This window comes from Homo sapiens, chromosome 10, assembly GCF_000001405.40.
Source record: "Homo sapiens chromosome 10, GRCh38.p14 Primary Assembly".
Classification (NCBI taxonomy): Eukaryota; Metazoa; Chordata; class Mammalia; order Primates; family Hominidae; genus Homo; species Homo sapiens.
Window position 1 is genome coordinate 86,619,967 of NC_000010.11, and position 1,143,640 is coordinate 87,763,606.

The 1,143,640-nt window shown below is 42.3% G+C and overlaps 15 protein-coding genes, 11 long non-coding RNA genes, 1 other non-coding gene and 9 pseudogenes across 149 annotated transcripts in view, besides 97 other annotated features; 21 read left to right on the forward strand and 15 right to left on the reverse strand.

Moving 5' to 3' along the window:
* On the reverse strand, window positions 10,799–11,662 carry RPL7AP8 (ribosomal protein L7a pseudogene 8; annotated as a pseudogene).
* Window positions 23,248–23,487: an enhancer, noted in NCBI's record as "active region_3694". NCBI's record gives its function as "activates an Ori minimal core promoter by ATAC-STARR-seq in GM12878 lymphoblastoid cells {active_cell/tissue: GM12878}" and the evidence as "EXISTENCE:reporter gene assay evidence [ECO:0000049][PMID:35858748]".
* Window positions 25,659–25,828: an enhancer, noted in NCBI's record as "experimental_17897 CRE fragment used in MPRA reporter constructs". NCBI's record gives its function as "activates a minimal promoter by MPRAs in K562 erythroleukemia cells, with activity observed for both the introgressed and non-introgressed 10:88405467 variant alleles {active_cell/tissue: K562}" and the evidence as "EXISTENCE:reporter gene assay evidence [ECO:0000049][PMID:34662402]".
* Window positions 29,492–30,178: an enhancer, noted in NCBI's record as "H3K4me1 hESC enhancer chr10:88409215-88409901 (GRCh37/hg19 assembly coordinates)". NCBI's record gives its function as "activates a minimal SCP1, AML or CMV promoter by ChIP-STARR-seq in naive H9 embryonic stem cells {active_cell/tissue: H9 hESC(naive)}" and the evidence as "EXISTENCE:reporter gene assay evidence [ECO:0000049][PMID:30033119]".
* Window positions 30,179–30,864: an enhancer, noted in NCBI's record as "H3K4me1 hESC enhancer chr10:88409902-88410587 (GRCh37/hg19 assembly coordinates)". NCBI's record gives its function as "activates a minimal SCP1, AML or CMV promoter by ChIP-STARR-seq in naive H9 embryonic stem cells {active_cell/tissue: H9 hESC(naive)}" and the evidence as "EXISTENCE:reporter gene assay evidence [ECO:0000049][PMID:30033119]".
* Window positions 31,549–32,398: an enhancer, noted in NCBI's record as "H3K4me1 hESC enhancer chr10:88411272-88412121 (GRCh37/hg19 assembly coordinates)". NCBI's record gives its function as "activates a minimal SCP1, AML or CMV promoter by ChIP-STARR-seq in naive H9 embryonic stem cells {active_cell/tissue: H9 hESC(naive)}" and the evidence as "EXISTENCE:reporter gene assay evidence [ECO:0000049][PMID:30033119]".
* OPN4 (opsin 4) lies at window positions 34,581–46,494 on the forward strand. 4 transcript variants are annotated; one of them, NM_001030015.3, is made up of 11 exons: window positions 34,581–34,961; window positions 36,189–36,334; window positions 37,229–37,261; window positions 38,066–38,199; window positions 38,518–38,721; window positions 39,331–39,502; window positions 39,929–40,093; window positions 41,315–41,422; window positions 42,286–42,466; window positions 43,693–43,836; window positions 45,747–46,494. In NM_001030015.3, the coding sequence occupies exons 1-11, from the start codon at window positions 34,818–34,820 to the stop codon at window positions 45,783–45,785; spliced, it is 1,470 nt and encodes a 489-aa protein (NP_001025186.1). In that variant the 5' UTR covers window positions 34,581–34,817; the 3' UTR covers window positions 45,786–46,494. The 4 variants fall into 4 exon arrangements, with proteins under 4 accessions (NP_001025186.1, NP_150598.1, XP_016872444.1 ...); NM_033282.4 differs by lacking the exon at window positions 37,229–37,261; XM_017016955.2 differs by lacking the exon at window positions 45,747–46,494 and having other exon boundaries at window positions 43,693–44,613.
* Window positions 38,188–46,583, reverse strand: LOC105378409 (uncharacterized). Its single transcript, XR_001747526.2, has 3 exons — window positions 46,265–46,583; window positions 42,952–43,013; window positions 38,188–38,328 (listed from the first exon to the last, which is right to left on the reverse strand). It is a non-coding gene; the product is annotated as an uncharacterized LOC105378409 (long non-coding RNA).
* On the forward strand, window positions 46,822–116,106 carry LDB3 (LIM domain binding 3). Of its 12 annotated transcripts, NM_001368066.1 has the most exons (15): window positions 48,545–48,604; window positions 48,703–48,818; window positions 59,401–59,552; window positions 60,116–60,191; window positions 65,712–65,734; window positions 67,103–67,306; window positions 71,930–72,099; window positions 72,569–72,605; window positions 86,565–86,753; window positions 89,939–90,084; window positions 96,361–96,805; window positions 97,998–98,178; window positions 98,761–98,881; window positions 106,171–106,286; window positions 112,921–116,106. In NM_001368066.1, the coding sequence occupies exons 2-15, from the start codon at window positions 48,726–48,728 to the stop codon at window positions 113,008–113,010; spliced, it is 2,043 nt and encodes a 680-aa protein (NP_001354995.1). In that variant the 5' UTR covers window positions 48,545–48,604; window positions 48,703–48,725; the 3' UTR covers window positions 113,011–116,106. The 12 variants fall into 12 exon arrangements, with proteins under 12 accessions (NP_001354993.1, NP_001354997.1, NP_001354992.1 ...); NM_001171610.2 differs by lacking the exons at window positions 65,712–65,734; window positions 86,565–86,753 and adding an exon at window positions 61,470–61,837; NM_007078.3 differs by lacking the exons at window positions 65,712–65,734; window positions 67,103–67,306 and adding an exon at window positions 61,470–61,837.
* Window positions 48,676–48,725: an enhancer, noted in NCBI's record as "active region_3695". NCBI's record gives its function as "activates an Ori minimal core promoter by ATAC-STARR-seq in GM12878 lymphoblastoid cells {active_cell/tissue: GM12878}" and the evidence as "EXISTENCE:reporter gene assay evidence [ECO:0000049][PMID:35858748]".
* Window positions 53,426–53,614: a silencer, noted in NCBI's record as "fragment chr10:88433149-88433337 (GRCh37/hg19 assembly coordinates)". NCBI's record gives its function as "represses an EF-1alpha promoter that drives an FKBP-Casp9 reporter gene in an ReSE screen in phorbol 12-myristate 13-acetate-treated (for megakaryocytic differentiation) K562 erythroleukemia cells {active_cell/tissue: K562(+PMA)}" and the evidence as "EXISTENCE:reporter gene assay evidence [ECO:0000049][PMID:32094911]".
* Window positions 54,812–54,981: an enhancer, noted in NCBI's record as "experimental_17910 CRE fragment used in MPRA reporter constructs". NCBI's record gives its function as "activates a minimal promoter by MPRAs in K562 erythroleukemia cells, with activity observed for both the introgressed and non-introgressed 10:88434620 variant alleles {active_cell/tissue: K562}" and the evidence as "EXISTENCE:reporter gene assay evidence [ECO:0000049][PMID:34662402]".
* Window positions 61,942–62,443: an enhancer, noted in NCBI's record as "H3K4me1 hESC enhancer chr10:88441665-88442166 (GRCh37/hg19 assembly coordinates)". NCBI's record gives its function as "activates a minimal SCP1, AML or CMV promoter by ChIP-STARR-seq in naive and primed H9 embryonic stem cells {active_cell/tissue: H9 hESC(naive and primed)}" and the evidence as "EXISTENCE:reporter gene assay evidence [ECO:0000049][PMID:30033119]".
* Window positions 62,444–62,943: an enhancer, noted in NCBI's record as "H3K4me1 hESC enhancer chr10:88442167-88442666 (GRCh37/hg19 assembly coordinates)". NCBI's record gives its function as "activates a minimal SCP1, AML or CMV promoter by ChIP-STARR-seq in naive H9 embryonic stem cells {active_cell/tissue: H9 hESC(naive)}" and the evidence as "EXISTENCE:reporter gene assay evidence [ECO:0000049][PMID:30033119]".
* Window positions 64,106–69,603: an enhancer, noted in NCBI's record as "VISTA enhancer hs2143". NCBI's record gives its function as "enhancer in: somite[9/12] | heart[12/12]" and the evidence as "EXISTENCE:transgenic organism evidence [ECO:0001131][PMID:17130149]".
* Window positions 67,190–67,727: an enhancer, noted in NCBI's record as "H3K27ac-H3K4me1 hESC enhancer chr10:88446913-88447450 (GRCh37/hg19 assembly coordinates)". NCBI's record gives its function as "activates a minimal SCP1, AML or CMV promoter by ChIP-STARR-seq in naive H9 embryonic stem cells {active_cell/tissue: H9 hESC(naive)}" and the evidence as "EXISTENCE:reporter gene assay evidence [ECO:0000049][PMID:30033119]".
* Window positions 79,919–80,419: an enhancer, noted in NCBI's record as "H3K4me1 hESC enhancer chr10:88459642-88460142 (GRCh37/hg19 assembly coordinates)". NCBI's record gives its function as "activates a minimal SCP1, AML or CMV promoter by ChIP-STARR-seq in naive H9 embryonic stem cells {active_cell/tissue: H9 hESC(naive)}" and the evidence as "EXISTENCE:reporter gene assay evidence [ECO:0000049][PMID:30033119]".
* Window positions 80,420–80,920: an enhancer, noted in NCBI's record as "H3K4me1 hESC enhancer chr10:88460143-88460643 (GRCh37/hg19 assembly coordinates)". NCBI's record gives its function as "activates a minimal SCP1, AML or CMV promoter by ChIP-STARR-seq in naive H9 embryonic stem cells {active_cell/tissue: H9 hESC(naive)}" and the evidence as "EXISTENCE:reporter gene assay evidence [ECO:0000049][PMID:30033119]".
* Window positions 90,822–91,441: an enhancer, noted in NCBI's record as "H3K27ac-H3K4me1 hESC enhancer chr10:88470545-88471164 (GRCh37/hg19 assembly coordinates)". NCBI's record gives its function as "activates a minimal SCP1, AML or CMV promoter by ChIP-STARR-seq in naive H9 embryonic stem cells {active_cell/tissue: H9 hESC(naive)}" and the evidence as "EXISTENCE:reporter gene assay evidence [ECO:0000049][PMID:30033119]".
* Window positions 90,822–92,061: a biological region, named in NCBI's record as "hESC enhancers GRCh37_chr10:88470545-88471164 and GRCh37_chr10:88471165-88471784".
* Window positions 91,176–91,865: a silencer, noted in NCBI's record as "silent region_2572". NCBI's record gives its function as "represses an Ori minimal core promoter by ATAC-STARR-seq in GM12878 lymphoblastoid cells {active_cell/tissue: GM12878}" and the evidence as "EXISTENCE:reporter gene assay evidence [ECO:0000049][PMID:35858748]".
* Window positions 91,442–92,061: an enhancer, noted in NCBI's record as "H3K27ac hESC enhancer chr10:88471165-88471784 (GRCh37/hg19 assembly coordinates)". NCBI's record gives its function as "activates a minimal SCP1, AML or CMV promoter by ChIP-STARR-seq in naive H9 embryonic stem cells {active_cell/tissue: H9 hESC(naive)}" and the evidence as "EXISTENCE:reporter gene assay evidence [ECO:0000049][PMID:30033119]".
* Window positions 92,606–92,655: an enhancer, noted in NCBI's record as "active region_3696". NCBI's record gives its function as "activates an Ori minimal core promoter by ATAC-STARR-seq in GM12878 lymphoblastoid cells {active_cell/tissue: GM12878}" and the evidence as "EXISTENCE:reporter gene assay evidence [ECO:0000049][PMID:35858748]".
* Window positions 135,797–312,878, forward strand: BMPR1A (bone morphogenetic protein receptor type 1A). Of its 36 annotated transcripts, none has more exons than NM_001406577.1 (15): window positions 136,653–136,953; window positions 173,418–173,661; window positions 217,125–217,199; window positions 218,899–219,013; window positions 255,901–256,119; window positions 270,096–270,258; window positions 272,161–272,263; window positions 279,828–279,924; window positions 280,061–280,160; window positions 292,274–292,418; window positions 297,168–297,360; window positions 299,206–299,503; window positions 301,554–301,729; window positions 303,410–303,540; window positions 303,628–308,003. In NM_001406577.1, exons 5-15 carry the CDS (start codon window positions 256,053–256,055, stop codon window positions 303,751–303,753), a joined length of 1,599 nt encoding a protein of 532 aa, NP_001393506.1. In that variant the 5' UTR covers window positions 136,653–136,953; window positions 173,418–173,661; window positions 217,125–217,199; window positions 218,899–219,013; window positions 255,901–256,052; the 3' UTR covers window positions 303,754–308,003. The 36 variants fall into 36 exon arrangements, 33 of the variants coding, with proteins under 33 accessions (NP_001393491.1, NP_001393493.1, NP_001393497.1 ...); NM_001406572.1 differs by lacking the exon at window positions 217,125–217,199 and adding an exon at window positions 223,440–223,544; NM_001406565.1 differs by lacking the exons at window positions 173,418–173,661; window positions 217,125–217,199 and adding exons at window positions 179,212–179,366; window positions 223,440–223,544.
* Window positions 136,166–137,135: a silencer, noted in NCBI's record as "silent region_2573". NCBI's record gives its function as "represses an Ori minimal core promoter by ATAC-STARR-seq in GM12878 lymphoblastoid cells {active_cell/tissue: GM12878}" and the evidence as "EXISTENCE:reporter gene assay evidence [ECO:0000049][PMID:35858748]".
* Window positions 173,051–173,777: an enhancer, noted in NCBI's record as "H3K27ac hESC enhancer chr10:88552774-88553500 (GRCh37/hg19 assembly coordinates)". NCBI's record gives its function as "activates a minimal SCP1, AML or CMV promoter by ChIP-STARR-seq in naive H9 embryonic stem cells {active_cell/tissue: H9 hESC(naive)}" and the evidence as "EXISTENCE:reporter gene assay evidence [ECO:0000049][PMID:30033119]".
* Window positions 217,498–218,090: an enhancer, noted in NCBI's record as "OCT4-NANOG hESC enhancer chr10:88597221-88597813 (GRCh37/hg19 assembly coordinates)". NCBI's record gives its function as "activates a minimal SCP1, AML or CMV promoter by ChIP-STARR-seq in naive H9 embryonic stem cells {active_cell/tissue: H9 hESC(naive)}" and the evidence as "EXISTENCE:reporter gene assay evidence [ECO:0000049][PMID:30033119]".
* Window positions 229,554–229,603: a silencer, noted in NCBI's record as "silent region_2574". NCBI's record gives its function as "represses an Ori minimal core promoter by ATAC-STARR-seq in GM12878 lymphoblastoid cells {active_cell/tissue: GM12878}" and the evidence as "EXISTENCE:reporter gene assay evidence [ECO:0000049][PMID:35858748]".
* RPAP2P1 (RNA polymerase II associated protein 2 pseudogene 1) lies at window positions 234,727–236,392 on the reverse strand (annotated as a pseudogene).
* Window positions 235,926–236,507: an enhancer, noted in NCBI's record as "H3K27ac-H3K4me1 hESC enhancer chr10:88615649-88616230 (GRCh37/hg19 assembly coordinates)". NCBI's record gives its function as "activates a minimal SCP1, AML or CMV promoter by ChIP-STARR-seq in naive H9 embryonic stem cells {active_cell/tissue: H9 hESC(naive)}" and the evidence as "EXISTENCE:reporter gene assay evidence [ECO:0000049][PMID:30033119]".
* Window positions 244,441–245,093: an enhancer, noted in NCBI's record as "OCT4-NANOG-H3K27ac-H3K4me1 hESC enhancer chr10:88624164-88624816 (GRCh37/hg19 assembly coordinates)". NCBI's record gives its function as "activates a minimal SCP1, AML or CMV promoter by ChIP-STARR-seq in naive and primed H9 embryonic stem cells {active_cell/tissue: H9 hESC(naive and primed)}" and the evidence as "EXISTENCE:reporter gene assay evidence [ECO:0000049][PMID:30033119]".
* Window positions 245,094–245,745: an enhancer, noted in NCBI's record as "OCT4-NANOG-H3K27ac-H3K4me1 hESC enhancer chr10:88624817-88625468 (GRCh37/hg19 assembly coordinates)". NCBI's record gives its function as "activates a minimal SCP1, AML or CMV promoter by ChIP-STARR-seq in naive and primed H9 embryonic stem cells {active_cell/tissue: H9 hESC(naive and primed)}" and the evidence as "EXISTENCE:reporter gene assay evidence [ECO:0000049][PMID:30033119]".
* Window positions 247,638–248,225: an enhancer, noted in NCBI's record as "H3K27ac-H3K4me1 hESC enhancer chr10:88627361-88627948 (GRCh37/hg19 assembly coordinates)". NCBI's record gives its function as "activates a minimal SCP1, AML or CMV promoter by ChIP-STARR-seq in primed H9 embryonic stem cells {active_cell/tissue: H9 hESC(primed)}" and the evidence as "EXISTENCE:reporter gene assay evidence [ECO:0000049][PMID:30033119]".
* Window positions 251,737–252,298: an enhancer, noted in NCBI's record as "OCT4-NANOG-H3K27ac-H3K4me1 hESC enhancer chr10:88631460-88632021 (GRCh37/hg19 assembly coordinates)". NCBI's record gives its function as "activates a minimal SCP1, AML or CMV promoter by ChIP-STARR-seq in primed H9 embryonic stem cells {active_cell/tissue: H9 hESC(primed)}" and the evidence as "EXISTENCE:reporter gene assay evidence [ECO:0000049][PMID:30033119]".
* Window positions 252,946–253,065: an enhancer, noted in NCBI's record as "active region_3697". NCBI's record gives its function as "activates an Ori minimal core promoter by ATAC-STARR-seq in GM12878 lymphoblastoid cells {active_cell/tissue: GM12878}" and the evidence as "EXISTENCE:reporter gene assay evidence [ECO:0000049][PMID:35858748]".
* RNU1-19P (RNA, U1 small nuclear 19, pseudogene) lies at window positions 269,603–269,767 on the forward strand (annotated as a pseudogene).
* Window positions 315,574–337,649, reverse strand: MMRN2 (multimerin 2). Its single transcript, NM_024756.3, has 7 exons — window positions 337,412–337,649; window positions 325,595–325,723; window positions 325,404–325,510; window positions 325,222–325,302; window positions 324,296–324,469; window positions 322,351–324,162; window positions 315,574–317,159 (listed from the first exon to the last, which is right to left on the reverse strand). Exons 1-7 carry the CDS (start codon window positions 337,573–337,575, stop codon window positions 316,777–316,779), a joined length of 2,850 nt encoding a protein of 949 aa, NP_079032.2. The 5' UTR covers window positions 337,576–337,649; the 3' UTR covers window positions 315,574–316,776.
* Window positions 319,486–319,780: an enhancer, noted in NCBI's record as "tiled region #4131; HepG2 Activating DNase unmatched - State 4:PromP, and K562 Activating DNase matched - State 4:PromP". NCBI's record gives its function as "activates a minimal TATA promoter and a strong SV40 promoter by Sharpr-MPRA in HepG2 cells, with weaker activation in K562 cells {active_cell/tissue: HepG2 | K562}" and the evidence as "EXISTENCE:reporter gene assay evidence [ECO:0000049][PMID:27701403]".
* Window positions 319,924–319,973: an enhancer, noted in NCBI's record as "active region_3698". NCBI's record gives its function as "activates an Ori minimal core promoter by ATAC-STARR-seq in GM12878 lymphoblastoid cells {active_cell/tissue: GM12878}" and the evidence as "EXISTENCE:reporter gene assay evidence [ECO:0000049][PMID:35858748]".
* Window positions 320,403–320,903: an enhancer, noted in NCBI's record as "H3K4me1 hESC enhancer chr10:88700126-88700626 (GRCh37/hg19 assembly coordinates)". NCBI's record gives its function as "activates a minimal SCP1, AML or CMV promoter by ChIP-STARR-seq in primed H9 embryonic stem cells {active_cell/tissue: H9 hESC(primed)}" and the evidence as "EXISTENCE:reporter gene assay evidence [ECO:0000049][PMID:30033119]".
* Window positions 324,678–325,251: an enhancer, noted in NCBI's record as "H3K27ac-H3K4me1 hESC enhancer chr10:88704401-88704974 (GRCh37/hg19 assembly coordinates)". NCBI's record gives its function as "activates a minimal SCP1, AML or CMV promoter by ChIP-STARR-seq in naive H9 embryonic stem cells {active_cell/tissue: H9 hESC(naive)}" and the evidence as "EXISTENCE:reporter gene assay evidence [ECO:0000049][PMID:30033119]".
* Window positions 334,120–334,719: an enhancer, noted in NCBI's record as "OCT4-NANOG-H3K27ac-H3K4me1 hESC enhancer chr10:88713843-88714442 (GRCh37/hg19 assembly coordinates)". NCBI's record gives its function as "activates a minimal SCP1, AML or CMV promoter by ChIP-STARR-seq in naive H9 embryonic stem cells {active_cell/tissue: H9 hESC(naive)}" and the evidence as "EXISTENCE:reporter gene assay evidence [ECO:0000049][PMID:30033119]".
* Window positions 334,366–334,660: an enhancer, noted in NCBI's record as "tiled region #565; HepG2 Activating non-DNase unmatched - State 20:ReprD, and K562 Activating DNase unmatched - State 5:Enh". NCBI's record gives its function as "activates a minimal TATA promoter and a strong SV40 promoter by Sharpr-MPRA in HepG2 and K562 cells {active_cell/tissue: HepG2 | K562}" and the evidence as "EXISTENCE:reporter gene assay evidence [ECO:0000049][PMID:27701403]".
* Window positions 335,321–335,920: an enhancer, noted in NCBI's record as "H3K27ac-H3K4me1 hESC enhancer chr10:88715044-88715643 (GRCh37/hg19 assembly coordinates)". NCBI's record gives its function as "activates a minimal SCP1, AML or CMV promoter by ChIP-STARR-seq in naive and primed H9 embryonic stem cells {active_cell/tissue: H9 hESC(naive and primed)}" and the evidence as "EXISTENCE:reporter gene assay evidence [ECO:0000049][PMID:30033119]".
* On the forward strand, window positions 335,793–343,292 carry SNCG (synuclein gamma). Of its 3 annotated transcripts, none has more exons than XM_047425681.1 (7): window positions 335,793–335,890; window positions 336,364–336,459; window positions 338,569–338,852; window positions 339,667–339,708; window positions 340,035–340,162; window positions 342,638–342,709; window positions 342,999–343,292. In XM_047425681.1, the coding sequence occupies exons 1-7, from the start codon at window positions 335,823–335,825 to the stop codon at window positions 343,017–343,019; spliced, it is 711 nt and encodes a 236-aa protein (XP_047281637.1). In that variant the 5' UTR covers window positions 335,793–335,822; the 3' UTR covers window positions 343,020–343,292. The 3 variants fall into 3 exon arrangements, with proteins under 3 accessions (XP_047281637.1, NP_001317049.1, NP_003078.2); NM_001330120.2 differs by having other exon boundaries at window positions 338,622–338,852; window positions 339,983–340,162; NM_003087.3 differs by lacking the exons at window positions 335,793–335,890; window positions 336,364–336,459 and having other exon boundaries at window positions 338,633–338,852.
* Window positions 338,923–339,522: an enhancer, noted in NCBI's record as "H3K27ac-H3K4me1 hESC enhancer chr10:88718646-88719245 (GRCh37/hg19 assembly coordinates)". NCBI's record gives its function as "activates a minimal SCP1, AML or CMV promoter by ChIP-STARR-seq in primed H9 embryonic stem cells {active_cell/tissue: H9 hESC(primed)}" and the evidence as "EXISTENCE:reporter gene assay evidence [ECO:0000049][PMID:30033119]".
* Window positions 340,723–341,323: an enhancer, noted in NCBI's record as "H3K27ac-H3K4me1 hESC enhancer chr10:88720446-88721046 (GRCh37/hg19 assembly coordinates)". NCBI's record gives its function as "activates a minimal SCP1, AML or CMV promoter by ChIP-STARR-seq in primed H9 embryonic stem cells {active_cell/tissue: H9 hESC(primed)}" and the evidence as "EXISTENCE:reporter gene assay evidence [ECO:0000049][PMID:30033119]".
* Window positions 341,924–342,523: an enhancer, noted in NCBI's record as "H3K4me1 hESC enhancer chr10:88721647-88722246 (GRCh37/hg19 assembly coordinates)". NCBI's record gives its function as "activates a minimal SCP1, AML or CMV promoter by ChIP-STARR-seq in primed H9 embryonic stem cells {active_cell/tissue: H9 hESC(primed)}" and the evidence as "EXISTENCE:reporter gene assay evidence [ECO:0000049][PMID:30033119]".
* On the reverse strand, window positions 345,321–351,274 carry ADIRF-AS1 (ADIRF antisense RNA 1). 9 transcript variants are annotated; one of them, NR_170178.1, is made up of 4 exons: window positions 351,091–351,274; window positions 350,563–350,607; window positions 349,090–349,996; window positions 345,321–346,271 (listed from the first exon to the last, which is right to left on the reverse strand). It is a non-coding gene; the product is annotated as an ADIRF antisense RNA 1 (long non-coding RNA). The 9 variants fall into 9 exon arrangements; NR_170179.1 differs by having other exon boundaries at window positions 349,076–349,974; window positions 350,563–350,641; NR_170177.1 differs by having other exon boundaries at window positions 345,321–346,137; window positions 349,076–349,993; window positions 350,563–350,641.
* Window positions 345,743–345,802: an enhancer, noted in NCBI's record as "active region_3699". NCBI's record gives its function as "activates an Ori minimal core promoter by ATAC-STARR-seq in GM12878 lymphoblastoid cells {active_cell/tissue: GM12878}" and the evidence as "EXISTENCE:reporter gene assay evidence [ECO:0000049][PMID:35858748]".
* Window positions 345,873–346,192: an enhancer, noted in NCBI's record as "active region_3700". NCBI's record gives its function as "activates an Ori minimal core promoter by ATAC-STARR-seq in GM12878 lymphoblastoid cells {active_cell/tissue: GM12878}" and the evidence as "EXISTENCE:reporter gene assay evidence [ECO:0000049][PMID:35858748]".
* Window positions 346,449–347,202: an enhancer, noted in NCBI's record as "H3K4me1 hESC enhancer chr10:88726172-88726925 (GRCh37/hg19 assembly coordinates)". NCBI's record gives its function as "activates a minimal SCP1, AML or CMV promoter by ChIP-STARR-seq in naive H9 embryonic stem cells {active_cell/tissue: H9 hESC(naive)}" and the evidence as "EXISTENCE:reporter gene assay evidence [ECO:0000049][PMID:30033119]".
* Window positions 346,449–347,222: a biological region, named in NCBI's record as "H3K4me1 hESC enhancer GRCh37_chr10:88726172-88726925".
* Window positions 347,043–347,222: an enhancer, noted in NCBI's record as "active region_3701". NCBI's record gives its function as "activates an Ori minimal core promoter by ATAC-STARR-seq in GM12878 lymphoblastoid cells {active_cell/tissue: GM12878}" and the evidence as "EXISTENCE:reporter gene assay evidence [ECO:0000049][PMID:35858748]".
* Window positions 347,203–347,955: an enhancer, noted in NCBI's record as "H3K4me1 hESC enhancer chr10:88726926-88727678 (GRCh37/hg19 assembly coordinates)". NCBI's record gives its function as "activates a minimal SCP1, AML or CMV promoter by ChIP-STARR-seq in naive H9 embryonic stem cells {active_cell/tissue: H9 hESC(naive)}" and the evidence as "EXISTENCE:reporter gene assay evidence [ECO:0000049][PMID:30033119]".
* On the forward strand, window positions 348,516–350,949 carry ADIRF (adipogenesis regulatory factor). The gene is made up of 3 exons (NM_006829.3): window positions 348,516–348,639; window positions 350,234–350,296; window positions 350,510–350,949. The coding sequence occupies exons 1-3, from the start codon at window positions 348,579–348,581 to the stop codon at window positions 350,614–350,616; spliced, it is 231 nt and encodes a 76-aa protein (NP_006820.1). The 5' UTR covers window positions 348,516–348,578; the 3' UTR covers window positions 350,617–350,949.
* Window positions 349,326–349,620: a silencer, noted in NCBI's record as "tiled region #6517; K562 Repressive non-DNase unmatched - State 23:Low". NCBI's record gives its function as "represses a minimal TATA promoter and a strong SV40 promoter by Sharpr-MPRA in K562 cells {active_cell/tissue: K562}" and the evidence as "EXISTENCE:reporter gene assay evidence [ECO:0000049][PMID:27701403]".
* Window positions 349,326–350,215: a biological region, named in NCBI's record as "Sharpr-MPRA regulatory region 6517".
* Window positions 349,462–350,215: an enhancer, noted in NCBI's record as "H3K27ac-H3K4me1 hESC enhancer chr10:88729185-88729938 (GRCh37/hg19 assembly coordinates)". NCBI's record gives its function as "activates a minimal SCP1, AML or CMV promoter by ChIP-STARR-seq in naive H9 embryonic stem cells {active_cell/tissue: H9 hESC(naive)}" and the evidence as "EXISTENCE:reporter gene assay evidence [ECO:0000049][PMID:30033119]".
* Window positions 350,216–350,967: an enhancer, noted in NCBI's record as "H3K27ac-H3K4me1 hESC enhancer chr10:88729939-88730690 (GRCh37/hg19 assembly coordinates)". NCBI's record gives its function as "activates a minimal SCP1, AML or CMV promoter by ChIP-STARR-seq in naive H9 embryonic stem cells {active_cell/tissue: H9 hESC(naive)}" and the evidence as "EXISTENCE:reporter gene assay evidence [ECO:0000049][PMID:30033119]".
* Window positions 350,216–352,003: a biological region, named in NCBI's record as "P300/CBP strongly-dependent group 1 enhancer GRCh37_chr10:88730527-88731726".
* On the forward strand, window positions 350,370–390,260 carry AGAP11 (ArfGAP with GTPase domain, ankyrin repeat and PH domain 11). The gene is made up of 11 exons (NR_171046.1): window positions 350,370–350,949; window positions 363,888–363,975; window positions 372,281–372,503; window positions 373,396–373,586; window positions 374,858–374,937; window positions 379,483–379,625; window positions 380,353–380,468; window positions 381,670–381,770; window positions 384,359–384,394; window positions 387,689–387,740; window positions 388,389–390,260. It is a non-coding gene; the product is annotated as an ArfGAP with GTPase domain, ankyrin repeat and PH domain 11 (long non-coding RNA).
* Window positions 350,804–352,003: an enhancer, noted in NCBI's record as "P300/CBP strongly-dependent group 1 enhancer chr10:88730527-88731726 (GRCh37/hg19 assembly coordinates)". NCBI's record gives its function as "activates an origin of replication core promoter dependent on BRD2, BRD4, P300/CBP, MED14 and CDK7 cofactors, with strong dependence on P300/CBP, by STARR-seq in HCT116 cells {active_cell/tissue: HCT116}" and the evidence as "EXISTENCE:reporter gene assay evidence [ECO:0000049][PMID:35650434]".
* Window positions 351,202–351,751: a silencer, noted in NCBI's record as "silent region_2575". NCBI's record gives its function as "represses an Ori minimal core promoter by ATAC-STARR-seq in GM12878 lymphoblastoid cells {active_cell/tissue: GM12878}" and the evidence as "EXISTENCE:reporter gene assay evidence [ECO:0000049][PMID:35858748]".
* On the forward strand, window positions 351,439–354,849 carry LOC124902474 (uncharacterized). The gene is made up of 3 exons (XM_047426123.1): window positions 351,439–351,598; window positions 353,147–353,291; window positions 354,203–354,849. The coding sequence occupies exons 1-3, from the start codon at window positions 351,439–351,441 to the stop codon at window positions 354,312–354,314; spliced, it is 417 nt and encodes a 138-aa protein (XP_047282079.1). The 3' UTR covers window positions 354,315–354,849.
* Window positions 372,279–380,469, forward strand: BMS1P3 (BMS1 pseudogene 3; annotated as a pseudogene).
* Window positions 392,332–392,532: a silencer, noted in NCBI's record as "peak1043 fragment used in MPRA reporter construct". NCBI's record gives its function as "represses an SCP1 promoter by STARR-seq MPRAs in K562 erythroleukemia cells {active_cell/tissue: K562}" and the evidence as "EXISTENCE:reporter gene assay evidence [ECO:0000049][PMID:32103011]".
* Window positions 393,691–393,840: an enhancer, noted in NCBI's record as "active region_3702". NCBI's record gives its function as "activates an Ori minimal core promoter by ATAC-STARR-seq in GM12878 lymphoblastoid cells {active_cell/tissue: GM12878}" and the evidence as "EXISTENCE:reporter gene assay evidence [ECO:0000049][PMID:35858748]".
* Window positions 399,847–400,347: an enhancer, noted in NCBI's record as "H3K4me1 hESC enhancer chr10:88779570-88780070 (GRCh37/hg19 assembly coordinates)". NCBI's record gives its function as "activates a minimal SCP1, AML or CMV promoter by ChIP-STARR-seq in naive H9 embryonic stem cells {active_cell/tissue: H9 hESC(naive)}" and the evidence as "EXISTENCE:reporter gene assay evidence [ECO:0000049][PMID:30033119]".
* On the forward strand, window positions 400,328–404,764 carry FAM25A (family with sequence similarity 25 member A). The gene is made up of 3 exons (NM_001146157.3): window positions 400,328–400,431; window positions 402,348–402,410; window positions 404,575–404,764. Exons 1-3 carry the CDS (start codon window positions 400,359–400,361, stop codon window positions 404,706–404,708), a joined length of 270 nt encoding a protein of 89 aa, NP_001139629.1. The 5' UTR covers window positions 400,328–400,358; the 3' UTR covers window positions 404,709–404,764.
* Window positions 400,348–400,848: an enhancer, noted in NCBI's record as "H3K4me1 hESC enhancer chr10:88780071-88780571 (GRCh37/hg19 assembly coordinates)". NCBI's record gives its function as "activates a minimal SCP1, AML or CMV promoter by ChIP-STARR-seq in naive H9 embryonic stem cells {active_cell/tissue: H9 hESC(naive)}" and the evidence as "EXISTENCE:reporter gene assay evidence [ECO:0000049][PMID:30033119]".
* Window positions 404,547–405,399: an enhancer, noted in NCBI's record as "OCT4-NANOG-H3K27ac hESC enhancer chr10:88784270-88785122 (GRCh37/hg19 assembly coordinates)". NCBI's record gives its function as "activates a minimal SCP1, AML or CMV promoter by ChIP-STARR-seq in naive H9 embryonic stem cells {active_cell/tissue: H9 hESC(naive)}" and the evidence as "EXISTENCE:reporter gene assay evidence [ECO:0000049][PMID:30033119]".
* Window positions 405,400–406,250: an enhancer, noted in NCBI's record as "OCT4-NANOG-H3K27ac hESC enhancer chr10:88785123-88785973 (GRCh37/hg19 assembly coordinates)". NCBI's record gives its function as "activates a minimal SCP1, AML or CMV promoter by ChIP-STARR-seq in naive H9 embryonic stem cells {active_cell/tissue: H9 hESC(naive)}" and the evidence as "EXISTENCE:reporter gene assay evidence [ECO:0000049][PMID:30033119]".
* Window positions 405,626–405,920: an enhancer, noted in NCBI's record as "tiled region #4381; K562 Activating DNase matched - State 5:Enh". NCBI's record gives its function as "activates a minimal TATA promoter and a strong SV40 promoter by Sharpr-MPRA in K562 cells {active_cell/tissue: K562}" and the evidence as "EXISTENCE:reporter gene assay evidence [ECO:0000049][PMID:27701403]".
* RNU6-529P (RNA, U6 small nuclear 529, pseudogene) lies at window positions 421,272–421,375 on the reverse strand (annotated as a pseudogene).
* On the reverse strand, window positions 430,236–474,877 carry GLUD1 (glutamate dehydrogenase 1). Of its 9 annotated transcripts, none has more exons than NM_001318905.2 (16): window positions 474,359–474,877; window positions 472,616–472,688; window positions 471,605–471,657; window positions 469,596–469,822; window positions 456,610–456,690; window positions 456,002–456,057; window positions 454,585–454,648; window positions 448,097–448,191; window positions 442,690–442,869; window positions 440,949–441,086; window positions 440,722–440,859; window positions 440,195–440,275; window positions 439,184–439,307; window positions 437,725–437,816; window positions 433,376–433,438; window positions 430,236–431,904 (listed from the first exon to the last, which is right to left on the reverse strand). In NM_001318905.2, exons 5-16 carry the CDS (start codon window positions 456,632–456,634, stop codon window positions 431,785–431,787), a joined length of 1,176 nt encoding a protein of 391 aa, NP_001305834.1. In that variant the 5' UTR covers window positions 456,635–456,690; window positions 469,596–469,822; window positions 471,605–471,657; window positions 472,616–472,688; window positions 474,359–474,877; the 3' UTR covers window positions 430,236–431,784. The 9 variants fall into 9 exon arrangements, with proteins under 9 accessions (NP_001305834.1, NP_001305830.1, NP_001305831.1 ...); NM_001318901.1 differs by lacking the exon at window positions 474,359–474,877 and adding an exon at window positions 473,967–474,121; NM_001318902.1 differs by lacking the exons at window positions 472,616–472,688; window positions 474,359–474,877 and adding an exon at window positions 473,967–474,121.
* Window positions 435,010–435,139: an enhancer, noted in NCBI's record as "active region_3703". NCBI's record gives its function as "activates an Ori minimal core promoter by ATAC-STARR-seq in GM12878 lymphoblastoid cells {active_cell/tissue: GM12878}" and the evidence as "EXISTENCE:reporter gene assay evidence [ECO:0000049][PMID:35858748]".
* Window positions 463,983–464,032: an enhancer, noted in NCBI's record as "active region_3704". NCBI's record gives its function as "activates an Ori minimal core promoter by ATAC-STARR-seq in GM12878 lymphoblastoid cells {active_cell/tissue: GM12878}" and the evidence as "EXISTENCE:reporter gene assay evidence [ECO:0000049][PMID:35858748]".
* Window positions 472,889–473,426: an enhancer, noted in NCBI's record as "NANOG hESC enhancer chr10:88852612-88853149 (GRCh37/hg19 assembly coordinates)". NCBI's record gives its function as "activates a minimal SCP1, AML or CMV promoter by ChIP-STARR-seq in naive H9 embryonic stem cells {active_cell/tissue: H9 hESC(naive)}" and the evidence as "EXISTENCE:reporter gene assay evidence [ECO:0000049][PMID:30033119]".
* Window positions 474,111–474,450: a silencer, noted in NCBI's record as "silent region_2576". NCBI's record gives its function as "represses an Ori minimal core promoter by ATAC-STARR-seq in GM12878 lymphoblastoid cells {active_cell/tissue: GM12878}" and the evidence as "EXISTENCE:reporter gene assay evidence [ECO:0000049][PMID:35858748]".
* Window positions 474,507–571,499, forward strand: SHLD2 (shieldin complex subunit 2). Of its 34 annotated transcripts, XM_011539877.3 has the most exons (12): window positions 475,240–475,282; window positions 476,968–477,023; window positions 483,682–483,747; window positions 531,384–532,913; window positions 536,728–536,871; window positions 538,082–538,189; window positions 550,512–550,706; window positions 550,874–551,008; window positions 555,923–556,129; window positions 560,109–560,337; window positions 567,119–567,234; window positions 570,518–571,499. In XM_011539877.3, the coding sequence occupies exons 4-12, from the start codon at window positions 531,389–531,391 to the stop codon at window positions 570,715–570,717; spliced, it is 2,859 nt and encodes a 952-aa protein (XP_011538179.1). In that variant the 5' UTR covers window positions 475,240–475,282; window positions 476,968–477,023; window positions 483,682–483,747; window positions 531,384–531,388; the 3' UTR covers window positions 570,718–571,499. The 34 variants fall into 34 exon arrangements, 31 of the variants coding, with proteins under 31 accessions (XP_047281326.1, XP_047281327.1, XP_047281334.1 ...); NM_001377168.1 differs by lacking the exons at window positions 483,682–483,747; window positions 536,728–536,871 and adding an exon at window positions 480,607–480,654 and having other exon boundaries at window positions 531,384–531,866; NM_001377167.1 differs by lacking the exons at window positions 483,682–483,747; window positions 536,728–536,871 and adding an exon at window positions 501,826–501,941 and having other exon boundaries at window positions 531,384–531,866.
* Window positions 474,651–474,790: a silencer, noted in NCBI's record as "silent region_2577". NCBI's record gives its function as "represses an Ori minimal core promoter by ATAC-STARR-seq in GM12878 lymphoblastoid cells {active_cell/tissue: GM12878}" and the evidence as "EXISTENCE:reporter gene assay evidence [ECO:0000049][PMID:35858748]".
* Window positions 474,911–475,610: a silencer, noted in NCBI's record as "silent region_2578". NCBI's record gives its function as "represses an Ori minimal core promoter by ATAC-STARR-seq in GM12878 lymphoblastoid cells {active_cell/tissue: GM12878}" and the evidence as "EXISTENCE:reporter gene assay evidence [ECO:0000049][PMID:35858748]".
* Window positions 474,911–475,788: a biological region, named in NCBI's record as "ReSE screen-validated silencer GRCh37_chr10:88855254-88855511".
* Window positions 475,531–475,788: a silencer, noted in NCBI's record as "fragment chr10:88855254-88855511 (GRCh37/hg19 assembly coordinates)". NCBI's record gives its function as "represses an EF-1alpha promoter that drives an FKBP-Casp9 reporter gene in an ReSE screen in phorbol 12-myristate 13-acetate-treated (for megakaryocytic differentiation) K562 erythroleukemia cells {active_cell/tissue: K562(+PMA)}" and the evidence as "EXISTENCE:reporter gene assay evidence [ECO:0000049][PMID:32094911]".
* Window positions 475,831–475,890: an enhancer, noted in NCBI's record as "active region_3705". NCBI's record gives its function as "activates an Ori minimal core promoter by ATAC-STARR-seq in GM12878 lymphoblastoid cells {active_cell/tissue: GM12878}" and the evidence as "EXISTENCE:reporter gene assay evidence [ECO:0000049][PMID:35858748]".
* RN7SL733P (RNA, 7SL, cytoplasmic 733, pseudogene) lies at window positions 534,075–534,403 on the reverse strand (annotated as a pseudogene).
* LOC124902475 (uncharacterized) lies at window positions 538,214–552,706 on the reverse strand. Of its 2 annotated transcripts, none has more exons than XR_007062222.1 (3): window positions 551,723–552,706; window positions 549,506–549,572; window positions 538,214–548,944 (listed from the first exon to the last, which is right to left on the reverse strand). It is a non-coding gene; the product is annotated as an uncharacterized LOC124902475 (long non-coding RNA). The 2 variants fall into 2 exon arrangements; XR_007062223.1 differs by lacking the exon at window positions 551,723–552,706 and adding an exon at window positions 551,281–551,322 and having other exon boundaries at window positions 548,799–548,944.
* LOC105378410 (uncharacterized) lies at window positions 569,813–575,309 on the reverse strand. 2 transcript variants are annotated; one of them, XR_001747528.2, is made up of 2 exons: window positions 572,716–575,309; window positions 569,813–570,058 (listed from the first exon to the last, which is right to left on the reverse strand). It is a non-coding gene; the product is annotated as an uncharacterized LOC105378410 (long non-coding RNA). The 2 variants fall into 2 exon arrangements; XR_001747527.1 differs by lacking the exon at window positions 572,716–575,309 and adding an exon at window positions 572,484–572,709.
* Window positions 581,072–581,171: an enhancer, noted in NCBI's record as "active region_3706". NCBI's record gives its function as "activates an Ori minimal core promoter by ATAC-STARR-seq in GM12878 lymphoblastoid cells {active_cell/tissue: GM12878}" and the evidence as "EXISTENCE:reporter gene assay evidence [ECO:0000049][PMID:35858748]".
* Window positions 583,774–583,823: a silencer, noted in NCBI's record as "silent region_2579". NCBI's record gives its function as "represses an Ori minimal core promoter by ATAC-STARR-seq in GM12878 lymphoblastoid cells {active_cell/tissue: GM12878}" and the evidence as "EXISTENCE:reporter gene assay evidence [ECO:0000049][PMID:35858748]".
* Window positions 585,672–586,173: an enhancer, noted in NCBI's record as "H3K4me1 hESC enhancer chr10:88965395-88965896 (GRCh37/hg19 assembly coordinates)". NCBI's record gives its function as "activates a minimal SCP1, AML or CMV promoter by ChIP-STARR-seq in naive H9 embryonic stem cells {active_cell/tissue: H9 hESC(naive)}" and the evidence as "EXISTENCE:reporter gene assay evidence [ECO:0000049][PMID:30033119]".
* On the forward strand, window positions 605,482–615,012 carry NUTM2A (NUT family member 2A). The gene is made up of 7 exons (NM_001099338.2): window positions 605,482–606,246; window positions 608,297–608,996; window positions 610,954–611,082; window positions 612,055–612,194; window positions 612,637–613,019; window positions 613,507–613,623; window positions 613,957–615,012. The coding sequence occupies exons 1-7, from the start codon at window positions 605,865–605,867 to the stop codon at window positions 614,740–614,742; spliced, it is 2,637 nt and encodes an 878-aa protein (NP_001092808.1). The 5' UTR covers window positions 605,482–605,864; the 3' UTR covers window positions 614,743–615,012.
* Window positions 607,480–608,254: an enhancer, noted in NCBI's record as "H3K27ac-H3K4me1 hESC enhancer chr10:88987203-88987977 (GRCh37/hg19 assembly coordinates)". NCBI's record gives its function as "activates a minimal SCP1, AML or CMV promoter by ChIP-STARR-seq in primed H9 embryonic stem cells {active_cell/tissue: H9 hESC(primed)}" and the evidence as "EXISTENCE:reporter gene assay evidence [ECO:0000049][PMID:30033119]".
* Window positions 609,029–609,803: an enhancer, noted in NCBI's record as "H3K4me1 hESC enhancer chr10:88988752-88989526 (GRCh37/hg19 assembly coordinates)". NCBI's record gives its function as "activates a minimal SCP1, AML or CMV promoter by ChIP-STARR-seq in naive H9 embryonic stem cells {active_cell/tissue: H9 hESC(naive)}" and the evidence as "EXISTENCE:reporter gene assay evidence [ECO:0000049][PMID:30033119]".
* A 3,688-nt stretch (window positions 615,013–618,700) lies between the features above and the next one.
* NUTM2A-AS1 (NUTM2A antisense RNA 1) lies at window positions 618,701–722,592 on the reverse strand. Its single transcript, NR_024397.1, has 6 exons — window positions 722,276–722,592; window positions 716,820–716,923; window positions 706,664–706,706; window positions 668,476–668,529; window positions 626,149–626,246; window positions 618,701–618,906 (listed from the first exon to the last, which is right to left on the reverse strand). It is a non-coding gene; the product is annotated as an NUTM2A antisense RNA 1 (long non-coding RNA).
* Window positions 722,344–722,951: an enhancer, noted in NCBI's record as "H3K27ac hESC enhancer chr10:89102067-89102674 (GRCh37/hg19 assembly coordinates)". NCBI's record gives its function as "activates a minimal SCP1, AML or CMV promoter by ChIP-STARR-seq in primed H9 embryonic stem cells {active_cell/tissue: H9 hESC(primed)}" and the evidence as "EXISTENCE:reporter gene assay evidence [ECO:0000049][PMID:30033119]".
* Window positions 722,391–722,450: a silencer, noted in NCBI's record as "silent region_2580". NCBI's record gives its function as "represses an Ori minimal core promoter by ATAC-STARR-seq in GM12878 lymphoblastoid cells {active_cell/tissue: GM12878}" and the evidence as "EXISTENCE:reporter gene assay evidence [ECO:0000049][PMID:35858748]".
* Window positions 722,445–737,336, forward strand: LINC00863 (long intergenic non-protein coding RNA 863). 2 transcript variants are annotated; one of them, NR_135292.1, is made up of 5 exons: window positions 722,770–723,171; window positions 724,471–724,529; window positions 734,654–734,931; window positions 735,125–735,459; window positions 735,972–737,336. It is a non-coding gene; the product is annotated as a long intergenic non-protein coding RNA 863 (long non-coding RNA). The 2 variants fall into 2 exon arrangements; NR_029408.1 differs by lacking the exons at window positions 724,471–724,529; window positions 734,654–734,931; window positions 735,125–735,459; window positions 735,972–737,336 and having other exon boundaries at window positions 722,445–723,608.
* Window positions 723,101–723,330: a silencer, noted in NCBI's record as "silent region_2581". NCBI's record gives its function as "represses an Ori minimal core promoter by ATAC-STARR-seq in GM12878 lymphoblastoid cells {active_cell/tissue: GM12878}" and the evidence as "EXISTENCE:reporter gene assay evidence [ECO:0000049][PMID:35858748]".
* Window positions 734,685–735,191: an enhancer, noted in NCBI's record as "H3K27ac-H3K4me1 hESC enhancer chr10:89114408-89114914 (GRCh37/hg19 assembly coordinates)". NCBI's record gives its function as "activates a minimal SCP1, AML or CMV promoter by ChIP-STARR-seq in primed H9 embryonic stem cells {active_cell/tissue: H9 hESC(primed)}" and the evidence as "EXISTENCE:reporter gene assay evidence [ECO:0000049][PMID:30033119]".
* Window positions 735,192–735,698: an enhancer, noted in NCBI's record as "H3K27ac-H3K4me1 hESC enhancer chr10:89114915-89115421 (GRCh37/hg19 assembly coordinates)". NCBI's record gives its function as "activates a minimal SCP1, AML or CMV promoter by ChIP-STARR-seq in primed H9 embryonic stem cells {active_cell/tissue: H9 hESC(primed)}" and the evidence as "EXISTENCE:reporter gene assay evidence [ECO:0000049][PMID:30033119]".
* A 441-nt stretch (window positions 737,337–737,777) lies between the features above and the next one.
* Window positions 737,778–750,729, forward strand: NUTM2D (NUT family member 2D). Of its 2 annotated transcripts, none has more exons than NM_001009610.2 (7): window positions 737,778–738,465; window positions 740,515–741,214; window positions 743,172–743,300; window positions 744,273–744,412; window positions 744,855–745,237; window positions 745,723–745,839; window positions 747,368–750,729. In NM_001009610.2, the coding sequence occupies exons 1-7, from the start codon at window positions 738,300–738,302 to the stop codon at window positions 747,404–747,406; spliced, it is 1,674 nt and encodes a 557-aa protein (NP_001009610.1). In that variant the 5' UTR covers window positions 737,778–738,299; the 3' UTR covers window positions 747,407–750,729. The 2 variants fall into 2 exon arrangements, with proteins under 2 accessions (NP_001009610.1, NP_001369233.1); NM_001382304.1 differs by lacking the exon at window positions 747,368–750,729 and adding an exon at window positions 746,173–747,229.
* Window positions 739,918–740,419: an enhancer, noted in NCBI's record as "H3K4me1 hESC enhancer chr10:89119641-89120142 (GRCh37/hg19 assembly coordinates)". NCBI's record gives its function as "activates a minimal SCP1, AML or CMV promoter by ChIP-STARR-seq in primed H9 embryonic stem cells {active_cell/tissue: H9 hESC(primed)}" and the evidence as "EXISTENCE:reporter gene assay evidence [ECO:0000049][PMID:30033119]".
* Window positions 757,607–758,482, forward strand: NPAP1P3 (nuclear pore associated protein 1 pseudogene 3; annotated as a pseudogene).
* Window positions 763,118–763,619: an enhancer, noted in NCBI's record as "H3K4me1 hESC enhancer chr10:89142841-89143342 (GRCh37/hg19 assembly coordinates)". NCBI's record gives its function as "activates a minimal SCP1, AML or CMV promoter by ChIP-STARR-seq in primed H9 embryonic stem cells {active_cell/tissue: H9 hESC(primed)}" and the evidence as "EXISTENCE:reporter gene assay evidence [ECO:0000049][PMID:30033119]".
* CTSLP1 (cathepsin L pseudogene 1) lies at window positions 766,395–770,249 on the reverse strand (annotated as a pseudogene).
* Window positions 770,532–771,506: an enhancer, noted in NCBI's record as "H3K4me1 hESC enhancer chr10:89150255-89151229 (GRCh37/hg19 assembly coordinates)". NCBI's record gives its function as "activates a minimal SCP1, AML or CMV promoter by ChIP-STARR-seq in naive H9 embryonic stem cells {active_cell/tissue: H9 hESC(naive)}" and the evidence as "EXISTENCE:reporter gene assay evidence [ECO:0000049][PMID:30033119]".
* Window positions 776,608–787,734, reverse strand: FAM245A (family with sequence similarity 245 member A). The gene is made up of 3 exons (NR_046091.1): window positions 787,537–787,734; window positions 778,054–778,234; window positions 776,608–777,423 (listed from the first exon to the last, which is right to left on the reverse strand). It is a non-coding gene; the product is annotated as a family with sequence similarity 245 member A (long non-coding RNA).
* Window positions 796,972–797,172: a silencer, noted in NCBI's record as "peak1047 fragment used in MPRA reporter construct". NCBI's record gives its function as "represses an SCP1 promoter by STARR-seq MPRAs in K562 erythroleukemia cells {active_cell/tissue: K562}" and the evidence as "EXISTENCE:reporter gene assay evidence [ECO:0000049][PMID:32103011]".
* Window positions 810,158–872,463, forward strand: LOC112268063 (uncharacterized). Of its 4 annotated transcripts, XR_002957093.1 has the most exons (3): window positions 816,014–816,470; window positions 829,510–829,563; window positions 871,838–872,463. It is a non-coding gene; the product is annotated as an uncharacterized LOC112268063 (long non-coding RNA). The 4 variants fall into 4 exon arrangements; XR_002957092.2 differs by lacking the exons at window positions 816,014–816,470; window positions 871,838–872,463 and adding an exon at window positions 810,158–811,151 and having other exon boundaries at window positions 829,510–830,046; XR_002957090.2 differs by lacking the exons at window positions 816,014–816,470; window positions 871,838–872,463 and adding an exon at window positions 822,997–826,072 and having other exon boundaries at window positions 829,510–830,046.
* Window positions 816,166–816,460: an enhancer, noted in NCBI's record as "tiled region #7232; K562 Activating DNase unmatched - State 9:DNaseU". NCBI's record gives its function as "activates a minimal TATA promoter and a strong SV40 promoter by Sharpr-MPRA in K562 cells {active_cell/tissue: K562}" and the evidence as "EXISTENCE:reporter gene assay evidence [ECO:0000049][PMID:27701403]".
* A 6,177-nt stretch (window positions 872,464–878,640) lies between the features above and the next one.
* On the reverse strand, window positions 878,641–884,868 carry LOC112268064 (uncharacterized). Its single transcript, XR_002957094.2, has 2 exons — window positions 884,369–884,868; window positions 878,641–880,852 (listed from the first exon to the last, which is right to left on the reverse strand). It is a non-coding gene; the product is annotated as an uncharacterized LOC112268064 (long non-coding RNA).
* Window positions 880,652–881,036: a transcriptional cis regulatory region, noted in NCBI's record as "candidate enhancer chr10.3228 targeted for multiplex CRISPR interference". NCBI's record gives its function as "positively regulates MINPP1 gene expression with high confidence in K562 cells {active_cell/tissue: K562}" and the evidence as "EXISTENCE:mutant phenotype evidence [ECO:0000015][PMID:30612741]".
* Window positions 883,915–883,988, forward strand: MIR4678 (microRNA 4678). The gene has a single exon (NR_039825.1). It is a non-coding gene; the product is annotated as a microRNA 4678 (primary transcript).
* Window positions 884,897–884,986: an enhancer, noted in NCBI's record as "active region_3707". NCBI's record gives its function as "activates an Ori minimal core promoter by ATAC-STARR-seq in GM12878 lymphoblastoid cells {active_cell/tissue: GM12878}" and the evidence as "EXISTENCE:reporter gene assay evidence [ECO:0000049][PMID:35858748]".
* MINPP1 (multiple inositol-polyphosphate phosphatase 1) lies at window positions 884,927–933,495 on the forward strand. Of its 6 annotated transcripts, XM_011540379.4 has the most exons (6): window positions 884,927–885,586; window positions 888,163–888,272; window positions 888,370–888,567; window positions 893,158–893,255; window positions 901,070–901,203; window positions 932,116–933,495. In XM_011540379.4, exons 2-6 carry the CDS (start codon window positions 888,239–888,241, stop codon window positions 932,510–932,512), a joined length of 861 nt encoding a protein of 286 aa, XP_011538681.1. In that variant the 5' UTR covers window positions 884,927–885,586; window positions 888,163–888,238; the 3' UTR covers window positions 932,513–933,495. The 6 variants fall into 6 exon arrangements, with proteins under 6 accessions (XP_011538681.1, NP_004888.2, XP_006718141.1 ...); NM_004897.5 differs by lacking the exon at window positions 888,163–888,272; NM_001178118.2 differs by lacking the exon at window positions 884,927–885,586 and having other exon boundaries at window positions 887,867–888,272.
* Window positions 885,147–885,206: an enhancer, noted in NCBI's record as "active region_3708". NCBI's record gives its function as "activates an Ori minimal core promoter by ATAC-STARR-seq in GM12878 lymphoblastoid cells {active_cell/tissue: GM12878}" and the evidence as "EXISTENCE:reporter gene assay evidence [ECO:0000049][PMID:35858748]".
* Window positions 917,274–917,323: a silencer, noted in NCBI's record as "silent region_2582". NCBI's record gives its function as "represses an Ori minimal core promoter by ATAC-STARR-seq in GM12878 lymphoblastoid cells {active_cell/tissue: GM12878}" and the evidence as "EXISTENCE:reporter gene assay evidence [ECO:0000049][PMID:35858748]".
* Window positions 931,738–932,937: an enhancer, noted in NCBI's record as "CDK7 strongly-dependent group 2 enhancer chr10:89311461-89312660 (GRCh37/hg19 assembly coordinates)". NCBI's record gives its function as "activates an origin of replication core promoter dependent on BRD2, BRD4, P300/CBP, MED14 and CDK7 cofactors, with strong dependence on CDK7, by STARR-seq in HCT116 cells {active_cell/tissue: HCT116}" and the evidence as "EXISTENCE:reporter gene assay evidence [ECO:0000049][PMID:35650434]".
* On the forward strand, window positions 976,483–988,772 carry LOC105378412 (uncharacterized). Its single transcript, XR_946171.2, has 3 exons — window positions 976,483–976,568; window positions 986,335–986,445; window positions 987,982–988,772. It is a non-coding gene; the product is annotated as an uncharacterized LOC105378412 (long non-coding RNA).
* Window positions 1,002,472–1,002,571: an enhancer, noted in NCBI's record as "active region_3709". NCBI's record gives its function as "activates an Ori minimal core promoter by ATAC-STARR-seq in GM12878 lymphoblastoid cells {active_cell/tissue: GM12878}" and the evidence as "EXISTENCE:reporter gene assay evidence [ECO:0000049][PMID:35858748]".
* Window positions 1,002,612–1,002,661: an enhancer, noted in NCBI's record as "active region_3710". NCBI's record gives its function as "activates an Ori minimal core promoter by ATAC-STARR-seq in GM12878 lymphoblastoid cells {active_cell/tissue: GM12878}" and the evidence as "EXISTENCE:reporter gene assay evidence [ECO:0000049][PMID:35858748]".
* Window positions 1,006,578–1,007,386: an enhancer, noted in NCBI's record as "NANOG-H3K27ac hESC enhancer chr10:89386301-89387109 (GRCh37/hg19 assembly coordinates)". NCBI's record gives its function as "activates a minimal SCP1, AML or CMV promoter by ChIP-STARR-seq in naive H9 embryonic stem cells {active_cell/tissue: H9 hESC(naive)}" and the evidence as "EXISTENCE:reporter gene assay evidence [ECO:0000049][PMID:30033119]".
* Window positions 1,017,270–1,017,319: an enhancer, noted in NCBI's record as "active region_3711". NCBI's record gives its function as "activates an Ori minimal core promoter by ATAC-STARR-seq in GM12878 lymphoblastoid cells {active_cell/tissue: GM12878}" and the evidence as "EXISTENCE:reporter gene assay evidence [ECO:0000049][PMID:35858748]".
* Window positions 1,018,898–1,019,413: an enhancer, noted in NCBI's record as "NANOG hESC enhancer chr10:89398621-89399136 (GRCh37/hg19 assembly coordinates)". NCBI's record gives its function as "activates a minimal SCP1, AML or CMV promoter by ChIP-STARR-seq in naive H9 embryonic stem cells {active_cell/tissue: H9 hESC(naive)}" and the evidence as "EXISTENCE:reporter gene assay evidence [ECO:0000049][PMID:30033119]".
* Window positions 1,019,414–1,019,928: an enhancer, noted in NCBI's record as "NANOG hESC enhancer chr10:89399137-89399651 (GRCh37/hg19 assembly coordinates)". NCBI's record gives its function as "activates a minimal SCP1, AML or CMV promoter by ChIP-STARR-seq in naive H9 embryonic stem cells {active_cell/tissue: H9 hESC(naive)}" and the evidence as "EXISTENCE:reporter gene assay evidence [ECO:0000049][PMID:30033119]".
* RPS26P38 (ribosomal protein S26 pseudogene 38) lies at window positions 1,022,613–1,023,057 on the forward strand (annotated as a pseudogene).
* Window positions 1,039,660–1,039,899: a silencer, noted in NCBI's record as "silent region_2583". NCBI's record gives its function as "represses an Ori minimal core promoter by ATAC-STARR-seq in GM12878 lymphoblastoid cells {active_cell/tissue: GM12878}" and the evidence as "EXISTENCE:reporter gene assay evidence [ECO:0000049][PMID:35858748]".
* Window positions 1,039,912–1,127,739, forward strand: PAPSS2 (3'-phosphoadenosine 5'-phosphosulfate synthase 2). Of its 2 annotated transcripts, NM_001015880.2 has the most exons (13): window positions 1,039,912–1,040,042; window positions 1,089,230–1,089,347; window positions 1,093,109–1,093,344; window positions 1,094,078–1,094,216; window positions 1,094,779–1,094,897; window positions 1,095,019–1,095,132; window positions 1,095,766–1,095,877; window positions 1,101,790–1,101,804; window positions 1,107,318–1,107,523; window positions 1,121,269–1,121,404; window positions 1,123,407–1,123,675; window positions 1,125,036–1,125,265; window positions 1,125,866–1,127,739. In NM_001015880.2, exons 1-13 carry the CDS (start codon window positions 1,040,016–1,040,018, stop codon window positions 1,126,002–1,126,004), a joined length of 1,860 nt encoding a protein of 619 aa, NP_001015880.1. In that variant the 5' UTR covers window positions 1,039,912–1,040,015; the 3' UTR covers window positions 1,126,005–1,127,739. The 2 variants fall into 2 exon arrangements, with proteins under 2 accessions (NP_001015880.1, NP_004661.2); NM_004670.4 differs by lacking the exon at window positions 1,101,790–1,101,804.
* Window positions 1,123,516–1,124,015: an enhancer, noted in NCBI's record as "H3K4me1 hESC enhancer chr10:89503239-89503738 (GRCh37/hg19 assembly coordinates)". NCBI's record gives its function as "activates a minimal SCP1, AML or CMV promoter by ChIP-STARR-seq in naive H9 embryonic stem cells {active_cell/tissue: H9 hESC(naive)}" and the evidence as "EXISTENCE:reporter gene assay evidence [ECO:0000049][PMID:30033119]".
* The window catches only part of ATAD1 (ATPase family AAA domain containing 1), an 89,850-nt gene continuing 77,755 nt past the window's right edge, over window positions 1,131,546–1,143,640 (reverse strand). For 9 of the 10 annotated variants that reach the window (XM_005270252.6, XM_047425908.1, XM_017016847.3 and 6 more), the window contains 2 exons: window positions 1,136,823–1,136,956; window positions 1,131,546–1,134,841 (listed from right to left, as the gene is read on the reverse strand). In XM_005270252.6, coding sequence (XP_005270309.1) covers window positions 1,134,721–1,134,841; window positions 1,136,823–1,136,956 — 255 coding nt within the window. In that variant the 3' untranslated portion in view covers window positions 1,131,546–1,134,720. Of the gene's footprint in view, window positions 1,134,842–1,136,822; window positions 1,136,957–1,139,734; window positions 1,139,822–1,143,640 lie in introns of all 10 variants that reach the window. The other variant, NR_135914.2, reaches the window with a different exon arrangement.
* Window positions 1,142,003–1,142,102: an enhancer, noted in NCBI's record as "active region_3712". NCBI's record gives its function as "activates an Ori minimal core promoter by ATAC-STARR-seq in GM12878 lymphoblastoid cells {active_cell/tissue: GM12878}" and the evidence as "EXISTENCE:reporter gene assay evidence [ECO:0000049][PMID:35858748]".

A 1,143,640-nucleotide genomic window follows, 5' to 3' on the forward strand; every position in this document is an offset into this window, starting at 1 on the left:
CCCTGTTTCTACCAAAAAATAATAATAATAATACAAAAATTAGCCAGGCATAGTGGCATGTGCCTATATTCCCAGCTACTTAGGCTGAGGTGGGAGGATTTCTTGAGCCCAGGAAACAGAGGTTACAGTGAACTAACTTGTGCCACTGCACTCCAGCCTAGGTGACAGAGTGAGACCCTGTCTCAAAAAAAAAAAAAAAAAAGAAAAAAAAAGAAAAAAAAAAAAAGGAAAAGAAAAGAACTATGTGCCAGGAGCAGTGGCTCATGACTGTAATCCCAGCACTTTGGGAGGCTGAGGCGGAAGGATCACTTGAGGTCAGGAGTTCAAGACCAGCCAGGCCAACATGGTGAAATCCTGTCTGTACCGAAAATACAAAAAATTAGTTGAACATGGTGGTGCACACCTGTAATCCCAGCTACTTGGGAGGCTGAGGCATGAGAATCACTTGAACCCAGGAGGCAGAGGTTGCAGTGAGCCAAGATCATGTCATTGTACTCCAGCCTGGTGACAAAGTGAGATTCTGTCTCAAAAACAAAACAAAACAAAACAAAAAACTATTAATATGCTGTTGCAAATGAAGCTGATTAGAATTAGATAGTGCCACATAAATAAAGAACCTGGATATGACATTAAATGTTCCTTAAAAACCTCCAGCATTCTTTTTTTTTTTTTTGAGATAGAGTCTCGCTCTGTCACCCAGGCTGGAGTGCAGTGGCGTAATCTTGGCTCGCTGCAACCTCCACCTCCCAGGTTCAAGTGATTCTCCTGCCTCAGCCTCCTGAGTAGCTAGGATTACAGGCGTGTGCCACCACACCTGGCTAATTTTTGTATTTTTAGTAGAGATGGAGTTTTGCCATGTTAGCCAGGCTGGTCTTGAACTCCCAACCTCAGGTGATCAACCCACCTCGGCCTCTGAAAGTGCTAGGTTACAAGCATGAGCCACTGAGCCTGGACCAAAAAAACCCCTCCAGCCTTCTATAGACAAGAAACAAGCTCAGAACACTGCTCAGCTTCCAAAGAGTGCAGTCTCCAATGCCCACTCCTGAAAATGCCAAACAGGATAATAGAAAGGGAGGCACCCTTTCCCAGAAGCTAGTCAAAAGGTATAGAGAATAATGAATTGGGAACCCCTCCTAAAGATAAGAATAAGTGTCTAATTCAAGGAATATTTTCTACACACAGGGCAGCAGGACCTCACAGTATCTTGCCATGGACCAATGTTCATTCTGTATCTTCATTCATTCCCTTTTGATGGAATGTCTTTGTGGTAACCTCTCTCTGTTCCATCATTGTGTATTGGATTTGTAAGGAGCAGATAATTTGTCTTTTTAGTTCATAGAATCTTTCATGTTGAAATGAAAAGTCACTAGACAGTAATTTTCAGTCATACAAAAATATAAAGATCTCTAGTAAATGCATGGGCAAATATAGAAATCAGTATTATTGTAATTTTGGTTTGTAAATCACTTTTTATCTTCCACAGGATTTAAAAGACAAATACATAAAAATTACAAATCTATATTAATTAGTACACAATGTATAAAGATGTAATTTTGACATTAATACCATAAAGTAGGGGAAAGAAGAGCTTTATAGGAGTGTTTGTATGGTATTGAAATTAAGTTTGCATCAATTTAAATTAGATTGCTATAACTTTAGGATGTTATATGTAATCCCCAAGGTAATCAAAAATTGTTCTATCAAAAAATATTGATATAACTAATGCAGGAACAGAAGGCCAAACACTACATGTCCTCACTTATAAGTGGGAGCTGAACAATGAGAACACATGGACACAGGGACCCCTGGGGACTGTTGTGGGGGTGGGGCATTGGGGGAGAGAGCATGAGGAAAAATAGCTAATGCATTCTGGGCTTAATACCTAGGTGATGGGTTGATAGGTGTAGCAAACCACCATGGCACATGTTTACCTATGTAACAAACCTGCACATCCTGCACATGTACCCCAGAACTTAAAATAAAATAAAATAAATATTGATAGAATAAATACAAAAGGAAATGAGAAAGGAATCAAAATGTGGCACTGAAAAAATGTAACTAAACACAGCAGATGAGAGTAAAGGAGCAAGTAAGAGCCAACAAAGCTATAAGACATACGAAAACAAATAATAAAGCAGCAAAAGCAAATCTTTCCTTATCAGTGATTACTTTAAACATAAATGGGTTAAAATCCCCAGTCAAAAGGAATAGAACGGCGGAATGGACTAAAAAAAAAACATGATTCAACTGTATGCTGTCAATAAGAGACTCATTTTAGAGCTAAGGACACAAACAGATAGAAAATGACAGGATAGAAAAATGTATTCCATGCAAATAGTAACTAAAAGATTGACTGGGGTGGCTATAATAAAATCAGACAAAATAGACTTCAAATTAAAAATGGTTACTAGAGACAAAGGAAGACATTATATATTGATAAAATGGTTAAAACAGCAATAAGATATAACAATTATAAACATATGAACCAAACATCACATCTCCAAAATATATGAAGCAAACACTGACAGAATTGAGGGGAGAAACAGACAGTTCTACAATAATAATTAGACACTTGGCCAGGTGCAATGGCTCATGCCTGTAATCCCAGCACTTTGGGAGGCTGAGGCGGGCAGATCACCTGAGATCAGGAGTTTGAGACCAGCTTGACCAACATGGAGAAACCCCATCTATATTAAATACAAAAATAGCTGGGCGTGGTGGCACATGCCTGTAATCCCAGCTATTCGGGAGGCTGAGGCAGGAGAATCACTTGAACCCAGGAGGCAGAGTTTGCAGTGAGCTGAGATCACACCATTGCACTCCAGCCTGGGCAACAACAGCGAAACTCCATCTCAAAAAAATAAAAATAAAAATAACTGGACACTTAAATATTCCACTTTCAATGATGAATACCACAACCAGATCAAAGATCAATAAGGAAATAGAAGACTTGAGAAATACTGCAATGGACAGAATGTTTATGTTCCCCCAATATTCATATCTTGAAATCCAACCCCAAACATAATGGTATTAGGAGGTGGGGACTTTGGAAGGTTAGGTTATGACAGCAGATTCCTCATGAATGAGAACAGTGCCCTTACAAAAGAGACCCCAGACAGATCCCTCAGTCCTCCAACCACATGAGGTAACAGTGAAAAGATAGCTGTCTACAAGGAAGCAGGCCCTCACCAGACGCCAAATTTACTGATGCCTTCATCTTGGACTTCCAAGCCTCCAGAACTGTGAGAAATAAGTTTGCATTGTTCATAAGCCACCCAGTTTATTATGTTTTGTTGTAACAGTCTAAATAGACTAAAACAAACACTATAAACCAACTGAACCTAACAGACATGTATAAGAGAATATAACATTTTTCTCAAGAGCACATGGAGCATTCTGTAAGAGAGACCACATTATAGGTCACAAAACTAGTCAATAAATTTTAATAGATGGAAATCTATTAAAGTATCTTTTTTATCACAATAGAATTAAACTAGAAATCAATAACAGAAGAAAAGCTGGAAAAATCACAAAAACATGGATATTAAACAACATACTCTTACATAACCAACGGGTCAAAAAAGAAATCACAAAGGAAAATACAAAATATCTTGAGACAAATGAAAACAAAAATGCAGCATGCCAGGCTGGGTGTGGTGGCTCAGGCCTGTAATCCCAGCACTTTGGGAGGTCAAGGCAGGCAGATCGCTTGAGTTCAGGAGTTTGAAACCCGCCTGGGCAATATGGTGAAACCCCGTCTCTACCAAAAACACAAAAAATTAGCCAGGCGTGGTGGTGCATGGCTGCGGTCCCAGCTACTTGGCATGAATTGGTGGGAGGATGGCTTGAGCCTGGGAGACAGAGGTTGTAGTAAGCCAAGATCGTGCCACTGCACTCCAGCCTGGGTGACAGGTAATAATCTGTTTCAAAAAGAAAGAAAAAAAAAAGCAGCATGACAAAACTTACAGGAGCACTCCTAAGAGGGAAATTTATAGCTATAAATGATTACTTAAAAAAGGAGAAAGACCTCAAATCAACAACCTAACTTTACACCTTAAGGGACTAGAAAAAGCACAAATTAAACCCAAAGCTGTCAGAAGGAAGGAAATAATAGTCAAGCAGAGACAAATAATACAAGAAATAGAAAACCTATGGAAAAGCACTGAAGACAAAAGGCCAATATTTTATCATTTCACTTATATGAGGTACCTAGAATAGGCAAAGTCATAGATTCAGAAAGTAGAATAGCGGTTACCAGTGGCTGTTGTGAAGGGAGAATAGGGAGTTATTGTTTAATGGGTGCAGAATTTCAATTTTTAAAAATTCTAGAGATGGTTAGTGGTGATAGTTGCACAACAATTTTTTTTGTTTGTTTGTTTTTGAGACAGAGTCTGGCCCTGTCGCCCAGGCTGGAGTGCAGTGGCGCGATCTCGGCTCACTACAAGCTGCGCCTCCAGGGTTGACGTCATTCTCCTGCCTCAGCCTCCCGAGTAGCTGGGACTACAGGCGCTCACGACCACGCCCGGCTGATTTTTTGTATTTTTAGTAGAGATGGGCTTTCACCGTGTTAGCCAGGATGGTCTCGATCTCCTGACCTCGTGATCCACCCACCTCGGCCTCCCAAACAATGTTAATATACTTAATGCCACAAAATTGTATACTTAAAAATGGTTAAAACGATACATTTTATGCCATGTATATTTTATCACAATTTAAAAGATCATTCATCAGGATCAAACAATAGTCTTCAGTTAAGCTCCATGCTTTCAGATAAGAATTTAGGGAACTGATTTTGTCATTATGTTCTAAGTTATACATTTGGAAGAAGTGACCCTATGCTGGGTGGTTTGAATTCCTCACACCCCTCATAATAATCTATGGAAGATGGTATTTGTTCTCCTAGAATCTTGGCCTCAATTGGACACTTAATTTTATTTGACTAGAAGCAAGAACTTAACTCTTTTTTATTTACTTTTAATTTTTTCGCTGCTCCAAAGGTACATCAGGGAACTTAACTCTTTTGTAACTAGATGGAAAAGGCTACTAGATTCCCACTCTGGAATATGAATGAGAATTTCACTGTCCTATTTTCATGGCGTCATGATTGCCAAACACCTTCTCTTCCCTTGGGGTTTTAGCCCTCAGTCCATTCTTTTTTACCACTTTCTATGTCATTTGAGATTCTGGGATACAAAATAAACAAACAAACAAAAACCCCAGCCAATTCTGAATAACTGAAGCAAAGTATATTTATGAATTAGAGGAATAATCTATTTTGAATATGCTTTCCAAACAGATGGGCTTGTAAATAGAAGTGACCAAAAGAGCTATAGAGGATAAAGAAGAAGGAAAGAGGAAATGTAGCAAATGTCCTCTGCTCATCAGCTACACTGGCTATGCTGAAAGGCTTCTTTTTTTTTTTTTTTTTTTTTTTTGAGACAGAGTCTCACTCTGTCCCCTAGGCTGGAGTGCCGCGGCGCGATCTTGGCTCATTGCAACTTCCGCCTCCCGGGTTTAAGCAGTTGAAGTGATTCTTGTGCCTCAGTCTCTGGAGTAGCTAAGATTACAGGCACGCACCACCACGCCTGGCTAACTTTTATATTTTCAGTACAGACAGGGTTTCACTATGTTGGCCAGGCTGGTCTTGAACTCCTTACCTCAGGTGATCCACTCACCTCAGCTTCCCCAAGAGCTGGGATTATAGGCATGAGCCACTGCACCTGGCCATGTGCTGAAAGGCTTCTGACTTATCCTAGTGTTCTTGCAATATTAGCTCAATTTTCAAAGATTCAGAAAAAAAAAATCTGATTGATCAAACTGAGGTCACGTGTCCAGCATCCTGGTTCTACCATTATCTATGTGCTACTTCTGTAATTGGTGACAGAAAATCGACAAAAAATTATATATATTTATCAGGTGTAACATGATATTTGGAATAAGTATACATTCTTTCCATAGGAGATTTTAAAAAAGAAATACCTATATATTGTGGAATGGCTGAATTAAGCTAATTAACATTTATATTACCTCATACACACATAAACAGAAAAGAAAAAAAAAAGCAGATATATTTCCAACAGGCATCCAATAGCCTTTATGCCATTGTGTGTTGTAACTCTCTGAGAGATGGAAATGGTATCTGGCATTTCCCACACTTCTGAAGCAGGGTCCCACAGAGAATGGTTTGGAAAAACCAAAGTGAGGAGGTAACTGGACTTTTCCTTCCACACCTAGATTATCTCCCTACACAGAGTAAGCAGTTCTATCCAGCATGCACTTGTGGAACTACCAGGAACTACCCATTTCTATGGGCAAAGGATGCTTCTCAGGGACCTCTGGTTTTTGCAACTCTCCCACCTGGCATTCCATAAAGGTGGTTCCCATACCCTTGCTGAGGCCAGCATTCATCCTGGGCCACCTGTCCTGTCTCACCTCATACCAAATTGTTCACTGATTCTGATATGCTGGCCTCCAACCTTGCACAGATCTTCTTTACTTAGCCTCATCTCACCCCTTATAACTGAAGCTGGAAATTGTACTTCTCACTTCCTCTGAGGTACGTTGAATAACTAGTCCCAACTCTTTAACCCGCGCTGCTTTCATATTCTTGAAAGTGCCTCATTGTTGGGAGTCAAAAATCTCCAGCTCTGAGGATTTATTTATTTACTCTTTTATTTCTGTCCTTTTTTTCTCAGTGTGTTTTGAAGCTTAAAATTTTTTTTAATTTTTTTCATAGAACAGCCAAATCCAATTTTTTAATTTTAATTAAAAAAATTTTTTTTTCATAGAACATGAAGCTTTGTTATTATGTATATACACATTTAGGATTCTCATGTTATCTTGATTAATTAACCCTTTTATCATTATGAAATGTCCCTCTTTATCTATGGTAATATCCTTACCTTAAGATGTCTTTGATAATATTAATAGTATAGGCATGCCAGTTTTTTTTTTAATAATTAGTGGTTTTAGGGTAGAGCTTATCCATTTTGTTTTCAACTCATATCTTCTGTAAATAACAGTAATGTTTTGCTCTTTTATACAGTTTCCCAATTTATTCCTTTTATTTAATTTGTTTTTCACTTAATGTAATTTTTATGTGGTTGGGTTTAAGAATACAATCTTGCTATTGGTTTATTTGTGCTATTTGTTCTTTGTATTGTCTCTCTTGGTTTCTTTTGGGTCAAAAGGGCATTATTTTTTTAGTACCACATTTCATCTCCTTTATTGGTATTTTATCTACAGCTCTTTCTACTATGTTTGTAGTAGTTTCTCTGAAGATTACAATATGCAAACTTAATTTATCATGTCTACTTTTTCTTTTTTTTCTTTCTTTCCTCTTTTGAGACAGAGCCTCACTCTGTTGCCCAGGCTGGAGCGCAATGGTATGTGCGATCAGGGCTCACTGCAACCTCCACCTCCTGGGTTCAAGTGATTCTCGTGCCTCAGCCTCCCGAGTAGCTGGGACTACAGTTGTACACCACCACACCCAGCTAATTTTTGTATTTTAAGTAGAGGTGGGGTTTCCCCATGTTAGCCAGGTTTGTCTTGAACTCCTGGCCTCAAGTGATCTGTCTGACTAGACCTCCCAAAGTGCTGGGATTACGGGTGTGAGCCACTGTGACTGGCATATCAAGTCTACTTTGTATTAGTATTATACCATTTCAATTATAATGTTAGAATCTTAAGACAGGATACTCCCACTTACCCTCTCTCATTCTTTTCCTTCAAATAATGAATAATTTCATGTTGGAATTATTCAAATAATTTTCTCCCCCTACCTCCTTGTCTAATCCTTTCCTTCTGGGGCTCTGATTATAGGTATATTAGATGGTTTTACAGTGTCCCACAAGTCATTGAGATTCTGTTCAATTTTCTTTTCTTATTTTTTTGGCAGAGTCTCGATCTATTGGCCAGGCTGGAGTGGAGTGCAGTGGCGTGATCTCGGCTCACTGCAACCTCCATCTCCTGGGCTCAAACAATTCTCCTGCCTCAGCTTCCTGAGTAGCTGGGATTATAGGTGTGTGCCACCACGCCCAGCTAATTGTTGTATTTTTAGTAGAGATGGGGTTTCACCATGTTAGCCAGGCTGGTCTCAAACTCCTGACCTCAGGTGATCCACCCGCCTCAGCCTCCCAAAGTGCTGGGATTACAGGTGTGAGCCACCGTGCCCGGCCTCTGTTCAATTTTCTTGATCTCTATTCTTTGTTCTTCAGTTTAGATAATTTTTGTTGACTGCCTTCAAGTTCATTCTTTCTTCTGCAGGTCTAATCTACTTTTAAGCTCTTTCAATACATTTTTGATTTCAGATATTGTATATGTTTATTTTAGGATGTGGTTCCTTTTTTTAGTTTCCATATCTCTCCTTAGTTTCCATATCTCTCCTGAAATTCCTGTCTTCTTCTTTTTTATATTTATCTTTTCCCATACATTCTTTAATATATTTATAATACTTTAAAATTCTTGTGGGCCAATTTCAACACTTGTGTCATTTGTTGGTCTGCTTCTAGTGACAATCTCCCTCTATATTGTAGGTCACATTTTTCTGCTTTTTATCATTGCTGGCAAGTTTTTATTGCCTTCTAAATATGTGGTTGATACATTTTAGAGACTTTGAATTCTTCCATCTTCCGCTTGAGAATTTTTTTTGTTCTTGGAGGAAGTTTAATCACAAGCACATCATTTTGATCCTGCGGAAACTTGATTTTAGACTTTTCAGGGCAGGTCTATTTCAATTTTGCCTTTAGTACTCAGGCATAGTCCTTAGTCCTGGAAGTAGCCGTTACTCTTAGGTGTGTCCTTTCTGGGGTTTTAATGGAAAGCCAAAGTGTTTACCAAGTTTTTCCTTTTTAAAAAGTAATTAAGTTTTTTTGCCAGGCACAGTGGCTCATGCCTATAATCCCAGCCCTTTGGGAAGCTGAGGTGGGTGGATTGCTTGGAGCCAGGAGTTCGAGACCAGCCTGGGCAACATGATGAAACCTCATCTCTACAAAAAAATATATAAAAATTAGCTGGGCGTGGCCAGGTGTGGTGGCTCACGCCTGTAATCCCAGCATTTTGGGAGGCCGAGGCGGATGGATCATGAGGTCAGGAGTTCAAGACCAGCCTGGCCCATATATAGTGAAACACTGTTTCTACTAAAAATACAAAAATTAGCTGGGCATGGTGGGGCACACCTGTAGTTCCAGCTGCTTGGGAGACTGAGGCAGAAAAATCGCTTGAACCCGGGAGGCAAAGGTTGCAGTGAGCCGAGATCATGCCACTGCACTCCAGCCTGGGCAACAGAGCAAGACTCTGTCTCAAAAAAAAAAAAAAAATTAGCTGGGCGTGGTAGTACACACTTATAGTCCCAGCTACTTGTGAGGCTGAGGCAGGAGGATCACTTGAGCCTGGGAGGTGGAGGTTGCAGTGAGCTATGATCACACCTCTGCACTCTAGCCTGGGTAACAGAGCAAGACACTGTCTCAAAATAAATAAATATTAAAAATTGACAAAAATTATATGTATTTATCATGTATAACATGATATTTGGAATATGTACAGATCCTTTCTGTAGGAGATGAAAGAAAATAAAAGAAATATGTATACATTGTAAAATGGCTAAATTGAGCTAATAAACTTTTATATTACCTCATATACTTATCATCTTTTTTTGGTGAGAACACCTAGAATCTATTCTCTTAGTGATTTTCAAGAATATAATACTGTACTTTGTGACTAACTATAGTCTCCACATTGTAAATAGATCTCTTGAACTGCTTCCACCTGTCTAACTGAAACTTTGCCTCCTTTGATAACCATGTTCCTTACCCCCACGTCCACCTCCCAAGATCATCTAATGTGAATTGATCATTCAATAAATGTTGTTAAACACTTAAAGAGCTGATTCTGATCTATTTTTATAAGAGATATCACTTTCGCCAAAATCTCGGATATTAACTTAGAGCAAAGATTTAATAGTTTTAAAAAATCAGCCATAACAAAATAACAAAAACAATAATATAAACAAAACCAAACCTACCAATCAAGAAATTATAGAGTCTATTTTCATAATTTCATAGACTGCCCAAGCATTTCAGCAAAACAAAGCCACACTGAAAAATATTGACAAGTTTGTATGCATAAAACTGTAAATCTTGTTTATGGGAAAAAATGCAATAAGCAGAGTTAAAATTTAAATGACAAGCCAGGAAAAAATATTTGTGATTGTGTATGACAAACAAGAAGTTAATATTACTTGATGGGATCTGAGCTCTGCACTGTTTCTCTAGCACTGGGCAGCTGTTGAAACCTCTTGTCAGTGCTTGCTTTCCTCTGGATTCCTTGGAGTCTTGCCCTGTACTGGTGCAGCTTAGGAGTCAGCCAAGAATTCGAGACGAGTTATATACAGATTTGGGGGTTCTCCCTCTGTTGGTCTCTTCTTTCTGGAATTCCTCCCCACCTCCTCAATTTCAGCTGCTCTGGAAGCCCTGATTCTGGCCTGATTCTTCATCCCAGCCTGTTGGCCTCTTTCTGCTGGAGTTGTATCCACACCTCACCCCACTCCCACCTACACCACTCCAGACCCCCAGCACCGCAGAGTCTTGGGGGTAACCTCAGTTACTGATCAAAATCAGTTCTTTAAATGTTTAACATTTATTGAATAATCAATCCTTTATTCACAGTTTAAAAGTGTAGCTCTATCATATTTAGGTGACTAGATGTGCTGATTTGTTTCTGATGTCTGTTCGTTCTGTTCCCTTAATCTGTTTATTTATCCTTCTGCTAGTCTCACAATGTTTTATTACAGTAATTTTCTTGAAGGAAAATTTGTATTATTTTAATTATTTTTATGTACAGAAAACTCAACAGTGTATATTTAACCCAGTTTAATGGCAAATTCTTTAGCCTTTGCCTTTTTGAGCTTGGCGATGCGAACCACAGACTTGGGACCCAGGACATTGCCGCCCCAGTGATGGCGGATCTCATCGTATCTGTCGTTGTAATTGGTCCTGATAGTTTCCACCAGCTTAGCCAAAGCGCCTTTGCCTTCCGAGTTAACCTGTGTGAAGGCGACAGTGGTGCAGGTCTTCCTGTGGACTAGATGGCCCAGTCTTGCCTTCCCCTTGATAATGGAGTAAGGGACCCCCATTTTACGACACAGGGCAGGCAAGAAGACAACCACCTCAATGGGATCCATGTCTTGTGCAATCACCATCGGCTGGGCTTTCTTGTTCTCCACCAAGGTGGTGACGGTATTAACTCCTGCTTGAAAGACAGATGGTTTCTTAGTGGGGACGTCCCCTTTGCCAGCAGCTTTCTTCTCAGCCAGGGCCAACAGCCTCTGCTTCTTCTCTTGCTTTGTCTCTGGTCTGTACTTGTGAGTAGATGTTTGGTGGTCCAGGGCCTGGGTGAACTGGTTAATCGCAGAAGGCACTTTCAGCTGCTTACAGAGGATGGCTCTCTGCCTCTGCAACCTGATGTAGCGGGGCCATTTCACAAAGCGGGTGAGGTCTCTTTTGGGCTGGATGTCCCGTCCAATGACAAAATTCTTAGGCCTTTTCTCAAACGGGGGATTCACCACTTTCTTGGCCTCCTGCTTCTTCACGACAGCAGGGGCCGGAGCCACCTTCTTCCCTTTGGCCTTCTTTCCTTTCGGCATCTTGGGCGGCAGGAGGAGAGACTATTACAATAATTTTATGGTACTTATTTATTTGTGTCTGGAAAGACACGGGCCTCTGCTTGTTCTTTTTTTTTTTTTTTTTTTCCCTAAAATTTCTCCAGGGTTTGCATGTATTTAACCCTGAAGATCACATTTACAATTAACTTCTCAGGTTACAGACACTGTTTGTGCTTATGTTCATACTGCATTAGATGAAAGGTTATTTTGAGAACCTGGATACAGTACGGTGCTTTGGAACTCGTGGGAGAGTACAGGGGACCGGATGGGCGCAGCGAGGTTGCAGGGGGCTTCCACTGCTGTGGTTCCGGCAGCAAAGCCTATTTAATGGGATCCACCACTTCTCTAAGGCACCTGCCCTCCTCGTTAGCCCGCGGCCGCAGACTCCAAGGCCCCGGGATAGCTGGGGTCAGAGAAATGCAGGGCTCTGGCCAGAGGGGCCCTCGGCAGCGCCCTTCGGTTCCCGTGAGGCCCAGGCAGCGGTTCCAGGCCTCCCGCTAGGGCCGCTCTCAGACTGGAGGGCGCGGAGGATACAGGGAGCCGTTTGCCTGGGTTCGCGCTCGGCTGTCCTAGCTCACGGGGCGACCTCGGAAACGTCCAGCGTCTGCCCTGTCCCCCTGCGCCGCGTCTGAGCAGCCAGCCCCGGGCCAAAGGGTCGCGTTGGTTGGGGCGTGGGGCAGCTGGAGGGCTGCAGGTCCCCAGCGCCGCCTCCCGGGCAAGGGGCGGAGGCGCGGATCGCTGAAGTCAGCCCGCCCCTGGTTCCGCGCCCTGGAGCCCGAGTGCGTCCCAGGGCCCGCCGCACACTGCGCTGGCCCGCGGCCAGTCCCCCAGCCTGCGGCTCCAAGATGCGCTTAACGCCGTCTCTCATACCCCAGAACCCTCCTTAGAAACAGGCTTACCCTGCCACCCATTCCCCATCCCCCCACACACCCCTGCAGGGCCAGCCTCAGGGGTGCATGGATTTATTCCGCAGGTGCAGCAGGAACAGAGGTCAAAAAGCTGACATCCTGGAAGGATGCCTTCCTATGTCAGGAACACTGTTACCTAAGCCCAGCTTTCCAATAGTTTTATCATCATGGCATACAGAAACCATGATAGTCTATGTAAAACACACTACGGCTAAGCTGATGAGGCTTTGCAGAGGGCCAGGGAGCACAGGCCCAGGGTCTTCAGCTACTTCCAGCCATGCCCAGTTCCAGGAGGGCTAAGGAACTCAATTTCTGAGCTCCTGAGCCCACTTGGGAAAGCTCTTGCCTGGACTCAGTGTCTCTTCACCCCACCTGATCACATGCCTCTCCGCAGTCAGGCACGTGATGCCCAGCCCCACTCCCACTCCTGGAAACCTCTATCTTTGTGTCATCAACAGGTACCGGACTGAGGAGGGAACCCTGCCCTTTCATGGACTCAGAGGTGCCCAAGGCTCACACCCAGGCCCCTGGATCCCAGCCTCTTGTGGCACTAACCAGAGGCAGGGGCAGGAAAATCCATGACAGAGAGAAATGCAGTTCAGTTTTCTTCCACGAGGTTGAAAACAAAATACTCAGAGATCCCCAGGCCTGGACTCTTTCTCACGGGAAAATATCACCTCTGTGCAACAAGTCTAAAGTTCAGAAACCTGAACCCAAGGAAACTGTAGTTCAGGGCTGGGCTGCTGGGCAGAGGGGTCGGAAGCTCCAATTTTGCTTTTTAATTAGTCCTGGGATTTGCGGGGGAGGGTGCTGTACTTAAAAAACCTTTATGTGTTTGGGCTCCGGGTTCTGTAAAGTCAAATAATATTTTTGTTTGGGGTCCCCTTTGCTCTAATTTGGGCTTTTCCACTCAGTGTGGTCTGAGCTGCTGCAGAGCGCGGCAGTGGCTGTGCCGAGTGGAGGAACCACGCTGCAGAGGGGAGCTGGGGAGGGTGGGAGACTCCAACCCTCAGAGCAGGGGCCAGATCCCTGACCAACCCACACCCCGAATCTCACTGCAGGCATCTTGAGAAAATAAACCTCAAAAAGGTCCAATTTTGATGCACAATTATGTTTCTGGAGACACTTCCAGGTCATGGATTACCACAGTCAATGAAAACATCCTCACACTTTCCCCCAGTAACTAAGTGGGCTACAATATAAATAATAAAAACCCAGCCTGTTGATTAGTTAGCCATTTTTAGAAGACAGAGCAAAAACCAGAAATCCTTATCAAAGACTGGTGCTGCGTTAAGCCAGCAATTCTGTTCGTTATGGCCAAACGGGGTCCCCATCTCTGTTTTCACAGCCTATGGAAAAGGGGAAATTCCAAAAAATACACGGCCTCATATTGTGTCTGTATGGAAGCAACAAACTATTTTTCCTTTGTGCTCACATCACAAAAATCAGTACAGAAGACTTCTGTGACCAAAATGTGTGGAGGTTTCTCCCCATCAATAAGCAAGCAATCAGTTCCGCAGCAGACACCAGCTGGAACCTCCAATTTAATTCCGACACTACCCAACTGGAGATGGCATCAGATCCCACAGTCTGAGGACTCAGTCCTCAAGACAGCCCCCATTTCCGATGCCAATGGGAAGCCACCGGCTATTTTACCTCTGCTTCTGACCAACCCATGCTAAATCAGGTTCCCATACCCCTTCTTTGGATTCCATTAATTTGCTAGCACAGCTCACAGAATTCAAGGAAACACTTTGCTTACATTTACTCATTTACTATGAGGGATATTACAAGGGATACCTATGAAGAGATGCACAAGCTGAGGCTTTTGGGAAAGGAAGGTTGCGGAGCTTCCATGCCCTCCGACGCCACCCTCCAGGAACCGCCACGTGTTCAGCTCTCCGGAAACTATTTGAACCCTGTTCTTTTGGGTTTTTTGGAAACCACGATTGATTAAACCACTGAACATTGGTGATCAACTTAACCTTCAGCCCCTCTCTCCTCCCCAGAGGTTGGTGGTGGGGCTGAAAATCTCAATCCTCTAATCCTGCCTTGGTCTTTCTGGTGACCAGCCCCATCCTGAAGCTACGTAGGGGCTGCCAGGCACCAGTCAACTCAGTTGCATACAAATGACACTTATTACTTAGGAGATTCCAAGGATTTTAGGAGTTATGTGCCAGGAAACAGGGACAAAGACCGAATATATATTTCACAATATCACCAAATCTCAGAAACCAAACTAAGGGGGCCAAGGGAAGTTTGGGCTCCTCTGAGGTGGCCTTGGAGGGCTGTTGAGCAACTCCACCATGTTCTTTCCAGAATATAGGGGCCCCTAAGCCTCTTGGCTTCTACTTTGGGGCTTTAGCTGACAACAGGAAAAGTCTCTTTGTACGTCTTCTTAATAAGATTCAACTGTGTGAGCCTTTTATTTATAATCATTGAGATAAATAGCAGAAGAAATACTAATGGGTTGAAAGTGGAACTAGTGTCAACCTAAAATAATCAAAAGGGTCAGAATTTAGTATTTTTGCTGAGCGCCATGGCACATGCCTTTAATCCCGGCACTTTGGGAGGTCGAGGCAGGTGGACCACCTGAGTTCAGGAGTTTGAGACCAGCCTGGACAACATGGCAAAACCCTGTCTCTACCAAAAATACAAAAAATTAGCTGAGTGTTGTATGCCTGTAGTCCCAGCTACTCAGGAGGCTCAGGTGGGAGAATCACTTGAACCTGGGAGGTGGAGGCTGCAGTGAGTTGAGATTGCACCACTGCAGAGTGAGACCCCATCTCAAAAGCAAAAACAAACAAAAAAAAACTAATTTTTTTTTGGGGGGGTAGAGACGAGGTCACACTATGCTGCCCAGGTTGATCCCAAACTCCTGGCTTTGAGTGATCCTCTTGCCTCAGCATTCCAAAGAACTGGGATTACAGGCATAAGCCACCATGCTTAGCCAGAGTCTAATTTAAAGAGAGTTTATTGAATCATAAAGTTTGAGGAAACACCCAGAAACACCAACTCCAAAGGAATGGAGACAGCATTCCAATGTAGGGAAGTTAAGTTTTCCTTTACAGAGACAGAGGCGTTTTTAGCAGGATTACATTTTTCATACAAGGTTGACTCATGCTTACAGCACTTTGCCTGGTAGTAGGCAGTGTTTTTTGTCGGGGAAAGGTACATTTTGCATTTTTTACAGAGGATGCAATAGTCATGTTTTCTCTCATCTCATCTAAGCAAAGCAGAACAATGAAGAAGAAATTATATAACCAGGGTCATTAATTAAGAAGGCAGGTTTTTGTCCCTGATGTCATTTAATTCTCTCTAGTCATCATACAGAACCAGAAAAATAAGAAATTGAGGAAATCTATAATCTGAGAAACTAATCTATTATATAATCTGAGAAGCTAATCTATAATCTGAGAAGTTATAAACATATATGACTCAGATCACAGCCACATCTCTCTCAAGGTTTAAAGTGTTTTTGGGGTTCCAACAACATTTTTGTTTCATTTTGTTTTGTTTTGAGACAGAGTCTCACTCTGTCGCCCAGGCTGGAGTGCAGTGGCGCGATCTTGGCTCACTGCAACCTCCACCTCTCAGGTTCAAGCTATTCTGCTGCCTCAGCCTCCAGGGTAGCTGGGATCACAGGCACATGCCACTAAGCCTGGCTAATTTTTGTAATTTTGGTACAGACGGGGTTTCACCATGTTGGCCAGGCTGGTCTCAAACTCCTGGCCTCAAGTGATCAACCCACCTTGGCCTCCCAAAATGCTGGGATTACAGGCGTGAGCCAGCACTCCTGCCCCAACAGCTTTTAAATTATATTTATTTTCACGTTTTCTCCCTCCTCTTTTCACTAAGAACTTTGGAAGAGAGCATTGTAGATGAACTCAATAGTTTGGCTTCTTTTATGCTCAGGAATTTAGTCCCATGTCATTAGAAAGTCTAATTCCTAGGATGTCATAGGCCACTGGGAAGGGAGGAATGGACAAACTATGAAGCTGATGGAGTATTAGCCAAATTTAAAGCAACATGAAGGAAGTGACTTTGTGACCTGAGTCAGGTTACATGAGTATTTCAGTTAATATCATCTTTCAAGTGGCCATTATTTTAGCCTTTCTAGTCACATTGACTCAATTGTAAAGAAATGTTATTACAGCAGTGTGGACAAAAACAGTACAAAACACAAATGATTATAATTCTCAGAACAAGGAACAGTTTTTGTCACCAAGTTTTCCAAGATCCAAACCAGCTAGTTAGCCAGTTGCTTGGAGAAGATTTTGGATCTGAAAAGTTTGTTATTTGGGTTTTCATATTAGCCATTAATTTAGTGATATTGTTTGATTTATCAGGGATAGAGACACAGTATTTAGTTTTTATGATAGCTCAGGTTCCCCTTGGGTTGCAATAAGTTTGTCTAAAGCTATATAGCTTTGTAATACAGGCTTTTTCATGAGAATAACTTTATTTAATCACAATATTCATGTGGCTATTATTTAGGACATTTTGTGCATGATTGGCTAGGGTCTCTACATGTCAAATGCCACCTTCAATACCCAGTTGGGCAGAAAGATGGCAGCTAAAGGATCATACCAATGGAATACAGAACAAATCCAATGAAACTATAAATGAGGACAGTTTGTGGGGTTGAAAGGGTATGAACTATGTGAGCTCGTGCCCAGGCATAACCCAAAGAACACTGTCCTAACCATCTCAGGGGGTATCACCTTCCAGTGAAACAGTTCATTTAGGAGGCTCAGCCTTCTTCACATGTGAATCCAAGAGTCTATATCTTCTAATTCTGCAGTGTAAGGGTTAGTAAGGAGTACCTGATAAGGTCCATACCACTTTGGTTTAAGTGAGTTCTTTTAAAAATGTCATTTCCAATGGATGAAATCTCCTGGTTGAAGTCTGTGATGCTTGAAATTGTCTACCTGGAGCTCACTGTGAAAAGATTCATTTTCCAATTCATAATTTTTAGTTAATTACATAATAAGGCCATTGTAATGACTAAATATGCCTCCCTTTATTATTAAAGACAAACAATTTCCTAGAGATAATTCCTTATGTAATTCCTTAGATAATAACTAGTGTTTACCAAAAGGTGTTGACCTTAGATTAAGCAGAACCAGAGGAAGAGCTTTTGGCCAAGGAATTTTGAAAGCTTCTGTTTATTTTGCCAGTTAGGTTTTGATCATTCTGTTAGTGCATTTCACAAACAGAAATGACTAGAAATTTTTTTCTTTCCTTCCTTCCTTCCTTTCTTTCTTTTTTTTTTTTTTTTTTCCTGAGACAAGGACTCACCCTGTCACCCAGGCTGGAGTTCAGTGGTGCAATCTCAGCTCACTGCAGCCTTTGACTCCTGGGTTGAAGCGATCTTCCCACCTCAGCCTCCTGAGTAGCTGGGACTATAGGCACACACCACCAAGCCTGTCTAATTTTTGTATTTTTTGCAGAGATGAGGTCTCAGTATATTGCCCAGGCTTGTCTCAAACTCTTGGGCTCAAACAATCCTCCCACCTCAGCCTCCCAAAGTGCTGGGATTACAGGCATGAGCCATCACACCCGGCTGGAATAATTTTTTCTAAGATAATTTTATTCACTTCTAAGGCTGCTGTTTTTCAGCATGGAAATTCTTCTACCCAGTGAGGAATTTCCATGCAAATTATTACCAGAATGTGTTTGTATCCTTGTGATGGTGGCAACCGAATGAAATCTAATTTCCCTACCTGGAAAGGGCCTTAGGGAAAGGAAAATTTCCTTGGGAACTGTGTAATGGCTTCCCCAGGTTACATGTTGGACAAATGTGACAACAATCATGTACTTACGAGCTATAGTCAAAGAAGGTTTCCAAATGTATTGTTTTGAAGCAACTGTTTTGATTAAGCAGGGCTCCAGTGAGTTAGGTCACGTCCATGGGTTAAGAATGATGACTGTATCAGCAGGAAGCATAGGCCCGTAGCTCAGCCCGTACCTTACTTCATCTTTGGGAGAGCATGTTCCCCCTTTACTCTTCCAATTTTCCTGCCCAGATTTTGGAGCTCTGGATTGAGTTAATTTTCTGTCAAATTCAGGTGCTTCTTTAAAAGTTAATATAGATTGCTTTTCCTGTTTAGATGCATTTAGAGCAGCTCTTTTTGCCACCTGATCAGCTAGCTGATTTCCTTGGCTTTCTGGTGTATCTGATTTGGAATGGCCTGGATTTGTAATTATGGCCAGTGATTTTGGTAATAATATAGCCTCTAACAATGGTGGAATGAGGCATCCAGTTTTTTTGACCAGAAGATGTTAAAAATTATCTCTGTTTCCATAGCATTCCAAAATCACGGGCTGCTCCAAAGGCATATCTACTGTCTGTATGAATATTAGCAGTTATTCCTTTTGCCAATTAGCAAGCCCTGATCAATGCAATTAATTTTGCTTGTCAAGTCAAGGTGGTTTCTGGAATGTAAGTACTTTCTATTTCTTCAAAGATACCATAACATAACCTGCATAATAAGTCCTAGATTCATCCTGTAAGTAAGAATTACATGTAAACCAAACATCAGTATTGGTAAGGGGAGCCTTTTGCAGGTCCATCCTAGGAGAGAAAAAAGTTGATCAGTTAAGGCTATGCAATCATGGGGCATTTCATCTGAAGGTGAGGGAGGAGAGTTGTAGGATTCAGACTGTTGCTCCTAGAGATTGCAATATAAGGTGCAGAAAGAAGAACTTCATAAGAAGCCAGTCTATTGGTATTAGTACTAACAGAATAATGATGAGTGTGGTGTGATTTTCTTTTTTCACAAACCCAATGTTTTAGGAGTGGTGTGAATTTAAGATGTTTCCACAGAGAATGGAACAGACAGTGAGCAGAATTCCCATGACCATTTATTCCGTTGTTCTTTCTAACTGAGCAGTGGCATCATTGCCCTTATGCAAGGTGGCAGTCCTTTAGCCACAGGGTCCAGTTGCTGACTGTAGTATCCTATGGGTCTGTTTTGGTCTCCATGTTTTTGTGTCAGATGACCTAAAGTGTTTTTTTGATTTTCATGAACAAATAGTGAAAATGATATATTATAATTCAATTTCCTAGAGCTGGGGTATCTATAAGGCTGTTTTTTGTGATTTTTTTTTTCTTGAGACAGGGTCTTGCTCTGTTGCTCAGGCTAGAATGCAGTGGTGCAATCACAGCTCACTGCAGCCTCAACCTCCTGGGCTCAAGCAATCCTCCCACCTCAGCCTCCCAAGTAGGTGGGACTACAGATGTGTGCCACCACCCCTGGCTAATTTTTGTATGTTTTGGAAAGACAAGGTTTCACCATGTTTTCTAGGTTGAGAACTCTTGGCCTCAGGTGATCCACTCATCTCAGTTTCCCAAAGTGTTGGGATTACAGGCATGAGTCACCACACCTGATCGTTATAATGCTCTTTTTGATCTCTTCCAATGTTAACTGATTTTTCCTCAGTCCACTCCAGGGTGCCGGACTTGTCTTGTTTTAAAGAGTATATAAAGGTTGAATTTTTAGGGAGAAGTTTGGAACTCAATTCCTACAGTATCCTTCTGACCCAGAAATCCCTTTGGTTGTTTTTTAAGTTATGGGGGTAGGGAAAGCCAATATTTTTTTATACTGCCTGGATGGATGAAAAGACCTTCCTTTGATATTAAATGACCTAAGTATCTTATTTGTTTTTCTCTAAACTGAAATCTTTCTTTTGAGGTCTGTGTCCCTTTAAGCTCATTGTTGTAAAAAGTGCAGCCCATCATCTATAGAGGCTTTGCCTAGCCTCTGAGCAGAGGAGTAAATCATCTACATATTGTGAAAAGTGTGTTGGGATCTCAATGTATCCCTGGAGCAGGATGTCCATGTGTATTGTCTGTTTTCTCAAGTGAAAATGAAAACAAATTGACTGTCTTTATCCACAGAAGTACTAAAGAACACACTACATAAATCTATTACAGTAAAGAACGTGCCTTTGGTAAGAATGGCATCAACATGTATGGAGGTTTAGCACTCCTGGATAATGAGGAATGACTATGTTGTTAATTGTTCTCAGATCCTATACAAACTTCTATCCTCTACCATTTAGTTTCCTTACAGGAAGGATTGGAGTATTACATGTACCTCTTTTTATATAGCCTGGAACTACAGGTTTTATTCCTATTATAGCTTCTACTTTTAAAGGGTACTGGCCAGATGTGATGGCTCATGCCTGTGATCCTAATACTTTGGGAGGCCAAGGCAGGTGGATTGCATGAGCTCAGGAGTTTGAGACCAGCCTGGGCAACATGGCGAAACCCCATCTCTACAAAAAATACAAAAATTTAACTAGGCATGGTGTTGTGCACCTGGGGTCCCAGCTACTGAAGAAGCTGAAGTGGCAGGATTGCTTGAGCCCAGGAGGCAGAGGTTCCAGTGAGCACAGATCACATCACTGCACTCTAGCCTGGGTGACAGAGTGACACCCTGGCTCAAAAAAAGAACAGTTCACAGTTAAGTTACATAAACATCTGTTAAACTTAACAAAGTCACTCAATCCATATATGATGAATTTAAAATACTTTAAAAATAAATAAATAGAGGGTATTGCTTAAGGTTTGGAAGGTGTTTTGATGGATCTATTTGAACTTTGATTGGGGAAGCCAAGATGATTATTCCAATATCAGCAGAAGATTTTAACCACAATTGATCAGGTACTACCTTTAGCAGGTTTTGTAATTTTCATTACTCAATAATTCAGTGTCTACTATGGCAATATAGATTGCAATTAAATTAGATTTTGAAAAACTTTTTATGTCCAGTAACTCAGTTTTATCATCTAATTCTAAATACATTTTCCCTTTTTGGGAGAAAGAAGTGTATTATATAATTTTAAGTCTTTTTCTATAAGATGGATGGGAGCTGATTCAACCAAAAGGAAAACATAAGTCCCTTGTAAGTGACGTAGCTGAAAAGCTACAGGCTGAGATTTATAAACCAATACAGGAGTATTTGTGACACCCACCATTTGAATTTTTTGTTTACTCCAAGGAATGAATCTTGTAATAAGGTGAGATTTATTACAGATAATGTGGCTCCAGTGTCAACAAAAGCTTGTGTTCATACTCCATTTAAAATAATTATTTTTCCCAAAGTAGAGCCAGGGTCATAAGCACAAATATTTAATTTAAATTTCCTGAGAAAACCAATGTCCTGGTCCTGGTGAGAATCAGGAAATTCCTGAACTATGTCTTTAAGTTTTACCTTTGACCATGATTGAGAAACTAGGGTAGGTTCTCCCCTACCAGACACTGGCTGTTTGAGAAATGGAGCTGGAACAGTAGAAGCAGAAGGAGGAGGAGGTAGATCTGGGCAAGGTACTAAAGGATAAAGAGAAGGAGAAGATAATAAAGGATAATAAAGAATAAAGAGACAGAGGAGCTGAGGGAGGAGGATAAATTTCAGCAGTCTTTAATTCAGAATTTTTTAAGACAACTTTTTGTTCTCTTGTAAAGAAATAACTTTATTATAACCTCTTTAGAAGCTTCCAAGCCTCATTGAAAATAACTCTCCCAATTATTTTGTTTTATCTTATAGCTGACTTTTTCTCATTGAGCACACAATTAAATTAGTTTAGGCATTTCAAAGGTACTACATTTTGTCCATTGCAAATGTTAGGATTTTCTTGGGTCAAGTAAGACCATTTTTCCAAATATTGACAGGAGGTGGTGCCATAAGTATTGTACATAAATCCAGCTGGAGTTTCTAAAGATGGATTCTTTCTTAAAGAGGACTCAGTTTTAGATGGAAGATGGACCATAATTTGGATTTTCTTTTTAAGTGACCAAAGACTCAAAGAGAAAGATGTCTTATTTTTTAATTTTTAAATTTTATTTATATGTTTATTTTGAGATGAAGTCTCTCTCTGTCACCCAGGCTGGAGTACAGTTGCGCTATCTCAGCTCACTGCAACCTCCGCCTTCCAGGTTGAAATGATTCTCCTGCCTCAGCCTCCCAAGTAGCTGGGATTACAGGTGCCCACCACTATACCTTGCTAATTTTTGTATTTTTAGTAGAGGCAGGGTTTCACCACGATGGCCAGGCTAGTATCAAACTCCTCATGTTGGGCTCCTTCCCCCTCGGCATCCCAAAATGCTGGCATTACAGGCGTGAGCCACCGTGCCCAGCTGGGAAAGATGTTTTGGATCTGGTATTCTGCTTAACAGGGATTACTCCTCGAGGTGTCACCCATGAGTCACTTCTACTCTCTTATGTGTTTCAGTGAAACCCAGACATTTCTGGAGGCTTAGGGCCCTGGGATACCAACCCTTCATGTATGCCCAACAGGTTAATCAGATTTCCCTGTATGTTCTTCCTTGGGGTTTCCCTGTAGGACCCTTACACAGCAGAAGCTATGACCTCTGACAGTCCTGTGTGGCCTCAGTTACCTAAGGTGCCTTTCAGCTGGGAGGAACAGTGGCCGTTATTTAGGACTTTCTCAGGTCAAGTAAATCACATCCTCAGACAAAGCCTTTAATGAATTTTTGGTCACTCAGAAAGAAAATCTAAATGGCAATTTTAACCCAGCTCCAAAACCTGGTCAGTTTAAAACTGCACATTTAGCTTAAGCCACAAGCATTCACTTTCTCTTTTTAAAAAGAAACTGCTTTCTATTTAACCAATTTTTTTTGAGACAGAATCTCACTCTGTCACCCAGGCTGGACAGTGGAGTACAGTGTGTCAGCTCCCTGCAATCTCCACCTACTGGGTTCATGCAATTCTCGTACCTCAGCCTCCCAAGTAGCAGGGACCACAGACATGCACCATCACGTTCAGCTAATGCTTTGTATTTTTAGTAGAGATTGGGTTTCACCATGTTGGCCAAGCTGGTCTTCAACTCCTGGCCTCAAGTGATCCAACCGCCTCAGCCTCCCAAAGTGCTGGGATTACAGGTGTGAGCCACTGCACCCAGCCCCAAATTTTGAATGGGAGAAAAGTTGCAAACTTTAGCAAGCAAAACAGACAAAATCTTAACCTCAAAAGAAAGTGAAACTACAAACTTGCAAATAACAGAATCTCTAGAGAAATAACAATAAAGTGACTACCTCAAAGCCAAAAGTTGAGCTTCAGTTCTAGCTCTGTTGAGTGTGGAATTGGGTTGCTTGAATAAAGTCTGAATCTCAGCCAGAACTAGGAAGATATGAAACCTGAGAGAAGTCTTACCAGAGACCCCCGCCAGCTCTGATGAGGTCAGACGAGTAAAAGCCACTCATGCTGGTACTAAATCTCCGAATGCCAGCAAAGCAACGAGGATCGCACGAGGCTTGTTTCAGGTCCTATCTGCAGTTGCCAAAATGTCAACTTAAAATAATCAAAAGGATCAGAGTCTAATTTAAAGAGAGTTTATTCAAATACAAAGTTTGAGGATGGCCCACTCAGGAGCATCAACTGCGAAGAGATGGAGGCAGTGTTCTGAAGTAGAGAAATTAGGGTTTCATTTATAGATGCAGAGACAGAGATGTTTTTAGCAGGATTACAACATTTTTCATATGAAGTTGGCACATACTTCCAGCAATTTGATTGATGATAGGCAATGCATCCTTTTTGGAAAGGGTACATTTAGCATTTTGAATATAATGGGTGTAACAGTCATGGGTTTTCTGTCATCTGGTTTAGGCAAAGTAGGACAACAAAGGGGAAGTTAATCTATAACAAGAGTCATTAATTAAGAAGGCAGGAGGCTTTTGTCCCTGATATAATTTAATTCTCTCTAGTCATTGTACAGAACAAAAAAATAAGAAAACAAGTTAATCTATAATCTGAGAAACAGAAGTTGGAACCATATGTGACTAAGATCACATTCACATTTCTCTTAAGGTTTGAAGTGGGTTTTTTTGGGTTCCAACAGCTTTTAAATTATATTTATTTTCACACAAGAAAGCAGGAGGGATGGGACCAGAAACTGCCTTTCAGTGCTATTTCATTTTTAAAGAATGTGCTTGCATCAAGTAGATCACAAATTAAAACCACAACAAACCCAGAAACTCCCTTGTCCTGACAGGAGTTCTCATGCATCAATCTCATCATGTGGTGACTCGCCCCTGTCCCCTGCTGGGGACACAGAGTCCTTGGCGGGGGCGCATGTCTCTTCACACTCGTGTGAAATCGTAGGCTTCTGGTCCTTGGGGAGAAGCTGTGAAGTTTTTGCTACCAGAACTAGGATTCTAGGAGGCTTTTAGATGACCAGGAAGAGGCTGAGACTCCTGGTGGGGACTCCTGCTGGGAAGTTTCTGGACCACAGCCCTCTTGGTATGAAGAGAGCAGAGGACAGGACCAGGCTAGAGCATCTGCACTCTGGAGCTGGAAATGGGGCCCAGCTCTGGGCCTCCACTCTCAGTGTCAAATGTAGGGGCAGCCCCAAGCATTGGAAGTCGCCCTGCACCCTGGCAGCTGCTTCTTGGGCTCTGTCTCCCATGCCGTGCTCTCTGCCCCAACCTCCTAGGAAGGCCCAGCAGCTTCCCACCAGGCCTTCAGCAAAGACTGCTCCTGTCCCTCCAGTGAAACACTGCCCCAAAAGTCACTTGCCCACTCAGGCTGTGCCGTGGGGGCAGCTGCCACACTCTGGGGTTCCTTGGTCTCCCAAGGAGTCCCCACCCTCACAGAGTGTTGGTCAGCTCTTCTGGCTCTGAGGAATTGCAGTTTACCTAAGGAAATGGGAAGGCCAGAGTTGCAGCCAGGTGCCGGGGCTTAGGGGTCTGGATGGACAGGTGAGGCCTCAAGGACCAGGTAGTTCTTTCAGACTCAGGCTGGCTTGGGGGACCCAGGCAGAGTGAACAACCAGGCCTGCAGGGGGCCAGGGACTTGGTGCAGGGCAGAGCCTAGGAAGGAGCAGCTCATAAAACCCCCAGGCAGTTCCTGGGGAGAGCCAGAGGACTCTATCCCCACCGTTGCTGCCCTAATCATGGCTTTGAACACCCCTCATCTCATTGCTCATAGCTCTTAACTTTTTCTGTGCCAGGAACCCCTTTGGAGTCCTGTGCAGCCTATAGAGTCCTTTTTAGAGGTGCTCTTATTTTATTATATTTTTAAATCTTTTTATTGAGACAAGGTCTTGCTCTGTCACCCAGGCTAGGTTGCATTGGTGCATTGGCATGATCACGACTCACTGCAGCCTCAACCTCTCAGGCTTGAGCAATCCTCCCATCTCAGCCTCCCAAGTAGCTGAGACCACAGGCATGTGCCACTATACCCAGATAATTTTCTGTAGAGATGGGGTCTCACTATGTTGCCCAGGCTGGTCTCGAACTCCTGGCCTCAAGTAATCTTCTCACCTCAGCTTCTCAAAGTGCTGGAATTGCAGGCATGTGCCACTGCACCCAACCCCAGAAGTGCTCTTTTTTTTTTTTTTTTTTTGAACTAGAGTTTTGCTCTGTTGCCCAGGCTGGGGGCAATGGCGCAATCTCGGCTCACTGCAACCTCTGCCTCCCAGGTTCCAGCAATTCTCCTGCCTCAGCCTCCCTGGTAGCTGGGATTACAAGCATGCGCCACCACACCTGCCTTAATTTTTGTATTTTTAGTAGAGACAGGGTTTCACCATGTTGGCTAGGCTGGTCTTGAACTCCTGACCTCAGGTGATCTGCCCACCTTGGCCTCCCAAGGTGCTGGGATTACAAGAGTGAGCCTCCGCGCTGGGCCTAGGAGTGCTTTTAATGCGTAAGATAAAATACATAGGATTGTAAAGTAAGCCAGTGACATTAAACTGTTGTTACCAAAATATTAAACAATAAATTTGTAATCAGGTAAACTATGTGCTTCTTCATTTAATGAACCAACCACAGAATCTGGCGGCAGGTCTACGCAGGATTGTGATTTTGATGTAGTGATGAACAAAACCAATATTGCAAGTTATCTGCAGCAACTCTGCTGTCATATAGAAGGAGTGATGATTCCCAATGGTCACAAAGCCCCAGGAAGACTACTGTGGGGGTTTTGCCCTTGTTCATAATGGAGGGAAAACCTACATTTCAGCTAGAGGTTACTGCCCTGAATTCTACCCACAGACCCCAGGCCTCCTGGCCCCTCCTATCTCATAGCTTCAGCTCTTATGCCTGTCTGCCCTCGGCACCAGGTGCCTGGATCCTTCATCACCACTGCTTCCCCACACTCTTCAGAGGCTTAGGTCCTGGCAGAGGCCTGAATCCAGCTTGGGCCCCCACCCTGCAGGTCGTAGAAGAGGGGAGAGTTTGCTCCCTGGCCCAGCCACAAAATAACAACAACATCCAGAGCAGAGATGGAGCTAGGAGCCGGGGGAGCTGGAGCGAATGAGGCGGAGGAATGGGAAACACATGTGGATCCATGTAGGTATGTGGCTGAGGCTGGCTATGGCTTTGTGTTACACTGCATTTTTAAAAAATCCCAGTGTTTAGGCTATATCCCAGGCCAACTAAATCGGAGTCTCTGGGGGTGGGCTATCATTAATAATCCAGGCGGCATAACTTTTTTAATTCCCAGGTAATCATCTGGGGGGTGTGCTGTGCAAACATGGAAGCCCCATGGGCACCAGGATGTTGCCTGTCCTGCCTCAGCAGCCCCTGTAAGATTGGAGCCTGGATTCTGGGTGAGGCATAAGCTGAGTACTCTGCATGCCTTCTTATGAAGCCACTCGGAAGCCCTGAGAGGCAGGTATTAGTATCTCCATTCTACGGGTGAGGAAACTGAATCTTGGAGCTGTGTGGTTCCTTGTCACTTCCCAGTTCCCTGTAGCAAATATTGGCAAGGCTGGGATGCCCACCGAGGTTGACCTGATCGTGTTGGGCCTGATGGGAGATGGAATTTACACTGTTTTTACAGCTTGGGGAGTTTGCTTGCAGTGCTGACATGTCTACAGTCACAAATTCGAATGCAGAGTTTTCTTTTTTTCTTTTTTTTTTTTTTTTTGAGACAGAGTCTCACTCTGTCGCCCAGGCTGGAGTGCAGTGACTTGATCTTGGCTCACTGCAACCTCTGCCTCCTGGGTTCAAGCAATTCTCTGGCCTCAGCCTCCCAAGTAGCTAGGACTAGAGGTGCCACCACCATGCCCGGCTAATTTTTGTATTTTTAGTAGAGACAGGGTTTTGCCATGTTGGCAAGGCTGGTCTCAAATTCCTGACCTCAGGCAATCCACTCACCTCAGCCTCCCAAAGTGTTGGGATTACAGGCGTGAGCCACCGCATCTGGCCCAAATGCAGGGTTTTCATTCAGACTCTTGTGGTGCCACTCATGCACTGCTGAGATCAGCGAGGGGTTGTGGGGCAGTCACAGAACAGACCCAGAGACACATCTCTATGCCTGAATGGGTCTTCACTAAGAACATCTCTGATGTTTCCTGTAGATTTCCATCCTGCTTCATTTGTCTTTTACACTTCTCCTCTCTGCGAGGTCAGAAATTGCCTTGGGCTATCGTAAATCAAAGTGGGTGACTCTATCCCTCAGACAAATGCCCCACTTTGTAGGGAATGACTCAGACACTTGATTATGATCAGCTATAATATTTTGAGAAAGAAAAGTGCGGTTCCAACAAGTTACCAAAAGGGCAGGAAAGTATATAATCCATGGGTCTCTGTGCCTCTCTCTGTGTACCCCAAATTAGAGGGCTCTGTGTGCAAACAAGGACATGTCAAAGGTGCTAAGGAAAGAATTTCTTTTTAAAAATCCAGTAGCAAGCTCTCGATTTCTGCTGGGTGTGCCCAAAGCATGTGAAATACAGGACCACCCACTGGCTGGGGTTTTTTTTTACATCCAAATGCCTCTCTCGGGAGTAGTAAATTTTCACATAAAAGTTTGTTCTTTTAGCCTTCCTCATGTTTTCCTCAGCCATTCTGTTTCCTAATTCCTCTCTCTCACCTGATCCCCTCAAAAGAAGCCTCCAGCAAAAGGAGGAACAGGCCATTCTGGGGCATGGCTGTGTCACCCCTCTCCATTCTACATTAGGCTCGCCTTGGGTGGCCATGGTGTCTTAGGCAAACCGGAGTGTGGCTCAGTGCTGTAGGAGTTTAATGAATGCACGGCACTCAGATGGGTATGACGTTGGAGCCCCCCAGACTGGACTCGCTGAGATGATACATGCAAACTTGGCAGGCCGGGCACTGGGGACAGCCCTGAGCCTCCGGGATCAGCACCCCAGGCCAGGAGATGTGGGTGCCATCAGCGAGAAATCAGGTGGTAGCACAGGTACTCCCGTCAGGACAGGAAATGGCCTCTCCATGCTGTGCAGACTCTATCCATCATCAGCCCTCCTTGGAGCCGTGGCTCTGTCCCTGCTGGTTTCCTTTGGCCAGTATAGGCTGCACAGGGGGGAACGCAGTGGGAGCACTCCTGAGTGGGAGTGAGGGGAGGGAGGAGCCATGGAGAGCAGGGTGGGCCACGGGGACTGACAAGACCTCAGAACATTAGCAGGGCTACTGGGTCATTTGGCTGGCTCCCAGCGGGCAGGCCCACACTTAGGAGGCGGGGGTGGTGTCCCCAGGCCAGGGGCAGGTAAAAGGGCAGAGCTGCACCTGGGGTTCTATGGTATAAGGCAGCAGAAAAGTAAGAGTTTTCCAAGTTTCTGTGTTTTTAACTCCTCCCCTCAAGCCATAGGGAAGAGTGTCCCATCCCGAAAGGGTTGGCCAGCTTCCAGAGGAGGGAGGGAGGCCCCAAGTGAGCTCCTGGCCAGATGCCTACAGGACTATGCTTGCTAAGACATTTAATATTCCCCTGGTAACAGCTCCTGGGCGTTTCCTAGGAGTCTCTGAATAACCAGATAGCCTCTTCCAGCCCCGGGATGAGGAAACCAATCCCCAGAAGTGGACAGGATGGGCATGGCATGGGAGGGGCATAGCAGTGTTGCTTGCTGGGCTGGGCTGGGCTGGGCCAGAGGGCAGGGAGCCCTGTCTACTCTCTGGACAGTCAGTGCTGTGGCCAGAAATACAGAAATGCAGGGGCCAGGAGCCTCCAGGGCACCTAGCTTTTCTATCAGCTCTTCTTGCAAAGGCTTTCAGAAAATATCTACAGGGGACAGGAATAATGGGGCCCATAGGCCCATAAGTAAAGTCAGCATCCGTCGGGGGTTGTGGGCAGTGGCAGGACAGCTGGTTGATTCCAGTCCCCCAGAGCATGGTTATGCGTCTGCCAAGGGCCCACTACTGAATCGTTTCTAAATAGCATACTTCCTGTCCCTGCTGCCCTGGCCTGGACCTCGACCCTCTCTGCAGCCCCAGGGCAGCTCTCGGGCCTCCTGCTCTTGTGGCCCTGCTACTCCCCTGAGGATGAGGGGCTAGAAAGCTTTTCCCACCTCCAGCCATGCCAGCGAGGTGTGAAGAGCAGGCGGCAGTCAGTGCGGAGGTGTGGGCCAGGGCGACACGTACTACTGTGCACACTCAGCCCTCTGCGTCTCCCTGGAGCAACGAGGGGCAGAGCAGAGGTGATGGGCCATAGACTCCTAGGCCAGGCTGAGCAGAAGGGTGGCTCAGGCTGATCCAGAGCCTGGCCAGGCAGAGAGCCGCCAAATGCTGCCCAGCCAAGAGCCCCTGTGGGTTACATGGGAGGGCTGACCTACAGGCCATGGGCCGGGGACACACCATCTACTGGCTACGGTGGCAGATGGGGGTGGGTGGAAGGAAGGACATCACGTCTGCAGTGACAGCTGTCGTGTGCTCCATCAACCTTGCCCTGCTCTGCTCTCTGTTGCGGGAAACACATCTCCCCAGTTTCCTTCCCAGGCTTGTGGGTAGGCCTGACCATGGTGGGGCTCCTGCAGAAGATGGGAGGCCAGAGCGGGCAGTGAGGGCCCCATGCCCCTGCTCTGCTCACCGCACACCTCTCCAGCAGCCAGCCATGCCTCCTCATGAGTGCCCTGCTTTGGTGGCACCCAGCTGGAGAGGCCCAGCCCCTGGAATCACAGCAGCCCCTTCCTCCTGTGGTCCTTCCAGCCTTGGCCACAGCAGTGCGCTCCACTGGCGCTAATCTCTGGGGTGCCTCAGTGTCCCCTCAGATCGGCTCTTCCACCACCTGTTACCAACCACCGAAGTCCTCCCAAGCATCTACACCATCACCTCTCCCATTTAACATGAGGATAGACACACCTCGTGCGTCCACACCTGAGTCACAGGTCTGGGAAGTCTGAGTTTCTAACAAGCTGCAGGAGGGGTGCACATCAGCAGCCAGTCCTCCAGCCACACTTTGAGAAGCAAGGACCAGGGAGATTTTGGATTTCCTGATACAATGTGTCAGGTGCTCTACTAGGCAGTGGGTCTCAAAGGTGAACAAATCCGACCTGTTTGCATTCCAAGGAGGGAGACAGACATGGTCAGATGACAATCACTGCAAATGACACTATCACTATCCATAGATGCTCCGAGGGATGGACAGGAGGAGGTGAACAGCTGGGCCCTTGGCAGTCTGGGGGAGGTGGTATTTGAGTTGAGACCCAGAGCAGGGGACAGGCGAAGGTTTCAGGAGCAGTGTGTGAGCAGAGGCTGGGTGACCAGAGGAGCTGTGTGCCTTCGGTGGTCTGAAAGGAGGCCAGCCTGGTCTCCAGGCACGGAGTTAGGCAGATTCAGTGGCTCCTCCTCTCTCAGCAAGAGAAGACTCACCTGAACTCAGCTCCCCAAGGTATCAGGCCTCCTCCTCCCGCAAGGCCTAATCCAGCTAATCCAGCCTAATCCAGCAAGGTCTCCAGGTGCTGGCAGCTGGAGCTCTCAGACACCTCCCCAATCAGCTGGCAGTCACACCCAGACTGCCTGGCGCCTGAGCTCGGCTGCTTGTCCCACAAACAAGGCTACTCTGAAGCATGCATGGAAAAGGGGTAGGAGCAAGGGCAGGTCCCTGGGGACACTGAGTCCCATGCAGTGACAGCAGCCTTGCCCATGCACGCATAGAGGAAATGGCGTGCCTCTTCTTGCTGAGCCTCGGTGTACGTGCTTCCCCCTAAAGCCCACTTCTTATCCCCACATACCAGGTGATGTAGTACCTCCCTCCACCCGCCTCGCCACGTTTGGGCTCTGTCTCTGTCTTAAGAGCTGTGGAAGCCACCAAAGGGTTAAGTGTGGGATTATGTGGAATTTGTGTTTCCACCTGCCTTTAGGGCTGCAGCAGGAAGCAATGGCTGGAAGGGAGGAACCAGAGCAAAGTGGGGCCACGGAAGGGGAGATGTGGCTGGCTACCTTAGCCCCACTATCAGTGCAGAGGTCCCTGGGACCATCGGCAAACCCGGCACCAAGCACTGAGGTCAGCCTGCCCCCGGGAATGGCACCGGGGGAGGAGGAGATGCCCAGGACAGTCTCCAAGGGAGTGGGCACCAGCCAGAGTTGGGACTGGGAGGACTCTGAGGACCCCTTCCACACTTTTCCCTGCGTTGAGATTCTTGGATGGCACAGGCCCATGAGACCATCAACAATCCCAGGTCTCAAGAGGCCGGGCCCCACCCTGAGCCAAGCTTGCAGAGGAGGAGGAGAAGTGCTGAGGGAAGGTGAGCACAGCCAGGCACCCAGGAAGACAGGAGCCACCTGGTCGGAGGGGAGTGATGGAAGGTCAGGGTTCCCACCCATCAGACCACAGCTTCCAGCCAGGACAGCTTGGGCAGCAGTAGTCATAGGAGACATCTGGAGGCTGAGGCTTCCCACGCGGCCCTCCTGGCTCCATTGGATGGCAGGCTCCGGGCAGACGAGCTGCCAGGTGGGTGTGGGATGCAAAGGTTTGGAGCAAGAGCGCCATGGGGAGCCTCCCCAGTGGGACAGAAGCACAGGAGTGAGGGGGTTGGGCCCTGAGGAGATCTCAGTGTCACCCGCAACGGCTGCAGTGCACGGCCCATGGAGAAAGGACATTGTCAGGTGAGACGTGGGCTTCCAAAGGCCCCAGGCTGGGGGTTCCGAGTCCTCTGATCTTTCCCTGAGGTGCTCCTTTGAGGCCTGTGGCACCCTGGGTATGTGGATTCCCGCCTCATGTGTCCACCTGACAAGCACTTCTCCCCTGGACTCCTGTGCCTGCTCCATCACCTGCACCCTCTCTTAATTAGCAGGTTGGAGAGTGGGGTCCACATTGAATGGGACGTTGTGTTGACTCAGAATTGCTCCCAGCTGTGAGGAATTGTTAAACCCCTACATTAAAACGCAAGCAGCTGGCATTGAGCCTAGGGACAGAAAGAAAAGCCGGCCCCTCAGCCTCACCCTGCCCCCAGGGTGGCCTCTGTGAGCCAAAGCCCTGAAGTGGAAGAGCCTCAGGAGGAAGGCAGTCTGAGCCATGGGCTGGCAGCTGCAGGAAGTACAGCTCCCGCTCCCAGTGAGGCTGCTCCCACTTCTCCTGCTCAAACCTGGGGCTCCAGGAGAACTGTTTGTAAAGACTGGGGGAACTTCTGGAAGAGGAGTGATATCTCTGTCCACTCCAGGGCTCCAACACTCCCAGCACTGTGCCAGGACATGGCCCCCACTTAGGATGACCGCTGCCCGGTCGGGCTCCCCTAAACGCAGCCTCTGTGGCAGGCCTAGCCCGAGCAGCCCTCCCTGGAAGCCGTGTGTTCAGCTTCCCTTCTCTCCAGCTCCTGCTGCCTCCTCTAAGACAGGGCAAGGGGCAGGCCCGGGGTCCCCTCCACTTCTGACATCCAGTCAACTTGGATCAGGCCTGCAGGCCTGGGTGAGTTCCTGGGACTCTCCCAATAAGGTTTTAAAAAATCTTTATACTTTAAAAATTTCTGCCGGGCCCAGTGGCTCACGCCTGTAATCCTGGCACTTTGGGAAGCCGAGGTGGGTGGATCACCTGAGGTCAGGAGTTCGAGACTAGCCTGGCCAACATGGTGAACTCCTGCCTCTGCTAAATATACAAAAATTAGCCAGGTGTGGTGGCGAGTGCCTGTAATCCCAGCTACTCGGGAGGCTGAGGCAGGAGAATTGCTTGGACCTGGGAGGCGGAAGTTGCAGTGAGCTGAGATTGCACCATTGCACTCCAGGCTGGGTGACAGAGCAAGACTGTCTCAAAAAAAATAAAAATAAAAAAATAAAACTTTCTTATCAAAAAACAAGCAAAAGCCGCCTCGTGATCTGATCTCACCCTACTGCTACATCCTCCTTGTGTCTCCATCTGTGAAAGGGTGACCAGCCTTGGTTCTATGCAGGGTGACTGTGAAAATGCCATGGCTCATGGGGGCCAAACATGGTGGTAGGGCCCACTGTGACAAGGGTGAGGCTGGGCTGCACAGGCTCAGCTGCCCACAAACAGCTCTGGGGGCTCTTGGGATGGCTGAGGCTGCTCTTGATGAGCTCAGGGAAGAAACACAACAGAGACTGGTCAAAGGAGAGGACACAGCCTTCTGCCCAATGTCCAAGAGCCCGAGCCCAGGAATCTCCCTTGAAACACACACTCTCACACACACTCTCACACACACACATGCTCTCACTCACTCACACTCACACACACTCACATGCACACACACTCACACATTGACACCACTGTCAGCTCAGAAATCTCCCTTGAAACACACACACTCACACACATACACATTCACACCACCATCATCCCAGAAATCTCCCTTGAAACACATACACACTCACACACACACACACTCACACACATTCCCAACACCATCCCAGAAATCTTCCTTGAAACACACACACTCACGAACCCTCACACACACACACACACACACGCACACATTCATGACACCATCCCAGAAATCTCCCTTGAAACACATACACACTCACATACACATTTACGCCATCATCCCAGAAGTCTCCTTTGAAACACACACTTTCACACACTCACACACACACACTCACACACACTCACATTCACACCACCATCATCCAGAAATCTCCCTTGAAACACACACACTCACACACACATTCATGCCACCATCATTCCAGAAGTCTCCCTTGAAACACACACACACACACACACACACTCACACATACACATTCACGCCACCATCATCAGACCTTCGTAGATAGACACCCAGAGACCTTGGTCTGAGTGAGCTGGCGGCATGGAGCGACTGAGCATGTGCAGCTCCCACATCGCTATATAAAGATGGGGATGAACTCTGTGGCTGTGAGTCACCATAACTGCGACACTCACTCATTTGCGCTTCACCAGACACAGAGCAACCGCCAGCCCCAAGAGCAGCTCCAGGCTGGATCTGCGCCGGACACAGGAGAAAGCAGCGGGTAGGCTAAGCAGGGGTGCTGAGGATGGAGGAAAGTTGGGAGGCTGAGCACAGCTGAAGTCCTGAGCTCCCTGTGCCCTTGACTTCTCTGTGGGCTCGAGCAAGGACCATCCCAACTCAGGATGAACCCTCCTTCGGGGCCAAGAGTCCCGCCCAGCCCAACCCAAGAGCCCAGCTGCATGGCCACCCCAGCACCACCCAGCTGGTGGGACAGCTCCCAGAGCAGCATCTCCAGCCTGGGCCGGCTTCCATCCATCAGTCCCACAGTAAGCCTGGGCGAGCATGTGCATGCACAGAGCCTTCCCTGACCCCTTCCTGGTCCCCTCCTGGCCACACACAGGGGCTTTGACAGGGAGATAGAAAAGGTCTGAACTCTGCTGTGGGGCCTTGAGCCATTACTGGACCTCTCTGAGCCCGCCCCTGATAAACAGGCTGATAGAGGAGGGTGCAGGCAATGTCCTTCCTCATGGAGAGCATTCAAGGAACAGAAATGCCAGCCCTGAGGACAAGGGGCTGGAATGGCCAGACCTGTCCTTGGCTGCACTCATTCCTTTCAGAGGTTGCTCGGATGCCCCATGGAGCCCTCCAGGGAGGAGGGCACACCCTGGGCCTCTGGATCTGCCAAGCCCACAGTGAAGCCTTGGGTGCCTTCTGCCACCTCCATCATCCTAGCCCAGGCCCAGGGCCATATTCCATCAACACCACTGCTACCTGGGGAAGGCCGAGGGCACCCTCAGGACCTGGGGATGCTGGCCCAGGTGCTGGACAGGATGGGAAGGCTCCGGTAGCTATAGGGGCCACTGCGGCAGGACAGAGACCAAGCCACCCTCTCTTCCCCAGAAAGGGGTTAGGGTGGGAGGAGTCTTTAAATCCCTTTGTCCTGACCTGATATGGTCATGACCTCCCTTCAGTGACCCTGGGAGGCCTAAGCTTTCTTTCTAAAGGGAATTCCCTTCATTTTCATGCCAGGCATCAAGGTTAGCTGTACCCAGCTATGCTATTGGGCAATGCAGCTTCTCCTCTAAGGCTCAGTAGGGGACGGGACTCTTGAGAGGGGCTCCACCCGACTCACCACCCCAGCGTCTAGAGGCCTCAAAAACTGTCTTGGGCCCTTGGGCTGGAGTCCATACTGCAGGCAGGGATGCACCCAGGAGTTGGCTCTGTCTTCTCCCTAAGGAAAGATAGGGTGACCAGGGCCATGTCCCTGCTTGCCAGTCACATGTCTGTCTGTCCTACCAGCCTCCAGCAGGTGATCTGAGCCCACTCCTAGAAGGCCCCTGTGCCATGTTCTAGGAGCTTGGGCTGGACTTTAGAAAGGACCTGCACTTCCCTTCTGCTTTTGGCCACTTGTGAGCTGTGTGTGCAACTGGCTTTGCCACTCTGAGCCTCAGTTTTCCCACCTGCCCTGTTGAGAATCCTAACTCTTCCTTCTCAGGACTATTTGAAGGTGACAAGCGATAACATGATTCCCTCGTTTCTCTGTCTCTCCGCAGGCACCTGGGACTTGGGCTGCTGCCTGGGTCCCCCTCCCCACGGTTGATGTTCCAGACCATGCCCACTATACCCTGGGCACAGTGATCTTGCTGGTGGGACTCACGGGGATGCTGGGCAACCTGACGGTCATCTATACCTTCTGCAGGTGCCTGGTTGGTGGTGCTGGGCCCAGGGCACTGAGGGTGGCAGCCATGCAGACAGGGAAGAAAATGCAGGCAGGAATGTTGACTCTAGCTCTGGCCAGGGCACTGTTGAGGCTAGGCAAGGAGGGCAGGGCCATGCCTTCGATGATCTCAGGCCCAGACCTTCCTGAAGGTCACGGAAAGGGCCAAAAATGGTCCAGGGAGACTTGACTGACTGGCACTAATTGAGACCCAGGTGCATCCTCTGTGGAGGGTGTGTGTGCCCAGAGTATGTGGGTCTCTGACCATTCTGCCCTGCTCTCAGCGCACCTCTCCGTCACCTGCCCCAGAGAGCATCCTCCCCCTGCGTTGAAGAGCAGCTCTAGGCCAGGCGTGGTGGCTCCCGCCTGTAATCCCAGCACTTTGGGAGGCCAAGGCGAGCAGATCACCTGAGATCAGGGTTCGAGACCAGCCTGGCCAATGTGGTGAAACCCCCGTCTCTACTAAAAATACAAAAATTAGCCAGGTGTGGTGGTGTGTGCCTATAATCCAAGCTGCTTGGGAGGCTGAGGCAGGAAAATCGCCTAAACCTGGGAGGCGGAGTTTGCAGTGAACCGAGATCATGCCACTGCACTCTAGCCTGGGCAACAGAACAAGACTCCATCTCAAAAAAAAAAAAAAAAAAAAAAGAGCAGCCCTGGGGACCAGCATCCTCAAGTCCCTCAAACACCCCTGACACCCACCCCCAGTGTCCCTCTCCATCTGCCCCCCTGCCTGGCTCAGTGGCTGAGACAGGCAGGTGGAGAAGGGAACCCAGGCTGCAGGGCCACACAGCCCCCTGGCTCTCCCACCTGCCAGCTGAAGGACTGGGCACGTCATTTCTCCTCCTTGAGCTCACTTTTCTTTCCGCAAAACAGAGCTGTGCTTCGTGGAGTCACTGTGATGATGCAGTAAGTTCACGGATGTGCGTTGCCCCACAGATGAGCCACTTACTGAGTGCTGTGCACCGGAGCAAGTCACTTCATGAGTGGGAGCATCTTGTCTGGAAAATGGGGACAATGACGCCTCCCTCAGGGTAGATGCAAAGATGGATGATGACAGGAGCCGAGGCTGGTGAAAGTGCCTGGCCCGGCCGTGGTGCACAGCCATCAGCTCCTCTGCCCTTGGCCATCCCCAAGCATGAGGATTACAGAGACAGTGTGCAGGGCAGGGTCCAGGCAGGACGTGACACTGGAGGGAGAGTGGGAGGGGGACCCGCGGAGGAGGGAAGCGTGAGAAGCCATGGGAAAGCACAGTCAGGGCACGCAGGAGGAGGAACCTAGGGAGAAACCTCTAGGGAGACCTTGGCCTAGAGGGACTCAAGGAAACCAGTGAATTGGTCAAGGAAATGGTGTGAGTCGTGCAGAGGAATTTAGAGGGCAAGAAGAGGAAACGGACATGACCCAAGAACCGGCCTGCGCTGGGCCACGCCTCAGGTTTTGGAGAGAAACTGCCCCCTGCTTCTCTCTGAGGGAGCCGTCTTGGGGTCCTCACTCAGCAGACACTGCTGGGTTCAACAGCTGCTTGGCTGGTCCCTGCCCGACAGTGGGATAGCTCTGTGGCCCGGCAGCTCGTGCCTGTTTGCTTGCCCATGTGTGTGTGCATGTGTAAGTGTGTGGCACGTGTGTGCACATGCATACCTGAGGGGTGCGGGAAGCTCTCCATAGCTCTGGAGGTGTCAGGAAGCGCCTCCTAACAGCTTCTGATCCTCCCAGGAGCAGAAGCCTCCGGACACCTGCCAACATGTTCATTATCAACCTCGCGGTCAGCGACTTCCTCATGTCCTTCACCCAGGCCCCTGTCTTCTTCACCAGTAGCCTCTATAAGCAGTGGCTCTTTGGGGAGACAGGTAGATGCTGGGGCTCCCTTTTGCTGGAGGGAGGAGGAGGGTTTTGACCTGGGGATGCCCTCAATGGAGGGTGGCCCAAAGGAGGTGATTTGCTGCTTCTGGGCAGAGAGTGGGTAGCTGCCCTCAGTCCTGTGAGTAAGCAAGAAGGGAAGATGCAGTGTTGGTCCTAAGGCCTCTGCCAGCCTTGGCCAGATGTGGCAGGTGGAGGGGGTGGAGTGCGCTCAGTCCTGCTCTTCCTGTGAGGTGAAGGCCAGAGCAGAGTCTACCCTGTCCCCAGACCCTCCTCCCCAGGACTCAGAGCAGGGGCTGTGCCCACAGGCTGCGAGTTCTATGCCTTCTGTGGAGCTCTCTTTGGCATTTCCTCCATGATCACCCTGACGGCCATCGCCCTGGACCGCTACCTGGTAATCACACGCCCGCTGGCCACCTTTGGTGTGGCGTCCAAGAGGCGTGCGGCATTTGTCCTGCTGGGCGTTTGGCTCTATGCCCTGGCCTGGAGTCTGCCACCCTTCTTCGGCTGGAGTAAGTGGGCTGCTGGAACTGGAAGGGGGGCAGATGGGCTGGGAGGGGCACATTCAAGGGGAAGTAGGTGGACTTGGGTCAGCCAGCTGGCGGGAGCAGGGTGCCCAGGAGCTACCTGAGCCTCAGGTGAGATGGACATTCAGGGGACATGACTGGCAGCAAGGGAAACTGACACTGCCCCATCAGGGGCCAAAGGATCTCCTGGGCAACTGATCCCAAAATACAAAGGCTTTCTGGGCGGGGCAAAGTGACAGGTACTTCTGATGCTGTGTCAGACTAGGCAGGGGGCTGGGGTGTGAGGACTCTGAAGGTGGAACGGTGGAGAGCAAGGTAGTAGCCCTCCTGGGGTAAGACCAGGCCTCTGGCTGAAGCCCTGGCAAGCAAAACCTTGAAGTTATGGTGAGCTTTCTGCTCAAATCTAGCAGGAATGGGAGGCAGTGGGCTTTGCAGGCCATCCCAGTTCCCTCCAGCTTCCTCACTGCATGGGACAGGGCCAGGTCAGGGCCAGGGCTGTGTATGGGGACCCGAATGCCACATACAAAGCTCCTGCCAGATAAGGAGCCGTGGTCAGTGCCGCCCCAAAGGCTGAGCACCTGCCCTGGCTCCCAGGCGCCTACGTGCCCGAGGGGTTGCTGACATCCTGCTCCTGGGACTACATGAGCTTCACGCCGGCCGTGCGTGCCTACACCATGCTTCTCTGCTGCTTCGTGTTCTTCCTCCCTCTGCTTATCATCATCTACTGCTACATCTTCATCTTCAGGGCCATCCGGGAGACAGGACGGTAAGAGCCGAGCATGGAGGGGGGCTACAGGAGGGGGACCGGCCCCTCGGCCAGGCGGCCCCTGCCCCACCACTCACACCTGCACCAGCCTACCAGAGCATGACCAGTGGGTGAAGGCAAGCTGAGCAAGTGCTTATGGGGCAGCAGTGTCTAGGGGAGCCTCAGGAGACAAGGGCTTCTGGGGCGGGCTTTTCGGCATGGCAGAGGGAGGAGAGAAGGCACACAGAATCAAGAGGGAGTAGGGGGCAGCTGAGACCTCATGTCACAGAAAACTTTCTGGAAGTCAGGGCTGCCTGCACTGGAAGGAATGACACTCTCACGAGTGCCCTGCAAGGATAGTCCAGAGAGGCTCCCCAACAGCAGCCGTGACCCTGGTGCTGACTGCCACCCGACTAGGGTCAGACCTGGACGATGCGTCCTTCCTAGGGCTCTCCAGACCTTCGGGGCCTGCAAGGGCAATGGCGAGTCCCTGTGGCAGCGGCAGCGGCTGCAGAGCGAGTGCAAGATGGCCAAGATCATGCTGCTGGTCATCCTCCTCTTCGTGCTCTCCTGGGCTCCCTATTCCGCTGTGGCCCTGGTGGCCTTTGCTGGGTAAGCAGTGGCTAAAGGGTTGGGGAAGAGGCTGAAGGTGTGGGGGCAGGAGCAAGAAGCCTGGCCAGCCTCTCCTTCCCAGCCCAACCCCGGCCAGCCATCCTCGCACCCTAGGACCAGCTTCACAGCTTATTCTCTCCCTGGGTAAGGTGCCCAGCCCCGGGGTGGGTGGGGGGCCACCTAGTTCCTGGAAGCACCAGGGCACATGCAGAGGAGCTCTGGGCCCCACAAAGCTTTGGGCGGACGGCCTGCCAGCCCCCTTTGGAACACACAGTTCCTCTTGAGGTCTCCTCCCTCTCTGCATGGGCTGTGGTTACATGACCAGAGGTGCTGCCCATCTCCAGGAATGGGTCCCTGAGAGCTGCCCTTCTAGCCCTTTGTGGCTAGAGTCTGGGGATTGTGACATCTGCAGCAGCACAGATGCATGCTCAACTTCAGAAGTGTTTTTGAGAAGTGAGGGCTATTAAACCCTGGAAGTGTTTAGATAGGAGACCTTCTTGTGGAGGAATGGCCTGGTCCCCCCAGGGCCCTACTGTGGGGTTTCTCTACAATAGCCAGGGCAAGAGAGGGCATCACGGTTGGGGTGGGGTGTGAGAAGAGCTAGGCAGAGGGTGCAAGGGCCAGAGTCAATGGGGGGAAGTGGGATATCGCCAGCAGCACAGGCTCCAAGGAACAGTGGACCTGGGAACCTCCACCCCAAATTCGGCACATCTTCCTTCCAGAGCTGCACCCTCAACCACCCACTGCTCCCTCCTACTCACTCAGATCAGAATTCTCCTGGCATAGGCCAGGCATGGTGGCTCACGCCTGTAATCCCAGCACTTTGGGAGGCCAAGGCAAGTGGATTACCTGAGGTCAGGAGTTCGAGATTAGCCTGGCCAAAATGGTGAAACCCCGTCTCTACTAAAAATACAAAAATTAGCCAGGTGTGGTGACGGGCACCTGTAGTCCCAGCTACTCCGGAGGCTGAGGCAGAAGAATTGCTTGAATTCAGGAAGCAGAGGTTGCAGTGAGCTGAGATCACACCACTGCCACTCCAGCATGGGCGACAGAGCAAAAAAAAAAAAATTATCCTGGCACTGCCAATTCCTCCCTATGGGGCTGACTTAGCTGTGCTGGTTTGGGCTGGATTAGGATTTGGGCTTTGGCAGGGCCTGGCCCAGAAGAGAAGGTGTGTCAGGAGGGCCAGCTAGCTTGGGGACCACACCTTCTCTGTCCTAGGTACGCACACGTCCTGACACCCTACATGAGCTCGGTGCCAGCCGTCATCGCCAAGGCCTCTGCAATCCACAACCCCATCATTTACGCCATCACCCACCCCAAGTACAGGTGTGGCTCTTTTCCAGAACCCCACACCTTGGCCTCCAAGGGCCTGGCCTGCCGATGGGGGCAGAGGCCACCACCTTTCTGTCTCTCGTGTGTGTGTAGAATGGGGGCCACCAGCAGCTGGGAGCGGCCAATGACACTGAGTGGGGTCTGGAGTTGGTGTGCCTCCCTCCCCCGCCCCAGCTTCCCAGGGGTCACGGTGTGGAGGGAGGTCAGGGTTCCCTGGGCAGTGTCCAGTCCTAACTATGGGACCTTCAGACCTGGCGTGTAGGGCAGCCAGGACAGCCCTGTGAATTTAAGCACCCCCCCGCCCCGCCCTCCCCGACAGTGTCATCCTGAAGAAATCACAGCAGGGAGAGCTCAGCTCTGCTCCCAGGGCCTGGCAGGAGCCTGGGGTGGCTCTGGGCCAGTATGCATGCTGATAGCAACCCGGCAAGGCTGCTTCTCCCTTAGTGCTTCCTTTTGCCTGGTGATGTCAGTCACTCACCACCTTCCCAAGGCCAGTGGCAGGCCTGAGCCCGTCCAGCACAGAGGCTGCTCCAGAGTGTCCCTGGTCTCCATTACCAGAGATGTGGCTTGAGCCAGCCACTGAGGGCTGGAACCAACATCCCCAGGCTCTCCCTGCATGCCTACCACCCAGAATCTCTCTGTCCCTCCCACCAGCCTTGTGAGCCTCTCAATCTCCCCACCCAGCATCTGTCTTTCTGTCCTCATCACCTGCCATGGTTCCCAGGGTCTGAGCCTCCCCATTTCCCCAGAGGCTCTCGGTCACCGCACATTAGGCCTGTACCAGCCTGTGCACCCATCCCCTCCCCTGCATCTGTCTGCCCATCCCCTGGCCCTAATCAGATGTGCGGCCCCTGCAGGGTGGCCATTGCCCAGCACCTGCCCTGCCTGGGGGTGCTGCTGGGTGTATCACGCCGGCACAGTCGCCCCTACCCCAGCTACCGCTCCACCCACCGCTCCACGCTGACCAGCCACACCTCCAACCTCAGCTGGATCTCCATACGGAGGCGCCAGGAGTCCCTGGGCTCGGAGAGTGAGGTGGTAAGGATGCTGGGCCCTCACCAGCTTGCGCCTGGCCATCCCTTCCTCAGGCAGCCCTGGGGCTCTGGGGAATACATAGGCCCTGGCAGGGCTGCCTCTGAGACTCAGGGACACTGAGGACGCTGGCACCCTGGCAGGAAGAGCCCCTCCCAACACCCCCATGAAGTTCGTAATCCTCCCTGATAGGCAGGGGCACTAGGGCCAGAGCGGGGATGGTTTGGGGGTTCCCAGGAGCGGGGCCAGGATTGAACACAGGTCTTCCAACTCCAGGCCATCCTTTTCCATGCTGACACTCTCCCTAGAGCCGCAGCCTGAAGAGATCAGCACATCTGGCTCTAGATAGGGCTCCAGAGAGACAAGGCAGGAGTTAGCTTGGAGCTCCTTGCTCCTCAGCATTAAGCCCCCTCCTCCTGGGAGACTTGAAGAGCTCACGGGATGGGCATGGGCCCTGGAGATGGGAGATGTGGCTTTGAGCCTCAGCTTACCATGTGCTCACTGTGGGAGCCTGGGCAGGTCACTTACTCCCTCTGAGGCTCCACGTCCTCCTCTGAAAGGGAAAAGAGGCTTCTCAGATCAACGCTGTCCAGGTGTGCCCAGGGATGGGTGTCAACCTTCCTCGGGGCCAGGTGTGCCCAGGGATGGGTGTCAGCCCTCCTCAGGGCCTGCAGCTCTGCTTCCCCTAGATGTCCCCAGGAAAGCTCCGTGCGCCACCGGCTCCTGTTCCCACCACACTTGGGCTCCTCCTTAATTCTACCTACAGAGCCCTCTATGGGCCTCAGCAAGACTGCCGCCAACTGACCGGCCAGCGATCTCCTCCCACTGCCCACATCCCTGGGGTTCTCGGTTGAGGGACTGAGAGAGGAGCTGTCAGAGGTCCCTCCTGTAAACCACTGTAGTGAATAACAAGGAGAAATCTAATCTGTTATTGGAGGCCTAGACCCTCGTGAAGACCACCCATCTATTCAAAAATATAAATAGCCACTTTCTTAGCAAGGTGTGCCGGTGTGCAGATGGGGAGCAAACCTGCACACACATACACACACCCTAGGACAGGCATGCACAATTTACGGGGTTTATTTGGTGACCGGCAACGGTGCAAATGGTGTCAGGGGCCTCCCGCAATGAATACCTGTTGGGAGGATGAAGGAGGGCCTGGTGGGGTAAGGGCAGGAGCAAAGCTACGGACTGTCCCTCTCACCTCACAGTCACTCTCTCACCTCCCTCAGGGCTGGACACACATGGAGGCAGCAGCTGTGTGGGGAGCTGCCCAGCAAGCAAATGGGCGGTCCCTCTACGGTCAGGGTCTGGAGGACTTGGAAGCCAAGGCACCCCCCAGACCCCAGGGACACGAAGCAGAGACTCCAGGGAAGGTGACTGGGCCCGGTACCTGCCAATCCACAAAGGGGTGGGGGTTAGGGGCCAGTAGCCCAGGGAGAGGCCAGGAAAGAGAGACTTGTTCTCATGGGCAGGGGCGATATCCTCCAGGAATCACCTGCTCCCAGCACCTCCCAGCTTTTCCTTGTCTGCCTGGGGTTCTCTGTGACTCTGAGATGCTCTGAGCAGGGCCTGCATATGGTCTGCACATGTGTGTGTGTGTGTGTGATCATGCAACTCTGACTCTGCATGGTGCTGTTGGCTGTGCTGTGGCATGATAAGAGTACATGTGTGTGTTGATGAGGGTAGGAGGTCTGCAGCCGTCAGAGCATAGCTCGAGCATGTGTGTGGCCATGTGCCCAGCACATGCTCCATCACTGTAGCACCTGGCACATGCTCTGTCACTGTAACACCCAGTGACACGTGACTAAGCATGCCCTAATGTGTCTGCTTTAAGCTGTGCATGTGACTGAGTGTGGGTGGTATGTACCTCTCTGTGTGACTGCGAGGTTGGACATACCTGGGGAGGAAGGGGCTGTAAGCTGTGGATGTGCTCACCATAAATGCCCTAAGATCAGGATGTCACCCGGAATACTTGTGGCTATTAAAAGAAGGCCAGCTGTCGGCCCAAGTGCCTATGGAACGGAATGTTGATGGCGATTAGAGAAGGCCATATTCTGGAACACTGGAAATGTCGTGTGCACAGGCTCCCAAGCAGCCCTTCGCCCCAGCTGACAGCTCCCCATCTGCCCCTCCTGTCACACCCACACAACACCCTCAGCTCAGCTCCTGGGCTCTCTCCAGCTTCCCTAGCTAGTCCAAGGCCAAAGGCACATTCCTGCCTGCCTTTCTTCCTGAGTGCTGTGCCCCTGTGCATCCAAGAACGAAAGCCCTGGGCTGTACCTGCAGTCGGGGAGCCTCAGCCTCCCTCAGCATTCCCCCCGGGGGCCCCGCACCCTGTCCTGGAGCCCAGGCACTGTGCATGCCATAAACGCCAGGACAAAGGCCTGGCAGTGACCCCCAGGCTGGCCAGGCACTGATGAAAGACACAGTGCCTGTCTTGGAGGGATAGGCTCAGGGGGGTTGCTGGGCAGCCATCAACAATCACCAAACACATGTGATAAGCGCTGCCATTGAGGTGTGAGCACGCAGGGTACTGAAAGCAGAGGCAAGTCCCTGAGGTTCCCCAGGAAGATAGAGGTGAAGCAGGGATCTGCAGGCAGCAGGGGTGGGGAGTGGGGGGAGCACTGAGCTGTCCAGGATGAGGATACAGCCTGTGTGACTGTGCAAACACAGGGGCACAGGGGAGGGAGCTCAATATGTCCTGGAACAGGATGTCTCTCTGTGACCCTGGGAGCAGCCAGAGGGACCCTGGGGATTGGCAGTGGGGGACATAGGAGAAGGGAAGAGGAGGCGGAGGTGGTAGGAGCAGTGGGAAGGCCCCATCAGGGACTGGCTTAGGTGTCTCCAGACCTGACCTGGGGACAGGAAGCCCTGGGAGGGGGTTGGTTAGCTTTGCAGGGTGAAGACCAAAGAAGGAAGTGCTGCAGGGCAGGAAAGGGATGACCCATTTAAGGACAGCAGGAGCGGGGGTGATGCCAGAGTCTCCACATGTGGAAGAGAGGAGCGGATTGGATGGTGGGGGTGAGGATGGGTTCAGTTGTGACCCCGGGAGTCAAGAGCCCGGGGAGCATCCCAGGAGATGCTCTGTAGGCAGCGTTAGGCGTTACCAGCTCTTACTCTGGGATGTGGACTCTGGGAAGGCCCATCCCTGACCCAGGACACAACCTGGCCCTTCCATGCAACCTCCCCCACTGCTCGGTGACCCAGTGTGTGGAGGGTCATCGGGAGACTGCCCCCAGTGAACTGCTCCTCAGCTAAACAGATGTGTGCTGTTTGTTTGCAGACCAAGGGGCTGATCCCCAGCCAGGACCCCAGGATGTAGGACGCCCACTGGCTCTCCCTTTCTTCTGAGACACATCCAGCCCCCCCACGTCTCCCTCATATACACAGACCCAGGATTATGCTGTGAGCCTGCAGGCTTTGGAAGTGGCCCTGTCACCCGTGCTGCACGGGATTCACAGCCCCAGCCCCATGGCCCCTCTCCACACCTCAAAACTCCTGCCCCATAACGTCCTCCGCATCCACTTTCCAGCTCAGCAGCCGCACCCGAGGCTCAGCCTGAGGGGTATGTGCCCAGGCCCTCCCACTTCCCGAGTTGTCTGCCTCTCCTCAAATGCTGTGTGCTGCAATTGTCCAGGCGATGACAATGGTGATGGCTCCAGAGAACACACCAGCTATTTATGAGCCTCTGCCCCCAGGCTGGGCCTGTCACTGGCATAGGAAGGCCAGCCCCGCATCTCCCACTGCCAACAGCTGAAGCCGAGCACAGACCTCCCTTTGCACGCTGGAACAGTTACTCACCTGTGGCTTCTTCCCCCAGTGTACCGTTCCACTGTGGCCCACATTCTTGTGCACGCGGGCATTTGCAGGCACGCTCTCGCGTAGTTACCTATCTGAATGCACACCAAGCACATGCGTGCACACTCTGCGTCTGTGATTCATTTCATGTAGTGGTCTAAGCTCCTCCCAGGGCTGTGTGGATCTGACAGGGTATAGGAAAATAAAAAGCGGAGAAGGTGTCTTCAGACAAATATGGTCTCTACGTGTTGGTGCTGCTATGGGAGAGAGAACCAGGGCCTGGCCTCTGATGCCTCCAGCAACTTCACTTCCTCTCCTTCCTCTGTCCCCACTCTTGGGACTCTCACTCTGAGGCCCACCTCAAACTGCAAGGAGTACAGCAGAGAAGGGACAAAGGCCAGGCTGGCCTCCATCCCCACTCACTCCCCAGTGAGCCATTGAACTCCGCCCAGACCATGGGTACCAGCTGCTCTCTGACTGGCTTCACATCTCCCGAGGGAGGCGGATGGAGGGAGGCCGGCCTTCGCCTTTAAGAGCACTCTCCTGCCACCCCTCCCTTTCCCCAGAGGCGAGCTTCATCAGGCAGGAGCCAGAGGCCAGAGAGACAGCGTGCAGCTCCAGGTACAGCCTCCCCCAGCTCCCTGGCCCTGAGGGTGGGTGCCTTCCTTCTCCCACACTGGTTATGCCCTGCTGCTGAGTCCTCCCCAGCCTGGCAGGATGGACAAACACCCCTAGGAAAGGGCATAAGGCTGGAGTTAGGGATGAATGACATGGGGCTTTGCAGAGAGGGATAGGGAATGGTATGGGGAAGGGATGCTGGCCATGGACTGCTGGCCTCCTGGGCTGGGCTGCATGATATAGGGTGAAGGAAGTGATTAAGCAGGGAAAAGGACACAGGTCTTTTCCTGACTTCTTCCACTTGATAGTTTTGTGACTTTGGGCAAGTGACAAAACAACCCCGTAATATGGGTGATCCTACCTTGTACCTTGCATGTGCCAGGCCCCAGGAGTGAGGCTAGAAGCTGAGAAATGACTCACACCCAGGCCTCTACTGACTCCTCAGGGTCCAAGCCAGACCCCTCCAAGAGGGCCAGCAAGCAGCCAACCCAGTTGCCTCCCCTGAGCCTCAGTTTCTCCAACCAAGGAGCCAGGGTGGGCCTTGATCTATCTCCAGACCACATAGGGGCCTGAGGTCTTTCTTGGGGAAGGGGTTGGCCCAAAGACCGCACTGGCAGAAGTCCCAAGGTGCTGAGGCCCCCATCCAGAACACACTGTCTCTGGGGTACAGGCTGAACATGCCACACGTGCTTCCCCCTCCCTGCCCCTCCTGGCCCTGTGTCTAGCAGCTGAGCAAATGGCGTCTCCTCCCTTCTCCCTGCCCCCTGCCATTCCTGCGCAAAGGGCACGGGGCCTGGCGTGTGGCACTGGCAGCTGGAGCTTTCCATGCTGCCGTCAAGTTTTCCAGAGCACAAAGACAGGAGAGCCAGGAATAACTGGCTGGGCCCCCAGAGGGTCTGGAGGGGATGGGCCTGCCTCAGACCTGCTTTCAGACCCTATGCCAAGGGGTGCAGGCAGAGGGCCAGCTGCCCAGGACCAGGGCTTTGGGAGGCTTCTGTGGCTACTGGGAGCCCATTATCTGGCATGCATTCTGTAGGAATCAGCCCAGGCTCCAGTGTGACCTGGGTCCACTCCTTGTGTGACCTTGGAGAAGTCATTTAACCTCCCTGAGCTTTGTCTCCTGCGGGCCCAGGTGGCAGCTTCTCAGGATCCCAGGGAGTGAAGGGCCCATACTGAGGTTGGCTATGCCCAGAGCTGCTGTTATGATGATCGTTTTTATGGCTGGACAACCCTGGGCCAGTCACAGACCAGCTGGAGGCTCAGCTCAAGCCAAGGCACCTCCAGGGCCCCATACTGGATAAAGCACAACCCCAGAATCCTGGCCAGGGACCACACGGCAGCAAAGCCCCTACCCAAGGGAGCTCAGCCCCTGGTCTTCTGAGCAAGAGGATGGGTACCACTGGGCAGGAAGAGCGAGTGTCTACGCTCTCCAGAGGACACAGGAGCAAGGAGACCAGAGCATTCTCACCAACCAGGCCAGTTCCCCTTCCTCCCCCCTGGGGGGTGCTGGGTGCCGGACACCCCTCCCCAGGGGCTATATTAGCCGTGTGAGTCATGGTGGACCGGCTGGGAGGCGGCAGGCTGGCAGGCACAGTGTAGGGTTACAGTCCATTTATGGGCGCAGCCGAAGGCAGATATCAGTGTCGATGGCATTCGCTCCCAGCTATTCTTAGGAGCCTCTCAAGAGCTCCACGCAGCCCGGCTGGGCAGCAAGGGACAGAACAGGCAAGGCTGGGGGTCAGGGGCAGGGGCAGAGGTGTGGACCGGGCAGGCGGAGTGCCTGAGTGCCCTCTCACTCAACCCTCTCTACCCTTTGTCTGCAGAGGCGGCCGCTGACAGCACCAGCATGTCTTACAGTGTGACCCTGACTGGGCCCGGGCCCTGGGGCTTCCGTCTGCAGGGGGGCAAGGACTTCAACATGCCCCTCACTATCTCCCGGGTGAGTGCACCCTGCCACAGCCTGGCACCCGATGGGGCAGGCACGCTTGGAGGAGGGCATGTGTGTCCGTCTGTCTGTCTGTCCTTTCTGAGCCTCTCAGAAAGCAGAGCATGCCCCATCCCCTGGGACTGGCCTGGTCCTCTGGTCTCAGCCACAGCTGTTTGCTCACTGGAGCGCGCCGGCCTGTTATGCATGTGAGACATCATGAGCAGGTGGTAGGTGTTTTTAGCAGAGAAGAAAATGCTGAGTTTTCAGGCAGGCAGGCAGGCAGGCAGGCAGGTAGCTGGACAGAGAGTACAGCACCTTCCTGATCCCTTTACTGTTAGAGTGGGCTCAGGGTGCCCCCAAGCCTTGAGCATTTCCCTAGATATGGGCAGCTGCTTTGGGAAGGGAGTATTCCCAGCATGGAGAGGGCAGGTGATGGGCAGTTGGATAGATGGACAGACAGACGGTTGACCTTGGCTGCCCAGCTGTCAGAGTGTGGGGCTGGGCTGGACTGAGTACTGGGCACCTGCTCCATCCCAAACTTGAGACACCAAGACCCTGGCTCATGGGGCTGGGCGCTTCTCCCCATTCACCATGGCTGCTTTGTCTGTCTCAGGTCTTGTTCCCCACAAGTGCTGGGGCCTGGTGAGATGGCCCCCTATCCTGCAGTGTCTGTGATGGGGAGCAGCATGGCCTGATGCAGATGACACAGAACATCAGGGGTTGTCTGAGTAACTCTACCGCCTGGCTGGAGACAGCAACACCAGAGAGGCAGAAAGTTAGCCATGCTCCTGAGGAAGCACTCCAGGAGCAGGGACTGATGGGGGAACAGCCCCCAGACCGTAGTAGGCACTCCGTCAGTTTCTGTCAAACAAAGAGACTCCCCAGCAAGGCACTGGTAGACCCAGGGCTGAAGGCCCCAAGGCTCAGGGCGAACTGTGAGGCATACAGGGCAAGGACAACCCTGCCTGGTGGCTGAGCCCCTGACCGTGCTGTTCCGGGCACAAGGCCAGAGGGGGAGGCCCCCAGTCTGTCACTGGAGGGTGGTAGGTAGGCAGGGGTATCTGGGCTACTGCCCACCAGGGGAACAAGGGGACAGTTTCTTCTCTGGGGCCTTAAGGACTTGCCTTGGGCCTGGGGGCTGGAGGAAGGGGTTGGAGGGGAAGCACTGAAGTGGGCAAGGCCTGAAGGGGCTTGGCAGAGGGGCCAGGGAACCTGGGCAGCGGGTCAGGAGCCAATGCCCCCAGTGGAGGAGTAATCTTTTTTTTGTTCCACGGGTACTTGAGGGGACCCCAGAAGTAGAAGCCCCACCCAGGGATGCCGTGAGAGCCTTATAATAGCCATAGAGGCCACATGCTTACAGGAGGGGTGCTGGCCTGGCTCTGGTGCAGGGAACAGGCCCTGACCTCCATCCTTCAGTTGCAGATGTGGCTTGTTCTAACCTGGAGATTCCACCCCTCCAGATCTACTGCCCTGGAGACCACAGGGTCCTGGGCACCCACAGCCTTGCACACTTTGCATGAGGTGGTGACCTGTGAGCATGTGAGCCCCAGTGGATTTCCCACTGCCCTTTCCCACAGCTCCCCACCCCCATGCTTGCAGGACTCCTTCCTGTATAAGGTGGAGCCTCTGTGTGCTCTCTCATGGGCCCTGTGGCCTCCCCTGCCTGGGACTGAGCCCACATCTCCCCCAGCTCCACCATCTCGAGGCCTCCTGCTGGTGCTCCCTGCCCTATCCCTATGGGTGCAAATTGGCCACTGGGCTCAGTGGCACTCAGGATAGCCAATGACCTCACCCAGGGTCTATGTGCCACCTGGCCCCGGCCAGCCAGGGGCTTAAATGGCAGCCCAGAAGCCTTAAGCTAGATAGCAGGAGGAATGTCCTTACTCTGGGGAGGGGGTATGCAGGGATGTGCTGGATCCAATGACTGTGGGGACTTCTAAAAATAGAACCCGAAGCTCGGGCAGGGCACCGGGGGATGGGCATGATATGGCCTCTCGGCTTCCTTTAGGGGCATACCCCAAATCACCTAAGCCGCGGAGCAGGCTGGACTGGGTACTGGAGCCTTCCCCAGGGCTCGGAGCCTCTTGAGAAATTTTGGTGGTAGGCTGCTGATAGCCTGGGCTTGTGTCCTGGTTCAGTGCCGCTGGCAGGGCAGGCCTTGTGGACACAGCCCTGCCATCCCACCAGGGCTGTAGGATTTACTGCCGGGGCTCGCAGGGCCCTTCTGCACCAGGGACATCCCCCTACGGGGGAGGCATGGCCAGAGCTCTCTGGAGGAACCCCACTCCCACCCCAGCCAGGACCTGAGCCTGTGCCATAGGGCACCAGAGGCAAGAGTGTGTGACCCTGTGGGGTGGGCAGGCAGGCGAGGCTGGGATCGTTACCTCGCTTCAGAGCCTGGCAAACTGAGGCTCGAGTCTGCTCACAGGACAGGGATGTCCATGGGTGGATCTCCTGTATCCTGTCACCCCTAACTCCCATGCTGGCTTGCTCACCCCTCTAACTGGGACTAATAGAGAGGCACTGGGGAGGGTCTGTCCCCTCTCAGCTGCAGGTGTGTGCTGCAGCTCCTCCTGGAAGGACACAGGCCACCTGCAGGCTGGGTGGTGGCTCCCGGGGGCTCATGGCAGCAACTTTGGGGCAGCAGCAGCCCCTCAAGGCATCCCTTCATAGGGTCTCTGCTTGCAGACCCACAGAGAAGGGAGTTCAAGAGGGAGACTGGGAAAGGAGGGTGGCGGGGAAATGCCTTTATTTATCCTGGACAGGTGTGGCTGGGCCTGCAACATGAGCTGCCCTTTCACCCCACCCCAGCCAGTTCTCCAGGAAGTGGAGAAGGGGGAGCAGCCCAGAGAGGGAGCAGCTCCAAAGGCCTCTGCCCTGGCAGCTGGCCAGAGGCTGGGGCTGTGGTCTGGGGTCTCACCTCTTCATGCCTCTCATGCCTCCGCCTTGGGGAAGAGGAGTATGCTTTGTTAGGCTCTGCTGCTCTCAGCTGTGTCACCTCAGAAGTCTGTTTACCTGCTCGGCCTCAGTTTTTCTCACCCTTAAAATGGGGATAGCAGGCTGGGCGCGGTGCCTCATGCCTGTAATCCCAGCACTTTGGGAGGCCGAGGGGGCAGACCACTTGAGGTCAGGAGTTTGAGACCAGCCTGGCCAACATGGTGAAACCCTGTCTCCACTAAAAATACAAAAATTAGCCAGGTGTGGTGGTACATGCTTGTGATCCCAGCTACTCAAGAGGCTGAGGCAGGAGAACAGCTTGAACCCAGGAGGCAGAGGTTGCAGTGAGCTGAGATCGCACCACTGCACTCCATTCTGGGGGCAGAGTGAGACTCCATCTTAAAAATAAATAAATAAATAAACAAATAAAATGATGCCTTCCACACCTGTGAGAGCTCTTTCTAACAGGCACTTGTGAAAACTTTCCACCTGTTGTCTACTGGGACTGGTTGTGAGACTGGTGGAGTCGGGGGCTGAGCCTGGGCCCAGGAGGGGCCTGCCTGTCTACTGGAAACCCTCTCTTCCTAGGGTCTCAGCCACCCCGCCTGCAGGCTCACCTGGAGCACCAGCTCAGAGGCCTCTTCTCTGTGGGTTTCGGTTCCAGTATTTATCAGACTCTCCCAGCTGTGGTGGGAACATGCTGAGGACAGAGGGTCTCTGGGGAGAGGAAGGGGGACAGGCTGAGACTATTCTGGGGTAGCTGTGCCGGCAATTCCTGGAATTTCGGGGCCGCTGGAGCACGCAGTGCTGTTTCTTGGGCAGCTCTTAGCAGTGCTGACAGGCCGTGCTGTTTATAGCCGCACTGAAGGTCAGGCAAGCCTCCGAGGGCTTCAGTGGGGCTGGCAGGGGCCTCCCTGCAACATCTATCAACAGGGGAAGATAAACGGCCAGAGGCTCAGAGGCTCACAGCTGGGGAATGCATTCTTAGAGGTCCCCCAGGCCAGGTCCTCCGGGCTGCTCAGAACTGCATCTAACTCTGTGAGGGATCCAAAAGGAGAGGACATGAGGCTGGCTGGGTCCTGGGGAATGAATTGGACCCTTGGAGGCCCCTGGGCCAGGACACCGTGCAAGGGCAGCTGCATAAGCAGCCCCAGGGCTCCGGGCCTACAGATATTGTGGGGTAGCCAGTGTCAGGACTGCAGGGCTGTTTGAGAAAGGCTGGGCCAGGCTCTGCTGGGGGCTAGCTCCCCAATTCCCTGAGTCTCCTTCCCTTTCTGCATGGTCCCCTCTCATCCAGAGGCTGCCCCTGACTGCAAAGACCCTCCTCTACACTGAGCCCTCCCACCCCCAAACACAGCTTTGGCACCCCTTTGGGACCAGGCTCCACCTCTGCCCAGGAACCATCCTTGGACACAAGAATGGGCCTTGCTGGGGGCCCTTGAGAGCCAGTGCCCATGAGGGCATTTTATTGGCCACACCCAAGACCCAAATGGAACTGTGGACCTGGACAGGAGGAAGAGAGGCAGGAGAGACTCAAGAGACACTTGAGGAAAGCCAGGGGAGGTGTGGTCAGCTACAGAGGGGGCAGTGACCCGTGGCTTTGGACACAGAAGGTCATTGATATGCGTGGAATAATGGGGCCAAAGGCAGACGGCTGTGTGTGAGCAGGTGGGAGGCAGCGGCAGTGGGGGCAGGATGTGTGGGTCACTTCTTGGAGGAGTCTGGAGGTGCAGAAAGGAGACATGACAGGAGCCAGTTGGAGCCACCCAGGCAGGCAGGGAGAGGCTTTTTGAGCATTGAGGGGACTCCGGCTTATTTATCGGCCAGGGTGGAGTTGGGGAGTGGGACCATGGGGAGACAGAAGGTTCCAGTGAGAGGGTGAGCATGAGCAAAGCCCCAGGGGAGGCCAGATGGGAAGGCAGCAGAGCAGGACAAGACAGTAATTTAATCATACAATGAAAATGCACTTTGTCCCACCTGCCCCAACCCAGGCAGGCAGCCTGGGAGTGTGGGGAGGGGGAGCTGCTGAAACTTGTACCCTTCCTACTTATCTGCCACCTGCCCCAGCCTCCACCCACCACATCTACACTGGCACATCTAGAAGAGGAGGAAGGCAGGGGCCTGCCTGGTTTGAACACCGGGAGTGAATGATGGCCAGAAACGTCTGCAGAGCCCAGCTGCTCTCTCTGCTGCCAGGGAACTGGGAAAATAGGAGCCAATGGCATGGGTGCGTCTGAAGCCTCACTGGTGCCTTCTTTCCCCTGGGCCTTGGACAGAAGTTTCCTCCCCTCCCCCCAACACCCAGGCCCCTCTAGGGACAGCAGGCTGGCTCAGAACTGGTCAGTCAGGGCTGGCTCCTCAAGCTCCACCCTCTGCCAGCTGTGGATCTTGTTTCCTGTGGAGCCCGGGGATGTAGCCAGCCAGCCTCACACCTTCTGGGGGTAGCAGATGGGGTCAGCACTGTGCCTCCTGGATTTGGAGTTTTCCTGAAACTCTCTCAGCTCTGCACCCTCCTTACATAATCCCCTGTTTAACGACATAATCCTCACAACAATCCCGAGAAAGGCATTGTCATTCTCTTGACACTGGAGGGCTTGGAGGCTGGCACCGAAGTCAGGGGCCCGGCCCATACTGGCACCTGTGCTCCTCCTTTGCTGCCTCCCCGCCCCCAGCCCCCAGCACTCACAAGTGGCTCTGGCACCAGCTCTCCCTGGGCTGCCCTTGGAAGTGCCCTAAGACCTTGGCCCAGCAAGGCGGAAGGGCTCCTGGGGGCAGGGAGCTGATCTTGGCCTCCAAACACCTGCAGCCTTTCTTGGGGGCTTTGGAGACAGGAGCTCGGTGCCCCACCCTGAGGCCATTCTAGGCTGCACCCAGGGTTGGGTTTCCAGGGTTTAGAGGGGCCCATTGGCGGGAGAAGACTGAAATGTGAAGTGGGAATGAAACACTCATTCAAGGGAGGCATTTAAATGCTCAAAGGCGGCTAGAAAGATTAAAAAGAAAAAACCACAGCTCCAAGGAGTTGGGTGCTTTGGGCCCTTTCTGAAACACAGAAAGGAAAGAGGAGGATGGAGTCAGACAAGACAGACGTGGAAGCATCGTGCCTGGACTGCACTCTCCATGAGCCCTGGACTCTGGGCAAGGGTCTGAGGGTGCCCCCCTCCAACCCACCCAGGCAGGCTGCTCCTGAGGTGGGGTGAAGGCATCCGATGGCTCCTGATCATCCATAGGGTCCCTGCCTCCATCCTGCCTGAAGCACCTCCCTAGAGGAGGATATCAGCACCCCCAGCCCCCACCCTGAGGGATGTTGGACCCTACTCAGGGCAGCCAAAGGCCAGGCCAGCTGAGCCCTGACAAGCAGACACAGCTGCAGGGGAGAGGCACTGGGCAGGGGATCCAGCTCAGCCACTTCCCTCTGGTCAGAGGCTTGGCTACTGACCAGACCCCAGGAGGCTGAGCTCTCCCTTGGGAGCAAGCATCCCCCCGGCCCATACCTGAGGATGAGGGAGAGCCAGGCAGGTCTAGGTGAGGGGAAGTGAGGAGACCTGGTGGGGAGGGCTGGTGCCCGCTGACCCATGCCTGTGGGAGAAAGATGTCTCTGAGGCAGCTCCAGAGGGAGGACAGTCAGATAGCCCTGCAGAGGGCCCCTCTGATCTGGCCCCAGCCTCTCTTGGATATCATTCTGTTGCCCTTGCTCATGCTGTCATCATGATCTTCTGGACACAACTCCCATCTTTCCTGTCAGCATCTCCTCTGTGACCGAGGCCACAGCCTTTCTGCGTGGGGTCTGCAATGACCCAGCCCTGCAGGGGGACGACCCCTTCTCTGTAGATGGGCATTTGGGGGTGCCCTGCCGTGAGAGAGCCTTGCTGTGGGGGTGTCCTGCTGTGGGGGAGCCCCATGGGCAGTTCACTAGGACAGAACAGACATTGCAAAATTCGCCCTGGAAAGAAGTATGCTGGTACCTGCAACTTTCTTTGAAATGCCCGGCAAATGAGATGGATTGATGGATGTGGAGGGATGGAGTGTGATAAAGCAAAGCGAGTGAAATGTTATGGTACAGCCATGGTGGCGGGTGTTCAGGTATACACTTTAGAATGTTTTCTACTTTTCCTGCCTAGAAATCTGCAAAAATGTCTATAATAAAATGTTGGGGATCACATAGAGGAGTAGGGAAAGTTGATTTTCTGCAGGACAGGCCTGGCTGGGCAGCTCAACTTGCCCCCAGGAGTCCCCTCTCAGTCTAGAAAACTCTTTTGCTTTCCTTCACTGATGTTGGTTTTTACACTTTGTTCACCTCTACACTCAAGGCAGCAATACACTCCTGTCATTAATAGAGGCTATGGCAATGAGTCTGGGGGTAAGGGCTATGTGTATTTTAAGAAATCTCAAGTAGCTCTAAGATGCCCCTGCGGGGCCTGGAGGGCAAGCTGGACTTTGCAAAGCAGATGCTGTGGCTTCCTGGCAGTCCAGACGTCTGTTTCTATATTGTCCTTTCCTGTCTCTGCAGATTCCAGGGCAGGGGAAGGGGCGCTGTGGGCACAAGGTGGCCAGTATTTTAAGAGGGCACCACAGGCTGGGTGTGGTGGCTCATGTCTGTAATCCCAGCACTTTGGGAGGCTGAGGCAGGCCAATCACTTGAGGTCAGGAGTTGAAGACCAGCCTGGCCAACATGGTAAAACCCCCTTTCTACTAAAAATACAAAAATTAGCCGGGCATGGTGGCATGCGCTTGTGGTCTCAGCTACTGTGGGGAGACTGAGGCAGAAGAATCGCTTGAACCCAGGAGGCGGAGGTTGCAGTGAGCCGAGATGATGCCATTGCACTCCAGCCTGGGCATCAGAGCAAGACCCTGTCTCAAAAAAAAAAAAAAAGAGAAAGAAAAAAAAAAAAGAGGGCACCACAGCCCCTAGGGCTGAAATGGCAGGTTCACAGCAATTGGAGAGGGCTGTCCTGGTCTTGCCGTCATCACCCACGTGGTGTAGGGCAGTGTTTCCGTGACCCGTAATGTGGTCGTGCAGAAACAACTCAGTTCCTGGGCTGCATCTGCAGAGCCCATCTGGGAATGGGCTGGACACTGGTGACTGGTGACTGCAGGGCATCCTGGTTTGGAAGGGGCTTCCCTGTGAGGGGACTGGCAGGAGCTTCCACCCATGTCTGTAAGCCCAGAGCCTGGCCAGAGGCCCACCCAGGCTTGGCACCTGGGGCAAGGGACTGTCCCCAGAGCCTCTCTGGGCTCCTTCTAGGATGGTTCTCGGGCCTTGGCCTGAATCTAGCTTCTGCCAACACTAGGAGCTGGCTTGGTCCTTGGGTTATAGCCAGGAAGGTGACTGGGATGTGCCCAGAGAAGCCCAGAGGACTGGCTGGTGGGCATGTTTGGGAGGCAAAGCCAAGGAACACTTCCAGCCACAGCTTGTAGGGGGTGGGGTCCGGAGCCTCCTCTTTCCTGTGATGTCCCTGAAGGCCAGGCCTGCATGGCACTCCTCATGATGTCATGGGGGTTGGGGACCTCCAACATGGTATGGTGGGAGTCAGGTCATAAAGCCATTCTATGTGATATTAGCAGGGGCCAGCCCATTCCATGTGATGTCACAGAGGGTACAGCCAGAGTCTCTGGCATTCCATGAGGTATCTTTAGGGGTGGGGCTGCTAATGTCACTAGGGGCCAGCCATCAAGCCTTTTTAGGTGACATTATTAGAACCTCTGAAATTTTGCATCTCATGTGATATTACTGTGGGCAGGGCCACCAAAGCATTCAGTGTGCTATTACTGGAGGCCGGGGGTGCAGAATTTGGCATCGTGCATGATGTCCCCAAGAGTGCAGTCTGAGCCACGATGACATCCCAAGTAATGTCCCAGGAGGTGTGGCCTTCCTGAGATTCCATGGGGAATTCCCGGGATGGAGTTGCAGTGGCATTCTGTGTGGTTACACTGAAGATGGGGCCTCCAGACTGTAACATTCTGTGGTATTATCGGGGCTCAGGGTTTGGGAACTGGCCCCCGCACCTGCACCCTGCCTTCTGGAGGTATGACATCAACTACAGAACCCTAAGCCCTGCCCCATTTCCCAGCTGAGTTTGCTCATCCAGGCAGGGTTGTCGGCTACCTCACTCTCTCCACATCTGCCAGGTAGCACAAAGCACCTGGCACTAAGATGCTTTTGAGTGGGTGCATTTATCCTGCCCTTCAGCCTGGCAGTGTCTCTGGGATGCTGCTGTGTCTTAGCTGCTGCATCTCCCTTTTCTCCTGGAGTCTGAAAAGTGCTCCATAGCTTTGCAGGGTGCAGGGGTTATAAGAGGCTAATCAAGGTTACAAATAGCCTGCAGTTTTTTGTTTGTTTGTTTGTTTTTAGACAGAGTCTCGCTCTCACCCAGGCTGGAGTGCAGTGGCATAATCTTAGCTCACTACAACCTCCACCTCCTGGGTTCAATCAAGAGTTCAAGCGATTCTCCTGCTTCAGCCTCCCGAGTAGCTGAGACTACAGGCACATGCCACCATGTCCAGCTAATTTTTTTTGTAATTTTGGTACAGACGGGGTTTCACCATGTTGGCCAGGCTGACCTCAGGTGATCTGCCTGCCTCAGCCTCCCAAAGTGCTGGGATTACAGGCATGAGCCACCACACCTGGCCACCCTTTTTTTTTTTTTTTTTAAGACCGAGTCTCCCTCTGTCACCCAGGCTGGAGTGCAGTGGTGCAATCTCAGCTCACGGCAACCTCTGCCTCCTGGGTTCAAGCAATTCTCCTGCCTCAGCCTCCCAAGTAGCTGGGACTACAGGCGCCCACCACCAGGCATGGCTAATTTTTGTATTTTTAGTAGAGACAGGGTTTCACCATATTGGCCAGGCTGATCTCGAACTCCTGACCTTGTGATCCACCCACCTTGGCCTCCCAAAGTGCTGGGATTACAGGCGTGAGCCACCACGCCCAGCAGATGCCTGCAAATTTTTAAGAGACAGAGTCTCCCTCTGTCACCCACGCTGGAGTTCAGTGGTGAGCGATCATAGTTTATTGTAACCTCAAACTCCTAGGCTGGAGTGACCCTCTCACCTGCCTCCTGAGTAGCTAGAACTACAGCCATGCACCACCACACCCTGCCAAATATTTTTATTTTTGTAGAAACAGGGTCTGGGCTCCTTTGCCTGGGCTGGCCTCAAACTCCTGGCCTCAAGCAATTCTCCTACCTCAGCCTCCCAAAGTGCTGGGATTATAGGCATGAGCCACCATGTCCAACAGCCTCCAAACCTTAATGGCTCAGAACAACAAAAGTTTCTCATTCATGCAACGTCCAATACAGTGCTCCTTAATCATCTCTCCTCCTCTCCATGCCCTGCATTCAGTCAGTCAACAAGCAGAGAGTGTGCAGGATCACAAGGATGGTTGCTAGAGGCAGACCTGGAAGGAGCATACATTGCTTCCACCCTCATTCAGTTGGCCAGAGCTAGTCCCAAGGCTGCAGTCAGACACAAAGCTCTAAGCAATGTGGTAGTCATGTGCCGGAAAGAGGAACTAGGCTTGGTTAGCAGCTGGTACTGGCCGTAGCGAATGAAAAACACAATGACGGCTTCTGTTGAATACTCCCGGGTGACTCTTCCCCAAGGACTGGCCTTTCCTCAGGACCACCTTCCTTATGCTCACCCCCCACCTCCACTATCCAATCAGATCACACCAGGCAGCAAGGCAGCCCAGTCCCAGCTCAGCCAGGGTGACCTCGTGGTGGCCATTGACGGCGTCAACACAGACACCATGACCCACCTGGAAGCCCAGAACAAGATCAAGTCTGCCAGCTACAACTTGAGCCTCACCCTGCAGAAGTAGGTGGGAGCTCTCCAGAGCAGGGGGCGGAGGTTTGGGTGTGGGCATGGGGCAGGGGCCAAAAGAGGGATTGTCCCATAGCAATTGAGTGGGCCCCGCCCTGGGCTACAAAACTGTGCAGGAAGATAAGGACAGCCCTGGGCCAGAGGAATGAACAGGCCCAAGTCGCTGTCAAGCACCTAGAGGCAGACATTACTGCCTCACTTTACAGTTAAGGCAGAGATGGTGGTCCTGGTGCTGCCCGTACGTGGGCCATTGGTCCTGGAAGGCAGGTCTTACCTACTTCCACTTTGCCCAGGCAGCCCCCAGTGACGTAGCAGGGGCCCATGGATTCTGACCAAAATGCCCAGGGGCCATGATTTCTCCATCCTCGTCGGGCCCAGGGCCTTCTTGGGGAGATCCAGCCCATGGGGTGGACAGTGGATCTGGGGCCCTCTGACTCAGCTATCTCTGAGAGCTGACTCTGGCTCTCTCTTGCTCTCTCCTCACCAGCCCTGCCCAGGCAGGAGCTTCTGGCCCCAGGGGCAACTTCCTCACCTGGTCTCATTTCTGGTTTCTACAGATCAAAGCGTCCCATTCCCATCTCCACGACAGCACCTCCAGTCCAGACCCCTCTGCCGGTGATCCCTCACCAGAAGGTAGGTGCTGACTGTGGCGGCGGGGTCCACTCAGCCCTGGTTCCTGGAGTGCTGGCCCTGGCCAGCCTGCCTGGTCTTTGGCTGGCCCAACTGGGATGAGGCCGTGGGATCAGCCCTGCCCCATCCCTGCCCCTGCTGCAGCTGACCCTGGGGAAGTGAGGCAGCCCCTTGGGAGAGACTTTCAAGCCCCTGTTGAACACTGGATGTGGGAATGAATGCCTGCCTGGGTGCAAGCCACCTCCGCTATGCCTCGTGGCTGGGCTGATAGGAAGCCAGCTTGGGCAGCAGTGTTCCCAGGAGAGGGGTCACCCTCCTGGCCAGGCAGGGGACGAGCGTCCAGGCTCTGACCTTCATTTGCCAAGGGGGCCACCGCTGGGTGACTGTGGCTGAGGCCCAGCTTGACGAGGACCTCCAGGTGTGGAGGGGCCTGCTGGCCTCACCCAGATCTCTCCCTCTGGTTTCCACTTCCCCACCTGCCCCTCCCAAGTGCATTCCCCTGTAGCCCTTAGGACGTGCTGGCAATGGCAGGCACAGGGGAGAAGGGAGGCCAAGCCCTGGCTCCAGACCTCACCACTGCCTAGGCCCTTCCCAAGGCCCCGCCAAGCAGCTCAACCCCCGAGGGCTCCCTGCTCAACTTCTCCCCCTATGTGAACTGATAGTGACCCCACCTGTCCAATGGGGCAGATTGGGCAGGGCAGTGGGGAGAGGGGAGAAAAAGAGGCTGACAGGGGTGGGGTAGGTCACAGACTGGGGAAGTGGGTGGAGGGCTGCTTGGGAGATGCTTGCAGAGGTAGACTGAGGGGCCCAAATGTGAGCTACCCAATTCCTCAGCTTCCCTCCTCACCTCCCCACCACCTGCCCACAACCAGCCCAGGAACTTCATCTCACTGGCAGTGTGGGGTCAGTGGAGCAGGAGGCTGGGCTGTGCCCACTGGGCACCCACTCTCAGGGGCAGGGGGAACAGACACAGAACGGGCCATCCCCTGACCCCTACACCCACTTCCTCGGGCCCTGGGGGCAGGAAGCTTGGCTTGGCTTCCATGCAGGGCTTGGCACTCTGCCCAGCTGGATGCCAGCCTCACGCCAGGCCAGGAGCCATGTGCCTGCCTGCTCCTCCACCAGTGTCCTCCCCTCCAAGTGCTGCGCCCAGGCGCTCTGGGCTTCAGGCTGCGGGGCTCGCGCTAACACATCTGTTTCAGGTCCACGCAGGAGCGCTGGGACGCGTGTGGCCTCTAACCGCTCTCTTCTCTCTCCCCTGCATGGCCTGCCCTGTGCCAGGACCCCGCTCTGGACACGAACGGCAGCCTGGTGGCACCCAGCCCCAGCCCTGAGGCGAGGGCCAGCCCAGGCACCCCAGGCACCCCGGAGCTCAGGCCCACCTTTAGCCCTGCCTTCTCCCGGCCCTCCGCCTTCTCCTCACTCGCCGAGGCCTCTGACCCTGGCCCTCCGCGGGCCAGCCTGAGGGCCAAGACCAGCCCAGAGGGGGCCCGGGACCTACTCGGCCCAAAAGCCCTGCCGGGCTCGAGCCAGCCGAGGCAATATAACAACCCCATTGGCCTGTACTCGGCAGAGACCCTGAGGGAGATGGCTCAGATGTACCAGATGAGCCTCCGAGGGAAGGCCTCGGGTGTCGGACTCCCAGGAGGGTAGGTAACGGACATACAGCTCTCCACAGGTGGCCTGGGCCACCTGGGTCCTCGGTGCTCGGCAGAGACCTGGTCAGGTGGTCAGAGCGAGGCACTGGCCCCAATCCAGCCAGCCCCGAGCCCATGAGGTCAGCAGTGATCCTGCGGCATTTGCCATGAGCCGGGCATGCTAGCGATTTATACAACCAACCACGCTGGGGTGACATGTCGGATTTTGCAGAGGAGGAAACTGAGGCTCAGAGAAGGTTAAGTCACAGTCCGTTTGTCCAGCTACCATGTGGCCGAGCCAGTCCTGAATTCAGGAGATTCTGACTTCCAACACTTTTTCACTAGGCCACTCCCCAGAACAGGACAGCACAGCCTGCAGCCTTCAAGAGCTATGCACAGGTCCCCACCCCTCTGGGAGCTCGGAGGCAGGAGCAGGGGAGCGTTCGAGAGGTGGAAAAGCGAGTTATCTGGGACTAGGAATAGTCTGGGAAGCTGCCTGGAGGAGGGAGCCCTTGAATTGTATATGGAGAGACTCTTTGGCAGTGGCGTGCAGGGAGCGGGTTTGCAGGAGTGACCTTGGCCAGGGTGGGGTGGCGAGGAAGCAGGACCCCAAGGAGAAAGGGGCTGTGCAGGAGAACAGCAGCCTCACCCCTAAGGTCTAGCTGGCGGGACTCTGGGAGCACAGCAGGTAAAAGGACATGGGACTGGGGCACTGTAGGGGGGAGGCAAAGGAACGGAGTCCCCACACTGGGCCTGTGTTAGCTCTGAGCCCTTCACGCTTGTTCTCTCACCCTAACTTCTACTCCCGCCCTGTGCAATTGGCATAGCCCTCTCCAGGCAGGGCAGGCTGAGTCAAGGCAGTAGAGCCTAGTGGTTCAGGGTTCCTCCTCCGAATCATGGAGGAATCACACTGTCCATGTCTCAGGGTTATTGGGAGGATAAAGGGCCCAACACTTGTAAAGCTCTGAGCTTTGTCTGTCACCCACTCACTGCATGACACCTGGTATCATCACTGCCTGGAGCCACCCAGAAGAGTCACAGTAGGAATCCGGTCAGTCTGGCCCAAGCCCATGCCCTTGCCTTTGCCCTTGCAGCAGAAGGCACCTGTGCCCCATCAGGTCACTGCTCCCTGTGGCCCTCAGCTTCCCCACCCCCCCAGCTCTTTCTAGAATCCTCAGTGAAGCTGATTTCTGGCACCACATGGCTTGCTTCCCTTACCCAAGGTGACAGAGCCATATATGCCCCCAGGGTTCCCCAGCAAAGGACTTTTGCCAGAAAACTCAGGGAATAGTAGAACAGAGATGACCTCCTTGTCCCGCATTTGTTGGGCTGGTAGGTCTTCCCGGTCCTTTTCAGGAACTGGCCTCAGGCAGAGAGGTCAGCCTCTGGTGGCCTGGGACTCCCAGGAGACCCACCTGCAATGATGATAATGTCTCCCCATACTGACCATGCACTCTGGCTATGGACCAGCTAACAGTCCACATGCCTTATCTCTCAGCAACACTCTCTAAAACAACTCTCTCTGCAACTCCAGAGGTGGGCATGATTTTCCCCATTTTATAGCTGGAAAATAGACGCTCAGAGAGAGCAAGTAATTTGCCCAAGGTCACACAGCTAGTAAGTGGCAGACAGAACTGGCATGCAGGTCTGCCTGACTCCACTTTGCATTGAGACAGGGACTTGCTGCCTGCTCAGGGAAGTGAGGGGCCAGGCCCACCTCTGCTTCCCATAGTGCCTAAGGTACTCTGCTGTCGGTGCAGGGGCTGCCCAGACCCTGATGAATGTGTAAATTATTTCTTGGTGCTCAGAGCAGCAGAGTCTGACGTTTCCTCCAAGGGATGGTGGGCTAGGGGAGGATGTGCAGTGGGTGCTTCATCCAAAGTAAAAGCTGATGCTGCTGTCTCAGGCAATGCCGGCAGGAAGGGCTGGAGCCTCTGACCTGGGCTGGCCTAGGGCAACCTCTGCTGGGCTGAGGCCACCACCTATGCTAAGTGGGTCAGCAACAGGGTCAGCAAGGGCTAATCCCCGTGCTTATCCATGGCACACTTCTCCCATGCTGAGCACCTTAGACTCATGACCCGTTCAGTCTGCACAACCCACCTGCGGGGTAGGCACTACCATCTCAAGAATTAGAATTAGGAAACAGGCTGGGACGGGTGGGTAATTTGCCCGGAGTCACAGTGCTAGGAAGAGGCAGGGTCACAACTTGAACTCTGTCCTGTCTGGCTCCAAAAAGAAGCCCCTTCCGCTACTCTCTCCTCTGGGCAACTTGCAGTGCAATTCTTTGGCACCTCGTATCCTCTTGGAAGGAGGAGAGAGAAACAGATGTGGTGCAAGGGCAGACGGGCATAGGCATCCCAGCAGCCCCCTTCTTCTCCTCCCTTCTGAGGCTGGCACTGAAGGGCAGTGCCCCTCAGGCCACTCAGTGCAAGGGCCCCTGGGCAGGTCTTACATCTTTGGCTCATCTTCCCCAAGACCCAGGCACTGGCTCCTCTCAGATGTGTCTGCTGCCACCATCCCGGCCCCAGGTCCTGGGTGGGAGAAGCTGAGCAGGAGGCAGGAATAAATGTCAAAGAAGGAGCAGGCTGCCAAGGGAGGGCAGAGGCAGCCCCCACCCCGCCAGGCCAACACTGCCCTCTGCAGGGGGCCCTGGGCTGGTCAGGGCAAGAGATGACCCTGCAGCTGTCAGCACTGGCCAAAAATGGAGAAGGAATGGAGCTCCGTGCTGGCCCTTTCCTAATATAGCTCCACTTGCAGCTATTTTGAGCCTGGGAGGATAGAGGGAATTTTATCAGTTCTGAGGCAGTGGCGGGCCTGGGGCAGAGCAGGGCCACTGTGCTGCTCCCTGGGACCGGGGACCACTGACTTGAGCCTGGCTTCCCAGGGTTTGGCTGCAAATGACCAGGGCCAGGCTGGCCGGGGCCCAAGCTCCCCCAGCTACAGCCCACACTGGGCAGATTCAAGAAGGTGGCAGAGTTTGGGGACAGAGCCCCCCACCTTCCACACTGTCTCCCTCACAGGCCCCCGACAGGGCTGCTGGCCACAGGGTCTGCCACTGCAGGGAATTTGCATTTAAAGAAACACAGGACAGACACTGCTTTCCCTACAGAGACCATGCTCTGGGAGGCTCACTCTCAGGTCAGAGTGAGAGGAAGGGGCCTCTCACTGTGCTGCCTCGGCTGTTGAGCTCACACTTCTCCCTGCGCCTGCTCGCTCCTCCATCCTGCCTCATTGCTGGCCCAAGGGGCCTTTAGGAGTGGCCCCTGGTGACTGTGCACCCCACTCCCCTATACCCCAAGAGGAGCAGCCAGAGCTGCCTGCGTCTCTTCTGGGAGGGAGAGGAGGTCAGGTTTGGGGGGGCATAGGAAACCCCGCGCACACCCTGCCTCCTTACCACTGCAATGCCTGCTCAGGACAGAATTCCAGAGCTGCCCCCACAAAACAGACTCTTAGTCCGGAGCTGCTGACAGGCAGGGAGGCCCCTGGGCCTCAGCCTTTTCCATAGCAGCCACAGCTGGTCCTGTCTCCACCCCTAGCTTCCACTCTGGGGTCTATAGCCAGGTTTGTATGTGGGGGATTCATGTATGCGGTACGAGTGCCCCTGAAGATAGACAAGAAAACCCTTCTTCTGGCAAAGCAGAGGGCACTGGGGACCCCTCAAGAGGGAAACATTGCTGTGTCAGTCTCTGAACCAAACCGAGGGTCCCAGTAGCTGTGATTCCCGGCTCTGAGTTCTCCCTCCTCACTCCTTGCTCTCCTCACCCATTGCGGTTTGGGCTGGTTCTGCCTCCACAATGACCAGGCTGATGATGGCCCCGGCGCTCAAACTGCCCCTGGTGGAGCCTCTCTCTGACCACCCTGTCTTCTTTGCCCTTTTCCTCCCCAGGTGGTAGTCAACTCTCCAGCCAAGTTAGTATCAAAGGACAGCATGTGTGTGCGCTTGCGTGCCAGCCCCAGCATGTGTCTGCGTGTGTCTGGCGTGGATAGAGTGTGCCTGCTGGCATGTGTACATGTATGTGCATATGTATGAGTGGGGTACACTTGTACCCCTGGGTGAGCCTGCATGTGTGAAGCTGGAGTAGAAGCATTTGGGGGTGGGAGTGGGGGCTCCATCCGATGGTTCTAATTTCATTCCCAATTTCCTGCTGCAGCAGCTGCTTAAGATGTGCCTGGGGTTGGTGACGGTGGCGGGCGCAGGGGGAGGGGGACACAGGCTGTGCTGCTGCTGGGCCTGTGTGAGCCTGAAGACCTTTCTGTCCTGGCGACCCCTCAGAAGGGCTGCACTGGATCTTGTCTGCCCGGGGAGCGCACCTATCCATTGGAGGGAAGAGCCTCCTGTGGGTAGAGGATGGCCAGCTACTCAGCAAACTGGACTTGAGGGGGCCTGGGCAGCTGGAGCCCTGCTCTGAGGAAGAAGCACATTCCCTGAAGCGTCTGGAAGATCAGAGCCCTGGGCCACCAAGGGGGTGGCCTGCAGGAAGAGCCCCTTCACGGAGAAACCTTGCTCAGAATCCCTGCGGGTGCCAGTGGAGCCGCTTTTCACCTTTGGGGCATTCTGGACTCAGCTTGGGCTGCTGCTCCCGACCCCTACCCCCAGCCCCATGCCTGCGCTTCCCCTGCTGTGTGTAGTGGGAGATCTCTCTGTGCCTGGCAGCCCCTGCAGACCCTGGGAGGGAGCTCAGGCTGAGCCAGGCACTGCAGGGGAGCTGGGAAAGCCAAGATGGGCAAGGAAACCCTTCTATGGCCAGGAGTGGTGGCTCATGCCTGTAATCCCAACACTGTGAGATGCCAAGGCAGAAGGATCAGCTTGAGGTCAGGAGTTCAAGACCAACCTGGGCAACATCGTGAGACTCTGTCTTTACAGAAAAAAAAAAAATAGTGGCATATGCCTGTGGTCCTAGCTACCTCAGGAGGCTGAGGTGAGAGGATCACTTGAGCCCAAGAGGTTGAGACTGGAGTGAGTGGAGATCACACCACTGCACTCCACCATGGGCGACAAAGCGAGACCCTGTATCAAAAAAAAAAAAAAAGAAAGAAAAAAGAAAACCTTCTGCTGCACTGGGCTTTGGGGGAGGGTGCCAAGGATTTTCTTGAATACACCCAGACCACCCACCATCTGGAGACTTGTGTAGCCTATGGGGGTTCAGGGCCTCGGCTCTGGGAGATCTCTCTCGACACCCACCGCGCCCAGCCCTTGCCTTGGCCACCCATGTAACCGCCACCTGTTGCCCTTTTCTCCTCCCTCTCCCTGCCCGTACTCCCGCACCCCTCCCCCAGCGCCGACTACCAGGAACGCTTCAACCCCAGTGCCCTGAAGGACTCGGCCCTGTCCACCCACAAGCCCATCGAGGTGAAGGGGCTGGGCGGCAAGGCCACCATCATCCATGCGCAGTACAACACGCCCATCAGCATGTATTCCCAGGATGCCATCATGGATGCCATCGCTGGGCAGGCCCAAGCCCAAGGCAGTGACTTCAGTGGGTAAGCGCCTCCCTCCTCCACCGCCACTCAGTGCCTCCAGAGCCCGAGGGGTATGGGCCATTGGGCACCATCGGGACCAGCTTTCTTCCCTCACGTTGGACCTCCTGGAGGCATGGCCCTTGGAGGGGAGCCAGCCTTCACCAGGGCCTTCTGGAACGTGGGTATCCTCTCTTCAGACCCTCTCCATGGTCAGCTTTAGGAGAAGGGTGGAGAAATGCAGAAAATGGTGGCTCCTCAAAGTGCTTTTCACAGCCTCTGCATTTTCCCAGGCTCTATGAGGAGGCTGGAAGAAGAGACTTCTACAGTCCTCTTAACAAGGGGACCATTCTGGAGGCCCCCAGGCCTCTCACAGCGAAGCTGTCCTTTAAGGAGGGGGAAGTTACCAGGTTCTTCCAGCAATGAGAATTGATTCAAATACACTGGCTGGGTTTCTGGTTTGGGAAGGGGTCTGCGACCAACCATCCACACTACTGCTGGCAATCAGTCCCACAGATGGGAGCAATCCCCTTCTTTTTGCCCTAGGAAGCCCGGCCTCAAGGCAGTGGCATTTAAGACATCCTTGGTTCCTGGAATTCACCCATTAGCTATGGCTGGGGAATTTGAGGGTTGGTAAAGAAAGAGTTGGCTGAAAATCATTTGTGGATGAAAAATGCTAGCAATGCAAACATTCATGCAGACAGACCTCTCTCTGCGTGTCTCTGTGTCTCCCTCTCTCTGTATGTCTCTTTCTGTCTTCCTCCTTGTTGCTTTTTCTCTGTCTCTCCCTCCCCCGACCCTCGTGTGTGTGTGTGTGTGTGTGTGTGTGTGTGTGTATGTGTCTGTCTATCTGTTGTTTCTTTTTTACACACATACACATAATTCCTCACTGTTTTCTACTTGGGAATACCACTGTGTTGGCTGATTATCAGTCTCGGCAACATCTTATCCCTGGGTCAGGATCCCCTAGCAATTCAAGGCAAAAAGTCTTGAAATGACAGTGATGCTTTTTTCCAAAGCCAGAAAAACCGATGTAATAAGAGGGATGGAGGGATTAAAAAGTCCCAGAGAACCCAGTTGCACTTGGCCTTTCCAGACCCCAGCCCTTGTGGCCATGATATGCATGCAGGTTATAAAGGGCAGGCTCCCCAGCCCCAAGGGTGGAACAGTGTGGGCTCTCTGGGCTCTGCTGGAACTGAGGAGCCTGGGGCCCTTTTGGAGATGCAGTACTTCCTCTAGGCCACCAGGGAGCAGAGGTCGCCTGTCCTGGAGTTTCAAGTCAAACTCCCAAGGCTCAGGGCTGCTGCTCTTCGCCTAATTCTGGGCAAGGTTGATTGAATTCCATCATTCAAAGCAGAAAATATGACCATGCAAGTTTACAAACACAAGCATTAGCTCATGCGTACCCAGAAAAACAAGGCTGCCTAAGCCCAAGAGCTAACAGGGATTTCCTGTTAACATTTCTTTGTCACGTGTGTCCTTGGTGTGCTCTTAAAAGTAGTAGCAATGGCCAAAGGGAAGTTCAATGGAGAATAATGAAAGAAATGCTCTTCACTAACTTTCTGTTTTCTGCACGTTGGGAAGACTGCTATCATTTGGTCTCACCACTAGGGCACCCATCAGTTTTGGAATTGATGCACTGTTGATTAATCGAGACTTCACGAAGGACGTTTCCCATCTCCCTCCTGTCCCCTCCCATCCCCTCCCTATTCCTCCCCTGGTATGCCTGGAAAGGGTCCTCTTCTCCTCTTCCTTTTAACGCAGCCACGCTGAGCTGACCATGCTGTGGTGCCAGTGAGTAACCCTCTTGGCCATAACGTGCTCCCATTTCTGCTGTTAATTTCCGTGGTTCCTTCCTCAATGACCGTGTTTTTTCTCTTTTTCTTCCTCCTTCACCCACCCCATTCCCATAACTCGTTTCTGACCCTAACCCGGCTCTCTTGTGTGCGCTGCCCCTCTGCTATCCCATGATGGACGCGCACTCACGGCTGGGTTTTCCTCTGCTTGGCAGGGCGTCACCGCTGGCGTAAGTAGACCCTGCAGTGTCTGTCCAGTCATCCGTCTGTCTGGTTGTGGGATGGTGTGTGTGGGTTTGGTGGGATGTGTCTGAGGACCAGTGGTCAGCCCACGTGCTCTGTCCACGCTCCTCCTCACACCCACCTGTCAGCCAAACGACATCCCTTGCAGCCTTTACAGGCAAGTACTTGTCTCTTGGGGTTTGTCCAAATAATGTCACTGTGGTCACAGAAATCACAGAGTAGTGACACTCATGCTGCAGGCCCAGGCTGGGGGTGCATACCTGTGTTCTTCTTGCCGTGCTTTGGGGTAGCTCCCCCCGCCTTTCCTATCTGCACTGGAACAGTGTAGACCCAGACATTAGAATGCACACTGGGCCATTATTCAGGGCTAGAAGGTGACAAGGTAACCTCTTGGAGGCCACTCCCCAGAATCCTCATGGGAAGTGTATCTGCAGGAGCCAGTGCCTGCCATGACCACCCATGGGAGGGGAAAGATGAATCAGACTGGGGGCTGCACACAGTGAAGCAAATGCAGCGGTGACCTGATGTTGCGGTGACTGTGGAGTGTTTTCTGTGGCAAGAAGAACAAGCTGAAAGTGGGTCCAGAGAGTGGACTCAGGCCAAGGGCCAAGGACTGCAGGACCTGTTCCATCTTCCCTGCATATATTCTCCCTGAGCCTTGGTGTCATGAAAGGCACAGCAGTTTCCTTATCTGACTCCCAGTCTTGGTCACAGCAGCAACAAGAGTCCCTGGTCTTTGCACGGGGTTGTGGGAAATGAAGCCAGAAATGCTTTCTTGAACCCTTGGAGCCAAGAAAGGCACAGGGGAGCTCCTCCTGGGCACATTCCAGGGAAACAGCAGCAAACACCTTCCACCTGCTCTCTGGATTGCAAAGCTCTGTAGAGAGGCTCAAGGGCCTTGCATCCACACCTTCCCTCACCCACTGCACAGTTCACACTCCCTCCTTCCCTCCCCTCCCAGTGGGTCAGGAGCCAGGACCAGGGAGACCTGGTTGTGCCTTCCTGTTGCCCATCTCACCCAGACCTTAGGAACGCCTGGGACTCCTCCCTATGCCAGAAATGGCCTGTCCCAGCAACAGCAAGATCCCACCCTCTCCTTTGCTCCCTGGGCAGCTGCAGGCTCCTCCCTGGCCGGACCCTAGAAGCCTCTGCTGGTCTTTCCCAACCGATCCCAACCACAGGCTGCCAGTACCTATAGCTCTCTGGGCCAGGGCAGGGCCTTCAGCGAAGCCAGGGCAGCTCCACCCAACCTCGATCACCTTTCCCCACCTCTGCTCTTGTAGCCCACCCTGAGCCAGACACAGGGACCAGTCCTGGGACACAAGGTCAGTTCCCTGTCACACTCCTTGCAGGGAGGGTATAAGACATGGACAATGGGGAGTTTCCTCTCCCAGCCAGCCAGCCCTCTGGGGAAAAGGGAGAGGCAGGCAGAAGAGTACTGGACAGGGCATCTTTCCAGGCATAGGTCCAGGGCCTCCCACTGGGCAGAAGTAGCCTTCCTGAGCCCTATGACTGCAGGGAGCCTAATGGAAAGGACACAGGGCTAGCAGCCAGGAAACCTAGGTTCTCACCCAATGGGGCCCTTATCTGCTGTAACCTGGAGCTAGTTGGCTGGCCTCTCTGGACCTCAGCTTCAGCATCTGTACGAGGAGAGGGCTGGGCCAGCAGTCTGTTACTGTTGTGGGCTTCACCTGAGCCCTCCCAGGCCTCTGAGAAGGTGGGCTGGGCGGCTTGGTCCTCTGGTCCCCCGGCCAGGGTGAGTGGGCTGTAAGGCTTTTGACCATGGCCTGCACTGCAGTCTGATTCAGGCTGGGAGGCACTGGACCCGAGGGGCTCTAGGGTCCCTTCTGGCTCTGATGTAGGATTTGTTTGTTCAGCCAAGAGTTTTGTGCACCTATCATGTGCCAGACCCTGGGAGCCTAAGGGAAGGTCACCTGGTCCTCCACAAAGGGCTGCGCTTCTCTGGGACAGAGGACCAGTGGCTTCCATGCAGCCCCACTCCCAACTTCCCCAGGCCAGAAATCCCCTGTCCCTACAGGCCATGCCAGGGCTGTGCCTTGCTGCCTTGTTTCTTACCACTTTCCAGCAGAGTCAGCCTACTCACACTGAGCCCATGGCCCCCAGTCCTTTTCCAGGGCAGTGACAGCATTGGCAGCTCCTTGTTTGGATCCAAAAGTGTGAGGAGGGCAGGAGATGGATCCTGAGGAATCCTCTGTGTCCCCCAGTTGGCCTCTCTCCAGCCAGCCCCAAACTCACGGCCTGCTCACGGAGGTCAAAGAAGACCTGTTCTGTTTCCTCCCTCTGTAAAGGGAATCTAGGGGTGGAAATGTCTCCGGCCTAGGCCTGGAGTTAGCACTGGGGAAGGGCAGACCTGAGGGATCTGAGCCTCCTGTCTCTCATGAGGGAGGGGAGTCACTGCTTCACTGCGACCAATCTGAGCACCGAGAACCCAGGTCATGCCCATATCTCAGGTTCTCAGACAGCAATGGATAAAGGCAAGGTGGGGACAGAACGATAGGGGCCACCAATGGGCATGGAGCAGGGACCCAGCAGGGTGGGAACTGGGCTCCAGCCTAGCCCTCGCCCACGGCCTCTCTCTGCATTACAGGAGCCTCCCTATTAAGGACCTTGCCGTAGACAGCGCCTCTCCCGTCTACCAGGCTGTGATTAAGAGCCAGAACAAGCCAGAAGATGAGGCTGACGAGTGGGCACGCCGTTCCTCCAACCTGCAGTCTCGCTCCTTCCGCATCCTGGCCCAGATGACGGGGACAGAATTCAGTGAGTGCAGGCTCTCAGGGTGGCTGCAGAGGAGGGAGATGCTGAGGGGCCACCAGGGACCTGGGCCCAGCACTGCAGAAGCCAGGGAGTCCTGCTACCTGCCCTTGAAGGTGGGCCAGGCTTGATGGTTTGTCAGTGGCTGGCAGGGCTCCTTCTGGGCCTCTCAGGCAGGCTGTCCGGTGACAGCAGCCTTCTGCTCCAATGCCAACTCCAGCAGTGGGCAGCAGGCTTGGTGTGCAACTTCCGGGCGAGATGATTGCCCAGGGCTGGGATGAGGCCCTCTCAGGCTACCCCCTGACTCTTTCCCAATGTCCTCTGGGGCCTCTGCCCAGCACACAGTGGACAGGCAAGGGGGCAGTCACCGTGTGGGGCCTGGCTGAATCCTGGGGACTCAGTGCCCACAGAGCCCCAGCAGCTTTCCTTGCTGTGTCTCCCGTGAGTCCCCTGACCAGCTCCTTTCTACCAACAGTGCAAGACCCTGATGAAGAAGCTCTGCGAAGGTCAAGGTAAGTGCCTGGACTCAGGCTCTGTGGCCTTGCCCTCTAGCCCCGTCCCTCCCCGGGCAGCCCCCAGGTCACATCACTCATGGAAGGGACCTCTCAAGTTCATGGATTTGGAAAGCCTGGCCTGCAAAGGGCTCCAGCTGACACTAGCTTGAGGCAGCATCGTGAGTCAGTGAGGTGGGCACCTGGACCCGAGTCTCTGTCCTCCAGGCCCAGGCTACAAGAGCGAAGGCTCTGGGCTCTCCCAGCTTCATCCCTGGGCAGGGGGCAGGGCTGCTTTGGCCTTTGCTGGGCTGTTGAGAATGAGGGCAACTTTCCCTGTGAGGACACCCGGCTGGCCAACTTGCCCACCCACTCATCTCAGGGCCTGTCCCCCTATGATTCCGAAGGCTGGGCACTGAGAAACAGGCACACAGGGGGCTGTGCTGGACGTGAACGCCTGACCCCTGGACTCACCTGTCCAGACCCACATTGAGGTACCAGTTCTGTAAGTTGCTCAAAGCAAAATAGTTGCTGAAAAAAAAAGAACAAGCCCTGGACATGAGGATGGGTTTGTGCCAAGCTGGGGTCTTAGAGCATGGTTTCCCCATCAGTTGCAGGTCTGAGGCCACAGCCACCAACCTACCACTGTGGCCCGTCAGGTGCTCATAGCATGAGGTGGGCATGGGGGGGGGCATGCCATCCTGGAACTCACTGGAACCCGCTGGGGCCTTCCATGGTAAGGAGTAGGGCTCATTGTGATTGTATGTACACTTCCGGTAGCAAATATGTCATCTGCATGTTCTTCCCGGCACTGTCTGCCTTGGGCCAGTGCATCCTGTGGCAGCCTCTGTGCAAGGGGCTGGGGCTCAGAGGCACCCTCCCATCCTGGGCCAAGCTTTCTGTACTTGCTAACCAGCAGGCCCAACACTCAGTGGCCATGTGACCTGTGCAGAGTAGGACTCTGGAGCCAGCTTAGACTTGTGGATTTTATTTTTGAACCAACACTTTTGCCAACTCAAGTTGCTCCCACTTTTTGGCCAGGCATCCAAGCCTAAGGTGGGGTCCTCCCAGGCCTGCTAAGGATGGCATGCAGTCCCAATAACAGTTCTTAACCCTTCAGTGCCTGCAGGGCATCTAGAGAGTCCGCGATGAAGTGATGTTTGATTTAGCTCAAAAGTTAAGCTCCAGCTGCTTTAAGTGCCAGAGCTCTCAGCTCTCCCCTCCCGCTGTGCTCCGCTGTCCCTGCGTGCTGCTCCCATGCTTGTCTTGCCCTCCTCTTAGAAGCCACCCATGTAGCTGCTTCAGTGTGCAATGCAGATGTTCCCAAACATTTGATAAAAAAGTCTTTAAATCACACACCCCAGAGCAAGCGGCTTCAAAATCCCCCCGGGTTCCTTCCAGCAACAGGCCAGCAGGGGGCCTTTTTTCTCCCTCCTCTGAGACCCAGAGTCCTGCCTTCCTGGCTCCCTTCTGGTTCCTTAATGTTCTGCTTCCCTCCGATATGCAAGGCAGTCACGCTCAGCTTGTGCCTCATTAACCAGATGTCATTAGAACGGGAAAGAGTACCGTGGAAGTGCATTGCAGCAAACTTTTGTCTTTTCTTTCCCCTGGAATATTTGCAGGCTCTGCAAAGTTATTGAGTGAGGAGAGCACAAAGGCAGTGTTGAAGGTGGTCCCCAGGCCTCATCCTTGGCCTTCCCCTTCCCTCCTTCAAGGAGCATCTCTTGAAGTTTGTTCTGCCTGGTCTTGAGGGTAATTGAAGGGTGGGAGAGTAGTCCTTTCACCAGCGGCCTAACCCCATGAAAGTTTGGTTCAGCCTCAGCAAAAGGCAGCTTTCGGAGCCTCTCCCCCAGCTACGGCAGGGTTTCATGCTAGGGAAATCTGGGGAAGAGGGCCTGGGAAGTGGCTCCAGTTAGCTTCCTCCCTCAGTCCCAGGCAACTTCCCTCACCCCATCAGCACCTCTCTCTGGGGTCTCAGGCCCTGCAGTGGAGGCTCTGAAGCACCCAGCCAGCCTCTGCCCAGGTCTGGAGGGGCTCCTCTCCCTTCTTCTGACTTTAATTTCTGGAGAGTTATCCTCGTGGGCAGAGCCACCCATGTCACTGAATCCCAAGCAGTGATCCCATGGACCCAGAGGCAGGTGCAGTGGGTGTAGCAGTTCTAATCTGTCTGTGATTGAAGCCTAAAGCAGTGTGTGTGATCACTGGTCATGACTGGGGCCCCAGGCTCACCTACATCACTATCTGAGCAGAAGGGAACATGCCTTGTCCCACCCTGGTCCAGGCTGGTCAGGGGTCTTGCTCCTCAGAGGCCTGAGCCACACTTCTATCTGTCCCCACTCCCAAGTTCGAAGCTGCACCCCTAGACTCTCCTGGCCCATCTTGTTGGCTGAGAGCAGCCACCTACCTTCTCTTTCTCCTCCCAAATCCCAGCGGGGATTCTCAGGGTCTCTCTTGAAGGCTGAGTTTCCCCAGGAAGGCTTCCCTGTAAACTGCTTCCAAGTGTCTCACTCCAGCAGAGCCTGGGTTTGCCAATCCTGTGCATGGTGACACCTACACAGTCTTATGCCCATGCAAAGGTGCTTTCTCCTTCCTGGTGCTGTGTGGTGCTGTGTGGTGAGAAAGTTAGCGGGAATGTTGAGTGAGTAGTGTCAGGCATTCTGCACCAGGCAGGGGCTCTGGGACCTCGAGGTCAAGTGTGAATACACATGTCAAGAAGACTTTGCAAACTTTCCCTTCACCTCCATCACTGCTCTGCCTCCAAGGTCCACCCCCAGAGTCCCAGGGCAGCTCACAGCCCTCTTCTCCTCTCGGGTCCTGGCTCCTGATGGTATCTCTGTGTCTGGTAGCACGTAGCTTCCATCTGAGGCTCCAGTGCCAACCTGCTGGCTAGCCCAAGACAGAGTCTAATTTCCAGGGACTCTTTACAGGTGAGGTGGGGGAGGCCTGAACAGGCCAGGCATCAGCTATGAACTTCCCACCCTGGAAGGACCAGGCACCTTAGGAAACTGTCCAGGTTGCCTTGAACATCAGCCTTCTGCCTACTTCCACATGGGAACTACTCTAGTAGGTATAGGTGACGCTGTGGCTCCCCAGTTTCCATCGGAGGTAGCTGAAATAGTGCCTCCATCCCACAAACTGAGCCTCTAATCTCAGAGTCATCGCCACAGCTTCCTTCTGACTTTGGAAAGGCATTCCAGGGCCCTGATCACTCAAAAGGTCAGATCCACATTGGGCAGCCACATTGGGGATAGGGGTGGGGACAAGGCAGGGCTTGGATCTGCGAGGCATCTGGATCCCACTGCTGGGGGGAACTATCCAGGATGTAGCCCAGCATGTAACCCAGACATGCCCCTGATCCCTTACAAGTGCAGCCTCTGCGTTTCCCTGATGCCTGCCTGGGTAAAGAGCTCTGCATCTCCCCATCTTTCCAAGCGTTAGGAACAAAGCTGATCTTAGTGAAGAGTCCCTAGAGGAGCTGAAGGTGCATCACATAGCCCTTTCCATCCCAGATCATGCAAAAATCCTTCCATGCCCGTTTTCTATCATGCAGCCATTAAGCTTCTTCCAATAAGATGCCAGGGCTCACTGGCTCCCCCTCTTCCCTCCTGCAGCCTCTCAGATGCCCCCTTCCCTCCCTCTGCTGCGCAGTCTCTCAGTTTTGCCCCCCCTGCAGCCACCTCGCTTACACGCCGCACAGCATAGGGCCCTCCTGCCAATGGGTGCCCCCGCCAATGGGCCCCTTGTAAGAAAGCAATGAAAAAATTACCTCTCTTTTTTGGATTTTGAGTCCCTGGTGTTCTGCCACCCTAGCGAGTTTGAAAACCACAACTGGAGCACCAGGGATGTTGCCCCAGGTGCCGCTGCCTGAGCAGCCCCTGGGAGGTCGTCTTTCTTGCTCTTGCTCTCCTGTCTCTTTTCCTCTCTCCTGTGCCTTCCTCTCCTGGCTCCTTTCCTTGGCTAGCTGAGGATTTTTAAACAGCTTCAAGTAGAGCATGCTCACTAGATTGGACTCTCCAGGACTGTCCCTGTCCCTGTCACTAAGCACTAATGACAAACTATCACCCAGCCTCCACAGGCCTTGCTAGGACTTGACGATTTACAGGCAAACTGCCTGTGTCTGATCTTGTGCCCCTGTGTCCTCGGTAGTGTCTACGGGATGGTCAGGACTGTTTGTAGTGCTGTCAGCAGGACTCAAGGAGCCCCACCACATGGACTTTGCTCATGCCATCTCCACCCCTTTACCCCAACCTCAGATAGGCAGGTATGTGGCAAGGGAAGAAGACGCTGGCACTTAGATTGTGATTCTGCCCCTGAGTTTCTGTGTGGCTTTAGGTCATTCATGTGACCTCTCTGGGCTTCAGCTTCCTCTTAGTATAAGGAAAGTTCAGACTAGACTGGTGGTTTTCAAATATGTTATATGTTAGCAGTGGGTCCCTTTTGTCAAACAGTCTTAGACAGAGACCCAGTATGCAGGATTCAAGGGGTAGAGAGAGACAGAGACTGCCAGGTAAAGCAGGTGCAGAACCGAGGACCTCTGTGAGTGTGGGGACATGGGGGCCAGCCCCGATGACTGTTACTGTGCAGAAATAGAAGGCCAGCACTGCCACATCTTCTTTTCAAAGACTTAAAGTTGCTCTTCCTGATTTTTATATGCTAGCAATTCACTTTTTTTTTTTTTTTTTTTTTTTTGAGACAGAGTCTTGCTCTGTCTCCAAGGCTGGAGTGCAGTGGCGCGATCTCGGCTTACTGCAACCTCCACCACCCAGGCTCAAGCAATTCTCCTGCCTCAGCCTCCTGAGTAGCTGGGATTACAGGCATGTGACACCACGCCCGGCTAATTTTGTATTGTTAGTAGAGATGGGGTTTCACCATATTGGCCAGGCTGGTCTTGAACTCCTGACCTCAAGTGATCCACCAGCCTCGGTCTCCCAAAGTCCTGGGATTACAGGCGTGAGCCGCCGTGCCCGGCCAACTTCTTTTTTTTCTTTTTCTTTCTTTCTTTTTTTTTTTTTTTTTTTTTTGAGATGGAGTCTCACTCTGTCGCCCAGGCTGGAGTGCAGTGGTGCAATCTCAGTTCACTGCAACCTCCGCCTCCCGGGTTCAAGTGATTCTCCTGCCTCAGCCTCCCGAGTAGCTGGGACTACAAGCGCATGCCATCACACCTGGCTAACTTTTGTATTTTTAGTAGAGACGGGGTTTCACCATATTGGCCAGGCTAGTCTCAAACTCCTGACCTCGTGATCTGCCCACCTCAGCCTCCCAAAGTTCTGGGATTACAGGCATGAGCCACCACGCCCAGCCAACTTCTTAATTAAACTTTTTATTTTGAGATAATTGCAAATTCAGTGCAGTTATAAGAAATAATAGAGATCCCTAGTTCCCTTTACCCAGCTTCTCCCAATGGTAGCATCTTGCAAAATGAAAGCACAATATCACAACGAGGATACTGACACTGATACAGGCAAAACACAGAACTTCCCTTCACCCAGGATGCCCCATGCCGCCTTTTTATAGCCATACCCACTCCCCTCCAGCACCCACCCACCTCCTTAACCTCTGGCAACCACTAATCTGTGATCTGTCCTCCATTTCTATAATTTTGTCCTTTTCAAGAATGTTATATAAATGGAATCATACAGCATGGTACCATTTAAGATTGGCCATTTTTTAATCAGCATAATTCCTGGGGGTCACCCAAGTGGTTGAGTGTCCCAATAGTTCATCTATTCCCTTTTATTGCTAAGAAGCATCTCATAGTATGGACTCAGAAATTAATCTTTAAATTGAGTTGGAAGCACCGTACAGGTTAAACATACTGTGTTTGTGGCTGGATGGGGCCCTTTGGCCACCAGTGGGCACCTCTGGTCTGGAGGATGTGATCGGCCCTTCCAGCCTGGAAGGCCTGGATTCTGACGCCTGTGGCACTGGCCTTTCTCAGGTGCTCTCTTCCTCCATTCATTCCCACGTTTCTGACTGCTGCTTGCCTGCTCTGTACTGTGGCCTCAGCTGAGCAGGTGTGGCTTGAGCCCCAAGAGGCCCCACTGGTGGGAAGTGGCCAGAAGTCCTGGCCCTGTATCTGTGACAGTGACCTTGTGAGTATGTGTGGGTATGCACGCATGTGCCCAGGCTGTGCTCAGGCCTGGCGAGCAGGGGTGGGCAGGGGCTGTGTGCAAAATCTTCTCTCTGGGGACAGTGAGGCTTTTCGAGGCCAGGGCAGCACAGGGAAGGGGCAGGTCTGCCCACCAAGCCTCATCACGGGGGATAGGTGCTCCTTCTTCTTGATGCCCAGCTAGGGGACAGAGATCATGCGAGGTGCACCTGTCTGTTTGGTTCAATCCTGAGAGCTCACAGCCAAAGCAGCCCTGCCCAGCCCTCACTACATGGACCAGGGAGGCCCTCTTTGCTCAGTCTGCCCTCAGGGCCATTAGCCAGGTCCCTTCTCCACAGCCCCCAACTCACTCAAGGCAGGGACTTCAGTCCCTCCATCCTGGTCCCCAAGACTCTCGGTCTTCCCCTAACCCAGGCCTGACCTGGGTTACAATGTACCCCATGGATTGCATAGCTTCTCCAAGCCCGTTCCCTCCCTCCCATGCCCTCTGCCCCACCTGTTAGACAGGGGAATGGTGAACACATTCCCTAACCCCTTTCATTCTCCCTCTCTTCTCTCTCTTTCTGTCTCTGTCTCTGTTTCTCTCTCTCTCTCTCTCTCTCTCTCTCTGTGCCACAGGGAAAGGTTTGAAACGGAACGTAACAGCCCACGTTTTGCCAAATTGCGCAACTGGCACCATGGCCTTTCAGCCCAAATCCTTAATGTTAAAAGCTAAAAGGCTGCCTGGAATCCCCCCACCCCAACAGGCTGGACTCCCTCCATCCTTACCCCCACACAGATCTGGCATGTGAGCCCCACGGTGATGCTTGACAATGTATAACTCTGCTGGGGGCACCTCTGATGGCCAACCGCAGCATTTCTGTCCTCTGCCCACCCCAGAGCTGATGCTGGGGCCCAGCCCCCTGCAGCTCTGTACCCACCAAACCTCCCCAGGGCAACCCTCGCCACCCCCCAAATAGCCCGTAGCCCAATCCCCTGCCCTCTGCACAGGGCCTTAGCTGTAGACCAGAGAGGGCAGGAGGGGTTTGCTGGCATAACACCCCAGAACCAAGGGAAATGGATGGGCCGCTGCTCAGTTTCCCACCATCCTCAGCTCCTGGCCTCATCCCCTCCTAGAATGAGTCACCCGTAGATCAGGGTCTGGGGAAGAGGCTGATCCCTGGCGCTGCCCGGCTCCCTCGCTGCCCTCTGGAGCTCAGGGCAGCCCGGAATAGGGCTCTTTGAAGAGGAAGTAGAAGCCCCAGGGTAATGAGGCAGAGACCCCTCCTGGCAGTGGTGAGGTGGGGGCATGCACCCTCCTTTCTGTACCGTGTGTGCTGGCTCCATAGTTCTCTCTTCTGTACATATAAGCATGCTTGTTCTGAAATAAAGAAGATTTGAAGTGAACCACACCAAGCCCCAGTCATGCTGTGCCTGTGTGTGTCCCACCCAAGAGGGGCTGTGAGGGCATGATCTGGGACAGAGAGAGGACAGGCACCATCAGAAGAGGAGCAGGGGCTGTGTCCACCGGCCCCAGGACACAGCGCAGCTCTGGTCCTGCTGCTCTCCTGCCCCACAGGTTCCGAGCCCAGCTGCAACCCACGGCGGGAGGATGGCTGGTGGGAATCTGTGCTGAGGCCCATTGGGCAACCTTAGTCACCCACAGGACAGTGCATATGGGAATACTCGAATGCCCCCTGCCTCTCCTTCCACACCCTGCTGCAACCAGCAGACTGAGCCATTGTCCTGCCCCACCCCATCAGAAGGCACCCCGCAAGCTGTTCTCACAGGAAGGAGCTACTTATGCTCGATCCTGGTCCAGAGGCGAGAGAAGGGCTCCAGTGGGCACACCTGGGCTGAGAAGCAGTTCACAAGGGAACTCAGGGGGCCAGGGCTGGGGCTCAGGGGAAAAGAGATGGAAGGCAGCCCTGGCAGATTCTTGCTCAAGTGGCAGGAGGCAAGAGGGCTGGGAAGGCTTCCACCTGGGTCTTGCTCCCAGCTCCCACCCACCTGTGGCCTTGTCCTAGTCCTGGGCATTTAGGAAGGGCTAGGAAGGGCAGCAGCAGCCAAAAAGATCCCAGCCAGGCCTCAGGCTCATGTCCTGCTGAGCTGTAAGCCACTAGCTAGCACCCCATTCACCTGACCCAGGCCTGACCACTTAGAAAGTACCCCATGATGGCAAAGCTTCTCCAGGCCAATTCCATGTCCCTGATTGTGTGAAATCACAGGCTGAGGACATGAGAGTGGTGGCACTTACATTAGAAGCAGATGCTGAGGCCCAGCCCTCAAGGCTGTCCTGCCTTTTCTGTGGCTGGGCTAGCCAGAGCTCTGCGCCCATTCCTGCTGCCTGGGCAGAGGCTTTCCCTCTGCCTCCAGGAACCTTCGCAATCCCACCAGGAAGCGTTGGTGTTTGAGGCCGCTCTCTCCTGCCCATCCACCCTGAGATGCTCCCTAAAGCCCCCTGCCAACCTATTCTGGCCTCCCACCCCATCCTGCCTCCAGCAGTCTGATGCCCGGGCCAGGCAGCCTTCATCCCGCTGCCTTCATCTAGGCCTCCTGGAACACACTCATATTTGGCTGATGTTTTACAGAGGACTTGCAAGGCCCAAGGGTGGGTTGGGGGCAGGGGTCTGCCAGATAGAGAGAGGTCCTGGGCAATGGGTATCCTGAGGCTGGCAAAGCCTCAGCCAACCACTAAGAGTTGGCGGGCTCTTGGACCCCTGCTCCCAGACCCCAGCCTGTCGGAGCTCTCTTGGAGCCACCTAGTTGAAGCCCTGCCTTCCCACCTACCCCAGACCCCTTCATGTAGTGCCCTGGGGGGCCCCAGGCTGGGTTCCATGTAAACCCCTCAGTATAAGCAGGAGAGATGTTCTCATTCAGCATCCGGTGTCTGTGGGCATTTGTGGAGGTGCCTGACTACTATGGGTGCTAAAGGAATCGGAAAGGGCCGATGCGGCTGTGTTCCCAATGCAAGGTTGATCATGTATGGTCCAGAGACAGGGAGCATCCCTCCAAGTGGTGGATCAAAGAAGGCTTCCTGGAAGAAGAGGTCAGTGTATTTTATCATCAGGAATGGTTAGAATTTGGGTGGAAGCAGATACAAAAGGCTGGACAGATACTCTAAGCAGAACAAGCAGAGGTGCTGATGAGAAGTGGTGTCCCAGAACCCCAAGTTAATCATTTTAGTTGGAATGGAGAGAATGCAGAGGATGTCATGGTTAGTAGTGGTCTGCATCTAGACTCCCAGGCTATGGGATTTTGAATGCATTCTGAAGGAAAGTGGAACTAGCAAAGGCTGTAGGGTGCCTTTCACACTATAGCTGATGAGGTGTTCTTCATCTAGACCACAATGGCAATGTGGGCCCTGGAGTTGCATGGAGCATTCCTGGGGCAAAGTGATGCAGCTCAGGGTTCCCCTGAGCCATAGTCACCAGGCAGCAAGGTGGAACATAGACCAGGTGGGTGGCAGCATGAATAATTTCAAGACCAACCACCTGACTGGCATTCTATCATCACCCAATCAACAGAGATTTTCATGCTCTACCATCTTAACTAACACAAGTAGCATCATCACCCCCACAGTGGCAACCACCCCTTCAGCACTGTCAATACCAATCACAAGGCCCCCACCATCACCAACAGTTCTGACCAAGCCCAGTGGCAACAACCCCAAGACCCAGCATCACCACCACCATTCCCATCCTTTCCAGACATAATATCATAGTTATCAATAACAGCATCAACCAAACCCCACCATTCCCACCACCAAGGGCCACCATGGAAGAGCAGGGGCACACAGTCAACATGCTCCACCTTGATGCTGACCAGACTGAGGGAAGAGATAAGCTGAAAAGGGGACGATGGTCAGGCTGTGTTTCTCCTGGCCACGCCAACCCCCCATGGAGCCATGAGCATGTGGGCCTAGTTTGGTTTGATTTGGTTTTTGCTTAGATGTTTAAACTGAATTATGACTAAGGCAGGAGGCAACTGTAGACCTTAGATCAGGATGGGGTGATCTCACCAGCACTGTCCTTAGGAATGAAGCCAGGACCAAGTAAGTTCTCCACAGTGCTTGCTCTATGATGCCCCCTTCAGAATGCTTCAGAGGGTTTGTGGAACTTCAGGCAGGAACTGACCTGGAATAAGAGCCCAAGATCCTTCAAGATACCCTTTGATGCCTCCTCTGCCTTCCCTAGCCCTGGCTTCTTGGTGTCTTTAGACAGTGTGCTAGAGAGGATGCTACTCAGCAAGAACCCCAAGCAGCAGGCTCCCTTACGTGCATACCCAGGTATACCTGGTGGTGATCATCGTCCTGGTGCTGTGGTCAATGATGAATTTTCCTAGGGCCCACATCCAGCTCCAACTTCATGCCCTGGAATCCAGGGTTCATTTGGAGCTCTGGCTGCGGAGAGCAGCAGGTAAGCTGGCCTAACAGTGAATTGGAGCCAAGGAGACAGGCAAAGCCAACCTCCTATTCATCCTACAGAATATTGTCCCCAGCCTGGACACTGTCATTGTCCTTGTCCTGTGCAGTGTCCTCATTTCCCAGCAGCCTACTGGAAGTGTGGTGTAGGGCCATGGAGAGCAGATAAAGGAGATCAGTGTTCTGTGTCAGCCTGAGCCGTCCCAGGCCATACCTGCCCACACTGAGAGGAGGGTCTGAGCAGCCAGCTCAGTGGCGTGGCTACAGAGACTGCAGCTACTTCTCTGAGGCAGTCACATCACCGGCATGGCTTCCAGAAGCGAGGTTCTTTCATAGGTGGGTTCGTGGAAGGGCCAGGGCCAGGCACGGCTGCAGGCCTGCAAGCTGGGCTGCCCAAGACCGCCTCCCTGAGCATTAAGTCAGGGAAGACCTGGGCAGGATGTAACCACTGCTCTTGCCCATCCCAAAAGCTTCCCACGCAGTTATGGAGAAGGATGGCACTCTCTCTCCCATGGGGGCAGTCAACCTCAACCTTGCCACTTCTCCAGCTCCATTCTTCCGTGACCCTGTCACAATATTTCATGCCCTTTTTACCATACACCTCACCAGATGAAGGAAAGTAATTCAGTAATGCTTTTGCAAATAGCTGAGGGCCCGCTTGCATTCCTATCTAGGGCAGACCCCTTTAGTGTCAGCTACTCCAAGTGTGGCCTGTATACAGACCAGCAGCATCAGCATCACCTGGAAGCCTGTTAGAAAAGTGGACTCTTGGCCGGGTGCAGTGGCTCACGCCTGTAATCCCAGCACTTTGGGAGGCCAAAGCAGGTGGATCACCTGAGGTCAGGAGTTCGAGACCAGTCTGGCCAACATGGTGAAACCCCAACTCTACTAAAAATAGAAAAATTAGCCAGGCATGGTGGCTCATGCCTGTAATCACAGCTACTCGGGAGGCTGGGACAGGAGAATTGTATGAACCTGGGAGGCAGAGGTTGCAGTGAGCCGAGATCGCGACATTGCACTCCAGCCTGGGCAACAGAGCGGGACTCCGTCTCAATTTAAAAAAGAGAAAAAAAAAAAAAGAAAGAAAGAAATGTGGATGCTCAGTTCTGCCCCAGACCTACTCAACTAGGATCAACTTCATTTTAACAGGATCCCCAGGGGCTTCAAGCACACATGGAAGTTTGCAAAGTGTTATAGTGGTGAGGCCCCAAGCCCTTTTTTGCCATTTTGCAGCTTTGTGATGTTTTACTAGAGACACAATCTTTCTGGACCTCAGATTTCTCATCTACAAAATGAGGGTCACAATCCCAATGGCTCAGGGAGGTTTAAATGATAAAATTGAGTAATAGGGTAATTTCTTTTTTTTTTTTTAAGATGGAATTTCGCTCTTGTTGCCCAGGCTGGAGTGCAATGGCATGCATGATCTCGGCTCACCGCAACCTCTGCCTCCCGGGTTCAAGGGTTCAGCCCCCCGAGTAGCTGGGATTACAGGCATGCGCCACCACGCCCAGCTAAATTTTTTTTTTTTTTTTTTTTGAGACGGAGTCTCGCTCTGTCGCCCAGGCTGGAGTGAATTGGCGTGATCTCGGCTCACTGCAAGCTCCACCTCCTGGGTTCACGCCATTCTCCCGCCTCAGCCCCCAAGTAGCTGGGACTACAGGCACCCACCACCACGCCTGGCTGATTTTGTTTTTGTATTTTTAGTAGAGATGAGGTTTCACTGTGTTAGCCAGGATGGTCTCGATCTCCTGACCTCGTGATCCGCCCACCTCGGCCTCCCAAAATGCTGGGATTACAGGCGTGAGTCACTGTGCCCGGCCTAATTTTGTTTCTTAGTAGAGACAAGGTTTCTCCACGTTGGTCAGGCTGGTCTCGAACTCCCGACCTCAGGTGATCCACCTGCCTCAGTCTCCCAAAGTGCTGGGATTATAAGCATAAGCCACCACGCCTGGCTAGGGTAATTTCTTTTACTGTGGTAAGCACTTAGTAATGCAAAGTATTGTTATTCTAATTATTTCCAATAAGAATAGTGCCTTTTATTGGGGAAAGAGTCTACTTGGCTGATCACAACAAGAGGTTTATTTCTTCCTCCATGAGGTACCGGTTAAGGATTCAAATCACAACATCCCTCAATCAGATCCTGCTATTCTTACTGATAAGTTGTAGGACCTTGAGCAACTGAATTCTCTTTGTTACCATTTCCTCATCTATTAAATAAGAGTCCATGATACCAACATCAGAGGGCTGCTGTGAGGAAGTAAAGACATCATTCCTGGCACATAGCATGAGGTCAATAAACAAACTGCATAGTGTAGGGGGAGTCATTCCCACTTGCAGAAGCTGCATTTATCCAGTTGCTGTTATTGCAAAAACAAATCAAAGAGTAAAGAATGTGCATTTCTTTGCTTTCCTATAATTTAATTTTTATTCTCTGCCCACCCCATTTTACAGTTAGCAACCCAGCTCTGACTGCTCTTGTCTTCCTAGAGTGGTTCTAGGGAAGAGGTGCTTACAGAATGCCAAGGCACTCAGGGTGGGGGTGTGGGGGCACACCTGGTCCTCTGTCAGGTTCTGCCTGCACTGGCATTTGCTGAGACATCCCCAACCCGTCTGGTCCACACTGGCAGTGTGGTCGCCTTTCTCTTTCCCAGTTACAAGGTCTTTCAGATCTGCAGGTGCTCAGGACCATGTTCTTGTCACTCTTGGGTGCATGGCAAATCCTCTAGGGCACCCAGGCCACACAGAGGCATGGGGATCTTTGGGCTATTTCAGGTCTGCCTGGCCCCTCACCATGGGCATGGGGAACCCTGGGGTCCTGCTGCTTCCTCAGGGTTGACCTTGAAAAGGGGCACAGGGGCTTCTATTCTTGAATCCCCTTGCCACAGTGCCCACTTTTGTCCAGGTAACCTTGCTCTGCCTGGCATGGTAGCTTTCAGCCATCTGTCTTGTTGGTGCCCTGAGTCCTTCCGAGCCCAAAGCCTAGGTTCTCACAACTCCAGAGCCTAAGCCCTTGACACTCAAATATCTTCACTCTGCTTTTTTTGCTGTATCATTCCTTCCCAAGGTAGCACATGCCCCCTGACTGAATGGGGAAGGGTGAAAACAGGATCAGGGAGGAACCTGGGTGGATAATTCCATCGGCCTTTCTACCACACTGTTTTGCTGAAAAAGAAAAATTAGGAAGTACAGAAAAATTTGAGGGGTGGGGGTGGGAAATTCCTCCAGGATTGAAAAAGTTTTTGATGTTACTGGAACCCTCCTGTGGTCTGAGCCTCTGCTCCTGGGATCCTGGAGGAGCTCCTTCCCTGAGCTGGAAGACACACCCTCTGAGGATCCTACTCTGTTTGCAAGGCAGGTGGAGCTTTCTGCCCAGCCTGCCTCTGCTGCAGCCACCTGCCCCCATGCAGAGGGGCCTCACAGGGTCTCTAGGCTCCCTTGACCTGTTGTCTTTTTGGTCCCGCCTCATCAGCACCCCTATTGAGCATGCGCCGGTGTGCACCAGCCAGGCCACCACCCCGCTGCTGCCCGCTTCTGCCCAGCCACCTGCTGCTGCCTCTCCCAGTGCGGCTTCGCCACCCCTGGCCACAGCTGCTGCCCACACTGCCATCGCCTCCGCCTCCACCACAGCCCCTGCTTCAAGTCCTGCCGACAGCCCAAGGTAACTGGGCCACAGGTGCTGGGCCTGACCCTGGGGAAGGGAGGCAGGAAACGCCCCACTCTGGGTCTACCTGTGGCCAGCTGTGTCCAAGGTAGTTAGGGCCCGCAGGCCTAGAGGAAGCCAAGGCCAGCGCTGCTTGGTGCAGAGTGTGAAGGGGAAACTGAGGGTGAATTACAGGGGTGTGCACCACTGTGGCGGGGACTGTCACTCTGCCCCCCAGGGACACATACACCGGTGAGAGAGGTAACAGTGTCTCTCTCTGACACATATACCAGTGAGAGAGGTAACAGTCTCTCTCTCTTTCTCACAGACACATACACACACTCATACACACAAAGTTAGATAACAAAAGGGGACTGTGGAAAAAGTCTTTGTTCCTGGAACTCAAATTAGATAGAATGAAAGTTGTCCCTGTGGGCTGGAGAAATCAAGGAAGGCTCCATGGAGGAGGCAGCATTGGAGCTGGGCAGGGAAGGCAGGTCAGATTTCCTCAGAGAGTTCAGCCATGTTAACGCCAGAGGCACCTGGTATAGTGGGATTTATATCTGCTCCACAGCTTACTGTGTGTAACCTTGAAAAAGTGACTGAAGCTCTCTGAACCTCAGTTTCCTCATCTGTTAAGATGTTTACCTAACACTTATTATATAGAATTATGATAGAAAAAATGTCTGTAAAACACCTAATACATATGAAGGACACAAGTATTGTGAGTTCCTGCATCTGCCCTCCTAGACACCCAGCAAGCAGAGACCAAAGGCCAGGGGAGAAGAGCGAAGGCAGAGAGGCCAGGCTGACAGGTCACTCTGCAGTGGCCATGTGGCGCATCAGGCTGGATGGGGCCAGCTCTCTGTCTGGGCTTCCAAGAGTAGGCCAGTTAGTGTTTGGGGTCAGAGCCCAGGTGTCCCAGGCCTCCCACCCTGGCCCCCACGGTTTGCTGGGGAGGACATGCCTCTTGGATCAGGATGGGTAGGTCCATGGTGCAGCCTGAGGTGGGATTGATGTGAGCAAACCGGCTTGCAGGCCTGTCTGCTGCCCCCATCCCGGGCTTCACATTAACCACATGGTGCCAAGCCCAACCTTTCCCCAGCCCAACTCAAGCCTGAAGGAGGAGCCTGGCCCTCCAGGGATGGTTTCATCCCAGTTTCCTGGGGGGATTTAGGACACTGCTTCCCCTCTTTATACCAGAATCTCTTCATATAAAGGCCTTGCTACCTGCAGAAAGATGAAACTTTGAGGAGGGCAAGAAATGCCTCTGTTTTTGAGTGGGAAGAAGCCTCCCAATATGAATGGTGAGGGGCTATAAATGCTGGAGCCCTGCAGGCAGTCTAGCCTCATCCCTGGGGCCCCAACCCTGCTCAAAGGCAGGCACCAGCACCAGGCTTAGGTCTCAGTGTCCTGGGCCTGCCCACGGCTGAGCTCCTGGAACCCTTGGGATGCCCCCCACAGGGGGAGTCCTCCCTTCCTTCCCTTTGCCTTGCCAGGAGAGCTGGGACCTGGGTGGAGCTTGGAGAGGGGCACAGAGGGCTGGCTGCCCAGCGGGGAGTGGGGCTGGAGCAGAAGGGGTCACGGGTTTGCACTCTGAGCAAAGCTACCTCCGCTCCTCACACATGGGCTGGGGTGGAGCGGGAGGTGGGGGAGCCCATGGGAGGCAAATGGACTCCCCAGCCTTTCATGGGAGCATGGCTTCAGAATTTTCAATGGATGCCATAAGCCTCTGCTCCCTTTCCCAGTGCCAGTCCCTGACTCAGGACCTGTAGCTCCTGGGCTGTGGGCAAAGTGTCCTCCAATGATGGAGTCCAGCTAAGACCACTGCACCTTGGCCCGCCCCCATCACTATGGAAGCCTGGCACCCCTTGGACACTGTCTCTTCCTCTTCCATGGAGACCCCTACTCTGCTGGTCTTAGCACAGGAATCTATCCAGAGAAGGGCAGGTGGGCCTGGGGAGGGGAGACAATAGCTTCACTCAGCCAGAAACTCGGCAGCTTGACAGGGCAAGTGTGCACAGCCCCCTGGTCTGGGATGCCAGCTCCCTGAGGCTCATTTTATCTCCGCCTTGTCTGGGACAGCCCCTCAGACCTCTCTGGATCCACTCAGAAGCTTGGTGGTGGGTTCTCATGCCAGGGCCAGTCCCTTCTCAGAGCCCCAGAGAGGAAGGCACTCCTCATCCTACAGCTCTGCCCAGCAGGGATCGGCAGGCCCCAGGTCCTTGAGGAACAGACAGAAGGAAGGCAGAAAGCCATGTGGGGGTGGCAGGCAGGGCTCACTTCTCCAGCACCTCTAGCAATAACCCATTTGCCCTGGGTGTGGGCATGTGGTCCCCTTTGAGATCTGAAAGACCAGGGATGTGTTCTGCAAGGTGTTCATTAGTTTTAAATGAAGAAAAGCATTTTACAAACAAATACAATTGGGGAACACTGATCAGACAAGGCTCAACAGGCCGCTGGATTCCAGGAGTTCTCAGAGCCTTCAGCTCTCTGGGAGGAGAGGCCACGACGCACAGACTCTCCTGAGGGTAATGAACTAGGACGCTTTTTTTAAAATCTCTTTGACCCCATTGTCCCTGGGCCACACATGGGGAAAGGTGACCCTAGGCCCCTTGAAAACTAACCCAGTTGGAGGAGGGCAACAGGAACTCTATGCAGAAGAGGTGTGTGTTGGGGGAGAGGGGGGTGCCTTGGGCAGCAGGCGGGGGCAGTCTCCTGACTTCCCCTGAGCTCTCACTGGAGCATCTGTGCCCAGAAACCTGAGACTTTGCTGTTCCTTCCAGCAACAATAGAAAAGGGTAGGCAGAAGAGGCCAGGTGGTCAGGGGCTGAGGTGCCCCACAAGGTCGTGGGGGTAGGTAGTTCTGACCAGCGCCATCTCTCTCCTCTCCCCTACCTATGCGCTCTTCCACAGTCCCACCTGGACAGTCTCTCCCCATGAGAGTGAAGGGTCTTCCCGGTGTCCTCCTGGTGGCTTTTCTCCCTCTCTCCAAAGGCGGTGGCACTAGCCACCCAAGGAACATCCTCCTCCCCTCCAAGACCCTCATGGTCCTTCCTTCACAGTTTCTGGCAGTTCCCCAGAAATGTCTCTGTCAGGTGTCCTCACAGAGGCTTCTGAAGACCTGGGAGCCAGCCTGCCTTGACTGCAGGCCCCAGTGGGGGCTGTCCTTCTGGGTGTAACCCCTCCCCGCTTGGTTCCAGGCCCCAGGCCTCTTCCTACAGCCCCGCAGTGGCCGCCTCTTCAGCACCTGCCACCCACACCAGCTACAGTGAGGGCCCCGCCGCCCCTGCACCCAAGCCCCGGGTTGTCACCACTGCCAGCATCCGGCCTTCTGTCTACCAGCCAGGTAAGAGGCAGAGCAGGAGGGGAGGCTGTCGAAAGCCATGGGCGGGCTCCAGGAGCCACAAGAGCCAAGAAGTGGCTCTGGGGGCACATCCCCAGAAGAATGGGAAGCAAGGCCTTGCTAATGATGCTCCGCCCTCCGTCCCCTAGCTGTGGGTCAGAATCCTATGGAGCCTGCATCTGGTCTGGGGGAGACAGGTGAGCAAGAAAGCGGTGGATGATTCTAAGGGAGAGCGAAGGAGAGCAGAGAAGTCTTCTCCGGACCGGGCATGGTGGCTCACACTTGGAATCCCAGCACTTTGGGAGGCTGGGGCAGGAGGATCGCCTGAGGTCGGGAGTTTGAGACCGCCGGGGCCAACATGGCGAAACCCCATCTCTACTAAAGATTCAAAAATTAGCCGGGCGTGGTGGCACCCACCTGTAATCCCAGCTACTCGGGAGGCTGAGGCAGGAGAATCGCCGGGAGGCCGAGGTTGCAGTGAGCCGAGACTGCACCATTGCACTCCAGCCTGGGCGACAGAATGAGACTCCATCTTCTCTGTGTCATGCCAGTGTGCGAGATTTGGCCGCAGCCATGGGGGTACAGAACAGCACATAAGGAGCCTAGACTCGGGAGCAGGTCCTATCCAGGCGCAGGGAGAAACCCCAGGGAAGTTTTCTCTGCCGCTGGAGCCCAGGGAGATGAGACAGGCACTGAGTCAGGGCAGGCCTTGCTTCGGGGCGCTGGTTCATGAAGCTCGCTCTGACAGCAGGGCTGAGTGTGGGCGGTCGAAGCGGCTTTTGCCCGAGACAGAGGCCGGTGCCACGGCCTGCTCTGCTCTCGAAGGCAAAGTGCCTCATCCATCCAGGCTGCGCTGTTCATGGACACCTTGTGTTCTGGGGATGGAATGAAGCACCCAGCACAGCGTCTGTCACACGGGAGGTGCCCTTCTCTGTCCCTACAGAGAAGGGGCAAGGATAGACGGTTCTGAGGTGAAAACTCCGCAGGGCGAGGTGGCATTTTGCAGTAGTGAAAAGCCTTAGATGGAGCAGTGGGAAGAGGCTGCCCCTGCAGAGACTGGGAACACAGGGAGGGGAGGCTGGAGAGGAGTTGGAGGAGAAGCGGCGGGTGGAGGCGAGGCCTTGCCGGGGCACAAGGAGGACATTTCCGTCTCTTCCTGGGGAGGCGCTTCTGGCACCTTCCGGGGCGGCCTCCGGCTGTCTTCGCCCAGCCCGCCAGGCGGCGTCAGGGCTCCGGGGGCGCGCGGCCAGCCCGCCCTGCGTCTCCTTCCTCCTCCTTCCCGGGCTGGGGCCCAGGCGAGCGAGACGGGCCGGAGCCGCGGGCCCCCGCGCCGTTCCCAGGCCGCGCAGACATTAACTCATTCCTGCCTAGGGGGAAAGAGGCGGCCGGGCGGGCGCGCGCTGGAGTCGGCCTGCCTCCACCTCCCTCTCCGGGAGGCCCGGCTGCCAAGCGGAGTCCGGGGGCGGCTGGCAGGCGGCCCCGTATGAAGTGGGGCGTGTGGTCCCGAGCCCCCCTCCGCTCCCCTTCCCTCCAGGCTCTTCGGATCCGGGCGTCAGAGAGGGCGGGGAGCCCGCGCGGGACCCGGAGCGCCGCGGCCGCAGCCGCAGCTCCCCCCGGGGCCTCCTCCGGGCCGAGGGCGGCGTTCGCAGGCCGGATCTTATCGCTGGCGCCCGAGGTGGGCGGCCGCTCCCCGGAACACCTGAGGCCCGGGAGGGGGCGGGCGGCGGCGGCGCGGAGACCCTGCGCGCGGGCCGGGGACGGTCACGTTGGCCCGCGGGCCGGGCGGCGGCCAGGCGCTTGCGGAGAGCCGGGCCCGGCCCGGCGTGAGTCAGAAATCACCTTGTTTAATTACATATCCCCGAGCCCGCCGAGTGCGATAGGGGACTTTTGAACTTGCCAATTAGAGATGAAATATCACCTTCTAATTTAGACTGGCTTAATTCCGTCACGCAAAAATAGCAACAGCCCCGGGGCTGCGAGATGGGATATCAGGTCTCTCCTGGCGTGACGGCGAGCCAGGCTGAAGGATGCAGAAGCTGAGGGCTGCGAAGCGCCACTGCCTGCTCGCCCCCCGACGGAGTCGGGGTTGCGACGGGGGAACGGAGCTGCCGGGCCGGGCCACCGAGGCCGGGGAGGTTCCTTCTCTGGGTGGGTTAGCCCCAAGCAAGGAAGCCGTCAAATCGGGGTCCAGATTCTAGCCTGCCTCTGTGAGACCTCTGTGTTGTGGGGGCTGGAAAAGAAAAGGAGGTGGATCCGGGAGTCTGTAAGGCCTTCCGATGGAGGGAAGCGACTGCCAGGCAGGGGGAATAGGGTTAGTATTGCTGGAGGGAGGCAGGAAAGGTGGGCCAGGGCCCTGTTTACTTGAAAGGGGGCGTACTAAAGCCTGTTTTGCTGCTTGGGGAGTTTCTAAGCGGGCATCTGCTGTTGAGTCTGGCAGCCTGAGCTCGTTTCGGCTAAGCAGTTCACCAGCTGGATGACTTGGAGGCAGCCATTTAAGCTCTCCAAGTCTCAGTTCCTCATCTGTAAAATGGACTTGCAAATATTATCTGCCTCCTTGGATTGCAGCGAGTAATAAGGCACGTAAAGGGCCTGGCATGTGGAAGCAGTCATTTTGGTGAAGGCAGCACCACGCAATAGAAATTTCCTATTAGCCACATTTTTAAAAAATAAAAGAAAGCAAGTTAAATTCATTTTAATATATTTTCTTTGACTACATATATTTAAGATATCAGGCCGGACGCAGTGGCTCACGCCAGTAATCCCAGCACTTTGGGAGGCCGAGGCGGGCGGATCATAAGGTCAGAAGATCGAGACCACCAGGGTAACACGGTGAAACCCCGTCTCTACTAAAAAAGTACAAAAAATTAGCCGGGCGTGGTGGCGGGCGCCTGTAGTCCCAGCTACTCGGGAGGCTATGGCAGGAGAATCACTTGAACCCAGGAGGCAGAGGTGGCTGTGAAGCCGAGATTGCGCCACTGCACTCCAACTTGGGCGACAGAGCAAGGCTCCGTCTCAAAAATATATATATATATATATAATTTCAACATATAATCAATATAAAATAATTATTAATGTGCCTTCAAAATCTGGTGTGTGTTTTACACTAACGGCACTTCTTGGTCGGACTAGCCACATTTCAGCTGCTCATCGGCCACGTAGCACTATGTATTGGACACCGCAGGATTAGGGCTTCTGGTCTTAATCTTTTTATTTTTTGAGATGGAGTTTCTCTTTTGTTGCCCAGGCTGGAGTACAATGGCACGACTTCGACTCACTGCAACCTCCACCTCCCGGGTTCAAGAGATTCTCCTGCCTTAGCCTCCCGAGTAGCTGGGTTTACAAGGCGCCCACCACCATGCCCGGCTACTAGAAGTTTTAGTAGAGACGGGGTTTCACCATGTTGGCCAGGCTGATCTCGAACTCCTAACCTCAAGTGATCCACCGGCCTCAGTCTTCCAAAGTGCTGGGATTACAGGCGTGAGCCACCGCGCCCAGCCAATCTTAATCTTTTTTAGCAGAGAATTGCACTTCACAAAGAAAGGAAAGAAAATGTTGCACAGAACCCCCTTATATATAACAGAGGGATGAAGCTGCTCTGAAGTTGTGCTAGATCACCTCTCCCTGCTCTCTGTCCCTGGTGGTGTTCCTGGAATCACTTCTTCCCCCAGCATTTTGATATTCTCTGCAAAGTTGTTAGGGAGGGTGACAATACCTCAAATTTGGGCTGTACACATTTACAAAATCCATTCACTATGTCACCCCAGCAGGTCCCCAGCATGCCCTGTGGGGCAGGCAGGGTGTCAGGCATTCCACCACCACTGAATAGACCTCAGTCTCAGGTTATCTGACTTCAGGATGTTCCATTTCCCTTCCCTCCTCTCCCCCAACCCTAGGCGCTACCAGTCTAACTGGGCTGGGCTTCCCTAGGTGAGCAGCAGGCCATGAGACAGGCTGACAGTACATCTGACCCTGACACCCAGGTTGCCCCCATCCTTGCCATCCTCACTCACATTTAGTGACACACTATGCCAGGTACTAGGCTACGCTCTTTATATTTCTTACCTTCCCTTAATCCTCATAATAACCTTGTGAGATACTAAGAATCAGTATTGCCAGTTTTAGATGAAGAAATTGAGGCCCAGAGAGGTTAAGGAACTTGCCCAAGGACACAAAACCAGGAGGTAGTAGAGCTGGATCCTGCAGCCAGGGCTCTTGGCTATGCTATCAAGACTCCACAGCAGGGGGTCTCCTTCATGTTGAAAATGACTCCTCCCTGACATGTTGCACTGAGATTTTCTAGAAATTGGACTCATATTCTTTACAGAGGCAGCTTGGGATGATAGAATGAATGGATTTGGAGATGTATTCCCACTTACTAGCTCTGTCTGAGCCTCAGTGACCTCAAGTGTAAAGAGGGAATAATGTGAAGACCGATTCAGATGACAGATGCTATGTGCCTCGTTACCCCTAAAGGGGAGGAAGATTCCTTATGGAGAAGGTATTATCTTTTTTTTTTTTTTTTTTTTGAGATGGAGTCTTGCTCTGTTGCCCAGGCTGGAGTGCAGTGGTACGATCTCGGGTCACTGCAAGCTCCGCCTCCTGGGTTCACGCCATTCTCCTGCCTCAGCCTCCTGAGTAGCTGGGACTACAGGCACCCGCCACCACACCCAGCTAATTTTTTGTATTTTTTTAGTAGAGATGGGGTTTCACCACATTAGCCAGGATGGTCTCGATCTCCTGACCTCATGATCTGCCCACCTCAGCCTCCCAAAGTGCTGGGATTACAGGCGTGAGCCACCATGCCCAACCGGTATTATCTTTTGAAGGCCTCACTGGCAGGATGGCTCCAGGGCAGGGCTGTGGAGGGTTTTATCTCTTCTTCCTTCAACAACATGGATGGATCCTATCTACCTGGTCCCTACTCACCCCCAGCACAGGGATTTCCAGCTCACCCAGCTCTGAAGGGTGGGTCACCTGGGAGTGGAAGGTGCAGAGTGGGAGCCACAGGCTGCCCCAGGCGGTCCAGGGGAACCAGGTGGGAAAGAGAGACTGGAGATGGGGCCAGGGTCTTAGGCCCTAAGGAAAACCTTCCTCTCCAGGTTGAGGCTGGAGTATGGGGTGGGGGGCAGAGGCGGGGTGTGGGTGCAGGGACTGCCTCAATGCAGTCCATCCTGCCCATACTGAGCTCAGGAATGGGGAGGGAGGCTGTGCTGACATGCTTCCTAGGGTTGGGGGAATGAGGCCTCTTTGCTGAGGAGCAGACTGAAATGTGGTGAGGCTTCTGGAACCTCACTCACTGGAAGAGGAAGCCAGCTGGACCTTGCCTGCAGGGTGCAGCTGGGTCTGCCCTGGCTAGGTGTTGAGGGCCCAGGCGGGAGAGGGCTGTGGGTAAGCAGTGGCAATGCTTTTTCTGTGCTGTGAGCCCAAAACGTTTTTCTGCTCTCAGGGAGCTGGAGGAGGGGGTGATAGAAGTGAGGTGGTGCATTCTCTTCCCTGTGCTCTGACTGCCTGGGCAATCTTTAGACAGTCACTCAGACACACTCTCAGCTTCCACCAAAGCGATGTGGGAGTACAGGGGTCCCCCAAGGCAGCCACGGGCCAAGTGAGCAGCTACTTCTAGGCTGTGTCACCCTAGAGTCTCTGCCCAGCACCCTCTGAATGACTCCTTCAAGATCCCCCACCCTAATCAAACCAAGACGGAATTGCCCCCCAATACAAATCAAGCCAAGCTGTTTTTCAAGAAAGTAATTGTAGCTAAACCTGAAACCTGAACCTGAAAACCCAGCTACCAGGTCACCTGTTTTGTCCTGAGGGCTGACCTAGGTCCAGGTTCAGCAAACTTATGCCAAGGGAGGTATTTCAGATGTCAAATCACTGGTCAGAGTGCAACTGAAAGCATCTTGCAGTCAAAGGCGAGGTGACCCACTCCCACCTCTCCCCGCCCAGGTACCCCCACCCCCACTCTGCGTCTTATGCAGGCCTTGGGCAGTCAAGGCCTGGCGGAGCCCCACCCTGCACAGCTGCAAATATTTATAGCCATGTCCCTTTTCCAGCCCTGTCGAGGGTTCTGCTGTGCTTGCTCCCTAGCTCTGTGAACACCCTGCTGAGAATTCAAATCTGGGCCATCAAGAAGTTCAGGAACAAGTCTCCCAAAAAAACTGAAATTGTACTGCTCTAATGTTAAAGTCACCTTTTGCATTTCTCTGGCTAGGAGTGAGGGGAACTGGGAAGAATGAATTCCTGACACACCTTTCTTTGGGTTTTTTTTGGCTTTTGCAGTGCCTGCATCTACCTACAGCCCGTCCCCAGGGGCCAATTACAGTCCCACTCCCTACACCCCCTCCCCTGCCCCTGCCTACACCCCCTCCCCTGCCCCTGCCTACACCCCCTCACCTGTCCCCACCTACACTCCATCCCCAGCACCAGCCTATACCCCCTCACCTGCCCCCAACTATAACCCTGCACCCTCGGTGGCCTACAGCGGGGGCCCTGCGGAGCCTGCCAGCCGTCCACCCTGGGTGACAGATGATAGCTTCTCCCAGAAGTTTGCCCCGGGCAAGAGCACCACCTCCATCAGCAAGCAGACCCTGCCCCGGGGAGGCCCAGCCTACACCCCAGCGGGTCCTCAGGTGCCACCACTTGCCAGGGGGACCGTCCAGAGGGCTGAGCGATTCCCAGCCAGCAGCCGGACTCCACTCTGCGGTCACTGCAACAATGTCATCCGGTATGGTCCAGCTGTGCCCCTGCACTGGGGCACTGGAAGGGCGTGTGTGTGGGGTGCTTGCCCACAGTCTGAGCCCTGGTTGGGAGAGATGGGGGTAGGAGGCAGGTGTAGGGAGAAAGCCTCGGGTCCTTCTGGCTTGCCATCTGGTCTTACCTCTCTGAGCCTTAGCTGCCATACCTGTGTGACACCCACTCTCCCAGGGAGCTGGGAGGAATGGCATGAGGTATGTGGGTGAAGCTCCAGCAGGATGCCTGGTGCCAGGAACTCCCCCTTGGGCTAAGGTTGAGGTCTGGGAATCACCAGGCTTGTCAGTAGGTTTACAGGGCATTTTGTTAGACAGTGTTGGTTTTGACCCAGTTTTCCTTTAGGGTTGTTTCTGGGTCTTTCCACAGACAGGCCTGGGCTGCTCAGGGGGTTGGTGGGCATCTGCCAGACTAAAATGAAAACAAGTGATTTCATACTTAGAAGCCATGGACCATGGGTGCTGTTGTTTGAATACAGTATGTTTGTGTGCATGTGTGGTGTGAGCTTATATACGTGAAAAATACACTTTTATTTAAAACTAAAGTAATACATACTCATTAGTGAAGAATTGGAAAACACAGAAAAGTAAAAATTAGAATATAAAAAAATGTCTTCATAGTCCCACTGTTCTGACTGCTAACCTGGAACTAGACAATACAAGTTTGTATCCTGGTCTACCACTTACTAGCCCTATGGCCTTAAACAAGTTGTTCAAACTCTGTGTGCCTCAATTCCCCTATCTAAAAATGGGTATTATAATAGTACCTAGTGCGTAGGATTGTTGTGAGAATTAAGCAAGTTAATAAATGCAAAAGTCTTCTTGAATAGAGCCTGACACAGAGTAATCACTTAATAAATGTTAGCCATCAGCATCATCATTATTGCATTTCTTACTATCATTATCAGTGGTCAACTGAATTCTATAATATGTTTACCCAGTCCCCTATTGGTAGATGTTTGAGTTGCTTCCTGATTTTCTTTATTGTAAGTGATGCAACAATGAACACCTTTCTGCATGGAGCTTTCTCTGAATTTCACATTACTTCATCAGAACAGTCACAAAAGTCAGAGTTATTGGGTAAAAGTATAAACAGTGTTGGGGTTCTTCAAATATCTAATTCCAAGTTCTGGGAGCTGCCTTACTGGGTGCCATTCTGTGCTTCCCCAGGGGCCCATTTCTGGTAGCCATGGGCCGTTCTTGGCACCCTGAAGAGTTCACCTGTGCCTACTGCAAGACTTCCCTGGCAGATGTGTGCTTTGTGGAAGAGCAGAACAACGTTTACTGTGAGCGATGTTATGAGCAATTCTTTGCCCCGCTGTGTGCCAAGTGCAACACCAAAATTATGGGGGTAAGTGGGAGGCCTCCATTTCCTCTGACCCATGTCTCTTCCCCAGCCCTTCCCCAAGATCGTGGGATCCCATTAGGAAGCCAAGAAGTTGCTGGTAACAGAGAAAGCAACTCCATTTTTATCCTAAAAGGGAATTGGTTTGCCACCAATAAACTTGGGGATAAATGAACTTGATGCAAGAGATGATTGTGTGCCTGTTCCACACAGCTTGAAGTGGTGGTGGAACTTCTGCAAAGCAAGTGGTTGCTTCACAGCCTGACCTTACCACTCACCAGAATGTGGCCTTAACCCTCAATGCCCCTTTGGTAAATGACAGTAATAAGCAGTACCTCCTCCCAGGTTTAATGGGAGGATTAAGCCTCACAGTTTATGTAAGAAAGCACAGAACCTGGCACCCAGCTGGAGAGTGACAACCCCTTCTCTGACACCCCTGGGTCTTTCTTCAGAGTGACCAAGGCCTGCATCCTGAGATCTCCTGCCCTGTTCCCTGGTAGGATGCTCGGGCAGTGGCTGGAGCCTGGTGGGGTAGTCAAGCCCGCTCCCTCTCTCCTTTCTGTCCTGAGCTTAGGCTCTTTCCCCCAGGAAGTAATGCATGCCTTGAGACAGACATGGCACACCACCTGCTTCGTCTGTGCGGCCTGCAAGAAGCCTTTTGGGAACAGCCTCTTCCACATGGAAGACGGGGAGCCCTACTGCGAGAAAGGTAGGAACACTTCGATGGCATGTGGGGAGGCCCCACAGCCTGGGAGAAAGGGGCAGGCACAGGGAACTAACTCCTGCCTAATCCATTCACATCCGACCACCCAGAGGCCTTTATTTCTGGAAGAAACCTTTGTTTTTGCTTTTAATGGCAGAATCATGCTAATATCACACAAAGGAAGTTAACTATCTCCCCTGCCCATATGGTTGCAGCTTTGGGGAGAGTGAGGTGCAGAGTCTATAGCTTATTTTATGCATCAAATATGTGGATCTGGTTAGGTGAGGTGGCTCACACCTTAATCCCAGCACTTTGGGAGGCCGAGACAGAAGAATTGCTTGAGCCCAGGAGTTTGACACCAGCAACATAGCAAGACCCAGTCTCTACAAAAAATATAAACATTAGCCAGGTGTGGTGGCGCGTGCCTGTAGTCTCAGCTACGCAGGAGGCTGAAGTGGGAGGGTCGCTTGAGTCCAGGAGTTCGAGGCTGCAGTAACCTGTGATAGCACCACTGTATTCAGCCTAGGCAACAGAGTAAGATCCTGTATCTCAAAAAAAAAAAAAAATGTAGATCACAAGTTGGCATCTTATGACCACTGGGAAACCTTTCAGGTTATTTTGATTTGGAGACCACAAGGTCTAGTCTGAAAAGGCCTTGGCTGTGGACTTTGTCCTTCATTCTATTCCTGGTTCCACTTTGGGCTGCTTTGTAAACCTGAGCAAGTTACTAACCTTCTCTGAGCCTTACTTTCCTCGTCTGTAAACACCTGCCTTACAGAGCTGTGGTGAGGATTAAACCAGAGAAGGCGTGTAGAGCATCAAATATGCGAGACCCCTTCCTCTGCCCCTGTGATATTTATCAGACTTTGATGTTCCTGCAGATTCCTGTAATCTCACGGAGTGAATTCAGAGTTTCTCTGTACCCCCAAAATGCTATATGTTATCTTAAAATGCTAAGTAAATTATTGTAAATTCAAGAGACAAAGCACTTCATTAGATAGGTGGAAGTCAGTCACTCATTTATTCAGAGGCTTCCCCCTTCAGAAAGGATTTGAAGCAGGTTCCAGAAAAGGTAACACAGACATGAAGGCTAAGACAGTAGAACCAGAAAATCAGAGGCGGGAAAAGCAGGCATGCTGATTATGAAGAATAACAGAGCTGCAGGGACTAACTGGGTAGCAAATTTGAGGGCAAAAAGAGAAACACAGTAAGTTAGTTTACTTTAAAATCAGAAAGGAGAAAACATTCAGTTCCTCAAGGGAAAAAGCAAAACAAAATAAAACTTCTTTCCCCTGACTGTAAATTAGAAAATAAACGTTTTGGCTGGGCGCGGTGGCTCACGCCTGTAATCCCAGCACTTTGAGAGGCCAAGGCAGGCGAATCACCTGAGGTCAGGAGTTCAAGACCAGCCTGGCCAAAATGGTGAAACCCCATCTCTACAAAAATACGAAAATTAGCCGAGCATGATGGCGGGCGTCTGTAATCCCAGCTACTCGGGAGGCTGAGGTTGAAGAATCGCTTGAACCCGGGAGGCAGAGGTTGCAGTGAGCTGAGATACTGCCGTTGCACTCCAGCCTGGGCAACACAGTAAGACTCCATCTGAAAAAAAAAAGAAAGAAAGAAAAGAAACGTCTTGGGTTCTTGTACTAGTGAATGCCCTTCCCAGCTCTGAAGTTAACTGAATGACCTGAAACAAGTCACTTACTCTGTGCCTCAGTTTCTATATCTGTAAAAGGGAGAAGATAATACCAGACCTTTCCTTTCTCATGAGCATATGATATTGATCGGTAGTTAAAGAAAGAGCTGTTATGCTTATACAACTTGCTGTTATTCTTCTACTAAAAGCATTATAACTTCTATTATTTGAGATAAGCCGCAATTTGTGTCTGAGGCTTTTGAAAGAATGATAGATTTCCATTATCACTGCTGCCCCTCATCATAGCAACTCCCCCGAAAAGATTCTCAAAAATGATGTTTTGAGTAAGAAGATCCAGGAAGAAGACGGTCTAGTGTTAAGAGAAGACAGTGAGGAAGCAGATTTACCTTCAGACCTAGGTAACTGGAGAGACCCAGTTGATCCTCCCACCTCAGCCTGTAGATGGAACTTTAGACATCCGCTACCATGCCTAGCTAATTTTCATCATTTTTTGTAGAGATGAGGTCTTGCTATGTTGCCCAGGCTGGTCTTGAAATCCAGGGCTCAAGCAATCCTCCTGCCTTGGCCTCCTGAAGTGCTGGGATTACAGGCATGAGCCACCGTGCCTATTTTTGATTCTGTTCTATTTTTGATTTTGTAAGGAACCTCATACTGTTTTCCATAACGGCTGCACTGTGTTACAAACCCATTAACAGAGAATAAAGGTTCCAATTTCTCCGCAGCCTTGCAAACACTTGTTATTTTCTGTTTTTTAAAAAATAGTAGCTATCCTAACGGGTATGAGGTGAAACTTCATTTTTACGTCTCGTCATTTTAATCAACAATTTGGAAGAAGACACAGAAGGGAGTCCTGTCAAATCTGCAGATTGAGCCAGAATGATAGGGTCTAGGCTGAAAAATGCTTCAGCTGGCTGCAAAGATAAGCTGACATCTGCATATAAAGAAGAGAGATAGGTGGGTCAGCCCTTCACAGATGAACCTGCACCCGAGCAGTTCCCAAACCTGGCATCATGGTCACCTAGGGAACTTAACAAACTAGAGAGAAAATAGATTGTTTCAGACCTACCTCAGACCCACAGAAGCAGCATTTCGTAGGGTGCCCCACCCTACCCAGGTGTTTCAGTTAGGTGTGGGAATCAGAAGTGTTTCTCAAAGTGTGGTCCCAACACCAGCAGCAACATCACCTGAGAACTTGTTAGAAATGCAGATCTTCAGGCCCCACCCCAGATCTGGTGAATCAGAAACTCTGGAGGGGAGCCTGGCACGCTGTGTTTCAACAAACCCTCCATGTGCTTCTGATGTTTGGGAACCATTGCTCTAGAAAAGTACCAAGCCCCTTTTCAACACAGAGCACCTGCAATTTGATGGACAGAAATCCTTTTACAATAGCAATAAAATCCATTAAATGTGAGGGTAGTAATTCAGCTTGGGACAAGAGAGAGTCAAAGAAAATTAGAAAGACTTAAAGGGAGAAATAAAGGAAGGAATAAATATATGAGGAGCTAGATTATACTCCTTGTGGAAAAGGCCCATGCACAGACTTTGTTCGGTACCAGCAATGTTCTCCTTTTGCAGAAATAACTTTTGCAGAAGTTGTGAAGAAAAATACCAACTTAAACAAAAATGTGTTAGTATCAGACCCATGCTACCAAATTTTAAAACAAAGCGATAATTCTCCAAATCATATGGAATCAAATTTAAAACAGAAAAATGAATCAGTGGGCAAGACAAGGCATTCCAGAGGTAAATTCAAGCCTTTGTTTTGTTTTGTTTTGTTTTTGAGACGGAGTCTCGCTCTGTTGCCCAGGCTGGAGTGCAGTGGCGCGATCTTGGCTCACTGCAAGCTCCGCCTCTGGGGTTCATGCAATTCTCCTGCCTCAGCCTCCCAAGTAGCTGGGACTACAGGCTCCCACCACTGCACCCAGCTAATTTTTTGTATTTTTGGTAGAGACAGGGTTTCACCATGTTAGCCAGGATGGTCTCGATCTCCTGATCTCGTGATCCGCCCACCTTGGCCTCCCAAAGTGCTGGGATTACAGGCGTGAGCCACCGTGCCTGGCCTTTTTTTTTTTTTTTTTTTTTTTTGAGACAGAGTCTTGCTCTGTCACCCAGGCTGGAGTACAGTGGCATGCTATCTTGACTCACTGCAACCTCCGCCTTCTGGGTTCAAGCAATTCTCTGTCTCAGCCTCCCAAGTAGCTGGGATTACAGGCTCCCACCAACACGCCTGGCTAATTTTTATATTATTAGTAGAGATGGGGGATTTCACCATCTTGGCCAGGCTGGTCTTGAACTCCTGACCTCGTGATCTACCTGCCTCGACCTCCCAAAGTGCTGGGATTACAGGCGTGAGCCACCGCACCTGGCCAATTCAAGCCACTTTAATAGCTTAATCTGTGAAAAGCCAGTAAGAGAAGGAATCACTATTTAATTAGGTTGTTTGAACCATTTAATTTAATTTTTATATTTATTTAAATATGGAACACAGCCCAGCTTGGTGGCTCACGCCTGTAATCATAGTACTTTAGGAGGCCAAGGCAGGAGGACCCCTTGAGCCCAGGAGTTCAAGAACAGCTTGGACAATATAGGGAGACCCCATCTCTAAAACAAAAAAAAATTAAAGTAGCCGACCGTGGTGGTGCACACCTGTGGTCCCAGCTGCTCAGGAGCCTGAGGTGGGAGGATGGTTTGAGCCCAGGAAGTTGAGGTTGCAGTGAACTGTGACCACATCATTGCACTCCATCCTGTGTGACAGAGCAAGACTCAATCTAAAAAAAAAAAAAAAAAAAAAAAAAAGGAGATGATGGATGAATGGATAGGATGCATGGATAAATGGAGGAGGGAAGGCCAGGGAAAGCCTTCAGCAAGGCCATCTCATCACTCTTGGTTGGGGTATGTAGGGCATGAAGACTTCCCTGAAGGACAGCCTAGCACAAAGGATTGCAGAGATTCTCTCAGGTACAGAAAGTGGGGATGGTTTTTCAAGCCCAGGGCCTGGTTTGCACAGAGGCATGGAGGTGTAAGAGAAAGTCCAGGGCACCATGAGACCACCTGGGAGTGATGAGAAAGAAGTCGTAAGTGGGTGCAGGGCTTGTCCTCAGGTGGAGACGGGTCAGCCCATACCAGATAGTAGTAAGTTCTTGCAGAGCACAGAGTGAACTGCAACCTGGGCGGTAACTTTCTAAAGGAAGCAGAACGATGTTTTCTTAGCTCTGGCAAGGCAATGCATTTCTGCCTACTAAAGAAATTAAGTGTTCCATCAGAGAAGATTGATGGACTGGGATACATAAGAGCATTTGCATGACAAGCTACAATTAAGCACAAAAGGGGAAGCTATATATTGGAAAACACATGCAAGAGATAAGTGTAACTGATCAAAGCTCAATGCCATGCTGATAAGGAGCTGGAGACAGCGTAAAGCCATAGAAGGAGGATGAACATTGGAGTCCATCAGGACTGGGGCTACTCCTTATGACTTCTGTGATGGAACCTCTCCAGTCAGTTTCCTCCCCTTTAAAATTGGAATACTAGGCTGGGCGCGGTGGCTCATGCCTGTAATCCCAGCACTTTGGGAGGCCGAGGCAGGTGGATCACTTGAGGTCAGGAGTTCAAGACCAGCCTGGCCAAAATGGTGAAACCCCGTCTCTACTGAAAATACAAAAATTAGCCAGGCGTGGTGGCACATGCCTGCAATCCCAGCTACTTGGGAGGCTGAGGTGGGAGAACTGCTTGAACCCTGGGAGGCAGAGGTTGCAGTGAGCTGAGATTGTGCCACTGCACTCCACCTGGGTGACAGAGTGAGAGTCCACCTCAAAAAATAAATAGGCTGGGCGCGGTGGCTCACGCCTGTAATCCCAGAACTTTGGGAGGCAGAGGCAGGTGGATCACAGGGTCAAGAGATCGAGACCATCCTGGCCAACATGGTGAAGCCCCATCTCTACTAAAAATAAAAAAATATAGCTGGGTGTGGTGGCGCGTGCCTGCCCTCCCAGCTACTTGGGAGGCTGAGGCAGGAGAATTGCTTGAACCCAGGAGGCGGAGGTTGCAGTGAGCCGACATCATGCCACTGCACTCCATCCTGGTGACAGAGTGAGACTCCGTCGCAAAAAAAAATAAAAATAAAAAATAAATAAATAAATAAATAAAATAAATAGATAAATAAATAGGGAATATTATCTCTTCACAGAGATGTCATGAGGATTAAACAGGAGGCATAATGGCACTCAAATCATTGTTCCTTTCCCTCTTTGCATCAGTTATGAAGACTTTCAAAATAAGAGCCAACATTTTTGAGTGTTTGTGCCAAATACTTCACTTACATTATCTTATTTAATCCACTCAAAACCCCATGAGTTCGGTACAATAATTATTCCCATTATATAGATGAGAAGGTTGAGGCCTTGAGAAGTTACGCCACTTGCCCCAGGTTTGAACATTTCTTAATAGAGTTGGGATTTGAACCCAGCTCTTCCTTTATTCAGAGTCCAATTTTGTAACCCCCATGGCACACTGGCACTCAGTAAGACGTGGTCTAAGACAATGAATGGACATACTATCCACAAGAAGAACAGGAAATCACTTAAGAAAAAGCCAACTGTGGAAGAGTTATGGAGGAATGCGTACACTTCTCAGGAGGGATGAAGGCTTTGTAAACGGGATGGAGCTTTTCTAGAATAATCTAGAGATGTTCTACAGTCAGTGTGGTAGAACTGTAGCCCCTTTGGGCCTAGAGAGGACAGCTGCCCTGGTGAAGGAGCACAGAACCTGACCCACTGTGCTTCAGCTGTGGGATGCTGGCTGGGCCCTTCACCTCTTTGAGTCTCAATTTTCTCATCCACAAAACAAAACAAAAAGATAATAATAGTTCAATTTCTGAGGGATTTTGTGATGATCAGTTTCATTCATTGATGAACTGATTGATTGGTTAATGCATTCATTCCCTATATATGTTTTGGATATTGACTGTGTGTCAGGCATTGTGCTGGGAGTGCAAAGAAAGCTAAGATGTAGTCCCTGACATTGACATACTTGTAAATAACACCATCCATGTGAAAATGCTTGGTAAATTGCAAAGCATCATATCAATAATATTTAATAGCATTATCTCCTTGGTTGGGGGTAGGGAAGGAGGAGGAGGACATGCCCCAATAAAGTAGTTCAAATACTGTTTATAGTAGTAAAAACTTGTTGTCAACACAAATGCCCCATGACAGAAGAATGGCCAAGCAAAGAAAATTCTATAACTCTTAAATACGTTGGACCCACATTCTTCCAAACTAAGCATAGATGTTTGGAAATGTGGATTGTTTTCTCTTTGGGGCTTGATCCGTTTGGTCTATTAGAGGTGACAGAAGCAGAGGAGACAATCTCCCTGCAGAAGGTTGATGACAATTCCAGAAAGTGTTTGCAAATCAAACCAGCACAAGATGGTGTCTAAGCCTGGGTCTGAACAACATCAATGCAATGATTGGAAAATGGAAAACTATCAGTCATGTAACTGAGTATTTCATCTGTGAGATGACAAACAACCAATTAGATTTCACCCCCTGCTTCTGCCCACTGATTTGGGGTTTGTCTTGGCTTTGGGTCCCCGCTGCCCCCACTGGGTGCGGGGTCTTCACTCTGCTTTTCATTTCAGACTACATCAATCTGTTCAGCACCAAGTGCCATGGCTGCGATTTCCCCGTGGAGGCTGGCGACAAGTTTATCGAAGCCCTGGGCCACACTTGGCACGACACCTGCTTCATTTGCGCAGTATGTCTCTAGCTTGGGGCTCTGGCTTTCTGAGAAGAGGCAGGAGGGAGGAAGTGGGAGCCAGATGACCAACCTCTACATACCTTGCCACGCTAGCTTTCTGACATCCTGATCATTTTTAAAAGCTGGCAAACACCATGATGCCTCGATACATCACAGTCGAACAAAGTTTCATTCCTAATAATTATTTATAAACCAATGTGGCTTTGTTACTTTCCATTTCGTTAAGGACAACAGAGTGTCCCAGGGTTTGGCAAACCAGCGGCTTGTCTCACCAGCAGTGTTGTCAGCGGGCAAAAGCAGCAGATGATGCTTGGCTTTGAGAGGGGCAGTTGGCTTCCCATGGTTATATGTCACTTCAGATATGATGGAGTGACTTGAAGGTTTTCCCCTCCAAATTGTTACCCCAAACACTAGATTGGAGCTGACTAATCCTATGAAAAGCTGAGATAGGGTTTCTCTTGGTAGCACCTTTGGAAAGCAAGACTGAGTACCATTTTATTTTCCTAAGTGGTCCTTTCCTGATATATAGCTGCCAGGAGATAAGCCCTGGATTAACTATTAACTGTGTGCTACTTATTTCTGCTGAACAGCCGGGTCACTTTTAGTATGAGACTGGCATTTTCCTTCTGAGGGTTTTGGGTTGGGGTGGGCACATGATGGTGAGCCTACAGACATTTAGACTCTGAAGGAGAGGTAGGAAACAGTCATCCCTGAGAAAGCCCCCTAATGTCAATCTGTCATTGCCTAATCTCGATTTGAGAATTTTTTTTTTTTTTTTTTTGAGATAGAGTTTCTGCTCTTGTTGCCCAGGCTGGAGTACAGTGGCATGATCTCGGTTCATTGCAACCTCTGCCTCCTGGGTTCAAGCGATTCTTCTGCTTTAGCCTCCTGAGTAGCTGGGACTACAGGCACATGCCACCATGCCTGGCTAATTTTGTGTATTTTTAGTAGAGAGGGGATTTCACCATGTTGGCCAGACTGGTCTCAAACTCCTGACCTCAGGTGATTCACCCACCTTGGCCTCCCCAAGTTGTGGGAATACAGGCGTGAGCCACCACGCCTGGCTGATTTGGGAAAATTAAGACACCTCTACTATTTTTTTTTTAACCAGAGTGTCTCAAGGTAAATTTTGGAAATGTATGAAATATCTGTACAGTTTTTACTTGAATAATTTTTATAGACTTCTGACATAGGATGACCCTAGTCATAAAGTTTACGGCCATATACTTTTGGTTCCACACTTCGCTTCCATACCCCGCCATCTGTGGGACACACTGTATTCACTCTGTGTGTCGGTTTGCTAGGGCTGTCTTGACAAATTACTGCAAACTGATGGCTCAAACAACAGAAATGAATGCTTTCACAGTTCAGGAGGCCAGAAGTCCTAAATCAAGGTGCTGACAGGAGGCCATAGTCTCTCTCCGAGCTACTAGCGGTTGCTAGCAATCCTTGGCATTTCTTGGCTTGCAGCTGTGTAACTCCAATCCCTGCCTCCATTGTCACAAGCCTGTCTCCCCTCTGTGTGTGTCTTCACATGACATTCTCCTCTGAGTGTGTCTGTCTCTGTGTGGGTCTCCTTTTTTTTTTTATTTTTTTTTTGAGATGGAGTTTCCCTCTTGTTGCCCAGGCTGGGGTGCAATGGCGTGATCACAGCTCACGGCAAACTCTGCCTTCTTGCACGTGAATTTTGTGGAATACAATTCAACCCCTTAACACTCTGATTTTCTAGCTCTTTGAACAGATTCTCTAGTTGTCTTTTAGGGTGTTTTAAATACATCCCCTCCAAAAAGAGACAATGGTGTAAGTATACTGGCTTTGGGTTTGTCCCCTGCAGAGTCATAGCTCCCCTGTGTCAGGCACAGCACAGGGGTCTCTGAACCTTACATTCAAGCCATGGCTTGTCTAGTCCTGAGGCACTGCCTGCACATCTGGTTACCCAACTTCTGGAAGGATCCAAGAGACTTGGGGAAGGTCCAGGAAGACAGTGGCACAGAAGGCCTGTTTTCCATGGGCAGGCTGATGAGAGGTCTGTGTCACATGCAGAGGGAATCGTGGCAAAGGTGAGTGTGGGTCTGCTTCTGCAAGCCTCGCAATTTCAGCTGAGTCACAACAGCAAAAGTCCAAGAGAGAGACCAGAAGAAGGCGTAAAGCTTGGGGTGGCTAAGGCTGATATTACAAATAAGTTCCAGAGAGTGAAGTCCAGCCTGTGAGAGGCCCATAGCACTGCCCTTTAGAGGATCAACATGGAGATCGTTAGGTCTCCCTCCAAACCAGCCTGCATGATACTCACTGCTCTGTCAACATATAGCAAAGTGGAACATGGTTCTTTTGTTTTTTTTTTTTTTTGAGACAAAGTCTTGCTCTGTCGCCAGGCTGGAGTGCAGTGGTGCGATCTTGGCTCACTGCAACCTCCACCTCCCAGGTTCAAGCAATTCTCTGCCTCAGGCTCCTGAGTAGCTGGGATTATAGGCGCCTGCCACCACACCTGGCTAATTTTTGTATTTTTAGTAGAGACGGGGTTTCACCATCTTGGCCAGGCTGGTCTTGAACTCCTGACCTCATGAGCCACCCACCTCGGCCTCCCAAAGTGCTGGGATTACAGGTGTGAGCCACCACACCCAGCCGGAACATGGTCTTAACATTAGGAAGAAATCTTTTGATTGGAAAACTTTGAGGGACTTGAGGGATTTTTTTTTTTTTGGTCCTCTTTCTATCACTTCATATTTCCAAATCACTTTTGATGAGCATGTATTTTCCTGTAACTTCCAAAAAATTAGTAAGAGAAAGATCTGGGGTAGCTCTCCCAGCTGATGTGCTGTTTTCTAACCAGTGAGATCTCAGGATAGCACATTCTTTAGACTAACTCAGTTTACCAAATATTCCTGGCATTTGGGCAGTACAAGAGTGTTCCAGAACAAGTCTCTACCCTGACGGAATCTAGAATCTTGAAAGGTGAACAAAGCAACAGATGTGAGCAATTCAAAAGTAGAACAGGACAGTATCCCTCAAGTCCAAAGCATATAAAGTGAAGGCTGGGAGCCTGAGAAGTGCACTGTGGGTCAGGGTGAAAGTTAAGCTTCTGTCTGGCGTCGACACTTGAGTTCCAATGGAAAGGGTCCGACCTTAGTGGAGGAAAAATGTCTTACCCATCCCTCTTTTGCTCTAAGTCTTGCCCTTCCCCACTGGTGTGGGTATCAGGAGGGGATGGGCAGTAATATAACTTTTGTAGGCAGACCTAGGGGCTGCTGCAGCTGGCCTAGTTTATTACCCTAACTCTGCTGGGACTTGCAGTCAGCACTGTCCATGGTCGCTACCCTTTTATAGCCAGGCCCTGATGTCACCCAGCCACAGAGCCTGGGGGTTGGACCATCCCTGTTGCCCCCTGTGCTGGGTGGGCAGAAGGCCTCCTCCACTATGAAGCCACCTTGCACCAAGAAGACACTGGGCACAACTCCTTATGAGGGTTCCCACCCTCAGCCCCATCTCACCTATGAGCCATCTTTGAGGTTCTGTCCCTTTCTCATTTGTTGGTCTTCAGTCCCTGGACACCTTCTCTCCCCAGCCTGACTCATCCCAAAGTTCTCACAAGCAACCAGCATTGTCCCAGTCCAGGTATGGTCTCCCACCCACAGCTGCAGTCATTGACAGGCTGACTCATTCCAGAGATGCCTTTCTGTCTTCCCTAAAGCCCATTCTCACCAGTTAGATCTTGGATGTCCATCTTTTTGCATAGTCTTTAAATTGTCACCAGCAGCTTGAGGCCTCCACACGAGCCTGGTTATACTCAGCATCACTGCATCCACCTGGGATGTTTTCAAACACTTTTGCAGCTCATTGGCTCCCAGAACCCAATTGGAAGCCCTGTGTGATCCTAGGTATAACGTCCCCAACTGGACCATCAGAGCCTTGCACATGGGGCTAGCGTGGTGCCCTTTTCCTCTCCAACTCTCTTGGACTGAATACATGCATATTGCCCCAAGCTCAACTCAAGGGGGTGATTTCTCTGTCTCCATGGGGGATACCTGTATGTGGGGACTCCACGTGCACTCCTCTTGATGTCAGTGTCCTGGAGATGGCTCCCAATTCTGCCCCCCAGCAGGGATCTTCACTGCCCTCTCCTAAGCTGGGACCCATGCCAGCCAATGTGATTTCCTGGCAGACTCTGACCTACTGGCATATTGCCAACCCAGGGCCCAGCTTACATACTAGTAGTCCAGCAAACTCAGAGGGCTACATCTGTACAAACCCATGAACCCAGATCAATTTCAAGTAAACACAGTCCCTTTCTTCTATGGGGTAGGGGAAAAATTAGCATAGAACTGGAGTCTTACAGACATGGACAGAGATTCCCAGCCTACAACTTACTAGGTCTGTGACTTAAGGAAGACGTATGGGCCCTCTGAGCCCCAGTTTTTTCAGCTGTGAAGTGGGAGAAAGGCTTACCTACCTTATAAGGTTTTCATGAGAATTAAATGAGCTGCTGTATATAGAGTGTCTGGCATCCTGCTTGGTCCATGGTAGTCCCCACAAATATTAATTAGTTCTCTTCTTTCTGGGATGCCTCCAGCCTCAGACTATATGTTGTCATCATGGGGATATAGAATTTCATCTCTTGGGCTGGGCGTGGTGGCTCACGCCTGTAATCCCAGCACTTTGGGAGGCCAAAGCAGGTGGATTGCTTGGGGTCAGGAGTTTGAAACCAGCCTGGCCAACATGGTGAAACCCTGTCTCTACTAAACTACAAAAAAAATTAGCTGAGTATGGTGGTGGGCGCCTGTAATCCCAGCTACTAGGGAGGCTGAGGCAGGAGAATTGCTTGAACCCGGGAGGCAGAGGTTGCAGTGAGCTGAGATCGCGCCACTGCACTCCAGCCTGGGTGACAGAGTGAGACTCCATCTCAAAAAAAAAAAAAAGAATTTCATCTCTTTTGTTTTTTTGTATATTTCTCTGCATACTTTTCCATATCTACCTTTTTTTTTTTTTTTTTGAGACGGAATCTCGCTCTGTCGCCCAGGCTTGGGTACAGTGGCATGATCTCAGCTCACTGAAACCTCCGTCTTCCGGGTTCAAGTGATTCTCCTGCCTCAGCCTCCTGAGTAGCTGGGATTACCAGTGCGCACCACCACACCCGGCTAATTTTTGTATTTTTAGTAGAGACAAGGTTTCACCATGTTGGTCAGGCTGATCTCAAACTCCTGATCTCGTGGTCCTCCTGCCTCGGCCTTCCAAAATGCTGGGATTGCAGGCGTGAGCCACCATGCCTGGCCCATCTCTCTTTTTAAATGGTGGCATTCCATTGGAAAAATACACCATGAAAATTTACTGAATCATCTTCCTATTGAGAGAAATTTTACTAGTTTTCAGTTTCTAGTTGAGCACAGGTTGTTTTGTTGTTCTGCAGAGTTGCTTCTGCAGGATAAAATTCTCTAGCGTGGCATTACTGGGTTACAGGGTAGTCACATCTCAATGGTTCTTGTTCAACATGGCCAGATTCCCTATGGAACACTGAGCTCACTCACATGTCTCTAGCAGTGCACGAGTAGGCCTTGTTCCTTTTTGGCATTGCTGATTTTTGATTGAATACTTTTTTTTTTTTTAAGCTTTTTGGCTACAGGCATATTAGGTTAAAGGTGACAGGCCATTGAGGTTTTTTTGTTTTATTTGTCTTGCTAGATTAATATGTGTCTAGTGGTATCTCAGGGCAGTTTTTCTTGTAATTTTTTTAACTAATTTTCTTTTCTTTCTTTCTTTTTCTTTTTTTTTTTTTTTGGTAGAGACAGAGGCTCACTATGTTGCCCAGGCTGGTCTCAAACACCTGGCCTCAAACGATCCTCCTGCCTTGGCCTTCCAAAGTGTAGGGATTACAGGCATCAGCTACTGCGCCTGGAGTCAGGGGAGTTTTAATTTGCTTTTTCTTTAATTATTAGTGAGTACAATCTTCTCTGATGTGTTTGTTAGTTTACTAATGATTTTCTTTAGACGTGAATCCTCTCTGTGGTATATTGACTTGTGAACTTGTATTGACTCTATTCATGCTATTTTAGATAGCATGAATTGGTCAGCTTCATAGTGTATATTTTCTCTATTCCATTAAATTTAATTAATTTCATTTGATTTTATTCTGTTCTTCAGGAATCTTAGTTTTTATATAGTCCAACTCATGTACTCTGCTTCCGTCATTAAGAATTCATAGTGGGAGAAATAGGCTGTTGCCTTTTCTCTAGAATGCATGGGGCAAGGCTGTTTGTTTGTTTGTTTGTTTGCTTTAGACAGTCTTGCTATGTTGCCCAGGCTGGAGTGCAGTGGCACAATCACAGCTCACTGCAACCTCTGTCTCCCGGGTTCAAGAGATTCTTCTGCCTCAACCTCCCGAGTAGCTGGGATTACAGGCACATGGCAACATGCCCCTGGCTAATTTTTGTATTTTTAGTAGAGATGGAGTTTCGCCATGTTGGCCAGGCTGGTCTTGGACTCCTGACCTCAAGTGATCTGCCTGCCTTGGCCTTCCAAAGTGCTGGGATTACAGGACTGAGCCACCACGCCTGGCCAGGGCGTTTTCTTAAAAAAGTGATTGAAATCTGCTCATGCCCTGTGCCACGTGGGTCTCACGCAGGTCTGTTCTCTGCTCCAGGTCTGCCATGTGAATCTGGAGGGGCAGCCGTTCTACTCCAAGAAGGACAGACCCCTGTGCAAGAAGCACGCACACACCATCAACTTGTAGGCGGCCAAGGCCGCCTGTGCTGACGAGGCCCGGAGCTGCTCCTGCTGCTGGCAACAAAGGATTCGGGAGGCTGATGTTTCTTCTGAGGGGAATGGGGAGAGAGAGGAAGCGACTGAGCCCTTTGGAAGTATAATTTTAGGTTTTTTCTTCTGTACACAGATCGTGCATTTGCATAGTTCAGACTAGGAGCCAAATGAAGACTCAAAACCAAGCTAGTTATTAATCCAAGACTGGAATTGTACTTCAGACATTTAGAGCAGAATTCCAAGAACTCAAAAGTGAAAAGCAACAAGCAGCTTTCCCAAAGCGATACACTTGCTTTGGTCACCAGAGGAGGACAGAGCTTAGAGCAGCTGTGGAGAATCTGAAGCATTCTGCGGAGTTCTTAAGCGCTCCCCTGGCAAACAAATTGAAGTGCCAAACAGCACTCGCTGCAGGGTATTTTTAGAGTCATAGCTGAGAGCTTGTTAGCTAAGACCCATTGGGCTTTCCTCACCAAAAAAGGAAGTGTTATTCCATTACTAGCGTCATGGAGCTACCTCTGCGCATCAGACTTCAGACCTTGAACAAACTTAAAACCTTCTTGGGAGCCCGGACGTCCAAAGAGATGTCTTCTGGGAGCCACTGGGCAATTGCCAGGGCTCCAGGAAGGGCTCTGGCTCAGGTTGCAGACAGCTGAGAAAAGATGGCCCTGTCAGCCACCCTCTCTCAGTCTGAAACATCCAACATCCCCAGAAGGCTTAGCTCCTTTTTGAATTGTGATGGGAAAGTAGAGTTGGGTTTTTCCAGTTTTGCTCTGTGGTGTGTGAGAGATTTTTTTAAAGGCTTTGGGTTGTCTTTGGCCTTTGTTTAGCTTTAAGGGTTCGTTAGCATGAGTGTCCAGTCGTGTGCATGAATTTCACCCCAACTTGTGACTGCTCACTTATGACGTCTCCCCCAGTACCCTCCATCTCAAATAGGCTTGGTGGCCTGTGGAAAAGAAGAGAGACAGAGAGACAGTGTCTGAAACAGGATGGCAGAATAGGCTCACATGCCCAAACTCTGGGTGGGGAAGAGGAAACTTACTTTCTGCCACCCTCAGTAAGAACACACGAGGAGGCAGGACCTCCCACCTTCAGGTCTGCATCATCCTTTTCAAATGTTCCTTTAAATGCAGCACACTGAGTTTGTACAATTGTGTTAACTGCTGGAAGGGACAGATGCACTGATATATATGCATTTGCTGTTTTGGCCAATATTTTGAAAATGTATGAGCTGAGTTGATCTAGCTATTATTTAAGTATTTATTGAAGTAGAGGGGCCTTCAAACTACTTTATACTAGTGATAGTTTGAGTTAGGTAAGCATCTTAAAGCTGTTTGGTGATAAAGAAGGCAGCTTAGATTCTGTGGTTGGAAACAGTGTAGTCGCTTCCCTTTTTAGGAAGCCCTGTTAATATGCTCATTGAAAACATGGCATTGAAGCAGGCACTTGCGTGGATGTTTCTCACTTGAGCACGATATTTAGGCTCTCTTCCAACTCACTCTATTCTGTCCTCACTCCTGTTTTGGATTTTTCTCTTTGCATGTTTGAAATGTTTTATGGGAATGTATTAGAACTCTTTTCTTCTAAGGACTGAGACTTCCAGGGGATTGCCATCTTACCTGTCTCTTCTCCATGAGGGAGAAGGAAGCAGCTAGCTATGTCCCTAGCTGCAGGAAGCCCCTATTTTTTCCAAGCACGAAGCCACCAGTCTCCCCCAGGGAGCATCAGGAAGGGACATGGATGTGCTCCTGCCACAGGGCCCTTCCTACCTTTGGATCTGTGAGAAGGTGAATACAAAGCAGCAGGCAGAGTAAAATCTGCTGGGACTGCCTGGAGATTTGTCAGGAGCTGCAGACAAGTACCTTGGAGCATTCTGTTATTTTTGGAAAGTTCAAATATGCAGGGACAAGGAGGTTGCTGACTGTACTGACAGGCTCTAAGTCATTTTCTCCAAAAACTATCTATTCAATTATCAGGGGCTGGTCTTGAGGAAGGAAAAAAAAAAAAAAACGTTCCCAGAATTCAGTTTCCAAAATCTCTTTTTAAAGGGTTTACACACACACACACACACACACACACACACACACACACACACACACACGATCATTAAAAAGTGTATGCTCTTTAAGAAGAAAAGTAAAATATCTCAAAGGACGGTTTCACCACCGTCCTTTATTGAATCAATTTTTCTACATTTCAGAGCAAGTGTAGATTCTGAGGGACTCCTATTTGCCAAAAAGACAAAACTAGCAAAAAAAAAACAAAAAAACAAAAAAAAAACCACTTAAAAGGTAGCAGGAAAAGAAGGTAGTTTTGAGTGTGGTTCACTCAGTGTCTGTGAGTCTGGTGTAGTGTCAGGAGTAAGGCCGTGTCTAGCTCAAGTTTACATTTGGATGTCCTACAACACTAAACAAAATTTTTCATAATCCATGGTGGGGAGCACACTTTGGAGCTACATTTCTTGTCTCCTCATTGTTGACATTAATTAAACATTTATAGGCCAGGCACAGTGGCTCACGCCTGTTATCCCAGCACTTTGGGAGGCCGAGGCAGGTGAATCACCTGAGGTCAGGAGTTTGAAACCAGCCTGGCCAATATGGTGAAACCCCATCTCTACTAAAAATACACAAAATTAGCCAGGTGTGGTGGCAGGCGCCTGTAGTTCCAGCTACTTGGGAGGCTGAGGCAGGAATCTCCTGAATCCTGGAGGCGGAGGTTGCAGTGAGCCGAGATTATGCCATTGCACTCCAGCCTGGGCAACAGGAGCGAAACTCCGTTGCAAAAAAAAAAAAAAAAAAAAAATTATAATCACAACTTTTTGCAATGGAGTGACTTATATCTGCAGCTTATATCTGCAGTGTTTGTGTTAGGAACCTAGCTTTTATAATGTGTTAACTTTTTAACTCAGTATTCTGGCTTTGGGATTTTTTGTTTTGTTTTTGGAAACATTTCAGAAGTGGAATGTAGCCTGTTAAAGGTGTGCACAAAAATATTTTGCATGTGTTTTTTTTTTTGCCTGTGTGAATTCTACTTTTTAGCAAAAATAAAGCCCCCCAAAGGATGTGCAAATACAGATTTTTCTGTGTAAAATTTTTCATGTCACATCAGAAGTAGCTTACTTCTATATGGCCACAAATAAAAGTTGGAGACAAAACAAAACATTCTGTGGGAATAAACACAACTTGCTTGCCCTGATGCTCAATAGCAGTGTAATCACCATGTTTAAACAGACAAGGATATGTGAATAACACGAATGTTCTGCATACAAAGGGAATTACCAGGCAAATAATAAACCAAAGACCTCATCTCGCATTATATTTCCATAAAGGTTTGTTAACTTAGCTACTTGGCGGTAAAATATTTCCAATTAATTTATTTCTATTCTGCTCTAAATGGCTTCATTTCTAGAAAAGTTGCCATATTTCCTCTTACATCATTTGTTTTCAAATAAGTTCAGAGTAAAGACCTCTCATAGAATTTTTTTTTCTTTTTAATAATGAAGACCCTTCTGAGGGTACTATGTTTAACAAAATCAAACTCATTCTTTTTCAAGGTATTCTGTTTCTAGAAATTACTGAAGAGTAAAGGGAAGTTGTACATACCATATTTGATTTTCAGCACCTGAATCAGACTTCGAAAGAGCTGTGCAATTACAAACAGAAATCACATCTCATCATTTTAGTACTTCTTAAAGCTATAACAATTTTAAAAATAGATGATGGAGAAGAAAAGGCTCCTACACTCACTCACACACACACACACACACACACACACACACACACACACACACACAAAATACTAATAGCCCAGAAATATGAACCAAAAATTAGAATTTGGTATAATTAACTTGTACATAATTTCTGCCCCCCTAAGGATTTGTGGACAGAATAAATATTGTTTGCTTATTTGCTCATTCATTCTTTCAACAAATATTTATTGAGCACCTACTAGTGACATGAACAGGCACTGCTCTGGACACTGACAACACAACAGTGAGTACAGCAGACAAAAACTTCTGCTCTTGTGGAGTTTACTTTTTTTTTTTTTGACTTTTTTTTTTGAGACAAAGTCTCACTCTGTCTTCCAGGCTGGAGTGCAGTGGTGCAATCTTGGCTCACTGCAACCTCCACCTCCCACATTCAAGCGATTCTCCTGCCTCAACCTCCTGAGTAGCTGGAACTACAGGTGCCTGCCACCACATCCAGCTAATTTTTGTATTTTTAGTAGAGACAGGTTTCGCCATGTTGGCCACGCTGGTCTCAACTCCTGACCTCAAGAAATCTACCTGCCTTGGCCTCCCAGAGTGCTGGGATTACAGGAGTAAGCCACTGCACCCGGCCAACATTCTTTTTTTCAAAAAAAAGTTATTTATTTTTATTTATTTTATTAAAAAAAATTTTTTTGAAACAGAGTCTTACTCTGTCACCCAGGCTAGAGTGCAGTGGTGCAATCTCAGATCACTGCAACCTCCGCCTTCCGGGTTCAAGTGATTCTAGTGCCTCAGCCTCCTGAGTATCTGGAATTACAGGTGTGCACCACCATGCCCAGCTAATTTTTGTATTTTTAGAAAAGACAGTGTTTCGCCATGTTGGCCAGGCTGGTCTCAAACTCCTGACCTCAAGTGATCTGCCCGCCTCGGCCTACCAAAGTGCTGGGATTATAGGCATGAGCCACTGCGCCTGGCCTGCTTTCTTGTAAAAACAATTTATTTTATAACTATGAACTTCACTGTCTGATCCTAGTTAAGCCTCTATTAACACACATATGAAGGGTTATCTAAGAATAAAGATCATGTGTTAATCTATCTACTGAGCTTGTGGAATAAATCCTGCCATTAATTTTGTCAAGGCAATCAGTGACTTTCTGAGCCATCGGACAGAATGTCTTCAGTTCAGTGCTGTCCTCTGAGCCTCAGGCTCATGTGTCCAGATTTTGCCTCACTGCTTCACGTGGATGTCCCACAGCCACCCAAGCCCACCTACTTCACGGGCTGGATGGTTGGCCATCTGTATGTGCGTCTATCCTTTCTTCTGATACAGACCCTGCCCCTTTAGGTGCATGATTGGTTCAAGAAGTGGGTTTGTGAACCAAGCCAGAACAATCAGAATTCTTCTTCCCTGAGACTGCTAAAACCAGATCTTGGAGAGAGATTCTCTTCTCTTACTGGTGGCTGAGCTGGAAGAATGAGTCCAACAGGCCCTCTGTTCCCTCTTGTGTGAAGAAAGTCTGTTTACTCTAGGAGAGAAAGAAGCCAACAGGCACTGGAAAGCAAAGAGTTGAAATGAGAGAGACGGAGTGTTCTGCCAGTGTGATGGCTTCTGGATCTTGTCATTCCCAAGGCTCCACACTTATCTTTTCCTTTTGCTCAATTTCCCCTTTATTCTTTTTTTTTTTTTTTTTTTTTGAGACAGAGTCTCACTCTGTCACCCAGGCTGGAGTACAGTGGCGCCATCTTGGCTCAATGCAACCTCCACCTCCTGGGTTCAAGCAATACTCCTGCCTCAGCCTCCCAAGTAGCTGGGATTACAGCCATGCACCACCACACCTGGCTTATTTTTGTATTTTTAGTAGAGATGGGGTTTCACCATGTTGGCCAGGCTAATCTCGAACTCCTGACCTCAAGTGATCCACCCACCTCAGCTTCCCAAAGTGCTGGGATTACAGGCATGAGCCACCGCACCTGGCCTTCCCTTTATTCTTGACCTCGTTTAAATTGGGTTTCTGTCACTTGCAACCAAAAGAATCTCAACTAATACAACATCCAATGCCAAATTCAGGATGTGACATTCTGTCATCCATGCTATAGCTTCAAGAAGTATTAAAACAATAAGATGTGTTTTCTATTTGTAATTGCACAGCTCTTTCAAGGTCTGATTCAGGTGCTAAAAATCATACATGTTATGGAAAACTTCCTTTTACCTTTCAGTAATTCCTAGAAACAGATTACCTCGAAAAAGAATGAGTTTGATTTTGTTAAACATAGTACCCTCAGAAGGGTCTTCATTATTAAAAAGAAAAAAAAAATGCTATGAGAGGATTTTACCCTAAACTTATTTGAAAACAAATGATATAAAAGGAAATATAGCAACTTTTCTAGAAATGAAGTCATTTGGAGTAGAACAGAAATAAACTGAAATATTTGACCACCAAGTAGCTAAGCAAACCTTTAGAAAATATAATGCGAGACGAGGTCTTCAGTTTATTATTTGGCTGGTAAATTCCCTTTGAATGCAAAACATTTATGTTATTCATATATCCTTGTCTGCTTAAACAAGGTGATTAAACTTCTATTGAGAAGGCCTTCAAATAATCCGCCATCCATGCTATCATTTCTGAACATGCATGCTAAATAAATGCAGAATGCTTATAATTGTAACTATAATTTCAAGACAAATACCACATGCCTTCTGACTGAATCTCTTCCATAGAGGAATTCCAGGGCTGCCACTGACTTAGTTCTCCATCCTCCTAGCCAACCTGCTTCTCCTCTTGTATTCTTTCTTTCAGTGAATTGTAGGCACCACCCGGTCATTGAAACTAAATATCTGGGATCATCCTAGTGTCTTCTCCCATATTGCTCTGACAACAAATAACCACCACAGGCTGCCCATGTACTTCCTGAACCTGTCTTGAATTTGTTTTCTCCTCTCATCCTCAGGACTCCTGCCTTTAAAAAACATCTCTCCTCTGCATCATCTCAGCAGCTTCCTAACTGATCTCCTTGTCTCCATTTTGCTCCGTATCCACCCCCGAATCCGTTCCCATTCAGGATCTCTCCAAAAATAAATCTGACCATCTAATGGACCTGCACAACTTATAAATGTCTTCTCATTATCCCTCAACAGAGCCCAAACTAACCTGCATTTACAAGTCCCATATGCCAGGCCGCTGTGTCTCTCCAGCCTCACTTCTCAACCGCAAGTGCTACCTTCTCATGATGTGCCATCGTCCTGGCCACAGCGGGCCGGTGTTCCCACCTCGGTATTTCCAAAACACTCCTGTATTTTCACATTATTTAAAAACTGTCTGTTTACATAGAAATAACCATTTGGGTCGGGCTCGGTGGCTCATGCCTGTAACCCCAGCCCTTTGGGAGGCCGAGGAGGGTGGATCACCTGAGGTCGGGAGTTCGAGATTAGCCTGGCCAACATAGTGAAACCCCATCTCTACTAAAATACAAAATTAGCCGGGCGTGGTGGCGCATGCCTGTAATCCCAGCTACTTGGGAGGCTGAGGCAGGAGAATCACTTGAACCTGGGAGGCGGAGGTTGTGGTGAGCTGAGATTGCACCATTGCACTCCAGCCTGGGCAACAAGAGCAAAACTCCATCTCAAAAAAAAAAAAAAAACATAATTGAAATAACCAAAGAATGCCATAATTGTTATTGCTTAGCTGAGAACAAAGTGCTGTTTTTCACAAACAAATTCTATTCAAAACCCCAAATATTTTATTAAGTAAATTCTTACAGAATACCTTTCCATTTGCAAATCAGTTATTCCCTTTATCTAACTCTGGTTCAGAGTATAGTTCTCGCCTTTTTCCTTCTGCTTGTTTAAATTCGGTTGCTGTCACTTGCAACCAAAAGAATCTCAACTAATACAATGTCCAATGCTGAATTCAGGATGGGTATTATCCTGAATTCAGGGTATCCTGAAAACTATTTCAAATAGAAGCACTGGGAATGCAGGAGAATCCCAGCATTTGTGGAAGAAGGATCACTGCAAGGCATCCAATGTGTGCCTGGGGTAGAAGGAATGCCAGTGGTGATGGCAATTCTATCTTGCATGTGGTCACCTCCACATCCCTGCGGAGCCCCTCTCATCCTACTTGTGACTTTCTGGTGAGCTGCAGGAGAGGGAAGCATTGTAGAAAAGTAGATACAGATTGGAGAAGGGCCTGACTCAGCCTGGAATCCAGTGTTTTGTGGGGCCATCTTTAAGAAAAAGAATATATTTGGGAGGCTGAGGTGGGTGGATCACCTGAGGTCAGGAGCCCAAGACCAGCCTGACCAATATGGTGAAACCCTGTCTCTATGAAAAATACAAAAATTAGCTAAGTGTAGTGGTGTGTGCCTGTAATCTCAGCTACTCAGGAGGCTGAGATAGGAGAACTGCTTGAACCTGGGAGGTGGAGGTTGCAGTGAGCCAAGATCGTGCTACTACAGTCCAACCTGGGTGACAGAATGAGACTCCACCTCAAAAAAAAAAAAAAAAAAAAAGGAAAAGAAAAGAAAAAAAGAATATAAAATTAGCTGGGCGTGGCAGCATGCGACTGTGGTCCCAGCTATTCTGCAGGCCAGGGTGGGAGGATCGCTTGAGCCCAGGAGATGGAAGCTGCAGTGAGCTGTGATCACACCACTGCACTCTAGCCTGGGTGACAGAGTGAGACCTTGTTAAAAAAAAAAAAAAAAAAAAAGCTGGCAGGACGCGGCGGCTCACGCCTGTAATCCCAGCACTTTGGGAGGCCAAGGTGGGTGGATCATGAAGTCAGGAGTTCGAGACCAGCCTGACCAACATGGTGAAACCCCGTCTCTACTAAAAATACAAAAATTAGCCAGGCGTGGTGGCACGCGCCTGTAATTGCAGCTACTCGGGAGGCTGAGGCAGGAGAATTGCCCGAACCTGGGAGGCGGAGGTTGCAGTGAGCTGAGGTTGCACCACTACACTCCAGCCTAAGCGACAGAGTGAGACTCTGTCTCAAAAAAAAAAGAGAAAAAAGAAAGACAGAAAAGAAAAAAAGGGGTTACAGTAGCTGCAAACACCAAATGGAGTATTCATTTAGAATGAGGACAAAATCACAACAAATGAGTGGAGTCCCAGAACTCTAGGTCACTTTCTTCTAAAGCCTACTTAGGCAAGTTATCAGAAAAGCTTACATAACAGTGTTCCCTGGGCTGGGCGTGGTGGCTCACACCTGTAATCCCAGCACTTTGGGAGGCTGAGGTGGGTGGATCACCTGAGGTCAGGAGTTCGAGACCATCCTGGCCAACATGGTGAAACCCCATCTCTACTAAGAATACAAAAATTAGCCAGGTGTGGTGGTGCATGCCTGTAATCCCAGCTACTTGGGAGGCTGAGGCAGGAGAATCGCTTGGACCCAGGAGGCAGAGGTTGCAGTAAGGTGAGATTGCACCATTGCAGTTCAGCATGGGCAACAAGAGTGAAACGTCATCTCAAAAAAAAAAAAAAAAGTTCCCTGATTGCAAACTAGCTTTCCCTCTCAACCTAGAATATTCCAGCAACTCTTAGCACCCATGGGGGTCTTTGGAAGTGAGGGAGGAGCCTTGAAGTTTAAGCTGCATTAGTTTCTTGGTAAAGCTACTCTAGACTCAGGCCAATAGAATAAAAGACACAGCCATTTTGGGATCCTGATTCCCTGGTTCATGCTCTATGTTAGGAATTGGCAACATTTGTCCAGGACTGTTCCTGGAACCAGGGCCAAGACATGCCCTGGAATTGGGAGGGGAAATCAGATTACTGAGTGAGGCAAGGCTGGAAATGGCTCTGCAGCTCCCTCCTCCTAAGAAGCGGTTACCTCTCTCCACTTTCTAGTTGAATTATCCCTATAAGCCCAGGTTTAATGGGAAGGTAACCCAAAGAGTAAGCAAGCTGTTGAATGGTATGGTAATATGAGGTTGCGAGTTTAGGAGGAAAGATGGGGTGTTGCAGAAGCCCCAGGCAGTGGCTCAGACCTGAGCCATAGATACCAGGTCCTTTTTTAGTTGCTTGGAATGATTTAAATGACCAGGATAATGTCATAGTTTGTAGGTTAATAACCAGAATGTGACTTTAGAGGAAAGGAAACAAGTTTTCTTATTGTTTGCGTGTGTGTGTGCATGCACCTTCTATGCTTATGCACAGTGCTTGGCACTTTATGTATCTTTTCTCATTGAACTTCACAACTCTACCAGGTAAGGAAGCCAAGGTTTAGATAGGTAAAATACATCTCCCCAAAATACCTCTCTCCACTAGGCACTTGATGTGAAGTCCTTTCCTTTGTGGAAATACTATATTCATCAGAAGCACTGGGAGGAAGACAGAGTTGAGTTTAGTTCCACATTCATTGAGCCTTTACTTTGAGCAAGGCCTCATGCTAAGTAACTAAGTACTTTATTGTGAATTCAGAGGCAAATGAGGCACAATCCTTGCCTCACAGAGCTCATAGTCTGGTTGAGGAGATAATTAAGTTATGCATAATTTCACTATCATAAGGCAATAAACGTTTCTTCAACTTTATATAAAGCAGACCTACAAGCAAAGGACAGTAAACACATGTCCTCTAGGAGCTTTCTGCAATTGTAAAATTTCTCTTACAATCTAATATTTTAGCTTTAAAAATCATGCTCTGTTTTAAGTTATTATTATTAAAAAAAAAAAAGATGCCCTGGACGAGATGCTCTATAACCTTTTTCTTTTTTTTTTTTTTTTTTTCTTTTTTGAGACGGTGTCTGGATCTGTCGCCCAGGCTGGAGTGCAGTGGCGTGCTCTCAGCTCACTGCAACCTCCACCTCCCGGGTTCAAGCGATTCTCCTGCCTCAGCCTCCCAAGTAGCTGGGACTACAGGCACCCGCCACCACGCCTGGCTAATTTTTTTGTATTTTTAGTAGAGAAAGGGTTTCACCGTGTTAGCCAGGATGGTCTCAATCTCCTGACCTCGTGATCCGCCCGCCTTGGCCTCCCAAAGTGCTGGGATTACAGGCGTGAGCCACCTCGCCCGGCCTGCTCTATAACCTTTTGTACTCCACATTCAGTGTTAGGTGCCTCGGTTTGAGAAGCCGAAGGCCAGATAAGTGCTACAGGACAGCTCAGCAGGCCGCTAACCCGGCCTGGGAGTGGGCCGCCAAGGTTTTCTAGAGAAGGAAATTCCAGAGCTAAGGCTGGAATGAAGAACTGGAGCCCAGCCCAAGCTGAAGCAGAACTCATATACTAATTACTGAACTGCATTGGGCTGTATTTGAAGTAAGGCTCATTTAGAGTTTTACAGTTTGTTTTCTCTCCCCTTCAACACAAACACTAATGGACCAATCACTTTCTAGAAGGAAAAAGAAAGTAACTAAAATTCATTGAGTGCTGACTCTATGGCAATCACTTTGCATATATCTCAGTTAATTCTGACATCTGTCCCATGAGATTGGTATTATTTATTCCCATTTTATAGATGAAGAAACTGGGAGTCTAAGAGGCTGACAAACTCTGCCCAAGGTAAAAAACTGGGAAGTACAGCCAGGATTCTGATTGCAAAGTTCGTGTTCTTCCCACCACATCATGTGGCTAAGCCTGTTTCTCAAGAGTCTCTTTAGTGGATATGCAGAAGCAGTTAAGAAAATAGTGGGATTGGCCTCAAGTTTCAAGGAAGAAAAAACTCTTTGGCCATCTCTTTTGGTCAAAGAAAGTTCTGGAAAGGGGTTTCTGGGCTACTCCTCTGGCTGGCATTGCAGCGCCCTACCTCACCAAGCCAGCTCTGCTGAATCTGGACTTGGGGAAGTGAGAGTTCACAGGACATCCTCTGGGAGTGTCCGCTGAGGTCTGCTTTATACAGTTTATACTTTGCTGTAAACAGCTCGCTGTTCCCAATTAAACCTGTACGATCATGTGTGAACTTTTAGGAAATGAGGACTTCTTTTTATGGTTCTCTTCTCAGTGTTAAAACCAGAGCCCTTGTCAGTCCACGAGCCTCCTTAAACTGTTGGGCCTTGACTCTGAGACTCCGGAATGTAGTCCAGAAATGCTTGGATCCTGGCACAACACCCAGGGAATGCCTAAGTGAGAGGATGGCTCCAGGTCTGCAGCCATGTCTTCCAGAAGGATGTTCTCTGATTCTTCTCAGCAGGGTTCTAGGGCATCCCAAACACAGGTCTCTGATGCTATTCACGCTAGGATAGGGAATACAGATCTCTCAACTAAAATTGCTGCCTGAAGTAATTTTTGAAGAAACAGTATTTCAAAATGACTACCCTCTCTCTTAGAGAAAGAGTTGGTTGAAACCACTTTAATTTGAAATTGGGTAATAAAGAAATGAATGGGTTTAGCTCTCTTTAATGTTGACAAATTAAGAAAGGAATATGTGCTTATTAAATAAAATATGAAAAACACACATAGGCAGAAAGAAGAAAAAAAAGTGACCATAGTCCTACTACTGGGAGACAACCGCTACTTAGCATTTTGGCTAGTTTCTACCATTAAAAAAATTGTTTTTTTTGTTTTTGTTTTTGTTTTTTTTTGAGAGGGAGTCTCGCTCTGTCGCCCAGGCTGGAGTGCAGTGGTGCAGTCTTGGCTCACTGCAACCTCTGCCTCCCAGGTTCAAGCAATTCTCCTGCCTCCCGAGTAGCTGGGACTGCAGGTGCATGCCACCATGCCCAGCTAATTTTTATATTTTTAGTAGAGAGGGGGTTGCACCATGTTGGCCAGGATGGTCTCGATCTCCTGACCTCGTGATCCACCTGCCTCGGCCTCCCAAAGTGCTGGGATTACAGGCGTGAGGCACCATGCCCAGACAAAAAATTTGTTTTTTTAAAAGAATCGGCCGGATGCAGTGGCTCACGTCTGTAATCTCAGTACTTTGGGAGGCTGAGACAGGTGGATCACCTGAGATCAGGAGTCGAGACCAGCCTGGCCAACATGGCGAAACCCCATCTCTACTAAAAATACAAAATTAGCTGGGCGTGGTGGTGTGTGCCTATAATCCTTGCTACTCGGGAGGCTGAGGCAGGAGAATCGCTTGAACCCTGGAGACAGAGGTTGCAGTGAGCCAAGGTCGGGACACTGCACTCCAGCCTGGGTGACAGTGAGACTCCATCTCAAAAAACAAACAAAAAAATCGTAGTAAGAACACTTAATATAAACGGCAACTTTATATCCATTGAATAGCAACCCCGATTTCTGGTGCTCTGCATGTTTAGAGAAACTTCTCTAGTAGCAAACTACAGAAAAGATCCCTGAATGTGTGGGCTTTCTACCATTTATTTTTAACAGCGAGAACAAAGGCATCAATTCAGCCAATGGTTTCAGAACCTGTTCTTCTTTTTTTTTTTTCTCACTCCATCATCCAGACTGGAGTGCAGTGGTGCCAACATGGCTCACTGCAGCCTCCACCTCTCTGGCTCCAGCGATCCTCCCACCTCAGCCTCCTCAGTAGTTGGGACTACAGGTGTGTGCCACCATGCCTGGCTAATTTTTAGTATTTTTTGTAGAGAAGGGGTCCGCCTATGTTGCGCAGGCTTGTCTCAAACTCCTGGGCTCAAGCAATCCTCCCTCCTTAGCCTCCTGAATAGCTGGGACTACAGGTGTGTGCCACCATGCCCAGCTAATTTTTGGTATTTTTTGTAAAGAAGGGGTCTCCCTATGTCACCTAGGCTGGTCTCAAACTCCTGGCTCAAGCAATCCGCCTGCCTTAGCTTCCCAAAATGCTGGGATTACAGGTGTGAGCCACCATGCCCAGCCCATTTTCTTTTTTAAGGTGGCATTTTTTTTAGTTTTAATTTTTGTGGATATATATATATATATATTTTAAATGGGGTACATATTTTGATACAGGCATGCAGTTATAATAATCACATCACGGAAGCTGGGATATCCACCCCACAAGCATTTATCCTTTGTGTTACAAACAATCCAATTCTACTCTTTTGGTTGTTTAGATGCTTCATTTTCTTTGTTCCTTTTTTTTTTTTTGAGACAGAATCTCACTCTGTTGCCCAGGCTGGAGTGCAGTGGCGCGATCTTGGCTCACTGCAACCTCTGCCTCCTGGGTTCAAGAGATTCTCTTGCCTCAGCCTCTCAAGTAGCTGGGATTACAGGCGTGCGTCACCATGCCCAGCCAATTTTTATATTTTTAGTAGAGACGGGGTTTCACCATGTCGGCCAGGTTGGTCTTGAACTCCTGACCTCAGGTGATCTGCCCACCTTGGCCTCCCAAAGCGTTGGGATTACAGGCGTGAGCCACTGCACTTAGCTGAGATGCTGCATTTTCAATGCCAACCCCTCAATCCCTGCCCATTGTGTGCACTGAGACCATCAAGTGATTTTTTTATATATCCTTCATGTAGACCTGCACTGGCTAGTACATACAATAGCTGCTTGGCATGTGTGACTGTGTAAATTCTAAATTAGTTAAAAATAAATAAAAATCAAAATTCAGTTTCTCTGTTTAGCCATATCAAATGCTCAATAACCACATGAGATTAGGGGCTACTGTGTTGGAACAGGGAAGATACAGGACATTTTCATTTTCACTGAAAGTTCTATTAGACAGTGCTGGTGTAGATTCTGACCTGCTCAGCTCAGCCTTAAGAACAAAGTCTTGAGCCTAGCACGGTGGCTCACGCCTGTAATCCCAGCATTTTGGGAGGCTGAGGTGGGAGGATCACTTAAACCCAGGATTCGAGATCAGACTGGGCAATACAGGGAGGCCCTGTCTCTACAAAAATACAAAAAAATCAGCTGAATGTGGCAGTATGCACCTGTAGTCCCAGCTACCTGGGAGACTGAGGTGGGAGGATTGCTTGAGCCCAGGAGGTTGAGGCTGCAGTGAGCTGTGATCACACCACTGCACTCCAGCCTGGGTGACAGACAGCAAGACTCTGTCTTTAAAAAAAAAAAAAAAAAAAAAAAAAAAAAAAAAAAAAAAAGATAGCATTTTTTACCTCAAATAATGACAGAACGCAGAATATTTCTCAGCAATAAGAAAAGCCACCCCAAGAAGCAGCAAAGAGATGGGCTCACAGTCTCTGAAAAGGAAGTCAGTCATTAGCCACCTTCTGACATCCTAGCAATTAGCTGGTCTTGGGAGAAGAGCAGGTATCTCCAGAGAGGTGCCAAATAAATAGGATAAGAGACTATAAAAATGAAAAGCCTTTTGGCCTTTCATCACAGGATAATCCAATGCATGCGAATTAATGGTGAAAGGCTCAGTAATAGCCTTTGTGAGGAAATAGGAGCAGTGTAGCAGGATATCCTTTTTCCGCACTAAAGCACCCAATTCTTTCAATTTTATATACAGCGGAAGCAATTAATTGTACTAGAAAGAAATCCACAGCTGGCTTTTCCTGATGGCCTCATAAGCAACAAGCACTATTGTTCAGTTTCCGGGACAGATGTAAAGTCATTCTATTGCACTGCTGAGATTTTTCTGAATGTTTAGTTTGACTTCTCCAAAGATAACTTATGTGTTAACATCTAAAATTTGATTCGTCTTGTCATCACACATTTTCAGTATAAGCAACTGTCAAAAAGTTAATTTTTATTGTGCTATTGCACTCCAGCCTGGGCAACAAGAGTGAAACTCCATCTCAAAAAAAAAAAAAAAGTTAATTTTTGATTTGTAATATAATCCAGCACGTGACTTGATGCTGGTATTTTTTCCAAACGTTATGTGACTGAATCATGTTATTCACTTTTGTTTGTTTTACATGTTTACATGCAGTTGAACTGCACTGCCTCTGCTTTTGTGGTATCATCCACAGTGTGGCTATTCAGGAATCAGGCATAACAAGATTATACATCAAAAACTCAGAAATTTAACATTTCAAATGCTGGCCTGTATGGCATTGCTTCACCTTCTAGATGCATTAAAATACACCATATTTCATTAATTCTCAGATGCACATTTTTTTTGACATTTGAAACTTTCTGGAATTGCGATATCTTAATTAACGTGTCAGGGTTTAACTGGCAAGGTTTTTCTTCCTTAGTTGTACATAAAATAATGATGGATCTTATAATCAACAGTATCCATGCTGTTCTTTGGGTGGAAAAAACCCACAACGAAACAGTACCCTAGTTTTGATGACATATGGTATACATAGTTAAAATCTCATGAGTATGATGTGTTATTGCAAGTGTAACAACAGAACAACTCTTTATTTATTTTTTCTGAGACATGGTCTCCCTCTGTTGCCCAGGTTGGAGTGCAGTGGCATGATCACAGCTCACTGCAACCTCTGCCTTCTGGGCTTAAGGGGTCCTCTTGCCTCAGCCTCCCGAGTAGCTGGGATGACAGGCAAGTGCTACCATGCCTGGCTAATTTTTGTAATTTTTATAGAGATGGGGTTTTGCCATGTTGCCCCGGCTGGTCTGGAACTCCTGGACTCAAGCGATCTGCCTGCCTTGGCCTCCCAAAGTGCTAGGATTACAGGGGTGAGCCACTGTGCCTGGCCTAGAATAACTCTTTTTACCAAGAAAAATATTCACGTCAATCAAATAAATAAAAACTTTAATTACATATCTTATATGGGATTCTAACTGACTTCATTCTGACAAATATACAATTTGCCACTTTCATTTTTCTCTCTATCAATCAACCAGTTCTTTTAAATAATATCTACTCTTTTTTTTTTTTGGTGCTGAAACCCACAGTCGAAAATATCTACTTTTCTGATTATAAAAGTAACATTGGGCCGGGTACAGTGGCTCACGCCTGTAATCTCAGCACTTTGAGAGGCCAAGGCGGGCGGATCATGAGGTCAGGAGTTCAAGATCAGCCTGGCCAACATGGTGAAACCCCGTCTCTACTAAAAATACAAAAATTAGCTGGGTGTGGTGGCGCACACCTGTAGTCCCAGCTACTCAGGAGGCTGAGGCAGGAGAATCACTTGAACTCGGGAGGCAGAGGTTGCAGTGAGCCAAGATCATATCATTGCACTCCAGCCTGGGCGACAGAGCAGACTCTCAAAAAAAAAAAAAAAAAAAAAAAAGTAACGTATAACATTGTCCATTGTGGGGGAGATAAAGCTTATGGAAGAAAATAATAACCATCCATTAGGCCACCACAGAACACTGCCAACGTTTTCTCTTTATTTCAGGATAATCTATTTCTTTATAAACACACATATTTAATAATACAAAATTAACAAATGCTTAAATATATCTTGTCAAATGTCCTGAAAGGTATATAATGTTACACAATAAAAAAGCGGGTTCTTTAAGCAAGCCAGGGACCAGCCTCCCCATTGCCACTGGAGTAGAATTTTCTGGTGTTCGACAGGATCACGTGCAGATGTTGCAATGCATAATTCCAGGGAGCACCATTCGTGTCAGGCAGGTTGCGAATGGCACCCCCTTAAAGTTGTGCAACCTAGCAACCCTGGTGCTCAGTACCGTGACCATAGCGACAGTGGTACATACGCAGGGGAGATAGACAGGAGGGAGGATGCAACAGCACAGCAGATGCATCAAGGAGTTTGCAACTACCCACCAACCTTCAAAACAATGGATTCGCAGAAGCAAGGATTCAATAACTGGTAAGCTCCAGTGGCCTGGGACTGCTTTTTTGATACTACGTGTATTTTGGTACTCCCTAAACTGTCTCCCTCAGGCTGAGAGGCCCCTATTTATGTTGAAGAACAAAGGTATGAAAACTTATTTGTGAGAAAGACATAAGAACAGCTAAGCTATGTGGAAAGTCAGTGATGTAGACCATTGAGAGAAAAGCCTAAGGAGATGAGGATGGAGTAGTCAAAGATGACTTCTTGGAAGAGGTGGTACTCAGGCAGTATAGGGAGGAGAATGGCATTAAATGGAGAATGAATATGGTCCATTCTTCAGAAAGTAGTGAGACCAGTCTAACGAAATGTTACTCTATAGCAGTGTTTTCAGATTTAATGGGACTGGTGTTTCACAATAGAAATCTAAACAACTGGGCAACATTAGTTGAAAGAGGGAATGACCAATTAGGAGGAGAGCTAGCAGCATTCAGGATCGGAGGAAGAGGGGCTTTAAGGTAGGTAGCAAACTAAATGGAAACTAATCTGCATTTTAAAATAAACACTGACAAGTATTGGTTACTGGTTATATATATGACTATGTATGCCTTTGAAATAATAAAGGAAGTTGTTTTAAAGTTTATTTATTGAGAACAAGTTGTTAGATGATAGTTCTGTTATTATGATGTACAGGATTTGTTAGTAGACTCTCATTCCAACAAGATAAGTGCTTTATCATTAATCCTCAAAAATATGGAAAAACAAAACAAAACAAAACACCTAACCCTGCCTTGGCTAATAGAAATAAAAAGAAATGCGCCAGGGCAAACTACCAGTAGAGAACAAAATTAAGTATGTCATTCATTTAATAAATACTTACTGACTACCTACTGGTGTGCCAAGCAGCACACTGGATACAATGGAGTGAGAATGAGACAGTTCCCATTCTCTGAACTTTTGAGTCCAGCACAGGGTCAGGTACTTTCAACATATCCGATGGGTAAACTAGTATGCCTGGTCACACTGGTGACACCACACCACATCTAGGAATACATCCCAATTACCATGTAAGCCATGGACAGTAGGCACAGTATGGTGTTCATGAATCTGCACTCCTGATCCAGATTTTATCTCCCCAGTTATCTCAGCTTGAATCTTTTATCATCGCACCTTGCCTTCCTTTTACTAGTCATTCCCAAGGTAATCATATTCAGCTCCACATGCTGGATTTCTGGACTACTAGCTCCAAAGGAATTCTTGAGTAGAATCAGTGTTTAGGGATACTAAGAAGAATCAGACATGGGTCTTTTCATTTTTGAATGTATGTATGGGTTTTTTGTGTGTATACACACAAACATATGTACATGCATACGTACATATATGTACATATGTGTACATGCATACTTACATATGCACACATATGCACGCATACACATGTGCACATATGCGTGCGCACATGCACATGTGCGCACATACGCATATATGCACGTGTGCACATACGCATATGCGCACGTGTGCGCACATACGCATATGCGCACATATGTGTGCACACATACGCATATGCGCACATATGTGTGCACACATACGCATATGCGCACATATGTGTGCACACATATGCATATTTGTGTGTACATATATACATATATGCATATACTTACATATGTACACAAACACCTACACACACACACAAAGTTCAGACTAGAAATCTATTTGAATTATATTCAATAGATTATATACACACACACCCCTATTACACTTGGATTAATTTTTAGCCAGAAAAAAATATATATATAGCTTTTTTTTTTTTGAAACAGAGTGTCGCTCTGTTGCCCGGGCTGGAGTGCAATGGCGAGATCTGGGCTCACTGCGACAAGCGATTCTCCTGCCTCAGCCTCCCAAGTAGCTGGGACTACAGGTGCCTGCTGCCACATCCAGCTAATTTTTGTATTTTTAGTAGACACAGGGTTTCACCATGTTGGCCAGGCTGGTCTTGAACTCCTGACCTCAAATGATCCACCCACCTTGGCCTCCCAAAGTGCTTGGGATTACTAGCATAAGCCACCACGCCCAGCCAAAATTACATATAATACACCTTTAATATGTACTTAGTGTATGTCCAGAGCATATATATTATATATAGTTTTCATCTGGTTAAAAAATAATCCAAGTGCAATAAACCAGGTGCTGTGAGGATAGGGAAAAGCAGGGCAGTGAGCTGCAGCAGGACAGGGAAGGCCAAGATCTACTGTGGGCTGCGTGGGAGTTGGGGTAGGGAGGCCCCAGCTCCCGGTGCTCGGTGGGAGGAACCATAGTCCTCTAGGCAGTGCCTGATAGCCAGAGAGTAGTGAGCAAACAACAGGTGGTAGTCCAGGAGCGCAGTGGGGATGGGGACATCCAGCCTGAGGTAATGGGGGAAGGGAGGCCCAACAGATAGATAGAATACAGATACAGGGAGCCTAGAAACAAAGAGCTGGAGGCAATTAAGTGATGCCACCAACAATACCTACAACTGCCCAGCAGTCTGGGTGCAGGGATGCAGCTAAGTCCAAACAACAAGCAGAGAAATTCCAGGTCCTGGCAAGCTAACAGGTCAGGGTTTCAGACACAAGAGAAGGGCTGTCAGTTCTTAGAAAGGGGCGAGGCAGTGGGAGGCTGAGTCTTGAGCTTGGGACCAAAGCTCTGATAATTCTTCCTGCCTCAAGGCCTAGGAAAGATCAGGTTCTATGGTAAAGGGTGTACGGATAGTAGGGAAAGGAGGAATACAGAGGCCACGGACTAGGTAGGACCAAGTGAGAGCAGCAATATCCTCCATCATCTATCTTTCAATCATAGTAGCCAGTGCTTTGAGGCAAAGATAAATTAAAATGGAGCTAAGGGAGAAGGAGCAAGTTGTTTAGAAGTAAACAAAAGAAGTAAAACACTGTACCACCACAATGAAAATGAATTCAGGTTTTTAAACTTCCTCTATTTTGTGCACTGAATTATATACATCCATCTTATTCTTAACCACAGTTTCTGTTTCAGTTTAGTCCTTCTAAGCCATGATGGGGTACTACTAACCAAAAAAAAAAAAAAAAAAAAAAAAGATGTAGTAGTGTCCATGCTGAAAAATGAAGCTGTTTATTCTCCCTAACACCTACCCATTTAATATTGGGTTTGAAGCCAACCTAAAGGGTCACCCTACCAATGGCATTCCTTCACTCGTGCCTCCTTACTGGCCTCTAACTTATCATCAGACCCAGAGACTTCGTGCTGCCTTTTGCCTTATAAGATCTTTACAACATGAAAATGACTTTGAATGGATTAGCTTGGATTAATCTATTCACCTTGGATCCCTGAAGGCAGAAGTCCCATTTCACTGAAGAGGATGTGATCCACAGCTTTCCCAGCCAACCTTCACTCTTTCCAAGATAGCCATGCCACCCTCTAACACTAAAAGGGTCTTGGTGACAAGGTTTAGAAATGCCTAGAGGATATGTATGCTTATTTCTCTTCTCTCATTTAACAAATATTCACTTGCCAGGCACTAGGCTCTGAGGAGAGAGTTGAGAATAGATTGACAAAGTCAAGCTGGCCTGTAGTCCCAGCTACTTGGGCGGCTGAGGGGGGAGGATCACGTGAGCCCAGGAGTTCCAGGTTACAGTGAACTATGACTATGCCGCTGCACTCCAGCCTGGGTGACAAAGTGAGAACCTGTCTCTAAAAAAAGAGAGACTGACAAAGTCTTTTGCTCATGGAGTTTATATTCTAGTGGAGCAGAGGGGCTCAGACCACAAACAAATAACTAAATGCACGATGTAATTAATGAATGCTGCTTTGGGCATGTAACAACTACCTCTCTTGTGACCTACCTGGACAGAAGAAAAGACCATTTCCAGCCTATTCTAGTAACCCACTTAAAGGAATACCAACACATTACGGAATGTTAACTGTGGATCCCGAGATGTTGCTTTTGAGTTTGGGGGCCAGAACACACGTGTCCAGATGTCTCCCTGGGCAGACAGACCGGAGAAACGGGCTGGCATGCATAAACATGCCAGTAGCCAGGGAGAACAGCATGCCCCACTAGCTGCTGGTAGCCAGGGCGCTGAGGATTGAAGCCTGGGTACTAGCTGGGCCTTATCAAAGGAGAGCGAAAAATTCCTGAAGATTTGAAAAGGAGAGTCTTTTGCAGAGAAGCAAACATATCACGACTTAAAATTTGATGCTTCAATTTTGCTCTCATTTCTACAGTGGCAGATAACACAAGCCAGGGAATACTCATTTGTACATTTCAGAAACTTGATGTACTAAGGTTCCCACCTGAGATTGTTGTCTATTTTATAGACCAATTCATATGTCTAAAAATCCAACTAGACTATAAAGAGCATAATAACACGCTTGCCATGGTTTTCTCTGCCGACACATTGCTCAGCATACGTCAATGAGAGCTTTGACCAATCAATGTGAATCTCCTTAAGCAAAAGGCCCATCTTTTCCTTTAGAACTAAAGCTGGGGCTGGGCGCAGTGGCTCACGCTTGTAATCCCAGCACTTTGGGAGGCCGAGGCGGGAGGATCACGAGGTCAGGAGATCGAGAACACCTATTAACACGGTGACACCCCGTCTGTACTAAAAATACAAAAAGTTAGCCGGGCGTGGTGGCGGGCGCCTGTAGTCCCAGCTGCTCAGGAGGCTGAGGCAGGAGAATGGCGTGAACCCAGGAGGCGGAGCTTGCAGTGAGCCGAGATGGCGCCACTGCACTTCAGCCTGGGCGACAGAGCGAGACTCCGTCTCAAAAAAAAAAGAACAAAAAAACCCCAAAAAACAAAAAAACTAAAACTGGGTATTATGAAGGAAACTTGAGAAAGAAAAGTGACCAATTTTAGTTGATGCAAGTAATCTCACGTATCCTCTTCTTCCTGCATAGCAAGATACTACAACCCATGACTGTCAAACCTGAGACAGCTGAAGAGCCCAGAAAAAAAGATTAGGGAAGAAAACAGAATTGAAAAATAATTCAGAATGACAGAGGCTATCTGCAGCATTAAGGGCAAAGGCGGGTAAAAGAAGAAAAGGGAGACAGAATAAAAGATAAACCAAAAAATTGAAACAAAATACACGGGAATTCAAACATTTATACCAGAATATAAGGGAATACCCTGGAATCTAAACACCTCTTCAGGCAAGAATGTGTGTCAATACAAATGCCTGGCACATTGTTTTCCTTCCCCCTTTCTTTTTACCCAGTTTACCCAGTTTTAAAAGTGATTTTTTAAAATGCACCTTTAAAAGAACATCTTTTGTTAAGTGACTTAAACTTGATACATTTCTTGGATTACTAAGGAGGTTAAAGTCACATTTGGTGAAAAAGGGGCCTATCTCCTCTTTCCTCACATACGGGTCATCGAATACTTTTAAAAGCATTTTCCACCATGAATGAGGGGAAATGGAAGAAAAGAGGTGGTGACAATTATTTGCATTTTCCAAATGGACGGAATGAGCCTCCGGAGGGTACACGAGGTCACCAGCGTGAGCCCGCGGTGGAGCTGGAGGCGTATTTATAGCTGGCTGACCTCAGTCCTGTTGGGCCCTCGCCGCTCCTTATCTTATGCCGCTGGAATTCGCGGGCTCGCAGGTCACAGGAGCCCGGGCGCGCCGGGCCTGGCGCTCCCGAATCGATGAGGGAAGCCGCTCTCCCCGGCAGATCCTCCCGGCCGGGGAGCCTCCATCACCCTGCCTGCGCCTCGGCACGCTGGCAAGGAGCCCGGGAAGAGACGCCGGGAGCGGTGGGTGGGCGAGAAACAAATGCAATGTGACTTATATTTTTCTTTGTCGCAACTACCACGACCTGGCCATCCCCCACCTTGGTGACTTGGTGCCTTCCCAGCGACCTTATTTCACGCCAGCTGACTGGCGTTCACCGCAGTGTGAGTGTCGGCCGGAGGAGGGGTCCACGCGAAAGAGCCCGCGAGAGTGGGGATATCCGGCCCCGAAGGCCGGAGCGGGCGTCCAGGGCGCCGATGGCCGCAGCGCCCGGCAGCCGTGTCCACGCTCCCCTCCGCCGCGTTCCATCGCGTGCTACCTACGGCGTCTGCGGGAAGCTACCCGGGCGGCAGCTGTGGGGCTGGCTTGTGGGGAGGGGCCGGCGGGCCCGCGCGGAGGAGCAGCCCCGACTCCCGCCCGCACCAGCAGCTCGGCGCCCCCTTGCCGGCGGCTGGCCCTCCTCCCCGGCAACTGGGCGCCGGGCTCCGCGAACTCTTCGGGCGCTTCCGCCGTGCGCTCGGCTCTTTTCGTGTCCGGGGCGGGGCGGGGCAGGCGCCCGTGGTCGGGTGCGCGCGGCGCGGGCGGGGGCCTTCCCAGTGCGCGCGCGCCGTGCAAGGCCCGCGGACGCCCGCCCCTCCCCCAGGCCCCCGCACCCGCGCCGCCCCCTCCCCTCCTGGCAAGAGTCGGCGGCGGTGGCGGCGGCCGCTGCAGAGATTGGAATCCGCCTGCCGGGCTTGGCGAAGGAGAAGGGAGGAGGCAGGAGCGAGGAGGGAGGAGGGCCAAGGGCGGGCAGGAAGGCTTAGGCTCGGCGCGTCCGTCCGCGCGCGGCGAAGATCGCACGGCCCGATCGAGGGGCGACCGGGTCGGGGCCGCTGCACGCCAAGGGCGAAGGCCGATTCGGGCCCCACTTCGCCCCGGCGGCTCGCCGCGCCCACCCGCTCCGCGCCGAGGGCTGGAGGATGCGTTCCCTGGGGTCCGGGTGAGTTGGGAGTGCGCGTGCGGACCGGAGGGGCTGGCCGCAGCGGGGAGGCCAGAGGGGCTCGGGCGAGGCTGCAGAGGCAGCTGGGCGCGCGGTGGCCGGAGCCAGGGGCTGCCCGGCCCGGCCCCGGCAGCTCCGCAGGCCTCGGCGCGCGCTGGGCCGGGACCGCCCAGCCAGAGACCCACGGCACCCCGCGCCGCGTCCCCCGCCGGCCCCTCTTTTGTCTCCCACTCGCGGGTTGCAGGCCGAGTTTGGGGATGCGGAGTGGGCGAAAGTCGCTCCGGGGACGCTTCTGGAATCCTTAAATGGGAAAGGCGCTCACCTCCCCGCCCCGGAGCGGCGAGGCTGATATTTGTGATTTGGCTCCGGACGCTGTGGGGAGGAACAGGGGAGAACAAAATGAGTTTCGGGCGGGGGTCGAGTGAGAGGAGCAGCCGGCCCGCCCCCGAGTCCCCGCGGGAAGGGGCCCTGGCCCCCGAGCTCCCGGAGCTGCTTCACCTGTTGTCCTGCGCGGCCTCCGCTCCGTGGCCTGGTGATTCCGTACTTCAGTTTTGGAAAACTTTCTGCTGGATTGCCTGGACCCTTTTTTCTCTTTCCAGACTCCTAGTGGAAAGATTTGGCAAGGAAAAAAAAATGAGCTTGCGTCAGGGAAGAAAAATAATATGCTGTGTGTTAGGGTCTGGCGTTTGAGCGTGGTACTCTTTCATGCTCTCAGATGTTTTAATTTGGTCAAACTCCTGCAGGTTTTCTCTTTTAAGCGGTTAACAAACTGTTCAGAGTACATAGTATGAACTTGGCACCTGTGTTACGTCATTTAATCCTTACAACGATTCTGGTTTATTGTATTCCTCATTGTTTTAGGGGAAGAAACCGAGTCGCAAAGAGGTTAACTAACTTGTCTAAGGGAGCTGGGATTTGAACCCAGGAACATCGTATTCTGGCAAACGAATTAGGAAGAAAAAAAACCAAAACTGTTTGCAAACACTTTTACGTTTAGGAACATTTTTCAGTTACTCTTACTTGAAATTATCGCTATTTTGTTGCTGGAGTTGAAAACAACTACTTTATTGTATTTACTTGTGAGAGGAGTTAAACTTTGAATTAGAGTGTAACTTAATGCGTCTCATTGTTTTCAGTTGTTGAAATAAAGAATGTGAACCAGAATTATTTAGATTTTTAAATTTGAAGCTAAAATATGGGCAATTCTCTGATCTAGGAATGGGGTGAGTGTATGAAAGGCCGATTGAAATGTAGAATGCGTTTTTAGTAGAACCAGACTCAGTTCTTGTTTAATTTTTCCTCCATTTTCCGTGGAGCCCACTTTAAACTTTTTCTACTTTCTTCACTTCTCCCCACCCTTTACAGAAGAGGTTGAGGCACTTAGCAGGAGCTCCTTCATTAAATTCCTTCTGTTACTGGCTTCTTAACCTTCCGTCAAAGAGGGAGAATTTTTTTTTTTTTTTTTGTCTTTCTTATTAGTTAACACCTTGGGGTTTTTTTCCTTTCCTTCTAATTTTCCTGCTTAGTGGAGCGTGAGTTATTTTCTCTGTCGTATTTGGGTTCTTTAAAGTACAAATGTTCTTAAGATTTTTTCAGTTTACAAAAACCTTTTCTTAAGTCTGCTACTCCTTCAAGCTGTCTTGTTGCTGCTTTTCCTTTTCAAATCTTATTAACATTTTAAAAAGCTTGTTCGTAATAAAAGTAACACATGGTTGTTAATTGCGAACTAGCGCAACATTGAAATTAAAATTTAGTCATTCACAATCCATCTCTAGAGATTGCCAAGTGTAGTCTGCTTTTCCTGCCTTTGCCTGGTTGGTGGCTAGCCACTCATTTCTTAACCCCTTGTTATCTGGATTTCACCTTCACAAGGAACTATAACCTAATCAACACATTTAACTACCTTTTTCTAAGTCCTCTCCTTGAGTTTTCTGTAAGATTTAACATCGACTTCACATTTTCAGATGCCTCTCCTTGGGTTTCATTCATCTATACTCGCTGTATTCTAACACAGGGTCCAAGGCAGTAAGATACAACAGATCCTTCCCTCATGGAGCTTAAAGTCTAGTGGGGAAATACTTATTGAAAAATAAAGTCTCTAGTTAAATATAATTGTGATTTTAATTAAGGTGCAGAATATTATAAGAACTTCAAATGGAGACCTGATCTGGTGCTTGTGGTGGTGGGAGAATCTGGGAAAGATACCTTAAAATTGCTTTGTTGGAACCCAGGCAGATTGTGAAGGATGAGCAAGAGTTAACTATTAACTAGATGAAGAGGGGCCTTTTGTGACATTATACTGACTTTGTTCCTCTCCGCCACTTTTCTGCCTTCTGTTTCTTCTTTCCTCTTTAATATGCGTTCTCCAAGTTTCACTTTTCAGATCACTTTTCTCTATGTCTCTAGTCCCTTAGAATGATTGTTCAGACCTTTCTGTTGGAATAATTCTCAATTCTTTGTTTATGTGTCTTCTGAATCACGTTTTTTTGTTTGTTTGTTTTGTTTTTTCTTTTTTATTCAGTTGCTTTCTACATATCTGTACCTGATTGTTCTGAGCTGCTTTTCCTTAGCAAACTTGCCTCTTTGGTGTTCTTTATTTTTGTTGATGTCATACCAAACCCAAACCTTTTCCCATTTCATCATATCTTGTCTGTAGCCAACATCTGTTGATTCTGCTTTATGATATTGTAACTCTTCTGCTCTCTATTCTTGCTAACTGTGGGGCAATTCTGAATTCATATTGGTGTGAAGGTAGTAGTCAAATCATAAAACGAGTTGGGCAGCTTTCCTTCTTTTTCTCTTTTTCAGGATCATTTTAGACTGGGATTATCTGTTCCTTGAAAGTTTGGAAGACCTCCCCTATGTGACCATTTAGGCCTAGATCTTTTTTCTGGAGAGGACTTTGAGTAACACTTCAATTTCTTTAATAGCTGTTGGTTTGTGTCGATTTTCTGATTCTCATATGAATTTTAATGTTTCACATTTTTTTCAGGAATTTATTTTCAAATCTAGTGTTATTTGGCTTTCACGTAGTTCTCCCCCCACCACCCCGCGACTCCACCCCCACCCCCTAACTCTAAATCAAGTTCTCATCCCACCTGGACTAATGTTATGATTTTCTTGCCTTCACTTTTCTCCTTTATCTAATCTTATGTATTTCTGCCTAAATTAATCTGTAAGCCCAGTTCTTACCACTTCGCCACTCAGAAGTTTCCTAGGTCTTCCATTAAATGAAATATTTTCTGTGGTATTTGCCTCAGATTTACCTGTTTTTTTTTTTTTTTTTTTTTAATACCTTATTGTTTTTTCTTTCTTTCTTTCTTTCTTTCTTTTTTTTTTTTTTTTTTTTTTTGATACAGAGTCTCGCACTGTCGCCTGGGCTGGAGTGCAATGGCGTGAGCTCAGCTCATTGCAACCTCTGCCTCCTGGGTTCAAGGGATTCTCCTGCCTCAGCCTCCCAGGTAGCTGGGACCACGCCTGGCTAATTTTTGTATTTTTAGTAGAGGTGGGGTTTTGCCATGTTGGCCAGGCTGGTCTTAAACTCCTGACCTCAGTTGATCCGCTCGCCTCAGCCTCCCTGTGCTGGGGTTACACAGGTGAGGCACTGTGGCTGGCCTTTATAGCAGTTTTTATACAAATATTAGTTTCACTACTAGTTTGCAGGGTGGGTCTGTAACGGACTTTTCTTGCATATTAAAAGGAATAAATGGGGAAAGGCTCCTGTCTAGCCTAACAGTAGCTGTTGAACTGTCCTGATCTGACTATTGGATCTTAGGAGCAGCGAACCATGGAGAGAAAGGAAAATGGGTTTCCTATCACACTAAATTTTGAAGTAGGAACCATTTCTTTTCCTTTTCTACTTTCCCACCTTTTACTAGTTTTTAGGCTTTAGGATGTCTTTTTAACATCACAAGGTCCATATTGACCAAGTTGGACCAACTTTTTAACACAAGATTAAATGTTGACTTGCATTGAGTTATGTCCATTGTAAGATACACAGTAGTGTTACAGACCACTTAAAATATGCTTCTAGTTGTAAGAAGCCATTGATTGTAAGGTGCACCCCAATTCCGGAGATGCTAAAATATGAAAAATGGATGCATCTTAGAATTGATGAATAGTGTTTCTCTCCCTAATCAAAGCTCTTGGATGTGCCTGGAAATCCCCAGTAGTGTTTTTTGAAAAGAACACTAGTTAGGGGCATAGGGAGATCAGATGATCAGTAGACTCCATCTCAGGGTGGCCCCTGTGGTCCCTAAGCCAGTTCGTATGGGCAGTTTAATATATAACTAATGAGTAGACATTGAATAGATGAGTAAATTATCTTTGAGTATCTTTTATTTACTCTGATGTTGTAGACTTTGTTACTCTTTTATAGTTTTATATTTCTGATGAGCCTTCCTTTCTTATGGCACAGATTTGTTATACTGTTAAAGTCTGGAACAGTGGAGCTTGGCTCTTGATCCAGCTGTATATAATTGGCTGTTGACTTATGAAGGAGGACAGGAGTATGCTAGAGATAGGGATAAAATATTATAATCACATTTGCAGTTAGGGAGATTAGTTACATGTTGGAAAATCATTTTGAAGAAAGGAAGACTGAAGATGTTCAAACTTGTAGGAAGGTCTTTCTGGCCTAGCCCGGATTAAACCCATTTATGCCTAGTGTTCCACTATTGGAACGCTAAGCACGTGGGAGTTATTTATATCCTGCTCAAGGTCATCACCAAGGTCTGATTGCAAAAATTCAAAAAATTGCAGCCTCAGGCATAAATGGGTTAAGATGGTGGCAGATAATTAGGGCCTGGAATGGATAGGAGGCGATAACTAGCGTGGATGAGAGAAGGAATGGGATTGGCAAGAACAACTCCTGGATTTCTAGCTTGGAAAGCAGGGTAGATGTGGGTGACAGATATGAAAAATGAGGTGGGAGAGCTGGTTTGTAGAAGAAAATAGTATTGGATCACATGGAGTTTGAGATATCTGAAACAGCCAAGTAGGGATTTCCACTTGGCAGTTGTCTATATGGGTCTGGGGTTTGACAGAGGTTTGTGCTGGAGGTAGGCATTTGGGAGTCATTGCTGTATAGATTTTATATTCCAACAGTGGGAATTGGGTGGCTCTCTCAAGTGACTCTTGCTTACAAGTGACAGCCCTAACTCAAGTTAGCTTAAAGGAGGGAAAAGCTTCTCCCCACTAACCCCCATGATATTGAAAGGTCTAGAAATAGACATGGCTGGACCTAAGTGCTCAAATGATATAATTAATTGAGGTTGTCTTTTCTGTTCTTCACTTTTGTGGTCTCATTTCAGGCAGGTGCATATATCTGGCAGAGGAAGACATAGGTTATAGGTTATAGAATTACAGGTTATAGGTTATAGACCTCGTATCGAGAACTCCTTGTATGGTCTAGCAAAGAGCCTAAAACAGCATTGAGAATTTTTTTTCTTTCTTTTTGAGACGGAGTCTTGCTATGTTTCCCAGGCTGGAGTGCAGTGGTGCGATCTGGGCTCACTGCAACCTCCGCCTCCTGGGTTCAAGTGATTATCCTGGCTCAGCTTCCCGAGTAGCTGGGTTTAACAGGCGCCCGCCAATACGCCTGGCTCCTTTTTGTATTTTTAGTAGAGACAGGGTTTTGCCTCGTGGGCCAGGCTGGTCTCAACTCCTGACCTCAGGTGATCCTTCCGCCTTGGCCTCCCAAAGTTCTGGGATTACAGGTGTGAGCCACTGCGCCTGGCCAGTCTTGAGAAATTTCAACTTAAGGCCTGGGTAGAGAAGATAGACATTAAATAATTATCTAGTTGTAGTTATGTTAAGATCTACAAAAAGGAAGTCCAGGGAATGTTACAAGACTGATAAGGGAAGCTGGGCTGTTCAGGATGCGGGTACTTTGGAAGGCTTTCCTGAGAAAGGTAGCCCGCAGAGTGAGACCTTAGGCAAGAAAGGACAAGGAGACTGTTTTTGGAAGTATTCAGTAGTATTTATTTATTTATTTGAGACGGAGTCTCACTCTGTCGCCCAGGCTGGAGTGCAGTGGCGTGATCTTGGCTCACTGCAACCTCTACCTCCCGGGTTAAGCGATTCTCATGCCTCAGCCTCCCAAGTAGTTGGGGTCACAAGCGTGAGCCACCACGCCTGGCTAATTTTTGTATTTTTAGTAGAGACGGGGTTTCGCTGTGTTGGTCAGGCTGATCTCGAACTCCTGACCTCGTGATCCGCCCACCTCGGCCTCCCAAAGTGCTGGGATTACAGGCATGAGCCACTGCGCCCGGCCAGAAGTATTCGGTAAAGTGAGCAGTTTTTGCAGCTTTTTAAAAATTTTAAAGGCAATACATCTATTGTGGGTAATTTGGGAAGTATAAAAAGCCATAAAGAAGCAGCGGAATGATTAAGTTTCAGCTTCTAATTTTTTATAAATAATGTCTGATACTGGTTTTACTACTGAGTACCTATTCAATCACGGATGCCACACTAACCCAATCCGAATCTTCGTTTCTTTATCTTAAAAAATAGAAGGAACATGGTGAACTTTAAGATAATTTTTCTGCTTAAAAAAAGAAAAAGAAAGAAAATATCTTGACTTGCAGCACAGTTAGCTGCCGAAATTGAAGGTCATATAATGCTTTTGGTCCTAATGACATCACTGGACTTCTGACTTTTGGCTGAAGAATCACGCCAGCCTTGGCAGTCCTTGCAAGTACCAAAGGGAGTATGGCTTATGCCTGCGGTGCCCTTCCCGTATCCTGCTTTCTTACCTCCTTTTTTGAGCATTAATTTTTTTTTCTTTAGCCTTTGGGTAAAGTATCAAAATGTTGAGAAGATAGACTCTCAATTTTGAAGGTGAGAAATCTGTAGGAGACTTGGATAGTTGTTTTTTTTTTTTTTTTTTTGAGACGGAGTCTCGCTCTGTCGCCCAGGCTGGAGTGCAGTGGCGCATGTTGGCTCACTGCAAGCTCTGCCTCCCGGGTTCACGCCATTCTCCTGCCTCAGCCTCCTGAGTAGCTGGGACCACAGGAGCCCGCCACCACGCCTAGCTAATTTTTTCTATTTTTTAGTAGAGACAGGGTTTCACCGTGTTAGCCAGGATGGTCTCAATCTCCTGACCTCGTGATCCTCCCGCCTCAGCCTCCCAAAGTGCTGGGATTACAGGCGTGAGCCACCACATCTGGCTGACTTGGATAGTTTTGATACTGTTTTATGTATATTAAGATTTGTAGGTAGTTTTCTTACTAGTAATTAAAATGCTTTGTAATGTATTTCAAGAGTATAGGGTCTTGAGTGTTTTAAATTTGTATATAAGAATGTTTTAGATTCCTGGCTAAAAGAAGCTCTTGTTAGAAAATATTAAAGTAAAGGCTGTTAAATTTTGGTGAGGCTCTTAATGTCTGCATTTTTCAAGAATCATTTAAAAATGTCATGAAATAAAAATATTTCAGTGGTAACTGTTCAGAAGTATCTTAAATGTATACCAAATCAATGAAATATAATCGCTGGGTGACAGATTATTCTTCCTTCATTTTATAATCTTTTATTTAATAAAAATGTGGGGGAAAAATTGCATGTTGAAGTTGTACGTGTATATTTTAGCAAAAACTGTTAATCTTTCTGAAGTACTGCTTTGGTCATCATCCCTATTTGTTAAATATTTTTCCCTGTTTTCTTATTTGCTTACAATAGAAAATCCAGAATATCTTGGACTGGTCTCCTGCTCTGGCCAAGTCAGCCTTTTCTGCTTTGCTTCCTTTCCTACTATTTTATCAGCCTAAGTCACGTAAATATCCGATTCAGGTTTGGGTTCAGAATCCTTAGACCTCTACTGTCCACTACAATAGATAGCCACTACCACATGTGGCTGTTGAAGACTTGAACTGTGGCTAGTCTAAGTGTGAATTACGTACCAGATTTTGAAGATAGTACCAAAAGATGTAAAATATCTCATTATGCTTTTAAAATATTGGTTATATAGTGAGATGATACTGTTAGGGATACATTGGATTAAAGAAATATATTAAAACTGATTTTGGCCGGGCATGGTGGCTCATGCCTGTAATCCCAGCACTGTGGGAGGATTGCTTGAGCCCAGCAGCTTGAGACCAGCCTGGGTAACGTGGTGAGACCTTGTCTCAGTTAAAAAAACAAAACTGATTTCACAGGATTCTTTTTACTTTTTAAATGTGGCAACTAGAAAGTTTAAAATTACACGTCATATTGGACAGTACTGCCTTTGACTTTCCTTTCCCTGGTTCTTTGCCCATCAGAATGCTTTAAAATCTAGTATAAATCCTTGGCCAGGTGCTGTGGCTCACGCCTGTAATCCCAGCACTTTGGGAGGCCGAGGCGGGAGGATCACGAGGTCAGGAACTCGAGACCAGCCTGACCAACATGGTGAAACCCCATCTCCACTAAAAATACAAAAATTAGCCGGGTGTGGTGGCACGCCTGTAATCCCAGGTACTCAGGAGGCTAAGACAGGAGAATCACTTGAACCTGGGAGGTGGAGGTTGCAGTGAGCCGAGATTGCACCATTGCACTCCAGCCTGGGCGACAGAGTAAGACTCTGTCTCAAAAAAAAAAAAAAAAAAAAAAGAATATTCCTCTCTCTCCTATGAAGCCCTCCTCAGTGGTCCAAGCCTCATAGTTGGCTCTTTGCTGCATCATTATTTGAAGATAATCTTTTGGTATATTAGATTTCTTTACTACAAACCTTCTCAGAACTTTTAATATGCTAATACACATGGTGAAACTCTAGTATAGTTTCCCTAACTACGTATTACCATAGAACTGTGTGTTTTCTGTTAACAGAAGTTACACATATTTGTGGTTGAAATTTCAAACAATACAGAAATGAAGTAATGAAAGTCTTCTGTAATCATGCTTCACCTGTGCCCCAAGATTGCCACTGTTGAAAGTATAGAGCTAGAAAAAATTTTCTTTTCTGTTGCCTTCTTTCTTTTTTTCTGTCCCCATTTCCTAAAATGGGGTCATACGATACATCCTTATCTTTAAATTTATTTTCACTGAATATATAGGGGGATTCTTTTTATGTCAGTAAATTTCAATTTCCTCATTCTTTTTTTTTTTTTTGAGGGAAGGTCTTGTTCTGTTGCCCAGGCTGCAGTGGTGCTGTGGTGCAAACAGCTCACTGCAGCATCCAACTCCTGGGCTCAAGCAATCCTCCCATCTCAGCCTCCTGAATAGCTGGGACCAGAGGTGCATGCTACCATGCCCAGCTAATTAAAAAATTTTTGTGTGTGTGGAGGTGGGATCTCACCATGATGCCTAGGCTGGTCTCGAACTCCTGGGCTAAAGTGATCCTCCCACCTAGGCCTCCCAAAGTGCTGAGATTACAGGTGTGAGGTGTTGTGCGCAGCCTTAATCATCTCATTCTTTATAGTAGTTAAGCAGTTATTCCATTTTCTGATTATACCTTAATTTTACTTACCAGTTTCGTGTTAATGAATAATTAGATTATTTCCATTTTTTTCTTTTGCATTGCAAATATGCTGTGGTGTTTGTACATATCCTTTGAGACTGTTTTTATTTTATGAAATGAATTCTTAGAAATGCATTTACTATAAGAGAAGCCGTGCAGATTGGATGGAAAGTGCCAAGCCACCCTGCAAAATCTTCGTAACCATTCATATTCCAGCCAACAGTATTTGAATATGTTCTCTCCTCCCAACATAATCATATCAGTCTTTTTTTTTTTTTTTTGAGACGGAGTCTCGCTCTTTCACCCAGGCGGGAGTGCAGTGGCGCTATCTCTGCTCACAGCAAGCTCCGCCTCCTGGGTTCATGCCATTCTCCTGCCTCAGCCTCCCGAGTACAGGCGCCCGCCATCACACCTGGCTAATTTTTTTTTGTATTTTTAGTGGAGACGGGGTTTCACCGTGTTAGCCAGGATGGTTTTTTTTTTTTTTTTGGAGACCGAGTCTTGCTCTGCTGCCAGGCTGGAGTGCAGTGGTGCCATCCTGGCTCACTGCAGCCTCTGCCTCCCGGATTCAAGTGATTCTCCTGACTCAGCCTCCGGAGTAGCTCAGACAACAGGTGCACGTCACCATGTCCAGCTAATTTTTGTATTTTTAGTAGAGACAGGGTTTCACCATGTTGGTCAGGATGGTCTTGATCTCGTGACCTCGTGATCCGCCCGCCTTGGCCTCCCAAAGTGCTGGGATTACAGGCGTGAGGCACCACGCCCGGCCATATCAGTCTGTTTTTATCTTTGCCAGTTTGCCAGCTGAAAAAACATTCATGATATAAGGTTTCTTTGCTGTTGTATGAATATTAAAAAACAAAAAATTTTAAGTTTCATTTGTCTTATACTCTCAACTTGTTATACGCTCCTTTGATTTTTGTGCTAAAATATTTCGTATTGCTAACAGTACACATGCATGCTTTGTACAAAGTAAATGTTCAGATATTTGTATCTGTTCATGGCAAAGGCGTCCAGAATATGCTACTGCAACATAAAAATTATTTGGAAACCTGGTGGCTCATGCTTGTAATCCCAGCACTTTGGGTGGCGGAGGCAGGAGGATCACTTGAGCCTAGGAGCTCTAGACCAGCCTGGGCAATATGTTGAGACTCTGTCTCTACAAAAATTTAAAAATCAATGAGATGTGGTGGTATGCACTTGTAGTCTCAGCAACTCAGGAAGCTGAGGTGGGGGGATCGCTTGAGCCCAGGAGTTCGAGACTGCAGTGAGCCATGATCTTACACTGCACTCCAGCCTGAGTGACAAAGCAAGACCCTGTCTCAAACAAACAAAACATATATTTTAATCTGGAAACATTTGAGAATAGCTTTTTTTTCCTCCTGAACTCCCTTGTCTGCCTAAAACTAGATCCTCCCCCAAAGAACTCAATTGTCATAACTTCCAGTTGTCATAAATCCCTTCCTTGGGAGTTTTGCAAGCAGGGAAGATGGTCTCTTGTCGCTGGAGAGAATTTGGCACCACACCTAAACAGACATTGTTATAAACTATCCTATGTCCAACTGTTGTCCTAAGGGTCCATTTGTCTTTCCTACATGTTACTTGTTTTCCTGCAACAGCCCATTGTTCTTTTCTAGTTCCAGTTCCCCTAGTAAGATGGTACACATGCCCCAAATTCGGACAGCCCCCTTGGGTCACATTTTTCTGTGAATTATTCTACATATGTGAATCAAATCTGTCATTTCTCTTGCAGATGTGTTCTTTGTCAGTTTAATTTATCAGACCTCAATTACTGAACCTAAGAGGGTGTAGGAAGTTTTTCTTCTCTGACAATGGCCAAATTGATATTTTTCTGGCTGTAAGGGCAAGGGATAATAATAAAGTAACGTTTTTCTAAGAATAAATATAAATATCTTAAATATAAAGAGCGTGAGTAAAGTTTCTTTAAAGTACATTAAAAAAACTGTTATCCAAAATGAAACATTTGTTAAAAGAAGTGGATTATGCTATTAAAGATGTGCCCCCCACCCCCATGTGTTTGTTCCTATCGTAGTAATGCTGATTGTTAATGGATGGCATAGTAACTTTAATTGTGTTCACAGGCCTTTGTTCTTAAAATTATGCACTCTTCCCTGTTTTTTCTTAGCATTTTATCAATTTGCATAGAAGAGAAAATGATTTGTAACAGGTTTCTCTGGTCACATCACTGAGGAGAGTCAACAAAAGAAGTCATTCAATTGAGGTTAAATCTTTACACAAAGAAGGCATTAATAGCTTAAAAGAATAAAGAAATCCTGATATGGTTATTGTGACTTTTCCATTTATCTGGTTATGAAATAACTAAAAAGGTTAATTAAATGTTGGCTTATTTCTAGGTTTAGTTATGCATCGGTGTGTTTATTGCTTTCTGTGCCTTATTACACTCTGCTTACTAGGTTTGTGACCTTGAGCCAAAGTTGTTAATTACTCTAAGCCTTCTTTTCTCATATGTGAAACAAGGATAATAATGGTCCTCTCTCTCAGGGCTACTGTGAGGACTAAATGAATGATGAGTGCAGTTCAGTGCTTAACACTGTGCTTGCCACTGTAGTAGCTTAATGAATGTTAGTGAAGATGAGTATTTCTGAGAGAAATAAGCAGGACAGTTCTATCTTAAAATGCAGGTTTGAATGGCTTCACATACAGGGTCCTTGAAAATTAAATCTGATCTTGTTGCTTTCTAAAAGTATGCATTATTTTAGCTTCCATGTTAATATTCACATTTGAATTTGCAAAATGCTTCTGTGTATCATCAGTACTGGCAAATTGATATAGGAAATTTTGTTGCTTTTCCTGCTTTGTACATCAAGAATTGGAGGCTAATGAAGGTTAATTTTCCCACCAATGTCAAACAAGTTGGTGTAAAAGAGTAAATAGATCTAGAGCTGAACTCTGTAGTTCTACCTACTAGGGAGGCTGAGGTGAGAGGATCACTTGAGGCCAGGATTTTGCAGCTGTAATGCATTATGAGAATAATGTGCTATGTAAATAGCAACTGCGCTTCAGCGTGGACAACATAGCGAGACCCTGTCTCTAAAAAGAAAAAAGTAAATAGAATCAGACTTTTCCTCATTCACTCAGAGTGGATGATTAGGACCTCAAAGTTACATATAAAGTAAAGTCAAAGACTCCACATGCTAAAGAAAGCCCTAGGCATTAGTGGCCAGAATCCTTTCCAGGGCTTATTAAGATGTGGCAGAATTAGGTCACAAGTTGGGGGGAGAAGGAATTGTGCCAGAATTGTCATTGCAGCTATTAGTTTGCCTAGCAGGGAGCACTGTAGTTTTTCTTCCCTTCTCCTTCCCTTGGAGTGTCCTTCCCTTAGAAACTTAGTGTGGAGAGGTCTAAGAGAACCATTCCTGGAGGTTAAGAATACTAGCAGAAGATGGAATGGAGTATCTGATTACCTAGGCAGTATTAATTACGCAGCAGGCTGGTTTATCTGTACCTATTTGAGCAAAGGATAAGGAAAATTAGAAATCCCAGTGTGGATGGAGGGGTGGCAGTGACCTTCTTTTAGTTCAGGTGGGTAATGCAGATGTAACCAGGCACCAGCCTTCTTGCCAGGCAGGCTGTGCTGGACAGGGGAGCAAAAGTAGTTGGAAGAGGGTGAGCTGAGGCTGGGCAAGGTGATGCAGACCTATAATCGCAGTACTTTGGGAGGCCGAGGTGGGAGGATCATTGAGCTCAGGAGTTCGAGATCAGCCTGGGCAACATGGCGAAACCCCGTCTCTACAAAAAGTATAAAAATTAGCTAGGCGTGGTGGCGGGCGCCTGTGGTCCCAGCTGCTCAGGAGGCTGAGGTGGCAGATTGGCTTGAGCCCAGGAGGTTGAGGCTACAGTGAGCTGAGATCGTGCTACTGCACATCAGCCTAAGTGACAGTGAGGCCCTGTGTCATATTCCCAGCTTCTTGGGCAACTGAGGCAGGAGGACTGCCTGAGCCCAGAAGGTTGAGGCTGCAGTGAGCTATGATCTTATCACTGCACTTCAGTCTGCGAGAGAGAGACCCTGTCTCAAAACCAAACAAAACAATACAACAAATGGAGGGTGAGCTGAAGCAGATCTTCAGGTGGGCTGAGAGCCTCTAGTCTCCTTTGTCATGAAAGAACCCCACTTGTCCCCAGAAGAAAAGCTATCATTTGTCTGCTTGTGATACAGACAGTGTAGTCAGTATTAGCCAGGAAAGTGGCAACTGAGATAGCTACTCCAGTCTCTCTCCTCCCTCCCCTATTCATCAGACCACACCCCTTCCTCCAGGCTAGCTCTCTTGGACTGGGTGCACCCAATCTGAATTTGAAGAGAAAGGAGGTGATTGTAAGACTGAAGATTAACGTTTTAAACTGTACTTTTTAATAACCAAAAGCTATAGGAACTTTTCAAGATCTCCATAAGAAGTGGAAAAGGGAGATTTGACCAACCACAATTAGGGATAGGGATAGAGAAACAATTGTTTCTTGTGTTTGTACCGATTTCAGACCCTTTGTTAAGAGCCTTAAGTTCCCATTACCTTAAGTTCCCATTAAGGCCTTTGGACACATTAAGTTCCCATTAAGTTCCCACCAAGGCCTTTGGACACCAAATCCCATTCTCTTTTTCTCCGTATGAGGCTGTCACAGTACTATAGATGACCATTTGATCTTCTCAGTGGCCTGTTTCCAAATGCATTCTGATTCTCAATACTATTTTAGCATTAAGTGTATCATTTAATTTTATCTCAGATTTATAAGCTGTATATTATATGATAACCCTTTTAATTGGAATATTAATTCAAATATCTTAATTCCTTTTTATGGAATTGTTGGAGTTTATCAAACCTTGGAAACGTTAAATAACATAAAAAGCACTCAAAAAGAAACACTAATTCAATATTTTATTTTTACTTAGTGTTTGAGATTTTGAATTTTAGAAAGTTTTAAATTAATATTCAGCTGTTATTCACATATAAAAGGTAAGTAGGTTTTAGTTTAAAGAATGTTGAGCAATAAAATATAAGATTGAGATGGATTAAATGGTATCTGACATATTTCCTTACTCTGAATCGATTTAACCTTTACAAGTATTCTATGATATAGTTACTATTATCAGTTCCCTTTTACATGAGGAAACTAAGGCTGCAGAGGTTAAGTAGCTTGTCAAGGGTTGCATAGTTCCTAAGTGGCAGAGCTGGGATTCAAACCCAGGCAGTCTGGATTTTAGAGTCCATGCTCTTAACCACATAATTATATTGTCAAATGGAGGAGGAGAATTTTAAGATGAGGATGTGTACTAGGCACAGAGTTGACTTTTAACAATTAACCTCTCTTTTAATATTTAAAACGTGGTAGAGATTTTCCACATTTAAATTTTCCACAGTTAATCTTTGAGATTGATTGATTGATTGATTGAAGCAGGGTCTCACGCATTCCATTCCCCAGGCAGGAGTGCAGTGGTGTGAACATGGCTCACTGTAGCCTCGGCTGCCTGGGCTCAAGCTTAGATCCTCCCGCCTTGACCTCCCAAAGTGCTGGGATTACAGCTGTGAGCCACTGTGCCTGGCTCCAATTTATACTTTTTTACTTTACTGATTTTGTTTTTCCTTTGCATCTTAAACAATATTAAAAGGTCAGTGGCATATAGTTGTTTAAAAAAATATTTATCCAAAATTCTTCCCACATACCTTCTTTAAAAATTAGTGCTTTTTTTTTTCTCATCTCTGAGATGTATACATGTTTAATTGGCGATGGTCAGAGATAGGTTTTTTTTTTTTTTTTTTTTTTGAGACAGAGTCTTTCTCTGTCGCCCAGGCTGGAGTACAGTGGCACGATCTTGGCTCAGTGCAAGCTCCACCTCCCGGGTTCACGCCATTCTCCTGCCTCAGCCTCCTGAGTAGCTGGGACTACAGGCGTCCTCCACCATGCCCGGCTAATGTTTTGTATTTTTAGTAGAGACGGGGTTTCACCGTGTTAGCCAGGATGGTCTCGATCTCCTGACCTCATGATCTCCCCACCTTGGTCTCCCAAAGTGCTGGGATTACAGGCGTGAGCCACCGCGCCCGGCCAGAGATAGATCTTTTTTCACAGCTTTACCATGAGTATTACTCTTAAAATAAATGACCTTGGGTAGGTGCTTGCATAACATAATTATGTTATTTGTATCGTTTCATAGAATAAATTAAAACCTACCCTGTGAGAGAACAAGAAGAAAAAGAGAGTCAGTTGAAAATGAAAGTGATTAAGTCCATCTGTGGGGCAGTTTTTGGAGTCAGATTGAGAAATGAAATCTGATTTTTACCTGTTAATGCTGCTGAATAATAATAATATGGAATATTATTAAATTGCTTTTGTTCTCTTAACAGTCATTTAAATGTAATTGGTTATGGCATGTAGACGTCTAAAAATCATCCCATTCCTTTAAAGTTTCTTTTCAAAACAAGTCTTTTTTCCCTCCTGATTGCAAAAATAATGCTTACAGAACAAATTGAAACACATAGAAAAGCCCTGAGAAGAAAGTAAAAATCCCCTGTATTTATACTACTCAAAGGTAACATCTATAAACATTTTGGTATATATACTGTAAGTTTAAAAAATTCTACAATGTTTCTACTGTAATTTAAGAATTTGTGCAAATAAGTTGAGTAAAGCTAAGTTCATCCTGAGCGTCTGAACCTGGAATATAAGGAACTTGAAATTTGTAGGGGTGGGGGTATCTGAATAGAAATAGAAAGTTCTGAAAATTTGGCTGTCTTATTCTAGTTATCTTTTTTTTTTTTTTTTCCTGAATGTTCTTCCTTTCCTTCTCAGCTTTTGCCACTTTTAAGTTTTTTTTTTTAATCAAGATGTTTCACATTTGATATGTTCTTCAGTAATAATAGACTAAAATATAATAAGATGTAGGGAAGCAGAACCTAAACTGTAGGAGGTTAAAAACCAGATGAAGGCCAGGTGTGGTGGCTCACGCCTGTGATCCCAGCACTTTGGGAGGCTGAGGCGGGTGGATCACCTGAGGTCAGGAGTTTGAGACTAGCCTAGCTAACATATAGTGGAACCCTGTCTCTACTAAAAAAGTACAAAAATTAGCTGGGCATGGTGGCGGGCACCTGTAATCCCAGCTACTTGGGAAGCTGAGGCAAGAGAATCACTTGAACCCGGGAGGTGGAGGTTGCAGTGAGCCGAGATCACGCCACTGCATTGCACTCCAGCAACAGAGCAAGACTCCGTCTCAGAAAGAAAAAAAAAAAAAAAAAAAACACAACACCAGATGGAAATAGAAAATCTAAAACCTCTAGCAGAATGAAGCTAGAAAGAATGGAATCTAAACACTGAAATTATACATCTGCTAGGCAGCTGTGCGTTCTTTATTTATAGGTTCTGTTGTGGAAATAGCAAAAGAAACTTTGAAAGAAAAAGATATCTTAAATAGACTAAGCATATATTCTTATCACTGTGATATGCACATTTTTAGCTGTACAGCATGTATTTCATTCTTTTTTTTTTTTTTTGAGACAGAGTCTTACTCTGTCGCCAGGCTGGAGTGAAGTGGTGCGATCTCGGCTCACTGCAACCTGTGCCTCCTGGGTTCAAGCGATTCTCCTGCCTCAGCCTCCTGAGTAGCTAGAATTACAGGCGTCTGCCACTACACCTGGCTAATTTTTGTATTTTTAGTAGAGACAGGGTTTCACCATAATGGCCAGGCTGGTCTCAAACTCCTGACCTCAGATGATCGCCCGCCTCGGCCTCCGAAAGTGCTGGGATTACAAGCGTGAGCCACCGCGCCCAGCCTTTAATTCATCTTTAAATGAATTGTCCCCATTTTCTAGGAGTTATTATCTTTTCTAAAAATAACATAACTTTTTTGGATTAAATTTAGATATCCTATTTATATCTTCAGCATTGAATCAATATTTTATTAAATATACATTAAGGGAGCTTCAGTGATACTAAAAGAGTGTGATGCTGTTGTAAATTTGCCATTGCTTTCCTTTTTGTCAATATTCAAGGATTGTCTTGGACCATGGGCCAAGCCTGAATTGTAAGAAGGAATGGTAAAGCATGGTAACCCATTAAAGGGTAAAGAAATTAAAAAAAAAAAATTGTCAGAGATATACTCTTTAAAGGGCCAGATTTTTTTTATAAGACTTTAAAAAGAATTGATGATTCTTATTTTACACAAAGATTTTTAGAGGAAAGAAAAAGTATGCAAAAGAGAAGATGCTCTTTGAAGCTGGCCATAACCCTGCTGCAAGCAAAATCAGACAAGGATGGACCAGAAAAAGAGAACAATTTCTATTCTCACTTATCGTGTATTTGTAAAATCCCAAGTAAAACACGAGCAAATTGAATCAAACAGTATATTGATACTATCGGATAAAGCTAGCCCAAGATTCAAGGATGATTTGACCTTAGGGATTATATTAGTGTCATTTACACTAAATAAATCTAAGGAGGAAAACAATACAACCATCTCAGTTAATGGTAAAAAATATATTAAATGAAATTAAGTAACTCTTTGTGATAGACTAGTTTTAAGAAAAGAAAGAACCTTCCTCAACCTGATAAAGGGTAATTTTCTACCTGGGGCGTGTAGCAAACCCAACGGGTAAAATACTTCCCGTGAAAGGAAGAACAATACTAAGTTCATTTTTAGTGTTCTTTTTAGTGCTGGAGACCCCAGCCAATGGACTAAGAGAAGCTGAAGCGAAAAAGTTGTAAATATTTGAAGGGAAGGTCAGAATGTGTACTGTTTGTTTATGCTCTTTGCTAAGCATGTAATCTACCTAGAAAAGCCAAGAAAATCGATTGACAAACTGAGAAAACTAATAAATGAGTTCAGTAAGTTGGCTCTACACGTGGTAAACGAGGAAATCCATACATAGGTTCCTGTACACCAGCAATAGCCGTGTGAGAAGTACTGTCACTGTCTGTTACATCTGATAAAACCTGCCTATTAATCTTTGGCCTGCTTGTCAGTTTCTTGTCCCAGACATGCTTTGAGTCATGAGGAGAGCACTCCAGGAGATGAGGCTTTCAGTTTCCTGCTTATCTCAACACGAAAGTCAAATGTTGTGAAGGGTGGACACAAGGCTGATGGTTTCATGACAGCCCCAGAGAGCAAAATTCATTCCCCCTGATGCCCATCTCACCCTGCTATAGAAAGTTTCATTTTTTGGACAGCATTTCCTGAGAGAATGTATCACTGAGTTTTCTGGAGACCTGAGGTCTAATCCTTAGTAATCTGCAGAAATACCAAAGGATATACTAAGGAAAACAGAAAAGGCATTCCTCTAAAAATAGCTAGTTTTTTTTTTAATGTAATAGCTTGCAGTAAACAATGGCAACAATACAGAAAACTGCTTTCCTCCCTACTCTCTTTGCTCTCCCCTCTGTGCTGTTTCCTTTTCCTTGGTAACCAGTGTTGTTACTGTATGTATCTTCCTAAGATTTTCTTTCCATTTACAAAAATGCATATCCATTTTTTGGTGCTTTGTACAGATGGCATCATGCATTGTGCATTGCAGCTTGCCTTTTTCACCTAACATTTTCTCTATCTCCCTCCTTTTCGGCTGCTCACCCTGGGGTTCATTTCCCCGCAGCTCTGTCTGTTCCCTTGGCAGTCCTCTCCCACTGCTCTCCAACTCCTGACACCTTCCATTGTCTCTCTTTTTCTATTTGCCTTCTTGTTCTTAAGGATTCTTAAATGTTTTAAGCAGCCTCTGTTCCCCTTCTTAGACTAATGTTTTTAAATGGGTAAAATACGTAAGACTTGTGAAGGAAAACAATTATTTTGAAATATAGCTATTAACATTTTTAGATATAGTAATACGTTTGTTCTTTTATTAACTTATTAAATAATCCAGGGGTGAGTATAACAACTGCCCTAATTTTTAGATGCTGATGAGCATAAATAATGCTTTGAGTTGCCTGCAGCAAGTAGTTTGATGAGAATATCTGATTTGTTTTTATTACAAAGTCACAGGTGTTGCTAATACTACTGTGTATCCTGCCTACTCTCATAAGTAAAGAAAAATTCAAAGTTCGGTTAGTGAAAATAAAAATGTAATCTTTTTCACATCTAAGGTTATGAACCTCTTGAATTTTGTGAGGCCATGGGCTTCTGAATAAGAACTTCTGCAGTTGAAACTTGGTTCACACTGGAGGACACTGATTGTTTTTTGTAGTCCACTCAAGCAGTGGAATTTTCTGTTGCAGACCCCCTTTCCTTGGGCCTGGAGGGGTTATCCTTTACCCCCTTTGCTACTTCCAGATCACTCTCCCTCCCACCTTCCTTAACATCAAATAGAAAACATGATATTCAATCTCATGATACATCTTGTAGTTTTCCATGGAACCTTGACTGACTTCCTTCTCATTTAATGAAGATTTTGTCTTATATGGCTCATTTTCTCTAGTACTTCTTTATTCTAGTTCTTGATCTCAACATCCAGGTGGGAGACTCTTCCACTACCTTCCTGGCCTCTTAATATCTTGACTTCCTGCAAAGTTTCCACCCTACCTCAGCTATCATGGTCATACCCCAGTTCTGTTATACAATAATAACAAAAAATTATAACCCCTTCCATAATTTCAGTTCTACCCTGATCATCACTTCCCACTTTACTGGCTCATGCCTTCTAGTGCCAACAATTCTTTTATCTCACTGAGACTTAGAACCCATTGACCCTATTATCTTTGCACTGTTCCTCACCATACTCTCTCCTTATGTCCTTACCCTTCTCTTTATTCAGTTTAATTTCTGTTGTTGGTCATGATTGTTCAGTTGCAAATATTCTCAGTACACTTGCCCTCACTTGCTTCATTGCTTAATAGAGAAACCCCAGTTTCTCTATTAAGAACCGCAGTTGGTTAAATCCAACTGTGCCTACTCTACACTTGTACTTTTTAAAAATGTGGTTTAGAAAAATGGATATCAACTGGGCACGGTGGCTCATGCCTGTAATCCCAGCACTTTGGGAAGGCCCAGACAGGAGGATTACTTGAACCCAGGAGTTTGAGATCGGAGTGGACAACATAGTGAAACACTGTGTCTGCAAAAAAATTAAAAAGTTATTTGGGCATGGTGGCATATGCCCGTAGTTCCAGCTACTTGGGAGGCTAAAGTGGGAGGATCACTTGAGCCTGATGAGGTTTAGGTTGCAGTGAGCTGTCATTGCACCACTGTACTCCAGTGGGTGACTGAGCCTGACCCTGTCTCAAAAGAAAAAAAAAAGAACATGTATTTACCCTCTTAACAATTATTAAGTATACATCACAGTGTTACAATATTGTTCATTATTTTATACAACAGATCTCTAGAACTTTTTTTTTGTTCTCTGCAGTTACAAGCTTTTAAAAATTTTATTTTTAGGCCAGGCGCAGTGGCTCATGCCTGTAATCCCAGCACTTTGGAAGGCTGAGGCAGGTGGATCACCTGAGGTTGGGAGTTTGAGACCAGGCTGACCAACATGGAGAAACCCCGTCTCTACTAAAAATACAAAATTAGCCAGGCATGGTGGTGCATGCATGTAATCTCATCTACCGGGGATGCTGAGGCAGGAGAATTGCTTGAACCCAGGAGGCAGAGGTTGCAGTGAGTCAAGATGGTGCCATTGCACTCCAGCCTGGGTAACAAGAGCGAAACTCAAAAAAAAAAAAAAAATTAAATTGACAAATGTACGTATTTAGGGGGTACATAATGTTGACATAAATGTACATATTTATGGGGTATGTAGTGATGTTTTGATACATATAATGCATGACAGGCTTGTCCAACTCATGGCTCATGGGCTACATGTGGCCCAGGATAGCTTCGAATACAGACCAACACAAATTCCTAAACTTTCTTAAAACATGAGATTTTTTTTGCAATTTTTTTTTTTGGTAGCTCATCAGCTATCATTAGTGGATTTTCTTGTTGTTGTTTTATTTAATTTTTTTATTTAAAAAATACATAATTTTTAATAGAAATGGGGTCTCACCATGTTGTCCAGGCCATTCCCAAACTCCTGAGCTCAAGCAGTCTGCTTGCCTTGGCCTCCCAAAGTGCTGGATTACAGATGTGAGCCACCGTGCCTGCCCTGCCGCTAGTGTATTTTATGTGTGGTCCAAGACAATTTTTCTTCTTCCATCGTGGCCCAGGGAAGCCAAAAGATTGGATACCCCTACTGTACAGTGATCAGATCAGGATAATTAGCATATCCATCATCTTAAACATTTATAATTTCTTTTTGTTCGGAACGTTTGATATTCTCCTTCTAGCTATTTGAAACTGTATATTATTGTTCACTATAGCCTTCCTACCGTAGGATAAAGGATAAAGTACTAGAATTTATTCCTCCTGTCTTGCTGTAATTTTGTATCCTTTAACAAATTTCTCCCTGTCCCTCCCTTTCCTCTACCCTTCCTATCCTCTGTTCTGTGTTTTACTTATAAGTTTTTTAGTTTCCACATGAGTGAGAACATGTGGTGATTAACTTTCTGTTCCTGGCTTATTTCATTTAATATAATGTCTTCCAGTTCCATCCATATTGCTGTGAATGAGTGGATTTTATTTATGTATTTTCTTTTTTTTTTTTTTTTTTTAAGTAGAGATGGGGTTTCACCATGTTGGCCAGTCTGATCTTGAACTCCTGACTTCAAGTGATCCATTCCTCTCAGCCTGCCAAAGGGCTGGGATTACAGGCATCAGTCACCATACTCAGCCCAGATTTTATTTTTTATGACTGAGGAGTATTCCACTGTGTATGTATACCATATTTTCTTTATCCATTCCTCTGTTATTAGATGTCCCGTTTGTCTAACCCATATCTAGGCTGTTTGAATAGCAGTAAACATGGGGATGCAGATGTGCCTTCAACAGAATGATTTCCTTTCCTCTGGATAAATTCCTAGTAGTGGAATGCTGGATCATATGGTAATTCTGTTTGTAGTTATTTGAGGAAACTCTGTACTGTTCTGTCTTGTGGCTGTACTAGTTTGTATTCCCACCAATAAAGTGTAAGTGTTCCCTTTTCTCCTGTCCTTGTCAGCACTTGTTACTTTTTAAATTGAATTGTTTATCTTTTTCCCCGTTTGCCCATTTGCCCATTTTTAATTGGATTGTTTATCTTTTTCCTGTTGAGATGTTTGAGTTACTTGTATATTCTGGATATTGGCCATTCTTTTTGATAATAGCCGTTTTAACTGGGGTTAGAGTTGTGGTTTTGATTTGCATTTCCCTGATGATTAGTGCTGTTGAGCTTTATTTATTTATTTAGACAGAATCTTGCTCTGTTGCCCAGGCTGGAATGCTGTGGCCTGATCACTGTCCACTCTAAGCTCAACCTCCTGGGCTTAGGCAATCCTCCTACCTCAACTTCCTGAGTAGCTGGGACTACAGATGTGTGCCAATGGGCCCAGCTAATTTTTAAGAGTTTTTTGGAGAGATTGGGTCTCGCTATGTTGCCCAGGCTTGTCTCAAATTCCTGGCCTTCAGCGATCTTTCAGCATCAGCCTCCCAAAGTGCTGGGACTACAGGTGTGAGCCACCATGCTCTGCCCTTCTTTGTTTTTGTTTTGTGAAAGAGACAGGATCTCCTTGTCACCCAGGCCAGAATGCAGTAGTGCGATCCTAACTCATTATAACCTTGAACTCCTGGCCTCAAGGTATCCTCCCACCTTGGCCTCCCGAACGCTGGGATTACAGGCATGAGCCCCTGGTAATAGCACCTGGCCTATTTCATTTGTTTTTTGGCCATTTTTCTTCTTTTGAGAAATGTGTCTGTTCAGATCATTTGCCCATTTTTTAATTGGATTTGTTTTGCTGTTGAGATGTTTGAGTTACTTGTATATTCTGTATATTAATCCCCTGTTGGATGAGTAGTTTGCAAATATTTTCTCACTTTCTGTAGCTCGTCTCTTCATGATGTTAATGGGTTCTTTTGCTGTGCAGTAGCTTTTTAGTTTAATATAATCCCATTTGTTTATTTTTGCTTTTGATGCCTGTGTTTTTGAGGTTTTACCCATAAAATATTTTCCCAGACCAGTGTCCTAAAATGTTTCCCCTATGTTTTCTTACAGTGGTTTTTATCATTTCAAATCTTTTTTTTTTGAGACGGAGTCTTGCTCTGTCGCTCAGGCTGGAGTGCAGTGGCACGATCTCGGCTCACTGCAACCTCCGCCTCCCAGGTTCAAGCAATTCTCCTGCCTCAGCCTCCCGAGTAGCTGGGATTACAGGCGTGCACCACCACGCCCGGCTAATTTTTGTATTTTTAGTGGAGACGGGGTTTCACCATGTTGGTCAGGCTGGTCTCGAGTTCCTGACCTCATGATCCTCCTGCCTCCGCCTCCCAAAGTGCTGGGATTACAGGCGTGAGCGTGAGCCACCACGCCTGGCTAAGGATTTATAATAGATTTAAAGCATTCTGATGGGCAAAGAACCAGGGAAAGGAAAGTCAAAGGCAGTACTGTCCAATATGACATGTAATTTTAAACTTTCTAGTTGCCACATTAAAAAAGTAAAAATAATCGTGTGAAATCAGTTTTGTTTTTTCAATTGAGACAAGGTCTCACCACGTTGCCCAGGCTGGTCTCAAGCTACTTGGGCTCAAGCAATCCTCCCACAGTGCTGGGATTACAGGTGTGAGCCACCGTGCCTGGCCAAAATCAGTTTTAATATATTTCTTTAATCTAATATATCCCTAACAGTATCACCATGTTGGTCAAGCTGGTCTCGAACTCTTGACCTGGTGATCCGCCCGCCTTGGCCTCGCAAAGTACTGGGATTACAGGCGTGAGACACCATGCCCGGCTCTCATTTCGAATCTTACACTTAGGTCTTTGATTTCTTTTGAGTTGATTTTTGTATAGGGTGAGTGTTGGGCGTCTGCTTTTATTCTTCTGCATATGGATATCCATTTTTCCCAGCACCATTTATTGAAGAGACTGTCTTTTTCCCAATGAGTGTTTTTGGCACTTTTGTGAGAAATCCGCTGGCTGTAGATAGGTAGATTAATTTCTGGGTTCTCTGTTTTGTTCCATTAGTGTATGTATCTGTTTTTAATGCTGCACCATGCTGTTTTGGTTACTACAGCCTTGTAGTATATTTTCAGGTGTTGTATTGTGATACCTCCAACTTTTTGCTCAGGGTTGCTTTGGTTATTCGGGGGCTTTTGTGGTTCTGTACAAATTTTAGGATTTGTTTTTCCGTGAAGAATGTCATTGGTATTTTGATAGGGATTGCATTGGATCTGTAGATTGCTTTGTGTAGTATTTCTGGCACTTTCTCATCTTGCCTGACTGAAACTCTGTACTTTAGAGCAACTCCCTATTTCCCTCTCCCTTCAGCTCCTGGCAACCACCAGTCTACCATTTTACTTTCTGTCTCTATGAGTTTGATTATTTAAGATACCTCATGTAAGTGGAATTATGCAGTACTTGTTGTTTTATGATTGGCGTATTTCACTTAGCATAAAGTCCCCATGGTTCATCCATTTTGTAGCATATGACAGGATTTCTTTTTTTTTTTTTTTTTTTTTTTGAGATGGAGTCTCACTCTGTCACCCAGGCAGGCTGGAGTGCAGTGGCGCGATCTGGGCTCACTGCAACCCCCGCCTCCCAGGTTCAAGTGATTCTTCTGCCTCAGCCTCCTAAGTAGCTGGGATTACAGGCATGAGCCACCACGCCTAATTTTTGTATTTTTGGTAGAGACGGGGTTTCACTACGTTGGTCAGCCTGGTCTTGAACTCCTGACCTCAGGTGATCCTCCCGCCTCGGCCTCCCAAAGTGCTGGGATTACAGGTGTGAGCCATCATGCCAGGTCCAGGATTTCTTTAGGGCTGAATAATATCCAGTTGTGTATATGTACCACATTTGTTGATCCATTTATCTGTTGAGAGACACAAGTTAATTACACGTTTTGGCTATTGTAGTGAATAGTGCTGCAGTGGACAAGAGTATGTAAATATCTCTTCGAGATCCTGTTTTCAATTTTTTTAGATATATACTGAGAAGTGGGATTTCTGGATCATCTGGTATTCCATTTTAAATTTTTTGAGGAACGTCCATACTGTTTTTCATAGTGATTGTACTGTTTTATAGTCCCACCAACAATGCACAGGAGTTCTAATTCCTCCACATCCTTGCCAACACTTGGTTTTCTGTTTTTTTGTTTTTTGTTTTTTTTTGATAGAGGTAATTTTAACTGGTGTGAGGTGATACCTCAGTGTGATTTGATGTGAGTTTTGCCGATGATTAGTGATGTTGAGTAGCTTTTCATATTTTTTTTGGCCATTTATGTATCTTCTTTGTAAAAATGTCTATTCAAGTCCTTAGCTCATTTTAAAGTTGTGTTATTTGTGGTTTTTGTTTTGTTACTGAGTTGTAGGAGTTTTTTTTTTATTCTGGATATTAAACCCCTATCCAATACATGATTTGCAAATATTTTCTCTCATTCTGTAGGTTGCCTTTTCACTCTTCCTTGGTTTCATTCTGGTTTTGGTTGATTGCTTGCCTTGCTGCACAGAAGTTTGTAAGTTTGATGTAATTCTGTGTCTATTTTTGCCTTTGTTGCCTGTGCTTTTTGTTTTGCAGCCAAGAAATCATTGCCAAATTCAGTATCATGAAGCTTCTCTATGTTTCCTTCTAGTTTTATGGTTTCAGGTCTTATGTTTAGGTCTTTAATCAATTTTTAGTTATTTTTTATTTATGGTTTAAGATAAGGATCCATCTTCATTCTGTTGCATGTGGACATCCAGTTTTTCCAGCACTATTTGTTGAAGAGATTATTCTTTCCCCATTGCGTAGTCTTGGCTCATCATTTGACCACATACACAGGGGTTTATATCTGGGCTGTCTGTTCTGTTCCATTGGTTTACATGTCTGTATGCTAGTACTATTTTGATCACTGTAGCTTTGTAACAAGTTTTGAAATCAGAAAGTGTGAAGCCTACAGTTTTGTTCTTAATCAAGGTTGTTTTGGCTATTTGGGGTCCTTTGAGATTACTTACTGATTTCAGGATGGCTTTTTCTCATTTTGCAAAAAATGACACTGAAATTTGATAGAGATTGCATTGAATCAGTAGATTACTTTGGATAGTATGTACATTTTAACAATATAAGGTCTTCCAGTCCTTGAACATGAGATGTCTTTCCCATTTGTGTGTTTAATTTTTTCCTCAGTTTTTTGTCATTTTTAGTGTACAAGTCTTTTGCCTCCTTGACGTTTATTTTTAAGTATTTTATTTTAGTTTTACTTTATTTTTTTAGAAACGGGATCTCGTTCTGTCACCCAGGTTGGAGTGCAGTGGCGTGATCATGGCTCACTGCCACCTCCCACTGCTGGGCTCAAGAGATCCTCCTGCCTCAGCCTTCCGCGTAGCTGGGACTACAGGCCTGCATCACCATGACCAGCTAACTTTTAAATTTTTTGTACAGATGGGGTCTTGCCATCTTGCCCAAGCTGGTCTCGAAGTGCTGGAATTACAGGTGTGAGCCACTGTGCTGGCCTTATTCTTAAGTATTATTCATTTTGATGTTATTATAAATGGAGTTATTTTCTTAATTTCCTTTTTGTGTTGTTTATTGTTAATGTATAGAAATGCAACTTATTTTTGTGTGTTGACTTTGTATCCTCCTGCTTTGCTTAGTTTATTATAATAGTTCTAACAGTTTTTTTGTGAAACCCTTAGGGTTTTTCATGTATAAAATCATGTCTTCTGTGAATGGAGATAATTTTACTTCTTCCTTTCCAATTTGGATGCCTTTTTTTCTTGCCTCCTTTTTCTGATTGTACTGTGTTGAGTAGAAGTGGTGAGAGTGGACTTCCTAGTCTTGTTCCTGATCTTAGAGGGAAAGCTTTCAGTTTTTCACCATTGTAATGTTTGCTGTGGACTTTTTATGTATGGTCTTTATTATGTTCAGGTAATTTCCTTCTATTCCTTCCTAGTTTGTTGAGTGTTTTTATCATGAAAGGTGTTGAATTTTGTCAGATGCTTTTTCTGCACCAGTTCAGATTGTTACATGATTTTTGTCCTTCATTCGGTTAATGTGGTGTATTACATTTACTGATTTTTGTGTGTTGAGCCATCCTTGCATCCTAGGAATAAGGCTCCCTCAGTCATCGTGTATGATTTTAATATGCCTTTGAATTTGGTTTGGTAACATTTTTTGAGAATATGTGCATCAAAGTTTAGAAGTGTTTCTTCAGTTTTTTTGGTGAGACTTTGAGGAGGTTTGGTATTAATTTTTCTCTAAACGTTTGGTAGAATTCCCCAGTGAAGCTATCTGGTCCTGGGCTTTTTTTGTTGTTGGGAAGTTTTTAAAATTACTGAGTCAGTTTCCTTACTAGTTATAGGTTTGTTAAGATTTTCTGTTTCTTCGTGATTCAGTCCTGGCAGGTTGTGTGTTTCTAATAATTCATCCATTTCTTCTAGGTTGTCTAAATTGTTGGCATGTGATCGTTCATAGTAGTCTCTTATCCTTTTCATTTCTGTGGCATTTGTTGTAATGTCCCCTCTTTCATTTCTGATTTTAATTATTTGAGTCTTGTTTTTTTTTCTTAAATCTGGCTAAGGATTTGTCAATTTTATTGATCTTATTTAAGATCTTTTTAAATGTAGGCATTTACTGCTATAAACTTCCCTCTTAGCACGGCTTTTCTGTATCCCTTAAGTTTTGGAATGTTCTGTTTTCTTCTTCATTTGTCTCAAGATGTTTTCTAAACTGCCTTGTGATTTCTTCTTTGAGTCATTAGTTTTTCAAAAGTGTGTTAAATATTTGTGAATTTTTTAGTTTTCCTACTGCTTTTGATTTCCCATTGTGGTCAGAAAAGATACTTGCTATGATTTCAGTCTTCTTAAATTTGCTAAGACTTGTTCTGTGGCCTAACATGTGATCTGTCTTGGAGAATGTTGCATGTGTACTTGAGAAAATGTGTATTCAGCTAGTGTTGGGTGTAGTGTTTTTTTGTTTGTTTGTTTTTGAGATGGAGTTTCCGCTCTTGTTGCCCAGGCTGCAGTGCAGTGGTGGGAACTCAGCCCACCGCAATCTGCGCCTCCTGGGTTCAAGTGATTCTCCTGCCTCACCTTCCCGAGTAGCTGGGATTATAGGCATGTGCCACCACATCTAGCTAATTTTGTATTTTTAGTAGAGACAGGGTTTCTCCAATTTGGTCAGGCTGGTCCCGAACTCCTGACCTCAGGTGATCTGCCCACTTGGCCTCCCAAAGCTGGGATTATAGGCGTGAGCCACTGCGCCCGGCCGGGTATAGTGTTCTTTATGTGTCCGTTAGTTCCAGTTACTCTCCAGTGTTCAAATTCTGTGTCTCCTCATTGATCCGCTCTCCGGTGGTTCTGTCCATTATTGAAAGTGGGGATACTGAAATCTCCTGCTGTTACTGGGTTACTGTCTGTTTTTTCTTTCAATTCTGTCAGTGTTTGCCTTGTTATATTTGGGTGCTCTGGTTCTGCACTTGCACCTTTACAGCTGCGCTTGGCTGGAGAATTAACTTGGCTGATTGGCCTTACCACTAATTACCACTAAGTTCAGGAGAGTCCTTAAAACTGCACAGCAGTAGTTCCTAGTTCATTTATTCTCCCAGTGTGACCTAAATGATCATTTAGACCTGCTCCTTCTCAATCCTTCAACGTCACTTTCACCGTCTTTAGCACACAACTTTGCTTTTCATTTTGTTGAGAAAACAGATACCACAAGAAAAATATCTGCAAAGCTCCTGCCACTACTGCCTGTGTCTGTGCTTCATGTATTCTCACATCCCTCAATTATTACGGAATGAACTGACCATGCTTCTAGCCAGGGCCAAAACCTGCACTGTGCTCACTCAGCCCTTGCCTCTACACTCTGCAGGGTCATTCTCCTCCACAACAACATACTGTTGTTTCTCTCATCTTAAAACACAACAAAACTTCTCTGAACTCCATTTTTCCTTCTAACCGTTGTTCATTTCCCACCCCGACCCCTTTTTTCCCTAAAAGAAGTATCTGCACTTTGTTTCCAATTTTTCTCCTCCTGATATTTCAGGAGGCTTTCCCTCCCAGCACCCTGTTTCTTGCACTGCTCTTGCGAGGTCAGCTCTGACCCTACCTTTCTCATCCTTGAATTATTTGACCTAGTAACAGTATTTGACACTGGTGATTACTTATTTCCTGCTCGTTGAAACACTTTGTTCACTTGGCTTCCAGGATAGCATACAAAGAAATTCCCCATCTCAGTCTTTTGTCACAGAGTCCCTCCAGGGCTCAGTCCTTAGACCTCTGTTTTAACTATGCTCATTTCCTTGTTGATCTTATTTGACCCACTGGCTTTGAAACCCTCTTTGTTTTAAAGTTTGACGGAAGTCCAAATTTTAAATCTCCAGCCTGAGCCGCTTCTTTGAAATGCAGACTTATGTTCCACCTGGATGTCTAATAGGCAAATGAAATGCAGCTTTCTCTAAAGGGAACTTATTCTTCCTCCAGTAACTTAATGGGCCATGCTTAGAATGGCTCTTTTTGTCCAAGAAAATTCAAAACCAAAACCAAATCTATTTTCTTCTGCTTTAACATCAGTCTACAGATTATTTTTGGTCTAAAGCATGAGATAGGGCTTTTTATTTATTTTTAATCAGGCGGCTAGCTAGTTTCTTAACAGTATTGAATAATATATTTTTAATTGTTTGAATTGTCATCTTTATTGTTCTGAGAATAATATCAAGGATTTAAGTGAAATTGCCATCTAATGTTTGCATTATAGATTTCATGCCCCTTTAAAACATGTGTTATATCAATTGAGAGCACACTCTTATAAAGTACAATCAATGATAATCAATGGATTTTTTAAAAAAGAACTAAATAAGTTGCATAAGAGCACAGAAACAAACTTTAAATTTAGCATTTAATAGACCAGGAACAACACACCAGTAAAGAAAGGGGTCACTAATTACTGTTTGGATACTTGGATTTTAGTTTGAAAAATAAGTAAAATTTACATAGTAAAAAGCAATAAAGTAAATTTAACACGGAAAGTAACAATGGAGTATGAAATATATGACCAAACTAATGGAAGTTTCTGTCTAAAATAAAAGATCTATTTGTAGGGTAAGTAATTAGATTGGGAGTAAAAGGCAGAAATAGTAAAATCATCACATGCACAAATGCTGTCTGTATTTAATCCCAGTTAAAGACATGGGAAATAAGATAACCCTAAGGCTATAATGCTCACCTATTAAACTGACAGAAGTATGTAATATGAGGAAATAGCATGTCTTGTTTGGTCAGTGTATTAGTCGATTCTCACATTGATACAAAGAAATACCAAAGACTGGGTAGTTTATAAAGAAAAGAGAATTAATGGACTCACAGTAATGCAGGCTATACAGGAGGCATGGCTGGAGAGGCCTCAGGAAACTTACAATCATGGCAGAAGGGGAAGAGGAAGCAGGCCTATCTTCACATGACAGCAGGAGAGACAGCAAAGAGGGGAATGCCACATGCTTCCAGATCTCTTGAGAACTCACTATCATGAGTACAGCAAGGGGGAAATCTGCCCCCCCCCATAATCCAATCATCTCCCAGCAGGCCCCACCTCTAACACTCAGGATCACAGTTCAACATGAGATTTGGGTGGGAACACAGAGCCAAGCCATGTCAGTCAGTATCATAAATTGGTTCAACCATAGAGGAAGAGAATTTGACTAAATACATATTTTAGGGAAAAGGGAAGTACTGTGGGCTCAGCGGTTTGATCTTAAAATTTCTATGCAGTGATGGCATACTATATTCCTAATCTAACTAGGGTTTGTTTCAAGGGAATTAGGGATAAGGTGAGTAAGCTAGTAAACCCAAGGCAAAATTTCTTAATGCTTTTTAAAATTTAAAAAAGAGGCCCATTCCGTTAGAGCATACATTGAATCAAATGTTTCATGTAAAACAGGATGGAAATGAACTTTTCTATTTGGCTAAGTGGTGTAGGCAGAAAAACCTATAGGCTTTCTCTTTTCATCAACTTCATGCTGAGTCCTGTCTCATTTTATTATTTACACAATTGAAATATAAAAAATTGTTCCCAAATGATGCCCCCCATACCCTAAGTTTAGGGGGCAGTAGTGTAAAGCAGTGTCCAGACATTGGTCTTAGGGCTGGAGTGGAAACAGACTCCTAGAGGTGCACAAGCACATGGATAATTTTACCTGAATCAATTTCCAAATCCTAAACTTTAAATGTCTCTTTTTTGAAGCATTTCTTCCTTTGAACCAGTGTTCAAGCGGTTCTTCCCTTTTTATTTTTTGATGTGGAGTTTGGCTCTTGTCACCCAGGTTGGAGTTGCAATAGTGTGATCTCGGCTCACTGTAACCTCCGCCTCCTGGGTTCACGCGACTCTCCTGCTTCAGCCTCCTGAGTAGCTGGGATTACAGGTGCCTGCACCATGCCCGGCTTATTTTTGTATTTTTAGTAGAGATAGGGTTTCATCATATTGGCCAGGCTGGTCTCGAACTCCTGACCTTAGGCGATTCACCCACCTCAGTCTCCCAAAGTGCTGGGATTACAGTTGTGAGCCACTGCGCCCAGTTCTGTTTTCAAATTCCTTTCCACCATGGCTTTTTCCATTATTAAAAAAAATGGCATAACTCTTCCTCTGACCCTTCTCTTACCATGATGCACTTGCCTTGTAGTGGGAAAACCTCAGGGATGAAAAGGGTGTCAGGACAATTCTAAGACACCAATGGAATAGTGCTGGAAGAATTAGATATTCAGTTGCAAAAGAATGCAATTAGACCTTTACCTCATACCATAAACAAAAATCAACTCAAAATGAATCAAAAACCTAAATGTAAGAGCTAAAACCATAAAAATCTTAGAAGAAAACATAGGTATAAATCTTGGTGACCTTGGATTAGGCAGTGATTTCTTCAATATGACAACAAAGCACAAGCAATCAGAAAAAAGTAGATAAATTAAACTTTATCAAAATTAAAAACCTGTGTGCATAAAAGGACGCTGTCGAGTGAGAAAACAAGCCATAGAATGGGAGAAAATACTGTAAAATATATTTGATAAGCAGCTTGTGTCTAGAATACATAAAGAACACATAACTGGCTGGGCGCCGTGGCTCACACCTGTAATTCCAGCACTTTGGGAGACTGAGGTGGGCGGATCACTTGAGGTCAGGAGTTCGAGACCAGCCTGGCCAACATGGTGAAACGCCATCTCTGCTAGAAATACAAAAATTAGCTGGGTGTGATGGTGGGCACCTATAATCCCAGCTGCTTGGGAGGCTGAGGTAGGAGAATTGCTTGAACCTGGAAGGCAGAGGTTGCAGTGAGCCAAAATCATGCCACTGCACTCCATCCTGGGTGACAGAGTGAAAACTCTGTCTTAGAAAAAAAAAACAAACAAACACGTAACTAACTTAGAAAACCAAAAATCTAATTTAAAAACAGGCAAAGGATTCAGATAGACATTACTCCAAAGAAGATGTACAAATGGCTACATAAGCTCATGAAAATAATGTCGTTAGTCATTAGAAATATAAATCAAAGGCTGGGCACGGTGGCTCACGCCTGTAATCCTAGCACTTTGGGAGGCCGAGGAGGGCAGATCATGAGGTCAGGAGATCGAGACCATCCTGGCTAACACAGCGAAACCCCGTCTCCACTAAAAATACAAAAAATTAGCCGGGCGTGGTGGCAGGTTCCTGTAGTCCCAGCTACTCAAGAGGCTGAAGCAGGAGAATGGCGTGAACCCAGGAGGCAGAGCTTGCAGTGAGCCGAGATCTTGCCACTGCCACTGCACTCCAGCCTGGACGACAGAGCGAGACTCTGTCTCCAAAAAAAAAAAAAAAAAAAAAAAAAAATATATATATATATATATATATATATATATATATATATATATATATATCAAAACCACAATGAGATTCTGCTTCTTACCCACTAGGATGTCTATAATCAAAAAGATAGATAATAACAAATGCTGGTAAGGATATGGAGAAATGGGAACCTCCAGACACTATTTGTGGGAATATAAAATCGTGCAGCTGGTCTGGAAACAGATTAGCAGTTCCTCAAAAAGCTAAATGTTGAGTTTCCATATGATCCAGCAGTTCCACTCCTAGATATATATCCAAAAGCATTAAAAACATGTTCACACAAAAATTTGTGCATGAAAGTTTACAGCAGCATTATTCATAATAGGAGGAAACAACCCAAATGTCCAACCGATAAATAGATAAACAAAATGTGGTCTGTCTAGGCAATGGAATATTACTCACCCATGAAAAGAAATGAAGTACTCACTCATTTTACAACATAGATGAATTTTGAAAACATTAATGCAGGTTGAAAGAAGTCAGTCACAAAATATCGTATGTTGTATTATTCTTATTTTTATGAAAGGTCCGGAAAAGGTAAGTCCACAGAGAAAGTAGATTAGTGATAAAAATGTACTGGAATTAGTGTTGATGGTTGCACAACTTTGTGAATATGCCGATAGCTACTGAACTGCACACTTTAAAAGAGTGAATTTTATTATACGTCAATTATATCTCCAAAGAATGGAATAAAGCCTCAGGGGCCCCCAAAGTGGTGATTCCAAATATTGGTTTTAGTGTTAAGAAAATGAATGGCCATAGCCTTTGGAGAACAAATCCTTTCATGGTTTTTCAGTTTTCCACTTCTAACAAAATTGAAGGATCAATTCCAATATTTACAAATAATAAATGTGTTAGCTACTAAATCATTTAAAATATTTCTGGTGGAAAACAACTATGTAATTTTCAACAGATAACTCAGAAGAAATTTTAAAAGTCATGTGACCCAACTGACAGAATTCCTTTTATTTCCATCACCTGTTTATATGAGCAAGCCTTCTCAGTGCTTGCTTTTTTTTTTTTTTTGAGACAAAGTCTCGCTCTGTTTCCCAGGCTGGAGTGCAGTGGTGCGATCTCGGCTCACTGCAAGCTCCGCCTCCTGGGTTCAAGCAATTCTTCTGCCTCAGCCTCTTGAGTAGCTGGGACTACAGGCACGTGCCACCATGCCTGGCTAATTTTTTGTATTTTTAGTAGAGACGGGGTTTCACCATGTTGGCCAGGCTGGTCTCAATCTCCTCACCTCGTGATGTCCCCGCCTCGGCCTCCCAAAGTGCTGGGATTACAGGCGTGAGCCACCGCACCCAGCCCTCAGTGCTTTCTTGAAACACACGCACAGAAAAGTAGAAATTCACTAAGTGATGTCTGATTTTAGCAATAATTATTCAAAGAGATACATGAACTAATGAAGAAAAAAAAAAAGCCCTGTCCATCTCATTAAGAGACGTACATTTCCAGTAATTTTTCTTTCCTTCTTTACTTCCTTCCTCCCTCCCTCCCTCCCTCCCTCCCTTCCTTCCTTCCTTCCTTCCCTCCCTCCCTCCCTCTTGCTCTGTTGCCCAGGCTGGAGTGCAGTGGTGCACTATTTTGGCTCACTGCAACCTCTGCCCCTGGGTTCAAGCATTTCTCCCATGTCAGCCTTCCCGAGTAGCTGGGACTACAGATGTGTGCCACCATGCCTGGCTTTTTTTTTTTTGCTAGAGATGGGGGTTTCACCACGTTGGCCAGGCTGGTCTCAAACTCCTGACCTCAAGTGATCGCCTGCTTTGGCCTCCCGGAAGTGCTGGGATTATAGGCGTGAGCCACTGTTCCCAGCCTCCAGTAGAATTTTTACCTTTAATGTTGTTAATTACTGTCAGATCTTTTTTTTTTTTTTTTTTTTTTTTAGATGGACTCTTACTCTGTTGCTAGGCTGGAGTGCTGTGGCATGATCTCTGCTCACTGCAACCTCCAACTCCCTGGTTCAAGCAATTCTCCTACCTCAGCCTCCCGAGTAGCTGGGATTACGGGCACACGCCACCATGCCTAGCTAATTTTTGTATTTTTAGTAGAGATGGGTTTCACCATGTTAGCCAGGATGGTCTTGATCTCCTGACATTGTGGTCCGCTTGCCTCAGCTTCCCAGAGTGCTGGGATTACAGGCATGAGCCAGCATGCCTGGCCTACTGTCAGATCTTTAATGTTTGCCATTTAAATGAATTGCATACTGCTAAAAATTATAATGGTAATTGAATTCAAAATAATTTTTTAAACACTTAGAAGCTTCTTTATGGTCAGGAAATTTAAAATGTTTTTCATTTAAACATCAGACAGGCTGGGTGCAGTGGCTCAAACCTGTAATCCCATCACTTTGGGAGGCCAAGGCAGGAGGATTGCTTGAGTCCAGGAGTTTGAAACCAACCAGGGCAACATAGGGAGAATCTGTCTCTATAAAACAAACAAACAAACAGAACTTCAGACATGTATGACTGAGTGACTAATAAGACTTCCAAGCATTAGCAATTACTATATGCAGGGCAAATGTACTGGAAATATGAATTCAAGGAGGAAAATATGCTGTGAAAATTTCACTTTAAAATGGATCATGATGGGTATCAGATCACAATTGTATTTGGATTCTGTTGAAGAGATTTAAGGTTGATATTACAGTGACCTTGCTAAATTATATTGCTGTTCTGTGCTCTGTTTCCCTATATATAAATGGGATAATAATAGCACCTATATCAAGGAGTAATTTATTATTATGTCTAGTGCAGCTTCTTGGCAAATACTCTGTTCAGTGATTCACATTCTGTTTAATAGCCCACTGCTTTGTTTCTTTCTGGTAAGTCTTCTGCCTTAATGCAGTCTTCTCTAGCTACTATGTGTCCTTTTTTCATCCTCCTGATCTATACCCCCCCCCACCCCCCGCCACCCCACACACACATGGTGGTGTGGACAAGGCAAAAAAGAAAGTTAGCTGGATTTATGTTTCGGAATTTCAGGGCTTTGTATTTACAGTTGACTTGTTAGGAGAAGAGGAAGAAGAATTAAAAAGTATAGCATTGGGCCAGAATATCATTAAGCAGTAAGATCACATTGAGTTGTATAGGGAAGGGTACCTGTATTTTTATTTCATCTGTACTGGAGACAGGATTTCTGATGACACGCTTGCTCACTGACAGTTTTTTTTTTTTTTTGAGATGGAGTTTCGCTGTTGTTGCCCAGGCTGGAGTGCAATGGCGTGATCTCGGCTCTCTGCAACCTCTGCCTCCCGGATTCAAGCGATTCTCCTGTCTCAGCCTCCCGAGTAGCTGGGATTACAGGTGCATGCCACCACGCCTAGCTAATTTTTGTATTTTTAGTAGAGACAGGGTTTCATCATATTGATCAGGCTGGTCTCAGGTGATCTGCCTGCCTCGGCCTCCCAAAGTGCTGGGATTACAGGTGAGCCACTGCGCCAGGCCTGACAGATAGTTTTTTTAGATGGTGTAAGACAGTGTCAATTATGTAGTGTAGTTGGTATATTTTCTGTTGTTACTGTAACAAATTACCATACTTTTAGTGGTTTATAGAGCACAAATTTATTATCTTATGGTTCTGCAGGTCAGAAGTCCAACACAGGTCTCACTAGGCTAAGATGCAGGTGTCTACAGGGCCGTGTTCCTTTCGGGAAGTTCTAAGGAAGTATGGATTCTGTGCCTCTTACAGCCTCTAGAGGCTGGCTGCATTCCTGGATCAGGCTCCCCTTCCTGTTCACCTTCACAGTCAGCAAGGTGACATGGCTCTGACCTCCTGTCATCTCTTTCCCACCGTACTTGGGAGAAGTTCTCTGCTTTTAAGGACCATGTGAGTAGATTGGTCCCAACAAGCTCATCCAGGATAATCGCCCCATCTCAGGTTTTGGACCCTTAGTCACACATCTGCAAAGTCCCTTTTGCCATTTAAATAACATATTCATAGGTTACAGGGATTAGGATGTGAATGTCTGCAGGGGCCATTATCCTGCTACCACAGTTGGTTTTTAGTCAGCTACATAATTTTGAACTGTTAATTTTATCTATTTTTTTTTTATGACAGTTGTGGTTAGAGGTGAGGCTTGGATTGGTCCTGGCCTGAATCTTGTTCTGCTGTGTAGCAGCACTGTGACGTTAGGCAAGTTTCTTCTCTGTACTTGTTTCTTCTTTGGTGAAATCAAGATAGTAATGCTTGTCTGTATGTACTGAAATAAAGTAATAGTTTAGGGTTCTAGATGGGAGGCAAGAGATTTCTACCAATCTTTTTGTGTCTGTCTCAAATAAGCAAATATGTGATCACCTAACTCACAAGGTTGTTGTGAAGATCAAATTAAGTCATCAAGTTAGAGTGCCTTTTGAAATGTATAAAAAGTATATAACATTTTGTTGGTATTAATTTTAGAATGGCTTTTAAGATTTTTGTCAAAGGTGAGAACGTTCAGTACATTCTTTGATACCTGCCTAGCAACTATTTTTAGGTTTCTATTCCTTTCCAGATTTTCAGATTCACATATTTCCTTTATTAAATTATGGTAAATGAAAAGATAATATGAGAATTAAAAGTAATGACTTCTGTGATTCGTATAGTCACTAGGATTTAAAATTCAAATTTATCTATATCTATATCTATAGATATAGATATATAGATATAGATATAGTTTTTTTTTTTTAGATAGAGAGTTTCGCTCTTGTTTCCCAGGATGGAGTGCAATGGTGCCATCTTGACTCACCGCACACTCCACCTCCTTGGTTCAAGCAGTTCTCCTGCCTCAGCCTCCCGAGTAGCTGGGATTACAGGCATGCACCACCACAACTAGCTAATTTTGTATTTTTAGTAGAGATGGGGTTTCTCCATGTTGGTCAGGCTGGTCTTGAACTCCCGACCTCAGGTGATCTGCCTGCTTCTGCCTCCCAAAGTGCTGGGATTATAGGGGTGAGCCACCACTCCTGGCCTATCTAGATAATTTTTAATCTTTATTTTTTTTTTTCTGTAGACTTATTTGGAGCTATACTATATGTGTTGTAGAAGCAAAATAAATACTAAGTCTACCTTGCATTAGTAAGACTGATTTTTCTTAAATCCTGAGCTACATTTAAAATCTTGGTTAGTAGACATTTTACTCAGATAGTGATTCATTTATAATTGGCTTGTCTAAGTACTCAGTGTTTGACAAAAATATCACTATGTTAAGCAAAAACCATATTTAAAAAGTGATTTGTTTTTTTTTTTTCCTAACGCTGTAACAGTGAATAGATCTTTTTCCCCTAAGCAGCACAAAGATGCCATTTTGGGAGGTTAAATTACTTTCTAAAAGTTGCTGTGAAGGAGAGAAGGAAAAGAGATCAGGTTACACATTCTTTGTTCCTGAGCCTACCACTGCACACGTTCAGAGAAGCAATAGTGAGGCTAGAGTATGCATTTGCCACTATGTCTTCAACCCTTCCCCATAGTAGGGAGGGAGGGAATTAGGCAGTTTTCCTAACAGGGCCCCGAAGAGTACCATTTTAACTTAAATACTCTTAAAAGTTGCTACTTATTTTTTTTAAGGCTTTCTTTACTTTTTTATAATTTAGCATTTCAAGTAATCCAAATAGTTATTTCTTTGTATATTCAGAGGTATTTAAAAATATTTTCTTTGAGAGCTTAAAGGTTATAGTTTAATAATGCAGTTAAACATCAATTTATCTCAAATTGATATTGAGTTAAATTTAAAGAGTATTTTAAATTATATTTTGAGGGGAAAAAAATAACTTTCTTGGCACAAAATGGCCATGAATTAGATTGTGTGTTTCAGAAAGGTAGTGGTAAAAAGTCCCCAAAGCAGTTACAATATTTCTTTTGTTCTGTTTCCTTGCTACTCTTAGATAAATGAAGAGTTTGAAAAGAATTTTCACATAAAAACGTCATAAAATCCCAGTGCCATATTCTGAATATTAATTTGACTGTTTTATGTCGTATTTTTTTCCCAGTTGGTTTTAGTTAGAATATATGCTTTTTTTTAAGCCTTTAAGGAATTAAACAATTTTGGTTATTAAAGTTTAAATGTATTTCATAAATATGTATTTATAAATATGTGACTGGTCCCTTTTCTGAGGGGTTAGGAAGTTTAAGCATTATTTGTAAGCTATTTGTAAATCCCTGTCAAACATTATTTGTCCATTAAGAAATACTATTTTTTTCTTCACTTTTAGGTCATTTTAAGTATTAATAATGTTCATCAATTTACTTACTACCCTTCTGAAGAAAGTCACTATAATTAGTAATCAGAATTATATCACATAAATTTAGGCACATTTATTTATTTATTTATTTATTTATTTATTTATTTATTTTTAGTATTTTGAGAGTAGGTGCTGTATTTTCTTTTCTTTCCTTGTTTCTTCTTTTTTGTTTTTTGAGACAGAATCTCTCTCTGTTGCCCAGGCTGGAGTACAGTGGCATGATCTCAGTTCACTGCAACTTCCCCCTCCTAGGCTCTAGCAGTGCTTCCACCTCAGCCTCCCAAGTAGCTGGGACCAGCTCACGCTACCACTCCAGCTAATTTTTGTATTTTTTGTAGAGACAGGGTTTTGCCATGTCACCGAGACTGAGTTACTGTATTTTCTTAGCAGAATATTGTCCCAGTGAGCTTTTTCCAAAAGAGAAAAGGTACAGCCAATAAAAGTTTGTGGTTGGGTATTGGGAGTTGGTGTTGTTCTGTTTTGTCCTGTTCATAAAAGTTTTATTCTCTTTAGCTCTCATGCTTTAGTTCTAATTTATTCACAGATTTTTGCCCAGTAACTTGATTTTATACTTGGCTTTCTATATTGTGGCTCCAATTTTTCTTCCCAGTTTATACTCTTATTTTTCCTTTCTTTTTCTTTTCTTTTCTTTTTTTTTTTTTTTTGAGACAGTCTTGCTCTGTCGCCCAGGCTGGAGTGCAGTGGCGCGATCTCTGCTCACTGCAGCCTCCGCCTCCCAAGTTCAAGCAATTCTCCTGCCTCAGCCTCCAGAGCAGCTGGGATTACAGGCGCCTGCCACCAAGCCCGGCTAATTTTTTTTTTTTTTTTTGAGACGGAGTCTTGCTCTGTTGTCTGGGCTGGAGTGTAGTGGCCCAATCTCGGTTCACTGCAACCTCCACCTCCTGGGTTCAAGTGATTCTCCTGCCTCAGCCTCCTGAGTAGCTGGGATTACAGGCGCCCACCACTATGTCCAGCTAATTTTTTGTATTTTTAGTAGAGATGGGGTTTCGCAGTGTTGGTTGGGCTGGTCTTGGAACTCCTGGCCTCGTGATTCGCCCACTTCGGCCTCCCTGAGTGTTGGGATTACAGGCATGAACTACTGCGCCCAGCCAATTTTTGTATTTTTAGTAGAGACGAGGTTTCACCACGTTGGCCAGCCTGGTCTTGAACTCCTGACCTCAAGTGATCCGCCCACCTCAGCCTCCCAAAGTGCTGGGGATTACAGGCGTGAGCCACCGTGCCCGGCCAGAATTTGAACTTTAATTCTTCAAATTGTATAGCATTTTCAGGTACCATCGAGGGCTTTTCTTCTGTACTTCTGTGTGTTCAAATATGGACCTTGTTCCAAAAAGGTCCAAAAAGGTTGAGTTGTGGTTCCCTGTAATGTCAAGAAATCTGTTAATGCATGAGACCCGGAAGATGTTTGAAAGTGACTAGTGAGAATTGGGTTGGTTGCTGTAGGATATTGTCATTTAAATTATTAAGTGAATATATTTATATATTTAAAAATTAGATGTAGGTAAGCCTCAGAAATGGGAAAATGGAGATAAATCTTAGGAGAGATTTTTGAATCTTTTACTTAAGACTGTGTTCAAAACTTTGTCTATTTGCTATTTATTATTTTGATATATTAATTGCTAGTGAGATTAAGACATTTTTGACACATCCTCTTCATTTAAGGTCATGGATGTTTTGTATCATTCTTATATAAGCATATTTGTAAGACTTTTAGAGGTATTCCTTTTTTAGTCCTATTTTTTTTTACTAGGGAATTATGACTCATTTTGGCACTTAGCTTTTGTAGCTTACTACCGTATGACATTTTATATCTTTGCAAAAACCAAGTAATTAGACCATTCATCACAATTTCCATACTTAAAAAACTAATACTAAGTTTTTACATGTTATCAATAAAAGTAGCATTTTAACAATTATCCTTTCCACATTATTTGATAAATGCTATTGGTTTTGTCTGTTATTTTTATAAATATATAATTTGCTTTAATTACTTAAATGTTCCTTGAGCCTTAGAACTTAAATCCTGATGAGGGTTTTACTTTTTAAAATACTGAAGTTTATTATTTATGCATGTTTTACAGAAAAATGAGTGGCTTTTAAAAGATCAAAATTAAAGGCTTAAACATGGAATCTCTAGGACATATAAAATATGAGTAGAACTGTGTATTTATAAGATGTTAATGTAAGACTTCAGGCCTTGTAATATCTTAAAGGAACCACTTCACTGTAAGGGAGCAGTTTGTCTTTCTACCTTTCCAATTGTATTGAGATTTTGCCCAGTATGTCTTTTTACTTAAACACCTTGGTGAAAGCTATCCAGCATCCTGTTTTAAATCTCCTTTGTTGCACTTACCATAATTACTTTCAGATCTGTTTCCATTCTCAGAAACTGAAACTGTAAGCTCATGTGAGTGGGGAATCCGACTTGTTTTATTGCATGTGAGCTGAGCACTGTGCCTTGTGTCAGTAGTCAGTGGTGTTCCTTTAGTCCTTGTTATGTTAATAAAAAAGCTTTGGTTTTTGCAAGACTTTGTTTTTAGAGATTCTGGAAAGGAACATATTAACCAAAAAGAAGAGCTGACTTCAATTTTACTTGTCTTGAAAATAACTGACTACTAAAGGGATGTCAGGGAACATTAGTGAAAATGGAGAACTTAAGGAGTTAAAGTTTTAGCTGTTTTTTTCAAAGGATATTGTCCTTCAAAATCTTTACCTTGCATTTTTGTTACTGTGATTTAAGATGGTTGTAATTATCATTGATTGATGATACCTATCAAAAGGCAACCCTAACCAACCATTTCTGCTGGATTCTGAATGCCGAGAAAGAAAAACTGAGAAATTTGTGAACTATTACAAGTCGTCTGTAAAATGAGATAATAATATCAACTTCACAAGGTAATTTAGGCTTTCGTGAAAACTAGAGTGTGAAAATGCTTAGTAATGTGCTGGGCACACTGCAGGTGCTCTACAAATAACTACTGATAACTACTTTTTTTCATGAGTAATTGTACATTTTCTTTCTTCCTTCCTTTCTTCCTTCCTTCCTTCCTTCCTTCCTTCCTTCCTTCCTTTCTTTTCTTTTCTTTTCTTTTCTTTCTTTTCTTTCTTTCTTTTTTTGTTTTCTTTTGTTTTGAGACAAGATCTTGCTCTGTTGCCCAAGCTGGAGTGAAGTGGTGTGATCTTGGATCACTGCAACCTCTGCCTCTTGGGCTCAAGTGATCCTCCCTCCTTATCCTCCTGAGTAGCTGGGACAACAGGCGCACATCGTCACACCCAGCTAATTTTTGTATTTTTGTAGAGATGGGGCTTCACTTGGTGTTGAATTCCTGGGCTCAAGCGATCCACCCACTTCGACCTCCCAGCGTGCTGTGATTACAAGAGTAATTGTAAATTTAAAATGAATTTCTTTCCCATCCCAAACCAGTATCAAAATGCAAATATAGTAAATTACTTTTTAAAAGAGAGATGTTTAATGGCAGTTGTTGGTAGTCTTTTGAGTCTTTAAGTGGGTATATTATAGAAAAACAACATATCTCTGCTTGGAGGGAAGATTTAACTAAAAACAAGAAAAAGAATAGTAGATGAACCATGATTCTTTAACATACAGGTTGCAAACTAGTGACCTGTCAGTTGGATTTGGCCTGTAGGCATGTTTTTGGCTTATAATGTAATTTTTTAAAAATTAGTGGCCAACAATTAAAAATTGGGAGAGTTTTCAAAAGAAAATGCAGATTTCTGACTCATCTTGAAAAATGGTAAGATGGGCAGCACAGGGCCTGTATTCCCAATTGCAGCCCTCAGTGGAGCTAAGTAGGCTGTTCTCCCTGCCATCTGCCCGGCTCTCAGTTGCCATCACTCACTGCATTTGGACTCTTTCTTCATATAGTGAGCCGAGGGGGGAGTGATAGTCTCATGTTCCTATCAAAAGAGGGAAACCTAAAATAAGGCCATTTTTGTTTTTGTTTTTGTTTTGTGAGACGGAGTTTCGCTCTTGTTGCCCAGGCTGGAGTGCAATGTGAAATCGGCTCACCGCAACCTCCGCCTCCCAGGTTCAAGCGATTCTTCTGCCTCAGTCTCCCAAGTAGCTGGGATTACAGGCTTCCGCCACCATGCCCAGCTAATTTTTGTATTTTTTAGTAGAGACGGGATTTCACCATGTTGGCCAGGTTGGTCTTGAACTCCTGAGCTCAAGTGATCCACCCGCCTCGGCCTCCCAAAGTGCTGGGATTACAGGCATGAGCCACCACACCTGGCCAGGCGATTTGTGTTTTAAGAAAAACAAGAAAGCATGTAATTCTTTGCGAAAATAATGAACATTTCTATTTATATCTGTCAAAAGTCCTGTTTCTTAGGAGTTAAGACATAATTCATAGCAATTAATATATGTGGAGAAGATACGTAATGAAAAACTAACTAGAAGAGGAATTCAGACATTGAAAGGGATTATTTTAAAGTGAGAATAAAATTAGTAGTGCCGCTGTGAGGAAAATAATCTTCACGTACTTACGTATGATGAGAAACTTCCTAAGTGTCTAGAGATGGCAAGAAACTTTGTATGTTTTGCATGACAGTAATTGTAAATATGAGCTTATCTGGAAATATTGTTTGCATAGATGTTAAAAATATGGGCAGGACAATGTGTACTAAAATGCTGAATTCTAGTGAGGCTGACATAAGCTTATTTTTTAAATTCTTTAATTTTTGTTTTTATATATTTTTTGAGACAGGGTCTCATTCTGTCACCCAGGCTGGAGTGCAGTGGTGCTATCACGGGCTCACTGGAGCCTTGACCTCCCCACGCTCAGGTGATCCTCCCACCTCAGCCTCCTGAGTAGTTGGTGGCGTGCGCCACCATGCCCAACTGATAGTTTGTATTTTTTGTAAAGATGAGGTTTCACTGTGTTGCTCAGGCTGGTCTTGAACTCCTGGGCCCACTCAAGCCATCCACCCACCTTGGTCTCTGAAAGTTCTGGGATTACGGGTGTGAGCCACTGTGCCCAGCCTGATAGAAGCTTAGAGATTAATATCACCTAGTTAGCTCTGTTTGTGTATGGTATCTGTGTGAATTTTGACTGTTTCTCCCCTCTCTTCTTTAGTCATTACCCCTGTTTTTGGTTCATTCCTATCAGTAAACAATCTCTGGTAGAGACTTGGTAAGAAAACTCAACCATTCCCTTAAAAAAAGTCAGCCTCTACCCCTTCCTTAGCCAGATGCTTCAGGGATGGTCTGCTTGCAACACTTCCTGTCCTTCACCTTCTTTCAACTGTTTAACCTGCCTTATTCTTTTTTTTGTGAGACGGAGTCTTGCTCTGTCTCCCAGGCTGGAGTGCAGTGGCGCATGTTGGCTCACTGCAAGCTCTGCCTCCCGGGTTCACGCCATTCTCCTGCCTCAGACTCCCGAGTAGCTTGGACTACAGGCACCCGCCACCATGCCCGGCTAATTTTTTGTACTTTTTTAGTAGAGACGGAGTTTCATCATGTTAGCCAGGATGGTCTCGATCTCCTGACCTTGTGATCTGCCCCCCTCCGCCTTCCAAAGTGCTGGGATTACAGGTGTGAGCCACCGCCCCCCACCCTTGCCTGATTCTTATTCTCTTGTCCACCACAGTTTGCATTCCTCAGGCCATTTTTGTCTGCGTCGTTGAGGGCCTCCATTGTCCAGCCCCATCTCCTTTACTCTCTCAGTAGCATTTGGCACAGCTGGCTCTCCTGTGCCAAACTCTTAGCCGCTGTGACACAACTCTGCATATAGCCTTCCACCTCTTTCAGCACAGTCCAGATGGTGGTGAGGGACGCTCCAGATCAGGGCTGAGGATGGTGTCTTGTTGGCTTCTGCCCTTACCCTGAATCCCTTAAGCCCTGTGTACAGTGAGTATCATAATTCTGGCCTTATATACTGTACCCTACATTTTGGGCTAATTTATGAAAGGATAAAAAATAGGACTTGGAAAGTAAAAATAACCCATGTTAAAGAATCTGAACTACATTAGTACTTTTTGCCTCTATACTGCACATACAAATGCTTGAATGACTATGATGTAAAGGAAAGGGAGAAGAAACTAAAAATTTGACGTGGGATGTCACATTCAAATAAGCAGTTTTTTCCCCTTTAGAACATTTGCTTATAACCTAGGTCATTTAACCAGTTGAGGTTCAAGTAGCTCTCAGATCAGCTGGTGCAAGCTTGAGGGAGAAAAAAAAAAAACCATCCTTACAGATACTTCTCATTCATTAACCTCGAATGTTAGCTTTAATCAGTTTAGGAATTTGTATGCATTTTAGTAACTCAACACCAACTTGTCAGAAGTTAGCTGAATTTTAGATAATTTCTTTCATTCCAGCCAAAAATAATAATCACAGACATGTTTAAAAAAAAAAAAGGAGTTAATTGGGAGGCTGAGGCAGGAGGATTGCTTGAGCCCAGGAGTTGGAGACCTGCGTGGACAACGTAGTGAGACTCCATGTCTCCAAAAAAGACAAAGATTAGCCAGGCATTGTGATACATGGCTGTGGCCCTATCTAGGGATCTGCACTCTAGCCTGGGCGACAGAGCAAGACCCGGTCTCAAAAAAAAAAAAAAAAAAAAGACCCTAAGCCTTTTTTTACTGCATATATTCCTATCCATTCTAGGAAAAGTCAGTTGTCAAATCAAAGTGAAAAATTGTTTTCTTTAAAGTGAAGTCAGATGGGTAGAATAAAATATACTGATGTTACTGCCATAGTCACAATTCTAAAGCACAACATAATTGTAATAATGTCACAAGCTTACCAAGGTTGCTACATGAAACAGAAGAAAATTAAATTTGGTGTTATTTATTTTTATAAAGAGACAGCATCTCACTTTGTTGCCCAGGCTGATCTCAAACTCCTGGCTTCAAGCAGTCCTTGGCTTCCACAGTGTTGGAATTCCAGGCATGAGCCACCCTGCCTGGCCATTATTATCTTTAATAACAATTTACATCAGCCACATTTTTCTTTATGGTTTTTACTTTTGATGTCAAACTTAGACATTTTTTTCCCCATTACAGTAGTGTTTTCCAGTTCTTTTATAGTTTTACATTTTATATTTGAACGTTTTATTTATCTGGAATTAGTTTTGTTGCATAACGTAAGGATCCGACTTAATTTTTTCCCAAATCGTTGGCAAATTCTTTCACCACTCTTTATTGATTTGAGATGTTACTTTTATTATATTCTCATATATATTTGGATCTACTTTTGGTCTTTTGTGACCTATCTCTTGACAGTGGAATCACACTGTTTATATCAGTATAGCTTTGGGTACATTTTAATACTTGGTAAAGCAAATTTTTCTGACTTTTTCAAAAGTCGAGGATATTTGTTTATTTTTCCAACTGTCTTTAGAAATGTTTTATCTGATTCTACTGAAAAGTCTGCTAATATTCATTGACTGATTGATTTGATTTGGAGAGGACTACCATCTTTACAGTATATAGTTTACTAATTAATAAATTCGCGTTTCATCTTTCACAAGTCTTCTTTTTTGACTTTCAGTAAAGTTTTGTAGTTTTTCTCATGTGTTATATTTTTGGGTGCTATTGTGAATGATACTATTTTTCCACTATATTTTCTAACCAGTTTTGTTAATACATACACAGCTTACTAATTTTTATTAAATCATTCAACATATTTAACTTCTTTTTCTAATAATTTTCAGTTTATTCTCATAGGGGATTTAAAATATATCATCTTTAAATAATAATAACTTTGCTAAATCAGTTTTAATATATTCACAATTGGGACTTAGTAATATATGGGTTTGGTTAGTAGTTTTGTATCACATAGTTTTCTTTTATTTTGAGACAGAGTCTTGTTCTGTCGCCCAGGCTGAAGTGCAGTGGCGCGATCCTGGCTCACTGCAACTCCACCTCGTGGGTTCAAGTGATTCTCCTGCCTCAGTCTCCCTGGTAGCTGGGACTACAGGCACCCACCACCACACCCGGCTAATTTTTATATTTTTAGCAGAGATGGGGTTTCGCCATCTCCTGATCTCAAACTCATGATCTCAAGTGATCCACCCACCTAGGCCTCCCAAAGTGCTGGGATTACAGGCATGAGCCACTGAGCCCAGCCACACATGATTTTCTTTATAGACCCTATTTACAAATTTATGGTCTGAGGTACTGGGGATTAGGACTTTAATATATGAATTTAATTCATTTATTAAGTGCAAGATTGGTGCAAGGTTGGTGTTTGATGATTTCCTCAGTCTTTATTTTGTGACCACCAGTGAATAACCCAAGTATTTGTGTTTTTAAACACCTTTATTTGGTCAAGTATGTCTCATGTCTATAAAAAGTTTTGAATTTATTTTAGCTTAATGTTTGTAGGTGTTTTTTTTTTTTTTTTTTTTTTGCTATTCTAATTATTTTATTTGTTTGTGTGGGTTTAGAATAGCAGAAATTTATTGTCTCCCAATTCTAGAGGCTGTACTTCCAAAATCAAGGGATCCAAAATAGGAGTGTCCGCAGAGCCATGCTCCCTTTAAAGGTACCAGGGAAGGATCTGCTTCTGGCCTCCTTCCTAACTCCCGGTAGCCTCAGGCGTTCCTTGGGTTTCAGATGGCAGTTTTATCCCTGTCTCTCCCCACATGTCTGTGGTTTCATATCTAGATGTCTCCCTTTTTATAAGGATGGTATAGTCATATAGGATTAGGCCCTACCCTGATAATCTCATTTTAACTTGATTACCTCTGTAAAGACCCTATTTACAAATTTATGGTCTGAGGTACTGGTGGTTAGAACTTGAATATATGAATTTAATTCATTTTTATTATTTTGAAATCATTTCATACTTAGAAAAGATGTAGGAATACCATTGTGAATGCCCATAATCTTCATACCCACATTCACCAGTTTTTAACATTTTCCCATATTTGCATTATAATTCTCTGTTTCTGTCTCTTCACTCCTACCTGTACACACACACACACACACACACACACACTTTTAAGAGTGAGGTTGTATATATTATGCCCCTTTACCCTTACTATTTCAGTTTCCTTTTTTTTTTTTTTTTTTGAGACGGAGTCTCGCTCTGTCGCCCAGCCTGGAGTGCAGTGGCAGGATCTTGGCTCACTGCAACCTCCACCTCCCCAGTTCAAGCAATTCTCCTGCCTCAGCCTCCCGAGTAGCTAGGACTACAGGCGCGTGCCACCACGCTGGGCTAATTTTTTGTATTTTTAGTAGAGACGGGGTTTTGCCATGTTAGCCAGGATGGTCTCGATCTTCTGACCTCATGATCCACCTGCCTCGGCCTCCCAAAATGCTGGGATTACAGGTATGAGCTACTGTGCCCAGCCTTCAGCTTTCATTTTCTAAGGACATGGATATTCTGTGTAATCATTCTTCAGTTATCAAATTCAGGGAGTTTAACATTGAGGCGGCACTTTGATCTGCAGTCTGTATTCCAGTTTTGTCAGTTGGCCCAACTGAGGTGTTTTTTTTTTTTTTTTAAAGCATTTTTCCCTTCCAGTGGAGGATTCAATCTGGAGTCACATATTGCATTTGGTTGTCCTGCCTCTTTAATCTCCTTCTCTCTGAAGCAGTTCCTTAGCCACCTGTTGTGTTTCATGACATCAACATTTTTGAAGAACACCAGGCCAGTTATTTTCTAGAATATTCCTCACTTTGGGCTTGGCATTTTCTCATTATTAGATTCAGGTGATGCATCTCTGGCCAGAAGTCTACATAAATGACGACGTGTCCTTCTAGGGTATCAGAAGCATACTATGTCTGTCCTACCTGTCATTGGTCATGTTAATTTTGATTACCTGGTCAAGGTGTTTTCCAGTTTCTCTTCTCTATAATTACTGTTTTCCCTCTTGTAACTAGTAAGCAGTCTGTGGGGAGAAACTTCAAGACCACACAAATTTCTTATTCCTCATAAAATTCACTGCTCCCCTGCAGATTTAATTGGTCTTGACTATTTATAGTTGTAGAATGGTGATTTTTCCACTTTCATCACTAGTTCTACATTTATCATTCTGAATTCTGTAAGAACCCTTCTTACTCCCTTATGTATGTATTTGATTTATCTATTTAGTTGTCATCACTATGGAGTGATAGACTCCATTTCGTTCAATGAGTTATAGTCCTTATGGATTTTTTTCATCAGGGTCTCACTCCTGTTGCCCAGACTACAGTGTGGTGGTGCGATCACAGCTCTCTACAGCCTTCACCTCCCAGACTCAGTTGATCCTCCCATCTCAGCCTCCCAAGTAGCTGGAACTACAGGTGCACACCACCAAACCTGACGAAATTTTTTTTTTTAAAGTATAAATGGGGGTTTCACCATGTTGGCCAGGCTTGATACTCCTGGGCTCAAGGGATCTGCCTGTGTCGGCCTCCCAAAGTCCTGGGATTACAGGCATGAGCCACTGTACCTGACCAGCCCTTATGTTTTCTGAGGTTCATGTTGTCCCAGATTTTGATAGCGGGAGTCTCTTCATTCCGGCTCTCGTGTCCTTTGGATATGGCCTTGTCATTTTTTCTTCCCTTTAAAAAAAAATAAAGAGCACTTCTTTATGCCATAGTGATGTTCCAGGCTTCTATAGGACCTTCTTTGCCCCATCCCCAGAATCAGTCATGTCTCTAAGGAGCCCTGGTTTCTGTTAGTGGGATTCAATATATAGAAACCAAGATCTGGGTCTTAGGTGTTCTCATTGATACTGGGGTGTCATTGGTTCTAGCCACTTTCAACAAATGTATCTAGGAAATAGACTATTATTTTTTAACATACTATCTTTAAAATCATTTTTAGTTTATACTAATACTTCTAATTCTAAACCAACCCCTCAGGATTTTTTTGGCCTTTCCCCAGTCCATTTCATTCTAATTTCATTTCCAGTTTATTTTTAATTTAAAAAAATTGAAGTATAATTTATGGATTTGTGTATTTAGTGAAATGCATAGTTCTTTTTTGACTTACTTGTTTATCTGACACAGAATCTCTCTCTCTCATCCAGGCTGGAGTGCAGTGACATGATCATAGCTCATTGTAGCCTTGAACTTCTAGGCTCAAGCGGTCCTCCTGCCTCAGCCTCCTGAGTAGCTGGGGTTACAGATGTATGCCACCATGCCTGGCAGATTTTTAAATTTTTTGTGTAGAGACAGAGTCTTGCTATGTTGGCTAGTCTGGTCTTGAATTCCTGGCCTCAAGCAATTCTCCTACCTCAGTCTCCCAAAGAGCTGGGATTACAGGCATATGCCACCATGCCCAGTCCCCATCTTTCTTATGTATTCCGTTTAATCTGTTTTGACAGTGCATACGCTTCTGTAATCTCTATCAAGATACTGTTCTATAGTTGTGGTTTTTTTTCCTTTTGAGACGGAGTTGCACTCTGTTGCCCAGGCTGGAGTGCAGTGGCACTGTCTTGGCTCACTGCAACCTCTGCCTCCTGAATTCAAGCAGTTTTCCTGCTTTAGCCTCCCTACAAGCTGGGATTACAGGCGCACACCTCCATGCCCGGCTAATTTTTGTATTTTTAGTAGAGACGGGGTTTCACCATGTTGGTCAGGCTGGTCTTGAATTCTTGACCTCAGGCAATCCACCCACCTCAGCAGAACTCATTTGGGCCTGTTGTTTTCTGTTTTGGAAGGTTACTGCTTACTGATGCAATATCTTTAATAGATATAGGCCTATTTGGATTATCTATATCTTCTTGTGTGAGTTTTGGCATATTGTGTCTTTTAAGGAATTGATCCATGTCATCTAAATTATCAAATTTTTAATCATGTTTGTTCATAATATTCCTTTATAATCCTTTTAATGTACATTTAGAAGGGATCTGTAGTGATCTTTTTTTTCATTTCTGATACTAGCTATTTGTGTCATCTTTTTAATTAATTGGCTTAGCTAAAGGCTTATCAATTTTATGATCTTTTCAAAGAACCAGCTTTTAGTTTTTCTTACTGATTTCCTATTTTCAGTATCATTGATACTATTATATTTTTATTTCTTTTATTCCACTTACTTTGGATTTAATTTGCTCTTTGTTTTCTATTTTCCAAAGGTGGAACTGTGAGCTTTGGTCCATTCAACTTATTTCATGTAACGTCAATTCACCGAAAGAGTTAAGAGATTTGAAGCAATGGCCTGAGTTTGAATCCTAGTTCTCCACTCATTGACAAACCACTTGTCCTGTCTGAACCCTATCTCCCATAAAATGGAAGAAGGATATTACTTAAGTTATGAGATTGCTTGAAATTCAGTTACAATGTGGGTGAAAACTGATTTTAAACTGTGAAGTGCTACAGTTTTGATATTATCACTTCCTTAAATGTACAAAGATTATTTCTTTACAATCACCATTGGAATTTTGCCTCAATTTATGGTCAAACTTTGTCTGGTTTTCAGTTTCCAGAATTTCCATCTCTCACCTGCTACCCAAATCAGGATGGCTACCAAACCTGCCCATCTTCAGTAATCTTTCGTTTCTCTGATTCATCACAGGTTACTTATAGGGATCCAGTTATCTTCCCTGAATGTTTCTCAGTATTTGAATTGTAAATTATAATCCTGTCTTGGAACAAAAGAACTTGAACTCATATTGAGTCCTGTGCTCACCTATCTGTTTTGATCTTCTTTTATTATGAGTCGTTCATTCATTGTGAAAAATCTCATTTCAGTGATAGGGAAGGCAAAAAAAATCAGTCTCCTGACTTTTTTCCTCTCCTGTTTTATTAAAATTATAAAATATGCATAACATAAAATTTACCATCTTAACCATTTTAAAGTATACAATTCCAGTTGCATTAAGTATATTTACAGTGTCATGGAATTATCACTACTATGTATTTTCAGAACTTTTTCATCATCCCAAACAGGCCCCCCTCCCTTTTTTTTTTGAGACAGGGTCTCACTCTGTCACCCAGGCTGGAGTGCAGTGGCACAATCATAGCTCACTGCAACCTCCACTTCCCATGCTCAAGCGATTCTCCCACCTCAGCTTCTCAAGTAGCCGGGACTACAGGTGCGTGCCATCACACCTAGCTAATTTTTGTATTTTTATTTTGCCGAGATGCGGTTTTGCCATGTTGCCCAGTCTGGTCTTGAATTCCTGGGCTCAAGTGATCCTCCTGCCTCAGTCTTCCAAAGTCCGGGGATTACAGGAGTAAGGCACCACACCCGACCTCTTTTTTTTTTTTTTTTTCTCTTTTTTCTTTTTTTAAGAGACAGGGTCTTATTCTGTCGTCTAGGCCTCAGCTCCTGGCCTCAAGCGATCCTCTCCCCTCAGCCTCCCCAAGTATTGGGATTGCAGGTGTGAGCCAGGACGCCTACCCGCAAACAGAAACTCTTTACCCATTAAACAATAACTCTGTAGTATTCCTTCCTTCCTGCCCCTGGTAACCACTATAGTACTTTCTGTCTAATATGAATTTGCCTGTTCGAGGTGCCTCATATAGGTGGAATTGCATATTTGTGCCTGGCATATTTCATTTAGCACATTTTTTCAAGGCTCATCCATATAGCACGTATCAGTACTTCATTTCTTTTAGTTGCTGAATATTATTATTATTATTATTTTTGAGACAGAGTCTCACTCTGTCTCTTAGGCTAGAGTGCAGTAGCATGATCTCGGCTCACTGCAACCTCCGCCTCCCGGGTTCAAGCGATTCTTGTGTCTCAGCTTCCCGAGTAGCTGAGATTACAGGCGCCCACCACCACGCCCGACTAATTTTTGTATTATTATTATTTTTTAGTAGAGACAGGGTTTCACCATGTTGGCCAGGCTGGTCTTGAACTACTGACCTCAGGTGATCCACCCGCCTCAGTCTCCCAAAGTGCTGGGATTACAGGCGTGAGCCAACACGCCTGGCTGCTGAATATTATTTTATTGTGTAGAGTAATGTATTCATTCGTTGGTTGATAAGGCATTTGGGTTATTTTCACCTTTTGGCTGTTGTTCCAGATAATGCTGCTATGAGCATATTTGTACAGGTTTTTGTGTGGAAATATGTTTTTGTTTCTCTTCGGTATATAGGAAAAGAATTACAGAATCAACTCTGTGCTTAACCATTTGAAGAACTGGTTTTCTTTTCCAAAATGGCTGCACCATTTACAGCCCTGCCAGCAGGTTATAAAAGTTCCAGCTTCTCTGCATCCTTGGCAACATTTGTTATTATTTTTTTATTATAGCCACTCAGGTGGGTCTGAAGTATTTTGTCGTGTTTTTTATTTGTGTTTCCTTGTTACTGATATCGTTCAGCATATTTCCATGTGCTTATTGCTCATATGCATATGTTCTTTGGAGAACTGTCTGAGATTCTTTGCTCATTTTTAACTGGGTTATTTCTCTTTTTATTGTTGAATTTCAATGGTTCTTTATATATTCCAGATACAAGTCCTTATCAGTTACATGATTTACAAAAATTTTCTACCATTCCCATTCCTTGAGTTGTCTTTTCACTTTCTTGATGGTGCCCTTTGAAGCACAACATTTGTGTGTGTGTGTGTGTGTATTTTTAGTAGAGATGGGGTTTTGCCATGTTGGTCGGGCGGGTCTTAAACTCCTGATCTCAGGTGATCCACCCACCTTGCCGGTGAACCACCACAGCACCCGGCCCGTTTTTGGTTTTTTTGTTTGTTTGTTTTTTGAGCCAGAGTATTGCTCTGTTGCCCTGGCTGGAGTGCCGTAGTGCCATCTTGGTTCACGGCAACATCTGGCTCCCGGGTTCAAGTGATTCTTCTGCCTCAGCCTCCCGAGTAGCTGGGATTACAGGTACACACCACCACACCCTGCTAATTTTTATATTTTTGGTAGAGACAGAGTTTTGCCATGTTCCTCAGGCTGGTCTCAAACTCCTGAATTCAAGTGATCCACCCGCCTCAGCCTCCCAAAGTGCTGGGATTACAGGCGTGAGCCACCACTCCCGGCCAGAAGCACAATTTTTAATTTTTATGATGTTCAGTTTATATTTGTTTTTCCCTTTGTTGCTTGTATTTTTGTGTGTCTTAATATGTCTTCTAAGTCTGTTTTAATGGATGGATTCTCCCCTTCCTGCCTCTCATTTATCTGTTGAAGAATTTTGCCTATTTGACCTGTAGAGTTTCCTATGGTCTGGATTTTTCTAATTATGTTCCCATGGTACAGTTCAGCTTCTCTCTGTCTCTGTATTTCCTGCAAATTGGCAGCTACACCAAGAGGTGTGATCAGATTCTGATGTTCAAGGGCTTTTGTCTATCTTACAGGCAGTCAGTATGCTATTATATTAGGAGACACACAATGTGTGGTTGTGTCTCTGTGATATTATTTTAGTAGCTTTGATGCTGAATGCTGATTAGGTCTTCATTGGGGTTTGCAAATGTATGATAGTCTAATTCTGTTATCATTTGTTAGCTGACAAACTTTTGTTTAAATTTTATTTTAAAAATTAATAAAAGCAGGGACAGGAGGATCGCTTGAGCCCAGGAATTGAAGACCACCCTGGTCAACATAGTGAGACATCATTTGTACAAAAAATTAGAAAAATTAGCCAGGCGTGGTGGTGTCAACCTGTAGTCCTGGCTGTTCGGGAGGCTGAGATGAGAGGATTGTTTGAGCCCAGGAATTTGAGGGTTGTGGTAAGCTCTGAGCATGCCACTGCTCTCCAGGGCAAAAAAGAAAAAAAAAAACCCTAAAAATAGAGCTTTTGGGGATATACAGTTCTATGAATTTTAACACATCTATAGATATAACAAACTACAAGTCATTATACAGAGCAGTTCAGTCACCGGAAAACCTCCTGCTATCCCTTTGCAGTCACACCCCTACTTCACCCCAACTCTGGAAACCAGCAACCTGTTTCCTGTCACTCTAGTTTTGTCTTTTTGAAGTACCCTCTTGAGACTGTGTTATTTAGCATTATGCCTTTTGAGGGTCATCCAGGTTGTTGCATGTGTGAAGAGTGTTGTCCCTTTCTGTGGTTGATTATCATTCCATTGGATGGATGTGCCAGTTTTTTATTCGTTCACTTTTAGAAGGACTTACGTGTTGTGTCCAGTTTTTGGCGATGATGAATAGAGCTGCTCTATACATTCATGTATACATTTCTTGCTTGCACATAGGTTACATTTCACCAGCTAAGTACCTAGGAATGGGATTACCAGCATATTCCTACAGTGCTGTATGCCTTTTAGTTCTCCAGGGAATAGGAAAGACAAGATACATGCTTGTTCTCTCCTTTTACTGGCAGTTTTTAAAAACAGACTGTTTCTTAGAGCATTTTCAGGTTCACAGCAAAATTGAAGAAGTACGAAGAGTTCCCATATCCCCCCAATCCACATGTACATAGCCTGCCCCACTCTCAACATCCCCCACTAGAGTGGCACATTGTTTCCAATTGATGAACCTATGTTGACATGTCCTTATTACGCAAAGTCTTTAGGCTTCATTAGGGTTCACTCTTGGTGTTGTACATTATATGGGTTATATTATATATTAAATGCAGAGTGATGTCTATTCACCATTATGGTATCATAGAGAATAGTTTCACTGCCCTATAAATCCTCTGTGCTTTCTGCCTATTTATCGCTCCCTCCTCTCAACCCCTGGCACTGATCTTTTTACTGTCTTCATAGTTTTGCTGTTTCCAGAAATGTCATATAGTTGGAATTGTAACAATTTTAAAAATAATGAATTTGGTTCCCTATCTTCTCTGAAGGTGATTTTCTTTCCTTTTTGTTTTTTGAATTGTTATGAACTCATTTGTTGGGGTTCAGTCCATTGTAATTCTTACACCTGTTAAAGCTCAAATTGTTCGTTTTTGGCCAAGGGCAGCCTCTTCTGGTAGGCTTCTGAGTCCTTCTAAAGTGACTCATAGTCTGTGATTTGTCCCCTCACTACCTTATAAAATGAGACTTTCCGGGAACATCTTTTACAATTTCTGCCTCACACCTGGAATATCTCCAAGAAGCCTTGGGTTTTTTTCAGTGGGAAATGGTATTTCAAAACCACTGCCAGGACTGTTGGGGTGTTCTAATGCTTATTGCTACTGAGTTAGTCTTCGTTTCTAATTCTAAGTGGATAGTGCTGGGAGGTACTACCCTCGGAATCCTGGTTTTCAAGGACATAGGTGTGGTAGAATATTTGATAATTACTCGTTTATTTTGTCACATATTATGTCTCTGACAGTTACAAAACAACAATACTAATATATCCACCATGGGTTGAAACCAGTTAAAACCATTCTTTGCATGCGCTCTCCATTTCCCCCCATTCCCTGTGCAGTTGTCTTCCATATATCACCAGGGCATGTTGCCATTAGAACGCACACCCATTATGCGCCCTTGTATTCTGTTCCTCTTCGTCCCTGTGTAGTCGACAGGTAACTATTTAGCGCTCACCTCTATTCCTATGTCAGTATCCCTCTATCTACATGGGTTCTCTCAAACTCATTTTCTAGTAGATATCTCTAGAAGGGCTTATGGGAACAATATTCCCTGAGTTTTTGTATGTTGATAATATGTATAATGTTTATACTCGAAAGTTCTACTGGCCATAAAATTCTTGGCTTTCATTTTCCTTCCTTGAGTATTTTATTTTCTGGTATAATATGTTGCTTTGGAAAGTTTGTTGTTAATGTAGTTTTTTTCCCTTATAAATTACTTGATGTTTTTGCCTAGATGCTCAAGTTTATTTTTTCCTTAAAAATCCTGCAATTTTACTATATCTTGGTATTGATTATTTTGGCCCAGTATTTTCCAGTATGCAATGTGTGCCTTAAATATGTAGTTTCTAATTTTTTTCTGGTGTCCTGGCATGTCATCCAGGCTGGCCTCTAATTCCTGGGCTCAAGTGATCCTCTCGCCTCAGCTTCCCCAATGCTGAGAGTATGGGCTGCATTAGCTCTTTTTTCTTAATTTTGGCAAAAATTTCTTGGATTACAGTTTTTAGTGTTGCTTGTTCTCCTGCTTTTGCTTTCTCCAGGGATTCCTGTTATATAAGAAATAGGAACAATTTTTGTTGCTTTCTTTAGAATCCTATTATTTCATCATTTCGTTTTTGGTTTTTAGAATTATCTTCCTTCTTACTTTCAATTTCTCGAAGGCATTATCTGTAATATTCATTCTTGTGTTCCTTGGGTTTTATTCTTCATTTCTCAAATAAATTTTTAAATTTCTAATTACTTACTGAGTCATGTTCTCACATTTCTGAGTTTCTTCTGTTCTGATGTTGTTTTTCATGCTTTATATAATTTTCTTAATGTTTTTAGCTCATTTTGAAATACTAATAGTAGGTTCTAATTTTAATCTCCTTTGTGTTTCTGGCCTTCTAGCATGATGTATTTGTCTGTAAGGAGGATGTTGTTTTGTTGTTTTGTTCCCGATTCCTTCACTGTTTTTTTTTGTTTGTTTGTTTTTTTGAGACGGAGTCTTACTCTGTCGCCTGGGCTGGAGCGCAGTGGTGCTATCTCGGCTCTCTACAACCTCTGCCTCCTGAGTTCAGGCAATTCTTCTGCCTCAGCCTCCCGAGTAGCTGGGACTATAGGTGCGCGCCACCATGCTCGGCTAATTTTTGTATTTTTAGTAGAGACAGGGTTTCACCATATTGGCCAGGCTTGTCTTGAACTCCTGACCTCGTGGTCTGCCGCCTCGGCCTCCCAAAGTACTGGGATTACAGGCGTGAGCTACCATGCCTAGCCCCTTCCCCATTTTCTTATAATAACTTCTATGAGATTTGGATCTGAAAACTTTGCCATGGGTCAGTTTTATTGGAAGTTCATTTTCCTGAATGTTTGGAAGAAAGCCTAGTGACTCAGGATAGCATTTCTAATTTCACAGAGTTATTTTTCCGTTATGAAACACAGATTGCCTTTGAGGTCTCCTGTTTCTACTACTGCCCCTCACTTTTATGTGGGCCTCCTCTTTCCTTTGTTTCTGGAGAACCTTTTCCTGTTCAATTCTGTTTTAATTTTCAGCAGTTTTTTTTCTGTGTGAGTGAGGCTGTTTCCTAGCAGGGAGGTCTGGTTGGTCATTTTCAAGTTCATCAGGGCTTCATCAGGGCTTGTCCACTTCAACCCTTACGCTATAGGCCCTTTGCACCATCTGCATCTTCAAATGTGCCCACTGTTCGTTCCAATGAAGACTTGTTTGTTATTTGGCTTGTAGAGGGACATGGAAGAAGCAAATCAGTCTTTACCTCTCTCAAGGCTGGAGATTTGCAGGCACTGGTTTTATCTGTAACTGGAGATGAGAGTTCAGGCCAAACACTGGTTTAAAAATCTGTATATGAAATAGCGATACCCTGGAATCTAGGACTGAGATCCTGTGCCTCACACCCACCCACGCGGCCAAGTGCCTACCTGTGGCAGTGACTTCTTAGTGCTCGTCCACATCTAGGTCTTCTTTAGTCCCAGGCTGATGGGAACATTTAATTCCTTTGCTCCTTGATGTTAGATGGGATCAGGTGACTGATGCTGGCCAGTGGACTTTGAGGGAGGTTGTGTTACTTCTGAGTTGGCATAGTGAAAAGCCCATGAAGATGCTCTGCTCTCTTTCTTGCCTAGGATATCCCTGGTCATAGGATTCATTTGATGCAGGAACAAGGTGGTCAGCCTGGCTCTTTGAATAACTGGAAATGGCCCCTGCATACCCGTGTTGGACATATTACATGAGGCAGAAATAAATTTCTGTTGTGCTAAGCCATTGAAATGTTGGGGTTGTTACCACAGCATCACTTAGACCTGTGCTGTCTAACATGGCAGCCACTAGGCTACATGTGGCCATGAGCACTTGAAATGTGGCTAGTCCTAATTAAGATGTGCTGTAACTTTAAAATAATACTATATTTGGAAAAAAAGGTGTAAAATATCTTAATAATTTTTATATTACATATTAACATCTTGTATTCATTGGGTTAAATAAGATGTATTGAAATTATTTTCAGCTTTCTCTTTAGTTTTTTTCATGAAGCTGCTTAGAAAATTTAAAATTATACACGTGGTCACATTTGTGGCATTATCCGCAGCACTGACCCCTACCTTAGTAATTCAGTACCCCTCCCTCATTTTGACAAAAGCTGGTCAGTTGATTGTCAGAGAAACTGAATCAGTGAAACTCCAGATTTGAAGAGAGTACAGAAGAGGAGTACACTACAGATGGGGATTAAGCGAAAGTCGACCTACTGGATCAGGAGATACACTTCCTTGTCTTTAATTTCTGTCCATGTCCTTTTTCCACTTGTTTGCAGAGCACTGACAATTGGAGTTATACACTTCACCTAGGAGACTGAAGGACTCTTTTCTAAGAAATCGAATGGCTTCAGGAAAGAGATCAACAGAGCCCGATATTTAAGGCTCTCCGTATCTGCACAAGCAGGAGTTACCCTGCAGTAAAGCCTGCTAGTTCACAAGCCTCACCTACATGCAGAGAGGGTCCAGTTGGGGTTGACGAACCACTCTTTATGGGAACAGCACCCAAGATACACCAGACACTGGTGGAAAATTCTAACAGGAATTAACTTGTTAAGGGAAAGATAATAATAATATGAGTCTATGTGCATATTATCAGTGATCTGTTTGCATATTAAATAATTCAGATAATGAAAGTACAAGTGAAAAAATGAGTCTTTGCGATAAAGCTCTTCTCCAGCCATCCCCATTTCTACAATATTTTTTTCCAATTTTTAAAATCAAGGTAAAATATACATACCCCAAATTTATCATTTTAACCATTTTTAAGTATATAGTTCAGTGGTATTAAATACATTCATAATGTTGTGCAACCATCACCACCATCCATCTCCCATACTCTTTTCATCTGGTGAAGCTGAAAATATACTCATCTTGTAAAGCTGAAATAACAACTCTCCCTTCTTCCCTTTCCCCATCCTTGGCAACCATGATTCTACTGATGTCTCTATGATCTTGACTACTAAGTACGTCATATAAGTGGCATCATTTAGTATTTTTCTTTTTGGTGGCTGGCTTATTTCACTTAGCATAATGTCTTCAAGGTTTATGTTGTGGCATGTCTCAGAATTTCCCTCCTCCTTAAGGCTGAACAATACTCCATTGTATGCATATACCACATTTTGCTTATCCATTCATTCATCCATGGATACTTGGGTTACTTTCACATTTTAGCTGTTGTGAATAATGCTGCCATTAACGTGGATATGCAACTAAAAGAGTACTGTAAACAAATGCCAACAAATTGGATAACCTGGATGAAATGGACAGATTCCTAGAAACACAAAACCTACTAAGACTAAATAATGAAGAAACAGAATATCAGAATAGACCTGTAACTAGTGAGGAGATTGAATGAGTAATCAAAAATCTCCTGACAGAAAAGAAAAACCCTGGACCTGATGGCTTCACTGGTGAATTCTACCAAACATTTAAGGAAAAACTAATACCATTCTTCAAGTTTTCAAAAACAAAAAAAACTGGAGAAAGAGAACCCTTTCCAACTCATTCTATGAGGCCAACATCACACTGACACCAAAGTTAGACAAAGATACTACAAGGAAACTACAGATAATACTTCTTAGGAACGTTGATGCCAAAATCTTCAATAAAGTACTAGCAGAGTTTCCTCTAATATTTTAAGAAGTTTGCTGAAGTGTGAATAGTTCTTTGATTAATATTTTTTCGAGACGGAGTCTCACCGTGTTGCCCAGGCTGGAGTGTAATGGCATGATCTCAGCTCACTGCAACCTCTGCTTCCCGGGTTCAAACGATTCTCCTGCCTCAGCCTCCTAAGTAGCTAGGATTACAGGCACCTGCCACCATGCCTGGCTAATTTTTGTACTTTTAGTAGAGACAGGGTTTCCCCATGTTGGCCAAGCTGGTCTCGAACTCCTGACCTCGTGATCTGCCCTCCTCGGCCTCCAAAAGTGCTGGGATTACAGGTGTGAGCCACCGTGTCCCGCCAGCTAATAATTTTAGGGAGCAGATGAAGAGGTCTTCAGACTGCTTTTAGCTCAGGTTTTTTTGTTTTAAAATTTATTAAGTGGAAAGAAACATGTTAACTGAAGATTGAAGTTTGCTGAAGTATGAATAGTTCTTCGGTTAATAATTTTAGGGCGCAGATGAAGAGGCTTTCAGATTGCTTTTGTCTCAGGATTTTTTGCTTTAAAATTTATAAAGTGAATGGAAAGAAACGTTAACTGAGGATTAGTGCTAGTTTTTCTTGACAGGTCATTTCCTATAGGGAGGGCAGTAGTATAAGCAAAACAACAAAATATTCAAAATTCTCAAATAAGTACTATTTATTATTGAAAAACTCAGATAAATGTAGAAGTTATTTTTTCTCTCTATTGAGCAGCAGTTACATATGCTAGAATCATAGTTTGAATGATTCAGACTGTGTACCTGTGATCTGACATACCTGGATTGGAGTTCCATCTCTGCCACCCACTTTATTTGACTCCATAGAGAAATTACTCAAGCCCCTTAAGACAGACACTGAAATAGGATACAGTTTCCAAGAAGGCAAGATTTTTTGGATTTTTTTGTTGTTGTTCATTGCTGTATGCTGAGGTTTAGATTAGTTCCTGGGACACAGAACTAGCAGTCAGTAAATACGTTGAATGAACCCGAAGAATTCCTGCCTCCGAATTGTTTTGGGGATGAAATGCGGTAATGCATGTAAAGCATTGGGCATGCAAGTGAAGCCAGCCACGTATTAAACAGTACTCAGCTCTTACCTCTGTATCTTATATTCTTATTTCCGTGACTGTATCCTCACACATGAAGAAATGGCTACTTATTTATTATTATTATTACTATTATTATTGCTACTTATTTTTTAAAGCCACTTACATCTCTGGAGATCTCTGTATGTGTGTTAAAAATACCATGTTTTGTAACAATTGGCTTGTCTTAGAAAACTTTTCAATTATACAGAATTTGAGATCTTTACAACTTGAATTTTCTTTTTTTTCTTTTTGAGTCTCGCTCTGTCTCCCAGGCTGGAGTGCAGTGGTGCGATCTCAGGTCACTGCAGTCTCTGCCTCCTGGGCTCAAGCGATTCTCCTGCCTCAGCCTCCTGAGTACAGGCACGCGCCACCATGCCCAACTAATTTTTGTATTTTTAGTAGAGATGGGGTTTCATCATTTTGGCCAGGATGGTCTCGATCTCCTGACCTCGTGATCCGCCCACTTCGGCCTCCCCAAGTGCTAGGATTACAGGCGTGAGCCACCGTGCCCGGCCACAACTTGAATTTTCATAGCAAACTAGTTTTTATTGTCAAATTAGAAATTTATGCTTGAAGCCTAGTGCTTCTTTTGCCTATGCATCTCATCTAAAAGTAATGGCACTTATCACGTCAGCCTCATGGATTGTGGTAGTGGTTGTTATCCTTGGAATTACCGGTAGGGTAACAGTCTCCAGGCATACCATGGGTTCTTCAGTTATGAGTGGCATAGCTTATGTACATGTTAACTGTGAATAATAAACGATTTTTCCAACTTACTGCAATACTCTTATTTATGTCTGTAATGTGAATTGTCCAGAGGAGAAGTTGTGGTCAATTGATGATTAGGCTGATGGTTTCTGCTAGCTCTGGCAAAAGGTGAATCCAGTTGCTTTCTAGCACTTTTCCTACTAACCCTGCTTCTCACCCTGTACCTAATACCACATTTTTAGTTTAGTTTTTGTTTTGTTTTGTTTGAGACAGGGTCTAACTTTCTGACACCCAGACTGGAGTGCAGTGGTGTGATCATAGCTCGTCTGCAGCCTCCACCTCCCAGGCTCAAGTGGTTCTCTCACCTCAGCCTCCTGAATAGCTGGGACTACAGGATTATGCCCCCATGCCTGGCTGTTTAAAAATTTTTGGGTAGAGATGGGGTTTTGCCACGTTGCCATGGCTGGTCTCAAACTACTGGGTTTAAGCAATCCTCTTGCCTTGGCCTCCCAAAGTGTTGGGATTACAGGCATGAGCCACTGCACCCAGAATCACCTTTTTTTAGTTTGGAAGATGACATCTTTTTTTTTTTTTTTCTTAGAGAAGCTAGAGGGTACCAAATTAAAGTCTGTCAGTTTTTTCTGTCTCCACCTCAAAGATCACTGTATGACTTCTTTTCTTCCTTCTCGGCTGTTTCACACGAAGTTTTCCCTTTTTCTAAGGCTCAGTCCTTATCGTCTGAGACCTCCCTCTCATTATCCATCTCTCCATCCTTGACTGTTTCTAGTTCGATTGTAACACTGATCAAATCTCCTTCAAGTTCAAAACAAACCAGCAAAACCTTCCCTTGATACTGCCATTACCTCAGAGCTATGTACCGTGCTCCTTGCCCTCCCCCCGGACTTCTCCGGATGCTAGTTGATGCCTGTTTAGCACCTGTCACTGTTTCATATACTTCTTACTGGCCACTGCCTGGTTGGCATCTACCACTTCTCTGGAATCAGCAACCCCAATAGCAGATTTAACTGCTGGTTCCATGGTTTTTGTTACTTGTCCTTTTTTGCAGTGTTTTAAATAATAATCATCTTTTCACTTATTTTTTTAAAGAAGGTCATTTAAAAAAATCATCCTGCAGTGGAAAATTTGGAAAATATGGAAAAGTATAAAGAAGACAATTATCAACTGTAATACCAGCAGTACCTATTGTTAAGCTCTAGGGCATGTCATTTCCATCGCTCTCTTTTTAAATGCATTAAACAGAAAAGGATCACATGGTTATTTTGTGATCTGATTTTTTCTATCTTAATATATTGTGAGTATATTTCCAAGTACTTATTCTCGTGTGGCATAACATTTGTAGTTACACGAAGTGGCGGTGTTGAGACTGCCTTGGTTCAAATCCTGGCTTCAGTTACTGCTGCAGTGTGACCTGAAGGAAGTTACTCCTCTGGGTTTTAGTTTCCTCATCTTGAAAATAGTTATAACATTCTTACTAACTTCTAGGGTTGCTGTAAGTATTAAGTGAGCTAACACATAGAAATAATTCTTGGCACTTAATAAACATCAGCTGTTATTAACAATATTGTCTGACTGTACTATAATTTACATTATTTTTGTTTTTGCTTGTTCTGCCGTCATTAAGCGTGTTGTAAGACCATACGTGTCACTAAATCTGGGTGCACAACATGATTTTTTTTAAATGTGGATTTTTATTAGTAGGATTGCTCAGCTAGTGGGTACATCATGCTCATTGCTAAGTTGCTCTCTAGAGAGGCTGCATTTATACCTCCCAAGGCTGTACAGGAGACCATTAACTTCATTACATTTTTCCAAAAAACTTTATGCTATTGCCCACATTTTGTGCTGCTCCCTTGCTAAAAGTGAATAACAATATGATCATGTTGTTACCTCTCTCTTGCCAAAACGTTGACTTGATGATAAGGGGATCACTGTGACATCATCATTACCCACAGATGTTTCTTTTTTCTCCCCCCTCCCCCTCTCTTCTCCTTCCTCCCTCCTTTTGTTTCTTGAGACGGGTTCTTGGCTCTGTGCAGGCTGGAGTGCAGTGACACAATCATGGCTCACTGCAGTCTGGACCTCCCAGGCTCAAGTGGTCCTCTCACTTCAGCCTCCTGAGTAGCTGGGACAGCAGGCACGCACCACCACACCCAGCTAATTTTTGTATTTTTTGTAGAGAGGGGTTTTACCACGTTCCTAGGCTGGTCTCGAACTGCATGTTCCCAGGCTGGTCTCGAACTCGTGGGCTCAAGCGATCCACCCACCTCGGCCTCCCAAATTGCTGGGATTACAGACCCGAGCCAGCATGCCTGGCCTCACAGATATTTCTTGATCTACATTTTATTCATTATTTAGGTCCAACTTTAGCATGTGTCATGTATTTATATACAGGTTCTAAATCTTTCCATTTGAAAAATACTCATTTTTCTATCCAAAATGAATTCAATTTTCCTTTTTATTCTAGTCCCAGTCTGTGTATGAGTAAAACCCCAAGGACCCTGTATCCTGATTTTACTATTTTTTGTTAATGGTTTGAAACAGCTTTATTAAGATATAATTCACATACCATACAATTATTTAAAGGGCACACACTTCAATGGTTTTTAGTATACTCACGGATCTGTACAACCATTATCACAGTCATGGGCAATTGGTTCAGGATTTGGGAAGAAAACGTATGGCATTAGGATTAAAAGTACAATGTTTAGAGTCTGGCTGATCTGGGTTTAAATCCCAAATCTACCATGTATTAACTGTGTGACTTTGAGAAGGTTACTTAATCACTATGAGCTTCAGTTTTCTTTTTTTTTCCCGTTTTTATTTTTATTTTTATTTTTATTTTGAGGCAGAGTCTTACTCTGTCACCCAGGCTGGAGTGCAGTGGCGCGATCTCGGCTCACTGCAACCTCTGCCTCCTGGGTTCAAGTGATTCTTTGCCTCAGCCTCCCAAGTAGCTGGGATTACAGGCCACCATGCTTGGCTAATTTTTGTATTTTTAGTAGAGATGGAGTTTCACCATGTTGGCCAGGCTGGTCTCGAACTCCTGACCTCAGGTGATATGCCCGCCTCAGCCTCCCAGAGTGCTGGGATTATAGATGCAAGCCACTGTGCCGGCCTGAGCTTCAGTTTTCTTATCTGTAATATGGGATTACTAGTGGTATCTGGCTCATAGGCTTATTTTAAGGATTAAGCAAGATAATAAATGTATAGAATTTAGCACAGTAACCGGCACATAGTAAATGTTTGATAAATGGAACTCGGTAAATATTATTGCCATAATTTTGTTCTTAAATCAACCAGCAAGTGTTTGATGCTATTATTAGGCAATGTTATTAAATAATGGAAGGTGTTTCTACCAGTGATTCACAGTGTTTTCTGTATCCAGCAAGCTTTTAATACAGCTGCTTGTATTATTCTCCCGTATAAACTTCTAATTACTCTCTGAAAATACAGTTGGTTTCCTGTTGATAGAGAACAATAACAGTAGCTTACACTTAGTGCTTACTGTCTGCCTGGCACTGTTCTAAGTGCCATACCTATATTAACTCCTTTGATCCTCATTTTACAGATTGGGTACGGAGGAGGTTAAACAACTTGGTCAAAGGATTACAACAGTTAAGTGGTGGAGCCAGGATTCTAACCTTGGTATTCAGTCTGGCTACAGAGCCCATGCTCTTTCTTATCTTTATGTTCTTCTCTTTACTTCCTAAAGAATGGTAGATGCATTTCAAACATCCTGACATCTTGGCTGCTGAGGATTCTGTATGGAAAAGCACTATGAGGTCTTTAATGCTTGGTTGGAAGGAGAACTAAAATGAGCAGTTGTGTGTGCTGTGGGCATGGGCCTTAGGGCAGCTGTATATTTGTCATCTGGATCAGACCATACATTGGTGATCCTGCTTCACAACCATAGAATCCAGACCCTCCATGGGGCCATGACCAGCCACAAAGTATCCTCCCTGACCCTCCCTGTGGAATGCTCGTGTGAACTTGCACTACTCCCTCCTTGCATAGTATCAAATCCTGCGGATCCTTGGAAGGCCACCTTAAATTACTTCCCACCTGTGAAGCAGTAAACGTTAGTGCTCTTCGGTTAATCATCATGTGTGGTGGTATGACATTTGCAGTATCATCTGTTACCATTATTTAAATTTGAATATCTTTATGTCTTGGCTCCTCATGTTGATTACATGTTTCTTGCAGGCAGGGAACTATGTCTTAAATGTTTTAAAATTTGCTTTAATGGCCCCTGGAAATATTACCAAGGGTTGTGTGTGTGTGTGTGTGTGTGTGTGTGTGTTTCTTTCAGTCTCACTTGTCTGTCGATAATAGAATATCTCTGAAATTCAAACATACCTAGCCTCACAAACTTAGTCCCAAAGGTACATGCTGTGTTTTTGCAAGAAGGTGGGCAGTCCCTAGTTGGCTGTTGGATTATGTGCATTGTGTTGGGGTAGTAGTTGCTGCTAATTGCCTGTCTGCAGCTCCTCAGAACCTGTTGTTGCTTCCTTTTGAAACCTTCCTTGATTGCCCTAGTTGCTGCTCATCCTGCATCCAGGCCCCTCCCTTAGGCATGTGACTCACGGATTTAAAAGACAGTGCTGTACGGTAATTAACTACCTGCCTCTCATCACACAGAGATGAGAACTTAAATGTAGGCTTCCCATCTAAAACTTTCTTCCCTGTGTGTTTATCCACCCACGGACATGGAGCAGCGCTGTCCCACACCTGGCCTTTTGGAGGAAATATTGCTAGACTTATTTCTCCTGTTTGAAATCACTAGTTGGCATATTCGTGTACAAGGGATGGATTTTACATGGGTGCTCTTAATTGAAAATAATTTTATTTTCTGTAACTTCTAGAATTTTGTTAGTTTATTGATGCACACATATTGGGTGGGTGACAGTTGGGTTTTTTATGAAGATAATTTTAAGTTTTTAGTAAATAATTAAGTCAAGTATTACATGACAGTTTAATTGGACTAAATTCTGACATAACCTATACATCCTTAAGGTGACCGGTGGTTATCATTTTCTATGAAATGTAATTAGTTTTTCAGGAAACTTTGTCCACATAAAGGAATTGATTCCACCCTTACTACCTGCTTAGCAATCCTGAAAAATATTGTAAATATAATCTTAGAGTATGCATCATTAGGAAATAAATCTATTTTGAGAAATAAATTTTAACGTACACTATTAATAGGACATTTAGAAATGTAATTTTCTAAATATATTAGAAATAATAGGACATTTAGAAATGACATTCTTTTTTTTTTTTTCCTTGCTTTTTGTTTGTTTGTTTGTTTTAAGACAGGGACTCACTCTGTTTCCTAGGCTGGAGTGCAATGGCGTGATCATTGCTCACTGCAGCCTCAACCTCCTGGGCTCAAGCGATCCTCCCACCTCAGCCTCTGAAAGTGCTAGGATTACAGGGTTAGCCACCAGCACCCAGCCAAGAAATCCCATTCTAATGTATTAGTATGGTTTTATCTATTTTAGCAGTGTAAAATAAAGTCTTTGTGAATTATATATAGTATAATTGAATTGCCAAAATAAACATCCTTGCCCTCAAATTGCTTATGATATTGTTTCTGAAGCACAGACATAATCTTTTGACCTTTTAAGCAAAAAATTAATTTTTCATTTAACTTTTTTTGTTTGTGTGTGTGTGTGTGTGTGTGTGACAGGGTCTTGCCCTGTTGCCCAGGCTAGAGTATAGTGATGCAATGATGGTTTACTGCAGCCTCAACTTCCCAGGCTCAAGTGATCCTCCCACCTCAGCCTCCTGAGTAATTGGGACTGCAGGCACGTGCCACCATACTTGGCTAAATTAACATTTTTTTGTGGAAATATGGTCTTGCTATGTTGCCCACACTGGTCTTGAACTCACGGGCTGAAGTGATCCTCCTGCTTCAGTCACCCAAAGTACTGGGATTACAGGTGTGAGCCATCGTGCCTGGCCTTTCATTCAACTTGTAATTCACAATTTCCAGAAAAAAAGTTTTAAAATTACTGATGGAGGAAAGATCTTTGGGACTTGCTTGTAAATATGTTAATATTTGATCTTAATAAGCTCTGTCATACTAACACTGTTTATTAAACTTTGTGGTAGAATTACTACCCATAACTAAAGAATGAAATGCATATATTTGCAAATTGTTAAAAATTTATAAATCGATAGAAAAGTTGAATGAATAGTGAACACCCTTGTGTCTTTCACTAACTCAGTGGCTCACTTGCTAACGTTTGCCTCATTTGCTTTCTCTGTTTATAAAGACATATATACTTTTTTTATTCCCCTGAGCCATTTGAAAGTAAGCTGCAAACATCTTGACATTTAACTTCTAAACATTTTAGCACGTGTATCCTAAGAGCAAGGTTGTCTTCCTGAAGAGTTACATTATCATACTTAAGAGATATAGTATTAATACAATATTATCTAACATGTGATCCCTATTTAAATTTCATTTATTTTCTTCCCCAGAACAGTTCTTTATAGATGTTTTAATTTTTGATCCAGAAACCAAGGGAAAAAATATATCTATATCTATAGAGAGCTAAATAGATCTATATTTGATCCAGAAACCAATCAAGGAAACACACACACACACACACACACACACACACCCGCTTTTGGCTGTCATATTTCTTTAGTTTCCTTTACTTTAGGATAAGCCACTACCCCACCTCCATCTACCACCCGGCAGTGGTCTTTTATGAAATCTCATCATATTTTTCCTTTTCTTATATAAGCAGTCCCACAATTTGCTGGTTATATTTCATGCCTAGATTAAAATAAGAATATTTTGGAATGAATATACTATATAGATGGCATTAATTTTCCATTATATTACATTAGGAGAAGTAATTTTTTTTACATGTTTTTTTTCCGCTGTATAATAGTTTAGTATTTGTTTTAATATACTTCTGTTAAAGATTTGTGATACTGTGTCTTTAAATTTCAAAATAGAATTTTGTAATTTACTCTTAATTTTCTTAGTATGTTGTATTCCAAAATTATAGAAAGTGCTATAATAGACATTTATGTACATTACATAAAGTAATAGACATTTATGTAATGTGGGCATAGATTTAAATTTTTTTTAAATTGTTAAAATATTAACATTTAACCATGTCTGCTTTAGATAGGTTTAATCTTACAAGGATCTATCTACTTATCTTTCTATCTATTTATAATGTATATATCCATTTTAAATAATAATAACAATACATGAATAAATCTGGTCCAAACTTCTATCTTGAGAAATGTAACAGCAATTTTGAACTCCTTCATCCCTCAAGACAATTATTCCTCCCTTCCCAGAGGTAACCATCCTCCTAAATTTGATGTCATTCCCTTAGTTTTTTCTTAAGTTTTACCACATTTGTGTTGTCCCTTTAACATACTTTTTTTTTTAAGCTTTTCCTGTTTTTGAGCTTTATACATATGGAATTATTCTGTATATATTCTTCTTGGGCTTGATTTTTTTATTTATATTACAATTTTGAGATGTCATTTATGTTGACATTGTTAGCCGAAGTTCATTAATTTTTCACTATTTGATATAATATTCCAAATTACTGGAATATGGAATATTCTATGAATATACCACAGTCCATTTTACTGCTGCTTGACACCTCGGTTTCACCTAGTTTTTGGTATGGAAAAAATACTGCTTTAAATATTCTTTTGCGTGGCTCATGGTAGCTAAGTACAAAAGGTTCTCTAGGTTATATGCATAGACCTGGATTGTTGAGTCTTGGGTGTATACACCATCAGCTTTACTAGGTATGGCAGAATGTCTTCTTTTACACAGTTGTGGAATAAGCCAGATGAGTTCAAGAGGAGCAAGTTTGTGAGAGGATGGACAAGTGAGTTAGTGAGTTACATTTCATTTGTTTTGAGTTTTAGCCTATTTAGTTAGAAATGTTAAGTAGGCATTTGAGATGTGTTTACTTTTTTAGCTCCACCCATCTTTGTTTTTTCCTAGGTTGACTCATTCAGGTATGTCATCTCTCCCTTCTCCTTAAAGTGGCCTTTAAAGAAAAAAGTTGCAGGCCGGGCACGGTGGTTTACACCTATAATCCCAGCACTTTGGGAGGCCAAAGAGGGCGGATCACAAGATCAGGAGTTCAAGACCAGCTTGGCCAATATGGTGAAACCGCATTTCTACTAAAAATAAAAAAATTAGCCGAGCGTGGTGACACGTGCCTGTAATCCCAGCCACTTGGGAGGCTGAGGCAGGAGAATCACTGGACCTAGGGAGGTGGAGGTTGCAGTGAGCCGAAATCGTGCCACTGCACTCTACCCTGGGTGACAGAGTGAGACTCTGTCTCAAGGAAAAAATTGCAGTATCATGGTACAACAATTACTTGATCGTAATAGAAGATGTGTTCAGTTTTTATATCTTCAGTCTCAGGCCATCCGTCATATGCAGCCTTTTTGTTTTTATAGACCTTGAACCACAGAACTACATTAAGCTAGTTTGCTGTTTTCCAGGGATGACATAAAGGAGAAGTGGGTAGAGGGTGATGCTGTTATTAGCAAGTGTGCATTCCAGGTAGCGGTTCACAAAGGGGAAAAAACGTAAAGGAAAGACGGGTGCAAGCTAAAACAAATAAGCCAGTAAGTAAAAAACCACAACACTCTTTTGTGATTATTTAGATCTGAAACAAATAGCAGCATGTATTAATAGTCCCTGATGATTTCACTGTATTGTAGCATAACTCTGGTATTCATAATGTCAATTCTGAATTTCTTTATGTGTTGAGAGAGTGTAATCATGCTGATTTTAGCAGATCTGGTGAACCCTTAGCAATCTAGAATCACTCTCTGATAATTCCTGAATTAACAGTAGAAATTTAACTGTTTTATGTGGTGAAATTATTCTAGGAAGCTTGTTCCATGGGACATTTACCTATTAGCTAATAAAACAAATGGTCTATTGATAATTTCTCAAAAGCTCTGTATAAAAAAAAAATATATATACAATAATTTCTCTACTGGCCGAATTGGATTTACTTGGAAAAAGAAAGAGGGTGTTATCAAAAAATTTAAATGTCTTGTTAGGTTCGTAAGTTGTAGAACAAGAATGAGAATGTGCAAGTGTTTTTATGCTTCATTGTTGGGAAGGATAAATTGCAAAAGAACATAGAGCTGGGTGATTTTCTGGGGTTCAGTCTGTTGCGGGTGCCACAGATTGGCACTCCCCTCGGAATTGCCACACCTTCACGGAGCCAGAACAGGAGGGATACGGAGGGAAAGGGCCCTTTCCCAACTTCAGACTGAGCACCCAGAAGTTGACCTGGGACTGCTGTTTTGTTTCTAGGAAACTAGAAACCTTGGCAGAATTGAAATTTCGTAGTGATTTTTTCTTCTTTGCTCTCCAAAAAATAAACTTGTATGTACACACATATGTATATACACTCACACCTACATAAAAGAAAGATAATTTCAAAGAAATAATATATCTCGTATAGTCCTTGAACAGTTATTTTACTATTCAAAGTAGGTTCTTCAAAATTTTTAATTTGAAATAACTAGGTTTACAGGAAATTGCAAAAAATAGTAAGGAGAGGTCCCTTGTGCCTTTCACCTTTCCCTTAATGGTAACTTCTTACTACCCACAGCACAGCATTAAACTAGAAATTGACATTGGTACATTTTATGTGTTTAGTGCTGTGCTGTTTAAACATATATGTAGTTGATTTGTGAACCACTGTGGCATCAAGACACAAATGCTGCCACCACCAAGCTCTCCCTTGTGCTGCACACACCTGCCCCATGGCAGCCAGTAATCTGCTTTTCATCTCTATGATGTTGACATTTCGAGGATATTAATAAATGGAATCACATAGTATGTGACCTTTTAAAATTAGCTTATTTTCACTTGGCGCAATTCCTTGAGATCTATCCAAGTTGTGTGAATCAACAGTTCTTTCCTTTTTATTGCTGAATAGGATTCCATGGTTTGTTTAACCATTCACCTTTTGAAAGATAATCTCTTTCCCTAGTTTTTGGCTTTTAACAGTAAAGCAGCTGTGAACATTCATGTTCAGTTTTTTGTGTGGACATAAATTTTTATTTCTTTGGGAGAGGTGCTGTTAAAGAAAAAAAAATTATTCAGTGACACTTGTTAAAGCATGGGAAGGAAGACATTATTCAGGATCATCCCTGTAAGTGTAGGGACCACTACAATAGTGTCTTACAGTGGGTGGGGAGAGAGCGTGGCCTCAGTGCTGGATGTAGCATGGGGAAGTGGGAATTTGTAGCCAAGGAGCTGGTTGAGGGCCAGTGGATGGAAAATTCTCAAGAGGAAATGTCAGGTGTAAGGGGTTTCTGCCTAAACTGACCGTAACAGGATTCTTTCTTGCTGAAGACAGGCCAAGGTGATCAGACATCAGCTGGAGGGTGGCAGAAGAAGAAGAGGGTAATCAGACACCTTGACGGGAGGTTTGCTAATCTGGCTTAGCAGGGTTCTTTGCTAAAACAGGAATTTACAAGGAAGTACACAGATAGGCCTGGGAGAAAAGTTCAGGAGCCTGGCTCATTTGGTCAAGCAAAGAATCTTTGCCAGAGCCCAGGGGTGTGCAGTTGGTGGCTTACCTGTAAGTAGCTGTGCCATTTTACATGCTCACTGGCAGTGTATGAGAGATCCAGTTTCTTCACATTCGTGTCCACATTTGGTGTTGTCACTATTTTTTTATTTTAGCTGTGCCAGTAGGTGTGCAGCATAGTTTGGTTTGCGTTTCCCTGATGTCTAGTAATGTTGACCATATCTTTTCATGCGCGTATTTGCCGTCTATATATCCTCTTCAATAAAATGTCTTTATATTTCTTGCCCATTTTCTAGTTGAAATTTTTTTCAATTGTTGAGCTTTGAGATTTCTTTATATATCCTAGATGAGGCTTTTATCACATATATTGTTAGCAAATATATTTTCCTAGCCTGTACCTCATTTTTTTGCCTTCTTAAACAGGTCTTTTGTAGAGCAAACATTTTTAATTTTGTTGAAGTTCAGTTTATCGTGTTTTTTTTTCTTTCATGGATTGTATTTTTGGTGTCATTCCCCATTCCCCATTCCCCACTCTCCAGCCCCAGACGGCCACGAATCTACTCTCGGTCTCTGTGAAATTGCCTATTCTGAATATTTCCTATAAGTGGAATCATATGTCTGGCTTCTTTCACTTAGCATATATTCAGGCCTCATCCCTGTTGTATCATGAACCAGTTCTTTTTATGGCTTCGTTTATTTTTAAGGTTGAATAATGTTCCACTGCATGGATAAGACCACATTTTGTTTAGCCATTTGTCAGCTGATCGGCAATTAAGGTTGTTTTCACTTCTTCGTCTGCATCAGTACAGCTGCATGTGTACCCTTCAGCCCTGCACCTTCCTTATACACGATGCACAGATGTACGCATGCGAGTACTTGTGTGTACGGTTTTGTTTTCTTTTTTAAATAATGGAGGATTAACTTATTTTATAGTTTTTTTCTTCGATATTTGGGATGTCTTTTTATGTCTATATAAAAAGATATATCTCATTATTTTAAATGACTATGTAGTGTTTAATGTGACTGCTTAATTGATCCTATTCTAATAAACATTTAGATGACATTGGGTAACTTCTTGTTTTTCTTTTTTATATAACAGTGGCACCAGGCACAGTGGTTTATGCCTATAATCCCAGCACTCTGGGAAGCCAAGGCAGAAGGATCACTTGAGCCCAGGAATTTGAGACCTGCCTGGGCAACATAGAGAGACCTTATTTCTACAAACGAACAAACAAACAAAAAATTATCCAGGCTTGTTGGCACTTGCCTGTAGTCCCAGCTACTTTGGAGGCTGAGGTGGGAGGATCACTTGAGCCCAGTAGGTGGAGGCTACAGGGAATTAGGATTACACCACTGCACTCCAGCTTGGGTGACAGAGCAAGACCCTGTCTCAAATAAAAAAATAGTGACACTAATCATCCTTGTACAAGTGTCTTTTTTGGTGCATAGCTCATTTTACCTACTTTTGGATTTTTCTCTTCAATGCCATTTGTCATTAACTTATTTAGAAGTGTATTGATTACCTCCTATAGGCCAGGCACTGTACTGTGTATCAGACACTAGGGACACAAGCACTAGTAAAATGCTATGGCTATACTCAAGTTTTTTGTAAAGATGATATACCTATAAGTAGGTAATCATGGTTCACTGTGATAAGTGCACAATGTGTTATTACTAGAATCCTGTGGAACGAACTGTAGCAGAAGGTAAGGCAGGTTACGTTAAATAGATTGAAAACAGATTATAGCAGTCTGTGAATGCCCTTCTAATGAATTTGGACTTCATTTTGTACATAATTAGAAATCATTGAAAAAGGCCGGGCGCGGTGGCTCATACCTGTAATCCCAGCACTCTGGGAGGCCTAGGCGGTTGGATCACGAGGTCAGGAATTCGAGATGAGCCTGGCCAAGATGGTGAAACCCTGTCTCTACTAAAAATACAAAAGTTAGCTGAGTGTGATGGCACATGCCTGTAGTCCCAGCTACTTGGGAGGCTGAGGCAGGAGAATTGCTTGAACCCGGGAGGCAGAGGTTGTGGTGAGCTGAGTTCGTGCCATTGCACTCCAGCCTGGGCGACAAGAGCGAAACTCCGTCTAAAAAAAAAAAAAAAAAGAAATCATTGAAAAAATGTAGGCACACTTAAATTTTTTAACTTTAGTAAATTTTTGTGCTGTGACTGTTTTAGAACACTTTATCACCTCCCACAATCACTGCCTTCTACCTCCTCATCTAGGCAACCACTGCTTATTTTCTGTCTCTAAATTTGCTTTTCCTAAACATTTATGCGTTGGAAACATACAGTATGCAGTATTTTTACATTGGCTTCTTTCATCTAGCGTGTCTTTGAGGCTCATGTATGCTGTAATGTGTATCAGTATTTTGTGCCTTTTTACTGCCTAATGATATTCCATTCTGTGGTGATGACAATTTATGTGCTCAGCAATTGATGGATGTTTGGATTGTTTCCAGTTTTTGGTTATTATGAACAAAGCTGCTATGAACATCTGTAGATAAATCTTTGTGTGGGCACATATTTCTCTTGGGAAAAGGAAATTTTGGATCCTGTGATAAGTTTATATATAACTTTAAGAAATTAGGGCATGGTGGCTCACGCTTATAATCCCAGTGACTCGGGAGACTGAGGCGGGAGGATTGCTTGAGCTCAAGAGGTCAAGGCTGAAGTGAGCCATGATTGGGCTACTGCACTCTAGCCTGGACAACAGAGTGAGACCTCACCTCTAAAAGAACAAAGAAAAAAAATTTACAGACTATTCCTCAAAGTGACTGCATCATTTTACAGTCCTGTCAGCAATGTATGCGGGTTCCAGCTTCTCCAGATGCTCGACACTTGGTATTGTCTTTTGATTATGGCCATTTTAATGGCTGTATAGTGTATCTCATTGTAGTTTTAACTTGCATCTTCCTAATGACAGGGTGTTTATAATCTTTTCATGAAGCATAGTTATATTTTAGAGACATGAGTCCAATGAATAGAGGTAAGAATGGAGGTGAGCTACATGAAAGATGAGAGCCTACGTCAGACAATATGTGTAGAGATGGGGAGACATTTTAAAGATACGTGTATCAGAGCTAGAATGAGCAGCATTTAGTAACTCCTGAGTATAATAGATGAAGCAGAGGGAGGTGGGGCTTGTGATCCCAAGATTTTAAACTTCGGCAATTGGGCACTTTTTGGCTAACGGTGCTGCCATTAGCCAAAAAGTGACTGCCGGTACATAAACAGATTTTGTGCTGGTGGTTGATGGCTTTTATATTGATCTTATTCTCTTGATGTGCCACTGGAATAAACATTTAATAGAGTGTTTGGAAACATGTATCTAGTTCAAAAGAAGGATCTGGGCTGAGGTATAAATTTAGGGCAGTTTACATTGTGTAGGGAACAACTAAATTCATGGAAGTAAATGATGTATCTGTTCCTAAGTCACCCTATCTGCTGAGTTACTTGTGACAAATTGTTTAAACAGTAAAAGAATTTAATATGAAAAGATACACGTTAAGATGATTCTAGGATTAATTCATTCAGGCATGACAGCATCACCAAGGACCCAGGTTCTTTCTATCTTTTAATGCTGCTGCTGTTCTTGATCTGTTGGGTTGTCCTCATGGTCCAGTTCTTGTTTACACATTCAAACCCAGAATTGCATGCAAAAAGGCTGGGAGCATGTGTTTTTACCTGGGTCTTTTTTCATCAGCCAAGAAAACTTTTCCTAAAAGCTCCCTAGCAAACTTACTTTCTTGTCTTCTTGGCCAGAATTGCATTAGGAATGTGTTACCAGACTACCCACTGGCAAGGGGAATGGAAATTGTCACAGTTGGTTCAGACCAGAGCTTTCTAGCCCAAGTATTTTTTTCTGTTATCTCTTCTGGAAGAAGCCTTTTCCCCTTGCCTTTTGAGTCTCTTCTGTAGTTCAGGTAAGTTAGATTTTCTATGCAACCCAGTTTTGTATCATTGAGTTGTTACTATTCAATACTTCACAACAGCAAATACTTGCCAAAATCCTACACTGTGTCATGCTGGATTCTAGGATACAGAAATGAATAAGAAACTTGTAGTTTGACATAGATACAAGCTTAAACAGAAGAGTGCTATGATAGATTTGTACACTAAAGTTCTTTTGGACTATGGATTTAGTACAACTGTTTATATGTTTGGTTTTATGAGTAAAGGCATCTTGAGTTTCAAAATCAACCTTATATTCAATTTATAAATGAAGTTTTGGAAATTTAGAACGCAACCCATTCATGAGTTGACCCTCCCTTTCTAGTTAGGTGGTTACATGTTTATTATAGGGGTGCATGGTATACTATCCTAAAGTAACTGTTCATTTGAGTTATTTACAGCTAAAACCACATTATGTTTTTCTGGAGCATAATGTTTGTGTTTTCTAGTTATCGTACCAAAGTAAACAGTAATATCTTTAGCTTAAGAACCCAACTGAAATGTTTGTAAAATATAGATTGTTTTGTAATTTGGCTCTTTTTTTTTAATGGTCCTATGAATGCAACTATAGTGTTTGCAGTATTTGTACAGTGCATGGGGTGCTTTTTCTGGGTGCTGAGAAGGGAGGAGAAATGATAGGGAAGAGGGGATTTGGAGTAGCCGAAGGAAAAAATGTGCAATCAGTGTTGTTGATTCCACCGAATTCTAAGAATTCCATTACATCTTGATATCTGGTACAAGCTCAAAGTTAATCTTAAATTTTGGCTTAGGGCATGGCCGTACTTGCTGGCTACTTGGGAGGCTAAAGCAGGAGGATCCTTAGAGCCTGGAAGGTCAAGGCTGCTGTGAGCCATGACCGTGCCACTGCACTCCAGCCTGAGTGACAGAGTGAGACCCTGTCTTTAAAAAGAAAAAAAGAAAAAAAAAAAAAACAGAAAAAAAACAAACAAGTGTCCAGGAGTGGTGGCTCACGCCTGTAATCCTAGCACTTTGGGAGGCTGAGGCGGGCGGATCATGAGGTCAGGAGTTCAAGACCAGCCTGGCCAACATGGTGAAACCGCATCTCTACTAAAATACAAAAATTAGCTGGGCATGGTTAATCCCAGCTACTGGGGAGGCTGAGGCAGGAGAATGGCTTGAACCCAGGAGGCAGAGGTTGCAGTGAGCTGAGATCGTGCCACTGTACTCCAGCCTGGGTGACAAGCAAGACTCTGTATCAAAAAAAAAAAAAAAAAAAAAAAAAAAAAAAAAAAAAAAGGTGTTTTGGCCTAGATTGAGTAAAAGAATATTTACACTATTCTTTTCTGTAAAGCAAATCTTACTAATAATAGAAATCAGTGGGTGACATTCTGAAACCTTATAGATAACTGTTATGATATCCATAATCAGTGCTTGTCCTTGGATTCTGCATGGGTAGTGAGCTTTAAAGTATCTTGTTGGTTTAAGATTTAACCATTTTAATAATTTTGAAAACCAAGATGGATGCATACATTCTGATGACAAGAAAAGATGTTTTGTAAGGGAAATGTGGAATTAAAATGAACTTTTTGTGTTTGTTTGCAAATAATTATTAATGTTGAAGAAATTTTGATGTTAGCTCTGAGTTATGAATGTTAGAATATATTTAGAAATGTTTGATTTTCATTTTTCCATGTCATTAAGAAGCTTGCATATGTTTTTTAAAGAATTGCCTTCTTTTTAATGTGTTTTCTACAACTAATAGGCTTAGAAATTTCAGACACAAAATCTTTGAAAAAATGACTTGTACTTACTTAGCGTTTTGTTTTGACTAACACCCCTGGTGGTTGTTGAACCACAAGTTCATAGTGTTAAAAGCCTGTGGTAAATTACCCAGTAAGCTAAGTGATTAAAGTTGTTTGGAACATTTTGCTCATGTACATCTTATTTTTATGTGTATACATATTTATAGATCTGTGCTCATAGGACTATAGCACTATATTGCAAAGGTCCTAACCTTTATTCACACAACTTCCAGTGTGTACAATGTGACTTGCAGAGCTGTACTGTGGAGCATATCCTTTCCTGTGTCTTTTGTTTACCTCTGAGTAATGAAGTCAAATCTTACTTGATTTTCCTTGGCTGGTCTATTTTATTTTATTAAGTTCTGGGATACATGTGCGGGACTAGCTAGTCTTAAATTCAGTCTTTAGGAAACGTTTTCTGGGCTGGGCACAGTGGCTCATGCCTGTAATCTAAGCACTTTGGGAGGCCGAGGCAGGCGGATCACTTGAGGTCAGGAGTTCGAAATCAGGCTGGCCGACATGACGAGACCCTGTCTCTACAAAAAATATAAAAATTAACCTGGCATGGTAGTGTTCGCCTGTAGTCCCAGCTACTCAGGAGGCTGAGGTGGGAGGATTCCTTAAGCCCAGGAATTCGAGACCAGCCTGGGCAACACGGCAAAACCCCATGTCTACAAAAAATATAAAAATTAGCTGGGCATGGTTGTATGTACCTGTAGTCCCAGCTACTCGGGAGGCTGAGGCCGGAGGATTATTTGAGCCCAGGAGGTGGAGGCTGCAGTGAGCTGTGATTGTGCCACTATACGCCAGCCTGGGTAATGGAGCCAGAGCCTGTCTCAAAAAAGAAAAAGAAGAAAAGGTTTTCTGAAGTTTATGTTAAGTGTTTGTACATGTGGGAAAACAGGGAAGAACAGATCATCTGGGGTTTTGGACTTTTGAAGATGGGATGTTTGAAAGCTCTTTTGGTTATGTTATTCGCTATTTTTTAAACTTTAGATTTAGCCTGAAGCCTAAAACTTTTAGCCAAGGAAACAATGTTTTAGTAAATGGTGCTGTAATAAACAATAGTTGGTAAGTAGTTTACATGTTAATTTTATAATGATACATTGGAAATATCTGGCAGAATTAGAATCAGGCTGTGTGTGTGTGTGTCTGTGTGTGTGTGTGTGTGTGTGTGTGTAATCAGGCTGGTCTCGAACTCCTGACCTCAAGTGATCCACCCACCTCAGCCTCCCAAAGTGCTGGGATTACAGGCATGAGCCACTGCACCTGGCCAGGCCATATATTTTTGAAACAGACACTTTGATGGACTGTTTTTACTTTTATGGGGATAAATTCATTTGAACTTTGTTTAATACAGTGATTGCCTGCTCTCTCTCCCACACCCTTAGGGAAGAATGGTGTAGTTGGCAAAGAATGGCTTTGGAGGAAAATCTCTTTATGCCATTTCTAAAATGGAAATAGTGCATTTCTTTTCTTGATTAGTAAAAGGGAAATTAAAGATTATGAGCATCTCAGAAGAACACTGAACACCAACTCTTTATTTTTGCCTTCCCTCATTTCTCTGAGCGACAGCCTGAGAGTTTTATAGTCATATGAGGACTCTGAAAAATGTTAGAGACCTGGCTAAGTTGTAGGTAACTAGTGCATTGAGAAGACTGAAAGGCTCCTGAATGCAGACAAAGCATTACTAATTGCATTCAGGGTCAGGCTGTCTTTAGCCGGACCATGAAAGATACAGCAGCCTGTCTGCTGAGCGGAGACTCTTGTCTTTAAGAAAGACTGCTACCTGATATGCTAGACCGTTTCAGGTTGCCCTAGTTTACATGAATTTAGTCATTATCGCCAAGACTGCTAAACCTCAGTGTGATACTTCTAAATGGACTTGAAGACAAGGTATTTGACCTTGCAATGGGGCATAGGCAACGTTCATACAGTTTTTAAAACACGAAACAGAATACTTTGCTATTTGAAGTTTCCGTTAAAAGATTGAATGATTTTTAAGATCGCAAAGTAAACAGCAGACATACCTTTAGAAATTTTTTTATGACTTGAACCCAGGAGGCGGAAGTTGCAGTGATCCGAGATGGCACTACTGCACTCCAGCCTGGGCGACAGAGCAAGACCTTGTCTCAAAAATAATAATAATAATAATTTAAGCTTTAATAGTTCTATCTTTTAGATTTATGAATGCTTGCCCCTTAAAGGGTAAGGTGTTAATAGCAGTACTAATATACGGTAGTTTAGACCTATTCCACAGGCATAGACCAACCAGTGCAATTAATTCTTCAACCTCACAAGTCCTAATGTTCTAGGTAGAAGTGTGGCTGAAATTAAAACTGGTTATTAGACTTTGTAATACAAAAGTAGAAAAAAGTGATATTAGCTAGGTGGTCCAATATATTTTTGTCTAAGTAGGAATCTGAATATTGTAGAATTGTACATTTCGGTGCTGCTTCTAGCTATTCCTGTTCTTTTTTTTTTTTCAAATTGAGATGAGTTTTTTTTTTTTCCATCAAAGCTTAAGATAACATAGGAATTTTATATGGAAGTACTGTTCCCACAGAACTAACTTTACAAATGTAAAGCTTGGGCAGAGGTTGAGGAAAATGGTAAAGTGATAGATTTCGTAAAAACTGTAGAAATTTTCATTGACTTTACTTTGAAAATGTATAGTTGTACATGCGAAACGCTTCTAGTATTGCTTCTAGATGTATTATTCTGACAAAGTTCCCTAAGTCTTAAATAAGTTCTTTTTTTTTCTAAACAGACTTATGAAAATATGCATCAGTTTAATACTGTCTTGGAATTCATGAGATGGAAGCATAGGTCAAAGCTGTTTGGAGAAAATCAGAAGTACAGTTTTATCTAGCCACATCTTGGAGGTAAGGAAAAGAACATAATTTAGAATAATATGAAATTTCTCATTTTTTAATAGTTGAAAATAATCCTTCTACACTGCAACTTTATTTGAGCCTTCTTCAGTTTCTTTGTAACACCACAACTTTATAGTAGCTTCTTTAGTTTCCTTAATCATCTTCCTGACGAGTTCATAAGTAATTCTAATATATATTCCTCATAAATGTTGAACCTCTTCAGGAGTGAAAGGTATTTATTTCTTACTAATCACTTTCATAAATCTCCTTTTAGAAGATAAGCATTAAATGGTTTATATGTTTATTTCTTCCCCCTAAGTTTGCAAAGCAGAGTTCAGCATGCAAGATTAGGCCAGGTGTGCCTGTAATCCCAGCACTTTGGGAGGCTGAGGCAGGTGGGTCACATGAGGCCAGGAGTTCGAGACCAGCCTGGCCAACATGGCGAAATCTCGTCTCTACTAAAAATGCAGAAATTAGCTGAGCATGATGGCCTAAGCCTGTGATCCCAGCCACCTGGGAGGCTGAGGCATGAGAATTGCTTGAACCCAGAATGCAGAGGTTGTAGTGAGCTGAGATCATGCCGCTGTACTCCATTCTGGGCAACAGAGTGAGACTCTGTCTCAAAAAAAAAAAAAAAAAAAAAGATTATATTGAAAAATGAATGTTTATGTTATTCTGAAATTTTTACGCTTTTTAGAATTCAGAATTTTTTTTTTTTTTAAGACAGGATCTTGCTTTGTCACCCAGGCTGGACTGCAGTGAGCATAGTTTCAACTCCCTGGGCTCAAGCGATCCTTCTGCCTCAGTCTCCCACATAGCTGGGACTACAGGCACACATCACCATGCCCAGCTAATTTATTTTTTGTAGAAACAGGGTCTCATTATCCCTCTGTGTTGCTCAGGCTGGTCTTGAACCCCTGGACTCAAGTGATCCTCCCACCTCAACCTCCCAAAGTGCTGGGATTACAGGCATGAGCTACCAGACCCAGCCCAGGATAAGATTTTTTAACATGTTAGAATAATAGATCTTTGGAAATAGAATTTAAAGAGGTAGGAGCTGCCATCATGCCAGAAATAGGAGGAAAGAAGCCATCCTAAGACAGTATGTACAGGAAAATCAGGCTTACTGTTTTAAAATCCATTTAGAGACTAATGATCAGGTAAAAGGTTTGAATTATGTGGGGAATCTACATTTTAAGAAATAGATAGAATGTATGGTTTTATGAAGTGGTCTACGCTTACACTTCTGGAAGTGGCAGGCTTTGCTTGCTGCTACTGTTAATACTTGCAGCATTCACTCGCCCTTCTCCTGCCCCTGCCAAACCGCTGGATTAGATCTTCTAAAAAATAACGTAACTCTCGAATTCTTTTGTTAGGTTTCATATTGTTTGATTGGTAGAGTTGTGATCGTTTTTTTCTTTCTCAGTTCTTTTGGTTTCTATGATTGTGTGCTCTTCTGATTCTACTTATTTAATTACTCCTTGACCTTTTTTCCTTCCCCTCCTACTCTTAAATAATAATGACCTTCCCCAAGGTTTTATCTTAGAAATTATCCTGTTTTTTTCTTATGTCTTTCCTAGTCTCATGATTTCCGCAATTATCTCTAAAATGATCTCTCTCAACTTCCTATCTCAGTTGTGGCATTTTCTCTAAGCTTCAGGCCCATATTTTCATCTGTTTACAGATGGCTCAGCTTAGTGCCTCAGACTTCCCATTATCTAGCACATCATTCATCATGAGCTCTGCACCCGCTATTTCTCCTTCTGTTAATGGACCTCTTTGTCACCCAGGCTCAGAGTCTCAGTGCTGTTTCGGATTCCTCATCATTTGCTTCCTACCCTTAGGCACAAGTGAAGTCCTGTCAGTTTTACCTCTCTAATGTATCACAAATGTTTGAATCCTCTCTTTCCGAATCCCCCTTCACCATCCAAGTTTAGGTCTTTATGTTACATCTCACTGAAAATATTGCAGGGATCTCCCAGCTTGTGCTGCTTCTCGCTCCTACTTCATTTTACATGTTGCTGCCAGCTTAAATTATCTTAAGAGATAATTTTGCTTGTATTGTCGGTGACACTTTGCCTGTCTGCCAGAGTAAGGACAGATTCCTCTAATTTTAAAGATAGTGTAGCTTTGCCTTCATCTGTCCATTTCTTTCACCCTTTAAACATTTATTAAACACCTACTGTATGCCAGGCACTGTGTTAGGTCAGAATGCAAAACATTAAATAAAAACAGGTTCCTAGCTATACTCAAAAAATAGTCTTTCTAGGGTTGGATGAGCATGAAAACAATTATTGAAGTGCAATCTGAGAAGTGCTATATTATAATTGAAAAGATATATTTGATTATTCCACACTGTGTACATAGATGATAACTATAACATCACTGATATGCCCATAATTACATACAGCTATAATTTTCAAAAGAATTTGAAAATACAGGTGACCATGTCAGAAAACAAAGGTGTATTGGCATCACCTGGAAAGACTACACCAATGTTATGAGAGGAGAGAATTGTCAGGCAGGCTTCACAGAAGAGATAATATTTGAGCAGAGTCTTGATGGATGAATAGAAGATTGCTGAATAGAAATTGGAAAGTGTAATACTGTAAAATACATATGTGTTTTTGATGCCATTTCCTGGCATTCAACTCTTAAAATCCTTGAAACCTCTGAAGTGATGTCTTTTTGTATGCTAATGAGTTAACTGGTAGATGACAGCCCCCTAGGTAGCTTTAGGATGGGGGCTGGTCAGCAGAAAGACTAAGGCAGGATTAGAGTCAGAACTTTCAGTTCCCGCCCCCACCAACCCCCAACATTTAGGGAGGGGAGAAGGGCGAAGGTTAAGTTGATCACCAGTGACCCGTGGTTTAATTAGTTGTGCCTACAGAATGAACGTTCCATAAAAATCCAAAAGAACTGGGTTCAGAGAGCTTCTGGATAGCTGAACATGTGCAGGCTCTGGTGCCCTGTACATCTCTTTATCTGTCCTTTGTAACATCCCCTATAATAAACCTGTAAACATAAATGTTTCCTTGAATTCTGTCAGCCGCTCTAAGCAAACTAATAGAACCTGAAAAAGGGGTTGTGGGTACCTGGATTTATGGCTGGTTGGTCAGAAGCACAGGTAAAATAACCTGGGCTTGCCATTGGCATTGGAAGTGGGGGCCGTCTTGAGGATGGATCCCTCAACCTGTGGGATCTGATGCTGTCTCCAGGTGGGTAGTGTCGGAATTTAATTGGAGGTTCCAGCTGGTGTCTGATGCAGAATTGTCTGCTTGCTTGTTGATGGGGAGAAACCCTCACACATTTGGTAAGAAAAGTCTTCCCTGTTGATTGTTTTGGTGAGAGGGCAGAGGAAAAATAGTTTGAGTGTTTTCCATACTCACAGAAGGCAAGGGAATTAATTTCATGCAGAGCCCAGAGCGGGGTGGAGGCAGAGCTTGAAAGTGTATAGAATGTACAGAAGATAGAATAATTTTTGTATGGCTTGAATTTAGAATAGGAGAGAGAGTTTGAGGGACAAGGCTGGAAAGGACCTTATGAAGAATTTTGAATGCCATGGCAAGGAGTCTAGACTTTATTTTGTGAAAAATGGGCAGTCATTGAAAAATTTTAACATTTAAAGATATTTTGGATCGTAATTTTTTGTTAAAATTAATATGATGGTTGTGTTAGTCAGTTTTCATGCTGCTGACAAAGACATACCCAAGACTGGGCAATTTGTAAAGGAAAGAGGTTTAATGGACTCATAGTTCCATGTGGCTAGAGAGGCCTTACAATCATGGCAGAAGGTGAAAGGCACATCTTAGGTGGCAGCAGGCAGAGAGAATGAGAGCCAAGTGAAAGGGGAAACCTCTTACAAAATCATCAGATCTTGTGAGACGTATTCACTACCAAGAGAACAGTATAGGGGAAACTGCCCCCATGATTCAATTATTTCCCACTGGGTCCCTCCCACAACATGGGGGAATTATGGGAGCTACAATTCAAGAGGAGATTTGGGTGGGGACACAGCCAAACCATATCGTTGGTGATATGAATGGTAGTTTGGAAAAAGGAAAAACTAAAACTAGAGAGACAAGTTAGGCTATTCTTAACTGTTTCAAGCAAGAAATAATGAAGCTGTCAACTTAAGATGGAGGTCAACTTACCCGTTTAAGCATTGGTTGTTTAGAAAATGTTTAATTTTCTTCTATTCCCCTATGTACTATACTCTTCAGCTGGTGATTTGAAATCGTCCTTCCTTTTCTCTACTCTCTTCTCTTGGCATATTTTTGGCCCTTTCTCTCTTGTGGAGTGCCTGTGAACTTTAAAAACCCCATCTCAAATGCCAATTCATCCCTAAAGTTCTTTCTAATCTGTATTGCTTTGACTCTAAATATATGTCTTTTCCTAGTCTAAAGCCCCCAAAGCACTTATTTTTATTCTACAGGATATTACTTTTTTGGTCCCTATTAAACTATGTGGCAGCAAGTCACAAAGGAGGAATCAGAAAGTAACCTGCTCCCCACCCTTGGTGTGTAGTCCAGTTAGCAAGGTATGTATATAAGTAATATAAGTAATGATAACCAACATTGCCATGCAAAAGTGAGGAATGCCACAGGAGTAAATTGTTGCTTCTAGTCAGAGTCCTGTAACTGAGAAGCACAGGTAGAACATAGGAGGTTATGTGAGCTGAGCTTTGAAAGATGAGTAAAATTTAGATGGGTAAAGGATATTTCTGGAAAAGTGCATGGATAGAAAATGAATGTTTTTGTAGGAATGTGGTGAAGGTCTTAGAAAGGGCAGGAAGTATGATGTGAAGAAAGCTCTTTTAGTGAAATTACTCTAGCAGTGACATATAAACTATACATCATTAGAGAAATGAAGTGAGGAGGTAGGGAGCCGAGTGAGGAGATTGTGGCACTAGTTAGGCATAAGCTGATCAGAATTCAATCAGGGTGGTGATTGTGGAAATAGAAAAGAAAGACTCAATGATAAAGGTATTGCGGCAGAAGAAGGGACACCGATGTGTGACTAGATGTTGGAAAGAGATGATGCCGCCTGAATTTTGAGCCTGGATGGTGGGGATAATGTTGGCCTCATTAGTAGCCAAGGTAAGTTGGATCCTACTTTTCTAAATGTAGAGAAACATTAAAATTTATGTTTTACTGTACTGTTGGTCTCTTAATTTGTTTATGTGCAACAAGTTTTTTTGGCATTATTTTTCCAGCCTTAACATATTCAAAGGGAGATTTTATGAAAAAAGCAAAGTATGACCTCTTTTACAAAAGCAGTTTTTAAGGAAATAAACTGTATTCTGTTCATAGTTACCTCTTTTGCTATCATGTTAAATGCTATGTAAGATTTAGTAAAACTTAAGAATGTTTAAAGTATTTCTACAGGTATAATTCAGACACCATTACCAAAGGATGGTATCTTGTTTTAATAGAATTACCGCTTAAGGAATGGGGACCTGTGAAAAATTCATTCAGTAGAATTCGATGGTTCCATATTAACAGATAGGCATTATTATGGTACTGTCCATTAGAGAAATATTGTACAGTAAGGCAGTAAGTTAATTATATAAAACTGGCTTTTAAAATGCATTTATTAAAATTCTTATCAACTGTTAACTGATGACTGATTTAGAACTTTGCAATATTTAGAAACAGTCTAATACTCTCTGTTGAAAATAATCACTAATTGTTTTATAATTATAATTATACATGTGTAAAACTGGAAGACATTACATTATTGAGGAAGGAAGGCATTTGTGTTTTGTTTGTTTTTTAAGTCAGGCTTTGTGTTGAACTATTATTTTTTATTTATTTATTTATTTAGATGGAGTTTCACTCTTGTTGCCCAGGCTGGAGTGCAATGGCACAATCTTGGCTCACTGCAACTTCTGTCTCCTGGGTTCAAGTGGTTCTCCTGCCTCAGCCTCCCGAGAGGCTGGGATTACAGGCACCCGCCACCACGCTCAGCTAATTTTGTATTTTTAGTAGAGATGAGGTTTCGCCATGTTGGCCAGGCTGGTCTTGAACACCTGACCTCAGGTGATCTGCCCACCTCAGCCTCCCAAAGTGAGCCACTGTGCCCAGTGCAGCATACTCTGTTTACAAGCACAAGCAGTGTAGCCAGAGGACTTCAGTTTGAATCTTGACTTTACCACTTAGTTTGTGTTCCCTTGAAAGAAGAGCCTGAGAAAAAGACTTACTGGCTGATAGGTTATTTGGGAGATGAACCAAAAAGCAGAAGTGAGAGAATGGGAAAAGTGAGACAGAGAAGGGAGTGAAGTTTCATTAAGTGGGTGATCCAGTTCCCCCTGCGGGCAGCTGGGCTTCAGCCCTGTGGGTGTCTTCTGAATGTACCTCACTGTTGTCCCACCAAAGGACAGGGAGCCTGAGACATGCATGCACCAACTTTCACCTGTTGTTAATTGAAGGTTGCTCCGTGAGCTTTAACTCCGGCAGGTCTGTGCTTGTGCCTCCATGCTGTTGAGCAGTCTCCCTTAGGTTTGCAAAGTCTCCGAGGAACAAAACAGAGCAGTGCCTCCACTCCCACTTGAGTCAGGTGCTGTGCATGCCACATAGACCTGCCCACCAGAGCCACAGTGCGGAGAGGGGTGAGCTGCAGAGCACCACGAAGGTCTGCTGTGGTCTGCCCCTTTTACCAGTGAGACTCCCTCATGCCCCATTAGATCTACTCTGTCACTGACCCTGCAGATTGGTGGCTGATTATGATCACTAAAAGAAATATCTAACAGGTGCAGTGGCTCACGCCTGTAATCCCAGCACTTTGGGAGGCTGAGGCGAGTGGATCATGAGGTCAGGAGATCGAGACCATCCTGGCTAACATGGTGAAACCCCGTCTCTACTAAAAATACAAAAAATTAGCCGGGTGTGATGGCGGGCGCCTGTAGTCCCAGCTACTCGGGAGGCTGAGGCAGGAGAATGGCGTGGACTCGGGAGGTGGAGCTTGCAGTGAGCCAAGATCGTGCCACTGCACTCCAGCCTGGGTGACAGAGCGAGACTCCGTCTCAAAAAAAAAAAAATTATATATATATAGATATATGTATATATCTCTGAAACAAGAGGGTTAAAATCCCTACCACTGCAGCTGGTCCTGAGCTCTTATTTCCATCCTTGACATTCATATGAGAATGCTCTAAGAGCCCTCAGTTGTGCTGGCAGTAGGGTGTTCTCTGGGTAGGGAAGGCAAGCCCGCATCTGGAGTGTTGGTTCTGCACCCTCCTTGTTAGCTGGCATTTGGCAGTGGCAGTAGTTAGGTCACCCTTCATAAGAAGGAGCCCATGCTGTTGGGCCTATGTAGAGCCTTCCTCTCTGTCACTCCACAGGCTCCATTGACGGGCCTGGTACTCCAGCCTTGGGAAGAAGCTGGCTGACAGCACTGACAAGCCATCCTGTCTGTCCTTGGGGTGTAGTTGAATGCCTCTTCTGTGGGAGGTGCCTTGTGTTGGGCATTCACATAAGATAAAGATTGGCACTTTGTGTTCCCTGCCTTAGGGCCGTCAGCGTGCCTCTTCTCCAGGCTTCTGGTCTCTTATTTCCTTTTTGGACCCTTTTAATACAAAAATTAGCCGGGCATGGTGGTACATGCCTGTAATCCTAGCTACTCGGGAGGCTGAGGCAGGAGAATGGCATGAACCCTGGAGGTGGAGGTTGCAGTGAGCCAAGATTGCGCCACTGCACTTCAGCCTGGGCGACGAAGCAAGACTCTGTCCCCCGCCGCCCACACACACACAAAAAAAATTAACCACACACCCACTTGCTTCTGTAGAGAAACCTAGAACTCCTGGTCTCAGAAATGTCATCCAGGTCTCGCTTTCAGGCTTTTTGATTATTCTGCAACTCCAGAAAAAGAGGCTGTTTAGTCCCACTCTCTTCCATTCAGACTGTCTCCTCTTAAGTTTTAAAGATACTATTATTTTTTCTTAATTTAAGCTTAGCGGATTTACTTCTGGTTTTGATCCCTCTCCAGTTTGGGTGCTTTAATTTTATTTATTTATTTATTTAGAGGTGGAGTCTCGCTCTGCTCTCTGCTAATTTTTGTATTTTTAGTAGAGATGGGGTTTCACAATGTTGGCCAGGCTGGTCTTGAATTCCTGACCTCAAGTGATCTACCCACCTTGTCCTCCCAAAGTGCTGGGATTACAGACGTGAGCCCCTGCGCCTGGCCCATTTGGGGTACTTTTAGATGCAGACGGTGGTTTGGGAACTTGCAGCTCCATATGGTATAGTGGGGAGAGCATGCCACAAGGTTTTCAGGTAATATGAGGTTTTCTCCTCATATTCTCTTACTACACTTCAATTCCTAACTTTATCTTCCAGCCTAATAATTTCTCTCTTGCACTACTGTCTTATGGTTTCAACTGTGAAAGGTAATTTCCAGTCTCGGTGTCACAGATACTCCAGTTTAACCTCTGATTATATCTTATGTATTCTTTCTTCCTTCCTTTTGTTTCTCCCTTCCCTGCTCTGTCTTTTATAGGGCAGGGGTTAGGGAACGTCTCATTGCCCCTTTTGTTTTTCTTTTTCCTCATTGCCTCTTTTTAAAATGATCTTTTTTTTATTTTTAAAAGATTATATATTGGCCAGGCACGGTGGCTCATGCCTGTAATGCCAACACTCTGGGAGGCCAAGGTGGGAGGATTGCTTGAGGCCAGGAGTTCGAGACCCCATCTCTATTTAAAAATACACACACACGTGTGTATGTGTGTGTATAAAGATTATGTAAGCAGCCTATTAATAAGTTCCTATATAAAATTTTAAACACTATGCACCAAAGCCTTTTAGTCCCTCTTCCCCACCCTTCACCCCATTGCCCTCCTCACCACCCTCCTTGCCCTCCATCCCACTGCCATCTTGGGGACCTCTGTTTCTTAGGTTATTGGTCTGTTTGTGTATTCCATTCCCTGTTGAGTTAATTTTTGTATTAATATCTTTATAGAAAATGATACTTTTTTTTTTTTTTGAGATAGAGTCTCCATCTGTCGCCCAAGTTGGAGTACAGTGGTGCCATCTTGGCTCACTGCACCCTTCGCCCCCCGGGTTCAAGCAATTCTCCTGCCTCAGCCTCCCAAGTAGCTGGGACTACAGGCGCCTGCCACCACACCTGGCTAAAGTTTTGTAGTTTTAGTAGAGATGGGGCTTCATCATGTTGGTCAGGCTGGTCTTGAACTCCCGACCTCAAGGCCGAACTGCCTTGGCCTCCCAAAGTGCTGGGATTACAGGCGTGAGCCACCACGCCTGGTCCATACAGTTATTCTTGATTTTCAGATTTATTCTTATAAAATTATGCCTAATGAGAATATCCCTCTCATAAAGTTAGTGTGAAGATTAAGGAATTTAACATATGAAGTATGTAGAACAGTGCCTGGCCTATAGAGCTCTAAGTGTTAACTATTATTTAATATTATTATGCTTGAATATTTATAATTATTTTTGGTAGGCCTCCTTGTACTTCGTATTATTTATTTGTTCTTTATTTTTGTGCTTAGACTTCCTAGGGATATTGAACTTTCTAGATAATTTCATGGGTCTTTTCAAAGAGCCAGCATTTTGGTTTTATAAATTAACTCCACTTTTTTGTTATATATTTAATAATTTTTGCTTTTAACATACTACCTTTTCTTCCTGCCTTTGGTACCCATTCTTCCATCTCGGTTACACATAATATTCTTCTATTTTTAAACATTTTTCTGTTGTTTCTGAGGATTTAGGAGCAGTAGGAACACATTTGTTTATTCTCCCAGCCTTAGTTAGAGCTGCTTGTATATTTTCAAAAGCTTCTTGCACCTCTGTCTCCTGATGGTCTGTAATTTTTCCAGCAACCCAGGATTTAAATCTGGGAACCACCTATGACAACTGCATCTCTGCTTTCTATCAGATCTAGAAGTTGCTAAATTTTATCAGCCCCCCCTCTATAATAGTTTTCTTCCACTTCCCTATTCTCATTGCCTCTTGGTTGGGATGGTTACTTCTTGTGTGAACTACTGTAATTACCCTTTGGCTTATCTACCTCACCCTGTCCCTTTCATCCCATGTAATGCTTCAAGAGTGATTTTTCTAAACCATGGTGCACTCACTTCTTTGCTCTGAAACCTCCAGTGATTTCTCCTTGTCTGCTGAGTAAAGTTCAGGCTACTTTACACTAGCATTTGAGAATCTTATGAATTAATTCCTGCCTACACTTAATCATTCTTTATTCCTTTGTTCTTTAGGAAAAATCGTAATTGGTAAGATAAACCAAATATAAAACTATATAGTAATGCTGTTTTTCAGTCTTACTGATCTCACTCTATTCCTTATCTTTACCATGCTTTTCTGACTTTGTGCTTTTGCCTCTGGATTTCCCAGTCTGGAATGCCTCTCTCACATCCTAGTATGTTGAAATCTGTCCATTATTCAAGTGTGAGCTTAGATGCCAACACTTTGATGAAGGCTTATCTGATCCCATTGCCTAGAATTAATCTTCTCTTCCCATGTCTTTGGATTTGAACTGCAGCTTCTGTGCTCTGTTACTAGTCATTCCATTTTCGATAGTCTACCAGTAACTTCTGTGCCTTAGATCCACATTTACACTGGCTTGTCAGGATTGGTCAGTGAATCAAATAGGTAGTAAGTATAAGCTTCTAGAACTACACTCTCCGATATGGTTGTCATTAGCCACTTGTATTTTGACTACTGAGTAGCCACATATGGTTAGTGGCTACTTTATTGAGTAACATAGAGACTTTCATGATTGCAGAAAGTTATTTTGAGCAGTATCTAGAACAATGCCTGGCAAATAATAGACACCAGGGAATGTTGTTCCTAGGTATCACATCCTCATAGTAGACACTCAGTAAATATTAGTTTAACTTTCCTTTCCTCATCTGAATTTTATTAGCGTTTACCTGTGCCATTTAAAAAGTAACAGTTTATGGCAGCTAACACAGTGTATGAACAATAAATATATTTTGGGTGAGTAAGTAAATACTACGAAGCATCCAGAAAGCATCTTGCTCTCTTTTGGGGTGGGGAGAGTAGGGGAGTGGAAGTTAAAAAAAATTCACTACTCAGGCCGGGTGCAGTGGCTCATGCCTGTAATCCCAGCACTTTGGAAGGCCGAGGTGGGTGGATCACTTGAGGTCAGGAGTTTGAGACCAGCCTGGCCAATATGGTGAAACCCCATCTCTACTAAAAATACAAAAATTAGCCAGGCATGGTGGTGCATGCCAGTAATTCCAGCTCCTTGGGAGGCTGAGGCAGGAGAATGGCTTGAACCTGGGAAGCGGAGGTTGCAGTGAGCTGAGATAGCGCCACCGCACTCCAGCCTGGGTGACAGAGCGGACTCCATTTCAAAAAAAAAAAAACAGTTCATTGCTCAATAAGTGAATATTTCCAGGATGCTTAAATTAAACAGGGTAGACTAAGCAGCTAAATAAAGGTGGTCTTATCTACTGCTTTTCAAATTTAGTGTACGCGCATGTCACCTGGGGGTCTTGTTAGAAGATTCTAATTCAGCACGGTCTGGGATTCTGCATTTCTAGCCAGCTTGCAAGCTAGCCAGCTCTGCCCAGTGAGGGTGTAATTCACTAGATTGGCTACTTAAACCCATTTTAACATTTCCTAGTCTTTAGAACTAGTCCTTTAATTTAGCTCAAAGTTTTGTTGTTGTTGTTGTTGTTTTGAGACAGGGTCTTGCTCTGTTGCCCAGGCTGGAGTGCAGTGGCATGATCATGACTCACCACAGCCTTGAACTCCTGGGCTCAAGTGATCCTCCTGCCTCAGCCTCCTAAAGTGCTGAGATGGATTACAGGCATGAGCCACCACACCTGGCCTAAAGTTCTCCTTTTTGAGGTGATAATTTTTAAAGACAGCCCTTATATGTTCAGGAAATATAAGCCTGTTTTTACATAAAGTAGGTGCATTGTTCAGTACCAATATGAGAAAGAATTATGAATACAGCTTTATATTATTAGATTTCTTATGTCATAATATAAAAAACCGGTAAACTTAGCGCTGAACTATTCATGATAGTTGAAAGTTTTAAGCTAATTCAAAATATGAAATAAACCAGAAATATTTTGGAAAGAAGAGGTTTTAAGTATATTCAGGTCCTCCATTTTATGATGTGAGTCTAAATTTCTGTTCTCTGATGTCTAGAAATCACAAAAGGATGGTGATTTTGGGAACGAAGTTCTTGAGCTAGCACTGTCAGTAGTAACTGGCCGTTACTGTAAGATCTAGAGATATATTTTTAGATGCCATTATACTTACAAAGAACTGTTAGAGTGCATTTTATGGTTTTATGGTTGGTTTAATTCCCCAAATATATTGCCCTTAGCAAGTTATTACTATTTTTTATTTCTTAAATTTATTTATTGAACATTTTTATTCCTTTGTTTAGAAATGTGCTAGACAGTGGCAATTACATTGCTGCAAGATAAGTAAAAAAATCAGCTGACTAAGCTTTATAAGAGGAGGAATCATGTCTCTTTTATTTACCGTTGGATAGTCACTACATGGCACATAACCAAGTCATCATTAAGTCATTTTTGAGTGAACATTGCTCAAGATCTGCAAAGCAGCTGTGATGTGTGCGGGGTGTACTGGAAGTTGAACGGGACTCCTCAAGCAGCCTAATGAGTTGGGATTGAGGATTGCATACACAAGGGAACTCGCAGATCAAGTCCTGAAGAGAACATTGTAGTTACTCTGGCAAAGAACAACGAAGACACAAAAGCTGTGCAGAGTAATGGAAGCCTGGAAGGAGTGCCTGTGAAGGGAGAGCGGCTGCACTGACTTTGGTAGAGTTGGAGCATCGTAAGGGTATGGAGGAGAGGGGAGGAGAGTAGTAGAGGTCTCAGCAGTTGTCAGATGACAAAAAGTCTTGCGTTACTAATTTTATCGTATGAAATGAGGATATTTTTTAGGTTTTTAAGCAGAGAGAATGGCAAGGTCATTTGGTTTTAGAAGTTAGTCCGAGCTAGGCATGGTGACAGATGCCTGTACTGGACAAGCTGAGGCAGGAGGATGGCTTGAGCCCAGGAGCTGGAAGCTGCAGTGAGCAGTGATCACATCACTGCAGTCCAGCCTGGGCAACAGAGCAAGACCTTGCCTTTAAAAAAGAAAAGTCTGAAATACCCCTCACAACTGTTAAAAAAAAAAAAAAGTTCTTTCAAGCACACGTGGAGTGTTTTATGAAAGTGACCATTTACTAGGCTATACAGCAAGTTCTTATACATTTCAAATAAAATCAACCATGTTTTCTGGCGAGAAAGCATGTAGGAAGTGAATAACAAACTGTACACATTGGGAAATTTAAAAACACACTTCTGTAAATCCCACAGATTAAATATAAAATAATCAATTTAGTGAACACCTAGAACAAAACAATAGAGAAAATAACAGCCTGAGCAAAATAGTGAGACCCTGCGTCTACAAAAAAAAATAAAAATTAGCCCGGCACAGTGGTGTCCCCCTGTAGCCCCTACTCAGAAAGCTGAGATGGGAGGATTACTTGAGCCTGCAAAGTTGAGTCTGCAGTGAGCCATGATAACACCATTACACTCTAGCCTGGACTACAGAGCGCAAGACCTTATTTCAAAGAAAAAGAAACTTAGGACATATTAAAACGTGTGTGAAACCCTGAAGCCTTAAATATTCATATTTGAAAAGAAGATTTTAATACTAATAAGCTAATCTAAGTTAGGGAAAGAGCATGGCAGTAAATTCAAGTGAAGTAAAATAGAGAATACAGATAAAAGCTAACAATTCTAGAGTTCTTACTCTATTCCAAGCACCGTTCCATGTTCTTTACAAAGGTTATCTCATTTAATCTTCACAAAGCCATATGAGGAGGGTATTGTTATTATGTGCACTTTACACAAGAGGAAACTTAGGCACAGAGAGAAACTTATCCAAGCCTCTAGCTAATAAATGTGATAGAATTGGGGCTTGAAATGATGAATTTTTTAAAAAAAGATACATTGAAGAGGATTAACAGAGCTGAAAGTTGTTTTTTATGAAAGGCTAATAAACTATTTGAAAGATTGATCAAGAAAAAATATAAAGTACAAATAATACTGAGGATATAAAAGGAAGATACAGAAGAAAGTCTTAAAAATAAAATATCTTGAATCACTTTATACCAATAAATTTTACAATTTAAACGTCAATTTTCTAGAAAATTATAACAATGAAAATTGACACAGAGTAAATAGAAAACCTGGATATTTCTGTAACTGTTAGAGAAATTGGATTTGTAATTAAAAGAACCACCCACTTTCATATATTCAGAGATAAGCCTTTGGCCCAGATGATCTTTTTTTCTAAGAAAAAAAAAAACAGGCCTCTTCAGAGACTTCATTTATTATATGAAGAATTAGTGAAAACTTTGTCCCACCATTTTAGGCTATTTTTACATTAGAAAAAATACTGCACATTTATGAAAATTTACTAGGGGCAAATTTCAACTTATCTGTAAAATAGTAATGCCAACTGTGGAGATGGCACTGTAAACCAAAAGGCACAATGACTAAAGAAACTACTGAAAATTTAACAATTATCTCTTCATTATCCTTCCTTATTGGGGAACCTGCCCCGATAGTCATGTAGGTTCTTTTCTATTTTCCGTAAGTGTTGGCTGGTTAGAGAAATAAAGGGACAGAGTACAAAAGAGAGAAATTTTAAAGCTGGGCGTCCGGGGGAGACATCACATGTCGGTAGATTCCGTGATGCCCCACAAGCCGTGAAACCAGCAATTTTTTATTAGTGATTTTCAAAAGGGGAGGGAGTGTGCAAATAGGTGTGGGTCACAGAGATCACGTGCTTCACAAGGTAATAGAATATCACAAGGCAAATGGAGGCAGGGCGAGATCACAGGACCACAGGACGGGGCGAAATTAAAATTGCTAATGAAGTTTCGGGCACCATTGTCATTGATAACATCTTATCAGGAGACAGGGTTTGAGAGCAACCAGTCTGACCAAAATTTATTAGGCGGGAATTTCCTTGTCCTAATAAGCCTGGGAGCGCTATGGGAGACTAGGGCTTATTTCATCCCTACAGTCTCGACCATAGAAGACGGCCACACCCAAGGGGACCATTTCAGAGGCCCACCCTCAGGGGCACATTCTCTTTCCCAGGGATGTTCCTTGCTGAGAAAAAGAATTCAGCAATATTTCTCCTATTTGCTTTTGAAAGAAGAGCAATATGGCTCTGTTCCGCCCGGCTCACCGGCGGTCAGAGTTTAAGGTTCTCTCTCTTATTCCCTGAACATTGCTGTTACCCTGTTCTTTTTTCAAGGTGCCCAGATTTCATATTGTTCAAACACACGTGCTCTACAATTTGTGCAGTTAACGCAATTATTACAGGGTCCTGAGGTGACATACATCCTCCTCAGCTGACAGGATTAAGAGATTAAAGTAAAGACAAGCATAGGAAATCACAAGGGTATTGATTGAGGAAGTGATAAGTGTCCATGAAATCTTCACAATTTGTGTTTAGAGACTGCAGTAAAGACAGGCATAAGAAATTACAAAAGTATTAATTTGGGGAACTAATAAATGTCCATGAAATCTTCACAATCCATGTTCTTCTGCCATGGCTTTAGCCAGTCCCTCCGTTTGGGGTCCCTGACTTCCCGCAACACTTCCTGCTCCAAGATTTGCTATGATGAGTTTTCCAAATGTTAACGACCTGGAAAAGCTCATTGTCTTTAAGACGTATCCCTTCTGAGTCTTGTGATTTGGTGGTTTCTTCATCCAAAACGTATCATCCTCTATAAAACTCCCTGATCCTCAGATTTAACTTTTCAGTTTCTTTTTCCAAGTTCTCATCAGTGGTTTAATGGCTGTATCTGAGCACCTAAAAGGTAAAGACTCTTCCAAGCTGTTGAGACTCCCTCCAGGCAGGGGAATGACTATCTGGGTCTGAGATTATGTCATTAAGTTCTTTTTTTTTCTTTTTCTTTTTTTTTTTTTTTCTTTTTGAGACAGAGTCTCCCTCTGTTGCCCAGGCTGGGATGCAGTGGTGCAACCTCCACTCCCTGCAACCTCAGCTGCTTGGGTTCAAGCAGTTCTCCTCAGCCTCCCAAGTAGCTGGGATTACAGGCACCTGCCTCCACGCCCAGCTAATTATTGTATTTTTAGTAGAGACAGGGTTTCACATCAGGTCTCGAACTCCTGACATCAGGTGATCAACCTGCTGGGATTACAGGCGTGAGCCACCACACCCTGCGTCGCTAAGTTTTTTAACCAGAGAGGCTTCAGGTTTCAGACACACAGAAGCATAATTCTGGCCATACAAAAACCTCAGTTTCTTCTGTCTTCCACCCAATCAAAGTCTCCTTCAAAACTTTAAGTAAGTTTCTATTTGCCACTTCAGGACACACCTGCACTGAACTAGACACTGACTTAGAAACTTGGTTTGATTTGGCAAATTTTCTGTTAAAATGCTCCATACTTTTCTTATGCCTATTAGAGTTATTTCTGACCTACTGTATTTACTTTCAGAATTTTCTGAAGCTATAATCTTTCAGGAAATAGTACTATTTTTTGAAATAGTATTTCTATTTTTTGAAAATAGTATTTCTATTTTTTGAAATAGTACTTTTCAAAAAAGTACTATTTGAAGAACTCTTGAGTATTTACTTTCTGTAAAGGAAGTTCACATGTGGCAGCTTTCTCCTGAGTATCTAATTTGCAATTGCCTAACTGCTCAGTGACATCCACTACTGTCTGTTCTTTGTGTTTGGCATTAGCTTTGAGACCAGCTTTCTTTTTCATTATGCTTTTTTGGTGCAGCTGTCGTCTAATACTTGTTGAATTTGGTCTGTTTCCTGGTAGAATGGAGGAAACAAAGTCTTGCTCATTATCACTGCTGCTGTCATTATGAGTGCTGGAAGAACAATTGCTAGAAGATTCATATTGCTTTTCAAACTGGCTAGGATTGTTGATATCTGATGTTTTAATGGCTTTACTGCATAACTATTTCTTTTCCAGAATGGCCACTTTGCCCTTCCTTTAGCAGTTGAAAATCTGGATGCCTCTCACCGTACTGGAGTTTTGGGAATTTGTGCTTCAAAAAACTCAGATGCTTCATAACAAAAATTGCTGCAAAAAGACTTTCTTTCAGTAATATCATAGACTTTATTGGTTTTGAAATTTTATATTTAATTCCCAGCTTCTTGTGACATAAAGGATAACCACAGAGTTTGACAATAGAATGTTCATTCACTACATCGTTGTAGTGAGCAGGTGTAATGAACTTCCCCTTTTAGAAGCATCTTCTTGTTTCAAAGTACTTGTCTGTTTAGTACCTGTGGCATTTCGAGAATGGTGGGAGCCCTGGCCCTCTGCAGCCCAGGGCAGTCAGCCATGGGAGAGAGTAGTCTGCGGGTCTGGACCAGCTCCAGAGTCTCGCCCCGAGGCACCATCTCCCTACCTGGCCCACGTTATCTTAAGGGTGAATTCTTTTAAACTGTCCATGTCGTAGGTATGTCCAGATTTACACATGCCATTCCAGAGAATAGCAAATTAAGGAAAGTTCCTCAGTTTATTGTGACTAGTATAACTTTGGTACCAAAACCAAGCATGGCTAATATGAAATAAATTATAGACCAGTCTTGCTTGTGTAAAATCTAACAAGATAGGAGCAAAAGAAGTCCAGTATTATGTTTAAATATTTTATATGTATATATCTCATGTCTACAATGCTGACTGTAATACAGTTCTGACAGAGTTAGCATGAAACTCCACAGGTTTAAGGGTGCAGTTCCCAACGAGACTGCCCTTGCTGCGAGTACAAGTTAAAAGTTTGGTGGTCCCCAGACCACCTGTTATTCCGATTAACTGGCTGCAAATCTGGGGGTTCCCATGAATCCCCTCAAGTTTGATAATTTATAAATTAACTGACTGAACTTGGGAAAGTGGTATACTTAAGTTACACTTTAATTATGAAGAATACAGATCAGGACCAGCCAAATGAGATACAGGGTACTGGGAGGGTTCCTAACATGGAGCTTCTGTGCTCTCTTCTCCTGGGATCAGGGTATGTCACCCTCTTGACACATCAGTATGCTCACCAATGAGGAAGCCTACCTGAGCTATGGTGTGTGTAGATTTTATATGTAGGTGTAATGGAATAATTGGCCATGTGATTGAACTCAAACTTTCAGTGTTCTCTCCTTTCTTCCTTAGAGGCTTGGCTAGCTCAAACCCCATCCTTCTACACATGGTGGCCTTTCTGGTGAGCAGACCCCATTCTGAGTCATCTTGTTAGCATAATCTCCCCCATTCTGAGTCAATTGTTAGCATAATCTCAGGAATGATCCATGAGGCTCGTGAGTAACAAAGGCATTCCTACTACCAAGGAAATTCCATGAATTAGAGGTTCTCTCCCAAGAACTAGGGTCAAAGACTGAATACATTATTTATTATACAATAATGACAAATTGAAATTATCCCAGGAATGCAAGATAAGTGTGTTAATTATCATTGCTGCATAACAGTTTATCCCAAAACTTAATGACATGAAACCCTAATTTACAAGAATTCAGGAGTAGCCTAGCTGGATGTGGTTCTAATCTTTATGTTTCACAAGGTTGCAGTCAGGAAGTCAGCAGGGGCTACAGTCATCTGAAAGCCTGACTCGGGGAGAATACACTTCCATGTGGCATACTCACATGGTGGTTGGCAGGAGGCCTCAGTTCTTCACCCTATGGGCCTTCCCATAGGCTCGAGTATCCTCACACTGTGACAGCTGGCTTTCTCCAGATCTAGTGATCCAAAAAAAAAAAAAAAACAAGGAGAAAGCTGCAGTGCCTTTTAAGACCTAGTCATTACTTTATTCGTTTCTTTTTTTTTTTAAATTAAATTGAGATGGGGTCTTGCTATGTTGACCAGGCTGGTCTCAAACTCCTGGTCTCAAGCAGTCCTCCTGCCTGTTCCTCCCAAAGTGCTGTTATTACAGGCAGAAGCCTGTAGTTTTTCCTGTATCCTGTTTGTTAGAAGAAGTCACTCAGTTTAACCTATACTCAAAGGAATTAGTTTCCACCTCTTAAAAAGAAGAGTATGAAAGAGTTTGTGGACATATTTAAAAACCACCACAGATGGTTTATTCAGTAAAGTTCTTAATATGAATTAGTATTAATTTATTAATTCATTTGCACATTTTGAAGGAGAAAAACTCTGTGCTCATATCACTAGATGAAGCAAAAGCACTTGATGAAATTTAACTCCATGATGAAACCTCTCAGCAAACTAGGAAGGGAACTTCCTTAATGTGATAAAGACTTTCATTAAATTTATAATTAATTTAGGAACAGTTGACATACCTTATATTGAAGCTTTCTGTACGTAATATGATTCATCTATTTGTTAAACTTATTATTTTGTTCTTCAGTATTTTAAAATTGTGTTTATATCAGTGTTTTACATTTGGAATTGCAAAATGATATAGTGAAAGATGAAGACTGGAAGTCCTAGCTAGAGCAATTAGGCAAGAGAAGGAAATAAAGGGCATCTAAATTGGAAAGGAGGAAGTCGAATTGCCACGATCATATATATATGTGGAAAACCCTAAAAACTTCACCATAAAACTTTTAGAACTGATAAATGAATTTAGTAAGGTTGCAGAGTACAAAATCAATATACAAAAATTAGTAGTGTTTCTATACACCAATAATGAACTAGCAGAAAAAGAAGAGAGTAATCCATTTACAAAAGCTACCAAAAAATGAAATACATTTGACCAAGGAGGTGAAAGATCTCTACAAGGAAAACTATAAAACACTGATGAAGGAAATTGAAGCGGGCACAAAATATGGAAAGACATCCATATTCAAGGATTTGAAGAATTAATACTGTGAAAATGACCATACTACCAAAAGCAAGCTATAGATTCAATGCAATCCCTATCAAAATACCAGTGACAGTCTTCATAGAAATAGAAAAAAAATCCTAAAATTAATATAGGACCATAAAGGACTGCAAATGCCAAAGCGGTTCTGAGCCAAAAGGACAAAGCTAGAGGCATCACACTACCAGACTTCAAGATATACTGCAAAGCTGTAGTAACTGAAACAGCATGGTACTAGCATAAAACCAGACAGTAGACCAATTGAACAGAATAGAGAACCTAGAAATAAATCCACATATTTATAGCCAGCTGGCAAAGGCGCCAAGAACATGCTTTGGGGAAAAGACAGTCTTCAATAAATGGTGCTGGGAAAACTGGATATACATATGCAGAGTGAAACTGTACCCCTGTCTTTCACCATATACAAAAATAAACTCAAAATGGATTAAAGACTTAAATGTAAGACAAAGGCACCAAAGACAAAGTGAATCATCTATTTTCTTTTATTATTATTATTTTTTGAAGTATAGAGATGGGGTCTCACTACATTGCCCAGGCTGGTCTCAAACTCCTGGGCTCAAGTGATCCTCCTGCCTTGGCCTCTCAAAGTGCTGGGGTTATAGGTGTGAGCCATTAGCGCCCAGCTAAATACTGTATTTTCAGCCCATGTTTGCCTGCAATATGAAGAGATTGCTATACTTATTGAAAAGAAGAGACCGGAAGTGGTGGTTCATGCCTGTAATCCCAGCACTTTGGAAGGCTGAGGCAGGTGGATCACCTGAGGTCAGGAGTTCGAGACCAGCCTGGCCAACGCCATCTCTACTAAAAATATAAAAATTAACCAGGCTTGCTGGCATGCGCCTGTAGTCCCAGCTACTCGGGAGGCTGAGGCAGGAGAATCTCTTGAACCTGGGAGGCGGAGGTTGCAGTGAGCCAAGATTGCGCCACTGCACTCCAGCCTGGGCGACAGAGTGAGACTCGTCTCAAAAAACAAAAAGAACTTGCATATAAATTGACCCATGCAGTTCCAACCTGTATTGTTCAAAAAAACCAAAACCTCCCTTAGACCTAGAATCCCACTTCTGCAAATCCAGCCTACAGTTTTATCAGCCCAAACAACAACAAAAGCATCTCTTCAAGTTTATTTATTGCCGCATTGCTTATACTAAATTATTGGAAATGATCTAAAATGTCCATCAACATGGTTGTGCACTGTGGCATGCACCTGTAGTTGGGACTGCTCGGGAGGCCGAAGCAGTGCAATCTGATTGCACCTGTGAATAGCTCCTGCACTCCAGCCTGGACCAGCATGGCAAGACCCTATCTCTAAGAAGAAAATGTTCATCAACGAGAATGAGCAAATATGACCATAAGATATTTATAGGATAAAACACTAGATAACAATGAAAATGAATTAAGAAGAACTACAAGTATCTATCATGGAAATACTTCACAGTGTTATGTGAACAAAATTAAAGCATTATATATATAAAAACAGTAAAGTTTTTATATATCTGTAGAAAGTTTAACAATATGTAAGGCAATGCTATATGTTACTTAACAATCCTTTCTTTGAAATAAAAGGCAAGTTGATGTGTGTTTAAACTAGAAATCCCAGGAAAAAATCAGAAAGGTACCTGGGCTTAAAGAAAAATGCTAAACGGGGCTGGGCGCCATGACTCACACCTGTAATTCCAGCAGTTTGGGAGGCCGAAGCTGGTGGATCACCCGAGATCAAGAGTTCGAGACCATCCTAGCCAACATGGCAAAACCCTGTCTCTACTAAAAATACAAAAATTGGCCAAGTGTGGTGGCATGTGCCTGTAGTCCCAGCTACTCGGGAGGCTGAGGCAGGAGAATTGCTTGAACCTGGGAGGCGGAGGTTGCAGTGACCCGAGATTGTGCCATTGCACTACAGCCTGGGCAACAGAATGAGACTCCATATCAAAAAAAAAAAAAAAGATGCTAAAAGGAAAGCAGGGACAAGTAAATGTCAAATCCATTTCATGCCATAGAACTTTTTTTTTTTTTTTTTTGAGGCGGAGTCTCGCTCTGCCGCCCAGGCTGGAGTGCAGTGGCATGATCTCGGCTCACTGCAAGCTCCACCTCCCGGGTTCATGCCATTCTCCTGCCTCAGCCTCCCCAGTAGCTGGGACTACAGGCGCCCGCCACCACGCCCGGCTAATGTTTTGTATTTTTAGTAGAGACAGGGTTTCACCATGTTAGCCAGGATGGTCTCAATCTCCTGACCTTGTGATCCGCCATCCTTGGCCTCCCAAAGTGCTGGGATTACAGGCGTGAGCCACCGCGCCTGGCCTAGAACTTCTTACAACACCCTAAACCAGTACATTTCAACCTGAAAAGATGTTGTAACGCAGAATAAAGAAAATAAAGTACAGATATTTCATTCCCAAGGCGGGGAACTCTTCTAGGTTCCCAAGTTCTTGAGCTTCACGTGCATACAGCAGGAATCTGTCATCTTGAGGGAGTTCTTTCTTAAACCTATGGGTTTGTAAGATTTTAGTTTTCTATGCTGTCCTTTTTTGGTCATGCTTGTCAGGGAAGAATTGTTAAAAATCTATTTTAACACCCTCTGCCCTTATTCAGGGCAGTTAGAGACTTAAATTTTACGTACACATACTACCTTTGAACCTTCAGTGTGTTGTTTATGTACTGAAAGATTGCAGTTGAATTTAGATCATGCTTTGAAGTTCCCTTTGTCAGACCACATTGTTTGTACCCAAAGAAAGACTTCATTTTCTTTTTGTCTGTAATTATTTCCATACTTATTTAACTTGGTATAACATGTGGTACTGTAAAAGCATAACCCAAGCCATTGTTTGCCTTAAGCAACATTTTAGACATTTTAGATTTGGGGATGTGGTGTTTACTTATACAAGCCTTTCTTAAGCCCTTTTAATTTATATCTCAAACTTGAGGATATCCATGAAAACAGCGGAAACTTTTTCCTCACCGGATCTTGACACAAGTCAGGGATGGAAGTGAGCAAAAGGAAGTGGTGTGGTTTTTATATCATTTCAGTTGTGTTGAGATAGGGAAATGGGATAGTTTATCCACTGTACTGCTCTTTTGGGAAAGTCTGGTTTGTATATAAAAGTGAAAGGAATTGGCATAATGTTTTAATTTCTTCTGCTCCATTCAGTCATTCCCTCAATAAATATTTATTTAGTATCGACTCTGTGCCAGGCACTGTTCCAGGTGCTAAAAATATAAAGTGAGTGAAACAGACTAACCCTCCTGGCCTCATGGAGCATATATTCTAGAGCAGGTGGCAGGCAATAAAATACAGAAAAATTATATCAAATTATATAGCATGACAAATGCTAAAGAGAAAGAAACAGCCAGAAAGGAGAGGAGTGCTAGGCATGGGGATGGGATTACAGTTTTAAATAGGGTGGGCAGGAAGCCTGTAAATAAGAAAGGGATTTTGAGTAAGTGCTTGGAAGGGGCAAGGCAGCAGTCCCGGGGAAGACCATTACAGGCATAGGGATCTGCACGTGCCAGGGTCCTGCAGCAGGACTGTGAGCGGCAGGTGCAAGGAACACCTATTAGGCTGGAACGGAGGGAGGGTGGACCACTGGAGACTTTAGCTTTTTGTCTGAGTGAGTTGGAGCACCGTTGGAGGGATCTGAATGGGGTGTGATGTGGTTTAACATGCTTTCTCTTAGGATCACTCTGGCTGCTGTGTTGCAAATCCATAGTGGGCACAGGTGGAAGCAGGAGGCCAGTTAGGAGGTGCCTTCAGCAATCCAGGCAAAGGGGTTAGTGGCTTGGTCCAGAGCGAGCAGTGGAGGTAGTAGGAAGTGTGTGGGTTCTGGACAGATTCTGCAGGTACAACCAGTGGATTTGATGACAGGAAATGGAATGCAAGAAGGAAAGAGGGAGTTGTCAAGAATGACTTGAGATTTTAGGCCTGGTTACATCAGTGTAGCGATATTCTAAAAATAAAAAAAAAAAGATTTTAGACCTGGGACTTTTAAGATTTTACACCAAGTAAAGAGGCTGTCAACGGAGGTGGGAAAGACTTAGGATCTAGCAAATTTGGGAGGGAAGAGGCAAGGAAAGATAAATAGTGACAAATTGTATAGTTGCTGATAACATTGTTAAGTCAATATTTATACTATTTGAGCTGCCTTTTTTTTTTTTTCCCCCTCTGAGACAGTCTCGCTTTGTCGCCCAGGCTGGAATGCAGTGGCACAGTCTCAGCTCACTGCAACCTCTACCTCCCAGGTTCAAGCAGTTCTCCTACCTCGGCCTCAAGTAGCTGGGATTACAGGCACCCACCACCAGGCCTGGCTAATTTCTGTATTTTTAGTAGAGATGGGGTTTCACTATGTTAGCCAGGCTGGTCTTGAACTCCCCGCCTCAAGTGATCTGCCTGCCTCAGCCTCCCAAAGTGCTGGGATTACAGACGAGAGCCACTGTGCGGGCCTTAGCTGTCTTAAAAATAGCACTTATAGCAGCCTGTGTTTTCTTTTCAGATGTTATCAAGTATCTTTTCTGGTAAGACATTTATTTGCCTTTATTCAGAATTGCTAATTTTATGCTAATCTAACCCAGAATACTCAAGTGTGCCTTTCCCTTTAATCCTCATATTAGCTATATTAGCTAGAATATTTTTGGTTGTAACAGAAAAATTGACTCTCTCTGACCTAAAAAATGGAATTTATTGGCTCTTAAGAGTTCCAAAGTAATTGAGGCTTCAGACAAGGTTGCTTGAGTGGCTCATCGATGTCTCCCGGGATCTGGCTTCTTTCAGTCTCCTGGCTCTGCCTTCTGGTTCTCCTTCTGGGCCCAACATAGCTGCCAGCAGTTTCTGGGACTGCCTTATTCATATTGAGTCTGAGAGAGTGACTTTGTCACTGCAGGGTCAGTCAAAGTCCTGAGACTATTAGACCAGCTCGCCCCTGAACTTTTTGTGGCAGGGAAGATAGAATATGCTTAGTGTAAGAGCCTCTACTCCTGAGATCTTAGGGGAAATCTTTGTACCCTGAATTAAAAAAAATTTTTAAATAGTTACATAAGTGGAAATGATTGATTTTTAAAAATTGCTTTTGCATTGTACAAGCACCATGGTTAACAAAACAATTCCTTTTTAAAGCAGTCAGGTGGGAAGGGAAAAAAAGTAAAATTGTATTCATACATTAGTTTGATCAAGATAATTTTTCTTCTTAGAGATTTAATAGTGTTGCCACTTGACCAGCTGGAACTACAAAGGAACCATTAGATAGTAATGAAGTATGATACCCTTTTCAGCACTCCTTCTCACCTTTTTACTTTACATCTCCAGTTTTGCCTCGCACAAGGTCTCTTCTTCCTCTGTGGATCCTCTACCTACATGTGTCTACCTGCTAATTAGACAGGCACATGCACACTAGTTTTCTTTATCCCCAAAATTCAGTTTGCAAATGGGACCGAAGAGCTCCCTGTTCCCCTCATGACACCGACACGACAAAAAAAAGTTATTCCACTAATTCCCTTGATGGTCGGTTTAGGAGTTTCTGCCTCCACTATTGCTCTCGGTACTGGAATAACAGGCATTTCAACCTCTGTCACGACCTTCCGTAGCCTGTCTAATGACTTCTCTGCTAGCATCACAGACATATCACAAACTTTATCAGTCCTCCAGGCCCTAGTTGACTCTTCAGCTGCAGTTGTCCTCCAAGGACAACTCCGAGGCCTTGACTTACTCACTGCTGAAAAAGGAGGACTCTGTATATTCTTAAATGAAGAGTGTTGTTTTTACCTAAATCAATCTGGCCTAGTGTATGACAACATAAAAAAACTCAAGGATAGAGCCCAAAAACTTGCCAACCAAGCAAGTAATTATGCTGAATCCCCTTGGGCACTCTCTAATTGGATGTCCTGGGTCTCCCAATTCTGTCCTTTAATACCCATTTTTCTACTTCTTTTATTGGGACCTTGTAGTTTCTCAATTCATCCAAAACCGTATCCAGGCCATCACCAGTCATTCTATACGACAAATGTTTCTTCTAACAATCCCACAATATCACCCCTTACCACAAGATCTCCCTTCAGCTTAATCTCTCCCACTCTAGGTTCCCACGCCGCCCCTAATCCCGCTTGAAGCAGCCCTGAGAAACACCGCCCATTCTCTCTCCATACCACCCCCCAAAAATTTTCGCCGCCCCAACACTTCAACACTATTTTGTTTTATTTTTCCTATTAATATAAGAAGGCGGGAATGTCAGGCCTCTGAGCCCAAGCCGAGCCATCGTATCCCCTGTGACTTGCACATATACGCCCAGATGGCCTGAAGTAACTGAAGAATCACAAAAGAATGAATATGCCCTGCCCCACCTTAACTGATGACATTCCACCACAAAAGAAGTGTAAATGGCCGGTCCATGCCTTAACTGATGACATTCCACCACAAAAGAAGTGAAAATGGCCAGTCCTTGCCTTAACTGATGATATTCCACCACAAAAGAAGTGAAAATGGCCAGTCCTTGCCTTAAGTGATGACATTACCTTGTGAAAGTCCTTTTCCTGGCTCATCCTGGCTCAAAAAGCTCCCCCACTGAGCACCTTGCGACCCCCACTCTGCCCGCCAGAGAACAACTCCTCTTTGACTGTAATTTTCCTTTATCTACCCAAATCCTATAAAACGGCCCCACCCTCATCTCCCTTCGCTGACTCTCTTTTAGGACTCAGCCCGCCTGCACCCAGGTGATTAAAAGCTTTTATTGCTCACACAAAGCCTGTTTAGTGGTCTCTTCACACAGACGCACATGAAACTAGGCAAGAATCAGTGTTTCTCTACAAATTGAGTTGACAAAAAGAAATTATCTTCCCCTGCCCCCACAAAAAAAGAACCAGTATTTCTCAACAAGGAGAGTACTGTTAGCATTTGGTTCTTTATTTTGAAGGATTGTCCCTGCACATTGCATTTTCTATCCTGGTCCCTGGTCAAACTGTATGTCCTGTCATATCCCAGACATTATTCCAACCAAAAAGTCACCTACATATTTTTAGATCCTCTTAGGAGGGGGTGGTAACCCAGCCACTGCTGATGCCTGAGGGGAGTGCAAAGCTGGGTTTTTGAGGAGCTGGGACTGAGATCCTGAGTAGTAGGCACCACTGGGCCTAAAAGGATTCCATGGGGTTGGTTCTGGGAGTGTGGAAGGAAGCAGAGAGTGTAGATTGCTGCTGCCAATTGAATGCCAGTGGCATTCAGGCAACTGACAGGAACAGCGAACCAAATTGGGAAAAAGAAAGTCCCTTCTCCCCTCTTCCAGCTTTCTCTAGTTCCCCAGTTGGCAGAGCCTCTCCAGGAACCAGCTGGTGAAGGACATATTGTCAGCAGCATCCCAGCTCCAGCATCAGAAAGCAGAATCTATAGATAGAAGAGGGAGCTTTTTTTTTTTTTTTTTGGCTGAAAAGCGATAGTGTAAAAAGGGACACAGTACTTTCTGTTTTTTAATCTCATTACTTTCCTGCCAGCGCCTTAACATGCAGTAACAAGTGGAATTTGGGCTTTGTCAGCAGCAAACCTGCCACTTACTGGTTGTGTTAAGTTGGGCAAGTTTCTTTCTTTTTTTTTTTTTTTTTTTTTTTTTTTGAGATGGAGTCTCGCACTGTCACCTGAGCTGGAGTGCAGTGGTGTGATCTTGGCTCACTGCAATTTCTACCTCCTGGGTTCAAGTGATTCTTCTGCCTCAGCCTCCTGAGTAGCTGGGTTTGCAGGTGCCTGCCACCACGCCTGGCTAATTTTTTGTATTTTTAGTAGAGACAGGGTTTTACTATGTTGGCCAGGCTGGTCTCGAACGCCTGACCTCGTGAGCCACCATGCCCGGCCAACTCAGGCAAGTTTCTTTGCGCTTCATTTTTTTTTTTTTCAGAGTTATGAAGATGAAAAAAGATCTTACAGGGTTCAGTAAAAAATAACTTCCAGTTTCCTGTTTAACATATGTGCTCATGGTATACCCGACAAAACACTGCACTTTGGATTAGAAAACCTGGGTGTTAGTTTGTCATATATACTAGCTACATGGAATTCAGCAAGTTATTTATCTCCTTGAACCTATCTTTTCTCTGTAAGTAGGAATGATTTTACTTACTGTAAGGATCACAGAGATGGGATAATGCACGTAAAACTAATTTGTAAGTTATAAAAATGACAGTGACAATGGGATGCTAAGCAGGTACCATTAAATACCACCACATATCTGAGTTTCTCTGATTTAATCTGCACAAAATACCTAGATCATCTGTTTTAGGCTAGACTCTGAACTCTTTACCACCACATTAAACTGTTTTTTTCTCTATTCAATTTACCAGTAAAGGTTGAGCATCCCTAATCCAAAAATCTGAAATCTGAAATGCTGTAAAACCTGAAGTTTTTGAGTGTTGACATGACGCTCAAAGGAAATGCTCATTAGGTGTTTTGGATTTGAGTTGCTGAACCAGTAAGTATAGATAGTGCAAATATTACAAATTTAAAAATCCAAAATCCAAAACACTTCTGGTCCCAAGCATTTCTAATAAGGAGTAGTCAACTTGTACCCATTGTATGCCTATGGGGTGACCAGACCCTCTCCCTTTCCAGACAGTTCTGCAATAACTGATTCACTTCGCCTGTTTTTGGTCATTTCTGCGTGTTCTAGAGGAGAAACAGAAGAGTGACACCTAGGTCTCTTAAATAGACAGCTGACAGACATTACGAATCTCTTCGAAGTACAGATATGCCAAAGATTGCTGTGTAGTACAATCTAGTTGTAATTGTGAGACTTTTGTTGTTGTTGTTGAATACAGTTAAACAAAAAAGCTTTGGAGAAACTAGGTTAGGGAATTTGTAGTACAAGGTTGAATGATGTTTTGAAAACAGATTATCTATTTGAAAAATGTTTCAGAAACCTGGAAGCATTTCTTCTGCATCTAATGTTGAGGTCCTGGTGAAGGGTATAAAACACACAGCATCAACTATATATAATGCTATACTAGATTGTCTTGATTCTGTGGTCCTGGAAGAGTTTATACTTGTGTTGGGGAAACTATCTTGGCATAGAAGGAAAGTGAAGGTTTTGAGTGGGGCAGGGACAGTTGAGCAGAAATACAAAGGTTAAATGTGGGCTTGTTTTGATTGTTAATTAATAATTGAGCATGGGGGAAAGGTAGAGTTGGAAAGTAATTTCAGGGGTGGCGATGAAATTGGTAACTTCAAAGTGGTGGAGACATGACAGTGGAAGTTTTATACAGTGGAACTTCCCCATCCCTGTTTTAGGTCTTCACTTAGTTGCATGGTTGGCTCTCTTTGCTCCTGGCCCACGGGCATTATTGTAAAACTTTCTAAAACACCCTGTTATGAATGTCTTACCCATAGCAAGATCTGACAGCGTGGACACCAAGGCAGGCATTTCGGTAAGATTTCTGTGTATTACCTCAGATACACTCAGACAACTCTTTAAGCAAGTTATTTTCTTCAGGGTTTATGTTTAGATTTGCGGGATATTGTTTTCTACACTGATGTAAATAACTGCGAGTGGTGTTGCTCCAGTTGTACAAGTGTGTATTCCTCTAAGGATTGATGGGGAGGAGTGTAGAGAACGGGAAGGAATGGATGAGTTGCTTGTTAAGGGAAAAGATGATATTCTTATGCTAATCCAGGCCCTGGATAAGGAGCAGAGCAGCCATGCGAACAATGGCCTTGGAGCCAGGAAGTCTGCAGTGAGTCTATTCCTTCTCAGAAAGCTTGTCAGACCCGGCGCCTGGAGCTGCCTGGCGGGGAGGGACCCCTGGAAAGGAGAGTTTTCTCCTTGCTATTTTATGGAATTGGCTGCTGGCCAGCTTGTTGGAAATTCCCAAACTTCTCTACTAGAAAGTGAAAATCAACGGTGGGGGGCTTAACAGGAAGAGGAAGGAATGACTTTACTCTGTAGTCTGTTTTTTCAACTGACTTCAGCCTTTTCCTGTGTTTTTTTTTTTTTAAGTTCCAATTGAACTGTTGGTTCAGTTGTCTTGCTGTTTGAGGAGTTTTAAAATCTTTTACTTAAAAAAGAAATTATTTATATTTGAGTAATTCTGCCTTAATGTTATTTTCCTGAAAAGAAACAGTACCAGTCTGTGTATATAGCAAGGGGAAGTAAATTTATTTAGATGCCCATTTCGTCTAACTATTCAATAGCTTTTAAATGGCAGCATGATTAAAAAATTTTGATTATGCAGCATGTCAAATATCTGCATCTCCTTATATTCTTCACTTTGCAAGATTAGATATTTTTAATGTAAAAATTCCGATGAATCATTTAGGAATTTAAAAAATATATTTTATCGTTAGATATTACAATTACATAATTTTAAGAATGATTGTGGCCAGGCACGGTGGCTCACACCTGTAATCCCAGCACTTTGAGAGGCCGAGGTGGACAGATCGCCTGAGGTCCAGGAGTTCAAGACCAGCCTGGCCAACATGGTGAAACCCTGTCTATACTGAAAATAGAAAAATTAGCTGGACGTGGTGGTGCGTACCTGTAGTCCCAGCTACTCCGAGGCTGAAGCAGGAGAATTGCTTGAACCCAGGAGGTGAAGGTTGCAGTGAGCAGAGGTTGCACCACTGCAGTCCAGCCTGGGCTACAGAGCAAGACTCTGTCTCAAAAAAAAAAAAAAAAAAGGCTGGACGTTGTGGCTCACACCTGTAATCTCAGCACTTTGGGAGGCAGAGGCGGGAGGATCACCTGAGGTTGGGAGTTCGAGACCAGCCTGACCAACATGGAGAAACTCCATCTCTACTAATAATACAAAAATTAGCTGGGCGTGATGGCGCATGCCTGTAATCTCAGCTACTCGGGATGCTGAGGCGGGAGAATCGCTTGAACCCTGGAGGCAGAGGTTGCGGTGAGCTGAGATGGCGCCATTGCACTGCAGCCTGGGCAACAAGAGTGAAACTCTGTCTCAAAAAAAAAAAAAGAATTGTTGAAAAATAAGGTTAATATTTTGCTATGTGATTGTAGAAACAGTTAATATGAGACAAAGGAGAAGTGCTCAGTTATTAATAATTACATCTGTTTGTTGAAATGTTTACTGAGATGTAATATTACTAACTCTTTTGAGTTAGTAATATCCCCATTTTGTGGTGAAGGAAACCGAGACCTGGATAGCTTAAGTAATTCCCCAAAATCACACAGCAAATAAATACTGGAGCTGATTTTTAAAAATTATTTATATTTATTATTTTATCAGTGAATACCACATCAGTGTATGTGGTGTTAACGCCTTTATTAATGCAGTTTTTAGACGAATGGTGTTCTGGGGCCCTCCCCTCTTTTCACTCTCTTGGAAGGCCATCTCCAGAGTCATAGCTGAATATTACCGTTCTTTTAGCATAACCGATTTGTATGTTCAGCCCCAAATGTGTCCTTTAAGTTTCAGAACCAAATGCCCGTTAGACATTCCCTTTGGGTAATCTCAGATCTCTAAATTTGAACCTTTGATCTCTTCACTCCTGTCAAAATCACTCATTCCCATTTCAATAACTGTTCATGCCACAGATGTGGGAATCTTCTTTGACGCCTCACTTTCCCTTACCCTACATTTAATCCATTGCTAAGTACCACTGAGTTTTGTTTTGTTTTGTTTTGAGACAAGGTCTCGCTCTGTTGCCCAGGCTGGAGTGCAGTGGCATAATCAAAGTTCACTGCAGCCTTGAACTCCTGGGCTGAAGAGATCCTCCCACCTCAGCCTCCCTAGTGTCTGGGACTACAGGTATGCACCACCATGCCCAGCTAATTTTTTTAAGTTTTTTGTACAGATGAGGTCTTGCAGTGTTTCCCAGGCTGGTGTTAACTCCAGACCTCAAGTGATTCTCCCACCTCAGCCTTCCAAAGTGCTGAGATTACAGGTGTGAGCCACGTACCCAGCCAAAAATTATTTTTGAAGTATAGCATGAGTCCATCCACTATACCACTGCCACCCTATTCTTTTTTTTTTTAATTCATCCATCTGCACACGGATTCTGCCCTAATCTTAACCACCATTGTCATTCTCCTAAATTTCCACAATATTCTGCTTACTCATCTGTTTGCTTTTGCTATTATCCCCTCCAGTCCATTACGTAGAAGTCAGATGATGCCCACTTAGGCTTAAATCCCAAGTCCTTCATATGCCCTTGCCTGATCTGGTCTTTGTCTTCTCTGCCTCTTCACCCTCATCTCCCACTACACTATCTCTTATTCTCAACATTTCAGACATTGTTCTCTCTTTGCTTTTCTCTCCCTCAAGATCTTTGCCCACGGTGTTCCCTGTGCTTAGAACTTCCCGTCTTTCTTTGCCTGACTGACTCTATTTTTCAGATCTCAACTTAAAGGTCACTTCTCAGCATTGCTTCCCTTTCCGCTTCATCTAGATTAGAGGGGGGTCACTGCCCCTATTCCTTCAGGACCTGGCACTTTTCTTCCTTTGCACTTATCATGAGTTATGATTGTGTATCATTTGTGTTTTCTTGTTTGGTGTCTTGAGTATCTTAATTGTTTTGTTTAAGGACTCTGAACTTCATGAAGGCTGGGCCTGTTTGGCTCTGAACAGTGTATTCTTGGTATCTAATACAGAATCATGCATAGCACAGACACTTAATAAACATTTAGGGAATAAATTAATAATTCAACGGCAAGAACACTGTTTCCATAGGACTCCAGCATTGGAAGGGATAACGTAGATTATTTAGTCTAGGGCCAGGCGGTGGTGGCTCACGCCTGTAATCCCAACACTTTGGGAGGTTTAGGCGGGTGGATTGCTTGAGTCCAGGAGTTCGAGATCAGTCTGGGCAACATGGCAAACCCCATCTCAACAGAAAATACAAAATTAGCCAGGCTTGGTGACACGTGCTTGTGGTCCCAGCTACTCAGGAGGCTGAGGTGGGAGGATTGCCTGGAGCCCAGGAGGCAGTGAGCTGAGGTTGTACCACTGCACTTCAGCCTGGGCAACAGAGTGAGACTCTGCCTCCAAAAAAAAAAAAAAAATTTAGTCCAGTCTCCCTTTCTATCATGTTGGTCATGTCTTTGACAAAGATGCTCTCAAACTTTATTCCTTATGTACTCTGTGAGCAAAGTCCCTGGGTTCTTTTGGTTGTATCTCAAGTGGAGTGGTTGCTATGTCCTTTGCATTCCTGTCATTCTTCTCTCAAGTGCTTAGGAGGCCTGGCCAGGTGGAATACAGTAAGATGGTTGTCCTGTTTGATTACAGCAGCATTTCCCTTCATTCTCAGACTGCATGCATGTCTTAGGAGTTGTCATCAATACCAATACGTATTGAGCTCGTAGTCAGGGAAGATTTGATGGCTGTTCTCCATACAAGTTATCACAGCTTTTTTTGTCTATAAAAATTTCTTGCAGATTGAATTGTTATGGATAGCACCTGTTAGTGACTTCCTTTGCCAGGTTGGCAAGTGTGTTGTAAACATGGATGAGAGGAGGAAACTTCTATTTAGCACCTACTATGTACCAGGCTCTCCTAAATAGTTTAAAATGTGTATTTACATTATATAATATATATAAAATCAGGCAGGGAAGTATAGGATAGTTGTTAACATGTAGAATCTGGAATCAGACCTCCTTGATTTTAATTATGACTCTGCCACTTAACCTGTTGTGTGATCTTTGATAAGTTCCTTAAAGTCTACTTGCCTGTTTCTTCATCTGTAAAATTAAAATAATAATTTAACCTTTAAATAAGTTGGTTGATGGTTTGATAACTTAATATATGCAAAGCATTTATGACTACTGGCACATAGAGGTTAATATGTGTTAGCTATTATTTTATATGAGTTCCTTAAGTTTAAAAATATTTAAATTTATTTAATTTTTTATTTTAAAAATTATTTTAAATATGTGTTTGCTGTTATCTCATTTGGTTCTCAAAATAACTGTCAGTTAATAAATATCATTCCAGATTTGTTTGTTTGTTAAGATGGGGTCTTGCTGTGTTGCCAAGGCTGGAGTGCAGTGGCTCTTAACTGTTGTGATCACAGTGCATTGTAGCCTGGAATTTCTGGGCTCAAGTGATCCTGTTTGAGCCCAGGATTACAGCTGAGATTACAGGCGGTCACCACCACAGTTGGCCTCATTCCAGTTTTAAAGATGAGGAAACTAATTCAGAGAGGTTAAGTTAAAGGCAGATCCAGAATTTGAACTTATGCCAGGGTAGCAGGGTCGTGGATGTTTTTGCGGAAGGAACTCACACACAGTCCTTTCCTCTGAAAGGGAAAGCACTTAGAGTCTCACGGCCAGCCAGCTCTGCAGGGTGCCTTGGTTGTGGCTCTAATGAGACAAGGCCACATATTAGCTTTAAATAAACCAATGAGGAAACAGTGACAATGAAAGATGTAACAAGGCATAGCGGTCAGTCTCCTGCCCAAGACTGTGAGTTCCTTGCAGCAGGAACAACCATACTCATATTTGTATTTCTGGTACCTAACACTGGGTCGGTAATACGTACTCCAGATGCAGGCCAGTTGCAGTGGTTCACACCTGTAATCTCAGCACTCTGGGAGGAGGCCAAGGCCACAGGATTGCTTGAGGCCAGGAGTTTGAGACCAGCCCAGGCAACATAGCGAGACCCACCGCCCCCACCCCTATTAAATTAAAAAAAAAAAAAAAGATGTTGTTGGTGAATAAGTGAGTAAATTAATAAGTGAAAATTTGGGGAGGGGTGGAGACCTAGCAAGGGAGGCAGGACCAAAGCCAGGGTTTCTGGCATGGTATCCACTGGAGAGTGGTAGCCAGTGGAGGAGCAAGAAAGAAAGGTGTGGGTTTGATTTAGACAGGTGGAGTGTGATTCTAGTAGAAATATTTAGTGGGAAAATTGAAATGAGGAAGAGAGATTAGGATTGGAAATACACTGGAAACTTCTCTTGAATTGGAAACCTGGAACATATATCCTTAGAATGACAGTTGAATTATTTCAAGAAGTTTTCAAAGAAATGCTGTTAAATCATGTGGCAGACATTATTCTATAGTTATTTTAGACTTTACATCTTTTTCTCTCAGCATTATGTAATGGGAAACAATTTTATATTACAGAAATAAGAGATTGCAGGGATTTTTAGAACTAAGCTACATATAACATACACGTGTAAATGATACCTCACTGTAAACCTTCTTTGCCTCAGTACTGTGAATAACTTTGGAAAGCTAATTAAAGTGAAAATTCTTACTTAGATATTATAAAGTAGAAAGCTCAGGTTATTAATGTAGAAATCACACCAGGGTCATTGTGTCATAAATAAGCAAGATCTTTGTCATTCAGGAATAGTTCAAGCTGAAAGTCAATAAAATCAAACCACATGAAACAATGGGATGGGGGTAAAGTAGAATGATATATATCTTGATACTAATTAGCCTTTTCCCCCGTTATTTATTTAACAATTTTACTTTGAGGCATTTAAAAGTTCACTGTCTATATTAATAATCACCAAACCTTAATTGGAGAGATTATGTTTCATGTCATCCATATTAGAAGTTCAGTTTCATCTTAATAAAGTCAAATTTGCAATATTTTAGGAAATAATTTCTTTAAGATACTGCTTTTTTCCCTCCGCTCCCCTCCCCTCCTCTCCTCTTTTTTTATGAGATTGTGTCTCACTCTGTCACCCAGGCTGGAGTGCAGTGGCGCAGTCTCAGCTTACTGCAAGCTTCGCTTACTGGGTTCAAGCCATTCTCCTGCCTCAGCCTCCTGAGTAGTTGGGACTACAGGCGCCTGCCACCACACCTGGCTAATTTTTTTTGTATTTTTAGTAGAGACGGGGTTTCACTATGTTAGCCTGGATGGTCTCGATCTCCTGACCTCATGATCTGCCCACCTCAGCCTCTCAAAGTGCTGGGATTACAGGCGTGAGTCACTGCACCCGACCTTCTTTTTTTTTTTTTTTTTTTTTTTTTTGAGATGGAGTCTCGCTCTGTCGTGTAGGCTGGAGTGCAGTGGCACAATCTGCAATCTTGGCTCACTGCAACCTCTGCCTCCTGGGTTCAAGTGATTCTCCTGCCTCAGCCTCCTGAGTAGCTGGGATTACAGGCACCCACCACCATGCCTGGCTAATTTTTGTATTTTTAGTAGAGATGGGGTTTCACCATGCTGGCCAGGCTGGTCTTGAACTCCTGACTTCACTTCAGGTGATCTGCCCACCTTGGCCTCCCAAAGTGCTGGGATTACAGGTGTGAGCCACTGCACCTGGCTCCTTTTTCTTTTTTTTCCTTTAATGATGAAGCACCCTCTTTAATTAAATATGTGTAATTTTCGCCTGGCATGGTGACTCACACCTGTAATCCTAGCACTTTGGGAGGCTGAGGCTGGCGGATCACCTGAGGTCAGGAGTTTGAGACTAGCCCGGCCAAGATGGTGAAACCCCATCTCTACTAAAAATACAAAAATTAGCCGAGTGTGGTGGTGCACACCTGTAATCCCAGCTACTCAGAAGGCTGAGGCAGGAGAATCACTTGAACCCAGGAGGTGGAGGTTGCAGTGAGTCGAGATGGTGCCATTGCACTCCAGCCTGGGCGACCGAGCAAAACTCTGTCTCAAATAAAATAAAATAAAATGAATTAATATGTGTAATTTTCTAGGTCGGCTTCCTCTTCTATCTATAGAATAAATTATTTATTAGAAAGACTTAGGGTGTTTTCATTATATCTACTAGAATTTGCAAGAATGTTGATGGTTACCCTTATGTTTTAAATTTAACTTTTCCTGTTTAAGTCTTAATATAGTTGGGAATTTTCATGTTATTAATAAAATAATTAGAACAGCCAGAAAGGACTATTGAGATTGTTTAATATACTTCCCTTGTTGTACATATGGCTAATCTGAGGTCAGGAGAGGTTGCAGCCTATTAACTAAATTATTTGAAGTTTGAAATTATAGTGCCTAAAAAAAAAAAAGCAAGGATACCTTTAATCTTTTAAAATGTATTTCATTGTTTAAAGGTGTGTTTGGGCATTTGTTTCCCTTTTAGTTTTTGAAAAATTTCCAAAATTCAGTTGTATTCCTTACCTTTTAAATATTTTTGTCTTTCAGGAGTCGTAAGAAAGCAGTGGGAGTTGAAGTCATTGTCAAGTGCTTGCGATCTTTTACAAGAAAATCTCACTGAATGATAGTCATTTAAATTGGTGAAGTAGCAAGACCAATTATTAAAGGTGACAGTACACAGGAAACATTACAATTGAACAATGCCTCAGCTATACATTTACATCAGATTATTGGGAGCCTATTTGTTCATCATTTCTCGTGTTCAAGGTAAATCAGTGTTCATTTTAGTAATGTATGTGTGTATATAAAAAGCACTATTTCTTGCTTCTGTTCTTTCAACTCATCCCTGTTTGAATAGTTAGGCCCAGCCTACTAGGGCAGCTTTTAGGAAAGAAGCAAAGATGAAACACGTGCCAAATAATTTTTTAACTTGGCTGTGATGGAAACATTTTCAAGTATTTTTGAAATCTCAGTCTGAGTCTGTCTTCTCCTTCACAACATAGGCGTAATGATACACAGCATTAGGTCTTGTGAGGATTAAATGAGATAAAGTATGTAAAGCCACCTCAGTTAGTAGCTGAAAGACAGGGTAATAGGTAGTCCAGGCTGAGCTTCAAAATTCCTCTCTCCTTTAAAATACAATAAGGAGCAAGTGTAAATAATAATTGAAAAATCATTTTATTGGCCAGGCACAGTGGCTCACACCTGTAATCCCAGCGCTTTGGGAGGCCGAGGTGGGCGGATCATGAGGTCAGGAGTTCAAGACCAGCCTGGGCAACATGGCAAAACCTCATCTTTACCAAAAAATACAAAAATTAGCCGGGGGCCTGTAATCCCAGCTACTCGGGAGGCTGAGGCAGGAGAATCACTTGAACCCCGGGAGGTGGAAGCTGCAGTGAGCTGAGATCGCACCAATGCACTCTAGCCTGGGCGACAGAGCAAGACTCTTGTCCCTGCCCCAACCAAAAAATTTCATTTTATTGTTGTTAAAAGACTTTAGAAAGATAACTGACACTTGTCTGTGCTGAATACTAAAATTTCTTCATAGAGCACTGACAGTTTGTTTATGACCAATAAAGTAATTTTGCTACTATGTGTTCACAGCTTAGAACTCCCAAACAGGAAGTTATTGTGATGACTCTTAGGACCAGATGGCCTGTATTTGCACATAAGCTTTTTCCTGTATGGTTTAAGTAGGATAATATTTTAAGCTGAAAAGACAGTACTGTTTTGCAAGAGGATTTTAGATAAAACTTACTGGATGTCTTCGTTCTCAAGTTTTTTACTTCACAGGTTGCTTTTTCCTAATGTTTTGATCACAGTGATCTGGATTAATATCTGCTGTTAAGAAGAAACATGATTAACACCATAAAGCTTTTGATATTTTCATCTTTTTTTTTTTTTTTTGAGACAGAGTCTCGCTCTGTCACCGAGGCTGGAGTACAGTGGCGCCATCTCGGCTCACTGCAAGCTCCGCCTCCCGGGTTCACGCCATTCTCTTGCCTCAGCCTCCCGAGTAGCTGGGATTACAGGCGCCCACCATCACGCCCAGCTAATTTTTTGTATTTTTAGTAGAGACGGGGTTTCACCGTGTTAGCCAGGATGGTCTCGATCTCCTGACCTCGTGATCCACCCACTTCGGCCTCCCAAAGTGCTGGCATTACAGGCGTGAGCCACTGTGCCTGGCTGATATTTTCATCTTAAAGCACAAACATAGAATGAAATCTATAGCTTCTTTTTATTTTGCCTTAGTATTATAACAATATCCTTAGTATTACAACAATATCCTTAGTATTACCATGCTAAGAATACAGAGCCTTCAGCAAAAGCCACTTTTACTTGTGAAACACCAAATTATTTAGTACAATACCTTTACTTCAATATCTGTTACATGCCTTGTTGATCAGCATCAACCAAAGCTGCTATAGTTTTGAAGATGAGTTAAATTCATAGTAATATTATATTTGCTACCTCACTTCCAGGTAATCTCCATTTTGGCATAAATTTTTTTAAAATCTGTTTAGATCACACGTAGGCAATATGATACAAAATTCTCAGTCTTCGCCCCAGTTCACATTGTTCTATAATAAACTTTTATTAGGTGGAATAAGTTGGTAATTAGTTACTACGTAAAAGCAAAAGATCTTATTAAGAATTACATTTCTCTGATAAAGAGTGAAATTTGTTACATTTCCTTTCAAAAAATTATTTTGATAGTTGCTTCAAATAACACACAAATGTTTGCTCTTAAAGCTAAAACCAATGTAGAAAAGTTATTTCTGAGAGATCATTAGGAAGGATTGTAGAATGGTATTAATGGAAATAACTTCTGACTTTAGCTCTAGCTTTATCTTGTTTTGAATTATGTCTCAGGAAAATAAACTTATCTGTACCTTGGTTTCCTTGATGTAAAATAGAAATAATAATGCTTATCCTAGATATAAACAAGAATGTTTTGACCATCAACTGTTAGGGTATAGATTTAAGTGCTTTACATTGAGATAAAGTTACTTAGGTTTGAACAGAAAAATGAGTCATCTGATATTAACAGCTGATAGATACTTAGTTCTTATTTTTTAAGACTTGGTCACAAATTTTACAACAGGATATATTAATGTTGGATAGATATGTAGTCCCTTTTTTGGATTTTGTCACAAATTTCAGAAATGGATTTTAGTTTTAAGTAACTAATAATGACTTCAATAGAGATTTATTTTTAACATAGGTGGTAGATGTTTGCTGTACATTCAGTTATTGAGTAGTGTCAAGGCTGACATGTCTGTAATTTTCTTGACATTTCCCTTGTGGTTCCCAAGTGGTTACTATTATCTGCATTTGAGGCAGGTAAAACGGGGAAAGGGTCAGCACTGGCCTCAACTAGACCTGATACCAGGAAAGCAAAAGTGTCACAGATTTTGTCTTAAGTCTTAATCATTCCTAATAGCAAGAGCTACTGGAAAACAGAGAAACAGGATTGTCACAATTGTCTTAATCTATATCCATTGCCTAGGGCTGGGTGTGTTGTTCCCCCAAACAAAATCAGAGTTTGGTTAGCTGGGAAAAGGGGGAAAATAGGTATCAATTGGACAATTAAAAGGATCTGGGAGAGATTTAATTTTTTCCATCAATTAGAATGTTTTCCTCTACAAATAATTAAAAAAAAATTAAAAGAGCTTAAACATGACATTTTGGGCTAGGTGATTTTTATTTTTTTAAAAAAAAGTTTGAACAATAAAGAGCATGTAGTAACACACAGGAAGTCTGTATATAAGGGGACTGTAGTTGGTTATGTGGCTCATCAAGACCCAAGTTCTTTGTCTTTTCAACTGTGACATCTCTAAATGTCAGGTTAGCCACAGTGTCACAGTGTGGCTGCTGAGAGACTAGACATCACATGCAGATGAGGTAAGCTTGAGTTGACAATGCTCAGTTAAAGAAGAGGGAAATCTGTTTGTGTCTCTTTTTAATTGATAAATCTTTCCCCATTCACTCACTTCCTCTCCCCAACAGACTTCCTTCTAATCTTAGTGGCCAAAATTCATTATATGCTCTTGTGTTAAATCACTGGCAAGGGGAATGGAACTAAAATTGTTGGATTAGACCAACGATTATCTCTGCTGAGAGTAGAGGGCTGCGCTTCCCTGAATCACGTGGAGGAGGGGCAGACCCTTAATGTGTGTGTACATGTGCACATGCCTGTTGCCAGCAAGGGAAGGAGGAGAAGAATAAGAGTATCTGTTGCTGGGTACCACATTTGTTGACCTGACATCATACATATGCTAAAATGCTCATGTTGCTATGAAATTTTCAGTTCCTTTTCAAAGGGTTCTATACCCCAGAGTTGCATCCATTTAGTACATGCAGCTACTAATCCAGGACTTCTGGCTGGTGGGAAGCCCTCTCCTTCGGGTCCAGGTGCCTCTTCATGGTCCAGCAGTGTGTGGCTAAAAGCAATTATCAGTGCACAGTATATCCAGTATCCAGTGATAAAGATGAAGTGGGATAAGTACTATATAAAACTTCCATTCAGAGGAAGAAAAATTGGAAACAACCTCAGTATTCACTGCTCCATAGCATGTAGATTAATGATGCTTAACCTGTTTGTCAGCCTCCAGTTTTATTTTCTGGGAGGATTTGCCTTGTCTCTGGTGTTCCTTGGCTAGTGTTTCTGTCTTCATGGTCACATCTGAGCTGGAATTAGTGGAGGATGATCTTTGTGGAGACTGAACAGCTTTAGCGGCCTGCTTTCTGTTAGTATGGAGGTCTGATTACTGGAAATTGTCCTATGGATTGAAAACTCACAGCCTGACTGAGTCAGCCTGGGATATCTTTGGAAGTACAGTTCCTGTAAAGTTGTAGTGGTCCTACATTCTGTTTGCTCTGATCTCTTTGGTTTCACTCCATTAAACACAGTTAAATATCTTGTCTTGATGTGTGTTCTGAGAATTTCTGACCTAGCCACTGGCCTCTGCTTTGCCTGTTCTCCTGGCCTTTGGTTTAGTGACCTCCGCTCTGAGGCACTCTGCTCCTTTCCCATGCTAGAAAATGACCTGCTTTATTTGGTATTGTAGCACTTACCTATGAATAAATATTAAAATAGTACCAAATGTCAGTATTTATTCATCTTTATTGTCTTTCTCCGTCGAAGACTGTAAGCTTTAATAGATATGGGACTGTGTTTTGTTTACTCTTCTAGTCACCCAGGGCTTAAAACAGTGGCTACCACCGTGTACTCACTCAGTACATTTTGGTTTAATGGATGAATACAGTTAAAGTGAAAAAAGCAAGTTGCAAAGCTGCTTTCTTAGCCATATATTTTTACACTGACCAACCCAGTAACAACAAGCACCTGTAACAACCCAGTTGTAGTATCTGATTGTCTTTTTTCACTAAGGATCTAGAACTCCTTGGAGAAATCACTGAGTTCAAGTTCGGCAGGGAAAGAGCAAGGTGATCTTGGTATTTTGGCCAGAAAGCAAGGAAAAGTTCAAAGGATTCAGTGACCAGTTTGAATTGAATACTAATTGTAGTGGATTCAAACAAATCAAATATGTTTAAATCCACGTGTTTGTAATAACACTTAAGAAAAAAACTAGTTAGGGCTGAGGGCTGTGACTTACACCTGTACATGCCAACACTTGGGAGGCCAAGGCAGGAGGATCACTTGAGCCTCAAGAGTTTGAGAACATCCACGGCTAAACTGAGAGTCCCTTTAAAAAAAAAATAGTTTGAGACCAGCCTGGGCAACATAGAGCTGGTCTCTACAAAAAAAAAATTTTAATTAGCTGAGTGTGGTGATGTGTGCCTGTATTCCTGGCTGAGGTGGGCGGGAGAATCACTTGAGCCCGGGAGCTTGAGGCTGCAGTGAACCAATGATGACGCCACTGCACTCTAGTCTGGGCAGCAGAGCAAGACTCTGTCTCAAAAAAAGAAAACAAAACTAGTTGGTTACTGTTAAAAGATGCTAATGAAGTCATTAATTTTGAAAACTGGTAAATAGAGGGAGAAATCAAACATTAATCTTGCCTTTCTAACATGAACTGTGCCACCTGTATCCAATTAGTAGGTGAGGGAAAGCATCTCATAGATGTATTCCAAGTCATAAAAAAGAGAAATGATAGGATTAGATACATTATTTTATACTATGCCGATTGAATTAGTGAATCTAGACCTTAAAAACAGAGATAAGCAGGCATTTGGTTCCCTCCTGCCCACAACATACAGAGCAGCTGCATTTCAGCGCTCAATAGACACATGTGACTTGTGGCTACCATATTGGACAGCACAGCTCTCGAGCTAATTACCATTTACAAAATCCATAGAGAACAAGAGGACATGTTAAATGATGCCAGGAGGATGTGATCAGAAATTCCAGACTGTGGTAAATACTATACTAGTAAATACCGGACAAGTTACCCAATGTCTACAAGTAAATCTCAAGGACAGGAAGAGGCAGAAGAAACTGGTAGATTAAGAGACTTGGAGACAACCAGCTTATTTGGATCCTGATTCAAGGAAACTACTAAAGTAATTTGTAATATTTATGATACAATTGGAAATTAGAAAGCAATTTATAACATTTATAATATAATTGGAAATTTGAACATTGCCTTGATGTTTGATGATATTGGTAAGGATAAGGAATTACTATTAATTTTTTTAGGTGTGATAACTGTGTTTTTTTTTTAAGTTCTTTTAGAGATACACATTGAAATATTTACAGATAAATGGACATATCTGGTATTAGCTTCATAATTATATGAAAGGGGGAGGGAGTGAAACAAGAAGGGCCATGAATTCATCATTATAAAAGCTGGGCTGTATGGGTATGTGTGGGTTCATTGTACAGTTTTCTCTACTTTTATAAAAGGTTTCTGGCCAGGTGCAGTGGCTCAGGAGTTCGAGACCAGCCTGGCCAACATGGTGAAACCCTGTCTCTACTAAAAATACGAAAATTAGCCGGGCATGGTGGCATGTGCCTGTAGTCACAGCTACTCGGGAGGCTGAGGTGGGAGGATCGCTTGAACCAGGGAGGTGGAGGTTGCAGTGAGCCGAGATTGGGCCACTGAACTCCAGCCTGGGCAACAGAGTGAGACCCTGTCTCAAAAAAATAAAAAGTTTTCTGGAAGAATACTTCATTTCAAACATATATATGTAAATGAATAGAAAAAGGACAAGAAGCATATACATCAAACGGATAATGGTGGTTATGTTTAAGGAGTGGGAAGGGGATTAGATGGGCCCAAAGAGGACTTTTTGGTTTACTTGTGGGGCTCAATTTTTTTTTGGATGCTATGAGAATATATTGTTGTTTTATTTGAGTATTTTAAAAACTACTTTTAGGAAAAAAAAAAAAAAAGACCCAACACGGTGGCTCATGTCATGTCTATAATCCCAGCACATTGGGAGGCTGAGACGGGCGGATCACCTGAGGTCAGGAGTTCGAGACCAGCCTGGCCAACATGGAGAAACCCCGTCTCTACTAAAAATACAAAAAATTAGCCAGGTGTGGTGGCACATGCCTGTAATCCCAGCTACTCGGGAGGCTGAGGCAGGAGAATCGCTTGAACCTGGGAGGCGGAGGTTGCCGTGAGCTGTCATGCCACTGTACTCCAGCCTGGGCAACAGGAGCGAAAACGCCATCTCAAAAAACAAACAAAAAAACCATCAAAAACTACTTATAGGAAAAATACTTATTTCAAGCATATGTCTAAGTAGAGAGAATAATATAATGAAACTCCATGAACTTGTCACTCAGTTTTGACAGTATCAACTGATGACCAAGGCTGTTTCCTCTCTACCCCCATGCACTTCTCCCTCACCCACGTCACCCTTGGATTATCGTGGGTAATTTTGAAATAATATTTCAGTTAAGTATAAGACACCTTGGCTGGGCACGTTAGCTCATGCCTGTAATCACAGCATTTTGGGAGGCTGAGGCAGGCAGATCACTTGAGGTCAGGAGTTCAAGACCAGCCTGCCAGCACTTTGGGAGGCCGAGGTGGGCGGATCATGAGGTCAGGAGATAGAGACCATCCTGGCTAACACGGTGAAACCCCGTCTCTACTACAAATACAAAAAATTAGCCGGGCGTGGTGGCGGGCGCCTGTAGTCCCAGCTACTCAGGAGGCTGAGGCAGGAGAATGGTGTGAACCCGGGAGGCGGAGCTTGTAGTGAGCCGAGATCACGCCACTGCACTCTAGCCTGGGCGACAGAGCGAGACTCCGTCTCAAAAAAAAAAAAAAAAAAAAAGACCAGCCTGGCCAACATGGTGAAACACCGTCTCTACTAAAAATACAAAAATTAGCCGGGCGTGGTGGCAGGCGCCTGTATCCCAGCTACTTGGGAGGCTGAGGCAGGATAACTGCTTCAACCCAGGAGGCAGAGGTTGCAGCGAGTGGAGATCGTGCCATTGTACTCCAGCCTGGGCAACAGAGTGAGACTCCATTTCAAAACAAAAAAAACAAAAAGCAAAATTCCTCAAAGGCCACATACTGTGATCATAATGCAATAAAAGGAGTTCAACAGTGTAAACTTTGTTTGAGCGTATGACTTTTTTTTTTTTTTTTCTATTTGAGACGAGTCTTGCTCTGTGGCCCAGGCTGGAGTGCAGTGGCACAATCTCAGCTCACTGCAACCTCCATCTCCTGGGTTCAAGCGATTCTCCTGCCTCAGCCTGCTGAGTAGCTGGGATAACAGGTAGACACCACCACACTCGGCTAATTTTTGTATTTTTAGTAGGGTTTCGCCATGTTGGCCAGGCTGGTTTGAACTCCTGAGCTCAGGTGATCCACCCACCTCGGCCTCCCAAGGTGCTGGGGTTACAGGCCTGAACCACCATTCCCTGCCAGCCTGCTGGGTTCTTAAGCGATCCTTCCGCCTCAGCCACCCAAGTACCTGGAACTACAGGTGTGCTCCACCACACGCAGCTAATTTTTTAAATTTTTTGTAGAGACCAGGTCTCAGCATGTTTCCCAGGCTGGTCTTGAACTCCTGAGCTCAAGCATCCTACCTTCCTGGACCTCCGTAAGTGCTAGGATTACAGGCATGAGCCACCATGCCTGGCAAACACATGATTTTTTTTTTTTTTTTTTTTTTTTTTTTTTTTTTTTTGAGATGGAGTCTCACTCTGTTGACCAGGCTGGAGTGCATTGGTGTGATCTTGTCTCACTACATCCTCCACCTCCCTGGTTCAAGTGATTCCTTTGTCTCAGCCTCCTGAGTAGCTGGATTACAGGCTCACAGCACCATGCCCAGCTAATTTGTTGTATTTTTAGTAGAGACAAGAGTTTCACCATGTTGGCCAGACTGGTCTCAAACTCCTGACCTCAGGCAGTCCACCCGCCTCGGCCTCCCAAGGTGCTGGGACTACAGGCGTGAGCCACCGCGCCTGGCCAAGCATATGATTTTTAATGCAATAACTATATTCATGTTTCTAGAAGCTTTTTTTTGCCATTCAGTGACATTATGGATGACACTGCATGTCAGTATGTGTCGGACATGTGTCAGCATGTGTCGGAATGTATCAACCCATTTTTGATAATGGGTTCAGAACCAAGTTTGATTAATGTTAACTGATTTATGCAGTTTTTATGTTCAACTGAAATACATCTAACTATAATTTTTTATTGGCCTTCCAAAAGTGTCATAAAATAAGCCTAATCATTCACATATCCTATCAGATGTGAAAAGCCCATTTCTATGCTTTCTGGCCCTGCCGCAAAATCTTTTCTTTTCTTCTCCCTTTGATTTTCCTCCTAGACCAACGTAGTATGACAGAACTTTGTTTGGTGATGGAAATTTCTATATCAGTAATTTGCAAACTATAGCCCACAAACTAAATCCAGCGCATTGCTGCATTTTGTGCTGCTCATGAGTGAAGAATGGTGTTTTTGCATTTTTAAGTGATTGAAGAAAAATCAAGGGAATATTTAATGACACATGAAAATTATATGGAATTCAAATTTTATTATCCATAAGTAATTTTATTGGAACACACTCATGTTCATTTTTTTACATGTTGTCTGGCTGATTTTGCATTGTGTCGGCAGAATTGAATAGTTGTGACAGAGACCTTGGGGCCCACAAAACCAATACCTGTTTTCTATATCTCTGCTGTCTTGTGTGATAGCTACTAGCCAAATGTGGCTTTTGAGCACTTGAGTTGTGACTAGTGTGGGTGAGAAACTGATTTTTAATTTTACTTCATTTTAATTCGTCTACATTTTAAGTCACATGTGGCTAGTGGCTACCATATGGGACAGCACAGTTGTAGACATGCCACCTTTTCCCTAGTTCTTGCTTCCTTGTACTTGACTTTCCTTCTGCTGATGTCTTCCTGGTTTCTATTTAATTAATGATGCAGACTGTTGTTGCAGAATTCATTAGGCTACCATTGCTGATTATCTCATATGTATAGTGCATCAGTAGCCCATTGGTCTCACCAACCGTTTGCCATCTGAGTTCTGTTGTAGACATTCTATCTTAAGGTTGCGGCAGAGGGCATTTATTTGCTGTAGAAAAAGGAAGCCAATAAATTATTGGGAAAATATGAAAAATTACTTAGCCAGGAATAAAAATCTAGTAAAATCATTGATGCCAAAAATTGCTGTTGATGACAAGGACCTGTAAATGTGCCTGTGTATGGTCATGTGTCTCTTGTAACTGTTTGTCTCTTTGTATGTATATGTTTTCATTTTTTCCTGAGATGTTATACTTAAACATGTAAGCTATTAAATATTTTGTGTGTGTTTGTTTTGAAATATAACCTATACCCCCAGTCCACCCCAGGGCTCGTAGTTTATTCTTTGTAAATACACGGGACTTGTGGGTGGCGAGAGATTGACATGTTCAGAACTGACAGAAGGCCATGTGCCAAGTAAAGTGATGATGGTGAGGCCTGCAGGACCCAGATCCTGTTGGGCCCTGGGAGCACACAGTGGAGGTTGGATTTTATTCTGAGTGCATTGTGGAGCCATTGATTGGTTTTATATAGGAGTGACAGATTTGTGTTTATAAAATGTCTCTGGCTGCTCTGTGGAAAATGGATTGCAGGGACCAAGAGCAGAAGCAGAGGGAACAGTTGGAGACTTCTTACCTTAGTAGAGGCATGATGTGATGGGCCTTGGTGACAACAGCGGAGTTGGAGAAAAATGAAAACAATTGACATACATTTTGGAGGTTGAGCCAAAAGACTTTGGTAAGACCAGGTTTGAGGCAAATCAAGAGTTCATTTAAGACAAGTCAGTCAGGAGATGTCTAAGCAGGTCATGGCTAGAGGGGGTACATCCAGGAACCATCAACAGAGTGGGCGCTGTCCCCTAGGGAGAGCACAGAGAGGCTCTTTCCTGTTACTTTTCTTTGTATTCAATATCTGCTTGGTGAAATCTTGCAAGTTTTTAAGATGTAGCTTAGATTTCATTACTTTTGACACCTAAGATCAGTTTGAGTTTGACACCTAGGATGAGCCTTTTCCTTTGTTTACATGTAAACACCTCCGTATTTTGTCACTTTTTTTTTTTTTTTTTTTTGAGATGGATTTTCGCTCTTGTCGCCCAGGCTGAAGTGCAATGGCTTGATCTCTGTTCACTGCAACCTCCACCTCCCAGGTCAAGTGATTGTCCTGCCTCAGCCACCTGAATACTGGGATTACAGGCGCCTTGCCACCACGCCCAGCTAATTTTTTAATATTTTTAGTAGAGACGGGGTTTCACCATGTTGACCAGGCTGGTCTTGAACTCCTGACCTCAGGTGATGTGCCCACTTTGGCCTCCCAAAGTGCTGGGATTACAGGCGTGAGCCACCGCGCCTGGCCTTTGTATTTTGTCACTTTTCACATTGTATTTATTTGCTTTTGTGCTTATTCCCCCTCTGCTTTCCACCAAGTTTCTCAAGGCCACATATGTGGTTTTGATGCCACATCTTTGCGTTTCTAGCATTTAATACCTTGCCTGCACATAATAGACCCCTACTAAGTATTCTGTTGAATATTTGGCAATAACATAAGCTCCAGATACAACTACTGTAATTGAGTTTTTTGTCTCATGAATTCAAATAGTATTCTAGGAAGTTTCATATAACTTTGAGTTTTTTCATGTATCAGTGATCTTTTAGTGTTCTGATCTTTGTTATTAGTAACATCTTCATTTGTATACTATTTTACATGTAGTTAAGCACTTTAGTAAATATTCATTTGATCTACCTATAACCTCTTGATTTGAATTAGGCAGGAATTATTATCCCCATTTTCTATAGATAGCTGAGGTTCAGAGAGTAACTTATCTGTGCCCGTAACTGCGACTTGAACCCTTCACTTCTTGCTGTTATCTCAAGTGATATTTCTGCCACACTAAACTGCTTTTTCTGTGTCACTAGATTTTTGAAAAATCAGTTGCTGTGATATATTATATACTGTTTGTTTTCCAGAGCTGAATTGATACGTGTCTTCTGTTAATGTAATAGGATTTTAAAGCTGGTCAGGTTCCCTCACCTGTCCTCTAGTCCTGTAGCCTTATAGAGTAAATGAAGCCTGGAAAGGTGACATGGCTTGCCCAAGACCATCCAGCTAGGTAAAGCGGGGTAGGCCCATGGCAAAACAGAATCCCAGTCTCCTCATTTCCTGCTCAGTGGATTTCTTCCCTTCCTGTACCTCCTGCTTCCCCCACCCCATCTTTTACAGTTGATGTTTCTAACATAAAGGAGGTCTTTCCGCTTTGTAGCAATCAGATCCAACGGAAGCCTTGACATTATATTACGGAATTTATTTCTGAAAGGAGAGTGGTGTGGGGGGCGCGGGGATGAGTAATATATGTATGTACACAAACTTCCAGCTTTTTTTTTTTTTTTTTAAGTGTTTTCTCTCCTGGCCGGGCACGGTGGCTCATGCCTGTAATCCCAGCACTTTGGGAGACTGAGGCAAGTGGATCACTTGAGGTCAGGAGTTTGAGACCAGCCTGGCCAACATGGTGAAACCCTGTCTCTACCAACAAAATACAAAAAAATTAGCTAGGCGTTGTGTGGGGTGCCTGTAATCCCAGCTACTCGGGAGTCTGAGGCAGGAGAATTGCTTGAACCTGGGAGGCGGAGGTTGCAGTGAGTCGAGATTGCACCAGTGCACTCCAGCTTGGGTGACAGAGTGAGACTCTATCTCAAATAAAAATGTTCTCTATACTCATTCAGTAGCAAATTCTTTTACTAAATATTCGGTATAAGAAAGTGAAGGTTATTGGCCAGGCATAGTGGCTCACGGCTATATTCCCAGCACTTCGGGAGGCTGAGGCGGGAGGATCGCTTGAGCCCAGGAGTTCAAGACCAACCTGAGCAGTATAGGGAGACCTTGTCCCTACAAAGAATTTAAAAATTAGCCGGGCATGGTGGCATGTGCCCTTGGTCCCAGCTACTCCAGAGGCTGAGGTGGGAGGATCACTTGAGCCTGGGAGGTTGAGGCTGCAGTGAGCTCTGATCACATCACTGTACTCCAGCCTGGGCAATAGCGTGAGACCATGTCTCAAAAAAAAAAAAAAAAAAAGTGAAAATTATTGAAACTGAAGGCATGTAATCATCAAAACACTATTTAGCAGCACTTTTTCTGTTACCTGTGTGTGCATATGTGATATTTTTTGTCTTTTCAGTAGTTTATCTCATCAGTATGGTAAATGTAAAATCAAGTCTGTGTTGTGTCTTGAACCACTTATTTAACATTCATAATGAAATACATATACACTTGTCTGTTTGGTTCCACCTTTCATTCCCTTGAGAGTAACCCACAAAGAATGGCCTAGCTGAGTCAGAGAGAGGAAGTAATTACTAGAACAGTTTTTTTAGTTCCGTTCTGCTTCCAGCCTGAAAGATTTAGTACCAAATATGACAGTATCTGTCACTGCAGGCTGCTAGACTCTAGTGTAAGAACATAGTTCTATTTCTGTGAGCTAACTGCTGCCCTTCTATAACCTTCAGTTTCTGCCAGCATCGTCTGCATTCAAACCAATGACCTCGAGGTGAAAATCTCCAGATAACATGATTGGTCCCCATGCTCTCATGATTTCCTTACTTAAGCAATTAAAGGCCAAAGCAAGATGCTTAGTAACTCCTTTTCCACATAGAGGCACAAATAAAGGAAAGCTGGTCACAAGTTTTGAACCAAAGAGTTAAAAGAAGAATCATAACTTGTCTCTATTTAATGATTGGAAACTCTCACAGACTTCTGTGAAGTCTCTCCCCCTTTTGTACCTTTCTTACAAGTGATGACTATATACTTTTACCTGGCAGGGGAGAGACCACGGTCACGAAGGTGGTTTTCCCAGGGCGAGGCTTATTCATTGCACTCCAGATGTGCTGACCCCTGCGATTTCCCCAAATGTGGGAAACTCAACTGCATAATTGTGGTGGTGGGGGACTGCGTTCATGCTTTTCCCTGGTTAAATTAAAAAATTTTTAAGTTATTTTAAAAATATAAAAAACAAGATTTGACTGTATTCTGCCTTGCGCCACTCTTGTTTGTCTTTCACTAGTGCAAAAATTGTGATATAGCTGTCTTCATGTACCCCGCAATACCTGGTGCAGTAATTCTGTGCATAATAATGTATGTCTGTTTGTTGTATGAATGAAATTTATATTTCTAAAGAAACATGCTAGCTACAATTATTGTGATAAGAAAGCTTAACAACTTTTTCTCATTGAAAATTGTCACGAAACAATGAGCTTTTCAGAAATGATTTACTTACAAATTCCATATTTGAATGCAGGACAGAATCTGGATAGTATGCTTCATGGCACTGGGATGAAATCAGACTCCGACCAGAAAAAGTCAGAAAATGGAGTAACCTTAGCACCAGAGGATACCTTGCCTTTTTTAAAGTGCTATTGCTCAGGGCACTGTCCAGATGATGCTATTAATAACACATGCATGTAAGTATTTTATGCAGCCCTTCTTAAGAGTTAGGAGAATAGAGTTGCATTTAGTGCTATTTTAAGAATTATTAAACTTGTCTGCGGTTTTTTTTTCATTCATATATAGTATCTTTCCAGAAAGCCAAAAAGCCTTTTGTTTTGTATATTAGAACATTATTCCATTAAATGATTGATAGGTGAGTTACTATATTAGAATTATGTTATAATGCAGCTTTTAAAATAAGATCAAAGGGATCTAGTATTTAACATCTGAGTTTTTAATGATCTTTTAATCTTAAATTTATTGATGCTCATTTTAGAAAACTTAGAGGTTACCAAAAAAGAAATCAGAAAACTCACTGACAACCTCCTACTTCTTTTTAATTTAAAAAAAAATTTTTTTTTTAACTATAGACAGGATCTTGCTATGTTGCCCAGGCTGGTCTCAAACTCCTGGGCTCAAGCAGTCCTTCCACCTCAGCCTCCCAAAGTGCTGGGATTACTAGGGTGAGCTGCCACACCTGGCCTCCTACTTCTTAATTAGTTGAAATATTTTGCAGATATATATAAATCATATTGTGTTAATTAATTTTATGCTTTTTTCTTACCTGTGAATTTACCAATCCAAATCTGATTTATAAAATGATTTTAATTTTTCTAGTGTATTTCGTGTTAGCTGCACAACATGTTTATATATGATCATGTAATTCTAGTCCATATTTGTTGGAAACATTGACATATTGACTTAATAAGACCAAAAAAAATTGCCTGAACAACTCAACCTCATCAGTCAATTAATTGTCTCCTTGTTATAGAGGCAATAATGAATGTCATGTTTTATACTTTTAATAATTGTATGTTCCCTGAATGGACCAGATAGAAAGCATGAAACTTTACACGTAAACTCTTGAACCTGCATGACGGTCATCGTGTCTTAGGTTTGCTGCTTGTCCCCTGGTGGTGGTGGGCTCTGCGTGGCTGACTGTGACTAGTTGTTCATTTTTACCTTGGTGAGAGTTTGCCAGCAGGGAACTGCTCTCTGCTATGTCACCAAATAATGTTTTGCTAAACTTCTTGTCTGTAGTACCTGCCTGATGTAATGGGCTGTCTGTTAGTAGCTTAGTAACCCAGAGTAAAACTGAATCATCCATTTTAACAGAATTCTGCCCCACACTTAACATTTTCTCCTAACAGAAAACCAAGAATTCTGCAAAATTCTTCTAAGTAGAAGCAGCACAATTCCTGATATTAACAATAAATAGGAGTACAGAAAAAGCTTTTAGAAATTTCTCCCATACCTGTTAAAGTCTATATGAATATATTAAGGGGAAACTCCAGGATGCTAACACTAAAATAAGAATTTCATTATATATGTATGTAAATTTATTGAAAATTTATTCAAAAGTCCTCTCCCTGTTTTCCCATCATATTCAGTAAAAGGTGCCTTTTAGTCCCCTTTTTTTTGGTCATTAAGCCTATTTGTATGTTTCAGAGAAAAGTTTGTTTTTATCTATTATCATATACAATATGGAAGTACTGAAAAAATGGGTAAAAAGAGACAAAGTTATTTTAAAGTATGTTTTCAAAACATGACATAAAATTTTATAAATCAGCTTTCTGTGATCACATGACTGATTAGCAAAGAGAAGTCACATAACTCCTATGTGGAGGACTTGTTTAATTGAAATCCTTTTCTTCTTGACAAAGGGTTGTCACTGGCCTTTTAGATCTTGGCTCAGACATAACTTTCATTTGTCTTAAAACCTCTGGCGTTGCCAATAAATCACGTGTGAATGCAATTCTAAGTCACAAAACAAAGTATTAAAGGCCATCTGTACCTGTTCACATTCAGACTCAAATTTCGTTAGTACTTTCTATGTGAATTTATGTTTTGTTTTGTTTTGTTTTTTTCTGTTTTAGAACTAATGGACATTGCTTTGCCATCATAGAAGAAGATGACCAGGGAGAAACCACATTAGCTTCAGGGTGTATGAAATATGAAGGATCTGATTTTCAGTGCAAAGTAAGATATAATTTGGGACCCATGAGACAAAGAAGGGAGGGGCCATATGAAAGCATCGATTTCCCCCAGGAGAAACATGCCTGGTGTACACATCGCTGTATGTTCACATCAGTAAATATATTGGAGGAATACCTACTGTCTAGATTCTGTCCTGTATTCATATGTAGAATTTATAACTAAATCATTTCTGAAAAGCTAATTGTTTGATTACAATTTCCTTTTTTATTTCCATAGACAGCACCTGGCTCTGTTGCCCAGGCTGGAGTGCAGTGCTGCGATCTCCGCTCACTGCAACCTCAAGCCAGCCTCCTGCCTCAGCCTTCTGAATAGCTGAGACTACAGGTGCATGCCACTATACCTGGCTAATTTTTGTATTTTTTGTAGAGACAAGGTTTTACCATGTTGCCCAGGCTGGTCTCAAACTCCTGGGCTCAAGCAGTCTGCCCGCATCGGCCCGCAAAGTGCTGGGATTACAGGTGTGAGCCACTGTGCCCAGCCTGATTACAGTTTTCTTTGTTCTCTACTTGGGAGGCTGAGGCAGAAGAATTGCTTGAGCCGGGGAGGCCAAGGTTGCAGTTAGCCGAGATCGTTCCACGGTACTGCAGCCTGGGCCACAGAGCAAGACCCTGTCTCAAAAAAAAAAAAAAAAAAATTCTTTTTTCTTTTTTTAAATTTTAACCGTCTTTGGCTACTGATTACAATTTTCAATGAGAAAAAGTTTCTAAACTTTCTTATCACAATAATTGCAGCTAACGTTTCTTTAAAAATAAAAATTTTATTCAAGTAATATGATTATGGTAATTTAAGTTCCAGGTTATTTTACCTTAAAAAAAGTTTTAAATCATCCTAGGTTGTCATGACTGCAAAAAAATTATATTGTCACACTTATTTGTAGATTATAAAATTTACTGAGAAGACTTTTAAGATAGTGGCAGTAACCTTTGTATCACTCTGAGACAACTTAGAAATGTTAAAGATATACTGCAAACTCTAGGGTAACCACTAAAGTTGAAAAAAAAATGTTAAGGCCTTGTAAGGAGGTGTCAGTGGAGCTCTTTAAAAGCAGCAGCAAAGGAATCAGGATGGTAATAGTTTATGAGCATCCTGATGGCTCTGGGTTATAAACCTGATCTCTTCAAAATTCTGCATAGTGATTTTGTCCCAGGAGATCCTTCCAGTGTTTCTGAAAACCAGCTCCAGATAGAATTGTTTGTGCATAATTTAAGTCTCAGCTATGTTAGAAAATTGTTCCTATTATTTGGAAATTCTCAGGATGGAGGCCGGGCGCGGTGGCTCACGCCTGTAATCCCAGCACTTTGGGAAGCCGAGGCGGGTGGATCACGAGGTCTGGAGATCAAGACCATCCGGCTAACATGGTGAAACTCCGTCTCTACTAAAAATACAAAAAATTAGCTGGACGTGGTGGCGGGTGCCTGTCGTCCCAGCTACTCGGGAGGCTGAGGCAGGAGAATGGCATGAACCCGGGAGGTGGAGCTTGCAGTGAGCTGAGATCGCACCACTGCACTCCAGCCTGGGCAACAGAGCGAGACTCTGTCTCAAAAAAAAAAAAGAAAAGAAATTCTCAGGATGGATAGAAACCTTAAAGGTTATGTTTCAACCTCTCAGCTAATGTTTGGAATCACCCTTGTTGCAAATGACTGCAAATCTATCTTCCTTTCTGACTCTTTGGACCATAGAGAACAAACCTAATCTCTCTTTAAGATGACAGCCCTTTACTAAGTAAAAAAAGTGCTTCATCCTACTAGTCTTTGCCCAGTGAAAATAATTGTCCATAATGACCTCAACTGCTCCTTATATGATCAGCTTTAGAGTTATTCAGTCTCCACTTCCTCAGTGTAATATGCAGAATTGAGTGTGATATGACCAAGGAAAAAAGTAGAGAATAAATAGCCCTGTTCCCTTTTTCTAAACATAGTCTTGTGTTAGATATTTGGCAGTCATGCCATATTCTTGAACCATTGAGCCTTCTGTCCGCTGAAGTCCCTATGCTACTCACTCATGCTGCTGCTAAGCCACATCTCCTCCACTCTTCATTGGTGCTGTTGGTTTCTTCACACAAATAAGTAGATGGGAATGGAATGAGGTTTTCCTATACAGTTGTTACATACTTGTCTTTATGAATTTTATCGTATAAGCATTAATCCTTTGCTCTAATTTGTTGGGATTTAAAGGATGCTAATTTCGTTGTTCCAGTTTTAGGCTATTTGCGTATTTATCAAGCACACATACTATACATTTTTTAATCACTTAAAAAATTGAAGAAAGAGCTATGGTTAGGGTACTGAGCCCAGCAGTAATAACCAGTGTTCAACAGGCCCCTAGTGTAGGCCTGTCCTAAGCTGAATTCACCATTATAAGTTAGTTGTTAAACTTGACAAGCTGTTCAAATCTATATACTATATATGTGAACCTTCGGACAAGGTGCTCTGCTCTCGTTTTCTCATCCATGAAGGAATTACTATGAGGATCAAATGAGATACATGTAAATAGTTTAGCACAATTAGCACATAGTAAGGGCTTAATAGATGTTAGCTTTGACCATATTGATTCTTTAATAGAGCAGTCTTCATGCTGTTACCCATATCCCTGGGTACACTCAGACTGTGTTATACAAGGGTAACGGGCACGTTGATAGTTTTAAGGGAATCAGTTTTTGGATCCTAAACTTCAGTAGGTCCTGTTGCTGAATATTTCTCTGCCTGAGAACAGAACTTCTCAAGCAGTTCTCTTTCCCTTAGTCACTTTTCATAGTCAACCCCTCCTAGTTTACAAATAGAAGGCCTGAGGTGTAAAACTTCAAGGTTCCAAACGGTGTTGTAATTCGAAGTAAAGGCATCAGTGTAGGCTATGTCGGGATATCAAATAAGTGTTTACATGACAGATGGTTTTCAATTGTTTGCTTTCAACCAAGTTGCTGGATCATTGAAAATAATTTTCGATGATAGGATCTTTATGGCACTTTTAGCATATGCTTTGGAAGGACTTTAAACAATTATGGGCTGATCGTGGTGGCACGGTGGCCCCAGCCTGTAATCCCAGCACTTTGGGAGGCCGAGGCGAGCAGATCATCTGAGGTCAGGACTTAGAGACCAGCCTGATCAACATGGCGACACCCCGTCTCTACTGATAATACAAAACTTAGTCAGGCGTGGTGGTGCGTGCCTTTAATCCCAGCTACTTGGGAGGCTGAGACAGGAGAATTGCTTGAACACAGGAGGTGGAGGTTGCAGTGAGCCAAAATCATGCCATTGCACTCCAGCCTAGGCAGCAAGAGTGAAACTCCATCCAAAAAAAAAAAAATTATGGGACAATGGTATAATAGTCTCCTTCCGTGATCATCATCTTGCTTATGTGAATACATTGTCTTGATGATGACAAAAGGAAAAATAAGAATAAGATTAATGATGAATCTTCTCACTCTAGCAGTAATTTTTATTCATGAATTCGTGAACTGATTTGTTTCAAAAGTCCCATCCATATCATTAAGAAATGCCTGGCCAGGTGCAGTGGCTCATGCCTGTAATCCCAGCACTTTTGGAGGCCGAGGCGGGCAGATCGCTTGAGCTCACAAGTTTGAGACCAGCCTGGGCAACACGGCAGAACCCCATCTCTACAAAAATTAGCTGGGCCTGGTGGCTCACGCCTGTAATTCTAGCACTTTGGGAGGCCAAGGCAGGTGGATCACCTGAGGTCAGGAGTTTCAGACTAGCCTGGCCAACATGGTGAAACCCCGTCTCTACTAGAAATACAAAAATTAGCCGGGCGTGGTGGCACACTCCTGTAATCCCAGCTACTTGGGAGGCTGAGGCAGGAGAATCGTTTGAACCCAGGAGTTGGAGGTTGCAGTGAGCCGAGATAGCACCACTGCACTCTAGCCTGGGTAACAGAGCGAGACTCCGTCTCAAAAAAGAAAAGAAAAAAAAAAAAAAAAGCTGAGGTGGGAGGATGACTTGAGCCTGGGAGGCAGAGGTTGTAGTGAGCTGAGATCATGCAACTCCACTCTAGTGTGCGGAGTGATAGCTAGATCTTCTATCATAAAAAAAAAGAAAAAGAAAAAATGCCCTTTCCAATAACATTTTCTTAAGTTTGTATTTAATGAAGATTGTAACATATATATTGTTTTGATCAATTTTATGCTAATAATGATTATGATAAACTAGAATAATTTTCTAAGACTTAAAGACATACAGTTATAGGAAATAAAAGAATTTTTATGTACTTATCTTTGATGTGGACAGTTATATATTACTTTAGGACGTAATTATCATGGGAGATATTGAAAGGAAATAAGAGTTCAAGGAGAAATAAGAGTTCTAGTGTAAAATTTCTCATTGCTAAAAGAAGCATTTGTTCATTTATTCTTTAAAATGATGATAATGGGTATCAAATTGCAATGCTATTTAGATTCTACTGAATGCATTAAAAAATGATGTAACACTTCTATTTCAAAATGAGGTAACAATTCTATGTCAAAGTGTCATTATGTACAGTAAGCCAGAAATTATTAATATATTGCAGCCATTTAAATTTATGGTGAAAATTTTTAAGTGTCACCTGAAAAATACGTGAAGGATACGTTGCTTTTAAGAATTGGGTTACGCCAGCAAGCATTTTGACCAGCACTTATCTAACTTTCTGTATTTCTTGGTAAACGTCACCCAAGCACAGCACTCACCCAAGCACAGCTCTGTCATGCTCATCCTAACCCTTTCCCCAGTGTCTTCACGCACTGCCATGTGTGGCACAGAACAGATGTGAGTGCCTCTCACCAGGCCTCGCGTTCTTCCACTCCCCAGGCTGCATTGGTAAATTGTGCTTATTCTGTTTCCTCCTATAGGACAAATTATTTTTCAGAAACCTCACTGCCATTCCTTGTAACTTGGCGTCAGTTCCTTCCTCATATACTGTCTCCAGCCTGAGCACACTGAATAAGTTTATTTAAGTCAGAATCACTTAATTCATCAGTGCCAAGTAAATTTGTTTCCCACAAAAATTCATATTCCCCACATAAGTCTAGAAATACAAAATTGACTTGGGCAGAGGGTACGGGTGGAGAGTGCAGGAAAAGGAAAGGCTGTGTCACCCAAATTCATAATCTCGACAAACCCAATTTTTGCCTACCCAGATACATAGTTAACCTGAGTAAGACAGACGTGAGATGAGGCAGGTGTTGCTTATTCTTAGTGAAGCCACAATGGGTCTTTAGGGACTTAGAAGTTTTTTGGCTTAGTCTAGAATCTCATCTGGGATTCATGTCAAGCAAGAGGAAGGGAAGTTAATTTATTGAATATTTGTTATATGTGTATAGTATCCTGGGGATTCAGTATATTCTACCTTGTTTCCCCCCAACTACTCTATAGAGCAGATTTTTTTAAAGACAGGGTATTGCTCCATCACCCAGGCTGGAGTGCAGTGGTGCAATCACAGCTCACTGCAGCCTCAACCTCCTGGGTTCAAGTGATCCTCCCACCTCAGCCTCCTGAGTAGCTGGGACCACAGGCGTGTACCACCACACCTGGCTGATTTAAAAATTTTTTTAGAGATGGGGTCTCACTATTTTGCCCAGCCTGATCTCAGACTCCTCCGCTCAAGCCATTCTGCCACTTCAGCTTCCCAAAGTGCTAGGATTACAGGTGTGAGCCACTGTTCCCAGTTCATCTTTTTTTAACCTGTATTTTTTAGCACACTAAAGCCTAGAGATAAATTACTTGCTCAAGTTCACAAAGTGAACAACTGGCAAAGCTAGGATTCAAACTGTTTGATTCCAAAACCCTTGTATTTTCTGTAATACTATGCTCCTTAATCTGTTGGCAGAGTCTATTTTTGGCTTCTTTTTAAAAATTATTATTTTTAGAGATAGGGTCTCACTACATTGCTCAGGCTGGACTTGAACTCCTAGGTTCAAGTGATCCTCATGCCTCAGCCTCCCAAGTAGCCACCACACCCAGTTTAAAGTCTACTTTCTTTCCCTTTTAAAGAAAAGGGACGTATATAACACATATATATATAACATATATATAAACATATATACATGTTTATATGAAATGTTTATATAAAAATATAACATTCCATTATCTATTGTAGTTTCCAACACTCCATCTTTCTAAAGTCTTTAAATTACACCTGTCTTTCAGCCATCTCTCTTACAAGGGCTTTCATCTTCCTGGGATATAATTCACCTAGGTTAGAATATAGGAACTCATAAGGAATACAAACGCATCGTAAGATCTCTTCGTACATTTGGGATGTCGTTTCCCACTTAGTAGTGTTTGAGCTACCTTCGTCATCCCTGTCAGCATCCTTCATAGAGAAGAAAAAACAAGACAGGAGTTGAAGAATTGTTCGTTTTTCTCCTTATCATCCACTGTCATGTCAGCAGTACATCTGTTGCTTGGAGAAACCCCATGCTGCCAAAGAAACCCTTTCTTGGTTTTTCTTTGCACTTTTCTCTTCTGCAAGGCCAAGCTCATTTTAGCTTTCCTGGAACCGTTTTTGGATGCTTGACACTTCTTTCATTCATCGTTAGTTATATGATTTTCATTTCCTCCTCCATGTGTTTTCTCTGAATCTGGGATTATTTCAGACTCTCCAGTTTAACCCTAACTTTTTTCTCTCTCTCCTTATGATCATTTAAAAGTAAAAATTGTTTAAAAGTTATTAATAAAACTTCATTTAAAATATAAAATATGTATTTGGACATTTCCAAATGCTCTTGACCATCTTCCCAACAGAATCTGAAGTCACAGGCTCATGTTTACCTTTTTAAAGTCATAGCTGATTATACTGAGGCTTTTCCTTAATTTCCGCTTACATTCTTGTTACTTGTGTAGTGACAAACAGTTCTTTGCTATTCACATGTTGGTCAGAATGGCAGTTCTCCCCAGGCTGCAGCATTCAACTTGTCAGATATTGTGTTGTTAATCCAATAAAACATCACATGCAAGTGCTGCTGCGCTTCCAGTGACTGTGTCCTTCTCTGTGCTAGCTTTCTGCTCTCTTAGGGACAGTCTCCTTGCTGGCTGGTGGTCTGTAATCAGCTCTCAAGAATGCTTTCTGTAGTTTGTCCTTCCCTCACCATGGATGCTCAACTTGCCTCTGCATCAGGCTCATGACTTCCGACGTGGCTGGGGTAGGCAGGGTCTGCAGCGCCTCTGCACGCTCAGCTGCCTTGCTAACCAGCCTTTTCTTTGGACTACGACACCCTCCACTTTTTAGTCTGATCTTAAATCTCATCCACATCTCAGTACCACAGTGAGATTATATGTACCAGACCAGTTTATGATTGTAATTACCTAAGTTCGGGTTTGGTGTTCTAATCTAGTGTCTAACACACCATCCACATAGATATGTTCTTAAGAAAAGCCATTTTGCAGTCTTCACTATTTCAGCACAAATTTTAATCTTTCAATAATCTGTTTTTACATATAAAATTTGCAGGCCCCTTTCACTCACTGAAATAGAAATTGTATTTTATGAATACTAAAAAGACATATCAGTTTAAAATACCAAACCATTTCTAATTTTATCATTACTCTTCTTTTAGGATTCTCCAAAAGCCCAGCTACGCCGGACAATAGAATGTTGTCGGACCAATTTATGTAACCAGTATTTGCAACCCACACTGCCCCCTGTTGTCATAGGTAGGTTAGCCGAGAAAAGTCGGAGCATGCTTCTCAAATATCTTCTCTGGTTTTACAGTAACCAGGCTACCTAGAATTGAACACGTCAGATTATTTTTTCATTTCAATTGTTTACATTGTTTACTTTTATTGTCAGGTCCGTTTTTTGATGGCAGCATTCGATGGCTGGTTTTGCTCATTTCTATGGCTGTCTGCATAATTGCTATGATCATCTTCTCCAGCTGCTTTTGTTACAAGTAAGAAGATATTTATTTTGAAGCAAAATATTTTGTCAAATATTAGATGTCAACCGCTGTTTGTAAAGCCAGTTGCAGAAACCATTAACTTGTATTCTCTGGTTGTATATCTCCTTTATGTAACTAGACTATAGTTCTCTTAAGGGAAAAGGACCTTACTACCAATTAATTAATTGGGCACAATTTCATACTTCTTGTATGTTCATGATTACTTATGATTTTCTTATTAATGGAATAGTGAGCTTTCTGGCATCTGAATGTTTTCGATCTGTCCCAAGAAACCCACTGTGTTATAATTCTTTTTTTTTTTTTTGCGTTATAATTCTTTAGAAATTTGGAGCTCCAGAATTGTTTGCATGTAGCCATGATTTCAGAAGACAGTTGCCAAAAAAGAAGAGTAATAAGAGACAGTCCCTAATGGATATAAACTTTAATAATAAAACATCATACCAACCTAGATACATTAATGAAACAAGTTAGTAAACCCATAAATAAACAAACCCAAGTACATACAGCAATTTAGCATATAATAAAGGAAACACTTCAGATTACTGAGGAAAAGACGTTCGCATACCTCCTTGTTTTTATTATAATTCCTCACCCTCAACAATGGGGTACCACAGTTGAGAAATCGTGTTTTGGGTCTTTCTAGATAATAGACTTGGAATCTTCTGTTAGGGAGGTGATGCGAAAGTCATATGATTATTCAGAGTAGGAGATGGGGTCGAGAGGAGAGCTCCACATCTGAGGTAGCCATCATCCCAAATGGCCCCCAGTGATTCTCACTGCCTGGGGTTCCTCCCCTTGGGGCCAGTCCCCTCCCATAACACATCAGGGCTGATCTGTGTGACAAATAGGATATGGCAAAAGTGACTTCCAAGTCTACGTTATAAACAGCTTTGCAGCTTTCACCATGGTCTCTGGGATCACTCACTCTGGGGGAAGCCAGGCATCATGCTATGTGGACACTCAACTCTGAGAGAGGCCCACACAGGGAGGAACTGAGGCCTCTTGCCAATACCCAGCCTGCAGCCTGTCGGCCTTGGAAGTGAGCCACCTTGGAAGTGACTGCAAGCTCCTGTCAAGCTTTCACATGAGTGCAGTCTCAGCTGACATCTGACCCTGAGCTACCCAATCAAGTCACTCCTGAATGCATGATCCACAGAAACAGTGAGATAACAATTGCTGTTTTAAGCCACTCAGTTTGGGAGTGATTTGCTAACACAGTATTGGATAATCCAGTGTCCGACTTTCTGAAAATTGACTTTCAAGCAGTCTTCTTGGTGTTATTGTCACCCTCAACTTTACTTCCAGACATAACCACAATGGCCAGTTCCGAAGTTCTTGGGGGAACTCCATAGTATAAACTGGTTGCTTCTTGGTTTTCTCAATTTCTAACCTAAGAATCAGACTTTTTGGGTGTGCAAAGTCACTGCTCATTCATCTGCTTCATGAATTCCAACAGTGTTTACTGTTATTTTATCTCCTTTTCTCCTTGCCTGTTAGATAAAGAAGTTTAAAACTCTTTATTGCTGTTTTAGTGGACTAGTAAAAGCAAGCAAGTATGCTCAATCGGTTATTTTAAGCTCAAAGTCCCTTTGTCAAATAACTGAATCTTTGCCAGTAAGACAGGTGATAATATCTCAAGGTGATTTTAATTTATATTTTCATATTAAAATACTTTTTTTATACATTGGTTTCTTTATTACACAAGGGCACTGTAATGTATATATTATTTTATTTATTTATTTATTTAGAAATAGAGTCTCACTCTGTCTCCCAGGTGGAGTGCAGTGATCTCGGCTCACTGCAATCTCTGCCTCCCAGGTTCAAGCGATACTCATGCCTCAGCCTTGCAAGTAACTGGGATTACAGGTATGCACTGCCACACCTGGCTAATTTTTGTATTTTTAGTAAAGACGGGGGTTTCACCATGTTGACCAGGCTGGTCTCAAACTCCTGACCTCAAGTGATCCACCCACCTCGCCCTCCCAAATTGCTGGAATTACAGGCGTGAGCCACCGCACCTGGCCTCTAATGTGTATAGTAAAATATTGTTGAGTATGCTTTTATTTTTCTTTTAAGAAAAGAACCATCTATATTTTTATTTAAATCATGTATTCATTTTGGGGGGCCTGTTTTTCCATTGAATTGCATAGATTTTTTTCTCTTTGATTTATAGAAGCTCTTTATATTTCAGAAATCAGCCCTTTGTAATATGAGCTACCTATACTTTTCTTTTTTTGTTTTTTTTTCATGCTGCGTTACCTCAGAGCTACCTACACTTTTCACTGTGGTGTGTCTTGAGACTGCCTGCAGTGCCTTCAGCCACATAGTAAAGAACCCTATCAGCCAGGTGTGTGCTCTCTAAGCAATGGGTAGGATGTTTCTTAAGGAAATCTGTTCAGCCCAAGAGATAAAACCTAAAAATACTGCTGTTAGGGCCCAGTGAAATGGTCCAGGCAGATTATCTTACAGTGAAGCTTGTAATCAGTAAACCCTACCCATATACTAACAGCTTGCCAATCAAGGTGTCAGGCTGTGAAGGATACTGATCTCTGAGAAACCAGAAACAAGTGAGGTGAGCCTTGTGATTGCCCACCTTCTTCTCCCTGAACAGAGTTTCGGGTTGGGCATCACAGGGGGAACCCAGGTGTAGCCAGTAGCCTGTCTCAGTTCGAAGAGTTGTGAGGAAGCTACCAAGCCTAGGGAAAGAGCACCTGAAATGATTGAGAAAACAGTGTTTGGTGCTCACACAAGGCTGGGAGTAGGATCTGTTCACACCAGCTGTGAGAGTTGAAAACCCCATAATTCATAGGTTTTGGTTGAAGGACTCAGGAGGATTTTGCCTCAGTGGTGGGGAATAATTAGCCCTAGACTAAACATGGCTCTGGTCTCACCCTAAAAGCAAGCCCCAAACAGATCACACCATTTCTAAGTCACTGTATCCTAGAACAAACTCAACAGTATTTATAGGAATATAAAAATATCTGGCATCCAACAAGGTAAAATTCACAATATCTGCCATCCAATAAATGAATACTATGAATAAATGAATACATATATAAATATGGTCCATAATGAGGGAAGAAATGAAGCAATCAAAACCACTGACCCAGAACTGATATAGACCTTAGAATTAGCAATTACATTAAAATAGTTATTATAACTGTATTTTTTATGTACAAAAGTTAAATCAAGACATGGCAGATTTTGTAAAAGACCAAAATGAAACTTTAGGAAATGAAATCTATAATATCTCAGATGAAATAATATACTAGATGAAATTAGTGACAGACTGTAGAAGAAAAGATGAGTGAACATGAAGACATAGGAATGAATAGAGAATAGTGAGCTGTGGGACAACTTCAGATGGCCTAATATAGATATAATTGGAGTTCCCAGAAGAGAGGAGGGACGAAAAACATACAGAAATAATGATCAAATGTTTTCAAATTTATCTATTATTATTATTTTTATTTATTTATTTATTTATTTATTTTGAGACAGAGTCTCGCTCTGTCGCCCAGGCTGGAGTGCAGTGGCACGATCTCCGCTCAATGCAAGCTCCACCTCCCGGGTTTACGCCATTCTCTTGCTTCAGCCTTCCGAGTAGCTGGGACTACAGGCACCTGCCACCATGCCTAAGTTTTTGTATTTTTAGTAGAGACGGGGTTTCATCGTGTTAGCCAGATGGTCTCGATCTCCTGACCTCATGATCCGCCCGCCTTGGCCTCCCAAAGTGCTGGGATTACAGGCATGAGCCACCGTGCCCGGCCTATTATTTTTATTTTTGAGACAAGGTCTTGCTCTGTCACCCAGGCTGGAGTGCAGTGGTGCAATCTCAGCTCTCTGCATACTCCACCTGCTGGGTTCAAGCGATTCTCGTGCTTCAGCTTCCCAAGTAGCTGGGATTACAGGCGTGTACCACCAAGCCTGGCTAATTTTTGTATTTTTAGTAGAGATGGGGTTTCACCATGTTGGCCAGGCTGGTCTCGAACTCCTGGCCTCAAGTGATCCACCTGCCTCGGCTTCCCAAAGTGTTGGGACTATAGGCGTGAGCCACTGCACTCAGCTTTTTCAAATTTAATGAAAACCATGAATCCAGATATCTGAAAGCTCAGCAAACCCTGAGTATAAGAAACATGAAGAAAACTACATTAAGGCACATGATAATTGTATTGCTCAAAACCGATAATAAAGAAATGTTAAATGAAACAAGAAGGAAAAAAGGCAGAGTATCTACAGAGGCACAAAGTTAAGGATGACAGCAGACCTTCTGTTGGAAACAGTGCAGTCAAGAAGATAGCGAACCAACATCTTTAAAGTGCCCAAAGAAAAACATCACAGACTTTGAATTCTATAGCCAGAGAAAATATCCTTCAAAAATGAAGGTAATGTGAAGATTTCCAGTCATACAGAAAACTTGAAAGAACCCCGCCCCCTTAGACCTACCCAACAAGAAATGTGAAGGGAAGTTCTTCGGGTGGAAAGACAGGCCAGGTGAAGATAAGAATCCACATAAAAGAATGAAGATCCGGAAATGGGGATCTAAGTGACCCTGGCACAAACTAACAATATCTTTTAAGATGAACAAAAAAGACTACTCATCTGAGACTCAGGCCATGGACACTCAAGTGAGTGACCTATAACACTTCACAGAACATACAATCAGACATCAGGAACTGGTCATGTAGGCTTTTTTATAGTTCTAAACTAAATACTACATAGAACTTTGTGACTGCCCTGTTTATTTAGCTTTAGAACTTCATGTGCTAGTTCAGTCTGTGAAGATTCATTATTGATCAGATATATACAATCTGTAATTTGGAATATTCATTCATATTTAGTTGAACTTTAACAAGTCACAAGTTGTTCTCCATAGCAAACCGTAAAAGAATAAAATTAAAGTTAAAGAGAGGTCTGTCCGTCAGCATATTAAGGTTTGTCTGTTTTGTTTGCCTCATTAATATTTTGTTTCCCTTTTTTCTGATGTGATCGTTTTCCTCCAATTTAGATACGTCTGCAATTTATTCTTCAGTCTCATTTACATTCATGACCCATGATCCTCAAAACCTATACCTTCTCTAAAACCTTATCTGGAACCATGGCCTCCCTCCACTGTGGACGAGGCATCATTCTGTACCATACGCCAGTTCCTGGTTGTTTCCTCTGGCATCTTCTTTTGTAGCTCCTTTAATCCTTCAGACTGCTTAGATCCTATGATCTGCCCCCATAACACTTACTAATTTTATCTTGCATTTTTTTACATTGGCAAGTATTCGTTTACTTACTCATGCATATTTGCCAAAAGTCTGCATTTCCATTCAACAGGAATCTCATTGGTAACAGAGATTACTTAACCATTAATATTGATGATCAACTGGCTGGCTGTTTAAATTGCCACTTTCCTATTGAATTTTGAAGGGTGCCCATGGTGAATCTTGTGTGTCCCTCATGCTTGGCACACAGTGGATACTTACTCACTCTTGTTGATGTTTGCCAGCCACCTTGGCCCAGAATTTCTGCTTGGGAAATAGTATCACGGATGCATTTGTCAGATGAAAAGCCTGCTTCTGGCTTTATAATGGACCCTTTATCCTCATTGTCTTTAGGGGACTCCTGGTCCTAGAGTAGTTAAATAGTAAGAATTGAATGATTTTTTTAAGTTGCAGTGATTACAGCAAAAAAAAAAAAATTGCCAAGTAATGTTTTATTTAATAAGAAAGAAACATTTTCTGAATACCTAAAAAAGAAGCTGCCAATCAGCTTTTAAAGTGATTAAAAATAAGAAAAAATGCCCTATATGTACACATATTTTTATCACTTTCAGCACTCTCCATGTATTTAATTCCAAGTTTTAGGTCCAAGTTTTCATTTGATACCATATTCCTTCTGCCTGAAGAATTTCTTTAACCTCTTGGAGTGCAGGTCTGCTGGCTGTAAGTCCTCTCAGCTTTTGTCTGCAGTCTTTTGACTTCATTTTCCCAAGGTATTTTCACTGGCTATAGAATTCTGGATGGGCTCAAGTTTGTTTCCCTTAAAGCTGTCACTCATTATCTTCCACTTGCATGCCTTCTGACATACATTTTATCTTTGATGTATTATATGTAATTTTTTTCATGGCATCCTTTAATGTTTTCCCTTTATCTTTTAAACAGCTACAATACATTTAGAAGCGTGTGTGTGTGTTTCTTTTTTGGTATTTACTCTGCTTTGGGTTTCACTGAGCTTAGTGAATCTATGGTTTGCTATCTTTCATTATTATTGCAAAATTATCTACTATTTTTTTTAAAACACTTTGTCCTTTTGGCTGGGCGCGGTGGCTCACGCCTGTAATCCCAGCACTTTGGGAGGCCGAGGCGGGCGGATCACGAGGCCAGGAGATCGAGACCATACTGGCTAACATGGTGAAACTCCGTCTCTACCAAAAATACAAAAAAAGAAATTAGCCAGGCGTGGTGGCGGGCGCCTGTAGTCCCAGCTACTCGGGAGGCTGAGGCAGGAGGATGGCGTGAATCCGGGAGGCGGAGCTTGCAGTGAGCCGACATCGCGCCACTGCACTCCAGCCTGGGCGACAGAGTGAGACTCCGTCTCAAAAAAAAAAAAAAAAAAAAAAAAAAAAAAAAAAAAAAACACTTTGTCCTTTTATCTGTCTCTTCTGTTTTTGAGACTCCAATTATACATATTTTAGATTATTTGGTGTTGTGCCACAGCTCTTTAATTCTTCAGTTTTTCTCACTTGTTTTTTCTCTTTGTATTTTAGTTCAGGTAACTTCTATTTACCTATTTTCAAATGCACAGATTTTTTTTTTTCTTCACCTGTGTCCATCTGAGCTGTGTATTGTTGAGCTCATCAAACATTCTTCATCTTTAATAGCATGTTTTCCCTTTCTCACATTCCTGTCTGACTTCATTTTTCTGCTGAGACTCTCCATCTGTGTATTCTGTTACCACCTTCACCAGTTGCCTTCCCCTTTTAATCACAGTTCTGTGAAAGGCCCTCCTGACAGCTTCAGCACAAGTGCTGTCTGACACTTGGCCTCTTGATTGCCTGCCCTCTTGGCAGTGAGTGATTATTCCTTGCTTTTTAATGGGTCTCATAAGTTTATTTGGATGTTGTACATCATGTTAAGAATAGCAGAGATTGTCACAATGAGATATCAACCTCACCCCAATTAAAATGGCCATTATCAAAAAGAAAACAAATGCTGGGGAGGGTATGGAGAAAGGGGAACCCTAGCACACTGCTGGTGGAAATGTAAATTGGCACAGCTACTATGGAGAACAGTGTGGAGGTCCCTCAAAAAACTAAAATCAGAACTACCATATGATCTTGCAATCCCACTATTTGGTATATATCCAAAAGGAAATCAGTATATTGAAGGCCTGTTCATTCCCCTGTGTTTAAGCACTATTCATAATGGCCAAGATGTGGAATCAACCGTGTCCATCAGCAGGTGAATGGATAAAGAAAATGTGGTCCATACAGTGGAATATTACTCAACCAGAAAATTAATGAAATCCTGTTATTTTCAGCAACGTGAATGGAACTGGAGTTCATTAATGTTAAGTGAAATAAGCCAGTCATAGACAAATATTACATGTTCTCAATCATACGTGGGAGCTAAAAAGGTTGATTTCATAGAGGTGGTAAGTAGAATAACATACCAGAGGTTAGAAAGGAGGGAGGGAGGTTGGATGAAGATGGATGGATGAAGAGAGGTTGATTAAGGGGCACAAAAATACAATTACTAATAGAAGGAATAAGTTCTAGTATTTGATAGTACAGTAGGGAAATTATAGTTAGTAATTTATTGTGTATTTCAAAGTAGCTAGTCTTTAAGAGAAGAATTGTAATATTCCCAACACAAAGATACAGCCTGGGCAACATGGTGAAACCACATCTCTACAAAAAAATACAAAAATTAGCTGGGCATGGTGGTGCACATCTGTGGTCCCAGCTGCTGGGGAGGCTGAGGTGGGAGGATTGCTTGAGCCCAGGAGGCGGAGGTTGCAGTGAGCCAAGATCATGCCACTGCACTCTAGCCCAAGCGACAGAACAAGGCCCTGCCTCTTCTTCCCCACCCAAAGAAAAACAAAAGATAAATATTTGAGGTGATGGCTATCCCAGTTACTCTGATTTGTTCATTTTACATCGTATACATGCATAAGATATCACATGTACCCCCCAAAATATGTACAACTATTATACATCAGTTTTAAAAAGAACAACAGACATTGAAATAAAGACATACTCCTGAAAATGGGCATACCTCCTCTTAGGCTGTTGATAGGCAGGAGGTGTTCAGTCTAGTACGAGTCGATTTGGGTTAGGGTTTTGTTCAGTGTTTGGGCCTGTGCCTTCAATGCCTCACAAGTTTCAAATTCCTTCAGTGATGGGCTGCTGTTCATTTGCTTCGAGTTGGGGTTTAGGTGCAGAAGGAAGGGTTTTTCTCTGAGTTCCTACCTCCCCTGTAGCTTTCAGCTCTTACCACGTCATTGCACCTCTGTGGGAGTCACTGTCTATGTTCTTGTTCCTCCCACAGAGGTCATCTGCTGTTGCGTGTTATTCACATTAGAGGACAGTTGGAAAGTGAGGGGGGCGTGCCTGTTGTCCTTAGGTAGGTTCTGTGTTGCTAGACCTTAAGGGTGCAGCTTCCTCAGGGCTCTTGCACCTCCTCCCACAGAGGTAGCTGACTGCCCTGTGGTCCTCCTGTAGGATCCTATGCCCACAAGGAGAGAGGAAGGTGTCATCTTCTCCTCTTCCTCAGCATCAGAGGATCTTAGCCTGGTCAGAGCACAGGGAGCATTTCCTCTACATCCCCAAGAGGCAGAGGGACTTTGCTGCTTCTCCTCCCTCCAAAGTAATGGATCTTTGCCTGTGCTCTGGGGCAGGGGGAAGAGGGTGTGCAAGAAAGAAAACAACAGTCATGTTATACAGCGAGGGCCTTGTGTAGATAGAGTTTATGTAGTCATAATAATGCAAGCACTGAATGTTGAGCTAAACAAATAATATAACTGTAAGGAGGATGTGAGGATGGAAGTATTTCTGTTTTGGGAAGCCGCAGGGTGTTAAATGATCAGTTAAATTGTCATATTCCCCAGTGTAAGGTCAATAGTTAAAGCCTAAGACTGAAAAACTTAAAATGTCAATGTAAGGATGCTATTTAGAAATAATGAGGGCCAGCTGTGGTGGCTCACACCTGTAATCCCAGCAATTTGGGAGGCTGAGGTGGGTGGATCACTTGAGGCCAGAAGTTCGAGACCAGCGTGGCCAACTAGCGGAACCTTAACTCTACTAAAAATACAAAAATTAGCCTGGTATGGTGGTGTGTGCCTGCAGTCCCAGCTACTTGGGGTTCCCAAGAATTGATCAAACCAGGAAGGCGGGGGTTGCAGTGAGCTGAGATCACACCACTGTACTCTAGCCTGGGCGACAAGAGTGAGACCCTATCTCAAAAAAAAAAAAGAAAAAAAAGAAAAAAGAATTAGGTAAATATTAAATAAGCTTCAAAAAGTCACAATTCTTTATTCTAAGAAGTGGAAACTGGATAGGAGGAGGAGAGGAGACAAAGTATGGCTTTTTCATTACCAAGCCATGGAGAACTGTATGACATTCAAAGGTAGGCGAATAAAGATGCTTGATAAAATTAAATATTAAGTTCTATAAATATAAAATTTGATACATTTAAAACTGAATTCTAAAAGTTTATAACACAAGGGTAGGGATAAAGGTGTAGGGAAAATAGGCATTCTCATATGTTGGTGGAGGGATTCCAACTGGTTCACCCTTTAAGGAGGTCAGTAGGGCACTCCATCAAAGTTCCAAATTCAGTAATTCCTACTACAGATATGGTAGAAAATTGTATTTCACACTTGAATGCAATAAGACTAGAAACCATCCAAATATTACCAGTAGGTGGCCGGGCGCAGTGGCACACATCTGTAATCCCAGCACTTTGGGAGGCTGAAGCAGGTGGATCATTTGAGGTTAGGAGTTCAAGACCAGCCTGGCCAACATGGTGAAACCCCATCTCTACTAAAAAAAAATACAAAAATTAGCCAGGTGTGGTGGTGGGTGCCTGTAATCCCAGCTACTCGGGAGGCTGAGGCAGGGAGGATTGCTTAAACCCGGGAGGCAAAGCTTGCAGTGAGCTGAGATTGCGCCATTGCACTCCAGCCTGGAGGACAGAGTAAGACTCCATCTCAAAATAAATAAAGAAAAATAAAAATAAAGATTACCAATAGGTGAATGGTTAGCAGCTATACAGTGGAATACTATCTAGCCATTAAAGAAAAAGGTGACACTTTGTGTACTTACGTGGAATGATACCCCAGGTAAGAAGCAAGATGCAGAACGGCATCAGTGTCTCTCCAGATTACCAGAGAAACCAGAAGTAGTTTTGTTTCTAAGGAAACAGGGAAATAATTCTCTTCTAAGGAAGTGAACTTGATAGCTTAGGGATAGAGCTGGGAGGAGGATTTTTTTTTGCCATATACCCTTTTGTGTCTTTTGGATTTTAAACTATTTGAGTCAATTACCCATATAAAGTTTTAAAAATAAAATTATAATGGTTAAGTACATTGGGCTATTTATATGGAAAATACTTTAATTTGTTTCTTAGTTTCCATTATATATTATACATTCTGAATGGACCATATGACTAAATGAGAGAATCAATATGTTAAAACCAGGCCAGGCACAGTGGGTCACACCTGTAATCTCAGCAGTTTGGGAGGCCAAAGCAGGAGGATTGCTTTGAACCCAGGCTGGTCTCATCTCGAACTCCTGTGGTCAAATCAACTTCCTATCCCAGGAGTTTGAGACCAGCCTAGGCAACATGGTGAAACCTCATCTCTATGAAAAATACAAAAATTAGCCAGGCGTAGTGGAACATACCAGTAGTCCCAGCCACTTGGGAGGCTGAGGTGGGAGGATCACTTAAGCCCAGGAGGTTGAAGCTTCAGTGAGCTGAGATCGTGCCACTACACTCTAGCCTGGGTGACAGAGTGAGACCCTGTCTCAAAAAAAAAAAAAAAAAAAAAATTAAACCTTGAGAACATATTTCTTGACATTAGGATTGGAAGGTTGTCTTAAGAGACAAAAGCATGTCAAAAAGAGTAAAGATGAAGTAATTTGTCTACACTAAAATTTAAAAACTGACATAAAAATGCCATAAAGAGAATGCTGTGATAATCATGGACTGAGAAGATTGTTGAAACACAATTGTCAACATTTGGTATACAGATTATATAATGAACGCCTACAAATCAATGAGGAGAAGAGTTCAGGGAACACTTCAATTGAATAATGTGCAATAAACACAAATAGATTGATCAGGCATAGTGTCTCACGCCTGTAATCCCAGCACTTTGGGAGGCCAACATGGCAGATCGCTTGAGCTCAGGAGTTCGAGACCATCCTGGGCAACATAGCAAAACCCCATCTCTACTAAAAATACAAAAAAAGATTAGCTGGGCATGGTGGCACGTACCTGTAGTCCCAGCTACTCAGGAGGCTGAGGTGGGAGGATCGCTTGAGCCTGGGTGGCAGAGGTTGCAGTGAACTGAGATCGTACCACTGCATTCCAGCCTGGGCAACAGAGCTAGATTCTATCTCAAAAAATAAGTATTTGTTAAAAATATGAGTAGGCAGTTCACAGAAAAAAAAAAGCTGAACTGTGGAAAAAAATTCAATTTTGCTAGTAACCAGAGGAAAGCATATTAAAAGAAGGCATTGTTTCATATCTATCAAGTTGGCAAAAGTCTGAAAATATGACTTCGAGGTTTGGGTTGGAATGTAAGGAAATGTATATTGTGATTATTTGAAGTCGTATTTTTTTATAGCTAGGATGACACTTCACATCTGATTTTGATAGTGTCTTTTTACATGCCAATACACTATAGACATCTTTCTGTTTTAACATGATACATAGAACTCTGAACTCCATTTCTAGATGTATTTAACAGGATATATTATCCAATGATAAGACTAATTTGGATAGGATTCTTTCTGAGGGAAGGATAATGGTATAGAGAACCTCAAGGTTTTTCTTAGGGTTTTATAGTTTTTCATTTTTAATGTAGATTGTTTTCTGCTTTTTTAAAAGACATTATTGCAAGAGCATCTCAAGCAGACGTCGTTACAATCGTGATTTGGAACAGGATGAAGCATTTATTCCAGTTGGAGAATCACTAAAAGACCTTATTGACCAGTCACAAAGTTCTGGTAGTGGGTCTGGACTACCTTTATTGGTAAGTTAAACGTTCCTATAGACATGAATGGTGTGTTGATTTAGAATGTGTCCTCATGATGGTGGACAGTATAATTATTGCAGATCAGGGAACAATAATGGACACATTTTTTTCTCCTTATTTAGAAAGAGGTATGCAGTATTGCAAGGTGAAATTAGTTAAAAATAAGAAATATGAACCAAGAAAAATAGAATAGTCAAGTAAGATAGAGCTATAAACCAGGTTATAGGAACCAAGTCCTACAGAGAAAGGCAGGGGAAGTTAGATCACGAAGTCCTATATGAAAGGCAAGAGTTAGCTCACAAGTTTTGCTCTAAGCATTTTACCAGCCAACTTAAAGAGGAATCAGGTATAAGATTCCTTGCATCTGTAAGTTTAAACTGATTGATTGAGGGAACTGTAACTATTTCAGATTCTGAAATAAAAAAGAAGTTTCAACAGATATTCTTAGAGAGGATGCTTCTCTCAATATACTACTACCAAAACACATAGTTCAATAAAAAATAATTTTAAAGGGAATTACAAATAAATTCCAACAAATTTGGATGGATTCTTGGTATCAGGGAAAAAAAAATAATCCCAGCAGGTTCATTTATATATGGAAATACTCAGTTTTGGGTTGAAGGAACTCTTATTTGAGAGGACCTGTATTATGAACACTAGATATCCAGATAGGTTTAAGTTTTTAATTGTATTAGTTGAAAGAAACTGATCTCTTCTTATTTTATTTTATTTTACTTTATTTTATTTTAATCGTATCGAGATAGTCTTGCTCTGTCACCCAGGCTGGAGTGCAGTGGCCCAGTCTTCGGCTCACTGCAACCCCTGCTTCCCAAGTTCAAGCAATTCCCGTCTCAGCCTCCGAAGTAGCTGGAATTACCAGATGCACCACCACACCAGGCTAATTTTTTTTTTTTTTTTTTTTTGAGGGATGAGGTTTCTCCATGTTGGCCAGGCTGGTCTCAAACTCCTGGCCTCAACTGATCCTTCCACCTTGGCTCCTAAAGTGCTGGGATTACAGGTGTGAACCACCGCACCCACCCTGATCTCTAATTTTGAAATTCATCTTATTAAATAACTCTAATTGAATTGGAAAGGTAAAAGTAAAACTGCCTTCATAGGCAGACAACATGATTGTTTACGTAGAAAATCCCAAGAATGGTACAATAAAACTACTGCAGCCAGTAAATGACTTTATCAGGTTGCAGAATACAGAGTCATTGTACAAATACCATTGAATTTATAGGCTCTAGCAACAAACAATTAGGTAATTATAAAAACAGTATTTAAAATAGCATCAAAAACCATGAAATATTTAGAATAAGCCTAACAATTTATGCAAGACCTGCACACTGAAAATTATAAAACATTGCTGAAAGAAATTAATAAAGCCCTAAATAAGTGGAGATGTTTATAAATCTGAGGACTCAGTATTAAGATTTCAGTTTTCCTCAAATTGGTGTGTAATTTCATTCGAATCCAAATGAAAATCAGAGCAAACTTTTATAGCAATTGATGTATATTCTAACATTTATATGGAAATGCAAAGGACTAGAAGAGCCAAAACAATTTTGAAGTAGAAGAACAAAGAGGAATCACTACCTGATTTCTGGACTTACCGTAAAACTCAATAATGATCTCAATTTGGTACTGGCATAAGGATAGATGTATTGATGAATGGAACAGATTATGGAGTTTAGAAAGGAACATGCACTTAATATGGTTAATTGATTAAAAAAAAAAAAACAAAAAGATGCCCAAGTAATTCAATTGGAAAAAGGCAGTCCATTTAACAGATGGTGCAGGAAATATCAGGAATCCATTTACCAAGAAGTTAATCTCAGTCCTTACCTCCTCACTCTATACCAAATTAACTTGAAATGTAGCATAGACCTAAATGTAAAAGTTGAAGTATAAAACCTCTAAAAGAAAATGTCTGAAAAAATTATTCTGACCTTGGGCAGACTTCTTCAGTACATAAAAAACACAAATCATTTTTTTAATGATAAATCAGGCTTTATCAAAATTTAAAACTTCTGCTATTTAGAAGACAAGAAAATGAGAAGACAAGTCACAGATTGGCAAAACAGATCTGATACAGGGTTTTTGTGCAAAATATATAAAGACCTTTTGCAACTCAATAATAAGATAACCCAATTTTTTTAAAAAATGGACAAAAGATTTGAACAGACACTTCCCCAAAGAAGATATAAGAATGGCAAACAAGCACATGAAAAGATGCTCAGCATCAGCAGGGATATACAAATTAAACACAGTAAGATACTACTGCACATCCACTAGTATAGCTAAGACTGATAATATTAAGTGGTGCCAAAGATGTAGATCAACTAGAAATCTCATACATTGCTGGTTGGAATGCAAAATGGTATGGCTATTTTGAAAAATAGTTTGACAATTGCCTGGAAAGTTAAGGGCATACTTTCCGTACAATGAAGCAATCCTTCTGCTAATTATTTACCCAAGAGATATGAAAACTTGTCCACACCAGAGGCCTGAATGTGAATGTTTATAGCAGTTTTATTTATAATAGACATAAACTGGAAACAACCCCAAAGCTCATGAATTGCTAAATGAATAAACAAATGCTGGTACATTCATACAGTGGAATATTACTCATCAGTAAAAAGGAACAACTTCTAACACATGTAGCAGCAACAGTGGGTGAATTTCAAAAGTACTTTATGCTACATGAAAGAAGCCAGACACAAAAGGCTACACAAAAGTGATTCTCCTGCCTCAGCCTCCCAAGTAGCTGGGATTAAGGCATGCACCACCATGCCCAGCTAATTTTTGTATTTTTTTTTAAGTAGAGACAGGGTTTCACCATGTTGGCCAGGCTGGTCTTGAACTCCTGACCTCAGGTGATCCACCCGCCTCGGCCTCCCAAAGTGTTGGGATTACAGGCGTGAGCCACCACGCCTGGCCAAAAAGTGAGAATTTTTTTACGTTATTAAAATATTCTGTATCTTAATTGTGGTATTGGTGATTACATGATATAGATTTGTCCAAGGCTTGTTGAACTTTTCTCAAAAAGGGTACATTTTATATAAATTATACCTCAATAATCTTGACTTAAAAACTTACAGGCTGAGGCAGGCAGATCACTTGAGGTCAGGTGTTCGAGACCAGTCTGGCCAACATGGTGAAACCCTGTCTCTACTAAAAATACAAAAATTAGCTGGACGTGGTGGCAGATGCCTGTAATCCCAGCTGCTCGGGAGGCTGAGGCAGGAAATTGTTTTAACTGGGGAGGCAGAAGTTGCAGTGAGCTGAGATTGGCCGCCGCACTCCAGCCTGAGCAACGGAGCGAGACTCTGTCTCAAAAAAACAGAACAAAATTTACAAAAGGATTCTATAATAAATGATACATAAAGTCACTTTAGCTTTGCACTAAATCTAGTCCATTTTAGAAGCATTTCCAACTTGGAGCATAATGTTCTTTTTAATTTAGAATGATCACTAATGCTTCTGAAAATGAAAGATAACAATCCATGTACATCTTTTATTTAACAAATATTAAAGTACTTCTGATATTGTCCCAAATAAATACTTATATTCTGTGAGCAGGGGATGGAATTCAAGCAAATATATATGTAAATAAGAATAAAGTTATGATTGTGTTAAGCGCAGCAACTGAGAGGTTTTGTGTGCTATGAAGGTGTTTAAGTGAGAAAATAGCACTCTAAGTAAAGGGAACTGGATATTCAAAAAAACCCAGCGACAGGAATAAGCTTGAGTGAATTCTAAAAGTTGAGATAAGTCAAACGAGGTTTGTGGGTGGGTGGTCAAAGCAAATAATGGGACCAGGCCAGATCAGGCAGGGTCTTATAGATGGGATTTTTAAGATCTTTAACTGTTATTTGGACTTTGCTGCATAATAAACCACCCCAAAACTTAGTGATGTGAAGCAACAAACATTATTTCTCATTCTGTGAGTCTGTGGGGCAGTTCATTTGTTGGACTTGCTTAGCTAGAGCTAGGTGGTGTAGTTCACACCCTTGGCCGACAGTTCATGCTGCCATTATTTTTTGGTCACAGGGTTCCCAAAGCAGCAGGAAGGGGGCAAGCCCCAGTCCACAAACATTTGTCAGGTCTTTGCTTGCATCACGTTCGCTGTTGTTCTTTTATCCAAAGCAAGTCATGTGGCCTAAGCCCTGAGTCTGTGGACCAAGACTACCCACGACTGTGTGCACTGGGAGGGTAATTATTATGACCATTTTTGCAAACAGCCAGCCACTTGAATAACCTGTTTATGATTTCAGAATACATTGTACATTGTTTCATACTTTAAAGTACATTATGGCCGGGCATGGTGGCTCACGCCTGTAATCCCAGCATTATGGGAGGCCGGGGGTGGGGTGGATCACCTGAGGTCAGGAGTTCAAGACCAGCCTGGTCAACGTGGCTAAACCCCATCTCTACTAAAAATACAAAAAAATTAGCTGGGCATGGTGGCGGGTGTCTGTAATCCCAGCTACTTGGGAGGCTGAGGCAGGAGAATCACTTGAATCTAAAAGGTGAAGGTTGCAGTGAGCCGAGATCGCGCCACTGCACTCCATCCTGGGTGACAGAGCGAGACTCCATCTCAAAAAAAAAAAAGTACATTATAAGTTTTTAACTGGAGTTGGTTGGGTACACCATGCTTTTTGATGAGATGGACTACCCCTTTGCCAGTCTTAATGGGTTTCTTTCATCAAGAGCTCAAACCTTTTACTTTTTTCTATAAAGGTTCAGCGAACTATTGCCAAACAGATTCAGATGGTCCGGCAAGTTGGTAAAGGCCGATATGGAGAAGTATGGATGGGCAAATGGCGTGGCGAAAAAGTGGCGGTGAAAGTATTCTTTACCACTGAAGAAGCCAGCTGGTTTCGAGAAACAGAAATCTACCAAACTGTGCTAATGCGCCATGAAAACATACTTGGTGGGTACACACTGATTCAGTCAATTTCATTTTTGACAAGGCTAGTGAGGTACAGGTGGAAGCCTCCATATGTGCTTTGAAAATGTGTGAGTTCAACTATATACATTTGGCTAAAGGAAACCTAGTAGAATACACGGTTTGAATAAAACATAGTCCGGAATGCCAACCAAGATCTTTCTTTACTAACCAGCTGAAGAAACAGCAGTGAGTTTCAAATGGAAAATAATACTAGTTTATTGGACTTACTCCCATAGTAATGAAAACCCAGTCTTTTATAGATAACTTAAGCAGTGATTTAGGGTAACATTAACATATGTGCCTTTTCCCTTTCATAAGCTCAACAGCCCAACATGCAGTTTCATTGTACGTTCTGTGTTTAATGTGTGTTTCCCCCCATCTCCACATTTACACAATAGCAAAGTAATTTAGGTGTGAGCTGGTCAGTCAGGTACATAAGCCGATCTGGCTATCCTGAGTTTTCTTTTCCCTTCACCTCTTGTTTTCCTCCCTTTAATTTGGAGAGCCCATAGCATGTTGCCAAGCAGGCAATTGTATTAGTTTCCTAGGGCTGCTGTATCAATTACCACAAACTGGGTGGCTTCAACCTCCAAAACGTATTCACTCAGTTTTCGAGGCTAGAAGTTTAAAACCAAGGTGTTGGCAGAGCTGTTGTGTCTCTGAATACTCTAGAGGAGGAGCCTTCCTTGCCTCCTCTGGCTACTGGTTGGTGGCCAGGAATTTTTGGTGTTCCTTGGCTTAGTATAGACAACACTCTAGTCTCCATTTCTGTCATCAGGTGGCCTTCTCCCTGGGTGCCTGGGTCCACATTTCCACCTTACAACATCACCAGCCATTGAATTCGGGCCCACGCTAATCCTGTATGAGTCATCTTAACTTGATTACATCTGCAAAGACCCTCTTTCCAAATAAGGTCACGTTTATAGATGACATGGATTTTAGACATGAATTTTGTCGGGGAGCACTGTTCAGCTCAGTACATAGCACTCACTGACCTTTTTCTGGAGGGAAGAGGGTAGGAGAGAAAGGAAAAGAGCAGGACTGTGGGCCTGGCAGTCAACGAGCCAGACTGAAAAGGCAGCTGTGATGAGTCACTGATGGGCAAATGGGAGTTGGCTTAATTAGGAGCTAACTCTTAGTTGAACATTCTTAATTTTATAAAAGTGTCCACTTTTTGCTTTGAAATTGAGAGCCTTTTCTACTAGAGAATCATGTAGGTTGATAATATTCTCCAGGTTATTTGTATAATATGTCATCTTTTTCTTTTCTTTCCTTTTCTTTTCTTTTTTTTTTTTTTGAGACGGAGTCTCATTCTGTCGCTCAGGCTGGAGTGCAGTGGCGCCATCTTGGCTCACTGCAACCTCTGCCGCCAGGTTCAAGTGATTCTCTTGCCTCAGCCTCCAGAGTAGCCGGGACCACAGGCACTTGCCACCATGCCCAACTAATTTTTGTATTTTTAGTAGAGACGGGGTTTCGCCCTGTTGGCCAGGCTGGTCTCGAGCTCCTGACCTCAAGTGATCCTCCTGCCTTGGCCTCCCAAAGTGATACAGGTGTGAGCCACCACACCCAGCATATATGATCTTTTTCTTAATCCTATTCACTTTCATGATTATTAAGATTATTATAAATTTATTGTAGAAGTACAGATATATGTGTAAATGTAGAAATATAATTTTTAGTAACACATTCACGACTTGGTGTCAGGCGAATTAAAGTTTCACTATCTGCACATGATACCTAAGTTTTTCTCAGTATCCAGAATGAGCATTACTTCTCCCTAGCCTATCTCTGATGATAACTAACCTTTTAAACTCATCAACTGGACAGGTTTCATAGCGGCAGACATTAAAGGTACAGGTTCCTGGACTCAGCTCTATTTGATTACTGATTACCATGAAAATGGATCTCTCTATGACTTCCTGAAATGTGCTACACTGGACACCAGAGCCCTGCTTAAATTGGCTTATTCAGCTGCCTGTGGTCTGTGCCACCTGCACACAGAAATTTATGGCACCCAAGGAAAGCCCGCAATTGCTCATCGAGACCTAAAGAGCAAAAACATCCTCATCAAGAAAAATGGGAGTTGCTGCATTGCTGACCTGGGCCTTGCTGTTAAATTCAACAGGTGAGTGGTTCTTTGCCCCACTGTTTTGAAATTATTTTAATTTCCAAAAGATATTTCCCTATTTGTATTCAAGATAATGGAATTCTAAAAATGTGCATATGCTTGTTTTTAGTTACATAAATGTATAGTTGGGGGGGATTTTGTTCTTTTTACAAAAATTGTGTCCTACTTCTCCTATACATAATTCTTGATATATATATATTTTTTTGGTGTTTTTTTTTGTTTGTTTTTTGTTTTTTGTTTTTTGTTTTTTTTAAAGACAGTGTCTCACTCAGTTGCCCAGGCTGGAATATAGTAGTGTGATCTTAGCTCACTGCAACCTCGACCTCATGGGCTCAAGCAATCCTCCCACCTCAGCCTCCTGAGTAGCTGGGACTACAGGCATGCACTGCCACACCTAGCTAATGTTTTTATTTTTTGCGGAGATGGGGTCTCACTGTGTTGCCTAGGCTGGTCTCAAACTCCTAGGCTCAGCTGATCCTCCCAAAGTGCTGGGATTACAGGTGTGTGCCATATAGTCTTAGCCATCCTTCCATTTCAGCTGATGTAAATCTACTTCATTCTTTTTAACAGATGCAGAGTTTTCCATATGTGGAGGTACTGTAGTTTATTCTTAAGACCCAACTGATGAACATTAAAGGTGTCTTCAGTTGATTATGAAAAGGTTTTTTAATGAACATTGTTGTATTTTAACCATATATTATATATTTGATCCTTGTGCACTTGTACAAGCATTTCTTCATGATGGATTCCTAGAGAAGGGCCTGCTGAGGCAGTGAGTTTATACATATTAAACTATGGTATGTTGCATATTATTTCTTTCAGCAGTGTGCCTCAGTTTACACACCCGTAAGCAGTAGAGATAAGGATGTCATTTTTCTGTCACCACTTGATAGTGTCAGTATTTTAAAACAAATGCAAGTGTTAGAAATTACAAATTTTTAGGAAACCTTTGAAACCATTTTAATCTTGTAATTCTAGAATGGAGTGGCTGCTTTACATTTCAGAATTCATTTTAGGCTGTAATATAAAAGTACCAGTCTTTAAAACAACTGTAAGAGACATTTAAATCTGTTACAGTGTTCTGAGTCAGTGTAGTATTTGTTGGCTCAGATATTTATCAGATGCTATAGGAAAATACAACGCATTATATTGATCACTGCTTTAGAGTAATTATTACTAATTGTCAGTATGATCATGTAAACATTGCTAACAACAGAACTCTGTTGATGGGACCCATAAAGAAGAAAATGTAATCCTATGTCACAAAGCCTTAGTGTATCATATGAGAGTGGTAAAAGCAAGCGATTCCTCTTGTATTTTCATATTCACCACTTCTCAGACATAATTATCTACTACTTTATCTTTTTTTTTTCCTTTTCTTTTCTTTTTTTTTTTTTTTTTGAGAGAGATTCTCACTCTGTTGCCCAGGCTGGAGTGCAGTGGCATGGTCTCGGCTCACTGCAGTCTCCGCCTCCCAGGTTCAAGTAATTTTCGTGCTTCAGCCTCCCAAGTAGCTGGAATTATAGTCATGTGCCACCAACCCTGGTTAACTTTTGTATTTTATAGAGACAGTGTTTTACCATGTTGGCCAGGCTGATCTTGAACACCTGACCTCAGGTGATGCGCCCGCCTTGGCCTCCCAAAGTGCTGAGATTACAGGCATGAGCAACCGTGCCTGGCTTAACTTTATCTTATATTCAGTGTTGTCCTCTTTCTTAGACACCAGACTTATTTAGTGACAAAACCTGACCTGAACGGATGTGAGGTGTGTATTGCCCTTATCCAGTTGAGGAGGACTATCGGACTTAGTGTTTTGCTGTAGACACAGTACTGAGTACTGAGTTGGATTAAGAGTGCTGCCCCAACCCTGCTGAGGATGTCATGTAGTATGTAGCATGTATTTAAAGAAAAATCTGAAAAATGCTAAATTCCACAATGCATCTGGCCCCAAGGAGAAAAAGAAGCTTTTATAAAATAGGACAAAAATACAAGATAAACTATTTTATTTTTGGCCCTCAACTTGGACCTTGGCTTTCTTTTGTTTCAGTGACACAAATGAAGTTGATGTGCCCTTGAATACCAGGGTGGGCACCAAACGCTACATGGCTCCCGAAGTGCTGGACGAAAGCCTGAACAAAAACCACTTCCAGCCCTACATCATGGCTGACATCTACAGCTTCGGCCTAATCATTTGGGAGATGGCTCGTCGTTGTATCACAGGAGGTGGGAGTTTGAGTAGTTTCTGATTATGTTGATTTACTCATCATTTTAAAAATAACAGCTCCAGTTATATAACTTTTTAGTTTTTAATTTTTGTGGGCACATAGTAGGTGTATATATTATTGGATAAGGAGTTATTTTGATACAGGCATGCCATGTGTAATAATCACATCTTGGAGAATTGGATATCTGTCCCTTCAGACATTTATCCTTTGTTTCACCAACCAGTTATACTCCTTGAGTTATTTTTAAGTGTACAATTAAATTATTACTAACTGTAGTCCTCCCCGTTGTGCTATAAAATACCAAATACTTATTCATTCTTCTATTTTGTCTCTACTTATTAAACATCCCCCCCCATCTGCTGCTACCCTTCCCAACCTCTGGTAACCATCCTTCTGTTCTCCATGAGTTCAGTTGTTTTGATTTTTAGATCTCACAAGTAAGTGAGAACATGTGAAGTTTGTCTTTCTGTGCCTGGCTTATTTTACTTAACGTTATGACATCCAGTTCCTCCATGTTATTTCAGAAGGCAGAATCTCATTCTTTTTTCTGGCTGAATGATACTCCATTGTGTGTAGGTGCCACATTTTCTTGATGTGTTCATCTGTTGATGGTCACTTAGGTTGCTTCCACATCTTGGCTATTGTGAACAGTGCTGCAGCAAACATGAGGGTGCAGGTATCTCTTCGGTTAGCTGATTTCCTTTCTTTTGGGTATACACCTAGGAGTGCAATTGCTGGCAGTTACGTAATTTAGATGTCACATACGTCAGAGTCCCCAAGACCACCCCCAGGTTGTGCGATTTCACTTGAAGGACCACAGGACTCGGCATGTGGTTGTCCCAATGGCTAACATTTATCCCAGTGAAAGGATACAAATCAAAATCAGCCAAGTTTAGAAAACCAGGCGAGGCTTCCCAGAATCCTGTCCCAGCGGAGTCAGGGCGTGTGCTTCATTCCTCTTACTAGTTGTGACAACACATACAAAGTGTTCTCATTCGGGAAAGCTCCTTAGAGACTTGGCACCCAGAGATTTTACTGGAGGCTGGTCACATAGGCATCCTCTGCCTGGCATGTACCAGAATTCCAGCAGGAAAGCAGACGTGCAGTACACACCACATTGTTTGCACAAGCAGCCCAGGAGTGGTGAGTTACCCTCACCGTTTCCGGTAAGTTTTATATCCATGTAGGGAACTGTTTACCATTTGTGTACCCGGGCACTGGCCAAGGCCAAACCTTGCAAGCCGCCTTTCCTAAGGGAAGGTCTCAGGCCTGCTGTGTGAACCCTTATCTGCACCTCATAAGTCTTTCTACTGCAGAGCAAAATGAAACAAAATAATAAAAACTATTCATTAGTAGGAACAACCATATAAGTAAATAATTATACTTTAGGGTAAATGGCTGATTTCGCCTTGCTTATTTTTTTTAAGGAAGATTGATATGCCCTTTGTCGATGGACTCTATCACAGTTGTGATGACATCCCTGGTGGAGGTAGAGGAAATAGTTGGACATAAATAAGAGAAAAACATACATCTACTATTAAGAGTGAATCATAGTGTCTATATTTTTTCTTGTGTAAGAATCCGTTTTAGTTCCATAGTTTAGCAAAAGATGCTTACTAGATTGGTATATCTTGTCCAGCAACCATTTTTGTGCCCATGTTTTCTCATTCCCTTATAGGGATCGTGGAAGAATACCAATTGCCATATTACAACATGGTACCGAGTGATCCGTCATACGAAGATATGCGTGAGGTTGTGTGTGTCAAACGTTTGCGGCCAATTGTGTCTAATCGGTGGAACAGTGATGAAGTGAGTGGAACTCAGTCCCCTGAAGAAGTGATTCGTAAATGCCACCAAATATATTCTCTGCTCACTGAACATCTCTTTACTTTTCAGTGTCTACGAGCAGTTTTGAAGCTAATGTCAGAATGCTGGGCCCACAATCCAGCCTCCAGACTCACAGCATTGAGAATTAAGAAGACGCTTGCCAAGATGGTTGAATCCCAAGATGTAAAAATCTGATGGTTAAACCATCGGAGGAGAAACTCTAGACTGCAAGAACTGTTTTTACCCATGGCATGGGTGGAATTAGAGTGGAATAAGGATGTTAACTTGGTTCTCAGACTCTTTCTTCACTACGTGTTCACAGGCTGCTAATATTAAACCTTTCAGTACTCTTATTAGGATACAAGCTGGGAACTTCTAAACACTTCATTCTTTATATATGGACAGCTTTATTTTAAATGTGGTTTTTGATGCCTTTTTTTAAGTGGGTTTTTATGAACTGCATCAAGACTTCAATCCTGATTAGTGTCTCCAGTCAAGCTCTGGGTACTGAATTGCCTGTTCATAAAACGGTGCTTTCTGTGAAAGCCTTAAGAAGATAAATGAGCGCAGCAGAGATGGAGAAATAGACTTTGCCTTTTACCTGAGACTTTCAGTTCGTTTGTATTCTACCTTTGTAAAACAGCCTATAGATGATGATGTGTTTGGGATACTGCTTATTTTATGATAGTTTGTCCTGTGTCCTTAGTGATGTGTGTGTGTCTCCATGCACATGCACGCCGGGATTCCTCTGCTGCCATTTGAATTAGAAGAAAATAATTTATATGCATGCACAGGAAGATATTGGTGGCCGGTGGTTTTGTGCTTTAAAAATGCAATATCTGACCAAGATTCGCCAATCTCATACAAGCCATTTACTTTGCAAGTGAGATAGCTTCCCCACCAGCTTTATTTTTTAACATGAAAGCTGATGCCAAGGCCAAAAGAAGTTTAAAGCATCTGTAAATTTGGACTGTTTTCCTTCAACCACCATTTTTTTTGTGGTTATTATTTTTGTCACGGAAAGCATCCTCTCCAAAGTTGGAGCTTCTATTGCCATGAACCATGCTTACAAAGAAAGCACTTCTTATTGAAGTGAATTCCTGCATTTGATAGCAATGTAAGTGCCTATAACCATGTTCTATATTCTTTATTCTCAGTAACTTTTAAAAGGGAAGTTATTTATATTTTGTGTATAATGTGCTTTATTTGCAAATCACCCACTCCTTTACAACCATACTTTATATATGTACATACATTCATACTGTAGAAACCAGCTCATGTGTACCTCATATCCCATCCTTAAGAGAAGAAATGTTATAAAGTAGAACTAAATATAAATTTTCAGAATTAATGCATTCAAAGTAATATATCAAATCCAGGACTTTGTTAACTTCAGGTAAAAACTTCATTAGGGTAATATCATCTCAATTTTTTCAAATGAAAGGATTCTCTAATTAGAAATTTATATGTCAGAGCTGTTATAAATTTATCAACTGTCAAATATGTTCTGGACAGCTAAATCATTTGAGATTTTTGGTTTTTTGATTTCTATTCCCTAACTTGTGAAGACAATGAAAAATCAGGCAGAAATATTTAGTATCTAGTCAGTATCTGTAGCTACACTGTATAACTGTTCTTCAATAAAATGGTTCATATTTTATAGATGCCTTGTTATCTCAAGAAATCTGATTTACATAAACTTATACTTCTTTAATGCTTTTTAAATATTTATTCTGAGCAAACAATTCATGAGTACATCAAGTGAGATAGTTTTATTTGATTATAACATAAAATAAATGTGATTATATCACATCATCATCAAAAAGGTTTAAATTAAATGGGAGGAAATCAGCATATGTCCACCCATTACCAAAATTTGACTATCATTTAAGGTTAAAACTTACAAATTTGTCTGCACATCAAATTTCACAAATTTGAAAATTGCCTTAACCATTTTGATTAATAAGTTTCATCTGCCATAATTAAAGTCTGAAGTGTTCATCAAGATAAGTAAATTTGCATATGGATAATACCCAATAACTTGTTTTTTCAGAATTTTTCACCATATGTATACTGAGAAATACAAATATTTTAATCTGCGTTGCCGTATGATATGATTGCACTTAGAACACCCAATTTACTTAAATCTTGGTTTACTTTTGACTTGATACCATAATCTTTAAAATCATTTGTCATCTTTTTTTTTTTTTTTTTGAGACGGAGTCTCGCTCTGTCGCCCAGGCTGGACTGCGGACTGCAGTGGCGCAATCTCGGCTCACTGCAAGCTCCGCTTCCCGGGTTCACGCCATTCTCCTGCCTCAGCCTCCCGAGTAGCTGGGACTACAGGCGCCCGCCACCGCGCCCGGCTAATTTTTTGTATTTTTAGTAGAGACGGGGTTTCACCTTGTTAGCCAGGATGGTCTCAATCTCCTGACCTCATGATCCACCTGCCTCGGCCTCCCAAAGTTCATTTGTCATCTTAATAAAAATATAAAGACAGGCAAAGTTTATTGGAAATGTTCAAATGGTGTGTGGAAGCAAAAAATTACAGCCAGTATATGAGACCACTATTATGGTTTTTTAAAATTAACTTGGTCTAGTAAAAGTGATATCAAGAGTTAATCTTAGAAACTTGCTCAGTAAAAACATTTTCTAGTATAACATGTTCTTTAAAAAGCAAATGCTGCCGTCTTTGGAATCTTAATCTAAAAATGTGGCCGGGCGCGGTGGCTCACGCCTGTAATCCCAACACTTTGGGAGGCTGAGGCGGGTGGATCACAAGGTCAGGAGTTCAAGACCAGCCTGGCCAACATGGTGAAACCCCATCTCTACTAAAAATAAAAAACTCAGCCAGGCGTGGTGGCGGGTGCCTGTAATCCCAGCTACTCGGGAGGCTGAAGCAGGAGAATTGCTTAAAATCAGAAGGTGGAGGTTGCAGTGAGCTGAGATCGTGTCACTGCACTCCAGCCTGGGCAAAAGAGCGAAACTCCATCTCAAATAAACAAACAAATAAATAACAAAAAACAAAAATGTTGCATTAAACTTAGTTCTTGTCTCTCCTTTCCACTCTTATTCTTAAATCTGAAGCTCATCGACTAAGTGAAATATTTAAAGAATATGATAGGCCAGCAAGAAGAAGTATTATGTAGTACCATAGTTAGTAAATTCGTAAAACCTTGGAAGCCATTATTTGGTCCCACTTGCAATTTAGTGTTTTTGAAGTGTGTAGCTTCATTCAGATAGCTCTTTAAATAATTAAAATATAAAAGCAAACAACCCAAACTACCTGACTATAAACAGGAAAAGTTAACCCTCAAAGAGAGTTCTTGTGAATTCTCTTTATGCTGGCAAATAGCTCTAGGATTAAAGGCACATTAGGGTTTCCTTCAGTTTGTTTATTCTAAGCTTTTACTGTGCTTTTTACTGAACAAGTTTCTGATGTATAAAACTTGCATCTGATTTCTTTGGAAATATTTTCACAAAAGTTATTTTAATCAGTATTTTTACATTGCCTTTCCAGTGTCCAGAAGTGTTTCTAAACTTAGAAAGTGACCTATAGTTTTTTAAAATTATGTTTTCCTAGAACGTGCCAAATTTTGATTTACTCTAACAATCAGTACTTTTCTTCAGATGCTTTGTTCTGTTTAGAACAAAAATGCACTATAGTTTTTAAAGAATCATGCATCTTTGGGTTGGCCCAGGATCAAATTTGATATTGAATAATTTATTCCAGGGCAGCTTTCATAAACATACTTCATAGATGTTGTTTTGAAATGTTTCTAAATATCTAAAATCATTTCAACAGCAGAAATGATTTTTATTTTAACAAAAGATTATGATAGCCCTTGTAGTGTTTAAAAGTGGTCATATTTATTACTGACTTTGAGTCAGGTGTTAAAATAGCAGTGCCACAGCTCGTCTCTTGCCTTAGTGTGCTGCTGTGAGAGTCACAGTGGAAACTGCAGGGAGGAGGTGTGTTCCTAAGAACCAAAATCCAGCACAGCATCCTGTGAAGCCACGTGTAATGATGGTCCCATAAGGAAAGTATGTGAATATGGCTCTTGTAAAGGATTAACTATTGTAATTTTAGCTTATGCTCTGTATTCTGTTTTCTATGGAATTATTTAAGCCCTTTTAGTGACCTTTGTCCTGGCCCATTTAAAAACTAAAATGTAGTATATATTGTATAAAATGGAAATATCATTATTGCTTCATTAGGGGAAACTGTACATAGGCATTGAAAGAAGGGTAAAAGCAAGCAGTTTTATCAGGCAGTTGTAAAACACCAAAAATATAGATTCGTCTTTGACGTGTAACACACTAAATGTATTTTGTACAGCATCTGGTTTAAAAGGTGCCTTAAGAGTTTACCATTACTTGCTTTGTTCTATATACAGATTATGTCCAATGTATCATTTTGAAGTAAATAACCTTATTTTAGTATACTTTAGTGATGTGTTTTGTGATGCTACACTCAGACGGTATTGTGCATCAGAAGTCATCTGTTGAGATTTTTGTAATGATTAAGTTAGTGTATATACATATGTTCCTGAGATGTACACTTCAACTACCAGAAACCCAGTATGGAGCACAGGTAGGTACACGCTTGCCCTGTGGAGATAGAGAACTTCTAAACCTATCACGGTGCAGGGGTTTTTCCTTTAAAAAACAAGACAAAACATTGTTTTCTTTTTCCTTTTTTTTTTTTTTTTTTTGAGACGGAGTTTTGCTCTTGTTGCCCAGGCTGGAGTGCAATGGCACGATCTCAGCTCACTGCAACCTTTGCCTCCTGGGTTCAAGCAATTCTCCTGCCTCAGCCTCCCGAATAGCTGGAACTACAGGTGTTTGCCACCATGCCTGGCTAATTTTTTGTATTTTTAATAGAGACAGGGTTTCACCATGTTGGCCAGGCTGGTCTCGAACTCCTGACCTCAGGTGGCCCACTTGCCTTGGCCTCCCAAAGTGCTGAGCTTACAGGCATGAGCCACCATGCCTGGCCAAAACATTGTTTTCTGATTATGGAAATGTACTCATGGCAGAAAATTTGGGAAACAACAGCAAATAATAAAGCAAATAAAAATCACTCAAAATTCTATTGCCAGACATTATCACTATATACATTTGAGTGTTTCTTTTCAATCTTTTTTTTTGAGAGAGTCTTGCTCTGTCACTCAGGGTGGAGTGCAGTAGCGCGATCTCGGCTCAGTGCAACCTCTGCCCCCTGGGTTCAAGTGATTCTCCTGCCTCAGCCTCCCAAGTAGCCGGGATTACAGGTGTGCACCACCACGCCCGGCTAATTTTTGTATTTTAGTAGAGATGCGGTTTCACCATGTTGGCCCAGGCTGGTCTCGAACTCCTGACCTCAAGTGATCTGCCTACCTCAGCCTCCCAAAGTGCTGGGATTACAGGAGTGAGCCACTGCACCCGGCCTTATTCTTTTTTATGTTGCATTTTTTGTAATATTAGGATCCTAGTATGCCATTAAATAGCCATTGAGAACTTTTTTTTTAATGACTGCACAATATTTGACTAAGAAGATGGAGTAATTTCTGTGCTCAATCCCCTATTGAATATTTGGATTATTTTCATTGTTTTGAAAAATAGATATTAAGCATCCTTATACATAAATCTTTATTTTCTTATATTACATTTCTGAAAATGAGACTAGTGGATATGAACTTTTAAAAGATCCTTTAAGATGGAAAAACTAAGGTTCTTGGAAAACATTGCCATATTGCTACTCACAAAGCTTTTCATTTTCATTCCTGCTAGCAGTTCATGAGCTTAGAGCGATGGGATGCATTTACCTGGCCTTAAGATGCTCCTGCTGCAATGGGAAGTGAAGCCTTGGATAGCTTTCCTCCTCCTGTGCAATACTTTCTTGTCATTTTCCCACCTGCACTGAGTCCCACCGCCAGTCAGGGCTGTTTTCAGGTGTATGTGAATTCATCCCAGCAGTGTGCCTTCTGCTGCCTTTTCCTAGGGAACTGAACATGTTAAATCACAGACGCGATGTGGCACTGATTATTGTTCCTCAAAAGAAATGCGTGTCTGAAGATAGCCTCTTACAGATTCCTCACGGGAGTCTCTGTTCAGTGTCATTGTAAGTTTCTCAGAATAATCGCAGGCGCTCTGATGCAGCCTGGTAAAGAAGACTCAGTGATTTCTGGGAACTGCAAATGCTTGCCAGCTTTCCTTCTGTCTGTGGAAACACTGAATAAATGTATTCATTTCTCCTTTCCAGCAATCTGTTAGTCTCACTGCTCCATTCCAAGGTTTCTTTAATATTATTAACAGAGCAGACATTAAGAAACAGAATTGTCTAATCCTTGTTCTTCCAAAATAGGTTTAATCCTTGTAGATAGTTTCAAGCAGACAGTAAGTCAGTTACTAAGTTTTCACTTGGAGAAACATTTGCTGATAGTAGTAGCATATTGACCATTTCTGACATGTCATCCTTATATCAAGTTAGGTGCACGCTCCTACACAGCCTTGGCTCAGCGCTTGGAGCATACAGTCTTGACTGGGTGGACATAAACCGCTGAAAGTGGCCAGCAGTGAGCAGAGGCCACCTACTATCAGCGGCACTGCTGCAGGCATGGAGACTTAAATGTGTGAGTGCTGGTATAAGCAGAAGTGGGAGAGTCACCTCGATGCTGGGATCCAGATGGCGGCTTATTTCAAGTGCAGTGGCACATACAAAAAATATTTTTGGAAGGGAGCAAGGACTAGGGCTGAAAGGTTCATTCATAATCTTTTTTTCTTTTTTTTTTTAGGTGGAGTCTCGCTCTGTCACCCAGGCTGGAGCGCAATGGGGTGATCCCAGCTCACTGCAACCTCCACCTCCCGGGTTAAAGCAATTCTCCTGCCTCAGCCACCTGAGAAGTTGGGATTACAGGCGTGCACCACCACACTCAGCTAATTTTGTATTTTTAGTAGAGACGGGGTTTACCATGTGGGCCAGGCTGGTCTCGAACTCCCAACCTCAGGTGATCTGCCCACCTTGGCCTTCCAGAGTGCTGGGATTATAGGCGTGAGCCACTGCGCCCAGCCCATAATCTCCTTTTGACATAGGAATTGTTAATTCACATATTCCATCAACCTATTGCTCCTCTGAATCTTAGCAGCTTCTTGGTCTTTGTTCAAATGAAATCTAAGTCAATTCCATATCTCTCAATGTCGCTACATCCACCTCAGTGCTTATATCCTAATTTTGTCTTTTTTAGAGACAGTCTTGCACTGTCACCCAGGCTAGTGTGCAGTGGCTGTTCACAGGCATAATCATAACGCACTGTAGCCTCAAACTCCTGATCTCAAGCCATCCTCCCACCTCAGCCTCCTGAGTAGCTGGGACCATGCCACCATGCCTGGCTCACATTCTAAACATTATGCAGGAAGCTCAAAGTGAAAATCAATATGGAATGTTTATATTGAAAATATTTTTGGCTGGGTGCAGTGGCTAATGCCTCTAATCCCAGCACTCTGGGAGGCTGAGGCGGGCAGACCACCTGAGGTCAGGAGCAGCCTGGCCAACATATAGTGAAACCCTGTCTCTAAGGTACAAAAATTAGCTGGGTGTGGTGGTACTCGCCTGTAGTCCCAGCTCCTTGGGAAGCTGAGGCAGGAGAATCACTTGAACCCAGGAGGCGGAGGTTGCAGTGAGCTGAGATCGCACCACTGCATTCCAGGCTGGGCAACAGAGCAAGACTCCGTCTCTCAAAAAAAAAAAAAGAAAAAAAAATATATATATATATATACACACACACACACACACATATATATATATATATTCAAGCAATGTGAAGAAAATATTGGGCCCCCTTGTTTTTCTTTAATGGAAGAGCCATTTTTAAAAGCCAGTTTAGAATCCAGATGATGACATCTGTTGCTCTACTGTATGACTGAAATGCAGGTCAGTGTTGAAAAACATAAAAAATTGGAAGTCTCCACTGAAAGACCTACACTGCTGTGGGAGGGATTTTAATCAAGACATTTCAAAAGCAATTTTTATTACTTGATCCTGTCCTCATACTTGGCTAGGAGTTCAGCTGGAGATAGAATCTAACTCTGAAGATGATACTCCATGATCTTCTAGCATCCCTTGTCACCAGTGAGAAGTCTGATGTGGATCTAATAAGTGACATGTTATACAGGTTAACTTATTTTCAAGAAATAGAATTTTCTTTTTATTATTGATGTTGGAAGTTGAAACTGGCCATATCTAAATATATTCATTCTGTTTCTTAGTACTAATGGGATCTTTTCTTAGACCTGGGAAATTTTCTCCCATTATTTCTTTTGTTTCTTCCCTTTTTTCTTTCTTTTCCTTTTCTCTTTCTAGAACTTTCTAGAACAAATCTCAGGTCCCCTAGATGTTTCTTCCATAATTGTTACTATGCTTCTCATATGTTTCATCCTACCTTCTACTTTTGTCAGCCCATCTGAGTTTATTTCAACAGCCAAATGTTTTATTTTGAAATGATTCCAGGCTTCCATTAAAGTTTCATCAATAGTATAAGGACTGCCATTTACCCTTCACCCAGATTCATAAACTGCTAACATTGCACAATTGCTTTGTCATTCTGTGTGTGTGTGTACAGGAATCACAGAGACTCATCTTGTAATGTTTGTAATGTCCATGTATCGTGTATGCACACATTTTTTTCTGACCTATTAGAAGCAAATTACAGAGCTAATACCCCTTTATCCCTAAATACTTCAGGGATGTTCTATTACTTAACCAATTATGTACAATTATCAGAACCAGGAAAGTTCACATTGATACAATAGCAATGACCAACAATACCATAATCTATAGACCTTACTGAAGTTTTGCTAATTGTTATTTTGGTGTGGTTGGGTTTTTTGTTTGTTTGAGATAGGGTCTCACTCTGTCACCCAGGCTGGAGTACAGTGGCACAGTCATAGCTCACTTCAACCTCAAACTTTGGGCCTCAAGCGATCCTCCCGCCTCAGCCTCCCAAAGGGCTATGATTACAGGCATGAGCCACCATGCTGGCCTCATTTCCCCTTTCCTTCTCAAAAGGATTCTGGCTTTCCCTACTGCATTCATCCACGTCCACTACCCGCTCCAAGAGAGCTGAGTAATTGTCAAGCCAGGTTTGGGGAGCTTTCTTGATGGAGGGGATGGAAGGAGGGTGGTGCTCAGGCTACAGCAGGGAGAGCTTTTCTGTTTTTGAGCTAAAGACATAACAGGGTGCAGAGGCTGAGAAAAGGAGAGTTCTAAGCAACATGTCACGAGCTATGTAGCCTCTTCACACTGCTTCTGAAATAAAATCTAACAGTAGGAGTGACTTTGACATTATGTTGTGGTTTCTGCAGACAACTTGGGATTGGCCCCTGTGGGTTTGTTAAGGGCATGTTTGTCAGAGTATGGGGGCTCCCTGCTTCCAGAGGCCCAGCAGCTGCTGTGTACCTGGGGTTCAGGGCTGACGGCAGGGCTGGAGTTCTGGCACACAGTGACCCCAAGTGTGTTTATTTTTTTCCTTGTGGTGATGGTTGAACTGTTTTAGGGTTGGTTTTTGTTATTGTTTTTTTTCAACTTTTATTTTAGATTCAGGGGCTACATGTACAGATCTGTTACCTAGGTATGTTGTGTGATGCTAAGGTTTGTGGTATGATTGATGCCATCACCCACATACTGAACATAGTACCCAACAGTTAGTTTTTCAACCCTTGCCTCCCCAACATGTCTCAAGGGCTGGGTTTGAGTTTGGGGCTCCGCCCAAATCACTCCCATCTCCCCAGCAGTCTCACATGTTTGGGGTCATGATTTCCTGTTGCTGTTTCATTTCAGACCTGATCCCTTCTATTTTTCAGGAATTACTAAAATGTCCTGATGTACTTATGGTACCGTCTCTTGTTTTCCAATTGGAGATTTTTTTTTTTTTTTTTGAGATGGAGTTTCATTCACTCTTGTTGCGCAGGCTGGAGTGCAACGGCTCGATCTCAGCTCATTGCAACTTCTGCATCCCAGGTTCAAGTGATTCTCCTGCCTCAGCCTCCCGAGTAGTGGGGATTACAAGCACCCGCCACCACGCCTGGCTAATTTTTATATTTTTAGTAGAGATGGGGTTTCATCACATTGGCCAGGCTGGTCTTGAACTCGTGACCTCAGGTGATCCACCCGCCTCGGCCTCCCAAAGTGCTGAGATTACAGGCATGAGCCACCAATTTGGGGATTTTAAAATATTTTTTCCACATCAGGTTTGCAGGTACCACCGTGTGCTCCGTCCATTGTGGTGTTTTGGGTGCCACAGTGAGGGTGCTGACCGCTGGTCTGGGTAACGGGGGGTCTGCTTGCAGGACAGGAGGAGCCTCCACCCAGGTGGAGACAGGAAGTCTATCAGATGAACTTCAGAAGTCTTGCTAATCTGGGGGGGGGGTCCTAATTTTAGGACCGTTTAAACAGAAAATTTGCCCTTAAACTTGATGTTAAGGTTTTGTGAAATGCAGTCATATATGTTTTGTTGCATGGAAAACACCCTGTCCAGAAGAACCATTTCTCTAGTTCTCATCCCAGAAACTTCTGGAGTGACACATCCATGCTGTTGGCAGAGCTTGCCCGTTAGCACTTTCATGTATAATCTTCCTCTCAAAGAGGACCAACTGTATGAGGGTTGGATGACATGTACCCCTTCCAGAAGGGATCAATTCACTTCATTTACTATGGGCAGTAACTTCCAAAGGATAAGACTGCATTACCTAATGTCTCAACTGTTAACAGCAGAGCCTGACCAGTCACTGCATGATTGAGCAGAAAGAAGACACAGCACAGTCTGCAGCAGCAAGGCTCACCTGCTACTGGGCTTCTAATCTTTGTTCTGGCGTGGCCGTCTGCTTCATGCCTTGGGGCAGAATTGGTCTTGGTAACTGAGAGCTGCACCGGGGGTGGGTGATACTTAAACCTGTGGTTAAGATAATAAAATGCCAGAGGCCAGGCGTGGTGGCCCACACCTGTAATCCCAGCACTTTGGGAGGCTGAGGTGGGAGGATCATTTGAGGTCAGGAATTCAAGACCAGCCTGGCCAACATGGTGAAACCCTGTCTCTACTAAAAATACAAAAATTAGGCGGGCATAGTGGTGGGTGCCTCTAATCCCAGTTACTCGAGAGGCTGAGGCAGGAGAATTGCTTGAGCCTGGGAGGCAGAGGTTGCAGTGAGCTGAGATTGCGCCACTGCACTCCAGCGTGGGTGACAGAGCAAGACTCCGTCTCAAAAAAGAATGCCAGAATACCTAATTAGAGCTGTAAGATCAACCACCTCACACTAAAGACAAAGTTCAAGAGAGGTTGTGATTTACCCCAGGTCAAACATGAGCAGTGTGGCCTGGCATACTGTTCCTTTTAACACCGATGTTTTAGCACATTGAGTGCACAAAACTTAGTGCTAAATAAATTCTGAGGAACAAGTGAAGTAATAACTCCTAGCAAACAATGAGAAGTGCTGATAACCTTGTTAACGCCAACAAGCAACTCACTACGAAGTCCAGTCTGATTTTTTTTTTTTTTTTTTTTTGAGACAGAGTCTCGCTCTGTCTCCCAGGCTGGGGTGCAGTGTCACCATCTCAGCTCACTGCAACCTCCGCCTCCCGGGTTCAACCGATTCTCCTGCCTCAGCAATCTGATTTTCTTATAGAGAAGACTATATTCAACAAATTTTGAGTACTTAATACCAAAAAAAACCTTGTTTCTGATAGCTAGATGACTGTTTTCTCAGGCCAGTTTGCTATAGGATCTGAACTTTTTTGAAAACCATATGCTGGTATATTACAGGAATAATTGCAGCTATGAGCTGTACTGTCTAGTCCAGTATTAGTATCTTTGCCTAGTGTGGAAACTTCCAAGTGTTTTATATAGAATAAACGGAAATCATTCTACATAACAGGGCCTGGAATAATCAGTCACATTTACCCACATAGTTTCACGTTGTCCCATGTTTTTTTTACCTACTCTACCAATTATTTTTGCCCTCCAGAAGTAAATGAGGCAGAGATTTGAAGGGCATCACTTTATTCCAAAGTTGATCATTAGTGAGGGGGATTTTTACAGTCTTCTTTCCCTCCTCCCTCAGCTGCCTCCTGGTTAGAGATGCTAACAAGAATTACGATGGTCCTAAGATACTGGAGGAAGTAAAAAAGTTGAAGGCCCTACATATTTTAGTTCACGTTTGGCATTTCTTGGTCTTTACCCTATGTAAGGCAAGGAGAAAAAGACATGAAATTTAAATTACAGATAAACACAAGTGTATTAGTCCATTTTCACACTGCTATCAAGAATTGCCCAAGACTGGATAATTTATAAAGGAAAGAGGTTTAATTGACTCACTGTTCCACATGGCTGGGGAGGCCTCAGGAAACTTACAATCATGGCAGACAGTGAAGAGGAACCAAGGCATCTTCACAAGGTGGCAGGAAGGAGAATGAACACAGGAGGAACTATCAAACTTATAAAATCATCAGATCTCGTGAGAACTATCACAAGAACAGCATGGGGGAACCGCCCCCAAGATCCAATTACCTCCACCTGATCTCTCCCTTGATGTGGGGATTATAGGGATTACAATTCAAGATGATATTTTAGGTGGGGGCACAGCTAAACCATATCCTACAAGGAATGACTGAAACTAAAGATACTAATTTCCTTTCCCTTGGTTGGCCAGGCTGTCGTCTTCATTACTGACTAATAGAGACCAAGCAGGTTGGTTTAATCCCATTGCCCTCTAGTGCTTTCCAATGTTGGCCAAAATGTTGCCTCCATTTTAAACATTCCTCCTGGGGAAGAATGTCTTTCTATCATACGATAAGGGAGAAGAGAAGAGGAAGCAAGAGAAAAGTTTAAAGTGTTGTACAGAAGTTTCCAACCACAGGAGGAGCAAAACACCAAAGAAGTTGTAGAATACAGGGTGTGGTGAAGAGTTGGAGCCCAGGCCGTGCTGTCTGAGAAGGCATGCCAAGCCAAGGTTCAGGCTTCCTAGGACCATGTCCTGCCCGGAGAAGCATTCCAGTCCTTCTCATCATGGAGAAATGGCCAAGCCCCATGTGGTTACAGGGAAGCCACGTACACCACACCATCTTTGCAGAAGGTTTCCAGGGAAGAGACAGACCAACTGAATGACCTCCAGCCCATCCTTGGCCAGAGCCCCAGGCCGAGGAGAGCTGGGCGAGTCCATGATGTCTGATCAGATTGGGGCTGGGGTTCAGGTCTTAAACATCAGGAAGCCCCCAAATGCAGTGCCCGACAGGCTTCTCTTTGTTATTGATCCCTGGGTTAACTCAAACCATACTCGCTCACCCTTCTGCAGCTCAGCCATGGCAAAGACCGTTGCTGTGCTTCCACTCCCCTGCCCAGTGGTACAGACTGGAGTCCGATGGTGACCTCCAAACACCAGCTGCCCGGTGCCTGGCCCTGGGCCAAATTCAACGCTCACTGCAAACAGGTAGACACCACGCTCAGGGGCTCGGAAGTAGCCATGTTCAGGGAAGTAGCTGCTGCCAATGTTGATGTATGTGGTGTTGAACTTCACTGTCTGCAGGGCAGCCGTCCCTTCTGAAAAGCTGGCATAGAAGGCCACAGGGGATCCTGAAACATAACAGGACAGTGCTTAGTGATTCATCCCTTACACCATTGGGTGGGAAATTAAACCCTGAGACCTACCGTCCTCACCTTATTAGCAATGGAAATAGGTCACTATTTCTAGATAACCTAGATATTCCCAACAGCAGTGTTATTGCAGGAGAAAAGCTAGATGGCCAATTCTGTTTTTCACTAATAGAGAGGAAGGAAAATGCAAGTCTGTTGTCTGAGCTGGTGTACATTTTAACAAAATACTTTCATTTTTTTTTTAGACAGGGACTCACTCTGTCTCCCAGGCTGGAGTGCAGCAGTGGTCATGACTCACTGCAGCCCTTTTTTTTTTTTAACGTAGAGATGGAGTCTTACTATGTTGCCCAGGCTGATCTGGAGCTCCTGGGCTCAAGTGATCCTCCAGCCTCAGCTTCCCAAAATGTTGGGCTTGCAGGTGAGCCACCATGCCCAGCCACAAAGCACTTTCTCGTTTGATCCCTTTTCCTTCCAACTTCCTTGAGAGACAGTATCCCTGATTGACAAAACAGGTTGAATCCTTCACCGGCTGCCCAAGGCTACATGGTTTGTAAATGGCAGGCTGGGACAGGAACACGGGTCTCTGACTCCCAGACGACCACCACTTGCTAGGAATCTTGAGATACTCAGGGGAGAGGGAGAAAATATCCATCCTCAAGGTAATAATAATGCTAACACTGGGAAGGTATCTGCAGAGCCATGAAGGCTGGATCCTCCTGGATGTTGAAGACAGAACCTTGGAGAAAGAAGGAAAGAGCAGGTGGAGCCAGGGAAGAGAAGCCCCTTCAAGCTGGTCTTCTTTTTTTTAGTTGATAAAGGGTCTCTTGTTGCCCAGACTGGAGTGCATTGGCGATCATGGCTCACTGCAGCCTCAACTTCCTGGGCTCAAGCAATCCTCCCACCTCAGCCACCTGAGTAGCTGGGTCTACAGGCATACGCCATCATGCCTGGCTAATTTTTTATTTTTTGTAGAGACAGAGTCTTGCTCTGTTGCCCAGGCTGGTCTCAAACTCCTGAGCTCAAGCGGTCCTCCCACCTCAACCCCGCAAAGTGCTGGGATTACAGGTGTGAGCCACTGTTACTGGCCAAGCTGGTCATCTTACATATGGGTAAATTGAGGCCCAGAAAGAAAAAGCTTATTGCTCCAGACCACACAACTAGTAAATTACCAAGCCTCCTGGGAACAGACCTTGAATCTCTAGACTTCTGGTTCTCTGCAGGGACCACTTTGGCCAGCCTTAGGACAGGAACACTGACAGAACACTGGTGCCAGGCCCATGCACGGGCACAGAAGCAGAGGAAGCTGCCATGTGTGGAGGGTGTACAAACAGCCAGGAAGAAGCCAGTCCTGCTGCCTGGACAGCATGGTTGGGCAGCTGGGGACAGGGTCATGAGATGGCACAGGAAAGGTAAGTCCTACTTGGGTCCTGGCTGTGACACTGGCCTTGGCACCAACGAGGTCATGTCCACCATGGGGTTCCTCAACTTGCTCCCTCTGTAGGGGTTTAAAACAAGGTCCCCATTTCTTAGGTGATAAAACCAAAGCCTTCAGAGGAGCAGTTTGCTGAGCAATTACTGACTTGGGTCCCGGAACTCAAGCCTCAGCTCTTTGACTCCCAATCCAGCAAGCCTTTGTGAATAAAAAAATGTTGCTTTTCTCTAGTTCTGGAAGATTTTCTGAGAATTAGACAGCTGAGAATAGCTTTCTCATTTGTGTTCAGATTGTGTCAAATCAGCCGGGCGCAGTGGCTCACGCCTGTAATCCCAGCACTTTGGGAGGCCAAGGCGGGCGGATCACCTGAAGTCGGGAATTCGAGACCAGCGTGACCAACATGGAGAAATCCCATCTCTACTAAAAATACAAAATTAGCCAGGCGTGGTGGGGCATACCTGTAATCCCAGCTACTTGGGAGGCTGAGGCATGAGAATCGCTTGCACCCGGGAGGCGGAGGTTGCCGTGAGCCGAGATCACGCCGTTGCACTCCAGCCTGGGCAACGAGAGTGAAACTCCGTCAAAAAAAAAAAAAAAAAAAAATGCCGGGCGCAATGGCTCACGCCTGTAATCCCAGCACTTTGGAAGGCCGAGGTGGGCGGATCACGAGGTCAGGAGATAGAGACCAGCCTGGCCAACATGGTGAAATCCCGTCTCTACTAAAACTACAAAAATTAGCTGGGCATGGTGGCAGGCGCCTGTAATCCTAGCTACTCGGGAGGCTGAGGCAGGAGAATCGTTTGAACCCGGAAGGCGGAGGTTGCAGTGAGCCGAGATCGTGCCATTGCACTCCACCCTGAGCGAAAGGGCGAGACTCCGTCTCAAAAAAAAAAAAAAAAAAAAAAAAAAAAAAAAGATTGTGCCCAAGTCAGAGGCCGGCGGCTGCCTCTGCAATTCCCCTAACACCCTGCAGGTGGTTCTCTTGCCTAGCCGAAGGAAGGCCGGCCCGCAGCGCCCTCTACCGGTGCTAGGCCCTCGTTCCGGCCGTTCCGTCCGGGCGCCTGCGCAGGGAGTTCCGCCGCAGAGAGAGACCCCCACCCCAACCCAGCCTTGCGCCTGACAGGCCCTAAGATGCGGGAAGGGCTGTGCAAACTCAGAGTGTGCTTCCCTGCAGGGCACACATTCAAGCCCTACAGCCTTCCTACAAACAAATAAAGGGAAATTTGGGGTGTGTGTGTGTGTGTGTGTGTGTGTGTGTGTTTGTGTGTGTGTGTGTGTGTGTGTGTGTTTGAGACAGAGTCCTACTCTGCCGCCCAGGCTGGAGTGCAATGGAGCTATCTTGGCTCACAGCAACCTCTGCCTCCCAGGTTCAAGCGATTCTCCTGCCTCAGCCTTCCAGGTAGTTGGGATTACAGGTGCCTGCCACCACACCGGGCTAATTTTTTTTTTTTTTTTGACAGTTTCGCTCTTCTTGCCCAGGCTGGAGTGCAGTGGCGCAATCTCGGCTCACTGCAGCCTCTGCCTCCCGGGTTCAAGTGATTCTCCTGTCTCAGCCTCCCGAGTAGCTGGGATTAGGCGCCCGCCACCACACCCGGCTAATTTTGTATTTTTAGTAGAGATGGGGTTTCACCATGTTGGCCAGGCTGGTCTTGAACTCCTGACCTCAAGTGATCCACCCGCCTCGGCCTCCCAAACTGCTGGGATTATAGGCATGAGCCACTGCGCCCGGCCTGGAAATTTGTTTTTAAGAACAACATTTTTTTGAAATAAATATCGTCGTGGTAAACACATTTCCAAACCGTGGGGCAAATTCTGAAAGTCATCAGCATATTGAAGCCTTGCACCACGCACGAGAGGAAACAAGAGAGAAGTGTCAGTGTCGGTGGACACAACCTGAACCCTGAAAATGCTGGGGAAATGGGAAAACGTTGACTGCGTTCCTACATGAGGTAAGCCTCGTGCTAGGTATTTGGTAAACGCAGCAGTCTTCATAACAAAACTTTGACATGGGTAGGGATTCTGCCATTTTACTGAGGAAGAAACAGACAAGTGATGCCAGAGCCTGGGTGCTTCCCACTGCTCCACATTGCCTCTTGGGCCATAGGGAGGGTCAGCTGGGGCAGGGGCTGCCTGGGACGGGACCTTCAACAAGGCCTTGGACTTGCCACACGCCAGGCTGCACATGGCCAAGATGGTGGCCTTGTACTTAGCCCTGTGTCTGGGTGGGGAGAGGCCACAGCTCCAAGGCCAGCCTCTGGCAGAGAGAGTCACTTGAGACACAGAGCCTAGTTGTCCCCCTCCCGGGACCACACTCAGGGAGGGGATGGGAAGCTTGGTTGCACATGCCTTCAGCCTCAAAGCCAGCTCCCAGGCCCAGGGCCCTGCAGGGACCAGCCATGGAGGGCCTTCTGGAGGTGAAGAACCGGCACCCTAAAGACAGCGCTCCTCTGCTGCTCACTAGCTGTGCAAGCAGGAAACTTGTGTTTGCGCCTCAGTTTCAGGTAAGATGGAAGTGCTGATGAGTGTGTCATTGACCTGTTGGGATGGGCCATTGTGGTAAAGCCCAGGAAGGGGACTAGCACAGAGCGATGAGACAGGTTAACTGTATTTGCAGAGGGAATGAGCTCCTTTCAGGGCCCACGGCTTTCCCTGTACAGTCCACTGAGGTGTGTTCCAAGACCTTAGCAGGTGCCTGAAATCTCAGACAGTACCAAACCCTATATATACTATTTATTTTCCTCTATGTACATACCTATGCCAAAGTTTAACTTGTAAATTAGGCACAGTAAGAGATTGACAATAATAATAAAATATAAAGCAATTATAACAGTATACTGTAATAAAAGTTATATGAATGTGGTGTCTCCCTCTCTCAAAATCTTATTGTACTGTACTCACCTATTTTCTGATCGTGGTTGATGCAAGAAACTGAAATCAAGGCTGGGCACATGGCTCACACCTGTAATCCTAACACTTTAGGAGGCTGAGGTGGGCAGATTACTTGATCCCAGGAATTTGAGACCAGCCTGGGCACCATAGCAAGACCCTGTCTCTACAAAAAGTACAAAAATTAGCTAGGCATGGTGACACATGCCTGTAAGTCCTAGCTACTCTGGAGGCTGAAGTGGGAGGATCAGCTGAGCCTGGAGAGGTCTAGGCTGCAGTGAGCCATGATCCCACCACTGTACTCAAGCCTGGACGACAAAGTGAGACCCATCTTAAAAAAAAAAAAAAAAAGAAAAGAAAAAGAAAAAAAAAACAAAAAAAAAACTAAAATCATGGAAAATGAAACAGAACTAAGTGGGGCTGCAAGTGGCCACAGTCCCTATCCACATTCTTCCTAGATACAGTGGCTTAAACGCACATGGGAATGAAGGGGGTGAGGTGAAGAGATGAGATGGGGGGACTTGAAGGCTGCCCTGGCAGGGCAGGAGGCGATGCCCTCTCTGTAGCAGGAGCAGTAGGCGGCACTATTGTGCCTGTGGCCTCCAGGCTATGCCGCTCACGGGCTCTGGCACTAGCAGGTGGTTCTTGTGACTTCTGTCTCCCCATAAGCCAGGTAGCTTGAGAGACCCACACCCCTGAGAAGCAGGTGGGCCAAGGGGAAGGTGGACCTAGTAGGGGTGACGGATGGCCATCCTGTTCTCTTTCTTCCTGGCCCTCTTGGAGGCAGAAGAGCTGCCGGCAGCCGGCCCTGGCCTCCTAGGCTCGTCCAGTCTCCCCAGCCCAGGAACTCACCTGCCTCCCAGAGCGCCGCGCCCAAGGCACCTGGCACAGGCCCTGTGACCCGTATGTCCACCAAAGGCTCCGCTTCCTTCTTGTCCCTCTTCCGGGGAGCTTCCAGGTCTTTCTGCTGCTTCTTCCCTTTCCTGCTCAGCATGGTCTGCAGCTTCCCCAGGTCCAGGCTGACGTTGGCTTCCATGAGCCCTTGGAAGTTCCCAAAGAGGCTGTGGAAGAGCCGCTGGTGCTGCTCCAAGCTGCGCTGAGTGGCGAAGAGTGCGTTGTGGAGGCCGTGAAGGGAGGCGTTGAGGGAGGCGGCCCCGGCCCCGGCCTCGGCCTCGCAGCACCGCCCGACATTCTTGACGTCGTTGCTCAGGCTCTGGAGCTCCCGCGCCAGCCCGGCCAGGGCGGTGGTGGCGGCCTCCTCGCGGCCCGCGTCGTGGCTGGGCTCCAGGTGCTCTGCCGGCCGCGGGGGCTCCGAGGCCTGCTCCAGGGCCGTCACTCGGGCGGCCAGCTCGTCCCAGCCGAGCGCCTGCTCCTGCAGCCCGCTAGCGGCGTCCTGCAGGGCCACGCGGATCTGCTCGTAGCTCAGGGGCAGCGGTCCCGGCGTCTGCTCAGACATCTCCTCCAGCACCTCCTCCCCGAAGAGCGCGGCCAGCACCGCCTCGTGCCGCAGCGCGTCCTCCAGCAGGGCGGCGAAGGCGCTGTGCAGCTGGCGCACCTCGTGGCGGGCCTCGGCCGCGGCCGCCTTCAGCGCGCCCACCTCGTCATCCAGCGCCTGCACTTGGCTCCGGAGCCGCGACGTGGCCGCCCGCGCCCGCTCGCCCTCCGCTTTGTGCGCGTCCACGGCCAGCGACACGGCGTCCACGGCGTTCTGCAGGGCCTGCAGGGAGGAGCCGTCCAGCTGCCGCCGCTCGTCCAGGCTCACCTGGGTCTCCTCCAGGGCACGCGTGGCGTCCCTCTGGCCCTCCCGGATGACGTCCAGGTCTAAATAGAGCTTCTGGCAATTGCAGTCCTTCACGTACTTGATGAGGTCGGCATGGCCACCCTGCAGGTGCTGCAGCGTGAGGTTGAGCTCCAGGAGCTGCCGCTCCACCTCCTCCTTGTTCTCCTCCATGATCAGAGACTTCTCCATCAGGATCACGCGCAGCTCACGGAGCGCCGTGTGGTTCACCTGCAGCTCCTCCACCTGCCGCTCCACCTTGCTAATCTGATCGAAAGTCTCGTCCGATTCGGAGTACAGTTCCTTGATCTCATCCACGTGCCGGGTCAGGGTGGCCCTCATGTCCTCCAGGGTGTACTGCAACTCCTCCTCCCTGCGGGCCGTGGTCATGTGCAGCTCTGAGAGGTTCCTCTGCAGCTGGCCCAGCCTGGCCTGCAGGCTGTCCGGCTCAGGCCTTGCCCCAGCCCCAGGCGTTGCCAACACCAGACTGCCATTGGTCCCTGGGGCCTCCTGAGCCTTGTGCAGCCTCTTCAATTTGGTGTCCACATCGGCTTGGAGCTCTGAGATCGAGCGGTGCAGGGTAAAGTGCTGGGCGTGCAGGCGGTCCTCCACGTCCTGTCGCAGCTGACCCACTCTCTGAGTGTTCTCCTGGACCTTGGCCTCAAATTTGGCACCAAGCTCCTGGAAGTCAGCCCTGGCCACGGCACTGTCCTGGACTCTGGAGATGGCCTGGCGGTTGGCCTCCACGTCAAGAGACAGGTTTCTTATGGCCTGGGTAAGGCTGTGCAGGCTTTGGTTAAAGCTCCTCCAGATGGGGCTGAAATGCACTTGTAGGAAGGTGTCCACGTGGGGTAGCAGCACCTGCTCCAAGGATCTATCAGGGAACTCTGCAACAGACATGTGGTGTGACACAAGCCCTGCAGGAGCAGACACTCCTCCCAGGCTGGGACCAGCGGGGTCCTCCCCTCCTCCCCTCAATGTGACCAGGCTCTTCCTCAGCCCCTAGAGCCTGCCACTCACCGTGCCCTGTTTGATTTGCTTCCATCACTGCAGCTGTGAGGTTACCAGGCAGGGCTTTCCACAGGCCTGGCAGGCTGTCTGCCACCCGGTGCACATCATTCTGGAGATCTCCCAGCAGATGTTCCTGCTGTTCCTGTTGCACCTCAACCTCATTGATCACTGCAGCAAGGTGGCCTAAATACACAGCAGACATAAATGTCAAGGGCTAACTCACCAGGCCTGGGAAGATCACAAGGTTCAGAGAAGGAGAGTTGAAGGCTGAGAGCAGGGAAGTTAGCTGCTGATGTCCTCTGAGCAGGAGCTTAGAAGCCTTAAACCCCTGGAGGGCAAATGCATAGCAAGTGAGCCCTCACCCTGCCTCCTACACCTACAGCAGACATGACTAATCAATCATGGTACACTCCCCTCCTCAGCACATGCACATGGCCTCACAACTTCATTCTTGGCAGCCCTTGTCAATAAATACTTCACCACATAATGAAACTCATTTACTTTCTCAATCTTGGGCCCAGCCTTAAAGGGCCCTGCTGCAAATGGTGTCTCTTGGTGGGTTTCCTGTGCTGACTCCAAGACCAAGGACAGCATGACTTCCTGGCTCTGGTTAGGGCTGTGGGAAAGGGTGAGAATGCTTTTTCCAGGCACAAGGGCTTGTGTGGTTCAGCGGGGCAAGGAAAGTGCCAGATGAACCAGTCCTTCCCAGAAGATGGGGTGAAGGAAAAGGGTGTGTGTGCTTGGCCAGTAGGCCGCTGGGGGCCCTGTGAGCCTGGCCTTCAAGGTGGGAGGTGGTACAGGCCACAGAGCAGGCCTTGCTGATTCTGGAGGCAAGGTTTCCCTGAAATGGCACTGCTGTATCACAGGAAAAAGGGCCAGCTGGCTACATGGGCCCCACCAGCCTGCCTGCCTTCCCCTTCCGGAAAGCAACACACCAGGTTTGAAGCTGACTGGTCCATCCTGAGGTTCCTGGTGGCTGTCACCAGGATCTGCAGGCTCAGGGATTGCCATGGAATCTGCAGAAGAAAGCATTAGTTATTGACCCCAGTGGTCAGAGGAGCTGCTTGACCTTGGGGATCAGAGGTCAAGGGGGGAAGGGGGCCGCAGGGAGCCCTACCGTGGTGCTCGCAGTTGGGGCCCGTGTAGCCAGGGCAGCACCTCCAGGCCAAAGAGGTCAGCACCTTCTGCTTGACCTGGTACACTGGCTTGTGGGCCATGCGGTACCTGGAAGAGGAGAAGGGCTGGCTCAGTGATTCCAGGGAGGGCCCGCTCCAGGCCTGGGCAAATGGCCCACCCTCCCCTACTCACATGACTTTGACTTTCTGGCAGTCTGGAGCTCCCTGCGGACACGGCTGCTGCGAGTGGATGAGGAATTTCTCTGTTTTGCAAAGAGCTAGTAAGGTGACCAGCTTGGACATTGGGTAGGGGCACCAGTTACTGGAAAACAAGCCAGAGGAGAAGGCTGCTGAGCCACACCCAGGTCAACAGGGGGTGCCAGTGCAGAGCCACCGGTCCTCGCCTCCTGCCGGAGCAGTGCTGGGATTCTGGAATCCATTATCCTGAGAAGAGAGCCTTCCGCATTATTCATCCCTGGGCTCCAGAGCAAATGTTTCACAATCCCTACCTGCAAAGAGGGCACCTGCTCCACCACCTTCCCGAAGCCTCCCCGAGCCAGCAGAGAGGCTGAGAAACCCACCACAATCTAGAACTGTGAAAAGCAGCTCCAGGGTGATGATTGTTTTAGCCAACAAAACTAACAGCCAGAGTGTGGGGAAAACACCGTGTGCACTGCAGCTGTCTGCATGGATTCCCTTTGGTGAGGTTAGCCACAGAGCCAGAAAGCTCTCGCTGTTTCTCCTGCTACCAACGTGCAGCTGGGGCTGGAGAATCCTGGGTTCGAATCCCTCACACTTTCTGGCTGTGTGACCCTGAGTGAGGCACTTAGGGAGCTTCTCTTTCCCCATCTATACAATGGCGATCGTAATGCCCTCCTTTAAGTGGGCAGAGAAGCACCAGGTGCCTGGCTCCTGACAAGCGTTCTGTGAACACAGCTCCACTGCCCCATTCCAGCTGCCCTGGCAGCCTGCCCAGTTGCTACTTACATGAGGGACCAGCTCCCTGGCCATGCCCATTAGGACCATTCTAGAAAGGGACTTTCAAACAGTTGTCCTAAGGAAAGGTAAGCAGCTGGGTGGAGCAGTGTCCTCTCTGGGATGGCCACCGCATCAAGGTCATGCAAGGTGGTTGGGGGTCACACTCAGCATCCCGCACACCTGATAGGTAGCCCTTCCATCCTGGCCCTTCACCAGCATGTACTGTGGTGGTCCCAGGAGCGGGGGGACACTCATGCTGACAGAGCCCCAGTTCACAGACCCAGTGGCTGACTCCATGGGGTCAGTGGCAGTGGTCAGAGAGCCCTTCCCCAGGCAGCCAGCTCCCAGAACAGAGCTCGTCAGAGTTGAAAGTGGCAATGATCTCTGTGGCACAGTACAGCTCAGCACCTCTTGGGTGCCGGGTGCTGCACTCAAGCTCAGGGTGTGGATGTGGAGGTGCAGACTTTCCCTTCAGGATCCCCAGGGAGAGCGGGCACTCTTAGAATGGGTGAGAAGTGCTAGGATCTGCAGAGACTTTCAGGAGAAGGAGCTAATGGGGCTGTGTCTTAAGGCCAGAAAGTCGGATGAGGCACCAGATGTGACAGGGGTGCAAGAGGGTGAGGAAGGGGCTGCAGAAGGAGGCTGGGATGAAGGGAGAAGCCAGACCTCAGCGGAGGAGCTGGCCCATGTCCTGAGGGCATGGGAAATCATGGAGGGGTTTCAGCAGGGAAGTGGCATGAAAGAGCCACCCTGGTCCCTGGGTGCAGAGATGATGGGAGGGCAAGACGTTGGCAGCTGTGTCCACGGTCTGGGGAGAGATGATGGCAACTTGGACTGAGTGATGGTGGACATGGGAGAAGTGGCCACATTTGTGGGCTCTTAGAAAGCAGCATTCAGAGGCCTTGGTGATGAAGTGGCTGTCAGTGCCGGGATTTTATTCTCTGGAGCCGGTCTTTGTCCTGGGGCCATCAAGCACTGTCACACAGGGGATAGTGTTGGGAAAGGCAGGGGCGGGGGATTCGAGTGACTTTTTTTTTTTTGAGACGGAGTCTCGCACTGTCGCTTGGGCTGGAGTGCAGTGGTGCAATCTCGGCTTGCTGCAACCTCCACCTCCCAGGTTCAAGCGATTCTCCTTGCCTCAGCCTCCCAAGTGGGCTGGGATTACAGGTGCCCACCACCAAGCCTGGCTAATTTTTTTTGTATTTTTAGTAGAGACGGGGTTTCACTATGTTGGCCAGGCTGGTCTTAAACTCCTGACCTCGTGATCCACCTGCCTCAGCCTCCCAAAGTGCTGGGATTACAGGCGTGAGCCACTGTACCCAGCCGAGTGACCATATTTTGAGTGCTGAGTCCCCAGCCTGCTTTACCCTCTCAGCAGCAGACTGGAAAAGTTTCTCAGGAAAATAAGCCAGCCCGAGAGGAAAAGACCCAAAGCTGCTGACAGCAGGGGTTCTCCCATAAAAATAGCCAACCAGAAGATCCTATGACAAAATGGGTAAGAAAGGAGTATTCATACACCCCAGCTTCCAGTCAGTTTCTCAGTCTTTCTCCTCTTAAGTGAGCAGACATCCAAGATTTACCCAAGAAACACTGTATTCCAAAAGAGGGCCAGGTACAGTGGCGCACGCCTGTAACCCCAGCACTTTGGGAGGCTGAGGTGGGAGGATCCTTGGAGCCCAGGAGTTTGAGTCCAGCCTGTGCAACGTAGTGAGACCTCATCCCTACAAAAAATTAGCCAGGTGTGGTGGCGCATGCCTGTAGTCCCAGCTATTCAGGAGGCTGAGGTAGGAGGATTGCTTGAGCCCAGAAGTTTGAGGCTGCAGTGAGCCATGATTATGCCACTACACTTCAGCCTGGGTGCACAGCAAAACCCTATCTCAAAAAAAAAAAAAAAAAAAGAGGTTGAAGTGGGCAAACAAAAAAATGTCAACCTGGACAAAAACTAAGACTGTGTAAGGAGAAGAGAACCACTCAAACATTTGTACTAAGATTTCCAGGTTGATAAAAGAAATTACTGCACCCAAGAAACAAGACCAGGAAGCTATGAAAAAAACAAATGAGGGGGAGATGGGAGAGGAAGCGTGAGCATTCAGAAAACAAAAAGGAACTCTTGGAAATTAAAAACGTAACAGTAAAAATGAAAATAAATTTAATGGAAACGTTAGAGGGTAAAGTTAAAGAAATTTCCCTAAAAGAGCAAACAGAGAGATGAAAATTGGAAAGAGAAAAGAAAAATAGACGACCAGTCTTGCAAATGTAACATCCAAGTAGTACAAATTTCAGAAAGAGAGAACAGATGGAGAAAATCATCAATGAAAAAAAATCAGGCCGGGCATGGTGGCTCATGCCTGTAATCCCAGTATTTTGGGAGGTTGAGGCAGGAGGATCACTTGAGCTCAGGAGTTCGAGACCAGCCTGAGCAACATGGCAAGATCTCAATCTCCACAAAAAAATTAAAAAATTAGCCAGGTGTGGTGATGTACACCTGTAGTCCCAGCTCCTCAGATGGCTGAGGTGGAAGGGTCCCGTGAGCCCAGGAGGTTGAGGCTTCAGTGAGCTATGATTGCGCCACTGGACTCCAGCCTGAGCAAAAGAGCGAGACCTTGTCTCAACAACAAACAAAAAACATATTCCAGAAGTTAAGGACTTCAATTTCCAGATTAAAAGCACCACCAGTTACCTGCAATATGATGAAAATACACTTACATCAAAACATGTCATATGAAATTTTAGAACTCTGGGAACAAAGATGGTTTCTACGTGCTTCCAGAGAGGAAAACCAAGACAAACACACTCATACAAAATCAGTAATTGGAATGGCTTTGAACCTCTCAACAGCAATATTGGAAACTGGAACACAGTGAAAATTGCATTCAAAATACTGAAGAAAAATAATTTACAACCCAGAATCTCATATCCAGCCTAACTATGAACCAGTGTGGGGAGTGAGAATAAAGACATTTTCAAACAACCCAGGTTTCAGAACATTTACCTCCCATGTATCCCAGTAGGAGACTACCTGATGAGCAGTGGTTTGAAATATTGCCTGCACATCAACACCATCATGCAAGCCAGGTGTGGTGGCTTGCACCTGTAATCCCAGATACTCAAGTGACTGAGGTGGGAGAACTGCTTGAGGCCTGGAGTTTGAGATCAGCCTGGAGACATAGTGAGACCCCATCTCAAAAAAAAAAAAAGACACCCAAAAACAAAACCATTGTGTGACACTTTAAAAATAATAGTCTTGGGGCTGGGTGTGGTGGCTCATGCCTGTAATTCCAGCACTTTGGGAGGCCAAGGCAGGTGGATCACTTGAGGTCAGGGGTTCCAGACCAGCCTGGCAAACATGGCAAAACCTTGTCTCCACTAAAAATACAAATATTAGCCGGGCATGGTGGTGCACGCCTGTAATCCCAGCTACTCGGGAGACTGAGGCAGGAGAATCACTTGAACCCGGAAGGCAGAGGTTGCAGTGAGTGGAGACTGTACCACTGCACTCCAGCCTGGGTGACAGAGCGAGACTCCGTCTCAATAATAATAATAATAATGATAATAATAATAATAATAATAGTCTTGGGCCAGGTGCAGTGGCTCATGACGATCATCCCAACACTGGGAGGCCGAGGCAGGAAGACTGCTTGAGACTAGGAATTTGAGACCAGCCTGGGCAATATAGTGAGACTTCATCTCTACAAAAAATACAAAAAATAATAAAAAGAGGCCGGGTACGGTGGCTCATGCCTGTAATCCCAGCACTTTGGGAGGCCGAAGCAGGCGGATCACGACGTCAGGAGTTTGTGACCAGCCTGGCCAACATAGTGACACCCTGTCTCTACTAAAAATACAAAAAATTATCTGGGCATAATCTCCTAATTATCCTAGCTACTTGGGAGGCTGAGGCAGAAGAATCGCTTGACCCGGGAGGCAGAGGTTGTGGTGGGCCAAGATCACACCATTGCACTCCAGCCTGGGTGACAGTGAGAGACTCCGTCTCAAAAATAATAATAATAATAAAAAGAAAGAAAAATAATAGTCTCCTAGATCCCCTGAGCTTAGGGCCTGAGCACCAGCATTTTAAGGCTCTCTGGGTAATTGCATGGCACACCCAGGATGCAGAACCGTGGTGTCACAGGAAACACTCTAACAAAACAACAGAGAAAATCAAGAAAGAGAAAGCACAAGATCAGGAAACAGGTTCCAACACAAAAACCAGGTGAAGAGAGCCTCCAGAATGACAATGGGCTGTGGTATGAGGGCAGCAGTTCACATTGGAACACACCTGGAGGCTCTGGGAGCCACATCTCCAAGAAGATGCAGCTGATCTGACACCTGGCATGAATGAGTGTAGAGAGCAGATGTGGACAACTGGCTGAGGGTGTGGAGTTGAGTTAGTGATAAAGACACAGAATAAGCAGAAGAAAAAAGCAAGACATGAAATTTTAGAACTCTGTGAGTTCTAAATTTTTACTACAGGGAAAACCAAAAGTGTGCAAGGGGGCAAAAAAGTTTCACAGTTTATTTCAAGGCTTAATGCTGAGCAGTACACATGGCCCTATGGATGCGTGCACATGCATTTGCTTTGGGGTAGGAATGAGATCTAGCTCATAGATAATGCTACTTCCATCCCAGCTACTCGGGAGGCTGAGGCAGGATAATTGCTTGAATCTGGGAGGTGGAGGTTGCAGTGAGCCAAGATCACGCCATTGCACTCCAGCCTGGGCAACAAGAGTGAAACTCCATCTCAAAGAAAAAAAAAGATAATGCTACCTCCTAAGAAGTAGCAATGCAAGCATGTTCTTTAGTGATACAGAGGTAAATGCAAAAGAATCACCTGCAAAGTTGAAAGTCATTGCCCTTGGGACCAGAGGGAGCTGGGGCTTCTGACTGTCTCAACAAGCCTTATAGAACCAGTTGACTCCTAATCAGGAGATCAGCAAACTTTTTTTCTAAGGGTACAGGTAGTAAATATTTGACACAAGGCCAGCTACATAATCTTCAGGGCCCAGTGCAAAATGAATATGTGGGGCCTCTCCTTCAAAAAGTATGAAGAATTTCAAGATGGTGACACCCAGGGTGGGGCCCTCCAGAGTGCAGGGCCTTGTGTGTGACTGCACAGGTCACATGCCCCTGATGCTGGCCATGGTTTCAGGCTTTCCAGGCCACATGAACTCTGTCCCATCTACTCAACTCTGCCATTGTACCACAAAAGAAGTCAATGACAACATATAAATGAACCAGCCTGTCTGTGCTCCAATAAAACTTTGTTAGCAAAAACAGGTGATGGGCTGGATTTGGCCCACTGGCCATAGTTTTCTGACCCCTGCCTATGAGTATATATAACTAATAAAAATGAAACTTAAAAAAAAAATCATTTTCATCAGGAAGAGAAAATGCAGATGAATAATCAAGAACAGTTTGGAACCTGGACACAGTGACTCATGCCTGTAATCCCAGCACTTTGGGAGGCCCAGGCAGGAGGATCACTTGAATGCAGGAGTTTCAGACAAGACTGGGCAACATGGCACAACCCTGTCTCTACAAAAAATACAAAAATTAGCTGGGTGTGGTGGTGCACACCTCTAGTCCCAGCTACTTGGGAGGCTGAGGTGGAAGGATTGCTTGAGCTGAGGAGGTGGAGGTTGCAGTGAGCCGACATTGAACCACTGCACTCGAGCCTGGGTCTGCCCTGTCTCAAAAGAAAAAAAGAAAGAACATTTTGAAAGAAAACAATGAGTAGGGAGTTTCTCTCACAACTATCAAGACCGACTCCAAAGCCAAGGAATGAAAATGATGGGGCGTTGGCTCAGGATTCGATATGCCAGCCAGTGGGAACAGAGACCAGGAAGGGGCCAGTGCATCTCCAAGGGATCAGTCAACGTAAAAAGGGGACACCTCACGATAAGGATGGAAGGAAGGAAGGAATGCTCACTCAACACTGAAACAGAGAGCTGGGAAGGCGCTGGCCCCAGAGCTCAGGAGCCACAGGTGTCATGCTTGCCTGCACAGACATCCACCTGGGGCCCCATGGAAACTCCTGGAACATGGGCTCAGTATTGGGGGAACCCACTCCCAATATTTCAACATACATTCTTTCTATTTTCCCTAAGTGTCGACTGGTCTGAGAAATAAAGAGAAAGAGTTCAAAGAGAGGAATTTTACAGCTGGGCCTCCAGGTGTGACATCACCTATCGGTAGGACTGTGATGCCCACCTGAGCCGCAAAACCAGCAGGTTTTTATTAAGGACTTCAAAAGGGGAGGGGGTGTATGAACAGGGAGTAGGTCACATGCTTTAAGGGGCAAAAAGCAGAGCAAAGATCATATGCTTCTGAGGAAACGGGGCAAGGACAAAATCAAAAACTCCGATAAGGGTCTACGTTCAGTGGTTCCATGTATTGTCTTGATAAACATCTTAACAGAAAACAGGGTTTGAGAGCAGAGAACCAGTTTGATCTCAAATTTACCAGGGCTGGGGTTTCTCAATCCTGGTAAGCCTGAGGGTACTGCAGGAGACCAGGGCATATCTCAGTCCTTATCACAACCGCATAGGACAGACACTCCCAGAGCGGCCGTTTATAGACCTCCCCGCAGGAATGTAATTCTTTTCCTAGGGTCTTAATATTATATTCCTTGCTAGGAAAAGAATTTAGCGATATCTCTCCTACTTGCATATCCGTTTATAGGCTCTCTGCAAGAAGAAAAATATGGCTCCTTTTGCCCGACCCCGCAGGCAGTTAGACCTTATGGTTGTCTTCCCTTGTTCCCTAAAATCGCTGTTATTCTGTTCATTTTCAAGGTGCACTGATATCATATTATTAAAACACACGTTTTACAATCAATTTGTACAGTTAACGCAAAATCACAGGGTCCTGAGGTGATGTACATCCTCAGCTTATGAAGATAACAGGATTAAGAGATTAAAGCAAGACAGGCATAAGAAATTATGAGTATTATTAGGGAAGTGATAAATGTCCATATTAAAATGAAATCTTCACAATTTATGTTCAGAGATTGCAGTAAAGACAGGTGTAAGAAATTATAAGAGTATTAATTTTGGGAACTGATATATGCCCATATTAAAATGAAATCTTCACAATTTATGTTCCTCTGCCGCGGCTCCAGCCTGTCCCTCCGTTCAGGGTCCCTGACTTCCCGCAACAGCTCAGCCCTAGGGAAAAATCTCTCTTAGACCAGTGGTTCTCAATGGGAGGAGAGGGTACTTTCCCCAGGTGCATTGTCACGACTGGGTGGTGGGTGCTACTCATGACTAGGTATCTCATGGGTGGGGCCCAAAGATGCTGCCAAATACCCTACAATGCATAGGACATCTCCACACCCCACCACAAGGAATTATCTAGTCCAAAATGTCAGTATGCCAGGGCTGAGAAACTCTCTCTAAACAAACTTCCATTCCTTGCAAACCTCTGACCTACTGCAGAGGGCCTGGAAGGCGTGTGCCCCAGGCACGCCTGGCCTGGTCCAGCCTGCCAGGAGTGACTGGGACTTTCCACCTCAAGCTCCTGGAAGTGGAAACTATGCCGCCCACCCTTCCTGCCCAGGAACTTTCTCCGCTGACCTGCCCAGACCCTGGGCTTCAGCACTGCTATTCTCTCTGCCCATGCTCCCCACCCTGGGCAGGCCCTCCCTTGGCACAGTACAGGCTGCTGGCCCAGAACCCTGGGAACATTCCTGACCTTTGCTTTGGCTTCCTCCAGCTCTTGGCAGCTTCTGGCTGGCCCTTGATGCCCATGCCCCCGGCCCAACTTGCTGAAGTGCCCATTTTTCCCTCTGCCCCTCCGTCTCAGGCTGGCTTCATCTTTGTGCCCTCCCTTGGGGAGTCCTGCTGGGTGCCCTCATCTCCCAGTGGCCAACCCAGAGTGGATGTGGGGCTCCTCTGGCCTGGTTTGGAGCTGCCCTTGGTCTGCTGTGGCCCCAACCTGCTGCTCCACCCAGATAGGAGGGTACGTGGACTCCTTTGGAGCTTTAAATGGAAGCTGGGCGGCCTGCGTTCTCCTCTCCTCCTCCTCCCTGAACCCACAGTGACCTTGGGCAAGGCCCTTCCCCCATCATCGAAATGCGAAGAAGCTGTGCCTCTGCGGCACACAGATCAGAGCTGGTGTGGGGGGAAGGGAGAGGGAGCCTGTGGGAGGGGGAGGGCGCATCCATTATGCAGATTGTGTGGAGTGCCTTCCCTTCCCCAGCCAGGAAACGCCCTCCCAGGGGCCCTCAAGTCTTCCTTGGGAAGGAAGGCGTGTTCTCAGCAGCCTTGTTTTCTGAGGCCCTGAAGCCAGCCATTAACTTGACCATTCCAGGGGAGAAACTCACAGGATTTTGTCCTTGAGTCAGAAAAGGGCCTTGGCAGAGAAGCCTGAGGCTCTCAGGGATCAGCCCAGAGCTAAGAACCCCTGAGCGTGGTTCTGGAAGCTTCAGCTCTGGCCAGTGGGGGTTCTTCCCTGTTCATACCAAGGGCTCTGTGCCCGGCAGGGGTCGGGGGTGGGGGTGAGGATGGGGGAGGAACAAGTGCAAAAGGTGCATCGTGGCCCAGAGAAGGCGGCCTGTGCTCTGCCCTGCTCCTGTGTGACCTCCAGTCATATGCTGGACTCCTCTGGGCCACAAGCTCCCAGCTGGGAAAATCTCAGTGCTCTTTGTGTAAGGGTCAGGAGAAGCCTGAGGCTGGTGACTGGGGCCAACCAGCCTGCTGGCAGCAGCATCCCCTACACGGCCACCCTCTTGGGGGGACAGGACAGCCTGGGTGGGCCTGGGCTCTCACTGTCACTTAGGAGCTCTGTGGCCCTGGGAGGCGTCCCCACCCCTCCAAGCTATCATAGCAATGTGATAGATGGGACACCTTGCCTGGGGCTCAGCACGGTCCCTACCGCAGACTGAGTTCCACTGGGACAGCAAATCCTGGGTCTGAGGCACCCACATTCTAGACATCCCCAAGCCAGGGCACAGAAACAGCCTCTTCCTCCCGGAGTCCTAATGCTCAGGCTGCTGGCTCCCTGGGCTGGGCCCCTCGGGGTCCCTGGCAACCTAAGAAGCAGTTAACCCCTTCGCTTCTCCACCTCAGGGAAGTCTGAGGACGTAGTGGTTCTATTCAAGCTTCTCCTTGCAAAGGGTCTTATTGGGGCCTGCATCCTGGGCCCAGCCTAGCCCTGGGGCTCTGGAAACAGATGTAAGTGGCAAAGGCAGGGCAGAATGCCTGGCCCTGGCAGCCGAGCCTCCTTGTGATGGTGTTGGTGTCACCACCCCTGCTAGCAGAACCCAGTCTGCCTCCCCTTCCCATGCTGCAGGGACAGGGTCTGGAGCACGCTTCCACCTCCCTGGTCACAGGAGCAAGGGAAGTAATCAGCCCAGGAAGCCGCGCGTTTCCTTCCTTTCTCACCAGCCCATCCGGGTTTGGTGAGAGAGCATGGACTTGCCCTGTGGAGACTGCAGCTTCTGGATGTGGGAAGGAGAGCCCTGCAGGCAGGGGGCTTCCAGGCTTGGGACACCTGGGCATTCCTGGGCCAGGTACATGCACCCTCCCACTCAGAACCCCAGAGAAGGACTGCGGGGCCCCTGCAGGGCTGCCCATCAGCAGTTCCCAAACCCTCACTCCTTGGGGCTAAGGGAGCAATGTCTCTCCCACAACCAAGGGGGTGGGGAGGAAGAGGAGCAGCTCCCTCCTCCCTCCCGTCCACCGGGTCCTCTCATCCTCCCTTTCATCAAAAGGCGGAAGGTGGCCTGAGACTAAGGCGTGGAGCTTCCTTGGTCCTGAAATCAGAGCGGAGTGGCTGGATCCAGCCCGCCCCTCCCCCGCCCCCTGCTCCCCTTGCCGCCCCACCACCGAGAATCACCTGCACCTCCCAGCCCTGAGCAGAGTTGGGGGCAGGCGGGAATGAGGTTTCTCCATGGCCAACTGCTCAGCCACTGTTCCCCACGCCACTGCCACCAGACCCTCACTAAGGGGCCTCTTGCCCCTCCCTGGTCAAATCTGTTTTCAGGAAAGCACCCAACAAACCTGCAACTCAGAAGCCAAATGAGACCTATCCCAGGCAGGTCCGCTCTGCGATGGTGGCTCTCATACACCGCACAGAAGTGTAAGTTGGCCCCCCCCTCACTCCCTAAATCCATGTAGATGCCCTTAGCCAAACAGGTCTGGTGTGTGGGGGCAGGAGGGTGGAGGTAGGAGCATCTGGGGGCTGGGGCTGGCTCCAAGTGCTGCAGAGAGTTCACTATGAGCTCTGAAGTCAAACTCAGATCCTGCTCCTTAGCTGTGTGGCCTTGGGCAAGCCCCTCAGCCTCTCTGAGCCTCAGGCTCCTCCTCTGTAAGTGGGGCTGTTGGAGGGATGAACTGAGATACACGTGGCAAGGTGCCTGGCCCTGAGACTGGGGGCCCCGTAAACAGCACCTGCTGCTCTGACTGAGGGGCAGTTGGAGATGAGGGGGGACTTACAGGCCCAACACCTCATCAGCAGGATGGGCCCTGGCTCTGTACACATAGAATGTTGGAAAGCTATGTTCTGGGTCCAGTTGCAAGACCATCCTGCCCACTTGCTGGGTCGCTGAGGCAGAGCGCCCTGGACTGTGCTCTGGAGAGCAGGGGGCCGTCTCTGCTCACTGCTGGGCAGTCAGAGTCAGGTCCCCAGGGAACTCAGATCAAAATCTCAGGGCAGCCTTGCTGGGTCTCAGCTTTCAGAATTGATTTCTTTGGAAGAACAGGAGGCATAGCCAGGCCAGCTGGCAATGGCTTCAGCCACAGTCCCCCAGTGCCCCATGCTGGGTGATTGATGGTAGGAGCTGTGCCTCCCTGCCAGCCCCCCAAGCCCCATTCCCTGCCATGGCTCCGACAGGGAACTCCCTGCAATTCTTAGGTGGATCCTGAAACACCCAGTCCAGACTACTTTTTCAGCCTCACAGATGGCCCAGAGATAGATACTATTAGCCCATTTCACAGATGGGACCCCAGTGAGGTCTAGAGAGGCTCTGCTCTAGCTGAGCTGGGACTCAGATCCTACTCCATGACCTCTGCCAAGGTCCAGGCCCTCTTACCGTCCTACGGGGTCCTTGCCGGTGTCCTCAGCCTCTGCCTTCCAGACCCCAGGTGTCCTGGAGCTCTGCAGATCAGAGAGGCTAGTACTGGAAGCCTGGGCCCATGCCCCCAGCAGCCCCCAGCCCAGGGGGCCCCCAAGGCTGAACAGCAAGCTCAGGATCATCTTGGTGGTGGGGCAGGCTCAGCTCACACTCAGCCTTGGCAAGTAGCTCCAGAAACTGCTAGTGACGTTGTCTTCAAGTTAAATCTCAGGAGGAAAAGAAAATACGAGGACAACAAAGAGAGGAAGTGGCCTGGGCCGGCCTACCCGGTGGGTCTTGTCCTGCCCCCCAACTACCCTGGCTGGCCCCACAGGGGCCGCCAACCACACAAGCCAGTTCCTGTCCCTGAGGACTTGGCTCAGGGACTCTGGGAATGTGGTAGACATGGGGTGGCCCCACCAAATGCATCCTTATGGGAACCTGCTCCCTGGGAGCCATGAAAAGAGCGTGGACTTCGAGGTGGGGCCACAGGAAGTGGTCAGGTCCATCTCAGGGGACCTGCTGCCCATCCACACTGCTGGCCAGGAAATGGGGGGCAATTCATGCCTCCTCAGCACCTTCAGCACTGGGCGGCTCAAAGAAGGGAAGGGACTATTCTGGGGTCACACAGCATGCAGCCAGAGGCCAAGGCATGAGGAAGTCCTTCATTTCCCCACCCCCACCCACCTCAGATCCTCCAACCGGTTTCATGGCAGCCCAGGGTCCAGCGGCATCCAGGATGCTGGTGGGTAGCTGCACAGCCCAGGCCGCGGGAGGTTGGCTGCTCTCACCTAACAGGCCTATGTGGCCCTGACCCCTACCTAGGAAGCTGGGGACAATGGCCAAGGCGCCTCCCCTCTCTGTGCCTGTCTGTCCAGGTGCAGCATAGACACAGCACCCCTGGGGCCAAGAGCACCCAGCCAGGGCTGCCCCCATGGGTGGGCAGGGCAGTAAATGAATGAGGGACAGGTTGGGAGGTGGCCAGCCCCCTCCAGCCCATGGAGGGCACGGGGCAGGAGAGCTGGGCTGAGCCAGCAGGAGCCCAGGGAGCCTGGTCTCTGCCTTCCTATCCTGGAGGAAGGTGAGGCTGAACCTCCTTCCCTCCCTCCCTCCCTCCCCGCCCCCACTGCACGCAGGGCTGGCTGGGCTCCAGCTGGCCTCCGCATCAATATTTCATCGGCGTCAATAGGAGGCATCGGGGACAGCCGCTGCGGCAGCACTCGAGCCAGCTCAAGCCCGCAGCTCGCAGGGAGATCCAGCTCCGTCCTGCCTGCAGCAGCACAACCCTGCACACCCACCATGGATGTCTTCAAGAAGGGCTTCTCCATCGCCAAGGAGGGCGTGGTGGGTGCGGTGGAAAAGACCAAGCAGGGGGTGACGGAAGCAGCTGAGAAGACCAAGGAGGGGGTCATGTATGTGGGTAAGTGGGGCATGGCAGGGTGGGACAGTGTGGTGGCCAAAGGGTGAGTGCCCAGTTACCTTCGCCAGACCTTACTCCCCAGCCCCAGGGAGGCATTTTGGGAGGGGGCGAGGCCCTGGCTATCAAGGTGGGGTCTCCAGACCCTGGAGCACCCACAATGCCCTGTGCACACCTATGTGTGTTTGTCTTTGGCCTCCTCGGGGCCTCTGGGTGTCAGAGACCGCAGACAGGGCTGGCTACCTGTCTGTGCACGCACACACACATTCCCAAGCATACCAGCCTCCCCTGAGCCTGGAGCCCCTGAAGCCATGAGCAGCCTGTGCTCAGGTGGCCCCCACCCTCTCCACACGGGAGCGGCTACAGCCAGGTCACGGATCCCCTCCCTCCCCAGAGAGAAGGGGCAGGCTGGGGGATGAAACCTAGGCTCAGTGTTCCCTCCCCCGCATCCTCTCCTGGCACTCTCCAGAGGAGGAAGGGGAGGTCAAGCCAATGACTCAGCTCTGGCCCATCCTGTCCTGTTGCTGCTTCTGAGGCCCGGCCACACCCGGGCAGGGGCTGGACCCTGGGTCTAGCCAGTGTCCCTACCTCAGGCCTGCTCTCTCTTGTCCCCCACATTCTGTCCTGTCCCCTTCCCATCCATCCACTTCTTCCAGACACAGCAGGAAGAGGCCCTCTGAAGGGGCCGCCGGCCCCCAGACACCATCCTTACCCCCCCACCGACCCCACAGTTTGTCCAGCTGTTCTGTTGTGTTTGTCCTGACCGCCCCCAACACCTCGAGGGAGGTCTGGGCTGACAGCTCCATTTCCTCCCCAGGAGCCAAGACCAAGGAGAATGTTGTACAGAGCGTGACCTCAGGTGAGAAGCCCCAGGGCCAGGGGACACATGGGGGATAGGACCCCTGGGGCTCCTGCATCCTAGTGCTGGGGCTCAAACCTAGAGTCCTGCCTTACCCCCAACTGGGGTCCCAAGCCCTACAGACCCCTGCAGACCATGAGGCTAAACTAGGGTGGGCGTCTCCTTACCCCCACCAGCATCAGAGGTGCCCTGGAGTCAGAGGGAGCAGGGGAGGGTCCCAGCAGGGCCAGGGCTCTGAGCTCCTGGGAAGGGGCTGCGAGCCTGACTCCAGCAGGCCTGCCTTGGGGCTGGGGCTGGGGTGGAGGCCAGCCAGTGTCCTCCCATAGTGGCCGAGAAGACCAAGGAGCAGGCCAACGCCGTGAGCGAGGCTGTGGTGAGCAGCGTCAACACTGTGGCCACCAAGACCGTGGAGGAGGCGGAGAACATCGCGGTCACCTCCGGGGTGGTGCGCAAGGTGAGCCCCGGCCCTCAGACCTGCCCAGTCCTCTCCTGGGCCCAGAAAGGCTGCTGGGCGGAGGCGGCATCACTCCACTCCACACCCCAGGAAACAACACGGGGGGCTGCGGCTGGCTTCAGTTTCAGTACCCACTGAGCGCCGGCATGGGGTGGGGTCCATGCTTGCTGTTCGACCTGCATTCGGGTCTGGAATCACCACAACCACCCCTTCGGGGGACTTGGGAGCCCATCTCATAGACAAGGAAAGTGAGGCTCAAAACCACATCTTCCGGACGGCTCTCAGCACTTAGGAGACACCCCATTTTATAAGTGAAAACAGGATCCCACACGGTGACAGGCAGCCTCCCGGGCAGTGGTCACCAGGCCGGGGGCTGAGTAGCACCAGCCCCGCCCCCAGGGCCTAGCCTCCCTCCCTGGGCTGGGCGGGGCAGCTGCCTCCTGCTGGGAGCCTCAGGGAAGTAGCGTCCCCTAGTGGTAAGAAAGCAGTGCTGCTTCTGACCCTACCCTCTGCAGCTGCCTTTGTGTGTGTGTGCACGTGTGTTGAGTGAGCATGTGGGTGCATTTGTGAGAATGTGTGGGTGTACATGCGTGTGAATGTACACATGCGTGTGCGGCCCAATAGCAGACAGCACAGGAGCAGTGGGGCGCACCCCAGGGACGGGTGTTGGCTGGGTGAGCTGTCCCAGCACCTGTGACACAGCAAGCTCTGCTTTACGCATTGTACGCTTATTAGTTCATTTAATAGACACAAAATCCATGAGACGGTGTGGAAACTAAGGCCCAGAGAGATTAATGTGCCCAAGGTCCCATGGCTAGTTCATGTGAGCTTGGAATTCCCCTGAGCAGCCTGTACTCTGAGAGACCCTGTGGCAGTGTAAGTGGTGGCCTGGGCTAGGATTCCTACCTGGGGGTGGGGCGGGGGAGCAGTGTCCAGCTCTCCTACCTGCTCCAGGCCTCCTAGGTGGTGGAGTCTGAGGCTCTGAGCACTGAGAATCCCTGCGTTAGGAGTGGGTGGGTGGAAGGGTGGGGGCTGCCCTACTCCTCTTGGCTCTGGGGCGATGCCCAGGTGTCTGCTTCCAGGGCCAGCACAGGGTCTCCATGTCCTTGGAGCTGGCAGCCGCTCCCTCTCCTAGTTCCCCTTTCTCGTCGTATGACCTTGAGAAGCAAAGGAACCTCTCTGGGCCTCCGTGTTCTCATCTGCAAGATGGGGGTGAGAGTGTCGGCCTCCCTGGGCTGTGTGATGAGGCAGGGCCATGACCTCCATGAAGCAATTCTCCTGGTCTATGTGAGCACCCAGCAGAGGAAGGTGACCATCATCATCATCATCATCATGTGTCCCAGGCAGAACACATAGAGCCCCAGGGGGCTCCTCCCTCCTCACCCCCAGCAAAAGAGGCCCTGGGGTGAGGGTGCCCGGGCATTCCTTGTGAATCCCGGAGCAGGGCTAGTGAGCCCTTGGAGCCACCTCGAGGGAGACTCATTTCCTGGTGACACCCCAAAACCAGTCACGACTCATCTCCCAGTGAACTGTGAAAGGCCTCAGCAGGGACTATCTGACCACTCATACCCCTGGCCTCATCATCAGCCTTAGGGCAGCAGGACTCAGCAGGTGGCCACCTGCCCTGCCCCTGGATAGCCTGGCCGACTCCCGCCAGCACAGCACTGCCCTTTTATGCCCCACTCCGCCAAGGGGCAGGATGGCCCTGGGGCAACACAGAGGTGACAGTATCCCCGCCTCCCCCCCGTCCCCCGCCAGAGGCAGGTGCTGAGGCCAGAGTGCAGGGCAATCACCAGTGTGGTCCTACACACCCAGCTGTCATGATATCTCACGCAAGTGTCTGGCCGGCATGGAGTGCAGGAGATAGAAGATGGGAAGTGAGAGAGGACTGTGTAACCTCTGCTGGCCCTGACCAGCCTGAGCCCAGAGCCTGTCCAGGAGGCAAAGAGAGGGAGCCATGCTCCTGTGGACTGAAGTGGGCCTGAAGCAAGCCTGATCTGATGCCAACACACCCCACCACTTTGAGCTCGAAGGCCCTGAGCTGCATGCCAAGCCTCCCTGGCCTCAGAGTCCCTATGTGAACCCCAATCAGTCTTCCTTGTAGGGCTACTGAGGGTGGGGTCAGACCTGGGGCTTCAGGGGCCTCTGCCCACTCTAACCCCCACTCCACCCTACCCCACCCAGGTTCCTCATCAGTGAAGCCCAACTAGGGGCTTCCCAGAGACTGGGGACCAGCTTGAGGGGTGAAGCTGGGCTCCAGGGTACTTGGTGCCCCTGGAAGGCCTCGGCATCATCAGAGCCCCGGGTATTGTCTGAATTGCACGCCCCCAATACCTCCAGCCCCTCCAAGTACAACAAGGCCACGAGGGGCCTCTGCTCCTCCTTGAGGCCAGGGTAGACAAGGCCCTGGTTGCAGGGCAGCTAGGGGTCTCTGCATTCTCCACATGGTCTCATGCCCCCTTTTGTCCCCTACAGGAGGACTTGAGGCCATCTGCCCCCCAACAGGAGGGTGAGGCATCCAAAGAGAAAGAGGAAGTGGCAGAGGAGGTAGGAGCTGGGCTCCTGGGGTGCACCATGGGGGGTTCCTTGGTAGGGACCCCATCCCCCACAGACGCACTGCTTCCCTCCTGGGCTCCCAGGGCCCAGAGGGGCCTCCTGACCTTCCACAGCCCCTACAGGGACTGTGTACAGGGCTAACCCTGAACCTGAGTGGGAGGTCCCCCCACGGATGACCCCTCAGGCATGGGGCACAGAAGACAACTTTTCTCAGCCCACTCAGGGTGGCCCATTAAGGCTGGGGCCTGGAGCTGGGTGTGCAGGTCATTCTCTCTCCCAGGCCCAGAGTGGGGGAGACTAGAGGGCTACAGGCCAGCGTGGATGACCTGAAGAGCGCTCCTCTGCCTTGGACACCATCCCCTCCTAGCACAAGGAGTGCCCGCCTTGAGTGACATGCGGCTGCCCACGCTCCTGCCCTCGTCTCCCTGGCCACCCTTGGCCTGTCCACCTGTGCTGCTGCACCAACCTCACTGCCCTCCCTCGGCCCCACCCACCCTCTGGTCCTTCTGACCCCACTTATGCTGCTGTGAATTTTTTTTTTAAATGATTCCAAATAAAACTTGAGCCCACTCCTGCCATGCTTCCTCTGGGTGCTGTGTAGCTTGAGGAGGGGTCCCCAGGTCCTCCCAGGAACAGGAACGGGTTCAGCCTGTTGATAGGACCAGGTATCCTATAGGGACACACACAGGGCATTCATGGGACCTGCGTGAGCCTTCAGGAACACCCCCAACCCACCCATTGCCTTTAACATGGAGGAGGCAGCACTGCCTTCGGCTCCCCAAGACATTCGACAGGACTCACAGTCCCATCCACGGGGATAGCTTAGCTCAGCCTCAAGGTAGCCCCCGCCTGCCTGCTCTGAGTCCCTGAGGAACCCACTGTCAGCAGGAGGTGAAGATAGGCTCCTGGGTCTTCCCTCCATGTGAGTTCTGGGCTCCAGTGTCGCAAGAGGAACAGGGCCACCTAACATCCTCCCTGGGGCAGATGGTGACTTTCAAAGATGGAGAAGTCTAAACCTAGTGAGGATGAAGGGCATCCCACAGGAGAGACAGAAGGTGGACCCTGCGGCGCCTCCCACCTGGCCCCAGCCAGTCTCATGCTCCCCGCTGGACCTGGAGCTGGGTACCCCTTGCACCCCTCCTGCACCCAGAAGCCTGCCAGTTGCCACCAAAAACACAACAGCAGAGACGCACGAAGCCGCACCTTGACAGAAAAATAGTAAAAAGCAACAGCTGCTGAGGTCCTCACAGGCGTTGACTGGGCACTGTTCTGAGCACTTCACCTTATTTAATCCTCAGAATAAACCTCTCAGGTTGGAGCTGTAGATCCAGGTTTTGCTGAGACGCACAGGACTGGGCAGAAGCCCAGGTGGCTCCCCAGCCCTGCTATGGCTGCATGGACCCCAAGGTGCTTACAGTGGATTGCCCCCAACCCAAAGTTTCAAAACAACCCAGGGCTTGCTGGCCAGTGGCCTACATGAAAGGCTGTTTGCCCAGCCCACTCTGAACAAGCCTGCCGGGCACGACGCAAACCACCCATCATGTAGGCCACTGGCCAGCGTGTCCTGGGTTGTTTTAAAGCCTTGCATGCCGGGCGGGCTTGTTCAGACCAGGGTTCCCTGGGGATCCTGGCTTCCCCTTTGATACTCAGATGGTTTGGGCTCAAAGCATCTCAGTGCCTTGCCCCAGGCCTTCAGGCCTGGGTGTTGGAGCCAGAGCTTGAGTCCGTCCACATGTGACTTCAGACACTGCCCTGTCCACACCGCCTCCCCATCCAGCCTCTGCAGTGGATTCAAGGGCAGCCCAGGAGGCTGGGAGCCCAGTCAGACACAGCGGAGCCAGGCTGTATCTGTTGTCTGGCCATGGGCATCCACTGAGGAGGCAGAACGGAGCAGGGGGCTGCTGGTCTCCACATCCCCAAGCACTGCCATGGGCAGGCATGAAGGGTCTGGAAGCAGCTCAGGCCAGTCAGGGCTGTTCCTGCTCCCCAGCCCAGACATGTACACATTAAGCAGGCCTGTATGAACCCAGGAGGAGGCCACCTGGGGCCTGGGTGTGCCCGAGAGTCCCCTGGGCTGTGAGAGAAAGCAAGGAGGAGCAAGGCTGGTCAGGTGATGGGGGTGAGGGAGAGGGCACCTATGCCCGGCTCCCAGCGACAACCTGCCCCAGGTTTCAGGGCCCTCTGCCTCTGCTGGAGGAGCCCAGAGGGGTCCCTGCTGCCCCTACCACAGCCCCCCTACAACCCCCTCTCACATACACTCAGGGCTTGTTCCTGGACTCAAATGACAAACATCACCAGAAAGCCCCTTCCCAGCCATGGGCACTGGCAGTGCTCTTTGCCTTTGAAACCTCATGTGCTCTGCACCCTGTGAGGCTGCTTCTGACCTCCCTGCAGGAGCACGGTTGACTCCCCTTATCCACCAGGATACACTCAAGATGTTTCCAGCTGCCTGCAACCCCAGATAGTACCAAAGCCTACATATGTATCTTCCTACACGTACACATGTGCCTCCCTATGATGAAGTTTATACATTAGGCACAGTAATAGACTAACAATAACCAGTAAGAAAACGGAACAATTATAACAATATACTGTAATGAAAGTTATTTAAAACATGAATTGTTTATTTCTAGAATTTTCTTTTTTTTTTTTTTTTGAGACGGAGTCTTACTCTGTCATCCAGGCTGGAGTGGTGGTGCGATCTCTGCTCACTGCAACCTCTGCCTCCCAGGTTCAAGTGATTCTCCTGCCTCAGCCTCCCAAGTAGCAGGGACTACAGGCGTGCGCCACCACGCCCAGCTAATTTTGGTACTTTTAGTACAGACAGGGTTTCACCATGTTGGCCAGGCTGGTCTCGAACTCCTGACTTCAAGCTATCCACCTACCTCGGCCTCCCAAAGTGCTGGGATTACAGGCAGGAGCCATCACGACCAGCTATTTCTGGAATTTTCCATTTAACATTTTGGACCTTACCAATTGCGGTGCAGGGGCCAAGGGAAAACTTCCCCTTTACCCTCTGAAGGTTCACTGAAAAGTCAGCTCATGAAAGCAGAATAGAAATGGAATACACATTCATTAGCATGCAAGGGGAAATCAGAGTGACTGCCCCACCACGAAATGGGGTACAGATGAGCAATGGGGAAGTGTGGGTAATTTCAGGGGGCTAGTAAATGATTTTCAGGGGAATTCAGTGGGCTTGAAGAACATACAGTGGCCTGGGACAAAGTCTGTTGGGCTCACAGAGCAGACAACGGTTTGCAAAATCTGTCCAGGTATGTGAGCAGGCTTCAGTCTTTCTTCCTGTGACAGCAGTTCAGTCAGAGAAAACTCCGGGAAGGGACCAGTGGTCATTGTTTTCTTCTTTGGTGGGTCCAGACTTAAGGCAGATGAGGAACTTCAGAGAACAACTTCACTGTATGCTTTGGAAGAGACAAAGGGTTGGGGGGCCTGTGGGAGTCTGGTCGGAGAGACCTTAAGGCTTCTTCAGTTCAGAATGTCACACCACTATATTTCGGGGTATTGGTTTCTGAGCCCCAACAATGAGTAACTGAAACTGCAGAAAGCGAAATCACAAATTAGCTGGGGGTGGTGGCTCATGCCTGTAATCTCAGCTACTCAGGAAGCTGAGGCAGAACTGCTTGAACCTGGAAGGCAGAGGTTGCAGTGAGCCAAGATCCCGCCATTGCACTCCAGCCTGGGCAACAAGAGCAAAACTCTGTCTCCAAAAACAAAAAAAGGGAAAAAAAAAAGTGACACCACAGCAAACTGGGGCGGGGGTGGGGGAAACGGTAATGCGGTAATGCGCTCCCTCCTTCTGCCTCTCCTTGTCTGAGAAGCCCTGGTGCCCTGCACGCTCTCACAAGGTCCACTGCTGAGTCCTGGGCACCCTTCAGCCAATTTAATCTTCACACACACACTTTGGGGAGACGCTGTGATGTGATGGGGATGTTGAGGCTCAGAGAAGTGAGGGGCTTGCTCTAAGAATATCTGAACCCAAGAGGTTTGACTGTAGTGCCTGCCGCTAGGGCCACGTGGAGCTCTCTCTACCACCATCTGCTGGGGGCTGGCTGTCTCTTCCCACAGAGGCTGCTCCCTTCCTGTCCAGCTCACAGCTCATTGCCCATGGGGCCTGGAGCCCAGTGGCACCACCAGCCTGTGATAAACTGGAACACTCGAAGGCCTGCCTGGCTATTGGGCACTACCGGTGGGATTTCAGGAGGGCTGGCAGGGCTGTGGCCAGCCAGGCAGGGCATGGCTGAGATGGGCTCCCCAGAGTCCCCAAGGCATCCATATGGCCGCTCCCAGGGCAAGGCCTCGCTCTGGGAGAGGAGGGGCGGGGGGCTGGGAGGACTGTTGCTGCCGCTTTGTTTTGCCTGAGACCTGCTCCCTCCCCCTTCCTCCACCTAATCTCATCACCTGCCTCTTCCCTTTGCCCAGGGTTGACCTCATCTCCATTAATCCATACCGTGTGTGTGTGTGTGTGTGTGTGTGTGTGTGTGTGTGTGTGTGTGTGTGTACAGGTGCACTTCCAAACAACTCCCTCTAGGGGCTGACCCCGCAGCACTAGAAGCAGGGTATGTGCCAGCAGACCAAGCCTGTGTGGCAGGGGCTTCCCAGCGCTCCAGAATAGGGGAGACACCAGCAGAGGTGCAAGAAACAGCCCCGGACAGGAAGCGGTAGAGAGACCCAGAAAGGCAGGGTGGGTGTGCACTGGCCTCCAGGTCCTGAAGGCCTACTCTGGAGTGGGAGTATACCCAGCTGGGTGGGGCCTGACCTACACCCCTTGTGTGCCAGGGGAATGTATCTTGCAAGCTGTTTTGCTGCACCCAAGGATGATCTTCTCCACTCAGGCCCAGGTCCCTAAGTCCCCTCCTAACAGCCACAAGTCATACTCTCTAGCGCCTTGCCTGCCCCATCTCAGGAAAGGTGACCTGAGAGGCCCAAGCTTATTCCTGCCCTCCCTGAGCCATGCTTCCTGCCCAACTTCCTAAGGCTTCGGTGACAGACGGCAATCTCCTTGCCTGGGCTGCACAGGCACACTGCCCTCTCCCCCTTGGGGTTGCATGGTCTGCAAGTGCACACACCTGTATCTCGCCCTCTCAGGGGAAAGATTTACCAGGCCCTCTCCGGCTGCATCCACTGGGTCTCTGGCTACAGGCAGAGAGCCAGTCAGCAGTGCCCCTGCAGCTGTTTGGGGCTGGGGGCTCCGATGATGCCAGAGCCCTAGGGTTTACAGGCACCTAGGCAGATTCGAGGATCCAAGTCCCTGCCACATGCGTTTGGGTGAGACCGACCTCACTGCCTCAGTTTCCTCCTATACACTGATGCTATCAACAAAAATACCCACTTCAGGAGGTGGTTGTAAAGATTATACAAGAGACTGCAGAGCGTTAGGCAGCACCTGGCACAAGACAAATGCTCAGTAAAAGACCACTGCTGTCATTAAGGTCAACACCAGCCCTGAGCTCCTGCCCTGGAGCTGACCCAGCGCTCACGCCCAGGATCAGAAAGGGAGGGCTGGGGCTGATGAGCTGGGAGGTGGTGTGCGCCCTTCTCCTGCCTCCAGCTCCTCTCTGGACCCCTGTCCTGGCACCTCTTCGGTCCCTGGTTCGGTCTGCCCCTTTCCCACCGCGGCCCGTCTTAGGCCAGGATGTGCTCCCTGCCCTGCGGACTCTGGAGCAGGGCCCGGCCACTCCCCGGAGCCTGTATGACGGGAACCGCCCCGCGCCCTCTCCCCTACGCGGGGCAGGCCAGCCCTGGGGCGCCTTAAAAACCGGAGCTGGCGCTTGGCATCGCCACTCTGGGCAGGATCCAACGTCGCTCCAGCTGCTCTTGACGACTCCACAGATACCCCGAAGCCATGGCAAGCAAGGGCTTGCAGGACCTGAAGCAACAGGTGGAGGGGACCGCCCAGGAAGCCGGTGAGGATAGCGCGCGACCTAGGGCTCAGGCAGGGGCACCTGCGTGGATGCGCAGGCAGAAGCAGCGGGTCGGCGCGGTCCGCAAGTTCCTGGACCGGCAGCTTGGCTCGGAAGGCTCGGTCCTCCACTGAGACGCAGGGGGCAGGCAGAACGCCCACCCCGGCGAGCAGACAGATGGTGCCCGCAGGGAGGCAGCGGAACAGAGGCTCCGGAGGAGCCGGAGCTGCGCTGCGGGCACTGCGGGAGCCCCTCCAAGGAGGCCATGCTGGCGCTGGGCGGCCCGCCCAGGCCCTCAGGAGAGGGTGAAGGTCCAGGACAGGGATCGGGCGCGGCCCGCCACCACTTAAACCCGCGCGCGCCACCAGAGGCTGCCCCAGACCTCAAAGGGCTTTGTTTCCATCCCACCCCCATCGCCGAAAAGTAATCGTCGCCTTACCTTTAAGTCCCCACCTGGCAAAGAAGGTCCTTAGTTCCTCCACCTCCAGCTCTCTCCTCCGTATTCTGGAGGTGACCCAGCTGCGGTGGGGGCGTGGGAGATGTCAGGAGACCACTGGGTTGGTTCTTCCTGCACCTAGCCCAGGCTTCGTTAGGACTCCAGCTCCCTGTCAGTCCTGCCCATATCCCAGTCAGGAGACAATATCCAAACCAACCCCTTACTTCACCAGTGCTCCAGGGGAGGCCCACAGTTCTTCCCTTGAGACTGAAATGCTACCAAGGAAGCCTCCGTGTCAGGTCCCTTCCTTCTGGGCTTCACTTTTCCATCTGAGAGCTGGGTGCAAAGGATGGGCTGCTTTCTGATGGGTTAATCGAGACGAGGTTCCCAGGGGCCTCTCAGCACACTTGCCTGACTAACCCTTTCCGGAGGATGGGATCTGGGTAAGGCAGGCCCTTTCCTGTTCAGCAGCAGGGATGAGTTACAGCTCTGTAGGCGGGAGCCACCTGTCAGCCCCCCCGGGGCTGGTGACTCCATTCCCAGCAGGCCGAAACTCTGGTCCAGAGGAGATAGTCCGGCCTTGGAAGTTTTGCCTCCTTCCTTCATTTGTCTCCTAATGTCTTAAGCTGCCTGTCCACAGAGGCACTGGCTTTGCTTGTGTGCCCCTCCGGGCAGGCCACAGGAGGGAGGAGGCAGTAAGGACCTGGCAAAACTGCAAGCCCCAGGGCTAAGTGCATGAAAGGTGGGAATTCAGGCATCTGGGCCAGGCTTCTAGGGGAGAAGCTGTAAAAGGGGGCAAGGGTCTTCTGCGCCATCACCAGCATTAGCCAACAGTCCAGATGCTAGCTGCAGCCTGGCCCTGCCCTGCCTTCCTTCCTCTGTCCAACATTTTCTCAGTAGCCCTGGAGATGGAAAGGGAAGCTCCTCCCCCACAGAGAAGGAGCTCAGAGTTAGAAATAAACAAAAACATCCCAGAGGCATGGAAAGGTCTCCTGCCCCTCGGGCTGGGGGGCCCTGGGCCAGGGACTTTATCTCCATGGCATCCATCCCTTGGACCTGTACCACCGAATACTCTGGAGGACACAGAGGCATGGCAATGGTGGGGCACCTGTAGTCGGTGGTGCCTCAACAGGGGCTAAAAGCCACATCTCTCTGTTCCAGTGTCAGCGGCCGGAGCGGCAGCTCAGCAAGTGGTGGACCAGGCCACAGAGGCGGGGCAGAAAGGTCTGGTGGGGCTGGAGGGAGGCGGGCAACCCCAGCACACCTCCCACTCCCCGCCCCATCCCGGCTGGGGCCCAGGCACATCCTCTCCTCTGCAGAGCCCTCTGTCCACAATGCCCCAAGCAGGTCCCCCGGGAGACCCAGGCCAGGCTAAGCCTACAGGCACTGTGGTTCCCGGGCCCTGCCTGACCTGCCCTCTCTCCCGCCCTTCCCCAGCCATGGACCAGCTGGCCAAGACCACCCAGGAAACCATCGACAAGACTGCTAACCAGGCCTCTGACACCTTCTCTGGGATTGGGAAAAAATTCGGCCTCCTGAAATGACAGCAGGGAGACTTGGGTCGGCCTCCTGAAATGACAGCAGGGAGACTTGGGTGACCCCCCTTCCAGGCGCCATCTAGCACAGCCTGGCCCTGATCTCCGGGCAGCCACCACCTCCTCGGTCTGCCCCCTCATTAAAATTCACGTTCCCACCCTGTGTCCACTTCATGATTCCTCGCAAGCTGGGCCCAGTCCTCTCATCCCAAGAGCAGAGCCACCGTAGCCGGAGTCCTAGCCTCCCAAATTCGGAAATCCAATCCAACGGTCTCAGGAATGTTTTCCATCCCGCCACGCGCCTCCCGAAGCTCCCAGACCGGAGGCTCAGCCCCCATCTCGGTTAGTGCCCCTCTCCCGCCCGACTTTAGAGCCAGCCCCTGCCCCTTATTCCCTGCCCCAGGATCCCGGCCCCTCCTGGGAGCTGGGCTGGACTCGGTCCTCAGATCCTCGGAAGGCTCAGCTCTGGGCGGGGCAAGGGACCTTGCAAGTCGGGGGGGCCTCGGGAACTTCTCTCCGCCAGCTGCGACTGGAGGCTGGGAACAGGGGAGACGACCCAGGGCCACGGCCCCTCAGGACTTCAGGCGGCCGGAGGTTGTGGGGACGAAGCGGAGTCGGGAGCCGGGCTTCCGGCCCTCACTACCCCGTCTCGGCCCGCGGGTTGCCTGCGTGCCCGCCCCACCCAGCGGTGAGTCATGGGGCAGGGCCCGCGGGAAGCTTTGTTGAGTGGGGCGCTGCCGCCCGGCGGGGTCCCGCCCCGCCACTCCCCGGGGAGGGGCTTCGGGGCACGGGGCCGTGCACGTGAGAACGAAGCACGGTTGTGGGGGGGGCATGCACGTGCGCGCTCGCGTGCGGGAGACCCCTCCCTTCCACACCACTTCCTTTCGGGACAAACCGGTAACCTCCGGCCCTGGAAGGTTTTGTCTAGTGGGTTCCGGATGGACTGGTGTTCCCAGCACCCCCCCGGCACGTGTCCACGCGTGTGGCCCCGGTACGGTGTATGCCTTGCCAGTAGGTGACTCAACGTGGCACTGGTTGAGCGCCGGATGAGGCCTGGCCCTGGCGCGGGGCGTGGGCTGCTGCGGCCCTTTCCTCCCCGCGCCCCTCACGCCCCAGCGGGCCCCTAGCGGTTCCCGTCCACCCGCTCCATGTCTTTACCCCGGTACTACCTCCACCTGCAGTCGCCTCCTCCTGCGCGCCAGTGGCCTCTGCGTTTCTGTTGAAAGGTACCGACTACGCGGTGCTTCCCAGTTCTGAGGCGATTTAGTCAGCGGACTCAAGGCGCGCTCCCTGCCTTCCCCGGCCTCCCAGCAGGGGACGAAGTCCCCAACCTGGCTGCCAGTCCAGATGCTGCAGTACAGGTCTGCCTAGGAGGCCGTTCCCTTCTCCAGTCTGAGATCTCCCTCGCGGGGCACGTGTCTACCACCCTTAACCCAGGGCTGCCCTGGTTCCACTATCGGTTACATGTTGCTGACTGTCCCCAAAAGGTTTCTTTGTAGAATGTGGGAAAGTCCTTGAAGAGACACCCGGAGCAGTGTCAGGGGCGCTTCCAGGAGCCCCTGCCTCCAGGAGCAGGTCCTAGGGTCTGGAGAGCCGGCCTCAGGGCCACTCCAGGAGGCTGGTGGGGCTGGACTGGCAGAGCCCAGCATCCTTCTGGTGTGCATCATTCCCCTATGACTCAGGGATGAATCCCAAGGGACTTTTCACTTGTTCTCCTTGTGAGTGATCGCCTTAAGTGCGACCCAGGTGCGGCCAAGGAGAGAGATCAGGCCTGAGGCCAGGAGTCTTCTAGAAAAGGCTTTTCTTGTCTTGAAGGCGGGGCATGGTGGCTCAGCCTGTAATCCCAGCACTTTGGGAGGCTGAGGCGGGAGAATGACTTGAGACCGGGAGGTCGAGGACCGCTGCACTCAGTCTGGGCAACAGAGTGAGACCCTGTCTCAGAAAAAAAAAAAAAAGCCGCCCTTCATCTTCCTCTGGACACCTTGTGGCTGGAAAGGAACCCTAGAACCAGCCACTTGGAACCACAGGAGGAACAAGTCTGAGGAACAAGTCTAAGGAAAAGCCCACCTGCTGATGAGGGCAGAGCCTCCCAGACCTCCAGCCTGTTCCCACAACACCCCCTCCCTTCCATCTCAGCCACCTTGACCTTCCCATCATGCTCCTGCTGCCTCGGTATCTTCACACCTGCGGCATTTTCTGCCTGGCATACTCTCCATAAATCACCCTTGCCTATTGCTCTTCCAAACGTCAGGTCTCAGCGGCCTTGGGTGTGCCGACACACACACACACACACACACACACACACAATATGCATCAGGCCCCTGGTGACACATTCTCACACCCCCTGTACCTCCTTTTTAGAGTCACAATGAGCCTTCATGTGTGCTTCTCCATAGTGGTGGTTCATGGGGCTGTAACCAGTCCCTTTTTAGTGCATGCTCTGTGTCTTCTGCGGTGCTCAGGCAGCACTGGCTAAATGATTGCATGGAGGACCATCCTTTTGTTCTCCTGATGGATGACAGTGAGTTCTCATTTTCAGGTTTACCATGGAACCATCTCTGCAATGCAGCCCCTTCCACATTGCCCCAGCCCCATGGAGCTGGTGCTCCGGTGGCGCTGTGCAATTGCCTGTTCCTGTGTGCCTCTGCTCCCCCGACACTAGGAGCCCTGGAGGGCAGGGCCAGGTGGGACTTGCCTTTTGAACCATGTCTGGGACACAGAGGGCACAGAGCCAGTGTCTCTGTAATAGGTCCCTTGCCTGATGGCAGGGCAAGTCCATACACCCGAAACACCGGGTTGCAGCAGAAGAAAGAGGTTTAGTCGCAGGGCTGCCAGACAAGATGGGAGAAAACCTCAAATCTCTCTCCGAGAAGTTTGGGGTTAGGGTTCTTAAGAGTTTTAGAGCAGGCCAAAGTGTGGAGATTGTTGATTTGTTGAAGAGTGCGGAGTGAAGTCATGGGGCCAGGGAGATGAAAAAACTGTATTCTCATGCTGATTATGTTCTTCTGGGCTGTTCAAACTGGTTGGGGTCACTTGTTTCACTGGAATTTGGAATCTGAAAAACATTTTAGGCTGGATGCGGTGGCTCATTCCTGTTTTCCCAGTACTCTGAAGGCCAAGGTGGGCGGATCATCTGACGTTAGGAGTTCGAGACCAGCCTGGCCACATAGTGAAACCCTGTCTCTACTAAAAATACAAAAATTAGTCGGGTTTGGTGGCGTGCGCCTGTAATCCCAGTTACTTGGGAGGCTGAGGCAGGAGAATTGCTTGAACCTGGGAGGTGGAGGTTGCTGAGCCAAGATGGTGCCGCTGCACTCCAGCCTGGGCGACAGAGTGAGACTCTGTCTCGGAAAAAAAAAAACTGAAAAAACAAACGAAAAAAACGTTTTAAGGAATTCCTAAACAAAAGCCTATGATTCTAACATCAGAAAGCCGAACTGTGGGAACAGTGGGGATGCAGATGGTCAGTATACAGTGCCACGGGAAGTTCTATAGAAGGAATTTAGTTAAAGCACAGCCTCATTAATGCTTAATTATAACTGTTAATTTTTAATTATAACTGTTAATGCTTAATTATAACTATATTTCTGTGTAGAATGCTTGTTAACCCTGTGAGGACAGCTTCACCAGAGGAGCCCTTGGGAGCTTATACTGCCCAGGCCTGTCTCCACCAGGTTCATGGAGCAAGTACAGCCCAGACTGGCTGAGGAGGAAGGATTGTGGCCACACTACACCTATTGGGTGTCAGTCAGTCCTCCAGAGATCAATTCTTCCATTAGCAATGCCACACATAATTCCTAATTCTCCAAATTCCAGTTCCCCATCTAGCCAAACACACAGTCACTAACATTACATTGTGGTTCCACTTACAAATGACTGCATTTTCAGGTGGAGGTGTTCCCTTAAACCATTTTCTCTGGATGGCGTTCCTTCCTCCCTCTTCTTCTTCATCCCCATTTTCAGTCCGTAGGATGAGCTTCTTTGTATGTAATCTCCCAAACGTCTACCGCTGGAGTTCTCAGCTTTGACCCCCATCAGACTACACATGAGGCAGGGTGCAGATTCTTCCACTTTCACCTCCTCTCCCCTTCTCTCCCTCCGCCGCCTTTTTAAAAAATGTTACTTGTCCCATTTCTACATTGTGAAAACACGTAGAGTTGCATTCCATTCCTCAGCCCTGAACCACACCTTTGTTTTTGTCTTGGATCTGCAATTGAAGATATTAAAAGCTGTTTGCCATTCCTTCTGCTGAATATTTTCTGCTATCTCTTGGTTGGTTAGAATTAGTCCTGCAGAGTCTTCTCTCTCTCTCTCTCTCTCTCTTTTTTTTTTGAGACAGAGTATCACTCCTGTTACCCAGGCAGGAGTGCAGTGGCACAGTGTCCGCTCACTGCAACCTCCACCTCCCAGGTTCAAGCAGTTCTTCTGCCTCAGCTTCCGGAATAGCTGGGATTACAGGTGCCTGCCACCACGCCTGGCTAATTTTTGTATTTTTAGTAGAGATGGGGTTTCACCATTTTGGCCAGGCTGGTCTCAAATACCTGATCTTAGGTGATCCATCAGCCTTGGCCTCCCAAAGTGCTGGAAGTACAGGTGTGAGCCACCGCACCCAGCCCAGAGTCTTCTCAAGAATGAAATAGTTAAAGATGATAAATGTTTACAGAGATAAGACATCTGATATCTGAGTTAATAATTTCTATAACTGGGTAATGGGTCCATGAGGGTTCATTTTATTTATATATATATATATATTTATTTATTTATTTATTTATTTTTTTGAGACAGAGTCTTCCTCTGTTGCCCAGGCTGGAGTGCACTGGCATGATGTCGGCTCACTGCAGCCTCCGTCTCCTGGGTTCAGGCGATTCTCCTGTCTCAGCCTCCTGTCTCAGCTCATGCCTGTAGCTGGGATTGCAGGCATGTGCCACCATGCCTGGCTAATTTTTGTATTTTTAGTACAGACAGGGTTTCACTATGTTGGCCAGACTGGTCTCGAACTCCTGACCTCAGGTGATCCTCCCACCTCAGCCTCCTGAAGTGCTGGGATTACAGTCGGGAGCCACCGTGCCCGGCCCATTATATTCTATTTTTGTGTATGACATTTTCTATTTTTAAAACGGTAAAAAAGTTAAAATAAAAATTTTATAAAAAGAAGGGCTTATGTGAACAGTATTCTGATTTTTAAATGTTTGGTTGGTATTGTTAGTCTGTAGCCTTTAGACTTTATCCCTGGCTGGGTTTGAGGTTTGTGGCTCCCTCTTCAGCTTCAGTGTCTTCTAGGTGTGGCTGCAACTGCCTTCTGGCACAGAAGGTTGAGCAGACCCTACATGTCTGATGCACACTGAAATTTCTTTTTTTATTTTTAATTTTAATTTATTATTTATTTTGAGATGGGGGTCTCACTATGTTCCCCAGGCTGGTCTCAAACTCTTGGCCTCAAGCAGTCCTCCCACCTTGGCCTAACAAAGGGCTGGGATTACAGGTGTGAGCCGCTGCACCAGCTCCCTACTGGAATTTTTTTTTGTAGAGACAGGGAGGGTCTGGCTCTGTCACCCAGATTGGAGTGCAGTGGCCTGATCATGGCTCCCTGCAGCCTCAAACTCCTGGCCTCAAGCAATCCTCCTACCTCAGCCTCCCAAGTAGCTGGGATTACAGGTGTGTGCCACCATGCTCAGCTAATTAAAACAAATTTTTTTTTGTAGAGGTGGAGTCTCACTATGTTGTCCAGGCTGATGTCAAACTCCTGAGCTCAAGTGATCCTCCCACCTCAGCCTCCCCACAGCACTGGGATTACGGGTGTGAGCCACTGTGTCCAGACTCCTGCAGGAATTTCTAATAAGCAACATGATATTTCTGGCTTGTTTTCTTTCTTTAAGTTTAAAGTACAATAATTTTTCTAGAGTTTGTCTCAATGATTATGGCTCTGGTTCATTGTTGCCTGGTGTGCAGTTTGCCCTTTGAATACTAATTCAAGGCTGGGCGTGGTAGCTCAGGCCTGTAATCCCAGCACTTTGGGAGGCTGAGGTGGGAGGATAGCTTGAGCTCGGGAGTTTTAGATCAGACTGGGTGACAGTGATACCCCATCTCTACAAAAAATAGGAAAAGTATCCAGGTGTGGTGGTGCACGCCTGTAGTCCCAGCTACTTAAGAAGGCTGAAGTGGGAGGATCCCTTGAGCCCAGGAGTTGAAGGCTGCAGTGAGCCATGATTGCGCTACTGCACTCCAGCCTGAGTGGCAGAGTGAGATCCTATCTCAAAAAAAAAAAAAAAGTATATATGTATGTGTGTGTGTGTGTATATATGTGTGTGTATATATATGTGTGTGTATATATATGTGTGTGTGTATATATATGTGTGTGTGTGTGTGTGTGTGTATGTACCTGTGTATGTGTGGTGTATGTATACATATACATATATACCCAGAAGACAGATTGTTGGATCATAAGTTAGCTCTATATTTAATTTTTTGAGGAATCCCCATAGTGTTTTTCTTTCTTTCTTTCCTTCTTTCTTTTTTTAGACCAGGTCTTGCACTGTTGCCCAGGCTGGAGTGCAATGGCACGATCTCAGCCCACTGCAACCTCTGCCTCCTGGGTTCACGCAATTCTCCTGCCTCAGCCTCCCGAGTAGCCGGGATGACAGGCACACACCACCACACCCGCTAATTTTTTTTTTTTTTTTTAGTAGAGATGGGGTTTCACTATGTTGGCCAGACTGGTCTTGAACTCCTGACCTCGTGATCTGCCCGTCTCGGCCTCCCAAAGTGCTGAGATTACAGATGTGAGCCACCACGCCTGGCCTTCCATGGTGTTTTTCATAATGGCTATATCAATTTGCATTCCCACTAATAGTGTACAAGGGTTCCCTTTTCTCCACATTCTCACCAACACTTATCTTTTGTCTTTTTTTTTTTTTTAGAGATGAGGTCTCCCTGTGTTGCCCAGGCAGGAGTGCAGTGGCTGTTCACAGGTGTGAACATAGCACACTATGGCCTCGAACTCCTGGGCTCAAGTGATCCTCCTGCCTCAACCTCTGGAGTAGCTAGGACTATAGGCATGCACCACTGTGCCCAGCTCCTGCATAATTGTATTTTAAAATATTTGCTCTGTTCCATTGCTCAGCTTTCTTCTTTGGGAATTCCAAGTGTGAGTATGAAGTTCTTTTCTTCCTACTTTCCATATCTACTGTTGTCTCCCAAATACTGTGTATCTTTTTCATTCCTTTTTTTCTTTACTTTTTCCATTTCTGTTCTATAGGCATCTACGGTGGTATCTACCTTCTTGTGCTTCTTATCTGCCATGGTTTGTTTAGTCTTTTTTCTTCTATTCATTTCTGAGATATATTTCTCTTCTGCCTGCTCTTGCTGTCTGGCCATCTCCTCTCAGAGTTCTGGCAACTGCTTTACAGTCTTCCTTCATAACAGCTGTTGTTTATTAAGTGTCTTCTTTTCTTCCTAAAATTCATGTTGGAATGTTGACTATTCTTTTTCCATATTTAAAAATAGTATGTTTTTACTCTTAACTAGAAAAAAGGGAAGGGGAGAAGTATATATCTATGGTATGCTGTCTTTCTGTAAGAAAGAGAGGATGGGCCGGGCACAGCGGCTTATGCCTGTAATCCCAGCACTTTCGGAGGCCGAGGCAGGCAGATCACGAAGTCAGGAGTTGGAGACCAGCCTGGTCAACATGGTGAAACTCCATCTCTACTAAAAATACAAAAATTAGCCGGGCGTGATGGCACACACCTGTTGTCCCAGCTACTTGGGAGGCTGAGGCAGGAGAATCGCTTGAACCCAGGAGGCGGAGGTTGCAGTGAGCTGAGACCGTGCCACTGCACTCCAGCCTGGGTGACAGAGTGAGAATCCATCTCCAAAGAAAAAAAAAAAGGATTAAAGAAAATACAATGTCTCTGTTTATTTGTAGAAAGTGCAGGAAGGCCAGTCACAGTGGCTAATGCCTGTAATCCTAGCACTTGCTGAGGTGGGCGGGTCACTTGAGGCCAGGAGTTTCAGACCAGCCTGGCCAACATAACAAAATACTGTCTCTACTAAAAATACAAAAATAAGCCAGGTGTGGTGGCACGTGCCTATAATCCCAGCTACTCAGGAGGCTAAGGCATGAGAATCGCTTGAACCTAGGAGGGAGAGGTTGCAGTGAGTCAAGATTGTGTCACTGCACTGCAGCCTAGGTGACAGAGCAAGACTCTGCCTTAAAAAAAAAAAGTGCAAGAAGGATAAACTAGGAAATAAAGGGATTGGGGGATTGGTTACCTATAGGGGGCAGGTGGCAAAGGGGTGGAAAGAGGGAGCGAATGGGAACAGGCTAACAGGGATAAGAAGAGAGTGACACTTATCTGAATATATCTTTTTTTGTGGTTCTCAGAACCATAGTAATGTTCTTATACTCAAAATATAGACAAAGCAATTAAAACCAACCAGAATATAGGGGAGGGAAGTACCCAAAATGGAATACAAACACTAAAAAGTGAACCTAACTCTACTACAAATGAAAATAACCACACTCAAAAGAAAAAATTCAAGTAACCTTGAAAATCAGTATGTTGACTGGATTCTGTAGGGTTAAATGCAGCAAACACTCTCCATACATTCTGTAATCTAGTCAGTAAATGTATACTTTCTCATAGGATTGTGGGTAAGCAATTCTGAGACAACTTTATATAGTAGAATTGAATGCATAAGTAAGTGTATCATAAATAATAAGAACTGGGTTTGTCACTATTGGATAAAGAAATTAAAATAAAAACCAGGGAACCCTCTTCCAGTACCCCATGTGGTGTTGTATTGGAATCTGAGGTATCAATATAAACTCAGGATTTTTAATTTTTGTACTAATAAATGCAGAAATATAGCTGGGCACAGTGACTCATGCCTATAATCCCAGCACTTTGGGAAGCCTGAAGTGGGCGGATCACTTGAGCTCAAGAATTGAAGACCAGCTTGGGCAATATGGTGAAACCCCATCTCCACAGGAGTGGAGGAAAAACCAGGCAGAGGGACCCCCAGGACATTGAGGGGCTCTGGCCGCTGTATGGGACACGCTTCTGGAAACTTGCCCCTAATAGGGCATCAAAGCCAGGCAGGCAGGGGCTCCTCTGTCAGAGGTTGGAAGCCAGGACTGCATCTTCCCATCTTACTTTTGGGATGCAGGTCAGCTGTTTTCCCTCAGATGAGAGGTTCCAATTTTTTGTTTGTTTAGTTTTTGAGACAGAGTCTCGCTCTGTCACCTAGGCTAGAGTGCAATGGCGCTATCTTGGCTTAGTGCAACCTCTGACTCCCGGGTTCAAGCAATTCTCCTGCCTCAGTCTCCCGGGTAGCTGGGATTACAGGCACACACCACCATGCCAGGCTAATTTTTGTATTTTTAGTAGAGATGGGATTTCACCATGTTGGTCAGGCTGGGAGGTTCCAATTTTATAAGATGAGAAGAAGGGCTGAGGTCATGCCCATTCTGCCACTTTGCTGAGTCCAGAGCTATGATGAAGTGAAGAAGAAGGCACAGGGCAGGACAAAGAAGGGAGCTCAGGGACCCGGGAGTTTTCCTTGGCAGAAGTCAACTTGCCCCACCCCTGAGAAAACTCTGACCTTCTCAGCTGCCAGGGAGGAACGCAGGGACTGGGGAGGAGGGGACAGGGAGGGGAACAGTCTGCTGCTCTGTGCCCTGGGAGAGAAGTCTGATGACGGCAGTAACTCAGGAAGGGTTAAGAATATTCCTAAAATAGCCAAGCCACAGTCTAAGCCAGTCCATGAGCAGAGAGCAGATCTGTAGCAGGAAAAGTCAGCCTGATCTTTGCCCCACTGCCTGCTGCCTAGCCCTGGCTGCTAATTAAGCCTCCTACCCTGTCCCCTTCACCAATTCCTCTTGTCCTAGTGGGGATGGGGTAGGAGTAGTCAGAGGAGCCAAATCACCCCAATCAACAGGGAACTACAGCTGGGACCAGGAGCACTGGGCCCAGTGGCCCCCCAATCCACACTCCTGGTCTGAGAGTCAGGTAGGGGGACATAGGGAGAAAGACAGGCAAAGTGCAGGCTTTGTGCATGGGATGGAGGCTGCCAAGAGAGAGCAGCCAAATTCTCCCACCCACACACATGCATCGCCAGCCATGATCAGGTGGGACCTCCAAGATCATCATCAGATACCGCCTTCTCCTAGCTCTGTGTTCCCCTACACTTAGGGCATCTTGGAGTGAGACAGGCAGGGAGGGGTTGAGGGAGCCCCTACATGAACAAACCATATCTTTGTTTCAGGGGCAGGACCAGGTATATAATTTGCAGGACCCAATGCGAACTGAAAATGTGGAGTCTGTCATTCAAAAATTGTTAAGAATTTCAAGGCAGTGACAACAGAGCATTAAACCAAGTTCAGGTCCCCTCTGAGTGTGGGGCTTTTGCCACTGCACAGGTGGCACCTTTATGAAGCCATCCTTGTGCAGGGATTTGGTTTAATGAACATTTACTAAGCGCCCACTACTCAGCTCTTCTGGCTCTGTAACATGGTCTGGCTCTGTGTCCGCACTCAAATGTCATTTTGAATTGTAATCCCCATGTGTTGGGGGAGGGACCTGTGGGACGTGATTACATCATGGGAGTGGTTCCCACATGCTGTTCTCGTGATAGTGAGTGAGTTCTCCTGAGATCTGATGGTTTTATAGGGGGCCTTTTCCCTCTTCATTCTGCACTTCTCTCTCCTGCTGCCATGTGAAGGACGTGTTTGCTTCCCCTTCCACCATGATTGTAAGTTTCCTGAGGCCTCCCCAGCCATGTGGAACTGTGAATCAATTAAACGTCTTTCCTTTGATTAACTTCTAATCTATAACTAAGGTCTGAGTCCTGAAGACCTTCCTCTGGAGCCTCAGTAAATTTATTTTATCTAGATGGGTCCAGGTGCTGCAGGTGATTACCCTTATCTTGTCTCCTGCAAAATCATGGAGGTTTGGGGAATTCTTTAGACTTCCTCTCGTGTGGAGGTTTGTTTTCTTCTTTTTTCTTTCCTGCAAGGACAAAGTGAATTCTGTGATGGTTTATGTATCATTTTTGAGTTTATTGCCAAAAATTGAGGCTCAAGTTTGTAGACTACATTTTTAAATAAAATAAAACTTTCTAGACACAGAAATGTAGGTGAAGCTGTTCCTTTGATACCATTTTCCGAATTTACACAGAGGTGATAGCAAATTTTTCTCTTTATCTTTCCTTGAATTGTATATATGCATATAAATGCTCTTAAATTCTTAGTGCAACAGGGTGGATTGTCATTACAGAGAACGTTCTTAGCATAGAGTACAAATCTTCCCACTGCTGACTAGGCTCTGGTCACATAGCACCCCGAGCTGGCCTTCAACTTCCACTTCTCGGTTCTTTTGCTTACCTTCTCTATTTCTAGAATGGCTTTGTCATTTCACTTGTCTGTCTGGTAATATCCTACTCCTGTAAGAATCAGTGAGTTCTTGGTACATACTGATCTAAATTTGCCTCCGGTTTGAACCTTTTTCCAGTTTTCCAGGTAAAGTTGATTTATCTGTCTTCTATGTTTCCATAACAATCTTTCCAAGCATAATACAGTAAAAAGAGAGCTGATTCATCATGTCCTGTCCATTTCCCTCTGGAGACTTTGGAGCCGACGTGAGGGTACAGGTGTGCCCCTGTATAAGATCTTTGGTCGCCTTTGTCAAGTTTAGCGCAGTTCTCAGTGTGTAATTGTTATCAGGTGCCATTAAACTGGACCTGAATAATTGAAGGATTCAAAGTGTTCAGGAATCACCCAGGATGCTTCAATACTTCATCCTAATTAGGGATATGGGGAAAGTTTGCATGAGAAAGAAGTTTTTTTTTTTTTTTGAACTTTAAGGATAAGTTAAAATTCAGTAGGCAGAATGACAATCTTGATAATTTTTTATTTTTTATTTTTATTTATTTATGTTTTTTTTTGAGACAGAGTCTCGCTCTGTCGCCCAGGCTGGAGTGCAGTGGTGCCATCTTGGCTCACTGCAACCTCTGCCTCCTGGGTTCAAGTGATTCTTTTGCGTCAGCCTCCCGAGTAGCTGAGACTGCAGGCATCCGCCACCACACCCGGCTAATTTTTGTATTTTTAGTAGAGATGGTGTTTCACCATATTAGCCAGGCTGGTCTCAAGCTGCTGACCTCATGATCCGCCTGCCTTGGCCTCCCAAAGTGCTGGGATTACAGGCATGAGCCACCACGCCCAGCCATTTTTTATTTTAAAATGTTCATTTTTTACTATTTTGATACAATAACTATTTTTTAAGAAAAGGCAGAAATCACTGTTTATTAGAAGGCAGATTTTACTGATTTTTATACCCCTAGATTTGTTGCATGTCAAACCTATATAAAACATCTATAAATCAAATCGTTAATTGCCCCTAGTGTAATAATTCTATATATGGATGTAATGTTTGAATCTTCAGGAGCTTTGATAACTTGAAGGCCTTTTGATTGCTTTAAAATTAATTCTCATTGTATTTGTTTATATTGTATCGTTAAGCAAAAGTACAGAGTAAGCAATTAGTGTGATTAATTCCTCTTCTATAATACAGTAAAGCACTGCCTCCCTAGACCAATTCTCTGGGATCCCTGGAAGACATCTGGCATCCAGCAAGTCTTGACCCCTCTTTAGAAAGCCATGGAGAAACTGGAGGCAATTCTGTTAAGTATTCGCTCTCTAGAGGCAATTCCATTAATTACCCTCCCTCACCTATCCATGACACAATTTCTCCAGTTACATGTAGAAGGCTGTTATGTGTCTCTTGGCCAGACCCTTTATTTCATAGATGTGGAAATTGAGGCCCTGAAGGATGAGGTGAGTGTTCAGAGTCCACATGACTAGTTAATGCCCAGAACCTGGCCTGGACTTCTTTCTTGTTCCGGGGCATTGAGTTCTCTCCCTCTTCTTTAGCACGTATGGCCAGAGGTAACATAATCTGCGCATCACATTTGCATTTGGAGTGCATCTGTTTTGCATTCATTTAATCTTGTTGAGATGGTTTGCTTGTTGACCTACTCAGTCAGTTATCTTTTCACCTTTGTGAGTTGAGAGCTTTGTGTATTAAGTCTGTAAAACTTTGCATCTTGGAAAGTGACATAATCTGTAGCAGACCCATGCTGTTTTCAGATGCATCTTAATTGTGATAGTGATAGTGATCCAGGAGATACACATGTTTTTCTGTGCTATTTCAGAATACGCCTTCTTAATCCAAGTCAAGATGGAGTCAAAAACAACAGACTACTACATTTTTGTTTATTTTATTTAGGTAAAATACCTGTTTTCTGACAAGACTAGGACTCTTACATAGACTGCCATGAACTACAAGAAGTATAGCATTGCTCAAATAACCTGTGGTAAGTGTATTTATCACTTATTGAACATTTTACTTGCATTCTTTCTACAAAATGAGTTTATTTTTAGCTATTGAGTCAAATTATCTTGACTTTCTGATGTTTTGATAGAATATTTATAATAGATTTAGGTATTTCGTTCATATTGAATGTTTTTAAAACTAAATGGGTCCCAAAGGAAACTGAACAGTTAAAACATGATTTACTTTTGCAAATATTAACCTAATGAGAAATCCCAGGGAATCTGCACATTTGTGTTTTCTATCTAGCAATTATTAATTTCTTAGTGTATGTTTTGATCCAACTTTTTTTTTAATATATGCTAGCAGATTTTTCTAAGCTTTCTTAAAACTGTCATAAAATATTTGTAATACTAAGGTCAAGAATTTAATTTGGTATCATAGATCTAACTCATTAACTGTATTTATTTATTTATTATACTTTAAGTTGTAGGTTACATGTATACAACGTGCAGGTTTGTTACATATGTATACATGTGCCATGTTGGTGTGCTGCACCCATTAACTCATCATTTACATTAGGTATATCTCCTAATGCTATCCCTCCCCCTCACCCACCCCACGACAGGCCCTGGTGTTCTCCATCCTGTGTCCAAGTGTTCTTTGTTCAGTTCCCACCTATGAGTGAGAACATGAGGTGTTTGGTTTTTCTCTCCTTGCGATAGTTTGCTCAGAATGATGGTTTCCAGCTTCATCCATGTCCCTACAAAGGACATGAACTCATCCTTTTTATGGCTGCATAGTATTCCATGGTGTATATGTGCCACATTTTTTTAATCCAGTCTATCATTGATGGACATCTGGGTTGGTTCCAAGTCTTTGCTATTGTGAATAGTGCCGCAGTAAACATACGTGTGCATGTGTCTTTATAGCAGCATGATTTATAATCCTTTGGGTATATACCCAGTAGTAGGATGGCTGGGTCAAATGGTATTTCCAGTTCTAGATCCTTGAGGAATCGCCACACTGTCTTCCACAATGATTGAACTAGTTTACAGTCCCACCAACAGTGTAAGAGTGTTCCTATTTCTCCACATCCTCTCCAGCACCTGCTGTTTCCTGACTTTTTAATGATTGCCATTCTAACTGGTGTGAGATGGTATCTCATTGTGGTTTTGATTTGCATTTCTCTGATGGCCAGTGATGATGAGCATTTTTTCATGTGTCAGACTGTCTTTTGATCACAGTTTTGTGACCACTCTGTTTTCCCTTTCTCTGGCAGTCACTTCCCGGAATTGACAAGGAATTCATCCTCAGGTGATTTCTGCTAAGTAAATCCTAGCACTTCTTGACACTTTAGAAAAGGCTTTGGAATAATTTTATATTAGCATTTCTCACCTGCATATTTTTACATGTAAATACAAGTTGTGTATACATTACTTTGAAAGAGAACCAGGATAAAATTTAAAGAAACATGGTTTTAGAAGTCCAATGGTAGTATAAGACTTCACAAAAAACAGACTGCTCTTGATTCAGTACTTCCTACTTACTCTCCAGATGCAGCCAACTTCAACAATTTTTACTTTTAAAAAAATCTCTTTTTAGATTTCAAAATAATATGTTTATGTGTGTGACCTGTCTCTCCCCCATCCTGCCCTACTCTGGCTTTACCCCCTGTAGAAGCATTTAAAATTTTCTGCATATCCTTAGCATATACTGTTGCAATTATGGGGTAGGCTTTTTTTTTTTTTTAATTTGTGCATTTAATGAACCCGTAGTGGTACATGTCTGTTTTTCTTGTTAATTCTTGGGAATGTCTTTCTGTTGTTTCTATAATAATTTTCTTCCCCTCCAGCTTCCCTGTTTCTTCTGAGTCTCTTGTTAGATATTGAACCTCTTGAGTTGATCTAATTTTTGTCATCTTCCTCTCTCATTTTTTGTATTTTGTGTTTAATTTTCTGGTATCTAATTCACCTTGATTTTCTATCTTTCTGGCGACATTTTCTTTTTTTTTTTTTTTTTTTTTTTTTGAGACGAAGTCTCGCTCTGTGGCCCAGGCGGGAGTACAGTGGCGCAATCTCGGCTCACTGCAAGCTCCGCCTCCAGGGTTCACGCCATTCTCCTGCCTCAGCCTCCCGAGTAGCTGGGACTACAGGCGCCCGCCATCACGCCCGGCTAATTTTTTTGTATTTTTAGTAGAGACGGGGTTTCACCATGTTAGCCAGGATGGTCTCGATCTCCTGACCTCGTGATCTGCCCGCCTCGGCCTCCCAAAGTGCTGGGATTACAAGCGTGAGCCACCGCGCCCGGCCTCTGGCGACATTTTCATATGCTCTCACTTTTCAGTTGTCAAAAGTGTTCTCTTGACCTTGCCCTTGCATTCTGTTTTCTCTGCCCACCTCTTCGATTCTCCCCATTGCCGCCTGGTGTTTTGGTTTCTTAATTTTATTTTATAGGCTTTCTTCAAAGGCCTGGTGATCATTTGCTGTGTGCTTATATATTTTTATTTTTTCACTGGGCAAAATACATGTAACATAAAATGTATCATATTAACTATTTTAAGTGTACAATTCAGTTGCTTTAACTGTATTCATAATGTTTTGCAATGATTTCCACCATTCCATTCTACAACTTTTTCATGTGAAGCTCTGTACCTGTTAAACAGTAATTCCTAACTCCAGTCGTCTTCCAGTCCCTGTTAACCACCATTCTACTTTCTGCCTCTATGACTTTGCCTATCTTAGGTACCTCAGATAAGTGGAATCATACAGAATTGTCTTTTTGTGTTTGGCTTATTTCCCGTAGCATAAGGTATTCAAGGTTTCATTGTTCATCCACATTGTGGAATGCGTCAGAATCTCCTTCCTTTAAAAAGGAATAATATTCTAATAATATTCCATTGCGTGCATATATCACATTTGTTTATCTATTCATCTACCGGTGGGTATGGTGTTGCTTCCACCTTCCAGCTACTGTGAGTAACGCTGCTGTGAACATTGCTATACAAATATCTTTTTGGGTCCCTGCATTTAATTCTTGGGGCTATATACCTCAAAATGGAATTACTGGGTCATACCATAATTCTGTGTTCAACTTTTTGAGGAACCACCATGCTGCTCTCTAGAGCAGACCACCACTTTACACTACTATTAGTAATGCACAAAGGTTTCGTTTTCTCCATATCCTTGTCAACACTTGTTATGTTCCATCTTTTGTTTGTTTGCATTATAATAGCCATTTTAATGGGTGTGAAGTTGTACCTCCTTGTGGTCTTGCTTTCCATTTCCCTTATGACTTGTGATATTGTCTGCACATAGTTTAAGGTTTATACACTAACAAAGCTGATTACTAGCGGTGTGTGTGTATGGGGAACTGTGTGGCTGCCGAGTGGCTTCCCTGTGGGATGATCAGCCAGAACCCGCTATTGTATTAGGGGATCCCCAGACATCAGTGTTTATAGTTCTTTTTAGTTTTTACGGGTACATAGTAGGTATACATATTTATGGGGGACATGAGATATTTTGATACAAACATATAATGCATAATAATCACATCAAGGTAAATGGGATATCCATTATCTCAAACATTTATCATTTCTCTGTATTATAAATAATTCAGTTATATGCAGTTATTTTAAAATGTACAAAAAACTATTGCTGACTATAGTTACCCTGTTATGCTACCAATTAGTAGATCTTATTTATTGTAACTATATTTTGTACCTATTTACTATCCTCATTTCCCCCCACCAACTATATTTCCCAGCCTCAAGTAACAACCATTCTACTCTATCTTTGTGAGTTTGTTTTAATGTTTAGCTCCCCAAAATGAGTGTGAATGTGCAAAGTTTATCTTTCTGTGGCTGGCTTATTTAACTTAATATCCTCCAGCACCGTTCTGTGTTGTCACTAATGACAGAATCTCATTCTCTGTTATGGCTGAATAGTACTCCATTGTATATATGCACATTTTCTTTGTTCATTCATCTGTTGATGGACACTTAGGTTGCTTCCACATCTTGGATATTGTGAATTAGTAATGCAGTAAACATAGGAGTGCAGCTATGTCTTTGATATATTGATTTTCTTTTTCATGTATATGTCTAACAATGAGATTTCTGGATCCTATGGTAGCTCTATTTTTAGTTTTTTGAGGAACCTCCAAATTGTTCTCCATAGTGGTTGCACTAATTTACATTCCCACCAACAGTATGCAAGGGTTTGCTTTTTTTCCATATCCTCACCAGCATTTGTTATTGCCTGTCTTTTGAATAAAAGCCATTTTAACTGGGATGAGATGATATTTCCTCATAGTTCTGATTTGCATTTCTCTGATAATCAGTGATGTTGATCACCTTTTCCTAAGTCTGTTAGCCTTTTGTATTTTTTCTTTTGAGAAACGTCTATTAAGATCTTTTGCCCATTTTAAAATCAGATTATTAGATTTTTCTCTATACAGTTGTTTGAGCTTTTTATATATTCTGGTTATTAATCCCTTATCAAATGGATAGTTTGCAAATATGTTTCCCCATTTTGTGGATTTTCTCTTTGTTGATTGTTTCTTCTGCTGTGCAGGAAGCTTTTTAACTTAATGGGATCCCGTTTGTCCACTTTTGCTTTGGTTGTCTGTGCTTGTAGGGTATTGCTTAAGAAATCTTTTCCCAGTTTAATGTCCTGGAGAATTTCCCCAATGTTTTCTTGTAGTAGTTTCATAGTTTGAGGTCTCAGATTTAAGTCTTTAATTTGTTTTGGTTTGGTTTTTATATATGATGAGAGATAGGAGTCTTGTTTCATTCCTCTGCATATGGATATCCTGTTTTTGCAGCACTATTTATAGAAGAGATTGTCCTTTCTCCAATTTATGTTCTTGGCACCTTTATTGAAAATGAGCTCACTGTAGATGGATGGATTTCTTTTGGATTCTTTATTGTGTTTCATTGGCCTCTGTGTCTGTTTTTATGCCAGTAGCATGTCGTTTGGGTTACTATAGGTCTATGGTATAATTTGAAGTCAGGTAATCTGATCCTTCCAGTTTATTTCTCTATGCTCAGGATAGCTTTGGCTATTCTGGACTTTTTGTGGTTCCATATAGATTTTAGAATTATTCTATTTTTGTGAAGAATGTCATTGATATTTTGATAGGGGTTGCATTTAACCTGTAGCTTTCTTTGAGTTATATTGACATTTCAACAATATTGATTCCTCCAGTCCATGAAGGTGGAATATCTTTCCATTTTTGGTGCCCTCTTCAATTTCTTGCATCAGTATTTTATAGTTTTCATTGTAGCAATCATTCATTTCTTTGATTAAGTTTATTCCTCATTTTATTTGTAGCTATTGTAAATGGGATTGCTTTCTTAGCTTTTTTCAAAATGTTTGATGTTCACATATAAAAACGATACTGATTTTTTTATGTTGATTACGTATCCTGCAAATTTCTTGAATTTGTTTATCAGTTCTAATAGTTTTTTGGAGTCTTTAGGTGTTTCTAATTATAAGAGATTGTCTGCAAATAATTATAATTTGATTTATTTCCAATTTGGATGCGTTTTATTTCCTTCTCTTGTCTGATTGCTCTAGCTACGACTTCCAGTACTTCCAGAAAAAGCTCAATTAATACTGAATTAACAGTGGTGAAAGTGGGCATCTCTTGTTCTAGATCTTAGAGGAAAGGCTTTCGTTTTTTTTCCCATTCAGTAAGATACTACTTAATGGGTGTGTCTTATATGGGTTTTATTGTGTTGAGGTGTGCTTCTTCTATACCCTGTTTTTTAAGCATTTTCACAATAAAATGTTGAATTTTATCAAATGCTTTTACAGCATCAGTTGACATGATTATATAATTTTTGTCCTTCATTCTGTTGATATGATCACCTTGATTTGCATATGTTGAACCATCCTTCTATTCCTGGGATAAATTCCACTTGGTCATTATGAATAATTTTTTAATATGTTGTGGAATTTGTTTTGCTTGTAAATTTTCTTGAGGATTTTTGCATCAGTTTTCCTTAGGGATATTGGCCTGTAGTTTTCTTTTTTAATGTGTCTTTGGTTTAAGTATCAGCCATCGAAATACTCCTCCCTCCTCTATTTTTTGGAATAGTTTGAGTCGGATTGGTATTAGTTCTTCTGTAAATATTCGGTAAAATACAGCAGTGAAGCTATTGTTTTTAGGATTTTCTTTGTTGGTACTTTTTATTAAGGCTTTGATCCCGTTATTTGTTATTGGTCGGTTCAGGTTTTGAAGCTTTTCGTGTTTCAATCTTGGTAGGTTGTGTGTATCTAGGAATTTATCTATTTCTTTTAGGTTTTCGTGAGTCTTTTTGGTGAGCTGGTCAGCTTTCTTCTCATGAAAATGACTTAGTTTTCTGCTAAGGGCCACACATTTGACTGCAACTGTTATGGAAGCTGAATGGAAGCAGAGGCTTGATAATTGTGCCTGTCAGTGTATGTAGAACTCACTTTAAAACCCTGTTTGGGGAGGATACTGTAGCCTATCCGTATGTGTGCCTGTGAGCCCAGTGTCCCTGGGCTCAGGGCTACTGTGGTTTAATTTCTCTAAAAGATAAACCTTCCATTTGTTTCTGCTAGTGGAAGGTTTCGTTGTCTGGCTGCATAGGATGAGGGAGGGTTCTTAAAGGTGGAGTGCTCCTCAAATGGACTGTCAACTTGATCTTCTGTCCTTCATAGTGAAGTTTCTGTATCATCTCATGTTATTTTCAAAAGCATTTTCCTACCCTTGCCTTTGCATTGACTGCCCAGTCTTCCACCTTCCCTGTACCTCACAGTTACCTCATGTGCCTTACAGGTACCTTGTGCTGTAATTTCTTCAGGTTTCACAGGGTTCTGTTAGGAGAACAGAAACAGAAGGAGGTAATCTAAGTAAACCTGTACCTATTAAATAAATCAAAAACTGATAATCTTCCAAAACAGAAAGCACTTGGCCCAGATGGTTTCACTGGTGAATTTCATCATTTAAGGAAGAGATGGAACCAACTTTCTGCAATCTCTTTCAGAACATAAAAGTAGAAGGAACACTCTCTAATGCATTCTATAAGGCTAGCATAACCCTAATACCAAAAGCAGATAAAAACATTACAAGAAAGGAAAACCATAGACTAATATCTCTTATAAACAGAGAAGCAAAATTCTCAACAAAATATTGGCAAATTGATAGCTAGGTGTGGTGGCTCATGCCTGTAATCCCAGCACTTTGGGAGGCTGAGGCGGGTGGATCACCTGAGGTCAGGAGTTCAAGACCAGCCTGGCCAAGATGGTGAAACCCTGTCTCTACTAAAAATACAAAAATTAGCCAAGCGCAGTGGCGGGTGCCTGTAATCCCAGCTACTTGAGAGGCTGAGGCAGGAGAATCACTTGAATCCGGGAGGCAGAGGTCGCAGCGAGCCAAGATCACACCACTGCACTCTAGCCTGGGTGACAGAGCAAGACTCCATCTCAAAAAATATATATATATACACACACACACATATATATATATATATATATACGTGTATATGTATATATATGTATATATATGTGTGTATATATACGTGTGTATATATACGTGTGTGTATATATATACACGTGTATATATATATACGTGTGTATATATATACACGTGTATATATATATACGTGTGTATATATATACACGTGTATATATATATATACGTGTGTATATATATACACGTGTATATATATATATACGTGTGTATATATATATATATACACGTGTATATATAGGCAAATTGAATGAAATATTATATAAAAAGAATTATAAATCACAAGAGAGATTTATTCCAGGTATGTGAAGCTAGTTCAACATTTGAAAATCAATAAATGTAATCCATCATATCAAAGAAGAAAAATCACGTGGTCATATCAATAAATAAAGAAAAAGTATGTGATATCCAACACCCATTCATGATGAAAACTCTCAGCAAACTTGGAATAGAGGGGAATTTCCTTAACTTGATAAAGAATAGCTACAACAGCAACCCTGCAGCTAACATAATACTTCATGGTGAGAAGCTAGACGCCTTTCCCCTAAGATTTAAAACAAGGCAAGAATGTCACCCTCACCACTCCTATTTAATATACTGGAAGTTCTAGCAAATGTGATAAGAAAATAAAATAAAAGGTAAGAAAGGAAAAATATAGATGAGAAAGGAACAAATAAAACTGTCTTTGCTCACAGATGGCATGATTGTCTATGCAGAAAATCTCAAAGAATCAACATATACATCATCTCTTCATAATGAAATATATGAAATATACTGTTTTTCCTTGGGTATTGGCTGGATTGTAAAATGCTTCTCCCACCTTCTTACCCCAACCTTCTTCCTTGTAGGTTAGAGTTACTTGTTATTGGTAAATAGCCACTGTGGAGACTAAGGACCAAAAGAAACACAGAAAGAAATTTTACAGAAGAAAAACAGTGGGCCCAAAGCTGAAAAGAAAAAGAAGCAGCATCTGCAGGATCTCCAGCTAGGGGATGAAGAAGATGTCTGGAAGAGAAATCCCAAAGCTTTTGCAATTCAGTCTGCTGTGGGGATGGCTTGATCCTTTCACAGGTATGTATAGCTGCAGTCTGATGCTTCTTCCATTGATTCTTTTTAAATAGTAGGAGCATCTCACAGGTGACATTTGGATTCACAAGTTTAGTCACACTCCAAAGGACATGGAGATGCATGATGTGTGGCTTTTACTAAAACATGAGAAGACTTCCCATAGAAGCTGTCTTGCCTCCAGCATCTGCACACTGGTTGGTGTTTCTTGCCCAAGATACAAGAATTTATGGAATTTGTTTCTTCCTAAACTTTAAACTGTTTCTATGGTGATAAGTGTGCTTTTTCCCTCCAGATATGTTTTACAAAGTTGTAATATAAAATACAAAAATTACAATTTGTAATGCTAACATAGCTTTAGTGAGTCCTTGTGATATGCCTAGCAGTGTACTTTAAACATTATTCAACTAAATACTTCCAGCAGCCTTACCAGAGTAGGAATCATTCTTGCCTTCATTTTATGGATAAGAAAACTGAGGTCAAGAAAACAAGTTACCTCCAATCATAAAGCCAGTAAGTAGGAGAGCCAAATTTAACTCCAGAGCCTCTGATCTTATCTGTTACGATGCACTGCCTCGGTATTTACCTTTTGTTTTTAAAAAAACTATTAAAATCACTCATAAAACAGTCAGATTTAAGGAGTGTTTAATTTTCAACTCTTTATACTATTGAAGTCATCTTGCTACATCTTTATTGAACAGCAGTTATTTGGATGGGGGCCAGTAGTTAACAAATTAATAATTGACAGGTTAATTATATTTTTATATTGTCTGTTGTACTCTCTATAAAATATACTAAAGTACTCATATCTATAAGTAAACTAAAAAAAGTCTACTTATAAGGTTGATACCTTTTACTCTATTTTGAAAATGAGTTTACTTTTTTTTTTAATGAATAGGACTCAGGATTTGAAGACAAAAAAGCATCATATTCCAGTGGTTGATCAGACTCCACTAGAGCCGCCACCAATAGTGATAGTGGTGACGGGGCCTCCAAAAGTTGGAAAGAGCACTTTGATATAATGCCTCATTGGGAACTTCACCCAGCAGAAGTTGACCGAGATCAGAGGCCCTGTGATGATCGTGTCAGGTAGGAGATGCCACCACAGCCACAGAGTTGGCCTGGCTGTTGTCATCTGAGGGAGATGCATGTGTTTTCTGTTTTCTTGAGTGGAACATGTTAAATTTTGTCATATCATGTTAACTCTCTTATACTTTTACTAAGTTAGCTATAACTTCAGAAAAGGGTAAGTTCCCAGAGATAAGGATGTGATACATATCTTATCCTGACTGCTGTATGGCTTTGCCAAGCATGTTGCTTGGAAGGGCGTAGCAGGCCTGGTCACTGTGAACATATCATTTAACAAATAGCATGTACCTCCTATGTGCCAGGTGCACATGCTTGCCCTTATGAAGCCACATGCTGGTGGAAGTGCGCGTTTTCTCTTTTTCCTGTGAGAATTTGTCTGCTTTGGGAGATGGCGACCTTTCCAAGTTTGAGAGAAGATGAAACAAACTTCCAGTGGTAGAATGGCAATGTACACTCTGAAACCTCTTGTTATTGCAATAATATAGTTGGATTGAGGCTTTTCTTTATCTTTGGAGCATCCATATTTTCTTTTCCTTTTTTTGAGACAGGGTCTTATTCTGTGGCACAGGCTGGAATGCAGTGGCGTGATTACAGTTCACTGCAGCCTCAACTTCCCAGGCTTAAGCAATCCTCCTACTTTAGCCTCCTGAGTAATGTATGCCACCATACCTGGCTAATTTTTCTTTTTTTTTCTTTCTTTTTTTTTTTTTGTAGAGATGGGGTTTCCCCATGTGGCACAGGGTGGTCTCAAAACTCCTAGGCTCAAGGGATCTGTCTGCCTTGGCCTCCCAAGGTGCTGGGACTACAGGCATGAGCCACTGTGCCCAGCCCATATTTTCTTGACTGTTTTCTTTTTACCTTAATTTAGAAATAATTATTGTTATGAATATTCTGTTGCATAATGTTTGAGGATGTTTTTAGCTATAGTGGGAATATGGGAAGTTTTGATAGAGGCGAAGACATTGGCCTGTAGCTGAATAGCAGGATCATGGTTATCATGGAGCCTGTCCAGTCAGAGTTTTCTCTGTTTTTGCACTTGTATTCATCTGGGTAGACTTTTGATATTATTTAAATTTAGGACACAGCAAGAAAAACAGGATGGAATTTATTTTATTTTACCAGTTTTTGCCTATAAAAATGAACTTCTGGTACACTCCTATAAACGTATATGGTGTTTTACTGGATGCAGTTAAAAAATGAAAGTTAAAGTTGATGCTTAGAGTGTTTTCAGGGTCTTTTTAAAGTAAAATTTTTATCTTTTTCACTTACAGGTAAAAAGCTCCGACTCACCATTATTGAATGTGGGTGTGACATTAACATGATGATTGATCTGGCTGAAGTAGCAGATCTGGTAAGTCAGCAGGGGCAGCCTGGGGTGCTGATGGAGACTTACAGCATTGTGATAGGTTATTTACCCCGTGATGAAGGGAAGAGAGTTTTATGATTATTAAAGGAATCATGGTCATCATCAGGGATACAGTAGATGTGATTGAATTGATGATGATAATAATAGTAATAAATATTGTTATATTAATAATACAAATGGAATGTGCACAATGAAATGTATTCCAAAATCTAAAAGCAAATCACAGGATAGAGAAAACCTTTAATGAACACAGCTAATAAGAGCTCATTAACATGCATACATATATACGTACAAATATTTCATAGTAAGTACCATTTCTTCTTGGACCCTTCCTGGCACTGTGCTAACTACTTTCTACAAACTTAGCTTACATAAACTCTTGATATACCCTTGAGGTGAGTAGGTATTATCTGTAGTTTACATAAGATGAAATAGAGCCTCCCAGCAGTTAAGTAACTTGTGTGAAGATGGGACCCTTGTTCATGATGGTTCTAGAACCTTCATCATTAATGATAATGCTGAAGTAAGTACATGAATTGCCTGAAGAAGTGGTCAGAGTTTATCATAGAAAATCTAGCTAGTACTCAGTGTGTGGAAAATGTATACACTCTTGCATTTATGGAAATGATAATGTTCAGTATTTCTGATATTCTATTAACTATTTTTTAAATTAGCAAAAATAAAATACAAATTGGCAAAAAAAAAAAAAAGAAAGTCCGGGCACTGTGGCTCACAGCTGTAATCCCAGCACTTTAGCAGACTGAAGTGGCGGATCACCTGAGGTCAGGAGTTCGAGACCAGCCTGACCAACATGGAGAAACCCTGTCTCTACTAAAAATACAAAATTAGCCAGGCGAGGTGGCGCATGCCTGTAATCCCAGCTACTTAGGAGGCTGAGGCAGGAGAATTGCTTGAACCTGGGAGGCAGAGATTGTGGTGAGCCGAGATTCCGCTATTGCACTCCAGCCTGGGCAACAAGAGCAAAACTCCATCAAAAAAAAAAAAAAAAAAGCAAAAAAAATAAGCCTTATTGATTAGGAAGTGTGGGGTGACAGATACCTTATTTTTTTCATTTTTATATATTTTTCGTTTTGTTTTGTTTTTATTGGAGACGGGGTTTCACCATGTTGGCCAGGCTGGTCTTGAACTCCTGACCTCAGGTGATCCGCCTGCCTCAGCCTCCCAATGTGCTGGGATTACAGGCCTGAGCCACCGCGCCTGGTCTTTTATCTAGTTTTTTCTAGAGCTACAGTTTTTATACTTTGGCCCAGGAAGACCCATAAAATATAAAGTGAAAAGTAATACAGATTTTAAAGTTGTGCCATTGTAATGTCAGAAAACTAGATAACCTCAAATTTTGAATCTATAATGCTATTAGTAAAAATAAGTGTTATTATTAATATAAAGTTGTGTATAAATCTTGTGTACTTGAAATAGTTCATAGAAGTCATTTGTTTCTCTTTTATTTAAAGTGTAGCAAGTTTCTAATTTTAAAGACATACATGTTAAGAGATGCCTTTACTTTTTTATTTTTAATTATTATGGATACATAATAGTTATACATATTTATATTTTATGTGTGTGATCATCAAATCAGGGTAATTAGGATATCCATCACTTCAAACATTGATCATTTCCTTGTTTTAGGAACATTTCAATTTCATTCTTTTAGTTATTCTGAATTATATAATAAATTATAGTCACCCTAGTGTGCTGTTGGACACTAGAATTTATTCTAACTGTATTTTTGTACCTGTTAACCTTTCCCTCTTTGTCCCTCCCTCCCTGCTCCCCTTCCCAGCCTCTTAACCATCATTGAGAGAGATGCCTATGTAAATCTTTTTAAGATTTTCAAAAGGAGCACACACATTTAGTAAAGCACTCTAGCTAATGCAGGATACACACGATGTGCGTTTTCTTATTCCTTGCTCTAACCACTGGTCTCTCAGATCCCTGCAGAGCAGTATCCTCCTAGATACATATAAACCCACATGCCACCGTTTAAAAACACAAATGGTAGCTTATTTTACACACTGTTCTATGCTTTGCTTTTTTCGTGTAATATATCTTGAAGGTATATAATCAGTAAGTACTGTAGCTCTGCCTCCTTCTTTTTAATATAATATTCCATTCTGTGGACGCACCATAATTTATTTAGCCTAGCTTATGTTGATTGCTCTGCTCTGGGTTGTCAAAGCCTCCTGAGTACAGCAAAAGCACAGACAATATGTGGATTTGGGTGTGTATGTGTGTACATGTGTGGATTATGGGAGTAACACTGGCTTCGATGACAAAGATTGGCAGCTGAGGGACTGTTTGCTCCCTGTTCTTCCTGACCCTACAACCAGCTGCTTGTCCCTTGGCACTCTGTGGCATCAGATGTGGTGTGAGGACATTCTACCTGTTCTTTGAGCTGGTCCAGTGTTGCTGGAAAGCTCTGCTTGCTGCCTTGGTCCGCAGTGGCAGCTGTGCTTTCTTACAAGCTGACCATATATTCTGTGGTTTCGGATTATGGATGTTTCCTAGTTTAATCAAAGGTGGGCATTTCTGTTTCCATTTTTTGTTATTTTTAGTTATCTATGGAAAGATAGGAACAGAAATGTCTTTAATATTAAACCTAGAAGTTTCCAGGAATCAATTCTGAAATTATTTTGCATCTTTGAAGTGTCTTAAATTACAAAAATTGGTCTTATCTGCTTATATTTTCTTATAGAGTACCATTCATCATAATCTTACTGTTTTTTGACTTAATTCTAAACCGGTAGCTATTTAAAATAAAATTCTGAGCTACTGAGTTATGCAAATTACCATATAAGATAGAGGTGTACACCACATACTTGCCAGCAAAAAACAGATTGGTTTTTTTTTTCTATGAGGAGATTGAAACAAGAGGTTGATTTTCTGTACATATTTAATATATTTCATTGATTATCACTTTCTTCCCATTCTTTGGATGTCAGAGACCTATTATTTGGCTTAAAAATACCTTACAGAAAACTTCATTTCTTTAAATTAGGGTTTCTTAGGTAAGGGCCAGGTTAGACCCAGCCTTTTCTGAGTTACTTCTCATGCATTAGAATTCTTACAATGGATGTTTATATCCTAGTGGCCTTGTCTTATGGTTGCCTTTTAGAGCAAGTCAGAGGGTGGTGGTTTCTCTGGGTGATGCCTGTGTAGTCATTTGATTTAGTCTGGAGTGGGACTTTTCTGTTGAGGGCCAGGTAGTGAATATTGTTGGTTTTGTGGATCATATCTTCTGCAGCTACTTAGCTCTGCAGTTGTAGTGCACAGGCAGCCATAGATGATATGTAAATGAATTAATGTGGCTATGTTCCAATAAAACTTGAGTTACAAACACAGGCGATGGGCTGGATTTGGCCCGTGGGCCAGTTGCCAACCCCTAGTGTAGGTGGTCTGTTTTGGTAGTTTCTTCGAGAAATGATGTGTCCTGCTTTTAAGTACTGATGCTTATAGATGCCAGCTTTGGGTTCGAAATGGAAACCTTTGAGTTTCTCAACATCGGTCAAGTACGTGGCTTTCCTAAAATTATGGGAGTTCTCACTCACCTCGACTCCTTCAAGTATAATAGGCAACTGAAGAAGACAAGCAATTAAAACACAGGTTCTGGACAGAAGTTTACCTGGTAGGAAGAGAAATAATTGTTAGATACTAACAGTATAATCCTTTAAAAACAGACTAAAGAGGCCAGGCACAGTGGCACATGCCCGTAATCCCAGCACTTTGGGAAGCAGAGGTGGGCAGATCACTTGAGGCCAGGAGTTTCGAGCTCAGGGCAATATGGCCAAACCCCGTCTATACTAAAAATGCAAAAATTAGTCGGGTGTGGTGGCGGTGCATGTAATCCCAGCTACTCTGGAGGCTGAGATGTGAGAATTACTTGAACCTGCGAGGCAGAGGGTGCAGGGAGCTGAGATTGTGCCACTGCACTCCAGCCTGGGTGACAGAGTGAGACTCCGTCTCAAAAAACAAACAAACAAAAAACTGAAGAGACATTACTAAACGTCTCTCTAGGATTTGCCTCCTGAATTCCCTTTGTGTATGTTTTCCCAGTCTCTGGAAAGTTTCCCTCAAGAGAGTGGTTATTCTGGGCCTCTTAGTGTATCTCATTTGTCTCTGTACCTGCTGCACCAGGCAGTGTCTGGCTGTTTTGGGGTCGGGACTTAATAGAGTACATCAGAAGTTTCTCCCAGTTACAGGACGAGGCACTGCCCCTTCCTTTCCATACTGCTGTGGTCCATCGGCCACAGAACCGTTTCTGTGCTCAGAGGCCTCACCTCCCTCTCCTCACCATACTTAGATGGATGCCCCTGCTCGGCTGCAGAGCAGTCTGCCTCTGTGTGGTTCTAATAAGTCCTAAAAGAAGCCAGCAAGGCTCTGGAAGCCTCAGGACAGTGGCTTTGCTGGAAGTCTCCCTTCTTAGGATTGCTTCTTGTTTAGAGCTTTTATTTTGTTGCAGTATTGACGAGAATTTAATTGAAATTTAATTTTTAATTTTCCTTTAATGTTTAGGTTGCCAAGCTGTTCTACCTTTCTGGAATGGTGCATGGAGAATATCAAGACCAAGAAATCCACAATCTGGGCCATTTTATTACAGTTATGAAGTTTAGGCCTCTCACATGGCAGACGTCTCATCCTTATATCCTGGCAGACAGGTAAAAAGTGATTGTAAGCTTTTATTTCCTAGACCATATATTTCAAAGCTAAAAAGGCTAGAAAAAGAACAGTGATAGGATTTATTTTGTGCCTATTTGAATAGTGGGGGTAGAAGTGTAGTTGATGGAAAATGTCTACTTATATCATTGCTCAAAGATGCTGTGCCTTTGGGAGTAAATTAATTATGAGATGTTTAGGAAAATGGGAGGACTTGGAAGCATTTAAAGCTACAGGATATGGCCCCATCCTATGTTCAGCCTCAGTTTTCAGTGATGCTGCCTTCGTGCCCGGGTGCTTGAGTCCTTTATGTGTGCCTTCAGTTTCCTTCCTTTGTGCTCTTCTTTGTGCTGTGGTTTTCTCAGCCTGGAATACCCTTTTTCCACCTGCCAGAATCCAAGCCACAGTACAAATCCCAGAGCACAGGCTCACCCTCTTCCAGAAAGGGATTTTCTGAATATGTTCTTCACTCTTCCCTGACCCCAGGTGGACGTCATCTCCCTGTCTGGTGTCTTACGGAATGAATGTCACTTTCAGCCTAGAGACACAGTTGTGTGCCTGCCCCTTTTCCTCTGGTGGGTGGTGAATGGTGCTTCCTTATTTCTGTATTTTCTAGTTTTCTAAACGACATGCTTAGTGGACAAGAGTGTGATGAGTCATTGACACATGAAAGGACGTATAGGAACTTTGGCATTCATTTCTGCTGTATGATTGAGTTTATTTTTCTAGGATGGAAGATTTGAAAAACCCAGAGGATATCTGAACAAAATGTGACTGGCAGGTGTCACTTTATGGTTATTTAAGAGGAGCACACTTGAAAAATAAAAGCCAAATTCACATGCCAGGTATTCTCTTGTTGTAGAACATACTAGAATCACACATAGGATTCTTGGGATGGCTTCTTTTCTCAGGAAAACTGAAAAATGACCAAACAAGGGAAGATGGCTTTGGTGGAGGTTTTAAAAGTAAGCCAGCTATGTGTAGGCCTGTAAAGGTGTTATTGAATCCCCTCTTCTCTGACCTTTTGTCTTATAGCTAGAGGAGCACTGTTCCAGTGTGGCACAATACTCTTCTTTATGGTCATGGGTTAAGCCCTTGGACTGTGCATCGTTTTTTTTTTGTTTTGTTATTGGTGACTGACCCCATGAGTCATGCTCTTTACAAAGCATGCATTTGGATGTTTCTTTCTTTTTTTTATTATTATACTTTAAGTTCTAGGGTACATGTGCACAATGTGCAGGTTTGTTACATATGTATACATGTGCCGTGTTGGTGTGCTGCACCTGTCAACTCGAGATTTACATTAAATATATCTCCCAGTGCTATCCCTCCCCACTCCCCCACCCCACGACAGGCGCTGGTGTGTGATGTTCCCCAAAAATAAATAAATTAATTAATTAAATAATAGAAATTCTCGGCTGCTTTTTATAGCTGTAGAAAAAAAAATGAAATCTTATTTTAAACTTTTCTTTTTTTTTTTTTTTTTTTGAGACAGAGTCTCACTTTGTCTCCCGGCCTGGAGTGCAGTGGCGCGAACTCGGCTCACTGCAAGCTCCGCCTCCTGGGTTCACCCCATTCTCCTGTTTCAGCCTCCCGAGTAACTGGGACTACAGGGGCCTGCTACCACGCCCGGCTAATTTTTTGTATTTTTAGTAGAGATGGGGTTTCACCATGTTAACCAGGATGGTCTCGATCTCCTGACCTCGTGATCCGCCCGCCTCCACCTCCCAAAGTGCTAGGATTACAGGTGTGAGCCACCACGCCCGGCGAAGCTGACTTTTCCCATTATTTTTAACGGTAATTCATAAAATCCTTGTTAGGTTTGATGACAGGTACCATATTAAGGGCAGCATTTTATAACCCATATCTTAAACATCATCTCTGGAAGTTGAGAGCCTCCAATGGGTTTTCTATAGAGTGCACATGATACCACACTCAGGCAGTTCATGGAGTGTAAGACATATCTTAGTGCTTTGTCATTTGACATTTTAACTGAGAAAAAAATATACTTTGATAAGTTTGACTTACACTTCCCTTCCCCTTCAGGTATCTACTGAGCGTTTCAGTCAACAATACAGCTCGTGTTCGACAATATTCCTTGATGGCAGCACAGCCAGCCAGCATTATCTTATAATGACAATAATATCGTGAGTACAACTATACTGCCGAGGAACAGATTCCTTTATTCTAAAATTATTTCAGCCATTTGGTTGTCCTCTTCAGCAATCAGTTTGAGAAATTGGAGTCAACCATATATTGATATCCAGATTCTCAATATTAAGTATCAGTTTCTCTTTTAATCTTAGACGTCGTGGTGGAAGGAAAAATCAGTTAGCAAAGAAGCAATCCCAGAAACAGTGTATCTGTTTGATGCCTTTATGCCTTTAGACAATGTTGAACACAGTGAGAAGGATAGGTTCCCTTTATTGAATGTTTTTTGTGAAAACTTAGTTTTTCAGTGCATCATAGGCCTAAATCAGTGTGCACTACTTTGGACATTATCCTTGGGAGAAGGAACAGCTTTTCTTCTTCTGGCACCACAGTGTATCTGCATTTGAATTTCTCCCATTGTGCATGAGCACCTCATGGGCCACAAAGATGTGCTTTGAGAGCACCCTGAGATGAAGTTTATTTTAAAAGGAACAATAACCAACACCACCACCAGCTCCACAGGGGCTGTCCAGTGTACATTATTCTCATCTCCTTGGGTTATTAGTCTTGATTTTTAGAACACAGTTTGGAAAGTGCTAATTTAGAATATTAATGTCTTTATCTCTAATTTAACTTTTCATTCTGTAAACATAACTAGCTTATAAACAATTTTGTTTCAAATGCACTAGCCTTTTTAGCTAATTCAATTGTCAATAACTTTTACTTCAATTAAAAGTGGCAAGTTTACACTCATAATAATGTCACTTTCCTCCCTCCCTTTTAACAATAGTTGAGAGGAAATTGTGTTTCGAACAAAAACTGGACTCAAACTCTGTCTCAAGTCCTGAGCTTTGGGACCTATTGAGTAATCACTAAATGTCTGTAGTCAGCCAAGTCTCTTAAATCTTTGAGCACACATACACAAAAATTACTTTGACTAGAGTCCCTGGCTTCTTCTGAGTTCCAAAGATTTTGATATGTTAGCACATAATTCAAAAGCAGCTTTGAAGATTAATTTTGCTGAAACAAATTTCGTGCTTTTTTCCTAATTATTCTACTTTTTAGAAGTCTACTTTTGAGAGTATAGTAAGTTTTAATTTGCCACCAGCGAGTTTGAGAAATAATCATTTGGTGTATTCACTATTGGTGAAATAAAGTTATTGAACAAATTAATAGGGCAAATTGGCTTCAAGAAGATATTTTGAAAAATGTTTTATCATGAATCAGTAGTGCACTGTTGTCAGTGGGATAGGTGGAACTCACTGAGATCACTTATGCAAGGTTTTTTCAAAATACAAGTCTGCAAACACATGTATCTTCCCATCTCCACTTTCCCTCTATCTCTAGGCACTGAGAAGCCTTTTAGGAAAATCAGGATGGATGTGAGGCATCTTTCTGTGAAGAAAAGCATCCCAGAAGATTCTGATTTTCACCACAGCTCAATCATTCCAAACTTTGCTGCTGATTGAAATCACCTGGGAAACGTTTACCAAGAACCTTGATGCCCAAAGCCATACCCAATACTAATTAAATTAAAATGTCTCATGTTGAAGATGAGGCAGATATTAAAGCTTCTCAGGCGATTTTAATGTGCAGCGAAGTTTGAGAGCCACTGCTTAATTTGAGTTTAGGACGAGAAACTGCTCCTATTTGGTGGGACCTTGGGCAAGTCAGTTTTAAGGTTTGTTTCCCTGATCTGTAAAACGAGTGTTGAATTAAATGTCACATAAGGTCACTGGTCCTTTCCAGCATGTAACTTTAAATTCTGTGATTTTAAAATTATTTCAGAGATGAAAACTACTTGAAGCACTATAGACATATCCATCTTACATGCTAATGTTACAGGCTTTTTAAAAAGTGCTAATATTGTGTAGACCTATTAGTAGAATTGAGATTTGCCTTCCCTCAGTTGTTTTGAGCCTCACTCTACAAAATTAGCTGGGCGTGGTGGCACATGCCTGTAATCCCAGCCACTTGGGAGGCTGAGGCAGGAGAATCTCTTGAACCCGGGAGGCAGAGGTTGTGGTGAGCCGAGATCACACCATTGCACTCCAGCCTGGGCAACAAGAGCGAAACTCCATCCACACCCCCCCGCCAAAAAAAAAAATTATCTGGACATAGTGGCGCAAACTTGTAGTCCCAGCTTCTTGGGAGGCTGAGGCATGAGAATCGCTTGAACCTGTGTGGTGGAGGTTGTGAGGAGTCAAGATGGCATCACTGCAGTCCAGTCTGAGCAAGAGAGACAGACTCTGGGTCAAAAAATAAATAAATACATAAAATAAATCGCATGGGACGAAAGGTTTCGTGGGTAGAAAAGCATATAACAGGGAAATCTGTTATTATTTATATATTGTAATCACCAACAGAAACGCATCTTCTAACAGCATTTTCCTTGCATTTTGGTTCTCATATTTTTGTAAAAAACAAAGAAATGAAAACAAAGTGCGCTTATGGTACTGTTCTGAACTAGAAGATTTGAATTTCAGGGCCGCTAGGAGAGTTTCCTCTGCCCCCCTTTTAAAAAATGTCTTCAGGCCTAACAAATGATAACATCTATTGTTATGAATTTTTTTTCCTTCCACAGTGTGACCTTGGAGATACATCATCATATCACGGAAAGGTGAGCTTTTTAGAAACCTGTCTTGTTATTCTAGCTAATTACTTTGCAAGATATCAAGCTCAGTGTTAGGTCACAGCTCTAGACATCATAAGCTGTATTGTGTCTACTAAAATATCGAAGCAAATTATTTGTATTTTCTTTGTTCCTTAAGACTCTCATAATTCTTAAATGATTGAGAATCTCAAAGAGTATGTGTTTATATTGATTATATTGATATTTAGTGTGGTAGAATTATACATTTGAAAGTTTTTCAAAATCTATTTTTAGTTTAGATTTCACAGCCTTACCACTGTTGATATTATGTGCTAGATAATGCTTTGTTGTGAGGACTGTCTTGTGCATTGCAGAGAGTTTAGCAGTATTCATGGCCTCTACCAACTAGATGTCAGTAGTAACCCATGACCCAGGTTATAACAACAGAAAATATTCCTTGAGAACAGTATTGTTAACAGAAATTTTTCATTGAAAAATAACTTTTCTACAACAAAAAGTTGAGTAAAAAGTGTGTCATGTATTTATATTATTTAAAGTCTCTCATGTTGAGCTTAATAGGAGACAAATGGATTCTCTAGAGCTTTATTTGCAATTTGCTTTAAAGAAGCAATAAGAGGCTGGGCACGGTGGCTCATGCCTGTAATCCCAGCACTTTGGGAGGCTGAGGCGGGTGGATCACAAGGTCAGGAGATCGAGACCATCCTGGCTAACACGGCGAAACCCCGTCTCTACTAAAAATACAAAAACTTAGCTGGGCGTGGTGACACGCACCTGTAGTCCCACCTATTCTGGAGGCTGAGTTAGGAGAACCACTTGAACTTGGGAGGCGGAGGTTGCAGAGAGCTGAGATCGTGCCATTGCACTGCAGCCTGGGTGACAGAGCAAGACTCTGTCTAAACAAACAAACAAAAAAAGCAATAAGCTGGTGGGGCGCAGTGGTTCACACCTGTAATCCCAGCATTTTGGGAGGCTGAGGTGGGTGGATCACTTGAGGTCAGGAGTTTGAGACCAGCCCGACCAACATGGTAAAACCAGCCTCTACTGAAAGTACAAAAAATGGCTGGGCATGGTGGTGCACGCCTGTAGTCCCAGTTACTTGGGAGGCTGAGGCAGGAGAATCGCTTGAGCCTGGGAGGTGGAGGTTGCAGTGAGCCGAGATCTCGCCATTGCACCGCAGCCTGGGTGACAGAGAGAGACTGTGTCTCAAAAAAAGAAAAAAAGAAGCAATAAGATGACCTAACCTCATGCAAATATGTAGTTGGTAGAAGGTGTATTTTTAAAGTTTTCAGACAGTTGTGGGTATTTGTTAACACTAAATCAAAACTTCACAAGTGGTGGTTTCTTAAATTAGTTACGGTGGCATTTTACATATTAATAAATTTATTCCATCAGTACTCATTGATCTTTCTTGCACAGTAAATGGATCTTTTGCTCCATACTTGCATTTATAATATCATGCATTAGTTACTTGGAATATATTGGTTTATGTTTTATTGTGTCAAAAATCACTTTTAGTTTAACCACCAATCTTAGTTTAACACGCCTTTAAGTATTGAAAAGCTGCCAAGCCTACAGTAGAAGGAAGAAGTTTTTCAAAGTCCACAGGAAAGCTTAAATTTTATCATTGGGAACAAATACGTATTTCCCTTGAAGTGACAACCTCTCACTTCATTTATTTTTGAGAATGATAGTTGAACTGGTTTTTTAGACCAAGTTTCACTCTGTCACTTGGCTGGAGTGCATTGGCATGATCTCAGCTCAAGCAATCCTCTCACCTCAGGCTCCTGTGTAGCTGGGACCACCGGTGTGTGGCACCACACCAGGCTAATTTTCTTATATGTTTGATAGAGACAGGGTTTCGTTATGTTGCCTAGGCTGGTCTCGAACTCCTGAAGGAGCTCAAGCCATCTGCCTGCTTTGGCCTCTCAAAGTGCTGGGATTTTACAGGCATGAGCCACTGCACTGGCCCAGTTGTACTTTTAAATAAAAATGATGTTCTGTGAAAAAAGTGATTTTTCAGTTCACAGTTAAATCATGGATTCTTTAAAAACAAAAAAAAAAGCGCTTCTCGTTAACTTTCCACTTATTCAGAATATTAGAGACATGTCAAGATTTAACAACATTAATTTTTACTGCTTCATCAAAGACATTCTTAAGAAATTCAGGCTATGTTTTTTACCTGTAGGGGACAGTGAAGAATAGAAAGACTACTAATGTAATTGGTACCACTGCCTTGATTTATGCTGAGAAACCAGCCATTGTACCCACTTTTGCTTTTATACAATCATGGCAAGTGTCAATAAAAAAGCAGGCAATGACTTTGTATTACTTTCACAAATTTTTAAAATTTTTCATCAGCTTTCTCAGGTTTAATTAGTATGATTCAGAACAGTGTTGGCCAGGCACAGTGGCTCAGGCCTGTAATCCCAGCACTTTGGGAGGCCGAGGCAAGCGGATCACCTGAGGTTAGGAGTTCAAGACCAGCCTGGCCAACATGGTGAAACCACATCTCTACTAAAAATACAAAAATTAGCCAGGAGTGGTGGCAGGTGCCTGTAATCCCTGCTACTTGGGAGGCTGGGGTAGGAGAATCACTTGAACCTGGGAGGTGAAGGTTGCTGTGAGCCAAGATCACACCATTGCACTCCAGTCTGGGCAACAAGAATAAAACTTGTTTTTTTTTTTTAAAAAAAAGAACAGTTATGAGCTCTTAGGCCTTCTGGAAGGGGTCTTCAGGATCCTGAGAGGTCCACAGAGCACATTTGGAGAACCACTGGTTTATACACAGACACAATGCATTAGTTTTACAAAGTTTAAAGTTCATCAAAGACTGGCCTCTTAAAAAGGCAGATGAGTTTGTCATTCAAACAACAGAAAATACATAAATACATCATGAGAGTATACTACAGAGAACTAAAGAGAAAGGAAGCTAGGAAATCTGAATCACATTTACATTTATTAAAGTTTACTACTACTGCTTTGTAGAACATTCTTGTGTTTCAATGTGTGGTTAGAAGAGTGAAAATATATTTGGCTTATTGCCATGGCCTGTTAGGGAGAGTCAATACTCATGGGCATTTCTGACTGGTTATCATATAAAAGACTTCACGGTACAGGCCATGATGTGCTGAGAAAGAAGAAGTCAGGAAACCCTCTGCAAGTCAGGATCCAGGAGAAGAATTCGTAAAAACTGCTTTGGTAAAGTAAACACCAAAGCACACAGGAGGCAGTATTTTACTAAACAAATATTATACTAAGATATTAACAGTTTTTGAAGTAATGCGCTTTCTTATTTTTTAGAGATGCAGATAGATCTTTGACCATACTTGATGAACAGTTATACTCATTTGCGGTAAGTGGCACTTTTATTGAGGTTGTATTTTCATCGTACACTTGTATCTGTTTCATGCTGAAGTCAAAGCCATCTTTTTTTAAATCTTCCCCATTTCATGTTGCATTTAGTCATCTTAAGTGTTGTAAAAAGAATGTGCTGGAGTAAGAACTGATCTGCGGCTCTGTTTAGTTAGTGAGCTAGTATGAGTAAATATACTATCCAAACAACAGAAAATGTATCTTTTTTTTTTTTTTTTTTTTGATGGACTCTCTTTCTGTAGCCCAGGCTGGAGTGCAATCGTGCGATCTTGGCTCACTGCAGGCTCTGCCTCCCAGGTCCCTGTTCAAGCAATTCTCCTGCCTCAGCCTCCCGAGTAACTGGAATTACAGGCATGTGCCACCATGCCCAGCTAATTTTTTTTTCTTTTTTCTTTCTTTTTTTTTTTTTTTAGTAAAGACAGGGTTTCACCATGTTGGCCAGGATGGTCTTGAACTCCTGACCTCGTGATCCACCCACCTTGGCCTCCCAAAGTGCTGGGATTACAGGTGTGAGCCACCATGCCTGGCCCAGAAAATGTATCTTTTTAAAAGGTAATTGTGAGCTGTCTATAGGACCCTGCAAGCCACTACCCAATTTTTGAAGCCATTCTTCTTCTGTTCCACACAGTTTTCCACCGTGCACATTACGAAGAAAAGAAATGGAGGTGGGAGTTTAAATAACTATTCCTCCTCCATTCCATTGACTCCCAGCACCAGCCAGGAGGACCTTTATTTCAGTGTTCCTCCCACTGCCAACACACCCACGCCCATTTGCAAGCAGTCCATGGGCTGGTCCAACCTGTTTACATCTGAGAAAGGGAGTGACCCAGACAAAGGGAGGAAAGCCCTGGAGAGTCACGCTGACACCATCGGGAGCGGCAGAGCCATCCCCATTAAACAGGGCATGCTCTTAAAGCGAAGTGGGAAATGGCTGAAGACATGGAAAAAGAAATATGTCACCCTGTGTTCCAATGGCGTGCTCACCTATTATTCAAGCTTAGGTGATTATATGAAGAATATTCATAAAAAAGAGATTGACCTTCGGACATCTACCATCAAAGTCCCAGGAAAGTGGCCATCCCTAGCCACATCGGCCTGCGCACCCATCTCCAGCTCTAAAAGCAATGGCCTATCCAAGGACATGGAAGCTCTGCATATGTCAGCCAATTCAGACATCGGGCTGGGTGACTCCATATGCTTCAGCCCCAGTATCTCCAGCACCACCAGCCCCAAGCTCAACCTGCCCCCCTCCCCTCATGCCAATAAAAAGAAACACCTAAAGAAGAAAAGCACCAACAACTTAAAAGATGATGGCCTGTCCAGCACTGCTGAGGAAGAAGAAGAAAAGTTTATGATTGTGTCCGTCACTGGCCAAACGTGCCACTTTAAAGCCACGACGTATGAGGAGCGGGATGCCTGGGTCCAAGCCATCCAGAGCCAGATCCTGGCCAGCCTGCAGTCATGCGAGAGCAGTAAAAGCAAGTCCCAGCTGACCAGCCAGAGTGAGGCCATGGCCCTGCAGTCGATCCAAAACATGCGTGGGAACTCCCACTGCGTGGACTGTGAGACCCAGAATCCTAAGTGGGCCAGTTTGAACTTGGGAGTCCTCATGTGTATTGAATGTTCAGGAATCCACCGCAGTCTTGGCACCCGCCTTTCCCGTGTGCGATCTCTGGAGCTGGATGACTGGCCAGTTGAGCTCAGGAAGGTTATGTCATCTATTGGCAATGACCTAGCCAACAGCATCTGGGAAGGGAGCAGCCAGGGGCAGACGAAACCCTCAATAGAGTCAACGAGGGAAGAGAAGGAACGGTGGATCCGTTCCAAATATGAGCATAAGCTCTTTCTGGCCCCACTACCCTGCACTGAGCTGTCCCTGGGCCAGCACCTGCTGCGGGCCACCGCTGATGAGGACCTGCGGACAGCCATCCTGCTGCTGGCACATGGCTCCCGTGAGGAGGTGAACGAGACCTGTGGGGAGGGAGACGGCTGCACGGCGCTCCATCTGGCCTGCCGCAAGGGGAATGTGGTCCTGGCGCAGCTCCTGATCTGGTACGGGGTGGACGTCATGGCCCGAGATGCCCACGGGAACACAGCGCTGACCTACGCCCGGCAGGCCTCCAGCCAGGAGTGCATCAACGTGCTTCTGCAGTACGGCTGCCCCGACGAGTGCGTGTAGTATCTGTTTTATTTGACTGCAGTCTCCTTGGTGTAAAAACAAAATGGGAAAAATAAGGATAACTCAGAATTTCAAAAGGAAATCACAAATTCAGCTAATAATAGCATTTTCAGTACTTTTCGTAAACTAAGTAAATACACAAAATGTTGATTTTTCTGACCATAAGACATATTTTATGTCCTTTTGCCGAGGTGGGTGTGTTAGTCTCAGGCCCTCCTGGCCACATTGCCCAAGTCACACAGGCTTCTGTATTATGTATTTAGATAAGATGTGTGAAAATATATTTGAAAAAAAGTTCATAAATATGCATTGATTTTTGTACATATGGCACCTCTTTTTCATTTTTATTTTTATTTTTTTTGGACGATGTTTTGCTCTGTCGCCCCAGCTGGAGTGCAGTGGCATGATATCTGCTCACTGCAAGCTCTGCCTCCCAGATTCACACCATTCTCCTGCCTCAGCCTCTCAGGTAGCTGGGACTACAGGTGCCTGCCACCACACCTGGCTAATTGTTTTGTATTTTTAGTAGAGACGTGGTTTCACCATGTTAGCCAGGATGGTCTCGAACTCCTGACCTCGTGATCCACCTGCCTCAGCCTCCCAAAGTGCTGGGATTACAGGCGTGAGCCACCGTGCCCGGCCCATGGCACCTCTCTTAATTTATAAATTGAACTGGATGTGAACTAATAATGTCAGCTAGTTGAGATAAGAGGGTTACAGATCTGGGCGCAGTGGCTCACACCTGTAATCCTAGCACTTTGGGAGGCCTAGGCGGACTGATCACCAGGTCAGGAGATCGAGACCATCCTGGCTAACATCATGAAACCCCATCTCTACTAAAAAATACAAAAAATTAGCTGGGCATGGCCGGGCGTGGTGGCTCACACCTGTAATCCCAGCACATTGGGAGGCCGAGGCAGGCAGATCACGAGGTCAGGAGATCAAGACCATCCTGGCTAACATGGTGAAACCCCGTCTCTACTAAAAATACAAAAAAAAAAAATTAGCCAGGTGTGGTGGCAGGCACCTATAGTCCCAGCTATTCGGGAGGCTGAGGCAGGAGAATGGCGTGAACCCAGGAGGCGGAGCTTGCAATGAGCTGAGATTGCAGCACTGCACTCCAGCCTGGGCGATCAAGCGAGACTCCATCTCAAAAAAAAAAAAAAAATTAGCTGGGCATGGTGGCAGGCACCTGTAGTCCCAGCTACTTGGGAGGCTGAGGCAGGAGAATGGCATGAACTCAGGAGGCAAAGCTTGCAGTGAGCAGAGATTGTGCCACTGCACTCCAGCCTGGGCAACAGAGCGAGACTCGGTCTCAAAAAAAAAAGAAAAGAAAAGGAGGGTTACAGATCATTGCACATGGAAAATATTTCCAGCAGTAAACACTCCCATTAATGTGATCTACAGCTTTTAAAAAGGAGCATCTCAGAATAAGATGGTGGTACAATTTGCTTATTGAGAAAGGAAAAAAAAAAACACACGAGTATATTACAAGGGGAAAAGAAGGAATGTGATTTCTCATGATTGAAAGCTTGATTTAGATTGCATACAGCTTTTGCTACCCAAGACCAAGCAGCTCTGGCAAGACAGGGTGGTTTTCCAAATGCCAGACCGAGGTGCCTTATGAAGGCAGCTGCCGATGGTTCCAGATGTAGAGAGATAGGTGATGCAGGAGGGAAAGCTGGATTGGAAAAGGGAGAGTTTTGTAGACGGGCTACACTCATTGTGGCTTTGAAAGAGCAGAGCCGGCAGCCTCTAGTCATCATTTGGATATACAGGACTAGAGCATGAATCTGATGTAGAGCTACAGAATGAAGAGCAACAGCAGCTGTTTAAATACCGAGAAAGTGTGTAGAATGAAATTGGACAAGCCAAGCATGGTGGTTTCATGCCTTTAGTCCTAGCTACTTCGGAGGCTGAGGTGGGGGAATTGCTTGAGCTCAGCAGTTTGAGTCCAGCCTGGGCCAGATGGTGAGACCCTGTATCTTAAGAAAAGAAAAAATAAGACCAGGTACAGTATCTCATGCCTGTAATCCCAGCACTTTGGGAGGCCAAGTTGAGAGGACTGCTTGAGTGTAGGAGTTCAAGACCAGACTGGGCAATAAAGCGAGACCCATTTCTACCAAAAAAAAAATCAAGAAATTAGCTGGACATGGTGGCACATGCCTGTGGCCCCAGTTACGTGGCATGGCAGGCTGAGGCAGGAAGATCACTTGAGCCCAGGAGGTGGAGGCTGCAGTGACCCATATTCATGCCACTGCACTCCAGCCTGGGCAACAGAGTGAGACCCTCTCTCAAAAACAGATAAAGTGGACAGAAAATAGGTCGGTAAGGACTAATCATTTAAGGCACAAGTCCCCAGAAGAGTGGCTACTAGAGTGGGAGGAGGAAAAGCAGAAGGAGAAAGAGTTGAAGATAGGCGAGGCTGTGGTCCCAGTGCTGAATTCTGCCAAGCAGTGACTTGATTCATGAACACTCACTGGATGCTGACCCTGTTGCTCTTCTGAGTGCTGGGGTAGAGGGGAGGAGAGGTGGAGCACAGTTCTTGCTTTTATGAGCTTATGTTCTAGGAAGTTCAAGTATTTTTTCAGGTAGTATGAAATAGCAGGAAGAGGAAGCAGGCTAAAGGGACACAGAGTGATTGGGGGCTATTTTAAGTAGAATGATAAGGAAGAGCCTGTCTAGAGAGCTATTTGAACAGTGACCTGACTGAAGGGACAACAGAAAGCAGTGCTGACATTACAGGTAGCAGGATGACTGCCAAGACAGAAACGCATTTCATATGTGTTTGAGGAACAAGCAGCAAGGTGACCAGCATGGGGAGAGTGGAGAATGAGGGAAACCTTGAATGAGAATAAAGCAATTCCATCTTGGAGGCTAATCTGCCATATTCTGATTAATCCCAGTTCCAAGAATTCATCTACGATTTCTATTTTATCTTTTTAAAAAATTATTTTTTATTTTTTATTTTTTGAGACTGAGTCTCACTCTGTCTCCCAGGTTGGACTGCAGTGGCACAATCTCAGCTCACTGCAAACTTCACCTCCTGGGTTCAAGCGATTCTCCTGCCTCAGCTTCCCGAGTAACTGGGATTACAGGCGCCTGCCACCACGCCTGGCTAATTTTTGTATTTTTAGTAGAGACGAGGTTTTACCGTGTTGGCCAGGCTGGTCTGGAACTCCTGACCTCAGGTGATCCGCCCACCTTGGCCTCCCAAAGAGCTGGGATTGCAGGCGTGAGCCACCGTGTCTGGCCATACACATCCCTGCCGAAGCCCGCATTACCCTTCCCCTATGCTATAGAAGCCCTGGGTCGGGGGGGTGGGGGTAATGGCACAGGGATCCACCATCTTATCTTGGTGTCATCCCTGACTTGGCTTCTGTTCATAAACGCCTATTAAATGTTTCTTTCTGAGAAACTGGATTTGTCAGCCTCTTTCTTTGGTATCTCAGGTTCCTTGGTCTTTGCGGGTAGGTTTATATAGACCTGCTCAGCACAGGACAGGCAGTTTCTCAAAAAATTAAAAATAGAATTACCAAATGATCCAGCAATATCACTTCTGGGTATATAGCCAAAATAATTGAAAGCAAGGTCTCATAGAAATGTTTGTACACTGATATTGATAGCAGTGGTATTCACACTCATCAAAAGATGGATGCAGCCTAATTGTCCATAGGCAGATGAATTGATAAAATGTGGTATATACATACAATAAAATATTCTTCAGCCTTAAAAAGGAAGGAAATTCTAACACATGCTACAACATGGATGAACATTGAGGACGTTATGCTAAGTGAAACAAGCCAGTTAGAAAAAGACAAATACTGTGTTCTTTCACTTATGTGAAGCGTCTAGACTGAGTAAGCAAACTAATAGAAACAGAAAGTAGAACGGGGGTTGCCAGGGACATGGGGAAGGGAGAAAATGGGAAGTTGCTTAGTGGATATAGAGTTTTGGTTTTGTCAGATGAAAAAGTTCTGGAGATTGGTTGCATGGCAATGTGAATATACTCTACATTACCCAACCCAAGGGCTCTCCTTGACCCCTGTTCCAACTACCACTTAGAAGTGGTTAAGGTAGTAAATTTTATGTATATTTTACCACAATTCAAAATAGAATTATTATTTTTTTTATTATAATTTTTTGAGATCCCTCACTCTGTTGCCCAGGCTGGAGTGCAATGGCGCCGTCTCGGCTCACTGCAACCTCTGCCTTCTGGGTTCAAGCGATTCTCCTGCCTCAGCCTCCCAAGTAGCTGGAACTTACAGGCACATGCCACCATGCCCAACTAATTTTTGTATGTTTAGTAGAGACGGGGTTTCACCATGTTCGCCAGGCTGGTCTTGAACTCCTGACTTCAGGTGATCCACCTGCCTTGGCCTCCCAAAGTGCTGGGATTACAGGTGTGAGCCACCATGCCCGGCTGTCAAAATAGGTGTTTTTTGTTTTGTTTTGTTTTGTTTTGAGATGGAGGTTTGCTTTTGTTGGCCAGGCTGGAGTGCAATGGCAGGATCTCGGCTCACGGCAACCTCCACCTCCCATGTTCAAGCAATTCTACTGCCTCAGCCTCCCGAGTAGCTGGGATTACAGGCATGCACCACCATGCCCAGCTAATTTTGTATTTTATTTTAGTATAGATGGGGTTTCTCCATGTTGGTCAGGCTGGTCTCCAACTCCTGACCTCAGGTGATCCACCCACCTTGGCCTCCCAAAGTGCTGGGATTACAGGTGTGAGCCATTGCGCCTGGCCCTTTTTTTTTTTTTTTTTTTTTTGTGATGGACTTTTGCTCTTGTTATCCAGGCTGGAGTGCAATGGCACGATCTCAGCTCACTGCAGCCTCTCCTCCCAGGTTCAAGCGATTCTCTTTCCTCAGCCTCCTGAGTAGCTGGGATTACAGGCATGCACCACCATGCCTGGCTAATTTTGTATTTTTAGTAGGTATGGGGTTTCTCCATGTTGATCAAGCTGGTTTTGAACTCCTGACCTCAGGTGATCCACCCACCCCGGCTTCCCAAAGTGCTAGGATTACAGGCGTGAGCCACTGCGCCTGGCCTGAAAAAAAATTTTAAAGTTTGAGAAAATACAAAATTTTCATAGTCTCCAAGTATTTCTCCTAAGATCTTTCCCCCTATGAGGGGGAAAGATAGTAACTTTACAATGGAGAAACCCAGCAGAAACCTGAACCAAATGAACAAGTTCAACATCATCAGTAAGAAAAACTATCAATGCCATAACTCTGATGGAATGCACTGGGAAGGATTCCACATCATTTTTGAGCTGTAATTGCCAAAAGTGCGTAACTTCAGTCCAATCATGGAAATACATCAGACAAACCCAAATCGAAGAACATTTGACAAATAGTGATCAGTACTGGTTCAAAATGTCACGGTTATGAAAGATAAGGAAAGATTGAGGAACTGTTATTGCAGTCCTACAAAACGGCGAGAGACTAAGAAATAACTAAATGCAGCGTGATCCTGGGTGGAATTTGGGAACAGAAAAAGGACATTAGTGGAAAAAGTGGTGAAACTCCAATAAGGTCTTTTGTTTAGCGAATATGTTCATTTTAAATTAGTTAAATTATTTAAATATATTTAAACATTATTTAAATGTATTTAATTAAATTAATAAAATTGGTTATTTTGTGAAATAATTTTAATATAGTTAAATATGCGAATGTGGATTTCCTGGTTCTGATCACCGTACTGTGGCTAAGAGGTGAATGTTCAGGGAGGCTGGGGGAGGAATAAATGGAAATTATACTATTAAGTTGGAAGAGAGAAACCTACCCCATCAGTCACGAAACCCTCACATTCATGGCAGTGTGTCGGAGGTTCCAGTATGAATGGCATTTCCCAGATGTCAGCGCGAGGTCCTGTGGAGGGAGTGGGGCTCCCTGGGAATCTAGTGGAGAGCATTCAGGTCTCCCTTCCTCAGGAGCCTGCCCTTCCTGCACAGAAGCGTCAGCCTCACCTCTGTACCACTGCCCCTCTGCCTCTCAGAACCCACTTGGCTTCAGGAAGATTCTACTGCCAGCCTCCTTTCCCGGATACAGCCTCCGGGGACTCAGCCTTGCCTTCTCAAGTGCTCCAGCCTCTCTTGGGAAGGAGTGCTCTCAGATACCACACCGCTGGACTTCCCCGGGCACCACCTGCTCCTTCTTCACTTCTCCAGCTCTGCATTCTCACTCTGAGGGTCCTCTCCTGCTGGGAGTGTGTGTTGCTGGCAACAGTGAAGATTTCCCCCCTGGGTTGCCCCCCATGCCCTGTTCTTCTGCACTTCCCTGGCTTCCTGCGTTGGTTCTGCTGGTGTCTCCTGCTTTTGGGTTTACGTGGCTTCCCAGCTTCCTAATTTCTCTGAAGTTGAGTTTGATGTGTGTGTTGATGATGGGCTTTTTCCTGCTCCTCCTCCTTCTCTTCCTCCTCCTCCTCCTCCTCCTCCTCAGTCTTGTTGTTGCTCCATATAGTTTCCAGAAGGAGAAAAGGGACACTGTAAAATTAAGCTGCTGCAGGCTGGGCACAGTGGCTCATGCCTGTAATCCCAGCCCTTTGGGAGGCCGAGGCAGGCGGATCACCTGAGGTCAGGAGTTCAAGACCAACCTGGTCAACATGGTGAAACCCCATCTCTACCAAAAATACAAAACTTAGCAAGGCGTTGGTGGCATGTGCCGGTAATCCCAGCTACTCGGGAGGCTGAGGCAGGAGGATCTCTTGAACGCAGGAGGCAGAAGTTGCAGTGAGCCGAGATCATGCTACTGCACTTCAGCCTGGGGAACAAGAGCGAAACTCCATCTCGAAATAATAATAATAATAATAATAATAATAATAATAATAATAATAATAATGCCATGTTTCTATCAGACCCAGAAATCCCGCAGAGTGAGCTGGAATTCTGTTTCTCTGTTTCCCCTCCATACCCACTGGCTCCTCTCTGCCCACTCCCTCTTGGACTGCATCACCAGGGTGCCTCACTGTCTGGCCCTAGTGGAATTCAAACAGTGGAGGATGTCATAGGAGGTGGGAGAGAGAGAGGAGAGGTGGTTATTCGCTCAGATTCTTCCTTGCTGGTTTGGCAGTGGCCACATCTTTCTACTGATGGCTGCAGCTCCTGATGATCCTCCTCTACCTCCACAGCTCTCTTTGGGATCTGTGGACACCTTTCCTGTCCCTCTAGACCCAGGGAGATAACAGCTCCCACTCTTGCTGGTCCAGGACATTCCTCATCTCTTACTGGTTCCCTTAACTCGGTCCACACTTCTGTGAACAGCCCCTTTCCTCAAATACCCATTCCAATATGTCCTCTGGCTTCCACCAGGAGCCTGACTGATACCCACAGGTGGGTGAATGCTGGCATGCTGCTGGGCCCCTCTTCCTCTGGTGACTGGCCAGCCAAGTCTCCAGGAGTCTCGTTAGGGTGGGCAGGTGGTGGGCACAGCACAAACTGTGAGCTCAAATCCACAGAGCAAAAGTGGGAGAAGACACTGGCAGGATGGACCGCCACAAAACTCTTGGCATTCGTGACGTCTGTCCTTTAAATCACGCAAGGCATCATCATGCTTCAGACATGAGACAGCCTAAGTATTTAAGTATTTCAAATAAACAAATTGTTTTTCAGAATTGGTCATTGCTAAGTTGGCAAATTGCTATTGGAAACGTTGGCTGTCCTTGACTCAATGATTCAGCCAGCTAGTCCCTTGCCAAACTAGTTTGTTGGGCAAATTCCACCTTGAGAATTTATCTGCTCCTGTCAAAGCCAGATTCTCCCTGCCTGAGGGGAGGCTGGACTTGACCTTCTGACTCAGGATATGCTGACTTGGGTCCCTAGGTCCAAGGGCGGCCCTCTTGGGCCCACCGTGGGCTGGACCTCTTCCATGATGGGGTGGTGGAGGGCAGGCCCCACCTGATTCACCCTTGACCTCATCCAGGCAGGTGAAGTTCCCTGCAGGAGTCACCTGAGCCCAGCCCCTCAGACCAGGATCCATCCTGTTTAGGAGGATTTGGGGCCATCTCATGTTCTTTGGCTAGAAAGGGGTCCCACTCTTAGGGGTCTGCCCTCTGTGGGGCACAGATGGCTTGCTGGGGCCCATGGACTGGGCTGGGTGGATGGGAATCTGGTCACAGCAGCAGCGGCTGGAAGGCCAAGAGGGAGGGCACCAGGGCCTGGGACCCATGTCTTGTCCTGGGCCTCCCCGGGCCTCTTGCCTTCTCCCCAGCAGGCATTTGGGATCTGTGTCTGGACCCAGCCTTGCCCAGAAGGCCATGGTGTGTTGTCATTAGAATCACAGTGCTCACACCAAGGCAGTGCATTAAATTAGCAGGGCAGGGTCTCATGGGCAGGGGACCATGTGGAGGGGGTGGGGGAAGGACAGTTGTCCCCCGAGGCTGCGGTGGGCCTGGCTCTGGTCTGGGCAGTGGGCCAGGGTCCTGCTGTGTGGCTGAGCTCTGACAACAGGCTGTCTGAGTCTGGTGAGCTCCTGAAAGCGGGGACTGGTGGAGAGTACCCTAGGGTGGGAGCTCGTGAGGAGGGGGTCTGTGGGGTCTGGAAGCCATTCTAGAGCAGGCAGATGACATTTATCAGCGGAACAGGCATAGAAAGGACCCTTGTGCGAGTGGGGGACACACAGCCTCAGAAGAAACAGGGAAGGGGCTTTGACAGGTCCAGGGAGAATCCCTGAGGTTTCCTAGAACAATTCCCACCAGCCATGTCCCAGGTGTCCCCCCATCCCCCAGGCCTCTGCAGTGCCAGCCCAATGCCCTGGGCAAAAACATCCTGGACTCTGGCTGTTACAAAAGGAGGACAGGGTCATCTGGACCCGCCTGAGCTCCAGGCCCCCGACTTTCACAGCCCCTTCTGGGTCCAGAAGTTCATACGTATATAAATGAAAAATGTGCAAGAATCATATTATTGTATTCTTTTTCATAAAGAGGGCCCCTCTAAATTGTTTAAGCCCCAATTCACCCCTGCCCAAAGGAGATAGCAATGGCATGTGTGGGGCCGTAGTCTTGAGACCCAGAGGTCCTGCTGCCCACGATACCCACTGTCCACCCTAGGGGGACTGGCCGTAGCCCTGGAGCCCGCAAACACCATGCAGGAATGCAAGAGGGTCTCAGCTCCCGAGTCCCAGGCTGGGAGGGCCCACAGTCCAGTAAACTAATCAGGCCCCAACACACCCAGGAGAGCAGCTCCAGGAGCCTGCATTGAAGAGAGAGCCTCAGACCCCTGCCACAGGCCTGCACCCCAGAAGTAGGAGGATGGGAAGACCTCTCCTTGGCTCCTGGCCAGCGGAAGTCACATTCCCCAGCCCTCTGGCTCCAAGGCAGCCTCACGTCCCAGTCACTCCTTGGCCCACCCTACCGGTTGGTCAGAGCTCACTGCCAAAGGGCACCTCAATGATGAGTGGAGGGAACAGGTGTTTACCAGGAGCTTGCATGCTTTGTCTCAGGGACGATTAGTGACACAGCCAGGAAGGCACGCTATCCCCATTTTACAGATGAGGAAACGGAGGCTCAGGTTGGGCTGGTGACTAAGGGAAGCAGCATGTGGCAGGTGGCTTGAGGCATGTCTGTCCATCATGAGTAACTAGGGAGCAGCCCTGCCACTCCTCATGTGATGCACCAGGAGCCAGGGAAGCTGCTTTCTAGGGGATTCTAGCTAAGGCCAGAAGCATCTCCCTGAGTGGTGGTGGAGGCCTCTGTCTACTCCTCCAGGACTGCCAGGGGATAGGAGGGCACTGCTGGCCTCACAGACACTCTTGGGTGAGTGAGCATCAGCTGAGCAAAGCCAGGTGACTACACTTCTGCCCAGTGCTGTGCCCCCCTCTGACTCAGGCAAGGCACCACCCTGAACGCCCCACCCTGTCCCATAGAGGCCACAAACTGCTCTGCAGAGCCAGGGTCTCCAGGAATGGGGAGGGCAGTCACCCTCACTCCACTTGTGTTCATGACCCAAAGGACTGCCCAGGTCTCCAGGCCCATAGAACCCCTAAACCTCTTACTAGGCCACACTGGGGACCTTGAGCAGCAGGCTTGGAATCCTAGGCCTTGTCTCCAGGTACATATCAGTACCCAGGCTTGGGAAGTTTTGGTCTCGGGGGGCTGGCACTCAGGCCCTCTGCCTCAAGGAAGAGGCATGTCCAGATCTCTCCTGTCCAGCCCTGCTCCCTGCCCCTATCCTTCACGGGGTCCCTAGGACAGGGTTACAGAAGCCTCAGGCTGTCAGGGGATGCTGCCACCCCAGTGCCAGGGTGGCTCCGCCCAGCCCCTTCCTGCTGCCGCCCTCGCTGACTCACCTGTCCAGCCTCCTACTGGGCTGGGGCAAGGGCTTGTTGCCCCAGAGCCTAGACAGGCACCAGAGGCAGCTATAAAAGCATGTTGGGCCAGTCCTCAGCATCCTAGTTCACCACTGTCTGCTGCCACACGATGCTGGGAGGCCTGGGGAAGCTGGCTGCCGAAGGCCTGGCCCACCGCACCGAGAAGGCCACCGAGGGAGCCAGTGAGGACCTGGGGCTCCTTTCTACCTGGGCTGGGGGGATCTGGGGCAGACTGGGTCTGTGGGAGGCGGATCTAAGTAGGCAGGTGAGGACCTGGGAGGAGGCCTTGGCCCCTCAGGAACCCTGGTCCCCTGCTCTACCAAGTCAGCACGGAGTTGAGGGGTGCAGACCTGGGGAGGTCTCCTGGGGGCAGGGCATGAGTCCTGGTGCTGGGTGAACACTGGCAGCTTGGACCCTTCCCTCTGGAAATCTGGGGAGCCTTTCTTGTCAAAACAGCCTATTCTGAATAACCTATGCAGGAAAAGGAAGATGGATTTTTATTTTTACCATAACTTTAAAGCTTCAAAGATTTCTAAACAAGTCACCAAGTCTGTTCAAAGTCAAAAAGGGCATTTTCAATTTCATCCAAGTCCCCTGAAGCATGTTTATTTTTATTTTTATTTGTATTTGAAATGGAGTCTTGCTCTGGCACCCAGGCTGGAGTGTAGTGGTGCGATCTCGGCTCACTGTAACCTCTGCCTCCTGGGTTCAAAGTGATTCTCATGCCTTAGCCTCCTGAGTGTCTGGGATTACAGGCACCCACCACCATGCCCAACTAATTTTTATATTTTTAGCAGAGACAGGGTTTCGCCATGTTGGCCAGGCTGGTCTCAAACTCCTGACCTCAAGTGATCCATTCCTCTTGGCCTCCCAAAGTGCTGGGATTGCAGGCGTGAACCACCGCACCTGGTCCCGAAGTGTATGTTGTATTCAGAGGTCAGCAGCTATGTGTGGGGAGGCCCAGCCAGGAGCCACTCATGGGTCATCGTGTGAAAAACAGTCTTGCCTGAGTTTGTGTCCTCTTTCTAAATGGCAGCAGACGCGTATTTTGTTTTTGACTCTGCAGCTGGTGTGGACCACCTGCTTTAACCTTTCACTAGCCTCTGAGTTTTGTATGATTCCTGTTGGGAGAAAAGCTGAGTGTTGGGAGAGAAGCTGAGGCAGGGCTTGCTAGATTGGCTGGCTCCTTGCTTCTAGCACTCCCATTTTCTCAAGTAGCCGTATGTTTCTCATTCACTTGATACACCGTTTCCTTTCAACCGCCACATCCTCACCACCTGTTTCTTTGTTAGATCACCAATAAATAGCATGGGTTCCCAGAACTCCGGGCCTTCGCAGCCTCCACACTCGCGATGGCGCCCCGCTCCCATTTTCTCTCTCAAACTGTCTCTTTCTCATTCCTTTGACTCCTCTGGACTTGCCGCCCCCGCGACCTGGTGTTGGGTCTCATCACCCCAACAGATTCCCATTCTAAAGATGAGGGAACCAAGAGGTGGAAGGTAGAGTTAGAATAAGAACCATTTCTTCTGACTCTGAAATCCTTCAGTTCTAGCATGCTACCACCTACACTTTAAAAAACTCTGAAGTAGGCAGAGAATTCCCTTTTGTTGGAGGAATTGCTTTGAGAGACCTGGTTTTACTGGATGAGGCTTTGGAAACCAACCTGAGGCAGGCGCTAGCACATCCTGAGAGGGGTGTGACCTGGCACAGAGGCCCAGCCTGGGCTTCATGTCTCAGCTGGCAAGATGGCCTGCTCATTGCCATTCCAGGCCGGGCAGGGCCAAGGGGCTTCAGGGACCCATGCCCTCATGGGGCTCACTGAGCTCGTCTCCCGGCAGCCAAGGCCCTGGCGTCTCCGAAGGAAGCCAGCTGTGGGGGAAGGTCCTTCTCATGAGCCAGTCTGTCCTGGCTGGGGGTGGCATCCCAGAGCCCCATCTAGGATGTCCAGGGATGTATAGGTCCATTGTGAGGATAAGCCAGCACTGAGCCCTCACCCTGGACTGGGAGGGCAGTGGGCCTGCTCTGAGCCCTCACCCTGGACTGGGAGGGCAGCGGCTCTGCTCTGAGCCCTCACCCTGGACTTGTCTCCTCTGTTCAGTTCATGCCGTGGAAGAAGTGGTGAAGGAGGTGGTGGGACACGCCAAGGAGACTGGAGAGAAAGGTACAGCTGGCTGAGGTCGGGCAGGGAAGGAGGGAGGGAGCAAGGGAAGCTAGGTGCTGGGCCAACCTGTTCTTTGACTAACCAGGTCAAACTCTGCCCCCAATGTTGCAGCCTTTCAGAGCCTCTTGGCTGGGGCAGTTATCTATGCTCATCAGAGGCCACAGACTGTACTGCGTTAGGGCACTGTCTAGATGGTTCTGTCTGTGGAATAAGAAGACAAAGTCACACAAGACTATGTGACAGCACACTGGGACAAAACATTTAACATGGCAGGGCGCGGTGGCTCACGCCTGTAATCCCAGCCCTTTGGGAGGCTGAGGAGGGTGGATCACGAGGTCAGGAGATTGAGACCATCCTGGCTAACACGGTGAAATCCCATCTCTACTAAAAATACATAAAAATTAGCCGGGCATGGTGGTGGGTGCCTATAGTCCCAGCTACTTGGGAGGCTGAGGCAGGAGAATGGTGTGTACCTGGGAGGCAGAGCTTGCAGTGAGCCTAGATCATGCCACTGCACTCCAGCCTGGGCTACAGAGTGAGACTCGGTCTCAAAAAAAAAAAAAGAAAAAAAAAATTGCTGGGTGTGGTGGCTCACGCCTGTGATCCCAGCACTTTGGGAGCCTGAGGTGGGCGGATCACGAGGTCAGGAGATCCAGACCACGGTGAAACCCCATCTCTACTAAAAATACAAAAAATTAGCTGGGCACGGTGGCGGGTGCCTGTAGTCCTAGCTACTCGGGAGGCTGAGGCAGGAGAATGGCGTGAACCCGGAAGGCGGAGCTTGCAGTGAGCCGAGATCGTGCCACTGCACTCCAGCCTGGGCGACAGTGTGATACTCCGTCTCAAAAAAAAAAAAAAATTTAACATGTAAAATTCTATGTTAAATGTTAAATTGATGTGTGTGAGCTATGAGTAGAACTATGTACAAAGCATATGTATATCTCATTCCTTTTCAACAAAATAGATTCCAGGTAGATGAAGGACTTAAATTTACATAAATGAATTTATTAACTTACTAGGAGATAACCATCTTAGCTCAGGCTGCTATTATAAAATACCATAGGCCAGGTGCAGTGGCTCACGCCTGTAATCCTAGCCCTTCGGGAGGCCAAGGTGGGTGGGCCACCTGAGGTCAGGAGTTCAAGACCAGCCTGACCAATATGGTGAAACCCCGTTGCTACTAAAAATACGAAAACCAGCTGGGCGTGGTGGCACATGCCTGTAATCCCAGCTACTTAGGAGTCTGAGGCAGGATACTCCCTTGAACCTGGGAGGCGGAGGTTGCAGTGAGCTGAGATTGCACCACTGCACCCCAGCCTTGGTGACAGAGCAAGACTCTGTCTCAAAAACAAAAACAAACCATAAACTGGGCGACTTAGAAACAACAGAAATTTCTCACACTCCTGGAGGATGGGAAGTCCAAGATCAAGGAAGGCACTGGCAGATTTGGCATCTGGTGAGGGAGTCTTTCTGGTTCGTGGATGGGCCCAGCTCTGTCCTCACATGGTGGAAGGAGCTAGCTCTCTGTGGTCTCTTTTATGTGGGTGCTAATTTCAACCTCCCAAAGGCCCCACCTCTTAATATCATTACATTAAGACTGAGGATTTCAACGTATGAGTTTTGAGGGGGAAGACATCATAAACATTTAGACATAGTAATAACATAAAAGACTTTGGCCTAATCTTGGAGAGGGGAGAATCTTTAGAACCATGACAAAAAAATCAGCGCCATAAAGGAAATATTAAGTAAATTTGACAATCCAAAACTGAAATTTTCTATAGCCAAAAAAAAAAAAACTATAAACCAAGCCAAAAGAAAAATTACACACTGATGAAAAATATTTGTCATAAAAATGATAATCCAATATAACAACCCAATATAAAAATGGTCAAAAGACATAAGCAGGCATTTTCCAGAAAAAAGGATAAGCAGGCAATGTACCCATGAGTAGATGCTCAGTCTCACTCACAGTTGAAGAAATGCAAGTTGTTGGGGAAATTAAAACCAAATTCAAATTCATTCTGCAGTAATCCTGCTGCCCTTGGTCCCATCGGGCCACTCCAGAGACTAATCCATTAAGATGGCCACATCCCACAGGCCACTCAAGGGGACACAAGTTCAGCGGGTGGATCACTAGGACATTCTTCCTCTTTCTTTCCAACAGCCATTGCTGAAGCCATAAAGAAAGCCCAAGAGTCAGGGGACAAAAAGATGAAGGAAATCACTGAGACAGTGACCAACACAGTCACAAATGCCATCACCCATGCAGCAGAGAGTCTGGACAAACTTGGACAGTGAGTGCACCTGCTACCACGGCCCTTCCCCAGTCTCAATAAAAAGCCATGACATGTGTACATTGAGCGCTGGATTTATACCCATTTGGATGGAAACACTAGGCAAAGTATTTTCTTGTTGATATAACATATTTTACATATTTATGGAGTACATTTAAGTATTTATTACATGCACAGAATAGTGATCAATCAGGGTGTTTGGGGTGTCTATCACCTTGAATATTTGGTATTACTATGTGTTGGGTACATTTCAAGTCCCTTCTTCTAGCTACTTTGTTTTTTTGTTTTTGTTTTTGTTTTTGTTTTGAGACAGAGTCTTGCTCTGTCGCCCAGGCTGGAGGGCAATGGTGTGATCTCGGCTCACTGCAACCTCTGCCTCCCAGGTTCAAGCAATTCTCCTGCCTCAGCCTCCCGAGTAGCTTGGACTACAAGCGCAGGCCACCACGTCCGGCTAATTTTTATTATTTTTATTTTTTTATTTTTTTAATTTTTAGTAGAGATGGGGTTTCACCATGTTAGCCAGGCTGGTCTCGAACTCCTGACCTCAGGTGATCTGCCTGCCTGGGCCTCCCAAAATGCCCAGGGATTATAGGCATGAGATACTGTACCTAGCCTTCTAGCTACTTTGAAATATACAATACATTGCTGCTAACTATAGTCACCCTAGGTGAAGTATTTTTCAACAGAAACACTTTGCATGTCCCCCGTGTCTCCTCTGTTGAGGTGGACACTGGCACTGGGGCCCCTGCTGCTGGCTGGATAGGTCCTCATGATGAATCAGATGCTTCTCTGTCATGCTAAGTAAGATCTTTCATGTCAGGAAGGGGCTCTTCTGGAAGAATAGTTAGTGTCTGTGCTACATTTCCTAAAAAACTGTTTCCCCGGAAACTATATGTAACTTTCAGGTGCCTCAGTGCTTCAAGACATGCTAAGGGAGGACCCTCATTTGTCTTGCATGTTTTTGGGATTTTTCTTGAGATGTTTTTGCAGGACTCAGGGCAGATAACAGACCAGCTTGATGAAGAATTTAGCAAGGAAGGCCCCCACTGAGCTGCTTCCTGTTCTCGCAGAGATCAGATAAGCATTTCTGCTGGAGAGTTACAGAATCTGGTCAAGGAGAGACTGAGTCACTGCTCAGTCATCCTAGAAGCTGCTGTTGATTTTTTTTTTTTTAAGACGGAGTTTCACTCTGTTGCCCAGGCAGAAGTGCAGTGGCACGGTCTTGGCTCACTGCAACCTCTGCCTACTGGGTTCAAACAATTCTCCTGCCTCAGCCTCCCCAGTAGCTGGGACTACAGGTGCCCGCCACCACTCCTGGCTAATTTTTTGTATTTTTAGTAGAGACGGGGTTTCACCATGTTAGCCAGGATGGTCTCGATCTCCTGACCTCATGATCCACCTGTCTTGGCTTCCCAAAGTGCTGGGATTACAGGCGTGAGCAACCGTGCCCAGCCCAGAATATTTAGCGACTGATGTCAGGCCTAAGTGTTGATAGTGGGTATTAGTGGGCAAGATGCCTGGCCTTCTCTCTTTCTTCTCATGAGCAAGTCAGTATCATAGAGGTTAAACATATCTTTAAGTAGCATTTAACTTAACATTTTTTTAATTAAAAAAAAGAGAAGTAATTTGTAAAAATATTGCATCCCCTATTTCTCTTGCTGGAAGCTATTTGTTCTTAGCAGAAATGAGAAGAAAAGGTGTTTTGCTTAAAAAATAAGTGAGCTGCTCACCCTTTTTCTGGATCTCATCTAGAAGTGGCCTCACAGTTTGTGAACAGCCCAGGAATAGCCAATGTCTTAGCTTTGGAATGTTTGCCACTTTCCAGCTACAGTGGACCTTGTATCCTGGTTTGGTTCCTGATGACTTTCAAATTCTCCTGATCCAAACGCAAGCTCAGAGGCATCAGCACATTGTTGGTGGCAGTACAGACTGAAACACCCTTTTTGGATGGCGGTTCCTCTCACAGGACTTTATTCGCCAGGTGTGCACAGGCACACACAGGTGCCCAAAGGATAAACACACAGATCTACTGTAGCATATTTGTATTACTGAGAGATTAGAAACATCCTAAAATGTTAACCAAATCACTTGGATGAAAAGTTTTGCTCTGCTTATTAGGTTTGGCATACAATATGGAGGTGACATCTATTACTTCCAGTGTATTATAGAGTTTAGCTTGAAAAATGAGACCTGTACCTAGATGGGCACCAAAAGGGACTGGTTAACAAATATTGCATATACAGGGGTATGGGGCGGCTCCAGGGCCAGGGATGGGACGGCCGCAGTTGCGGCAGCTCCAGGACGAGCAAGTGGATCCCGGGAAGCGCTGTGAGCTCCCGAGCCAGCCGGGAGGACGCTTACTACAGCTGCTCAGAAGCACCGCTGGAAGCTCAGATGTGAGCGCCCCAGCCAGAAGCCTAGAGGGGTACAGGGAAGCTACCGAGAAGCCCCTCCTGATGCCCCAGGGAGCAAGCCAACTCCTTCCAGGCTCCAGGAACACCACAAAGCAATATGAAACCTGTTCATGAGAGGAGTCAGGAATGCCTTCCACCAAAGAAACGAGACCTCCCCACAACCAGCTGCTCCACTAACCACATACCCTCCAGTGATGCCTCTGAATGGTTCCCAGGGGTTGTGGTGGCCGGGCAGAGCCAGGCAGGAGCCAGAGTCAGCCTGGGGGTGATGGAGCTGTGGCCATCACCGGTCTGACAGTGGACCAGTATGGCATGCTGTATAAGGGGGCTGTGCCACCTGCCACCTTCTCACCAACTGGACTCCCATCTGTGTGAATATGAGCCCCTTGCCCCTGGAAAAAAATATTGCACGTACAGTTGATTAAATGGAATGCTCCATGGCTACTAGGAAGGATGAAAATGGGTTGGGCATGGTGGCTCACGCCTGTAATCCCAGCACTTTGGTAGGCCGAGGTAGGCAGATAACCTGAGGTCGGGAGTTTGAGACCAGCCTGACCAACATGGAGAAACCCCATGTCTTCTAAAAATACAAAATTAGCCGAGCGTGGTGGCTCATGCCTGTAATCCCAGCTACTCAGGAGGCTGAGGCAGGAGAGTCACTTGAACCTGGGAGGCGGATGTTGCAGTGAGCCGGGATCGTGACATAACACTCTAGCCTGGGCAACAAGTGCAAAACTCCATCTCAAAAAAAAAAGAATGATGAAAATGTCTGGGCATAGTGCCTCACACCTGTAATCCCAGCACTTTGGGAACTGAGATGGGAGGATTGCTTGAGTCCAGGAGTTCAAAAACATAATGAGACTTGTTTCTCCAAAAAAAAAAAAAAAAAGTTATTTTATTATTTATTTATTTTTGAGTCAGGGTCTTGCTCTGTCACCCAGGCTGGATTTCAGTGGCATGATTTCGACTCACTGCACCCTCCACCTCTTGGGCCCAAGTGATTCTCCTGCCTCAGCCTCTCGAGTAACTGGGATTACAGGCACCTGCCACCATGCCCAGCTAATTTTTGTATTTTTAGTAGAGACGGAGTTTTACCATGTTGGCCAGGATGGTCTCAAACTCCTGACCCCAAGTGATCTGCCTGCCTTGGCCTTCCAAAGTGCTGTGATTACAGGCATGAGCACCAGGCCAAAAAAAAATTTTTTTTTAAACTTAGCTGGGTTAGTCAGGAGGCCAAGATGGGAGGATCCCTTGAACCGAGGAGCTTGAGGCTGCAGTGACCTGTCATTAGGCCACTGTACTCCCGTCTGGGCAACAGAGTGAGATGCTGTCTCAGGAAAAAAATATTTTAAAAAAGAATGATGAAAATGTAATATGTCATTAGGGAACATGTCCTAATAATGTAATAACATATATATGTAGAATAAGTTCATTTTTATAAAGCAAGTATATAATTGTATAAGAGTACAAAAAAATGGCCAGGCATAGTGGCTCGTGCTTTTAATCCCAGCATTTTTGGAGGCCAAGGTGGGCGGATCACCAGAGGTCAGGAGTTCGAGACCAACTTGGTCAACTTAGTGAAACTTCGTCTCCACTGAAAATACAAAAATATTAGCTGGGTGGGCATGGTGGCAGGTGCCTGTAATTCCAGCTACTTGGGAGGCTGAGGTGGGAGAATTGTTTGAACCCGGGAGGCAGAGGATACAGTGAGCCAAGTTCGTGCCACTGGACGTTAGCCTGGGTGACAGAAAAAAAAAAAAGAAGACAAAAAAAAAAAAGAATAAACCTGGTATCATATATGTAGCACACATATTAGCAGTGATCATCTTTGTGATTCTATGGGAATATGGGAAATCCTCATTTTCTACATTACATATTTACATGATGCTTGAATTGAAGAGAAAACCAATACGGATATTTTTTAAATTGTGGTTGTGGAGGGCAATACTAACTTATTCAAGATTATTCCTAGTAAAGGGCTACTCAAAATTTACTGGTTTGAAAACTTTGTTGTCACATGATAATTGAGAGCATTTGGGAACTCTTACAGCAAGTTGATATTGCCCAGACTTCCAGAAGTGTCATCAGTAGATGGTTCTTGTTGAATAGGGTATAGACCGCCTTGGGTTACTGAGCTTGCATGGCTAGTTGCATGTAAACTAGTCACATGCAGTAAAACCACATACCACACCAGGCGCAGTGGCTCAAACCTGTAATCCCAGCACTTTAGGAGGTGGAAGCAGGTGGATCACCTGAGGTCAGAAGTTCAAAACCAGCCTGGCCAACATGGTGAAAACCCTTTTCTACTAAAAATACAAAAGTTAGCCAGGTGTGGTGGCACATGTCTGTAATTCTGGCTATTTGGGAGGCTGAGGTGAGAGAATTGCTTGAACCTGGGAGGCAGAGGTTTCAGTGAGCCGAGATTGTGCCACTGCACTCCAGGCTGAGTGACAGAGAGTGTCTCCATCTCAAAAAAAAAAAAAAAACAAAAAAAAACAAAAACAAAAAAAAGGATGCCAAATCAAACATAACATTTCAGAAATCTATCATAGGATAGCCAGGCACGGTGGCTCATGCCTGTAATCCCAGCACTTTGAGAGGCTGAGGCAGGCAGATTATGAGGTCAGGAGATCAAGACCATCCTGCCCAACATGGTGAAACCCCGTCTCTACTAAAAATACAAAAATTAGCCTGGTGCAGTGGTGGGTACCTGTAGTCCTAGCTACTCAGGAGACTAAGGCAGGAGAATCACTTGAACCCGGGAGGTGCAGGTTGCAGTGAGCCAAGATCACCCAGCCTGGGCAGCAAGAGCGAAACTCTGTCTCCAAAAAAAAAAAAAAAAAAAAAAAAGAAATTTATCATAGGATTATATGAGGAGACCAATTTTATTTATATAGGAACTATCTATCTTTTTACTAGATCTCTGAGCTCTGGGCAGAGCCCACACTGAATCCTGGATCTCCAAAAAGGGAGAATTATTATGAGGCTAGAATATGTGATGCTTTTTCAGTGCACTTAAAAAATTTTTTTAAATGAAGACACTTCTGTGTCCGGAATTGGTGGGTTCTTCATCTCACTGACTTCAAGAATGAAGCTGCAGACTTTCGCGGTGAGTGTTATAGCTCATAAAGGCAGTGCGGACCCAAAGAGTGAGCAGCAGCAAGATTTATTGCAAAGCGCGAAAGAACAAAGCCTCCACAGCGTGGAAGGGGACCCGAGCTGGTTGCTGCCCCTGGCTGGGGCAGCCTGCTTTTATTCCCTTATCTGACCCCACCCACATCCTGCTGATTTGCCCATTTTACAGAAAGCTGATTGGTCCATTTTACAGAGAGCTGATTGGTCTGTTTTGACAGGGTGCTGATTGGTGTGTTTACAATCCCTGAGCTAGACACAGAGTGCTGATTGGTGTATTTACAATCCTATAGCTAGACATAAAAGTTCTCCAAGTCCTCACTAGATTTGCTAGACACAGAGCACTGATTGGTGCATTTACAAACCTTTAGCTAGACAGAGAGTGCTGATTGGTGTGTTTACAAACCTTGAGCTAGACACAGAGCACTGATTGGTGCATTTACAAACCTTGAGCTAGACACAGAGTGCTGATTGGTGCATTTACAAACTTGAGCTAGACACAGAGCACTGATGGGTGCATTTACAATCCTTTAGCTAGACATAAAAGTTCTCCAAGTCCCCACCAGATTAGCTAGATACAGAGTGCTATTGGTGCATCCACGAACCCCAAGCTAGACACAGAGTGCTGACTGGTGCATATACAATCCTCTGGCTAGACATAAAAGTTCTCCAAGTCCCCACCTGACTCAGGAGCCCAGCTGGCTTCGCCTAGTGTATCCTGAGCCAGGGTTGTGGTCAGAGCTGTCCACCAGTCCCGCACCATGCACCTGCACTCCTCAGCCCTTGGGCGGTCGATGGGACTGGATGCCACGGAGCAGGGGGTGGCACCCGTCAGGGAGGCTCAGGCTGTGCAGGAGCCCACCACTGGGGGGTTCGGCATGGCCAGCTGCAGGTCCCGAGCCTTGCCCCGCGGGGAGGTGGCTGAGGCCCGGCAAGAATTCGAGTGCGGCGTGGGCGGGCCGGCAGTGCTGGGGGAACTGGCGCCCCCTCCGCAGCTGCTGGCCTGGGTGCTAAGCCCCTCACTGCCCTGGGCTGGCCGGCCACTGCAAGTGCAGGGCCCACCAAGCCCACACCCACCCAGAACTCGCACTGGCCTGCGAGTGCCCCCCTTGTTCCCACCCGCACCTCTCCCTCCACACCACCCCGCAAGCAGAGGGAGCTGGCTCCAGCCACGGCCAGCCCAGAGAGGGGCTCCCACAGTGAAGTGGCAGGCTGAAGGGCTCCTCAAGCATGGCCAGAGTGGACGCCGAGGCCAAGGAGGTGCTGAGAGCGAGCGAGGGCCCCCAGCACATTGTCACCTGTCACTTCTAATGTCTAAACTACACTCTTCCTTAAAAACCAGAGTAGTCTTTGGTGCAATAATTCTTTTAGTCAATAAGTCAGGTAACACAATACAAAAGCAAGCAGTTTAAGAGCTGAGATGAACTTGTCTGTTTACACTCATGGGGTTTCATAAGGAAAAACAGGTTTCTCCCCAAAAGGGAGTCTGGTGCCTTCTCTGCTTTCTTGAAGGAAAGCCAGGCTATTATAAACTAAAATATTTTAGGTGCCTCATGCAGCAGAGGGTGCAAGAGAAAGGAGAGACAGCAGAAGTAAATGAAAAAAAAAAAAGAATTCAGTCAAATGAGAAAAAAAATCTTTAGGTTAAAAAAGAGAGAGAGACAAGGTCCTAGGAGAAAAAAAAAAGTGAATGTCTTTTCAATATAAACACACACACATACACACCCACACACACATACACGCACAAACACACACACATGCACACATCTTGGATGTTAGCTTTTAGTTAAGCTGACTTTTAATCATTGAGCTCCTTTAAAAAAATCTTTTTAAATCTCATTACCATAATTCAGCTAGAACAAATTTCTGCTATTTCAGAAGTACCAAGTATCAAACCAAAAATGGCTTGATTTAGGAAACACACCCAAGCTGTCGTGGTGGAAAAAAAGAAGCCAGAGCCCTTAGCTATGGAACTGCAGTGTGGGGTGACAGCCATTGCTCTTTCGGTTTGGCCAGGCTAGCAAAAAGGTGGCCTCGTTATGTAAATAAAGCCCATTAAGTAGTCAAAATAAAAAATCTTTCCTGTTTTTTTTTTCTTTTCTTTTTTTTCCTTTTGTTGGCCGTTTTTCTCCCCCACCACAGTGTGGGAATTTAGCCACTTCAGAGGTCTTGTTCCCCATAATTTGGAAGTTTCCTTTGGATTTGATCAAGTTGGATAGAGTTGATCAATCACAACGGGGAAAAGACTGAAACAACAACAAAAACAGAAACAAACAGACAACAACAACAAAAATAATTAAGCAAAACAAAGATGGCACAACTTATGCAACTACTGAGTGCTGTAATGGTAAAGAGAAATTACAACCAACTGGTTGTTAATCTTGACCTTAGCCAAGACAAACCGCATTTCAGTTACCCATCCTTAGGTAAGGCATGGGTCTCAGGCTGAAGACTGCTCTTTACCATCCTAGAAGCAGGAAAAAACTCAAATTTGTCTTCCCCATTGGACGCAAGCTCAAACTCCATAAAGGAGTTACCTGCATTTTATCATCATCGAAGCAGGAAAAACTTGCCTTTCTTGTGTTGGAAGCTAGTAAAACTCCAAAAAAAGGAGTTGTACAGCAAAATAAACTTTAGATCTTGACCAAATTTTGAAAGATCAGTGATTCTCTGGAGGGGTTGCTTCCAGGTCTCAGCAAATTGTCCTATTGGTTTGAGCCATAAAGATAGTTCAAGCTAGTACCGAGCACTGATAGGAGATTTGTCAAAGGTCAGGGGCACCTCCACCCAGAATCCCTTCATGGTTGCCAAAATGTGAGCCTTGAATATCTGAGAAAGGTCTCAGTTAATTTAGAAAGTTTATTTTGCCAAGATTGAGGATGCACACCTGTGACACAGCCTCAGGAGGTCCTGATGACATGTGCCCAAGGTAGTCAGGGCACAGCTTGGTTTTATACATTTTAGGGAGACATGAGACATCAATCAATATATGGAAGATATACATTGGTTCTGTCAAGAAAGGTGGGACAGCTCAAGCAGCAAGAAGGCTTCCAGGTCACAGGTAGGTGAGAGACAAATGGTTACATTCTTCTGAGTTTCTGATTAGCCTTTCCAAAGGAGGCAATCAGATATGCATTTATCTCAGTGAACAGAGGGATGACTTTGAATAGAATAGGAGGCAGGTTTGCCCTAAGCAGTTTCCAGCTTGACTTTTCCCTTTAGCTTAGTGATTTTGGGGCCCCAAGATTTATTTTCCATTCACTGTGTGTGTGTGTTTGTGTAGGTATACATACATATATGTGTGTATATATATATATATATACACACACACACAAACAAACAAATGAAAAATCTCATTAAGAACAGCAAGCGGTATGGTATTTTTAACTTGCCCTATTCTATTCTCATCCCCTCCTCACTGGCTCCACTGCAGCCTTGAAAATTAACAGAATGGGATTGGTGAGAGAGGGCATGCTTGTCTTGTGTCGGTTTTCAGTGGGAATGCTTCCAGTTTTTGCCCATTCAGTAAGATGTTGGCTGTGGATTTGTCATACATGGCTCTTGTTATTTTGAGGTATGTTCCTTCAATATCTAGTTTATTGAGAATTTTTAACGTGAATGGGTGTTGATTTTTATTAAAAGCCTTTTCTTCATCTATCGAGATAATCATGTGGTTTTTGTCTTTAGTTTTCTTTATATGACAAATCACATGTATTGATTTGTATTTTTTTTTTTTTTTGAGACGGAGTCTTGCTCTGTCGCCCAGGCTGGAGTGCAGTGGCGTGATCTCGACTCACTGCAAGCTCCGCCTCCTGGGTTCACACCATTCTCCTGCCTCAGCCTCCTGAGTAGCGGGGATTACAGGTGCCTGCTACCACACCCAGCTAATTTTTTTTATTTTTAGTAAGGGAAGAGACCACCCCTCATATTGTCTTATGCCCGATTTCTGCCTCCAAAGAAAGAAAAAGTAAAAACTAAAAGGGAGAAGTGAAATCCACAAGCAGACAGCCTGGTGCCACACCCTGGGCCTGGTAGTTAAAGATCGACCCCTGACTTAATCAGTTATGTTATCTATAGATTACAGACATTGTATAGAAAAGCACTGTGAAAATCTCTATCCCGTTTTGTTCCAATCTAATTACTGGTGCATGCAGCCCCCAGTCATGTACCCCCTGCTTGCTCAATCAATCATGACCCTCTTGCGTGCACCCACTTAGAATTGTGAGCCCTTATAAAGGACAAGAGTTGCTCACTCAGGGAGCTTGCCTCTTGAGACAGGAGTCTTGCTGATGCCCCCAGCCGAATAAACCCCTTCCTTCTTTAACTTGGTGTCTGAGTTTTGTCTGCAGCTTATCCTGCTACATTAGTAGAGATGGGGTTTCACTGTGATAGCCAGGATGGTCTTGATCTCTTGACCTGATGATCTGCCCGCCTCAGCCTCCCAAAGTGCTAGAATTACAGATGTGAGCCACTGTACCCGGCCCAATTTGTATATGTTGAACCAACCTTGCATCCCAGGGATAAAGCCTACTTAACTGTGATGGGTAAGCTTTTTGATGTGCTGCTGGATTCAGTTTGCTGAGTTTTGTTGAGAATTTTTGCGTTGATGTTCACCAAGGATATTTGCCTGAAGTTTCCTTTTTTTGTTGTGTCTCTGCCAGGTTTTGGTATCAAGATGATGCTGGCCTCACAGAATGAATTATGAAGGAGAAAGAGTCCCTCCTCCTCACTTTTTTGGAATAGTTTCAGCAGGAATGGTACTAGCTCTTCTTTGTACATCTGGTAGAATTCAGCTGTAAATCTGTCTGGTCTTGGGCTTTTTTTGTTGTTGTTAGGCTATTTGTTACTGATTCAATTTCAGAGCTCATTCATTATTGGTCTGTTCAGGGATTCAATTTTTCCCTTGATCAGTCTTGGGAGGCTGTATGTGTCCAGGAATTTGTCCAATTCTTCTAGATTTTCTTTTCTTTTTCCTTCTTTTTTTTTTTTTTTTTGAGACAAAGTCTCACTCTGTTGCCCAAGCTGGAGTGCAGTGGCACGATCTCTGCTCACTGCAATGTCCACCTCCTAGGTTCAAGCGATTCTCCTGCTTCAGCCTCCTGGGTAGCTGGGACTACAGGCACGCGCCACCATGCCTGGTTAACTTTTTTATTTTTATTTTTAGTAGAGATGGGGTTTCACTATGTTGGCCAGGCTGGTCTTGAACTCCTGGCTTCAAGCAATCTGCCCGCCTCAGCCTCCCAAAGTGCTGGGATTACAGGTGTGAGCCACTGCACCCGGCCTCATTTATTCTAGATTTTCCTGTGTGTGCATAGAGGTATTCATAATATTCTCTGATGGTTATTTGTATTTCTTTGGAGTCAGTGGTAATATCTTCTCCATTGTTTCTGATTATGTGTATATGGATTTTCTCTCTTATTAGTCTAGCTAGCAGTCTTTCTATTTTATTGATTCTTTTCAAAAAAATCAACTCCTGGATTCATCGATCTTTTGAATACTTTTGTGTTTCAATCTCCTTCAGTTCTGATTTTGGTTATTTATTGTCTTCTGGCTTTGGGGCTGGTTTTCTCTTGGTTCTTTTATTATTTTAGTTGTGATGTTAGGTTGTTAAATTGAGATATTTCTAACTTTTTGATGTGGGCATTTAGTGTTGTAAATATCCATCTTAAAACTGCTTTGGTTGTGTCCCAGAGATTCTGGTATGTTGTATCTTTTTTTCTCATTCATTTCAAAGAACTTCTTAATTTTGGCCTTAAGTTAATTATTTACCCAGAAGTCATTTAGGAGCAGGTTATTCAGTTTCCATGTAATTGTATGATTTTGAGTGAATTTCTTAGTCTTGATTTCTAATTTGATTTCACTATGGGCTGAGAGGTTGGTTGTTATGATTTGAGTTCTTCTGCATTTGCTGAGGAGTATTTTGTGTATGATTCTGTGACTGATTTTGGAGTATGTGTCATGTGGTGATGAGAATGTATATTCTGTTATTTTTGTGAGGAGAGTTCTGTAGATGTCTATCAAGTCCATTTGATCCAGTGCTGAGTTCAAGTCCCGAATATCATTGTTAATTTTCTGCCCCAGTGATGTATCTATTACTGTCAGTGAGATGTTAAAATCTCCCACTACTATTGTGTGGGAGTCTAAGTCTCTTTGAAGGTCTCTAAGAACTTGCTTTATGAATCTGGGTGCTCCTGTTTTGGATGCATAAATACTAATACTTAGAATAGTTAAGTTTTCTTGTTCAATTGAACACTTTACCATTATGTAATGCCCTTCTTTGTGTTTTTTGGTCTTTGTTGGTTTGTAAAGTTTGTTTTGTCTGAAATTAGGATTGCAGCCCCTGATTTTTTTCTGTTTTCCATTTGCTTGGTAGATTTTTCTCCATCCCTTTATTTTGATCCAGTGGGTGTCATAGCATGTGAGATGAGTCTCTTGAAGATGGCATACCAATGAGTCTTAATTCTTTATCCAGATTGCCATGGTGTGCCTTTTAATTGGGGCATTTAGCCCATTTACATTCAAGGTTAGTATTGATATGTGTGGATTTGATCTTGTCATCCTGATGTTAGCTGGTTATTACGCAGTCTTGTTTGTGTGGTTGCTTTATGCTGTCACTGCTCTGCATACTTCAGGATGTTTTTGTAGTGGCTGGTATGGTCTTTCCCTTTCACATTTAGTGCTTCCTTCAGGAGCTTTTGGGCAGATCTTGTCATAACAAATTCTCTCAGCATTTGCTTGTCTGAAAAGGATCTTATTCCTCCTTCACTTATGGAGCTTAATTTGGCTGGATATGAAATTCTCAGTTGGAATTTCTTTTTATTAAGAATGTTGAAGATAGGCTGCCTATCTCTCCTGGCTTGTTGGGGTTCTACTGAGAGGTCCACTGTTAGCCTGATGGGGTCCTTTTGTAGGTGACCTGACCTTTCTCTCTAGCTGCCTTTAACTTTTTTTTTTCATTTTGACCTCAGAGAATCTAATGAGTATGTGTCTTGGGGATGATCTTCTTGTGAAGTTTCTTACTAGGGTTCTCTGCATTTCCTGAATTTGAATGTCGGTCTCTCTAGCTAGGTCGGGGAAGTTCTCATAAATGATATCCTGGAATACACTTCCCAAGTTGCTTATACTCTCTCTATCTCTTTCAGGGACACCAGTGAGTCGTAGATCTGGTCTCTTTACATAATCCCACATTTCTCAGAGGTTTTGTTTCTTCCTTTTAATTTTTTTTTCTTCATTCTTGTCTGCGTGTCTTCTTTCAGAAAGCCAGTCTTCAGCCCCTGAGATACTTTCTTCCACTTGGTCTATTCTGCTATTAATGTAATTCTTGTAGTGTGTTTTTTAGCTCTATCAAGTTGGCTACATCCTTTTTTGTACTGGCTATTTTTTCTGTTGGCTCTTGCATTGTTTTATCCTGATTCTTAGCTTCCTTAGATTGGCTTTCAACATACTCCTGCATATCGAAGATCTTCATCCCAATCCATATTCTGAATTCTATTTCTGTCATTTCAGCCATCTCAGCCTGGTTCAAACCCCTTGCTGGAGAGGTGGTGCAGCCGTTTGGAGGAAAGAAGGCACTCTGGTTTTTTGAGTTGTGAGAGTTCTTGCACTGGTTCTTTTTTATCTTTGCAGGGTTATTTTCCTTCAATCTTTGAAGCTGCTGACCTTTGGATGGGTTTTTTTCCTTTTATCCTATTTGACGACCTTGAGGGTTTCACTGTGGTATAAGGTGGATTCAGTCAACTGGCTTCATTTCTGGAAGAGTTTAGAGGACCAACACTGAGCTCCCAACTCCTGGACTGTGTGCTGTAACCCTGGAGGACTTGTATCGAGCCCCAACTTTGTTCTGTCTCCTCAAGGATAAGAATCCACTGCACTGGGTGAGCCAAGATGCTCTCAGACTGCTGGTCACTACACTCTAACGGGTGATGTCAGCCAAAGCTTTTAGTAGTGCAGAGACAGTGGAATCCATCCCCATTTGCATGTGCCAGCGGCAGTGGCAGCAGCAGCATGGCTGCAGTAGGGTGCTAGTGGGTGCTGGCATGCCTGCCTCTGTGGCAGCATTTACCACAGCAGCAAAGGGAACACAGCTGGCAGGGTGGGGGCCCCTTCTGGTGTCTGTGCATGTGGTTGCACCAGTAGTGGTGTTGACATGGCAGCAGGGTGCTGGAGAGCGCTCAGGGTAGGGAAGAGTCTGCTGTTCTCTGTGCCTAGTTTCACTTGGAGCAGTGCTGGCAAATGGGTGGGGCACTGGCAGGGGAGGGGTTGGGGCTGGCTGGCTCTGTGCCCACCAAGGCTCTGACTACAGTGGTGGTCAGAAGGGAGAGTGGAGCAGACTGCACTCCTGCTGCAGTACTTGCAGGGCAGGGTGTACACATACATGCAGGCTGGCAGGACAAGATAAGCAGAAGCTGCCCATGCACACACATGTTGGCAAAGCCATGTGCGGTGTTACCGTGGGCCTTGGGGAAGATGCAGTGTAGAAGGAGTGTGTGCACTGGTGTGTGGCCCTGGGAGCTGCCCCGGGGGAGCTCTTCGCATTTCAGGCATGGTCCACCAGCACTGGAGCTATGATGTGGGCCCCTAGGGTGCTCAAGGCTTCCCTGCAATCAGGCATGGCCAGGCTGGACCCTCAGAGAGGCCAGCGAACCAAGGAGTGCTCAGGTAGGACCAGCCCTGCCTGATGAGTAAGACTGCATTGCGAAGTTCAGGCCCAGTGGTTCCCTTAGGGTGAAAGTCTCCTATGGGAGCAAGTTGAGTCTAGGGGTGTGGCTGTCCTTGGCTGTGCTCCACTACAGCTGCTCTCACACCAAACCCTCTGGGTTCATCAGCTGGCTGCTGCCCTGGCTGCTTCTCCAAGCTTCTCTCCCTTGCAACTCTACTGTCCATGATGCTCAAAGGATCTCCTGCCAGGATTCCAGAGGCTGGACATAAGAAGCATTGCTTCTTGCAAGTTCAACTCACCCTTTCCCCCAGTCATTGGGGGCCAGGAATGAGTTCCAGGGTGCAGTAGCCCCATGCAGGCCTCCCAGCTTACTACCCCTTTAGCCTAGCTTCTGTGTCTTCCCTCCATCTACTCTCAGTGCCTTCCCTCTGAAGATCCATTAGTAGTGCACCAGTCAAATCAGTCCCTCGGTGGCAGCTGTTGCACCTGGCTGCATCTAGTTGGCCATCTTAACATGTATATTTCCATAACTAATTTTTGTGTGTTGATTTTGTACCCTGCAATTTTGCTGAATTAAAATTAGCTCTAGTAGGTTTATTTGTTTGTTTGCTTTTTGGCTCTGTCACCCAGGCTGGAGTACAGTGGTGCAATCTTTGGCTCACTATAACCTCCACCTCCTGGCTTAAGTGATCTTCCCACCTCAGCCTTCTGAGTAGCTGGGACTACAGGTGTGAGCCACCACACCTTGCTAGTTTTTGTACTTTTTGTAGAGATGGGGTTTTGCCATGTTGCCCAGGCTGGTCTTGAACTCTTGGGCTCAAGCAACCTGCCTGCATTAACATCCCAAAGTGTTGGGATTACAGGTGTGAGCCACCATGCCTGGCCAGTAGGTTTATGTATGGGTATATGTGTGTGTATGTATTCTCTTTTCTTGTTATAGGTCTATTGAGATTTTCTATTTCTTCTTAAGTCATATTTGGTAATTTGTGTGTTTCTAGGAATCTACATTTTATCTAGATGTCTAATTTTTGGAATATAATTTTTCATAGTATTGTCTTAAAAATCTTTAAAATTTCTGTAAGATCAGTAATAATGTCACCATTTTCTTTCTGATTTTAGTTATTTACTATTCTCTTTTTTTTTCTGAGTCAGTCTAACTAAAGGTTCATCAAATTTGTTTTTTTTTCCCATGAACCAACTTTTTGTTTTGACAATTATTTTTCCTCTATTCTCTATTTCATTCTGCTTTAATCTCTAGTATTTCCTTCCTTCAGCTGGCTGTAGGTTTAGTTAGCTCTTCTTTTACACCTTAGGTCAAGCTTGTCCAACATGCAGCCCAGGATAACTTTGAATGCAGCCCAACACAAATTCATAAACTTTACAAATAACAGAAAACAGTATGAGATTTTCTTGAGGTTTTTTTTTTTTTTTTTTTTTAGTTCATCACCTATTGTTAGGGTTAGTGCATTTTATGTGTGGCCCCGTAGCAGGACGAGCTGCAGACAAAACTACTCAGACACTGAGTTAAAGAAGGAAGGGGTTTATTCGGCTGGGGGCATCAGCAAGACTCCTGTCTCAAGAGCGAAGCTCCTTAAGTGAGCAATTCCTGTCCCTTTTAAGGGCTCACATCTCTAAGGGGGTGCGCATGAGAGGGTCGTGATCGATTGAGCAAGAAGCAGGTGTGTGACTGGGGGCTGCATGCCCTGGCAATTAAGAACAAAACAGGACAGGGATTTTCACAGTGCTTTTCTATACAATGTCTGTAATCTATAGATAACATAACCGATTAGGTCAGGGGTCGATCTTTAACTACCAGGCCCAGGGTGTGGCGCTGGGCTGTCTGCTTGTGGATTTCATTTCTGCCTTTTAGTTTTTTCTCTTTCTTTCTTTGGAGGCAGAAACTGGGCATAAGACAATATGAGGGGTGGTCTCCTCCCTTAGCCCAAGACAATTATTCTTCCAATGTGGCCAGGGAAACCAAAAGGTTAAATACCCCTTAGGTGTAAAGTTAGGTTGTTAATTTGAAATCGTTCCTTTTATCTTTTCTTTTTTTTTTTTTTTTTGAGATGGAGTCTTGCTCTGTCACTAGGTTTGAGTACAGTGTGCGATCTTGGCTCACTGCAACCTCTGTCCCCCGGGTTCAAGTGATTCCCTTGCCTCAGCCTCCTGAGTAGCTGGGAATACAGGTGCGCACCACCATGCCCAGCTAATTTTTTGTATTTTAGTAGAGACGGGGTTTCACCATATTGGCCAGGATGGTCTCGATCTCCTGAACTCATGACCCACCCACCTCGGCCTCCCAAAGTGTCAGGATTATAGGTGTAAACCACCGTGCCCGGTCTTTTTTTTTTTTTTTAATAAAATAAATATGAAACACTTCACGAATTTGCATGTCATCCTTGCACAGGGGCCAGGCTAATCTCTGTATTGTTCCAATTTTAGTGTATGTGCTGATGAAGCAAGCATGAGATTGTCCTTTTTTAATGAAAGTATTTATTATTATTATTATTTTTTGAGATGGAGTCTCGCTCTGTCGCCCAGGCTGGAGTGCAATGGCATGATCTCGGCTCACTGCCAGCTCTGCCTCCTGGGTTCACGCCATTCTCCTGCCTCAGCCTCCGGAGTAACTGGGACTACAGGCGCCCGCCACTGCACCTGGCCAATTTTTTTTTTTTGTATTTTTAGTAGAGATGGGATTTCACTGTGCTAGCCAGGATGGTCGCGATCCACCCGCCTCGGCCTCCCAAAGTGCTGGGATTACAGGCATGAGCCACCGTGACCGTCTGATGTAAGTATTTCCAGCTATAAGTTTCACTGAGTACCCCTGTCACACCATCTCATAAATTTTGGTATCTTGCATTTTATTTTAATTCATCTGAAAGTATTTCAATTTCTCTAGTCATTTCTTCTTTGAGCCACTGGTTAAGAATGTTGTTTAACTTTCACTTACTTGCAAATTCTCCAGGTTTTCCTGTTATTGACTTCTAGCTTCATTACACTTTTGTTGGAAAAGACACTTTGCATAATTTTTTTTTTTTTGAGACAGAGTCTCAGTCTGTTGCTCAAGGTGGAGTGCAGTGGTGTGATCTCGGCTCATTGCAACCTCTGCCTCCCAGATTCAAGCAATTCTCCTAGCTCAACCTTCCAAGTAGCTGGGATTACAGGTGCCTGCCTCCACTCCCAGCTAATTTTTTGTATTTTTTATTAGAGTTGGGGTTTTGCCATGCTGGCCAGGCTGGTTTCGAACCCCTGACCACAGGTCATCCACCCACCTTGGCCTCCCAAAGTGCTGGGATTACAGGCATGAGCCACCAAGCCTGGCCTGTTTTTTTTTTTTTTTTTTTTTTTTAAGACAAGTCCCGCTCTGTCCTGCAGGCTGGAGTGTAGTGGTATGATCTCAGGTCACTGCAGCCTCTGCCTTCCAGGCTCAAGCCATCCTCCTGCCTGAGCCTCCTGAGTAGCTGGGGCTACAGGCGTTCACCACCACTACAGCCGGCTAATTTTTTTATTTTTTATTTTGGTAGAGACAGGGTTTCACCATGTTGCCCAGGCTGGTCTTGAACTCCTGGGCTCAAGTGATCCGCCTGTCTCAGCCTCACAAAGTGCTGGGATTACAGCTGTGAGCCACCACACCTGGCCCTTTGTATAATTTTGACCTTTTAAAATTTATTGAGAATTGTTTTGTGGCCTAACATATGATTTATCATGGGGAATGTTCCATGTGCACTTGAGAGGAATATATATTCTGCTCTTGTTAGATGGATATCTTTCCATATGTCTGTTAGGTCTATTTGGTTTAGTGTGTTGTTCAATTCCTCTAGTTCCTTACTGATTTTGTCTAGATGTTCTATTTACTATTGAAGGTGGGGTATTGACTGGACACAGTAGGTCAGGCCTGTAATCCCAGCACTTTGGGAGGCTGAGGTGGGCGAATTGCTTGAGCTTGGGCATTTGAGACCAGCCTGGGCAACATGATGAAACCCCATCTCCACAAAAAATACACAGATTGGCCGGGTGTGGTGGCGTGTGCCTATAGTTCCAGCTACTGGGGAGGCTGAGGTGGGAGAATCGCTTGAGTCTGGGAGGCAGAGGTCGCAGTGAGCTGTGATAGAGTCACTGCACTCCAGCCTGTGTTGAAGTCTCTGTTATTGTAAAACTATTTCTTCCTTCAATTTTGTTAGACTGTGCATTTTAGAGCCCTTTTTTTTTCTTTTTCAGTTCATACGTATTTATAATTGTTACATCTTCTTGTGATTTGACTCTCTTACCAACATACGATGTCTTTCTGTAACATTTTTTGGCTTAAAATCTATTTTGTCTGGTATTAGTATAGCCACCCCAGCTCTCTTTTGGTTACTATTTGCATGGATTATCTCTTTCCGTCTTTTCATTTTGAAACAATTTGTGTCTTGGGTCTACAGTGAGTATTTTGTAAGTTGCATATTTGGATTGTGTATTACATCATTTAAAAAAAATCCATTCTGCCGATCTTTCCATTGGTCAGATTATTTACATTTAAAGTGATTACTGAAACAAAAAAGTTAATTGACCGGCATGGTGGCTCCCGCCTGGAGGTGAGGCTGCAGTGAGCCATGATCGCACCACTGCTCTTCAGCCTGGGGGACAGAGAGATTGACTCAAAAACAAAAAACAAAAACTTACTTATGGTTGGACTCAGGCCTGTAATCCTATCACTTTGGGATGCTGAGGTGGGCAGATTGCTTGAGCCCAGGCGTTTGAGACCAGTCTGGGCAACATAGCAAGACTCCTGTCTCTACAAAAAATAGAAAAATAAGCTGGGCATGGTGGTGCACACCTGTGGTTCCAGCTACTCAGGAGGCTGAGGTGGGAGGATCAGCTGAGCCTGCGGAGGTCAAGGTTGTAGTGAGCCGTGATTGTGCCACTGCACTCCAGCCTGGGCAACAGAGCTAGACCCCGTCTCAAAAAAACCCCAAACAGGCCGGGTGCAGTGGCTCATGCCTGTGCCTGGCACTTTGGGAGGCCGAGGCAGGTGGGCCACTTGAGGCCAGGAGCTCGAGAGTAGCCTGGCCAATGTAGTGAAACCCTGTCTCTACTAAAAATACAAAAAATTACCTGGCTGTGGTGGTGGGCGCCTGCAATCCCAGCTACTCAGGAGGCTGAGTATCACTTGAACTTGGGAGGCAAAGGCTGCAGTGAGCTGAGAATGAAACACTGCACTCCAGCCTGAGTGACAGAGCAAGACTCTGTCTCAGACAAACCCCAAAAAAGAAAAACAGAAAAACCTATACACCAAAGAACTTACTTACGTCATCATGCTGTTTAGTTTCTACATGAAGTGTTTTGCTCCTCAGTACCTTCTTTTGTGTTTGGTTAATGATTTATCCTGTAATATTTTGATCCTTTCTTAAATTCTTTTCTGTATATTTTAAAAGTTATTTTTTTAGTGGCTACTATGAAGATTTCATTTAACATGCTGAGTTCAAAGTCTAGTTCAGACTGATAGCAACTCAGCTTCAATAGCATACATTAACTCTGCTCCTTTCTCTGTCCCCTACCTATAGTTAACAAATTATGTCTTTAAACAATTAGTGCCTATTAACATAGATCCATATTATTTTATGCATTTTTTTTTTTTTGAGAAGGAGTCTCGCTCTGTCGCCCAGGCTGGAGTGCAGTGGCGCAATCTCGGCTCACTGCAAGTTCCGCCTCCTGGGTTCATGCCATTCTCCTGCCTCAGCCTCCTGAGTAGCTGGGATTACAGGCACCCGCTACCATGCCCAGCTAATTTTTTGTATTTTTAGTAGAGACAGGGTTTCACCATGTTAACCAGGATGGTCTCAATCTCCTGACATCATGATCCACCTGCCTCGGCCTCCCAAAGTGCTGGGATTACAGACTTGAGCCACCGCGCCCGGCCTTTATGCATTTTTTAAATCACAAAGAGGAATAGCATACCCAAAATACAGTAATACTAGCTTTTATATTTAGCGACATAGTTGCATTTACCAGTGCTCTTTATTTCTTCATATAGCTTTGAGTTACTATCTTGTATCCTTTCATTTTAGCCTGAAGGACTCACTTTAGCTTTTTTTTTTGAGCCCGAGTCTTGCTCTGTTGCCCAGGCTGGAGTGCAGTGGTGCAATCTCCACTCACTGCAACCTCTGCCTCCCACATTCAAGTGATTCTCCTGCCTCAGCCTTCCATGTAGCTGGGATTACAGGCACGTGCCATCACACATGGCTAATTTTTGTATTTTTAGTAGAGATAGGGTTTCACCATATTGGCCAGGCTGGCCTCAAACTCCTGACCTCAGGTGATCTACCCACATCAGCCTCCCAAAGTGCTGGTATTACAGGCATGAGCCACTGTGCCTGGCCAAGAACTCTTATATTTTTATTCATTTATTATTTTTGTTTAGTGACAGGTTCTTGCTCTGTCAACCAGGCTGGAGTGCAGTGGTGTGATCAGAGCTCACTGTAACCTCCAACTTCTGGTCTCAAGTGAGCATCATGAGTAGTTGGAACTACAGATGCATACCACCATGGCCAGTTAATTTTTTAAATTTATATTTTGTAGAGATGGGGTCTATGTTGTCCAGGCTAGTCTTAAACTGCTGGCTGCAAGCAATCATCCCGCCTCAGCCTCCTGAATAGCTAGGACCACAGGCCTGAGCTACCCTGTCTGGCTAATTATTTTTATTTTGTATAGATGGGGTCTCCTTACGTCACCCAGGCTGCTTGTGGACTCCTGGCCTCAGGTGATCCCACTTCAGCCTCCCAAAGTGCTGAAATTACAAGCGTGAACCCATGCTGAGCTCCCCCAACCCCCCCTTTTTTTTTTGAGATGGAGTCTTGCTCTGTTGTCCAGGCTGGAGTGCAGTGGCACCATCTCAGCTCACTGCAACTTCCACCTCCCGGACTCAAGCGATTCTTGTGCCTCAGCCTCAGTCAGCTGGGACTACAGGTGCACGCCACCATGCCTAGGTAATTTTTTTGTATTTTTAGTAGAAATGGGGTTTCACCATATTGGCCAGGCTGCTCTCAAACTCCATCCACCTGCCTTGGCCTCCCAAAGTGCTGAGATTACAGGCGTGAGCCACCATGCCTGGCCCCAGCTCCACTTTTGCATTCTTTTTTTTTTCTTCCCTGAGAGTAACATGGGGGAGACTTTAGCATTCTTTATAACACAAGTTTACTAATGATAAACTCCCTTGACTTTTCTGGGACTGTCTTAGTTTCCTTCATTTTTAGAGGTTATTTTTTTTTTTGAAAGATATAGGATTCTTGGTTGACTTTTTGCTGTCAGAACTTTTAATATATCATCTGTCAGTGGGAGAGAGGGGAAGAAGTGTCCTACTGCCTTCTGTACTCCGTGATTTCTGATAAGCAACTGTTAATCTTACTGAAGATCCCTTGTACAGGATGAATCACTTACCTCTTGCTGCTTTCCTGTCTTTAACTTTCTACAATTTGATAATAATGTGCCTCAGTGTGGATCTCTTTTAGTTTATCCTGCTTTGAATTTGTTGAGCATCTTGAATGTGTAGATTCACAACTCCCATCAAATGTGGGATATTTTTGGTCACTATTTTTATTATTTATTTATTTATTTATTTATTTATTTAGAGACGGAGTCTCGCTCTGTTGCCCAGGCTGGAGTGCAGTGGCGGGATCTCGGCTCACTGCAAGCTCCGCCTCCTGGGTTCACACCATTCTCCTGCTTCAGCCTCCCCAGTAGCTGGGACTACAGGCGCCCACCACCTTGCCCACCTGCTAATTTTTGGTATTTTTAGTAAAGATGGGGTTTCACCATGTTAGCCACTGCACCTGGCCTGGTCACTATTTCTTAAAAAAATCTTTCTAGGCCAGGGCACAGTGGCTCACACCTGTAATCCTAGCACTTTGGGAGGCCAAGGTGGGCGGACTGCTTGAGCCTGGGAGTTCAAGACTGGCCTGGGCAACATGGCAAGACCTTGTCTCTCCAAAAATACAGAAATTAGCTGTGCTTGGTGGTGGTATGGGCCTATAGTCCCAGCTACTTGGGAGGCTGAAGGGGGAGGATTGCTTGAGCCTAGGAGGTAGAGGCTGCACTTAGCCATGAGCCGTCAGATCACACCACTGCACTCCAGCCTGGAGGACAGAGCGAGACCGTCTCAAAAAAAAAAAAAACAAAAAACAACAACAAAAAAAAACCATAGGGATATATCTATCTGCATGACTATAGATTAGGCAATGGTTTCTTACATACACCCTAAAGCACACCAACCAGAGGAAAAATTAATTATGTTTTCTCAAGATTAAAAAGGAGACTATCAAGAAAGCACAAAGATAACAGATTGAGAGGAAATATTTGCAAAGTATATGCATGATAAAGGTCAATTATCTAGAATATATATTTCAAAAATTCATTTAGAGATAGGGTCTTGCTATGTTGCCTAGACTAGTGTTGAACTTCTGGGCTCAGGTGATCCTCCTGCCTCAGCCTTCTGAGTAGCTGGGACCATAGGCCTATACTACCACAACTGGCTGTGGAATATGTAAAGCACCCTTACCACTCAATAATGCGGACAAAACCCAATTTAAAAATGAGCAAAGGCTTTAAATAGAATAAAAATGAAACATTTAAGACTGCTGAAAGTGGTTGCCTTGGGGCAGTGGAAAATGGTGAGGCAGGTGGTGTCTGGATTGGAGGGGACGAGCTATTGTGAACAATAAACCTTGTATCACTATTTGGCTCTCTGGATCACGGTTCATAACAAGGGATGAATTTGTTCCACAGGGGACATTTGGCAATCTGAATATATTTGTCATTGTTATAACTGAGGGGGTCTTCCTGACATCTAATGTGTAGAGGCCAGGGATATTACTAAACATCCTACAAGGCAGAGAATTACATAGCCTAAAATGTCAACAGTGCTGAGGTGAAAAACTGAAGTATGTTTGAGGCTGGACGTGGTGGCTCATGCCTATAATACCAACACTTTGGGAGGCTGAAGCAGGTGGATCACCCGAAGTTAGGAGTTCGAGACCAGCCTGGCCAACATGGTGAAACCCCGTCTCTACTAATAATACGAAAATTTGCTGGGCATGGTGGCGCATGCCTGTAATCCCAGCTACTCCGGAGGCTGAAGCAGGAGAATCGCTTGAACCTGGAAGGCGGAGGTTGCGGTAAGCCAAGATCACACCACTGCACTCCAGCCTGGGTGATAGAGTGAGATTTCGTCTCAAAATAAATAAATAAATGAAGTATGTTTGATAAAAATACAAACACAAGTCAATAAAAGTCTGTTAAAAATATTAAAAAATCATAAAAACAATATTTTGTACAATATCCATAGATGTAGTTTTCTTCATGTGCCATGCTTTGACTACCTTAACAAACAGCAGGGCTGGGAAAGCCTGTCAGGGATGTTTAGTGAATATGGAATTTATTTGCTTGTGAGTTAACATGCCAGGCTTTTCTTTTTTTTTGAGACAGTCTCACTCTGTGGCCCAGGCTGGAGTGCAGTGGCGCAATCTCGGCTCACTGCAAGCTCCGCCTCCTGGGTTCACGCCATTCTCCTGCCTCAGCCTCCCAAGTAGCTGGGACTACAGGCGCCCGCCACCACGCCCGGGTAATTTTTTTGTATTTTTAGTAGAGATGGAATTTCACCATGTTAGCCAGGATGGTCTCCATCTCCTGACCTTGTGATCCGCCTGCCTGGGCGTCCCAAAGTGCTGAGATTACAGGCGTGAGCCTCCGTGCTCAGCCATGCCAAGCGTTTTTAAAAAAGTAAATCAGCTCTTTGGCTAGTCATGGAGTAAAAAAAAAAAAAAAAAGGAAAAGAGAAAAAATATAGAAAAAAGGAATGACCAATCCTACTAGTTAGGGTGCCAAAAGCACTGAAAATTCATGCCTTTACTTCTCATCTCCTTAATCAGGGATATTAGAATACACTGGTGTAGAGGCTCATAAAGCACCAGTTAAGTCTTCTTCAGGTGCTATATAAGTCATCTATGGCTATTTCAGAAGCAAGTAACTTGAGTATCGTGTGTGAGTTTTAAAAATAATTGAAAATAGGTCAGGCACAGTGGCTCACCCCTATAATCCCAGCACTTTGGGAGGCCAAGGTGGGTGGATCATGAGGTCAGGAGTTTGAGACCAGCCTGGCCAATATGGTGAAACTCCATCTCTAATCAAAATACGAGAAAATTAGCTGGGCGTGCTGGCACGCATCTGTAGTCCCAGCTGCTAGGAAGGCTAAGGCAGCAGAATTGCTTGAACCCAGGGGGCGGGGGGTTACAGTGAGCCGAGATCACGCTACTGCACTCCAGCCTTGGGGACAGAGCGAGACTCCGTCTCAAAAAAAAAAAAAAAAAAAAAAAAAAAAGAAAATTTCTGTCAAGGTAAAAAGAGTAATTGACCAGATTTTTAAAAACTAAAACCTTCAGGAGCCAAAATTACTGACACTAGTGCTCTCATCTTTATATAGCTAGCACAGGCAATTTAGTTTTCTAATATTACTATCAACAATACTCCTCAACATTAATCTTTAAAAAATTACCATTGGCCAGGCATGGTGGCTCATGCCTGTAATCCTAGTACTTTGGGAGGCCAAGGTGGAAGGATCACTTGAGTCCAGGAGTGTGAGACCAGCCTGGGCAACATAGGGAGACCTCGTGTCTACAAAAAAATAAAAACAATTAGCCAGGTGTCGTACCCATACATGTGGTCCTAGCTACTCAGGAGGCTGAGGTAGAGTAACTGCTTGATCCCAGGAGGTAGAGGATGCAGTGAGCCGTGATTGCACCACCGCACTCCAGCCTGGGTGACAGAGCAAGACACTGTCTCAAAAAACAAAAACCAACCCCCCAACCAAAAAAAAATCAGTATTTCCAATATATAGTCAAAGGCCACCACTAAGACTTATCCCACATTCACATGACTTAAATCTGCTGCCCCACCATTATTCTAACATTCTGGAACTGGTTTTTGTATCACTTTCCCCCTTACACATTTTAGTAGCCCACCTAGAGTGCAGATAGACACCACCATGCTGGGGAAGGGCTCACTATGCCCATATACTGGGGGCCTGTTTATCTGACTGACCCTATGCCAGGAGCATGCAGAGGCAGAACTGTGACATACGGACAAAGACCAAATGAAAGCCAGGCTTCACACTGGCAGTTAAGTAACTGGTGGAATCAAGTCTAGAATCCAGTTCTGATTACAGTTAGTATTCTCTCTTCAATAGTTGTTACATTCTGTGGCTAAATTATTCCACATTAAATCCCCTTTAGTGAAAAACGGCACTAAAAGTTACTTCACTATCAGCTTTCAACATTAGAGCCTCTTTCTCAAGAACAGCTGTTCATATTATTTAATAAAATACAAAATAATTCGAGAATAAAGACTATGCTTTCAGGGATCATTTCTATAGTTCGTTACTCGGGAAGTTTCTCTGAACGTGTAAAGCACCGAACAAAAAAAAAAAAAACAATTCAAGAATAAAATCTGGGCAGCTCACAATAAAGTGGAAGGAAATGTTATACAGGTGGTCGCTATAAACATTTCAGAAATCCAATTGCAGTATTATAACTTATGAAAAGAGAAACTACCACATGTAAAAACACAGAAAAGAAACGTAAGTTTTGGAAAACGTAGACTTTTAATAACTGCTTTTATCACCAGGTTAAGCCATGCAGTTACAAAGTAGTTAGAAATTTCTGAAGGGTGTTAGAGTTAAAAAAAAAAAAAAAGCTGACTCTTACACATATATTATCTAGCACTTCATGGGGACACTACTGTTCAAAAGGCCCTGGCCAAATAACTCCCAAATGAAACACTCAACCCAAGGATGTTTTCAGCCCACTGTTAGTGAAGCTGGGTGCAGAATGCAAAGCCTCTAAAAGGAGAGGATACAAAGTCAGGTGAGTAGGGGCCATTGGCAATGCTCAGAGCCAGCCAGACTCCAAACAGGGAGCCCAAGTGGTTTTTTTCTGGGACACTCTACTTGAATTATTGTTTAATTAGTCAACCATAGATCTTCAAAAGAGAACAATTAGTTAACATGATAAAAAGTGACTGCATTCTTTGGACTGTATCATAATTATAGTAAGCAAATTCTGACAGTTTTAATGAAAATAGCCTCCACCATTTTGCAGGTATGAAGATAACTTAATTATCCACAGGGCTTTTAATGTCTGCTGGACAATACATGAATGATAAGCTATAAATGACATTGTTTTATGATATAAAAATACTAGTTTTTTTCATTTATTATTTCTATAGGCATTCACTGTTTGAGTCAAGGTTAGGCTTGTTAAGTGATTAAAGGCAATTTTATTACAGCAGCATGTACTTATTCTATTCTAAAAGAATAATATTCATAAACAGAAACAGGTTTTATATTTGTTTGCAACCTGCAAAATTGAATTATTTTGCTGATATAAAATACTAAGAACTCACTTGAGGACCATGCCACCTTCTGAAAAGGCCACACACCTACTTCTTAAATGTGTTAAAGTTACAGTGTGTCCCAGACTCATCCAGAAAAAATAAGCAAGCAACTGACTGCTCTTGACTGTTCCTCCCCAGCACTAGCACTGATTGTGTTGGGAAAAGCCACAGAGCAAGGCTGCACAGCCAGATAAAGGAGGCTTTTTATTTAAAGGCAAAATACCAAAATGGCTCTCTGGTGTAGGTGATTTCTACTTTCACACTCAGCTTGTACATGATCCGCTAACCTTAATTTCTTTCTCCTTAACGGGCTGACTTGGATTGACTTGTTGAGAATGGTATCCATTATTAATGAGTCAGGAGAGAAAGGGATTTCTGTGGTTACATGTAAACTTGTGATAGGTCTGCAGAAGTTACATGTGAAGAGGATAGTGAGGAAGTCAGCCATGATCCATCTATGTGAAGGTCACACCAGCTTCATTGTACACTTTGAAGACTTTCTCAATGGCATTAACATAGGCAGCTGTTCTCAGGTCCAATCCCAGGTTATACTTCATGGCTGTGCGCATAATTTGCTGAAATGAAAGAGAAAATGCAGTGAAGATGATCCTGACTCAAGTGGCCAGGCCATAAACACACAAGGCCCAGACAGGCCTGGTCCAAGTTACCCTCTCATTGTTTCAAGGCAGGACTTGGGCAGCCAAAGACAAACTACTCTAGCAGCAGAACCTCTAGGCAGGAGGGCCTAATTCTCTGGACTTAACAATGGGGTGGCTGGGTGCGGTGGCTCACGCCTGTAATCCCAGCACTTTGGGAGGCCGACGTAGGCAGATCACTTGAGCTCAGGAGTTCAAGACCGGACTTGCCAACATGGTAAAACCCTGTCTCTACTAAAAATACAAAAATTAGGCAGGGGTGCGGTTGCTCACACCTGTAATCCCAGCACTTTGGGAGGCTGAGGCAGGTGGATCACTTGAGGTCAGGAGTTCGAGACCAGCCTGACCAATATGGTGAAACCCCATCTCTATTAAAAATACAAAAAATTAACCGGGTGTGGGGGTGGGCGCCTGTAATCCCGGCTACTCGGGAGACTGAGGAAGGAGAATTGCTTGAAGCCAGGAGGCGGTGGTTGCAGTGAGCAGAGATTGCACCATTGCACTCCAGCTGGGTGACAGAGCGAAACTCCATCTCAAAAAACTAAACAAAATGAAAACAAAATCAAAAATTAGTTGGGCATGGTGGCTCATGCCTGTAATCCCAGCTACTCGGGAGGCTAAGGGACAAGAATTGCTTGAACTTGGGAGGTGGAGGTTACAGTGAGCTGAAAGTGCGCCACTGCACTCTAGCCTGGGCAACAGGGCAAAACTCCGTCTCAAAAAAAAAAAAAAAAAAAAAAAAAAGGGAGTGATGAAAATGTTCTAGAATTATAAAGTGGTGATGGCTCAAATATATAATAAAGGATGCCGAATTTAATACTTTGAAAGGATGAATTTATACCACATACACCCTATCTCGATCAAAAATTAACAAGAAAAACAACAGCCCTAAGAAGCACCACCTTCTTCACCAATATCTGCTTATGCTATTTCATCATAAATCCAAGCAGATAGAATCTGAACCCAAGAAGAAATTAGGAAAACTGGACTCAAACTGTGGTTGAGGCCTTAAAGTAGGGATCAAGCAGTCAAAATAAGTTTTGCTTATACCAAATTCTATAGTAAGGTAGACTCCCGTAGCTATAACATAGTGGCACATGGAGCTACAATCCAGTTTGGCTAACTACTCCATACTGGGCTAGCTGCCAACATCATTACCTCCTAAATCAGCCTTATTATTTCTTTCCAAAGCCTCAAAAACATATTTGAAGACTCTAAAAAATTGCTTATCATCTGAGACTGAAAAAACATGTGTTTTGCTACACACAAATGAGGACCATTGAACAGATTGATGTTTTCTATCAGCACATACAGTCTGGCGGCTGAGATAGCATGGTTGAGTTGCACTTCATGTGACTAGCTGGAAGGCAAACAGCATCTGCACACATACCCTGGCAGAACGCTCCATTGTGTATGCCAAGCCAGAGTGCACGATGTCTTTCTCAGATGCACCCTATTAGGGAAAAGAACACAAGTTTAACAAAACCACAAAGACCTGCTTTGTGTCCCTGTATAAGATGACAAAGGATTCTCAAGTCAATATACAACCAGACAGAATTTTTTGTCTTTTAGCTAAGATATGTCATTTCTGCACAGTATCAAAGATACAGTATCTTGATACTTACTGAAGCAGTTGCTTGTTGATCACAATTTATTTTTATTATATTTGACAGCAAACAAATACTCATGAAATAAGATTATAGTACAACAATGAAGACAGTTTTTGGACCTAGAGACATGAGGGCATGGAGTGAGATGAGCACCCTCCACTCATGGAGACGCAGATGCACTGAGCAATGTGTTACACTGTTCATGCCACGGTGCGTTCGCCTCAGCTCCCCAGAGAACAGGGACACCACACAGAACACAGAAAGGAATCTGATTAAACCCCATAGCGGCTTTGGGGTAGAATTCTGTGTATCTATTCAGTAGTGCCAGCAACTTTTAAAGCTGTGTAGATCTCAGCAGCGTTTTAATTTTACTGATGAGGAAACTAAGGACCAGAGAAGATGGCCAAGGTTACAGATAGCTATTTTCAGAGCTGGGATATGACTCAGGGCCTCCACCATCAAGTCAGTTCTCTCTTTCCTAATTTGTTTCTTGGAATGCTTTCTAAAAAATTAAGGACAATTAACTCACTACCACTCTTAAGGTGACATACAGAGCTACAAAACACATATGCCCGATAAAAACTTAAAATGGGTCACTGATATAGTTTGGACACTTACTGAGTACATACTCTTCCAGGTACTAGGGGACATAGTAGAGAATAAAATCAAAATTCTGTTCTCACAGACTTTATATTGTAGTGGGAAGAGAGTGTATATACATGGACTTCAAACCACAAGGCTAAGTGGATCATTGAAGTTTTCAATCTAGATAGAGAAGTGGTTTAGGGACGCAGGCCTTCCAATGTTAGGAGAGTGAAGAGTTGAAGAGATACCAGCAAGAGGCAATTGAGAAGAAATGTTTAGTGAGGTAGGGAGAAAACCAGGAGAATGTGGTATCCTGGAAGCTAAGAGAAGAAAATGTTTCAAGGTGGGAGTGTCAGTTGTAACAAGAACTGCTGATAGGTCAAGCAAGATGAGGACTGAAAAATAGCTACTGGATTTGGCAATGCTGGTGTCACTGGCTGTCTTGACAAGAATAGTCTTGGTGGAGTAGGTTCAAGTAAAGAAGAATTGGAGGCTGAGTATATACAACTCTTCCAAGGAGGTTTGCTCTACAGGAAACAAATGGCAATACTGGAAGGGGAAGTGGGATTAAGATTTATACATTTTTTAAAACAGCATTTGGTAAGCTGAGGGGAATGACTCAGAGGGAAACTGCTGATGTAGGAGAGAGGAGCAGACTTGCTAGAGCAGTGTATCTGAGGAAAAACCATCCAATGCCCACAACAAGAACTGGACCTAAGAAATGAAAGCACAAAGAGCTGATCTATTCGAAGAGAGATGACACAGGACTGGGTACAGGTACCAGGAGCTGGGTAGATGCGGAAGCTCCCAGGCTGCATCAGTTTTATCTGTGAACAGATAGCAGGTCATGAGCTGGAATGCAGGGCAGTGAGAAGAGGAGAAAATGTGATGTAATCACTCAGGAGACGGGGAGAATGAATGAAACACGGAAAAGCAGTATGACTGCTGGGCAGCTCTGAGCGCCTACTTGAGGTTAGTGGTCAGGGTGTGAACTGCCAGCAGGGCCTCCTACAGGGTAGAGGCACGGGATTTAATCAGGGATTTAATCAGGGCTGCTGGGATTTAATCAGGGCTTAGGTGTTAACAAAGGAGTATGACAAAGGAAACAAGACTGGGGAGTGACTGTAATGATGGAGCACGGAATTTAAGTTAGATAAGGAGGGAAGTGAGGGCACTGGGGGGATGAGGGACAGTGGAAACATGGCAGGGTCATGATGTGGGTCCTGATAGTGCCAAACAGGGGCAGGGGGAAACTAGAGGGAGAGAGCTTGAGAAAACTTTTATTTTTTTAACTGACAAGGCATATGCTGGGCAGTGGGGTGACCAAAGGGAGGGGTGAACAGCCCTCTGGCAGGGACAGTAGCAGCGCAAGTCCTTCCGATGCACTGCTAGCCACTTGGGATGGATGTTATGTACGAAACAGTGGCACACAGGAGACTTTCAGAGAGAGCCACAGAACTGCAGTGACACTTAAGCAGGGAGGAGATCAGTGTATTCCAGATAAAAGGACCAGAACAAAGACATCACTCTAGGAAATAGGAAGTTTACTGAGGGGAACGGTTAGTACCTAGAATGGGTAAAGCATTTTTTCTTTCTTTACAACAAAATCTTTAACTTTTTCCCATGTTGCAATATAGTCTCAGAACTGTTTTCCATCACTGAATATTTCATAAGGAGATATATTGACGGCCGGGCGCGGTGGCTCACGCCTGTAATCCCAGCACTTTGGGAGGCCGAGGCGGGTGGATCACGAGGTCAGGGGTTTGAGACCAGCCTGACCAACAAGGTGAAACCCCGTCTGTACTAAAAATACAAAAAAATTAGCTGGGTGTGGTGGCGGGCGCCTGTAATCCCAGCTACTCAGGAGGCTAAGGCAGGAGAATTGCTTGAACCTGGGAGGCAGAGGTTGCAGTGAGCCAAAATCGCACCACTGCACTCCAGCCTGGGTGACAGATCGAGACTCTGTCTCAAAAAAAAAAAAAAAAAAAAAAAAACCAAAAAAAAAGAAGATATAATTTACCCATTGTAATATATTCTTAAACTATGAGTGAATATTACCTAAGATGTATTATAAGATATAAGTCAGCCATTTCCCTGCTCCTAAACTTTAAATAAAACCAAATTTAAAAACTGTTTACACCGTTTCTTTTTTTTTTTTTTTTTGAGATGGAGTTTCGCTCTTGTTGCCCAGGCTGGAGTGCAGCGGTGCATTTCTTGGCTCACTCCAACCTCTGCCTCCTGGGTTCAAGCGATTCTCCTGCCTCAGCCTCCCGAGTAGCTGGGACTACAGGTGCGTGCCACCATGCCTGGCTAATTTTTTGTATTTTTAGTAGAGACGGAGTTTCACCATGTTGGCCAGGCTGGTCTTGAACTCCTGAACTCAGGTGAGCCACCTGCCTTGGCCTCCCAAAGTGCTGGGATTATAGGCGTGAGCCACCGCACCTGGCCTACACATAGTTTCAATAACATCATCGTGCATGGAGTGGTTCCTCCTCTTTTGAATTATTTTCTTAGGATAAATTCCCAGAGGGGAGATTGTCATAGCACCAAAGGGCAGGAACACTTTAATAACTTCACATTTTCCAAAGAGCTGCACCAATCTACACCGTCACTAGAATAAAGGTACAACTGTTTCACCACATATATGGAGAACATAAGATCCATTGTTTTTGTTAATACATTAAAAAAAAAAAACTCTTTTTCAATTTGTATTTCTTTAACAATGAGGTTAAATTTTTCCCCCAGGCTTATGTGTTATGGACTTTTGTTTTTCCTGTCTTCCATCATTTACTGGTAAAGAAGTTTCCCTCCCTCCATCCCTCCTTTCTTTTTTTTGGCGGGGGGAGGGGGGTGGCGGCGGCGGGAACGGAGTATCTCTCTGTTGCTCAGGCTAGAGTGCAGTGGTGCAATCTCGGCTAACTGCAACCTCCACCTCCCGGGTTCAAGTGATTCTCCTGCCTTAGCCTCCCAAGTAGCTGGGACTATAGGCGTGTAGCACCACGCCTGGCTAATTTTTGTATTTTTAGTAGAGACGGGGTCACCATGTTGGCCAGGATGGTGTCGATGACTTGACTTCGTGATCCACCCGCCTTGACCTCCCAAAGTGCTGGGATTACAGGCGTGTGCCACCATGCCTGGCCTCTTGTTTCTTTCTTTATTTTTGTAGAGATGGGGACTCACTATGTTCCCCAGGTTGGTCTCAAACTCTTGGACTCCCATATAGTTCAATCTAATGCTTGCTTTTCAATTCTTCCTATTTCTCTGAAGCTTAAAATAATTAAAATACATAATAATCCTTCACTGTTAAAACACGTGCGTGAAAAATACCAAATTTATTTATTTTATATTTGTTAGTAGTCAGTAGGATTCTTACTCCAGTTTTAGAATGTAATGAAAAGGAAAGGTACAAAACACACATGTCACGCACTTACTGTCAAGCTAATTACAAAGACTATGCCGCAGATGAAATCCATCTAACCAGCTCTGTCTGAAGGAAAGAGCAGGGAGCATGTGTGAAGTACAACTGTGGGGTCACCACACTCACCGATATCCTGTCTTGGAACTCTGCCGTGGGTACAATGGGAATAGTTCCACCATGCTTTCCAAATTTTCTTTCTAAACTCTCTTGAACAGACACTACAAAAAAATAACAAGAGATCAAGATATTGCTAACAGAAAAAAAAAAAAAAAAGTAGAATCAAAAGTAGTCCCAAACTATAACTGTAACCCAAAAACTTATACAGACAGAGTCGTGGTCTGTCACCCAGGCTGGAGTGTAGAGGCGTGATCTCAGCTCACTGCAAACTCTGCCTCCCGGGTTCACGCCATTCTCCTGCCTCAGCCTTGCGAGTAGCTGGGACTACAGGTGCGCGCCACCACGCCCAGCTAATTTTTTGTATTTTTAGTAGAGACGGGGTTTCACCGTGTTAGCCAGGATGGTCTCGACCTCCTGACCTCGTGATTCATCTGCCTTGGCCTCCCAAAGTGCTGGGATTACAGGCGTGAGCCACTGCGCCTGGCCTTATACAGAGTTTTAATGACATAAAAGGGTTAATCATTTAAAACTCAGTCAGGAAGGAATAAAACACATTGCCAATTTCCTATATAAATGTGAATTTAGGTCACTGCTCTGTTTCCATAACACCCATTACCAGGGTTTTTCCTTGGCTCTATTAAAAAGAAAACGCTGGGGGAAAAAGAAAAGGAAATAGATGGAACACTTCACCCAGATTCTCACAGTGGGCTGAGTACAGAAGCTCAGTAGGAGGTCTTGGTCTTATTTCAACTAGATGAGAAATTCTACTCTTAACTGTGGAGCTTACTCTAGTCAAAGAAAAACAAGTATTCTCATCAGGAGTCTCAAAAACAATTCTTGACACTAGATAGGCCTTTACTAAGAGCAACCAGAGACAGAAATTAGTATCGACAGTGGAGTTTTAAAATCACACTTAAAAAAATATTATTGGCTGGGCACAGTGGCTCACGCCTGTAATCCCAGCACTTTGGGAGGCTGAGGCAGGCGGATCATGAGGTCAGGAGATCAAGGCTATCCTGGCCAACATGGTGAAACCCCGTCTCTATTAAAAATACAAAAATTAGCCGGGCGTGGCGGTGAGTGCCTGTAGCCCCAGCTACTTGGGAGGGTGAGGCAGGAGAATTGCTTGAACCTGGGAGGCGGAGGCTACAGTAAGCCGAGTTCGTGCCACTGCACTCCAGCCTCGGCGACGGAGCGAGACTCCCTCTCAAAAAAAGAAAAAAAAAATGTAGATTATATTCTGTGAATATTACATCACAGAATAAAACTCTGGATATAATATATGGGAGAGTTAATATCCAGAAAGACATTGTGCATTTTTGGTCTAAGTTTCATGAGACAAAATATTATTTTCTTTTCTGAGACTCAATTCTTTCCCAAAGGGATCAGTTCTCTTAAGTGGACCTTTTTACAGCCTTTCAGCTGGCTCAAAAGATGAGTTTTGGCGAACAAGATTATCGATACTCACTGAGCAAGTGGTAGTTAGAATCCCTTTCATATTTGAAGGTCAAACGGCCATAGCTGACATGATTTAGATTCTTCAGCCACTCAAAGTAAGATACTGTCACTCCTCCAGCATTCAAGTAGAGATCCTATGCACAAAAATAAGACAAAGAAATTAGAAGATGATGGTTTTCGTAAAAGCTGAAAATGAACCTAAGACCTTAATTTCAATACCAAGGTAGACTGGACTTTAAATATCGCAAATATATTTTAGCCAGTATCAGGAATTTCACACTTAATTAACACTCCTTCCCATCCCACCCAATTCCATCTAAGGCTTTTTCTATTTAGGAAAAAAAAAAAATCATTTTTTGGCTTATTAATCAAGGAAAGTTAATAATCTTTGGTTGGAGCCTCTTCTCTACCAGAAGTTAGTTCTCAGACTAAATGGCTTGCCCACCAACCAGTTGGACTGGACTGTCCACAGGGCCTCTCAGAAGACAGGATTCTTTCTCCTATTACCTAAGGGTAGCCCATTTCAGTTACATTAAATGTCTTAAGTGCTTTCAGCAAAGGGGGTTCTTTAAAATATATTCCAAGCCCACATTAATTTCTAGTAACTTTTTGGTGTAGACTCATTTTTACTTGCTAAAAAACCTGAGCACGTGTTCCTCATATTAGTTTTCTGAGTAAAGCTGGAAAGGGCACTTGAAATGCATAAGGTTAGGAATCATATAGAAAATCTTAAGAGCTTTAGTTAGAATAGTGTTTCTAACACAGTACACATTTATATAACCAGACTCTTAGAAGGCTAAAGACATTCAGTAAAGAGCCTGAAATTGGAATAAATGTTTCGATCAAAGTGAAAATTAACAGGCTTAGAATTAACCATGCTTCTACTATATTTTCTCAAAAGTGAAAAAGATGAATTCACTAGAGCTTGGAGACTAATAATTCCTCTCTTCCTCCAAATTCCTTGCAAAAGACTATTATGATTCTAAGTACATATAAAGCCTAATAAATATAGATGACTTACTGGAATAACCATAATGTTTCTCTCCAGGAAGATCTTGTCAGCTTCTGGAGTTGTTGGCCCATTGGCACCTTCAGCAATGATCTGCAAGAGAGTCAGGAACATAGAGAAATGCGAACACCACCGTCAAATCCCCTCCACTGAGGGCAAGAGATGTGCATATATGAACAAGGGGCTGTGGGGAGAAGCACAGTTTCAGTTAAAGTTAAATAGAGGTTATTTTTCTCTGCCAAGTGTATAAAACTACCTTTCACTTTTCTATTTATCTAGGTTTTTTTTTTGTTTGCTTGTTTTTTTTTTTTACAGGAGTGTCAGGCAGATGCGTTTGTTTTGGTAATGGTTGCACAACTCTGTGCCGGTAGCTAAAAGCCATTAAATTATGTACCTTAAATGGGGGAACTGTATGGTATGTGCAGTATGTGCCAATAAAGCTGCTAAAAAGAAAGAGAAAACTCAATCAGACTCTTCTATGACCCCCCTAACGTCATTCACATTGATAATGTTGGTTCTGGTTTCTATAATGTTGTCACCTTGGCTTTGACTCTGGGTGCGTTGGATTTGGTCAACTGCTTCTCACTGGCAGCTGGGATCAGTATGTCACAGTCGGCCTCCAAGATGCTTCCTTCATAGGGCTTTGCCTTGGGGAAGCCCAGAATGGACCCATGTTGCTGCCATTGATTGAAAATCACAATTAATAGCTGCACCAGAGTTTTAAATATTTATATTTAGTGTCTATGCTATAAAAATGTATTAATACCAATTTGAAGTCTTCCAGTTCCTTTGGGTCAATACCATCTGGATTCCATATACTCCCATCAGACTCACCAACAGCAATACATTTAGCACCAAAACGATGTAAATATCTCATAGAGTGTAGGCCCACATTACCAAATCCCTGTGAAGAACAATTACCCATAACACAAAAATTAAAGTCCTGGTATAGACAGCAAGAGTCATATTTTGACCAATGTAAATCCATACTCTGTTTATTTAGAAGCAATTCTCAAAATTCTTTTGCCAAAAGAAACAATGTACTAACTGGTTTCTCTTCAACAATAAAATTCTCTGTTTAAGAATGTGATGAGCGGGCATGGTGGCTCACGCTTGTAATTCCAGCACTTTGGGAGGCTGAGGCAGGTGGATCACTTGAGGTCAGGAGTTCGAGATCAGCCATGGCCAACATGGTGAAACCCCGTCTCTACTAAAAATACAAAAATTAGGCATGGGGTCCGTGCCTGTAATCCCAGCTACTTGGGAGAATGAGGTAGGAGAATCACTTGAACCTGGGAGGTGGAGGTTGCAGTGAGCCGAGACTGCACTCCAGCCTGGGCAATAGGGTGAGACTCCATCTCAATCAATCAATAAATGGCAGTGGTGTTAAGTACACCACCAGGTCCTCAGTCCTTGATGATCAGATGTCCTATGTTGTGAAAAGGGATGTCACTAATTTGGAGAAATACAATTTTTTTTTTTTTTTGAGACCGAGTCTCATTCTCTCACACAGGCTGGAGTGCAATGGCACAATCTTGGCTCACTGCAGCCTCTGCCTCCCGGGTTCAAGTGAGTCTCCTGCCTTAGTCTCCTGAGTAGTTGGGATTACAGGTGCCGCCATCATGCCCAGCTAATTTTTCTTTCTTTTTTTTTGAGACAGAGTCTGGCTCTGTCACCCAGGCTGGAGTGCAGTGGCGCAATCTCGGCTCACTGCAAGCTCCACCTCCCGGGTTCAAGTGATTCTCCTGCGTCAGCCTCCAGAGTAGCTGGGACTACAGGCGTGTACCACCACACCCTGCTAATTTTCCTATTTTTAGCGGAGACCGGGTTTCACCATGTTGGCCAGGATGGTCTTGATCTCTTGACCTCGTGATCTGCCCACCTTGGCCTCCCAAAGTGATGGGATTACAGGCGTGAGCCACCACGCCCGGCTTAATTTTTCTACTTTTAGTAGAGACAGGGTTTCACCATGTTGGCCAGGCTGGTCTCGAACTCCTGGCCTCAAGTGATCCACCCGTCTTGGCCTCCCAAAGTGCTGGGAATACAGGCATGAGCCACTGTGTCCAGCCACCACTTCTATTTTCAAGTAATTTCAACTTAATTAAGATTCTCCTAAGTAAAATACATGTTAACACATGAAACAAATTTGGGTCAGTGTGTAAACCTTTCTATATACTTACAAAACTTAGAAAATTATGTTAAGAGACTTGCCCTTCTAGCTATAATTTCAAGTTTGAATACTAACCAATATTTTGGTTGAATTTGGTGATAGTTTGGTTGAAGTTGGTAACAGTTTCACATGTACTTGAGAGATACTTAAATCAGTTCTAGTTACATGAATCATACCAAGGTTCAAAAAACAAAATATCTATTACTCTGAAAACCACCACTCTAAAATTTAAGAGATTTGAGATAACTTAATTTTAAAATTACAATTCTAAAAACATTGAAAACTTTACTTAATGTCTATCAGTTATTAAGGAAACTTTTTTTGTTTTTGTTTTTACCTGAACAACAAATGTTTTATCTCCAAACCCTGGTGTCATTCCTAAAATGCTCATGTAAGAAGCTTCATTGATGAAATTTTCAATCCCATGGAAGACACCACGGCCAGTAGCAGAGATGCGTCCATGGATTCCCCCTTGGCTGATGGGTTTACCAGTAACACAGGCGTGTGCATTAATATCCTGTAAGAGGGGGTAATTGAAAGAATGAAATGTCAAGTCCAATTTCTCTGTTGAAGGAACATAATGAATTAAAGTCAAAGCACATTCTCATTTAATCAAAAATATGCTAATTAGGAGTGTGTGTATGAATGTATTTAAGGTATACTTTTACCAATAGAGACAAGACTCACTTTTTCAGCTTTCTGTTCCTAGAAAATACAATAAAATATACTATATTTTCTGTTTTTTTTTTTGTTTGTTTGTTTGTTTGTTTTTGAGACGGAGTTTCACTCTTGTTGCTCAGGCTGGAGTGCAATGGTGAGATCTTGGCTCATCGCAACCTCCACCTCCCAGGTTCAAGCGATTCTCCTGCCTCAGCCTCCTGAGTAGCTGGTATTCCAGGCACGTGCCACCACGCCCGGCTAATTTTGTGTTTTTAGTAGAGATGGGGTTTCTCCATGTTGGTCAGGCTGGTCTCAAACTCCTGACCTCAAGTGATCTCCCTGCCTTGGCCTCCCAAAGTGCTAGAATTACAAGCGTGAGCCACCACGCCCGGCAAAGTAGACCATATTTTCTGACAGAAAAAACAAGAGTGTAGGGATTGAACATCAAGTAAGTACAAATAACATCACAAAAGTAGAGCTAGCTCAGCCTAAAGCTATCATTCCTTCAACAAGTATTTAAGCACTACTAAATCAAGGTACATACACATCCCATTCATGAGTGTCTTAAAATCTACTATAAGACTTGAGCATGTCACCAAAACAGAGCCTGAGACAGGAAGAGGCTTTACAATTGTCTTGGATGGGAAGACTCAATGTTGTATTCTGCCACTTTTGAAAAAGGAAGTTTTTAATATAACTTGATACTTAATATAACATGACATTCAAGTTCATCTAAGAGTAGAGTAACGAAAGTATTTAATGAAGTATTTTTAAAAAGGTATGTGTGGGTAAGAGTCCTGTGCTTCTGTGTGAGCAGAGTATCTTTGGTAGCAGTGGTTAGCTCTGCAAAGTGGAGATGGGGGTTAACAGTCTTCACCATCCATCTTTCTGTCCTCTTTCTTTGTCTTTTTTTTTTTTGAGACGGAGTCTCGCTCTGTCACCCAGGCTGGAGTGCAGTGGCGCAATTTCGGCTCACTGCAAGCTCCATCTCCCGGGTTCACGCCATTCTCCTGCCTCAGCCTCCCGATAGCTGGGACTACAGGCACCCACCATCACGCCCGGCTAATTTTTTTGTATTTTTAGTAGAGATGGGGTATTTAGTAGAGTAGAGTATTTTTAGTAGAGAGTAACATCCTGTGTTAGTCAGGATGGTCTCGATCTCCTGACCTCGTGATCCACCCGCCTCGGCCTCCCAAAGTGCTGGGATTACAGGCGTGAGCCACCGCGCCTGGCCTGTCCTCTTTCAATTGAAGATGTGTGTATATTCTTGTTCAGAAACAGAAACAGGTGTAATTAGAAAAAAGAAGAATTGGGCTAAGTAGGGCTTCCCTTCCAAGACATCAACTATACTATAAGCACGGCCACGAGAACACTGCAGAGTAAACTCATCGGTGGAGCAGGAGAAACTAGAGACAGTCTTATTTTGTATAGGCAATCAATATAAAATGAAAATTCATATAAAATTTTAAGTCAGTGGCAAAAGTATAAAATAATAAATTTGTTGAAGCAATTTGCTTTCCATGTAAACAAAATAAAATGCCCTACTTCACACCAAACCCCTAACTCCCAACATATCCCTAACATTCCAGCTGGCTGAATTAAAAAGTGATCTGTTCTTTATCTGTATTGTTTAAATATTTTTACACAGAGAACTTAGAATTATATTATTTGTGTAATTACCAACAAAAAGGATGAAAGCAAGGAAGAAAAACTCAGTCTAGTAGAGTGATTAATAGAATTAGTAGTTTTCCCACAGTTTGCTTTCATGAATAATTAACACTTATGAATACAGAAATGCAAACCGAGTGCCAAATGCTTTTAAACAGTGAGAATGCAAATGCTGGAGCTGAAGGAAATACTGTCTGGGGTCAGGCCTGGCGCCAACTGCCAGGCTCCCCAGCATACGTAATGGTCCTGAAAGCCCAGAGAAGAATACATTCTCCCACCTACACTGCACTTCTAGGTGGGGCTAGGACAAAGAGGGCGGCACGTTTCAGTTCACATCTAGAAATGAGTAACAAAAACAACTGTGTCCTTCCTTTAGGGCTTGATTTTAGATTTCTTATCACTTAAAGAGGGAAAACTGTTCACCAGTATAGTTGCTTCACCTGAGTCCAGCCTGGTCAACATGGTGAAACACCGTCTCTACTAAAAATACAAAAAAATTAGCTGGGCATGGTGGCAGGCACCTGTAATCCCAGCTACTTGGGAGGCTGAGGCAGGAGAATTGCTTGAACCCGGGAGGCGGAGGTTGCGGTGACCTGAGATCGGGTGACAGAGTGAGACTCCGTCTCAAAAAAAAAAAAAAAAAAAAAAAAAAATACCACACCCAGAGCTCATTGCTAAATGAGCTCCTGATCTCAGGTGATCCACCTGCTTCCGCCTCCCAAAGTGCTGGGATTACAGGCGTGAGCCACTATGCCCAGCTGGTCTCTTGTTCTTTTTAAGCAAGACACTATATTGAATAGTGCAAACCAATGGGCAGTATGTTATTTGTAGCTCATTCTCAGTGCTAACAGCAAGAGAAAGTCCTGTGAAGCACGGCCCCTTGAACTATACTGGTGAACAGTTTTCCTTCAAGTGATAAGAAATCTAAAATCAAGGGCTAAGGGAAGGATGCATAAAAAGGTGACAGGTGGAAAACTGTCCTTTTGGGAAGGGCAGTTGAAACCACAATTATTTGAAGGGTCTATATCGTTCCTGTTTTATTTCAGGGGGTTGTATAATTTACCTGATGTAATACCTACAGATATTTATTTTCTGATACTTACTAAGGGCTATGTACAGTTCTAGGTGCATTAGATTATTATTCATCTAATGCTCATGAGTCTCACAAAGTAGGTACTATTACTACTGTCATTTTGCATAGGAGGAAATGGAGGCACAGAGACTCCCAAGTCACAGCACTGATGGGTGAAGGTGCCAGGGTTGGACTTCAGGTGGTCTGCCCATGTTCCCAGCCACAGCATGACATCACTTCAGGAAATGTCCCCATTTCCACATTCTTCCTCTTCTCCAAGGCCCATCTTTTCACTATGAAAAGAATTCCCCAGGCCTTCATTCCCCTGGGGGACTTCACTACCTCTACCAGCCTGCATCTCTTCAGCATTGTCTATCTCTTGCACCGGTAAATCTGTGTCTTACAGCCAATAAACATGCCAAAAGACAAAAAAAACCTTTTTCTCTGGGTAACAGCCACTTTTCAAGCTGTCTTCTTTCTGCTTCTCTCCGGTGCCATTTTTCTTAGTTGGAGGCTATATTTCATGCCCTGCTTCCCTCTTCATATCCCCTTGCAGTCCGGGCCCCTGTAGTAGTCTCCTGCCCTCAAGTCTTCAAATGCACACTTAGCTGAGTCACACCTGCTTGAAACCAGCTCTTTGCTGTTTCCCTGTGTTTTCAGGACAAAGACCAAAGTTCTCATGGTCACCTACCAAGCAGTAACCTGGCCTGACCCTTTTTTCTACTGGCCTTTCTTATCCCACCTTTCTCTTTCTCAACTCTGGCCACAGTAGTCAGTCCTTATCCTCCCAAGTTCACCCAGCTTCTGAACTTCAGAACCTTCCCTCAGGTAATTCCTTCTGTTCCAAACACTTGCCACTACCCCTACCCTAGTCCATGTCCACACACCCGTCTAAGTGCAGACCAGAAGGTTTTATCTCCTAGGAGGCTTTTTCTGACCTTACCTTGAAAGGACTGAAAGGACTGGATGGGCCTGTGATTCTTTTTCATAGCTTCAAAACAACTTCTAGCAATTTATCCCAATTGTAGTGAATACCTTGCTTACACATGGCCCTGCATGTAGTAGGCATAAATGTATTTTTTGACTCTGTTTCTCTTCCTACTCCTGAAATGTTTCATTTTTTAAGGTTGCACCCCTTTCAGGGACAGGAGTTAAGTTTCCTCTCATGTTCAGTTCTGTGGTACTACCTCTGCTCAGTCCCCAGACTCAGGTTCTCCTGGTTCTCTGTGACTCAGCCTGGTCCCTTTCCTTAATTCCACATATATCCAATCCAGTTTTGCTGAGTCTCTCTGTCATGTGCCTCACATGTGCAATGCTCCTCTCCTGGTCCTCTGGCTCCTGGACTTGGTGGAAAGGCACTGACACCATAGGAGGTTCTCTCCTGGCGCCAGCACAGCTGGACACTGCTGCCAGCCTATTCTTCCCCAGGAAGGATCAGCAAAATTTCTCCACTGACTACCATGTAAAACACAAACACTGGGGCTTGGTGTTTTTGTCCTGGTTCATTTACCTCTTCATTCTTACTTTTTTTTTGTTTTGAGACAGGGTCTCACTCTATTGCCCAGGCTGGAGTGCTGTGGTGCAACCACAGCTCACTGCAGCCTCAACCTCCTGGGCTCAAGCATGCCTCCCAGGTAGCTGGGATTATAGGTGTATACCACCACGCTTGGCTAATTTTTGTATTTTTTGGAAAGACAGGGTTTCCCCATGTTGTCCAGGCTGGTCTCGAACTCCTGGGCTCAAGTGATCCACCTGCCTTGGCCACCCAAAGTGCTGGAATTATGGGAATGAGCCACTGCATCCAGCCCTCACTCTTACTTTCTATTACCTTTATAAATATGCCTTACCTTCAGACAAACTGAACGCTATTGTTTCTCTTCCTCTTATCCTCCAAATCTCTAAATGTTCATATTCTACCCATTTTCAAGGTCTAGCCCAAATATCTCCTCTAGAAAGTCTTATTTCAGAATTCATAATCTCCACTGTTGTATTACATTATTTCCATACCTTATCTGCTTATGCACCTTAGTTCCTCTTTAAATGGAAGCCCTCTGAGGGAAAAATCAGAATTGGATGCTTCTTGATGTACGTTCTAGTGTCTTAGCACAGTGGGCTGCCCTGGTCCTGTTCCAGTGACAAGTATAGGGCAGCATATAAGTAAAGCTCAATCTGTGTTCATTACGATTTAAGAATAGACAAGTAGACATAAAATAATATGCACATCAAGATTATGATTGAATGAGAGAAAAACCCAGGGATTCTCAACTTTTGATATAATCAGTCAAACTGTTAATTCTTGTAGACAGCAAATGCAGAAGCCTCGGGGCTTCCAGTGGGTACTCACATAGTGCCCTATGGTGCTGGCATAGGTATCAGCGATCCAGGACATCTCCCGCTCACCTGTGCTCATGTCTGGAGCAGGCACATCAATGCCAGGACCTGCGGGGGCACAGGGAAAGAGGAGTGCACCAGTTTTTAAGAAAAATTCTTCTCGAACACAAAGATCCTTGTAAGTCTCTGTAATAACCAAGTTACCATGGCTAGAAAACTTTAGATCTCATTTAGGTAGCTAATCAAAGTCATAGAAATATTCATTAAATGTTTCACTATAAAATGCAGACACATACAACATTACATAATAATTTCTCCCTCTGGCATTTACTTGCTGTATGTTTGGAAGTTAGCTATGCACAACAGATATAAGCCACTCCATAGGATTTCTGAGTGTGCGACCAGAGGTTAATCAGTTTAGCCTCTCTTGACCTCATTTCACTAACATGCAATTAGAGATAACAGTACCATTGTGTTCTATATAAGCAGGATTATTATGGTTAGGGAGTTGACATGTATGAGATAGCAGAGTAACATGCTGCTTAGTGGGGGTATAAGCCCTCCTTATCAAGTAGAGAAAAAGGGGAGAAGGTCATATTGCTAAAGCAATTGTGTTAAGCCCCATATTATTTTTACTTGTGGAAGAATGTGGCTGTGACCTATTATTCGACATTCAGCACATATAAGGTTTTAGGCCTTAGCTTTCAGTTCCTCAGATCATAGGAAATTAAAGGTTTAGGCTAATAAATTAGCTTACAGGCAATAACAGGAATCACTGACTATACTACTACTGACGGCTACAGTAAGATCTCTGATAAAAACATGTTAAGTGATGCTCACTCAAATCTGTAAAGGTGCAGAAATACTCCTCTCAAACACAGTAAAAATAAAAACAACCTAATTATCTTGTATGCCAATTAAATGAAATATGGTATACCTATGCAAAGTACTAAACAGCCATTAAAAAGGGTAACTTATATCCATGTAAATTACTTGGAATTATCATGAACATACATATGGAAAAAGGCAGGTTTCATACAGCATGTATAACATGTTCCCACTTATAATTTTTTTCTCTTCCCTGCCATATATATAGTTTATAACTTTCTATATTATTTCAACTGTAAAATACAAACTCGTTTTTACAAAACGAAAAACGCAACTTAAAAAATGGTTAAACTATTAGGCTGAGCACAGTGGCGCATGCCTGTAATCCCAGCACCTTGGGAGGCTGAGGAGGGCGGATCACGAGGTCAGGAGTTTGAGACCAGCCTGACCAACATGGTGAAACCCTGCCTTTACTAAAAATACAAAAATTAGCCGGGCGTGGTGGCACATGTCTGTAATCCCAGCTACTCCGGAGGCTGAGGCAGGAGAATCGCTTGAATGGAGGTGGGGGGTGTTGCAGTGAGCCAAGATCGCGCCAGTGCACTCTAGCCTGGGCGACAGAGTAAGACTCTGTTTCAAAAAAAAAAAAAAAAAAAGTTAAACTATTAAACTATTATGTCTCCCCATAAAATAATTAAAGTTCTAAGGGCTGTACCCAATTATTCCTATAAATTTTACTTTTTAGTCAACAGAATCAGTATATTGTAATGTTTTTCTATAACTCAGGGGCCCAAGGCCTAAATAATAAACTTTTTTGAACAAGCTGTGATGTAATGGATACAGGGCTAGTATAAGATAACTTTGAAATGGTCAAGGATCGCTTTTTATACCCTGACCCTCTCCACCTCCCACCTAATCTGTAACTCTATGTCTTAGCACCCTTCCCTTAGTCACCTTAAAAATCTCATGAAGTCAATGACGACAACAACAACAACAACAACAACAAAATCTTGTGAAGTCTAATCCCCACTGCACTTGGAAAGATTAATGCCATATTCTAGCCTCATCCACTGACAAAAGGGCTCTCTGGCGCTCTCCAGCTCCTATTTGCTCACTTTCCATTCCTTTAGTGACATACCTCTGCTGGAGGTCAGCACAACTTTGTTTAACCACTCCTTTTCTCCCAATGTACAAATGACAAATTGGTCCTGAATCTTTCTAGAGGTAACTACAAAAGGATTATGCTTGCTTTAGGATTAAATAAGCTTGTTACCTCAAACAACAATTCCAACTAGGCCGGGGCAGTGGCTTATGCCTGTAATCCCAGCACTTTGGGAGGCCGAGGCAGGAGGATGGCTTGAGTCCAGGAATTTGAGACAAGCCTGGGCAACATAGTGAGATCCTGTCTTGATTAAACAATACATTTAAAAAACAAAAAACCGGCTGGGCGCGGTGGCTCACGCCTGTAATCCCAGCACTTTGGGAGGCCGAGGTGGGCTGATCACGAGGTCAAGAGAGAGAGACCATCCTGGCCAACGTGGTAAAACCCCGTCTCTACTAAAAATACAAAAATTAGCTGGGGGTGGAGGCACATGCCCATAGTCCCAGCTACTCGGGAGGCTGAGGCAGGAGAATTGCTTGAACCAGGGAGGCAGACGTTGCAGTGAGCCGAGATCACGCCACTGAGCTCCAGCCTGGTGACAGAGCGAGACTCTGTCTCAAAATCAAAAAAACAAAAAACAATTCCAATTGGAGAAGGGCTCTGGCAAGTGGCAAGTCTGAAACACATGGTTTGTAAATCAGAAACACGTAATGATAAAATCCTTCTCAAAAACAGTCTATACATGCTAAACGTGAAACAGCTTCTGCCATCCAAAACAAAATCACAAGGTATTAGTTATTAGGCTTATGAGTTTTCTACTCCATACAAAACTAATGTATAGGGATGCACAGATTACAAGTAGTTCCTGAGGCCGGGTGCGGTGCTCATGCCTGTAATCCTAGCACTTTGGGAGGCCGAGGTGAGTGGATCACAAGGTCAGGAGATCGAGACCATCCTGGCTAACACAGTGAAACCCTGTCTCTACTAAAAATACAAAAAATTAGCCGGGCGTGGTGGCGGGCGCCTGTAGTCCCAGCTTCTTGGGAGGCTGAGGCAGGAGAATGGCGTGAACCCGGGAGGCGGAGCTTGCAGTGAGCTGAGATCGTGCCACTACACTCCAGCCTGGGTGACACAGCAAGACTCTGTCTCAAAACAAAAACAAAAACAAAAAACAAGTAGTTCCTGAATAACAGATATATTCTTTTTGTTTTTTTTTAATTTTTATGTTTTGAGAAGGAGTTACACTCTTGCTGCCCAGGCTGGAGTACAATGGCATGATCTCGGCTCACTGCAACCTCCGCCTTCCAGGTTCAAGCAATTCTCCTGCCTCAGCCTCCTGAGTAGCTGGGATTACAGGTACCTGCCTGGCTAATTTTTTTTTATTTTTAGTAGAGACGGGGTTTTACCATGTTGGCCAGGCTGGTCTCGAACTCCTGACCTCAGGTGATCCACCCGCCTCAGCCTCCCAAAGTGCTGGGATTACAGGCATGAGCCACCATGCTTGGCCTAACAGATAAATTCTTATATAGAGAACAGGTATGAGGCAGAAGTTAATCTTTTTTAAAAAAGCAACTTTTCTAACAGCATGTGACTATAGAGTAGGAGATGAAAGGGTAATTTTGGTACACAGAGATATAAGGGGATGAGAAGGGTGGAGACATCAGGGTCCTGCAGAACTTAGGTGATATTTACACTCACACAAGAGAATGAACATTGACCTTTCAAAAGCTTTTCCAAAAGCAGAAGAGGAAGGAACACTCCTCAACTCATTCCATGAGGCTAGAATTGTCCTGATACAAAGACTAGACAAAGACATCATAAGAAAACTATAGACCAATGTCACTTACAATAGCATTAAAAGGAGTAAAATATTTAGTTGTAAGACTTCTATGTAAGACTTCTACAATGAGAACTACAAAACATCATTGAAAGAAATCAAGAGACCTAAATAAATGGAAAGACATCTCATATTCAGCATTGGAAGGCTTAATATGGTTAAGATGGCAATACTGGTCAGGTGCAGTGGCTCATGCCTATAATCCCAGAATTTTGGGAAGCTGAGGTGGGAAGACTGCTTGAGCTCAGGAGTTTGAGACCAGTCTGGGATACGTGATGAGACCGTGTCTCCACAAAAAATTAAAAAATTAGCTAGGCACAGTTGCACACCCCTGTGGTTCTAGCTACTTGGGAGGGTGAGGTGAGAGGATTGCTTGAGCCCAGGAGGTCAAGGTTGCAGTGACTGCTGTCTGGTACTCCAGCCTGGGTGAAAGGACAAAACCTTTTTGGGGAGGGTGGGGAAGATGGCAATACTCCACAAATTAGTGTACAGATTCAATGAAATTCCTATAAAAATCCCAGCCTCTTTTTTTCTTTTGTTTTGCAGAAATTTACAAGCTGATGCTAAACACACATGTGACAGGATCAGGGTTCAGGCTCAGGTCTGAGCCTCAATCTGACACTCTCTGTGGAATGGGCAGTCAGGAAATAACAGATAAATAACATCAAATTTGAAGGTTTGCCGAGGAGTGAGAGAAAAAACTCCCTTTGCCTACCTCCTAGGCTTCAAAGCTTTCTGGGCCAAGACGTCAATTTAACTGCATCCTGGGTCAATGAGGCTTTTGCACATTAAGCAAATAAATCAAATTACTAGAGTTTAAGCTGTGTTTTCTTTCAGTATTCCAATGAATCACTTTTTGACCTTTGGAATTATTAGGTACTTGTCAAGTCTGATAAAATTAAGCTGGAGATATTGCAGATATGGGTGACAAATATGACTGAATAAAGTCTGAAACCATTCAAGACTATAAAATGTGTTTGAGATTTAGGGGAAGAGGAAAGACCTTTTAAAAATTATGAAGGCTATTAACAGGCTGAAGATGACTTCAATTCACCATATCTCAGAATCAGTAGGCACTCCTATAAAAGTGTGAGCGAGATAGTTAACTCATATTAACTTACGTTAACAGACTCCATGTAAGGATGCACAAGTTCACAGTAGTGCTGGGTATGCGGCACATCAAAGGCCCAAATGCCTTTTATTATCAAAGACAGGCCAAATCTAGTCAAGTTTTAGAGTTACCTATACTTACTGTATTTCTATATTAGGTTATTTCATGACATTTATTTCATGACTTTTTTTTCCTAAAAATGAATCCGAATAGCTTTATTTCATTTCTCTTTCTTCTTGAGATGTGGTCTCGTTTTGTTGCTCAGGCCAGAGTGTGGCAGGCCAGAGTGCAGTGGCACAATCATAGCTCACTGCAGCCTCAACCCCCCAGGCTTAAGGGATCCTCCCATCTTAGTAGTTGGGACCACAGGCATGCACCATCACGCTTGGATAATGTTTTCATTTTTTGTAGAGATGGGGTCTTGTAATATTGCCCAGGGTGGTCTCGAACTTCTGGGCTCAAGTGATCCTCCCACCTCAGCCTCCAAAAATGCTGGGATTACAAGCACCAGCCACCATGCCCAGCCTTTATAGTTTAATTTCATGGGAACTTGTGGGGGAAATGCTAAGAAAGGAAAGTAGAGAAAAATACACTTTATTTTCTATTTAAGTAGACCTTATTTTGTTTAACTATACTGATATTGATAGGACAAGTATTCTATTATTAAGTAACAATTAACATTCTTTTTTTTTTTTTTTTTTTTTTTTTTGAGACGGAGTCTCGCTCTGTTGCCCAGGCTGGGGTGTAGTGGCGTGATCTTGGCTCACTGGAAGCTCTGCTTCCCAGGTTCACACCATTCTCCTGTCTCAGCCTCCTGAGTAGCTGGGACTACAGGCACTCGCGACCACGCCTGGCAAATTTTTTGTGTTTTTAGTAGAGATGGGATTCCTACTAAACCCCGTTAGCCAGAATGGTCTCGATCTGACCTCGTGATCCACCTGCCTCGGCCTCTCAAAGTGCTGGGATTACAGGTGTGAGCCACCACGCTCGGCAGTAAGTATTAACATTCTATTAACTATACTGATAGGGCAAGCATTCTATTAAGTAGTTATGCATATTCTATTCAAACAAATTAGAAGCCTTCTAGATTAAAAAAAATATAGGTTTAAACTGCTTGAAAATTAAAGGGTACATGACAAATACTTACATATCATAAAAAGAATATTCAGATTGTGCACAAAGAAAATATAAACACAGATAATAGTAAGATACAAAAACATCAAGCAAACAAAGATTAATATCTTCAGAAATGTTGTATGTTTGGCAAAAGCTCCTATAACAAATAGTAGGAGGCCGGGCACAGTGGCTCCTATCTGTAATACCAGCAGTTTGGGAGTCCGAGATGGGTGGATCACCTGATGTCAGGAGTTCAAGCCCAGCCTGACCAACATGGCAAAGCCCCATCTCCAGTAAAAATACAAAAATCAGCTGGGTGTGGTGGCACATGCCTGTAATCTCAGCTACTTGGGAGGCTGAGACAAGAGAATTGCTTGAACCCAGGAGGCGGACGAGATCGCACCACTGCACTCTAGTCTGGGCAACAGAGTGAGACTCCGTCTCAAAAAAAAAAAAAAATTTTTAGATGTTCCCACTTTATACCAAAAACTATGTGGCTACACATACCAATAAAGCCCTTTTTTGCTAGCTCCATGGTGAACCTCCTTGTGATCTTTTCCAATTCATTATCCTGTAAAATAAGAAAACAAAAACAAAAGAAAAAATTGATATAAAAATCGCTTGAGATTATAGCTAGCATCTTATTTTCTATTTATAGTACATTTTCATATGTCTTCTCATGTAATCCTTAGAACAACTCATAAAGTAGGCATTGCCATTTTAAAGGTGACAAAATAAGGGATCAAAAAAGTAGGTTATAAAAACAAGATAGTAGAACTAGGGCTCAAATTCCCATTCTATTAATTCCCCACTGAAAAATACACTAAATCTTAATTAAGATTAATTTAAATATAATTATATTCCATTTAAATGGTGAATTTTAAAGAGAATAAAAATCATGCATTTATGTTTGTATATAGATAATTTAGTATTATGTAAAGCATTGTGACAATCAGTTTGAATTAACTTGGAACTGACTGGATAAAAAGTAAGGTTTTTATAGTCTTAGTTAAGATATGTGTCACTAGAATCAGATCCTGACATAAAAACTTCAGATCACAGTAATACTTTTTTCTTTTTGAGACAGAGTCTTGCTCTGTTACCCAGGCTGGAATGCAGTGGTGAAATCTCAGCCAACCTCTGCCTCCTGGGTTCAAGCAATTCTCATGCCTGAGCCTCCCGAGTAGCTGGGATTACAGGTGTGCACCACTATGCCTGGCTAATCAGATCACAGTATTTCTTAAATATGGGTATAAGTGTCTAAGTGAAGACATTATATAAATATGGGTATAAGTATATAAGTGAAGATATTAATTACGTTTTAACTAAGTAAGAAAATAATAAAACAAAAAGCAAAAAAGTAAAACAAAAGACTCATAAAAACAAAACCAAATGAAACAGAAAATGATAAAGGATATAGATATTAAGTAGGTGATCTTTATATGGCAAAACACGCTATGAGTTAATTCTTTACATTTTTCTATTCCATTTGAAAAGCAATGGGGACTACTGATCTCACTGATAGTGGGGGATACAGAGAAGCCCAGTAATTTCAAGTCCTTCATAAATGCACTGTGTGCACAAATGTCACTTTGAGGCCGGGTGCGGTGGCTCATGCCTGCAATCCTAGCACTCTGGGAGGCCAAGGCAGGTGGATCACCTGAGGTCAGGAGTTCAAGAACAGCCTGGCCAACATGGTGAAATCCCCTCTCTACTAAAAATACAAAAATTAGTCGGGCATGGTGGCGTGCACCTGTAATCCCAGTTACTGGATCAAGGAGAACTGCTTGAACCCGGGAGGCGGAGGTTGCAGTGAGCCAAGATTGCGCCATTGTACTCCGGCCTGAACAACAGAGGAAGACTCTGTCTCAGAAAAACAAAAACAACAACAACAATAAAAAACAAATATCACTTTCATACTTACAGTATAGTTCTTGGGATTGATCTTAACACCAGCTTTAGCACCCCCAAACGGCACATCTGAAAGAGAAGGCTGATGGTTGCTATTCCATATAAATGTTAAAAAAGTAAAATGACAGAAAGCACCACACAATATTAGAGAAACGTGATGCTTTAAGCTTGAATTTCTGAAAATTCAAGAAATAAACCTACCATCATTTTCTAAACTGTACTTTAAACAACATTTTGTTGAACAGAAATTGTTCAATAAAATTGGCTAGCCAAGTTCTAATATATATTTAATCAGTGCTCTTTACCACTTCTAAAAGATAATAGCTTATTTACTCTCCTTCTACTATAATTTGGTCTTATTTACAGAATGTGTTGAGGAATTGAAAACAAAGATCTAGACTTAAAATCCAATTATCTCCTATTTTAAAAAATCCCCCATGTAAAAAAAAAAGGCTATATCTTAATTTAGACTAATTGAAAAATGATGCAGGTCTTAAAGATTACAACTTGAAAAAAAATCAGTTCTGATAAGGTATATTTCTACAGCATCTTAACAGTAACATGTGTGTAAACATATTTCCCCAGAGTTCTCATTAGGCAGCAAGAAAGGCGATCACTTACCAACCACTGCACACTTGTATGTCATCAGAGAAGCCAAAGCTTTTACTTCATCTACACTCACATCAGTGCTGTAACGGATACCTGGTGGTGTTTTTAAAAAAATGTGTTGGGGTGGGTGAGAAAGAAGGGGTTATATTTAGAACAAACTTAAGTAAGCTTCAAAAAAGAAAGCTACAAATTGAAAATATCCACTTTTTACATTTTACATCCAAGCTATGTCCAAAAACACTTGAAGCAGCTTGTACATCAGAACACCATGAAAAATGAATATAAAACGTTAAAAAAACCTGCTAATAACAGTAACTATGATTTCACAAGACAAAAATCACCCTGCAATGAATTTCTGTACACTTTCCAGAAGGCTTTTTTATGTTCCTTTTACCTTTGGTTTGGGTGACCTGGTTGCAGGGAGTTCAAGAATTCAGGTTGCTTTTTTTTGGGGGGGTAGGGGTGGGAAACAGGGTCTTGCTCTGTTGCTCAGGCTGAGTGTAGTGGCACAGACATGGCTTACTGTAGCCTCAACCTCCTAGGCTCAGGTAATCCTCCCACCTCAGCCTCCTGAGTAGCTGGGACCACAAGTGCACACCACCATGCCCAGCTAATTTTTGAATTTTTTGTAGAGACAGGATCTCACCATGTTGCTCAGGCTGGTCTCAAACTCCTGGGCTCAAGTGATCCTCCCACCTTGGCTTCCCAAAGTGCTGGGATTACAGGCATGAGCCACTATGCCTGGCAAGAATTCTGCTTTCTGATAATTCACAAACATGGGCAATGAATAATCACCAGGTTCAAAATACCGTATGTCTAAACAGAGGTTTTGGCTTCAAATGGGTATATTAAAAGAGATCCTTACCTGTTATTCTCCTCACCCACTGCCAACCTCTTTCAATCTGAAAATGAGAAAGCCATTTTCCCTTTCTGAGGTTGAGTGATTCCCTTCACCACTTCTGCAAAGAGGGCAGGTAGCCAAGCAGACAGGTAGGTACTAGTGCCCCTGTATCTAGTAGCCATTACGTGTTGGTACAGGGTATACTGGAAGTGGGGATGCCCACAGCTTTGGCTTTGGGGGTCTTGGTCAATTACTCTTCAAAGTTTTGGAGTGCTAATCCACCTTTCTTTCTCTATAATCCATTGCTTCTCAATCCCAAGGAGGAAAGTCTGAGTGGGGTTGATGTTTGACTGCACAGTGCTTGGGGCACTGGGTGTTTGTGTGTGAAGGATACCCACAAGAAGCTGCAGCATTTTTTCTACCCTCCCACTCCCAACAGATTCAGCCCCTCTCGAGGGGCTGGGTACGATTTCCACTGGGAGTCACAAGTAAGTAATGGGAGCCCCAGGGAGAGCTCTTTTAAAGAATTCTGAGATTAAAAGTTTTTCAGATAGAAAATATACAATATCTCATGGACTGGCAGTTTGAGAGAACTTCCCTAGTCAATTTTAAAAGCTAGCTTTCTTACATGTTTCTGAAAACATCAACCTTAATATTGATAATGTTTTAAGATAATTTATTTATTGTACACATGACCATAAAGAGCATATTCTAAGCTGAACATACTTATTTGGTCTACTGTACAAACAAATCATATTTAGAGGAGTATGTGCTTAGAACTATATCTTGTGTATAACTGATTCTCAAATTGTGAAATAAATGTAGTCATTATTAAACTTTTGGAATGCAAAATTACAGGTAATTTTTCCAGCACACAGCAGATATCTGTATAGCTCACTCCCCCATTTCATTCAGGTCTCTGTTAAAAACTTCATTCTGAGAGGCTCCCCTTGACCACTGTATTTAAAAGAGCACCTCTTTCTCACTCCCACTTTCCTGCCTCTCCTACCTTGTTTCTTCATATCGTTTATTATTACTGACTTTGCATTATACATGTGTTTATTATCTGGCTTCCCTACCTGGCAAGTTAGCACCACGAGGGCAGACTTTGTTATGTTCACTGCTTTAATTCCTGGTTCCTAACATAGAAAATGGCATATATTAGGCACTCAAATACATGCCGAATTAATATACGAATATTCTGACTCTTAAAATTTAAAAAAGAAAGAAAAGCTATGGCCACAAAAATATTTGACATACATGTTAAGTTTTAAATAACTTACCATAAGCCTCCATACCTATCATGAAAGGACTCAAAGTATACAAAACTGGGAATGGGGGTGACGGGGAGATGATGGTCAAAGGGTACAAAGCCTCAATTAGAAGGAATAAGTTTCTTCGAGATAGATTGCACAGCATGGTGAATACAGTAAATAATAATAGATTATACATTTGGCCCAACATGGTAGTTCATGCTTGTAATCCCAACACTGGAAGGCTGAGGTGGGAGGATCACTTGAGCTTAGGAGTTTGAAACCAGCCTGGCCAACATAGTGAGACCTCATTTCTACAACAACAACAAAAAGTACTGCACATTTCAAAATCACTGAGTAAATTTCAGATGTTTTCACCAGAAAAAATGATAATTATTTGCAATTGTTTCCAGTGGTGAACAGGTTAATCAGCTTGACTTAATTATGCAATGTTGTATTCATAAATCATAAAATTACTTTGTACCTCATAAATATATATCTACAATTTGTCAATTTAAAAAATAAAAAATTTAAAAAGAATTTCCAGTCAGATAAAGCCCACAGAAAAGGGAAAAAAAAACTGTAAATAATATTAAGATGAATCATTTGTATCTTAAAAAAAAAAAAAAATTGAGTTGGGCGTGGGGGCATGTGCGTGTAGTCGAAGATGCTCAGGAGGCTGGGGCAGGAGAGTCACTTGAGCCCAGGAGTTGCAGGCTGCAGTGAGCTACGCTCAGGTCACTGCACTAAACCCCAGCAACAGAGCCAGACCTTTCCTCAAAAAAAAAAAGAAAAAAGAAAAAAAAAATTGTTTAAACACTAAAATGTGCTTTTCAAATTATTCAAAATGCTTCTAAGTAATACCACATATTATTTAATGATAACTACACTAAGCCAGGGAAATGGTAAGGCGCTGTGCCCAGGCGACCCAGCCTGCACCATCCGCTTGCATGGAGGGGTGCTAATGCCACTCTCCTAGGATGGGTGTCACGACTGCGAGGAACATCGCACATGGGGAATCTGGCACGGTGCCCTGCAAGTGGTCAAACAGGCAAATCTCAACTATTACCACTGCTATAACAAGTATTACAAAGTAATGGCATGTAACAAAGCAATTAAAAAGTCTAAACTGACAGGAGTTTGAAAAAATGACTTAATAAACCTTGGTTTCATTACTTCTACATAAATTCACAGGAAATAGTAAAACAATGTATTAATTAAGAACTAGTGCTCTCCCTCTCCCTCCCCCTCCCCCTCCCCCTCTCCCTCCCCCTCTCCCTCTCCCTCTCCCCACGGTCTCCCTCTCCCCACGGTCTCCCTCTGATGCCGAGCGGAAGCTGGACTGTACTGCTGCCATCTTAGCTCACTGCAACCTCCCTGCCTGATTCTCCTGCCTCAGCCTGCCGAGTGCCTGCGATTGCAGGCGCGCGCCGCCACGCCTGACTGGTTTTCGTATTTTTTTGGTGGAGACGGGATTTCGCTGTGTTGGCCGGGCTGGTCTCCAGCTCCTAACCGCGAGTGATCCGCCAGCCTAGGCCTCCGGAGGTGCCAGGATTGCAGACGGTGTCTGGTTCACTCAGTGCTCAATGGTGCCCAGGCTGGAGTGCAGTGGCGTGATCTCGGCTCGCTACAACCTCCACCTCCCAGCCGCCTGCCTTGGCCTCCCAAAGTGCCCAGAGTGCAGCCTCTGCCCAGCCGCCACCCCGTCTAGGAAGTGAGGAGTGTCTCTGCCTGGCCGCCCATCGTCTGAGATGTGAGGAGCCCCTCTGCCTGGCTGCCCAGTCTGGAAAGTGAGGAGCGTCTCTGCCCTGCCGCCATCCCATCTAGGAAGTGAGGAGCGCCTCTTCCCAGCCGCCATCCCATCTAGGAAGTGAGGAGCGTCTCTGCCCGGCCGCCCATCGTCTGCGATGTGGGGAGCGCCTTTGCCCCGCCGCCCCGTCTGGGATGTGAGGAGCGCCTCTGCCCGGCCGCGACCCCGTCTGGGAGGTGAGGAGCGTCTCTGCCCAGCCGCCCCATCTGAGAAGGGAGGAGACCCTCTGCCCGGCAACCGCCCCGTCTGAGAAGTGAGGAGCCCCTCCGCCTGGCAGCCGCCCCGTCTGAGGAGTGAGGAGCCCCTCCGCCTGGCAGCCACCCCATCTGGGAAGTGAGGAGCCTCTCCGCCCGGCAGCCGACCTGTCCGGGAGGGAGGTGGGGGGGTCAGCCCCCCGCCCGGCCAGCCGCCCCGTCCGGGAGGTGAGGGGCGCCTCTGCCCAGCCGCCCCTACTGGGAAGTGAGGAGCCCCTCTGCCCAGCCAGCCGCTCCGAGAGGGAGGTGGGGGGGTCAGCCCCCCGCCCGGCCAGCCGCCCCGTCCGGGAGGGAGGTGGGGGGTCAGCCCCCCGCCCGGCCAGCCGCCCCGTCCGGGAGGGAGGTGGGGGGGTCAGCCCCCCGCCCGGCCAGCCGCCTCTTCCGGGAGGTGAGGGGGCGCCTCTGCCCGGCCGCCCCTACTGGGAAGTGAGGAGTCCCTCTGCCCGGCCAGCCGCCCCGTCCAGGAGGGAGGTGGGGGGGTCAGCCCCCCGCCCGGCCAGCCGCCTCTTCTGGGAGGTGAGGGGGCGCCTCTGCCTGGCTGCCCCTACTGGGAAGTGAGGAGCCCCTCTGCCCGGCCAGCCACCCCGTCCGGGAGGGAGGTGGGGGGGTCAGCCCCCCACCCAGCCAGCCGCCCTGTCCGGGAGGTGAGGGGCGCCTCTGCCCGGCCGCCCCTACTGGGAAGTGAGGAGCCCCTCTGCCCAGCCACCACCCCATCTGGGAGGTGTGCCCAACAGCTCACTGAGAACGGGCCATGATGACAATGGTGGTTTTGTGGAATAGAAAGCGGGGAAAGGTGGGGAAAAGATTGAGAAATCGGATGGTTGCCGTGTCTGTGTGGAAAGAAGTAGACATGGGAGACTTTTCATTTTGTTCTGTACTAAGAAAAATTCTTCTGCCTTGGGATCCTGTTGATCTGTGACCTTACCCCGCAACCCTGTGCTCTCTGTAACATGTGCTGTGTCCACTCAGGGTTAAATGGATTAAGGGCAGTGCAAGATGTGCTTTGTTAAACAGATGCTTGAAGGCAGCATGCTCGTTAAGAGTCATCACCACTCCCTAATCTCAAGTACCCAGGGACACAAACACTGCGGAAGGCCTCAGGGTCCTCTGCCTAGGAAAACCAGAGACCTTTGTTCACTTGTTTATCTGCTGACCTTCCCTCCACTATTGTCCTATGACCCTGCCAAATCCCCCTCTGTGAGAAACACCCAAGAATGATCAATACAAAAAAAAAAAAAAAAAGAAAAAAAAAAGAACTAGTATTTCTTCTCCCACACATAAATCACTTTTTCCATTGCTCTTTTAGAGCCTGTGGAAGTCATCACCACATTATTTTTAATTTTCCTTGCTTTCTTAAGTGGAGGAAATGTTACTTTCTTTTAACTTAGAAACTTAAAAATTTTAACTTGCATTTAGTGGGGAGCTAAAAACTGCTGGAACCAATGATATTCATAAATCAAACAGAAGCATTCAAATGGCAAGCCTAATATTCTAGAAATAGATGTTATTAAAAATTAGAAACCAGACCCCTCCTTCCACACAAGTGTAAACAAAATGTCCATTTTATCATAAGTCATGGAATGACATGAGTCAGAAACTGTGTGTGTATAACAAAAGACATGTTCCGCTGGATGGAACCCAGGAATTCTTGTTTGTAAAGTTAAGTTTTCTTTCCCAGCTACACCCATTTAGAGAGCTCAACTGCTAAACAGTGAAGAGAAGCAGTTTCACAAATTACCTCTCACACCACAGGCATTTTCTGTAGGCTATGAACCAATAAAGGTTTAGTGAATGGAAGCACAGGAGGAGCTATAAAGAAAGTACCAGCTTAGTGGAAGAAGCCCCAGAGCCAACAGAACAGGGACAGGGAGGGGATAGAAATGAATGCAAGTGATATTGCCTGGGCTAAAGAAGAAACATTTTCATTTTAAATTTCTAGTTAACCAGTGATTCATACATGTTTTTAATTCTAGAAATTGGCAAATATTGAGTACTGGGCTACCTAAACTGGTAGTCTGAAAAACAAAAAATTTTAAAGTGCACCCATTAATAAAATACTCTGCAGCAATACTTGAGACAAAACAATCTCCAATAAGACACAATGTACCCACACACAGAAGAAGCCAGTTACTCTTCCTTCTCTGGGTTTGGAAACCAAAGATAACTATCAAAAATATACTGTCACCTGAAAATAAGTCTTAACTACATTCTAAGGGACACGAAGAGATTTATGTAGGGGCCAGATGTGGTGGCTCACGCCTATAATCCCAGCACTTTGGGAGGCCGAGCTGGGCAGATCACTTGAGGTCAGGAGTTTGAGACCAGCTTGGCCAACATGGTGAAACCCCATCTTTACTGAAAATACAAAAATTAGCTGGGCATGGTGGCACATTCCCGTAGTCCCATACTCACAAGGCTAAGGCGGAGGTTACAGAGAGCTGAGATTGTACCACTGCATTCCAGCCTGGGCAACAGTTTGAGACTGTCTCAAAAAAATTAAAAAAAAAAAAAAAAGTAAGAATATGACTGCAAAAAGGAAGGTACTCTACTTAACTCAATGGATTGGGAAAAATTAGCACAACTGGAGAATGTGAAGGACAAAATGATGTGACATATACCTCAAAGTTCTGAAAGGCAGGGAAAGCCTAGCACTTTTGAATGCCTACTCTCGTTCAAATATACTCAATTTGAAGTTGTTCAAAAAAGTCAAATAATAGGAAAATACATACACATACAAGAAAATCAGAAAATCTTAAAATATTTAAGCCAAAATGAAGCAAGAAGGATCTTATGTGATCTGAATATTGTCACTTTTTATAAAACCAAGCCTTTCCTCCTTCAGCAGAGAAGGCTGAAGGTGAACAGGACCAACAGAGATCAAACAGGGGCACAGAACAGAAACTAGAAGGAGGAAGGAAGAGATGTTTTATTCCAGAAATGGAGGAAAGTAAATTATATTTTTGTATCCCAAAGTCTTAGACAGTTAGGCATGGTGGCTCATGCCTGTAGTCCTAGCACATTGGGAGGCTGAGGCAGAAGAACTTGAGCTCAGGTGTTTAAGACCAGCCTGGACAACATAGTGAGATCCCATCTCTACACACACACACACACACACACGCACACACCGCATCTTAAAACTCTGTTAGACTCCATTGATGCATTACTAGTGTTTGGGATCAACTGGGTCTTTGGTCAACTGTGCTAGTAGGAATGAAGGTAAATACTTTTAACAAAGAGCAGGAGTCCACGGCTGGCTAAGCTAGACAGTGAATGGGCTTGGTACACAGGTGTCAGCCACAGAACTGATGCCATTAGAAACATGGCCTAAAAATCAAGGCCACCCTGCTGACAAAGTAATCTGTGCACTCAGCTCACCAGAGGAAACTAAAGACACACCACCCATGACGTTTATTATTTATCAATCTCAGTAAAGCTGGAGGAAGGGCAGGGGATAGAATGACGTATGTACTACAATGGGAACTTTTAAATCATTCCTTCTATTCTGAACAGAAACTGACTAAACAGTTATTTTATGTTAACTGGTATCCAGATGTTTCCAAAGAATATTAGTGAAATGCAGACATCTGCAACTATATACAGTACAAAGCACTGATCTGATTTTTAACTTAATTACCACAGATATTCCTTAGTATGCTCAAGTCTAATGAGCAGTACATGCTAAGTTTCTCTAGGAGAAATAAAAATCAAAAGCAGAAACTAGCTTAAGTTGCTATAGTGATGAAGAAAACAAACCAGCTCATTACTTTAAAAAAGATTCAGTGAAAACCACAATTGACTAAGCTTGAATTTTTTTTCCTTTTCCTAGCTGACTCAAAAGCAAACACAAAAGCCTCCAGCTAGTCACTGTTTTTTATAATTAGTCATTAACAAAACATTTATGAAAATTCAAGTGGTTTTAAAATTACTTGAACCTGGTTCTCTTAATAGGGTTTGATTTATTCATCAGAAATCTAATTTCCAGCTGCACTCTCTCACTTTTCAGGAACTATTTATTCAGTAACCAAGAGTTCTACCAGAAGCACAGAACCACCAGAAAAGCAAAAATGCCTCAGAACAACTCTTAATATTTATAAGTTAACACTCTTGCCACTTACTCATCAGATTATATTTTTTCACTTAATATTAATGTACCTTCTAACCCACAATAATGTAGCGTAACTTAATTTAAAATGAAGAGAGGAAGGTTAGAAGCAGGGAGGAACTCTCAATGACCACCCACAAGTAATGACCACCTGAAATACTACGTCTCAGATAAAAATTCAGACATTCAGCATGGGAAGGAGCACTGCATATAGGAGCTAAGAAAAAGTACACACTTTAGGCTGGGCGTGGTGGCTCACGCGTGTAATCCCAGCACTTTGGGAGGCTGAGGTGGGCAGATCATTTGAGGTAGGAGTTCGAGACCAGCCTGGCCAACATGATGAAACCCTGTCTCTACTAAACACACAACAAAATTAGCTGGGCGTGGTGGTGCACACCTGTAATCCCAGCTACTGGGGAGGCTGAGGCAGGAGAATCGCTTAAACCTGGGAGACCGAGGTTGCAATGAGTGGAGATTGCACCATTGCACTTCAGCCTGGGCGACAGAGAGTGAGACTCCGTCTCCAAAAAAAAAAAAAAAAACCAGAAAAATTATACTTTAATTGCTTTAGCAGCATCAATGTACTGTTTTGTATAAAGTAGGCAAATACCATCTTAGATTTTTAATCCAGTCTAAATCTTTTATTTTAACCTGAATAAATTTTGAAGAGGTAACTAAGCTTTCTGGGAAGCAAATGTTTAGCTGATATTAGAAAAATATAACCTATTGACACATCAAAGAAAAAACGGAAGAATACTTTTTTCATTAAAAATTTAAAATTATAACACATATGTATGTATTTCTATCAAAATTTAAATACAAAAAGAAAGCTGAAGACTCCCTTGACTTCCACTTATGACCCCAGTCTTCTCCTTAGGGGTGACTATTCTTAGCAATGTAAGTGTATATCCTTCCAAATCATGTTCCCTGCAATTATATATGTACATATCCATAAAACATACAGCTTTGTTTTGTGTTATTTAACTTACAGCCTGACAGATGGAAGATTATACATTAAAAGGGGGATTTTGTTAATTTTTCTTGGTAGATTCTTTTATTCTGATCTTGATTAACAGTAACTTAGCTGCACTTTCACACCAAACAGGTCTTGGAATCGGAAATGATGCTAGTTAAAATGGTGAATATAAAGTTGGATTTAGTAAAAGGTAACAATAACTTGTTATTAAAAAGTTTCAAAGGGATAAAGGCTTGAAACCTCAGCTATCCAGTTTCATATAAATTATTTACAAGTCTACGTGATAATTTGAGATGGGTCTTAAGAGAGGCAGAGGAATCCTAGGGAGGGGGAAGTGAGGCATGGACAGGCAGAGGGACTGCACTATTCAAGGGCATGATGGAGAGAAGTACGTGCCTGGATTTCCAATTTCCCTAAGGATAATTTTACACCAGATCTTCTTTATTTTAAAAATCCAATCCTTTTCCTTAATAACCCCATCTGTCCCTGATACCACCATTTTTTTCTACCAGTCTCTCAGGCTAGAAATTTTGTGGTTATCTTTGCCTCTTCTCTCCTTCATCCTGTAAATCCTACCTGTTGGGAATACATTACTGTCCTTTCTTCAAAATGTTTTATCTGTCTTTTCTTTTTCATTCTCTGCTATTAACTATAACTTCATTCTCAGTTCCACTGCTGCCTAGCTTTCTGTGCCCTGCTAGATTCATCATTATTCATCCAACAAACATAAAAGGAAAAAATTGGCCTGGCGCGGTGGCTCACGCCTGTAATCCCAGCACTTTGGGAGGCCGAGGCGGGCGGATCATGAGGTCAGGAGATCAAGACCATCCTGGCTAACATGGTGAAACCCCGTCTCCACTAAAAATACAAAAAAAAAAAAAAATTAGCCAGCGTGGCGGTGGGCGCCTGTAGTCCCAGCTACTCAGGAGGCTGAGGCAGGAGAATGGCATCAACCCAGGAGGCGGAGCTTGCAGTAAGCCAAGATCGCGCCACTGCACTCCAGCCTGGGAGACAGCGAGACTCCGTCTCAAAGAAAAAAAAAAAAAAAAAAAGGAAAAAATTGTTTTTTCTCACACATTTCTGACACCAAATGTGTGGGTTTTCCACACTAAGCAGTTCTCCAGTTCTCTGCAGATACAAACTGGGTGTCCTGCAATTCAGTTATGACACTGACTACCAGGGTTAGCACAGACCCCACAGCTCAAGGGCTCAGTCGCACAAGACTGTTCCCTACTTCAGATGCCAGTTCCAAGTCTTGGGTGCCCAGGGCACCCACACTTCTGTCCAACTTGGCTACCAACCAGGGGGTTCCCATGGCCCCCTCCTCAGGTTCAATAATGTTATAAAGGCTCACAGGACTCAGGGAAACGTTACTTATGTAAAGGATACAAATCAACAGCAACATGAAGAGGTACACAGGGCCATGTCTGGAATGTCCCCACTGCAGGAGCTTCTGTTCCCCTGGAATTTGGAGGGTACCACCCTACCCATACATGGATGCATTCACCAACCTGGAAGCTCTCTGAACTCTCCCCATACTCCAGCCATCAGTTAGGGTTTGTATAGAGGTTCCATTATGAGGGCATGACTGATTGCTGATTAAACTCAATCTTCAGCCCCTTTCCAATCTCCAGAGGTCAAAGGGTGGGACTGAAAGTTCCAAATTTCTAATTATGGCTTGGTCTTTTTGGTGACTAGTCCCCACCTTGAAGCTACCCAGAAGCCCATTAAGAGTGTCCTAGTTAGAACAAAAGATGCTCCTATCACTCAGGAATTTGCGACATTCAGGAGCTCTGTGTTGGGAACCAGGCAAAGAGACCAAATATATTTACTGTCACAAGCCCTTATTTCTCATTATTTACAAATGTAGTTTGTCCTCATGACCCCCTTACACACAGTTCCACTTCCTGCCTTGGGTGAAGCCACCCCCTCTTTATCTGAAATGGCCTTATCCAACTCCTATCCAGCCTTCTCTGTTCCCACATCAAGACTGTCTGTCTGCCAGGCACGGTGGCTCACGCCTGTAATCCCAGCACTTTAGGAGGCCGAGGTGGGCTGATCACATGAGGTCGGGAGTTCGAGACCAGCCTGACCAACATGGCAAAACCCTGTCTCTACTAAATATACAAAAATCAGCTAGGTGAGGTGGTGCATGCCTGTAATCCCAGCTACTTGGTAGGCTGAGGCAGGAAAATTGCTTGAACCTGGTAAGCAGAGGTTGTAGTGAGCCAAGATCGCGCCACTGTATGCCAGCCTGGGCAACAAGAGCAAAACTCTGTTTCAAAAAAAAAACAAACAAAAAAACAAATAAACAAACAAGATTGTCCTTGGTTTCCTTGAACTCCTACTGCAACAACACATGATTTACTTTGTTTTGTTTTTTTTTTTGTCATTTATTGACTGGTTCTAGGAAAGGAAAATGTAGAAATGGAATACTGAGCTTATAGCAAAACAAAAAAGACATAGGGTACAAAGGAGATTTGAATCTGCTCTACTTGGGAGAAATCAATGAAAAAAAATATTCCAAGAAATAAAAAAATTCAACTTTGTTTTTTTAAAAGAACCCTCTGCATAAAGTTCAGAGATCTTGCCTGCAGGAACAAAAAACACATAATAGAAAAATTGATTTACTTAGAATATAGACTATAGTTCATAATAAAAGCAGTCCTTATTTGGTAAACCTTCAATACGAGTACATCACCCTTGGTTATTTCTTTGCTCTTTCTCTCTTGGCATAAAAGAAAAAAAAAATTCATGCAAAATCCTACTAAGGCCCAATATGTACAAAATATCTTTTAAAAGTCCTATGTTGATATATTTGTGATAATGACAAACGATAAAAGAAGTCATACTACTGACAACCTTTGAAATTTTCATTTGTCATCTTTCACATTTTCCTCTAGCCTAGAAGCAAATCAGAAGAATTACGTCTGATAGACTTTCTCCAAGAATAATAATCAAGAGAAATAGCAATTCATAATAAACAAAGCATTTTCTTAGTTTTTAATGAAGAAAACTAAGAAAGTAATTTCAAAATTATTCAATAGAAAATCTTTAAAGATAAATGGACTACACACTGGTAGAGAAATGAGTTGTTCTGGCTAACACATTAATCTCTTAAACACCAAAGTCTTCAAACCTCTTTTGATGGAAAACTGTTTAAAATGTTATTTCAGGTCTTCGGAGTTGGGTGTAGGGGAAAAAGGTTATTTCATTTCCTTAGCAATTAGAATAAATGGACCTCTAGAGATATCATCTATGCTGAGTTTTATATGCAAAGCTGTTTGAATATGTATTTTTCTAGGAAGAAGGTAGGTCTTCTAATAGCTTTTAACAGAAATTTCAAAGGTATCTATGATCCAAAGTATTAGGAAGCATTGTGTCAATGGCATGAAGTGGTTCTCAATCAGCGCTTACAATTAAAAGCCTAAGATACAATTTGTAACTTTTTGCATAAATAAATCCCAGACAACAATGATTAAGGTGGGTGCTGGAATCAGATGCCCAGAATCTGAACCTCAACTCCACTACGTACTAGCTGTGTCACCCTGCCAAAGGACACTTCACTCCTCAACCTTAGTAGCCACATTTGGAAATCAGGGACAACAGTGTATTGCATGAGGCATAAAAGCAATGATACATGAAAAGTTCTTACATGCATTGTTGCTATAAGGCATAGAACTGATGATGCATGAAAAGTTCTTAATAAAATGCCTGGCACACACAGAGCTGAATAAATGTTAGCCTTTGCTAATATCTGACCTTGGTGAAGGCAGTTGACCTCAAGTGAAGGCAGAATGTGTGTGGCTGCAGAATCTTCTAGGTGTAGTTGCCTTTTTGTAAAGATAATCGGAAGGTCTTGAGTAGCTCCTTCTCCTAGTTTGTCTTCTTGTCCTTAATAAAGCCTTTCCTGCCTTTAACAGTAGTATTTCACATATTAACAATTCCGACTTGATAGTGAACACTTGAATCTGTATTAATTTCTGCCTCTGGAAAGGGGAAAATATTGATTCATTTGAATAACTAGTCAGTTTTAGACAGCGGCATTAGATTTAAGACTGTTCATGGTTATATTGGGGGAAGGACTTGGGGTAGAGCTGCTTCACTTTTCATTTTGTAACTTTCGTTACTATTTGATTATGTGAATCATGCATGTGTATTTTATGGGTTGCTGAGTACAAAATTTATGGGCTATTTATGAATCAATGTGCTCTAAAGTGATACTAGAGATTTTTCTCTTTATTACTTACATTGTAAAAGCCTAATTATTGGGTAAAATAAATAGAAAAGAAGAACAGTCACGTGGCAGAGACTAGTGTCTAGGATTTTTTCAACATCTACAGGTTAGTATTTTAGTTTTTAATGGTTACAGAACCCTTAGTATTTTTAACATAAGTAAATAAAAACCGATTTTCCTAAGCACTCTGAATTATTAACAGCGGTAAACCTAATTTCTTCCCACTATATGCCAAAAGTTCAGGCTCAATTTTTATTTCTTGTACTTAAACACTACAAGTTGTACTGAACTTTAATATATATTGGTGCTTAGGATCCAATTTTTGATGCCCTAATTCTTACAAAGTATACTTTGGATAATGAGTGAGCAGCTGTTTGTCTTCCTGCACGTGGGGCTTTACTGCCAAAAGCAAACTTGCTAAATGGATTCATACACGCAAGTGACAGAAAGACTGAAATCTGATGTACAGATCACTACCATTACCAAGCGTCTTCATTTTCTAGTATACTTTGGGAGAAAAGACGCATTTGGCTTCCATGAAATAAAAAGGCATAAGGGCAACACATTTCCGTATTTAAATAAGATGTATTAAAAACAACAACCTCGGGGCTAAGTGCTTTTAAAAGACACACAAATTACCTATCCTCTGACTGAACTTTCAGAAAAGTCCTAAATTAAATTCACCTACAAAGGTTATATTTTATCTGTGGCAGCAGATGCAGACACACAGCCACTTAAAAATATTAGAAACTGTGAGTTTATTAAAAGTTACCTAAGTTTTGATGGTTGTCAATTGAGCACAGCAAAATAAGTCAGAAACATTTTTTCCCCCAGTGAAGGCAGAGAAATATCTCATTTTAAATCAGTATCAGTGCTTTCTATAGTCTTCCCTTAAGCGCTAAACAATGACATCCCAGAGGCTGAGGGCGTCTTTAACACTGCATTGACTCCGGTCTTCCCTTGCATTATGTCATCAAGATTCCACTGTTTCCTTCTGGCATTTTGACTTTTAAAAACTAGTTACTGGATTAATATAGGGTACACTTTTTTGGGTACTAATATTTGTAATTAAAAGACTTAGGGTCAATGTATGAGAGAACTCCATCTACGGTCCATCAACTATATGTAAATTATGATAATTTTAGAAAATTTTATGATAGTAGCATCAGTGATAGGGAATTTTAATAGTTTTAATATCAAGACAACTGGGGGGGGGCAGACTGGAAGAGAAAGTTAATTGACTCCTACCATCAATAAATTGCTATTATCAATCTGTACTTTCCCTCCAAACTGACTTTAAAACAATAAACTTCCTTCTAAAAAGGTAGACTGGTCTCAGGCAGAACCATAGCAAATGAAATACAGATAATTTACTCTGGGAAAGTTAATAGAACAATCTTTGATAATATTTCCAAACCCACCAGAACTTTTGAACCAGTCTTCTCAAATCAGTCGCATATTCTCACACTATGCCCCTTTGCTGGAAATATTTTTAAGGCCTCACTTAAACTTCCCTTCAGATCCTTTAGCTTACCCTTTCAAATCCTTAACACAGACAAATCTAACGGCCTCAGGTACATGTAGTAACTGGGAAAAGAAAAGCACAAAAACAGTGTGTATTATTAAATATTTACTTGGAAAAAGTACACATCAGCCACCAAGTCTTATAACCATCTGTTTCCCTTAGAGATTATTGCTAGATTGTTGCTTTGCTTCAACCTCAAGAATTTTAATTTAGAAAACTCAGGGATAAGGTTGTTCTTGAGGGAAAATGAGATACAGAAAGCTGAAGGTTGGTAAAAGGGTGGAGAGAGGCAGATGAGGTTTTTTTTTTTGGCAAAGAACCAATGGGAGAGAAGACAGGTTAGTGGGGAGAGGTAAGAAGAACGTGTTAAAATATGTTTAAGAGGGAAAGACAGAATTTCATAGGGATTATCCAAAGCATTTAAAAAAATCTCAATCACCTAATATATTCTGTGTTTCTAAGACTAGAGTGGGACTACAAAGGTTAACAATTTCTTAGACGTTAAAAAAGCTTTAAGAAAGAAGACCTGTCTCTCTTACAATGCACATTCTCTGCAAACAAGGGTGATAAATGGGTAGATAGATCTGGGGATGTCTTGAACACAAAGCATGGAAGGCTATAGTACCCAAATTTTGCTGATCATCTGTTTAGTATACTGTTTATTAAGCAAACTAAAATATTTAAGGGCTTTCATAGCTATGTAATCTTCCCCAATCCAGAAAGCCTTTCAAATTCCTGAAGATAATAAATTTGTCACTTTGTAGAGGCCAATTTTCTTTGATGTTCTATCAATGCTTGCAACAGTTTACTAGTAACAATTCAGTTTCTCCCTGTTTATATGCTGGGGGTTAATAGCATGTTTTTTTGTAAATGGGATAAACGGAACAGAAAATTGTATCTTACACTCTAGTACAAGCAAGTGCTACAGTAACAGTGCTTTGGTATGGCTGACCCAATTTGTTGCTAGGTTCAATATTTTGGCATTAAAACTGCTGTGGCAACAAGAGAAAGAGGACTCACAAACTATGGTAAACGAGTTGCTTCAGTGAGTTTGCGGAGCTGCGACTTATAAAAACAGGAGAGAGCTGGGCATCTGAAGAATCGAAGAAAAAGGATTTCAGAGACCAAATCATCCTGCAGAAAACCACATACACTGATTTATCTGTACACCTTTTAAAGGACTGGCAAATGCTGCCAGCAAGATAGTAAAAAATAAACTTGATGTCCGTTTTAAGAAAACGATGCAACTCAATATTTGCTAAACATTGCCTGAACTTCCTCCAACATCCTTATTTGCCTTTCTTTGGAGTCTGAACTTGTTTTCCTGGTTTGGATAATAAGGGAGTGGTAGGAAGAAGGCAGGCAAATGTAGGAGACTGACGGTGTGTACATTTTATACAATTTTGAAGCTAGAAAGGAAATCAGAGGTCAAAGTGGTTCAAACATTGGTTTTGGCTGAGGCAACCAGAGCTAGGGGATAATTAAGCTCCAAAGTTAAGTCCTAGAAGTGGGCGGGGTCAATGCAAATTTAGTAAATCTTTAAAAACAACCTTTGTCCCCCCTGCTGGGAACACCAGCACCGCTCAAGTTTTTTCCGGTACAGAGAGGATTTCTAAAAATCCTCATAAGTCAGCGGGCATAACTGAAAGACCACAGAACCAGGTTTACTGAGACATGGGTCTAGCCCAACATCCTCTGTGCTTCTCAGCCAATCCACCTCCAACAAGACTCCTCGCCTCCCTGGGCTCTTTATTCCATATAATTTTTCTTTTTTACAGTAGACAAAAGTGGTTTGTCCTTTCCATTTTATGTTACTAAAGAGGTATGATGCAATGTATTGGGGGGAAAAAAGCTCTTATTTGCTCGAAGAAAGCAATCTGACTACAGAGGCCAAATCTACAGACATTAAATGATTTAAACCACAGGATAACCCAGTGACTACCAAACATTATCTGACCCCTTTCTTCACGTACTATATTTTTCCTGAAGCTCAAATTCAGGGCTAGCCAGGACCAGTACACACCCCCAGAGCTATTTCATTCCATTGGCTGGCTGGCCATCCGCAGCCTACAACCTGTAAATTTACTGTCAGGACGCCAGGTGTTTATTTGTCAGAGATATTACATTGCTTGTGATTTTTTTGTGTTTTTCCTTTTTTTTGGTATAAAACAGAACTTGTCAGAATGGGAAAATTACTTAATTGAAACGATTAACGCGTGATTAGTAAATTCCTTTGGTTAATAAAACTGTCTAGATTTCAAACTTAGAAGCCAAGTCATTTTCTATGTTCGGATATCATCTGTCACTATTGGAACAGGAGTGAACAAATACCAGAAAATAATTTGACAGCTTGCATTTAGGGGAGACTCACAAAAGCCCAAGAACACTGACGAGGCATTATCACACGGGCAGGTCATTCCCTTTCCTAGAAGTGCATTTCGGCAGGACCCGCCGTGTGTGACACAGACACCGGGACCAAAAGGAGACCGGTGCAGCGTCTACTCTGCATGCAAGATCAGCATATACAGAGGCCCGGGGTGACGGCGCGGGGGAGGGGGCAGGCCAATCGCATGATGATTTTAAGGCGGAAAAATCACCATCCACAGAGCCGGCCACATCCGAGGCGGGGTGACCCGGGCGGGGACCCGGCCCGCTCCAGCTGGGCTGGGCTGGGCTGAGCAGCGGCCCCGCACCGGCAGGAGGCCGGAGGGGAGGGCCGCAGGGGAGGCAGGGAGGGCGGGACGGGGCCCGGCCGACGCTCACCTCCCTTGCAGGGCGTGCGGTGCTGGCTGTGCTGGGCCCGGTAGCCTTCGATGACCTCCCAGGAGCCGTCGTCGCGCCGGATGGGGAAGGAGAGACTCAGCACATGGTTGCAGGGCTTGATGATCCGCAGGATGCCGCGCACCCGGTTCCGCTTCTGCTCCTCGCTCTCCCGGGTCCTCAGGTCCTCCACCAGCTTGTCCTCCACGATGCTGGCGCCGCGATCGAAGAAGCCCTCCACCATCTTGAAGAAGTTGGGGTCGTCCTCGCGGTCGGCCACCGCCTCGCTGTAGTGGCGCCGGGCGGCCAATGCCAGCCCCGGCTGCGGGGCGGCGGCGGGCTGTCCCCGGGCCCAGCCCAGCAACGCGGCCGAGTCGGCGGACGCCGAGCCCAGGGCAGCGGGCCCGGCCCGGGACAGCAACAGCGCTTCGCCCAGGTAGCGGTACATGGCCACAAGCGGAGGGGAGGTGCGTGATGGTCGCGAAACAGGCGCGCTTTCTCAGACTCCCCGCGACTAGGGAGGAAGGGTCCCGCGCGGGTTGCCCTTTTAAGCCGCAGCTTCCTGCTTGCCCGGCTGTCCCCTCCCCTCGGGCGCTCGCCACCTAACGGGGAGGACGGACTTCGGGGACAGGGCGCCGCCCAGGGCGCCGGGCCTCCGCCTCCGCCGCGGCCTCCCCGGGCCTCGCTGGCGGCAGCGCGCGCCGGCGGGGCGTCGGGGGCGCGCAGGCGCGGGCGGGCTCGGCGCGCACGCTCGCGCGCCAGTGGGGAAGGGAGGGGAGGGGAGAGGAAGGGCGGGGAGGAGAGTGGAGGGGAACGGACGGGAGGGGCAGGGAGGGGAAGGTCGGGGCGGGTCGGGGCGGGTCGGGGCGGGCCCACGGGCGGCCGGATTTGCCCGGAGGCCGCACCCGCCTCCGGCGGGGCTCTCAGGTATGTGCGCCGCGGGGGTCCCTCAGGGGGGTTGGGGGTAGCCCAGGGAGGTCGGGGTCGGGGGCTGGCCTCTGTAGGGCGCTCAGAGGCCGAGTCCCCCCGAGCGCCGCGTGGGTGAGGCTTGGCGGTCTGGTCGGGGACCGGGTCATGTGAGTCACGGGCGCCCCTCCTTTCCGCCCGCGCGCCCTCGGAACGGGCGGCCCACCCTGGCCTGTCCTCTGGCGGCCTCAGGCCGGGGCCGGGCGTGCAGGGGCTGACACGTGGGCAGGAAAGCGAGGCAGAGCCGCCGCCGCGTAAGGCCGGGCTGAGGGCTCGGCGTCACCAGCCAGGGCTGCAGAGAGCGGCGTGGCACCCGGAGTTGGATTATGCGTGGCTGGCGTGAGCTGGAAGGGAGTCACTCGCCCACAAGCTCTCACCACGCGAGCTTTTATTGTCCCGTTCAACTGCTCCGCAGTGTGGAGATCGCATAGTTACGCACGTCGTGGTTGTGTCGCCCCACAGTACTGACTGCTTCACCTTTGCAGACAGAGGCTCCGGCCCGGCGCGGTGGCTCACGCCTTTAGTCCTAGCACTTTGGGAGGTCGAGGCTGGAGGATGGCTTGAGCCCAGGAGTTCGAGGCTGCAGTGAGCTACGATAGCTCCACTGCACCCCAGCCTGGGCAACAGAGGGAGACCCTATCTCCCTCTGAAATAGTCTAAAATAAGGAAACTAGAAATGCGATAATGCCCCCAGGAAATTCTTTCTCAGGAATATATGTATTTGTTAAATGGTTCAGTATATGATTTATTTTTTATTTTATTTATTTATTTGAGATGGAATCTTGCTCTGTCGCCCAGGCGGGAGTGTAGTGGCACCATCTCGGCTCACTGCAGCTTCCACCTCCCTGGGTTCGTTCTAGCGATTCTCCTGCCTCAGCCTCGGGGTAGCTGGGATTACAGGCCCGCGCCACCACGCCCGGCTAATTTTTGCATTTTTAGTAGAGACGGGGTTTCGCTGTGCTGGCCAGGCTGGTCTCCAACGCCTGACCTCAAGTGATCCGCCCGCCTAGGCCTCCCAGAATGCTGGGATTACAGACGTGAGCCACCGCGCCTGGCCTCAGTATATGATTTATAAGCTTTATGCTGTATGAGGGTTCAGTTATGTATTTATACATACTTGATAGGAAATGCTAAAGTTCACATTCCTATGGATAGCTTTTGGTGCTTTTCAAACTAACGAGGCTGGCACGGTGGCTCACGCCTGTAATCCCAGCACTTTGGGGGCCAAAGCAGGCTGATCGCTTGAGGCCAGGAGTTCAAGACCAGCCTGGGCTCGTCTCTATAAAAAGAAAATAAAAAATAAAGCTCTAATGACAGTCATTAAAACTAGCTGCCAAACACCACATTACTAGCGTTAGCGGTCTCAGTGTACTTGGGTGGTTTTAAAATGACACCCATTGGACCTGCAAAACGATGGTGCTTCCCGATATGTTCATGTTATTCATCTTTTAGAATATGGAAGAGAAAGTTCTTAGTTCTCGAAATATTGTGTAAAATATAAGGTGACAACCTGGATCTGTTAAATGACATTCATCTAAGTGTACTCTCAAAGTCAAAATTATCTTTTCATACAGGTGGAACTTATATTTTACCTTACTTGCTAAATAAGTCATTGTCATTAATTGTATTTGCACTGTGTTTTTCAGTGAAAAATGTACTCTGACCTGAATCCTGAATTTTCCTTGATGGTCAAAAGATTAAGGTATCAAATTTCCTTTTTTCTGGATGTATTATCGTTTTACTCTCTTACATTGCAATCCCCCACTCCTGCAAAAAACCCACGGAGTTTCAGAATAAAATGATTAGCATCAGTAAACATGGAAATATTTTTCTTTTTGGATTAAATTATTTGTTTATGTTCTGAGGAAAAATCTTTAAAAGCTTAGTTTTATTGTTTTTGTTGTTCTTTATAACCTTAGCCTTCAGAAAAATAAATGTTTAACTTTGCTTCTTCTGTGACTTGTTCACCTGAATTCAAGAAGGTGGAATTGGGCCTAAGGAGGTGGCTCACGCCTGTAATCCCAGCACTTTAGGAGGCTAAAGTGGGCGGATCACTTGAGGTCAGGAGTTCGAGACCAGCCTGGGCAACACAGTGAAACCTTGTCTCTACTAAAAATACAAAAATAAGCCAAGCGTGGTGGGGGGCCTACAAAAATTAGCCAGGCGTGGTGGCGGGGAGGGGGTTGGGCAGTGCTTGTAGTTCCAGCTACTTGGGAGAACCACTTGAACCAGGGAGAGAGGTTGCAGTGAGCCGAGATCGTGCCATTGCACTCCAGCCTGGGCAACAGAGCGAGTCTTCATCTCAAAAAAGGAAAGGCAGAATTGAAGAAGCTTTGGAAGAGGTGAGGAATAGAGCTGTGGAAATTACTATTTTTTTTTTAATTGAGAATCTCCTGTGTGTAGGTGCCTTACAAACTGGCTTCATGAGTACCCTATAAAACAGATGTTTTTATTTTTAAAATCATCATGGTTTTGTTTTGTTTTGTTTTTTTGAGACAGTCTTGCTCTGTTGCCCATGCTGGAGTGCAGTGGTGCAATCTCAGCTCACTGCAGCCTCTGCCTCCCAGGTTCCAGTGATTCTCCTGCCTCAGCCTCCCGAGCAGCTGGGATTACAGGCGCCCGCCACCATGCCAGGCTAATTTTTTTGTATTTTTAATAGAGACGAAGTTCCACAGTGTTGGCCAGGCTGTTCTCAAACTCCTGGCCTCAAATGATCTGCCCGCCTTGGCCACCGAAAGTGCTGGGATTACAGGTGTTGAGCCACTGCACCTGGTCATTATGTTTTAAAATTACATACAAGTTGTTAAAAAAATATGAACAGCAGAAATAGATTTTAGAAAAACAGAATGAAATTATCCATCTCTTCCCCCATTTAGTGAATATTTGGAGTATTTCTTTTCACACTGTAGGTATTATAATTCCTGATTTATTAGAAGCAGGGAGTGGCTGGGCGTGGTGGCTCATACCTGTAATCCCAGCACTTTGGGAGGCTGAGGCGGGCGGATCACCTGAGGTTGGGAGTTCGAGACCAGCCTGACCAACATGGAGAAACCCCATCTGTACTAAAAATACAAAATTAGCCTGGTGTGATGGTGAATCCCTGTAATCCCAGCTACTCAGGAGGCTGAGGCAGGAGAATTGCTTGAACCTGGGAGGCGGAGGTTTCAGTGAGCTGAGATTGCGCCATTGCACTCCAGCCTGGGTAACAAGAATGAAACTCCATCTCAAAAAAAAAAAAAAAAACAGGGAGTGAGGCCCACAGAAACCAAACAAATTGTTGATGATCACCAAGCTTGTAAATAGGGTAAGATTCAAACCTGTGTATCTGACTCCAAAGTTATACTATTTATACTATTCCAAGGAGTATTTTAAGTATTTGTTCCATTTAGTTAGAAATTATTTACTGTGATATAAAGTCTAATGAATTTCAACTTTAGATTTATGATTGCTTTTGTAAAATATACAGATAATTTGCAAAGTAAGGTTTTTTTTTATTTTTATTTTTCGAGACAGGGTCTCACTGTGTCACCCAGGCTGGAGTGCGGTGGCACGATCACAGTTTACCACAGCCTGGACTTCCTGGGCTCAGGCAATCCTCCCACCTCAGCCTCCTGAGTAGCTAGGACTATAGGCACCTGCCGCCACTCCCGGCTAACTTTTGTCTTTTTGGTAGAGGTGGGGTTTCACTATGTTGCCCAGGCTGGTCTCGAACTCCTGGGCTCAAGCGATATGCCCGCCTCTGCCTCCCACAGTGCTGGGATTCCAAGTGTGAGCCACCATGCCTCACACAATAAAGTTTAATTATTTGTAGTAATTTCCCATTCAAACGAAGACCAAAATTCAGCTTGAAGGGAACATTCAATAGCATTCCACAAAGTCAAATGAGTTTTCTGCCTTAGAGTTTTCCTTAGCTGGTTTAAAATTCCAGGTCTGTTTTTCTTGATCCATAGCATGCTTTTTTCTCTCTTAAAAATATTTTAGAAGAAGATTGTTAGGATTTAGAAAAACATAGCATATAAATTCTTGAACCATTCATTTTTAAAAATAATTTAATTTGAAAGGTAAAAATATACTTTCTACTTTCTGTCTCACTAAATCAGTCTATTCTGGACTTTTCCTATAAAAGATGTATGTGGCCCTTTGTGACCGTCTTCTTTCACTTGGCAGAGTATTTTAAAGGTTTATGCGTGTAGCATGTATCAGGTACTTCATTTCTTGTTATGGCTACATAGTTTTTGTTGTATGACTGTACCACATTTTAAAAATCTATTCATCATTGATGGACACTTGGATTATTTCCACTTTTTGACTATTCTGAATGATGCTGCGGTGAACTTTTGTGTGTGCATATGTTTTCAGTTCTCTTGGGTGCGTTTATACCTAGGAATGGTACTTCCATATTTAAATTTTTGAGGTACTGCCAAACTTTTCCACAGTGGCTACACCATTTTAATTCTTACCAGCAGTGAATGAAGGTTCCAATTTCTCTACTTCTTCACCAACACTTGTTATGTGTGTTTTTTATTATAATCATCCTAGTGGGTATGAAGTATTTATTTGCAGTTCCTTGATGACTAATAAAATTTAGCATCTTTCATGTGCTTATGGACCATTTTTATGTCTTATTTGGAGAAATGTCTATTCAGATCCTTTGCCCATTTTTAAGTCAGGTTGTCTTTTATTATTGATTTGTAAGAGTTTTTTTTTAATATGTTCTAGATGTAAGTTCCTTACCAGATTTGAAAATGTTTTCATCCATTCTTTAGGTTATATTTTCCCATTTTTCATAGTGACTTTGAAGCACAAAAGTTTTTAATTTTGATGAAGTCCAATTTATAAATGTTTTCTTTCGATACTTATGCTTTTGGTATCATATGTAAGAAATCATTGTCTAATTGGACTTCATGAAGATTTACTCCTTTGTTTTCTTCTAAGAGTTTCATAGGTTTAGCTTTTACATTTAGGTTTTTATCCATTTTGTGTTACTTTTTCCGAGAAAAGGATCCAGTTTCATTCTTTTGCACGTGGCTATCCAGTTCATTTGCTCAAAAGACTATTTCTTTCCCATTGAATTGTCTTCACACTCTATGAAAAATAAATTGACCTAAATGTGAAAGTTTATATCTGGACGCCAGTTCAGTTCATCCATATGTCTATCCTTATATCAGTATACATTGTCTTGATTACGCCAGTTTTTTTTTTTTTTTCGAAATGGAGTCTCACTCTGTTGCCCAGGCTGGAGTGCAATAGCGCGATCTTGGCTCACTGCAACCTCTGCCTTCCAGGTTCAAGCAATTCTCCTGCTCCAGCCTCCTGAGTAGCTGGGATTACAGGTGCGTGCCACTACGCCCAGCTAATTTTTGTATTTTCAGTAGAGATGGGGTTTTATCATGTTAGTCAGGCTGATCTCGAACTCCTTGACCCAGGTGATCCGCCCGCCTCGGCCTCCCAAAGTGCTGGGATTACAGGCATGAGCCACTGTGCCAGGCCGATTACTCTAGCTTTGTAGTAAATTTTGAAATTGGGAAATGTGAGTCTTCCAAATTTTTTTTTTCCAAGATTGGTTATTCTATCTCCATATGAATTAGGATCATGTTTCCAATTTCTGCAAAGAAGTCAGCTGGAATTTTGATAGGGATTATGTTGAATCTGTAGATCAATTTGGGAATTAGTGTCATTTTAACAATATTACATCTTCTGATTCATTAACATGGGATATCTTTCTGTATATGTAGGTCTTTTAAAACTTCTCTCAGGACTGTTTTATCACTGTCAGAGGATAAGTTTTGCACTTCTTAAAACCAAGTAAGCTAAGTTAGCAATTCCCAAAAATTATATGAGATGGTAACTCCCGAAATTCTGTGGCATAACAAGATTATTTCCTTAATGGCAAGCATATTCTGGCCCCAGAATAATTTAGAATCAAGTATAGAATTCAAGAGAATCAAGGCTGCAGCAGTAATACTTTGAGTCTATACCCTTGTGTATATTTGGCTTAAATGTTTTAGGAGAATTGGCCTTTGAAAATTTAAGATATTTGTTATTTCAAAATAAAATGTGTAATCAACTAATACAAAGCAAGTTTTGTACTTTTTGTTGAATTTATTACTAAGTATTCTTTTTGATGCAATTGTAAGTAGAAATATTTATTTATTAAGAGATAGGGTCTTACTGTGTGGCCCAGTATGGCCTTGAACTCCTGGGCTTAAGACATCCTCCTGCTGCAGCCTCCTGAGTAACTGAGATTACAGGTGTGCACCACCTCGCCTGGCTCAGAATGGTTTTCTTAACTTCATTTTTAGATTGTTCACTGTGAATATATCGAATTACAATAGTTTAGGCTGGGCATGGTGGCTCACGCCTGTAATCCTAGCACTTGGGGAGGCTGAGGTGGGTGGATAACTTGAGGCCAGGAGTTTCAGATCAGCCTGGCCATCACAGAGAAACCTTGTCTTTACCAAAATCACAACAAATTAATTAGCTGGTTGTGGTGGTGCATGCTTGCAATCCCAGCTACTGGGGAGGCTGAGGTACGAGAATTACCTGAACCCAGGAGGTGGAGGTTGCAGTGAACCGAGATAGTTCCACTGCACTCCAGCCTGGGCGACAGAACGGTTTTTGTATGCTTCAACCTTACTGAACTCATTTATTCATTCTGATATTTACTTTAGTGGATTCTGTATGATTTTCTATATGCAAGATGCTGTCATTTGCAAATAGAGATAGTTTTTCTTTTTTTGTTTCCAATCTGAATGTGTTTTATTTCATTTTCTTGCCTAATGCTCCTCATTAGTTTTCAATGTTGCATAGTATTTTATTGCATGGACGCACCATAATTACTTTTACCAATCTCTTATTGATGGACATGAAGGTTATTTCCAAACTCTTGTGGTTATAACAATGCTGTAATAGATAACCTATTACAAAGAACAGTTCTCAACTCTTTTGGTCTTGGGACTACTTTACCTATTTATGTATAAGTTTCAAGTTTGGGCTTAGAAAGAATTTAATAATCATGCTAATTTTGTTTTGTTTTCTTTTTTTTTACTCCTGGACCCAAGCGGTCTTCCCACCTCAACCTCCCAAGTAGCTGAGACTACAAGGGTGAACCATCACCCTGGGTAATTTTTAAATTGTTGGCTGGGCACAGTGGCTCACGCCTGTAATCCTAGCACTTTGGGAGGCTGAGACAGGCAGATTACCTGAGGTTGGGAGTTCAAGACCAGCCTGGCCAACATGGTGAAACCCTGTCTCTACTAAAAACACAAAAAATGAGCCAGGTGCAGTGGTGCGTGCCTGTAATCCCAGCTACTCAGGAGGCTGAGGCAGGAGAATTGCTTGAATTCAGGAGGTGGATGTTGCGGTGAGCTGAGATCGTGCCACTGAACTCCAGCCTGGGCGACAGAGCAAGATTTCATTTCAAAAAACAAAAAGAAAAAAATTTTTAAAAATTGTTTTGAAGAGATACGGTTTCCCTATGTTGCCTAGGCTGGTCTCATGCGATTCTCCTGCCTTGGCCTCCCAAAGTGTTGGGATTATAGACATGAGACACCACAAATTTAAACAAGGACTTTTTTTATTTTTTAAAGAGATTACTTTTTCTGAGTAAACAAGGACTTTTAAAACAAGGTACTAAAAATCTGGCTGGGCGTGGTGGCTCGCTCCTGTAATCCCAGCACTTTGGGAGGCTGAGGTGGGCGGATCACGAGGTCAAGAGATCAAGACCATTCTGGCCAACATAGTGAAACCCCGTCTCTGCTAAAAATACAAAAATTAGCTAGGTGTGGTGGTGCACGCCTGTAGTCCCAGCTGCTCAGGAGGCTAAGGCAGGAGAATCACTTGAACCCGGGAGGCAGAGGTTGTAGTGAGCCGAGATCTCACCACTGCACTCCAGCCTGGCAACAGAGTGAGATTCCGTCTCAAAAAAAAAATTTTTTTTAATAAATAAATAAATAAAAATCTTGAAATTTTTATTAGGTCCTGGTGTTTCTAATTTTAATATGATTTAGTTCTCAAGTGCTAGTTAATACTTCATTAATCAGCCAGATGGAAGTGGGGATACTATGGAAACAGCATAGGCAAAGCTTAAAGATAAATGAGACCATGGTTTGAAAATATAGGGTGGCATGCGCTTTGGTTCAAGGCAATTTGATCATCACAACAATTTGGCTTAAACAGCACTTTGGTTGAAAATGAATATCCCCTAGTTATGTGTTTTTCAAGTATTGGTCATTTTGGTATATCATGAGTTGTTTTGCAAACTTTTGTGCCAAAGTTTTCAGGAAAACTTTCTAATATTTGCTTTTGTGTTTCTAACTGATTTTCAGAGAAGTTGTAATTTTGATGTTTTTTCCTTTTAGTGAGCATGCTTTAACAAAAAACAATAACAGAAACTGTGTCAAAGAAAAGGACCTGTAATCTTCAGGGTTTGTAGTCTTTTTCCTCTTAAAAAACCCTTTTCCTAATTAATGGCAGTTACATCTGCATGGCTGGTTTGGGTAAGTCTTCATTTTGTTGTATTGCTGAGTAACAGTCAACAAAGGTTTATCAACTCTTGGTTAAGGGTTCCTTTCATGTTGTGAGTAAACATGAACAATATAGGATCTTATCCTTTTAAGCTATCATGCAAGAAACATGTGAGGTCTCTTAAAAATTCACTGTGCTGGCCGGGCATGGTGGCTCACGCTTGTAATCCTAGCACTTTGGGAGGCTGAGGTGGGTGGATCACTTGAGGTCAGGAGTTCAAGACCAGCCTGGCCAACATGGTGAAACCCCGTCTCTACAAAAATACAAAAATCAGCCGGGCATGATGGCGGGCAGGTGCTTGTAATCCCAGCTACTTGGGAGGCTGAGACAGGAGACTCGCTTGAACCCGGGAGGCGGAGGTTGTAGTGAGCCGAGATTGTGCCACTGCACTCCAGCCTGGATGACAGAGCAAGACTCCATCTCAAAAAAGAAAAAAAAAAAAAAATTGTGCTGGCTGGGCTCAGTGGCTCACACCTGTAATCCCAGCACTTTGGGAGGCCGAGGCGGGTGGATCACCTGAGGTCAGGAGTTCAAGACCAGCCTGGCCAACATGGTGAAACCCCATCTCTACAAAAATACAAAAATTAGCCAGGCATAATGGCGAGTGCCTGTAATCCAAGCTACTTGGGAGGCTGAGGCAGGAGAATCGCTTGAACCCGGGAGTGAGCCGAGATGGCGCCACTGCACTCTAGCTTGGGTGACAACAGCAAGATTCTGTCTCAGAAAAAAAAAAAAAATTAACTGTGCTTATAAATGGGAGCTAAATTAGGAAAAAAATAAAAAGTAAAAAGAAAATGAAAATAAAAATTTAAAAAATATATTAACAAATTAACTGTACTAAGGTAGGATTCTTTTTTTTTTTCTTGAGACGGAGTCTTGCTCTGTCGCCCAGGCTGGAGAGGAGTGGCACAATCTCGGCTCGCTGCAACCTCCACTTCCCGGGTTCAAGTGATTCTCCTGCTTCAGCCTCCCGAGTAGCTGGGATTACAGGTGCCTGCCACCACGCCCGCCTAATTTTTGTACTTTCAGTAGAGATGAGGTTTCACCATGTTGGCCAGGCTGCTCTTGAACTCCTGACCTTGTGATCCGCCTGCCTCCGCCTCCCAGTGTTGGGATTATAGGTGTGAGCCACCACACCCAGCCACTAAGGTAGGATTCTGATCTCACCTGTATGTTATTTATTATGCCTCTCTTAATCTTTATTTTAAAATAGAGGTCAGGTTTTTTGTTTTCTTTATATATAAAGTATGGCACATTCAGTTGTTCATCATTCAAGATGCCTTGCCATTCAGCTCTGTTTAATGATGTGGACCACCCTCTAGAAAAGAAAATCTTTATCCTATCTTGAGCATTTTGGTTTTGAAAGTTTTAGATCAATTGTAATTTCGGTATGGTGTTAGAGGATAATAAGAAGGGAAGTGTAAGGTAAAAATTGGGGCACATCTATAATGCTGTTAAAAACAGACATAACTGAAAAATACACCAGAGAAGCAAAAAGTACCTTCTCCTTGACCATTCTAGAGGTGTTGCAGAAGAAACAGACTTTAGGTGAAGCATATATGTGAGTATAATTATGTTGCGCTTGCTTCTTAATGAAAGACATGTCAATGAAGGACTAGGCACAAGGTAGAGACGCTGATAATGTTGAGTCAGCTCAGGAAATTGGACCTGAAGTAAGAAGATAGAGATTCCTTAGGATGCCTTGACCCTCGAGTAGCAATATCCAAATAAAAATGGCTTAAAGGAAAGCCATAAACCAAGATAACATTATCTAACAAGAAGTCTGAAGGCAGGGCTTTTCCATTGACAGTCCAAGGACTCAATGATACCATCAGATACCTACTCTGCTCTTCTCTCTGTTACACATTCAGCCAGTTTGTGATATCTTTCCTAAGGGTTTTAAAAGGGCTTCAGCAGTTCCAGAGGTCACATGTAGCCATAACTAAGTTCTATGGAGAAACAGCAGTTTCCTCCTGTGCATATCCCGGTATTAGTGAAGAAACCTTTTCCAAAGGCCTGCCAGCTACCTTCAACTCTCTTAGACCCCAGTAGCTAGGATTGGGTTGGTTACATGCCACGCCCTGGCTGTAAGGGAGGCTACAAGGAAGACTTACTGGCACTTTTTGGCCTCTGAAGTACAGGCAGACTGTGCCAGCCAGGAAGAAAGGTAGAAAAGGAATAATTGGTTTTGTTTGTTTGTTTGTTTTGAGACGGAGTCTTGCTCTTGTTGCCCAGGCTGGAGTGCAGTGGTGGGATCTCGGCTCACTGGAACCTCCGCCTCCTGGGTTCAAGTGATTCTCCTGCCTCAGCCTCCCCAGTAGCTGGGATTACAGGCACCTGCTACCATGGCTGACTAATTTTTTGTATTTTTAGTAGAGACGGGGTTTCACCATGTTGGCCAGGCTGGTCTTGAACTCCTGATCTCAGGTGATCCACCCGCCTCAGCCTCCCAAAGTGTTGGGATTATAGGCATGAGCCACTGTTCCCGGCCAGAAGGAATAATTGTTAGACAACTCACAGTGTCTGCCATATTTGCCACAGAAAATAACTGACTTGCTCTCTGCTGTCTTACTGTGATAATATATTTTTTTAACGCAATTTACAAAAGGGGGGGAACATTCTTAAATTTGAAACTAGGAATTATGATATTTGCAGTTTCATATTGTATACAGTAAACAGTCTTCAAATTCTAGTTCTCCTTGAGATCTTATACAATGATAACAGTTTTAAAATTATGCCTTCTGTTTTTTGAACAGCTTTTTACTATTGACAGCTTTTAAGGAAGTAGTTTTCATGTTGTCGTGTTTACTCTCTTACTAGACAGGAAGACAGAACAGAAATCCATCCTCAACTTCTGGGGATAATCTGAGGATTATAATGAAATATCAGATGCTTAAATGATTTCAACAGACTTTTAGATGAAGTTGCCATTAGCACCTTGTTATCATCAATGTAACACATAGGCAAGTGGATTAAAATAAGAGGGCTAAACTGGCCTTTATGTTGAAATTAGAAGTTTCGTTGTCCTACAGGCAGAAATGACAGTTTCATTGGATTCTCTATGTTATAGTAATATATCAGAAGGATAGCTTGAGATGAGACTATTTTGAAGATACATGGGGTGGATATTCAAAGTGCCTTTTACATAGTTACTGTCCTCCACAGTTTCCCCATTAAATGTGGAATCCTTGTGATTGCATTCTTGGAGGGCCATCGAAAACTAGTGAAGCACAGAGAGACTATTTTTTTTCTATAGATATTAATCTAAAGCAATAATTGGCAAAAAAAAAAAAAAGAGATTTAAAATGTAGGATAAAGGCCAGGTGCAGTGGCTCATGCCTGTATTCCCAGCACTTTGGGAGGCTGAGGCAGGTGGATCACCAGAGGTCAGAAGTTCAGGACTAGTCTGGCCAACATGGTGAAACTCCATCTCTGCTAAAACTACAAAAACTTAGCTGGGCGTGGTAGTGCGCCCTTGTAATCCCAGCTACTGGGGAGGCTGAGGCAGGAGAATTGCTTGAACCTGGGAGGCAGAGGTTGCAGTGAGCCGAGGTCTTGCCACTGCACTCCAGCCTGGGCAACAAGAGGGAAACTCCTTCTCAAAAAAAAGAAAAGAAAAAAGAAAATAATATGGTGCTGTGCTATGGGATAATGGGGAATACCTACTTTATATAGGGTGTTCAGAGAAGGCCTTGAAAAGAAGAAACATTTAAACTGAAATTAAAGGCTGAGTTGAAGCAACCTATTAAAGAGCTGTGGGAAAGGCATCCTAAGTGAAGGAAATGGCGTGTGGAAAAACTGTGATACAGAAAAGACCTTGACATGTTTTAGGAATGGACAGAAATCCAGTGTGACTGTGGTTGTCCTAGTGGAGAATGTTGTGATTTTGGACAGGTGGATAAGCAGTCAGATCATATAGGCAAGTGCTTTACATTTTTACCTTTTGTGCAGTGGAAAACCCAATTGGAAGTATAGTAGGCATAAATTTTGTAGACTACATACTTAAATATACAAAGATGTAATTTTCTTTCTTTCTTTCTTTTTTTTTTATTTTTAGAGATGACTTTTTGTTTGTTTGTTTTTTGTTTTTTGAGGCAGTCTCACTCTGTCACCAGGCTGGAGTGCAGTGGTGCAATCTCAGCTCATGGCAACCTCTGCTTCCTGGTTTCAAGCAGTTCTCGTGCCTCAGCCTCCCAAGTAGCTGGAATTGCAGGTACACATCATCACACCTGGCTAATTTTTGTTTTTTGCTTTTTTGAGACGGAGTTTCGCTCTTGTTATCCAGGAGTGCAATGGCGTGATCTTGGCTCACTGCAACCTTCACCTCCCAGGTTCAAGTGATTCTCCTCCCTCAGCCTCCCAAGTAGCTGGGATTACAGGCATGCGTCACCACACCAGGCCAATTTTGTGTTTTTAGTAGAGGCGAGGTTTCTCCATGTTGGTCAGGCTGGTCTCGAACTCCGGACCTCAGGTGATCCGCCCTCCTTGGCCTCCCAAAGTGCTAGGATTACAGGCGTGAGCCACTGCGTTCAGCCTAATTTTTGTATTTTTTAGTGGAGACGGGATTTTGCTGTGTTGGCCAGGCTGGTCTTGAACCCCTAACCTCAAGTGATCCACCGCCCCTTGGCCTACCAAAGTGCTGGGATTACAGGCTTGAGCCACCATGCCCAGCCTAGAGATGAGGTCTTGCTATGTTGCCCAGGCTGATCTCCAACTCCTGGGCTGAAGTGACTCTCCCACCCCGGCCTTTTAAAGTACTGGGATTACAGGTGTGAGCCATTGTGCTTGGCCAACTTCATTTCTAAATAACTAAAATTTCCTTAGCTCTGTTTCTACTAGGTAATAGAGAACAATCCTGCTAAACAATCTTGCCACTTTAGGATAAAAAGTCAGTAGCTTCTGGCTTAACTAAATTAATTACATGTTAATCTAAACCCTTGGTAAATACTTGGTCCTTTTGGTAAATGTTCAGTTTCCTCACAGAGCCCACCCCTTCCCTTTTTTTCCCTATGGTAGATGGTATTGGTAGAGAAATCTTATAATTTTTCCTGGCATTAAGGGAGAGTCATCTTATCTTTGTGCTGTCCTCTGTCCTTCTGAGCCATTGCAAATGACTGGCTTGGTCTTGAATGGGATTGTCTGCCTCTGCCACTTCTGAGGATGATGTCCCTGCTACTACTGTAGCCCCTGGGCAACACATCTGTGCATGCTGGGTCCTCCTTAATCCCAGGCTGTTTTGGGTATACTGGCCCAGTGGTGAGTGCTGATATGCTTGGGACCCTAATAAAGCAGCTTTTCAGGAATATGGTTTGGGCATGTCATTGGCTATTATGCCTTTAGCAAGGCATGATATTGTATTAGGTGCAAGGTTTTACTAAATGGCTACAGTCCCTGGACCATAACTTGGGAAAGGGAAACACAATTATTTCCCATTCTGGGTCCTTCCCCACAAACACTGGAGATTTTTCTTACCCTTCCGCAAATAAGATTTTTTTTTTTTTTTTGAGACAGTTTCATTCTTGTTGCTCAGGCTGGAGTGCAATGGCTCGATCTCGGCTCACTGCAGCCTCTGCCTCCTAGATTCAAGCGATTCTCCTGCCTCAGCCTCCCGAGTAGCTGGGATTATAGGCGCTTCTACCACACCCAGCTAATTTTTTGTGTTTTTGGTAGAGACAGTGTTTCGCCATGTTGGCCAGGCTGGTCTCGAACTCCTGGCCTCAGGTCATCCACCCTCCCCGGCCTCCCAGAGTGCTGGGATTACAGGCGTGAGCCACCTCACCTGGCCCCTCAAATAAGATTTAGCTCCAGATAGGACAGGAGGCAAAAATTCTAAATTTACATCCACTCTTTCTTTTAACTCTTGTTTTTCTTTGAACTCTTCCCCCAAGTTTTTATGTCATCTTGATCAGTGTGAGAGAACTGTACTTATGTCATCACCTGCCTTTCCTCTGTGCTGGAGTCTACATGACAAATTCTGCCATGAAAGTTTTCTTGATTTGGTTGGTGATAGTTAAAATCACAGTTTTAGAATTTAAAAAGCTGTCTTGGCCGGGTGCAGTGGTATGGTTCTGAGGATTAATTTTATATACACACATATAAACACTCACACACACATTTGAGTTCAAAATGTATGTTACTACATTTTACAAAGGAATAAGTGATTTCATAGATTCTGTATCAATATTAAATCTTGGCTGGGTGCAGAGCCTCATGCCTGTAATCCCAGCACTTTGGGAGGCTGACACAGTTAAGATCACTTGAGCCCAGAAGTTTGAGACCAGCCTAGGCAACATAGTGAGACCCTGTCTCTACAAAAAATACAAAAATTAGCTGAGCATGTTGGCACACACCTGTAGTCCCAGCTACTCAGGAGACTGAGGTGGGAGGATCGCATGAGCCCAGGAGGTTGAGGCTGCAGTGAGCTATGATTCTACCACTGCACTCCAGCCTGGGCAACAAGAGAGAGACCCTGTCTCTCAAAATAAGTAAATAAATAAATAAAAAGTTCTCTTTTGGCCAGGCACAATGGCTCATGCCTGTAATCCCAGCACTTTGGGAGGCCGAGGCGGGCGGATCACAAGGTCAAGAGTTCGAGATCAGCCTAGCCAACAGGGAAACCCCATCTCTACTCAAAATACAAAAAATTAGCCGGAAGTGGTGGCGGGTGTCTGTAATACCAGCTACTCAGGAGGCTGAGGCAGGAGAATCACTTGAACCCGGGAGGCAGAGGTTGCAGTGAGCTGAGATTGCACCATTGCACTCCAGCCTGGGTGATGATGTGAGACTCCATCTCAAAAAAAAAAAAAAAAAGCTCTCTTTTCTCTTAAGCCTGTAGGTCTTATGATTGAAATTCTTAGCTTTCAAGAATTATCATTTTAATGGATCAAAGACCTAAATATAAGAACTGAAACTATAAAACGCTTAGAAGGAAATGTAGGTTTAAATATTCATGAACTTGGATCAGGCAGGTTTCTTAAATATGACTCCAAAAGTGCAAAAGAACAAATAGATAAATTGGACTTTATTAAAATTAATTTTTTTTTTTTGGTGAGATGGAGTTTTGCTCTGTTGCCCAGGCTGGAGTCAGTGGTGCCATCTTGGTTCACTGCAACCTCTGCCTCCCGGGTTCAAGCGATTCTCCTGCCTCAGTCTCCCAAGTAGCTGGGACTACAGGCGCGCACCACCACGCCTGGCTAATTTTTGTATTATTAGAAGAGATGGGGTTTCACCATATTGGCCAGGCTGGTCTCGAACTCCTGACCTCGTGATCTGCCCACTGTGGCCTCCCAACGTGCTGGGATTACAGGCATCAGCCACTGCGCCTGGCCCTTAAAATTAAAAATTTTTTTAAAGTTTTTATTTTTTTGAGACAGGGTCTCATCATGTTGCCCAGGCTGGAGTACAGTGGCGCCATCATGGCTCACTGCAGTTTCAACCTCTCTAGACTCAAGCGGTCCTCCCACCTCAGCCTTCTGAGTAGCTGGGACTGTAGGCATGTGCCACCACATCCCAGTAAGTTTTGTATTTTTTGTATTATAGAAATGGGGGCCAGGCACAGTGCTCACTCCTGTAATCCCAACACTTTGGGAGGCCGAAGTAGACGGATCACTTGAGGTCAGGAGTTCGAGACCAGTCTGGCCAACATGGTGAAACCCCCTCTCTACTACAAATACAAAAATTAGCTGGGCATGGTGGCACGCGCCTGTAATCTCAACTACTTGAGAGGCTGAGGCACGAGAATCTCTTGAGTCCGGGAGGTGGAGGTTGCAGTGAGCTGAGACCATGCCACTGCACCCCAGCCTGGTTGACAGGGCAAGAGTCTGTCTCAAAAAAAAAAAAAAAAAAAAAGAAGTGGGGTTTCACCATGTTGCCTAGACTGGTCTTGAATTCCTGGGCTCAAGCAACCTGCCTGCTTTGGCCTCCCAAAGTGCTGGGATTACAGGTGTGAGCCACTGCACCTGGCCAAAATTAAAAACTTCTATGTTTCAAAGGACATCATTAAGAAAGTGAAAAGACAACCTACAGAACGGGATTAAATATTTGCAAATTGTGTATCTGTTAAGGGTCTAGTATTTAGAATATGTAAAGAACTATCACAGCTCCATAAGAAAAAAGCAAATAATCCAATTGAAACAATGGGCAGGCCAGGTGCGGTAGCTCACGCCTGTAATCCCAGCACTTTGGGAGGCCAAGGTGGGCGGATCACGAGGTCAGGAGATCGAGACCATCCTGGCTAACATGGTGAAACCCCGTCTCTACTAAAAATAGAAAAAAATTAGCTGGGTGTAGTGGCGGGTGCCTGTAGTCCCAGCTACTCGGGAGGCTGAGGCAGGAGAATGGTTTGAACCCAGGAGGCTGCAGTTGCAGTGAATGGAGATTGCACCACTGCACTCCAGCCTGGGCGACAGAGCGAGACTCCGTCTCAAAAAAAAAAAAAAGGGCAAAGAATTTGAAGAGATATGTCTCCAAAGAAAATGTGCAAATGGCCAAATAAACACATGAAATAAACACATGAAAAGGTGTTGAAATCATTATTCATTAGGGAAATGCAAATAAAAATCACAGTGAGGCCAGGTGTAGTGGCTCATTGCCTATAATCCCAGCACTTTGAGAGACTAAGTCAGGAAGATCACTTGAGCCCAGAAGTTAGAGACCAGCCTGGGCAACATAGGGAGATAGGCGTGGTGGTTTGTGCCTGTAGTTCCAGCTAGTCGAGAAGCTGAGGTGGGAGGATCTGCTTGAGCCTGTGCCGTCGAGGCTGCAGTGAGCAGTGATGGTGCCACTGCACTCCAGCCTGGGCGGCAGAGCAAGACCCTGTCTCTAAAATAATAAATGATAATAATAATAATAATAGAGATACCAATTCACACCCACTAGAATGACTATAATAACTTAAATCTCAAAAAAAAAAAAAACCCAAAAAACAAAACCCCAACAACTGTTGGTGAGGATGTGGAGAAATGGGAACCCTTATAGGGTTCCTTACTGATAGGGATGTAAAATGATACAGATACTATGGGAAACAGTCTGGCAGTTCCTCAAAAAGTTAAACATACAGTTGCCATATGACACAGCAGTTCCATTCCTAGGTCATCCCAAGAGAAATGACTACATATGTCCATACAAATACTTGTACATGAGTGTTAATAGCAGCAATATTCATAATTGTAAAAGAGTGGGAACAACCTAAATGTAGATCAGCTGATGAATGGATAAACAATATGTGGTCCAGCCGGGTGTGGTGGCTCACACCTGAAATCCCAGCACTTTGGGAGGCCGAGGCAGGTGGATCACCTGAGGTTGGAAGTAGAAGACCACCTGACCAACATGGAGAAACCCCATCTCTACTAAAAATACAAAATTAGCCGAACATGGTGGCTCATGCCTGTAATTCCAGCTACTTGGGAGGCTGAGGCAGGAGAATCGCTTGAACCTGGGAGGTAGAGGTTGCAGTGAGCCGAGATCATGCCATTGCACTCCAACCTGGTCAATAAGAGCGAAACTTTGTCTCAAAAAACAAAACAAAACAAAAACAAAAACCAGTATGTGGTCCATCCATACAATTCAGCCACAAGAAGGAGTGAAGTACAGATTCATGCTGCAACATGGATAAACCTTAAAAACATTATGCTGAGTGAAAGAAGCCACGAAAGATCACATATTGTATGATCCCACTTATATGAAATGTTTAGAACAGGAAATCCATAGAGATAGAAAAGAGATAAATGGTTTCTAGGAGATGGGGAGGGAGGCAATTGGGAATGACTGTTAATAGGTATGGGGTTCTTTTTAGGTGATAGAAATGTTCTGGAATTAGTGTAGATGGTTGCAAAATGTGAATACACTAAAACTACTGAATTGTATACTTTGAAATGGTAAATTGTATGCTATGTCAATTAAAAAAAAGTATAGGCCAAGTGCAGTGGCTGAAGCCTGTAATCCCAGGCTTTGGGAGGCCGAGGCGAGTGGATCACTTGAGGCCAGGAGTTCGAGAACAGCCTGGCCAACATGGTGAAAACCCATCTCTATTAAAAAAACAAAAACTGGCTGGGCGTGTTGGTACATGCCTGTCATCCCAGCTACTGGGGAGGCTGAGGCACAAGAATTATTTGAATCCAGGAGGTGGAGGTTGCAGTGAGCCAAGATCACACCACTGCCCTCCAGCATGGTCAACAGAACGAGACTGTCTTGAAAAAAAAAAAGATAAATTATGGTATTTGCTTTGGAATTAAATAATTAGTAACTTTTAGTAAGGTTTGGTAAAGGTTTAGTAACCTTTAGTTAACCCAGTTAACTTCTGTGTCTTATATTTGTCTTTGTACTGAAGTAGTTGAATGCCACTGACCCACAGAATGAGTTGCCAGAGAACTGGAGCAACATTCTGTTTGTGGGAAAGAGAATACTCTGTTACTACCTTAATATTAGATTCCCAGCATATCAATTGAAGGGTTTTAAATAGTGAGTGATGTGTTTCAATTTATATTTATATTATATTTACACTTGATCTTAGCCAAAAGGCTGAGAAAGCGATTTTATATTATATTTATAAAGATCACTTTAGCTTTCTCCTGGAGACTGGATTGGTAGGGACAAGGTGACATTGGTGAACTTGGTTAGAAAGTCAGTCAAGCCCGTGTGCAGTGGCTCACGCCTATAATCCCAGCACTTTGGGAGGCCAAGGCAGGTAGATCATCTGAGGTTAGGAGTTCGAGACCAGCCTGGCCAACATGGTGAAACCCCTTATCTACTAAAAATACAAAGATTAGCCAGGCATGGTCGTGGGTGCCTGTAATCCCAGCTACTCAGGAGATTGAGGCAGGAGAATCACTTGAACTCGGGAGGTGGAGGTTGCAGTGAGCCGAGATTGCGCCACTGCACTCCAGCCTGGGCGACAGAGCAAGACTCAGTCTCAAAAAAACAAAAACAAACAAACAAAAAACCAGTCAGTACTCTAGGGAAGAAATAACAATAGCTATATTATGACATAGTAGTGAGTTGAAGATAACTGAATAGCCAAAATATATTTTGGAGATAGTTTGATATGAGAGGTGAGGAAAAGTAAGTAGTCATGTGTGGCTCTTTGTTTCTGGCTTTAATAACTCCAGTAGTTCTGGAAGAGACTTAGTGGGAAACATTTTGGATAAACTGAGTTTGTCCAAATGGGGTTGCCAAGTGGAGAGTTGAGTAAATGAAGCTAGAGCTCAGGAAAGATGTGGACCAGAGTTATAAGTCATATTTATTTATTTATTTATTTTGAGACAGAGTCGTGCTCTGTCGCCCAGGCTGGAGTGCAGTGGTGCGATCTTGGCTCACTGCAACCTCCGCCTCCGGGGTCAAGTGATTCTCCTACCTCAGCCTCCAGAGTAGCTGGTATTACAGGCACGGGCCACCATGCCCAGCTAATTTTTGTATTTTTAGTAGAGACGGGGGTTTCACCATGCTGGCCAGGCTGGTCTCGAACTCCCGACCTTAGGTGATCCTCCTGCCTCGGCCTCCCAAAGTGTTTGGATTACAGGTGTGAGCTACTGAGCCCAGCATAAGTCATATTTAAAACAATGGGAATGGGTAGGAACACCTAGAGATAGAGTGTGGGAAATAGAATAGGGTCCAGTATACAGCTGTGCCAAATTTCACATGTACAGGTTAGATAGTGGAGTGGGTCAGTTCTGTTGGGAATGCCCTGAAAGTTTGAATAATGATAAGCACGTCCTTTTAACATCATGAGGTAGTGGTGACGTTGTAAGAGGAGTTTCAGTGTAGTGGGTTGTCATGGGTTAAAACGTTCAGATTGTCATGGGTTAAAACGTGAATTGGATATGAGGAAGTGGAGTGCACAAAGATAGTTTTCTGAAAGTTTTACTTGGAAGAGGACAAAAAATTGAGACGACAGTTTGAGGAGGATGAAAGGTCAAGAATTCTAAGCTAGTGATAAAAATTTCGTCAACATCAATGAATAGGTAATGTAAACACATTAATCCTGGGATGGATGTGAGAAGAGCAAAGAAAGGAATCCTGGGGGAATATCAGCTCTAAAGGTTGAGTAGAGAAGGAAGGAGTGATCTGAGAGGTGGAAGGAGGAGTAGGAATTATCATAGAAACTTTAAGCTTCTTGAGGGCTTGTGACTGTGTCATGTTCATCATTTTATCTGAAGTTCTTATCAACAAAGTAGCTTTCAGTAAATATTTATTAAATGAAGATAAAAATTTTAAGAGCCATCTGCAATGTCAAATGTAGCCCACAGTTGAATGAATATGAGGACAGGGAAGTGTCCCTTGATTTTGGTGTTAAGCAGCTGATTGCCACCTTCTGTAGAACAGCTTCAGTGGAGTCTCCATAATAGAAATAAATGCCAGGTTGCTGAGGACTAAGCGTGGATATTTGTTGAGAGTGGAGACAGTAAGTGCAAACATTCTTTTCAGAAAGCTTTGCTCTTTTTGAAGCTTTGCTCATAGGGAGATACAAGATAGTAGGTAGAGGGGCAGGCTGTGTTTAGATGAGAGAGACTTCAGCATGTTTATATGCTAAATGGAAAAAGGAAAAAGGAAGGGAGAAGTTGAAGATGTAGAATAAAGGAGGTGTGTGTGAATGATTGTACATTGTCTTTGAGGTTAGTGGGAATGGAGTGAAGATACTGGGTTGCAGTACAGATGAGAATACAGTTTCCACTGAAGTAGGAATAAAGGAACAATAGATGGTGCAGATGGGGAAGTGTTTGGGTGGCAGGTGAGAATTCGGGATATGAACACTTTATTTTTTTCAGTGAAGGGGGGATAAGGTCATCCACTGAGATAGTGGGGAGGAAATGATGATTGTAGGGGACTGAGGAGAAAAGGAGAATTTCAAGAAAGCCTCTGAGGGAGGTGAGAGGGCAAGCTGAGTGGGAATACTTAGAAAAAATGGAATCATGGATTTTTCACGGCTGTGGTATATATATTTGTATGAATGATCTCCTCCTTCTCTCAGGGCTCAGCAGCCTGGGTGAACACACAATTGAACAGTTGGATTGATCTTGGCCTGGATTTTATGTGTCAGTGTGACAGAGAGGGTAAGGAGGCAAGATATTTCAGTAGCGAGAGTGTTTGAAGTGGTGGGCCATTGAGTCTAGGCTGAATAGGGAACAAATGAAACCAGAAGGTGGCTGCTGGGACATGAAGTGGTTGGTGTTCAAGACTGGATAGTGGAATTGAAGATTGAACGGGAGGAGCAGTTGCTGGTTATGACAGAGTACAGGATCCAGCTATGGAGTGGGTTTATGAAGTAGAGACAACGTTCCCAAGTCTTTAGTGAACATCAGAGAGTGTCATCTGTTAGAACTTTAGCTGCGGCCGGGCAAGGTGGCTCATGCCTGTAATCCCAGCACTTTGGGAGGCCGAGGTGGGCGGATCACCTGAGGTCGGGAGTTTGAGACCAGCCTGACCAACATTGAGAAACCCCATCCCTATTAAAAATACAAAATTAGCTGGGCGTGGTGGTGCATGCCTGTAATCCCAGCTACTCGGGAGGCTGAGGCAGGAGAATAGCTTGAACCTGGGAGGTGGAAGTTTCGGTGAGCCGAGATTGCACCATTGCACTCCAGCCTGGGCAACGAGTGAAACTCAGTCTTAAACAAAAAAGAACTTTTGCTCAAAGGCAGGTGGTAGCAGATAAGAGATAAGGAAAATTTAGTGAAGAAAAATTCAGTTTTTAAAAACGTTTTAGGCTGGGCGTGGTGGCTCACGCCTATAATCCCAGCACTTTGGGAGGCCGAGGTGGGCAGCTGGCTTGAGCCCAGGAGTTTGAAACCAGCCTGGGCAACATGGCAAAACCTTGTTTCTACAAAAAATACAAAAAATTAGTCAGGTATGGTGGCATGCACCTGTAGTCCCAGCTACTTGAGAGGCTGAGGTGGGAGGATCTCTTGAGCCCAGGAAGTTGAGGCTGCAGTGAGCTGTGATTGTGCCACTGCGCTCCAACCTGGGCAACAGAGGGAAACCCTGTCTCAAAAAACCCCAAAAAACAAAAAACAGCATTTTATTTTGGTGATGGAATTCTCTATTGTTTCGAAGAGTTTTGTTTGTTTTAAAGACATTAACCAGTTTTCTCGAGGGATATTCTATGAAAAAGTGGGTTCCATCATCCAATAAGTTTGAGAAACTGCAAACTCTATCCCATTGGTAATTCACAATGAACCTCAACTTAGATTAATAAAGGCTCTGGGAAATGATGTTACTATTAATGATTTAACCTTTATTGAGCACTGTCTAAGGCTCTGTTCTAAGGCTCCCACGTGCATTATTGTTTCCAGTCTTTACAGCAACTATCTCATTTAAGTTACACTGCTAAGCTAGAATGGAAGAGCTGGGATTCAAATCCAGAAAGACTTGCTCCATAGGGTTCTCAAGCCTATAACCAGTATGGAAACAGGCTTGACATTAAATCCAGCATTTCCCCATCTTGTTTGGTTATGGAACCTTATTATCTTTTAGTATTTATAGAGAGATTAGTCAGTTGTCCACGGCATGGACCCTGGGAAGTGTTGCCTGAGTCAGTTTACACTGGTGACTGCAGTCTTTTAAACAGCATTGTTTCAGACTATAACTAGTTTTTTCTAACTTGGTTCTCTGTTGATAATACTTAAATGTTATATTTATTTTTCTATTTGAGAGCCTTATATTTTGACTTCAAGGCATTTTCTATTCCCTTTCACAATGACCTTCCCAGGAATCAAAGATATTGTCACCACCACACATTACATTTGAGTTACTAAAACAGTTTATAATCCAAATAGCTATTTCACTTTCTTTTCTCTGGTCTAAGATTATCTCATTGTAATTTGTTTTTTAAATTTAGAGACAGGGTCTTGCTATGTTGTCCAGGCCAGTCTCAAACTCCTGAGTAGCTGAAAATATAGGCATGTGTCACCTCAACCAGTTTATTGTAAAATTTTAATGTTTAGAGATCTTGGAGATCATCTTTTATTTTTAACAGTATTTATTTAGTTTTGCAGGTAGAGAAAATGACAGCTGTGTAGTGCTGTGGAAATTATAATAATTCATATCCAAGCTTGAATGTCAGCTCCACCTCTTTACTATAGCTGTGGCCTTAGAAAACCTACTTCATTTCTTGAAACTTGTTTCTTCCTCTAAAAAGATGAGGATAATATCTTGCAGGGTGGCTATGAAAATTAAGACAGTTCATACAGTATCTGGCACATGGAAAGTTCTCAATGTTAATTACCCATTTTTTTCTGTTTAAGGAAATAGTCTCAATCCTATACCATGAATGAATTATGAAAATAGTTGGAAAGGAAACAACAGTTTTAAATGTAAACTGTCTCAGTCTTATGCTGACATCAGCTACATTTCTGGTAAAGTGATGGTGTCATGATACAGGTTATATTAAGAGTTAAAACCAGTTTCCTTCTGGCTTTCCAACTGACATAATAAGCAAAACCTGCCTGGGCAAACATAGACCTATTTATTGGCTCACTTATTATTAATGTTAAACTAGCTTTGGTGCTGACTTCTGTTCTTGTTTTAAAATTTCACTGTTGTCATTTAAAATCTGACAGACCTTCAGAAGCTTCATAGAATGCTTAATGGTTTAAATCGTCTCTAGAACATGTGAAGTATCTTTTCCAAAGTGGTTTTCTCCATCTGTCAGTATGTTCAAAATCATGTGTATAGGGCCGGGCGCCGGTGGCTCACGCCTGTAATCCCAGCACTTTGGAGGCTGAGGCGGGTGGATCACGAGATCAAGAGATCGAGACCATCCTGGCTAACATGGAGAAACCCCGTCTCTACTAAAAATATAAAAATTAGCTAGCCATGGTGGCGCGCACCTGTAGTCCCAACTACTCGGGTAGTCCCAACTACTCGGAAGGCTGAGGCAGGAGAATCACTTGAACCCGGGAGGCGGAGGTTGCAGTGAGCCAAGATCGCGCCACTGCACTCCAGCCTGGGCAACAGTGCAAGACTCTGTCTCAAAAAAAAAAAAAAAAATCATGTATATAGGACAGAATTGCTTATATTTTCACAATTACTACTGGATGCCTGTTTGGTTTTCATAGCAATCAACTTTTGGAGTTTATGGGCAGTACTTAACATATATAACCTAAGTGTGGATAATTATTTAAAATAAGGCTACTGGAAGAAAAATCTATAGGGATTTCTCAGTTTTCACAACAGCATCCTGAGCAAAGAAAAAATAGGTTGGTTTGAGTTGTATGTGATGAGATTTCTAATATTCTATTCGAAATGCCCCCTAGTAAGCACTAGTGATAGGTATTAATGAGCTGAATTTGATTTCTAGTTCCAACTCTGTCCCTTGCAACTTCGGTAACCTTGAAGGTTTGTCTACGTTTCAGTTTCTTCATATGTAAAAGAGATTACCAATATTTCCCTCCCAAGGCTGCTGTAACAGTGAAGTGTTGAGGTATTTATTTATTTATTTATTTATTTATTTATTTTTTTGAGACAGAGTCTTGCTCTATCGCCCAGGCTGGAGTGCAGTGGCATGATCTCGGCTCACTGCAAGCTCCGCCTCCCAGGTTCATGCCATTCTCCTGCCTCAGCCTCCCGAGTAGCTGGGAATACAGGTGCCCGCCACCACGCCCGGCTGATTTTTTCTATTTTTAGTAGAGACAGGGTTTCACCGTGTTAGCTAGGATGGTCTCGATCTCCTGACCTCGTGATCTGCCCGCCTCGGCCTCCCAAAGTGCTGGGATTACAGGCGTGAACCACCGCGCCCGGCCGTGTTGAAGTTTTTAATATAGCCAGCACAGCATGTGGCACATAGTAGGCACACAGCCATTGCATGTTTCTTCCAGACATCTCACTGCATTTTTCAGTAATATTCTTTTCAAGTACGTTCTTCTTTCTCATTCCTTAACATTTAAAAGCTGTATTGAAGAGAGAATATTAATGTTTGCGAAGTAAACTGAAAATATTTCCTTTGCAGCCCACACTTGAGTGTTTTAGGCCGGGTGCGGTGGCTCACGCCTGTAATCCCAGCACTTTGGGAGGCCGAGGTGGGCGGATCACCTGAGGTCAGGAGTTCGAGACCAGCCTCAATATGGAGAAACCCTGTCTCTACTAAAAATACAAAATTAGCTGGGTGTGGTGGTGCATACCTGTAATCCCAGCTACTTGGGAGGCTGAGGCAGGAGAATTGCTTGAACCCGGGAGGCAGAGGTTGCGGTGAGCCGACATTGCGCCATTGCACTCCAGCCTGGGCAACAAGAGCGAAACTCTGTCTCAAAAAAAAAAGAGTGTTTTAGCAAAAAATGATTTTATGTATGACATACCTTGGTTTAAATCCTGGCTTTTTAATTTTAATTTTTTATTTTTTGAGACAGGGTCTTACTCTGTGGCCCAGGCTGGGGTGCAGTGATGTGATCTCTGCTCACTGCAACCTCCGCCTCCCAGGCTCAGGTGATTCTCCCACCTGAGCCACCTGAGTAGCTGGGAGTAGAGGTGTGCTCCACTATGCCTAGCTAATTTTTCTATTTTTAGTAGAGACAGAGTTTCACCATGTTGCCCAGGCTGGTCTCAAACTCCTGGGCTTAAGTGATCCACCAGCCTCGGCCTCACAGTGTTGGGATTACAGGTGAGAGCCACCAAGCCCGGCCTGAATCCTGGCTTTTGAATGTAATAGTGTTGTGACCTTAGGCAAGCTGCTTAACCTATCCATAAATATTATGAGGCTAAAGTGAGTAATAGTATGTGTAAAACATCTAGTTCATTGTCTGGTTTGTATATTTCCAAAATAAATGTTATTATTTTAAGTGGAAACTGTTGTTTAATTTGATAATTCATATAATTCATGGCTTTTGAGAGCCTGCTCTACTCAAAGCCCGTTAAGAGCAGGCAGGAACATTGTGAACGAATGTTGGGCATATTATTATGCAAGTGACTGAATTTGGCTTTGCCTGTAATCAGGTTCAGCAAAAGTGGTATTTTCTTTCTTTCTTTTTTTTTTTTTTTTTTAATTGAGATAGTCTCGTCCTGATGGCCAGACTGGAGTACAGTGGTGTGATCTCGGCTCACTGCATCCTCCGCCTCCTAGGTTCAAGCGATTCTTCCACCTCAGCCTCCCAAGTAGCTGGGATCACAGGTATATGTCACCATGCCTGGCTAATTTTTGTATTTTTTGTAGAGATGGGGTTTCGCCATGTTGGCCAGGCTGGTCTTGAACTCCTGACCTACAGTGATCCGCCTGCCTTGGTCTCCCAAAGTTCTGGGATTACAGGCGTGAGCCACTGAACCTGGCCAAAAGTGGTATTTTCTATTGCATTTGAGGTAACAGAAATTGATGGGCTTGTTATTGCATTTGGCGTGGCTGGTTTTTTTTTTCCATGTTGTCTTTCTCCACTGACTGTCAAAAAAAAAAAAAAAAAAAAAGGCTACATTCATGAGTGCCACAAGAGAGATTCATGATTCCCAAGTGCTACAGCAGACCAAGGTATCTAAAAAGTTTTTCATCTTTTGCTGATCTTGTTTATTAGAAATAAATATGTTACTCTCCTGTATTAAAATTTAACACAATATTGGCAAGCTAAATTTAATCAAATATTCTGCCCATTTTAAAATTCACTTCCTAGCCTGTCCATCCTTCCTTTTATTTTGTTGTTGTTTGATTTTGTTTTATTGTATGCTTTTAGCAGCCTGAAGCCATGGTTTTTAGTTTCTGTCTGTAGTGATAAGTGGAAAGGAGGGATGAGGAAGGGGCTTTACTGGCCCAACCAGAAATAGAAACTAAGAACCCAGGACTGTATTATCTCCCTTGGACACCCAACACTATATAAAATTGATTCCTGCCCTGGCAGACTAAGCGTTGGAAAGCTGGTGCTAAGAGTGTTATGAGAATTCCTAATAAATAGAAAAGCTCAAGGATTGACACTATAGTAAAAGATTTCATTTTGACATGTTTATAATTTACTTATCAAGTTAACAATAAGGTGTTTTTATTTATTTATTTTTGTTTATTTTTATTTTATTTTTTGAGACGGAGTCTCGCTCTGTCGCCCAGGCTGGAGTGCAGTGGCTTGATCTTGGCTCACTGCAAGCTGTGCCTCCCGGGTTCACGCCATTCTCCTGCCTCAGCCTCCCGAGTAGCTGGGACTACAGGCACCTGCCACCACGCTCGGCTAATTTTTTATATTTTTAGTAAAGATGGGGTTTCACCATGTTGGCCAGGATGGTCTCAAACTCCTGAACTTGTGATCCACCCGCCTTGGCCTCCCAAAGTGCTGGGATTACAGGCATGAGCCACTGCACCTGGCCTTTTTTTGGTATTTTTAGTAGAGACGGAGTTTCACCATGTTGGCTAGGCTGGTCTCGAACTCCTGACCTCAAGGCCTGCCTTGGCCTCCCAAAATGCTGAGATTACAGGCATGAGTCCCAATAAGATTTTTAAAGGGATACCAAAATAATCAACATTTATTTTAGAAGGTGACTTTCTTCAATGAGATGTCAATGTCTACTTTCTGTTATATAGTGCTATTGTTTCTTTTTTCTTTTTTTTCTAAGTGAGGGTCTCACTCTATCACCCAGGCTGGAGTACAGTGGCATGATCTCGGGTCACTGCAACCTTCACCTCCCAGGTTCAAGCAATTCTTTCACCTCAGCCTCCAGGGTAGCTGGAACTACAGGTGTGCATGCCTCGCTAAGTTTTGCATTTTTAGCAGTTGTTGGCCAGGCTGGTGTACTGTTTCTTTTATTGATTGAGTTCTATATTTACACAGCATGAAAGTCTCAGTTGCATTAAGTACATTCGCATTGTTATGCAACCATCACCATTATCTAGTTCCAGAGTTTTGCTGTCACCCTAATAGAGCTTGTATATATGTCTCCACCAAATCTTATGTTGAATTGTAATTCCCAGTGTTTGAGGTGGGGTCTGTTGAGAGGTGTTTGGGTCATGAGGCAGATCCCTCATGGCATAGTGTTGTCCTCGCAGTAGTGAGTGAGTTCTCACGATCTCCTTACTCCATCCACCTGCTTCTCCTAAAACTTTGAAATATGCTTGGAATTGAAAGTGTTTAGTTTGAGGATAGTTATCTAAAAGTGACATACAGGGCTCCTGCTTTGCTCTTCCTTAGTAAATTTCCTATTTTATTACACAGTTTACTAATACAGAGGACTAGAGTTTTGTTATTTCCATGGAAAACATTATTGAATCTAAATTTAACTAGAGATGTGTAGTTCAGGGAGGGAGAGTGGTTTTATAATATGAATCTTGGATTTGAAATGAACTTAAAGCAAATGAATAAAAATTGTTTCATTAATTATAATGTCTGAAATAATGCATGTTTTTGTGAATAAAAATTGATATAATAAAGTTTAAAGTGACAGGAGTAGATATAACTAATTGTATTTATAATTTCTTGGATGTAAAATAACATTTTTGAAAAATATTATACAATGACCTCACATACAGTGACCTCACTTAATCTATGTGAGGCTATACACAGTGGCTCATGCCTGTAATCCCAGCACTTTGGGAGGCTGAGGCAGGTGATTGCTTGAGCCCAGGGGCTTAAGACCAGCCTGGGAAACATGGTGAGACCCTGTCTCTACAAAAAATACAAAAATCAGCTGGGCATGGTGAGGCGCACCTTTGGTCCCAACTACTTGGGATGCTGAGGCAGGAGGATCACTTGAGCCCAGGAGGTTGAGGCTGCAGTGAGCTGTGATCGCACCACTGCACTCCAGCCTGGGTAACAGAATGAGACCCTATCTCAAAAAAAAGAAAAAAGTCTATGTGGAAGATACCACGTTAATTGTTTTGGGTGGTTTAGAGATGTTTCTGTCTCCTTCACTGATGACCATGTGTCTCTGCTGCTGTCGCTCACTGGTGATTATCAACTCAACTTCTTACATTTGTTTTAACAAATATTTATACACCCTTTGTAAATTTGCATGAGATAAAGTCATTATAGTTAAAAAAATTGTTTTTTTTTTTTTTTTTGAGACAGAATCTTGCTCCATTGACTAGGCTGAGTGCAATGACATCATCATGGCTCACGGCAGCCTGAACCTCCTGGGCTCAATTGATCCTCCTACCTCAGCCTCCTGAGTAGCTGAAACTACAGGTGCATGCCACTATGCCCAGCTTGTTTTTTATTTTTTGTAGAGACAGGGTCTCACTATGTTGGCAGGCTGGTCTCTAACTCCTGGGTTCAGGTGATCCTCCTGCCTCGGCCTCCCAAAGTGTTAGGATTTCAGGTGTGAGCCACCATGCCTGTCCTATGAAGTCATTACAAAGAAATTAAATTAATTGGTTTCATTGGCAGTATTGAATTTCAAAGCAGAAGGGGTGCTTAAGAGAAATAATGCCTTTGGAGTAATTTCTGATGCTAGATGAAACTCATATCTCATTTAAGGTGTCCATCTGAATTTTATGTTTGGATGATTATGAATTATTCCTTAAAGCTTGAAGTGAACTCTGGCTCTCTAGGACAAATTAATCTTTATTCCTTTAATCTTTATTCCCTTAGGTATATATTAAAGGGATCAAATTTTTTTTTAGAGTAATGTAAAATTAAGGGACTTCTTTTGTTAGGTGAATTTCTCAGGTTTTAAGATATCAGTATCATTGTGGACATTGACTACATTGTCTACTAAATTCTGTAATTTTAACTTATAATTCTCAGTAATTGGCTGGGTGTGGTGGCTGACGCCTGTAATCCTAGCACTCTGGGAGGCCAAGGCGGCAGATCACCTGAGGTCAGGAGTTGGAGACCAGCCTGGCCAACAGGGTGAAACCCCGTCTCTACTGAAAATACAAAAAAATGAGCCGGGCGTGGTGGCGGGTGCCTGTCATCCCAGCTACTGGGGAGGCTGAGGCAGGAGAATTGCTTGAACCCAAGAGGTGGAGGTTGCAGTGAGTTGAGAATGCGCCATTGCACTCCAGCCTGGGTGACAAGAGTGAAACTCCATTTCAAAAATAAATAAATAAACAATAAAAATAAAAATACAAAAATTAGCTGGGCGTGGTGGCGGGTGCCTGTAATCCCAACTACTCGGGAGGCTGAGGCAGGAGAATCGCTTGAACCCGGGAGGCGGAGGTTGCAATGAGCCGAGATCACGCCACTGCACTCCAGCCTGGGCTACAAGAGTGAGACTCTGTCTCAAAATAATAATAATAATAATTCTCAGTAATTTTTGCAATTTTTTTGGTACCTAAAATAATTTCTGTTATTGTGTTGGATAACTTTGTCAACTTCACTTTGGGAATATCTAAATATAGGTAGCTGCATTCGAGCCAGAGGAATATTGGGTTTTTTTGTTGTTGCTTATTTTTGAGGCAGCCTTACTTTGTCACCCAGACTGGAGTACATTGGCACAATCATGGCTCACTGCAGCCTTGACCTTCTGGGCTCGTGTGGTCCTCCCAACCCAGCCTCCCAAGTAGTTGGGACTAAAGGTGTGCACCACCATGCCTGGCTAATTTTTAAATTTTTTTGTAGGGATGGAATTTTGCTATGTCACCTAGGCTGGTTTCGAACTCCTAGGCTCAAGCAGTCCTCCCACCTTGGCCTCCCAAAGTGCTGGGATTACAGGTATGAGCCACCACACCCAGTTGAGCAATACTGGGTTTTAATCAAGATTATTGTCTGAATATTGAGTCTTAATGACTTTTTTGATTTTGTTTTTTTGGCCATAGTATTAAGTTTGCAGTTGATAACCTTCTGTACTAACTAGAAGTAGTATAGAAACTGCAAATTAAAAAAAAACCCCAGGTAAAATGTTGATGGCTGCTATTTTTATTTAAGGTATTAGTAAAGGAAAAGAAGTCAGGGACATTATGGAGGTCAAGTTTTATATTATTAAAACTCAACTTCATGATTTATACATACTTAGAAATAGTCTGAGTGATGTGTGACCAAAATATGATTTCTAGGAGGAATGATTGTTACATCCGTGGAATAGCTGCGTACACTTTATTGTTCTTGGTGCTTAAACTTTAGTTGTCCTGCTAAGATAAAGGAAGACATTCTTTCAGTTGGAAATCATAATGTATTTCTCCATTGAAACAGTATGGTTTGAACAGTGCTATATATTCTTACTCATTATTATTCCTTAAATGAATATTTTAAGCTCCTGATAGAAGGCAGGTACTGTGTTATATGCTGTTGGTGTTACCAGAATACAAAGATGAAGAGAACAAAGTATTACACAATTCCTAATCTCACATAAATGCTATTTTTTTTACTAGCTGTGGGGAGCACAAAATAAGTGGTTGAAAGTCATCTGACACAGTTACATTTATTCCTTTCCTTTTCCATGGCTCTTAGGAATAAATTGTTCTACTCTATGGATTAAATTGCCCTTTGTTTATTGCCTGGGATCCCAACTTTATTTCATAATTTTATTTCTTTGAGGAAACGTTTCACAAGTTTTATAACAAAGTATAACTCAATTTGGAGAGCACAATCTGTGCATAAGTTGGAGGCTACCTATTGTGAAATGGAAAAATGCTTGTCCTAGCATTACTAAGTTAATGTATAGCTGGTAGAAAGTTTTCACTTTTAATTGCTAACTTGCCTAGTGAGAGTGAAAGATTGATTACGGCAACTAAAAAGTATAAAAACTACTGAGTAGTTTTTAGGTACAGTCAGTTCTTCAGTAGAACAAGAATCTTTAGAAATAACTTTCACTAATTCTTTACTAGTTGTTTTTCCTATTTCTCTTGGATATGGATCATCAGAATGTTTTTTGTCCCTCTTACCCGCCCCCCCCCACCCCGTCTGCCACCCCCCGCCTCCCACTTTTTTGTTGGGAGGCTTATGTGAGAGCATTAGAGGCCTTGAATGTTTGGGTAGACAAGGTAAGTATTCAAATAAACATTTCAAGATCATTGTGACAGTGAAATTATTTGATATGAAAAAGGATCTCAGTTATTAGAAAAAACACAACTGTGTTAATACTGACAGCCAGCGTTGCTATAAGTGTTTTATGTGCATTATCTCACTTAAGCTTTACAACAGTCCTAAGAGAGGAATGCTGTGGTTATTACACCCACTTGACAGACCAGGGAGCAGAAGCACAGAAACCCAAGGATTTCTGCCGTCAGTGTCATGCATTTGGCTGGAGTTATGATGTCGTGCAAGTAATGTTCCTTCTTTTTCCCTCTAATTCATTTTTATGTTTTTCTTTTACAGGGCAATTTTGTAAGATTTAGTTTCCAGGGGTCAGGTTTGTTTGGGTTTTATGTCCTTGGGAAATCCTCAGTACCTTATTTCCCATATTCCATATTTTTTAACCTTAATTTTTTTTCCCCTCAAATGTTATACAGTTTAATGAGTCAAGTGGTCTTTCAGGGATTGTTAAAACAAACAGTAATTCTCAGCTTCCACCTTCATTTCCTCCTCTCATAGGTAACCATCCTCAACTCATAGGTATTTGGAATTTACCTGTGGTTTTTCAAGAAACATTTAAAAAATTGATTTACTTGAATTTTCAGGTTAGAACATAAATTATTTGCATGATTTGCTGTGTCCTTGTGACTAACTCAAACTAAACATTCTATCAGTTGTCCAAATTTCCCATTTTCTTTCAAATTTCCCATTTCCTTCACTTACTTTGTCAGTTTCATCATCTTGAAGAAGCCTTTTCCAGAGCACAGTGCTCCAACATGGAGTAGTCTCTGTTTTCTCATAGTGCCCAGCAATTATCCTTGGAATTCTCTTTTCTTTTCTCCTGCATTGGCACTTCTGTTTCTTCTCCTCTTATGTCTTCCTGTTTCATGGGAGGCAAATATTTGATACCTTATGTTTTTTGAAAACACTTTATTTTCCTCTCACCCTTCATTAGTGGTTTCACTGTATGTAACATTGAGATTGATGATTTTGCTCCATTGTCTTCTAGCTTGTGTTATGCCTGTTGAAAGTACAAAATCATTCTGGAAGCTTATCTATTGTTAGCTATTTCCCTCTTCTGGAAGCTTGTAGGATCTTCCCTTTGTTTCCACTGTTCTGAAACTTGTAAATGATATGCTTTAATATGGTTGTACTGTATTTTAAACAATTATGCTCTGCACTCAGTGTTTTTTTGTTGTTGTTTTTGTTTTTTAATTTTTAAATTTATTTATGTATTTTTAAATTTATTGTTTTTGTTTGTTTTTTGAGACGGAATCCCACTCTCGCCCAGGCTGGAGTGCAGTGGCATGATCTTGGCGCACTGCAACAACCTCCGCCTCCTGGGTTCAGGTGATTCTGGTGCCTCAGCCTACCCAGTAGCTGGAATTACAGGCGTGCATCACCACGCCAAGCCAATTTTTGTTTTTTTGTTTTGTTTTGTTTTGTTTTTTTGAGACAGAGTATCACTCTGTTGCCCAGGCTGGAGTGCAGTGGTGCGATCTCGGTTCACTGCAACCTCCGCCTACTGGGTTCAAGCCATTCTCATGCCTCAGCTTCCCGAGTAGCTGAGATTACAGGTGTACCACCACGACTGGCTAATTTTTTTGTATTTTTAGTAGGGACGGGGTTTCACCATGTTGGGCAGGCTGGTCTTGAACTCCTGACCTCAAGTGATCCACTCACTTCGGCCTCCCAAAGTGCTGGGATTATGGGCGTTAGCCACCGTGCCTGGCTTCACTCAGTGTTTTCAGTTAGGAAACTTACATTGTTTAGTTTTGGGACATTTTCTTGAATTATTTCACTGATTTTTTTTCCTCTCTGTTTTCTCCCGTGGATTCCCCATTGCATAGATGCTGAATTATCTTGACTGGACCTCCAGTTTTTTCTTCTTTATTCTGTTGCCATCTCTTTGATTCCTTATTCTTTCTGATAAATTTTCCTAAGTTTAATTTCCAAGGGCTCTTTGGAAAAGTATCGATTTTTTTTCATGGATGGAGTATCTACTCTTTTGACACAGGGTCTTGCTCTGTCGTGGCTCACTACAGCTTTGATTGCTCAGGCTCAAGCGATCCTCCTGCCCTAGCCCTCCCAGTAGCTGGTACTACAGGCCTGCACCGCCAAACCTAGCTAACTTTTTTGATTTTTAGTAGACAAGGTCTCGCTGTGTTGCCCAGACTGGTCTCGAACTCTTAAGCGCCAAGCATTTCTCTTGCCTCAGCCTCCTAAAATTCTGGGATTACAGTGTAGTATCTTCTGTATTCTTTCCATGGACACTAATGATGGGGTATAAAATTCCTTTTATTTATTTATTTTTTTATTGACATCAGAAATTCCTGCTAATAAAATTCTTTTTAAATTTTAAGTTTTTTTCTTCCCACAGTTGTCCGTGTTTCCTCCAAGTTCCTTTTCTATTTTTTGTTTTCCTTTGTTTTCTTTTTGTGGTAGATGCTTTCCTCAGATGAGTGGTAATCCTTGACTATTTGCAGTTATGCCTCTAAAAGCTGATTGGAAGCTCTTAGTACCTCATTGGTACTTGTTGAGTAGAGTTCACTCTGGGGTGATCTATCTGTGTCATTTGCTGGGGCACCCTTCATGTCAGCTTCTGATTACTTTTCCCTTTTCTGAAAAGGGAGAGGTCTTTTAATTTCCTGTCTGGTGGGAGGAGGTCTGTATGCCACTTCTGTGGGAGAGTGAGGGAAGTAGGGCAGTGAGGATTTCAGTATTCAGTACATATGTGTTTTCTTAAGGCTTCTGTTTTCATTAAGCCTCCCCCGCACCAATGTGCTTTATGTTTCCCTGCTCTGAAATCCTCCTGAGGGAATAATCCTCTAGAATTTTGCCTTGGTGGGAAAAGCGTAGTAACCTAACCATGTGGTATTTAGGAAGGTACTGAGAGATTGAGCGTTTCCTAAGGAGCTTTCAGCCAGCCTTCTTTATTTAGTGCTCCCTTCACACCTGTTTCTACAGGCGCTATCTGTTACCAGTTCCTGAGCCTTTTGAGGATTCTGTGGACGAAGGTTGGTTTTTGGCTTTCCATACTGCTGGTTTCTTGGATCTGCTATGTCAGTTACCATTTATGCATTTGCTTTCTAGCTTTTAAATTTTGTTTATGCCTTAAAAATACCTGATGAGGGCCAGGCGTGGTGGCTCAGGCCTGTAATCCCAGAATTTTGGGAGGTCGAGGCAGGTAGACTCCTTGCGTCTGGGAGTTTGAGAGAAGCCTGGGCAACATAGCAAAACCCCATCTCTACTATAGAAAAATTAACCCAGTGTGGTGGTGCACGCCTGTGGTCCCAGCTACTTGGGAGTTTGAGGTGGGAGGATCGCGTGAGCCTGGGATGTGGAGGTTGCAGCGTGCTGAGATCATGTCACTGTACTCCATCCTGGGTGACAGAATGAGACCCCATCTCAAAAACAAAAACAAAAACCCCCCAAAAACCTTATTAGTATTTTAGCACAATTTGGGGAAGAAATGAAGTTAAATATATGTATGTTCCATCTTCTCTTTACCCAGAACTTATTTCTAATTTTTTTTTTGTTAAGCATCTTTTTTGTTGTGGTAAAATATACATAAAATTTATTATTTATAAGTATACAGTTCAGTGACATTAAGTACATTCACAATGTTTTACAGCCATCACTACTTTCTAGTTCTAGAACTTTTCTATCACACCAAAAAGAAACCCCATACTCATTAAGCAGTCACTCCCCATTCCCTCCCTCCCTCAGCCCCTGGAAGCCACGAATGTGCTTTTTGTTTCTATGGATTTGCCTTTTGTGGATATTTCATATAAATGAAGTCATTCAGTATGCGGCCTTTTGTCACATGTTTTCATTTACCATAATATTTTTGTGGTTCATCTATGGTATAGCATAGATCACTGCTTCCTTCTTTTTTATGGCTGAATAATTTTCATTGTGTGGATATATCACATTTTGTTTATCTGTTCATCAGTTGATGAACTTTTGGGTTGTTTCTGCTTTTTCTGGCTATTGTAAATAGTGCTGTTATGAACACTGATGTACAATTTTTTGGGGTGAACATTTGTTTTTATTCTTTTGGGTATATACCTCGGTGTGGAATTGCGGGATCATATATGGTAATTCTGTCTTTAACTTAATGAGGAACTGCCAATCTGTTTTCCTCAGTGACTGTACCATTTTATATTCCTATTAGCAATACACAAGTGTCCCAATTTCTCCACATTTTTGCCGACACTGTTTTCCATTAAAAAATTTTTATTGTAGTCATTCTAGTGGGTGTAAAGTGGTATCTTTTTGTTTTGATTTGCATTTCCCCAGTAACTAATGACATTGAGCCTTTTTTCATGTGCTTGTTGGCCATTTGTATATCTTCTTTGGAGGAATGTCTGTTTAAGTCCTTTGCCCACTTTAAATTGTGTTGTCTTTGTGTTGTAGAGTTGTAAGAGTTCTTTATACATTCTGGGTACTAGACATGATTTTCAAATTTAGATACATGATTTTCAAATCTTTTGCCTCTAGATGTTTTTTACTTTTTTATTTTTGATCCTTGAACTCATCTATATTCTATGGTTGTGATGTAATGATGTCAGAATTGGTGTCATTTGTGTTTATTTACCAGGTTATTTGGAAGGATTATATTTTAGGTGCTCTCCTCTCCCCCAGTAAATGGTATTATGACACAAGGGTTATAAAGGACTGATAAGAAATTACTTAAGACAGAAAGGGAAGTTGGCCTGCTTCCAAAATATGGTCCCAGCAGAAGTGAAGTTAGTTACACAAATAACTACAGTCAAAAAGCTATTTTTATCCATGATAATGTATTTGTTGTTATTAATATTAAAGATTATATTTTGCCAGGTGCAGTGGCTCACATCTATAATCCCAGCACTTTGGGAGGCTTAGGTGGATGGATCACTTGAGCTCAGGAGTTTGAGACCAGCCAGGGCAACATGGTGAAACCCCATCTCTACAAAAAATGAAAAATTAACCAGGCTTGGTGGTGCGTGCCTGTACTCCTAGCTACTTGCGAGTCTGAGGTGGGAGGATAGCTTGAGCCCAGGAGGTCAAGGCTGTGGTGAGCCGAGATCGTAGCACTGCACTCCAGCCTGGGCAACAGGACAAGACCCTGTCTCAAAAACAAAACGAAACAAAACAAAACAAAACGACTATATTTCTGCATTAAGTGGGGGTATAGAATCCTATCTAATATTTGAGATAATAATTGTTATAGTATTTTATTGAGCTTTTATTGGGTACCAGATGTGTTCTAAGTTTTTTTCATGAATTATTTTCGTTAATCTTATTCATTGTTGTGTCCTGAATGAGTACTCACATATTTGTTGAAGGGCTCAATGGTCCCTAAAACCTTACATGCTGTTTTGGAAGGTTAACTTGCCAAAGGTCACATAGTTGGCAAATGATGAAGCTGAGATTAACATTAAGATCTGATTCCAAAGTAGTCTTTCTTAACTATATTGCTTTATGTGGAGTTTTGTCGCTGATATCTAGACAGAAAGTCTCTAGCAATGGAAAAAAAATAATTTTTAATTAATTTTAATTTTTTTAGTGTTTTGCTTCTTTTATTTTTTTTATTTTGTGAGCCACCGTGCCCAATTGGTTTCTTTTAAAAGACTAGTTAGCTTGTGCTTTAGGCCTCTTGATTACTCTGAGGTATTTAATTAATATCTTTGAAATCCTACGATTTACTGTATCACTTCTGCAATATCTAAATTTTTCCTTCTTACTTATTTCTGTTCTCCTTCTACAGTCCTTTCTATTATGTTTAATCATCAAAACATTGTTCTTGTTTTCTACTGCAGTCTAATTTTTAGTGTTATGCTGTTTCCAGATGCCATTTGGGTCATTTTCAAAAAAAGATGAGTAATAATTAGCAAGTAATGAATATTGTTCTTTTTACCATTCATTAAGAACAATTGTTAATTGTCTTATTCTATTGTGAAGAATATCTGTAATTCCTGCTTAGAACCTGGGTTGATAGCAGGATCTCAGGAAGCACGAAGTGTACACAGAACGATATAGCTGGAAAAAGTATATATGTTAAAGAATAATATGTTGTCTAAGGACAGAATGGAACTGATCACACAGGTTCTTTTTTGGTAAGCTTCAAAACTTCTTATCTCCCATAAAAGTACTTTTTCTTTTATAATATGCAACAATAACTTTCTGTTTAGTTAATTAGTTTTAAAGCAAGCTTAAACTTATAATTTATAAAGAATCATATTTGCTCCCTATCATTGTTTTATAGCTGGGGCTATACTGACAAATAAGAAAAATAAAATTCCTGCCCTTGTGGAGGAGACAGTTAAACAATGAGACAAATACATTTCAGATGGAAATGAGGACAATGGAAGAAGAGTAGAGCAGGATGAAGGCATGAAGGGTGACTGAGAGCTGGTCAATCTTTAGATAGTGTAATACAGGAAACTGCTTTGAAAAGATGACTTTTGAGCAGAGATCTTAATGTACTGAGGGAGTGAACCATTTGAGGTCTGGGGAAAGAATTCAGCTTCCTCTTCAGATGTACAAAATTATAAGATATTGCCATTCTTGTAACTGAAAACCTATAAAAGCAGGATAAGAAGTACGGTTTCTAAAAACCCATCTAAGAGCTGAGGATACAAGGGAACCTAAATGAACCAAACTCCAGAAAGTAATCAAACTTTCGTAGTAGAGAAGAAACCCGTGGTTGCTCTAGGATGGAACAACCAAAGGAATAGGAATCCACCATAGATGAGGGGAAAGGAGAAACCAGCCACATTTTTTTAAATCAGATTTTTAATGGCCACGTATGGGCTGGTTTGACAGGTTAGGATCCTGAGAAGCCCTAGCAACTCTAGCACCAAAGAGCAAGTATGCACCCACACTCCAGCTCCTACCCACAGATGTTCACTGAATGTTCAGGAGTAGTAAGCCAAAAGCCTGGGCCAGTGACGAACTGGCATAGATAATACCTGAGGCATTTGGAACCTCTCCCAGGTATAGGGCAACCACCCTTAGAAGGCAGGATTGCTGAGAGAAATCCAGCAGAGGCACTCCAGGCTTTCAGTTCTGGAATGCTGCAGGCAGGGGAAGAGCTAGAGATAACTCTCACCCCACACTCTGGCAGTCCATGTTTTCAGCCACCAAGGACTGGGGACAGGGCAGAAGAGGTGAGTGAAACTGCTCTAATTCATTTCAGGCCTTCACAGAATGTAAGGAAGCTGGCCTCCAGAAGGCTGGCTGGAGAGGAGGAGCAGGGCTGCACGAGGGCACCTGAGCTTCAGAAAGCAAGGTGTGCGACTGGAGAGCAAGGAGAATCTAGCAAACCAAACTCTGACCGTCGTGCTTAATGCAGAGATAGAGCTCCTACAGTTTTTTTTTCTTTCTTTTTTAAAATATAAACTTGAATTTTTGAAATAGTTTCAGATTTAAAGAAAAATTGCCAAGATAGTATAGAGAGTTCCCATAGATGCTGCCTCTAGTTTTTCCTATTTTTATTTAATTTATTTTTTTTTTAGTTTTTCCTATTTTTAACACCTTATATTAGTATGGTATATTTGTTATAATTAATGAACTAATACTGATATATTTTCATTAACTAAAGTCCATACTTTATTTACCTAATGTTTTGGGATCCCATTTAGCTGTCACATCTCCTTAGGGTCCTCTTGGTTTTGGCATTTTCTTAGACTTGAGCTTCTCATCTCTTGTTTTTGATAACTTTGACAGTTTTGAGGAGTATTGTTCAGGTATTTTGTAGAATGTCCTTCTATTGATATCTGTTTGGTATTTTTGTCATTGTTACAGTGAGGTTTTATATTTTTGGGACGAAGAACATGCAGGTTAAGTACAATTTTCTTTCCTTTTTTTGAGACAGTGTCTCACTCTGTCACCCAGGCTGGAGTGCAGTGGTATGATGACAGCTCACTGCAGCCTTGAACTCCTGGGCTCAACGCGATCCACCCTCCTTAGCTTCCTGAGTAGCTGGGACTACAGATGCATGCCACCACACCTGGCTAATTTTTTTTTTTTTTTTTTTTAATAGAGACAGAGTCTCACTGTATTGCCTAGGCTGGTCTTGAACTCCTAGGCTCATGCAATCCTCCCACTTCAGCCTCCCAAGTAGTTGGGACTACAGACATGTGCCACTATGCTTGGCAGTACCATTTTCATCACATCATATTAAGGGGACATACTGTCAATATGACTAATCGGTGTTGCTATTGACCTTGATCATCTGGTTGAGGTAGTGTTTGTGTATTTCTTTACTACAAAGTTACTCTTTTTTCTCCTCTGTTTACATACTGTACTCTTTGGAAGGAAGTTACATATGCGCAGCCTACACTTAAGGCATGGGGAGTTATGATACCCCTCCTCAAGGGCAAAGTGTCTATATAAATTATTTAGATTTCTTCTGCATGGGAGATTTGTCTCTTCTTCCTCATTTATTTATCCATTCAATTTTTTAAATATTAGTATGGACTTATGGATATTTTATACCTTGGGTTAAAATCTTATTATTGCTTTATTTATTTTATTGGTCAAGTTGTTCCAGCTTTGGCCACTGGGAGCTCTTTCAGTTGGTATGACTTTTTGATATACCACTGTCAGTGTATGTGTGTGTATGTGTGTTTGCACTTTCTCACTTTCTGGCACTACAAGATGCGCTAGTATATTTAGAGACTAAAGCATGTAGTATATGCTTTAGTATATGCTTTATCTAGTATATTTTTCTGTCTCAATCCTAGAATTAGCCATTTCTCCATGGAGCCTTGGTTCCTTTTACTGGAGAATGGAGAAACCAAGATCTAGGTGCTAGGTGCACATGTTGCTACTGGGGTGTTGTTGCTTGTAGGCCATCTCAGCTGACAGAGCCAGAAAATGTATGTATTTATACTACCCTGTATATATCCACATATCTATAAATATTTCTATATGTATCCATCTGTATCTAATTAAGCTAAACATGAGTTTATATTGATGTATTCGGTTCCAGTTGAATCACTACATGGATGATTCTAACTTCCTGCCCTTGCTTATCTAAAAACTCCTGCTCCAATAGTGAGAAATCTGTCTCCTACCATCAGCCACCCATTTACTTAATCATTCTACTCTAGCATACATGTAAGGTACTCCCACAGTTTTAAAAATTGGTGGCTTGGCTATGAAACACAAGCAGGTCTCTGTAATTTTACCTAGGCTCAGATCCCAGACCTGCTCAAGTGAAGGACTTGATCTCAGTCCTTAAATATTTGAAGCCAGTGATTAACTGTCAAATTACAGCTGCATCATAGCCCACACCCAGCTCAGTTACATATTGGATTGACTCAGACTCCCTTCTAGTGTCCTAACAGAAAAATTGTCGTGTCTTTTTCTGGAAGTAAAATATTACTTAATTTAATAAGTAATCTATTTTTATATAAAATGTCTGGTGTGTAATAAAAAGTTACAAGACACAAGAAAAGCAAGAAAATGTGACCAAAGGTCAAGAGAAGAAATAGTCAGTAGAAGAAGACCCAGAGATGATCCAGATTTATCAGAATTATCAGACAGGGATTTAAAGATAATTATGAAAAAAATGCTGGATGATTGAATGATAAAGGTTAACAATATGCTTGAAAAGATGGGGATTTCTGTAGAGTCATGGAAATTATGCCAAAGAACCAAGTTGAAATTCCATTAAATAGAGGTGAAAAATATACTAGCAGAGACCAGAGAAAACAAAAAAAGGAAAGAAAAGAAAAGGAAAGGGAAGGGAGGGGAGGGAAGGGAGAAAGAAAAATATACTAGCAGAAATGAATTCATTACATGGGCTTAACAGTTTATGGACATAGCAGAAGAAAGAATCAGTGAATATGAAGACAGATTGGAAAGAGAAAAGACAGAAAAAGTCAGGGAGGGGTAGAAAAGAGATTTTAGATCTGTGGGATAATATCAGATGGTCTAACATATATGTAATTGGAGTTTCAGAAGGAGAGAAGAGAATGTGGCAGAAGACATATTTGAAGAGACAATGCTCAGGAACTTCTAAAATTGATGAGGTCATCAATTCACAAATGGAAGAAGTTCAGCAAATCCCAAGCAAGTTAAATACAAAACAAAAATAAGCCAACAAATTTAAAAATCCCATATATAGGCATATCATAATCAAACTGCTGAAAATTGAAGATGGAAGAGATCTTACAAGCAACAGGAGAGCAACAGGAGAATAAAGGCACATTAGTTATGTGAGAATGGCAACATGGGTTATGGCTAATCCATGTTTTCAGACCAGAAAAAAATGGAGTCTTAGCTGAGCATGGTGGCACATACTTGAACCCAGGAGTTCGAGTCCAGCCTGGGTAAAGTAGTGAGACCCCATCTCTATTTAAAAAAGAAAAGAAGTCCAGGCATGGTGGCTCACACCTGTAATCTCAGAACTTTGGGAGGTGGGCAGATCACAAGGTCAAGAGGTCGAGACCATCCTGGCCAACATGGTAAAACCGCGTCTCTACTAAAAATACAAAAATTAGCCGGGTGTGGCGGTGCACACCTGTAGTCCCAGCTACTCGGGAGGCTGAGGCAGGAGAATCACTTGAACCCAGGAGGTGGAGGTTGCAGTGAGCTGAGATCACACGCCACTGCACTCCAGCCTGTCGACAGAGCGAGACTCAGTCTCAAAAACAAAGAAAGAAAAGAAAAGAAAAAATAGAATGTTAAATACAATGGGATGACATCCATAAAGAGCTGAAAGAAAAAAAAAAAAACAACCTGTTAACCTAGATTTCTATGGCCAGCAGAAATAGCCTTCAAAAATAATGGCAAAATAAAGACTTTTGGGACATATCAAGAAGGGAAAGAATTTGTTTCCAGCAGACCTGGACTCAAAAAACATTAAAACATACACATTAACAAGATGTGGGTTTTACAGCATATATGTGATTATACAACCATGAAAGAACAAAAAGGAGGAGATGGAATTATACTGTCATATATTTCTTACTCTGTGAAAGGAGACTGTAGTAACTTCTGGATGCATATGTAATCTCTAGAACAAGCACTAAAAACACAAACAGGGATACCATAAAGTCAGTACATCTGCCTAAGAGGGATTAACTGCTACAAGAATCATTCTCCTACAGTAAACAGCTAGAAAACAGGACAAAAATACATGAAACAACTGTTTTCAGACATTGGACAACAGGCAGCACAGGATAGTGATCCCTGAGAGAAGGGAAATAACTGATATGAACCCTACAGGGGTTCCTATAGGCAGTTTCCAGATTGTAGCACAGAGTAGGGGAATCCAAATAGAGCCCAGGAGAGTTTGGAGAAGTCAAGGCAACTAGAATTTGTGGGGCAGAAAACAATAAAAGGAACTACACAGAAATCTATAGAAGTAAGAGAATCTTTGATTGGACACTCATCTGCACATGCAAAGTGTGGAAGTCAGCAGTGCTGGAGAAAGTCACACTGGAAATCAGAACACTGAACAATTCCAGGAGCTCACACAGAGCTGGGAATAGTTTATGTTTCCATTAGGCATAGTGGAGAGACTGTTTCATACAAAGGACATTGGCTAGAGTCTTCAAAGTGGGGTTAAATTAGCTATAGACTAAAGGCCTTTCTAAACCTACCCTAAGCTTCAAGGCAGGTTTTGAAAGGACCAGGCTGATTCTAAGTAACTCAATTATGTGCCAAAACTAAACTCTTTTAAAGAATACAGTAAAAGCCAGCACCTAACAATTAAAATGTTCAGCATTAATAATATATTAATGAAAGATTACTAGGCATACAAATAATAAGCAGGAAAATGACCCATAACCAGGAGAAAAATCAATAGAAAAGAGACCTAGAAATGTGGAATTATTAGAAATAATTCTGATGATTGAATTATCAGCCAAATATGTTAATACAAGTATTATAATGACTAGTAGAGAAATGAATGATAGATAAAAAGACACAAGCCAGATATGGTGACTCACGCCTACACACTTGAGGGTGGGCAGATCATCTTGCCCAACATGGCAAAACCCTGTCTCTACTAAAAATACAAAAATTAGCTGGGTGTGGTGGGATGTGCCTGTAATTCCAGCTTGGGAGGCTGAGGCACGAGAATTGCTTGAACCTGGGAGGCAGAGGTTGCAGTGAGCTGAGAACATGCCACTGTACTCCAACCTGGGTGACAGAGTGAGACTTTGTCTCAAAAAAAACCAAAAGACTCACAAGTAGTATCTAAAGATGAAAAATACCAGATATAATATCCAAAACTGGGGGAAAAACTGGATGTGATTAACAGCAGATTAGACACTGTGGAAAAAAAGATCATTAAATGTGAAGGTATAGCAGTAGAACCTATTCACATTGAAGCACAAAGAGAAAAAAAATACTAGAACAAAGTTAATAGAACATCAGTAACCTGTGGGACAATAGCAAGTTGCCTAATACATGTATAATTGGAGTTCCAGAAAAGTGGGGAAAGGTAGAAAGCAATTACTTTAGGAAATAGTGTCTGGGTGGCCGGGTGGGTGGCTCACACTTGTAATCCTAGCACTTTGGGGGCCGAGAGGGGTGCAGATCATTTGAGATCAGGAATTTGAGACCAGCCTGTCCAACATGGTGAAATCTCTTCTCTACTAAAAATACAAAAATTAGCTGGGCTTGGTGGCATGCGACTGTAATCTCAGCTTCTTGGGAGGCTGAAGCATGAGAATTGCTTGAGCCAGGGAGATGTAGGTTGCAGTAAGCCAAGATCATGCCACTACACTACAGCCTGGGCAACAGAGTGAGAACCTATCTCAAAAAAAAAAAAAAAAGAAAAAAATAAGAAAATAGTGGCTCATCATGGTGGCTCATGCCTGTAATCCCAGCACTTTGAGAGGCTGAGATGAGAGGATTTTTTGAGCACAGGAGTTCAAGACCAGCTTGGGCAATTTCCTTAAAAAAGAAAAAGAAACAGTGACTATAAATTTTCCAAATCTGATGATAACCATAAACTCTCAGATCCAAGAAACTCAGTGAACTCTAAATAGAATAAACAAATATAATCATACCTAGGTATGTAATAATAAAATTAGTGCCAGTCATGGTGGCTCATGCCTGTAATCCTAACACTTTGGGATGCTGAGGCCTGGAGTTTGAGACCAGCCTGGGCAACATAGTGATACCCCTATCTTTACAAAGATTAAAAAATAGAAATATAAAAAGTTAGCCAGGCATGGTGGCACTTGTCTGTAATCCCACTTACTTGGGAGGCTGAGGTGGGAGGATTGTTTGAGCTCAGGAGGTCAAGGCTGCGGTAAGCCATAATTGTATTCCACCCAGGGTGATAAAGCATGACGGGAGATCCTGTCTCAAAACAAAACAAAACCAAAAAAAGGCGAGGCACAGTGACTCACACTTGTAATCCCAGCATTTTGGGAGGTCAAGGTAGGATGATCGCTTGAGCCCAGAAATTGGAGACAAGCCTGGGCAACATAGTGAGACCCTGTCTCTCAAAAAAAAAAATTTAAAAAGGGGGGCATGGTGGCATGGGCCTGTAGTCCTATCTACTCAGGTGGCTAAGGTGGGAGGATTGCTTGAGCTTGGGAGGTTGAGGCTGCAGTGAACTGTGTTCGTGCCACTGCACTCCAGCATGGGAGACAGAGCAAGATCCTTTCTCAATAATAACACATAAACCAATGTTACAATTAGAAGAAATAAATTCTGGTGTTCGGTGTTTTTTTTTTTTTTTTTCTGAGATGGAGTTTCGCTCTTGTTGCCCATTGCTGGAGTGCAATGGCATAGTCTCGGCTCACTGCAACCTCCACCTCCTGGATTCAAGATGATTCTTTTCCCTCAGCCTCCCAAGTAGCTGGGATTACAGGCGCGTGCCACCACACCCAGCTAATTTTCATATTTTTAGTCCACCACGTTAGCCAGGCTGGTCTCAAACTCCTGATCTCAAATTCTGGTGTTCTATTGCACAGTGGGGTGAGTATAGTTAAGAGTAAAATATTATTACAAAATAGCTGGAAGAGGGGCTTTTGAATGTTCTTTCACAAGTGAGAAATGCAGGAGGTGATGGATACACTAACTGCTCTGATTGGATCATTATGCAACATGGATATGTATCAAAACATTGAATTGTGGCCCAGCACGGTGGCTCATGCTGGTAATTCCAGCACTTTGTGAGTCTGAGGTGGGTGGATCACCTGAGGTCAGGAGTTCAAGACTAGCCTGGCCAACATGGCGAAACCCCGTCTCTACTAAAAATACAAAAATTAGCTGGGTGTGGTGGTGCATGCCTGTAATTCCAGCTACTCGGGAGACTGAGGCGGGAGAATTGCTTGAACCTGGGAGGCAGAGGTTGCAGTGAGCTGAGATTGCGCCATCGCACTCCAGCCTGGGCAACAGAGCAAGACTCCATCTCAAAAAAAAAAAAAATATATCAAATTGTACCCCATAAGTACGTACAATTACAATATGACAGTTTAAAAAATAAATTTCAAAAAATTCTCTTGTACTTACCAGCTGAATAAAAAATAAATTTTTAAAAGGAGAGAAGTCTTAAAAACCAGTTATTTACCCCATCATTAAGTTATAATGAACTTTCTTATGGGAATTCTTTGATAAGGAAGCTCCTTTACGCTGAAGTTTTATTCTTTTCATACCTCTTTAGATAAATCAGTGCTTTGGGAGCATATGTCATATGACTCAATGGCAGTGTTCTAACTTGGATTCTAGCTCCACATTGTGCAAAGGCAAAAAACCAGAGAGTCAGTGTGGTAGTTAAGAACTTATGTTTTGCTGTTTGATTTCCTACATGCCAGTACTCCCTCCACTACCTGCAGTCTTCCTGACCTGGGGCAAGTTCCTTTTGTAAACTCTGTTTTCTAGGGGGATGGTGGTGGAAGAAGGATGGTGATTTGAGCCAGGCAGTAGCAGGTGGAGGTGGAGAAAAGTGGTCAAACCCTGAATGAACGTTAAAGATAGGACCAAAAGGATTTGATGAGAAATTGGAAGTAGAGCACGGGGAAAAAGAAAGACATCAGTGATGATGCCAAGGTTTTTTGGCCTGGGGAATTGGGATAGTGGAGTTGTTATTTGCTGAGTATGACTTTTCACAAAGGAATGTCAAGGCGTAAGTAGCAAAGTTCTTTCTTTTTTTTTTTAATTTTTCTTGATTGTGTTTGTTTTGTTTTTCATCTTTTGTGGGAGGTGGGTGGAGATGAAAGCAAGCACAGGGGTTGGCAGGCATACCCCTGGCACCTACCTGTGAGTTCATGATTACTAGTCTTAAATTCAGTCCTTTTTATTTTTACTTTTTTTTTTTTTTTTTTTTTTTTAGAGACAGTGTCTCACTCTGTCATCCAGGCTGGAGTGCAGTGGCACAATCACGGCTTACTGTAGCCTTGACCTCCCAGGCTCAGGTGATCCTTTCACTTCAGCCTCCTGAGTAGCTGGGACTACAGGCACATACCACCCTACCCAGCAATTTTTTTTTTTAATTTTTTGTAGCGACATAGTCTTACCATGTTGCCTAGGCTGGTCTCGAACTACTGAGCTGAAGCAACCTGTCTGCCTCAGCCTCCCAAAGTAAAGTACTGTAATTACAAGCTTGAGCCACTATGCGTGGCCAAATTCTGGCCTCTTGATGTTGCATGGCGTGGATGGGGAGGTGAAGTGTGATATTTTAGGAATTTGAGGATTTCTTCTTCGACCTTAGGCGTGACATTGGACAAATGACATCTGGGCTGAGACATTTTCTATTAATTCTGAATCCAAAAAACTCTTATCCCATTGTCTCATAGCTTCATTACACAGACCTGGCAGCCATGATCCTCTTTTTTTCCCCCTTAGTTGTCAAACATGGGTTCTCTGTCTTACCTCATTTGAGTCTTACCTCAGTCTTGAGAGTCTCAAATGTATATCATAGTTTTTAGACAAAATTCAACCTTATTTCAGTTAGTATTTCATTGTTATTTAAATATTTTAACAGGAAAACTGAGCAATGTTTCCCTTTACCTGTTAATCCTGTTATAATATTTTAGATAAAGTGTATTAGAAGGCACATTCTTCATTAATAGAATATTTATTCATGTGTTTATATGGTTCTTAACTAGGAATACCATATAGTCTATCTCCAACCCTTTGAGAAGGAAAAAAGATACTGACTAAACAGGACACCAGAAGAGCATGCCTAAACTAGGACTGTTCTGGGCAAATCAGAAGGCATGTTCACCTTATTCTTTTTATTCTTTCTTTTTTTTTTTTTTTTTTTGTGACGGAGTCTCACTCTGTCGCCCAGGCTGGAGTACAGTGACGCGATCTTGGCTCACTGCAACCTCCACCTCCTGGGTTCAAGCGATTCTCCTGCCTCAGCCTCCTGAGTAGTGGGACTACAGGCACATGCCACCATGCCTGGCTAATTTTTTGTGTTTTTAGTAGAGACGGGGGTTTCGTCGTGTTAGCCAGGATGGTCTTGAACTCCTGACCTCATGATCTGCCCACTTCGGCCTCCCAAAGTGCTGGGATTACAGGCATGACCCACTGCACCTGGCCTCACCCTATTCCTAAGGCCAGAAAACCAGCTAGAGTAAAGTTCACTTTCTGTTTGAGTGCTTGGACTTTATTGGGAGAAGGCAAATGCCCTGGAACAAGAGTGAAAGGGAGAAATTCCCGTTGTATTGCAAGCCAGAATAAGAGAGGCTCACCCGCACTGGCCTAAGGCATCTCAGTTGTTGATGAGAATGTGATTACAGATGTCTCACTTGAATACCAAAGACAATTGCAAAGGAAATTAAAAGTTATGCAAAGAGAGTTGAGAAGTCAGTTGTCTGCTCACAGGTTGGCTTTAGTGGCTATTACTTTGAGATACTAAATGAGCAATAGCTTTAAACTTCAACTGCTTTTGTTTCTGAGGAAAAAAATCATCTTATATCCTTTCATAAGTCGCATAAAATGTGGACATTTTCTATTATTTTAAAGAGTAAATTTAGGTACAAGCATTTACTAATTTTTTTTTTTTTTTTTTTTTTTTTTTTGAGATGGTGTCTCGCTTTGTTGCCCAGGCTGGAATGCAGTGGCGCAATCTTGGCTCACTGCAAGCTCCGCCTCCCTGGTTCACGCCATGCTCCTGCCTCAGCCTCCAGAGTAGCTGGGACTACAGGCGCCCGCCACCACGCCCAGCTAATTTTTTGTATTTTTAGTAGAGACGGGGTTTCACCATGTTAGCCAGGATGGTCTCGATCTCCTGACTTCGTGATCTGCCCGCCTCAGCCTCCCAAAGTGCTGGGATTGATTACAGGCGTGAGCCACTGCTCCCGGCCTGTAATTCTTTTTTTTTTTTTTTTTTTTTGAGACGGAGCCTTGCTCTGTTGCCCAGGCTGGAGTGCAGTGGCGTGATCTTGGTTCACTGCAAGCTCCGCCTCCCGGGTTCACGCCATTCTTCTGCCTCAGCCTCCCGAGTAGCTGGGACTACAGGGGCCCACCACCACGCTCGGCTAATTTTTTGTATTTTTTAGTGGAGACGGGGTTTCACCGTGTTAGTCAGGATGGTCTCGATCTCCTGACCTCGTGATCCGCCCTCCTCAGCCTCCCAGCATTTAGTAATTCTTAAAAGAGTTCGGCATGAATATACACAGTACGTGGGTTATTAGTACTGTGTTGTTAACACAAATGAACTATGATAGCAAATTGAATTTGGTTCAATCAGGTCAAAGAATAAAAGGATGATTTTCTTTAACCAACAAGGGATAGTATAATGAACCCCATGCAACTATCACTTAACTTCAATAATTTCAAGTTTGAGTAAGTTGCAGAGTAGTAATTTGAACCCACATCTCTCTTGTTCCAAATCCCTTGCTTTTAATTACAATCCCATGTGGCTTCTTTGTCATTTGATGCTATTGAGCAACTTTATGATTTTTTTTGGTGTTTTTGGTAAAATAGACATGAAAAGGCATTACTACAGGGAGTTTTTTCACTCCCTGGTAATAAGAGGGGAAAAGCACTCTCTTTTAATGATACATGTTTTGTAATAAGCATTTTTTTTAGTTGCAGTGTTCTGCAAAGACAAAACCTGCTGATACAGTTCATCCTGTTTTAGAAATCTTTGACCCATTCATCAGACTCTGACCACTCTAAAGATAAAGGATTATGGTTGTATTGGTTTTTCCGACTGAAGCGGCTTTCTGCAGATTGAGAAATTGTATAATTATTAACTGCGGTAATGGAGATGTACTTGCAAGTTTCATCTGGTATCTTAATGAGCTTTAACCCTCTGAATACACCTAAAACATATCCTAGAATTATTGAAATTAATCAGTTGTCCATAACTTTTCTGTCTGTATAATTTGGCTATCATACATATTTTGTTTCCCCCTGCCCTTGCCAGTTTCCATCCTCCTACTCACATACTCACAACTCCTATAAATTGGAGTATTTAGTAGCAGTAGCCTTTGGTATAAACACTTTTTAAAAATTTACTATTTTTTGATTTAATAGGGCCACTTTCTAGTCAAATTTTTTTTGGGGGTGGTGAGGAGGGTAGGGTAACAGTTCCACACTTACAAGGGTATTTGTTTAGACGAAGCTTGTTCAACCCACAGCCTGTGGGGCTGCATGTGGTCCAGGACGGCTTTAAATGCAACCCAACATGAGTTTGTAAACTTTCTTAAAACATTATGAGTTCTTTTTGAGATTTTTTTTCGAGACAGAGTCTCGCTCTGTTGTCCAGGCTGGAGTGCAGTGGCCCGATCTTGGCTCACTGCAACCTCCACCTCCTGGGTTCAAGCGATTCTCCTGCCTCAGCCTCTGGTGTAGCTGGGATTACAGGTGTGTGCCATCACTCCAAGCTAATTTTTGTATTTTTAGTAGAGACGGGGTTTTACCATGTTGGGCAGGCTGGTCTCAAACTCCTGACCTCAAGTGATCTGCCCACCTTGGCCTCCCAAAGTGCTGGGATTATAAGCTTGAGCCACCGCGCCCAGCCTGCGATTTTTTTTTTTTTAAGCTCATTAGCTATCATTAGTGTTAACTGTATTTTATGTGTGGCCCAAGACAATTCTCCTTCTTCCATTGTGGCCCAGGGAAGCCAAAAGATTAGACACCCCTGATTTAGACAAATAAGTGAAGGCACACTGAAATAACAATTATATATAATAACCTTGTGCCGCCCAGCGTGGTGGCTCATGCCTCTAATCTCAGCACTTTGGGAGGCCGAAGCAGGCGGATCAGCTGAGGTTGGGAGTTCGAGACCAGCCTGACTTACATGGAGAAACCCCATCTCTACTAAAAATACAAAATTAGCTGGGCATGGTGGTGCATGCCTGTAATCTCAGCTACTTGGGAGGCTGAGGCAGGAGAATCGCTTAAACCCAGGAGGCAGAGGTTGCAGTGAGCTGAGATCGTGCCATTGCACTCCAGCCTGGGTGACAAAAGCGAGACTCTGTCTCAAAAAAAAAAAAAAAGAAAAAAAAAAAAAAAACAAAAAAACCTTGTGTTTTATGGATCTCACATTCATCTCAGATATTTCTTGCCCTGAGAGATCCTCTGAATTCTCAGGATTGCTTCATGTTGATTCTACTGTGATCCTATCAAATATAGTAATGCTAGAAATATAGGTCTGAAGTTTGGGAGAGAGATTGGCTCAGTATAGATATGTAAAGCACAGTTGGATATGTGGTAGTTATATGAATGGGATTGGATGAAATTCTCTAGAGGTGTGTGGAATGGAAAGAGGTGGCCCAAGGAGGAAGAGAGAGAGAGAGAAATTGGAGAGGTAGAACAATTTAGGAAAGAGTAATGTTCTAGAAACTAAGGAGAGAGTTTCACAACTGCAGTGGTGAAGCACTGTGAGTTCTTATTTGGCAATTTGGACTTCATTATTGTCTTATCACAGATAGGAAATGAAAGGTTGCAGAACATTTAGGAGAAAATATTAAGTGAGGACACAGAAGCGGTAAATGTCGTATACACCTTTTAAACATTTTGGAGATTACCCATAGTAGGCCTGTCCCTTGGGTAAGGCAATTAGGGCAGCTTTCCTGGGCCCTATTTTGGGGTGGGGAATGACTCGGGGACTTTATTATATGACTTTTTTTCTGAACATTAATAAAATTCAGTTCCAAAATTTTGTGATTAACTGTAGTCCTAAGAGCCTACGAAAAATGCAGATAATGGGCAGTTCCACATTGGTTGAACTGCCCCAGGCTTCTCTCTTCTAGAGTTGCTGTCCCTTCCTTTTAATCCTGTAGTAGCTCCTATCACTTTTTTTTTTTTTTTGAGACAGAGTCACCCAGACTGGAGTGCAGTGGTGTGATCTCAGCTCACTGTAACTTCTGCCTCCTGGGTTCAAGCGATTCTCATGCCTCAGCCTCCTGAGTAGCTGGGATTACAGGTGCGTGCCACCACACCTGGCTAATTTTCGTATTTTTACAGGATTTTACCATGTTGCCTAGGCTAGTCTTGAACTCCTGACCTCAGGTGATCCACTTGCCTCAGCCTCCCGAAGTTCTGGGATTACAGGCGTGAGCCAAGGCTCCTGGCCTCCTGTCACTTTTTATAATTGTCAGTTTGTTTTTCCTCTCAGAAATTAAGCTCCTTAAAGCTCTCTATTATTGTTTTGAATTCCCAGGGCCTAGCATAATGCCCAGCACGTAATGTTGAATGTTTGTTACGTAAGTGATTGAAGGAATAATCCAATACATATCTGTCTTAAGTACAAAAGAATTCCAATATGGTGGTCTCACAGAGTCAAAAAAGCGGAATGTTTCAGAAAAGAGGGATTGATAAACAGTTTCAAATGGTAGTAAAAGTATTGAAAACTGACCTTTGGATTTGGCTTCTAGAAGGTCATTGGTTTCCATAGTGAAAACTTTTATAGCAAAATGGTTGGAGTAGAAGTGGTTGAAGATTAAAGGAGAAATGAGATGTAAGAAACAACAAACAAGTTTGTGGGGGGGCGGGGGTTGGTTTTATTTTTAAAGATTTGTAGCTGAGCGTGACAGTATGTATCTGTAGTCCCAGCTATTTGGGAGGCTGTGGCTGGATGATAGCTTGAGCCCAGCAGCTTGAGGCTGCAGTGAGCCATGATTGCACCATTGCACTCCAGCCTGGGTGACAGAGAGAGACCCTAACTCAAAAAATAAAATAAAATAAAGATTTGAAACTAAAGGGAAGAAACCATTGGAGAAGAAAGCCAAAGATCTGACGGAGGAGAATTCATTATCATGGTAATGTTATGCATTTGATTTGCATATATCTAAGTATTCCCACCAACTTTTTTTTTTTTTTTTTTTCTGAGGCAGAGTCTCACTCTGTCACCCAGGCTGGAGTGCTGGAGTGCAGTGGCATGATCTTGGCTCACTGCAACCTCCCGGGTTCAAGCGATTCTCCTGCCTCAGCCTCCCTAGTAGCTGAGACTACAGGCTTGTGCCATCATGCCCTGGTAATTTTTGTGTTTTTAGTAGAGATGAAGTTTCGCCATGTTGGCCAGGCTGGTCTCGGACTCCTGACCTCAGGTGATCCTCCCACTTCGGCCTCTCAAAGTGCGGGGATTACAGGCGTGAGCCACCATGCCAGGCCCCAACCAACATTTCAAGATAATATATTTCTCCTTCCACTTGGGTTTGATATATTAATGTATTTTGAACTTGAAGGCTTTTGCTGTGCTATTTGGGGCCCCTAGTGGTAAATCTAATAATGACATGCAATAGAACAGCTAATATACCAGTTATTCCTTATGAAGGTTATTCTTTCTATGAGGATTAAATGAGGTTGGAATATGTAGTTATAGCAATAGTAGTGATTCTTAATCATTTTTTTAAAGAGAGGGTCTCGCCAGGCACGGTGGCTCACACCTGTAATCCCAACACTTTGGGAGGCCAAGGTGGGTGGATCACTTGAGGTCAGGAGTTTGCGACCAGCCTGGCCAACATGGTGACACCCCATCTCTACTAAAAAAACTAAAATTAGCTGGGCGTGGTGGTAGATGGCTGTAATCTCAGCTACTCGGTAGGTTGAGATAGGAGAATTGCTTGAACCTGGGAGACAGGAGGTTGCAGTGAGCTGAGATCACGTCATTGCACTCCAGACTGGGTGACAAGAGCAAAACTCTGTCTCTAAATAAATAAATAAATAAATAAATAAAAGGTCTCACTTTGTTACTCAGACTGAAGTGCAGTGGTGTGATCATGGCTCACTGCAATGTCCGCCTCTCAGGCTCAAGTAATCCTCCCACCTCAGCCTCCCTAGTAGCTGGGACTATAGGTGTTCCACTACTATGTCCAGCTAATTTTAAGAAATTTTTTAGTTTTTAAATATTTTTGTAGAGATGGTGGTCTTACTATGTTGTCCAAGCTGGCCTCGAACTCCTGGTCTCAAGTGATCCTCCCACCTCGGCCTCCCAAAGTGCTGGGATTACCGGTGTGAGCCACCATGGCTGGCCAAAAATGAGTAATTTTTTTTTTTTTTTTTTTTTGAGATGGAGTCTCGCTTTGTCGCCCAGGCTGGAGTGCAGTGGCGAGATCTTGGCTCACTGCAACCTCCTCCTCCTGAGTTCAAGCGCTTCTCTTGCCTCAGACTCCCAAGTAACTGAGACTTTAGGCACGGGCCATCACAGCTGGCTAATTTTTGTATTTTTAGTAGAGATGGGGTTTTGCCATCTTGGCCTGGCTGGTCTTGAACTCCTGACCTCAAGTGATCCACCCCCTTGGCCTCCCAAAGTGCTGCGATTACAGGCATGAACCACTGTGCTCTGCCCCAAAATGAGTAATTTAAAGGTGACTGTAATATAGTTAAACAAATGCCTCTTTTCCCATTCTTTACTAACTTGTTATTTAAATGGGGCAAGTTTTTACAACATAAGAAATAAACAGGCCAGGCGCGGTGGCTCACGCCTGTAATCCCAGCACTTTGACAAGCAGAGGCGAGTGGATTTCTTGAGGTCAGGAGTTTGAGACCAGCCTGGCCGACATGGTGAAACCCCGTCTCTACTAAAAGTACAAAAATTAGCCGGGCGTGGTGGCACAGACTGTAATCCCAGCTAATCAGGGGGCTGAAGCAGGAGAATTGGTTGAACCTGGGAGGCGGACGTTGCAGTGAGCCTAGATGGCAACACTGCAGTCCAGCCTGGGCAACAGAGCAAGACTCCATCTCAAATGAAACAAACATACTAAAAACCTATTTACTTGTTTGATGTGAGTGTGCTTAGCTTTATTCCCCTTAAAGAGAGTCTTTTTTTGAGATGGAGTCTCACTCTGTTGCCCAGGCTAGAGTGCAGTGGTGCAATCTAGGCTCACTGCAACCTCCGCCTCCTGGGTTCAAGCGATTCTTCTGCCTCAGCCTTCAAGTGGCTGGGACTACAGGCGTGTGCTACCACGCCCAGCTAATTTTTTGTTTTTAGTATAGACGGCGTTTCACGCTGTTAGGCAGGATGGTCTCAATCTCCTGACCTCGTGATCCACCCGCCTCGGCCTCCCAAAGAGCTGGGATTACAGGTGTGAGCCACTGCGCCCGGCCTAAAGTGAGTCTTTAGGTGAAAAATTTTTGTGAATATTGTGATTTCTCCTTAATAATTTCTTGTGTATTTATGAATTTTATATAATTAAATGGCATATCAAAAAAATCACCTATGTTAATTATGTTTTTGACTCAGTTATATTTTCTTTTGGTACATTATTAAGTTAATATCCATATGCAAAAATATGCTGACAATATATTAATTTTGGATTTTTCATTTTTATCAGAAATCATGAGTGGAGGATCTCAAGTCCACATTTTTTGGGGTGCTCCAATTGCTCCACTGAAAATCACAGTATCAGAAGACACAGCTTCTTTAATGTCTGTTGCTGACCCCTGGAAAAAAATTCAGCTTTTATACAGTCAACATTCTTTATATCTGAAGGATGAAAAACAGCACAAAAATCTTGAAAACTATAAAGTCCCAGAATCTATTGGTTCTCCAGATCTTAGTGGTCATTTCTTAGCAAACTGTATGAATAGACATGTTCATGTGAAAGATGACTTTGTACGTTCTGTTTCTGAAACACAGAATATAGAATCCCAGAAGATTCACTCCTCTAGACTGAGTGATATAACTAGCTCTAATATGCAAATATGTGGATTTAAAAGCACAGTTCCGCATTTCACCGAAGAAGAAAAGTATCAAAAGCTTCTCAGTGAAAATAAAATTAGAGATGAACAGCCTAAACATCAGCCAGATATATGTGGTAAGAACTTTAACACAAATTTGTTTCAGTTGGGCCATAAATGTGCAGCTGTGTTGGATTTGGTTTGTAGTACTGAAAAAATTAATATAGGGCCTGAAGTGGTACAAAGAGAGTGTGTGCCAACAGAATATCATGAAATACAAAACCAGTGTTTGGGATTATTTTCCTCGAACGCAGTAGATAAGTCAAGGTCTGAAGCAGCAGTTAGGAAGGTCTCAGACCTTAAAATATCAACTGATACAGAATTTCTCAGTATAATTACCTCCAGCCAGGTTGCTTTTTTAGCTCAAAAGAAAGATAAAAGGCGGAGTCCTGTAAATAAAGGGAATGTAAACATGGAGACTGAACCAAAGGCAAGTTACGGGGAGATAAGAATACCTGAAGAGAATTCGATTCAGCTTGATGGTTTTACAGAAGCATATGAAAGTGGACAAAACCAAGCATATTCCCTTGAACTTTTTAGTCCTGTTTGTCCTAAAACAGAAAATAGCCGCATTCACATAAACTCTGATAAAGGTCTTGAAGAACATACAGGATCTCAAGAACTTTTCAGTTCTGAAGATGAACTGCCACCAAATGAGATACGTATTGAGTTGTGTAGCTCAGGAATACTGTGTTCCCAACTAAATACCTTCCACAAAAGTGCTATTAAAAGAAGCTGTACCTCTGAAGATAAAGTGGGCCAGTCTGAAGCTCTATCTAGAGTCCTTCAAGTAGCTAAGAAAATGAAGTTGATTTCTAATGGAGGAGATTCTGCTGTAGAAATGGATCGGAGAAATGTGTCTGAATTTAAGAGTATTAAAAAAACATCATTAATAAAAAACTGTGATTCTAAAAGCCAGAAGTATAATTGTTTAGTCATGGTGCTATCTCCATGCCATGTGAAGGAAATAAACATAAAATTCGGACCAAATTCTGGCTCTAAAGTGCCTTTAGCAACAGTTACAGTAATTGATCAATCAGAAACTAAGAAGAAGGTTTTTCTGTGGAGGACTGCAGCATTTTGGGCATTTACAGTGTTTCTTGGAGATATAATTTTACTCACAGGTGAGGTCATTATGGTATAGTGGTAGCTTATTTTATAAAGCTAAGTTTTGTTTGTTTTTGTTTTTCTCCCACTTAGTCTTTGAAGACTCTTTAGTCATTTGCCTCTTCTGAGCGCAGCATAATTGATCCCTTTATCGCATCTGCATTGTTCTCCTTTCCATTGTCCACTCTCCTGCCCATTGCCACTTCTGGGCCTCTGTTCTATCCTTCTCAGCTCTGTCCCTTCTTTCCACTTATCCCCTCCTTTAATAAGCCTTCCCTAGTCAGGTGGAGTGGGTCACACTTGTAATCCCAGCACTTTGGGAGGCTGAGGCAGGAAGATTGCTTGAGGCCAGGAATTTGAGACCAGCCTTGGCAACACAGAACCCGTCTCTACAAAAAATAAATTAAGGTTTGCGTGCCTGTAGTCCCAGCTACCCAGGAGGCTGACGCGAGAGGATTGCTTGAGCCCAGGAGGTTGAGGCTGCAGTGAGCTTTGATTGGGCCACTGCACTCCAGCCCGAGCAACAGAGTTAGACCTTTCTGCTTCTTTACCTAATGTCTAATAATGCTGTGCACATTGTATTTTTACTGTGGGAACAGTTATTGATTTCTATTGCCTTATTATCAAAATTATATTAATTACACTTGGAAATATGGAAAGGAAAAAACTGGTATTATACCAACTTCATATAACCACCAATAGAGTTCTAGAGTGTTGCCTTCCAGTTATTTTCTCTGTTCTCCTTAAAATGTGTGTGCATGTGTGTATATATCACACATAGAAGCTCATATTTATTGGGAGCTTAGTTTGTGAGACCCTGTTTTAGATTTTACATGCATATTTCATTACAACAAGTATATGAGGAAGGTACTGATTTTTATCCCTACTTTTCAGTTGAGGAAGCTGAAGCCCAGAGAAGTAAAGTAACTTGTCCAATGTCATACATCTAGGAAGTGGCAAAGCTATAGTTTCTCCTAGACTCCAGAATTTATACTCTTACTATATAGTTGTAACCATAAAGAACATTTTGTTTTTTTAATTTTTAATTTATTTATTTTTAAGAGACAGAGTCTTGCTATGTTGCCAAGTGCAGTGGGTACTCACGGGCACAATCCCATTGCTGATCAGCATGAGAATTTTTAAATTGTTATTTTTAATTTTTTGTTTGTTTGTTTAATAGGGACAGGGTCTCACTGCATTACCCAGGCTGATCTCCAACTCCTGGGCTCAATTGATCCTCCTGCCGCAGCCTCCCGAAGTGCTAGGATTACAGGCGTGAGCCACCGTGCCCATGGTATTTTTAACATGCCCTTGTTTCCAACCTGGACCAGTTCACCCCTCCTTAGGGAACCTGTGGTCCTCCACTCCCAGGAGGTCACTATATTGATGGCAAGCTTAGTGCAGACACCTGATCGGCTACAACTCTGAACTCCTGGGCTCAAGTGAGCCTCCTGCCTCAGTCTCCCAAGTAGCCAGGACTACAGGCACGCATGCCGCTGCACCCAGAGAGAATATTTAATATTTTTTTTTTTTTTTTTGAGACAGTCTTGCTCTGTCACCCAGGCTGGAGCGCAGTGGCACAATCTTGACTCACTGCAACCTCCGCCTCCTGGGTGCAGGTGATTCTCCTGCCTCAGCCTCTCGAGTAGCTGAGATTACAGGTGTAAGCCACCATGCCTGGCTAATTTTTGTATTTTTAGTAGAGACGGGGTTTCACCATGTTGGCCGGGCTGGTTTCGAACTCCTGTCCTCAGGTGATCCGCCCACCTTGTCCTCCCAAAATGCTAGGATTACAAGTGTGAGCCACCGTGCCTGGCCAGAATATGTTTTCACCGAACACATCTAACATTGTGTTACATGTTCTTTGTTGATTTAAAATTGACACATGGTGTATTAGAGCAGGAGGAAGTTGATTAAGCTTAATAAAATATCTAAAGAAAGAATGTGATACAGAGGAGGTATTTAGAAGAAGAAAACTTCGAAGCAATATTGATAATCCTACCAAATAGTTTACAGGAGGAATGAGAACCTTAGCTAATGTACCTTGGTGTTCCTGTAGGATTGTCAAGTACAATCTTTTTTGTTTTTTTGAGACGGAGTCTGGCTCTGGCACCCAGGCTGGAGTGCAGGGGCGCGATGTCTGCTCACTGCAAGCTCCGCCTCCCGGGTTCACGCCATTTTCCTGCCTCAGCCTCCTGAATAGCTGGGACTACAGGCGCCTGCCACCGCGCGCGGCTAATTTTTTTGTATTTTTAGTAGAGACAGGGTTTCACTGTGTTAGCCAGGATGGTCTCGATATCCTCACCTCGTGATCCGCCCGCCTCAGCCTCCCAAAGTGCTGGGATTACAGGCGTGAGCCACCGCACCCGGCCGAGTACAATCTTTTATAAAGAGGTAAACACAAGATTGTAATGAACAGGCTTAGCATAGCCACATCCCACTGGCAGTATTAGCTAATATTATTTATATGTGATTATATTATTGGAGATTCAATTCACCTAACTCCCTCTGTTCTGATTCAGTGCTTGCTGAATACCTCTTTGCTTGTGATTTGGCTTTCTAGTTGTAGAGCTGCCCACAGCATGAGAACAGGCTGAAATACTGTTTTTTTGGGCAATTAATGCCTCATTGTAAATGAAAAAAAAATTTTTTTTTCTTTAATTTGTTTCATTAGTTGATTTAGTATGAGCTTATGTTGCAGAGCTGAAATCTAGTTTTGGAGTGTTAACAAAATTAAGTTTCCCAGACTGTAAAAGAGGGCTGGATCCTGGACCATGGTCATTTTACCGAGGCAATTAATGTCAGCAGGGACCTCTCAGGGGCCTTTTCCTTTTTCCTAGGTAGGTGTAAACTCAACTCTGCAATCTCTGTATTTTTTCCTAACATCTCTATAGTTGTTAACAACGAGGTAACATTCTCTCTGGTGGCTGAAATGCAATTTACTTAACCATTTTCCTATTATAAGACATTTAGATGATTTCTATGAACATTTTTTTTAAAAATCAGATTTTTTTGTCTTTTTAAGAAAAAGAGGACCTAGTTCACTTATTTCTGAATAAGTTTCTTTTGTGTGGAACAGATGGAAATGTTGGGAAAAAAAAGAAATCTACACTTTTCTGTTGTCCTAATGAGGCAGTGAACTTAGTTGGATAGCCTGGGTAGTTCATACTACCTATTGATATATACCCCCAAACAGAAATCTTCCTTTTTTTTTTTTTTTTTGAGATGGAGTCTTGCTCTGTTGCCCAGGCTGGAGTGCAGTGGCGCGATCTCGGCTCACTGCAACCTCTGCCTCCTGGGTTCAAGTGATTCTCCTGCCTCAGCCTCCCAAGTAGCTGGGACTACAGGAGCCCGCCACCACGCCTGACTAATTTTTGTATTTTTAGTAGAGACAGGGTTTCACCATATTGGCCGGGCTGGTCTCGAACTCCTGACCTTGTGATCTGCCCACCTCGGCCTCCCAAAGTTCTGGGATTACAGGCGTGAGCCATCGCGCCCGGCCCAAACTGAAAAATTTTAAGTAACAGATGTATTCCAGACCTTGTTGAATACCAACACAGCAGACAGTTTGCTATTATAACTTCTAGCAATAGAATGAAGAGATGCCAAAAATAAGGATTACCTAAGGGAGACTACTGACTAGAATTAGAAGAAGATGGGAGGCTTAACATTGGGAAACAACAGTGTTTAAAGGACAAACAGAATAAGGACTAGGAGCTGGGGCATGTCAGTGAGAGGGTAGGAAGGAGCCAGGAGGCCAGGGCGGGCTACCCATCCCCTCCATGCACCACTAGTGATTACCATGTCACTAATCCAACATATGCTTCACAGTCCTAGCTTTCAGAATGCTCTCCTTGAAATTTCTCGTCTGTTCCTTTTTTCTGAAGAACATGCATCCTGAATGTTGGATCATGAAAAGTCTTGAATGCTGTACTAGCTCTTCCTGGCTAGGCAGTGGGGAACCACTGTTTTTTAGTAAGTCACCTGAACTCATTAATGCTCTGATATATCACTCGCCTGAACTCATTAATGCTCTGATGAATGACTCATTAGCATTGTAAGAAATGGGTTGCAGGCGGGACAAGCACCTGTTGGGAGGGAAAGGAATGTGTAATGTAAAACAGTAGTAGTGGTGGGGCATGGGCACATTTAAGCAGCAGAGGGGTAGGTGGGGGCTGGTGGCAAGGAGTGGGAAGGGAGAGGCAAGATGACTTCAGATGTTAGTTTACTTGATTAGCAGCATAGCGTCAACAAATGAGTTGGGCGCTATGAAAGGAAAAGCAGGTTTGGACATTGCTGAGTTTGGGGAGCCAATGGAATATCCAGGTGGGAATTTCCATTAGGCAGTTGTAGGTAAAAGGTTCAAAAGCTGAGGAAAGGGTCTGGAATCTAAATCTGTAAGTAATCACTTGGAATTTATACATCCTTGGTTTTCTTTCCTATTATCTCTACATTATTTCACTATTGTTAATATATGTTTATACCTCTGACACTGTATGCTGATTAGATCCTGCCTTAGAGATAGCTCCCTTCCCCTCTTTCTCTTTACAGCTCACACGTTTTGCTCTACCTACAATTGTTTCTACCTGTTGGTATGTTTAGTTCTACCTGATTCTACTCTATCCGTCTTAGATATACAGCTCTCTCTTTCCAATTGGAAAATGTTCCCTACCTCCAAAGTCTTTCACTTTTAACTTATGTGGAAGATAATTATAGTGCTATTTAGGGAAAAATAATCAAGTGTGTTAAGAATGCCTTATATTCAGATATATTTATAGTAGAAGGGACCAGTGCATACTGAATATTATTACTCTCCTAGGCACTACGGCTTTGGAACCACTACTTTGCCTTCTGGTCCTAAAAAAAATTATTTTTAATGTATCAGAAATATACATGATAACATTTTCCTTATGTAAATAAAAACTATTAAGCCTTTTTTATATAGAGCAGTGGACTTCCATACTGCTATCATTTGAATATAAAGAAGCAATTTTGTTAATTTACCTAGATTTAGATTTTAGATTTGCTGTTTTCTTATTTCGTGCCTTTAGGCAGGTTATTTAACCTATTTGATCTCTACTTGCTTGGTATATGGGAGGCATGCATAGTATTTTGTTGTGACTAGTAGGTTAACCACATTGTGAAGGAATTTATGGCATGATCAGAACGTTTTTTCTCTCTCTAGATGTTGTTATTCATGAGGACCAATGGATTGGCGAGACAGTACTACAATCAACATTTAGCAGTCAGTTATTAAATCTTGGGAGTTATTCATCTATTCAGCCTGAAGAATGTAAGGCACATTTTAAATGAAGTAATGTAGTAGTGTTTAAAGTATAAAAACATACTAGGAAAGATTAGGGTTAAAATGGTTCTTTTACAAAATGTTTTCTAAACAGTTGGAGAGTATTGGTTTCTTTTCATTAGTAAGAATGAAAATAGAATTTTAAGAAATGAACTTGTACATTGTAAATCACATTTATTTTAAGAAGTATTGGGTCTCATGTTTCGTTTTCTTAGGCCATCAGTATAGTGGTGGTTCTTCACCTTTTAGGGAGTCAGAGACCTCTTTGAGAATCTATAGACCATTTCTCCAGAAAACTGGACTTATGTAGATAGGCACAAAATTTTGCTTATAATTCTAAAGCATTCCACGGACCTCTGAAGTTCTTCTGTGGAACTTCTGAGCCTCTGATTAAGAATCCTTGAGGTAATAAAAATGTATTGGTCTCGTATTCAGACAGCTGTGGTTTGAATCCTTATTCTCCTGTCTACCACTGCTAAGAAAAGCTATCTTTCTTCTTTAATGTCCAGTTTTCTCTTCTTTAAAAGAAGCTGTTTAATGAGGAAACTAGCAGCTATCTCCTCCTCTAGGAAATAAAATAACATAAAAAAAAGAAAGAAAACAAAGTAAGGGAAACAGTATAAACTTGTGGTTATGGTCACTGGACTCAGATAGACCAGGATTTGAATACTGGCCCTCTTACTTCCAGTCTTTGTCTTTAGGCAATGTATTTCACTTCACTATACTTTTGTCTCCTTTTCTGTGAAATGGAGATAAAAATACATATATACCTTATAGGGTTGTTATGAAGATTAAGTGAGAAAATGAATATAAGATGTTGAACCTGCACATAATGTAGTAGTAACATAGTAATATTAGAGGGAGAAATAATAAGCTAGCAAAATATATTTGATAAAATGCTGAAATATCATACAAGAAAATAGCTAGAGAAATATACTGATTATACAAGAAGATAACTGGAATAATAGGAAAGTTATAGGATATATATATGGAAGATAGAGCATGGAATTCCAATCTTTGAATTCTTAAAGAAAGGCAGAGCAAGTAGAAGGGAAGAGCAACAATTAGAATAACAAGAACTGTGTTTGGAATGGGCAAGGTTTCATTATATACTAGGGTGGCCCATCAGCAGAAAACCAACTCTGACATATTTCATAGACAACTAAAATAGAGTTCTTCATCTATCCAATATATATTTATTATGTGTTGACATTGTTTCAGGCACTGTGTTTACTGTACACTGGGGGTACAATGGTGCCTGTCCTCCTGGAGCTTATGTTCTCATGTGGAAGACAGACCAAAAAAAATGAATGAAACAGACATATAAGTAAAATATGTGCAGGTGATAATGAGTGCTATGAAGGAAACTAACAAAGGGTTAAGATACAGAATGCCGTGGTTCTAGTTGAGAAGGATTGATCATGGAGTAGAATCAGGGTTAGGAAGTTGTTACAATAGCTGCAGTTGAGAGATAATGGGAGGCCAGTGGAGCTAAAGAGCTGAGATATATTTGTAAATAGAGTTAATAGGATTTTCTGATGATGTGGGTCTGGGGATCAGGGAAGAGGGACAATCTACTGCTACTGAATTACTGGTTTAAGTAACTAGGTAGCCTTTATTGGGAAAGACTGAGAGGGAACTGGTTTGTGGGGAAAAGGACTATGTTTCAAGGCATGTTAAGTTTTAGATATCTTTGAGATATTCAAGTGGAAATGTCATATAAGAACTGGAAACAAAGTTCAGGACTCAGAAGACAGGTTTAAAATTAAGAGGCAAATTTTAGAGTTATTAGCATACAGATAATATTTCAAATTTAAAAGTTTTTTAAATAATAAATATCTGTATAATTATAGAATCACAGGGGATTGCAAAAATAATACATAAAGTCCCATGAACTCTTCTTCTAGCTTCTCCCAATGGTGATATCTTATATAACTTTAGTACAATATCAACAACAGGAAATCAACGTTTGTATAATACTGTTAACTAGTAATATACTAGGATACTTTCCCTTTCAGTATCAATAAATATAGTATCAGCCTGGCACAGTGGCTTATGCCTGTAATCCCAGCACTTTGGGTGGCTGAGGCAGGAGGATTACTTGGGCCCAGGAGCTCGACACCAGCCTGGATGATATGGTGAAACCTCATCTCTACTAAAAATACGGAAAAATTAGCCAGGTGTAGTGGTGCACACCTGTAGTTACAGCTACTAGGGAGGCTTAAGTGGGAAAGAAAGTTGAGGCTGCAGTGAGCCATGATTGTACCACAGCACTTCAGCCTGGGTGACCGGAGTCAGACCTTGTCTCAAAAAAATTTTTTTTCTTAAATAAATATAGCATCAATACAGCATTATAATATGATTAATACTATATCAATAAAATAGATACTTAGTCCTAATGCCAATGTCTTATTTAATAGAAAAGCACTCGAGGCATTGTCATTAAAACCAGGAAAAAGATAAGGATGTCCACTATCTCTGCAACTATTCATCTTATACTAGAATTATCAGCTAATGCACTTAGACAAGAAGAGGCATCTGGTCTGGTGCGGTGGCTCACGCCTGTAATCCCAGCACTTTGGGAGGCCAAGGTGGGCGGATCACTTGAGGCCAGGAGTTTGGGACCAGCCTGGCCAACATAGCAAAACCCTGTCTGTACTAAAAAGATGAAAAATTAGCCAGGTGTGGTGGTGCATGCCTGTGGTCCCAGCTACTCAGGAGGCTGAGGCATGAGAATTGCCTGAACCTGGGAGGTGGAGGTTGCAGTGAGCACCACTACACTGCACTGCAGCCTGAGCGACAGAGTGAGATTCGGTCTCCAAAAAAAAAAAAAGAAAGAAGAGGCATTTGAATGGATAAAGAAGAATGAAAATTATTTCTATTTACAAATGCTCTGATAACATACCTGAAAACTCCAGGGAATCAAAGTTAAAACAAATTTAAATAATAAGATAATTCAGTGATATAACAGAATGCAAAATTAGTGTTAAAAAATATCATTAGGCTGAGTGCAGTGGTTTGCGTCTGTAATTCTAGCCCTTTGGGAGATGAAAGTGGGTGGACAGCTTGAGCCCAGGAATTCAAGACCAGCCTGGGCTACAAAAAAGAAAAAGAAAAAGAAAAAAAAGCTGGGTGTGGTGGCACCCACCTGTGGTCCCAGCTGTTTGGGAGGCTGAGGTAAAAGGATTGCTTGAGCCCAGGCTGGGGGATGAGGTTGCAGTGAGCTGTGATTGCACCACTGTACTCCAGCCTGGGCAACAGAGCAAGGCCCTGTCTCAAAAAAAAATAATAATAGTAATTAGACTTAATATACACAAATAATAAACAGAGGGCATAATGATAGTGAAAAACTCATTTACTATAGTAATAAAGAAGATAGTTCAAAATACAGTTAACAAGAAATATGCAAAGCCTATATGAGGAAAAAATTTAAACACTCCAGAAAGAAATGAAGACATGAAGAAATGGAAAGACATTCCCTGTTCTTGGATAGGATGACTCAACATTATAATGATGTCAGTTCTTCCTAAGTTAATATGTAAATTCAATGTAGTTCCAATGAAAATATATATGTTATGGCATATAAAAGTTGATACTAAAGCTCATAGGGGAAAACAGACATGCAAGAATAGCTAGGAAAAGACTGACAAAGGAAAACTACAGAGGAGGGGAACTAGCTTTACCAGATGTTAAAACATACTATAAAGCCTCTGTAATTAAAACAGTGAAGTACTGATGCATGAATAGACAAGTAGACCAGTGGAACAGAGTAAGAAGATTAGAATTAGACCCACCTACATATAGCAATTTAATATATGACAAAGATAGTATCTGGAATCAGTGAGATAAAAGCTAACTTCTTAATAAATGGTGCTGAGACAACTGGGTAGCCATTTGGAAAAAAGGGAAAATTGGACACATATCTCACAACAAACAGTAATAAACACCATATGGATTAATAGTCTAAATGTAAAAAATAAAATCATGCAACAACAAGAAAGAAACCTGAATGAATCCTCTGTAATCTTGGTGTAGGGAAAGGCTTTTTCTTAATATTACTCAGAATCCAGGGGCAGTAGAAGATAAACTGATACATTTTACTATAGAAAAATAAATTTTGCATAACCAAAACACTATAAACAAAGTCAAAAGACAACTGACAAACTTGGAGAAAATATTTGTAACATACAACAAAAGGCTAATATCCCTAATATATAAAGAACTTTTAAACCCTGAGTGACAAAGGCTGGGTGTGGTTGTTCACACTGGTAATCATAGCATTTTGGAAAGCTGAGGTGGGAGAATCACTTGAGCTCAGGAGTTTGAGTCCAGCCTGGGCAACATAGTGAGACCCTGTCTCTACAAAAAGTCAAAAAATCAGCCCGGTGTGGTGGTGCATGCCTATGGTCCCAGCTACGTTGGAGGCTGAGGCAGGAGGATTGTTTGAGCCCAGGAGGTCGAGGCTGCAGTGAGCTGTATTCATGCCACTGCACTCTAGCCTGGCAAAAGGGAAAATGTGAAAAAGAGATGAACAGTCAGTTTTCAAAAAAAGATATAAAAATGGCTATCAAATATAACTTATTAGAGAAATTCAAATTAAAACTACATGGAGATACCATTTCTCACCTATCAGATTGGCAAAATTAAAAAAAAGCACATTCTGTTGGCGCAACTGTGAGGTAATGTGCCCTCTTAATACATTGGTGGTAGGAATGCAAATTGCTACAACCCTTGTGAAGGGATATTTGGCAATATCTAACAAAATTACATATGTACTTAGCTTTCAACCTAGCAATCCCACTTCTAGGAATCTACCCTGAAGCTACACCTCCAACAATATGAAAATACATATCACAAGGTTATTCATTGCAGTATTGTTTATAATTGCAAAATATATAGGAGAATGATTCACTAAGTTATGCTACATTCACATAGTGGAACACTATGTACTATGCAGCTGTACAAAAAGAATGAAAAAGATCTCTATGAACTGATATGGAGTGATTCCCAGGACATACTGTTATGTGAAAACATAAACCCCCCAAAACTGTATGTAGTATGCTGTCCTTCCTGTACGAAGGAATGGAGGTATAAGAAAATACCTCGGTTTATTTGTGGAAAGAAAATGCAGGAAGGATAAACCAGAAACTAAAGAGATTGGTCACCTACAGGGGGCACATAGGAGAGGGGTGGAAGAAAGTGGGGAATGGGAACAGGATAGCAGGGGTCAGGAGGAAGTGACACTAACAAATGAATGTAATATTGTTACAAGTGAACCTAATATTGTTACAAATGAATAAAATAACTACACAGAAGCGGGTGGGGAAGAAAAGAACAAACCTAAGTAGCTGTGGAAAAGAGTATATTGACTGGATTCTATAAGGCTAATGACAGAAAGGACTGTACATAAATGCTGCAATCTAGTTAGAAATATGTTTCTCAAAGGGGAATGGCTTAGCAATAACCTTATGTACATACTAGAATGAACAAATGAGTACATAGATTGTAGATAAGGAAAGCTGGATTTCTCACTGTTGGAGAAAGAAATTATAAACAAGGGAAGGTTAAAACGAACCAGAGGTATTGTTATAAACTGAGGATTTTTAATATAGATAAATGGATACAGAAATATAGGCATGTGTATATGGGTGGGATAGTACACATACATAAACATCTCCTAGTTCTGTCCATTGAGCGAGCACAGCACAGATGCAGTTACTCCCCAGTAATAATGAGCATACCTGGTGCCCAGATCTTCATCTGTAAACATTTTCTTTTCTTTTCTTTTCTTTTCTTTTTTTTTTTTTTGAGATGGACTCTTGTTCTGTCACCCAGGCTGGAGTGCAGTGGCGTGATCTTAGCTCACTGCAACCTCTGCCTCCTGGGTTCGAGCAATTCTCCTGCTTCAGCCTCCCAAGTAGCTGGGACTACAGGTACGTGCCACCACGCCCAGATAATTTTTGTATTTTTAGTAGAGATGGGGTTTCACCATGTTGGCCAGGCTGGTCTTGAACTCCTAACCTCAGGTGATCTGCCCACTTTGGCCTCCCAAAGTGCTGAGATTGCAGGTGTGAGCCACTGTGCCTGGCCTCTCTTTTTTTTTGAGACAGGGTCTGGCTCTGTTGCCCAGTCTAGAGTACAGTGGTGTGATCTCGGCTTACTCCAACTTCTGCCTCCTGGGCTCAAGCCAGCCTCCCACTTCAGCCTTCCAAGTAGCCGGTACCATAGCTGTGCACTACCACGCCTGGCTAATTTTTGTATTTCTTGTAGAGACTGGATTTCACCATGTTGCTCTGGCTGGTCTCGGACTCCTGGGCTTCAGCAGTCCACCCATCTTGGCCTCCCAAAATGCTGGGATTACAGGTGTGAGCCATTGTGCCTGGCCAACATAGTTCTCTAATGAAAGGAAACAGCTCTGCTAAAAGTGGTTGATTACAGGACTGGGTCAGGGCAAATTCAGGATAAGCCTGGAAGTCTAGTGGTGCCAGACAAGACATGTTGAAATAATGCAAGAGCCAACCTGAAGGAACACCTACTGGCTAAAGCTGAAGCAATTTGAGTAAGAAAATAATGATAGTATTGGATTAGAACCCATAGATTAAAATCTTTACAAATCCTTACTGACATAAAGATATATGTATTTCATTAACTAACCAGAGGGGAAGAGAGAGCTCTTCCTTCCAATGGAATTCCAATTAATAAATCTGAGAGAAAAGAAAAAAAAATAGAGAATTACTGGCCATGCTCAGTGGTTCATGCCTATAATCCCAGCACTTTGGGAGGCTGAGGCAGGTGGATGGCTTGAGCCCAGGAGTTCGAGACCAGCCTGGGCAACATGGCAAAACCCCGTCTCTACAAAAAATAGAAAAATTAACCAGGTTTGGAGGTGTGTCCCTATAGTCCCAGCTATTCGGGAGGCTGAGGTGGGAGGATAGATTGATCCCAGGAGGTTGAGGCTGCAGTGAGCTGTGATCATGCCACTGCACTTCAGCCCGGGCAACAGAGTGAGACTCTGTCTCAAGGAAAAAAAAAAAAATACAAAACACAAAAATAGAGAATTACCATCAGGCAGAGATCACAATAATAAATACTGCACTGACACAAATGCACTGATAGATGCTAAAATTAGTAGGTGAAAGTTTGAGGAGAGAGAGCATTGCATAGTCTCAAAGTATCTCCCCAAGATACCAGCATACTAGAGGGAAAATAATAAATTTATAAGAAAACTCTTCAGACACCAAGTTAACTGAGTGATTGGGATAAATATCACCAGTAATAAGATGTATGGTATCATAAATGCTTTGATATTATCCATTGAGAAGGATCCACCATATTTTTTGTGGAATTGCCAAAAATGCATAACTTCATTCCAATCATAAAACACTGGAGAAACCCAAAGGGAAGGACGTTCTACTAAATAATTGATCAGGATTCTTCATAAGTGTCAAGGTAATGAAAAAGAAAAGACTGAGAAACTCTTATAGACTAGAGGAGACCAAAGAGAAATAACAACTAAATATGAGGTGGGATCTTGGATGAAATCCTACATAGAAAAAGGATATTAATAGGAGAATTGATAAAATTTAAATAACATCTACATTTTATTTAACAATATTTAATTAACATTAGTTTCCTGTTTAAGATAATTTATAATATGTGAGATGCCCACATTAGTCGACATAGTGAGGAATATAAGGTAACTCTGTACTATTTTTGCAACTTTTTTGTAAGTCTTACGTTAGTTCAAAACAGAGTTTTTAAAAAAGCTGTATACGATCATCTCAATAGGTACAAAGAAAGCTTTTGATAAAATTCAACACTTGTTCATTAGGAATAGAATAAAATTTTCCTTAACTTCATAAAGAGTGTCTTTAGAAAACCCAGAACAATTATCATCCTAATTGGAAAAATATTAGAAGCATTCCTTTTAAAATTCAGGAATATGACTAGGATACTACTATTACTACTTTTCTTCAACACCGTATTAGAGTTATTAACCAGTGCAATAAACATGGAAAAATAGATATGTAAAGATTGGAAAGGTAGAAATAAAACTGCCATTATTATAGATGGTTTACATACCTTTTCCCTCTGAAAACTACAAACAAATTATTAGAAATAATGTGAAAATTTAGCAAAGGAGCTGGATATAAGATTAACATACAAAAGTCAATCACATTTCTAGAGTGACTAACAATAACAAAGGAAGCTGCCATTGACAATAATATTATTTTGTACTAATAGTAATAAATGTAACAAAGTATGTGCAAGACCTAAAAAAGGAAAAATTTTTAAATGAAGAAAAACTAACAAAGAATGAAATAAACATATACTTTATTCATTGATTGGAAGATTTAACATTGTGAAGATTTCAGTTCTTTTCAAGTTGATTTGTAAATTCAGTGCATGTTCAATAAAAATCCTCGTAAGATTTCAAGGGCTCAGTGGCTCATGCCTGTAATGCCAGCACTTTGGGAGGCCAAGGTAGGAGGATCTCTTGAGGCAAAGAGTTCAAGACCAATAAGATTTTCATGTAATTTGATAAGATTATATGATATTTATGTAGAAGAGTAAGTGGTTGAAAACAGCAGGGCATTTTAAGAAGAAAAGCAGGGAAGAATAATTTGCCCTATCAGCTATCAAGACTTAGTATGAACCTATAGTAACTGAGATGGTGTGGTTTTGCCCAGTTGAAGTCAGTTAAATTTTAATTTTGAGATTTCTGTAAAAGATACAAGTTTAGTCTTTTATTATGTATATTTGAAGGTGTTACATTTTGGAAAGTGTGTGTGTGTGTGTGTGTGTGTGTGTGTGTATAAATGATAGCTAAATGGCTTCTAAGTAAAATTCAGCATATCTTGTATATGTTGATAGAATAGAAGGGGAAGGAATGTTTTGAAATAATGAAAATAACATGGTATGCAAATGCTTTGCAAGAGATTTGGGAAATGTAGATATCTCTGGTTTTAAGGATGATCTAGATTCAAGTAATAGTTCAGTAATTTCATAAAACTCTTATGACAAAATTCTGGATGGAGAATATTCTATGAATCCCCTAGAGAGTTTCAGGTTTTTGTAGAATTATGTGAAAAATCTTGAACTAATTAGATAATCTTTAGAAGTTACTTCACAATCTTTGTTTTTACACATACACAGGAATTTATGGTGCTTTATTTTTTACAGGTTAGTAGCTAAATAAAGTATATTCTAAAGTTTTTTATTGATGTAGGGAAATGGCTACCAGTGGACATTTTGAGAATATTGCAGTTGTTTTTCTTCTGAAAGAGTAAACCAATTTGGTTACTCATTTTACCAATTTGGTTTTGATTTTGCAAGTGGTTACAACTCATGAGAGGATTCTTATTTCTGATCAATATATTGTGTTTTTGGAAAGGACTTCTGGGAAATAATTATGATGAAGCCCTCGAGCAATTGCAACAAAACCAAAAATTGAAAAGTGGGACCTAATAATACTTTTTTAAAATTTATTTTTTAGAGACAGGATCTCACTCTGTTACCCAGGCTGGAGTGCAGTGGCCTGATCATGGCTCACTGCAGCCTCAGTCTCCCAGGCTCAAGAGATTCTTCTACCTCAGCCTCCTGAGTAGCTGGGACTACAGGTGCATGCCCCCATGCCCAGCTAATTTTTGTATTTTTTGTAGAGACCAGGTTTTGTCATGTTGCCCAAGCTGGCCTTGAATTCCTGAGCTCCAGTGATCCTCTTGTCTTAGCCTCCCAAAGTGCTGGAATTACATGTGTGAGCCACCACTCCCAGCCCCAGAACAACTATTATTAAAAAGTCAAAAAACGACAGATGTTGGTAGGCTGTGTAGAAAAGGAAATGCTCATACACTGTTGGTGCGAATGTAAATTAGTTCAGCCGCTGTTGAAAACAGTTTGGGGTTTTCTCAAAGAAGTTAAAACTGAACTATGATTTGACCCAGCAATCCCATTACTAGGTATATATCCAAAAGAAAACAAATTGTTCTACCAAAAAGACATAAGCACTTGAATATTCATTGTAGCACTATTCACAGTAGCAAAGTCATGCAATCAACCTAGGTGGCCATCAGTGGAGGATTGAATAAAGAAAATGTGGTACATATACACCATGGAATTCTACGCAGCCATAAAAAGGAATGAAATCAGGATGGTGCAGTGGCTCATGCCTGTAATTCCCACACTTTGACAGGCTGAGGCAGGCAGATTGCTTGAGTCCAGGAGTTTGAGACCAGCCTGAGCAAGGTGGCAAAACCCTGTCTCTACAAAAAATACAAAAAAATTAGCTAGGTGTGGTGGTGCACACCTGTGGCCCCAGCTATTTGGGAGGCTGAAGTGGGAGGATCACCTGAGCCCAGGAGGTGGAGTTTACAGTGAGCTGAGATTGTGCCACTGCATTCCAGCCTGGGCAATAGAGTGACACCTTGTCTCAAAAAAAATAAATAAATAAATAAATAAATTGCAGCAACACAGATGCAGTTGGAGGCAATTATCCTAAGTGAATTGAGGGAGGAACAGGAAACCAAATAACATGTATTCTCACTTATAAGTGGGAGCTAAACACTGGCTACTCATGGACATAGAGGTGGCAACAATACACACTGGGGACTACTAGAGGGAGAGGGTTGAAAAACTACCTGTTGGGTACTGTGCTCAGTACCTGGGTGACAGGATCACTTGTACCCCAAAGTTCAGTATCACGCAGTATTCCCAGGTAACAGACCTGCACATGTACACCCGAATCTAAAGTAAAAGTTGAAAAGAAAAGACTTCTGTTCTTTCATCTTTATAGTGAGGTGTTACATGTTTTACAAACCTAGTTCTGATAATGTGACAGGAATATAAATTTATCTTGAATATTATTAAATATATAAGTCAAAGATCAACACAATGTTTCCATGAGGTAGACTTTTTTTGGAATCTAAATAACCATGTGTTTCCATGTAAATTTTTATGAATCAGGGACAAATATATAATTTGATGTTAGAGATGTTTTTGTTCCCCAAAAGCTCTATCTTGTTCATGAAAAACGAAGCCCAGAGAAGTTATGTACAAGTTCACAGAGCTTATTATTGACAAAACCAGAATTTGAATACAACTCTTCTGATTCCAGATTTGCTGGAAATACTGTGAAAGAAGAACTCAGTCTGGTAGTATTACGTGTGGTTTTAATTTTTTCTTTGTAACTTTAGTTTGAATTTTATGTGTGTGTGAGCATCTGCATTTACTTTTAAAAACTTTTATTGTAAAAGCCTTCAAACATATACAAAAGTAGAGAATACAAAGCATAATGAACTTAAGTACCTATTAGCCAGCTTATTAAAACATGGTCAGTCTTGTTTCACCTGTTACATCCCTTTTCTTTTACTGTCTAAAGGAAGGAAAGAAGAAACACAAATCAGTTTATGGAGTCTGCTTTCTAAAAAGTACTTAAGTGTTTATTGCCAATATCTTATTTTGGTCAGCAATCAATCACGTACTCAAGCATACTTGTCTTACCTTCAGAGAAATTAAAATTTAATCAGCAAAACTCATCAGCCTGTACATTTAAAATATATGCATGTTATTGTACAGAAACTATACCTTAATAAAAAGTGAGAAAAAAAATGAGACAGGAAAGAGAAAAACATTTAAAGGACATAGTAACTGAAGAATTAAATAACCAATCCAACACTTGAAAAATATTACAATGTAGCACGTGCTCAAAAGCTCTCTGAGCTCAGGGAACAAAGCAGCACTGTGAATCTATAGTGGTAATCATTCTATGTGGTATTGGGTAGGACAAGACAGCCTTGCAGCTGGAAATTGGTGAGGACGGAGGCCTCGCTGTGGAAAGAGTAAGGCACACTCAGGGAGAGAACCAGTGAGGTGGCTCTGAGCCTGTTTCAGAAGGGGCTTGAGGAAGAACGGCAGAGGATAGGATAGTTGGGAAAGCAGGATCAAATCAGACTCCAGGGACTGGGGAACCAATTGGCTGTTACAGGGTGGTGGAGTCAAAAAAGAACAGAAATTTTCTGTTTGGTTAATTGATAGAAAATGATATTATTAACAAAGTAAAGAAGTATGGGAACAGCACAAGTTTTTTGGGGATAGTAAATAATTCCATTTCCATTGATTAAAAATATCAAGTTTGTTTTTACATCTAAACTGATTCAAGACTTAGCTATTGTACATGTTTTAGAGAAAGCAAAACTATATTTTATATCTAATCATACTTTACAACATAAAATACAGTTCTAAAAAATATTATTTGTGAAGAAAAATATAATGTTGCCATCTTTTGTCTGTCTGTATGTTTTTTTTCCCTTAGATTCCAGTGTAGTTAGTGAAGTTGTACTTCAAGACTTACTGGCATATGTGTCCTCAAAACATTCCTACCTCAGAGATCTTCCTCCGAGGCAGCCTCAGAGGGTGAACAGTATAGACTTTGTAGAATTGGAGCACCTTCAACCTGATGTATTAGTCCACGCAGTACTAAGAGTTGTTGATTTCACTATACTGACAGGTAAATATTTTGACTGCCTCCTTAATTTTAGATTATGAAAAAATTAAGATACAAGACCATCTTAGTGTACCATTTGGTTATCACTATATATGTATCATCAGCTATTAAAGTATGGTATCACGTGTGATAGAGTAATGCCAACTAAGGTACTCATTTTCCTTTTCCAGAGGCAGTATACAGTTATAGAGGACAGAAGCAGAAAAAAGTTATGTTAACAGTGGAACAGGCCCAAGATCAACATTATGCGCTTGTATTATGGGGTCCTGGAGCAGCCTGGTACCCTCAACTTCAAAGGAAAAAAGGTAAATACACCAAAAAGCATTTAACCTATTTATATTTCGGTAAATGATTAATGTTTATGAGCCCAAGATGGAGAAAATCTTAAGAGACGAGACAGCATTTGAAATACAAGTGATCATGATTGAATATTCTTCTGCAAATTTCTTCTGTTAAAATTTTGTACCTCTTGTAGCAATTCATTTATCTAATAAGTCTTCATTAATTAATGGTGGTGAAATAAAGTCTTAAATTTATTCCCAGGTATACTACTTTACCCTTTTAGTGAAGATCTTACCTCCTTCAAATAATGTTCTTTAAACATTTAATTCTGGAGAAGCTTCTACAATTTTTTTTCAGCCAGAGTACTCTGATAAATGCTATGGTTATAAGGCAGATGTCAAGGGAGTTACCTTAACTCTTTCAAGTCACAATTAATGTTCAATAAATTACTGTTTCATATTTTTATTATAGTTGTTTTAAAAGCATGCACTGTTAGCCATCCCTAGAATGTTCAGTGTTAAAATATGACCCATGATTACATTTTTCTTTAAAGCATAAATTATTTCTGGTATATTGAATTAAATGGAATTGATGTTTCATTAAAATAGTATAGTGTCTTCCCTTTGCTATTGTGAGATCCTTTAGTTGTAACAAAGACAGTTTCATTTGTGGCTTATGAGTTATTTTTCCCTGCTAAATTAATTTAGAGATTGATTCAGTATATTATTATTTTTTACCTGAAAGAGTTAATGTCTCTCCAAACTTCTGCCTTCCAAATAGTTATTTGTAGATAGGAGCTATCACATTGTCTCTCTTAATCATTAATAGCTATGACTAGGATTTGAGATAAGTCTAACTTTGGACTTTTATGTTAAGATCAAACAGGGACAGATGTTTGTTTGGTTGAGCAAGCTGACAAACATGTATCAGTGATAGACTAACTATGATCATTGACCACCATAGCCTGGCTGAGAACATGAGTCTAGTGCATGCTACACAAGAATGTAGGTCACAGGTATAGTGGAGCCGTAACAAAGCAGATTGCTCCATGTTTAATGTGAATATTCTTTTAAAATTAATAGTTTTTTGGTTAATAGAAGAGAAATTACAGTTGTCTCTAGGTGATTCTATGGTGTTTAGGTTAGTATTGAAAACATATGAATCCAGGAATTAAGATGTTGTTGTTCTTTGTACATTCATTCATCCAGCCCCCCTTATTTATAACCATCATTTTAAAGTTTTAACATCTACTTCAATACCTCACATCAGTCTTTTTAAGATAAAAATCCCAATTTTGAAGGATTACTTAAGTAATTCTATTTTCCTGATTTTACTTTTCTTTTCAAGAGACCAACCCCATTTCCAAATTCCCAGCAAAGAGAATCTGATTGCCCAGAGTAAATTTGATTCAAAAAACTGTGATCAGGAAGACAAGGTCACACAATACAAATATGAGAGCTTGAGCTTATTTCAGTGGATGGGAAAACAGTTAAGGGAGTCATTTGTGATCTGGGTGAATACATAAAGATATTCACTACCAAAAATGTGTATGTTCATTAGCTTAGAAAGATATATGTAATGTATTATTTAGTTTAAAAAGTAGATTATAGGCCAGGTGTGGTGGCTCACTCCTGTTAACCCAGTACCTTGGGAGGCTGAGGTGGGTGGATTGCTTGAGCCCAGGAGTTCAAGTTCTCATCTTAAAAAAAATAAAAAATAAAAAAAAATTGGATTGTAAAACTTCACGTATAGAAAATATGTTATCATATAATAAATATTTTTATGTTTATATAAGTTAATACATAAAAATTTTCAAGAAAACCCTTTATATATAATAGTATCTCATTTTAATAAAAATGTATCTATAAGTACATATGTGCATTTGAAAACCTGGAAATATGCATGTATAGCAAAATGCTAGCAGTGGTTATTTCTGTATGGTAGTATTATATGTGCTTTAATTTTTTCTTTATACCTTTAGTTTGAATTTCATATGTGTGTGAGCATCTGCATTTACTTTTAAAAACTTCTATTATAAAAGCCTTCAAGCATATATAAAAGCAGAGAGAATACTAAGCATAAGGCACTTTTTTTTTTTTTTTTTGAGACAGAGTTTCATTCTTGTCACCCAGGCTGGAATGTAGTGGCATGATCTCTGCTCACTGCAACCTCCTCAAGTTATTCTCCTGCCTCAGCCTCCCAAGTAAGTGGAATTACAGGCATGTGCCGTCATGCCCAGCTTATTTTTGTATTTTTAGTAGAGACGAGGTTTCACCATGTTGGCCAGGCTGGTCTCGAACTCCTGATCTCAGGTGATTCACCCGCCTCAGCCTCCCAAAGTGCTGGGATTATAGGCATGAGCCAGCCACCGCACCCGGCCAGCATAATGAACTTAGGTACCTATTAGCCAGCTTATTAAAACATGGTCAGTCTTGTTTCACCTGTTACCTCCCTTGTCTTTACTGTTTAAATATTTCACAATAAATATATTTTATTTTATAATTAAAAATAAAATTAAAACCTTATGCTTTTTAAAATAAAAGAATAGTTAATGTTTGGAAAATCTAGCTAACAATGTGAGAAAAAATAGAATTAAATTTATACTTTATGTTTGTGCCAATATAAATTTCAGATACATTAGAGATTCAAATACAAAAATAATGAAACAATGAATAGTAGAAGAAAATATAGGCAAAATTATTTGTAATGCAAAGGTTGGTAGGGTAAATAAAATCCAGGAACAAAAACTATTATACATAAAAACCACCATGTACAAAATTGAAAGGCAACCAAAAAAAAACAGAAAAAAAATTACATTGTCAGAAAATAATGCAGTAAGCAAAAGACACATATCTATAGAGATAAATGGGGAAAGGATATGAGTAGGCAAGTCCCCAAAGAAGAAATAAAAATGGCCAATAAATATATGGAAAAATTGTTCTTACAAGTAATTGAAAACACACAAAGTAATGATGATAGATGATTTTTCTTTTAAGAAATTGATAGAGAAGATATGGGAAAACAGCTACTGTCATCAGCTATTGGAAATGCAAACTGGCAGAACCTTTCTTGAGGATAACTGACAATTAATATGAACAAATTGGGGGTACTTTTAGCCCAATAATTTTAGCTATAGGAACTTATCATAACTATGTATAAAGATGTAGCTGAAAATGGGTTTATCATGGTATCATGTATAATTGTGAAAAATAAAAAACAACCAGAGTCCCTCAAAATAGAGGTTTGCTGTAATAATTTTTAAGATTTTGGTGTATCTGGACAATGGCATATTATGTAATATTTAAAAGCAATGTAGAATAATACATACATATAAAACTATATTTGACTTATTAAGTCAATCCCAATAAATAAAATCCCAAACAACTGGTTGTCCGCTAAAATGTTAACTGCTTATTTAGGGTGTTGAGATTATGGCTGCTATATGTTTATTTACTTGGCTTCTCTTAGCTTACTTTTCTAATCAGGTATTTTGTAATAAGACAAGAAAGCTATTTTAGTGATTGGTTTTAAGCAGTAACTTGGAATATATGCTTTAGTTCTAGCTAGTGATGCTCTGTCTTTACAGATTTACTGAGATGTTTGATGATTTTCCACCAAAAAAAAAAAAAAAAAATCTCTAGTGAAAGAAACTAAGGAGATGAGCAGGTGTAGTAAATTAGATTTATGGCCTGAAGTGAGAAACTAAAAAGACAGCTGATGTTATCAGAAAAATTAGTGCTAAGAAACCCTCTTTTGTTTTATTATAGTTTTGAAGTTGAATTTACTAATACAGAATATGATAATACAGATAAGTTGAATTTACTAATAGAGAATATAACAGTAATAAGGTCTGTGTTATTGTGGCTTTAAGTATTAGAATTGTGGCCGGCGTGGTGGCTCCCGCCTGTAATCCCAGCACTTTGGGAAACCGAGGCGGGCGGATCATGAGGTCAGGAGATCGAGACCATCCTGGCTAACACGGTGAAACCCCGTCTCTACTAAAAATGCAAAAAAATTTAGCCGGGCGTGGTGGCGGGCGCCTGTAGTCCCAGCTACTCCGGAGGCTGAGGCAGGAGAATGGCTAGAACCTGGGACGTGGAGCTTGCAGTGAGCCGAGATTGCGCCACTGCGCTCCAGCCTGGGCAACAGAGCGAGACTCCATCTCAAAAAAAAAAAAAAAAAAAAATTGTTACTGAGAGTTAAAAATAAGTACAATTGTGTCTAAATGCTTTTTGTTCTAGAAAAGTTAACTAAAATAACTATTGAAATATGAGTGAAATATTAGACTTGGGTTCATTTCAGTGTCCTTTCTTTAACAAAACAAAACACAACTTTGCCTATAGATAGATACATGAGAATTTTCTTTACAGAAAGCAGTTGGTTATTATAAATGATGACCGTTCAGGAGGGCAAGGAATCTTTAGAAAATATTTTATTAAAATTATCTCTGGTGGCCCGGCACGGAGGCTTATGCCTGTAATCCCAGCACTGTGGGAGGCCGAGGTGGGCGGATCATGAGGTCAGGAGTTCAAGACCAGCCTGACCAACATGGTGAAACCCTGTCTCTACTAAAAATACAAAAATTAGCCGGGAGTGGTGGCACGCACCTGTAATCCCAGCTACTCAGGAGGCCGAGGCAGGAGAATCACTTGAACCTGGGAGGTGGAGGTTTCAGTGAGCCGAGATCACATCACTGCTCTCCAGCCTGGGCAACAGAGTGAGACTCTGTCTTGGAAAATAATAATAATAATAATAATAATCTCTAGCATGCTTCTGTTGTCTTAATGCATCATTCATATTTTGTCTCTGTTTACCCAAATTCTTTAGTGATAAAAGATTAGATTCAACTGACTTAATCAGATCAATCTATTTAATCTGATACTAAGCCTAGATTTTTTTCCTTTTTGGTGACTTTTGTTTTTACTGTTTTTTTTAAGGTTATATTTGGGAATTTAAATATCTTTTTGTTCAGTGCAATTACACACTAGAAAACCTAGAATTGCATACAACGCCTTGGTCATCCTGTGAGTGCTTGTTTGATGATGATATAAGGGCAATTACATTTAAAGCAAAATTTCAAAAAAGTGCACCCTCCTTTGTGAAGATATCAGACTTAGCAACCCACCTAGAGGATAAGTGTTCAGGTAAGATCTTTATATACATAAATTCTGCTATTTTTATTTCTTTTGAAACAGGGTCTTGCTCTGTTGCTCAGGCTGGAATACAGTGGTGTGAACACAGCTCACTGCAGTCTCCACCTCCCAGGTTTAAGTGATTCTCCCCGTTCAGCCTTTCGCGTAGCTCAGGAGGGAAGGGAAGGCTAGTGCATACCATCAGTGCATGCCACCACACCCAGCTATTTATTTATTTATTATTTTGGCAGAGACAGAGTCTCCCTATGTTGCCCAGTCTGGTCTCAAACTCCTGGACTCAAGTGATCCTCTTGCCTTGGACTCCCAAAGTGCTGGAATTACAGGCATGAGCCACCACACCCAGCCCACTGCTAGTTTTAATATAAGCAAAAAGGCTACCACTTGTGGTAAAAATGTATAATTCTATATAAAAGTGAAATATAAATCTTTGCAAATATCTGAACTAGATTCCAGTAGTTTTAGGAACTATGTGCCAGGAACCAGGGACAAAGAGCAAATACCTATTTTTTATTATATGACAAGTGGGAGCAGAAATTCAGTTCCTTACTTTATCTTGGCCAAATGCCAGATTAAAATGTTACTAGTTGGGTTAATTCACATATATGTATAAATATGTTTTCCAATATATGATTGAAGGTTAGCATTGTTATATCATAAAACTATGCTAAGGAGAATACAGGCAGAAAACAAAGACAATACCTCTCAAAAAACCCAACTTTTAATTGAATACAGAGATTTCATTCTCAAAGAAGAGCTCCTTATTCCTAGTTCTACACTGAAACATTTACTAATACCAGCAGATAGTTTAAATTAATAATATTTCTGGAAGGTAAACACAGATGATAGAAAATTTATAAGCTTTTATACTATAAAAATTTCATACTATTTTCAAAAATGGAAGTTGCCTATGGTCATAAAAGACTCTAGATTTATACTAACTGGTAAAATCTTGGTAATGTTATAGCATCATGTAAGTTCCTAAGCCAGTTTTATATTTATGTGCCCCTCCCGTGCTCTGCTTCTCCAACTTCACAGACATATAGAGGTGGTCACCACAGGAAGGAATGCCAGACACAGTTGAGGGGCTACATTACTTTGCAGAGACGTTTAGTTTGGTGCCATGGAGAAGTCAACTCTGTTATTTACTGCTTACACAAAACAGTTATCTGCTGGGATTGAAGTCTAGAATTAGGTTTAAAAATAAAAATAAATAACATCATGGACAACAACAAAATAGGAGGCCACCATGCTGATGATGAAAGATTCTGAGGCTATAGCCCCACTTGTTTGAGGACGCAGCCAGGAATTGTGCATGTTCTTGGAAGTCCTGGAGGTGTGCTCCTCATTAGCAAGCCATGCCAAAACTGTGCCATTAAAATCAGTCCTTCAGAGGCTTTGTTCACAGAGGCCTGTTTAGCCTCTTTCATTCTCTTTATGTTCAGCTATGAGGGCTGAATTCATAGTTTCTGTCATAGTGTATGTGTTTTTAAGACAAAAATGGGGAGAGAATATGAAAACACAAGGAACTTTTCCCTAACCTATTTTATAGTTAAACAAAAGGAGAAAGAGAGATCAGCATGGGAGCATTTCCTAGAAGGGTCTGCTTGCTCAACAAAAGCCAGAGGGGGATGAGGCTAGGCCTGAGTCCTTGTAAAGAAATGAAGACGCTTACCCAGTACCTCATCTTACCGCCAGCAGAATTTCAGTGCTCAGCCGGAGTGACCCCCTTGAAAGCAAAGTCCACATTCAGCATGACCTTTTAATTCTTTTCAAGAGTTGTGTAAATTTACAAAATGATAGGATTATGTGAACATTCTTTTAAAATTATTGAATTATTAAGAATTTTTTAGGCTGGGCAGGGTGGCTCATGCCTATAATTCCAGCACTTTGGGAGGCCGAGGTGGGTGGATCATTTGAGGTCAGGAGTTTGAGACCAGCCTGGCCAACGTGGTGAAACCCTGCCTCTACTAAAAATACAAAAATCAGCCAGGCATGATGTCGGGTGCCTGTAGTCCCAGCTACTTGGGAGGCTGAGGCAGGAAAATTGCTTGAACGCAGGAGGCAGAGGTTGCAGTGAGCCGAGATTGCACCACTGCACTGCAGACTGGGTAACAGAGCAATACTCTGTCTCAAAAAAAAAAAAAAAAAAAAAAAAAAAGACTTTTTGAGTGGAGGGAGGAGAGCAAGGGTTTAAAAACTAACTGTTGGGTACTCTGCCTACTACAGGAGACTCTACTTGGGTGATGATATGCCCATGTAACAAACCTGCACATCTACCCTCTGAATCTGAAATAAAAATCGAAATTTTTTTTTTTACATAATTTTTTAGGCCAGACACATTGGCTCAAGCCTGTAATCCCAGCATTCTGGGAGGCCAAGAAGAGTGGATCACTTGAGCCCAGGAGTTGGAGACCAGCCTGGTCAACATGGCAAATCCCCATCTCCACAAAAAAATACAAAAATTAGCCAGGTGTGGTGGTGTGTGCCTGTAGTCCCAGCTACTCAGGAAGCTGAGGTGGGAGGATCACTTGTGCCCAGGGAGGTTGAGACTGCAGTGAGTCAAGATTGCACCACTGCACTCTAGCCTGGACGACAGAGTGAGACTGTCTCAAAACAAAAAAAAATAATAATAATTTTGTAGTGATTTGACATGTCTTTGGAAAGATGTGGTATTGAATCTTCTACAGTTTGTTACATATTCGATCGCTACACACTCCTGCTAACTCATGTAGGGATATGTGACACAATTGGAAGAGATGATGAAACCATCTTTGGGCATTGAAAGACTAAAGCAAATGAAGTTAAGAACAGAAGACTCATCATTAACTGGACTCTGAAAGAGATAACCAGAAAACAGTAGGAGACTAGAGTGATTAGTTCTTGACCTGGAGTGTTCTTACTTCTAAGTGGATGAAGAAGAACAAATTTGAAGGCTTAAGGCTTAAAGAAGCCTTTAAATTGACTATGGAGAAAGGGAGAATAATGCTCAGGAAAACTCATAGACCTCACCAGTACACAGTAAGACGAAAGTAAATTAGGAAAAAATAATGTCTGGGAGATAGTAGATATTCAGTATTTGTTTACTGGTGAATGGATGAGCCATTAGCAGTGAATTATGAATATGCTTGAGGTTTCTTGTGAGTCACCTGAGAAACGATTAATAAATGAGAACTTTTTATAACCCACACCCAGAGTATATAGATGATAATGGTGAGCGGAAAGTTGGAAAAAAGTTTAAAAGAGAACAGGCTATTGATATTTTTAGGTAGAGAGAAGAAGAAAAGTTCACCTCCTATTTGGCTTTTTTTTTTTTTTGAGACGGAGTCTTGCTCTTTCGCCCAGGCCGGAGTGCAGTGGTGCGATCTCGGCTCACTATAAGCTCTGCCTCCCGGGTTCAAGCCATTCTCCTGCCTCAGCCTCCCGAGTAGCTAGGACTACAGGCGCCAGCCACCGCGCCTGGCTAATTTTTTGTATTTTTAGTAGAGACAGGGTTTCACCATGTTAGCCAGGATGGTCTCGATCTCCTGACCTCGTGATCTGCCCGCGTCGGCCTCCCAAAGTGCTGGGATTACAGGCGTGAGCCACTGCGCCCGGCCCCTATTTGGCTTTTCACTATGATCAGTTTAAGAGAAGACAGGGCAAGGAGAGAGGACATGTTAGCTAGTTTCAAGTATTCGAAGGGATTTCTTCTAAAGGAGGTATTGAACTTATTTTGCCTGATTCCAGAGGATGGGGAAGGAAGGAAACATCACATGTTCAGCCAAATTAGCCAAGTAAACCTGCTCTCAGTTGCAGCCAGACATCCCTGCCCTTAGATTCTAGGAAAATAGTAAAGAAGACGAAGAACAAGACCTCAGTGTATCCTTTTACTACAAGTGACTGTAAATCAACTATAAAATTAGCCATGTTTGTAAATTAAAGTTATAATTTTGGCCCAATAATTTATAATATATCTGTTTGTTGTTTGTAGGAGTGGTTCTGATTAAAGCCCAGATTTCAGAGCTGGCATTTCCTATTACAGCATCTCAGAAGATAGCGCTAAATGCTCACAGTTCTCTGAAGAGTATTTTTTCTTCTCTTCCCAACATCGTATATACTGGTTGTGCAAAATGTGGATTGGAACTAGAAACAGATGAGAACAGGATCTACAAACAATGTTTTAGCTGCTTGCCATTTACTATGAAGAAAATATATTATAGGTAAGGCAACTAAGCAAGCCAATTTGATGGAAAATAATTATTATAGATCTGGAAAAATTAGTCTGTAAACCCTTACTTTCTAAAAATAATTAACTAGAGCTAGTCGAAGAGAATAAAATTTTCCGAGTGATAGATAGCTATTTATGGAAGCAAAAATTACCCAGGAATCGTTATAGGAATTTCTTAAAGATAGGAATTTCTTAAAGCAGTAATTGGGAGATTTTATTGTCTTCAAACAGCTGTACCAAAGAAACATTTTCCTTGGTTTACTTTTTAACCAAAATCTAAATGCTCATAAATAACTCATTTTCCCACCTTAACATAGAATTTAAGGGCTAAAAGTATCATATGATCTCACCTCTGAGTTGTTGTGGAAGCTAGTAAGACATTTAAGGTGTTTTCCCACCTTTACCTTAGAAATTAAAGCTAGCAAATAAATGTTGTATGGTAAAACTGCTAATCAGCTCAGTGAAAAACACATTGTTTTTTGAATAATAGGTAGTCAAAAGCTCAGATATTTTTCTCTTTACCTCATAAATTACATGTGTTTACAAAATAGCACTCAGTGTTTTATGCTCCTTATGATTATTTCTAAATATTGCGGTATCTAAAAACCAAATTCAGATATATTCCACATGTTATCATGGCATACTTCAAGAAAAGTTATAGAAGCTTAATTTGTAAACCTTATTTCTCTTTACAGATATTATGTTTGTTATAAATAAGTGAATAAATTTTGCTATTACTGTGAAAGTTGCTTTTGTGGAAAAGAAGATTGAATTAAGATGTATGGTAGGCTGGGTGTGGTGGCTCACGCATGTAATCCCAGCACTTTGGGAGGCCGGGGTGGGGGGATCGCTTGAGCCCAGGGGTTCAAGACCAGCCTGGGAAACATAGGGAAACCCCATCTCTACCAAAAAAAAAAAAAAAAAAAAAGCTGGGCAGGTGACATAGGCCTGTAGTCCCAGCTACTTGGGAGGCTGAGGCAGGAGGATTGTTTGAGCCCAGGAGATCGATTGTTACAGTGAGCTATGTTTGCACCACTGCACTCTAGCTTGTGCAACAGAGTGAGACCCTGTCTCAAAATCAAAACAAAAAATGCATGGTATGTAACAAACAACATTGATTTATTAATAGTTAAGGCCCCTCAAAAGTATGTATAGGTGACTTATTTATGTCATTCCAAATGTTTCTATTCAATATAAGCATTTATTGGACAAAAATGTTGCTCAATACTATTCCTTATGGGGAGGAGGGCCTTTGAATCTTTAGTTTACAAAATGACTGTTCAAGAGAAGGACTTCACAGATCAGTATCACCTGATTATGGCATAACTAGTATGAGGTATTTAAGATCTCTTCCTAAACTATACCACATTAAAGATGTAGTGCTAGTTTGTTGTCTTACTAGAATGTTGAATGGTCATGTTAAGGCAAGAATTATTATTTTTTATTTATTTACAAGCCTTTTTTTTTTATTTTTTGAGACAGAGTTTCGCTCTTGTTGCCCAGGCTGGAGTGCACTGGTGCGATCTCAGCTCATCGCAACCTCTGCCTCCCAGGTTCAAGTGATTCTTCTGTCTCAGCCTCCCAAGTAGCTGGGATTACAGGCATGTGCCACCACGCCTGGCTAATTTTGTATTTTTATAGAGACAGGGTTTCTCCATGTTGGTCAGGCTGGTCTCGAACTCCTGACCTCAGGTGATCCACCCGTCTCAGCCTCCCAAAGTGCTGGAATTACAGGTGTGAGCCACCAAGTGCAGCCTAAAAGCCTTTAAATTGTTATTAGAGTCCAGATTATATGGTTTCCTTGAAAAGAAAATATTGAAATTAACAAACTCCCTTCAAGTTATCAAGTATGTGACTCCAAAATCATCTACATAAATCAATCAGCAAACTGAATAAGAGAAAACTCTCATTGATTATTTTTCTAAGACTCAGTCAAATATTTATTAGGAATCCACGTATGTTCACATATCACATATGTACTGTGGATGTTATACTAGTTGACCTAAGTAGACTTATTGTGCCCAAGAAGCTTGGTAGTCCATTTAAGAAACACTTAATGAACATTTGTGTGGCATAACAGTCCCAGACTATGAGTGGGTTGATCATATTTTACATTGGTTGTAACTTGGAGCTGATTTTCCAATGGAAGCAACATTAGATATTGCATTGGAGTCTCATACGAGGCCACAGACATTTATTAAATTAACATGTAGATAGCATAGTTCCTGTTCTTCAAGCTATCATAAAACTCAAATACCATTTTTAACAATGTTTCTACAGAATATTCAGATTTACATTTTTGGAATACAAGAAATACATTTATTTTTCTGTACTAGAAGCAAAAAACCCCAGCAGGTCAAACCACAATTAAGGCTCCTATTTAGGCAGCACTAGGAAATGTTTGGGTCTCTCAAGAGGTTATAGTCAAGGTGTAGGCTGGGGCTGCAGTCATCTGAAGGCTTGACTGGGGCTGGAGGATTCATTTCCAAAGTGGCTCATTCGTATGGCTGGCAAGTTGAGTTCCTCTTCACTTGGGTGTCTCCACGGGCTGCCTGAATGTTCTCACAAAGTGGCAGCTCATTTCCTCAGAGCAGGAAAGGCAAGAAAGAGAGTTCCAGGTGGAAGCCAGCCTTTTTGTGACCTAGACTCAGAAGTCATGTGGCATCACTTCTACCAAATTCTGTTCATCAGAAGTGAGTTAGCTGTGCGTTGGAGAGTGGATTAGAATGAAGCTAGTGCAGAGAAGCGGTAAGAGGCTGTTGCCTTATTTTGGAGGGGAGATGATGGTGGCTTGACTAGAGAGGAAGTGGTAGGAATAAAAAGAAGTGGACAGATTTGAGAATGGTCGGAAAATAGTTTGCAAGATGTAGTGATTGGTAGGTAAAGAGAGAGCACAGGTACATTGCAAATCATTGACAGTTGGGTGAACAATAAGATTATTTATTAAAACAAGTAACCTTGGGAGAAATGTTGATCATATTGAGCTTGAGTTCCTGAGAGGTAACAAGTTGGAAAGTGGTTAGATGTAAAGAAATGCAATTTGCAAGAGAAGTCTGGGCTAGGCTTATAAGGTTATTTGTGGTAATTGAACTTTTGCTTGGTTTCTGCACCCTGTTTTGTTTTTCCTTCTTAATCTTCAGTGATTACCTCTCATAATGGATTATTCTCACTAGCCTATAAAGACACTCCCATATTTCTTTTATTAAAAAACAAACAAAATCATCCATTAACATTACATCTCCCTCTTGTCCCTTCGTTTTTCTATTCTGTTTTATACCCAGCCAAACTTTGTTAAAGAGTTTTAAATATACTCTCTCTCCCCTATTATGTCTTCAGTTTCACTTCAGTTATTCCATTCTACTCCTACCATGCTGCAGAAGCTGCTTTTGTCAAAGTTACACTTTTGATGTTGCCTGAGGCATGGATACTTCTTTCCTCACTCTAACTGCTCTCAGTTATATTCAGCATGTCAGTCCACTTCCTCCTTCTTGAAACAGCCTCCTCCTTGCTTTCTAACCTGTCTCTCAGGCCCTTCTTTCTCAGCCTCTTCTACCCCCTCTTTAAATGCTGGGGTTAATCTTGAGCTCTCGTCTGCGTCCTTCCTCTTATTCTTTCTGTACATTCTGCCTGGATGATCACAGCTGTTTTCGTATTTGTACTTAACATCTTCACCCTGATTTTCTCCTCCAGGCTCCAGTAGTCAGGTATCAAATTCTTTGCTTGACGTCCATCTCACATTTAAACATACCCACAATAGACTCTTGTTTTTCCTAACCACACTCAAATCTAGTTCTCTTCATTTTTATACTTTCTGGAAAATGGCACACCATCTACCCAATTATTTAGGCTGGAAACCTGGGCACAATCGTCGCATCATTTTCTCTTCCCTACCTCCCCTATCTAATCTATTAGCAAGTCCTAGGAATTTTCATTCAGAACTATATCACAAATTCATCCACTTTTTTCCATCTCCACTGCTAACATCTTAGTCCAGTGTATCTCAGCAGGGGCATTGTTGACATTTTTCTCAGGACAGTTTCTCATTATGTACCATATCCCACATGCTGCGGGGCATGTGGCATCCCTGTTTACCTTCCCCTAGCTGAACCTCAATTACTGTGAAACCAAAATGGAAAGTCAGTGCCTGCTGGTCTGGAATCACTCAGGCCTCATCTGAGTCCCTACGACCTGTTGCGCAAACCAGCACACCAGCAGTCTCTTGGTGGGGCTCCTCCTGGCCTTGCCTCCTCCCCTTTATTCTCTACCCATTGGCAGTGTGATTACCCTTTGCCTTTGCTTCACCCATCAGTCGTCTCCTTATGCTTGTTTCCTCTGCAGTCTCATCTGCTGCCACTCCCCTGTCGTCCAGCACTCTAGCCACGTGGCCTTCTTTCAGTTCTTCATTTTGATTTTTCTCCTTAGGATGTTCTCGAATGTCTTCCTTCTGTCTGACTCCACAAGGCTGGTTTCTTCATGTCTTAGATTAAATGCTGCTTTATCAGAGAGGCCTTTCCTAACCACTCTTCTTTATTTTCTGTTATAGTAGCCTGGGTGTGCTTACTGTAATTTGTAGTTGCATACTGTCTTTTCTAGAAAACATTTTTACTGAAGTTAAAATTCATATACCATCAAATTAATCTTCTGAAATGTACAATTCAATGGCTGTAGTATATTCCCAGGGCTGTGTAGCTATCACCACAACCAGTTAGGACATTTTCGTCACCCAGCCCTTTACAAAGCCTCATACTCATTAGCAGTCACTCTCCATTCCCCATGCCCCTCAACCTATGGCAACTACGAATCTGCTTTCGGTCTCTATAGATTTGCCTGTTCTAGATATTTTATATAAATATTATATAATATGTGATCTTTTGTGACTGGCTTCACTTAGCATGATGTTTTCAAGGTCCATCCATGTTGTAGCATGTATCACTACTTCCTTTTTATTGCAAAATAATATTGTATTGTATGCATATACCACATTTTATTTATCCATTCATCAGTTGATGGACAATTGGGTTGTTTCTACTCTTTGGCTATTATGAATGATGCTGCTGTGAACATTTGTGTACAAGTTTTTGTGTGGATATGTGTGTTCATTTCTCTTGGGTATATATTTAGGAGTGGTGGAATTGCTGGGTCATATGGTAACTGTCTGTTTAACCTTTTGAGGACTACCAGGCTGTTTTCCAAAATTGCTGCACAATTTTACATTCTCATCAGCAATATGAGGGTTGTAATTTCCCCATATTCTTGCCAGTACTTCTTATTCTGTATTTCTTTTTGTTGCATGTGCTTTCGGGTCGTATCTAAGAAAGGTGTCATTTCTAAGCCAAGGTTATGGAGATTTGCTCCCGTATTTTCTTCTAAGAGTTTAGTAGTTTTACCTCCTACATTTAGGTTTATTATCTACTTTGAGTTAAGTTTTGTATGTGGGATAAGGAAGGGGTGTAATTTTATTTTTTGGCATGTGGATATCTAGTTGTCCCAGCGTGAATTTTTGAAAAGACTGTTCCATCCCTGTTTAGTCATCTTGGCACCACTGTTGAAAAGCTTATTTTCTTTCTTCTTCTTTTTGTAGAGATGAGGTCTCATTGTGTTGCCCAGGCTGGTCTCAAACTCCTGGCCTCAAGCAGTCCTCCTCACCTTGGCATCCCAAAGCGCTGGGATTACAGGCATGAGCCACCGCGCATGCCCAATTTCTTCCTATCCCTCTACAGTTTTACGTTCCTTGAGTGACGGAACCAGATTTGTCTTTTTCACTAGTGGGTACCCAGCACTTACCACAGTCCATGATAGATACTCAGTTTATATTTGTTGAAATAAATAATGGAGGGAGAGAGAGGCTGAGGAAAGAGTGTAGAGTGAAAAGAGGAAGGAACATAGAGTCATCGTGTGAATAAAGGGGGAAGTGGGTTTTTAGGGGGAAAATCAGTAGTTATGTTTTAGCTCTGTCACATTAAATTCCCCCGCTAATGAGCCTGTTTCTGAATTCTGTTCTCAATTTATTTTTTAAAAATCAATGTAGTTATAAAATAGGTACCACATGCCATGATTAAAATGCACACTACATAGGAGGTTACAAAACAAAGAGTGAAAGTCTCCTTCACCATCCAACCCTCTCTCACCAGTGCTGCTTCCATTGCTGGTGAGAAGGTTTTTTGTATGTCCTTCCAGTGATTTATTATGTTCATCCCAGCACATGTGTATCCCTTTCTTTAGAAGCATGTGGACAGAAGAATATTGTTCATGTTGTTGTTCCCTAGAGTCTATCCTGGTGCTCCTTCCCTAATAGCACTTGCAAATGTTCTTCATTCTTTTTATCAGCTACATAGCATTAAGATGTAGGATGCACTGAAAATTGTTAATCCAGTTCCCTGTTTATTGATATGCAAAACAGTTTATTTCTGATAGGAAAGAATTCAGTTGAAAAAAGTAACTTGAAATTGTGATTGTGAAATATGTGATTATTATTTTTATTTTCATTTCTAAAAATAATTTATAAAACAGTTTAATATATTTTTATATTAGTATCTGAAATTTAAAAATGGATATAGAATAAATAAAATGTAGTAATTTATCATTTGAAGCTCTTGGGGAAAAAAAAAAACCTTTTTTTCCTTCTAGGATGTCACAGAACATCCTAGAGTTGTTTTAGGCATTCAAATTAATCCTGCATAAAAACCAAGTGCTTTTTGGAATTATTTTTCATTTAAGCATTTCTTTTATCTGAAAATCTTTTTGAAGGTCGTGTGTTGTTTACTCTTTTGTAGGCCAGCGTTAATGACTGCCATTGATGGAAGACATGATGTTTGTATCCGTGTAGAATCAAAGCTGATAGAGAAGATTCTTCTCAACATTTCTGCAGACTGCCTCAACAGAGTGATAGGTAATATATCAGTGTGCCATCAAGAAGTTGTTTTATTCAGGAGTATAAATGGTATATCGGAACAGAAAGAGCACTGTACTTTAAATTAAGAGCTTTTCTGTCCATATGAAAACCGAAGGATAATTTAGCTTAAGTGAAATATAAGCCTATGTAAGTTAGAAGGTTGACTTGCTTTACACCTGTTAGTACATGAACAGCGGGAGGCACCTAATTTCTTCTTAACCTACATTTCCTGTTGGTAAGCAAAAACTATTTTACTTAACTCTAGTTTTATAAGAGTGAAGTCAATGAGTGTGTGACATAATATATATGAAGATAGTCCACTGTCAGTGGAATGGATTTGCAAGATCTTCAACCGTGATGTCTTAGTTGTCAGTGGCTAAGAATAAAGCAAAGATAATATATTTGTCAGGTATTCAAACTCCATTCCTGTTCTCATTAGCCTCAGATCCTCTAAGCTGATGAGCTAATCTGGTTCCGTGATTGCTTTATCTTTCAATAGTAGATTGTTTTTCGTGTATTTTTTTAGTTGGGGGTGTCTAGTAATTTTGGGTTGAATGCTGAACATTGCATATATTAAGTAGAACAGTACAAACTGAGGTAAATAGTATTTGTACCTGGAAACAGGCATGCCTCTCGGTCCTTTACTGGAGGTGAGGGGTGAGCAGGATGGTCAGTCTTGTCATAAGTTGAGTTGGATTCAGGTTTTGTTGTTTCTCTGGTTACCTTCAGGTCACCACTGGTTTCAAATTATCTTGTGCTTATGGTGGGAAGTGGTTCCCCAGTATTCCTGCTCCACCATCAGCATAGCCCTCCACTCTGCACCTGGGCCTCAGAGAAAGTTTCTTTCCACGTTCTTGCACCTCCCCAAGTTGCACAAGCTTTTGTTGGTTGTTATTTGGTGCATCCTAACCTGGTGGGCGGGAGCAGGGTTGTTCCTCTTTGATTCTGGTCCAGCCCCAGTCTTATACAGGATGTTGAATATGGCGCTTTCTTGGTAGCCCTGTCCCTTATGTGGCATGGCAGCTGAGCTCTGTCTTGTGCCTTTAGTGGGTCTTGTGTGGTCCTGGCCCTGCCCCAGCAGTAGGGGACCACTAATGGTCTTGACCCAGGGTGGTTTTTCAGTCCTCCCCCAGGATGGAGGGGTTTTTTTTCTTTTTTCTTTCCCCCATCTGTACTGGTTCCTCACCTGTACCCTGGGGCAACAGGATTTGGTGTCCCTCCTCCAGCAGTTGAAGGCTTTTGTTCCTTAAAGGGGAGGCCAGATGGTGCTTTGTGTTTTGTAGTTGGAAGCTTTCTCTGATGTCTTGCCCTGCCCCCAGTCTTATGAGCACCTGGTGGAGGTGAGACTACTATGTGGAAGAGCCTGTGAGGATGCAGATGTTCCTTATGTTGCTGACACTGGCAGTTCATTGGCTTTTTGCAATTAATTTATTAATAAAAATTAATCACATTCTTCTTTCCTGCCTGTATGGAGGACCTGTCTTCTTCCCAAGGCCTGCCCCAAGGGAAACTGTGCTCCTGTTCCATCTCCCTGGAGGCACCTGTCTCCTTATGTTTCAGTCTTTTTGGCTGTTTTACAACCTTGGTTCTCATGTGTATTCAAGAAAATGATGATTTGATATTTATTCAATTTTTTCCAGTAACTGTTAGGGTAGGAGCCACTTTTTCCAGCTTTCTACATCTTAATTAGAAGCCTCTCTCCGTTTTTTTCCCCCATTTTCTTTATTTCATTTTTATTCTTTTGGCTATTTTCATTCCTTTTCTTAATGTTACTTATATATTTTCAGTGTAATCTCTTCTTTTTTTTTTTTTTTTGAGATGGAGTTTTGCTCTTGTTGCCTAGACTGGAGTGCTGTGGTGCGATCTCAGTTCACCATAACCTCTGCCTCCTGGATTCAAGCAAGTCTCCTGCCTCAGTTTCGCAAGTAGCTGGGATTACAGGCATGCGCCACCATGCCCGGCTAATTTTGTATTTTTAGTAGATATGGGGTTTCTCTATGTTAGTTAGGCTGGTCTTGAACTCCCAACCTCAGGTGATCTGCCTGCCTTGGTCTCCCAAAGTGCTGGGATTACAGGCGTGAGCCACCGTGTCCGGCCTATCTCTTCTTTTTTGCATAATGTAAATTAGTCTTTATCTCTTAGAGAAGCATCATTCTCATATCACATATACTTCAGTGTTTTGTCCATTCTTGAGACAATTAAAGTTGTACTACTTGGCATTAATTAGATTGTGATCATAAGTCAAAATGTCATTGGTTATAAAGTGGTCATCAGACCATGCAGACTATTACTAATATTGGTTATGTTTTAGTTTATTGCAGTGAAAATACAAAATTTAAAAGTTATTGTAGAGAATTATCATACCCCCCAAAATATGTCATTGGTCCTCCAGGACTCTGTAGTCCCCATCCAAGAAAGACTGTGATAATTGTCAAGGGGTTAGTACGGTCTGAGCATGGTTGATGGTGCTCTGTCATTCTGGTATTGAACAACCTGCCAAATGTCTTGATTACATGTCCTAAAAAAGTGAGGGGAAGAGTGTAGGACAAATGCAAAATAAAATAACACATTTAGCTATACTTTTAGTATTTTTTATTATTGAGATTCAATATTTAAGTGACCGATTCAAGATTCTTTTATATAAAAAATGAATATATGCATAAGTAACTGTGATAAGAACTGTGGATGGATAAGAGCACTTTTCTGATGTACTGCAGCATAACCAGAACTGCTGTCGGTCTGAACGGTGTGTTATCTGGGCCTGTTTCTTGTGTCAGGGGGATCACATGCCGTCACTCTGGAGTGCCTCAATAGCTTGTAACTAGAAAGAGAAGGTATAGAAAGAGTAGTTTACTTACCTGTTTATTTATTTAGAGACAGAGTCTTGCTCTGTTGCCCAGGCTGGAGTGCAGTGGCACAATCTCAGCTCATTGCAATCTCTACCTCCTGGGTTCAAGCAAATCTCCTGCCTCAGCTTCCCGAGTAGCTGGGATTACAGGCATGTGCCACCACTCCCGGCTAATTTTTGTATTTTTAGTAGAGACAGGGTTTTACTGTGTTGGCCAGGCATGTCTCGCACTCCTGACCTCAAGTAATCCGGCTGCCTCCGTCTCCCAGAGTGCTGGGATTACAGGTGTGAGCCACCGCTACTGGACGGGAGGAGAAATTTAAAATGGGTTTGAGACTTGAGGAACCAAAAGAAACAATGAAACCATTCAATGTGTGTGCTCCTGTCAAGCTAGCAGCGATCTTGGGAGCTCTGTGTTTTTGTCTTTTGCAGTTCCTTCCTCAGAGATCACCTATGGGATGGTCGTGGCAGACCTGTTCCACTCCTTGTTGGCAGTCAGCGCAGAACCTTGTGTATTAAAGATTCAGAGCCTTTTTGTGTTAGATGAAAACAGCTATCCATTACAACAAGATTTCTCCCTCCTGGATTTTTATCCTGACATTGTAAAGCATGGAGCCAATGCCCGTCTCTGAGGCCAGAGGAAGAAATTGCAGGCATTTCAAGGAAGAAGTACTGAAATGATTTGTCTTTTGAAATAAATGAATGACAGGGCTTTTGCTTTGGATTTTTTATGAAATATATTTTACAAAGAGAATTGCACTAGATATATAAATTAAAACTTTTTTCTAAGAAAATCCTGTGAGGTTTAAAAAGATTGTTTTTGTCTTTTGGTTTCTTACTTTCTCCTGGAGAAATGATCTACCAGTCAAGGCAATATGTAGCAGATCCCTGGGAATTAAAGGTTTGCCCATTTGTTCACTGTATTTAGTCCCTGCTACATTCCAGGCATTGTACTAAGTATGGGGAACCACAGAGAAGACATTCCCTCAGAAACTGCTGCAGTGCTTTCGCTTATCCCTACCTAAAAAACCGTCAATGTGAAATCATTTCCTTGATTATAACTATAATGATAATGGATTAGTTTATATAAACCTATGTTTAGACAAGTTCAAGACAAGCGTGTCTTTCTATAAAAAGTATTGAAAATGAAGGAAATGAGATCATGTTTCAATTTATTAAAGCAGGGAAGAGCGTTCTGTGCTTAGTTCGTGTCTAGGATTTGAGTGCCTTACTGAATGCATTTACCAGCAAACATGTAGCAATCTGTTCTCTCATTGTGATTGTGGAAGAAGCTCATGTAAAATGATAGTCATTAATGAGGAAGTATGGCGTGGTACTTATTCTGTAAGTTCAGAGTATGCTGAGTGTTAATAGATTATCATATTGCCTGAAAATAAATTCATGATGACATGAACAAGCTTCTTTTACTCTGTGTATGTTTTTAAAAATTCCTTTGGTTCAGAGGTGGTGGTTGTTTTTTAACTTGGCTTCCCTAAGAATGAACCACAAGAGTTTTGTGATTCTTTCAAAAATAATATGCCAAAATGACTTTGTGGGAGCACACACACACAACTGCATGTTTCTGTGGAGAAGGATCCATAGCTTTCAACAAATCCTCAGAGGGTTCTGTGACCAAGAAAGGTAAGAACAAGGCTTTAACTGATGAGTTTCTTTGTGGGGGAGATAAGGGAATTAGAGCAAATGATTGCCAAAGTTTTGTCTAGCAACTAATAAGGTGGGTACAGAAAGAATTGACTCCATTTTGTATCTAGAGAGACTGGAATTCAAACAAAATCATTGGCTCCCTTCAATGATTCGTTGAATGGGTGATGAAACTTGAGCCTGTAGTTGACACCTTCTAATCTGTGCTCTCTCAACTATAACCACACTAGGCGGATATTTGGAATTCTGATATAAAATCTGCCCAGTCAATATAGGCCAACCAAGAGAGCTGTTCGCTTAAGTGTGCCCTTCCCCACTTTGTCCTCAAGTGGAGACCTAATCCCTACATCAACCAGAACATAATCCCCAGGAACAGATGGCTCTTCACATCCTATTGGGAAGAAATCTTTAAACCATTTCAGGTGAGTCAACAGATCACACCAACATCTCTTCACAGTTGTTGGTATGTATTTCATTCATTAACACATATTTCCAGGAGCCCTTATTTAGGTTGGGAACTGTTTCCTCCAATCCTGAGGAATCTGAGCTATCTACAGAAGTTATGAGCTATTTAAGTGGGATCAGGATCAGCCCATTGCTCCTGCTATGGTCTGAATGTGTCCTCCCAAAATTCTTACGTTGAAACCTCATCTCTGATGGCATTCAGAAGTGGGGCATCTGGGAGGTGATTAGGTCATGAGGGCTTTGCCCTTGTGAATGGGATCAGTGCCCTTACGGAAGTGGCCCGAGGGAGCTTCTTTGTCCCCTTCTGCCACAGGATACAGCCAGAAGGTGTCATCTTTGAAGCAGAGAGCAAGCCCTCACTAGATTCTCAATTTTCTGGCACCTTGATCATCCCAGCCTTCAAACTGTAAAAAATAAGTTTCTGTTACTTATAAATTGCCCAGTCTGTTATTTTGTTATAGCACCCAGAACGGACTAAGACACCTTCTGTGTGTATTCTTTACCTGAGTTGACAAGTAAGTGTCTTTATTCTGTTATGTTTTCATAAAACTCAGTGGGGTAGCCAGAGTGTCATCCAGCAGTCCCATATCTGGCAGTCTTATGGTGGGCATTTCAGGGAGACCTCATTCTTCATCTTCTGATAGTTCAGCTTGCAGGGACAGCTCTCCTATTTTTAGAGAACCATTTTTATTTGTTAGTCACTTAGTTTCCCCAAAGGTATCCTTTTTCTAAAAGCGTTAGAGGCATTCACCTTTCTCCCCACTAGTAAGATCTGTGCTGTTTCATTTTACATCTTTTTTTTTTGGTTGGGGGAAAGGGGGCTGATCATCAAATGAGTTGACAACATTGGGTGCATGATCCACCCTGCAGACGTTCGCTGAATGTCTACCATGTGCTAGGTACTGGGAATGCAAAGACACAAATGTCTGCCTTCTGTAAGTTCACAGGCAAGCTGGTGAAGAAATATTTAAACAAAATTATATCAGCGCCAGGATTAAATCTGTGTGGAATACAGAGCCAAGGCAAAAGAGGTAACAGTAGGATGGGTTTGTTAGTCGTGACTCTTGGTTGCAAGTGATAAAAACCCAACTCAGAGTAGCTTGAGCAAAAAAGGGGGACTTGATTGACTCACATAAATGAGGGTAGTACCAGCTTAAGGCACAGTTGAATCCATTGGCCTAAATTACCTGGTTACCCCAACTCCCTAATTTATCTTTCTTTCTTTTTTCTTTCTCTCTCCCTCTCTCTCTCTCTCTCTGTCTCTCTCATCAGAAGAGGTCTTTTACGCTGTTATTGCAAAAGCATAGATGTTTCTACAGAGTTTTGATAGGATAACATTTTCACAGTGATTATAAATTTACATCATCCCTAGAATTCTAAACTACTGGGATCTGAGGCCGTAAGGTGTTTAAGAGTATTCTGACATTACCTTAGATTCAGCAAAACTTGAATAGTTGATCATGCCTTTCTTAGAAGAAAATATCTGTAATTTCTCAGAACAATATAGAATGAGACAGAAAAACTAACCATCCCTATGTGTCTTATTTTAAGTGATATATTTGTATCCTGATGGGTTTCTAGGTGTTGGAACACAGGTCATGAATCATAGAACAATTAGAATAAAGTGTTCGTCTTTATCAGTAGCTTAATTCTGGCCCTTCATTTAATGTCAACAGGGTAGAAATGTGTGAGAGGGGATGAGGTTTGCCAATTAATTGTCATTATGTCTTTGGAGGTCTTGAACCTGATTTGTTATTATGAAGTGAATTCTACCCACTTAAGGCATACATTTGCTAAAGGTGACCTCTCTGCTTCCACGTTGTTAAGAAATCGTGATTTTTTTCAAAACCATCATCAGCTTTACAGTTTTTGAGGAAAGATCTAGAAGCCTGTTAAAATGGAGTTACCAGGCAGGGTTCAGCCCAGGAAACCGAAGCCACTCTGGGAATTCTAAACAGAGAGAGATTAATGTGGAATTCAGGTGTTTGCAAAGGTATTGGAAGGCTGGAGGAGCAGGCATCAGTCTGAGCTCCAGGAGGCTGCCACGTGAACGGTGGATTCATGAAAACATCACCATTGGCTGCCATCTTAGACTGAGGATGCAGCTGCTGCCATCCTGGCAACTGACTCTCAAGCACATGGAAGCTGGGAGTTAGTTGCTGCTGCCCAAAACTCAGTCCCCACAGCTACACTTGCCAGGAACAGTAGCTTCAGGAAGATAGCCTGGATTTCACTCATCTTCCATATTGCACATGTGTGTGTTTCATTGATGGAACATGATTCACACTGAGAGCTTTAGCTGCAAGAAAGTTTGGGAAATATGTCTTCTCTGAGGCTTTTGGTCTTTGCAGTTCAGGAGCAGTTAGGAGGTGGGACTGGTTGGTTGCAGAGTGAGCTGATTTACTGCACTTAGTCTAGCTTATTAAAGGATGAGCTTATAAACACCCCAGGTAATATCATAATACATAAGTGCTACCTAATTACTGTGTGGGTCTGTTACCAAGAATGTCTAAGTCAAGAAATTGAAGATTGTTTCCTTAAGATTCTGCATCCTAATGTAGAATCTTTCCTATTAGAGTATAAGTAAATTCTTTTGGTATGTTATTTAAGAATATTTGTGAATAGGCTTAATTAAACACCATGTTAAGAAATTATAAACTTAAGGCCAGGCACAGTGGCTCACGCCTATAATCCCAGCACTCTGGGAGGCTGAGGCGGGCAGATCACTTGAGGTCAGGAGTTCGAGACCAGCCTGGCCAACATGGTGAAACCTCATCTCTACTAAAAATACAAAAGTTAGCCAGGCGTGGTGGTGCACACCTGTAATCCCAGCTACTTGGGAGGCTGAGGCAGGAGAATTGCTTGAACCTGGGAGGTGGAGCTTGCAGTGACCTGAGATCACGCCAGTGCACTCTAGCCTGGGCGACAGAGTGAGACTCTGTTTAAAAAAAAAAAAAAATTATAAACTTAAAAAAAAGAACGTTTTCCTTTAAACAAAAATGCATGTTCCTTGTTTTTTGTTTTGTTTTGCTTTGCCTTTTTTGAGAGACAGTCTTGCTCTGTCACCCAGGCTGGAGTACAGTGGCACAATTATGGCTCACTGTAGCCTCTACCTCCTGGGCGCAAGCAATCCTTCCACCTCAGCCTCCCTGGTAGCTGGAACTGTAAGTGCAGACCACAACAACTGATTTTTTATTTTTTGTAGAGACAGGGTCTCCCTACGTTGCCCAGGCTGGTCTTGAGCTCCTGGACTCAATCGACCCTCTTGCCTTGGCCTCCCAAAGTGCTAGGACTATAGGCATGAGCCACTGCACCAGGCCGTTTCTTTTTTTTTTAAACTTTGGAAAATATGGATGAACGAAGTGAGAAAAGTAACCCTTCTGTTATTCTACCAACCAAAGCTAATTGCTGCCAACATTTTAATAGATATTCCTTCAGTTGTTTTATGCATGTGTGATTTTATACATGTGTCTACTTTAAAATATATAGTCTTTCAATGTTGCCCAGGCTGGACTCAAACTCCTGGGCTCAAGTGATCCATCACCTCAGCCTCCTGCATGTATCTACATCTTATTTTATTTTATTTTTAGAGACACTCTGTTAACCAGGTTGGAGTGCAGTGGTGTGATCATGGCTCACTGCAGCCTCAACCTCCCTGGGCTCAAGTGATCCTCCTGCCTCAGCTTCCTATGAGTAGCTGGGACTACAGGCATATGCCTCCATACCTGGATACTTTTTGTATTTTTTGTAGAGACATGTTTTTGCCATGTTGCCCAGGCTGGTCTAAACTCCTGGCCTCAAGTGATCCCCTTTGCCTCAGCCTCCCAAAGTGCTGCGATTACAGGTGTAGACTACCACGTCTGGCCAACATTCTCATTGATAGTCTTTGCACACATCTTTCATTCCTTCTGGGAATTTATTCTAAGAAAATAGAATTTTGGGGTCAAAGTACTTGTACGTATGTATCTGTACCAGGAAAAAAGCAGAAATTCCAGTATCAACAGATAACGAGAGCCAAGCAAGGTGGTACATGCCTGTAGTCCCAGCTACTCAGGAGGCTGAGGCGGGAGGATTGTGTGGCATGAGCCCAGGAGTTAGAGGCTACAGTGAGCTATGATTGCACCACTGTACTCCAGCCTGGGCAATACAGCAAGACCCTGTCTCTGAAAAAACAAAACAAAACAGATAACCATTGTTACTATTTTGTTGAACATTTTCCAGATACCCTGATAGAAGACAGATCTGTGCATGCACATACACAATTTTACATAAATGGGACCATTCCATATAGGCCAGTATCTAGTGAGTACTTTTTTTACTCCACAATTTGCCATATATGTCTTTCCAAATCAATCAACATAGATTAAATCATATCAACTACACAGGATTCCATCATCTGTGTGTGCTCTTGAATCCTACTTTTAAAATGTTCTCAGAAAGGTTATCCTGAAATATATTCCTATCAGAAGTTTTCCACACTCTCTCTAAACTGAATGGCATAAGTAAAAGACTAGTTGTTAGGTTTAAAAAAGGTTATCTGTTTTAATTGGAATTTTTTTTTTGAGGTTTTCTTTTTCTTTTTTCTTTTTCTTTTCTTTTTGAGACACAGTTTCACTCTGTCACCCAGGCTGGAGTGCAGTGGTGCGATCTTGGCTCACTGCAACATCTGCCTCCTGGGTTCAAGCGATTCTCCAGCCTCAGCCTCCTGAGTAGCTGGGATTACAGGTGCGCACCACCATGCCCAGCTAGTTTTTGTATTTTTGGTAGAGACAGGATTTTGCCATGTTGGCCAGGCTAGTCTTGAACTTCTGGCCTCAAGTGATCTGCCTGCCTCAGCCTCCCAAAGTATTGAGGCTACAGGTGTGAACCACTGCGCCCAGCCTTAATTGAATTATTTTTTTGCTAAAGTGATTGTACATTTGTTTCATATGCTTATCAGTCATTTGCAGTTTGCTTTTTCATATTTTACCTTAGACCATTTTTATTTGGGAGAAGCCTTTTATTAAATTAGTATGTTCTCCTTATAAAGTTAGTAATTTTTAACATGTGTTGCAGACATTTTTCCCAAGCTTGTTATATATGTTTTGACATGCAGAAATCATAAATATTTACGTGGATCAACCCATCAATCTTTTTCTTTATTGTTTCTAGATTTTATGACATGCCTAGATAGCTTCTTTTCTACTATAAGATTATACACATTTTCTTCAAAAAATTTTTTGAAACATTTATGATTGTTATATTTGTATTTAAATCTTTAATTATCTAAAATTTAGTGCATGGTATGAATGGATCTAACTGATTCATTTTCCTAAAATGGTCAGCTGGTTGTCCCAACACTATTGATTTCTTTCTTTCCCATCAGTGACGTAGATGTGATCTTTATTATAATATGAAATTATTATTCCTGCTAGCATTACCTGTGGACTTTCTAGTCTGTTTCATTGTTCTATATTTATTGCTGAGCCAGAACCATACAGTTAGAATTATTATAACTTTACATCTGATAGGAAAAGTACCCCATATTTTTCTTCATTAAAATTGTTTTTCTCAGACATCTTTGCCCATCTGTTCTTTTTTATTCCCCATTACGAGTATATGTTGCAGTGTTTTTTAGTATATTCAGAGTGTGTGACCATCAGCACACTCAATTTTGGAACATTTCATCACCCCCAAAACAATCATCCATAGTTACATTAACTATACCACCCCACAGCTCTTCCTTAAGAGGAGCTAACAGTCGCTCCTCCATAACCACCCTCTTTCCCCCAACCCTAGGTAACCACTCTTCTACTTAGTGGCTGTATAGATTTCACTATTCTGACATTTCACATGAATGGAATCATACAATATGTGGTCCTTTGTAACTGATTTCTTTCACTCGGTATAGTGTTTTCAAGGTTCACACATGTAGCATGTATCACTACTTCATTGTTTTTATTGCCAAATAATATTCCATTGTATGGATATACCACATTTTATGTATCTATTCATCAGTTGGTGGACAACTGAGTTTTTCCCACTTTTTGGCTATTTTTAATTATACTATCATGAACATTTGTGTGCAAGTCTTTGTGTGGATGTATATTTTCATTTCTCTTGGGTATGTACCCAGGAGTGGAATTGCTGGGTTGTATGGTTTAACCATTTGAGGAACTGCCAAACTTTTCTAATGCAGGTGCACTATTTTACATTCCCATGAGAATGCATTGGAGTTCTGATTTCTCCACATCCTCACCAGCACTTTTTATTATTATCTGACTTTTTGATTATAGCCATCCTAGTGGGCATGCCATCTGTTCTTGAGATAAGTTTAGAATCATTTTTATCCCATTGATATTTTTAATGAGATTGCTTTGAATTTATGGATCATTTGGACATGTTTTCAGTGGTTAAGGCTTACTATTTAAGAAGAGCATGCTTTTTCAATTAATAAAGTATTCTTTAATGTTCCTTAGCTTTAGCTTTATTTAGCAGTCCACATTTAAAGGGTATTAACTATGGAAATTTTTTTTTTTTTGATACAGGGTCTCACTCTGTTGCCCAGGCTGGAGTGCAGTGGTATGATCTCAGCTCACTGCAACCTCTGCCTCTCAGGCTCAAGCTATCCTCCCACCTCAGCCTCTTTGGTAACTGGGGCTACAGGCATGTGCCACCACACCTGGATAATTTTTGTATTTTTTGTAGAGATGGAGTTTTGCCATGTTGCCCAGGCTGGTCTGGAACTCCTGGGCTCAAGCAATCCACCTGCCTCAGCCTCCCAAAGTGCTTGGATTACAGGTATGAGCCATCAACCAGTTTTTTTGTTTTTTTAAATCATTGATTTCAACTATGCTCTGTTGAATCCCTTTTCCATCCCCTCATGTCTCACATGCCTCACATAACTTCCCAGGCATTGTGTTTTAGAAAGTCTGGTATTGTTTAAATTCCAGCCTCATTTTGCTCTTCTCCAGAGCATGTCCAGCTAGTCACTAAAGGGACTTGGAATGGGGAGGAGATAGGTGCACTCTTCCTTTCCTTTGACTCCAGCTGTTGGAGCTGGAGGGAGGGCGTGAACTGTCACCGAGGTGAATTCTCCCCATTCCTTCCCAGCTTCCTGAGGCCTAGCTCCTCCAGTGAGCTGGGGAGGGAGAAAAGAAGGAAAGGGGACAGTGGTACTTACCAGGCAGCTACCACTGTGGTCCTCTCCTTTGATGGACTCTGCTTTTCTAGCCAGTACTTAACTGCTGATGCCTTCTGTGCAGCAGGCGTTGAGTACTCCTCTTTCTGGGGTCCATGTGAGAGTTCTTTCAGAGCTCACTCTTCTATGTACTCTATGTACTCACTCTATCATATGTACACAGTTGTTTTCATGGGAGATGCAGCTCTGTCTGGTCTTTCCTGCCCCCTCCACTCTCTCCAACTGTACCTCCTTTCTCCATCTTGCAATCTCTCTCTGATTCACTTCACTCGTGCTCAGACAGGCATGGAGAGCAGGTCAGCAAATTCTTCACACTATCAGACTTTAGACAAGCTAAGGAATTGTCCTTCTCTGCATACTGTATATAGCACAGTTTGATTTATGTAACATCCTAATCATACTGTCTGGAAGAATCTTACCAAAATGATATCATTATTCCCCTACATGGGGAATTAGGGCTTGATTTTACCTTCTTTATTATAATTATTTTTACTTGATCAAATTACTAGGAAATATTCCCTCACTTCTAAAGAATACAATTTCCCTGTGTTAGAAAGATCAGTCCCGGTGTGGTGGCTCACTCCCATAATCCCTGTACCTTGGGAGCCTGAGACGGGAGGATTGCTTGAGGCCAGGAATTGGAGACCAGCCTGGACAACATAGCAAGATCTTGTCTCTATAAAACACTAAAAAAAAAAAAAATTAGCCAGGCATGGTGACACACTACTCAGGAGGCTGAGGCAGGAAGATCACTTGAGCCCGGAAGTTTGAGGCTGCAGTGAGCTATGATCTGCCACTACACTCCAGCCTGGATGACAAAGCGAGACCCTGTCTCTAAAAAATAAAAACAACAACAAACATACATAAATAAAGAGATCACATCCAAATAATAGAAAAAGATGATATGGTTTTGGTCCCCAAAACTGACATCACGTAGGAGATATTGGAACTTTGTGGGTGGGAGCCAAGCCCATGCTGGTGCCCCTTCTCTAGGTCACGTCTATACTGCTTGTTTGGATTCCTTGGCAAAAACTGACTATGCAAAGACAGTAGGATGCCTGACTCAAATTGGGTCAATCAGATCCTTTTTCTTGGAATTTAAAAAAAAATTGCATGAAAACGTATAGTTAAATGCACAGGTCTTAAGTGTACAATTTAGAGTTTTGACAAATATATACATTCATGTAACTGAACCCCAAACAAGATATGGAGCATTTCCATCACCCTAGAATTTTCGTTCATCTCCACTTCCAGTCAGTCTCCATCCATGATGGCCAACCACCATTCTGATTTCTATCACTATACACTAGTTTGATCTGTGTTTGGACTTCATGTAAATGAAATCATACAGTATATATTCCTTTGTAACTGGCTTTTTTTAACCTAAGAATGTTTTTCAGGCTTATCCATATTTTTATGTGAATCAGCAGTTTATTCATTTTTATTGTTCAGTAATATATCAATGTGTGAATATATTATCCATTCGTCTGTTGAAGTCATTTGAGTTCTTTCCAGTTTCGAACTATTATGAATAAAGCTGCTAAAAACATTTTTAAAACAAGTCTTGTTGTGGACGTAAGTTTTTGTTGGGGCAGGGATTTAAATAGCTCGGACTGAGATTGTCAGTTTATTGGATAAGTATATATTTAACTTGAGAAGAATCTGCCAAACAGTGCTCCAAAGTTGTGCAATTTTACACTCTCCGCAGCCAAAACGGAGGCTTCCAGTTGTTGTACATCCTTGCCAATATTTGAGATGTCAGTCATTTTCACTGTAGCCATTCTAGAGGCGGTAAAGTGGAACCTCCTGGTTTTGGTTTCTCTTTCACTGATGACTAATGACGCACAACTTTTCATGTGCTCATTGGCCATTTGTATACCTTCATTTGTGAAGTGTCTCTCAAGTCATCTGCACATTTATCTTATTGGGTTGTTTGTCTTTTTACTGATCAGACATATGTATTCTAGATAAAAGTCAGATATATGTATTATTGATATTTCAAAGCATTTTGTTCAGCAGTAGAAATGCTGGCTATATGATTTGAGAATAAAAATACGTATGTAATTGTAACAGGAAGTCTTAAATAAATTAAAATGTCACTATTTTGAATAACTAGAATATATATTAAGAAAAATAATCCCAGGAAATAAAAAATATGCTAGTAATAATTACACATAACAGATTTACAAAATTATATTACCATATAACAGTAATACATAATTCTAAATAAAAATAATCATGCTCACAGATAAAACCAAAAACTTTAAGAGCTTAATTTATTGAAAGCAAATGATTTAAATATCATGAGGGAAATAAAAGGAGACAAGAATTAGTGGAACACTCTACTGTGCTCCTGCTGTTTGGGAAGATGTACTATACAGAGTTAATTCAACAATAAACAAAGTCCCTGAGGGATGGCCTATACGAGTTGACAAGTTGATTTAAAAATTAATTGAGGGAATTAAACAGAAATGTAAATATTCCAATAACCATCGAATTATACATTTTAAATGGATGAATCATATATGTGAATTATATCTCAATAAAACGATTATAAAAAAAGAATAAACAGGGAATTTTTTTCTTTTTGAGACAGAGTTTTGCTCTTGTTGCCCAGGCTGGAGTGCAATGGCATGATCTTGGCTCACCGCAACCTCCACCTCTCAGGTTCAAGCAATTCTTCTGCCTCAGCCTCCCGAGTAGCTGGGATTACAGGCATGCGCCTCCATGCCTGGCTAATTTTGTATTTTTAATAGAGATGGGGTTTCTCCATGTTGGCCAGACTGGTCTCAGACTCTCAGGCTTAGGTGAACCTCCCGCCTCGCTCTCCCAAAGTGCTGGGATTACAGGCGTGAGCCACTGCGCCTGGCCTAACAACAGGGAAATATTTTTCAAGTTAAAGCAAAAAAACAAGGTAAGCCAAGTAAAACTATATAAAAATATATGATTTTGGTGTTTACAGTGCATTGGGTAAAAAATCTTACTCAGAAACAGTATGTAAAATATTTCGTTTTTAGAAAACCATACATTAAATCAATGGAGAGTGGCCAAAAAATTTTAACACTGTTTATCTCAAGGAGCTACAACTATGGTAAATATTTTCCTTAATAATGAAATGTGGAAACATTCCTGAGAACAGAAATAAGACGAAGATGTCCATTATCATCACTTGTATTCAATACTTTCCTGGTATTCCTAACAAGAGTAATAAGGCAAAAAAGTTGAAATAAAAATACTAAGATTGGACCTAAGATACAAAACTATGTATGTATTATTAACAACTCAAAAGAATCCAGAGACAAGTTATTAGAATTAGTGAGTTTAGCATGACTGAATAAATGGTCAAAATAGGAAAACCAACTTTATTTCTGTACACCAGCAAGAGTTAGAAAATAAAACATTTTAAAACAATACCATTTATGGTAGCATAAAAATTCAAATGTCTGGGGAAAAATTTAATGAAAAGATGTCCATGACACTTTATTATTTAGAGAAATGAGAGAAGAGGTAAATAAACAGAAGTACATACCATGTGAACTGATTAGATGACCCAGTATTTTAAAGATGTCAATTCTCCCCTGAATTGACTTATAAACTCAGTGCAACCCCAGGCGCAGTGCCTCACGCCTGTAATCCCAGCACTTTGGGAGGCTGAGGCGGGCAGATCACGAGGTCAGGAGATCGAGACCATCCTGGTTAACACGGTGAAACCCCCGTCTCTACTAAAAAAAAAAAAAATACAAAAAATAAGCCGGGCGTGATGGCGGGCGCCTGTAGTCCCAGCTACTCGGGAGGCTGAGGCAGGAGAATGGCGTGAACCCGGGAGGCGGAGCTTGCAGTGAGCCAAGATCAGGCCACTGCACTCCAGCCTGGGCGACAGAGCAAGACTCCGTCTCAAAAAAAAAAAGAAAAGGAAAAAGAAGAAAATCTCAATGCAATCCCAACCAAAATCACAACAGGCTTCATATATATGTGTGTGTGTGTGTGTGTGTGTGTGTGTGTGTGTGTGAGAGAGAGAGAGAGAGAGAGAGAGAAGTTGCATGGTTAGGTGGTAAAAGCAGTGTTTGCCATAAAAATCAGGTCGTTGGTTATTTTGGTTATTTTGGTGGGGAGGGAGAGGTAGTGTTTGGAAGGGGACACGCTGGAAGGTTTTGGGACGCATGGTATACCCGTTGTCAATGTATGGCCTCGCACCTCCAAATCCATCCTTTAATACCTGCTCTGCGGTCACAGCCAGAATCCCCTTCCGCGGCTCCCCTCGCGGCGGGGAGGATGCTGAACAGTAGAGGGCGCTGGAGACACGCTGCGGGAGGCTGGCGCTCGGGTCCGGCTGCGGGCCACAGGCCGCGGATCGCGTTCTGCCAGCGCCCCACGCCCGCAAGCGCGGCCCCTCCGCCACCTCGCGGCCCGGCCTGACCTGTTAATCACGTCCCCACGGCTCTTCTAGCGGGGACACCGCCGTCTGCAGGCTCCGTCCCCACCGTGCCCAGACCCCGGGAAGTTTGTCAGTCAGCACCCTGATGCCAGCCGATTCTCAAAAAGCCAGGAGGATCCAAGCAGATCATTTGCCAGACGGTACTGCAGCAATGGAGATGAACAGATAATTCACACAGAAAGAAGGATGGTAGGGAGAGACGTGCGGGGGGTAGGGAGGGCGGAAGGAAGGTCTAGGGGAAGGAGCGGAGGGGGAAGGGAGGAAGGAAGGCAGGAATGGAATGAAAGGAGAAGGGAGGAAGGACTCGTTGAATGCACAGCCTCCCCGGTGCTGCAGCGGCAGGAGCGGCTCTCACAGGCATGGGGCCCCCAGCAGACCCTACCAGGCTGCGGGAATGTTGCGGCCCTGCAGGGCGTCTCTGTCTTTTTTGAGGTGTCTCTGGTAATATGTGATAATGATAGTATTTTTAGACATTTGGAATGTGATTTAAATTCTAGCTCCACCACCTTCTAGCTGTGGGACCCTGAGAAACAGCACATCCTCCCAGATCCTCCCTTCTCTCTTGTCCACACGTGGGGAAGGCTCCTGGCGGGGTGGGGATTGGGGGTGGTGGGAGGGGGGAAGGTGGGGGGCTTTGCAGATTTACCAAGCTGATGTACAAAGACCTACTACAGCTGTAAGGGCTAGCTCCTTTCTCCCACTCTGGCAGTCACTCCACTTTGAGAAACATACCTCTTGAAATAAAGCTACAAGTGGAGAGGGGCAGGTGATTTGGGCAAATAATTCCATACTAAATATTAGGACAAAACATCCTAGGCAAATATCACAATCCGGAGTCATAGTGGCATACTAAATTCAACCAAGAAATATACCCATGATGTTGAAAGAGCCAGGCTTATGGAATGTAAACAGCAAACTATTTTATTCTTGTTTTCTATTTACCAATTCAAACTTGCTCTGCAGGTCACTCCTCCCTGCCCCTGGGATAAAATCTAGGGCATGTTCTGTGACTTTCTGGATCACAAAATTCACATGATTTTTGGATCATTCTCAGTTAACCAAAAATTTGTCCTGTAACTTCTAGCTATAAAAATAGGCTCTGTTCAGCATTTAAAATGTCCAATCCCATGTAGGAGTCTAAACTTTCGATTTCATTTTAAGTTTAAGCTTCCTCTTGATTCCTCCCCCAAGCCTGGCCCAGGCTTGCATTTGGCTTCAGGCATTGGGCGGGTAGCAGTGTTTCCTCTCCATTTTTCACTTTCACTCTTCCCTCCCCAACTAGCTTGCAGGGATTTCTGATCACCTAGTAGAGTCTAGAGGCGTAAGGGAAGGAGGTCACCAAGGGGCAGGCCAGGCTTTATGTGAATAGTGCTGTTGTGAGCCAAGTACTTGAGTACTTCGAGGTCCCCTTCTACTGCAGACATCTTCCCTATGGTTCCTGTGACCCAGGTTTGTCTCAGAGTGGGGTTAGCACACGGTACCATCTCCATCCCCTTTAAAAGTATTTATTACATTTTTCTGGAAATGGAAGTCTGGAAATTATATTTCCCTGATAGTCTTATGAGCAGGATTCCAGGTTGATTCTGCCAAATGTGAGGCACTCAGGTGAGACTAGAAAGCAGAAAGATGGTTTAAAAAATCATCGTTTTCTTCCTTTGACTCTGCACTTACGACAGCAGGATGCTCGAGACTCTTGCAGTAATTTGGGCAAAGATTTCCACAGTGCAAAATAGAAAAAACAACTGGCAAATAGCTGTACAAATTACAGTCCATTTTCATCATGGAATGTCAGTTTGGCAACAATGGCATCGAGGCCCCAAAGCAGCTCTGCAGTAGGGGGGTTCCTCCTTGGTGACTGGATGGGCACAGCCAAGCACAGGCTCCTGAAGATCCCAGCTCCAGGAAACATCAGCATGGTTCATTGCATTGTCCACCTGAATTCTTCACCCCTCCCTGTGGCTGTGTCCATTGCCCTGTAGTGTTGCAGTTCCCCTCAGGAAAAAGATATCATTTACTTCTCTGACCCTTGATTTGGAGCTTGGCTATGTGACGTGCTTTGGCCAATGGGATATTGGATGACACAACATAAGGAGAGACACAGATATGCATATGCACAATGCAGCTTGCCTTTTTATGCTTCTCCCTTCACCACGAAAAGAGCTTTCCCTGGGGGTAGCAGCTGTCCCTGCAGCCTGTGTTCAGAATGCACAAATGTGAGGAGCCAAGCCCAGCCAGCTTGAAAGTGAGTTGCCAGGCCCGGCGCAGTGGCTCACACCTGTAATCCCAGCACTTTGGGGGGCCGAGACAGGCAGATCACCTGAGGTCCGGAGTTCGAGACGAGCCTGACCAACATGGAGAAACCCAGTCTCTACTAAAAAATACAAAATTAGGCCTGGCGCAGTGGCTCACGCCTGTAATCTCAGCACTTTGGGAGGCCGAGGCAGGCGGATTACCTGAGGTCGGGAGTTCGAGACCAGCCTGGCCAACATGGAGAAACCCCGTTTCTACTAAAAATACAAAAGTAGCCGGGCGTGGTGGCACATGCCTGTAATCCCAGCTACTTGGGAGGCTAAGGCAGGAGAATCGCTTGAACCCGGGAGGCAGAGGTTGCGGTGAGCCGAGATCACGCCATTGCACTCCAGCCTGGGCAACAAGAGCAAAACTCCGTTGAAAGAAAGAAAGGAAAGAAAGGAAGGAAGGCAGACAAAATTAGCCGGGCGTGGTAGCGCATGCCTGTAATCCCAGCTACTCAGGAGACTGAGGCAGGAGAATCACTTGAACCTGGGAGGTGGAGGTTGCAGTGAGCTGAGATGGTGCCATTGCACTCCAGCCTGGGCAACAAGAGTGAAACTTTAAAAAAAAAAAAAAAAAAAGTGAGTTGCCTACCCTAGCTCAGACCACCTCCAGCCAACCCACAGATGTGTTAGAAATGAGTGCTTATTTAAGTATGGCATTGACATGTTGTGATTAGTTGTTATGCACCATTATAGCAAAAAAATTGCACACTGATAAAAGTAACTGTTCCCTCGTTGGCTTCACCAGCTTTCCCAAGAATTGTTTAATCCCATTCCGTGTATAAAATCACTCTCTGCTGAGAATCCTTTTTCTGAGAAAAGAATTCTGAGATTTTTTTTTCTGCTTGAGGCAGACCAACACTCATTCCAAGAACAACTGGAAAGGCTGAATAAAACACAGAAAACTTTTTTAAAAAGTTTTTTGAAAGCTTCCCAGTTAACAAACATTTGAAGGGCCATAATCTCAAAAGAAGAAAAACACAAGGAGGCAAGCTGGCCCTCTGTGAACTACTTTTCCTTTCAGGAAACGTGCTGATTTTAGCTAAGAGGCCGAGCATTTGGGCAGACGGCCATAGCTAAGAGGCAGCAAAGTCAGCAGAGTCTTCAGCTGGAGAGACAAGAAATGGAGACTGAGGTTGTCAAGGCAGCTGGAACTGAAGGGGCCGAGATATCATGTAGAAGGGAGACACAGAAAAGGAACACTTTCCCCTTGAGGCATCTGCTGAATTAAGCTATGCAGAAAGGCTATGAAAGGCAGCAGGTTTTGGCAGTGTCATATTAATGAGATAAAAGTTGGAGTTCAGGACCCACCAAGGAAAAGAAGCCTAATAATCACATCAGACGCTCAGCTGGAATCCTTGGAGGACCACACTCTAGATAGATGGGCAAACCAGAGATGGAGATGAAGCCTTCCAAAAACTGCAACATAGACTCTAGTCAGTTCAGTACCATTGGATTAAGGTAAAATCTTCCCACTCTGTCTATCAGATGACATGGTAAACCCTCCCTTGAGACAGACATTGTTTTCAGATAATGTTTCCTGGAGCCACTAAAATTTATTATAATGGTTAGCATTCAACAATAAGTGATCAAACACACCACAAAACAGGAAGGAGGGGAAAACAGACACAACAAAACGGAGCCACTAATGACCCAGATATTGGTGTTATCAGACACAGACTTGATGGGTGGAATAGAGACTTTCATCAAAGAACTGGAATCTATAAGAAAGAATGAAATGGAAATTTAAAACTTAAAAATACAATAACTGAAATTAAGTACTTAGCATATGGGTTAACTACAATTAGATTTAGCAGAAGGAACATTCTTTGAACTGTAATACAGGACAGAATAAAAACTCTAAGCTGAAAAACAGAGACAAAGAGTATGGAAAATACAGCAAAGAACATAAGATACTTGTGGGAAGTGGTGAACAGGCCTAATACATACGTAACTGGAGTCTTAGAAGAAGGGAGGAAGATGGGGCAGAAGGAACAGTTAAATAAATATAGGCTGAGAACTTTCCAAAACTGATAAAGCTTTATGATCCCCAAGCAGGATAAATAAAAACAAAACTGCATCCAGGCACACTATACTTTTTTATTATTATTATTTTTTGAGACGGAGTTTTTCTTTGTCACCCAGGCTGGAGTACGGTAGTGTGCGATCTCAGCTCACTGCAACCTCCGCCTCCCCAAGGTCCAGCGATTCTCCTGCCTCAGTCTCCTGAATAGCTGGGATTACAGGCACGCACCACCATGCCTGGCTAATTTTTGGATTTTTTAGTGGAGATGGGGTTTCACATGTTGGCCAGGTTGGTCCCGAATTCCTGACCTCAGGTGATCCACTGGCCTTGGCCTCCCAAAGTGCTGGGATTATAGGCGTGAGCCACCGCACCCGGCCCAGGCACACTATACTTAAACTGCTGCAAATGAAAGACAAGGAAAAAACATTAAAAGCAGCTAGAGGCAGGTAGGAGGGACACATTTCTTCTTTTCTTTTTTCTTTCCCCTCCCTCCCTCTCTCCTCCTTCCTGCCTCCCTCCTGTCGTTTTCTTTTGTAGAGTGGGGGATCTTGCTCTGTTGCCTGGGCTGGTTTTGAACTCCTGGGCTCAAGGGTGCTGGGATGACAGGCATGAGCCAGCGCACGTTACTGACACATTACTCTCAAAGGAGAAACAATAGCACTGAAAATCACTTGTCAACAGAAATGATGGAAGTGAGAAGATAATGGAGTGCCATTCTGAAGTTCCTCAAAGAAAAAAGTGTCAACCTGTAATCCTATATTCACAAAATATACTTAAAAATGAATTTGAAATAGATGTTTCTATTCAAAAACTGAGAAAGGCTGGGTGAGGTGGCCTGTAATCCCAGTCCTTTGGGAGGTCAAAGCAGGCAGATTGTTTGAGTTCTGGAGTTTGAGACCAGCCTGAGCAACATGGTGAAATCCCTTCTCTACAAAAAATACAAAAGAATTAGCCAGGTATGGTGGTGCCTGCCTGTAGTCCCGCTACTCGGGAGGCTGAGGTGGGAGGACTGCTTGAACCTAGGAGGTTGAGGCTACAGTGAACCATGATCATGCCACTGCACTCCAGCCTGGGCGACAGAGTGAGACCCTGTCTCAAAAACAAGCAAACAAAAAAACACAAAAAAACCTGAGAAAATTTGCTGTCAGCAGATGTGCATACACAAAAAATACTAAAGGGAATTCTTCAGGTAGAAGAAAACTGATCTATGATAGAATCACAGAAATGCAGGAAATAATAAAAAAAAACAGAGTGAATATGTGGGTGAATACAAATGAATATTGACTGCACATAGCAATAATAATAATGTCTCATTAGGTGTAAAATATATGTGAAATTAAAATGAGTAATAATAATATACATGCAAGAGTAGAATGGAGGTAAATAGAGATTGAGTATTGTGAGATCATAGCATTGTCTGGGAAACAATAAAAAGTAAAATTTGTATTAGATTATAATAATGTACAGAAGTTGTAATCTGTGGAGGAAACCACTGAAGAAATTATAAAAGAATGTGTAAGTAGAACCAATGGTAGGGGGGGAAACGGAATTAAAAAAATAATCAGAAAGAAAGCAACAGAAAAGAAAAAAATAAAAACAAAAATGGGTAAGACAAATGGAAACAAATAGTAAGATGGTATTTATGAACACAACTATATCAGTAATTACAATAAATGTAAATTCACGAAATACACAAAAGACAAAAATTGACAGACTTGATTAAAACAACTCTATTCAAGAGACATGACATCATTATAAGAACACTGAAAATTCAAAAATAAGGGGGAAAGTGAAAAAAATACCACTGTGAGTGGTAGAGAAAGCCATTTCACATAATAAAGGGTTCACTCTACCAGAAAACGTCAATTTTAAATGGGTATGAACCTAATAACACAATCTCTAAATGCATAAAACAAAAATTAACAAAACTCAAAGGAGAAATAAACAAATTCATAATAATAGTGGCGGGCTTTAGCCTCTCTCAGTAATTTATAGAAAAACAGACAAAAATATCAGTAAAGATGTAGATAATTTGACCAACCTGATTAACAAACTTGACCCAGTTGAAATACACATAACACCTGCACACAACTGCAGAATGCACATTCTTTCAAGTGCAAGAACATTATGATAAGAATATTATAGGAAAGTCTGTCATAAACATAGCTTATATAAAAATGTAACAGCAAATTAATCTAAATTTTATTTATTTATTTACTTATTTTATTTTTTTGTTTATACTTATGTCATAGTTTATATAAAAATATAACAGCAAATTAATCTAAATTTTATTTATTTATTTATTTACTTATTTTATTTTTGGAGACAGAGTCTCGCTTTGTTATCCAGGCTGTAGTGCAGTGGCGTGAACATGACTCACTTCAGCCTTAACCTCCTGGGCTCACGCAATACTCCTGCCCCAGCCCTCCAAGTAGCTGGGACAACAGGCATGTGACACCATACCTGGCTAATTTTTGTGGTTTTTGTAGAGACCGAGTTTCACCACGTTGGTCTCAAATTCCTGAGCTTAGACAATCTACCTGCCTTGGCCTTCCAAAGTGCTGGGATAATAGATGTGAGCCACTGAGCTTGACTTAAATCTAAATTTTATTTTATTTTATTTTATGGCCATGCTCCCTCTAATAAATCTAAATTTTAAATAAATAAGTCCAAGTATTATTGTGTTTATGTGTATAAACCTGTGCACACACACAAACGCGTACACACCCTGCTGGTTTCTATTACAAGAATGTTAAGTTTGGTTTGACATTCAACAGTCAATTAGTATAAGTCATCACATCCAAAGAATAAAGGAGAAAAATAAAATTATTTCAAAAGGTGCAGAATAAGTATTTGAGAGAAATTTAACCTCATTTGTAATTAAAAAAAATCTTTTTAACAGCTTGAGAATATATGTTAATGAGTACATTAAAAATCCTATAACAACCATCAAACTTCATGGTGAATATTGACAACTCTCCACATGCCACACCCACCACCCCTGAGATTGAGGATGAGACAAGAATACCCACTATCACTACTTATAGTCAGCATTCTGCTGGAGGTCCTAGCCACTGCAATTTGTATACCAATTTTATATCTTGCAACCTTGCTGAACTTATTAGCTCTAGTAGTTTTTTTGTGTGTGGATTCCTTAGGATTTTCCATAGACAAGATTATGTCATGTGCAGATATAGTTTTACTTCTTTCTTTATGATCTGGATCACTTTTATTTCTTTATCTTGTCCAATTGCTCAGCCCCTGCAGTTTGGCAAGAGCTAAATAAGGCATAAAGATTAAGAAAGGAAGAAATAAAACTGTCATTCACAGAGGACATGATTATACAAAAATAATCTGCAAATTATTATAATTTAAATGAATGTCACAAGGCCACTCACTGGATAACAAGGTCAACATAGTTTTGTAGCAACAGAATCTGTATATACTAGCCATAAACAAATATAAAACGTCTAAGAATAAATCTATTGAAGGATGTGCAAGAACACTTTACTGAAAACCACAAAAATAGTTCTGAGAAACATACAAAAGACTTAAAGTGAAGAGATATACCATGTTAATGAATAGGAAAATTGAATATTTTAATGATGTCAAATGGCCCCCAAATTGTTCTACATAATCAATTAAATCCAATAAAATTCTAGCACTTTATTTTGTGGAAATTGACTAGCTGATTCTAAAGTGTTTTATGGAAATGTAAAGGGCTTCTTTCTTCTGGAGTTGCCTTGTGGACAGGATTTGAGACAACCCAGGCCAGGTCTCTCTGGTCCATGGAAAGCATGTGTATGCTTTTTGCCCTGACTATGTCTGTAGAGAACAACCAAAACAACAACCTCCTCCCCATCAGAGAGCCAGCTAGTCTCTTGCCATTTAGATTTTTCAGGGATGAGTCAGAGATACCAGTCTACTCTGTCCTGCAGAAAAGGATACTTATCAACTTTTCCACGTGGCCCTAGAAAAGTCACTGCTAGTCAGAAATCTCACTTTGGAATGTGGGGGTGGCTGGCATCTATCCGGATGTCAGATGAAACAGGAACAGTTCCACTGTAGTAGCCTGCTCTATAAACACACAGAGAACCCCTATTACATGTGAACTATGAAGCTATTAGAAACTACAGCTTTGTGGACTACTTTGAAAATGTGCAAGTGGGCCGGGCGTGGTGGCTCACGCCTGTAATCCCAGCACTTTGGGAGGCCGAGGCGGGTAGATCATGAGGTCAGGAGATCGAGACCATCCTGGCTAACACAGTGAAACCCCGTCTCTACTTGAAAATACAAAAAATTAGCAGGGCGTGGTGGCAGGCGCCTGTAGTCCCAGCGACTCCGGAGGCTGAGGCAGGACAATGGCGTAAGTAAACCCGGGAGGTGGAGCTTGCAGTAAGCCTAGATCGCGCCACCGCACTCCAGCCTGGGCGACAGAGCGAGACTCCGTCTCAAAAAACAAACAAACAAACAAACAAAAGAAAATGTGCAAGTGAAATAAGTGACAAAAAGCAAACACAAGATATTCTGTCCATACGAAACACTGCGAGGCGACACTTGTATTTGTAGATTGACAGAAATTGCAGGTGGAGTTAAAGAGGTACAAACTCAGTATAACATTCATTGCCTCTTTTGCTAAAGTTGTTTCACTGCATAAGAAAAAGATACTGGTCGGGCCGGGTGCGGTTACTCATGCCTGTAATCCCAGCACTTTGGGAGGCTGAGGCAGGTGGATCACCTGAGGCCAGGAATTTGAGACCAGCCTAGCCAACATGGTAAAATTCCGTCTCTATTAAAAATAAAAAAAATTAGCCAGGCATGGTGGCGGGTGCCAGTAATCCCAGCTACTTGGGAGGCTGAGGCAGGAGAATCGCTTGAACCTGGGAGGTGGAGGGTGCAGTGAGCCGAGATCACGCCATTGCACTCCAGCCTGGGTGACAAGAGGGAAACTCTGTCTCAAAAAAAAAAAAAAAAAAAAAAAAAGAAAAAGAAGGAAAAAAGAGAAAGAGATAGTGGTTCCATGTGCTGTTCTAGTTACGCAAAACAACGTGTTGACGTGCAGGCTGCACGATGCCAGGTGCAAATACACACTACCTGTTACAGTAACTGTGACAAGCACAAGGGCTGCTCACTAGCTTGAGTGCAACTTCTGGGGAGTTGATGGCAGTGATCTGTGGGTACTTCCTTCTTAACAAATTTTACATCAATACTGCAACACAGCAATCTCAGCCCTGTGGGCTATACCATAGCCACATGCTTTCACCATTTCCTGCTCAAAGGGAGAGCCCAGGAACTGAATGCTCTTAATCAGGGAGAGCACAGAAACAGCAGCAGAACAGCTGGAGAACCAGGGCTGTGTGGTTTTGGACTGTGGGGAGGGTGGGCCATGGGCAGACTTGACACAATGTGGGAGGGCATTTGACACAGCCCCGTGGAGGACCTAATGCTCAGGGAGGCCTTCACCCAGCACAGTGAGCCATGCCGACACTTGGTGCCTGAGTGTGCTGGTCACAGCGCCCTCCCTGTGATTTTCCCCATAGCAGTGTGTTTTCTCTGCCAGGCAGAAGGCAGAGAAACCCTGGCTGAAAAAGCAGTGAGGGTCATCGACTGCATGAACACATCATCAGCTTTCCCAGATGGAGGCACCCAAGTTTACCCTGCAGGTCCATTCAGCAGGTAGAGCTGGGTCATCACTAAACAGGATCTTTCTTCTGAGCACCTGAGATTCTGGTCCAAATCAGGGCTGTGAGGACCAGGGGCTGGGATTCCGAGCCCAGGCAGCCCTGCAGGCAAGGAGGAGGGAGTGTGTCGGAAGGCTGTATGGCCAGAGCCGCTGACCGGGCCAGGACTTCTTTGTCCCCTCTTCTCTCCTGCATATCAGCACTCACGTCCTCCTGGCTCGGGCTGGCCTGGCAGCTCGGGGAGCTGTTGGATGAAACGTCCATGCGTGTGGCTGTGGCTGTCACGTGCAACTGCGAGGATGGTCGGCTCCCAAAGCGGAACCGCGGTGCTGGGCGAAGGGTCAGGGCTCCGTGGTGCGGCAGAGCGCATGCCAGCGCTTCACCAGCTCCTTGGGCTTGCTGAGCATCTCGTCCCAGTGCTCCAGCTCTCTGCCACGGGTGTACATGTAGGGGCCCACCACCACTCAGCCCAGCTGCTGGCTCTCTGCAGGGGAGGGAGAGCACCAGTGTGCTCCTGAGCACAGAAGCCCCGTCCCCAGTGACCTCCTTTCCTCCCTCCTCCTCCCCAGGAGGAAGTAGCAACTCCCCTCCTCTCTGAGTGGGAGCTGACGGCCCCCAAAGGGGCCCTGCCTTTGCTCTGCAGCTGGAAGGGCTGCTTCTCCCCCTGGGAGATTGGGAGGAAGGAGAGCCCTGAAAGACTCTCTCCTTGAGGGCCACCAGCTCTGACCCACACCCTTCTGTGGGGCCGTATTAAGTCTACCTTATGCCAAAGAGCTGAGGGAGGAAAGGGCCCCTCTAGAAAGAAGGCCTCGGCCATCCGAGAGTACATTCAGCAGTAACGTTCACTGGCCACTGTGGAGAAGGGTCTTAAGTCCAGGCCATGTGGCCAGCCACGGCCTGATGGCTCTGTTTCCCCAGAGTGGCAGTGGGTGCTGGGGTGTGGGGCAGTGTGGGAGAGCTGGCTGACAGAACTCGCCCAGAACCCCAAAGGCTCATCTAGAGGGCACGAGGAAGGTCAGAGCACCAGGTCCCTGGGCTGGTGGCAGCCCTGGTCCCTCCCACTCTCTCGGGTGATTTGCTCCAGAAGAGGGCAGCAGAGGCGATTGCTTAACCTCTTTCTTTTTCTTTTCTTTTTTTTTTTTTGACAGAGTCTCGCTCTGTGGACAGGCTGGAGTGCAGTTGCACGATCTTGGCTCACTGCAACCTCTGCCTCCCGGGTTCAAGCGATTCTCCTGCTTCAGCATCCCGAGTAGTTGGGACTACAGGCGTGCACCACCATGCCTAGCTAACTTTTGTATTTTTAGTACAGACGGAATTTTACTATGTTGGCCAGGATGGTCTTGATCTCTTGACCTCGCGATCCACCCCTCTCGGTCTCCCAAAGTGCTAGGATTATAGGCGTGAGCCACTGCACCCAGCCAACCTCTTTTTTTTTTTTGAGACGAAGTCTCGCTCTGTCGCCCAGGCTGGAATGCAGTGGTGCATCTCGGCTCACTGCAAGCTCTGCCTCCCAGGCTTATGCCATTCTCCTGCCTCAGCCTCCCAAGTAGCTGGGACTACAGGCGCCAGCCACCACACCCAGCTAATTTTTTGTATTTTTAGTAGAGACGTGGTTTCACCGTGTTAGCCAGGATGGTCTCGATCTCCTGACCTCGTGATCTGCCTACCTCGGCCTCCCAAAGTGCTGGGATTACAGGTGTGAGCCACCGTGCCCGGCCCTTTTTTTTTTTTTTTGACGGATTCAGCAGCCTCGCCTCCTGGGTTCAAGAGATCCTCCCGCCTCAACCTCCCAAGTAGCTGGGATTACAGGGGTGTGCCACCACGCCCAGCTAATTATTGTATTTTTAGTAGAGATGGGCGTTTCACCATGTTGGCCAGGCTGGTCTTGAACTCCTGAGCTCAAGTGATCCACCCACCTTGGCCTCCCAAGGTGCTGGGATTATAGATGTGAGCCAGCATGCCTGGCTGCTTAACCTGTTTCTAGGGTGCCACAGACAGAGCTCAACTGGACTAAAGCTGGGCATGAAACCCAGGCCTTGGGCAAGTATTTCAGCCTTTCTGAGCACTAGTTTCCTTAACCAGGGAGGGAGCTCGTACAGCTCCTTCTGAGGTCAGGACAGGAGGCACTCACTCTGCCTGAACACTCGGCAGCCCCTCGTGGTCCCCATCCCAGCAGCCCAGGGTAGGGTGTGGCCTTACTGTCCCCTTCCATGTTCTGCACCGCGGTCAGGCTGAGGCTAGCGGTATCCAGCTTGGTGGCATCGGCCTTGAAGCTGAAGGTCTCATTGTACACAGGGTTGATGGAGCCCAGCACAGCTGAAGTCTTCTTGCACTTGACAAACTTGTTGTGGTTCATCAGAGACACTTTGACAAACACACCTAGGGAACAGTGAGCACTAGTGGGCTGGCAGAGGCAGGCGGGAGCAGAGCCCCTGCCTGTGGGAGGTCCGGCTAGGAGGGCACGTGCCCAAGCTAGGTGCCAGGGCCCCACCCCTCACACAGTGCTGCGGCCCCGCGGGCGTGACCAGAGGAAGCCGGCTGAGGAGTGCACTGCCCTGCGGCCCAGGCGGGGCTCCGCTCCCTTCCTTTTCCTTCCTCTTTGCATCAGGAAAGTACCCATGGCTCCTGCAGGCCCTGGTTTACCAGAGCCTGGCACCACAAGCCTGTCCCTCCCTGTTGGGGGGCTGCTCACTGGGCCCCCAGGCCCCCTGGGGCCCCTTAAACACCTTGTACAGAGGGCTAAGATTTGGTGGGTGAGGGTCAGAGTCACAGTGGAAGGTCTGGATCCTGCCTGGCTTACGGTGACCCCAGACGTGAACACAAACAGGTGGCTGACCACCACCACCTCACTGGGATGGGTGGGATGTGTGGGGTGAGCCCAAATGGGGTGGGACATGTGGGGTGAACCAAGCCCTCCCCCTCTGCAGCTCCTGTATTCTGGGTTCTCAGAAACATCAGAGCCACATTTTCTCAGGGGGCTTCCCTGTCTCTCCAGAACCCAGCTCCCAGCACCCCTCAGGACAGAGCCTGCCCAGCTCTGCCCATGTCACTTCACTGACCCCCGCCCCTGCCAGGCTTCTCCCACACCTGCAGGGCCAGCACCCAACATGCTGAGAGAATGGGGACCCAGAACCAGATGAACACATCAGGGGAAACCGAATCCATTCTCTCTTGGGGTCCTGAGCCTCCCAGTGACAGAAGATCCAGGAGATGCGAGTGGGAGGTCGCCCTAACAGGATCTAACATCATGCTCCAGATTGCTGAAGGGACACAGATCGGTGCCTCCTCTCCTTGACTCTACCCTCCTCACTCCTTAGCACCAGGCCTGGCTGTACATCCCTGCCAAGGTGCAACTAAGACCTTCACCTGCAGCTCAGGGGTGCCCCAGACAGGAGCACAAGAGGAGGCTCATCCCCACCCACAACCCAGGCCGGAGCGAATCTGGCTGCTCAGGCTCTGTGTCTGGCTTCTGCCCCAGGACCTGAGCCCATGTAAACTCAGGCTTCCTTGGCCTGCCCTCCCCAGGCCCAGGTTCTAAAGGTGTGCTCCCCACCACTTCCTTGTTGCTCCTCCACTTTGTCCCTAGAATTACAGCCCAGCTCTAGGTGGGACTGTGAAGCTCTGCCCAATGCTTTCCACGAGTAATCAGATTCAGGCCCTTGTGCCTGAAGACTCCTTGTGAAGACTAGATGACACCTTCTCCAAGAGCAGCTAAGGAATCACCTTGGCTCCTCAGGCTGAGTATACATGTTCTGTATGGAACTTCAGAAAGAAATGGTCAACATTCATTCCTCACTTTACCAGAGAAAGAAGAAAATGTCACGTGCCTTTGATTCCCTCTTTTTACCAAGACTCCACTGAGATAAAACTCCTAACACAGAAACCAACACATATTCTCAACACTGGGTACCTGCTGGAGGTCCTGCCTTAGCCCCGAAGCCTCAGGTTTCCATGGGGACAGGTTGGTTGAGAACTGGTGGCCTAGCTCTCAGCCTGACACCCAATAGTATCCCCACCCAGGAGGCAGATGGTAGTGCAGGCACAGGTTCTGCAGGCTTTCATCTCATGGAACGTATGTTAGAGGGTGTCCTCGTCACTCGCCATGCCCCAGAGGAATCAGCAGGGACATCAGGACTGAGAGAAGACATGGCACATCTGACCTCCTGTCCTGGAAACCCCACATCTTTCTGACTGTGCCAATCACACGGACAATATCTAGAAAAGTTCTGCTCTGCACAGTGTTCTGTCTACCAGGCCCACCCATCTGAGGACCCAGATGCTAGGAACACACAGATACTGAAGGAGCAACCACCTGCCTAAGGTGCAGGTACCCCTGCATCCATCTGTGGGAGGAAGAGCAAGAAACTACCATTTATATGGATTCTTTGGCCCTAAGAATGAACCACCTATTTAGGAGTAACACAGTGATGCAGAATGACCAGGGAGGGTCATTCTCAACCATGCTCCCTGGTCATTCTGCATCACTACAATACACATAGAATCCCCAGAATACACACCTATTAAAGCCTCAATATTCTTGCTTCATACAAACATTTGCTTACAGATCCTGAACACACACACCGCCCCCCACCCCAGTGGTGTGTTGCTAACTGCTTAATAAAATGCTCTCCAGGGGGAAATAGGAAAGCCTAGAATTGTGATGCTTAAGTGGTGTAAATATCTCAGCATGACTAATTTTAAACTACCAACCTAACGCCACTGAACACAGAGATGAGAAGAGATGTGCCATGCCCAGTGGCTACCCCAAGCCAGTACAAGCCAGCTCCAGCACAGCCACATCCTTTCATAGGAATATGTGTACACAATCTACCTGCACCCTGAGTAGGACCCACAACTCTCACCCCAAATATAAAAACAAAACCAAACGATGTACCTCCAGAACACAACCTCCTCATATATCCTGAACAGACACACACAACTGAGATAGGATAGGGTGGCCATAGCCTCCATTAAAGGAGAACAACCTTGCTAAACAGATGAAGAGAACAAACCATCCGACAGTGCACAAGGAGGTCCTGCAGTAAGGAGGTGGAAAAGAAGAAGGGGAAATCCCCAAATTCGCACAAGTGTGAAAACCCATGATTAGTGTCCCTGGGTTGACCAGTGCTCATTATAACAGTGAAAAACACACCCTTGGGTAGAGATTTAAGATGTTAATGATTCACCTGATATAGGCACTAGCATGTGCAGCATTTAGCGCATGCACGTCCAGAGAACAGTCCAGAGAGTGCTTAACAGTGACACCCCTTCCCACCCCTTCATGAATAGTCATGTAAGGCTCCCATAAAGGAGGTTTCCCCAGTGTCAGTCAATGCTGTCTCACCTTTGAGCAGCCCACTCTGATCGGCTGTCAGAGTGTACATTCACTTTGCAGTAACCTCTCTTGCTTACTTTTACGTTGGACTCACTCTCAAAGTAAGACTTCTTTTGTGCAGCAAAGTCAAGAACCTGAACCAGCCCACCAGCAACACAACTGCTACCTGTACCCTAAATACACAGATGGCCTGCACCAATTATTACTTAAATTTGCAGACAAAACTCTACCTGCCCCAAATGCTCACCTCACTGCTAAAACCATATATGTACATATATACGTGCCCAAATACAAACACGTACAATGAACACAGTACCCATATATACCCATATATAGTGTGAACCCTGAAAGGGCTGATCATGAGTGGCTAACTGGGCCTAAACTCAAAATGGAGCCAAGCAGCCATTTGCTGACTGCAAGTCTCACACATTTACCCTGTTTCCTGCAAAAACCACGTACTTGTGTTACTTTGGGACTTTCACAGCTGTCTGTTCCTGTTTATGTCACCTGAATCAAGGGGTACCATTTCATCATATGGACTTAAGAAATAGACTGTGACTTGCATCAGCCAATCAGAAATAAACAAGCTTGTATCCCTCATTTGCAGAGTGAACCAGATCGGGAATCTGAGAACGAATTTCTCTGTAAAAGATAATACCTCTCTTTGTTCTTTCAGAGTGTATCTTTGTTTTGCACTGAAGGCTGGGACTCCTTGATTTGCAAACAGCTCAGTGGAATCAAATTTCTATTTTTTTCTTTTGTTATTTTTTAAAGAAAATCCTTTTCAGTAGATTTGTTAACAGTACATAATGAAAATCCTATAGGCATAGGCTCAAAAAAAAAAATCACAAGGTATACAACACTTGTGTCATGCATCACCCAGAAAAAGAATCACATACAATCCCACAGCTCTAAAATACAGGAATCCATGATTCTTGAATCCAAACACAACCTACACAGCCTCTCTGTTTCCAAATACATGCACTGAACCTCCCACATCTCCCAGAATACAAAACACAGAAGCCACATAAACTCAAATACACACAGAACCACAAACTATTTTTATCAAATACATATAAGTCCACCTCACGAACTCTGAGAACACACATACAAGTGGCAACACCAAATTCTGCGAGTATTACATTTCACAACAGACACAGAGGACCACTAAGTCTTAATATACCCAAAACCCCTCATATACACACTCACAAACTACCCATGAATACACACCTCACCCTCCCAGATAAAACCCATACAATACAAAAAAAAAAAAAAAAACCCACAAAAACACCAATAATACTCTAATATACGCACACAACTTTCATATACCCATGGGCACATACAAACTCACACAAATATCCCCAATCCCTGAGTGTATAAATCCCCCGAAACACTATCCAATCAATATGCTACATCTCCAGAATACAACCTCCTCACCTCATCCCCTAAACATGCCCAAACACATGTACGAACATCCTAGCATTCTCCAAAGAAATACACTTTAAATACTAACAATCCCGTATTCTATAAACAGACTTAGATAATTCATCTATCTGCTGATAAATATACACACAAACCAGTATACACACCCAAGATGCACAGAAATATCTCCAGCATATCATTTATAAATACCCATAAAAACAGTTCCCAATCCCAAATTATCCCAATCTAGTATGAACCAGCTCCCACATTGCCAAGTACTAACCAATAACCATATCACATACCTCTAATACATATAAATTCAACTCTCCCACTCTCCTGTATAAAAAGAGAACCTCATCTCTCTATCAGACACACACATACTAAATTCCCAGAATATATAACCCTAATAACCACTTACTGAAAAACACAAGCACATAGCTCCACAAAACCTTCATCTAAACTGCCACGCCCTTGAACACACCCACAGACTCAATACTCATGTATTTGTCTACATGCCCTAAATATACCCGCGATTAACTAACACGCCACAAATATGCAAACATGCCACCTCATATCCCCAAATACACATACAGTTCCACAATACCTGCACATATGTAATCACACTTCCAAATGCTCACACAGAAATAACTCCTCCATCTTCCAAGACACAGAATCATATAAACTCCACCTCATAACTGCACACATTCATCCTACCAGTCCCCCAGTAGACATGGATCTGCCCTCACACATTGAAATAGCCATACACACCCCCTGAAAATCATGAAAAGAAGCACGCATCACCATGCAACATGCCCCGAGTATACAAATGGTCTTCCTACATTTCCCAAATACGTAAACCAAACAGAGCGTACATCCACAAAATAGACACAAGCACTTTCTCTGTTATTGCCCATGTGCACAAGATAATTCTTCCAAATCTGCCAAACATTAGACAAATACAAATCGCCAACATTCATCTGAGAAAACACATGGAAAATACATCTTCACAACCCAAATCACAAATATATAACCCCAATTCTTCTGGTATACATATCTTACATCTCATATTCTCCAAATATAAACTCTCACTCCTACACACTCTCACAAAAACAGTTATGACCTTCTTTTTTAGGGGGCGGGGAATGGAGTCTCGCTCTGTCGCCCAGGCTGGAGTGCAGTGGCACGATCTGGGCTCATTGCAACCTCCGCCTCTTGGGTTCAAGTGATTCTTCTGCCTCAGCCTCCCGAGTAGCTGGGACTACAGCCATGCACCACCACACCCAGCTAATTTTTGTATTTTTAGTAAAGACGGGGTTTCACCATGTTGGTCAGGCTGGTCTCAAACTCCTGACCTCAGGTGATCCACCTGCCTCGGCCTCCCAAAGTGCTGGGATTATAGGTGTGAGCCACCGTGCCCGGCCCAGTTATGACATTCTTTAATCTGCAGTCTCCACACAGACACCACCAACCCACACATGTGAATACATATTAGATTCTCACCAATTAAATACATATCAAATTCCAAACTAAGAATTCATATAAACATATTTTCACATACACAAAACCACCCGCACAAATCTCACACCCTCCAAAATCCAAAATAAATCTTCCTGACATTCTCAAGTACACACTAACCCAACCACCCAAGATAACACACGTGTGTGCAGTAAATTTTAGATACATGTGTAGCTACAATTTACAAATAATATACCACTACTTTTTATTTGTAAATCCCACATAAGTAAGCAATTCTCATGGAAGCTTTTCTTGACTTTGGCCACACTCTTGCATCCACAACCAACTTGTGCTACCAAGTGAACAAACTATGACTAAAGGACTGTTCTTCCACTTTGCAGCTGCTCCTATCAGTGACAAATCAGCGTATTAGAACATGCATGCTGGTTGATCATTCTGATCAAGTCAACAAGCTTCACAACTTACTCAATGAGGTCGTCCGTGAGAACTTCACTGTTTTACGGGGACAGGAGCTACTTCTTTGCTGAACTGCATCACGGTTTCAACTGCTGAGGTTTTCTTCAAGCTTTTGCATTGTTTGGAATGTGAAAGGCACGGCCGAGACACACTTTGAGGTTCCCACTGCATTGTTACACCTCCCCCCTCACTTCAGGGCCAGGTGAGCAAGGGAAAGGAGTGCGGCCTGGGCGTCCCGCAGGGCCCCCACTAGGAAAGCTATGAACGCTCCCGCCTTGAGCACAGCCACAGGCCTGCTCTGGTCACAATGTGGGGTCGCCCCGCAGACACTGGTGACCAGTGGGAGCATGACCAGGAGGTGATTACCTTCTGATCACCCTTGGCTTTATTTTTAGGTAACACCAAGAAGGACGCCATGAGAGCGAAGGCCATTGGGTAACCACCCTTTGCTCTCGCGCTGCGCGTCTCCCTGCCATCAACCGCCACTGGGAGCGGTTGAGGGCGGCCGGCCTCGCGCTGGAACCTTGCCCGCCTCAAGGCTCCTGCGGCGGCGCACGGGGCAGGCCAGGAGCCCGCCCTAGGAGGGCCCCGCTGGAGATGTGGAAATGGAGGGACGCGGCACCTGGGCGCTTCCTGGGGCCAGACAACGCCCCCTCATTGGAACCTCCATGACCGTGCCTCTGAGAAACCAGCGCGTCTGCGACGATCACTCCTAATTTTCGGTAATACAAACCTGCAGTCCATGCACTTAGGTAACACCCTTGCTGAAAGGTTTACCTTTGGAGGGTTTATCCTAAAGCAAAGTATCCTCGAATTGCATGTCTTGCATTCCCTTTGGATGGCATTGATTTCATTCCTGCTCATGCCTTTCAAAAAACAGTATGCCCTGTTTTCCTACTCAGTCTGGAGGTTCCATTAAAGAGTATTTCTGGCAAAGATTTTTAGACCTGAAAACACACTCCAAAATATACTTTCTTCTGACTCCATTCCCAGAGTTTTTCCTACCGCATTCAAATGATTTCTAGAAATGTTTTTGTTGTAGCCTTGATCAATTTCAGTCGATAAAGCAGCAGATAGTAAGGGAACAATTCCACGCTCCCCACCCCTGACTCTGCAACACAGTGCAGAATTCCAGTTGGCAATAAAAAACTAGTAGAGAAGGAACTCACTGACTTCAGTTTGTAATACCGTCAGAAGAAACTTTAATCGTCACATCCTTTCTGCTCATTTGCAGGATTCCTATCATCTGTCTCCACGTGATAACACTGAAGAGCCTTCACGTTGATGCAGGCCCAGGGCCTCAAGTGCAGAGACTGAGAGCTCTGCAGGACACAGCATGGAGCCGCCATTCCTCTATGGGTGGAAGAGCATGTGTCCTCTGAACAGGGGATCCAAGCACTGAGATATTCTTTCTCAGCTGTCAGTGCGGCCCAGGACTTTCTGTGGGGATGCTCAGACAGCAGGGGCCGGAGGACTTTTAGCCAACACCTAAAATGGTCAGTCTTCACAAATTACCTTTGGCTAATTTGACTGTCTCTCCTCCTGGGGTCTAGGACTTCAAACATGTACAGAAGCGATTGCAGAATTAAGACAAGACACTTCCACAATATATTTTTTGTATCACTGGCTCAGAAAAAGACTCATTCAAATCCTGTATCAAAGCCACGTGTGAGAATCTTGAGAAAGCATCAGCTGACTGACTTGACAAGGGAGGAAGCAACCAAAAATTCTGCGCTTCTTCAGTATCTGAGTATGATATTTTGCTTCAACATCCCTCTTAGATGAAGTTATTGATTGAAAATCATTTAAGTTTGCCCCATGGTAAAAGATCAAGTCCTCAGAAAGATCTCCAAAGTGTTTACGGTTTGTTTTGTTTTGGTAAGTTTACCATGATTTTGCTTGAATTGCTCTCCGTTGATCTTCTCAGCTAAGATGGAGGTAGAGTTGCACAGTAGAAGAGGGCTGCATGTAAGAAGGCAGTTCTGTCTCAGAGGACAAAAGGCCTGGGAGCACCCAGACAGACAGTCACTGCATGGAGGTCACTCCCCTCCCAGTGGCCACTGTGGAGACATTTCACAGAAATGCTTGCTGGACCATTCAGGTTCAGAGTTGGGACAAAACCGAGAACTCATGGGGATATTGGACAGGAGTTAGGAAATGACCTTCTCACACAACTGGGGCAGTGGGGGAGAACCCTGGGCTTGAGACTTGCAATCCACCACTTGCCCCTGCCCCTGCCCCTGCAGTGTGGCCGCTGTTACCTTTTCCTGCAACTCTGCCTTCTTGAGTCCAAATGTCTTCGAAAGGGGCAAATGCTTCGTAAGTGCCGACAGGGTGTGTTTCAGTGAATGTTTGCAGTGTGCACCGGTCTGGCTGAAGGCCTCTTCCCTTCCCCAACACCCTCCCATCGTGCAAAATTACCCTGCCCAGCAGGGAGTGACTTGTGTGTCTCAGAAGATTTTGTTGCTGTGCTCTGAGTTCTCACTCCTCATCTCCTTTGACCAGTTTCTTCTAATACTCCCCTTGTTCACAACACAGAACATGAGTGCTCTTTCCTATCATTTTGACACTAATAAACGGACAGTGATTCTCAGTGTGGAAATGAGAATGAAGTTTTTTTTAAAGACAGGCTACAATAATTCCCATGCAGAGAACCACATGCGATGACACTGGATTCCAAACAGCAAGAACGTATGGTGAAGATGAGGCCAACAGTGAGCTGAGAGAGGCCAGCCAGGGTGTGTTTCAGTGAAGATGAGAAACAATCAGATAACACCTGTTTCCTCCAGGAAAGAAAATGTGGCCAGGGAAAAGAGATGGGAGGAAGGCTGGTCATTGCCTATTCCACTGTGCACAGTTTGAATTTGGAGCCATGAAAAGTATTGCTTGGTTAAATTAAAATCATTCAAAAGATAAAACATAAACATTTAACACCAGCACAATATGCTGGGAAACAAAATGAAAGGATTTCTGGTCTCGGTGCTGTAGGTCACATAGCCACTCTTTCCTGGATTGAGGCTTTCCAGCAAAGGGGCTGGGACGTAAGGCTGGCCTGCTGGTGTGGACAGAGATTCCAGCAACATGCATGACCTGGGGGTACAAGGATTGCTTCCTAAACAATGATAAGCACACAGCCACCTAATAGTCTGGATCGGCTGAGACCATCCTGATTTCAAACACCCAGTCCCCTTGCCTTCCTAAGAACCCCTGTGTTTCTCAGACTGAAAATGTGTTTTGAACTTTGTTCACGAAGTGAGGCCGCTGTTGAAATTCGTCAAGACTGGGAAAGAGCCAAAGTGGGAAGGAGCATGGGTTGATTGGCACAAAAGTAGGTCTGCTGATAAAGAATGGAAGTAAAGGGGCCATCAGGTAGAAGCTTTTGCTGTGAGTCAGAAGGACAATTTAAAAGTTGCCTAAAGAGGCACACGCCATCTCTGCTGCTGCCTTCCAGTTGGAAGGGAAACTCAGGTTCTTGCCTAATGGCCAAAGCCCTTCACAGAATGTCCCCCACCCCTAACAGCTGCCCACTGCCCCTCCCCCTCTGCAGAATGTCTGGGGTCCTATGTTCCAGGAACCTGTTTACTTTCAAATTTTCCCTGTTTCAGTTGGACTCAGGAGCATCTGGTGAGCCAGGTCACTCTCTGGGTCTTACCCTTGGCTTTTCTCATTGCGGAAACTGCCAGACAGCGGTGGTCAGTGCCCAGCCTGAGGGGATGGCTTCAAATGGAGGTAAGCCTGTAGGGATGGGGGCATTATCTGAGTCTGCCATGCCTCAACTCCTTAGGAATTCAAATTTGACACTGCCCCGGGGACAGTTGATAGGGCTGATGTTGAGGAGGGAGGGAAGACTGGATGTCCCCAAGGACATCACACCTGGGGATGGCCATGGCACCCTGAGTCTGTGTTTAGGGAGGACGGCCCCTTAGAGGTGGAACAAGATGCCTGGGGGAATACACCGTGTAGGAGAAAGGACAGAGTGGATGGATTGATCCTTTCTAGAAGGAGACAGGTCACGTCATTGTGTGTTTGTAGGGAGTGGTGGGATCATGTTGTGCTGGTGGCCCCGGGAGGATGATAGGCAAGCCTGAACCCTGTGCCATATCTTCAGGCACCTGGAAGGTGCCCTTCCATAGTGTTCAGAGAGATTTGGACTGGAGTTTTCTAGATCTTAGGGAGGAGTGGGGAGAAGTGGTCTCAGCCAGAAAACTGTTGGGTGGGTTGGCTGTGACAGAGCATGTAGTGACAGCCCCTGGGTGGGCGAGGCTGGGGGCTGCTGTAACTGCCACAGCCCAGAGCCCCTCAGCTCTCTCCCTAGAGATGGCTTCTCCATCAGTTCAGGTAGCTGTTGGCTTTGATTTAACAGGGGTGGGGGCAGATGAGGAAGTTCAGGCAACACAGGGCCTGGGTTTCCTGAGTTGTTCTGAATTGTTTGCCCTTTTGTGGAAGCTCAGGTCTTCAGACCCACTTCCTCTTGTCTGCTAGCTCATGGCCTGTCCTCTGCACTTTGTGTTACTGTGGAGATGAAGAATTTGCTCCTATTCCATTTATACTACCTCATGAACGGGGGGCAGGTGTGGATTCTTGCTGGTTCTCAGTGGAAGGGTCTGGAAAGGCTGGTTTCCTTTTCAGTAGAGGAAGGAGAGTAGCGCACGAATAGGAAGATGGTTCTCTTATTATTATTATTCAAGTTAGGATACGTGTCCTGAATGATGAGGTGCATGTGCTGTATCCCTTATTCCCCTTGACTAGAGACTGCATGAGGTCCTATTGAACAGGGATGAGTTCCAGACAACTTTGCCTCACCCGGCCCATGGCCCAAGAACCCCTGGTTTTTGGTTGGTCACTATGTTCAGTCATTGGGAGCTCAAAGGAGAAGGGCCAGGGATGGGCTCCTTGTCCCACTACCTATTGTAACATGACCAGCAGCTGTGAAAATCCCTAGACACCTCCCCTGTTAGCTCTGCTGCTCGCCATTTGCTGGCTGTGTTCTAATCGTGTGTGGCTTTTGCTGGCTATGCAGTGACACTGTCTCAGGGGACTCCACCACTGCCTCTCAGACCTGCTCCCTGGGAACAGAGCTTCCTGAGTGGCAGCCGGGACCATCGAGTACTGCGGAAAGGGTGGCCCGAATCTGACCCCTATTTAGCACTTGCTGTGGGTGGTGCCAGGACAATCACTTGCATGCTGGGCATGACGAGTTATGGATTATCTTCAGGGTTCCTAGGGCGCTGGCTTGGGAAAGATTTCCATCCAGTGGTTTTGTTTTGTTATGTCTGAGCTGGGAAAGAAAGGGGTTTACAAGAGCGTCAGGAAAAGGAAGATTGAAGAGGAGATGGGGCCATAATATTCGGAAGCTTCTGGCTTCCTGTCGGCCTTCTGAGTGCCGAGCACTGCCCTGGGGTAGGCCCCTCACCTGTTGCTGAGCACGCTGAGGACCACCAAGCCGCTGAGAGACTCATCCCTGACCCATGGCTTGGGAGATGCCTGTGAGGCTGACAGGGTCTGCCAGGGACACCCGAGGGAGACCCTCGGGCAGCGAAGGCTTGGCTGTTACTTCTTGGGAGACAGGGGTCAGGGAGTCTTGGTGACCGGGGCCAGGCTCTCTAGTGGAGCGACTCTCCGTGGAGGAACAGAGCATCCGATGCACACTCAGGGACATTTGCAAGCTGCAGTTTCCCTGTCATACGCCCTTAGCTGTTGGGACTCCCCTCTGATTCCCCAGTGACTAGTGTGGACCTGGAGACCCCAGCTCATTCACCTCTTTCCTTTGTCTCCACAGCATACCCAGCGCTGGGACCGGGCGTGACCGCGAACCCTGGCACCTCCCTGTCTGTGTTCACGGCTCTGCCCTTCACCACACCCGCTCCCGGCCCAGCACACGGGCCGCTCCTTGTGACTGCAGGGGCTCCTCCAGGCGGCCCTCTGGTGCTGTCTACCCTCCCCAGCACACCTCTGGTGACAGAACAGGATGGCTGCGGCCCGAGTGGGGCCGGGGCTTCCAACGTCTTTGTCCAGATGAGGACAGAGGTGGGGCCTGTGAAGGCCGCTCAGGCGCAGACCTTGGTCCTAACTCAGGCCCCCCTCGTCTGGCAGGCTCCAGGCGCCCTCTGCGGAGGTGTTGTGTGTCCACCTCCCCTACTCCTGGCAGCTGCTCCTGTGGTGCCTGTTATGGCTGCCCAGGTGGTTGGGGGCACCCAGGCCTGTGAGGGAGGCTGGTCCCAGGGCCTTCCTCTTCCACCACCACCACCACCGGCTGCCCAGCTGCCCCCCATTGTGTCCCAAGGGAATGCTGGGCCATGGCCACAAGGGGCTCACGGAGAGGGCAGCCTGGCTTCCTCCCAGGCCAAGGCCCCGCCAGATGACTCCTGTAACCCCAGGAGTGTCTATGAGAACTTCCGACTCTGGCAGCACTACAAGCCCCTGGCCCGGAGGCACCTTCCCCAGAGTCCTGACACCGAAGCGCTTTCGTGCTTCCTCATGTGAGTGTCCTCGGGGCATTGGAGCTGGTCCTGCAGCTCACACGTAAAGAGGCTGCTGGATGGACGGGAGGTCACGCTGTTCAGGGGAGCTTGCAGGGCGGTTGTGAGGGTGATGGGCTGCACTATGGGAAGGTATATTTTTGACCATATTAATCTGGCTGCGGCTCAGGACAGACTGTCAGGGGCCTCATCTCAACTGCCCGTCACTGTCCCGTGAGTCCAGCCAATCCTTACTTTCAATAATTTTCACAACAATGTTTACAGAAGACCCAGGTCAGAGAGGGTTCCTGGTGTGACGTGAGCTACGGTTTGGGTTTAGGTCTTTGAGTACACGCCCCAGTGCCTCCCCTTTAACCCAGTATTGATGGCCAGGAGCACCTCACATGGGGCCGGGGGGAGGAGCTGCAGGACCCAGCAGGAACCTGACACATGCCCGCAGTTCCGCTGAGGTCCAGTTAGCACAGCGGTGGTGGAGCCTGCACAGGGGGATGGTCTTGGGCCCTGCACTGGGGCCGATGCCGAGCAGGTATTTGCATCTTCACCCTCAATCCCTCCTAGAAAAAGGGACAATGATGCTTCATTCAGAGGATGGTGAAGAGATAACTTGAGCTCACATATGACATGCATAGCACAGTGCCTGGCACATGCTATGACACATTACATGACAGCAGTTATGATTACTGTCCCCATTACTATCATTATCAAGACTAGGCCATCTAGGAGAGCACTCCCCAAAGCCACGGGCTCCAGTGATAGCTCTGAGTGCACCATGAGTCCAGCAGCCCAGGGCCATGGACTGTGGTGACTGTGAGGCAGCAACGTCAGCATCTGGGAGAGTTTGTGGTTTCATTCCCAGTCCCTGCCTCTCTCCACCCTGCGGTGCCTCTGTGACCCTGTGTTTCCCGCTGATGAGCAAACGGGAGCTTGAGCACATCCACCGTGCAACACACTGGCCGTTCCCCTAGGGAAGTCCCCTGCCTGGGGTGTAGGTGGAAGGTGGCCCCATTTTCATCCCCCAAAATCTCGCTGTTCCCGCACCCTGGAACTGGTTGCATTCCTCCTTGGAGCGGAGTCCCGGTGCACTGGGGACCCTGATTCTTGGGGTGGAGCTGCCCCAGGCTCACAGGCCTTTGCCATGGCTCCTGTGGGAATGTGGGATCTGGACCTGCTGCTTGCAGTGGCGTGGACACCGCTCTGCTTTGGTTCTGGACGTGTGCTCCTGCTCCTCATGCTCCAGGGCCCTGAGGCTACGTCCCCAGGGGCTGCCTTGCTCCAGAGTCCCCAGGAAGCCGGTTAAATGCTCAGTCTTGGGGCCCTGGAACCTGCACTTTAACCCTCACCCCCAGGTCATTCTGTGTGCACGCTGTCTCAGTCAGCTCAGGCTCTGCCGTAACGAATGCCGTAGACTGGGTGCTTTATCAAGACACATTCATGTCTCCCAGTTCCAGAGGCCAGAAGTCCCAGATCAAGGTGACAGCAGATCGGGTGTCTGGTCAGGGCCCTCCTCCTGGCTGGAGAGAGCTGTCTCTGGCTATGTCTCCTCGTGGCTGAGAGCAAGAGCCCTGGCGTCTCCTTCTGCCCTTATCAGGGCTTGGATTCCATGACTGGGACCCACGCTCATGACCTGCTTTAACCCTGATTGCCTCCAAATACTGACACATTGGTGCTGAGGACTTCAGCACAGGAATGTTGGAGACACACATGTTCCACCCATAGTACTGAGTCCACTTCTCAACACTGAGGACTCGAGGGGCAGTCGGAGAGGCCACTTGGTAGCTTGTGTTGATGTTTGATCTTGGGGGTGTGTCCTGGGGCCTGAGGAGCCCACATGGGGGAGAACAGGACAGGGACAGATGGCAGGACAGGTGTGGGGAGGACAGGGGCCAGGTGTTGGGACCAGGTGGGCTTGGGATGAAGGGTGGGCTTATAGACTGAGACTGACTGCACTGGTTTACAGCCCAGTTCTCCGATCCCTGGCCCGGCGGAAGCCCACCATGACCCTGGAGGAGGGACTGTGGCGGGCCATGCGGGAATGGCAGCACACGAGCAACTTTGACCGGATGATCTTCTACGAGATGGCGGAAAAGTGAGTCTGGGGTCCTGGGAGCGGGGCCCGCGTGGCAGGGTGAGAGTGAATGACAGAGGCCCGGTGGCCATGGTGGCTTCTCAACGTGGAGTATGAGGAGGGTGTGGAGAAACCCAGGACACTCTGGGCCCCTGGCTCCCTCAGGAAGCTGCTCCTGCCACCTAGAGTGTTCTGGGGTCTCTGTCCTGGCCTATTGGGAAGCACCCCCTGCCTGGCCTGGGGCCATCCCTGCCTTGACACTGGAGGTCATGGCAGGAGCAGCCAGCATCACAGACCAAAGTGGGTCACCTCCAGCTGTGGGGATGGGGAGAAGGGGCGCTAGTGACTATGGACAAGAGTAGGGTGCAGGCTCCTCACAGCAGTGGCCAGAAGTCGGTTTTCTCCCATCCCAGCCTGGCCAGGGAGTTGGGTTGGGGAGACCTGCACCTGGGACACCATGGGACCCATCTCTGGCCTGACTGCCTTTGCTCCTGGGCAGTCCCCTCCATGAAGGCAGACAGATAGACAGCAGCCTCAGGGGAAAGGGGCCCTGTCCTCTGAGCTCAGCTTTTGCTTCCTCCTGACCAGGGGTCTCCCAGGCCTCGTGCCCCTGGGTTATCTTTCAGGGGCCCACAGTCCTAGCCTCAGGACTCCTGCATCTGGGCATCATCCCTGATGCCTTCTGCCATAAATCCCACCCCTGGCCAGCTGAAACCTGGAGGAGGGGTCCCCCGAGACCCTCCTGGACCTCGTGGCCCTGAGTTGAGTCAGGAAGCCCCGTTGATGCCATGGGCTCTGCAGGGGCCGGGTGAGGGAGGGTGAGCCCAGAACTCTGGGAGCAGCTTTCTCCTGGGACTGGGGGATGGGACACAGTGAGGGCCTGGACAGCCCACCCGAGGCACTCCCTCCCATCCCTGCCCTCGGCCGCTGCCTGGTCCTGGGGGGAGGGGGCCTGGACCCTCTCAGCACAGCCTGGGCCTCCTTCACCGCCAGGTTCCTGGAGTTTGAGGCTGAGGAGGAGATGCAGATTCAGAAATCGCAATGGATGAAGGGGCCCCAGTGCCTGCCTCCTCCAGCCACACCGAGGCTTGAACCTCGAGGACCCCCGGCCCCTGAGGTGGTCAAGCAGCCAGGTATGGCTTCCCACATTCCCACAGGAGCCATGGCAAAGGCCAAAGGGGCCAAGGGAGGCCACTGTCCCCACACCCCATGCTTCCCTTCGAGAGGGGGATTTGCTCCCTCCAACAGGACAGTTTCCAGGAGCATATGTTCGGTATTGACCTGGTCAAGTTTCCTAGCTACTCTCTCCCCTCGCCTGTCCAAAACTCCACATATGCTCTGCCCAGGAAGCAGGGATGAGCGGGGAGAGTACACGGCATATTGGTGGCTCCAAACTTCCTCCCAAGCGATGCTGTCTCAGATGTGCCCCTCCTGCCTCCTCCGGGGGCGCTGCGGTTCAGGTGGTCCTGACCCAGCTGGGACCCACTTCACATCCCCAAGCCCTGCCCTCCCCTGTGTGGTGCCAGCAGGAGGAGCGGCCCTCACCACGCCCGTCCTCCTCCCTCTCTGCCTCAGTGTACCTTCCCAGCAAGGCCGGCCCCAAGGCCCCGACTGCCTGCCTGCCACCACCCAGGCCCCAGAGGCCAGTGACCAAGGCCCGCCGGCCACCACCCCGGCCCCACCGGCGAGCAGAGACCAAGGCCCGCCTGCCACCACCCAGGCCCCAGAGACCAGCAGAGACCAAGGTCCCTGAGGAGATCCCCCCAGAAGTGGTGCAGGAGTATGTGGACATCATGGAGGAGCTGCTGGGGCCTTCCCTCGGGGCCACGGGGGAGCCCGAGAAACAACGGGAAGAGGGCGAAGTGAAGCAGCCACAGGAAGAGGACTGGACGCCCCCAGACCCGGGCCTCCTGAGCTACACTGACAAGCTGTGTTCCCAGAAAGACTTCGTCACCAAGGTGGGCTGGCCTGGAGTGCTGGGGTCTGCTGGATTCCAGGGGGTGGCACTCCCAGGTCCTTGGAATTAAGCTCTGTTCCTTAGCTACTCAGCAGTGTGTGTATTTCCATGGATTTGAGTATCTGTGTATGTGATTGTGTGTGTGTCTGTGTGTTGCTGTGTGTTTGTGTCTGTGGTTTGTTACTGTGTGTCTTTGTGTGTCTGTGTGGGTGTGAGTGTGGAGTGTGTACGTTACCTGTGTCTGTGTCTTTTCCTGTGTCATATGTGGGTCTGTTTGTGTGTCTGTGTGTGGTTTGTGTGTCTCTGTCTGTGTGTGTGTAGCTACCAGGTCTGTGGTCTGTGTCTGTAGCTGGTGGTCACCATGATATGAGACAGCCCCAGGAGGGTGGGGACGGGGCGCTCGCTGCTTTCTGCATCTCCTCCAGGTGTCCTTGGCTCCAGGTTACTCCCTGCCCAGGAAGCTCACGCCTTCTTCCTTCTGTTTCCAGGTGGAGGCCGTCATTCATCCCCAATTCCTGGAAGAATTGCTTTCCCCAGATCCACAGATGGATTTCTTGGCCCTAAGCCAGGAGCTGGAGCAGGAGGAAGGACTCACCCTTGCCCAGGTACCCCAGGGGCAGGAGGGACCTGGCACACAAGGCCCACCTGATTGTCTAATCCCCCCTGCTGGGGATGCTCGGCTTCTTGGGGAGCCACTCTGGAGTGGGAAGATGCAGGTTCAGAGGGAGTAGGATGGACAGGAGCCAGGGAGGGGAGTCAGCATGCAAGCTGTGGTGAGGCCCAACGGGAGGCCCGGCAGAGCCACACCCTCTCTCTTTGACATAAAGCCCAGCTGCCTCAGGCTTCCCTACCTGCCGCCTAAGTGCCCTGGTCTCCACCACCCTGGGCCCCGCTCACACCTGGGGCAGTGCCCGTAAGTGCCCCCTTTCCTCCCGCAGCTAGTGGAGAAGCGCCTCCTACCCTTGAAGGAGAAACAGCATGCGAGGGCAGCCCCTAGTCGTGGCACAGCCCGGTTGGACTCAAGTTCTTCTAAGTTTGCAGCTGGCCAAGGAGCAGAGAGAGACGTCCCTGTCCCCCAACAAGGGGTTGGCATGGAAACCTGCCCACCCCAGACGACTGCCCGGGACTCTCAGGGACGAGGCAGAGCACACACTGGCATGGCCAGGTCCAAAGACTCTGTTGTGCTTTTGGGATGTCAGGATTCCCCTGGGCTGAGGGCTGCCCGGCCAACCTCTCCTCCCCAGGACCACAGACCCACCTGCCCTGGCGTGGGTACCAAGGATGCCTTGGATCTCCCTGGAGGGTCTCCTGTCAGGGAGTCACATGGGCTGGCTCAGGGGTCAAGTGAGGAGGAGGAACTCCCCAGCCTGGCCTTCCTCTTGGGTTCCCAGCACAAGCTTCTGCCCTGGTGGCTACCCCAGAGCCCTGTCCCTGCCTCGGGCCTTCTCAGCCCAGAAAAGTGGGGACCCCAGGGAACTCATCAGTTCCCATCTGCTGAGAGAAGAGGCCTCAACCTAGCACCTTCTCCTGCCAACAAGGCCAAGAAGCGACCTCTCTTTGGAAGCCTGTCCCCTGCTGAAAAGACACCCCACCCAGGGCCTGGGCTCAGGGTCTCTGGGGAGCAATCCCTGACTTGGGGGCTGGGTGGCCCCTCACAGTCTCAAAAGAGAAAGGGTGACCCCTTGGTCTCCAGGAAGGAGAAGAAGCAGCGTTGTAGCCAGTAGGGGCTTCTGAGCAGGCTCTCTGGGGCCGATCCCCAAGGATGGGGCTCTGGCATCCGATGCCCCAAAGCGGTCAAAAGCTTCTTCTCCCCCAGTGCTGATCTTGCTGGGCCTTAGCTTTGGAGGGTAGGGGAGGGAGGGGAGGGAGAGGGTGGCTGAATGGGGAGGGCAGGAAGGGAGGGTCTGGGGGGAAGGGGCTGGGGAGTGGGGGTGGGAAGCAGTGCGTTGGGGGCCTCGTGTGTAAGTGTGAATAAATGTAGTTGTCTTGGAAAATGCTCTTGGGGCTGCTGCCTCTGTCCTCGGTGCTGTGCTGCTCTGTGGAGGGTGTCTGTGAGGGAGGGCAGAGGAACCGGCAGATGCCAGGCTCTGGGAACCCACAGGGGCCGGCCCCACTCTTTCCTCCTGACGTAGGGAGCCCCTTCAGATGCTCCAGGGACTGACAGATGCTGAGGAAGCCCTGATCCCTCCCACCACCCACTCACAAGGCCCTGCCTGCTTTAGGGAGGCTTCTTGGGGCCCCCCCATCGTTATCAGCATCCCTGGAAAATCCTGGGATTGGAGAGAGCTGGCTGGCTCTTGTTCTGCTCGGTGGGAGCTGAGGAGAAGGCAGCCGCCTGCAACATGGACATGGGGAGAGGAGGCTGCTCCTGCTTAACCCTCATCAGGAAGAGCGCGGGCACTGGGCTGAGGGGAGACGTTGAGGTGACCATCCACACAGGTGTGTTTGGGATACGATGATGGGTGGGGAGCAGGGGAAGTCCTTCTGCCTGTTTCTGGGCAGGAGAGAGTCTTGTCCAACTAGCTAAAGCAGATGCTCCTTGCTGTGGCCACAGGGACTGGCCTCGGGGCCCTCAAGGTCCTGCATGGAGCCCCCCACAGCTATGATTCCCTTCCCATATGATGACTGAACTCATGTGGAATTGATGTAGACACAGATTTACATTGGTTTCTAAAACAGTTCCCTCCCAACACACCATCACCAATGGGAACAAGCATGTCCAGTCCATCAGGCGCAGGGTGGGTGTTTCTGCTGGTTCCAGGGCCCGGAGGAGCTGGGGCCCAGGCCAAGAGGGGCCGAGGGTCTGCCGCCCTTCTGCCAGGCACAGACCCCAAGGGCAGAGCAGGGGCTGCCTGGGATGTGGCATTGGCTGTCTGGGAAGTGCCCTGGGAGTTGGGGGCTAGGTGTTCGCCAAAGAGAGACTTCCAGAGTCTATGAGTGAGATGAGGACTGCATCAGGAGAGGGACCGAGGCTGGGGAGGATGCTCTGCTCTTTCCCAGGTTGTCCTGTCTTCCCAATCTCTGCTGAACTGCCCTCACCCCATGGGCCAACTCTGCCCCCCTTACCCCTAACCCACCTCTTAGAATCTCAGATCCCAGCGTGGACAGGACCCGGCACCCACCCTGGTTCCCTCCTGGCCAACACCTTCTTCTCCACGGTCTGAGTTCTGATTCCTCCCCCAGGGCGCTTATTGGCTCAGGACCCCTGTGACTGCCAGGGCACTGGTCCCAGCACTGCCTGCGTGCAGAGCTGTGGTCACGGCCCTGGGGGCTGGCCCAGCAGCAGAGGCTGGTGGGGCAAAGCTGTCTGGTACACGGTGGCCTGGCCCCTCGGCCAAGTGACAAAGGGAGCCATGTTTGGGTCCTCTCTGGCCCCATCTGCCCACAGAACACAGCAGTCAGCCTGACAGATGCCCCTCTGCCCCGTCCCTTCTGCTCGATGTGGGCAGTGTCGGAGGCCTGCTGTCTTCTGTGGCCTTTGGGAAGGAGAGTTTATCTTGGCAGGGCTTCCCCAGCTCAGTGCACGTCAGGCCCTCGGGGAAAATGTGGGGAGCGAAGAGTCACTGGTGGGTGATGTGGGCAGCTCCCGTGACTCCTCTACATTCACGGCCATCCTCAGGAGATAAGGTAGCACTGCCCCTTTGCAGGGTTTAGGAATGTTAAGTGAGCCGTGTTTGAAGGGAACATGGTCCATACTCTGGCGTGTGTGGGTGCCCAGCCAACTTCCTCACCTAAGGGTGAAAGTGACACCTTGGGGCTCCTACTGGTTACCCCACTGGCTGTTGTCTATCCTACTGTCCCTGTCCTTGTCTTGGCTGAGCCATTCCTAGGAAGCAGAACTTGTGCTTCCTCCACCTCTGTGTCCCACCTGAGCCCTACAATCTGCCCCTAAATGGGCACAGTGGGGCTGACTGGGGGGCTCTGGTAGACTGAACATACGTCCCCCGCCCAGTTCCTGTGCTGAAGCCCTAACCCCCAACGTGATGGTATTTGGAAATGGGGCCTTTGGGAGTTATTCAGGGTTAGAAGAGACCATGAGGGTGGGGCCCTAATGATGGGATTAGGGCCCTGGTAAGAAGCAGAGACCCCAGAGCTCTCTCTCTCCCTGACACAAGGACACAGTGAGAAGGCGGCCATCTGCAAGCCAGAGAGAGAGCCCTCACCAGAACCTTGCCCACTGGGATGCTAACCTCGGACTTCCAGCCTCCAGACTGTGACAAATACATTTCTTTTTTTAATATGTGCCACCACCCCCAAGTCTATGGCACTTTGTCCTAGCAGCCCTATGTGACTAGGACAAAGTCCATAATCTCAAGAACTTCCTTCATGACTGGTATCTGGAAACCGTGCATCAGAGCCACGGGAAAGAAAGGCTCAGCCCTTTACAACTGTCAGCACACCTCCACCCCAAGTGCAGTGTATCACACGTGAACCAGGAGAGCCTGGGACGCAGTGAGTTGTGCTTCAGTTAATGTAGAGAACTTCACTGAACCGCACATAACCATTGAAGTAACCTGCTGTTTACAGTCTCCATCATGTTCTGCCAAGAGAGTTATTTTACAGTGACAAAACTTCTCTTCTGGTGCCCTGACACATCCTAGGACTTTGATGCTGGTAATTCTTTCCCCCCAGCAAATTTTGGTTCTAAATCCACAGAACTACTTGAGAAACTAGATGCAAAATTGTAGTAGGTTTAAAATATCAATACTCTTTTTTTTTTTTTTTTTTTTTTTTTAGGCAGAGTCTCTCGCTCTGTCACCCAGGCTGGAGTGCAGTGGCGCGATCTCGGCTCACTGCAAGCTCCACCTCCCGGATTCACGCCATTTTCCTGTCTCAGCCTCCCGAGTAGCTGGGACTACAGGCGCCCACCACCACGCCCGGATAATTTTTTGTATTTTTTAGTAGAGACGGGGTTTCACCGTGTTAGCCATGATGGTCTCGATCTCCTGACCTCTTGATCCGCCCGCCTGGGCCTCCCAAAGTGCTGGGATTACAGGCGTGAGCCACCGCACCCGGCCTATCAATATTCTTTATATGTTTTGCTATTCCCATTTAAAAGAGGGAAACTGTAGCTATACACTTTCTAGTCATGTTCTTTGGTGATTTTCCTGCACAAACCAACATTGTTCTTCAGAAATATAATTTCCCCTAGAATTACCCTCCATCCAAAACATATTGTTATTCTATCACAGAGATAAATAATGGCTTTCCAAATCCTGGTTAAAAAAACCAAACACTCTCTTCTTCTCTGTATTTTTCCAGAACAGGCATAGATGATGGCAATTGTGTTTTACCATCTTTTTTTTTTTCTGAGATGTTAGTTTTCTAGGATATGGAAATCTTAGGATTCATAAAAAATGAAACAACTTTTTGAAATGTTAGTTTTCCAAAATTGGACAATCTTTTTGAGCCATTCTATTTTTAGGACTATTCGTTAGCTGACTTTAGAGCCTTTAATGTTTCGTTATTATTTCAAACAATAGAGAACTTTACTCCCCCCCAAATTTTGAGACAGGGTCTGGCTCTGTCATGCAGGAGGCTGTCTGTAGTGCAGCGGCACAGTCTCAGCTCACTGCAACCTCCGCCTCTTGGGCTCAAGTGATCCTTCCACCTCAGCCTCCTGAGTAGCTGGGACTGTAGGTGCAGGCCACCACATCTGGCTAATTTTAAACAATAGAGAACTTCCAAAACAAAAGTTCTTTATTAATTCTTCAAGAAATCTGTTTTTTACTTAGTCGATTAATGTCCATCTCATGTTGCCTCAATAGCCCATGTATGAATCACTCTTCTTGCAGATTTTGTTCAGTTTTGTTGTATGTAGACCCATCTTTCTTTGAGTTGGTTTCTTTGATTGAGTTGATTTGTCTGTATTAAAACCCAAACAATACCTAAGCCAAAAAAGCAATGTAGGCACCTGTGAACTCACACACTTGGTTGCAATTGCTTCAGTAAAAAGGACAGTTTACACTCAAATTGAAGCAACCATTATGTTTCCACAAACAACATTCCTTATTATCCCACCTCACCTTTTCATTCTTCCTATGCTGTCTAATCTGATTCTGTACAAGAGATAAGGCAGGTACTGCTAAATGATAACTTAGATGCAGGGGCCATCATGAAAATATTCATCCCATATCTTACATTAAGCAAACTACTAGCAACTGTTTGTTAAAAAGTATAAATGAATAAATGAAAATAGGACAGATAGGCAGTGTGGGAAGCTAAAATATGGAAGTGTTATTGCTTTGCTTTATGTGGTATAATGATCTGATTTTATCTTCCCAGCTCTCCCAGGAAGTATGCAGAATAATATTTATCTCATATTGTGGGTGTGGCAATCAAGACAGAGAGGCTAGATGCTTTACCTAAAGTCATCCAACAAATATTTGGTAGAACCAGTGCTAGAATGCAATAAATGGAAACAGAGTTTATTTCGGTGTTTCTTTTCCTGATACTTGCCCTATTCCTGACAAATGAATAATGGCTTCAGAAGGTGTCACTTGTTGCTAGGGCTAAAAGGATAAATTTTACCTGTAATACCGTACCACTTACTATTAGTTAACGACCCAGTATTTATTCTCTTTTTTTCTTTGGAATCTTTGGAATGTGTAAATATTTGCCTCCCGGGAAGCTCACTTTATCCTCTCCTCAGGAAAAAATCCTGATTTGGTCTGAACCAATCTTGGTAACTATCTTTCTTGCCAGTTTTGTTTTAGGAATGGGCACGCAACTCAGTTCTAGCCAACGAGATATGAGGAGCAGTCTACTGGGGAGTTTCTGGGAAAGTTTGTTTTTCTTGTCCTAATAAACAAACAAATAATGGGGTCACTGGATTGGAGATCCTATTGAGTCAAAGGAATATTGAATTTGACACAGTAGAATAGTCTGGAAGGAAAGGAAATGATATTCAGTAAATGAAATGCTGAAAATTGATATTATGAAGGTGGCGCAGTAGTTGTTATTGATTAAATGAAACAGTTGAGATTAAGAAAGTTTAGCCAGGACAAGTTATATAGCACAAATCATTTCAGGTAAGGAAGTTAAAAAAAAACCCTGAGAGGCTAGGAAGTCCTGGCTCCAAACTCCTGCTCCTGCTGGACTTGAGCCCCACTAGCTTCTCATCTTCCACTAATCTATGCACCCCTCCTTTCCCACTCCTCAAAAGCCGAGCTCACTCAACAACTTTAATTTTATTCAAATAAATTATTTACACAGACATTTTGTTTTTAGTAGATGTTATTAGTGATTAGGAAAAATGAAAGAGATTGACATCTTTCAATTGACAGAGATGCCAATAATTTTAAGTATAATTTTTTAAACACTTTGTTCTTAAAATGAGAAAGAAATGTAAGGAAGGGATCACTAGCCTGGGCGTTAGCATGTCCGAATATGATAACTAAACCTGCTGCAATTATCTTGCAACCAGGGAGGAGCTAGCTTGAAAATAAAGCCAACACAGATGACAAGCAGAAAGTGGAAAGAACCTAAGTCGTTGATGATGCTATTGAGCTGATGAATTAAACCTGGAGTGTATGTTCCATGGGCTTCTGTAAGGAATTAAAATATTTTTACTGTTTAAACCAGTGTTTCATTGTTTTCTGCAGAAATCCTAATTGGCATAAAGAAACTATTGACCGACTAACCCCACTGCAACCTCACCTGACCCCTTAGGATGTCCTTTCATGATTTTCTTGATTTTGTTGAAGTTACGTATTGAGAATAATGGAAAATCACAGAAGGTGATTTTCTGATCCCAACTCCTTAGCTATGACCTTGTGTCTCTAGCTCATGATCATGGTTTATGAAGCACGGGAAGGACTGGGAAAAGTAGAAAGTAGGTAGGTAAGATGAGATGTCTGATGATGGAGGTTATTGGGGTCAGGACAGGTGGATAGGCAAGTTGAAGTGTGTAAGCTAAGCAGGAAATGCAAATGAAAATCAGAGAGAAGGTACCCCTTCAGAACAGATTCTTAGAAAGCCATTATTAGAAACATATGGGCCACATCTTTGAGAAAAGTTGTGGAATTCACATTACAGTAATGGCATCACTTAGATTCATGCTCTTCTCTCAGGGAGAGAAATCAATATTTATAGGATATCAAAGGGTCTTCATCATGTGTCTCAGTCTGTTTTTATTGCTATAAACAAATACCTGAGGCTGGGTAATATATAAGGAAAAGAGGTTTATTTGGCTCACACAATTCTGCAGGCTGTACGAGAAGCATGGCACCAGCATCTGCTTCTGTTGAGGGCCTCAGGAAGCCTCCATCGTGGTGGAAGGCAAAGGGGAACCCGTGTGTCACATGATCAGGGAGGAAGAGAGCAAGAGAGGGGAGGAAGGTATCAGATTCTTTTTAACAATAAGATCTCACAGGAAGTAGGAGTGAGAACATAATCCCATGAAGACAGCACCAAGCCATTCATGAGGGATCTGCCCCCGTAACCAAAACACCTCCCAGTGCGCCCCACCTCCAACATTGGGGATCAAATGTCAGCATGAGATTTGGAGGAGACAAACATTCAAACTTTATCATTGTGCTTGTTTTCTTCAGAAATAGACCGAATTGATATGTTTCATGATGACATTATGATCTAAAAATGAGAGTTTATTTCAGTTTGTCCTGTATACACCCAAGAGGTCCAGGATATTATTCTGTCTGTCTACCACAAGTCCTGCAAACTAGAAGATGGCCTTAACAGTCAATCTAGGGTGGTTCTGCCCAATGACCTTTTGTCTTTCCTCAGTGTCTTCCAAAGCACATAGTAATATTCTATCATGAATTATATGAAAGCTGTTTACATGGATTAAACAGTAAATCTGACAAACAGGCTGCTTTTTGATGACTCTAGACATATTTCTTCTTACATTTTAGACATTTGAGAAAAAAAGTCAAATTTCTTAATACTTTATGTTCAATTGAGTTTGAAGCCATAAAGAGGAAGGAAATAATAAGGATTAGAGCAAAAATAAATGAAATAGAGAATAGAAAAACAATAGAATCAATGAAACAAAAAATTAGTTCTTTGAAGAGATCAACAAAGTTGACAAAGCTTTAACTAGATTAAGGAAAAAGAATACTCAACTACTAAAATCAGAAATGAAAGACACTACTACTGATTTATAGGAATAAAAAGGATTGTAAGAGAATTCGTATAAGAGCTATATGTCAAAAAATTGGATAACCTAGATGAAACAGACAAATTCCTAGAAACATACAAACCAACAAAGTTGACTCAAGAACAAAGAATAAATCTGAATAGATCTATAAAAAGTAATGATATTCAATTCTGATTGAATCAGCAACCAAAACTCTCCTAACAAAGAAAAGCCCAGGAACTGATGACTTCGCTGGTGAATTCTACCAAACGTTTAGAAATGAATTAACACTAATCCTTCTCGAACTCCTCCAAAAAGTTGAGAAACAGAACCCTTTCTGAGTCATTCTATGAAGCCAACATTACCCTGATACCAAAGCTAGACAGACAATACAAGAAAACTATAGCCAAATGTCCCCTATGAATGCATTATAGATACAAAAATCCCCAACAAAATACTAGGAAATTAAATTCAGCAGCCCTTAAAAGAATTTTACACTATGACCAACTGAGATTTATCCCAGAAATTTAAGAGTGGTTTAACGTATGAAAATCAGTCGATGTAATACACCAAGTAATAGAATGAAGGAGTGAAAAACTCATGATCATCTCAATTGATATAGAAGAACATTTGAGAAAATCCATTCCTCCTTTATGATAGAACTGTTCAACAAACCAGGAATAGAAAGGAACTGTCTCAACATGATAAAGACCATGTATTAAAAACTCACGACTGACATCATTCTCAATGGGGAAAAATTTCAAGCTTTTCCACTAAAATCAGAAGCCATGGATGCCTGTGTTTGCCACTTCTATTCAACATAGTATTGGCAGTTCTAGCCAGACCCATCAGGCAAGAAAAAGAAATAAAATAAATCCAAATTAGAAAGGAAGAAGTAAAACTATCTCTATTTGCAAGTGATATAAGTGTAGAAAGCCCTAAAGAATACCAAAAATAGCCTCTTAAAGCTAATAAACAAATTTAGCAAGGCTGCAGAATACAAAATCAACACACAAAAATCAGTCGTGTTTCTACACACTAGCAGTACAAAATCTGAAAAGGAAATTAAGAATTTTTTATTTACAGTAGTACCCAAAAGAATAAAATATTTAGAAATCAATTTAACCAGGAAGGCAGAAGACTTGTACACTGAAAACTACAAAGCATTCTGGAAAGAAATTAAAGTAGACTTAAATAAATGGAAAGAGATCCTGTGTTCATAAGTTGGAAGACTTAATATTGTTAAAATGACAACGCTACTCAAAATGATATGTAGAGTCAATGTAATCACGCTAATAAAATCCCAACAGCGCTTTTGGCAGAAATGGAAAAACCTATTCTAAAATTCATATAAAATTTCAAGGAACCCAAAATAGCCAAAATAATCTGAAGAGGAACAAAGTTGTAGGACTCACATTTTCTGATATTAAAATTTACTACATAGCTATAATAATTGAAATAGCATGGACTTGGCACAGAGGTAGACAATATAGACCAATGGAATAGAATCGAGAGGCCAGAACTAACACTCACATCTATGGGTAATTAATTTTCAGCAAGGGTTCCAGGATCACTCAATGGGGAAAAGGACAATCTCTTCAACAAATGGTGTTGGGGAAACTAGATATCCACAAGCAAAAGAATGAAGTTGGACCTATACTTTTACACAATGTACAAACATTAACTGAAAATGGATCAAAGACCAAAATTTAATGCTATAAAACACTTAAATATTAAATGCTATAAAACTCTTAGAGGAAAACATACTGAAAAATCTTCATGACCTTGGGTTTGACAACGGTTTCTTAAATATAACATCAAAAGTACAAGTGATGAAACAACTGATAAATTGGACTTCATCAAAATTGTGTATCAAGTGACACTATAAAGAAAGTGAAAAGATAACACAAAAAATTGGAGAAAATGTTTGCAAATCATACATCTGACAAAAAACTAATATACTCAGGCATTTCTTTATGGCAATGCAAGAATGGCCTAATACAATACCCAAAAGAATTGAATGCATAAAGAATCCTACAACTCAACAAATAAAAGATAAATAACTCAATTTTTTAATGGACAAAATACTTAGACACTTCTCTAAAAAAAAGACATGTAAATGGTCAATAAGCAACTCAAAAGATGCTAAAACCACAATGAGATACCACTTTGTACCTACTAGAATGGCTATAATTAGAAGAAAAAATAACTAGTGTTGTTGAACATGTGGAGAAATTGGAAACCTAGTATACTGCTGGTGGGAATGTAAATGGTTTAACTGCTGAGGAAGATAGTTTGGCAATTCCTCAAAACGTAAAACAGAATTATCACCCAGTAATTCTACTCTTAAGTATATACCGGATATAGTTTGACTGTTTGTTCCTATGCAAATCTCATGTTGAAATGTAATTAATCTCCGGTGTTAGAGTTGGGGCCTGGTGGGAGGTGATTGGATCATGGGAGTGGTTTCTCATGAGTGGCTTCACCATCTCTAGCTGTCATCAAGATTGTGAGTTCTCACAAGATTTGATTGTTTAAAAGTGTGCAGCACCTCCCCACTTCCTCTCTTGCTCTGGCTTTTGCCACGTGACATACCTGCACCCACTTTGCCTTCCATCATGATTGGAAGCTTCCTGAAGCCTCCCTGGAAGCAGATGCTGCTATGCTTCCTGTACAGACTGCAGAAATGTGAGCCAACTAAACCCTTTTTTCTTTGGCACTTACCCAGTCTCAGGTATTTCTTTATATCAATGCAAGAATGGCCTAATACAATACCCAAAAGAATTGAAAACAACAACTTAAACAGTGACTTGTACACTAATGTTCATAGCAGCATTATTCACAATAGACAAAAGGTAGAAACAACCAAAATGTCTATCAAAAGATAAACGGATAGGCCAGGCACGATGGCTCACGCCTGTAATCCCAGTACTTTGTGAGGCCAAGGTGGGCGGATCACCTGAGTTCAGGAGTTCGAGACTAGCTTGGCCAACATGGTAAAACCCTGTCTTTAAAAAACAAACAAACAAAAAGATAAATGGATAAACAAGATGCAGTATATACATACAATTATTATTCAGCCATAGAAAAGAAGAATGGAATACTGATACATGCTATAAGATGGATGAACCTTGAAAACATTATGCTAAGTTAAATAAGCTAGACACAAAAGGATAGTGTATGATACCATTATGTGAAATATTTACAATAGGCAAATTCATAGAGACAGGAGGTAGATTAGAGGTTACCAGAGGTTACCAGGGGCTGGAAGGAGAGGAAAATGGGAGTTTTTGCTGAATAAGCACAGTTTCTATTTGGGGTGATGAAAGGGCTTTGGTAATAGATGGTGGTAACGGTTGCACAACATTGTAAATATAATTAATACCACCAAATTGTACAGTTAAAAATGATTAAAATGGCAAATTGCATATGTCTTTCTCCGTTTGTGTTGCTATAAAGGAATACCCAAGGCTGGGTAATTTATAAAGAAAAGAGGTGTATTTAGCTTATGATTCTGCAGATTGTACAAGAAGCATGGCACTGGCATCCACATCTGGTGAGGGCCTCAGGCTGCTTCCGCTCATGTCAGAAAGGGAAGGCAAGCCAATGTGTGTGGAGATCACATGGTGAGAGAGGAAACAAGAAAGAGGGGGGTAGTGCTAGGCTCTTTTAACAACTAGCTCTTGGCCAGGTGAGGTGGCTCATGCTTGTAATCTCAACACCTTGGGAGGCTGAGGTGGGAGAATCTCTTCAGCCCAAGAGTTCAAGACCAGCCTAAAAAAAAAAAAAAATCCCATAAAACCTAGCTCTCACAGGAACTAAGAGACCAAAAACTCACTCACCTGCAACCCAGGGAGAATATTAATCTATTCATGAGGGATCTGCCCCATGAGCCAAATACCTTCCATTAGGCCCCACCTCCAACACTGGGTATCCAATTTCAACATCAGATTTGGAGGGTCAAATACCTGGGCTACATACCCTTGTCTCTAGAAAAAATATATAAAATTTAGCTGGGTGTGGTGACACATACCTGTAGTCTCAGCTACTTTGGAGGCTGAGGCAGGCGGATCATTTCGGCCCAGAATTTCGAGGCTACAGTGAGCTATAATCAGGCCACTGTACAACAGCCTGCAAGACAGAATGAGACCCTGTCTTTAAAAAAATAAAAATAAAAATAAATTAATTACTTTTAAAAAGACCTTGTATTGCAAGTTGGTAAACATAAGTACATTTGTTGGGACTATGAAATTATTCACCCACAGGATCAATGTTACAAATTGGTATTTGCATCTCAATTTAGTTTGTTCAACCCAGAATTCACATTTGCCATAAAACTGTAGTCAATAATTCAATTAAACTACTGATAACCAAAGGGGAAAGCAACATATTGAATCAAAAATAGTTTTATCAACTGGTGTCACCAAAGAAAAGCAGGTTTCACTAGTGTTGAGAAAATAGAAAGTTTTCTATTGATTATGGAGAAATTTCAGTTCAGTTTCTAGAAGGTTAAATGCCCCAATTTTTTTTTTAATGACTGGGTTAAACTAAATAATGGCCTCCATTATTTCCATATGCAAATCCTCAGAACCTATCACTGTTACGTTATATGGCAAAAGAGAATTTGCAAATGTGATTAAGTCAAGGATCTTGAAATTGGGAGATTATCCTGGGTTATCTGATGTCCCCAATGTAATCACAAGGATCTTTATAAAAAAGGAAATGTGAGACAAAGGGAGAGAAGGTGATGTGATGAAGTAGAGGTCAGAGTGATGCGGGGGCTAGATCCAAGGAATGTGGGCAGCCTCTAGAAGCTGAGACAGACAGGGAAATGGATTCTCCTCCTAGAGCCTCCAGAAGGAAAGCAGCCTTGCCAACCCATTTGAAACTTCTGATCTCCAGATCTATACAACAATACATCTGTGTTGTTTTTTTTTATTTTTATTTTTTTAGGGACAGGTCTTGCTCTGTTGCTCAGGCTAGAGTGCAGTGGCATGGTCTGGGCTCACTACAGCCTCAACCTCCCAGGCTCAAATGATCCTCCTGCCTCAGCCTCCTGAGTAGGTGGAGCTACAGACATGTGCCACCACACCTGGCTAATTTTATTTTTTATTTTTTGTAGAGATGGGGTCTCACTATGTTGCCCACCCTGGTCTCCAACTCCTGGGCTCAAGCAATCCTCCTGCCTCAGCCTCCCAAAGTGCTGGGCTTATAAGTGTGAGAGTCACAGTTCCTGGCCCATCTGTGTTATTTTAATGTTTAAGTTTGTCATAATCTGTTACAGCAGCAATAAAAAACTAACAAAATGACTAATTTTACTTCCAAACCCATTGTCTCCCTCCCTTAAAATAATTTTATCACAATAGCTATTTTTATATTACAGTCACACACCACATAATGACCTTTTGGTCAATGACAAACTTCATATACAGTGGTAGTTCCTTAAGATTACAGTGGAGCTGAAAAATTTTTATTGCCCAGATATGTCAGAGCTGATCATTGTACAACACATTACTTACATATTTGTGATGATGCTGGTGTAAACGAACCTACTGTGCTGCCAGTCCTATAAAAGTATAGTACATACAATATGTACAGTACATGGTACTTGATAATGATAATAAACGACTGCGTTATGGGTTTATGTACTTGCTATATTATACTTGTCTTATTATTTTAGAGTGTCTTTTTTATACTTAAAAAAAAGTTAACTGCAAAACAGTCCTTCAGGAGGTGTTCCAGATAAGGCATAGTTACCATAGGAGATGGCAGCTCCATGCATGTTACTGCTCCTGAAGACCTTCCAATGGGAGAAGATAGGGAAGTGAAAGACAGTGATATTGAAGACCCTGGCCCTGTGTAGGCCTAGTCTCATGTGTAATGTGTGTTTATGTCTTTTTGTTTTTTGTTGTTTTTTTGAGACTAGGTCTCACTATGTTGGCCCACGCTGGAGTGCAGTGGCTGTTCACAGGTGCAATCATATTGCACTGCAGCCTTGAACTCCTGGCCTTGGACAATCCTCCCACCTCAGACTTCTGAGTAGCTGGGATTATAGGCTTGCACCATAGCACCTGGCTATGTCTTCATTTTTAAACAAAAAAGTTTGAAAGTAAAAAATAAATAAATAAAAATTTTTAAATAGAAGAAAGCTTATAGGCTGTGTGCAGTGGCTCATACCTGTAATCCCAGCAATTAGGGAGGCTGAGGCAGGCAGATCACTTGAGGCTAGGAGTTTGAGACCAGTCTGGCCCACATGGTGAAACTCTGTCTCTATTAAAAATGCAAAAATTAGCCAGGCATGGTGGCACACTCCTGTGTCCTAAGCTGCTCGAGAGGCTGAGGCATGAGAACTGCTTGAACTTGGGAGGCGGAGGTTGCAGTGAGCCAAGATCATGCCACTGCACTCCAGCCTGGACAACATAGTGAGACTCTGTCTTAAAAAAAAAAACAAAAGAAAAGAAAATGAAAAAGAAAAAACCTCACTGTAGCCTCCACCTCCTGGGCTCAAGCAATCCTTGCACCTCAGCCTCCTAAGTAGCTGGGACCACAGGCACACACCACCACACCCAGCTAATTTTTTTTTTTTTTTTTTTTTTTTTTTTTGGTACAGACAGGGTTTCATCATGTTGCCCAGGCTGGTCTTGAACTCCTGGGCTCAAGAGATCCTCCTGCCTCTGCCTCCCAAAGTGCTGGGATTACAGGCATGAGCCACTGTGCCTGGCCTAAGTGTACCACTTTATATCTTCTATAGTTTACTTTTACTGTACCTTTTCTACATTTAGGTACACAAATATTGACCATTATGTTACAACTGCTTACAGTATTCAGTACAATAATAGGCTGTCCAGGTTTGCAGCCTAGGAACAATAGACAATGCCATATATAGCCTAGATGTGTTGTAGACTATACCATCTCTGTTTGTGTAAGTGCACAGTATGATGTTTGCACAACGATGGAATCACCTCATGATGAATTTTTCAGACTATATCCTTGTTAAGTAATGCATGACCTTAATCAGGAATGAGTCACAGCAATACTGTAATCTTGATGAAGATGTTGATGTAGATAATACTCCCATTTACAATGCACTTGCCAAATACAAGGCATTGCACTGAAAGCTTTACAGACTTTATTTTAAAAAATTTTACAACCTTTTAGGTAAGTACCATTAACCACTTTTACAGATCAGAAAACAGGGTCTATGAGGTGAAATAATTTGTCATACAGTGGTGATGTAAATATGCATATAATGAAACAGAATAGGCAAGTCAGAAGTGATTTTTGTATTTCTTTTAATAGATTAAGGGTACTTACTATCAGCAAAAGAGTGAAAGTCTGACAGAAAAGAAAAAGATGGAAAGAAATGTGGGGATGTGCAATTCCTTATGTTGGTTGGTTCAGCAGAGCTTTGCCATTGTTCAGATGGAGTTTAGGCAAGCAAAAGACGACCAGCCATTGCTGGGTATTTGAACATCAGATGTTCATAAGGCTTAGGTATTCTTAAAAGAAAAATTTATTCTCTTAAAAATTCTGAAAAAAAGTTCTCTGTATTAAAACTTCATAATGAACATTGCCACATTGTATATTAGGCACAGATATTATTTGTTGGAGTTTTTGGTAATTGTTATTTTTGTAACTGGAATATTTAATATATGTTTTATATATATTTATTTTATTTATTTATTTTTTGAGATGGAGTCTCACTCTGTCGCCCAGGCTGCAGTGAAGTGGCACGATCTTGGCTCACTGCAACCTTTGCCTCCCAGGTTCAAGTGATTCTCCTGCCTCAGCCGCCCGAGTAGCTGGGACTACAGGCACGTGCCACCACGCCCAGCTAATTTTTTGTATTTTTAGTAGAGACGGGGTTTCACTGTGTTAGCCAGGATGGCTTCGATCTCCTGACCTCGTGATCCACCCACCTTGGCCTCCCAAAGTGTTGGGATTACAGGCGTAAGCCACCGCTATATATTTTGCAAACAATAGCAAATCTAGAGGAAATTCTTTGAAGTAAGAAGCAGTGGTACTTAAAACTGGCTACTTGTATTTATCATCTCTGTTTCAGTTTTTTAAGAAATTCAAAATTTTTACAGAGAGTTGATAAAAACATTTGATGATTTGGGGTGCAGATGAAGGATGGCTGGTATTTGAAAAATAAATAAATAAAGGCCTTCCTTGATTCTTAATGTTGAGACTGAAGGCTTCATTGGAGTTTCTTCCTCAGCCTGAATTCCAGTGATAATGTGTCTGTTCTTGACATGAGCAATAACTGGAGTACTTAGGATTAAACAAAATATTAGATGTGCCGGGCCAGAGGAGGTGAGGAAAGTCTAAAGTGATAAGGTGCTAGTCAGCTCAGAGTGGCTGTTTTAGATAGTGTAATACAGCAGACTAGAAACTTGTCGGAAAGGAAAGGTACCAGGCAGGAGATAAATGTACACCCACCTTAGCTAATGTAAGGAGCTGAAAACTCTATTTTGAATTTTTATCCTAAACATGGAAATAACATCCTTATGAGAAATTGAACACTAAATAGACATATTAAACCAATTTTGCTTATTGAGACATCTGTTCATTCATTTATTCAACAGCTATTTACTGAGTGGATACTTGGTAGTTTTTAGGCCTTAGAATTAACCCAAGACAAACTTGTGAGGTAGGAAGTTGCATCTCAGTCATCTCACTACTTTGCTCTTTCTTGAGACTTCAGCCTTCCCTTTCCTCCCTCAGGTTTTGGAGCTTAGAAATTAATAATATTAAAGCTTCAATGACAAGACTGTTTAAAATAAAAAATGGTTGGGCTGGGCACGGTGGCTCATGCCTGTAATCCCAGCACTTTGGGAGGCTGAGGCGCACAGATCACAAGGTCAGGAGATCGAGACCATCCTGGCTAACACGGTGAAACTCCATCTCTACTAAAAATACAAAAAACTAGCTGGGCGTGGTGGCAGGCACCTGCAGTCCCAGCTACTTGGGAGGCTGAGGCAGGAGAATGGCATGAACCCGGGAGGTGGAGCTTGCAGTGAGCTGAGATGGCGCCACTGCACTCCAGCCTGGGCAACAAAGCGAGACTCCGTCTCAAAAAAAAATAAAATAAAATAAAAAGTAAAATAAAAAAATAAAAAAAAATTGTTGTGTTCAGTGGGAGATAATGTGTTAAGGAAAGAAAGATGTTAAGTTCTACTACTTGTAGATAGGTGGAATTATTGTGTCCTTTGTATTGTTTTTGCTTTCCTGTCATAAGATATTCCTTGGTTTAATACCATAATAAATACATAAAAATACACATAAGAAACTAAACAATAAAAAGAATGTGTTAAATAATTTTTTTTTTTTACCATTTCAGGTTTTTTTTCTTTCTAATTCAGTTAATCAGTCCCGCTTTGCTTGTTTGTCAAGGTTCTTCAACTTGCTTAAAAACTTTTTCAAATTGGTCAAAAATTAATCTTTCAAATTACTACAGGCTTACAAAACTTTTATGCACCATGCAAACATCATGAGATGTAGTATGGGAGGTAAGGAATATTTAACCTGCTTCAAACTTTAAGTATTGGACATTTGGATTGTTTTCCACTTTACCCCGTTACCGACAAAGTGGAGCAGACATAACTGATTAATATTTTTAACCAAATATTTTGACTTAAGTATCGAATTCCTTTGGGGTCTTGAAGGATATAATACACTATGAAAGAAAAGTAGAAGGTGCTGATGATACAACGAATTAGGAGGACCTATTTTGTCGTGGGAACTTTAGAGAAGACTTTTTGAAGAAGAGTCACATGTCCTACCTCAATCAGTCTACAAGCGCAAGGAAACAACTTAGAGTTCGACAAAGTCATATTTATAGATTCATTGCAGTGAGGGAGATCACACACAGAACTGTGAGGCATCTCACTCACCAAACAAGGACAAGATAATCATTACAGGATTTGGGGGAAGAGTAGAGTTTGGGTGAGATTTAAATGAAACCATTTAAGTGGCTTTTGATGAACTCAAAGCAAATCAGGAGTCAACATCAGGTCTGGGCAGGATCCAGGGGTCTGCTTCCTTGAAAACTAGAAAGTTAAGACAGATATGGATTATTGTGTCCAGAAGCCCTTTTCTTAAGCTCTGTGGCTGGAATGGAAATGGAGGCTGATTCTCTGTGTCAAAGTGTTTTAGAGTCTCCAAGACACTATGATGTTTTATGTTATAATAATATAATTTCAAAGAACAAAGTTTCTTAGCAAGTAAGAAAACAGTAATCACTCAAAGAATGGGGTTGTTATGAAGCTTTATCGCATGTCTTTGGGATAACTAGTTTCCCGTAAACTTTGCAGCTAGTTTTATCAATGTTTATTAATCCAGCTTGATGAGTGATGGAACAGATTTTTACTTTCTAAGTCCTAGCAAAAGCTTTCCCTAAAAAGAGAGGACCAACCAAGAGACAGGGGAAAATAACTTTCTGGAAAGAACAAAAAAACAAGCATGAAGGTTGTGAGCTGGTTCTGGACACATTTAAGACCCTAAAAACCAACAGGACAATGACACAGGCAACAAATGATTTGAAATGATGGAGAGATAGGGGCAGATCTTTCAGGAAGCTGCTAGCCTTAGTTAGGATTTTGCATTTCATCAAAGAGTAGAGGGAAGTCACTAAAGGATTCTAATCAGGGGAATTACCGAATCTTCATCTTCTAAGATAGAGAATGCATTGTCATAGGCAATAGTGGAAGGTAGATGACCGTTTGGAAAGTTGTTGCAAGAGAGGATGATAGTTTATACTAGGGTGGCAGCAGTAAAGAAGGCAGAAATGGAGAGATTCAAGACAAAATTTTAGGTAGAACCAAATGGTCTTAGTGAGAGTTTGAATGTGTAACATGAGGGAGATGGAGTCAGGGATAATATCCAGGTTCTGGCTTGAATATCCGAGTAGAAGGTGGCATCATTAGGATGTGGAAGACTGGAGGTGAGGCAGGATTGATGGAAAAGAACAAGTACAGCTGTAGACATCTTACATTTGTGCGACATTTAAGTAAGAATGCCTTGAAAGCATTTGGGTATTTGGATCTGAGGTTGAGAAGAGAGGATTGAGTTGGTGCTAAATATGGAGTCATAAGTATATATTCAAAGCCATGGAAAAAAAAGTAACATGAGAAGAGAAAAAGGATCAGGACCAAGTCTAAAGGAACTACCAAATCCAGAGGTGAACAGGAGGACAGGAGCCAGCAAGGAAGCCCAGGCACCATGAAGATGGCTGAATTCACTTATGAAAAGCTTGGTTTGATGCTTTGATGTTAACTCAGTTGTACTTGTCATCAATTTCTTAGAGAATCGAGAGCTGAAACATATTCTGAACTGCCTTCTATTTTTATTCACTGCTTTGTATTATCTGTAGTCATCTAGTTAGACAATTCCTTTCCTGCAATGCCTGTGATGGAAGCCAGGAAGCATTTATTTCTTTGCGAAGCATTTGGAAAATATAAACATGGCCGGGCGCGGTGGCTCATGCCTGTAATCTCAGAACTTTGGGAGGCCGAGGTGGGCGGATCACGAGTTCAGGGGATGGAGACCATCCTGGCTAACACGGTGAAACCCCGTCTCTACTAAAAAAATACAAAAAAATTAGCTGGGCATGGTGGTGGGCGCCTGTAGTCCCAGCTACTCGGGAGCCTGAGGCAGGAGAATGGCGTGAACCTTGGAGGCGGAGTTTGCAGTGAGCCGAGATCGCGCCACTGCACTCCAGCCTGGGCGACAGAGCGAGACTCTGTCTCAAAAAAAAAAAAAAGAAAAATATAAACATGCAAATGACATCTTATCACAGCACTGAACAGATGTTTTAAATTGTATTTATTTATTTATTCATTTATTTATTTAGACGAAGTCTCGCTCTGTTGCCCAGGCTGGAGTGCAGTGGCGCGATCTCGGCTCACCGAAACCTCCACCTCCTAGGTTCAAGCGATTCTCCTGCCTCAGCCTCCCGAGTAGCTGGGACTACAGGCACGTGCCACCATGCCCGGCTAATTTTTGTATTTTTAGTAGAGACAGGGTTTCACCATATTGGCCACCGTGTTGGCCAGGCTGGTCTTGAACTCCTGACCTTGTGATCTGCCCACCTCGGCCTCCCAAAGTTCTGGAGGCGTGAGCCACCGCGCCAGGCCATTTTTAATTTTATTTTAAGCCTGTGTTCTAACCACATCATTTACCTGCAGGTCCTTGGATACAATATGTACTTTTGAGTCTGAGTCTGTGCTCACGTTGTTCCTTCTGCTTAGAATGGCCTCTCTTTCCCCTTCTCTACCTAATCAAGTCCTACTTAACTTTTAAAACCCAGCTCTAGTGGCATGCTCCTCTCTGAGCCTTTTGTTGTTCTAATAAGGCGTAACTAATCACTCCTCCTAAATACACTCACAGTATCCAGCTCATTCCATTAGTACAGATCTTTTCATGTTTTACTTTGCTAAGGTATAGACAAATATATCTGTCTCTACCATTGGACTGTAAGGTTCTTAAGTGACCATGAGTTATTCAACTTTACGTCCCTCATACAGAGAACAAATCTTGTTGAATTTACTTGCATGTAATTGGAGATGACATGGCAAAGAATAATGTGGATATATCCTGCTCAGCTTCAGATAAACGCTATGACATATGTAAACAAAATATTCAGCTAACTTTTAAACTTTACATCCAATTTTGACTTATATAGGATGTAAACTGCATACATGTACATATGCTTCAGACCTTTGAACATGCTGCTTTCTGTCTGGCATATGCCCCTATCTTCTCTCTCCCACACAAGTCCACCCATCTCTCAATTTTAGTTTATAGGCTTTTTTTTTTTTTTTTTTTTTGAGACAGATTCTTGCTCTGTCGCCCAGACTAGAGTGCAGTGGTACGATCTCGGCTCACTGCAACAACCACCTCCCAGATTCAAACGATTCTCGTGCCTCAGCCTGCCGAATAGTTGGGATTACAAGTGTGTGCCGCCACGCCCATCTAATTTTTTCTATTTTTAGTAGAGATGGAGTTTCACTGTGCTGGTCAGGCTGATCTTGAACTCCTGGGCTCAGGTGATCCACCTGCCTCGGCCTCCCAAAGTAAGCCCGGCCATTTTTTTTTTAAGAGATAATATCTCAGTCTGTGACAGACTGGAGTACAATGGCGCTATCAATTTTAGTTCTAACTAAACTGTCAACAAAATCTTTGACTACCTTCTCTCTCTACCTCAAGATAGCTTGCTCAATTGCAATGTCACCCTGCACTCTCATTTTACAACACACATCATCTTTTAGTTTCTCAGTAAGTGTTGCTTTCTCTCTACAACTGAAAGCTCCAGGAGGCAGGGACAAAACCTGTAGTTTTTCTTTTCTTTTTTTCTTTTTTCAGCAAAGGGAGGGCTGATTTTTTAACTTTTTGAAAATAGATGAAAGTAAACAATAAAATAATAAAACCTCACATGCCATCGCTCAGCCTCAGTAACCATCAACCCATGGCCAATCCTGTCCCTACTGCAACCCTGCCCATTCCCTACACTCACACATTATTTTGAAGTAAGTCCCAGACAACACATGATTTTATTTGTAAATATTTCAGTCTGTTTCTGAAATGACTCCTTTTTGTAACATAACCACAATGTCATTATTACACCTAAGAATGAATAATATACCTCTTTAATATCATCAACTATCCAGGCAGAATTCAGATTTTTAATTATCTCTTTCAGACAATCTTTTTAATGTCTTTTCTTGAATCAGGATACAAACAAGGTTCACACATTGAGATTGGCTGGTAGTCTATTGTCTCTTTTTACCTACCGATTCACCTTCTATTTTTTCTTTTTGTTTCATCACTTATAAATATAAATACTATTTTTTTAATAGCTATGTCTCCAGTTCCTCACCCAGTCTTGGTCATAGCAGGTTTTAGATAAATATTGTATTTGATGAATAAATGAATGAATACAAGTAATGCATAATTGAGAAATCTCAGGAGATACCAAAAGAAATGTAATTTAATAATAATCTTTGATTTCTCTGATCTCATATTTCTTCAATGTTCTCTAAATTTAAAATTTTATTTGATACATAATAAATGCATACTTTTGAGGCAGAAAGTATTATTCTCTGAAACATTTCTAAGAAATTAATTTACCCTGGAATTGTCATAATTAGTTAATTTTAACTACTTCCCCTATATAAAATTGGTGACTTGGGCAGCAAGACAAAAAAGGTTTCTATTGTTAAGTAAGACTTATTTTTCTTCCTCAAGAAATCATCACTAGTAAGCATTGCAACCTTTACTTTGCTATTGTTAGATGTGGCAACAACTCGTGCTGGACTCGAGAAAATTGTGCAAGCTTGAATTAAATAATTGCTTCTAAATTTGCTTATAAGGAAGTTTATTGTCTTACCAGGGACTAACACTACAAATATGGAAATGGAGTCAAGCAGTGATTCAATGTAGATAACATAATTGGAAACTGGGAGAAAGAATGTTCATTCAACAATCGAGAAAAACTAAAATAAAAGTTAAACTTTACTTCATCAATGCTGGGTCCAAATTAATTAATGAAAACAGAAATAAAACTATGCTTCCTAGGATAATATTGACAGTATTTTTAAAAGTTTATTATTTTTTAAAAAGATTATTATATGAAGAGTAAAAGTCTTTCTATCTCTCTAGCCTCCCTTATTCAGATTTTCAGAGGTAAAAGCATTGTTTCTTATATATCCAGGCATTTTCCTATCAGAATGTCCAACATATGTATATTTATATATAGTCATGCACCTCATAATTACATTTAGGTCAATGGCAGGCCACATGTATGATAGTGGATGGTCCCATAAGATTATAATTGAACTGAAAATTTCCTATCATGTAGTGACATGGTAGCTTTCATAACCTGGTAACACAGCGTATTGCTCACAGGATTATAGTGATGCGATGCAGACAAACCTACTGCACTGTCAGCTATGTAAAAGTATGGCACATACAATTATGTACAGTACATAATACTTAATGATAATAAGTGACTATGTTACTGGTTTATGTATTTACTATACTATACTTTTTATCATTATTCTAGAGTGTACTCCTTCTACTTATTAAAAAAAAGTTAACTGTAAAACAACCCCATGAAGAGTAATATATTCTAGATACACTTCTGTACTTGCCTTTCACACAGTTGATCATGTTGTTCAAATTGTCCAGATTTGGGCATTAGTAGCTCCTTTAAGTTGGCTCCGATGTCTTGTAGACTTGGCCCCCATTATTTTGTGAACATGTCTTTACTTTCTGGCACTTTAAATGGTCTAAGCTCATCTTGCATTCCTCCTGCTCTAGTCTGGACTCAGTCATTTCCCCAGGGAGCTCTGGTTCCTTTCATCGAGAATGGTATTTAGAAACCAAGATCTGGAAACTAGTTGTGCTCATTGCTACTGGGATCTCACTGCATGTATATCCATGAGTTCACACTGATATTCCTGCTCTGATTTCAATCTGGAGTTTGTGCTACTTCACAATTTCTCTATTTTAACTCTTTTATCTGACAGAAAACTGGCTCTCAATATCCACAGTGTATTTCTTAATTACTCAATCCTAGTATATACATAAAGTAGTTTCAGAAATACTAACCCATACCCTATGAAAAACAAATTTACTAAAGTACAATATTTTCATACAGTTCTTTCTGTTTTTAGCCTTCTAGTATATGGTTAAAATAATGTTCTCCAGGTTATGTTAGATAATTCTTTTATTTTTTATCCCATTTAGTATAATTATGTCATTTATTTGTAATACAGTTGGGCTTATTTGTTACTGCTTATATTCCATTTTGGGTCTTCCCTTCCCCAACATCCTGGTTAATTTTAATTATTTATTTTTTTGGGGGGGGGTGAAACATTACCATATTTATAGGAATTAGAGCTATGCATATAGGAATACTCTGAGTGTGTCACATCTCTCTAATCATTTCTACCCATTTTTATTCCCCAATTTTTCCACGCTGATCCTACTTAACCTCTGTAGGTGACGAATCTCATTTGTTTCTAGTTTAACTTTCCAGTATGTTTTTCCTCATATATGTGGATATATGTATATTTTCTTATATATACTTCTTTCTTACATGAAGAGTAGTATACTCTAGATATTCTTCTGTACTTTGCTTTCCACATAAGAATATACCTTGGAAATCTCTGAATATGAATCCATAGAGCTCTTCCTCATTTATTTTATAGCTGCATAGTGCTCTCTTGTGTGAATTGTTAGAGTTTATTTAAAAACCACTGTTCTATATATGAGTATTTAATTTGTTTCTTAAATTTAGCAATTATATATAATCTTACAATGAATAAACTTGTACATATGTTTTTCATATTGTTGGATATGTATCTTCAGGGTAGATTTTATAAGTGAGATTATAGGGCTCCTTATGTAGTTATATTAGGTATTGCCAAGTTTCCATTGAGAAGGGTTGTAGCAGTTTGTATTCCTTAACAGCAATGAAAAGAGTGATTATTTTCCTAAGATCTGGCTAACAAAATGTGTTGTCATATTTTAATTTATTACATTTTATTAGTTAAAATTTTATTTTAATTTTTACCCATCTGATAGGTGAGAAATAATAGCTTAGCATTTTTTTAATCTGCATTTTTCTAGTTATGAATTTGCACTTTACAGGTATATATATGTATTTTTCTTTTTAAAAAATTGTATTTTAAGTTCTGGGGTACATGTGCAGGACATGCAGGTTTATTACGTAGGTAAATGTGTGCCACGGTGGTTTGCTGCACCTACTAACCCATCACCTAGGTATCAAGCCCTGCATGCATTAGCTATTTATCCTGATGCTCTCCCTCTTCCCAACCCGCTGACAGGCCCGAGTGTGTGTTATTTCCCTCCCTGTGTCCATGTGTTCTCAATGTTCAGCTCACACTTATGAGTGAGAAACATGAGGTGCTTGGTTTTCTGTTCCTGTGTTACTTTGCTGAGGATGATGGCTTCCAGCTTCATCTGTGTCCCTGCAAAGGACACGATCTCATTCCTTTTTATGGTTGCATAATATTCCATGGTGTATATGTACCACATTTTCTTTATCCAGTCTACCATTGATGGACATTTGGGTTGATTCCATGTCCTTGCTCCTGTGAATAGTGCTGCAGTAAACATACACATGCATGTATCTTTATAATAGAATGATTTATATTCCTTTTGGTATATACACAGTAATGGGATTGCTGGGTCAAATGGTATTTCTGGTTCTAGATCCTTGAGGAATCACCACACTGTCTTCCACAATGCTTGTACTAATTTACATTCCCACCAACAGTGTAAAAGCATTCCTTTTTCTCCACAGCCTCGCCAGCATCTATTGTTTCTTGACTTTGAAAAGTGATTATATGTATATTTACGGATCACTTTTTCAACAGCCTTGTTAAGGTTGTGGAGACAAAAACCACCCCATCTTGGATGCTAATCCACCATGTTGACTTCTGATTAGACCCAGTCCCATGAATAACTTCTGGTTTCTACTTTATTTACTGTCCCTAGTATAAGATCAAAACAACCCTGATGTTATCACACAAATTATAGGCTAGGACACACATAGCATTTTCGCCTGTTCTGGAGGGTTGCCTTTAATCGTTTTTGCTGGAGCATGTGTACCCTTTCCATACGGTACCCAAACCTTGGGTCTGGGAAATAACAGTGTGGAGATCTACCTGTCTTGCAGTCATCCAAGATCACACTTCTGTCCATAAGTTCCTCAGTAAATCACCCATTACTGACGAACTGGATTTGTTCACTTCCTTCTTTGGTTTCTGGGCTTCTTCAGCATTTGGGAATAGCTTTGTGTGCACAGCCTTTTCACAGAACAAAGATATGACCTACTTTCTGTTTCTATAGAGTTGTTAAAGCCATTTGTGTGTCTCTGTGTGTGTGTGTGAATTGTCTATTGATGCCCTTTTCCCATTTTTTCTAATGGGTGCTTGGTGCTTGATCTCTTAATTTCTAACAATTATTTACATATTAGGAATATTAGCCCTTTTCCTGTAATATATGTTGAAAGCATGTTTTTAACCTGGTTGTCAGTTGTCTTTTGACTTTGTTTATGATATTTATCATGCAGTTTATTTTTATGTTACTAGATTCATCAGTCTTTTATAAATGGCTTTTAGATTTAGATTTATAACCATTGCCAACTGCTGGCTCCTCCAGAAACCACCAAAATGGTTTACTGATGAACAAAAACCAAGTTTATTGCTCACTGCAGTAAGGAAGATGACTGTCTTCACATAATCTTAGTAGCCTCAGAAAAGGGAGTCAAGGGTGGGATATTGGTAAGCTTTGGGGAGTCTGGTTCTAAGGTATGTCTTTCAACATGAGGTGTGCAGTCCTGACTGGGATAGGGTAAAGTTTGGATTGCTGGATACAGTGAGGCAAGACCTATAAAGCCAGCCTTGAAAGGTAAACAGTCACTTGAAAACCCAGTTGAGTGATCTACTGTTCTGAAAAGAAGGCTGTTTAGCCCGATGAGGCTGTATGAGTACAGATACATAGATCGGAAAGTTTCCAGGACAAAAAAGTAATTTCAACTTTACTTTCTTAGGCAAGGATTTCTTGGAATAGTAAAGTCATCTTAGTGCAGACAGTTCCTAATCTCTTTATTTTTTATTTTTAGAGACATAGTCTCTCTCCATCCATTAGGTTGGAATTCAGTGTTGTGATCATAACTCACTGAAATCATAAGCTGGAATGCCTGGGCCCAAGTGATCCTTCCACCGCAGCCTCCCAAGTAGCTAGGGCTACAAGCACATGCCACCATGCCCAGCTAATTTTTAATCTTCTTATATAGAGACAGATTCTTGTTATGTTGGCAAGACTGGTTTTGAACTCCTGGTCTCAAGTAATCTTCCTGCCTTGGCCTCCCAAAGTGCTAGGATTACAGGTATGAGCCACCATGCCCAACCAAACAGTTCCTAATCTTTTTAAGCTGTGTGGCTTCAGGTTGCTTTTGTTCTCAACATATCCTCTATAAATAGATTCCTACCATTGGCTGCGCGTGGAGGCTCACACCTGTAATCCCAGCATTTTGGGAGGCCAAAGCGGGTGGATCACCTGAGGTCAGGAGTTCAAGACCAGCCTGGTCAACATGGTGAAACCCCGTCTCTACTAAAAATACAAAAAATTAGCCAGGCATGGTGGCAGATGCCTGTAATCCCAGCTACTTGGGAGGCTGAGGCAGGAGAATTGCTTGAACCCGGGAAGCAGAGGTTGCAGTGAGCCATAAGCCAAGATCCCACCATTGCACTCAAGCCTGGGTGACAGAGCGAGACTCTGCCTCAAAAAAAAAAAAAAAAAAAAAAAAATCCTATCATCTCTTTTATCTTCAGGTCATCTTTTTCTATTTTGATGTGTAAATTCTAGTTCTATGTTCTTTTAGTTTTCTGCAAAAGAGTACATGGGGATATATTTATAAATGCATGCATATTCAAAAATTTTCTTCTGCCCTTACATGTAAATGATAATGTGAATTTCATTTAGGATTTTTGAATCATATTTTTGTACAATATTTTCATACCGTTCTTTATGTTGAAGGGGTTCCTGTAGCAGCCTGCATTTTCTTCTGCAGTACTTACCACAATCAGAAGTTACGCTCCATCAAGGCAGTGAGTATCAGGTTTATACACTGCTATATTCCCAATGCCTAGAAAAATGCCTGACATATGATAATACCTCAGTAAACATTTGTCAATAAATAAGTGAATGAGGGGCGGGTGCAGTGGCTCACACTTGTAATTGACACTTTGGGAGGCCAAGGCGGGAGGATCGCTTCAATCCAGGAGTTCAAGGCCAGCCTGGACAACATAGTGAGATCCCATCTCTACAAAAAATAAAATAATTGGCCATGTGTGGTGGTGCATGACTGTGGTCCCAGCTACTCAGGAGGCTGAAGTGGGAGGACTGTTTGAGCCCAGGAGGTGGAGGCTGCAGTGAGCCATGATTGCACCACTGTACTCCAGCCTGGGTAACAGAGCAAGTCTCTGTCTCAACAACTAGAAAAGAAAAGAAAAGAATAAATGAATGAATTAGAGGTTGTATATGTAATGTATTTCTTCTCCTCTGGACTATAAACTTAACAGAAAGAGGAATCTTCTACATTGTTTGCCTCTTGTGTTTCATAACAAAGTATCTGCCTCATAAAGATGTTGCATACATTTTTGTAAGCCAGTGTATGTTTGCATAAGTGAAATTCAGTAAAATGCATTCCGGTAAGACTCAAGTAGAAACTAATTATATATTCTTCTTCCTTCCTTTCCTTTTCCTTTTCCTTTTCTTTGTCTTACTCTTTCTGTTACCCAGGCTGGAGTGCGGTGGCCTGATCACAGCTCACTGCAGCCTTGACCCCACTAGGCTCAGGTAATTTTTCCACCTCAGCTTTCTGAGTAGCTGGGACTACAGGCACACACCACCATACCTGGCTAATTTTTATACTTTTTCTACAAAAATACAAGGTTTTGCCATATTGCCCAGTCTGGTCTTCAACTCCTGAGCTCAAGTGATCCACCTGCCTTGGCCTCCAAAAGTGCTAGGACTACAGTTGTGAGCCACTGTGCCCAGCCTAATTACATATTCTTATTTCAAGACCTCTTTGAAGATAAACCTTTAGTGCTAAATAATCATTCAGTATCATATCCTCTCAGCTTCTAGGACCAAATATTTGGCTTATCTCAACAACATGTATTCAGAATGCCCAATTCAATCTTGTCTTTGCAGAAAAAATCATTTTCTCTTATACACGATCCCAAAATATGCAAGAAAATATACATATTTTTCTCTTCTCCCCCTTGTTTCATAAACTGGTGTTGAGTTTTTAATTTTTATTGATGGTTTGGAATTTATAATGAAAATGAAAATGCTGATGAGGTCTTTGGCTGTAGTAACAAGAAGTACTACAGATGACTCAGAGAATAAAGCTGCCTCACATTACATTAAAACTCATCTCTTGGAAAATGGTGTAAATGGTTGACTGGAGATGAAGGTAATTTATCAATTTATGTGGTTGAGGCATATTACATGATCTTAACTTTCATAAAATTAAATCTGAATATATAACAATTTGAAATACCTTAATGCTAAGCCTTATCATTTGGCGAAGCCCCTTTTATCAAATTGAAACTCTAAAATTACCTACCATCATTTATCCCAATGGTATAACATGTCAATGGCTTACAATGTATCATTTATTTTCATAATCCATCCTTCATGAAAAATATTACCTAAAGTGTTTACCATAAAAGTGAGTGACACCTAAGGCAAAGAAAAATAACAAAAATAGAATTAAAGAGAAAGGACTCAGAGGATGGAAGACATTGATTTAGGAAGAATGAATGACGGAGTTATAGGAGCATCCTATAATGTTAAGTTGTTACATCTTGCTAAAGGCCAAGCTCATTCTGCATATGTGAAGAGTTGATTGCATTATTTACATAGATGTATCTTGGGATTTGAACAAAGTTGTAAGTCAGTATAGAGGAAGTTGGGCATTCCAGGGTGAGCCTATTAGCGTCCTCCAGAGTAGAAATATTGGAATGGTCTCATACAGAAGAGATAGAATATAGGATAATTCGTCATTGATTACTTCCTCTGAATTAGGATATATTTATAATACTGTTTTTAAACCAGATAAAACTAGAGAAAATCTCAAGTAATTAGTCAATTTATTGTATTCCCCATCTTTCTTCTCTGAAACATTCCCTAGGTATACAGTAGTGTAAATATACATTTCAAAAGAGAGAGGTGCTACAGACCCTCTTTGCAACCTGTATGTGTATCCAATCCTCTTGTCTTCTTCTTCATTCTGTTTCAAGAGGATTACACTTTTAAAATGTCTTTTGAATTCCTGATCGCCTTACCATTCCATTTCCACTGCCTTGTCACCTTTCACAAAGAGTACTGAGGTAGCTTCTTTAAAAAATATGTATAGTTTCAACTTTTATTTTAGAATCAGTGGGTACATGTGCAGGTTTATTACATGGGTATGTTTCATGAAGTTGAGTCCGTTACCCAGGTAGTGAGAAAAATACACAATAGTTGGTTTTTCAACCCTTGTCCCCTTCTTCTCTCCTCCCTCTAGTATTTGCCAGGATCTATTTTTCCCATCTTTATGTCCATGTGTACCCAATGTTTAGCTCCCACTTATAAGTGAGAACATGCAGTATTTGATTTTCCATTTCTGTGTTAATTCACTTAGGATAATGGCCTCCAGTTGCATCCATGTTGCCACAAAGGACATAATGTCATTCTTTTTTATGGCTACATAGTATTCCATGGCGTATATGTACCACATTTTCTTTATCCAATCCACCATTGATGGACACCTAGGTTGATTCCACGTTTTTGCTATTGTGAATAGTGCTGTGATTAGCATACAAGTGCATGTCTCTTTTGTGTAAAATTATTTATTGTCCTTTGGGTATATACCCAGTCATGAGATTGCTGGGTCAAATGGTAGTTCTATTTTAAATTCTTTGAGAAATCTCCAAATTGCTTTCCACAGTGGCTGAACTAGTTTACATTCCTACAAACAGTATATAAGTATTCCCTTTTCTCTGCAGCCTTGCCAACATCTGTTATTTTTTGACTTTGTAATAATAGCCATTCTGATTGGTGTGAGATGGCATCTTATTGTGGTTTTGATTTGCATTTCTTTGATGTTGATATAATCACCAAAAACGTAAACATTTCAGTTGCTATTGGTTACATGTTACGTTTTCTGTTGTTTTTATTGTTGTGTAGTTCCTCCTGAGCTGGTTCGGCTCTGTGTCCCCACCCAAGTCTCTCACCTTGAATTGTAATAATCCCCTTGTGTTCTTGGAGGAACCCCGTGGGAGGTAATTGAATCATGGGGAGGGGGTTTCTTCCCATGCTGTTCTCATGATAGTGAGTAAGTCTCATGAGATCTGATGGTTTTAAAAAGGGGAGTTCTCCTACACATGCCCTCTTGCCTGCTGCCATGTAAGATGTGGTTTTTGCCTTACACCATGACTGCGAGGCCTCCCCAGCCATGTGGAACTGTGAATCAATTAAACCTCTTTTCTTTACACATTACCCACTCTCGGGTATGTCTTCATTAGCAACATGGGAACAGATTAATACAGTAAATTGGTACTGGGTAGTGGAGTGCTGCTGTAAAGACATCAGAAAATGTGGAAGCTACTTTGGAACTGGGTAACAGGCAGAGGTTGGAACAGCTTCGAGGACTCAGAAGAAGACAGAAAAGTATGGGAAAGTTTGGAACTTGCTAGAGGCTTGTTGATGGCTTTGACCAAAATGCTGAAGTGATATGGACAATAAAGTACAGGCTGAGGTGGTCTCAGATGGAGATGAGGGGTTTGTTAGGAATTGAAGCAAAGGTGACTCTTGTTATGCTTTAGCAAGGAGACTGGTGGCATTTTGCCCCTGCCCTAGAGATTTGTGGAACTTTGAACTTGAGAGAGATGATTTAGGGCATCTGGTGGAAGAAAGTTCTAAGCAGCAAAGCATTCAAGAGGTGACCTGGGTGCTGTTAAAAGCATTCAGTTTTATTTATTCACAAAGATATGGCTTGGAATTGTAAGTTATGTTTAAAAGGAAAGCAGGGCATAAAAGTTTGGAAAATTTGCAGCTTGATGATGTGATAGAAAAGAAAAACTCATTTTCTGAGGAGAAATTCAAGCCAGCTGCAGAAATGTGCAAGTAACAAGGAGCCAAATGTTAATACCCAAGACAATGGGGAAAAGTCTCTAGGGCATGTCAGAGACCTTCCTGGAAGCCTCTCCCATCACAGGACTGGAGACCTAGGAGGAAAAAATGGTTTCCTGGGCCAGGTCCAGGGCTCCATTGCTGTGAGGAACCTAGGGACTTGGTGACCTACATCCTAGCTGCTCCAGCCATGGCTAAAAGGGGCCAAGGTAGAGCTCGGGTTGTGGTTTCAGAGGGTGCAGCTTGGCAGCTTCCACATGGTGTTGAGCCTGTGGGTGCACAGAAGTCAAGAACCAAGGTTTGGAAACTTCTGTCTCAATTTCATTGGATGTATGGAAATGCCTGAATGTCCAAGAAGAAGTTTGCTGTAGGGGCAGGGCCTTCATGGAGAACCTCTGCTATGGCAGTGCAGAAGGGGAATGTGGAGTTGGAGCCTGCACACTGAGTCCCCAATGGGGTGCTGCCTAGTGGAGCTGTGAGAAGAGGGGCACTGTTCTCCAGACCCCAGAATGGTAGATACACTAACAGCTTGTGCTGTACACCTAGAAAAGACACTCAATGCCAGCCCATGAAAGCAGCCAGGAGAGGGGCTGTACCCTGCAAAGCCAAAGGGGTGGAGCTGCCCAAGGCTATGGGCGCCCAGTTCTTGCATCAGGATGTGAGACATGGAGTCAAAGAAGATCATTTCAGAGTGTTAAGATTTGGCTGCCCCGCTGGATTTTGGACTTGCATAGGCCCTGTAACCTCTTTGTTTTGGCCAATTTCTCCCATGTGGAATGGGTATATTTATGCAATGCCTATACCCCCATTATATCTAGGATGTAACTAATTTGCTTTTGATTTTACAGACTCATAAGTGGAAGGGACTTGCCTTGTTTCAGATGAAATTTTGGGCTTGGACTTTTGGGTTGATGCTGAAATGAGTTCAGTTTTTTGAGGATTGTTGAAAGCGCATGATTGTGTTTTTGAAATGTGAGGACATGAGATTTGAGAGGGGCCAGGGGTGGAATGATTGTAGGGAAAAGAAAGAGAGATCAGACTGTTCCTGTGTCTATGTAGAAAAGGAAGACATAAGAAACTCATTTTGATCTGTACCCTGAACAATTGTTTTGCCTTGAGATGCTGTTAATCTGTAACTTTAGCCCCAAGCCTGTGCTCACAGAAACATGTGTTGTATGGAATCAAGGTGTAAGGGATCTAGGGCTGTGCAGAATGTGCCTTGTTAACAATATGTTTACAGGCAGTATGCTGGTAAAAGTCATTGCCATTCTCCATTCTCGATTAACCAGGGGCACAATGCACTGCGGAAAGCCTCAGGGGCCTCTGCCCAAGAAAGCCTGGGTATTGTCCAAGGTTTCCCCCAACTGAGGCAGCCTGAGATACGGCCTCGTGGGAAGGGAAAGACCTGACTGTCCCCCAGCCTGACACCCATAAAGGGTCTGTGCTGAGGAAGATTAGTAAAAGAAGAAGGCCTCTTGTGGTTGAGATAAGAGGAAGGCCTCTGTCTCCTGCATGCCCCTGGGAATGGAATGTCTCAGTGTAAAACCCAATCATACATTCATTCTATTCTGAGATAGGAGAAAACTGCCCTGTGGCTGGAGATGAAATATGCTGGCGGCAATGCTGCTCTGTTACTCTTTACTACACCGAGATGTTTGGGTGGAGAGAAGCATAAATCTGGCCTACATGCACATCCAGGCATAGTACCTTCCCTTGAACTTATTTGTGACACAGTTTCCTTTGCTCACAGGTTTTCCTGCTGACCTTCTCCCCACTATCACCCCGTTCTCCTGCCACATTCTCCTTGCTGTGATAATGAAAATAGTAATCAATAAATACTAAAGGAACTCAGAGACCGGTGCCGATGCAGGTCCTCTGTATGTGGAGCGCTGGTCTCCTTGGCCCACTGTTCTTTTGCTATACTTTGTCTCTGTGTTTTATTTATTTTCTCAGTCTCCCCATCCCACCTGACGAGAAATACCCACAGCTGTGGAGGGGCTGGCCCCCTTCAGATGATATGGTTTGGCTCTGTATGCCCACCCAAGTCTCACCTTGAATTATAATAATCCCCACGTGGGATCAATTGTGGGACCAGGTGGAGGTAATTGAATCATGAGGGTGTCTTCTTTCCATGCTGTTCTTATGATAGTGAATAAGTCTTACAAGTTCTGATGGTTTTATAAAGGGGAGTTCCCCTACACAGGACCTCTTGCCTGCCACCATGTAAGACGTGCCTTTAGCCTTCCACCATGATTGTGAGGCCTCCCCAGCCATGTGCAACTGTGAGTCAATTAAACCTCTTTCCTTTATACATTACCTAGTATCGGGTATGTCTTCATTAGCAGTGTAAGAACAGACTAATATGCTGCTTCTACAGTTTATTGAATTTAACTTTTAAATCAAGTTGTGATTTTATTGTTGTTGTTGTCTTTGAGTCTTGCCATCCAAATCAAAACTGGGCTAATTTGTGGAAATAATATCTATTGGGTTAAGGAGAGAATTGTTAGATGCAGCCTAAAAGAAAGAATTTAGTGTTCACTGTATCTATCATGAAAGGCTCTTTCTATTTGTTTTCTATTATAAAGTAATATGCTGTATTTCATGGCAAAGGCTTTAAATTGAAAACTCCAAGGCTTAAAATTTAAGCCTTGCATTTGGAAATAGACAACTAGCTCTACAGAAGTAGTTTTGTTTTGTTTTTGTTTGTGTTTTTTTGCAGTGGGGGGCTGGTATTTGGGGGCAGGGAGAGGGGAAAAAGTCCATTTGCTGGTACTGAGTGACTTTGGGCAAGTTACTTGCCCTCTGTAAGCCTCAATTTCCTCATCTATAAAATGGGATATTAGCTTTCTTGTAGGATTGTTGGGAGAATTAAATGAGATAAGGAATATCTGTAAAGCAGTTAACATGAAACAGGCCCTCAATAAATGGAAACTAATTTTATTGTTTGTAATAGAAAACAACAATGTGTCAGCTTCTAGTAATAACTTTAAAATATTCTATGCATACTATATAGCAAAGGCAGTTTTACTTCTAATCACAGAACATATAACACTAAGTATAGTTCTAATACTTAAGAAGCAAAATAACACCAGGGCAGTAACAAATGCTGGAGAGGAGGTAGAGAAAAGGAAACCCTCATATGTTGTTGATGAGAATGTAAATTAGTACAACCACTATGGAGAAGAGTTTGGAGGTTTCTCATAAAAGTAAAAATAGAGTTACCATATGACCTAACAATCTACTGGGTATATACTCAAAAGAAAGGAAATCAGTATATAGAAAATATATTTGCACTCCCATGTTTGTTGCAGCACTATTCACAACAGCCAAAATTTGGAAGCAACCTAAGTGTCCATTCACAGATGAATGGATAAAGAAAATGTGGCACTTATCTGCAATGGATTACTATTCAGCCATAAAAAAGAATGAGATCTTGTCATTTGCAATAACATGGATGGAACCGGAGGTCATTATGTTAAATGAAATAAGCCAGGCACAGAAAGACAAACATCACATGTTCTCACTTATTTTTGGATCTAGAAATCAAAACAATTGAAAACATGAAAATAGAGAGTAGAAGGATGGCTACCAGAGGCTGGGTAGTGTAATAGGGGTGGGGTGGGTAGGGAGGTGAGGATGGTTAATGGGTACAAAAAAAATAGTTGGAAAGAATGAATACAGCCGAGTATTTGATAGCACAACAGGGTGACTATAGTCAATAATAATTTAATTGTACTTTCTAAAATAACTAAGAGTATAATGGGACTCTTTGTGACACAAAGAATAAATGCTTGAGGTGATGAATACTCCATTCTCCGTAATGTGATTATTACATATTGAATACCTGTATCAAAATATTACATGTACCCCATAAATATATACACCTATAATATACCCTCAAAAATTAATTTTTTTTTTTTGAGATGGAGTCTTGCTGTCACCCAGGCTGGAGTGCAGTGGTGCGATCGCAACTCACTGTAACCTCCGCCTCCCAAGTTCAAGAGATTCTCCTGCCTCAGCCTTCTGAGTAGCTGAGATTACAGGCACGTGCCACCACACCCAGCTAATTTTTGTATTTTTAGTAGACATGGGGTTTCATTATGTTAGTCAGGCTGGTCTTGAACTCCTGACCTCGTGATCCGCCCACCTCGGCCTCCCAAAGTGCTGGGATTACAGGCATGAGCCACTGTACCCGGCCAAAAATCTTAAAAAATACCAGGGGACATATCAGCATAGCTGAGCCACTCTGACTTTTTATCAGTTTCCGGAAGACACCCATCTCCTTCTTACCTCTAGGCCTGTGTATTTCCATTCCCTTCAGCCTGGAAAGCTCTTATCCAAGCTATTTACATGGCTGGCTTCTTATTCTTTAGTTGTTAGCTTAATGTCAACTCCTTACAGACACCCTACCTGATTATCTTAGCTCAATTAGGCCGTTCCTTGCTCTAGTCACTATTATAGCATCCTATATATTTCCTTCAGAGAGGTTGTCACAACCTGAATTACCTTATTTTTTTGTTCTTGTTTACTTGCTTACTATCAGTCTCTCCCATTAAGCTCCAATGACATGGTCAAGGACCACATCTACTTGTGGCCCATTGAAGACCCCTTGCCTAACACAGTGTCTGGTACATGTTGAATTGTCAGTAAATATTTGTTGAAACAATTGGTTAATAAATACTGTTCCTGAAAGCCTCTCTGCCACTGTCTCTGCAGTAGAACTGCCCTTGCTACCCTCAGACTAATGAAGAAGAGAAGACCCTAAGTACCTTATTTATACCTCCAACAAGCTGCAATCAACCCAAGAAGAGGAGGCCAGTCCGTCTCCCATGGTTCCCACACCCCCAACCCCCACTCATCACCAGAGAGAACCCCTGGCTTGAGCCCACAGCACAGACCCTTCATCCTGGGGTGATTGCACTGAGGAATTGCTGACCTACATCTCTCTGGTGTGGAGCTCCCAGGATACAAGCAAAAGACCCCTGACCACAACCACTACTAAGGTCCTTTCCTCTGTTGCCGCCAAGTTGAGGAAGGAACGTAAACACTGACATTGCCCCAGAGCTGCAGTGGGCAGCCAGGAGTGTCAAACCACAATCTACAGCCATACAGCTGGCACTCAAGGGGGCGAGGAACCCACACTTTCAGAGCATCGAGAGTGAACACAGCTGTAACTATGAGAAAACATAGAGGAGCCACACAACTGAGCAAGAGTCTACCAGTTGACCAATAAGCCTAAGTGCCACCTACTGGATCACACCCCAAAGCTTCAACACCAAGAATACCTCACTAACATACTCACCTCTGAAACTAGAGACAAGAAGTCAGCTTCAAAAAAAGACCCTGCACAAGGCCTCAGCCTAGTGAAAACAGCCAGAAGTCTATTGACTGTACTCAATCTATATGGCAGTTAAAGGAACACCCACACATGGAGATGAGAAAGAACTAACGCAAGAACTCCAAAAATTAAAATGGCCAGAGTGTCATATGTGCTCCAAATGACCATACAAATTCTCTAACAAGAGTGCTTATCCAGGCTGAGCTGGCTGAAATGACAGAAATAGAATTTAGGATATGTATAGGAATGAAGATCATTGAGATTCAGGAGGACAGCAAAACCCAATCCAAAGAAACCACAAATCACAATAAAGTGATACAGGAGCTGAAAGACAAAATAGCCAGTATAATAAAGAACCTAATGGGTCCGACATAGCTGAATAACACAGTACAAGAATTTCACAATGCAATCACAAGTATTAACAGTAGAATAAACCAAGCTGAGGAAAGAATCTCAGAACTCGAAAGCTGGCTTTCTGAAATAAGACAGTCAGACAAAAATAAAGAAAAAAGAATAAAAAGGAATGAACAAAACCTCCAAGAAGTAGGGGATTATGTAAAGAAGCCAAATCTACAAATCACTGGCATCCCTGAAAGGAAGGGGGAGAAAGCAAACAGTTTGGAAAACATATTTCAATATATTGTCCATGAAAACTTCCACAACCTTGCTAGAGAGGACAACAGTCAAATACAGGAAATACAGACAACTCCTGCAAGATTCTACACAGGAAGATCATCCCCAAGACACATAATTGTCAGATTTTCCAAGGTGAAAATGAAAGAAAGAATGTTAAAGGCAGCCAGAAAGAAAAGGCAGGTTACCTGCAAAGGAAATCCCATCAGGCTAACAGTGGACCTCTCAGCTGAAACCCTATAAGCCAAAAGAGATTGGGGGCCTATATTCAACATTCTTACAGAAAACAATCTTCAACCAATAATTTTATATGCAGCCAAACTAAGCTTCCCAAGCAAAGGAAAAATAAGATTCTTTTCAGATAAGCAAATGTTGAAGGAATTCTTTACTACCAGACCTGCCTTACAAGAGATCTCAAAAGAAGCACTAAATATAGAAAGAAAAGATCACTACGAGCTAATACAAAAACACACTTAAACACACAGAATAGTGTCACTGTAAAGCAACCACACAAACAAACCAACATAATAATCAGCTAACAACACAATGACAGGATCAAATCCACACCTAACAATGGTAACTTTGAATGTAAATGGGCTAAATGCTCAACTTAAAAGGCACAGAATGACAAGATGGATAAAAAAGCAAGTCCCAATGGTATGCTGTCTTTAAGAGACCCATCTCACACATAATGACACCAAAAGGCTCAAAATAAAGGCATGGAGGAAAATCTACCAAGCAAATGGAAAACAGAAAAAAGCTGAGGTTGCAATCTTAATTTCAGACAAAACAAACTTCAAAACAACAAAGATCAAAAAAGACAAAGAAGGGCATTACATAATGGTAAAGGGTACGATTCAACAACAAGATCCAACTATCCTAAATGTATATGCACCGAACACAGGGGCACCCAGATTCATGAAGCAAGTTCTTAGAGACCTACAAACAGGCATAGACTCCCACACATTAATAGTGGGAGACTTCAACACTCCACTGACAATATTAGACACATAATTGAGGCAGAAAATTAACAAAGATACTCAGGACCTGAACTCAACATTGGACCAAATGGATCTGATAGACCTCTTCAGAGCTCTCTACTCAAAAACAGCAGAATATACATTCTTCCCATCGCCACATGGCATCTACTCGAAAGGCAACTACTTAATTGGACGTAAAACAATCCTCAGCAAATGTAAAATAACTGAAATAATACGAAACACACTCTCTGACCGCAGCGCAATAAAAATAGAAGTCAAAGACCAAGAAAATCTTCAAAATCAGGCAATGACATGAAAACTAAACACGCTCCAGAATGGCTTTTGGGTAAATAATGAAGTTAAGGCAGAAATCAAGAAGTTCTTTGAATCTAATGAGAACAAAAATATAACATACCAGAATCTCTAGGACATAGCTAAGGCAGTGTTAAAAGGGAAATTCATCGCATGAAATGCCCACATCAAAAAGTTAGAAAGATCTCAAATTAACAACTTAACGTAACAGATGAAGGAATTAGAGAGGCAAGAACAAATCAACCACAAAGCTAGCAGAAAACAAGAAATAACCAAAATCAGAGCTGAAATGAAGGAATCTGAGACACGAGAAACCATTCAAAAGATCAACAAATCCAGGAGTTGGTTCTTTTAAAAAATTAATAAGATAGATAGGCTACTAGCTAGACTAATAAAGAAGAAAAGAGAGAAGATCCAAATAAACACAACTGGAAATGACGAAGGGAATGTTACCACTGACCCCACAGAAATAAAAATAACCACTAGAAACCACTATGCACTCAAACTAGAAAACCTAGAAGAGATGGATAAATTCCTGGACACATACACCCTCCCAAGACTGAACCAGGAAGAAACTGATCCCCTGAATAGACCAATAATGATCTCCAAAAGTAAGTCAGTAATAAATAGCCTACCAACCAAAATAAAGCTCAGGACCTCATGGATTCACAGCTGAATTTTACTATATGTACAAAGAAGAGCTGGTACCATTTCTATAAAAACTATTCCAAAAAACTGGGGAGGAAGGACTCCTCCCCAGCTCATTCTACGAAGCCACCATCATTCTGATACAAAAACTTGGCAGAGACACAACAAAAAAGAAAACATCAGGCCAATATCCTTGATGAACATCAATGCAAAAATCCTCAGCAAAATAATTTCAAACTGAATCCAGCAGCACATCAAAAAGCTAATCCACCATGATCAAATAGACTTCATTCCTGGGATGCAAGGTTGGTTCAACATACGCAAATCAATAAATGTGATTCATCACATAAACAGAACTAAAGACAGAAACCACATAATTATCTCAATAGATGCCGAAAACGCTTTAGATAAAATTCAACACCCCTTCATGTTAAAAACTCTCAATAAACTAGGTATTGAAGGAACATACCTCAAAATAATAAGAGCCATGTTTGACAAACCCACAGTCAACATCATACTGAATGGGAAAAGCTGGAAGCATTCCCCTTGAAAACTGGCACAAGACAAGGATGCCTTCTCTCACCACTCCTATTCAACATAGTATTGGAAGTCCTAGACAGAACAGTCAGGCAAGAAATAGAAATAAAGGGCATCCAAATAGGAAGAAAGGAAGTCAAACTATCTCTCTTTGCAGATGACATTATTCTATATCTAGAAAACCTCTTTTTTTTTTTTTTTTTTGAGACAGAGTCTCACTCTTGTTGCCCATGTTGGAGTGCAGTGGCATGATCTCGGCTCACCACAACCTCCGCCTCCTGGGTTCAAGTGATTCTCCTGCCTCAGCCTCCCAGAGCAGCTGGGATTAGTGATATACACCACCACACCTGGCTAATTTTGCATTTTTCAATAGAGACAGGGTTTCTCCATGTTGGTCAGGCTAGTCTTGAATTCCTGACCTCAGGTGATCCACCCACCTCAACCTCCCAAAGTGCTGGGATTACAGGCATGAGCCACAACACTTGGCCTATATCTAAAAAACCTTATAGTCTTGGCCCAAAATTTCCTTCAGCTGATAAACAACTTCAGCAAAGTTTCAACATACAAAATCAACGTACAAAAAACACTAGTATTCCTATACACCAACAACAGCCAAGACAAGAGTTAAATCAGAAAGGCAATCCCATTGACAGAAAGAATCAAATATCTAGGAATATAGCTAACTAGGGAGGTGAAAGACCTCTACAATGAGAATTACAAAGCACTGCTCAAAAATATCAGAGAAGACACAAACAAATGGAAAAACATTCCATGCTCATGGATAGGAAAAATCAGTATTATTAAAATTGCCATACTGCCCAAAGAACTTACAGATTCAATGCTATTCCTACTAAAGTGCCAACAACCTTTTTCATGGAACTAGAAAAATCTATTTTAAAATTTATATAGAACCAAAAAGAGCTCAAATAGTCAAGGCAATCCTAAGCAAAAATAACAAAGCTGGAGGCATCATGTTACCTGACTTCAAACTATACTACAGGGCTACAGTAACCAAAACAGCATGGTAATGGTACAAAACCAGGCACATAGACCAATAGAACAGAATAGAGAGCCCAGAAATAAGGCCACACACCTACAATAATCTGATCTTCAACAAAGCTGGCAAAAACAAGCAATGGGGAAAAGACTCCCTGTTCAATAAATGGTGCTGGGGTGACTAAGCAGCCACATGCAAAAGATTGAAGCTGGACCCCTTCTTTATACCATTTACAAAAATAAACTCAAGATGGACTAAAGACTTAAATGTAAAACCCAAAACTATAAAAACTCTGGAAGACAACCTAGGCAATACCATCTTGGACACAGAAACAGACAAAGATTTCATGACAAAGACACCAAAAGCAATTGCAAGAAAAGCAAAAATTGACAAGAGGGATCTAATTACTCTTAAGAGCTTCTGCATAGCAAAAGAAATTATCAACAGAGTAAAGAGACAACCTACAGAATGGGAGACAATTTTCAAACTGTGCATCTGACAAAGGTCTAATATCCAGCATCTATAAGAAACTTAAACAATATTACAAGAGAAAAACAACCCCATAGAAAGTGGGCAAAGGACCCCTTAGAAAGTGGGCAAAGAACATAAACAGACACTTTTCAAAAGAAGGCATACATGTGGCCAAGAAGCACATGAACAAAAGCTCAATATTACTGATCATTAGAGAAATGCAAATCAAAACCACTATGAAGATACCGTCTCACACCAGTCAGAATGGCTATTACTAAACAGTCAAAAAAAAAAAAAAAAAAAAAGAAAACCAGATGCTGGTGGTGAGGTTACAGAGAAATGAGAACATTTATATGCTGTTGGTAGGAGTGCAAATTAGTTCAACCATTGTGGAAAGCAGTGTGGTGATTCCTCAAAGAGCTAAAAGCAGAACTACCATTTGACCCAGCAATCCCATTACTGGGTATATACCCTGAAGAATATAAATCATTCTACCATAAAGACACGTGCATGCAAATGTTCATCTTGGCTTGGTTTCTCATTCTTTTGTTCACTTTTCGGAGTCATTTTCCTACCATTCATTTGTGCATGCAGTGTCTGAATTTCAGATAACAAACTCCTATGTGCTTTCTGGAGGCATTCCATAGCTGCTTGATATTCAACAGCACTATTCACAGTAGCAAAGACATAGAATCAACCTAAATGCCCATCAACAACAAATTGGATAAAGAAAATTGGGTACATTTATACCATGGAATACCGTGCAGCCACAAAAAAGAATGAGTTCATGTATTTCGTGGGAACACGGATGGTGCTGGAGGCTATTATCGTTAGCAAACTAACACAGAAACAGAAAACCAAATACCACATGTTCTCACTTATAAGTGGAAGCTAAATGATGAGAACTTACAAATGTGAAGAAGGAGACAACAGACACTGGGGTCTACTTGAGGGTGGAGGGTGGGAGGAGGGAGAGGAGAAGAAAAGATAGCTATTGGGTACTGGGCTTAATACCTGGGTGATGAAGTAATCTGTACAACAAACCCCCATGACATGAGTTTACCTATGTAACAAACCTTCACATGTACCCCCAAACCTAAAATAACAGTTTTTTAAAAATAATCAATATTGTCCCAGTCCTCCATTTTACAGATATGGAAGTTGTGATTAAAATGTGATTAATGTCACAGAAATACTAGGAAAGCCAAGCTTCTAACAGTCATTCCAGGGTCATTGCCAGGGTGTCAAATCCTATGTCACTGCACAGTATTACTATAACAACAAAGTGTCCCTTTCCTGACTTCCTATTCCCCATTCTTGATCCAGCATCTTTGGGATCCACTTCCAGGCATTTTCTCTGGGGTCCTGCTGGCTTAAGTCAGCCAGATCCTGCAGTGCCTTTGCCATATGATCCTCCCCTCCCTTAACAGACACTGTACTTACCCAGTTGGATTATACTGAAACTTAGTCCTCATACTGTCTGGTATCGGGGAGAGAAGTGGGGGTAGATTCTGAGCAGGACCAACATTGTTTTGTAAGACACTTGACTTACTCGAAGCTTATAGTTTTCAAGCAAGGAGAAGGTCTTCCATCTTCCAGCAAGGGAGTGGGCCACCTCTGTAGGCCCAGATATTCCGGAGAAGCTGGGAGGCCAAGGTCCTTAAGTGTGTCTAATAAGTTTCCCCATTCCAATTCTCATGTTCCCACTTTTTTCCAATCAGGACCCTGATTCTCTTGAAGGAGACTTACACAGGCTGAGAATTAACCTTCTCTGGCGTTCTGCCACTCATAAGTACAGGCTGCACCTGGGCTTCAGTTCAGTTGGCCTTCTGGCTGCCAGTGATGAGGGACTTTTTAAAGGCTTCCATGGAGGCCCTTTGACTCTCACACTTGGGTTTAAATTGGTGGTTAATAGATTTGATCCTGGCATCTATACTTAGTGCATCAATGGTGCTTACCAATACCCTCCCAATTCAACAATCTTTCAAGTTACTTTTCCACCTGTACTCTCAAATACTAGATACATCACAGAAGTTAATGCATTCGCTTCTACTTATATGCTGTCCTGGTTCACTACAAGTAAAAGTGTTAGCAATTTCACTGCAGGAGCACATCTGAGACTATCTTCAGGGAAGAGATTCTGATGGGACCACTGGTGAGTGAGCAAACTCCAGAATCCCATCCTTAGACTCAGGTGTATATAACTACTACTGCTATCAACTGTCTTAGATTGGGCTCTTGCAGCTGACCCTGAGAATTAGATTCCTGTCCAAGTGATTGCCTGAGGGAGTGCTCTCAGAAGAAATCTGAACAGCGAGGAAGGAAGCAGAATAGGACAGGAAAAGAAGCTGGGAAAGATATGGGTTTAGCTGAAGTCTAGCCTCAGTCTGATCCCACAGGGAGTTCTGGAGCCTCAGTTCTGTACACCCGTATCAATCAGTCATTGGCTGTGAGCTACCCACGGGGGAAGGCTGTTACCTTCCAGGCATTTTCTGAAATTGTTGGCTTGAATGGAATCCTCAGGGAAAGAGTGTGAACTATTAGCAGCCAACACTCTCAGCAGCTAAGGGATGAGTACGCCAGCTCATTGAAGAGATTCTGGACAGGACACCAACAGCATCTTCAGTAAAGATGTACTTCAATGGTAAGGACACTGAACCCAGAAAGAAGGAGTCACATGCAAGAAGAAATGGTGGACCAAGAAATGTATAAACATCTGGCTATATCTGAATAAGCACTCTTATACACAACAATAATGGGGAACAATGGCTAATTTGGAGATGGAGGGTATTTAAAAGGCAGAATTTAAACAATAAACATTAATAAGGAATATGGGGTAATTAGTATTGAAAGTTTCTAAAGCCCTTGTATTTCTGAGGTGAAGGGTAAATACATTAATTAAATTTAGATTTTATTATGTCAAGTTATACTTGTAAAAATTTAATGGAGCTCCCAGATGTAGGGAGTAAATTAAACACATGCATCAAATTTGGTCCTCCCCAAATCCAGTTAATTTGTCAGTGAATTTTTTTAAGTCCTGGGCCATGGGAAAATAAACAATAATAACACAATTTTGGAAAATTGGATGAGTGAGAAAAGACTTAGCAGAACTCCCAAATTAAAGTACTAAACCAGCAGCAGGAAAGCCAAGAAGCAACTTGTTTTACACTCAAGAGCCTTCAAGTGTCAGGAATTGGCAGCATCAGATTCTTCTGGAAGTGTGGTGAAGAGGAGAGACTAAAATGAGAATGATGCGCTGAAAGTTTATTTAAGAAGCAGTCAGATCACTAGATCCTTTCCAATCATGAAAAGGTACACTACCGCTTCTATTTCCCTTCTCTTTCCCAGGAAGCATATTCACAGGAGAGAGAGAACAGGTTTCCTGCTTGGGGATCCCAAGCAGAGTTGAAGTTGGGAGCACTGTACTGAACAAAGCCAGCTTAAGAAAATGCATGCATACTGAATGCCCACCTCTCTCTACTCCACTATCTCGCTTGACCCAGATCCAAAATAGTAGTAGCAGACTTTGACTCTTCTGACAGGAGATTGGAAGAATCTTACCTGATCAGTCCAGGAGGAAAACCTAAATGCAGTAACATCAGGGTTCCCTAACTAAGCTGTCCAGAACTTACCATCTTCACCAAAACAAGAAATTAAACCAATAAAGTGGAAGATCAGGGCAACACACCCAGGACATACACCCAGGTTGGGAGACACATGTAGGAGAGTAAGACAGTGAGGCCAGAATGATGCTGAGGGAAAGTCCCAAGATGACAGCTTTATGTCTTACGCATCAGGCATAAAGACCAATAGGCCATCAGAAGAATGAAGCATATTTTGTCAGGAAGATGAAAGCAATGCATCTTAGTAGCTTAAGAGAAGATTTAGAGAACTGGCAAATAATTTGGGATTAAATTAGTGATAAGTACATAGAAAACTAAGCAAATGGTAAAACAAGATAATTAGCTCCAGGGCAAGCAAAAAGCTGCTCAGGAAAGAAAAATTTATCATAGTTTCCTACATGGCTCAGCTGTGAACAGTTTGTGCATAGTTATATTAATGTAAATATATTGCTTGATATCAAACGCAAACATAATATGACTGTATTGTGAGGGCGTGAAGAGGAAAGAAGGCACATATATGGTGGGAGCAGTCATTTTCTAGAGTGGGAAGTCAGTAGATAATACCAAAAACTGGAAAATTGAGAAATATAAGAAATTGAGAAATGAATGTTTTTTAGAGACATGGAAGTAGATACCAACATGACCAGTAAAAGAAATGTAAATGATTGTTTCAGGGGAAGGAAGGAGGGATATAAGGCTCATGAGGAAGTATCTGATATTTTCAACTATGAGTTTTTAAAATTTTTGGTGAAATAAAATCTAAATATAAAAACAAAGATGGAATGGGAATATAATGAAATATTCAACTAAAAATATTTCAATGGCAACTACTGAAAGAATGCAAAGAAAATATATAATTTCCAAACCAGTATGAGGAGAAAAAAGAAAAAGAGAAAAAAATAAAACACTTCAGTAATCCCTTAGAAAACAGGAAAGAAGAATGGAAGAAGCAAAGCAGAAGCTTGGTAATAAAGAAAAGAAAAAAAAAGTAAAAGAGGCTGAGCACAGTGGCTCATGCCTGTAATCCAACACTTTGGGAGGCTGAGGTGGGCAGATCACTTGAGCCTAGGAGTTCAAGACCAGCCTGGACAAGATGGTGAAACCCCGTCTCTACAACAAATACAAAAATTAGCCAGGTGTGGCAGCTCGCGTCTGTAGTCCCAGCTACTTGGGAGGCTGGGGTGGGAGGATTGCTTGAGCCTAGGAAGTAAAGGCTGCAGTGAGCTGAGATTGTGCCACTGCACTTCAGCCTGGGCAACAGAGCAAGACCCTGTCTCAAAGAAAGGAAGGATGGAAGGAAGGAAGGAAGGGAGGAAGGGAGGGAGGAAGGAAGAAAAAGGAAGGGAAGAGGGACGGAAGGACAGAAGAGAGAGAGAGAGAGAGAGAGTGAGATTCAACTAAGGTAACCAGGCAAGCTTTGGAAGAGAAGTGTAAGAAGAAGAAAGGGATTTTAAAGAATGTGTGGATAAGTGTGACAGTCTTCAGCCAAACAAACTGATTCCCAGCAGTCAAAGACAAGTACTCAAGCACTGCAGGGCCATGAGGACCTTGAGAAAAAGGAAAGGTGGTAAGGAAATCACTCAGAGTGGGCCCTGGGTGCTGGCCAATAGGTGGTGCTGTCTGTATGGACAGCAGTGTTGTCATCCAGGGCAGCAACACAGTGGAAAGGAAATCCAAAGCTTAATGAGCCATTCACATATAAGAACCTTTGCCAGCTAAGTGTTCATAATTTGAGAATTACATATATTTCAGTATTCATTATATGACTCAAGATTTCAATATTTCAATATTCAATCTACACAACTGATATGGTTTGGCTCTGTGTCCCCACCCAAATCTCATTTCAAATTGTAATCCCCACATGTTAGAGGAAAGGCATGGGGGGAGGTGACTGGATCATGGCGGTGGATTTCTCTCTTGCTGTTCTCATGATAGTGAGTAAGTTCTCAAAAGATCTGATAGTTTTAAGGTGTGGCAATTCCCCCCTTGCTCTTTTACTCTCTCTTGCCACCATGTAAGATGTGTCTTGCTTCTCCTTCACCTTCTGCCATGATTGTAAGTTTCCCCAGCCCTGCAGAACTGTGAGTCAATTAAACCTCTTTTTCTTTATAAATTACCCATTCTCAAGTAGTTCTTTATAGCACTGTGAAGATACAATAACCAACACTTATACAATACAATAACCAACACTTAACTAGTATTAATGATATACCCCTATTAAGCAAAAGGATTTCTTGAGTGAAGTAAACCCAATAACCAGTATTTCTTTTCAAAAACATCTATAAAAATACTAGGTTTCTATAAAATTTTCCAGATACCACTTGATAGTCATTCAATTGAACATTGAATATGCTTTGTCTCAATTTCCAACATTCAAGATAAATATTTTTTCTATTTTATTACCTTTTTCATTTTATCATTAAAATTATTATATCATATTTTTTCATTTTTAAAGAGAGAGTATTTCAGTAACTTTATAAATTAAGTAAGTTTTTGCTGGCCAATTTGGAAAACTAAACAACTATTTTAAAAGAGGAAAACGCACACCGGAATCAACAAGTAAAAATTGAATGTCATTTTTATTACTATTTTTACTTATAAGAATTATAGAAATATTTGGTTATTTCAATTCCCTATGTGTATAACTCATCACAATTTGATAAGGAGATAGGTTTAAGTGTATGTGTATATAAAAAGAGACTGAAAGGAAAAAGATAAGTAGTTATCTCTGATTGGTTGTTGGGATTAGCTATATTTTCCAAATACTCTAGAATGAATATGTATTACTTTTCTATTATTAATTGGGTTAGGGATTAAAAAAACATTAGACCTGTATGTTAAAGTTGAACCAGCATCGTCAGGAAGGATACAAAAATCACCTGCCAAACGATGTCCATTTCAATTTACTTTATGTCCTTTCTAGGACCACTGTGAGCAGTTGTAGGTACCTGTGAGAGTGCTCAATGTAAAAAAAAATTTCTGTTACCCTAAATTGGGTTAATGATAAGTGTCTAAAGGAGATGTAGATCTAGCATATAAGACCTTCTAGATAAATTTAAAGATATCAGGAATGAAGGCTGCAGAGGAGTACTTTGGAAAAAAAGTTTAGTAATGAAAAGCAATATGAATTGTTTCAGAAATACTGTGACTTGGAGACATGGGAAGTGTATCAAACAGAAGTCGAGGACAGACATAAATGAAGTGACTTGCTTTCAATACGACAGATGTCCAAGACGGAAAAATGTCACCCAGGGCAAGAAAATGACTCAGGCTGGAATAAAGAAACTAGCTGCAGAGAGAATAATTTAATCAGGAAATCGAAGCCAGGTACAGTCGCTCACGCCTGTAATCCCAGTGACTCCAGAGCCTGAGGCAGGAGGATTGCTTGAACCCAGGAGTTTGAGGCTGCAGTGAGCTATGATTGCACCACTGCACTCCAGCCTGGGCAACAGAGTAAGACCTCATCTCTACCAAAAACAAACAAACAAACAAACAAACAAAACCCATAGGGAACCAAGTGGAAGACTTAGGATCTATTGTCTTCTTTTATCTCAAGCTGGTGGAAATAGCTCTGCATTTAAAGGTAGAAATAAGGATGGAGCAGATAGACAACCCAAAACTAAGAGTCATAACTATAAAATACCTAAATACATATTAATTTTCACCAAGCTAAAGTGAAAAATGAAATGTTCAATACTATCTATGCTGTATTTGTACGTATGGGATATGGTGTGTGGTGGATACTGGGCTGGGCCCTTGAAACTATGAGGCTAATAACACTGAGAAGGGAAGATGGGAGAAAAAGCAGTATGGGAGGTCTTAAAGTCTTGGTAACTTCAGAAATGTGCTAGGATTTGTGGGCAGCAGATATTTCAAAACACTAAGTAAAGAACGCTGGAGTTAAAGGCATGGAGCTTCAGAAAGTTATTAGCACTGATAGCCAACCACGGTGGTGGGTGCCTGTAGTCTCAGTTACTTGGGAGGCTGGGGTGGGAGGATTGCTTGAGCCCAGGAGTTCAAGGCTGCAGTGAGCTATGATCATATCACTGCACTCCAGCCTGGGTGACGGAGACCCCATCTTTAAAACAAAACAAAACAAAACAAAGATAAGAAGAAAAGAAAGTTACTGGCACTGAGAGCCAGACAGATGCCCAAAGTAAGAGCCCATTAAGAATTTCCACCATGAGATAACTGGAACAGTAATTTTCACATTAAAAATAGCTTTCTTCCTGCACTTAAAGGGATGGTTCGAGGAAGCAGATTCTAAAGGAGAGGTGAAAAAGAAGACATGCTCTGGATGTTTGGAGATACAGCTATAAGCCAACATCCTCGGCAAGCCCTGTACCACCCCAATGCCACCACTCCCTGTTCCAGTGGGTAGACATGGGTGGGAGCAGCATGAGTGATTACAGTTAGGGGGCTAATATCACCGTCTTTATTTCATCATGTCTCCAACATTCTGAGAAGGACATAGTGGTCACTATCCCTCAACCAAAGAAACTGATGAGTGCAGTAGGAACCTGCTTTGGAGGGTTCACATTGGGACTCATCAATGTGGAAGGTAAAAATCTGAAGATACAATTGAAATCTAGATAGCCTTGAATGGTATGGACAAGGAGACATAAAATCTGCTTACTAAATCAGAATAATAAGATGAAAGGTCAATAATAAGCATAGAAAGGTCAATAATGGAATAATAATAGTAGAGGTCATCCCTAGAAGGTTGAAAACATTTTCAAGTAAATATAAGAAACTCCTTATTGTACGTAGTAGTGCAGGCTGGAAAAATATACTTATTTAGTTCAAATCATGTGACAGGCACTAGGAATAAAGTTAGTCCCTGCCCTCACAGGGTTCAAGGTCTAAATGGAATAATAGATATGAAATAACTCAACAAGTAAATAGCTCAGCTGTTGGAAATCAAACAAGGAGAAGAAAAGAAAAAGGACATAGTGCTATAAAAGAAAATCTTTATAAAATTCAAAACCATTTAAAATATGTTGCCATTGATTTCCTTATTAACAGGTTTTAATACCTCCATCTTTCTCTAATAGTTTTCAGTTTATTAGAAACAGTATGTGAACTTTTTAGATTAAAAATTTCCAGCATAGGTTTATCACTTATTATATCCTTTTATTCCTTGAAATGGATGATTGTCAGGCAGAAATTTAGGACAAAGGAGCTGGAAAATATTCATGAGACTCAGGAACAAAGCTATTACTCCAACTGTAAGGTTTCATTATAAGCACGTAAATATAGTTCAAAGTTACCACATCTGTAAACTCAAAAATGCTGCTCACTTGGCTGGATCCAATCAATATTTGCTAACCATTATTTTAGTTATTCTTCATATAGACAGGCGCTTTGTTTCTTAGAAGAAATCACTGTCCATAACCAAAAAAAAACTTAATTGTGAAATGGTTTTATTTAAAACAGTCTTTTCTGGTTATTGAACATTTCATATGAATAAATTAATCTTCATGCATATGATAGCTTATCTGAAATAGCTTCCCAATTCTTTAAAATACCAAAGGCTTCTTTTCTCAGAATAAGGCATTTTGCCATCACGTGGTTTATTAGCAGAATAGGAAAATTAATCTTATTCTAAGCAAAAGCAGAAATATAATTAGCCAAACCAAGAAAAGTGTGACATTTGCCCATGAACTCTTCATTCAGATAATATATCTATTTTGGGAACTCATGAGACAGAAGCAAGACAAAAATATGAGAAGATATTAGGTTTCTCTAACTATTGTTCAAAATTAGAAAATGGATGTGGCTTTTATGTTGACTCTTTCAATACCTATATGAAGACAGTTAAAGGATGTATGAAATTAAAAAGCGACATCAGTGATTATTAGTAACTACTTCACAGGAAGCAAATGGGAGTATCATTGTAGTTAGTGGTATGTGAACGACTGATTGTACTGGTTTATCTTCATGCTCTCGCCTCTTCTCTTTAACTCTACGCAGTACATAGTATGGGATTATCTTTACCACATGCCCCTAGAGATTCTGTTTCACTTCACTCAGAACCTAGAAACCACTTGCTCCAAAACTTGAAAAATATTAAGAGCTGATGTCCCCAGACTGCTCCTCAACCTTGAACTCAAACCACTAAGCTCCAGGATAAATTCGTTTAAAATGATTGTGCTTAAATTTTCATGTGGGTCTAAATTTGCTGGGAGAGAAAGTCCTTTGTTTGTATTTTCGCATATTGAGAATATTTATCATGATTATTACACTGAAGAGCCTAACTATTCATTTACCCCATTTTTAAGATGTAGTAAAGACATTTTCCTCTGTGGAGGAAGCTATTGTGCAAGATTTTATCACGTGTTGGCGGAAAATTTGAGTGTCTGAATTTTGTTTCACACATGTGTTCAGCTTTGCATGTGTATTTCTGTGTGTATATAGAACATAGAAAAGAGTCTAGATTAGAAGATAATGTACTGACCACGTTCAAAGTGATTATTTCATCACGCAGGTAATAAGCATAGTACTCCATAGGAAGTTTTTTGATTCTCTCCCTCCTCCCAGCCTCCACCCTCAAGTAGGCCATGGTGTCTCTTTTTCCGCTTTTTGTGTTCATGTGTTCTCATGGTGTATCTCCCACTTATAAGTGAGAGCATGCAGTATCTGGTTTTCTGTTTCTTCATTAGTTTGCTTAGGATAATGGCCTCTAGCTCCATCCATATTGCTGCAAAGGACATGATCTTTTTCTTTTTTATGGCTGCTTAGTATTCTGTGGTGAATATGTACCATATTTTCTTTATTCAGTCTACTACTGATGGGCATATAGGTTGATTCCATGTCTTTGCTATTGTGAATAGTGCTGCAATGAACATACATGTGCATGTGTTTTTATGGCAGGATGATTTACATTCCACTGGGTATATGCCCAATAATGGGATTGCTGGGTTGAACGGTAATTCTATTTTAAGTTTTTCAAGGAATTGCTACACTACTTTTCACAATGGCTGAACTAATTTACATTCCCACCAGCAGTGTATAAGTGTTACAAAAGATTATTTATGAAGACAGAGATTATATGGGAGTATTCTTTTCTTTAGTATGTTCCTCTTTATTTTCTAGATTTTTTGCAGTGAGCATACCTTACTTCATGATGAGGAAAAAAAATTGTTATTCCTCCAAAATGATTGAGCACTTTGTATGTACACAATACTGCAATAAGTGATTACGGGAATTAAAAAAAACCTTTTTTCTTTTTTGGAGCTTTCAATATTCACAAATAAGTTGACGCTATGTGATAATATTTGTATTGCCTGTTATGTATCAGATACTTCTCCCATTTAATTTCACATACTCTATCTCCTTTAATCCAAATATAGAGAATACGTGTCAATCCACTCCATGTTATTGTAAATAATGTTGACAATGCACAGAGACGCATATTTTATAATAGTAAGTTACAAACACAAGGTAAAAATAGGCAGACAGAAAGCTATGCATAAAGACTAAATGGAAAGCAGTCTAGATAGTGATAATTTTTTTCTACCTACTAAATTTACTAGTAGGAGCATGTATCCTTCCCATAATGAGAGAAAAAATGAACTTTTAATGATTTTTAACATATATGACAGCCATGGAACAATTCTGTGCTAACTTTGGGGTACTTATGTGCAGCATATTGGACATTTAGTGAAAAGAGAGACCACTGTGAGATGATGAAGCTGGAGAAGGCTTCAAGAAGCAATGCAGGGCTCCCTGAGTACTTTAAAGGAAGGGCAAGTTTCTTTAAGAATGTGGAAGGAGGACAAGGAGGACGTTATAGAAAGAAAATAACTTGTACAATAGCAACAAGAACTGGTCCATTTATAAAACAGGAGCTTGCTCAGGTGGTGGCTATGAGGATTAAGTAAGTTGGTGCACCTGGCATCATGCCTGGATGAAAGGTGCTCAGGAAATATTAGCCATCATGATGATGGTGCTGGTGAGAATGGAGAAGAGGGATGAATTCAAGACACAGTCCAAAGGACTAAATGGTAAACTTGTTCACAGTCTGGTTCCTTGAATAGAAATAAAAGTGCCAACTAGGCCTTCATTGTTTCTCTCCCAAGACAGCAGAAGGAGAGTGCCCGTGTCAGAAGGGGAACAGGCTGGGGAGCTGGGCAGCAGGGGTAGGTGATGAGACAAGTTTGGGACACTCAGAGTTAAAAGTTTGGGAGGTAAAGGAAGTGTGGCCAGTGAGGCGGAGAACACAGAGGTGGCATCAGAGAAACAAGAGAGGGAAGATTTTTCAGGGATGTCATCAACTCTTCAGCCAGCGGAATGCAGGCGGAGTTGAAGAAGTGGAAAGAGAAGTCCCCCAGTGCTATACTAATTGTGTCACCAATTGAAGCACCCTGCTTTCCCTATTCTTGCATCTAATTGCAGTACGCTACCATGAAACCAGTTCATTCTGTGCTCAATTTGCTGTTCTGCTTAAAGGGACTTAAACTTGATATCTGAAGGCCAACTGCTACGGGCCATTACATTTATTTCCTTCCAGGCATTGTATGTAGATAAGCAATTAAATGAGGGAAAAGAAGTTGAGAGTCATTTATCATGGAGAAAAAAAAAAAAAAAACCATTGAACAAGGCTGTACAAGCAAACCTATTTGGATTGAAGAAAACATAACGTTTAATTCTCAGAAACAAATGCAAGCATCGGTCCAAGTCTTCCTTCCCAAACCTTTGTCATTTAGGGATTGAGAAGCTGAGTTGGGTGAAAGGTTGAATAGAAAACAAAAAGGAAAGCTAGAAACACGCTGAGCTCATGGAGATGCAGCTTCTTCTGTAGCTCCTAAAGCCCAGCTGAGGTATCATCTAATGAGAATTCTCTCTATGCCAGGCACTGCGCTAAGCATTTCACATCATTAAGCAATGTGAGTTTTAGGCAACCCCGAAGCAGGCAGTCTGTTCATCCCAATTGCAGCTGAGGAAACAGGGTGAGTGAGGCCAAGCAGCTGGCCCAAGGTCCCCTGCCTGGTAAGTGGCACAGCCTGCAGCCCTGCCAGGTGGTCCCGCTAACCAAGCCGGCGCTTTTCTGTCACCATGCCGTATCGCCTCCTGTACTATCAAAATGTACTATCAAATTTACCTCAAAAGAAAACCCTCTGTCTTCTGAGAAGCTCCGGAAGGTCCAACACGTTGCCTGCCAACAAAAAAACATGAAGAGTTAAAAATTAGCTATCGTACGTAAATTATTAGCCATTTACATTGTATGTAAATTATGTTTCATTAAACTTTAAAAATTAGAAAAAGATTTTCTTCTGGTAGATTTCCTTAAAAAAGTGTTACCTTTAAGTTTTACACTTAAGTGACCCATGTTATCTGTTTTAATGAATAATTTTCCTAATAGAAAATTATTATGTGGAAGACGACGACGGTAGCGGGTGGCAATTTAGGATAAAAAGTGATCAAGTGAACTCAGGACAGCGAACTCTTTCTAACTGTGCACAAATATAACTGTCTATTCTCTTCCTGGTGGCATCAACTCAAAATTTCAGTTCATTCATTTATTCAGCAAGTATTTATAAACCAAATGAACCATATGAAATCGCCATTCTTGTAGGTTAAAAATGGTCATATGTGGGTAATTCCAAATAGTTCAACCTAATATGAAGAACCCTCTGTGTGGTAGAATAGATAATATCATGGGAGCTGGGAATATAGTGTTGCATAAATGGACCAAGGTCCTGCCTTTATCTTGCTACATTCTGGTGGTCTAAGACATAAACAAGCAAAAAGATACATTAACAAAATTATCCCAAATTGTGATAAGAAATAAACAGGATAAAATAATTAATAACTTACTTGAGGTGAATTGAAAGCTACACTGAATAAAGAGATCAGAAAAAGTAAGGTGGATGGAACATCAGAGGAAGATCATTCCAGACAAGGGGAGAGGCAGGTTGAACGTCCATGAAGCAGATTGAAACTCCTTAGCAGGGCCCTGCTGAGTGAGGGGACTTGTTATTAGGGGAGTTCAGAGAAGTAAATGGAAGTGAGTTTTGTAGGGCTTCAAGGACCCTGACAAAGAGTTTGAATTTTATTCTAAGTTAGAAGAAAGTCACTGAAGGCTTTTTGCCTAAAGAGTTGACATGATTCAGTTAATGTATTAAAATATAACTTATGGTGACGGGTACAGTGGCTCAAACCTGTAATCCCTGCTAGTTGGGAGGGTGAGGCAGGAGGTTTGATCCCAGGAGTTCAAGGGCAACAGAAGGAGACCTTGTATCTTTTATATCTATATCTATATCCATCTATATCTTATGGGTAAAGGAAATATTCTATATTTTTATCATAGTGGTTACATGACTGAATTTATTTGTCAAAAGTCACTGGAATGTATACCTAAATATGTGAATTGCTGCATTTTACTCTATGCAAATTGTACCTCAAAAAACCTAACCAAAAACAAACAAATGAAAAGATAACTCTGAGCTGAAGCCATTAAAAATTATTTATCTGGAAGGTATTGGTATGTCTTGTTTGTTTGTTTCCTTTTGGTGGTATCATTTGTTGAACTCTGCCTGCTTAAACTCTGCACATGTATTTTTTTTGTAAAATTAAAATTATATTTTATGAAAGATAACTCTGGCTACTGAGTGGAGAGGAATTTATAAGACAGCAAGACTAGAGACTGGGAGACCATTTAGGAGACTATGGCAAGAAATGAGACTATGGCAAGAAATAGTCGTGGTGGTGATAGTGGAACTGAGAAATGGGAATAACATTAAAAACATAATTTGGAAGTAGAACTGACAACACTTACTGATGGGTTGGATGTGGGCAGAGGGGGTAAAGAAAAAGAAATCAAGGATGACTTTTGGGGTGGGGGTGTCCACATGGACAAGGCATGGTTGAAAAGAGGGAACAAACAGTTCAATGAAGGGTTTGTTTTGGACTTTAAAATATTTGAGGTGGCTATTTATTATTCATCCAAGTGGAGGAGTCAAGAAGGAAGTTGGACACATAGGCCTGCAGTTGAAGGAAGAGATGAGGACTAAATCTGTATGTCATCAGTATACATACGATGTCTTAGTCACTTTGTGCTGCACAATATTACAGACTGGGTAATTTATAAATTATAGACATTTATTTCTCTCAGTTCTAAGGGCTGGGAAGTCCAAGATCAAGGCACCAGCAAGTTTGGTGTCTGATGAGGACCTGGCATCTTCTCACTGTAGCATCCTTACATGGGAGAAAGGAGAAGAACAAAAAGAGCTTAGCTAGTTCCCTCCATCCCTTTTATAAGGTTCTAATTCATTTATACAGGCAGCTCCCTCACGACCTAATCACCTCCTAAAGGCCTTGCCTCTTGACAATGCTGCATTGGGGATTGAGTCTCAATATGAATTTTGAAGGGGACATATACATTCAAACCATTTCACATGGTATTTAAAGCCTTGGGCTGGATTGAGATAGAAGACCAAGGGTAAAGAAGAGGGCCCTATAGCACTACAAATTTGGAAGACTAGTAGGGAAGGAGGATCAGCCAAGCAGGGAGACCCACATTGTCTGTTCCAAGAGGTATATACATTTAACCCTTTGAGTGTTGAATCTGTGAATTAGTCAGTTTGGCTGCCATAACAAAACACCATAGACTGGGTGGCTTAAACAATAGATATTAATTTTTTCACAGCTCTGAAGAGGGAAGAGGAAGATCAGGGTGCCAGCGTGGTTGGCTTCTAGTGAGTGCACTCTGTGCCTTGCAGACAGCTGCCTTCTCACTGCACGCTCATGTGGCCTTTCCTCGGTGTTTGCCATAGAGAGAGCTCTCTCTCTCTCTCCGTCTTTTTATGAGGCTACAGTCCTATAGAATTAGGGTGCCACCCTTATGACTCCTGTAGCCTTAGTTATCTGCCAAGAACCCTATCTTCAGATACAATCACACTGAGGATTAGGGCTTCAACGTATGAGTTTGCCAGGGGAGGACACAATTCAGTTCATAGTAACCTGCAAGGAGACATATCAGGGGCACATTCTTGTCACACGGCCAAACTTCCATTGCAAAATGACTACATTACAATGGATCTTTATATGAGTGTCTAGCACATTGTTGCAATTATTCGATGAACTATCATTTTGAATTTGTTCAGCTGCACTTGTGGAAGAGGAGGGGTAGGAGATGAAAAAGAAGAAGAAGAGCATCGATTGTGTACTCACTCTGTATCAAGCACTGTTCTAAGTACTTTTGCATGCATCACTACTTCGTCCAGTTTTTATGATAACCCTTTGAGGTAGATATTTTGTTTTACAGATGAGGAAACAGAGGCCCCAAGAAGTTAAATAACTTGCTTAAGATCACAGAGCTAATGAGTGGCAGAACAATTATTCTAGCTCTGATTTTAAGGGATTTACTTAACTTTTACTTGGAATTCATGGAGTCATTGGGCTTTATTTAATAAGTATCTCATCATATTCTAGTTATATCATCTCCTATAAGTGTTCAAAATTTGACAAAATTCAGATCAAAGGTGTTTTGGGGGCATTTTGGTGTCAGAAGCCATGAGGCCATTAAAACTCATGAGGGCTGCTTTAGTTTCCTAGGGCTGCCATAATAAAGGAGCACAAACTAGAAAGCTGTACATCTGAAATCAAGGTGTAAGCAGAGCCGTGTTTCCTCTGAAACCTGTAGGGGAATCCTTCCTCTCTTCTTAGCTTCTGGTGGTTTTATAGCAAGCTTTGACACGTAGTGAAATCTGACACAAATTAAGTACATAAGAAGCTGTTCCTTGGTTTTCAGCTGCATAACTCCAGTCTCTGTCTTCATCATTGCATGGTCTTCTCCTTGTGTGTTTCTGTCTTCACATGGCCATCTTCTAATAAGGCCACCAGTCATATTGGATCAGAGGCCTACCCTACTCCAGTATGACCTCATTTTTATTTAACTAATTATATCTGCAATGATCCTATTTCCAAATAAGGTCACATTCTGAGATACTGGGGGTTAGGAAGATATGTTGAAGAGCATGTCTTTTTTTTCGGTGGGGGTTGGGGAGGATACAATTCAACCCAGAATTCCAGACAGGGGCTTTGTGGATAGAGTTTATAATCTTAAGGAAGCACATCCCTTATTTCATCTCCCCTTTTCCCAATCCTAACATCCACAGAAAATTTCCTGCCAGCAGTTCCTTCCTTGGGTTTAAGGATTCCCCAATGCCAGATGTTAAGTCTGCTAGGAAATCTGTAGACCACAGGGAAGAAAATGCAAAAAGAAAATAAAGTCCTCAAATGCAGCTAAAAATTGCTAGCTTCTATTTTTAAAATAAAGCAACATAATACTTTTTCTTCCAATTTATCTACCTTCAAAAGTCCCAACAAATGTTGTTCGTAGTACTGAAATCTATCATTTCCCTTTATTTTTTCCATTCTTCAAATTGAGCTATTAAGTCAAATGCTAATTACATGAAACATTGTTCTCTGTTAATAAACGTTTTGAGAAGTTCTGCCGCCTCAAATAAACAACTAAAACATTAAGTCAGTGTGGCATTTCAGTTGAATAGGGAAAAACTAGATTACTTAATAAATGGTACAGCAATATTTGGCTAACCATTTGGGAAAAAATAAAATTAGATGCCTACTTCACAAATTAAATTTCAGATTTGTTAAAGATTTATATATAATTAAATTAAAGACAGATCCTTAAAATTCAATAAAATTTTAAAAATTGCAAAATAAAATATGTGGCTATTTAGTGTATTTGGGTATTGGGAAGTCTTTTGACTAGTTATAAACACTAAGATATAATCTACAAAGAGATAAATCAACTTACAAAAAACTTAAAACTTCATGGATATATAGAAAGCAGCACTATAACATGGAAAAAGGAAAGATGCATACAGTATATGACAAATAATATGTTTATATTATGCATATAAAAACACTTACAAATAATTTGCAAATTAATGTTCCAACAGAAAAATGAGAAATAATTTTAAAAGGCAATTCACAAAAGAAGAAATACAAATAACCATTAAACATATGAAAAGATGTTTCTTTTTACTTAAAAAACAAATAGGATCTTTCAGGCCTCTTTCAGTTCTAACACACTGTGATTCTGAATACAAAGGTTTCAGTTGGAACATTTTTGCATAGATTTGCCCTTGAACTGATCCTCCAGTGCAAAATACTTTAATTGCTAACGTAAAGTTTCATAAAAGCACATAAATCTCATTTATTATAGTTCTAATATGAAAATCTGGATCTCTTTAGAACCAGCTTTATTAGGATCTCTTGGCTGCATATGTCAGAATCTCAACTCAAACTCTCTTATGAAAAAAATTCAGCAGATGTCTACCACCTCCACACATTCCTACATCCTTAATCTCCCTGTGTTTTAAAACTCTAAATGAGTTCTCTTAGAAATATAAAGGCAAAGACACCTCATTCTTCTCTCTTGCTGAGTGGAGAAGAATTAAATTCTCATACTTATAAGTCGAACAGCTTTAAGTAGAATAGACATGGAGGGCCAGCTAACCTCTCCAGCGACTTCCTAGTAATTTAACTTTTCAGTTCCAGAAGTTTCTAGAAGAAAACCCCATTCCTGGCTTAACTCAGCCTATAACCTGAGCCTCTAGTTGCAGCTCACTGAAGCACCATAAGAATAGCAACCATGTGTTTAGAACAGCAACCATACGACAGCAACCATGTGTCATGGCTTATTCTCATCAAGCCTCCAGGTTGTAGGGAGCTTCGGTGATTATATTTTTGTTTAACAGCCCTCTCACCCACCCTCCTCTTGGGTTCCTTGGGTAATCACTCCCTCTCTTTCCATGTGGTCCAGGCAAACCTGTCAATCACAACATCTTCACCACCTTCCCCTTGCCAAAGGCTTACAACCCAAGCCAGACAATCAGAATGTTCCTAGGGTTGGATTAATTGTTGTTAGGAGAAAGGCACTTTTAGCCATGGAGCAGGCAAACTCAGGATGAGAAGCTGGGCTACTGGTGGCCAAAGAAAGTGATTTCTCACAGGAGAAGTTGAGGAAAGAAACAGGGAGGCAGGGCCAGAGATGATGAGGGAGACAGAGAACTCCGTAAACAGGAGTACCGAAGTTTGTTGTAGCCCCGGACTTCCCAGATGTGTAAGACAATAAATTCTCTTTTTGCTTACTAGCTTGAATTGGGTTTCTGTCATTTAAAACCTAATGGCTCCAACTTGTGGGCACTTCTGACTTACAGGGCAGCTCCCACAGACCTCAGTAGCTTTACCAGTCTTCCTTGTCTTGTGAGCTACCATCTTCTACTCTTTTGGGAGTGTGCGTGCATGCTTCGGATTATCAAATGATTTCAATGACAACAAAGAACTGATTGTAGTTTTGTTCTTCCAAAAATTCATCTTTCACTTCCAAAGAAGTGAGATGTATTTTACACACACACACACACACGCACACACGCACACACACACTGCATTTCTGTTGGGTCCACTGATTCATGAATTTACCCTGACACTAAACATTCCTTTCCATTCTAGTTTTCAATACAGAGCCAGTTTCAGCAAGCTTAGAATAGCAGGTTCTTTGCTGAAAAAAATATTTTGTTTCAGGCAAGTTCTGTCAGTTGATGATTGCTATATTACAAATTACCCCCAAGCTTACCAATTTTTTTTTTTTTTGAGACGGAGTCTCGCTCTGTCGCCCAGGCTGGAGCACAGTGGTGTGATCTCGGCTCACTGCAAGCTCCGCCTCCCAGGTTCACACCATTCTCCTGCCTCAGCCTCCCGAGTAGCTGGGACTACAGGTGCCCGCCACCACGCCCAGCTAATTTTTTGTATTTTTAGTAGAGATGGGGTTTCACCATGTTATCCAGGATGGTCTCGATCTCCTGACCTCGTGATCCACCCGCCTTGGCCTCCCAAAGTGCTGGGATTACAGGCGTGAGCCACCGCGCCCAGCCAAGCTTACCAATTTTTTTAAAAAACAAATGTCATCTCACAGTTTCTGTGAGTCAGGAGTCCAGGAGCTTCTTAGCTGGGTGGTTCTGCCTCAGAATCTCTTACAAGACTTCAGTCAAGGTGTTTGCCAGGGCTGTAGTCATCTGCAGCCTCAACTGGGGAAGGATTTGCTTCTGCACTCACTGCCACGGCTGCCAGCAGTCCTCAGTTCCTCACTACGTGGGCCTCTCCACAGGCTGCCTCACGGCATGGCAGCTGGCTTCTCCGAGTGAGGAGTTTAAGAGTGAAAAAGTGAGCACGCACCTCCCAAGACAGAAGCCACAGTCTTTCAATAACCTAATCTCAAAAGTGACATTTCATCCTTTCTGCCAGATCTATCTGAGTCCTTATGTCCAGCCCACACTAAGAAAAGGGGAATGTAGCTCCATCTCTTTGGGAGAGAAGCATCAAATAACTTGTGAATATATCTTTAAAAATCACCTTACAAGTGGTGGCGCTCGCTTCCCCAAAGAGAATCTGAGTTCTTTCTAAAATACCAATCCTTTGTTAAAATGAGATGGAGAGTAGATGAGGGAATGCAGCGGCAATAGGGAAGACAACTATTCCAGGCAGAAGAGAAATGCTGTATCATCCACACACATTCCTCAACATACCTAAAGCTACCTTTAATGGTTTTAAGTAAGAAAATGGCTGAGGGATTTAAAAATCTTTACTGGGAATTAGAAAGCCCCTAGCAATACAACTCAGTAAACTGGCATTAAGATACAGCCATGCGATTATCGTGGATGGGAAAACGGCAAGATTGTAACAATCTGCAAGCATGTTGATTGATCAGAGTTGCAAAGTACTATCAGCTGGCCGATGGCATACACAAAGTGCAGAGGAGCTCTCAACTCTGTAAGAAGAACAATGCCGGAGGAGTAGAATAGCTATCCTTAGCCCAGGTGCTCACTGCCCCTGTCACGTATGCTCATGCCACACCTGAGATACCGGGAGGGCAGCGTCTTGTCCTATGTCCTCCCATTACTTTCATTCCCAAAGTATTTCTGCCTATAGAGCTCTTCCGGCCTCTAAACTCCTTCCAGCTGTGTCCAACCTTTTCAATGCAAGGACTATTTTGCTTATCTGTGGTGGTGGATATCATGAAAACTATGCATGGACCTTTTTTTTTTTTTTTTTTTTTTTTTAGGTCATCAGCTATTGTTAGTGTTAGTGTATTTTATGTGTGGCCCAAGACAATTCTTCTTCCAATGTGGCCCAGTGCAGCCAAAAGGTTGGACACGCCTGCAATACTTAGTAATGTATATCATTCATGTGGTGATAAATATATTCAGACGAAGAATAATTCTTTTTTTAAAATGTAAAATCACAATTATTTGATGTTTTTCATTTGTGAATGCCTTTTACACGTAGTCCCTACATTTAGGTGCTTTGGATGCATGACTTTTCACTAGACCAGTGGTTCTCAACCTTGGCTGCACATTAGAATCACCTGGAAGTTTCTTTCCATTCCAAGATTCAACACAGAAATTAATAGAATACTGAATCAATTTCAATGAACTAAGAGTGACAATTTTTACTAAAAAATATTTACTTAGCAAGAAGCCAAGATTGACTGTTGTTTTAGAGTCTTTCTACTCGAAGTGTGGCCTATGGACCAACAGCATTCTTATCAGATGATAAGTGAGCTGGGAGCTTGTGAGAAATGCAGAATCCCAGGCCCCACATCCAAATTATAATTTGCATTTTAACAAGATTCCTGGGTGATTCATACGCCCATTAAAATTTGAGAAGCACTCATTTAGACTTTCCCATTACCCTTCTCTTTATCACTCTGAATATTCTCCAACTTCCTATCTAGTGACCACAGAGGGTACTGACAGATTACAGCTTCAAAGCATAACCAGGATCAATAGAATACATTCATTCTTTCATTCCAGAAAAATCTATTTAGATGTAGGGCCAGTGCCTATGCTTGTGCAGACTGTGCACCACATCTGGGAAGTACTATTCACAATGTAGAAATTTTACATTTGGATTTTATTGCTACACCATTTTCTAGCAGACGGCAGTACAGTGTCTTGCAACAAAATCAATACACATAAGCTTTGGCTGAATGGAAGTTAAGTGCTTGAGGAAGGAATGTCTTTTTTCTATTCAATGGCCTATAGGCTAGATGTCACCTTAATGGGAGCCAGGACCTGGCGACACAGCAGCAAACCAGAGAGGCCAAATTATTAACTATTTCCCATTTAATACAATTTGTTTATTAGTTTTTATGCAAAATTATGGTATGGTAGTTTTTAAAAATTCAACGTATGTGGCATATTTTCCTTCCATTGCATACGATATAGCCTACAATTTTAATGTTTAATATACAAAACACAGCTTGTGTTTTTTTCCCTTCACAAAGTTTATAACAAATCTTGGAGCACAATCTGTAATTACAATACATCGTATGCAGAAATTCCAGCCACTTTCGAGCTTTATACTTTATGGTGTAGTTTCCAAGTACACGTTATAGCAGAAGTGAAAGAAAAACTCTATTTTTCTGAATATTCTATAATTCCTGTCATCAAGTGCCTTGGATGTGGACATTAGAGATCAGTCAATATTTGTTTTAAAACAGTATTTTCAACTTCTTTTATATACTTTTCTGTCTCTCTCTCTCTCTCTTTCTTTTTTTCCCTAATGGAATGCTCTGTCCTGCTTGCCAGTTTTGGTGCAGAGAAGCCAACAAAGATTTATAAATAGGGATGCTCATGACATCATGATTTATGACAGGTAAAAACAGGAAGCATTTTAGATTTCAAACAAAAGGTAGTTGATCAAATATATCACTACACATCCAAGTAACTAAATAGCACATTTATTAAAAACGATGAGTCTAAAGAATAATTAATATCATAGGGAAAACATTTATGTAAAATGTTAAGCAAAAAGTTTTAAGAGGTTAAAAGGAAAAAAAAAATCAGGGTGCAAAACCACATACATAGTGTAATCTGAATGTCCCTGGCTCCTTGCTACTTAGCTAGTCTACGGACTAGCATCATAGCATCACCAGGAGCTTGTTGGAAATGCAAGATTTTAGGCTCCACCCTAAAACCCACTGAATCGGAATCTTCAGGTGATTCTTAGGCACTCGAAAGTCTGAGAAGTATCACCCAGGCCGTATCAACTTCGGGGAACAGTGGTCAGTTTACTTCTACAATTTGAACCAAAGTTCATTAGCTCATTAGCACCGACCTACCTAATGCAGGACCACAGTCCCCCTCCAAGACACATCCAGTGTCTTAGGCAGGTATCTATAAGTATAAACTCAGGCACTGGGGTGGTGGCCTTACCTGTCTCTCAAAATCCCCAAGGGGGAAATGCTGTTTGATACAAATGATTATTTGAAAATTATGTCAAAGAAAGGGGGATCTATTTCTTTTGCCCTGGCAATCCCTCATTAAATATGCCTTTTATGTCATCTCTGCCCATTCGTTTTCCTTTCGGCTTCCTCCTATCCCTCACACATGCCTCTCCTCTCTTACCTGAGAATCCTGAGAGAGTCGAGGAGGAAACCTGGTATTCCAGAGTTAGGAGAAACGACTGTGCCCTCATGTACCATGATGGATACTATCACAGAAAGCAACATGCATGCTCTCCCACCATCCACACTGGGACGTGAGCATCACTATCCCTTTATCATCCCAATGGCCACTTTGCTGCAGCACCAACCTTGCTGATGTGACCCATTCTGGTCCACTGCTGGTTAAAAACTCCCCTCTGACCACTGCCCACATGGTTGGATCAGTCCACCGTGGACCCAAGATGTGACTCTCACTGCTTTACACTGCCATGTGGGACTCTATAAGGTCACTACTCTCCTGATAGGCATGTGGGATCTGCAGTGTGGGATCCCCCATGCCTACCGAGAAGGAGAAATGGGGGAGGATATAGGTTTAAGTAGAAATTAGACAAGGGATTGGGACTAGAGAACATTTCTCCTGAGAGTTTTCAAGGAAAATGACTTGCCTGGTTATGTTCAAGCATAAAGTATATAATACAATAGAAAACAGAGTAATAGGAGTTAGGAAACGTAGTGTCTTGTCTTGGTTCTTTGTGTGACCTTGGGGAAGTCATTTTCAGATGCTTATTTTTCCCCTTTTGGAATGCTGGGTAAAAATAATTGCACAGTCCATCTCCCAATTCTGGTTAAGTTCAAATGAGATGATGTTTGGAAATGAGCTTTGAAATCCCTTAGGTGTAGCATTAGCACCATTAATATGCAGCACCATGGTAAGAAAAAAAGACAGTCTGTTCTTTAAATTGGCCTCAAGAAAATTTCACACCTGGATATCTGGTGGAACCTGCAAATTGGTGTTGTATATTTTAAAGTCAAGAGTAACCTTGGAGACTGGTCTAGATTGAAAATCAACAGTACATTGGAGAGTGATACACAGCTCCTAGCTGGTAGGGGAAATTGAGGGCATCCAGAGTGAATAAAGTGTTTATTGCGGTGGAGTGAGCAGGGGGGAGTAGCATTATGTTCTAAAAACATTCAATAAAAGAATAGCCACCTTCCGTTTTCTCAAACATCTATGCAGGTGCTTAGATCCCAAATATGGAAGATTTTGCATTTCACAAGGTATCTTTCATTCTACATAGATTTGTAGCAAAATAAAAATCATTATACATTTTAATGGCTTTGTTGATTTGGTTAAATTAGCTGAAGGCATTGTTGACTGCACATAAAATCCATTTCTCAAAGTTCTTTAGCTTTTTGACCCTTTCATCAATTCTTCTTCAGTTCTGTCATCATTCTTTCCCTCCTCTTTCAATTTCCTATCTAAAATGTTCCAAAATAATTATAAAAGTCAGAGAGGCATGATGAACCTTTTTATTGGAAAGAGATGAACCTTCCAAACTCATTCTCAGCTCATCATCACAGCATTTGGAATATGGAGTAAAAATTCATATTTTGCAAGTGCCTTGGTGCTTAAGCATGCAGAACAGATGTTTCATTTCACAAGTTTTCCCAATTTATTACACATAATATCTCTATTTCTGTGAGACAAACACTGCTTTGGGGAATAGGCCTCTCCATTTCCTCCAGCAAGCTAAGGCATGGAAATGGACTGTTGAGTCACCTTCTAGTCACCTCAGGAGAGGAGATTTTTCAAATGCTGTTTGTTTATTTTCATGCAAGGTCATCAAGGGGAAATAGTCACAGTCCCATACTCCTTACCAAAGGCCGTCACTTCTGCACATGGCATTTCTCTACCTGAAATGCATTCAATTAAATGCACTCATCCTTGCTAGGCCTGGCTTGATTTCACATCTGTGACGGATTCCTTGATGAACTCGACACCGAGTGGTTTCTTCCAATAGCTAAATAATACCTGATGATGACATTATTTTCATCATTACCATTAGCAACTTAGGAGGGAGAAAGGTGGTGTTGGGCAGGGAAGTCACACTAACCTCACCTTTCCCTGTTGCACTCTAAATTCCGAGGGCGGGGTGGCTTGCACAGTGCCTTTCATATGATTGGTGTTTTAAAAACATTGCTTGGTTGATTACATAGGATAGTATTGCTGCTTTGGTAGCCTAACTTTGCTCCTACACTACGGCCAGAAGAGAGGGTGAAGAAGAAATAAGAAAATAAAAATCAATCCTAAAGAAAGTGGTAAGGAGCAAAATAGGAGTTATCGGGGAAGCACAAAAACCTGAAGCAGATAACCCTCAGGCGTGAAGGCCTATTTCTCTCCTGGTTTACACACGCACCCACCTCCGTTTCTCTCCTACTTCTCCGCCACCCCACCTCAACCAGGAGGCAATTCCCCAACCAACCCTGAATATGTCTTCTAATTTCATGTACTCAATAATACCCAAACCATTTAATCTCAGTCACTGCTGGTGGGAGCGGCAATTGACACGACCTTGAAGGGAAAGCAACTTGGCAGCAGATATCAAGAGTTCTAAAAAACATTTATACTCATCTTCTCCATAATTCCACTTCTGAGCTGTATCCTAATTTTTAAAATCTTAAATATGTACAAAGATTTATGCCCCCAGAGTTTCCAATACAGGTTTATTTATACAGAGATAGGAACAGTGCAGCAGTCTAGCATCAGAAGGAGTGGCTAAATTATGGGATGAGTCTCTCACTGGAATTTTTCTAAAGTTATTTTAAATTATGTCTTAAAGGCATTTAAAGCTTATTTTATTTTTAAATGTTTTTAAATTAGCATGCAATAAAATTGACCTTTGTCTACACAGTTCTATGAATTTCAGCACTCACATAGGGTCAGGACCGAGTTTCCTCTCACAAGACTCCTAGCCCCACCTTGAAATCACCGGACGCGCTTCGTTGTCCAGGAGCCTTCTCGAAGCGGCGGGACGTCTCCGGAGGTTGGGTGGCCCGGTCAGTCCGCGGCACACAAGGACCTCTAGGGGGCAGTGTTGTCTCACACCACATGTTCCTCTACCGGGCTTTAACACACACCCTTAAACTCTAACCCAGCCAAAGCACTATTGCGTCTGTATTTTCCAAATACTTTACAATGAGTATGCACTACTATTACAATCAGAAAAAAAATATTAGATTACTAATAAGCTATTGAAACTGGGGGAGATAGCAATATAAAAATACCCACTCATGGAAGACACTGCTTAAAATAGAGAACTAGCCTCTGTTCATAGTCTGGTTTCAAAGCCCAAAGTTACGTTTCCTTTTGTTAGATTGCTAGATGATATGGCTCTGGACTTTAATTCTCCATGTTTAAAATAGCATTTCTGTATTTAAAATAGCATTTCAATAGCACTTTTAAAACTTCTAAAATCATTTCTGTAATACTCTTTTTTCAGTGAGAAATAGAACAATGCTTCTTCCCTCTCTATTTTAGAGATAGCAAAGCGCTAAAGAGATGAATTTGTGTTAGAACATCTATATATTAATTCAGAATATCCTAATAAGCAAAAGGATATTGCTAACAATTTGTATGCAGCAAGGCATAAGTTTTGGAGTCTTCTCAATTTAGCTATTCCACTTATGCTAGTTCACCCACTCCCTTCCTGTGACGGGTTCCCTAGTGATGAATGGGGCATGTAGATTATCAGATGAGTGGACAGGAAGGAAGACAGTCTAGAGTGGAAGATAAAGATAACCAACCCATGATGGAACCAACTCAGAAATCAACCCCACCAAGAGAAAACTTTATTCATGCACTGAATATTTATGGAACACCTTTCACTTGCCAAGCACTGTTCCAGGTGCTGGGGATATAGCAGAAAACTGCACGTCAAAATTGCTGCTCTCATAAAGTTCACATTCTGGGACTCTAACCCAGCCAAAGCACTATTGCGTCTGTATTTTCCAAATACTTTACAATGAGTATGCACTACTATTACAATCAGAAAAAAATATTAGATTACTAACAAGCTATTGAAAGTGTCTCCCACTGGGTGGGAGACAGCTAGGAAAAAGAAATAAAGAGGAAAAATATCCTCTTGAAAGTTAAAATAGGATAGAGACGGATTGGTGGGGGCTACTTTAGACTGCGGAGTCACAGAGGACCTCTTTGAGGAAGTGGTAATTTAAGATGAGATCAGAATAACATATCCAGCCTTGAGAAGACAAGGGGGTGGAGGGAGTGTTCCAGGGAAAGGAGACACCTTATACAAAGGCTGGAACAAATTGAATGGGTTCAGAAAACAAAAGGAAGGCCCAGAGTGACTGGAGCGTGGCATTTAGGGATGAAGGTCAAGTCAGAAAAGTATGTAAGAGTCTGGTCAAGTAACAGTCTCGTAGGCCAAGGTAAGGAATTTGGGTTTTATTTTACTGCAGTGAGAGATATAGGAGATTTCACACAGAGGCGTGAAATGGTCTGATATAGGTTTCTAAGAACCATTCTGATGGCCATTAGAAAGTGCAAGTTTGGGAATATGGCGATCACTGAGAAAGCTATGGGACCGTGCATGGTAGATCATGCCTGTAATCTCAGCACTTCGGAAGGCCAAGGCAGGAGGATTGCTTGAGGCCAGGAGTTCAAGACCAGCCTGGGCAACACAGTGAGACCTCATCGCTACAAAAAATAAAAACATAAGCCAAGTGTGGTGGCATGTGCCTGTAGTCCCAGCTACTCAGGAGGTTAAGGCAGGAGGATTGCTTGAGCCCAGGAGTTCAAGACTGCAGTGAGCTATGATTGCACCACTGCACTCCAGCCAGAGCAGCAGAGTGAGACCATGTCTCATATAAAATAAAATAATAAAATTCAAATAATAAAATAAAACAGAAAGCTATCACAATAACTGAGGTCAGGTGTGATGAAGTGTGGACCAGGATTATGGCGGTAGAGATGGAAGGTAGCTCACAGAGTCATGACATCTTTTGGAGAAGGAGCTGTTGGAATTAGCTGTATTATTAGATGTACATGGTTGGGGGGAGATGAATCAAAGCACGATTCCTAGCTTTTTAGTTTGAACAACTGAAAGGATGGTAGCTCCATTTCCGGAGATGAGAGGACTGAGGAGATCATGATCCGGGGGGAATATTTGGTCTTTAACATGTGAGCCCATTGGACGAGCATTTGGGTAACTTCAGTCTTACTCCTCAGCAGCTGCTGTTGGCAGGGTGTGGTCAGGTAGGCTGGCACTGTGTCTGAGCAAGCCAGCTCTGGTCTGATAACAGAGTTTTATCTGGAAGGGGAAACCCAGGGCTGGGCTTACGATCTAAGGTCAGCAGCCTGTCACACCAAGAAATAAACATCTGTTAAGGCAATTGGTACATAAGCACTCAGAAAGTGTAGCTTGTCAAAGTGGCTTAATTCCAACTAGGTTGTTATTACTCAGTTGACACCTCTTGGGAGAGTTTTTTGATATTTTCTTTAACTCTTTAGTGTTATACTTTATGTATATTCACATGAATTGAAAACAGGTTCAGTTAAAAGGGTAATTAAAAATATAAAACATTTTTTAAAAAAGAAAACAGGGCCAGGCACGGTGGCTCACGCCTGTAATCCCAGCACTTTGGGAGGCCGAGGTGGGCACATCATGAGGTCAGGAGATCGAGACCATCCTGGCTAACACGGTGAAACCTCGTCTCTACTAAAAATACAAAAAATTAGCTAGGCGTGATGGTGGGTGCCTATAGTTGCAGCTACTCGGGAGGCTGAGGCAGGAGAATGGCATGAACCCAGGAGGAGGAAGGAGCTTGCAGTGAGCCGAGATGGCGCCACTGCACTCCAGCCTGGGCGACAGAGTGAGACACTGTCTCAAAAAAAAAAAAAAAAGAAAACAGGTACATGATGTAGACTCTACATTTTAATGTAATGTTTCATTAATTGTAATGAAACATTACAATGTTTCAACATCCTTGAAATTTAAATAAGGGAAGCTTTGGGTTTCCATAAAGAGAACACTTATACTTAAACACAAGAAGGCTGAGACAAAGGTTAAAAAATGGTAAAGCTGTAAAGGGCTGTTAAAAGCATAATGCTGTATTTTTCATCCCCCAAATCTTAAAATGTAAAAAAATGGCTTTAGCTTTTGACTCCAAAGCTGGAGATTAATTTTTTAATTTTTAATTTTTGTGGGTACATAGTAGATGTATATATTTATGGGGTACATGTAATATTTTGATACAGGCATGTAATGCATAATAATCACATCAGGGCAAAAGGGGTATCCATCACCTCAAGCATTTATTTTTTGTGTTACAAACAACCCAAGTATACTCTTTTAATTATTTAAAAATGTACAATAAAATTATTTTTGACTATAGTCACTCTGTTGTGCTAGCAAATACTATATCTTATTCATCCTTTCTAACTATTGTTTGTACTCATCAACCACACCCACGTACCCCCGACTCTTCTCCTACTCTTCCTAGCCTCTGGTAACCATCCTTCTAACTCTCTATCTCTATGAGTTCAATTGTTTTAATTTTTAGCTCCCACAGATAAGTGAGAACATGCGACGTTTGTCTTTCTGTGTCTGGTTTAGTTCACTTAACATAATGATCTCCAGTTCCATCCATGTTGTTGCAAATGATAGGATCTCATTCTTTTTTATGGCTGAATAGTACTCCACTGTGTATTTACAACCTTTCCTTTGTCCATTTATCTGTTGATGGACACTTAGGTTGCTTCCAAATCTTGGCTATTGTGAATAGTGCTGCAATAAACATGGGCGTGCAAAACTGGAGAATTTTGAAGTAATACATTTACTCCTACAGAGATCCTGAATAATCATAGTTCTTGATTACACCCACCTCCTCTTCATTATTTTAAGTATTTTTGTTAATTACTAAGTTGATCCTTCTAGTAAAAAGGCTGCCACAACTTCGTTTCCTTTGGAGGACTGAGACCTTCCCACCTTAGCAAGAGCTTTCCATGTTGAGGTTTGCAGTGAGAGTCACATTACCCAGAGAACTGAGGGGACTGCAGTTATGCCCTTGCAGATACGGGAACACGAGGGCTGAATTAATGAGCCAGAGCCATAGACAATACTGCCAAAAAGTCCCAAGTTCCCCCGAGCAAATACCCAGGAAGGATTTGTCTGGATATCACCTTCACCTCCTACTTAGAACAGGGTTGCCCTGAAAGTCCCTCCACCCATCGCAGGAGAAGACCTTGGAGAGTGGCTAGCAGAATTCAGGCAAATTCTTTGTTTCTGCATTCTATTTGAGCAGCCTGGCCACAGGCCAAGGAAAACTCTCTTGGAGAATAGACATTACCTGTGGAGAATGATTTGAGAAACTCTGATCCAGGAATATCCAACACTACAGTGGCCTCCTGGGGTCCCTACTAACCGGTCCCCTATTAATCTCCCTGCCCTGATTTCCTACCATCCTCTCCCTCACTCACTCTGCTCCAGCCACTCTGGCCTTCCTCAAAAACAGACAGACTTCTACCTTGAGGCTTTTACATTTGCCTAGAACACTCTCTAGCTTGCTCGTTTACCTGCGTCATGTCTTGGCTTTCATGCCACTGTTTGAACAAGGCCCACCCTTATTAACCCCAATCAATATTGCAAACTTCCCCTTCACCACTCACCCTCACCACCCTCATTATTCAGCTCTTTTTTTAAAAAGGTACCTATTATGTTCTAATACATATCACTGGGGTATGTTTTATATTTATTGTATATTGTCTATCTCCTCCCACTAGAACACAGCTCCACAAAGGGTGAAATGTTTGCCTGTTTCTTGGTTGACTGCTGTTACCCCTGGGCCTGCATCAGCACCTGGCGTATAGTAGACTCTCAAGAACAGCTGTCGATTAAATGACTGAATATAGCACATCTGGGAAAACAAAGGCTTGATTTGGTCCCTGTTTTCAACACTAGCTCTCCCTCCCCCAGGACTGGTCCTCTCCTAGCACTGCCAGCCTCTGCCAGTCCTTAGTGGGACATGACCTGCCCTTGCCCACACACCTACTCGATCCTCACTCAGTAGTCAGCATCCATATCCCACTGTGACTGACCCAGGCACACAGTGCCAGCAGCTCGTCCAAACTGGAAACTCTTCAAGTCTCAAAGTCTTTTATCAGTCTATTACTTGTCCCTGCATTCTCTCTTCTGTCCCCCTCACTGTAGACCTTCAGACACTCACCAATTTCCTGTTCCCTCTCTCAGTCCCTGGGAAGACCGGCAGTGGGGTAGGACGCCAATCTCCCCAGCTGCTCTTCCAGGCTCCCCTGCCAGAGGAGGCCTTTGGTCTGTGATTTTTCTGCCAATTATTAGAAAGAAATAGGCCTGGGATAATAAAAACAACCAAGGAGGAATTTAAAAGGTTATGAAATCTTTTAAAATTCTGTTTTCTCAATTGTATTTTCTCATTTGTACTTCTCGGCTCTTTTTTGAGACGTTTACATAGAATCATCATCTTTCCTTATATACTCCCTTTTGGAGGAAAAAGTACTTTCAGAGTTTCTCAATTATGTCAAATAACAGAAAACATTTATTGAACAATTACTATGTGCTCAGCACCATAATGCATTTCTATGAAAATGAGCTCATTTAATCCTCACAACCTCTCGGTGAAGTGGATGCTGTCAATCTTCCCATTTCATGGAGGAAAACTGAGGCCCAGAGAAGTTATATGACTCCCGAGTTTACACAGCTACCTAGTGGAGGACTCTAAGTTACAACTTATCTAATTTGAGAGTTCAAATTTTCAACTGCTATAAAATATCTCTGATACATGAGAGAAGCTGGAAAGTGAGATCATAACCACCAGAAAAATACTACTTGTTAGTGCCTCAGAAGAACTACCACTGGTGTGAGTAGAATTACAACACTGGCAACCCAAAAGAGATACGCATGTCATGTTGTCTGATTTTGGAGACATTCTTAATTTTCAGTGGCAGGTGCCATACATTTATTCATTGAGCAAATGTTTTACTGAGTACCTTTAATGTGACAAAAAGCCTGGCCACTGCAGAAACAGGTGAGCAAAAGCAAACACAGCCCTTGCATTCATACAACATATATTTCTTCTTGAAATCAAGTTCCTGGCACTAGGTATCAATAGACTTGAAAATATGCATAACCAGCTAGGTGCAGTGGCTCACGCTTGTAATCCCAGCACTTTGGGAGGCCAAGGCAGGCAGATCTCTTGAGGTCAGGAGTTTGAGAGACCAGCCTGGCCAACATGGTGAAACTGTGTCTCTACTAAAAGTACAAAAATTAGCCAGGCGAGGTGGCGTGTGCGTGTAATTCCAGTTACCTGGGAGGCTGAAACATGAGAATTGCTTGAACCAGAAAGGCAGAGGTTTCAGTGAACCAAGATCATGCCACTGCATTCCAGTCTGGGTGACAGAGAGACTCCATCTCAAACAAACAAATGAACAAAAAAAAAAAAAACAAGAAAATATATTTAGCCTATAACCAAGAATCTCATTTCTAGAAATAAAAATAATCTGAAACACAAATTAATTATACATATTTATCAGAGCATTATTTGTAATAGCGACAAATTAGAAACAACTCATGTCCAACCAGTCCAACTCAATGATTACCAGTAGGTAAATCATTAGGTAAGTTGTGGTACATCCACATATTGAAATAGTCATTCATAATAATGTTTTCAAAAAGTTTTAATATTATGAACAAATGCTTAAATTATAATGTTAAAAATGAGAAAAGTAAGCTATAAAACAATCTGTTTAGTATGCTTTTTGGTACATAAAATAATATATATGACATTATTTGGATATGTTCGAGTAAGCTATATGATATTAACATTTTTATAGGTCAAAAGGATCAAATATCAACAATTTCATAATGGAAAAAATCTGAAAACAAAAAAGCCAAAATATTAATGGTGATGATTTCTTGGTGGTGGTATCATCAGCAATTTTCACTCTTTTCCTTCTATTTTTGGCATTTTCCAGTTTTCAACAATGTACATATATTTCTAATAAAAACATTATTGGAAAACAAAAAGAGAACAAATGTTCCTCTTTCAGCTACTTTACTAAATCATAATGCTAAATGCAGTCTGACTGAGTACCTATAATCCATCATGCCAGTAACTGCAGCAAATGTAGCAATGGCCTGTAATTCCATTTTATACATACTGCAATAGATATTCAGCCCAGAACGATATTTCAAGACAGCAGTTTCTGAAGCAGGGAGTTGGTTCAGATAAAATAGATGCCAGACTATCAGTGCTTCATAGCCTTAGAGATAGGTTGCTAGGACCTAACTCATAACATTTCCAAGAAAGCTGCATAAACTTCTTATTGATGATCTCAATTACTTCTAAAGCATTTTTGAGAAAAAATATTTTTAGGACCAAAATAAAAGTAGGTTATAAAGTCCTAGCTCTTGAGGACAATGGGGAGAGAAAGATTTTATATGCTGGAAAGAGGGGTTTTTTTTGATAGATTATCTGAAATAACATATCCTTCATTAGTCAGTGCTAATGAATAGTCACATCTGTTTTCATGGAACAATGGAGAATTACATAATTAATAGTTTATTCTTTTCAAAATTTAATATAACTGCTCCTTTTACACTTACTTTTAACTCTGTAAGTTATTCTCTTACTGTCTTTATATGTAATATAGGATACACTTGCCCAAAATCTTGTAGAATACATGAGAATATACATACACTAAAATGTGTATGTACACATATATATGTATACATACACACACACACACACACACACACACACACACACACACACACACTTCACAGTTTAATGAGTGCTTACTATATGCCAAGTACTATGTTGAGACTAGGTATAGACCAGTGAGCAAAACTGACATGTCTCTTACAGCCCAGTAGCAGAGACAGACAAACATGCAAATATATGCAAAATTATTAATTGTGAGAAATCAAATGAAAGCCAAGAATAGGACACTGTAAGAAAGAATTCGGCTGAAGGAGAATTAGACTGGAGAGAACTTGGAATCTGAATCAACATAGGATGATGTCTCTAAGGAGAGGACATTTACACAGGAGAATGAGTGGAAGAAAAAGTCTCCTGGGCTTAAGAAAAGAAGGTCCTGACTCAGTGATAAGGAGTTACCAGTATTAAGAGAAGGTCAGTAGGCCCAGTGTTTTCTTGAGCAAGGTAGAGGGTCATCAAATGGTGTTTGGAAGGGAGGCCTGGGCCATGTGACTCAGAAGTCTACAGGTCCTGTGGAGGATTTATCCTAAGTAGAATAGGAATGTGCTAAAGTATTTGAAACAGGGAATGGCATGACTAGAGAAACATTTTTAAAGCATTATTCTACTGAAGTATTCTACTGGGCTCTAATGGTTCTACTATTGTATTGGGTGAAATTCTGTGATGTCTGGTGTTTGCTTTAATAAATATTCCAGATATAAAGAAAGAAAATGTGGGAGTGCCAAGGGAAATGATAACAGATAAAATAAAACTGTCAAAATATTGAAAGTTGCTAAGACTGGGTGATAAGTACATGGGAATTTGTTATACATCTCCTTGTGTTTTGGGGTATGTTTGAAATTTTTTAAAATAAAAAGCTTTTTTTCAAAAAGATAAAGAGTGAGCTTTGGCTCTGAGATTACCAGTTCAATTCTGCCACTTACTATTAGGTATGTGATTTTAGAAAAGTGATTTTTCTTCTATAATCTTTAGTTTTCACATGTATGGAATAGTGATAATGACAGTACATACCTCATAGGCCTGTTAAATATATTAATGCAATAATAGCAGAGAGTTTGGCTCATAGTAAAAATCTGGGGAATGTTAACTATTATTTTAGAATTAACTCCAGGCATATTTATTGTGTGTATATATATATATATATATATGTGTGTGTGTGTGTGTGTGTGTGTGTGTGTGTGTATATGTGTGTGTGTGTGTGTGTGTGTATATATATATATATATATATATACACACACACACACACACATATATATTTGTTTTGTTCTGTTTTGAGACAGAGTCTCACTCCATCACCCAGGCTGGAGTGCACTGGTGTGATCTCAGCTCACTGCAGCCTCTGCCTCCTGGGTTCAAGCAATTCTCACGCCTCAGCCTCCCAAGTAGCTGGAATTACAGGTGCATGCCACCATGCCTGGTTAATTTTTGTATTTTTAGTAGAGATGGGGGTTTCACCAGGCTGGCCTCGAACTCCTGACCCCAAGTGATTCTCCCTCCTTGGCCTCCCAAAGTGCTGGGGTTACAGGCATGAGCTATCATGCTCTGCATATATATATGTATATGTATTTAAACCATTCTGGTGTCTGTATGGAAAATGGATGGGAGCAATGAATGGTGACGTAAAAGATCAGTTAAGAGCAATTGGTGAGTTCAGCTGAGTAGCACTGGAGCAATGGGGAAGGAGTGACATCGATTAAGGAGCCGCTGGAAAATGGATGGTGCTGAAAGCCCTGCAAAAAACCAAGATCTCCTGAGATAGTTCCCAGGGGTTCTTGACTCCTCCAACTTTTTTTTTTTTTTTTTTTTTTTTTTGCCATGGACTCCTTTGGCAGTGATAAAGCCTATAGGCTCCTTCTCAGAATGATGTTTTAAGATGCATAAAATAAAAGGCATAGGATAACACAGAAAATTATCTTGAAATACAGTTACTAAAATGTTTAAAAAGTAATTTTCGATATAGTAAAAAGTTTTTTAATAATGTATTAAGTAACTAGATGCATATATATTTCAAGCTATCTAAGTATAATGTGACATAAAAATATTGATTCTTTGTATTAGTAACTGTCACAGTTCAGTTTCCCCAGAAAGCAGAATCTAAGCTGGAGATTGGCATTTGGGGAGTTTGCTAGGGAACGCTCTTGACATCAACATGAGGGAAGGCAAGGTGGAACTGGTCAGAGAAGGATGACATTGAGCTGTGATGAAGTCTGAGAGGAAGCTTCAGCCAACCTTACAGAAGGTCTGAAGATTATATGACCCTTCAGAAGTGCCCTGAATCAAAGAGGGCCAGGTGTTTATTACCCAGCTGAGGTGGCTCTCTGCAACTGAGGCCATTTCCCTGGGGCTGCCAGCTGAGGGCACTCTGCCAACAGCTTTCATAGTAGCTGGGGTAAGTCCTCATTTCTGAAAGAAGATCTAGGTGTAACATTATAACATCAATCACAGTGACAAATTTATAGGTTCTGCAAGTTCCACTGTGGCTTGCTGCCTACATTCACAGTTGAAGAAAAGACTGAATTTCGGTTAGAGATTAGTGGAAATGAAAATGTAATTTTAAAATCCTATCCAAATTCACAAACCCCACATGGACCCCAGGTTAAGAATACTTGTGAGTGAGAATGGGGCCCCATATTCAGAGAGGCTGGTCAGGCTCTGTTGTTTGCTGGAACACAGTAAGCTGTCTTCTGCTGTAGGGAAAAATGAGCAGATTGAACCTAAGCATTAAAATAAAAAAATGAGCAGGGAAAGTGTGTTTTCCAGAGCAAGAATGATGCCCAGGAACAAAGCAAGTCAGACAGGATAGAGTCCACAGTACCAGAGAAAAGACACAGATTGATGTGCAGCTGCCTGAGTCTACTTTTGAATTACAGATTTTAATCCTTCATGAAACCAAACAATACCTCCAGTTCTTGGTGTAGAAACACTCCTATGTCTTTATAATGTTATTTTCTCATGTAAGCTAGTTTAAGTAGGTTTCTGCTGCTTACAAGCTGACGTATCTTGTTGAATACAGAGATACTTTAAAACTCCTCCCTTAACACACACATACACAGAAATTCTTGAAATTTGCAGGAGTTTGGGGTGAGGAGCATCTAGCAAGGAACATGGAGTTGGGAATGGTTGAAGCATTGCTGCTGGGATCTATTAAGGCTCTGAGCTCTCCATGAAAGTATTGGCTTTCTCTTTGATGGCCTTTGCTGTATTGGATAACTCACCTACAAAAATGACTTATTTTTAATGTAGAACTGTGATAAACTTCAACATTTTGATGATTATCATGCTTTAAAATGAGAATAAAGATAGCTATTATATTTTTTAATTTGACAGAGTAGTGCAGGCAATAATGAAATGGTATTCATCTGAATAGCAATCTTTATTTTTAAAATCCAAAGGCACTCAATAATGTGATCTGTGCACTTTGCTATTATGATATATAGCATATAAAATGTTAAGCACGTCTAACATTTAATTCATTTCAATCATACCAGTCTGTCAAGATATAATAAATCAACAAAACCAACAACTCCCTCCCAAACATTAATTACCTAGTGAACTACTCTTAGCTTTTTTATTTAGTCATGAAATTTGAAAATTACCTCTGAATTAGCATAGCTATTCACACATTATTTTCCCCAACAACAAAAGAAATGCCACTGTAACAGCTGCTTCGTACTTTTTAACATGAAATTGATGTTAGTGACAGATTTTCAAGCATGTAATTTGTCTCAACATGTGTGTCCTTTTATTTGTAAAAACTCCCAGGACTGAAGAATGAAGTTTCAAAAAGTTATTTATTGTGTCTCCTGGCAGGGTAGAATCCATGGAAAACAATCAACTAACAGAACTGTGTGATGGTCTATAAGATTTGGAATTATACCATTGTTATAGAGGGGAAATAAAAGACATTTCTCCTGTACCAGCTTCTCCTCCCCCACCACCCCTAGTAAGAAGTGGAAAATGAATATACCAAATGAACATACTTGGATTTGATTTTATGATTTGATTTTTATGATGGAACGTCTTGTAAATGGGAGCAGATTCCTAAAAAAATTACAGTGCCAGCCCAGTTCTAAGCACTGCATCCCCAATTACTTTGAAAAGAGGCTCTTGTAAGCCAACTGTGCAGTCACCTCTGATTATAAGGTTTGGAAGGAGTATCTTCCAGGACCTACCCTTAGCCTGATTCAGCAGATGACAATCCATTTCCTTTTAAACTTTTTTTTTGCATCAGAAGATGCAGTAAGTTGTAAGTATTACACAGAATACTTAGGCACAGAAAACACAATAAGTAGTAAGATGTGTCTCTTAAGGGGCTCACAATTAAGTATGAAAAGAGATTATTAGAGAAACAAAGAGTTAAATCTTCTAATAGAGGTGGTGGTAGAAAGGTGTGTTGTAACCAGTCTCTGGTCAAAATGAAACCAATTTCGGCTAGAGGAAGCAGGGATCTGGTTATACAGAACCCAAAGGACTTAAAGTTGGTGAAAAAAGGAAGCAGCAAGTAGAGCAAAGATGGGTTGTCCAACTCCCCTTGATTGCACTCTCTCCAGGGGAGGGAACAATAACCCCTTACTCCTTGAGACCAGTCAACATGTGTTTGCCCTTGAGATAGCTTTCCCTAGTGTCTCTGGGGAGCTAGGAAACAACAGGTTAGGGTCTTTGTAATTCTTGCCTCTGCCAGGGCCTTGGCCAGAGATCTGGGAGGACAACAGACTCTTCCCCTATGTGCTGCTAGAAAACTGGTTGTAATACTGTTTTCTTTTCTTTCTTTCTTAATTTTTTTAAGAGACAGGATCTCACTTTGTTGTTCAGGCTGTAGTGCAGTGGGGCAGTTGTGGCCCACTGCAGCCTCGACCCCCTGGGCTCAAGTAATCTTCCCGCCTCAGGCTCCTGAGAACCTAGGACAACAGGTGCTCACTGCCATGCCTGGCTTTTTTTTTTTTTTTTTTTTTTTTTTTTTTAATTTTTGGTAGAGACAGGGTCTCTTTATGTTGCCCAGGCTGGTCTTGAATTCCTGGCCTCAAGTGATCCTTCTACTTCAGCCTTTTAAAGTGCTGGGATTATAGGCATGAGCCACCAAGCCCAGCTGCTTGTAACATTCTTGAAATGTTGACCCCACTGGAGTGACCAGCAGAGCTTGCCATGCCTCCCGATCTGTACTCTTTGCTGTAGTTTAGATATTTGTCCGCTTCAAATCTCATGTTGAAATCTGATCCCCAGTGTTGGAAGTCGGGTTTAGTGGGAGGTGTTTGGATCATAAGGATGGATCCCTCATAAATAGATTAATGCCCTGCCATGGTGAGAGTAGTGAGTGAGTTCTCTATTAGTTTTCCCAAGAGCTGGTTTTTTAAAAGAGCCCGGTGCTTCCCTCTCTCTCTTGCTTCCTCTCTCACCCTGTGATTTCTGCACACACTGGCTCCTCTTCCCCTTTTGCCATGAGTGGAAGCAACCTCCAGCCTTTACCTGATGTAGATACTGGTGCTGATTTTTGTACAGCCTATAGAATTGTGACCTAAACAAACCTCCTTTTCTTTATAAATCACCCAGACTCAGATATTCCTTTATAGTAACACAAACAGATTAAGACACTTCCCACCCAGTTGTCTCTCAGACCTCATTACGGTTATTCTTCTTACATGTGTTCCACTTTAGCTGCTTGGGTCCCCATGCTTTTCTCAACACACAGGCTGGTGCTCCTTCTTGCCTTTGCATTGTCGTCCCCTCTCCTGGGAACATGCCTCCTTTAGTGACCTGAATGGCTCACCACTTCACCTCCTGTAGGTCTTTGCTTTGGTGTCACCTTCTCAGTGTGGCATTCCCTGGCCATCCTATTTGACACTGGCCCTACTTCTTTCCAGAGTTCTATCTTTCCTGCTTGATTTTCCTCTGTTGTACTCATCCCTACCCACATACTTTGTATTCCTCTTTTTTAATTTGTTTATTGCCTTTTTTCCTCCTTTAGACCACAAGCTCCATGAGGACAGAAATTTTGCTCTGCTTTATCCCCTGATCTCTCCCCAGCACCTAGCACATTGTACCTGGTGTATAATACATTTTTTTAAGATCTCTCCCCAGTACCTAGCACATTGTACCTGGTGCATAATACATTTTTTTTTTTTAAGAGACAGGGTCTTGTTCTATCACCCAGGCTAGAGTGCAGTGGCATGATCATAGCTCACTGCAGCCTCAAACTCCTGGGCTCAAGCAATTCTCCTGCCCCAACCTCCTAAGTAGACGGGACCACAAGTGTGTGCCACCATACCTGGCTAATTTTTTTTTTTTTTTTTTTTGAGATGGAGTCTCCGCTCTGTTGCCCAGGCTGGAGTGCAGTGGCATGATCTTGGCTCACTGCAAGCTCCGCCTCCCGGGTTCATGCCATTCTCCTGCCTCAGCCTCCCGAGTAGCTGGGACTACAAGCGCCCACCACCATGCCCGGCTAATTTTTATATTTTTAGTAGAGACGGGGTTTCATCGTGTTATACCTGGCTAATTTTTTAAAACCATCTGTAGATATGGGGTCTTGCCATGTTGCCCAGGCTGGTCTCCTGGCCTCAAGCAATCCTCCTGCCCTGGCCTCCCAAAGTTCTGAAATTATAGGTGTGAGCCACTGGGCTTGCCTACAAATATTTTAAAGAGTTAAATTAAATATATATACATTTCAAAACTTTTCCTTTTTGTAGAATATGTGCCCCAAACGGCCAATATTCGAACTGTTTTCTCACTATTTTTTTGTAGGGTGAGCTTGCTGATAGCCATATGTGCTAGCCAATACTGGATTTTCTGATGTCTTTATTCATTTAAAAATTATCCTTTATGGTGACTTTATTACTGAGCTCTCCTCTTCTGCTTGTGTACTGTGCAGTCTACTATGGGAGGAGTGAGTCCAGTTAAGGTGCCCTTCTTTAAGGGGAGGCCTGCTAAGTGGATCTTCTCTAGATAGTGAGGAGAACCGGTGAGTGAGCAATCTAGACCAGAACACGTATAATACTGGAGGGGTCTTTAGCCCAGAGATTTACAAAGAAGACCAAAGGATTTATCAGTAATTACCCTATCTATGTAATACATGTAGATAAAGATAGATAGGCATGTATATGCATATATACAGATACCTATGTATATATCTATCTATATACATATATACATGTAGATATATACATACCTATATACATGTAGAAATACAGATGTAGATATAAATATATATATGTGTATAGAGATATGTGTAGACATATATAGATGTATACATATATAGATAGATAGGTCTATATAGAAAACCATCTATCTATATCTAGATAGAGATATGTATTGATAGATATCTCTCCCTATCTATCTCTAGATAGATTATCTAATCTATCTGTAAAACTATCTTAAAACCATACTAATTTAAAAATCAAGATTCATCTTAATTTAAAAATCTTAATTTAAAAGTTAAGAACCATCTTTATTTTGTGGTTCATATACACCATGGAATGTTAGGCAGCCATAAAAGAGAGTGAGATCAAGTCCTTTGCAGGAACATGGATGGAGCTGGATGGAGGTCTTTATCCTTAACAAACTAAGGCAGGAACAGAAAACCAAATACTGCATGTTCTCATTTACAAATGGGAGCTAAATTATGAGAACACATGAACACATAGAGGGAAACAACAGACACTGGGGCCTCTGGGAGGGTGGATGGTGGGAGGAAGCAGAAGATCAGGAAAAACAATTAATGGGTACTAGGCTTAATAGCTGGGTGGTGAAATAATCTGCACAACAAATCCCTGTGACACTAGTTTACCTACATAACAAACCTACGCATGTGCCATTGACCTGAAAATAAAAGTTAAAAAAATTATTAAAAATATGTCAGTAAAAGTCTTTAACCAACACCAAATGGTTCATCCCAAGAGTCATCTTAATTTAAAAATCTTCACATCTTAAGAAGCTACATGGGAGGCTGCGGCAGGAGAATGGCTTGAACCCAGCAGGCAGGGGTTGCAGTGAAGCGAGATGATAACATTGTACTCCAGCCCAGGTGACAGTGTGAGACTCTGTCTCAAAAAAAAAAAAAAAAAAAAAGGAGCAACTTTGCTGCTTAAATTGAGTATAATACCCATTTACATTTAATGTGGTGAATGAAAAATTTGGTTTTCATTTACCACCCTACAACTGAATTTTTAATTCCTCCACATATTCTATTTGCCTTTCTCAACTATTATTTTATAGATAAAAGGACTTACAGAAAGCAAATACATGACTCAATATTCCAATAAAAGTGCTTTTTAAATTTATATTGAGCATTTTATCCTTCTTTCTTAAAAATCTTAAGCTACACACATTACATAGCTAGGCACCGATAAGAATCTAGTACTAGATAACCATTTCAAAGGCATGGATAGAATGCTTTCCAGGTATGGATTGTTTCCATAACTCCCCTTCCATACATTTTAAAGCCATTGCATAAAAAATAAGGAATTTTGTAGAGAGGAGTGAGTTTATATCCTTTAATATTTTCTCACTTTAGAAGTGCAGTCTTGGAATGATATAAACTCTGTAAACAGACTATCATGCTACATTTACAGAGAATTATATCAAGGTGTCTATTTCTAAGACAAGAATAAAAATTATGTTTTTTTCTAATAATAGAAATGGATAAGCAGAATTCTGGCTTCTAATAATGAGAACATACTATCCCCTAGTTTGAAATAAGTTAGATAATTTAACTTTCTCATGTTATCTTGAAGTTAATACATCATTTATATTGAATATATCAGTGCACTACATGAAGTTGTACATTGGGTACCATCCCTTTTATCTTCCACATAAAGTGATTTAGTGTTTTAATACACTTCTTTCCATATCCTGCAGTTTTGCATAGCAAAAGAAGCATGCACTTTGAGGAAAATGTACCTTTTAATTTTCTGTATTTTAAATATTATGGGTACAAAATATTTGTATATAATTATGGAGTACATGTGATGTTTCAATACCTCCTTTTTGATCCCAGATCTTTCCTGAATTTTTTGTCCAATTTGTATTGCGTTATTTATGTTTGAAAAGGAGTAATGATGTTTAGTATATACTGTTATAAAATAACTGATTCGAAGGATGTAAAGTATCTGATACTATGTCCAAATATGATTTTTAAGCAAATGTTCCTAACAATACATAAATAATAACATGGAATAATAAAATAACATGGAATAAAATAAATTCATATAGCTTTATGATTAATAATTTTACCTAAATTAAAAAGTGTTATGTGCAAATAGATGGTATACGACACTTGGCATGTAATAATGCAATTAAGTCCAATTGAATATATTGCTTGATTTATTTCCACAATCTTTGATACATGTATTGTATATCCAAACATCAAAAACCATAAGCAGCCTGTATAATGCCTTTTTTATTCTCTGTAAAGTTTTTAATATAAATATATAAAAGAGCATCTTAAATTATTTAAATAAGTCAATTATTTTATATGTGGATTTGGTATTAGAACATATATCTTCTTTTGCACAATAAACTTTTTTAAGTGTCAGAAATTATATAATTATATAGTGACTTTTGTTCACAAGGTAGTTAGTTGTACGTACCTACAAGATACTTGAAAAATATTTTTGCCGAGATTGGATGCATTTTTCTCTTATAGACTCTTAAAAATGTTAACAAGCCAACACATGAACGTACTGAAGTATTTTTTAATCATCTTTTCTAGTGTTGATAATGAGTTGGCTGATATAAAGTCATTAGAGTGGCAATTCAACAAATATTTTCTATGGCATAACAAATGTCATTAACTTGCTAGTCTGTCATGATGTTGCAAAGCTAAAGTCACATTCATTAGTGTTTTTTGTTGTTGTTGCTGTAGTGGTGGTTTGTTTTGTTACATGAAGTGGCCCACTTCTTGTATTAAATTATTTATTCTTTCTGAAAATGTTCAATCAGAATGTAATAACACCTTTAAAAATGATTTAAAAATGTATTCCCATAGGTGGGAATTGAGCAATGAGAACACTTGGACACAGGGTGGGGAACATCACACCCCAGGGCCTGTCGGGGGGTGGGGGGCAGGGGGAGGGATAGCATTAGGAGAAATAACTAATGTAAATGATGAGTTAATGGGTGCAGCAAACCAACATGGCATGTGTATACCAATGTAACAAACCTGCATGTTGTGCACATGTATCCTAGAACTTAAAGTATATTAAAAAATATATATATTTATTTCTACTGAACACAATGTCTATATATTAGATGACCTAGAACTGGTAGGGGGTTCTAATCCAGGGGATTGTTGATAAACTCAGACAACTTCTATAATTTTTACATTGTTACTCTTAAAGTCTTGTCATTGATTGTCTCAATATTGGAAAATAACATGTCAATATTCAGTGTAATAAACTGGAAGAAAAAATGGGCCAATATCCCATTCAATTAAAGACATTAAAAAGAGTGTGTATGTATTACTTCTGCTCACATCTTAATGTTCAACATGTCGTCACCAAGCCAGATAGAACCATATACTGGGGAATGTAATGTTTATCTGAGAAACCAAATGCCTAAATACAAATTTTAGTAGTACGAAGTAAGAGGAAATAAATATGGGGGATTTTCTAGTCTTCTCTATTATATATAAATTGCAAGATTTGGCTACTTTAAAAAATATTAACATTTACTAATTTTTCATCAATTCAAATATCATATTGTAGAGTGCAATTTAATCAAATTAGATAACAGTCCCAAATATAACATTTAACTGTACATCTTCCAGAAGCCAAAAAATGAGAAATTATTTGTGGCTTTTGGCTAGACAAAGATTTCTTAGATGTGGCCCAAAAGAACAACCTAGAGAACAAACAAAAAAACCAGTTACAACAACAATAAATATGACTTCATAAAAACAAAAAATTCTATATTTCTACCCTATATGCCTCAAACTAGGAATAGACATTTCCAAATTATATCTGATAAAGAATGTGTATCCAAAATATGTAAACTCAATTATAAGGAAAATTACAGACCAACAATAAACAATAAGGAAAAGAATATACTTGAACACATACTTTGCCAGAGGAAATTCAGAGACAGCAAATAATCACATCAAAAGATGTTCAATATCTTTAGCCATTAGAGAAATACAAATTAAATGAGATGCCATTCCACACCTACATATACTTTGCCAGAGGAAATTCAGAGACAGCAAATAATCACATCGAAAGATGTTCAATATCTTTAGCCATTAGAGAAATACAAATTAAATGAGATGCCATTCCACACCTACTAGAATAAATACAATTAAAAATACTCATCATCTTTTGTGTTGGTGATGATTTAGAACAACTGTAATTCTCAAATACTGATGGTAGGAAAGTAAAATGATACAGCCACTCTGGGAAAAAAAAAATGGACTGTTTCTTACAAAGTTAAATAGACCCCCATCATTTTACCTACTTATTCTACTGTTGCTCTTTAAGCAGAAAACAGTATAGCATATATACATACAAGAATGTGTTTGCAAGTGGCCATGACAAACTTATTTATAATAACACTAAACTGTAAACAACCCAAAGTTTATCAATGGGTGAATAAATAAACCAAACACGGTATACTCATAACGTGAGATATAACCACACACACACACACACACACACACACACACACACACACACACACAACCATATTTTCAACAAACGGTACTGGAACAATTGGACATCCACATCCAAAAAAAAAGAATCTAGACACTGTGTTTACACAATGTACAAGAATGGATAATAGATTTAAACATAAAAATGTGAGACTATAGAAGAATGTTATAAGTTGAATTTAATAAAAATTAAAACTTCTGCTCTAAGAAAGTCATAGTTAATATTTAAAAAACAAGCCAAGACTGGGAGACAATATTTACAAAACATGTATCCAATAAAGAACTGGTATGAGCACTCCACAGAACTCTTAAAACTCAAAAAGAAAAAAAAAAGATAAATAATCCAGTTAAAAAATGGACAGGAGATCTGAACAGACATTTCACCGAGGAAAATATATTGATGGCAAATAAGCGAATGAAGTATGCTCAACATCATGTATTATTAGAGAATCGCTCATTCGAACGAGATACCACCGCATGCCTACTAAAATGGCTAAAATCCAGAACACTGAAAACACTAAATTGTGTTGAAGATAAAGAGCAAGGGAAACTCTCATTTATTGCTTGTGGGAATGCAAAATGGCACAGCCACGTTAGAAGATAGCTTTGCAGTTTCTTACAAAGTTAAATGTAGTCTTACCACATGGACTAGTAACTTCACTCCTATCCAAATGAGTCAAAAAAACTTCACTCCTATCCAAATGAGTCACATGACTCCTTAAAATAGCTTTTCTCATAACAAAACTTGGTAGCTACCAGATGCCCCCAACAGGTGAGTAATGGTTCAATAAACTGGCATACCTATAAAATGGGATATTCAGTGATTTAAAAATAAGCTATCAAACCATACAAAACATGCAAGAACCTAAAATGCATACAACTTAGTGAAAGAAGCTAATCTGAAAAGGCTGTACACTGTATAATTCCAATGATACAACATTCTTAAAAAGGGGAAAACTGTAAAAAGATCAGAATTTCCAGTAGTCTCCAAGGGAAGGGATGAATAAATCAAGCACAGAAATTTTTAAGAAAGTAAAACTATTCTTATAATATTGTAGTAGTGGTTACATGACATATGCATTTGTCCAAACGCATGAAATGTATAATGTCAAGAGTGAACCCTAATATAAAACTAATGTATGGACTTTCATTTATAATATGTCAATATTGATGCATCAATTATAACGAATGTACCACACTAATCCAAGATATTAATCATAAAGAATATGGAGAGTAGAAGAAAGTGTATGGAAATTCTCTCTGCTTTGTTAGTTTCTACTATAAACGTAAAATTGTTCTAAAAATAAAATCTATTAATTAAAAAAAGAATGAACTATTGCTACCAGTATCAACATAGGCGAAAGTCAGAGTAGTTATGTTGAGTGCAAAAGACAGACAAAAAAGAATAGATTTTGTGACTCCATTTACATAAAATTCTACCAAGTGTAAACCATTCTGTAGTATCAGAAATAGATTAGTAGTTGCATGGAGATTGAGTAGGGAAGAGGGGAAGAAGCGATTACTAAAGACACAAAATAACTTCAGGGAAGTGAATATGTTCATGATCTTGATTGCCATGGTGTTTTCTCGTGTACCAATATGCCAAAACTTTAAAAATACACTGGATATGTTCAGTTTATGTCAATTACACTTCAATGAAAAACATTTTAAAATATTATGTATCTTGATTTTATGCTTATGCAGAGATATTATTTCTCTGCATAAAAAAGGTATATATGCATATATGCCATATATACCTTTTGGCATAGTGTAAAGATATATAAACATAGTATATAAATATGGTATTTGTAATATTCTTATTCATATGCAAAATATAGTTTACTTTTAATTTTTTAACTTTTCTTCTGTTTTTATTCCGTATCCTCCAGACATTAACACTGAGAACTTCATATACAATTACATATTTAAAAATGAGTCATGTCTAGTATAATACAAAATATCAGCAATGTAACGTGACAGGAACAAAATATAAATGAAGTTGCTTTGTATAGATTCATTTTTCTCATTAAAACATTTCATAGCATAATGCACTTATTCAAAAGTATTAACATATATATTTAAGTGCACTATGAAAAACAGAATCAAGAAATGGATACCATATTGATACTAAATCCTATGTTAAAGTATGTTGAATAATTCGTAGTTTTTCAAAAGTAACTCAGTCATGTCACATATTAATAATGAATATATTTATTTTTAGGAACTCCTTTTAAATAACTATTAGGTATATAGTTTTATGCTGAGTTTTATGAGAAACACAATAAGCATATCATTTTATGTCAGGAATAGAGAGTATATTTGTCCCTAGGTCATTTTCTATAGCTGTCAAAATGTTTCAACATCTTTTAGAACTCCAGAAAATGAGGAAGAAATATAGAAATGTTCCTAGGTTGTTCTTGTAACTTTATCTAGTTTTTTTCTATTCTTAATTATATTAATTCTTCCCAATGGCTTATTTAAAAATGGGTCTTCAATTGTCTTTCATTAAAATTCTATGGGGTCTCATTACGTGTAAGAAGGTTTTATTTCACACCAAGTATTTTTCTGTTATGTAAAAGGAAAATAAAGCTCTGGGCTAAAGAAATAACTTTTTTAAAAAATTTTCCCTATTGGGAAGTAGTTGAATATATACTTTGCTGTTTTCAGCTAAAACATATTAGAATGTGATTCTATTTACAACAAAAATGAAATAAGGCTGTGTTACATTGGCAAGCTGTAATGGGAAATGTATTTGTCACCCTAGGCAAACTGAAAGGGCAGATATATTGAATTCAGTAATGCTGAATAATTAAGCCCTCACTTATAACCCTTATATTAGAGAATTCAACTTAATAAGTTAAGTCATTTTCCAAGTGTTTGTTAATGTATCAAAAGGATTTATACATTTCACAAAGGGGGACTCAAGCTAAGCTAAAGATTTATAAACACAACCAATTCACTAGAGAAATAATTTTAACCGTGTTTTTCTTGTTTTTCCAAACCTTACTCTTTCATGGAAAAAAATAAAGGCAATATTATAAAATAGATGAAAGTGCAGGGTAATTACCTTGCATTGAGAAGCCTAGAGCTCACCTGATCCACAATATTTGATAATCCATGTCACCCCTGGTTTACTTCCACAGTTCCCTTGAAGATTGAAGAGCTGTCTGAATACCACAGTCTTAGTATACTATGTTTTGTAAGGAAACCTGCCCACTCAAGAATACCTTCTATGAGAGCCAACCCATTCAGCATGTTAGGAAGTTTGCTTCCATGTATGATTCAAGCCCACCTGGTCCAGTGGATTGGACAATGAATGAACGCTTGATTTAGGTGGAAGTTATCCATTTATTGGTTGGAAATCAATAAGCCTCTTTCACTTGAGAATTCTAATTGAGATGAAGGTTATAATAATGATGCATACTGGATGCACAAAGCCATATAGCCTCCATAATGTTATAAAGAATAATATTATTGATCCACAGGCAAGCAATGGAGATACAAAGAGTACAAGAGTAAGAAAATAAATGTTGCCCTGGAGTGAGAGAAATTGATAAAAAGCCACTGCCTTGATGTTGGACAGGTTCTTAGTTCTATGTTCAGCCTTTATTTTCTGCCCTTGGATTCTACACTGTACATTTCAAGTTTTTTTACAAAATGGTTTTGACTACAGAAAAAGCAAGTGTGCCATTATCCCATTTTTGACATATTTTGGGAGAAATAAAGTAAAAACTATTTTTTTAATATTTATTTATTTATTTATTTATTTATTTATTTATTTATTTATTTTTTGAGATGGAATTTCGCTCTTGTTGCCCAGGCTGGAGTGCAATGGCGCAATATTGGCTCACTGCAACCTCCGTCTCCCGAGTTCAAGCGATTCTCCTGCCTCAACCTCTCAAGTAGCTGGGAGTACAGGTGTGTGCCACCACACCCAGCTAATTTTTGTATTTTTAATAGAGGTGGGGTTTCACCTTGTTGGCCAGGCTGGTCTCGAACTCCAGATCTCAGGTGATCCACCCACCTCGGCCTCCCAAAGTGCTTGGATTACAGGCTCCAGCCACCGCACCCGGCCGTAAAAAGCATTAAGAGAGTTTTTCAGAGTAGTTTCTGAGTTACATGTAAAAACAAGATAAAAAAATTTACTAATAGCTCTGCAGCTTTCAAAATTAAGCAGTCAGATTTCTGTGTGGCTGAGAATTGCTAGCAGTCTCCTCCGTTAGAATTTGCCATGCCCAAAATGTCCCATGCTATACAGTTAAATGATTAATGTTTGAGTAATATTCAGTTTGAAATTTAAATTTTTCCTCTTGAGGGGAAAACATGCTTAGCCTTTCATTATAAAATTATCCAAGCTTTCCTCTCATTTCTATGTTCAAATTCATTGCATGAGTTAAAGCATCTTAAGGCTTCCTTCTAAACAATTTATATATTTGCCCTACGATTTCAACTAGTCCTAATCTCAGAGGATCACTTCACTGGAAAAGTTGTGCAAAAGTAAAACGAAATGGAGATTAACTATACTAAATTGTCATGTTGAGCTTCGTGATAAATTTAGTTACAAAGATATTATTCAAATTGGAATTAACTGCAAATCTCCCCCCAATGAAAGTGGAGTGAAATTGGCCGGGTGCGGTGGCTCACGCCTGTAATCCCAGCACTTTGGGAGGCCGAGGCGGGCGGATCACAAGGTCAGGAGATCGAGACCATATTGGCTAACACGGTGAAACCCCATCTCTACTAAAAATACAAAAAATTAGCCGGGCGCGGTGGCGGGTGCCTGTAGTCCCAGCTACTCAGGAGGCTGAGGCAGGAGAATGGCGTGAACCCAGGAGGCGGAGCTTGCAGTGAGCCCGAGATCGCACCACTGCACTCCAGCCTGGGCCACAGAGGGAGACTCCGTCTCAAAAAAAAAAAAAAAGAAAGTGGAGTGAAATTACTATATAAACCTAGAGTTATGAACATCAGAAAACATGATATAGCAATAAAGTAATTTAATGTTGACTTAGGGAGTCATAAATCAGATATTTTATTCAACGAACTCTGATTTTTAATTATAACGTAAGAATTATAAATTAGTATCTAAAAGTCATTGTTTCTTAATAAATAATGAGTTGACAAAAATAATAGTTGAAAAATAAAATTATATAGGATGGTTATATTGTGAAAATTTCCATTAAAAATTAAAATAATAAAAAAATCGCCTTTGGAAACTACTTTTATTTAAAATATCAGGAATCCAGAAAATTGCAACTTTTCTTGATCTACATAATCATTTTTACATGAAATTTTAATTCCATAACCATTGCAAAGATTTTTCTTAATAAACACAGTATTAAGTATCAAACACCTTCTGTGAAAGTACAATAGAACACAAACATATACTAGAGATATTGTTTTCTGCATTTATGCATGAACAATAAGATTTTTTAAATTTTTGACTTATCTGTGGAAATATGATAGAGAATTGTATGGTATGGTTTAAGTATTATTCATTTCTGCACTTAGATGAGGTAATTTTTTCTTTTCTAGATAAACTCTAATTCCACTTTTTCCATACAGTACACACATATACATGCATATATATGTTTCTGTTAAACAACAGTAGTGAGATTTTAACAAATGACTTACCTGTCTTTCTGAAAAGTGTCTTGTCTGTTAATGTCATATGAGCCTGTAAGGGAAGAAAGGGACTATATTACAAAGGAACAGAAATGATCCAGGAGAGTATGAATACAACTGGATTCTAAGAATACTGGGCTATTGGGTATTGGGATATAGATTGGGATAAAAGAGTATACCCCTATCAGAGCACTGTCAGTTTCACTACTGATATGGTACAAACACATAACAGGATGGTTCGTAGCATCAAGGAAAAAGTGATGGCCTCAGGTGAGGTTGCAATGTCAAATTTCCCATGGAAGATGACAGAAGATGCATATATCACAAAGAAAATAATATGTAGAATAGTTAAAATCTACTCTCAATAATTTTTAAGTTATTTTAAATTATATGCTATTGTTATTAACTATAGTCACTATTTCCATAGTCACTACAACTACAATCACTATAGATCTATTACATAATGTACAATAGATCTCTGAAACTTATTTCTCCTGTCAACTGAAATTTTGTTTCCTTTGACCAACATTGAGATAGCAACTTTTATCACAATTTAAAAATTATAATAACATAAAACAATGTAATTTTATAACAAGGAAAAGGCATTTCTTGAAAGTTAATTCACAAAATTGAATGAATGAATTGCTAAACAAAACGATGTCAACAACCAGAACAACTCTAGATATCTCAGGCAGAATGAATTCAAAGAAAACGACTGCACATATTTCTTCTCAACATTAGATTCACAATGGAATCACCTGGGGCAATTTTTTTTTAAAGAAACGAATGCCTACATATCATGTCCAGACTCTGATTTATTTGTTATTAAATATGGCCTGGACATCACTCTACTCCTGACGTCCCTGCTCAAGAATCAACTTCCGGGAAGAGAGACTGGGACTCACTGATTTTGGTGCTATTCAGTTGAACTATGCCCTTACTGATTTTCCACCTGCTGGTTCTATTCATTATTGATAGAGAGGTGTTAACACCTCCAATTATCATAGTGGATTTATCTGTCTGTTCCTGCAGTTCTATCTGTTTTCACCTCATGTGTTTTGACAGCCTGTTACATGCAAACACATTAAGGATTGTTACGTTTTCTTGGAAAATTAAATCCTTTGTTACTATGTAATACCCCTTTGTATCCCCCTATAATTGTTCTTTCTCTGAAGTCTTTTTGTTGGAAATTAATATATTAATCCAGCTTTCTTTTAATTAGTATTATCATGTTATATATTTTTCAAAGTTAATTCTCAAGCTTGTCCACAATGTGCTTCCAGAAATTAATCAACTGCATATTAAAGTTTTCTACTCCATTACTAACTCCTGTGGGGGCTCCTGGGCTTTTGCTCCACTAGGCTATAATTCTTTGCATTTTCCCATCTCTCTAATTTAATGGGGATTTAGGGTGGGCGCAGCAGTTTTTCTGTGACCTCAGTCCTCTAATGGATCTAAAATGAGTTGTTGATAGTCTGTTTGTACAGCATTTTTCTTGTTGTAAGGATGGGAGTGATGACTTTCAAGTTTCTTACATACTTGAATAACTGACATTTTTTATTATATACTCACCCCTGTGGTGGTAGAAGAATGCTATAAATTTTGGATCCACAGAACTAAAGTACTAGGAGAGGGAATTTTTCACAGGAAAGATGGTTGCTACAGAAAAAAAAAGATAAAGTCTTCTCTGCTATCTCTGCTAGACTCTCTAAACTCTTCCTGTCTCTGGAGTCCAGACACCCAAGCCTCCTTTTAGTTTTGAGCTTTCACTATGCTTTTATCTTAAAGACTTTGCCTACTATGTCTTTTCTGCTGAGAAAGCACCTTATCCCCTCAATTACCTGGTTAACATCAAATATCAAATCATGCTTCTGACTGAAGGCCAAGTACCACCTCCAGAAGAAATCTTCCCTAAGAACAGCCTACATACAGTTAATTGTGTGATCCCTTTTCTTATATCCTTCGAATACTCTTCCTTCACATTACTCTTCCTTCACAGCCTTTAGCCAGACAACACATTACAGGAAAACAGGGAGAACATGATTTTGCCATTCACTCTTACCTTTGCCTAGCCCAGTGCCTGGCAAATGATAGATTCTCATTATATATATATATATATTTGAATGAATTAATAAATCCAAGTAAAGTAATTGATGTTTTGGAGTTATCTAAGGCTGTTAAAGTCAGTTAAATATAGTTAATGTGAAGCAAAAAACCGTAAACAAAATTAACGTAATATACACGCTGATGTTACTATTTTAGAAAAAAACACAATAATTTACAAATTCCTTTCAATAATTCAATTAATGTTTATGAGATTTGATTGAAGACAAATCCATCACGGCAATCTGTGAATGCTTTGTTGTAAATAAAAGGTAATCCTTGTAATAAGCAAAAACAAATTAACATAACAAATGTCAATTTACAGATAGACAAAAAGTGATTGTTTTCTGAATGAAAAGAGGATTATTAACAGTTGGCATAAGAAATCAAAAATTAGTTCAACAATTAGTCATATGGAAATGTCAAATATTGACAATGTGATAAAGAAAACAAGAGTTTCTGCAAATAACCTCCCATCCCTGATGTGAGTCTTTCACGTCATTCTATAGTTCAACTAGTTCTTAATAACTCAAAAACAGGAAAGATAAAATCCATCATTTTGTTTTACTACCCAGATCCCTCCCGTAGCTGTCACACAGAGTGTGATTTATGACTTGTAAGTTGTGCTATGGAGCTTGACAAGTAAGTTTGATTTCATTTAATATTTTCTTTAAACCATCTTAGATCTTCTCTTTGACAAGTATTTCATCTATTAGTGTTCTCAAAATGTAAAATGGGTAACTTAATGAGAACAAAAATTGTACCCAAAGATATATTTGCACTATCTACATATTTGCAATTAAATCTTAACAGATTTAATTGTAATAGAATCTAATGGTTTTCCTCTTGAATTTCTTTAGACACCAGAAATTTTTATTACTAATAAATAATGTTTAGCTTCCTAGTCACAAACCAAACAGAAAGCAAATTTCATCAGAGTTTAGAATGGTTAAAACCAACATAGCTGCAATATTTTTAGTTTTGCTTTAAAATTTTGTTTAATCAAACAGTAAATCAATCAGAGTTGATCATTATGTAATCCACAGACCTTGAAATAACAGAGATATATTTCTCCGCAGATCAATATCTATATATGTTTTTAAGATAAGTAGAAATTCCCCTGAAGATCATAAAGAAAAAGTATGTCATATAATATAGTTAAAAAAATAGTTATTAATTTTTTCTGCTTATGATGTTCCAGAATCTGTACTAAGCATTTTAGAGGATTATTTTATTTAGTTCCCACAATAATCCCTTGAGAAATATACTACAATAATCATCTTTAATTCACAGTTATTGAAAATGAGACACAAAGAGGTTAAGAATTTTGTCCAAGGTCAGGCAGCTAGCATGACTTAGCAAGGGTGTAATTAAGAAAAAATATGTTTTTCTTATCTTATGGGAAATTTGGAAAAGCAAATATCTACATTCTCTTTTTAATAAAAAAAATAAAATATAAAATGTGAGTCTCTCTTAAAGCAGGGAATCAACTTTAATTAAATTGAAACAATACATAATCCTTTGTTGTTCAGGTTCTGTATTATTATTATCTCTGCTGACAGCAAAAGCTAAGAATAGAAAATATTTCTGACCCAAGTTGGCAAATTATGAATCAACCTGCTAAAGAATCAGAATAAACTAACAAGTGGAATTAAATATGATTATTCTATATTATATGTATAATATAAAAATTTCTTATTGTTATAATTTTACTAAGATTCTACCAGTTTCAACTAAATTATCTTTTAAATCCAAGCTTAATAAAAGAAATTGGCATGAGATGTTTTCATAGGAAATAGTGACAATTCATATTATTTTTAATTAAGTGCAAATGAGATACATTATTTCTGTATTTCATTTTCCTTCTAAAAGTCATCTTTAAAGTTTTAGTTTTTCTGAAGTTGACAGCTATTACTAACTCTTTTGGGCCAAGTTTTTTGAGATAGATTAATTTATAAAATTAGGAAGAAACTAAAGTAGTTGCAAAAGTTTCTAAAAAGATAATAAAGTAGTTGTCTCTATGTTATAATAGAAAATGAGAATGTGAATGCAGATCATTTTGACTGTTTGTGTTTTCAGCAAATATTACCTGAATATTGATATATAAATTAGAATTCCCCAAAGGAAAACATTTTAAAATGTTAAAATTAATAAAATCATTAACTTACATACTTGTCCTTAGTATCAGGACAATCTCCAGTGGATTCAACAGAGCATCTGCAGTTTTGTTGAACAAAGGTTTCTGCAATATAGACTTATGGTGTGAGCTTACTGGGTCACATTCTTTGTTCCTTCTTGGAGCTTTGGGAGGCTTTTATAAAAGAGCTGCTGCAGTAGAAGGACTGAGTTGTGTCACACTGAGGATTTAAGTTTCTATGGGAGAATCAAATTCACTTTAGTATAGGGATTTAGTGGGTTTCCCTAGCCTTATTAATAAAATACTAATACGACATTAAAAATGCATACTTTGTCTTACAATAATCCAATTAAGACACTATTTTTGCATAGCAAAATTCTTTACTAAACACCAGTTGCAAATCAAGTGAAATTGCATTGGCAAGAGGTGATCATACTGCTCTCCTACTCCTGCCCTTTCCTCCTACTCCAGCTGAAAATACTTGGTGCAAATGTCCTTTTATAGGAGACTTTGACCCCAGGGTATAGAAAAGGAAAGGAAAAGGTCACATATATATATGTCTTGTCTATAACTGAAACCTAATACCAGCACAAAAGCCTAAAAGGACCGATTTTTAGAGGGCGTTGGCAGGAAACTCTTTGCTCTGCTATCATCTGTTTTAAGCTACTTTTATACATGATTTATTTTTTCAGCTTCTACTCTGCTACTATTCAACTGCAAATGCAATTTGTTATATTGTACACTTCAACACCTTGAACAGCATCCTAATTATTATTGAAATGTATTACGAGTTCGTAAAGAAAACAGCATTTTGTTTCTTCAGTCATCTACTTAGGATGAAAGTGTTATTTAGAAAACAATAAATGGGAAAAATGATACATTAAAAATAAAAATTGCTATTAACTTTTTAGATCAAATAAACCAATTTTAAGCATTTTCATGGACCTTTATAACCAAAATAAACATTTAAATACAGATAATTTAATTCAGTATTTTGTTTCTTGAAAATATTGGAATATGTGTTTTAGATAATGCATATATTTCTGTTATTGAAAAATAAGCTTTCAATAGTCAGCTGACTTCATACGTAAATAATAATACCATTTTAAATTTATTCAAGGATTTAGGTGTTCTTAAATATGACTTTATAACTTATTTTACTCCCTTAAAGTAAATATTTATGGCATCTGTAAGTCATTGTAAAATTGTAAAATTGGTATAGCATAGTATTCAGATTGTCCTTTGTAATGTTTTATACTATTCACATTTGTATTTAATCACAAATTTGATACAATTTAGCCAAACCTTCAACACATTTATGAAGAGAGCACTACCGAGACTTTATACAATGGAATAAAATAACAAAATGTGCTGACAGCATTCTTCCACTCAAAGAGGTATATATATATTTTTTATTCTAATTCTTTAATTTTATTTTTTAGCACCCAATGATAGGGAAAATTACTGGAAGTGTGATTAAGGCTATTATAAGATACATAAACTGTATGGCATAAGCATTCTCAACTCAACTTCACACTCTACATCGTTTTATCAACTTAGTATGCCAGCTTTTTAAGTTTGGTGGAATCTGGTATTCCACACCTACATGTCTCTGAATCCCATCCGTGTACTGATGCCAAGATGAACTGAACCAGGGATGAATTTTTCTCTTATATGGAAACATGAATATATTCCAAACTGGAGTGAGCTCTCATCAGCGGTTTGCCTATGGTAATTACTTTGTGCCTTGTAATGGGTCATGTAGTATCCTCATAAGGGTGCGTCTGAGTCCTAGACCCTCTCCCATTCCAGTACCTGTAAATATCACCTTATTTTGAAATAGGAGCTTTACAGATATAATAAAGATCTCAGGGTGAGATCATCCTGAATTTAGAGTGAGTCATGGGTATTTGGGACACAGAAACACAAGCAAGGTCATGTGAAGATAGAGACTAAGGTTGGAGTTATGCTGTCACAAGCCAAGGAGTGCCAGGAGCCAACAGAATCTAGAAGAGGCAAGGAAGGATTCTTCCCTAGAGCCGTCAGAGGGTGTATGGCTCTGCCTCCACCTTGATTTTGGTCTTCTGGCCTCTATAATTGAGAATTTTTTTTCTTTTTTTACTATTTTAAGCCACAAATTTTGTAGCAATTTCTTTTGGCAGCACTAGGAAACTAGTTAATACCTCTATTGTTTGGTTAAACAAAGAACACTATTAAGTATTTTTAAAACAATGTACATCAGTGTTGATTATGGTAAGCATACAGTTTATAATCAGATAGGTTTCTGTGTAAAATTTCATGTTATTATATTGATTTGTTTTAACCATACAAGACTTGCTTGGATGTGGTACCATTGAATACCATCCCCATTCCCTCCTGTCCCACAGCTTTTTGAAATGTATGGGGCTTTGTTCTAGACTGAACATTCCTTTTCCCTCAAATTTCATATGTTAAAGCCCTACCCCACAATGTGACAGTATTGGGAAGTGAGGCCTTTGAGAATTAATTAGGTTTAGACAAAGTCATGAGCATAGGGCCCTCATCAACGGAATTAGTGTCCTTATAAGAACAGGAAGAGAGTCTATAGAGTGCTCTCTCTCTCTCTCTTTCTCTCTCTATCTGCTATGTGAGGATACAGCAAGCCCGGAAGAGGACCCTCACCAGGAAACAAATTTGCTAGCACCTTAATCTTGCACTTTCCAGCTTCTACAATTGTGAGAAATGTCTGTTGTGTAAGCAATTCAGTCCATGATATTTTGTTATAGAAGCCTGGACTGACTGATAAAGGCTGGAACATGCTGGAGAGATGGTACAAAAACTAATTTTAGAAAAATATTTTAAGTTGTAAGATCTGAAGCAAAAATCCCTTACATATTACCATTTACATCACCAAATTACTCCATTTACAGTATCAAATTAAGGAAATTTATGTTTTATTCAAGCCTTTTAAAATCAGCACACCCACCTTGCAGAAGTAATTAATAACCCATGATTATTAATTATGTTGGCCAAGTTAATTTTCATCCAGTATTACTTGCAGGGAAAGTTTGAAATTGATGAATCATCTCCCTTTTGAGATGTCACTTGTAGAACTAAAGGCTACCTATAATTTCTGTAATTGTTACTCTTTAATGGAACTTTAAACTTCTAAGAAAAATATTTCAATATATTGTTAAATTGACTTCAATGACTAAGATTGTGGTGGAGAGGATATTTCCCCAAACTAACTCTTTCTCTGACACTTAGGGGTTCATTGTAATAGTAACACCTTGCTAGCAATCATCTGCTAGTGATTTGCTCATGGAAGAAGAAGGCTAAGGAAATTTAGGTTTGATGACCTTTTTCAGAGTTTCTGGGAAAGCAAAACCTTCTCTCTACTACTCACTGCAAACAAGCATGTTGTGCAAGCTACTGCTGCCAACCAGGTCACATCCATTAGTGAAGTCAATGCTGTGGAGAGAGACATTCAAACCTGGGTCACTGATAGTATCATTTTCAATTTCTGACCCAATCAATTCTGGGGCTTCCAATTCCTCTCTCCATGGTCTTATGTGAAATAATACATTTTTTAAACTGTTGAAGTCATATTGAGCTGAAATTTCCCTTAATTACAACTCTTAATATTTTAACTATTTATGCTAAGTTTCTTTGTTCCAGAAAAAGTACTTTAACTCGGCCGGGCGCGGTGGCTCACGCCTGCAAGCCTGTAATCTCAGCACTTTGGGAAGCCGAGACGAGCGGATCACGAGGTCAGGAGATCGAGACCATCCTGGCTAACACGGTGAAACCGCGTCTCTACTAAAAAAAAAAAAAATTAGCTGGGCGCGGTGGCGGGTGCCTGTAGTCCCAGCTACTCCGGAGGCTGAGGCAGGAGAATGGAGTGAACCCAGGAGGCGGAGCTTGCAGTGAGCCGAGATCGCGCCATTGCACTCCAGCCTGAGCGACAGAGCGAGACTGTTCAAAAAAAAAAAAAAAAAGTACTTTAACTCATTTTCATTTTTGTAGGACTTGAATTTTTTAGGGCAGTTTCAGTTTCACAGAAAAATTAAGAGGAAGACATAGAGATTTACCATATATATGTAGTAATATATATTATATATGGTAATATACCATATATTACTATATATATATATATATATATATATATAACAAGCATGTGGAGGCAGGGTATATTATATATATACACACACACACACACACACACACACACCCTGACATAATATATATATATATATACACACACACACACACACACAACCCCTGACATAATGTGTATATATAATATATGTTATATATTATATTATATATGTAACATATCCTGCCTCCACATGCATGGCCTCCTTCATTATCAATATCTTCCTCCAGAGTGGTACGACTGTTAAAATTGCCTCGCCTACACTAATACAATTTTATTGCCCAGTGGTAAATATACATAACATAAAAGGTACCATTTAATCATTTTCAATTCTAAAACTCAGTGATATTGAATACATTCACAATGTTGTATAATTAACACTGTTTTCATAACTTTTCTATCACATCAAACAGAAGTTCTGTACCATTAAGCACTAATTCTCCATTCCCCTTGCCCCAGCCTCCATGCCCTGGAAACATGCAATCTGCATTCCCACTGCATGAATTTGACTATTCATGATCTTTCATATAAGTAGAATCATATACTGTTTGTCCTTTTGTGTCTGGCTTATTTTATTTAGCATAATATTTTCAAGGTTTACCCATGTTGTAAACATGTATCAGAACATCATTCCCTTTTTATGGCTAAATAATCTTCCCTTGTATGTACATGCCACATTTTGTTTATCTACACATACAGGTTTGTTTTCACTTTTTGACTCTTGTGAATAAGAATGAGTGATGGTATCTGGTGTGTGCATACAGCCATTTTCTTACTAAAGGCCAACAGCATCAAGCAGTCTACTAATGGTTGTTATTTATCTGATTAGGATCCAGAGTTCCAAAAAGGTTAATTCTTATTTTTTCCAGTTTAATGGCAGTTTTTGTGGAGGGATTGACTTCTATAACTTCCTATTCCAATCTTCTAAAATCCACTTTAAAAGAATGGTTTAAATTGTGTGCTTGTAAGATGAAATTGATAAACAATTATTTTAATAACTTTCAAAATTACATCATAGAGATAATGTCCTTTGACTATTGGGTGTTCATATATTTGGCATGTTATGAACAACCTTCTGGAAGATAAAGGCCTTTTATCTCATACTTAATATTAAGACAGGAACCAGTGTGCTAGCAATGGCTTTTGGGTTTGATGTGATATATTTGCATGTAATGATTTTTTAAAACTTAGAGAGAAAAATCCTCTCATACAAAACAAAATAGTTTTTACTGTTATGAGAAAGTAGTTATTAATTACTTATAAAACATGCAAGTATCTTTATGATATTTGGTGACTTATTTTTCTCCAGCCATCTTGTCTTGTTGTTAGTGGGGAAAAAAATGGGGATGCTCTTTATCTATGAAAATGTGAAAAGTATATACACATTTTAACTATACATGGTTTCCCTAAAAATTCTTCTTCTGTTTTTAATCCTCTAAAATGATCATTGATATGTACAAATAAATATTGATGATAGCAACTGAAGGATCATTTTTGCTGTTATCAGAAATTGAAAATACTGTAACAGTCTATCAATAGAGAAATGGTTATGTACATTATGATACATAGCATATGTCCATATTTAGAATACGTACCAAATGTATACAACAAAGTACAATGAATACATGATTATACTAAGATGGATAGGCATGGATCCACATATTACTCTGTTTGTACATGGTCTTTTCCAAACAGAAATACAATGTAAGAAAGAAGAAAAGAAAAATAAAGAGAAAGAGAATAAAGGCGACAAAATAAAATATAAACCAGGATGCATAAGCTGGTCTCACCTTAGGGCTGGAACACCAGTAAAGCTTCTCTTCTCTGGAAAAAGCTTAGGTCTCTGAAGTTTTCTCAGTGCATCAAAACTGACAGCAGCAGGAATATGGTTTTGCTAAAGGCAACAGAAGAGCAAAACAGTCTCAAGATTTAAATATTAATCCAAAGGTTAAACTTTTTACCTTAATGTTGCTACTTTCTGTATGCACATCCCACAGGATGTAGGAAGGTGGAAAGGATGAAGGAATGTGGAAAATGTAGAAAATTAGAAAATAAGGTAAATTTAAAAGGTAATACGACTAACATTCATTCATTCACATTAAGCTCCTACCTTGTACCACATTCTATTGTAGACACTGCGGATATAGCAGTGAAAAAAAGAAAATAAAGAAAAATATGCCTTTTTGGAGCTTACATTCTCTTGGAAGGAGATGTGTAACAACATAAATAATTAAACTATATAATATGTTAAGTGTTGCTAAGTGCTATGGAGGAAAGTAAAGCAGACAAAGCAAATAAAGAACATGAGGAGGAGATATAATTTTAAGTAGGGAAATAAGGAAGGCATGACGGAGACAGTAGCATTTGAGTGAAAGACTTGAAGAAGGTGATATGGTTTGACTGGGTCCCCCACTAAATCTAAAGCTTGAATGGTAGTTCCCATAATCCCCACATATCATGGGAGGGACCTGGTGGGAGACAATTGAATCATGGGGGCAGTTACCCCCACGCTGCTGTTCTTGTGATATGAATGAATTCTCATGTTCTCTGAGGGTTTTATCAGGGTTTTTTCCCCCATTTTGCTTGGCACTTCTCCTTGCTGCCACCACGTGAAGAAGGATGTGTTGCTTCCCCTTCCACCATGGTTGTAAGTTTCCTGAGGTCTCACCAGCTGTGCAGAACTGTGACTCAATTAAATCTCTTTCCTTTATAAATTACCCAGTCTAGGATATATTTTTATTAACAGCATGAGAAGGAACTAATCCAGGAGATAAGGAAACAATTCAGGGAGGAATTTGAAGACAGGTGTTTTCAGTCAGAGAAACCATGTACAAAGTATCTAATATGAGAGTGCTATGGTCTGAATGTTGACAACCCCCCCCCCCATTACTGTTGAAATGTAATTCACAGTATGATACTATTAAAAGTTAAGGTCTTTGGAAGGTGATTATGTCATGAATACAGAGCCTTCATGAAGGAGATTGGTGCCTTTATAAAGGATGCCTGAGGGGGCTGGTTTGTCCCTTCCACCATATGACGACTCCACCATGTGAAGAAGAAGATGGGTCTATGAACTAGGAAATAGGGCCTCATCATATATGGAATATGTGAGCACTTTGATCTGGGACTTAGCTTCCAGAACTGTGAAAAATAAATTTCTGTCATTTATAAGCTACTTAGTCTATGGTATTTTGTTATAGCTGCTCGAATGGGCTAACACAGAGACAATTCCCAGCCTGCCCAAATAGCACCAGGAAGTGTTGGGTACAGCAAACCTGGAACAGAGGCATGAGGGGAAGAGCAACAGGGCTGTGATCAAAGAGGTGTGCCTGGTGGGGAGCATGAGTAGAGCTATATAATCTGTACAATAATGACTCAGAGTGGAATTAGAAGTCCTTAAAAGTGAGTGAGCAGAGTGGCATGATCTCCATGATACTATGTTATATTCTTGCTTGGGTATTGAGAAAAGACTGAAGGTGAGGGCTAATGCAGAAGCAGGAAGGGGGATAAAAATTCAGATGAGACATGATTTTGGCTTGGCCTGGGTGGATAACAGCAGTAGTAAAAATTATTTAAATGTTTTGAAGGTGGGTTTGCTGAGAAGTAAAGGATGTGTGGAGAAAACTGGATTGAGAATTGTATAAGGACTGTATTGTATATTGTATGAGAGTGTAGATCCAGGATGAGTCACAGTATTTTTGAAGTTGTAGTAAATGGAATGAACTAGAAAGATAGAAGTTAATGTTCAGAAGGCAGGAGACTTAAAAGTTAGATTGTAAAAATTTGCAATTAGGAGTAATAACGTGGTTTGAGCTGAGATCATGAGATTGAATAGCTAGATACTGAAGATAGCAAGTACATTGGAAATGACGAGGTCAAATGTCAAAGAAGATAAGTAATTTAAATGAGACATCAAAATAATGGCAGTAAGTCAGGTTGTAAAGACTTCAAAGAATGAGGGAAAGTGACTAAACATTGGGAGAGTGATCAATATAATCAAATGGTATGAGATTCCAAGCTGGAGGGGTTTGAGGAGAAGGAAGTAGAAGTATTCTGCAAGAGGACACTTATTTTACTTCTAGAGGCAGTGGTTAGAGCGCTGAGGGTGAGAACTAGTCTGCACTTAGGGGGAGACATGAGAAGCAGCAGCATCAGTGAGAGACAGATGACAATAAGAATGAAAATGTAAAGGGAAAATTGAGAAACTTATAAAAATTGAGATTCTTCTATGCACTCTGTACGTTTCTTACAGAAGCTTTCAACGCATTTAATTTCATTTAAATCTTGCAATACTCTTGAGAGATATTATCATTCCCTTTTTACCAAAAAAAGGCTGAATGGCCAAGATCACATAAAATCACATAAGTAATAGAAGTCAAAAGTATGACTTTAACCCATCTAGTGTTATAAGAACCACATAATCTTCAATAAGTTGAAAGTATCTTAATTAAATTAAAAAAATTAATAAAATTTTTTTCAAAAGATGTATTCAAGTTATCAATGTGAAGAAAAATGAACATATTACTTAGAAACAGCCCTGGATTAGAGTCCCAATTATATCACTTAATAATTGTGTGGTTTAGGTAAGCCATGTAAAGTTGCTGTACTACTTAAATTTAAAATAAAGACAATTTTACCTAAACATAAAATTGTTGTAATGTTATTGTGCAGTTATAAATCACTTATTAAATTATAAATTTATGATAAGTATTAAACAGAATACTTAATTTTAAGCCATAAGGTCTTCTATTAGAAAAATACTCTAATATAATGTGATACATCACTCATTTTTATAAATATAAATTTAATTATAGCCTTAATAAAAAATTTTGGAGGTGCATTACCAAGGCTAAATTTATATTTCATAAAATGAACAAATTTAAGATGTGTACCTTAACTTTATGTATTTCTGCACTCATATTCACACCAGCCATATCAAGATAAAGAAGTTTCACTACCACAGAAAATGTTGTGCTGCTTTATTCCAGTCGATAACCACTGGTCAAATTTGTCTGGAATCATATAGATTTTATGCTTTTGTGTCTGACCTATTTTACTCAACATGATATTTTGGAGATTTATCTATGCTGTTTTATGTGTCAATATTTTATTTTGTATTGCTATGTATTATTACTCTGTAAGTCAATATCATAATTTATCTCTTCTCCACTTTATAGATGTTACATCCAGTTTTTGCCTACAAAAAAAACCTGCTGTGAATAATTTTATATCGGTCTCTATTGTGTGAATACACACCCTCATTTATTTTTGGTACATACCTATAAATTGAATCACGATGTCACTGGGTATGTGTGCAGGTTAACTTTATAAGAAATTGCCAAACTTCTTTAAAATATAGCTGTAAATTTACTCTCCCACCACAAATGTATGAGATTTTCTTTGCTTCATAACCTCTTCAACACTTGCTATATTCAGTCCCCAATTTTCTTTCTTAAGAGATGGAGTCTTGCTCTATCACACAGGCTGGAGTAGAGTGGCACAATCATAGCTCACTGCAGCCTTGGACTCCTGGGCTCGAGCTATCCTCCCATATCGGTCTCCAGGTATTTAGCCATTTTAATTTTACCAGTTCTCTTGGATATGTAATGACATCTCACTGAGGTTTTTATTTTCATTTTTTCTGATGACCAACTATGTCATCAGGAGTGAAATCACTGAGTCATAAAGTCATTGCCTGTTAAACTGTTTGTTTGCTTTTTAAAGAAAGTATCAAATTGTTAGAGAATGGCTTTGTTATTTTACATTCCCATCAACCGTGCAGCAGTTAAGTAGTTTCTTTGCAGCCTTGCTAGCACTCAGTGTTGTCATTATTTTTTATTGTAACTATTCCATTGGGTATATATTGAAATCCCATTGGGGTTTTAATTTTTCATTCCCTAATGGCTAATGATGTTGACGTCTTTTCATGCTCTGATTTTCCAAACATATATTCTTTTCAGTGAAATGTATATTCATGTCTTTTGCCCACTTTCTAATTTGACTTTGTTCACTCTTAAGTTTTGAAAGTTCTTTATATATTCTTGCTACTAGTCTTTTTCAGACACATGGCAAGCAAAAGGGGAAGGAAGGAGCACCTTTTTACTGTCAAGTTGAGATGAAGGTCAAGGTTCCCCATTAGGCCTCCTTTGCCACACAAAAAGTAAATACTCTGTGTTTTTAAGATAAAGTAATGGATGCCAAGAAAGACTCAAATTTTTTTTATGTACTAATCATAAAAATGAACTATGATTTATAATTCTTCTCGTCCATTTTCATTATACATAAGTTAAGAAAACAAAATACATCATACTCAATAATAAGAATTCTGAGTAGAAACTCACCAGTTCACCTTAGCTATATTTTCCCTTTTGGGTTTCTTTTACTTTTTTTTCTCTCTCTCCTTTTTCTTTAAAAATTTTGGAGTGTGCAGAGGGATAAGGGTGAGGGAGCGTGGCAAGGAGAGGAGTTCAGATCAGGACAGGGAATGGAGGAGGGCAAGGAGTGAAGGGCACAACCCACAGCCTGGGAAAGAGAGGCATGAAACCCAGCGTGTCAGGTGGACGGATCATGGAATGGGGGGCCAGCGGAGGTTAAGGAAGGAGGGCCCAAAGGTAGGGGTGGGAAAAAGAGAAGAGGAGGAGGAGGAAGTGCGCGTGTGAAGAGTGTTAAGAAAACGACAGGACAGAGCGGGGAGGGGAAAAGCGGGCCGAGGGACAGGGTGAAAGGTGAGAAAGGAGGGTATGAGGAAAGAGGGTCCGGGGCGCTGGGGATTTGGGGAGACGATGGAGCGACGGGTAGAGCAGCTTGGGCCGAGCCGCGGGGGTGGAATCCAGACGCCGGGCGGGGGAGGGGGCGGCGGGGCGGCGGGACGGTGGGTGGGGGCCACCAGGCGGCGCCGGAGACCACCAAACATTACAGCGAGCGAGCCTGCTTCCTGGAGGGAGTGCAGACAAGGACCAGGAGCGGGAGCCGAGCCTCGCGGCCCGGGGCACGGCGCCGCCCGCCCCTCCCCGGCAGTGCCTCCCGACCCCCTGCCCTCCGCTGGGACATGGCCTGAGGCCCCGCCCGCCGCCCGGGACCCCTCCCCCACGCTGCCCCCGGACCCTCGCCCCAGGACCGCGGGGTCTCTTCCCGGCCCCGCCGCCCGCCCCGGCGAGAACAGGCCCGGCGGGCAAGGCGGCGGCGGACCGAGGGAGGCCTGGCCCGGCAGCGGGGAGAAGGGTGCGGCGCAGCCCGAGTTTCCCACCTTTTCTCCTGGCCCAGACGCGGCTGGGGCGGACGGGATCTCTCGCGCTCTGCCTCCTCCTCTTGCTTCATGGAGCCATGCGCCTGGGTGGAGGCTCCCGAGAGAAGCTGGCCTGCGGGCGGGCCGGACGAGCTGCGCGGACGGGGCGGGGCGAAGGAGGCCGGCAGGCGGAGGAGGAAGCGGCGGGGCGGAGGCGGCGGCGGCCGGGAAGAACTAGAGGTATTCCCCGGGCGGCTGGAGGACTGAGTCGAGCCGGGACCCGAGTCCTCCGGTATCCCAGCAGCCACCGGAGGCAGTGAGATAATGGAGGAAGAATGTAGGGAGACCTCCAGTGGACCGCACTCCTTCTAGCGAGCCGCGGAAACCATAGAGATCAGGGCTCAGCCGGAGGGCCGGCCCACTGCTGTCACGTGGCCTCCATCCGTGCGCTTTATTGGCTGGTGCTGGCTTTACGGGGTTGAATTTTGGACGCTGCCTGCCATTCGTGGGACCGAGTTTCAGGCAGCTGGAATAAAGAGAGACATCGGGGGAAAGCCGCGAGAAGGCCAGCGTCCCTGGCTGGGAGCAGAGCTAGCCGAGTAGGGCGCCCGGCTGTCAAACTGGCCGGCGCAGTGCACGCTGGGCCGCCCCGGAGCGGTCGCAGAGCCCGTCGGGAGTCGTAGTCCGGGACGGGCCCGCGGCATTGTCCGCGACGCAGCTCGGGATCCGGGTCGGGGTGTCGGCCGGGTTGCTGCCGGGCACCGTCGAGCGTTAGCCACCCAGCATTGAGCTGCCAGCGGCTGTTCTCCCTAAGCACCCTCGCTCACGTCGCCTCGCCTCGCCTCGCCTGACCGGCCGCAGCCTTGGATACCAGCCTTAAATCGAGCCGACTACGGCCCAGCCCCGCCCGCGGCGAGGTGCGCGGGGTTCGGTGCCAGCCGCTCGCCCCTGGCGGGGCCAGCCTCTTGATGCACCGGGGACGGGCGCCCCCATCCGACTCTTCGAGGGGCGGCAGGGCCCCATCTGTGTCTTTCGCTCTCGAGCCCCCAGCTAGAGTTGGCTTCAGCGGAATACCTACTGTGCGGGATTATTCAACAAGCCGATTGATCACATTCTTCAGCTCTAGCAGTGCAAAGGCTTCACTGAAAAAGAACATTACAAATTTTTTTTGAAAGAAATTTGGGGGTAAATTTAATTTTAAATACTGATTTTTGATAACATTTGATCTTATGACAGCATTTGTATTTTTAATTACAGATAGGATTACACTAAAAGTCATTTCTGACCTGCTCCCTTACCCTTATGGCTAAAATAAACTGCTAGGCCCTGAAGCAAAGGCGAGCCATGTTCTAGAGCAATGTCTTTCTTGTATTAAAATACGGCCCCATGCTCACAAAAAAAAAAAAAAAAAATTTTGGAGTGTAAACATATACATCATCTTAATTTGAGTCCTTATGTGTTGACGGTGTGCAGGGAAGAATGGGAAAGTAACTGTAAGTGGAGCTCAGAAAGAACTAACAAATTCATGAAAAAGTGACATTATTGCTGGTCTATTTTTTTTTTTAAATTTTCTGCTTCCTCACACTCTCCCATACTAAATGAATTATTTAGTGGGTTTTTTTTTTTGTTTTTTTTTTTTTTGTGATACGGAGTTTTGCTATTGTTGCCCAGGCTGGCACGATCTTGGCTCACCGCAACCTCCGCCTCCCAAGTTCAAGTGATTCTCCTACCTCAGCCTCCCAAGTAGCTGGGATTACAGGCATGCACCCCCGCGCCCGGCTAATTTTTTCTGTTTTTATTAGAGACGGGGTTTCTCCATGGTGGTCAGGCTGGTCTCAAACTCCCGACCTTAGGTGATACGCCCACCTCGGCCTCCCAAAGTGCTGGGATTACAGGCGTGAGCCACCGTGCCCGGCCGACAGGTGTTTTTTATGAGTTACAGACTATGTGCTTTCAGAATGAGGCAACCGATTTAAGGATGTAAGCATAATTTAAGGATATTGAAAATGATATAGGAATAAATTTTGTTTAGTCATTCATGGATTTATTCATTTTCAGATGACTATGTGTGTGAATATTTAAGAATTCTAAAACCGCATGGGATTACTTATAACTATATAGGAGCCTAACACGATAATGGAATCAGAATATACTTTGCTGAAGGGAGGAGGCTTTTAACTGAAAGTCTTCTCTCTACGTTTTTATGTCTCTAACAGGAATCCACTGAAGACCTACATTTCCCGGAAGGTTAACAGCCCCCTTCTCAGTTTTCCTGGTAAAGTGTTTTTATATTGGTAGAATACCTTCTGTCACACTCTATATTTTTCTTATCTCAAGTAGAAAAAAATTTTGCCCTTTTGCTTGGGACTGTTAACAGCCCTGGTAGTGGAAAGTAGAAGGAAATGATTCTGTGAATTTTCTGTTATATAAATTTTAGCCAGTTTAGGACTTTTGAATGAGGGGCCATACAGCCAAGGATTTAGGATTTCAGCTCAGGAAAGAAAACTGCATAGGTGTTTAATTGTGTCCTAGCCACTTATTAGCTGGGTAACTTTGAGCAAGTTTTATACATATCCTTCCCATGAGTTTTTCATTTCTAATACTGGCTGTGTAATACAGTATGTTTCATAGACTTGCTGTAATAATCGATGGAGTGTATCTAATAGTGTTTATTTTACTGTAACTGGGCCACAGTTAGGAAGTACTCAATTAAAATTAGCCGTCATTATTCCTAGTATTAATATGGTGATGAACAGCTAAAGAGCATTTAAATAATTATCATTAATATGGATAAATTTTGACCATACCTGAATAAATATTTATAATATAACTGTTGAGAGTATACAAGTTTAATATTTTAGGGAAATACAATGTCAAATTCTATCAAGCTCTATTTTCAAACTAAAACAATAGCAGTTTGCTTTCAGATATTTTGAATATTATTGTGACATTTCCCCCTTCTACCTTTCTGGGACCTTGGATACAGGAACCATGTAAGGGTAAATCGTTTAGGTCTTCGTTGTGGGACAGGGGTGATATACTACAGTTCCACAGGGGCTGAGCCAGGTTTCAAGGGTGAGATAGAGAGCTGATGGTAAAAATAACAATGAGAGCAAAGGCCAAAATGTATGGAGTATTTATTATGTGTCAGACATTTTTCACTAAGCATTCTAGTACAATATTTCTTCAGATCTATGAAGATCTTAATCTTAAGTAGTAAATGGTTTTATTATAACCACTATACAAAATAGAAACACTAACATAAAAAGGTTAAATAATCTGTTTAAATTATCTTGGATTATCAACCCAATTAGCTGTGTCCTCAGAACAGAAGCTGGTAGCACTACACTGAACTATACCACACTTGCAAGCCTTCAGAGGAAAATTCCCTAAGAGAAAATGGTATTTATGACTCAATATTTCTTCCCATACCCTCAGTGACTTACGTTATTTATTTACTAAATGCCAAAGCAGATAGTCCAATAGGAAATATGTAGCTAAATGGCCTGCGAAGAGAAGGGAATGTCAAATAACAGGCAAAATAGAATCTGACACCCTAGGTCTCAGCAAGTGTTTTGAATGGACAATAAAGAAAGTGACTAGAATGTAACCTCTGAAAAAATGTTGTGAAGCACCAATGGCCTTGAAAAAATCTAGGGAGCTGATGTAAAGGACATCCACTTCATAATGACAATTGTTGAACAAATTACTTGTTGGAGATGGAGTTGCAGACAAAACAAATATTTACCACTGCTTTAAAATACGTTTATTGTACTCAGGAGAAGAGTCTGGAACTGTGGTTTCAGAATGAGCTTATCCAACAGTAAGAAGAGGACTGGGGCATACCTTTTAAAATAATAATGATATATTTATAATCATCCTAGTGTGATTTATTTACCTTTTAGTAAATCAAGTTCTCAGAAAACTAAAGTAAAAAAATCTTAACATTACATATGCAGGACTTAATCTGAATAATCATAAATTTTCATAAACTTAATTTACATACCACACCATAGTAGCTGTGATATAGTAAATTAATAAGTTTTTTGTACTATGGTGTAACTCTTTCATCCTAAGAATAAAAAAGATTCTATTATGTCAAAAGACATGTATCTGGATGGTTAAAAAAATCCAATCATACATAACTGAAGAAAATGTAGGTATTTTAGTGGAATAAGAATGTGATATATGAAAACAGAAAAATAAATATCTTCAATGTTACTTAAAGAAACAGAATTAACAAAGATGTATCATGGAAGAGAGGATAGTTCTGTAAAAACACATAAAATAACTTTCAAAGATGAAAATTTTACATATGTAAAAGCATTTGTCAATGAAAGTAATAATAATTCCATTCATGCATTTGTTCATGTATAACCAATAACTTACTTGTGATGCCATAGAAAAAATTCAAGCATCAAACTGAAAAGCAGATTTTAATAGGTAAGAAACTAGTGGCCTTTAAGCTGACAATATATTTGTTTGAATAAAAAATATTATTATTTTAAAATAATCAAATTAGCAAAATACAAAAAAAAACATTTCACATGAATATCTTAATTTTTGGTATGTGTTTAAATATCAGGACATTTACTCATATTCTTCATAAACAGAGTCATAAGTCTTAGTAGATGCTGCCATGTGTAGGCGGGTTGTCTTCTCTAATTATCCTCAGTCCCCACCATTCCATAGTGTCCCCAAGTAGGGATATTACTGACATTTTTCATTTATTGCCATAATTTAGCTGTTGTTTTTCACAGTCAGCTTGCCTTCTTTATTTTAATATTTGTATACCACATAGGCATCTCAGTGTTTCACTCTTGCTATGAGACAGCCATAGATCTCTTTTGACCTAGAGTTTTTTATTCTCTTTGTTTTTCAAAATTATTTTCCCTAAAAGAATGGAACCTATGAGCCTCCAAATCGTGCATTTAAACTCAATCACCTCTAGAAAACAATGGTAAACTATTCAGAAAGAATGAAGAGAATAAGTGAATTCTCCAAACCCAGAGCTAATGAGTGCCAGCTCTGAAAATGAAGTCCTTGATTCTTGACATCTGGCCTAGTGTGCCTAGGAAGTATAATCAGTTACTCTGACTCAGTCATTTTAATAATTGAAGTAAACTACTTAACAGTTAAACATTATATACTTAAAATACTTAAATTAGCTTAGATATAATCGAAGAATTTCACTTTTTAACTCCAAATAATGAAGTGTTTGGTTGTAGGGTATTAGATCTTTCATGGAAGAAAGTAGTCCCGTAAGTCTAAGTACAAATTTCAAATGTAAAATAAAACTGATCAAGCCAGAGACCAGGTTTGGCAAAAAGTATCATTTGATATGACTTGTAAAATGTCAATTATTGTGAACAATTTTAAAAAGACCTCATCAGACCATATTGCATGTTCTCATAAAGGGGAAAAGAAGTATATAACAGCATGTACTGAATACTGTATACCCATTATACATCGGGCTTTTTAGATTCATTCTACCATTTAATTTTTATGGACATGCTGGGGATACGGTATTGTTATCATCCTTATTCTTTAGTGAGAACTGAGATTTACAAAAGAATAAGTAAATTTTCCAAAATTAATTACTGATAATGTGTACACAGACCATTTCCAAATTCATGAGATAATTGCTGTTTTAGTTACTTTGGGCTGTTAAAACAAATTACCGTAGACTGGGTGACTTAATCAGAAAACGCGTGTTCTCACAGTTCTGGAGGCTGGAAAATTTAAGACAAAGGTGCTTGCACATCCAGTGACTGATGAGGGCCTGTTTCTTTGTTTGCACATGGCCATTTTCTCATTGTATACTGACATGGCAGAGACTGAGAGAGAGAAAGAGATTATCTCTTTGATGTCTCTTCCTGTAAGAGTATTAATCTCATTCACCAACTAATTACTTCCCAAGGGCCCACCACTGAATACTATCACACTGGGGACTAGGGTTTCACCATACGAATTTTGAAGGCACATAGACATTCAGTTTTAGCAACTGCTAACAATATTACTCTTACACAACCATTTTTCTCACTTAAATATTTTCAATCAATTATTTAATAAATGGAAGCAGTGGGATTACCTTGGTATGACCATAAGAATTTATCTGGGAGATGTCTATGTGTGTGTGCATGTGTGTGTGTATGTTTATCGTGGGGAAGAAGTTTGTGAGTAGAAGCAGTGGATTGAGAATCTGGATAAGAAAATATTCTATTGATCCTGGTGATTTGAATGTACGATAGGAGCTGGTTGTCAACTGATTTAATCAGTGGGTATTTCAGTATGAGGCATAGTTGGTGACTGAGCTTTCATGTGGTAATCTGAGGTGAATATTGACATAGAATTAGAATTATAACTCACATAAATTCACACAAAAACATTTTTACATTGCCTACTGATTTTTATACATATAACCAAGAAATAAAGTATATGGTGGCCACCTTTCTCCAGGGATTTATAGGGTAATTAGATGAACTCTTCCAATAATTATAAAAATAAGAACTGAAATAACAAGTGCATATTCTGAATTACAAAAATCATTCAAAGTAACAAAAAGCTTATATCTTTGATCCCAATAACCTATTTTAATTTTCTTTTTAAAATAAAAGTGTTAGAGGCAAAAAAAAAGCCATAACTAAACCAAGTACAGATAAAGGAAATAAGAATGAGAAACAGTGTATGTGTGTGTGTATGTGTGGGCATGCCTATAGGTATAGTTGTGTGTGAATTTAAGTGAACACACTTACTAATTGAATAAAATACAGTAAGTGTTTGTATATGTATCTGCATGTTTGTGTCGTATTTTGGAGTTGTTATTCAGCTTTTACAGAATATTCAAATAGAAAACCAAATAAGATTGTCACCTATATTGCATAAATAACCAGAGAAAAGTCACTTAAGTGGCCATAAAAGAAATGTTGAACATAAATGCAGAGAATTCTATTTAGAGTAAGAATGCCCACATGTATTACAGTCCCCAAAAAGCAATTAAGCAGAAGAAATTGCTTTCAGAGCTTGGAAAGATTTAAAGTGTTACCATTAAAGTTTGAGTTGGATGTTACTCCATGAAGAGAATATATCCTTAAACACTGCTGCCCTGTGCATCAGAACATACTCACTCCGATATTGGACCTGTTGCTGGTTAGAAATGTCTTGACAAATGGGATCTAATTAAACTAAAGAGCTTCTGCACAGCAAAAGAAACTACCGTCAGAGTGAACAGGCAACCTACAGAACGGGAAAAAAATTTTGCAATCTATCCATCTGACAAAGGACTAATATCCAGAGTTTACAAAGAATTTAAACAAATTCACAAGAGAAAAACAACCCCATCAAAAAGTGGGTGAGGCCGGGCGCGGTGGCTCACGCCTGTAATCCCAGCACTTTGGGAGGCCGAGACGGGCAGATCACGAGGTCAGGAGATCGAGACCATCCTGGCTAACACGGTGAAACCCCGTCTCTACTAAAAATACAAAAATTAGCCGGGCATGGTGCGCACGCCTGTAGTCCCAGCTACACGGGAGGCTGCGGCAGGAGAATGGCGTGAACCCGGGAGGCGGAGCTTGCAGTGAGTCGAGATCGCGCCACTGCACTCCAGCCTGGGCGACAGAGCGAAACTCCGTCTCAAAAAAAAAAAAAAAAAAAAAGTGGGTGAAGGAAATGAACAGACACTTTTCAAAAGAAGGCATTTATGTGGCCAAAAACGTGAAAAAAAGCTCATCATTACAGAAATGGTCATTACAGAAATGCAAATCAAAACCACAATGAGATACCATCTCAGGCCAGTTAGAATGGCAATCATTAAAAACTCAGGAAACAACAGATGCCAGGATGTGAAGAAACAGGAACACTTTTACACTGTTGGTGGGAGTGTAAATTAGTTCAGCCATTGTGGAAGACAGTGTGGTGATTCCTCAAGGATCTAGAACTAGAAATACCATTTGACCCAGTAATCCCATTACTGGGTATATACCCAAAGGATTATAAATCATTCTTCTATAAAGACATATGCACATGTATGTTTATTGCAGCACTATTTACAATAGCAAAGACTTGGAACCAACCCAAATGCCCATTAATGATAGACTGGATAAAGAAAATGTGGCACACATACACCACGGAATACTATGCAGCCATAAAAAAGAATGAGTTCATGTTCTTTGCAGGGATGTGGATGAAGCTGGAAACCATCATTATCAGCAAACTAACACAGGAACAGAAAACCAAACACCACATGTTCTCACTCAGAAGTGGGAGTTGAACAATGACATGTGGGCACATGGAGGGAAACATCACACACTGGGGCCTGTCACGGGGTGGGGGGCAAGGGGAGGGATAGCATTAAGAGAAATACGTAATGCAGATGACAGGTTGATGGGCAGCAAACCATCATGGCACATGTATACCTATGTAAGAAGCCTGCATCTTCTACACATGTATAACTTAAGTATCATAAAAAGAAAGAAATGTTTTCATTAATAATATTTCTCACCTTTTCTAGATATAAATTTAATTCACAGTTGGGCAGGGCATGGTGCCTCACACCTATAATCCGAGCACTTTGGGAGCCCGAGGCACGCGGATCACCTGAGGTTAGGAGTTCAAGACCAGCCTGGGCAACATGGTGAAACCCCGTCTCTACTAAAAATACAAAAATTACTACTCGGGAGGCTGAGGTAGGAGAGTCGCTTGAACCCGGGAGACAGAGGTTTCAGTGAGCCCAGATCGCGCCACCATACTCCAGCCTGGGCAACAGAGCGATGCTCCATCTTAAAAAAAAAAAAAATCAAAATAAAATACAATAAAAAATAAAAATAAAATTTAATTCACAGTTGTAACCAGCCTAAATTAAAAATATTTCTTAAGAAAAAGATTGAGACTTTATGTTTTAGATAGTTGTGTTTTTATGACAGAATACCTACACACACACACACACACACACACACACACACACACACACAGACAAACTAAAGAACTTTTTCTGTTATATATCAAATCATACTTTTGTTAGTGTGTTTAATTTTATTTTATCTTTCTGTGTGTTTCTCTCATCAATTTATCTATTATCTGTCTCTTAATCAATCCATCCATTCATCCTTCCATTCAATCTTCTATTACTTTTAATATTTTTAAATAAACTGCCTTGTTGCTGTGATTTGTATTAATGTAGACTGGCAGAGCCTGAAATGACAGAAAGACTTTTATTTGCATGGAATCTCCTGGAATCAGCTAATAATTCACTATGGACTCTATTTACTCAGATTAATAACTGTGCAGAAATGTCATTACCTGAAGAGCACAAATCTGGGGACAGACAGAATTTTAATCATGGGCTCTGTCATGACTGATTGGTGATTTTGGTTGCTTAAATAATCCAGACTCTAGTCTCCTCAATTATAAAACAGGGAATAATAATGGACTTTATTATATGTTAAGCAACATAAATTGCTTTGGGTATTCAAAGAAGATAATTAATTGCCGTGGATTAGGAATCTGAAATAGAAGCTTGAATTCCCAGGAGTGAAACAAATTTAGCAATATTTGCATGACTATTGGAGAACCAGGCCACTTAACAGGTATACGTATGCCCCTCTGACTACCTCCTAGATATTTTCTGCCACGTCAGCAGTAGGCAGAGGACCAGTTGGCTTAGTGTCTATATTGTTTACATGTGGCAGCTCAAACAATGTGATATGAATATGAACTAAGGAGGGAGACACTTCACACTTAACATCTGTTCTTCAGTTTCCCCAACAGGATGCCTCCAAATGTGAAAGGAAACTCATCAATAACAAGCTGAGAAATGAGTCTAAACAACTGACATTTTGGAATAACATATTTGACATTTGTGAGGTCCACTGGTTGTGGCTTAATCAAGAAAGCCATCAGATATCCACAGTATCCATCTTTTAGGCATACACATCTAAAAAACACATCCATTTGTCTTATTTTAAATCCATATTTTAACGTTCAAAATATTATTTCATGGATATTTTGCCACACGATTATGCTAGTTTTTACTATTTTCTCCCCTAGTGTGTAAAAGTACAAGAGAATACAAATTCCTTGGCAAGTCAGTTATTTAGTCATTTCAAATTTTGATATTTCCAGAAGTCATGAGGATTCTTCTCTCACAGATGTGATTATAAAACACATTTGATTTACCAACTTTTAGACTTCTGTTTTCTACAAATTAGCTCTCTTGCGCAAGTGGAGAAATAGCATATGTATTTGGTACTAAGTTTCCCTCATAATTGTCAGAACCTCACCATTTATTGTTTTGTAGAAACTGGGATTTAAAAAAAATTAGACCATATGATAATTTTGATATTAATACTCTTCTGAAAGACTAAGTGAATGAACTAGTCATCTATATTCACTGATTAAAAACAAAATAAGACAAACTTATTCCATAGTACTTTGGGTTTGTCTAAAAAAATATTCGTTTATAAATACTATTTCTGAGGGACAATAGCATTTCTCTAGGATACATCTATGTACATGCAACTGAAGAAAATAGCTTTTAAATTTACTTTATCTCTTGTAGTAGTTTTATAGCTACATAAGAGTATTGTAATGCAAAAGGTACATCATAAAAACTGCTTTGTTATATGTTGTGTGCATTTGTATTTGTGTATTTACATATCGACAACGTACTCACTATTGTTCAGTAGCATATTTTATGATGAATGATGAAACCAGTACAAATTACATGTGAATTTGACTTATGAACTCTTCACATCCACTACCTCATAAACACTACAAGCTAGAGAATGTAGGGACTTGAATCCACAAACCACAGATGTCAAGATTAATCTATTACGTTTTGAGTACTTGAAACTGCCTGTACAATTGAATTTATAGCTGTTTTTTAAAAAAGAAAATAGAAATGAGAAGTGCTACAGCAATCATACTTTGTGATTTAAAAGAAAATAAATACTATTAGTTCATGCCCAGAAAAACAAAAACAAAAAACTATGGGAACTTTATTACCCTTATCTATACTCTCCCACCTGCAAGAAAAAATGCCTCTCCTCACAATGAATAACACTAGGTAGAGGAAATATTTCTGCTTAGTTTTAGAAGGAAGAGAAAAAAAATTTTTGAAACATTCATCGGTAAATAAGAATCTGAAGGAAAAGGCAATGTGGAGGAGGATAGGGCATGACTTCACTGCTGGGAGGGAGATGTAGCCTGGCAGGCTCACAGCGACTTTTTCATAGTCAGAGCCACCTACCCAAAGGTAGAAACCAAAGCAAGTATAAATCAGAAAAATAATCCTCAGTATATTACATTTAATGTCAAAACATACTTTGTAGAATATGTGAACTGCAGTCTTATTTTGAGAGCTAATCTAGAATTATGATTATATTTGGAAGCCTGATTCTGTTTGCCTCATTTGGTCCATTTGGTTGTACATTAAGGCTTGAACATAAGGTTTGTGATATAAAGCTGTCTTTAAATAGGCTCCATGACATTTAAAGTTATCTGCTGGGAAATAATCAACTTTTTCAAATTCATAATAGCCTTGCTTTGGGGAAATTAGTTTTGATTTGATGAGCAAATGGATCACTGAGATGGGGAGTAGTGATGGGAAGCAGTCATAGAAACCACTAGTTAACACATGTCACGGCTAATAATATCAGGTATTTTGATGCTAGTGTCAATGGGATCCAGCATGCCAGTTAATTTCAAAGAAAATAAACAACAACAAACACTTTGATTGTGTTATACAACCTGCAGTCATTATTTTCTATTAGCTGTTATCTACCTGTTTATCCATTGATTGATTCATCAGTGTGTGTATGTGTGTGTGTGCATTTCAGAATGGAATGAGTGATGAAAATTATATTCTTTCGTGCATAGATATTTGTAGAGGGCCTGCTGTGTGCCAGATATTAAGCAATTGCAATTGAGTAAAATAGTATTTAAAAACTACTCACAGCCTTCAAGGAGCACAGCGTCTAACTAGGGAACTCAGACAAGTAAATAGGCAATTACAGTGTAGGATAGTTCTGGGGATCAGAAAACAAAACCCCCAAATGAAAGCCTCAGCTGCAGCCTCAGAAACAAACATTTTTCTCTGACCTTCTCCAGTCCTCTTGTCTCTTAGTTCTATTCTCCCATAAGGCTGGCCATGGAAACTAGAATCTCTCTTCCACAACAGTGGGTCATAGTAGACAGAACCCCTAGAACCCCTTTTCTCCAAAGCCAGCCATAAAACCTATGGCTTTACTGCATTTTTTATTATGTCTTTATTTGTAAATCCCACATAAGTAAGCGATTCTCATGGAAGCTTTTCTTGACTTTGGCCACACTCTTGCATCCACAACCAACTTGTGCTACCAAGTGAACAAACTATGACTAAAGGCCTGTTCTTCCACTTTGCAGCTGCTCCTATCAGTGACAAATCAGCGTATTAGAACATGCATGCTGGCTGATCATTCTGATCAAGTCAACAAGCTTCACAACTTACTCAATGAGGTCGTCCGTGAGAACTTCACTGTTTTACGGGGACAGGAGCTACTTCTTTGCTGAACTGCATCACGGTTTCAACTGCTGAGGTTTTCTTCAAGCTTTTGCATTGTTTGGAATGTGAAGGGCATGGCCGAGACACACTTTGAGGTTCCCACTGCATTGTTACACCTCCCCCCTCACTTCAGGGCCAGGTGAGCAAGGGAAAGGAGCGTGGCCTGGGCGTCCCGCAGGGCCCCCACTAGGAAAGCTATGAACGCTCCCGCCTTGAGCACAGCCACAGGCCTGCTCTGGTCACAATGTGGGGTCGCCCCACGGACACTGGTGACCAGTGGGAGCATGACCAGGAGGTGATTACCTTCTGATCACCCTTGGCTTTATTTTTAGGTAACACCAAGAAGGACGCCATGAGAGCGAAGGCCGTTGGGTCACCGCCCTTTGCTCTCGCGCTGCGCGTCTCCCTGCCATCAACCGCCGCAACTGGCGCTGGGAGCGGTTGAGGGCGGCCGGCCTCGCGCTGGAACCTCGCCCGCCTCAAGGCTCCTGCGGCGGCACACGGGGCAGGCCAGGACCCGCCCTAGGAGGGCCCCGCTGGAGATGTGGAAATGGAGGGACGCGGCACCTGGGCGCTTCCTGGGGCCAGACAACGCCCCCTCATTGGAACCTCCATGACCCTGCCTCTGAGAAACCAGCGCGTCCGCAACGATCACTCCTAATTTTCGGTAATACAAACCTGCAGTCCATGCACTTAGGTAACACCCTTGCTGAAAGGTTTACCTTTGGAGGGTTTATCCTAAAGCAAAGTATCCTCAAATTGCATGTCTTGCATTCCCTTTGGATGGCATTGATTTCATTCCTGCTCATGCCTTTCAAAAAATAGTATGCCCTGTTTTCCTACTCAGTCTGGAGGTTCCATTAAAGAGTATTTCTGGCAAAGATTTTTAGACCTGAAAACACACTCCAAAATATATTTTCTTCTGACTCCATTCCCAGAGTTTTTCCTACCGCATTCAAATGATTTCTAGAAATGTTTTTGTTGTAGCCTTGATCAATTTCAGTCGATAAAGCAGCAGATAGTAAGGGAACAATTCCACGCTCCCCACCCCTGACTCTGCAACACAGTGCAGAATTCCAGTTGGCAATAAAAAACTAGTAGAGAAGGAACTCACTGACTTCAGTTTGTAATACCGTCAGAAGAAACTTTAATCGTCACATCCTTTCTGCTCATTTGCAGGATTCCTATCATCTGTCTCCACGTGATAACACTGAAGAGCCTTCACATTGATGCAGGCCCAGGGCCTCAAGTGCAGAGACTGAGAGCTCTGCAGGACACAGCATGGAGCCGCCATTCCTCTACTGGGTGGAGGAGCATGTGTCCTCTGAACAGGGGATCCAAGCCCTGAGATGTTCTTTCTCAGCTGTCAGTGCGGCCCAGGACTTTCTGTGGGGATGCTCAGACAGCGGGCCGGAGGACTTTTAGCCACCACCTCCCATGGCCAGTCTTCACAAATTACCCTTGGCTAATTTGACTGTCTCTCCTCCTGGGGTCTAGGACTTCAAACATGTACAGAAGCGATTGCAGAATTAAGACAAGACACTTCCACAATATATTTTTTGTATCACTGGCTCAGAAAAAGACTCATTCAAATCCTGTATCAAAGCCACGTGTGAGAATCTTGAGAAAGCATCAGCTGACTGACTTGACAAGGGAGGAAGCAACCAAAAATTCTGCGCTTCTTCAGTATCTGAGTATGATATTTTGCTTCAACATCCCTCTTAGATGAAGTTATTGATTGAAAATCATTTAAGTTTGCCCCATGGTAAAAGATCAAGTCCTCAGAAAGATCTCCAAAGTGTTTACGGTTTGTTTTGTTTTGGTAAGTTTACCATGATTTTGCTTGAATTGCTCTCCGTTGATCTTCTCAGCTAAGATGGAGGTAGAGAGTTGCACAGTGGAAGAGGGCTGCATGTAAGAAGGCAGTTCTGTCTCAGAGGACAAAAGGCCTGGGAGCACCCAGACAGACAGTCACTGCATGGAGGTCACTCCCCTCCCAGTGGCCACTGTGGAGACATTTCACAGAAATGCTTGCTGGACCATTCAGGTTCAGAGTTGGGACAAAACCGAGAACTCATGGGGATATTGGACAGGAGTTAGGAAATGACCTTCTCACACAACTGGGGCAGTGGGGGAGAACCCTGGGCTTGAGACTTGCAATCCACCACTTGCCCCTGCCCCTGCCCCTGCAGTGTGGCCGCTGTTACCTTTTCCTGCAACTCTGCCTTCTTGAGTCCAAATGTCTTCGAAAGGGGCAAATGCTCGTAAGTGCCGACAGGGTGTGTTTCAGTGAATGTTTGCAGTGTGCACCGGTCTGGCTGAAGGCCTCTTCCCTTCCCCAACACCCTCCCATCGTGCAAAATTACCCTGCCCAGCAGGGAGTGACTTGTGTGTCTCAGAAGATTTTGTTGCTGTGCTCTGAGTTCTCACTCCTCATCTCCTTTGACCAGTTTCTTCTAATACTCCCCTTGTTCACAACACAGAACATGAGTGCTCTTTCCTATCATTTTGACACTAATAAACGGACAGTGATTCTCAGTGTGGAAATGAGAATGAAGTTTTTTTTAAAGACAGGCTACAATAATTCCCATGCAGAGAACCACATGCGATGACACTGGATTCCAGACAGCAAGAACGTATGGTGAAGATGAGGCCAACAGTGAGCTGAGAGAGGCCAGCCAGGGTGTGTTTCAGTGAAGATGAGAAACAATCAGATAACACCTGTTTCCTCCAGGAAAGAAAATGTGGCCAGGGAAAAGAGATGGGAGGAAGGCCGGTCATTGCCTATTCCACTGTGCACAGTTTGAATTTGGAGCCATGAAAAGTATTGCTTGGTTAAATTAAAATCATTCAAAAGATAAAACATAAATATTTAACACCAGCACAATATGCTGGGAAACAAAATGAAAGGATTTCTGGTCTCGGTGCTGTAGGTCACATAGCCACTCTTTCCTGGATTGAGGCTTTCCAGCAAAGGGGCTGGGACGTAAGGCTGGCCTGCTGGTGTGGACAGAGATTCCAGCAACATGCATGACCTGGGGGTACAAGGATTGCTTCCTAAACAATGATAAGCACACAGCCACCTAATAGTCTGGATCGGCTGAGACCATCCTGATTTCAAACACCCAGTCCCCTTGCCTTCCTAAGAACCCCTGTGTTTCTCAGACTGAAAATGTGTTTTGAACTTTGTTCACGAAGTGAGGCCGCTGTTGAAATTCGTCAAGACTGGGAAAGAGCCAAAGTGGGAAGGAGCATGGGTTGATTGGCACAAAAGTAGGTCTGCTGATAAAGAATGGAAGTAAAGGGGCCATCAGGTAGAAGCTTTTGCTGTGAGTCAGAAGGACAATTTAAAAGTTGCCTAAAGAGGCACACGCCATCTCTGCTGCTGCCTTCCAGTTGGAAGGGAAACTCAGGTTCTTGCCTAATGGCCGAAGCCCTTCACAGAATGTCCCCCACCCCTAACAGCTGCCCACTGCCCCTCCCCCTCTGCAGAATGTCTGGGGTCCTATGTTCCAGGAACCTGTTTACTTTCAAATTTTCCTGTTTCAGTTGGACTCAGGAGCATCTGGTGAGCCAGGTCACTCTCTGGGTCTTACCCTTGGCTTTTCTCATTGTGGAAACTGCCAGACAGCGGTAGTCAGTGCCCAGCCTGAGGGGATGGCTTCAAATGGAGGTAAGCCTGTAGGGATGGGGGCATTATCTGAGTCTGCCATGCCTCAACTCCTTAGGAATTCAAATTTGACACTGCCCCGGGGACAGTTGATAGGGCTGATGTTGAGGAGGGAGGGAAGACTGGATGTCCCCAAGGACATCACACCTGGGGATGGCCATGGCACCCTGAGTCTGTGTTTAGGGAGGACGGCCCCTTAGAGGTGGAACAAGATGCCTGGGGGAATACACCGTGTAGGAGAAAGGACAGAGTGGATGGATTGATCCTTTCTAGAAGGAGACAGGTCACGTCATTGTGTGTTTGTAGGGAGTGGTGGGATCATGTTGTGCTGGTGGCCCCGGGAGGATGATAGGCAAGCCTGAACCCTGTGCCATATCTTCAGGCACCTGGAAGGTGCCCTTCCATAGTGTTCAGAGAGATTTGGACTGGAGTTTTCTAGATCTTAGGGAGGAGTGGGGAGAAGTGGTCTCAGCCAGAAAACTGTTGGGTGGGTTGGCTGTGACAGAGCATGTAGTGACAGCCCCTGGGTGGGCGAGGCTGGGGGCTGCTGTAACTGCCACAGCCCAGAGCCCCTCAGCTCTCTCCCTAGAGATGGCTTCTCCATCAGTTCAGGTAGCTGTTGGCTTTGATTTAACAGGGGTGGGGGCAGATGAGGAAGTTCAGGCAACACAGGGCCTGGGTTTCCTGAGTTGTTCTGAATTGTTTGCCCTTTTGTGGAAGCTCAGGTCTTCAGACCCACTTCCTCTTGTCTGCTAGCTCATGGCCTGTCCTCTGCACTTTGTGTTACTGTGGAGATGAAGAATTTGCTCCTATTCCATTTATACTACCTCATGAACGGGGGGCAGGTGTGGATTCTTGCTGGTTCTCAGTGGAAGGGTCTGGAAAGGCTGGTTTCCTTTTCAGTAGAGGAAGGAGAGTAGCGCACGAATAGGAAGATGGTTCTCTTATTATTATTATTCAAGTTAGGATACGTGTCCTGAATGATGAGGTGCATGTGCTGTATCCCTTATTCCCCTTGACTAGAGACTGCATGAGGTCCTATTGAACAGGGATGAGTTCCAGACAACTTTGCCTCACCCGGCCCATGGCCCAAGAACCCCTGGTTTTTGGTTGGTCACTATGTTCAGTCATTGGGAGCTCAAAGGAGAAGGGCCAGGGATGGGCTCCTTGTCCCACTACCTATTGTAACATGACCAGCAGCTGTGAAAATCCCTAGACACCTCCCCTGTTAGCTCTGCTGCTCGCCATTTGCTGGCTGTGTTCTAATCGTGTGTGGCTTTTGCTGGCTATGCAGTGACACTGTCTCAGGGGACTCCACCACTGCCTCTCAGACCTGCTCCCTGGGAACAGAGCTTCCTGAGTGGCAGCCGGGACCATCGAGTACTGCGGAAAGGGTGGCCCGAATCTGACCCCTATTTAGCACTTGCTGTGGGTGGTGCCAGGACAATCACTTGCATGCTGGGCATGACAGTTATGGATTATCTTCAGGGTTCCTAGGGCGCTGGCTTGGGAAAGATTTCCATCCAGTGGTTTTGTTTTGTTATGTCTGAGCTGGGAAAGAAAGGGGTTTACAAGAGCGTCAGGAAAAGGAAGATTGAAGAGGAGATGGGGCCATAATATTCGGAAGCTTCTGGCTTCCTGTCGGCCTTCTGAGTGCCGAGCACTGCCCTGGGGTAGGCCCCTCACCTGTTGCTGAGCACGCTGAGGACCACCAAGCCGCTGAGAGACTCATCCCTGACCCATGGCTTGGGAGATGCCTGTGAGGCTGACAGGGTCTGCCAGGGACACCCGAGGGAGACCCTCGGGCAGCGAAGGCTTGGCTGTTACTTCTTGGGAGACAGGGGTCAGGGAGTCTTGGTGACCGGGGCCAGGCTCTCTAGTGGAGCGACTCTCCGTGGAGGAACAGAGCATCCGATGCACACTCAGGGACATTTGCAAGCTGCAGTTTCCCTGTCATACGCCCTTAGCTGTTGGGACTCCCCTCTGATTCCCCAGTGACTAGTGTGGACCTGGAGACCCCAGCTCATTCACCTCTTTCCTTTGTCTCCACAGCATACCCAGCGCTGGGACCGGGCGTGACCGCGAACCCTGGCACCTCCCTGTCTGTGTTCACGGCTCTGCCCTTCACCACACCCGCTCCCGGCCCAGCACACGGGCCGCTCCTTGTGACTGCAGGGGCTCCTCCAGGCGGCCCTCTGGTGCTGTCTAACTTCCCCAGCACACCTCTGGTGACAGAACAGGATGGCTGCGGCCCGAGTGGGGCCGGGGCTTCCAACGTCTTTGTCCAGATGAGGACAGAGGTGGGGCCTGTGAAGGCCGCTCAGGCGCAGACCTTGGTCTTAACTCAGACCCCCCTCGTCTGGCAGGCTCCAGGCGCCCTCTGCGGAGGTGTTGTGTGTCCACCTCCCCTACTCCTGGCAGCTGCTCCTGTGGTGCCTGTTATGGCTGCCCAGGTGGTTGGGGGCACCCAGGCCTGTGAGGGAGGCTGGTCCCAGGGCCTTCCTCTTCCACCACCACCACCACCGGCTGCCCAGCTGCCCCCCATTGTGTCCCAAGGGAATGCTGGGCCATGGCCACAAGGGGCTCACGGAGAGGGCAGCCTGGCTTCCTCCCAGGCCAAGGCCCCGCCAGATGACTCCTGTAACCCCAGGAGTGTCTATGAGAACTTCCGACTCTGGCAGCACTACAAGCCCCTGGCCCGGAGGCACCTTCCCCAGAGTCCTGACACCGAAGCGCTTTCGTGCTTCCTCATGTGAGTGTCCTGGGGGCATTGGAGCTGGTCCTGCAGCTCACACGTAAAGAGGCTGCTGGATGGACGGGAGGTCACGCTGTTCAGGGGAGCTTGCAGGGCGGTTGTGAGGGTGATGGGCTGCACTATGGGAAGGTACATTTTCAACAATATTAATCTGGCTGCGGCTCAGGACAGACTGTCAGGGGCCTCATCTCAACTGCCCGTCACTGTCTCGTGAGTCCAGCCAATCCTTACTTTCAATAATTTTCACAACAATGTTTACAGAAGACCCAGGTCAGAGAGGGTTCCTGGTGTGACGTGAGCTACGGTTTGGGTTTAGGTCTTTGAGTACACACCCCAGTGCCTCCCCTTTAACCCAGTATTGATGGCCAGGAGCACCTCACATGGGGCCGGGGGAAGGAGCTGCAGGGCCCAGCAGGAACCTGGCACATGCCCGCAGTTCCGCTGAGGTCCAGTTAGCACAGCGGTGGTGGAGCCTGCACAGGGGGATGGTCTTGGGTCCTGCACTGGGGCCGATGCCGGGCAGGTATTTGCATCTTCACCCTCAATCCCTCCTAGAAAAAGGGACAATGATGCTTCATTCAGAGGATGGTGAAGAGATAACTTGAGCTCACATATGACATGCATAGCACAGTGCCTGGCACATGCTATGACACATTACATGATAGCAGTTATGATTACTGTCCCCATTACTATCATTATCAAGACTAGGCCATCTAGGAGAGCACTCCCCAAAGCCACGGGCTCCAGTGATAGCTCTGAGTGCACCATGAGTCCAGCAGCCCAGGGCCATGGACTGTGGTGACTGTGAGGCAGCAACGTCAGCATCTGGGAGAGTTTGTGGTTTCATTCCCAGTCCCTGCCTCTCTCCACCCTGCGGTGCCTCTGTGACCCTGTGTTTCCCGCTGATGAGCAAACGGGAGCTTGAGCACATCCACCGTGCAACACACTGGCCGTTCCCCTAGGGAAGTCCCCTGCCTGGGGTGTAGGTGGAAGGTGGCCCCATTTTCATCCCCCAAAATCTCGCTGTTCCCGCACCCTGGAACTGGTTGCATTCCTCCTTGGAGCGGAGTCCCGGTGCACTGGGGACCCTGATTCTTGGGGTGGAGCTGCCCCAGGCTCACAGGCCTTTGCCATGGCTCCTGTGGGAATGTGGGATCTGGACCTGCTGCTTGCAGTGGCGTGGACACCGCTCTGCTTTGGTTCTGGACGTGTGCTCCTGCTCCTCATGCTCCAGGGCCCTGAGGCTACGTCCCCAGGGGCTGCCTTGCTCCAGAGTCCCCAGGAAGCCGGTTAAATGCTCAGTCTTGGGGCCCTGGAACCTGCACTTTAACCCTCACCCCCAGGTCATTCTGTGTGCACGCTGTCTCAGTCAGCTCAGGCTCTGCCGTAACGAATGCCGTAGACTGGGTGCTTTATCAAGACACATTCATGTCTCCCAGTTCCAGAGGCCAGAAGTCCCAGATCAAGGTGACAGCAGATTGGGTATCTGGTCAGGGCCCTCCTCCTGGCTGGAGAGAGCTGTCTCTGGCTATGTCTCCTCGTGGCTGAGAGCAAGAGCCCTGGCGTCTCCTTCTGCCCTTATCAGGGCTTGGATTCCATGACTGGGACCCACGCTCATGACCTGCTTTAACCCTGATTGCCTCCAAATACTGACACACTGGTGCTGAGGACTTCAGCACAGGAATGTTGGAGACACACATGTTCCACCCATAGTACTGAGTCCACTTCTCAACACTGAGGACTCGAGGGGCAGTCGGAGAGGCCACTTGGTAGCTTGTGTTGATGTTTGATCTTGGGGGTGTGTCCTGGGGCCTGAGGAGCCCACATGGGGGAGAACAGGACAGGGACAGATGGCAGGACAGGTGTGGGGAGGACAGGGGCCAGGTGTTGGGACCAGGTGGGCTTGGGATGAAGGGTGGGCTTATAGACTGAGACTGACTGCACTGGTTTACAGCCCAGTTCTCCGATCCCTGGCCCGGCGGAAGCCCACCATGACCCTGGAGGAGGGACTGTGGCGGGCCATGCGGGAATGGCAGCACACGAGCAACTTTGACCGGATGATCTTCTACGAGATGGCGGAAAAGTGAGTCTGGGGTCCTGGGAGCGGGGCCCGCGTGGCAGGGTGAGAGTGAATGACAGAGGCCCGGTGGCCATGGTGGCTTCTCAACGTGGAGTATGAGGAGGGTGTGGAGAAACCCAGGACACTCTGGGCCCCTGGCTCCCTCAGGAAGCTGCTCCTGCCACCTAGAGTGTTCTGGGGTCTCTGTCCTGGCCTATTGGGAAGCACCCCCTGCCTGGCCTGGGGCCATCCCTGCCTTGACACTGGAGGTCATGGCAGGAGCAGCCAGCATCACAGACCAAAGTGGGTCACCTCCAGCTGTGGGGATGGGGAGAAGGGGCGCTAGTGACTATGGACAAGAGTAGGGTGCAGGCTCCTCACAGCAGTGGCCAGAAGTCGGTTTTCTCCCATCCCAGCCTGGCCAGGGAGTTGGGTTGGGGAGACCTGCACCTGGGACACCATGGGACCCATCTCTGGCCTGACTGCCTTTGCTCCTGGGCAGTCCCCTCCATGAAGGCAGACAGATAGACAGCAGCCTCAGGGGAAAGGGGCCCTGTCCTCTGAGCTCAGCTTTTGCTTCCTCCTGACCAGGGGTCTCCCAGGCCTCGTGCCCCTGGGTTATCTTTCAGGGGCCCACAGTCCTAGCCTCAGGACTCCTGCATCTGGGCATCATCCCTGATGCCTTCTGCCATAAATCCCACCCCTGGCCAGCTGAAACCTGGAGGAGGGGTCCCCCGAGACCCTCCTGGACCTCGTGGCCCTGAGTTGAGTCAGGAAGCCCCGTTGATGCCATGGGCTCTGCAGGGGCCGGGTGAGGGAGGGTGAGCCCAGAACTCTGGGAGCAGCTTTCTCCTGGGACTGGGGGATGGGACACAGTGAGGGCCTGGACAGCCCACCCGAGGCACTCCCTCCCATCCCTGCCCTCGGCCGCTGCCTGGTCCTGGGGGGAGGGGGCCTGGACCCTCTCAGCACAGCCTGGGCCTCCTTCACCGCCAGGTTCCTGGAGTTTGAGGCTGAGGAGGAGATGCAGATTCAGAAATCGCAATGGATGAAGGGGCCCCAGTGCCTGCCTCCTCCAGCCACACCGAGGCTTGAACCTCGAGGACCCCCGGCCCCTGAGGTGGTCAAGCAGCCAGGTATGGCTTCCCACATTCCCACAGGAGCCATGGCAAAGGCCAAAGGGGCCAAGGGAGGCCACTGTCCCCACACCCCATGCTTCCCTTCGAGAGGGGGATTTGCTCCCTCCAACAGGACAGTTTCCAGGAGCATATGTTCGGTATTGACCTGGTCAAGTTTCCTAGCTACTCTCTCCCCTCGCCTGTCCAAAACTCCACATATGCTCTGCCCAGGAAGCAGGGATGAGCGGGGAGAGTACACGGCATATTGGTGGCTCCAAACTTCCTCCCAAGCGATGCTGTCTCAGATGTGCCCCTCCTGCCTCCTCCGGGGGTGCTGCGGTTCAGGTGGTCCTGACCCAGCTGGGACCCACTTCACATCCCCAAGCCCTGCCCTCCCCTGTGTGGTGCCAGCAGGAGGAGCGGCCCTCACCACGCCCGTCCTCCTCCCTCTCTGCCTCAGTGTACCTTCCCAGCAAGGCCGGCCCCAAGGCCCCGACTGCCTGCCTGCCACCACCCAGGCCCCAGAGGCCAGTGACCAAGGCCCGCCGGCCACCACCCCGGCCCCACCGGCGAGCAGAGACCAAGGCCCGCCTGCCACCACCCAGGCCCCAGAGACCAGCAGAGACCAAGGTCCCTGAGGAGATCCCCCCAGAAGTGGTGCAGGAGTATGTGGACATCATGGAGGAGCTGCTGGGGCCTTCTCTCGGGGCCACGGGGGAGCCCGAGAAACAACGGGAAGAGGGCGAAGTGAAGCAGCCACAGGAAGAGGACTGGACGCCCCCAGACCCGGGCCTCCTGAGCTACACTGACAAGCTGTGTTCCCAGAAAGACTTCGTCACCAAGGTGGGCTGGCCTGGAGTGCTGGGGTCTGCTGGATTCCAGGGGGTGGCACTCCCAGGTCCTTGGAATTAAGCTCTGTTCCTTAGCTACTCAGCAGTGTGTGTATTTCCAAGGATTTGAGTGTCTGTGTATGTGATTGTGTGTGTCTGTGTGTTGCTGTGTGTTTGTGTCTGTGGTTTGTTACTGTGTGTCTTTGTGTGTCTGTGTGGGTGTGAGTGTGGAGTGTGTACGTTACCTGTGTCTGTGTCTTTTCCTGTGTCATATGTGGGTCTGTTTGTGTGTCTGTGTGTGGTTTGTGTGTCTCTGTCTGTGTGTGTGTAGCTACCAGGTCTGTGGTCTGTGTCTGTAGCTGGTGGTCACCATGATATGAGACAGCCCCAGGAGGGTGGGGACGGGGCGCTCGCTGCTTTCTGCATCTCCTCCAGGTGTCCTTGGCTCCAGGTTACTCCCTGCCCAGGAAGCTCACGCCTTCTTCCTTCTGTTTCCAGGTGGAGGCCGTCATTCATCCCCAATTCCTGGAAGAATTGCTTTCCCCAGATCCACAGATGGATTTCTTGGCCCTAAGCCAGGAGCTGGAGCAGGAGGAAGGACTCACCCTTGCCCAGGTACCCCAGGGGCAGGAGGGACCTGGCACACAAGGCCCACCTGATTGTCTAATCCCCCCCGCTGGGGATGCTCGGCTTCTTGGGGAGCCACTCTGGAGTGGGAAGATGCAGGTTCAGAGGGAGTAGGATGGACAGGAGCCAGGGAGGGGAGTCAGCATGCAAGCTGTGGTGAGGCCCAACGGGAGGCCCGGCAGAGCCACACCCTCTCTCTTTGACATAAAGCCCAGCTGCCTCAGGCTTCCCTACCTGCCGCCTAAGTGCCCTGGTCTCCACCACCCTGGGCCCCGCTCACACCTGGGGCAGTGCCCGTAAGTGCCCCCTTTCCTCCCGCAGCTAGTGGAGAAGCGCCTCCTACCCTTGAAGGAGAAACAGCATGCGAGGGCAGCCCCTAGTCGTGGCACAGCCCGGTTGGACTCAAGTTCTTCTAAGTTTGCAGCTGGCCAAGGAGCAGAGAGAGACGTCCCTGACCCCCAACAAGGGGTTGGCATGGAAACCTGCCCACCCCAGACGACTGCCCGGGACTCTCAGGGACGAGGCAGAGCACACACTGGCATGGCCAGGTCCAAAGACTCTGTTGTGCTTTTGGGATGTCAGGATTCCCCTGGGCTGAGGGCTGCCCGGCCAACCTCTCCTCCCCAGGACCACAGACCCACCTGCCCTGGCGTGGGTACCAAGGATGCCTTGGATCTCCCTGGAGGGTCTCCTGTCAGGGAGTCACATGGGCTGGCTCAGGGGTCAAGTGAGGAGGAGGAACTCCCCAGCCTGGCCTTCCTCTTGGGTTCCCAGCACAAGCTTCTGCCCTGGTGGCTACCCCAGAGCCCTGTCCCTGCCTCGGGCCTTCTCAGCCCAGAAAAGTGGGGACCCCAGGGAACTCATCAGTCCCCATCTGCTGAGAGAAGAGGCCTCAACCTAGCACCTTCTCCTGCCAACAAGGCCAAGAAGCGACCTCTCTTTGGAAGCCTGTCCCCTGCTGAAAAGACACCCCACCCAGGGCCTGGGCTCAGGGTCTCTGGGGAGCAATCCCTGACTTGGGGGCTGGGTGGCCCCTCACAGTCTCAAAAGAGAAAGGGTGACCCCTTGGTCTCCAGGAAGGAGAAGAAGCAGCGTTGTAGCCAGTAGGGGCTTCTGAGCAGGCTCTCTGGGGCCGATCCCCAAGGATGGGGCTCTGGCATCCGATGCCCCAAAGCGGTCAAAAGCTTCTTCTCCCCCAGTGCTGATCTTGCTGGGCCTTAGCTTTGGAGGGTAGGGGAGGGAGGGGAGGGAGAGGGTGGCCTGAATGGGGAGGGCAGGAAGGGAGGGTCTGGGGGGAAGGGGCTGGGGAGTGGGGGTGGGAAGCAGTGTGTTGGGGGCCTCGTGTGTAAGTGTGAATAAATGTAGTTGTCTTGGAAAATGCTCTTGGGGCTGCTGCCTCTGTCCTCGGTGCTGTGCTGCTCCGTGGAGGGTGTCTGTGAGGGAGGGCAGAGGAACTGGCAGATGCCAGGCTCTGGGAACCCACAGAGGCCGGCCCCACTCTTTCCTCCTGACGTAGGGAGCCCCTTCAGATGCTCCAGGGACTGACAGATGCTGAGGAAGCCCTGATCCCTCCCACCACCCACTCACAAGGCCCTGCCTGCTTTAGGGAGGCTTCTTGGGGCCCCCTCATCGTTATCAGCATCCCTGGAAAATCCTGGGATTGGAGAGAGCTGGCTGGCTCTTGTTCTGCTCGGTGGGAGCTGAGGAGAAGGCAGCCGCCTGCAACATGGACATGGGGAGAGGAGGCTGCTCCTGCTTAACCCTCATCAGGAAGAGCGCGGGCACTGGGCTGAGGGGAGACGTTGAGGTGACCATCCACACAGGTGTGTTTGGGATACGATGATGGGTGGGGAGCAGGGGAAGTCCTTCTGCCTGTTTCTGGGCAGGAGAGAGTCTTGTCCAACTAGCTAAAGCAGATGCTCCTTGCTGTGGCCACAGGGACTGGCCTCGGGGCCCTCAAGGTCCTGCATGGAGCCCCCCACAGCTATGATTCCCTTCCCATATGATGACTGAACTCATGTGGAATTGATGTAGACACAGATTTACATTGGTTTCTAAAACAGTTCCCTCCCAACACACCATCACCAATGGGAACAAGCATGTCCAGTCCATCAGGCGCAGGGTGGGGGTTTCTGCTGGTTCCAGGGCCCGGAGGAGCTGGGGCCCAGGCCAAGAGGGGCCGAGGGTCAGCCGCCCTTCTGCCAGGCACAGACCCCAAGGGCAGAGCAGGGGCTGCCTGGGATGTGGCATTGGCTGTCTGGGAAGTGCCCTGGGAGTTGGGGGCTAGGTGTTCGCCAAAGGGAGACTTCCAGAGTCTATGAGTGAGATGAGGACTGCATCAGGAGAGGGACCGAGGCTGGGGAGGATGCTCTGCTCTTTCCCAGGTTGTCCTGTCTTCCCAATCTCTGCTGAACTGCCCTCACCCCATGGGCCAACTCTGCCCCCCTTACCCCTAACCCACCTCTTAGAATCTCAGATCCCAGCGTGGACAGGACCCGGCACCCACCCTGGTTCCCTCCTGGCCAACACCTTCTTCTCCACGGTCTGAGTTCTGATTCCTCCCCCAGGGCGCTTATTGGCTCAGGACCCCTGTGACTGCCAGGGCACTGGTCCCAGCACTGCCTGCGTGCAGAGCTGTGGTCACGGCCCTGGGGGCTGGCCCAGCAGCAGAGGCTGGTGGGGCAAAGCTGTCTGGTACACGGTGGCCTGGCCCCTCGGCCAAGTGACAAAGGGAGCCATGTTTGGGTCCTCTCTGGCCCCATCTGCCCACAGAACACAGCAGTCAGCCTGACAGATGCCCCTCTGCCCCGTCCCTTCTGCTCGATGTGGGCAGTGTCGGAGGCCTGCTGTCTTCTGTGGCCTTTGGGAAGGAGAGTTTATCTTGGCAGGGCTTCCCCAGCTCAGTGCACGTCAGGCCCTCGGGGAAAATGTGGGGAGCGAAGAGTCACTGGTGGGTGATGTGGGCAGCTCCCGTGACTCCTCTACATTCACGGCCATCCTCAGGAGATAAGGTAGCACTGCCCCTTTGCAGGGTTTAGGAATGTTAAGTGAGCCGTGTTTGAAGGGAACATGGTCCATACTCTGGCGTGTGTGGGTGCCCAGCCAACTTCCTCACCTAAGGGTGAAAGTGACACCTTGGGGCTCCTGCTGGTTACCCCACTGGCTGTTGTCTATCCCACTGTCCCTGTCCTTGTCTTGGCTGAGCCATTCCTAGGAAGCAGAACTTGTGCTTCCTCCACCTCTGTGTCCCACCTGAGCCCTACAATCTGCCCCTAAATGGGCACAGTGGGGCTGACTGGGGGGCTCTGGTAGACTGAACATACGTCCCCCGCCCAGTTCCTGTGCTGAAGCCCTAACCCCCAACGTGATGGTATTTGGAAATGGGGCCTTTGGGAGTTATTCAGGGTTAGAAGAGACCATGAGGGTGGGGCCCTAATGATGGGATTAGGGCCCTGGTAAGAAGCAGAGACCCCAGAGCTCTCTCTCTCCCTGACACGAGGACACACTGAGAAGGCGGCCATCTGCAAGCCAGAGAGAGAGCCCTCACCAGAACCTTGCCCACTGGGATGCTAACCTCGGACTTCCAGCCTCCAGACTGTGACAAATACATTTCTTTTTTTAATATGTGCCACCACCCCCAAGTCTATGGCCCTTTGTCCGAGCAGCCCTATGTGACTAGGACAAAGTCCATAATCTCAAGAACTTCCTTCATGACTGGTATCTGGAAACCGTGCATCAGAGCCACGGGAAAGAAAGGCTCAGCCCTTTACAACTGTCAGCACACCTCCACCCCAAGTGCAGTGTATCACACATGAACCAGGAGAGCCTGGGACACAGTGAAAAGGAATCTGTAAATACCCATGATGTCATCGCATCCACACTTGGGGAAGCCATGCAGCTTGCTCACAGCAGGTGCTGGGGGTGTGCTGAGGCTCTTGGTCGGCTTGGCCTCCCTGCTCACACACCCAGGTCACTCTCTGGGAACCAGTGCGGCTGGGGTGGCCCCTGGCAGGTTTGCCTCCAGAGACCCCTCCCTTCACCATTGGATGACAGATCCCCGAAGAAGCCATAGCCTCCTGGGAAACTCCATCTGACAACGTGAGCAAGGCTTGCCCCCGTTAGTGAACATGCTGTGCTTTCTGACAGCTATGAGGATGGACTTGATCCAGGTGGCTGCCCTTTTGTAGCTCACTTTGATTCTAACTTCAGCGTTGCATGATGCCCTATGAATGGAATATACAATGTGTGTCTTTCACATCTGTCTTCTTTCACTTAGAATAATATTTCCAATGGCATCTACATTTTTAGTATGTATCATTACATCAAACCTTTTTGTTGCTGAATAATATTCCATTAATGGATATACTAAAATTTATCCATTTATCAGTTAAGAACGTTTGGGTTTTTTTCACTTTTTGGCTATTGTGAATAACACTTCTAAGAACATTTGTGTACAAGGTTTCCTGGGGATGTATGTTTCCATTTCTCATGGCTACATACCTAAGAGTGAAATTGGTGGACCATATGGAAACTCTGTGTTTAACCATTTCAGAAGGTGCCAGACTGTTCCCAGTGTACATGAACCATTTTATATACCCACTAGCTGTGTGAGGGTCCCAGCGTCTCTCCATATTCGAGCCAACATTTATTATCAACTCTCTTTTTGATAAAGTCATCCTAGTGGTTCTGAAGTTGCATCTCATCGTAGTTTGCATTTGTGTTTCTCTGATGTTGAACCTCTTTCACGTACCTATTCGCCACTTGTATATCTTCTTTGGAGCAATGTGTACTCAACATTTAGTAATTTTTAACTGGTTTGTGTTTTGTCATTGAGTTATAAGAATTCTTTATATATTCCAGATAAAAATGCTTTACAAGATATAATTTGCAGAAATATTCTCCTTCTGTGGGTTGTCCTTTACTTTCTTGATGGTACTCTTTGAAGCACAAAAGTTTTTACTTTGGATGAAGTCCAATTTATCTATTTTTTCTTTTGTTACTTGTGGTTTTGATGTCATGTTTAAGAAACCGTTAACTAGTCTTAGGTCATGAAATTTATTCCTATGCTTTTTCCTTTTTTAAAAACCATCTTAAACATTTTAAATTGTACAATTTAGTAATGTTATGTATATTCACATCATTGTGAAATTTAGATCTTTAGAAATTTTTTATCTTTCACAACTGAAATTTTGTACACATTAAATACTAATTTTCCCCCTACTCCCACCCCCGGCCCTTGGCAACCACTACTTTATGTTTCTGTGATTTCGACTACCTTAAATACTTCATATGAAGGGAAAGTATTTGTCCTTTTGTGATTGGCTTATTTCACTTAGCATAATGTTCTTGAGATTGATCCATGTTCTAGCATGTGACATGATTTCCTTCTTTCCGTAGGCTGCTTAGTCTTCCATTGTATGTATATACCATATTTTATCCTTTCATCCACCAATGGATATTTGGATTGCATCTCTTGGCTACTGTGAATAATGCTGTAATAGGGATTGTATGGAATTTGTAAATTGTTTTAGGTAATATGGACATTTTAACAATATTAAGTCTTCAAATCCACATGCATGGAGATGTCTTTTCATTTATTTATATACTCTTTGATTTCTTGTAGCATTGTTGTTTTGTAATTTTTAGTGTCCAAGTTGTTTGCCTCCTTGGTTAAGTTTATTTCTAAGTATTTTGTTCTTTTTCATGCTATTATAAATAAAATTGTGGGTTTTTTGTTTTTGTTTGTTTGTTTGTTTATTTGTTTGTTTTTGTAGTAGAGACAGGATTTCACTATGTTGGCCAGGCTGGTCTCAAACTCCTGGCCTCAAGTGATCCGCCTGCCTCAGCCTCCCAACATGTTGGGATCACAAGTGTAAGCTGCCGCACCTGGTCTGAAATTTTCTTCTTAATTTCCTTTCCATATTGGTCATTGCTAATGTATGGAACTGCAATGGATTTTTGTGTGTTAATTTTGCATTTTGTAACTTTGCGGAAATCATTTATTAGTTCTTACAGGTTTTTGGTGGAATTTTTAGGGTTTTCTACATATAAAACCATATAATCTGTAAATAGAAATAATTTTACTTCTTCCTTTCCAACTGGAATGCCTTTTATATATCTTTTCCTTGTCTAATTGCTCTGGCCCAGTACTACGTTGAATAGAAGTGGCAAGAGTGGGCATCCTTGACTTTCTCCTGTACTTTGAGGAATAGCTTTGTCTTCCACTAGTAAACATAATGTTAGTTGTGGGCATTTCATGTAAGGCCTTTATTATGTGGTAGTATTTTCCTTTTATTCCTAGTTTGTTGAGTGTTTTTAATCATGAAATGGTGTTGAATTTTGTTGAATGCTTTGTCTGAATCATGTGGTTTCTGTCTTTCATTATATTAATGTGGTGTATGACTTGATTGATTTTTGTATCTTCACTCATCCTTGCATTCCAAGTATAAATCCAACTTGGTCATGATGTATAATCTTTTTTTTCTTTGAGATGGAGTCTCACTCTGTCACCCAGGCTGCAGTGCAGTGGCGCAATCTCGGCTCACTGCAACCTCTGCCTCCCAGGTTCAAGTGATTCTCCTGCCTCAGCCTCCTGAGTAACTGGGATTACAGGCACCTGCCACCAAGCCTGGCTAATTTTTGTATTTTTAGTAGAGACGGGGTTTTACCATCTTGGCTAGGCTGGTTTTGAATTCCTGACCTCGTGGCTCTGACATGGCAACTTTGCTGAGCAGTACAGGGTGTTCTTGTCCAGGAGTCCATGGACCTTCAGGCAATCTAGCAAAATTTGGAGTCTGTGATGGGCTTGGAAATTTCAGTGAAGATTTGGGAGTGTCCTAACCCCAGCTATTTAAGAGCCTCTGCTTTAGATGGTGTGAGGGACCCAACAACCACATTCTATATAGCTGTCCTGGGCATGCTTGGTCTTCCCAGCAATGAATTTTCTGTGGTGTGGTCTCAGAGCTCACTTCACTCCACCCTGAGACTCTTGTACAGTGAAGTGCAAGGATGTGGCCAGGCCAATTGTCAGCAGTCAGCTCCTGGCCTGCCTAACTCAATATAGAGCATGCGTCCACTGTGTGCTACTCTGCTGCCCAGAGTCATCAGGCTCATGAGCCAGATACAAATGCTGAGTCTGGGGCCTGCGTGCCCGAGAGGCCCTTTCCTGTCAGTTGGCCCAGGGAGCATCACACAGGGCACTCTTCTCCTCAGTCTCTCTCGCATCTCTCTGGCAGACAGGTGGTCATGATCGTCAGTGCTGTGGGGCCCTATTATTCCAGAGCAAATGCTGGAGCCAGACTTACCCTGTGGAAATGCACGAGGACGTGGGCTGTGGTGATGGGCACCCTCAGTCAGGCACCAGCTGTCCCGCGTTCCTGGCTTCCACCTCTGGGGCAGCTCCCCGACATTCTCTGAAGTCTGTCCACTTCGTTTTCTGTTACATTTGCCCTTGTCAGGGGGAGCAGTGGGCTTTGGCCTGTTTACCTAAGCCCTCATGTGTGTGCTGCAGCCTGGCTTGGGACACATTTGGTCTCCATGTGAAGACCGAGATTGCAACTTTCTGTGCTTGGAGCCCAAAAGGACAGGTGGGGCCTGAGGGAGGGATGCCCCCATCCCAGGACAAGGAACTTCCCCCAGGAGAGCTGCTCATGGCCCCCTGTAACTCCCAACTCCCATGGAGGGGCTGACAGGGGCTCCCTGCAAGCTGAGGCTCTGAGCACAGGGACACCTGGGGCCCCACATACCAGCCCCATGAGAAATAGGGCCAAAGAGCCTCATTCCCCCTGTGAGTGGCTGGTCACCCACACTTCAGGGCCTCATCCTGCGCTGATCTGCACCTGACATGCTGAGTCTTCCTTGGGCTTCATCCCCTGGAGTCGTCCCCTATTCCTGGCTCCCATGCTGGTGGCCCTGCCTTCTCCCCCAGGCACCCAAGGACTCTCCAGGCCATACCTCAGTGACAGCAGCTTTGCCATCCCACTGGCCTCAACCCCAGAAAAACTTCAAGAGAGCAAGGCCCAGGATTTTAAAAGGGCTAAGACTAATGTTACAGAAAATGGACTGTGAGATAAGGAATTTTCACAAGTATTCTCCAATTTATGCAGAGAATGAAACAGAAATTGTGGAATTCAAAGTTGCAAAAAACAACACTAAGAAATAGTGGTTTAAGCGGATGATGCTTTCATGGATTCAGGGAAATGACTGCTATCCACAGAGTGTGCAGAGGAAGTGCCTGGTCCTGGTGGGTAGCATGGCTGTGGCTCATCCAAGAGAATGAGACAGGGCTGGGCAAGCCTTATATGTGGAATTCACCAGAGTGAAGCTTGGCCAGTGATGCAAGGGAAGGACCACGATGCTGAAGGTGTTGACTACCAATTTTTGCCACCATCAACCCTGATTCAAAGCATTTGCTGAAGAACCAGAGCAGACTGACAGTGAGATTTTGGGCCCCTGGGCCAGTCATCCCTACAAAATGAAATATTTCTCTAAGAACAGGACAATGAGTCACCATTTTCCCAAACCACAGACCATATCTTAATAGAACAACTTTTTAAAAAGTTTTTATTTTATTTTAAAGTTCCAGGATACATGTGCAGAATGTACAGTTTCATTACATAGGTATACATGGGCCATGGTGGTTTGTTGCACCTATCAACCCATCTTCTAGGTTTTAAGCCCTGCCTGCATTAGGTATTTGTCCTAATGCTCTCCCTCCCCTTGACCCTGACCCCCTGACCCCCAACAGGCCCCGGTGTGTGATGTTCCCCTCCCTGTGTCTATGTCTTCTCATTGAATAGAACAACTTTTAAAAATGTGCAGCTGGAGCAGCCTTGAAGGGAATTGGTAAGCAGTGAGTGGAGAGTGATGTGTTTCAGGGAGGATTTGGACTGTCTGGCTTGCAGGTGACCCTCTTGTCCCACAGAGGCAGTCTGCCAGTAACTCATCAGGAAGCCCAGGTAGTCTTCCTCAGGCACTTCCATCATTCCTGGGATGGCAGAGATGAAAAGGGACTGGAAGAGATGGGGGCAGAGAACAGCCCTCACTGACAGCACAGAGCCTCACCTCTCCACACAGTCTCTGTCTCCTCTCCTCCTCTGCCCACACAGTGACTCCCAGCCGCTAAGATTCCTGCTTTCAGCAATGCCCGATAGCACACCAAATATCTGAGGAGTTCTCAAACACCAACTCTTCACTGCCCATTAGCACAATGAAGAAACTGAGGAAAATGTATATGTCCCTGAATGTTGCTAATGGTCTTAGGGCAAACTGCTACTTATTCTGCATTATGTATTTCTTAGTTAATTGGGGTTAGGATGTCATTTTTAATGAAATGATGTTAATAGTGTTTGTAAAATGAACGATGTGCAACCCCATGAAAAACTCTGTGCTTTTTGAAGGAGTAAAGGAAGCAAGGAGGTGTGATAAAAATTTTGATTGTTGAAGTGGCATGGGGGCAGGTTGAACTTGTCCAAGACTGCTTCCCTGCAGGCCAGCCTCCTTAAATGCTTCATGAATGCTCTCCATCGCTGGGCATAAGGTCATCAAGGCTGAGTTCTAGTAGAAGAGACATTCTAGAGGTCTAGAATGTCTTATACAAACACACTTAGAGACACCTGTTCTAGTAGTCCACCATTGCCTCCACTCCTTAGGTCTTGAAGCAAAATCATATTCATTCATTCTACAAGTATCTACTCAAGATGTGATATTTGTCAGGTGAGTGATGAGCACAATGGTTGATAGGCAGAGACAAACAATAATAAAAAAATGAGTAATAAAGGGTAATGAAGGCTGGGCGTGGTGGCTCATGCTTGTAATCCCGGCACTTTGGGAGGCGGAGGCAGGTGGATCACCTGAGGTCAGGAGTTCGGGACCAGTCTGGCCAACATGGTGAAACCCTGTCTTTACTAAACATACAAAAATTAGCCGGGTGTGGTGGCCTCTGCTGAACTCTCTTTTGTGTTTTAATGTAAGGTTAAGGAGCTCCTGGGCCTTTGGGGATTCTCAGCCAAACCAGGTCCCATCATCATGGCTTTCTCCCGTCTCTGCACGGGCGGACAGATAATCTGCTGCTGCACACAGGACACACAGAGCTCACCCCTGCTCACTCAGGCTCACCTCCTAGGATGCCTCCTAGGCAGGCAGAAGTTGAGGCTGGCTCGCCACACTCACATTCTGGGACCAGGGACCTGCACCTGCCCTTGCTACACTCAACTGTCTCTCGGGCTGTCACCACTGCCCTCAGAAGAGCTCACACTGCTGGGGAGCCCAACTGTTTCTCAGGCTCTTGCCAAGAGGTGGCAAGAGAGTTTCCCCTACTTACCTGCCCACTGGGAACAAAACTTTATTTACTTTTTATTGAGGTAAAACAGATTTAACAGAAACTACCATTTTCATCATTTTTGAGTACAGGGTTTATTGGCGTTAAGTTTATTCACATTGTTTTCTCACCATCACCGTCAATTCATCTCAAGAACTTTCTCATCATCCCAGTATCAGACTCTGAACCCATTAAACACACAGCTCACTGCTCCCCTTTTTCCAAGTCCCTTAATTTGAAGTGCAATGAGGAGACTATTTTTGAAATTAGAATGTTCACTTTTTGTTGACTTTCTCCATGAAAACCTTCCCTTGATTTAGTCAGAAGTCCCCACACCCTGGTTTCTGGGACAGATTCCTCCCAGGCCTCAGGAGACTGTGCCCCATCTGCTGATGATGCCATAATGGGACCCCAACAGGAAAACCAGGATATCTAATGTGCAAGGGCGGGGTTTTCAGGGGAGAGGAGGGGGGTTCCCGAGAATTCTGGTAGCATGTCTGGAACTAGAGCCTTGCGTGGGAAGTGCGGCATTTTTCTATCAGTGAAGCACTGATAGAAAAAATGGGGAGACACCTTCTGAGGGGGCATCACAGGCAGGGGAGAGGAGAGGCAGACAAGCACTGGCTGCACTTATACTCAGGCCACTGAGCAGCGGAAACAGTCCAGAGTGTGTGGTGCCACTTTCCCATTGGGATGTTGTGCCTTTTCTTACCAATTTTTGAGAACTTTTGGAATATTATGGATAATATTAAGGATAATAATCCCTTTCCCAGTTCCGGGCTGCTCCCTGTGGCCAGAGAAGGCAGCCTTGAAGGTGTTGGGTAAAGACCACCTGCCCAGCTCTCCAGGCTTGCTAATGCGGGGGAAGGAGATGCAGCCCAAGGATCCTGAAGCTCTTGCATCAAGTAGCTATACTCCACCCAGAGCTGCCGGCCACAGGTCCAGTGAAAGAAAACTGTCAGGACCACCACTGCTGCTGCCACCAACCCCTCCCCGGCAATAGAGGTGGAATAGAGATGACCTGCCCCCACCTGCTAAGCTTCCCTGCCTATCTCCTGAGGGATTCCTGGGCAACGTGGATAAGAAGGACACCAGTAGAACATCAGAATCCAGGAGACTAAAACAGCTGCTTGGGAAGATAAAGAAGACATGGCAGGGCAGGCATGGTGGCTCACACCCGTAATCCGAGCACTTTGGGAAGCTGAGGCGGGCAGATCACGAGGTCGAGAGATCGAGACCATCCTGGCCAACACGGTGAAACCCCGTCTTTACTGAAAATACAAAAATTAGCCGGGCATGGTGGCTCGTGCCTGTAGTCCCAGCTACTCAAGAGGCTGAGGCAGGACAATGGCTTGAACTCGGGAGGTGGAGGTTGCAGTGAGTGGAGATTGCACCACTGCACTCCAGCCTGGCGACAGAACGAGATTCCGCCTCAAAAAAGAAGACATGGCAAACTGCAGTGCCACCCAGCCTGCCCCTGCTGTCTCCACACCTGCTGAGACTCCCTGCCCGGGCCACCTACACTTCACAGATCCCAGCTCCTCCTCCTACCTCTGACTTGGCCCACATGGCTGCTGGGCCCCTCACCCTGCCTGTCCCTCCACCTTCGCCCACACCAAGAATTGAGTAAAAATTGATATCCATAATTCCTAACTCTCCCCGGGGTCTTCCTGCTGAACTTGCCCCCATTTTGGGGGTTCCACCTAATGAGAAAGGAGGCTGCCCTCATTCAGCTGCAGCTTCAGCACCTCTGACCTCTCAGCCCTGCCCCATACCTCCTAGCCCCGCATCTTTCTCCTTCCAGCTTCCCTTCAGAAGGGAGCCTCCTACACCCATATGTGTTTTCCTCTCCTCCTCTTTCCTCCCCAACTCCTCTTCCAGCACCTTCCACCGGGATCCCTGCTATCACTCATCAGCAGATGAATTCCACAGCAGCCATTTCCACCATCACAGCAAGGGCATCTGCCCACCTGACCTTGCAGCCTCCTTGAGCCCTCAGCTCTTTGCTATGGACATGACTTCCACTACTAACGCTGTGGTTTTCAAATCTTCACCAAGCTCCAGAGTGAGCACCCTCTTAATTTCCCAAATTCAGTGCACAATAGAGGCACCCTGGAAAGACATCGGCTTACGTCTGCCTGGCTACATTCATATTCTCCAGGCCCACCCCTCAGCCCACACTTGGGGCCCCCTGATGGGCAGCAATGAAAAGCCTCTGTCCCCAGTGCCCCTGTTTTTCCAAGCCTTCCCATCAGGGCTCCTCCAGGCAACTCCAGTTTATGGAGCAGCGTCTCTGCAACATCCTCCTCCAGAACAGATTGTGCGATGGGGAATGGCACCACAACTGCTGCAACTGAACACAATTAGGGTCCCCATTCAGAAAGAGCGCCCAAGGCCCACCTGGTACACACAGGTGGTATGATGAGGAACAAATAAGAAGCAAGTCTCCCTCCACATATGGTCCCCATGAATGGACATTGCTCCTGGAGGAAGGGGCTCAGTCCATTGAAGTTAAATTTAAGCTGCTCTCTCCTTATAAAAGCCAGAGGCCCCAAACCTCAAAGTGTGTGTGTGTGTGTGTGTGTGTGCGCGTGTGTGTGTTGGAGGAGGATGTGGGGCTGATGAGCCCAATCAGAACCACAGTGTATTTGAGGCACTCCCCTGTGGACAGAAGAAGAAGCCAGCATGTGTCATCATCATCTGTGCCCTCCCCGGCTTGACTGTTCATCTGGCTGACCAAAGCCCCCAGCCAGGTCTCTATTCTTTGAACTGGCAGGATGCCCGCTGCTATTTCCAGGTGCCCCTCTTCCCCTTGCCTGTTTACTTTGATGGGCTCTTCTCTGTCCTGATTGTAAATTAAAACCTTATTCTTGTTGCTCTGCCTCTGTTCATGTGTCTATATATTTTATAATATATATCTTACATATTTTAATTTTTAATTAAATATTATATATATTAATTATATGTAACCTTAAAACTAGATATAAAGAATGTAGGCATGTAGATACCTTGCAACCATAAAACCTAAAGAAACTTGCAGATCAACAAATGCAGAGACCTCATAAAATTCAAATGACAATATTAATATAATGGAACAAAGGCAGAACAGTCACTCCCCTCCGCTGTGAGGAAGTGGCGCCCCCTGTCCACATGCAGACTCTCCTGAGACCCGCCTGTTGGCGGTGTGCTTTGCAGTAATTGGCTGCTTCCACCACTTGTCCCTATGTAAGTTACACAGAGGCTTCCTTTGCACATCCTGTAATGAAGCCTTTTGGCCTTCACTTGGTGAGAACACAATATTTCATATTAACTCCCTGTGCATTCTTTTTTTTCTTTAATATTTCTCTATAACAAAGAAAATGTCATGCCCTGGCACCAAAGAAATGTTAAATAGATAAAAATATGGAAGCTCTCTGTTAAGTCGATCATCCAAATGAACCAAAATATGTTGATCTTGATCGGTCACTCCACATCTCCAGCAATATGACCCTGTAGGCACCTGATCTCCTCCATTAACATTTTATTTACAAAATCAGACTTCAGGCCAAAGCTGGCTATGGTTTGCTGACCCCTGTTCTAGTAGAAGAGACATTCAACAACTAATTACACAAATAACAACCACTAAGTGCTATCAAGTAAAAGTACCCAATGCTTAAAACCCTCTAAGAGTAGAGATTGAACCTATGCAGGTAGATCAGATTGCCCTGAGGGAGTGGGTCTTAGATTAAACGTAGTTAATTAGTCAGGTGAGGGCAAGACTACTCCAGATGGAGGAAACCACCTGGGGAAAGGGTTGGGGCAGAAGACAGCCTGGCAAACCCAGTTTGAAAGAGGCTTATGGAGCGGGAGCAGGAAGAGTGAGGGCCAGCGCCTGTGAGCTCAGGCTGAAAACAGCAGGGAGGCCAGCCCCTGTGAGGTCCTGTGGGTCTTGTGAGGGAATTAGGTCTCTATTTAAATACAGAGACTGCAGCACAAGACAAGATGGAGTTGGAAGCCTCCTCTGTTCACCTCCAGACCCACCTTCTGTATCCTCTTTGTGTTCATTTTGGTTCTAGGCTTGCCCAGTGTCTTTACAAGTTTTCCTCCATGCAATTCCAAAATCTTCCAACAAAACAAAAAGGAAAGGAAATTTTGTCTGCACCTAGGCTATCCTATAGTGGAGGACCTAGAGGACTGGAGAGAGCTGTGTTCCTGCTTCTCCTTTCCTCTCTGATGCCCCCTTATATGGAGTCTTAGCAAAGCTTTCTCTGTCCTCGATGTCAAAGGAGCCTTCAGAATATCACCTGGGCTCCTCCTCCTGTGTTACCATGCCTTCTGGGTCTCGCCCTGCCCGCCTCCGCACTCTGTCCTCACTGCCTCACTTCCACGCTCCCCTTGGGGACACTTGCACAGCTTGCTGCCCCGTGAATGCTCCATGTCCCCTTTTCAGTTCCACGTTGTTCCTCTGCTGGAAGAGCATGTGCCTCGCCCGGCCCCTTTGTCTGGACACCTTCTTTTCTTTAAGAATCCACCCAGGAATGGCTCCTGATGCTTCCAGGTCTGCAGGAAGCCATCCCCGGCCCCTTCCTCATCCAGCCTGAGCGCTGTGCTCCCCTGCAGTGTCCACACAGTTCCCGGTATGAAAGACTGACATCCCAAACTACTGTTCACGTCAGCCTCCTGCACCGCACCCTGAGCTTGTGAGCTCTATGACAGCAAAGGGCTTATGTGAAGGGCGTTTGGCACTTTCCACGTGAAGTTTAACCCATTTACCTTGTTAATTCCCATTTGTTCCCACCTCTTAGGTACCCGCATATTTCTATCCTTCAGATTTCCTAGCACTGGGCCTTATAGCAGCATTTCTTAAAATGGGGTCCCCAGTCCAACAGCATCAGCATCACATGGGAATTTGCTGGAAATGCAACTTCTGGAGTCCTCCTTGGACCCCTGGGATCTAAAACTCTGGGGTTAGGTGCAGCGATCTGTGCTTTCATAACCCCTCCAGCTGACACTGAGGCCGGCTAACGTTTGAGAACCACGGCCTCCCAGGAAGTCACTGCTCATGAAATTGTTGATTCCCTGAGGACAGTAACTGGTTATTTTCAATCTGAAAAAGAAAAAGAGTAACTGGAGGAAATGACAAAGAAAATTTTTACTTTAGAAAAAGAATTTTCCAACTTGATATTTCAAATACGTGACTTCCAAAGAAGGCCTAGCTTTGTACATTTAAAAACAAGGTTGATTCTGCCTGGCTCAGTCTACCCCACGTGTGGTTTTGCTGAAGGGCAGGTGTTTGGAAGAGATAACCTTACCAGGTGCCCTCCACTGCTCAGATTCTCTGCTTCTAGGATATTCTATGTAGCATAAAATAAATATAAGCTAGAGAGGAGGGCATGCTTGCTAGGGGAGTAAAAAGATGGTTTCTGTTTTGCAGGATGAAAGTATTCATGGATGGATGGTGGTGTTGGTTGCATAAAAATGTGAATGTATTTAATGCCACCAATCTGTGCAGTTCAAGATAGTTAAAATGATCAATTTTATGTTATTTATGTTTTACCACATTTTGAAAATAAAAATAAAAAGATAAAGCTGGCACCTAAAAATGTCCAGGTAACAATAAATCTGGCAGAGTGAAGTACAGGACTACCCATTGTATTTAGAGCAGCCCAGCAAAGCAGAGGCCCCTAGAGAAATGGGGGATAAGAAAAGTGAAAGATTGTTATTTCCAAAATAACCACCTACAAAGTACAAAGTGGTCTTCCTAATGGGAAGAAGTGATTGTTCCTTGGCTCATTTTCTTTTTTTTCCTTTTTTTTTTTTTTTTTTTTTTTTTTTTTTTTTAGTTTTCAGGGTTTTTGTTCAGTTTGAATTCATATGTGGGAGGATGTCATAGTGTTTGCAGGCCTTTGGATTCTTGAGAACTTAATCAGGCCAAGCTGTTCATGAGGAGTGGGGTGCTCAAATTCATTCTTCCAACAAGGGGCTGTTGGGTACCACTATGGTGCCAGCCCTGTGCTGGCCACAGGTATGAAATGCCCAGTGAGGGCCACATCCTGGCTCACCTACCAGGCCACGGGCTGAGCCCCACAGTTGCCTGAGAAATTTGCTTTCAGGGGTAATTTGTAGAGATTGTAGCTGAGCTTTGGGTGACAACCTGAGGTGCGGTCAGACTTTATCATCACAACCAAAAGTCACATGCTGATGAGAGGCTCCAAACAACACCTGGAGCCCATGACCCAGCAACTTCCAGATGTTGAGTTGGGACAGGGAACAGGCTTGTCTGCTCCAAATGAATGCCCTGACCAGAAAGAGTAAACCAGGGAGGCACTCTTGAAAGAGCGTGTTAAGGAGCAGTGAGCCCCCTTCCACCTCCACCAGGAAACGTCCCCAGGACAGACAGCTGCCGACCTCTTTCTGGAAGCGCTGGGCCTCAGAAGATTGCTGGTTCCTGCCTACTTGCTCCCAAGGCATATTCTTGATCAGAAAGGAGGGAAGAAGTGCGTAGGCATGGGGAGGAGGGGCAGGGAAGAAGTCACAGGAATGCCCACAGCAGAGGTCTGTGGAGATGCTGGGCTATCCCTGGTGGCAACACTCTTGGGGCTGGCGCTGGGTGAGGATGGCCTCCAAAGCACCCTATGCTGTGACTCCAGCCCCCGGGATCCTCCTCAGGGTACAGAGAAGGAGCTCAGGTGAGCTCTGGGTGGATGATACCGTCTTTTTCCATTGAAATCACAGAATTTTACAGCTAAAGAGAACTTCCAGATGATTTCAGTCAACCACACTCTTTTGGGGGCTGGAAGCAGAGATGAAAAGATTTAGACAAAATTACACAGTTCAATGATTAACAATTCAGACTAAGTGTCAGGCCATCTGACCACAACTGAGGCCCCCCGATACTACTCTACTAAGTGTATTATACTGTGGTGTGTATGTAGGTGTGTGTGCACATGTGTGTGAATGTGTGTCAGGACTACATGTATATACATGCGTATTGTGTGAGTATGTGTGTATTTGGGCATCTGTACATAAGTGTATGTGTATAGGTGTGTTGTGTGCATACATGCTCATATGTGTAATGAGTTAGTGTGCATGTACTTATGTGTGTATTGAGCATGTGTGTAATTCTATGTGTTTGTGGGTGCACATATATGTGTATTTGTGTGTGCTTAGTGAGCGCTTCGCTGGCCATAATGGCTTGTTTTTCTGGCCAAAAGACGTGATTCTCCCTGATTCAGCCGTGAGTGTGCATTTCCCAGGGTCAGGGTGACTAACCAGGACATCCGGAGAACTTTCTTCTTCTCTGCCCCACCCATCCTGCCTACTCCATTCTCGGGTGTCAGAGGCTGAGGCTCTGGCCCCAGTGTGAGCCCCACAGGAGGTCTTCAGAGCCCTCAGGTTGCCTCACAGCCAGCCTCCATGAGCATCTTTCTGTTTTCCAAGAGGGTGAGCCAGGGCTGCTCCTGTCAATGACAAGATGCTGGGACCTGGATTCACGTGCAAGGAGAAACCAGGCACTGGGGGCTGAGCGTCCAGCTGCTGCTGGGCTGGGAGTCAGCAACCTCTGTGCTTCCAGGGCTCACCCTCCCTGGCCATGGGCAGTGCCCCTTGGCTTTGCGGCAATTTGAGGCAATGAAAGTTTTTATTTCCTCTGGCTGTATTTTCTAGACATATTTTAACGTAGCTATAATCTTACAAAATGTTGAATTTTTTGTCCTGCTTTTAAAAAGATTTTAATTAGGTTAGATTATAACCAAGGCAGGTGGATCACCTGAGGTTGGGAGTTCAAGACCAGCCTGACCAACATGGAGAAACCCCATCTCTACTAAAAATACAAAATTAGCTGGGTATGGTGGCACATGCCTGTAATCCCAGTTACTCGGGAGGCTGAGGCAGGAGAATCGTTTGAACCCGGAAGGCAGAGGTTGCAATGAGCTGAGATCGTGCCATTGCACACCAGCCTGGGCAACAAGAGCCAAACCTCATCTCAAAAAAAGTAAATAAATAAATAAATAAAAATGACTAATAAATACTTACTGAAAGTATAAGTATAAAAAACTTTAATTATGTTAATTATGAGATTTTAAAACTGTATTACTGGAGAAAAGAGACCAAATCTCCTCATAATACTTTTTTTGTTTATTTAATAATAAAGATGAACATAAACACCTGTGCAATTCAGTGTTTAAAGTTTGCCAAGGTATATGTATATATTTTTCCCAACGTTGATGCTGTGAGAAGCCCAAGCCATGGAGAGGCCCCAGGCAGGTGCTCTGGTCAACAGCCCAAGCTAAATGCCCAGCCAACACCAGCATCTGCAACCAGCCCTGTGAGTGAGGGTTTGCAGATGTCTAGTCTCGTCAAGCCCTGCAGATGTCTAGTCCCATCAAGCCCTACAGATGTCTCCAGCACAGATAGAGCCTACAGATGTCTCCCCGTGAAACCACACAGCCAAGTCCAGGCGGAAAATGTGAAAGATGTTTCTACCAAGCCACTGAGTTTCTGGGTGGTTTGTTTTACAGTAATAGAGGAGAACCAGAACGGTCTGTTCCTGCACTCTCCAGTGGTCCCCTATGTTCAAACACTCCGCTTAGCAAGCTTCATCACCCAACACCTGGACCTAATCACTCTGCAGGGTCTCTCACTGCAGTCATTTCTCAGGGTTACTGACATGCTAGTCTCTGCTAAGATGCTCACCTCTTCACCTTCCCTTAGTGACTGGCTGCTCTGGTTGATATTGTCTTTCCCTTCCTCCCAGAAACCCTCCCTCATTACCTCCCTTTCCCTAACAGTTGCAGCTCCTTGAGGTCAGGGCCTGTCTCTTCCACCATGGTGATAACCTGCATATGTTGGCTGCTGCATAAATTCTAACTGTATCAAATCTAGGACCCAACCTGCACAGTTAAGGGATTTACCTTGGGAATCTTCCCAATCTTCTTGCTAACATGGGCTACTTTTATTATAAAATTTCACAGTTGCCATTTTTGTCATTTTATGTCAAAAAGATGGTTTTAGCAACAACTAGGGAAGGGCACGTAAGAGTCCAGCATGGCACATGATCCAGTTCAGATGAACTTAAATGGAGCCTGCTGGAGGCTTTGTGGGATGAGACCCCATTGTCCTCCTAGTTTTCTTCCTGAAAGATTATGGAGTCTATTCACTAAACACTTCTAACTATCTTTTATTTTTTTTTCAGTGGGAACATGAGACTTTTGAAAAAACACAGGTGATGAAACTATGTGCTCTTTTAGCCAATACAATGTGGGAAGTTTTTCTGTTGGTTAAAATAATTCAGGTGCTTACAGGTAGCTTGGTGTGAATGTGGCCACAGACTCTCAGTTTGGGTCCTCTTGTCTGTCTTCCACCTTCCAAGGCCAGCACACCATTCCTGAAGCCCAGCCTCACACCCTGGAGTTTATCCCTCATCCTTTGAGGACCCAAAGACAAACAGCCTTGCCAACGCACTAGTGCCTTCTCTCACCTCAACTGTAAAGTGGCCATGGGGTCTTCACCAGCAGCTGGGGAAGATGCTCCAGAAACTGGCCCTGATAGCTTTGCCCTGTAACTTGACTGGGTTGCAAACATTGTGGGTGAGATAAACATGATCTCTAAGGCTCTTTTTCAGTATTGAAATTACATGTATGTCTGATCACTTTAAAGAAAAATGTGAATTTTTTCTTTATTAAAACAATTTTCCTTTGTCCTTATAGATCGTTTGTCATATTTTGCTTCAATCAAGAGTTGTGTCAGACACAACCACTGGGCAGCTGACATGAGATCTGCACATTTGTTACTAGAAGAGCCAGAAGGCCACCCACTGTTCCTCCTAGTGAACCACTGGTAGAGCAGGTATGGCTTAGAGCCCAGTTTCATGCTTGACTACTGATATGGTTTGGCTGTGTTCCACCCAAATCTCATCTTGAATTTTAACTCCCACAATTCCCACATGTTGTGGGAGGAACCTGATGGGAGGTAATTGAATCATGGGGGCAGGTCTTTCCCATGCTGTTCTCATAATAGTGAATAAGTCTCACGAGAGCTGATGGTTTTATAAGGGGAAACCCCTTTCGCTTGACTCTCATTGTCTTCTCTTTTCTGCTGCCATGTGAGACATGCCTTTCACCTTCTGTCATGATTGTGAGGCCTCCCCAACCACGTGGAACTGTGAGTCCATTAAATCTCTTTCTTTTATAAATTGCCCAGTCTTGGGTATGTCTTTATCAGCAGCGTGAAAACAGACTAATACAACTACACAAAAAAGTCAGTGCTTCAAAACAGAAAGAAGCCCCACCAGTACATTTGAAATTACAGTTTATTTAAACAGGTAAAATTGTATATATCCTTTTAAAATGAAAATACAAAGTAAGTGAATCAATAATACAAACATGTTTATAGCAGTAATTAAAATACAGGTAACATTTACCAGTGTGAAAATATCAGAATTCCACTCACACTTGGATCTTCAATGATTGAAGTGTGCATTCAACACAGCAGGTGCTGGTAGATTGAAGATAAATTCCTCCTTTGGATGTGCCATCCTCAGTCAAGTTCTTCCTCATCACCATCCATCAGCTCACACAGTGGGGTAGCTGGCTGCTGTGGCAATTCCACAGTTGTTCCTCCGGTCTTTGGCCATCTTTATGTAGCCATCCATGCCCCAGTTTTTACCCCAGCTGAAAGGAGAGCAGGTTTTCCATTTCAGAGGAAGGATAAAGCACACTGGGTTATTAATTTGAACAGTGAGCCAGAAGCCACAGTGTGCCAGAAGCCACAGCCTTAACATAAAGAATCAGGAGATGCTGATGTTCCTGTTCATCCCTTGTAAATTCTTGAGTCAAAACCTGCATATCGCTTCAATCCCAGACCCAAAACTGTGACCTTTCACAGAACTGCAAAATCAGAAACAGAAAAAGGATAGGATGTCTTTCCAGCCGATCTACTTCAGAATTAAGAAAATGTTCAGAATTTAGACATGCAATGGGACAAATACCATATTAATATCCCCAGCATGCTTGTGACAGTATCTTGATGTTACAATCAATCATTAATATTCTGTGTTCTGCCTAAGGGGGAAAAAGACTTCTGGGATTTCAGAAATGTGATTAAGGGCTTGTGGTATGTAAATACTGATTGCAAAAAAGGATTCCCTTTTGAATTTCAACTATAAGTCTTTCTGGCAATTTATACCTGTTCTTCACCAGCCAATATTTATTGTTATCTGAGTCTGCTCCTTCATAGCTGTAGCCAACCACCAGCATAGCATGATCCAGGCCTTCAGGGTCACAGCGTGGCTCAAAATAAATTCCTGAGAGAATAAAATGAAGGCTGGGTGAGAAGTTCCCAAGGACACCTGACAGTAACCCACCCTGTCACCCACAGGGAGGGAGGCATCTCTAAAATCAGTGAAATGACACACAGTCCAGATCGGGCTTAACAAGATCTATTGTTATCAAGGCTAGGGAATTAGGCTCTCATCCACAACTAGCAGAAATAGAAATTAGCATAAGTCCCTCATAAAAAAACTTTCCTACAGGCATAAAAGACCACTCATTTTAAGCTTGTAATTCTACTCTAGAATATCAATCTTAAAAATAGCACAGAACACCAAAATCCTTGACTCAAAAGGCTCTTTTCAGATTTAATCACAGAAGTAAAAATCTTTGGAAAAATTATAAGAATACAACAATTAGACAATATTTAAGTAAATTAAACTATACTATAAATAACATAGCTATTTATAAAAAGTTATGAAGTACAGGTATTCATGGAGATACGCTCAATGTAATATCAAATAGAAGCATTGGGTATGATTATTGCGTGTATAGAGTCCATCATGCTGGTGTGTCATGGTGGTTTACTTTTTTTCTGCAATAATTTCTATGAAGAAAGATGCTTACCTTTTTTATAGAACTGGAAGAAGACATGGCTTGCACCAACAGCAACAGAGATGGGCCCCACAGTTGCCACTGCCTTCGCCAGGTCCTTCTCCCGTGAAGGGATGTCCACAAAACCAGTGTCATTAGCAGCAGAATACTTGGGATTGTACCTACAGGTTTTAACCTTTTAAAGGTGAAGAGGGAGGTGACTTGATTACTACCATCCTTCTCCTGGGGAATGTGAGTCAGAACCACAACACTCAGCAGTTTGCAGCATAGAATTTCCAAGTCAACACTGTTACAAATCATCCAAGGAAGTGAAATGTTATTATTAATAGTTAATTTGAAACTGAAAATTAGCTCAGTTCTCTTCAGTGAGACCCCCAGGTTTACTTTCCGTAAGACATTTTTCACAATGGAGACATCTGTATTATATGTAGAATGGTTTGTATATTCTCCATGTCACATAGAAGCAAGAACAGCTGCATGTTAACCATGTAATCACAGAACTGTGCAAAGGCTATAATTTATAATGACAACACTGTCACTTTGCAGATAGAGATTCCACCATCTAAAACGTGAATTCTGAAAAGTGTCTGTTATCTCTGAAAGTGTCCCAGTAAAACCAAGCAGGAATGGCAGCAAGAAAAGGAGCTCCATTTACCTTTCCTTCATATGGATAGGATGCCTCAGAGTCCAGGCCTCCGTTCTCCTGAACATACCGGAAGGGATTATCCATGAAGTCACCATTGCAGCCCTCATTGCCTTGAGGCCCAGAGCAGTCTACCAGATTCTGCTCATTCAGTGAGATAAGTTTGCCTGTTTTCCAGAACATCTGCCCTTCCAGAGCACCAGTTGCACTAAAAGCCCAACAAGAGCCACACTGACCCTGAAAAGAGAATAAAAAAGCTGATACACACACACACACACACACACACACACACAGCAAGACTTTTAACAACATGAGTATTTAGCTCATGTAGCTAAATACTCCTTTAAAAAGTGAACTGCATGTTGCTGCACAGTCTACCATAGCACAAATGTCAATTGCTTCTTGGCTTTCCTGGGGTGATGGGAGGTCTGAACCTAACACAGTCTCACCTGATCCTTCACAGGAGTCATGTAGCCTTTCTCTCTCCAGTCCACAGATGTGGGGATCTCAAGAAGCAGGCGTTCCTGGAACTGTTTCCCCTTCCTGTGCTTCTGGTATTGAAAACCATTCATCACCTGCCTGAATTCTTCATTGGTCTTCAAAGAAAAGTAAATAAAATGTTAAGAAGCAAGAGATTAATTTGGTAAAGAACTGAGGAGGGGAAGCACAGAGCTGGGCAGCCCACAGCATACTTACCATGTCTCCAAAGGCGTTCATGGCCATTGTGAAGCTGTGTTTCCCTTGGCTGTATTCCTGATTGTGCTGCTCAATCATCTTCACGTCCTTCTCTCACACTGCTCTCCTCCATCCTTCTCCATTCTAAAGGCAAACATGTAACTGAGGCTCTTCATTTCTTTTTTTTTTTTGAGACGGAGTCTCGCTCTGTCGCCCAGGCTGGAGTGCAGTGGCACGATCTCAGCTCACTGCAAGCTCTGCCTCCCGGGTTCATGCCATTCTCCTGCCTCAGTCTCCCGAGTAGCTGGAACTACAGGCGCCTGCCACCATGCTAACTTTTTGTATTTTTTTTTTAGTAGAGACAGGGTTTCACCGTGTTAGCCAGGATGGTCTCAATCTCCTGACTTTGTGATCTGCCTGCCTCGGCCTCCCAAAGTGCTGGTATTACAGGCGTGAGCCACCGTGCCCCGCCGATGCTATTTATTTCTAATTAAAACCCAACATATGCTAACCAAGTGAATCTTCAGACAGAGATGTAAGAGTAACCATGGCCAGGGAAGGCTTGACACTTCTAGGAGATGTTCTCCAAGCTAAGACACAACAAGGGTGTATGCCCATATCGTGCTCATAATCAGTGCTATTAAGTTATTGCATTAGGTTATTGGTAGGAGCCAGCCTCTAGAAGCCACTCTCTGGCCATATGATCCCAATAGCAATGCCCATCTCTCTGGGGTTCCCCTGGACAGTTTCAGATGCCACCAACCATGCCATATAATCTCTTGTGCTTTGCCTTCCACTTGGTCCATTGTGCGTCTAAACTGTGGTCACGTGTTAGAGCAGCTGAGGCAATTCCCAGGCAAAAGGCAGCCAGGAGGAGTGAAGGATTCATGTTTCAAAAATCTAGGAAGGGAAAAGAAATGAGGATCTGATTAGACCGATCCTAAAAAGCCATTTTACTACGCCCTGAGAAACTAGAGGCACCATGGTAGAAAAAAAATATTTAAATTATTCTTCCAAGCATTTACCTAAGGACTGTGGAAGAGGCCAAGGATGTGGCTGGAGAAAAACAGGGCAAGTGGAGGTATTGGATGGACCCACCAAAATGAAAAGCAGCCTGTCCAGAGCTGTAGGAGTTGAAACAGTTTTATGGGGTGATGATGACAGGCTATGAAAAGGACAGGAAGGTACCTGATGGGCGAGAAGCTTAAGGCAACAACCAGGAAACTAGGAAACCGTCGGCCCAGGTTTTGTCCCAATTGTGCTGAGGTCATCCAGGCAAAACCTCAAGAATGAAGACATCTAATTTCAAGAAGGGACAAAGGGATCCCCAATAATTGGGAAGTCACGTCACACCTTGTTCTTGGCTAATACACAGCAGAAGGTGAAGTATGTTTTCCAAATGCCCCTTGTAATGAAACAGTTCTTGAATGTCTTCCCAGGACAAACTGGGAAGGGGAGCACCTATCTACCGCCGTTCCCGCGGTCCTGCAGTCCTGCAGGTGGGCCAGTCCTGCCAACTCTCCAACTCCCCTCGCAGAGCATAAACTGAATCAGGTGGCCGAACCACCGGACGCCAGAGTCCCCAGTGTCCGCGCCCACACAGGCGTAGGCAGCTTCCCAGGCTTTGGGCTGGGGACCCAGGCCAGGTCCCCTGGCTCTTGCTCCCGCCCTCCGCTCATGCTCACTGTGGCCCCAGGACGTGGGCGATGTTGCAGGGAGCAAGGGGCGCCTCTGCCTGACTTGCCGGGGTCGAGCCTCCCTGTCCCACCCCACCAGCCCTGGGAATACTGCGGCCTGGCACTCCCGAAAATCCCTCACTCACAGAGCTGAAGGACTTGCTGGGTCCCTGGTGGCCCCTGTCCAATCTTAGCCCACTGGGGTCTCAGCTGCTGTAGCCACAGGTGGACAGGCACAGTGGGCAGGTGCTGGGTCCAGGAGTCTCCTGTCGCCTAAGGCCGCCCGAAAGCAGCTAACTGACCTCTAAAGCCCCTAGACCCCCCTGCCCCCTTGCCGCCCAGGCAGGCCCGCCCCCACCGCTTGCCCGCTCTGCGATTGGCTGCGCCAGCCGCTGGGCGGGGCCTTCCGGCGTGCTGACTCCTGGCATGTGGAGCAGCTCAGTCCCCTTGCCTCAGTGGAACCGGGGGAGGGGAGCTGGGGGCTACGAAGAGAAGGGTCGGAGGCCTCCCTGGAGGGTTCGGATCAACTAAGTACCCTATTTAATGCCCTGGGCAGGTGGTTTATGAAAAGAAATTTACGGGAGCCCTGTGTGCATTTTCAGCCTAACCCTGCTTTTCCCTTAGGCCTAGAATGTTTGATTAAAATCTCCTGCAGGGCAGAGAGCCAGAGGACTCTAATCCAGTGGTTCCTGTTTAGTCCACAGCAAAGGTGCGGCCGGTTGGAAGAACGCACAGCCTGCAAGCAGAAGCCTTATCTCCCAATTAAGGGTGTAGAAGAATCTGGGCGTGTTGCTGGTGGCTCATGCCTGTAATCCCAGCACTTTGGGAGGCTGAGGCAGGCAGATCACTTGAGCCCAGTAATTCGAGAACAGCGTGGGCACCCTGGCGAAACCCCTTCTCTACTGAAAATACAAAAATTAGCCGCGTGTGGTGGCCCGCGCCTGGGGTCCCAGCTAGTCGGGAGGCTGAGGCACCAGCATCGCCCAGCCCGGAAGGTTGAGGCTATAGTGAGCCGAGATCGCACCACTGCACTCCAGCCTGGGCGAGAGGAGACCCTGTCTCAAAAACAAAAAAACAGCAGACAAAAAAACAACTGGTAGGAAAACGCACCCTCAAAACACATGATGAGATGGTCGAGACTAGACCCTAGGAGGGTGGGGACTGGCTGGGTGGGTATCCAGAGACCATGGGCGTTTCATAATGCATTGTTTCCAGTCTCCTCCACTCAGCGACTCTTCTTCCCCTGAAGTCTTGCATTAAGTAAGTGAATGAATCAATCATCAAGTTAATGAAGCTCTGACTTTGTACTTGTCCTTTGCTTGGTACAGTTGGGCACTGCCTTAGAAACAATCTCCAGGTAATTTTCCCAACTGCTTTTGTGAGGCCCAGTTTTCCATTTTAAAATCTAAGATTACCTCAGTAATCTTGCTTTTACAGCAAATGGGCATGGAGCCTGACAGATATATTTAAACTAAGTTATGGACAAGCTGCCCGGTGCATTAGGTAGCATAGGAGCTAACCTTGTGGGACATCTCCCCATATTCGTAATATTCACCCCTACATCTATAATCAATAAATGCTTGTTTGGAGGCCATAGAAACTCTTACTGAGATCTGACCTGTGTCTTCTGCTATCTGCCTGATTTCTCCCCATAGAACAGGAAAACACCGTGTAGGAGATATTGTGAATAGAAATATGAATATAGGCCGGGCGTGGTGGCTCACACCAGTAATCCCAGCACTTTGGGAGGCCAAGGCGGGTGGATCACCTGAGGTCAGGAGTTTGAGACCAGCTTGGCCAACATGGCAAAACCCCGTCTCTACTAAAAATACAAAAATTAGCCACGCGTGGTGGCTGGCGCCTGTAATCCTAGCTACTCAGGAGGCTGAGGTAGGAGAATTGCTTGAACCCAGGGAGGCAGAAGTTGCAGTGAGTGAGTTGGCACCATTGCACTCCAGCCTGGGCAACAGAGTGAGACTCTGTCTCAAAAAAAAAAAAAAATTACAAAAATTAGCCAGGCATGGTGGTGGATGCCTGTAATCCCAGCTACTCAGGAGCCTGAGGCAGGGACAACGGCTCAAACCTGGGAGGCAGAGGTTGCAGTGAACCGAGATCGCACCACTGCGCTCCAGCCTGAGAGACATAGCGAGACTCCATCTCAAAAAAAAAAAAAAAAAAAAAAAGAATATAAATAGAAAATACAGTGATTCAAATAAGCAATTGTTAGTTCCTCAGATCAGAACTGTGAGTTCTATACTAGACTCTTACATGTTATTTCTTCTGGTGTCTTAGCAATGATTCTGAATAAAGATCAGACTCCTTAGTCAGCAGGTGGGACAGTTCTCAATAACAGAAGCTGGGTTCTCAGGGGATCCCGTGGATATGAGGATGAAGGTTAGAAGCACTTGGGACCATACCTGCAGGTCTGATTTGAGGACAATGAGACCAAGACAGGAAGGCAGCACCTGCTGAGGGGCTGGGGGTGGGAGAAGGGAGGAAACAGGACACAAGAAAATAAGTATAAACCACCAGACTGCAGTCAGTGATCAACAAAATTCCCAAGTTTATATTGAGAAGATTTCCCTGGTTTGGGGTTTTGAAGAGATTATATAAGGGACTCGGGTTGCTTGATTTTTCTCATTCTTTTTCTTTTAACTTGGTCTCAATTTTTTTGTAAAAAAAAAAAAAAAAGAATGTCTTATGTGCGCCTTTAGAACTGGTGAATGAATGAACCTCCCTTTTTAAATAACTGAGATTGTCACTGAAGCACTGTCATCCGATTTAGGCTTAAAAATCTGACACTGAATTTATCCTAGGTGATAAAGTGCAAGTCTCTTGTCTCCTAGAAATGATCAGGCAAGGAAACACCCAGGAGGCCCAGGGCAAAATGCCCTCCTGGAAGCTGGTGGGGTAGGAAGATGCTGAGGCCCAGTATGGTCCCTGGAGCATGCATTCTGTGTGGTGACAGAAATTGTTTGCTTGACCATACATTAGTCAGGCTTCTGAACCTTCTGATAAACGCATCTGTGCACTTTTTGTAAAATTCAGTTTTAGCAAATTACCCTGCTAAGTCAGTTTAGCTGGCAGGAATCCCCGTCCACCATATACTGATCAGGGTCCTCATCCCCCACCATCCCGCAGCTGATGTCAGATAACCTTGGCCTGTGCTCAGCGAGAATCTCGTTAGGTCAGTTTAGCCAGAATCCTCCCTTACCCTTGATGTTCCCTCGTAGTCATTTCCTATCTGCTAACCCCCATCCTCCTCCTTGACTATAATTCCCACTTCCTTGTGCTGGATTCAGAGTTGAGCACAATTGCTCTCTCCCACTGTAAGAACTACTTGCAGTGCTCCTAGACCTACATATGTGAACCTGTTTCTTTAACAGTGACTCACCTGTCTTTTTCTCCTTTCAACTTGATACTAGCTGAGGCTTATCCGCATCAAAGTGGAGGGACTGGCCCCGGGGGATCCTCAGGGCTTCACCTTGATGGCCTGCAGGCTCACATTCCACTTTTTCTGGTGCCTTCTGGCTCCCAGAGTCCAGTTTGCCAAACAAGTGATGGAGGTTGGAAGGAGGGATGAGGTGACAGAGGTGAAGGAGGGTAAATTCTTTTCTAAGCCCTACTTGCCTGACATGCATTTAGGTTTTTAGAAAGGAACGTGACCCCACCCTTTATTTTGTATCTCCCACTTCCATGACCAGCCTTACCTGTAAAAATGGGGCATAGAAGAGCCCCCATCTCCTAGGGCAGTGGTTTTGAGCAGGGGGTCACTGACCAGTAGCACCTTCATCTCTTGGGAACTTGTTAGGAAATTCTGGACTTGGGGTGGTAGATCATGCCTGTAATTCCAGCACTTTGGGAGGCCGAGGCTGGCAGAACACGAGGTCAAGAGATCAAGACCATCCTGGTCAACATGGTGAAACCCCGTCTCTACTAAAAATACAAAAATTAGCTGGGCATGGTGGTGTGCGCCTGTAGTCCCAGCTAATGGGGGGCCGAGGCAGGGGAATCACTTGAACCTGGGAGGCGGAGGTTGCAGTGAACCAAGATCATACCATTGCACTCCAACCTGGGTGACAGAGCAAGACTGTCTCAAAAAAAAAAAAATAATAATTCCTGGAAATGGATTAGCTTGCTGACAAGAGTTATTCCATTGTGTGTTTCTACCTGCAATACCTGAGGATGCCCATTTTCTCACGATTTATAAACTAACTCATTTTATAGACGTAATTTTCATACATTTGGGGGTATCATTCTAACTTCATTATTATTACTTCAAGGTGTTATTATCTCCCCGTCATCATCATGGTCATTATCATAACTAGTTGGTGCTGACAGTAGTCACCCTGCATTGAGAACTCATGCTCCAGGCCCTTTCCACATAGACTTGATTTAATTCCATTCACTCCTCACAACAATCGTCTGAAAGAAAGACTCACTAAGCCATTGTATAATTGAAACACAAGAGGTGAGTGACTTGTGTGCCCTTGGGCAGGTAATTTAAACACTCTGTGCCCCCAAGTTCCAATAGATAAATGTAAATAATAATATCTTTCTTACCTAATACATGGGGTCAACAGTTAAAGTACTGTACATTTGTGAGGTATTTCATGGCACCTGTGAATTGCTCATGTGATGACATAGTGTGCTTCCAGTGTCAGTGTGCTGGGAAGGAGACAGAATAGGAAGAAGACTGAAAAGATGCCGAGTCTAGTGCAGGGTATCCTGGGGAAAACACCTCCTGTTTGTCCAAGAGCGATTGGCCACACATTGAAGACACACTACCTGCCTGTGAACTGGGGTGGCCCTGTTGAAATCTTGTGGAAAGCTTGAGATGCTCCTTAGAGGGTGTTTATCCCTCGAGCTGGCACAAATGCAGTTTGTTGTTCAGTTTTTCCTTCTACTCTGCCTCTATCTGGTACAAAATGGAATTGAAGAGTATATAAACCAGCAAGGAACAATCTGAAATCAGAATGGTGACAATGGAAGAAAGTAATCTTGGTTCAACCCAATGTTCACCTGAAGTCTCTTTATTAAAGACTACTAACAGGAACAAAATTGCATAATAATCTTCCTATGATAATTTCAAGTTCCAGAATTTCTCTACGGAACTTTCAAATTTCACCTCTGTTAACTCATGGAATTTTCCCTAGAATCTGCAAATTACCGAAGTCTTTGGAGGTTTGATGATCACTCACTGGTCAGCGGTACTATAAAAGGATTCTGGGGAGTTTGACTCAGTGGTCAGCAAAGGCTCTTCCGAATCTTCAGTCTGATTCTGAGATTCCCCGGGGAGAACTGGAGGCTTTCTTAACAGCTCTTGATTGGAAAGACCACCTGCTTCATCCTCTATTGCAACAGAAATAGCCATTGTGAAGCTCCATGGGGAGGCACAATGAGTTTTTCCTAGCATGTGTGACTCAGGTCATTTTGTTCTGTGGTTTCCAGTTGTGGGGACTTGGCAAGGTCACACCCTCCCCTGAGCCTCAGTTTCATCACTCAGAAAATGAGGATAACAATTCTACTTGCCTCATAGGATTGTTGTGAAGATTAAATGAGACATGTAAACATTTGCTTATAGTAATTTCACACCACTTTATTGTGGAATCAAAGACAGAATTCTTACAGAGGTCTTGGTTAGTTAAGAAAACATCCATTCAAAGATTTGATTCACAGGACACCCTCACTGTCTTTCTCTTTTTTTTTTTTTTTTTTTTTTTGAGACAGGGTCTCACTTCGTTGCCCAGGCTGGAATGCAGTGGTGTGATCTCAGCTCACTGCAACCTCTGCCTCCCAGGCTCAAGAGATTCTCCCACCTCAGCCTCCAAGTAGCTGGGATTACAGCCATGCACTGCCACCCCTGGTTAATTTTTGTATATTTTTTAGAGACGGGGTTTTGTCATGGTGCCCAGGTTGGTCTTGAACTCCTGGGCTCAAGCAATCCACCTGCCTCAGCCACCCAAAGTACTGGGATTACAGGCGTGAGTCACCACACCTGGCCCTTGCTTACTTTCGTACTTCCCATGAGGCAGGTTACCAAATTGGTGAAATTAACCATAACGTCATTGTGGTGGGCAAGCAGATATATTAAAAGCAAAGATACAGCAGGTTAACATTAAATTTTGCTCATCCCAGGACAAACCTGGCCACAGGAGGCCTTTGCCAGTATTCTGAAAAGTGTTGTGACCATCTCCTTTAAAGCTCAGTTAAAGGTTTCTGGCTGGACTCCAGGCTGCTTCAAGCTCTTTGCTTGTCTTTATCATTCTTTAAGGAGGGACCCAGACACAGTGTGCAGAGGCCTGAATCCTCCAGACCATTCTCTCTCCACCATGAGTCCTGCCGTGGGGACCTTTCCGGCTCCCTTTGGCCTTATGAGCCAGAAAATCAGGCTAGAGCCTAAAGAGAACAGAAATTTCATAATCAGGCCTGTTCTGTGACTGTATGGGGGAGCTGAAGGACACAATGGGCTTTCTATATTGGAGACTACCCATCATACTCTCTCTGACCAGGGAGAAAGGACAGATGCTGTGTGATTTTGCAGTCTGTGATTTGGCTTCTTATTCTCGCTGCTCTCTACACCTCATTATTTACTTCACTCCCCTGAAAAAAATGCTCCCTAACAGGCTCAGTACCCAACTTCTGGGTATTGCTGCCCACATTTGCCTTGGTTCTACCTTTTCAGATTGCAGGATCCTGAGGTTTTGCTTGGAGCAACTCAGATTCTCCACTAGATCTAAGATCTCACCTAGTCCTGAGGATTTCCTTAAAGGGAAGGGGAAATTAGATAGATAGATAGATAGATAGATAGATAGATAGATAGATAGACAGACAGATAGTTGCTGCCTTTGCTCTACAGCATCTGCTTGGTGAAGAGGCTCAGGATCTGGATCCTGGCCTCTCAGCTCTCAGGAACCCCATTCCCCCCTGACAGGGGTGGCAAGTTCATCCTATTATTCATTAAGAAATTTGAAAACAATCATTCAGGAATTTTAGGTCAAGAGCTGGAAAACCCCAAGCCTCCGTCACCTGAGCAAAGGGAGATACTGTGAGAACCTGCAGGATACACCCATGTTCCACCACCTGCCCGAAGAAGCCTGTGGTTCTTGTCAGCTTCTCAAGGGTGAAGCGCAGATCATTTTCTGCTTGAGCAGAAGAGCAGACCAAAGAGCTCATTGACTCAAGGAGCATCACGGCAACTGAGCTGCACCTGGAAGAGAAGAATCCAGGGTGTGATCCATAGCCAAGGCCTGAAGCAATGGGGCCCATACTTGGCCTCTCCAGGGTGAGTTGTGACCCAAGTGCTGGGCTTTAGCCCATGAGTGGTCCCTCTTGCCATTTTGTTTCCTCCCAAAGAGAAGCCAGTGTTGGTGATTTCATTTCTCATAATCTCCTTAGGAGCACAGGTTTTGGTTTGTGCCTTTTTTGGATCAGGTTCCCTGCATTGCAGCTGCTATAATTAAAACTATTAACAACAACACAGCACCACAGAAGCAAGTTAGTTGCTAATGGAATTTGCTGATAATGCTATCTTCTAGAGACCACTCTAGTAACTGGAGAGCCTTGGTGTAGAGCTGATGATAAAACCTGTTCCTGCTTTTGTCAGCCATGAGGAGCATTTCCTTTCTAGACAGAGGAACTGAAACCCACATGCCAGCCCAAATTTACCAAAAGCAGTCACTGGAATACTCATCACACCATCATGTCTCATCTTATCCCTTTCGTTACCTTCAAATACGGCCCCATTTCCTCAGGACCAGAACTCCCTTATGTGGGCAGCAGGACTAAGGCCCTTGAGTTACCTGTAGTGACTCCTCATCAAATGGAGGAATGTGCCAGTATTTTCGGCAAAACATGAATCTGATGAAACACTGACTGAACTGTCTCCTAGTTTCAAAACAAATTATTACCACTTAGGGCCTCTATTTAGGGCAATCAGAGTCAGAAGTGGGAACGCATCTTGTCCTCCTACCTTGATTAACAGTAACTCTAGTTGCAGGATGATGGTCAAATCCTCTCTCCTCTAATGTGCAGTTGTGAAGGATTTAGGCTCCACTGCTCCTGCATTTGGGTGGGGCCTGAATCACTTTCAGTCTAGCACAGGCGGGTCACTTCAGGCCTTCCCACCTCCATCAGCATCCTTCAATCCTCCCCTGACATCTCTCATTTATGCTTCCTATTGATTCAGAGATCCCATCCCGAGTGGCTAAAAGAAACATTCATTAACCTTTCTACAAAGTCATGAATAATCCATGGATTACATTGAATTCATCCCTACTAAAACCATCTTCAGAAATTCAGATGTAGTAACCTTCTTTCTGAATTTTTTTTTTTTTTTTTTTTTGAGATGGAGTCTTGCTCTGTCACCCAGGCTGGAGTGCAGTGGCATGATCTCAGCTCACTGCAAGCTCCACCTCCTGGGTTCATGACATTCTCCTGCCTCAGCCTCCCAAGTAGCTGGGACTACAGGCACCTGCCACCATGCCCGGCTAATTTTTTGTATTTTGTTTAGTAGAGACGGGGTTTCACTGTGTTAGCCAGGATGATCTCGATCTCCTGACCTCATGATCCGCCCACCTCGGCCTCCCAAAGTGCTGGGATTACAGGCGTAAGCTACCATGCCCAGCCAAGTATTCTATTCTTAATGAACACATATATGCATAATATATCTATTTTTTATAATATATATATTTAGAATTGAATGTCAGAGTACATATCAGTGTTGGAGGAAGGGAATAAGGAGGAAGCACAGAAAGTAAAAAGGAAAAATAGGCACCAAAAAAGATTTGGAGAATGGCAGATGGCCAAGGAGATGCAGCTGGGAAGTGCCTCTTCCATGGAGAGGAACATAATATCTAGTAAACCTTCACATTTTAAACAGATCTTTTGAGAGAAAACACTGAAAGTTGACACAGAGGTGACACAGACACCATGGTTGAAGAGGGAAGAAATGGGGCAGTCTGCTCAGAGTCACTAGACACCAGGACTGGCCCATATACCCTGAACAAACCCAAGGAAGGGGTGAGTGAAGAAACCCTGGGACACTACATACCCATAATGTATCTCTGAGATCCTAGTTACAGGAGTTTCTACGACCCTCATAGATCTTTGGACTGGTAGGAGAGCTGCCTCGAGCACATGCAGAGGCACAGTTTGAACCCACACAGAGCCCAGAAGGCTTTGTTGTGCTGTGCAGCTGCAGCAAAATGCAACCCTAGGTGCCCATCCCACAAGTCTCCATTTCATACTGAGTGGCTAAGTTCCTGCTGTCTGCCAGGCTGGGAGTGAACCACGCCTGGCCGGCTCACATGCCCAAGATAGGCCCCATCACCAATGCTGTGTGATTAAGTTGCATCTGGTCCACATGCCCCCTTGCCTGTCAACCCCTTCCCAGACCTCATGCCTGGTCACGCCTGCAAGAGGGTGTCCACAGCACAGCATCCACTGCATAGCTTGAGTGTTTTGTTGACAGCCTGGGAAAAGCTCACCACCCTGTCCCCAAATCACAGCCAGTGCTTGAAGCTTAGAGGCCAGAGGACAAATCCGTGAGCCCAGTCCCAACTCCCCAAGACTCAAGTATACCACCCAGGGACATTGAGCTGAGATTTGTAACCTAATCTCAAGTGAAGGAGGATCCTCCATAGTCAGAATGCAGAGAAGGGTGTGGTATGGGTTCTCATGGGGGCATGGGAGCTGGACGCCCCTCCCTTTGCAAGACCAGACCATGAAGGGTATGGCCTGATGGTGGTAGCTTCTTTCCCAGGGAGTGTCCTTGCACAGAATGCCTGGAGCAGCTCAACAATGTGGGAGCAGATAGCTTGGGGAAAGCCTAGTTGGTTGGGCTTGCCGCCAGGGCGAGTGTCTGTGGGAGATCTGCTGGGTCAGGGGAGTGTAAGCTAGGCAGACTCCATGGTTGCCTGCTGGGCTGAAAATCATGGGCTGCAGACTCCATACTGGTGTTGCACCCATTGTGCCACTGCCCTGCCTGGAGATCCTCTACCCTTGAAATACTGCATCATCAGAGCAACTGCAGACATACCCTAAAACCTGCTCTGACTTTGGTAAGCACAGTGGACTGGTGGGTCTCTGGAGAGTTGTGTGTCCCTAGAGATGTAATCCTCAGTGTGGACCATCCCTAGGGGAAGGGGGAGTGCAGCCTGCCAAAGCACAACATGAGACAAAGAAAATGCGACCATGGCATAAGCCACTGAAAGGAGCACCACCAAGGCCCAGAACCAGACTTGGAGAAGGAATTATGTCTCACCTCCATCTCCCCTCCCCAGTGCACTGTTGCAGATGCAAAAATAGCTCTTCCCATAGGGGCCCAGAAAGCATGCACTGAAAGAAGTTGTTTCTCATGATTCTCCAGTGAGGGCAAGCATGCACCAAGACCCCACCTGCCAGCTCTTACTCTTAAGTCCATCTACCAGATTGAAGTTTGAGTTATACCATCATATAAAAATACATTGCTAAAACAAGCAACATCTGTGAAAGCCACTGCAGCAACCTATCTGTAACCAAGGAACATATATGGAAACTTCACCGTCTGCAACTACCCAGAAATGAAGCCAATCAATCACATACACCACAGTCATACTTTCAAAGAGAATAAAAAATATAAAAGCCCTGTGATGGTTAATACTGAGTGTCAACTTGATTGTATTAAAGGGTGCAAAATATTGTTCCCGGGTGTGTTTGGAGGGTGTTGCCAAAGGAGATTAACATTTGAGTCTGGACTAGGAGAGGCAGAACCACCCTCAATCTGGGTGGGCACCATCTAATCAGCTGCCAGCATGGCTAGGACAAAGCAGGCAGGAGAAGGCAGAAGAGCAGACTTGCTGAGTCTCCTGGCTTTCATCTTTATCCTGTGCTGGATGCTTCCAGTTCTTCAGCTTTTGGACTCTTGGACTTACACCAGTGGTTTGCCAGGGGCTCTCGGGCCTTCAGCCACAGACTGAAGGCTGCACTGTCAGCTTCCCTACTTTTGAGGTTTTGGGACTCGAACTGGCTTCCCTGCTCCTCAGCTTGCAGATGGCTTATTGTGGGACTTTACCTTGTGATCATGTGAGTCAATGATCCTTAATAAACTCCCCTTCAAATGTACATCTATCCTATTACTTCGGTACCTATAGAGAACTCTGACTAATACAAACCCCATCTAAATGAATCAAATTCAAAAAAGAAGTGTCAACTCCCGCAGATGGAAAGGAATAAGCACAAGAAGTCTGGCAATACACAGAGCCAGAGTGTTTTGTGATCTCCAAAGCCTCTCACTAGCTCCCTAGGAAAGGATCCTGACCAGATGTAAATGTCTGAAATGAGACACATAGAACTCAGAAGATGGATGTCAAGGAAAGTCAATGAGACATAAGACAAAATAGAAATCCAATGCAAAGAAACCAGAAAAACAGTCCAAGATTTGAAAGACAACATAGTTATATTAAGAAAGAGCCAAACTGAAGTTCTGGAACTGAAAAATTCACTAAATAAATTTCAAAATATAGTTGGGAGACTTAAAAACAGACTAGGCCAAGCAGAAGGAAACATTTCAAAGCTTGAAGACTGATTCTTCAAATTAACCCAGTCATGCAAAAATAAAGAAAAAATATTTTTTAAAAAGACAAAGCCTTCAAGAAATATGGGATCATGTAAAGAAACCAATTCTACCACGTATTGGTATTCCTGAGAGGAAAGAAAGAGTAACCAACTTGGAAAACATATCTGAGGAAAAAATTCAAGAAAATATTCTCAATTTTGCTAGAGATGTTGACATGCATACACCAGAAATCCAGAGAACCCCTGTTATATACTATAAAGACAGCCATCCCCAAGACACATAGTCGTTAGACTATCTAAAGTTAACACAAAAGAAAAAACAAATCTCAGACACAGCTAGAGAAAAGAGCAACACTACCTACAAAGGGAACCCATCAGACTAACAGTGGACTTCTCAGAAGAAACCTTACAATCCAGCAGAGATTAGAGGTCTATTTTTAGTACTCTAAAAGGAATGACATTCCAGCATAAACATTCATATTCTTCAAAACTAAGCTTCATAAACGAAGGAGAAATTGAGTCTTTCTGAGTCAAGCAATCGGTAAGGGAATTTATCACCACCAGACTAGCCCTGCAGAAATGCTTAAGGGAGTTCTAAATGTGGACATGAAAGAACAATACACAGAAAAAGCACAGTTAAGTACATAGTCCACAGACTCTATAAAGCAACTACACAATTGAGACTGCAAAGAAACTAGCTAACAAAACTATGACAGGAACACAATCTCACATATCAATGTTAACCTTGAACATAAATGGCCTAAATCCTCCACTTAAAAGACATAGAGTGGCAAATTGGAATAAAAAAATCAGAATCACCCATCTGCTGTCTTCAAGAGACCCATCTCACAAGTAATGACACTCATGGGTTCAAAGTAAAGGGATAGAGAAAGATTAATCATGCAAATGGAAAACAAAAAAGAGCAGGAGTTTCTATTCTCATGTCAGAGAAAACAGATCTTCAGCCAAAAACAGAAACAAGGACAAAAAAAGTTATTGCATAATGACAAAGGGCTCAATTCAATAAGAATAATTAACTATCTTAAATAAATATGCACCCAACATTAATTGGAGCATCACGATACATAAAGAAATCACTACTAGACCTAAGAGGTAGACAGCCCCTCAGTAATAACTGGGAACTTCAACACTCCACTGACAGTGGTAGATAGATTATTGAGGCAGAAATCTAAACAAATAAATTCTGGACTTAAATTTGCCACTTGACCAATTGAACCTAATAGACATCTACAGAATACTCTACCCAACAACCACAATATACATATATATTTCCCATCTTCACATGGAACATACTCTAAGAGTGATCACATATGCAGTTATAAAGCAAGTGTCAAGAAATAAAAAAAATCAGATAATATCAAGCATCTTCTTGGACCGCAGTAGAATAAAAATAGAAATCAATAGCAAGAGGAACTCTAAAACACAGACACGCACACACAAACACACACGGAAACTAAAGAAATTACTCTTGAATGACTTTTGTTTGGGTAAACAATAAAATTAAAGCAGAAATCCAAGAATTTTTTAAACAAATGAAAATAGAGACACAATGAACAAAAACCTCTGGGATGCAATAATGGCAGTTTAAAAAGGAAAGATTATAGTGCTAAATACCTACATCAAAAAGATAGAAATATCTCAAATTAACAACCTAACATTGCACCTAAAGCAAGTAGTAAAACAAGAAAAAAAACTATATCCAAATATAGCATAAGAAAAGAAATAACAAAAATAAGAACAGGACTGAATAAAATTGAGACTCAAAAATCCACACAAAGGATCAACAAAATGAAAAGTTGGTTCTTTGAAAGTGTAAACAAAATTGATAGACTGCAAGCAAGATTAACAAAAAAGATCCAAATAAGCACAATCAGCCATAACAAAGGCGACATTCACTCGAGTCCCACAGAGATTCAAAAGATTCTCAGAGACTACTATGAACATTTCTATGTGCACAACTAGATAATCTAGAAGAAATGAATACATTCCTGGAAACACACAACCTCCCAAGATTGAACCAGGAAGAACCTGAAACACTGAACAGACCAACAATGAATTACAGAATGAATTGAATAAGTAATAGAAGCCTGGGACTAGATGAATTCATAGCTGAATTCTACCAGACACACAAAGGGGAGCTCATGCCAATCCTACTGAAACTATTCCAAAAAATCGAGGACGAGAGATTCTCCTCTGACTTACTCTACAAAACCTATATCATCATGATACCAAAATATGGCAAATACTCACACAAAAAACAAAACCCTAGGCCAATATATCTGATGAACATAGTTGAAAAAAATCCTCAACAAAGTACTTGCAAACCACATTCAGCAGCACATCAAAAAGATAATACAATATCAAGTGAACTTTATTCCTGGGATGTAAGGGTTGTTCAAATATATACAAATCAGTTAATGTGATTCACCACATAAACAGAATTTAAAATGAAAAAAAAAAACATAAGATTATCTCCACAGATGCAGGTAAAACATTTGATAAACTCCAACATGCCTTCATAATTAAAACCCTCAATAGACTAGGCATTCAAAGAACATACCTAAAATAATAAGAACCATCTATTGACAAACCTAGTCTACATTATACTAAACAGGCAAAAGTTGGAAGAATTCCCATAAGAACAAGAACAATACAAGAATATCCACTTTCACCATTCTTATTCAACTTAGTACTGGAAGCCCTAGCCAGAATGATCAGACAAAAGCAAGAAACAAAAGGAATCCAAATAGGAAAAGAGGAAATTAAATTTTATTTCTTCACTGATGATAGGATTCTATACCTAGAAAACCCTAATGATTCTGACCAAAGACTCCTAGAGTTGATTAAAAATTTCAGTAAAGTTTTAAGATAAGAAATCAATATACAAAAAGCAGTAGTATTTCTATACAATGCAATATTCAAACTGAGAACCAAATCAAGAACACAATCCCATTTACAAGAGCCACAGAAAAAAAAAAAGAAATACTTAGGAATACCTCTATCCAAGGAGGTAAAAGATCTCTTTAAGTAGAACTACAAAACACTGCTGAATGAAATCATAGATGACACAAACAAATGGAAAAATATTACATGCTTATGGATTGGAAGAATCAACATCATTAAAATGTCTTTACTGCCCAAAGCAATCTACAAATTCAGTGCAGTTCCTATCAAACTGCCAAAGTTATTTTTACACAGAATTAGAAAATCAATTCTAAAATTTGTATTTAACTAAAAAAGAGCCTGAATAGCCAAAGCAATCTTAAGCTAAAAGAACAAAGGCAGGGGCAACACATTACCTGACTTCAAACTATACTACGAGGCTACAATAACCAAAATAGCATGGTTTGGGTACAAAAATAGACACATAGACCAATGGAACAAAATAGAGAATCCAGAAATGAAGTCCCATACCTACAACCAACTGATCTTTAACAAAATTGATAAAAATACAATGGGGCAAGGATACCCTATTCAATTAATGGTGCTGGGAAAACTGGCTAACCATATTCGGAAGAATGAAATTAGACTCCTGTCTCTCACCATATAAAAAAATTAACTCAAGATTGATTAAAGACTTAAATGTAAAACTTTAAACTATAAGAAGCCTAGAATTAGACCTAAGAAGCTCTTTTGGATATTGGCCTATGCAAAGAATTTATGACTAAGTACTAAAACACAAAAGCAACAAAAACAAAAGTTGACAAGTGAGACCAAATTAAACTAAAGAGCTTCTGCACACTTGCATGTTATATTGCAAATATGAAATAGCAAAGACATGGAATCAACATTGGTTTCCAACAATGGTGGATTGGATAAAGAAACTATGATGCATATACACCATGGAATACTATGTAGCCAGAAGAAAGAATGAAATCCTTTCCTTTGCAGTAACATAGATGTGCCTGGATGCCATCATCCTAAATGAATTAAGATGTAAACAGAAAACCAAATACCGCATGTCCTCACTTATAGGTGAGAGCTAAACTTTGGGTACACAGGAGCAAAAGGATGGAAATAACAGACACTGGGGCCTCCAAAACAGGGGAAGGAAGGAGGGCAAGGTTTGAAAAGCTACTTATTGGGTACTATGTTTACTATTCAGATAATAAGTTCAATAGAAGCCCAAACCTCAGCATCATGCAATATGTTCATGTAACAAATGTACACATGCATGCTTAATCTAAAATAAAAATTAAATAATCAAATAAAATGATTTCCATGAATAAAATGGTAGATATGATTATGTGGAAAATGCTTTACTATTTATTATGTGGTGAATAATTTAATAATATTTAATAAATACATGAATGAAAAATAGCTACAACTGTGTGTTAGGATTTCAATAATTTTTTATTTCATTCCTAATAACTTTTATGTATTATTATATACATAATAATATATATAGTTAATAATAACAAAAACAACATGGTATTGAAATAATTTCCACCCAGACGGAGGATCAACATATTTAAGTGATTACACTACTCAAGATAAAAATCATTTATCAAACAGATCAAAGTCATTTACCTGCTTTCCTTTTTATAGGTCCTAGGAACACACGTGCCACAGACAATAAAACATCACTTCCCCCATCCCACTACTTTGGACTTTATTTAACATCTTTGGGTAGAACAGAAACTGTTGATAAGGTGAGTTTTGTTTTATAGACAAGAGAGGAAAATGGATACTTTGTGTGGTCTGGGCCTTAGAAACAGACTAAGATCTTTTTTTTTCTATTTTGCTTTTTTTACTAGGATAAAATATTAATTGGCAAAACATCGAATACAAGCTTCACTATCATAAAATCAAAACATTTAAGCAATATTCCAAAAAAGATTTGACAAAAACTAGACACCAAGAGTACAAAAATTACACATCAACACAAAGCATAAAAAATGTGAACTTTCAAATTAAACAGTCAAAAACATGTACCTGCATGATCACCTCCACACCTTGACTGCCTTCGTCTGCAGCACGCTGCTGGTAAAGGCTGGGTGGCTGCACCGTCGTCCCCTAACCTAACATTGCTTTCATCTGTGAAAATTCGCTTGATAGCCAATTAAGCCATGGAGGCTATTACATTTACACGGAGGCTACGCACAATCTCAGGGGAGGCTCAAACAGCAGTTCGTTCCTCACACGCACTGTTGGGTGCAAAGGGCACCTGGAGAGTGAGGGAGACCTGGGCGCTTTCCTGCGGGGCCTTGGCCACGCGGCCGTCGCCCGCACCCTGTCCCTTGCCTGGCAGGGGACACAATATTTGTACAGATTATGGTATAATTTGAACGATTTCCTAATCTACTTATCTTAATTTATATAGTTTATTTAAATGTCAAGGCAGAGAAATACATTGCTCATGTTAAGGTCACGTGATGTGGTGGCGCAGTAATGACTTCCTGAGGAAACAGAGAAATTGGATGTTTTGTGATTTAGCTATGTGCACTAAACTTATTTTCCATGTTTTGAGAGCACATTAAACATTCACGTACAATGTGGGAATAGGCTGGCTCGTAACCAAAACGTCCAACCCAGTGCCACCCTTTGAATCGCTGCGAACACCATCCTATTGCGGTTCAGAGAAAACAAGCAAGGCTGCGAAGCCCGGGGGTTCAGGCAGCTGCAGCGCTTGGGCCAAGGTAGCTCCGCTCTCTGGTCTGAAGCCACGTGGCCCCACCCCGGGGCGGCCTGGCTTTTTTATATTGCTTATTGCTGTGTTTGGCATGCCATTCAACCCATCGGGATGTTGGATAGTGACTTGAGAGCAATACCTAGATTTGCCCTGTCGGGATGTTGCATACTGAGCTCGGAATAAGCCCTGCTCAATTGAGGCACTATCACTAGGAGGAGGCACTGATTCCCGCCTTTCAATGCTGTCTATTGGTGAAAGAGGAGTTGGATGGCATCTGGGAAATTAGTATCACTTCTACTTTTTCTTCTTTTCTTTTAAAGGTTAAAAATACCTTGTATTAGTTAATACTGCTATAAAATATGAATATCCAAATCTCTGTGGCTCAGTAAAATAGATTTTTTTTTCACTCAGAGAAAGTTCAGGTCCACCCTTAGTAACCCAGGCTGACAGAGACTCTTCCATTTTCTATACATAGCTTCCCCAATTGCCCAGAGAAGAGTGGAAAGATTTTATAGGTGACTGTACACAAGAATAAGAACTTAGTACCTAGTCACTAATTTACTCGTTGAATAAACATTTATGGAGCTTAACATATTAATCACTAGGCAGACGCTGGGACACAAGAAAAATCTTTAAGATATGTCACTGCTTATTACCAATAATGTTCTAGTGAGTAACGAGAGTTAATAATACGACTAATTATAGTATTGTAAATATAATTACAGTTCCAATAAGACATACACACACAGAGAACAATTTTATCTGGTGGTTGAGGAAATCTTTATTGATTTAAGATATCTTTTGATGAACAGGATTTTTCAATAACTATCAGAAAAAGAATGTCTATGACTTATTTTTAAAAATGATTTTCTTATCTGCCTTGCATATCTGACACTTTCATCTCCTATCTTCCTTGAATACAATATAGAACCTGACATTTCTTTCCTTTCAAAGATCCTTAGAGCATTTCCTACATTTAATCTGAATGTCTTTCTCAGTAATTTTTCCTATACAAGCAATTATGGCTACATTTTCTTAATATAATCATGAAAAGGTGAGCAAAACTGAAAATTTAATTTGGAGAATAGATACGAAACATATTCAATTAATTCAAGTTGTTGTTAGGCTGCATATGTTCAGCTTTCAGTGAAGATGAACAAATGATGATAAATGAGAAACTGAAAGAAAACAAACCAATAGGTGTTTTTTAAGAAACAATATTATTAAAGTGCATGTGTTTTCTACTGAATGAAAGCAACATAGACCTTTTCCTCACATTGGTAGTTAGTAAGATATATAAAAACAACTTTGTAAAGAACAATTAATACAGGTTAATGAATCATTGTGAAAAGGGGATAACACACTTTATTCTAGGAATGATCTGCAAGGTGTTAAAAGTTAAAAAAGATGAAGAACAATTGAGTAGTTATTTGATCATAGTGTTTATTAAATTGCTTTTCCTGTATCTGGAAAGCTTTACAGAAATGTCTTCAACAGAATAACTGTGTTAAAAGCCAAATGAAATGCATTATGAAATATGATTCTTCACTTGGTGTGCAGGTATAATCTCAGGTGTAATTCACACAAAGAGACAAATTCAATTTTAAAGTTCCATTTGTTACAATTTGATGATTGTGATTAAAGAACCATAAAAATTTTATCTTTGACATTTCATTTTTTCCTCACAAAAGCATTCTACTGTAATTTTCTTAGTTTTCTTTCCTCTTAACTGTGGTGTTACCTATAAATGCTGGATTTCTCTGTTTTACGTGCAACAAATCTACAATCAACTATTTCTGGAACACCACTTCATCTTAACAACAAGGACCCATAAATATTTTAAAAATTCAAAATGTTATATATAAAACGCTAAATGATACACATAATACATTTCTAAGTAGTAATTATGATTATGCCCATAATTATACCCATAATTTAAAAATATGTTACCTGAAGTAAATTATTATACATTTTATGTTGGAAGTGTTCATTTATCTTTGATCTCTGTTAACACATTGTACTATGTGGTAATAATATAAACTGCCTTACTGGATAGTGATGTATCTTTGGTTTCATATTGTTACTGGACTAATATTCCAACACTATAGATAGTGAAATTTAACATTGAAACAATTTGATAATGCCATCAATGAATCCAGTTTTTAAGAATGGGATCCATTTTCTAAAATTGAGTATATAGATACTTCATGAGATATCTTATCATGCATCCTAAACCAAACCAACCTCTTCCCCTGACTGTCTTACAGTGTATTATTATTTTATCCACCGCAGCAACTAGTACATTTTTCAGAACCTAGTAGATATTCAGTCATTGTCTATGGAATACATGAACACATTCTGAATTTGGACAGTCATCATTCTTGGTGTTTTAAAACAAACACTTCCTGAATTGCATCCACTATTTTCTAAGAAGCCCTAGGAATTCATTGAAGGAGGGTATGGGTAAGTTGGGGGTGAAACTGTAAAGATGTAGGTCCTCCTCCCAAAACTTCTTCAGCGTATCTTCATTGCTGTTTGTTTGTTTGCTTGCTTGCTTATTTTAAAAGAGATCTAGATATAGTCTAATAAGAATTGCATAAATGTGATGTTCCACAATGATTCTAACTTACATGGTGCAAAATAATAAAATATTACATTCTAGCTGTTTGTAGAAAACCATGGATACTATAAAGGATCTAGATTTTCTCTCTCCTTTCCTCCTAAGATTTATTCACTCAGCAAAGACTTACCTGGTGACTACTTAGTGCTAGACACTGTTTTAGATACTTGGGCTATAACAGTGAAAAGAACAGTAATTGAATTAACGAAAAGTTCATTTTAATTAGCTGTATGGTAAAATAGGAAACTAACAAAAATAAAATATAACATGTCAAATGGCAATGACTGCTCTGAGAAAAATAAAGGAGAATAAGAGGTTCTAAATTATTATATATGGCCAATATTACCAACATATTATAGAAAGCAATGAGTTCATAATGTTTATCAGAGAATTCCATGAAAATCGCTAAATTTTTCTAGAAAGCCAGGCACTGATAAGAGAATAAACAAACAGATAACCGATTTTAATTTGATCTTCTCTTACAGGTGCAGCTATGATCTGCCATTGTATATAATATAAAATTAAAAATTGTTTATATTTCATTCACGTTAGCATATAATGTTCTTACTTTTTTTTTTTTTTGAGACGGAGTCTTGCTCTGTCACCTAGGCTGAAGCACAGTGGCACAGTCTCAGCTCACTACAACCTCCACTTCCTGGGTTCAAGTGATTCTCCTGCTCCAGCCTCCCAAGTAGCTGGGACTACAGGCAGGCAACACCACGCCTGGCCAATTTTTGTATTTTATTAGAGACGGGGTTTCACCAAATTGGCCAGGCTGGTTTTGAACTCCTGACCTCAGATGATCTGCCTGTGCCTCGGACTCCAATAGTGCTGGGATTACAGGCGTGAGCCACAGTGCCCGGCCAACATTTTTACATTTAAATATCAGACATCTATCAGATTCCTTTCTCCCTACTACAAACATTGTATGCTTTTCGATAGGCATAAGATTTTGTTTTCATTCAGGTTGGATTCAACAAGTATTATTTAGCAGTTCATTGCATCTATCCATTTACCCAATAGAGGAAGTATACAAGATACAAATGAATAAAGTGTAATAATTCTTATACTATTTGCCCTTATGTCATGTAACTGCTCCATGTTTGTATTCCGAAAACCTAACTGGGAGGGAAAACTCAGAAAAATAGAATAAAAAGTATTATATATCTCATACATCCTCATTTTAGAATATTCTAGGGGTACAGATCAGTATAAATAAAATACTCTGGTAAGTGCCCACCACATCATCTGTTTGTCATTCTTAGACCCAGAGTATACCATTCTTTTAAGAAAGAAAACTTGCTACTGTACCTCCTACCCAGTAACATATATATCACATATCATATATATATCATAACATATATATCATATATCATATATACACATATCATATATCTCATATATATAACATATTTGCTACTGGTTAGGAGTAACACTCAGAAAATCACACTTAATAATGTAGTACAATTAGGTATAAATTCACTTAGTATTTTTAAATTTTACGTGTATTCCTATTTATATGAATGGTCATTTAAAATCACATCTACTGATCCTGATAGCATTAAAGGCATAAGAGGTACTGAGGATATTAATTTAATTTTGTTTACAGCTATGCACAGATATTTTTAGTTCACTCAGATTTAATCCAGTAGTCTATTATTTGATTAATTGTACAGCTATCAAATCATTCAGGACTCCCACTGTTTCAACAACGAGTGGAAAAATATTTTTTCATTTATGTTTATATGCAGCTATTTGTAGTCTAAATTAATATCCTAGCAATTGATGGTGAAATTAAAATTATTTCTGTCAGATATGGTAATTTGATGACAGTGGATAAGCATGGGAGTAAAAGAAAGTTTTGGGGAAGAGGGGACAGTTTTTGTTTACTTAATGATTATTCCAAAGATGTTAAGTAAACATTCTATAGAATGCTACAGATAGTGGAATACAGCATTGAAACAATTTAATAATGTAGTCATTGAGTCCAGTTTTTAGAAATGGGATCTATTTTCTAAAACTGAGCATACAGACACTTCATGAGATGCTTTATCACGCATCCTAAACCAAACCAACCCCTTCCCTTGACTGTCTTGCAGTGCATAGGGCATCTCTACACTCTAGGAAAGAAATTATCAATCTGTTTATATGCCACTTATAAAATCATACTTAATGTACGATTAGGCATAAATTTACTTGCATTTTTAAATTTTGTAAAATGTTAACGGTAAGTGTTCTTGAAAAATATTTCTGAGAATATTTTCCAAAAAATGAACAAATTTTAATACATAAGGGACAATATCTTTGTAGTGAATTGATTATCAGAGTGTAATGTGGTATGTTCTGATTATGTTACATAATATTCTGATTAGCAGAAAATTCTGAATAAGTGAATTTAGCAAAATGTTTAGAGGTCAAGAAAACTGTTTTAGACTGACTATGTTTTCTGACCCAAATGTAAGAAAGAACCCAATAAAAAGAGGCAGCCAGATAATGCTGTTGTTTGCAAACTTAAACAGAAGCTTGCATGTAATTTATGACTCAAAGAAAAATAAAAATAGAAGTTATACTTTATTTAGAACTTAATGACAGTGAAAAATTACACATAAAAAGGAAGACTGTTGAATACAGCAAAAGCTGGAATTATATAAGAAATATAAACATAAACACACAAAATAAGTGTAAATTATAATGAAGTAAAAATATATCAAAGAGAAAGAAGGAAGTAGTACAATAAAAAATAAAGCTGATTCTTTAAAAACCATAGTTAAATAGACAAATTTCCAGCCAGATTGTTTACCAAGTAAAGAGAAAAAGAAGGAGATAGATCAAAAGACACAAGATGGTGATGAAAAGAGGGTTAGCACTTATAAACATAGTAGAAATTTAAGCCATAATGAGCACAAGAAAGCATTATCAACTTACTTTTGAATATATAAAATAAAGACACTTAAAAAAACTGAACAAAAATGACTTACTAGTTTTAAAAGAAAAAAGAAAAAACATCAAACATCTATCCTTCCAAAAGTATAGACTTCAAAAGTATAGTCCCAGATGGGTGAACATAAACCACACTTTAAGCAAGAACTCTCCATTATAACTGCTTGCAATTTTAGAGGATACCAGCCACACTCCTGAACCAGAGCTTGGCACTGGCTATTCCCTCTGGAACACCCTTTTATTTCCTTCTCTAAGCAAAGACATGGAATCAACCTAAATGCCCATCAGTGGTCTGCTGGATAAAGAAAATGTGGTATATAAACACCATGGAATACTATGCAGCCATAAAAAAAGAACAAGATCTTGTTCTTTGCAGGGATGTGGATCTAGTTAGAGACCATTATCCTTAGCAAACTAACACAGGAACAGAAGATCAAACACTGCATGTTCTCACTCATAGGTGGGAGCTAAATGATTAGAACACACGGACACATAGAGTGGGGGACAACACACACTGGGGCTTTTTGGAGGGTGGAGAACTGGAGGAGGGAGAAGATAAAAAAGAATAACTAGTGGTTACTAGGCTTAATACTGGGGTGATGAAATAATCTGTACAACAAACCACCATGATACAAGTTTACCTATGTAATGAACCTGCACTTGTACCCCTGAACTTAAAAGTTAAAAATGAATGAAGCCTGTCAGAACCACCCATTTAGCAGTCTAACATTTTCCCTAGTATTCCCAAACCCCTTTGCCTAGCCAACATTTTCCACAGCACTTTTTGTCTTCAAACTACTGGCCTGAAGCAATCTGGCTTAGCTTTCTGAGTAGCTGGAATTGCAGGTGTACCAGTGTGCCCAGCCACAGTTTTTTCAAGACCTGTTTAAGATAACAGGTTAGAGAAAATCAAGATAATATTTTGAGGGGGAAGAAGGTAAAATCAATTAAGACAGGGTGCACAGAGTACTTGAATGGTACAGATAATGTTTATCCTTTGTACTAAATGGTGTGTATGTGGGAACTGATTATATTATTTTGACTGTTTGTAGTCATATTATATACATATGTGTATAAATAAAAATAAAAGAAAAAATATAAGCTAAATTTATAGATATATTAATTTTATTTAAATAGAACAAAGATATGCCAGTATTCAAATGTCTGCAATGATTCTTAAAATGCACAGAACCTGTGTTTAGGTACAGTATCACACTGTTCATCCAGGCTTCATTCACTCGAATCTACTCTTATCTAAAATTTGTACTGTAAGTAAAATTACATTCTGTATGACAGAAAGCAAATTATAATATTAGAACAACATTATGGAAAATTGGCATAACATTGTACAATCATCCATTACTTTATTATTTATCATTTTGCAACTTTTTATTATATTAGTAAAAAAAGTCTAACTGTACTTAATAGCTAATACATATGTTATTTGATATTTTTAAAGACCATTATTAAAATAATAATAATTTGGGGGTGAGAAGGCCTATTGAAAAATGACCAACGTGGAAATCATAAATAAGTTTGATGCAACAAATATTTGTGAGTCTTATAGTTAAAAATGTAAAAATTCATTATAAACAAAGCTAAAAGACAATAATATGCATTGGGAAATATTTGCAACATTTACTTCAAGGGTTGATGTCCTTAAGAGAATTTTTACAAATTAATAAACATTTAAAAAGGTGAGGAATGGCAATAGCTATGAGAGACAATTTACAAAAACATAAAAAATATGAAAACTGTTTAATCTGTAAGTACATCAATAAAAATTTTATTATAGTAGTTATGTTATCTATTAAATTAGGAAAGGTCAATACAATTGGTAATCTTCCAAGCAAATATAGGGGAGAAGGGCTTTCTCATACACTTATAAGAATATTATTTTGTTAGAATGCAATTAAATAAACACTTGGTAAAAATCTATATCCTTTGTCCAAACAATTTCAGTTCTAGACCTCTAGAATCCACATATACATATACATATATACATACATATACACACACACATTCATACCTATATATTAACAACTCAAATCCAGCTCCAACTCTTTTGTAAGTAGTATTTTGTCCAACAAATAAATTTATCTCAAATTCTTCTTGACTTTCCTCCATTATAGAGCCAGCAATTCTACGTGTAACTCTACCTCTAATTCCTTTATTTGCATTTATTTCTGCTTTCAAACCCTTATATGAGGCAAGTGGGATTAATTTATTTCATTACCTTAACTAGATTCATTGCTTTACTTTGTCAAACTCTGATTGATTTGCTCAACTCAATCTTATGTGTTCAAGAACTTAATGTGGATTCCTGTTCCACCTTATGAAAGTCTTTTCCAAAAACTTGCTAAATTCTTGACTCAAGACATTCCAGTCAGTAATGCATTTCTCTCCTCAAATACAATGGAACTGTGTTCTAATAAGTACTCTTCAACAATGTGCAGTTATTTCTCCACAACTATCAATTCCCCTTTAAGCAGAATTTTACTAAAAATGGCTTTATCCTTCTGGGGATAATCAGTAAAATGGCAATTGGTGGGCGAATTAAAAATATATTAAAAGCAGATGGCAGAACATGAGTGCAGATTTTTACTACAAAGCTTAGGAAAAGCAAAAGGAACTTGAATAGAGAAAATGCAGAAAAGCCCTCCTTTGGCTATTAGGACGGAGAGAGCAGAAGTATGTTTAGAGCTTCAAAGAGTCTGACTCTTTGCAACTGTTTATCTTAGGACTTTAAGGAAGTAAAAGGTGCAAGTGAAACACTCTGGATTATAAAATAGAATCTGACACAGAGGATTCAACCCAGTTAATATGCATGTTGCTCACATGGAAATGCTGAGAAATTTTTAGCAAATAGATAGAAAATGACAGATGGTAGGTATATAGAAAATAATTGTAGGAAAAAATGTAAAATGAAGACGTATGGTATTCCTTTTATATTTTATTTTGTTAATATGTTGCCCATATTGCTTTATTTCAAAGAATGCAAAACCAAAAAAGTAGTTCCTTCCTAACTTCCCCTGCAGCCTTGTCTTGTGGAGCTTGTATTTTACTTCATGAGAAATGCCAAGGAGATGTCATTTAAGCTGAAACCTCCAGCAGAATTAGCCACAATATTTGGGAAAAAGATGTTTCCAGAAAAAGAAAGAGCTAGTATAAATGTCCTTAGGCAAGAAGGAGCTCACGATGATTGAGGAACAACAACAAAAAAGATTATTTCACTCAAGAAAAGTGAATTGGGAGTACAGATATAAATGATGAGGTCTGAATATGATTCATGGGGCAGGTCACACTAGGGTGTTTGGGTGTGGTCTAAATGAATGCGCGGCATGAGTTGTTTTAAGGAGAGGAGTGACATGATTTGACAAGTTCTTAAGAGATCCCTTTGATTACTCTGGGGAGAATAGAAATAAAGTAGCAGAAATGAAAGCAAAGGGAGATAGTAGGAAATAATTGCACATTTATAAGCAAGAAATGATGTTGGCTTGGACTCTGGTTATAGCAACAAATAAAGAAAAAAGGAAATACTGAGAAAAGTTGATTGGATTTGCTGACATTCTCAACATAAATGGAAGTCAGTATTTTTTTCTAATAAATATAATATGCATAAATATTTTTAAATATTTAATTCTTTTACCACTAATGGGGCACGAGTAGACTTCAGGGAACATGCCAGTACAGAAACATATAAATGTGATCATTGGTAGAGATAGGAATTAATAGGCATTTGAATCTCTCCCTCAACCTGGAATACCACAAATAAAGCTCTTTGCTTTTCATGTTGCATTGTTATCATACCCTATAGTTTTCTGCCATTTTCAGTTACTTAATATTATGTTTTGCCTCAATAGATTATAGTGCTTTCTCTTGTTGTGTTATATTTGCAGCAATTATTAGTGAAGTTTTAAACTTCAATATCACATCTAAAACAAAACAAAATTGTTGCCTACTATTTTCCATTAAAACATGAGACCACTATGACAAAAAAAGCTAAACGTGTCATGAAATGACTTACATTGGATGAAAGTATATGCAATATATTAAGAAATAATCTCTGACTTTGTAGTTTTTTATTTGTAGTTTTTACTAGAACATGAAATCAATATGTGAACCCTGGCTGGAGTTTGCATCTAAATGTAATAAAATAAAAGAAAGTTTAATATTATCATTGAAGCATTAATGTACATTAGCGAGCTGGACTATATAAAATAAACTTTATTATATTTAGCATTTGATTTTTATTTATGTATATTATAAAATGAATATAGTTTATATTATAATAAAAATAAAAGAAGTAGTATGTTAACTAATTAGTATAAGATGCCTACAAACTACATATCTGCCTAAATTTTTGACCCATGAAACTTCAATGATTTGTGTTAATGTTAAGGCCTACATTTATTTATATATATATATATATAATTAGGGGAGGAATTGTTAATTCTTTCATTTTAAAAATTTTAACTTTGCAGACAAAGTTGACTATACCTGTGGCAGAACACTGCAACAGCTATAAATAAATAAATAAATAAATAAATAACTTTTATTTTCTGTGGAGCTCCCAGAATTATGAATTATTCTGTAGATTGAGATTTGCCAAGGTCCTTTTCTTAGAGTTGCAAGAGCATAGGAGAAAGTCAAGGGAAATAATAAGCAGCACTTGATTTCCTTTACCACAGTGGATGGGCTTCTAAAACCAAATTACCTGACTATAAATCCAGATCTATCTTCTGCAGGCTACGTGATTGTGGATGTTACCTCTTCTGTGCTTCAATTTCCTCATCTGTAAAATGGAATTATAGCCTACCCTATTTTGTAGTATAGTGAGGATAAATAGAATGAATGTATGTAGTTCTTAGAATAGAGCATGGCACGTGATAAGTGGTCAATAAAATATTGTTTACTACTAGTTATGTAACAGTCACTTCACACATAATAATGATTTAATAAAGGAATAAGAAGAATGTAGAGCACAGCTTCTCAACATTGGCACTATGACATTTTGGGTCAGACAATTATTTAATGCAGAGGGGGCTATAGGATGCTTAGCAGTGTCTCTGGCCAGTAGCGTACCTCCTCCTCTCCAAGTTTTGACAACTATCAAAAAGGCTTCTAGACATTGACAACTATCCCCTGAAAAGTAAAATTGTCCCTGCTTGAGAACACAAATATAAAGTAACCACTCAAAGATTACATTACTAATTTTAATTGAATTTGACCAGCATTATGAAATAAGCATAAGCTTAAGTTTCTACCCTTGATTTTGTCATTGTCAGTTAGGGCAGCAGAGAACTCCAATTCTGAAAATTCTGAACATGTGCTAATACCCTATAATATAATCAAAACTTTCATTTTTGAATTGTATTTCTTAAAAATTAGAAAATTTATTAAGCAGCAACATGGAATAATTAACCACAAAAATGTTGAACATAAATCTCATTTGCCTAAGTTCTCTTTTGAAGTCCTATTTCACTATATAAGTATTATGTGTTTTGTTTCACAGCTAGATAACAGCCAGTTTTTTCTTTGAGCCTAAGGTTGCTTCTCAAATTTATGGTGGCTTATAGCTCTTCTAAGTTTCTATAAAACTTCAGCAACCTGCAGCAGGTTGAAATTTATTGATATTGAGTTATTCACCAGGTCATATTACAAAGTCAGGGATTGACTCACCCAAACCAGATGCTCCCCCTGCCACCAGATCACTAGGAGATATTGCAATCATTTCCCCTGGTTACTAAATTAGCAAAAATTCTCAGGGAGAGAGAAGGGCAAGATGGCACAGTTTAATACTTACTATTATTCTTTTATTCTTTACCATCATTCCCTTTGAATGGATTAAGAATCTGACATAAATATAACTTGCTAAAGAAAGGGTGTTAGGTGAGAGGGAAGTCATATTGGTCTAAGAAAAGTCTTAGAGAAATATTTTGAAAAGAGGCAGAGAGAAGGGTTGGATTGGAGTGGGTGGGTGGGGAATCACACTAAGGAGATGGATCATTCATAATTTCTTTAGACATGGTGAGGCAGCCACAGGAGTCTGAACTTGTTGAAACCCTAGTCTGAAGCCAATAAAAGTGCTCAATAAGGTCATACTTTGATCTTCTCTGCCTAAAGCAGTTATTCACCCTATCTTTGGGAGAGGAAACATCTACAAACCTTTGTTCTCTTTGTTAGCAGAGGGATGACATGAATTTGGGAAAAACGTTTGAGAGACAAAATGAGATTTAGCTCGAGCAAGTGATCGACTTGTGCTGGGTTGCAAATGGACTTTTCCAACAGGCAGATTGAAACTGTGCTTCAGCAATTAGGATACCAGATATAAACATCCATGCACAGAATTGGAAAGGTTCAGCTTTCATGGTTGCTATGGTTTGAATGTTCCCTCCAAAACTCATGTTGAAACTTAATCCAAAATATGACAATATAGAGAATGAGCTTTTTAAAGAGGGGATTGGATCATGAAAGTTCTTCCCTCATGAGTGGATTAATTCATTGATAAGTCAGTGGATTAATAGGTTATCTTGGGAGGGAAACCGTTGGATTTATAAGAAGGGGAAGATAGACCTGAGCTAGCATGTTGGCATACTCAGCCCTCTTGCCATATGATACCCTGTGCTACCTTGGGACTCTTCTGAGAGTCCCCACAAGCAAGAAGGCTCTCAAAAGATATGCCCCATCGACCTTGGATTTCCAAGCCTCCTTGGCTGTAGAAAATAAATTCAGTTCTTTGTAAATTACTCAGTTTTAGGTATACTGCTATAAGCAACAGAAAACGGACTAAGACAATGGTCTTATCCAGAACTTTGTAAACTAGAATTGCCTGTTTAGATTCAGTATGTATTTTTTTTACAGATGCAAAGTAATTTTGTTTTGAACTGTACAATGAAGGAGTGTCATAAGCTTTTCCACATGTAGAGGCTCTAAATATCAGTCTGGCATTGTGATAAAGCAGAGAGTTTAAACCCAATCCTATTTGTGCCCCATGAACGTTCTTTCTGGTTACAGTTCAGAAAAATAGGAATGGATGCGTAACTCAAGGAGAAGCATTTAATACATGAGGCTTTTTCTCAAAATTTTGATTTAGAAAATGAGGTATTTTAGTATGTTAATTATAGGCATTTCAACTGAGAAGTCTAATAGCATTGGGCCAGAATTGTTGCAGCAGTCCAAAGCCATGGATAAACTTAAGTTAAAGGGAACAAATACTAACAGCCTTCCAAATTAATCTGTATTGGAGAGGATGATAAACAGATGAATGGGAACTAGAAACCATGCAGACTTGGAACTAGATATAAAACAAACAGCTATCTAATGATTCCTTATTTACTCTGAGCCCAAGATATTCTTGTATCCTTTTAGTTAAACCTCTGTTTTACTAAGGAAATTTAAATAAGATTCTGTCTCTTGCAAGAAAATAACATCTAAGACATCTTCGTATTTAATACTGCCTTAATTTTGTTTACACCAGTGGTCCCCAACCTCTTTGGTACCAGGGATTCGTTTCGTGGAAGACAATATTTCCATGGACAGGGTTGGGGGGAAGGTTTCGGGATAAAACTGTTCCACTACTCAGATCATCAAGCACTAGATTCTCATAAGGATCAAACTAGATCACTTGCATGCGCAGTTCACAGTAGAGCTGGTGCTTCTGTGAGAATCAAATGCTGCCAATGATCTGATAGGAGGCAGAGCTCAGGAGTAATGCTCACTCATCCACCTCTCCCATTCTGCTGTGTGGCCCAGTTCCTAACAGGCCCAGTACCAGTTTGTGGCCCGGGGGTTGGGACCCCTGTTTTACACTATAACATTTCCACACGTCTCTCATGGCCTTTCAGATCCACTGCTTGTCTCAACTCAAGTCCGGCTACCTGAAAATTCGATTATTTTTTCAAAGTGAATTTGAATATCTTTATGTTGAATACACAGTCTCCACTTTTACGCAGCCCCTACTGTCTTATATCATACCTCTCTAGCCCTGGAAGAGATCAACTTTACATTCACTTTTCCTGTTTTAGGGCTATTATTTTATCTTCAATTATCAAAATCTATCTACATTTAGATACTTTAACTTGCAAATACATAGTAAACAATTACGGATTATTTAAAATAGCAGTTTTCCCATGAGTATAAAAAAAAAAGAACAATAAAAGCAATATTTGTTGAGTATTTTAAAGTGCCAGGCACTGCGCAGTGTGCTTTGCTTAAGTAAATGTTTGACAAAATAAAAGGTCTTTTAAAAGTTCCATGCTTTAACATTAATAACCATATAAAGATAAGGTTAGACTTTCTATCAAATTAGCAGTTTTGTGAAGATAGGCCTTTTCTGCTATATAGAATCTCCTCAAACCTGAGTGTTCGTATTATGGATTATCTAGTATACTCCATAGCTATCAAGTTTGTGTGTGTATGTTTCTTTCTCAAGCAAGTTATCTTATTTCTCCTTATTTCTTCAGACTTATCCTTTCTTTTCTTTTCTTTTCTTTTTTCTTTTTTTTTTGAGACGGAGTTGCACTCTTGTTGCCTAGGCTGGAGTGCAATGGCATGATCTCGGCTCATCACAACCTCTGCCTCCCGGGTTCAAGTGATTCTCCTGCCTCAGCCTCCCGAGTAGCTGGGATTACGGGTATGTGCCACCACGTCCAGCTAATTTTGTATTTTTAGTAGAGACGGGGTTTCTCCATGTTGGTCAGGCTAGTCTCGAACTCCACCCGCCTCAGCCTCCCAAAGTGCTGGGATTACAGGCATGAGCCACCGAGCCTGGCCCCTAACCTCTCATTTCTAAGGAAATGACAAATTAAGTCTTTTATGAAAATACAGTGTAGGGTCATTTAAAAATATTTTTTGTAATAGGTGTCTCTGTACATAAATCTATTTAATTTTTTCTCTTTTACAGTAAAAAGGCAATACTGTGTTTTAGTTTCACCAAAAATTTCAGTAGACCAATTGTGTAAAGGGATACATTTATATGAATTTTTTTGACATAGTAAAAACTAAGAGGGGAAGTTATTCAAATATTTCAGCATAAATTCCCTTTCCTTGAAATTGCAATCATCATGTGTAGCTACAATTCCTCAGCATTCCTCTGTAGTTTAGATATTCCCAAATGTCTGACTAATAACTCTATCTATAGGCAACTGTTCTGAAGGTTTAAAGTAAGGAGGATGGGGTTCATTTAGAACCAGTGGGAAAAAATGCTAATGCTGGGCTTTGAATTTTATGGATGCTGTAGCTGTTATTTTTCAATTAAATAAATGTTTATATGCCATGTTTTGTAGCTATCGCAGTTAAACTGCCCTCATCTTTTTGCCCAGCAAAAAACCCATTAAGATCTTCACTGAGATTGAGTCTAGGTTTTTTATAAAATTAATAACTGTGCTACTGGTTTCTCAAAAATGAGTAGAAATGACTTTTCAATGCAAATGCCAGTTTTTGATACAGTGAAATTATCCTGTCTGCAGTGACTATTTGAACTTTTATCGGCAATCGGACACTGAGAGACTTAGTATATGAACAGATTTATCCTTAGATTATCTAATACATGCTTTGCACCCTGCACCATAAAACCTGATCTATTTTTAAAGCCTTGGTTGTTCTGAAAAATGAAATGAAATTGTATTAAATGGCATTTTGACTGGGGAGAAAAAAAAAACTTCATGTGGTTTAAGAGAATGGATGCCGGCAATTGACTGTCTACTGTTTATTCAAAACCTATAGATTAGCAGCCAGATGTGGCAGAAATTGGCTGATTTTTCATTCACAACAAAAACGATGCTGTGCTTAATGAATGGAGGTTTGTTATCCCAGTAATAAGTAAAAGGTACATGAAAGCCCTTGTGTTTAATGTTCATGCAAATAAGCTATTTGCAGGTGGCTTTTGGGCAGGGTCAAATATTTTCAAATATTTTTCAAAACTGGGTCAAGTTTTTTAATTGTCAAAAATTACCAGCTAGAGGAAAACCTCCTAAAAACTTTATTATGCTATTTCCCAAGTAAATGAAATGACAAGTCACTTATCATTTAATAAATTACATATGAAAATTCTTTTCCTTATGATTTCATCAATAAATAAATTCTAGAGGATTCTAGATATATTTATTTGGCTTCTTTTTTTTAATGTGGTATCAAATTTTGTGGATATTCTTTAGAGAATCAAATTCTTAAAATGGCATTGAACATTTAATTTAAAATGCCCTTCTTGAACCATACATGTTTATTAAAAAATTATTTTATATAGGTTATCCATTAAAAAACAATTTTCTATATATGTAAACATTTATGATAACTGCTCATTATTTTGGTCCATACTTATTTATCTACCTATTTATTAAACAATACAAATCATACGCTTTGTAAAAATAAAGGCCTAGTCTAATATTACTCTCTGTCAGAAATAAAATAATTCAGAGAAGTCTGTATTACAAGACAAAATAAAACAAAATAGAAAATGATGAGAATCACAAAACCATTGCCAAATTTCCAGCTATGATATTTACTCTCCATGTGGCCTTAGGTATCTTACTCTCTTATTTTAACCTTTCTTTGATTACTGTAAAAATAATTTGTTACTAAGAAGCCCTCTTGCTTTAGTAGCTGTGAGTATAAAATTAAGAACATAATTCTCAAAAAGTGTTTTAGTCTTCCTGGAAACATTTTAAAATATCAATTAATCATTGAACAATATACAATCGCCTGATCATTTGCTAAGAGAGGGTTGCATTCTCATCTCTGTTCACTTCTGTCCTTTCTGAGACTCAAACAGGTATGAGAGCTAGAAAAAATATTAATGTGTAGTAATTCAAAATTTCTCATTCATGAATCTCTTCAGCAGTGCAAAGAATACTTTGTAATTTTTAAAAGGCATTTTTATTAATATACTTCTACTATTCTACCCCAATCAACAGCAAATTTACCTAAATCATGAGACTACTGGTACTGCTAATTTTTAGAAAAGAATGACATAAGAACTACTATTAAACCCAATGAATCCTTTACCTGAAATGAGAATGTCCACGAGTCAGCTCTTCTGACCCTCTGGCCAGTGTTCTGGAGTTACTGATCTCCAACTTTCTAATTGAACTCTAGCTTGGTATGTGAGAGCAGCCATGGGTGAACCAGTGGAGCAAGATTTAAGCCTTGACATTGCCATTAATGATTCACCACCTGTTGCAAGTTCAATAAGTTATCCACACACCAAATTGTGGTCGCAGAATTCAGTGAGATAAACTAAGTTAGAAAGATTTGGGGTGAATAAATGTTTGCTAAATCAGAATTGTTAATGATAGAAATCTGTATCTTAACAAAGTTGAGAAATCTTGTCTTCTTAACGTGTATTTATTGACTTCCCAGGATATGTCTTAGTAAGGAAACATAGCTTCTGGCATTTATTATTAGAGTGATAAGGAATAATAAACCACAGTGCTTGAGAGACAGGGAAAGGCAGGGGGACCTAGAGACACAGTAACAGAAGCAGATTAATTGACTGATGAAATAAACTTGAGATGAGAGAGCACAGAGGAGGTTCAAGAGATGGAACCATATATTCCTCTCTATCTGCTCCCACCATCAAGGGAATTAATAGCATATTTTATAATGAATCCCTGATAAATATTAGTCTATAATTGAAAATCTATTAAAATGACTATTTCTTAGGGTACACAAAAATATTACAACAAAACAAGTAAAGAAAAGTTGCCATGGGATGGAATATTATATTTTCCTGCATGTCTGCTTCAAGGCAGAATCCTAATGGTCATGTAGGTAGGTAAATTATTCTTTTTACAGCAACTTCTGGGAGGTGGTATTTGGTGGCGCATAAAAGGCAAGGGGTGTAGTGAGGGTAAAGTGTAAGTACTTTGATCTTGAGCCTTGACTATATTGGACTTGGGATCTCGGAAATCTTGGGGATAAACCGTGGATTAAATCCATAAATTAGTAGAGTGTTGATTATACAACAGGTAGAACTACGTGCCACTTTTGGAGGGATAGTCTTCTTTTTTTAAAAAAACAAAAGGCCTTAAAGGCTTTATATATATATAAAGCCTTTTTAAATTATAATAAATACATATTTTTTAATGAAACAATCTGCACATATACAATTCCACTCTCAAGAAAGGCAATTATTTACATAATTTTGCAGAAATTCCTATAATTATGAAAATAATTGCCTTTCTTCAGAGTGGAGTTGTATATGTGCAGATTGTTTCATTTTAAGAAAAAAAATATTTATTGATTTGATTAACTGAAGTTCTGGACGCTTAAAAAATGATTAAAATACACAGATCTACTATCTGTCTTCATGAACTTTAAATGTCTTGTAAGAAACTCAAGTAATAAAGACTACAACATTTATTATTTAACTGGAACATGTATTATTTATTATCCTAACTGTGGTTAGGAAGCACCATTATCTATTATATCTAAATTAATCAAGTTGTATCCTGTAACAGGTTTCCTGTTATCCACTCATGTCTTCTAACTTCTGAAGTATTGTTTAAATTACAAAGGAGAAACCTAGACACTACATTTTCTAGGATCTCAGGACAATAGAGCTCCAGGTGAAATTATGCTAAATAAGGGCATGAGTGTAAGATGTGGATGTCACAGTGAAGAGATTTAGAGCATTTTTCTGGTGACCTCCTGTTTAGGTTTGACAAGCATCTAAAATCATTGTTAGCAACTTTCCCATAATTATTGCATTTTCAGCCTTTATGAAAATAGCAGCATTTTTTTTCCTTTCTTTGCCCATGCACACCATCTAATCATGAGATAAGTCTCCTTCTGAGTCCCCAAATACATGACATACATAGATTGGGATCTTTTTCTGACCTGTTCCTGTCTGATACATTCTTCAACTCTAAGATGAGTTCATACTCATCTTCTGAAGCCCCTGGGAAATGGAAATATTTTTTCATATTAGATGTTGGTAGAGACCCATCATTTAATGAACATCTATGTGCCAGGAATTGTACAAGGCACTTAGATACATTATTCGTGTACCTCACACAAATGTATCAACAACACAACAAAATGTCTGTATGAAATAATAATTATTATATCCCTTATATGGAAACAGATCCAGAGAGGAAGATACACTAGCATGTGTAAATAGAGGATTCAAGAATTAAACATCCATCTGTCCAACTGACTACAAGCTCTTTCATAAAATGCTAATTTCTCTCCTGCTTCTAATTTTCTTATCAAAAATTGTCATCTATTGTTATTGGGTCTATGGGTGGGTAGTGACTCCTTGGTTTCCATTTTGTTCTAGCGGATTACTGTCTTTATTTTTGTTCTAGTGTTTATTGAGAGTCCTAATTAATTAACCTGGCTGCTCTGACTTCCATCAGCTCACCATTGTCTCTTCTTCCAGCTCATAATTTCTGTAACAGAGCTCTAGGCTATGCTAAAGTTCTGCTATATGCTGCCAGTCTCTCTAGATCCAAGTGCCTCTTGTCGGCCAAGTTTATATGCACGTGTTTAAAATCTTCTTATTGACTCTATATACAAAGTCTTCACATGCCTTCCTCCTTAAAATAATAGCATTGTGAGAAGAAAAAAAAATCATCATTCTTTTTAAAACTAATTCAGGATGTCTATGTAATACAACAACAAGATGTGGGGGAATATTTACCTGGTAGTTCTGTCCCTCATTATCATTCTCACTCATTATAAAATTGGTATCTGAAAAAAATCTTGCTGCAAAAACAAAAAAAATGTATAGGGTATAAAGAAAAAGTTTGCTTCACATCATAACCATTACCCATCCCATTGCCAAAGGGAAGATTGTACACTACATGATTCCGGGGAGCAGCATTCACATAGACTACAGTGTGCATGGTACATGCAAGAGACCCCATAGTACTACCCACTTTGTCCTCCTTGTAGACATGCTCACAGATGATCCATGCTCCCTGACCTGGAGTAGTCAAATAAAAGAGTAGCATCAATTTATTAACATTCTTTCCAGACCATTTTCTAGGTATTCCCATTATATATTCCTTCAAATGGAAGGATTTTATTCTGTACATCGCATCTCACTGTACACATTTTTTTCTGAAATCTGAAATCTGAGTATTTTAATTTTATGCAGTTTCAACTGTGAGAAGTACCTGACAGACTGACCTGACCTAACTCTCTCTAAGCTAAAACACTCATAAACTAGCACAGAAGCTTTACACATTTATCCATTTCTCTAATTTACTTATCTATTTTTTCCTGAAACATCTATTAATCTGGCAGTTATTTGAGATGACTGTGAGCTTACTATTTGCCAGTGATGGCATGAGCACCTTGGTTTAGTCTAGTGCCTGGCATTTATTTTCCTAAATTCTGGCAGCAAGTTTAGCTGTAAGCATATTTTTTATCAGAACAATCATCCATCTTTAACTACATGTGAGGAAAGTACTTTCTTATATTGCATTACACATTTTTATATGGCCACAGAAATCCTTACTTAATCTGACAAAATTATGGCAGATTTCTTTCTCGTAAGGTCAAGGAAAGAATCATTCTGTACTGTTTCCATGGAGATGTTTCTCCTTTTCTCAATTGCCAATTGTCTACTGTGTGTCCTGGGTTCCTTCTTTTCATATGTCATGAGGATTCTCACCCCAGCATTCTGCTCCTCTGAGTAAAAGCCCTTGACTTTTCACTTCTCAGTTGTTTTGTTTGTAGTTTTCTTGCTTTCCTTTATTTTTCTTACTCTATAAATGCTACGAAAGTGTATGTAAAAATTTACCCATCTTTTAGTTTATATTTGTTATCACCCTTTATTCATATACCAAACCATATAGGAAATGAATATAAGGAGATCTTCCTTAGTAGGAGGTAGAAGTAAAATTTTGTTTAGAATAAAAACAGAAAAAAAGAGAACAAAATTCCATATCACCAGTTTGCTTCTAAATGCCCAATAAGTTTCCACTTATGAGCTTGCTACTGTACACAACGCAAGGGCTTGTAAAAAATTGTCTAAATGATAGTGGTTAAGGACGTACTTTAGGCTAGGTTACTTTAAAAAAATATATCATCACTTCTGCCGTCAAAAGTGAATTTGATGTATCATAATTGTTAAAGTTGAGGAGGGTCAAGGATTCCTCTCATTCTATGGTTTCCTTATAAATACACTTTCTAATAAATGCCTAATTTTTTTCTGTGAAATTAAACCATTAGATATTGCTGAATGTCTGTGTGTTTCTTACTTTTCTAGAATCTCATTCTTAATTATAGTTTTATATTTTTCCTTCAACAAAGTCTTAAAACCCATGCAGCTGGTGTCTATTATTTACATTCTGTGATGTATTTTATTTGACTTTGTGTTTTTAGTCTTTTCACAGAAATCCTTTTATTGTGATCTTCTTTTCCAAAAGCACTTATTTCATATCTTTTTTCCATACCTATCTTCATTAGCAGGTTGCATTTCAGTTTCTTCAGTCCTTTTTTAGATAATATATTTTACTACATCTGCCTTCACAACACTGTATATGCTCTGATGATCAGGTCTCCCTTTTTTTTTTTTTTTTTTTCAATTCTCGTCCTCTTTGGGACCCATGACAAAGTAAAAGGCAGACTTTTTTCTCACCTGACTTAAAAGTAAAAAGGTGGCCGGGCTCAGTGGCTGATGCCTGTGATCCCAGCACTTTGGGAGGCTGAGAAGGGCGGATCGCGAGGTCAGGAGATCGAGACCATCCTGGCTAACATGGTGAAACCCGGTCTCTACTAAAAATACAAAAAAAAAATTAGCCGGGCATGGTGGCAGGCGCCTGTAGTCCCAGCTACTCTGGAGGCTGAGGCAGGAGAATGGCGTGAACCCGTGAGGCAGAGCTTGCAGTGAGCCGAGATCGCGCCACTGTACTCCAGCCTGGGCGACAGAGTGAGACTCCATCTCAAAAAAAAAAAAAAAAAAAAAAAAGTAAAAAGCCTCATATGTTTCTCCTCTGATTCTTCTTAGGCCCAGCATTTCCAAAACCAAAATAGTACACAGAACATTAGTTGTAATGATACTTCAAAAGGTTCAAATACTAGTTTTTGGCTGCTTTCTGTCTATATTTTTCTTCTAGAGAAATTTTCTGTTATGAAGTATTGAACTATTCAGTATACTTTAATATTTTCCAAATAAAGTTTCAAAACTGATATTTAACAATATTCTCTTATATTCAAACATATTCTGAACTATTTTCTGCTGTGAACCTCTGCCTTTCTGGTTCAAGCAATTCTCATGTTTCAGCCTCCCAAGTAACTGGAATTACACACACACGCCACCTCGCCTGGCTAATTTTTGTATTTTTAGTAGAGACACAGTTTCACCATGTTGGCCAGGCTGGTCTCTCAAACTCCTGACCTCAAGAGAGCTGCCTGCCTTGGCCTCCCAAAGTGCTGGGATTACAAGCGTGAGCCACTGCACCTAGCTGGTTATACATATTTTCAAGTCTATTGATACCTAGTGCCAGGAACTTGATTTCAAGAAGAAATATATGTTGTATGAATGCAAGGGCTGTGTTTGCTTTTGCTCACCTGCTTCTGCAGTGGCCAGGCTTTTTGTCACATTAAAGGTACTCAGTAAAACATTTGCTCAATGAATAAATGTATGGCACCTGCCACTGAAAATTAAGAATGTCTCCAAAATCAGACAACATGACATGCGTATCTCTTTTGGGTTGCCAGTGTTGTAATTCTACTCACACCAGTGGTAGTTCTTCTGAGGCACTAACAAGTAGTATTTTTCTGGTGGTTATGATCTCACTTTCCAGCTTCTCTCATGTATCAGAGATATTTTATAGCAGTTGAAAATTTGAACTCTCAAATTAGATAAGTTGTAACTTAGAGTCCTCCACTAGGTAGCTGTGTAAACTCGGGAGTCATATAACTTCTCTGGGCCTCAGTTTTCCTCCATGAAATGGGAAGATTGACAGCATCCACTTCACCGAGAGGTTGTGAGGATTAAATGAGCTCATTTTCATAGAAATGCATTATGGTGCTGAGCACATAGTAATTGTTCAATAAATGTTTTCTGTTATTTGACATAATTGAGAAACTCTGAAAATACTTTTTCCTCCAAAAGGGAGTATATAAGGAAAGATGATGATTCTATGTAAACGTCTCAAAAAAGAGCCGAGAAGTACAAATGAGAAAATACAATTGAGAAAACAGAATTTTAAAAGATTTCATAACCTTTTAAATTCCTCCTTGGTTGTTTTTATTATCCCAGGCCTATTTCTTTCTAATAATTGGCAGAAAAATCACAGACCAAAGGCCTCCTCTGGCAGGGGAGCCTGGAAGAGCAGCTGGGGAGATTGGCGTCCTACCCCACTGCCAGTCTTCCCAGGGACTGAGAGAGGGAACAGGAAATTGGTGAGTGTCTGAAGGTCTACAGTGAGGGGGACAGAAGAGAGAATGCAGGGACAAGTAATAGACTGATAAAAGACTTTGAGACTTGAAGAGTTTCCAGTTTGGACGAGCTGCTGGCACTGTGTGCCTGGGTCAGTCACAGTGGGATATGGATGCTGACTACTGAGTGAGGATCGAGTAGGTGTGTGGGCAAGGGCAGGTCATGTCCCACTAAGGACTGGCAGAGGCTGGCAGTGCTAGGAGAGGACCAGTCCTGGGGGAGGGAGAGCTAGTGTTGAAAACAGGGACCAAATCAAGCCTTTGTTTTCCCAGATGTGCTATATTCAGTCATTTAATCGACAGCTGTTCTTGAGAGTCTACTATACGCCAGGTGCTGATGCAGGCCCAGGGGTAACAGCAGTCAACCAAGAAACAGGCAAACATTTCACCCTTTGTGGAGCTGTGTTCTAGTGGGAGGAGATAGACAATATACAATAAATATAAAACATACCCCAGTGATATGTATTAGAACATAATAGGTACCTTTTTTAAAAAAGAGCTGAATAATGAGGGTGGTGAGGGTGAGTGGTGAAGGGGAAGTTTGCAATATTGATTGGGGTTAATAAGGGTGGGCCTTGTTCAAACAGTGGCATGAAAGCCAAGACATGACGCAGGTAAACGAGCAAGCTAGAGAGTGTTCTAGGCAAATGTAAAAGCCTCAAGGTAGAAGTCTGTCTGTTTTTGAGGAAGGCCAGAGTGGCTGGAGCAGAGTGAGTGAGGGAGAGGATGGTAGGAAATCAGGGCAGGGAGATTAATAGGGGACCGGTTAGTAGGGACCCCAGGAGGCCACTGTAGTGTTGGATATTCCTGGATCAGAGTTTCTCAAATCATTCTCCACAGGTAATGTCTATTCTCCAAGAGAGTTTTCCTTGGCCTGTGGCCAGGCTGCTCAAATAGAATGCAGAAACAAAGAATTTGCCTGAATTCTGCTAGCCACTCTCCAAGGTCTTCTCCTGCGATGGGTGGAGGGACTTTCAGGGCAACCCTGTTCTAAGTAGGAGGTGAAGGTGATATCCAGACAAATCCTTCCTGGGTATTTGCTCGGGGGAACTTGGGACTTTTTGGCAGTATTGTCTAAGGCTCTGGCTCATTAATTCAGCCCTCGTGTTCCCGTATCTGCAAGGGCATAACTGCAGTCCCCTCAGTTCTCTGGGTAATGTGACTCTCACTGCAAACCTCAACATGGAAAGCTCTTGCTAAGGTGGGAAGGTCTCAGTCCTCCAAAGGAAACGAAGTTGTGGCAGCCTTTTTACTAGAAGGATCAACTTAGTAATTAACAAAAATACTTAAAATAATGAAGAGGAGGTGGGTGTAATCAAGAACTATGATTATTCAGGATCTCTGTAGGAGTAAATGTATTACTTCAAAATTCTCCAGTTTTGCACGCCCATGTTTATTGCAGCACTATTCACAATAGCCAAGATTTGGAAGCAACCTAAGTGTCCATCAACAGATAAATGGACAAAGGAAAGGTTGTAAATACACAGTGGAGTACTATTCAGCCATAAAAAAGAATGAGATCCTATCATTTGCAACAACATGGATGGAACTGGAGATCATTATGTTAAGTGAACTAAACCAGACACAGAAAGACAAACGTCGCATGTTCTCACTTATCTGTGGGAGCTAAAAATTAAAACAATTGAACTCATAGAGATAGAGAGTTAGAAGGATGGTTACCAGAGGCTAGGAAGAGTAGGAGAAGAGTCGGGGGTACGTGGGTGTGGTTGATGAGTACAAACAATAGTTAGAAAGGATGAATAAGATATAGTATTTGCTAGCACAACAGAGTGACTATAGTCAAAAATAATTTTATTGTACATTTTTAAATAATTAAAAGAGTATACTTGGGTTGTTTGTAACACAACAAATAAATGCTTGAGGTGATGGATACCCCTTTTACCCTGATGAGATTATTATGCATTACATGCCTGTATCAAAATATTACATGTACCCCATAAATATATACATCTACTATGTACCCACAAAAATTAAAAATTAAAAAATTAATCTCCAGCTTTGGAGTCAAAAGCTAAAGCCATTTTTTTACATTTTAAGATTTGGGGGATGAAAAATACAGCATTATGCTTTTAACAGCCCTTTACAGCTTTACCATTTTTTAACCTTTGTCTCAGCCTTCTTGTGTTTAAGTATAAGTGTTCTCTTTATGGAAACCCAAAGCTTCCCTTATTTAAATTTCAAGGATGTTGAAACATTGTAATGTTTCATTACAATTAATGAAACATTACATTAAAATGTAGAGTCTACATCATGTACCTGTTTTCTTTTTTTTTCTTTTTTTTTTTTTTTGAGACAGTGTCTCACTCTGTCGCCCAGGCTGGAGTGCAGTGGCGCCATCTCGGCTCACTGCAAGCTCCTTCCTCCTCCTGGGTTCATGCCATTCTCCTGCCTCAGCCTCCTGAGTAGCTGCAACTATAGGCACCCACCACCACGCCTAGCTAATTTTTTGTATTTTTAGTAGAGACGAGGTTTCACCGTGTTAGCCAGGATGGTCTCGATCTCCTGACCTCATGATGTGCCCACCTCGGCCTCCCAAAGTGCTGGGATTACAGGCGTGAGCCACCGTGCCTGGCCCTGTTTTCTTTTTTAAAAAATGTTTTATATTTTTAATTACCCTTTTAACTGAACCTGTTTTCAATTCATGTGAATATACATAAAGTATAACACTAAAGAGTTAAAGAAAATATCAAAAAACTCTCCCAAGAGGTGTCAACTGAGTAATAACAACCTAGTTGGAATTAAGCCACTTTGACAAGCTACACTTTCTGAGTGCTTATGTACCAATTGCCTTAACAGACATTTATTTCTTGGTGTGACAGGCTGCTGACCTTAGATCGTAAGCCCAGCCCTGGGTTTCCCCTTCCAGATAAAACTCTGTTATCAGACCAGAGCTGGCTTGCTCAGACACAGTGCCAGCCTACCTGACCACACCCTGCCAACAGCAGCTGCTGAGGAGTAAGACTGAAGTTACCCAAATGCTCGTCCAATGGGCTCACATGTTAAAGACCAAATATTCCCCCCGGATCATGATCTCCTCAGTCCTCTCATCTCCGGAAATGGAGCTACCATCCTTTCAGTTGTTCAAACTAAAAAGCTAGGAATCGTGCTTTGATTCATCTCCCCCCAACCATGTACATCTAATAATACAGCTAATTCCAACAGCTCCTTCTCCAAAAGATGTCATGACTCTGTGAGCTACCTTCCATCTCTACCGCCATAATCCTGGTCCACACTTCATCACACCTGACCTCAGTTATTGTGATAGCTTTCTGTTTTATTTTATTATTTGAATTTTATTATTTTATTTTATATGAGACATGGTCTCACTCTGCTGCTCTGGCTGGAGTGCAGTGGTGCAATCATAGCTCACTGCAGTCTTGAACTCCTGGGCTCAAGCAATCCTCCTGCCTTAACCTCCTGAGTAGCTGGGACTACAGGCACATGCCACCACACTTGGCTTATGTTTTTATTTTTTGTAGCGATGAGGTCTCACTGTGTTGCCCAGGCTGGTCTTGAACTCCTGGCCTCAAGCAATCCTCCTGCCTTGGCCTTCCGAAGTGCTGAGATTACAGGCATGATCTACCATGCACGGTCCCATAGCTTTCTCAGTGATCGCCATATTCCCAAACTTGCACTTTCTAATGGCCGTCAGAATGGTTCTTAGAAACCTATATCAGACCATTTCACGCCTCTGTGTGAAATCTCCTATATCTCTCACTGCAGTAAAATAAAACCCAAATTCCTTACCTTGGCCTACGAGACTGTTACTTGACCAGACTCTTACATACTTTTCTGACTTGACCTTCATCCCTAAATGCCACGCTCCAGTCACTCTGGGCCTTCCTTTTGTTTTCTGAACCCATTCAATTTGTTCCAGCCTTTGTATAAGGTGTCTCCTTTCCCTGGAACACTCCCTCCACCCCCTTGTCTTCTCAAGGCTGGATATGTTATTCTGATCTCATCTTAAATTACCACTTCCTCAAAGAGGTCCTCTGTGACTCCGCAGTCTAAAGTAGCCCCCACCAATCCGTCTCTATCCTATTTTAACTTTCAAGAGGATATTTTTCCTCTTTATTTCTTTTTCCTAGCTGTCTCCCACCCAGTGGGAGACACTTTCAATAGCTTGTTAGTAATCTAATATTTTTTTCTGATTGTAATAGTAGTGCATACTCATTGTAAAGTATTTGGAAAATACAGACGCAATAGTGCTTTGGCTGGGTTAGAGTCCCAGAATGTGAACTTTATGAGAGCAGCAATTTTGACATGCAGTTTTCTGCTATATCCCCAGCACCTGGAACAGTGCTTGGCAAGTGAAAGGTGTTCCATAAATAGTCAGTGCATGAATAAAGTTTTCTCTTGGTGGGGTTGATTTCTGAGTTGGTTCCATCATGGGTTGGTTATCTTTATCTTCCACTCTAGACTGTCTTCCTTCCTGTCCACTCATCTGATAATCTACATGCCCCATTCATCACTAGGGAACCCGTCACAGGAAGGGAGTGGGTGAACTAGCATAAGTGGAATAGCTAAATTGAGAAGACTCCAAAACTTATGCCTTGCTGCATACAAATTGTTAGCAATATCCTTTTGCTTATTAGAATATTCTGAATTAATATATAGATGTTCTAACACAAATTCATCTCTTTTAGCGCTTTGCTATCTCTAAAATAGAGAGGGAAGAAGCATTGTTCTATTTCTCACTGAAAAAAGAGTATTACAGAAATGATTTTAGAAGTTTTAAAAGTGCTATTGAAATGCTATTTTAAATACAGAAATGCTATTTTAAACATGGAGAATTAAAGTCCGAGCCATATCATCTAGCAATCTAACAAAAGGAAACGTAACTTTGGGCTTTGAAACCAGACTATGAACAGAGGCTAGTTCTCTATTTTAAGCAGTGTCTTCCATGAGTGGGTATTTTTATATTGCTATCTCCCCCAGTTTCAATAGCTTATTAGTAATCTAATATTTTTTTTCTGATTGTAATAGTAGTGCATACTCATTGTAAAGTATTTGGAAAATACAGACGCAATAGTGCTTTGGCTGGGTTAGAGTTTAAGGGTGTGTGTTAAAGCCCGGTAGAGGAACATGTGGTGTGAGACAACACTGCCCCCTAGAGGTCCTTGTGTGCCGCGGACTGACCGGGCCACCCAACCTCCGGAGACGTCCCACCGCTTCGAGAAGGCTCCTGGACAACGAAGCGCGTCCGGTGATTTCAAGGTGGGGCTAGGAGTCTTGTGAGAGGAAACTCGGTCCTGACCCTATGTGAGTGCTGAAATTCATAGAACTGTGTAGACAAAGGTCAATTTTATTGCATGCTAATTTAAAAACATTTAAAAATAAAATAAGCTTTAAATGCCTTTAAGACATAATTTAAAATAACTTTAGAAAAATTCCAGTGAGAGACTCATCCCATAATTTAGCCACTCCTTCTGATGCTAGACTGCTGCACTGTTCCTATCTCTGTATAAATAAACCTGTATTGGAAACTCTGGGGGCATAAATCTTTGTACATATTTAAGATTTTAAAAATTAGGATACAGCTCAGAAGTGGAATTATGGAGAAGATGAGTATAAATGTTTTTTAGAACTCTTGATATCTGCTGCCAAGTTGCTTTCCCTTCAAGGTCGTGTCAATTGCCGCTCCCACCAGCAGTGACTGAGATTAAATGGTTTGGGTATTATTGAGTACATGAAATTAGAAGACATATTCAGGGTTGGTTGGGGAATTGCCTCCTGGTTGAGGTGGGGTGGCGGAGAAGTAGGAGAGAAACGGAGGTGGGTGCGTGTGTAAACCAGGAGAGAAATAGGCCTTCACGCCTGAGGGTTATCTGCTTCAGGTTTTTGTGCTTCCCCAATAACTCCTATTTTGCTCCTTACCACTTTCTTTAGGATTGATTTTTATTTTCTTATTTCTTCTTCACCCTCTCTTCTGGCTGTAGTGTAGGAGCAAAGTTAGGCTACCAAAGCAGCAATACTATCCTATGTAATCAACCAAGCAACGTTTTTAAAACACCAATCATATGAAAGGCACTGTGCAAGCCACCCCTGCCCTCAGAATTTACAGTGCAACAGGGAAAGGTGAGGTTAGTGTGACTTCCCTGCCCAACACCACCTTTCTCCCTCCTAAGTTGCTAATGGTAATGATGAAAATAATGTCATCATCAGGTATTATTTAGCTATTGGAAGAAACCACTCAGTGTCGAGTTCATCAAGGAATCCGTCACAGATGTGAAATCAAGCCAGGCCTAGCAAGGATGAGTGCATTTAATTGAATGCATTTCAGGTAGAGAAATGCCATGTGCAGAAGTGACGGCCTTTGGTAAGGAGTATGGGACTGTGACTATTTCCCCTTGATGACCTTGCATGAAAATAAACAAACAGCATTTGAAAAATCTCCTCTCCTGAGGTGACTAGAAGGTGACTCAACAGTCCATTTCCATGCATCAGCTTGCTGGAGGAAATGGAAAGGCCTATTCCCCAAAGCAGTGTTTGTCTCACAGAAATAGAGATATTATGTGTCATAAATTGGGAAAACTTGTGAAATGAAACATCTGTTCTGCATGCTTAAGCACCAAGGCACTTGCAAAATACGAATTTTTACTCCATATTCCAAATGCTGTGATGATGAGCTGAGAATGAGTTTGGAAGGTTCATCTCTTTCCAATAAAAAGGTTCATCATGCCTCTCTGACTTTTATAATTATTTTGGAACATTTTAGATAGGAAATTGAAAGAGGAGGGAAAGAATGATGACAGAACTGAAGAAGAATTGATGAAAGGGTCAAAAAGCTAAAGAACTTTGAGAAATGGATTTTATGTGCAGTCAACAATGCCTTCAGCTAATTTAACCAAATCAACAAAGCCATTAAAATGTATAATGATTTTTATTTTGCTACAAATCTATGTAGAATGAAAGATACCTTGTGAAATGCAAAATCTTCCATATTTGGGATCTAAGCACCTGCATAGATGTTTGAGAAAACGGAAGGTGGCTATTCTTTTATTGAATGCTTTTAGAACATAATGCTACTCCCCCCTGCTCACTCCACCGCAATAAACACTTTATTCACTCTGGATGCCCTCAATTTCCCCTACCAGCTAGGAGCTGTGTATCACTCTCCAATGTACTGTTGATTTTCAATCTAGACCAGTCTCCAAGGTTACTCTTGACTTTAAAATACACAACACCAATTTGCAGGTTCCACCAGATATCCAGGTGTGAAATTTTCTGAGGCCAATTTAAAGAACAGACTGTCTTTTTTTCTTACCATGGTGCTGCATATTATTGGTGCTAATGCTACACCTAAGGGATTTCAAAGCTCATTTCCAAACATCATCTCATTTGAACTTAACCAGAATTGGGAGATGGACTGTGCAATTATTTTTACCCAGCATTCCAAAAGGGGAAAAATAAGCATCTGAAAATGACTTCCCCAAGGTCACACAAAGAACCAAGACAAGACACTACGTTTCCTAACTCCTATTACTCTGTTTTCTATTGTATTATATACTTTATGCTTGAACATAACCAGGCAAGTCATTTTCCTTGAAAACTCTCAGGAGAAATGTTCTCTAGTCCCAATCCCTTGTCTAATTTCTACTTAAACCTATATCCTCCCCCATTTCTCCTTCTCGGTAGGCATGGGGGATCCCACACTGCAGATCCCACATGCCTATCAGGAGAGTAGTGACCTTATAGAGTCCCACATGGCAGTGTAAAGCAGTGAGAGTCACCTCTTGGGTCCACGGTGGACTGATCCAACCATGTGGGCAGTGGTCAGAGGGGAGTTTTTAACCAGCAGTGGACCAGAATGGGTCACATCAGCAAGGTTGGTGCTGCAGCAAAGTGGCCATTGGGATGATAAAGGGATAGTGATGCTCACGTCCCAGTGTGGATGGTGGGAGAGCATGCATGTTGCTTTCTGTGATAGTATCCATCATGGTACATGAGGGCACAGTCGTTTCTCCTAACTCTGGAATACCAGGTTTCCTCCTCGACTCTCTCAGGATTCTCAGGTAAGAGAGGAGAGGCATGTGTGAGGGATAGGAGGAAGCCGAAAGGAAAACGAATGGGCAGAGATGACATAAAAGGCATATTTAATGAGGGATTGCCAGGGCAAAAGAAATAGATCCCCCTTTCTTTGACATAATTTTCAAATAATCATTTGTATCAAACAGCATTTCCCCCTTGGGGATTTTGAGGGACAGGTAAGGCCACCACCCCAGTGCCTGAGTTTATACTTATAGATACCTGCCTAAGACACTGGATGTGTCTTGGAGGGGGACTGTGGTCCTGCATTAGGTAGGTCGGTGCTAATGAGCTAATGAACTTTGGTTCAAATTGTAGAAGTAAACTGACCACTGTTCCCCGAAGTTGATACGGCCTGGGTGATACTTCTCAGACTTTCGAGTGCCTAAGAATCACCTGAAGATTCCGATTCAGTGGGTTTTAGGGTGGAGCCTAAAATCTTGCATTTCCAACAAGCTCCTGGTGATGCTATGATGCTAGTCCGTAGACTAGCTAAGTAGCAAGGAGCCAGGGACATTCAGATTACACTATGTATGTGGTTTTGCACCCTGATTTTTTTTTTCCTTTTAACCTCTTAAAACTTTTTGCTTAACATTTTACATAAATGTTTTCCCTATGATATTAATTATTCTTTAGACTCATCGTTTTTAATAAATGTGCTATTTAGTTACTTGGATGTGTAGTGATATATTTGATCAACTACCTTTTGTTTGAAATCTAAAATGCTTCCTGTTTTTACCTGTCATAAATCATGATGTCATGAGCATCCCTATTTATAAATCTTTGTTGGCTTCTCTGCACCAAAACTGGCAAGCAGGACAGAGCATTCCATTAGGGAAAAAAAGAAAGAGAGAGAGAGAGAGAGAGACAGAAAAGTATATAAAAGAAGTTGAAAATACTGTTTTAAAACAAATATTGACTGATCTCTAATGTCCACATCCAAGGCACTTGATGACAGGAATTATAGAATATTCAGAAAAATAGAGTTTTTCTTTCACTTCTGCTATAACGTGTACTTGGAAACTACACCATAAAGTATAAAGCTCGAAAGTGGCTGGAATTTCTGCATACGATGTATTGTAATTACAGATTGCGCTCCAAGATTTGTTATAAACTTTGTGAAGGGAAAAAAACACAAGCTGTGTTTTGTATATTAAACATTAAAATTGTAGGCTATATCGTATGCAATGGAAGGAAAATATGCCACATACATTGAATTTTTAAAAACTACCATACCATAATTTTGCATAAAAACTAATAAACAAATTGTATTAAGTGGGAAATAGTTAATAATTTGGCCTCTCTGGTTTGCTGCTGTGTCGCCAGGTCCTGGCTCCCATTAAGATGACATCTAGCCTATAGGCCATTGAATAGAAAAAAGACATTCCTTCCTCAAGCACTTAACTTCCATTCAGCCAAAGCTTATGTGTATTGATTTTGTTGCAAGACACGGTACTGCCGTCTGCTAGAAAATGGTGTAGCAATAAAATCCAAATGTAAAATTTCTACATTGTGAATAGTACTTCCCAGATGTGGTGCACAGTCTGCACAAGCATAGGCACTGGCCCTACATCTAAATAGATTTTTCTGGAATGAAAGAATGAATGTATTCTATTGATCCTGGTTATGCTTTGAAGCTGTAATCTGTCAGTACCCTCTGTGGTCACTAGATAGGAAGTTGGAGAATATTCAGAGTGATAAAGAGAAGGGTAATGGGAAAGTCTAAATGAGTGCTTCTCAAATTTTAATGGGCGTATGAATCACCCAGGAATCTTGTTAAAATGCAAATTATAATTTGGATGTGGGGCCTGGGATTCTGCATTTCTCACAAGCTCCCAGTTCACTTATCATCTGATAAGAATGCTGTTGGTCCATAGGCCACACTTCGAGTAGAAAGACTCTAAAACAACAGTCAATCTTGGCTTCTTGCTAAGTAAATGTTTTTTAGTAAAAATTGTCACTCTTAGTTCATTGAAATTGATTCAGTATTCTATTAATTTCTGTGTTGAATCTTGGAATGGAAAGAAACTTCCAGGTGATTCTAATGTGCAGCCAAGGTTGAGAACCACTGGTCTAGTGAAAAGTCATGCATCCAAAGCACCTAAATGTAGGGACTACGTGTAAAAGGCATTCACAAATGAAAAACATCAAATAATTGTGATTTTACATTTTAAAAAAAGAATTATTCTTCGTCTGAATATATTTATCACCACATGAATGATATACATTACTAAGTATTGCAGGCGTGTCCAACCTTTTGGCTGCACTGGGCCACATTGGAAGAAGAATTGTCTTGGGCCACACATAAAATACACTAACACTAACAATAGCTGATGACCTAAAAAAAAAAAAAAAAAAAAAAAAAAAAGGTCCATGCATAGTTTTCATGATATCCACCACCACAGATAAGCAAAATAGTCCTTGCATTGAAAAGGTTGGACACAGCTGGAAGGAGTTTAGAGGCCGGAAGAGCTCTATAGGCAGAAATACTTTGGGAATGAAAGTAATGGGAGGACATAGGACAAGACGCTGCCCTCCCGGTATCTCAGGTGTGGCATGAGCATACGTGACAGGGGCAGTGAGCACCTGGGCTAAGGATAGCTATTCTACTCCTCCGGCATTGTTCTTCTTACAGAGTTGAGAGCTCCTCTGCACTTTGTGTATGCCATCGGCCAGCTGATAGTACTTTGCAACTCTGATCAATCAACATGCTTGCAGATTGTTACAATCTTGCCGTTTTCCCATCCACGATAATCGCATGGCTGTATCTTAATGCCAGTTTACTGAGTTGTATTGCTAGGGGCTTTCTAATTCCCAGTAAAGATTTTTAAATCCCTCAGCCATTTTCTTACTTAAAACCATTAAAGGTAGCTTTAGGTATGTTGAGGAATGTGTGTGGATGATACAGCATTTCTCTTCTGCCTGGAATAGTTGTCTTCCCTATTGCCGCTGCATTCCCTCATCTACTCTCCATCTCATTTTAACAAAGGATTGGTATTTTAGAAAGAACTCAGATTCTCTTTGGGGAAGCGAGCGCCACCACTTGTAAGGTGATTTTTAAAGATATATTCACAAGTTATTTGATGCTTCTCTCCCAAAGAGATGGAGCTACATTCCCCTTTTCTTAGTGTGGGCTGGACATAAGGACTCAGATAGATCTGGCAGAAAGGATGAAATGTCACTTTTGAGATTAGGTTATTGAAAGACTGTGGCTTCTGTCTTGGGAGGTGCGTGCTCACTTTTTCACTCTTAAACTCCTCACTCGGAGAAGCCAGCTGCCATGCCGTGAGGCAGCCTGTGGAGAGGCCCACGTAGTGAGGAACTGAGGACTGCTGGCAGCCGTGGCAGTGAGTGCAGAAGCAAATCCTTCCCCAGTTGAGGCTGCAGATGACTACAGCCCTGGCAAACACCTTGACTGAAGTCTTGTAAGAGATTCTGAGGCAGAACCACCCAGCTAAGAAGCTCCTGGACTCCTGACTCACAGAAACTGTGAGATGACATTTGTTTTTTAAAAAAATTGGTAAGCTTGGCTGGGCGCGGTGGCTCACGCCTGTAATCCCAGCACTTTGGGAGGCCAAGGCGGGTGGATCACGAGGTCAGGAGATCAAGACCATCCTGGATAACATGGTGAAACCCCATCTCTACTAAAAATACAAAAAATTAGCTGGGCGTGGTGGCGGGCACCTGTAGTCCCAGCTACTCGGGAGGCTGAGGCAGGAGAATGGTGTGAACCTGGGAGGCGGAGCTTGCAGTGAGCCGAGATCACACCACTGTGCTCCAGCCTGGGCGACAGAGCGAGACTCCGTCTCAAAAAAAAAAAAAATTGGTAAGCTTGGGGGTAATTTGTAATATAGCAATCATCAACTGACAGAACTTGCCTGAAACAAAATATTTTTTTCAGCAAAGAACCTGCTATTCTAAGCTTGCTGAAACTGGCTCTGTATTGAAAACTAGAATGGAAAGGAATGTTTAGTGTCAGGGTAAATTCATGAATCAGTGGACCCAACAGAAATGCAGTGTGTGTGTGCGTGTGTGCGTGTGTGTGTGTGTGTGTAAAATACATCTCACTTCTTTGGAAGTGAAAGATGAATTTTTGGAAGAACAAAACTACAATCAGTTCTTTGTTGTCATTGAAATCATTTGATAATCCGAAGCATGCACGCACACTCCCAAAAGAGTAGAAGATGGTAGCTCACAAGACAAGGAAGACTGGTAAAGCTACTGAGGTCTGTGGGAGCTGCCCTGTAAGTCAGAAGTGCCCACAAGTTGGAGCCATTAGGTTTTAAATGACAGAAACCCAATTCAAGCTAGTAAGCAAAAAGAGAATTTATTGTCTTACACATCTGGGAAGTCCGGGGCTACAACAAACTTCGGTACTCCTGTTTACGGAGTTCTCTGTCTCCCTCATCATCTCTGGCCCTGCCTCCCTGTTTCTTTCCTCAACTTCTCCTGTGAGAAATCACTTTCTTTGGCCACCAGTAGCCCAGCTTCTCATCCTGAGTTTGCCTGCTCCATGGCAAAAAGTGCCTTTCTCCTAACAACAATTAATCCAACCCTAGGAACATTCTGATTGCCTGGCTTGGGTTGTAAGCCTTTGGCAAGGGGAAGGTGGTGAAGATGTTGTGATTGACAGGTTTGCCTGGACCACATGGAAAGAGAGGGAGTGATTACCCAAGGAACCCAAGAGGAGGGTGGGTGAGAGGGCTGTTAAACAAAAATATAATCACCGAAGCTCCCTACAACCTGGAGGCTTGATGAGAATAAGCCATGACACATGGTTGCTGTCGTATGGTTGCTGTTCTAAACACATGGTTGCTATTCTTATGGTGCTTCAGTGAGATGCAACTAGAGGCTCAGGTTATAGGCTGAGTTAAGCCAGGAATGGGGTTTTCTTCTAGAAACTTCTGGAACTGAAAAGTTAAATTACTAGGAAGTCGCTGGAGAGGTTAGCTGGCCCTCCATGTCTATTCTACTTAAAGCTGTTCGACTTATAAGTATGAGAATTTAATTCTTCTCCACTCAGCAAGAGAGAAGAATGAGGTGTCTTTGCCTTTATATTTCTAAGAGAACTCATTTAGAGTTTTAAAACACAGGGAGATTAAGGATGTAGGAATGTGTGGAGGTGGTAGACATCTGCTGAATTTTTTTCATAAGAGAGTTTGAGTTGAGATTCTGACATATGCAGCCAAGAGATCCTAATAAAGCTGGTTCTAAAGAGATCCAGATTTTCATATTAGAACTATAATAAATGAGATTTATGTGCTTTTATGAAACTTTACGTTAGCAATTAAAGTATTTTGCACTGGAGGATCAGTTCAAGGGCAAATCTATGCAAAAATGTTCCAACTGAAACCTTTGTATTCAGAATCACAGTGTGTTAGAACTGAAAGAGGCCTGAAAGATCCTATTTGTTTTTTAAGTAAAAAGAAACATCTTTTCATATGTTTAATGGTTATTTGTATTTCTTCTTTTGTGAATTGCCTTTTAAAATTATTTCTCATTTTTCTGTTGGAACATTAATTTGCAAATTATTTGTAAGTGTTTTTATATGCATAATATAAACATATTATTTGTCATATACTGTATGCATCTTTCCTTTTTCCATGTTATAGTGCTGCTTTCTATATATCCATGAAGTTTTAAGTTTTTTGTAAGTTGATTTATCTCTTTGTAGATTATATCTTAGTGTTTATAACTAGTCAAAAGACTTCCCAATACCCAAATACACTAAATAGCCACATATTTTATTTTGCAATTTTTAAAATTTTATTGAATTTTAAGGATCTGTCTTTAATTTAATTATATATAAATCTTTAACAAATCTGAAATTTAATTTGTGAAGTAGGCATCTAATTTTATTTTTTCCCAAATGGTTAGCCAAATATTGCTGTACCATTTATTAAGTAATCTAGTTTTTCCCTATTCAACTGAAATGCCACACTGACTTAATGTTTTATTTGTTTATTTGAGGCGGCAGAACTTCTCAAAACATTTATTAACAGAGAACAATGTTTCATGTAATTAGCATTTGACTTAATAGCTCAATTTGAAGAATGGAAAAAATAAAGGGAAATGATAGATTTCAGTACTACGAACAACATTTGTTGGGACTTTTGAAGGTAGATAAATTGGAAGAAAAAGTATTATGTTGCTTTATTTTAAAAATAGAAGCTAGCAATTTTTAGCTGCATTTGAGGACTTTATTTTCTTTTTGCATTTTCTTCCCTGTGGTCTACAGATTTCCTAGCAGACTTAACATCTGGCATTGGGGAATCCTTAAACCCAAGGAAGGAACTGCTGGCAGGAAATTTTCTGTGGATGTTAGGATTGGGAAAAGGGGAGATGAAATAAGGGATGTGCTTCCTTAAGATTATAAACTCTATCCACAAAGCCCCTGTCTGGAATTCTGGGTTGAATTGTATCCTCCCCAACCCCCACCGAAAAAAAAGACATGCTCTTCAACATATCTTCCTAACCCCCAGTATCTCAGAATGTGACCTTATTTGGAAATAGGATCATTGCAGATATAATTAGTTAAATAAAAATGAGGTCATACTGGAGTAGGGTAGGCCTCTGATCCAATATGACTGGTGGCCTTATTAGAAGATGGCCATGTGAAGACAGAAACACACAAGGAGAAGACCATGCAATGATGAAGACAGAGACTGGAGTTATGCAGCTGAAAACCAAGGAACAGCTTCTTATGTACTTAATTTGTGTCAGATTTCACTACGTGTCAAAGCTTGCTATAAAACCACCAGAAGCTAAGAAGAGAGGAAGGATTCCCCTACAGGTTTCAGAGGAAACACGGCTCTGCTTACACCTTGATTTCAGAGGTACAGCTTTCTAGTTTGTGCTCCTTTATTATGGCAGCCCTAGGAAACTAAAGCAGCCCTCATGAGTTTTAATGGCCTCATGGCTTCTGACACCAAAATGCCCCCAAAACACCTTTGATCTGAATTTTGTCAAATTTTGAACACTTATAGGAGATGATATAACTAGAATATGATGAGATACTTATTAAATAAAGCCCAATGACTCCATGAATTCCAAGTAAAAGTTAAGTAAATCCCTTAAAATCAGAGCTAGAATAATTGTTCTGCCACTCATTAGCTCTGTGATCTTAAGCAAGTTATTTAACTTCTTGGGGCCTCTGTTTCCTCATCTGTAAAACAAAATATCTACCTCAAAGGGTTATCATAAAAACTGGACGAAGTAGTGATGCATGCAAAAGTACTTAGAACAGTGCTTGATACAGAGTGAGTACATAATCGATGCTCTTCTTCTTTTTCATCTCCTACCCCTCCTCCTCCACAAGTGCAGCTGAACAAATTCAAAATGATAGTTCATCAAATAATTGCAACAATATGCTAGACACTCATATAAAGATCCATTGTAATGTAGTCATTTTGCAATGGAAGTTTGGCCGTGTGACAAGAATGTGCCCCTGATATGTCTCCTTGCAGGTTACTATGAACTGAATTGTGTCCTCCCCTGGCAAACTCATACGTTGAAGCCCTAATCCTCAGTGTGATTGTATGTGAAGATAGGGTCCTTGGCAGATAACTAAGGCTACAGGAGTCATAAGGGTGGCACCCTAATTCTATAGGACTGTAGCCTCATAAAAAGACGGAGAGAGAGAGAGAGCTCTCTCTATGGCAAGCACCGAGGAAAGGCCACATGAGCGTGCAGTGAGAAGGCAGCTGTCTGCAAGGCACAGAGTGCACTCACTAGAAGCCAACCACGCTGGCACCCTGATCTTCCTCTTCCCTCTTCAGAGCTGTGAAAAAATTAATATCTATTGTTTAAGCCACCCAGTCTATGGTGTTTTGTTATGGCAGCCAAACTGACTAATTCACAGATTCAACACTCAAAGGGTTAAATATATATACCTCTTGGAACAGACAATGTGGATCTCCCTGCTTGGCTGATCCTCCTTCCCTACTAGTCTTCCAAATTTGTAGTGCTATAGGGCCCTCTTCTTTACCCTTGGTCTTCTATCTCAATCCAGCCCAAGGCTTTAAATACCATGTGAAATGGTTTGAATGTATATGTCCCCTTCAAAATTCATATTGAGACTCAATCCCCAATGCAGCATTGTCAAGAGGCAAGGCCTTTAGGAGGTGATTAGGTCGTGAGGGAGCTGCCTGTATAAATGAATTAGAACCTTATAAAAGGGATGGAGGGAACTAGCTAAGCTCTTTTTGTTCTTCTCCTTTCTCCCATGTAAGGATGCTACAGTGAGAAGATGCCAGGTCCTCATCAGACACCAAACTTGCTGGTGCCTTGATCTTGGACTTCCCAGCCCTTAGAACTGAGAGAAATAAATGTCTATAATTTATAAATTACCCAGTCTGTAATATTGTGCAGCACAAAGTGACTAAGACATCGTATGTATACTGATGACATACAGATTTAGTCCTCAACTCTTCCTTCAACTGCAGGCCTATGTGTCCAACTTCCTTCTTGACTCCTCCACTTGGATGAATAATAAATAGCCACCTCAAATATTTTAAAGTCCAAAACAAACCCTTCATTGAACTGTTTGTTCCCTCTTTTCAACCATGCCTTGTCCATGTGGACACCCCCACCCCAAAAGTCATCCTTGATTTCTTTTTCTTTACCCCCTCTGCCCACATCCAACCCATCAGTAAGTCTTGTCAGTTCTACTTCCAAATTATGTTTTTAATGTTATTCCCATTTCTCAGTTCCACTATCACCACCACGACTATTTCTTGCCATAGTCTCATTTCTTGCCATAGTCTCCTAAATGGTCTCCCAGTCTCTAGTCTTGCTGTCTTATAAATTCCTCTCCACTCAGTAGCCAGAGTTATCTTTCATAAAATATAATTTTAATTTTACAAAAAAAATACATGTGCAGAGTTTAAGCAGGCAGAGTTCAACAAATGATACCACCAAAAGGAAACAAACAAACAAGACATACCAATACCTTCCAGATAAATAATTTTTAATGGCTTCAGCTCAGAGTTATCTTTTCATTTGTTTGTTTTTGGTTAGGTTTTTTGAGGTACAATTTGCATAGAGTAAAATGCAGCAATTCACATATTTAGGTATACATTCCAGTGACTTTTGACAAATAAATTCAGTCATGTAACCACTATGATAAAAATATAGAATATTTCCTTTACCCATAAGATATAGATGGATATAGATATAGATATAAAAGATACAAGGTCTCCTTCTGTTGCCCTTGAACTCCTGGGATCAAACCTCCTGCCTCACCCTCCCAACTAGCAGGGATTACAGGTTTGAGCCACTGTACCCGTCACCATAAGTTATATTTTAATACATTAACTGAATCATGTCAACTCTTTAGGCAAAAAGCCTTCAGTGACTTTCTTCTAACTTAGAATAAAATTCAAACTCTTTGTCAGGGTCCTTGAAGCCCTACAAAACTCACTTCCATTTACTTCTCTGAACTCCCCTAATAACAAGTCCCCTCACTCAGCAGGGCCCTGCTAAGGAGTTTCAATCTGCTTCATGGACATTCAACCTGCCTCTCCCCTTGTCTGGAATGATCTTCCTCTGATGTTCCATCCACCTTACTTTTTCTGATCTCTTTATTCAGTGTAGCTTTCAATTCACCTCAAGTAAGTTATTAATTATTTTATCCTGTTTATTTCTTATCACAATTTGGGATAATTTTGTTAATGTATCTTTTTGCTTGTTTATGTCTTAGACCACCAGAATGTAGCAAGATAAAGGCAGGACCTTGGTCCATTTATGCAACACTATATTCCCAGCTCCCATGATATTATCTATTCTACCACACAGAGGGTTCTTCATATTAGGTTGAACTATTTGGAATTACCCACATATGACCATTTTTAACCTACAAGAATGGCGATTTCATATGGTTCATTTGGTTTATAAATACTTGCTGAATAAATGAATGAACTGAAATTTTGAGTTGATGCCACCAGGAAGAGAATAGACAGTTATATTTGTGCACAGTTAGAAAGAGTTCGCTGTCCTGAGTTCACTTGATCACTTTTTATCCTAAATTGCCACCCGCTACCGTCGTCGTCTTCCACATAATAATTTTCTATTAGGAAAATTATTCATTAAAACAGATAACATGGGTCACTTAAGTGTAAAACTTAAAGGTAACACTTTTTTAAGGAAATCTACCAGAAGAAAATCTTTTTCTAATTTTTAAAGTTTAATGAAACATAATTTACATACAATGTAAATGGCTAATAATTTACGTACGATAGCTAATTTTTAACTCTTCATGTTTTTCTGTTGGCAGGCAACGTGTTGGACCTTCCGGAGCTTCTCAGAAGACAGAGGGTTTTCTTTTGAGGTAAATTTGATAGTACATTTTGATAGTACAGGAGGCGATACGGCATGGTGACAGAAAAGCGCCGGCTTGGTTAGCGGGACCACCTGGCAGGGCTGCAGGCTGTGCCACTTACCAGGCAGGGGACCTTGGGCCAGCTGCTTGGCCTCACTCACCCTGTTTCCTCAGCTGCAATTGGGATGAACAGACTGCCTGCTTCGGGGTTGCCTAAAACTCACATTGCTTAATGATGTGAAATGCTTAGCGCAGTGCCTGGCATAGAGAGAATTCTCATTAGATGATACCTCAGCTGGGCTTTAGGAGCTACAGAAGAAGCTGCATCTCCATGAGCTCAGCGTGTTTCTAGCTTTCCTTTTTGTTTTCTATTCAACCTTTCACCCAACTCAGCTTCTCAATCCCTAAATGACAAAGGTTTGGGAAGGAAGACTTGGACCGATGCTTGCATTTGTTTCTGAGAATTAAACGTTATGTTTTCTTCAATCCAAATAGGTTTGCTTGTACAGCCTTGTTCAATGGTTTTTTTTTTTTTTTTTCTCCATGATAAATGACTCTCAACTTCTTTTCCCTCATTTAATTGCTTATCTACATACAATGCCTGGAAGGAAATAAATGTAATGGCCCGTAGCAGTTGGCCTTCAGGTATCAAGTTTAAGTCCCTTTAAGCAGAACAGCAAATTGAGCACAGAATGAACTGGTTTCATGGTAGCGTACTGCAATTAGATGCAAGAATAGGGAAAGCAGGGTGCTTCAATTGGTGACACAATTAGTATAGCACTGGGGGACTTCTCTTTCCACTTCTTCAACTCCGCCTGCATTCCGCTGGCTGAAGAGTTGATGACATCCCTGAAAAATCTTCCCTCTCTTGTTTCTCTGATGCCACCTCTGTGTTCTCCGCCTCACTGGCCACACTTCCTTTACCTCCCAAACTTTTAACTCTGAGTGTCCCAAACTTGTCTCATCACCTACCCCTGCTGCCCAGCTCCCCAGCCTGTTCCCCTTCTGACACGGGCACTCTCCTTCTGCTGTCTTGGGAGAGAAACAATGAAGGCCTAGTTGGCACTTTTATTTCTATTCAAGGAACCAGACTGTGAACAAGTTTACCATTTAGTCCTTTGGACTGTGTCTTGAATTCATCCCTCTTCTCCATTCTCACCAGCACCATCATCATGATGGCTAATATTTCCTGAGCACCTTTCATCCAGGCATGATGCCAGGTGCACCAACTTACTTAATCCTCATAGCCACCACCTGAGCAAGCTCCTGTTTTATAAATGGACCAGTTCTTGTTGCTATTGTACAAGTTATTTTCTTTCTATAACGTCCTCCTTGTCCTCCTTCCACATTCTTAAAGAAACTTGCCCTTCCTTTAAAGTACTCAGGGAGCCCTGCATTGCTTCTTGAAGCCTTCTCCAGCTTCATCATCTCACAGTGGTCTCTCTTTTCACTAAATGTCCAATATGCTGCACATAAGTACCCCAAAGTTAGCACAGAATTGTTCCATGGCTGTCATATATGTTAAAAATCATTAAAAGTTCATTTTTTCTCTCATTATGGGAAGGATACATGCTCCTACTAGTAAATTTAGTAGGTAGAAAAAAATTATCACTATCTAGACTGCTTTCCATTTAGTCTTTATGCATAGCTTTCTGTCTGCCTATTTTTACCTTGTGTTTGTAACTTACTATTATAAAATATGCGTCTCTATGTGCATTGTCAACATTATTTACAATAACATGGAGTGGATTGACACGTATTCTCTATATTTGGATTAAAGGAGATAGAGTATGTGAAATTAAATGGGAGAAGTATCTGATACATAACAGGCAATACAAATATTATCACATAGCGTCAACTTATTTGTGAATATTGAAAGCTCCAAAAAAGAAAAAAGGTTTTTTTTAATTCCCGTAATCACTTATTGCAGTATTGTGTACATACAAAGTGCTCAATCATTTTGGAGGAATAACAATTTTTTTTCCTCATCATGAAGTAAGGTATGCTCACTGCAAAAAATCTAGAAAATAAAGAGGAACATACTAAAGAAAAGAATACTCCCATATAATCTCTGTCTTCATAAATAATCTTTTGTAACACTTATACACTGCTGGTGGGAATGTAAATTAGTTCAGCCATTGTGAAAAGTAGTGTAGCAATTCCTTGAAAAACTTAAAATAGAATTACCGTTCAACCCAGCAATCCCATTATTGGGCATATACCCAGTGGAATGTAAATCATCCTGCCATAAAAACACATGCACATGTATGTTCATTGCAGCACTATTCACAATAGCAAAGACATGGAATCAACCTATATGCCCATCAGTAGTAGACTGAATAAAGAAAATATGGTACATATTCACCACAGAATACTAAGCAGCCATAAAAAAGAAAAAGATCATGTCCTTTGCAGCAATATGGATGGAGCTAGAGGCCATTATCCTAAGCAAACTAATGAAGAAACAGAAAACCAGATACTGCATGCTCTCACTTATAAGTGGGAGATACACCATGAGAACACATGAACACAAAAAGCGGAAAAAGAGACACCATGGCCTACTTGAGGGTGGAGGCTGGGAGGAGGGAGAGAATCAAAAAACTTCCTATGGAGTACTATGCTTATTACCTGCGTGATGAAATAATCACTTTGAACGTGGTCAGTACATTATCTTCTAATCTAGACTCTTTTCTATGTTCTATATACACACAGAAATACACATGCAAAGCTGAACACATGTGTGAAACAAAATTCAGACACTCAAATTTTCCGCCAACACGTGATAAAATCTTGCACAATAGCTTCCTCCACAGAGGAAAATGTCTTTACTACATCTTAAAAATGGGGTAAATGAATAGTTAGGCTCTTCAGTGTAATAATCATGATAAATATTCTCAATATGCGAAAATACAAACAAAGGACTTTCTCTCCCAGCAAATTTAGACCCACATGAAAATTTAAGCACAATCATTTTAAACGAATTTATCCTGGAGCTTAGTGGTTCGAGTTCAAGGTTGAGGAGCAGTCTGGGGACATCAGCTCTTAATATTTTTCAAGTTTTGGAGCAAGTGGTTTCTAGGTTCTGAGTGAAGTGAAACAGAATCTCTAGGGGCATGTGGTAAAGATAATCCCATACTATGTACTGCGTAGAGTTAAAGAGAAGAGGCGAGAGCATGAAGATAAACCAGTACAATCAGTCGTTCACATACCACTAACTACAATGATACTCCCATTTGCTTCCTGTGAAGTAGTTACTAATAATCACTGATGTCGCTTTTTAATTTCATACATCCTTTAACTGTCTTCATATAGGTATTGAAAGAGTCAACATAAAAGCCACATCCATTTTCTAATTTTGAACAATAGTTAGAGAAACCTAATATCTTCTCATATTTTTGTCTTGCTTCTGTCTCATGAGTTCCCAAAATAGATATATTATCTGAATGAAGAGTTCATGGGCAAATGTCACACTTTTCTTGGTTTGGCTAATTATATTTCTGCTTTTGCTTAGAATAAGATTAATTTTCCTATTCTGCTAATAAACCACGTGATGGCAAAATGCCTTATTCTGAGAAAAGAAGCCTTTGGTATTTTAAAGAATTGGGAAGCTATTTCAGATAAGCTATCATATGCATGAAGATTAATTTATTCATATGAAATGTTCAATAACCAGAAAAGACTGTTTTAAATAAAACCATTTCACAATTAAGTTTTTTTTTGGTTATGGACAGTGATTTCTTCTAAGAAACAAAGCGCCTGTCTATATGAAGAATAACTAAAATAATGGTTAGCAAATATTGATTGGATCCAGCCAAGTGAGCAGCATTTTTGAGTTTACAGATGTGGTAACTTTGAACTATATTTACGTGCTTATAATGAAACCTTACAGTTGGAGTAATAGCTTTGTTCCTGAGTCTCATGAATATTTTCCAGCTCCTTTGTCCTAAATTTCTGCCTGACAATCATCCATTTCAAGGAATAAAAGGATATAATAAGTGATAAACCTATGCTGGAAATTTTTAATCTAAAAAGTTCACATACTGTTTCTAATAAACTGAAAACTATTAGAGAAAGATGGAGGTATTAAAACCTGTTAATAAGGAAATCAATGGCAACATATTTTAAATGGTTTTGAATTTTATAAAGATTTTCTTTTATAGCACTATGTCCTTTTTCTTTTCTTCTCCTTGTTTGATTTCCAACAGCTGAGCTATTTACTTGTTGAGTTATTTCATATCTATTATTCCATTTAGACCTTGAACCCTGTGAGGGCAGGGACTAACTTTATTCCTAGTGCCTGTCACATGATTTGAACTAAATAAGTATATTTTTCCAGCCTGCACTACTACGTACAATAAGGAGTTTCTTATATTTACTTGAAAATGTTTTCAACCTTCTAGGGATGACCTCTACTATTATTATTCCATTATTGACCTTTCTATGCTTATTATTGACCTTTCATCTTATTATTCTGATTTAGTAAGCAGATTTTATGTCTCCTTGTCCATACCATTCAAGGCTATCTAGATTTCAATTGTATCTTCAGATTTTTACCTTCCACATTGATGAGTCCCAATGTGAACCCTCCAAAGCAGGTTCCTACTGCACTCATCAGTTTCTTTGGTTGAGGGATAGTGGCCACTATGTCCTTCTCAGGATGTTGGAGACATGATGAAATAAAGACGGTGATATTAGCCCCCTAACTGTAATCACTCATGCTGCTCCCACCCATGTCTACCCACTGGAACAGGGAGTGGTGGCATTGGGGTGGTACAGGGCTTGCCGAGGATGTTGGCTTATAGCTGTATCTCCAAACATCCAGAGCATGTCTTCTTTTTCACCTCTCCTTTAGAATCTGCTTCCTCGAACCATCCCTTTAAGTGCAGGAAGAAAGCTATTTTTAATGTGAAAATTACTGTTCCAGTTATCTCATGGTGGAAATTCTTAATGGGCTCTTACTTTGGGCATCTGTCTGGCTCTCAGTGCCAGTAACTTTCTTTTCTTCTTATCTTTGTTTTGTTTTGTTTTGTTTTAAAGATGGGGTCTCCGTCACCCAGGCTGGAGTGCAGTGATATGATCATAGCTCACTGCAGCCTTGAACTCCTGGGCTCAAGCAATCCTCCCACCCCAGCCTCCCAAGTAACTGAGACTACAGGCACCCACCACCGTGGTTGGCTATCAGTGCTAATAACTTTCTGAAGCTCCATGCCTTTAACTCCAGCGTTCTTTACTTAGTGTTTTGAAATATCTGCTGCCCACAAATCCTAGCACATTTCTGAAGTTACCAAGACTTTAAGACCTCCCATACTGCTTTTTCTCCCATCTTCCCTTCTCAGTGTTATTAGCCTCATAGTTTCAAGGGCCCAGCCCAGTATCCACCACACACCATATCCCATACGTACAAATACAGCATAGATAGTATTGAACATTTCATTTTTCACTTTAGCTTGGTGAAAATTAATATGTATTTAGGTATTTTATAGTTATGACTCTTAGTTTTGGGTTGTCTATCTGCTCCATCCTTATTTCTACCTTTAAATGCAGAGCTATTTCCACCAGCTTGAGATAAAAGAAGACAATAGATCCTAAGTCTTCCACTTGGTTCCCTATGGGTTTTGTTTGTTTGTTTGTTTGTTTGTTTTTGGTAGAGATGAGGTCTTACTCTGTTGCCCAGGCTGGAGTGCAGTGGTGCAATCATAGCTCACTGCAGCCTCAAACTCCTGGGTTCAAGCAATCCTCCTGCCTCAGGCTCTGGAGTCACTGGGATTACAGGCGTGAGCGACTGTACCTGGCTTCGATTTCCTGATTAAATTATTCTCTCTGCAGCCAGTTTCTTTATTCCAGCCTGAGTCATTTTCTTGCCCTGGGTGACATTTTTCCGTCTTGGACATCTGTCGTATTGAAAGCAAGTCACTTCATTTATGTCTGTCCTCGACTTCTGTTTGATACACTTCCCATGTCTCCAAGTCACGGTATTTCTGAAACAATTCATATTGCTTTTCATTACTAAACTTTTTTTCCAAAGTACTCCTCTGCAGCCTTCATTCCTGATATCTTTAAATTTATCTAGAAGGTCTTATATGCTAGATCTACATCTCCTTTAGACACTTATCATTAACCCAATTTAGGGTAACAGAAATTGTTTTTTACATTGAGCACTCTCACAGGTACCTACAACTGCTCACAGTGGTCCTAGAAAGGACATAAAGTAAATTGAAATGGACATCGTTTGGCAGGTGATTTTTGTATCCTTCCTGACGATGCTGGTTCAACTTTAACATACAGGTCTAATGTTTTTTTAATCCCTAACCCAATTAATAATAGAAAAGTAATACATATTCATTCTAGAGTATTTGGAAAATATAGCTAATCCCAACAACCAATCAGAGATAACTACTTATCTTTTTCCTTTCAGTCTCTTTTTATATACACATACACTTAAACCTATCTCCTTATCAAATTGTGATGAGTTATACACATAGGGAATTGAAATAACCAAATATTTCTATAATTCTTATAAGTAAAAATAGTAATAAAAATGACATTCAATTTTTACTTGTTGATTCCGGTGTGCGTTTTCCTCTTTTAAAATAGTTGTTTAGTTTTCCAAATTGGCCAGCAAAAACTTACTTAATTTATAAAGTTACTGAAATACTCTCTCTTTAAAAATGAAAAAATATGATATAATAATTTTAATGATAAAATGAAAAAGGTAATAAAATAGAAAAAATATTTATCTTGAATGTTGGAAATTGAGACAAAGCATATTCAATGTTCAATTGAATGACTATCAAGTGGTATCTGGAAAATTTTATAGAAACCTAGTATTTTTATAGATGTTTTTGAAAAGAAATACTGGTTATTGGGTTTACTTCACTCAAGAAATCCTTTTGCTTAATAGGGGTATATCATTAATACTAGTTAAGTGTTGGTTATTGTATTGTATAAGTGTTGGTTATTGTATCTTCACAGTGCTATAAAGAACTACTTGAGAATGGGTAATTTATAAAGAAAAAGAGGTTTAATTGACTCACAGTTCTGCAGGGCTGGGGAAACTTACAATCATGGCAGAAGGTGAAGGAGAAGCAAGACACATCTTACATGGTGGCAAGAGAGAGTAAAAGAGCAAGGGGGGAATTGCCACACCTTAAAACTATCAGATCTTTTGAGAACTTACTCACTATCATGAGAACAGCAAGAGAGAAATCCACCGCCATGATCCAGTCACCTCCCCCCATGCCTTTCCTCTAACATGTGGGGATTACAATTTGAAATGAGATTTGGGTGGGGACACAGAGCCAAACCATATCAGTTGTGTAGATTGAATATTGAAATATTGAAATCTTGAGTCATATAATGAATACTGAAATATATGTAATTCTCAAATTATGAACACTTAGCTGGCAAAGGTTCTTATATGTGAATGGCTCATTAAGCTTTGGATTTCCTTTCCACTGTGTTGCTGCCCTGGATGACAACACTGCTGTCCATACAGACAGCACCACCTATTGGCCAGCACCCAGGGCCCACTCTGAGTGATTTCCTTACCACCTTTCCTTTTTCTCAAGGTCCTCATGGCCCTGCAGTGCTTGAGTACTTGTCTTTGACTGCTGGGAATCAGTTTGTTTGGCTGAAGACTGTCACACTTATCCACACATTCTTTAAAATCCCTTTCTTCTTCTTACACTTCTCTTCCAAAGCTTGCCTGGTTACCTTAGTTGAATCTCACTCTCTCTCTCTCTCTCTCTCTTCTGTCCTTCCGTCCCTCTTCCCTTCCTTTTTCTTCCTTCCTCCCTCCCTTCCTCCCTTCCTTCCTTCCTTCCATCCTTCCTTTCTTTGAGACAGGGTCTTGCTCTGTTGCCCAGGCTGAAGTGCAGTGGCACAATCTCAGCTCACTGCAGCCTTTACTTCCTAGGCTCAAGCAATCCTCCCACCCCAGCCTCCCAAGTAGCTGGGACTACAGACGCGAGCTGCCACACCTGGCTAATTTTTGTATTTGTTGTAGAGACGGGGTTTCACCATCTTGTCCAGGCTGGTCTTGAACTCCTAGGCTCAAGTGATCTGCCCACCTCAGCCTCCCAAAGTGTTGGATTACAGGCATGAGCCACTGTGCTCAGCCTCTTTTACTTTTTTTTTCTTTTCTTTATTACCAAGCTTCTGCTTTGCTTCTTCCATTCTTCTTTCCTGTTTTCTAAGGGATTACTGAAGTGTTTTATTTTTTTCTCTTTTTCTTTTTTCTCCTCATACTGGTTTGGAAATTATATATTTTCTTTGCATTCTTTCAGTAGTTGCCATTGAAATATTTTTAGTTGAATATTTCATTACATTCCCATTCCATCTTTGTTTTTATATTTAGATTTTATTTCACCAAAAATTTTAAAAACTCATAGTTGAAAATATCAGATACTTCCTCATGAGCCTTATATCCCTCCTTCCTTCCCCTGAAACAATCATTTACATTTCTTTTACTGGTCATGTTGGTATCTACTTCCATGTCTCTAAAAAACATTCATTTCTCAATTTCTTATATTTCTCAATTTTCCAGTTTTTGGTATTATCTACTGACTTCCCACTCTAGAAAATGACTGCTCCCACCATATATGTGCCTTCTTTCCTCTTCACGCCCTCACAATACAGTCATATTATGTTTGCGTTTGATATCAAGCAATATATTTACATTAATATAACTATGCACAAACTGTTCACAGCTGAGCCATGTAGGAAACTATGATAAATTTTTCTTTCCTGAGCAGCTTTTTGCTTGCCCTGGAGCTAATTATCTTGTTTTACCATTTGCTTAGTTTTCTATGTACTTATCACTAATTTAATCCCAAATTATTTGCCAGTTCTCTAAATCTTCTCTTAAGCTACTAAGATGCATTGCTTTCATCTTCCTGACAAAATATGCTTCATTCTTCTGATGGCCTATTGGTCTTTATGCCTGATGCGTAAGACATAAAGCTGTCATCTTGGGACTTTCCCTCAGCATCATTCTGGCCTCACTGTCTTACTCTCCTACATGTGTCTCCCAACCTGGGTGTATGTCCTGGGTGTGTTGCCCTGATCTTCCACTTTATTGGTTTAATTTCTTGTTTTGGTGAAGATGGTAAGTTCTGGACAGCTTAGTTAGGGAACCCTGATGTTACTGCATTTAGGTTTTCCTCCTGGACTGATCAGGTAAGATTCTTCCAATCTCCTGTCAGAAGAGTCAAAGTCTGCTACTACTATTTTGGATCTGGGTCAAGCGAGATAGTGGAGTAGAGAGAGGTGGGCATTCAGTATGCATGCATTTTCTTAAGCTGGCTTTGTTCAGTACAGTGCTCCCAACTTCAACCCTGCTTGGGATCCCCAAGCAGGAAACCTGTTCTCTCTCTCCTGTGAATATGCTTCCTGGGAAAGAGAAGGGAAATAGAAGCGGTAGTGTACCTTTTCATGATTGGAAAGGATCTAGTGATCTGACTGCTTCTTAAATAAACTTTCAACGCATCATTCTCATTTTAGTCTCTCCTCTTCACCACACTTCCAGAAGAATCTGATGCTGCCAATTCCTGACACTTGAAGGCTCTTGAGTGTAAAACAAGTTGCTTCTTGGCTTTCCTGCTGCTGGTTTAGTACTTTAATTTGGGAGTTCTGCTAAGTCTTTTCTCACTCATCCAATTTTCCAAAATTGTGTTATTATTGTTTATTTTCCCATGGCCCAGGACTTAAAAAAATTCACTGACAAATTAACTGGATTTGGGGAGGACCAAATTTGATGCATGTGTTTAATTTACTCCCTACATCTGGGAGCTCCATTAAATTTTTACAAGTATAACTTGACATAATAAAATCTAAATTTAATTAATGTATTTACCCTTCACCTCAAAAATACAAGGGCTTTAGAAACTTTCAATACTAATTACCCCATATTCCTTATTAATGTTTATTGTTTAAATTCTGCCTTTTAAATACCCTCCATCTCCAAATTAGCCATTGTTCCCCATTATTGTTGTGTATAAGAGTGCTTATTCAGATATAGCCAGATGTTTATACATTTCTTGGTCCACCATTTCTTCTTGCATGTGACTCCTTCTTTCTGGGTTCAGTGTCCTTACCATTGAAGTACATCTTTACTGAAGATGCTGTTGGTGTCCTGTCCAGAATCTCTTCAATGAGCTGGCGTACTCATCCCTTAGCTGCTGAGAGTGTTGGCTGCTAATAGTTCACACTCTTTCCCTGAGGATTCCATTCAAGCCAACAATTTCAGAAAATGCCTGGAAGGTAACAGCCTTCCCCCGTGGGTAGCTCACAGCCAATGACTGATTGATACGGGTGTACAGAACTGAGGCTCCAGAACTCCCTGTGGGATCAGACTGAGGCTAGACTTCAGCTAAACCCATATCTTTCCCAGCTTCTTTTCCTGTCCTATTCTGCTTCCTTCCTCGCTGTTCAGATTTCTTCTGAGAGCACTCCCTCAGGCAATCACTTGGACAGGAATCTAATTCTCAGGGTCAGCTGCAAGAGCCCAATCTAAGACAGTTGATAGCAGTAGTAGTTATATACACCTGAGTCTAAGGATGGGATTCTGGAGTTTGCTCACTCACCAGTGGTCCCATCAGAATCTCTTCCCTGAAGATAGTCTCAGATGTGCTCCTGCAGTGAAATTGCTAACACTTTTACTTGTAGTGAACCAGGACAGCATATAAGTAGAAGCGAATGCATTAACTTCTGTGATGTATCTAGTATTTGAGAGTACAGGTGGAAAAGTAACTTGAAAGATTGTTGAATTGGGAGGGTATTGCTAAGCACCATTGATGCACTAAGTATAGATGCCAGGATCAAATCTATTAACCACCAATTTAAACCCAAGTGTGAGAGTCAAAGGGCCTCCATGGAAGCCTTTAAAAAGTCCCTCATCACTGGCAGCCAGAAGGCCAACTGAACTGAAGCCCAGGTGCAGCCTGTACTTATGAGTGGCAGAACGCCAGAGAAGGTTAATTCTCAGCCTGTGTAAGTCTCCCTCAAGAGAATCAGGGTCCTGATTGGAAAAAAGTGGGAACATGAGAATTGGAATGGGGAAACTTATTAGACACACTTAAGGACCTTGGCCTCCCAGCTTCTCCGGAATATCTGGGCCTACAGAGGTGGCCCACTCCCTTGCTGGAAGATGGAAGACCTTCTCCTTGCTTGAAAACTATAAGCTTCGAGTAAGTCAAGTGTCTTACAAAACAATGTTGGTCCTGCTCAGAATCTACCCCCACTTCTCTCCCCGATACCAGACAGTATGAGGACTAAGTTTCAGTATAATCCAACTGGGTAAGTACAGTGTCTGTTAAGGGAGGGGAGGATCATATGGCAAAGGCACTGCAGGATCTGGCTGACTTAAGCCAGCAGGACCCCAGAGAAAATGCCTGGAAGTGGATCCCAAAGATGCTGGATCAAGAATGGGGAATAGGAAGTCAGGAAAGGGACACTTTGTTGTTATAGTAATACTGTGCAGTGACATAGGATTTGACACCCTGGCAGTGACCCTGGAATGACTGTTAGAAGCTTGGCTTTCCTAGTATTTCTGTGACATTAATCACATTTTAATCACAACTTCCATATCTGTAAAATGGAGGACTGGGACAATATTGATTATTTTTAAAAAACTGTTATTTTAGGTTTGGGGGTACATGTGAAGGTTTGTTACATAGGTAAACTCATGTCATGGGGGTTTGTTGTACAGATTACTTCATCACCCAGGTATTAAGCCCAGTACCCAATAGCTATCTTTTCTTCTCCTTTCCCTCCTCCCACCCTCCACCCTCAAGTAGACCCCAGTGTCTGTTGTCTCCTTCTTCACATTTGTAAGTTCTCATCATTTAGCTTCCACTTATAAGTGAGAACATGTGGTATTTGGTTTTCTGTTTCTGTGTTAGTTTGCTAACGATAATAGCCTCCAGCACCATCCGTGTTCCCACGAAATACATGAACTCATTCTTTTTTGTGGCTGCACGGTATTCCATGGTATAAATGTACCCAATTTTCTTTATCCAATTTGTTGTTGATGGGCATTTAGGTTGATTCTATGTCTTTGCTACTGTGAATAGTGCTGTTGAATATCAAGCAGCTATGGAATGCCTCCAGAAAGCACATAGGAGTTTGTTATCTGAAATTCAGACACTGCATGCACAAATGAATGGTAGGAAAATGACTCCGAAAAGTGAACAAAAGAATGAGAAACCAAGCCAAGATGAACATTTGCATGCACGTGTCTTTATGGTAGAATGATTTATATTCTTCAGGGTATATACCCAGTAATGGGATTGCTGGGTCAAATGGTAGTTCTGCTTTTAGCTCTTTGAGGAATCACCACACTGCTTTCCACAATGGTTGAACTAATTTGCACTCCTACCAACAGCATATAAATGTTCTCATTTCTCTGTAACCTCACCACCAGCATCTGGTTTTCTTTTTTTTTTTTTTTTTTTTGACTGTTTAGTAATAGCCATTCTGACTGGTGTGAGACGGTATCTTCATAGTGGTTTTGGTTTGCATTTCTCTAATGATCAGTAATATTGAGCTTTTGTTCATGTGCTTCTTGGCCACATGTATGCCTTCTTTTGAAAAGTGTCTGTTTATGTTCTTTGCCCACTTTCTAAGGGGTCCTTTGCCCACTTTCTATGGGGTTGTTTTTCTCTTGTAATATTGTTTAAGTTTCTTATAGATGCTGGATATTAGACCTTTGTCAGATGCACAGTTTGAAAATTGTCTCCCATTCTGTAGGTTGTCTCTTTACTCTGTTGATAATTTCTTTTGCTATGCAGAAGCTCTTAAGAGTAATTAGATCCCTCTTGTCAATTTTTGCTTTTCTTGCAATTGCTTTTGGTGTCTTTGTCATGAAATCTTTGTCTGTTTCTGTGTCCAAGATGGTATTGCCTAGGTTGTCTTCCAGAGTTTTTATAGTTTTGGGTTTTACATTTAAGTCTTTAGTCCATCTTGAGTTTATTTTTGTAAATGGTATAAAGAAGGGGTCCAGCTTCAATCTTTCGCATGTGGCTGCTTAGTCACCCCAGCACCATTTATTGAACAGGGAGTCTTTTCCCCATTGCTTGTTTTTGCCAGCTTTGTTGAAGATCAGATTATTGTAGGTGTGTGGCCTTATTTCTGGGCTCTCTATTCTGTTCTATTGGTCTATGTGCCTGGTTTTGTACCATTACCATGCTGTTTTGGTTACTGTAGCCCTGTAGTATAGTTTGAAGTCAGGTAACATGATGCCTCCAGCTTTGTTATTTTTGCTTAGGATTGCCTTGACTATTTGAGCTCTTTTTGGTTCTATATAAATTTTAAAATAGATTTTTCTAGTTCCATGAAAAAGGTTGTTGGCACTTTAGTAGGAATAGCATTGAATCTGTAAGTTCTTTGGGCAGTATGGCAATTTTAATAATACTGATTTTTCCTATCCATGAGCATGGAATGTTTTTCCATTTGTTTGTGTCTTCTCTGATATTTTTGAGCAGTGCTTTGTAATTCTCATTGTAGAGGTCTTTCACCTCCCTAGTTAGCTATATTCCTAGATATTTGATTCTTTCTGTCAATGGGATTGCCTTTCTGATTTAACTCTTGTCTTGGCTGTTGTTGGTGTATAGGAATACTAGTGTTTTTTGTACGTTGATTTTGTATGTTGAAACTTTGCTGAAGTTGTTTATCAGCTGAAGGAAATTTTGGGCCAAGACTATAAGGTTTTTTAGATATAGGCCAAGTGTTGTGGCTCATGCCTGTAATCCCAGCACTTTGGGAGGTTGAGGTGGGTGGATCACCTGAGGTCAGGAATTCAAGACTAGCCTGACCAACATGGAGAAACCCTGTCTCTATTGAAAAATGCAAAATTAGCCAGGTGTGGTGGTGTATATCACTAATCCCAGCTGCTCTGGGAGGCTGAGGCAGGAGAATCACTTGAACCCAGGAGGCGGAGGTTGTGGTGAGCCGAGATCATGCCACTGCACTCCAACATGGGCAACAAGAGTGAGACTCTGTCTCAAAAAAAAAAAAAAAAAGAGGTTTTCTAGATATAGAATAATGTCATCTGCAAAGAGAGATAGTTTGACTTCCTTTCTTCCTATTTGGATGCCCTTTATTTCTATTTCTTGCCTGACTGTTCTGTCTAGAACTTCCAATACTATGTTGAATAGGAGTGGTGAGAGAAGGCATCCTTGTCTTGTGCCAGTTTTCAAGGGGAATGCTTCCAGCTTTTCCCATTCAGTATGATGTTGACTGTGGGTTTGTCAAACATGGCTCTTATTATTTTGAGGTATGTTCCTTCAATACCTAGTTTATTGAGAGTTTTTAACATGAAGGGGTGTTGAATTTTATCTAAAGCGTTTTCGGCATCTATTGAGATAATTATGTGGTTTCTGTCTTTAGTTCTGTTTATGTGATGAATCACATTTATTGATTTGCGTATGTTGAACCAACCTTGCATCCCAGGAATGAAGTCTATTTGATCATGGTGGATTAGCTTTTTGATGTGCTGCTGGATTCAGTTTGAAATTATTTTGCTGAGGATTTTTGCATTGATGTTCATCAAGGATATTGGCCTGATGTTTTCTTTTTTGTTGTGTCTCTGCCAAGTTTTTGTATCAGAATGATGGTGGCTTCGTAGAATGAGCTGGGGAGGAGTCCTTCCTCCCCAGTTTTTTGGAATAGTTTTTATAGAAATGGTACCAGCTCTTCTTTGTACATATAGTAAAATTCAGCTGTGAATCCATGAGGTCCTGAGCTTTATTTTGGTTGGTAGGCTATTTATTACTGACTTACTTTTGGAGATCATTATTGGTCTATTCAGGGGATCAGTTTCTTCCTGGTTCAGTCTTGGGAGGGTGTATGTGTCCAGGAATTTATCCATCTCTTCTAGGTTTTCTAGTTTGAGTGCATAGTGGTTTCTAGTGGTTATTTTTATTTCTGTGGGGTCAGTGGTAACATTCCCTTCGTCATTTCCAGTTGTGTTTATTTGGATCTTCTCTCTTTTCTTCTTTATTAGTCTAGCTAGTAGCCTATCTATCTTATTAATTTTTTAAAAGAACCAACTCCTGGATTTGTTGATCTTTTGAATGGTTTCTCGTGTCTCAGATTCCTTCATTTCAGCTCTGATTTTGGTTATTTCTTGTTTTCTGCTAGCTTTGTGGTTGATTTGTTCTTGCCTCTCTAATTCCTTCATCTGTTACGTTAAGTTGTTAATTTGAGATCTTTCTAACTTTTTGATGTGGGCATTTCATGCGATGAATTTCCCTTTTAACACTGCCTTAGCTATGTCCTAGAGATTCTGGTATGTTATATTTTTGTTCTCATTAGATTCAAAGAACTTCTTGATTTCTGCCTTAACTTCATTATTTACCCAAAAGCCATTCTGGAGCATGTTTAGTTTTCATGTCATTGCCTGATTTTGAATGATTTTCTTGGTCTTTGACTTCTATTTTTATTGCGCTGCGGTCAGAGAGTGTGTTTCGTATTATTTCAGTTATTTTACATTTGCTGAGGATTGTTTTACGTCCAATTAAGTAGTTGCCTTTCGAGTAGATGCCATGTGGCGATGGGAAGAATGTATATTCTGCTGTTTTTGAGTAGAGAGCTCTGAAGAGGTCTATCAGATCCATTTGGTCCAATGTTGAGTTCAGGTCCTGAGTATCTTTGTTAATTTTCTGCCTCAATTATGTGTCTAATATTGTCAGTGGAGTGTTGAAGTCTCCCACTATTAATGTGTGGGAGTCTATGCCTGTTTGTAGGTCTCTAAGAACTTGCTTCATGAATCTGGGTGCCCCTGTGTTCGGTGCATATACATTTAGGATAGTTGGATCTTGTTGTTGAATCGTACCCTTTACCATTATGTAATGCCCTTCTTTGTCTTTTTTGATCTTTGTTGTTTTGAAGTTTGTTTTGTCTGAAATTAAGATTGCAACCTCAGCTTTTTTCTGTTTTCCATTTGCTTGGTAGATTTTCCTCCATGCCTTTATTTTGAGCCTTTTGGTGTCATTATGTGTGAGATGGGTCTCTTAAAGACAGCATACCATTGGGACTTGCTTTTTTATCCATCTTGTCATTCTGTGCCTTTTAAGTTGAGCATTTAGCCCATTTACATTCAAAGTTACCATTGTTGGGTGTGGATTTGATCCTGTCATTGTGTTGTTAGCTGATTATTATGTTGGTTTGTTTGTGTGGTTGCTTTACAGTGACACTATTCTGTGTGTTTAAGTGTGTTTTTGTATTAGCTCGTAGTGATCTTTTCTTTCTATATTTAGTGCTTCTTTTGAGATCTCTTGTAAGGCAGGTCTGGTAGTAAAGAATTCCTTCAACATTTGCTTATCTGAAAAGAATCTTATTTTTCCTTTGCTTGGGAAGCTTAGTTTGGCTGCATATAAAATTATTGGTTGAAGATTGTTTTCTGTAAGAATGTTGAATATAGGCCCCCAATCTCTTTTGGCTTATAGGGTTTCAGCTGAGAGGTCCACTGTTAGCCTGATGGGATTTCCTTTGCAGGTAACCTGCCTTTTCTTTCTGGCTGCCTTTAACATTCTTTCTTTCATTTTTACCTTGGAAAATCTGACAATTATGTGTCTTGGGGATGATCTTCCTGTGTAGAATCTTGCAGGAGTTGTCTGTATTTCCTGTATTTGACTGTTGTCCTCTCTAGCAAGGTTGTGGAAGTTTTCATGGACAATATATTGAAATATGTTTTCCAAACTGTTTGCTTTCTCCCCCTTCCTTTCAGGGATGCCAGTGATTTGTAGATTTGGCTTCTTTACATAATCCCCTACTTCTTGGAGGTTTTGTTCATTCCTTTTTATTCTTTTTTCTTTATTTTTGTCTGACTGTCTTATTTCAGAAAGCCAGTTTTCGAGTTCTGAGATTCTTTCCTCAGCTTGGTTTATTCTACTGTTAATACTTGTGATTGCATTGTGAAATTCTTGTACTGTGTTATTCAGCTATGTCGGACCCATTAGGTTCTTTATTATACTGGCTATTTTGTCTTTCAGCTCCTGTATCACTTTATTGTGATTTGTAGTTTCTTTGGATTGGGTTTTGCTGTCCTCCTGAATCTCAATGATCTTCATTCCTATACATATCCTAAATTCTGTTTCTGTCATTTCAGCCAGCTCAGCCTGGATAAGCACTCTTGTTAGAGAATTTGTATGGCCATTTGGAGCACATATGACACTCTGGCCATTTTAATTTTTGGAGTTCTTGCGTTAGTTCTTTCTCATCTCCATGTGTGGGTGTTCCTTTAACTGCCATATAGATTGAGTACAGTCAATAGACTTCTGGCTGTTTTCACTAGGCTGAGGCCTTGTGCAGGGTCTTTTTTTGAAGCTGACTTCTTGTCTCTAGTTTCAGAGGTGAGTATGTTAGTGAGGTATTCTTGGTGTTGAAGCTTTGGGGTGTGATCCAGTAGGTGGCACTTAGGCTTATTGGTCAACTGGTAGACTCTTGCTCAGTTGTGTGGCTCCTCTATGTTTTCTCATAGTTACAGCTGTGTTCACTCTCGATGCTCTGAAAGTGTGGGTTCCTCTCCCCCTTGAGTGCCAGCTGTATGGCTGTAGATTGTGGTTTGACACTCCTGGCTGCCCACTGCAGCTCTGGGGCAATGTCAGTGTTTACGTTCCTTCCTCAACTTGGCGGCAACAGAGGAAAGGACCTTAGTAGTGGTTGTGGTCAGGGGTCTTTTGCTTGTATCCTGGGAGCTCCACACCAGAGAGATGTAGGTCAGCAATTCCTCAGTGCAATCACCCCAGGATGAAGGGTCTGTGCTGTGGGCTCAAGCCAGGGGTTCTCTCTGGTGATGAGTGGGGGTTGGGGGTGTGGGAACCATGGGAGACGGACTGGCCTCCTCTTCTTGGGTTGATTGCAGCTTGTTGGAGGTATAAATAAGGTACTTAGGGTCTTCTCTTCTTCATTAGTCTGAGGGTAGCAAGGGCAGTTCTACTGCAGAGACAGTGGCAGAGAGGCTTTCAGGAACAGTATTTATTAACCAATTGTTTCAACAAATATTTACTGACAATTCAACATGTACCAGACACTGTGTTAGGCAAGGGGTCTTCAATGGGCCACAAGTAGATGTGGTCCTTGACCATGTCATTGGAGCTTAATGGGAGAGACTGATAGTAAGCAAGTAAACAAGAACAAAAAAATAAGGTAATTCAGGTTGTGACAACCTCTCTGAAGGAAATATATAGGATGCTATAATAGTGACTAGAGCAAGGAACGGCCTAATTGAGCTAAGATAATCAGGTAGGGTGTCTGTAAGGAGTTGACATTAAGCTAACAACTAAAGAATAAGAAGCCAGCCATGTAAATAGCTTGGATAAGAGCTTTCCAGGCTGAAGGGAATGGAAATACACAGGCCTAGAGGTAAGAAGGAGATGGGTGTCTTCCGGAAACTGATAAAAAGTCAGAGTGGCTCAGCTATGCTGATATGTCCCCTGGTATTTTTTAAGATTTTTGGCCGGGTACAGTGGCTCATGCCTGTAATCCCAGCACTTTGGGAGGCCGAGGTGGGCAGATCACGAGGTCAGGAGTTCAAGACCAGCCTGACTAACATAATGAAACCCCATGTCTACTAAAAATACAAAAATTAGCTGGGTGTGGTGGCACGTGCCTGTAATCTCAGCTACTCAGAAGGCTGAGGCAGGAGAATCTCTTGAACTTGGGAGGCGGAGGTTACAGTGAGTTGCGATCGCACCACTGCACTCCAGCCTGGGTGACAGCAAGACTCCATCTCAAAAAAAAAAAATTAATTTTTGAGGGTATATTATAGGTGTATATATTTATGGGGTACATGTAATATGTTGATACAGGTATTCAATATGTAATAATCACATTACGGAGAATGGAGTATTCATCACCTCAAGCATTTATTCTTTGTGTCACAAAGAGTCCCATTATACTCTTAGTTATTTTAGAAAGTACAATTAAATTATTATTGACTATAGTCACCCTGTTGTGCTATGAAATACTCGGCTGTATTCATTCTTTCCAACTATTTTTTTTGTACCCATTAACCATCCTCACCTCCCTACCCACCCCACCCCTATTACACTACCCAGCCTCTGGTAGCCATCCTTCTACTCTCTATTTTCATGTTTTCAATTGTTTTGATTTCTAGATCCAAAAATAAGTGAGAACATGTGATGTTTGTCTTTCTGTGCCTGGCTTATTTCATTTAACATAATGACCTCCGGTTCCATCCATGTTATTGCAAATGACAAGATCTCATTCTTTTTTATGGCTGAATAGTAATCCATTGCAGATAAGTGCCACATTTTCTTTATCCATTCCTCTGTGAATGGACACTCAGGTTGCTTCCAAATTTTGGCTGTTGTGAATAGTGCTGCAACAAACATGGGAGTGCAAATATATTTTCTATATACTGATTTCCTTTCTTTTGAGTATATACCCAGTAGATTGTTGGGTCATATGGTAACTCTATTTTTACTTTTATGAGAAACCTCCAAACTCTTCTCCATAGTGGTTGTACTAATTTACATTCTCATCAACAACATATGAGGGTTTCCTTTTCTCTACCTCCTCTCCAGCATTTGTTACTGCCCTGGTGTTATTTTGCTTCTTAAGTATTAGAACTATACTTAGTGTTATATGTTCTGTGATTAGAAGTAAAACTGCCTTTGCTATATAGTATGCATAGAATATTTTAAAGTTATTACTAGAAGCTGACACATTGTTGTTTTCTATTACAAACAATAAAATTAGTTTCCATTTATTGAGGGCCTGTTTCATGTTAACTGCTTTACAGATATTCCTTATCTCATTTAATTCTCCCAACAATCCTACAAGAAAGCTAATATTATCCCATTTTATAGATGAGGAAATTGAGGCTTACAGAGGGCAAGTAACTTGCCCAAAGTCACTCAGTACCAGCAAATGGACTTTTTCCCCTCTCCCTGCCCCCAAATACCAGCCCCCCACTGCAAAAAAACAAAAACAAAAACAAAACAAAACTACTTCTGTAGAGCTAGTCGTCTATTTCCAAATGCAAGGCTTAAATTTTAAGCCTTGGAGTTTTCAATTTAAAGCCTTTGCCATGAAATACAGCATATTACTTTATAATAGAAAACAAATAGAAAGAGCCTTTCATGATAGATACAGTGAACACTAAATTCTTTCTTTTAGGCTGCATCTAACAATTCTCTCCTTAACCCAATAGATATTATTTCCACAAATTAGCCCAGTTTTGATTTGGATGGCAAGACTCAAAGACAACAACAACAATAAAATCACAACTTGATTTAAAAGTTAAATTCAATAAACTGTAGAAGCAGCATATTAGTCTGTTCTTACACTGCTAATGAAGACATACCCGAGACTAGGTAATGTATAAAGGAAAGAGGTTTAATTGACTCACAGTTTCACATGGCTGGGGAGGCCTCACAATCATGGTGGAAGGCTAAAGGCACGTCTTACATGGTGGCAGGCAAGAGGTCCTGTGTAGGGGAACTCCCCTTTATAAAACCATCAGAACTTGTAAGACTTATTCACTATCATAAGAACAGCATGGAAAGAAGACACCCTCATAATTCAATTACCTCCACCAGGTCCCACAATTGATCCCACGTGGGGATTATTATAATTCAAGGTGAGACTTGGGTGGGCATACAGAGCCAAACCATATCATCTGAAGGGGGCCAGCCCCTCCACAGCTGTGGGTATTTCTCGTCAGGTGGGATGGGGAGACTGAGAAAATAAATAAAACACAGAGACAAAGTATAGCAAAAGAACAGTGGGCCAAGGAGACCAGCGCTCCACATACAGAGGACCTGCATCGGCACCAGTCTCTGAGTTCCCTTAGTATTTATTGATTACTATTTTGATTATCTCAGCAAGGAGAATGTGGCAGGAGAACGGGGTGATAGTGGGGAGAAGGTCAGCAGGAAAACATGTGAGCAAAGGAAACTGTGTCACAAATAAGTTCAAGGGAAGGTACTATGCCTGGATGTGCATGTAGGCCAGATTTATGCTTCTCTCCACCCAAACATCTCGGTGTAGTAAAGAGTAACAGAGCAGCATTGCCGCCAGCATATTTCATCTCCAGCCACAGGGCAGTTTTCTCCTATCTCAGAATAGAATGAATGTATGATTGGGTTTTACACTGAGACATTCCATTCCCAGGGGCATGCAGGAGACAGAGGCCTTCCTCTTATCTCAACCACAAGAGGCCTTCTTCTTTTACTAATCTTCCTCAGCACAGACCCTTTATGGGTGTCAGGCTGGGGGACAGTCAGGTCTTTCCCTTCCCACGAGGCCGTATCTCAGGCTGCCTCAGTTGGGGGAAACCTTGGACAATACCCAGGCTTTCTTGGGCAGAGGCCCCTGAGGCTTTCCGCAGTGCATTGTGCCCCTGGTTAATCGAGAATGGAGAATGTCAATGACTTTTACCAGCATACTGCCTGTAAACATATTGTTAACAAGGCACATTCTGCACAGCCCTAGATCCCTTAAACCTTGATTCCATACAACACATGTTTCTGTGAGCACAGGCTTGGGGCTAAAGTTACAGATTAACAGCATCTCAAGGCAAAACAATTGTTCAGGGTACAGATCAAAATGAGTTTCTTATGTCTTCCTTTTCTACATAGACACAGGAACAGTCTGATCTCTCTTTCTTTTCCCTACAATCATTCCACCCCTGGCCCCTCTCAAATCTCATGTCCTCACATTTCAAAAACACAATCATGCGCTTTCAACAATCCTCAAAAAACTGAACTCATTTCAGCATCAACCCAAAAGTCCAAGCCCAAAATTTCATCTGAAACAAGGCAAGTCCCTTCCACTTATGAGTCTGTAAAATCAAAAGCAAATTAGTTACATCCTAGATATAATGGGGGTATAGGCATTGCATAAATATACCCATTCCACATGGGAGAAATTGGCCAAAACAAAGAGGTTACAGGGCCTATGCAAGTCCAAAATCCAGCGGGGCAGCCAAATCTTAACACTCTGAAATGATCTTCTTTGACTCCATGTCTCACATCCTGATGCAAGAACTGGGCGCCCATAGCCTTGGGCAGCTCCACCCCTTTGGCTTTGCAGGCTACAGCCCCTCTCCTGGCTGCTTTCATGGGCTGGCACTGAGTGTCTTTTCTAGGTGTACAGCGCAAGCTGTTAGTGTATCTACCATTCTGGGGTCTGGAGAACAGTGCCCCTCTTCTCACAGCTCCACTAGGCAGCACCCCATTGGGGACTCAGTGTGCAGGCTCCAACTCCACATTCCCCTTCTGCACTGCCATAGCAGAGGTTCTCCATGAAGGCCCTGCCCCTACAGCAAACTTCTTCTTGGACATTCAGGCATTTCCATACATCCAATGAAATTGAGACAGAGGTTTCCAAACCTTGGTTCTTGACTTCTGTGCACCCACAGGCTCAACACCATGTGGAAGCTGCCAAGCTGCACCCTCTGAAACCACAACCCGAGCTCTACCTTGGCCCCTTTTAGCCATGGCTGGAGCGGCTAGGATGTAGGACACCAAGTCCCTAGGTTCCTCACAGCAATGGGGCCCTGGACCTGGCCCAGGAAACCATTTTTTCCTCCTAGGTCTCCAGTCCTGTGATGGGAGAGGCTTCCAGGAAGGTCTCTGACATGCCCTAGAGACTTTTCCCCATTGTCTTGGGTATTAACATTTGGCTCCTTGTTACATGCACATTTCTGCAGCTGGCTTGAATTTCTCCTCAGAAAATGAGTTTTTCTTTTCTATCACATCATCAAGCTGCAAATTTTCCAAACTTTTATGCCCTGCTTTCCTTTTAAACATAACTTACAATTCCAAGCCATATCTTTGTGAATAAATAAAACTGAATGCTTTTAACAGCACCCAGGTCACCTCTTGAATGCTTTGCTGCTTAGAACTTTCTTCCACCGGATGCCCTAAATCATCTCTCTCAAGTTCAAAGTTCCACAAATCTCTAGGGCAGGGGCAAAATGCCACCAGTCTCCTTGCTAAAGCATAACAAGAGTCACCTTTGCTTCAATTCCTAACAAACCCCTCATCTCCATCTGAGACCACCTCAGCCTGTACTTTATTGTCCATATCACTTCAGCATTTTGGTCAAAGCCATCAACAAGCCTCTAGCAAGTTCCAAACTTTCCCATACTTTTCTGTCTTCTTCTGAGTCCTCGAAGCTGTTCCAACCTCTGCCTGTTACCCAGTTCCAAAGTAGCTTCCACATTTTCTGATGTCTTTACAGCAGCACTCCACTACCCAGTACCAATTTACTGTATTAATCTGTTCCCATGTTGCTAATGAAGACATACCCGAGAGTGGGTAATGTGTAAAGAAAAGAGGTTTAATTGATTCACAGTTCCACATGGCTGGGGAGGCCTCGCAGTCATGGTGTAAGGCAAAAACCACATCTTACATGGCAGCAGGCAAGAGGGCATGTGTAGGAGAACTCCCCTTTTTAAAACCATCAGATCTCATGAGACTTACTCACTATCATGAGAACAGCATGGGAAGAAACCCCCTCCCCATGATTCAATTACCTCCCACGGGGTTCCTCCAAGAACACAAGGGGATTATTACAATTCAAGGTGAGAGACTTGGGTGGGGACACAGAGCCGAACCAGCTCAGGAGGAACTACACAACAATAAAAACAACAGAAAACGTAACATGTAACCAATAGCAACTGAAATGTTTACGTTTTTGGTGATTATATCAACATCAAAGAAATGCAAATCAAAACCACAATAAGATGCCATCTCACACCAATCAGAATGGCTATTATTACAAAGTCAAAAAATAACAGATGTTGGCAAGGCTGCAGAGAAAAGGGAATACTTATATACTGTTTGTAGGAATGTAAACTAGTTCAGCCACTGTGGAAAGCAATTTGGAGATTTCTCAAAGAATTTAAAATAGAACTACCATTTGACCCAGCAATCTCATGACTGGGTATATACCCAAAGGACAATAAATAATTTTACACAAAAGAGACATGCACTTGTATGCTAATCACAGCACTATTCACAATAGCAAAAACGTGGAATCAACCTAGGTGTCCATCAATGGTGGATTGGATAAAGAAAATGTGGTACATATACGCCATGGAATACTATGTAGCCATAAAAAAGAATGACATTATGTCCTTTGTGGCAACATGGATGCAACTGGAGGCCATTATCCTAAGTGAATTAACACAGAAATGGAAAATCAAATACTGCATGTTCTCACTTATAAGTGGGAGCTAAACATTGGGTACACATGGACATAAAGATGGGAAAAATAGATCCTGGCAAATACTAGAGGGAGGAGAGAAGAAGGGGGCAAGGGTTGAAAAACCAACTATTGTGTATTTTTCTCACTACCTGGGTAACGGACTCAACTTCATGAAACATACCCATGTAATAAACCTGCACATGTACCCACTGATTCTAAAATAAAAGTTGAAACTATACATATTTTTTAAAGAAGCTACCTCAGTACTCTTTGTGAAAGGTGACAAGGCAGTGGAAATGGAATGGTAAGGCGATCAGGAATTCAAAAGACATTTTTAAAGTGTAATCCTCTTGAAACAGAATGAAGAAGAAGACAAGAGGATTGGATACACATACAGGTTGCAAAGAGGGTCTGTAGCACCTCTCTCTTTTGAAATGTATAATTACACTACTGTATACCTAGGGAATGTTTCAGAGAAGAAAGATGGGGAATACAATAAATTGACTAATTACTTGAGATTTTCTCTAGTTTTATCTGGTTTAAAAACAGTATTATAAATATATCCTAATTCAGAGGAAGTAATCAATGACGAATTATCCTATATTCTATCTCTTCTGTATGAGACCATTCCAATATTTCTACTCTGGAGGACGCTAATAGGCTCACCCTGGAATGCCCAACTTCCTCTATACTGACTTACAACTTTGTTCAAATCCCAAGATACATCTATGTAAATAATGCAATCAACTCTTCACATATGCAGAATGAGCTTGGCCTTTAGCAAGATGTAACAACTTAACATTATAGGATGCTCCTATAACTCCGTCATTCATTCTTCCTAAATCAATGTCTTCCATCCTCTGAGTCCTTTCTCTTTAATTCTATTTTTGTTATTTTTCTTTGCCTTAGGTTTCACTCACTTTTATGGTAAACACTTTAGGTAATATTTTTCATGAAGGATGGATTATGAAAATAAATGATACATTGTAAGCCATTGACATGTTATACCATTGGGATAAATGATGGTAGGTAATTTTAGAGTTTCAATTTGATAAAAGGGGCTTCGCCAAATGATAAGGCTTAGCATTAAGGTATTTCAAATTGTTATATATTCAGATTTAATTTTATGAAAGTTAAGATCATGTAATATGCCTCAACCACATAAATTGATAAATTACCTTCATCTCCAGTCAACCATTTACACCATTTTCCAAGAGATGAGTTTTAATGTAATGTGAGGCAGCTTTATTCTCTGAGTCATCTGTAGTACTTCTTGTTACTACAGCCAAAGACCTCATCAGCATTTTCATTTTCATTATAAATTCCAAACCATCAATAAAAATTAAAAACTCAACACCAGTTTATGAAACAAGGGGGAGAAGAGAAAAATATGTATATTTTCTTGCATATTTTGGGATCGTGTATAAGAGAAAATGATTTTTTCTGCAAAGACAAGATTGAATTGGGCATTCTGAATACATGTTGTTGAGATAAGCCAAATATTTGGTCCTAGAAGCTGAGAGGATATGATACTGAATGATTATTTAGCACTAAAGGTTTATCTTCAAAGAGGTCTTGAAATAAGAATATGTAATTAGGCTGGGCACAGTGGCTCACAACTGTAGTCCTAGCACTTTTGGAGGCCAAGGCAGGTGGATCACTTGAGCTCAGGAGTTGAAGACCAGACTGGGCAATATGGCAAAACCTTGTATTTTTGTAGAAAAAGTATAAAAATTAGCCAGGTGTGGTGGTGTGTGCCTGTAGTCCCAGCTACTCAGAAAGCTGAGGTGGAAAAATTACCTGAGCCTAGTGGGGTCAAGGCTGCAGTGAGCTGTGATCAGGCCACCGCACTCCAGCCTGGGTAACAGAAAGAGTAAGACAAAGAAAAGGAAAAGGAAAAGGAAAGGAAGGAAGAAGAATATACAATTAGTTTCTACTTGAGTCTTACCGGAATGCATTTTACTGAATTTCACTTATGCAAACATATACTGGCTTACAAAAATGTATGCAACATCTTTATGAGGCAGATACTGTGTTGTGAAACACAAGAGGCAAACAATGTAGAAGATTCCTCTTTCTGTTAAGTTTATAGTCCAGAGGAGAAGAAATACATTACATATACAACCTCTAATTCATTCATTTATTCTTTTCTTTTCTAGTTGTTGAGACAGAGACTTGCTCTGTTACCCAGGCTGGAGTACAGTGGTGCAATCATGGCTCACTGCAGCCTCCACCTCCTGGGCTCAAACAGTCCTCCCACTTCAGCCTCCTGAGTAGCTGGGACCACAGTCATGCACCACCACACATGGCCAATTATTTTATTTTTTGTAGAGATGGGATCTCACTATGTTGTCCAGGCTGGTCTTGAACTCCTGAGTTGAAGCGATCCTCCTGCCTTGGCCTCCCAAAGTGTCGATTACAAGTGTGAGCCACTGCACCCGCCCCTCATTCACTTATTTATTGACAAATGTTTACTGAGGTATTATCATATGTCAGGCATTTTTCTAGGCATTGGGAATATAGCAGTGTATGAACCTGATACTCACTGCTTTGATGGAGCGTAACTTCTGATTGTGGTAAGTACTGCAGAAGAAAATGCAGGCTGCTACAGGAACCCCTTCAACATAAAGAACTGTATGAAAATATTGTACAAAAATATGATTCAAAAATCCTAAATGAAATTCACATTATCATTTACGTGTAAGGGCAGAAGAAAATTTTTGAATATGCATGCATTTATAAATATATCCCCATGTACTCTTTTGCAGAAAACTAAAAGAACATAGAACTAGAATTTACACATCAAAATAGAAAAAGATGACCTGAAGATAAAAGAGATGATAGGATTTTTTTTTTTTTTTTTTTTTTTGAGGCAGAGTCTCGCTCTGTCACCCAGGCTTGAGTGCAATGGTGGGATCTTGGCTTATGGCTCACTGCAACCTCTGCCTCCCGGGTTCAAGCAATTCTCCCGCCTCAGCCTCCCAAGTAGCTGGGATTACAGGCATCTGCCACCATGCCTGGCTAATTTTTTGTATTTTTAGTAGAGACGGGGTTTCACCATGTTGACCAGGCTGGTCTTGAACTCCTGACCTCAGGTGATCCACCCGCTTTGGCCTCCCAAAATGCTGGGATTACAGGTGTGAGCCTCCACACGCAGCCAATGGTAGGAATCTTATAGAGGATATGTTGAGAACAAAAGCAACCTGAAGCCACACAGCTTAAAAAGATTAGGAACTGTTTGGTTGGGCATGGTGGCTCATACCTGTAATCCTAGCACTTTGGGAGGCCAAGGCAGGAAGATTACTTGAGACCAGGAGTTCAAAACCAGTCTTGCCAACATAACAAGAATCTGTCTCTATATAAGAAGATTAAAAATTAGCTGGGCATGGTGGCATGTGCTTGTAGCCCTAGCTACTTGGGAGGCTGCGGTGGAAGGATCACTTGGGCCCAGGCATTCCAGCTTATGATTTCAGTGAGTTATGATCACAACACTGAATTCCAACCTAATGGATGGAGAGAGACTATGTCTCTAAAAATAAAAAATAAAAAGATTAGGAACTGTCTGCACTAAGATGACTTTACTATTCCAAGAAATCCTTGCCTAAGAAAGTAAAGTTGCAAATTACTTTTTTGTCTTGGAAACTTTCCGATCTATGTATCTGTACTCATACAGCCTCATCGGGCTAAACAGCCTTCTTTTCAGAACAGTAGATCACTCAACTGGGTTTTCAAGTGACTGTTTACCTTTCAAGGCTGGCTTTATAGGTCTTGCCTCACTGTATCCAGCAATCCAAACTTTACCCTATCCCAGTCAGGACTGCACACCTCATATTGAAAGACATACCTTAGAACCAGACTCCCCAAAGCTTACAAATATCCCACCCTTGACTCCCTTTTCTGAGGCTACTAAGATTATGTGAAGACAGTCATCTTCCTTACTGCAGTGAGCAATAAACTTGGTTTTTGTTCATCAGTAAACCATTTTGGTGGTTTCTGGAGGAGCCAGCAGTTGGCAATGGTTATAAATCTAAATCTAAAAGCCATGTATAAAAGACTGATGAATCTAGTAACATAAAAATAAACTGCATGATAAATATCATAAACAAAGTCAAAAGACAACTGACAACCAGGTTAAAAACATGCTTTCAACATATATTACAGGAAAAGGGCTAATATTCCTAATATGTAAATAATTGTTAGAAATTAAGAGATCAAGCACCCATTAGAAAAAATGGGAAAAGGGCATCAATAGACAATTCACACACACACACACACACACACACACAGAGACACACAAATGGCTTTAACAACTCTATAGAAACAGAAAGTAGGTCATATCTTTGTTCTGTGAAAAGGCTGTGCACACAAAGCTATTCCCAAATGCTGAAGAAGCCCAGAAACCAAAGAAGGAAGTGAACAAATCCAGTTCGTCAGTAATGGGTGATTTATTGAGGAACTTATGGACAGAAGTGTGATCTTGGATGACTGCAAGACAGGTAGATCTCCACACTGTTATTTCCCAGACCCAAGGTTTGTGTACCATATGGAAAGGGTACACATGCTCCAGCAAAACGATTAAAGGCAACCCTCCAGAACAGGCGAAAATGCTATGTGTGTCCTAGCCTATAATTTGTGTGATAACATCAGGGTTGTTTTGATCTTATACTAGGGACAGTAAATAAAGTAGAAACCAGAAGTTATTCATGGGACTGGGTCTAATCAGAAGTCAACATGGTGGATTAGCGTCCAAGATGGGGTGGTTTTTGTCTCCACAACCTTAACAAGGCTGTTGAAAAAGTGATCCATAAATACACATATAATCACTTTTCAAAGTCAAGAAACAATAGATGCTGGCGAGGCTGTGGAGAAAAAGGAATGCTTTTACACTGTTGGTGGGAATGTAAATTAGTACAAGCATTGTGGAAGACAGTGTGGTGATTCCTCAAGGATCTAGAACCAGAAATACCATTTGACCCAGCAATCCCATTACTGTGTATATACCAAAAGGAATATAAATCATTCTATTATAAAGATACATGCATGTGTATGTTTACTGCAGCACTATTCACAGGAGCAAGGACATGGAATCAACCCAAATGTCCATCAATGGTAGACTGGATAAAGAAAATGTGGTACATATACACCATGGAATATTATGCAACCAAAGAAAGGAAAGAGATCATGTCCTTTGCAGGGACACAGATGAAGCTGGAAGCCATCATCCTCAGCAAACTAACACAGGAACAGAAAACCAAGCACCTCATGTTTCTCACTCATAAGTGTGAGCTGAACATTGAGAACACATGGACACAGGGAGGGAAATAACACACACTCGGGCCTGTCAGCGGGTTGGGAAGAGGGAGAGCATCAGGATAAATAGCTAATGCATGCAGGGCTTGATACCTAGGTGATGGGTTAGTAGGTGCAGCAAACCACCGTGGCACACATTTACCTACGTAATAAACCTGCATGTCCTGCACATGTACCCCAGAACTTAAAATACAATTTTTTAAAAAGAAAAATACATATATATACCTGTAAAGTGCAAATTCATAACTAGAAAAATGCAGATTAAAAAAATGCTAAGCTATTATTTCTCACCTATCAGATGGGTAAAAATTAAAATAAAATTTTAACTAATAAAATGTACTAAATTAAAATATGACAACACATTTTGTTAGCCAGATCTTAGGAAAATAATCACTCTTTTCATTGCTGTTAAGGAATACAAACTGCTACAACCCTTCTCAAGGGAAACTTGGCAATACCTAATATAACTACATAAGGAGCCCTATAATCTCACTTATAAAATCTACCCTGAAGATACATATCCAACAATATGAAAAACATATGTACAAGTTTATTCATTGTAAGATTATATATAATTGCTAAATTTAAGAAACAAATACTCATATATAGAACAGTGGTTTTTAAATAAACTCTAATAATTCACACAGGAGAGCACTATGCAGCTATAAAATAAATGAGGAAGAGCTCTATGGATTCATATTCAGAGATTTCCAAGGTATATTTTTATGTGGAAAGCAAAGTACAGAAGAATATCTAGAGTATACTACTCTTCATGTAAGAAAGAAGTATATATAAGAAAATATACATATATCCACATATATGAGGAAAAACATACTGGAAAGTTAAACTAGAAACAAATGAGATTCGTCACCTACAGAGGTTAAGTAGGATCAGTGTGGAAAAATTGGGGAATAAAAATGGGTAGAAATGATTAGAGAGATGTGACACACTCAGAGTATTCCTATATGCATAGCTCTAATTCCTATAAATATGGTAATGTTTCACCCCCCCAAAAAATAAATAATTAAAATTAACCAGGATGTTGGGGAAGGGAAGACCCAAAATGGAATATAAGCAGTAACAAATAAGCCCAACTGTATTACAAATAAATGACATAATTATACTAAATGGGATAAAAAATAAAAGAATTATCTAACATAACCTGGAGAACATTATTTTAACCATATACTAGAAGGCTAAAAACAGAAAGAACTGTATGAAAATTTTGTACTTTAGTAAATTTGTTTTTCATAGGGTATGGGTTAGTATTTCTGAAACTACTTTATGTATGTACTAGGATTGAGTAATTAAGAAATACACTGTGGATATTGAGAGCCAGTTTTCTGTCAGATAAAAGAGTTAAAATAGAGAAATTGTGAAGTAGCACAAACTCCAGATTGAAATCAGAGCAGGAATATCAGTGTGAATTCATGGATATACATGCAGTGAGATCCCAGTAGCAATGAGCACAACTAGTTTCCAGATCTTGGTTTCTAAATACCATTCTCGATGAAAGGAACCAGAGCTCCTTGGGGAAATGACTGAGTCCAGACTAGAGCAGGAGGAATGCAAGATGAGCTTAGACCATTTAAAGTGCCAGAAAGTAAAGACATGTTCACAAAATAATGGGGGCCAAGTCTACAAGACGTCGGAGCCAACTTAAAGGAGCTACTAATGCCCAAATCTGGACAATTTGAACAACATGATCAACTGTGTGAAAGGCAAGTACAGAAGTGTATCTAGAATATATTACTCTTCATGGGGTTGTTTTACAGTTAACTTTTTTTTAATAAGTAGAAGGAGTACACTCTAGAATAATGATAAAAAGTATAGTATAGTAAATACATAAACCAGTAACATAGTCACTTATTATCATTATTAAGTATTATGTACTGTACATAATTGTATGTGCCATACTTTTACATAGCTGACAGTGCAGTAGGTTTGTCTGCATTGCATCACTATAATCCTGTGAGCAATACGCTGTGTTACCAGGTTATGAAAGCTACCATGTCACTACATGATAGGAAATTTTCAGTTCAATTATAATCTTATGGGACCACCCACTATCATACATGTGGCCTGCCATTGACCTAAATGTAATTATGAGGTGCATGACTATATATAAATATACATATGTTGGACATTCTGATAGGAAAATGCCTGGATATATAAGAAACAATGCTTTTACCTCTGAAAATCTGAATAAGGGAGGCTAGAGAGATAGAAAGACTTTTACTCTTCATATAATAATCTTTTTAAAAAATAATAAACTTTTAAAAATACTGTCAATATTATCCTAGGAAGCATAGTTTTATTTCTGTTTTCATTAATTAATTTGGACCCAGCATTGATGAAGTAAAGTTTAACTTTTATTTTAGTTTTTCTCGATTGTTGAATGAACATTCTTTCTCCCAGTTTCCAATTATGTTATCTACATTGAATCACTGCTTGACTCCATTTCCATATTTGTAGTGTTAGTCCCTGGTAAGACAATAAACTTCCTTATAAGCAAATTTAGAAGCAATTATTTAATTCAAGCTTGCACAATTTTCTCGAGTCCAGCACGAGTTGTTGCCACATCTAACAATAGCAAAGTAAAGGTTGCAATGCTTACTAGTGATGATTTCTTGAGGAAGAAAAATAAGTCTTACTTAACAATAGAAACCTTTTTTGTCTTGCTGCCCAAGTCACCAATTTTATATAGGGGAAGTAGTTAAAATTAACTAATTATGACAATTCCAGGGTAAATTAATTTCTTAGAAATGTTTCAGAGAATAATACTTTCTGCCTCAAAAGTATGCATTTATTATGTATCAAATAAAATTTTAAATTTAGAGAACATTGAAGAAATATGAGATCAGAGAAATCAAAGATTATTATTAAATTACATTTCTTTTGGTATCTCCTGAGATTTCTCAATTATGCATTACTTGTATTCATTCATTTATTCATTAAATACAATATTTATCTAAAACCTGCTATGACCAAGACTGGGTGAGGAACTGGAGACATAGCTATTAAAAAAATAGTATTTATATTTATAAGTGATGAAACAAAAAGAAAAAATAGAAGGTGAATCGGTAGGTAAAAAGAGACAATAGACTACCAGCCAATCTCAATGTGTGAACCTTGTTTGTATCCTGATTCAAGAAAAGACATTAAAAAGATTATCTGAAAGAGATAATTAAAAATCTGAATTCTGCCTGGATAGTTGATGATATTAAAGAGGTATTATTCATTCTTAGGTGTAATAATGACATTGTGGTTATGTTACAAAAAGGAGTCATTTCAGAAACAGACTGAAATATTTACAAATAAAATCATGTGTTGTCTGGGACTTACTTCAAAATAATGTGTGAGTGTAGGGAATGGGCAGGGTTGCAGTAGGGACAGGATTGGCCATGGGTTGATGGTTACTGAGGCTGAGCGATGGCATGTGAGGTTTTATTATTTTATTGTTTACTTTCATCTATTTTCAAAAAGTTAAAAAATCAGCCCTCCCTTTGCTGAAAAAAGAAAAAAAGAAAAGAAAAACTACAGGTTTTGTCCCTGCCTCCTGGAGCTTTCAGTTGTAGAGAGAAAGCAACACTTACTGAGAAACTAAAAGATGATGTGTGTTGTAAAATGAGAGTGCAGGGTGACATTGCAATTGAGCAAGCTATCTTGAGGTAGAGAGAGAAGGTAGTCAAAGATTTTGTTGACAGTTTAGTTAGAACTAAAATTGATAGCGCCATTGTACTCCAGTCTGTCACAGACTGAGATATTATCTCTTAAAAAAAAAATGGCTGGGCTTACTTTGGGAGGCCGAGGCAGGTGGATCACCTGAGCCCAGGAGTTCAAGATCAGCCTGACCAGCACAGTGAAACTCCATCTCTACTAAAAATAGAAAAAATTAGATGGGCGTGGCGGCACACACTTGTAATCCCAACTATTCGGCAGGCTGAGGCACGAGAATCGTTTGAATCTGGGAGGTGGTTGTTGCAGTGAGCCGAGATTGTACCACTGCACTCTAGTCTGGGCGACAGAGCAAGAATCTGTCTCAAAAAAAAAAAAAAAAAAAAAGCCTATAAACTAAAATTGAGAGATGGGTGGACTTGTGTGGGAGAGAGAAGATAGGGGCATATGCCAGACAGAAAGCAGCATGTTCAAAGGTCTGAAGCATATGTACATGTATGCAGTTTACATCCTATATAAGTCAAAATTGGATGTAAAGTTTAAAAGTTAGCTGAATATTTTGTTTACATATGTCATAGCGTTTATCTGAAGCTGAGCAGGGTATATCCACATTATTCTTTGCCATGTCATCTCCAATTACATGCAAGTAAATTCAACAAGATTTGTTCTCTGTATGAGGGACGTAAAGTTGAATAACTCATGGTCACTTAAGAACCTTACAGTCCAATGGTAGAGACAGATATATTTGTCTATACCTTAGCAAAGTAAAACATGAAAAGATCTGTACTAATGGAATGAGCTGGATACTGTGAGTGTATTTAGGAGGAGTGATTAGTTACGCCTTATTAGAACAACAAAAGGCTCAGAGAGGAGCATGCCACTAGAGCTGGGTTTTAAAAGTTAAGTAGGACTTGATTAGGTAGAGAAGGGGAAAGAGAGGCCATTCTAAGCAGAAGGAACAACGTGAGCACAGACTCAGACTCAAAAGTACATATTGTATCCAAGGACCTGCAGGTAAATGATGTGGTTAGAACACAGGCTTAAAATAAAATTAAAAATGGCCTGGCGCGGTGGCTCACGCCTCCAGAACTTTGGGAGGCCGAGGTGGGCAGATCACAAGGTCAGGAGTTCGAGACCAGCCTGGCCAAGACGGTGGCCAATATGGTGAAACCCTGTCTCTACTAAAAATACAAAAATTAGCCGGGCATGTTGGCACGTGCCTGTAGTCCCAGCTACTCGGGAGGCTGAGGCAGGAGAATCGCTTGAACCTAGGAGGTGGAGGTTTCGGTGAGCCGAGATCGCGCCACTGCACTCCAGCCTGGGCAACAGAGCGAGACTTCGTCTAAATAAATAAATAAATAAATAAATACAATTTAAAACATCTGTTCAGTGCTGTGATAAGATGTCATTTGCATGTTTATATTTTTCTTTTTTTTTTTTTGAGACAGAGTCTCGCTCTGTCGCCCAGGCTGGAGTGCAGTGGCGCGATCTCGGCTCACTGCAAACTCCGCCTCCCAGGTTCACGCCATTCTCCTGCCTCAGGCTCCCGAGTAGCTGGGACTACAGGCGCCCACCACCATGCCCAGCTAACTTTTTTGTATTTTTTTAGTAGAGACGGGGTTTCACCGTGTTAGCCAGGATGGTCTCCATCCCCTGAACTCGTGATCCGCCCACCTCGGCCTCCCAAAGTTCTGAGATTACAGGCATGAGCCACCGCGCCCGGCCATGTTTATATTTTCCAAATGCTTCACAAAGAAATAAATGCTTCCTGGCTTCCATCACAGGCATTGCAGGAAAGGAATTGTCTAACTAGATGACTACAGATAATACAAAGCAGTGAATAAAAATAGAAGGCAGTTCAGAATATGTTTCAGCTCTCGATTCTCTAAGAAATTGATGACAAGTACAACTGAGTTAACATCAAAGCATCAAACCAAGCTTTTCATAAGTGAATTCAGCCATCTTCATGGTGCCTGGGCTTCCTTGCTGGCTCCTGTCCTCCTGTTCACCTCTGGATTTGGTAGTTCCTTTAGACTTGGTCCTAATCCTTTTTCTCTTCTCATGTTACTTTTTTTCCCATGGCTTTGAATATATACTTATGACTCCATATTTAGCACCAACTCAAACCTCTCTTCTCAACCTCAGATCCAAATACCCAAATGCTTTCAAGGCATTCTTACTTAAATGCCGCACAAATGTAAGATGTCTACAGCTGTACTTGTTCTTTTCCATCAATCCTGCCTCACCTCCAGTCTTCCACATCCTAATGATGCCACCTTCTACTCGGATATTCAAGCCAGAACCTGGATATTATCCCTGACTCCATCTCCCTCATGTTACACATTCAAACTCTCACTAAGACCATTTGGTTCTACCTAAAATTTTGTCTTGAATCTCTCCATTTCTGCCTTCTTTACTGCTGCCACCCTAGTATAAACTATCATCCTCTCTTGCAACAACTTTCCAAACGGTCATCTACCTTCCACTATTGCCTATGACAATGCATTCTCTATCTTAGAAGATGAAGATTCGGTAATTCCCCTGATTAGAATCCTTTAGTGACTTCCCTCTACTCTTTGATGAAATGCAAAATCCTAACTAAGGCTAGCAGCTTCCTGAAAGATCTGCCCCTATCTCTCCATCATTTCAAATCATTTGTTGCCTGTGTTATTGTCCTATTGGTTTTTAGGGTCTTAAATGTGTCCAGAACCAGCTCACAACCTTCATGCTTGTTTTTTTGTTCTTTCCAGAAAGTTATTTTCCCCTGTCTCTTGGTTGGTTCTCTCTTTTTAGGGGAAGCTTTTGCTAGGACTTAGAAAGTAAAAATCTGTTCCATCACTCATCAAGCTGGATTAATAAACATTGATAAAACTAGCTGCAAAGTTTACGGGAAACTAGTTATCCCAAAGACATGCGATAAAGCTTCATAACAACCCCATTCTTTGAGTGATTACTGTTTTCTTACTTGCTAAGAAACTTTGTTCTTTAAAATTATATGCTATTAGAAAAGAAACGTTGTCGTTTGAAATTATATTATTATAACATAAAACATCATAGTGTCTTGGAGACTCTAAAACACTTTGACACAGAGAATCAGCCTCCATTTCCATTCCAGCCACAGAGCTTAAGAAAAGGGCTTCTGGACACAATAATCCATATCTGTCTTAACTTTCTAGTTTTCAAGGAAGCAGAACCCTGGATCCTGCCCAGACCTGATGTTGACTCCTGATTTGCTTTGAGTTCATCAAAAGCCACTTAAATGGTTTCAATTAAATCTCACCCAAACTCTACTCTTCCCCCAAATCCTGTAATGATTATCTTGTCCTTGTTTGGTGAGTGAGATGCCTCACAGTTCTGTGTGTGATCTCCCTCACTGCAATGAATCTATAAATATGACTTTGTCGAACTCTAAGTTGTTTCCTTGCGCTTGTAGACTGATTGAGGTAGGACATGTGACTCTTCTTCAAAAAGTCTTCTCTAAAGTTCCCACGACAAAATAGGTCCTCCTAATTCGTTGTATCATCAGCACCTTCTACTTTTCTTTCATAGTGTATTATATCCTTCAAGACCCCAAAGGAATTCGATACTTAAGTCAAAATATTTGGTTAAAAATATTAATCAGTTATATCTGCTCCACTTTGTCGGTAACGGGGTAAAGTGGAAAACAATCCAAATGTCCAATACTTAAAGTTTGAAGCAGGTTAAATATTCCTTACCTCCCATACTACATCTCATGATGTTTGCATGGTGCATAAAAGTTTTGTAAGCCTGTAGTAATTTGAAAGATTAATTTTTGACCAATTTGAAAAAGTTTTTAAGCAAGTTGAAGAACCTTGACAAACAAGCAAAGCGGGACTGATTAACTGAATTAGAAAGAAAAAAAACCTGAAATGGTAAAAAAAAATTATTTAACACATTCTTTTTATTGTTTAGTTTCTTATGTGTATTTTTATATATTTATTATGGTATTAAACCAAGGAATATCTTATGACAGGAAAGCAAAAACAATACAAAGGACACAGTAATTCCACCTATCTACAAGTAGTAGAACTTAACATCTTTCTTTCCTTAACACATTATCTCCCACTGAACACAACAATTTTTTTTTATTTTTTTATTTTACTTTTTATTTTATTTTATTTTTTTTTTGAGACGGAGTCTCGCTTTGTTGCCCAGGCTGGAGTGCAGTGGCGCCATCTCAGCTCACTGCAAGCTCCACCTCCAGGGTTCATGCCATTCTCCTGCCTCAGCCTCCCAAGTAGCTGGGACTGCAGGTGCCTGCCACCACGCCCAGCTAGTTTTTTGTATTTTTAGTAGAGATGGAGTTTCACCGTGTTAGCCAGGATGGTCTCGATCTCCTGACCTCGTGATCTGTGCGCCTCAGCCTCCCGAAGTGCTGGGATTACAGGCATGAGCCACCGTGCCCAGCCCAACCATTTTTTATTTTAAACAGTCTTGTCATTGAAGCTTTAATATTATTAATTTCTAAGCTCCAAAACCTGAGGGAGGAAAGGGAAGGCTGAAGTCTCAAGAAAGAGCAAAGTAGTGAGATGACTGAGATGCAACTTCCTACCTCACAAGTTTGTCTTGGGTTAATTCTAAGTCCTAAAAACTACCAAGTATCCACTCAGTAAATAGCTGTTGAATAAATGAATGAACAGATGTCTCAATAAGCAAAATTGGTTTAATATGTCTATTTAGTGTTCAATTTCTCATAAGGATGTTATTTCCATGTTTAGGATAAAAATTCAAAATAGAGTTTTCAGCTCCTTACATTAGCTAAGGTGGGTGTACATTTATCTCCTGCCTGGTACCTTTCCTTTCTGACAAGTTTCTAGTCTGCTGTATTACACTATCTAAAACAGCCACTCTGAGCTGACTAGCACCTTATCACTTTAGACTTTCCTCACCTCCTCTGGCCCGGCACATCTAATATTTTGTTTAATCCTAAGTACTCCAGTTATTGCTCATGTCAAGAACAGACACATTATCACTGGAATTCAGGCTGAGGAAGAAACTCCACTGAAGCCTTCAGTCTCAACATTAAGAATCAAGGAAGGCCTTTATTTATTTATTTTTCAAATACCAGCCATCCTTCATCTGCACCCCAAATCATCAAATGTTTTTATCAACTCTCTGTAAAAATTTTGAATTTCTTAAAAAACTGAAACAGAGATGATAAATACAAGTAGCCAGTTTTAAGTACCACTGCTTCTTACTTCAAAGAATTTCCTCTAGATTTGCTATTGTTTGCAAAATATATAGCGGTGGCTCACGCCTGTAATCCCAACACTTTGGGAGGCCAAGGTGGGTGGATCACGAGGTCAGGAGATCGAAGCCATCCTGGCTAACACAGTGAAACCCCGTCTCTACTAAAAATACAAAAAATTAGCTGGGCGTGGTGGCACGTGCCTGTAGTCCCAGCTACTCGGGCGGCTGAGGCAGGAGAATCACTTGAACCTGGGAGGCAAAGGTTGCAGTGAGCCAAGATCGTGCCACTTCACTGCAGCCTGGGTGACAGAGTGAGACTCCATCTCAAAAAATAAATAAATAAAATAAATATATATAAAACATATATTAAATATTCCAGTTACAAAAATAACAATTACCAAAAACTCCAACAAATAATACCTGTGCCTAATATACAGTGTGGCAATGTTCATTATGAAGTTTTAATACAGAGAACTTTTTTTCAGAATTTTTAAGAGAATAAATTTTTCTTTTAAGAATACCTAAGCCTTATGAACATCTGATGTTCAAATACCCAGCAATGGCTGGTCGTCTTTTGCTTGCCTAAACTCCATCTGAACAATGGCAAAGCTCTGCTGAACCAACCAACATAAGGAATTGCACATCCCCACATTTCTTTCCATCTTTTTCTTTTCTGTCAGACTTTCACTCTTTTGCTGATAGTAAGTACCCTTAATCTATTAAAAGAAATACAAAAATCACTTCTGACTTGCCTATTCTGTTTCATTATATGCATATTTACATCACCACTGTATGACAAATTATTTCACCTCATAGACCCTGTTTTCTGATCTGTAAAAGTGGTTAATGGTACTTACCTAAAAGGTTGTAAAATTTTTTAAAATAAAGTATGTAAAGCTTTCAGTGCAATGCCTTGTATTTGGCAAGTGCATTGTAAATGGGAGTATTATCTACATCAACATCTTCATCAAGATTACAATACTGCTGTGACTCATTCCTGATTAAGGTCATGCATTACTTAACAAGGATATAGTCTGAAAAATTCATCATGAGGTGATTCCATCGTTGTGCAAACATCATACTGTGCACTTACACAAACAGAGATGGTATAGTCTACAACACATCTAGGCTATATATGGCATTGTCTATTGTTCCTAGGCTGCAAACCTGGACAGCCTATTATTGTACTGAATACTGTAAGCAGTTGTAACATAATGGTCAATATTTGTGTACCTAAATGTAGAAAAGGTACAGTAAAAGTAAACTATAGAAGATATAAAGTGGTACACTTAGGCCAGGCACAGTGGCTCATGCCTGTAATCCCAGCACTTTGGGAGGCAGAGGCAGGAGGATCTCTTGAGCCCAGGAGTTCAAGACCAGCCTGGGCAACATGATGAAACCCTGTCTGTACCAAAAAAAAAATAACAAAAAACAAAAATTAGCTGGGTGTGGTGGTGTGTGCCTGTGGTCCCAGCTACTTAGGAGGCTGAGGTGCAAGGATTGCTTGAGCCCAGGAGGTGGAGGCTACAGTGAGGTTTTTTCTTTTTCATTTTCTTTTCTTTTTTTTTTTTTTTTTTGGTTTTTTTTTTTTTGAGACGGAGTCTCGCTCTGTCGCCCAGGCTGGAGTGCAGTGGCGGGATCTCTGCTCACTGCAAGCTCCGCCTCCCGGGTTCAAGCAGTTCTCATGCCTCAGCCTCTCGAGCAGCTTAGGACACAGGAGTGTGCCACCATGCCTGGCTAATTTTTGCATTTTTAATAGAGACAGAGTTTCACCATGTGGGCCAGACTGGTCTCAAACTCCTAGCCTCAAGTGATCTGCCTGCCTCAGCCTCCCTAATTGCTGGGATTACAGGTATGAGCCACTGCACACAGCCTATAAGCTTTCTTCTATTTAAAAATTTTTATTTATTTTTTACTTTCAAACTTTTTTGTTTAAAAATGAAGACATAGCCAGGTGCTATGGTGCAAGCCTATAATCCCAGCTACTCAGAAGGCTGAGGTGGGAGGATTGTCCAAGGCCAGGAGTTCGAGGCTGCAGTGCAATATGATTGCACCTGTGAACAGCCACTGCACTCCAGCGTGGGCCAACATAGTGAGGCCTAGTCTCAAAAAAAAAAAAACAAAAAACAAAAAGACATAAACACACATTACACATGAGACTAGGCCTACACAGGGCCAGGGTCTTCAATATCACTGTCTTTCACTTCCCTATCTTCTCCCATTGGAAGGTCTTCAGGAGCAGTAACATGCATGGAGCTGCCATCTCCTATGGTAACTATGCCTTATCTGGAACACCTCCTGAAGGACTGTTTTGCAGTTAACTTTTTTTTAAGTATAAAAAAGACACTCTAAAATAATAAGACAAGTATAATATAGCAAGTACATAAACCCATAACGCAGTCGTTTATTATCATTATCAAGTACCATGTACTGTACATATTGTATGTACTATACTTTTATAGGACTGGCAGCACAGTAGGTTCGTTTACACCAGCATCATCACAAATATGTAAGTAATGTGTTGTACCATGATCAGCTCTGACATATCTGGGCAATAAAAATTTTTCAGCTCCACTGTAATCTTAAGGAACTACCACTGTATATGAAGTTTGTCATTGACCAAAAGGTCATTATGTGGTGTGTGACTGTAATATAAAAATAGCTATTGTGATAAAATTATTTTAAGGGAGGGAGACAATGGGTTGGGAAGTAAAATTAGTCATTTTGTTAGTTTTTTATTGCTGCTGTAACAGATTATGACAAACTTAAACATTAAAATAACACAGATGGGCCAGAAACTGTGACTCTCACACTTATAAGCCCAGCACTTTGGGAGGCTGAGGCAGGAGGATTGCTTGAGCCCAGGAGTTGGAGACCAGGGTGGGCAACATAGTGAGACCCCATCTCTACAAAAAATAAAAAACAAAATTAGCCAGGTGTGGTGGCACATGTCTGTAGCTCCACCTACTCAGGAGGCTGAGGCAGGAGGATCATTTGAGCCTGGGAGGTTGAGGCTGTAGTGAGCCCAGACCATGCCACTGCACTCTAGCCTGAGCAACAGAGCAAGACCTGTCCCTAAAAAAATAAAAATAAAAAAAAACAACACAGATGTATTGTTGTATAGATCTGGAGATCAGAAGTTTCAAATGGGTTGGCAAGGCTGCTTTCCTTCTGGAGGCTCTAGGAGGAGAATCCATTTCCCTGTCTGTCTCAGCTTCTAGAGGCTGCCCACATTCCTTGGATCTAGCCCCCGCATCACTCTGACCTCTACTTCATCACATCACCTTCTCTCCCTTTGTCTCACATTTCCTTTTTTATAAAGATCCTTGTGATTACATTGGGGACATCAGATAACCCAGGATAATCTCCCAATTTCAAGATCCTTAACTTAATCACATTTGCAAATTCTCTTTTGCCATATAACGTAACAGTGATAGGTTCTGAGGATTTGCATATGGAAATAATGGAGGCCATTATTTAGTTTAACACAGTCATTAAAAAAAGAAATTGGGGCATTTAACCTTCTAGAAACTGAATTGAAATTTCTCCATAATCAATAGAAAACTTTCTATTTTCTCAACACTAGTGAAACCTGCTTTTCTTTGGTGACACCAGTTGATAAAAATAAAACTATTTCTGATTCAATATGTTGCTTTCCCCTTTGGTTATCAGTAGTTTAATTGAATTATTGACTACAGTTTTATGGCAAATGTGAATTCTGGGTTGAACAAACTAAATTGAGATGCAAATACCAATTTGTAACATTGATCCTGTGGGTGAATAATTTCATAGTCCCAACAAATGTACTTATGTTTACCAACTTGCAATACAAGGTCTTTTTAAAAGTAATTAATTTATTTTTATTTTTATTTTTTTAAAGACAGGGTCTCATTCTGTCTTGCAGGCTGTTGTACAGTGGCCTGATTATAGCTCACTGTAGCCTCGAAATTCTGGGCTGAAATGATCCTCCTGCCTCAGCCTCCAAAGTAGCTGAGACTACAGGTATGTGTCACCACACCCAGCTAAATTTTATATATTTTTTCTAGAGACAAGGGTATGTAGCCCAGGTATTTGACCCTCCAAATCTGATGTTGAAATTGGATACCCAGTGTTGGAGGTGGGGCCTAATGGAAGGTATTTGGCTCATGGGGCAGATCCCTCATGAATAGATTAATGTTCTCCCTGGGTTGCAGGTGAGTGAGTTTTTGGTCTCTTAGTTCCTGTGAGAGCTAGGTTTTACAGGATTTTTTTTTTTTTAGGCTGGTCTTGAACTCTTGGGCTGAAGAGATCCTCCCACCTCAGCCTCCCAAGGTGTTGAGATTACAAGCATGAGCCACCTCACCTGGCCAAGAGCTAGTTGTTAAAAGAGCCTAGCACTACCCTCCTCTTTCTTGTTTCCTCTCTCACCATGTGATCTCCACACACATTGGCTTGCCTTCCCTTTCTGACATGAGCGGAAGCAGCCTGAGGCCCTCACCAGATGTGGATGCCAGTGCCATGCTTCTTGTACAATCTGCAGAATCATTAGCTAAATACACCTCTTTTCTTTATAAATTACCCAGCCTTGGGTATTCCTTTATAGCAACACAAACAGAGAAAGACATATGCAATTTGCCATTTTAATCATTTTTAACTGTACAATTTGGTGGTATTAATTATATTTACAATGTTGTACAACCGTTACCACCATCTATTACCAAAACCCTTTCGTCACCCCAAATAGAAACTGTGCTTATTCAGCAAAAACTCCCACTTTCCTCTCCTTCCAGCCTCTGGTAACCTCTGGTAACTTCTAATCTACCTCCTGTCTCTATGAATTTGCCTATTGTAAATATTTCACATAATGGTATCATACACTATCTTTTTGTGTCTAGCTTATTTCACTTAGCATAATGTTTTCAAGGTTCATCCATCTTATAGCATGTATCAGTATTCCATTCTTCTTTTCTATGGCTGAATAATAATTGTATGTATATACTGCATCTTGTTTATCCATTTATCTTTTTGTTTGTTTGTTTGTTTTTTAAAGACAGGGTTTTACCATGTTGGCCAAGCTAGTCTCGAACTCCTGAACTCAGGTGATCCGACCACCTTGGCCTTGGAAAGTACTGGGATTACAGGCGTGAGCCATCGTGCCTGGCCTATCCATTTATCTTTTGATAGACATTTTGGTTGTTTCTACCTTTTGTCTATTGTGAATAATGCTGCTATGAACATTAGTGTACAAGTCACTGTTTAAGTTGTTGTTTTCAATTCTTTTGGGTATTGTATTAGGCCATTCTTGCATTGGTATAAAGAAATACCTGACACTGGGTAAGTTCCAAAGAAAAAAGGGTTTAGTTGCCTCACATTTCTGCAGGCTGTACAGGAAGCATAGCAGCATCTGCTTCCGGGGAGGCTTCAGGAAGCTTCCAATCATGATGGAAGGCAAAGTGGGTGCATGCATGTCACATGGCAAAAGCCAGAGCAAGAGAGGAAGTGGGGAGGTGCTGCACACTTTTAAACAATCAAATCTTGTGAGAACTCACAATCTTGATGACAGCTAGAGATGGTGAAGCCATTCATGAGAAACCACTCCCATGATCCAATCACCTCCCACCAGGCCCCAACTCTAACACTGGAGATTAATTATATTTCAACATGAGATTTGCATAGGAACAAACAGTCAAACTATATCAGGTATATACTTAAGAGTAGAATTACTGGGTGATAATTCTGTTTTACGTTTTGAGGAATTGCCAAACTATCTTCCTCAGCAGTTAAACCATTTACATTCCCACCAGCAGTATACTAGGTTTCCAATTTCTCCACATGTTCAACAACACTAGTTATTTTTTCTTCTAATTATAGCCATTCTAGTAGGTACAAAGTGGTATCTCATTGTGGTTTTAGCATCTTTTGAGTTGCTTATTGACCATTTACATGTCTTTTTTTTAGAGAAGTGTCTAAGTCTTTTGTCCATTAAAAAAATTGAGTTATTTATCTTTTATTTGTTGAGTTGTAGGATTCTTTATGCGTTCAATTCTTTTGGGTATTGTATTAGGCCATTCTTGCATTGCCATAAAGAAATGCCTGAGTATATTAGTTTTTTGTCAGATATATGATTTGCAAACATTTTCTCCAATTTTTTGTGTTATCTTTTCACTCTCTTTATAGTGTCACTTGATACACAATTTTGATGAAGTCCAATTTATCAGTTGTTTCATCACTTGTACTTTTGATGTTATATTTAAGAAACCGTTGTCAAACCCAAGGTCATGAAGATTTTTCAGTATGTTTTCCTCTAAGAGTTTTATAGCATTTAATATTTAAGTGTTTTATAGCATTAAATTTTGGTCTTTGATCCATTTTGAGTTAATTTTTGTACATTGTGTAAAAGTATAGGTCCAACTTCATTCTTTTGCTTGTGGATATCTAGTTTCCCCAACACCATTTGTTAAAGAGATTGTCCTTTTCCCCATTGAGTGGTCCTGGAACCCTTGCTGAAAATTAATTACCCATAGATGTGAGTGTTAGTTCTGGCCTCTCGATTCTATTCCATTGGTCTATATTGTCTATCTCTGTGCCAAGTCCATGCTATTTCAATTACTATAGCTATGTAGTAAATTTTAATATCAGAAAATGTGATCCTACAACTTTGTTCCTCTTCAGATTATTTTGGCTATTTTGGGTTCCTTGAAATTTTATATGAATTTTAGAATAGGTTTTTCCATTTCTGCCAAAAGCGCTGTTGGGATTTTAATAGCATGATTACATTGACTCTACATATCATTTTGAGTAGCGTTGTCATTTTAACAATATTAAGTCTTCCAACTTATGAACACAGGATCTCTTTCCATTTATTTAAGTCTACTTTAATTTCTTTCCAGAATGCTTTGTAGTTTTCAGTGTACAAGTCTTCTGCCTTCTTGGTTAAATTGATTTCTAAATATTTTATTCTTTTGGGTACTACTGTAAATAAAAAATTCTTAATTTCCTTTTCAGATCTTTTACTGCTAGTGTGTAGAAACACGACTGATTTTTGTGTGTTGATTTTGTATTCTGAAGCTTTGCTAAATTTGTTTATTAGCTTTAAGAGGCTATTTTTGGTATTCTTTAGGGCTTTCTACACTTATATCACTTGCAAATAGAGATAGTTTTACTTCTTCCTTTCTAATTTGGATTTATTTTATTTCTTTTTCTTGCCTTATGGGTCTGGCTAGAACTGCCAATACTATGTTGAATAGAAGTGGCAAACACAGGCATCCATGGCTTCTGATTTTAGTGGAAAAGCTTGAAATTTTTCCCCATTGAGAATGATGTCAGTCGTGAGTTTTTAATACATGGTCTTTATCATGTTGAGACAGTTCCTTTCTATTCCTGGTTTGTTGAACAGTTCTATCATAAAGGAGGAATGGATTTTCTCAAATGTTCTTCTATATCAATTGAGATGATCATGAGTTTTTCACTCCTTCATTCTATTACTTGGTGTATTACATCGACTGATTTTCATATGTTAAACCATTCTTATATTTCTGGGACAAATCTCAGTTGGTCATAGTGTAAAATTCTTTTAAGGGCTGCTGAATTTAATTTCCTAGTATTTTGTTGGGGATTTTTGTATCTATAATGCATTCATAGGGGACATTTGGCTATAGTTTTCTTGTATTGTCTGTCTAGCTTTGGTATCAGGGTAATGTTGGCTTCATAGAATGACTCAGAAAGGGTTCTGTTTCTCAACTTTTTGGAGGAGTTCGAGAAGGATTAGTGTTAATTCGTTTCTAAACGTTTGGTAGAATTCACCAGCGAAGTCATCAGTTCCTGGGCGTTTCTTTGTTAGGAGAGTTTTGGTTGCTGATTCAACCAAAATTGAATATCATTACTTTTTATAGATCTATTCAGATTTATTCTTTCTTCTTGAGTCAACTTTGTTGGTTTGTGTGTTTCTAGGAATTTGTCTATTTCATCTAGGTTATCCAATTTTTTGACATATAGCTCTTATACGAATTCTCTTACAACCCTTTTTATTCCTATAAATCAGTAGTAGTGTTTTTCATTTCTGATTTTAGTAGTTGAGTATTCTTTTTCCTTAATCTAGTTAAAGCTTTGTCAACTTTGTTGATCTCTTCAAAGAACTAATTTGTTGTTTCATTGATTCTATTGTTTTTCTATTCTCTATTTCATTTATTTTTGCTCTAATCCTTATTATTTCCTTCCTCTTTATGGCTTCAAACTCAATTGAACATAAAGTATTAAGAAATTTGATTTTTTTCTCAAATGTCTAAGATGTAAGAATAAATATATCTAGAGTCATCAAAAAGCAGCCTGTTTGTCAGATTTACTGTTTAATCCATGTAAACAGCTTTCATATAATTCATGATAGAATATCACTATGTGCTTTGGAAGACACTGAGGAAAGACAAAAGGTCATTGGGCAGAACCACCCTAGATTGAATGTTAAGGCCATCTTCTAGTTTGCAGGACTTGTGGTAGACAGACAGAATAATATCCTGGACCTCTTGGGTGTATACAGGACAAACTGAAATAAACTCTCATTTTTAGATCATAATGTCATCATGAAACATATCAATTTGGTCTATTTCTGAAGAAAACAAGCACAATGATAAAGTTTGAATGTTTGTCTCCTCCAAATCTCATGTTGACATTTGATCCCCAATGTTGGAGGTGGGGCCCACTGGGAGGTGTTTTGGTTGTGGGGGCAGATCCTTCATGAATGGCTTGGTGCTGTCTTCACGGGATTAAGTTCTCACTCCTACTTCCCATGAGATCTTATTGTTAAAAAGAATCTGATACCTTCCTCCCCTCTCTTGCTCTCTTCCTCCCTGATCATGTGACACACGGGTTCCCCTTTGCCTTCCACCATGATGGAGGCTTCCTGAGGCCCTCAACAGAAGCAGATGCTGGCGCCATGCTTCTTGTACAGCCTGCAGAATTGTGTGAGCCAAATAAACCTCTTTTCCTTATATATTACCCAGCCTCAGGTATTTGTTTATAGCAATAAAAACAGACTGAGACACATGATGAAGACCCTTTGATATCCTATAAATATTGATATCTCTCCCTGAGAGAAGAGCATGAATCTAAGTGATGCCATTACTGTAATGTGAATTCCACAACTCTCCTCAAAGATGTGGCCCATATGTTCCTAATAATGGCTTTCTAAGAATCTGTTCTGAAGGGGTACCTTCTCTCTGATTTTCATTTGCATTTCCTGCTTAGCTTACACACTTCACCTTGCCTACCCACCTGTCCTGACCCCAATAACCTCCATCATCAGACATCTCATCTTACCTACCTACTTTCTACTTTTCCCAGTCCTTCCCGTGCTTCATAAACCATGATCATGAGCTAGAGACACAAGGTCATAGCTAAGGAGTTGGGATCAGAAAATCGCCTTCTGTGATTTTCCATTATTCTCAATACATAACTTCAACAAAATCAAGAAAAGCATGAAAGGACATCCTAAGGGGTCAGGTGAGGTTGCAGTGGGGTTAATCGGTCAATAGTTTCTTTATGCCAATTAGGATTTCTGCAGAAAACAATGAAACACTGGTTTAAACAGTAAAAATATTTTAATTCCTTACAGAAGCCCATGGAACATACACTCCAGGTTTAATTCATCAGCTGAATAGCATCATCAATGACTTAGGTTCTTTCCACTTTCTGCTTGTCATCTAACTGTGTTGGCTTTATTTTCAAGCTAGCTCCTCCCTGGTTGCAAGATAATTGCAGCAGGTTTAGTTATCATATTCGGACATGCTAACACCCAGGGTAGTGATCCCTTCCTTGCATTTCTTTCTCATTTTAAGAACAAAGTGTTTAAAAAATTATACTTAAAATTATTGGCATCTCTGTCAATTGAAAGATGTCAATCTCTTTCATTTTTCCTAATCACTAATAACATCTACTAAAAACAAAATGTCTGTGTAAATAATTTATTTGAATAAAATTAAAGTTGTTGAGTGAGCTCGGCTTTTGAGGAGTGGGAAAGGAGGGGTGCATAGATTAGTGGAAGATGAGAAGCTAGTGGGGCTCAAGTCCAGCAGGAGCAGAAGTTTGGAGCCAGGACTTCCTAGCCTCTCAGGGTTTTTTTTTTAACTTCCTTACCTGAAATGATTTGTGCTATACAACTTGTCCTGGCTAAACTTTCTTAATCTCAACTGTTTCATTTAATCAATAACAACTACTGTGCCACCTTCATAATATCAATTTTCAGCATTTCATTTACTGAATATCATTTCCTTTCCTTCCAGACTATTTTACTGTGTCAAATTCAATATTCCTTTGACTCAATAGGATCTCCAATCCAGTGACCCCATTACTTGTTTGCTTATTAGGACAAGAAAAACAAACTTTCCCAGAAACTCCCCAGTAGACTGCTCCTCATATCTCATTGGCTAGAACTGAGTTGCGTGCCCATTCCTAAAACAAAACTGGCAAGAAAGATAGTTACCAAGATTGGTTCAGACCAAATCAGGATTTTTTCCTGAGGAGAGGATAAAGTGAGCTTCCCGGGAGGCAAATATTTACACATTCCAAAGATTCCAAAGAAAAAAAGAGAATAAATACTGGGTCGTTAACTAATAGTAAGTGGTACGGTATTACAGGTAAAATTTATCCTTTTAGCCCTAGCAACAAGTGACACCTTCTGAAGCCATTATTCATTTGTCAGGAATAGGGCAAGTATTAGGAAAAGAAACACAAAAATAAACTCTGTTTCCATTTATTGCATTCTAGCACTGGTTCTACCAAATATTTGTTGGATGACTTTAGGTAAAGCATCTAGCCTCTCTGTCTTGATTGCCACATCCACAATATGAGATAAATATTATTCTGCATACTTCCTGGGAGAGCTGGGAAGATAAAGTCAGATCATTATACCACATAAAGCAAAGCAATAACACTTCCATATTTTAGCTTCCCACACTGCCTATCTGTCCTATTTTCATTTATTCATTTATACTTTTCAACAAACAGTTGCTAGTAGTTTGCTTAATGTAAGATATGGGATGAATATTTTCATGATGGCCCCTGCATCTAAGTTATCATTTAGCAGTACCTGCCTTATCTCTTGTACCGAATCAGATTAGACAGCATAGGAAGAATGAAAAGGTGAGGTGGGATAATAAGGAATGTTGTTTGTGGAAACATAATGGTTGCTTCAATTTGAGTGTAAACTGTCCTTTTTACTGAAGCAATTGCAACCAAGTGTGTGAGTTCACAGGTGCCTACCTTGCTTTTTTGGCTTAGGTATTGTTTGGGTTTTAATACTGACTGATATATAATACAGACAAATCAACTCAATCAAAGAAACCAACTCAATCAAAGAAAGATGGGTCTACATACAACAAAACTGAACAAAATCTGCAAGAAGAGTGATTCATACATGGGCTATTGAGGCAACATGAAATGGACATTAATTGACTAAGTAAAAAACAGATTTCTTGAAGAATTAATAAAGAACTTTTGTTTTGGAAGTTCTCTATTGTTTAAAATTAGCCAGATGTGGTGGCCTGCACCTACAGTCCCAGCTACTCAGGAGGCTGAGGTGGAAGGATCACTTGAGCCCAAGAGGCGGAGGTTGCAGTGAGCTGAGACTGTGCCGCTGCACTACAGACAGCCTCCTGCGTGACAGAGCCAGACCCTGTCTCAAAACGTGGGGGGGAAGAAAGTTCTCTATTGTTTGAAATAATAAGGAAACATTAAAGGCTCTAAAGTCAGCTAACCAATAGTCCTAAAAATAGAATGGCTCAAAAAGATTGTCCAATTTTGGAAAACTAACATTTCAAAAAGTTGTTTCACTTTTTATGAATCCTAAGATTTCCATATCCTAGAAAACTAACATCTCAGAAAAAAAAAAAAGATGGTAAAACACAATTGCCATCATCTATGCCTGTTCTGTAAAAATACAGAGAAGAAGAGAGTGTTTGGTTTTTTTAACCAGGATTTGGAAAGCCATTATTTATCTCTGTGATAGAATAACAATATGTTTTGGATGGAGGGTAATTCTAGGGGAAATTATATTTCTGAACAACAGTGTTGGTTTGTGCAGGAAAATCACCAAAGAACATGACTAGAAAGTGTATAGCTACAGTTTCCCTCTTTTAAATGGGAATAGCAAAACATATAAAGAATATTGATAGGCCGGGTGCAGTGGCTCACGCCTGTAATCCCAGCACTTTGGGAGGCCGAGGCGGGCAGATCAAGAGGTCAGGAGATCGAGACCATCATGGCTAACACGGTGAAACCCCGTCTCTACTAAAAAATACAAAAAATTACCCAGGCGTGGTGGTGGGCGCCTGTAGTCCCAGCTACTCGGGAGGCTGAGGCAGGCAAATGGTGTGAATCCGGGAGGCGGAGCTTGCAGTGAGCCGAGATCGCGCCACTGCACTCCAGCCTGGGTGACAGAGCGAGAGACTCTGTCTCAAAAAAAAAAAAAAAAAAAAAAAAGAGTATTGATAGTTTAAACCTACTACAATTTTGCATCTAGTTTCTCAAGTAGTTCTGTGGATTTAGAACCAACATTTGCTGAGGGGAAAGAATTACCAACATCAAAGTCCTAGGATGTGTCAGGGCACCAGAAGAGAAGTTTTGTCACTGTAAAATAACTCTCTTGGCAGAGCATGATAGAGACTGTAAACAGCAGGTTACTTCAATGGTTATGTGCGATTCAGTGAAGATCTCTACATTAATTGAAGCACAACTCAAGCAATTCAATGTAGCTCTGATATGCTGGAGAACAATCTAGCAGTTAGCTATCAGCGGTGGTGTGGTTCCTTTTAAGCAAAGGTAGCTTGTAGTCTTCAGACTTGTGACCTGTGCAGCCTCCACATTCAAGTGAGGTTAAAGGGACTGCTGTTGGAACATGGATCACTCCAGGCCTATCTGTACACATGGACCCCTCTTCTGTTGGCTTCCACTGCAACAAAAAGCCAATAAACACTAAATCAACATCTGGCAACTGTTAAAAGAGGAATGATGCAACAGCAGGGCAGAAAGATAAGAAAGCTCAAACTTTCCTGGCATAGGCACAAAGTTCGTTGCTTAATGTAGTTATGAGATAATAAATATCTATGAAAAACTATTTGTCAGTTTATTTAAGAGAGACGTGATAATAAGAAACCCTTTAATTCTGCTTAATAAAAGCAACTGATATTTATTTGGGGGCAGAAACTATATAAAGTCTTTATATAAGCTGTTTCGTTTAATCCTCTCAACAGTCTCATGGCTAGGTATTATTATCCCCACTTTACAATGAAAAAGAATGGTGGCAAAATAATTTAATTTTTTAAATATTTCACAGGTAATAAGAGATGAAGCTGGAATCTGAAAACCAGAAAGTCTAACTTCTGAGACCATGTTCTTAGTATTGTATATGCTTACATAGAGAGCCTTGCTGTTTCCCTACAGAATTTAGCTGTTTCCTTTCCTTTATTGTTTCATCCCCAGAAAACTATCTTAGTAACCTCTTTAAAAGTAAAGTAGATGGCTGTTAACTTAAAATACTATATATGACACCATGTAATCTTTTTTTTTCTTTTTGAGATGGAGTTTTACTCTTGTTGCCCAGGCTGGAGTGCAATGGCGTGATCTCAGCTTACTGCAACCTCCACCTCCCAAGTTCAAGCAATTCTCCTGCCTCAGCCTCCCAAGTAGCTGGTATTACAGGCGTCCACCACCACACCCAGCTAATTTTTTTGTACTTTTAGTAGAGATGGGGTTTCAACATGTTGGCCAGGCTGGTCTCGAACTCCTGACCTCAGGTGATCCACGCACCTCAGCTTCCCGAAGTGCTGAGATTACAGGCATGAGCCACTGTGCCTGGCTGACACCATGCAATCTTAAAAGCTGAATGACTATTTTTGAAATCCTATGGATAATCTGGCAAAAATAATTGAGCTTATCCTTTCGTATAGTGGATTGATTAGAAATGAAGTTCTACTCAAGACCCATTAATGTAGGACCATCAAGTTAAACTTTTTTTCTTTTCCACTCTGAAAAAATACAACAGATAATGTTTGCTTCTAAATAAAATTGCAGAACCACTAGCAATTCATTCTCAGTTGGATCTCCAGAGCTGACCATACAAACTTCTACTTGTTTCTCCCATTCCTCTTAGTTGTCAATCCTTTCCCATTACTTTCCCATTTCTCTCAGTTGCAAATCCAAACCATTTTCACATTTCAAGACTTAATTCCTATTCCCCCATCTTTCAAACTTGTCTCCTATGTTACTGTGGAAACTGAGGCCATCAGACTTGAATTCTATGAACTCTCTCCTGCCAGATCTACAAATTTATCCCCATGTTCACCCATCCTTCTAACATTCTCTTAGAAGATAAGGTCTCATCTCCTTCTGGCCCAAATCAAATTCTCTACCTGTGTTTTTGGTTCTGTCCTCTCCCATCTCTGCAAGGACCTTGAACCATTAATTTTCCTTTCTGCCTCTTGTATTGTGTTAGATTTGCCAAATATATTGCTCCCATACCCACAATTTCTTATGAGGGGAGGTGATGTTCCCATGATCTCTGCAAAGGAATAGCCATGTTTCGCACTATGCAAACTTCTCTGTACTACATGATTGGACCAAGTGGGCACCTATGTCAAAGGGCATCCAATTTACAGAGTGCCCAGATAATTCAGACATGGTCTGGCATGAAATGAGGAGCACGGCCTGTGACCTTTTTAAATTTTTTCAAAGGCTGCTTAGTGCTCTAAGAACAAGATATCCATTTTAAGTGAAATGAGTGGATTTTTATTATTAGAAAAGTTATGAAATGATCTTTGATGCATGTGTTGCCTGTGAAAGTCATTCACTTTAATGTTCAGTGGGAGTAAGTGTAATCCATGTAATTGCTAGAAAGCTAGGCATCTTAGCACAGGAATAATCACACTGAACATTAGTAATGATAAAAATATCATTTATAGCGGCCTATCATATGGATTTTAAATACATCATCTCTGTCATGATAATCCCATGATATAGGTTCTAATATTACCAATTTTCAGATAAAAAAAAAAAACTAAGGCCCAGAGAACTTGGGTCACTCAATTAATAAGCAGCAGAGCTAATTAGAGTCTGGGTCCAAAGCTTAAGCACTCTTCGTCTTCTTTATATTTGGCTTTTTCCTAGCCAAAAACATGGAGGCATTGCTTACTTTTACTTTATCATTGTTATCTTGGCATAACATCAAAATAATTAGGAGCTGATATACCTAAGTGTATAAAACAGGATAAAATTAATTGATGAGGAATTAGATAAGGAAAATAAAATCAAACTAGGGGCAAATTTCATGTATAAAAATGTGTACTGTGCCATACATTTTGTAAGTGGAGTCTCTAAAGATTGCTTCATAAGGAAGAAGTGAATAATGACTTTGGGAACACTTGGTAACCCCTAGGACTCAAAAGATTGGGTGTGAGAAGTTATTAGTAAGCATATGTATTAGGCAAAATACAGTGAGATGAACCTGGAACAAATGCTCGCTGAATGCACTTAGAAATATTATCAGGCGACTCAGCCTATAGAGCATACGGGTTAGAATGTCTATTTTAAGAAGGAGCGGATATTTACTAAATGCTAATTTGAGCAAAGTTCTACAAAAATATCACTGACCATGAATATTCAGGCATTGACATGCTACAAAATAGCATATCGAAAAGAACATCTGTTGCCCTAAAGATGGTTTCCTGCACAGAACGTCTCCAAATTTTCAGCATTCATAGGCTGGCCCCGTTTCTTCTTGGTTAACATTTAGAGGCACGCCTAAACTTAGAGGAACACCTCTCTAAACCAAGGAGACACTTAAAGAGAAAAGGAGTAAAGATGGTGATGGGCTTATAAAGAGCAATGTAATAGTGTCTTTGAAGCAAAAGCTAACTTAATGAAAACGTGGTCCCAATTTCCTTAAATCTGGATCACCGTACGACTTCTGTAATACTTATTATTTCCCCAGCTGGCAAATAAACTGGAGTTCAAGTGGGAAAAAACAAGGTATTGTTCAGACTTATGATTTTTGGGGTCAAAGATTCTGAGCAATAACCTATTAAAAAACCCAGCTTTTGATTTGAGTATGTAAGTAAGTACATGGGAGGAACGTATGGATCTGGAGTGGTGGTAAATACAGAGCATGTTTGCTTCGCAAAGCAGATTAGCTCATACTTAATAATAGAGTAAATCTGTTGGGCCATGACTCAATGCACCCAAATTCTCTAGATTGCTATGTCTCTACTCGCTAAGCCTTCGGGAACAACAAGCACAGAACTTTTAGGGTGCTGTCTCACTGATGTCGGCGTTAGCTCTGGTAGTCCAGGTCAAGATTATACCAAAGATTCAGGACTTAAATTCCTGCAGAATGTAAGCCCCTTTCCAAGTTCTCTGCTTTACTGTATCCTGTTTATTTTCAAACTCAAATGGAAAAAAACGAAACAAAAACCTTGGGCTTCAAGAGGCATCCTGCCGCAAGGCCCAGCGATGTGAATTTTCAACAACCGTCTCAGGCAGATTTCATGCTGATGGTTCAGGCACTAAACTTTGAAAAACACAGTATCACAGAGTAGGGATGGTGATGTAAGAGTCATCTGTAAAAGCTGTGCTGTTTTGGCAGCCTGGGAGGCTAAGGTTTAGTCTAGGCGACTAAGGTTTAGTCCGGGCTGTATTCACACCCAAAACAACTAAAAAAGCGGAGGAGTCTTTGAGTCAATCCCTGAAGCTCCGGCTAAGAGGAAACTCGCCCACGCTCCAGGGCAGCGACGCCGGCTCCACCTCAGCCACGGCTGTCTCAAGCTTCTCGGGGTTTTCCGCCGGCTCCACCCGAGCCACAAGTCTACAGGACTCCTCGGAGCTTTCCGCCGGGACGCAAGACCCACCGCCAGAGGTTGGTACCTCCTAGAGAACAGCGAAGCGCATCCCGAGGGCCGCCGGCCGGAAGCGCCCTCCAGACCCGCCCCCTGCCCTCCGGAGCCGGAAGCTGGGCATCTGCAGCTGGCTCGGCGCACTCCACTGACCGTCCCGACGATGCTACGCGCGCCCGGCTGCCTCCTCCGGACCTCCGTAGCGCCTGCCGCGGCCCTGGCTGCGGCGCTGCTCTCGTCGCTTGCGCGCTGCTCTCTTCTAGAGCCGAGGGACCCGGTGGCCTCGTCGCTCAGCCCCTATTTCGGCACCAAGACTCGCTACGAGGATGTCAACCCCGTGCTATTGTCGGGCCCCGAGGCTCCGTGGCGGGACCCTGAGCTGCTGGAGGGGACCTGCACCCCGGTGCAGCTGGTCGCCCTCATTCGCCACGGCACCCGCTACCCCACGGTCAAACAGATCCGCAAGCTGAGGCAGCTGCACGGGTTGCTGCAGGCCCGCGGGTCCAGGGATGGCGGGGCTAGTAGTACCGGCAGCCGCGACCTGGGTGCAGCGCTGGCCGACTGGCCTTTGTGGTACGCGGACTGGATGGACGGGCAGCTAGTAGAGAAGGGACGGCAGGATATGCGACAGCTGGCGCTGCGTCTGGCCTCGCTCTTCCCGGCCCTTTTCAGCCGTGAGAACTACGGCCGCCTGCGGCTCATCACCAGTTCCAAGCACCGCTGCATGGATAGCAGCGCCGCCTTCCTGCAGGGGCTGTGGCAGCACTACCACCCTGGCTTGCCGCCGCCGGACGTCGCAGGTGACCCCCCGGGCGGCCCGTGTGCTGTCCCGGTCCTCCCACCCGCCCTGGATGCTCTCCCGCCTCCCCCAGACCCTGGGCTTTTCCGATGCCCCCCAGTTCTCTTTCCTCTTTTCCCAAGCCATCATCCCTCGGGCTACGTCCTCCCTGTCGAGGGATATTACAGACTTGGCTATCTCTTTTTCCCCTTACACGTATGTTCATTTATTAATTCATCAGGTGTAAATTCAGCACCTTGTACTCGCTGCCTGCTTTAGTAGAGTTGGGGATCCAACAGGAAAGGGGACAGACGAGGTCTCCCGCAATTTTTGCGCTCCCGTTCCCAAACTGAATTGCCCCTTCGAGCGCCAACCCATCCCTTCCCCCTTCCCTGGCGTCTAGTTTCACAATTGGGCGCACGTTTTAAAAAACAGAATCTAGAATTTTCTTCCTCGGGCTTTGCTTCCGATACTAGTTTTTCCTTCTTTCTTTTTTTTTTTTTTTAAACTCATCATCTTTTTCAGATGACAGTTTTAGACCTACACCCTGTTTTAGGAACCTGATCTCAAGCCTTTGTGTCCTCCTTTTTTCTTCTGTTTTGTTCATGTTTTTACTGTAGCGTTCCCATCGTTGTAGCTGTGGTCCGTGGTCACAAGCAGTAACAACTCATTTATTCCATTAATTACACTTTTTCGAAATTTGAGAAATCATCTAGTAAGGCCCCGTTATTTCACAGGTGAAGAACCCGAGCCCAAGAGTATGCCTTCTTAATTGTCTTTCTCTAAGGTCTAGTATCCAAGTCTTCTGTTTTCCTAGAATGGTTCTTTTTCTCTTAGAAAATGTTGTAATAGTTACAAATAATAATGATAGCATACACCTCATGCCTATTGTATGCCAGGTATGCCTCACATTTATTTTACAAAATCCTTACAACCACAATCTGGAGTTGATAGTATTTTCCCCTTATCTCAAAGATGAGGAAATTGATACACGAACACATTAAATAATTTGCCCATTTTCATACAGCTAGCTGTGGACCCAGGAAATCTGATTCAGAGCTTGCTTTCTTAGCCATTATGCTATACTGCCTCCATTTGTCCAATAACATACCTAATAAGAATAAAAACATGTAACATTTTTGTACCACAGAGATGAGCAAGCATTAATAGTTTCTTGATCACTTTTAAGGCCAGAATTGAAGTGAGGATTATTGTTTAGCTTCAAAGCCCAAGTGAAAAATTAGAAGTAGGCTGGTTTGTAATTTCTTCTGTAGCTGTTGAACAGTGAAACCATCTGTAAGGGATTTCTCCACTGATTCTGTGTCATGTTATTGTGGGTAATTCAGTTAGCTGACTTGTGTCTAATTACTTGTTGAACTGTGTTTTTTTTTAAATATATACTTTTTCCATTAGCATGAGTGAAAATTCCTCATAAATCTGTTAAATTAACAGAATGGTGAAAGCAGAACATATTTTAATATAACACAATATCTATAGCGACTTCCTGGAACAAGTGAATTTTTGTTCTCAGATGGCATTGCGAAGACTGGCATTTGACTCTCAGTACAGAGCCAGGGATGAAAATACTACAGTTCAGAATAAGCCCACTCCTGACCGTTTTCAGTGTCAGATAGCAAACCCTTTGCCTAGCCACTTTATTATTCTCTATAGACAATAGTTTTGCCTATTATGTACATCTGGTCTTTTGAGGGAGTCTGCTGAATTAGATTTGTAGTTTTGTAGAAACAGAACAATGCCTTTGTTTTTGTTTAAAGACTAGCAATAATTAGATAGTAACAAGGATAAAATACCCAGATGCACTTGGGAAATTATATTTTAGTGTACACAGAAAAAAGGTGACAAAGTTCGCTTATTTTCCTAGTCAAGATATTTTCTTAAGAATTGCAATCCAGTTGACAAAGTGGGCAGAATTATCCATTTCAAGAGAAACAAACATACATACTGATTTTTTTTGCATACACATCCAAAGCCCAGATAAAACTATATTCAATTTTCTCATATTTTATGTACAAAAATGATATACTTGGTGTTCTTTTCGTGGTAAATTGTTGGAGAAATGATTGAAAAATGTGTGTTTTGAATATGACTGAAAAAAACGTAAAGGGCACACCAGTAGTTGAAGCATGATTATGAATGCTTCTCCAATACATATTTGTTGCCCAATTGGGGGCATAATGTAATTTATTAAATTTTATATAGAAAGTTATCTGGGGCTTCAGTTAAAAGATAAACCAATTCACAGGCCCAGCACAGTGAAGCACAGGAGACCCAAAACATCAGTGCGTTTTGTGCTGCTGTCAGTAGTTTTTGTCCAAAGCAGAATCTTTGTAAAGTAATACAGAGTTGGGAAGGTTAATTGAGAAAATAAAATACTCTGTTTAGACTTTGGCTTAGAGTGAAAAAATAGATTCCATATGTTGAATTCTCTCTCACCTTGTAAGTAGAAACTTTGCTGATTTTTAGTTTGCTTTCTAAAGTTTTCCGTGCCTGACAGAAACAGTACTTATTAATGTATGATGCAATTTCATTGCGTAGCATCTCTACAACACATTTAATCTTCAATCTCTATTTCTTTAGCCTTTTCTAGCTATTCTCATGCGTTACAGCCATTATAAATGGGGAATAATTTTACCCCAAGAGTTTCCTGACCAATATGTGCTTATTTCAGCTGTGCGGATTAGTAAGATGTTAGTGTTCCTTTTTCACACTTAACATTTTCAATAATTTGAAACTGTCATTTATGTCAGTGATTTACAAATACATATAAATTTTTTTCTCTTTCAGATATGGAGTTTGGACCTCCAACAGTTAATGATAAACTAATGAGATTTTTTGATCACTGTGAGAAGTTTTTAACTGAAGTAGAAAAAAATGCTACAGCTCTTTATCACGTGGAAGCCTTCAAAACTGGACCAGAAATGCAGAACATTTTAAAAAAAGTTGCAGCTACTTTGCAAGTGCCAGTAAATGATTTAAATGCAGGTAATATGTCTGTTGTCTTTTATTTGAACTTAACAGTTTAAATAATTTTGAACTGTGAAAATGAAAACATAAGGAAACAGTCTTTTTTAAAGACCCATAATTGATCTACATTAAGAAAATAATATGTTCTGGGTCAAAAAAATTGTATACCTTGTGCTTACTATTTACCATTTTTAGATTCATATTCTTCTTTGAGTGTTATTTAAATTACTGTACAAGATTCTAGTTATATTCTGGAGTTTTTTTGAGGGCAGAGTAATATAAAGCCTCAACTGTAGGCATTATTTTTAAAACAAATTATCTTTTCTGAATTTCCCCCTGATAAAGTGATACAAATGGAAAAATCATATAAATTCTTTAGCTTTTGAAGCAGTTCAAAAGTACCTGTTAATGTGTAAGAGGGGTAAGTTTTAGAAAGTGAAAAGCAAAGTACTATGATGTTTTTTGAGTTATATGTAGCAATGCTGAGAAGATGAGCAGTCATGTCTATCATAAGTTATTGCAGTGGATGGGCTGACTATGCAACTTACCATCCAAACTGGTGGGACACTTTCGAAAGTGAAAGGGAACACTATTAATAATTTTGCCAGGAAAGCAGGTGGGAAACCATGGCACATGGTCACCTAGCAATGGGAGATTAAGAAAATAAGATTTTTTTCTGTTTTCTAGGAATTTATGTTCCATAGGGTAGATGTTGACAAAGATACATGCAAAGATTGTAGATTACATTATACTCTGAATTAATTTCCAAAAGACTGGAAGTAGATGTTGGGGAAAAAATAGATTAGAATTTATCAGTCACAGGGCCTGGATGCTTTATAAGGATCAAAAAGAAGATGCCTAGACTAGCATTTGAAATTGAATTTTTTCTCTCTCTCCAAACTGGCAGTACATTGGCATCGCCTGTGGAGCTTTAAAAATTATTTACTTTATTGGGAAATAATTCAAACACGAAGATAACAAAAAAGGCTAATGTGGTGAACATCCCTATACCCACAACTTGGTTTTACTAAATTTTAACTTTGTGCTTCAGTTACTTGCCTTAAATAAATTGAGGTCTACTGGTCCCTTTCCTGGATCCCATTCTTCTTCCTTTCTCACCAGTGGTAATTGTTGTCATGAATTGAGCATTTATATTATCCCATGCCAGTTTTATACATAAATGGGATATTGTTTTGCAGATTTTAAAACTTTTAAGAGTGGTATCAAAGTTTATACCAGTCCAAAATTCTATTTTTATGCAACTTTTTGTTTTTGATGTAATGTTTGCAATTCTAGTCCTACATTTTAAATGTATGTATTTCATTCTACATCTATACCAATATCTAGCCATTATTCTGTTAGTAGGCAGTTAGGTTGTTGAAAAAGATTTTTTAAAACTATGTTTAGTCTCTGAATGGGCAAGAATTATGTATTTTACTGATGAAGTAACTGACAGCAACTTCTTTTTGGAAGCAGTATTAAGTATAGTGGTTAAAATAATGGATTCTGGAATTGGACTATTTGCATTTGAATCTTGACTCTACTATCCTATTGAATAACTATGATTTTTGACAAGTTTATTAATGTCTTTATGCCACAGTTTCCTTTTCTGTAAAATGAACATGGGAATTATTCTTGTCTTATAGGATTATTGCAAAGATTATATAAGATTAATTCATACAAAGCATTTAGTACCTGGCGCAGTAATTGCGCAATAAATACTTTTGCTATTTAAATACCCTTTTGTTTACATAGGGGGTGATGCTATATGTATTTTCAGTAACTTACTATTTTTACTTAACAATATATTTGTCTCTAGACAAATATAGAACTGTCTCATTCTTTTAAATCCTGTGTTATTTCATGGGACATATGAATGACTCGATTTGTAAGTCAATGCTAGTTAAATTGTTTAACCCATCATCGAATTTTACTGCTGTAAGAGGCTGTTGCTAATGCAGTCCAAATTCTTTTTATAGAAACCATTTTCCTACTGAAGTTTTTCTTAGTTTTTAACTCTTTCAGGTAATGCTACAGTGAACATTCTTGTAGTCTGTTTTTTACACTTGAGAGTTTATTTGTAAGATAAAATAGGTGAGGCCGAGTGCCGTGGCATAACCTATAATCCCAGCACTTTGGGAGGCCAAGGTGGGTGGATCACTGGAGCCCAGGAGTTCAAGACCAGCCTTGGCAACATGGTGAAACCCTGCCTCTATCAAAGACACAAAAGTTAGCCAGTCTTATAACTTGGTCTCCAAATAAATAAATAGATTTCTAAAAATGTTTTTTAAAGATAAATAGGTGAAATTGCTGGGTTAACACACATGAATATTTTACATCTTGACATATATTTTTAAATTGTTCTCTGAAGGTGTAGTAAAAATTTATATCCACAGTATATGAGAATGTTCATTTTCCCATATCTTCCAACAGTAGATATTATTAGTCATTTTAATTTTCGCCAATTTGATTAATGAAAAATAGTATCTAGCTTTAATTTGCAGTTCTTTGATTACTTCTGAAAGTGAACATATTTTCATGTTTAGTAGCCATTTGCATTTCTTCTAAAAATTACCCCTTCATAATTTTGTTCATTTTCTATTGGGTTATTTTTGTTTTCTTATGAATCACAAATACCTTTTATGTATTATGGATATATTAATTATATCTTTTAATTCTGCCTGACAAAGGATTCGCCCTTTGCTTGTTGTATGTTGCTAATATTTTAATTTCTTGCTTATCTCTTAGGTTTGTTGATGGTGCCTTTGATTGCACAGAAGTTTACATCTTTTACATAGCCATATCTGTCTCTTCATTATGGCTTCTGAGTGTTGTATTTTGTCTAGGAATCCTCCCACCGCAAGATTATTATGTTTTCCTATTGTCTTCCTTTTTTGTTGTTTTATTTTTTTCTCAGGGGAGTGGAGGGAAAGGGTCTATTTCGTTTTTTAAATATTTAAATTTCTTATCCACCTGAAATATTTTTGAGGTTCTGAAAGATTGACCACGAAATCAGAAGGGTCATAACAGATAAGTCAGAGCTATAACTTAAATAAGATAGTGTATCTAACCTCTTTACTTTGTAAGTGGGGAAATTGACACTAAAGAGAGCTTACCCAGGATAATTAGTGGTAAAGTCAGGTCTCAGCCTGTCTTCATCTGATGCTTTTTCTCCCTGTACTCTGAAGAGTTTTTTGGTGAATTTTTTTTTTCTGGTAAACTCTCTTCCGGTTTAAGAATATACCATGTGGACTGACTTCATAGTTTCAGAATTAGAGCTTCGAGTGTAAATAAGCCAGGTCCTTTCATCAAATGTACCTGGTACTTACAAGCCACTATATTGTATCAGGTATTGAGATTATAAAACCTTTTCTTTACGTAAGCAAAGTTTTGAATGGCTTTTCTGTATATTCCCAATGAAATACATTTTTTTTGTATTATATACTGCCTCAGGAATTCTTTAAACTCAGAACTAGTGCAAAATGCATGTAACGCCAGTTGATTTTTGGTCCCATTTTCCTTTAGGAAAACAGGAAAGGCAGTAAAATTAAAGAAAAATCAAAGCAATGGAGGCAACCACTGCAGTTGACTTTTTTTTCTCTCTAGCATTAAATATCACCCACTTCTCATTGACTAGAGAGCAGCAGTGTTTTTATTTACTAACAAAGGCTACTTTTTATAGCCCAAGCATTCATTCCCTTATCACTTCTCTTCAATACCCATATGTATCTCAAAGTAATGTAATCAGCAAATTAGCAGTGTAAAAATGCTAGATAACTTATTCTGAAATCCACTTCCGAAATCATTTGAGCAGCTAAGTTTGAAAAACTCATGTTGGTACCAACATTTCTCTCTTTAGTGTGTGATTTTTCCCTTTTTGTGCTTCTCCTCCTTGGCTGTCTCTCCTTTCTCCTTCCCCCTCACTTACCTTGCACTTCCTTCCCTCTCCATCTCTGTAGTCTTCTCTCTCCTTTTATATCTTTTCTGTACTTACTGCTGCTTCTTAGTTATAAAATGAATTGTATAATTTAAACTGTTTAATAAATGTACTTTGTTATTTGTAATTTTCAAGTCGGGTACTAAAACCTTTATAACCTTAGCCCCCCTCCTTGAACCCTCTAAAATTAACAAAATCATATTAAGTTTTATATAGCAAGTCCTTGGGTTATACTTTTTGTTGATATTGCTAGGCAAATATGCTCTTAACAAGTAATTGCCTGAGGCAGGAGGATTGCTTGAGCCCAGGAATCCGAGTTTGCAGTGAGCTGTGATCACCACTGCACTCTAGCCTGGACAACAGAGCAAGACCCTGTCCAAAAAAAAAAGGCAGAAAAAAGTTACCAATTACAGAAAATTTCTTAGTTTTATTGGGCTGAAATTTATACTTCCTCATGGTTTCTTCCTGATAGTTCAGTTCTGCACCCTTAAATTACACAGAGAAAGTCTCTTAATTCTTTGATAGCCAGGAAGAAACTAAATTATTTCTTCCCCAAACTGAAGATGTCCATTTTATTGAGCTGTACCACACATGGCATTCTACAGATATTTAGCCTTTGAAAAATTGCAGAAAATAATGACCCACAAAATTTTACCTTTTTTTCCCCCCAGATTTAATTCAAGTAGCCTTTTTCACCTGTTCATTTGACCTGGCAATTAAAGGTGTTAAATCTCCTTGGTGTGATGTTTTTGACATAGATGATGCAAAGGTAAGTATTATTTTTGCAGTTTCTTTGCTTTTTTAAAAAAATTTTTTTTGGCTTGCTTGTTTGCATTTGGTTACTTGAAGCAGCTTTTCAGAAAATGAGTAGTTAGGGAACATAAACTGTTTTGTGACTAACTCCTAATTTTCCTTAAATAAAGAGAGATTAAAGGTTCAAATTGGTCCCACCTACTTGTAAATAGTTTAGGTTCAAAAAACTCTGGAAACATTTTTTCCATGATGATTTGATTTCTAAATCATCCCATTTACAGACCTACTTTTAACCCATCATCAAATTTTACTGCTTGGAAGGGATTATAGAGCTGATATAATCCCAGATTCTTTTTATGGGAAGCCAAAGCTCAGAGAGAATAAATGGGTTTCCAAAGTCCTAGCAACTATTTTATAACAGTTTTCATGGGAAATTGTGTTCTGTGTTTTACAGTGAACACTTGTATGTCCTTCACCTATATTTACCAGTTAACCTTTTTTGCCACATTTCCTTTATCACTCTCTCTACTATATTAGTTTCCTATTGGTGCTCTAACAAGTTACCACAAACTTACTGGCTTAAAACAATATAAGTTTATTATCTTATGGTTCTGGAGGTCAGAAGTTCAAATTGAATCTTACAGGGCTGAAATCAAGGTATCAATAGAGCCGTATACAATAGAGCCGTATTCTTTCAGGGGGCTTTAGGAGAACATCTGTACCCTGCTTTTTCTGATCTCCAGAGGCTGCTTGCATTTCCTATCACTCAGACTTCTGACGGGTACATCTCCAGCTCTAACTGTCCTTCCTGCCTGCCTCTCGTAAGGATACTTGTTGATTACACTGGGCCCACCTAGATAGTCCAGGATTTATCTCTCCATCTCGAGATTCATAAGTTAATCACACTGGCAGATTCCCTTTTATCAGGTAAGGTAACATATTCATAGGATGTCAGGGATTAGAATGTGGACATATGGGAGCTGTTTTTTCTGTCTACCGTGTGTATATAATCTTTTTTTCCCCGCCCCACCATCAGGATGCTTCACCCTTAAATACTTGGGCATGCATCTAGGACAAGAACATTCTTTTGTATAACCACAATACAGAATACTATAGTTCATATTTATGTATATCATATATATCACAATATTTTCTAATGTACAGTCAACTTTCAAATTTTCACGTCTTAAGTCTTTTATAGCTGTTTTTTGTTTGCTTTGTTTTATAAGATTCAGGATCTAATAAGGGATCATTCATTGCATTTGGTTGCATTTCTTTTAGTCTCGTTTAACCTGAAAGAGTGCTCCAGCCTTTCTTTTGTCCTTCGTACATTGGCGTTTTGGAAGAGTCTAGGCCAGGTTTTTTGCAGAATGTTTTTGGATGTGTCTGATATTTTTTACTCAGGATTAGATTCAGATTAAACATTTTTGACAAGAGCACTACGTAAGTGATATATCCTTCTCAGTGCATCATATCAGAAGGACTGATGTCTGCTTGTCATGTCATTGATTATTATTACTATTTTTTTGAGACAGTGTCTCTCTCTGTTGCCCAGGCTGGAGTGCAGTGGCGCAATCTCAGCTAACTGAAACCTCTGCCTCCCGGATTCAAGTGATTTTCCTGCCTCAGCCTCTCCAGTAGCTGGGATTACAGGCGTGTGCTACCATGCCCAGGTAATTTTTTTATTTTTAGTAGAGATGGGGTTTCACCATGTTAGCCAGGCTGATCTTGAACTCCTGACCTTAGGTGATCTGCCCGCCTGGGCCCCCCAAAGTGCTGGTATTACAGGCATCAGCCACCACTCCTGGCCAGTGATGTTTGATCATTAGATTACAATGGTGCCTGCCTGATTTCTTTATTGTAGAGGTACTTTTTTTCCTTGTAAATAAAGAACTTCTTGGCCGGGCGTGGTGGTTCATGCCTGTAATCCCAGCACTTTGGGCGGCCAAGGCGGGTGGATCACCTGAGGTTAGGAGTTCGAGACCAGCCTGGCCAATGTGGTGAAACCCCGTCCATACTAAAAATTAAAAAATTAGCCAAGCGTGGTGGTGCACACCTGTGATCCCAGCTACTCGGGAGGCTGAAGCAGGAGAATCGCTTGAACCCAGGAGGTGGAGGTTGCAGTGAGCCAAGATTGTGCCACTGCATTCCAGCCTGGGCAACAAAGCAAGACTCTGTCTCAGAAAAAAAAGGAAAAAAGGAAAAAAAAGAACTTCTAATTTAAATGACTGTGACTTGAAAATTTAAATACATGTTTATTAAATTAATTGAATAATAGTTTCTTTTTACATGTGAAAAGAAATTAAATTCTTCTTTTAAAAATTAAGGTTGTCTTTTGATTGAGGTATTTTCTATTATTTACTTCAGCAATTTGTTAGAAAATAATTTATCCCTGCTTAGGACTTTCACTGTGAAATAGGTTTATATGCTGAAGTATTTACAGGTGAAATAAAATGATACCTGGGATTTGCTTCAAAATAATACAGTGGTGGTGGTAGGAGCAAAGCTGAAATGGGATTGGTTGAATGTTGATTATTGTTGAAGTTGGATGAGTACACAGAGGTTCGTTATACTACTGTTTTATATTTTTTATGTGTTTAAAGTTCTTTGTTAAGAATTTTTTTTTTTTTTTTTTTTTTTTGAGACAGAGTCTTCCTCTGTCGCCCAGGCTGGAGTGCAGTGGCCCAATCTCAGCTCACTGCAACCTCTGCCTCTTGCGTTCAAGCAGTCCTCCTGCCTCAGCCTCCCCAGTAGCTGGGATTACAGGCATGTGCCATCATGCCCGGCTAATGTTTGTATTTTTAGTAGAGACGGGGTTTCACCATGTTGGCCAGGCTGGTCTCGAACTCCTGAACTCAAGTGATCCGCCCGCCTCACCCTCCCAAAGTGCTGGGTTTACAGGTGTGAGCCACCGCACCTGGCCAAGAATGTTTTTTACAATTAAAAATTAATAGACATTTATGAAATTCTGAGATAATTAGATATCCTGGACTTTGTGTACCTTCAGCAAGCATTTTTTGAGTTTCCGTTCTGTGACAAGCACTTGCTTGGAACTAAAGACACTAACATAAGATAGATATTGTCCTCAAAGAATGCCACAAGGAATGAAAGACATGTAACTAAACCATTGCAAGACAATAGGATGTCTATACAGTGATAGAAGTATACTCAGATGCTCCTTAAGTTATGGTGGGGTTGCATCCAGATAAACCCATGGTAGATTGAATATCTTAAGTTGGAAGTACATTTACGACTTACAATGGATTTATCCAGACATAGCCTCGTTGTAAGTCAAGGAGCGCACTGAAAGTGTATTGCTTTTGAACCATTGTAAAGTTGAAAAATTTTAAGTCAAACCATCATAAGTTGCAGACTGCCCATGAAAGGTGTAGTGGGGCACAAAGGAGAAAGTTAATTTGTAGGATAGCTTTTTTGCAATTTGTGTCTGCTTTAATAAGTATATCTAGATTTTCTCTCTCCTGGGATTAGTTTTGGTATTTAATATACCTATAAAAGTCATTTATGTTATCCATTATTTGCTGAATTAAGCAAATATATCTTTTGATTTTAAAAAGTGTTTTCCTTCTCTGAAATTATTTCTCCGTAATTGTGTATTTTTGCTTTCAATTTTTTCTTTATTACAGTAGTTTATTGTTTACTAATTTATTTTTTCCCTAAGAAACAGTTTAGCTTTATCTGTTTTTGAACTTTATAATGATGGAATTACTCAGCGTGTGTTTTTTTTCTTTTGGTATCTAGCTCTTGTTCAACATTAAGTTTTTAAGATTTATTTGGGAGCTAAATGGTGAGAACACATGGACAGATAGAGGGGAACAACATACACTGGGGCCTTTCAGAGGGCAGAGGATGGGAAGAGAGAGAGGATCAGGAAAAATAACTAATGGGCACTAGGATTAATAACTGGGTAATGAAGTAATCCATACAACAAACTCCCACGACACAAGTTAAAAAAAAAGCTTCCCATTTATAGATTGCTACTTAGAAGGCAGGGATTTGAACTGGGAGGAATTTAAAATGATCTTGACCTGTTGTGTTGTGAAAAGGTTTACAAATTTCAGGAAAATATACCTCTTCTCAAATGGATTGGGAATTATGAGGTCACAGACATTTCTCAGGATTCCGTAAAACATGTACCTGTAGCAGAGTATTAGAGGAGATTGAAGCAAAGGGGCAAGCGGTAACTTCTTGGGGGCGATTAAGTCATTGTATTATCATGGTGGGGGCAGGTTATACAGTTGTTTATATTTGTCGAAAGTCATCAGCCTGTATATTTAAATCATGTGTATGTAAATTACAATTTAATAAAGTTTTAAAAATGAAAAAAGATTTATGAGGTTGCATATAGCTACAATTTTTAATTTTCATTACTGTATAATATTCCATTATATGAATATTTTACAGTTTATTCATTATCTTTTCAGTAGACATTGTTTTTAGTTTGGGGCTATTATGAACCTTGTTGCTATGAACATTATTGTATATGTTTATTGGGGTACAGGTATACCTGTTTCTGAAGGTGTATGTCTGGTAGAATTATCGATTCTCATGCTTCAGCCTCCTGAGTAGCTGGGACCACAGGCATCCGCCACCACACCTGGCTAATTTTTGTATTTTTAGTAGAGACGGGGTTTTGCCATGTTGGCCAGGCTGGTCTTGAACTCTTGACCTCAAGGGAGCCACTTGCCTCAGCCTCCCAAACTGTTGGGATTACAGGTGTGAGCCACTGCACCTGGCCTTTTTTTTTTTTTTTTGAGACAGAGTCTTGCTCTGTCACCCAGGCTGGAGTACAGAGGCGTGATCTCGGCTCACTGCAAGCTCCACCTCCCGGGTTCAAGCCATTCTGCTGCCTCAGCCTCCCGAGCAGCTGGGATTACAGGCACCCGCCACCACACCCGGCTAATTTTTTGTGTTTTTAGTAGAGACGGGGTTTCACCCTGTTAGCCAGGATGGTCTCGATCTCCTGACCTCGCAATCCGCCTGTCTCAGCCTCCCAAAGTGCTGGGATTACAGGCGTGAGCCACCGCACCCGGCCCTTTTTTTTTTTTAAATATAAAGTTTTAGTGGTAAGCATGTGAGAATTTTTTAAATCTCCAGTTGCCTCCTTTTTATTTCTAATAGTAGATTTTATTATTTGAATAGATTGAACAGACTATTATCTAATTCCTTTTTAAATTTCTTAGTGTTTACGTCTCTTTGTTAACTTCTTGATTTCATTGCCTTTGTGTAAGGACAGACTCTCTCAAGCCGTGTTTTTCCTTTACTCTCACACCACCATCACAATCATCAACACAGAAGACTTCTGTGACCAAATGTGTGGGAGCCTTTCCCCTGCACGCCAAGCAGGAGACACCAGCTGGGTGTCCTCCAGTTCAGATTTGACATTGTCTACCTGGAGGTAGTATTAGATCCCACAGGTTGAGGGCTCAGTCCCCAAGTGCCCCATCGGTACTCTTCTGTTCAGCTGGCTTCAAGTTGGCGTTCCCATGACCTCTTCTTTGGGTTCAGTTAATTTGCTGTAGCAGCTCACAGAACTCAAGGAAACACTTTTGCTGGTTTATTATAAAGGATGTTACAAAGGATACAGATGAAGAGATGAGTAGGGCGAGATATGGGGGAAGGGGCGTGGAGCTTCCATGTCCTCCCTGGGCATGCCACCCTCCAGGAAGCTCCACATGTTCAGCTATCTGTAAGCTCTCTAAACCCAGTCCTCTTGGGTTTTTATGGAAGTATTCCTTCCCCCCAGGATATGAGGCAGGACCCTTTCAGGGCAGGATCTTAAGACCCCCAGAAAGGCAGGAAGATTAGAGTTCTGCCTCCGCACAGGTGAAAGGGAGGCAGGAGAGAGATTCTGTTTCCTGAGGCCTGCCCTGGAGGCCTAACACACCCAGCATTATACCAAAAGACTACAACAAGGGATATGGGAGTTACAAACCAGGAAGTGTGGACGAAAGCCAATATATACATATCATAATACCACAGGTCAGCCCCTGGTTTTCGAAGAGGGATACCTTACATCAAAAGAATATATACAATCATTAATAATCCAGTCCATCATCTGTATGAATGTCTTCCAGGGCAAGGCCACTCAGGTTTGCCAGCTTCCTTTCAATCCTGTCAGGTTCCAAAACCAGGAGTGGTCTTGGCAAATTTATGGCTTCACCCTTTCATGCATCTGTCATACTTGAGCTAAGAGACAGCGTCACCTTTTGCTCTGAGCCCCGTTCAAGGCGTTCATGTAATATGTCATTTCCTTCAATTTATAACCCGTTTATTCATCCTTTTTCCCTCAGCTGTTCTCCTTTTCTTCATTAATAAATATCTACACTGCTACCTTTGGAAGGGACACAAGTTGCCATTGTGCTGTGCTAGTCTAGATTGTAGGCAGCAATGCTAGTGTAGCAAGTAGCTCCTCCTCACCCCTTTAATGTATTTTTTGTTTTGTTTTTATATATGGCACTGACCCACCCCTGCTCTTAAAACTTACTATGACATGCACTTAGTTTCTCTAGGAGCTCTTTCGGGAAGAAAGGTTTGTGACTATTGTAGTCATCTTGAACCTCTTTTGGGTTACATATTTTAGTCCCCTAGTTGTGGTTTTAGCTACAGGTTTTAGTTCTAGATAGAGATTTCAGTTCTCCACTTCTACATGAGCAAATGATCAAATGATATGTAAGTGGAAAATTTAACCCTCAGATAAAGGCTACTTAATTACCAGCTCCCGGTTCCAGACCTTTCAGCAGAGGTTAATAACTGTAATCAGTGATAGGTAGGTTTCAAACCGTTTTCTATACTTTTATAATCTGTATCATTCTTAGAAATATAAAAGGTATAGTGTGTGTGTGTGTGTGTGTGTTGGTAATAAATGGTATTATAGGGTATGTATTATTTTTAATGGGTTCTTATTCAACATTGTGTCTTGGAGATTTTTCCATGTCAGTACATGGAAATCTATAATATAGAACTTTTTGATAACTGCAAAGTATTCTGAAGTATGTGTATACCATAGTTTATTTAACCATCTACCTACTATTGGAATTTAGTTGTTTCTGGGGATTTTTTGGCTTCTATAAGCAGTGCTACTATAAGTCATTCTTGTACATTCTCCCTGGTGTTCCTCTGTGAATATCACTTTATAAGAAATGGAATTAAATGGGTCATAGGGTATGTGTGTTTTCATGGATTTTGCCAATTTGCCCTCTAGAATGTCTATACCAATATACATTCCTTCCAACAGTACCCATTTCCCCATATCCTTGGTACACTTTTATTATTATTTTTTCACCAAACAGATACATGAACCAAAGTAACTCATTTTCTATTTGACTTCTACCTTCTCAAAATTCTTATACATTTCTCATCCACCTATGGTATCTTTCTGTGCTTTAATGAATATTCTTCTTCTTTATTCTTTCTTCTAAATGTATCCTTGACATTTAGAAGAAAGAATAAAGAAGAATATTAATATAATATCATCTTAATATAATGTTAGAAGAAAGGAGAGGTGAGCACATGTCCTTACTCCACTCTCTTGAGCTGTCCTGACCTTGGATGATTGGCTGTGAGCACTTACTGGCTTGCTCTTGCACACCAGCATCTACATTCCCCCAATCCAAATTTGTGATGCAGCATAAATCTCTCTGTGGTATGAACCTTAGGGACCAACTCTTAAATGCTGGAAAGGACAAATACTATATTTTGTGCAGAATGGTAATTAAACATTGTAACCATTTCTTAGAGAATCATTATTAAATCAGGGAATCTTGTTATATTTTTGAAAATATATTAGAAATTATTTTTGAATTTTTTTAGGTATTAGAATATTTAAATGATCTGAAACAATATTGGAAAAGAGGATATGGGTATACTATTAACAGTCGATCCAGCTGCACCTTGTTTCAGGATATCTTTCAGCACTTGGACAAAGCAGTTGAACAGAAACAAAGGTAAGAACTTTCTAAAAAATGTGAAGTACATTTTGAGTTACTACTAAACTTCTGGAAATTTTTTTATAATGAGTAATTTTAAAAAATAGTTTTTGCTTGTGTTTTAAAAAAATTTTAATATAATGTGATACAAAAGAATTCGATAACATATATGTAAATTATAAAACATACGAACCTTCCACTCTACCCAAGAACTAGAATATTCATAATAAATTGCATTTGTTTACTTATGTGTTCCTCAACTATTCCATTTTCCTGCCTCCTCTTGCCCTTCCCTTTCCTCCAGAAACTATTCTTTGGAATTTTGTATTGGTCATTCCTTCGCCTCTTTAAAACAGTTTATATTATGAATGTATTGGTGCCCAAAGAATATATTTAGTTTTTCTTGGAATCATACTGCTTATTGTCTTTTGGGACTTGCTTTGTTTCCCCCCTCAACTTTATGTTTTTAATATTCAACATATTATTGCATATAGCTGTAGTTCATTTTCACTGTAGTACAATATTCAATAATGTGAATATACCATCTACTCTTGTCAGTGGGCATTTAGATAGTTCCTATCTTTTGCTGTTATAATTAGTGTAATTATGAACTCTATGTGGCTCCTGCTATGAATGTGCAAAATGTTTTTGTTTTGAAAGAGAAAAAGCTTTTGTTAACATTTATAATCTTCAATTAAAAATAATTTTTCATGACTTGAACCTTTGATAGAACCTCAATTCCAGGCTTGTTTCAAACTTCTGGGCTCAAGGAATCCTCTCCCGTTGGTCTCCCAAAGTGTTGGGATTACAGGCATGAGCCACTGCACCCAGCTGAGCACAGAGAACTTTGTAGGTGGTAGAAGTTTTCCCAAACTGGATTGTGGTGATTACACAGACAGCTGTATACATTTGTTAAGATATCTAACTCTTTAATTAAAACTGATGAATTTCATGGTAGTTATGCTTCAGTAAAACTTAATCTGAGTATTTAACAAAAGTGTAAAAAAAAACGGAATGAAATAATTTTTTGGTAAAAGTGGAAAAATTTTTTTTAAAGAAGACTCCATTTTTCTGAATTAGTAAAGTTTTTTTTTACAAGGCAACACCAAAATGCTTATGACATAATTACTGAAAATGTTTTAAAATTATTAGATCACTTCCCTGCATTGATGCGCAATATATTGGAAAATAATTGAATTTTTTTAATTAAGGATTTTACAGTGTCATAGGGTCATTATTTTTTAAAACAGTTTGAGAAATAATTCATATGTAGGCATGTCTCAAAGATAGTGCAAGTTCAATTCCAGACCACTGCAAAAAAGTGAATATCACAATGAAGGGAGTCACACAATTTTTTTGGTTTCCCGGTGCATATAAAAGTTATGTTTATACTATAATAAGTGTGCAATAGCATTTTGTCTTAAAAAACAATACATACATACCTTAATTTAAAAATGCTTTATTACTAGGAAATGCCCATGATCATCTGAGCCTTCAGAGAGTTGTAATCTTTTTGCAGGTGAAGGGTTTTGCCTCAGGTGTTGAGGCTGCTGACTGATGAGAGTGGTGGTTGCTGAAGGCTGGGGTGGCTGTGGCAATTTATTGTAAAAGAAAATATCAATGAGGTTTGCTGCATCAGTTGACTCTTTCTTTCATGAAAGATGTCTCTGTAACACATGATGCCGTTTAATAACATTTTACCCACAGTAGAACATATTTTAAAATTGGAGTCAATCCTCTCAAAGCCTGTCACTGCTTTGTCACTGTCACAATCCTTTGTTGTCATTTCAACAATATTCATAGTATCTTCACCAGGCGTAGATTTCATCTCAAGAAACCACTTTGTTCATCCATAAGAAGCAACTCCTCAGGTGTTCAAGTTTGATCATGATATTGCAGTAATTCAGTCACATCTTTGGGCACCACTTGTAATTTTCTTGCTATTTCCACCACATCTGCAGCTACTTCCTATCATCCATGAGGGTTGGAATCAGCCTCTTCCAAACTCCTGGTAATGTTGATATTTTGACCTCCTCCCATGAATTACAAATATTCTTAATGGCATCTAGAGTGGTGAAACCTTTCTGGGAGGTTTCCAGTTTACATTCCTCAGATCCATTAAAGGCATCACTGTCTATGACAGCTATAGCCTTATGACATTTATTTCTTAAATAAATAATATTTCTCTGTCATATGAAATTTCTGTTTTTTTTTTTTGAGACAGAGTCTCGTTCTGTCACCCAGGCTGGAGTGCAGTGGCGTGATCTCGGCTCATTGCAAGCTCCGCCTCCTGGGTTCACGCCATTCTCCTGCCTCAGCCTCCCGAGTAGCTGGGACTACAGGCACCTGCCACCACACCCAGCTAATTTTTTTTTTTTTTTGTATTTTTAGTAGAGATGGGGTTTCACCTTGTTAGCCAGGATGGTCTCGATCTCCTGACCTTGGATCCGCCTGCCTCGGCCTCCCAAGAAATTTATTTCTTAAATAATTTATTTCTTAAATATTTCTTAAATTTATTTCTTAATTAATTTCTTAAAATTTATAATGAAATCAAAATTACTACTTGATCTATGGGATGCAGAATAGATTTTGTTTTAGCAGACATGAAAACAACATTAATTTCCTTGTACATCTCCATCAGAGCTCTTGGATGACCAAGTGTATTGTCAATGAGCAGTAATATTTTGAAAGGAATCTTTCTTTCTGAGCAGGAGGTCTCAATAGTAGGCTTCAAAGAGCCAGTAAGCCATGCTGTGTAAAAATAGATGTGCTGTCATCCAGGCTTTGTTGTTCTATTTATAGAGCACAGGCAGAATAGATTTAGCATAATTCTTACGGGCCCTAGAATTTTTGGAATGACCAGTGAGTATTGGCTTCAACTTACAGTCAGGAGCTGCGTTATCTGCTAACAAGAGAGTCATCCTATCCTTTGAAGCCAGACATTGATGTTCTAGATGGTATCTTCTTCCAAAAGAAGGCTGTTTTGTCTACATTGAAAATCTGCTTAGTATAGTGACCTTCAGTTATCTTAGCTAGATCTTCTGGATCACTTGCAGTTTCTACATCAGGACTTGCTGCTTCAACTTACATTTTTGTGTTATGGAGATAGCTTTTTTCCTTAAACCCCATGAGCTAACCTCTGCCAGCTTCTAACTTTTCTTTTGCAGCTTCCTTACCTCTTAGCTTTTCTAGAATTGAGGAGAGTTAGAGCCTTGCTGTGGATTAGGCTTTGGCTAAGGGGAATGTTGCAGCTGTTTGGATCTTCTACCAGAGCACTGAAACTTTCTTCCTATCAGCAATAACATTCTTCCACTTTCTTATCATCCATGTGTTCACTGGAGTAGCACTTTTAATTTCCTCCAAGAACTTTTCCTTTTCATTCATAACTTGGCTAACTGACCCAAGAGACCTAGTTTTTGGCCTGTTTCAGCTTAGGACATGCCTTCCTCACTAAGCTTAATCATATCTAGCTTTTGAGTTAAAGTGAAAGATGTGTGAGTCTTGCTTTCATTTGAACACTTAGAGGCCATTGTAGGATTATTAATTGACGTAATTTCAGTATTATATCTCAGGGAATAGGGAGACTGGAGGAGAGGAAAGAGGATGGAGAATGGCTGGTCGGTGGAGCAGTCAGAACATATACAACATTTATCAGTTAAATTTACCATCTTATATGGGTGGGGTTCATGGCACCCCAAAACAATTACAAAAGTAACATAAAAGATCACTGATCACAGATCACCATAACAGATATAATAATCATAGTAATAATTAAAAAAACTTTGAAATATTGTGTATTACTAAAATGTGATACATTACTAAAATGTGATACATTACTAAAATGTGATACACAAAATGAGCACGTGCTGTTGGAAAAATTACACAGATGGCCTTGCTTAACTCAGGATTGCCACAAACCTTCCATTTGTGGCAAAATGCAGTATCTACAAAGCACAATAAATCAAAGCACAAGATGAGGTAATACCTGTATCATATACAGTTTACCTACTTAAAGTGCACAATTCAGTGTTTTAGTATATTCACAGAGTTGCACAACCATCACTACTGCAACTTTAGAACATTTTCATCGCCTCAAAAAGAAACTCTATATGCTGTGCCTTAGCAGTCACTCTCCATTCACCCTCACTCTGCCATCCCCTGGCAACCACTAATATATTTTCTGTCTGCATGCATTGGCATATTCTGGACATTTCATATAAATGGAATGATATAATATGTGGTTCTTTGTGACAGGCTTTTATGATTTAGCATCATATTTTTAAGGTTCTTCCATGTTGTACATGTAGCAGTAGCATGTATCATTCTTTTTCATGGCTGAATAATATTCCTTTGTATTACTATATCATGTTTTTGTTCATCTTATTTTCTTTTTTTCACCTTTTTTAAAGTTATACTTCAAGTTCTAGGGTACATGTGCACAATGTGCAGGTTTGTTACATATGTATACATGTGCCATGCTGGTGTGCTGCACCCATTAACTCGTCATTTACGTTAGGTATATCTCCTAATGCTATCCTTTCCCCCTCCCCCTACCCCACGACAGGCCCACGCCATGACAGGTGTGTGATGTCCCCCATGCTGTGTCAAGTGCTCTCATTGTTCAGTTCCCACCTATGAGTGAAAACATGCAGTGCTTGGTTTTCTGTCCTTGCGATAGTTTGCTCAGAATGATGGTTTCCAGCTTCATCCATGTGCCTACAAAGGACATGAACTCATCCTTTTTTATGGCTGCATAGTATTCCATGGTGTATAAGTGCCACATTTTCTTAATCCAGTCTATCATTGATGGACATGTGGGTTGGTTCCAAGTCTTTGCTATTGTGAATAGTGCCGCAATAAACATACATGTGCATGTATCTTTATAGCAGCATGATTTATAATCCTTTGGGTATATACCCAGTAATGGGATGGCTGGGTGAAATGGTATTTCTAGTTCTAGATCCTTGAGGAATCACCACACTGTCTTCCACAATGGTTGAACTAGTTTACAGTCCAACCAACAGTGTAAAAGTGTTCTCACATCCTCTCCAGCACCTGTTGTTTCCTGACTTTTTAATGATTGCCATTCTGACTGGTGTGAGATGGTATCTCATTGTGGTTTTGATTTGCATTTCTCTGATGGCCAGTGATGATGAGCATTTTTTCATGTGTCTGTTGGCTGCATAAATGTCTTGTTTTGAGAAGTGTCTGTTCATATCCACCCACTTTTTGATGGGGTTGTTTGATTTTTTCTTGTAAATTTGTTTAAGTTCTTTGTAGATTCTGGATATTAGCCCTTTGTCAGATGGGTAGATTGTAAAAATTTTCTCCCATTCTGTAGGTTGCCTGTTCACTCTGATGGTAGGTTCTTTTGCCGTGCAGAAGCTCTTTAGTTTAATTAGATCCCATTTGTCAATTTTGGCTTTTGTTGCCATTGCTTTTGGTGTTTTAATCATGAAGTCCTTGCCCATGCCTATGTCCTGAATAGTACTGCCTAGGTTTTCTTCTAGGGTTTTTATGGTTTTAAGTCTAACTTTTAAGTCTTTAACCCATCTTGAATTAATTTTTGTATAAGGTGTGAGGAAGGGATCCAGTTTCAGCTTTCTACATATGGCTAGCCAGTTTTCCCAGCACCATTTATTAAATAGGGAATCCTTTCCCCATTTCCTGTTTTTGTCAGATTTGTCAAAGATCAGATGGTTGTAGATGTGTGGTATTATTTCTGAGGGCTCTGTTCTGTTCCATTGGTCTATATCTTTGTTTTGGTACCAGTACCATGCTGTTTTGGTTACTGTAGACTTGTAGTGTAGTTTGAAGTCAGGTAGCATGATGCCTCCAGCTTTGTTCTTTTGGCTTAGGATTGTCTTGGCAATGTGGGCTCTTTTTTGGTTCCATGCGAACTTTAAAGTAGTTTTTTCCAATTCTGTGAAAAAAGTCATTGGTAGCTTAATGAGGATGGCATTGAATCTATACATTACCTTGGGCAGTATGACCATTTTCACTATATTGATTCTTCCTATCCATGAGCATGGAATGTTCTTCCATTTGTTTGTGTTCTGTTTTATTTCCTTGAGCAGTGGTTTGTAGTTCTCCTTGAAGAGGTCCTTCACATCCCTACAATTGTGAATGGGAGTTCACTCATGATTTGGCTCTATGTTGAGTAGGAGTGGTGAGAGAAGGCATCCCTGTCTTGTGCCAGTTTTCAAAGGGAATGCTTCCAGTTTTTGCCCATTCAGTATGATATTGGTTGTGGGTTTGTCATAAATAGCTTTTATTATTTTGAGATATGTCCCATCAATACCTAGTTTATTGAGAGTTTTTAGCATGAAGGGCTGTTGAATTTTGTCAAAGCCCTTTTCTGCATCTATTGAGATAATCATGTGGTTTTTTCCTTTGGTTCTGTTTATATGATGGATTACTGATTTATTGATTTGCATATATTGAACCAGCCTTGCATCCCAGGGATGAAGCCAACCTGATCATGGTGGATAAGCTCATCAGGGATATTGGTCTAAAATTCTTTTTTTTTGTTGTGTCTCTGCCAGGCTTTCAGGATGATGCTGGCCTCATAAAATGAGTTAGGGAGGATTCCCTCTTTTTCTTTTAACTGGAATAGTTTCAGAAGGAATGGTACCAGCTCGTCTTTGTACCTCTTGTAGAATTTGGCTGTGAATCCGTCTGGTCCTGGACTTTTTTTGGTTGGTAGGCTATTAATTATTGCCTCAATTTCAGAGCCTGCTATTGGTCTATTCAGGGATTCACCTTCTTCCTGGTTTAGTCTTGGGAGGGTGTATGTGTCCAGGAATTTGTCCATTTCTTCTAGATTTTCTAGTTTGTTTGCGTAGAGATGTTTATACTATTCTCTGATGATAGTTATATTTCTGTGGGATTGGTGGTGATATCCCCTTTATCATTTTTTATTGTGTCTATTTGATTCTTCTTTCTTTTCTTCTTTATTAGTCTTGCTAGCAGTCTATCAGTTTTGTTGATCTTTTCAAAAACCCACCTCCTAGATTCACTGATTTTTTTTGAAGGGTTTTTTGTGTCTCTATCTCCTTCAGTTCTGCTCTGATCTTAGCTATATCTTGCCTTCTGCTAGCTTTTGAATGTGTTTGCTCTTGTTTCTCTAGTTCTTTTAATTGTGATGTTAGGGTGTCAATTTTAGATCTTTCCTGCTTTCTCTTGTGGGCATTTAGTGCTATAAATTTCCCTGTACACCCTGCTTTAAATGTGTCCCAGAGATTCTGGTATGTTGTGTCTTTGTTCTCATTGGTTTCAAAGAACATCTTTATTTCTGCCTTCATTTCGTTATGTACCCAGTAGTCATTCAGGAGCAGTTTGTTCAGTTTCCATGTAGTTGAGCGGTTTTGAGTGAGTTTCTTAATCCTGAGTTCTAGTTTGATTGCACTGTGGTCTGAGAGACAGTTTGTTATAATTTCTATTCTTTTACATTTGCTGAGGAGTGCTTTACTTCCAACTATGTGGTCAATTTTGGAATAAGTGTGATGTGGTGCTGAGAAGAATGTATATTCTGTTGATTTGGGGTGGAGAGTTCTGTAGATGTCTATTAGGTCTGCTTGGTGCAGAGCTGAGTTCAATTCCTGGATATCCTTGTTAACTTTCTGTTTCGTTGATCTGTCTGATGTTGACAGTGGGGTGTTAAAGTCTCCCGTTATTATTGTGTGGGAGTCTAAGTCTCTTTGTAGGTCTCTAAGGACTTGCTTTATGAATCTGGGTGCTCGTGTATTGGGTGCATATATATTTGGGATAGTTAGCTCTTCTTGTTGAATTGATCCCTCTACCGTTATGTAATGGCCTTCTTTGTCTCTTTTGATCTTTGCTGGTGTAAAGTCTGTTTTATCAGAGACTAGGATTGCAACCCCTGCTTTTTTTTGTTTTCCATTTGCTTGGTAGATCTTCCACCATCCCTTTATTTTGAGCCTATGTGTGTCTCTGCACATGAGTTGTGTCTCCTGAATACAGCACACTGATGGGTCTTGACTCTTTATCCAATTTGCCAGTCTGTGTCTTTTAATTGGAGCATTTAGCCCATTTACATTTAAGGTTAATATTGTTATGTGTGAATTTGATCGTGTCATTATGATGTTAGCTGGTTTTTTGCTAATTAGTTGATGCAGTTTCTTCCTAGCCTCGATGGTCTTTACAATTTGGCTTGTTTTTGCAGTGGCTGGTACCGGTTGTTCCTTTCCATGTTTAGTGCTTCCTTCAGGAGCTCTTGTAAGGCAGGCCTGGTGGTGACAAAATCTTTCAGCATTTGCTTGTCTGTAAAGGATTTTATTTCTCCTTCACTTATGAAGCTTAGTTTGGCTGGATATGAAATTCTGGGTTGAAAATTCTTTAAGAAGGTAGAATATTGGCCCCCACTCTCTTCTGGCTTGTAGAGTTTCTGCCAAGAGATCCACTGTTAGTCTGATGGGCTTCCCTTTGTGGGTAACCCGACCTTTCTCTCTGGCTGCCCTTAACATTTTTTCCTTCATTTCAACTTTAGTGAATCTGACAATTATGTGTCTTGGAGTTGCTCTTCTCAAGGAGTATCTTTGTGGCGTTCTCTGTATTTCCTGAATTTGAGTGTTGGCCTGCCTTGCTAGGTTGGGGAAGTTCTCCTGGATAACATCCTGAATAGTGTTTTCCAACTTGGTTCCATTCTCCCCATCACTTTCAGGTACACCAGTCAGACGTAGATTTGGTCTTTTCACATAGTCCCATATTTCTTGGAGGCTTTGTTCATTTCTTTTTGTTCTTTTTTCTCTAAACTTCTCTTCTCGCTTCATTTCATTCATTTGATCTTCAATCACTGATACCCTTTCTTGCACTTGATTGAATCGGCTACTGAAGCTTGTGCATGCATCACTTAGTTCTCGTGCCATGGTTTTCAGCTCCATCAGGTCATTTAAGGTCTTCTCTAGGCTGTTTATTCTAGTTAACCATTCGTCTAATCTTTTTTCAAGGTTTTTAGCTTCTTCGTGATGGGTTCGAACATCCTCCTTTAGCTCACAGAAGTTTGTTATTACCAATCGTCTGAAGCCTTCTTCTCTCAACTCGTCAAAGTCATTCTCCGTCCAGCTTTGTTCCATTGCTGGTGAGGATCTGTGTTTCTTTGGAGGAGAAGAGGTGCTCTGATTTTTAGAATCTTCAGCTTTTCTGTTCTGGTTTCTCCCCATCTTTGTGGTTTCATCTACCTTTGGTCTTTGATGATGGTGATGTACAGATGGGGTTTTGGTGTGGATGTCCTTTCTGTTTGTTAGTTTTCCTTCTAACAGTCAGGACCCTCAGCTTCAGGTCTGCTGGAGTTTGCTGGAGGTCCACTCCAGACCCTGTTTGCCTGGGTATCACCAGCGGAGGCTGCAGAACAGCAAATATTGCAGAATGGCAAATGTTGCTGCCTGATCCTTCCTCTGGAAGCTTCGTCTCAGAGGGGATGGGTTGTCAGTCGGCCCCTACTGGGAGGTGCCCCCCCAGTTAGGCTACTTGGGGGTCAAGGACCCTCTTGAGGAGGCAGTCTGTCCGTTCTCAGATCTCAGACTCCGTGCTGGGAGAACCAGTACTCTCTTCAAAGCTGTCAGACAGGGACGTTTAAGTCTGCAGAAGTTTCTGCTGCATTTTGTTCAGCTACGCCCTGCCCCCAGAGGTGGAGTCTACAGAGGCAGGCAGGCCTCCTTGAGTTGCAGTGGGCTCCACACAGTTCAAGCTTCCTGGCGGCTTTGTTTACCTACCCAAGCCTCAGCAATGGTGGACGCCCTTCCCCTAGCCTCACTGCTGCCTTGCAATTCGATTTCAGGCTGCTGTGCTAGCAGTGAGCGAGGCTCTGTGGGCATGGGACCCTCCGAGCCAGGCGCAGGATATAATCTCCTGGTGTGCCGTTTGCTAAGACCATTGGAAAAGTGCAGTATTAGGATGGGAGTGTCCTGATTTTCCAGGTACTGTCTGTCATGGCTTCCTTTGGCTAAGAAAGGGAATTCCCTGACCCCGTGCGCTTCCCGGGTGAGGCGATGCCCCGTCCTGCTTTGTCTCATGCTCCGTGGGCTACACCCACTGTCTGACAAGCCCTAGTGGGATGAACCCGCTACCTCAGTTGGAAATGCAGAAATCACCTGTCTTCTGCATGGCTCACACTGGGAGCTGTAGACTGGAGCTGTTCTTGGAACCTCCTCCTCATCATCTTGCTTATTTTCTTATAATTTGCTTATCTCACCTACAAATAAATTACAGAGGGAAAAATGCAACTAATTGAGCACTCCATTTTTGGTAGCTAGTAGCTGATGGTATTTTAATAAACTGAGAAGCTAATGAGGTGAATTTTCATGCATGGCTTGTAGTAGCAGGTGCAGTTCTGTGGTGTAGAGGCAATATGACATAGTAGGCAGTTGCTTGGATTTGGTTTGACTCCTGGTCCTGCTTTATGGATGCTGCAGATTCCTTACTTTGGAAAAGAGGAATGAAGAATGCCTAGCCCTAATGTGAAAATTCAAAATACTCCAAACTCCAAAACTTTTTGAGTGCGGATGTGATGCAGCAAGTCAAAAATTCCACACCTGACCTCCTGTGATGGGTTGTAGTTGAAACTTTTAAAATTATTTAAAATATCGTATAAAACTACCTTCATGCTATGTATGTAAGGTGTATATGGAACATAAATGAATTTCATGTCTAGACTTGGGTCCCATCCCCAAGATTATATATATGAAAATATTTCAAAATCTGAAAAAATTTGAAATCCAAAAGATTTATGGTCACGAACATTTTGGATAAGGAATACTCAACCTATACCTCACCTGACTCATGGAATTGTGATAATCAAGTGAGATAATACTTATTAAAGCACTTAGTATAATATGATATACAGACATGGTATTGGTATTATATGTGATAGTTCTCTGGCCCAAACATGTCCTTAATGTCTTTTTCAGATATTCACACACCCTTCCCCTCTACCACCCCTGCCCCCCTTGGCAATTGTCCAAATAATGAAAACAAGAGCTTTGTGAGACTTATTCTTTTCAAACTTTATGGCGTCATTTATTAAACTAACTTCCTTTTCATTGCAAGATGGAAAACATTTTTACTTCTTTTGGATGATTATGCCTTGTGGCTTGAAAGGAAAATTCATTCAACAAAGCAGCTACTATGTTTATATGTCAGGCAGTGATGACTGAGGCAAAGTCATTGCACTGTGGCTCTTACAGTCTAGAGAAAATAAAAACATTTTATAAAAGCCATGTATAATGATATAACTGTTTATGTAAGATTGTGAAACAATGTAAGAAGTTGAAAGAGAGAGTTTGACCCTTTAAGACAGGAAATCGTTTTGGCCACCGCCTCTTGTTCTAACTGAAGAAGGAATCAACAAACACTGCTCAGCAGTGAGCGATGATGAAGAAACTGGCAGATGGTTTCCTGGGACTGGGTATCTCTGTACTAAAAGACTGATGAGGATTTTAAAAGATGCTTATTTTGCTGAATTAAGATTAAACCTTAAAATAGGAAAGGAGAATAAAGTACGGTTTGAGACTTCTGTCAGGTTTCTCTCCTAAAAACAGATTGACTAGTGCTGTGAGAAGCACTTCTAAAGAAAATCAATATATGCTCAGCAAGGAGCAAGTAAGTTGTTTTTTGTTTGTTTGTTTTTAACTAATGGACTTTTAAAAGTAATTTTAGGTTCACAGCAAAATTGAGTAGAAAGTACAGAGAGTTCCTACTTACTGCTTTTCTCCACACATTGACAGTCAGGCACCAGTGTGGTAGAATAATAAGCTTTTAATAGAATGTTTATCTTTGTGTTTTTCCTGATCTCTTCTATCAAAACATTAGCCTTTTTTTTTTTTGTACATGACTTAAAATCCTTTTTTTAAATTTGGAATTAGAGTTTATAAGTGAGTATTTTGACATCCATATTTTCTGACAAAATGACTTTCACTTTCCCAAGTTCCCAGGCTATTTTTGCTTTCTCCATCCCACCCCTACCCCTTGTTAGAATGTTAGTATGTATACAGATTGGTTTTTTTTAATATTAACATTAAATCAGGGACATTCTTCAGTGCCACTGAATTTTTTTTTCAACATAATTTTGATAGCATGGTTTTACTTCATGGAAAAAATGGAAGATTGCAAATTGTTAAATTTTCAGTTAAATATAACCGGCCCTTGAAATTCAGCTCCTTGCATTTTATTAGGAACTTGATTTTTATTTTCCTTTTTGCACCATCACTATAGTAATGGGATTAAAGTTAAAACCAGCAAATTTAAGCAGATATTTCTATTTAAGCAGATATTTCTATTTAAGCAGCTGTGATTAGAAAAGCAGATTGAATTCACTGAAGAAATGAAGTATCTCCAGATTTTATTTTACTGTCTCCTTCCCCATATATCTGTTAATATAATCTTTTTAGATTCGAGGATTTCAACAAGTTACTTCATGTTTTCTCAAAGATTTATTTTGGGTCTATAATTACTTGCCTCGAGATCTTCCATTTTAAGTTAATTACTATAAAATATTTTTTACTGTTACTAAATACCTCAACTCTCAGTGTTAACCTTTTTTTTCTACCTTTTTGTTGGGTTTCAAATCATTGATATTTTCAGATTTCATAGTCTATAAGGTATGGCTTTTTAAAGCTGTGTAGTCCCATATTTTAACGTAAGATGGCAGCATTGAGATAAATGTGTAGTGACACCAAGTGATTTTAGTTATTTGGTCAATTAGCCCATTGTAACAGGGGAAACTTGCTGCTTTAAAGTTCTTAGAAATGTACGCCAATTCTAGGTGTTTTTGCCAACTTTTTGAAGTCACAGTTCCATGGAGTTTAGCCAGGGGTATCAGGAATCTTTTCAGTGCTAGGAATCTCTGTAGTGTTGAAAGATACTGGCTAAATATTTTTTTTTTTTTTTTTTTTTTTTTTTGGAGACAGAGTCTCGCTCTATCCCCCAGGCTGGAGTGCAGTGACATCGTCTCGGCTCACTGCAACCTCTACCTCCCAGGTTCAAGTGATTCTCATGCCTCAGCCTCCCAAGTAGCTGGGATTACAGGCACCTGCCACCATGCCCAGCTAATTTTTATATTTTTAGTAGAGAGACAGGGTTTCGCCATGTTGGCCAGGCTGGTCTTGAACTCCTAACCTCAGGTGGTCTGCCTGCCTTGGCCTCCCACAGTGCTGGGATTACAGGATTACAGGGGTGAGCCACAGTGCCCGGCCACATACTGGCTAAATATTAATAAGTAAAAGTTTATATAACTAGCCTGGCTGTACTCTGAATTCATATTCAAATGTCCAGCTGCCTTTTGAATAGACACTTTTTGACTATCACTAGATTGTAGGTCTACTAAGTAGTTATTCATTATTTCTGCACAATTATTTTACCTTTGTACATTTTTTTTTAAAACTATTCTTGTTGAATTGTATCCAGTTTTGTAAGAATCACTCTTAAATCTGTTGTCATATCTATTCTTGTCATAGTTGGAGAGTATACCTACTCTGTGCTGACCCCAACAGTAGAACCGGAAGGCAAATCTTGTTTCAGTTACTATTTTAAAAAAAGAAACCTCACACACACAAAACCCCACAACTTTTTAATAACTGTTAAATAAGTAGAATAGGCTGTTTTGTGAAGTAGTAAGTGTCCTATTTTAGAAATATGCTAGTTGAATCTGGATAACTGTGTCAGAGATTCTATGGAAGAAATGCTTCTACCACCTAAGAGGTTAGGAAATTATTTCATGGCTCCATAACTAAAGGCTCAGTTCATTTCAATTCAGCAAGCAGTTTTTGAGCACATACAATGTGTGGTCACAATGCTAGGCATTGGGAATACATAAACATGGATAAGAAGTTATACCCGCTACATCCAAGGGGCTCTCAGTCTAGTAAGGAAGATGTCTTAAGAAAGTAATTTAGTCAAAAGCGAAAGGATGCTTGGGAAAGTAAGTCATCTCTGCAGTTCATGGTAGTTGGAAATGGCTTCTGTGTGGATGTAAGATGTAAGGTGAGCCTTAATCATTGACACTGTAGTGTAATGGAATTTGCATTGGCATAGGATTATTAAAACTCAAATCCTTGTTCAGCGTTTCCTAACCAAAATTTTGTCATCTTTAAAATTCAGGTAATACTCATGTTTCAAGGTGTTGAGAAGGTTGAGTGGAGTTCTGTGTTCATGTATGTCTGTGTACCACACAAATACATGTAAAGACACATTTATCTTTTACTACTATGCTTTACACAATTAAGTATTTTATTAATTGTTATTAATACCATCATGACAATCATTCCAGGCAAAATTTGGCTAGAGAAGAATAAGGAAGACATCAAGGAAGAAGAGTATTGAGCAAAGGCCTATGTGGGAATGAAAATGTAAAATGCCCAAGTTAATTTGATGGTTTGAGTTAGACAGTGTTGGGAAATAAGCTGTTAGGGTGTTATCTATGCCAGAGAAAAACAGTATACTTTACCTGTCATCTAGATGCTGATTTAAAAATTTTCCTGGCCTGGCGTGGTGGCTCAGACCTGTAATCCCAGCACTTTGGGAGGCCAAGGCAGGAGGATCGCTTGAGCCCAGGAGTTTGAGACCAGCGTGGGCAACAGGGGTAATCCCTACCTCTACAAAAGAAAAAAAAAATTAGCCAGGCGTGGTGGCATGTGCCTGTAGTCCCAGCTACTCACGAGGCTGAGGTGGGAGGATCACCTGAGCCAGGGAGCTCGAGTCTAGGGTGAGCCGTGATCATGCCACTGTACTCCAGCTTGGGCAACAGAGCAAGACCCTGTCTCTAAATAAATAAATAAATAAATTAAGATTGTTCCTATTTCTGCTTTAGTTATTTGTGTTAATTTTAAATAAGTTCCATGTATTCTGAGGTTTACACTTAAACATCTCTCTCCTTAATTAGAACATAGACAAGTAAAGTCTATTGTTATTTTTCAAGAATATTTGGACAAATCTATTGAAATAAATATACAGCGTTTTCCAGGTTATCTTTGATAACCCACTATGTTCAGGTTATTTGGCTGGCAACAGAGGGTATATACAAAGATGAATGCATTGAAATTGTCTCCAAACTCAAAGTTTAGAGAACACTTATAATAGCACTAAAACAGATAAAAACAAAATTACTGAGAGAGAATTAATTTGAACTCTTTGGGGTTTGGTAAAGGCTTTATGAGGAGTCTTTGAAGTAGGCTACCAAAGACTTTTCTTTCACTAATCTCAGCATATCAGCTCTTAGTAATTGTTTTGATGTGTTTTTTAATAACTCGATTGAGGTATAATTCATGTAAACTGTACATATTTAAAGTGTACAATTTGGTCAGTTTTTACATATATATATACGCCCATGAAACCATCACCATAATCAAGATAAAATATCCATCACATCCAAGTTTCTTTGTGACCCTTTCTAATTCACTTTCTACCCCCATTTTCAGGTAACACTGATACACTTTCTGTCACTATACATTAAGTTGTATTTTCTAGGATTTTATATAATGGAATCATAGTGAATTTTTTTTTGTTGGGCTTCTTTCACTCAACATAGTGATTGTAAGATTCATCTGTGTTGCTGATGAATCTAATAGTTCATTCCTTTTTAAGACCAAGTAGTATTCTGTTACATAGATCCACCACCATTTGTTCACCTTTTGATGAACATTTGGTTATTCACAGTTTTAAGGCTATTGCAAATAATGCTTCTGAATATTTGTGATCTTTGTATGTTATGATTTGATTTCTTGGGAACCTACCTAATTAGATGGAATGGTTGAGTCTTAAGTAGGTGTATTTTTCACTTTTTTTTTTTTGAGACAGAGTCTTACTCTGTTGGCCAGGCTAGAGTGCAGCGGCACGATCTTGGCTCACTTCAGCCTCTGTCTCGTGGGCTCAAGCAGTTCTCCTGGCTCAGCCTCCCAAGAAGCTGGGATTACAGGCATGTGCCACCACGCCCAGATAATTTTTGTATTTTTAGTAGAGATGGGGTTTCATCATGTTGGCCAGACTGGTCTCGAACTCCTGACCTCAGATAATCCACCCACCTCAGCCTCCCAAAGTGCTGGGATTACAGGCATGAGCCACCGTGCCCGGCCGTCTTTTTCACTTTTTAAGAAACTGCCAAACTTTTCCCACCAATGTATGAGAGTTTCAGTTGTTCCACATCCTGCCAACGCTTCATATGGCAGGTCTTTTTAATTTTAACCATTCTAATGGGTGTGTAGTAGTACTTTGTTGTGGTTTTAGTTTGCATTTTCATAATGATTAGTGATACTGAGCATCTTTTCATGTGCTTATTTACATCTATATATCTAGTTTGGTGAAGTCTTTATTTTGTGTGCTTTTTAATTGGGTTATCTTTATTACTGTTTGTGTGTGTGTGTGTGTGTGTGTGTGTGTGTGTGTGTGTTGTCTAGGTACAAGTCCTTTGTCAGATTTATGCTCTATAGGAATATATTCTCTTAGTCTATGGTTTGCCTTTCTTAAAAAATATATATATATTAATGGACTGATTTTGCCCCATTATTGAGGCATTTCACCCTGAGTATTTATATGTACCCTGTGTATTTTGAGGTTTTCCCACTCTGGCTTATGTGAAAACTATTCTGTTTTTTTGTGTTAGCTTTGGGAATTTTTTTTCTTTTTTTAGACGGGGTCTCACTCTGTTACCCAGGCCAGAGAACAGTGGTGCGATCATAGCTCACTACAGCCTCAACCTCCCAGGCTCAGGCAATCCTCCCACCTCAGCTTCCCAAGTAGCTGCGACTACATGCATATACCACCATGCCTGGCTAATCCTTAAAAAATTTTTAATACATGGAACTTATTTTTATTTATTTATTTATTTTTATTTTTTTCTCACTGTGTTGCCCAGGCTGGTCTCCTGGTGGGCTCAAGCAGTCCTTCCCCTCTGCTTCTGGAGTCACTGGGATTATAGATAGGAGTAATCTGTAATTAGCTCTGCTAATTTTTTTTTTTTTTTTACCTATTCCTTTTCAATGTTTTTTCTCCGGGATTTGGATAGTTTTCTCATACGCATGTGCTGTTCAGTGCCAGCTGAAAATTTGAGGGAGCCCCTGCTGGTCTGCAGCACTCTCTTCTCAGGTACTCCTGCTGTGAATTCAGCCAGTGTGGCCTCCCTAAATTCTCACTCCCATCTCAGCTGCTCAGGGCGACTTCCCGAGCTGTTTGGGCATCCCCTCCCTGTGCCATAGTCTGGAAACTCGGCAGTAAGCTGGGGCAGTTGTTGGAGTCACCTCCTTTGCCTTCCTTTTCTTATAACTATTGTTGAGTGTCTGAAACTTTGTATGTTTTGTTCAGCTTTCTGGTACTTTAAGGTAGGACAGTAAATCTGGTCCCTATTACTCCGTCTTGACTGGAAGTGGAAACTGTTTCAGTGTATTTTTGCTTGAGGAAGAAAAATGTCATACTTGAGTCATTTTAGTTCTTGATTTATGTTAAGCTGTTGGATTGGTGCTTCTCCAAATACTCACTGGAACTGATGTTTCAATTAGATGTGGAAGACTTAACAACAAATTTTTTTCTGGTAATTTTCTTCCCAAAGCATCTGGCAGTTCATGTTGCTTATTTGTATACTTACATAAATATGGGAATTATATGAGTTGTGTAAAGCTGTATTTGATATTCCTGGATCATGTTTAAAAACATACTTTGCATAACATCAATTGAGTGTGAAACGTGAATTAAGAGCTTAGAAAGATCTAGCTGAGTACATTTGGGGGGAAAACATGCAATTATTAGTTGTTTTTTCTGGTTGAGCTTTTTGAATAACTTGAAGTAGTTGCTTTGTATCCTTTATCTACTTTGAACACACACATAGTTATCAACCCTCATTAAAAGACAGGATTTTAGACTTAAACTTTGTTTTTGGTTGAAGACATAATAAAATCTCCTCACCAATTTCTGTAAGTAAAAGGAGGGGTGTAATTTGGAGAACTGCAGTAATCCTCTTAACCATTTTCACGCTGTTATTCCTAAAATAAGAAGGGTTGACCAGATCTCAAACCTAAAACATTATGATTCTGTATATTTCTATCCAGACATTTATATAGATTACTCATTTGCTTTCATATATTTGTATTAATAGTTTACATTTTCAAGCAAAATATGTATCTTTTCAAGTGGTTTTGTCACTTTTTGGAAAATGCAACATTCCAAGTTTAATGCATTTTTATCAAGGAGAGAGCAGAGTTAAAGGTGTAATTCCTTTTCTTTGGGATACTTCTGCCAAGAGTCTCAAAGAAAGAATAGTCATTACAATGTAATGGGGGATGTAAGTTAATTTGAGAACTATGACTAGTTGGATCAGAATGCAGAGCATCTGAATTTTTCTTAATTTGGTGTTAAATATTCATTCTACTTAGACATTTTAAATATAGTATTAGGACAAAATTATCAGACATTTGTGGAATATATATGACTTTGGGGATATAAACCAATATGGGACAGAATTATAGACACATTATTCCTCAGGATGTCACATTGTAATATATAGCACGGGGATTCTTGGGGTATAGAGTCTGAAATCCCAAAACTATATTTAAGTTTTTATGGACCACATGCCTTTCTTTAGTACGAAGTTCCATTTTCTTAGATTCTCAGATGGTTTCATGTCCTTTGTGAAAGTTAAGAACCACAGATGCAGTGAGGATTGAGTGATTGCTTTGGCAGCCCTCCTTTAAAAAACATTTACCTCTTCCTGTATTTTTTGCTTGTTTGTTTGTTTTGAGACAAGGTCTTACTCTGACACCCTGGAGTGCAGTGGCGTAATCATGGCTTATTGCATCCTCGACTTCCTGGGCTCAAGTGATCCTCATACCTCAGCCTCCCAAGTAGCTGGGACTACAGGCATGCGCCACAGCGCCTGGCTAATTTTGTGGGGAGTTTTCGTAGACACAAGGTCTCTCCATGTTTCCCAGGCTAGTCTCAAACTCCTGGGCTCAAGCAGTTCTCCCATCTGAGCCTCCCAAAGTGCTGGGATTACAGGCGTGAGCCACCATGCCCAGCTTATTCTTCTGTTAAAGGAAAAACTTGGTCCTTTCTGTCATGGTATCCTGAACCTCACCACTCTGTTTATTGAATGGTAGTGACAAAGCCACATGAGACCATAGATAAAATATAGCAATCTTTATGCTCTTAGCAATCTTATGACAAAATACATGCAAGAGGTTTTATATAAGAAGAGCATAATTATGAGTATAAACTGAGAAGGAATTCGTTTCACATTTGTTGTGTTTTTTGCCCTCCTATACCTACATGCCTATGTTTCTCTCTCTTTCTCCTCTCTGTCAGTCTCTCTCCTCTCTCTGTCTCTGTCTCTGTCTCTCTCTCTGTCACACACACACACACACACACACACACACACTTTCTTACTCCCTCATTCAGACATATACACATGCTCATACCCATTTATTGTTGCCAGTATTTTGGGCTTGTTCATAGACCAGCTTTGGTTTGTTGGAGAAGGTTGGAAGTGAAACCAGAAAAGTTGTCATACCATCTTTGTGATTTTGGTGTATTCAAAGAGAAACTGGAGATTTGGTTCCTTCAAATAGTGATTGGGCATATACTAACTGGAGTTCCTAGGAGATGGTTTAAGAACCAGATTGGACTCTTTTAAGATTAACTCTAAATTGTGACACAGGGCAAAGAGCAGCATGTTCATAGACTTGGAACCAAATCACTTCTTCATAGAAATTAGTGATTTACTTTATACAGTCCTGGCATATACCTTTAATGGCTTCTGGTAAAAATTGGATCATAAATAAATACTTTTGTGAATTTGTTTTTCGGTGTTTAAAAGTTATAAAAACAAACAAACCCTACTGTATGTGCACACACACAAACTCCACAGCTGTCTCAGCTTCCACCAGTTGAAGGTATCCAAGTCTCCATTTTTGGTGTCTGTATACTTGCAATAGAAACATAATTTGTTTTTCCATTTGACACTATGCTACTTAACTTTGTCAAAGAAAATAGAAATGTGAGTAATCCTTATAAATGGGCAAACACAGCTATTTAAGAAGGATTATATATTAGCTCTTTGGAAGCTCTTTTGGTCATAGATAATTACCTGGAGGCAGTTGTTTTTTTATATACCCGAGTTTGATATTTTGCCAGTTGAGTTTCAAACAATGAAGTAGAAATTTGTTTATATATTGCTTAGTCATTCTTGTTCATAAGAAGAGCATTCTGAAATTCTTAACTATGAATGGGACCTTGATTTGAACCATATAGTTTAAAATGCCTGAAAAATTATTGGCTAAGTCCTCTTGAATTTTATACCTCATGATTATGAGTTAGATGTTTTACTTATTCCTTCTTTGGGAGTTGTTTGGAAAAAACTCAAACCCTGTTTTTCCTCTGCCTTCACACCAACACAACAATAGTCAACACAACTTCTGCGTTAGTCCATTCTTGCATTGCTATAAAGAAATACCTGAGGCTGGGGAAGAGACACTTAATTGGCTCACAGTTCTGCAGGTTGTAAAAGCATGGCTCCAGCATCTGCTTCTGATGAGGGCCTCAGGAAGCTTACAGTCATGGTGGAAGAGAAAGGGAGCCAGTGTACCACATGGTGAGAGCAGGAGCGAAAGCGAGAGAAGGAAGAGGTCCCAGGCTTCTTTACACAACCAAATCTCATATGAACTAACTGAGCAAGAACTGACTTGTCACCAAGGGGATGATGCTAAACCATTTGAGAGGGATCCTCCCCCATGTCCCAGTCTCTTCCCACCAGGCCCTACCTCCAATGTTGGGAATCACGTTTCAACATGAGATTGGGAGGGGACAAACATCCAAACCATATCATTCCAACCCTGGCCCCCTAAATCTCATATCCCCACATTTCAAAATACAGTCATGCCTTCACAATAGTTCCCCAAGTCTTAACTCATTCCAGCATTAACTCAAAAGTCCCAAGTCTGAAGTCTACAAAGTCTCATCTGGAGATGAGTTTCTTCCACCTGTGATCCTGTGAGATCAGAAATGAGTTATTTACTCCCAAGATACAGTGGTAGTACAGACATTTGGTATACCTCCTATTCCAAAAGGGAGAAATCAGCCAAAAGAAAGGGGCAGTAGGCTCTGTGCAAATCTGAAACCAGCAGGGCAGTTGTTAAATCTTTTTTTCTTTTTCTTTTTCTCTCTCTCTCTCTTTTTTTTTTTAAACAGAGTCTCACTCTCTTGGCCCAGGCTGCATGATCACAGCTCACTGCAGCCTTGACCTCTCTGGCACAAGCCATCCTCCCACCTCACCCTCCCAGGTAGCTAGGACCTCAGGAGTGCACCACCATGCCTGGCTAATTTTTGTATTTTTAGTAGAGACCGGATTCCGCCATGTTGGCCAGGTTGGTCTTAACCTCCTGAGCTCAAGTGATCTGCCCACCTCAGCCTCCCAAAGTGCTAGGATTACAGGTGTGACCCACTCTGCCAAGCCAGTCTTTAAATCTTAAAGCTTCAAAACAGTTTCCTTCTTGCCATGTGAAACCTGCTTCCCCCTTGCCTTCCGTCATGATTGTAAGCCTCCTGAGGCCCTCCCCAGAAGCAGATGCTAGAGCCACGCTTCCTGTACAGCCTGCAGAACCGTAAGCCAAAATACACTTGTTTTCTTTATAAATTACCCAGTCTCAGGTATTTCTTTATAGCATTGCAGAAACGGACTAACACAAAATTGGTACCAAGGCATGGGGCACTGCTATAAAGATACCTGAAGATGTGGAAGTAGCTTTGGAACTGGGTAAAAGGCAAAGGCTGGAAGAGTTTGGAGGGCAAAGAAGACAGGAAGATGAAGAAAAATTTGGAACTTCTGAGAGACTGGTTAAATGGTTGTGAACAAAATGCTGATAGCGATATGAACAGTGAAGTCTAGGCTGATGAGGTTCCAGATGGAAGTGAGGATGTTATTGGGAACTAGAGCAAATGTTACCCCTGTCACATCCTAGCAAAGAACCTGGCTGTACTGTGTGCCCTAGGGATACCCTCATCAGTTTTTCCTCATTCAAGATGTGGCCTGGCTGCTTCTAACAGCCTATGATCTAATATGGGAGCAAAGAAATGACTTAAAGTTAGAACTTATATACAAAAGGGAAGCAGAGTGTAAAAGTTTGGAAAATTTTCAGTCAAGCCATGTGGTAGAGAAAGAAAAAGTATTTTCAGGAGAAGAATCCTAGCAGGCTGTGGAGCAACCACCTGAAAAAGAGGTTATCATGGCCAGGGCACAGTAGCTCATGCCTGTTAATTCCAGAACTTTGGGAGGTCAAGGAAGGAGGATCACTTGGGCCCAGGAGTTCAAGACCACTCTGGGCAAGAAAGTGAGACCTCATCTCTACAAAAAATAAAATAATTAGCTGGGTGTGGTGGTGCATGCCTGTAGTCCCAGCTACTCAGGGGCAGAGGCGGGAGGACTGTTTGAGTCTGAGGGGTCAAGGTTGCAGTGAGCTATGATCACTAAAATGAGTTTGGTCATTTCTAAGACACTGGATTATAAGACATATTAAAAGAAGATGTTTTAAGTTAGTATTATGTCCAGGTAAGGTTTCTTAAAAATAAATTTTTTAAAAAGAAAACAAAGTTAGTTTTATGAGAGAAGGGGGAGGCCCCAGACTCTTAAACAACCAGATTTCATGTGAACTGAGAAGTCACTCATCACCAAGGGGATGGCACTAAGCCATTCAAGAGGGATCCATCCCCATGATTCAGTACCTCCCACTAGGTCCCGCCTTCAACATTGGGGATCACTTTTCAGCATGAGATTTGGAGGAGACAAACATCCAAACTATATCAACTTCTGTGACCCAGTGTTGGGGGATGGGGGTTCCCCACCAATAAGCAGCAGACACCAGCTAGGTATCCTCTAATTTTGACACTATCTGCCTGGATGTAGCATCAGATCTTACAAGTTGAGGACTCAATCCCCAAGATTGCCCCCTGCCCTTTTCAGACACCAGTCATAAGTCTGGGCCTCTGGAACACCTGACTGACTGGCTTCAAGTTGGGGTTTTCACAGCCCCCTCTTTGGGTTCACTTAATTTCCAGGAGTGGCTCACAGAGCTCAGGAAAACATGTTTACCAGTTTAGTATAAAATATTACAGAGGATACAAATGACACATAAAATGAGGTATGGGGGAAAGGATGTGGAGCTTCCATGCCCTCCCAGGGCCACACCGCCCTCCAGGAACCTCCACATTTTCAGCTGTCCATAAGCTCTCCAAACCCTGTCCTCTTGGGTTCTTATGGAGGCCTCATTACTTAGACATGATTAATTAAACTATTGGCCATTGGTGATCAACTTGACCTTCAGCCCCTCTTGCTCTTCCCTGAGGTTGAGGGATGGGCTTGAAAATGCTAACCCTGTAATCATGCCTTTGCCTTTTTGCTGACCAGCTCCATCCTGAAGCTATCAATCAACATGAGCATGCAAAAAGACAGCACTTTGGAGATTTCAAGGATTTTAGGAGTTTTGTACCAGGAAACAGGAACAAAGACCAAATATATATTATATTTCACAATATCATTGGAACCTTAAGAAAGAAGCCTCTCTCCTTTCTTACGGAGCCTAGAGGAATAAAGATAATAATAAAGATTACTTTATTTATGAATAGTAATACTTTACAAAGTAATCTTTATTATCTTTATTCTAGTTTGCCCTTGAACCATTAAAGGTTACTAAGTTGAATTCAGGCTGAGAAAAACAAAATAGCAAAGAAAAACATTTATGTTTGAGATTTTAGTGATTTATATTCTGAGATGTTATGTAATGGAAATACTTTTGAGATAAAGCAAAAAATACTTAACATTCTTTTAGTTGTTGCAACTTATTTAAGAGTGTGTGTAATTCTTACCCTTGAAACCTCAACCTAGACATTTAGTGAATTCTGTTTTTGAAATGGGAAAATCAAGAATAAAGTCAGATTTTAAAAATTGTATAAAACATGTAGTTGCTAAAATGTAATTTTAAGTCCTCCTTAGGGTTTCAGTTTTATGAACCCTATGTCCTCCTTAAGGTTTCAGGAAACCTCCTTAGGGTTTCATGTTGATAGCATATTATATGAATTATTATGGCAGTTTTTTCTATTTTATAAGTTGTTTTTCTCTGAGATAAAATTTCTCTAAGTGGGATTTTTAATATTCAAGCTTTCTTGACTTTTTTTTTAAAAAAGACATAAACCAAACCAAGTATATTCTTACCTGTATCTAGTAAAGATTTGTGTACATACATTTAGGAGTGATTTATACATATGTCTTGAAGTGATAATTTGTTTTAGGTGATTATATGTTTTATACATGTTTGTGTTATACTTCACCAGTAGTGATATTGTCAAGCAAAAAAAAATATGCAGCATCATAAAATTAACTTTGTTTTCTTTTTAAAAAATTTATTCTTAAGAAACCTTACCTGGACATAATACTAACTTAAAATATCTTCTTTTAATATGTCTTATAATCCAGTGTCTTAGAAATGACCAAACTCATTTTAGTTATATCTAGGAAATCAAAGGTAAAGATGGAGAGATTGGCAAGGAGAGGAGGTTCATGAATTGAGAGTAGAATGTGTAAGAAGCATGAAATAGATCACATCGAGTCTGGATACAACCTCAGAATCCTTCTCAATGCAGTGTTCCAAATAGCTATTAATTACTGATTGGAGATTTGGCCCAGATACTGGTTTTATGACTAAAAGTTGTCATTTATTGACATATTCTCTTTCTTCTAAGCAAGAGTAAAAATTTAGATGCATACACCCTTGTCTTTGTTCATCTGCTTAGAGGCTTACATCATTAGTGATCATGTCGTGGGGCAAAATTGGGATTCAGCCCCGGAGGCCACATGGTTCTTGGCTTCACGGAGGCAAGAATTCAAGAGTGAGCCAAAAGACTAGAGCGAAAGCAAGTTTATTAAAAAGTAAAGGAATAAAAGGGAGGCTGCCACATAGGCAGAGTAGCCTTGAGGGCTGCTGGTTGGCTATTTTTTATGGTTATTAATAAATAATAGCATAAATTAATCGTATGCTAAACAAGGAGTGGATTATTCATGAGTTTTCTGGGAAAGGGTAGGGAATTGTCAGGACCAAGAGTTCCTTCCCTTTTTAGACCTTATAGGGTAACTTCCAGGAGTTGCCGTGGCATCTGTAAACTGTCACGGCACAGATGGGAGTGTCTTTTAGCATGCTAGTGTATTCTAGTTAGCACATAATGAGCAGTGAGGATCATTGAGGATGAGCAGAGGTCACTGTCTTTGCCCTCTTGATTCTGGCTGGTTGTGGCTGGCTTCTTTACCACATCCTGTTTTATCAGCAGGGTCCTTGTGACCTGTGTCTTGAGAAACACGTTCTGCCGAATTATCTCAATCAGCTTTTTATAGAACTGTGCTTTTCACTGAATATTTTTTTCTTATTGCACGTTCATTTCAGATGAAAAACCTGAGAAATGTGGTCTTCGCCTTTGCGTTGGAAAAGAATTGATGCCTTATTTAAGAAACAATCAGCTAGGTGTGGTGGTTCACACCTATGATCCCAGCACTTTGGGAGGCCGAGGTGAGAGCATCACTTGGGGCCAGGAGTTCAAGACCAGCTTGGGCAACAAGCTAAGACCCCGTTTCTACAAAAAAAAACTTTAAAATGAGTTGGGCATGGTGGTGCACTCCTGTGGTCCTAGTTACTTGGGAGGCCTACGTGGGAAGAGTGCTTGAGCCCAGGAGGTCGAGGCTGCAGTGAGCCATGATCACACCACTGTATTCCAGCCTGGGTGACAGAGCGAGCTCCTGTATCTTTAAACAAAAACAAGGAAAAAAATATCATTTAAAAAAAATTTTGTGGGATTTTACATGTGCTTTTGCCAAATTGCATGTTGCTGAAGAGTGTTACTAAGCACTGACAACAGAGTCTTCCTCAGTCATTATGTTGAAATACTATGTTTCTTCCCACAAATAAGAACTGATTTGATTTTAAATTATTATTATTTTTTTTCCAAGACAGATTCTTGCTCTGTCACCCGGGCTAGAGTGCAGTGACGTGATCTTGGCTCACTGTGACCACTGCCCCCTGGGTCAAGTGATTCTTCTGCCTTGGGCTTCTGAGTAGCTTGGACTACAGTCATGTGCCACCACACCCAGCTAGTTTTTTTGTATATTTGATAGAGATGGGATTTTACTAGGTTGGCCCACCTGTTCTCAAACTCTTGGCCTCAAGAGATCTGCCCATGGCCTCCCTAAGTGCTGGGATTACTTGATTTTAAATGATTTTAATCAGCAATGGTTTGAAAGTAAATTTAAGTGACTAAGAAGTGACTAAGTTCCTAAATTATTTACTCTACTCCTCATAAACAAGTATTTTCTTATAAAAGGCATTAAGGTTTTTCCAAGTAAAATTTTTTGGTATAAATTGTTTCCATACAATTTAATTTATGGTATACCTGTGGTTTTGCTTTTGCATTTGGATCTTTAGCACTTTTGGATATCTGATGAATTTTAACATATGCTATTCAATGAAATGAGTTTGTTACTTGATACCGTGTTTACCTTTAGAATAAAGTGTTAGGTACTAATATTTTAGGAGAACTGACTTGAACTCATCTCCTGGATTCTAAACTCAGCACACCACTAATTTGTGTGCTGGGTCACTTCACTGCTAGAACTGCTGTGGCTTTTGCTGCCACTGTGGCTGTTTGCTATCACAGATTGATTGATGGCTCTGTGGCAAACACTACCATAGAGCCATCGATCAATATGTGATAGCAAATATGTGAGTATTTTTCTGTAGCTCAAATCCAACAGCTTTGCAAGGGAAGTAGCTTATCTTCATTTGGCAGGAATGAAGCCTGAGAGAGATTGAGTCATTTGCCCTAAAATTTGCTCATAACCAAGTTATGCCCTGTAGTTTTCAAGCTTCTTAGTTTTTCCCTCTCTAAAAGGGTATGACAGAACCTGTATCATAGAGTAAGCAATTACTTTGCTAAGGCTACACAGAGCAGCATTTCTGTTTTAAGACTTAGTAGGAGTGTATTCATGACCCAGCTCAAACACCACCTCCTCAGCAAAGCGCATTCAATTCTTCCTTAGTCACAAGGATTTGTTCTCTGGGTTTCTCTAACAGACACATGCGAATCTGAAAGAGCCAGAAATGTTTCATTTGTGTTTTTGTTCTTTTATCCCACTATTCTTCTCCCCTCCCCTCCCCCTCCAAGAAGAAACTAGCATGGTGCCTGGCACTTGGCATGAAATGACAGAGCCTGTCACATCTAACAAATTAACCAAATGGGTCTTTTGAAAAGTCTCTTCTTTATTACGTTTTGGAAAACTGAGTGCAGCTTATTTGCCCAGGGGCTTTTGTATGAATATGAGCATCATCAGCTAGCGGCTTTTTCTTGAGTAGCAAGCTATGTTAAGTCACAAAGGGTAAAAGTAAAAAAATAATTATTATGAATGAAATTGTGCTCTTTTTTAATACTTTCCATTATCACAAACTTAAAATATTTATACTTGGTTATTGTAAAAATATATAAATTATAAAAATAAAATTATAAGTGTATTATTCCCTATAGGCACATTTCAATTTCTAAGCAAAATCTTGTTTTTGCTTTTAATGGCTCTACTTTTTTTAAACTATTACCCTTGTCTTATTATTGTTTTACTAGTGCATTTAACTAGACCTTTAAGATATTGGGGGTTTTTGGTGTGTTTCAAATTTGTATAATAGACATTGCTCTATGTAAGAAGATAATCAATACTTACGGACTTTATAAAAAGTTAGCACTTTTCCTTCCTATTGAAAATTGTCTGGAATTCTAAAATACAATTTTAAAACAAATTGGATTCATCAAATGGTAGAAGACAGTAATTTATTTTTGATGGGATGGTTTACTGTGAGAATCTAATATATAAACTTCCTTGATTTCCCATAAAACTTCCAGTAAGCATTTTTAAGTATAATTTTCCTCAAATTTCTTCTGAAGAATTCACTGATTTTAACATATCACTGACAGTAAGGCAGTAAAAAAAGGGGGGAAGGTGTTTACTGCCTTTTGTATAAACCCAAGGAACCTTGAAATTTACAACTTAAATTTGAGTCACAGTCTAGATTTCATTTCTTCTGTAGCTTGAATGCAATTAATAGAACTTTGAACTCATAATTTGTGCATAGCTCTTTTGGTCTCTTTCCTTCCCCCAATTTATAGTTTTCATGTGTGTGTTTTTATTTGTCTTGTATCTTTTCTCCTATTTGCTATTTATTTGATTAACTTTTGAATCTAAGTATGTAAGACTGTCCATACCACTGTCTGTCCTGTGCTCTCCAACACAGTAGCCACCAGCAACATGTGATTGTTTGGTGCTTAAAAAGCAGCTGGTCTGAGCGAAGCTGTCCATACTGTAAATTATGCACTGGATCTCAGACACTTGGTAGAAAAAAGAATGTAAAGTTTACTAATGGCGTATAAATTACTTGCTGAAATGACAATAGTTTGGATATATCGTCATATCTTGTCCCCAGTTTATTAGAGTTCTTCTGTGGGGGAAAGAGGAGAGAGTTACTGACAGTAAATTCTTCTGGTTAGACAGTGGAGGTGTTGCTGCTGTTGCTGCTATCCTCCCTGACCTGTTTTGTGTGCTAATAGATTCCATGGAGAGCAATAACTGAAAGTTGAATTTAGGATTGCTTCTGGCTTTGAGGTTTCTGCCTAATGGCTAAAGGATTTAAAATGTAAACCAGTATATTTATATTACTTGTTTTTCTTTTAACTTGTATCCTTATTAAATTTCATTATTTAGATGGTGACAGTAGTGTTAGTTTAGACTTGAATATACTCAGATGTATAAAGGGGCCAGGCAAGTAACAAAGGAATGAATTCATCCTATGTTAGACAATGTGGAATGATACATGTGCTGTGTAACAAGTATATGCCCTCTCTACAGGGTGGGTAACCTTATTCCTGTTTAGCTGATTATGGTCTTACGGGTATATATGGACTTGTGTTGCCAGATCTTTCAGATTTCTAAGAAGAGCAAAAATCTGGATTTTTAAGAATCTTAAACCTCTCAATTTTTAAATACTGATAAGTAATGTAAAATTTAAAAATACTTATGCTGGTCAAACTAAATATGGCTGTGTTCTGAATGCTACCGCTTGGTAACTTCAGACCTAAGAGATTGCTTCTTGGAAATAAATACAGGTTTTAGGTATTTTAGATGACCTAATTAAAGTATACCAGTTATGAAGAGAGGCTTGGTAAGCGCCTGTTGATGAATGGCTTTTAAGTTTTACACCTTTTAGAGAATATTAATCTGAAAGTAGTGAATAATTGTCTTTTAGTTTGTTTTGAAATACTGTTAACAGTTTCAGTGTACTTTTTGAGTATATATTTCTAGCGTACTCTTATATATGGAAGTTATTCTGCTCCTTATTTTTTCTTACATGCTTTTCTGTAGTTATTTTGATATGAATTGTTTTCCTGAACATTTAGAAAAAGGTTTGTGTCAGATTGCTTGTCTCATCTCACAGAGCCCCCCCGTTCTGGTGTGTGTACTGTTCAGAAGTATGATGGGTTGTTTTCTGAGATTTCCTGGCTCTGTTCCCCTCCCCCCACTTTCATCTAGACTTACTTTTTCCTTTATCTCTTCTGTCCCTCTCCTGCTTGGCTGAAATTCCACTCCCAGCAGTTTCTCTAGTGTGAGCCCTGTGTTTGGAGAGTTCACAGGAGCTCCAGGATTCTCTAGCCCCGGGCCTCACTGTAGGCCTGCCTTGCACTCACCAAGTCCTGGAGAGGACTAAATACTTCCCAATTTCAGCTGCTATATCCAGTTCACACACAGCGCTTCCAGTGAATACCTGTGGGCTGTTTGGGATTCTCTTGTTCTCAGATTGCTCAGATGCTCTGTGGCTTCTCTCTGCTTTCTTCAACAGATACTGATAATATCTAGTGCTTGAGGTTGGATGCTACTTGGAGTGGTTCATAGAGAATACTTTTCCACCTAGTTATGTTGTAAATGTTTCCCATGGGTTTTTGGATTTGCTATCTGCTTGCTGTGTTTGTGTGTGTTGGGGGCAGAGGGAATCAGGAAGGTCTAGAACTGCTGCTTCTATCCTCCCAGAAAATCCAGATGCACTAAATTGATAACCTGATGAGTGGTGGCAAAAAGTCAGACAGTCATGTTTGAATAGGTTTACAAATTATATTTAAGAAAAATATTATTTTTTCTATAAAGGTAGGGAAAAGGCTAAGCAGTCATTCACTGCTTCTTAATAAAAATTCTTTACCAGAAAAAAAAAATCATAGAAAACTTCAAGAAAAAGAATTGATTCAGCTCAGTGTTGAAAGTGGTTTGTATTCCTGGCACTTTATACTCCCACTCCCAACCAGAGACACATTGTTTCAGCCACAATAGGTTACATCACTAACCTTTTTTGGGTTTTGTAAACCATTAAGGATTACATGAATTACCATGTAATCCTGTTCAGACTTGGTAAGACATTTACTGAATATTGCTTGTTCTTATTCCCTAGATATAAATAAAATAATAACACTTTATTCAAAAGAGCTCCATGGAGTAATATTTACTAAGGGCCAGGTTGCTCAGTTTTATGCACAGAAAGGCAATACAGTGTTGAAATACACATCTGTTTCAAGTTCCCATATCTATAAGACACTTCTCTCTCTTTAAACTTAAAGGAAAATATGTATGCACACTTATATGGATTTACAACAGTACAGTGATCTGAATTTCGGAACTTAACTTTCAGTATAAAAAGTTTAGTTCTCTGCCACACGGAATTTCAGCCGTATGCTTGTGTAATGTATATAAAGATTTAAAAAAATAGATGGGATTATTTAAACTAAAAAAAGATGTGGAAGTTACTCCTAAGTGTAAATACTATGTTCTATGACATTAATATATATACCTTATTTTCTCTTAATTTCTATTTGAAGGTCTCAGCCAATTTCTTCTCCAGTCATCCTCCAGTTTGGTCATGCAGAGACTCTTCTTCCACTGCTTTCTCTCATGGGCTACTTCAAAGACAAGGAACCCCTAACAGCGTACAATTACAAAAAACAAATGCATCGGAAGTTCCGAAGTGGTCTCATTGTACCTTATGCCTCGAACCTGATATTTGTGCTTTACCACTGTGAAAATGCTAAGACTCCTAAAGAACAATTCCGAGTGCAGATGTTATTAAATGAAAAGGTGTTACCTTTGGCTTACTCACAAGAAACTGTTTCATTTTATGAAGATCTGAAGAACCACTACAAGGACATCCTTCAGAGTTGTCAAACCAGTGAAGAATGTGAATTAGCAAGGGCTAACAGTACATCTGATGAACTATGAGTAACTGAAGAACATTTTTAATTCTTTAGGAATCTGCAATGAGTGATTACATGCTTGTAATAGGTAGGCAATTCCTTGATTACAGGAAGCTTTTATATTACTTGAGTATTTCTGTCTTTTCACAGAAAAACATTGGGTTTCTCTCTGGGTTTGGACATGAAATGTAAGAAAAGATTTTTCACTGGAGCAGCTCTCTTAAGGAGAAACAAATCTATTTAGAGAAACAGCTGGCCCTGCAAATGTTTACAGAAATGAAATTCTTCCTACTTATATAAGAAATCTCACACTGAGATAGAATTGTGATTTCATAATAACACTTGAAAAGTGCTGGAGTAACAAAATATCTCAGTTGGACCATCCTTAACTTGATTGAACTGTCTAGGAACTTTACAGATTGTTCTGCAGTTCTCTCTTCTTTTCCTCAGGTAGGACAGCTCTAGCATTTTCTTAATCAGGAATATTGTGGTAAGCTGGGAGTATCACTCTGGAAGAAAGTAACATCTCCAGATGAGAATTTGAAACAAGAAACAGAGTGTTGTAAAAGGACACCTTCACTGAAGCAAGTCGGAAAGTACAATGAAAATAAATATTTTTGGTATTTATTTATGAAATATTTGAACATTTTTTCAATAATTCCTTTTTACTTCTAGGAAGTCTCAAAAGACCATCTTAAATTATTATATGTTTGGACAATTAGCAACAAGTCAGATAGTTAGAATCGAAGTTTTTCAAATCCATTGCTTAGCTAACTTTTTCATTCTGTCACTTGGCTTCGATTTTTATATTTTCCTATTATATGAAATGTATCTTTTGGTTGTTTGATTTTTCTTTCTTTCTTTGTAAATAGTTCTGAGTTCTGTCAAATGCCGTGAAAGTATTTGCTATAATAAAGAAAATTCTTGTGACTTTACTACCAGGACTTTTCTCTTCCCCATGTCAAAATACAATCAATAATTGATGGTAAAAGTTTGGAAATTCAAGCAGATTTGACTCACCTGGCAATTTTTTTTTATTTTTTATTTTTGTTATACTTTTAAGTTCTAGGGTACATGTGCACAACATGCAGTTTTGTTACATATGTATACATGCACCATGTTGGTATGTTGCACCCATTAACTTGTCATTTACATTAGGTATATCTCCTAATGCTATTCCTCCTCCCTCCCCCTACCCCACGACAGGCCCCAATGTGTGATGTTCCCCTTCCTGTGTCCAAGTGTTCTCATTGTTCAGTTCCCACCTATGAGTGAAAACATGCGGTGTTTGGTTTTTTGTTCTTGCGATAGTTTGCTGAGAATGATGGTTTCCAGCTTCATCCATGTCCCTACAAAGGACATGAACTCATCGTTTTTTATGGCTGCATAGTATTCCATGGTGTATATGTGCCACATTTTCTTAATCCAGTCTATCATTGATGGACATTTGGGTTGGTTCCAAGTCTTTGCTATTGTCACCTGGCAATTTAAAGCAATTTTCTTTGAATAGAAATTTCCTCAAATAATGGATTTGTTAATGCATTTTATTTTAATTCATATACACCTTAAAGGTAATATGTTTCAAAGGAAAATCTTAGATTTTTCTTAAAAATATGTGGTTACTCTTATTAAACGACATGCAGCAAAATCCCCTACTGGAGTCTCCTCTTACTAGTTTTACGGTACTTTGCTTTCGAGGAGACAGACCATAGGAAAACCAATACATGTTAAGGGTATCCATGTGCCTACGTACAGATTATGTACAGATTGTCATATGTGACTTGGATTAGGATATTTTCAAGCCAAACTTCAGTTGATAAAATTGGAAAAATCAGTTTGAGACTTAAAAAAAAAGGCAATAAGATCTTTTTTTATCACCCATAGTCGAAATATTTTCTAGTTAATGCTTAGTCATTTGTTTTTTAGCCAATGAAGTTATCATATGCTAATTTAGAGAAAAGATAAAAAGATTTTTAATGCTTTCTCTATTAGTAAGAAAACCTCATGTTGCTTTTGGTTTGCAAAATATGACCCAGGGACACCTTTAAAATGATATCATATTAACTGTTGGGTTATGTGACCTTGCCAATACCTTTTTGAATAGATCTTCTAAGGTTAAAAAAAAGTAGCACTAATGAGTAAGTAAAAGAAACAAGCTGACAAACATTGGGAGCTGTAAATATAGTATGTGTGCTCTGAAAAAATGAAAAAGGACCATTTCAACATGGGATTTTCAGAAACTGAATTATTCCCGAATGGATATGATACATAAAATATTCTCCTCAGAACACAAATTCTAGAAAGAAGATATAAATGTTAGAAAGAAAGGATCCTGGGTTGAAGTGACCTTGGGAAACATGGGGTTATCCTATGGAATGTCTCTGGCTTTTAATGTTCTATTGTGCGTTATGAATAAAGGAGGCATTATAGTAGATTACATTTTTTTCTATCTTGCTTGACCTGAGTACATTCTCATTTATAGTCATCATACATTGTAACTCCACAGCAGGAAAAGAGATGTCGTATTCTTCCAATGAAATTTAGATTTATAGTTTGAGTTCCATACTGGAAAACTTGAGAGGAGGTTAACTTTAAAAACTTTAACTATTTTGTCATTACTGAAATAATGTATTTTAAGATGAAAGGATTCTTAATTTTATTCTTTAAACTAGCCTCAATTCAACATCTTCCATGTACTACATTCTGTGACTCACCACCCTCTAGCCTGAAAGGAACCCAATGGCATGTGTTAGTTTAATCCAAAATTTTTCAAAGTTTCTCATTTATAATCTATGACAATTTACAATCTATGACAATTGTAAATGAGAATATACTTTGAAAAATTTTGGATTAAACTAACACTGCCATTTGGGTTCCTTTCAGGCTATAGGGTGGTGAGTCATGGAATTAAATACCAGTGGAGGAAAAATTGTACTCAATTGTATATTGAAATTATGAGATGCAGAGATCCCTGATCTTTAGATCAGAGATCTTCAAATGAATGATGTTTTATAAAATAGATGATTAGCTGGTAAATGCTGCTGGTGCATTTATACACACTGCTGATTCTGCAAAGTTCTGGTGTTCTCATTTCTTTAAAAAAATGTAAATATGCAGACAAGAAAACAAAATGATGAGCACCCATATACATCCTGTTTTATCAAAATTAACATTATAACATTTGCTTTAGATTTCAATAAGCTGTTTTGAGGACGTTTATATACCTCCATGATTCTATTACCCCTATACCCTGCCTAGAGGTAACCATCAACATAAAATTCAGTATTCATCATTGCACTGCATACTTGATTCTGGAAACTTGCAGTATTGTGGGAGTTTTAAATTTTTCTATACAAAGACTTACATTCTCTGTATCATTCTTGCATTAGTAATTTATTTTAACTGCTCTGTTTGTTTTTCAAAACTTTTAAAAATCCTGACCATTTGTTGCAAATTAATACCTTCAATTTATCAATGCCTGTTGAGTACTTTTATATAAAAACACTATACATTTAGTCTATGGGCATATAAAGATGAATGAACTTAGGGTTTTGTTTTTTTTTTATTCAAGGAGTTTATCTTAAAAGATCTGAAAACATTTATTGTCTAACACTTAATATTTTGTATCCTTTGAATACTTTTCAAAATATCAAAGACTATGAAAGTTTCATAGGAATTAAATTTCATTGTTCAATAGGACTATATAGTCATCTTTGACCCTATAAAGATGTATTTTAAATATTTCATAGGAAAATACTGGGTGGAGGTTAAGCGTGGTCCATTTTTGCTAGTGTTACAGAAGTTGTGATATTATTGTGGTGTTATTTAGGAAATGTCTAAAATGAGAATCTCAAGATAAAAACTAAAGGTACTATCTAGGATAGGATATGTGAAGAGTTGAACATTGAAAAAAATCTTTGGCTAACAAGAATTCATTCGTAATAGGTGATCAAATTACTCAGTTTTGCCAAAATTTAACTTTTAATGATTTGACATTTTGATGGATTAATTTCTATGGACATTAGCCATTTTTTCTGTCTCATCTATAGCTACGTGTGCATTGTACTGTATTTACTGTTTTCTATGGTCATGTCATCATTTTGAAGTTCCTGCTCTCCAACACACACTTACTTGATACTGCTTTTGTCAATGATCTTGATCTTAATTTTAACACTGAAATCAAAACTCAATGTGTAAGGGAAAAAGTAGTTCATTTTTTCCAGGCATATTCCACTGTTATATCTTTATTTGAATGCTTTCCTTTTGTAAACTGCAGAACTGCTAATGCAAGCCCTTAGAGATGTGAGAGTTACATATAACCTAACCAGAATATAAACTGTACAGTTTTAGAACACGTTTTTGTCAGATGGTATTTCATGTGGTTCATTAATGATAGTGGGAATTTGGACTGTCTTTTGCCAAATGTAAGCTGAAAATATTTGCATTACTTGCATATACAATTTGCTTATATCTAACTATTACCCTGAACTTAGATCACAGATCACCCAACTCTCTGTTAACTGTTCTTTTTCTCATATTCATTTGTTTCCTTCCATTCATGTGGCAGCCTCTTTCACTCTTCAGTCTATTTAGCTATGCTTTGTTCTGTGTATGTGTGAGAATAGTAGTATTTTTGACAGAACTCCACATCAGGAAAAGAGATGTCATATTCTTCCAGTTAAAGATATAGTTTGAGTTCCATACTGGACAACTTGGGAAGAGGTTAATTTTAAAAACTATAACTTTTTTGTCATTACTGAAATTATTTTAAGATAGAAGGATTCTTAATTTTATTCTTTAAACTAGCCTCAATTCAACATCTTCCATGTACTACATTCTCAGATTTTATTTTATTTTTATTTTTAGAGACAGAGTCTTCACTCTGTGGCCCAGCTTGGAGTGCAGTAGTTCCATCATAGCTCACTGCAGCCTCGAACTCAGCTCAAGTGTTCCTCCCACCTCAGCCTCCCAAGTATCTGGGACTACAGGCACACTCCACCATGCCTGGCTAATTTTTAAGTTTATTGTAGAGATGGGGTCTCTACATCTCTATTGTAGAGATGGGCTCAAGTGGTCCTCCTACATCAGTCTCCCAAAGTGCTGGGATTACAAGCATGAGCCACTGCACCCGGCCCTTTCCCAGATTTTAAACCATTTAGACCCAAGCAATCCATGTTCACACTTTTGTTTGTTGTACTGGGAGAATAAATATTTGTTCGTTAAAATGACATCCTTCTGAATTGGGTAATACTACTGGTAAAGTTGAATTCGGATATTTATTTTACATTATTTCTAAGATGGCCAATGTGGAAAATTAAGTTGGAATGAAAGTATAGATTTTTCTCTGCATTAACAATTTGGGTGCTTTGGGAAACTTTTTCAACAAATATTCTGGAAAAAATACAGTTTTGATGTAAATTAGAGAAGTATATACTGGTGAAATATATCCTTGGATACATACAGATAAGAAAATTATTTAATTGATAAAAAGGTTGTTAATTGGAAACAGCTAATTTTGCTCCAGCCATAGTTGCTCTTCCTTTGAGAAACCGTTAGTTTCTTTTTCTTTTTCCTATTTTTTTGTGTTTTTTTTAAATTATTATCTTTTGAGATACAGTCTCTGTCACCCAGGCTGGAGTGCAATGGCACAATCATGGCTCACTGCAGCCTTGACCTCCTGGCCTCAAGTGATCCTCCCACATCAGCCTCCCAAGTAGCTGGGACTACGGATGTTTGACACCATGCCCTGATAATTTTTTTTTTTATCTTTTGTAGAGACAGGGTCTCAATATGTTGCCCAGGCTGGTCTTGAACTCCTAGGCTCAAGCAATCCTCTCACCGCAACCTCCCAAAGTGCTGGGATTGCAAGTGTGAGCCACCACACCTGTTGGATTCTTTCTCTTAGGTATTTTTCTGTCTTTTGCCTTCCTGAGATGAGAAGCCTAGTTTTGGTGAGACAGGATAGTGTTTTTTTCTCTTCTGTCTGTGCGACTTTGCTCCCTGAAGCTTTCTGTCAGTATTTGCATTATGAAAATTAGGTTAAGGGCCTGGTTTTCTAATGAGTCTATTTTAGATAGTCACACCACCCAGTGCCATTTATAGTGGGAAGAAACAACTGTCTCAACTTTTCTTCCTACTTCAGTGCTATGAGACTGAAAAGACTCTGAGAAGAGAAATTGAGATCCTTGGGGCAGGACATAAAAAAGTAAGATAGAAACAACAGCCTTCTCTGCCTTTTCCTTGCTAAGAGATAATACACAAAACTCCCAGATTTAGGTATAGGTTCCAGAAGCAGCTAGGATTCTATTAATACATCCCTATTACTCTGGTTGCAAGACTTCAGGTTTTTCTAGTTAGGAAAATGAGGGTAGACCAGCCAACACTGTGGAACTTTTCAAATAGACTGCCAATTTTTGCCTCAGTCACCTGCTGGAGATAGGAAAGTCAGTAATACTCACTTTTCAAGTCTAGTTGCTGTCAGCCTAGCTCTTGAAAAACAGCTGGAAGCATGGAAGCATGGCTTTCCTCCAGCCCTGTGGCCTACATGATGTTTCAAAGGATTGTTTAACAGGTCTAAAAACTGATTATGTGAACGAAAAATAAAATTCTAAGCCCCCCAACTGACTGAATGGACCCCTTCTTGGCTAAGGAATTCCAAGAAACCTGAACAACTAGTTCAAGCCATCACAGGACGAAGGGGTTGGACATACCTTGTTACATCCTCCCTTTGAAGTTCAGGAACAACTGACCAGCATTAATGTGAAAATAGAGATCGTAACAGTGACAAAACAGACTCTAGCAATAAGATACCAAATTCCAACCTGACTCTGGTACAGGATCACATAACAGCAGGCCCTGAAGGAAATCAAAGCATTTTACCCCAAAATAAATTTCTTTGACATATTTTGAAATGGCCCTGCAAAGCTGTCTCTTGTGAACGAAATCTGCATTCTGTAGAGAATCTCCTTCCCTTGCTAGGTCTTTTCCAGAGTCTGACACCTTTTAAGTTTCGACAAGAGATATTTACCATCTATTCTGTCTGAAGCCTGCTACATGGAGGCTTCATCTACATAAGAATCTTGGCTTCCACAGCCTCCCCCAACTTTAACATTTATTTATGCTGACTTCAACTCTTCAGTCAAAGCTTAACTCCTTCAACCAATTGCCCAGGTAGGAAATCTTGGAATCCACCTATGACCTGGAAGCCCTCCCACATCAAGATGTCCTGCCTTTCTGGGCTGAATCAATGTATACCTTCCATGTATCAATTTCTGTCTTTGCTTGTAACTTCTGCCTTCCTAAAATGTACAAAACCAAGAACTGTAACCCAAACACGTTGGGCGCATGTTCTCAAGACCTCTTGAGGCTGTGTCATGGGCGGGGTCCTTAACCTTGGCAAAATAAGCCTAAATCGATTGACATCTGTCTCAGATACTTTTTGGTTTAAATTACAAAGTATTTTATAAGCACTATTATAGACCTGGGTACATGTATTTGTTGGTATTTGTGCAAACACAGGTGAGTAAAGTCCAGTCTTAAAATCATCTCATATTACAGAGCATAATGCATCAAAGTACTTTGTAATTCTCAATACTCAGCAATGTACCTGATGTTAAGTAATCTGTAAAATAAATCATGTATTAATAGTTGCCATTAGGTAAGAGAAATAGCTACACTTGCCAAGCACTATAGGTTGTACTTTGTTTTTCTACTTAATCCTCTTTACAGCACTGTGAAGTTGCTAGTATAAAACCCATTTTGCAGATGAGGAAATGAGGTCATTTCAACTTTGTATTGAAGATCCTGTAGTAGACAGAATAATTGATGAATCATGAATCAAAGAAATACTAGAAAACGCCAGATGACTCTTGGTAACTGCTGCCTCTGGCCTTTTTTTTTTTTTTTTTTTTTGAGAGGGAGTCTAGCTCTATCACCCAGGCTGGAGTGCAGTGGGGCAATCTTGGATCACTGCAACCTCCGCCTCCAGAGTTCAAGCGATTCTCCTGTCTCAACCTCCCAAGTAGCTGTGATTACAGGCATGTGCCACCACATCCAGCTAATTTTTACATTTTTAGTAGAGATGGGATTTCACCATGTTGGCCAGGCTGGTCTTGAACTCCTGACCTCCAGTGATCCACCTGCTGCCTCAGTCTCCCAAAGTGTGGTATTACAGGCATGAGACACCACACCTAGCCTGGGCATATATTTAAACCTCGTAAGGGAAGAGCCCAAAGTGCAGAGAACTGGCGTCAGCAGTCACATATTATGACAATGTTGAGTTTGACTAATCTTCCTTCTTTGACCTGTTTATACGAGAATAGGGTATATGAAAGAAGAAGGTACCTTTTTTTTTTTCCGCATAATAAGCACTATTCAAATTTGTTAACAGCAATATCAGTGGTTGAAGTGGAATTTGGACCTAGTTTATTTGGGGTGTTTTGATGTGCAGATTGTTCCAGTAACATAGAAAGATTGCAACTAACTCTTGATTCTGCACACTACTGCAATAAAAAATGTTTTGAATATGCTTCTACCCTTTGGCCTTCTCTGTAGCCATTGGCCTCTATAATTCTCGGCTTCCATAATTGCTGAGGCTGAGAAGTTGCATGCTTAGCAGGAAATGGAAAGGAAAAGAAAGTGTCAGCCTCTTCTATGACCTTTTCTAAGACAAATCAATTCTGTTTCTCCAGGCTCAGCTGACTGTACTATGCACCTGGTCTAGAAGGCTTTCTTAGTTAACCAGGAGGGTGGGACAAGTTAATTGATTCTTCTGCTGTCCCTTAGAAATGTATTTGTAGAATTTTAAAGCAAAGCACATCTCAGACCTTGTTGGAAATTCAAAGTTGTTTGGATTTCAGAATAATGGGAACTATAGTTATATTGTTTATTTATTTTCCCTTCCATTGCTTTTATAACCCTTTTGAGCAATAACTACCTAACAGGCATGGGATTAGGGACTGAAGATAAAATATTTTTTGCCCTCAAATATTTTATGTACATGCATAGAGTGTATGTGTTAATTGTTAGTCCTGTTTTAGAAACAATGTCCCTTAGGAAGTCTTCCGTCTTAGGAGGATTCCCAAAAGAAGGATGGTTTCTGTTCTTGAATTAGAATTTTATGTCTGTAATCTACCCTCCACCCCATCTCTATTTAGTGAAGTAGTTGTAATCTGCATATGCCAGCCCTCATAGGCTCACTCCTGTAACTCAACTATAGAGTCCATAAAGCCAGGCTCATTGCACACACAGCAATGGCAGCTGGCAGATGTTTATCAGATATCTATGATGCAGAATTTTATGGGGGATGAAGAAGGCAAAAATTTGCTGCAGACTTGTCAGAGGCAAGTTGCATATGTTGCCCATGACAATGATCTCTGTCCTACTCCATCTTATAAACTGAGTATGCCACTTTGACTGTCATCACAACAATTTGTGTGACAGCAAACACCACATGACCACCAGTTGTTTTTATATCAGTAAAATATTATTACATACAGACATTGCTAGAAAATATTTCCCAATCTGAGGACCTGACTATAAAATTTGATCTCCCAGTGATGACCTTGCCCAAATGTGGCATCACCTGGGGACTTGGGAGCCGATATGTGAGCTTTGTTTATATATCTACTTCTAATTCATTTTTCTGAACCTCGGTTTGGGGGGTATGGCAGGAGGGAGTTGGTCAGGAGGGCTGTTTCTTGTCCTTTCTAAGATCTGATTCAGTTCCCACTCCCATTTGTAGCTGGATCTTCCCTTTCCTTTACCCTTTTTGTCCCTGTCCTATTTAATAGGGATTTTTATTCCCAGGGGAGTCTCCTCAAAGCAGGGGTGTATCCTGGAAGGGGACTTCAGCTGGTGAAGTTTGAGAACTCCTAGGGCCCACCAGCTCAAGTCCTTTCATCACTTAAGGTAAACCTATTGTACAACAGCTGTTGTCTGTTGGTCCTCTGCATTTTCAATGAGTACCTTTGGGTGACTTGGAGTTCCTCAGTTCTTAGGTCCATTAGCTACCCAAAGCTGCCTTCTGCTGCTTTCTACAAAGATGATGTTTATGCAGTGGGGGTCTTATAGCCGTCAGTGGCTTATCACACACTCTCAGATTTGGAAATTCTTGGGTGTCAGATCCAAGAGAAGTTTCTCTTCAAAAGTTTAGTTTGTTTAGTTTATTTGTTCTCTACTTTCAAGGTCCAACTTCCTTACCCTTGGGCCTCCCTGCTCCTAGTTCCAGTAAACAACTCTCCCGCCAGTCCTTATCCACAGAGCCCAGATCTACTACTCACTCTGTAATTTACCCCTCCCGCTGTGACGACTCTTCCTGCCAAAGCTGTCTTTCAAGTTAGCCAATCGGGTTCAGTTTAGATTGTGCGGTCCAACTCCAGCCAACGAAGACAGGACACAGTAGTAGAGACAAGCTGCATTAGGAATAAAAACCCTTCTCTCCTTTGTTCAACGTGCTCTTGCAATCAGACAGATGCAGGCAGCACCCCTTCTGCAAAAGTAAGTTTGCCTTGCTAAAAAATTTTCTGTCTAAGTGCTGGTTTCTCGTTGCGGCACCAAGCACTTTTTACTAACATTGGGGATAATTTGTCACATAGTTTTGTTGTAGATGTTGTCTGTGGGTTTTTTCATTTTATTTAAGACTAGTCAAGTGTAGTAGTGAGAAGAGGGAAGAAATAGAAACGAGGAGTTTGATCTGTGACTGATCAATTAAAACAGCTCCCTTCACGCCAGCCTTTTTTTTCTATTTTCTCTCTTTCCTTTTTTTTTTTTTTTTTTTTTTGAGATGGAGTCCCTCTGTGTTGCTCCAACTCATCTCAAACTCCTGGGTTCAAGTGATCTTCCCGCCTCAGCCTCCCCAGTATCTGTGAGTACAGGCACATATCACTGTACCCATTTGCCACTTTAGTTGCTGTTTTTATGCAGGGTGGGGGTGATGGGTTGGAAAGATTTTTAAAATCATGTCATCACCATCATATGAGAATTTTCTTAAGTCTTTTAGAGGATTGCATGTTGAATATATTTTAATGTACTTATATGTACTTATTCATCATTCATATATCTTCTTTGGTAAAGTGTCTGTTCAAATATTTTGCCCATTTTAAAAGTGTGTTGTATGAGGAAGGATGACTGACTAGATGCATTTTGTACTTGCCTTCTCCACTACGAGAAACCAAAATAGTGAGTAAATAAATCACATTTTAAATAGATCATCTGAGAGAACACTGGAAGTCAACAGAAAAGTGACAGGAAACACCTAAGGCAAGGAAGGAGAGGAAAGTAAGGTAGGCTGCTTGGCTGGGATCAGCTGGGAGCCAGGAGAGACTCCCCAGTGTGGTGAAAGGGTAAGTGAGAAACCCCCAGTAGACCACATTCCCACCACAATATTCTTCTATCTTAGCCCTCCCAGGCCCTGAAACTAACAGAGGGAGCTACCTGGAGACCATGCAATGGCACAGCTTCGAGGATGGAGCTTGCATCGGGTCCCATGTCCCCCCCTCCACCAAACCATAAGCATCTACAGCAAGGCACCATTTTGAGAGCCTGGCCCCCAACAGGCTACACATTGCCCTGGGGCTCAGCAGCTCCAGGGCTAAGGCACAGGTGAAGCATGGACTGCTGCCATCAGGGCTGAAGCACAAGTAGGGTGATTGTGCCCTATCCTCCCCAGTGGCAGGGCCACAGCATGACTGCTGCCACCTCACTCGAGCATTCCACCAGGGGCCTTGAGATTGCCCCACCACTGCCTACCATGGCAGGCACCTGCACACACCATCAGGTGGCCTGAGGATAAGTCTGCTCAGACTGGCTTGGCCCCCATCCCATGTCAGAGCATGTAATCTAGGGGCTTAGGGATTGCCAAGCCCAGCCCACCACCACTGGCACCTAAGCACTCCTCTAGGGGGCCTGAGATTGATCCTACCCAACCTGCTGCTACCACCACAGCTGGCACCAACCTGCACATGCTACCTGGGGGCCTGGAAACTAGCCTACCCAGGCTATCACAGCCACCACCAATAGCAGCACATACCACTTGGGACCCAGAGAGTCATCCCAGTACTGCTACTGCCATTGCCTAGAACATGCCAACTGCCCAGAGGCCTGAGAACATGCTCACCCCCACAGCTACCATTGCTGCCACTACTGGCATTCAGACAAGCCGCCTGGAGGCTCAAGAACTGGCCTGCCTGGACTTGCTGACACTGGTGCCAGCATATGCCACCTTGGGACCCAAGGACAAGCAGGCTCAGCCCACTGGGGTCTGAAGACTGGACCATGAGGGATCTCAGTCCCCAGCAAAACTTCACCACAGTCTCCCTTAATAACTGTACCCTAAGCCATCAAGGAAATCATAGATACTACTGATGCTGCTTACAGCCAAAGAAATCATACAGAGACTATCCTACTGCTTGCACCTAGAATTAAAGTCAATGTGCACTCCCCAACAAAAACCATAGATACATCTTCAGGAAAAAGTCCTCCCATACTAAAGCAAATTCATAAAGTTGAAAGAAATGACTGTTACACAACATGTACAGATACCAATGTAAGAACACAGGAAACATTGAAAATGCAAGAAAATATGACATCTTCAAAGAAACAATAGTTCTCCAGGAACAGATCCCAATCAAAAACAATCCTGGAAAAAGAATTCAAAATAAAGAGACAGATATCATAAAAAGGAACCAAACAAATTCTGGAACTGAGGAATTCAGTGAATGAAATACAAAATGCATTCAAAAGCTTCAACAATAGCCTAGATTAAGCAGAAGAAAGAACATCAGAATTTGAAGATATAAGTCTCTTGAAATAACCCAGTCAGACAAAAATAAAGCAAAAAATAAGAGAGAGAGAAAAAAGCCTGTATGACATATGGGACACTAGAAAGCAACCAAATATTTAAACTTTTGGAGTCCCAGAAGGAAAAGAGAAAATAAAAATGTTAGAAAACCTATTTAACAAAATAATAGCTAAAAACTTCTCAAGACTAGCAAGAAATGTAGACATCTAGATACTTGAGGCTCTTGAGAACCTCAAGCAAATACAATGCAAAAAGGTCTTCATGGTACATTATAGTCAAACTGTCAAAAGTCAAAGACATAGAGAATTCTAAACACAAGAGTAAAGCATCTTGTCACCTATAAAGGAACCCTCATCAGACTAACAGCTGACTTCTCAGCAGAAACCTTATAGGCCAGGAGAGAATGGGATGATATATTCAAAATGCTGGAAGAAAAGCTGCCAGCAGAAGACATACCCAGCAAAATTATCCTTCATAAATGAAGAACAAATAAAGTATTTCCCAGATAAGCAAAAGCCAAGGGAATTCATCACCACTAGACTGATCCTGCAAGAAATGCTTAAGAGAGGTCTACACCTGGAAGTGAAAGAATGTTAGCTGCCATTATGAAAACACATGAAAATATAACAACTCCTGGTAGAACAAAGACACAAATAAAGGAAAATAAGACTCAACTCTTACCACTAAAGAAAATCACCAAACCACAACGATAGACAAAGCGAATGAAAGGAACAAAGGATATACAAAACAACCAGAAATTATTTAATAAAATGAAAAGAATAAACCTTTACATATCAATAATAACCTTGAATATAAACAGATTAAACTTTACACTTAAAAGATACTGACCAGCTGAATGGATTAAAAACACATAGGCCAACTATATGCTGACTACAAGAAACTCATCTTACCTGTAAGAGACATAGAAAGTAAAGGGATGAAAAAAGATATTCCATGCAAATTGAAATGAAAAGCAAGCAGAAGTAGCTATGCTTACATCGGATAAAGCAGACTTTAAGTCAAAAACTGTAAAAAGAGACAAGGTTACTATATAATGATAAAGGGATAAATTCAGTAAGAGGATATAATAATTCTAAACATATATGCACCCAACACCACAGAAACCAGATATATAAAGCAAATATTATTAGATTTAAAGGGAGAGATAGGGGTCAGGCACAGTGGCTCACATCTTTAATCCCAGCACTTTGGGAGGCCAAGGTGGGAGGATTGCTTGAGCCCAGGAGGTAGAGACTACAATGAGCTGTGACTGTGTCTCTGCACTCCAGCCTGGGTGATATAGTTTGGGTGTTTCTCTCTGACCAAATCTCATGTTGAATTGTAATCCCCAATACTGGAAGTGGAGCCTGGTGGAAGGTGTTTTGGTCATGGGAGCAGATTCCTCATGGCTTGGTGCTGTCTTCATGATCATGAGTTCTCATGAAATCTGGTCATTTTAAATGTGTGGCACCAATCCCCTCAATCTCTTTCTTGCTCCTGCTTTCATCATGTGATGTGCCTGCTCCTGCTTCACCTTCTGCCATGAGTAAAAGTTTCCTGAACCCTCCCCAGAAGCTGATGACAGTGCTGTTTCCTATACAGCCTGCAGAATTGTAAGCCAATGAAACCTATCTTCTTTATAAATTTTCCAGTCTCAAGTATTTCTTTATAGCAATACAAGAATAGCCTAACACAGAAAATTGGTACCAAGGAGTTGGATGTTGCTATAAAGATACCCGAAGATTGGGAAGCAGATTTGGAACTGGGTAACAGGCAGAAGTTGGGAGTTTGGAGGGCTCAGAAGAAGATAGGATGATGAGGGAAGGTTTGGAACTTATTAGAGACTGGTTAAATAGTTGTGACCAAAATGCTGATGGTGATATGGACAGTGAAGTCCAGGCTGACGAGATCTCAGATGGAAATGAGGAACTTATTGGGAACTGGAGCAAAGATCATGTGTGTTATGTCTTGGAAAAGAGCTTGGCTGCATTCTGTTTATGCCGTAGAAATCTGTGGAAGTTTGATCTTGAAAGTGATGACCTAGAGGATCTGGCAGAAGAAATTTCCAATCCACAAAGTGTTCAAGAAGTGGTGTGACTGCTTCTAACAGCCTACACTTGGATACAGAACAAAGAAATGACTTAAAGTTGGAAATTATATTTATACAGGAAGCAGAGTGTAATAGTTTGAAAAATTTGCAGCCTAATCATGTGGTAGAGAAAAATAAAACTTTTTGGGGAAAGGAATTAAAGCAGACTATAGGAGAACCACTTACTAAAGACGTTTGCGTAACTAAAAGGGAGGCAAATGCTAATATACAAGGCGAAAATGCCTCAAAGCCATTTCAAAGACCTTCTGGCAGCCCCTCCCATCACAGGCCTAGAGGCTTATGAGGGAAGAATGGTTTCCTATGCCAGGTCTGGGGCACCATTGCCTTGTGCAGCCTTGGGACATTGCTCTCCACATCCCAGCTGCTCCAGCTCCAGCTCCAACCCTGGCTTAAAGGCGCCCATGTACAGTTCAAGCTGTCACCTCAGAAAATGCAAGCTGTAAGCCTTGGTGGCTTCCATGTGGTGTTAAGCCTGCAGGTGCAAACAATTTAAGAGTTAAGGAGGCTTGGCAGCCTCTGCCTAGATTTCAGAAGGTGTATAGGAAAGCCTGAGTGCCCAGACAGAAGCCTGTTGCAGGGGCAGAACCCTCACAGAGAACCTCTACTAGGACAGTGTGGAGGAGAAATATGGGATTGGAGTCCTCACACAGAGTCCCCAATGGGGCACTGACTAGTGGAGCTGTGGGATGGGGCAACTGTCCTTCAGACCCCAGAATGGGCAATCTACCAGCAGCTTGCACCCTGCACCTGGAAAACCTGTATGCATTCAACTCCAACCAATGAGAGCAGCCCTGGGGGTTGAACCGTGAAAATTCACAGAGGTAGAGCTGCCAAAGACCTTGGGAGCCCACTCCTTTCACTAGTGTGCCCTGGATGTGGGAAATGGAGTCAAAGGAGATTATTTTGTAGCTTTAATATTTAATAACTCTCCTGCTGGGTTTCAAACTTGCATAGGGCCTGTAGCCCCTTTCTTTTGGCCTATTTCCTCCTTTTGGAACAGGAATGTTTATCCAAACCCTATACCCCCATTGTATCTTGAAAGTAACTAAATTGTTTTTATTTTACAGGCTCATAGGTGGAAAGGATTTGCCTTGTCTCTGATGAGACTATGGACTTTTGGGGTAATGCTGGAATGAGTTAAGACTTTGGGGTACTGTTGAGAAAGCATGATTATATTTTGCAATGTGAGAAAGACATGAGATTTGAGAGGGCCTAGGGTTAGAACTATGTAGTTTGGATATTTGTCACCACCCACATCTCATCTTGCATTGTAGTCACCAGTGCTGGAGATGAGGCCTGGTGGGAGATGTTTGGATCATGACAGCAGATCCCTCAGGGCTTGGTGCTGTCTTTGTGATAGTGAGTTCTCACAAGATCTGGTCATTTAAAAGTGTGTGACACCTCCCCCCGCCCCCTGTCTTTCTTGCTTCTGCTATTGTCATGAGCTGTGCCTGCTGCTGCTTTGCCTTCTGCCATAAGTAAAAGCTCCCTGAGGCTTCCCCAGAAGCTGATGCCAGCACTGTCTCCTGTACAGCCTACAGAACTGTGAGCTAATTAAACGTCTTTTTTTTTTTTAATAAATTACCCAGTCTCAGGTATTTCTTCATGGCAACGTGAGAACTGCCTAATAGATTGGGTGACAGAGTGAGACCCTGTCTCAAAAAGAAAAAAAAGGAGACAGATAGACTCCAATACAATAATAATTGGGACTTCAAGAACCCAATCTCAGCATTAGACAGATCATCTGAACAGAAAATTAACAAACAAACATTGGATTTAAACTGAACATTAGACCAAGTAGACCTAATAGACATTTACAGAACACTTCATCCATCAGCTACAGAATACACATTCGTCTCATCAGCGCATGAAACATCCTCCAAGATACACCATAAGTTAGAAAAAAAAACAATTTTAATTCTTAAAAATTAAAATTTCAGATAAGAACATGTTCTGGCAAAAAAAAATTTTTTTTAAATCAAAATCAAAATTATACCCAGTATCTTCTCAGACCACCATAGAATAAAACTAGAAATCAATAACAAGAGGAACTTTGGAAACCACACAAATACATGGCAATTTAACAACATACTCCTGAATGACCATTTGGTCATGGAAAAAATGGATGAAGGAAATAAAAACTTTTCTTGAAACAAATAAAAATCAAGACACAACACACCAACACCTATGGGATATAGCAAAACAGTGCTAAGAGAAAAGTTTATAGCCATCAGTCTCTACATCAGAAAAGTTGAAAGATTTCAAATAAACAATCTAACAGTGCACCTCAAGAAACTAGAAAAGCAAGAACAAACCAAACCCAAAATTAGTAGAAGAGAAATAATAAAGACCAGAGCAGAACTAAAACAATGGAGACCCCCCCAAAAAAACAAAAACAAAACAAACAAACAAAAAACCAACGAACCAAACAAAAAACCCCAAAGGAACAACTAAACAAAAAGTTCGGTTTTTGAAAAGATAAACATTGAAAAACCACTTAGTAGACTAACCAAGAAAAAAAAGACCCAGATAAATAAAACAAAAAAGGAAACATTACAACTGATACCATACAAATACAAATGATCATTAGAGACTGTTATGAACAACTATACACCAACAAACTGAAGTGGATGTATTCCTGTATTTATACAACCTACCAAGACTGAATTAGGAAGAAATAAAAAACCTGAACAGATCAATAACAAATAATGAAATTAAAGCAGTAACAAGAAGTTCCCCAACAAAGAAAACTCCAAGACCAGCTGGGTTCACTGCTGAATTCTACCAAACTTTCAAAGAAGAACTAATATCAATTCTCTTCAAACTATTGCAAAGGCTTGAAGAGGAGGGAATTCTCCCTAACTCATTCCATGACGCCAGCATTATCCTGACACTCAAACCAGAAAAGGATGCAACAACAAAAAAGAAAACTATAGAATAATATTCCTGATGAATATAGATGCAAATATTCTCCAAAAAATGCAACAAAACTGAATCCAGCAGCACATCCGAAAAATAATACACCATGATTGAGATTTTTTCCCAGGGATGCCAGGATGGTTCAACATATGCATATTAATAAACATGATACATCACATCAACAAAATAAAGGACAAAGATGATATGATCCTCTCAACTGTTGCAGAAAAGGATTTGATAAAATTCAACATCCCTTCACAATAAAAACTCTCACAAAACTAGGCATAGAGGAAACATACCACCACATAATACATTTTGTATATGACAAACCTACAGCTAACATCATACTGAATGGGGAAATTTTGAAAGGCTTTCCTCTAAGAACTGGAACAAGAGAAGGATACTCACTTTCACCACTTCTATTCAACATAGTACCAGAAGTTCTAGCCAGAGCAATCAGGCAAGAGAAATAAATAAAAGGCATCTTAGTTAGAAAAGAGGAAATCAAATTGTCCCTCTCTGCAGATAATATAATCTTACATCTAGAAAAACCTAAAGGCTCCACCAAAAAATTCTTAGATCTGATGAATAAATTCAGTAAAGTTGCAGGGTACAAATCAACATACAAAAATCAGTGTATAACATTTCTATACACCAATAATGAGCTAGCTGAGAAAGAAATCAAGAGAACAATCCCATTTACAATAGCTACAATAAAATAAATACTTAGAAATAAATCTAACCAAAGTAATGAAAGATGTCTACAGGGAAAACTACAAAGCACTGATGAAAAAATTGAAGAGGACACAAACGTGGCAAGACAGCACATGCTCATGGATTGGAAGAATTAATATAATTAAAATGACAGTACTACCCACGGCAATCTACAGATTCAATGCAATCCTTATCAAAATACCAATGATATTTGTCACGGAATTAGAAAAAAAATCCTAAAATTTATACAGAATTAAAACAGAGTGAGATTAGCCAAATCAATCTTCAGCAAAAAGAACAAAGTTGGATGCTTCAGACTACATGAGTTCAAAATATATTACAAGGCTATAGTAATCAAAACAGCATGGTATTGGTATAAAATAGACACATATAGCAATGGGACAGAATAGAAAACGCAAATAAAATCCACATTTTGACATCCAAATGAGCTTAACAAAGCTGTCAAGAACATACACTGGGGAGAGGACACCCACTTCAATAAATAGTGCTGGGAAAATTCAATATCCATATGCAGAAAGATGAAATTAGACCCTTGTCTCTCACCATATACAAAAATCAACTCACAATGGATTAAAGACTGAAACTATAAAATGACTAGAAGAAAACATAGGAGAAACATTTCAGGACATTGGTCTAGGCAAAGATTTTATGGCTAGAACTCAAAAGCTCAGGCAACTAAAATAAAAATAAACAAAAGGGACTATATTACCCTAAAATACTTCAGGACAGCAGAGGAAACAAATGACAAAGAGACAACCTGTTGGATGGGAAAAAATATTTGCAAACAATTCATCTGACAAAAGACTGGTATCCAGAATATATAAAGAACTCAAACAACTCAAAAGTAGAAAACAAATAATCCCAGTAAAAAGTGGGCAAAGGGCATGAATAAACATTTCTCAAAAGAAGATGTACAAATGGCCAACAGGTATATGAAAAAATACTCCACACTTCCAATCATCAGGGAAATGCAAACCAAAAGCACAATGAGATATCATCTTAGCCCAGTTAGAATGGTAATTTTTAAAACAACAACAAAAAGATACTGGCGGCTGGGCACAGTGGCTCATGCCTGTAATCCCAGCACTTTAGGAGGCCAAAGTGGGCAGATCACGATGTCAGGAGTTCGAGACCAGCCTGACCAACATGGTGAAACCCCATCACTATTAAAAATACAAAAATTAGCCAGGCATGGTGGCACGCACCTGTAATCCCAGCTACTCGGGAGACTGAGGCAGGAGAATCACTTGAACTCAGGAGGCAGAAGTTGCAGTGAGCCAAGGTCATGCCACTGCACTCCAGCTGGGGTGACAGAGCAAGACTCCATCTCAAAAAAAAAAAGACACTGGCAAATGTGGAGAAAACAACACTCTTTATACACCATTGATGGGAATATGGATTAGTACAACCACTACAGAAAACAGTTTGGTGATTTATCAAAAAACTAAAGATAGAACTACCATATGATTCAGCAAGGCCACTACTGAGTATTTATCGAAGAAAAGGAAATTGGTATATCACAGGGATACCTACACTTGCGTGTTTATTGCAGCCTTATTCATAATAGCAAAGATACAGAATCAACTGAAGTGTTCATCAATGAATGGATAAAGAAAATGTATATATACACAAAGGAATACTATTTGGCCATTAAAAAGAATGAAATCATGTCATTTGCAGCAATATGGATGGAGCTGCAGCTCATTATGCAAGTGAAATAAATGAAGCACAGAAAGACAAATACTACATGTTCTCACTCATATGTGGGAGCTGAAAAAGTTAATCTTATGGAGGTAGAGAATACAAATGATAGATACCAGAGGCTGGGAACAGTGTGTGAGAGTAAGGGAGCTTAAAGAGATGTTGGCTAATGGGTATAAACATACAATTAGATAGAAGATATAAGTTCTAATGTTCAAAAGCAGAGTAGAATGACTATAGCTGGCAATAATGTGTTGTATATTTCAAGTTAGCTAGAAGAGAGGACTTGAAATGGTCCCAACACATAGAAATGATAAGTAAGGTGATGGATACGCCAAATACCCTGACTTGATCACTACATATTGTATTCATGTAGCAAATACATGTACCCTACAAATATGTAAATATTATGTATCAATTGAAACAAAAACAAAAAATGGGTTTTCTTCTTAATGAGATGTTAGTGTTTTTTATATATTCTGATATAAATCCTTTATCAGATATGTTTTTCAAATAGTATCTCCCAACCTTTGGTTTCTTTTGATCAACATGGTTTATAAAATTTATTCATGTTGTTTCATGAGACATCATTCATTCATTCTCAGGGTTGTATTATATTTCATTGTATGAATACACCACAATTTCTCTATTCTTTTCTTGATGAACATTAGTGTAATTTAAAACTTTTGGCTATCAGAATAGTGTTGCTATTAACATTCTGTGTCTTTTGGTGAACATATATATGCATTTCTGAACTTATGTATGCAATTTTATTTAGAATGGAATTGCCAGGTCATAAGGTATGTGTATGCTCAGCTTTGGTGTATACTGCTAAAAGGTTTTCCAAAAAAGTTGTACCAGTTTACACTCCCGCCAATGGTATGTGAAAGTGCCATTGGCTGATATTCTACCACCACTTGGTACTATCTGTCATTTTCATTTCATCCATTATTGTGGTGTGTTGAGGTATCTCATAGTAGTTATAATTTGAATTTCTTTGATGACTAATGAAATTAGTCCCCTTTTAAAATTGCCATTATGTAACTTCTTTTGTGAAGTGATTATTTATATATTTTGCCCATTTTTCTACTGGATTGTCTGCCATTTCTTATATTGATTTGTAGGCTGTGGTAGCTTTTAGGTTTTATACTTTATCCTTAATATTCTGAAATGTAATTACAGAATTGCCCTTATTTAGTATGAGGGGATAGACCTAAAAGTCATATCTTTTCCAAATTCTGGAAACTTCTCAATATTTCTTTCTTTAAATATTATTTCTCAGGCATTTTCTCCATTCTCCTTTCCTAGAACTCCTATTGGATATATTAATATGATGGATTTTTTTCCATCTGTCCACCTTTTAGTCAATTCTCCAAGACTTTTTGCTGCTTTCCTATATTTTTAAACTTTTATCTCTCTGTGCTACTTTTAGCAATTTCCTTACTACTGTTGTCCAGTCTAGAATTAATTCAATCTTTTGATGTTTCTTTAACAAATTTCTTTACTAATCTTTAAAGATTTTACTGACCACTTAAAAATAATTTCCAATACTTCTAATTGGACCTTTTCCATATTCACCTATTTTATTTCTGCCTGTTTTTACTTTAGCTTTTGTTTTTCTTTTAAAGTTCAAGTTGATCTTCAATATATCTCTTTGACCATTCAAACATTTGAAGTCTTTGTCAGCCTGTTTCAGAAATTAATTTTTTATTTTAATGTTTAATTTTTGTGAGTACATAGTAGGTGTATACATTTATGATGTACATGAGATGTTTTAATACAGGCATGCAATGTGTAATAATCACATCATGTAGAATGGGATATTCATTCCCTCAAGCATTTATCCTTTGTATTACAAACAATCCAATTATACTCTTTTAGTTATTTTTTTAATGTACAATTAAGTTATTATTGACTATAGTCACCCTGTTTTGCTATCAAATAGTAGGCCCCTTTGTCAAAAATGAGTTCACTGTAAGTGTGTGGATTTGTTTCTGGGCTCTCTATTCTGTTCCATTGCTCTATGTCTGTTTTTATGCCAGGACCATGCCATTTGGGTTACTACAGCTCTGTGGTGTAATTTGAAATCAGGTAATGTGATTCCTCCAGTTTTCTTCTTTTCGCTTAGGAAAGCTTTGGCTATTCTGGATCTTTTGTGGTTTCATATAAATTTTAGGATTTTTTTTTCTATTTCTGTGAAGAATGTCATTGGTATTTTGACAGGGATTGCGTTGAATCTGTGGATTGCTTTGGGTAGTATTGATATTTTAATAATATTGAATCTTCCAATCCATGAACATGAAACATCTTTTCATTTTTGGTGTCCTCTTCAATTTCTTTCATCAGTGTTTCAGAGTTTTCATTATAGAGAACTTACACTTCTTTGGTTAATTACTAGGTATTTAATTTTATTTGTGGCTATTGTAAATGGAATTACTTTTTTATTTCATTTTCAGATTGTTCACTGTCAGCATATAGAAATGCTACTGATTTTTGTATATTGATTTTGTATCCTGAAACTTCACTGAATTTGTTTATCAGTTCTAATAGTTTTTGGTGGATTCTTCAGATTTTTTCCAAATATAAGATTATATCATCTGCATACAAGGATAATTCAACTTCTTCCTTTCCAATTTGGATGGCCTTATATTTTCCTCGTCTGATTGTTCTACCTAGGAATTTTAGTACTATGTGGAATAACAGCTAACAGTGGTGAAAATGGGCATCCTTGTTGCATTCCAGATCTTAGAAAAATGCCTTTCAGTTTTTTCCCATTCAGCCTGATACTGTGTGTCTATTGTATATGACTTTTATTATGTTGAGGTATGTTCCTTCTATGCCATTTTATTTTTTTGAGGGGTTTTATCATGAAGGGATGTTGAATATTATCAAATGCTTTTTCTGAGTCAGTTGAAATGATTATATGGTTTTTGTCCTTCATTATTTTTATATATCACATTGATTAATTTGTGCATGTTGAACTATCCTTACATCCCAGGGAAAAATTCCACTTGGTCATGAAGAATGATCTCTCTAAGGTATTGTTGAATTTAGTTTGCTAATATTTTGTTGAGGATTTTTGCATCAATATTCATCAGAAGTATTGGCCTTTAGTTTTCTTTTTTTTGATGTGTCTTTGTCTGGTTTTGGTATCAGGGTAATACTGGCCTTGTAGGATGAGTTTCTAAGTATCCCCTCCTCCTCTATTTTTTGGAATAGTTTGAGTAGGATTGGTATTAGTTCTTCTTTAAATATTTGATAGAATCCAGCTGTGAAGGCATCAAGTCCAAGCCTGGAACCATGGCCCCAAGTGAGAACATGCATTCCTGTTTTCCCATGTGATGTTGCCTTTTCCAAAACCACTCATGTCCCGCCCCACCCCCAATCTTATGCCCATAAAAACCCCAGGCTCCACTGACAGAGCAGAGAAGAGGAGAAGCAGCTGGACATAAGAGACTACAGTTTGATGTTGGAGAGGGGCAGCTTGACTTCAGAGGGATGGTTTGACCGCATTGCTTCGGACAGGAGTCTGGCCAGGGATGGCCAAACTCTGTGGGAAGATCACCTTCCTGCTCCATTACCTTTCCACTGAGAGCCACTTTCATCAGCAATAAAATCCTCTACATTTACCACCCTTGAATTCATTCATGTGACCTAATTTTTCCTGGATGCCAAACAAGAGCTTGGGTGCCACGGGTGTGGACGCTAAAGGCTGTCACACTGACCCTCTGCCCTCAATGGTGGAGAGCAACCACCTCATGCAAAAAGACAGAGGGTCCACTGAACTGTTTAACACTTAAGCTGTCCAAAAACAGCAAAGCTAAAAGAGCACTGTAACAGATGCCCTCTGGGACTTCAGGGGTCATGGGTACCCGCCTCTAGATGCTGCTGCAGGGCCTGCATGGAGTTTTGCTCCTGCTGTTCCCCAAAAACACTTGCCCAGCTCCCGTACCCACTCACCTGCATGCTCCCTCCTGTGAGGGGTTCAGTGCAATGGATTCCAGTGAGTGGAGTTTGCCCCAACTGGCACCTAAATAGCCAGCTATCCCCAGCACCCTCACTCCAGTTCCCACCTGCGAAGGGGTCAGGGGAAATTTCCCGCTTTATAATGACTTGGAACTGAGGGGCAGGGGCTGAGGATTTTATCCCATGAGTCAAAATCTAGAATGGCCTTGTGAGAGCAATACTCACTTGGGTCAGAGCCTCCCGACCCTAGCTGTGACAAAACTGAAACCAGGGAGAACACATCCTCTCTTGGTGCCCTCTTTTATTTGCTGGCTGTGGATGCTTAAACTTCCCTTTGCTCCCTCTTCTCCTCTCTTTGACACCCTGCCTGAGGGTGGGTCAGGGTCAAAGACAAAGGCATTAACATGAAGACAGATGGAGTAAAGCTCTGACTGAGTAGGGGGCAGGTTTGAGGTGCAAGGGGTCAAGGACTTGATTCCTCTTTGTGGTTGTAATGAATTTACTTCAGTTGGGGTCACCTTGAGGTTTCAGCATTTACAACCAGTGCCTAGCACATAATAGGGGCTCAATAAAATATAGTCGGGGGTGGGGGGTGGGGGGTGGGGGGTGGTTGGGTAGGGGGCTGGGCATGGTGGCTCACACCTGTAATCCCAACAGTTTGGGAGGCCAAGGTGGGTGGATCACAAGGTCAGGAGTTCAAGACCAGCCTGGCCAATATGGTGAAACCCCCTCTCTACTCAAAATACAAAAATTAGCCAGGTATGGTGGTGCACACCTGTAGTCCCAGCTACGTGGGAGGCTGAGGCAGAAGAATCGCTTGAACCCAAGAGGCAGAGGTTGCAGTGAACTGAGATTGTGCCACTGCACTCTAGCCTGGGTGACAGAGAGAGACTGTCTCAAAAAAAAAATATATGTATATATATATAGTCGGTCCTCTGTATCTCTAAGTTCTGCATCTGTGCATTCAACCAATGAAAATTGAAAATATTTTTTATATATGCATTTAGGACAAGCACAGTAGCTCACGCCTGTAATCTCAACACTTCGAGATGCTGAGGCAGGAGGATCGCTTGAGCTTATGAGTTTCAGACCAGCCTGGGCAACATAGCAAGACCCTGTCTCTACTAAAAATTAAATTAAAAAAATCAGCAAGACATGGCGGTGCATGCCTATAGCCCAGCTACTCAGAAGGCAGAGGCAGGAGAATTGCTTGAGCTGGGGAGAATGAGGCTGCAGTGAGCTGCAATCATGTCGCTGCACTCCATCCTGGGTGATGGGGTGAGACCCCGTCTCAAAAAAAAAAAGTGCATTTATACTGAATATGTACAGACTTTGTTTTCTTGTCATTATTCCCTAAACAATACAGCATAACAATATTTACATAGCATTTACTTTGTATTAGGTATTATAAGTAATCTAGTGATGATTTAGAGGATATGGGAGGATGTACATAGGTTATATGCAAATATGGCAGCATCTTATATCAGAGACTTGAGCATCTGGATTTTGTTAGCCACGGGAGGTCCTGGAAGCAATCCCCCATGGATATGAAGGGACAACATATGTGTTGAATGAATTGAAGGAGCTAAAGTTCTGAGCCTGGTAAGATGGTTGCTCCCAGCTCTGTCTTCTGGCTTTTCCTCTCCCTCTGGTGGGCGTATCCAGGCCAGGAGTCCCAAAGCTCTCACTCATCTCCTGAAAATGCCTAGAGCAGTGGGGCTATAGGTGAGGCACGCCAGCTGTCTAGAACATGTCACCCCTTTGCTAACTTGCCAGTTATTTCTGGAGTCCCTTTTTTCTTACTGTGAGAGTAGTCAGATCCAGGGAACCAGGATTTGGGCTTTGGGAGGAAGGGGCTGGAAGAACTGCTTTGCTCCTAGGTCCTAGGCCTGCCTTCAGCCATGTGAAAGGGATCTTCCACTTGGTCCTGTTCAGCTCGCCATGGTCTGCACGGGAGTTCAGGTCAAAGTCTTATCACATGTATTTTCTTGGCTTTGACCTTTGTGCTGTTATTTTTGTTTCTCTCAAGAACCTAAGGAGGGAAGGGGTCCCAGGGAAGGGAAGGAAAAGGAGAGAAGTGTTTGAAATCCTGAGTCCCTGCCATCCCTCCCTCTCTATGTAAATCTCTGCTCCTTTATACTATGACTTGCTTATTCATGGAAATCTGTCTGAGGGAAGGCTGTGGTCAGAAGATGGAAGATAGTCCATCCGCATGCCAGCTTACTGTCCCATTCATTTCAGTTGCGCTGACAGGCAATAAAGAATAGCAGGAGAAGCTAACAGATCATGTGCTTACTCTGTGCTTGACCTGGTCTACGTCTTTCACTTACAGTCTCAGATCCTCGCAGTAACCCCCGAGGTCGATACTGTTATGATTTCTATTTACAGATGAGGAAATGAGGCTCAGCAAGAAGTACCTTGTCCAAAGTCAGAATCTGCCCAAGTTCTAGGAGACAAAGTCCAGCAATCTGACTCTGGAGCCAGTGTTCCTACCCATTATGCTTGTCTCTCTCCTCCTCACGAGCATACTGAGGAAAAGCCAACAGCTGCTTACTGTGGCTCAACCCGACTGCTACACACAAGGAATTTGCTCCTGAGGGTGGAAGGAAGTTCATCTGCCTCGAAGAACACACCCACACGGCAGGGCTGGGATGCCACCATCAGCCTTCCTTTTGACTTAAAGCTTGTCCACGTTGTCATCAAGTGACACACCAAACCACATCAGTCATTTCTTCAGCATGAAAGAATAAATTCGATATTTTCCTGGGTGGATTGTTTATATTTTTGTACTTCTGCCTAGAGAGTTCCCATTTAGGCTTAATCGTTATTTGTCTTCATAGATTTATCCATATCTACGTTTCCCAGTTTGCCAGTTGTTTCTAAAACATTTACTGACCAGTGTAAATAGCAACCTTTTGTAGCATTTATATATCATTTTGGAAACAATCTATTTACCCAATATTTATTTTAATCTAGAAAGTTTTAGCAAGAGAGCTGAAGAAAGTGAACGTGGTAGGACAACTCATAGCCAGAGGGAATAGTATATTTGTTCTCAGTGAAATCATGGTTTGCTGGCACTAAAAATGAGTTTCCAGCCAGAATGATGAGTGGGTCAGCCAAGGGACAAGAATACTATATTTCTTTTCAGTAATTTAATTGGGTGCCCTTGGAAATCACTAGTGTCTGTCTGTGAAGGAGAAAATACATAGAGAAGCTCTGTATTTGTCAGAATTGTAATGAACTTTTAGATTATTTTTTTTTTAAGTCTCTAGAGTATATTCAAGGAAACATTTAAGGAATAACATCCTTATATGCCAAACACATCTTTAGCATATAAAATGACTTTATTTTTCACACAAATTTGGCTTCTCAAAATAACTGGTTTTAACTTTGTTGAACTAGAAAAGGGAGGCTCAAATTTTCTTCACATCTCCCTCCTTGCCTTCCAGACATTTATGAATGTTTTCTGAAACTAATTCGTTCTCAGGTGCTCCATTCAAGATAATTGGGCAATAATACAAGTTACAACTATGTCAAAGGTCACAGCAAACTGGGATCATAAAGAAAATAATTGGTAGGGTGTTTACAAGTTAAATAATGACTTCTGGCTGTATCCATGCTGCTGCAAAAGACATAATTTTTTTCCTTTTTTATGGCTGTGTAGTATTCTATGGTATACACATACAATAGTTTCTTTATATACTCCACCACTGATGGGCACCTAGGTTGGTTCCGTGTCTTTGCAATTGTGAACAGTACTGCAACAAACATATGAGTACACATGTCTTTTTGGTAGAATGATTTATTTTCCTTGGAATACATACCCAGTAATGGGATTTCTGAGTCAAATGGTAGTTCTGTTTTAAGTTCTTTGAGAAATGTCCAAACCGTTTTCCACAGTGGCTGAAGTAATTTACACTCTCACCAACAGTGTATAAAGCTTTCCCTTTTCACTGCAGCCTTTTCAGCATCTGTTGTTTTTGACTTTTTCATAATAACCATTCTGATTGGTGTGAGATGGTATCTCATTGTGGTTTTGATTTGCATAACAAATAACTTTTTACTTTTTAAGTTTAAGTATGCCCTAAATATTGCATAGGACATACTTAATAAGTTAAGTGAACTGTAACTCGATAAATTATTGGTAAGATCAGTGATTTTTATGCTGGAGAAGCACTGGCTTGGAAGAAATTGGAGTTTTGAAACAAAAGAATAAACTCCACAAAGTATGTGGATATGGATGTACATACGTGGGGGCAGGGGGGAATGGTGGGAAAGGCAAAGAAAATTAGTTAATGTTAGAAATCCAGAAATTTATCCAGGATTGATTAACATATTCTCTTAAAAAGAATTTTCATGAGGTTGGTTAACAACAACAAAATCAACAAGTTTGTAAGAACCAATTGCTTAAAGCCTGTACCAACAGGATCTGAGTTTGGTACTGTCTTACTCCATTTTCTGTTTATATCAGAATACCTGAAATGGAGCAATTCATAAGAAATGAAATTTATTTCTTACAGTTCTGGAGGCTGGGAAGTCCAAGGTCAAGGGGGTGCAGCCAATGAGAGCCTTCTCTTCTTGCGGGTAGGGATCTTCTGCAGAATCCAGAGGAGGCACAGGACATCGCATGGCTAGGAGCTGAGCTTGCTAGCTTAGGTTTCTCTTCCTCTGCTTATAAGGCCACTAGTCTCATGCTCATGATAATTACCATTAACCCACTAATTCATTAAGCATGAATAGATTAATGGATTTGTGAATTAATGGGTTATTACGGATTAATCCATTCATGAGGGCAGAGCCTCATGACCCAATTACCTCTTTTTTTTTTTTTTTTTGAGGCAGTGTCTCATTCTGTCGGCTAGAGTGCAGTGGCAAGATCACAGTTCACTGAAGCTCTGACCTCCTTGAGCTCAGGTGATCCTCCCACCTCAGCCTCCCAAATAGCTGAGACCACACGTGTGCACCACCATGCCCAGCTAATTTTTGTATTTTTTGTAGAGATGGGATTTCACCATGTTGCCCATGCTGGTCTCAAACTCCTGGGCTCAAGCGATCTGCCCGCCTCAGCCTCCCAGACTGCTGGGATTATAGGCATGAGCCACCTCGCCTAGCCCCAATCACCTCTTAAAGGCTTCACCTCTCAATACTGCCACATTGGGAATTAAATTTCAACGTGAGTTTTGGAGGGACATTCAAACCATAGCAGGCACGTTACAACTTTTCAGCAGACTGAAATGGTATGGTTCTTGGCTTCTTTTCAAAGTGTAAATCTTCCTTTCAGGCTCTTAATATGTCAGACTCTGCATCTATTCTCTTCTCTCCTAATAGCACTGCCAGGTCTAAGATTCTTTCACTGGTGGGTGGATGGTGCATGCTGGACCAGCTGAAAAGTCGCTGAGTCTACTACTCTACAGAACACAGTCTATGCTTGAAACTACGGGGAAGTGTTCAAAAGAAAACATGTCTGACCTTCAAGAGTTTGTAATCCTATTGGAAAAGTCTAGAGAAAAGATGATAGATAATTGTCAAATTGAGTCACTTCATGGAACACATGTTCTATGAAGGCTCAGTTGGTTTCACCACTGTATCCCCAGTACATAGAAGAGTACCTTGCAAACAGTGGTTGCCCCGTAACATTTGATGAATGAATAAATCAGTGTCGGCTGCATTCACCAAGGCAGGCTTAATAAAGCAGTTTAGACTGAAATGGGACTTAAAGATCTGGCTGAACAGAAAGTGTCATCATCATCATCATCATTGCAGCTGCTATTTACTGTGAAACAGGTTCTGAGCACAGTACTTGATAATAATTATACACATGTTCTAATAGCCCTTAAACATTTAGGTATATCTGGCCCAAAAGCCCATTTTGCTTCTGCAAATCAGCTTTAACATCATCTCAGGGAGACATTCTCTGACCATCCTATCAAAAAGCATTTCTTCTTGCTATTCTCTATCTCAGCCCACTGTGCTTTAATAGTATTTATGACAACTTAGTGTGAGTTTATTAAATGATTTTTGGCTGTCTCTATAGTCCATGAGGGCAAGGGGTATGTCTGTCTTATTACTGCTGTGTCTTCAGCACCCATCTGCCAGCTCATTCCCTGACACTTAGTAGGCATCCTATAAATATTTACTGAACAAATGCATTTGGTTTTTAGGCCTGTCTGCACAGAATCATCTCAGCTTAAACAAAAAAACAGAAAACCAAAAAATATAACCATCAAGCTCTTATCCCAGAGATATTCAAAGGTAGATATTTGAAGCCCACGCATGTTTTTTTCTCTTTTAAAATTCTTTAAGTGAATCTAATACATAGCCAAACACAAGAATTTCAATGAGTGGATGCCACTGTAAGGAAACCATATGGATCCACATTAAAATCTGATGGATACATTTTTTGTCTATGCAATCTTTCAAAGAAAGCTTCATAGAACTTTCTCTAAGAAGCACATTGGCCATGACCTTTGCCTCAATGTAAACTTGTTTCATACCTAATCGTACTCATCCTGTTCTCTCTAACTTTAAAAGTAAGAAAATACCAGCATCAGCAGCAAACACTTGAATTAAAATTTGTTGTCTGTGACCCTTAAACATATGAAGAGATGCTCAACCTCATTCAAAATAAGAGACGTGAAACTACAACTATACTGAGATATCACTTCTTATCCGTCAGATGGCAAAAATTCAAAAGGATGACAACATATTTTATTTGCAGGACTACAGGGAAACAGCTTCTCTAATACATTGCTGATGGGAATGCAAAAATAAACCAAATGAAGGGAAATTTGTTCATTTCTGGCAATATTATATATGTATATACCTTTTGTCGTGGCAATGCTACTTCTAGAAATCTATCCCAAAGGTGCACTGACATAATGGCATACACTCAAGATTTTCACTGTAGTATTATTTATAATAACAAAAGAAAAACACAAATGTCTATAAGTAGAGAATTGGTTGAATAAACTATGGTACAAACATATGATGGTCTAGGCAGCACCCCCCGCCCCCTTACACAAAAATGAGGAAGCCTTCTATCTACTGGTATGGAGTAATCTCTAGAATATATTTTTAAGTGAAGAAAGCAAGGCGCACAACAGTATTTAGAATATGCTATTCTTTGTGTCGAAAATGGAGGGAAATCTGAATATATATATATATATATATAAGCATTTGTCTATATTTTCAAAAATAATAAAAGGATAAGTCAAAAATAAAATATATAAGGGAGCAAAAGGAAAAAAAATTAGACTTTTTAAAAATTATTTTTTATTTAATTAATTATTTTTCTTCAACTTTTAAGTTCCAGGGTTCATGTGCAGAATGTGCAGGTTTATTACATGGGTGAACACGTGCATGTCATGGTGGTTTGCTGCACAGATTAACCCAGCACCCAGGTATTAATCCTAGCATCCATCAGCTATTCTTTCTGAGGCTCTCCCTCCCCCCATCACCCCCAGCAGGCCCCAGTGTGTGTTGCTCCCCTCCATGTGTCCATGTGTTCTTATCATTCAGCTCCCACTTATAAGTGCGGACATGTGGTGTTTGGTTTTCTGTTACTGCATTAGTTTGCTGAGGATAATGGCTTCCAGCTCCATCCATGTTCCTACAAAAGACATGATCTCGTTCCTTTTTATGGCTGCATAGTATTCAATGGTGTATATGTAACACATTTCATTTATCCAGTCTAGCATTGATGGGCATTTGTGTTGATTCCATTGTCTTTACTATTGTGAATAGTGCTGCAATGAACATATGCATGCATGTATCTTTCTAATAGAATGACTTATATTCGTTTGGGTATATACTCAGTAATTTATTTATTTTTTGAAACAAAGTCTCACTCTGTCGCCCAGGCTTGGGTACAGTGGTGCCATCATAGCTCCCTGCAGCCTCAACTTCCCTGGCTCAGGTGATCCTCCCACCCCAGCCTACCCTGGTAGCTGGGACTACAAGTCACACTGCCAAGGCCCGGTATTTTTTTCTAATTTTTGTAGAGACAGGGTCTCACTATGTTGCACAGGCTGGTCTTGAACTCCTGGGCTGAAGTGATCCACTCACCTCGGCCTCCCAGAGTGCTAGGATTATTAGCATGAGCCACCACACCTGGCCATCTTCCCTAAATATACCTCATTTTTAATTTTCATTTGGTGACTAGGTAAATGTTTTATATAATTAAAAAACAAAACTAAGTAAAAAAAAAAGAAGTAACCACCAAGATGAAAAAAAAACACAAACAAAATAACCAGTATATCAGGTTGATGACATAACTACACTGAAAAGAATTATTTCACATTAAAACACTGGATATTAGGGTATATACTAAGCAAAAAGAAGTGAAACATATTCGATAGTCTTATTTTTTCTCAACCTCCAAACATAGCAAAATCAGTAGTCTTATTATTGATGGTTATACTGTTTTATATTTTGGTACTATTTACATAAAATATGTTGTTAGTAACCTATTTTTTTAGCTGCAAACCTGAAATCAAAGATATTAAGTAAAACCTTTATAATCTTAACTTAAATTGGAAATACCAGTATAAGCTTGTGATTTTTTTCCTCTCTAAAAAATACGTATTTCATAGCTCTGCCCACTGAAAAGTTTTAAGAACCATGATAACCCAGTAGCAATTTCCAGATGATGTTCTCTAAATACCATTCGCACTAGAAGGAACCAGGACACCTTGAAGAAATGGCTGACTCCTGGTATGGGGCAGGAGTGTACAAAATGACCCTGGCACATTTTTGTGCTGAAAGCAAGAAAATGCTCACAGTCTGATGGGGTCATGTCAAAAGGACTGGAGCCAATCTGCAGGGACTTCTAACTGGCCATAGATGAGACAAATTAAGCACCAAATTTGATGGAAACTCATTGAACATAGAAAAATCTATGAGTTCAAAATAATGCTGAGTACCGAATAATACTATTTGTGAGTTCAAAATAATACTGAAAAATATACATATCCAAAACAAATTAAAAAAACTGTTCACCATCAGAGGTAGCTAGTGCTCTAACAGCATATTTTGAAAATTGGCCACTAAAAGGAAAGAATTAAACATTTACCTTGCTTGGCACCATTGTAGTTTTATTTGTGGAGCTGCCACACAAATCTGGAACTGCCCAACTTTTAAAATATTTTACATGCAAGAGAAACCCTAGGTGTTCGAGTCTCTTTATTGGGGTTTCTGTTTTACACAGTGGAACCTAATTGTAACTGATACAACATGTAGAAATGGAACTCTATTTTCTTAAGAAATGAGGTTGATTTCTTCACTACCAACTGAAATGAAGGCTGTTGAGACAGAAATAACTTGACAAAGATTTATTGGAAGCCAGATTTGATGATTGACCTGGGAAGACACACCAACAAAGTTGGGTGTATTCCAAAGTCCATTACAAGTTAGAATGTTTTTATCAGAAAGTGTAGAAGGGAGGAAGACTCCTCATTTTGGAGTTGTCCTTTTCATTGCAGGGTACAATGCAGAGATTACAACCGTTGGCTACAGATGACAACATATAGCCTAGAATGTTTTATGCACAAGGTTACCAGTAAAACGGAACGATTCAGAAACAAATTAATGTCCTTTTCAATGTCAGTAGGTTATGTATTAATCAGTATGTCAACACTTTGAGGAAACTCATGATAAGACTTGAGTAACCTACAATAAGATTCTTTAGTGAAGGATAGAATGTAGCCATGAGTCATAAGACCTTCCCTAGGTAATTTGGCAGCCTGCCAAATCCTACTTATTATCCCAAACAGCTAGAATCTCTTCAACTTTTGCTCACTGTATAGTTTCTTGCCTTCTGTCAATCCCCCTTATTGAAATAATAATTATAAATCAGGGGCACATAATTTCAGCTCAGAAAGCAGATTCCTGGTTCACAAGAATTAAGTACAGTTTTCCATGGCAGCCTTTCCATATTGAAAGATATAAACAACATTTTAAGGATGGTGGGGAGGAAAAGAGAAAGATGATGGGAATTTTGTGAAACAGTGACATTTGAGCAAAAATGGATGAAAGACCACACTCTAGTAGGCATGCTATAAAAAGAACGGGGGTATCAACTTCAGATTCATAATCAACTAATACTTAGTCAAGGATGTTCTGGGCCAGGCCTTTTGCTAAAGGATTTCCCATACATTTTCTGATTTAATCACCACTGATTTGATCTCAGGTCTCTATTTTTTGCCATGTGTTTTTTCTTCCTTCATCAAACTTTTATTAATTATAAATGAGATGTTGACATTTTGCCTTTTTTGTTGTTGTCATAGAGATGGGGTTTACACTATGTTGCCCAGGCTGGTCTTAAACTCCTGGGCTCAAGCAATCCTCCCACCTCAGCCACCCAGAGTGCTAGGATTACTGTTCATTTTGCCTTTTTTTTTTTTTTTAATCACCACCCTTCCCTGGAGGTGCTAATTAAAAGTAAAGTAGCCAGAAGCCACATTGGAGAAGCCTGTTGTGGATCCCCAACAATGTCTACGGCCCTGAAAGCTGTGAATACTTTAGGTTACTTGGCACAGGAGAATTAAGGTAGAAAATGGAATTAAGCTTGCTAATCAACTGACTTTGAGAGGGGTAGATGAGCCTGGATTATCCAGGTGGGACCAATGTAATCACAAAAGTCCTTAAATGTGGAAGGGGAGGTAGAAGGAAAGGTCAGCGTGATGTGTTGGGATAAAAACTCCACCAGCAGTCACCGGCTTTGAAGATGGCAGAGGGCCACGTTCCAGGGATGTGCATGGCTTCTGGAAGGAAGAAAGAACAAGAAAACACATTCCTCTCTAGAGCTCCCATAAGAGGTACAGCCCTGCCGACACCTTCATGTTAACCCAGTGAGACCCGTTTCAGACTTCTGGCCTCCAGAACTGTAAGAGAATAAATGTAAATTGTTTTAAGCCAACAAGTTTGTGCTAATGTGTTAGAGTAGTAATAGAAAATTAATGCCTCTGGGTATGGCTACAAATTGAAAGAAAAACACTCCACAGATGATCCAGTAGATTCGATGCCTCACAGGTGTGGACAGCGGAGTTCAATTCAATGGTGGCCTGTTGTACTGAACCCAAAACAATGTAAAGATTTAATGGGGCTGACAACAGCATTGGTGGGAAGCCATTCTTTACAGGGCGTAAAGGTAAGGGATGAGCAGGTCAGAGAAGTCTAAGAAGTTACTGGGGACATCGGGTGCAACTCGCGATTCCTAAAACCAGGACATGCTTTGACAAGGAGTTACTATGGTAGATCAAACTTTGACACTCATGTTCTTTCTATAATCCTAATCCTCCTTCCAATCCATGATCCCAGCCCCTAAATGAAGGTGAAGAATGTTACATTTTTTTTTTTTGTGGGTCAAATGTTCTTTATATAGAACACTTTAAAAAATGAACTTTAAAAAAAGGTTCAACGAGATATGTCTAGGTGTTGATATTTTTCCTATGACTTTTCGTTTGCTGGGTATATGATGGGCTCTTGAATTCTGCACACTGTGGTACATCTTCATACCAGGAAAGTTTTCTCTTATTATTAATTTATTGCTTTTGTTCTGACCTGTGTTTTAGGAATAAATATTATCTTTTTGTTGACTCTCTAGTGTCTGCCCTTTGTATTTATATTTTCGCCTCCCAGCTTTGGAAATGCTTCTTGGGAGGTCTTCTCAAGATATTCTCTGAATCACTGCTTCAATTTTCTTCCATCAATGTGATGACTTAATTGTGTGATTGTATTTATAGTTGTCTTGCAACAACTCCATTATCTCATACAGTTCTTTTGATATCTGATGCCATCTTAGTTCCTTTTTCATGTTTGTTGTCTTCTCCATATTTCATCTTTTATTTCAAAAGATCCACATCTTTCCAAATCTTTGAGAGTGTAGACGTATTGTTCTTTAAAATTAATTAGGTTTCCTGTAGAAGTATTTTCCCAATGTGTGTCCTTAGGTATCAGATTCTCTATTTGTATTTTGTAATGTTTCATAGGCTTCCCTCACCACTTTTTAAATAGTACCTTTGAAAAGGGAGAGCTGTATTCAGCTCTGGTCCATGCCTGTGATCATGGGGAAATGGTCAGTGTTCGAGCCTTCCATTTGCATCCTAGAGAGGACTACTGGAGATGCAAAGCAGCAAGCCCATCATTCTGATAACTTGTTGTTTTTTGCTTATTCATCTTTTCACTGGAAGAGATCAATCCCTGGAACTTTGGAGACTGGGCTTCTGAGCTTCAAAATGAACTTCCCCCCACTCCCTAGAGAAGACAAATTGCTAGCAATCTGCGGTTCAACCCATTTTCACCTCTCCCTCACTTAGAGCCCCTCGGTTATGTCTCTGGGCTTCTCAATCCAGGCTTTGGTACATGGACATTCTTCCTGATATCTAGCAGATGGCCTGAGCAGTATCTCTAGTTTCTAATGCCATTATAACTTTTTCATCTCTTTTATTTGGGTCCATGAGTATTTTAATTAAAAGGGGAGGAAGGGAAATCAATATTGCTTGGCTTCTGCCCTCTTGAAGCTTTGGCTGAGAATCAACAGTTGCTTTTCTGCTGGGCTTTCAGAAATTTCCCCTACTTTCTTACTTGCCTCAACTCCAAGATAGTGAACCATCTGCCCAGTGATCCTGGTTTCCCTTTCCCTTTGAAGTGGCCCCCTCATTCCATAGCACGTGCTTCATAGAAGTTCATAGAAGTTTCACAGGTTGGGCTCGTGCAAAGCTGACTCTGAGATGGAGACTAGGGTTGCCAGGGAGTGCTTAGACTCAACACCTGCGGAAGGGACTACAGGAAGCAAGATTAGGCAGAAGTCAACTGAGATACAGTCCCAAGGAAGGCCTCAGGCAACCCCATAAGGAGCTCTGGGGCTGGGATGGCCATTTAAACGTCCCGAGCTGGACGAGGGGCCAGGACTTTATATCCTCAAGTGATCATTCTTTGGATATGGGTTGCCTTGGAGGCGGCATGACCTTGAGTGAGGCAGTTTAAACAGGGCTGATGCTGAGGATTGTCCTCCAGCAGCACTCCCAGCAGCTGAGAAAATAAATCCTTCATTCCTGAAGGGGGATCGGGGTGATATAGCACAATGTTTACATAAGGCTGTCATTGGCTAAGACAGCCCAATACTTTGGCCTCTGGGATCTTCAGCAACTGAGCTGAAATAACACGGAGTGCCACCACTCATGAAGGTACAAGGGCAAGATTATAAACTTCTCATAATAGATTAGAGTAAGATAATAACCACGTGGACTTAAATTAGAACCAGAACTGTTTAGAGTACTTTAGGCTAAAAACATTTTTGATGACAATTGGTGAAGGAATTACAGTCTGCCACTAGATAAATATCCTCCAGCAGGAAGTGGTTAAAGCTAATTAGAAGTCACCTGTTTTGAGAGAATAAGAACTAATACAGTCTCCTGGATTTGCAAGGAGAATTTGTGTTGTCTCAATAATCTCCCTACGTGTTATGCCTTCAGGGTCTGAAAGTGAAATGATCACAAACTGTAAGGGCCTATGAACTAGATTAGTATTTTATTCAACTATGAGTGAATCCTCCATTTATGTACTCTCACTCTGTGATCAGCAAGGCCACAACAAAGGGAAACTATGATTTAGTGCTTGATACAGGCTTCTTTGGACAATTAATGACTAGTGACTGAAACAATTCAAATCAGGGGTTACAAACTCATACACCTGCAGAGGTCAAGGAGCCACATAGGGAGCAGAACAGCCGGTGTCTGCAGTGAACTACAACATGAACACTCTCATTAAGGTGTTTTCCCTCCCCAGCATCAGCTCCCCACTGTGTTGATGTGGGAACACCTGCCTGATCATTGGTTTTGAGGACATGCCACCAAATCATTTTTAAAAATTTTTTTATTATACTCTAAATTCTGGGATACGTGTGCAGAACATTCAGGTGTGTTACATAGGTATACATGTGCCATGGTGGTTTGCTGCACCCATCAACTCGTCATCTACATTAGGTATTTCTCCTAATGCTATCCCTCCCCCAGGCCCCCTCCCCGCAAACAGGCCCTGGTGTGTGATGTTACCCTCCCTGTGTCCACGTCTTCTCATTGTTCAACTCCCATGTATGAGTGAGAACATGTGGTGTTTGGTTTTCTGTTCCTGTGTTAGTTTGCTGAGAATGATGATTTCCAGCTTCATCCATGTCCCTGCAAAGGACATGAACTCATCCTTTTTTATGGTTGTATAGTATTCCATGGTATATATGTGCCACATTTTCTTTATCCAGTCTACCCTTGATGGGTATTTGGGTTGGTTCCAGGTCTTTGCTATTGTGAATAGTGCTGCAATAAACATGTGTGCATGTGCCTTGATAGCATAAATCATTTTTAAGAAAAGCTGGAAATCCAGATTTCTATATGAAATTCACAGATTTTTTTTAGTACAGGAAACTTGTTCAGATTTCAGAAAATGACAATGCTATATGAACCAAACAATAAATTTCTTAAGGTAGTATCAGGCCTGTGGGCTACCAGATTGTGACCTTTGAGTCAAGGTTTCATCAGAAACCTTTTTGGCAAGGTTAGTCAGAGTTAATATATAAACAGAATGATGCTGAAGTTTATTGCAACAGTGGATTGTTTAAATAGACAGCCAACACCAAGAATATCCTCAATATGCATTATAAGGATCATAACTATATATTTCTTTACACTTACCAATAGCCCAGGTCAGTAAAAAACCTTAAGGCTTTAGACTAAAGGCCATTATAAAACATTTAGAGACCAAAAATCTAATGCTGTCTGATCCTCAAAGTCAGTAGTGATATGGACACATACTATTGCATATTACCAGTATCCTCTTTCTATGAGGAATAACACATTCTTGTTTTAGGGAATTACTCTTCCTCCTCCCCATTCATGTAATTCCATTAGGAGCTGCCATGTTTTTACTTTACCTTGATTTCCTGTTCACTATTGGCTGGTCTGGACCTTGGTGCCTGACCCAAAGCACACAGATCAGAACTCCTTGGGAAAGGGAGTCAGTCCCTCTCTGGTGGTAGGAGCTGGCAGCAGCTATGTGCAAGAAATTAGTCTGCAATGAAAGAAAAAAAAAGCTTAGCTCACCTGCAGCTAGTAGAATGGTTATTTCCAAGCCCTTGCTGTATCCCTGCCCTACCTTTGGTGTGACTGTTTATGAAAAGATGCTCAATATCTTAGTCATTAATGAAATACAAATCAAAACCACAATGGGATACCATTCACAAACGTTCAGGTGGCTATAATTTTAAAAAAAAGACTATTGTCTTTTTTTTAAAGAGTTGAGAATATGGAGAAATCAGAACCTACATTGCTTGTGAGGTTGTAGCATGGTTGCAGCCACTTTGGAAAACAGTTTGGAAATTCCTCAAAGCACAGAGTTACCGTATGACACAGCAACTCCACTCATAGGGGTGTGTGTGTGTGTGTGTGTGTGTATATATGTGTGTATATATATGTGTGTATATATATGTGTGTATATATATATGTGTGTATATATATGTGTATGTATATATATGTGTATGTGTATATATGTGTATGTGTATATATGTGTATGTGTATATATATATATATATATATATATATACCCAAGCAAATTGGAAACATGTATATACAAAACTTGTACATGAGTGTTCACAGTAGCAGTACTCATAATAGCCCCAATGTGGAAACAACCCAAACGTTTATCTGCTGGTGAATGGACAAATATAATGCAGTAAATTCATACAATGGAGTATTATTCAGCCATAAAAGGAATAAAGTACTCATACATGTTCTACAATGTAGATCAACCTTGAAAGCATTATCTGCTAGTATCTCTTCAATGTTACCTCTTCACTAGTTTTTCTGTTCTCTGCTTCGGGCACTCTATTAAGTACATAGTAAAGTGTCTGGATGTGTCCTCTTCTCTTTGAACTTTTCATTATTATTTTCATTCTCTTTGTCTTTGAGCTGCATTCTGATTGATAAACTGACCTTCTCATTTACTCATCCACTCTTTGGCAGTAAAGAAGCTGCTATTAAGAGCTATTAAGAGCTCATCTGTTAATTTTAATAGCTGTGTCTTTTCATTTTAACATTTCTAGTTGGTGCTAGTGTCATAATGCATGTTCTGCTTTCAAACTTCCTCTTGTTTCATGGCTTTTATTCTCACCTAAATACTGTTAGGATTTTAAATAAATCCTTACTGGGGAGCTTGCCCTCTAGCCCAGTATTCACAGCTACCAAAAAATAAAAGTTTATGAATGGATTAAATCAAAATAAATATCCCAAAAGCTACATGCTTCTAGGGGAGGGAAAAGCAGAAATGCTCTCCTCTTTTTTTTATTTTATTTTTTTGAGACACGGTCTTGCTGTGTGACCCAGGCTAGAGTACAGTGACGCAATCTCAGCTCACTGCAACCTCCACCTCCCAGGTTCCAGTGATCCTCCTGCCTCAGCCTCCCAAGTAGCTGGGATTAAAACATGTTCACCACCACACCTGGCTAATTATTGTATTTTTGGTAGAGATGGGGTTTCACCATGTTGGCCAGGCTAGTCTCGAGCTCCTGGTCTCATGTGATTCACCTACCTTGGCCTCCCCAAGTGCTGGGATTACAACCGTGAGCCACCATACCCAGCCTGCTATTTTTCTATTTCCATCTTTTCAAAGGATAGCACATGGGGGTGACAGAGCAGTGTCTAAAATGCATTTTACTCAGAAAATATTTGTGAGGAACTATATTCCTCTAGAGAAGAACTAGGAAGTTATTTTCCTTTTTCTCCCTTCAAACTGTGATTTAAAAGCACAAAGGACACATAAACGAAGAACTGTTTGTTGCTCTCAAAAGTTTGTAGATGAAATATTATAACAAAGCAGACTGAGACAAAAACATACGGAACACATTGATCATGACTCTTGGCATCCAGTAGTTTAATCTGAAGCTTAAATCTGTGATGCAAAACCAGTTACCATACATAAGAGAAGACTCTGTCTTTAACAGCTGAAGTCTGAGGTCAATAATCAGAGAGAATTGTACTCTGAATTTGGAAGAGATTTAATTAGCATTTTCCTTTTAATGGTTCTACTTTGCTACCCAAGCCTCACTGGGACAGTTTCTCAAGGCTGCATTGAGGAGCCACAAGTTTTGCTTTATTGTTGCTCAATATGGAATAAAACAAAACATGAAACAACTGGTTCTGATTAGGTGGAATGAACAGTTGGTCCTGCTAATGTGGAAGCATTCCATTACAGGCCAATTTCAGAGAAAAGCAGATGTACTGTTGCTCTGATAATTTCATCATTGCTAATTCTATTTCCCATTTCTCCTTATGCCCCCTGACATGGTATTTTACTCCATAAAGTTTTTCTTATGATTTGCTTTGTTCCTTCTTTCAGAGATGGAACATTTTGGAATAATCATTGACAAATGAGACTTTAATCTGACACTGTTGAAATAGCATGGAGGGGAAATCACAGAACTGTTTAATTCCTAGGACTTTCTTAGCTTTTGGCTGTTTGAGTAACCTACCTCCTGAATTACTTTAAGAGTAATGAGTTTTGCTAGTGATAAATTGGCAGTGTTAACTGACAACCTTAAGTAGTTGTTTTTTGTTTTGTTTTCTTCCTTATGGATCTTTTGGAAGAATTGCTCTGTCAAGATTTCCAGAGAAAACGAACTTAAGAAATAGGGAGCTTGCTTCACTTAATAGCCAGAGGCACCATCAGAATATGTTTGTTCACTGGAAAACCTGTATTGCAAGTAGCTTTTCATTGTGTTTGGGGGAAATTTTTTATGTCAAATAAATATGCAAAAATATTTGCTAAATCCTGTTGAAACCACAATTGAGGTTTCTAGTGATATTTCAAAAATCCATTTTGTTAGAAAATTTCTTGTGCAGTAAAAATGGATATATGTTCAATGTATTTATACTTTTCATCTATTTAAGTGGGCCACTGTACTATCCAACCCACTGGCCTTATACACCAGCTTAGAACACAGCTTTGCAAAGGTTTATTTTAAAGCCTGGGTGAATCAAACATACCCATTACCCAACTTTCCCCTTCTAGTCTGTGAAGTAAACTGCTTCATTGAAACCTGAATGTCTTGAACTGATCCCCTTATTACACATTTGTTCTAAATGGTTAGTCAGTTTTAGAATTTTCCAAGTGATCATAGAAGTACCTCAAGCTTTCTGAGCACTTTGGATGTCTTTTGATTTGGCTCACAAACCTGGGATTACTCTGGTCTTGAATAGAACCACCAGGCTTGCACTAGAAGACTTAAATATTCCATTCAACGTATCAAACATGCACCAGACACTGTGCTAAATAAGAGAGATGGTAGGAACAGTCTCTGCCCAAAGTCCACAATAACCTCTCTCAACACTCTTCTTAAAATAGTCTTCCCCTGGTTTTGGCAACATGACAGACTGGGCTAATTCCAGGCAAAAACAAATATTCTTGTATTACATAAATTTCCCAACTACGTGCAAGTAGAGAGGAGCTGCATTATTTTAAAAACAAATACATAACCTATGGGTTTCCATGAGAATTTCCACAAGCAATTATATATGGACATAGTGTAAGGCATGTAATAAGCATATAATAATAATGATTGAATACTAGTTCAGTGCCTTTTTTGCTTTAGAGGCTAGTCATTAGCTATTGCTGTATAATAAAAACTATCTCAAAACTAAGGGCTAAAACAACGACCATTTATTGTGGATCAAGAGTCTATTAATTAAACAAATGGTTCTAATTGTGGCTGGACTCACTCATATATAAGTGCAGTCAGCTGTAGTATATTTGTAAGCAGTTCTTCTGATTTTGGGGTGGGCTCTCTCACAGGTTTGGGAGTCAGCCAGATGGCTATTCTAGGATGGCCATGGATAGAATTCAGCTCTGCTCCATGTGGTCTCTTGGCCAGCATGGGGTTATTCACATGGCGGTCTCAGGGTTCCAATAGATAGACCAGAAGCAGACAAAGCCTCCCAAAGCCTAAGCTTGGAAATACACATCGTTGCTTCTACAACATCTTGTCCAGAGCAAATCATGAGGCCAACCTATATTCAAGGGAGTGGGGACACAGACTCCACCTCTTCATTGGAGGAGCTACAAAGTCACATTGCAAAGTGCTTGCACACAGGGAAGTTTGTATGATTGGGGCCAGCTTTACAATAAATCTACTATTATGCCTTCAATTAATATGGGAGGATATGTGAAAGTAAGAGTTGATTTATAAGCAGCTAAATAATGATTTTATTTGAGGTTTCCGTTTCCATTAAATTTTAGGTTTAAAGTTTGTTCTTTTATTCTTCAATGGCATGCAGTAGAAATTGTAGCTAACAGGCAAATATATATATATATATATAAAATAGGGATGTGAGATGGCTCAGAGAACCTAAGAATGAGCTTCAGCAAGGACAGGAACTCTGAACCATCCAGAATCTAGACAGCAAGAACTCATAGTCCACTTAGGGTGCTGCCACTGAGATTCAGATTTCCTGGAGAGAGAGTCCAGTTGGCCTCTGAGTTAGGTGCCCTGATTTCGACAAGGGAGGACTATGCGCCTTGACTCTAAAGTCTCCCTAAGACTACATGCAAAGCAGCTGAACAGTTCTTGAAAGTAAAATGAAATGCACTGCCAGATGAAGACAATTCAGGACAGTCAAATACAACAATGTGCTCTACAAAATTTAAACAGCTTAATCTTAGAAAAATAAGATAAATCAATCAATGGCTCAAGTCCCCCAGTGGTGTGGGCATGGAGGCCCCAACTGCCATTTCCCTCCTTACACCCCTCCCAATGGGTGACAGTTGGAAAGTAACTAGAGGCAAAGGATACGGATTATGCAAAGAAGGAAGGTAAATTAGATGGGGCTTTCCTCTACCAGTCAGTAGCAGAGACCATTTACTTCCTTAATTTAATTCTTTGTTTGCCCTGGCCTAGTCAAGGCATGCTTATAGAGAGCAGTCTTTGCTCTGCTTCAAAGATCAATGCAATTGTAATACCAAAGACAGTGGGAATGTTTCTTAACAGTTGTATAAGTTAAAAATGCTTCTGGCTGCTGGTGGCTTTACCCATAGGACAGTTAGTGTTACTAAGCAGGAATTCCCTAAGCAGTGGTCCCAGGGTGAGCCCAGCAGCTAACCAAAGTCCTCAAGGACCCCAGCTTCTCCTTTCTGTCCACTCCACTATCTCAGTGTGGCAGGAGTGTCTACCCTCATGGCTACAAGATGGCTGCTGCTGCTCCCAGCATTATGTCCTCACAGAACGGCTTTTCTAGCAGAAAGGAGAGAAAAGGGAACAAAAAAAAGTGTTTGCTTTTCTTGCCTTTCTATGGCTACCACCCTTCAGAAGACTTTCCATTATATCTTATTAGCCAGAACATGAGCATCTTACCCCCATCCCTGTAGAAGGGAAACGAGACTGCCATATGGGCTTATACCAATTTTAGTTCATCCTCTCATGCTGGGCACATTGCTACTTATGTCTACGTCCTTGGCACTTCACTCACGTTGGCCTTGTCTCTAATTCCAGCCCCAGCTGGAGTCAGGGTTGGCTTCTTGGGGAATGGGGCCTGTGAAGTTTCACAGGGCCTCTCATTTAGAAGGGCTCTGGGCTTGGTTTAATGTTCTGCTCATGCCGCTTAGAAATTAATTTTTTTTTTAACAAAGAGCCCTAACTTTTCATTGTGCCCTGGGTCCTGGAAATTATCTAGCCAGTCCTGGTTTGGGAGGACAGTCTCATGTGGGCTTTGTCTCACTTCTCCATGGTAGCCTTTTGCTTTAAGCCTCTTGCTTTCTCTCCTGGGCTTCCCAGAAGCTACAGGCACCACTGGGCACTCAATCAGCTGGTAGACATAGACAGTTTGGAAGGGAAACTTTGACCAGTCAAGATGGGAACTGATGGAGGAGTACTCCTGGGGCCCATCCTTCAAGGGCATGCCACATGATTCTTGGAAGGTCCTGGTGGTATTGAGCTCCAGTGTCCACAGCCGTGACCTTGATAACACACCCTTCTGTTGGCTTTTCTTCCTTCTCTGACCTGTCTCCCTAGTCCCTCATTTCTGGTCCCTGGATCATCTTTCAAATAAACACCCACATACTTGCCTTGCCTCAGACTTTGCCTTCAGGGGAAGCAAGTCTCAAACGCCATCCAAATGAAACCAGTGTTTCTTCCGAGAAGAAAGGTGTATGAATATTTGCCCGTTGGATAAGCCACATCAACAGTGTCAGCCATAGTGCTTGTGGGTTCATAAAGAAGCCATCCCAGATCCTGTTTCCCTGACTCCCAAAACAGAAATCTAACATACATACTGTATACCAAACACAGTGGTTATTTTCAGGTATATTTTCTTATTTCACATGTACAACAGCCACTTGCAGTAGTTACTATTATCTCCATGTTACTGATGAGAATACCAGGGATCAGAGAAGTTGAGTGACTTCCCCAAAACCAGGAAGTGGAAGACTAGGAATTTAAACACAGTTATTTGGGTATTCTTTCCACAACATCACCCTTCTGAAAGGAAATACATTTGATCTATAGGCCAACTAGCTGGCACTTTGGGGAGGTGGGTGCAGCTTGGCTTTGGGCTTTGTGGCTTCTCAAAAAATATAAGCACTTCCTAAGCAGAAAAAGCAGACTGGGCATGGTGGCTCATGCTTGTAACACCAGCATTTTGGGAGGCTAAGGCGGGCAGATGGCTTGAGTCCATAAGTTTGAGACCAGTCTGGGCAACATCATGGTGAAACCCCATCTCTACAAAAAAAAAAATTGAAAAATTAGCCAATTGTGGTGGCCATGTGCCGCTAGTCCCAGCTACTTGGGAGGCTCAGGTAGGAGGATCACTTGAGCCTGGGAAGTTGAGGCTGCAGTGAGCCATGATTGTGCCATTACACTACAGCCTGGGCAATACAGTGAGAACCTGTCTCAAAAAAAGAACATCTAGAGATCAGGTAGGTATGCCAGCAAAACTTTCCTCTCGGCTTTTGGTCCCTGTATTGCAGTTTTCACAGTAGGGTTTCAGGAGCAGAGGGTTGTGGCTAGCACAGTTCTCATGTGTTTTCTTTAAACCAGTAGCAACCTGGCAACTACATTTTCCAAGCCTGGCTAGACAGATCATTCTATTCTGCTTTGCTGCATTCAAGGGAGTATCCTGCCCCTTCAGACTCGGGGCTGTGTAGCAGACTACATTTACAGAGTGTTCTGGATAATGAGGTCAGGCAAACATTTGAAGAAGCAGATCGCAGACTACAGGGACACTACTGTTTTTTTCCAGGACAAGCTGGGAAAAGAAATTGGACGCTAGTCCAGACGACGTCGCAGTATTAGCCGAATTGGTAAAGGGTGCCAATGCCTCACTGGCAGTCGGGGACATGACTGAAGAAAGAACTGTAACATTATTCTTAAAAGGTGGTATTTTTAGCACATAGATATACTAAGGTATAACCCTCTTCTGTGGAGCAACACAGAATGGAAATTTGCTCGGTATCAAATTGCTACCACATGATGAAGAATTAAAGTGAGTTAAAAATCTATAAATTATATATATAACTTTAGAGAATTTTCCAGTAAGTGCCCTCAGATTTATTTTTATTTTCTTTTTTAGAGAGAAAGTCTTAGGTCTGTCACCCGCAGTGGAGTACAAGGGTGTGATCATGGCTCACTGCAGCCTCCAACTCCTGGGCTGAAGTGATTCTTCCACCTCAGCCTTCTGAGTAGCTGGGACTACAGGCATATGCCACCACACCCAGCTATTCTTTATTTTAATCATGTACACAAATTACCTTAGTATTCTTTTTTTCAGATAGAGTCTCACTCCTGTTTCTCAGGGTTGGAGTGCAGTGGTGCAATCCCGGCTCACTGCAGCCTCAACTTCCTGGGCTCAGGTGATTTTCCCACCTGAGCCTCCTAAGTAGCTGAGACTACAGGCACGTGCCACCATGCGTGGCTAACTTTCTGTATTTTTTGCAGACATAGGGTTTCACCCTGTTTCCCAGGCTGGTCTCAAACTCATGGACTCACTTCCTATCTGCTTGCCTTGGCCTCCCAAAGTGCTAAGATTACAGGCATGAGCTACCAGGCCTGAACTCCATGCCTCGTGTCAGTATATATATATATATATATATATATATATTTTTTTTTTTAGCAGGGTCTCACTCTGTTGCTCAAGCTGGAGGGCAGTGGTTTGGTCATGCTCACTGTAGCCTTGACCTCCTGGGCTCAAGCAATCCTTTTGGCTCAACCTCCTGAGTAGCTGGGACTATAAGGAGTGCACCACCAAATCCAGCTAATTTCTTATTTTTTGTAGAGGGGATATCTTGCTATGTTGCCCAGGCTGCTGTTGAATTCCTGGGCTCAAATGATCCTCCTGCCTCAGCCTCCCAAAGTGCTGGGATTACAGGCATGACGCACCACGCCTGGCCTCAGTATTCTTAATATAAGATAAAATCTGGGATATCCCCACCTCTTGCTGATTTTCTTACATTAATTTCCCTAAGTTTCTTCCCTGACTGTCATGTAAAGATACCTAACAAGAAATGGTCTGAAACTTTTGTTGGTTGCATCCCCCATCAATGAAAACTTTGCACATAGATCTCCAATATATATTTATATATTTACAAATTATCTGTCTGTACTACTATATTAATATTTATGCACAATAAAAAGCCAGAATTAAATTTCAAAGGATAAGATAAAGATTAAACTATCTTAAAATGACATAAAAACTAGTAAGAGTGCAAAAGCAACTGCTTTTGCTAAAGAGTAATTTGATTAAATGCACTTCTCTCTTTAAAAAAAAACCATGATTCATCACTGTGATACATTGATACTGGTCCAAAATTTTGGACCAGTTCATTTTATTGCAATATTCTTAAAACATTTTTTAATTGAGGCTTCATTTCAGGGTCTTTTTTAGCATATTCACAAAGTTATGTAAACACCACACTATAATTTTATAATATTTTCATCACCCCAAAAAGAAACCCATATTCATTAACAGTCACTGTTATTCCTCTCTACCCCTACCCCCTGGCAACTACGTATCTATTTTCTGTATCTGTGGGTTTGCCTATGGTGGACATTTCTCATAAATCATGCAATATGTGGCTTTTTGTGCCTGGCTTCCTTCATGTAACAATGTTTTTGAGATTCATCCATGTTGTGGCATATATCAGTACTTTATTTCTTTTTATGGTCAACTACTATTCCACTGTGTGGACAGACCACAAGTTCCTTATCTCTTCATTAGTTAATGGACATTTAGGTTGTTTCTACTTTTTAGCTATTGTGAATAATGCTGCTGTGAACACTTATGTACAATTATTGTGTGGACATTTGTTTTGATTTCTCTTGAGTATATACCTAGGAAGGGAATTGCTGGGTCATATGCTAACTCTATGTTTAGCCATTTAAGGAACTGCCAGACTGTTTTAGAAAGTGGCTGCACCATTTTACAATTCCAACAGCAATAGATGAGGGTTCTAATTTCTCCATATCCTTGCCATTACTTGTCATTGTCTGTCTGTTTGATTATAGATATCTTAGTGGATATGAGTGGTATCTCATTGTGGCTTGATTTATATTTCCCTAATTACTTATGATGTTGGACATCTTTTCACAGGCTTATTGAACATTCATGTATCTTCTTGGAGAAATATCTATTCAAATTCTTTGTCTATTTTTAAATTGTTATTTGTCTTTAAATTATTGAGTAGTATGAGTTCTTTATGTATTCTGGCTTCTAGACCTTATCAGATATATGATTTATAAACATTTTTCCCATTCTGTGGGTTATTTTCACTTTCTTGATAGTGACCTTTGAAGCACAAAAGTTTTCATTTTGATGAAGTCCAATATACCTATTTTTCTTTGGTTGCTTGTGCTACTGGTATCATATCTAAAAAAACAGTGCCTAATTCAAAGTCAGGAAGATTCATATCTATACTTTCTCTTAAGAGTTTTATAGCTTTAGCTCTTACATTTAGATCCCTATCTATTTTGAGTTAATTTTTGTAATGTGGTATGTAGCAGGGGTTCAAATTTATTATGAGTGTGGATTGCCAGTTGTCCTGGCACATTTGTTGAAAATACTATTCTTTCCCCATTGAATTTTTATAATACCCTTGCCAAAAATCAACTGACAATAAATACACGTGTTTCTTTTTGGACTTTCACTTTCATTCCATGGGTCTATAGGTCCTAATACTTGGTTTTTAATGTATGTCACAGCTGAAAAGATAACTTAAAAGATTCATAGATCATATACAAAAATGAATCATTGTCTATCTTTACTAATCATTTTCTGTCACTTCCATCAATTCTGGAAATGTTTGGCTGGAGATCTGGCTGGCGAGTTTCCACCTTCTATGTTGTCTGAGTTGTTCTTGCAAACCAATAGTATAAGGTATTGCATTTTTTTCTTTGTAACATATATACTAAACCCGGTAAAGCTTTTCCTTTAGAAGATTTTTGAAACAAGTTAGCAAATTCTTTTTTTTTTTCCCCCAGTTTTCAAAAGTGCAACTATGAGAGTTTTTAAAAGGTGTTACATGTTTGTAATTTTAACAAAAAAGACTACAGGACAATGAAAACATTTCCAAACATTAATTTACAAAATAATCTTTTCATAGCTCAAGTTTGTGTGTTGTTTAAAGAGGACTTAATTTTTTCTGAAAAGCTTGTACTAGGAAGTATTAGAAGTGTCAGCTCGCCGGGCGGGGTGGCTCACGCCTGTAATTCCAGCACTTTGCGAGGCCGAGATGGGCGGATCACGAGGTCAGGAGATCCAGACCATCCTGGCTAATACGGTGAAACCCCATCTCTACTAAAAATACAAAAAATTAGCCGGGCGTGTTGTCGGGCGCCTGTAGTCCCCGCTACTTGGGAGGCTGAGGCAGGAGAATGGCGTGAACCCGGGAGGCGAAGCTTGCAGTGAGCCGAGATTGAGCCACTGCACTCTAGCCTGGGTGACAGAGCGAGACTCCGTCTCAAAAAAAAGAAGTGTCAGCTCTTCAGTTTTATTGGTTGTGATGGCTAATACTGAGTGTCAACTTGATTGGATTGAAGGATGCAAAGTGTTGATTCTAGGTGTGTCTGTGAGGGTGTTGCCAAAGGACATTAACATCTGAGTCAGTGGGCTGGGGAAGGCAGACCCAACCTTAATTTGGGTGGGCATCATCTAATCAGCTGCCAGGGCAGCTAGAATATAAGGCAGGCAGAAAAACATGAAAAGACTAGACTGGCCTACCTTCCCAGCCTACATCTTTCTTTTGTGTTGGATGCTACCTGCCCTTGAACACTGGACTCCAAGTTCTTCAGTTTTGGGACTTGGACTGGCTTTGCTTGCTCCTCAGCTTGCAGATGTCTTATTGTGGGACCTTGTGATCATGTGAGTTAATACTTAATAAACTCCCCTTTATCATTTTGGTGGTTATTCTTGGAATTTAACATATAGACTTAAAGTATAAATTTGGTGAATACATTTCACTTTTTAAAAGTACTTTGCCTGGTGCAGTGGTTCACACCTGTAATCCCAGCACTTTGAGAGGATCAGCTAGGAGGATGGCTTGAGCCCAGGAGTTTGAGAACAGCCTGGGCAACACGACAACACCAATCTTTACAAAATGTTTAAAAATTCACTGGGTGTGGTGGCAGGCAACTGTAGTCACAGCTACTCTGGAGGCTGAACTGAGAGAATCACTGGAGCCCAGGAATTCAAGGCTACAGTGAGCCATGATCATGACACTGCACTCTAGCCTGGGGAACAGAGCAAGACTCTGACTCAAACAAACAAAAAACAAACAAACAAAAAAAACCTTAGAATGCCTGACTCTCAAAACAGCCACCTCTAGGGTATATACTATTATTGTCCAGCCTTTTATTTCTTTCTTACTCTTTTTACCCCTAAAATGAAACATTAATTTATATTTACCATGGGCAATGTTTATGTTATGAACATTTTTCCCATCTACATATATTACTGCTGCTTGGGATTTATTCGGCCTTCTAAACCTGAATCATTCATTAGTCCTGACAAACTTTCAGCCTTTATCTCTTTGAATATTTTGTGTCACTCATTCTCTCCTTTATTTCACTCTAGAAATCTGATAAAACATAAATTGGCCCTTCTCCTGCTACCCTCCCCATCTCACTGTTTTTTTTCTGTGTTATCTCATTGTCTCTCTGGGCTGCGTTCTGAGTACTTTTTTCAGATTAGTCTTCTAGCTCACCATTTCTTCACCAGGGAGAGACTGAATGTACAAAGGCCAATGGCCAGACCACACAAAATAGGATTCTGATCCACACGAGAAGCCCCAGCAGCCAAACCACAATCTCTGTAGCAATCTGTCCAGAACAGGCAAGACTTAATCAGTGATGGCCAACTTTACTTTTTTATTTTTTATTTTTTTGTGTTTTGTTTTTTAAGACGGTCTTGCTATGTTGCCCGACCTGGTCATGAACTCCTGGGTTCAAGCAATCCTCTTGCCTCAGACTCCCAAAGTGCTGGGATAACAGGTTTGAGCTACCATGATCAGACCCAATTTTCCTATTTTTTTGCTCTGGTCTCCAACTGATTAACCAGAGAAGTCCAGACATCCGCTCCAAACCCATCACATGAAATGCTCACTTCTAGTTAGCCCACCTCTAACTGCCCCAACACCAAAGCCTCCAATCAGAGGACACCCGCAGCCTTCACTTTTTGTCAGTGGAAAGCATTCCCACTCCCCTGCCTGCCTTAGACTTTGCTTACCAAACTCAAGTAGTGGTGGCTGACTCCTTTGTTCTATAGCGAGCTCCAAATACCTGGGCTCTGTTTTCATTTGGGTGGTCTCTGTTTCAGTACCAATTAGGGCTATTCTGATCTTTGATGCTTCTATTCCTTTTTTTAGGTCAACCTCTGTATTTTTCAGTTTTAGAAGTTCCATTTGATTCTTTTTCGAAACTGATCATTTGTATAACTTCTTATTCTTTTGTCATCACTTCTATTTCTGCTAGGATATTAAATGTTTTATCCAGTGATTCTAATACGTGAAGTCCTTATGGGGGTGTTTTTATCATTTGTTCTTTCTACTGTCTCTCATTTATGGTAGCTGATTTTCTTGAATGTTTCTTGATTATTTTTTTCAAAGTTGTGAGCCCAGATATGTTGTGCTTTCTCTGGGAGTTGCCTGAGGCCTCGTCTGAGGGCACATTGTCTAGGAAATATTTGCATTTGTTTCTCCCGGGCACCTGCGGGCATAAAAGTTGCTTTAGATGAAGTTTTCCTTGGGAGTTTTTTAATCTACATTGTAAAATGTGCATCTACCACTCTTTGGAGGACAGCACATGCAAGTGAGATCTTATGTCATTGTCTTGGTACAAATTTAAGAATCAAGTGTATTAATAATAACGATGGGTTCCAACTGAGTATGTAGATAGACATTGACTATTAGATCCTTCTGAATTCCTAAATAAGAACTTTTAAAAAATACCCTTAATATAAAATAAGTGATTCAAATATAAGAAAAATACGTTTTAACAAACACTATAGTACTTATTGTCCTTCTTTTGCATACAGAAAGCTAATCTAAGTGACTCCATATTCTTCCCTAATTGTAAAACTACTTTTAAAAAAGACATGGATTGCAGAAATCATGAGTTGAGCTCCAAGAATTTGGACTGTGTGCTGCCTCTTCCAAAACAATTCTTTAAACTGTATCACAGATTTCCTGTGTTATCTCAGAATCCATAGTTCTTATAGAAATGCCAGTGACTAGGTCTAAATGGTGTCTGTATTGACCTTGCCTTTTTCTTATTCTTGCCAGTATTCTGTATTTCAGAGCTCCAGTTCATTCATGACCCTAGTTATTACGCTGGATTAGGCTTCCCAGGAATATAAAAATGAGTAAGGCAGGAACTCACAATCTAGTGAAGAGTAAATAAACAACCGTGAAGGAAAACAGACTTTAACAAGTATTATAGCCCAGCAACAAAGTTGTATGAAGCATAAAGAGAGGAGGAATCATTTAAACTGAGGGTCCCGGAAAGGATCATTTCTCACCCAGCTAGAAAGCTCAGAAGAATTTGACAGGGGCTGGCTTTCCTGACAAAGATGTGGTTTCTTTATTGATCAGGCCTACAAAAGAGTTCTGCCTGTGAGCTGAGAAGTAGTTAGGAATTCAAGAGGCTTTTCACCCACTGGGTGAGTGGGACCTGAGCCAGGAAACATTTGGCTGGATTCAATTGGCTAAATAGAAGTTTCCAGAACTGAGAAAATTCCAAGATTTACTCTTAAGCTCTATTCCTATTGTTTCACAGGACATGAAATTACATACCTGCCCATGTTTTGTACACAGATAACCGTTCCTTCCTGTAGTATAATATCACTCAACGCAATGGATCTAACCATGTGTTACCACTGGGGCCTCCTGCTGAGGAGAGCAAGAAGTCAGCAAAACAGAGAATAAAGGGCATTGTTACTTCCTGCCCCTTCCCTTTCCTCTCCCTACAAGTCTTGGCTGGCAGCAATAGGAGAGACAGTAGAAGCAGATACCTGAGCGTGGCATTTGGCATGAGATTACTGTGCTTTTGAGGAGAGAAGGATAGTAACTAAGAAATATCTACATTTGAATTTTAATACAGGAGAGTCTGAGAAGAAGGGCTTTTTTGGAAGGAGGGTTGCCAGGCCTGGAACAAGCACATGCCTAGAGGAAAATCCCATACTACATACAAGGAGGAAGCCCAGGCCAGCAGGTAAGCGCAGGAGAAGGCAAATGGACAAAACTTGAGTCCCTGAAAAATTGAAGATAGAAAGAATGAGCCCCCTGAGTTCTAAATGGGCTGATACATCAGCTGATGTCCCTGAAGCAGGAATAGAGGTATGGGTGGGACAACAACAGGAGAGAGTGAGTGGGGAACTACATAGGGTGCCTTGCCTGAAAATGGGGACAAGGCCATGATGTGATCATAGGCAATAAGCCAGGAGCCCAGTTACCAAGACAGGCATGAATGGCTGGAGATGGTGGGACTGGCTTAGGGCTCTTGAATATCCTGTAGTCACTAACTTTTTTTTCATTCTTGCTTGCTTGCTTTTTTTTTTTTTTTTTTTTTTGGAGACAGAGTCTTGCTGTGTCACACAGGCTAGAGTACACTGGTTATCACAGCTCACTGCAACCTGGACCTCCTGGGCTCAAGTGATACTCCCACCTCAGCCTCCTGAGTAACTGGGACTACAGGCACATATCAGCATACCCAGCCAATTTTTAAATTTTTTGTAGAGACGAGGTCTTCCTATGTTGCTTAGGCTGGTCTTGATCTTCTGGGCTCAAGTGATTCTCTTGCTTTGGCCTCCCAAAGTGCTGGGATTACAGGCATGAGCCACCATGCCCGGCCTGTAGTCATGATTTTGGGTAAAGCTGAACCCCCAGTAGCAGACTTACTTAGAGGGACAAAGTAGCCCAAGGAGAAGATCCCAGGATAAGAGCAAGGGCTTTGGCATTCGACCTGGCTGTGAATTCTGTGCCACTTGCTGGATTGACAATGATAGGAGTGTTGTCTTCCCTCTGAGAACATAAGGCCCATGAAACTCAATATATAGCCCTGACAGTTTTACCTGCAGTGAATTTTGAAACACATTTCTTGGGGTGTTTTAAGCTGACCTTGCCATCAAGCTAGTGCTCTCATCTGGTCCTTATGTTCCCAAAGAGAGAAGGCAACACTCCCATCATTGTCACATGAGGGAACATAGTTTTATCATCTGTAAAATGAGGATGATTATACTTACTTCATAAAGCTCTTCTAAGAATTACATGAAATAATGTTTTTGAAGCATTTAGTGCATTGCCTGTACACAGCAGGCACTCAGTTGTAATTACTATCATCAATATTACAAGGAAAGGCTGACAAAGAATCAAAGTGTGCTGAAAGTGTTCTACACTCTAAAGGATAACCCCTCTAGGTTGTATGATTCGGAATGTATGGGAGCAATTTTAACAACTTTGTAATTTGTAGATAATTGATAACAATGTAATATAATTCCTGTCTGTAGACACAGATTCTGTCTTGTCTGGTAGAGGTTCAATTGACTTCTCTTTATTTTATTTTTTTCTTTCCAACTTTTATTTTCGGTTCGGTGGGTACATGTGCAGGTTTGTGACATAGGTAAATTTTGTGTCAACGGGTTTGGTGTGATTATTTCATCACCCAGGTAATAAGCATAGTACCTGATAGGTAGTTTTTCAATCTTCTCCTTCCTCTCACCCAACTTTTCTTTCTTACTCCTGGAAAAAGCCGTTTTGCCTCAACTTGCGCACTCATTTCAACATTTCTCATCTATAAGCAAGGACACCTCTGGAAGACGCAAGGCCTGGTAAATATTTTTGATATAAACTATTTGATGTACACTTTAAATGGATGAATTGTATGCTATCTGAATTATACTTCAGTGAGGCTGTTAAAAACACTTGTGGTTTTTTTGTTTGTCTTTTTAGTTCCCCAGTACTATTCTAGCAATCCTGGGTCCCTTCTGGCATGACTTCATGAAAGAACCCAGGCAGGAGCAATTCAGGCCACCTCTCTGAAATTGGGCCCAGGCCACAGGCCCCTAGGAAAGCTTCATAGGTTAAGCCCCAGAGCTCCTGGGGCATCTGGTTGACCTCACACATATGGGGCAGAGGGCTGGAGAGCCAGAGATCATTCCACAGAGGAGAAAATGGAGATGTGGCCAAGTGGGTCCCGGTCTGAATTGCAGACTGACAGGGACTTAGAAAATTTCAAGGATCAGTTGGATAAATTGAATATGTTAGGGAAAAAAAAGAAAAAAAGAATTTCAAGAAAGGTGCTTCAAAGTGGAGGGGGTGGGGAGGCTGGAGAGGAAAGGCTGGGACAGTGGCCCCTCATGCCCTGCTGTAAGGGCAGGTATCACTACAAATAAAATGTTTCTTCAAAAATCCTTGCCATTAGTGTTCATTGAACTCTAATAATGTCATTCCTCTCCTGTGGAATGTCTATAAATGCACACTTATTGAACTGGGAAACTGAGTACAGCAGAAATAGAAAGAGATTTTAAATCTAGGCTATAAAATCTTCATATACCCTGATCCTTTGAGTTGTTAACCTCTAGACAACTTTCGCACTCACATTTGTATGCTCTAAGGCCTTCCACATCTGCAAATCCTTTTTCTAGGGTCTTTTACACATGAAACAGATCAAATTTCCCTAGAAGATATGCTTCCTTGCTTGCTTTATTTCCATTTCCAGGAAGTGTTTTACATCTGCATTGCAAAATAGCAGCCGCTGCTTCTTCTCACCTACCAGCCCAGCGTGAATGTGATTTTCCTGACAAACAGTTTGGATTGCTTCCAACCCCTCAGGCTCTGTTCACCAGACTCTATGGAAATTATTTCCCTTTCCAGACAAGGTTGTCTTCTCCAGTACAAAATGGATTTTGTACTCTTTTGCCCTAACTCAAACTGCCTTTCCCTAACGATTCTCTAGAGGTCCAATTCTTCCAGTGAAGAAACTGAGTAAATCATTTCTGACCTGCCACACTCATCTGCTCCCCACATTCACACTGGGTTGCCGGCCTCCATACCTTTGATAATGTCCTTGCCTGCACCAGAGTTACCCTCTTCAGCACTCTCCTTCCCCCGTATCACCACCACAGATGAGAGCACCAGCTTGATGGCAAGGTCAGCTTAAAACACTCCAAGAAATGTGTTTCAAAACTCACTGCAGGTAAAAGTGTCAGGGCCACATACTGAGTTTCATGGGCCTTATGTACTTTGCCTTTGTGGGCCCCTGCACTCCATCATCCATTTTCATGGGCTCTAAATGTTTTATTTTCTTCTGGTGTGAAGAAAAAAAAAACATTTTCTTTAACCCTAAGTTCACTTTTTTTCTTTTGATTTTAAAAGAAATTAAAACATTTTGGTGGGCCCCTAAAAGTATTGTGGAGTTCTAGGCCAGGGGTCCTCAACCCCCAGGCCCAGTATCAGCCTATTAGGAACTGGGCCACACAGCAAGAGGTGAGCAGTGGGTGAGTGAGCGAAGCTTCATCTGTATTTACAGCTGCTCCCCATCGCTCGCATTACCACCTGAGCTCTACCTCCTGTCAGATCAGGGGTGGCATTAGATTCTCATAGGAGCACAAACCCTATTGTGAACTGCACATGTGAGGGATCTATGTTGTGTGCTCCTTAAGAGAATCTGATGCCTGATGATCTGTCACTATCTCCCATCACCTCCAGAAGGGACTGCCTAGTTGTAGGAAAACAAGCTCAGGGCTCCCACTGATTCTACATTACCATGAGTTGTATAATTTTATTATATATTACAATGTAACAGAAATAAAGTGTACAACAAATGTAATGCATTTGAATCATCCCAAAACCATCCCCCACCCTGGTCCATGGAAAAATTGTTCTCCATGAAACCAGTCCCTGGTGCCAAAAGGTTGAGGACCACTGTTCTAGGCATTGTGCCTAATGAACAGTCAGATCTAAGACTGTATCTTATGTAATATGAAAAAGGTAGTTCGGCCTGGCCACAGTGGCTCACGCCTGTAATCCCAATACTTTGGGAGGCAGAGGCAGGCAGATCACCTGAGGTCAGGAGTTCAAGAGCAGCCTGGCCAACATGGTGAAACCCCATCTCTACTAAAAATACAAAAATTAGCCAGGCCTGGTGGTGCATGCCTGTAATCCCAGCTACTTGGGAGGCTGAGGCAGTAGAATCACTTGAACCAAGGAGGTGGAGGTTGCAGTGAGCCAAGATCGTGCCACTGCACTCCAACCTGGGTGACAGAGCAAGACTCCACCTGAAAAAAAAAAAAAAAGAAAAAGGTAGTTTGGTATATGATATGGTTTGGCTGTGTCCCCACCAAAATCTCATCTTGAATTGTAGCTCCCATAATTTCCACATGTTGTGGGAGATAAGTGAATCATGGGGACGGTTTTCCCCATACTGTTCTCATGGTAGTGAATAAGTCTCACAAGAGCTGATGGTTTATAAGCGGAAACCCCTTTCACTTGATTCTTATTCTCTGTTTGTCTGCCGCCCTGTAAGATGCCCCTTAGCTCTTCCTTCATCTTCTGCTATGATTGTGAGGCCTCCCCAGCCACATGAAACTGTGAGTCCATTAAACCTCTTTTTCTTTATAAATTACCCAGTCTTGGGTGTATCTTTATCAGCAGCATGAAAACAGACTAATACAGTAAATTGGTACCACTAGGGTGGGGTGCTGCTGTAAAGATAACTAAAAACGTGGAGGCAAATTTGGAACTGGGTAACAGGCAGAGGTTGGAAGAGTTTGGAGGGTTCAGAAGAAGACAGGAAAATGTGGGAAAGTTTGGAACTTCCTAGAGACTTGTTGAATGGTTTTAAACAAAATACTGCCAATGATATGGACAATGAAATCTAGGCTGAGGTGGTCTCAGATGGAGATGAGGAACTTGTTGGGAACTGGAGTAAATGTCACTCTTGCTATGTTTTAGCAAAGAGACTGGCAGCATTTTGCCCCTGTCCTAGAGATTTTTGGAATTTTGAACTTGAGGGAGATGATTTAAGGTATATGGTGGAAGAAATTTCTCAGCAGCAAAGCATTCAAGAGGTGCCTTGGGTGCTGTTTAAAGCATTCAGTTTTAAAAGTGAAACAAAGCATAAAAGTTTAGAAAAATTGTAGCCTGACAATGTGACAGAAAAGAAAAACCCATTTTCTAAGGAGAAATTAAAGCTGGCAGCAGAAATTTGCATAAGTAACAAGGAGCCAGATGTTAATCACCAAGACAATGGGGAAAATATCTCCAGGGCATGTCAGAGACCTTTGTGGCAGCCCCTCCCATCACAGGTCCAGAGGCCTAGGAGGAAAAAATGGCTTCATGGGTGAGGCCCAGGACCCCTCCGCTGTGTGCAGCCTAGGGACTTGGTGCCCTGTGTCCCAGCTTCTCCAGATGTGGCTAAAAGGGGCCAAGGTACAGCTCAGGCTGTGGCTTCAGAGGGTGCAAGCCTCAAGCCTTAGCAGCTTCCACACGGTGCTGAGCCTACAGGTGCACAGAAGTCAAGAATTGATGTTTGGGAACCTCTGCCCAGATTTCAGAGGATGTGTAGAAACGCCTAGATGGTCAGGCAGGAGTTTGCTGGAGGGGCAGAGTCTTCATGCAGAACTTCTGCTAGGGCAATACAGAAGGGAAATGTGGGGTTCAAGCCCCCACACAAAGTCCCCACTGTGGCACTGCCTAGTGAACTGTGAGAAGAGGGCCACCATCCTCCAGACCCCAGAATGGTAGATCCAACACGCACCTGGAAAAGTCACAGACATTCAATGCCGGCCTGTGAAATCAGACAGAAGGGAGGCTGTACCCTGCAAAGCCACAGGGGCAGAGTGCCCAAGACCATGGGAATCTACTTCTTGCATTAGTGTGACCTGGATGTGAGAGAGACATGGAGTCAAAGGAGATCATTTTGGAGCTTTAAGATTTGACTGCCACACTGGATTTTGGACTTTCATGAGGCCTTTAGCCCCTTTGTTTTGGCCCATTTCTCCCATTTGGAATAGCTGTGTTTATCCAATGCCTATACCTACATTGTATCTAGGAAGTAATAATTTGCTTTTGATTTTACAGGCTCATAGGTGGAAAGGACTTGCCTTGTCTTGGATGAGACTTTGGACTGTGGACTTTTGAGTTAATGCTGAAATGAGTTAAGACTTGGGGGACTGTGGGGAAGGCACGATTGGTTTTGAAATGTGAAGACATGAGATTCGGGAGGGGCAAGGGGTGGAATGATATGATTTGGGTGGGTCTCCATAAAAATCTCATCTGTAATTATAGCTCCCATAATTCCATTATGGGAGGGACCTAGTGAGAGATAATTGAATCATGGCGTGATTTCCCCCATGATGGTTCTTGTGGTCATGAATAAGTCTCGCAAGATCTGATGGTTGTATAAGTGGAAACCCCTTTCACTTGATTCTTATTCTCTCTTTGCCCACCGCCATGTAAGATGTCCCTTTGCTCTTCCTTCATCTTCTGTCATGATTCTGAGGCCTCCCCAGCCATCTCTTTTTCTTTATAAATTACCCAGTCTTGGCCGGGCACAGTGGCTCACACCTGTAATCCCAGCACTTTGGGAGGCCAAGGTGGGTGGATCATGAAGTCAAGAGATTGAGACCATCGTGGCCAACATGGTGAAACCCCATCTCTACTAAAAATACAAAAATTAGCTGGGTGTGGTGCCACATGCTACTCAGGAGGCTGAGACAGGAGAATCGCTTGAACTTGGGAGGTGGAGATTGCAGTGAGCCGAGATTGTGCCACTGCACTCCAGCCTGGCGACAGAGCAAAACTCCGTCGAAAAAATAAAAAAAAAATCACCCAGTTTCACTTATGTCTTTATTAGCAGTATGGAAACAGACTAATACAATATAGATGTTCAGAGTACCAATCCCGGAGCAAGGCTGTCTGGGTTTGAATCCTGACTCTGCTACTCTTTGAGGCCTCTGGGTGACCTCAAGGGAGTTAATTAATGTCTTTGTGACTCAGTTTCCTCATCCGTAAAATAGGGATAATACTATCACCTGGTTTATAGGATTGCAGCAATGGTTAAATGGGCTAATATGTGCTAAAACCAGTGACTGACAAGTAGCACTATATGTTAGCTATTATCATCATTAATTATTGTCAATATTAGGTACTTGATCAGTATATAGAATAAAATGAGCAAAACAATGAAATTCTTCTTATGACAAAATATTATTTTCAGCAATATCAAAGCACTTTAAAATAAGGACTCTGTGCTGGGTGCAGTGGCTCACGCCTATAATCCCAGCACTTTGGAAGGCCAAGGCAAGCAGACTGCTTGAGCTCAGGAGTTCCAGACCAGCCTGGGCAACATGGCAAAACCCCATCTCTACCAACAACACAAAAAATTAGCCAGGTAAAGTGGCATACACCTGTAGTCCCAGCTAGTTGGGAAGCTGAGGCTGGAGGGTTCCTTGAGCCTGGGAGACCAAGCCTGCTATGAGCTGAGATCACATCACTTCAGCCTGGGTGACAAAGTAAGAGCCCATCTCAGGGGAAAAAAAAAAAAAAAAAAAGGAAGGACTTTACATTCGGACATAATTATTTCTATTTTTAAGAAAGAGGAAAACAAAATAAAAACCCTCTGGGAGATGAGGCAGACTGTTGATAGTATATGAATGCATCTTTTTCTGCACATTTTTGGAATCACAGACCCTTTTCAGCTGGAAGTGTTTAAGAGGCCATGTATCCCAGCCTTGCAAAGAGTGAAAAGAATTTTTCCCATGACGCAGCTCCTTGAACACTTAAAGGAACACAGAGTTGAATCTTTCCTCAAGCATCTTATTTCACCATCAATCAGGTCAGGTCTTAGAATGTTCTCCCATATATGCTGGCTAAAATATTATCTCCCTGCAGCTTCCATCCACTTATCCTGCTTCTGCCTGTTTGAAGCTACTTAGAACAAGGTCATTCTCTTTCAGATAACAAGCTCCCAAGTATTTTCAGATGGGGCTCAAGTATTCTTTTGTCTTCTGTCTTCCAAGGTAGTATTAATTTTTTCGTCCATGTCTTGGGGGCCATGACTTACATTTGCTTCACCAACCTGATCTTTCTCCACAGGGTGCAGCCTACTGCCACTCTTACTACATGGCATCCCAATGTGAACATGGTACACCACCTCTGCTCTGGCCAGGCAGAGCCCTGAGGGAGCCCTGAGACTGTCACCTTCTTTGTATTAGTAGAAATACAGATTAAGATCACTTGAGATGTTTAGGTTGTTGCATTATACTTTTAGTTTAATTATACTATAGTTCTCAAGCCAGGTGTGTTGAGCCGTTTTTTTGTTTCTATAAAGGAATACCTGAGACCGCATATTTAAAAAGAAAAGAGATTTAATTCGCTCACAATCCAGCAGAATGTACAGGAAGTGTAGTGCCAACGTCTGCTTTTGGTGAGGTCTCAGGAAGCTTACGATCAAGGTAAAGGGGGAGCAGGTGCCTCTCATGGTGAGAACGAAGGTGCCATACTCGTAACCAGATCTCATGTGAACTCAGAGCGAGAACTCATTATCATGAGGAAGGCTCCAAGCCATTTGTAAGGGATTCGCTCCCATGACCCAAACACCTCCCACGGGGCCCCACCTCCAGCACTGGGGATTGCATTTCAATATGAGATTTGGAGGGAACAAACATCCAAATCATAGCATCAGGTTTCTCCATCCTTTACTTCTACAATTCATTTTATAAACTTGACATACCCTGTTATAACCACTTCTAATCTTACTCTTTTGACTCAATGTCTGAACCTATTAAGGCTCTCTTAAATCTTGATTTTCTTTTAGCAATCGCATTAGGTTTCCCATCCAGTCTTTTGCCACGTTCGAACTTGATAAGCATATGATTGCATCCAAGTCAGGCACTTACATCTTCCCCAAGGCAGGATCAGACCACTCATCTAAGGGACTGCCTCTGGGTTGACATATTTTTTTGGATGTAGTTAAACCAGTTTTGAAGTCCTAATTACCATCATTTAACTCAAATGTCTTGCTCTTAACTACAATGTGATCAAGATGATAACAGGCCAATTCAAATCAACATTTAGTTTGTCGAGGCCAGTAGTCTGCGAACCTAGATGCCCTTAAGAATCACCTCTTTTCAAATAAAGGCTAATACAGATTTCCATGTCTTGCCTCTGAGACTCTGAGTCAGAAGGTTTTAAGTGAGGCCTGAGAAGTAGTAATTAAAAAGCACTCCAGGCCAGGCACAGACTCACACCTGTAATCCCAGCACTTTAGGAGGCCAAGGTGGGTAGATTGCTTGAGTCTAGGAGTTCGAGACCACCTGGGCAACATGTTGAAACCCTGTCTCTACAAAAAATACAAAAACTTAGCCAGGCATGGTGTGCCTGTAGTCCCAGCTATTTGGGAGGCTGAGGTGGGAGGATCCCTTTAGCCTAGGAGATCAAGGCTGCAGTAAGCCGTGATCCTGACACTGCACTCCAGCCTGAGTGACAGAGCAATACCCTGTCTCAAAAAATAAAATAAAATAAATAAATAAACAAAGCACCCTAATGGTTGATAGCACTAGTACTTAGGAACCAAGTGATCTTTCTAATCAAAGTGTGGCCAAAGTGTAACTGCAGCACCTGGGGGCTACTTGGGAAAGCTAAATCTCCTGCCCTACCTCAGACCTGAATCAGAATCTACCCTTGAACAACATCCCAGGTGATTCATAGGCACATTAAAGTTTGAGGAGCACTATGTATGCAGTTCCTACAAGTTAGCCCTCTAATTACTCAAGAAGGAAAAGAAGAGGAAGAAAGGCAAGAAAAAGAGAAGTTCCACCTTCTCAGCTTATCAAAATTGCATACAAATTTAAACGTGGGTGAATTGCTTCACCTCTTTTTACCCGAATTTCTTGGTCTATCAAGTGGGCATGGTGATCACAGCTACCTCACAAGGGTGTCGTCAGGATTAAGGGAGTGAATGCTGGTGAAACACTGAGAACAGCACCTGCCCATGCCAAGCTCTCAGTGTTATGGGGTGAATTGTGTCCCCTAGAAAGATATGTTGAAGTCCTAACTCTTGGTACCTGTGAATGGACCTTATTTAGAAAAAAGGGTTTTTGCAGATGTAATCAAGTTAGGGTGATGTCATTAGGGTGGGCTGTAAGCCAATAGGACAGGTGCCCTTATTAGAAGAGGCAAACGCCATGTGAAGATGCAGACACACAGGGAGAAGGCCTTGTGAAGATACAGGCAGAGACTGGAGTGGCACAGCTGCGAGCTAAGGAGCATCAGGGATGAATGGCCACCAGCAGAAGCTAGGAAGAGCAAGGAAGGATTCCCCTACAGGTTTTGGAGGGAGCATGGCCCTGCCAACATCTTGATTTTGGACTTCCAGCTTCCAGAACTGTGAGACAATAAATTTTTGTGGTTTTAAGCTACCTAATTTATGGTGCTTTGTTATGGCAGCCCTAGAAAACTAATTGAGTATCTTGGTCATAATGATTATGGTTGCTACTATAATTGCTAGCAATTGCTGGCATAGGGTTGAGCACTGCAGAGACTGTGGTAACCCTGCCCTCAGGAAGACGACAGCCAAGAACTGTGCCTGGAGGGTGGTAGTAAGTGGATTTTACCCATCTGGTGGGCATTTCAGAGGAGGATCACAATAGGGGAGCAGGTAAGGAGGCACTAAGCAATCTTGGGTGCCCAGAAAGCCTTCCTAGAAGAGATGTCACCTATGCTGAGGGACTGGTAGGGTGAGGTAGGTAAGAAAGTTGCATATGCTGTTCCAGGCAGAGGGACAGTATTCGAACACCCCTGAGATGAGAGAGGCAACCAGTAACAGCTCTGAAATCACATCTGCCATTTCCCTGGTCTGCAAGTTGCTTGCAGACAAAAAATTCCATTAAATGACCAAGTGTCCTCATTTTCTCTCTGGCACCTGGAACATCAATTCCCTCCTTATAGTGGGTGCTCTTCACACTCACTTAAAGACTCTTGTTGAGAAGACAACCGAAAAATGGTCCTTGAGTGATCCTGTCATCTGCTTTAGCCCTTCCTTATTCCCCCTATTGCTCCAAATGTGTGCTGACTTGGTCCTTCTGTCCTCTGTAGTATTTCCACTTGATCTGGGTTATGGTCTCTTTGGTACTTTCCTCACAGTTTCTGGGATTTGTCCCTCATTAAGCAACACATCTTGCCTCTTCTAGGCTTCATTTGTGCATGTTCTTTCAAAAATGTCTCCTCATCAGAAAGCTACTAATGTAGCTACACATTTATTTTCTTTAGAATGATCTAGAAAATTACTTTTATTCTCACTGAACTGATTCCAAGTTTTAGATTCAGTATTTTCATTTTGAGAAATTTCCATCCCTGTTGAACATACTCTCTTTGGGGACTCCTAGCCATGGGTTAATCTGTCTTCTCTGAACTTTTCAAAGATGTTTTCCTAAAAGTAGTGATATATTTGTTCATTTCTTCAGTTAGTATTTATTGAGTGTCTGCTACACAGTAGGCACACAGATCAATGAACAACATGATGGTCTGTCTGCACCCTTGTAGAATTTACAGTCTAGCAAAGGTCAGGTTTGTATCTCATTGGGCCACAGAACTCTAAGGGGACACAGATTCGCTGACAAGATCCTGACAGGAAAGAAACAAAATACTGACCTGGGGTTAGTGAGGAGAGTCCAGTGAAGAGACAATCTACAAAGCTGTGGGGAGGGTTGAGGGAAACACAAGGGATGGGGAGACAGTCAAGGGCCAGCAACAACAGGATACTGCTAGCACACCTGCTCCTGAAGACCAAGAAGAGAGAGCAGCTGAAAGACAGGGCCACCAACCAGGAAGGACGGCCACCCTCAGGAAATCATGGCCAGTGCCAGTGTGCAGCCTGGCAGGGAAGGAACGAGGACCGTGAGTGCTTGTCATGGTTAATTTTATGTGCCAACTTTGTGAGACCACGGAACTTAGATTTTGGTCAAACACTAGTCTGGATGTTGCCGTGAAGATATTTTTCAGATGTGACTAACATTTAAATCAGTAGACTTTGAATAAAACAGAGTACCCTCCATAATGTGGGGGGACTCATCGAATCAATGGAAGGCCTCAACGGGAAAAAAGACTGAGGTTCCTCAGAGGAGGAAGAAATAGTGTCTCCAGACTGCCTTCCGACTGATGACTGCAACATTGCATCTTTGGCCTGCCCACAGCCTGCCCTGCAGATTTCAGACTTGCCAGTCCCACGATTGATGGGGCAACTCCTTAATATAAATATCTCCCTCTCCTCTCTCTCTCTCTATAGTATAGTATATGTATATATGTGAAATATACACTCACACCCCATTGGTTCTGTGTCTCTGGAGAAGTCTGATTAATACAGTACCTAGCCTTTCTCTCTTCCTACTCTTTGGTTTCCTGCCAGTGCCTGCCAAATGCAACCAACCAAGCTGCAGGGAAGGGAGCCTACAGATCCTGGCTGTGCAGGTCAGCCTCCCGGGGCGCAGAGCAGAGGGGAGAGGATGAACAGCTGATCTGGAGGATCAACTCAAGATTGTCAAGCACCAGCGGTTACTCTCCCACCAAGAAGCATTTTCCCTGCCTAACTCCCACCGTGTTACTACTGCCTTAAGACATTTCGCAAGCTCCCTTTCAGGGGTGGAGATGTCCCACACAGCCACGTCTTTTGTGACCTCAGCCCTTCCTTTCTGCCCAGCCTTCCCTCCCGCCTCTCCCTCACCTCCCACTTTGTGTTTCTGAGGTAATTCCCTGAAGCACTTGTGATTTCCCACACTGGGCAGGTTTTTTTCCCGGCTGCTGTGCCTCTGTACACAGGCTCCATCTGCCATGCTGCCCTTTGCCCCTGTCCATTTGCAGAGTCTTGTTTACCCTTCCAAATCCAGCTCATGGGGCATATGCTTTGTGAAGTGTCTTCTGTTTGCTCAGGCCCAGAATACCCCCAGTTTTCCCTGTTGCCTCTGTATGATTCTATTATTGTGTGGATTATACAGAATTCAGTGATTCATACAGAGGTCCATCCTTCCCACTGCACTGTGAGCACCATGAGGACAGACATAGAGTGTGATCTGTCTCTATCTCAGCATCCAGCTCAAAGCCTAAACCAGGCACCCAGGCACCTGCCAAAGAGGTTCTCACAGCCAGGCATGGTGGCTCATGCCTATAATCCCCACGCTTTGGGAGGGCAAGGTAAGAGGATCGCTTGAGACCAGGAGTTCGAGACCAGTCTGGGTAACATAGTGAGACCCCATGTCTAAAAAAATTGTTTTTTAATTAGCCAGGTTCCCACTTGAGTCCAGGAGTTGGGGCAGCAGTGAACCCTGATCATGTCACTGCACTCCATCCTGGGCAACAGAGTAAAGATCCTGTCTCAAAAAAAAAAAAAAAAAAAAAAAAAAAAAAAAGAAAGAAAGAAAGAAAGAAAAAGAAAAGGAAGAAAAGAAAAGAAAGAGGTTCTCAGGCTTCTCATTGGGATGCCGATGTGCTGCTCTTCTCAGGAGAGTTTCAAATGGCAACTTCAGCTTTCTAAAACCCCTACGTTCTGAATATACCTGTGTTTCTGCACAGCATACGTTTTGAAACAGCCTAGGAAATATATTGGAGATTTATGTATTGGCAAGTATCTGATGTCAACCTCACTCATACCAGCTACCCACAGTGTGTACAGAAACACCCTGAGCAACATTCTTCGGCTGCTTCGGGCGGAGTGAAGTGCATAAAAAGCAAGTCAACAGTTGGACAAGGCTCTCTTGGTTCCTCTTGTCCTGAGGTCTCAGCAACAAGTCAAGCTGTTATAAAGCCCTTTTCAAAATTGTTTTGTCAGTTGCACACTAGAGATTCATTTCATGGAGTTCTGTTAAAGTATCTGACACACAGATTTGTATGTGTACTGGGGGAGTGTGAGGGGAAAATATAACAGGTTTCTTTAGCCCAATTTTTTTTTAATACAACCCTTTTTCATGTTCCCCTGAAACAAACTACAATGGCCAATTTCAAATCAGTTTCCAGACTCTCTAACCATAACATGGAATTTCACACTGCCAGTAAATGCTGAAAGGCTGTATTTCAAGCTGAAGTTCATTGCAAACAACACCCCACCCACTAAGAATGAGCTTCTTTTTAAAAAATTTTAAGCCACCAGAATGAGTCTTTGACTGTTTAGGAAGGTTGGGATCAAAAACAGAATGGCCAATATAATAACGTAATGGAGAATAATTCAATTAAATGCAATCTTGCTGGATTAGTAAATTTTGTGTCATTTCACCTGTGTTTAATTCCTGAAAAATACAATTCCACAAGCATTTATTTGGCGATGTGTTTGCGCGAGGCACAGAGCTGGTTGATCAGAGGAAGCTCGGTGAGATCCATCCCTGCTCTCAAGGAGCCTGCTGTGTACAATGCCACCGCCTCTGCAAACTTACCAAGCTTATCCCAGCAAATTTCTCCTTCCCTTGGCTTATGTTATAGTGGACCATGAGGTGCCCAAAGCCCCTCTGGAATTTGCAGTTCCAAGAACAAATAGTTATTTCCTTTTTTGCTTAAGTCAATTTAGTAATTGTCATTCAAAACCAGATGAACGCCTTGAAGAATAGCAGAATTTCAACAGGTAGAGATGGGGGAGAATATCATTGTAGAAAATGGAAACAGTGTGGATCAAGGTAGAGTGGATCTCGTGCAGGGTCCCCTTGGTGAACAGTGGCCATGTCCGCAACACTGGGTGCATTGGGACAGGTAAATGGAGAGGAGATAGGGTTCAAAATACAGCTTGTGAGTCATATGCTAAGAGACTTGGCTGTCTCCTTAAAGAATTGTGGGGAGAAGGCAGAGAGCGATGTAAGGGTTTGGGCAAGGATGTGCATGGCTTGATTCATGCTTGGGGTCAGTGGCTCTGGGGACAGGCAGTGTAATGGATGGATTTAAAGTAAGAGCGAGTGAAGGCACAGAGTTCTCTTGGTGTTTATAACTTTTCTTCTTAATACCTTACTCTTTAGATTTTATGATATGTTACAGATGTACAAGTTGTGTATTCATGCCTTGCTTCCTCTCTCAGGAGATAGGCTTTCTGGCTCAGTGAAATTATTCCCTCTCCTGTCTGCATTAGGAAGGTAGCCCCTACAATTATAATGCATGTTACTTCTTGTATGCAGCTAACTTGAGTTTTTTGCCCCTTCTAGTAAAGGTTAAGTGTGTGCTGTAAAATCTTGACCTATGTGGCCTAAAATTGCAAAGTGATCTTTTGTCTCAAAATGTGAACTCCTTGATCTAGCAATTCCATTGATGAGAATTTGTCCAAGGGAAATAGGATGGACACAAAGATTTGTCTGTAAAAACATTCATCTCTGAATAAGAATTTTAAAACTTGGAAGCAGCCTATAACAATGGTGTTAAATTTAGGAAGCAGATTACAAAACAAAGTGATTCTATTTTATTTATTTATTTATTTATTTATTTATTTATTTATTTATTTAGAGACAGAGTCTTGCTCTGTTGCTCAGGCTGGAGTGCAGTGGCATGACCACAGTTCACTGCAGCCTCAACCTCCTGGGCTCAATCAGTTCTCCCACCTCAGCCTCCCAAGTAGCTGGGACTACAGGCATATACCACAATGCCCAGCAATTTTTTTTTTTTTTTTTTTTTTTTTTCGTAGAGACAGAGTTTTGCCATGTTGCCTAGGCTGGTCTCAAACTTCTGGGCCCAAACAATCTTTCTGCCTTGGCCTCCCAAAGTGCTGAGATTACAAATGTGAGTTATCATGCCCAGACTGATTCTATTTTTTTTAAAAAAAGAAAATTAATAAAGAATTCACGAAGGAAGAGTCTAAGGATATTGACCAAACTTGTGTGGGTATTTTTATTTCATTCTTTGGCTTTTAAAATATTTTATAAATTTTCTTCAATGAATACATAGAAATGAATATCAAATAAATGAATATTGAAAAAAATTGTTGGTAATCAGGAAAAGATGCCATTTAATTACTTTAATGCAAGAGGGGTAGAGTGCAGTTCAGAACCATTGTTAGTTACGTTCCATCTCTTGGGTAAATCTAGGCTTCAGAGTCTCCTTTCGAATAGGGTGATTACTGCAGATAAACTCAAAGATCCTCTACAACTCTAATGTCTTACCACATTATTATGCCTCTCTGTGTCCTGTAGCACCAGGTATGAACCTCATCATAGCAGCCATCACAAGGTGAGTCATTCTCAGTTATGTGTTTGCTTCTCCAATGGACTGGAGCACCTTGGGGGCAGAAACAGTCTTGTAGCTCTTCTCTTTGACACGAGCATCTGGTTTCGAGTGACAAAAAGGAAATTACTATTCATTCTTGGAACTACCAAGTCCAGAAATAGATCTATTTCAGATGTAGCTGGATCTAGTGTCCAAATGATTCTACCCAGAGTCTGTCTCTCTCAGCTCTATGTTGGTTTCTGTTGGCCTCTGTCAGGCTGCTGGCAGCCTCAAGCTCAAATTCTTACAACTTCTGTCTCCACTGGGGGAGAGAGATTAATCTTCTCAGTAGTTCCACAGAAGTCCCAGGATTGCTTTTCTTTGTGTTCCATGCACAGCACAGTGGCCAGGGGCTTAGCATATGCCAGATACGCCTCCTGTGGCTGGTAGGAGTCATGCGGGGAGGGATGCAAGGCTGGTCTCTCCTAAAACAGCCACATGCACCAAGAGTAGGACTGGTGGTTTCCCAAAGGACAATCAAGATGCTGTCACCAGAAAAGGGGGAAACGAATTCTGGGCGAGAAAATAACAGTGAAATCTCCACTTGTGCCCCCAGCCCCTTGAACCACGCTGGGCATCAACTGGGTAGGGCCTCAGTGAAGCTTGTAGAATGAGTGAAGGGTCAATGCAAACTGTCACTACCCCCATCCCATAGAGAAACTTAAATCTCACTCGATTCTGATTACCCAGGTACAGCCTGACTTATGATTTCTATGATTATAAATTCTGGCTCCTAGTTTTTCAAATACTTGGCTTAATCTCAGCTACTTACAAAAATTTGAGGTTATTTTTATAAAGTCATTTTTATAAAGCCATTTGCCTCTTCAGCCTTTATACACATTCATTTTCTTAGAGTCAAGTAAGAATTTCTGTTGGATTAATATACACGAACATGACCATTGTAACTCTCAGTTCCAATCCAGGCACTGTCATTAACTGATTTATGCTTTGTCTTTGAAAGACTGTTGAAATATTTCTCTTTATAGTATGTGGGAAATAGTCCAACTCAAATACAGGTTATTTTACTTCATAATTGTAAAACTCTCTTGCCAGAGAAGCAAAGCAAAGAGCAGTAGGGATTCTAGTATTCAACACTCCACTTTAATGCAGGATTTTTCCTAGTGATTAAATTTCTATATTATGATTTTTAAAGATTTAATACAAGCATATGTAAAAAAATTAAATAGTACATAAGAGTATATAATGAACAATAAGTCTTTCTTCTATCCTTGATCCCCTTTCATGGAGGCAACTACTGCCAATCATTTTTTATGTATCTTTCCAGAGATATACAATGCAAACATAAGCATATTTAAAATTTGCAAATATAACATGTACTTATCGCCATAGCTCCTTTTTCTTTTTACATAAATGGTAAGAGCAATGCACCTGTTATGCATTTGTTCTACTGAACATTATATCTCAGAGAGTGTTCCATATTAGAACAAACAGCTCTACCTTGTTCTTTTTAATGACTGCATAGAATTCTAATATAAGGATATACTATAATTTTCCTAACCACTCCTCTACTGATGGATATTTAAGTCGTTGAGTTGAGCACTCCAGCCTGGGCAACAGAGCAAGACTCCATCTCAAAAAAAAAAAAAAAAAAAAAGACATCACTGAGGAACTTACCAAAGTAAAGTAAGAGTAAGACAAAATAAGATTTTAAGAGTAAACAAAAATAAAGACGTCTGGCGTGACAATTGGGATTTGTGCATCAAATGAGAGGCTCAGGGGAAGGCCTAGGCTGACTTCCAGAACAATGACTGTTTAGCCTAAAGCTAAACTTAATTTTCATTTTTAAGTTCAGCCTAAAGTTTTCTTGTGCATAATGAATTGCAATCTAACTGGATGTGTGAACATACTGTAACCTACTCTTGTGCCAGTCCCTGAGTTTTGACCAATCAAAGGCAGCCAAGTGTTCAAACTGTGTTCAAATAGGCAAATGCCAAGTTGTAGCCAATCCAGCTGTTTCTGTACCTCACTTCCATTTTCTATATGTCACTTTCCTTTTTCTGTCCATAAATCTTCAACCATATGGCTGCTGCTGGAGATCCTCTGAACCTGTTTTGTTTTGGGGGCTGCCCAATTCACAAATCACTCTTTGCTTAATTAAACTTTGTTAAATTTAGTTTGTCTAAATTTAGATGGTGTCAAAAGTAGAATTTGAAGTAGAGATTCCAGTGTCTCCCAGGAGCACCAAGGGACCAAGCAGGGACCTGCCGAGCCCCATTGTGTCCATTGCTAAATCACGGCAACCGGGGATCATAAGTTCTCTCTTGGATTCCAGAGCTCCACGGATTTGTGTTTTGAGCTATCTGAGGTTGAGCACATTTTTTATCTGAACTAGATTCAGAAGTCATGACAAAAGCTGGTCTGGGTCAGGCACTGAACTGGATCCAATAATTAACTGACTTGGATCCAGTTAGAGGCCTCGGATGCCTGAGGGGGTCAGGCAGAAACTGGCAGTAGATGGCAAAACTGCAGGGGTGCAAACTTTAGCTTTTGGAAATTTGCAGATATTTTTGTGTTCTACCCCCTTTCTTTTTCTTGCACACTTTAAGTAGGGAGAAATCATTGACTAAGTTGATTAAGAGAATATGAGAACCAAAGCCAAGATTCAAGGTAAAAATGAGATCCTTAATTTCTTCAGAAATTCAGAAATTAAGGAATCTACCTTCCAACTATGCCTACATTTACATGTATGAATATTAGGTCCCAGAAGCAGTAAATGCTATAGAAATGGCAAAATCTTACCAAAGATAATTTAACATTACAATGGAACATTCCAGATGGACAACACTGCACTTTAAGAAATACATTTGATGATGGCCACAAAGAGCTGTTAAAAAACAAAAAATTGAATTTGAAAATGAGGGCTCCCGAATTAGAGTCATCCAATGATGCCTATTAATGTGAAGCTTCTAAAAAGATTTCAATGTTTTTATTGCTTTCAAAGAAAATACTCTTTATAAAAGGCAAATAAAAAGCTTAACCGTTTAATTGATAAGAAGAATTAAATCTGCTAAATGTTTGGCTTGGTTACTATCCTACCCTGAAGGCAAAAAGAAAGCTATCCTGGGTAAAATGTTTATAAAACATTTTGGTAGACTTGTTAGAGATGAAATAGACTTGCTTCCTTTTCAGATCTATCCATGCTGAGTCCAGGCATAGAGAATGCTTTCTTTGCTTTATTCCTTAACAGACTCCGCTCTGAACTCAGTAATTTTAGCTAAGAAACAGTAGCTAAGTTAAAAAAAAAAAAACAAAAAAAAACAACTACAACAACAAAAAAAACACCACTCCTAGAACGAAAATACACCTTTCTGGCATTTAACTGGCTATTTTGAAACCTTTTTTAAAAAGAAATTTACATCTATATAGGAAATCTGCATTTGTAAGGGTGTCTGCTGTATACATAAGAAACTTACAATTGTTTTAAATTTACATAACAACTCATACCTTTGTTTAAGGCACTTTTCTGGACAGCCTGTTTTAAGTAAACTTTTACTTACACTATTTTTTCCTTGGCTAGAGTGAATGATGGTACAGTATTTAGGTCTCAAATCTTATTTCTGTGCTTTTGAGATATAAACTTTCTACCTTGTTTCACCTGAGTTGTCCCTTTAGAAATGCAAGTTTAGGGTTGCCTAGCTAACAATTACTTAGGGCAATGAAACACATAATTGGAAGATGGATAGTGTGAATGAGGAAAAGAAAAACTATTTCGAAGCTAGCAAATGAGAATCTTTGTGAAGGGTATAAAATCTGCTTCTGTCTGTGTGTCTGTATATCTATATGTGTTATGTGTATGTGATAGTATTTGGTAAATAAAGCCAGTTTGAAAATTGTTGATAAAATAGGAATGGATTCAAAATTGCCAGTTGAAAATAATTAGACACTTGCTTGATTTGACAGACTGTGAACTTATGTTTTTGGTTTTGAGCCTCTGGAGTTGGGGGTCTGAATAAGTGGCCATGGTAAGGCCTAGGGACATGTTCTCAGTGCCCAGACCAGCAGCTACCAAGCAGAATCAGGCCCAATATGGCCCCTTCTTAACCTGCCTCAGCTTTGCCTCCTGGCTATTCTGGGAGGGGTTCCATCTTCCAGGCCTCTCCTTCACAGCTCTGTCTTCTGTCCTTAGCTCTACAACTAGTATGTAAATTCAGGACTCAGGCCCTGCCCTTCACAGCCTTCCTGGGTGCCACTTGGCTACTTGGGACCCAGGATGACTGTGGAAAACATTAGAAGAGGGTTCCTGTGTCATAGTTTCAAAATTCTTTTCAGTAATTTAGAATCTTTTTGTTTGAGACAGAGTCTCACTCTGCCACTCAGGCTGGAGTGCAGTGGCGTAATCATAGCTCACTCCAGCCTCAAATTCCTAGGCCCAAGTGATCCTCAAGTCAGCTGGGACTAAAGGTACACACCACCACACCCAGCTAATTTTTAAAAAAAAATTTTGCTATGTTGCCCAGGCTACTCTCAAACTGTTGAACTCAAGCAATCCTCCTGCCTTGGCCTCCCAAAGTGTTGGGATTACAAGCGTGAGCTACCGTGCACAGCCAGTAATTTAAAATATTAAATTCATGTTATGTTTGATTAAATAATAGATAATCATAAAATCTCTAAGTCATTTGTAAGCTAAAATACTAAAACAATAATAAACATAAGTTTAAGTTTATATACTTTGACATCTTATTTTTATATGATATAGAAAAGCTAAATATACTTAATGAACAATAATTTAAGGATGCATATTTCTAAAAAATTATAAAATAGTTTTCATCTATAAATACTGATACAAAACAGTTCAAAATTATTTGCTAGGGTTTTCACTAGAACTTAGGTTACTAAGAGTTTAAATTACAGTTAATATATGTAATTAAAACTACTAGATGTAAGACAAACAATTCTGTATAAAGTGTATAAACAAGCAAGATGTGCTTTTAGTGAGGAAAGCTATAAAGTGTGTGTTTGTTAAAAAGACTTTTTTTTGTCTAGTTTGAAGTTACTTAAAGGTTCTTTCAAGTAGAAGGAATAAAAAAGATGTAGATGAAACTCATATAGAAAGTTGAAATGAAAAAGAATTGTATAAATGTACGAGAGATTACGAAAAGTTTATGGAAATCTGGTGTGGTCAAAAGCCAACCGAGGTTTGTTTATAAGTTTTTATTAAAATTAGCTTTGATATCAATAAATACACTAATACAAAAGTAAAATTTTGTTTTATCTTTTGAAAAAAAAATTTCATGTAGTATTAATAAGACAAGTAAAAGTGGCTGGGTGTGGTGGTTGATGTCTTTAATCCCAGCTCTTTGGGAGACCAAGGCAGGTGGATCACCTGAGGTCAGGAGTTCAAGACCAGCCTAACCAACATGGTGAAATCTCATCTCTACTAAAAATATGAAAATTAGACAGGCATGGTGGTAATCCCAGCTACTAGCGAGGCTGAGGCAGGAGAATCCCTTGAACCCAGGAGATGTAGGTTGCAGTGAGTCGAGATCATGCCACTACACTCCAACCTGAGTGACAGAGTGAGACTCCATCTCAAAAAAAGAAAGAAAAAAAAAAAAGACAGTAAAATATTTTTGTTCACCTTTTGAGTAAACTGCAAAAAAAAAAAAACAAAGAAAAGGAGACAAGGGGAGACAGATTTTTTTTTTCTCATATTGTCTTTCTCAGGTCTTTTGATTGCTTGGGTAACTGTGTCTTCTTACTATCAGAGAATAAAGATTTGTGCTTTTAAAAACTTTTTCATTATCACATTGGCTATATAAATGACTATTATTTTACAATGACCTGTGATTCTATTTGGCCAAGTGTTTTAAACCTTTGGCATATTTGACAAGCTTCCTGAAATCACATTTCAACTTCAAAATTTGTCTTTTTTGTTGTTGTTTTTGACCTCTAACTTCAGGGTGCTAAAGAGGGCCTCTGAAGCATACAAAAGAGAGATAAACAGTATTGATATGTTAAATTACATGGAAAGCATTGTCAAATAAGAAATACTGTTTAACCTTCTTCAAGTTATATTTTTATAAATGTTATTAATATATGTTCTAAAATTGTATGGAATTCCTAAAATTCTGATATGTCTGTATGCTATCAGCCATAATTATGGTTATATTAAATTTTTGTAGGTCACAAAATAACCAAATTTCCTTCTCAATTGTACTCTTTAACTGTGATCATTTTAAGTCATTTCCACAGTTAATTGCTTACTTCTGATACAGTTTCTGGAAACTTCACAAGCAAGCAAAATCCTAGAGCATTGTGTCTTCAAGGAGTTTCATGAAAACGATAAAAAGAACCCTGACAAGCACTCTTGAATAAGGCTTCTGATAGCTTTAGGATAATAACATTTGGACTTGGTAAGAATTCCCAGAATTCTAATGAAGAAACCGACTGGTTTATAAAATTGCTAACCTAAGCAGGATAAAAATTAATTGGATACCAAGAAAATACTTTGCCAGATTTTCAAGCTAAATCAGTCAGTATTGAAATTGTTTAAATATGCAATTTGAATGAATTTCATGCTCCAAGTCAAATGATAACTCATCTAATAAACAGTGCTATGCTCCTAAATTGAAGAAACGAAATTGATATTCAAGAGGGTATAAGTTCAATGTTAAGCATGGACTTATGGAGAGCCTGGATGGCAAACTAGACCTTCTTGGTCCTTAAAGCTTCCAATATTAAAAGCTTTGCATTCCATGACTTATAATGGAAGAAATAAAAATATAAATTAAACACACACACACACACACACACACACACACTGACTATTCTAAACTGCTGAAATAATTTATGACCAATGTTTGCTTTGTCAAACCCAAAATCCTGCAAAGATGATCAAAACTTCAGGTACATTTCTGATACCTGATGGCCTGTTTAAACATTTATAGAGGGATTTCATGCAATTGTTATTTTCAATGCATGTTTTCTGGTTGTATAGAAGGTTTCCCATGCAAGAAGATTGATGTTATTACAGCAGCTAAAAGGTTATTAGAAATTGTTTTTCTCTAATGGGACATTTCTGGAGAAATCTCTAGTGATAGAGGTACTTGTTTCACTGAACAAGTTGTAATAGTTAAATATGGTATTACAGATACAATAGCAATAAATAAAACTAACTGAATATTGAATTGCCTTGGTCAGAGGTATTGCAGAATGATGACAGTCAGATCCATTTAAAGCGGAAAACATAAGTTGACCCCTTATGCAATAATCACTGGAAGGCTTATGCACTTAATAATAGAAGCTCATTATCTTTTATCACTAAACTCTGATATGACTAAATGCGGCAAGACTTTTAATGCATTGTGCCAAAGTGTATTTTCACCAGGTGAAGAGGTTTTTCATGGTCCACTGACTAAGGACGATCAAACCCTTCACAATCTATAATAGAACCTGGAGACTGGGTCTTCTAAGAACAACATCAAAGAAAAACTACCTTTGCCACCCGCACTGCGGCAAAACTTGAGGATCTTGAACCTTGAGTTCACAACTCAGAAGCTCCCCTCCAGACTCTTGGAACTATATAGCCATTGGGTACCTAAGATAAAGCTAACCAGGGAAGTTTCTCCCCAGAAACAGACAGCATCTTTGACATACACAGCTTTTTCCCAAGAGCATGTTTTAAGGCTTCTCTGCTATCATGAGATTCTCATCTCTAAATTTTTTCCTTGCCTATGTCTCTGTGAACAATAGAACTGAAAAAGGGGCCTCTTGTGTGCACTCATGAGGTATACATTTATTTTTGGAGGATGTCACAGCCAGCCTTATCAATAAACAATCTTCTGCCTTGACAGACGGAAGAGGAAGGGCCAATGTAAGTGAGAAATTTTAATGGTAACTTTGTTGCTTCATTATCTATCAAAACCAGAACATTTGTCCACACCTCTTAACCTACATCATAGGTTAAAGAGAACATTGCCAGAGGCCTTCATTCTTTTGGATGGGCATCATTTATTAGGTCTGTTTTTCCATGGTTTAAAGTAAATGAGGCAATGATTAGAAATGTATCCCTCGGCTGGGCGCGGTGGCTCACGCTTGTAATGCCAGCACTTTGGGAGGCCGAGGCTGGCAGATCACTTGAGGTCAGGAGTTTGAGACCAGCCTGGGCAACATGATGAAACCCCGTCTCTACTAAAAAGACAAAAAAAATTAGCTGGGCGTGGTGGCGTGTGCCTATAGAAGGCTGAGGCAGGAGAATCGCTTGAACCTGGGAGGCAGAGGTTGCAGTGGTCTGAGATTGCGCCACTGCACTCCAGCCTGGGCGACAGAGCAAGACTTCGTCTCAAAAAAAAAAAAAAAGAAAGAAATGTATACCTCATAATAGTCTGTAGATCTGTACAGCAGATTCTACTGCAAAGGCTATGGTTACACAACAGACTTTAAACTCTCTTGTGTATGTTGTGCTAATTAATAGAATTGCTCTAGATCATCTACTGGCTAAACAGAAGTATCTGTGCAGTTGCTGATACATCTAGTTGCCCATGGGGAAATACACTGGACGTTATAGAGACTTGACTGTAGGGAATTAATGAACAGGCTGCTTGGTTGGAATGAATAGACTTTTTATCTAGCTCATTCTTTGGTCTATTTGATTTTAGTTGGTTTGGTTCATGGGAACCCCGGCTAAGGAGCATACTTCAAACTTTTGGTATTACCCTCCTGATAGTTGTAATAAGAGTCTCCCTGGTTTGTTGTATTCCCTCAAAAGTTTTAAATATTTGCAAGCAGCCATCCATAAAATGTCAAATGGTCTTTCTTCAACTGGAATGATAAAAACTAAAAGAAATATGAACATGGGGTAACGTAACCTAAGAATGATATGCTGAGAGTGGAAACCCAAAATGATGATAACTGAGAGTGGTGCTAAGGCTGTAAGTTTTGGTTATACTCTCACCTAAATGAGAACCTAACCAAAAGGGGAGAATTTTTAAACAAAATGATGGGAGACCATTATTTTGGATTGAGCTCAGGTAGTAGGCCACAACAGACCAGACCAAACCAAACCAAAATGGAGTCACTCATGCTAAATGCGACATAATCAAATTGAAATTTTAATGAAGCAGGTAGGTCCTAAAACAGGCCAAGTTTCGTTTTTCTCCTGTAAACAGGAGATTGCAGCACAAGAAGGTCCCCTCTACTGTAACCCTTACAAACATAGGCTGGGCATGGTGGCTCACACCTGTCATCTTAGCACTTTGGGAGGCCAAGGTGGGTGGATCTCTTGAGCTCAGGAGTTCAAGACCAGCCTGGGCAAATGGCAAAACTCCATGTGTATTAAAAAACAAAAACAAGATGCCTTTATTCCCACCTTGCAAAACCCACTGTTTTGCTATTTCTCAATGGGATTTAAGACAGCATAAGGATATTTAGCATGGTAGTAGAGTAACATCAATGCCTACAGTTTTGGTCAATCTCTCAAAACTGGGGAATTGCTAAATTAAATTTAATCCAAAGCGCCTACTTACATATTTTAAGTTTGACCTAACTTATGGTATCTTCATACTGAATAAACTGTAACCTAACTGGATGTATTAGTCCATTTTCATACTGCTATGAAGAAATGACTGATGTAATCCCAGCACTTTGGGAGGTGGAGGTGGGTGGATCTCAAGGTCAGGAGATCGAGACCATCCTGGCTAACATGGTGAAACCCCGTCTCTACTAAAAATACAAAACAAAAATAGCCAGGTGTGGTGGCAGGCACCTGTAGTCCCAGCTACTCAGGAGGCTGAGGCAGGAGAATGGCGTGAACCCAGGAGGCAGAGCTTGCAGTGAGCTGAGATCACGCCACTGCACTCCAGCCTGGGCAACTTGAGTGAGACTCCGTCTCAAAAAAAAAAAAAAAATTAGACTGGGTAATTTATAAAGAAAAAGAGGTTTAATGGACTCACAGTCCTGCACAGCTGGGGAGACCTCACAATCATGGCAGAAGGTGAAGGAGGAGCAAAAGCACATCTTACATGGCGGCAGGCAAGAGAGTGTGTGCAGGGGAGCTGCCCTTTATAAAACCATCAGATTTCATGAGACTTATTCACTATCATGAGAACAGCATGAATGCCTCCATGATTCAATTACCTTCCACCAGCTCCCTCCCATGACATGTGGGGATTATGGGAACTACAATTCAAGATGAGATTTGGGTGGGAATACAGCCAAACCGTGTCACTGGATTTGTAAACAGACTGTAAACTACTCTTGTGTTGATCACTGAGTTTTGGCCTATCAAAGGCGGCCAACTCTTCAAACCGCATTCAGATAAGGCAATTGCCAAGCTGTAACTGATCCAGCCAGTTTTGTACCTCATTTTCATTTTCTGTCTGTCACTTTCCTTTTTCTGTCCATCAATTTTCAACCATGTGGCTGCTCCGGAGACTCTCTGAACCTATTCAGGTTCAGGAGTTGCCAGATTTGTGAATCATTCTTTGCTCAGTTAAACTCTGTTTAATTTGTCTTAGGTTTTTCTTTTAACACTCAGTTGTAACTCTATTGCCTACATAAGTTGGAGAATGAATATGGCTCTGGAGTGACCGACTGACTGGCTTGCTCAGGACTGAGATATTTTCCAGGACTTTTGATTTTAAAACCAGGACAGTCCCAGGCAACCCCTGATAGTTGGTTACCCTTTTTGGGTATTGAAAGGCTCTGAGCCATACTATGTGACCATTCTATTTCATTAATCTTTCTATTCTGAATCCTTCCTCTGATATTCTGTGGCTAGACCTTATCCTGAGTTATAGACCTGGGAATAATGCCTTGAAAGTTAAATGGTTCCTTTGGATAAAGTAAGTCTATTAACCAAAGACAAGTCCATTTGCAATGGACTTCAGCTCTCTGAGTCTTTATTGAAGTCTTGAGCTCTCTATTAAAATCAAGTAATCTCTATTAAACACAAGTAATCACTGGCTGATTCAGGTGCTTTATAAATCTATTTTAATAATTTGCTGGAGGTTGTAAATTATAACAAGGTGAATGAAGCCAGTGATGAAGTGTTGTGTTGGGATAGCTTTCTCCCTGAGAGGAGAAACTGAGGCAGATAAGAACTGAGAAATGGATAGAAAATTATCCAAAGAAGTTACACAAATTGGCCAATAAACACATGAAAAATGTTCAATATCATTAGCCATCAGGGAAATGAAATGCAAAACCATGAGACAGCACTTCACACTCACTAGGATGACTATAATAAAAAAGACAGACAGTAACAAGTGTGGGGGAGGATGTGGATAAATTGGAACCCTAACACATCACTGATGAGATTCTAAAACGGTGCAGTCACTTTGGGAAACAGTCTGGCAGTTCCTCAAATGGCTAAACAACAGGTTGACGTATAACCTAGCAATTCCACTCCTCAGTGTATGCCCAAGAGAAATGGAAACACATATCTACACAAAAACTTGCATGTGTGTGTTCACAGCAGCACTAGTCACAATAGCCATAAGGTGAAAACAACCAAATGTTCATTGATAATGAATAAATAAAATGTGGTATATCCATATGATGGAATATTTATAAAATATTTCATAAAAGAAATACTGATACATGGTACAACATGGATGAACCTTAAAATACTACGCTAAGTGAAAGAAGCCAGACACAAAATGCCATATACTCTATGACTGCATGTCTATGAAATATCCATACCAGGCAAATCTATAAAGAGACAGTAGATTAGTGATTGCCAGACTCTTGGGTTGGGGGTGGGGGTTGGGAAAATTGTGGAGTGATGGTCAAGGAGTGCAGGAAGTTTAGGGGGTAATGAAAATATTATAAATTTGATTTTGATGATAGATGCACAACTCTGTGAATATACTAAAATTCATTGAATGGCACACTTTAATTGGGTGCATTTTATGCTATGTGAATTACATCTCAGAGCTGTTAAAGAGAAAGAAATAGAAGATTGTTCTGAGCTTTGCTTCTGTTTCATGGCACAACCAAGACCGCATTACAAACCTGACTCAACAAGGTTACGTGAAACTCAGGCTCAGCAAGTCCCCACCTCATCAGACTCTCTCTTCATGTCAGTGAGAAAAGTGCCAGGAATGTTAAGTTCTTCTTACTATGGGATTTAAAAAAGGAAGTGACCAGGTCACTATCTGTATTAGTCAGGGTTCTCCAAAGGGACAGAACTAATAAGATATATGTATATATGAAAAGGAGTGTAATAGGGAGGATTGGCTCACATGATTACAAGGTGAAGTCCTATGACAAGCCATCTGCAAGCCAGGGAAGAGAGAAGCTGGTAGTAGGTCAGTCCAAGTCTGAATGCCTCAACACCAGGGAAGCAGATAATACAGGCTTCAATCTGTGGTCAAAGGCCCAAGAGCCCCCAGCAAGGCACTGATGCAAGTCCTAGAGTCCAAAGGCCAAAGAACCTGGAGTCTGATGTCCAAGGGCAGGAGGAAGAAAAGAAAGAAGACTCAGCCAGCAAGGTTATTCCACCTTCTTCTGCCTGCTTTGTTCTAGTCACACTGGCAGCTGATTGTATGGTGCCCCCCACATTGAGGGTGGGTCTTCCTCTCAGTCCACTGACACAAATGTCGATCTCCTCTGGCAACACCCCTCACAGACACACCCGAAATAATACTTTACCAGCCATCTAGGCATCCTTGAATCCAATCAAGTTGACATCTAACATTAATTTCACAAGTCCACACCTTGTCAATTGGGCACCCATATACATCTCCTGAAATCATACTTAATCTCCAAATAAAGACAATAAGAAGGTCATAATTACACCTACCAGAACACAACTATTCTTCATACAACCGAAAGCACACTAATCTTTAACCTAAATGCTATTACATAAAGTTAGCACTTAAATACTGCTATGAAGTCAATAAATCTTATGTTACATGATAAAGGTAAAAGCAAGTAAATGAAGATATTTCTTCAATATGGGTGTAAACATGCACAAACATATTCTTAACAAAATAAACAGGAATTACAGTCCTCATTTCTGCAAGTGGTCATAGCTCATATTGATAACTACCTTCTTCTACTACACATTCTATATTCCCTTTGCCTTCAGCAAGCCCCTTAGCTGGTGATTTTTTACCTGGTGGAGTGAACTAAATCTTCATCCTTGAAGGGCCTGGGTTATTTGTAGTCATGCCTGGATTGCATTTTTATAGTTTCCCATTGATCTTAATCACAGGGCATGGTAATACTAAGAGATGGCCTAAGGAATCTCCTGTATTCCAGACATGCTCTTCTTGACCTCCATTGTGTAGTAGTAGACTGATTTTATCTTGATAGTTCGGGTCAATCACCCCAGTCAACACTGTAACTCCTCTTAGCCTGTTGACTTAGAGGCAGGAGGAGCCCAAAGTGGCAAGGTGATAGTCTTAACTTCCAGTTCAATTGAATCATTGTGTCTTCTGGTGGCAACATTCTTCCCTCTGGAACTAAGACCTCTAGGCCTTAATTGACAGCAGAATGTAACGTTGCAGGAACAGGAAGCAAACGTTTTGCTAATGAGTCACTAGGGGTGACGGTGAGTGGTGCCACTTTCACTTCTACCCCTTGATTCCTAGACAGGCTATGGGAGAAGCAGTTTCATACATTGAATGCTGATTCAGAGCACCCACCGTCTTCTGCAGAACTTTGTCCCAGGCCTGCAAAGTATTGTCACCTAGTTGGTGCTGTGATTGTGACTTCAAAAGGCCATTCTTCCCATTCTATCAAGCCATCTGCTTCAGGATGATGGGGAATATAGTAAGACCAGTGAATGCCATGAGCATGAGCATACTGCCACATTTCTTCAGCTGTGAAGTGAGTTCCTTTTTCAGAGGCAATTGTATGTGGAATACAATGATGGTGGATAAGGCATTCTGTGAGTCCATGGATGGTAATCTTGGCAGAAGCATTGCATGCAGGAGAGGGAAATCCATATCCAGAGTAAATGTTTATTCCAGTAAGAACAAACTGCTGCCCTGTCCATGGTGTAAGAGGTCCAATGTAATCAACCTGCCACCAGGTAGCTGGCTGATCACCCCAAAGAATGATGCCGTACTGAGGGCTCAGTGTTGGTCTCTGCTGCTGGCAGATTGGGCAATCGGTGGTGGCTGTAGCCAGGTCAGCTTTGGTAAGTGGAAGTTCATGTTGCTGAGCCCATGCATAACCTCCATCCATTGCCACCATGGCCATTTTGTTCATGAGCCCATTGGGCAATGACAGGGTTGGCTGGGGAAAGAGGCTGAGTGGTGTCCACAAAATGGGTCATCCTATCTACTTGATTATTCAAATGCTCCTCTGCTGAGGTCATCCTTTGGTGAGCATTCATGTGGGACACAAATATCTTCACGGCTTTTGACCCCTCAGAGAGGTCCACACACATACCTCTTCCCAAGATTCATTTGTCACCAATTTTCCAGTTATGCTCCTTTCAAGTCCCTGACCATCCAGCCTAACCATTGGCTACAGCCCACTAATCAGTATATAATCCCACATCTGGCCATTTCTCCTTCCAAGGAAAGTGCACGACCAGGTGCACTGCTCAAAGTCCTGCCCACTAGGAAGATTTCCCTTCACCTCTGTCCTTCAGGCATGTCCTAGAAAGGGGCTGTAGTGCTACAGCTGTCCACATTCAGGTGGTGTCTGCATACTGTGCAGTACCATCTGTAAACCAGGCCCTAGTCTTGTCTTCCTCTGTCAACTGATCATAGGGAAATCCCCATGAAGCCATGGGTGCAGCCTGGGAGAGAGAAGGCAGGGTGGTAGGAGTGGGGACCACGGGCATTTGACCCACTTCCTCATGTAACTCTCTTGTGCCTTCAGGACCTGCTCAAGCCCAATCATGTATATACCACTTCCATTGAATGACAAAATGCTGTTGTCCATACCCAACTTTATGGCTAGATGGGTCAGAAAGCACCCAGTTCATGATAGGAAGTTCAGGTCGTGGAGTAGCTTGGTGACTTGTAGTCAAAGGTTCAGTTTCCACCAAGGCCCAGTAACAGGCCAAAAGCTGTCTCTCAAAAGGAAAGTAGTTATCTTCAGAAGATGGTAGGGCCTTGCTCCAAAATCCTAGAGGCCTCTACTGTGATTCACCTATGGGGCCCTGACAAAGGCTCCAAACAGTATCCCTATCTGCCACTGACACCTCAAGCACCATTGGGTCTGCTCGGTCATATGGCCCAAGTGGCAGAGCAGCTTGCACAGCAGCCTAGACCTCTTGCAGAGCCTTCATTTGCTCTGGGCCCCACTCAAAACTAGCAGCCTTTTGGGTCGCTCAATAAATAGGCCAGAGTAACCCACCCAAATGAGGAATGTGTTGCCTCCAAAATCCAAATATGCCCACTAGGCCTTGTACCTCTTTCTTGGTTGTAGGAGGGGACAAATGCAACAATGTATCCTTCACCTTAGAAGGAATATTTCAACAGGCCCCTCACCAGTGGACCCCTAGAAATTTCACTGATATAGAAGGTCCATGAATTTTAGTTGGATTTATTTCCCATACCCTGACATGAAAGTGTTTCACCAATAAGTCCCGAGTGCTTGCTACTTCTCACTCACTGGGTCCAATTAGCATAGTGTCACTGATGCAATGAACTAGTGTGATATCTTGTGGAAGGGAAAAGTGATCAAAATCTCTGTGAGCAAGACATTGCTGGCCTTGCTGGCTGAAGGCAAATTGCCTCTGGTAGGCCTTATGGACAGGAGTAAGAGGCAAATTGCCTCTGGTGGGCCTTATGGACAGGAGTAAAGAAAAAGTTACCAGGTACCAGGAGATGTGTTAATTTGCTCAAACAATGAACCACATCTAGTATAGCAGCTGCAATTGGAGTCACCACTTCGTTAAGCTTATGATAGTCCACTGTCATTCTCCAGATCCATATGTCTTCTGCATAAGCCAAATAAAAGAGTTGAGGCCAGGCGCAGTGACTCATGCCTGTAATCCCAGCACTTTGGGAGGTGGAGGCAGGGGGATCACGAGGTCAAGAGTTCAAGACCAGCCTGGCCAATGTGGTGAATCTCTACTAAAAATACAAAAATTAGCCGGGCATGGTGGCGTGTGCTTGTAGTCCCAGCTATCTGGGAGGCTGAGGGAGGAGAATCGCTTGAACCTGGGAGGCAGAGGTTGCAGTGAGCCAAGATCACACCACTGCAGTCCTATTAGAAACCTTTTTCTAACTCCCCAAGCTGTAGCATTAAATGCAGAATCTCTGCTTAGTGGGCCCATATTAATAAATCCAGCCTGATCCAACTTTACGTTCCTTCCACCTGTCAATGAAAAGAGTCAAATTCTGGAAAATATTTGAAGAGTTTTATTCTGAGCCAAATATGAGTGACCATGGCGCATGACACAGGCCTCAGGAGGTCCTGAGAGTATGTATCCAAGGTGGTTGGAGTGCAGTTTGGTTTATACATTTTAGGGAGGCATGAGACATAAAATACATTTAAGAAATACATTGGGTTGGTCCAGAAAGGTGGGACAACTCAAAAGTGAGGGAGGGTGGGAGGGTTGGGGGGTGGGGAGGTGGTGCATGGCTTCCAGGCCCTAGGTAAATTTAAACATTTTCTGGTTGACAACTGGTTGAGTTTGTCTAAAAAGACCTGGGATCAATAGAAAGAAAATATTCAGGTTAAGATAAAAGATTGTGAAGACCAAGGTTCTTTTGAAGTCTTACAGTGGCTGCCCTTAGAGACAATAGATGACAAATGCTTCTCCTATTCAGGTCTTTGAAAGGTGTTGACTTTTAGTTAATCTCTTTAGGATTGGGAGGGCCTGGAAGAAAAAGATCTAGTTATGTTAATAGAGATTCTTATAGATGCCAATTTCCCCCCACAAAAGACAGCTTTGCAGGGCCATTTCAGGATATAGCAAAAAAACATGTTTTGGGGTAAAATATTTTTATTTTCTTCCTTGTCTCATGATGTTATGCCAGAGTCAGGTTGGAAAGTAAGTTACCGTATATAGGGTTAAATAAAATCCATCCGATGAGAATTTATGGTTTGTAGGGCATGACTCCCCAGACCCCTTAGATAGGAATTTGGGCAAGATAAAAAAAATAGAACTTAGTACTCACATCATTATCCCATACCTTTAATGTCCATTCCCACACGTATTCTCCAGATTTCTGCTTCTATAAATTAGAAAACTCAAGTAGTTCTTTCCTCATGGGTCACACTCTGAACTTCACCTCTAGGGACCTGCTGGCACTTGAGTCTAGTTACTGCCATAGAAGCAAAGAGTGGGTGTTGGGGCTGGGTCCTGAGGAGAAGCAGCATTGTCTTGCCTGGCAACTGCCTCAGGGGGACCATCACTGTTTCCTCAAGCAATGCAGGGTTAATCTCTTCAGACAAATGTAGAAAGGCTGATAGCAGCCTGGGTCGGGGAGGGGATGTTGCCACCACTGTGAGTGGGGAGGCCGTCTCCTCTGGCAAAAAAAGGCTTATTAGAATTTAGGAGCTCAGTGCCCCCAAATTCATCAAAGTCCTCCCACACATCCCTGTCCCAAGTTACAGGGTCTCATTCCTTCCCTACCAATGCCCTTATTTTAACAGTAGACACCTGGTAAGGCTAAGCATGAACCTTTTGCTGTAGGCCTTGTGTCTGATTCTCAGCAATTTCAGCCCTTTGTCTGCAGATGATAAGACTCTCACCCAGGGCAATCACAGTAGATTTGAGGCTACATATGTGCTTCTGAGGCCAGAAGATAGAATTCCTGAGCTCATCCTTTTTTTTCAGCACTTGTCCAGTGAACTTAGGAACAACCAACCAATTTCATTATATTCCTTGGTTCTCTGCAAATGTTCAAAGTTACTGTGTATAGAGTCACTAAACCCCTTGACTCTGAGGAGCAGTGAATCAGAAGTATAAAATGCATTTATTTTTCACAATTCTAAACCACACCAAGAACTATCAGTGTTCTCCATACTATTAGAAGTAGAGTCCTTAGCACTTTTAGGTCTAATCAGATTAAAGAGCCAACTCCAGAAACCCCAACACCAACTAAAGAAATCCATCCTTAAAATGGATGGAAAGGACATGTGTTTGCTAAGCTTTTACCATTTACAGAGTTTTGGTTGAAACTGTAGGAATCTATTTAAAGAACTCAAATTATCCTGGCCAATAGGAGGGAGAGTTTATTTATGATCTGAAAATAATACTTAGTCTATTCTCCATTCTTTTGATGCCAACAAGGAAAGAAACCTGGTCAAGAAAATGCTCTGATGTGTGTTTTTTGATATCAAGCTCCTGCCTTTGGACTCAACTGACATATATATATATACACACACACACATATACACACACACACACACACACACACACACACACACACACACAAAAGGGAGTTTGTTAGGGAAAATTGGCTCACATGATTACAAGGCAAAGTCCCACAATAGGCCATCTGCAAGCTGAGAAAGAGAGAAGCCAGTAGTGGATCAGTCCAAGTCCAAAAGCCTCAAAACCAGGCAAGCTGATAGTGCAGCCTTCAGTCTGTGGCCAAAGCCCCAAGAGCCCCCGGGAAACCACTAGTCTAAGTCCCAGAGTCCAAAGACCAAAGGACCTGGAGTCTGATATCCAAGGGCACGAGGATCAGAAGGAAGCCAGAAGACTCAGCCAGCAAGGTTATCCCATATTCTTCTGCCTGCTTTGTTCTAGCCATGCTGGCAGCTGATTTTATGGTGCCCACTCACATTGAGGGTGGGTCTTCCTCTTCCAGTCCACCAACTCGACTGTCAATCTCTGCTGATAACACCCTCACAGACACACCCAGCAACAATACTTTACCAGCCATCTAGGTATTCTTCAGTCTAATCAAGTTGACACCTAATAACCATCACACCATCCTTCTACCACAGGCAGTGGCAGGGCTGAAAAGGACATGTGTTTGCTGAGATTTTACCATTTACAGAGTTTCGGTTGAAACTGTAGAATCTATTTAAAGAACTCAAATTATCCTAGCCAATAAGAGGAAGAGTTGATTTAAGATCTGAAAATAATACTTAGTCTATTCTCCATTCTTTTGATGCCAACAAGGAAAGAAACCTGGTCAAGAAAATGCTCTGATGTGTGTTTTTTGATATCAAGCTTCTGCCTTTGGACTCAACTGATATGAAATTTCTGATTTTTTTCAACCTGGGCAAGGCTCAAGATATTACTGCAAAAGCATTTTCTCCAATAAAGAGTTTGCTAAGCAAATTGACATTATGAACATGCTTTCATGGACTTATTAACCTACTTTAAAAAACAAGTTGTTTATGAAGTTCACCAGGTGAACATGTGTGGACAGAGCTAATGAATGCAAATACGTCTTCCTAACAGGCTCTCACTCTGTGAATATAGTTCAGAAGCTAGCAGTTAGTTCCTGTTGTTGGAGGTATTTGAAAAAAAAAAGTCAATTTATTTTAAATCATTAAAATTTTAAAAATGGATATACTCTTCTAAAACCATTTGATCTCCTCCTATACAGAATGACTTTTCTACTAATAACTCCAAGTTAATGAACATTTTATTCTGTCTAATAAGTTTTTTTTTTAATTGCATGCACAGACATGGGAGGGGTAGCATGCATAGTGGTTACAAATGTGGACTATAGAGCCAGACTCTCTGGGTTTGAATCCTGCCCTGCCATTTTACTTAGTAGGTACTTACACTGTTTGTGCCTCATATCCTCTTCTATAAAATGGGAATAGCAATATTACCTGCTTCATAGTTGTTATGAAGGTTAAATTAGTTAATATATGTAAGGTACTCAGAAGAGTATTAAGTGCTATGTGCATTAGCTTTATTGTCTTGACTTAGCCAGCTAAGCACTGGGCCTCAAACAACAAATTAATCTGAACAACTCAACCTCACTTTGTTGTACCACCGTGGGAGTTTGTATTTGCAAAAGAACCCAAGCATTAGATCATGGATGGGTTAAGCTGGTACTTTCTCAGCAGAATTCTAAGAAAGGTGTCCATGGCCAAGTAGGTTAAGGAATGGAATGGATAATTAAGGCTAAGGTTGAAATTTTTCTTTTTTTTAGGCAGGAAAAAGTTTACAGAATTCCACAGATAATTTCTTTCCAGGTTTATTTGAAAAGGGCACTCTATATCAGTTTAAGATTGTTTCTTGGAATATTTGTATTTTGTATGACTAGCACACCAGAACTGCAATGGGACGAATGAATTAAAATAAATGCTTCCCCTCTCTCCGGTCTGTCCCTCCAAGATGACAAAGAAAAGAAGGAACAATGGTCGTGCCAAAAAGGTCCGTGGCCACGTGCAGCCTATTCATTGCATGAACTGTGCCTGATGCGTGTCCAAGGACAAGGCCATTAAGAAATTCGTCATTCAAAACATAGTGGAGGCCACAGCAGTCAGGGACATTTCTGAAGCGAGCGTCTTTGATGCCTATGTGCGTCCCAAGCTGTATGTGAAGCTACATTACTGTGTGAGTTGTGCAATTCACAGCAAAGTAGTCAGGAATTGATCTCGTGAAGCCCACAAGGACTGAACACCCCCACCTTGATTTAGACCTGCGGGTGCTGCCCCACGACTCCCACCAAAGCCCATGTAAGGAGCTTAGTCCTTAAAGACTGAAGACAGACTATTCTCTGGAGAAAAATAAAATGGAAATTGTACTTAAAAATAAATAAATAAATAAATGCTTCCTATTATAATAGCTTTTTAAGGTTTAGATGTAATAATTTCACAACTCCTATTACATACAAGTGCATCCTTGGGATGCAAGTACTTACATGTTCAGCTTATTAGCATGTTGTTTTCAGTTCTGCTCAAAAAACATTCTCAACTCAGCTGACTCATTTTAATAGGGACAAAATTTTCACATTCCAACTTGAACAGGGAAGTGGTAACAATTGATTTAGATAGGAGTATCAGAATTTCATTTTGCTAAGGCCTTTTTTGTGCTTCTTAATGCAGTAACACTTTAGGATAGAATGAATATTGTTGGTATCACCACTTCTGCAAATGTGCTCACTCTTCTTTTCTGTTTATTCTAGAAGGTTTACTCACACACTAAATATGGGATGCACCAGTTTTTTATGCTGCAAGTTTGAAATAATACCATTTATTTCAACTACTTAAAAAATATGGGGCTAGGTGCAGTGGCTCATGCCTGTAATCCCAGCACTTTGGGAAGCTGAGATGGGAGGATTGCTTGAGCCCACAAGTTTAAGACCAGCCTGGGCAAAATTGTGAGACCCTGCCTCTGCAAAAAAAAAAAAAAAAAAAAAAAAAAAAAAAAAAAAAAAAAAAAAATTAGCTGCATCTATTGTCCCAGCTACTCAGGAGACTGAGATGGGAGGATCCCTTGAGCCCAGCAGATTGAGGCTGCTGTGAACCATGATCATGTTGATGCACTCTAGCCTGGGTAATAGAGTGAGAACCTATCTCAAAAGAACCAAAACCAAAACAAAAGGCTTTGGGTTATAACTCAGAATATGTGAGTTTGGTGAATTTCTTCCAGAAAAAGAAATATTCAATGTTTGATTACCTGCCTTTGAAAAAACTGGCTGTTCTTCTGAAAAGACCTTGCAAATAAAATTGCAAAGAATGCAGGTGTAGAGAGAACTGAGATAACAGCTTGTCCAAAAGGAAGCGAGAGTCATTTGTTGAGCAATTTAATGGATCTGAGGTACACTGATCTGATGAGGTACATGATCTGATGAGGTAAATTGCTAACCATTACCATAATGTCCTAAGGGAAACAGAAGGGATCGCATCAGGGCCCCCTGACTAAAACTGAAATATGTTATTGTTTCTGGCCACTCATGGACGGCAGACAGAGTGACATTGAGAGCATGCACCTGGGTTGGAATCTCAGCTGAGCCCCTTTATACAAGGGCTAGGCAAACCTGGGAAAGTTAGTCAAACAGTTGTTTGCCTCATCTGTACAATGGAGGGAATAATATTCTATTTTATTTGTAATAATACATATCATGTTAGCTATCTGTTGCAGCATTAGAAACTTAATGGTTTAAACAACACACATTTAAAATCTCGAAGTTTCTGAAGGTCAGCATTCCAGGCTTAGCAGGGTGTTTCTCCCTCAAGGTCTCTCACAAGGGTGCAATCAAGGTGTCACTCAGGACTCTGGTGATATGGTTTGGCTGTGTCCCCACCCAAATCTCATCTTGAATTGTAGCACCCATAATTCCCATGTGTTGTAGGAGGGACCCAGTGGGAGGTAATTGAATCATGGGAGCGGGTCTTTCCCATGTTGTTCTTGTGGTGGTGAATAAGTCTGAGATCTGATGGTTTTATAGAGGGGAGTTCCCCTGCTCAAGCTCTCTTTCCTGCTGCCATGTAAGATGTGATTTTACTCTTCATTTGCCTTCTGCCATAATTGTGAGGCCTCCCCAGCCATGTGGAACTGTGAGTCAATTAAGCCTCTTTCCTTTATAAATTACCCAGTCTCGGGTATGTCTTTATTAGCAGTATAAGAACAGACTAATACATCCGGTCTCATCTGGAGGTTTGACTGAGGGAAGATCCACTTCTAAGCTCACTCTGTGACTACTGGTAGGCCTCAGGCTGTCACTGGCTATTGACTGAAGACTAATTAGTTTCTTCCCTGGTGGACCTCTTCCTAGGGCAGCTCACAACACAACAGCTGGCTGTCCTCAGAGGGAGCCAGGGAGACAGGAGGAGGGAGTGAGGAAGATGGAAGTCAGTCTTCTTATAACCTAATCTTGGAAGTGACATCCAATCACTTTTGCCATATTATAGTCCCTAGAAGCCAGTCATTAGCTCAGCCCACTTTCAAGGGGAGAAGATGACACAGCAGGAGATGGGGACAATGAAGGCCATCTCAGAGGCTGCCGACCACATATACGAACACAGGCCTTTCCTGACTTCTAGCACCAGTCTCAGGAAGGAGTTTGTAGCCTCATGCAGGATTAAATAGTTCCTGGCAGAAATTAGCTCTGCCCAAGGATTAAGGACAGCTGAATTTGACACCTATAAAGCATCACTCTTGAATTCTTCCTGAATTCAGTAAAATGAGTCAGTTAATTAACTCATCGCTAGAGTTTTTTGCCATATCAGTATATTCCCAGTGGAACAATGAAGATTAACCTGAAAAATAAGTCATGGTTATAGCTATTGCATCCTGAATGGCACAAAACATCAAGGAAATATTCTTTCAGTATTCAAAAGCTATTATTCAGCAATGAAGTTGCTCATGCCATTGATGAACGAGTAAGGGAAGTTCCAGCACGGTAGTGCAGAAGCTGAAAGGAGGCTCACTTTAGTGAATGTAATTTTTATGAGGGTAAAAAATAGTTTAACAGATCATATATCAGATGAAATGATAATAAATTTATTGCGAAAAGGGTTAGCAGATTAGGATGCAATCTTATTTGTCAAATCATGCTTGAATTATACCCTAGCTTGACTATGCACTACGAATTTGGCAAAAATCAAGGAAAACATTCTATGAGAATCAGTTGGCTGTGTGGAATTTATAAGAGAGTATGAATATTCGATATTTTTTGTAAGTTGTGACCTCCTGATTGAAAGCATAGGCATCAGCTTACTACCATTCATTATCATGTTTGCACGAAGGCAATGATAATTGATAAAAACTCCTGAGTACTGGTGAGGAAAGTTCTGACGCTTTAGTAGTGCTGAAAGAAATATGGGCAGGGAGGTTCCAGATGTAGAGGAAGAAAAAAAATTTTCCTATACCCTCTTGGGTTTAGGGGCTGGGGCCTGTGACTTAAACTGACAAATGACAGATTAATAAAAAGTTATTTTATATGCACATAGGGAGGGAGGTGTCACAGAAAAGAACTGAAAACCCAAATCAGTCAGGCCTAAGAGCTTATATATCATCTTAACAAAGGGTGATAAATTCTGGAGAAATGATAAGACAAAGGAAAAGGGGCTTGGGCTTCTAATGGTGGTATATTTTGGGAGGGTAAATATATCGGGGAAGCTCATTGAAGGAAAGGGTTATGGTAGTAAGGTTTGTTTGTGCAGACTCATCTCAGTGTTGACTTACCAGCTCCTGTGACACAGGTTGTTCTCTGCCTTCCGGTATGGGAGAGGGGAGGGGAGATACTTTTACAGATGGAAATTTGTTATATTTACCCTACTTTTAGGCAGAAAAGGGGAGGGTAGAGAGTTCCTTCTGAATCTGCTATTTCTCAATTGCTTTAACTTCAAAATAATCCTATGCCAAAGTGGTATATTTGGGGGTGGTATATTCTGATCCCCTTCACCAGACTCTCAATCCATCACCAATTGACAGTCCTTAGACAAACTATTGTGCAAGCTCTCACATATCTTCAAGTGGAATTTGATGAATTCCAAAGTATGCTGTCAAAGGCATACTTTGGAAGCTGCCACAGCCTAGAGTCTAAGGAAGGCCTGAGCCAGGTAAAGTCTCCAGACATAGTATTGCAGAAATGACAGCACTCTGAGTGGGACAGTTTCCCAAGGTGTGTGGAGCCACATTTGGAAGGATCACATTGGTGTCTCGTGGGGCTGATGTGAAAGGACGTCTGCTGACATACGGGAGCTTCTGATCTGAGAAGAGCCTGCTGGGTGGTGGCAATGTCCACTTGGATTCTTTTGAGTACACACTGGCTGGGTTTTGGATACCAGCACCTCTGCCAATCCAGCATCAAGTGTTCTGTGCTTCAGGCACTCCACCATTCTTGTGATATCATTTTTCTAGGTCTTCACTTCTGCTGTGTCTACGCTTCTCTTCTTTACCTAAAGGCTCTGCTTACTCATGGATTCCATTGCCTGATGACATTTGCTCAATGGCTTTTCTTGCTTTGTCTTTCAGTTTCTGCTGCCAATAGGGAGTTCCCGTCTGCCTCACATTTAAATTTCTGCCTCCTCCCAATGTGGGGCAGTTGCCTGGCTCTCTTTACACAATCTATTTTGGGATGGTGGAAATATCTAGTTCTGGGTGTGCAATCATGTTGGACCTAATGCTACTACATTGGCTGGGCGTGGTGGCCCACACCTGTAATCCCAGCACTTTGGGAGGCCAAGGCAGGTGGATCACCTGAGTTCAGGAGTTCGAGACCAGCCTGGCCAACGTGGTGAAACCCCATCTCTACTAAAAGTACAAAAATTAGCCGGGCATGGTGGCAGGTGCCTGTAATCCCAACTACTCAGGAGGCTGAGGCAGGAGAATCACTTGAACCCAGGAGGTGGAGGTTGCAGTGAGCCAAGATCATGCCACTGCATTCCAGCCTGGGTGACAGAGTGAGACTCTGTCTCAAAAAAAAAAGAAAAAGCTACCACATCCTCCTTTCTTCCACACTCAGGGTGAGTGTGGACACCTCACAATTGAAGGGAGAAAAAGCACAATTCCTCTTGCAATAGAGAGACTCTTTTGCAAGACAGGTGCTATAATCTTGTGTAATCACATGCACATAATCACAATCACATACCTCGCATTGCCTTTACCATATTCCATTGGTTATAAATAAGTCACAGGTCCCACCCACATTCAACGGGAGGGGGTTACATAAAGGCATGCATATCAGAAGGGGGAACCATGGGGACCACTTTAAAGTCTATCCACCACATCTCCTTGGTCTCCTTCAGTCTGTGACTGTTCCTCAGTTTGTCCTTTTCTTTCATAACCTTGACTCTTTTGAAGAGTACTGATTGTTTATCTTGCAAAATGTTCTCCATCAGGTTAGTCTGATGTTTTCTCATTATTGGATTAAAGTTATGTATTTTTGACAAAATACCACAGAAGTGACATGCCCTTTTCATTACATCCTGTAAGAAGGTACATGATGTGCATGTTTTGTTTGTTATGTTAGCCTAGATCATATGGTTAAGATAAGGTATGCTGGGTTTGTCCACTGTGAAGTTACTTTTCCCCCTTTGTAAATAGTAAACATCTTGGGATAGAAACTTTGAGACTATACAAATATACTCTTTCTACTTGAATTTTTTCCCACAACTTTAAGATTTCATTGATAGATTGTGTCTGCAACAATTACTAATGGCGATTTATTGTTTCTCCCATTCCTTTTACATTTATTAACTGGAATCTCTCCAAAAGAAAGATTTATCCCTCTCTTCCACATATTCATGTATTCAATCACTTATTTACATCATTATGGACTCTTAGATGTCTATTTTATTCTGTGGGTTATAATTCAATACTATCATTACAGATTTTGTGGTTCTAGTTGTTCTAGCTTTGGCAACTGGGAGTTCTTTCAGGCTGGCTTCTGTGCCTTTTGATATACCCCATTCTTTTTTTGAATACTTCCTTACTTTCTAGCACAAGAGGCTCCAGCCTCATTTTGTATTCTTCCTGCCTCAGCCCTGGAATCAACTACTTCTCCAAGGAGCCCTGGTTTCTTTTATTGACGAATAGTATTTAGAAACCAAGATCTCAATACTGGGTGTGTTCATTGCTATTGTGATTTTATTGCTTTTAAACTCTCTCAGTGGACAGAGCTAGGAAATACAAACATGTATACCAGCACATTCATATACACATATCTACGTCTATATCTACCTATATGTATGTATATTAAAAACCTAGGCATTTATACTTGTATTAGTCCGTTTTCACACTGCTGATAAAGACATACCCAAGACCGGGTAATTAATACAGGAAGAAGGTTTAATGGACTTACAGTTTCATGCGGCTGTGGAGGCCTCACAATCATGGTGGAAGGCAAGGAGGAGCAAGTCACATCTTACATAAATGGCAGCAGGCAAAGAGAGAGCTTATGCAGGGAAACTCCCCCTTATATAACCTTCAGATCTTGTGAGACTTATTCACTATCATGAGAACAGCATGGAAAGACCTGCCCCCATGATTCAATTACCTCCCACCAGGTCCCTCCCACAACATGTGGGAATTCAAGATGAGATTTGGCTGGGGACACAGCCAAACCATATCAATACTGATACCTCTATTGCCTGTCTAATGCCACCAGGTTATTCTAGCTTTTCCTCCTTCTTCGTAATTTCTTTCGCTGACAGAAAGCTGGCTCTCATTACCAGCAATATACCTATTTATTCAAACCTAGTATACATATAAAATAGTTTCAGAATTGCTAACCCATATCTTTGTAAGGAAAAAATTTGTGGCTGGGCACAGTGGCTCACACCTGTATTCCCAGCACTGTGGGAGGCAGAGATGTGAGGATCACTTGAGTCCGGGAGTTCAAGAGCAGCTTGGGCAACATAGTTAAGACCTCACCGTTACAAAATATCAAAAAATTAGCTGAGCGTGGTGGTACATGCCTGTTGTCCCAGTTACTTGGGAGGCTGAGGTGGGAGGATCACTTGAGCCCAAGAGGTCAAGGCTGCAGTGAGCTGTGACTGTATTCCTGAACTCTAGCCTGGGCAACAGAGCAAAACTCTGTCTCAAAAACAAAACAAAACAAAACAAAACAAAACAAAATAGAAAATAAAGCAAATTTGTGAACTAGAGTGCAGTATTTGTGTACAGTTCTTTTTGTCTTTAGCCTTATAGTAACCAGTTAAAATACTGCTTTCTAAAGTAACTTGTTAGTTCTTTTTTTAACCACTCTCTTCAGTATGATCACATGATTCATCTATAATACATTTATGTTCATTTAAAAAAATTATTTATTTTTATCCTAAGCAAATTAACACAGAATGTGGATTTTTTTTTTTTTTTTGAAATGGAGTCTTGCTCCATCGGACAAGCTGGAGTGCAGTGGTACGATTTCAGCTCACTGCAACCTCCGTCTCCAGGGTTCAAGTGATTCTCCTGCCTCAGCCTCTCGAGTAGCTGGAATGACAGGCACCCATCACCGTGTCCAACTAATTTTTGTATTTTTAGTAAGAGACGGGGTTTCACCATGTTGGCCAGGCTGGTCTCAAACTCCTGACCTCAGGTGATCCACCCACCTTGGCTTCCCAAAGTGCTGGGATTACAGGTTTGAGCCACTGCGCTAAGCCTGGTGAAACACTTTTGAGAGAGACAGAAAAGAAGAAAGGCAAGCCACTGAATTAAAATAAAGTGCTGCCAACGTTGAAAGCCCTTCGAAATGCACACAATTTTTTCAGACTTGTTCCAGCTTACCAGCTACTTGAAACTATCAGTTAACTCTCTTTTCCTCAAACCCCAACATTCAAATTAAGGGAAAAAAAAGGTGATTTTATTAAGTAAATATATAATTTTATTATTTTAAGTAAAGATGAACTAAGTAACCAAATTGAGAAATATCTCCAAATCCATAGCATTTCTCCAAAACAAGAATGACAGAAGGGGAGTAAAGTGGGGAATTCCACTTATAATTTAATAGGAATTACTTATATATGAGACCTAAGAAATCTGACTAGATTGAGATACCATGTGGCAGAGAGGAAACTTGATCTTTATATCAATTCATCCCAAATTAATGTATAATTTACTTATTAACTATTTCAATCAGAAGCCTTATACAATATTAGGCGGTAGCTCAGGGGGCTTAAGAAAAAAAAAATCAGTAATTAGTCTGAAAGGGCAAATGGGCAAAAGAGTTCATTATAAAATTGAGCTGCTTCTTCCATGGGCTCCATGGTGGGTAGTAACAAGGATTTAGCACCCAACAACTGCCAGGTGTAGCTCCTGCCAGCTAATATTACGCATTATGCATGAGGAACCACAAACTGTTAGAGGCATTTGAACCAGAGTGACTCCATATTGAACAGGGGCAGGGTAAAAGAAGGCTGAGACCTGCTAGGCTGCATTCCCAGTAGGTTAGGCATTCTAAGTCACAGGATGAGATAGGAGGTCAGCCCAAGATACAGGTTATAAAGACCTTGCTGATTAACAGGATGCAGTAAAGAAGCCAGCCAAATCCCACCAAAACCAAGATGGCCATGAAAGTGACCTCTGGTTGTCCTCTGCTCATTATATGCTAATTATAATGCATTAGCATGCTAAAAGACACTCCCATCAGTGCCATGACAGTTTACAGATGCCATGGCGACCTTAGGAAGTTACCCCATATGGTTTAAAGGGAGAGGAACCCTCAGTTCCGGGAATTGCCCACCCCTTTCCAGGAAAACTGATGAATAATCCACCCCTGGTTTAGCATATCATCAAGAAATAACATTAAGTATCCTCCTTAGTCGAGGAGCTCAAGGTTTGGCTCTGCCTATGGAGTTGCCATTTTTTTATTCCTTTACTTTCTTAATAAACTTGATTTCACTTTGCACTGTGGACTCGCCCTGAATTCTTTCAAGAGATCCAAGAACCCTCTCCTGAGGTCTGGATCAGGATCCCTTTCCAATAACAAAACCAGTAATATTATTGATTAATCAATAACGTTAGAAAAAAATGGTATGGTCCAACAATATTTTTAAAGTATTAACTGATTTTTACACCAAATATTCCCCCATCCTGGACCCTCTACCATTCAAGCAAGACCATCCTGAGTTCAGCGTGGAGAGTGGAAAATATAACTAGAGTCTTCTGATTTTTGTTAGACCAAAGCCTTTAGATAAAAGAAAGAACTCAGACTAAACAAAGCATTTCGGAGAAAAATCACTCAGGCCTAATGAAAAGTTCTCCATTGGAATTAGAGCTAAGTGATCTTGCAGGGGAATTCCGAGGGTAGGATTCAGGAATGTGTGTTTTTACAAGCACTCCAGGGGATCTTTACGCACGCTGGAGCTGGAGAGACGGTGGGCTAGATGTTCCCCACCTGGCTGCACAGTAGCCTCACCTAAGGGTTTAATTTTTTGGTGCAGGGGCGAGAAAAGCCAGGCAGCAGATTTTTTTTTTTTTTTCTAAGCTTCCCAGGTGATTTTAATGACTAGTCAACCCTAAGAACTTTTCTTGGTAAAGTTTATTTGCTTCCCCACGACTCTTTTAGACGTTTTATTGCAGTCAAACATTATAAATGAATTTTTACAATATTATCCAAGGTGTCTCCCCAACACATATATTTCTTCTCTTTCTACTTTATTTTCTAAATTTATTGTACAAAATTAAAACATGGGTGAGTTGGAAGACCTACATTTAGGACAGTGTTTTGCAGATTGTGGTTTCTGAACCAGCAACATCAGCAGCCCTTGGGAACCTTTAGAAATGCAAATTCTGTGTCCCACTCTAGACCTTCTGAATGAGATGTGCTGGTGGGGTGGTGGGGTGGTGGGGCTGCAATCTGGATTTTCACAAGCCTTCTAGGGGATCTGGGGCACCCTAATTTTTGAGAACCAAGGATTCTCTTAATGAGAAACTTTTAAAACTACTGACGCCTGGGACCCACCCCTCAGATTTTGATTTTTGATTGAATCATTCCAGTGTGTGGTTCTTCCAACGACTGTAATATACCACAAAGTTTGAGAACTTCTGGGGCTTCAGTGAAGACCTTACCCCTGTCCAGAGCAGAGTTGTCTTTCTAAACTAAAAGAAAACCAAACAAAAACAAACAATAGGGATATCTCAAGGTTCAAGAATAAGTTTAACAGTGCATATAATAACAACTAGGCCCAATATTTATGTTTTTATAATGGGCAATAGTCTCCAATCTTTTCTTTAGGAGATTATTGCTATAATTGTAGTTGTATTTTTAGTATTCAGTGACTGAAAATAGCATGTAATCAATAAATGAATTTGATAACATTTTAAGTGAACACAAATGTTATTCTTCACTGTTTTTCAGAAAATGTTTAGCATCCATATAACCTCTTTTAAAATACTTTCAGGAAGCCAAAGATTCATGAGTTGGGACCATTAGCGTTTTTATATTTTTACCAGAGACAGCGAGAGAGACAGAGAGAACGAGTGCATGTGTGTCAGAGAGACAGCAAGATTTATTTTTATTTTTATTTATTTTTTACTGCTTATCTTTCCATGATGTGACCACCCAAATTTATGAAATCCTTCCAGAAGGTTTGGGACCCCCTAGTAAATTCAATTATGCTCAACATATTGTATTCTACTCTTTGGAAATTAACTATCCACTTAGAGTATCTATGATATTCCCTAATAATTATACTATTAAATGTATCATACCACCACATTTCTCAGGTATACTGGAAGATAGAGCACTTACAACATAACCCTATATGAGTTATTTTTAAATGAAATATTTCTATTCTTCCATACTTTAAGATAAATTTCTTCAATGACAACTCTACTTTCTCTGAATGTAATGTTTTGTGATATTTGCTCAATTTTAGGCCAAACATCACAATTTCTATTTCTTCCTTTTCCTTCTTCCTTCTTTCCTTTCTTTAAAATGTAATTCTTAAAATATAGCTAACTTTAGTTGGATATTTTTCAAATAAACCTCTAGTGACATAGATTAAGATCTATTTCACCTTGCTAAACACCTTTTAAAATAACCTGTTGGCTGGGCGCGGTGGCTCATGCCTGTAATCCCAGCACTTTGGGGGGCCGAGGCAGGTGGATCACCTGAGGTCAGGAGTTTGAGACCAGCCTGGCCAACATGGTGAAACCCCATCTCTACTAAAAAGTACAAAAATTAGTTGGGTGTGGTGGCAGATGCATGTAATCCCAGCTACTCAGGTGGCTGAGACAGGAGAATTGCTTGAACCTGGGAGGCGGAGGTTGCAGTGAGATCGCGTCACTGCACTCCAGCCTGGGCGACAAGAGTGAGACAATTCTTAAAAAAAAAGAAAAAAAAAAGAACCTGTTGAAGTCTGAAAAACTCAGCCAATTAGTTATTAATAACTGAAGTAAATGATTTGTCTGACATTAAACAAGTGTAACTGTTGTTTTCGCTAAGGTTTGTTGAATTTTGAAGTATATCTCCATAAATACCCAAATTGTTTCTCCTTTATGCAATGTGTGAGTACACTAATAAATATACTTTTTTTACGTGAATACAAAAACTAGATAATAACTTCAAACTGGATTCATTCAAGAAATGGCAGAAGAGCATTACTTTTGCCTGGGAGTAAGGATTTTTCCACTGGCCACCTAAGATCTCTGGGCAGCCTTTTGGTGATAGGGTCAGTGCTGCCAGTGCAATGTTTGCCTATCACTTTTTCTCTGTGTACTATACCTGGGTATTTACTGATAGGCTGGAGTACTTCAGGAAGGAAGAACCAGAAATAGCAGGGTAAGAAGTGAATACCTCATGCAGCCCGAGGCATCAGCTGAAGCAGCTTTGGCCATCAGTAGGGTGACAGATCACCCTCCTGTTCAACTTCCTTTTAACCTTGAAAACTCAGGCTAAATATCACCAGTCATAGGATCTCTTCATAGTCCAGCAGTCATCACCTCTGTTTTTATGTACTTTTTAAATTACTCTAAATATCCTTTTATTCCAGCAATTAATCACATTTCCTTAGAATTATTTGTGTACAGCTGGGCACGGTGGCTCATGCCTGTAATCTCAGCACTTTGGGAGGCCGAGGCGGGTGGATCACGAGGTCAGGAGTTCAAGACCAGCCTGACTAAGGTTGTGAAACCCTGTCTCTACTAAAACTACAAAAATTAGCCAGGTGCGGTGACAGATGCCTGTAATCCCAGCTACTCGGGAGGCTGAGGCAGGAGAACCGCTTGAACCCAGGTGACACAGGTTGCAGTGAGCCAAGATGGTGCCACTGCACTCCAGCCTGGGCAACAGAGTGAGGCTCCATTTCAAAAAAAAAAATCAGAATTATTTGTGTACATCTCCATCTCCCACATCAGACCATGGGCACCTCAGGACAGTGACTTCTCCTTCTTGGACCTGGGAAGTGTCCCTAATTACTACTGAACAAATGGGAGGCCAGCCACATGGCTAACACACTCCGAAGGGCATGAAGAAGAGAACGTGCAAAAGCACGCTGCTACCTGATTATATGTGGTAGGTCCTCAGTTACAACTTTCCCTACTCTTCAATTGCATTTTCTAAAATCAGCAATACAGATACTTATAATTTTCTGAACATACCATGTTATTTCATGCATCTCTCTGCTTTACAATTTTCAAGCTTACACACACATCCATCTTACAGAGGGGAGTGCTGACAAAAACCCTACCACTTGTGTTTTTTGTTTGTTTGTTTTGTTTTGAGACAGGGTCTCACTCTGTCACCCACGCTGGAGTGCAGTGACACAATCTTGGCTCACTGCAACCTCCGCCTTCTGGATTCAAGTGATTCCCGTGCCTCAGCCTTTCAAGTAGCTGGGATTACAGGTGCGCACCACCACGCCTGGCTTTTTTTAAAATTTTTTTGTATTTTTTGTAGAGACGGGGTTTCACCGTGTTGGCCAGGCTGGTCTTGAACTCCTGACCTCAAATGATCCACCCGCCTCAGCCTCCCAAAGTGCTGAGATTACAGGCCTGAGCCACCATGCCTGGCTCCTACCATTTTTTAAAGTCTCAGTTCATATATGATCTTTCCCCAAGAAAATCTGACATCAGTCCCCACTCTCCTCCCAAGGTTGAACTAGATGTCCCTCCTTTGTGCACTCACAATCTCCTTTAATTTACTGACCAGTTTAATCCATATTCTGGGTTTCTTTGAGAGAAAACAATGACTGATGCCCACAGTGAACTCAATGTTCTTCAACAGGAGGATGCACTGAAATGCCCAGACACTTCTTCACCTAAGCTGCGTGTTTGCTGGGATCCATTGTTTGTTCTCAAACCTATTTCTGCCAGTCGTACTTGTTAGTTTAATTAAGTAATTTAACTAGATGTCACTTGAGTGAATAGCACATGAGTGAAAGAGTTGTGTTTTCTATGAAAACAGATGGATGCTTTGGAAAGATAAGATGCTAGAAATCGTACTTTTGAATGAGCCATAGGCAAAACTACAGACAGGATAGGGGAGGGGTATGTAGTAATCTTGAAAGAATCTCCTTTCAGATTTTTTTAAGTGCCCTTAATTTCTAACTTCACTTTATAAAATTCCAACCTGGAAATTGTTGAAGATGCCTAATGAAAGTAGTTTATGAAGTTCCTATCAGTAGACTCATGTCACAATTAGAAGCCTTTGGCCCCATATCAAAAGATTAGTGACGTGTATGTGTTAAGTCAAAATAAAATGTCTAAGGCATGCACGTATCATCTTTACCTGTTCAACCAATTATGTATTGAAGTGATGGGGAACCAGTGGGCGGCAGGAAGGGAGTCGGGTATCTTTCTCTTTCAATAGATTGTGAGTTTCTTGAAGACAGGGACCACATCTTGCTCATCTAAGTAGTACCTGTGCCTGAGAAAAGTGTTCAGATCCTCAAAGATTTTCACTAAGTGCTCTTCACCCAGTGGAATGCTGCACTTATTTTTGTTTAGGGGGTTTCAGGTCTTGTTCAGCATTTATGCATTACAACCACGAGGGGGCAATATAGTCACATTCCTTGTAATGACCACCCAGTGGTGTTGCCTCCACGTTAGAGCCCCTAATATGATGAGCCCCCCTAAAATGCATTGGAGAAACTGTGGCATAAACATCTCACCAACACTGGCATTCTTTGTATATCCTTCTCCTGTTTATTTGGAGGAGTTGACTGATTCTATCTTTTCTAAACAATATAAGGATCAACTAGCAATCACCATTTTATTAAGTTATGCAAGTGCAGACAGCTTCTGGAAGGAAGAAATGAAAATGAGATGGTGGAGAAGGGGTGGTACAGGGGAAACCTTCATGTAAATGTTATCAGTAGTATCAGGGATGATCAATTGGCACAATGTTATCTATGGTGTTTTTCAGGGAAGTCTTGGAGGGAACACTACTGAAGAAGTTACAGATTCTGTGTCTATATGAAGCAGAAGACCTCAATCCTTCCTCTGTCCCCTGAATGAGTCTTCTCCCAGTTCCTATATGTCCGAATCATAGGCTCCGAAAATTAAGTTTCTCGTTGCTCATATCTTTTCAGAAGGAATGTCCTCTCCTAAGAGCAAGAGGGTAGTGAGATGAAAAAGAAATCTATTGCCTTTAAAAGGAAAGACCCTGAGAAAATAAAAAAAGAGTGTTTTGCTTTTTAGTAAACTGCTGTGCTGAATCACGACTAAATTGGTGATCTGTGACATCAAAGGGTCATAAACAGCCTAGCTTGAGTCCAAAAGAACTGAGGCCTCCATTTTCACAGTAAAAGAATGCCTATTCCAAAATAATTTTTGAGAATGAATGAAATCTAAAACAAGATAAGCAGTCCTGTTTACAGTTATCATGGGGTATTGAAATAGTTGGCGTGGAAGTTGGGTGACTCAGTGGGCAGGACATTTGGGGTCAGAGCACTTGGGAAGTCAGGCTGACCTGCGTTAAAGCCTCAGCTCTGCTCCTAACTAGTGACTACGGTCAGATGCCCTCCCTTCCCTAAGCGCCAGTTTTACATTGCTCATATGTAAAATACAGGAATGGGGAAATTGGACAAATGATCTCACAACCTCTCCCAGATCTAAACAATCATATATTTCTTTTCCAGGAAGTAGCTTACGTATTTGTCCTTAACTTCCTGTTTCAAGAAGACAGCTTTTTGTTTTTAGATGCAATATAAAAACAAAATAACAATCACGCAAATTGCTATTTTTCTTTTTTTTTTTTTGAGATGGAGTTTCACTCTTGTTACTCAGGCTGGAGTGCAATGGCGCAATCTCGGCTCACTGCAATCTCTGCCTCCCGGGTTCAAGCGATTCTCCTGCCTCAGCCTCCCAAGTAGCCGGGATTACAGGCATATGCCATCACATCTGGCTAATTTTGTATTTTTATTAGAGACAGGGTTTCATCATGTTGGTCAGTCTAGTCTCGAACTCCTGATACCAGGTGATCTGACTGCCTCGGCCTCCCAAAGTGCTGGGATTACAGGCATGAGCCACCGTGCCAGGCCGCAAATTGCTATTTTTCAATTCACATTTACTTTACCTTTTCTTAGGGCAAGATCTGGCAGAGTCTAAGATATGGTGGAAACTAATATAAAAGGATTTTTCCAATGAAATAAGAATAGGATGTTGCTATTTAAACTTCATATACATTTAAAATGTGCTAGTTTGTATGCAGAACAGAAACTCAAACTCAGTATTTGCCCCTAGCTGCTTACATTGGAAGGCAGTGGTGGCAGTTTACTCAAAATGAGTAAGAAAATAAATCAGCTTACAACTCTAGACTGTACAGACATGCAGGCTGCCTTTTACGTTTCTGACTCCTGATTTATTTTTCTTTCCCACCTTCCCACGGCGAAGGGCAGTCAATGAATACTCAGATCAAGTGTCTGTCTGGAAAGCTGGCAGTCTTCCAGAAATACAATTAGGTATGAAAGAAAAGTCCCATCCCTCACCTCCATAGAATATTACTCCAACTCTTTCACAGCAGGAACACTAGAGTGGGAATGAGAAGTGTGGCCCTTGTGTGTTACGTTACTTCTTTTGAGAGTATGGTCATATCCATCCGTTTGTAGCATTACACAAGGAGTCAGTTAAGGTACAAGGGGTGTGAGACCCAGTGACTGCCCCCAAAGTGCTTGTCACTAGAGCTTCTCTCCCTCACCTCTACTTGGCCTTGACATTTGGGTTCGTTCAGAGGGTTGCCCCATACTGCCTTTGGGTTCGTTCAGAGGGTTGCCCCATACTGCCTTCTGGTAAAATCTTGGCGCCCTAGGCCTAAGCCTGCTCATCTTGTGCCTCCTTTTCCTCCTCCTCAGGGCCCATTCCAGTGGAACAGAAGTGCTACTTTGGGGGTGGACTGAAACAAGTTGCTGGGCTTCCATTGGCCATTGCCACTTGCTTGTCGTTGTGAGGAGGGGCCGTGCCTCCACAGGCCCATACCTGTAACCTGACGATACTGTTGTGAGCGGGAATGGAGGAAGTGCATGGAAGCCCCTCAGCACGATGCATAGTGAACAGACAAGCTGTGAACCTTGGGAGTTATCACCATGTGTGATGATGCTGGTGAAGAAAGCCTGCACTGAGGAGGCTGTCAGCCTGGGTTTGAATCCCCTCATTTGGAATATAATCTTGGCAAAGTCTGAAAGCCTCAATTGCTCGTTTGTAAAACTGGAAGATAGTAGGACTTGCTGCCCGGGGTCGGGGCAGGATGGAGGGGGCCCATGAGAATTAAGGCAGAGCCCAGCGGAGTGCATTGTAAGGATCCATGAGTGTGAACCTTCGTTTTTACTACTGCATATGAGGATCCTGCCAACAAACCTGGCGGCTTCAAGCATCCTTGCCCTTAACCAAATAAGCTCTTAGGTCCTAGAGGCAGGAAGACTTCCTTGAAGAGGCGCGGGAGGCTGGTGAGGGGAGTGGAGGACGCTCTGGGACCCTCTGGGGGTGGGGCGGGCGGGGTGAACTTGACCCCAGGCCGCGTGCCGGGCGTGCCATCTGCCGCTCCGCTGCAAGGTCTCGCCCGGGACCGGGGCTGGCGGAGCGCGCGCCCGCGAGTAGGGGCCGGGCCGGGGACCCCGCCTAGGCGGCGGCGGCCGGGTCCCCAAGGCTGGGCGCTGCTTGCGGAACCGACGGGGCGGAGAGGAGCGTGGCGGGAGGAGGAGTAGGAGAAGGGGGCTGGTCAAGGGAAGTGCGACGTGTCTGCGGAGCCTTTTTATACCTCCTTCCCGGGAGTCCGGCAGCCGCTGCTGCTGCTGCTGCTGCTGCTGCCGCCGCCGCCGCCGCCGTCCCTGCGTCCTTCGGTCTCTGCTCCCGGGACCCGGGCTCCGCCGCAGCCAGCCAGCATGTCGGGGATCAAGAAGCAAAAGACGGTAGGCTTCCAGGCGCCGGCTTCCCTCCCCGCCACCGCACTGCACGCGCCGACCCCCAACCCCCAATTCCCCGGCACTTGGGTCCCACCCTCCCCGGGAGGGGGCGTCGGGAGGAGGAGTAAGAGTGGGGCACGGAGGGAAGCAAGAGAAAGAGGCTCTGTGTGGAATTCCCGGGGCAGTCCTCGCCCCGCAGCCCCTCTCCACCCCGCGACTCTGGGAATCTGCGCTCCTTGGGGTCGCCGCGCCCGCGAGAGACCTCCCGAGCTTCTCAAGTGGGTCCGGATCTAGATCCAGGACCAGGGACAGGAAATCCCCTTTCTTTCCCAAGAGCTCTTCCAGACCCGCCTTTTCTTCTGTAGGGTCTCGGAGCAGATCGAGCTGACTCCCGTTCTGCCAGGTCTGGTCGCTGGGGTTTTGTCTATGGGAACTTCCTTGGAGTGGGCTTTAATGACGGACTTTCATAGAGGAAACTGCAATTATCAAAGCAAACTGGAGGAAATTGCATTTCTACACTGGCGGGATTTAGCCCTCTAGCTTGATTTCGGCATTGGGTGGCATCTCGAGTTCAGTAATGAGGGGTGAGGGTGCCCCTCGGTTTGGTGGAGTAAGATGAGGGGACTGTGTTGAGGAGGCACACTTTTACCCAGAATTAATAATCTGAGCTGTCCTCCTTTAATGGGAAATATGAGGGCGTGTCAAAGAGAAAAGTTTCTTTCCCAGCAACATGGGCACCTATAAATTTTGCATTCTTAAAAATGGCAGCAGTTCTATTTGTCAATTATACCCCAATAAACTGAAAAAAAAAAAAAAAAAAAAAAAAAAAAAACCGGGAGCAGTAATCATAGACTCTTAGAGTTGGATGGCGCCTTCTAGACAGCACTGGGGCCACGTCAGATGTGGTCAGCAAGCCTTGATAAAATCCTACTCAGCAGTTTGGCCGCTGAACATTCTATCTTCAGCCACCACCCTGCAAGCCTCAGATGATTGTACTGGTTACTGAATGGGTTGACCTCTCTCTAGTAGATAGACGTGCAATGGACACATAGTAGGTGCCTGATAAATGTTTATTCTTATATAATGTGTATTACCGAAATATCTTTGAGGTGTATTTGTGGTGGGCCGGGGAGAGGTTTAAAAAAAAAAACAAAATATAAAGCCAAGAAGTGGGGAAGGAGTGTGGAGGGGCCATGCAGGGCTAGAAGGGTCATTTGAGCAGCAAGAGAACAGGGTGGGGGCTCTGTGGCTCCAGGGACCATACTGGACCAGCAGGAGGGTCCAGGGTGTAGGTGGCATCAATTTGGGAAGGGACATTTATCAAAATCCAGCTGCCTTTCTCAGGAGTAATTTTTAAGTGGGGGACTCTCAGCGTTGTAACATATTTTTGAAATAATAAATGAAAATCACTTGTATTTTGTTCCTATTTAATGCGATTAATTTCTGTAAAATCCTAAATAGTGTCTTCTAAATGGCAAGCCGCTGTGCCAGTAGCTTTTTATATCAGTGGGGTTTTAATTCCCACCTTCCTGCTTGCATCAAGAATTCCTTCTCAGTTGTGATGGGGGACTTTGTCAAGCATTAGAAAGGGACGAGGTGGTCTCTCCTCTTGATGCCTCCAGTCGGCAGGAGCCCAGGAAGAGGAGGGTTTGAGAACAGGGTCATTACAAATCAATTGCGGGGGCTCTGCACAGTCAGAAGCAGTGAGAAATTTGAGGGCCGGAGGGTTTGGTTTTTGTATTTACACATTCTGAACCTTCTATTTTTTGTTAGGTGGGTGTATGTGTGTGTCTGTTTTATACAGCATTAAATTAACTCCTGAAACAGCTAACTGAAATAGAACTTTTCTGAATTTTGATTTAGTCTAACGCAGTTATAACCCAGGCACCAACCCAAGTTCCCAAAAGGGCTAGATAGGTACTATCGGTACTATTTACAGCAAGCCAGCTGTAAATGCATGTGGAATCTCTCAAGCTTTGAATGTTCATTCAAAATGTGTTTTGAAACCTTGCAGGCCAAAGCAAAATCTGTCCGCTTGTGTGACCTCTGAACTAATCAATTGTTTGATAAGTATTGCTGACCTCACAAGCTAGCCTAGGAGTGAGACTGAGCTGATCTTTTACGGTCTTATAGGAATCATCACATTGTTTACTGCACTGTCAACAGAGGACAGTTAATTCACACAGCAGCCACTACAGTAACTTCAAATATTTGTTGAGCACCTACTGTATGCCAGGTGGTATACTGGGTGGGGGAGGCGGAAAAGGAGATACCTCTTTTCCAGGTTTTTTTGGCCACACTCTCTGGATGAATATTGCCTTTCAGTTCAGACCACTCTAGGAAGAGGAGATAGTTTTGGTTTAAATGAGAGAGTGTAGGATGACTTTTTCATAAGCTTTAGAAAAAATAAATTAAGTGTTCTTTTATAAAGGAAGGTAGCACATTCCTTCTGTTTTATGCATCTTTACCATGGAAACCAAAGAAACAGCTACCAGTCACATTCATCCCTTCATCATTTCCACCCCTCACTTACCTCCAACCCTGGCTACCCTCCCACCCCCACCCCCTATACACACACATAGACACCTAGGAGAGGGAAAGGGACAGACTGCCTCTAGGGGACTGGAAAGAAGGGAAGGCAAAGGCCTGGGCCTTTCCTCTTACATCATTTCCTGGATTAACATTTTTCAAGGCCCACAGACAGTGCTGTTATGTTCTGGAGACACCCAATCTGAAAACATTGACTGAGATATTAAGTTATTTCCGAAGGATCAAATAGGAAAACAATTGGAAAGGAGTGAAAAGATACTGAAAACCACAGCGCTCTCCATAGATGTAAGGGATTATCAACCTTTTCCTTATTTATTTTCTTTCTTTCTTTTTTTTTTTGAGACAGAGTCTCACTCTGTCACCCAGGCTGGAGTGCAGTAGCGTGGCATGATCTCAGCTCACTGCAACCTCCGCCTCCCGGGTTCAAGCCATTCTCTTGCCCCAGCCTCCCAAGTAGCTGGGATTACAGGCACCACCATCATGCCCTGCTAATTACCTTTTCCTTATTTTCAGAATTGTGCACAGTATAACATTATTTTTCTAGAAGTAGCCACTTTTTTTTTTTTTTTTTTTTTTTGAGATGGAGTCTCGCTCTGTCACCCAGGCTGGAGTGCAGAGAAGCGATCTCGTCTCACTGCAACCTCCGCCTCCCGAGTTCAAGCAATTCTCCTGCCTCAGCCTCCCGAGTAGCTGGCACTACTGGTGTGTACCACCACGCCCAGCTAATTTTTGTATTTTTAGTAGAGACGGGGTTTTGCCACGTTGGTCAGGCTGGTCTCGAACTCCTGACCTCAGGTGATTCACCCACCTTGACCTTCCAAAGTGCTGGGATTGCAGGCTTGAGCCACTGCCCCCAGCCAGAAGTAATTACTTTTAAAACTATATAAAGACACTACCGAAGGCAAGACATGAATTCTAGATGAGCAACTACTGGAAGGAGGGACAAAAAGCATTTCCTAGAGGCCAGACACTCAGACATCTCATCCCCACAGTAGCTCTCATCTCAGGAAACAGCTTTGTCTTCAGGGGAGGAGAAATACCAGGGGCAGGGCACTACTGAAATTCAGGTCTGTCCAGCTTCAAAACTCATGCTCTTGACCCCCTCCGTACTTCTGTTTCAGGATGTAACTGCTCTGGCCCAAAGTTTTCTCATCTGTAAAATGTGGGTAATAATAACTTTCCCCTTACAATTGTCGTGAAAAGTAAGTAACTCCTAAAAATTGTCTTGCTCAGTGCCAGACCCAGAGTTAGTGCTTCATATGCAGTAGCTATTTCATTTGTATTAAACTATACTGTCATGGTTTGGCATACATAAAAAGAAAAAACAGCACACATCATACTGTTTTGAAGACTCAGTAAATGACAACAGCCAGAATATTTTTGTTTTGTTTTGAGACAGGCTGGAGTGCAGTGCTGCTATAATGGGTCACTGCAGTCTCGACCTCCTGGGCTCAAGTGATCCTCCTGCCTCAGCCTCCCAAGTACCTAGTACTACAGGTGCACACCATCATGCCTGGCTAACTTTTAAAGTTTTTGTTGTTGTTGTTTTGGTAGAGATGAGGTCTCACTCTGTTGCTCTGGCCAGTCTTGAACTCCTGAGCTGAAGAGATCCTCCTGCCTTGGCCTCCCGAAGTATTAGGATTGCAGGCTTGAGCCACTGTGCTTGGCCAGCCAGAATATTTAATAAGGAAAAACAAATGCAGAAATATAGAGGTGACAATTTGAATTCTTATTGTGATAGGCTGGATAGAAGACACTGGTTGACCTCTGGTAGAGGTACCAGAGTATCAGTGAGTTTTTGCCAACAACTTTGGCCAAGAAAGATAATCCATGCATAGAGTAAATATTGGACTAACTTCTCTCCACCCTTCCTGTGCCTTCAACTATTCCTATGTGCACCTTAAAATTAGTGTTTCCCAATTCATGCCATCGCCATTTATTAGATCATCTGTTTGGACTTTGGTGCGGTTAAAAGATAAATGTGGTTAACTCAGTTATATGTCTCTTTGAGATAGTTATCTTTGTCTTTTATCACTTTTCTGTTGATGCATGTGGCTCTGTGGTTTGCTGAGGGGATAATTAGGCTTACCTCTAACATGGAACTTTTAGGGAATTAGAGTCTGGGAAAGGCATCAATGATGTCAATCTCAGTCCTAGGAGATTTCTGTTTATTTCAAAATCTATCACTAAATAGTAATGGGCACTCATTAGTCTTTGTGTTTGGAAGTCTTAGGAAAATGCAGAAACTAAAGGTAAATAAACATAAATATAACACTAGTTCAACTGTTCTATTAGCCCCTAGGTGATTTGTTCATATGACACTTGGAACAGCTTATATGCCCAGCACCTGACAGTGATCCTGGCACAGATTAGGTGTTCAATATTCATTGAATAAATGAATGAGTAAATGGCTAGAGAATTCATTAGAGGATGTATTTGCTCTTAGGATCCACATTTTTTCCTAGATTCCTCACTCTCCCCTCTTCTCTTTGTGTGCTTGGTTATTTTTGACTGGGTATTTGTCATTACTGCTGAAAAATTGCTTGTAGAGATTCCTTCAGGCCTAGGATGAATGACTTTGTTTTCAGAGAGGATTTGCTTTTGTTTCTGCCAGGTGTCTGGCCCCACTCCTAGCCTAGGACTCCTTTAATTGAATTTACCACTTTTTTTTTTTTTGGAGACAGAGTCTCGCACTGTCACCCAGGCTGGAGTGCAGTGGCGTGATCTCAGCTCACTGCAAGTTCCGCCTTCCGGGTTCACGCCATTCTTCTGCCTCAGCCTCCCGAGTAGCTGGAACTACAGGTGCCTGCCACCACGCCCGGCTAACTTTTTGTATTTTTAGTAGAGACGGGGTTTCACCGCGTTAACCAGGATGGTTTTGATCTCCTGACCTCGTGATCTGCCCGCCTCGGCCTCCCAAAGTGCTGGGATTACAGGCGTGAGCCACCGTGCCCGGCCTGAATTTACCACTTTTTAAAGACTTAGGTGATGTGAATTTGGATTGCTATTTTGCACATGAGAGCCAGCTTGTGAATACAACTTCCCAGGGACCACCCTCCCCTTTTATACTCACTTTCTATGCCAAGACAATTGTCCTTGCCGTCTCTCTGAGTGGGAGGTAGGTTTATTCTGGTTCACCCTTATTTTTAGAGTGTAGGGTTTAGGAGCCCAGCTTAACTTGAGGAAGACCTTTTTTTATTTTCACTTGAGTGGGTTCTGGGCTTTAATTTCTGTTCCACCTCTCTCAGTGAAGCTGTCAAAATCAGTTCATGTATGCTCCTCTCAGCAAATATGCCCCATAAGGATAAAAGTGCCTCTCTGCTTACTTATCTCTTTGAGTTCTTGCTTTCTTCCAGATTTTGGCCTAGTAGTTTCTTCCTATTTTGTCAGCTATTTGTTGTTTTAATTTTTTTTTCTTTTTTTTTTTTTAGATGGAGTCTTGCTCTGTCACCCAGGCTCAAGTGCTGTTGGCGTGATCTTGGCTCATTGCAACCTCCACCTCCCAAGTTCAAGCGATTCTCACGCCTCGGCCTCCCTAGTAGCTGGGGTTACAGGTGTGCACCACCACACCCGGCTAATTTTTGTATTTTTAGTTGAGACGGGTTTTCACCATGTTGGCCAGACTGGTCTTGAACTCCTGACCTCAAGTGATCTGTCTGCCTTGGCCTCCCAGAGTGCTGGGATTACAGGCATGAGCCACCATGCTCATCCTGTTGTTTTAAATTTGATTATTTTATGTTATTACTAGCATTTATAGTTATTTTCAGTGGAAGCATCAATCTGAATAACCTACCCATCACTGCTGGAAACAGAGACCTCTACCCTTTCTAGATTCCTGTGAATCATTAACATCTCCTATCATACCTTACCAGACCTGTGTCGCTGTCATAAAAGGAGTACTTTTTAAACATGAACTCTAGTCAGATAGCTAGTCAAAAATCTTTGATTTAATCCTTTTTCCCTAGGATGTGCTACAGTGTGGAGTGGGGAGTGCTCACCTTGTCTTGGTGGTCTCTTCCTATGCAGACATCCTTAGAGATGTGCATTGTCCTGTCCAATCCTTAGTGTTGGTCCAATTTCAAGTGCGTTCTTGTCTGAAAGGCCCCTTCAATTTAAACAACTCTCCTTACTTCTTTCATGCTCTCCTGGGTACCCTGAGGCCGTTTTGTTGCTCCAGCACAACTCTGAGGTCGTGGGGTATGAATTTGGTGGGACTAGTTAAGGTCCTTGACATGTCCCCACTACTCCCAGGAGTGTAGGAACTAGGTTCCTACTTTGCTGTGACCATGCAGGGACTTGGAGGAGCTCTGGGGGCTGCTGAAACCCACCCTCTTTTCCTCTGAGATCAGAAGCACATCCAATGCCCTCTGCTTTCAGAGCCCCCAGGGCTATTTGGCCTCCCTCTTCCCCAAGCTCAGCACCAGGGGCAGGACACTACTCCCTGTTTCAGACTCAGACTGGTACCCAAGCTTGCTTTGCTTCTCTTTTAATAAAGATTAAAGCTTTCCCAAAAGGTTAATTGGTTTATCATAAGCATTGAATTTGTTATAAATTTTGTCTTCTTGTTCCTTTTTCCTGTCTTTTTGATCACCACATTTTTGAAAAATTTACAATAAATTGGCTGGGTGTGGTGGCTCATGCCTGTAATCCCAGCACTTTGAGAGGCTGAGGTGGGCGGATCACTTGAGCGCAGGAGTTTGAGACCAGCCTGGGCAACATGGCAAAACCTTGTCTCTACAAAAATGCAAAAAATTAGCCAAGTGTGGTGGCGCGGGCCTGTAGTCCCAGCTATCTAGGAGGCTGAGGTGGGATCGCCCCAGTACTGGAGGTCAAGGCTGCAGTCAGCCATGATCATGCCATTACACTCCAGCCTGGGTGACAGAGTGAGACCCTGTCTCAAAAAACCTCAACAAAACAAACAAACAATAAATTGGTGCACAAGATGAAAATATTTTTTCTCTGTACAAAAGAGCCACTGTATTAAAACTTGAAATATAAGTTGCCTCTGATGACACGTGGTGTATAAAATGGATTCCATCAGTTGACTGATGTGACTTCCTTTAAAATCTTATCAGCATCCCTTTCTGCATTTCAAATTTACTACTGAAGTTGATTTTGCTGTAATTGATATTGTGCAAGCACGACTGTAATATAAACATGACAAACTCAATCTGTATACCATCAAATATTAACTTTTGGCAATAAATGCATATAGCCTGTGACAATAAAGATTTTTTAAAACAGTTACATAAATATATTATGTCAAATGCTGCATCATTCATAGTGATAATTTCTCTGCTAGTCAATATTTGGTTTAAATGTCTAGTTAACACCTGCTTTATGTTTTATTATTGATTTATTATGAAAAGTATTGATTTTTATCCACCAAGCATCTATATCCAGTCTCATACCACAATTACTTTTTTAAAACAATTTTATGTTGGGTGTGTGCTTTTAAAGACATTTGTAGACTTTATGGATTTAAACTACCTGGAAGAAAATCCGAGATTCTATCCCTATAAACTTTATTCTTCTACACCCTCCTCCAGTCATTATTAATTTATGAATAATTCATGCCTTCCCAATTTCCAGCAAAGTAAGCAACTCAAGCATTAGTGATGATTTTATTTTCATACATTTGCTAGTGTTAAAAACCTGAATTAACTTTTTGGCCCTCTGCTGGGGGTCCCATGTGTATTACTTTGTTTCCTTAAGCTCTCTAAAATCCTTTCCTTTTTCAGTTCCTGTCAAAATCCTCACGTATATATTTGTTTACCTCACTCACTCAACAATATTTATTGAATGACCAAACCAGGATCTCTATTTGTCATAATTAACAATAGCTACCAAAGCCTTATATTCTTTAATTATAGTTTTTAGTCTATTCACTGTCTTTAAGTCTATTCTAAACACAGCATTTGCCTTTTCTAATTGAAGCACTCCACCCGCACCTTTATATTATCAACGTTCTGCCCAGTAAGTCTTGCAGTGGCCTTGAGCTAAAAGCAATAAAATTCCCAATTGACTTTTCTTACATTTCCTCATTCATTTTTCTACTAAGTTGAACATTATTTACTCTATATTAAGGCTGTCTCTACTTTAAAAATGTGTGTGTGTGTGTGTGTGTGTGTGTGTGTGTTTAAAAATAATTCTAGTATTTTACTTCTGGAAGGAAAATTAGGAGGTCACCTTTAAGCTCTTTATATGACAGTTGATATACAGCGTTAAGAGCTGTGCCAGGATCTATGGCCATTCTTTGGCTTGACTGGGTGGGGATACTTCCACTAAGCTAGAACTCTGATCACCCTACCACACGCTTACCACTTCTCTCTTTATCACGTGCTCTTTGAAAGTGACCCTGCCTATTTTCTACAGCTTTATTTCCTCTTTCATTCAACAAGAAATATTTTCCATAAACAAAACTTCCTCCCAGTTGGTTTATTACATTCTGACTTAGCTTTAGCATTTTGTTGTGGCATTCTGGGGACAGAAAATACAGACCAAAAAGCAGTATTTGAAAGATGTAACTTGACCGTTTTGAAATATTTTTGATTGGCCGGACTGTTTCTCTTTAGAAAATTCAACCCTTTCCCACCTCACTCAGTCTTCCTTAAACCTTCTCAAGTGGTTTAATTGTTTTATTAAAAAAAGGGATGCCATTGATTAGATAGCATGCAATGCAGAAAAAGTTGTATTTGGTAAAGGCTGGACCAAGTTCAGTTATACGCCAAAGCCTCAGTTCAGTTTTACCTCTAAATCTATCCATTTCCATTGCTTCCTCAGTTCGCAAAGTACTATGAAGTCGATTACAGTAACCATGTGTGGTCTTCCCAGGACCTAAATTGCTGACTCCCAATAGAGAGTGTTTTCCTAAAGTATATGAGTAATTATGGCTCTTGGGCCATTGGGTCACTAGTACAACAATGTTTTGAGTAGTTACTAAAAAATAACCAAATCATAACTAAAATAATTTTTCATTTGACCTTTAAGTTAGCCAACAGAATAAGAAGACATCAAATAAAGCCTAGACATTAAAATTCCGATTGTGGAATGTGCGTTATTTATCTGAAGTTTCTTTTTTTAGAGCATGTGTTGTTAGAAAATTCCTACTCTGTTGTATTCTGTTCATTGCCACGATTTATTGAGCACTGACCTGTAGGTTAACTCATTGACTCTTCACCATCTCGCGAAGCAAGTTTGTGAATAAATAGTCCAAAGGGAACTCATTTAACTGAAATGGGTCTTTAAAGAGTTACCCAAAGGAGAAGTTAGAATCTTATTAGCTTCTCTGTAGTTAATAAGATGTTTATTTCATAGAGGCAATGACACTTCATGCCATGTAGCCAACACAGCTAGATTAGGTAACTAGTAATGTATTACTGCTTCATTTGTAAAATATTCTGGCAGCTGTCTACTGCTAGTATCTCAAGATAATAATAATGAATTCTATTGAGAAGCATTCCCCAGCACTTTTATTAAAAAAGAGTAAGTGGCATAAATTGGCAAATACATGTTACCCTCACTATCACACGCATTTCTTTCTTTATGGTAACATAAGGTGAATAATTGGAAAATAAATTTTATTTGTTCTCAGACTCAACCTGTATGGGTAATAGTTTTTATTGCCTAGCCTTACGGCTATGTCAGTATTCAGCAAACGTGAACAGAATAATTTGTTTCCACTAGCTGCAATACTTGAACCAAGTTGTAATATTAATATGATTTGTAGATAATAAAAAAGAAAGTAGAACACCAGTGCATTTTTCACATAAAAATTTGACCCAGTTCAAGGTCGACGCTTAAGGATGTTGTCAACCGATCAATGAGGAGTGCCTAGAAATCATGGGATTGTAAAAGGTATGTTCCTTGGTGTTTGGAAGAAAAATTAGGGAGCGTTGTCTCCTTCTAACACATAGGTAAGGGAAGTCCAAGTTTTTCAGCAATCCTGGGCTAGTGTTTCAGCGATAGGTACTAGGAAGGTTCATATTCCCATTCTCAGGAGATGATTGCATAAAAAGATGGAGCACACACACACACACACACACACACTCATGCTGAGGAGAGCAGCATTGGCTGGGTGTATTTCAGGGGATGAAATTGAAGTCTTTTACTGGAGAGGAGCTGCATTATTTAAATAAAAAGAATCATGGTGACTGCATAGAAGTTGAATCACAGAATTTGTGTCTTCACAGTGGGATACAAAATTCTGTCTAAAGGATGTGTTGTCTCTGCACAGTTAGTCACATTTAGGGAATGGAAAAATCTGGGTCATCAAAAATACCCAGTTTCTTCCATTTTCTTCTCAGTGTTGAGGCTGTGACTCAAAAAGTCTCTTACACATCACACTGTGTTATTAATCCTTGTTGTCATAATAACATCCCTTGGGATTCAGGAAGGCACCTTGTGTACCCAACAGGGTTCCCCAAATAGAAGAAGGGAACAAGCATTTATCCAGGGACTATCCATACAGTATCCCATCTCATCCTCACAATAACCTATGAAGTAGTTCTTATCCCTGCTTTACAGTAGGGAACTCTGAGCTTGTAGAGACTAAGTAACTTGCCTCAGGATGCATAACCCTAAGTGGCAGAGCTGGAACACAAGTGCCATGTTTTCAATCATTCTTTTTTTTTTCTTCAGTTAAAATAACATATAATGGATACTATGACTGTGAGAATGCAAAAGGATCTTTTGATTATTTAAACATGCATTTTAATTTTGTCTTTGCAGACTAAAAGGATGATGCAGGCGCTTTGAAAGGGATTTCCTTAGGGGCTTTTTGTAATGTTGTGTAATCTTTAGAAGATGTAGATTTTAGCAAATGCTGTTAAAAGGCAATAAATGTTAGTTTGGATGAGGCTCTGTGGCCAGTTTTAGGAACAGTAGTCTTTGGAATTGAACCCAACATTTCACCTTAAGAATACAAGGCTTCAGTGTTCTAGTGGGTGAATGCATACACTCAAGAATAAGTGATTTTAGAAATAATTGCAGTGACTTACACATAACTCTACACCCAGCCTTGTCCATTATGTGAGTGCTGCACAGTCGAGCATTCATGAGTTACAAGTTCCCAAAGCCCCACAGGCTATGGGCCTGTTCTCTGGATGTACTAGAGGTTTCATCAGCATTTCCATTGCTCAGCACAGAATGTTAATATTTCGTGGTTCAGGGAGATTGTTTTATATACACAGCCTAATAACCAGAACCAATTGAGAAAAAAATATAAAGAAAATACAGATAGGTAGCAAAGTACAGCCTACAGTGGAACACCAACAGGGCTAGTGTTAGGAGGGGCAGCTGAGACCTGGGTTGAACACTGTAATTGTGTGGCTTTGAGCATCTTCTGATTGAAGTTACACATTTCAGGAGACTCAATTTTATGCACGTGGTATTGCCATAAGGGTAATTGCTACCTCCCTGTATTATAGCGGAGTTCCTCTGGGCATGCATAATACCTTTCTTTCATCATGCTCATCAAGACTTATTCATACTTTGTTATCAATTATCCTAGTAGCTCTACATATTAGGTAGTTACAAGTATTACAAATCATAGATTAGGCCACTAACATAAAGAAATGAGGTAAATTCCCTGCAGTCTTCTTGTGGGGCCATGTAACAGTAGAGACCACTTGAGTTTGCCAAGTTTGGTGGCCAAGTCCCATGTTTTGTCTGAGAACAGACAGAGGCTCAGGGATATTGGGATGATATTTGGTATGAAGGGTTTCTTATTTGGACTGCACCAAGTTAACTGTGTGCTGTGAAACATTATATGGCTTCATTTTCATTGGGAGAACTAGTGATATAAATGATGTAACGTGAACTAAGTGATTTAGCTAATTACACATATTTTTGGATGCTTCTAAAAAACTAATATGTGATCCTTGGAGTAGAGGAAGTTGTACATTCAAGGTTTTCTACCCTTTTTGTGTGTGTTTATTTTAATGAGGACAATGGGAACTACACCATTTCTTTCCTGTTAGTTCATCCTGGATTACCTTTTTATATCCATTAAACATAGAAATTCTGAAGCCATGTCTGCCTACATGTCATCCTGATTGCCTTTGTGTATAATTGCAGATCAAATGTAGAAGCAGTGACTACTTAAAAAAAAAGTTGTTATAGACCAAGGCTTGAGGAAAGAGAAAGGTACAGTGACAATGAGATATCTTGGGGGAAATTTGGTCCCGTAGACCAGGGGTTAGCAAATCATATCCTGTGGGCCAAACCACAGTCACCTGCCTGTTTTGGTAGGCCTATAAGCTAGGAATGGTTTTTACATTTTTTTAAAAGACTGATGGGGAGAAGTGAAAGGAAAAATTATATTTTGTGTTATGACAAGTATATGAAATTAAAATTTTAGTGTCTATAAATAAAGCTTTCGAAACGTACCATGCTTATTCGTTTACACATTGTGGCTTCTTTTACAGCAAGGATGGGTATTTCTGTGTGGCCTGAAAGGCTGAGAATGTGTACTGTCTGATCCTTTAAGAAAAATTTGCCACCTCCTGTTATATATAGTGGGGGCCAGTGTTCAGTTGGAAGATGCTTAGGCCCATGGCCTGTCAGCGTGTAACTCTATGTGTCTGAATTCAGAGAGCTGAGTACTAGCTGTACTTCATGAGCCCCATTGAATTGTGTTTGTTGTATTGTCATTGTTTTGTTAAAACATTATTTTTTTAAAGTTCTGTGGAACACTAGTGTGTCTACTGTAATGATATTATTCAGATTATTTATTAATTAGAACATTCCCTTTATAAATATCTCTGGAATTTTCTTTGTTTTTGTTTTTGTAGAGATGGGTCTCCCTATGTTGCCCAGGCTGGTCTTGTACTCCTGGCCTCAAGCGATCCTCCCACCTTGCCCTCCTAAAGTGCTGGGGATTGCAGGTGTGAGCCACTGTGCCAGCCTGGGATTTTCTTCATATTCTCTTTATAAAAATTCATAGAGAGACATTTCTGTCTAGTTTTACTACCAGAAGGGTTATATTTTTCTTAGCTGTGTGTGTGTTTGTGTGTGTATGTATTCATGTGTGTGTGTGTGTGTGTGTGTGTCTAATTCCTTTGCGAATTTTGGGACCATCCAGGTTTTCCCCCTCAAGATGCCTGCCAGAAAGCTCAGAAGTGAATTTTTGGCTTACTTTTTTTTTTTTTTTTTTTTTTTTTGCACCAGCTTTATGCTTGGTACCACTTCGTTTTATGCCCCTGGGTTGTTCTTTCCTTTTTCTTGTCCACTTCTGATTCATGAGTTTTTGCTATGCTTTATGAATCTTCTAAGTCACTGAATACTTTTAGGAACTCTACAGAACATTAAAATATAAAATTAATAGTAAGACATATCTGAATTTTTGTTCTAGAAGGTCCCAGAGCTCTCCTTTACCATTCTACCTCAGAGAGCCCTTTTCCTTCTGCATGTTATCTTGGGACTGTCCAGGGCTCTATGCCTGCAGGGCCTAGAGCCAGTCCATGAAGTGCTCATTGAGTGCTTTGTGGTCTAATGTTCTACCCTTCCTGCAAGCTTACAAATCAACCCCTTCAAGACTGATAAAGACAGAGCAGAGGTTCTTTAGTATCTAGAGTCCCCAGAAGTCAGGAAGGTTGTGAACTTGGATGGGTAAAAAAAATTTCTGTTTTGAGATGAAGTCTTGCTCTGTCTCCCAGGCTGGAGTGCAGTGGCACGATCTCGGCTCACTGCAACCTCCACCTCCTGTGTCCAAGCGATTCTCCTGCCTCAGCTCTCTGAGTAGCTGGGATTACAGGCACGTGCCACCACACCCGGCTAATTTTTTATATTTTTGGTAGAGATGGGTTTTCACCATGTTGGCCAGGCTGGTCTTGAACTCCTGGCCTCAGGTGATCCTCCTGCCTAGGCCTCCCAAAGTGCTGGGATTACAGATATGAGCCACTGCTCCCAGCAGTAATTTTTTTTTTATAACTTGTAACAGAAATTTGGCATTTTCTTCAATTATGAAGACAGGCAACAAACCACAGCAATATTAGCAATACTTGTGACTATGTCACCAGTAGAAACCACAGATACTTTAATATCAGATTATATCGTTGCAGATATTGCAAAATATCTGTGCTTTTTATAACTAGAAAATTAAGATCTATAAAAAGATCTATAAAAGAGTTATAAAAATACTTCAAAATTAAGATTATAACTGTCTACCTAGACAGATAGTTCTTGTTATTTAATACATTGCTAAAGAAGCATATTTATTACCGTGCTATAATTTTTAAAAAGCATTTTGTTACCGTAATTCTTTTTCTTTTATTGGCAATCCTTTGTGTTTTATGCATTTAAAAACACTTTTCTGAGAGGGGATCCATAGGCGACCATAGGGGTTTTTGACTCCAAAAAGGGTAAGAAACCTCCATGCATGGGTGTGCCCACATGCATGTATGCACACACAGACACAGATACACAATTTTTACATATGGTTTCAAGGAGTTACAGACTCCTCTTACAAGACCCATATCTAGGAACTGCAGTTTAAGATCTTATGCCCTGTTGGCTAAAATTCAAAATAGCAGGCCCTAAGAGGGACGGCCTTTATTTTGTCTTTTTAAAACACTATTCAAATGAATCTTTTCTAGTAATGACTTACAACACCCTCTTAGTCATAGCATTAGCACTGGCTGTTATCATTTAGTATTACCTCTTTCTTCTATAAAACAAGGAATGTGTATGTAGTTATGAAATCATTCTCTTGGTTTATACCATATCAACTAGATATTTGTCAGTGAAAAATTGAAAATCTACCTCTTCACCCTCTTTGAATTGTAGTTTGCATTAAAAAGATTCGCATATTTGAATTTTCAAAACTTGGTATGTGTGTATTTTGTAAGTTTGGAATTGGATAAAAATTACAAATATTATAATAAGTTAATGACATAATCCCTTTTGTATTCTTCTGTGTCTTGAGTGGTTTTGTTGCTGTAAGTCAAGCACATTTATTATTCATGTATAGGGGGGCCAAGTTTCATCTGAGAATGTAATTTCATGCTAATAGGTTGCGTTGTAAGTCCCTGGTTAGGATTTACTTATACCTGCATGGGTTTTATGCTTCCCTGTGTTCCATTCATTACGCTGCTATTCTGAATGCATCTCCTAATTTAGTGAGATCTGAGAGCCACCTTAGAGATTACGTAGTCCAGTTTTTCTCCACCCTGCTAAGCTTCACAAAATATTGATGCCTGGACCTCACTCCTAGTGAATATGATTGAATGGATCTGTGTTGGGGAATGGAGGCAGTCTTCAAAAACTGGCTACAAGGTTTCTTGGTTCAGCCAGGCTTGAGAACCTCAGCCTAGCCTAATTCCTTCCCCATGCAAATGAAAGCATTGTAACATGCCTGAGGGCCACCGGCTCAGATGAGTTTTCTCTACTTCAGAAAGCTATTTTCCCTTTCCACATTTCTTTTTTTTTTTTTTTTTTTTTTAATGTAAAGCCATTTCCCAGCCAGTGCAGTCTTCTGTGGTCACTACATTCCTCATGGAATATTTAAAATTAAATATTCCATGAGGAATGTAGCTGGAACGTTTAAAAGCTTACTATCCTTGTCCTGTTTTACCGTTACCTAATGGGAAGACAGCTTTCTGGAAAAACCTGAAGACCATTCTTTCTTAGTGAGCTGTTCTTGACGGTGGTGACTTTATCTTTGGAAATTTGCCCGATTCCCATATCACAATTAAGGAAGTGGCTTAAGAAAGTAGCTTGTAATTCTCTAGAGTGTAAGTCTCCAGATCTCACTGTTGAACTTTGTATGTTCCAGTAGGACTAAATCTAAAATAATTTCCTTGTCACATTTGATAGACATGAGTATTAGGGACCCACATTGGAAGAACCCTCCAAAAACGGACCTGTCTTTCCTTTGTGAGTTTTCAGTGTAATTCTAGCATTTCTGGGAGAAATATGTAAGTACCTCAAGGGCAGAAATCCTGCCCACTTAAATGTTTCATAATTATCACCTAAAACTTAGAATGGATCAAATTAACTAATTAGCTTTGTACCTTTTCAACACAAGCTAATAGATTGCCTGACTTCGTTTATCTGATCATGAATTTTGATCAACTTTATCTCATTAGGTTTAAAAATTAATATGTTGCGTTATATAGCACTTATCTTTACAGAGATTATTCATCTTCAATGCAATAAATAAAAGAAAAGCCAAGCCAGGTGTGATGGCACATGCCTGTAGACACAGCTACTTGGCAGGCTGAGGTGGGAGGATCACTTGAGCCCAGCGGTTCCAGGCCTGCAGTAAGCCCAGATTGTGCCATTGTACTCCAGTCTGGATGACAGAATGAGACCCTGTCTCAAAAAAAAAAAAAAAAAAAAAAAAAAAAAAAAAAAAAAAGGCCGGATGCAGTGGCTCATGCCTATAATCCCAGCACTTTGGGAGGCCGAGGCAGGCAGATCACTTGAGGTCAGGAGTTCGAGACCAACTTGGACAACATGATGAAACCCCATCTCTACTAAAAATAAAAAAATTAGCCGGGCATGGCAGCACACTCCTGTAATCCCAGCTACTCCAGAGATTGAGGCAGGAAAATTGCTTGAACCCGGGAGGCAGAGGCTGCAGTGAGCTGAGATCACGCCACTACACTCCAGCCTGGGCAACAGAGCGAGACTCCATCTCAAAAAATAAGATAAAATGAAAAGACAGATATTTAATGCAGATATCTAAGCTTTAAAAGATTGGATGACTCAAGCCAATGGCAATTCTTTTTTTCTGATTTACAGTTGTGTTTTTTTAAAGATGGCAACTTTGTTTTACTTTCTTCTTCCTTCTATATTATTTTGAAGTGAATTTGACTGCAAATATTTTGAAAAATATATGCCCCTATGTATTGAATCTAAAAAGCAATTACAATTTGTCCTTTTCCTCTAATTCTCCTATGCAACTATCAGAATGGAAAATAAATTTCAGGATACTTTTGGATCAAAAATGACAGAAATCAAATTGCTTGACATCTAGTAACCAGAGTGGACATGAAAGAGGAGTCAATTCTACAGCAAGCCCTGTAACCAGCTCCGTGCAGGAGAAACATGGAGAATTAAGACAATCACCTCCCTCTAAGAAGCTTTGTGTGCTTTTCCCAGATCTTCATTTTCATAGGCAGTATGATTTCAAAATGTTGTCCAGTAAAAACTCTTTATCAAGTTATAACTGGAAAGCTACCCACTATCTCTTTATATAATGACAGCATCCACTATGTAAGATTTATATTACATGCATGCGTGTGGAATGTACTTTGAACCACTCTCTAACTATGATCATAGGTCAGTACCTGCCAGAGAATGGAGATTTTTAAAAATTGTGATCACAGATTTGAGAATATAATCTTTTTAAAAAAGATATGCTTAGCCTTGTAAATAAAGATAAGCATTTTAAGAATTTATTTTATAAAGAAAAGGTTTGATGGAGCAAAGATTTAAGCATTGAGAAACCCATAGACCTACAAGAAAAAAACATGAATCTTATATAATCACAGAATGGGGAAGACCACTTCTAAGTATAATACACATTCAGATACTATAAATTTTTTTGAATATAAAAACTTTTTTTTCCCAGAAATAAATCTGCATCTTTATAGCCAACTGATTTTCTACAAAGGCGCCAAGACTATACACTGGGGAAAGGATACCCTCTTCAATAAATGGTGCTGGGAAAATTGACGATCCATACACAGAAGATTGAAACTGGACCCCTGTCTCTCACCATATACAAAAATCAACCGAAGATGGATTAAAGATGTGAATATAAGACCCCAAACTTTAAAACTACTAGAAGAAAACACAGGGAAAACACTTCAAGATATTGGTCTAGGCAAATATTTTATGGTTAAGACCTTAAAAGCATAGACACCTAAAACGAAAATAGACAAATTGAACTATATTAAACTAAAAAGCTTCTGCACAACAAAGGAAACAATCAACAGCATGAAGAGGCAACCTGTTGAATGAGAGAAAATATTGCATACTATCTTCTGACAAGGGACTAATATCCAGACTATATCAGAAACCCAGCAGCGTAAAAAAAAAATTCCATTAAAAAGTGGGCAAAGGACATGAATAGACAATTCTCAAAAGAAGACATGTAAATGGCCAACAGATATGTGAAAAAATGCTCCACATCACTAATTGTCAGGAAAATTCAAATCAAAACCATGAGATATTACCTCACCTCATGTAGAAGGGCTAATATGTAAAAAGACAAAAAAAAAGTAATACTGGTGAGGATGTGGAAAAAAGGGAATTCATACACTGTTGGTGGGAATGTAAATTAGTAAAGCCACTGTGGAAAACAAATGGAGATTTCTCAAAAAACTAAAAACAGAACTATGATACAGTCCATCAGTTCCACTACGGGTATCTATTCAAAGGAAAAGCAATCAGTATATCAAAGAGATACCTACATTTACATGTTTATTGTAGCACTATTCATAATAGGAAAGACATGGAATAAACCCAGGTGTCCATCAACAGGCAAATGGATAAAGAAAATGTGGTATATGTTTACAATGGAATACTATTCAGCCATAAAAAAGAATGAAATCATGTCATTTGCAGCAACATGGATGCAACTGGAGATCATTATATTAAATGATATAATCCAGGCACAGAAGGACAAACATTGCGTGTTTTCACTCATATGCAGAAGCTAGAAAACTTGATATCATCAAGGTAGAGAGTAGAATGATACATACTAGAGGCCGGGAAAATTGGTTAGGGTGGGGAGATGAACAAAGATAGGTTAACAGGTACAGATACAATTAGATAAAAGTTATAATAAGTTCTATCGTTCTACAGCAGAGCAGAGTGACTATAGTTAGCAACAATGTATTGTATATTTCAAAGTAGCTGGAAGTGAGGACTGGAATTGTTCTCAACACATAAAAATAATAAATGCACAAAGTGATAGACTCTTCAAATACCCTGACTTAATCATTACACATTCTATGCATGTAACAAACTACCACATGCACCCTGTAAGTATGTAAAATATAATATATCAATAAAAAGCCAAATATTTTAAAAATTACATGCCAATTTTTTTTATGTGTGTTAAAACAAAAGTCAAAAGACAAGCGAAAACCTAGGGGATAATTTGTAACTCATAGGAGACATAGGACTGTTTTCCAAAATATATAGAACTCCTATAAATCAATATTTTTAAAAATCAGCAGGTCTGACACAGTGGCTCATGTCTGTAATCCCGGCACTTCAGGAGGCTGAGACAGGTAGATTGCTTGAGTCCAGGGGTTCGAGACCAGCCTGGGCAACATGACAAAACCCCATCTCTACAAAAAATACAAAAATTAGCCAGGTATGGTGGTGCGTGCCTGTAGTCCCAGGTACTTGGGAGGCTGAGGTGGGAGTATCGCTTGAGACTCGAAGGTCAAGGCTGCAGTGAGCCACCATGATCGTGCCACTGCGCTCCAGCCTGAGCAACAGTGAGAACCTATCTCAAAAAAAAAAAAAAAAAGTCACTCTCATCACAGTCTCCACTGTTGTAATGGTCCACTGTCTGCAAGGACAAGTTATTGATCAGGAGGATTTCCAACCAAGAGCGAGAACCCAAACAAATTAGCACAACTCATCTTCTGCTTCTGTAACAAACAAGTTGTCCAGTTGTCACTTTGGGCACTAAAGAGGGACTTACTCTCAGATTTGGGAACTAGACCCGTTACTATTTTCTTTAGCACTGGAGGGAGCCTTCCTTTATTTGGTCTCACTCTAAGTTGGTTTCACACTGAAGTCAATTTTAAGTCTGTGCTTTGCAAGTATGAATTGAAAATGGTGGTGTGGGGTGCTTTCTTGGCTTTGGCACCTGGATAACAAAGTTCCCCAGGAACAAGCTTTCATTCATCAATGGAATACACTGGATTTCTGTCTTACAGTTCAGGGTGGGCCAGAAGGAGCCATGGTGGGTCTGTAGAGGGATGAATTAGCATCCTGTTAGAAAGGTGCTGGGTCCCTCCTCAGTCACTTTGAATGCTCCCTGTTTTTGCAGCAGTCATGACCCATATTTTTAAACTTTTAAAGTATAAAGTCCATACAGAAAAATATATAAATTTTCAGTGTGCTACTCAATGAATTTGTGTGATGGTATTTCAGGTAGTATTCTGTTTTCTAATCTGTGTACTGGAACACACTTTCATAACTGGCACACAGATTAGGAAACAGAATACTACCTGAATCCCACAAATGCCTTCCAGTCACTACCTCCTTCTCCTCGGTAACCATCCTGACTAATCTTGCCGGTTTTTGAGCTTTTAGAAATGGAATTCTACGTTATACAATCTTTTGTGTTTGGTTTCTTTTGCTCCGAGATGTATTTGTGAGAGTCATTCATATTGTTTGTGTGCAATTGGAATTTGTTCATTCTCACTGCTATATAGTGTATTCCACTGCTGGAATAATTAAATATGTGTTTCTCAACTGGGGGTGATTTTGCCCTTTGAGGGACATTGAGCAATGTCTGGAGATCTTTTTCTAGTTGTTACAACTCACAGTAAGGGAAGCGGGTGTTGCTGCTATTATCCTACAATGCACAGGACCACAGGACAGCCCTCCAACACAAAGAATTCTCAGGTTCAAGACATCAATAGTGCCAAGGTTGAGAAACCCTGCTGTACATAGCGTTGGATCGTGTGAATATACCACCATTTATTTCTCTGTGTATTTCTTAGAGCCTCAACTTGAGCATTCATGAGCATAATGCAGCTCAGCCCTGGCTTTGAAGTTCTTGAAACCATGCTTACCACCATCAGAATAAAAAGACTATCAAACAGGAGGAGTTTTAAATGTTTACAATAACTGTTAGAGTCAAAATACACTGTCATGTATAGCCTTGGTCATAGACAAAAATTGTACATTTTGGAACTACTACAAGAATTTGAAGAGGTTTTAAGTGAGAAAGTGAAATGGGCTAAGTCAAGGTTTTCATCAAAGAATGAAAAGACTTTTCTTAGAAACAGCTTTATTGAGAAATAATTTATATACTATAAAATTCACCCATTTTAACTGTACAGTTTAAAGATTCCTAGAAAATTTACAGAGTTGTACAACCATGATCACACTCTAATTTTAGAACATTTTCATTACGCTAAAAAGATCCCTGGTGCCCATTCGCAGTCATTCCCATTCCTACTCCAAGTTCCGAGAAGCTACCAGTCTACTTTCTGTCTCCTGATAGTTTCCTTTTTTGGATGTTTCTTATAAATGGAATGATAAAATATGTGGTCTTTTGTGACTGGCTTCTTTCACTTAGCATAATGTTTTAAGATTCATTCATGTTGCTGCAGGTATCAGTACTTCATACTTTTTATGGCTGAATACGATTCCATTGTGTGGGTATACCACATTTTTTATCCATTAACAGGTTGATGGACATTTGGGTTGCTTACAGTTTGGGGCTATTATGAAGAATGGACATGAAGAATTTTTGAAGCGTGGCTAGATAAATGGTTAGCACAAGTAGGCTTTTGAAGAAGGGACATGATTCTGGGCCAGATGACTTATTTTGTTTAGAGGAATAATTTGAGTGATTGAAAAAATAGAATACGAAGGGAAAAGGACAAGAATGGCACAAGAAGTATTAGACTTACAGGGAAAGGAGATCTCTGACATTTACCCATACAGACCCTAGTATTTCAAAGGCATTGTATAGCCATGCCGGCTAGGCTATAGAGCAGCAAAGGTCTACAGAGGAGCAAAGGGTAACATCCCACTCTCTTCCCCAGTCTTGCAGGCACAAACGCAGTTGGCATAGCCTTGAGGCTGATTTTTCCAGATGAACCAGGAAGACCCTTGGTTTTTGGCAGATTTAATAACCAACATTCAAACAAGGCACTTTAAAAAATCTACAATTCGAGAGGATTTCCTGGCACTATATAAAACCCCTTCCATCAATGGGAGTTGTTCTCCCTTCTTGAATTGGAGTGTTCATTAAGTCCATAAAATGGAAAGCACATGTAGGATAATAACACAGATATTTTGTGTTAGAGAAAAGTTATGAAGCATGGCATCGAAAGAGGTTAGAAAAAAAAAATTCACTAAAAACAATCATGAAATGGTAAAGAAAATTCCCATCCTCAACCCATCTGCATCAAATGAAGATGCTGCTGACAGTAGATATTAAAAGAGATGTTGAACACATAAGGTCCAGGTGGCCGCAATGCTTTCCTTTTATCCCTTCCTACATAGATAGATGGAAGGGACTCGGCACAATAAAAAGAAGGAGCATGTAGAAAAACATGGGCGATTTGAGACCTTCCAAGGCAGAGCAGGCCAGTAAAGGTGAAGCAGCTGGAAGCCTTTTTTCTCCACCAGGAAAGGAGGATAGAGAGCAAGGGAGGTTTTAAGTGGGAGATGCTGCGCGTGCTTTCCCCATAAATTCTGAGGGCAGTGCACAGTATTCCAAGTTGTGTAGCTTCTCACATGCAAGCTAGGCCCAGAACCACTTGAGTTCACAACTATTTCTTTCTTTTTCTTTTTCTTTTTTTTCTTTTTTTCTTTTCCTTTTTCTTTTTTCTTTTTTTTTTTTTTGAGACAGAGTCTTGGTTTGTCCCCTAGGCACTGGAGTGCAGTGGCATGATCTCAGCTTACCACCATCTCCCTCTCCCGGGTTCAAGCAATTCTCCTGCCTCAGCCTCCTGAGTAGCTGGGACTGCAGGTGTGCACCACCTCACCCAGTGAATTTTTGTATTTTTAGTAGAGACGGGGTTTCACCATGTTCGCCAGGCTGGTCTTGAACTCCTGACCTCAGGTGATCCACCCACCTCAGGTGATCCGCCCACCTCAGCCTCCCAAAGTGTTAGGATTACAGGCGTGAGCCACCGTGCCTGGCCCACAGCTATTTCTTGAAAATGAGTTCAACAATGTGGACCTTCTGTGTGTGCAAGGGAATATGCCTTATATTCATCCTCTATTCTATCACCTGACAAGAACGAAACAGAGTTCAATGGTCTAAATTTGCATTCACGTGCAGGGTTCCTAGAAATGATGATCCTGCATAATTGTTGTGGAAATCATTTGTCTTCTATTGGATTCATGAAGGCTTAAACACATGGTCAGGGGATCAGACTCACTAATAGCTCTTTTATGTTTCTTCCACTTATTGAGATAAAATCTTTTTTTTTTTTTTTGAAACAAGGTTTCACTCTGTCACCCAGGCTGGAATACAGTGGTGTGATGATGGCTTGCTGCAGCCTCAACCTCCTAGGTTCAAGTGATCCTCTGGCCTCAGCCTCCAGAGTAGTTGGGACCACAGGTGCAAACCACCACACACACTTGGCTAATTTTTAAAATTTTTGTGGAGATGGGGGTTTCGCTATGTTGCCCAAGCTGGTCTTGAACTCCTGGCTTCAAGCGATCCTCCCACCTTGGCCTCCCAAAATGCTTGGATTACAGAAGCGTGCCACCACACCTGGCCTCAGATGAAATATCCTGCATTTACTCCATACTAGAGAAAAATAGAGACGTGACATGTAGCCTGCATAGCTTTTTTGAATTCTTTTACAATCACTCTGTACCAGTACGTGTTGTCAACAAAATGCAGCAAAATAAAGAGTTGCATGATAATTTTAATGCATGACCAATGAAGATTGAAGCCAGCCTGTTGGGTTAATCCTGTTTTGTTTCAATCCTAGTCTTTCCCCTCAGGAGCTAGGTTTTTGGCTGGACTGACTGGATAATTGTTGCAGGAATCTCTTTCCATCTTCATGTATGAAAGCAGTGATGGGGTATGTGATTAAACCATGTTAGACAATATGATTAGGCCATGCCATTATTCTTTCACAGTTGCAAAGGTAAGCTATATTTCTCAGGCTGTCATCCCCACAGCTAATGCTTTGTGTAAGTCTTCAGGGAGCAGCTCACATGTGCTGATGACAAGTTCAGTTCACAGTGTGACTTGTCCAACACAGGATGTCTGCCGTGTCTTTGAACGCTATAGATTATTTGCTTTGCTGGTTTTTGTGTTTTAAATACGTGGAACCGTACAATGTGTACTCTTCTGTGTTTGTAAGATGCATCCTTAGTGTTGTGCGTAGCTGTCCTTTGTTCATTCTCATTGCCGTGTGGTATTCCATTGTGTAAAGACATCACAATTTATTTACCCAGACTACCACTGATGGGCAGTTGGGTGTCTCAATATTTATAGCAACTGTGTGAGGTAGGTGCTATTATTCCATCCATTTTGCTGACGGGGAGATTGAAGCTACGAGTGGCTTTAGAATTGATTACCTCAAGTCACACAGGTCATTTCGTGGTTGAGCCAGACCTTGAGCCAAGGTAGCCCAGGCTCCCTACCCTCACCCTTTTATGCCTCAGTGTCTGACTGAGCTATTTAGTGAAGCACTTCTTTGATCTGTCTCTGTCTTTCTTTTCTCCCTCTAAAGGACTGCCTCTGAAGGAAAAATCCAGGTCACCAGGCTACACAGGGACTCATCTCTACCCCTGGGACTAAAGCTTGGCTCTCAGATCCAGTTTTCTGAGCTTAGGGTAGGGCTATCCCCAGTGACCCCATTCATTCACCTGCCATGTCTGAATCCATGGGAAATCCTTTGTAGGCTCAAGCTGAGCCCCCCACTTCAAAAGCATATTTAAAAGCCAAATTAACCCCAGAGAGGAGAGTTGAGCTTGTCTCTGTGTTGGTATATTTTTGGCTTTAACTGTTCAGGCTCTACTCTTTTCAAGCAGAGTATGAGGAAACCTGAGGACTACATTTTTGTTTTGTTTTGCTTTTCCTGTATTAGAATTTTTATTTTCTGTATGGAGTCTTCTCTTTAATGTTTGTAGGAAAAGAACTGCCAACTCATATTTTATGTTTTTTAGAAAATTGTCAGGCTGAGTGCAGTGGCTCATGCCTGCAATCCTGGCACTTACGGAGGACAAGGCGGCTTGAGCCTGGGAGTTTGAGACCAGCCTGTGCAACATAGCAAGACCTCATCCTTACAAAAAAATAAAAACATTAGCTGGGCATGATGATGTATACCTGCAGTCTCAGCTACTCGGGAAGCTGGTGGTGGGAGGATCGCTTGAGCCTGGGAGGTTGAGGCTACAGTGAGCCACAATTGTACCACTGCACTCCAGCTTGAGTGACAGAGTGAGACCCTGTCTCAAAAAAAATTTTATTTTTTCACAATGCATGTTTCTTTCTGTTGTTTCCACAGAAACATTCAGGTAGAGGCTACAGATTTACATGAAAAGGAAAGATCAGTTTCCTAGCCTTGTGTCAGGAGCCCATGTGAGGCCAGTTCTTGGCTTCTCCTTGGCTGGAAATAGGAGGGTACAAATAGGGTCACCTACTCTCAAATTCTGCGGTTCAAATTGTGGTTGGAGATGAGATGTTCTATTTCTGCATCTCTCCTGGACCATCTTAGAGCAGTGCAAAGTTTACTGGATCTTCCAGTGCATTATTGGCCTTTGGTGTGATGACGAGAGAGCAGGAAGGAGGTCTCCAGCTCCTTTTCTGAGTTCAGATGTTCCCTAGCCCAAGAAGACTAATCATGCACCTGGTTTCCTGCTCTGAAAAATAAGAAGTGATTTTGGCAGCCTTTGAATCTGGATGGAAGGTGGTTTTTTTTTTTTTTCAGTAACAAAGGTAGTTGTGTATGTATGTACAGAGATAGATTAAAACAATTTTTTTTCCTAGAAGCATTTTACAAAAGTTAAGTGTGCAAGCTATCCTGTCGAACTTTGTCCTTTTTTTTCTAGACACTCCTTTACACTGTGGAATCTGTGAGTAGTGCCAGCCAGGAGGAGAGTGGCAACTTTCCAAAAAAAAAAAAAAAAAAAGAGGCCCTTTTACCCATTGGTTAATAGAGGGGGAGGGTGCAGCTATTTAGGAACATCTGAATCCTGTCATTCTGGAGTCTGGAATCCCCTTCTCTTCCCCCTCCAAGGTCTTCGTATAGCTCACCTCACACCCAGTACACACACCCGCTCCTGGGATACTGTATCCTATTCAGCCACCTCCTAGCCAGTGGACCACCTCATAACTAATGTCAAGGTTATGTGTAAAATCTGAATGTGCTTAGATCTTGATAGGAAAATTATCTAAATTTTGAAAAATTGCTATGTCTACAATTTCAGAACTGGTTGTCGACTCATGAGACGACACTTACTGTTGTCCCATGATTTAATTGTTTTTACCAACTAACAATTTGGAACCAAGGCTTTTAAACCATCCCTTCTGATTAACGTCAGAGAAGAGGGGCATTCCTTTGAAAAGAATTCCTAAACAGAATTTTTATAAATGGAGTACAAAATAGCACGAGGAACAGTGAGAAACATCTTCAGGATTCCCATGGCCTAGGCATGGAATAAATGCAAGGTTAGGGCTTATTTTCTGAGAAATAAACCCTTAGTAGGATGCTAGATAAAACACAGGACATCCAGCTAAATTTGAACTTCAGACAAACAAGAAATACTTTTTTGATATAAGTATGTCTCAAATATTGCATGGGGCATCCTATGTTTTTATTTGTTAAATCTGGTCATTTTAACTAGGTTTGCAATATATTTTCAGCACAATTTCAACAGTTCATATTTGCTGAGTACTTTGGGCATGATGGTTAGAGTCAGAGGTGACTTTAGGAGCTGCAGGCCTTGTGTGTGTCCCTTTCACCACTATCCCCACAGCCCCAAGTACAATCTTTGGCATATAGTTGAGCTCAATAAATATATTTTGAAAAAATTAATCAAAATGATAAAATAAGTATGGACTATGACTAACTGATGATGCTTATGACGTAGGTGGGAATACAGGCTCCTATATTAAAAAAGTTATTGTGGCTAATACTATCTTATTTTGGATTTTAACTGGTTAATTTGCTTAATAGACTAGCCCACTTGGTTGAAGGATTCAAATTCTAAATATACGAAAGGTTATTTCCATTTCAAAAAGTGATGCAGAAAGACAAATAGCATGTTCTCTCACTCATATGTGGATTCTAAAGATGACCGCATAGAAATAGAGAGTAGAATAGTGGTTACCAGAGGCTGGTAACGATAGAAGGGAAGGGAGGATGAATACAGTTACATAGGAGGAATAAGTCCTGGTGTTCCATTGCACAGTGAAGTGCCTATAGTAGCTAGAAGAGAGGATGTTGAATGTTCTCAGCATGAAGAAATGATAAGTGTTTGAGGTGATGGAATGCTTACCCTGATTTCATCATTACACAAGGTATACATGTATCGAAATATCACCTTGTACTTCATATATATGTACAGTTATGTCTCAATTAAAAATTTAAAAAACTCTTAAAAAGAAAAAAGAATCAAGAGAGAAGAATACAAAAAATGATGATTAAGTGGAAATTAAACCATAGTTTTATCTGGATTTGATGTAATTTTTTAAATGATTTGATTTAGACTGTGCTATTGGACAATGCCACCTATTTTCTTTCATATACACTTTTATTCTAATGTTCTAATCAATTAAGTCCTGTATATTTAATATTCATTTCTGTCAGGGTTGAATTTGATCCAGGAGAAATGGATGTGTACTAACTAGTCAGGTGTAACTGGAATCTTACTATAAAGTAAAAATTATTGTAGGCCTTCTAAGGAATTTATAATTCATTAAAATACATATAATAACACTAAAAAGCTAATTAATATATAATATTCTAGTTAAAAATTAGGCATATATGACTATATGCAATAGTGTGGAAAACAATTAGGCATGGAAATTATTGTTAGAGTTTATTATTTTTCAAAAGATAATGATAAAACACACCTGTAAATTTAATATAATTATAAATTCGTCAAATCTCAGGATGGTAAAACCTTAAATATACCATTTGTAACTGACATTATGTATTCTCTTTCTTCTTCAGAGGAAAACCCTGAAGAACTATGGAAATTTCTTTTTTATTTTATTTATTTATTTATTTATTTATTTATTTATTGAGACTAAGTCTCACTCTGTCACCCAGGCTGGAGTGCAGTGGTGGGATCTCTGCTCACCTCAAGCTCCGCCCCCCGGGTTCATGCCGTTCTCCTGCCTCAGCCTCCCCAGTAGCTGGGACTACAGGCGCCCGCCACCACGCCTGGCTAATTTTTTTGTATTTTTAGTAGAGACGGGGTTTCACTGTGTTAGCCATGGTCTCGATCTCCTGACCTCATGATCCTCCCGCCTCGGCCTCCCAAAGTGCTGGGATTACAGGCGTGAGCCACCAAGGCCGGCAGAACTATGGAAATTTCTAAGAAACAAAAACCCAAACAGTCCTTCTTATTCAGACTTCTTTGTAAAACCGACCAAAATAACTCTCTCTTTTTCTTAATTGCTTGAAGTGATACTCACATTCAGTTCCACTAGTTGTCTCTAAGCAGTGGTATAACCAGAATAATTGGAGTCCCACCTGAAAGAAAAGATGGATAAATTTAACTACCTTAAAAAAAAAAACTGTATGGAAAGCAACTCCATAAACAAGTCAGAAACAACATTATTCACAAAGTTAAGGAATAAAGAACCAGGGGTCAGGGCCGGGGCCAGTTGCGGTGGCTCACGCCTGTAATCCCAGCACTTTGGGAGTCCAAGGCGGGTGGATTACCTGAGGTCGGGAGTTGGAGATCAGCCTGACCAACATGGAGAAACCCCGTCCCCACTAAAAATACAAAATTAGCCGGGCATGGTGGCACATGCCTGCAATCCTAGCTACTCGGGAGGCTGAGGCAGGAGAATTGCTTGAAACTGGGAGGCAGAGGTTGTGGTGAGCCGAGATCATGCCACTGCACCCCAGCCTAGGCAACACGAGCAAAACTCCATCTCAAAAAAAAAAAAAAACAAAAAAAACCCACAAAGAACTTGTGGCCTGGGGGACAGGCGCAGTGGCCCAGGCCTGTAATCCCAGCACTTTGGGAGGCCGAGGCAGGTGGATCACCTGAAGTCAGGAGTTCGAGACCAGCCTAACATGGTGAAACCCCGTCTCTACTAAATACAAAAAATTAGCCAGGCGTGGTGGCGCATGCCTATAATCCCAGCTACTTGGGAGGCTGAGGCAGGAGAATCGCTTGAACCTGGGAGGTGGAGGTTTGCGGTGAGCCGAGATCGTGCCATTGCACTCCAGCCTGGGCAACAAGAGCGAAACCTTGTCTCAAAAAAAAAAAAAAAGAAAAAAAAAAAGAACTGGGAAGATTACATAATATCTTCAGGGCTCCTGCAAATTATAAGAAAAGACCAATAATGGAATAGAACAAGGGGTAAAGAGTATGAATGAGAGTCCAAAAAAGAAAAAGGAAAAAATACAAACAGTCGTAGACATAATAAAAGGTGTAAGGTGTACAATATAGCTTATAATAGAAATTTAAACTAAAATCACATTGAAATACCATTGTTCATTCATCAGATTGGTAGAAATCCAAAAGTCTTGATATACTCTGTGGCAATGCTGTTGGGAACTGAAACTCCCATCCATCGCTGGTAGGAGTATAGATTGGTGTAATATTCTATAATGGACAATTTAGTTATATCTATTGATATGACAGATGTTCATACTGATTGACCTAGTAATCCACGTCTAGCAATTAATCCCACAGATATATTTTCACATGCAAAAAATTAAGTATAAGGTTATTAATTATTGCAATGTTTGTAATAATAAAAGACTGGAAATCATCCAAGTATTCATCAAAAAAGAGCTAGTTAAATATATATTCATACACCGGAACATTATGCAAGGGTAAAATGAATGAGAAAACCCTCTGTACTGATGTGGAAAGATTTGCCAAGACAGATCTGAAAAAGGTGTGTAATAGTGTGGAAAGGAGGATTAAGCAAATAAATGCCTATTTTAAAATTTATGCATAAAAAACTGACAGAGCATGTAAGGAACGAATAGAAATGACCATCTACTTTTAGAAGTGAGGAGGAGGGAGGCTAGAGAGATGGGGGCGGAGGCAGAAGTGGCAGCATGGCTTCTGCATACCTGCTTGTGTATATATCTTTTCAGTTTTTGAGCCATGTGGATGTGACTTATGCAATAATTAAATAATTAAGAAGAATATAGCATGAGCTAGGTCCAGAAGCCAGAGAGAACAGGGATATCTGGGGGAATTTCAGGGGTTAGATTGATAGGTGTGCAGAATGTGAAGGTGGAGTGGTAAGAGATGAGATGAAAAGACCCATTTTAATTATCATTAAAAACAACTATTTTTCTTTTTCTAACATTTATTGAGAGCTTAACTAAGAGCCAGACCCTGTGCTTTTATGTACATTTCCTCATTTAATCCTCATAACAGTTCAGTAAGGCTGCAGCTGTTATTACAATCATTTTATAAGTGAAGGAACAGAGAGGTTAAGTAATTTACTTAAGGGCATACAGCAGTTGGCCACTGGTGGAATCAGTATGCACAACCCATCATGACCCTGTGTTCATGCTCTTAACTTTTGTACCATTCTGCTTGTTCAAGGGAACATACATCCAACTGAGGGAGGTGGGGTGAGGGGCAAGAGTTTCTATCTTTCTACACAGTGAATTTTATTAATTCTGTAGAGCTCATCTTACAGTACTACCAAGTATGGCTGCCCCCAAATCTGTGACTCAGCCAAGATTATTTTTAAATATTTCCCATTCTTATGACCTATCCACCACTTTGGCACCTATCCTCTTCCAAGACTATCTCAGCATCTGGCTCGCTACCTTTGACCATAACAAACATTTGAATAACAAACCAAGTTTATGAAGTATCATGGGCATGACAAATTAGTTTAAGAAACATTCATTCAGTAAATTTTGAACCCCCATAGTATTCCAGGCATACAGATTCAAAGATAAACGTGAGCAAAGCAGCCTCTCTGGTGTTCCCATCTGGTGAAGAAGGCCGACATGTCAGCAAAAATCCATATTTAACCTACGTTCTCTTATATTGGTTAGTGTTACCTAGATTTGCCTAAGCATTAAAATCACTTGAGACACTTAAAAAAAAAAAAAGGCAACAACATAAAAACCCTAGTTTCTTGGGCCCTACCGCCGACCACTTGAATGAGAATTTCCTGGGGATGGTCCTGGGAATGTGTATTTTTAACAAGTGCCCATGAGAGTCTTAAATTAGGTAAGTTTGGGAAATGAGATATCAGTAGAAACAGGATACTGTGGGGTCAGAGGAGGAAGTTGCTCAGTCTGTCTGTAGGTGGGAAGATTAGCCAAAGCCTCACAGCAATGTTTAGGCCACACCTTAATGAGTGAGTAAGCACCCAAGGAGAAAGGACTTTCCAAGCAAGGAGAATTTTAAAAATTAGCCAGGTATGGTCGGTGCACACCTGTAGTCACAGCTACTTGGAAGGCTGAGGTGGGAAGATCACTTGAGTTCAGTGAGCCATGAACATGCCACTGCACTGCAGCCTGTGTGACAGAGTAAGCAAGACCCTGTCTCTAAAAAAAATAAAATTAAAGGGAATTTTACTCTACTGGCAAAGAAGAGAATGGCTTCATGGAAGAGAGGGAGTCCAGTTCAAAGGCTGTCAGGAAGACTTCTGGGAGCAATTAGCTAACTAACAGTGATGGAATGGCGTTTAGCTGAAATTTGCAAGACTTGATAGATTAATTTTTTTAATGAAGGAGACAAGCAATAGGATGGCTCCTAGCTTACAAAATGGGGAGAAGTGTGGGTCATCGCTAGTGGTGAGGAATATGGGAAAAGGAGCAAAGGGTGATGATAGGAAGATGAATTCCATCTTGATCCTGCTGAGTTTCAGTGGCTCTGGGGGGAATCATACCTACTAGGCATTTGGATATCTGAAGATAGAGATTTGGGAGCCCGCAGCATATGGATGGTAGACAAAGCCTTGGAAGCAGGTACAAATCACTGAGGGGTGTAGGGAGGAAGAGTAGAAGAGTGCTGAAGGCAGAGCTATGGATCCCTGACCCTAAAGAGAGATGGAGGAAGAGAGGAATATGGCAAGGAGTCTATGGAAGAGCGATGAGAAGACAGAAAAGCTCTGAGAGAGAACATTATCTTGGAAGCTGAAGAGAGAGTTTTCCAGAAAAAGAGTGGTCAATGGGAAGAAATGGAAGAGAGATGCTGTTTTAGAGATTATTGGCTGCTTGTTGTTTCTGCTTCTAATGCCTTGGTTTGCCAAATCCAGTCCAGATTCTACATGAATCTCCAGTTAAATGGTCAACCATATAACTGACAGGTTGTCTGATTTTATACAGCTTAAATTCCTAAGAGAATCTAATGGGTTCATCCTGTGTGTTGATTTCACTTGGGTCAACCTAGTGCAATAAGCCATTTTATAGGGAGGGTAGCCCGCGAGGTTGAGTCTGTAGCTGTGGCTGAGCAGATCACTGAGTGTGCAGGGGAAAGAGGATAAACACTGAAGATCTTGCCAATAATCATCATAACAACCCCCAATGTTGATTAGGCACTGTTTTAAACACCTTACACGTGGTAATTCATTTAATCTGTTTGAATATAATGGTGAGCATGGAAGTCATATTACAGTGAATTGAGTCCTCTACTACTAATAATGACAGTAAGTCTCTAGAAAGGCGTTAATCTGACTCTTCCAAAAATGCCCTTTGCTTTGCTCTCCCTTAAAAGGGCAGAATCCTTCCCTGGGTCCACTTTTGATGACTGGGTGGGAGACTGTGCCTTCTGATCAAGTTTCCTGAGTTCTTTTAATGGAATCATCAGAATATCACACATAAAATGAGGCCTTGAGCCAGGCTGGCATGGCCACACTGAAGTCCTGTGATTCTGTTTACCTGAGAGCATGATGAGTTTATTGGTCTTTCTTAGCCTTAGGAATCTGCCTTTCCAGTGCATGGTGTTTAGACAGAGTAGCAGCTGAATGAATTTTGAATTTAATTGTTCCCCAGCAGAGAGTGAACAACCTTTGCATATGCCAGCTTTTTGTGTAGACTTTTCAGAATGGTGATTTCAGGTCATTTCCAACCGAAGGACTCTTTCAGTTCATAATAACACATATTTTAATTAGCTATCTTTGGATTGTTCATATTTGTGGAGGAAGAAGCAGTGGAATAACCTACTTGAGAATGTGCTCAGAGCATGTGGCGCGTTTGACATACAAAAGCACTGTATTAAATAAGTGTCCAGTTCGGTCGTTTATTTAGATTTAGTTGATAACTTGGATTTCAGCACTAACTGAAATGCATTGGTTCACATTAGCTTAATCAATTCTCATAGAATATGGAGAGCTCACCAGAACTATAATTACAACAGCACATAATTATTTGATGCTGATTTCAAAGGATATTTTACAAATGCATTTGTGAATGGTAGTTCGTTCTTTTAAACGTTTGGACTGCTTTGGCTTTTTCTGTGGTGGGGCCTAGAAGAAGACAGGTCACAGCAGGTCTCACTTGAAGAAATCTTTAACACAGAACATAAAAGTGACTGTAACTAAAGTTTGGAACATGTCATTTTACTGAGTACTGACACTAGAGGAGTTTGTTTAAGGATATTCACATCAGTTAACAAATCAACGAAACGTTTATTAAACTTCTGTTACTCATTCAACAAATATGTAATGAATACCTACTATAAGTCCAAGTATTCCACATCATCTCTTTTCATCCTTGCAAACATTAGCAGGAACTATAATCCCACAATTTTATGAGATGTAGAGAGGTCAGGCTTAGCTTGCTCAAGGTTCTAGTGGAGGCAGAATTTGAACTGCTTCCAAACTGTCCAACATTAAAATCTATATTACTTCCTCTTAGCTGGATCTTATCAGGAAATCAAAGCTGTATAAGCTATGGCCCCTTCTGTGTGGGGTTGACAATGACATCTAAAACATCAGACTTAAGTCTATAAATCTAGAAAACATAAGGCATAAGTCTACACCACCCAGGCAAAGTGCCACAGGATCTCATAGCTACAGGAGTTTAGGAAAGAAGCATCAAGGAAGGCAGCCAGCACCCATGGGGTTTGTGCTGCTTGGAGAACAGGTGGTATGTGGATAGTTGAGGGCATGGAGAGATGATTCCAGTGGGAAGAGCTGAATGAGAAAAGGTGCAAAACCAGAATGACCAAGCTGTGTCCAGGAAATCATAAACAGACCTGCTGCTGAGAACAAAAGTTCTGTTATCTGAGAGTAGAAAATATGGCTGAAAGGTAAATGGAACCGGCTTAGCGGAGGGCCTTAAGTTCCAAGCTAAGGATTAGGACTTTGTTCTGTGGTTTATAGGAAGTGATTACAAGTTTTGGATATAAAAGTAACATGATTTAAGGGTGTTTTAGAAAATTAACCTGATTGTCAACTGGAAAAAGAGGTGATAGAGCTGGAAATCAGTAAAGGGGCTCTGGGCCAGGCAGGGAAATGATGTGATGGCTGCTTTACAACCTTGAGGAAACTCAGAAGGAGTAGGGTTCATGGGGGACTGTGTTCAGGAACAGGTCCAAAAAGTTAGGCCAGGCCAAGGGGGATATTTACGCACAGCAATGGAGGGCAGGGTAGCTAGAAGGAAAGCATAGTCACAAAGAGAGGCAAAGGCCAGGGCTGGAGAATCAGTTCATAGCATCAGGAGGGTCTAAGGAGTGAAATGCAACGATGTCTTAGTCCATGCAGGCTGCTATCACAAAATACCATACCCTGGTGGCTTATAAAAAACAAAGTTATTTCTTGCAGGTCTGGAGGCTGAGAAGTCCAAGAGCAAGGAACTTACAGATTCAGTGTCTGGTGAGGGCTGCCTTCTTGCTATAAGCTCACATGGAGGAAAAACGGCCAGGTGGCTCTGTGGGGCCTCTTCATAAGAGCACTAATTCCATTCATCAGGGCTCCTCCCTCATGATCTAATTACCTGCCAAAGGCCCAACCCAATCCTATCACATTAGGCATTATGTTTTTCACAAGCGAATATAAAGGGCAAAGGGAACAAAAAATAATTAGACCATAGCAGCCTGTACATAAAAAATGAGCAGGTTAGGGGGCAAAAGGCAAGGGGAGGACCCGCAACAAGTTCTGCTACAGAATGTGACACAAACTGAGGCACCCGGGTCAGGACCAAGGCTGAACATCATTTGGCAGCCAGCTTACTGCCTACTGTGGGATAAGCCTGAAGGTTGAAGTGGAAGTCACAGGAACCAAGACATGAAGGGTCTAAGTCAGAATGCTGACAGTGGAAATTGCAAGAAAGTTCTTATGTGATAGAGATCATGAAGAAAGACTCAACAGGATGTGCGGATACATAATTAGATCAATGATACATAATTAGAGAGGAAGGAGAGCAGTAGGTCCTATAAGCCCTCGTCGTCATTTTAAAAGCAAGCCATGTTCCAAGGGTAAATTTGGAAACTAGTTATTTGGGCTTTGGAAAAGTTTTATCACAAAGAGCCCTTTTCCATAAGGAGATGCTTTTTAAAAATATCAGTCTCACAGGTCAGGAGTATTGCTACACCCAGGATAGCCATGAAATCTAAACTTCCCCTGGCCTCACTGTCTTTCCACCTGCTATCTCCATCCAAATCTGGCTTCACGTGATGGCTTTTGGGTCCAGATGTGAAGATCTGTGAGCATCTATGGGTGTGGAAACCCCTCTCCTGAGGTCCTGGGGAATAGCTCCACATGCATATACACTCCCAACTTCAGCTATGAAATTCTCTATCTTGGGTCCATTCGAGGGCAGGATGCAATTTCAGGATTATTTGGTCCAAAAATATTTGCTCTTTTACCCTGCAATATTCTCTGTCTAATTGCTTCTGTTCCATTGTCCTGTTTCAAAAAACATAGCTCTTTTGAGTATTTGCCCTTCTGTGGAGTTTCAAACCTCCTTCTTTCTCCTCTTTTCTATTTCCTGGGCTCTCTCTATATGGAAAATTAAAGGCTATGTATGTTATAATAGGAGGCTTGAGGACATACAAAGGGCTGAATGAAAATTAATCTCACCTCCACTTTGGAGAGACAAAAGGGACTCAGAAGAGAACACTGCTAGGTCTCACTGGCTTTCTCTCAAAACAGAATCTCACTTGTGATATTTTTAAATGTTGTCCATAAATATCATAGATATGCCTATACTTGTTGTATGCACACCCAGCTGCTCTACCAGTGTCTTGTCCATTAATTTTTCTGTTTTTTCTGCTTTATTTCATGATATGCTTATGAAAGGATTTCTCATATAACTCCAAGCAATTTTAACCCTTAAATTAAAAGTAAAATAATAAAGTTAGCTATTTTAAGAAATGTGATCACGAAGGATAAAGAATCCAGCAATGCAGAAACTGAAGTGATTATGAAATGTTTAGGTTTTCGTGATTTTGTTTGTTGCTAAATCTTACTAAAATGCACTTTTTTAAACAATTAGACTTTTTATTTTTTTAGAAGTTTTGGATTTACAGAAAAGTTGAGAAGATGGTGCAAGGAGTTCCCATGGACCCTGACACCTAGTTTACTCTATTAGTAACTTTCACATTAGTGTGGTACAATGAATGAACCAAATATACATTGTCGTTAACTGAAGTCCGTACTTTCTTTAGATTTCCTTAATTTTCACCTAACATTTTTCTGTTCAAGGATCCTATCCCATGTTACATTTAGTTTTGTCTCCTTAGGTTCCTCTTGGCAGTGACAATTTCTCAGCCTTTCCTTGGTTTTGATGACCTTGACAGTTTTGAGGAGTACAGGTCAGACACTTTGTAGAATGCCCTTCTTGGAGTTTGTGTGGTGTTTTCTGGTGATTAGAATAGGCAAAAAACGAACATGGTTATGGCAAATAGGAAGATCAGGCAGGCTCAGGGCTCCAGTCACCCTAGTGTGCGTCCTGGCCGATTGGCAACTCCTAGCAACTGTCTCAGAGCAAGGGGCAACGAGGGGTCGGGGCTTCCACCCTGGCACCTGGGTTCACTCGATCCTGCATTGTACCCACTGCGGAAGGGTGAAGTTCCAACTCAGCCAGACACAGACCCCTGACCTGGAGGGCACCAAGGAGGGTGCCAAGGAGAGGTGGCTCACCTGTGCTCTGGGAGTGAGGAGCTGTCGTCAGGGTGTGTCCAAGGTTGATTACATAGAATTGTACCAGCTGGAGACTGGAGCCAGAGGAAGAGCTGCCTCAAGCAATTTCACTAAGAGGCGGCAGTCCAAGGAAAATAAGGCAGATTCCAGAGCATATGAGGAGAACCAAGATGGAAAGCACAGAACATATGATTATGATTCCAAGTGAAAGATGCAGCCAAAGCTCTCCTGTGTCATAAACCTGTTCCTTCCTGCAGGATATCTGAAAAAGCCAGGGCTGGGTGGTTTATCATCCAATGGAAACTCCACAGTCTCTTCTCTTCCAGATAATGCCTTGTTTGTAACCACTGCACAGACCTCTGGATTGACATCTAACATATGTGGTAGACAGAGGACCAGAAGTATACAAGACCTGTAACAGCATGCACAGTCCCATGAGGAGAGGGGCTTCTTTATTTTTCTTGGCAAACATCTGAATGATGCTTGCAAACTGTCTGAATTTGCCCTCTAGGGTTTTCCAACAATTTGCATGTTTTTCAGATGTTTTGGGAAAAAATTAAATACTGTAAAAAGTCATGCGGAATTTTTTTAAAAAGATGCCGTAAGTATGACCTCCATCTGTTTTTTTCTTTGTCATCGTTGTTGCAATGTTTTCATACTATTCAAATTCTTATCTCTTTGACATTAGTCTGTGGTTTATTTCCTACTAGTGGCTTCGAAAAGTCAAATCAACTTGGTTGTATGTATGTTTTCCCCTTAAAGTGTTTTCTCGTTCACAGCATTAACCTATGCAACATAACCTTCTGTAGCAGGAATTGAAGAAAATGATAATTTTTGGTTTTAAAGAAATTCTACTATAGCTTTTTTTTTGGTCTGATCACAATTTTAATTCATAAATTTCAGATTTGGGTAATTTTTGTGTTGCCCAGTAACTTTGACAAATGATTTAATTTGCTCTTTTCAGGAGTTTCTCAAATCATTTCTCTCAATTTTCACAACTGATATTTTGTCACTGTCTACCTGATATGGTTATTTCCCTTATAACTCAAGAGTAGTTTAACACAAAGTATAATCCTATAGTGTTGGAGGCTTCCGAGAGGCATTGTTTGCATGATAAGTAAATGCATATTGTGAAACTGTGTTCCTGGGATTGGATTTAGCATGATCTATTGTTGGCTCCCTTTATTCACAATCTCTCTTTACACAAAATACTTACGAACGATATTTTCCTTAGTGTTAAATCCCTTTTAAAACATGTTATCTCATGGAGGTGCACATCTGTAGTCATAGCTACTGGGGAAGCTGAGGCAGGACGATTGCTTGAGCCCAAGAGTTCAAGTCCAGCTTGGGCAACATAGCAAGACCTCGTTTCTAAAAAATAATCAAAAACAACAATAAAACCCCTATGTTATGAAATTTTAATTTAGTGACACTTATTCAGTTAAGACTTTCCTATCTACCAATAACCATAGTATTGGAATTGAACCTTAAATGTCCAGTGGGTGGTGACTGCATCAAAGTTGAATGAAACAGCCTTCTTGCTGTTCAGCTGTTTAGATAACTTATGAATATTGTTAGGGCAGCTTTCTCTGAGAGGTTGCCATTTGTCATATCAATTTCCAAAAGCTGTTATACCTTCATGGACATTTATTCTCCGAATGATATTTAAGTGCCAACACAAATTACCACATGATCAAGTGAAATGGACTATACTTTAAAGATTATCAGTGTAGAGCTCACTGCATTTCATTATATATTTTAAAGGGATTCATTGCCTTAAATATTTGCTCTCAAGATGTCAAGGTTAACATATATATTTTTTTGCAGTCAAAGTTTCCCTCTGTTACCCAGGCCGGAGTGCAATGGTGCATTCATGGCTCACTGCAGCCTCCTGGGCTCGAGGGGTCCTTTTACCTCAGCCTCTCCAGTTGCTGGGATTATAGGCATGAGTTGCCATCCCTGGCTAATAGTATTTTCTTATTTGTTCACTTGATTTGGTTATTGTTCTGTTGGTTGTAACTTGTTTTACAGGACTCACTTGTGTCCACACATCTGTGATCCCTTTGAACCTTAAGAATCAAACCATTGTCTGGGAGCGGTGGCTCACGCCTGTAATCCTAGCACTTTGGGAGGCTGAGGCGGGCCAATCACGAGGTCAAGAGAGTGAGACCATCCTGGCCAACATGGTGAAACCCCACCTCTACTAAAAATACAAAAATTAGCTGGGCGTGGTGGTGTGCGCCTGTAATCCCAGATACTCGGGAGGCTGAGGCGGGAGAATCACTTGAACCCGGGACGCAGAGGTTTCAGTGAGTCGAGATCATGCCACTAAAAAAAAAAAAAAAAGAATCAAACTATTTTGGCCTCTCCATTTTCTGGTTGAGAAATTCTTTATATTTTAAATATATATTTATTTCCAAATTTAATATTGAAAACTAGAATATAGAGAAGAGAAGGAAAATAGTTACCTAAAATGACCTAACCTTCAAGATGATTATTATCACTATTAGCATTTTTCCATGATTTTCAGACTTTTTTCTATATAGCCTTATACATATAAATACATATATTTTAACGAGATTAATGTTAACTCACTCTGTAAGCTGTTTTCTTACCTATTAATCATATGGATGTGCCATAATCTAGTTAATTGATGGACATTTTTATTGTTTCTGATTTCACTATTTTAGATAATATTGCTATGAACATCCTTGGATAATGATTCATTTTTCTGTATTATAATGTTGAGATCATTTGAGAATCAGAGAAACTGGCAGAGAAAATTATAGTGAGTCATTTTATGTTCGCAACAAAACTTGCATAATTTCAATTCCATGAGAGAATGTGGAATGAACTAAAATGGAAAATTTTCTTTTAAAGAATGAGCTTTTTGTCTGGGTGTAGTGGTTCATGCCTGTAATCCCAGCACTTTGGGATGTTGAGGCAGGAGAATCACTTGAGTCTAGGAGTTCTAGACCAGCCCAGGTAATGTGGCAGTTGCTCTACATTACAAAAGAATACAAAAATTGGCCAGCCACAGTGGCTTGTGCCTGTAGTCCCAGCTACTGAGGAGGCTGTGATGGGAGGATCGCTTGAGCCGGAGACGTGGAGGCGGCAGTGAGCCAGGATCACACCACTGCACTGCAGCCTGGGTGACAGAGTGAGACCCTGTCTCAAAAAAAAAAAAAAAGAAAAAAGAATGAATTTTATATTTTTGAAATTTTAAAACACGTTAGAAAAACAACTATCAGAACCATAGATGTCTACACTAAAAGTAGAAAAGTTAATTATAACTACATAAGAATTCTAGAAATAGTTTCAAACTACCAAAAGATATCCAAAGTAGAAGGGAAATAAATTATAATATATTTGAGATTGCTGGATGTAATGATGGAAAAGAAATAAAATCGATCCATGTAAGCACATAATAAATTATAATAATTTCATATTTTAAAAATTGGTACAGTTTAATTGTATCGAGGTAGCTAGAAGTTTGAAGAGTATTTTTGGCCCAGGTATGTATGATTAATGATCAAATGGAAGACACCAACAACAGGAATATTTCTGTATATTCATAAAATACTCTTTAATATGATATAATAGATATAATGTGATATATAATAAAGTACATACCAAAAGGGGAGCAAGTGAACAAAAAGTATATATTATTATATAATTAGTAAAAATGTTATGATACAAAGCATAGAAAAAAGAAGCACCAAAATATGTTTTTATTTATATAATAATTTTCTTTCTTTTTTCTTTTTTCTTTCTTTCTTCCTTTCTTCCTTTCTCTTTTTTCTTTCTTTCTTTCTTTTTTCCTTCCTTCCTTCCTTCCTTCCTTCCTTTCTTTCTTTCTTTCTTTCTTTCTTTCTTTCTTTCTTTCTTTCTTTCTTTCTTTCTTTCTTTCTTTCTCTTTCTTTCTCTCTCTCTCTCTCTCTCTCTCTCTCTTTCTTTCAGACAAGGTCTCACTCCATTGCCAAGACTGGAGTTCAGTAGTATGATAAGGGCTCACTGCACCCTTGACCTCCTGGGCTCAAGCAATCTCCTCCCACCTCAGTTCCCTGCATAGCTGGGACTATAGGCACGTGCCACCACACCCAGCTAATTTTTAAATTTTTTTCTAGAGATAGTATCTCACTACGTTCCCCAGGCTGGTTCCTATCTCCTGGACTCAAGCGATTCTCTCACCTTGACCTCTTAAAGTGCTGGGATTATAGGCATGAGTCACCGCACCCAGCCCAAAACATAGTTTTAAAAAGTGGATGAGATCATTGTCCAGATTGTAGTTAATTAATATCAAAGAGGCAAACACACGAATGGCCTAAGTAACTTATTACACAGAAAAAGGCATATTCTTACCAAAATAAGTACAAATCAACCTGGGGGAAAAAACAGTAAAAATACAAACACAAAAAAGTCATTGAATATTTAGAAGTGGGTATATCGTGGTAGCCTGGTAACTTGGTTTTGTCACTTGGAAAATGAACTGGCAGTATACAATGAGACCTACAAAATAGTTTATAAGTTTTGATACTCAATAATTTCACTTTGGGTTGTATATTCAAAAGAACTAATCGGAAAGGAATAAATATATAATTGTGAAACATTTGAAGCTACTCATGTTAAGTAATGAAGATGAAGTGAGAATGATTTTTAAATTGTTTACATTATAGTGTAGTATGAAAAGCCTTATTATATATTATCTCCTTCAATCCTCAGGGAGGAAGCTGTGACAAAGAGCTCACATAACTGGGACTGGAAACTAGGAGTCCTGTCTATGCAGAAATAAGACCCAGACTTAAACCTGGCTACATCCTGTGTCTTCTGGCTGTGGGACTTCAGCCCCCTTCCCAATATCTCTGAGCAGTAGTTTTCAGATCTGTAAATGGATCACAATGCTCAGTCTCTATGGCTCCCAGGTTTTGAGCAATAAATGAGATAATGCACGTGGAAGTGGAGCTCCTACCATGGGCCTGATAGGGCAATCACTGGGGTTGCAACTTTCTGAAAATGGGTCTTTAAATGAATCTTCAAACTGCACACTGAGGAGCGGGAAGATTTGGAACACGTTTAATCAGCAAGGGAGCAATGAAAGCAGAGACCAGTGGCAATGAGGGCCAAGTTAAAACAGGGCGGAGTGGAGTTGTAAAGAGAGAAGTAAAGTGGATTTGTTTGCACTGCCTGGGAAGGAGTAGGGTACAGAGGGGATTCAAGGGCACGTGCTTGTTTTTTTTAATTGAGACATTATGAACATCTCAGAACAAAAGCTTTGGGCTTTGGTAAGCTCCACCAGACACCTGGTTTAGGGCTTTTTCATTCCCCAAGACTCCTCCTCCCTTCCATGACACTCCTCCCTGGGACACATGCTTGGATTTGGCTCTGGAAATGCCCCGCCCCACCATGAAACCATCTAGTCTTTTCCCCAGGTTACTTCTCTTGTAGTCACGCAAAATCAAGGCTGAGGCTCCCTGTCACGACCCTCGGCACTTCACCTGAGTTCTAGGAGCCACTTTGGCAGTCCTCTTTCTGTGCCACCAATGGGAGTGAGGGGTGAGCCTGGCAGAGACACACATGCCACCCTGGGCTTTGTGACAAGGCCTGGACTCTAATGGGTCAAACCCAGGGCAAAGGCCATCCTCCATCTAGGTAACGAAGTGTTCATGACTCTGTGACAGCCAGGACAAGGGCAGTAAGTTTGCAGTAGAATGACACTGCAAATTGGTGAACCTTAGTGTAGGGTACGTCCCAGCCGGGCTTTAATACAGAGCAGCAATAATGACAACAACATTGCGTGTGTGTGTGTGTGTGTGTGTGTGTGTGTGTGTGTGTGTAAAACTGGTGCAGTCCTATCCATTGTCTGATTCGATCATGAGTGCCACATCCTCCCCAGACTTGGGTTAGAGTAGACCCAGATCCCCAGAACCCTTTTAAACCTGGGTGATTTAGAATTCAAACTACCATCACTTCTCCAGACTAGATTAAATGCCACCTGGACTGATCAGATCCAACATCCTACCATGAGTCTGGTATTTTCTTTGCTATTTTATCTAGATAATTCTTATTTAATCCTTTCAGCAATCCTAGGAAAAAAATATTCTTATCCCCATTTTACAGAGAAAGATAAGGAGGTTCAGAGATGTTAATAACTTGCTCCAGGTCACAGAGCAAATCAGCCGTGAAGCAGGTTTCAAATCCAGGTCTGCTTGACTCCAAAATCGATACTCATGCTACTCCGATGCATGCTACAGAGAGTTTTTCTGGGCCAGTAGTGGGAAGAAGGTAGAGATTTTTGCAAAATTGTCTTAGGGACCCAGTATAGAAGTATGCCACTAACTTTGGGGTTTCTGGACCACTTCCTGATAAGGGGCAGAGTTAGATGGGATGCCGAGGATGTCTGTGTGTTCTCTATGTACACACAGCAAGACAGACATTTTTTCCTTTAACATGTGTTTTGCTTTCTATAGAGAGAATCCTTTTTCTGACAGTCACTTTCTTTCCAAAGCTTAGAACATCATAGGCTCTTTGGCAGAGAGTACAGCTTTCAACAAGAAAAAGAAAAGTTTTTGGCCACTCTGCCCCCTTGCAGTTCAAGTATAATTCAAAATATCTGCTTCTATTTGTTTGCCTTTTGCAAAACCTCAAGGGTGATTTTGAAATAAATAGGAATAAAATATTTGACTGAACCAAAAGAGCCCAGTACCTGGCCATCCGAAAGTATTTATTTATTTGTTTAAACATTGCTGGAGTAATAGAAAATTTAAATGCAGTTATCAAAGACCAAAAGTTCAGAGATTAAATACTATGTTAGAGTCATTCCTTCTAATTAATTTTGAACTGTTTTCGAAAAACGAAGAACTTGCTGGGGAGACAATGATCAAGATCGTAACAAAGTTCCCCTAGAAGATTAACAGAGCTTGGAGTTTACTGTGGATCTCTGCCTGTGTGGAGAAGAAACAGTCAAACTAGAGGAAACAAAACTGTCTCTATAGACAAATTAAATTTTAGTGGATGTTCATGTGCACAGGTGGGCAGCAGCACCTTAGTCTAGTATGTTGGGATTGGGATCAGAGTCTTTTTCCATAAATGCAGCAGCATTGAGCAATATAATTCCATCTAAAATCTTATTGTATATTTTCTCATCTGCTTACTTTTTTTTGTTTGTTTGTTTGTTTTTGAGACAAAGTCTCGCTCTTTTGCCCAGGATGGAGTGCAGTCACACAGTCTTGGCTCACTGCAACCTCCGCTTCCTGGGTTCAAGTGATTCTCCTGCCTCAGCCTCTCAAGTAGCTGGGATTACAGGCATGCGCCACCCTGCACAGCTAATTTTTGTATTTTTAGTAGAGACAGGGTTTTACCGTATCAGCTAGGCTGATCTCAAACTCCTGACCTCAAGTGATCCACCCACCTCAGCTTCTCAAAGTGCTGGGATTACAGGCGAGAACCACCACACACAGCCTCGTTTGCTTACTTTTCAAAACAGCTCTGTGTTTGTGTGCGTGTACATGGTAAAATTTACAACGAAATACACATTTAGAATACATTCAGTGAGTTCTAATAAATGTATACACGTGAGTGCCTCAAACCCTTATCAAGACATAAAGCATTGCCATCACCCCAGAAGCAACGGCTGTTCTGAATTAGTGCATTAGTTTTCTGTATTTTGGGACTTCATACAAATAGAATCATATATAATGTGTAGTTTTTTTGGATAAGGCTTCTTTGACTCAGCCTAATGTTTTCCATTCATTATCATCCATATTCCGTGTATTAATAGTCCATTCCTTTTGATTATTGAATAGTATAACCATTATATAAGTATTCTACACTTTGAGTTGGGTTATTTTCTATTTTCCTATTGATGGACACTTGGCTGTTTCCAGTTTTGAGTCAAATAAAGTTGCTAAGAACATTCTAGTGCAAGTCTTTTTGTGGACACATTTTATTTCTCTTGAATAGATATCTATCAATGGAATTGCTGAGTCATGGGGAAGGTAAATGTAAATGTCAGGGTTTTTTTTCCCAGGATGATTGCCCCACTTCATACCTCCACCATCAAAATATGAGAGCACATGTTTGCTGCCATTAGATATTATCAGTGACCTCTCATTTTAGTTTTAATTTGCATTCTTCTGGATGACTAATGACATTAAGCACTTCATGGTTCTTTACTGGCCTTGTGTATGTCTTCCTTTGTAAAGTGACTGTTCAAATCTTTTTCCATTTTAAAATATTGGGTTTTCTTTCTTTTTTCCTTATTTTTTTTTTTGAGATGGAGTCTCGCTCTGTCGCCCAGGCTGGAGCGTAGTGGCATGATCTCGGGTCACTGCAACCTCCGCCTCCCGGGTTCAAGCGATTCTTCTGCCTCAGCCTCCCGAGTAGCTGGGATTACAGGCAAGTGCCACCACGCCCAGCTAATTTTTGTATTTTTAGTAGTGATGGGGTTTCACCATATTGGCCAGGCTACTCTTGAACTCCTGACCTCATGATCTGCCCGCCTCGGCCTCCCAGAGTGCTGGGATTACAGGTGTGAGCCGCCGCGTCTGGCCAGGTTGTCTTTTTATTACTGAGTTGCCAGTGTGCTTTACGTTTCTTCACATGGTATATATATATATATATATATATATGTGTGTGTGTGTGTGTGTGTGTGTGTGTGTGTATATATATACCCTCTCCCTCAGAGAGTGGAGCCCCAGTTACCTCATCTTTTTGTCTGTCTTTCTCCCCAGAATGATGCCAGGGATTCTTCTTTGTTTGGTACTATATTTCCAGTGCTTCAGATTGCCACTGGCACTGAGTAGGAGCTCAATAAACATTTGCTGAAAGAATCAATGAATAATCAAGTAAACTGATTTTTGGGTCTGATATTCAGACACAATGTTCTTGAACTTAATGGCATTAATTAACAAGGAAATTGAAAAAAAGGACATTTAAATGCTATCCTTGAGGTATCACATATGCTTGGCACCAAGGACACAGAATACCTTCAGGGGACTGGACATGGTGGCTTCTGCCTGTAATCCTAGTACTTTGGAAGGCTGAGGTGGGAGTATCACTTGGGCCCAGGAGTTGGAGATCAGCCTGGGCAACAAGGTGAGACCCTATCTGTACAAAAAAAAAAAAAAAATTAACCAGGTATGATGGTGTGCACCTGTAGTCCCAGCTACTTCTAGGGCTGGGGTGGGAGGATAGCTGGATCCTGGGAGTTCAAGGCTGCAGTGAGGCCTGATTGAACCACTGAACTGCAGTCGGGGTGACAGAGTAAGTCCCTGTCTCAAACAACAACAACAACAACAAAGCCCAAAACAGAATACCTTCAGGGGATTTGTTCACCCAGGGGAGATACTGCTAGACTATCTCATGGAGTGGCCTAATTTGTCCCCATTTATGAGCCCTCTAGTGTAAGCCATCACTGCTGTCTCATCTACCGCATTCTGGGACTATGCCCAGCCACTTCCAAGTCTTGGATTCCGACCAGATTTGCTTAATGGATGAGCAGAACGTCTAGCTTTAGAGAGTTTTAGGTAACTTCACCCAGCTGATCCCACTGTGCCTTTAACCACCTTCCTCTTGGCCCCTTCTGACACTGATAATGCCTGTTCCCTAACCATTGGCCCCTCTGCCTGGCTCTGTCTCACTAGCAGGCCCATCCCCACTCTGTGCTCTGCCTTTCTTAACACCCCTAAAGGGCCACGCAGGAAAGGATGGGACAAGTTGATTATGACATCCCTTTCTAGCTCTAAGGAATTCAATAATTCTGATATTCATCCCTAAAGAAATTTATCAGCAGCTATTAATTGGGCTTTCCTAATTTGACACTGAAAGGCCGGTAGGGTCCCCTAAGTCTTGAAGCCATTTTCCTGGTCCCGAATCCAGCAGATTCCAGCCTATCTGGTTTGGGGGGTGTCTACAGTGAATCATCTGTATTCACATTTATAGAGAACTTTGCCATTTGCATGTTCATATCTGTCATCTTATGTAAACTGCCAAACAGTTCTAGTTGTAGCCCTCTTTAGTTTCTATTTTCCCGAAGTTTCTATTTCCCAAAGCAAAAAGAGGTGAGTTTTCATTTCTTTTTTTTCTTTTTTTTTTTTTTTTTTTTTTTGAGACAGGGTCTCGCTCTGTTGCCCAGGCTGGAGTACAGTGGTGCAATCATGGCTCACTGCAGCCTTGGCCTCCTGGGTTCAAGTGATCCTCCCACCTCAGCCTCTCCAGTAGCTGGGACTACAGGCATATGCCACCATGCCTGGCTAATATGTTTTTATTTTTCATAGAGATGAGGTCTCACTATGTTGCCCAGGCTGATCTCAAACTCCTGAGCTTAAGCAATCCTCCCGCCTTGACCTCCCAAAGTGCTGGGATTACAAACCACTGCTCCTGGCAGAGTTTTCAAAAATCCTCTAGCTCTTGCTAAAAAAAGTTGGTGCTTTCTTAGCTCTGGTGGGTATGCAAGTGTAATATTTAAAAGGCTCATAGATTTTTACAGTTCAGAAACCTGGATTCTGTCTGTCATTAGAAATTCAATTACACACCGCAGACATCTATGAGTAGTTCCTAACCTTTTAATTTAACCATTATTATGGATTTTTTCCCCCTTGGATCACATGTTATTTTCTTTTAAGTCCACCAAAAACTGTATTTATTGGCTCACTTTACCTTTTTTATTCATCAGACTTGTACCTCCCAGTCAGAGTTTAGAATCAGGATCAGATAGTCTCTTACCTCACTAAGCTGATTTTATTACAGCCAAAATAAAGACATTTGATATTTAATTAGCTTCCAAACCTAATAACTAGTACATTTCCATTTCTGCTGGGCTTTTTGAAAGATTAAAAAGTTCATACATTAACCCTTGAGAAAGTGGAAACAGTTTAGTTCTTGTGAAGAAGTAGCCCTGTGTGTTCAGGGACTTCACTCTTGCCGTGTCTCTGATGTCTGAATGGGAGCAACGGGGATATTACTGACTTTAACCCTTTTCACTGCGATCTGGGCCTTTCTCTGGCTCTATAGGGACTGGGGATCAACCACCCCCACCCTAGTATTTCCTCAGCTACTGGAGTATTTGGGTTCTCAGTTCAAGCCTATAGGACTTGGGGAGAACATGCATTCACTGAAACGATGACATTCCTCTAAGGTGCAAATGTTAAAAGGTCATGCAACCAGAACTATTACATAAAATCAAAAATTTTCCAGTTTGAATTATACTCTCAAAGGACCATGATGAGTATTCTAAAGGCAGTGTTTGTTTCTAAATTAATAGAATTAATAAATGTTATTCTGTTTGCCAATTATAGAAGATACAGTTGTTGAAGACTATTAATGTAATATGCAATTGCATTATAATTGTATTATTTAACAGATTGTGTTGCATGAATCAATGAGATATGATGCTGTAATTTAAAAATAATTATTTTATGGAAGCAAAACTGCTTATGAATAACATTAAGTGAATGCAGAATGAATAACTTAGGTATGTAGACTCACAGCTAAGAAAAATATATATACATGTAGCTAATGGCTCAGGGTAATCTGCAGAAATGAAAAAAACTATATTAGAATGGACAAAGGTGAGTCTCTTTCAAAATATTTTTTATATAAGTTGTTACATGTATCAGTTTCGCAATTAAAAGTTTAAGATGGATTTATATTGGCTCCAGTGAAGAATATGTGTTTTATTAATTAATACTGTGCTTGGTTTTGTCTTATTTTATAGGAGAACCAGCAGAAATCCACCAATGTAGTCTATCAGGCCCACCATGTGAGCAGGAATAAGAGAGGGCAAGTGGTTGGAACAAGGGGTGGGTTCCGAGGATGTACCGTGTGGCTAACAGGTATGTCATGTTCATATATATATATATATATACAAATTGCAAACTGACATGTGACACAATTTTATGGAAATTAGTGTAACGTATTACATGCTTGTTTTATCATTAGAAGGAGGCTGGGAGATGTAGTAGAAAGCCTGGGTGTTAGTCCTAACCCTACCATCAGTGAGAAATAGAGTCAAGGTCAACTACAGAAATAAGAGTCTGATCAAGTCAACTGTGAAAGTCTCTAGTTGTCACTTTTCTCCTCTTTGGCAGGAAAGGACGGGACAAGATGATTATGACATCCCCTTTCAGTGCTAAGGGATTCAATAATTCTCATGTTCATCCCTAAACATATTTACTGGCAGTTATGAATGAGGCTTTCCTAATTTGACATCAAGCATTTGGCTGTCCATAAGGTTTTGGATATTTAGAGATATTCGTTATTGTTGCCTAATGTTTTGACATTCTAGGAGACTATTTCACTTACTATATAAACAACAAACAAACATAAGAATCTGTACAAGAAGGAAAACTAGCAATTTCCATTTGGCTGAGGATTGCCCTTGTTTACAGAAATAACTTGCTGCTGCTGAAGTGACTGAATGACTCTCCCTTTTCTTGTGTTTTTATAGCCACAGAATGTCAAAACTGAGAATTAGTGACAGAACTGGAATTAGAACCTGACTCCCAATAGCTGGCCCTAGGCTGTTACCTTGTACTCTGAGTCCAAGGTAGACAAAATTATTTCTGGACTCAAAAGGAAAAACCAAGTTCATTTCATAGACAACAGTTTTCAAATGGAATGAGCCCACCTGCAAAACTATGTTTATTCAGGTTATAAAATGATAATGTTTTCTAACCTGGAGCTCATTCTAAACAATCTGGCAGGTGGGGACCTGCCTTGCATCTTTTCTTGCTGTCCTAAATCTTTGCCCTTTTCTGTCCCAACTGGCCTCATTCTTGTACTCTTCAAGTTTTTGCCTTGTGCCTTTGGTTTCCTGGTTTCATTCATGCCTGGACTGTGCATCGAAACAACTTTCTGCAGCCTCCAGTGCAAGGACAGACAGTGAGCAAGGAACCTGCTGTGCTCTAATATGCACCATCCTTCTGTCATTACTCCTGAAATGTTTACCTCAACTCCCCCCAAGAGACGTAATTTGAGCAGTAGGTACAGCTGTATTCTAGAAGATCCCCTCCTGTTATATGTTTCCCTTCATGCGAAGATCACTGGTGAAAACAACTTTCGTGTTGGGCTATACACACAAAGTCCATTTTCTCTAATGTGACACCCCTTGAAAAGAAAAAGAGAATTGGTAGAAGAGAAACATATCTAAAGGGTATACTTTCTCCTTCTTTACTCTTAAAATGAATTATTTCTTCATTAGAGGAAGAAAAGAATATATGGCAAATTTTAAAAAATCAAGGCCGGGCTTGGTAGCTCTTGCCTATAATCCCAGCACTTTGGGAGGCCAAGACAGGTGGATCACCTGACATCAGGAGTTCAAGACCAGCCTGGCCAACACAGCGAAACCCTGTCTCTCTACTAAGAAGACAAAAATTAGCCAGGCGTGGTGGTGCACGCCTGTAATCCCAGCTGCTCGGGAAGCTGAGGCAGGAGAATCACTTGAACATAGGAGGCAGAAGTTGCAGGGAGCTGAGATCCGCCACTGCACTCCAGCCTGGGTGACAGAATGAGACTCCATCTCAAAAAATAAAAATAAAAAATTAAATTAAATTAAAAAGTCATCTTTTTCTAATTTATTTTTTATTCTTATGTTACAAAGGTAGGCTGTTGACCAGGCAGACCAGAAGAAACAAAATACTTTAAATCCATAGACTCAGATTTTAGCCCCAACTCCACCTCCATGAGCTGTGTGACTTTGGACAAGCCAGTTAGGCTCTCTAAGCCTCAGTTTTCTTATTTGTACAATGGGAATAAAGATAGTACCTGACTTATGGAGGTGTCGATAGAACTAAATCAATAAAAGACAAATGTGCTTTGCACAGTGCCTGGCACATAGTTAAGTTGTCAGTAATTGTAATTAGTGTTACCTCAATGTATGAAAGTACGTGTGCCAACAATCTGGTTACATATACTTACTGTAATTTAGCTCTTTGTTTCCTGAGAGCTGAAGCAAAATGGAAGGACATTCTGTTATTTCTCTCATTTTCTGACATGAGAGAACACACCAGAGATTCAGGAGTGCCACTTCCCCTACCCCACAACCTGACATAAATACTAAGAAGAATTTATCACCTATGTCTTTATTTAAATGAAAAGGAATAACAGAATTACAGACAATACCTTCAAAAATGATTTGATGAAGTTAGTGTTGACACGTTCTTCATACAGCCATTTCTTCTAATGGTCCTCTGTCAAAGCCAAAGGCATGACTTTAAAATATAACTAAAAGTATGGAGACTATTCACCTTTTGCAGATCACCTTCCCCCCCACCCAAATCCTCCTTCCTCTGTCTGTCCTTCATTCCTGCTTTTTCTGCCCTTTTTCCTCTTTCCTCCTGTTGTCTTCTCTGTATGAACCTCTTGGCTTTTTTCCTCTGTCATGCCAAGGTGCTGTCGGACAGAGGCTTGGCACCATGAAATATTCTTAGGTTCAGAGATCTTTAAGACAAAGATCCTAAAATCCTAAAGGACCCATTTTTTTTTTTAGAGTGCTAGCCTTTAGGGTAGTTCAGATTTAAACTGTTAAATAATTTTGGCAGGTTGTGTTTCTTTCCCTTCTTATGTTCCTCCTCATATGGAAATTACAAAGTGTGTTCCTGATCATTGTGCTTTGAAACCATGGTGGAAGCCACATGGTAACTCTTTTCTCATATAAAGACTCTAGAGAATCTTTACACCTAAGAGTGTGACATATGGCAGCTCTAAATACATCTGCTCCCTAGCTCAGGCCGGCTTCCTGTCTTTATGTTTTGAGAGTCATTTTGGAAACATCTAGAAGCCAAAGGACAGCCTGCGGGCTCTGTAAGACGGTTGTTCAGTGGCATCCACGAGGGAGGTGGACTTACCAGTCTCCAGGGGCTGGCTGTTTCCCTCCATTCCAGCTGATTGCTGACTTTGAAGGGGATATGAGACCACTGTCACCACATCTTTTGATTTTTTCAAGAGAATACAGAATCTGGATTTGTATACACAACTTCCTTTTTGCTTTGGAGACAAGGCCTCGCTCTGTTACACAGGTTGGAGTGTAGTGGTGCCATCACGGCTCACTGCATGCAGCCTTGACTTCCCAGGCTCAAGGGGTCTTCCTACCTCAGCCTCCTGAGTAGCTGGGACCACAGGAGTGCACCACCACACCCGGCTAATTTTTTTTGTTTTTTGTAGATGCAGGGCCTCACTATGTTCCCCAGGCTAGTTTCGAACTCCTGGGCTCAAGTGATCCTCCCACCTTGGCCTCCCAAAATGCTGGGATTACAGGCATGAGCCACCACCATGCCCAGCCTGTATGACAACTTTCTAATCTTTAAAACACTCTGCAGCCCAAACAGAACACATCGAGGACCACATGTAGCCCCCAAATCTCCCTATTTATGAAGCCTGCTTGCTTTGAAAAGCTATAATCCTAACACAGGACAAATAGTTATTTCAAAATTTGAGAGAAATGTAAGTACTTGCCTTGTAGTCAACTACACTGATTTCTTTCTTTCTTTTTTTTTTTTTTAAGATTTAGTTATATTTAAAATTACTAGATTAGTTCACAATTTGTCATCTTAAACTATCCAGGCCGATGTCAGTCTGTTTTATCTGTTCTGAACAGGTCTCTCTGGTGCTGGAAAAACAACGATAAGTTTTGCCCTGGAGGAGTACCTTGTCTCCCATGCCATCCCTTGTTACTCCCTGGATGGGGACAATGTCCGTCATGGCCTTAACAGAAATCTCGGATTCTCTCCTGGGGACAGAGAGGAAAATATCCGCCGGATTGCTGAGGTGGCTAAGCTGTTTGCTGATGCTGGTCTGGTCTGCATTACCAGCTTTATTTCTCCATTCGCAAAGGTAAAAAAAAAAAAAAAAAAAAAAGGCACTACACACGATTCCCACACACAGTGCAAGTGCTCTCCAACTGCTAGGGGAAGGAATCGGAGAGGGAGGGCATAAGAATGTCTCCTTTCAATTTCCCGACTATTTCTTCCCCCAATAACAGGCTCTCTCATTTCCTCTATTTAATATTGGTTATATAAAGGAGTTCCTTCCTTTCCAGATGCCAGGGCACCAGTAGACATAAACCCTTCCATGTTCACAATTATAAGGAACATTTGGTGAGAGTCGAAGGGAAGAGAAAGTTAAACAAGAGAAACTCTAAACCTCTGTAATTTTAGTTGTCGGAAAAAGGATCTAGTTAAAGAAAAGAGCAGTTCATGGCCAAAGCTTCGGGTTCTATGTGTTTAATGCTGACATCACTGAGATGGAGTGTCACTCTTCTTTTAAATCAGGAAATTTCTGGGAGCCAAACATCAGATGTAGCTTAGAACACATCCTTTGAATGAAATGCTCCCATATGGCCAGTGCTTTCCTGCTAAGAGGGCCTATTTTCCATGATTTTCTGTGAAAGTCCTTGAGAGAGCTGTGTTTACCAGAGTAAAATTTCTGGACTTTCTCTCAAGCACTCTGCAAAGCACAAACCCCAGTGTTATCTCAAGGCTATTGAAAACCAAAGTACACAGTGTTTTGTGATTTAGAATTTCACCGTGAAACCTCTTTTTACATTCTTAATCATATTGCTTTTCAGGATCGTGAGAATGCCCGCAAAATACATGAATCAGCAGGGCTGCCATTCTTTGAAATATTTGTAGATGCACCTCTAAATATTTGTGAAAGCAGAGACGTAAAAGGCCTCTATAAAAGGGCCAGAGCTGGGGAGATTAAAGGTAAGAGAATTGGCTAGTAGCGTCTACCAGTTACATAGGCTGTCAGTCCTCAGTCCTTATTCTGTCCTCAGAAATCTTCCTTGAGTTTCAAACTGTTTTCCAAAATTGCATATAACATGCACAACTTTTTATCAGATCATGATATATTCAGTATGCCCAGAGGCTTATTAAAAGGTAGGGTTTTATTTTTAAGAATTGTCATCTCAGCCATATGCAATAACGTTCAGAGAACTAGAATGGATATTTATATGTGAGTGTGTGTGTGTAGAGGAGTGTTTCAGAGTTCTTCCTTATTCTTGTCTTCCTTTTTGATTGTAATCATCTATAGAGGGCTTCAACTTAGCCAGCAGGATTTTGTTGACAATTTGGGGCTTTCCATATTGAAAATACAGCTATATATTTTCTTACTTATGGCTAGAAGTCAAGGATGGCTGTTTGACCTTTTCTGTTAAAGTGTGAATTTTCAGTTTAATACATTATTCCAACATGTGTTTTGCCTTATTGATTAAAAAGATTATTCTGTCAATACAGATGCGATGATTGTCACCCATATGCTTTGCAGGATTTACAGGTATTGATTCTGATTATGAGAAACCTGAAACTCCTGAGCGTGTGCTTAAAACCAATTTGTCCACAGTGAGTGACTGTGTCCACCAGGTAGTGGAACTTCTGCAAGAGCAGGTAGGTGAACCGGTTGTCTTTTTTTATATGTTTAATAAAATCATGAAAGACAATCTATGCCTCTTTACTGAAGCATTCTTTTTACAGTTTTCAAGTTTTTACCAATGCTGTTTCATTTCAGAACATTGTACCCTATACTATAATCAAAGATATCCACGAACTCTTTGTGCCGGAAAACAAACTTGACCACGTCCGAGCTGAGGCTGAAACTCTCCCTTCATTATCAATTACTAAGGTAAGTGGGTGCAGACTGGTCAAATAATTAGGCTTAATATCAGTCATTATAATTTATTTACAATTACTCTTAACAATAAGAAAAGTATAAATAAGGTGCACATAATGTCCATAAATAAAACACTCCTTTTTTTCCAAGTTATTTTTAACCTCTTCTCCAAAGAAATCTCTCACCAAGAATTGCCACAAGGCAGCTGATCAATGCCATGTATGGAGGTGACTGGGAAAATAACTTCTGTATTTGCATTGGACAATTTTACATAGCTGTCATTGTACCAGTAAGTACATCTGGTAGAAAAATATAGCCAGACCAGGATTTTTGTGGATAAAAGAAAGAAAGAATAAACAGTGAATTTTCAACTCAGTTGCACATTTTGGGAATAGATACAACCTAAAAATGTTCAAATAAGTCATCTCAATACAAAATCTTTTCACCACTATTTCATAGGAAACTTCCAAACTTAAATATTTCTGGCCCTTAGATCATGGGTTAGCATAACAGGTGGGGACACTTAAAACATAGAAGGTTCTGCCCTCATCCTCCTGTTAACTGAATAAGAAAGGACTTCCCTGGGGCCAGATGCCTGGAAAACAGAACTTATGAAAATGTTCAACTACTTTTTGTGTTTTGCAGCTGGATCTCCAGTGGGTCCAGGTTTTGAGCGAAGGCTGGGCCACTCCCCTCAAAGGTTTCATGCGGGAGAAGGAGTACTTACAGGTTATGCACTTTGACACCCTGCTAGATGGTATGTTTTTGTTGTTGTTTCTTACTCTTTGTTGTTAAGGAAAAAAAAAAATCTTTCCCAGAAGTTTTGCAGGAACAGGAAGTTAGTCTTTAGTTTGCAAATCTTATTGCAAAACTGTTTGGATCATTTACAGTGTGCTCCATTCTATTATGTTTAAGCTTCCATTTTTAGGATTTTTTGGTTGTTCTCAAAGGTTGTTCCTTTAAAACTAAGGAACTGAAAAATGGTGTAAAGCCAAGAGAAAGACAGGTCTGTTTCATCTCCACTTGCTCTTTGCTGGTGCTGATATTCAGAAGGTAGCACGCAGAAGTACCATTGCCACCTGCTAGGGACATTCCTAGGGCAGCCAAGATGAGGTCAGCACATGTTGCTGACCTCCATGGCACCCTCCACCCTCCAGGTTGCTCATGTCAAGCATTATTGCAACAACTGCTTTCTTTGGTGCATGCTAAAGTGTCAATGTTCATGCCCACACATGAAATATATTAAAATGGTTTCATCCACTACACTCTAACAAAAGAGCATTAAGGCAGCTTTCTGGCCACGAGCTGAATGGCTTTTGGAAAACCAATCTGGTCAAGCTCAGAAACATGTGTTATTGTGAAGACTTCCGGACCCTTCTGTGATCATTTCCTTCCTAGAACTGCCTGAACTTATCAAATAAACTTATCTATTTCAAGACCTTCGGGGAATGGCTGCTAAGTGGGGAAGGAGTAGGGGTAGAGTCACGCTGAATTTGTAATGCTGAGCAGGGCTCCAAGCCTTTTAGGAAGAAAAATCAAATAAGATGCTCTTTTTTGGGAGAGGTGTTCATGTCCTGTGTTTGTGCCTTTGCCTGGGGAATGGGGCATGAACTCAGAATCAGAACTCAAAGACTGATCAGCATGGGCCCTCTTCCCTTATTCTTTTGCTGTGACAGATAACACCCCACAACCTGAATCCTTCACTTCTCAGATTAAATAATATTCCCCAAAGACACTTAGTTTACTTCTAGCTTGCTTTAACAACAAAAATAATAATGCATATCCCTATACCACGTCTCTGTTTTCAAAGCATTTTCTCAGGCATTATTTCATTTGATCCTCACAAAAGCCCTAGAAAACAGGCAGCAATTATTATCCCACTTTACAGATGAGGAAACTGCCTCAGATTAAGTGATTTGCTCATAACATTCATAAGTGAAAGCCCAAGACCAGAGTCCAGAATCTTAGGAATCCTGGCCCAGTGCTCCTTACATACCAGTCTGCTCTCCTGATGTCTTTTCCAATAGAATCTACAAGGCCTGATGGTCTACAAGGAAGGCTGACTTTTATCTTGGTGTCTTGATTTTGACACATGCTGAACACCGACTGCCTGAAGTAAAGGTCATTGGACTTAGCAGCTAGCCATGAGCAAGAGGTTGATTTTGAGCATATGAACAGAGCTGTGGCCAAAAGACAAGTGAACTACATTGAAAGAGGGGGCCTCATTACAGACAACAAGGTGCTGTTGACCTTGGACAAGTGTTCCTCTCATAAAGAAAAATACTAGGGTGGTGGAAGTGGTTGCAGAGGTCAGTGTTAATGGAAATCAGAGGTCCTTAGCCTGAGATCTAGGACTTCAGGGTGGGCTAACAAAAAATCTTAGAGGCAAAAATGTTTGTGTTTTGATAAGGGAAGGAAGGAGCATTTTCCTGGGTTGAGAATTTATAGCTTTTGATAGATTCTGTTTTTTCCTTTAATTATTTTTTATTTTTTAGAAATAGGGTCTTGCTCCATCACCCAGGCTAGAGTGCAGTGGCATGATCATAGCTCACTGAAGCCTTGAACTCCTGAATTCAAGCAATCCTTCCACCTCTGCCTCCTGGGTAGCTGGGACTACAGGCATGTACCACCATGCCTGGCAGATTTCTAAATTTGTTTTGTAGAGATAAGGTCTCACTATGTTGCCCAGGGATAAGGTCTCACAGTGTTGCCCAGGCTGATCTTGAATTCCTTTCCTCCAGTCATCCTCCTGCCTTGGCCTTGCAAAGTGCTATTATAGACAACAAATTCTTAAAAGAGTCTGTGATCCAAAAAGATGAAGAACAGCTAATGCAGATAATCCATCTGGATGATTTAGGCAAAATCTCTAGCCTTTCTTTTACACTGTCTCAATTTCATTTTATGGGGGTTTTTCAACTTGCAAAACCTGTTGATTTTCTTTTTTCTTTTCTTTTTTTTCTTTTTTCTTTTTTTTGAGACAGAGTCTTGCTCTGTCACCCAGGCTGGAGTGCAGTGGCATGATCTCAGCTCACTGCAACCTCTGCCTCCCGGGTTCAAGCGATTCTCCTGAGTAGCTAGGACTACAGGTGCATGCCACCATGCATGGCTAAGTTTTGTATTTTTAGTAGAGACAGGGTTTCACTATGTTGGCCAGGCTGGTCTTGAGCTCCTTGACTTCAGATAATCTGCCCGCCTCAGCCTCCCAAAGTGCTGAGATTACAGGTGTGAGCCACGGTACCCTGCCAACCCATTGATTTTCTATTTCTTATTTGATGCTCACTACCGTGAGGTGGATGAAGCACTTATTATTGCTCCCACTTTCCATGTAATCCAGATGTCTGTCCCCGCAAACCCACCAGCCTGGGGATATGAATGAGGTTACCTTCCCATTAATACTTGAAGCCTACTAGTTCCAAGCCCCTACCTGCTCATGCAGAAAGCCCAGTTCTTTCAAAAGCCTACCCAAGTGTTTTTGGGAGTCCCCAAGGGGTGCGTTTCCTGTGTTCCTGAGTCAGGGCCCCAGCCATGTGCCACTTGCTGTGTGATTCTGTGGGTCTGTCTGTACTCAGAAGTGCAGATCATGCTGGGTCACTCCAGCCACCAAAGTTTTGGTGCCAGTAGGGCTTTTGCAGTTTATGGACTCTTCTTCAAGTGGGAAAAATTGTTTCCTTCCTCTGTATTAACCTCAATTGAAGACTGTCTAGGAGGTTGCTTTAGTTCCACAGTGTTAGAGAATTGAGTGAGGCAACTCTTGTAAGGTGTATAGATCCCTTTATCCTCATGTGGCTCCAGTGTGGCTCTGTCAGGAGGGTTCAAGATCAGATGTTTTGCTATTTCCATATCCTTTCCCCTTCCAAGCTGCAGGACCTGTGTCTGAAACTTTCTGTAAGATTCTTCTTTTCCCTGTGGGAATTATCTGCTGGTTCCACCATCTACCTCTGCAAACAGAGTCCACTGGACATACTTATACAACCCCAGTTATGATCAGGATTCTGAGCTCTGCACAGCCCACAGAAGCATCCTAAATGCCTGTGTAAATTGATAATAAAAATAGATAATCAGGGATATGATGTGCTGCCCACCCCTACCACTCGCCGTATGTTAAGTTACTTTGGGTCTAAGTAGAGGCAGAATATCACAGTGGATGAGAGTGTGAGCTGCGAAGTCACACTGTCTAGGTTTGTATGTCAGTGATTAGCTATGAACCTGGGCCAAATTACTTAAACTCTCTGGGCTTTGTTCCTTCATCTGTATAATGGGGATGTTAATAACTGTACCTACCTACCTCATTGGATGTTGAAAGTTTAAAAGAATGCCTGATTCAATAGTCAGTATTTCATACATATTAGCTATTATGAACAAACCACTCTGCATACAGTTAAAAGAATTTGTCAGGCATGGTGGCTCATGACCGTAGTCCCAGCTACTCAGAGCCTAAGGCGGGAGGATCACTTGAGCCCAGGAGCTAGAGTCCCACCTGGGCAACATAGGGAAACTTTGTCTCTAAAAATAAATACATAAATAAAAGAACCTGGAGTCTTGAAGAGACTAAGTGACTTTATCCCTAGTCACATCAATTTGGAAGTAGCACAGATACGATGTTCGTCAGCTAGCCAACAGATATACACTGAGTGCCCCCCATGTGCCAGGGTTTTTCTAGCGTCTGGAGATAGAATGGTAATGAAGGCAGGTGAGCTTGCTGAGAAATACAGTACAGTCATTTTCTGAGACCTAGTCCAGTAAGTCCTTCCCGCCCCCCATCAGTGGTTGTGAAACTTTCTTTTTTATTTTCTTTTTCTTATTTTATTTTATTTTTTGAGACAGAGTCTCGCTCTGTTGCCCAGGCTGGAGTGCAGTGGCGCGATCTCTGCTCACTGCAACCTCTGCCTCCTGGGTTCAAGCAATTCTTCTGCCTCAGCCTACCAAGTAGCTGAGACTACAGGCGCTTGCCACGAAGCCCAGGAAATTTTTGTATTTTTAGTAGAGATGGGGTTTCACCATATTGGCCAGGCTGGTCTTGAACTCCTGACCTCAAGTGATCCACCTGCCTCAGCCTCCTAAAGTGCTAGGATTAGAGCCATGAGCCGCTGCACGCAGCCGAAACTTTCTTTTTTAAACCAGATAATTCTTTATTTCATTTCAAAAATCAGAGGCAATCTACACAACAAAATGGAACTGCCTCACTCCCCCAGTAGAAGGGAGTAGGGGCTTGGGCTCCCTTTCACCTGGAGAGCAGCCTGGAGGGTATCAGGAGGAAGCCATTTGAAACGCAGCAACAGAGGCTCCTGACAGTGCCTCACCTGATGGCGTTTGGACTGAGGAGACAGAGTTAAATTGTAAAAAGTGATTTATTTCTATGTCAGAATGTTGGGCAAGATATCATTTATATAGATATCATTTAATTGTAACCAATTCATGAAGGTTTGAGTCACTGCCATTGAAAATTTGAAATGATCTCCACAGCCACAGACATGTGCCCACTTTTGTCTTCCTTCAAACCATTGCAAATTTCTTGATTACCTACAATCTGAAAGCAACATTGTTTTTATTCTGACCATGTCTCCTAAAAATATTTTGTTGGTTTTAATTTTCTCAAAGGTTTATATTTTCCCCTAAATTTAAAAATAAAATAGTTCTGTCTACTCAGTCCAAAAGCCAAAAAAAAACCCCAAAACAAAAACCAAATCACTTGTTAGAGTATATGATAATTGTGTAGTATGAGTCACTCCATATTATTACTCAAGAATCTACTTTTATATCAGTGTATCATATCACTTTATTTCTCACTAGAAGTATAGTTCCAGGGTTGTCACAGACCCTTTGATCATAAATGTCACATTTAAATTTAAAAATGCAACCTCAAGCTTGTGTTGACTGATGGCATCCAAGTAGGATCAAGACAGGGGAGCCTTGTGAGACTCCATCATTTAATGGCTATTCTTCCGCAGCTCTGACTTTCCAAGGGAGGGTGTGAGAGTACTCTGCATATATCACCAGCACTTATTGAGCACCAATTGTGTTCTGACACTGGAGTTTGACATAGATTATTACATTTAATCAGGATAATACCACTGTGAAGATATTTTGTCCACTTGAGAAAATATGTATTAGAAAGGTTAAATAACTTATTTGAAGCCTAGACTTAAATCCAGGTTGTCCTGGATCTAATGTTGGTGCTTGTTCTGCTGAGCATATTTTCATGTCCTCTAACCATGTGAGATTCTAGGATGTTCTAGGGCAGTTTGCTTCTATACTTGCTCCCAAAGCCTAGTTTGGAAACTATTCTACAGTGGTTGTGAGATCACATGTTTGCAAGAGAAAACTTCTTGGTGAAGCTGGAGGGGACATTAACATATGTTATAATTATTTTAAAACAGATATCTCTTCCCAGTGGATGGAAAAATAAATAAATAAAAAATTAGAAAACCAGATAAACATCTGAACAATGCTTTTGGATTGTATTGAACAACATTCCATACAAGTTCTGATTTCACCAGCTTTTTGCTATTATATACTCTCTATTTTTAAAAATAGCATGACAAAGCTAGTATATTTGTATGTTGTATATGTGAAGTGTCATAATAGGAATTTGTTCTTTGACATTGTTGCTGTAAGATTCGTTTGGTGGAGAGCTGAAAATGTTTCTTAATTGTGTTTATATTTCCCTAGGCATGGCCCTTCCTGGTATGTACTTTAACTTTCCAAGTAGCTAAATTATTATAATTATATATGTTAAATTAACTGGAAATGGTTAAGAACATAACTAAAAGAAAATCTACATTAACCAGTTGGAATCGCTATTAGTTCATGATCCAACCAGCTATAGTAGAATAACACTGTATTTTTCTTTAGACTGGAGTCCAAACAACAGGAAATTTCCCAACCAGATGTAGCTATTGTGTATGATGTAGCATTTGGCTGACAAAAGTAAACTTGTTTCTAAATTATCATTGTACATTTTGTTCCTGAGTCTTTTACATTTATGATCCTCTTCCAATGACTGTTGGTCCTCATTTAGTTTCACAAAGCTGGAAATTTTTTTTCCTACAGTGTTTATAAAAGATTTTAAGTTGATGAAGAATAAATCGATTTAAACTGAATGTACCTGGTTGGATTGTGTATGATTGTACTTCATTTGTTTGCAATGTATGATTATGCATGAACTTAATTTCAAGCCATTATGGTTGCTTGTTATGGAACTGGGAGTAAATATACATTTGCTGTGACTGTAAACTTCTGCATTGTACAAGAATGAAAAGGTAGAATTCTGAATATGTCATCTATCTTTGGTGTTGCTTTCATCATTGTTGTTTTTCCTTTAAAAAGCCCAGTTAAGCAATAAAAAGTAATTTAGGTTTTGCACAGAAACAGTCCCAAACAACCATGAAGCAGATCTATAAGGCTAACACAGAAGGCTTGAAAATTATTGAAAGCAAAAGAAAAATCATTCCATTGAACAATAAGCTATCTCTTGGACTTACTGTGGTTAAAGAACCACAATATTCTTTTTCAAAATAAGATATACCACAATAAAATAATCAAGGCAGTGCCCACCAGAGCCAAATGAAGCACATGAAGGAAAAGGCTGAAAACTCAAGTCAGGGTTGAAAGTCATGGGTGATGTTTCAGCACAGTTCAAGTATTACATCTTAGTAATAGTTGGATACGTTTATATATTAGAAAGGTTGATAAAGATGATAGGGAAACTACAGTAAATCTGTGTATACACATGTAGTGTTGTAGCTACAGGCTTATAAGATCAGTTGGCATTATTACTTGGCAGAACTCCTTTCTATAACATCCCACAGATTCACTTCCTTATTGAGACAACCTGCCAGAGTGTTATTTAGTCATTTCAGATTTTCACTCAAGGCCAAGATGAAGGTAGATTAGAGGCTAAATTGGTCAGGAATCTAGTGGACAAGAGGAGGTGGCTGCAACAGTGAAACATCCCTTGGATTTCAAGTCAGAATACTTGATGGAAGGCAACGTTACAGACGTGTTGCAGGCAGCGCTAGGTTCTTTCAGCACCCTGCTCCACATTTTGCTTTGCATTTTGCTTTATTTCGGCCAAGTCATTCTTTATAAGCAGAGGCAAATATCATGGTCTTCCTTTCAGCAATGTGGTCAGTAAGCAATCCACAGAAAGCATGATTTCTAGTGACAACGACAGCATTTCTGAAGGGGTTATTCTTTGTTAGCCTCTCTCCCTTTTCCTCAACTAGACTATGCAGTGGATTTAATCATCTTCCATCAGCAACCTCCATTAACATAGTGCTTTACAGTTTGCCCCCTGCAGCAACCCATGGAGATACATGTCATTTATTAGCCCATTTTTCCAGTGAGGAAACTGAGTTTAGAAAAGTTGAATGACACACATAGTAAAAGGGAGAACTGCTGCCTTTGAATTTAGTGTTCTCTGCAAAGGACTTAGCTGCTCTAATTGCCCGAGAACGTTGAAACAAAGAGTTATTTGAATGACACACCATTACTTTCTGTATGTACACAGTATCTAGTTTGTGGTTTATAAAGGGTCTCAAAGTATATTGCAGGATTTTATGATAGACCGGATTTGTTTATTGCCGGCAGTTGCTGTCTATTTCCGGTGACATTCTTTAGGTTCTAGTAACCTTTGGAGAGTGTTTAAAAGGTGCAAAGTGATATGCCTGGAAAGTTTAGTTTCATAACTACTAGGGGGAGTCTTATGCCCCGAAGGAATAGAACTCTAATCTTTAACTCTGTCAGAGGCCTTCTAAATGTTGCATTGAAAAGTTAGGTTTAAATGGCTTCATTAATCATGGCACATTCCCTCAGGTCCATAAATAACTGCATTTGCTTCCTCTGGAGTTAAATGTTTTCTTTATTCACCTTCCTTTCATTCTCTTCTGAATCTTGAACTTGAGAACTCTCACAAAATTGTCCCTAATATTATTTTGTGTTATACGCTTAACCATGAGCCCTCATTTTCTCATCTGTGAGTATAATTGAGAGAATAGCCTATTTGTGAGGGCATCATTGTAGGAGGAACACCGTTTTGTACATTTTTTTACATTATCTAGAATCATAGAGAAATGAGATGTTTTTAGAAAGCCAAATTTTATCCCTTTAAGCCCCAGACTGAAAACCAACTACACATTAACTATCTTATTTAGAAACATTTCAAAATAGTCTTACTAAAAAAAAAAAAGTATTCACTCAAAAAAAAAGAGAATATGTTCAATATAAAGGAACTTTTAAAAATGACTCTGTCATTATTAGTTTTACCAGTTATTAAACTGGGCACTAATGTAATGGTGCCCTGAAGATGGGGAGACCTGTGGGATTGTTGGCTCCCACACTAAAGAACCCCCATAACTCTGTATTTCAGTTTCAGTGTTAGAACCTTGTATAGTCAGGGTTCTCCAGAGAAACAGAACAAACAGGATGCATATCTGTGTGTCTATCTATATACAGATATGCATCTCTCTATATAGACATAGATATAAAATATATGTAACATATTTAAATAAATTTATATATATGCATGTACATATATTAATTTATACATATATTAATTATATATATACATTATTTTAATAAATTATTTATTATTATGGAGCCTTATCTCTCTATGTATTATACATTGATATCTATATATAACATATAGATATTATATCTGAATTATATAATATTTCTGATATATATCTGAATAGATAACAATATATCTGTATGTTACATATGGATATCTATGTATTATATATAGGTATACAATAAATCTCTGTCTATACACACACACACACACACACATACACACATAGAAAGAGAGAGATTTATTTTAAGGAATTGGTTCGTGTGATTGTGGAATCTGGCAAGTCCGAAAACTGGGAGGCTGGGGACCCCGAGAAGACCTGCGGTTCAAGTCCACAGGCGGTCTGCTGGCATAATTCTCTCCTTTTCTGGGGAGAAGAGTCTTTTGTCTAATTAGGCCTTTGACTGATTGGATGAGGCCCACTCACATTCTGGAGGGTACTCTACTTTACTCAAAGTCTACTGATTTAAATGTTAATCCCATCTAAAAAGTACCTCTACAGAAACATCTAGAATAATGTTTGACTAAATATCTGAGTACTGTGGCCTAGCTAAGTTGACATATAACATCAACCATCACAGTTTCTATGTGTATTTTTTCAGTAGTTTTCCTGTCTCTTCCTTTGTGGTCCAGCTGTCATTGGACATTTCTTGCTGCTGAAGATGTAGCTTCTCTGAATACCACATTCGATGCCTTCTAATTTGCTGTGCTGTATACTGAGAAATCAGAACACCCTGTTTATTTAAATTCCTCTTAAAGCAAGAGACTCAGCATAATGGTGAGAGGAGCTCACACTCCAGAGAAAGTACATGTGCGTTAATGACTTGATGTCATTTTTCACTCCTCTGTGGTTTTGGACAGATGATTCTCAACTGTGGTTGCGTTAGCAAGACCTGTGATTCCCAGATAAGTGAGATTACCAGTATCCTAAAAAATATTTAGGAAAGAGGGAGCAGGAGGGGGAAGAAAAGGTGATTTTATGCTGAAACCACCATGAATAACATCAAGAGGACTGCTCGTTTGGGATCCCATAGATTAGTGGGTTTTGTTTTGTTTTTTGAGACAGGATCTTGCTCTATCACCCAGGCTGGAGTACAGTGGAGTGATCAGGGCTCATTGCAGCCTCAAACTCCTGGGCTCAGGTGACCCTCTTGCCTCAGCCTCCTGAGTCGCTGGGACTACAAGTGCATGCCAACATGTCCAGCTAATTTAAAAAAAATATGTGTGTATACACACACACACACACACACACACACACACATATTTTTTGGTAGAGATGAGGTCTTGCTGTGTTACCCAGGCTGGTCACAAACTCTTGGCCTGAAGCAATCCTCCCATCTTGGCCTCCCAAAATGCTGGGATTATAGGTGTAAGCCACTGCACCTGGCTGAAAATACATTTTTTACAAGTGCATGAGATGGGTACAGAAAATAGAATGAATAAGATCTAGTATTTGATAGCACAACAGGATGACTATAGTCAATAATAATTTAACGGCTGGGCACGGTGGCTTACGCCTCTTATCCCAGCATTTTGGGAGGCTGAGGTTGGCAGATCATGAGGTCAAGAGATCGAGACCATCCTGGCCAACATGGTGAAACCCCGTCTCTACTAAAAATACAAAAATTAGCTGGGAGTGGTGGCACATGCCTGTAATCCCAGCTACTCCGGAGGCTGAGGCAGGACAATAGCTTGAACCTGGGAGGCAGAGGTTGCAGTGAGCCAAGATCGTGCCAGTGAACTCCAGCCTGGCGGCAGAGCAAGACTCTGTCTAAAAATAAAGTAAAATAAAATAAATTAACAGTGCATTTAAAAATAACTAAGAGGATAATTGGATTTTTGTAACACAAAGGATAAATGCTTGAGGTGATGGGTACCTCATTTACCCTGATGTGATTATTATGCATTGTATTCCTGTATCAAAATATCTTATGCACCCCATAAGCATATACACTATGTACCCAAGAAAGTTAAAAATTTAAAATTAAAGAAAAAGGTGAATGAGGTATTACCCAGATTGTGGCTGATTAGTATTAAAAAAGACAAACACACAGCTGTCATAAGTAACTTATTATACAAAAAATGCATATTCTCATTCCCATAGATTCATATCAATTATCTGATTTTTTTCTTTGTTTTCAATTCAGTGTATTGGTATGCAGATAGAGCCTAAACAGGTAATGAAATAAGAGACTTGCTTAACGTTCTTACAAGTTTCATTTCCAAGAAAGACTAGAGAGTTTTGTTTTGGTTTGTTTTGCTAGCTTAATTTTATTTAATTGGGTTTTGGAAAATTTTAAACTCCCTACTGCATTGAGGTCAGGACTTAGATATGAAAAGGGAACCCACAAAGAGGCGTTTCCAAAGTTAGATCACTTATGGAGGCCACCTCCATGATTTAAAACTCAACCCACTTTTCACATATGCTCCACTTGCTTTGGGAAGCCCTTCAAGGACTTGTCATTATAGAATCTAGAGAAACTGGTGCAGCTAACACAACTACTTGGATTTGGGTCTTAATGCTTCTTGAAGGAAATGTTTGGAAGGGGCATTGTGCACATTTGATTCATGCTTCAAGGATGGCACACCTTATATCTAGTTTTCGTGCATCACATGGCTCTTTCCACAGATGGCGTGATCAACATGAGCATCCCCATTGTACTGCCCGTCTCTGCAGAGGATAAGACACGGCTGGAAGGGTGCAGCAAGTTTGTCCTGGCACATGGTGGACGGAGGGTAGCTATCTTACGAGACGCTGAATTCTATGAACACAGAAAAGAGGAACGCTGTTCCCGTGTTTGGGGGACAACATGTACAAAACACCCCCATATCAAAGTAAGTCACAAAACCTTTGGAAGGACTTTCTTGAGCTATTTAAACTGAGAAGAAAAATAACTCTTTTTAATTCCTTTGCAAAGGACTTAGAAAAACTGGGATTAGGTGGAAGAATGTATTTCTAAGGTAGTGTTTGCAGGCTTTGCCTCAGGAGATGTTTTTAGAAAGGTGCAAAGAAATGTCTTTCTGTTTGAGGTCTGGTCTCAATGATCTCTTGAGTCCTCAGATTCTGCAGTGGCTGGCATCCTCAGCTAAATGGGACCAGATAAGAAATTTAGTCTGACAACATGAGTAGAGAAACAAAATCATAGCTGTAGCTATGCACAAAACCATAATCAGAGCTTGCAGCCCTGCCCATCTTGAAAATGCGCAAGGAACATAAGTATCTTCATAAAGAATGGACCCAACCAAATGCTGGAACAAGAACTCAGAGTTCATGCTCTGTGGCTAGTGAGGGGGTCAATGATACTCTCTTAGTAAATGATACTCTCTTAGTAAACAAAAATCAGCACAGATAGTGGCAGAGTTTCCAGAGGAAAGATATTTTTTCAGTGGATATTTTTAAGATTGAAAAAAATGTGTTCATCTGATAGGATCAGGTAGGGTCTATCATGCCTAAAGGGAAAATAGACTAACTCCTCAGATTCCTTCACAGCTTCTAATTACTGTCGGTGATGGGGTGGGGTGGGATTTTATTAAGTTGCTGGCTGTGGTTCATTTCCCACAAAGAAAAATACATGAAATTGAATGGTAAAACCATCCCTCATCCAAGATAAGAGCAGTAGGGTGGAAATGAAAAAAGTCATATACTACTAATTTGACTTCTCAAATCTCCCAGCATGTCCCTTTCAGCATGTTCACAGGAAGAGAGAGCACTGTCAGACCCAGGAGACTCTAAAAAGCCTGGGATTAGACAAGGCATGCCCTCCCTCTGGGCCTCAGTTTCTTTATTATAAAAGGAGAGGCCAGGCTGGGCGCGGTGGCTCACGCCTGTAATCCCAGTACTTTGGGAGGCCGAGGCCAGCAGATCACCTGAGGTCGGGAGTTCGAGAACAGCCTGGCCAACATGGTGAAACCCCGTCTCTACTAAAAATACAGATATTAGCTGGACATGGTGGCGGGCACCTGTAATCCCAGCTACTCAGGAGGCTAAAGCACGAGAGTTGCTTGAACCCAGGAGGCAGCGGTTGCAGTGAGCCAAGCTGCCAGTGTACTCTAGACTGGGTGACAGAGCGAGACTCTGTCTGAAAGAAAAAAAAAAGAGAGGCCAGACTCAAAATAACTGTAAGATCTCATCCAGCCTCATGACCCTGTCAAAAGATATGGCTTCTTTTGGTCTTCATTTTTGTTACAAAATGTTCCAAGATAGGAAAGACCTTTTAAGTCCCCTGTTTGTGGCCTCTGAAGACCTTCTCTATCTGAACACAAAAGGTCAATGGCAAGCAAAGCAGCTTTTTCATTTATTTATTTTTATTTTTTAAAAATTTTTATTTATGATTTTTTGAGATGGAGTCTTGCTCTGTCATAATCATATAGGTTTGGGATTTTATCTTTACTCAGTGACTGAAAGAATAGCAACCTTTGGTTATGGTTATGTCAGCTCAGATATTTCTACCCTTTGGGAATGATATTCGCATACACATGACTAGCACTAAAAAAACCTGAAGAGTTTCTTAAGTGATTACAGGCATACCTCATTTTACTATGCTTCACTTTATCGTGCTTCACAGATTTTGCTTTTCTTTTCTTTTTTTTTTTTAACAAATTGAAGGTTTGTGTCAACCCTGCACTGAGAAAGTCTGTGAGTGCCATTTTCCCAGCAGCGTGTGCTCATTTTGTGTCTCTGTGTCACATTTTGGTGATTCTTATGATATTTTAGATTTCTTCATTATTATTATGACCTGTTATGGTGATCTACGGTTAGTGATCTTTGATGTTACTATTGTAATTGTTTTGGGACACCACGAATTGCACCCATATGATGGCAGACTTAATTGATAAATGTTGTGTGTGTTCTGCCTTCTCCACTCACTGGCCATTCCCGCATCTCTCTCCCTCTCCTTGGGCCTCCCTATTTCCTGAGATCCAACAATATTTGAATTAGGCCAATTAATAACCCTGCAATGGCCTCTAAGTGTTCAGGTGAAAGGAAGACTCACACATCTCTCACTTTAAATCAAAATGATTGAGCTTAGTGAGGAAGGCATGTAGAAAGCTGAAATTGGACCCAGGTGCAGTGGCTCACACTTGTAATCCCAGCACTTTGGGAGGCCAGGGTGGGCGGATCACTTGAAGTCAGGAGTCCGAGACCAGCCTGACCAACATGGAGGAACCCCATCTCTACTAAAAATACAAAATTAGCCGGGCATGGTGGTGCATGCCTGTAATCCCAGCTACTTGGGAGCTTGAGGCAGGAGAATCGCTTGAACCCAGGAAGTGGAGGTTGCACTGAGCCGAGGTAGCGCCATTGCACTCCAGCCTGCAACAAGAGCGATACTCCGTCTCAAAAAAAATAAGAAAAAGAAATTTGAATTAGGCCTCCTGGGCCAGTTAGCCAAGTTGTAAATGCAAAGGAAAAGTTCTTGAAGGAAATTACACACAGTGAGCTAACAAATGATAAGAAAACAAAGCAGCCTTATTGCCAATGTAGGGGTCAAGGGAAAACTTCCCCTTTGCCCCCTGAAGTTTTGCTGAAAAGGCAACTGACAAAAGGCAGATTAATGAGAAAAGGCATCCAGATTTATTACTGCACACGGGGAAAATCACAGAGTGATTACTCCTTACCCCGATGGGGTAGAGAAGCTTATATACCATCCTGAGATTATAGAAAAAATGAAGGCTCAGAGGATGGCCAAAACCAGGTTATGGCAGGAAATCAGGTTACGCTGGTAAGACAGGTTATGGGAGGGAGGGAAGAGAAGGCCTGTGTAGCAAAGATGGTCTTGTTATATAGATGAAATGAAATTTTAGAGGTAAATGTTTCTTTCAGACCTTTAAATGTGTCAAAGTCTCAGTTAATGTTTCCTAGATCCAGCAAGAGAAGGCCCTTAGAGAAAGCCTGGCTGTATCAATGTAGATTTTCTCTTCAAATGCAAATGTACCCCACAAAAGGCAGATTTTTAGCTATTTTTGTATTTTCCAGCCCTTTTGAATAGCCATCTTGAACTATGTCAAAGAAATATATTTTGGGGTAAAATATTTTGGTTTCCTTAACAGATATGGAGAAGGTTTGAGTGGTCTTGTCCAACCAGCTACAACATTGCCTTAAGCCAAAACACCTAATTCAGAGCAAAGCCCTAACTCCCTTCAATTCTATGAAGGTTGAGAGAGGTGAGAAAGCTGCAGAAGAAAAGTTGGAAGCTAGCAGAGGTTGGTTCAAGGGGTTTAAGGAAAAAAGCCATCTCCATAACATAAAAGTACAAGGTGATGCAGCAAGTGCTGATGTAGGAGCTGCAGCAAGTTACCCAGAAGATCTAGCTAAGATCATTGATGTAGGTGGCTACACTAACAACAGATTTTCAGTGTAGAAGAAACAGCCTTCTATTGGAAGAAGATGCCACCTAGGATTTTCAGAGCTAAAGAAGAGAAGTCAATGCCTGGCTTCAAAGCTTCAAAGGACAGGCTAACTCTCCTGTTAGGAGCTAGTATAGCTGGTGACTTTAAGTTGAAGCCAGTGCTCATTGGCCATTCTGAAAATCCTAGGGTCCTTAAGGATTATGCTGAATTTATTCTTCCTGTGCTCTATAAATGGAAAAACAAAGCCTGGATGATAGCACATCTGTTTACAGCGTGGTTTACTGAATATTTTAAGCCCACTATTGAGACCGACTGCTCAAAAAAAGATTCATTTCAAAATATCACTGCTAATTGACAGTGCACCTAGTTACCCAAGAACTCTGAGGAAGATGTATAAGGAGATTAATTTGTTTTCATGCATAACACCATCCATTCTGCAGCCCACGGATCAAAGAGTAATTTCAACTTTCAGGTCTTATTGTTTAAGAAATACATTTTGTAAGGGTATAGCTGCTCTAGATGGTGATTCCTCAGATGAATGTGGGCAAAGTAAACTGAAAACCTTCTGGAAGGGATTCACCATTCTGGATGCCATCAAGAACATTTGCAATTCGTGGGAAGAGGTTAAATATCAACACTAATGGGAGTTTGGAAGAAGTTGATTTCATCCTTCATGGATGACTTTGAGGGGTTCAAGACTTCAGTAGAGGAAGTAACTGCAGACGTGGTGGAAATAGCAAGAGAACTAGAATTAGAAGTGGAGCCTGAAGAAGTAACTGAATTGTTGCAATCTCATGATAGAATTTGAAAGGATGAGGAGTTGCTTCCTATGAATGAGCAAATAAATCGTTTTTTTGAGATAGAATCTACTCCTGGTGAAGATTCTCTTGAAATGGCAACAAAGTATTCAGAATATTATGTAAGCTTAGTTGATAAAGCAGTGGCAGCCTGTGAGAGGATTGACTCCAATTTTGAAGGAAGTTCTACCATGCGTAAAATGCTATCAAACAGCATCTCATGCTACAGAGAAATCTTTCATGAAAGAAAGAGTCAATTGATATGACCAACTTCATTGTTGTCTTATTTTAATAAATTGCCACAGCCACCCCAGACTTTAGCAACCATCACCCTGATTTGTCAGCAGCTATTAACACAAGACTCTCCACCAGGAGAATGATTACAACTCTCTGAAGGCTCAGAGGATCATTAACATTTTTAGCAAAAAGGTATTTTTAAATTAAGATAGGCTGGGCGCGGTGGCTCACCCTGTAATCCCAACACTTTGGGAGGCCGATTGTTTCAGCCCAGGAGTTTGAGATCAGCCTTGGCAACATGGCGAAACCCTCTCCCTGCTAAAAATACAAAAAATTAGCTGGGCATAGTGGTGCACACCTGTAGTACCAGCTACTCAGGAGGCTGAGGTGGGAGGATCACCTGAGCCTGGGAAGTCGAGGCTGCAGTGAGCTGTGATTGTATCAGTGCACTCCAACCTGGGCTATAGGAGTGAGACCCTTTCTCAAAAAAAAAAAAAGTTTAGATAATATTACATTTTAAAGACATAATGCCATTGCACACTTCATAGACTACAGTATAGTGTAAACATAACTTTTAAAATGCACTGGGAAACCAAAAAATTTGTGTGACTCCGTTTATTACAATATTCACTTTATTGCAGTAGTCTGGAACTGAACCTGCAATGTTTCTCAGGTATGCCTGTATTTTTTTCATCATGCCTTACAATGCATGCTGGCAGATGGAACTCAGAATTTTAGAATTTCTTAGAAGCCAAGGAGAATGGTGGCATGACTTGTGTCTTTGACAATATTTTCAGTGATTCTATACCTTTAGGTTATTAGGGGGACTCGATAAACATTCCCAGGGAGCTAATGGTGAGAAATGAGCCTTGGATAACCAGAGAGAGAAAGCCACTCACCCTGCAGACATTTTGTGCAAAAGTGAGAGAGATTGATGAAGATTGTTGAAGATTGTCGCATGTACCAAACACACAAGTTTTATTGGCAAAATAATTCTTTTTGCTGTGTCCTTTTTTAGCACTCTGAAACCCACAAAAACACTTTAACACAGGTTTTTAGAACCCCACAGCTTCCAAAAGTAATTACTTCTGCGGGAATCCTGGGCCTTATTCTATTTCCATGTGGCACTGGGAGTGATATTTGCAAGGAAAATAGAGTCACTAGGAAATGGTCTGCCTTTGTTACAGAGCTTATCTCCAACGTCATTCTTGACCTTCCATTCAAGGCATCCAGCCCTCTCTTTGGCATCACTAAGTATAGAACCGTGTGACATGCGCTCAAATGAAATCATCAGGAGGAGCAGGTGAAACTTGTAAAACTAATGCTTGCTGGGGCTTTGTTGCCTTTCGTCCATGGCTCCCAGAGATTTGTCAAGTAGTAATTATTTTTCACAATGCTCTTGGTGAGGAAAGTAAGAATCATTACTCCTGTTTTGCACTCTACATTTTCTTGTACAAACCAAGAGAACAGAATATGACTTCTCAATGAAAGATGGGAATGAGAGTTTATAGCCTTTAGCTCCACAATGAAAACCATATGGTTAGTTATATCAACAGAATCACCTGAGGAGCTTTACAAATCACCCATGACTGGATCCCATCCTCACAGATTCTCATTTAATTGGCTTTGAGTCAGATCTGATTATTGAGGGGTGGGTAGTTAAAGCTCCCCGTGATTCTAATGGGCTGTGAAGGTTGAGAACTATTGAGTTAGATAATTGTTTGGAGCTATTTTCTTTAGGGCCCCACCTGCATATATCCTGCAAGTACCTCAAACTCAACATGTTTAACCTCCCCCCAAGCCTGTTCCCCCTACTATGTCTCCTATCTTAGTGACAGCTTCACCATCCAAATGGTGGCCTGTGACCAAAACCTGGATGCCATTCTTGCTTCTCTCTTCTCCCCTTGTCCATTCAGTCACCACGTCCTGCCAAATGTAGCTTTCAGTTATTGCTTGAATTCATTCACTCCTCTTCTATTCCATCTTGGGTCAGGACATTTCAATTCTTTCCTCTCTCTTGTCTTACTCCCCCATAATCTCCCACTCTTTAGCTAGAGTGAATTATTCAACTTTTCTTTGGAAACCCCTTTATTAAGATACAATTTACCGCAAAGCCTCTTGCCACCACCAGCCAACACACTCCCTCGTCCAGTCCTTCCAGAGCTGGTCATTCGATCATGCGCTCTCTGACTTTTGCACATACTCATCCTTCAACCTGGCACACTGTTTCTTCCACCTCTGCCTCCGGACCTTATTACCTCCTTTCAGAAGTCAGCACTGACTCCTATGACACATGAGCATAACTGAGTGCCCCTTCTTTGTCCTCCCAGAGTAATTTGGACTTGCCCCTTTCATACCTGTGACAGGTGAAGCTGAAATGTCAATATGGGGGCCACTGATGAGAGGCAGTGGGTGCAGTGATGAGAAGAATCTGGTTTGCAGGAGTCTGAGATTTGGGTCTTGGCTTTGGTAAGAAAGCTCTGTGCACTTGAACTCTGCCACTTCCCCTCTGTAAAACTGCCTTCTCTTCTGAAAATGAGGACATTAAATCTACATTACCTCCAGGTTCCTTAAAGCCCCAGATTCTGTGACTATGACTGATAGCACAGAAATGAATGTGTGTGTATATATATATATATATATATATATATATATATATATATATATGTATGTATTCTCCTCTTGTAGGCATTAGTTTTTCTTCTCTTTGATTCTGTTCTCTGCACCCTTTCATCATGACCTTATCTTGCTGAATCCACCATTTCCTTCCTTCTTTCTGGTTTCTTTCCCTTCTCTCTGCTCCCTTTTTGCATTCTTTTTCACCTTCCCACCCTCAGCTGCTCCTCCCTTTCCAATTAGTGCATTCCCTCATCTCCAGATTGTTTCTTTTGAGTCTTCCTCTCCTTGGCCTCTTTGAGCCTATTTATCATAGCTTTCTTAGTCTTTACGCTAGTGGTTGAGCTTATCCTCTCCTTTATGCATTCTTGTGTGTAATTTTGAGCCCAATTCCCTATTTGCTACTTCACTGGGCTCCTGAAGCCTGCTCCCCATTCCTTTTGGCGCATCTAGTTCTGCAAATCCTCTAGCTGTGGCCCCCCTGCTGTCTTTGGCAGGAAGCTTGGAAGGGGGTGGGGACTTCTAGGCCACAAAGCCCTGGGAAATTAAGCAGAGCCTCTGGATCTCCCTTCCTGACAGCTGGACACAGTTCTGGCGATAATTGGACCACCTTAGGGATAGAGATGCCCCTTGTCCCTCCCCATCCCAGAAATGCCAAACACATAGTTTTAACATCTCTCTTCAAACAGACAGGTTTTTAGGCTGGATGGTGGATGAATTCGGTTTGATGCCCCCTTCACCAATAGATAGAGCAATATACGGTGGACCCCTAGTGTCCAGAATAAATTACTGCATCCTCAGGGGTTTGGAGGTCAGTTCTCAAAATTGTGCTGTGTCCAACTCTAAGCAATGAGGAGAAAGTAGATGTATAGGTATGGATATTTGAAAATGTTCTTGTTGAATTATCTGACTGAGCACAGAGTTTAGAAAAGAGGCCATGAAAACACAACCGAAAACCTTGCATAATTGCCTTCTGTCTACCGCAGGGTTTCTCAGCCTCAGCACTGTTGACATATTGGACTAGATAATTCTTCACTGAGAGGGCAGTTCTGTGCAATGTAGGATATTTAGTAGCATCCCTAGCCTCTGTTCACCAGATGCCAATAGCACTTCAGTCATCACAATCAAAATTATCTTCAGATATTGTCAAATGTCACCAGGAGTGACTAAATCAGCCTCTGTTTAGAGCCACTGCTCTATCCCAATCCCCCACTCCCTGAACCTCTCTGGAATGCAGGTCATGGTAAACCCCAATATCTGGCCATAATGGGGACTGTGAACCAGGTCCACCATCACTATCTTCGTGTCTTCCTACTAGGTGTTTCAAATCAGCTTTCTCTCACTCACTCTTGCCTCCCTCTTCTCTGCTAACATTTCAGGTAACCAAGTTGTATTTGGAAAGTGGTGAAAGGTACTTGGGGTTTGATTAGGGGGAGGATTGTAAAACCATTACATGTTTGACTGAGGAATGAGATTGGCTGTAAGTATTTGTGTCAGTGACTAGGAGAGACACAGCTCTGTAATTGATTATACTTCAATACCAGATGGAAAATATTTAAACTTATAGAAAAAAAACAAAGGTTGCCATGTTTTTCTTTTCTTTCTTTCTTTTTTTTTTTTTTTTTTTTTTGAGACAGAGTCTTACTCTGTTGCCCAGGCTGGAGTGCAGTGGCGAGACCCCGGCTCACTGCAACCTCCGCCTCCCAGGTTCAAGTGATTCTCCTGCCTCAACCTCCTGAGTAGCTGGGATTACAGGTGCCCGCCACCAGGCCTGGCTATTTTTTATATTTTTAGTAGAGACAGGGTTTCACCATATTGGCCAGGCTGGTCTTGAACTCCTGACTTCATGATCCACCCACCTCAGCCTCTCAAAGTACTGGGATTACAGGAGTGAGCCACCATGCCCGACCATGTTTTTCTTTTTCATTAGTTTCACCATTCTTCAACCCTGGCTTACCCCTAACATTTGTGGGGCCCAGAGCAAGAATACAAATGGAGAGCCATACATCATATTTAAAAGTTACATGTGTAACTAACAAACTGCTAAATAAAATGTGTTTGATCCTTCTACTTTGACAACTATGCCTTAATCACAAACTGGAAAGCCAGGTTCAAATATAGACTTCTGGGTTCTGCATCAGAATATGGTAGTGTGTGGAGAGTTGGCCCTTGGCCTTTCACCAACTCTCCCTTCTCCTTCTATGCTTGGCCTCTTCCTATGCTATGTGGGTCCTCTGGATTGATTTGTGGGCACCCCAGGCTGCATGGCTGAGCTCTCTCCACAACCTCTGCAGACCCTCCCTGCTTGGCCCGCCCTCAGAAGTAGGGCTGCTCTGAGTGTGTGGTCCACCCTGGAAAGACAGGTTGGGAGATGAAGCTCTCCCAGGCCTAGCAGCAAGCTCAGAGTTGATTGGGCAGGAAATTCTAGAGTTCTGGGTACCCTGATTATGATCAAAAGAGTAGGTGATGACTCTGGGTGGGTCTTCCCACCAAGGGTCTCCTTGCCTTTATGAGATAGACACAACCAAAGGGGGCCAGAGTTGGGCCATCTAATGTGTGGGACACTATGAAGATGGTTCTTCTGCAGGTCTCCAGGTGCTCTTCACACCCACCCTTTCCTGAAGTCACATTTTCAGCTGAGACTGGGAATAGAAAAGTGATTGCTTCTAACCTCAGTGAAATAAATCCTCAGTGAGTTAAAAAACGGTGGTTCCTCTAAAAAAAAAAATTAAGGTAAAAAACAGAACATAAAAATTATCATCTTAACCTTCTTGTAAGTGTGCAACTCAGTAATGTTAAGCATATTCACATTGTTGTGAACCAAATCTCCAGAACTTTGTCATCTTGCAAAATGGAAACTCTACACCCATTAAACAACTCCCGCGGTCAGGCATGGTGGCTCACGCTTGTAATCCCAACACTTTGGAAGGCCGAAGTTGGAGGATTGCTTGAGCCCAGGAGTTGAGACCTATCTGGTTATCATAGTGAGAACCTGTCTCTACAAAAAAAAAATTTTAAAATTAGCCAGGTGTGGTGGCATGCTTGTAGTCCCAGCTACTTGGGAGGTTGAGGTGGGAGAACTGCATAAGCCCCGGAGGTAGAGGCTGCAGTGAGCTACTGCATGCCAGCCTGGTGACAGAGTGAGACCTGCCTCAAACAAAAACAAAAACAACTCCCCTCTTCTTCTTTCCTCCAGCTCCTGGTAACTACCATCCTTCCTCCAGCCCGTGGTAACTACCATTGCACTCTCTGTTTCTATGAATTCGACTAGAATTCATAGAAATTTAGATACCTCATATAAGTGGAATCATGTAATATTTGCTTTTTTGTGACTGGCTTATTTCACTTAGCCTAATGTCCTCAAGGTTCAGCCATGTTATAGCATGTGACAGGATTTCCTTCCTTTTAAAGGATGAATGATCTTCCCTTGTATGTGTATACCACATTTTATTTACCCATTCATCCATCTATGCACATTTGGGTTGCTTCCACCTCTTGGCTATTTGAATAGTGCTGCTGTGAACATGAGGATACAAATATTTCTTCAAGACTCTTTCATTTCCTTTGAATATACACCCATAAGTAGGATTGCTGGATCATATGGTAGTTCCATTTTTAATTCACTGAGGAACCTCCATACTGTTTTCCATAGTGGTTGCACCTTTTACAATCCCACTAACAGTGTACAAGGGTTCCAATTTTTATTTTTCTACATCCTCACCAACACCAACACTTGTTTTTTTTCTTTTCTGTGTGTGTGTATGTGTGTGTGTGTGTGTGTGTGTCTCTGTCACCCAGGCTGAAGTGCAGTGACGCAATCATGGCTCACTGCAGCCTCAACCTTCCCAGGCTCAGGTGATCCTCCCACCTCAGCCTGCTGAGTAGCTGGGACTACAGGCATGCACCACCATGCCAGATTAATTTTTATATTTTATGAAGAGATGGGGTTTTACCATGTTGCCCAGGCTGGTCTCAAACTCTGGGCTTAAGCAATCCACCCAACTTGGCTCATGCTGGGATTACAGGCGTGAGCCACTGTGCCCAGCCATTTTCTGTTTTTTAATAGTGGCCATCCTAATGGATGGGAGATGATATCTCATTGTAGTTTTGATTTGCATTTCTCATAATTAATGATGCTGAGCATCTTACATGCTTTTGGCCATTTGTAGATCATCTCAAGTTATGTCTATTCAAGTCCTTTGCCTATTTCTTAATTGGGTTAATTTTTTTGTCATTGAGTTGTAGGAGTTTTTATATATTCTGGATATTAACCCCTTATCAGAAAATATGATTTTCAAATATTTTCTCTTTCTATAGGTTGCTTTTTCACTGTTGTGTTCTTTGATGCACATATGTTTGAAGTAGTTGCAATTTTTTTTGCTTTTGTTGCCCATGTTTTAGATGTCATGTCTAATAAATCATTTCCAACTCCAATATCATAAAGCTTTTTCCCTTATATTTTTTGTAAGAGTTTAATAGTTTTATGTCTTACTTTTAGGTGTTTCATCCATTTTGAGTTAAATTTTGTATGTGGTGTAAGATAAGGGTCCAACTTCATTCCTTTGCATGTGGATATCCAGTTTTCCCAACATTATTTGTTGAAGAGACTGTCCTTTCCCCCATTGAGTGGTCCTGGTACCCTTGTCAAAGATTATTTTTAAAAATAGGGTTTTAGCTAATAGTCTATGTTTAGCCTTAGATGTGAATTTGGCTACATTTTGCTGCGCTTTGGAGATTTCCTTTTGTTTTAAAATCAGATATAATTGAAGAAGGCTGCTTCTTTTGAGAATTTCCATAGAAATTGTGCCCAACAATAATTAACTGGAAGAAAACAAGTTGTCCGATTTTTCCCCCAGGGTCTCTAATTTAGGTCTTCATTGGAAATAGTCTAAGATACATCAGACTGTATTAGGAATGTACTAGCAGCAGTTCTCAAGTATGGCTTACAAAACTGAGGGTCCCCAAGACCTTTCTAGAGAATCCCCAAGTTCAAAACTGTGTTCATAATACTAAGACATTCTTTGCCTTTTTCTCTGTGTTGACATTTGAATTGCTGGTACAAAAGCAGTAGTGGTTAAAACTGCTGTAACTTTAGACTCGAGACAATGACAACTATGTCCATAGTCACTGCACTATTCATCATCATGCACTTGCAGTAAAAGCAATGCTAGCTTCACCTAAGAGTGTTCTTGATGAAGCTGTAAAAGCGATTATTAAATCTTGGCCCTTGAGTCCCCGTCTTTTTAGTATTCCATTACAAAAGAGGAAGTACACATTAAAGTACTTCTGCTACATATACCAATGTACAATGGTTGTCTTAAGGAAAAGTACTTGCACAGTGGTTTGTGCTACAAGCAATACTAGCCACTATTTTTTTTCATGGATCACCATGTCTACTTGAAAGCATGAGTGATAAACTATGGTTATTCAGATATGACTATTCGGCAGATATTTTTCAAAATGGACAAAGGGAACCTGATAATTCAAGGAAAACAGCTGAGAGTATTCATTGCCAATGATAAATCTTAAGGTTTCAAGCAAAATATTTTTGGAAAATTTTTATTCACCACCATAAGCTTGGCAGATTCCCAGTACTTAGAAAACTTTTTGATGAGACTAGTAGTGATATTAACACATGTGTGATGAGACTAGTAGTGATATTAACACATGTGTGTGTTTAAAAATCCTGTAATGAAATATGTCAACACTTGGAAGACTTACAAACTCAGTGAACTAGTAGTTTCTAATTGGCCAATATACAATATTGCAAAATCATTCATGGGTAAATGATTCATCCAAAGCACAGTGAACTAATAGTTTCTAATTGGCCAATATGTAATATTGCAAAATCATTCATGGGTAAATGATTCATCCAAAGCACAATGGATTTTTAATGTAACAGAGTATGAGAAGTGCATTAATATGGCTGCCCATTCCACAGTCCAACTTAAACCTTTAAGAAACTGACACTTGTTGAGTTTTGGTGTAGTATCAGATAAGAATATCCATAATTGTGCAAAAAGGCTATCCAAATCCTCTTCTCTTTTCCAGCTACCTACCTATAGTTGGACTTCCTTTTTATACTTCAGCCAAAACAATGTATTACTACAGATTAAATGTAGACATAGATATGAGAATCCAGCTGTCTTCTATTAAGTCAGATATTAAAAAGATTGCAAATATGTAAAACAATACCATACTTCCCTACATTTGGGGAGGAAAATGCTTATTTTTCACTAAAAATGTTATATATGTTAACAGGCAATAGGTTTATTAATGTTAGCTTTAGATGGATTGATAAACATTTTTAAAGGTTCTCAGTTTAAATTTCTAATATGAAAAGTAATGATAGCTATAACCCACAAAAATGAAAGCTCATGGTGGGGGGTACTCAATAATTTTTTAAGAGCATAACGGGTTCTAGAGACCAAAAAGTTTGAGAAATACTGTGCCAGAAATACTAAAGAACTGAAGGCAGTTCTTTAACTGTAACCCGAGATTGGTCTAAAAGGAGAAAACTTTTCAGATAAAATAGAAATCACAATTAATCATTAGCAATCATAACAATGTTCTTTCTAGATGGTGATGGAAAGTGGGGACTGGCTGGTTGGTGGAGACCTTCAGGTGCTGGAGAAAATAAGATGGAATGATGGGCTGGACCAATACCGTCTGACACCTCTGGAGCTCAAACAGAAATGTAAAGAAATGAATGCTGGTATGTAAACTGTTCTTAGTGCATTTTATTTATTTATTTATTGAGATGGTGTCTTGTTCTGTCACCCAGGCTGGAGTGCAATGGCACGATCTCAGCTCACTGCAACCTCTGCCTCCCAGGTTCAAGTAATTCTCCTGCCTCAGCCTCCTGAGTAGCTTGGATTACAGGTGCCCACCACTACGCCCAGCTAATTTTTGTATTTTTAGTAGAGACAGGGTTTCAACATGTTGGTCAGGCTGGTCTCAAACTCCTGACCTCAGGTGATCCCCCTACCTTGGCCTCCCAAAGTGCTGGGATTACAGATGTGAGCCACTGCACCCGGCCCCTAGTACATTTATTAATATTCCCTTACCACCCTCTGATTAAAGAATTAAGGATACCAGGAGTCAGCATTTTCTTTTTTAAGAGACAGGTCTCACCCTGTCACCCAGGCTGGAGTGCAGTGGCATGACCATAGCTCACTGCAGCCTCAACCTCCTGGGCTCAAGTAATTCTCCAACCTTAACCTCACAAGTAGCTGGGACTACAAGGCACATGCCACCATACTCTGCTAATTTTTATATTTTTTTGTAGAAATGGGTCTCACTATGTTTTCCAGGCTGGTCTTGAACTCCTGGGCTCAAGCAATCTCCCCGCCTCAGCCTCCCAAAGTGCTGGGATTACAGGCATGAGCCACCATCATGCCTGGCTTCAGCATTTTTATAGTTAAAAATAACCTGAAAACATCTTCTATTGGTATGTCTATAATATGGAAACAGTTTTATAAAGTTGTACTATATATTAGAACCATATATTAGAACGCTATTCAACAGTTTAAAATATTCACTGATAGAGATAGCTGAAGTGTATTTATGAAGTGAAAAAGCAAATTGCAGAACAATATGTAGAGCATAATCATGTTCTGGAAAACAAAATAAAATATCATCATAATTCTAAAATCCCTAACCTACTTCTGTGCATAGTGGCAGAAAAGTCTCTGGCAGCACATGCCCCAAACTGCAGATTACAGTGGCTACCTCTTGGGGATGGAGTTTGGACTAAGAGATTTTTACTCTTTATTGTATACATTTTGAAAAAGAGGGAGAAAAAGTAATAATAGGATTGGTGATTTTTATATTCTATTTTGGGCTTTTCTGTATTTCTCAAGTTTTTCATTATAATATTGAAAGTATTCATTTTCAATACTATAGACATAAAAATTATTTCATTATCAGAAAAAAAAATTAAGGCTCTCAGGAGTCCACCACTAAGTGGAGTAGTTTTGGAGATTTCTTTAAAGCGAAAGCAAAATTTTTTTATATCTTTAGATTGTTGCCCCTTGCACAGGCCCCAGAAAACATTTGTTACAATTATTCACCTCCCTCTAGGCTTCCTGGTACAAGAGGACTAATTAACACTGGCCCTGCCTGAGCCTTGGTGTACAGGAAAGGTCCTGGCAACAAATCTTTTCATTCCTGAGTTAGGCTGTCCCTAAGCAGCTTCCTGCCTCTGCATCTCATCCCTGTCTCAGCTATCTGGTGTTGGTTAGTGCTGGATTAACACCTCTAAAGACCCAGGTGTATTCTCCAGCTGATTATCAGAAGCCAGTGGATAGGCTGGGTGCAGTGGCTTACGCCTGTAATCCCAACACTTTGGGAGGCTGAGGCAGGCGGATCACTTGAGGTCAGGGGTTCGAGACCAGCCTGGCCAACATGGTGAAACCCTGAGTCTACTAAAAATACAAAAATTAGCCGGGTGTGGTGGCACACGCCTGTAATCCCAGCTACTCAGGAGGCTGAGGCAGGAGAATCGCTTGAATCCTGGAGGCGGAGGTTGCAGTGACCTGAGATCGCTGACTGCACTCCAGCCTGGGCAACAGAGTGAGACTCTTTCAAAAAAAAAAAAAAAAGCCAGTGGATAATGAATGCACAGAACAATAAACATAGCTGTGTCCTTTCTGTTCTTGTGGAGAAATGACACCATGTGTTTCTGTGACCTTCCTTCTTCTGCTTTCCTCTCCCAGATGCGGTGTTTGCATTCCAGTTGCGCAATCCTGTCCACAATGGCCATGCCCTGTTGATGCAGGACACTCGCCGCAGGCTCCTAGAGAGGGGCTACAAGCACCCGGTCCTCCTACTACACCCTCTGGGCGGCTGGACCAAGGATGACGATGTGCCTCTAGACTGGCGGATGAAGCAGCACGCGGCTGTGCTCGAGGAAGGGGTCCTGGATCCCAAGTCAACCATTGTTGCCATCTTTCCGTCTCCCATGTTATATGCTGGCCCCACAGAGGTGAGCAATTCCCAGAGCTGGGCTTTGAGACTCAGGAATTCAGACTCAGACTTTACATAGAAGAGTAAATGAGTCTCTGGGATCCTTTCTGTTTCCTCATGAGCAGATTCTGGAATGTTCTGGTGTCTCTTCTTTATCTAGCTTAATTATGTTTCCACTTAGTATTTGAAAAGTGCTAGAAGGCCAGGCGCAGTGGCTGTCACCTGTAATCCCAGCACTTTGGGAGGCCGAGGTGGGCAGATCACAAGGTCAGGAGTTCGAGGCCACCTGACCAACATGATGAAACCCTGTCTCTACTAAAAATACAAAAATTAGCTGGGCATAGTGGCATGCCCCTGTAATCCCAGCTACTCGGGAAGCTGAGGCAGGAGAATCGCTTGAACCTGGGAGGTGGAGGTTGCAGTGAGCCGAGATCATGCCACTGCACTCCAGCCTGGGCAACAGAGCGAGACTTCGTCTCAAAAAAAAAAAGAAAGATGCTAGAAACATCAAATCAAACCTATTATACATTGCCTTTGAGAATATGGAAGTTGGCAAGTGAATGAGGTGGCTAATGAAACTTAACTGGGTGATAGGGCAAGTTGTATGTAACCTAATATTCAATTTCAGAAGTTCCAGTTACTCTCCATGCCCTGTGAGCTTCATTAGGAAAGGATATCTTTAAAAGATAAATGTCACCCTTTTATCATAACACAGTGAGCTTATCAAACAGAGATTTTCTTTGTCCCACTGCACCACCAGTGTAGTGGATTTGAACGAGCTGGCTGCAAGTATGATGAATAGAAAGGGTCTCAACCCTTTGGAATGCCCCAAACTGAGTTTAATGAATTAATTCTCTTCAATCAGATAAAAGTTCCAGGCCCCTAGCTCTCCTTTCCATCCTTTGTATTGCTATCTGAGCTTTAAAGAGGGTAAGTGTTATGTTGAACTGAAATCAGCATTTGTGTGTGAAAGGTAATTAGCTCATTAATGGCAGTCAGATAATGAGATACTAGAGTTGGTAATTTCCTTTAAACTGCAATTTATTGTGAATAGGGAGGCACTGGAAAGTAAAATCCACATAGTTCTGTAGAATAGTAAGATTTGAGTGTTCTTGTCCGGCTAGCCTGTTTGGAGAAGAGATGAGGAAATACAACCTTGAGTTATGAGGGAGGAATCTTATCTTTAGAGCTCCTATCCTACCTAATATAACAAAGCATGAAGAGTGCACGGAGTCTTAGAACCTCAGTGATTTTCTTGCAATTCTTAGTTGACTCACATTGCTGAATTACTTTTAAAGTAGAATAAAGGTGTCTCCATAAACCATGACCTACAGATTTGACCCACAATGACCAGCATGTCCCTTATGGACATTTTCTAGGTCCAGTGGCACTGCAGGTCCCGGATGATTGCGGGTGCCAATTTCTACATTGTGGGGAGGGACCCTGCAGGAATGCCCCATCCTGAAACCAAGAAGGATCTGTATGAACCCACTCATGGGGGCAAGGTCTTGAGCATGGCCCCTGGCCTCACCTCTGTGGAAATCATTCCATTCCGAGTGGCTGCCTACAACAAAGCCAAAAAAGCCATGGACTTCTATGATCCAGCAAGGTAGGTTTTCAGAGGAAAATTCTTTTATCAACATCTGTATAAAAGAAATGATGAGGCAGAATTTGGGCCCTTTGAAAAACTCTCCAGTGCATTGCCACATGCTCCCAAGTGGACTGAGTCCCTTGAGAGTCAAGACGTGGTCTTATAAATTTTATGTCCCCTAAAATTGTACTACAGTCTTCTGCATATAGTAGATGGTCCATAAATATTTCTCTTTCAACATGCATTCTTGAGCATGCACAGAGTGCCTGGCACACTAAGTGAAAGGAAGCAACATAGAAAGAGATTGCAATGAATATTTATGGTGCACTTGCTCCTCATGCTGAGGGTTCACAGAAGTAGGCAGAGAAACAGAAGACAGACTCTGGGCTCAAGACACTTCCCAGGAACAGTATAGGCGCATGGCAAATACTAAATGGATAGCTGCCATTATTTCCCTTCTCTTCTGCAAGTTCCTGAAGATTTAGAGGACTGCCCACTTTTGAAGATGCAGCATTTTACAGAAAGAACATGGGTCTCAAAAACCATAACCTACTCCAGGAATCCTTAAGGCAGATATCATTTACCTACACTGAGTTCTTTGTTGCCACCCTGTAACAGGCACAATGAGTTTGACTTCATCTCAGGAACTCGAATGAGGAAGCTCGCCCGGGAAGGAGAGAATCCCCCAGATGGCTTCATGGCCCCCAAAGCATGGAAGGTCCTGACAGATTATTACAGGTCCCTGGAGAAGAACTAAGCCTTTGGCTCCAGAGTTTCTTTCTGAAGTGCTCTTTGATTACCTTTTCTATTTTTATGATTAGATGCTTTGTATTAAATTGCTTCTCAATGATGCATTTTAATCTTTTATAATGAAGTAAAAGTTGTGTCTATAATTAAAAAAAAATATATATATATACACACACACATATACATACAAAGTCAAACTGAAGACCAAATCTTAGCAGGTAAAAGCAATATTCTTATACATTTCATAATAAAATTAGCTCTATGTATTTTCTACTGCACCTGAGCAGGCAGGTCCCAGATTTCTTAAGGCTTTGTTTGACCATGTGTCTAGTTACTTGCTGAAAAGTGAATATATTTTCCAGCATGTCTTGACAACCTGTACTCTTCCAATGTCATTTATCAGTTGTAAAATATATCAGATTGTGTCCTCTTCTGTACAATTGACAAAAAAAAAAATTTTTTTTTCTCACTCTAAAAGAGGTGTGGCTCACATCAAGATTCTTCCTGATATTTTACCTCATGCTGTACAAAGCCTTAATGTTGTAATCATATCTTACGTGTTGAAGACCTGACTGGAGAAACAAAATGTGCAATAACGTGAATTTTATCTTAGAGATCTGTGCAGCCTATTTCTGTCACAAAAGTTATATTGTCTAATAAGAGAAGTCTTAATGGCCTCTGTGAATAATGTAACTCCAGTTACACGGTGACTTTTAATAGCATACAGTGATTTGATGAAAGGACGTCAAACAATGTGGCGATGTCGTGGAAAGTTATCTTTCCCGCTCTTTGCTGTGGTCATTGTGTCTTGCAGAAAGGATGGCCCTGATGCAGCAGCAGCGCCAGCTGTAATAAAAAATAATTCACACTATCAGACTAGCAAGGCACTAGAACTGGAAAAGACCACAGAAAACAAAGAATCCAACCCTTTCATCTTACAGGTGAACAAACTGTGATGATGCACATGTATGTGTTTTGTAAGCTGTGAGCACCGTAACAAAATGTAAATTTGCCATTATTAGGAAGTGCTGGTGGCAGTGAAGAAGCACCCAGGCCACTTGACTCCCAGTCTGGTGCCCTGTCTACACCAGACAACACAGGAGCTGGGTCAGATTCCCCTCAGCTGCTTAACAAAGTTCCTCGAACAGAAAGTGCTTACAAAGCTGCCTTCTCGGATACTGAAAGGTCGAGTTTTCTGAACTGCACTGATTTTATTGCAGTTGAAAAAAAAAAAAAGCTATTCCAAAGATTTCAAGCTGTTCTGAGACATCTTCTGATGGCTTTACTTCCTGAGAGGCAATGTTTTTACTTTATGCATAATTCATTGTTGCCAAGGAATAAAGTGAAGAAACAGCACCTTTTAATATATAGGTCTCTCTGGAAGAGACCTAAATTAGAAAGAGAAAACTGTGACAATTTTCATATTCTCATTCTTAAAAAACACTAATCTTAACTAACAAAAGTTCTTTTGAGAATAAGTTACACACAATGGCCACAGCAGTTTGTCTTTAATAGTATAGTGCCTATACTCATGTAATCGGTTACTCACTACTGCCTTTAAAAAAAAAAACCAGCATATTTATTGAAAACATGAGACAGGATTATAGTGCCTTAACCGATATATTTTGTGACTTAAAAAATACATTTAAAACTGCTCTTCTGCTCTAGTACCATGCTTAGTGCAAATGATTATTTCTATGTACAACTGATGCTTGTTCTTATTTTAATAAATTTATCAGAGTGAAGGCTGAGTTTTTTCTGCCTGTACCATTGGGTGTGGGTTGACCACACAACTTAAGGGCTTTGTGACTTTGTATAATTGGAGTGAGACAGCAGCAACTCTCTTGAACATCATAACTGAGATTATTTACCCTTATTCATGTCTTTTTTATTTTTTATTTTTTTAAAGACGAAGTCTTGCTCTGTCACCCAGGCTGGAGTGCTGTGGCACGATCTCGGCTCACTGCAACCTCCACCTCCTGGATTCAAGTGATTCGCCTGCCTCAGCCTCCTGAGTGGCTGGGATTACAGGCATGCACCAGCACGCAAGGCTAATTTTTGTATTTTTAGTAGAGATGGGGTTTCACCATGTTGGCCAGGCTGTTCTTGAACTCCTGACCTTGTGATCCACCTGCCTCGGCCTCCCAAAGTGCTAGGATTACAAGCTCACTGCACCCTGCCTTTTTTCTTGTTTTTCTTTTTTTTTTTTTTTTGCCTGCAGTGGTGCAATCTTGGCTCACTGCAACCTCTGCCTCCTGGGTTCAAGCAAGAGTAGCTGGGATTCATTACTGGGTACATACCCAAAGAAATATAAATCATTCTGCTATAATGACACATGTACACGTTTATTGCAGCACTGTTTACAATAGCAAAGACATGGAACCAACCCAAATGCCCATCAATGATAGACTGGATAAAGAAAATGTAGTACATATGCACCATGGAATACTATGCAGCCACAAAAAGGAATGAGATCATGTCCTTTCCAGGGACGTGGATGAAGCTGGAAGCCATCACCTTCAAAAAACTAACATAGGAACAGAAAACCAAACACTGCATATTCTCACTAGTAAGTGGGAGGTGAACAATAAGAACACATGGACACACAGAGAAGAACATCACACACCGGGGCCTGTTGCGGGGTGGTGAGGGGAGGGAACATAGAGGACAGATCAATAGGTACAGCAAACCACAATGGCACACATATACCTATGAAACAAACCTGCATGTCCTGCACATGTATCCATTTTTTTTTTAGAAGAATTTTTTTTTAAGAGTAGCTGGGATTACAGGTGTGCGCCACCACACCTGGCTAATTTTTGTTGTTTTTTTCTTTCGGCAGAGACGGGGTTTCGCCATGTGGTCTAGTCTGGTCTTGAACTCCTGAGCTCAAGCAATCTGCCCGCCTCAGCCTCCCAAAGTGCTGGGATTACAGATGTGAGCCACCATGCCCAGCCTATTCTTGTCATATTCTAAATTGTGCTCTAGATGTGTAAGATACATGGTCTCAGCCAAGCACTTAATGACATTTTTGGTAGTTGCTGGGTTGTCCAGCGGCCTCCTTAGCCCAGAACTTCATCACAGGTGTTTGTTTTTTGTTTTTTTTTTTTTTTTTGAGATGAAGCTACTTTGTTCCCTTTACTTCAAAGGCACAGATCTTATTCTCTAAGTGCCCCTAAGGAGTTTCACCAGTAGGGCTGGAAGCAGTTGGGTTTTTCTCTCAGCAACCCCTGTACCTCTAATGCAGAAAGGGTTACCTGTTCCCACCAAAACTTTCAGCAGCCTTCAGGCCTGCAGCTTTTTTCCGTGAGTCCCTCCTTCCCTTCTATCCTAAAGGCTTCATGCATTTTTTTTGCTGCTGATCCTCACCCCAAATACAACTGATGTAAATAGCCAATTCAAAGCTGCCATTTGTAGTCCCCTTTTTTCTCCCCATGTTACTTGGTGGCTCCTAGTGCCAATTAGTACGGCAAAGTGGCGGGATATGTCTACGTAAACACATGAAGATGTCAGTGTTGCTGAAGGAGTATGCCAAACTGTTTCAGGATATTTTTCAGAAAAGACTCTGAAAGGCATATGTTATCATTTAGTCAGATGGTGGCAAACCCTTATTAAATGTATCAACACTTTTATCAGGTCACAATATTTTCCCAATCATCTTCCCTGCAAGAAGAAACAAATCTCGATTACTTGGGAACAGCAATTCATTTTCTCCTTATCCTCCTTTTTTTCTATTATGTGACTTTCAGGTCTACCACTGATCTGCAACATAACTTTCCTTATAGGCAGGAAACCAGCAAACTGGGTAGGCACCAGGTCAGTCAATTGTTCTTATGTCTAAAGGTTTGATGGAATGAGGGGAAGCCACAATATGCCACCTCAGAATATACTTCTTTGGCATATTTCAAGTTGATTATTCTGAGAACTGCAGGCAGGAATAGCTCTGAAAAGCTGTCCATTTCTAAAGGAAATTTACATCTATCCACCTTACTAAACAGAGGATGCAAGCAGAGGTTTCTCTCTGAAGGCCCTTTATCTGCCTAAAGAAAGATAAAGCTCTGACACCTCCCTAAAACAGAGACTACCACAGGCAGTCACCTATTCTTCTGATAGCTGTTGCCTAAGAGATTTCATTTGCACAAGACAGCCTTTGCTTACCATGCAAAGTTGCTCACCATCCATCTAGGCAGAGTGGGGCAAGCCAAGCAGCATTCATCAAGTGGAAGTGGAGCTTATGGGATCTGAAGCAGCAGTCCCTAAAGGCCCGTCCACACAAACTACATACGTAAGTTGCTCATACTTCCAGCATGTCCACTTGTTATAATATTGCCCTTCATTTAGTATATACCCAACACCCAACATATTTCAATGTCAGGGCTTCAAGTAACCACCTGGTCATTTGTCAGATTTTGTTTGTCTAACAGTCTTTCCCACAATTTCCTTTGAATAAATTACCTCTCCTTTCACATTTAGTCTTGATGAATCAGTAAACCCAGCTGCTTTGCCTCAAACCATTTAAGCCGAAGTAGTTCCTGTAGAGTCCTCTCAAAGCTCCAAGACTGCCAGGGGTGATTTCTGACCTAGGTTTGCACACTCACGTCCAGGCATTTAAATCTTGAATGGGCATTTTAAGCAGCTGGAGTTAATTTAATCCATGATGAATAAAAGCAAGATTATTGAGCAATTTCTGCTTAAAAAAATCTTCGGGAGCTAAGTTTCTATCCTGAGTCTGGTTCTTTAGCTTCCGTTTGATCTTATATCCTTCAAATAAATTCTTTATTGCTTAGGTTAGCTAGAGTTGGTTGCTACAAACAGAATCCTAACTGGTATTCTTTGTAAGTCTATGACTATGGCCTAACAGATGACCCTCATCTCCCTTAGACATGACTGCAAGTGATTTTGTTTTACTGGATATAGCCAATCCCCTATTTGAGTTATCTTGGCCATTCTTTGAATTTCTGGAAACTGTGTATTTTCAGAACAGTGAGATATACACCACTGTGTTCTAGTTTCAGTTCCAAATTTGCATGTCAGTAACTTATTTCAATGTTTTGGCTTTAGGGTTTTTTTTTTTTTTTTTTGTAGAGACAGGGTCTCACTATGTCACCCAGTCTGGAGTGCAATGGCACAATATCAGTTCACTGCAATTTTCACCTCCTAGGCTCAAGTGATCCTCCCCAGCAGCTGGGACTACAGGTGCACTTGGCTTTAGTTTTACAACTGAATTGTCATGGTTTACAAACCTGTGTCCCTGATGCATCCCACACCCAATACTAACATTCACTGTTACCTATTTTAAAAGCACAAAAGCTAGTATTTGAAAGTATTCTCATGCAGGTTTATGACTGTAAATATTAGACGATTACAAAAATATAATCCCACTTCAGTGTTTTAGTAATGAGACCCTTATCGGCCATTAATAAATAGTATAAATTTTACACCAGGGTAACTGGGATGTTTTCTGTTTCTTCTCACATTGCTAAGTGGTTTTAGGTTTGATATCATCTGCACACAGCATCTGTGTCATATATGACAATCACATTTTAGTCAATTATGTTAGAAGCTCATATTTAATAAGGTTCAAGTTCTCCTCAATATGATTTTCATTAACATCATGATTTAGGCAGAATGTTTTCCTATACATGTAAATAAAGAGAACTTTAGCTTTAAAAAAAAGATTAGAGAACTCTATCTTTGATAACTAAATCTATAACAAATTTAATAATGAAGGCTCTGAAAGATTTCTGTCAGCTCTAGATGGAATTATTCTATGACTTCATTTGAAGCACCCAGTTGGTGCTGGAGTTTCAGCCATGCACTATATATATTCAGCATATCAGAATTCTGTTCAATATTCTGATTTTAAGAGAAGCTAAAAAGAAACATAAAATATACATCATCCAATTTATTTTCTTTATCCAGAAGAAATCTGTTAACATTTTCCCAAAATAACAATTCAAGTAAAAAATTCCTACCAACGAGATGATGTTGCCACCATTTTTACACAAGCACACTCACGGCTTGAGACATCCTCATCTAGCATTAAACCTGTAAGTTACAGCTACTAAATAATGTTAAGCTATTATGATGCATACAGAATAGAGTACCCCAACCCAGCTCTTAATGAATGCTGGGTTTACCTGCAGGTAGGGGGTTGGCTGAGATTAAAAGGAGAAACATAGTAAAGGAGATACTAAATTGATTCAAATACTTCATTTCTAAACTCTACAAAAAAGGCCTGAGAATAGCTTGAGACACATCAGACTTATCAAAAGTCTTCCAGCAATGATGCTTTTAGAGAAACATGGCATAAATGATCCTTTCAGTCTCAATCCCTGGAGTACAGGCCTAGGGATTATGGAACTGGTTTAAGCATGGAGAATGCTTAAAGAATGAGCCTGGTCAACAGGAAATGTACATCAGTGTGCAAAAGTGACAATATTAATACGACAGCTAACATTTGAGCAGTAATTCTGTGCCAGGCACTATGCTGAGGGCCTTACATGCATTATTTTATTATCCAACCCTTTAAGATGAGTGCCACTGTTGCCCCATTTTACAGATGAGAAACTGGGCTCACAGACACACAGTTAATGGGGAGCCTGAGTTTAAATTCAGGAAGCCTGATTCTAGATCCAGTACTCTGAAGTATTACCCAAAATGAATTATCTTAGAATCTAGAATTCAACTATATGTGAAATGCATGTCTAAAACAGAAGGATAGATGTTACATAACACTAAAAGTTATTTAAAAATCAGGAAAATAGTTTCCTGAATTACTTTATGGTCTTAACATGCCTAGATGAGTCATAGTTGCTGGGATTAGTATACTTCTCTAACTTCATTTGATGATTAAAACCACGAAGAAATTGAATAACCACTCCTACTGGATATTGTGAATTTAAGAGAAGACAAAAAGAAAGGACATGTGGAGGTATACATTACTCCTTATTTTCGATTAATATGTCACCAGATTAAAATTAAATTACTGAAATTCATATTAAAACAGAAATGACTAGATACTAGGATATGTGCTATAGAAGTGTGAAAACTCCATAGCAAGATAAAGTCTAAACACAAGTTTTATAAACCAAAAAAAATCCCAGAAAACTTAAAATTACTGAAAAAGACCAAAGATTAAGTGGAGAACAACCAATAAAGAGGGACCCCTTTATTACACATTTATAAAATAATAGAATATAGTTATTAAAAATGGGACACTTTTTTTCATTTTTGGTATCTTGTATTCAGTTTTTCCATCCTCTTCACAATCTTCCATAACTTGCTTTTTGTTATCCATTGTTCACCTGAAACTTCCACCCCACCATTCAAAGTACAACTGAAGAATAAACGATCTAACAGATTCTTGTGAGACACATTATCAGATAAATTAATCCAGTGACACATGAATAAAGATTTAGAGTTTTTAAAGAAATACAGTAAAAGCAAAAACATATGAAGCATAATTTAATCTGATGATTCAGAAGGCACCTCAAGATTGTGTTGTGCCGTTTTCCTCATGCTGCGTGGTTAGGTGCCTATAACAGAATTCTGGTTAGTAAAATTTTGAAAAAAATTCACATATAATTCACATTAAACGACTACAGATAGATACAATATGGGCATTTTGATGTGTACATTTGTACCTGACTTAGGGCACAATTTATAATAATATACTAAGAAAACTAAAATTAATTATAAAATGAGTATTTTTAGCACACTTAGTAACAGCTACTTGTTTTAAACTATTATTTCATTTTTGGTGACCAAATTATATTTGACCATAATTAAAGAACACATAACCTTAAAATAATATTTAAGAAACATAGTTACAACAGACATGTTACATTAAATGAAAAAAGGAAAGAAATGTACATGTATTAAAGGGTACTGAGGTTTTTCAAACCCATTCTTTTGAAAGGCCTTTTAATCCACTTTCATGTAAACCAATTTAAATTTAAAAAGTTTATACTCAAGAGGTGAAATCAGTGTTGAGCACATGGCTGCCTAACAACCATTCAATGCTGATCACTGAACTAGTATTTTCATTTGATTATCCTGACAAACATAATAATTGAGCCCATGTATATATGCAAGATGTGGAGGATCCAACTAATAACTGCAGAAATAAAAACACTCAACTTAAAAAAGGTTGAAACAAATGACAAATGGAAATGGCTGAATCACTGTACCTTTTTGACACAACCTTAAATCTTAGTTTTACTATATATTATTTGGTACTCCTGGATTCAGTAGTTGGGGTAAAAAAAGTTTCTATATTCAAACATATCTACAGAATGTCAATATAAAATGTGTGGATATATACATTTAATATACACATACATACACGCACACACACAAACGCATACTCACATGTCTAGGAACCAGCACCTAACCACATCCCCGTTTCTCACTAATGACCCAATGAATCATTTATGACTTTAAGACCAGCTTAGATTCTATAAGGCTGTACAATATATGGCTGAAAAGGTCAAACACAAGCACCCACGTTCAGGCTGGATTCAACTGTTCCTCCTCATGATTTTTGACCAACAGTAATACCACCTATGTAACAACTATATCTCAATAACTTAGAATTCAGAGTATAAAACCATAAACACTGAGCTCCCTCATTGTTTAAAGAGCACTCTTTCCGTTCTATTTCCACTAACTGATAAGAGGACACACCAAACTAGATCACTGAACTGTACAAATGATCTTTACTCTTAATCTAAACAAACATGTGTTAAAACATTCTGAAATGCTGCATCCTTTGATTTCTTCATCTTTTCAATTGCCCGATGCAGGTCCTGCTGTTGAACAGGCCGAATTTCATCTTCGTCATGGCTAAAATGCAAACAAAACCATCAAATACTCAAATAACTTTAGAATATGCCTCCCTAAAATATTTTACCAAGATTTAAAAGAGATGCATGTGGTAAAAAAAAAATTTTGTTTTCAACTGTAGAAAAGGGTATAAAAATGAAATCTCTTTACCATTCAAGACCCCAAAGACAACCACAATGAACAGCTTCATGTAAATGCTTCCAGGAATTATCTACACATAGAGAAATCATAAGGAATTTTTTAAAAGCACTGAGTGCTAAGAAGTAGGAAGCTAAAATAGCTACAAAGACTTCACATCTATAAGTACACAATATTACCATAAGGTAAAAAATGTTATATGGTTTATTGAAATGGGAATATAATTCCAATTTAAAAAATCACGTTATTCCCATGAAAACTGTAATTAAAAAGTAGCATTTCTAGGTATATACTTACATGCATGTTTTGCTTTTTACAAATTGAGAGTAAAATTCTTCACTATCAGTAAAAATCAACTAATCCAAATCCTCCCTACTTCAATGAGAAACAAAGTCCAGAATATTATGGCTCCCTTGTAATTTACAGATATTCAGGGAAAAACATTCAGGAAAAAGTTATAACCCAAGTCCATCCAGATTTTTCATACTGAAATATAAAATTATAAAATATGAAATTCAGGAAATATAAAACTAGCCAGACTTTTCATACTGAAATACAGTTTTCAGGGCTTTGAGGCAGCAAAAAAATAGATCTTTCATTATTAGTGTAATTTACCTAAGCAAAATTTACGAACTGGTTGGTTATTTCTCCTCTTAATCTTATATATAAGAATAAAAACCTGGCCAGTAGCGGTGGCTCACACCTGTAACCCTAGCACTTTGGGAGGCCAAGGCGGGTGGATCACCTGAGGTCAGGAGTTCGAGACCAGCCTGGCCAACATGTCGAAATCCCGTCTCTACTAAAAATACAAAAATTAGCCGGGCATGGTGATGGGCGCCTATAATCCCAGCTGAGACTGAGACAGGAGAATCGCTTGAACCTGGGGAGAGAGGTTGCAGTGAGCCGAGATCACACCACTTCACTCCAGCCTGGGCAAAAGAGCGAAACTCCGTCTCAAAAAAAAGAATAAAACCTTTGGAAGGTAGATTCTGAGGGTGCACTAACGATGATGAGACCAGAGCCACTGCATATACAGCTACCAGTTGACAGAGTAGCTTTCATGCAGACCTTTCTATATCAAAGCTCGCAAAACATTTTTTTGCTGAAGTTTGCTATGGCAACACACTGCAATTAAATATATGAATACCACAGGCAAGGAGTGAAATCCCTAGGAAGGTGAGGAAGGGAGACCAAGAGACAAAGGGACAAGAGTTGGAGAATTCCTTTAACACAACCCCTAAAAGTACACTGGAGTTCACCAAGAATCACAGAAATTGTTAGAAGGCTGATATTCTGAAAAGAAATGCAGTATAATACTGGTTCCAGGCAAGTGGCATTTTAGGAAACTTCCTTTAGGACATGGTTCACCAGGGCTGAACTATTCCAGTTCATTAGTATCTTTGCTGAAATAAGGCTGTTAAAAAAATTGGATTCTCAACTTCACTATACTTTGGAACTGGTTCCAAGTAAAATTGCTGCAGTGATAAATGGTTTCTTTGTTCAGTAAATACATTTTCGTTAACAAATTGAGGTCTAGTCTTCAATATCTCCAATTTACATGGGAAATTTCCCCTCACATTTACATGTGAAATTTCCACGGATCATCAGAAGAAATTCACCTTTTTTCTCCTTCATTCTAGACCCTTCCCACAATTCTGCCCTCCTTCATTTTCAGAATTCTGCTTTGGAAAAATGGCAATAAATAAAGTTGCAGGGGGTGATAATCCAAATTTACCTTTTATTTCATAAGCGGTGTTTCTAATATAAAGCAAAATAAAAGAAACTAACCTAAAAGCTCTAAAAGATTTTGACAAGTGTTAAAAATCAAGTCAAAATAACATACCTTTCTTCTGATGTAGAATTAACATATTCTCTAACACAGAGGAGGGCAGCATCTCGACACATCTCTTTTAGGTCACTTCCTGAAAACCCATCAGTTTCCTGGGCAACTTCTAGCAGGTCTACATGCCTATCCACCTTAAACAAATATAAAAACATGCTTAAAAAACAAAAATAAATATATTGTAAATGATACTACCAAACACCCATCTTAAAGAAAGTTAAGCATATTATAACTGCATGGGAGGAGAAACAATAGTTTCTAGAAGCTTTTTTTAACCACAAAAGCTTAGAAATTTGAAATATAATTTTCATTATTTGTCCTTATGATTAAGACAAATAATTATTACTAGATACACTGTAGAGTGATGGGGAAGAACGGATATTGGACTTTCTTTGATATCTCTCAAGAAGGTACCAAGGTGACATTTTTCTGTAATACATTCAACATACAGTACTTGGCAAATAACCTACATCAAGAGTCCATTACAAAAAAAAAAAAACAAAACACTCAACATTCCTTTTAATTGTAATGCTTGGTATTCTATTATCTCAACATGAATTTAGCACCTATACTTTTGCTCCTCAAGCTAAGCTTATAGTCAAGCCAATTAAGTGACTGTCCTAGCCACATAATAGACTTGAGATAGTCTAATCATACTAAACTTATGTACAGATTAAGAAGAGAAAATAAGCAAGAAAAAAATCTATAACTACCATCTAGTAAATGATTCTTATGTCTCATTCACTGGGGTAAGCACTTTGCATGTATTATTCTCATTTAATCTTCTCAGAAACTATCAATTTCATTTTCAGATAAGAATCATGAGACCTGGACAGGTAAACACGGTCAGAGCCAGGATTTGAACACAATATAGTGAGGTCCAGCTGTATTTTTCCCCTGTTCAGCTCATCACTTGTTACAGCAACATTTACTTTCCCCCACTGATGTGAAATGACACCTTATAGTTACTAAATTCCCATTTGTATTTGTATTATATTTACTAAATTCCCATTTGTATACGTGGAAGACACAGTGTTTTAGGAAGAACAGCAACTCTACACAAGGACAAGAGACTTGAAGGTGAGACAACACTGCCAGCTCTGCAACTGTGACCTCACATGACAGTGCTCTCATTCCTAAACATGAGGGTTACATGAAGATAAATCATGTTTTTTGATAAAAAGAAACTGAACCCAGAGGGCAGGAGTGCAAGCAGCAATGATAAGCAAAGCAAATGGTAAATACATGGATAAATCTAAATAAACTTTAGCTATATAAATAGTAGTAATAATAGTTATTATAGTAGTCATAATCATTTGGGGTACAAAAACAAAGTGGAGCTAAAATGCTGTACAATAAGGACATGTAAGACAGAGGAGACATCTACATTAAAGTACTCTAAAGTGTTACAATTAAAGCATTAAAAAGAGGGTACAGATATTATTAACTTAGACTTTATGTATGTATGTCAAAATACATAGGTACCACTAAAGGATAGAAAGGGTACACTAAAGGAAGAAAGAGAATGTGTAATTTCCAAACCAATAGAGGAAGGGAGAAAAACAGAATAAAGAATACAAGAGCAGTATTAACAAACTCAGGACTAGAGGGTTGGGACAAATAAGCAAAGAAAAAGCATAATAAATGGAAAGCATTAAAATAATAATGAATGAATCCAAATTTATGAGTAATTACCATAAATGCAAATAGACTAAACTTGGCTGGTAAAAGATTTTATACAAAAGAACCCAAAATGTAGCTATTTGAGGTTTATAATAGACAATACTTATGCTAAAGGGAAAAAAACAGTCTTTGTGTTACATTTGAAATAAAAACAAAGAAAAGCAGGAAGTAAAAGACTGAAAGACATCAACGATTAATAAAAAGAAAGCTAATGTAGTTCTAGTTACATCAGATTTTTACTCAAAATGCATAATTGAGAAGTCATTATATAATGATAAAAAAAAATTCACCAGAAAAATACAACAATTCTGCCCCTGTAGACATACATGTAACATGGCCTCAAAACATATACAGCAGAAATTTATATAATTACATATAAAAATGGGCAAATTCACAATACTGGAAGATTTTTAACTTATGTCTCATGTACTGCCACATCAGTGAGTTCTTAGGACCGGTGACAGCACCTGTGATCTCATGTACATACATGTATATAATTTAGATCTTAGTCCTTTGATGGTTATAGGGTTGCAAATATTTTCATTGTGGCTTGTTTTTTCACTTTGTTCATGTTACCCCGTGACACAGAAGCTTTAAGTCTGATTATAGTCAGACTTCTCTATTCTCTTTCCTTTGTAGTTTTTAATTTTTTGTGAATTGAGAAACTCTTCTCATGTGTCCTTAAGAAACAGACACATACAAGGATCTAATTTTTCTACTGTTTGTAAAAAGAATAAAAATAACATATACCTATACACATGCATTAGGTATCTGTTCACATATATTCACGGGATTGATAAACTCTATCAACTCCTGGACAGCAGGTTACCAATGACGGTGATAATGGGAAGTGGCCAGTGGTTGCTTAAGGCTGTACTTAATTAAAAAAAAAATGAAGCAAATGTGGAAATATATTAAAATTGCCTGTTAAATATGGGTGGAAGATAATGGGGCTATTTGTTTATATGTTTGAAATATTTCATACATTTAACAAACTACTTTAAAGAGCTTTCCAAACTATACTCTGAGATGTTAAAAATTAAACATCCAACACTTCCTCCTGTCTTTTGACCACTCCGTTGTTGGGCCACCCTATGTTCTAACCACTCACAAATCTTGTGCCTGATAAGATGATACAGTTAGAAAGATGAACCAACCAAGTATAAGAAAACAAAGAAAAGAAGATTCCAGTCACTGGGGGAGCAAGATTTAATTAAGAGGTACCATACCCTAATGGTTAAGAGTAGGCTCCATCACTTCTTTGTGTAATCCTGGGCAAGTTATTACAAAACTTCTCTGGGTTTCAGTTTCCTCAGCTGTAAAATAGGACTAATATGTACTCCTTAGATAAATGAGGATTAAATAAAACAATGTATAGCTCACCAAAATGCTTGGCACATAGCAAGCACTCTAAAAGTAGCTCATTTTGTTCTAAGATAATAGCTTTTAGATAAACCATGAAATAATGAGAACTCTTTTCATTAGGCAACTCTGAAGGCAATTCCCAAGTTAAAAAGCTTTTGAGTATAGGCAGCAACAGCAGAATAAGTTAACAGACTTCTAAAATAGCTTGAAAGAATGATACTTACTTATGCAGTTGTTTATTATTATATCCACCATTAATAGTATACTTGTAAATAACATCTATGTACTCTAAGCATTTTACACTTATAATTTTATTTCAAGACCAGCTGGGGCAAATGATGAGACCCTGATATGGTCTGGCTCTGTGTCCCCACCGAAGTCTCATGTTGAATTTAATTCCCAGTGTTAGGGGGAGGGACCTGGTGGGAAGTGATTGGATTATGGGGACAGACTTCCCCCTTGTTCTCATGATAGTGAGTGAGTTCTCTCAAGATCTGATGGTTTAAAAATGTGTGGCACTTCCCCCTTCACTCTCTCCCACTCCTGCTCTGCCATGGTAAGACATGCTTGCTTCCCCTTCGCCTTTGACCATGATTGTTAAGTTTCCTGAGGCCTCCCAGCCATGCTTCCTGTACAGCTTGTGGAACGGTGAGTCAATTAAACCTCTTTTCTTCATAAGTTATCCAGTCTCAGGTAGTTCTTTATAGCGGTTTGAGAACGGGCTAACACAGACCCCATCTCAACAAAAAAAATTTTGTTAACTAGCTGGGTGTGTCTAGCTACTCAGGAGGTTGAGGCAGGAGGATCACTTGAGCCAAGGAGTTCAAGGCTGCAGTGAGCTAGGATTACACCACTGCATTCCAGTCTGGCTAGAATGATGAGGCTGGTCAGCTAGAATGTAGGAGACTGTCAGTTCTGTCTCAAAACAAAAAACAAAAACTATTGCTGCTATATCATACAAAAGTAATTTCAGGTCAGTTTGTATAGGGAAAAAAGCTACCTCCTTAAAGTCAGACGAAATACTTTTATAGGGTATAAATTTTATCAGTGCTAATTCTTTTTATACTTAAAACCTTAAGCCAAAATCACTACACTATCTTTTTAAAATAAGCGAATCATGTTAAGGAATACCTATCAATAAAATAATTGTAAAAGAGTAGAACACAGTATCATTTCAAAAGCTTCAATCTTTTATTCAGAGAAGATGAACTCAAAGTCTGGAAGTTCATGTGAATTTAAAAAAAAAACAACAAAAAACCCTTATTTAGCTCCACAATGTATAAGTATGACAGTGCTCAGTTTACCAAATAAATATATGTGCTACTGATTTGAGGCATCTTTAACAAAATTAAATTAATTTTCTTCAGATTTTATTGAAGTAGCAGTAATCCTTCAGCATATAAATACCAACCAGTGGGAAATGACGAGATGTTCTCATGTCAGCAATTATCCAGAGAGCATTCGTATTTTGCAACATAAAACTGATTAGAGACTATACTTTGTGGTTTTATGAATAACAGAATTGCTAAAAATTCCCTGTATCTGCTGGGTGGGATGGCTCATGCTTGTAATCCTAGCACTTTGGGAGGCTGAGATGGGTGGATCTCTTGAGCTCAGGAGTTCTAGACCAGCCTGGGCAACATGGCGAAACCCCATTTCTACTAAAAATACAAAAAATTCGCTGGGTGTGGTGCATGCACCTATAGTCCCAGCTACTCAGGGGGCTGAGGCGGGGGGATCACTTGAGCCCAGGGAGGCTGCAGTGAGCTGAGATTGTGCCACTGCACTCTAGCCTGGGTGACAAAGCAGAGATTGTCTAAAAAAAAAATTCCCTGTAGCCATGAAAAATATAATCCTAAAAGAATTTCCAAAGACAGTACTAAGAAAGCAGAATACTGAATACTAAAATTAAGAGACATGTATAATTTCTTCCTCTTATTTCTTTTTTAGAGACAGGATCTTGCTCTGTCACCCAGGCTAGAATGCAGTGGTGCATCCACTGCAGCCTTGAACTTCTAAGCTCAAGTGATCCTCCTGCCTCAGCCTCCCGAGTAACTAGGCAGACCCATTTAAATTTTAAAATTTCTTTGTAGAGGTGAGGTCTCATCATGTTGCCCGGACCTGTCTCAAACTCCTGGCCTCAAGTGATCCTCCCACCATGACCTTCAGAAGTGCTAGGATTACAGGCATGAGTCACCATGCCCAGCACTGACATGAGTAACTTCTTAAGTTTAAATGTGAAACTAAATAACCTGTGTAAATTATGGCTCTGTTACAAGGGCTTAAATTTCATCACTTGTACTCATATTAATCAGCTATATGTAAATCATCTGCATCATCTCCAGCTACACTAGACCACACTATATTTCAAAAATGTTATAAACTTCCAGTCATGCAAAACGATCCTTCATTAAAATGGTTTAAATTAAATAACTGTATTGGTTAACTTGAAGTCTCCAAAATTGTAACTACCTTCTAGTATCTGTTAAATTTCTAGCCACACCATGGCCATCCTAATTCAAAGGAACTTATTAACTATCCCCTTTATTTTCTTCTCTAAACTTTTCACTGGTGTCTATCACTGTTAAAGGTTTACCAATTGTGTTTTATCTAAACAATACTACAACTACACTTTTTTTTTTTTTGAGACAGAGTCTTACTCTAGTCACCCAGGCTGGAGTACAGTGGCGCGATCTCGGCTCACTGCAACCTCTGCCTCCGGGGTTCAAGTGATTTTCCTGCCTCAGCCTCCCAAGTAGCCAGGATTACGGTTGCCAGCCACCATGTCCAGCTAATTTTTTTTGTATTTTTAGTAGAGACAGGGTTTCACCATGTTGGCCAGGCTGGTTTCGAACTCCTGACCTCAGGTGATCTGCCTGCCTTGGCCTCCCAAAGTGCCAGGATTACACAATGTTTTTTTGAAAGCAGTTATCAAAAATTCAATTAAAAGTCAACCGGGCACGGTGGCTCATGCCTGTAATCCCAGCACTTTAGGAGGCTGAGGCGGGCGGATCATGAGGTCAGGAGTCCGAGACCAGCCTGATCAACATGGTGAAACCCCGTCTCTACTAAAAAAAAAAAAATATATATATATATAAGCCGGGTGTGGTGGCGCGCGCCTATAATCCCAGCTACTTAGGTGGCTGAGGCAGGAGAATCGCTTGAACCCAGGAGGTGAAAGTTGCAGTGAGCCAAGATCATGCCACTGCACTCCAGCCTGGGCGACAGAGCGAGACTCTGTCACAAAAAAAAAAAAAAAAAAAAAAAAAGGCAAAATATAATTTACTGATTTCTTATCTAGGACCAAAGTTCCTTACCTAAAAAACATGGAGAATTTTAGGAATTTCTCTGAAACTGTACATATTTCATGTACATACGTAGCTTTCTTAGAAAAGACTACTTTTATCTCATTCTTAAAGGGCTCTATGACATGCTCCCCCCAAAATGATTCATAACCACTGATCCTAATCTTTGTAATTTGCTAGGTTCTTTAAGCTTTTGCATACACTATATGTTATTTTGATATGTTTTAAGGCAATAGGTCAAGAATGGTGGTTCATGCCTATAATCCTAGCACTTTGGGAGTCCAGGGCAGGAGGATACCTCGAGGTCAGGAGTTCAAAACCTGCCTGGATAACAGAGCGAGACCCTTTCTCTACAAGAAGATTTTTAAAAAACAAAAAACAACTAGCTGTGCGTGGTGAAGCATGCCTGCAGTCCTAACTACTTGGGAGACTGAGGTGGGAGGATCACTTGAGCCCAGGAGATCA

What these genes read in the sequence shown, in the direction of transcription:
- OPN4 (XM_017016955.2), top strand. Translation starts at nt 34,818, where the DNA reads ATGAACCCTCCTTCGGGGCCAAGAGTCCCGCCCAGCCCAACCCAAGAG. An exon ending in GGAGTCACTGTGATGATGCA is followed by an intron (nt 37,262 to 38,065) that starts GTAAGTTCACGG and finishes TGATCCTCCCAG; the next exon opens with GAGCAGAAGCCTCCGGACAC. An exon ending in GCCATCCGGGAGACAGGACG is followed by an intron (nt 39,503 to 39,928) that starts GTAAGAGCCGAG and finishes CGTCCTTCCTAG; the next exon opens with GGCTCTCCAGACCTTCGGGG.
- LDB3 (NM_001171610.2), top strand. Translation starts at nt 48,726, where the DNA reads ATGTCTTACAGTGTGACCCTGACTGGGCCCGGGCCCTGGGGCTTCCGT. An exon ending in TTGAGCCTCACCCTGCAGAA is followed by an intron (nt 59,553 to 60,115) that starts GTAGGTGGGAGC and finishes TGGTTTCTACAG; the next exon opens with ATCAAAGCGTCCCATTCCCA. An exon ending in ACACCTGCTTCATTTGCGCA is followed by an intron (nt 106,287 to 112,920) that starts GTATGTCTCTAG and finishes TCTCTGCTCCAG; the next exon opens with GTCTGCCATGTGAATCTGGA.
- BMPR1A (NM_001406559.1), top strand. Translation starts at nt 256,053, where the DNA reads ATGCCTCAGCTATACATTTACATCAGATTATTGGGAGCCTATTTGTTC. An exon ending in ACTGCCCCCTGTTGTCATAG is followed by an intron (nt 279,925 to 280,060) that starts GTAGGTTAGCCG and finishes TTTTATTGTCAG; the next exon opens with GTCCGTTTTTTGATGGCAGC. An exon ending in GCGCCATGAAAACATACTTG is followed by an intron (nt 297,361 to 299,205) that starts GTGGGTACACAC and finishes TCAACTGGACAG; the next exon opens with GTTTCATAGCGGCAGACATT.
- SNCG (XM_047425681.1), top strand. Translation starts at nt 335,823, where the DNA reads ATGTGGGAAGGAGAGCCCTGCAGGCAGGGGGCTTCCAGGCTTGGGACA. An exon ending in CTCATACACCGCACAGAAGT is followed by an intron (nt 336,460 to 338,568) that starts GTAAGTTGGCCC and finishes CACTGCACGCAG; the next exon opens with GGCTGGCTGGGCTCCAGCTG. An exon ending in AAGAGGAAGTGGCAGAGGAG is followed by an intron (nt 342,710 to 342,998) that starts GTAGGAGCTGGG and finishes TCTCTCTCCCAG; the next exon opens with GCCCAGAGTGGGGGAGACTA.
- MMRN2 (NM_024756.3), bottom strand. Translation starts at nt 337,575, where the DNA reads ATGATCCTGAGCTTGCTGTTCAGCCTTGGGGGCCCCCTGGGCTGGGGG. An exon ending in AGCAAATCAAACAGGGCACG is followed by an intron (nt 324,163 to 324,295) that starts GTGAGTGGCAGG and finishes TGTCTGTTGCAG; the next exon opens with AGTTCCCTGATAGATCCTTG. An exon ending in CGCGGCGCTCTGGGAGGCAG is followed by an intron (nt 317,160 to 322,350) that starts GTGAGTTCCTGG and finishes GTTATGTTTCAG; the next exon opens with GATCCCCTGTGGCCTTCTAT.
- ADIRF (NM_006829.3), top strand. Translation starts at nt 348,579, where the DNA reads ATGGCAAGCAAGGGCTTGCAGGACCTGAAGCAACAGGTGGAGGGGACC. An exon ending in GGGGACCGCCCAGGAAGCCG is followed by an intron (nt 348,640 to 350,233) that starts GTGAGGATAGCG and finishes TCTCTGTTCCAG; the next exon opens with TGTCAGCGGCCGGAGCGGCA. An exon ending in CACAGAGGCGGGGCAGAAAG is followed by an intron (nt 350,297 to 350,509) that starts GTCTGGTGGGGC and finishes GCCCTTCCCCAG; the next exon opens with CCATGGACCAGCTGGCCAAG.
- LOC124902474 (XM_047426123.1), top strand. Translation starts at nt 351,439, where the DNA reads ATGCACGTGCGCGCTCGCGTGCGGGAGACCCCTCCCTTCCACACCACT. An exon ending in TGTCCACGCGTGTGGCCCCG is followed by an intron (nt 351,599 to 353,146) that starts GTACGGTGTATG and finishes TCTCATTTTCAG; the next exon opens with GTTTACCATGGAACCATCTC. An exon ending in GCCCTGGAGGGCAGGGCCAG is followed by an intron (nt 353,292 to 354,202) that starts GTGGGACTTGCC and finishes ATTTCTGTGTAG; the next exon opens with AATGCTTGTTAACCCTGTGA.
- FAM25A (NM_001146157.3), top strand. Translation starts at nt 400,359, where the DNA reads ATGCTGGGAGGCCTGGGGAAGCTGGCTGCCGAAGGCCTGGCCCACCGC. An exon ending in GAAGGCCACCGAGGGAGCCA is followed by an intron (nt 400,432 to 402,347) that starts GTGAGGACCTGG and finishes TCCTCTGTTCAG; the next exon opens with TTCATGCCGTGGAAGAAGTG. An exon ending in CAAGGAGACTGGAGAGAAAG is followed by an intron (nt 402,411 to 404,574) that starts GTACAGCTGGCT and finishes TCTTTCCAACAG; the next exon opens with CCATTGCTGAAGCCATAAAG.
- GLUD1 (NM_005271.5), bottom strand. Translation starts at nt 474,803, where the DNA reads ATGTACCGCTACCTGGGCGAAGCGCTGTTGCTGTCCCGGGCCGGGCCC. An exon ending in CCGCACGCCCTGCAAGGGAG is followed by an intron (nt 456,691 to 474,358) that starts GTGAGCGTCGGC and finishes AAACACCACCAG; the next exon opens with GTATCCGTTACAGCACTGAT. An exon ending in CCAGCACCATAGGGCACTAT is followed by an intron (nt 442,870 to 448,096) that starts GTGAGTACCCAC and finishes CCCCTCTTACAG; the next exon opens with GATATTAATGCACACGCCTG.
- SHLD2 (XM_047425370.1), top strand. Translation starts at nt 531,389, where the DNA reads ATGAGTGGAGGATCTCAAGTCCACATTTTTTGGGGTGCTCCAATTGCT. An exon ending in AGATATAATTTTACTCACAG is followed by an intron (nt 532,914 to 536,727) that starts GTGAGGTCATTA and finishes TATGCTTCACAG; the next exon opens with TCCTAGCTTTCAGAATGCTC. An exon ending in TGGGGAACCACTGTTTTTTA is followed by an intron (nt 536,872 to 538,081) that starts GTAAGTCACCTG and finishes TTCTCTCTCTAG; the next exon opens with ATGTTGTTATTCATGAGGAC.
- NUTM2A (NM_001099338.2), top strand. Translation starts at nt 605,865, where the DNA reads ATGGAAGTAAAGGGGCCATCAGGTAGAAGCTTTTGCTGTGAGTCAGAA. An exon ending in TGAGGTGGTCAAGCAGCCAG is followed by an intron (nt 612,195 to 612,636) that starts GTATGGCTTCCC and finishes TCTCTGCCTCAG; the next exon opens with TGTACCTTCCCAGCAAGGCC. An exon ending in AAGGACTCACCCTTGCCCAG is followed by an intron (nt 613,624 to 613,956) that starts GTACCCCAGGGG and finishes TTCCTCCCGCAG; the next exon opens with CTAGTGGAGAAGCGCCTCCT.
- NUTM2D (NM_001382304.1), top strand. Translation starts at nt 738,300, where the DNA reads ATGTTCCAGGAACCTGTTTACTTTCAAATTTTCCTGTTTCAGTTGGAC. An exon ending in GGGGATGGCTTCAAATGGAG is followed by an intron (nt 738,466 to 740,514) that starts GTAAGCCTGTAG and finishes TTGTCTCCACAG; the next exon opens with CATACCCAGCGCTGGGACCG. An exon ending in GCGCTTTCGTGCTTCCTCAT is followed by an intron (nt 741,215 to 743,171) that starts GTGAGTGTCCTG and finishes ACTGGTTTACAG; the next exon opens with CCCAGTTCTCCGATCCCTGG.
- MINPP1 (NM_004897.5), top strand. Translation starts at nt 884,950, where the DNA reads ATGCTACGCGCGCCCGGCTGCCTCCTCCGGACCTCCGTAGCGCCTGCC. An exon ending in GCCGCCGCCGGACGTCGCAG is followed by an intron (nt 885,587 to 888,369) that starts GTGACCCCCCGG and finishes TTTCTCTTTCAG; the next exon opens with ATATGGAGTTTGGACCTCCA. An exon ending in TTGACATAGATGATGCAAAG is followed by an intron (nt 893,256 to 901,069) that starts GTAAGTATTATT and finishes GAATTTTTTTAG; the next exon opens with GTATTAGAATATTTAAATGA.
- PAPSS2 (NM_001015880.2), top strand. Translation starts at nt 1,040,016, where the DNA reads ATGTCGGGGATCAAGAAGCAAAAGACG. An exon ending in TGGAACTTCTGCAAGAGCAG is followed by an intron (nt 1,094,898 to 1,095,018) that starts GTAGGTGAACCG and finishes GTTTCATTTCAG; the next exon opens with AACATTGTACCCTATACTAT. An exon ending in GACTTCTATGATCCAGCAAG is followed by an intron (nt 1,125,266 to 1,125,865) that starts GTAGGTTTTCAG and finishes ACCCTGTAACAG; the next exon opens with GCACAATGAGTTTGACTTCA.